A 1,153,433-nucleotide genomic window follows, 5' to 3' on the forward strand; every position below is an offset into this window, starting at 1 on the left:
TGTAGAAGCAAAGATGGGTGGAATGGTGGTTTCCAGGGACTGGGGAGAAGGGAGAAACAGGGAGTTACTAACAAATGGGCATAAAGTTTCAGTTAAGCAAGATGAATGAGCTCCTAAGATCTGCGTTATGACAAACATTGTGCAGCACGATGTATTGTACACTTAAAAATTTAAGAAGATAGATCTTATATTAAGTGTTCTTTCCACAATAAAATTATATAAAATAAAATTTAAAATAAAATAAGATGAGACAGTAAAAAAACAGCTCAGTGTAGTGACGTAAGTGAATCTTCCAAAGCAACTGATTGCAATTCTATGAATTGTGAGCTGTGTAACTTTGCCAAGCACTCTGTCTCTGAACCACCTTACATTCACATTGGAAAAGAATTATGAGGATTAAATTTGACAGTATATGTAATACATTAAATATGTGTCTAGCATGTACTAGATATTCAATAAATTATACACATATGCACATATTTATATGTGATTTTATAAAACTAAAGAGTGGCATTTTCCAAACCATATCCTGTGGAAACCAATTTTGATAAACTTATCTGAAAAAAATTGTTTTCCTATCTGAAAAACAATGTATTTCATTGGGGGAAGAGACTGAAGTTGAGAAAGACTAAACTAAATCAAAGCCCATAATTAATAAATGGCAGAGCTGGAAATTGTCTAGAACTGGGGTTGACAAATTACCATCTGCTGGCCAAATCCTGCCAGCTGTCTGTTTTGTAAATAAAGTCTTACTGAAACAGGTGCCCATTCGTTATTATTGTCTATAGCTAAATATTACTCTCTGATCTTTTAAGAGAAAGCTTGCCAACACCTGGTCTAGAATAGACCAGAGTAGGAATGAAGTAAACTTGTGAACAGACTTTGGAATAAGCCCTGTATCAACAATTTTCAGTGAGATTTCAAGTAATTCAACTGTTCTGAACTCCAGCTTCTCACGTGAAAACCCCCAACCTTGAATTTTCACTTGATTACCATCATGGTACATTTTTAGATGCATATTTGTACACTCAGCAAGTATCTGAGTATTATATCCTTAGGAGCAAAAGATTATACTAAATTGGATTGGTTATACAAATTGGTTTTCAGTTTTCTGCTTTACCATTCACTTCTATAAGTATTTTACAGCTGGCTTATATTCTGAAAGTTCCCTTGGGTACCACAGTTATGTTGAAGATGCTTCCAAACATGGCCATTCTTCATCCTGAGACCCTGTGAGGATTGAACCACCAGCCTTCTTTCTCTGTCTGTTTGTAGCTTTCGCTGAAGACTCTGTATCAGGGAGGGCACAGCGTGATCACAGTGATGCATTATCACAAAGTCAAATCAGATCCGAGACAAATGAAGAGCAAAAGAGATTAATGGACTCACTACTTAGACCACATGATAACCCAGTGATTTGCAGTTTCCATTCAAAGGGGGGAAAAGTCGAGATTGGAAGACTCTGCGTAGCCTTGTGATAATTTTGCTATGGAAAGATTTACTGTTCTGCCTTTTGCCTCTTTTCTGGACAAATGGGATTGCATGTTACATGCTTGATTTAAGACTATTTAAATTTTTCTGAATTTAGTACTATCTCCCCTTCCCTTGCAATTCGTTGTAAATAAATTTGCACAAAATCAAGGTCAGGAGCAAATTGATTTAGGTCATTTGTTTCTTTGCAATGAAATAAAACTACTCCTCCTTCACAGAACTTCAGATAAAAGACACCTGTTTCTGATGGGTTTTGCCTAGCTGCCAAACTGGAAAAGAAAAATCGAGTGCCAGCCCCATCATTTACCAACAGTGTGTCCTTAGCCAAGTTACCACGCTTCTCGCAATTTTCTTATAAGATGGAGATAAAAGCAGTAGCTTTCTCACACGTGTGCTGTAAGAATTCATGCACTTAACGCATGGGAGGCACTAGCAGAGAGTGAGGGCTCGGTAATTTTAGACCAGGACACGCTTTCTCAATTCTTCAAGACTTGACAGCTGAAATGACTGAAGTAATTTTCTTTTTCATGTAAAATTCAACTGAGAGAAGGTGAGGGACAAGGTATCCTTCGCTGATAAGGGAGAATTAAGGGAATATGTTACCAAATTGGTCCACCGGACCCTTGCCAGGGTCCTAGCTTGGGCTGGGTCCCCCTGTCTCAGCCGGGGAGGCTCTTTCTCCAGTCGAATTGGCACAGCCAATGACAAAACTGGTGCTGAGTCTGGAATGGCACACTTTTTATTCAATGGCCAAAGAATGGAGAAGTGGGAACCTAGCTGTCAAATCAACCTCGCAACCCAATTTGAGCAGAGACACCAAATGTATCGGAGGGTCGAAGTAAAAGGGAGGGATTTCTAAAGAGTGGGAGGAATATTTATGGATTATCCAAGAGCAGGGGTGTGGTTTGGGCCTGGAACTGATACAACCCTCCTGTTCAGTCCTTGTATGGGCGTTTCCGGTTGTTGTCATGGCAACCGTCAACTGTCATGGCGCCCATAGATGTGTCATTTGGCGTGCTCATATATTACAAGTGTATAACGAGGCTCAAGGTCTGCTGGAAATCAAATCTTCCGCATCCTGGGCCTCGTTGATTCTAACCAGTGCTTGTTTTTGGGAAAAAAATAAAAATTGTTTTCAGCTTCTTCCTGAAACTTAGGTATGAGTAATTGGTTTCCATTTGAGGGAGTAGGAGGGGTATGATTCTGGGGCAATAACTTTGGTAATAAATGAAGCATTATTTTTTTAATCAACAAAGTCCAGCCTGAACTAACCCTTGTCTTCCCTACCATTACTTTGTCTTCTGCTTCTTTATTGCATAAATACCTGAAAAAGTCAACGGTAGAATATCAGAAAATTCATTGTTTACATAATGTATCAAGAATTTCCAAAATTCTTTAACTCAGGATTTCTTTACCTGGGCGTCCACAGAATAGTTTTCTAGGGGGTCCATGAAACCCCAGAAAACTTATGTATTTCTCTGTTGATGCTCATTTTCTTGGGAGAAGTTTAATAGCTTTAATCAGGTCCACACTATGGTCTTTGATCTGTAGATCAAAAGTAAAATTCTCCTTAGTATCAGAGGGCCAAGAAACTTTTCAGAACTTCCGAATTTTGTGAATGTATAATTGTAGCTAAGATCTTCACACTTAACAATAATCTAACTTTTCAAGTAAGACTAATGAAAAAGCACTTTGTAATATGCAAAAGGCAACAGAACAGCCTAATAAAATAAATAATTACACATCTGTGGGACTGATGAGCAGCTAAGTACATTCAGGTGACACTTCTGTGGAAGGAAAGCTAATTTATTATAATTTAACAGCACTTTACAATAGACGCTTAACAAACCAGGAAATAAAACATAATCAGTAGGAGCCTTTTAGAAGCTAATGCCGAATATTACAAAAACCCCTCATATGATTGAATGATTGTGTATTCTATTCAATTAACCATTGCTGCTCTCCCAGAGAGGCACCAGGAATTGTAAATCCTCAACGTTGGGCTCGTGTGTCCATTACTTTCGGTTGGGTTTACCATAGGCATAGGTAGCCTTTTGTAGAAGAGATCCTTCTTTTCTTTTTTTCTATCTTTTTTTTAAATTGAAGTACAGTTGATTTACAATGTTGTGTCAGTTTCTGGTGTACAGCACAATGTCCCAGTCATACATATGCATACATATATTCCTTTTCGTATTCTCTTTCATTATAGGTTACTACAAGATATTGAATATAGTTCCCTGTGCTGTACAGAAGAAACTTGTTGTTTATCTATTTTATACATAGTAGTTAGTATCTGCAAATCTCGAACTCCCAATTTATCCCTTCCCACTCTGTTTCCCCTCTATGAACCATAAGTTTATTTTCTATGTCTGAGTCTGTCTCTGTTTTGTAAATAAGTTCACATTTGTGTCTTTTTTTTTAATTACACATAGGAGTGATATCATATGGTGTGAGTTCCTTCTTTTCTAATTGAGGTATAGTTGATTAAAAAAATTTTTTTATTAACAACTGTGTGTTTTAATTAATTAGTTAATTAAACCCCCTTTAACAGAGGCACTTTGGACTGAACCCAGGACCTCATGCATGCCAAGCATGTGCTCTACCACTGAGGCAAACCACCCCCCAACCCCGTTCTCTTAACATGGATGGTGGTGAAGGGGAGGGGGTGAGTCAGGCTTGGGAGGTTACAATAGAAGAATTAATCTCCAGACTCCCCTACCAAATGTAGTCCTGGAAAGATGATTGGAGAGCAACGACCATCCTTTCTTTGAGTAACCACTGTCCTGAGAGTCTTTCCCAGATCCCACCTTCTCCATAGGAAATGTACAGAGTTATTTTCTTAAGCTGTGATGGTCTGTGGGAGGACTGAGGTTGTCATCTACCCCAACTCAGTCATATTCTTGAACTATGTAAGGGAAGGGTTTGTTTATGGCTTAGGCTGAAAGAAGAATATTCCATATGCCTCCTTCTCTACTATTGTACACAAAATAGATACACAGCAAGGTCCTACTGTACAGCACAGGGAACTATATTCAATGCCCTGTAATAGCCTATATGCAAACGAATATGAAAAGGAATATATGTACAACTGAACCATGCTGTACACCAGAAATTAACACAACATTGTAAACTGACAGTACTTCAATTAAAAAAACAATAGTGCGTTTGTGATGGAATGAAGGCCAAGCCTGAGATGCTGACAGTAGAAGGAAAAGGAGGGAACAGAAGTAAAACTAGAAATTTATTCTTGAGATGATGGGGTGACAAAGAGGATCAGAGATGCCTCTGAAATCCTTGTCTGGTCATCTGGGTGAGTGTCACACCAGAGGCCAAACTGAAAAGGCCTCTACGAAAGTAGAGGTTTAGGTACCATGTGAAATTGTGTGCTGAAGGCTCTAAAAGCACTCACTGCTCCCATGGTTCATGGTTCACCTTCCAGATCCTGTATCCACTGGCTTTGACCCTAAATGCTGGTCCAGGACCACCCACGGCTGCCGCGGAGTGAAATCTACCATCTGCCTTTCTCCCTCTTCACTGAACGGTTTTTAGGCACCTTCACCAGTCACGTGCACCTGCCAGCTTTGTGCTGCAGTGCCCTATAAGGTGCCTAAAAAGCAAGAAAAACCAGCCCAACCCAGTACAATAGACAGAAACAAAAACAGAGAAACGGAAGGAGAGTAACAAAATATTAACAGCTGCACTAAACCCTCACACACACAAGGATGATATCACCCCAAAGAGCTAAGAAGAACCTGTAGCCTAAATTTAGCATCATTTAATCCAACGAAAGCAAACAAGAAACAAGCAGCCCTGAATGTCCAATCTGCTGTTTAAGGCAGGAAACATTCCATAGGGAGAATTATAGAGGAAGATTGAATTTCCTGAAGGTGGACTGAATCACACTTTACTGGGTATTTATGAGAAGTGACCCACTAGAAAATGGGTGGTCATCGCAGGGTCCTTTCCTTTTGCCTCCCTTAAGTACAAATGCACACCCACAGCACCAACAAGCCTGCACAAAGCCCCTCATGATTTTGACACATCATTTGATTGTCACTCTACATGCACTAAGCTCTTGGATGAGACACGATCTCATTTCTTCCTCACAGGAATCACGTGACTGGAGTGTTGTTAATACAGCCATCCTGTAGACAGTGTAGACAGTTGAAGCTCAAAGGCTAAGCTTGTCCCAGATTCCACACATACACTTGGCTACAAGTCCTTAGCAAGAATTTGAGACAGTAAGTCCCTCTAGGGGTAGGGTTCATGCAATTCACCCTCACCCTTGACCTCTCAGTTCAATACCTGGCACGTAACAGACATAAGAAATGAAAGAGTAGACGAAGGAATTAACTAATGAAAAAAGAAATCCGTGCATATTTTTAGCACGGTGCTACTTCTTAAAAGAGAATGTGATATTTTTAGTTGGACATCTTATACATAGTGCTTAAGGGTGGTGAAAAAAGGGTTCTTTTCATCTGTAGCTTCCTTCATCTTATCCTCTCAAGGTCACGGTTTCCCTTCCACATCACTCAGGGCTTCGGTTTTATATTAGCTTTGTGCTGAAAATTGAAATTGGAATATTAGAACTCAGTCGGGGAGCACACTAATTTAATTAAATATTAAAAGCCAGCTGGTTTTATGTTATGTGGGCAAATTAGAGAATTAATGATTTGGTACACTCTCTTGTTCCTGTCAAGCTACCAGACCATGAAGAATAGCTCATTCATACCCAATTACAAAAGGTGAGATTGAAGAATTAGGTCTGCTTTATTTAAAAGTGTCTCCCTCTAGAGTCTTTTGAGAACAGGGTAACTTACTTATTTATAAAATTGCCTCTGAAGGCATGAGTCCTGGGCCAATGCGGAAAAGCCCCAGGGGCTTTATCATTAGGCACCTCGAGGAAAGTCTCACCCGGAAAAACGAATCCCCTTGAGAATCTCAAAGAACTGTTATCTTTTTGTGCAATGTGGTTGGGAGCCAACTGGCTGCCTGTTGATGTCAGTTGACTCGGTAAGCGGATCAAGCTCCTGTAAGACGTTAGAAATATTTGCTCAGAAACACACCGTGTGAAATGAGGCAAAGAAAGTGACATGCAGTTAGGGGGAGTGACCTTCAGTCTTTGATAGTCATGTACTGTAGTAAAGATTTCTGAGACCACTTGGTCCTATGAGTAAACACACACACACACACACACACGATGCACAACACAATACGGTGAGAGAACAGAGACCCCTCTATTCACCCCAAGGCCAGATGCCAGACTTTGTGTCCAGTGTCCTCGGTTTGTTAGATTGCCTAGCTTATTCTGTCAGAGCAGGCAGATAGCTAGATACGAGTAGGAACCTCTGGACTGATAAGAAATCACACATTTTTGGGGTGACAAGTGTCCTGGAGGCCGACAGAGAAAGGTGTGGACAGGCAGGAATCTCCAGTGTCCGAGTGCAACCTTTTGCTCATTATGCCCTCATTTCAATAAAATTAGCCTTGCAGAATAGAAGTACCCATCATGCACCAACGCCATGATATTTTTGACTAAATAAGGACAAAAATCCCCCCCCCTCACTGGGAAAGGTGGAGCTGGAATGAAAATCAGGGGATATGACCCCAAACCCTTCCCTTCCCAATGAATATCCTGCCTATTTATTTTTTCACTCTATGTAACCAACTTGCTAAGAAACTCAGGGCAGCCGCTCCCCTGCGCCGGCCCGCTCTCCCCTTGAGAGTGTACTATCCATCCCTTAATAAACCTCACTTTACCTTTTTTACCTCCATGTCTCATCTCTGAATTCTTTCTGTGACGAGACAAGAACCTATTCGCCGGCAACAGTTCCAGATCTTTTCCATTTTCCTTTCCCAGTCCTTCCCCTTGACATCTTTTACACTAGTAAACTGAGAAGAGGGCTTTCGAGTGATGGCATGTTGAAGGAGGAGATGCTGTGGAACTCAGAACAGAACTCAGAAGTCCTGAGTTAACCTCTCTGCTTCTCAGTTTTCTCTTCTGACACAATGGAGTTAGACTAAATAATAAAAATTATTACAACTACAATAATAATAGACCCTGTAATATAATAATTATAATAATATGTAATTACTGCATATTAATATAATAATTATAATATGTAATATAATTATAATAATTATGATTATTTCTGCCTCTAAAAGGATGATGGGGAGAGCTCCATTTATATACTGCTATGCAGCACAACTTTGTGGCTTCCAACAAGCGTTTTATTTGTGATGATTCTGCAATCTTGCAGGACCCCCTGAGTGTTTCTTCAGCTGGGTCTCCAGTAGCCACTCAGGCAGCTGCATTCAGTGCTGGGCCATCCAGGGTTGGGCTTAGCTAAGACTGTGGAACAGTTGGGACTTTTGCTTCCTATAATCTCAGGACCCCTCTCCAGGTACCCTCTCCACATGGTCTGTCCACCGTGGTCACTTGAGCAGAGTAGCTGGACATCTTATGAGGAGGCACAAGTTTCCAGGACTGCAGACACACAAGCTGTCAGGTCCAGAAGTTGCACAGTAATACTGTTAATGAAGGCAAGTTTGTGTGCCCGCCACACCACAAAGCCAAACAAACTGAAACATCAAAGTCTGGAGCAGAGAAAGGTGTACTGCAGGGCCGAGCAAGGAGGAAGGGGTGGCTCATGCCTAAGAAAACCCCGAATTCCCTGAAGGATTTCAGCAAAGCACACTTAAAGGCCAGGTAAGGGAGGGGGCCTCGCGGGGTACGTGATCAGCTCATGCACAATCTCTGATTGGTTGATGTGGAGGTAACAGGGTGGTCAACACCATCAACCCCCAGGCGCCAGAAGGTCTGGGGGCCATGCGGCCTTGATCATCATCAAATAGTTAATTTCTTGCCTTTGGTGGTGGTTTTTAAGCATCTGAAAATCTCAGGAAATATACATGAAATACTATTATCTGGGTGCTTCAGAGAGGAGCTGCAGCAGAGGACAAGGGGAGGGGTCTGACCTGGAAAGTCCCCCAGGGTCCTGCTCAGTTCCAGTACCTTTGCCAATTTCTCTTGGCTAAAGTCAAACCATGGTTTTCTTTCAAATTCAAAGGGAGGGGACCATAACCAGGATGTGAACACAGAGGATGTGACTCCCTGAAGGCTCCCAGTGTAACTGATTACCTTAGAAAACGTCCTGCTAGTTTAGTACCTACACCTTCCTCATGTGGTGCTGTTTCTAAAATCATGTTTTAAAGAGCTGTAATTTTAAAATAATTATCACTACCAAGGTTAAATTATTTTGCCTAAAGGTTGTGTCACAGTGTTCCAATTCCTGAAGAAAACGCCTTTCAATTTGGCTTGCTTAAAATGACTGGTAACTTGACTCTTTTAGGTGGGTAAAGCTCTAGATAACTTTTAATTGACAGTTTCAACTTGATTTAACTAAGGGATAAAGTTCTATGGTCAGGTCATGTAGCTTTTACTTGACTCAGAAATAACTCCTTATTAGAGCAAAGCCAAACCTAGCACGACGTCCTTACTGCTCTGAGCAGACACCACCTTTCTAAATTGCATGTCTGATTATATGACTTCTCATGGCTCCACATTTTCTTCTGGATAAAGCCTATAATTTTTAAGGTGGCTTTTATCCCTACACATGACCTCCCCTGTCCTCCCTCATACCCTTCCTTTTGGCTTGAATATTTCTTAATTATTTGTCAAGTCTCGGCTCATACAGTGGTTACTCTAGAAGACCATCCTTGACCCACTCCAAATTAGATTACAAGCCCCTTACGTGTACCCATAAATCATAATCTTCCCCTGAACTACCACTTACCACCCCACATTATAATATTCTGTTTACTTTCTGTCCCTTCCCCCCCAACGAACGTCTAAGCTCTGTCAGGACAGACACCATGTTGGTTTTGTTTATTCTTGTATTCTTAATGTTTAATATAGTCATACAAATGCCATAAATACTTGTTGAATGAGTGACTGAAGGAATAAATCTCAGGACTACAGCACTGTTGTCTGGTGCTTTTACCTCCTCCCCCTTGAGTCGGCCGTACAGAAATGATCTTCGGTTTTCTTACTGACTTTAACTCCTCACTCTCAAACCTCAGATCTCTCTTTTTGGATGCCACAAGTGTGAACAGTAATGGATAGAAGTCTTTTCAGAATATTTATTTTTAAAAAGGGAGTGCTTGTAAATCCACGCAAATGTCTGGTGGGTGGATTTAGATAGTGTAATAAAGGACAGTAAGAAAAAAAAAATGGACAATGTCCCAAAGGTTAAGGAGAAAGCAGTTGAGGGCTCCCCTGGGCAGGGAGTCCTCCCAGACTATTTAATTTTACCCTGAAGGTGTATTTACTCTTTTTTGTCTGTGTGTTGGTCTGTCCCAAGTTGCATCCTTTTCCTCCTGACATGTACTCTTTGCTATCAGGGTACCGCTAGGCTGTGGTGACCATGAACGTTATTCACAGAAAGATTCAAGAGACATCTGTTTCTTGTGGTCTTTCAGCTCACTTTCCAGATAGGGAAATTTATGGCACTGTCGTGGACTTTAGTGATTGTCTTCCCATGTGTATTTGTTTATTAATTGAGTGGCTTAAGCAACAATGACTTATAATCTCATAGGCTAGAAGCAGGAGATCAAGGTGTCGGCAAGGCTGGTTCCTTCTGAGGGCTGCGGGAGCAAATCTGTTCCATGCCTCTCCCCCTGTTTCCTGTGGTTTGCCGGCAGTCTTTGACGTTCTTTGGCTTCCAGAAGCATCGCTGCAATCTTTGCCTTCATCTTCACATGGTATTCTTTCTATGTGTGGGTCTCTCTCCAACTTTTCCCTTTCAGTAAGAACACCAGTCATGTTGGATGAGGGTCCACCGTAATAACCTAATTTTAAACTTGGTTCCTTCTGTAAAGACCATGTCTTCAAATACAGTCACATTCCGAGGGACTGGGGATTAGAACTTTAATTTATGAATTTGGTGGAGGCAGTTTAACCCATAACACCATGTACATTTTCTTTTTTACTCTATTCTAGTGATACAGTGATCACATCTGCTATGAACCCCTCCCGTGCAGACCATTAATCTGATTAATCCACAGGCAACCCCGTGCTCTGGGCCACGGTGGGTTTAACCCCACCGGAGTTTGGCATTATCTGGCCACAGATGGGTTCAGTTATGTCCATGTGGCCCAACGAGATGGCAAGAGATCTACTGACACTTGTGGGAAAGAAAGGAGTTTCTTAGCTCTTGAGAAAGACCCACAAGAAGGGTTCAAAGGCCAGCTTTGTCTGTAAAGGGGCAGAGAGTGTATATTCTAGGCTTCATGGCCACGTGGTCTCCTTTACAACGACTCAGCTCTGCCCGGATGTGGCCCACGGGCCACAGTTCGTCACCCCCGACACAGCATGTGACATGCTCTTTCTCCCATTTGAGGTTGAAGCTGACACTCAGGGGACTGGGATGAAGAAAACAGAGAAACTCAGACCAGGCCTCATTACACCTGTAACTTTGGTTGGACTTCTCAGTTACTTCTCAGCCTTTAGCCAGGAAACTCCCTTTATTGTTCAAGCTGGTTGGGATAGATTTTCTTGTTTACAACCCAAAGCACTCTAACTGATAAAGGGATTCAGCAAGCCCAAAATAATACGAAAAATCAAGGGCAGAGACGAAAGTATGAGCTTGTCTTCTGGGACTGACAGACTCTCCCTAAAAGTCAGAATTTTTAGGTTGAGGCAACTGAAATATGCATAAAGTCAGAAGAGAATCTTACTTGGGAAAAAATACGTGGCAATTTATGAATCACTTATACAATCATTTGCACCCAACTTCTTGAAATAAGAAGAAAAAACCACTCATAAAACAAGTTTGATTTTCCTTTCTTCCATGTAAATGTAATTACATACCCCAGAGCGCATAGGCCAGGGCCCAAAACAGAGTCTCCACACGTACATGGCGATGATTAATTTCTCATTTGTTATTCTCTCTTGTTTTTTGAAGAGAGGTTAAAAATAGTTTTGTAATCTATGATAAAAAGAGATACTCACTTTTATGTTACTGGATATAAAGAAAGTAAGGCAGACATCCTTACCCAAGATAAATCATAGGTGAGAAAAAATATTTTTGCTTTTTAAGATTATTGCCAGCAGGTAGCCCTATTTTAGGGGTATAAAGGAAAAGTGTTGGGGGGAGGGTATAGCTCCATGGTAGAGCGCATGCTTAGCATGCATGAGGTCCTGGGTTCCATCCCAGTATCTCCATTAAAAAAAAATAAAAATAAATAAACCTAATTACCCCCCTACCCCACACACACACAAAGAAAGAAAAGTGTGAGCAAAATAGCCAATTTGATGTTTGAAAGACAAAGGAACTTAGAGGCAATATAAAAAAATGGACTTTTTTTTTTTTGCATAATTTTAAGGTGCTACATGGCCTAAAAGGTGTGGTGAGGACAATTAGATGAATTCTTCCTTGAGGTGGAAAGAGAAATGGAGGTCAGTCTCCTGGACAGGCATATTCTCAGTGCTCAAAATGAAGAAAAGCATTTAGCTGGAAGTTACTCAAAGCACACACATCATAAAAAGAGGTATTATTTCTGACAACAAAAGAAAGCAGCCCACGCACAAATGGAGCTGCGTCGTAGCAGTTTCACCGTTAGGCTTCAGGGTACATCTTGAAGGGTTTAGCTAAAATCAGTGCAGAAGGGGTTTGAAAGTTCATAAGAATGCTGATGATCCTAAAGACAGCTGACTCTGACGAAGTGAGGGTAATGCAAAGATCAAACAGAAGGCTCCATAGGTTTGCAGGAAGAAATAGTTGGTAAGTTACTGGTGAACTGACTCTTTTGGGGAGGGAGCTGCTTGCCAGTGTTGGGGTCTGGCCACCAAGGTGGCCTCAGCCTCCCTTTCACATCATGACCTTTGCATGGCTTTTTTGTCACAGCTCTGCCCAGGAACAGCATCCTCTAAAGCATGGATTGACAGTCAGTTCCGCAGAAACTCGCTGTGCACACGAGCATCACAAGACATGGCTTTGCAACTGTGGTTTTTTAAGACTGAACACAATTATTAATTGAAGAAATTAAATATGCTGTAAGAGAAAGTGTACTCATGCTCGAAGGATCCAGGGTTTAGCGTTTGCTGGAATAAAGCCACTGATGGAAATGTTCGAGTGGTGCACCTGCTGGGCACTGTTTCTCTTCATTTCCCCCGTTCTTGCCAAGGAAAAACACCTGAGTGCTGCTACCTCTCATTCAAGAAATAAAGGGAAAGGGTCCACGTGCCTAATTGATTCCTATTTTACACATGTATGGATTGCTGGGCTGCGGAGAGCATCTGCTCTATCAGAAAGCGTGGGTGGAGTTCCCCCAAGACGCTGTGAACTGGGCTCAACTAGGAAACACTGTAACTACTCTGAAAGCACAGGCTGCCCATGATGCACTTGTAAAAATAATGGTTTCCTTCATTATTCTTCCCAGTTCCCTCCCCTCCCTACTTCCCATTGTTTCCCTTTCCTCCCCCGCCCTCTCTTCTTTTCTTCCTAAAACAGCAGTGTTGCTGAATACTAATGAGGCAATTCTTGGCCCTACCCCATTCATTTATTTTTCAGGCAATTAATTCAACTTTCTAACATCTAGCCAGAATGTGATGCAGGTAATTTGTGGGTCTGCTTAATTTCTCAGGACCCTGTGGTTATCAGCCAGCGAAGCTCATTGTGAAGATGAGCTAATCCAGCTGGTAGGCAACTTTGATTTCTGCTGGTAATACCCTCCCTTCATTAAAGCCACTGAGTCCTTGAGCTTGGCAAGCTTCCCCTGTTGCATACTTCATTTTCCGATTTCAAATGGTTTGCAGCTTCTGCATGTTTGCCTCAGGAGCTCATTTTCTCCCCTGAAGGACACTGAGCCTGATGGCATCATTAGCGGTTTTTCAACGTAAAATTTTGCAGGGCTGTGATAGCCCTTCCTGGCTCTCCAATGCTGTGTATTTGTGACTAAGGCAAACCAGCGCGTTCACTCATCTGCCCGGATGCAGCATAATAGGTTCTTGGGGAGGCTGAAGGAAGGCGTAAAAATAAAAGGGAAAAGACATGATTCCGGCTCTCAAGAATTTGCTGTGCGCTCCTTGAAGCAGTGACCTATCCCTCTCATTGCTGGGCATATAATAGGTGCTCATTAAATCTGTGTTCCTTTCTCTTGTGAATGAATGAGTAAGATTGTGGGGTGGGAGCAAATAAAACATATACACGTGAAATATCTCAGGGTAATTACGGAACAATATATGATTTGTGGCAAGAAAAACCATCTTTAAAACTTTTGCTGCAGGCAATTAAATGATAGTGCTGGGTATTTGGGAATACTTCTTAAAGAATTCGGCAAAGATCGGCTGGGAAGGAGAGAATCTTTAAGGAGAAGAAATGATCTGAGAAGGAAGACGTAATTGAGGATCAAATGAAGTAAAATTTGAAAGACTTTAAAGAATTTAGAAGTTAAAAGTACAGCGCTTGGAGTCAGAGAGAACTGGGTCTGAATTCCATGTTAGCCATTTACTTGATGTCTGATCATAGGAAACTTAATTGCTTCTTTGAGCCTCAGTTTTCTTATTTGTAAAGTGGCAATAGATCTATGTTATAGAACTCCTGACAGGATTAAATAGAAATAATAAGAGATAATTGAGCATGGTGTCTAGAATATGATAAACAGTGAAGAGTAAATATTCATTTTGTTAGTAATCAGTTTGGAATGAAAAGAGATTTCTAAGCCATGAAGAAGAAATAGGGTATGGAGGGCAGTTGATAGTTTTGAGCGATCGGGAACAGATATGAGAAAAAAGGGGAACCATTGAAGATTTCTTATCAGAGGAAAGAAAATGGTATTTAAAGACAATATTACAAAAAGACAAATGGCTGCCCATAGGGAAACAAGCTAGCTAGTGGAATATAGTGATTGGAGGAAATGAGAAAACATGGTGGCCAAAGAAAGGGAAAGAGATGAATATGAAAGACATTGCACAGGGGACATTGGCAGAATTTGGTAATCGATTAGAAATGTGATGGTGGAGAACGTGAGAAAAAGGTCAAAGACAGGGAGATAATGATAAACAAGGACCAGAAGCAAGGTGATTCCACTGATAGTGTTGGATTAATTAGTGAAGAGGTTTCATTTAGGGGCAAAATAAGACAAATGGAAATACAAGATGAGGCAAAATTCTGTGAATCTAGATCTCTCTGGATTTATTTTCTTTTTAATTTGCATACAGTACAATTCACTCTTTTTGGTATGCAGTTCTACGAGTTTTGATGAGTGCAGAGTCATGTAAATACTACCACCAGTCTCAGCCCCGCAAATTCCCTCATCCTGCCTCGGTACAGTCAGCTTCTCTCCCCAACAAGCCCTAACCTTTGGCAACAACTGATTGGTTCTTTGTCCATATAGTTGTGCCCTCTCAAAATGGAAACACACAGTGGGTAGCGTTTTGAGTCTGTCTTTTTCCATCGTGCATGACTCATTGGTGACTCACCCATGTTGTTGTATCCTCAGTTCATTCCTTAATGTCGCTGAATAGCTTGTTTACCCCTTCACCAGTGGGACCTGGGGGTTGTTTCCAGTTTCAGATTATTGTAAATGAGGCTATTATAAACATTTGCATGCAGGTTTGACTGTGTGACCATAGTTTTCTTTTCTCTTGGGTAAATATTCAGGAGTGAAATTTCTGGGTCCCATGGAAAGTGACTGTTTAACTTTAATAAATCATCAAACTGCAAAATGGCTATCTCATTTTGCATATCCTCCAGGAATGTATGAGAGTTCCAGTTGCTTTGCATCCTTAGCAGCATTTGGAATTGTCTGTTTAATTTCTGTTAGTCATTCAAATAGATATGTAGTAGTATCTGTTTAACTGTGGTTTTAATTTGTATCTCCCTAGTGATGAATTAGGTTGAACATCTTTTCATAAGCTTAATTATCCTTATATATTTTTGGTAAGGGGTCAGTTTAAATCATTTTTGTGAGGTTGTTTTCTTAATGTTGAGTTTTGAGAGTTCTTTATATATCCTGCTAACAAATCATTTGTCAGATGTGTGAATGGCTAATATTTTCTTCCAGAATGTGGCTTGTCTTTTCATTCCCACAACAGTGTCCTTCTCAGAGCCAAAGTTTTAAATTTTGATGATAGCCACTTTATCAGTTTTTTTCTTTTATGGGTTTCAGAGTCATATCTAAAAACTCTTTGCATTTTTATCAAATGTTTTTATTGGATACATGGAGATGATCATGTGGCTTTTCTTCTTTAAACTGTTAATATCCTGAATTACATGATTTTTTTTTTTAATGGCATAGAAGACTTTATTCGAGACTATTGCAGTAGGGGTCAAGGTTATGGCAATGAACTCAATTTCACTGAAACAAAAGGCAAGAGGATTTTTAAATGCTGAGATGCATTAATGGAAAAGTACTAGAGGACTTTAGAGGGGAGATTGGTCAATGTGATTAGGCTATCTGTCTTTGCTAACTGATGCTTATTTTATTTTATTTTATTTTAATTTTATATTAATTTTTTTTTATTGAGATATAGTCAGTTTACAATGTTTTGTCAATTTCTGGTGTTCAACACAATGTCATACATGGGTACAAATATATTCATTTTCATAGTAAATTACATTGATTTTTGAACATGGAACCAGGCTTGCATTCCCAGCATAAACCCTACTTTGTTGTCACATGTCATCCTTTTTATGTATTGGTGAATTCAATTTTGATAGAATTTTCTTTAAGATTTCTCCTATGCTATTGATCAGCAGTATTCTTTTCTGTACTGTTTTTGTCTGGTTTTTTATGTCAAGGTAATGCTGGTTTCACAAGATTTAGTATTCTCTTCTATTTTCCGGGAAAGATTGTGTAAAATTCATTTTACTTCCTATTTAAATGTTCAATAAAATTTTCTAGTAAAATCATCTGGGCATGGAGTTTTCCTCATTGTAAAGCTTTTAACTACAAAATCAATTGCTTTACTAGATTTAGGACTATTCAGATTACCCATTTCTTCTTGAGTGAGTTTTGAAGTTTGCACCTTCCAAGTAGTTCATTCAGTTTATGCTATTGAATTTATGGATGTAGAGTTATTCATAATATTTCCTGATGATCCTTGTCTATTGTAATATCTGTAAAGCTATATCCTCTTTAATTCTTGATATTGGTAATTTATGTATTCTCACTCTTTTTCTTGGCCATTCCAGGTAGAGATGAATAAATTTTATTGCTCTTTTCAAAGAACCACTTTTTTGTATGTTTCTTTATTGTTTTTCTATTTTTAATGTTCTTTTTCTCCTCCCTTTTACCTTTATTATTTCCTTTCTCTAGTTGACTTTGGGTTGAATTTGCTTTTCTTTTTCTAGATTATCAATGTGTGAGTTTAGATGATTGATTTGGGATCTCTTTTTTCAATATAAGCCTTTCATGCTGCATGAAAATACAGCAGAGAAAACCTGAGTTTTCAGAACTACCTACTTAAACTTAAGCATTTGGCTATGGATTTTATTTAATTTGAGTGGAGTGTCCTTCAGTCAATGGGAAACAGTTTCCCACAGTTTCAATTACACACAAAGCTGCAAAGAGTCATGTAAATTCTGCTGCTAAATTTAGTCACGTGGTTCTCGAATAGGAAAATAAGATTATCATTATGGAAAGAGACAAGAGGAATGAATCCCAGCCCCTTTGGTTCTGTCCACTAAGCACAAAGCCAGGTACCTAGGGACACTGTCAGGATCAACTGAAGTTGGAGGTTGAAAAACTTAAAATTGCAACCTATGAAACTTATGAAAAATGATACACTTCAACCAGATGGTAGAATCAACAAGAATTTAATAAAGTAATCAAATAATTGTAGTTCAACTGCACATAAATTTGAATTGTTTTCCCATTAAAGAGTGCCTGTCTGTAAATTATTGCAGGGAAAGCCATTTTCAAGTTAATGTTTCCACCATTAGAAAATACAAAGGGCATTTTCATTAATTAGACACAGCTCTCGTCCCTTCTGGTTCATCATTACCTTTGCTAGGTGGAATCAGTTTCGAACTCACATTTATTGACATGTGTGATTCAGTAACACTATTTGTTTAGAGTTCATCATATACCTGATGGAATAAACCCATTAAGTATAAATGAATGGTTATGTAGTCATCATCTAAAATGAGTCGGTGCTGTTCTCCAGAGTCGTCATAACGAATGTGAGCACAGCTGGAATGAACGTCTCTGTGAAGGTTACAGACTATTCTGAAATTTTTAAGGCTCCATTTTCTTCCTGTTATTTGAAGGCCTCTTGTTCAAGAAAAATGATTTGACCTCCCTTTGGGGAAGCTCGTTACATGCACTTACTTGCTCTGTTATCAAAGCTATGTATGTTCTATTGTGGCAATTTAGGGAGTATGGGAGCATGGAAAAGCCAGGATTACCCTGGCTGTTTCTGTTTGATAAATTTTCCGTATTCAAGAAAGGGTCTAGAGAAGAATGACGTTCGTGGGTTCTGATGACTGCTATGTAATCGATACTGTTATGATGCAAGATTCCCTTATCTTCAATCTGTAACCCGGCAGGACCCTGTGGGGCCTTCCTGGGACAGACCCCTCCCCCATGTCCTCTACTGAGCTCCTCTCTGAAGCTCCCAGGTAATAGTACCTCGTGTGTATTTCCTGAGTTTTTTAGATGCTTAAAAACCACCATCAAAAGGAAGAAATTAACTAGATGACCATGAGCAAGTGGCCCCCACTCCTCCTGGCACCTAGGGGTTGATAGTGTTGACCACCGTGTTACCTCCACATCAACCAATCAGAGGACTGTGCACGAGCCGATCACATACCGTGTGACTCCCCACACCGCCCCTATCACTAGGCCTTTAAATATGCTTTGCTGAAACCCTTTGGGAGTTGGGGTTTTCGTGGGCACGAGCCACCCTTTCCTCCTTGCTTGGCCCTGCAATAAACCTTTCTATGCTCCAAACTCTAATATTTTGGTTTCTTTGGCCTCACAGTGTGTTGGGCACATGAACTTACATTCTATAAAAAATTCTTTCCCTGATTTCTCACCAGTTCCTAAAGATTGGGGAATGGTATACAGCACCAAAGAGTGAACCTCACCTTTTTGGTTTTGAGATTTATTTCCCAGATTGGAATTTGGTGCTACAATTCTCTTCAGTGTCTAAGGGAGAAAGTGGGTATGACCAGAATATGTAACCAAGGGCAGAGAGGTTCCCTGGAATAGTGTTAACAAAACTCCTCTTTAGAATTATGCAAATACAAACAGTATTCCAGAACCTTGCTTTCAACCAATAGTCACCAATATGTCATTATGATATGTATACTATATACCAAGTAATGTTCAAAATCAGAGAGTAAAATCCAATAATAAAAGGAATTGTTTTAACAGTGCACAAAACTATTCCATTTTCCTAGAATTTGTTTGCAGATTAGCTCATTTCACAGTCAACACCATCAAGGAAATATCAGGAGAAAGACAAGAGTGAAATAACCAGTATAGTATAACTTCATTATATGTTGTGTAACTACCATGCAGGTTAAACTCCTGGATATGAGAGTGATGAAAGGATGTGGCTCAAAGGAATTCCTGTGACGCAAGATCACTTTTCCTCACCCCACCCCCCACCCCCTGCCCCTTACCTTTCAGACTATCTGACGAATTTGCCAGGGTTTTTTTTTCTTTTTTTTAAAGAATTCAGTGATAATCGGATATATTGAGTATGATGGGAATATGGTCAAGATCTGAAGCTTCTTTTGGGTAAAGTTTTTCTTTTTTCATATTATAAAAAAAAGGATATTATAGCAAGCAAGTGAATGGTTTCTGCTTTTTGAATCCTTGTTAATAAATATTAAATATTATTTATTCAAGTGGTGATACTTCATTAGGTGTAAAAATTAAACATTGAACCAACAAGAAATTACATGAAAATAATTATGCCTATTAATGCAAAAGGATCAGGGAAAGGAGGGAGGTGAGAAATGTGTTCTGTAAACAACATTTTCTTTCGTAAAACTGGTGCTCTGTATTGTTACATGTGTTCGCTCTCCCTGGTGCATTTGTTCTCCGCTCTCCCCTCTTTCCTCACTCTCTCCTTTCCGGTTTTCGCCTTCTTCCCACGCCCCGTCACCGGCTTCCTGTGGTCCAGTACAGCTGCCGATGAATGCCTCTGTCCCCTCCTGAGACTTTCCACGATGCTGTTGTCTTCCCTGCAGGGGTGGAAACTGCACCAATTATCACTCTAAATATTCACGTATTTGACGAGACAGGGTCTTAGCGAGCTGAATCCTGAGCCTACTGCCTAAGAAAATCGAACCAAAAAAATAAGAGAAGGGCTTCACATTTAACAGCCGGGAGGTTAATGCACCCAAGGAAGAACAATTTATTGCTCCTCATTCATTCATTCATTCATTCACCCACCTTTCATTCATTCATTCAATAAATGTGTGTTTTGGTGGCATGTGTGCTTAGCTGATGAAGGTACTGGGATTATAAAGAAGAATAAAATTCTATGGGAAATTACAACGAATTTTACATTTCATTTTTCTTTGAGAAATCAGGAGAAACTTAAGAACAAACACATTGAAAGTAGAATGAATGAGTAACCTGAAGTTAGGTACGTGCGGTTTTCAGAATGGAATGTCTGTCATCGTCTCCCCATGACACTCCTTGGGAAGGTGCGCGGAGAAGGGTGGAGAAGCGACCGAGCCCTCACAAGCCCTGGCTTGTCAGTTACTGTCTGAGGGTCGGTGCCATTTCTGAAGGGAGCAATTTTTCTCTCTCATTCACTGATGTCGCCTAAGTGCCTGAAACAGTGGGTCTTCAATAAATGTTCAATAAACGAATATTTGAAGAATGAACTGAACGTGGTTGTAACTCCATCCATCTTCGTCGGTTTCTTCATCTGTGTAAGAAGGCTCTACCTAACAGAGTCTGAGCACTAAATGGGGGTGTAAAGCTGAGGAGAGTGTCTGGCACAAAGTAAGTCTCACTAACTGTTTGCTCTGTAGCTCTTCAGCAACTCTTTGTTCATCAGGCATGTACTTCCTGCCAGGCACCATGTGACACTGAGTACTGGGAGTGAAACCAGCAAACACGCGCAGGCCTTGCCTTCCAGGGGGAGCTGGGTGCGGGGTGGCAGACATCAAACACACACACACACACACACACCCCTAGATATATAATGACGAACTCTGATGAGTGCCAAGAAGGGAGACAACACAGGAGGTAATAGCAAAGAGGTCTTCACTTGGCTTGCCCTTGGAGAATAAGATAGATAGATAGATATACACACATATAATTAAAAAAAGAAAAAAGAGGAAGTGCCATCACACTCCCATTGCACATCTCCAGACTTTCATATGAGACCGAGAAAGACTCCTTTATCATTAAGACCACTGCTGTTTTTGTCTTGTTGTTATTAGCTGCCAAACTTAATCATAATCACCCTAGGTGCCCTTCTCCCCGATCCCACTGTATTTTTTAACATCTCTAAAATCTGAATGCTTCTTACAATTAATGGCACCTTACAATTATAATTACAGTGTTCTTATCTTTCTTAGTGAAACACATAATTATGTAACCTATTTTAACTGATGGCAGCTTCTCTGATGAAATAAAGTGACACAGTGTAACTTACAATACCAAACACTGTAAAATATACATAAAGGTCGAAATAAATTTTGATGTAAAGATAATAAATATTTAAATATGTTAATTAAAATGTATTAATGGCATAAAACTTTCTAGCCTTCACTTCATAATATATTTAGAGAGAACAATGCACTTGAATGAGTTTCATTATTTTAAAAAAAATTCTGGTTAATTGTATGTTATGATCATCTCTATATTCAGTTTCCTTAAGTACCTGGTACTATGGCATATTGGAGAAAGAGACCTCACAAGGATGCGTACCTCTAAAAAGAAGTTCTGGGTGGGCTGCTCTTATTAAATCACAATACTCATGATTTAATACGATCCAGCAGAGAAGCCAACATTTTTGTTTAGAGCCAGCTCATACATTTTCATCTCCCCTTATGTCAATGAGTTGTTTTTGCAAACTAAACAGAAGATGTTGAATTTTTACCTTGGTTTAAACTCAACCTAATTAATTCTATTTAGAAGGGCTTTTTTTTTTTAACATTAGGAATTTGTTTCCAAGAGTTTTAAATATGCAGATATGCAAATTTTTATAGAAGACATATTTATATTATTGTCAACAAAAACACAATTCATGGAAATATTTCCAGACATCCATTTTCCACCTGCCGACCTCATGACATGAGCCTTTTTTGAAAAGCGTTCTTATTTGTCACTGGTAGGCTGCCTCCTTGTCAGATCTGGTGAGACTGTCATTGTCTCCCTCCTGTAACGCGGCTAAGAGCCCTCATCGGGTGTGAAGGGAAGGAGCTGCTCTGCCATTTTCTTGGTTAGTTGTGCTGCACCTTTAATCCTTTATCCGATGTGCGTGTGGGTACGAGTGTGTGCACGCGCACATCTGTACACGTTCTTGCTCGGGGGCCACTTAAAACCACTCACCCACTTTGTGAAGGTTATTCTAGTTAAATAACGTAATTAACACAAGTGTTTTCTCAGGTATAAGCTTGCCTCTGTTTGAATACCCAGGCCGCTCGAATCATGGTTTTCCCTGATACGTATCTGAATTTTAACCCAAGCAGCAGACCAGGTGAGGGTTCTGTGGTCTATTTGGACATTAAATATTAGTCAAGTCAAATTCCACTTTTGGTTTTAGATACAAACTAAGTATTAATGATTTCTAAAGTTTTCTTCCCACATCTTAGTGGACTGATTGCCTAGTGCACCTCTTCAGGTCAAGACTCTGGAAAGCGTGGCTTATAGATCAAATCTTTAGCTTTGAATTCATGGCCTCCCTCGAGGTGCTTCCCACCCACATCTCTTCATTTCTCACTTTTGCAAACCTCTGGAATTCTCTAATTCATCTTCCTCTTCCTTCAGGATGCAGTGAATTTAGTGCTGTGTGTCTCCAAATTTAATATGCATGCAAATCACCTGGGGATCTGGTTACAGATTCTGAATCAGTAGGTCTGGGGAGAGGCCTAAAATTCTGAATCTAATAAATTCCCAGGTGATGCAGCTGCTGCTGGTCCATGGATGACCTTGAGTAAAAAGGAACTAGTGGAGAAAACATCGTCAGAAATACATTTTATTAATTTCTTAATTTACGAAAGCCACACCTTGAGCCTCGGGTTTTTCATACCTATCCTGCAGTGTCCATTCATTCATTCATTTAAAAAAATTCGTTCAACAAGTATTTACTGAGCACCTAATACGTGCCAGACATCATGTCAGTTGCTGACAGATATGGGGTTTCAGGTACCAAGGAGCTGAGCCTAGTAGATTGTTGGGTGAATTGAATGACTTACCATAAGTGGATGCACATATTAACATATTTATATGCATGCATGCATTTAAGTAGCGTGGATACGCACGTATACGTTTGCACTTTCACAACATGCACGCGTGCACACACACACACTCACAAACTTTGCTCCCTGAAGCCTTTGGTTCACATGGTGCCTTCAGCCTGCAATACTGCCTCCATCTCTTTGCTTGTCTAATCCTATCCCACTTTTTTTCCATCCAGCTTTTTTCTGTCTGTCCAGACTGAGCAAATGCTCATTCTTCTTAACTTTTGTACCTGCTTATTTTGTGCACCATTCATCTAGCACATAGAAAATGTTAAAAAGCTTATTATTCCTTTTTTCAGTAGTAGTGTTTGATCCTTAATCTTTTTAAGGTGGGGATAATGTCTCATATTTTTGAAATATAGCTCATTACATGTAGAAGAAGGTCAGTCAATGTTTATGGGCCATGACCGTATTCTTTTTAGATTTAAAGTGTTACATAATGTGATGTCTAACAGTAACTCAGATATTCTATGATTTCTTTATTATTCATTAATTTCAGTTAAATGGTACTTTTGCTCACAAGTTACAGTATTCATATGATAAGTTGAAATCATAGAGAGTAGAAGGATGATGCCGGGGCTGGGGAGTAGGGGAAATGGGGAGAGGATGATAAAAGTGTACTTTCAGTGATACAATGAATAAGGTCTGAGGAAGTAATATGTAACATGATGACTAGGGGTGATAATATTGTATTGTATAATTGGAATTTGCCGAGAGAATAGAACATAAATGTTCTCACCATAAAAGTAAAAAAGTATACATGGGAGGTGATGGATTCAGTGTTGGTTACTCAATTGTGGAGCCCTCTCACAATGTGTACGTATATCAAAGGCTTGTATTATACACCTTCCTGAGCTGGCAAACCGCCACATTCTAATACTTAGGGCCAGCCCAGATTCAGTCAGTCATCTCTTAAAGGCATAGATACAGGGAGGGGTAAAGGACCAGACATGCTTTTGCTGTCAACCCACTGTACCTTCAAACCATACGTTATGTGTGTGTGGGTGTGAGCGTGTGTGTATACAGACATATATCTATATCTATATCTATACCTATATATCTATATGGGTATTTGAGAATTTTTTCTTTTCTCTTTTTTTTTTTTTGCTTTAAATATTAACAAATAAACACTTATGAGCACATGCTTCCAGGCAGTATTTTAGGCATTTTTCTTGTATTTATTCATTTAACACTTCTCCAGACTCTAGGAGATAGGTACTTAATTCTCAGTCCTGTTTTACAGGTGAAGATACAGAGATGTTAAGGAACATATCTAAGGGCGTCCAGCTAGTAGTGGTGGGAGGCAGGACTCATTCAAGCAGAATAACTTGAGAACTTGAGTTCTTCCCACTGTGAACTCTGCTTTCCATGGACCTGATAACATATAACACACTCTACTCATTATTCTGCACCTCGTTTTATTCACTTAGAACTGGATCTTTGATCATAGCTTATTCATATGTATATAGTTTGCTCATTATTTTCAGTGAGTATACATGTTTGATTGTATGGATGTCTGTAAATTATTTAGCTAAGCCCTTACTGATGGACATTTGGTTGTCACAGATCCTTTCTGTTACAAACAATATCTCATTAAATATCCCAGTACATTGGTTCATTAGATGAAACCAGAAGATTAGTTTTACTGTTGGAGACACAACAACCATGAATATTTACATCCTGAAAAACACAGTATTGAAATTTGAAAGCAAAGTTACCGCAGCTATATAAGAAAAAGAATTAACAGAAATCTGATGGCATTAGAAGAGCTTGCACAATGTTCTTAAGTTATTTTCAGATAAAATGCTCAAGAAATAACTAGGGCATGGATAATGTGAATGATAACTAAACTTGTTTAAATTAATACTCATCAAACTTTGCACTCCACAAACAGCAAGAGCATTTTATTTCAAGTACCCATGTGACCAAATATTAGACAGCATTCTGAACTGCATTCTATTAAAATTGGAAATGGTACTGAAAGTATAAAGAAATAGAGGAAAACCTGAATCATCTGGGAAACATTATTCTAAAATATTCTTAGGTAAAGAAGGATCTCAAAACTGCTTAAAGTACTGAATATCTAGGAAAATAATCATGAGGAACATTTACCGTATTTAAAGAGAAAAAATACAAATTATACTATTCAATGCAAGAAATTATAAAAAAAAGAAAAATATACCTACATAGAGCAAGTAAAATAATTAATGAGCATAAGAGCAGAAATGAATGAATTAATAAATAAAGAACACTGGCACTGAAAAACGAATGTTAGAGTTGGTGGCTTGAATAAAATGATGATTTGAGGAATCTTAAAGAAGATAACCAAAAAACAATAAGGGAGATAAGATACTAATGAATCCAATCAAGTGGGCAAAAAACAAACAAACGAACAAAAATAAGCATTAGAAATCAGAAATAACTGCAGAGGCCAGGATTAAATTGGCTATAAAGATATATTTGGATTGCAATTATGACAGTATATTTGAAAATAGGAAATTCTAAATAGCAAAATTTAAAAATACCGTCAAAGAGATTATCAGAGTGACCCAGCAGGTCCTCCTTTAAAATGCGCTGGGTCCATAACAGTTTCAAAGTGAAGTTTTTTTCAACCTTCAAGGAACAAATTATTCGTATTCTGCTGTACATCTTCCACTCTAAGAATCAAGCTTTTCACAATTCCATGGCATTGAAATCAGGACACATTGTATAGTCTATAATGGCTACACTTAATGTCGTATTATTTCAATTTTTCTTTAAAAGCTTCCATTAAATTAATAAGGTACTCTCCAGTGGGTAAATTCACAGATGTTGAATATGCGATTCAAACGGAGATAAATGTCTGCAAATAATCCTGTCCCCTTTTCCCCTCAACACGCACGCTTTATGTCAATGGACTATAAACTTAGCTGCCCAAAGAAACTGTAAAAATAGTTTTTTCCATAAATGTGCAGTTTTCTCCCACTAGACCGTAGGAGAGGGTCTGTGCCTTCTGCTCCTAATCTTACCCACCAGAGTGGGAAACTAAAATTTGAACAAATACAAGATGATGATATGTGCTTTTGAGACAACGACCGTCAGAAGCACTATAGCACAGGAATTTTAGTCCAAAAAACTTAGTTTTGAATCCCAGCTCTGCCACGTCGTGTCTGTGGGGTCAGGACAAATTACTTAACTCTATGCTTTAGTCATTCTGTCCCTGGTAAAGCCCATTGACAGTTCTTGGGGAATTAGAACAGAATCTGGATAGCAACTTGGAGTCTAATCTTTTTTCCCTTTGTGCTTAGTCTAGTCTCACTTGCTCACCGGGGGCCACGTGCAGAGGCCTTGCACCCAGCACTTCAGGTCCGAGTTCCTAGTGCAAGAGGCTGTGCTCAGCCTCAGGTTGGCGGGCCGGGTGCAGAAGCACAGTGTTGGTGCATGACACCACAATTCAAGATGGCAGCAGCGGGCCATGTGCAGAGATGTTGCGCCCACCTGGCGAGAACTCCGCCCCCTTCCTCGCCCTTCCCGGATGACAAGATCCCTATAAGAAGCCCCACCCACAGCCTGTCAGTGACAGCGGGTGCTCTAGCGTGTGAGCCACGCCTCTCAATTAACTGCTCAAAGAGCTAAGCTTTTCTGTGCTTCTGAACCGAACTTGGTCTTGTTCTCTTGGCATGAGCAACACCAGACAGAAGGACCCTCACTGGGAACTGACTCACGAGGGTCGGTAACAAATTTACCTATAAAATGTCTATAATAATAGCTTAGAGGGAAGGTGTTAAACGTGAAGATTGTAATATATAAACGGAAAGCATTTGGTGCAGTGAGAACTTAGTAAGAACTCAATGATCATGAAGATGGTGATGGGCTCTCTATACGTTCAAGTTTGCATCCCCCCCAGTGGGAATCTCCAAGGACACCGAAGTTCACCTTGTTCACTGTTTCAGTTGTACTTAGAGCGGTGGTCAGCACATAGCAGGCAACGAATAAATACCTGTTGAATGAATGGATAAATAAATTTCAAGTCTTTGCCAGGCACAATTTGCTTAGTCTGTCTTAAAATAACTCAATGGTAAGGATTTTCACTATTGCAACACTGAACAAGACTTTATTTCTTCTATTGTTAATAAAATATTGATTTAAAAGAATTTGATAAGTACACATTTATCTTTTATATGTGCCATATCTTTAGTTCTTCTGGCAGTTTTTCTCACTTGGTGTCAAAAAAATATATGTGTTGGGGAAATTTTTCTATCAATATTTTGTAGTAATAAAAGAAGCTGAATGAAATACACTGGAGACTGACAGAAGGAAAAATATAGCCCAGCATCTGGGTAGCATGATTAATTTTTTTTAACAAAAGTTGTTCATTTAGTGTGTGCCTACATCCATCTTCTATCACTCCATTCTAATAATGAGTTTTGAAGATGAAAATAATTATTTCACCAAAAATAGAACTTAGGGCAGGGGCTGCATTCATTTTAAAGAGGCACGAGCCATCATTTGCTTGCAATTGTCATAAAATTTCTTCAATTTAATGGTCATTTATAAAGCCACCCTCTCCCCATTCATTTGGGATGTATGTGAACGTGTCCATCCAGCGAGAGCACCAATCAGTGTAGGAGTTAATGATTACTGGTTCCATTTCAGAGGGTTTACATTTTCCTCCAGCTTCTCCATGTGGTCTCCAAAGATTTACGGAAGAAGTTACCATTCTCTCAGCATTGTGGCATCTGTGAGCATTTCTTTGCCTATTCTTCGTGTAAGCATTTACTTAGAATTTAACAGAGAAGCAACAACTGGAAATGTCTTTCCCCACCCCAGTGAACATCCAAAATTAATCATCCCAGAGAATCTGCATTCGACCCCATGCTGCATAATGCAAATGGGGCACAAAGTCTATCTTTACATTTATTTGCAAATGTGTACAGATATGCTTCGTATAAATTAATCCTCCATTTCATTATAAGAAAAGAATTACGTCTGCAGTCAAAAGTAGTGGTGGTCAGGGGACAGTTAATCTGATTTAGTGCAGCATGTGAAAAATTAATTGAAAGTCAGAACTCCGTAGTGTTTATTATAAAGTAATTTCACACCAGCTCAGGATTAGCATGGTAACGGGTGACAATTGGTCATCACTGTTAATTGAAAGACAGCATGCTTTATAAAGGGGAAGGAGAAAGAGAGAGGAGTGAGAGAAAGAGAAAAGAGATACTGATTTAGTGACACAGGGTGTAATGTGAGAAGGTAGTGATATGGGACCAAGGGCATGGAAATGAAGGGACCTCATTGAAAAAGACTTTTGCAAAATCAAATGTCTCTCTTTGGGTTACCTAAGCCAATATTATGTCTGGTGACAAGAAGCTTTGAGACACTCTGAGATCCCCGAAGATTGAAATGCTTTCCGATTACTGCACCTTGTAGCTGCTCTCTGCTAACTGAAGATACGGGCGTGCTCCCTGGTGGTGATGCTGGAACCAGCAGAGACCAGGAAAAAGCCCAGCCCGTGACCAGGGGCTGTGAGTCCTCCTCACCTTTTGTTCTCTCAGGACACAGCTTGGCTCTCTGAGACTCAATTCTCACCTGGATGGATTAGTGCAATAGCATTGCAGGAAACTGAAGGCATCTTTCATTCATCAAACTTAGAAAAGCCAAGGGTTAATAAAGCCAATACTGGAGGACAAGTAACAGAAAATCATCTGTCATTTTGCCATCATGCTGACTGAGTGGCCGAGCCAGGCTCAGCCTTGTGGTTGAGAACAGGGTCCACTGAGTGTCTGTCTGCCTCAGCAGCCCCCGCCAGTCCCACGAATGGGCTGCGGGCTGGGGTGTGCAGCCTGGACCACAGCCTGCACGTTAGCGGCTGAAATAGAGAAGCGCTTTTCCTGTGGTCTTGGCGTGATGGGGTGACGTGTTAAAGAAGTCTCATGGCTAGCAGATCATGGCACCAGCACAGATCACACAAGGCGTGTTGTGAATGAGAACTCTTGTGTCGTTAACTGTAGGCTCTTTCCAGCTCCGGGCTAGGGGTTCATTAGTGATTTAGTTAAGTGTTTCCAACGGAGCAAACAAACAAAGTAGAACAATATAACACCTATTGAATCAAAGTAGGAACTGACCCAAGGAAATCAAATTCCCAGAAATGGATGGAAGAGATACCAGCTGTTTCTGCAAAGCTGGACCGTGGGGTGAGTGGTGTGCGTGGAAGTTAGGTGGATGGGCAGCAGAGGATGGTGGCTGCAGCAAGAGGAAATTAGTGATTTTTACTTAGAAAAAGGAGAAGTCGTCTGTGAGGATTCTGCAATTCTCTGCAGTATGAGCTGACGAGCGTAACCTTTTGGCCTGCCCTTTCTTGTGGAAAGTTTGCAACCCAGGCTGACATAAGCTGTTGTAATATGTTAATTTTGACCCAGCTCTGCTACAAATACTAACCATGATCTTTAAGACATTTTGACTAAGAAATAGAATCCTTTCAGACATCGCTTGGAGCATTAAGTATCCCTGATGAAGTGTACTAACCTTGCTAATGAAGGTCAAAATAAAAAAACAAAACAAAACAAAACAAAAAAAAACCAAAAAACAAACAATAAGGAAAGAAAAAGTGGCATGGAGCAGTGGGAACACCACGGAGGTTGTTAACTGAGAGGTTAGCATTCCAGGCACATTCTTTTCCCCTGCATTCTGTTAGGAAGCTTTGTTCCTTGCAAGGGCATGGTGGGAGGTCAGCAGGAAATTATCTGGACAAAATAGAATAGAGAATTCAGAGAGAATGGGATGAGCTGGAAACTTCTGTCAAAGAGGTAGGTATCATATTAGAGGCTAGGTGTTGTATTAGAGGCTAGATGTAGTATTTGAGGCTAGAAGGAAATGGGAAAAGCAGGCTGAGAGCGTAGTGATGTTGGGCCAACATCCATTTATTCAAGAGCTGACCATCACGTTCAAGGGCTGACCACTATGGGGCGCAAGCTCCAATGCCAACTCAAGCCTCCACTTGCTAGAAATGAGTAACAGAGCTGCTCCCAGGACTGCAGTGAACTGGGAAGGCAGGTAGCGGCTACTCGGCCCCTCAGGATTGTTGCTGCAGAAAAAACGTGGGCCAGCTGTGCCTGTGTCTTCTGCCTTTTCAAGAGGAAACAGAAAAAGGAAAATTTACATGAAATTTCCCAGTTTCTAAGTGTGTACAACTAATTCAAAGGTTTCAAATTACTGTGTGGATCTGATAAGTACTCTTCTGTGGACAAGACACAGCCTCAGGCTCATCGTTGGCCACTGTGGTGCAGGAGGTTGGCCCCTGACCCTCCCATTCTTTGCAACCTATTTGCTGAAAGGTAGATGTCCCTCTGTCAGTACACGTGCTCACAGAATTGTTGGTCATTATTATTATATATTGTTATAATTTTAAATCTAAAGGCTAAATGAGTTTTTTCCCTTTCTGATCAGTGATTCTCCGTTGTCAATGCTCAGGTGAAATAAACGACAAAATGTGGAATACGGGTTCTGTGATGCACAAAATTGAAAAGGGTTGAATGAGAAAGTGTCTCATGAAACTCCAATGTTGTATCTTTTGTTCACTCTTAAAGAACTGTTTTTTGTTGTAGAGCAGGAATTCTTAATGCTGGGTACGGCTGGGCTCTAACTAAGCTCTCTGAAGTGTATGGTTTGCATAATGTCCAATGTCAATGTGAATTGTACACTTCCCATTTTGGTGAGAGTCCATAGCTTTCACTAGCTTCAGAAAAGAGTTCATCTATCTCCCCCAAAGATTAGTCATCTACTGCTCTGGACCCTACTAATAATCTTTATTTATGCTCCAGAAAAAAAAAAGAAGCATTTTCTTTGTTTCAACTGTGTCACTTGAGGTTCACAGGAAAATAAAAATGACAAGGAGTCCTTCTACATTCCTGGAGCATAAAATCTAGAGTTACACGTTTGGTGAATGTGTCAGGTCACCAGGACAATTATTGGTAAGTTATTTCTGAACAGATCAAATTATTTTTTTATCCACTTAACTAGGCATGTTTTTAAGACTTAGTAGAACCCAGACTTTCCTAGACTCTAACCTTTTTTGATAATAGGCTGGGTGGGCATTTGTCATTCCTTTTAGCCACCCAGCATCTGAACCCCCTTCTTAAATTTTGAGAATACATGGAATTAATGAAAGGAATTAATTTAAATCCCTGGTGAGAGTGCACAGAAAGGGAATAAAGAGTAAAGAACTCAGGTCTGAATCAGCTCAATACATGATTACACCAAAATAATCTTCCCAACTAACTTTTTTCAAGAAACTAAATATTCTCTGGAGGATATGACACCAATCAGAGCCTCAAATTCTTTTGTAGTTTTTCACACACACACAATGCATGACCCAGAATAAAAAAAAAAAAAACCCAAGATATAAAAGGCAAAAACTAGCCAGAAACCAAGAGACAAAAAAAAAAAAAAAAAAAAAAACAAAAAAAAAACCCCAAAAACCCATAGAAATAGACCCACAGGAAATATAGATATTGGAGTAGACTCTAAGTGAGTGTGATTAATATATATTCCAGAAATTATATGACAAGATGAAGAATTTCAGAAAAGCGCAGTAATGCACCCTCTGCAGAGTGAAATGGAAGATCTAGAACTGAGAAACAAACACCCCAGATTAAGAGCTCAGCGGGTCTGTTTAACTGCAGATTAGATTCGGCTGGAGAGAGAATTATTCAAGTAAAATATAGATTAGAAGAAAAAATCTTGACTAAAGCAAAAAGAGACAAGAGGTTGGAAAGTTCAGGAAAGAGCATCCGAGGCGTATGGGATGCCCAGGAAAGTCTAACATGTAAGTAACTGGGGTTACAGAAGGAAGAGGGGGTGGGGACGAGTAAGGGAAGAGTCAGAGAGAGGAAGAGGGACACAGAAAAAGAATAACTGAATGGAAGAAAAGAAATATTTGAAAGATCAATGTCAGAAAGTTGTGCAAATGAAAGACATCAAGCAACAGTTTCAAGAGGTGCCATGGTCCCAAAGCTGAAAAAATGCAAAGAGAACTGCATAGAGACATAGCATGATAACACTGCTGCATACCAAGGACTAAGAAACAAAGTGTTCAAAGAAGCCAGAGAAAATGCTGGGTGACAAAGAGCAGATTAGTGATTATTCGGAACGGAAGGGCAGTTAGGGGCAGGAGGGAAATAACACAAAGGCCATAAGAAAACTTTTGGAATTGAGGGCAATGTTCACTTTCTTGGCTGTGGTATAATTTCATGGGTGCGTCCATATGTCAAACGTGTCAAACTAAATACTACGCAATGGATATCTTCAGCTTTTTTGGGTCAATTATACTTCAATTAAGATGTTAAAAAACAAAAGCAAAGTAAAAATATATTAAAAATGACAATGATAGATTCTCCACGAATATACCTGAAGTTATTCCAGATGAAACAGACAGGTATAAAAAAGAATGAAGAACAATAAGACGTGTAAATATATGGATAAGCCCAAAGGAATAATAATTGATTAAAATAATAACAACAATGTCACTGGCTATTTTAAAAAGAGATAATAATACATAAAACACGTAGTACAAAAATGGGAAATGGGTAAATAGAGTTAAAATGTTCTAAGTTCCTTTCATTGTTTGGAAAGTGGTAAGTTATATTAGACTTTTTTTTTATATTAGACTTTAATAAGCCAGTAATGCATACTGTAACCTCTAGGATAACATGGAGTAAAATAATAAATATAATAATATAAATTATATCAGAGAAAATACAACAATAATACACTAACTGAACTGAAAAAACACCAGATGGGTTCAATAGCAGACTAGATGAAACAAGAAAATGGGTAAGTGATCTGGAGGCCAGGGCAGCGGAACTTACCCAAACAAAGCAGGAAAAAGAAAAAATCAATTTAAAAAAGTAAAAATAGCTTAAGGGCCATGTGGGGACACCATCAAGCAAAATAACATTTGCATGACTGACATGACAGAAATACAAAGGATTACAGTGAACAATTTCTATGGCAATAGACTGGACAACTTAGAAGAAATGGATGAATTCCTAGAATTATATAATCTCCCAAGACTGAATCAGGAAGGAATAGAAAACATGAACAGACCAACTTCCAGTAATGAAATTGGATCGATAATAATAATAATAATAATAAAATAATAACCCCCCCAAAAAAGTAGAGGACCAGAGAGCTTCATAAGTTAATTTTACCAAATATTTAAAGAAGAATTAATACCTGTTCTTTTCAAGCTATTCTTAAACTCAGAGGGAAAAATGCTTTTGAACTCATTCTATGAGGCCAGGATCACCCTAATACCAAAACCAAACAGTTCTTACAAAGAAAGAAAATCACAGGCTAATATCCCTCGTGAACATATATTAAAAAATTCTTAACAAAATATTAGCAAACCAAATTTGACAATTTGGTGATTGATACACCATGATCAACTAGGATTTGTACCAGGAATGCAAGGTGGTTTAGTATCTGCAAATCAATGAACAAGATACGCCATACTAACAAAGTGAAAGATAATGCTAATGTTTGATAATGATTACCTACAAAAAACACAAATCTATAGCAAATACATTTTAATAGTGCAATACTGTAAGTTTTCCCTATAGGCTGGGAACAAAGAAGGAATGACCACTATTAACTTCTGTTTGACTTTGCACTAGAAGTTTTATTTGATACAAAAAGTAAGAAAATAATAAAAAATGTAAGATATCAAAAGTAAATATATAATTGGCATTATGTGCAGGCATCACGACTCTGTATGTAGAAAAACCAAAATAACCTACAATTAAGCTATTACAATTAATGAATAAATTTATCAAGTTCACTGGATAAAAGATCAATATACAAAAATAGTTGTGTCATTACAAACAAAATATTCTTCAAAAAATGAAATTAAAGATTGATATACAAGTGCAGTAAAACATGAAATATCTAGAATAAATCCAACTAAAGCTTTTGTAAGAGAACTATATGTATCATGTTCGTGAACTGGGAAGTTTGATATGAATGGAGAGGTCAAGTCATTCTGAAGTGAGTCATTGCAATTTCAATTACATCTTGGCTGTTTTTTTTTCTGGTGGAAACTGACAAGCTGATTATAACATATTTATAAAAATGCAAATGGGTAAATTAAGCCAAGAATACCCTGAAAATAAAAGCCAAGTTACAGTACTAATCTGCTAGACATAAAAAGGTACAAAGTTACATTAAGACGGTGTGATCTTCGTAGAAGGATAGAAAGACAATGGAACAGAATAGAATCCAGAAGCTGACCCACATATTTAAACAAGTGGCATTTCAGGGTGATAAAAAATTATATCTTTTCAATAAATAATTGCCAGTCAGTCACACTATTTGGACAAACAATACCAGGTAGTTGGCAGACCTGAATGTGAAAGGTAAAAAAATAAAGATTCTGTAAGATAACACAGGAAAACATCTTCACGACCATAGGGTGAGAATCGATTTCAACAATATTAGTAAAGCACTAACCACAAAAAAAGGGTTGATAGATTAGATTACATACAAATAGAACTTACATTTATCAAAAGACACTATTTGTTATTGTTGCCTGGAACAATGTAGTTAAATGCTAAGCATAGCAAGATGTAGGCATACCCTGATTGATGCAACAAAACTGACCCTGAAATTAAAGTGACCAACCGACTCCATTTGCCCAGATTGAGGCACTTCCCCAGGCGTGGGACTTTAAATGCTGAAATTAGGAAGGTGTTTGGCAAACCGGGGCAACAGGTTGGTCTCCCATTTGAAATGGTACAGGTGGATTAGGCCTTCCAGATGGATTTGCATTTGCTCAGTGGCTCACCTGAAGACTGCAAATAAAAACTGATTCTTTTCCATTTGACATGAACTTCCTCCAGCCAGGACCCTGTCCACCATGGTTTTCAGTTCAAATGTTGACCATGGCCCATGTGAATGTCAGTTTAGCACCACCCAGTGGACTTCTCGTCTGTCTCCTCCAACTCACTGCAGCCCCTCTGACCTCTTCCTTACACTGCAGCCAGGAACATTTTAAAAAGTGCGTTGGGAGCCATTGGAAGTTTTCAGCACCAAGCACTTGAGATCATGGATCAGATTTGCACATTTATGAGATACTATTGAAAGAGAAAAAAGGTAAGCCATAACCAGAAGATATTTGCAATACATATATAAACAAAAGGTTTATATCTTTTTTAAGATGTTGGCGGGGGAGTAATTAGCTTTATTTATTTATTTTAATGGAGGTACTGGGGATTGAACCCAGGACCTCATGCATGCTAGGCATGCACTCTGCCACTGAGCTATATCTTCCCCTCTACAAAAAAAAAAAAAAAAAAAAAAAAAGGTTTGTATTTCAATAAGAGAACTATAGACAATCCAAGAGAAACATAGGCAAAATGGTTGAACAAGCCCTTCCCTAAAGAGGATATCCAACTAGCTGATAAACACGTGACGAGTGCTGAACTTAATTATTTATAGAGAAAATAAAAATCAAATCCATAATGATACATTTCTATATACCCAGAAAGGCTAACATAAAAATAACTGCCATTACCAGCTGGGATATGGTTGATATTAAAAATAACTGGCAAGGAGGGTACAGTCAGTCCCCCGTATCTGCGGGTTCCACATCCACAGATATGGAGGAATGACAGCACTTTGCCATTTTTTTGTAAGGGATTTGAGCATCTGTGGATTTTGGTATCCTTGGGGTGATCTTGAAGCAAAGCCCCTGTGGATACTGAGGGACTCCTGTATATAAAACGCTTATCATTGATGATATAAGTACAAATTGGTTCAACAACTTTGAAAAACTGACAATATTTTTTAAGTTGAACATATGCACATTCTATAATCCAGTAATTCTATGCTTCATTTTTATAACAGAAATATGTACATTTGTGACCTAAAGATGTGTTCAAGTATGTTCATAGCAACATTATTCTTAATAAACAAAAACTGGAAACACCCCAAATGTTCATCAAAGTAGAATGGATAAACAAATTGTGGCATACTTATATAATGAATAGCCTCTGAATATCTAAAAACCCTCTGGATTTCAGGAATTGTTACTCCCTATTCTTATTTCAAAGTCATATGAATATTTCAAAATCATGTGTGTATTAATGGGGTGCCCTGGAGGGAGAATGTAAAGCTTTTAAGGTATTCTCAAAGGCACCCGTGGCCCCATATGGGCTAATCTCTATTTCACGGGTTGATCCAATGAAGACTGGCTAACATTTCTCAAAGAATACTGATGGGTCTTTTAAGATGTTCTGTGGAAATATGAGCCTGTGGTCAAATATGCTTTGGTAACACTGCTAAATATAACCTCTTTTTGGAGACTAGCACATTTAAGGCTTTCACAGAAATCCTGCTGTGAAGAATCGTGTATTATTTTGGTCATTTTAACATCCACCAACTAGTTCAACAAAGGAATTGAAATCCCTTTCCTCCAGCTGTTTTTGTTTGTTTATTTGTTTTTGTTTTTGAAAGATATCTGATATCTTAATGGGCTGGTCTCTCTTACAAAACATTTTGGAAAAGCGTTGATGTGTGACAATTCTGAGGGTGATGTCATTAAACGAAAGACTATATGAAAAAAATATAAGACAATGGAAAAATGACTCAGTTAATTAATGAAGCTACTGAGTGCAAAACCCAGGCATTAGCTGAAATCACTCAGCTCTTTATATACACAATTAACTCAATAATCTCCTATGGCTTTAAGAAATCTAATTTCCAGTCAGTGTGTATAGTAGACCTTCCTGATGGTTGGTTGGGTTGACCGAGGAGTTCGAGGCATAGAAAAGCAAGAATCTTAAAACCTCGTGAGATCCTTGATCTCAAGAGTCCTTCAGCCCCTCGTTTACTAAGAATTTTCTAACTGGCCACCTCTCGTCGGAGGCTTCTACTTCCTACCATGTGGCTCTGACAACCATCTCCATCCATCCATTGTATTCAGAGCCTTTCTCTCTCCAACTCACATTTCCTGGTTTTACGCTATGGAGAGTGGCTTAGTCACCATCCGTCTTTTTCCATCTATGACCCAGGATCTCACCTTCTACTCTTGAAGGGCTGACTGAGCTCTGTTCTAAGCAAATTCTTCTCGTCTGTTTTTATTCTTGCTTTCTCATTAGTCAGCAAGGATTTGTTGAGTATCTCCCATGTGCCAGGCATACTGGTATTTATTTGACTTTTTAGCTGGGGGGCAGCTCTGTGTCATTGCAGCTTTCTCTGATCTCTGTTTCCTACTTTTGTTGTTTTATATGCACATACAAAGGTGGACATTTAAAAATCATTTTCATAGAACACATGACTTTTTCTTGGAATATAACATGAAACATATCAAAAGGTAGGCCAAAATATGCAGACATGACATTCCCTGTGTACAATATTAAATCTTTCTTTGAGGTGTGATCACTTAAGTGTTTCAATTTAACCATTTCACATTTGCTATTGTTTGGCTTGTGGACATAGTAATATTTTTCTTGGCCATGAGACTGTCAAAAGTGTTTTGTACTTATGACTTTCACCAATACCATGCACTCACATAGAAAAGAGAAAAAAAAATCCCTTCTTTCCGTATTCCATCTTTCCCTCCTCTAAAAATAAACAATGACAAAGTTGTCTTTCCATGAGGACTATTTTCACTTTGTGATTTAGAAATTACCTCCTGGAGACATTGTGCGATATTTATTCACTGATTGATTTCATTCACTCTTTAACCCACCAAACCTATGCTGAGCACCACCAGGAACCATGTGAAGTAATAGATCGGAAAATCAGTGATGGTTTTGTGTCAGGGGACTGTGGCTCTTCCCCCTTCAGGATGGTGCCTTCACTAGTTTTACCACCGAAACAAAAGACAAAGCTGAGATCTAATCATGTATCAAGAAATTTGATCAGTAACAACAGTTCTCACTCTGAGAAAATTTTCTCTTGGGGGACTGATGCCTCTCCGACTAAAACATTCCTTCCCACCTGACTATCTGTTGTTTTTAAAATTATTGTTATTATTTCAAAATTCCCTGAAAGACCTGACAGAAGTAAAGACCGTCCAGTTAGACTGAGCTTTCCTTCATGGGAAGGAAGCATCAGTGAGCTGAATTCTCTTCCAGGATAATGAAAGTTCATGTGAGGCATTCGGTGTTCTGGGGATTCAAAAAGGTTATCAGCCAGGCATTTATAATAAAAGTACTCCCTGCTCTTCCCTTGCACACACTGGGAAGATGGGAGAGCTATCAGTTTGACATTTCTGTCAGAACTGGTATTTGAACCACTGGATGCTTCTGACAAATGCCACTGCTGTCATTGGCTCAGGTTTAATTATACTTGACTGAAGCTTTCAATGGCAGCCAGCAGAAAACTTAATTAGTTGGAGTTGAGAGTGTGAGCCGGCTGGAGGAGTCCCAAACAGTGTATATGGACTTGCAGTGGAGAAGGGACTGTGTTTAAATCCACCACTCCTTGGCAGGGAGCTGTTCTGGCTGGACAGTTTTCAAAGCCTCTAAGGATTATTGACCCAATTTAAATTGCTTTCGAGAGAACATTACAGTTATATCTTTGTTTTTCAAGTAATGCTGTATTATGTGACAGTAGGTGAAATAAACAAATACAAAAAGGAAAAAAAATAACACCAAACCTATTTAGAAAACAATTCTGTTTCCATGAGGGCTGGCAAATATATATATATCAAATATGGCATATATATCAAATATATATGTTTGCAAATGGATGATCTGTTCGAGAAAACAAAGCAGAATGGAATTAATGTCTCTATTCCATCTAATTTGCTCAATAGTTGCTTGCAAGGCGTAATTGTGATTATACTTTTTACTTTATATACCTATGGAAACACGCATTAGCAAGATGTGATGTCAAACTGCTAAATGCGTCAATTAAAAATGAACAAAACTCTTGCTTGCTGGTTGGAGAGAAGTTTCCTTTCATTTAAGAAGTCATCGCTCGGAATCGCTGTTCTGTACAGTAGCACTGAGATCCCATTTGAAGCAACTACAACTCATTGGAACTCAGACCCCGTGTACCTGACTTCTCAAATCACATGTGGGTTTGAGATGCGTCGTTTGTCTTCACTCACGCGGGCTAAGCAGTGCAGAAAGAGTTGTGCTGAATACTGAGTTTTGTCAAACATAGAGGATGAAATTCCGCTTCGTTTTTATAAATAAAACATGACAACGCTTGACAAGACTGATTGAACTTTTGTCTTGATGACTCAGCCCAAGACTCAGGATCTCCTGCTCTTGTCAGCTGTCTAGTTTGATTCTTCTGCCACTGTCATTGCTGCCTGTAAATCCAGTGACGCCGGGGGAACAGAACATTATTGGATATGGATTGACTACTTGGGTAAAATAACAGCCTACGGGGAGTTCGACTTTTGAAGGAAGGCAGAGCAGTGTCGGGCTTTGAAATTTTCTCAAGAGGGTTCCTGTGGGAACAGCTGTAATTTTTCACTTTCAGGAATACGAACATGCTAGTGCTTGGCCTAAGTTAGCTTTATTGTGCGCTAGACTCACTGGCCTTCGCACAAGCTCTGGGTGGAGCCTGGCCTCAACATTCTTAGCAACTTTGAAGAAGAACAAATCTTAGGTTTGTTCATTTCCAGGGGTAAAATTACTACCAAGTTTTGTCTCTTAATATTAAGCAATATGTAAGCTAATTGTAAGCACAGTGGTTTTTTTGTGGGTACCTTGCGTTGGAAGGCAGCAGTCCTTTTGAAGGCTGATATGCTTAAGGCATCCTTAGTTTTGATCGTTTTGTGAAAGTTTTCAAGGAACATATTCCTAGACCTCCACTTTCTGGAAGCTGATGATCCAACGTACGAAATAAAGTTGATGGAGTCCTTTTTCATGGTCCTTCTGAAAATAGAATGGAATTAAAATTGGTACTTAAAATTAAATGAGATGAGGTTCCACGTATCAAGTAAATATAAAGTATTTAAAAGAAAATGCTACAGATGACAGAAAAGCACAAAAATTGTTCCTGACATGAATAATTCACCAATTCTTGGATGGTATAAGTCACCTCCTAATGTGCATTACTTGCCATTTAATAGTGGCTGTATCTGAAGAAATATGGAAATTGGAATATTTTAATAACTTTCTATGTGAAAGATGACGAGGCTGCCTAAATGATTAAGAGGAAGATATGTTATAATGAACTAAAGCCACTCGAGTGTAAGGTAATTTTAATTCAAATCTCCATCTGCTTATGTATAATTAAGACTCATTTAACAAGTTAATGCCTAACGGAGAGAACTGATAAGTTTGGTATTAAAGATCTTAAGAGAAGTAAATTAAACTGTCGGGTTGAACTGGTCTTTGGTTTTAATTTCTTACACCTTGATATGAATTTCAGGGTCCATTTCTTTATCCTCACTGTTCACTGAAGTCAAAGACAAAAGGGGAGGGGAAATGGAATTCTCCTTTTTATATTTTAATTTTGGAGATCCCATCCTATCTAAGGTGTGACAGCGTCTTGACTGATATGAATATTTATACACTTTATCTTGCTTATTGTATAGCATCCATATGCCAATAAGACGGTGATTTCAAAGCAACAAAAATATTTATGCATGGTTGAGATTGGCAGCAAGGTTAAATAACCTCAGAAAATAAGAAGAAAAGCTTTAAAGTGCCAAAGGGACTGTTTTGATCTCTAGTGAATTTCATGAGCTTGCTGACTGCTCAACTTCCTACTTGAATTTTTTTCTACAGTTACTGCCAAAGAAGGTCCAGTCATCATAAATGTGGTGTCAACCTTTTTGTCTTCTAGCATAAAAATTTAATTCCCAGTGTATGACTCCTCATTTAGGAAGAAGATGAGTGGATCTTCTATTTGCATGCTTTTTAACATGTTCAGGACTAAATTCAAACAGTGGACTTAAGGATTCATGCAGCCTTCTTGGCAAGATTCTCACTGAGAAACCATGGATTTTTAGCAATGCTTCTATAATGCCAGTGCCACTGGGGATGACTGAATGGACCCTCTGTCTTCATGCTCATTGTCAGTCATCACATATGGCTTCTGTCAGGTCACCTTGAATGACAACTTCTTAAGTCATAACTTCCACAGATCACAAATTAAATTGTTGAAGCTTTTTGAACACTCTTAAGAAGTTCATAGCTCTAATCACTTTCTAATATGTATTGCCTGATTCATTTCTTATAACTTAAAAGCTAGAAAGTATTCTATAGCTTGGTTCTTTTGTTTTATTGGCTCTAAAAGGTCAAGTAAATTGCTCAAGTTCACCAAGTTGTAGAGAGCTGGGTGTAGTCTTTTGATTTCTTGTTCAGCACTTTTTACCATATCACATTGCCTCTTGCATATCTCACATATACACTCTTTCACACATACACTGTTTATCCAAATATGTATTTTTCATATGTATTTACTTATACAATTGAAATATCCTTATATTAAGAATGCCTCATTTTGTCTTCCATTACTTAGAAATGTACTTTGGAAGGAAAGAAAATATTTGCTAGATCTTTCAAACTTTCCTATAAAAGGGAAGCAAAACCCACATAAGATAGAAACTCTGGTTACCTCTCCAGGAAGTGTATAATACGTTTCCTAAAACGTGTTTAGCAAGCAGGGTCTCCAGCAAGTTTTCCTCCACCAAATTATTGAAATTTTGGTTAGCCACTTAGGACCTTGACGTTCAATAAAGCTATTCACCTCCAAATTACTCCCTCGATAACAGGCCCCCTTGGTGTGTGTAGTCACTGTAACTGGGCATACTCTTCAAAGATGGGGAATACTAAGGTGATTTTTTTTTTTTATGCACATAGATATTCTCAAGAAATTTTTTTTTTGAGAATGCAATTGCTAATAACTTTCTGGAGGTCATTTTAAGAATACAATTCAGAAGTCTTTTAAATGATCATATTCTTTAATCCAGCAGGCTTAAATAACCAGGAGGTTATTTATCCAAAAGAAATAATCCAATATGTACATAGAATACCAACATAGAATGTATACATAGAATACACACTTAGAATACCTCATACATTGAATACGTACATAGATATAGGAATAAATGTGTTTATTGCATCATAATTTGTTATACTAGCAGCAAACAATAAGAGAAAGGAAAAAAAAAAGGCAATTGTTAAATAAGTTACAGTTCAGCCATGTAATGGATACTCTAAACACTGAGAGTACTACATATAAACATTTATTGTTATAGATAGATATTTCAAACGTATTGTTAAATCAAATAATCAGTACATAAACATTTGTATCATATGATCTGATTTTGTAAAAAAAAATTATACATATGCATGGAAAAAGGTATAGAAGGACATTGTTTTAGGTGGGTTCTTCTGGTTGCAGTGAATGGAAACATTCCTTGGGTTAATATAATAGTGATGGCCCATCATGAACATACGCATGAAGATAGGGGATCTAGGAATCTCAATCACACAGCCGGCCTTCATGTTAAACCAGAAGAAACTTTACTACCAGTTATTACTGCATGAACTGCAATAGTCAAGCTTTCTGGAGGCAGAAATTAGATAGTCACTCACAAGATTGTCCTGTTTTGAGAATGCATCCCTTCTCAATTTATTCACCATTATGAAGACTCTTTTTCTCTCTGAGTGTCTATTGTCTTGAGCATCAGCCAGTAACTAACCAATGATCCCCCAAAACTCCAGTGGAAATTCCTAGCACATGTGATTGATCCACTCGATCACTAGTCTTGTTTGGACAATGCTTATATTCTAAATCACTTCTTAGGCAGAAGGCTGGCCTCAAGTATGGATACTTTTGGGTTAGATGCCCACCCTCTGGTCCAGTCAGTTTTGGTTAGAGGTGTGGGTTTTCATGGCACCAGGAAGTGACTTATGAAAAAGAACTACTATAACTCAGTAGCAAAAACATAAATAATCCAATTAAAAATGGGCAAAGAACTTGAATAGACATTTTTTCCAAAGAAGATATATGAATGGCCAACAAGTTCATGAAAAGTGCTCAACATAACTAATCATGAAGGACATGTAAGTCAAAAATCACAAAGAGGTATCACCTTACACATGTTAGAATGGCTGTTACCTAAAAAACAAGGGATGACAAGTGCTGGCAAGAATGTGGAAAACAGAAAACCCTCATATACTGTTGGTGGGAATGTAAATTGGTACAGCCAGTATGGAAAACAGTATGGAGGTTCCTAAAAAAATTTGAAATATAACTACCACATGATCCACAAATCTCACTTTTGGGCATGCATCTGAAGAAAATAAAATGACTATCTCAGAGATATATCTTTACCCCCATGTTTATTGTAGTGTTATTCATAATAGTCAAAGCATGGAAACAACCTGCGTATCCAGTGACAGGTGAATTGACAAAGAAAATATGCCATATACATGTATATATGTATATATCCATACACACACAATGGAATATTTTTCAGCAATGAAGAAGAAGAAAATCCTGTCACTTGTGACAACTTGGATAGACTTTGAGGGTATTATGCTAAGTGAAATAAGCAAGCCAGAGAAGGATTAATACTGTATTATCTCATTTATATGTGGAACCTGAAAAAGTTGAACTCATAGAAACAGAGTAGAATATTGGTGACCAGGGTTTGGGGGATGGAGAAAATGGGGAGATACTGGGCAAAGGGTATTAGCTTCCAGCCCTAAGATGAGTAAGTTCTGGGGATCTCATGTACAGCATGGTGACTATAATTAATAGCACTGTATTGTATACTTGAAAGTTACTGAGAGAGTAGATCTTAATGTTCTTACCACACACAAAAATAGGTAATTATATGAGGTGTTAGTTAACCTTATTGTGGTAGTAATTTTGCAATGTGTACATGTATCAAATCACCACATTGTACACCTTAAACTTACACCATGTTAGGTGCCAATTATATTTCAATAGAACTGGGAAAAATTTAAATAGGGAAAGAACAATGAGGGGCGTTCTACTAAATCAGGTCAGTTGGTTCAATAAATTGGGTCACATGCTGACTAAAAATAGGCATTTCCTATAATCTTTGGATGCTCTGAGCTGGCATAAATAATACTGCAATAAAATTAATTTTGTCCCCAATTTTTTTAAGCATCAAGTATTAGTAATGATGTGGAACACTGAGAATTCTTATACATTACTAGTGGGAACATAAATTGTTATAATCACTTGTTTCATATCTGCAAAGTTAAACATATGCATAATCTAAGGCCCAGTAATTAAACTTCTAGGTATATGCTCAGTGAAAATGTGTGTACTGTGTTTAGAAGAAAGTTCATATTAAGTGTAACAATCAATCATTGAAAACAACCCATATGTTCATCAACTATAAAATATATACATTGTGGCCATCTCAGAGCAGAATACTGCACAATGATGAAAATGAACAAACTATAAATACATAAAATGCCATGGATCAACCTTACAAACAAAAGGTTAAATAAAAGAAGCCAGACCCAAAGAATATATACTGTAGGATCCCATTTATACAAACCTTAAAATAGGCAAAATTAATGTCGTGTTAGAAGCCTGGATAGTGTTGCAGTCAGAAAGGAAGGAGGCGGGATATTTGGGAGGTGGGTTCTGGAGTGCCAGCCATGCTCTATTTCATGACCTGGATACTGGTACTATAGGTGCGTCCATTGTGTGATAATTTAGAGTTTTCTGTGTGTTTTTACTCTGATACAAAATTTAAAATGTAAATCATTAGAAAATAACAAAAAAAATCTACTTAGAAGGGAAGGATGGATGCTTTAGGCATTCTGCAGATTAGTTTGTCCAGAATAGATGCACTGTGAGGCTGACAGTGGTCATTTCTGACGGCCCATCAATAAGTCTCTATTGAAAACAGGCCTTTTTCCCCTAATGTTTTTCCCCTTAGAAATCCCCAAGTACTGTAAAAAATAGTTAACTCATTCCTCATTCTTTGTAATCATCAGTACTTACTTATTGGACCAATGTAGCAGCCTAGCAACTGTTTGGTTTCCTAAAATGACTTTGACAGGTGCTTAATGCTAAGCAAATAGAGGTGATACATTGCATGCCCACCTTACTAAGGTCTCATTTTCCATCTTTAAGGAGTTATGAATGTGTTCACATAAACAGGAAAGTAACTCTATTTGAGAATCTTGTTTGGAGGTCTGTTTAGTGGCATCATATCTGGTACCAAGAATAGTGTCTGAGAACAGAAATTGCTTTGAAAAAGACAGAGAGTTTAACAAAGGGAATCCATCAAGGGAGATGAACAAGCATGAATGAGACAATCCACAAATTAGAACTAGCGGGAAGCCACTACCATTCCTGGGCAAGGGTTACAGGTATTCAGGGACCCAGGTCACTTGAAGTCTGGACCCTTGGTTGGCTTTGTCTGGTGGGAGATGTGGCCACGGAGGAGACTTAGATTCTGCCAGAGATGTTGTCTGAGACAGAGAGGGAGGAGCCAGAGGCGGGTGGAGGGTGGAGCCAGCGAAAGCTGAGCTTCAGCACCCTCACTTGCTCTCCAAGGTCCTGGAAGGGTCTTGGTCAATGTGTTCACATGGTCACATGTTTGTGTAAAAATTGTAAAATTAAGATGATAACTGTAATCAGTGAAGACTGTTGCTTTTTTTTTAATCACTCAAATTTCTTCCTTTCATATTTCCCTTCATCTCAGGTGGTGATAGAATTAATAGCCATGGGACATTTTGGGGCTCAGACCAAAGTGAAGATGAATTGGCAATATATTTATTTTCAGTTTATTGGGATATGTGTTTGTGTTTCACAGTTCGTTATGTGTATAATTAGGTCATTTCTAGCTGTCTTAGCCTCGTTAGTAGAAATACCTCTCTCCTAACTCACCATGAGACATTATACAAAGCAAAAGGGCCAAGAGTTTGTATTGTGGTGGGAATTTATCCTTCACTTCCTAGCAGTGAAAGTATGTGAGTAGTGGGCAGAAATACACAAAGTTAAAAGAAAATCTAGGGTAATTTTTAAAATGTTTTTCAGTTTATGTAAGGAAGAAGCTTAAAAGAGGCTTCCCTCAAATTCAAAACAATTTTAAAAATTTAGTTGATGTTATCAATAATGAGTTAAGAAAATGAAATATTTTAAACTCTCAGTAATCAAACAATTTTGATCAATGATGATAAAGGAAACACTGAATTATCTTTTTATTCTCACCACACTGATAAATCACAAAATAACAGTCATCTAAAGAGGAAATTGAAGAATAGACAAAAACAGAGGAGGAATAGGTATTAAATATGTGTTTGACAGATAAGAAAAATATAAATTAAAAAATTTTGTGATATGCTATTTGTAAGCTTTTCAAAATTTGTAGCTGTTTGCTTTTTCTTTTCACATTCTAAATACGTATTTGTTTTTGTGTCTAATTTTGAATTCATACTTTTAAAATTTATTTTTCTAATTCCAACTTTTGAGCATTTAAGCCACAGGTCCCACAAAAATTTGGATATCCTCCTGAAAGTGGAAAAATGCCACAGTTTTTCCTTTTTCTTGTCCTTCATTCTTCCATCATTGCCTCTCTTGATTGAGACCAGCTGGCATGAAAGCTTTGGGACACATAACCTATGGGAATCTGCAGAGTACAGGAAGGGAAACAGGCCCAAAATGTCATAGCCAGAAAATAGGGGAAAAGAGACCTTTCATACTCTGTTGGTAGCAGTTGAAATAAAAATTGTGCCATCTCTGTGGAAGGGTAATATTTACCCATAGCCATAGTAATTTCACTTCTAAAACCTTATCTGAGATACACTCACTCATGCATGAAATGATATATTTATAAGGTTATTAAGTAAGGCATTGATTGCAATAGTTAAAGGTTAGAGACAATCAAAATATACATAAATCAGTGATAGATTAATACATTTATGGTATAAATATATCAATTCAATGAACTACTACTCTCTTTAGGAAAGAGGACAATCAAAAGAAAAAGGAGACACTTCATGGGCTAATAAGAGATGATACTAGGTAAAAAGGGGTTGTTCAGTTATGCTATCATTGATGTAAATGAGGTTCATAATCCTTCAGCTGAAATTCTAATATTTATTAAGTCTCTGAAAACAAAAATTTTTACTTTCATAAATAACTGGGTTGCAAAATTTGAACCAAACTTGCAACATACACTTACAATGGAAAACATTCACTGTTTTTCTGAAATTAAAATTTAACTGTCCTGTATTTTCGTTGCTAAATCAGTAACCCTAATCCCTAGCACCCATCAAATCCTCTCTCTGCAGTCACTGACCCTTTGTTCAAGCTCTTGTCTCTTCTCTCCTGTACCATTGGAACAACCTTCCTCCAAATGTTTCCCCGCCCAGTGTAAGTCCTAAATTGCTAACTCACTGCTCTTTCTAAAACATACATTTGATCACTTGAACTCCCTTACTTCTTTACATTTGAAGCCCTTCCTGACTTGGCTCCTGCCTAACTCCCCCACACTTCTCATAATTCAACTCCACACATCCTATGGAGGAATTAGTTAGCATGTCTGCCAGATGACCACAGAGGCTCTCTCTCAAGTAGCCCAGCAATGAGCTTTCTCATGCTAGGAGGGCTGTAACCTTGACTGCAAAGTCAAGAGTTATCCAGGTGGTGGACGGTCCCTTCTCCTTCTCATCTTCTCTGTAAATATGTAAGTGTCAGCAGATTCAGGTCTCTCTCCTAAAGCACAACTCTGTGATGTTCTAGAGGGTAGAATGCATATATAGAGGGCACTAATCACCATGAAAAACTTTTCTAGAAAGAAAGCATGTGATGTGGCAGCTGGTAAATAGGGAAGGAGGAAGCAGGCATTATTTCACACCAATGAATTGCTTTTCTTGTCTTTCCTTTTGAGAATATGCTTGTTTTCTCCACTGGTAGATGATGAAGTTACTTAAGATGGATCCCTAACAAGTTGTGCAATGGCTGCAACAAGGGATATTTGTAATAAAATGTTTCATTATTTATTGCCAATCTTTAGAATGTTAGAAATAAAATGGGTGTTGGAGAGCATTTAGTCCAATATTATCACTTTAGACATGAGAAGATGTAGGCTCAAAGAAGGGGCACAACTTGCTAAAGGTCACAGAATTGATGAGAATTGTCCCTTGGGTGGATTATTACTCAAGGCTAAGAGATCAGGGAAGGCTTCCCAAAGGTGGTGACCACCCATAGGAAGCCCTCACTCTTCGTAACCCTCCTGTGTTTCTCACTCCATATACTGACTGCATTATATAGTTAGAGTTCTTTTCATGTGCTCACATTTCATTGTCCCAAGACAAGAAGTTTATTAATGACCCATGTAAAACATCTGACCCAGTGAACATTCTAGGCTCACAAACACATTTCCTTCTCTTGACTATTTTGCACCACTTCTATTTTTGTGTGTGTGTCCTCCATCTGATTGATTTTCTGATTAACGTTCTGTTCCAAAAATCAAGTCAGGCTAAATTAAATGGACACCAATAGTGATCTATACTATACCCACAGACCCTACCATAGTGAGAACATCAGGATAGGACTAGTTTCTGGAAACATCTGAGTAGGCTTTGCTTCCCAGAGTACTTCCCAAATTTTCCAGGGTATATTGGAAAGTTGCATCTTACCTAATCTATTCTTATCACCATCAAAGTTGAATAAGAGTCTTGGTCTAATAAATTGCTTATTCAAACACCTTTGAGAGTTGGATATCGAGCATTGACAATGGTTCCTATTAAAATACAAGAATTTAAGTATTCGTGACAGTCCTATAAATGGACAGTCCTGTAAATGGATACCCAAGAGGTTCTTTACAACAGTGTCACCTTTCTGATCGTGGACGTGGCAGGCAGCACTGTGGAAAGGGGAGCTAATAAAGTTGAGGCAGAATGTAGTTACGTACTGGTTAGCTCTAGAGAAACCATCACAGGCTCACTGATCAAAAACAAAATCTACTGCCATGATCCCTGCCATAGGCAACACTCAATTCCAAAAATAGGCTGACAGATAAAATAGAACAAAATGAAGAAAGCCAGCACATATGATGACAGAGAAAATAGTGGCAGCATCTTGACTTCTGTTTGAAGCAGGACAGATGGCACTCAGTGAACAAGTTGTTATTAACTCTGATGTCCATTCTTAATTAATATACAGGCTGCAGCTACTAGAAGGAAGAGAAACTTTGGCAGCAGACCATCACAGATTTGAATCCAGAATCTATAGTTTAGTAGTTCTGGAATTTGTGGCAGATGATGAAAGTTATATTAGCCACAGCTTGCAGGTCTGTAAATAGAAATAATAGCTGATATTAAATGAATGCCCACTCTGCCAGCAGCCTTCAGGCTTCTTTACATGTATTAACTCACTTAATTCCCAACCTATGAAAAAGGTTATAATCATCTCTCCTGTAACAAGCAGCTGCCAGCCTAAGCAACTTTCCTAAGAACACAAACCTAGTATGTGCAGAGTGGAGTGGCTACTAATAAGTTAAAAACATGTAGCAGGATACTGAGTAACAAGCAGGACTCTAGTTTATAGATGGTGATGAACCCAAGAGCCATGCTTGTTGCAACAAAACACTGTTGGCTGGGATATGTAAAAAATGCATGGCACCCAAAATCCTGGGCAGCCATTGTTTGGTAAAACAGAAGAAACACCACAAGGACATAGGTGGCAATGGTCGTTCACTGTGCAACACGCTATGTGCATGAGAGATGCATTATGGAAACAAATAATAGATACTAATGGGCAGGAAGCCAAGTGAGTAAGACAGTATCATTGATGAGTGTTCAGAAATAAGAGTGACAGTTTGCAAGAATTAGGGAAAATCTCTTGGAGAGATGGCAAACCTTGGACAGGGACAGGAGAAGGGTTTATTTAACGTGCAAAACCCCACAAGCAGAGAGGTGTTGGGACTGCGAATGGCTTGTTTGAAAAACTGGGGAGTCCTGTCTGACTAAAGCAGAAGCAGGTTGGGACAGTAGCACAAAAACATCCCCTAAATAATCAGCTCTGTGGGACCATTTACTCCGCTCTGTGAAGAGATTTATCAACCTGCTACCATGGAAACTGGTCCTGCTGGAAAGGGTAGCATACTTGAGTAGAAACAGCAAAAACCAAAAAGAACACAAAATCTCCAAATACTCCTTAATAGATGACTACTGTGGTCAAAATTATTTTTGTCAGTGGCTTGCTGTAGTCACTAATCACTGAAATTCTGAGAACATTTCATGCATATTTACAGGGTAAAATGGTTTATCTGGATTCTAAGTCCTTTTAATGTACCTCCAAAGACATACATTTTGGAAACTAACAGTGAAAAACTGGACGTAGAACACAAACTTCAGGTTAATGGAAAATAACTTACTGGGAAACATTTTTTGTACTTTAATTTTTAAAGAAGAGAATTAGTCGGTGAACCTGTTGCCATGCTCAACTTTATTAATGGAAAATTAATAGAAATAATTTAATAATCATTGCATTATTGTATTAGTTGTATTATATCAATTATATTAATCATTATTCACAGAAACAAAAAACCAGAAATTAACTAACTAATAGAGTATAAGTTAATAGAACAGAAAATTTTAATTTTAATTAAAATTTGAAGAATATTAGTTTGAAGGTGTAGCCAATTATTCATCTACTCAAAGCACAGTTTTCATGATGTCTGAGTTGGGACTTCTTCCTGGAGAGAAGTGTGAGGTCAGATGGGGTCAGATGGGGGAAAAAAGGTTAAGGTTAAATTATGGAAGTCCTGGATAAGTCTTGCAGGCACTCAGGTTTTATCCCATGCTCAGGAAATACTCCTGAGGGTATCTGAGCACAGTGAGGAAGGAGAGATTGGAAAGAGGGCGGGGAGAGCAGGTCCAGATCTGTCCAGGTAACGGAAAAGAGACAGTCTAGCCCAAAAGGTGATTGGGTAAGGGTGTTGGAGGCAACCTGACATCTTCTGAATCAAAGTTCACACCGTTTTGAAAGTATTCTGTTCAAGTTAATCCATTTTTAGATGTAAATTTTGATGTAATCATGGGAGAGGGAAAGCTCTCCATCCTTCTACTCTGCCATCTCGGAACCCCTCCCACACTGCTTTGTGACTTGCCCTGTAAAAGAGAAGTTCGAGAAGACTCAGGTGATGAGGGTAAAAGAGCAGGGGAACAGTGGCACCATCGCAAAACAAATAATTTGAAATGGAGAGCTGAAGCCTACTGGAGGCAGACACATGTGTTTAGATGGAAGATTTAGACACACCAGCAAGACATGGCTTAAATCAGTACGTAGCGATGGAAAGGTTATGTTAGAAGAGTCCCCTCTCAGTCCATGTTATGTGGTCATAAAGGAACAAGCTGCACAAAGTAAGATGGCAGCAAGAACCTTCCTTATAGCATCCAGTGAAGACATGCCCATAGAACAGACATTGTTGTCTACCCCCCACCCCTTAGGTCATTCACATATGGATCCCAACACCAATGTCAATTAAAAGATATGGAATTTCAAATAAGCCCAAGTAAAAATATTTTTCCTCTTCATATTCACATATTTCTTCTGCACCGAAATAAAGTATCTCACATATAACCAATTTTTTTTTCTTTGCTGAGCAGCAGGTTTATTATTCACTTACTAAAAAAGAAAAGGCATGTTTAGCACAAAGGTATGTTATGTAGAAAGATAAAACATAACACTTTTCAGATTTTCACTGATTTTTGAAAAAGACATTTCTCAACTTGTAGAATTGTATAAACACAGACATGAAACACCAACATCACATTAAAAAAAAAAAACTGGCAAGAACACTTGGCCTTAATAAAAATAAAATTAAACTGGGAAATTAGGAAACACTGCATTTGGGCAAGTGTGTACATGTTTCCTCTGGGAAAAAAAAATCTGTGTTGGTTCCAAATCACATTTCTCTGTAGGTATAACTTGAATTCAATGAATATTTATACTCGGTTCTATCAAGAGGATAAACAGTAACCACAGGCATTAGGTCAGGAGAGAACTGAGCATTTTTATTCAAAACCATTTGATCAAAGTTAACTGTAGGTGTGCTCAGAATAGTTTTATCAACTGGATTAAATTGACTATACTTCAGTAAAAAAAACAATGGTTAAAGTTAGAAGTGATGACTTTTTCAGTTGCCTTAAGTTGCCATTACTCTCACTATCTTAAAATTTTTTATTCTGGCTTTTTATATGTAAATAAGATTCATTTCTTTCCATCTGTGGGATAGCAATTCAAAAGGTAAGAACTCAGAAGGGTAGACGAGTAAGGAAAACAGTAACAAAAGAACCAATATGTGAGATAAATGAATAAAATGATTTAACTCAACTAGCATGTTTAGGTGGTAATTCTACCAGAGGGTGACAAAGACAAGGGGGACACAAGGGCCAAACTCCACGAACTTAAAATCTATGCAGAGAGATGATAAATTCTGTGTATGTGATTCAAATAACAAAAGGCTAAAATTTCGCAGGTAAAATAAACTGCAGGTGCATCGTAGCATATGCCAAAATGCAGAGAAAATTGGGTGTCATCAAAACAGATTCCAAAGAGAAAATGTCTATATGAGTACCTTCTAAGAGAGGTATAGGGTTTGGCAGAGAAACCCCAGACAGGAGAACAGCATAAGGTAACTTCAGTGAAAACGGGAAGGCTCTTAAGGAGCCAGGAGTAACTCAGAGAAACTCTACAAAGAAGACTAGGCAATAGGCAACGTGGGCAGGTTAATGGTGGGTCTTGAATATAAAGCGGAGGCATCAGTCTGATTCAAGAGCTAGTAAAGAGCCACTGTAGGTTTTTAAACAGGAAAGAAGCTTTCAAACTGTTCACATGTTGTATCTCTATTATGTTAACCTCTTGGGTTGAATGTAGATTTGATCAAATTCATGTATACGTGCATGCTTTGATCTGGCCTTTCACTCTAGGGGCAAGGTGATCGATATGTGATATGGTTTTTGTTTGTATGATGAAACACTAGATTTAAAAAACCTATCTGATAATTTAACAATCTCACTGTTTAATAAACTGGCACGTAAGGCATTTATAGTTGACTAGATGGAAAATTATTGAAAAGATAGTTTCCAAAAATTTATTTCCAAATAATGAACTAAATAAATGCACATAGTGCCATGGACTGAACTGTGTCTCCCTCTGCCCTAAATTCCTATGTTGAAGCTCTAACCCCTAATGGGGTGGTAGTTCAAATGGGGCCTTTGGGTGGTAATTAGGTTTAGATGAGGTCATGAGGGTGGGACCCTCATGATGGGATTAGTGGCCTTAAAAGCAGTGCCACCAGAGAGCTTCCAGTCTTCCACTCTACCATGTGAGGACATAGCAAGTAGGAGGCCATTTGCAGAACAGCTAAAGAGCCCTCATCCCGGAGCTGAATCCACTGGTGCTTCGACTTTGGACTTCCCAGCCTCGAGAACTGTGAGATAGAAGTTCCAACTGGAAATTCAAAAATTGCACCTCTTGGGGAGTGATGGAAATGTTAGCTATCTTGACTGTGGTGGCGGTTTCACTGGTGCATGCATCTATCAAAATTCATCAAAGTGCACATCTGAAATATGAGTAGTTTACTGTACAGGAACCATACCACAATAAATAGAACTTAAAAAACAAAAGAAAACAAAACAAATGAACAAAAAAGAAATTCCTGTTGTTTAAGCCACACAGTCTATGGTATCTTGTTTCGGCAGCTGGAGCTGACTGATACAGATGGTGCCCTTATAAACGACCTCAGATACCTCTCCGACCCTCTCTCTCCATGTCTTCCCTAAATTATTCTTGGCTTTTCCTTGCATGGGTGGCAGTCAAGAAGAGCATGAACTCATGTTTATTGAATGCTTAGCCAGCATCTGTTAGATGCTCTACCTACGTTGTGTAACTTAATTCTGGTAAGAATATGTGACACAATGACCTGTGGAAAGTATTTCAGGATGATTTATAGGAAAAAAAAAGTGATAGAAAATGTACACATTTTATAATCCACAATGAGGAGTCCTCTAAATAGTATACACATGTGACTAATTTATATCTGGTAACCACAGTGAGCAATGGAAATAAAACACTCCTTGCTTTTCTTAGGGATAGTCAATAATTTATTTCTCTTTTATTGTCACAATTACCACAACTATCTAGCTACATGACCAATGTCACTACAAACCACAGGAAGGTTGTTCACCTACACTTTACTGTGACAAAGACAACGGCCATTTATGTGTTAAATGTACAATGGGATGTTAAAAAGAGGTGGTTTTTATGTGTAAGACAAGATGTGGCACATGATTTATTAACAGGTTTGACTTCATACAGATTATGCCAAGAAGCAAGCGTAGAAATGTTTTGGCATTGAGTTGTTATTAAAGTAGAAAACAAGTAAACTAGAGAAATAAATCCAGATCTTAACTTACAATAGATACATTAAAAATAGGAAATTAATCGGCTCCTCAGTATTTGGGTTCTTTTTTTTTTTTTTTCTGTTTTCTTTCATTTTGTTTGTTTTTATATATAAATGGGTCATATGAATATATCACAAGGTAAAGAAAAATCTCAGCCAAAAAGAAGGGAGCAGTGTATGAAAAAGAAATGAAAAAATTACCAGGTATTTTTGCTTACAAAAAATTTAAACTATAAAGAGTCACAAAATATATATAAAAACGCCACATTGAACGAGGCAAGCATCCTCTACCCAAACTGGTAGCACCCTCTTAAGATCAGCTGCATTCCACCCATTGCGTCATACAGTGGTAACTGACAAAAAGGCATTGGGGACTCGCGTGCCATCGGGGGACTTGGCCCCGTGGGTCATCAGTTCTTGGATTGTCATCCAGTTGTCCAAAATTTTCTTGTTTCTCTTCTTCATCATCTTCTTGTGACTCAGTTCAATGATGCTGACCTCCTTCTTGCCCTCGCTGCCGCTCTGAGGGCTCTCCTTGAGGCACTCCAAGCGGCTGCGCATCATGAACTCCCGGCGGCGGCGCTGCTCCTTGGCGCGCACCAGGTGCTGCTTCCTCTCCTCTTTGCTCCAGTAGCGCCCCATCTTCATCTCGCTCATGGTGTCGTCGTCGGTCGTCATGCCGCTCCGCTCCTCCTTGATCTTTAAGGCACGCTCCTTCAGGATGCGGTCCCGCACGGGTCTCTTGGTGATGTACCGGGTCCCGTCGCTCCGGATTTTCACCTTCCATTCCATCTTGGGTTCCGAGCATTTCTGGGACTCCTTGCACATGCTCACCAAGCTGAGCTGACTCTGAGCGTACTCGACGGCAGATCTCTGTTGAATCAGCTGCATGTAGCTTTGATAGTGGCGGGCGTGGGCTGGGATGTTCGCACACCTGTAGGAGGAGCTGTGGTAAGGGGAGAGGTAAGGGATGCAGTCACTGCCTGTCTTCTCTTGATCAGAAAGCTTGTTGCTCTCTGAAATCTTCTCCTTGCCTTCAACGCCGCAATCTTGTTCGGTGGTTTTGGCTTTGGTGGAGGTCGACTCTTTACCGCACTGTCCAGACAGGGACTGGCTGGCCACCATTGTGCTTCTCAGGTTTTTCTTATTGGTGAGGTTGATCATTCTGGGAAGCGAGCTGTCAGGAGAACGGTCCACAGTGAGTGGAGTGCTTCTGCAGCTTTCTGCTGTGTTGTAAGCGCTGGAACTGTCTTTGTCTGACTTTTCTGGGTGTTCCATGATGTCATCTAGTTTTCCCCTTTGCATGTCGAGGCTGGTGTTATAATTTCGGAATCCTCCGTCATGCAATGCCCAGATGTCTCCATACTGGTCGGTGGCTTTCTGGAGCCTGTGAGCCTGCATGATATTCTGGCACTCAAGTTCAATGTTTCTTAGTTCTTCATTAAGCAACTGGAGCTCATGCTCCACTCCCTCTTGACCCCCTTGATTGCATTCTACTGTGCTGCTGGAGTAATACAGATCATACTCTCCATGGTTCCGAATCTTGCACTTGAGTTCCAAGAGCTGCCGAAATCTTTCACACTCCTCATCTTGGTTGCCAATACAGTCCGAGTCAACGTATTCACCAGACACGAAGCTCTCGTTGCAATGAAGTTCAACGCTTCCCAGGGTGTCTTGGCTCTGCCCCAGCTCTCGCTTGCTCTTCAAAGAGGTGCCCTTGGGATCCTCGGCTGCGTTCTCCTGCTCTGAGCTCTCATCGTTGCGCAAGCTTTCGTCTGTGCGCCCCACCCCGCTGTCCTTCTCGTGGTTGTTGGATGAGGATGTTGCCGTGTCTGTTGTTCCTTCTTCCTCCTCTTGCTTTTTTGGCTAGGGAGAGAAAGTTGCGAGAACAAAGAAAGTTACTTATTTTGGAAAACACCCATTGTTGAAAAACTTGCTTTCAAAAAAAAAAAAAAAAAAGTGCTCCTTGGCAAAAGCGCAGTTCCTGGAAAGCTGCTCTCATTTTTAGTCTCCATAACAATTTTAGAAATAAAGGCAGTTAGCTCACGGCAGCTTTTTATGCTTTGAAAGAAAGAAAACAAAAGCGGCTTGGATAGGGCTATGGTACACACTTTGAGGATAAATAAAACAGGACACATTCTTGGCTTAAGATTTTCTCTTACTTGGGAAGCTGGAGCAAAGGTGTGTAAATGAGGTGACTTTATGAGTTTCTGAGGTGATAACACACACACACAAAAAGGATGGGGAAAGGACACACAGAAGGATGAGTAAGACAGAATGCCTAAATGGTCGTCAGCAATACAAAGGCCTGGAGTTCAAAAGCTACATCATCTTGTTACTGTATTTTTTTTCTGAACTTTTCTCAAGTTCAGATGAAGCTTTGTTGGATCTAGTAATACACTGATCATGATTAGCCAAACCTCACAATATTTCAGGAATAGGTTAGTATGGAGCCCAAGTCCTCCCGTCTGCAGATGAGCAAACAATCCCAGATGGATCTCGTTTCTTACTCTAGAGGCCAAGGAGGCCAGGGACACGTCCCAGGGCCAGGGTTTCTCACATGTCCGAGATGCCATATTGTTGGATACATGTATTTTGACCTCAGTGCATCTCCAAATCTTGCTGCTCAAAAGGACCAATGAGGTCTTAGGACTCAATTGGCTTACTTTAAAAGATTTTTCTACTCTTAACCAACAATTCCTTCAAAGGTGGGTTTTATTAAACCGAGAGTACAGTGACCGTTCCCATGAAAGTCTGAGGAGCCCTGATGGCCAGATGTGAGCATGACGCCAAAATGTGTATTCTGAGATACACAGGTGAATATATATGTAAACTTGACTCCCTGGTGCTTTTTGGCTTTCATGCAGAACAATCACCTGCCGTTGTCCTAAGGAGACGCATGTCTAGTTCTTTCCCTGTGCACAGGGTGAAGTTACACCCCCTTCCATCACTTCTCACACAGACGTCTACGTGGCAGGTTCTAGATGGCATCTTCCCTATGTCTAAGTTTACTCACTATTTTTTATATGTATTTATTCATTTTCCTCTAGCAGGAAATCATAGAATTAAACATAATTAAGCTTGTTAGTGGCAAAGAAGGACAGAATGGGTGATAAGAGGTAAAACAGGTCTGAAAGGGACAGATAATTTTTGTTTTCTTTCTCATAAGCAATGGCAGAACAAAATATAATGAACTGGAGGTGAGGAGACCATGGGCATATATCACGTTCTTCTTGGATTCTCAACCTTTCCCTAAAATATTTTTCCTCATTTGTTGAAAACATACTGAGATTGATTTATTTTTAGTTATTTACTTTTTATTGACATACAGTCAGAGATTGATTTCAAATATCTTGCTGATAAAAATAATGTTATGCCTAAGTAATTGTAACTAACAAAAGAAAGCTTGATACATGCCCCTCGCTGTAAGCTGACAATAGCGTCAAGCGTGGGGACATCTGTACACTGTGCCATAAAACCCCCAGAGTTATTGATATTGATGTTGGACATTTGAGTTTATGGATCACATTATTTACGTTTATATTTTTCTCATATCCAGCCGTAAGCTGAAAAAAGACCAGAAGGCTAGTATTTTTTTTTTCTTATTTTCCATGCAGTATAAATGATAAGAATTATGCTATAGGGGGTGTTGCCGAATACATCAATAACCATCACAGGGCCAAAGGCAGCATGTGAAGTGAAACTTTCTGACAGGTTTATATTTTAGTTTTTAAATATGGATATTCATTTTTAATTGAATTTTCCCTTTCTTTTGTCATGGGTTTCGGAGCAAATGTGAAAATCAAAAGAGTTTTCTAATCTCAGACCTAGAGTTCCTGGTTTCTAAAGTAATGCTACTCTGTCATTTATCATTTCCCTATGGAATTATTTTAGTGACAGGCCATGTTTCTACCAAGACATTTCTAATGTAGCATTATTGTTTATAAGGGCAAAGGACTTTTAAAGGTTTCTGTACTTCTCATCATTTTTCAGTCTCACGGTGAAGAAAAATTTTCCACACAGTGAAAATCTAACCTCAGGGACATCTAGTGTTACCTCAAAAGACCTAACATTTGTATTACGTCTGATGAGTACGCAGCATTTGACACCACATCACTTCACCTGGATAGGATTTCTCCCTTCTTTCTTTATTCCAGCATCCTCCTGTCAATTCTGTATCAGGTCACATTTTGTATCTAAGAGAGAAAAAGCCTGGAGCAAGGACTTTCTTGCTTGTAACCAGCAGCCGCCACCAAAAAACATCTTTATTTGTGGCCAGTATTGAAGTCATACATAAAAATTTCAATCTGTCCTCCCTACGTTGAAAAGTGATCACTAAAGTAGCAGCATTGCTTCTGAGCACAAACTACCGTGTGTGAAGCGGCCACGGAGCATCCATGATGAGCACTGAGTGTCGCACACAGGGCTCTGTTGACTGTAGTTTGCAACTTAGTAATTTATTAGCATGTGCATGAGCAGAAACACACACACACACACATACACATACACCCTTTTCAGTTATGGGATGCCAGCCTGTCAAGGGATTTCATCATTCAGCTTGGGAAACAGAAAGGATGTTGTGTTTCTTGTCCCTAAGCCTGCCAGGATTTTTTTTTTTTAATTACCTTTTAGGGTGTGTTAAGAATTAATGTTGAGAATAGATGATAATTAGACAACTCAGCAGACTGACAGCAGAAGTGTTAGTAAAATTGTATCAGGCAGATGAATGACATGAATCCAACATAAAAAAAAAATCTAGGCTCTATTGATCTTGATTTTATTTAGCAGGAACACAACAACAGAAATGAATTGTAAAACTCAGTTGGCCGCAAACCATACTGTGATCCGTTACTAGTTATGAATTACGTAAAGGCAGGAACTTTGCTCATTTTCTTTGTATTCCCAGGATTAGATGTGGTACTTGAAGCATATTAGGAGCTCAGAATTTTTCATTGAATGACTATATGACCTTAAGGCAAAATGATGTCATAATCTCAAATGGAACTACTAATTCAGGAGGATAAAGGTGTAACCACGACACCAAATACACAAATCAGATGGATGGTTTCCATCACATCATCACCTTCCTATAGTTGCCTAAATATCCAAATAGACACATTAATATTTTAAAATACAAATTTAATTGGAGGGACAGGTTACCTCATGAGATATAGTTTATCTCCAGTTGGCATATTAAGAAGCCACATACATTTTCACTACTAAATTTCTGACTTAGGTTGAACTGTCCCTGGGTCAGCATTTGAATACTGAGGTGCTCTCTACAATGATCCCTAAGCTTCCCAAACCAGAAATAGTCTTAATAGAAAAAAAAAAATTGTATTCACTCCCTCTGCTTCCTTTGAGATGATCACTTGCTTTCAAAAATTACCATTACAGAGATTTTGAACAAACTCATTGATTTTGTTTTTGGATTCCATTTATGTTTATGCATTTAAGGAAGAACTAGCATTATCTCACACGATGGCGCTCAGGTCGTGGTCCTACCTGCTCCACCTCGTTGGCAGGGTGCTGCGCTGCTTCATTACGCTGTTCTTCCAACATCGCCAAGTTTAACTCCTCTAAGAATTCATTCCTTTCATCTTCCAGCCAGCCTTCATCCAGCTGCAAAAGAATACATTAGTACATTACATTCGGCTAGTGAGAGCCCGTGCTAAGATAGGGTAAACTTTTAAATGGTGGCGCCTGACCAGTTCCTTTTATCATAATGATTCTCTTCAGAATACCAGCTTCCTATAGTTCACCCCTCAGAAGAAAGAAAAGGTGATTTAAAAAAATTGGACTCTCACGCCTTTCATCCTGTCCTGAAACAGAGCTACGGATTTTCTCTCATAACCGAGTAGATCTCACAGCACAGAACATTACCATCTTTCAAAATGGAGGAAAACCATACTGTATAACCCGCAGCTGTCACGCTCATCCCTCCAGCAGTCCCGGAGAACTCCAGTGGTGCAAATAAGGCTCTGAGACAACCGGGCTTTTCTCCTTAACCACCCCCCCCAAAGCAACACCACACAAAGTGCCCCCCACCCAGTAACACACACACTGATGCTACCCACATCTTCTTTTTTGATTTTTAGGTGGCTGACTTTCAAGTTAACAAGATGGTTGCTTCCCACAAATACAGGCAACTTTATTTGACTTGAGGAGGAAAAAAAAGGAAAATCCTAAGTTATTCACAAAAAAAAAAAAGTGATGTTTTATCATGACTATTTGGATTCATTTTTCAGACCCAATTCCAAGGAAAACCACCTTAAACGTTGCACGGAAGGGTGGCGGAGCCATCTGGAGCACGTAGGGTTTTGTCTGTGGGTGCTGAAGGCAGGTATTCTTCTGGGAATCGTACACAAACTAAACCAAACAAATTCTTTTGGCTTCTCAATACAGAGGGAAGTGGCAAACTGGTGGTTACCTTGCTGATATGATAAGTGTTGACAGTCAATACAGATAATTTGCCTCCAGGAGGGTTTTTGGAGCTGGATTACATAAATTAGCTGTCTACGCTGATTGAATTAACTGAATTATTGTCAAAACTCTGCTTTATTCTGTGTGACAAAGGAACAGCAGCTTTCTAGTGAGCCCAAATGGACAACAGGGTGAGATGTTTTCACCACCAGACAGGCAAACGCCGAACACACAAAGTAAGCGTCACTTGAAGAGACCTGAACTTCTAAAATTTAAGCACAAACAATCCTGAGCGGACATTAAACTGCCCAGAAGAGGCAGCAGTGTGGATGCACCATATTCCTTAAATGAAGATAACCATAGGTTTCTTTTTATTTACAAAAGGCTACCTAGTTCTTAGATTACTTCCAACTTGACTGGGCCAAAAATGTGAATGCCTTTATTCATCCTCATGTATCTCAATGTGGCCTGAATAACTTGACCAAGTTCCACCCCAGTGACTTTGATATGCAGATGAGCTATGAAAATGAAGCTGACTGAAAATTCCAATTCAGTCCAATTCGTAATTGTCCAAGTTTTACATGTTTTAATGTCTTTTAGGTTTCGTGAAGCTGCAAATGCCAGGTTCCAGAAGAAATTACTTCAAGCTAGAAATGTTCGGTTTTTATAAGCACACTGAGGAATTTTACTTCAATTGGGTCAGAACAAAATATTTGCCAGCACTGATACAGTGAGTGATGGAGCAGAGTCTTCTGAAATGTAAATGAGGGGGTGGAGAAGACAAGGAGAACAAATGATAGAAATTTAATGATTCCTCATCACTCTTTTCTTATTAACGAACCCCACAGATCCTTGAATTGCCATTGGGAGATTATATATCTCTACTTTGATAAAGTTTTCCTCCCTGCTGGAGGAATACACAGCACAAGAAGTAAGGAGAGAGTATTCTTGCTAACTCATTCCCGGTTGTACGTCCCTTTTCCCCCAATACATGTATTCAGGGTGGTCTGAGTCCAACACTGTGGCAGAGACAGACCTTTCCCTTCAGCTGAGCTGTGGGAAAGGGGTGGGGGCTGTCATTAGTATATGGGCGATCTCTCTGCACTGCAGAGGATCACATGTGGCATTTCAGAGAAAACAACCTGCACCGTCTCAGAAGTACCCTACAGTTCTTAGGTGAGCCCTCTCTGCCCCAATGTCCCAAGGGGAGAAGGACACACGAGCAATATCTTTAATGGTCTGCGGAAGAAAATGGGCAGAAAATGAAAGCAAGCTGACAGGGAATGAAAGGAATGAGTTATTTTAAAATATTGCACGGTTGCCCAATACTGCCCCCAGCAACTCTGTAGATCATTTCCAAGAATGTAGACAGAATTTGAAACACTGAAAAAAAGAAGGCTAGAAAAAGCACACAAAAAACTTCCACACTCTCCTTAAATAAAATACACATGCAAAAATGCAATAATGAGATATACTGAAACTGATGGGAAAATACGATGATATAAATACAAGTTTCTTTGTGTTTTTGGGGTTTTTTTTTGCCACCTTAGAGCATGTACAGCTTGAGTTACATTGAAGAATACAGTGTTAAAATGCATTTTCTTTCCTTATTTTTCTGGAACTGATTTTCTAAAAGCAATTAACTTCCTTCCAGTGTCACAATGGCTTTTCCAGGATCAAGGCACTAATGCAGATCCTGATTTTGACAGACAGGATGATATCTGACAGAGTCAGACTACCATCTTTTATCAACCAAGGAAGGGAAGTCTTGTTTGAAAATTTATCCGCCAACATTGACTCCTTTGGGTCGGGAGTGTGGCCAGATATTCAGAAACACCACTGGTTCTACTATGCATATGTCTTCCATCAGAGATTAGCAGGATCTGGCCTTATGTTATTAATTCCTGTTCTTTTCACAGTCCATTATAGCTGTTATGTGGCATAGTTAAGGAAATGCTTTAATTCTAAATTAATGAGGTTCTCCAGCAGTTACTTGGGAAAGGGCAGGGAAACCACATTATAAAGTCGAAATATCTTTTCTACAACAGAGATGACTATTGAGTTCTCTTCAATTTACCATTAATTTCACTAATATGTATTTAGCGCCTTTATTCTGTTCTTTTTCAAGAAAGTGGGGTCAGTGAGATTAAATGTGCTTTGCGAAATTTCCAGGTAATTAGTGCAGTCTCTTCCATATTTTAAAAAATCACTCCTTCTGAGGCAGTCCGGCCAGCTGTGTAATTCCTTCCCCACTCCTAAGACCTCAGGTGTGTAACTTTATCCTGCCCTAGGCTATGGCAGGCTTTATGGGAACCATTCAGAATGGTCAAGGGCATAAAGGAAATATATGCGGAAAGGGTGATCTTTTATAACCACTATATTCAAGTCAGGAGCTGGTCTGACACTGAAATACACTTACTCAATATAATTTATAGATAGTAGGTAGTTACTGAGTCTGAAAAATATCAGATCAATAACCCGAAAGACAAATGGTGATATAACCAACTTTGCTCAAACTGCTGACAGATGGATAGAATGGTGACAATGTAATGTCCTCTCTGTATTGTGGTAGGGGATAAAAAGGATATAAAAAGAAATATCAACAGTACTTTTCTTCGACCATTACCTCTCCTTTACTTTCATGACATATCCCACTGTAAAGATATAAAAAAGATTTCTTTATAAGCTATCAGTTTGTTCTTGGCCGGACAGATGTTTTTGTCACACTGAACTTGGAAAAAATTCATTTATGATCATGGAACCACGCTGTGCTACGCAAGCTACTTTACTTGATAAAGTTACTCTGACAAGATTTAAGTTGATGGCTAGATATGCTAATGTATCTCTTGTTAGAGATTCTTTCAAGATATCTTAATATGCCAATTAAGTATTTTTAGAAGGAAATCTAAAGCAAGGATCCACACAGAATTAAGTATCATGCAAAGTCAATCATTTTTCACTTGTGAATTAATTTAAATAACTGGCAAGTGGAAAGTGAGAATAATGATTTCGTTTTGGGTTCTTTTTTCTTTCTTTCTTTTTTTTTTTTTTAAATAAGATGTTTGGCTGCGTCTCTGTGCAGCACTATAAGAGAATCTTTCCTTATCATTGTTTTGATAAGGTTGGCAAGTTAGGAAAGATGACTCAATTATATTTTGTATCCCTGGGTTTACAAATATCGATGGCACTGGTTTGCTACAGAGGAGTAGAGAGACAGTGAACGTAAAGTTCAGTCTCACGACTCCTGCTCTCTGTTCTGACCTGAATCTCCGGCCGTGCGACCAGCAGCACGATCCTCCTGCACTCGTCGCTCGACAGCAGTGCCACGGCCGCCTCCCGGTCCTGGACGTCTTCCCCATTTATCTAGAAAACAAATGAAAGCGGCGCATTAGTTTCCATTTCCACCATGCTGCACACAATAAATGGCAAATATCAGCTCATTTATGGCAAATGTATGGACAATGAAGCTCACACAATGGGCTCATCTTCAGCCCCTCGGTGGTAAGTGCCTTCACTCAATTACGCGCTCGCTGTAAGAGCCGTATCGATCCCCGAAGGATGGCGGACATCAGAGGAAGCAGTTATGTTCATAAATGTCCAGCCTGAGCCCTGGCAACATACATCTAGCCACACAATTAACCAGCCCCTGACAGGTGACGTTCATCTTTCTGCGCTCAGAGTAATGGAAGTGTCACCCCGAGATAATGGTGCTGGGGAAGCAGGCCCGGCAGCGCCACGGCTGAAATCCGTCATCCCGCGCGCGCGGCGAGCCAATTAGAGAAACGCCACCGCCTCTCCGCCGGGCGGGGCCGCGGGGCCGCCGCGGGGCGCGTTTCCGTTTAATCATCTCATCTTCGCCTGTGGCTCGGACTCGGCCGCCCCAAATCACTCTCAGGGTATCTTTCAGGGCTTCACTCATCAAAAGAAGGAACAGTTCACCAGAAACATCCTCCTCAATGCTCCTGCTCCTCTCTCAGATGTGCCTGTTTCCCTCAAACAGCAAAACTAGTGAAATATCTTAAGGCTCATCTCTTCAGTAGGCTAACATTTTAAAAAACTTAAGAAAAAGTAAAAAAAAAATTTTTTTTTTTTTGTATAAGACTGTTTGTGTGACAGAAAGCAAGCCTGAGTAAATTTTGGATCAAATATAAAAGATTTTAGTGGCATCTGAAACAGATCTTTTTCCTTTTTTTCTAAATTCTACAGAGACAATAAGGTTTCTAAAGTTTGTATTTTAAATATTTTCATGTTCATATGTATTTAGCTCTTATTAATGCACTTTTTTTTCCTTTGGATAGTTTAGATTTATTTAATGGATTGCTCAAATCCATAGAGACAATGAAGATTTTTGATCCATAACATAATCAAAATAGGTGAAAAGAAATTTCAGTTAAGGAGGTCAAATAGTTCTGTCTAAATAAGTATTAATTGTTTTGATGAATTAAACAGATAGAAAATGTGGCTGCATTGATCATTAAAAAAATTATTAATCTAACTGCTTAAAAGCATGAAGTAGACTGCTAAGGTTTTCTTTTTGTGGGTCTCTGGGATTTTGGCTGATACATGAGAACAGACGTAATTATCCAGAAAAAACCCCAGGAATCTCAACTGTGTGCCACAATAAATGATCCTTATTCCTAGACTCATATTTAGAACAAAGAAAGCAGACTATAATAGTTATGGGGGTGAAGAATCACACAATCACACATTGTAATTCCTTACTCTGATCAAATGAATATCACCTTAGTTTTTCACTTGCGTATGTGGACAAGGAATTCAGCTTTTATAAATTTTAAGTGCATTTTCTTTTTCCAAAAATAGTCATCAAATTAGAAAATAAAAACACGACTCCACATTGAGGATTAACGACTGAGAAGGATATGCTATGGGATATTTTTTAGTAAATATGTATCTGAAAGCTATTTTTGTAATGAAACCAAGGCCTTTCTCCCCCTCAAATAAACATTGGCAGTGATGGATTCCATCACACCTCCCCTACCCCCAATTAAATGTGGTTTGAAATGGTTTGAAGAATTTTATTTTTCTTTGAGTTTTGAGAGCTTGTGTCTGTCTCATAGTAATTCTTAGCAGTATATCTGTGATGCATCTATTTGTCTATCAGTTATGGGCCTAATCGTTCATCTTCCCTCTCCTATAGGCACATTGATCCCAAGGAGATTGAATTGGATGTTCTCACACAATTTATCTTAACCTTTGCAGTCTGAAATATAATTATCACTACCTTTTTTTTTCACTTGAATATATGCATACTTCCAAATTCTTCATCTCAATTTTACTTATCATTAGTCTAAACATTTCTCATTTATGTTAGTTCAATGTTACTATTATGTTTCCTCTATTAAAACGCAGATAATAATGCCTTTCTCAGAGGGCTGTTACAGGATTAAATGAGTTAATATATGTAAAGGGTTTAAATAAGTGTTTGGTATACAGAAGTTACTCAAGGTTGGCACAATGACTGTTGATGCTATTGTTGTTATTATTATTCTGGTGATTACTTATATTTTAATCCCCCATAAAGGAAAGACTCCTTTCTTCAAAACAAAGTGAATATATTAAAATTCATGCACAACAATGAAATCCAAAGTAGTAAACATGGTTCTATTTTAAAAGCTATCCCTCTCATATATATTTTTAATTCTTAGAGGTCCAACAAGAAACAATATGGCTGTGTTTGATTTCAGTCTCTTTGTTTATTTTATATTTTTAAAGTACAGTCAGTTACAACGTGTCAGTTTCTGGTGTGCAGCACAGTGTCCCCATCATGCATGTACATACATGTATCTGTTTTCATTTTCTTTTTCATTAAAGGTTATTACAAGATACTGAATACAGTTCCCTGTGCTATACAGGAGAAATTTGGTTTTTTGTCTGTTTTTATGTACAGTGGTTAATATTTGCATGATTTCAGTCCCTTTATAGTTAGGATTCTCCTGTCTCCTCTGTGAACTCAGAATGACCAGAGCTATGATCCCCAGTCCTGGCATTATGTTCTTATTTCGAGAGGGCAGATCATATGCTGTAGAAGCAGATTTACATTCAGAATCATACGTGGAATGGAATAAATTTGTCACAGAAAACTGGCATTAAAATATAATTTTGTTTCTTTTTCAAAATAAAAGCCACCTGAGCCAACTGGATGGTAGATCCCATTGTACTCGGGACATTTGTTTGATATCCAGATTGATATCAGGGCCAGAAATGCATCCACAGCTTTCATCAAGATGCTTCTCAAGGAATGAGAAGACTGAGGAATGGAGCCAGAGGGAACTTCCCACCTTCATCTGCTCTTGTCCCTGAGCGATGGCTCACAGCTATGGGACTGCTTGTGAGAAAGCAGCTTACTGTGCCCGGAAACGCCACGCGGACCGAAAGGTGAGGGACCGCGAAACAAGGCGAGGCCATAGGGGAGTAGTGAAGTCATCACAATTTAATGAAAGACTTCCATTTTAAGAAAAGACAGGGAAAGAGAACGAGGAGACAGGCCATATGTAACTTTTGTTATAAATGAGGAAAATCGTTGCCAGACCATATCTGTCTCATTTCCTGTGCATGGGCATACGTAAATATTAGTTTTCAAATTGATGCTATCTGGCTTAGAAGAGATTTGGGGCAATTACAGAGATTCATCAACCCAAATCCCACTTTAGGCCTAATCTCCTTATACAAGCATACATGTGTGTGTGTGTGTAAAATCCTAAAAACCTAGCAGTGGTTTAATACAGCTTTTTGGCTTGAACATGCCGATTTTAGGTCCTGTCTTAGTGTACCACAGGCAGGTGGGCGACTAGAGTTCTCAGCATCCAACCACCTATGGAATTTCTTATCTGAAAACCCAAGAATCTTAGCAAAAGAGGAAAGATTTATCTCAAATGTGTTTATATTTTAGTGTGGAGAGAAAGAAGGTAAGTGAAGTATAGAGATACAGAGGTGGAAAGAACAGACAGAGGGAAAAAACAGGTATCCAAAGGAAAGAAAATAAAAGCAGGAAGGAGCACAGAGGACCTGTTCAGGGCAGAGAAGGAAAGCGGGAGCTTATTAGGAGTCTCGTTGTCCCACTGTTCGAGCTTTGGCTGGTGTTGTCCGCGAGTTATCCTCAGAAGCATGACTGACGTTTCTGGCTAACAGAGATTACTGCTTATACAAAACACTCTGTGCTTACTGTCCCAAAGAGAAGGTGAGGGCAGAGCACTCTTCTGTTTAGTCAGCTGATCATGTATGTGTCTTTAATTCTTTCTCTCTAGCTCAGCAGTGCAATTTTTAAAAAAAATTTTATTTATTTATTTTTATTGAGGTATAGTCAGTTTATAACGTTGCATCAATTTCTGATGTAAAGCGTAATGTTTCAGTCATACGTTACACATATATAGTCCTTTTCATATTCTTTTTCATTATTGGTTACTATAAGATATTGAATATTGTTGCCTGTGCTCTACAGTAGAAACTTGTTTAACTCTTCTATATACAGTAGTTAGTATCTGCAAAACTGAAACTCCCAATTTGTCCCTTCCTACCCCCTTATGGGTAACCATAAGTTTGTTTACTATGTGTGTGAGTCTCTTTCTGTTTTGTAGATGAGTTCATTACTGTCTTCTTTTTTCTTTTTCTCTTTTAGATTCCACATATGACTGATACCATATGGTATTTTTCTTTCTCTTTCTGGCTTACTTCACTTAGAATGATGATCTCCGGATCCATCCATGTTGCTGCAAATGGCATTATTTTATTCTTTTTTATGGCTGAGTAGTATTCCATTGTATAAATGCACCACAGCTTCTTTATCCAATCAGTTGATGGACATTAAGCTTGTTTCCACGTCTTGCCTATTGTATACAGTGCTGCTATGAACGTTGGGGTGCAGCAGTGCAATTTTGTAAAAGGACTTCCCATATTGATTCCTGGGGGCACACGTAATACCACCAGTCTGTGGCAATGACATCGCAAACAGAACTACCAGGCACTTGCAGAGAAGCAGCACATGAGCACTAGAACGTGCTCCCATGAAGATGGGCCATGGTTTCTCTTCTGCCTGACCCCGACCCTTTACCCATCTCGTATGAGCATGTGTGTGTGTGGTGCCATTGGGTGAGGTCATCTAACATTTAACATCCACAGAGCACAACACTTAGAAAATCTTAGCTTCACAATGAGGGTAGGACTGTAGAAGTACTCTGCTTAGGTTATCATGAACAAGAAATTAAAATCACAATTGCTCTAACGAGATTCATCTAAATAAAAGCCAGCCAGGAAACTTCAAGGATGAGAAGAAACCCTCTCTCTCTCCTACTTTCATCTCTCTGGGAGAAGACTCATTAATTGTTCATTGCAGGGTATCCCGTAATCTCCTCACCAGCCACATGGGAGCTGTTTGTCTATGGGTACAATTTTGTCACGATTTTCTTTAATATAGTTTTACTATCACAATTAAGACTTTTTGGTTTCTGGGTGTGCAGATAGAATTGAATCCTAGGCTTTTTCATGTGGTACATATTTATTCATTAAAAGTGACGTATTTGTCACTGAACAGAAACTAATCAGGCAGACCACAGTACTTTATCAATCCTGCTGGTGTTCGATGAACCAACTCCATTAAGGAATGCCTTATTATTCAGAAGATACTTTATCTGAAAACTTAATCTGTCCACAATAGAGCCAGGAATAAGGAAGTATCAAAACATAGAGTATGCATCTCTGGAGACACAGGCACTTTACTTCTATCCAACTCTACCCACGGAATGAATAGATGTAATTTTAATAACTGTATTTGTGTATCTAGTCTATGGGGAGTGGTGAGCTGGAAACCAGGAAGGGAGCCAGTGAGAGTGGAGTTCAAGTGTAGGGTGTGGTGAGTAGATGGTGAAAAGTGACAGCTGGAAACAACAAGAGAAAAAATGACAAAACATAGACCCAATACAACAGGAAATGTAGGCCATTAGGGTCATTTAATATCAGGGCACAAAATCTTCCAGACCTTTCAGCCATTGAGCATTTTACCCTATTGTGCAGTGATTCCTGGGTGTAAACATGACCCTGAGCATCAAAAGAAGGTTACGTCCTTTTCAGTTTATTCAACTGCAGATATTAACAAAGTGAACAACACATTTAGAATGATTTCTAAATCAAAAACTAATGACATACGTTTGAAGCTTTCATTATGTGGATGACATGCTAAACGGTACCTTTATTTACAAAAGAGGATACACAAGCAAAGGTTTACTGCAGATTTTTATTCTTGTTTCATTCACTCATTTATTCACATGAGTGTGAGAAAGACATTGAAAATAGAGTAGTAAGTAAGGCTAAGTCTTGGTTTCTCGATTCATTTCTCCTTCTCCTGAGTCACCCAGGGACAGACACATCTCATTTTGTTTAACTACGGGTCACCACCTAGGGCGCTCACTAAAGCAGAAATGGTATGTTCTTGAAGTTTTCTGAAAATGAATAGGACCATGCTTAACCACTAATTTATACCTTTATTTTTTCCCAGTTGGAGGCTTAGTAGAGGGTCCTTGATGAATAAAGAGTTTTGTGTCCTCTCACTAGAGAAGGGAAGGGGTGTGGGGAATTGGTGTGATGTGGTGAGTGTCCACCTAAAGAAATGAGAGAAGAGCAGAAGACGGCAGATTCACCCTCTGGTATGTGCCAAAGGCAGCATGGGTGCCCCTTTTTCATGACAATGTCACACTGTATCTTAATCATCTGTGTATGCAGCTGTCTTCCTAATTACACAGGGAGTGCCCCCAAAGTCTGCAATGAAATCCTGTCTGTTTTTTTTTTAAATTGAAGTACAGTCAGATACAATGTGTCAATTTCTGGTGCACAGCCCAATGTCCCAGCCATACATATACATATATGCATTTGTTCTAATAATTCTGACATCTTGTCTATTTTTAAAGCCCTGGTTCTAGGTAGACAGTTGAATCCAAATGTATTGAGTTTAAAGAAACATTCTTCAGGGGTTCCTATCTGGTAAGGAGAGATGGGACCTACAGATCTGTCACAACAGCTAAGAGTTTTGCAGAATGTTTTAACGGTTTGTAACTTCTGCCTGTTTTGCAGTGGTGATCTGCGGTGAAACTCAACCCCAGAGGGCCTCTGTGCTTATTCTGGGTTAAACTGGACACAAGAGCTGGGCAGCTGCGTGTGTCTCCGTAGCCACTCTTAATGGGAGAGGACTCAGGAGGGACAGACAGGGTCAAGGCAGATTTAAAACTCTGGCTTTCTAAGTTTTTCCTGGTTTGGCCCAGAACTCTTTCCAGCTCTACCTGTTCCCTAAGAGGTGCTCACCATCTCTCTTGTTAAACTGAAATTTAAACAGACTCTATGTTTTCACACGTCCATGTGGATCAGAAAGCAGATTTCCTCCAACTGTCCCCAGCAACACATTTGTAAATAATTAAAACTCCTTTAGACTTCTCGACTTTCATAATAATGCAACATCGAGATCCTTATTACCTAACTTATTGCAGAGCAGGCAGTGATAAGCACTGTTGCTGCCGCTGGTAACAACAGCAGTTAATGCTTATGACTTACCCTGCCCTGTGCTGGGCATAGCACGTGCTCAGCCACATTTAAACTTTGCAACAATATGTTTTAATATTATCACTCTTTAAGATGAGGAAACAGGCTTACAGTGAGAGAGAAGGGAAGTGCCCAAGTAAGTGATAAGTTGAGTCAGCTGAGTCCAGAGATTATGGTTTAATCACTAATTATTAGCTAATCATTCTTAATAAACGGCACTACCCTTACTTTTGGGGAAAAAAAAAGTTTAAATGATAGCTTTTGATTTTGTAGGTGTTACTATCCAGAAACAAAGACAAATGATTTTCTCTAACATTTTACAAGGAACAAAATAAATTTAAAACTATTGGATGAACAGGCAGTAGGAAACTAAAGGAAAGAACTGCACCACGTACTTGCAAAATACGGTCCCCCTCACGAATTCGGCCATCTTTGGCAGCAATGCTGTTTGGATCTACCTGTAATGGACAGGACACACAGCTTCAACTGGATCTGCAAGATCGCCCCCCACCCTGGCACTTAAAAATATTTTTAGAAACCTGGCTCAAATTTTTAAAAACTGATTTATAGAGTGCATGCCAACTTTTTCTCTGACAAAAGAAATCACTGATTCTTAAAGTGTAAATGAGCTATTTTAGATTTAATAATAATAAAATTAAAGAGGACTAGAGGCAGAATATGATTTGTAGACCACTTTTCTCTCCCTCTTTTTCTTTTTTCCTTTCTTTTATCCTTTCTCCACCCCCCCCCCCTTTTTTAACATCCATTCATTCATTTCTGTATCCCAGCTGTCAGACATGGTCTTCAGCTGACATGATCCTGTGCTGATGTTAAATACTAGGATTCTCTGGACCCAGGAAATTTACTTTCTGCTAGGGTGATTTTTAAATCCTGCCTTAGCTTTCTGAGAAAACCTGATAGCTAGACTCTAAGTCCATACTTATTAAAGAGATTTCTGTGTTATGAGCACATTAGTTTATAAAGAGATTTATAATCTAAGTAGCTCAAAAAGTGAGAAAAATAATACTATCCATGTAGATTATTACTGAATACTACATATAGCGTGAAGTATATTAACTGTAAATTATTTTAAAATAAATAGATATTTAAGGCTCTATTAAGAGTTCATCAACATTTTAGTGGGCCAAACTTGAATGATGACCTACTGTTCACTGGGGGTAATTTCATCAATCACATTTCACACGATGGCTTCAAATAATTTATTTGAACTTATTCCAGTAAAGCCTTTTTCTTTTTCTTTTTTTTTTTTTTCAAGCAGAGTATTTCAAATGTAGCAGAAAGTTGATTCATCCTATCCAGATGTTAGATATGACTTTCTTTTTAGGTGGTACCATCCAATAAATGAGTTTTAAGTGGTCAGTCAAGAACAAAAGATGTTACAATTACATGTAAGATGTATATGGAAAACATTGTCTCCAAGTACATATGTTCCGTTCCTATGGCTTCCTTCCTATCCCTGAAAAGTGAAGTTCTACGCTGACATATTTAAATAGTAATTAGAGACTTCTTGGAAGGAAATGAGGGATAATTAATCAATTGCTTCCTATGTAGAAGCCATTCACAATCTAAAACTTTGTCTTTGGAACTCTAATCAAGCTGATAATCAAAATTCCACATTTGTACCTCTGTACATATTACAAAAGATAATTCTGCAGGTGTTTCCTTATACTTCCTCACTGTAACTGGAGCGATTATCTTTGCTGTATATTTAAAAGAGGCATGCTATGTAAGTCTAATATTCTTTAGTGATTTTTCCATAGCCAGAGCCAGTCAGTACATTCTTTGGTTAAAGTGATTAAGAGTAACATTTACATTTCTAGAGCTGTGTAGTTTTCTGAGTGCATTACTTATATCATCTTTTCCATATTCCAGTCACCTTTATAAAAGCAATGAGATAAACCTTGCTGTCCTAAGTTTCTAGTTGAGGAAGCTGAGGCTCAGGAAATTATGTCATATATTCAAGATCATGGCCAAGAAAACTTAGAACAGTAGCATGTAACAGCAAGTAGTATCTCATCTGTCTAACTTCTGAGTTCACACATATACATATATATATACACATACATGTTTTTACACACATATATACATGCATATATGGAGGAGTTAGATAATATATATGTATACATGTATATATGTAATTTAAATCATATGTATGTATAATTTAAAAATAATGTATATACATATATTTGCATGTATATATAAATTTTAATCATATGTGTATAAAATTTAAAAATAATACTTTGCTACTTCTCATAAAATGATTCTTTTGGGAGTTTAAAAAAACACCTATATTAATAAATTTTGCCTCACATTTCTTTCTAAGTAATTAGCACAAAGGGTATTTCACATTTAAGTACCTCACTTTTTGAAAGGGATGAGGGGCTGAATAGAACAAATTAATGGATACACGTCTTGAATATTCAAATTTATCAGTCCTGTCAGCAGAGTAAAACATGTGATTATTGTGAATATTTGATTTAAAGCAATTAGTCAATGCTGTGGTTAACAGAACGGACCAAAGACACAGCAGGAATGGAAGGACAGATGTTTGACGATCAAAAATTTTGCTCGACTTCCTACTTACACATAGGGATTTATTCAAATGTAGACAATGTGAACATTTTCGCACTTTTCCTTACTGAGATTCTGGGGTGAAAGCACCCACCTTAAGTAGGCAGATAATAATTACAGGAGTTGGGCAACATAATTTACTTTCCTAATTGAAAGTGACAAGTAATGGAACATGGCCAATTCTTCACATCCCAGCCTCCCAAGGATTTTCACATCATGAGTCATTTCACTCCCTTCTTCACAGTCTGCCTCCCCTAATCTCTCCTCCGCGGCATATCTTACCTCGCTGACATAAATGCCCGTGTCTTCTTCATCATCCGTTCGGTAACAGACTGTCAGGCCCAGCTTCTCCTGACTGCTAACACGACACAACTCGACCTCCTGAGAGACAAACATGCACAGAAGGACATTTATCTCCAAGAGAAATCCCGCAGTGGAATAAAGAACAAACTGATACTCTCTGGGTCATCCTGGGAAATTTTCATAATGATCGCCCAACATTTGAAATTAACCTATGTTACCAAAAAGCCTCAAAAATTTACCCTCCACATGTATATCTGGATATTCAGAGCCAGCGTTTTAAATTTTCATTATAAAGTTGGAGATGTGCAATTTTTCTTGCATTAAATCATAACATTAAAATCACAAATGAAGTACAAATAGAATATATATAAATTGATACTATGGAATCAAGAAAATATTTGAGAATGGCAAAGTAGCAAAATGTTTCTAAAACTATTGAGAGTTATTGTGTTTTTATTTGCATTTTAATGAAACAAAATAAAGTTCAAATGAAAAAAGACTCTACTGGACTCTGCATCAATTCCTTTTTCGAGTTCTATACAACATGGTAATAAGCAAGAGTTTTGTGTAGCTCAGGCCAAGGTTTTCTATTATCTTGTAGCAGCTCTTGCCCTTGGAAAGAAATGGGTTCATCCAGGCTGCAGGGAGAGACATCAACAGCCATATGGGCAGAGGCAATGATTCAAAATGTAGCAGTAAATGAACAAGGAAGCACATTTACTGAAACACATGGCTACAGGGCTTGAAATGTCAGTCTTCATGTAATGTATATGGAATCTATTTCCTGATTTATGTTCAGCAAAATCATAATAAATTTCAGTGTATTTCATTTTTGTATAATGAAATAGACCGGTACCACTTTCAGAGGCAGATGACTTTAGAATATGTTGTGTAATTCCAAGCACTAAAACGCAAAGTGATGCTCTCATCATGGAGAACTTGCTCCTATTGGGTAGAGACTAGAAGGCCCTGAGTGAATAATCAGATGAGGAAGAACAGAATAGATTTAAATTGGAAGTGAAGGTTAGACCAAGTTTCTAAAATTCAGGCTTTGTTGGGGTTATGAATTCATCTGTCTTGTTTAATGGTCTTTGTCCAGTGTCTGGAACAGGGGTCATCTCAGTGTGGGGACTCAGTAAATGTTGGTTGAAGGGTGATGGCTTTTATTTCTAAATATGTCCTGGTGTTTGTAATTTTTTTGTAAAACAATAATTAAATAATATTTCCTCTTTAATTGGAAGTAGATTTTGTGTGTGTATATGTGTGAACGAAGGGAGGATCAGAAAGTTTGATAATAAAGTACCGATCTGAAATAGTTACTAGGACTCAATAAAGAGAAACTCACTTAATGTCAAACTAGAGAATCTCTTCCAGTGCACTCCACTACAGTAAGAAGTAAATTCCCTTTCAACTTTGCATTTCAGTGAAGGCCTCGTTACTGGAAAATAACCACTTATTCTAATGACATGCCATAAACCATAGGTAAATCCTTAACAAGGATAGATTGTCATAAGTTCCAGTGAGCAATAATTTCATAGCAAATTGAATAAAATTTAAATCTTCTGTCTTGAGACCTGTGCTGCAGACTGCTGAAATACATGAAACTATGAGGAATTCCAACTCTCCAGCTGGTGGACAAAGACACTCCAAGGATTCTCCACTACAGAGGTTGAAAAGGGCATGGTGTGCGCTGAACAAAAAGGGAATAGAAGCTTTTTTCACCTAGAGGAAGGCTAGGAAAGGATGACATGCTTTGGCACCAGAAGCACAAAGTATACACCAGGCAAGGGCATTTTTCAAAATTGGCAACAGAGACTGCCTCCAGAGGGAATGGATACTTGACTAAAACTGTAACATGAGGAAGGAATTACAGCTGCAGAAGAGCTTCAGTTGCAGCAGTGAAGTAAACGGTTAAGGAGCAAAGAAGCTTGTGATTCTTAAGGGGCCCAGAGGGAAACCTAAACACCCCTCCAAGAATTGAGAGTGGGACCTTTAAATTAAAGTAAATGAGGAGCTGGAGTTGAAGCCGAATCCATTGACTTTCTTTCTTTCTTTCTTTTTTTACAGTTTTTTTTTTAAAATTGAAGTATAGTCAGTTATAATATGTCAATTTCTGGTGTACAGCATAATGTCCCAGTCATGAAGATATATACATATATTCATTTTTCATATTCTTTTTCACTAAAGGTTATTACAAGATATTGAATATAGTTCCCTGTGCTATACAGAAGAAATCTGTTTTTTTTTTTTTTTATCTATTTTTATATATAGTGATTATCATTGACTTTCCCTCCAATAGCACCGGAGAAATGCCCTATGCCGTGGGAAGATGTTTTCAGAGGGAAGCGTTCCTTTCATGAGTGTTTCCTCTACATTCTCAATGGTGTACTATGGCTTGGTATTTGTTTAGAAGATGCATATCAAAAATGCTTTGCAATAAAATGGCATCAATCTATTAAAATAAAAAGGGCGTGATCCACCCATAAGACATCAGTAGCACAAATGAAAGCCTTTACCAAGAATCACTGGGGAAAGGGGAGCTGAGATCCTGAAGTCAAGATAACTTTTCATATTGAACCTAGGGAAAACTCTGAAGCAGGTTTCCTAGCTACTCACAGCACCTTTATTTTCAATATTCACCCCTCTCCCCCCCACTGACCTCTTTTAAGATATGGACACCCTTCTACTATTTCTTTTAGCTTCCTGGAGTTTGTAAGGTCTGCCCACCTAGGGAGCCACTGGCATTTCGGGCTTGTCATCCTAATTACCTCCTTGTGAAACATGGCATCTGGTGTGGTCTTCCATTCTCTCACACGTAGCTCTTGAGATACAAAGAAATTTGATAAAGAAATATTTCTTAAAAGGATCATTACTGATAATTATTTAAAATGTGGCCCATCCAGGGTCTGGTTTACACCAATAAAGACTGAAAATGCAAAGCCTTAATTCAAAGGACTGAACTTCTAGGGGTGGGATTCCAGGCTCCAAAGGAGATTCCAGTGAGATTTCCTGGATCCCACAAACCACCGAACACCAGTCCCAAGTGTGGACTTGCAGTTCTTTCTTTGGTCAAGAATGCTTTAGATACTGCATATTTCGTATTGGCACACAGAAGCATACATTTTTGAATCAAAGTTTCCTGAATTCTATAACAAAATAACTTGTAAACAGCTAGAGGAAGACCATTTTGTTTGTCTGAGGCAAAGGGGGCTTTGTAAAACCTGCTTATGTGAAAGGCATCTCTAGCAGGGGTTTCATTTAGTATTCCCTTCACAGGACACACAAGCCTCTGACTTCTGAAGAAACAACCTCCTGATAATAGAGAATGCTTTCCCTAACAACTCTCATACCTTTCCCTCTGTCGCAAGGAAGCTGCTTGATGAGAAACATAAAAGCGAAATGCTACCTCTGTACATTTTCTCCGCGGAGACAACTCTCGGGCATCTACAAATCAAAGCCAAGCCCGCACGGATGGCACCGCTAGCCATCCATCAGTCATCTGTGACCGGAGTGGGAGAATCACTTCATATACCTGGTGAAACGACATTAATTTTGGCTTAAATGTGCTTGAACATACCATGTTCCGGGAATATGTGTAGACCCTTAAAAAAATCAAATCATAATATCTAACCCTGTGAGAAATTGATTATATGGAGACTGAGGGTAGAGATTACAATTAGTAAAGTTTGCTGTGAAACATCCTTTGAATCACGGAAAGAATGGGATTTTTAAATACATTGTGTGCACTACATGCTGAGAACATCTTAGTTTTTTTTTTATGATTGGGTCTCAGGTAGAATAAGGGACTTAAAAGGAAACACACTTTTGCTTTTTAGGTGAGGCTCTCTTGTTAGAAGAAGAAGTGAGGCTTGACGCTGCCTGCAATGGCTTTTTAGGCAAATTGTTTCCAAACTCTAAAGAGTTCTGAGGCTCATGGCATGTGTGAGAAAATTCAGAGGTAGCAAGGACAAGTCTAAAGAAGAACCAGGGCGAGACAGGACAGTTGCCAATATCAACTGACAATCGGGGGAGAGAGGGGGCTATTGTGTTTCTGTCTTCCTTTGAATTTTGTTTTCCTGGTTTTCATTTATCAGACAACATATGTACTACTACACAAGCTTAGTATTAATCATATATCATTGTCTTACATTTTGTCATGTTGATTAGTAACTAGTGAAATATTATGCTTAGTTGTTCCAAAAAACCATTGATTAAAAATGAATTAAGTTGGGAAGGAGGGTGGGAAGGGATAAACTGGGAGTTTGTGATTTGCAGATACTGACAGGTATACATAAAGCAGATAAACAAGTTTATACTGTATAGCACAGCAAAATATATTCAATATCTTGTGGTAGCTCACGGTGAAAAAGAATATGAAAATGAATATATGTATATTCATGCATGACTGAAGAACTGTGCTGTACCCCAGAAATTGACACAACATTGTAAACTGACTATAACTCAATTAAAAAATAATAATAAATGAATTAAGCGGGAAATATGAAAACTTTAACCCCTCACTGGACTGTGAAAATATTGCTTCAAAATATCACTATCTCCTGGAGAGGGAAAACCAGATACCTAACTTAGTAAGAAATAAACGACAAAACTCCTGGAATGCCCAAATCACCATGGCAGCAACATTTCAGACTCACACACCCCCAACTCCAGACATTCATAGCAAGTTCCTGCAGCTCGTAACTAAGTCACATTTTGTAGAGACACTAAGAGGAAAGCAAAAACACGTGGTCCTGTCTTTACATTTACACCCTAAACTCAACTCCTCACTCAACTGCTTCCTCTTTTCAATGACATTGTTGTGAAATACAGGCAGCGTTTAATCCCCGATTTCCTGTTCTTAGAGACTTTCTATTTCTGGTTTCTTTGGGAAATAAACCTGTCACATTTTTCTAGACTCGGGTTCTCTGCTTCTCACTGTGGGCTCTGAGTCACCTTAGGAAGTCTTAAACTACCCATTTGGAATGGATTTTACACCTTAACAAAGGGAAAAAAAAAGTTAATTTTGTTTATACTTTTAACTGGGGGAGGGAATGGCTTCATGGGGCCAGTAATTAATAGTCCGTGCCATGAGTTCTGGACCAGGAATAGAAACGGGAAACTTAAAATCAAGGCGAGTATGAGAAGTGGTGCTCCAGTTTTGTACCGTTACCTCTGTGGGGGCAACTAGAGGACCCGGCCAGCTGCATGGGCACATGTCCTTTAACGGGCTTCTAGCCAGTCCTGCTCTGTCTGAACCAGAGAAACAGGCTGTTTACATCAGATATGTTTTTCCCTTCGTATTTTGAGACTGTATTGAGAAAGCTGCCGTTGTTTTCAGGTATCATGTGGTTTACCTTTGTAAGAATCCAGAAATCCAGTGTTTTTCACAGTTGACTCTTGAGATTTGAAGAAACCTTTAATGATATTCATTAGCTTACGAGTGGCATTGCTAAATATCCAGTTCCTCAATTTTGTGATTTATTTACATGTTAGTTGTTGAGGGAGTTTCCATCAAAATAGTTCAACAGACTCTAGCAATGCACAGAAAAGACGATTCATAAAGCATCGTTTCCATAATTGCTTTACTTTTAAAGTATCCACGTTAAGCATTCCACGCTGTGATCAGCTCAGAAACTCTGCCATTCCCGCTAGACCTTGAACCTACGATCCTTCCACTCTTCACCATCCCTAATTCCCTCATGCCCTCCCCTATCTCCTTCCCTAGTCTGGAATCGCAGTTAGTCATCGTAAAAATCCACAACTCCCTTGTTGTTCTCTGCCTCCACCATATCACCCAGCAAAGGTCAACCACTCTCAAGCCCAGCTCTCCCCTTCCTTGTGTTCCCACCTAAGCGGCTGTGCAGTCCGGATGACAACGCACAGCCATGCTGACCACAGTGACGCTTTCACTGTACATTCACTCCCACGGATCTCAAATGGGCTAGCAACACTGCCCGGCAAGCGCTCGCACTTCCCTTATTAAGCTACTCCTCCTTCCTCAATTTTCCAGCAGAACCTGCCCACTCTCAGTTGATGACCACACTTCACAGTTCACTGGATGCTAGCAGATGATTACTGCCTCAACTTTCCAGTTTCCCAGATGAGTATTTCACATCCCTTCTCTCTGCAATTCTTTCATGGTACCTTCTCTCTCTTCACTCTTAGCCTGTCATCCTCTTCCACACCTCAAAGGAGAAAAAGGGAGCCAGGGAATGGAAACTGTTGCATCTTCCCGGCACTCAGGGTATTCATCTAAGTTTATCTGTACCCACCATCTGGGCTGTAATTCTGTTACAGTAAAAGAAAGATCTCTAGTTCTATCAAAGGCCAATGCTTTCATTCACACTTGGTAAACTATTCCTTTTCTAAATTTTCTCAAGATTTTTTTTTTCCTCCAGGAATTATTCCTTCTCTTTCTCATGCATGATCAGTTTCTTTTTCCTTAGGAGATCATTCCCATTGCCAGGCGCACACACACACACACACACACACACACACAGCATTAATATCATCCAGATGGGATGGGGCAGGAGGAAACCCAAAAGAGAAGGTGGTCAGCTCTAAACTGAGGACTTCTGAAAGAAGCAAATAGCAATGCCTTGGAAGACATGATAGAATTGACATGGTGCTCACCAAGGCTGAGATTCCAGGCAGAGGATATTGACCATGTAAAGGCACAGAAATAGGAAACAGCACGTCATGTTAGAGGAGATTTAAGGAGTAAATGTGTGTGATGCCAGGGGTTGAAGATTGGTGTGTGTGAGGGGTCATGGTGGAAAAGAAAACTAGAGAAGCAGGCAAGGGCTAGATTATGGAAGAATGACCACACTATATTAAGTAATTTAGACTCTGCAAAAAGTAAAGAGGACTCATTGTAAGAGAAACAATGCCGTCGGATTTGCATTTTGGAAAGATGGCTTCAGCAGTACCATAGTGGGTAAGTTGCAGGGATTAAGAGATGGGAAGACAAGTTGGGAATGTTACCAATTCATGCAAGAGAAGGTAGGGGCTTGAATGTAAACAGTGTCATGTCGGCTTAAACACAGTTACTATGTATTTCTATTCTATTGATGAAGAAAATGATGCATTCAGATACGTTACATAACTTGCCCAAAGTCACACAGCAAGTCAGAGACAGAGCTGGGTTCAAGTTCTAATTAAAGGACTCAGCCTGAATTCTCAACAGCTCCATCCTCTAGTTCCATTTATAGCTCCTTCTCATTTTTCAGTTTTCAGCTTAAATAGCATCACAGATAGTAGCCGTCTCTGTCACTCTTCCTGAAGTAGAGTCCCTTAAATTTTCCACGGAAATTTCACTGATGCTAGGTAACTTCTTGACAATGAGGATTATTTCTTTTTCTTTCTTTTTTGTTAGCAAATTTATGTTTTATTAAGTGGCTTACTTTTTTATTTTTTTTATATTAAAGTATAGTTAGTTATAATGTGTCAATTTCTGGTGTACAGCACAATGTCCCAGTCATGCATATACATACATATATTTGTTTTCATTTTCTTTTTCATTAAAGATTATTATAAGATACTGAATATAGTTCCCTGTGCTATACAGAAGAAATTTGTTTTTATATATAGTGGCTAACATTTGCAAATCTCAAACTCCCAAATTTATCCCTTCCTACCCCTTTTCCCTGTAACCATAATTGTCTGTTTCCTCCTCTAGTCTATAAGCTGGTATTTTGTCTGTTACGTTTATCATTATATCCCACAAGCCTTAGACATGACACAAGGAAACCCAGCACTTTGAGAGAGTGCCCTGCCAAAGTCTTTGCATTCCCAGTGCCAACAGAATCTGGGAACCTATGAGAAGCCCGATAGGCATTTGTTGGATGAGTTAACTACTACAGTGAAGTTGGATGTAGGCTATAATTGCTTTTCCTCTATGTGTATCTCCGTATAATTGTATTAGGTTAGGTAGACTATATTCAGAAAGCTGTTCAAACGAAAAATGCGACTTACTCTCTTAACATATCAGCCAGAAAATTAATCAGAGGGAATTGTAAAAAATAAGGCCAAATTAACTCTAAATTACTCATTCTAAGAATTCCTCTGGGACATTTAGATTTTACTTACTCGTTTTGCTCACCTGACACTTTCTTACCACCTGCTTTGTGCCAAGGCCCTCACTGCGCACTGGAGACTTTTATGTATCAACCATGGTGCTAAATGTTTTGTGAATAACGTCTCACTGAGTTTTACAAAAATATGGCAGGCTAATGTGGTGCATCAGAGTTATTTATGGTCTAACCAACATTCATTTTGTCTCTTTTTGGAAACGTGACCCTAAATTTCTTGTGCAGGATTTCACCTTCTTCTTTCCTTGGCTATATGTTTGTTCAAAACTGATTTCAGCTTCGGGGGAAGTCACGTGACCTAGATATTAGCCAGTGAGTGTATGTTTATTTCCTTAGCTGTAGTAATCATTTCAAGGATAGATATTTGATACAGTTCAAGCCCATTGACATCAGGCCTAAGACTTCTGTATATTGGGATAAAGCAGCACAAAGCTTTACCTTACCACAGTTTATAGAGCCTGAGGGTAGAGTCAACAAAGAGGAGAGAAAAGCCAAAAGATGGAGAAAGACTGAAATTCTGCGGCATCATTTGAGCCCCTGGATCAGGTTATACCTAAAACAGTAAACTTCTGGAATTTTCAATTTGAACAGCTAATATATCTCCTTTTTCTCCTGAAGTATTTGTTTTTGGTCTTCTCCTCCTCCTTCCCCTTCTTCTTTTCTTCTCCTCCTCCTTCCCCTTCTCCTCCTCCTTCCCCTTCTTCTTCTTCTTCTTCTTCTTCTCTTCTTCTTCTTCTTCTTCTTCTTCTTCTTCTTCTTCTTCTTCTTCTTCTTCTACTTCTTCTTCTTCTTCTTCTTCTTCTTCTTCTTCTTCTTCTTCTTCTTCTTCTTCTTCTTCTTTTCTTCTTCTTCTTCTTCTTCTTCTTCTTCTTCTCCTTCTCCTTCTTCTTCTTCCTTCTTCTTCTTCTTCTTCTTCTTCTTCTTCTTCTTCTTCTTCTTCTTCTTCTTCTTCTTCTTCTTCTTCTTCTTCTTCTTCTTCTTCTTCTTCTTCTTCTTCTTCTTCTTCTTCTTCTTCTTCTTCTTCTTCCTTCTTCTTCTTCTTCTTCTTCTTCTCCTCCTTCTTCTCCTCCTCCTCCTCCTCCTCCTCCTCCTCCTCCTCCTCCTCCTCCTCCTCCTCCTCCTCCTCCCCCTTCTTCTTTGGATCAGCGTCCCAATTCATTTTGGTAGATTAAAGTTCATCTTACAGATAAGGGAATTCAAGGCCAGCATTAAGTGATATACCTAACTAAGGTCACTTAGAAACTATTTGTCTGAGTCAGAAATGAAACATAGGTCTTTTTTTCCCTTTTACTCCAAAGCTTGTTTTTTTAATCAATATACTTTTTGAGGGAAAAATTGGGAGTTTGAGATTTGCGGATACTAACTACTATATATAAAATAAACAACAGGTTTCTACAGGGAACTCTATTCAGTGTCTTATAGTAGCCTATAGTGAAAAAGAATATGAAAAGGAATGTATGTATCTATATGGAAGATTGAAATATTATGATCTACACCAGAAATTGGTGCACATTGTAAACTGACTATATTTTAATAAAAAAATACACTGTTTGAGTCCAATGGTTATTTAAGAGTGCATCGTCTAGAATGAGACTTAAACACATAAAAAAAACTCATGAAAGTGCAATTGGATAAGATACATGGTAAAAAGAGAGATGAGATGGGCCAAAAGAAAGTTCCAGAGAGAAGCTACCTTTGTGTGGAGGGTGAGAAGCTCAGTGCAGCTATAGCAAAGGGTGCAGAGGGGAATATTAACAGATGATGCTAGAGAGGTAGGTTAGGACCAAATTCCAAAGATCTCATAACTGAAGTCCAGGGCAGAAAAGAAAGAGAGAGGTCAATATGCGAAATTTGAGACTTTCCATCTTCTATAAACCACAAATAGTTATGAAACTAGGACTATTGAGAGAAAGCAAGGACTTCATTTTCTGGTATTCAACTGAGGCAGAAGCATACATTTTTATGTTTAATATTGATTACATTTTAGGAAAATTAATATAATCATAATTGATTTCATAGAATTATTTGGAATGAAAATTTAGACACAGTTTAACTTGTCTTCCATCTTTTATTAGTAGAAATGAGTTTCCTTCATTCATCTGGTAACTTAATGAACTTAATGGCAGAGCTAGGATAGAAATCAAGTCTCTTGACTTTCATTCAATTACTTTTTAAAAAAAAAATTTTACTGTTATCTCACTGGTTCTTCTATTACTCTTTAAGTAATTTTCATCAGGAATGGAGGGTTGGGGATGTGCTGGGAGGAGAATGCGTTGAGATGGGGAAATCATTGCAAGAAGTGAGTGAAGCTGATGGAAGCAGGTTACCCAGGTGACATAGTGGAGGCTGGGACAAGGTTGAGAAGTGATGTTAGCTATAAAGTAAGCGGAATCTGGGTAATAGGACTCTAGGAGAGAAGGGCTGGCACTGACTTTTCTTTTTTCTTTTCTTTTTAGTATTCTTTCAACACTTTGTGTCTACAGCAGATTTAAAAAGAAGAAATAGCACATCAAACTTTTATGTAAAAGTACTGTCCATTCTCTGAAAGGCTCAAACACCTATTGTCATTCTCACAGCACTGCCTTTCACCCCATCCTGCTGTCTTTATTGTATCTCCACTCCGGGCATTTGTAAGCTGTCTTTTCTTTGAATTACTGAAAGTAGCTTTTTCAAAAGAAAGTGTTAACAGCATTTCCTTGATATTAGTCATGTGCTTTCTGCAAAGTAAATCATTGAAAAGGACAGGGTGACCCTTTGTGCGTTGGTAGCCCCCGATTCTATGACTGTATTTCTTGGTTACGTTCACCGTCTGCTTTTGAGTTGGCCGTGTTTTCAGCAAAGGAGATCAGTTAAAGATATACCGTCTACTGTTTGGGATGCTGTTATAAAATTAAAAAAAAATCATTTTGAAGAGGTAGGCATATACTGGAGAAAGGCAAAATATCTTTTACTTAAATATAAGACAATCTATAGCGACTCTGGGTGATGGAGTGAGCACTGTAGAGGAATGAAAGCAGAATCCACACATTCACAAAATGATCCTCAGGAGCAATTAGTAAACTAGGACTGAAATAAGGTATAAATATCAACTTTAGGTGACAAAGGGTTATCACTTCTTTATCTAAAAGAAAACAATGTCATTGGAAGCCAATATTTTAGAATATTGGAAGTCCTGTTAACTAATGGTACTGAAGCTGAGACACTGCTTGTCCTTTGAGAGGGAAGACACATGGGTCAGGACAGAGTGACAAAGAAGGCAGGATGAAGAGTGACAGGGCTGTTAGTCTAAGATTGACCCAAGAAGGAGTATGCTTTATACTTAGGTTTGGCAGGTAGGACTGAAAGACTGCTCCAAAGGGCTCAGAGTTTAGTAGAGATGGTAGATTTACTGTGAACTTGGGCTAAAATTTAAAGAAAGGAAAGATTCTGGGGCATGATAGCAAACACTCCTTTTTAAACTTGAATTTGGGATATTAATCTAAATTTATCAGATAATATTCCATTTGTCATGCTCCATGTTGGGTCACTATGTTGACCTGTGGAAATTTTTTTGCTAAAAATATTGCAAACCTAGTGTTTTCTTTATAGCATAGGTAGGGAAAGTAATTGTAAAAGTCACACAGAAACTACAAAGATTTTACATTATAAAACACTGCATAGAATAAATATGTTCCTGAAAGTAGATCAAAGGAAGAAGTTTTTCATGGTTTATTTTATTTTATTTTATTTTATTTTTAACATTTTTTATTGAGTTATAGTCATCTTACAATGTTGTGCCAAATTCCAGTGTAAAGCACAATTTTTCAGGTATACATGAACATACGTATATTCATTGTCACATTTTTTTTTAACTGTGAGCTACCACTAGATCTTGTATATATTTCCCTGTGCTATACAGTATAATCTTGTTTATCTGTTCTGCATATGTCTGTCAGTATCTACAAATTTTGAACTCCCAGTCTGTCCCTTCCCACCCGCCTTCCCCTTGGCAACCACAAGTTTATATTCTATGTCTATGAGTCTGTTTGTTTTGTATTTATGTTCATTTTTAAAAAATGTTTTTATGTTATTTTTATACCTAACATTTAAGCCTTGGTTGAAAATATGATCAAATAATGAATTGAATTTTCTTCTTACTACACAAAAATCCAAAATACTGTCTGCCTATTATGATCATTCAAAAATATGGTACGCTATGCTAGCATCTGATGGTCAGTCAGTAATGTGATCCAAAAGATTAATTATGAGAAGATGTCTGGTGTCCTATATTTCCAGATTAGGAACACAGTGCATAATAACAATAAATTTCTTTGTAAAATCAGAGTGATTAATTGCTGATTCAGGTCACAGGCTGATCCTGAATTCATGTATAATTTCATATTTGGTAAGTTCTCTATTTCTCCACTGGCCATGATCCCAAAGTGCCCAAGGAACTCATCTGATAGCTCAACTCATATCTATTCTATCCCTTCTTTTTGGATCCAGCTCAACCAGTTATTTTTTAAGGCCAGTCTATCATGATTCATGAAAGGCACTGCATCTTTAGTGGACTGGCAGTAAAGTTCTAATAACATGCATTCAAACCAATTAGTTGACCGGAATATCTCCTGACTTAATGAATGAGAAAAGGAGGGTCTATCTATTTCAGATATTATACATTGAATTCCAGACTGGGAGACGCCCGTCTCTATGTTGACACAACAGAAATTTGTCAGTCCTTCTCAGAACTTCTCTTTACTTGAAAAGCATTCAGGAACTTTTCCAGCATGTGTTATTAAGGAAACATAAAAGGAAGATTAACAAGGCAGAAGAAGAAGAAGGGGAAATAAATAAACCTGTTGACAAGATGAACTTTATTTCCATCAGCTGGTTATTGGAGCAGGAAATACAGGCTTTTCTAATGAGGCACTGGTTTATTATTGCAAATTTTTTTCTAAGCTATTTTATAGCAGGGACTAGGGAGCTTTTCCTGTGGTCATCATAACAGAAAAAGGTACAAGGCTTTTAAACCTGTCAAGACCCCATAGAAGTTATAATAATTGTTCCCAAATTATTTTTTTCCTGTTCTTTTTTTGTTTGGTAGTTAGCACTTTCATATAATTAAATGTGTTCACACTATTTCCATAGATAACTTCTGTTCTAACCAAGGACGTTAAACCCTAAAAATTGATCTGTTACAAATATAATAGCAAAAGTTTAAAATGTAGAAGTCAAGACTTTGCAGTTTACTTAACATTTTTACCTTTCCTCCAAAAATTCAAGGTATTTGATGAATTTTTTCTTAAGTCAAGAAGCAAGGAAAGCATTTTATTTTTAACTTAAAAAAATTGTAAGTATAGTCAATTTACAATGTTGTATTAATTTCTAGTGTGCAGTATAGTGCTTCATTTATACATATATATTCTTTTCATGTTCTTTTTCAAAATAGGCCATTTTAAATACATCCATTCTTAGAAGGGAGCAAGTTCACTCAGGGGAGGTATGCACATTCTTAAATACTAGAGCTGCTCTCAAAATGCACATAACATTATTTAGAGGCATAATGTCATGCACACATATTTTCTAATTTTGGTCACAGGTCTTTATTTGTACCTATAGAAGTCAAAATTAATCTTGGGCTGTAATGTTTATCACTGATATTATCCTGTCATCTATTTTTTTCAAAATGCAAAATAAGTAATGGTATAGGCCTTTCTGAGCTTGCACATTTTCATAAGAATGCATATACATCCACACATATGTATTGATTTTTATTCTAGACGGTACAATTTCCCCAGTGACTAGTGTGTTGGTACATAATTGTATGTTTGCATAATCATAACGCCAATTTGTGTCATTTAAAGTAGTATTTTATCACACTGGATAGACAATTAAGTAAATAATGATCAGATTCATTTAAATTATTTATTTAACATATTTATTTATTAAAATTGTTTTATCATTATTAGCCCAACTGCTTTATGGACTGCTTTCTCCTTGGGTCTTTGGAAAGTAGACATGTTTCTCTATTTGTTGTTGTTAATGAGATTAGACTGAAAATTTTGGTCACTTGAAAATTAATTTCAATTATTGCATTATGTATTCTGATTTGGTAACTACATACAAGAGCCTGGATCATCAAAATTAATCTGCAGTGTATCTGCAGCTCTTCACCATTGCATAATTTATAATGGCAAAGTATCAAAAATATCCTCCATAGCCGCAATGTGGGTCTTCTTATATAAATATGGGAACATTTGAACAATGGAATATTAAGACTCTGGAGAAAAACTTTTATAACATAGGAAATGATCATTATAAACACTAAATAATAGCAAGACACACATTTATGTAACACATAATCACCTCCTCCCTCCTTTTTTTAAATCAGTCTTATATTCAAAGAAAAATTCCTGGAAGAAAACGAGATAGCTCTAGTTAGCTCCCGTTGCTGTTATGACGATCATTTTTTTTTCTTTTTAATATATCTTTGTATTGTCCAAGCATATTTTTTCCAAAGCATATACTTACTTAGAATAAAAATAAGCACTGTTTAAAAAATACAAATATTAATCATTGAAAAAGAAAGAATGAAATCATGAAAGCCTACAGACCTCCATTCCTTCCTGACCATCTCATTTGCTAGAAAACACTAATTAAAAAGCAAAAAGAATGTCATTGGGTCGATTCAGTGGTGTGAGAAGAAACTAAACACTAATATCAAAGAACCACTGTGAGTGAGTAAGAAGCTGAAATGGCAGTACCACGGCATGTCTCACCTAATCCATAAGCAACAGAGAAAATTACTTACTAAAATAAGGTCTTTGAATAATGTGTGGTAGAGATTTTGAGGCTTAATTCAATAAGGGACAACATGCAGGCAATGAACGCTCACTGGGTGGGAGCTTAACAATTTCAATTTGTTGCATAATAGTTAAACAAAAGTTGTTTCATCTTCATCTAGAGGAGACACACACCCTAAACCTCGTTTTTGTTTGTTTGTTTGTTTGTTTGTTTTTTGTCTTATGCCCAAAGTTTAACCAAGCTTTTAAGTTATGGATTACTAGAGGCTGAAGTTCTTTGTGCTCAGAGCTGGGTTGGATCTACCTTAACATGCGGGACTTACTGATTCTCCATAATTCTCATCTTCTTCCCAGCTTGGTTAATGATATTACCATTGTGTCAATCAGCCCAGCTAGGTCTTCAGGGTTAGCCTATATTCTCCAACTTTGATCTTTTACAGACAATTGGCCGCTGCCTATAAAATGGTTCTCCTTTCTCCCTCCTTCTATTCCCTTTACTGGTGCTTTCTCTCAGGCTCTCATCTTTTCTTCTCTACCTGTTCTATCCCCTTGAATCCATCTGGAAGATTACTGCTTGATTGATCTTATTAATAAGTCTTTAACACGTTATTTCATGCTCAAAAGCATTAGTGATTCCCACTGATTATTAAATTAAGTCCTAACTCGTTAGACTGACTCTTTCGATCCTCTGTCATCGAATCTCAAACATCTTCCCCAACATCTCCTATTTCTTCTGCTCAGAGATCTAATGACCTGGCCAAACTGGAGGAGGACTCATTTCCCAAATCTGTCAGAACTTCTTCCACCTCACAAAACTGTATGTGGCTCCATTTACTATCCCAATTAAAATTCTACCTATATTTAAGATCTAATAAACTATGCACTTCCAAAGCGTGGAGGAAATGTATTCGACTTTATTCCTCAGTGTTGATTGTAGAGCCTTGCGAGTAGTAAGTGCTTGTGCCTATTTACTAAATAAATGTGCACATTTCAAACCACACCTTTATCACAGTCTCTTTATCACCCAGAAGTGCTCTTCATTCCTCTGAGTACACAGTGGGCTCTGCATCTCTATTTCAACACCTATCACACTCGACCTTACGTGTTGTTATGGAAGAATGGAACATTTTCAGTTTACGGGCCTGTCATGTTTTCACATTAGGATTCAGTTGCATCTGGCCATGTTGAGAAGACTGGTATAGATGGACTGCTAGGGCTGGTTTGTAAGAGGACTTAAGACTCTTCCTGTGAAAAAGTCTCATCTGAGAATAAGCAATAAGGAGCTGGCCCCCATGTGAAGCTTGTGGAGGTTTGCAGCTCCAATTCAGACTACCCAGAGGCGTAAGCATATCCACAACAGTTCAAGTTGATAATTAAGTTTAAAGTTGTCTTGGGAGGGTGATATCCCCAGGAGTCAGGCAGAAACAAACTAACACTCTCTAGCTGGAGAATACCAGACTTCAAAGTTGGAATTAAAATGAGCTTACAGTCAAATTTCACAAAATACACAAAGGAACAATGTGCCATGAGTGAGATCCAGCAGGAGGAAAAATAAGCAGCCATCGTAGTTGCAAAGACATTGTGAACACATACAGAGATTTAACAGAATGAAAGAAATAGGAGAAAGGATTGCAAATATGAGTAAAGGGTATAAAAGCAACCAATATAAAAAATAAGAACTTACAGAAATGAAAATTATAATAATTAAATTTAAAATTTAATAGATATGTTTAGGAGCAGATTAGACATACCTGTGGAGAGAATCATTCAAGTAGAAATCAGTGAACTAGAAGATAGATTTGACAAAATTATCTAGCATGCACCCAGAGACAAAGAAATGAAAAATAGGAAACAGAAGTTAAGAAATATGGAGATAAAGGCTGAGAATACTGCAGAACTGATGAAAACCACTAACCCACTGATTGCAGAATCCATATCTTTATTGTGCACCGTATCTGCATTGGGTATCAGTAAAGATGCAGTGGGATGGTCGCTTTGTTGTGCTGACGCAAAACATCTGTTGACCTAGAGTTCTATATCTAGGGAAATGTTTCTTACAAGGGTAAAATAAAGATATTTTCAGTTAAACAAAGAAACAAAACAAAACTATTTTGCCAGTAGCAGACTCTCCTTAAAGGAAACTAAAAGGTGTATTTCAAGTTCAGAAGGTAAACTTAGATGGTAGGTCTGAAATGTAAAAAGAAATGAAGAATAAAGAAAATCTAAACAAATACAGAGTGTATATAACAACTCGTACTATATAATGGCTTAAGGGGTTAAAATATGGCCAGAAAAAAATTAAAATGCTTATAAAGGTAACATACAAATCAGGAGAGGTATGGTTCGTTTAAGTGTTCTTGAGTCCCTGCATTCCTGTTAAGGACAAGGGTAAAGATATTGCTTAACTATAAAAATCAATACATTAAGTTTTATAAGATAAGCACTAAAAGAACAGAAATAGTTTGGATTACCCTATTATCATCCAGCAGAGGGAAAAATTGGAATGAGAAAAACAGGCAATCAATTTACATAAAAGATAAGAAAGGAGAGAAAAAGAAACAGAAAAGAGAAAATGCACAGTATAAGATAATGGAATTATGCCCCAATTTCTAAATAACTATGAATGTAAATAGACTAAATGATGTAGTTAAAAAACAAACAAAAAAAATGACAAAACAGATATGCAAACAGACCAACCACCACCGCCATTAGCGCAAAAGAACAACCATCCAGCTATACAAAAAGTATACAAGAAGGGTTTGTAACAAGACATTAGAAGAAAGACAAATAAAACATAATTTAGAAGAGTTGAAAGTAAAAGGTTGGCAAAAGTTATGCCACAAAATGGTAAGACCAAGCTGGTCCAGCTGTATTATCAGTGTAGGAAAATGTACTGTAGAACAGAGATCATCACAAGAAATAGTCACTACAGAATTTTTTAAGGCAAATTAAATTACCAGGAAGAAAGAAACAATCTGGGCTTAGATGTACCTCAAATCATGACCTCAAATTGCAGAAAACACAGATGACAGACTTAGAGATGGAATTCGACAAATCCATCACTATAATGGTAATTGACAGATAAATCAGGCAATGTAATTTTAAGGATATAGGAGATTTGAACAACATGATTAACAAGCTTGATCTAATGTATAGCTATAAAATATTATTCCTAGTAAGTGCAGAATAAATGTTATTTTCAAGCATGAATTAACCTTTTATGAAAAGATTCTCTTTAGCATAATAATTAATAGTAAATACATTCAATTTAATTTGTGCTAGGCGATGTTTTAACCATTTTAGAATACTTTTAATTCTCACTATTCTAAAGCTTTGATATATAAATATCCCCATTTTACATATAAGAAAACTGAGACACAAAGAGGTTAAGTGATTTTCTCAAGGTAACGACTAGAAAGTGGAAGAGCCAGGATTAGAGGCTGTGCTCTTACTAAGCACCCAGGAGCACCGCCTGGCTCTTGGCAGGACTTAGAACTTCCTGGAGCACCCACTGCTTAGTAAGCTTGCATATCCAATGCCAGGAGCCCCCCTTCCAAGAGCTGTCCTTAGCTCAGGACAGTGGGTACTTCGGTGGGAGAAGGTAAGGAGACAGGACTGGGGGGCCGTGTCCTGCACTGTCATGCTAACATTTCTTTTCTAGAACTGGGTATTGAGCAGACAGGTAACACAGATATTTAACATAGTGTCACTCAGGCTATTTTTAAACCTGACATGACCATCTTATGCCATTGTTCTCCAAGTACAATAAGGAACAAGTGAAAATAAAAGGCATCCTTTATCTCTTTATGAAAGCCTTAAGGATAGGTACAGGTTACTTTTTTTCTTGAAGTAACTCTTGGAACAGTTACAGTGTTGGTGACCCTTGGCAGGCAGGTATATAGTGATCTGAGCATCTGTCCCGGCCAGTCAGGAACGGAGAGAGAGAAAGACAGTGGGTACCAGAACAGGACGGTGGGTCCAGCAAGGGACAGGCTCATCACAGTTGAAGTCAGAAGAAAGGAAAATGCCAGATTTTATGGGGTAGCAATGAGGCAATTTAAGAGTGTATATGTGACATACCATTCCCGGAAGCTTCTGGAAGGATTTTGAGGAGTGATTTGAAGAACCCCAAAAAAACTGGAGGAAAGGATACAGCCAGGAAAATACTGTTTTATTATTGTCTGTGTTTTTTCTAAACATCAGTATTTTCTAAAGAAACGGGGTAACTGTTATTTGTGCTCTTAAAATGAATAATAGATATTAATTTGCTGAAGGCTGAGATTGTGTGTATTTTTTATCATAAAACTACATAACAGGATATAAAAATTAAGCAATGAATGAATGCAAAAATCCAATAAAACTCTTATAAAACAATTTTCAAGTGTATATGAAATTAGGTATTACGGGTACCATTTTTAAACACAAAAGAAGGCATATGGCTTATCGCAGAAGCAAAGGGCTGTTCTGCTAGTCTCCCCATACCAGTAGGTGTATCCAAATTTAACTCAATCTCTAATGTAGGACAAGTCTGTGTGTGTGGGAAGGGGTCTGCACACACAAGTGTGTCCGTGAATTTACAAAGGGAACAAGACCCGTGTGTAATATATAGAGACAGTAATTTATGTACAGATGGAAATCCAGCAATACACACACACACACATACCCCCATTGGAATACACACCAGCACTAAAAGGCTGTGTCTTTTCCAGCCTGGCAACGCCACTGGCATCCGGCACCCCATGTAGTCACTCCCTCTCAGTGCTCCTGGCTAAAATGCAGAAATTCTGCAAATTACTTCCATAATGGGCAATGGAGAGGAAAAACTGGATGAAATTCAACATTGGAAAAGCCAATTTGAGTCCTAGAAAATGTTTTCAAATAATAGACTCTGTTAGGTCCTGGAGTAATCTCAGCAGGAGATGTGAGGGCTGTATCATAGGGAGGACTTCAAAAATACTAAGGAAAAATTCGATTTCAGTGGTTTCAACTGGGCAAGCTTCCTCAGCAGAGGAAAGGCAGGACCTTCAGAACCTTTCCACAGTTATAACAATTGTTGAAAGCTTAACATGTGACAGAGAGAACCTTGCAATTCACTGCTGTGCAGAGGAAAGTCAAGGGCATCGTAGTTTCAAAAAATCATTATTTGCTTTCTAGACAAAAAAAAAATCAGTTTAATCTTCAAAATCTGGCTTCCTGCAGCAAACCATGTGAGGCAGGATGGTCTAGCAATGAGAAGCAGTGGATATGTCCCATAATTAGAGTTTTCCTAAGTGTTGCTAGCAACCCACTTAAAGAAAAAGTTCACTTTAAGAATTTTTGCATTTCCACTGTGAATGGAAGTGATATTAATGACCACAGTGGGTAGATCAAAGTCCTGCTCTTAGAGATTCAGATTTCGGCTCTTTCCTTCCGAGATTTTCGAGCAATGTGTTCACGTACACAGACGGCCACAATCGCATTTGTAAAGAGGAAAGAAAGAAAAAGTTTATTATACAGAACGGCGCTGGGGTGGTCCTTTGAGACTTGCATTTCTTTCCTTCACAAAAGCAAAAGATGAAGTTTAAGTGCCTTCCTGTGTATTTAATTTAAAAATACCAGCCACTCTATTGTTCAGAACTAAGTCCCTTTAATCAAAAAAATGGCTCCTTATTCCTCAGATAGCTTCCATGCATGAGGTAATGAGCATTTGAGGATCTTAGAAGTCCGCTTCACAGTCATCCCTGGGGCTTTTCTAGTTCACAGAATTTACTACTTATTTTGCTACACGCCTACAGAGAATTGGTCAAGTTCATGCTTTCTGTTTTAAAGCTATTGAAACTCTTCAGTTGTGAAAACAGCCTAATGAAAGGAGCCTTTTTCTCCTCCTCCAGCACTCACATACTGGAATGCACAGCTCACATAGGGAGGCGCAGCCTCCATGTGTTTGGGGGCTATTTGGGAGAAAATGGAAAAGTCTCCGAGCCAGGCAGACCAGTCTCGGGGTAAACGGGCTGTGAGAGCCGACGGCTGTGCCGTTACAAAGAACGACCACACTCCCCACTGTTGTCTCACTTATCAGTTTTGACAGCTGACTGTCTTGATTCCTTGGAACATTCATCAAATTGTGCTGAATGTCAAGTTTGCCAGAATGACTTTGGTGAGTAGTTGACTATAAGGAAAAACAGAGCTCATAACTACTCATCAAGCAGGAATAGGTAACAGTCTACTTAAATAATTTTTTTAATTTTAGAAAGCCAACTATTTACTTAAATCTACATGCCACCATTCTCTACACTTTAGTTCAAGTCCTTGTCATTTCACACTTGGACTATAAAAATTTGCCTCTCTTCTTCGGATTTGATTCCTTTAAATTTGTCCTCTACACTCCTACAAAATGGGTTGATCGGGGAAACCAATCTGATTTTATCAAGCTTTTTCTAACATTGAGTCATCTTCCCATCATCTGCAGGATAAAGTCCAAGTTCTTCATTATGACATAAAAGGTGTTTTCTTCTCTGGCCCCTACATACTTATCCTGCCTTATCCTGTATCTTTCTTCACTTCTCAAAACTTACTCTCCAGGTAGACTGAACTGTGTGCAGTTCCTTGAACCTGCCATGTTTGTTGATGTCATCATGAGACAGGAGGGAAGGGAGCAGGGCACAGCCATTCAAAGAATGACACAGCAGTTAACACCAAAATGGTGGAAGGTTCAACTCCCAGTAGACCTTTTGGCCCAAGATGGTGGGAGATTTGACTTCTAGTAGACCTTGAGCTTCATTATATGCTCATTGTAATATTAACATGGTAAATGACACTCCCACAGGCACCATGACAGCTCTAAGGCTAACCATAAAAGGTCAAAGAGTGGGCAGGGGCCAAATTCCTGGGAATCCCAGCCCCTTCCCCAGGGTGGATGGAATGACCCTCCCACTCCTTAGCACAGGAAGCTACCGAGCCCACAAAAACTAGCAACACCACGATTCATGGCTGCCTCTCTCGCTCCCTTGTCTTTGGAGATGATCCTCACTCTGTCTATGGAGTGTGTATCTACTTTTACTTTAACCTGAGCACCCAGTCCCCACACCTCATGGCCTTTCTCTTACCTTTTGAAACAGCCTACACTCTATGTAGTATGTATCTCTCTAAATAAATCTACCTGTACTCAACTGTGGCTCACTCTTGAATTCTTTCCTGTGTGAAGCCAAGGACCCACACTTGGCGGGGCACGTCCCAGGGGCTCAACAGAGACCTGGGACGTGGCCCTCCTCTCACCCCATATTTGTTTTTTCTGCATCAGTCACACATTTGTACTTACTCTTGCCTTAAACACTGACTTGTTCAAAATTCTCAGATGCCATTTCCTCTCTGACCATTTCCTAAAGAGTTAATCACTGGTGTCTCTGTACCACTTCTGTGTTTTATTATTCTGTACATCTCACTGTAGTGTAATTACATCTGTCTTCCTGTTCCCACATCTAGACTGTGAGCTCCCTGATGGAAGATGGTAGGTAGCTCATTTATTTTTGACTCACTGACACTAAGCATAGAATCTGAAATATCATGTTGCTCAAAAATATTTATTTCTGAACTTAACTGGGTCACCATAATTATCAGAAGCTGAAAGGAAAACATTTTTACATCACAGATGTGGAAGTCATTACAAAATCTTTGGGTCTAAAAGCAAAATTTAATGACATATGAAAAATAAAATGTAAAAAAGCTGCATTTTTAATTATGTATTGATATATTATAATGTATGTTTGCATGCAGAAGGATTGAGATCTTAGAGTGCAATTTTATCCTGCAATTTTCTGATTTTTTTTCCAGCCTTATTGAGATATTATCAACATGTAACATGTCTAAGTTTAAGGTGTACAATGTGATGATTTGATATATGTGTGTATTGTGAAATGATCACCATAATAAGGTCACTTAACACCTACATTTCCTCACATAATTACTTTTTTTTTTGGTGGGAAGAACATATGTATCTATTCTCCTAACAACCTTCAATTATATAATACAGTACTGTTTATTATTATTATCTTTAGATCCCCAGAACTTACTCATCTTATAGCTGGAAATTTGTACCCCTTAACCAACATTTCTTCATTCCCCCCACCCCAGCCCCTGGCAGCCACCAATCTACTCTATTTCTTTGAGTTTGGCTTTTTTAGATTACACATATAAGTGAGAAGACAGTAATTGTCTTTCTCTATCTGACTTATTCCCATTACCATAATATCCTTAAGGTCCATCCATGCTGTTGCAAATGGCAGTATTTCCTTCTTTTTATGGCTAAAAACATTTCATTGTATGTATACACCACATTTCCTTTATCCTTTCATCCCTTGATGGACACAAGTTATCTTCATGTCTTGGCTATTATGAATAATGGTGCAATGAGCATGGGGCTGCGGCTCTCCCTTTGAGACAGTGATTTCCTTTCCTTTGGATAAATACCCAGAAATGGGATTGCTGGATCATATGCAGTTCTATTTTTAATTTTCTGAGGAGCCCCTATACTGCTTTCCATAGTGACTACACCAATATACATTCTTACCAATGGTTATAAGGATGCAATTTTAAATCACTGACTACAATGCGCATGAAGATTTTCTGATGTAGGGTTTCTGTGAAACTGAAAAAGCAACAAAATATTTAAGTAATCTAGTAAATAATGGCAAAATTTCCTGTAATTGATGTTTAATAAGAATAGCTAATATTGTGCCAGGCCTTTCCTTAATCTGCTACATTCTAATAATTACCAAGTCTTCAAATTTGCTTCTGATATATATGCTTCATATCTGTCCTTGACTTTCATTTTCCACTGTTGCTTCCTCTACTAGTGCTGCCCTTACTCTAGTTTAAAAAGAAAACTAACACTTCATTTATCTTACTTTTAAAATACAAAAAAAAAAAAAATCATTGGACAGACAGGTATTGAACGTGTAGCTAATCAGGAGGGACATGCAAAGTTGGGAGAAAGGAGCCAAAAGCTGAGTGGGAGAAACTATCATACATTGATGCAAGCAGAGATGCAAGACTAACATCTCCTTTCCTGCCCCCAAACTCCAGATGTGTAAGAAACATATATATTGAAAAGAATCACAATCATGCTTTAAAATAAGGAAAGAAACTCTTGGTAGACTGGAAACTGTGAGAAATCTCTGGAAAATGAAAAGCAGAAGGGATCACATTAAAGCCTGAAGCTCAAACAAGTGAGAATGAGAACCACGGGGTTGATTCTAAAGCAGCACTGAAATCAGCAAGGCTCTGGGCTGGGAGCCTCCAGACACACAAGAGGGTGGTGATGCACTGCACACTGAGGAATCCTCCAGCCCCATGCTTCCCACCAGCTCGGAACGCCTAGAGCCACAGGGTAGCTTCTTAACTCTCCCAGTACCCTAGGTGGGCTTATAGTAGCTTCAGGTTGTAGTAGCTCCAAACTTAGACCCAAGAAACTGAACTAAGTCTGGATGGAGCTCTTCTAGGATTAGAAGGTAAGGCAGTGTGGTATTATGGAGACAAAGGAAGAAGAGCATTTCAAGAAGATGCACATGGCCAACGACACCAAATTCGGCTGAAAGGTTAAGGAAGTAGAAGGTATAACCGGATTTGGTCATTCTGCAATTACTTGTCATCTTCAAATCACATTTTAATGAGTTGAGAAATAAACATGATTTTTAAAAAGTGGCAGAGAGTCAAACTCTTCTTTTAAGATGTTCAAGAAAACAAATAGAGGAGATGAAAGTCAGAGATCCTAACAGGCTTCATTCAAGGTCTTTTTTTGGGGGGGGGGTTTGGATTTGCAGATTCAAACTACTATACATAAAATAGATAAATAAGGTCCTACTGTATAGCACAGGGAACTATATTCAATACCTTGCAATAGCCTATAATGAAAAAGAATATGAGAAAGAATATATATGTATAACTGGATCACTATGATGTACACCAGAAATTAATACAACATTGTAAAATGACTATACTTCAATAAAAAACAAAAAAGGACATTTGAATGTATTTGAGCCGACCGTGACACTCAGAGCAGTTCTCCTGTGTGCAGATCACAGTTCATGCTTCAGGTGCTTGTGCTCAGACCCTATCATCCACAAGATGTGGGGTTTCTTTTCTGAAGGTTCATTTTCTCCTTTCTCCTGACATTCTCCACTCAAAGTGATGAAATTGAGACTTACAATGGTTAAATGATGGAAAAAAAATATAAATATACACACACATGAAATATAAATATTTTATGTATATATCCCAGCCATTGTACTATCGGTTCTCATATATTAGCTCATTTAATATTAAGAAATACTTATTGTTAACATTATCTTCTTTGCACAGATGAGGAGCCTGAAGAGCAAAAAGGTCACACAAGTACTAAGCAGTGGCGTTTGACTTGAGACCACTTCAGGCGGATTCCTAATATATCTAAATATTATTTTTCCTCCAATCAGAGTAATACAATTAGACCTTCAATTTGGGTAACAAAATTTAAAAGAGTTTTCTTGAAAATTACTGGGTAGGTTATTGGTAGGGACAAACAATGAGGACTTAATGAAGGCAATTCATTTTAAATAGTTGGAATATAAGCAAAATAATCTGAGTGTCAGAAAATCTTCTGGAATCTTTTTCAGGTGACTGATCTGATACCTGTCAGATGTGGATCGCCCGCATTATTATACTATAGAAGTCTACACTTTGCTGTATGGCTACTACAGTTACGCATGTGTTCAAGACCTATAAAAGAAAGTGACAGGAAATGACTCTGAAATAACTTCTCCACGCTCGAGAGAAGTCCCTGGGAGAATATACGGCTTTCTCTGCTTTTGACAGACATAAAGCATAGAACGTGCATATGGAGGGGCCAGTCTGGTTTTGAAGTGGAGATAAGGTTAATGCACAGTCAGACTAACTGAATAGTCCCATGTGCTGCACATCTCCAACTCACAATTTGACTTGGCTTCAAAATTAGCGTCTTCTATAATAACATGCAGCAACACCAGATACAAACACATATTGCCTTAAATGTCCCGTCCTAAGAGATGAAATCTGGTCATTTAAAATCTGATGCTGTAGGTATGCAAGTGTCATACCTCAGTTCAAGCTCATCACCAACTCTGTGCCATTCATCTTCCCATTCTCCTAATCTATTACGTTTATGACGAATACAAGTGTAGATTATTTCTTTTTGTATTTCAAAATGCTGCTGTCCAGTGTTTCATCTGTAAACATGTTATTACTATTGACATCTTTTTCTGGGTTTAAAATGAGCCCCCAAATTTATTTGCTTCATTACCATATTCTAAACACTCTACTAATTAATGAAAAGGCAGAGTTAGAGTCTTTTAGTAAGGTGTCTCTGTGTGTATTTCATATTTCTAGGCATGTTTACCAGAACAGTAAATAATAATTTCAAATTTCAACTGGAAAAAGTTATATTTCCCTTAATATTTAATTAGAAGAATAACACAGTTACATGAAAAAATGAGAAGAATATCTAAGGAACTTCAGCTCTCACCGCCATCCCCCACTTAGATTTGCTAGCCTGCAAGTATATTGAAGATTTAGTTATTGCTCAATCTTTCTACTATGGGCTTGGTACTTGAAAGACAAAGATGTATGACAATGTCCTACACAATAAACAAACTCAGAGACTTATGGGGATCCACAAAGTGAAGACAAACAATAATTGTAAGGTAAGACAAATGGAGGAGAGTACAGAGGCCAGAAACCAAGACCCAGCGCTTATGCTTGTCAGATATTTAAAAGTTAAAGAACAATTTTTGGCTCTATGTTCTTATTTTTACATCCATCATAGAGTCAATAAATAATCAATTCACAAAGGAAGACAGAAAACAAAGAAAGAACAGGGAGCTATAACACAGCCAGAACACAAATAATCAAATGACATTAGTAAGTATTTACCTATTAACAATTACTCTAAATCTAAGTGAATTGAATTCTCCAATCAAAAGGCACAGAGTGGCTGGCTGGATAGATAAAACAAGACCCAACTATATGCTGCCCACAAGAGGCTCACTTTGGCCTTAAGGACACACATAGTCTCAAAGTGAATAGATGGAAAAGATATTCCATGTAAGTGGAAACCAAAAGAGATTAAGGATAGCTACACTTATGTCAGACAAAACAGACTTTAAGTCAAAACCCATAACAACATATGAAAAGGTCATTATATTATGATAAAGGGGTCAATCCATCAAGAGGACATATCAATTGTAAATATATACACATTTAGCATCAGAAAACCTACATGTATTAAGCAAATAATAAAAGACCTGAAGGAAAAAGTAGAGGAAAAATACCAATAATAACAGAGGGATCCAATATCCCACTTTCAACAATGGATAGATCATTAACAAGAAATCAGTAAGAAACACTGAAAATTAGTTAAGGTAACATTGAAAATCAATAAAGAAACTTTGTACTTAAAATACAGTTGACCCTTGAATAACATAGAACTGCAGGGGTCCACTTGTATACGAATTTTTTTAAAAAGAATGCATATTATAATATGACACAATCCATAGTTGTTTGAATCCGTGGGTGTGGAATCATGAATATGGAGGGCTGACTGTACAGTTATACACTTACTATATATATTTGACTACAGGGAGGAGTTGGTGCCTGTAACCCATCCCACACTGTTCAATCAACAACTGTATATTACAAAAAAGGTAAAATTTCAGTTATGGGAAAAACATTGTACATAAAGAGGGAAACACATTAAATGTTAACTATCTAAGGTAATGCAACTGCAGATAATGATATTTAAATGTTTAATCTTGGACTTCAAATACATAGATTGGATTTACCATAATTCTTGGCTCTTCTGTATTGTACATACAAGGTTCCCCTTTATTTCTATTAAGTTTATTTAATACATAGTGAATACCAGTGGACTCACTACATCACCAATAGTTTATGTCTTAATGGAGAAAAGAAAGAACTATCATGCCAATATAAAACATATCATCTTTAAGGATTCCAATATTTTTTTCAGAGAAACTAAATTGGTGGAAAAAGATTCAAACTGGAATTATTTTCTGTATCTTTCTAATTAAAAAAACCCCACTATTTAAATAAAGGCAGTTGTTCCTAGTGCCTACAGACTTCACCTGCCATTTTTAATTGACACATGTATAAGGGTTTACTTGTGCTAAACACTAATGCTAAAGCCAGAGATAATACGGAGACGTGTGCTACCTGCTACCAGTTGGTACAACAGACCAGCACAGCTACTCACAGGCAACGTGTGGCCTGCTGAGTGTGTGCTCTCTTTGTAAAAACCCGTAGCACGTGAGTTGATATGTTTAAGATGTTAAAATATTCCTAAAGTTTTTAAAGATTTGACTTTGCATTTGTCTCACTTTGCTTAAGTGCATCACATGGAAGAATTAGGTGCTGACAAATCTTTTCACACGCAGCACTGATGCTCCCATAGAGCTCATATCTGAGGGTGCTGTGATTGAAGAGGAGAGTGGTCCCTGCACGAGATGGAGCCAGAACAGAGATCAAGTTCTATTCTGGATTCCTTCCATTTGATTATATTGCCTCTGAAAGGAACACTGGAATCCTTATCTGTGATTTGCTTTATATTAGAAAAGACAGCTCCTCTTTCTCGGCCCCTACAAAAACTGCTCTTTGAAAGCAGAATAGAAGTCATCAGGAAAATAGGATTTGATATGCAAATATTCACCTTAAACACAACCTTTCACAAACACCTTTCAGTAACGCAAGGAAATCACCTGCATGTGTATTACTGAGTATCTTCAAATAAAAACTGAATGTCAGCATTTTGATAAAATTTATGTATGTAGTGTAAAGAATCTTCATTTTATATCTAAATTCCTAATAAAATAAATGTGCCTTTGGTTACATTGTTTAATAACCAACTTGGAAGGTTAAATTTGCCTTTCACTGTTTTCTTAGGAAATAAGGTTTAGGGTTGTCATAATCGGTGAGGGAAAAGATAGATTTGCCTCATATTTGTTTTATAAAATTACATGACCAAACTAACAGCAATACTAACCTCATTTCTTTCAGTAAGAAACCAAAATAATGACAATAACTTTGATGACTATGTCCAACTTCGTAGCATTGTCTTTCCAGTCACTCCTTAAGGAGGCCTTTTTAAAAAAATAGAAAGTCACAACTTAGGGAAATTATTTAATTTAATAACATAGGTATTCAAATTGGGAAATTCTGAGTCATCTCTGCCTGGAATATTAGGATTATACAAAAGGTGATGACGAAGTCTCAGACTCCATTAAGGTTCAAAAGGATAAAAACTAGGACACCTGTAGGATGTCTCGTGCAACAGGACATTTTTGAAAGTGGAAGAGGGTGCTCTTCATAATTAAACTTGAACAGAGGTCGTAGATGGAGATGGTTTAGGGCAAACCAGAAGCAGTTACTCTTTACGTCTGTAAATTAGCATGTCTACTTACTAGGGACCTCCAGCTTCTAACTCTGGGGTAGAACATGCACAAATTTTTTTCTTTTGCAGTCTGGCACAAGTGTATGTTAACTGTCTAACAACTAGGTTGTTAACTGAATAATCACGAGACAAAACCAAAGACTTCCACGGTTTATTTCAAATTTCTCTCCTTCATCAGCTATCTTCTCCTCTCCCTTAGTTTAACCCTTTATACATGGGTTTTCAGGACCCTTATAAAATAAGAACAGTAGCAGAATGGTCAATGTTTTGTTCACTCGTCAAGCAAATGCTGCTGAGCGCCCCGCTGTGAACCAGGGCATGTGCTAGGCTCTCCAGGTGATACACTGATAATTAGAAGTGGTCACTTCTGTTAAAAAACAAAAAGCATTTAGAAGAAAAAGATAGGTACATAAACACCTATAACCCAGGGAATCACGGCAAAAAATACTTATAAAATGTAGTATGGGAGTTCAGTGGTGGGAAAGAGATGGAAAGAAAGGCTTTTTAGGGGCAGAGGGGCCCATAAATAAAGACACAGAGGAAGGAACTCACCCTGATGGAGTTTGATCCCCAAGATGCTTGGGTAAGTAGGGTGGTGACAGAGTTCAAAAGATCTTCGGTGTAAGACAGAGAACTTTAAAGTTAATTGAAGGAATAGAGTCTTACAAGATGCTGAGCACAGGAGTGAGTCAATGAGAAGTGCACTTGAGAAGGACTGGTGGTGGTGAATAGGATGGACTGCAGACTAGCCCCAGGAGAACAAGAAGCCTGGAGATAGAGTAATGTTCTAGACAGGGGAGGAAGCAGTCTTGATACAAAGGAGACACATGCCACAGGAAGTCCGGAAAACATAAGCCCCAATATATGACAACTGACTGGTTTGGCTTCTATGATTAAGATTTTAATCTGATATAATGTACTTGGTGAATGGAAATGAAAATGGTGTTGTTATTAACAGATTCTTCCATGAACCAACTCTAAACTGACAGAACAGCATCTTACCCTAAGTGTTCAAAGTAATAAAAAAATTTTCACACTTCATCTAGATTAGTTTTCAATTCAATAAATTTCCCCAAAGAATGAAGCTCAGTAAAGTGAATTTTTTAAATGGATGATTTTATTGCCCCAGCGGTAAGTGGTATCAAATTATTTTAGATATTTTATTAATAATTCTAAAATGGAACTAACAAGAGGAAGGGAAGAGATAGGTGAACTAGAAAGTGTTCACTGAATTAAAAAATTCTGAAGATTCTACACTTTCACACTCTGTGTGCTATTTTCTCTTTTCCCGAATATCTACACAACATATGGATAATATGCAGTCTTTTTAAGAGTTATGTTTCACACCCAAACGTATTCCTTCTATCATTGCTTTTCCAATTCCTTGATACATTTCCCAGCGATGGTAAGAGTCAGAACTGTCTGCTTGGGGAGGCACTCAGTTCCCTGTCCACTGTAGTGCTTCACAAATTTGCTAAATGATCCCCTGATGAAGAAGTTATAAAGGAGGTACAGGGGTGGATTAGAAAACATGCCAAACATACCAGATATGAGATTCTGTGAGTTTATAAGATGATGTTTGGCAGAAACGAATTTTAACGGAGAACATTAAAAATCTATTTCACTACTTATTTCTTTTTGTTTCTCCCCAATTTAGTCTTTTCCTTAGAAATGTTTAACTGAAACAAAAATGGCACTAGAATTACAATCCCTGACATAGAACAAATACCTATATTCACAAAAGCCCAGATATGGAAACAACCAGTTTGTCAATAGATGAATAGATAAAGAAGATGTGATATGTGTGTGTGTATATATATGTATATATATGAAATTTATAATAGTCTATTGTGTATATATGTATGCATGTAATATATATAATATATAATACTACATTATATACATGGAATAATATGGATGAACTTTGAGGGTGTTTTGCTAAGTGAAATAAGATAGACAAAGAAAAACAAATATGCATGGTATCACTTATGTGGAATCTAAACAAACAAACAAACCAAAAACCAAAGTCAGACTCATAGAAACAGAGAGTAAAAAATTGTTGCCAGGGGATGGAGGGTGAGGTTAAATAGGAAGAGGTCGACAAAATGGTACAAACTTAAAAAGAAAAGGAGAAAGGGAGAGGATATCTGTTGTAACTGCAAGGCGGTCTCAAGTTCCTTCCCAATTCCCTTGTTCAAAAGGCACTACACTGCTCAGAAGTTGGTCCATGCAGACAGCAACGGGAATCCTCACTTATTCCTTCATCAAATATTGAACACCCACTATGAAGTGGATGTGATGCAGTGATGATCCTCACAGCCTAGAAAGTTGCCACAGAGCTCCACACATTTGCACTAGGGACATTTTTTCTCAGCATTGGCTCACAGATCATGAAGCTGCCCAAAAAGATATGACTGAGATCTAATTAATGTTTATTCTCTATTCTCTTGTTATCTTTTTTTTTTTTAAATGAACATCTCCTTGATTCATAATTCTCTTTAACAATGCAAGAGAGATTATATACCTAAATTCTCACAAATATTCTGAACATATTCACAGGGATCCAGCTCAGGGAAATAAATTTTGCAAAATGACACTTCCCAGCATAGCACAAGGAGTTACTTACACTTTGCATAAGAATTGCCAAGAGGAAGCTGATTAATATGCTAAATGCTCTTTTTTATTTATAGACACTAGCCCAAGTTTGCTTTTCAGTTAACATGTATACAGAACTCTAACATAGACTTGTCTTTCTTTTCTGCTTTTGATACCTCTTGAAGCAAACTTCGAAATTTCCTTTCATTGTGATGACAACGCACACAGAAGGGAAACTCTCTGTGTACTTAACTCAGGCTGCTGGATCTGTTTCTTCACTTCTATCTTGGGGGGGTGGGGTGGGGATAAAAATGATTTCAAGTAACATTCCTAAGTGTTGAAAATCACCAGGCTCAGAAAATGTTGCTTAAATTATTTGCTTGTCTTGCTCTAACACGATATTTTATACTATCACAATGTTGCGCTTATTAATTTTCGACTCCCCTCTATCAATACTGACTTTTGAGAGTTGATGGGAAGTGTGGCGGAGAATGCAACATCATTCTTACACTCAGGCAGTGGCAAACATATCTTTATTAGGAGTTGGACAAGAGCTCTATATTTCTGAAAGCCTTTCCCTTTAAATTATTTCTGGTAGAGGCTGGATTTGAGATCTGCCTCTGACTGGCTAAGGGCTATTTATGATTTATTTCAACCTTTAGCTGGCTCTAGGAAAAAAAAAAATGAACAAAGTTGAAAATACAGAAAAAGGAGTGCTTAATCCTCAGGGGTATTTCAGTGGAAATAAGAGTCAGTACCTCGACTCTTACGATGGCCACGTTGTTTAGATTTTGATATTTTTATTTTTTCCTTCAAAAATAAAATGAAAGTCTTTTAGCATTTTTAATTAGAAAACACTGTCATCATTTTTTTTTTAAAGGGTCAAATTTCAAGCTGTGAGTCTTTTAATGCAAGCTGGTCCACTGAGACTTTTCTGTAGCACTGTGGGGACATTTAAAACCTAATCAAATAATTTTCTTAGGCAAAGTGGTGATAGGCCTTGGTGAGATGTGGGCGTCATTAAAATTTCATCGAGGTCCCTAACACACTAGGGTCACCATAGCATTGACATAATGGCTGTAATATCTCCAAAGAAGCATCTGCTATCTATCACGGCTCTGAAGGGAGCTGTTACCATCAATGCAATCATCCGCGTGTTAAAGAACCCCTAAATATGTATTTACAGGATAGTCAGATCTGTTTGGCTCTATTGGGTCAATAATCCATGCATTGAACGTCCCTAAATATGTATTCACAAGATAGACAGCTCAGTTTTGGTTCACTGAGTCAACAGGAAGTAGACCTTTACAAAGAGACCTAAATAGCGGTAGAGTTTGCATTTCAGCAAGTTCAGAAATGCAGTTCGTACAGTTTCTGTCTTTGAAAGAGTGGAGAGCTATGCTAGCTTCAGTGGATGCCCACAGCTGTGCTTCCCTGTGGCCTGACACTTCGCTTTTAAAAAGTCAGAAGAGGAAACCTATCAGAGCACAGACTGTATTCAAGCTCCGAGGGGAGGGATGGAAACACAGACACGCAGGCAAAGCCCTCTGCACCAGGGTGACTGCGGTGCTTCCAGACTATGCCTTACCCCCTGCTCTGTCACCGTCCAGATCCAATCCATCTCCTCCTCCTCTGCCGGAGGCTTTGCCCATTGTCAAGTTCATCCCAGCAGCCACAGGGGTCTCCTGAGGGCTGCAGAAACCACTCTCCACCAGCAGAGCTTTTACTGCTTCTCAGAGTAAAAGCCAAAGGTCCCTCAGGATAGACCCCTTCTCATTCTGAGCTCGCCTCCCACCACTGCCCATTCCCCTCGTCCGTGCTCCCAGAGCACCCTGGCCTCTGATGTTCCGGCAGCACGCCAGGTGAGCCCCTGATGCCGGTCGCCTGGACCCGCCTTTCCCTCGACCTGGAAAGCTCCTCTCCCGGATACCCACATGGCTAGCTCTTTTACTTTCTTTAGGTCTCTTCTGTGAGAGGCCTTCCCTGACCATCCTGCACAAGACAGCAACACCTGGAGGAGGTACAGCTCAGTGGTAGTGCGTGTGCTTAGCATGCACGAGGTCCTGGGTTCAATCCCCAGTCCCTCCATTACATAAATACATAAATAAATAACCCTAATTACTCCCCCACCTAACAAACAACAAAGACAGCAACGCCTCATCCCGACACCATGCATAGCCTGCCTGTTACCCCGATGCTTGTTCTCCATGAGCGCGTGTCACCATCTAATACAACATGTCTTCACTCACTTGTGTATTGTTCTCATCTCCCTCTCCCCTCTAAAGGTTAAACTCCACCCAGGGCAGGGGGCTTCATCAATCCCCAACTTTGATAAGAACCTGGCATCTTTTAACTGCTCGGTAGACATTTACGGTACAACTGAATGAAAGCGGATGGAAAGGAGTATTGACTCTACTTTCCCGATTGCCTATTGATGTGTCTGCAATTTTAGTTTGAGGAGGAATGAGTGTCACTTTCTGGAATGAAGTCCTTTCTCCAGCCATCAGACCTCAAGTTCCCTGTAATATTCTCTAAGTGGCACAAACCTGGTCCTTCCTGCACGTGCTCACCCCACCGCATCCGCAGAGCTACTGGGTGATAACGGAGCTCCTGGAGGAGCTGGGGTCACCTGAGCTGGTCACAGAAACACTTGACCAGCCTATTTCAAAGTGTAAACGCAGCGTTTCTAAATCTCGCCCCAATTCATGTGGTGCCCACAACCAGCTCTGGGGATAGGCGTGGACTAGATTTTACAGCCTCATCGGATGCAAACAAGAGGGATGGATGGCGTGTGCTACTCTGCCACATAAGTGTAACAGACTGAGATGTACTGGATAGAATCATTATTCTCTCCTAAACTTTGTAAATTATCCTTAGGGTATGCCCCTGTGCCTCCACCCCCTACTCTGAGCCATGCAGATATCCTCAAATGCATCCTTTCTCGTGAGAGGAGGCTGTCACCGTGACTTATTCCTTATTTAAATTTCACAAGAACATCCTTTATTTCAATAACTCAGAAAGGTGCCTTCGGCAAGGGGATCACAGCTGACAGCAACGTACTGACTGTCGCTCTGTGATTAGTTGAGATTACAGGCTCCAGAAGACTTTTCTGGGCATTTACCACTGTCATCACACGCAGGCTGCCATCTTCCAGGGATGGACACTGGTCAGAGAAGAGGATGTGCTGCAGCTGGAGTGAGCACTATAGAAATCTGTCTGTGTTGTAATGTTCAATGATGTGCTGATTAAATAAAAGAATTTTTACCGTGAACCTGCTTAGCCTAAGCAAGTCTTTCTCCCATGCCACATAGATTTATTTTAATAAAGCTTTAAGGCACAAACTAAATAAAAAGTTGAAGTGATCAAGAGAATTCCATTCCCTAAACACAAAGTAATTCATTAACTGAAAGAAAAACATCGTTTAATCTTGAATTATTTGGATAAGTGACTCAACTTTGTAATTTATTTTGCATGAATGGACAAAGCTTAATGGATATTTCAATGCTTACCAGTACTTGAGTGGATTTATAAAAATAAAACTTTTCAATCAAATTAATGGAGAGGAGGGGATAAAAAAATTAACATGAACAACAATGACAAAACCGTCTACTCAGATACCTGATATTATTGCACATTCTCCCAAATTCTGGCTGAAAAGAAATAATGATTTCTGTAATCCCCAGCAATGACTTTGGTAGGGGAGAGATTTCACATAAATGTCTATTTGCTTTAGGTGAGCTTCACTGAATCGGCCTTATTTGATTTTGCATCCTCCTAAGGGAAGAGATTTCAGGATTTTCTGGTTGTAAAATGGAAAAGAACATTTTGCTGAACTTGTATGACATCATCTAATGCATTAAAAGGGCAGATAATCATGGGTTCTTTGCCTGTTTACCAAAGCTTCCTTACCTCCTCCATCTATTTTATTTCCAAATGTCAGAGTAGTCTGAAACCTTTCAAAGATTTATAGACTGCAGATACAGAGGAAATTCTAGGATAAATCCTTTAACTTTGGGGGAAGCTTTTAAATAATTAACAGACAGGCTTTGGGAATTGTTTCATATCACAGTACAGCTACTTTACCCTATACCGTGTGAAGACTAAACAGAGTTTAACAACAAAGGACATGAGGTCATCTCTCTTTCTAGAAAGTCGGTGAAAATGCTCTTCAGAGTACTTGAGCCATAAAAAGAACACTGGCTTTGAGAAGGGGAATAAGAATAATATAAAATTTAGTTTGTCAATGACAATCAAAATGCAACACAAAGAATGAAAATAGTAAACACAATCTTGGCTTTAAATATAATTTCTTTTCCAAACTCTCCTTGGACATTCTCTTATATTACAAAAAGAAGGGGGAAGAAAAAAGTAGCTGCCATAATATTATTTACACAAAGCAACAACCACGTAAGCAAATTCTTTTCAGGCTTGTATGATAAACATGTTTTCCAATAGTCTTCAAATACTAGAGCCAAATAGCGGAAACAAACATTTAAAAGATCTGATCCTAGATATTTAATAGACAAAATAATCATCACAGGAATAAATGAATCGTTTCTTCGTTCCGCAAGCCCCCTCGAGCGGCACGTTACGAAGAAGCGTGGAGTGGTGTGACGAGGTCTTACCTCGTATTCCAAGTCCTCCGTCCTGTCTGCATCAGCCCGCAAGCTGGAGAGGTACTCGTGGTCCTCATAAAATTCCTGCTCCACCGCGTGAAGAGAATGACAGCTATGGGGAAGGCAGCAACACGATAGCAGTGGGTCAAAGGGGTTGCTCTCAGGATTAAAACTTTTTTTAGAATTTCACGGTAGTTTTCTCTGCTCGGCAGCTAAGACCTGGAGGGATCCAGCCTCTAAGCGAACTAAGGCTCAGATAAAGAGCGACTGCTTTTCCTTCTCCCGCGACAAGAAGCCCAGCAATTGGAGAGAATACAAAGCTGGGGGCCCCAGGTCCGAGCGGCACCCGTGTAGAGACGGATGTGTCTCCCCGCCAGCTGTGCTGCTTAACTGATGCTGCTCTCGGCCTCCTTCCGTTCCATCCACTGGACTTGCTCCAGACACGGCTGTGTGGCCTTCCAGAGGGCAGTCTACCCAAAGGCGGGTGTTTTGTCACAAAGCACTACCAATTTCATAGTTACAGCCTCAAACTGTTTTATGAAATCTGTTTTGAAAAGCACAGCCAGTTGGCCCTCCGGGTCTGTGAGTTCTGCCTCCGCCGATTCCACCAGCCGGGGATCCAACGTCCAGTCTGCGGCTGGTGGAATCCTTGGATGCGGAACCTGAGCAAGCGGGGTGGGCTGAGCGAAGCGGTTTTCAGATTGTAACCGCAGTCACGCTGCCCCCATTCCTTAAGACCGCCTTCCTCCCTCATGACCCACATCTTCCCCTCTTTGATAAAAGGCACGTCCATAAATATTAAAGAACATTCCTTACAGAACGTTCATGGAGATGACTCACTGGAGAAGCCTGTCAACCACAGGGTTTCCTAATTGCTTTAGAAAGTTTCTGAGGACAGAGAGAGCTGATGAAGTAAAGGAAATGAGGGGGACCCAGGGACTTTTCTACCGGACTTTTATAGATAGATCCTTTAACTGTTGGGAAATGTTTTAAATAATTTAGAGAAGTGTTTTCAAATGACAATAGAGACATTATACGTTAGACCATATGCAAGCTAAGCACAGTTTTTAACAGCAAAGGGCGTAAGGTCATCTCCAAGAAGTTCCAAGTCAGTGAAAAGTCCTAAGTTCAATTAACCAGGTTGCTTGCATGTGAGACCTCTAGGCCCTGCCAGTGAGGGCATTACTGAAAAACTGGGGTTATTAGCATAAATTCGTTCCCCTATCACTAACCGAGAGGCCAGAGAGACCCATTCTGGTGCCCTCACACAGTCTAAACATTTTAATATTTCACTATTCTCTAATGTTCTCTACTTTGGGCCCGAAGAGCCACAGCAGGACAGGCAGCATCTCGCTTGCTGGTCTAACAGGCGAACCCTCCTGGCTTTAATCTGGCCTGGCTTTGTGAAGCCCACGTGGGCTGGGAAAATGTCAGAGCTTGCTGTTTGGGGCATCTCATGGGTGTGTCTCCTCTTTGGGTTAGTAAGAAGGGAGCCCTGCTGTGAGGAACACCTTATTCATTTAGTAAACATTTATCGAGTATCTACCAGATGCCAAGACCCTATGCCAAGAGCCGGCAATCGGCTGGTGCACAAAATCCAATTCTTGTCCTATTAATTGGGTAGAGCAGCCAAGTGGGAATTTTAGTACAGTGGGGTAATTAAGGGCAACATTTGGAAGCTGTGAGAGTACATGGTAGGGGTGTGTTTACTGAAGTCCTGGGACATTTGCTAGAAGAGGTTGCCTCTAAGCTAAGATCTGCAAGACGTGGGAAGGGTGGCAGGTACCGGTAGAAGGGAGAGGGCAGTGGGTCAGACCTCTTAGGCTCAGAAGACTGGCCCCATCATTTCCTTGCTGTGTGACCGTGGCCGCATCACTTAACATTTGTTTCCCTATCTGTGACATGGGGATGGTGATAATATAATATACTCCCTCAGAAAGTTTTTGTGAGGACTAAATGAGTTAATAAGTGTCACGCACTTGGAATATTACCGAAAACAGGTTGTTAGCTAATATATGTTAGTTCTTGTTCATTTGAGAAGGCATTTATTGGATGGCTGCTCTGGGTCAGGCTGTACCAGTGGATAGTATATATCTATTTGCCTGCGTATTTTTCATCTGTTCTCTGGAATATGAACTCCAGGAGGTAGTGGCTTTATTTTTGTTCCCAGTTTTATACCCAGTACCTAGTTCTGGTGCCTGACATAAGGGGCTATTTCGTAAGTATGGACAGATGGCTAGAATCGTAGGTAAGACAACCAGAGCCCCTGCCCTCCCAGAATTTGAAGTTTCAAGGAGTGGTTTCCAAAGCATAGCTGCACATTAAAATTGCCTAGAGAGATTTTTGAAAAAAAGTTAATGTCTGGGTTTCACTCTAAAAGCTCTTATTTAATTGGCCCGAGGTGGGATCCGGGCATTGCATTGATACGGCTCTTCAGAGTTTCCAGGTGATTCTAATGCACACATGGGACCCACTGAAATGGACATAACAGAAGCCACCAAGGGGCAGGGAAGTGGCAGGACCAGATCTGTGTTTTACTAAGCGGAGAAAGGATTGTTCCACTCTTAGAAATCAAACACTCAGTAATGTTTGAATACGTGCTGAAAAGTCCACAGAACAAAACAGATGGGGCAAAACATACTTCCCAAACTGTACAGGTAGGCTTATTTGAATAAAATATCTCCAACTGCCTTTAACTCAGGTAAAAATTGGAAAGAAATCGTCTTTTAACGGTTCCTTATTTCACAGCTCTATACTTAACTCTCAGACAGCCAGGATCTTTTGTTTAAGTCTCAATATATCAGGTAATTGCTTCCTTTGGAGTATTGCACTTTAATTAAATTACTTTCCCAGCTTCTCCTTTAAAGAAGAGAAGAGCGAAAAAGAGAGAGAGGCGACCCACCGAGGAGCATAGAGTGCCAACGTGACAGTTCTGTGTCTGTCTGAATAAGGTTTTTGGCAGCATCAGTGAGAAACGCTATTTCCCTGACCAGTGCTCGTGAGCTGTGTGAGGCTTCTTGATGGCTGGAAATTCAGAAGATGAGCTAATCAGCGCCAGAAATTTTCACGGCACCTCAGCAAGTAGGATTCTTGAGGTGAAGCAGCCGTGTGGGTCAGGGAAACCCGGGGCAGCTGAGAACTAATTGGATGTAGACACAGTGCAGACATTTTCCAAACAGAACTGAGAACCTGCCTCCGTAATTGTCAGCTTGCTCGTGGGACTGATTCTTCCCAACACCTGCTTTAAATGACGGATGACAACACACAGGGCTCTGGGAGAAATGACGGAAACATACCTGTCTGAGAGCAGAAATGGACAGATGTCTGGCACTGGAGGGGTAGGGGGCCTGAGTTTGGCCAAGGCCATGATGTGCTCGAAGGTGATGTCCGTCTGAGTGCTGGCGTTCATGAGCTGCACTTCTGGGACCGTTCCATAGGCTGGTTTACTGAGAGGCGTTCGTCTTAGCACCTGGACCACGATGGGCTCCTTGGCATTTCGAAAAGCTTCCACAGCCTCTTCATGGGTGGCCTTTGAGAGATCCTTCCCGTTGACCTGCCGAGATAAAAGGACGTGGCTTATCTCAGAGCAAAGAACAGAGAGGCTGTCATGATGGATTAAGAGAACATAGGGAGGGGAGGTTTAAACCAGCTCTGATACGAACTGTGTAAAGGAATATTTAATCAGACATCGACATTTATTGAACCCTTCACCAACATGAGAAAGTACAGGGGAACTGGGAAAAGAGTTACTTCTTGTATCTTTAGGAAGCACGCCATCAGAATTATTAGTAAAGATTTAAAAGCAATAAACAGCACATAAGCCTCAGCAAATGTTCACCGGAATCTTCAGATAGGTAGAAATGTCAAGTATATCCTTTTTTTTAAAAATGATCTATCAATGTCTTGGTGGAATTTTCAATATTTAATCAGTCTTACTGACCTGAAAGCTAATTTGGGGGGATATTGTCACATTTCTTTCATGTTCATCATTTTTATCCAAGACTGTGTTCTTGCCCCGGTGCACGTCATCCTAAATCCTTGCTATTGAAAGTGTGGTCTGTGGGCCAGCAGCATAAGCGTCACCTAAGAGATTAGAAGTGCAGACTCCCTGGCCCTACCCCAGACCTACCCAATCAGAATTGGCATTTTAACAAGATTCCAGCTGACTTACATGCCCATGAAAGGAGCATCGCTCTAAAGCACCTCTGAGTGAGTAGACCACATCCCTTCGGATCCTCACCTGTTTTAATTTATACCACTTTTCGACTCTCCCAGGTAGCTCTGGACACAGAGAAATAGGTGATGTTTGCCTTTTCCCTCCATCACTACTTCTCAGTAGGACCAACCACTGAATTTGGGAGATAAAAATTATTCTTTTAGTGAGAGTCTCCCATGCTTGCTTATTAAAGGCCAGTGATGTTCCCCCGACCTTTGTGGCACCCAAAACGCCCACACACTTTTCTGATCGCCCTCTGGAGGGACAGTACAGAGACTGCTCTCAAATGGTCCTCAATTTATTCCCCTAAAATGGGTCCTGATAACACAGCCTCTTAGTGGAAGTTGTGCTTGAATAAAGGACTACAGAATCACCCCAAATGAATCAAATAATGTGGGTTTTGCAAATAGGAAGAGATACTTGGGAGTGCAGTACCATGCTCAAAACCCCTGAAATTATACCATTTCTAGACGCCTAAACCACCTGCCTGTTGGGGACGCTCTGATAACTGCTATGCACCAGCAAATCTTTAGCAATCCCTGGATACCTTGAAAAGAAGCAAAGGGAACCACTGAGTTGCAGCCAGAGAGCAACTGCTGACATTCAAATGAGCGCATTCTCTCTCCCTGAGTAGACAAAGAATATGTGTGTGCTCAGAGCAAGTGGGGGGCGTTTGGGGAGAAATGATACAATGCCAGGTAGAAACTGTCACATCATGGAGAGATAGGCTTAATGATCTGCAGGAGCTAATTTACTCAGTCGACCCTGCAAGAGTTAATGTGCCTTCAAAAATTGAGCAATTAAGTTTCCTCACCAGCAAAATATGACCCAGTAGAGTTTTCTCGAATAACTAGTAAGAAACTTCAGGTGGAGACTCGGGTGCATGCCTAGGAATATGCACACAGTCACTAACGTGAGTATTTACTGAGTCTTTTCTCTGTGGACTAAACTTGAAAATTATCACTGAAATTTCACTGGCACAACCTCGGAATGGCTTGACGACTTTGGGCAAATGGGAGGATGTGAACACGGGACACCTACCGACACATTCATTCATTCCTTGAGCTACTGTCCAATGACAGGCACTCTGGGCTGGGGCCGCCCACTCTTAAGGACCTGTCGTCAGCGAGTGATAAGTTCCAGAATGGAAAAGCACAACCTAAAATCCGGCCTGACATGTTGAATAGTGTCATCCTCTGTGTCTCATATTGTGGTCAATATTTATAAGTGCCAGCGTTATGGGACATGATTGGTGTTAAATAAGTATGCTCTGTGGGAATCTATGGGGTAAGGAAGAATTGCCCCTTTGTCTCAAGTTTCCTGCTTCATGGTGTCCCTTTAACTCAGTGAATATCTACTCTTGCAAGGTTTCAAACCATTCTCTCCCTGCAAAGAACCCTTGCTCATCATCAATTATCAACTGTCTAAAACTTACTGGCCCTGTGTCAGTATGTTACCTTTCCCTATTAGTCTTGATTCTAGAGTAACCCCTATCAGCGGCAGAATAAAAGAAGACAGTATCCTTTTTGAAGAAACTTCAAGCAATATCTGAAGGCAAAGATAAAAATAACTTGTGGCCGGGGTTTCTCCCAGTCATTCATTAAATCTTACTAAGGCATAAATTGCATAAATTAGTGGCCAGACAAATGCCTTATTCTGTTTCTTCTCCAAGGTGGCTCAGAACCTTGCCTACAATCTGGTCTCGATATTCCTTTGTTCCTCATTTGTTTTAGAGATCTTCAAAGCAAGAATAATTTTTAAAGAGTGAGTTCCTTACTGATAGTGATTATTTATTTTACGTTCCTACAAAGCTGATTAAGATTATCTTTGCAAAATTCAGAAAAGTTTAAAAAGTTTGACAGAAACATAAAAATTATGGACAAGAATTTTAGGCTGTAAAAATGAATTGTTCTTATTGTAATGCTTGGTATATGGAGACAATATTGATGTTCATAGAGCAAGATCGATAGCTCTTGATTCTAAGACCTGTACATTCATTCATTTACAATCATGGCATTTATATGCAAATTTCTTTCTTTTCTTTTTCTTTCTTTCTTTCTTTTTTTTTTTTTTTGCTTTAAAGACAATCAAATACAATCTTAAAAAAGGACAGTCAATATACTCTCGAATATCTTACTTCCCCATTGGGAATGAGCTTTTGTTCCAGTTATCATGCAGCTGACCCCCATTTTCATAAGCTATTTAATATCTCGCAAAGTAAAGAAGTCTATGACCTTTAAAGGCGCCACTGTTGCACATGATCCCTTAGGAAATGTAAGCACTGATGATACAAAACACTTTTTTTTTCACTTCACTTGAAGTTCATCAACATACTGTTAGCCTACCAAAAGGTCACCACTTTATAAATTATGCCTTTCACAACAGAACAAAGAATAGCTTAATTGTGACTTTCTGGCCGATGCCTTGCTCAGTTATCATCAGTCACAGCTAGGGAGAGGAGCAACATCGGAAAAATACCTCAGGTTTTACTCCTACAGAAAAGTTTTGATAATTTTAACAAAAATAGTAAACTTTTGTTTTTTTCCATGTGGCTAGATCCTAAGTCCACAACAAGGCGTTTGGTAGTTCATGGCGCCACGTCCTTGTCATTCTACTTCTTTTCCATCAAATTCTCTCCTTCCCGTCCTCCCTTGACTCCGCCCTCCCTCTCCTTCTCTCTCTGTGTCTCTTGGTTTTATACGGGCAACACATGTGAGATGAAGCAAGAGAAAGAAAAGCCGTCTACTAAGGGTGTTCCACTTCATACAGGTAGTTAAGAGTGTCAATCCAAACTGCTCTAGGTGCCTAGTAAATATGAGACAGGAGGGAAGGGAGCAGGGTACACCCATGAAAAGAATGAATGACACAGCAGTTGAGGATAGGACAAAGACTGGTTAGAACCAACAAGCCCCAAGACGGCGCAAGATTCGACTTCCGGTGGACCTTGAGCCTCATTATAGGCTCACTATAATACATTAGCATGCTAAATGACACACCCACAGGCTCCATGACAGCTCCCAGGCTGGCTGTAAAAGACCAAAAGGTGGGTGGTGGTCCAATTCCTGGAAATCCCCGCTCCTTCCCCCAGATAGTTGGAATAATCCTCCCACTTGTGAGCATATAAAAATAGCCAGCCCATAAAAACTAGCCACCCCCTGCACCCCCAGGTCGCTCTCCCTTCTGTGACGCCCTGTACTCTGTCTGTGGAGTGTGTATCTCCCTAAATAAATCTGCTCTCACTTTACTATGGCTCGCCCTTGAGTTCTTTCCTGCACGAAGCCAAGGACCCTCACTTGGTGGAGCACATCCCAGGGACTCACCCGAGACCTGGGACGTGACCATCCTCTTGTGCCCCCCCATCTTCCTGCAACAAATGGAGGGGAGCGGAAGTGCTGGAGAGTACAGGGAAGTGGATTTTCGGGAGGAAAAACAGGATGAAGGGTGTTGGGAGCAAAACTGATGGGAGGAAATGAAAGGTAATTTGAAAATTAACAAAGAAATACCCGTAACATATTACTGGCTTTGGCTTGGAAGTGTCCATACCGAAAGGTTTCAAGAAGGCTGGTGATTTGATTTAAGCATGGTATAGAGAAAGGGATCTTTTTCTAAAGAGGTTGTTAAATGGAGTGAGTGAGAGATTAGAGTGTCATCATAAACACGAGAAGTATACGAGATAATTCTCTCTATTACTATAACATCTGGCATTTTGATAACTGTGGCCAAAACTGATTTAGTTTTACTGCTACCGACCAGCTAGAGGATAACAGGAAAGACTTCTTCTTTTGATAAGAGTCCCAGGGTGGGGTGACTGGATTCTGAAATGATGGTTAAGCCACCTGACTTGAGAGGAATGAGAAACCAGGTGCGTTATTCATAAAGAGGTTATCGGAATTGGCAACAACATAAAAGAGGAAAGGAAGACGCCGATGACAGAAGTTCTAGGAGAAATAGAGACATGAGGTTATCCTCATAAAAACCAGCTTTGGGATTGGAAGCGAGTGAAAAGAGCGGTCTCAATCACACCAAACTTGAAGCAATTATAAGACATTCAGATGAACTAACAAATAAATGGACGATGAACGACTCAAAGAAAAACCAACCATGGGAAGTCATTTCCCAAGAAGCTCTTCCTTTCACTCCTGCACTGCCCTCGTCAACTCAGTTGATAAGTTGAAAAATATACACCTTTTTACAAATATGAAAACATAAGTGTCTTGATTCAAAAAAAGTTATTTTCCATTATATTAATAGAGAAACGTGAATAGGAGAAAACTAGTCACTTTTCAGCAATCATTGCAAAAGAAGTGCGAATACATTTGTTGTGGCAGATGGGCTAATGAATCCATAAGCAACTTGTGAATGTTAAGTCAAGAATATAGCTTTTCATATGGAAACCGAATCATGGCAACGTTTGATGAAGCTTCTGTTTAACGAACAGTCAATCTACCTTTTTGGATAAACTGACAAATCTGGGCCACTTGTCAGCAACCTCCCCAGAGTGACTGGTGGCCTCAGTTTGGATATGAGCTGCTCTACTTTGATTTTATTCCTCCAAATCCAGCCACATGCAAAATTTTCTTGAGTATCAAAAAAAAAACAAAAAACAAAAAACAAAAAAAAAACAGAACAGGCTTTTCTTTTTTCCTTTTTGAAGTGCAAACAAGTGCATGAATAACCCTGATAAGGGTCCGTTTCCAGAGTCAGCTGCTGGGGAATGAGGAGGGTCTCCAAACCTCTGTGCCTCTTGTGAAAAATCAGGGCTTTTAAGCATCCATGCCTCTCATGGAAGAATACACATGAGAATTCTCAGTAGAAGAAGCATAGAATACCCAGGATGATGTACGATTTCAAATTGAGAATAAGCATAACACACTTGAATGTTGTTTCCTTTAACATTGATGAAATTTTATTCACTCATTCATTCATTCATTCCATTTATTTTCAGCTTTGTGGAGGTATAGATGACAGAACTGTAAGCTATTTAACATGCGCACTGTGGTGATTTGATAGATGTATATATTGTGAGGTGATACCCACCATCTAGTTAATTAATACATCCATCATATCAATTATTTTATTAATTATTTATTATTTTTATTTAGGTGAGAACATTTATGTGCTACTCGCTTAGCATATTTTAATTACATAATACAGTGCTGTCGATTGTCATCACCACATTTTATACCAGCTCCTCAGTCCTGGGGACTGTCGTTCTGATTGGGCAGGACAGTTTACAAGATCTCCCACCCTCACGAATAAATGTGACACTAACTTTGATTGAAGTCTCCAAGTGAACGCTGATCAAAGCCTCTGTTTGATAATTAGGGAACTGCCATAAAAACATGGCCTTGTAACATTTTATATAGGGAAGAAACAATATTTAAATTGCGGCTAAGATGTTTGGTATGGAATGCGTTTAGAATACTCCGAACTCTCCATGCATTAAAACACCTGTCATATACAACCTTTAAATGCATTTTAAGGAATTTCAGCATATCATTGTTTTTCTAAACTTGGTACATCTCATTCTATGTGGACATCTGTTATGTAAATTGAGGATGGCTGAGCATTAAATATATTTATAGTAAAAAAGAACCTGCAAGAATAGGAGTTGTGGAAAATGGTATGAAGAAAACCTGGTGAGAGATCAACTCAAATTAATTTTGACCGTTTAAAAATATTATCAATGAACAAAACAATCCCTGGCAAGTTTGTGATAATTGTGCAATTTTAGAAGAACATAAGAAATGTTTGATTGCATTAAACCAGAAGTCTGGGTAGCCCAGTGCTAAGTAACCGACAGTGCTATTAACTAGATTTGGGGAAGAGAATGTGGCTGTCATCACACGGGATAGAATGAGCAGACTTACTCAAAAGTGAAATTAAGTTTGATTAAAGTCTCTGTGTGAATGGGGCTCCTGGCTTGTCTGGACAACAGAGACCGGTGACTTCATTTTTCCAGTGTGTGGGCTATGGCAGATTCCCTAGAGCTCCAGAGGCCCCCAGGGCTGGGTGTCTGGCTTTCCCAGAAAAATGGAAATACCTGATTTCTATCTCAGATAGCCTAACCCTCCTAGGGTCTCTTTCCTTACTGACTGCACGCATGTGCATTTGGGGCAAATTATGAACAACATACAAAAAAGACCAAAAACCCGACAGCCACTTCTGAGGTGTTGGAATCAAAGAGCAGGGTATTGGGCATAATCCCCGCACACAGCACCACCAAGGGGCTGGGCCGACCACCTAAGCCACCACTCGGGCCCAACCCACAGGTCCGCCCCCACCCTCACCCCATTTAAGGGACCAGCCTCCCCCCATAGGGAGCAAGGAAGGAAAACTTGTTACCTGTTTTCGCTCCCTTGTGCTGCAGCAGGAGTCCCAAAAAAGCCTTGCCTGAATTTCTCATCTGGCCTCTTACCAACTTCTATTGATTAAGGAGTCCAGGAACCCCAGCTGGCAATAGTAAGGGAGCGAATGTTCTGTCTTTATTCAGCCCCTCCCTAGCTGGCTTTCAGGACACCAGCTCTCCCCAGGTTCTGTTAGCTCCCTGGCTTACCTTCCTCCCTCAGGTCTGTGTGTAGTGAAGAGTTCTCTTTGTATTGCTCCTCCCTCCGTAAGCTGTTCCTTCATTCAACTTTCTTTAATTAAACGCTTTGAGTGTGCCTTCTGTTTCCTTCTGGGACCCTGACTAATATAACTAGATGAGAAATTCCTTTCATGTAAACAATAACAATAACAAAAACATGGTAAGAGCTGAAATTTACTATCTTTGCAAATTAACTATAATATCAAAGTCAGTTGCATTGAAGATACCATTTCTGGTTTCTCTGATTTAGCAAAAGTCATATACGTTTAAGGGAGAACTAACATGTAACTTCTATTGAGATCAAATAGCAGATGTAAAGTATTCATCTATTGTATGCATACAGTTATTTTGTAGACTGTCCCTCAGTTTTCCTTGTCCAGTGTTTCTTCTTGATCAGATTCATGTTGTGGACTTTTGGCAGGAAGGCCTAGAGGCGGTGTTGTGGCTTGCTCAGTCTATCCTATCAGGAAGCAATGGGTTTGCCCATTATCGGTGATGTTAACCTTTATGACTTGATGAGTGAGAGAGAGAAAGAGAGAAGTGGGTGCAAGAAGAGAGGAAGGAAAGGGAGAAAATGAATTTAAAGCACATGTATAATGTCAATGTTCAGTTTAAAAACGTTAAAATTCTAGATGAATGATATTTGAGAAACCTTTGTACCGTTCTTGTAACTTTTTGATAAGTCTGAAATTATATGAAAATAAAATGTCATTTTATTTTGTTTTATTTTTATTTTTTTGTTATTAGCTTCAAGTGGATTTGTGCTGTCCTCATTTAGAGTTTATAACAAATAACTACAGACTTTGCTTCTGTATTTGCATATCTTTAAGAGGCACACATTTCTACTCTGCACTGAATGTCTTTTTTCTTGTGGGCGGGCGCACACACACACACACACACACCCCTACAGCGAAAAACAGATTGCTATCACCAACTTTATCATTGTCATAACAATTCATCTACTGAGTAACACCTGAAATTCTGTTCTCCTCCAAGCTGAGCTATTTAAAAAGATAGATGACTGCCTTCTGGCTAATTGAAGGAGTTCTTTCATTCCTATAAAAAGACTTTTTATATCTCAAGTGACTCCATAAGTAGTGAATAATGACTTGAAGTCTTTGGAGAAGAGTCCACTGATGAAATGGCAGGATAACCACTACTTACTGACCTTTTACTTCTTAAGATAATACTAAGCTGATGGAGTTGATTATTAATAAAGCCATCCATTGAGGGTTGACACGTCAGATCCAAGTATGTTAACCTCAATGAGAAGTCCTGATGGAGACATCTAATTTCCTGCAGCAGGCCTAAGGGTGTAAAAACATAGGGCGTGTATAGAGCAAATGCTGTTCAAATGAACTCAAATGGTTTCATTGGGAAGAAATTTTATGGTAATTAAACCACCCAGATTTTCTTTCAAAAATGCCTATGAATGGCATGAGTGCTTGAAGATTTGGAGCTATTCATCCATCATGTTTACTGAACAAGGGGAAATGCGCTCGTAGCCCTTGGACTAGATCTCTTGGTCCCCTTTTTGCAATGAGAGCATACATGGGTATCCAGAACATGAGCCTGGGTTCAGCCCAAAGAAGGGCTCAAAATAACCGTCTATTAAGTGAAAGGAATACCACACAGCTACTAATGGGGGACGAGATGGCGAGTTGTCTGTAACAGGGCATCGGCTGCAACAACGTCAAGGATGCTGAACACATCACCACCAGAGGTTTGCTGTCCCCTAGACAGAAGAGCAGTCTAAGTCTTCATTTCTGTGCAGGAAATATTAAATGACAAGACACTGACTGTTTTGCATTGGCGTTTAAGAGCCCCCAGACATGTTTGGCAGGTATTTGTGTTAAATAAATTTTCATCTATTTCTCTATCAAGATACGTGTTAAAATAAATGTGATTGGATTTGTCATTAAAGTTATCTATGTGTACGTGCAAATGGCTCGCCTTCCACTGCCCAGCTCTATTTTGTAGCCCAGTTATCTATATTAGTCCTTTGACCTCCATCCACTGTATAAATGGATTTGAGCGGCAGGGAAAGGTATACACTGCTCCGCTTGAAATCCCCACCCATCATTCAATGTTATAGTTTAAAAGAACAAGAATGTGGGGATCATCAAGGACTGGGGTCTAAACGCAGTTCTCAGTGTTAGTTGTGTGTCTCTGAGTTAAGTTGGTTTAACTTTCCAAGCCTCAGTTAATTCATCTGGAAGAAGAGATACCCACTCACAGAGTTGTGGATAGGATCAAGTAACGCAGCTAAGGCAGCTGACAGGGTGCTATGATGTTGATTCGTGCTTCCTTCCTTTGCTCCCTTCCTTCCAGAGGGACGCTTGAGTGACAGAGACCGGGTGATGCTCCGGGGATACAAGGCAATACCTGTGCTTATAGTCCTGGCAGTGACAAAGACAATAATACCGGTTAAGCACTGAGCTAGTGTCCACAGAGTGCCAGGAACTGAACCGGTCTCTGTTAGCTCGGTCATAGCCAAGAACAATCATGGGAGGTAAGAACTTTATCCAACTGTCTGAAAGTTGTGGAAGCTAAGGATCAGAAGGTGTAACCGGCTGAGCAAGGGAAGGCACCTGCCCCGGCAATCTGCTAGGAAAAAACAACATACACGTCTTCAATTGTAAGCAAACTTGTAAGGAGCTGAAATAAAGGTACTCCCAGGGTTCTAAAGGGAAGCCCAAAGGGCCAGCTATACCTGGGATTTTTGTGATCTGAACCCCAAGATTTGATATTGGAGGTGGGTCTTAAAAGATGTAGTTTTATAAGTTGCAAAGGTAGGGGTAAGGAAGGGAATCCCAGGGTAAAGGTGCAAAAGGGCAAGTCTTCCGGGAGCCAGTAAGAGATCTGGTCTAACTGAGGACAGAGGGATGTGGGTACGTCTTGGACAAACAGGTTGGAAAGGAGGCTCTGACAAGATTCCGGAGTCTTCAGCTGGCCATGCTGGGGTGTTTGTTTTAAACCACACCTATCATCTGAAATGTAACATGATCTCCTTTAGGTTTGGGGAAGATGGCTCTGAAGTCCGTGGTGAGAAGGAACTAAATGAAAGCAGGGAAACCATTTAGGAAGTTACTTGGAGTAAATGAACAGTGGCCTTTCTCAAAACAGGGGCAGCGTGGACGGTCCAAGCGGAGGATGGAGAGGCATGTAAAGTGGCAGCCTGACGCTCTCATTCGTACCTGTTCCCACGGAACCTTCAGACGGCAGATTTCCTACAACCGCCTAGCCTCCGCCTTTATTCCAATGAATTAGTTCCACACTGTACAGAAATACAAGCTGTAGAAGTTGACTTTTAGGCATAAAGGCGTAAAGGCATTCTAAGTAGGTGCTACCCACCTCCTATAGGCTTAACATTTTCGGTGATTATTTTAGAAATCAAAAACTACTCCTTCCAATGTTCTGAAACTGCCTTTCTGGTTAGTACCCACCTAGCCAAGTGGGTAATTGTAAATACACTCACTATAAGTATGTGCACACACTCCCTCCCTTACTCTCTCACACCCACCCACCCACTCACACAAACCAACACAAACTTGCACGCATACAAACACATTTATACTTTCTAGGGTCCTACACCTGAATTCTTTGCAGCTTGGTGTGGGATCTAAACTTAGAAAGCTATTTTACCCAAGTGAATAGATAAGAGTTTTAGAACATGGGGATGCACACAAGAAAGTAGGACCCGTATGGTATATAACGAACAGTCTCTTCAACACCAGCATCTCTGACTGAGTGCCTGGAAGATGAAAGGTATTTCATACCAGTTTGAAACGACAGGACAGAAATCTGAACAAACAGCCATCACCCTCGGAGAAGCGGGGAGGTTTAAATCATTTCCAACAATCAATTCTGCCATTTGAATTCAATCGGACACTTGTTGAGCTCAGTCAATGACATGGAACTACAGTAAAAAGGCCGAGGCCCAAGGGAAATTCACAAGCTTTTACATGCACAAGTGAAGCCACCTGAATTTGTGCCCATAACCTTCCTAACACCGTGCTTCCAACTTCCTCAAGTTCCTGAGCTTTGAAAAGTAATACGTTGTTCTATGTTTATAAAAAATAGATTGCTCCCTAAGGCAAAAGATGAAGTCAATGCATCTGACAGTCTTTAAAACAGCAACTGATACTATTTTATATAAAATAGCTGGAATTTGCCCCAGTAATTTTATTGACTTGGTTGTCTCTAAGTGCATCTTGAAACGGATACTAAAGACAGTAATAGCAGTTTGTTGAGCGCTTACTATGTGCCATACTCCACTCAGTACTCTCTGCTCCTAGAGGTATAGGAGTTAATATTATACTCATCCTGCAGATAAAAACTAAACCTTCACAGCTTAAGCAATTTGCTCAACATCACACAGTGGGAAAAAACCCAAGATCTTTCTTAAAGTTCCTATTAAATTCTGTGTAAACATTGGTAGGAGTTTTAATATAGAAGCTCTAAAAATTGAATAAGAGGCTTGGTAGGTTTATTCCTCTTTTTTCTCCTAGTAAATCTTTCAGAAGATTACAGTTAAGTAGTGATTCACCCGCGGGCATTCACGAGTGTGGATAATTGTCTCAACTTGTGTCCCCGGGGCAACAAACCTCCAGTTGAAAAGTGAAAAAAACATTTCTGTCAAATGAATAGGTTGGAGGAGATGCTCTTCAGTGAACTCAGTTCTAAGAAAATCTGTTGATGTATATACATCAGCGTGACCATGGACTGTTCTTACACAACCAATCCAGAAGTTACTTGGTTACTTAAAATTTTGGTAAAAAGAATTGCCCGCCCCTTTGGTTTTATTTTTTAATAAGTCGATCAAGTAAAGCTCAGACACAAAGGTGACTCGAGGACCTGTCAATCTGTCATTGAACTTTTTACCTTAAGATCCCCAGTTCAAGGCCCGGCCTCACCCATGTGGGACAAAACACACCGCCTCGCAGAAGGTCACCGAGATGCCGTGGATGAAGTCCCGGGGGTGGGAGAAAGAGACCACCTGGGTTCTCTCATGCTTTTAGCTCAGTGGACACATCACCATGAGTGGTTCAAGCAGAAAGAGCTTCTTCAGCAGCTGGACTATATGAAAAACTGTAACCAGCTCAAGGCTTTGGGTCTCTCTGAGTGTGTGTGTGTAAAATTAGACAACCGGATTTGGGGGCATCTTTTGAAAACTGAGTTTACGCAGCTCTGTGCATCCTTCAGGAAGAAATAAGACCATGCAACAGAGTGAGTGTAATTCTGCAGGTGGAGTCATTATAGTCTTAAATTTAACTTGCCACAAACATTCTTCTATCCTAATACCGTGGATTTTATTTTGCTTTGTTTGGAAGAGCGGCGGAGAGGGGCACATTAGAAAAAAAAAATTCGTTCCTTCAAGCAATTAACATATGTACGGTTTTAAAATAATTTTTGGCAGATAAAACAATCTTGCCAAGGCCGGGTAAAAGCTCTCCATTGTTCCATGTCTGCACAAATTACCTTGCATCTCCGATGATTTTATGTACATTTAATCACTAAAGATTAATTACACGGCATACGGAAACCAGTGAAACACCGAAGAGATAACTTCAGTTTAAGTGCACATGCAGCTAACTTGTGGCTTTTTAAGACAATTTTAATTAGAAGTACTAGACGAATCATCGGGCTGAAAATATTAGGAGCTCTGGGATGGATGAGCTTAGCATAGCTAATTAATTGTATATTTAATCAAAGCAGCCTTTGGCTGTAATTAATAATCTATTTTCCTCCGGTAATAAATATTGTAGTTCTGTAAAACAGAATTCATAATTTCCAGAGTGCCATGTGCACAGAAGAGCGGGACAGAAAACAAGCATTTCCACACCCGTTTCTGAGCTGCGCTTTGTTTTGTTTATTTGGAGAGAATGTTGTCTGTCTTTCATTCGTTTTAAATGTCATCTCACAGTAGCAGCTTACAAACGGCGCTCCCAGGGTGACTTGGACATTTCAAAGGTGTAAAGAATTATCCAAAAGGAGCGACTAGGAGAATGCGCAGTGAAGTCTGAGTTTCCTTGCACCACAAAGATCTCGTATTTCCGAGAACTTAAGGCAGCCCCATTTTAATAGGATGGTGAGGCTCAGCATTAAACAGCTCCTTCCCTGCATTTCCTTTTAAATGACAGAGTGAGATTCAGAGATTTCCACCACCTGCATCCTGGTGAAACGCTTGAATCACAGAGCCAGCTTAACGCATCCTTTCTTTGCGCTACCTTTCACTCTGAGTGATAAACACACACTCACACACATTCACTCACTCACTCACTCCTTTCTGTTCTTCAAGATTTCCTGCCAAGCACAGTATATTTTTGTCTTTATGACCCTTTCCCTGATTTTTGTGAGAGCAACTCTCCAATGGGAGGTAGTCACATACTTTTCATGTGATCTGAGCTTTCTTTCTTCTTTTCTTCTTGCAAGCAAGATATCAATTCCAAGAGTTTTGCATAAATAAGGAGCTAACACAACAATTCATCTTAGATAGGGGTTTCTCTCTTTTAAAGATGTTTCAATATGTGAAAATTATCAGTTTGCTGTTACTGTTTTATATGATTAATATTTTCACAGTGGCATGTGGGAGTTACAGCTTGTTGAATAAATACATCTTTAACTTAAAAAGCATCTTTCAAGATCATGGCGAACACACATTTTGGTATGCAACTGCTACAATTGCTTGATACACTAATCAATTCATGGCATACGTTCCATTTTTCTGGAGGTTACGTGGTCTTCATATGAATATGTATGAATGAAACAGATATGAATTAGGTTATTAAAATTATATCAAGTGAAAATATTTTTATTCAGTCGATACTGGGCATTAATAAATGTCTAGGAACCACACAAAGAAGAGAATAAAGCACAGAGGTAAAAACTGCCAGTTTTCCCGAAGGCCACCATTAATATCATATGATCAAACGTAGCTCTTATGAGATACATGAAGATGTCTTCAGGGCCCAATCAGCTTATAATGTAACATGCAATTTCCAATGAGAACAAACGCGTTAAAGGCAATTTTTAAAAACTGCACAAGATAGCCCTTCCTTGTAGAATTGTGACTAGTTGGCGATTCCTGACACAGGCTTTCCCGATGTCCCACTACAATTATCTACGAAGGCACAGGGGAAAATAGTTCACTTGGACAGTGAAAGGCAGGATTATTCACGATGACTTTATTTGCCCCAATTTTCATGGAATCTTTCTACTGATTGAACCAAACTAAACATTTAGACAACCTTCTCTGAGGATTCATATGGCATTGGGATACCCTGGACACGTGGTACATGCATGTGTGCCTGCGTGCCTGTGTGTGTGCATGAGTGTGTGTGTGTGTGCATAAGTGTGTGTGCCTGTGTGCATAAGTGTGTGTGCATGAGTGTCTGCATAAGTGTGCGTGCGTGCGTGTGCATGAGTGTGTGTGCATGTGTGTCTGCATAAATGCGTGCGTGCGTGTGCATGAGTGTGTGTGCCTGTGTGCATGAGTGTCTGTCTGCATAAGTGTGCGTGCGTGTGTGTGCATGAGTGTGTGTGTGTGATCTGAGAGCTACCCACGGATTCTCGGAAAAGTAAAGTGGCCAATGTGCCGCTCATTCCGGAGGGAAATCTCAAAGACGCTGGCAGTGCCCACGCTCACCCTGGAATATTCTGTGCTCCTCCCACTACAAAAGCCTGCTCCGCTCTGTCCTGTGGGAGCCCTCAGAAGATTATTCTAATAACTCAGACCTGAGGGCATGTACCGTTGGGGCTGAGAAAATGGAACGCCAGAGGCAGGATCCCACCCATAGGCAGATGGTAGGAATTTCTTGAAATGTGTGGGGAGACTCATAAAACACAAGTTCAATGTAGAGGATCCTAGAGGACAGACAATGCTAAAGACAGGGTCCTCAGGGGAAATCATGAGATGATGCTCCTGCGGGGGGTTAACGTCTTTTTTGTCTTGGGACAATGAAGGGATGCCTTATTTAAAAGTGTTTCTTTTAAGTGTGTTCCTCACAAGTTATTTCTTTTGATTTTCTTTAAAACTTCTTGTCTTGAGAAGGGAGAATGGGAAGAGAAAGGGAGGAAATAGAGAGGGCAAGGGCGAGAGAGAGAGAGAGAGGCTTGAGCCATATTTATTTCTTCTTTAAGTTCAGTGCTGCACATGACATCCTCATAGACAAGAAAGAATTAAGAATTGTGGACACAGAGAAAGTACTATTTTGAGGGTTTAGGTTGCTTAAACAGTATATGGTAAGATATTCACTAATGTGCCATTATGATGCACAAAGGCAGAGGAGAGTAAAGGGGAAAAGTATGACCGTTCAGCCCTGGGTTTGATTCCCAGCTTTGTCCCTTAGCAGCTGTGTGACCTCAGGTGGATCACTTGACTTTTCTGAGCTTTGGTTTCCTCATCTGTATACCGGGGATAATAATGCTGAGCTCTAAATGCTGCTATAACAGAGTAGTGAGAAAATAAATACAACACAACCAACATGTGAGAGACAGTGGGGATTCAACAAAAATGCAAAAATTATTTACAATACTTTGTTATTGGCGTGGACTTCAAAAGGGTTCAATATCGAATTTTTATCGGAGAAATGGAGAAAGCAGGCTCATGAGCTTTTTGGATGGTAAACATTTAAAGAAGTAAAATGTTACACACAAAGAGAGTGCTGGATTCGTGGTCAGAGGACTGGAATCCTCCTTCCTGACCGTTTGTTACCAGTGTAAACTGGGAAAGTCCCTCAAGTCCTCAAACCTGAGTTCTCTGTAAGTTCCAAATCCATGCGAAGCCAGTATGGATGAGGGAAGTTGGTGTTAGATATTTGCAATCTATTTAGCAATTTATAAGTTAACTGCCTCATCAATATTCACCTCACTGCTCGCAGGAGATTTAAGGATTACCTCAATCTTAAATAAGCAGTAAATATTAATTTAATTGATTTTTACCGAGGTCACGTAACCAGTGGGAAAGCTGGGATTATAACCTCGCCTGGCTCTCAGCCTCGTTCTGCAACCACGAGGCTGCCCTCCTTTGTTCTCAACCTGTTGCCTGGATTAGTCAATCCCTGGACAGGATACAGGAAATGGTTGTTAATTTAAATCCACATACTAACATTCTCAGCAAAACTGCTTATCAAAGCAGGCAATCAAAACCAGAAGAGAGATTCTAGTACTGAGTTCCAAGTTCTGATAAGTATTTCTGAGTTAACTAGACCCCGGAGCACAGAACTATTGGCTGAACTGGGCCCTTGTGAAATACACCACTTGGTGGCTTTTAGAACTCTGAGGATTATGCGTAATAGAAGTCACCGTAACATTTTTTTTCTTTACTAATTTCCTAGACTTATCGAATGACAGGTTTACAAAGAGTTCTGTTTTGGGGAGGAAAAAATGGAAAACCTCAGGAAAATATCCAAAATTTATGGAGTCTGAGTCTTCCAAAAGAAAGGGAAATAACACATCTTGTTGAGAGAATGGTGAGTTGACTTCGTCTCGTGGCTTAAATTGAACAGTGTGCAAACTGCTGAGCTTCCAAACACGGAGGTGGGTTCTGGTCACGCCTCCTGCTCCATTTACCCCCCCAGTTACTCCAACACAGGAAACACGAGAGGAGCAGCTGGTGGAAACGATTTCCTGAGTGACTGGACCGCCGAATGGCGCGGTTTCCTTCGGGCTGGGCATTCTCCACCGTGGCGCTGTCGGCCTCTCAGGCTGGAGAACTCCTCCTTGGCGAAGGCCGCCCTGTGCCTTGAGGGCGATCAGCAGCTCCCCCTGCCTCTCCGCGCCGCGCCGCCCACGGCCGCCACCACACACTCCCCCTCCCGCCCACCCGCCACGACAACCAGAAACGCCTCCCCGTGGGTGGGATCGCATCCAGTTTAGAACTGCGGTTGTAAGCTTCATTTTAATGACATTACACTCCATTAAGGTTAAAGGATGCTGCGTCTAACAGACACCTGGTTTTATGATAAGAATGTTAAAACACTGCATGTAACAAAGACGTTGAAGGGCAGAAATTCACCACTGTGCCATGGATTTTAAAAGTTTTATAATTATATATAGTCTTATTTTAAGGGGAAAAATTGACCTGGGGTACATCTGAATAATATAGCAAGCAATAGTCCTTAACAGGGCTTTAAATATATTGTTTTTTTTTTTTTTTTTTTTTTTTTTTTTTGCCAGTCAAGAAGAGTTAAATGTGATTGTCAGGGTTCCTCCATCATGGTGTTGCCCTGGTGTAGAGAACTAGAGGTTGTCACTTGTCCATCAGCTCCTATATGCTGGATTCCTTGGGCTGTCATTAAAGTGGTAAAATCATGCTTTGTTGGTGGTGCCCATGTGACAAGGACTGAGATGCCAAGAATCCCTGGAATCAAGGGGATGTGTACTTCAATAAACGACAAAAATTTTAAAAATAGTGATTCAATAATTTTTCATTATAGATTTTATTTTCTGTATTTTATTCAATTTATAATTTTCTCTAAACTTAAGTCTTCCTTATCCTCCCCAAGTCCTGAGGTCTACATATGGTTGTCATATGCACCCTGATAAATTATGGCCTAAGCACTGTTAATGTGAATTGAAAAACTGTTGGAAATCCCAGGTAGTCTTTTTAGAAATGCTCTGTTCCATGTTGATTATCTGAACACTTCACAGCATTGCTGACTTGGGGCAGGATTTAGGATGCTAGATAAAGGAATGTGGAAGAGATAACAGAATGTACTGCTGCAGGACTAGAAGGGCGTGAAACATCTCCAGATTAACAGCAATACCTTGTAACATTTGCTACAGAAATAGTACTTAACCATTTGGAGCTCTTGCCATGACTGCACACTGTTATTTTGGATGCTAATGGAAAGAAGCATAGCAGACTCATTTCTTATTCATTCATTCATATATGATGTATTTCTTTCTAGATTTAAGAAGGCTGCATACATATGTATTTTCTAAAAGGCTATAAAAGTCAATTATTATGTTTACCCAACAAGGAACTACTTTCTCAACTTTAAAACTCCAATTTGAGCAAACGCTCACCTCTCAGCTAGTAGACATTTTCCTCTTACCTCATTAGGGTGGTTGAGCATGATATAGAAAAAGGTGACCAAGTGTGACAAAATCTGTGTTCAGTCTACACTAGTTGCTTCCACTAAAATTTTAATTGCTAGATATCAGAGCTTCAAATATTTCTACTAGATATCAAGAGACAAGGCTTATGAATTAAAGAATATTGTTGATATAGAACCAAACATGAAATATTTTGTATAATTAGCTAATTTTTGGAAACCAGCATATGTTTAGAGTTACACTATTAAACATTTTAATACATAGAGTTGAGGTTCCCTGCTTATAATATTTCCAGTTCCAGGCCTATTTAGAGTCAGTTACCGTAGAATAGAAGGCAAATGATGTTATTAAAACTCAAAGCTAACAATTATAATTTAAAATATAATTAGATGTTGAGACCTTTCTAGTGTATAATGTTATGCTCTCTGCCACCGCATTGGGAATACTAATTAAAATGAAAAATTAGGAAATAATTTTCCTGAGTCTGAGATTACTTTCCTCTTTCTGGTTTTCCCCCCTTCAATTTTCATTCATGAATTCACAAAAAAAAAGTTACTGAGCACCAGTCACATGCTAGACAGTTTTAGGCACCTAAGCAAACAAGTCAGACAAAAATCTCTGACCGCATGGAGCTGACCTTCTGGTGATGCAAACAGACGATAAATATCATAAATGCTTCATCTCTTTGTTAAGAGCTATGAGATCATTAGTTGTTACGGGCCATAGAGAAAATAGAGCAGCATGAGGAGAACTGAGATTGGGGGAGGCGAATTGTCACTTTCCTTTGTGTGGTTTGTGTAGGTCCTGCTGAGAAGGTATAGACATTTGGGCAAAGATCTAACTAATAGGAAAAAGAATGCTCGTGTGTCTATAAGGAGGAACTCAAGGAGAAAAAGAACCATTGCAAAGGCCCAGAGGTAGAGTATTCTGGGCATCTGCAGACAGCAGGGAGAAAAGGGGACAGGAGAAGAGTGAGTGGAGGAGAAGAGTGAGTGAGGGAGAGGAGTGATGGCTAAACTCACAGTAACTGGACACATACTAGCTCACTGTATGGACTGGGCTTGGGTTCTTAGTTGTCCTTCTCAGTTCTCTTTTCTTTGATTTCTTGTCCCTATTTTTATTCTCCACCTTCCCATCTTAGTCAATCTGTCCCTTTCATTCTTTATTATCACCCATATTCTCCCATGGTTGCCTTTTTGTTCTACAGCCATTTCCCTTGCAATCTCCTGGTAGACCGTCCACACAAGTAGTTTGGCCTCACTCACTGATCTCTTACTCAGTGTTGAACATGATGCATTAGATACAGTCTTGCTCAATTCGAGTGTTGCAATCACTCTTTTAGATTGGGCATTACTGCACCAATTTTTTAGATGAGGAAAGAGATAAAGGTTACATATTTCTGTTTATGGTGCACAATAGAGATTCATAAGCAATGGGATTTCAGCCTCAGCTGGGTTGACTCCAACTCAAAGATTTTCATCCACCAGGTAACTATACTGTTTCCTGGTTTTTGTATCCCAAACTCAATTCAAGAAGTATTTCAAACGGGATTTAAGAGAACAGGAGTCTTATCAAATTTATTTTTCAGTGTTAGAAGGGGCCTTGGAAGTCATACTGTCCAACCTCCCCCTAATATCTGAACCTCTTTTACTGCATTTATACCAAGTGGCCATCTAGCCTGTGTATGAACACTTTCAGCAACAAAATATTTAAATGTTTGTTAAATAACATTATGTTATAACATAGGTCTCTGATATTCCATGTGTTACCTTACGTAAAACTGGAAATAACTGGCTGTGATTTTTCACATATTAATATTGAAAAGTTACTGTCACTTTTCAGTTTTCTCTTCTTCTAAATGGTATTTTGTCTTAATCTCATTGAGTGTTAAATTCTAAAATATTTTAGGTATATCCTGGTTAACTTTTGTTTTTGAGATTAAGCTGTAGCAAAGACAGGTACAGAGATGGTTAAGCTGCCTTGCCTCTAATTCGATTTCAAAAGAAACACAAATAGTAACTTAGGAAACAGGTGGCAGTAAGAATAGTAACACCTCCGGTGAGTCCTGGCATTCTGGGAATTTCCTGGCGTGTCATTTCCGTACCGGAATTAACACACAGGAAAAGTCGATCTCTAGGATCTAGTCATCTCAGGGTAAGGAAGGGGTACAGATGTCTGATTGAGCTTTTGCCAAGGATGGGATAACGCAAGTGTCACCTGCCCCAAGATGGGCTACTTCCTGCTCCCTCGGTAGCCTCCTCTGCCATCGTGCCTGAAATTCCTCCCTTGTCCTTATTCTCCCCACCCCCAACTCCGATTAAAAAAATAACAGCAACATGTATTTCGTCTGGGAATAGTAACAGAGTAACAGTCACTGCACTTTACTGTAGATGAGTTAATCAAGCCAAATAATGTCAACACGAAGATTTTCAAGAAAACTGGATCCAGAACAAGTAAATTTTGGAGTCAGACTGGGGAGCATGATACGGACTGGTCTTAGAGGCCAGGGGGCAGTTACCATTTGAAAGTCAGCAGATGGGCTGGTGTGCAGGCACACTTCACCAACTACATGTTTGTCACCCTGTAATGATTTCAGAGGACAATGTCAACGTGCCCCCAAAGAATATTTGGACCCAAAACTTCACCTTAAGAGTTATGGGAATAGAGTCATAAGAGTTAAGCATGTAGCACAAAGTCACACAGTTTGCAAGAAATCTGGGGAATAGAGGTCAGTCTGGCCTTTGGACCCCTTGGCTGTATAGGAGAAAATAGGAAAATAATCATTTTCATAGCTCACATTCATTTAGTACTTACTAGGACCAAGTGTTAAATATTTTCCTCATATGCACTCAGCATGTAATCTATTAAAAAGCTCATGGTGGTAGAATGATCCTTCTATTATATCATTTGAATAGGGGAGAAACAAATGTGGTAATATTAAGTAGCTAAATCTCGGGTCACACGGTTAGTTCACAAAGAGTCAAAATTTGAACCAAAATTCTTAATAACTGTACTGAGATGAGAAAAGGCACTGATGTTGATAGCATCAAGTTAGTTGGTTGGCTGCAGTGGAAAGAAGCCAGCACGTGATTAAGGTAGGTTCAAGTTCAAAAATTCACATAGATTTGCTTTTTGATAATTAGGATTATTTGAGTATTTCTAAATACACCTTTTCAATTTCACATTATGGTTGAGCAAGCAAGACCAGTTGTAAGGAAAAGCACTCCCTAATTTTTGCCATAGGATACTCATAGGTTATCTGTATAATACAGATCATTATTCTCTTCCTTTCACAAACAAGTTGTTGAATTTTTTTAATGGACTTAACAGAAGGGCAAGATCTTACACATATAATCTTAACATGGTTTCATCTATTCAGCTACTTTAAAAATGTATTTTTTTTCAGAGTGGGATGCAGAATAAAATTTAACAGATGAAAAATAAGCACAAAAAATTCACGTGACAATAATACAAGTTCAAATGACAGATGAAGAGGGCTTTATAGAAATGTCATGTGTAGACTACTGGCCTCGAAAAAGCCACAAAGAAGTTCTACTTTATTGGTTGTTTATTTTTTTCATTTGAGAGGGGAACATCAGAGCAAAGGTTAGATACTTTAATAAACTGCCTGTGAACCTTTGAGAGAGAAAAAAACTAGACTAGCAGCTAGACGTCATAGTTTAGGGATCCTGATGAGAACCATTAATTGTCACTGTGTTGCTCCCATTTGAGCTCATACAGTTGATTTCGTCTGAATTCTTGCAAGATCTGGGAGGATCATTAAAAGAAGCTTAAGGCTAAGCACAAATAGTAGGAATATTTTACTATTCTTGATGCCTTACAAAGGAACAGCACATCATACATCAATTGTACACACCGCTCTGAAGCTCTCTGCGTGGGGGGTTGGGGTAATTCTGGCCACCCTCTCCTTTCTCCTCCCCAACTCCTTCAAAATACTAACTACTAGATATGAAACAGATAAACAGCAAGATCCTAGCACAAACTTATGGGTTACTGGTGGGGAAAGAAAAGGGGTGAAGGGATAAATTGAGAGTTTGGGATTTGCAGATGCTAACTACTATGTATAAAATAGATAAACATCAAGGTGTTACTGTAGAGCACAGGGAACTAGATTCAATACCTTGTAGCAGCTTATAATGAAAAAGAATATATATGTATGTATGTGTATATATATATACATAACTGAATCAGTATGCTGTACACCAGAAACTAACACACCATTGTAAACTGACATACTTCAATTAAAATAAATAAACAAATAAATAAAAAATAAAATTTAACTAAGGATGTGTGAGATGTTGCTTTCCAGAAGTCCTAAGGCATCATAAATATATAAATAAATGTCAAAAGAGCCATATATTGTTTTTCACTCTTTTTGAGATCCCTCCCTTTGAAGTCTTATGTGAGCTTACTGAGAGAATGAAAATAAATTTTCATTCTTTCGGATAACCTTAAAAAAGGAAGTTTAAACATAAAGAAAAGAAATCACAGTCCTTGGTGGTGGATAAAATGTAAAATGTTGAGAATATTTACAGGCTCGGCTGAAATACAGACTACCCTTTAAACTCTAATAGATGATATCTTCTGGAAAATTCCACTTCATGACCGCTCCTCAAATGTTATACAGTTGACCTTGCACAACTGTGGGGGTTAATTTGCATGTAATTATAGTTGGTCCTCTGTATCTGTGGTTCTTCCACATCCGTGGATTCAACCAACCATGGGTTCTGTAGCACTGCAGTATTTAGCACTGAAAAATATCCGTGTATAGGCAGACCCTTGCAGGCAGACACACGTTGTTCATGGGTCAACTGAACATACATAATATTTAATGTCAGGATGAATTTTCTCATAAAGTTAAATATTTTCCTGTTTATAGAAATAGAAATAATTGTATAATTTTGAAAAGTTCTTAAAACTCTTAAGTAGAATTGATCCTTGTCTAAACTTCCCCCATCCGCTACAGGCAGCCTCCCTGTCAGAAGGCCAATTTATTTGTGCTGTCTCTTGTTCCCCTCTTACTATATGCTGGGTACACTCCCCTGTCCTATTCTGGTTAGGTTTTTTTCTTCTCTACCTATCATCAAAATTTTCTGCTCTGAGACTCAGAGATTCAGTAGAAAACCCTCTGGCTTTGGCCTTTTAAGATAGACTTAAACTCATCTCTCCTGCTTAGTTAATCTGGATAACTCTCTAACCTCTCTAAGCCTCAGTTTCTTCATCTGTAAAATGGAAAATACTACCAACCTCACAGAATCGCCATGAGAAATAAATGACTCAACATATGCGAAAGCAGCCCATAGGGTAGGTGCTAAACGGTTGTTACTGGACTCTGAATCTCACCAATGACAGATACTGTTGATTGCCCGCCCAGAAGTCATTCCCTTCTTCCTTTTTGTAAAACCCCAGCTCCTACAATGGAGGCTAAATATTTCAGATGCTTTTCCAGCTTCATTAATAGCTAAGAGGACGACATGCCATCACACACTGGCCTAACCTATTTCTGGGGAAATCTACTAAGGTATTTCTGGGATTTTTCTTGTTGAGAAAAGAGAGAGGTGGCAAGGAAAAACACATTATCTGCTTTCCCAGCTTACGCCTGGCCGAGTGAGGATGTGATGCTTGGAGCTATGGCAGCCATCTGTGACAATGAAGAGAAGGCTAAGATAAAGACAGGGATGCTAACCCAATGTCTGAGCATCACTGACCCACGGATCTAGGCTGAAGATTTCAGGAGAAATGTTTTGGTGTGATCAAAGGAGACTGAAGTTTGAGCTCCTATATTTAATTCACTTTTGGTGAAGTATTTTGTTACCTGGAGCCAAAAAGCATAAAAAAAAAAAAAACTGGTAAGACTGAAAAGCCCTCTTTAGAGACTTACTATTATAATCAGTTCATTCTTCTTAACCTGGTAAATTGATCCTTATCATCCCCAAAGACCTAGTAAGTGGCTAAGGAGGGAAATATAGTAAATACTAGGGAGGCAAATAGGTCTAAAATATGGCTTCTGTCTTAAAGAAGCTCTTAATTTACTTGGAGAGATAGGGCATGCACATAAAAAGGGTAAATAAAAAAGTGTTACATTCGTGGTGCAAACATTCAGTGCTATGGAACTTAAGACTCTCAGGATTACTAATGATCAGGGAAAACTTTATGGAAGCTTTGGGTTTGAGCTTGTTTTGAAGGAGGATTTAAAGAGAATGCTTTCAAATGGAAAATGAAAAGCCAGGGAAAGATGGTTCAATGGCACACATGAGGAAAGGTGTTGGATGTGACAAGACCAATTTGCCAGACTCCAGTTTTCATACAGAGAAACAGGGAGAGGTAGCAAGGAGCAGACTGTGATGGCTTAAGTGCAGAGTTAATGAGTTGGACTTGGTTGTGTGGGCGACATGGCTTTGAGTAAGAGAGTAGAAGTTGTTTCACACTTGAGAAAGGTGAATTTGGTAACACCCTATAGGCTAGGTTAGAAAGACGAGAATCTGAGGCTCAGAGAACCTACCTGCTGAGTTGAACGTCTAAATATGGGTGGTCAGAGTGGAAGAGAAATGAAGAGATGACTAGGAGATACTCCTGTTTTGATGGGTGACGTTGGTAGGAACACACAGACCGTGACTTAGCTCACAAGACAGTGACTGTCATGATGGACATACGAGGGCATTATGGGAAATTGTGGGAGAGATGTATTTTAAGGTGCACACACTTGGCAGCATTCTTTCACAACCCCACATGTGCCTTTGTGTGTGGCTCACCTTCATGTACACAGAGGAAAACAAAACGGAGATAATTTTGAAAATTGCTTATTTATTAATTATTTTCCATCTTATTAGAAAAAATATTATCTTTAATGTAAGATTTCATTTTGGTTTCTATATTTTATTTGCCTGACATCAGGAGGCTCCTCAGTCTGGCACACACAACTATTGAGTCATGTTTTGAAATCTCTTATCGTCTCCATTCTATCCCCTGGTGAAATGTCAAATGCTCCCCATTCTATGGAAGATCAGTAGTACCCACCAAGAGCTCTCATTTGAGTTGATCAGAGTGGCTCCTTTTGTTTCTGCTCCTTTATCTTGCTCTATGCTGACTATCTTAAAATGGTTATTTTCCAAGGGAGGAATTAAGAAATTATACAATATTCATATAAAAGTTTCTATTTGGTAACTGAGCCTGACATTGGGAAACACTTACTTAATGACGATGTTCTGGTTGGTTTGTTTTTGTTGATTACCTTCATTACAGCTATATTGCGCAGAGGTAGAAACACAGTCGAAAGCTTCCCACAGAGCAACTGGGATGTGAAATAAAACCTATGACTAACAACTTTATATCTTCATAGCAGGTTATGTTCTGATATTCAAGCCAGAACTAGTCTCAAAAAGATCAAAATCTCAGCAAGATCTCTTCCTCTATTGAAAATCTATATTCTTAGTACAGGAGGTATACATAAAACAAAGAGGTAAGAATAAATTCTATCCAAGAATTCCAAATCTCAATTCCGACTTAACATGTCTGTGGAAACAATCCCAGCCATCTAGCTACTTAGCAGTGAGCTAATGTCAGTCACACATGTCTTGTGATCGGGATCAAACCTACAATGGGACTGAGAAACTAGCCTCACCTCAGGACGACACCAAGGCCATTGAGGCAATAAACAGGCCAGCTGCTCTCTCAACAGGTGGCTGGTAAGAGAGATGGCTGTTGTGAGTGAGAGAAGAAACTGTTCAAAATTGTGCCTTTGAATTTCTAATCACAATAGGTAACGTAGAGAAGAAACGTTCCATACCAATACGTCATAAGCCTGAAACATACAGACTTAAAATACGCAAAGTATTTCGTGGCTCCAAGAGATGAACCATTTTGGTTCATGGAAATGATTCTATTCATTTGATCTAGTTTTACAAAGTTATGAACCAGTGATGTTCACTCACATTTAATGGAAAAGTTATTCAGAGTTGGTAAACAGTCAGGGGGATCAAATGAACGGTTTTAAGGCAAGAAAAGGTATTTTAACATGTGCATATGCTAATTGTCACATTTCTCCTGATTTCTCATTTTCTTTAACGTAAAATTGATATTGACATCCTGACAAAGGCTGCATCCTGTCTACATCTATGCTTCTATATAGAGATCTACACAAATGAGGGCTCTGGAATGTCTTTCGTCAAGCTTTTCTTACGTCTGACCACCTTTCCAGAGGGGAGTCACTTTTTTTCTGTATACAGCAGGAACTCACGTGTAGGGAGGCTCTGGACAGAGGATAATGTCAACGGTCATGAATGAATCCCACACAACTTAGAAAACTGTGACTTCAACTTTAACTACTTCTTGCTTGCTCTTCAGTGCAAATGGTGAGCAGCTGGTTAATCTCTTTCATAAAATAATCCCATGTACATGGAAAGTCACGCAATCGTTCAGCCACAGAAGAATTCTGAAGTGACAGTGGAGCCAAGCAAAAATGGATATATGTCATCACAATATCATAACTGTTTCACTGACCTATTAGACTGTTAAAAAAAAGAAGAGAAAAGAAGAAAGTACTGTGTCATCTACTTTAGTTTCCTGACAAATCAATATCGCCCCAGTCTCAAGAGGAAGTCAGCTTTTCCTTCTGTGTATCAACTGAAAACATACACCCAAGATCAAGGCAGGACTTAATCACTTTCTTTTCATCGGCGAGTGTCCCCATTGTATCTCGTTAATATGCCATTGGTGAAAAGTCATTATTTCTTACCCTGAAATCTTCACATCAATTGTGATGTTAAATATTTGAGTGGATTTCATAACAGAAACAAAAATTTGTTTTTTTTTTTTTCCAACCACTTGCTTTTACTTTGAAAAGGGAGGTAGGGATTCCTTTGGTCCTTATTTAGTAACTCATTAGAAACTACAATCATTTTCTTAGTATTTAATTATAATACAATAAAATCAAAATAATAATTTATTATTTTCCCCGAGAATTCTGACATGGGACACCTGGACTAACAGTTAAGCCTTGACACTGATGTGTGCTTCTGAGACCATATGGTTTTAACAAAAAGTTTATCAAGTGTTAGTGTGGCTCCATCAGTCCTTCCCGGAGAGCTCCCTGGATATCACCAACAATAAGAAATGCGGTGTCTATGTGTGTGTGTGGTTCATATTTAAGGAAACAAACTCGTTGTGATTACACATTTTAGCGTGTTTGACCCAATTACCATTGGGTCGTTCATTGTTGTTACTACAGTGCACTTGTTCCTTCAAGGAAGCCTGTCTTGTCTTAGACTAGAGCTTATGTCTTTCATATAAATAATCAATAGGCAAGAAGTTTTTAAACTGCATTAATATATCATAATAGGAATAGTCTCTGGACTTTCATTCTTTTGTAAAGAGTAAAAAAACAGATTCCCAACAACATAACTTAAATAAGCTAGAGTAGGTGTAGGAATCTTTAAATTAGTGTATTGAATAGTGTAATATCATTCAAAGTACCTACAGGATGAAATACGTTATTTGGGGGCATAAAACCAGTGGTCAAGAAAAAAAGACCAGAGCAGCCAGCTCTGTCCTCTTACTTATGATCATGTAGGTTCATTTGCTCACTGATAAGCAAGAGAATAAATGATGGACTAAATTTAATCTCCTCCTCACAATGATGGCCAACACATCACAAAGCCAAAGATTTAAGGAAAAACTCTCTCTTACTTGAAAAACACGAGAGCAATTCAAAGATGAGCATTTCCCAATCAAAATCATTACCACGAATACGGTAAATGTCCCTGTGGGCTTTTCATGATGTCACTAACATTTTTTATTTGGCTGTTTTACGCAGAGTTGGTATATTTACCAACAAACCATCGTTTACACTTCTATTGATAGTCTATTCATGAGACCAGTTCTGAACTTGTCTGAAAGAAGCTTACATCTATGTAGTTCTGTAGCCAAAGTATCTGATGCCCAAAACCTTTTAAACAATAGTAATAAAGAAAAGGAATTCAAATTTAAAATGTTTGCTGCAATCCCTCCCCAACCAAGACAACTGCCATACTTTGCCCCACACTTCTCAGCTCTTCTTAAGGGACACGTGCCAACACCTCTTCTAGACAATTTCACCTTCAATACTGCTGAGAATCTGCCCACTAATGACCATAATGAAACATGCTTTGTGTGAGAGCCTGTTCATTTATTTTCATTCCCGTGAGTGCCTTCAGAGACCAGAGTTGCAATCACGGCTACTTACTATTTAATTCCCAGCCAAATTTATGGTCAAATTGAAAAATGGAGGCAGGCAGCCTGATGCAGGCTGCTTTTGTCTGAAGTGTCCTCCTGGAATCATTATACTTGCATTAATCTTTAATCTGCAATTAAACAATCAGTTCTATGTAAAAGAGAGCCACAAACAGACCTCCTGCACGTGTCGCAGACCGTATATCTTAATGGGAGGAGTGGGGGAAGGGTGAGAATAAGGAGCAATTAGGACTAAATTCGTCACGGATCCTGGTTCGGTAGGAGGTTATTTATGGAGCTAAAGGTGCCCCATGCAAAAGGACTTTTATAGATTCCGATGTTCGCCAAAGAACCTCCCATGTCTTGCTACGACGTGGAGGGACTGTGAGATCACAAAACACAAACGTAAAGGGTGAGGACGAGGGAAGGAAAGTTGGCCTGACTGAGACACATCTTGGCAGAGACTGCAACCAGCCTCGTATCTTCAGCTTCCCAATTAAAAGGCCGGCTTCTCAGCTTCCACAGGGGCCGCCAGGCAGGGCTCAGCACCACGACTATTAACAGGTAGCTGAAGACACTAGGTGCTCAGGCTTGTCAATTTTCCTTTGCTATCAGAGCTGTCAACAAGGTGCCACCTTCCTGTAAGAGTGAAACACCCTAATAAGAGGAGCTTTTTATAAATAAAACAAACAGCTCTCAGAGCAGACCAGGGGTGTCAGGGTGTTCCTATGGGAGGCAGAGTCTGAAGGGGGGCAGCCCGGGTCTTTCTGCTTGGGGAAAACAAACATTAGAAGAGGACTGAAGACTATGAAAACGGATATATGTACGAACATCTATGACTGAAACATTATGCTGTACACCAGAAATTAACACATTGTAACTGACTACATTTCAACAACAACAACAACAAAAAAAGGAAGAGAATTGAGTGGGTGAAAGCAATAAGTAAGAGGGTCATCTTTTTCAGATTTGAGTGGTTCCCCAATTCAGTTTTTATAACGGATGGCGCTTAACCACCAGGTCATTTTGAGTCTCATGAGACAACTTAAGAGTGAAAATGAGATGGGAACCTCCTAATTTTAATTCCTAGTTGTGATTCTACTCCAGGTTTGCTATGCTGATTCTTTAACGAGGCATACACACTCTGAAAATGAATGGTTTCCATCAATTTTGTAAAGAACAGCAGCTATTACAGATTTAAAGTCGACCTAGTGAAGAGAAACCAATCAGGTACAGAAGCTGTGTTGGGTCAACCCCTGAAAAGGCAGACTTCATTTCACAACCGTATTCCTAGAGGTAATTTGCATTTTACTGCCTTGTATCTATCTTCATGTACAATATTTTCATAATCATGATAATCAGAGGAAAATATTAGATGTATAGGGGACACTAAAAGACTATTTTCAAGATACTCTGGGATCTCAAAAGGCCACGAACCATTAATGGTGTTTGGACATGCCCGCACAGGCAGGCATGTGGCAGGCATGGAAGATATGAAACACTATATCCTCGAGGAGCTGAAATTCGCTCTGCATGAAAGTACAGCTTAAAATACCAAGTAGCATGTAGCAAATGGGTTGTACGACACATACCCCTGGGGGCCAAAGGAAGAAAACAGGGAGAAGAGAGAAAGCGGGACAAGGAGAGAGGATTCTGTAAGTATTTGGTTCCAGACCCCAGACAGGAGCCCCAGGTTTCTAGTGCATCTCTAACACTGTAAGCATAGAAGAAGAATCATACTTTTCATGATCGTATGTATGAAATAAGTCACTAAAATTTGAACTGCAAATACCATGTCATCAATCTGCTTTTCAGGGTGGTTTTAGATTCGGAAGGTCATTGGATCAAATGCATTACTATTTATAATCAAAAAATAAAAGCCGCTTTCAAGGCAGAACTGTTCTTATAAAAATTTCCTATAATACCGTTTAGAGCTGTCAAGAATTTGCTTCTCTTCACGGCTTATAGCCTTGCTACCAAGTAGTCTAGATAAACATAATTAAAGACACAAAAGTAATAGACATGTATTGATTTCAACTAGTAAACCATTAAGAGAATTCTAAGGTAATATTTTGTTAAACATCTGGTAATTTATTTTACTCCACAGTATCACAGGTTGCAAGTTTTAGATTCTATTAGGAAAAGAAATCTGAGACTATGATCTCCAGAAAAAAGAGAAAGCTGACATCTGGTTCTCATTTCTCTCCAATTTTTTTAGGGATACAAGACTGGGTAATTCTTATTCATTCAAACATACTTTTTTTTAAAAAATTGAAGTACAGTCATTTACAATGTGTCAATTTCTGGTGTACAGCACAATGTCCCAGTCGTGCGTAACCAATACATATATTGGTTTTCATATTTTTTTCCTTAAAGGTTATTACAAGATATTGAACATAGTTCCCTGTGCTACACAGAAGAAACTTTAAAAATCTATTTTTATATATAGTAGCTAACATTTGTAAATCTCAAACTCCCAAATTTAGCCCTTCCCACATCCCCTTTCTCTGGTAACCATAAGATTCATTCAACCATATGTTTGAGCATCTACTATGTTACCAGGTCCAGTGCTGGGCGCTGAGGATTCAAAGGGATGGGAGCTGAGAAGACCCTCGTAGGCAGGAGAAATAGATACAGAAACATGCCATTAAATAGGACATGAATACATCCCATATAAAATGGAAACACCAGGCATCTACCTGCAGTAGTGTACTGGGTATTTTCACTTGCATTGGACACAAAATCTGTCTCAAAATGTTTCTTGCAACGTCTTCCTTTTTCCGAGAGCTGTGTCATAATCCCTGTTAGTCAGGCGTACCTCCTCAGGACCCTTCTTCATGCCTTCACAATTACCTTTCATATTCAATTCGTTCCTGCGTCTGCTTCATTCTTCCTTCATAGTATTTCTGACATTTTTTTCTCTTTCTGTCCTCACCAGCACTGCCCTAATCCAGGCCTTAATTACCTGAGTTTAAAATTATAGACATAATCTCCCGCCTGACCTCCCATTTACATGTCTAATAACACTTACGTGCTGCTTTGTTATGTAATTATCCTGCTGAAAACCGTTGGGGCCCTGCTGCTCGCCCTTTTCACAACTGTTAGCAGAGGGCAGAAGAAAAGAGATCCTGAAGCAAGGCTCCCTGCGTTCGAACCCTGGCTCAGTTAGGCAGTTAGACTGGAACGGGCACTGGGTGAGGGGAGTGGGAAGGGGAGGGAGCAGTCCAGAAGATAACGATGCACCTGCATTCAGGATAAGGGGCTTCAAAGAGCTTTACTTTCTCTAAATGAGTGCCAACAAAGAAACCAGTTAGAAGCGGATGCCATGACTGCACGGTAGAGAGAAGGACCCGACCTGACATGACCCAGTGCTCACTATAACGGAGTTAGCACTGCTGTTTAGGTGCCCTCGTGGGTTTTTCTGTGCACATCATGGATAAGAACCGTCAATCAATCACGAGATCATCCCTAAGCCAGGATACAAAACAGGAAAAACACAGGAGGGGTGGGGTCGTTATCTTCTTTTAGGTCAGCCCGCCTTCAGATCTCAAGGGTGTACTTTGCATTCTGACTTTTGCTTTACTAATAAAACTCTTTGCTTACACAACACTTTTGTCTCCCGTCTGAATTCTTTTCCAGGTAAGACAAGAACCGAGGCTTTTCTCCTCCTTGGGGTAACGGCTCCATCACTTATAAACCATGAGACTTTGAGCAAGTTAGGGAACCTCTGGGTTCCTCATTTATCTCTAACAGAAGATGAGAAGAAGCAGAATAGCACCAGCTTCACTGGGCTGCTGTGGAGTTTACATGGATTCATTTTTGTCAAGCACTTTGATCTGCCCCTGTCACAGAGTAAATGCTTTAAAAGTGATTAAAATTATTTTACAAGTTAGCCTTTGATCAGACATCCTCTCTGGATCTCAGCCTCTTATCTGTATGGCGGATCATTTCTCTCTCTAATTGGCTAGAAGAGGAGAAGATGGCAGTACCCGGCACATAGTAGGTGCTCAGAGCATGGTGGCTATTACTGGCTGGGACTCAAGGCCTTCAGCCCAACACTGAGGCCTTGACACAAACTGTTTTAACTCATCTTTCTTGTCTCTGACTACATGCTATCTCCACTCTAGCTGGATGACACTTTATCCCCTCGTTAGGTAGTCAGATAAGTGGGGGCACCGGGCAGATGAGGTGCAGGATGGGGAGGATGGTCCGGAAGATGGTGGTATGCTTGCCTTCAGCATAAAGGGGCTTTATTTACTTCCTCTTAATGCGTGTCAGCAAGAAACTGGTTAGAACTCAACAGCCACAACTGCGCAGTAGCAACAAGGACCTAACAGGACATGACCTGATGCTCACTGTAATATAATTAGCATTGCAGTTTAGGCTTCCCCCTGTGGGTTCTTCTGTGTACATCATGGGCAAGGACATGTGCACAAGGGGACAAGCATGACTAAGGACTCCAGGGGCAAGAGCCGTCAATCAATCAAGGGACCACCTCTAAGCGAGGGTCTAAGAAAAAGCGGGCGAACAAAGACCACTGCTGTCTGCCCTTGGGTCAGCCCACCTCCCGTTCTTGGAGGTGCACTTTCCCTTTGCTAAATAAAACCTTTAAAATCTTTCGCTAAACAATGTTTCCATCCCCCATCTGAATTCTTCTCTTTCTGGTAAGACAAGAACCGGCGTCTTTCCCCTTCCCCTTTGGGGTTACCGCCCTCCGTGTATCATGGCCCACTGTGTTGTTCTTTTCACGCCACTGTTTCCACAGCCTGAACAGCCTTTTACTTTTGCATTCATCCAAAGAGTCTACCAGTTGTTCAAGTCTCCATTCAAGGCTTACCCACGTCAGTGAAGTCTTCTTTAGATGCTCTGATTCTCAAAGACTGTCTCTCTTTAAAATGATGATACTGTTTTGGCCACTTGGGAAGACTTTATCATATAACATTTATAACTTGGCCACATAGTGGGTTGAGACTTAGCAAGTTATCAGCCTTGATACTGGAGCTAGCTCCCCTGAATACAGGAGATAAAGGCCAGATGCTCGAGGCAAGGGCAGTGGCTGGGGATTGGGATGGGTCACAAGTGTCTGGCCCAGAGAGGGTAAATACGTAAGGACACACTTCAGCAGAAGTCCAGTTCTACACCAGGGTGAAAGACTGAGAGTGTGAGCGTTCTGCAGGCCCACAGGCAGCGGTTCCTGAAACTGGGCAGGAGCAAGCCAAGCGTCCCTGGGCGGCACCAGCAAGTTGCAGGACCCTTTCTGAAAGCCTGGGGGCTCATCCCTGCCCTGGTGCCTCCACAGGTTTTATGGAGAAAGCTCTCTGAGTCAGCATGTGGTCAGGACTTCCGTCTGTCAGCTCTCCCAAGTGGTCCGTCTGTTTTGTACACTCACATCGTCAGCCCTTACGACCGGGACCACATGGCACTCCTTTTGAATTCCTGCATCCCCTCTTCATGATTTCTAACCCACTCTTTAACAAAATACTTGCGGCATTTGGTTGGCAATGGTTTGAATCGTATTGAATTGCCAATCTGTGACCATTTTTAATTCCTAAAATGGCACTTTATATTGTTCAATTGAACAGATTTTTAGTCTTTTCCAGGTTGCTTTACTGAAAAAAAAAATTTATCATCTTAGTTAACTTATAAGGCTGATTAAAATAACACTCAACTTTTCCCCGTTTCCTCAAAATTAACTATTCTGAGAATCTTCTAAAATCAAAACACTTCTTAAATCAAGAGAAATGATGGTTACTTTAAGTTCTATCTTTTAAATGTAGTAATGACCTACATATGCATCCCACTCGACTGTTGGTTGCTCAGTGCTATCAGGCTTACTGAATACACTGCAAAAGCCATTATGTAAGAAGTACGTTAAAATCAATATTTTGGTTGTTCTTAATAGAGAGGTAGCTTTAATGGGGCTCAGCGCAAGTTCTCTGGTGCTCAACTTCCCGGGTTCAAGTCCGACTCCACCAGTTAGCAGCATGATGACTATGGGCAAATTATTTACCTGTTCTAGGCTTTACTTTCTCACTGTTAAAATGGAAATAATACTACTGTCATCTCATATGTCTATCAGGAAGACCAAATGAGCTAATATGCTTAAAACTCTTAGAATGACACCTGGTACTGGTAAAAACTCAATAACTTTAGCTAATGTTATCTTAACATAAATCATGGTGGAAAAAAAAAAAAGGAGGCGACAAGCCTAGAAGACTTCTGTTCAAAATATTTTCAAAGGAAATGAATTACTTTTTAATATTCTGGAGGAGGTAAGATGTGCCCTCAAAACTGTATCTATCCATGAAAGTGTATCTGTCATCTTTTGTCACAGCTGACCAAGAAATGGTACTGTGTGGCATGAAATATCTTCAGTAGACTTGGGCCTTTTTAATAAGTATTATAGAGCAAAAGTTATTAGATATGTGCACATTTTCTTACTTGAACTGACTTACTGATTATATCATTTCACCTCTCGATTATATTAACATTCACTAGAAATACAATGAATTATGCTCAAGGGGATCTTAAGGACTAAAACGCATTCTTAAAAAAGCAAATTGACTTCTATCAAGAAATTTTTATAAAAACAGAATAGTCTAGGTTAAATGAAGTATATCCTTGGCATACTTGATCAATGACTCACATTTATAACCATCACTCTATAAGAATCATAATGATTATGACGATGGCAACACAGAACATCGTAAGAGCTAAAACTATTTCAACCTGCGTTCATTAACCCATAAAAGTATCTCTGAGTTTCTGTATACAAATCATCACAATCATCATCTTCAACCTCAAAAGGCCTATTTAAATTCATCAAATATATATTAAATATCTATCATCTACAGAGCAATGATTGAAAAGACAAACCAACAGATAAATTCTACTCTTTGCCAAAGCAAGGAATAAATCCTTTCTACAGCTAAATTCAGTTGCCCTAGTATACTTAACAGACATAGCACCAGAAATAATTTACTTCGAAACTGAGTTGCACACTTCTCCTTGACATCACCTGTTAAATGTGACAATAAATAGCTAAACCAAATCAGCAAATGAACATATTTAAATCAGTTCAGCAAGAGTGAGAAGAAAAAGAACATGGCATTGATTTTTAAAAAATTACTCTTATTCTTTGGCAATTTTTCATATCTTAATAACATTTGAGTTGTTTAATACAGGCTGCCATATATATGGTAGACTTTGTCACTAAGAAAGTTTCTCTGTTACCACAATTCTGCGTGTGCAACTTTTGTGGGGATCAAAGGGTCATTTTAAACTACCACTGTTACTGAAAACAATATTCAGAGCACATGATTAACTCAATCAGGAGTGTCGCTAAGAAGGTAACTTGCATATCAGGGGAGCTAGATGGTTTTATCTGTGTGTGTGTGTGTGTGTGTCTATATCCTTATCTGCGCATTTTCCCTCATGTTCCCAACTTCTAGCTGAGGTAGCTGGTTATCTACCATAAAGTCCTGCTGAGCTGGTGCAGGGTTGTGGGGTGGGGGGTGTGGCCTTATGGCTTGTTCTTGCCGAAGGGGCAAGGACGGGAGTGATCTGCATCCTTTTCTGGGCAGGACGTGATGGAGTGGGTAGGATTTTCTACTCTCTGCCTTGTCCCTTTCACCTGGCTGGAAGCAGAGGATTCTGAAGCCACAGAGGATGACAGAGACACAAAATGGAAGGAGCCTGGGCCCCCAGCATCACACGAAGGACGCTCCTGCCAATATAAGCGAGTAGCCAACTTCAAGAGAATCTTTCTCTCCTGCAGAGGGTTTTCATCGGGATGATTTTGAGCTTCCTTACCACCACCACCACAAGTTTATTAAGAATGAGGGTGATTTATTTAATTTTGTCACTTGGTGAAACGTTGTAGGTAGAGCTTTCAATTGTAGTCGAAGTTCTAAAAGGAATTTGGGAACTTTCTGGCAAATTCATCTAAATAAAACTCAGTAGAGAACCAGAAATAAGTCTAAGAGGGCCTTCAAGTAGTCAAAATAAATGTCAAAAACTCCTGCTACCAAAGGACAGAACTTAATGCAACAGAGGAATCTATAAGATCTAATTCTGAGTCAACTCTTAAAGACTAATTTGGCAAGCTTTTAATCTGATTTCCCAGACATTAACTTCAACTATACTGGTGTTTGAAAGCGTGTTTTTTCAGTCTGTGGCACACAAGAATTAGCACACACACGAATAGCGGCAAGCAATGGATCTAGATTGAATAATGTGCAAGATAAAGAAAGAATAATCCAAAATTAGGCAGAAAATTTTCAAAAACAATGACAGAGTCGTCCAGTAAAGGGAAAACAATGATACAAACCACTGTGTTTACCTTAACTCTGTTTATTTTCACTGATAGCCAAGTTGCAAATATTTATATACTGTTTCCTCCTCTGTTCAAGGAGAAATGCTATTTCTATTTTCTCCATCAACGAAATTCACTGCCCAGCACTTAGTAGGTGTTCAGCATGTGTTTGCTGAGTGAATGTTAGATATGAAAATTTACCGAAGGTACACACTACTCAAGCAATCTAAAGTGGCAAAGAAACTTTCAATGAAAATAGCAACTAGTTTACCAACAGAAAAGGGAACGTATGATGAATGAGGACTGATTTGTGGGGTAAGTGATTTCCTACTTGATGCTGGGTTTGACTTGGCCAGCAAGTGCTGAGCGCCTGGGGCTTTCTGCGTTATGAGTTGGGAGTTACCAGTTATCACCAGGCAGGAGATCCAAATAGAGGACAGAGATATGGCTTGTGGCTGCTCCAGGTCCCAGTCTTACATTTCTGATTTTTGGTAACATAATAGGGGATACATTCAACCTGGAAATCTCTGCTGTGTTCTGGGCAAAGGGCTAAATTACCACCTCAGAGTGACAAACATATCCAATTGCTTCCTCTGAAAATGTTTAGAACCCAGAAGGTCCCTCACGCTCAACCTCATACACTCAAAACCTCCTTTCATTCCATCCTATTGAGTAGGACAGGAACGAAGTGAGGTGAAATAGCATTTCTGTAGCACTGAGGCAGCGTTCAACTGGGAATCATCCCTTAACACCTTATATCAAGGACACAAGGGATGTTCATTTCAACTACAGTAGTTTTTGAAAGCATATATTATTATCATGAATATTTTCCCTTAAAACCAAAAAACCTTATTCCTTTTTGAGGTCAATAACATTAAAAAAAAAATTCTTTTCTGCGTCAATATTTTTTGCACAATTATACCGTAATGAATGAAAACTTCCCACCCACCAAATTCTCACCCTGTCTACCACTGCCCTTAGATGTCATTGAAGGACACAAATGTTTGTGGTTAGGTATGCCGCTCTCCCATCAGGAGCAAAGCTATTTTGCCCGGTAATGCAAATGACTGCATTCATCAAAAGGAGCTTTGTTAGTTATTCATTGTGTTCCTTATCATTCCTTTCCCAAACCCCAGCCATTCTGCAGCAAGCACAGAGGTGCGTCAGCCACTGTCAAAGGTATCCTTATCAGGCGAGGCAGGGTGCTCGGGGAACGACCTGCCAAGTCACTGCGGCCTCCTGTCTTCCCACTCCTTTGTGCATAGTGGGATGCTTTGTCCTTATTCTATGATCTGCTTTTCTCAGCATGGTTCATGGTGTAAGTCCCACAACCACATCTGGAAAAAACACCTTGGAAATAGAAAGGATTTATGAAAACACTAGGCTCTTTTTTTTTTTTTTTTCTTTTTCTTCTTTTTGTATGAAATGGATGACTCTGTCCAGCCTTCCCACATGGATAAGCTTAGTGGTTTTCTCTCTCTCTCTTATGTTTTAAGCACAAACATAATTATTTAAAGATGCCATGAGACTCAGAGAAGCCGAGTAGGAGTGGAGAGAAGGAAAGCCCAAAAGGGATATTGACAAGTTGAGAGAGGGTCCGCTAACGCCTCCGACAGAGGCAGACACAGGGGTCTTTTTCTCATTACCTCTAACACAGCTTAACTGAGTTCAACACAGCCTTCTCTGTCCTCGGGGGGGAAGGTTTTCTTTTTGGACGGGCACTAGAGATTAATCCTTCTGTAATTTCTCCTGCTTTTCTAACTGTCAGGGGATTTGTGTTGGAGATAATGGCAGTATTAATGCCTAACCTGGGTGTAGAAATTGCCTTAATATAACAGGGATCATGAGGCGCACACCAGTAATTGCCCCTGAGTGATAGCCCTTAAAGTAAATGGCAATATAGGAGGGTCCACATCCAGAGGTCTTTAATGAAGTTTGGGGCTTTTCTGATGAGATTCTCTGCACAATAGGCAGAGAATCAAGGCTGCCTCATGAGTTTTAACCTCTAGCCTGGATTTAATATGGCCTTATTAAAGATCCTGGCCAGGGCATTCTGGCATGAAATGTAATAAAACAAGACACAAAATGTGCTGTAATTAAAGCCGTTTGGATAGTATTATCAGATATTTGATAATTAAGGATTTTATCAGACAGTTGTGCTGGACAATGAAACAAACAATATACTGATAATGAACTGATAATGGCATTGAAACCAAGGCTGTTTTAAAAAGGAGACTAAAAACAGTCGTGCGTGTGTTTTCAGAAAGCACCATGGCATTATAACACAAGCTAAATTTAAGTATCACTGGGTAAGAGTCTATAAATGAACTGTTGGCAGGAAACTGAAATGGTATTAAGCAAATATTTCTCACATCCTTCACTTCCTCATCCCCAGTGCCACAGTGAACTGGAGGCAGGGAGAGAGACCAGTTAGTGCTACAATTGTCCAGATGTAAAGCATGACTGAAGCAGCAGGGGTAAGAAAGGAAGAACGGGGACTCTGTCATAGAGGAACAAGTACTGACACACAGAAAAGGTCTAAACGATGCAATTATCATATTAATCTAACTGTAAGCAAACGAATGTATTTGCTATCTTCTTCAACACAGAAGTTTTCCTTTTCTGAGTTTGTTAATGTAATATCTCTTCTTGGCTTTTCTTTGTCCACTCACTTTTTTTTCCCCCAAAACATGCACATTTTCTTAAGTTTCTTGGTTTAGAAAAGAATTTAGAAAAAAAAGAAGAACTTCAGTTATCAAATGTGTAGTGAGCTAGAAGTGAAAGTTCTGTGGTTGTTCACTGATGTGCTCAGATGTCATTATTTTACACATCCATCTCTTCCACACTGACCCTGTATATGGTCCCTCCGTGCCCCACAACGCAAAGGCAAACCATGTTTATAGGTCACTCTCGTGCCTTTAAAGAAAAAGAAGTATAATTTGGGGGTATGACAGTGGTCCATTCACAACCACTCACTGTCTTAGTGGACAAGAAGTAAAAGAGACCCCATAATACTCATTCACTCATTTAACAATGAGCTTCAACCTAAGTGTTTCTACACAGGCTATGGTTATCACATAATATCTTCAGTATCACATGCTGTCTTCACTTTTTCTAAGAGTGATGAGGGAATTCCCCAGATGAGTTAATTAAGGAGAAAAATACAGATGTTAGTACTTGGCTGTTCTTTCTGACAAATTAGCATATGTAAACGCTACAGCAAAATGGATCTTAAATTCAGAAGAGAAAAAGTATCAATATATATAAAATACCTTAAAAAGCTTAAGGAAAAACACCCATGATAGCTGTAATTTCAGAATGCATCTTAATTATGTTGATGATTTTCTAAGTTTTCTGAGCCCATGTTGGGACCAGTGCCTCCCCTGACAATGTTAAATGAATGAGGGGCTCCACTGAATGGCACCAGAGAGAGAATGGTGAGTCGGCACAGTGGCCATTCTGTTCACTTTACCTGTGCTCTTGTTTTATAGAACTGACCAACACATGAAAGCCACATTCTATTTTTTTTCTGGAAGCAAGTGCAGTGGAAGCCCAGACTGGGCTGATCTGCTTGGCCTTCAGCTGGATTTCTGAAAGAGAGTCAGTTGTGTCATCTGTCGAATGTGTTTTGCTCCTGTGTTCATGTAAGACCACGCTGGCATGTGACCGCTTGACTCGCGTAGGCTGATGTTACGGAGCATGGAGGAAAAAGCAGCCACTTCCGGAAGTAACTGAATTCTATTCCTATAATGTCCTTGGAGATGCAAATCCAGCCTTCACAATAGTTTCACTGTGGAATGAGAGCCCGGGGTGTGTCTGTGCCCCAGTGCCGTGGTGCCTTCTCCGGGGTAGCTGAGCTCCCAGAATCCCCCTGAGGTTTGGCCAGATTGGAGCCTCGTGTTAGTTGGAAATGGCTAATCCATATCTTACTGACACAAGATCTTTAATGACTAGAGGGAAAGTACACTGCCCCCATCTTATCAGAGACTGTGTCTAAGTCCAGGTGCTTTCTGACGATCAATTCTACAGGAGCAGGAAACAAAAATTTCCTTTAATGCCAAGTGGGTGCGTAAGCTACAATTTCTGTTTAAACTTAAATATATCACAGTGCATCCTGCTATCTGACTTATCAAGAGAGTCAGATGTTGGCTATAAACGTGGTGATCTCCATATAATGTTCTAATTCTATGGTTCTATACATCTATTGAGTGTCCTGCGCCCTCCAAGGTACCACAGGTTCTCATTTGTTTATTTAAAGATTATGTGGTTTATATCCACAATGAAAAAGGCGTTGGACTAGGTATTGTGGAAGGAACACAGAATCCATGACAGGACTCCTTTCAAGGAGATTGTAGTTTAAAACTGAGCCTCCCAAATCTGAATCACTCTAATACAAGTCAGAGTGTGAAGAATTTCGGTATTAACTTGGAAAGTATAGTCGAGAAACTCAGGAAAGACTTCAGAGCTGGGGAGGCATCCCTGAGGTGGAAAAAGATGTCCAGCCGAGAAGGTGGGGTGGGCAAAGTGCAAAATAAAGTCATAAGTCAGTCCGATGTCTAGTTTGGCACTGTATATTTGGGAGAATCGGCAAATACGGCTTAAGAAAAAAGTGGATTTGATCATAGCATGGAAATCCTAAAGTACTTGCTAATCGTACTTGGTTTTGTAGTTTTATAGACAATTGGGAGCTCTTAAAGATTTCTGAGCAAAGGAATGATGCAGTAAGATAGTCTTTAAGAATATATGTTTGGCAATGGAGTGGCAAACAATCACGGGCTGCACCTATTAAGGCTAGAAGTGACTTCAGGGTAGTTGACCCCCATCTTGGTCACAAGGAAACTGGGATGTGCCCAGGCCAGGGTCTGGCAGTGGACAGACCCCAAGTCCTTTTACATTCAGCCAATTGCTCTTGCTAATATCACTGGTGAATTATTGTAACTCTTGTGTTTTCTTATTTTATAAGACTGTTTTCTAAAAATAAAAAAGATCAGAACTATTGACATATAGTTGTGTCCCTCATTTGGTTTTGTGAGTTATTCTCTCCATTGCAAAGAACACTCTCAAAAATCACTTATTTTTTACTTGTTTTGGCAAAGTTCGACAATCGATAACTGAGCCTTTTTCTCACAGGTTGGCTAGGAAAAATACTGGAATCCAGGTAGGGGTCACTGTATGCATATCCTTAAATATAGTCCAGAAATCCTTCTGAAGGAATAACTAAGTGATGACCTTTTTTTTTTTTCACCTGGATAGCTTCATTTGTTTTACTCAGGTAGAGAGATTAGCAGCATCTTGTGACTAATGATCAATGACTTCTAAACCATGTCAATACCTTTTCAGAGTTAAAGCATAATGAAAACTTAATGAAGTCTTCCTGGTACATTAACTTCCTATGAGAAATATACATAAGACATGCCAGCTCAGCAGTCGGGAGGCTCCGTGTGAGTCTTAACAGGTATTCCCGACTTGACAATTGACTTCCACAAACACTGAGTATCTATTTTGTTAAAAGCCCTGTATTAAGCAACACTGTGGGACACAAAAATGACGTATGAAGTGAATATTTCCCTCAAGGACCTTTCAGTCTAGAAGTTAATTTACTTGTTTCTAATCCTAAACAGGTTTGAAAATGAAGTTTAGAAGGTTGCCTAGATTCCTGGTTCACAGAAAAGACAGACAGTGCACAGTCCGATAAGACTGGACGCCGTTGGTGCCGTTATCAAAATCTAACCCTTGAGAGCACAGTGTGGGGTTGACACTGAATTTGAACATGGATGACATTTTAATGACCATCTACTGTGTGCAAAGCACTCTTCTATGGGATTTGGGGTGGGGTGGGGGCAGGAGTAAAACAAATATGAAAAAGTAGGCCCTGTTCTGGAGGGCCCGGTCAGGCATGCACTCAATTAAAATACAAAGCACCTGATGGACGGTCAATAAAAAGAGGCCCAGGCAACACTATGGATTCTTGGAGGAGAATCCATTTCCTCTATTTAGGGCTCTGAGAAGACAAGAAGCAGGTGGCATTTAAACTGGGTCTTTTTTAAAAAAATTGTAGCATAGTCAGTTTACAATGTGGTGTCAATATCTGATGTGCAGCATAATGTTTCAGTCATACATGTACATACATATATTCGTTTTCATATTCTTTTTCATTATAGGTTACCACAAGGAAGTGAATATAGTTCCCTGTGCTCTACAGTAGAAATCTGTTCTTTATTTTATATATAGTAGTTTTATATGTATACTATATATAGTAGTTATATGTATTATATATAAATATATATTATATACAAACATATATTATGTATTATATATAAATATATATTATATAAATATTATATATCTATAAAATAGATAAAGAACAGGTTTCTACTGTAGAGCACAGGGAACTATATTCAATATAGTATATAGTGTGTGGGTGTATATGTGTGTGTATATATATATATATATATATATATATATAAAATAGTTAGTATCTGCAACATGAGATAGGATTTTTAAAAGTAAGGAAGTAAGGGAAAGACCATTTTGGTTTCATCCCCCAGTTATATGGGTAAAAACCTGGCTAATATATGTCCACATTAAACATCCAGAGAGATAAGCTATCACTTGGGAATAACACATGGAGATGTGAGTTTTGGGAGCCTCCTCTCTTACATCTTTCAGGAGGTTGTGCCCACAGAGCTCAGTGGTTGCTTTTGTTGTTGCTTTTCTGCTTGTCCTTTGTTTGGTTGACATCAGCTGTCTGCAGCCCCAGTCAGATGATGGGGGTAGCGTGTCTCTCAAAAGCCAAAGTCCAGTGAAAATACTCCTTTTGTTACACAGGAAACTCTGCAGAACATCCTCCAGGGGAGGGGAGACACTCTCCAACTCTCTTGAGGACAGCCACGGAAATGACAGATACTAGAGACCCCTCTGGAGATGAAGGAAACGAACTGAACAATTTGAAACTCCAATGCTCCCTCCAGATCCGCTGGGTTATTCCTCAGTCCAGCAACATGAAGGCGTCTGCTCATGACGGACAGGACAGACATATCTCAACGAACCTATTCCTCAAGAGTTATGTGTGCATTTTACAGCAAGACTTAACTCTTTTCTTTGCCACTTAAAAAGATAATAATAACAGAATGCAAGGGAGTAACAGTGCAGTTATAGGACAATACCTTTTTCTCTCTCCTACCCTCTTTCTTTCTACACACATACACACACGCGCGTGCGCACGCACACGCACACAGACATGTGTGTGTGTGGATGGGGTGTGCGCACAGAAATATGGTTTGTGGAACATTAAGTACTTGTATCCAGTTATTAGTAACATCTTACTTGCAAAATCCTACATTAGGATACATTTGGATATTTCAAAAATGTCTTCAAGCAGGCTCTAAGAAGACATACAGATATTTGCTTTAGTTGTTTCCTCAAAATAAAATCCAAATGAATTCATCTGGGAACAATTCACTTTCTCCAGACTTGCTTTGTTCAAACAAGAAAAAAGTTTCACTAGGAAATGCTTCTCTACTAAGTTTCATGTCCGGTGTGTTCAAATGTGTGCATTAGCAAGTTTGAAACCAGTTAAACAGGCTGATTTTCATTCGTTGAGAAAGTAAAATCTTTAAAGACCTCCTGGTTAATGTGGTACCTTTTAAAAAGTAGCAAGTTTCTATACTTTAACCTTTTCCTAATAACTCTGTTAATATTTGAAAAGCAGGCTATTTATTCAATTCAGGGATAAACTCTTTGTCAAAGCTGCAACCAATACATAAATAAAAAGGCAGCAGTAAAAACATGTGCTAGGCAGGCTATGTTTATGATATCCTGACAGAAAATGTATAAATAGGGAAAATTTACCACTCATTCACAAGAGCCTAATGAAGCAGAACTAAGATCTCACGCACACCATCCGTCACGTTGGGAACGTTGGCAATTTCTCAATTTCAGGCAGAATAGCATTGTTCAAGTCACATCTCTTGGAACAAAGGTCATTTTTTTCCCCTTCAGTCAAAACAGTAAAACTGTAATTGTTCCAGAAGTTTTCATTTTTCTTAAGCTAATGTTAATTTAATGGGTATCCTTTCTCCACGCCCCTGACTGTGGGTAAGGCAGAGCTGTGCTGTCCACAGCATCAATCTCTTCCATGCATTGTGGTTCATCAAGTGCATTTAATTGATGTTTATTGCAATGGAAAATGATTTATGGTGTCTCATAAGCATTCACAATTTAGAGCCTTGTTGTTCATAACAGCTTCCTGAAATAACAGAATCTTTGGATGCAGAAGTCTGTTCATAAAGGCTATTAAACCCATTGCATCTCTTTAGCCGGGGAATCTGATTTGGCTACAGACAGGATGAAGGATCCAGCACCAGCTCTTTGCTTCTTTACTTAAGTCTGGCAATGGCTAATTGAAAGGTTGCAGTGTGTAGGAAGGCTTAAATATGGCCCAGATTTTAGACAAAGGCATGCTTCCAACTGCTGAATGTTCATTTCTCTTTCTGCAAGCTGCATTACTGTCTTGGCCAAAAGAGGCATATGGAGTTTCAACTACTCTCTAAGCTGCACATTTTAAACTTGCCCCTGAAAGCACATCTTAAAATTTGTTCCATCAGCCTGGATCATATGCCAGGTGTCAAGACTCTCCTCTAGGACTTTCTCAAGTTTGTTTGGAAATGTTAACATAAAAGATCAGGACAACAAAGCTCCTAGATATACTACAAGAAAACAAAAAGTAATCAATTCAAAAAGATCGCCTCATTGAAACCTGGAGTGTGCTGACATGATTTCAGGCAATCAGATAGTTAACATGTTCAAATCAGTGAATGAAGCTGCCAATATTTGTCTGCATTTTGGACACCCACTATTCTACAGACTCTTGGGACTCAGGTCCTGCGCCCAGTCCTCACTTCTTCCTCAAGACCTGTTCTGCCTCCCCTGTTTCCTATTAGAGCCACAGCCCTCTTCCCAAATCCTCCAGGGTGAAGCATCTAAAACTTCTCTGCCTGTTTCCTCTCTCCAACCTCCTACCCTGGACTCAGCCACCAAATCATGATGTGCTGGTTTGGCTGCCTCTCAAAAACCACCCCTTCCAAGCCAGCTCCATCCCTACTTCTGGTTCTCCTGATTTTTCATTACCCTCTGGTCTCCCTCGCTTGCTTTCCTTACCATTCCCACCTGCAGGAGCCTCAGGGGCCACCTTGGGGCTCCCAGCGCTCAGCTTCCCAGACTCAGCCAGCCAACTCTGCTTTATCTGGTGAAGCTCCTTATTTCATTGGGAAAACAAAGAAACAAAAAGTCTCTTCCCAAAAACTAGGCTGAAGATCTCGCCTCCCTTTGCTAATAGTAACTTCTACTCATTCGACCAAGCCTAGATCTGATCCTGCCACTCCTTTCTTAAAAAACAACATCTTTTGAAGGTTTCTTTCTAACTGCGTCTAAAAGACAGCTCACTCTCTTCAGCTTGGCACTCAAAGTCTCCGCCATCGGCCCCTTCTTACTTTCTGCTCACTTGCTTCTCTTGCCTTTCCCGACGTCCCCTGTGTCCCCCGCACACGTACTAGCACACGCTAGATTCCCTAAATTCTCATCCTTCACGTTCATACTCTCCTTCCGGCCAGAATGCTGCCCCTCGGCAGATGGTGCTCCAGGAACAGCCTGAATCACACGTTCTCTGTGAGGTGTTTGTGTGTGGCTCCCTCAGCTCCAATTCCCCTCCTTTTCCTGGTCGTCAGCTGCATTCTCACTGTAATGACTTATCCCAAGGATGTTAAGCCCCTGGAGGTTTCTAGTTCCTGCCTTATTCACCCCTGGAGCCCCACGGTGCTAGCAGCCTTGCACCAAGAATGCACTTAAAATCTGTATTGAATTAATTGGATGGTCACTATCAGCCACCGAGTTAATTTATGACTCATTTTACCCCAAAGTCACTAATGCATTTAATTATTTACAAGGCCTAGATTTTAAAGCCATTAATTAAGTGATTTTAATTTAATTTCAAACAAAACGGTATGTTTCTGACCCTGGTGAAGACAAAAAACAAGCATTGATGGAAAAGGTTTTGAGTCCCTAGAAATTGTAGTTATAATCATGTGACTCAAATGGATACAATAATCCAGCCCTTTTATTCTAGTCTGGTTAAAAAGGGAGGGAGAAAGAGGTGATTCATTGCCTCATGACTTGAATGTTTCTTTCTCATAAAGCTTAAGGATGTTTTATTTTTATTTTAGCATTCCACAGAAAATTTGAGGAAACCCCCCCCCAAATGAAAAACAAACAAACAAAAAAACAGTCTTTAAAATCCAAGCACCTTGACCCTCTATGGAAACATTAGTTTGTGTGTTTCCTTGCACTGGTATTCCACTTCAAAGAGCATTAGTGGCAAAACACATCTGAGAAAAATACAGCCAGTCCTTAAACGATGAGCTATTTTTCTGAAAACCAATACTCTCAAACTGTACAACTTGAGCCTGAGTTATACTGTCATAAAGGATGCAGCATAATTCAATTACATAGTGTTTATATCATATTCAAATTAATCAATTTCTACACCTCTTGGAGGGTGTCCCTTCTGCCTTAGCAAGGGCCCAGGTGCCATGGGAACAATCAAGCACTGAAAGATAGAGGAAAACAACATTTTCACATGTGAATAATTAGACTTGGAGCCATAACGATTATGAGACCATGTATAGTATAATCAGATGCCACGGGCTCAGCACAGATAAAGGCACATCTGTATTCCAGGGAAACAGCCCCTCCCCTGGTCCTTTCTCTCTCCCTGGAATGGGCACCACCCTCGGCCACACACTGGCTAGATGTTTGGCTCTGTCTTCCCCTTTGGCCTCACATTCAATTAGTGTCAAGAAGAAATAACTCTTAACTCACTCTTTAAAATGTCTCTCACTCTCCCCTTTTTATCTTGGTTCCCACCATCCCACTGTATGAAGCTTTGATCTCCTCACTTCTGTATCACTTCCCAATCGTTTTCTCAAACCAGCATCACCTCTCCAACTCAATGATCCAGTTCAGAAGGCCCTCAGCAATGTGCCTCAATTCATTCATTCACTCCTTCATTCAATCAATCAACACTTCTTTTTTTTTTTTTTTTAACAGTTGTTATATGCCAGACATTACTCTAAGCACTGGGGATACTATTTTCATTGAAACATTTATGTTATTAGTAGGGAAAGAACCCAGTAATTGGATCTCTTACTGGCTGTGTAACCTTGGATTATTCTCTTACTTTCCTAACCTCAGCTGTTTTCCTTACAAAATGGGGAACAATCCCGCCTGTTGTACTTAGATCACAGAATTACTGGCAAACTTTAACATCAGGGAGGGCACTGAAATATTTTGTAACCTCTAAAATAATAGAAACCACCACTAGTCCCATTAATTTCTTTTTACGCTTTGGAGATATTCTGAAAAGAAATACAGTCATCCAGCACGGAGAAGAGAGAAACTGGTTCCAACTGAGGTGACTGTGGAAGGCTTTCAGGATCCAGTGTTCTCAGAGCTGGGGGAACTGGTATAATTGGACTGTGTCCTGCAGTTAGTGGGGGGAGGAATCACAGAATTCGACAACTTGGATGTGATGATTGGGAGCGCAGAATGCGGGACTCAGGTGAGTAGACAATGACTCACAAATTAGGATTTGAAGTGAATAAACGGGCTTGTGATATCCTTACCAGGGACAAAGAGTGCATTTAGATTCAAAGGAGATGGGCTTACTACTGAATGATGAGTCTGGATTGCACATATCTTGGGGGTAAATATTGAGTATGTGTGAAACAATAATCACAGAATAGAATAGATTATTAGAGCCCAAATGAACTAACAAAGGCTTTGAAGAAATAGCACTTTCTAAGTATTTCCCAGATTAATGTGTGTGATTTATGAGCAGAATCCTAACACTGGGAAAGAGTGTGAAAGGAGGTTCAGTACAAACTGCTCCCCTAATTATACCATTATTAATTTTGTCATTTTGTTATTCGTTGTTACAGTTGAAAGGGAAATGTTTTTCTTAGACTGCCCCAATAGGTGACAATATTTTGAGGTCTAGAAATGCAACTCTTTTGTATCTGGATGAAAATGAATTCATTCTTTATTCCTACCGCTAAGATACAGTGACCCAGATTTCAGGCTTTTAAGACCTGTAAGTTATAAAAGGCGAGACTGTTTTGTTCTGTGAAATTTTACTACCGAGAATATTTACTAAACAAACACTTTTGTGTGAGGAGGTGCTTTCAGTGTCCTAGTTTCTAAGACATCTCTTTGTAGGCTCTTCCATAGGATTCCGATTTTTAATGCTTGTTTTCTCAGCTTCTATTTTATTTCTGTTTTTAAGGAAGCAATACTTATTTAAACAAAATACCCTCCTTCAAAAAAATCCACAGAGAGATTTTAAAAAAATGCTAGGATAGAATACAAATTGAACTCTAGACTTGAAGACTTTAAGGCTGCAAAACCTTAAAGTCTATTGCACTGAATATGACTCCTTCAGAATTTCTAGACCTGCACTATCCATTGAAATTTAAATTAATTCAAATAAAATCAGCAATTCAGTTCCTCAGTTATACTAGCCGCATTTTCACCAATCAGTACCCACGTGTGGCCACTGCACCACTCAATAACGCAGTCGTAGAATGCTTCCATCAACAGAGAACTTTCTATTGGTAAGTGCTAGTTGAGACCATTTTTACATAAGGCTCTGACTGCGTCTGATTGGTTCCATTTGCCCCAGAGTTGGTCCCAGTATTAATACTGCTAAAGATGGAAACCTGCTAGGCCACATCCAATCTGACAGCTGTTCACAGATCTACTCGTATGGTCAAAGTCTCAGGATAGCTCCAGCTGTCCCTGTGACCAAGGTCAATATGGAAGCACGTGTTTTACTTCCCTGTCTCTCCTTGGATCGTATTATCCAGAGTATTTAAATTACTCCCTTGGCCCCTGGGCAGTCAGGGAATGTCTTAAGGGAATTCCAAAATAATTAATTGGGTCCAATGATTATTTGGTCAAATTTACTTGATTTTTAATTTTATAAGAAAATGTGAATTTCTCCCGTCTTTTAAAAAACAAGCCCCCACTGTTTCCTCTAACTCAAACATGGGAACATGAGGAGAAAGGAGGTGTAGAGGCCAAAGCCTGGTAACTGCCAGTGGGCAGGTTTTCCTCCCTTCAACACATTCAATATTGTCATAAATAAATGTTTTGTGAACACTGCAGAAATACCTTGCTGTTCTGAGATTTGTTGAGAACAAAGATAACGTTCAATAGATCCAAGACAAACCAAGAAAGACTGGGCCTTCCAAAATCACTACGGTTTTGGCGTCAGTTTACAAGAACAGTCAGTTTAATCATCGGCTATCACTGAACATAAAATGAGCGATTATGGGAGCTTACCAGAGGAAAAGACTCTGACACGGGAAGCATCTGATCTAATTGGTTCCAGTACTGAAGAGTCACCAAAATGACTCCTGACTAGAAACAATGTTAACAGCTATTAATTCGTCTTACAAAGATCAAACCTTTCAGAAGGAGGTTGAATTTTAAAGCACGCTGAATAATGTGCTCTTATAAACAGGAGACTCTGCTTAGTAAACCGAGCTAATTAAAGCACTTAATAAATGGGGGAAAACCCAGCGCTCTGAATCTCTTGGTGGTGCTAGAGAATTCTCATTTGCTCTTTCAGAGAGGTAATCAATCGAAGGGCACATTTTTCTTCTCTTTGTTCTTGCCCATCAATTTTAATGGGTGCAGAACTTCAGTCACACAAAATGTAATGGGACAAGAAGATGGATGAGTACACTTGAAGCCACTAGTCACAGGACAGAAAACATCCTGATGAGGTGACCGAGGCAGGATCTTGTTCAACAATAAGGCCCGGGCAATATTTACTAAGTGAAACTACGTTGCTCTGTGATTTGGTACGAGCTTGCAGCAAAATCAATTTCCAGACACGATGTGTCACATTTCCACAGGTCAGACTTTCAAAGTCACATTCTCCAAATAAGCTTGCTCCAATGACGCTCTTAATTCCAGAAAATGTTTTAATCTAGCAACAGAGTGGATAAAGAGGAGGAAAATAACTGAACCTTAAGGAACCAGACCTTGTCTGATAAGTTATTAAAATTCCTTTGGAAGGGGAATTTTATTAGAGCCTAGAAATTCTGTCCATCTATGACACGATGAATTGGTATATGCAGCGGATGCCTGCTGAGCCCTGAGATACCCTCTTCTGGACCGAGGCACTCACTTTTCTGGCCCCTGGGGGCACTGGTTGCTGCAGCCTCCAGCTTTGTACTGCTCTGGGCGCTGTGCTTGGCCAGAGGGAATTAACGGCTTTGTGCAAAGCTACGCCCATGCCCCAGGAGCTGCCACATCCAAAGGTTAGATGATGCAGATGCAGGAATGCGAAGCCTGGCTGCTCCGTCTCACTTGGGAACAGTCTTGAAGGGCCATCCCAGCTTCACAGCTCCCCTGGCCATCATCGGAGGTCTCCGCTGGGACGGATCACAGACTACTTCTTCCTTCACCCCCACACAAGGGTGATTCCTGAGAAAGCTCCCAAGCACCTCACGTACAAATCTTTGCCTCGGAGCCTGTTTCCCAGGCCACGGAACCTAAGACAGTCTATAACATCAAAGGGCCCTTTTGCTTTGCAGCGAATTGTAAGAGAATTTCAATACTGGGCTGAATGAAATAACTATGGATGTTCAAGTTCACCATTGGTAAGTAGTGTACTGTTATGTTGTTAGGATTTGTATGGACAAAAAGACATTTTTATAGAATTTAAAAAATTGAAAACGTATTACGTTTAATAATTTAAATGCAGTTTGACTCTAGTGGGCTTCTGTATCCTTATGTAATCCAGCAACTAATCAAAGTATTAAAACACACTCAGGGGTGGAGGTACCATTGGTGAGGCCTGTCAGCTTTCTTTCTGAATGCTTCAGGGCAATATGAGACATCATCTGCCTGCTCGTTGGTTCCCACCTATGAATACTATGATGTTATTAATAAAAGGTGTGGAGATATTTCTCTAAGGTCCTGTCAGCCATTTGTTTCTTATGCACTTTTTAAAAGCAATACTTTATAACAGGATATTTAAACTGAAAACTAAATCTATTTGAAAAATAGCCACAGAAGACTCTATGTCTCAAATTAATAAGTGGTTTTTTTTTTTTTTTTTCCCTCTGTCAGGTTTTCCTGTGATCTATGAAACACGGATAATGCTGGCTGGAAAGCTGTGAATACTTCAAAGCCATCAAAGCAAACTTCAAAGTGAGGGGCCAGTTTTAAAATGATTTTCTGTTGTTGTGGAAGGTGAGAACCAGGTATTTATAGGGGGAGGAAGAAGAGGAAAGCGCTGGGGAGCGGTCATTAGCACACTGATAACAGGGTTACTGGGCAGTTCAATGACGCCAGCGGGTCAGTTTACAGTCACAGACAAGGTGTCAATTACTCAGCCAGAAAATGATTCTCCATCAGGAAGACCATCCTATGAATGTGATCGTACACTGAAGTTGCTGGGGAGGCTATTTATGGATACCATTTGCTTTAAATGCTTTTATCACTGTTGTTTTTAATCAGTTGCGAAGCCACAATTTCATCTTCCTGAAATCTAGGACCCAGTTACTTTGCTTTCAAGAGACTACGATGGACAGTATGAAAGATTTGTAAGGTCACTTCTTTCTAAATTACTGTTTAACTTAGTTTTTTAACGAATTTCTCAAATAGTTAGTATCCAAATGGATCCCACAAACCTGAAAAAGAATCAACAGCCACAGACAGCACTTAAATATGTCTGTGAACACTGTACTGTGCCCGTGAACATCATACGAGTGCGAAATTTTACGCATTTGCTAAGGTACTGGTTTTTACTGGTGATGTTTTGTTTCAGAAGGTGAAAGTGAAAAAGATTAAATTAAGCCACCTCATCGATTCCAGTTCAGGAGGACATATTTTCTTAGACTTTTTAGTCTAAATTTCACCTCCAGTGAAATATGATATTGAATGGAGTATTGCCACCGTCTCTCAATTCCACTGACGGCATTAAATATTATATGGTGCAATTCTGAGAAACTTCAAAAATTTTTACTTAATTTGTACAAATTCTTGATGGTTAATTGAGAGTAATTTAGCCTCAAGCAGAGACACTGCCTTTATATTTAATTCTTACAATGGCCACCATAAACAAGACAATATAATCTCCTTCCCTCTCCCCACTCCCTCCTCAGATTACCCTGGAATCTGGATAACACTCTCGCCTGACATAGAATATGTTGGACATTTCTGTCACAGTTTAGAATTAGTTTTCATGGGAATATAAAATGAATCCTAATTAAAAAATGATTTTTTCAAATCCAAAAACTTAACGTCTCCCCTCCCTGAGTTCTGTCTCTGTGGGCCACTGGGTTAGTTTCTGGACAAGTTTCAGTGCTACAGGGCATATGAGGGGCTCAGTTTTCCTCGCATTATATGCCTTATGGCTCAGAGAATATCCTTGCTTTTACAGGTAATAATGGATAATAAGTAAAATAAATATAGTTTTAAGTTGTTAAATATCTACTTTCGTATATGCTTGAACTACCTAGGTTTTATTTAGAAATTTTAAAAATGATTTTCATGCTTTTCTTATGCGCTTTGCTTTATATGATCTTAATTGGGATATCTGCACCGGACAAATTTTCTTTTTACTGCTAGACCAATTATGAAACCCAAAGGCATCACCGTCAGGGAACATTCAGGCATTTTCCAGTATTTTTTATAATTATCACCTTGAATTCTTTTTATAGTAAGAGGGGGGACATATATAAGTTGAGTGTTGTAATGATTTAGCCATATACTACAATTCCAGTGATGGATATAAATCATGTTAAATAAAAAGAAGTATGTATTAAGCCACTTTTACACAAAATCGCTAATTCAATTTTATGGCATAGAAGGCAGCAAATGAAGAAATATGACAGTTACTAAATCAATGATCAGTTAATTTAATCACACAAAACATGGTTTTGCTTTATACAATGTGAATATATATAATATTATATTTTTGACACTTTAATTTTTATCTGTAATACAGTAAATCACCATCACTATAATATCTCGTGATTCTCTGTTCCTTTCTTTCTCTCTCTTTTTCTCATAGAACTAATATTTCACCTTGCATGACAGTTACTTCTGAACAAGTGTATTACTGGAGCCTGCAGGATAGTAAACTCCTTGGGGGCAGGTATCCCATCTTGTTCTGCTTTTATATCACCCTCAACAAATTGTCCTGCTCACAGAATTTGTTTAGAATTTAGTGATTTATCCTTTACTCAAGAAACTCAAGTGGGTCTTGGGTTAGACTGCAAACAGGGTTTTTGGTCCTCCAGAGATTCAGAGACCAGTGAAAATCACAAACAAGTAAATTGAGAAGGGATACCATTTGGCACAAGTTGTGACAGAGGTAAGCACTGGGTACTTTGGAAGGAGAAAAGAGGGGACCTTCTTAAGTTCAGGAACTCCAGGAAGATTTCCTGGAAAAAGTGATACCTGACCCAGGCCTTGAGGAGGGTTACAACTTAGTGAGCTGAAGTACAACGGGGAAACTCTAGGAAGCTAAGACAGCAAGCTTTATTGGCCGGTTTGACAGTTGAGGGATAAAAATTATATCATTATCCACCAAGACTGGAAATTTTGAGATAAGGATCTGATATTCCGGATCCACCTGGGTAATAAAATCTTCAGTTTGGGAAAAGAGGTCAGGGAATAGGAGTGTAGTAGGCACGACAGAAGGGCCAACAGGGCTTTTTTTGAATAAAAGCAAGGACCATTTTCCCCCAATTCTAAGATGTAAGTTCCCCCCAGTTTCTTCTTGTTTCTGACACTGGGATGCACTTGCAATCAGTACGGATATTAAAGGTGGTAGCTTGTCAACTCTGCATGCTCCCAGCTGTTCTTAAATGTGATGATGAGCTTTACAAGTGACAGAAATATAAACTAGGTGACATTTTCAAAGTCAAGAAAATACACAATTATGTAGTTACTTGAATTAACTTGTTTTCAAAGAGAAAGCAGTGAATACTGGAGACAATAATAAAATAAAGTTTCCTTTGTGAATGCAGCTGTCGTCATGTCCCCAGTCCTATTCCTTGACTCGATTTGTGTTAAATTCCTTCTCTGAGCCAGGCACTGTATGGTCTGGTACAACTGCAGAGGTGCAGAAAAAGTAAACACAACCACAGAAGCATCGGACTGTATTTCAAATTGTGGAGGAGCATTGGGAAAAGCAACCTACCCTGTCTTGGTTTCAGAGAGGACTTCCCAGATGGCCCACCTTGAATTGAGTCACAAGGGACTAGGATTTTTATATGTGTGGGGGTGTGAAAAACACGCTAGGCAAAAGGGACATTTTGTTGAAAGGCAAAGAGATGAGGAAAATCACACTGCTCCCAAATAAGAAATTACAGTTCGGTTTGGAGACAATTTGGGCTGTTAGGAGAGTATGAGGGAAGATAATAGATTGTGAAGGATCGTTCGTGCCAGGCATGGATTTTTGGAAAAGTGGGGGAAAGTCTTTTAAGCTCTCAAAAGCGGGAGTGACAAGTCATTTTCCCGTATTGATGGGGAGAGGACATGTTTCTCTTCCTTATGCTAAGAAGGGCATCTCTGTTGACCCCTCCAAGGAGAAATACAAATAACATCAATTATCTCTCTTCCTTTCTTTGTCTTTTCCTTTCATTTATTCATCCTTCTTCCTTCATCAGATATTTATTGAGGACCTACTATGTGCCAGGTGCTCAGTATTTGTGGATCAGTTCAGTGGGTAAATACGAAAAGCTCAAAGGGAGAGGGGTATTTGATATTTATAATAAAATGAGTGTGGACTCTGGCATTAGGCGGATCCTGGTTTGAATTCCAGGTGTTCTACTTGCTGACAATACGACTTTTTCACTTGATTACTTTGTGCCTCGGTTTTCTCATTTGTAAAATGGGGACACCATTAGCTATCTCACAGGGTCACTGTTAGACTGAAATGAGATCATAACCTCAAAAATTATCATTTGTGGCATTCCTGTTATGCCCTTTAAATGTATGATCTCATTTAATCATCAGTAAAACCCTTCAAGGTTGATGTTAATCAATTAAACAAAAGCTTGATGAGGTTAGGTAACTAATTCACAGTCAGAGACGTAATAAGTGGTGTTAATGCTCAATTCAAAAGCCTTTGTTCTTTCTTCCGGACGCAGTGTGTCTCCTATGTAGCACACTGTGCTTGGCATCTAGCATGCACTCTTCAAATAGTAACACCCCCCGTTGCCAGCTGGGTAGAACAGTTGCACTATTTTCCATATTGTCCTAACACTGAGGTTCACAACTGCATAGGCAGAACCAACCTCAAACATGATAAATATGAGTCACTTAGGAAACAGAGAGCATGCTTGAGGCATGAATGGCAAAATCCAGCCATTGAGGGCTACTTTAGCACAGCTGCTCTCTTTTAAATAAAATGCCAAGCAAACAATATTTACACATATTCTATTATTTAAATTGCATTCTGTTATCTAAAATGTATTCTATTTAATTGCATCCTTAGGGCTTATAGAACCCTGCAATGATGATGGTGCCACATCTTTTCACTTTTGCAGGGAGATCAAGATATTCGACTATTCTCATCCCATATCCTGCTTTGTTCCTCCCCTTTTCCCTAAATATGTCCTATTAGTCACATTCTATGACATTGCTTTTACAATAAATCCTGGACACCAAACATACCACTTTGACTGACTGGATAAACAATAACTACCCTGAATTAAAAAAAATGAACTTTGGCTCCTAGCCTAGACCATTCTAACTTAGAATTGCCATTAAGCTGTTCCATGAAGACCCTTAGATTATCCTTATCCATACAGAACTGTCCTTTCTCTGTAATGTCTACTGTGTTAGGGTTGTATATTTATTTCCACACTTGTCTTCTAATTGCTTTATGGTAACACACCTTGGAGACTGGCATCTTAACCTTATGTTTCTTTTGTAGCCTCCACTGCTTTCTAGCACAGTCCTGAGCACAAAGGAGGTAGAGAGTATTTATTTGTGGTTATTCAATGAGAAATACTCTTTCCCAAACTTTACCTTGAAAAACAGTAAGATCTGAATTGTCCCATAATTCAGTTGCAGGAAAACATTACTATTACTGATCGCAATATTGGCCATCAATCTGTGGATTTGTTAGTTTTTAAACCAAACTAAGTATTTTGGTAATTCTCTTTGCTCAGATACATTGAAAAGAGGTTTTTTTTTTTTTTGTATTTTTGTTTTTTTTTAATTAAAGGTAGCTGAGACAAACACTCAGGCTTTTAGAAGTAAAAGGTTAGTTCAGAAAAAAAATCAATTTCCACTGAGATGAGAACAAGTTTCTAAAAATTTCCTACAGTATTTCTAAAAAGTGACATAAAGCAGAAGAAGTGGAGGGTGTACTTCACTAGAAGCCAAACAACTATAGAGCAAGATTTACAGCTGTTTACCAAATGGCACAAATTAGCAATTAGATGCTGTATGTTGAGACACAGGAGAATATGGGGCTACTACCTTTTAAGCTTTTTGCTGAAGGAAATAACAAACTCTTCATAATAACCTTTAAAACTGTTATTCCACATGGAGAGTGATGGAAATAAGAGAGAAGGAATGAATGCAGCTGGAAGGAAGATGGATCTGGGGCAGGTTACACGGATGACTTTGGAAATGTTGCATTTCAATATGAAAATCACAGTTGCTCTTGAATTACCTTGATTTCTAAATCTGAAGACAAAATTACCACCCAGTGGTATCCAGATCCTTATGAGTCACAAGAAGAAGACATTTATTAAGAATAACACCTAAAATTCTTACAGGGTGTGTCCTAGGATAGACTCTGAGAGAAAACAGTGATTGAGGCAGACCCTGTTCTGGGCAACCTGCTCACTTTTCCCTCAAGAATTATAAACTTTTCAAGGGAAGGGACCCTTCACAGAACCACAGTCTAGGGACCTCTTCTTAAGTACCTTGTGATTTAATTTTTATACCTTTCTTAATCATTTAATAAGATTGAATACCGACTAAATGACTTGTGAAATTCAATATGTGAAAATCTACTTATATAAAATGAATATACTGGCCAATAATTGGCTGTTGTGCAAGGATTTTTCACTGTGGATTAATTATAAGAAGAAATAGTTCTTATAAAGTTCAGAAATCACTATTTGCTAAAGATATGCAACTCATTTGCTACTATCTAACATGACTGAGAGTGAATAATAAATGTGCATATGTTAAGTAACTATGAAAATAAGAAAATGTATTTTAGAAATGTTTTCCACAAAAATTGAAATCAAAGAATTTTCTAATCAGATTATCCTATGTAACCAGCAAATTCAGGTGAGTTGACGAGTCAAATATCTCAGCATAATCTTTTAGCTAAGTTTTCAGCCACATATCCTTTGTGTATAACATGGAATGAGTGAAAATGTTTCCCTTCAGTATTTCATTTAAATAGAAAGATATGCAATTGCAGATCCTTGATCTTCCCCTGGGTCTAGAACAACTCAGTAAGTAGAGAAAATTTGAAGAAATTAAATAAGTTTTAACAAATTATGTGATATTCTAATCTTTCTAGTAGAGAAAGGCACTTCATTTATTAAATCTACCTAAATTAATTATCACCATTAAAAAATTTACTTTTAGTCATATCAAAAATGCTCTAACATTTTAAGGTTTTCTTCAAAAGTCTTGGATAAGGTACATTCTATCTATATTACATTTAATCACTATATTTTCACCACTCTGTGAACATCAGAGTTCAACATGTGAAATATATCTTGCTTTTTAAAGTAGAACTAAAAATGACTTTCATTTTTAGTATTCACAATTTTAAGAAATTTGGCATTCCAAAAAAAAAAAAAAGGCTAAGAAAGTCTGTACTCCAACATTAGTAGTAACTCCATTTTTTATAATCTCTCTTATCTCAAGGTAACTTCTGGAAAATGCTGTTGACCTCTTCTCTGAATCCACCACCTTCTGGATTTTGTCCACCTTTTTGCAATGAAATGCCCTTTAACTGTTACCACTGATCTCTCTCCAGGTTTGGTTCTCTGGGAGGCAAACTCTGAAACAGAGTTTAGTGGGAAAGATGCTTGTTAAGGAGCATTTTCTTTGTGGAAGTGGGAAGAACGAAGCAGGGTTGGGCAGAAGGAGAACCCATCTATGGTGTGGGCCCAGCAATGGTGGCAGGGAGCTCTGGGGCTAGCTGCCTTTCAGAGGGCCCCAGTTCAGGCTAAGATGCCCAGCCCCATGGACACTTGTATCAGTTTGTCACTGGAAAGACTGAGCCTCCTAGGAGGTGAATAACCTTGGATGAGGGACTCTCTGCAGATAAGATGGTTCCTGAGGGACTGACATTAGTCTAAGCAGCTGGGGCAACAAGTCCTTCCTGAAGAGGCACCCAGAGAGCACATCATACATTTTCAAATCCAAAGACACTGTGGCTCTTAATGTGTTTGACCAGGCCAGCCACTCCTCTTTAAATGCCCTCTCTTCTTGGCTTCTCCCACAAATTTCTGTTTATCTTCTTTCTCGCTCTGTTAACAAGTTCACTTTTTCCTCCTTCTCCTTTTTGTGTTTCTCAATAAAGTGTCCTTGGTTCACAACTCTCCTCACTTTTCAGTTTCTCTCCTCTTTTTACAGCTTTGTGGGTGATTTCATCCACCAAACATAGATATGCCAAGTTTTTGTTCTGAATACTCACTATCTGCCCAACATTGCTTGGAAAGCCCATAGTGAACCCCATGGCCAGCTCTCCTCCCCCAAGAGCTCACTTACCTTCTCTTATTTCTTCTCTCTGTAAATTTCACTACACCTCCCAGGACTCACAGGCCAGAAACCTAATGAATTTACCTCCTCAGGGTCTCAACTCTGTCCCCACTTTTACATCATTTCTACCACTTCTAATTCTTTGCGACATCTTCCAAATTATCCTCCCCTGTTGTGGTCTTGCTGTGGGACACAGTCCCCAGCGCCTGCCCCATGTCTCCACACACACACCACAACCAAATCTACGTTCTTAACTCCTATCAGAATGATCTCTCCCTCTTTAAAAGCCAACCAACCAACCAACCAACAGACAAAATCCTGGGACATGGAACACTCTCTGGAGTCTGTCTTGCCTACATTTTGGGCCATGTCCTGGGGCCTGCCTGTCACTTTAGATTTTAGTAACACTTGTCCCTTGTTACTAAAGCACCTGTCTGTCACCTCCATGGACTTCTTCACCCTTCTATCCTTTTTATTTCCTCTCACTTCTCATCCCCTGTTTCCTAAACCCCCATCAGCTCGAGTCCCTTTCTGTGCCTATCGAAGTCTGTCAGCATCTCGGTTGATTCAGCATTTCACTTTATCACATTCTATGAAAATTCTCTGCTTGTGTGTCTCTCGTCTACTACCACAGTGTGTGCTTCTCAAAAGCAAGAAATGTCACATCTGTCTCAGCATTCCCCATGGCAAAGATGAGGACTTGGCACAGATCAGGCAATCGAAGCTTACTGAAGTGGTTTATTGAACTGAACAGCATGTCTAGAGTTTAAGACAGCTGCTAAGTGGTTGACAAAAGCAAGACATTACTGTGATGTGTCCTTGTTTGTTTCTCTGATTATATGGCATAGATACCTCATTCAAGCCAATTGCAATAAATGGAGAATTTATCATGGAAATATACTGGAACTGGGAAATGAGGCCACGCTGAAGACGTGTTATTTGTTCTTTGTGCTTTTCTCTCTCCTGACCCATGTGCTTTATTTCTCAGGTGTCTCTGATGCCTTTAGTATCTTTGATCCTCATAGACCTGGTGAACCACAGACCCTCAAGCTCCCCAGTCTACTTAAAGCTTTCTCTCTTTCTCCCTCAGCATTCCTTTGCTTTCTAATCCCGTTAGTGATGGCCTCTTTTCCAGTATAAATTTCTGAGACTCCACTCTCAACTTCATGTACTGAATGACTGCTCCTGGTTTAATCAGCTATTAGGTATGGGGCAGAGAGGAAGACAGAGTGGTCCTTCACCAGATGCTATGGATGGGGCAGAGGCTGTGGTCCTGCAAGATGCCATGGTGGGCCTCAGAAGGTGGCTGTTGGCAGAGTGGGGGTTAAAGGACAGTCAACTACCTAACCTGCCTTCAAGGAGCTCACAATCCAGTCACATACAAATGTCTACAACACCAGACAAATGGACACAAGAAAGAAACTCTAAAACGTGCAAGCAAAATGCTTTGAGAGTTCCAAGGTGGGAAGACATTAGTTTTTTAAAAAAAAAACCAGTAACTGCTAAAAGCTCTCTGCCCAAGGAGACATAAAGGGGCAAGGTTTGTGTTTCTAGTGATGGAAGAAAATACACAGTGATAGGAGTGGGTACAGAGGGCATTCCACTGAGGCTGAAGGAAGGGAAAGAACTAAGTTACAAGAGTCTGAGTTGGGAAGTCAATTTAAAGAGAACAGCAAGAAGACTGGTCTGAAGAGATAATAAATTTCACTGAGAGAAGATCAGTGAGATAGGAAAGCCAGAAAGGCACCTAGAACCAACTCAGGAGGCCCTTGAATATATTGGAATAAGAAGTTTTCCTTCATTGTAGGTAACTGGGAGCCACTGAATACTTTCTAGAAGTATGATTTTAGCAACAGCAAGCAGAGCAGACTGGCACACTGACAAATACTAAGTGGATAAGTTATTACATGATATCAGAGAGAATTAATAAAAGGATTTATGATTGTGAGAAGGTAGGAATTGATGCTGTGACTGCGCAGAAATAAAGTAACCCCCCAAAAAAAAATTAAAAGAAAAATAAAATAACCAGAAGGTCACTGTGTAGAGGAAGAAGACAGAAGGGCTTATTTTAATTCCGGGTTTTTGTGTTTTATTGATCGCAAGAAAGATGGTGAGACCTTCACTAGCACTAATTAATGTGGGGAAGGGATAACATTTGGGTAAAGAAGTTAAGACATTGTAAGTTGGGTTGACATCGTATGAGACAAAATAAATTTCTGAGCGATACGGGGCAGTTACCTAGCGAAGAGAGATTATATTGGATTCAAGAAACTCACTGTAGAATGAAGGAGACTTGAACATATTTACAAATTATGGGATGCTATCCTGTAACTCCTTGTTGGGATTTTGTGAGGATTAAATAAGGCAATCCTTAGGGAAGCGGTGCTTAGTACAGTGCCTGGAATAAAGTAAGGGCTCGCTGTTAGCTGCTGTCAACATTGTGATCAGTGCTCCTACTGACGCAGGTTGTTTCAGTTTGTGATACTAATCCCTGGGTACAGGTTGTGGGGAGACCTTCCAGTTGTGCCAAACCAGGAAATATTTGCCCACATTTTGAACACATTAGCCTACACCAGTGAAGACCCCCCTCATTGCTAATTTCCCTTATTTAATCAATCAAAAAATTGTATTTGATTCATGTATGACAAAAACCAAGCTAAGAAGTCAACAGATTTAGCTATTACCATACAATCACCCTCAGAAATTAATCTTTTTTAGGTTAGAAATGTGTAACAAACTACTGTGGCTCTCCTGGTCCAGCTGGCTATTTAATCAGATTAATATAAAACAAGCAATTTAGCTCGTGTCAATATAAGGGCATTGTTCAAATTACCCATTTATTAATTCTTAAGAGGTTAATAAATAACATACTTTGAATAAAATAAATCACTGCAGACAAGAGTTGTGTCCCTGGAACATACAAAAGTTAATAGATGCAGAAAATGGCCTGGAATGAGCGTTCCTGGAGCTACACAAACCCTAGGTTCTTGTATCTGTGTTCATCCCAGAGCTGGATTGGCCCCACTCCAGTTGAAAATAATTTTCCTGAGGCCACATTTCCCCTCTTCTGCCAACTCAAAGTCTTAGCTCCTCTGCAGGAACAAAACATAGCAACAAAATTTAAACTTGACCTCATTTCACACCTACGCATATTATTCTGATTGTTTCACTAGACTCCTCAGTGAGCACATATGCTTTTGTTTACTGCAGTTGTAAACCTGAAACTGTATTCTATGTGACCCATATTATCAGACAGTGAAATCTAGAAACACAGGAAGAAAAAGTTCAATAACATGATGGTTCTGTTGTAGAAAAATAATCATTTTGCTCTTGGCTACTTATTTAGTATTCACGACTAATCTGAAATTTTCACATCCTCTGATGAACTTTAATTTGCCTTAGCTTTTAAGAAATAATAACAAAAGAAACAAAGGGGTAAGTGAAAATTCTGAAAATTCTAAGTCTATAAATAAATGCATATGATTTGGACCATTGGTGTTAATGTTTGTGCGAGCTAATTTGTTTTACTACACCAGCTAGAAATACACAGCCTTCCAATCACAAGTCACTTTTGTAAATAGTACCCTCAGTTCTGGGGGCAGCTATGTGCCCTCATGAACACCTGGTTAAGAACATGCTCACATTCACGTGTGCTCTGAGATGCCTCTCCTTCAAATAAAAATAGAAACTAGTTTGCAGCACCACATGGGGCCCCAGTGTATTATATGAGCCTATCACTGGTTTCCTTTGATATCTTATCTATTCCATTAACTCAATAAAATAGAGCGCAAAGCTGGGGACAAACTGTAGGAGGGCTCCCCTTGGAAAACACACGCAAGACCTTTAAGCTGGGGTTTTAACTTATCTATTAAAAGCCAGTTAAATGGAAGCTAATCCTTCATTTTTCAGCCCCTTTATTAAAGATCATAAGTACTGCAACTCAGGAGTAGAGAAACTAAAATAAATATATGAAGGAGTACAGGTGGAGGCAATAAAGAGTATGGCTTATCTATTTTTTCAAGATTTAGGAAGCACTTAAAGGCAAAACTCAGACAGGCATTTTAAAATTCGACAACAAAGGCTCCTGCTCCTTGACAAACACAGTGGTCCTTTCTGGATGCAGCAATTGGCTTGATTTCTTAGCAGACTATAAACAGCTTCACCGAGGCATAATCAGGGTGGATGCCACCTACCACTTCCTTCATACTATACTTTTATGTCAATTTAGTGATTCAGAGAAAAAAATAGGTTGATTAATCCGCTCCCCTGCTCCTCTACCACCCGAAGAAAAACAATAGTAGAACTCAAACTCCAACAAACCAAACTAAAGGGAAGTGTTCCACCTAGAGACTGTTTTCAGGCGTCCGAGTGGATGAGAGCTTATCTAGGAATGAAGATGATTTCAGCCTCGCCTTGCAAGTTTGGAGCGAAAAACGAAGCCAAAGGTATTGCCCCTGGTGTAATTAACAATGTTAATATTCTTTTTTCCTCTCTATGGTGATAAAGGAGTCATTTTTATATTTAATTAATGCAGAGGATCATTTTGGAAACTGGCTAATGAGCCTCGGATCACATTACCATGAAAATGTGCATTAACATTGCAACTGAGGAGGCTGTTTCATGAGTAGCAAATCCACTTTGTAATTAGCCCACTGTGAAATGAATCACGTTAGGGGGAAACCTGAGGGAACCAGTAGGCAGTGGGCACTTGGCTACTGCTGTGCCCACAGATCACCAACATCCCAAACATTGTCTTTCATTAGTAGCATCATCTAAAAACAAAAATAGCAGAGTGTAGCAGCTGGGACAAACTGGAAGAAGGGAGAAATAAACTTTATTTGGCCAAACAAGAAATTTGGACTTGAGCATACATCCCCAGGGAATCCTGCCAAGAAAACGGTGAACTAATAGAATTCCATGAAAATTCTGAAGGCTAGGAATATTGATTTTATTCTGAAAGCCCTCAGATATACACTAAAGGGACATCTGAATTTACACCCTGTTTCCTTTTTATTACAAGACAAATATCATAATAAGCTATTGAAATTAATTTCCAATTCTAAACATACAAAAAAAGATTAGAAAAAGGATTCAAGAACAAGTAATAAGAAAATCCCTTTATCTCTCTTTTTTAAAGCCGAGACATTGCATATATTTTTTCTCATAAAATACAAATATACCAGGTCTTCCTCTTAAACCAAAGCACAAATTCCTAATTAATCAAATAATTCCTCTGGCTAACACGATTTGGCAAGAAACTTTTCCTGTCTATTCAAAATAACTGAGCCCACAGACCTATTAAATCCCAATATTTATGCAGACAATGATACATTTGATTTTCAAAGGTCAACACGATTCCAAAATGAAAGAGGGGTCTCAAAATATTACAGACACGGATCTCAGTGTTCCTCCTTTTACTTGACTGACATCTTGGCAGAAGATACAAAAAATGCTAAAAAGAATCCCACAGGAAGTCATCTGAAGGGGGAGTGGCAAGGAAGCTGAAAACTGCCACCCCAAACCAAAATAAAAAGCCCCCAGCCAGCAACTCTGCCCTTAATTCTGAAATCTACAGAAAGAAAAAATAAAAAATAAAGCTAGTCACAGTTCGTTTCCCATCTCTCAGACATACACAAAGCCTGGCTGTTTAGTTGCTGGTATCAGACCCTGCACTCACCTGGGAAACTTCATACAGCAGTTTGTAGTGTTCCTCTCTTTTCTGAAAAGTGCACAAATTGCAGCCCATTCTAAGAAGCAGAGAGAGAGCGCAAATCTTCTAATTCCCCCAGAACTGAAAGGCAAGTGAACTGAAAGGGAATCACCCTCCAGACTTGACTACTGTTTTTCATCAGTCACTTCAGTCCAGAAACACAGACAAACCGCTGTTAGCTGGAAGCACAAGCCAGGGTGTGTGTAACAGCATGCTCTTCTTCGCTTCCCTAAGTATCTTGCACTCCCGGATACACACACAGAGTTTCCAGTCAGTTCATGGCAACACTCCCCCTGTCTCTGCATCAGTGCACATGACTACACAGATTCCAGCTCATGAATATTAATAGTGCCTCATTGATTATTTATGACAGAACATGTTAGCAGGGAGGGGTGTCATAGCTGCTGCTGATGACAGATGAATATTCACTAATTAAGAAGCAAATGTACTGTGGTTAAACAAAATTCACTTGTGTCAATACCATCTCTGTTTATTAAGGATAGAGGGGTTGAGCATAGGGCATTTCACAAAAGAACACACACTTAATTTCTCCACTGATGTCAGCTTTTTACTATGGGAATAAGAAATTCAGAAACAGCAATACTGTACTTAGTTCACATCTCTGTGTTTTGCCACAATTAGAAGAGATATTTTCAGCATTATTAAGTGTAGGGAAAGAGGAATAGAAGCAATTATTTAAATGTATAAAATAAATACAGAGGCAAAGGAAAATTTGGGGAGTGACGTGGGAAAGGAACAGAAGATGGGGGGTGTCATTCAGAGTTTTAATTCTGAGCCAACAAAAATAACTGAATAGTCCATATGTAAAGACCATTACTTACTAGAGAGGAAATAAGGCATATTTTCTCGGTCTAAAAAAAGAACATTTAAACAAGTATCAGTAGATGATATTTGTACAGATAATAAATATTTTAATTAGATAATAGGGGCATTATCTATTGAATATAAATTTGCAGCCTCTCTATTTAAAGATGCAGATCTCTATTTAAAAATTAGATAAATGCAATGCCTTTTCTGAGAAAAATTCCAAATGCATATAGTACTTATGCTAATTTTATTAAAGTCATATATAATATTTCAGAAAGCTGACACTGGCAATATTTAAATTCCAACATAATGCACAATGACTCCATTTGTGTTTCTATATTTAGAGTTCATAATACACAAAGGTGAACACAGACTTAAAAACTAAGCTTAGATGTTTAGATAATAGAAGTAATGCATTTAATTTCACACTCTCATGATATATATATTGTATTGCAAGCTGGTATTTTTTTTTTCTTTTTTTGTCCCTTAAAGATGCACTACAAACAGCTCAAGCAGATAATAAAAGAGCATTCCTTTTGTTCCCATCCTGACGTATCCACCATCTCTGCTAATTAAGAAGTATGTCCTTGTACCAGCACATCTTTAAACTGGACAGGATAGCAGGTGGGTTCCAAAGCAAAAATAATTACTTGGAAACTGATGACTCTGGGTAGGAATTACACTGAATCTTGAAGATTTTTAATTGCCCAACACTTAACAGATAGCTCCTTTTGGGGGTCCAATTTCCTAAAAAGTGCTTTGTCAAATGTTTAGAATCGATAACAGGAAATGATTCTAATGAGTACTAATTGTTAACAAATTGGCTTTGCAACTAGCAACACCTCCACACCAGCAAGCAGCCAGGAGATGAGCGATCATCTGCTGCTTATCAGTCATTTCCCTTGGGATGTAATAATCCGATTTTCTGGGCCTAATTTCACCTAACAGCCTGGATGAAAGCCAAGCTAAGAGAACTGCATGAAGGAGGCATCATAACTGAGGACCCACATGTGAACAAAGTTTACCGGGACTTCCTGCAAATTAGAAAACACTTGTAGTAAATATTCATTATTTTGACTCCTTTATGGAAAGGCTGTTTTCAAGGAGGTGGTTGAGGGAGGCTTTCTGAAAGTCAGTGGTGGCCACAAACAGATGCAATCTCCTTAGGTGCAGCTGTAAAATCTATATGCGTGATGCTTTTTAAAATTTTAATTTTCTTTGAGTCTCTACACAACTTCCCATGAAGCTTTCTTATGCCAAAGTTCACATCCTCAAAGCAAGCATTGACTGTTCTTGGAAAGATGCTCTATTGCTGAGCTGTGATAGAATTAATGACTCTCAGATGTTTAAATTCTGTACTTTAAAACATCAGATCATGGAATTAGAATGCAGTAAGGCAAGGATGGTTCACTCATCTATCAATGAAAGTGTTTGCTTCTTCCACTGATACAACTTCTTTATGGGACAGGTTTTGAAAGCTAAGTAGGAAACAATTATTGAAGCTATTGTTGCTTCTTGGAGCTTTCTTATATTTTGTAGTTGGCTTTTAAAGAAAAATTAAACAATCACAGCCTTAAAGGTATTTTCTTGGTCATAAAAAAGCACAGAATGAACAATGAAGTAAGAAATTTCAAATTAAAGTTGTTGTTTCAGCCATTTTTCTTGGCTGTTTTCTTTATTCATTACTAGTCCCCCTATATTTTTGTTGTTGTTGTTTATTTGTTTCTATCTCAGGAAGCAAGGGCAGCTTCCCCAATCATTTATTAAATACTGCCCTTGGCCCATATGCCTTGGAAATATTCTATCTTTTGCTCCTAATGGGCTCATCTCAAAGAATTGAAAGGTAATTTGAAAAAAAAAGGGGACTTAAAATTTCAAATTTCTCTAAATTCCACTAGAGTATGAGGGTTAGGTCTTCCAATGACTAAACTATAAAATCTTAGACTATAAAGTTTAAAATAGATAGGAACAAATGAGTTAATCTGAACAATATCTCTTCAGCAGTGCAAATGGGTTAGGTATTGTCTGTCTTGGACAGTAATAATAAGGAGATAATATGGATTAAAAATAAGCAAAGAATAGATGACTATCTTTCCAAATATCCTTAGAAACAAATTCACCAAAGTGTAAAAACATATGTTGGGTGTGTACTTCAAGATACACTTGTTTATTTTAATTGCCTTTAAGTTGCATTGGTTTACTCCCCTCAAATGCAGAGGCATTAAAAATAGGAGACATGTTCATTGAAGTTTGGACAGGTATATAAGAGGGCTAGGGGAGAAGTAAATGAAAGGAAGGAATCGAGGATTTATTTTGCTTTTCCTATATAAACTGAATAACTGAAGAGTAGATGAGAAGGTGTTTCTCTTTACAGAATTATGTTAGCTAATAAACAAAGAAGAATGATAGAGCATGCCCATGCCAGTAGCCCTTCATTAATTGATGGAGCCAGTACTGAGAATTAATGGCTGCCTACATGACACACACACACACACACACACACATGAGATATCTAGACATTGTGTATCAACCAATAGAAGAAAATGACATCTTTCCAAAAGTGAATCTTTCCCAAAGTGAGCAAATTACATGGAATGCAGAGGACAGAGGAGCATATTAAATTACCCCATGGAGATGCAGGCAGCCAAATGTAGACTGTGGGCGGCCCAAATAGATAGATACACCCTCCAGTTTCTGAGAAAGAAGGAGAGAGAGAGGGAGGAAGAGAGGAAAGAGGGGAAGGGAGATAGAGGAAAATGTGATGGCCAGGAAGTCTACAGATTAAAAGAGACTTTAATGACTTTTTCCAAACAGACATTACTGAAATCTATTTTTAGGTATGCAAATCGTCTGGGTGATAAAATTATAAATAAAAGAAAATGATTACCAAAAAAGTTAAGATGGTGGCTGCTCTTTAGGGGCAGAAAGGGGGCTGTGATTAGGAGGGGACACGAGAAAGTTTCAGAACGGCTAACAAAGTTCTAACTCCTAATCTGGGTAGCTGGTCATGTCATAATTTATGTAATTATTTGTTTTATTTGTTTTCTAGATTTTTGCTATATTAACAAGAAGAGATTTAACAACTAATCAACAAAGAGGCTACACCTATATCCCAGCCCTGGGGGTCAATACAGACACAGTTGCTGTCCCTCCTAAGAGAGATGGGAAGTCCAGATGTGACCATTTCGATCACCAATCCCCTTGAGTCTGGGACAGCTGCTGTAAGTTGTACATGATCGTCTTCTCTGTTGCCTTTGCAATGACTCTGATGTTTTTCCTATGCTAGTGATGAAGTTCAGGAGGTAACTCCACTTTAAGACCCTCTCTCTATCCCTGCCACAGTCATATGTGGACCTTCTAACTAAGCCAATACCGATTTTGACACCTCGTTTACAAATTTCCATCCCAGGGTCAATCCTGCATTCATTTTAGGGATATACCAGGGCACTTTTAAGTAGACATTGAGCTGCCTAAGATGTTCTAAAGTTTAATATCTTATACTCAGTCACAGAGACAAAGAACCTGAGGCTCAGAGAGACTGGGACTTGCTCAAGGTCAAGGCTAAGTAAAGAGATCTGAACTCAGTTCTCCAATTACAGATTCTGAGATTGAATTGCATAGCTAATTTGCTGAGCTATCTCCCTTGGAGAGGAAGCTAGTGATACATCAGTATGCCCTTACCTGATCCCAGTGACGGAGGAAACAGAGGCTATAGCCCTTCAAAGTCCTGAAATGGAGACAGTGAAAGAGCTGGAGTGGGAGAGAAAGAGGGAGGGAAGGAGGGGGGCGGAGAGAGAGAGACCTGCAATAGGGAAAACCAAATCTGCCTCCACATTAGACCTGCTTCTTTGGCTCTAACCCTGGGCGCTGTGTCCTGGGCTTAGTCGTGCTGGTTCTGCACCTTCTGTAAAAGAATGTTGCCTAGAGCCTGAAATACACAGGAGGGCCCATCCTCAAGGCGCTGCCCTTTAAGAATATGAACAGTTTTCCAGACACAACATTGTAAATCGACTACAACTCAATAAAAAAAATGTTAAAAAAAAAAAAAGAAAAAAAATGCAAACTATAGTGACAGAAAGCAGATGGGCCTGTGGAGGAGGGGCTTGAGAGTATTTTTGTGGGTGATGGAAATCTTCAACATTTTGACTATAATTCAAATAAAAAATGTTAAAAAAAAGTTTTCCATTTATATAAAGATAAAAAGTTGCAGAACAGAAAATAACATTTGTTTTGTTGGAAGCTTACAGGAATATCATGACCTGACCCATGTGGACAGATGCAAGAACAAAGGATTCCAGTACCAAGAAATCTGCAGCAACCCACCACGCCCCCTCCCCTTTTTAGTATAAAAGGAGCCTGAATTCTGACTTGGGGAAGATGGTTCTCCAGGACATTAGTCTGCTATCTTCCATGTCTGCTATCTTTCCAAATAAAGTCATTATTCCTTGTCCCAACAGCTCGTCCTCCAATTTTTGACTTGCCATGTGGCAAGCAGAACGAGTCTGGACTTGGTAATACCCCTCTACAACCAGTCACTGGGAGTGGTCCCTAGGCGCACAGTAGAAAGGACGACTCCTCTCGGTTTGCCTGGGACTCCTCTCGATAGCTCAAAGTACCATATCCCAGAAGGCCTGTGGTCCTCGACAAACCAGTCACTGAAGTGCACACTTCTTTATTCAGGCTCCAGCAAAGCTGAACTTCCTACTTTTGCTCCAGATTTTACCATGTCCTGCTTAATCCTCAGAAACGCCACACATCAATCTATTGTGGTCCAGTTTAAATGTTCTCTGCTCCTCGGCCTCTTGAGGATAAAGTAGGGATCTCTTCAGCTTCTGAATTCTTAGTGCATGTTATCCATATCCATCTCCAGACACACAACACTTCTACTTTACATCATTTTTATATACATGCCTTACTTCTTTCAGTGGGTCATAAGATGTGTGAGGGCAGCAGCAGTAACATAAGTCCTGGGCAATCTTGGGCGAGATGGTCAATGGACCTTTGACTTCAAACTTCTAGCCTGGCGTCTTTCACACTGCAGGTCTTAAGCAGAGGCACAGTGAGTGAGTGAGTGGCTGTGGCTGGGGAGATGGCGGTAGACCTGATTCCAGCAAAGTAACACACATTTGTGTTTGTGTTTCTATACCCAGTTGCCAGTGACATTTTTTTCCCTGTTAGGGCTGGTTCAAGAATATTAAATCAAAGCTCTCAAGAATCATAAGCATAAGATGGATTTAATCTGGTTCAATTCTATAAACATAAATTCGAGAGTCCATGAGATGAAAATTCCTGTGACAGATCCACAAAGTGTGATCACATGTGTTTTATCAGTCATTCACATGTACTTACAGGTATACACTAGGTACAAAATTAAATTTACATTCTGTCTCACATAGCAGTCGCATAGTTATTTATTTATTTCATAATAAATATAATAAAGTTCTATGTCTGATGGTATACGAATGCCAGGTGTTTGGAATCATATAGCATCTCATTTGATCTTTACAATGTCTCTGGAGTAAACATGTCAGATATTATTCCTTATTTATTAATTAAGAAATAATTAGATGTCAAAATTCCCAGTACTAGGAGAGCTAGAGCCTTTGCCTTTTGGCTCTAATCCAGCGGGTTTTTTCACAACACTGTGTAATATCAACTAATACCATGAATTTACAAAAATATTTCTGCTGACAGTGCAGGCGTGTCATCCATTTGCTCGGTTATACTTCAAAGGATCAATGTGTAACCAGGCACCCTTTCCACATTGTATTCACTAGGTGACCATCTTCTTTTTGCATCTGTAATCATTGCTTGCAGAACTCAGAGTGCTTTACCAACTTATGAACCCCTAAAAATTGTCAAGTTGTTAGTCTAGACTCCAATGGAAAGAAAGGGAGTAAGATTGCAAGAAAGAGGACGAGGGATTCTGTTTGAGCCTTGTCACATGATAACACATGTCAAGTATACCTGGCACATGGGATGTACTGATAGCTATTGGCTACTAGTAATCACACAGGAAGCGTAGTCATGGTAATGGTCTCTGTTTTCAATTTCCAGGTTATCTGTCTGTTTCTGACTTATCTGTCATAATAAGTCTCCATCACATTATTTCAAATTTAGTTCAGGGAGACATTATAGTCACACTTCTGTCCATCTTGTTCGCTATTGTACACTTAAATGTCGCCTATTCAACAACTTCTGGAAGGCTATTTGTTTCCCAGCCTTTTGTATAACAGAAATAGTGGCTCAGGAAGTACCCATTTTGTAAATTTTTAAAGAAGTGTTTTTCTGCATAAAGAATGCAATGAAATACATTCGGAGTAGTAACCCCCATGTTATATTGATTTCTTTCCATGCCTGATGTAAGTGTACAAGAAACCAATGATCATATCTGAACTAAGATTCATACAGTTGTAAAATAGGTAGTTCTTTGAGGAATTTTAATGACTAATAATCTAGCCCAGTATAATATTGGCTTTCTTGATTCGATCCTCTGTAGGTCAGTTGGCTATGTACATTCCAGGGTGCCATGTTTTGGTAATATCAATCTGTCCAGCAATGTCATAAGTAGCATGTAGGTTCTCCTCAGAACACCACCATTACCATTTTTAATTCTACAAAAGTGGTTGAATAAATGCTCAGTGAATACTTTCATTCAGCCAATATTGATTGAACTCCATCACGAGTAGAGAATGGTGATTGTTCTTAAACTTCTTTGAAAATAAGAGCTAATGCTTATTTAGTGTTTTTTGAATACCAATCATTGTTCTGATGCTGTATGTTATTAATTTCATTTAACCCTTACATCAACCCTCTTTGGTGAGGACTATTAATAGCTCCTGTTGACATGGGTAGCAAATGGGTGACATTAATAGTAAGTGGAGGAGCTAGGATTCAAACCCAAGCAGTGTGGGTCCACTCCTTAATCAGCATTTTATAGTGCCTGTCACTTGGAGATTGTCATCATTATGACAAATTCCTAGATGGTTAGAAGAAGGCATTCTGGTGATGCTTGCAGCACACAGAGATGTAAGAATTTCCCCAAGGAGCAGAAGTACAGTCTAAAATTAACTCCCAAGTTCCAAGTTGTATCCTCAAGCATGGCTGCATGAAATAGATTGAATAAATCTGAGCAATTTCATAACCTTACTCTACTCCACTGGTGATGGGGGATCGCTGTGCTGAAAACGTACCAATAACCATAGAATAGTTTTCTTTCTTAATATTATTATAGTAGGAAATATATGCATTGATAGTAGGGCCATCATTTCTCTATATTAAGGAATAATCATCAACAATTGCTTAAGACAAGTAAATTTGGAGGTTTTGAGAAAAGTGAGGGTATATAGATTTGTTGATGATTTCCAAATTGGAATCTCTAGGTTTAATTTCTCTATTAAGCTTCAGAACCATTTACTCATTGACTAGTGCATTAACATCTGAGCTGTCCATAGCACATTAAACTCAACTTATCAAAACATAAGTCATAATCCTCTTCTTCCAAAACAGCTGCTTTCTCTGCGCTCCACATCAAAGAATGGCCTGACCATCCCCAGGTGCTTGAGTCTGAGGTCTGAGGATCAGCCTTCACTCGTCCCTCTCCCTACACCTAATGACCAACCACTGTCAACTCAAACTGCTCAGTCACTCTCCCTTCTTTTCCAGACCACTCTCCAAGGCTCGGGCTACTGTTCTTTCTCAGCTGGGTCCTTCATTCACTCATGAGCATTTGGAGTTTACAATCATATAAGGAATCATCTGATGGGTTTCTGCTTCCCTCTGCCTACAAACACACATTTATAAGCCCTTCTTAGCCTCAGTTCCCTTGCCCCTAAATGACCTACCTCTCTGTCTCACACCATACACACACACTCACACTCAAATCCACGTGTATGCATGCATGCACGTGTACACACATACATGAAAGAAAATAGAAGAAAATATAAAACAGAATTTCCCTGCACTAGGTGCGAAAAGTACAGTTCTGCTAATACCACTCTTTCTATCTTTTTGGTGTATCTCTCTCTTCTCTTTTTGACTGGAACAGAGTCTAGACTCAACTTTTCCATCTGGTCCCATGATAGACGATCATTTCTCTCTCATTCTTGGATTCTGTTCACCTCTTCAGTCATTATAATGATATTCAAGATATACAAAGGTCCTGGATCTCACGGAGCAAATTTTATAGTGAGTGGAAACAACAAATAGATAAACAGATAATCATTATATAAAATATCTAGGCAAATAAAGAGATGAACACAGGGTGATGTCATAGAGAGTAAGCGGGTCATCCTTCTTGGAAACTCTATGAGTTTGGAATATCTCTTCTATATCCTATCTGCTTATATACATGCATATGCATAATCAAGTAAATATAAACCAAGAAAAATAAGACAGGTAAGGGGATAGCAAGCAAAGAGTTAAACATTTTCAATAGGGTTTTCAGAGTCTGAAGTTTGGACCCTAAGAAATCCATTATCTATTGTAGTCCTGGCATGTTCAGACCTACCCCATACTATTGCCACTTCTTCCTATAATGAAAAATTGGCCCTAATACGGCTGTTTAATACATTATCATTACAAATCAAGATGTTATATCATATCAGTTTCTGTTACACTAATAATATAGAATGACTGATTATATGCAAATGCTGGCTCAGAACACCTATCATCAGAATAAGCACCTGAGTTCTTTTAGGACTTTGAAGTCATCTAGAAATGTCTTTCAATCTCATTCTGAAAAACTTTCTGTAAGAATTTGAACAAGTTTATACACCTTTAGATGTCTCAGTGTCCCCACTCTAACAAGGGCTATTCATACCACATACCACAAAGAGATTGTGTGAACACATGTTTTACCTGGAGTCTGCTCCATGTAGTTGCTCAATAAACATTAGCTAATATTATTATAGCTTATAATATTGTCGTGAAGTGTCTAAATTCTGTTACTGTGAAGAGACCCAAAAAAGCAGGCAGCTACATTATTTTGTGTACATTTTTGCATGTAACTGGATGAATACTTTGAAACATCAATTATCTTTGGTGAAGAGTTGGATTCCTCTAAGATAAAAAACGATTATCGTCAAAAAGTCTACAATTAACAAATGTTGGCAAGGATGCAGAGAAAAGGGAACATTTGTACACTGTTGGTGGGGATGTAAATTGGTGCAGCTGCTGTGGAAAACAGTACAGAGGTTTCTCAAAAAACTAAAAATAGAACTGCCATATGACCCAGCAATTCCACTCCTGGGTATATATCCACAAAAACCAAAAACACTAATTGGAAAAGATACATGCACCCCTATGTTCATAGCAACTTTATTTACAATTATCAAGAATGGAAACAACTTAAGACGAGTGGATAAAGAAGATGTGATGCACATATGTACAATGGAATATTACTCAACCATAGCACAGAGATAAATTTTGCTATTTTCAGCAACATGGCTGGACTCAGAAGGCATTATGCTAAGTGAAATAAGTCAGAGAAAGATAAATACTGCATGATATTGCTTATATGTGGAATCTAAAAAAAAGACAACAAATGAGTGAATATAACATAAAAGAAGCAGACTTACAGATATAGAGAACAAAAATATCAGGGGGGTGGGGTGGGAGGTATAAACTCTTGGATGGCAAGGCAGGCTCAAGGATGTATTGTACAACACGAGGAATATAGCGAACATTTTGTAATAACCATAAATGGAAAGCAACCTTTAAAAATTGTATAAAAATTAAAAAAAGATTTTTAATGGTTGCTGTCATAGTAACTGGCAGCTAGGAAGGAGCAGAAAACAGCTATCTGGTTATGGGAGGTAGGAAGTGGTCTGAAGCCTGGACCCTCTGAGTTCCACAAGTATGTGCTGAGTGCCTCCTGTTTGCCTCTAGAACGTGGTACTTAACCAGGGGGATGCTTCTGACAAATCTGTGAGGCTTTCTCAAGTTACACATGCACACGTTCTATTCCCGTGGCTTCCGAGTCAGCAAACCTGGGATGAAGCCTAGAAATATGCATTTTCAAACGATCCACAGAAAACTCAGATGTGTACATCCTTTTCTCTCCTTAAAATCTGGATATAAGGTGTCAAACCAGACACTCTCTTGAATGCCTCCATCACTATAATTCCTGTTATGGTTACTCGCATGATTATGAAGATCACCGGGTCTTTGTTACTAATTATAAAAGGTAACTAACATTTACAAAGCACCTACTATAGCAACTGTGCTTTAAGTCTCACCAAAATTTTATAAGAGAGACATTTTTTTTTTTTTTAACATAAAAACCTCAGGCTCAGAATATGATGTGATTTGATCAAAGTCACACAGCTGGTAAGTTCTGAAGCTAAGATTTAAATCCAGATAGGCTTAACTCTAAGACTCTGCCTTTTTCAATAAGATGTATGACTTTCCTCAGGAAGTAAGGCAGTAGAACCCACTTCGTGTAGCGTGGTGTCTTTGATGAATGTGCTAGGAATGAAGAGCTGTGGGAGGACTGGACTTGAATCAGAGTCATTGTCTCCTTTTGCAGCCCACCAGACATGTCCTAATGAGGGGCTATACTGATGAGCGAATTCTTCCCAGACCTGTGGCAAGGCTGGGTTTTAGCTTCTGGGATCAAGTATGTCATTAAACATGAAGGACACATCTTCTCTTAATGGAAGAGCGGGTGGCCTATGTTTCAGGTGTTGGCACCAGGTAAAGCGGATTCAGTGACTGTTTATTGGATTCCATGCCACTCAGAGGATTTCCCATCATGCACTAGAATTGATTAAGTAAAAGTCTAAATCCATCTACTCTTCTGAAAGATAGGATTCTTCTTTGATTTTTCAGTATAACTAGACACAAAGTTCAACCTGTCTGGAGTGGGAAATGACCACATGTAACCACCCCAGGCCTACCTACAAGCAAAACCCACCAACATAGAGGAGTCACATGGGGACATAGCCTAGATCCTGGACTCACTGCTTGGAGGAAGTCATTCGGGTGAGCTTCCAGACCTGCATCCAAGTCTGCATGAAGGAGAGATGCATCTTCACTTCATTAAACCACTAGGGATTTGAAAACTGTTACCCTAGCATAGTCTAGCAGGACTAAGACTCAACTAAGACAACACTTCTGAGTTCATGTATTTAAATAAACATTTAGCATGGAAAAGCTCAACTCATCATGATTCAATAACAGGTCATGATGGCTTCTAGGGACCTCAAACAATTTTGTGTAAAGAAATATAGCAACGTTACCTGGCATAATTGAATGAATATTCAGAGATATCAGCATAAAAACTGTCAAGTTTCCCTATAAACCATCCAGATTTTCATCCGATCATTTGTTTAACCATAAAGATAAACTACATTTTTGGGGGAGGAACGGGGAATAAATCCAACGTAAGGAGAGTGTTATGTAAGTAGATTAAATATATGCATGATGTGATCATATAGCACTAATGATCCCTTGGAGGAAAACCTTGCCCATTTTAGACACACTGTGGAGAGGGGCTTTGCATCTTAATTGGGTTAAGGTAGCAACTCTGTAGCAAACAAACATAGCATAGGTAATTTAAGCTCATTCCTAATCAAGTGATGAATTATTTTTAAACAAGGGGTTTGAAGGAAACCAGGCACAGGATGGAATGGTTTTAGTGTGAAAAAGGAATTCCAGAGCATGAGGAACTTCTCAACATAGAAACAGTAATAGAATAAATAACATGGGCTTCGTATCCAAAAAAGCTATGGGTTTAAGGCTCAACCTTACAACGTGAGCTACAGTCCCACACGTAACCTTCTGAATCTCAGTTTCCATTTGGGAAGCTGAGTTAATAGTTCCTGCCTCCTGGCACTGTTGATAGTATTACAGGAAATAATTGTTCCTCATATAAGACCATCTTTGCCTATCCTAACTCCTAAGTCATATTGCTTTTTGAATGATTTGGACAGGTTACAATTTACTCACTTGTTCAAAATCTTAACAGCTAAAGATGTTAAGTTAGTATCAACTTTGTAACTACTGGGGATGGGGAGGGTCTAATGACAAAGCAAAGTGAACACTTATGATTTGGGGAGAGACTTGGGGTTATGGAACTAATATTAGTAGCTGGACAACATTTTCATGGTAGTACGTCTCTTAGGAATACAATGTTCTATGCAAAAGATCAGAGGTATAGGATTATGTAAATTCTGTAAGATGTTGGGCAATTTTCCCTAGTAGAATGAAGCTTAAATATTTATGTAACTTAAGTTACTGCCAAGGAGCGCAAAAAGCAATAACAAAAACCAAAAAACAGAGTTGAGCCTATGTTGCTAATGTTTAATGAACAAAGAGGAGTTGTTAAACAAATGAAATCAGGAATAGTTTAGGAAAACCTAAAAAGCATATATAAAAGGAAGCTGCTGGAGGATAGAAGCTTAGCTCATCATGTCTTGAATGAATATCATATTGACAAAAGAGATTTCCACTGTGTGTGTACTATGTACACACAGACGGAGAATGAAATGTATGTGTCTATTTTGTGTGTATATGTATGTTCATACAATTCTGAACACTAGTAATGATTTCTAATGGGGTTTATTACTGGAAATTTATTACAATAATGACAACCAGAAAAAGTTCTTTGAAGTACCAGAAAACCTGCTAGGTATCTGTGATACACAGCTCCTTTGACTGAGATTATATTTCATAATTTCTGTCCTGTAATGGCAGATACACAATACTCTCTTCTAAAATTAATTAGTAAAATGAACATAAGTTATATCTGTGCTGAGTCTTCTTCTTCTTTTGCTTTCATGATAAACCTGTTTAACTATTTCCATAGGTGTAGCAGAGAAAAAGGCATACAAATCAGTAAGAATAAAATTACGAATGGAAGCAAAACTGATAACTCTGTCAGGCTCAAGAAATACCAAGGTAATGAGCCAAGAGATTCTAATTAAAAACCATCAGTTAAATTCATTTATTCATCCAACAAGTATTTATTGATACACATGGATCCTCTGCTAACCTTAAATAATTAAATAAATAAATCATTAAAACAGAATTCTCAGTAAAGACACTGCATACTAATCACTGTGGGATGTTAGCTAGTTGAGAGATCTAGCTTATATATCATTTACTTATAAATATATGATGCACGGATATGTATTTCGGTGTTGCTAATTTTCAACCATTTCTCAGAAAAACACCAGAAGGTAGGATATATTTAGCCAAGAGAGAGGGAGGAGTTGAAGAAAATTTGTCAGCACAAGGAACAGTGAAAAGATGAATACTTAAGAAAGCCTGGGGACATTGTGGAATGACCTGTGGTTTAGTCTGGGGGGTAAAGTGTGGGATCCCCCCGGCAGAGATGAACCTGACTGTCAGGTGAAGCATGTCCAGGGTATGTATTTGTTCTTTCTGTGGTGGGTAATGAAGAGCCACCCAAGGTTTCTGTGTAAAGGCGTGCCACCAGGTAGGTCACTATTTAAATTTCTCAAGAGTCTGGAACCAGAAGAAGCAAATAAGAATCCAATAATAATGTGAATGATAATTTTAAAAAATTTTACAATTGTGTGTGAATGGTCATGAAAAGAAGGGGTATGCAGAGCACAGGAGAGAAATGTTACAGGGAGAGGAGCAAACTGTTTTGCCAAGTGATTGGCAAGACCTAAGAAAAAATTAGCAATGAGTACATTTGTAAGACTGGGTGTCTGAGTTAAAGACTGGGTCAGTAGCAGAGGTCAGGAGGTCAGGAAGAAAAGTCACTATGGAAACAGACTGGAGTTGGGGATGATGACACTGAGGGATTTCCTAGAATAAGGTGTCCTCCGTGGGGTTAAAATTTTGATTAGAGAGGGCAAAGATAATGATATGGATGTGAAGGTCACCAATATGTATTTGAAACTGAGGGAGTGAGTTGGGTATTCAAAGAAAAAGATGTAGAAAAAAGGACTAGAACTGAACCTCTCTCTGCATACCTCTAAGAAATCAGAAGATGATGGACATAGAAGAGAGACAAGAGTCAAAGGAATTGAGAATTCACAGAAATACAGTTTCAGAACTGAGGGGCTCACCAGCAGGGTCAAGTCTGGCTGAGAATTCCAGGGAGGGATGCAGTGGCAGGGAGTGGTGGATGGATTGATTGGAATGCATTGGTCCTTTGTGAGAGAGCTGCTTACAATAGGGCAGAGTGGTCCGCACAGTTGAACAAGGAACGGGGCAAGTGAGGCAGGGTTGACAGTGGATGAAGACGGTTCTTTCAAGGACTTTTAACAGAAAGAAGAGAAAGCTAAGATGATATTGTAGGAGATAGTAGGATCAAGAAAGGGTTTGTTTGCTTGTTTTAAAATAGGAATGACTCAAAGGGAGAGACTGAAGATGCTGAAAAGGGATGGATCACAGAAGTAGAGGAATTAAGTAAATAAGATGAGAGGCATGGTAAAAGCAATACATAGGATTGGATAAAATCTTTTTTTTTTTTTTTTTGTCTTCAGGAAGAAGACAAAGATGAGTGAAGACGGAGGATTGAGAAGTGTGAGAAGAGAAAGTTGAATGAACTCACAGCGGATGTCCTTGCATTCAGTGATGTAGGAAAGTAAGGTTACAGTTTTCTTGAGCTTAATTTAAAAAAATACTATAAAAAAATCAGGAGGTACTCAACAAATACCAGTAATTTCAAGTACTCCAATGCTGAAGAAAACTAAGTTTCCACAGGGGCCTGAAAATTGCCTCTTAGAAGTGACAACTCGCTTTGCTATCGTCATCATAAAACTTACATTGAGCCAAACAACAGAGCTTCCAAGCCATGCTCTAAAATCATGATGGGTGTAGGGCGACACCAAATATTGCCAAGAAGGAGTCCTCCTGTGCTGGACACATCTGACAGCTGGCTAGGTAGTTTGATTTAAAATTACAATTTGAACAGATCTCAACTCATACGTTGACCGTCATTAACCGCAAGCCGTAAAAGTGCCATTAATTCTATAGTAGTCAGCAAAATGCTTTGTAATGATCTCACATTAACGCACCCGACTCCTGTCAACTCCCACGGCAGCAAAGGTTTACTCGGTAATACTAGTGGAGTTTTCAGAAGCTTAAAAATCCCTGCCAATGCACCTGCTTTCCAGAAGATCATTAGGTAAAAATCCCAAGGCAATACAATCAACCTGGCTTCAGTTACCTCACCGTCTGCTAGAGAAGAAAATTAATGTTATTCCATGAGTCTCTCTCCCAAGATTGGCTAGCGTATGGTTCCTGGGCCAGCTGTCTGCGGGGTGCTTAGGTCTGTTCTAAGCTGACCTGGCTCATCGTCTGTGTGGATCCCAAGTCCCAACGTAGCACACTAACGCACCGACGGCAGCCCGCACCAGCTGTTCCACTATTGTACAGGTACTAATGGGATTACAACACACGGAACCACCAGCTTGGTAGTGAGCACCGTGTCGTCCAACCACAGCTTATGGCAACTCTCACAGAAGCCATCATACTTTAAAAAAAAAAAAAAAGCATAAAACCAAAACCTGAGATATAAAACCAGCATTCGAGACAAGAAGACCAGGAGAAAAGAAAAGCTCATATTAAGGACTTATTGCTAAAGCCCATTGAACAAAGGATTTGTCTTTTATTCTCGTTTCCTATGGAAAACAGTACAAATTAGCATAGAAAATCCTGCTTTATCTCTGAATGGAGTTACAGAGCCTTAATCTGAAATCTGCTTTTCTTCTGGCTACAAGAAGCCAGGCAGGGCATCCCATCAAACTGCAAGGGGAGATTTGTCACGTCTGACTGGTTCTCAGACTGGGGGGTTGTCAGCCAGGTGCTGAGTGGAGACAGCAGTCACCCTGCCACTGACACCTACACCCCACACTGGTCACCCGGACTATTCTCCTCCAGCCAAGCCCGTTTCCTTTAGCTGCTGCTGTAGCCACTCAGGGAAACAGCAATAGATCAATGCTTCCTTCATATATCACCGCTGTCCTCCAAGGAGGACGGCAGTGAAATTGCTTTGTTTTACATAACAGCCAACTCTGAAATTTCATGGTAGAAAAGTAGCCACAGGCAAGATGTAGTGAATCTCAGAATCTTCGGTTTAACCATTTCAAATAGGACAAAGTCCTGGCTGTTTATAGAGATGCAGCTTACTTTGGGATTTGCATGAAACATGATCATATAATTTTTAAAAAGTCAGGTTTTTTTTTTTTTAAAGAGGAAGAAAATTCCTTTAGGGCAATTTTCAAGTTGGTATCTAGATGTAGTAACTGCAGTTTCGTTCTTGTTTTGAAGCAAGCTAGAATGCTTTTGTTAGTGTTTGCGAGTGTATATCATAGTATCTTTCCTCCAGCTACTCTTTCCAGACAATATACCAGCAGAAATGATACCAATGATTCATTTAGGGTAACATTCTGCTTTCAATTAATGCTCCACAGAATGAAAGCCACGTTTCCAAGTTTTTCAATTTAGATTTGAAAGCATGTTTCTATTAAAAAAAACAAAAACTTAATACATGCAAACTTCAGTGTACTTTTGTTGTTTGTCAATGTCAGTTATAAATTCAAATAAATGATAATCTGCTGCAGAAGGATGCTCCTGGAAGCAGAGAAAAAAAATAAGCCTATTAGAATGGCATAAATTCTTTGTCCTTCAATGTTTGGTTTTTAATAAAAATATTCACATCTGTAATTATACAAGTTGTAGGTTGCATCTGTAAGCTAAAGGCTGCTTATTGTCTGTTGCAAGGATGGATAATTAGGAAATTAATACATTGAGGTTTGTGTTACATGACTATCAGGGGAGTTAATTGTTGGACTGTTTGTCTTTATCTGTATATGTGAAATACATACACATATATACATATATGTATGTACATATTTATACACACACACACATATCATCTGAAAGTGTGGCTAAATCTTAAGACCCACACAACATGCCTTCCAGCTTAAACTCCAGCTCCCTCTACTCACCCAACAAACATGAACAGTCTCGCCATCCTACAACATTCTCACGCACCTTTATCCCTGTGCACTTTTGATGATGCTGTTTCCTCTACCTTGAATACAATTACCCATCTGAGAATTCAAATTTTACCCTTTTCTGCGAGCTTTTTCCTTCCTCTTGAAGCAGAATGCAGGGCCTCTGTCTCTACCTCCGCCCTCTTTTGTAATTACCGCTATCATGGGAATTCTAACGTCAGATCTCGACTTGCCTGCTGGGCTGTGACATCTTGGAGGACAAGCACCACCTCTCTCTTTCTGGCGTCTTGAATACTATCTGGCACATAGCAGACACACAATATGTACGAATGGATGATCGAATGAGGTGTGTGAAACTAAAACAGTGGCCAAATTAAGGAAGAGCATCGTATATAAATCGCTCAAACTGTTAGCCCTGTCGGTGGTTTTGCCAACGGCTCTCCCTGAAAGAATCTGATGCTACTCAGTCTGTGCTGACAATGGCATTGACCAGCTTTCCACTGGCCAAAGATGGCACTGCCTATAAAACAACCATCAATTTAACCTCAGCTTTTATTTTGGTTGGGGGGAGGGAGGAGATACTACAACATTAAAGGCATGGATGAATTACAAATCTCTTAATCATTTTTTAAAATGTGGAAACATTTAAAAATGTGTTTCTTTAGAGTTGAGGAAATGTGGCAGTTTCCTTTCCAAGCAAGAATATTTGGAGCTCCTTCTTGGTCAGGCTACAGCATTCATCTTGATATTCTGTCTCTGAAAGTGATAAACAGAGGCTGCATCTTGACTTGTTTCTATTAAACAACAAAACAAGGCTATCAGGCAGAAAGTAAAATTTCAGGGTCTTTAAGAGCGTATTCTTTATACGCTGCTACAGACTAACTGTGTATGTCCCCTCCCCATAGAGTGAAAACTAAGCACAATGTGTGAGAATTGGTGATGGGGCCTTTGGGGGGTGACTAGGGCATGAGGGCTAAACTCTCATGAGGGGGATTAGTGCCTTATAAAGAGGCCCCAGAGAAACACCTTACCCCTTCCGCCACGGGAGGCCACAGGGAGAAGACGGCCATCTACAAACAAGCAAGTGGGCTCTCCCCAGACACCAAATCTCTAGGTGACTTGACTTTGGACTTCCCAGCCTCTAAAACTTTGAGAAATAAACTTCTGTAGTTGTTAAGCCACTTACTCTATGGTATCCTGTTACCGCAGTCCAGAACAGACTAAGCCAGAGGCTTTTACTGGGAAGTTTAAATGTCAAGGTACGAGACGCCTCTAAGTCAAGGGATGATGGTGGTGTTCTGGGAAAAGCTGGCACGTATTTGGACTCAACTTCCAGAACACCCTGCTGTGGTATAAAAGAGCAGGCCTAGTGCAGCACACACACTTTCAGATCAACTTGCACAAAAGTAGAATATTTACCCAGGGGGAAAAAATAATTCATTCCAGGCATTGCAATGCTTTCCTGTGGCTAAATCTGTCCAAATTTCTAGCTGGATATAAAAATACATGTTGAGAAAGGTAAAAAAAAAAAAAAAAAAAGAATGTTTTCTAACCAGAAAGAAAATCCCTCTTTTGCCGTGCTTGGTCCTCAGAGGCAATAAAAAGATTCTCTTATTGACAACAGAAGAAAAATGTTATCTCTAAAATAAAAATTTAGTTACCAGACTGTAGAGATGTGTAAGTTTGCGGGGGAAACAGGAACCATGAAAATAAGTTTAGTATATTTGCTCACGTTTTAATTCAAACGCTGTTTCCTAATTTGTAGTATGTTTAAATTCTCAAATTTTAATGGCTCAGTTTAGGAAAAAAAATATTTGTCAGTCTCAGAGGAATTATTTGGGTCCCCATCAGTCATACTCCTGTAAAGTCCTAGCAGAAAACTGAAATATGGCTTTCCTTCTGGGTCCTGTGTGTGCCAGCCAGACTGAGCGGCTTTCAACCTATTTAAAATTTAAAATGAATATAAAGTCTACACACATTATACTTGCAAGCACGAAAATAGACAAAACTTAGAACAATTCTATTTCGAGAGTCAAGATCTTGATTATCTAACTAAATAAGCAGACAGTAAAATGTGACATATTCAGCACATTTCTCCCCTGATAAATTACCCTTTGTAAAACTGAAAGACACATGGTAACTCAGTGTTAAGGTTGCTATGGTAAAGCATGCCTTCTGGACACAATTCCTCGTTTCTAAATAATTGTGTTTTATCTACCATAAGGTAATCCATTTCTTCCTTTAAATACATAAAAAAAAATTTCTATACTTAACTGTAATACTTCCCCAAAGCTGAAATTTCACCAAAAATGTTGGCTGCTTTACAACACCCGATGTTAGTTTTTATAAATTTGATGGTGTCAATATTTTCCTATAAACAAGCTGTGATATTTATTCATTGAACTTTTATTTATATATGGACAGTATACACTGCTGGATTCTAGGAAGAAAACGCGAAGTTCCAAACCAGTAACTAAGTTTTACAGTTTTGTATATCTATCTATCTATCTATCTATCTATCTATCTATCTATCTATCTATAAATAATAAAGAAATTCCCACTGACTTTTCCTTCTAAATATCTCTTGGTTCAGGGGGAGGATGTAGCTCAAGCGGTAGAGCATATGCTTAGCACAAACAAGGTCCTGGGTTCAATCCCCAGTATCTCCTCTAAAAATAAACAAATAAGTAAATCTAATTACTCCCCCCAAAAAGATATTGAAAAAAATAAAAATTAAAAAAAATATATCTTTCAGTTCAACTCATGTCAACATTTTTTATGGCAACCAGCCAAGGTGAAACCATCATCATCTCTCATTTGAACTGTACAAAACTGGTCCCTTTGCATATATCTGGCCCCCTCCAACACCGCACACAACACATTTCCCATAATTCATCTAGACTAGAGGTCTATTTTAAAATGCAAACTAGATCGTACCACACCCTTACTTTAAGGCTTCAGTGAATTCCTGAAGTCTTAAGGCTAAATACCTAAATCCATTAACAGTGTTCTGCAAGGCCCAGTGTGATTAAATCTGTGCGTTTCCTTCCTCAGTTCTTGCTGCTCTCATGTAGTCACAGCCTTCATTCAGTGCTTCAAGTGTGCTCTGTCTTGTTCCCTGCTACCTCAGGACCTTGGCTATGCCTGTCCCTCTGAATGGAAAGCCCTTTCCTTTGTCTCATAAATGCCGACTCATGTTACAATGTCACTTCTTCTGGGACACCTTTCTTCGGGCTCAAAATGAGATTGTCAGCTATACATCATTGGAGCACTCTGTATTTTTCCATCATGGGACTTATCATAGTTTTAATTACTTTTGTGGAAATTTGATTAATGCTTATCTTCTTAACTAAGTCAGCTCTTACTTGTAGATTTTTAAGTTTTAGATACTATGTTTTGGTATTTTACAGTAAACAATGAAGACTTAGCTCTTTTCTCCCATTCCATCTTTTTGATATTAATCATTCTATCACATTCCTTGTTTAAATCATTATTCAGTTATTACATCATTATATAATTACATATATATATATACACATATACACTTCACAGCCAAGCCATGTGATATGTTCTGATTACACTTCATTTCTTACACAAGTCTTGTTTTTCCTGAAATTAATACTGACCCTCCTTTTTGTCTGTTTACTCAGTATGTATCAATCTCATCCCTACAGCAGAGGCTGCGAGTTGTCATCTAACATCACATGTCCCTTCTTCCCAAGCAAAAGAACTCTCAGTTTTCAACTTGGCACACGATTACCCAAAATCCTTTTCTCAAGTGTAGCCATTTTTCTGATCTATATGATATAAGTGACAAGTCACGTAGCATCTGCCAGGAACCTTTTCCAAATCACTGCCGGCTCACATCTTTTGCTCATTTTCCCTCATCATCCCTTTCTCCTTCCTGCTGTCCCTCCAGCAGAAACAAAGTGGACACGATGACTGGAGGTGAAGTAGTCATTTGGACCGTAACGTGGCGTTGGGAAAGGAAGCCCGGTATACCCACATATGTGGCTCAAGGGGGTCTGTGGCTGCTACATTACACGTAAAATTGTATTTTTGTATATCCAGGTATTGTGGGAAAAGAATCTATAGGAATTACCAGATTTTTCAATGAGGGGACCCTAAGCCTAGAGATATTAATTAAAGTTGACCTGGTGCAATCTCTTTATTTTCCCCAGAGAGATCACTTGTTTTACCTAAGATCACATAGAAACGAAGAGCAGATATTGGACTAGCCTCAGGTCTAAGGCTCTTGGCCCTGTCTTCTAACCTCCTCCTTAACTTCTTTGTCTCCTGTTAACGAGCTGCTCTCTTGGCTATTATAACCTGGGAGAAAAGCTGCTGAGCACACTAAGAGTTGAAATTAATCAATGGAAGAGAGTGAAGCAAGAAGGACACAGCTACTCCATGTTGTTTACCTGTAGGGCCTTGTAAGGAATTAACTCGGTTTAAAAGAAATGTCTTTTGATGTCTCTTACTTGAAATAGCATTCCTGCTTCAGTTAAGCTGAACCCACTGAAGCAATAACCCAGTAGGATGAAATAAGCCAGAATTTGCTTCTCCTCTGAGCTCTTAAATATATTAAAAAGTAAGACCCAAGATGGAATGTCTGTGCTCTGCCTAATGAGAGCCCAATAAATGAGGAATCCTGTATCAATTGATTTTTTGTCTTTCACCCAGTGAGAGAAGTCAGTCTGATCCATGCTATTTCTCACTCACAGGTGGAAGTTTGACTGATGTAACCCATCACTAAAAATAGAGAACCATCAGGGGAGTCAGTGTATCTCTACGGTGGCACCTGGGGACTGCCACCTTTTGGCTTCCTCTTCGTGTTTCCTGTCTTAAATGGGAAGATGAAGGAAGTGGGGCTAGAAAAAAGGACCAGTCCTACAGATAGAATAGCTTGTACTTACATCAGGGGCTAACGCTGTTTTTTTTTTTTGTTGTTGTTGTTCTTACATTCCGGGCATTAGATTGTGAGAACCTAGGCTCTGCTTGCTGGAAATTTCCAATTGGATCTGGCCAACCCTTTCCCAGGAAGCTCCTATGTGGGCAACAGTGAAAGAGGCACTGCCTCCTGTCACGTCGTTTAATCCTGACCACGGCACTTTCGTCTTTAAAGATGAGGGAATTAAGGCCAAGACAGATCCGACAGTCAGAGCCATTAAGCCAGAACAGGATTCCAGATTAAATCAGTCTTCCTTTACATCTCACTGCGACATTCTTCCTCCTAGATAGGGTACCAGTGAGAATATACGTTGGGACGTCCTAAATGCTAAAGAAAAGCCTGCATCATTTAAATTATGAATATGACAATATTTTAGCATTTCACTTCAGGCTCGGCCAAGAATACATCAGAAGGACCAACAGCAAGATGGTGTAGCAACAGACGTGTCAATTACAGACTGCCTGTGATAAAGAGCTCCAAGCAGTGGCTTGTATTGGAAGGTTCGGTTATGCAGTAAAAGGTCCCGAATAGCCATTTTTGTCTTTGTAATAATGTGTGTCTGTCTGTGTATGTGTGTGTATGTACTTTCCAGCATGTGAGAATATAGAGGGCTTTTAGGAAGTCTTATGTTTATGTTCCAAAAAAAAAAAAAAAAATGAAAGCCACACACTGTCATGTCCAACAAAAGATGAAAAAAGAGAGTATTAGAAACTCCTCTAAAAGGGAACATGTGTTATTGTCCACACTTTTGTAGTGTTTAATTTTCTCAAGTAGATAGAAAGTGGAAGTTTTCGTACTGTCATGGGTTGCGTTGCTCACCCCCGCAAAAGGTATGTTGAAGTCCTAGGTGCTAGGACCTCGGAATGTGGTTATATTTGTAGATGGGGTCATTGCAGGTGTAAGTAGTTAAGATCAGGTCATACTGGAGTGGCGTGGGTCTGCAATCCAACACGGCTGATGTCCTAAAAAGAAGACGGCCATGTAAATAAAGACACTGGGAGGATGCCATGTGAAGATGAAGGTGGAGATTGGAGTTATGTTGCTATGAACTGAAGAACTACCCGGCTCTACCAGGGACTAGAAGAGGAGAGGAAGTTTCCTTCCCTGGAGGTTTCAGAGAGAACATGGCCAAGCTGGCATCCTGATTTCAGACTTCTGGTCTCCAAAACTGCAAGGCAACAAACTTCCATTGTTTTAGACCACCAGTCTGTGGTATTTTGTTAAGACAGCAGTACCCATATACCCAGAGAAAAGTCTAATTTGAAAGATACACACACCCTCAATGTTCACAGCAGCACTATTTACAACAGCCAAGACACAGAGGCAATCTAAATGTCCACCAACAGAAGAATGGATAAAGAAGTTGTGATATACATATACAGCAGAATATTACTCAGCCATAAAACAGAATGAAATAATGCCACTTGCAGCAACATGGATGGACCTGGAGATGATCATACTGAGTGAAGGAAGTCAGGCAGAAGAAGACAAATTTCATATGATATCACTTACATGTGGAATCTAAAAAACTGATACAAATGAACTTATTTACAAAATAGAAACAGACTCACAGACATACAAAACAAACTTATGGTTACCAAAAAGGGAAAGGAAGGGAGGGATAAATTTGGGATTTGGGATTAACAGATACACAGTACTATATACAAAACAGATAAACAACAAGGTCCTACTGTGCAGCCCAGAGAACTATATCCCATATCTTGTAATAATCTATAATGGGAAAGAATCTGAAAAAGACTACATATATATGTATAACTGAATCACTTTGCTGTACACATGAAACATGGTAAATCTACTATACTTCAATAAAAAAATAAAAATTAAAAAAAAGTTCATGAGAAAGAAAAACACAGCCCTACAGATTTAATACATATGACAATACTAGATGTCTTTGAGTTTCATTGTGAATATTGAAAAATATCTTTATAATTATCTGAATCTTACTGGGAATACAGAGAAACTTTTCACATATTGGTATTTCTGAATTCTCACTTTTAAAGTAGCAAATAATTGAAATAAAAATTGTCAGAAATAACTTCATACTAAATTTTACAATGAGGGGAATAAATGTATCTAAGAATAATAGACAGAGTCCTCAATGCTCCCTAGGACCATATGAATCCCTGTCTACCTAGTGTTTTCCCCAATGCACTGAGAAGTCTTGTTTTTTTGTAACTTGTGTTACAAGTGCATGGGGACCTGATAAAAGGCTCAATAAATGTACTAAACAAATGAATAAAGGAATAACAAAATAGCATAGATTTTAAATATTTTTTAAAGAGGCATTTAAAATGTGTTTCTTAGAACAAAAGCATGGTAAATCCCTTTATATAAAGGCTGCAGATTAAAAAAAAATTATCACCTTCAACTTTTATTATATTTCTTATCTTTGTTCTTACATTTAGAAATATAATCAGCCCTCTCTTTTAAAAGAAAAACTATTTGGAGTCAAAATTCATCCCATAATATAAATAGTTTTGCCTTTGATACCACTTGGATTCCACTTTTATACCCGAGAAGCTTGGAACATTTGTAGGAGTTTTTAAAACAAAAGCCACCAGAAGTTTTCATTTTTCATTTAAGCAAGTATTAATAATAGAAATAGATGTCCTTCAGTCCCGAAAGTAGTAGTAGTAGTAGTAGTAGTAGTAGTAGTAATAATAATAATAATAATAATAATAATAATAATAATAATAATAATAATAATAAATAATAAAGCGAACAGATGGAGAGAGAGAGAAGGGAAAAAAGTTCATGAGTGAGACAGAAATAAAAACAGAGAAACAAACAGTAAATTTGCTCAACAGACCTTTGAAAATTCAATAAGAATACCATATGGTTTATTGGGGGAAATGTATAAAATTCTGACTTTAAAAGTCTTCAGTAAACCACAGGTTTTAGATTAAGAGGGGCTTCAGAATTGCCCCATTTTATGTGCTCATATTTGGAGCTCTTTAGAGAACTACTCCTCTTTTGGATAAAATACCGTTTTCACTTTCAAAGCCTTCATCTCTTATGTTGAAAAAGATGATGTTTTAATCAGCTCCCACACTTCCACTTTGACAAAATTCAAACTCTGTAAACTTACAGAATCATGGCTCCCCATATGATAGCTGTGCTTCACTGGGAGTGGCTTAAAATAAAAACCTGTTGTGCTGAAAAGAAAGCAATTTACAAACATCTTCATCTTTACGTTTTTAAATGCTTCTCAGTTGAAAATAATAAGCTTTCTATATTGGCAAATCAGTATCTTCTAAATGTTTCCATGAAGGCGAAATATCCCTTTCTTTCTAGAATACAAAATGTTTGGGTTTTTTTTATCTCTTCTGCTCATTTCCAAGGTCTCAGTTCATCATGCTTCCTTATTTATAATATCCATTTACTGAAATTATTCCTGGCATTCTTTTCCAGTTGATAAATACTGTCAAGGTAATTATTAAGTGTATATTTCTCTACTCAGCTAACTCACCTTATTATTAAACCTTACACTCTAAAAACTAATTGTATGTAAAGTCAACGGGCTGCACGTTTAAGAATTTTAATTACTTTTCTATGATCACTTTATATTCTGCACGTAACCGCCAGGTAACACAGTTTCTACAATGATAAGCAGTTTAATTACGAAGCTAAGATAAGAAAAATGCCTTTTACATTACCGAATTTGTTCATGCCAGTCACGTGATAACTTGGACTCGTCTTTCGCAGAATTTTAAAAACGTGCAAATGCTAATATTAGGTGAACCTTACTTCCTGACAGTCTAGCAAATGCTTTGTTAATATGCCATTGGTTCTTTCTCTTTTGGAAGTGTAAACACTACGGTTGTAATTAAATTGCAAAACTGAACCTGCCTTTAATCTCCGTGCCAGTCCAAACAAACAAGTTCTTTCTCACACTCCTAACCTGGCAGGAGATTCACAACAAGTAGACGCAAATGTAAGCTGTGTGCTGCCAAGAGCAAGCCTGCCCTTTCCACAAACTGTCTCAGAGGACAGCCATTGATTTCCTAGTTATTATGAACATGAAATTATTGAATGACAGATGATAGAGTGTTAGGTCCTACAAGTATTTTCCCAAATGGGTTATCTAGCCAGGGTTGCCATGGTAACTCTCCTGTTTGACAGACCTTCCCACAAAGAACCCTTTGCTCAGAATTCGGCATCAAATACGCTCTCTGCTTACTACGGGCTTCTGTTAAATCACAGAACTTAGAAGCTTTCTTACAAAGAAAAGAAAGGTTTTCTTGCTGGGTGAGTCCACTCCAAGGTAGTAACCTAAAACCACGCTGAGATATTTTAGCTCAGTATTTTCCCCAAGTGGATGAAGACTTTGCCAAGGGCTGGATGGACCCTGTACGATTAACAAAGACAGTGCTAATTCGTGGAAGATATATGAATAGTTCTAATAATGCAGGGTCATGGGGAACGTAAGTTCTGCATCACAACACACAACTCATCAGGAGGAACAAAGCTCACAAATCAGGCACTTTTGTAACACCCAGAGGTTGCAGTGTTTCTACAGTGCGATATGCACGCTGTGAAGACAGTATTTTTGTTGTCTTTGTCACACGTACAAAAATAAAACATTTTCGAATTAAAAACGTCTTTCTAAGTAAAATATTTTAAAAGGCATTTTTTTCTAGTTAATGGATCTCTTCTTAACTTATTGCTTCACACTTGGAAGACTGGCAATGAAAGGTTTATAAGCGGGTGTGGTTAAGATGAGCTGTCTTGGATGAGTGGGAAACAATAGTTTCACATCAAAACCACAAATTGAGGACAACGTAATAACTTGGTCAAGATGAAGGGAGCCACTCTGCTGCCATAAGTAGGCTTTGATTTTTTTTCTCTTTTTTTCTCTTTTCAACTGCTCCATTTCCTTCTTATCTTTTCTTCTTGCTAAATATAATTTTGCTCTTCTGGAAATCCTTTTAGTATTCTTACTGCGGAATACCTAGTTGAACATATCTAACACTTATATTTTAGTTTTTCTGCAGAATGTATCATCACTCAAAAGGTACAGAAGTTGGGTTAAATCTGCATCCATTCAATGATTCACAGAAGCAATCCCACGGGAATGGGTACCAAAGATCACATTCTTCGTAAGTAGTAGTAACTTATCTTCAAGTTCCCATCCAAATTCCCCAGAGATGCCCAACCCTGATTTTATGACATTTTATTATCTTAAGGAGTGGGATCCAAAACAGAATTAAGTTTAATTCATCTTAAGTTAAAAAAATTATATGCCACATTCAACATTTTTACTTGTGTGGAGGAGGGAGATACCTCAAGTAAACTCAAGCAAGTAATGATAGTATGTCATAGTTCTAAGCATTTTGGACTAATCCATTTTAATCACATTTACTGGGGTCACTCTATGGTAAAGATTTAAAATAAAACAAACGTTTAAATAAACCACAGTTTTGGCAAAGTTTTTGCTATTACAAATTTCAAGCAACCTGAATCATAGGCAATTCCATTTTTCCTTTGTACCTGCTGATAATAGAAAAAACTCTTTCTCTGTAGGTTTCTACCCAGAACTCCAGACCTACATAGCCAATGGTCAACTGGTGTTTTTATTGGGATTTCTACAGGGATGACCAAAAAGACATTTCAAACATAACATGTTCAATCTCGAGCTCATTGAATTAATTGCATTCCTCCTCTGTTCACTTACCATTTTCCCAAAACAACTGTTGTTTCCTATACTAAAAAAATGGTAGGTTTACAATATTATGACTATTTTGTTTTATTTTCTTTGGTTAGTTCATCTGAAAATTGGGATAACTCTCAGAGCATGGGGACAACAAAATTTTTCTGTGTAGAGCTGGTGGGGTTTAAGCTGGTACATGAATACATCTAAGAGGTTAAATCCTGGCCTTTCACAGCAGTCAATAGATTTCCCCCAAGACAGAAAAACCAATAAGTAGCAGTTTAAACAGAGAATTTAGGAAGATGGAAGTAAATACCAGAAAAAATGTGTAGAGGTGTAGGGTGTGATGATGAGATTGAGCATGGGGCTCCTATTTTTCACTATAAACCTTGTTATATATTTCAGTTTTTTAGCCATCAATGTATTCTTTGATAGAAATAAAACCCATAAACCCATAATTTTTAAATCTAAAAAAAAGTTAACACTATTCACCCAATTGCCCATGCTAGAAACCAGGGTGTTGTCTGTGTTACCTCACTTTCTACATTTAGTCAATTACCAAGTGCTATTCATACCATCTAATTAAAATCTCCCCTATTGCTCAATTCTTCTACCCTAGTCCAAGGCCACGATGGTCTTTTCTAGATCACAACAGATCATGATAGACTCAGTCCCACTGTCCAATACAGGCTCTACAAGGCAACCAAACTAACCTTTATAAACCACAAGTCTGGTCAGGTCACTTCTCTGCTTCTAGCCTCTGAATGCCTCTCCACTGCCTTCCAGCACAGTTTAATCATCTTATACAGCATGCAAGGCCCTTATGATCCAAACCTTCACTGTTTGCATTTCAGTCTTATTCTTGGCCACTTCAGGGTGCATTTTCTCTAAACTGGTCAGATTGAATTACTGGAAGTACAGGAGTTCTTCTGCCTCCAAGTTCTTTTCCTATACGGTTCTGCTTGTTGGATATTTTAAAACATTCACGTTGAGTCTTTGCAGTCCCAACCCTTTGCACCTCTTCGTTGCCCCCACCTTTCAATTAATGTGAGGAAATCCCCCTTTTTTTTTAATTCTAAGAAGGATTGATACAGGAGTAGGTCGGGAAGTTGAAAAAAATTTTAAAGTGTAAATTCGTGGCATTTGCGTTTCAAAAGTTTCACCCTGGGGATGTGACTGACAGTAAACAGGGGGGAAAAAATCAGAAGCGAAACAATGCATTTTAAGAGAATTCACTGACGGAGCTGCAAAGAAGTAAATGAAAGAGAGCAAACCTGAAATGGCATCTCACATTGAATGAGGACATTCGCAGCAATGACTTACCTAAACTGTCAACTGAAAACCAGCTCAGGATGAGGACTGTTCAATAGATGACAGGTAGAGAGAAGAACACATGGAAGACTGGGTACCATTTTTTTTCAGCCTTATTAAAGTATCATTGGCAGATAAAATTGTAAGATATTGAAAGTGTACAGTGTGATGATTTAAACATGTATACATTATGAAAAGGTTTCCCCCTGTTAAGCTAATTAACACATCTATCATTTCACGTATTTACCATTTAAAAAATTCTTTTTGGAGAGAACATTTACGTTTCACTCTCTTAACCAATTTCAATTATACAATATAGTCACCATGTTACAAATTAGATCCTCAGATCTCACTGATCTTATGGCTCATATTGAGCTATAAGATGAGCTTGTATATAACAAGCCTACTTCTTTATTTTTGCTTTTGTTGCCTTTGCTTTTGCTGTCAAATCCAAAAAATCACTGCCAAGATAATGTCAAGGAGCTTACCCTCTATGTTTTCTTCTAGGACTTTTATGGTTTCAGGACTTATGTTCAAGCCTTTAACCCATTTTGAGTCGTTTTTTGTGTATGGAGTAATATCTAGTTTCATCGTTCAGCGTGTGGCAATCCAGTTTCCCCAACACCACTTAATGAAGAGACTACCCTTTCCCCATGATACATTCTTGGCTCTTTTGTCAATAATTGGTCATATCTGCATGGGTTAATTTTCAGGCTCTGGATGCTGTTCCATTACTGTTTGTTTTTATGCCAATACCAGACTGTTTTGATTACTATCGCTTTGAAATTTCAGTAAGTTTGAAATCAAGAAGTGTGACTCCTCCAGCTTTGTTTTTCTTTCTCAAGATTGCTTGGGCTATTTAGGATCCTGTGTGGTTCCATACACATTTTAGGATTGTTTTTTCTACTTCTGTGATAAATGCCATCGACATTTCGGTAGGGATTGCACTGAATTTGTAGATCAATTTGGGTACTATAGGCATTTTAACATTGTAAAATTTTCTAGGCCATAAGCATGGGTATCTTTCCTTTTTTTTTGTCCTCCTCAAATTTTTTTTTCTCATCAAAGTCTTATAGGTTTCAGTGTACAGATCTTTTACCTCTTTCAGATACCCATACCTAATTCCTGGTACGAACAGGAGCTCCAACATAGACTAAATTTTGAGAAAGTATGTCAGGTCCCTTAACTGACTGAGATTAAGTTTCCAGCAGCAATCAAAAGGGAGCTTTGAGTAGAAATTCATTTGACTTAAAGGAAAAAAGTTGCCTTAATCCACGAGTTTGTGTACTGATATCTGTACCTGGACTGTCAGCCCGTTAGCCTCTCTTTTTCAGTGGTACCCAAAGTCGACAATGCATGTGAATGACTTGGAGAGGTTTTCCCCTTCTTTTCTAAGTCTTTTTCTATTTTGGAATATTTCCAGCATGCATAAAAGTAAAGAAAATGGTACAAGAGGTCCCATATACCTAGCACTCACCTATAGCAATCATCAGCTCATAGCCTGGGAAACTTAAAAAAAACAACGATAAATTGAAAAAAAAAAAAAAGAGTCAGTGATACGGGAGACTGATGTAACTGGAGTTTCAGAGATAGGACCCAGGTGCCTGACTTGCTAAAGCTCCTCCAGTGATACGGACTGGCAGACAGGGTTGACCATGATTGAACTAGTTAACTTATATAATTTAACAGCTTATTAATTAAGACAGGGCTTTGCAGTTCCTCTTATGATCTCAACAGATGCCATGCTACTCACATCTCTACCCCTGAGATTGCTTCCTTCTTATCAAGGATGGCTTCCTGCAAGTTATCTTTCTACTTGTCCATTTCTGAGATCTGTATTTTGTTCAGTGTTGCATTTTTAGTGACTACCACTGCGTCTGGCACAGAAAAAGTAATTAACAAAAAGGTTTGCATGAATGAATTACAGGCTGGATCTAAGTAAAATATACTTAGCATTTCAGGAGACTTTAGTCAAGACTCTCTCTCTCTCAGTTATTATCAGAAAAATAACTTCATGAAATTTTAAGTCAAAATTTTCAGTGAGATCTACCCATATATTTAGTTATTTTCCGTTCCCTGTCATCCCACTTTCTACCATGACTGATCTTATACTTCTAGTACATTTATCTACTTGTCATGTCAAGAGGATATTCTGGAACAGAGTCTGAAATAATTGTGAACTATATCCTTTTTTAAGGGTTTTAAACCTTGGAGCTAGGGACAGGTGGGAATCATTTGAGATTTTTCAAAATAACTAAAATCTTCCCTCCCCGAACCCTCATATTCTCTATGGAAATATCTTGTATCTGACACGTATTTGGGAGAGCAGAAGATGGCTCAAAATCCATCGATCTAATTCTGCTGCTACAAATGGTATTCCCAATTCACAGCTCTTCTTTTAAGGATGAAGTCCTGACACAATAAAATGACAGAAAGATAATGAAAATAAGGTAAGCAAAAAGCCACCCAAACGAAAAGGAGCAGATATTTCCCCGGCACTCATCCTGAAGTCCCCCAGCAGCAGGTCCTCAGGTGTGAGTGGGTGCAGGCTCTCCTCACATGTCTGGATGGCTATAGGCTGCCCATAATTATCAAGTAGGGTTTAATTCACATCAATGGCAAGATGAGGAAGCTATACCATCAATTTAAAACATCTTTAAAACTTATTATGGTTTCTCTTTTCAGCCTTTTGAATATAGGAATGATTATAACTTGAATTATTAAGTAATAAGAGTCACTCAACATTAAGATCTAAGTCGGCATGGAAGATACCCAGTTCCATAAATCTGATGACATGATAAATAGTAACTTCTCTTTTCAATTTAGTTCATGTTACACACAAAACACCATACAAGGTGCTGCGTGGGCAAAGATACCCTTATACAAAGATAAACTGGCGTACATAGTTCCTCAAAGGACTTAGCATTTTCTATTACTGTTTATCTTACACAAAAGAGAAAATAATCTTTTTATATCTGATTAATAATCACTGGTGATTTTTGAGAGAGTATTAGTGTTCAATAAATTCAACTACTTTTGATGCCCCAGGGGCGGGAAGGATGGAAAGAAGTTAGGACTGTAGTAAGGAAGGGGCCCACTCACTGGGCGCAAGACTTACGCGCTGACCTCCAGGGGTGGAGAGAATTTTTTCCATGAGAGAGAAAGGAGGAAGACGCCCCGCCCCCACTGAGGCGAAGAGGATGGAAGGTGCAAGGTCCCTGAGGAATTTAAGGTTTCAAGAAGTGAGGAGGGTGAACTGCTTCTAGTTGAAGCACAGTTTTGGGAGAACTTGAGGAGACTGGATTTAAGATGAAAATCAGAGACAGACTGGAAAGTCATTTTGTGACGGTCTATGACCTTAGACTTCATCCTGCAAATTATGTAGTTGGTCTGAAGAAAAGCAGCCTCCTTAGGTTTTCTGCTGGCAAGGAGAAATTCTGGCAATGCTGAAGAGATTGGAAGGCATGATCCATAAAGAGGTTGTTATAACAAGCTAGGTAAGGTCTGAGAAAAGCCCGATGTTATTTGGGGAGTAAGAGTGGCAAAGGGGGGATGGACTCAGGAAGCCCTTTGAAGGCAGCGATCTGTCTCAGCGGGGAAGGCTGGAGCAAGGGAGAAAGAGACTAACCGAGAGTCTGAGGTTTCCAACGAGAAGACTAATGGATCCTGGATGCGTGGGAAGACCGATTTTCTAAGTTACACTTTCCACATAAAACTATTCAACTGAGCACATAGCACAATATAAGGGCAAGGTAAAGAAGCCACCGAAACGCGTTTATTATAGATGTCAGAGACAGTGATGTTATTACCATGAGCTACTGGAGAGAAACTTTCAAATTTCAAACAGCTTCCCTGGGTTCTCAGTTGACATTCAGGGAATGCTTCCTGAAGAAGGGAGACTGTACATTTCTTTGTTTGGCTATAAGCATACGAAGTATTAAGTTGGTGACAATTTATGGCTTCATACATATTTTACATGTATCTAGCAAGTGGATCAAAGGACTTAGAAGGACAACCTTTTATCATTTACACAGAAAATCTGAATTGCCAGTAAGTGGATTTTTGCTACACACAAAACATGTAATGGTTAGCTAACCTCTTCCAAATGAACACATTTAAGTCACCAGGAGGAAGTTTTTAAATGCTTATATCCTAAATAAATATGAAAGCCAACTATGTTATACAACCCAGAATCTCAAAAATATAATCAAAAAGTAATTGCAGTCAGGTTCACATCGATCTCAAACATGCAAAGGATATAGATGCAAGTAAATCAAAAGGAGCCCTAATTTTAACCAAGAAGCTATACTTCTTCAGAACTACTTTAGCTTCTTGGACATTTTTATAAAAAAAAAAAGATTTTATACTACTTGTAAAGCAACATCTGTTCCTAAAGGCACTTTTATAGGACAGGTCTTAATGAAATTATTTTTCAGTGACGGTTAGTTTAGATTCCACTGTAAGCAAGGGTAAAATGATGCACTAGGGTGGTTTTATGAAGTTTTCTTCCCCTGGTTACACCTCCTCTCTCACCCCCTCCTTCTCCCTCTGGCTGAAAGCTGTAAACATTTTAGGGCTGTGTGACAGTCCCAGAACAAAACAGAACATATACAGTATATTTTTAAACAGCAAGAAAAAAATAACCCATGAGGTCCTAATTTCTAAAGTATGCTTTCTTCCCAAAATGCACCCTTGATGGTGCCTCGAATGTGTTGCAACCCACTTAACAAAAATTATTCAGATTGAGATGAATTGGAAGCCCCATCAGAAGAATATTAGTCGACTATTTCACGTGGAGGCCAATTACATGTTTTCTACATCATTCCCTGTCTACCCACTAAAATTTTGCTGATAGTAGGCTATCCAAAATGCCTTTCTGGGACTTAGCGTCTGTAATGAAATTCATCTATGGTTTTTGTCAGATTTAAATTAAATGCACAACAGGAGGGGGAAAAAGCTGCCGGAAAACTGCAGATTCAGTAGATATAGAAACAAAGAGGCGCCAATATTACTTTAGAAAAGTTGTGCAGTAGCCCAAGTTTAAAAGAGAGCATCATTTTACATCTGAAGCTGAACAGAGTCCAGGACCTCCTCTCTCTCTGCCCTGCCTTGCCTCCTCCCTGCACACCCCTGGCAGGACTGATGGAATATGCATTATGGGGCTGAGGGGGAAGAAGCATCCACTCAAACGGGAATAACTGCTTTTTACTCTAAAACTGAAGGATCTGTGAAACAAGAAAGGAATACAAGGGAGGAAATTATTGGTTTTTGTCTCCTCTTCTGTTGATATCAATATCATCTATCACTATGGGGTGGAATAATTTTAAAACCCATAGATCTGCAAAAATATAAGTGTGTAGCATTGGGAAAAAAAAACCAGGAAGACAACTATTGAAAATTGGCAAAATAGGTGGAAGAAATAAGAAACAGGGATAAAGGGATTCATTTTGCCAGTTGAATTTTAATACCATTCTTAACGTGTGCCTGCATGTTTATATATGTATATAACCTGGTAACAGTGATTTTTTTTTTAATGACTATAGATAGCTTTTTTTCTTTCTTCTTTTTATATACCTTGGTTATTTTTACTTTTGAGTCGACTTGTGTAATAAGAACAATTCTAAAAATTTAATGGATCAAATTAAATATCAGGATTCTTGAATTGCATATTCTAGTACGTACAATAAGCACTTTATTTTTACACCTTTCTAGTTTTCTAATTTTTCCCAAGACCTTAGGACTCAAATCCTTAAAAATAATTCAAATAAGTAAAATACTTAAAGAGTTTGTCTTTGCAAGTGCTTGTTTTATAGTTGAGAATGTTTAATGGATATATTTGTGCAGATGAAATGAAAATAGTTTTTTCTGAGTTTAACCTAATAAAGTTATCTTAGTATTAGTACACTGAGGGAAGGTTCTCAAATGAATTAAGTCAACTTCCATGCAATGAAAAAATCTACTGTGTCAGAAATTCAACTTCTGGAATAAATGCTTTCATGTTGTAATTTATTTATACCAGGTGTAAAATAATGGGGAGAAAACGCTGTATCTTTGAATTTCTACCCCCTTGGGAAATTGACCAGGCTTCAATTTCAACATAAATTAAAATAGTATACAGCATTTGATATTTGACAAAAGCACAAAAAGTTTACTAACTGGAAGTTACACGCAAGTTATAGCTGGTGGCATTTGTAAGTCATTATAATTTTTGATTCAAATTAGAACAGCTCAAGACATCATCATGTATCTTTTCCTCGTAATTTGATGTTCATTTCTTCAAGTGGCTTGTGATTTCCTTAGAAAAGGGACAACAGATCTAGGTCCTTCCTATTTCTTTCCCTTTACTTTCCTCCCAAATTTGAACTAATTATTTTTTCTCCAATCACCGACTTCATATACCCTTTGTCCCACTGTCCCATCCTTTATGATGCCTTCAACAAATCCTATGGGTTCCCAGGCACCTTTTGTTATTAAAAATTCCATCTAACCTAACTTAAAACTCTAGTTTCATGACTGCTTAACTCATTCTTTCTCAATGCCTGCCAGACTTGTGACCTAGGGGACCTGGTTTGGGAAGAGATGGGGTTAACCACCATAAGTGTATTTTAAAATTTCATGTCATGTTGAGAACAAAGGAGTAATAGTAATAACCAAATTTTACAGATCATTTCTTATGTACCAGGTACGTTGCTAAGAGGCCTTATGTATTTTATATATTTATACCTCCACTCTTCACATCATCTCTGAGGCATAGACAAGGTTAAAAACATGCTCAAGGTCACCCAGTTAGTACAGCTGAGTCAGTATTTGAACTTGAGGACTTATGTTCTAAAGCTTAAGGTTTTTGTTTTGTTTTGTTTTACCATATACCTCTTTTCTCTAAGTGGCAATTTTGTGTACTTTTCACCATAAGATATATTCCAAAGGGGCAGAATAACTTATATTCATGTACTAGAGGAGTACAAAGAGAACATAAATGGCTCATGAAATAAACTACCACTTTCTAATAATAATCTAAATTCTATAAGGGCATAGAGGTCAATAAATAACAGCACAATTTTAAAATGTCCATTGGCTAGAGTTGTTTTGATTTTTTTTGAGAGTCAGACTAACCTGGAACACGAAATGTTGAGTTCTTCAAGTTTCTCTGGAACTTTCTCAAAACTGAATCTATTAAAAAATACAGAATTCTAAAATAATTAAGTACAGCATTTTCCCCCAGCTTGACTTGTCAATCCTATTAGACCAAAGTCTAATTAAGAGCAGAAAAGTAGTTATTTTATCTGCCAAATGAAAATAATTTAGTGCAAGTTAATAAGGGTTGGCTTATTACTGACTGGCCATTTTGATTCTAGCTTTTTGTAATAGTAAATTGCTTTCAAAAGGTATACTCATTTTGCCAGTCATTTATAAGCATGGAACAAAGAAAGAATCCTTTGTTGTGCCTATTTTTGCGTTGAAAATAGGATGGAGGTACAGTAGAGTACAAAGCTAAACACATCTTAGAAATCACAACTCTAAGGTGAAGAAAGAAGGAAGGCAATAAAGTAATTCCAATATTTTACAAGTGTGTTATTTTAATAAAAAGTTTTCAATCAACAAAATCAAATATGAGAGTGATTTAAAAGCAGAACCTGCAAAAAAAGATACATTAAAACAAGCATTTACTGCTTACCAGTAGAATGTTCGTACCCACTAAACAACACATGCCACTTTAAAACTGCATCACATGGGCAAGAAATGAAAACTAATTATCATAAAAACTATTTGTGAAGTTTTTATTTCTGTTACACTTTAATGATTTCTAATTAGTGTGCATCATAAACCACCAGTATGCGTGACCCTAAAATTCACTCTCAAATACCTGACTTTCTCACTGTGTGCCCCATTTATTTTGTAATTTTCTTAAAATATGTCCTAGATCCTCTTGGATAACATACAAATAGACAATAGAAAATGCCATGGACATAAAGGGCTATTTTGTTTACTTACAAATGTGAGCCGGGAAGGAGATCTTCCCCCTGGAGAGCCTTCTGATGACACTGCGGCCCCAGCCAACTCCATGACCGTAACCTCGCAAGAGACTTTGGGCCAAGAAACAGCCAGCTATGTTGCTTCTGAATTCCTGACCCACAAAGATTATAAGGTAATAAATGTTTATTTTTTTGTAACTGCTAAGATTTGAGGTAATTTTTTTACATAACAATAGAAAATGAATACAGATTTTAGTACCTGGAAGTAAAGTGCTGCCATGGTAAAAAAAAAAAAAAAAAAAAAAAATCAAAAAAACAAAAACCCTCAAATGTAGAGGCAGCTCTGAAACCGGGCAGTAGGCTTTCAGGAGGGTGTTAGTCAGAACCTAAAATGCCTTAAAGAAATTGCCTTGTGGTCTTTGGTGGGACTGCAGGGGAGGATTTGCAGGAAAGTGAGGAAATGTTCCTAGAAATTGGAGGAAGGGGGATCCTTGCTATGTAGTAGCAGTAAAGTTTAGCAACGCTGTTGCCTTCAGGAACTTGGAAATAAGTGAATTTTCGAATAATGGTCTAGTTAAGGGCATTTCCAAGCAAAGCGTTGAGGTTGCTTTCTGGTTTCTTCTTGCTGCTGGTAGTAAAATGCAGAACAGTAAAGGTGAACTAAAGGAAGGGCTGTTAAAAGGAGGTGGGAATTGACAGCTTTGAGAATGCTTACCATTTCCATTTGGCACATGGTACAAAATTAAACAATGGCTTCTGAGAAGATGTGAAATCTAGGATACTGCCAAGGAAACCTGGTCCAAAAATGAAGCAAAGGGTATATCTGTGACACCTTTTGTTAAGATTTCAGAAAGATCTATGGTGGGGCCTCAGTGTACTAGTCAGCCAAACTAAACAGCTGTAAAGAGAGCAAGGATACGCCCAATCTTCCAACTAAACAATAAGACTTCTTGAAAGATTATGGATGTTGTGTTGTTCCTCAGTGTTCACAGCCGAAGCCCGAAGAAGAGAAGGGTTTATCTCAGGGATATTCTTGAGTCTAACAAAGTAGACACCAATACGATTCTCAGAAGATCTGCAGGGTTTTGGAAGAATTATCTATGTGGACACATTGTCCACATAGACTGAAAGGGACAGAAAGAGCATGCAGTGAAATATGGCTTTTTGGCTTCTCATGTGCTCCTGGCTGGAAGCAGTCAAAGAAAACTACTCAGCTGCAGCCATGTGCTAACTTTCATGAAAAATGAAGGACGACTCAGAGCCTGCAAGTGGAGCTGAGAGCTATAAAGAATCATCCCCAGACCTTGAGACCCAATCAAGGAACTTCAGAGTCGCTATGGACCAGCGATTCCTTTGTCTCCCATTTCCCCCATTTTTCGAACAGGAAGGTTTATATCAGTTACACCTGGGATACTACTGCATTCTGGGTGTGTGGGGAGCAGACAGCATGCCTCTTTAGTTTCCAAGATCTACATGTTAAGCGAGAAGCTTTATTTAAGGATCTGCAGCAGAGGAGATTCATCCATACCTAGACCTGATTCAGATGATGAGATTCTGGATTTAGAGCTGATGCTGTAAAGGATTTGAGAGGTCTTGGAAGAGATGATTATATTTGCTTGTGGGAGCAATGTGAGTAAATTTATGTCCAGGAAGTGAACTGTGGTGGTTACAAACATTCCTTGATATTCCTCCCTTCAAGAGGTGGAGAGTATCTTATCTCTCCCTGGGCGTGGGATGGTCTTACTAATTCACTTCTAACGGCTAGAATATGGCAGAGCAGATGTTATGGCCCTCTTAAATTAGGACGTAAAAACTGTGCTTCTGGTTTGGGTTCATCTCTCTTCCTCTCTCTCTCTCTCTCTGTCTCTGTCTCTCTCTCTCTCAGGTCACTTGCTCTGGGGCAAGCCAGCTACGATGCCATGAAGTCACTCAGGCGACCTGTGGTGAAGCCCACTTGGTGAGGAAGTGAAGTGCTTGGTCATCAGTCAGTGAGGAGCTAAGGTGTGCCAACTACCAGGTGAGTGACATCGGAAGCAAAATCTCCCCAACTGGCCAAGAGCTTGACTGCAAGCTCATAAGACCGCCAGCCAGAATCAGTCAGCTAAAATGCTGCCAGAGTCCTGACCTACAGAAACAGTGAGACAATAGCATTTGCAATGTTAACCACTGCTTTTTGCAGCAATTTGTTAATTAATGATAATAACAACAATGACAACAAAACACAATGCACTGTTCTTAGAAGGTGGAGACAATATATTTTGCGATTTCTGAGTCAAGATCATACAAAGTTGTACAGCTTTCACTGTCCCTCTCGGAAGGCTCACTCTTGGAACACTGTTTTGGGGAGAGTCCTGATCTGCTGTGTGAGAAATCGGACGAACTGAAGAGGGTCACTGTGAAGATGCCACGTGAAGGTGTCCAGCTGAGTCCAGCCAAATGACCGTCCCTGCTAAGGCACCAGACATGGGAGTAAAGTGGTCTTGGGTCCTCCAGATCAGCCCATTTTCCAGCCAGATATCACTAAGTAATCTGAGTTGGCCCTTATAGCAAAAGAATAGTCACTTTTCAGGCTTTGCCTAAAGACTTGGCCCACAAAAATCATGGGATATAATGAAATGGTTCTTGCGGTAAGCCACTAAGTTTGGAGAACTTGTTCTGCAGCGATAGGTAAACAGAACATTTACCGATTTTAACCCCAGGAGAAACATCCTGTTACACAGTGACACATAACAGGAAAAGCCACCATTTCTATACCAGAACAGTTCCAAACACCTTCCTGAGTTCACAGACACTTGGAAGCCCACTTTTCCTTTTTAATTAAAAGTAGACATCCCACTATTCAGTTTTCCAAATATGTACTTACTACAACTAATAATTAGATAACACTGCAGTTACGAACAGCCACGACAATAAAGTAAGCCTTTTAAATAAATCTAACATGTTCATGCATTTACCCAACGATGATTAGCCTCAGACCAATTAGAGTGTTGAAAAGGAAATACCTGTTACATAACAATTTCTTGTGCTAGGTGTTGTATACAACTTCAGGCATCCAACATGATTTAAGAAGAGGGGAGAGAGCTACTTGCTACACGGCGAATCCCACCAATTAAGATAAGCACTCAGTGAAGCCACCAAGGGAGGAGCTGAAGGAGTTAGTGGAATAGAGAGTCTTTTCACTCCATGGCTACCAGTGGCAGTGAGATCACTAACACGGTGCTATTACAGTACACACATGACGCCCTGCACACTGCAGGTACTCGGTAAATCTGAATGAATGAATGGATTGTGAATGAATGAATGGATTTTAAATGAATGCACACAGCGTAGGGTAGCAGAATACAGTGACCAAGAGCATTTCTGTGATTCTTGTTCACTGGCTAAGTCTACACTTAAATAAAGGAGTTTTTCCTACACTCTCTGGGCTACCTCACCTTGTGGTTTGGTGTTAAAGAAACAGCTAACAATAAAATGTTCTCCTGCAATTCATGCAGGTCCGTAGGAACCTTGTTGAAAGAAATGGCTGGTAAAGGGTAGGGTTCTAGTGCTCCTGGATTTTTGGACCACATACCATTAATCTTACAACTATTCAGGGGGTGATAGTTCTCTTTCTTGGTAATTCCTAGGATGATTAGAACGTCGGTAAAGAGAGGGCATTCTGGAAGGGATAATGGTGTTAACGTAGGTCCAAAAAGAGAAACGCATAGAGCATGTTCTGAGAATAAGGAGGCTTTTGGTGCAATGTATTTCAAATAGCTTTTTGTGAACCGCTGGCATCAAGTTAGTTTAATACGATCGGTCTCTTAAATGAAATATTGAAATAGAATAGAATGGAATAGAATAAAAGCATCAAAGTGCATCACAAAAATAGGAGTCGGTCTCTTTTGAATAATACGTCAGTTGTGGGTATACGATGTATCTGTGTGTATACTGAGTCCCCAGGAATAATCTCTTCTTTCTCTGGGTCATGATCAAAGTAGTTTGAGAACCCCTGTCCTGGGGGAACATCAGCAGAAGTCACTGGGGGATCTTGAATTACAAGAACCAAAGCTTTTATTTTACTTTTTCATCAAAGCAAAACCTTCAGGACACATTCATGATTTAATTCATCCCCAAGTGTTGAATTTTCAAGAATTCTGATATCAAGACATTTTATATGGCCTAATTTTATTAAGAACTGCAAAACACAGCTTTCTTTATTTTCGTGGCTCTAACATCTATAGCATACAGCCATACTGTAACCTTCTTGCTTCTTCAATTTTATATGTTCTCCCTAAAGCCCTGTGCTACTAAAAAAGATATAATAGGATTTGAAACAAACATCCCTCCAGGGCTTCCTCATCTTCATCACTTGTTGGTTTTTGACCTTGACACTTATTCAATTAGAAGTGACTTGCCAATCATGCACTCCTTTGCTAAAGTCAGCCTCCTCACGCCAGGGAGAAGGCTATTCAGTTAGTAAAGATTTTTCAATGAACCCAGGGCCAAAAAGAAAAAAAAAAATCTGACAATGTTACAGCACATAAACTAATCATTGGGGGAGGGGTCCATTTCACAGACTCCACAATCTTCCCCAGTATTATGACACTCAGAGAACTGATCATATCAGAAGGGGCCACAGATAACTTGCAGACAAATAAACTGCTTCAAAATATTCCAGCTTGTGAGGTTATTGAATCCGTTCCTTGACATGTGCCTCAGTAAGTGAGGTGGCTCAAACCCTTCCCAGTCACCACGTCAATTCTCCCTCAGTCTCAGAATACAGGTGAGCAGAGAAGTCCACATCACATATTGGTCACACAGGAAGCCGGGAGTGAGCAGGACTTGTTAAGATTGTCAAGTACCATTCACAAATTTATGCCTGTGGAGCTGTTCCCCCCGGAAGGGAACCAAATAACTCATGCTTTTTGAAAATTGCTTATGACAGCTTTTCAGTCTGCTTTAGGCTGGCTCTCCATGGTGATTTGTATTTTCATAAACTGCTCATACATTAAAAAATTTACACCTGTCAGGTACTGACAGAGTGCCTCCATCCCTAACCATTTTCGAGGAGGGGATGCTTGGCTTCCAGACATTATCCAAATAAGTTTCTATCAAGAGTGAGGGTGACATAAACAGGTGGAGGCATAAGAAATATGAAGCATATACGTATGGAATTTTAATAAGAAACTGGGTCTTTGAACTTGTTGGAGGGAGAGAAGTTACAGTAGTCCTAGGACATTTGAAATTGTACATCCCATTACGGGCTGCCCGTGGGGCGGGACCGTAAGTGTAACTACAGTGTAGAACTTGCAAAGTTTGTTTCATTGCTCATGATGGAATCATATTTCCTCTCTGCATCTGTGACTTATGTTTAGAATTAGAAAAAATGAGACTGTCCACGGTTTCTTCTTCTTTTGTTTAAAACTAAATGACAATGAATGCCACTGCCAAGTTGTTTGTGTCAGTTACTTGGTTTTTTTACTCGCTTCTGAAATTGCTTACACCACAGAGGCTTATAAAATTTCACCGATGGCAGACCATTGCTACATTATTCTTATGAAACAACTTACTGGGATATAGGAGTACGTCAAATATCAATGGGATAAAGACATGTTATTTAGCCCAACTAGAAGGATGTGTGTAGTCTGAGCTCCACAAATCGTCTGTTTGGACGCATGAAAAAAAGCTTTTCCTTTTTTGACTCAGAAGTTCATCACAATCACCAGGCTACTTAGGTCAAAAAACCTACTTTTTCTTAAAGAGACTAGGTATGATTCTTTCAGAAAATACCCTCTGGCTCCTTCTCACCACTTGGAAGTTCATAAGTGTTGTTTGGGGGTGGGAAACAAAACAAAACAAAACAACGACGACAAAGAAGCAGCCCAAACAACCTCACAAATGAAATGGCACAGGGAAAGCATCAATGCAGATGTTCCAGCCTGTGTTTAACGAAGCCAGAATTAATATTCATTTGAACATAAAAGTCAAGTTTTTATCTTCATCATGGCTATAAGTAATACGACAGCAACCCTTCTGAATAGTAATACTAATTACCCCTGCTCTTAAAGTCTCATACATGGCTAGATTATCAGTGTTAAAATGCAGCTTGTCCACTGTAAATTAATGTTATTAACGGTATCACTGTCCTCAACTATAAAAAGGGTTTCAATCTCGGACATCTGACCAAGATTTACCATTCTTTCTTTACAGCTGACATACGAAGTGTTGAATTATTGGCTTATTGTCATTTATTTATCTTTTTGGAAGAATAATCATTCTCAACATTATCAACATAGGATGCTACTTGAGATCCCAAAGTGCTTGAGACTGGATTATCTGTACTCTGTAATGCCAAATACGATGCTTACATTCAGTGTTTTGCAGAAAGTGACAAAGCCCTGAAGTGTCTGCTCACAGCTTCCGGCGGATGTTAGTTTCTGTCTGACCTCTGGGCGGCCAGCCCAACAAGTGATGGCAAAGGAGGGCTTGGCACTTAATACTTTTCAGGTCATAGTCCATATTCGAGGAACAGTGTATGGAAACTTGGGCCCCTGTGACATAGCAGAGATAGTGAAGTATCTCACATGGAATCCAAATCATTTTATTTTTGAAAATTATGTCCATACTGTTGAGAGACTGAGAGGATTGTACTAAATAATCTCTAAACTCTCTGCAAATTAAGAAGGCCTCATTAAAGTCAGGACATAAACAAGGTATAGTAGACCCTGTGGCCAGGAACAAGAAGATGTGGGTTTAAATCTCCCTTAGCCATTAACTAGCCTTGGGGGTTTAGCCCATTCACCTTGACTTTTAATATCTTGGATGGAAAAATTAAGAGGTGAAAATAGATCCTTTCTAAATTCCCTTTTATCTACAAATTCTGGATTGTCATAGAGGTCTGGGTGTTCTTGTTTACATTTAAGCACTAGCTTTTGTTCAAAAGTAAGGCTTCATTTGGTTTCACTTAAAAGCCTAGAGAATGCCTATAAAAAATGTCTGTAATAAAACAAGATGTGTTTTTAGTCTTTTAAAATTTCATTTAGAGTCACTATTTGTAATTAGATGCTGCTTCACTTAGGAGTGTATTACTTTTCTCATTTACAGTATTATTTATATCAAATCATGGACCCTTCAAGTATCTTGCATTGTAGACCTAAGAATTTTGAAAGCAGGCAAAATTCTCAGTATGAATGAACACCTATTTTCCTTCAGTTTTTTCACATACTTTTAAATATCTCCAGAGATATTTAACAGTCCAACTGTAACCATCTATGGTTGTGAATGTGGAATTATCTCCGCCATCTTAGCCAAATTTATGACAAGTTTAATCAGTGTCACTGACGAGCCAGACAAAATCAGTCAATCAGTCATCAATATTTACTGATTGCCATACGGAGAGAAAAGGGCCATTAGTGCACATGGAAAAGGAATAACACACAATCCTTGCTCTTGAAATGGAAGTGCCAACTGCTCAGCTGCTCAGATCAAAAACTTTGCAGATACCTTCACTTTTTCCTCTCTAACATCCAATCCATCTGAAATCCTGTCGGCTCTGTCTCACAAACACTACCTCGCATCTGAGCACTTCTCACCATCTCTGGTCACTGCCACATGGTGGTAATTTCTCACCTACGTCATGGCGATAGTTTTCTAAATGTTCTCCTGCTTCCACTTTTGTTTCCCTAGAATCCATTCTCAAAAGAGCGACTGGAGGGATAAAGGCTAAAGCAGATACACAACGGGACTGCACAAAACCTCCAACGCCTTTTATCTCCATTAGAGCGAAAGCCTGCATCTTGACAACGGCCGACAAAGCCCATCACCATCTGGCCACTGTGACTTCTCTGGCCTCCCTTTCTAATGCATTTCCCCTGTTCTCTCTGTTCTAGAACATTAGCCTTCAAATCTGCCCAGTCTACGCCCACTTTGCATTGGCTGTTCCCTCCGCACGGAATCTCCTTTCCCCAGACATCTACGTGGCTGGACCTCTCGCCTCCTTCATTCATTGGCTCAGATGTCACCTTCTTACATTTAACTGACCTCTCTTTTTAAAGGAACAACCTCTCTCTCAAACTCCCAATTCTCTTAGGCTTGTTTTGTTTATCTTCATAGCATTTCTCATTTTTTCACTCCAGAAGATGATTTTGTCCATGGGCTGTTCCCCTCTACCCACCCTAGAATGTACTTTGTATTTTGTAAATGCTGTAGGGTCAGTGTTACAATCTTATTCAGCACCAAAGAGGCACTTTTTATGGAATGAAGGAATCAATCAATTCATCAATCAATTGAATCAATTAATCGATGTAGGATGCACACTGATGCTGTCTAGAGCCATCAGGTGTTTGTTGTATGACGAAAACACTTACCAGACAGGATTCTAGTTGCTTAGCATACATCACATCTCCTTCAGTTTCCTTAACTCTCTGGAGCTGAGCAATGCTGTTACTTCTAGTATTACTGTGTTCCTCTTCAAGATGAGAAAATTGAGTCTGATGCATGATTCTAATCCACATTTGACAGCTTTAGCAGTCCCTGTCCTCTTTATACTATAAAATCTTTTAAGTGCTAAGCAGATGCCCCTCAAGCCAAGAAATGAGAGTCAACAGTTACAATAAGTTGGTAGCTAGGGTGGGCTGTCCTCAGAAGTAGCATGACTTCAAGAATTTAGGACATATCGATCCCTCCAAGACCAATTTTATACAGTTAGAAAAATAATTTTTAACAACTTAAAATAATCCAGTACTATAGAATTCTCTCTGAAGACAGTCTTAAGTTCATCCACATTGAGTTAAAAAAAATAGGAAGTCTCCAAAAGAAAGCTTTTGGCAGTGGTAAATCTAGGTTTGTGAAGGGGAGAAGGTCATCATCAGGAGGTTACTTCTTGGTTTAACAGGATTGTTCATTCTGGTGCGAGTGGTACAGGAGATGCTTACCATGTCTTTCCACAACCTGGAAAAAGTCCCCCTTAAAAAACAGTCCCCACTCTGAAACTGAGATTAATAAGTTAAAATTCTGATTCCTCCATCAACTTGAAACACTGTTTATTAAGGAACCCTCCCCCTGGCCCGGGGAGGTTCCTCATGACCAGATATTGAGAACTCCACTTCCATGCATCTAGAATACCCTTCAGAAAATAAAGTCACATCTTGGTGTATGCATCAGTCTTTTTAAAGTTGAGCTAGCACAAATCAGCTCAAAGGAGCCCAATGCATTCCAGGCAAAATTAAAGGCTAGGAGGAGATGTTCATCTACAACACAATGCAATAAATATAATACAAACATGTACAAAGTAATAGCAAACACAAGAGTGAGCAATCCATGTGGAGAGTGAAAACCTTACAGAGCAGGAATTATTTGAGCTGGTTATTTGAGCTCTTGAAGGAGGAGAAGGAGTTTGTCCTGATCCTCTTGGGCTCTGAAGTTTTCTGGAATATGTATCTTTGCTAATCATGAAAACTCAGAGTGACTTGACGCTTAGGAATGCATTCTGAACAGTCATAAATATTTAGGTGGGGGCTTTAATCATTAAATACGAAGTGTTTATTTCTATCAGCTAACTGCTTTAAAAGGCTCTGCATGTCACGTTGCTTTTCAGATTCTATTTTTCTGCCTTTTCCCCCAGAGTGCCTCTGCAGAACAGCTTTGCTGGAGTCATTTCCTTGGCAGAAGGGAGGCAAATTTCTGGACTATCGACGTGACAAAAATGGAGGAAGTGGTGTGCTCCAAATTTCCAAGCTGGGTGCCAGAAGTCCTCATTTGGTGCTCTCAAGAGCAGAAGGACACAGAAGGTCCTGTGTGATCGGCCTCACACGTCTGAGGACCTGAAGGCATAATCAGTGCTCGAGAAGTCTTATTTGAGGCTCAATGCACTACACTCGATGAGTTACAAAATCACAACATTAAAATGAAATTCACTTGTCTTCTGCTTACATGAATGTATTGTGTTCATGTACTTTCTTTCCGGGAGGAAACCTCAATAAGGAGAGATGTGAGGAAGAGGTTATGAATCACTTTTTGGGGGGAGTTTATTTACAAAATGACAACAGACAAAAGATGAGGTTCATTCTATGTCAGTATAAATGCATTTGTTAACAAATGAACTGTGTGCTTTAAAAAATTCTTTAGTTCTAGCCTTTTCTTAACATGCTTTTGTGATATGAAGCTATGAATGAAGATATAAATGAAAAAAGACCAGTTGTAAAAAAAAATCACCTGCATTAAAAGAAATGGTGTATTTATACCTGAATTCCCTCACCTTTTGGCTCAGCCTTCCAAAAAGCTGCCAAATAGTTTAATAGAAAAAGCACACCTTTGAAAAGCAAAGAGACTGCTGATTGTTCTCTGATCATGTGAACCTTGCCAAGTAACATGGTCTTACCATCCTCTTCTGCATAAGGGCTAAGCCTGCTTTCATAGGTCTCCAAGGAGAATCAAGATTGTGGTAAGAATGTGGCCTGGCCTTTAATGAGTATTTGACAAATCAGTGAAAGGCACGAATGAGAGAACCTTCTGTTTCAGCAAAACTCAATGAGATTCTGTTCTCCCAGGTTCTCAGTGGCCCATTTCCTTGGGCCATTCCTTAGTTCAATGCACAGTAAATAAGAGCATGGCCTTGGGAGCCTCTGCCAGTAACCAGCTGTGTGACCATGATCAAGTCACTTAACTTCTCTGGGTCTTAATTTCTTCTTCATTTGTAAAAGAGAGATAATAATACTATCTAGCTCATGGGATTGCTCTGTTCAATGAGTTAGTCCATGTAAAGCGCTGAGAATTGTGCTTTGGACATTTGATTTACTCTATTTTCAAATGGTATAAACAAGCAAAAACAAGGATTCTGAAATTGGATTTAAAACAAATAAGAATCCAGCTGTTTGTTGTTTAAAAGATACACGCCTAAGGACTTAATGACGTAAGAAATTTGACTAAAAAGGAAATAATAAAGAGCTATCAGTCAAAAGCTAAAAGGGAACTAATACAGCAATATTGACTGCAAACAAAATAGATGTTAAAGTAGGAAGTTATAATAAAAAGAGCAATTTATGCAACAATAAAATAAATGCTGCAAAAGGAACCATAGTGCCCGTATGTGCACTCACCCACACCATGTCACAAGGCATAAAGGAAAAGTTTAAGAGAACTACAGGACAGACCAGATAAATCCACAATCACACTGTAAGATTTTATTGTACCATTCTAAAACACTGGTACCAAAGAAGTAGTGTGGCTAATAGTATAATTACACAATTAACAAACTTGATCTACCATATGTGCATGTAAATGAGTGCATATGTGAGTGTGTATATGTGAATATAAACACACGTGTATATATGAATACATATGGACAGTATATACACATACACACATATTTATGCTCACATGTACATGAGTGAGAGAGAAAAATAAATAACCTTGTATCCCCCAATTATTGAAACGTTCTTTTAAAATGCACTAAAAAAATTGCAAGTGATTATTGATATATTACATGATAAAGGAACTATCAATAAACATGGAAGGATCCACAGAGTACAGAACATATTTTTTGACACAAATTTAATAAATTAAAATGGGGGAGGACACAATTCATAAGTTTGAGACAGAAAAGGCATACTTCTAAAAATGCATTATAAAATATTAATTTTTAAAAAGTAAATATTTGTATATCATAGCAATGACAATTCTCTAAATTAAAACATGTGGGATGCAGCTAATGCAGTATATAAAAGGAAACATATAGTCTGAAAGGCATATATGGAGAGCAGGAAAAGAAAGGAAGATTAGTAAGTGAAGTGTTTAACTTATCAATTAAGGAAAACACCACTAAGTAAACCCCAAAAAAGTAGAGTTAGTGAAAAATAAGAGTAGAAGTTACTGAAATACTAAATGAAGAAAGATTACAAGTATTCAATAAAAATAATATAAAGAAACTAGCAAGAAGAGGGGAGGGTATAGCTCAAGAGGTAGAGCCCATGCTTAGCATGCACAAGGTCCTGGGTTCAGTCCCCAGTACCTCCTCCAATAATAAATAAATAAATATAATTTCCTACCTCCCCACCCAGAAAAACCCCAAATACAATAAATAAAAGAAACTAGCAAGAAGACAAACTGCTGGCAATATTGGACTGAAAAAAAAAAAGAAAAATGTATATAGAACAGTAGAAAAGAAGATGGAGATATTTCTATATGCAACTAATAGAGTAGGTATTTTACAAATGCCAATTCAGTACAGATACTGTAAATAGGGGTCATATCCTTAAAGAAATGAAAATATTCTTCATTTAGATTGGCTTAACAGCCAGTAGAAGAGTTAACTAAGATTATAAAGATGAAAAAAATTGAATCAGTAGAGAAAAACAAAATCCCTCAAAAATCACCAGTCCTAGTTTTACAGGAGCATTTTTTAAAAAACACCAAACATGATTATCCAAATCTCTAACAAATTGGTACAGAAAATGGATAGTCTAGCACAACCTGATACAGAAAGCAAGCTTGGAAATGAATAAAACTTTATAGATTATGAACAAGTAGTGTTTACCCTATGTATGCAAAATTCATTTAACATTAGAATAACCTTTTCATATAATATGCCCTATTAGAGAATGAATACTATAAAACTACAGGCTAATTCCAATGGATAATGAAAATTCTTTAAATAAGAATCAATATTTATTTATTTATTAAAAATATTTAAAAAATAAAAAAAAATCTAAGTTCATTCAGCAGTGAAACATGTCATTCTTAGAATTAAAATGTTGAAAGCTGAAAGCTTTTTCTTTAAAACCAAGAATAAGAAAGGGATGTTTGTCATTACTGTTTGTAATTGTAATGCATTTATTTAACACTGCACTAGAAGCCCCAGTTAATGGAGTAAAAAAAAAAATACATATAAGAGGTGAAATAATGGGAAAAAGAGAAAGAAAATCTCATTATTTGCAAGCAATATAATTATATGAATGAAAAATCCAAAAGAATCTAGGAATTCACAGATTATTAAAAGATTTCAGCAAGTTCATTGCATATAAAATCCATTTACGAAAATTATGCGTTTAGGCAAATTATGTGACCTGTGTTTGAATTCTGGTTTCCGTAAGTACAAACTACTTTAGTCATATGATTTCTAGGTATGAAACATAAACTCTTTGAACACATATTCCTAACCTGAAATACCAGAATAATACTACTTCCCCTGAGGGTTGTGAAGATAAAATGAAGTACTCTTTACAGCATCTAGAAACATTATTTTCCTTTCCCTCCAAAGTTCAGATCAAAGGCCATAGTAAAAATGGAGTCGTTAGATTACTCAATATCCTTTTTATATGGCAAGTCAATAATTAAGTCTAACGACAAGAAAAGAATTATGTTTGCAGAGAATGTTCTCATAACAGGAAGTGAACATAATTTGAGTAGCACTTCTTAGCAAGAGACACTGATACTTAAATGTGGTTGGCTGCTTTTCTTTCAAGTCAAAATGAAAAGTTATCTTACAGATTGGTTCTGCCTTTCAACCTGGAGTAACCTCTCTCACTCGTACGAACATACACCAGCAGGCTTCCACGTCCCAGGACACACCCAGGGGAAACTGGGCTTTCCATTCTGGACGAGAGCAACCCCTAGCCTTCACTTGTATTGCCAGTGACAGAGACAAGGTGAGAAAATACAGAAGCACGTGGATGGAAATGTAAAGATCTCGACTTCTTTTTTAAGGACTAATATTATTAAGCTCTTTTGCATGGATTGCAATAATAGCAACTGAAAAAGGAAAACTCACAGGTAAAGAAAGACAGAAAACAGGACTGGGCCCCATGCTCAACCTCCAGGTGATCTTGCATTGAGTTCTTTGAATAATAGCAGCCCCTGTTCTAAGTGCGTGCAGATGTGTGCGTATATAATTCATTAAACCTCACCAAATGCCCTTGCACGGCTCAATGAGGACGGTACGATATTCTAAGCTGTCTCATATAGCATGAGTCTGAAGCCCTTTCTTATCCAGCCTCCTGGCACTGTTGCTGAGCTTGGTGGGGAAATGGTTGAGTTAGAAACACAAACTCAAGAGTGGAAAGTGTTGGATGGAGTGGGGACTGTCTTTTCCAGGTCAGCCATTGTGTCCTGCACAGGGATCTGGACCAACAAAAACGCATCACAGCTGTGGATAGGGAGACAACAAACTGTGCGGGTCCTGTTCTCAACAGCGACACCTCGTGGCAGACAGAAGTAAAGGCAGCCAAATGGCGAGAATGGATCTGATTCTTTAGACCTCCCTCCACCCCTCCAACTTCATTTTGAAAGCAGGACTGGGCTTTCTGACTTTTTTTTTTTTTTTTCCCCAACAGAAGACAGAGAAAGGGAAACTGAGTGTTTTGCTTATTAGGTAAGGAGGTAATTTAAGTGTTTACAGGGAATATCAGGATATTACACTAGAATATTAGAAGAGGAGGACACCTTATGTTTTGCCTACACTATGGCTTGTACAGGGTTCTCCTATTGTCTCAGCATGCACACAACCAGACTGTCAAACTCAGTGCCAATTCTGGTAAAACATTTCCCTCAAGGGTCTGGTATCATTCCTGGATGTGCTTTGCAGTATCTTTCTTGTTTTTATTTGTTTTCAATATCTAAATAAGAGATTTTATATTACAATTTAATTTAGTTTGTAGGTTCCTCAAATCATCTTGAAAACAGGCAAGACATATGCTGAAAATAGCAAACTCTTCTGAGTTTTCCATAGCTCTAATGAAATGGAACACACATATTCCCACATATGCCACACCCCCAAGCTATTGTATGTCAGTAACAGTAAGTTTTCATTTGTGCTCGCCAAGTGTTCAAGAAAAGACAAACAGAAAGCAGGAAATGTACCGATGAGACCCTGTGGGAGTTAACACAGGTTTGCTAGCACAAGCAACATTTATTTGCCAGTAAATTCAAGGTTCAGATCTTAAGCAATGATGGGCTTGAGTCTTCCTTATTTGAGACTCATGGAAGTACATGTCCTTAGGGATGTAGGGGCAAAGTTGTACATAGGCACATAGAGGTGATTTGTGTGTGTCTACGCTGCTTCCTCCTGCAATCTTGCTGAGCTGAACTTGCAAGCCCTCTAACCTAGGGAGAAATGGAGTTCAAACAGCTCCCTGTAGGTCTAAATCACCTTCCCTAGCCCCTTAACGCTCCATGTTACCCCACCGTGATCTTACTGCATTCGGACCCACTCAGGCACATTTGCAATAATCCAGACTTGTGTTAGAGCAATTTGCAAAGAAACATTTATTTCAAAACCAATTCATAATTTCCTAATATCACAAAAGACATACGTATAGTCATAATTCTGACATAATTAAAATTATAGTAAATATTAAGGTAATTTTCTAATGCTAGTAAATTCTGAGAGGACTGATTGTCTTGTGCAGATTTTTAGAATTAACTTTTCTTTGTCTATCCTGTCCTAGCTATCAAACTCAGTAATGCCCATTTTATGGCTAAAGTCTTACTAAGGAAACAGGTTACCTTCAAAAGGAAACATTATCATATATTCCATTAAACACAGCAAAACTTAAAATTTCACATAAAACTAAGTTAGCCAATTACATGGTAAATGTGTCATTTGTTCATTGTCCGGTACACAATATATTTACAGGAAAATTACCAGGAACTTCTCAACTGTGGCAGATCTCAACCTTATATTTAGATGCAGTCATATATTACCGCGGATAATGTGGTGTCAGTGAATAGATTGGAATTTTTCACTGTCCTTTATCAAGATAAATTGTTCTGTCAATAGCAAATGGCTGGCAAGTATTAACACTCTGCACACTATATGACTTTTCATTCCCTGCAAAAATTGTATTTAATGCTTTTGCACAAAATCTATGGCCGTGACTATCCTTATTACCTAGTTAACTACCTTTTAAAAGGAGGATTTATTTCTGCAAATTAGGACCTGGGTAACAAGATGGTACCATGCATCATAAACTTTAAGTCAATACAAGGCAGGACACTTGCAGTTTGAATGGGAAAATACCTTGCTCTCCGCTCTTGGTCATCCAATCGCTTTAGCAATCTGTGGTGGGAGCAGCTGCTCGGAGCAGAACTTTATCTTGGCCTCCGTCCATCTGCACTGCCACGGTTTCCCACAGTAGCAATTTGCTCATTGGCCTATTACTTTCAATAGGTATTCCAGTAATTGGCTATTTCACACTTGTAAGGCTTGAACTGGCAGAGAGCAAAGGCCAGGCAACCAGCCTGTCAGGGTCTAGCAGGCTGGTCGTTCATCAATTATAATCAGCTTTTACAAGAGTGAGTGAATCCTCAGAAACCTTGTTTTCTCTGATCAGTTTTGCTACTAGTATAATTCGACCACAAACGGAGCTGCCCTTATCTGAAGAATGTCAAAGTATGGCCGCTAGACAGTGGCAAGTGTGTTTGTTTATTCAGACCCTTGGAGAGACTGATTTGGGCTCAAAAGGCGGGGAAGGGATAATTTTGATAATTTTGGGTTCCTTCTGGTTTTCCAGCCACTTCCTGTCCATCACACAATACACTTCCCTTGGCCCAAAAATAAATATTCAGAGGGCAGCAATATAATTTATTTTTTTAATGATGGATTATTCGAGAGGGCATTGGATTTAGGAATTTAAAATTTAGTTAAGAAATTAAGAATTGAATATCTCAAAGGTGAGGTTCACTCTGGCCAAAGAAGTTGGGAGTTTTTGCAACTGTTATTTAAGAAAGATCTACTTAAATGCAATTTTTAAAAAATACAGAAATGATACATGTGCTTAATGTGTAGGTAAGTTCTCAATGACCAGATTTAACAAGATCTAGGATAAAACAGAAAAACAGTTTGCTGGAATCTTTGAGTCCATACCAGTGAATTAGCACAGGCCTCACTCACCTTTAAAAACAGCTGTTTTTTTCTCTCGTTAGCCATTCCCAGTATCTTCAGTGATTCCTCATATCACTAAGCTCTAAGAGAACAGAAACAACTGGCACAGATCTAAGTTTTCAAGCAAAAAATATGTGAACCTGAGATGAGATGTAATGCGTTGTCAAATTCTGATCAGTTTTAACTGCCCTCACAATTTTAGGGCCTGGGCATGTGGGTCATTCATTGCTAATTTATGTAATTTACCCTAGGTGGCGCTAGAAAAACTTCATTTGCATAATTTAGAAAGAGGGTCCCATTTAAAAGTGCTTCTTAACATCCAGGGTTCATATTTTTCTCCTGCTGGCATCTCTTTTGCAAAAAGAATAAGCCAGTGCCTACTCGGAACGCACGCGTACACGATTTCTAATGGAAACAACTGATCTTTATTTCGATGTCTTTTATTTGCCATCGACCAGCACCTATGATTCCTGGACTACGGTGGTCCTGTGCTCTCTGCTCCCAAAGCAGAAGCTCCATTCGGGCTGTTGACCAGCTGGTGACATGGTGATCTGTCATCAGCAACTGCCTTGAGCACAAATAACATACACAGCCCCAAATCTGACCTACTTAGTGAAGATTTTCAAGAAATTCCAACTTAAAAAACATAAAGGGTAAGTGATTTAGAAAGCTGTTCGAGAGGCTCCGAAATCAATTCTAAATTTTGAAGAGACATGACGAAGGCTCTTCATAAATCTACTTTCAGAGAGTTATGCACTCGTCCTAGCTGAATAAATGAAGTGACACGGATGCATATCTAATTGTCATACATCACGGGATAATCTGTCAAGGTCCCCCGTGCTCAGACCCTGTCACCTCCCTTCATCCATTATTTATCTACAACCTTCAGTGCCAGCAAAGTCCCTGTCATACGACACACTTAGCAAAAACTTCCGGCAGGCATCGAGTGGTTCAACACAGTGTAAACTCTTTCTGAGGGGGGGAGAAAAAAACAAACAAAACCAAAGCATTTCGAAAGCACCAGGATTATGGCAGACAAAAGTCATCCGTTTCATTCAGCCGGACCCCACACTGGACGTTCCATATTGACAAAGTTCGCCTAGGGGAAACTGTGAGTTCCTCAATGCCGTTTCTTTGCTATAAAGCAATCAGACCTCTGCGATCTTTCTTGTATCATGACAGGGACCGGAAGGACTTTAACTAATGCTAGATGGAGCTTATAATGACATCCCCTGCAAACACAGGCAGGTGGACGCAGGGCCCAACGTAGTCATTTTCTGTTTTCTTTTCTCCCCTCCCTTTTTTTTTTTTAATTGAACTTATACTCAGTTTACAATGTTGTATAGATTTCTGGTGTACGGCATAATAGTTCAGTCATATAGGAGCACACATATATTCATTTTCATATTCTTTTCACCATGTTACTACAAGATATTGAATATATTTCTCTGTGCTGTACAGTATAAACTTGTTGTTTATCTATTTTGTATGTAGTAGTTAGTACCTGCAAATTTCAAACTCCCTATTTATCCCTTCCCACCCCCTAACTCCCCCAATGACCATAAGTTCGTTATCTATGTCCGTGAGTCTGCTTCTGTTTTGTAAATAAGTTCATTTGTCTTTTTTTTTTAATGGCTAAATTGATGAAGAAGTTGGCAGGATGGGGAGATGTCCATCTTGACCACTCTCTTGGTGTGGAAAGCCTGCCTCTGGCAGTGACTCGAAGCTAGTCTTGTCTTCTGCAGGCTCTTCCTACCAGGGCATCCAGCTCGGTGCATGTCCCTTAAGGTGGGGACGGGGACTTAGAAAAGCTTCCTGAACAAATGTATCCCTGCTGTGTCATCACAATCACACGGCACTGTTCTTGGTTTTCTTTTTTTGCTTTTTTAAGGAATTGCTGTCATAATTCAGAGCAATCATATTTTTTCTAAACACGCTCTTAAATAATGAAGAGAAAAATACACCTTTTAAACCATTTTAACAGTTCAGCCAGATACGCTGATTTAGTCAGGAGGGGGTGATAGGAACAAAAAGCTGCTTCAGGCATTTAGTCGTGGAGAATTAAGGCCCCTGTAAATTGGGTGGCTCTATTCCTCTCCCAGTCCAATTACTAGCTTTATTATTTGTCAATAAAATATCAAATAAAAGACTAGTCTCCAGATAAGGCAGCTGTTGCCATTTGGACCTTGCGATGCTTTATGTGCTCGGACTAGGCTGTGGAAGTTGCTGAGAATGCCTTTACATCACTGACAGTCGCCCTAAGGCCCAAATCTTACACACGTTCCTCTGGAAAGAAAAATCCGAATAAAAGAACAGAACACACGCACCAGATACAAGGGAAGACTAGGCAAGCTGCGGTTTTATGGCCTTGCAACGTTTGCACTAGGGTTTTGAAACGTCCTGGGTGTTTAATAAAAGTCACAATTAACAGAGGAATACAGTAGCTGGAAGCAGTTTTGGTTTGCTGCAACAACTAAGCTGTTTGCCCAGCCTCACACGACCCCTCCTAACCAGAACCCATCTTTGTCCTAAACAGCTGCTTCCAGTCACCTCCCTGGACAGAAGGGCGGCGGATCACACGCCTTTGCTATGGAAACCCATGCATCTCCCTTGACAATGTGCGGGAAATCCCACCACGTGGAAAAGACAAGTTTGCGTGTTTCCTTTGAAGATGGAGGCTAAACTTATGGGATCATTAAGCTACGCTGTGAAAGAAAAGATTTTCTTTTTTCCTTTTAAAACTTTACTTCCCCTAAAGAAAAAAAAAATAGCCTCCATCTTATGTGGCTCAAAGGAGAACAGCACGGAGGGTATAAATTCAAGCTTATCTCATTTGGTATGAGGTTCTTGCATTTGGAGAAGTATTACTATTATTATTATTATTATTATTATTATTATTATTATTATTATTATTATTATTATTATTATTATTATTATTATTATTATTTTAAAATCAGAAGCTGCCTTCAGTCTTAGAGATCCAAATTCTCTTCTTTAATACAAATTCAAATAAATTCTCCAAAATGGAGAAGTCTGAAAAAGAAAAAATGCAGGTGAATTTAAGTGAAGTTTGTTCTCACTTTGCAGGGGTGTGGGGGAGACTTGGTCCCATTTGCTGTGGCATTACTAACAATGAATTTAGCATGATGGTGCGACATGAAAATAAAACTTCTTCTGATTGAATTTCAAGGACTCTTCTGTTTAACTAGCTTCAAGAGTCCTTTTTTTGATCATAATAAAATTATTTGCCATATGGTTCAGATGCCTGTGATCCCCTCTCAATGAGAGGATTATGCATGAGATAAAATGCCTACTGTAGCTGCCGCCAAGCACACAGCTGGCTCTGATAATGCCAACAAATGGCTTCATCTATCTCAATGTCACGTAGGAGCGGGTGCGATGCGAGCCAGCCCGGAGTACAATTAAAGTCGACATCATCTGTGAGAAAGGTGATGGAGGTTCTGACATCAGAGCTAGGCCAGGGCCACCCTCTTCCCAGAGTCGCAGAAGAAACGTGCTGCCCCTTTCACCCTGTCACGCTAACGATGCACCCTGCAATCCCGTCCTCTGCACATTAATGGGACTAAACCAAGGGGCCTCCTTTTTAAAAGCTTCACGTTTATCTGCCATTCAGTAACAAGACGCGCGGTTTCTAAACTCAACCTGTGTATTCCTTGCTTCCCTTCCTCCTCCTGATGAGCTAATGCCATTTCTGTCCACCAGTGAAATATAAATGGAAAAGTTTATGATCCATACGGCCGCAAATTGTGGCAATATGCAGAAATCTCCTTGTTTTAGTTCCACATTGTTCAACCACACTAATAAAATCGGATTTGAACATCCATTTGTTCCAGAAAGCCAAATTTTATTGCTGAAACATCCGTAACTCATAACAAGCACGCTCAGTACCGATTCACAGACAAGTCTCCTCTTCGGCGTATCTTGAGTGAAAACAAGAAGTGAAGTTTGTGCAGGAGTTTTGCTGTTTTGCTCTGTTAGATTAGAAGGAAACCTTGCAAATACATTTCATGAGCATGTCCAATGCCTTTCCATTACAATTAAACACGGTAAAGTCTAAATTTCAGAATGAGGCTCCTGAAAGTGAACTCTATAATTTGTTCATTATTTATATACTTTTGTTACGTACATTTTTCCCTACTGAGTGATTATTCTTAAAAGACAAAGTTGATAAACCACACATTGGTATGCAAACCCGTGAACTAGCACGCAAACTTCTCATGCAACTGAAAGAGGAAAGTATCCACACCAGACAAAAGACCCCGAACTGTAGCGTCAAAGAAGAACCTGTATCAGATACTTGAAGGTCCTTAACATTTAAATATATTTGTTTGTGCATATATGTCTTCCTATATGTAGATATAAATTATATATATATTTATTTATTTATTTATGGATTTAAAAAATTCTTTGGAGCAATTTATGGTTTTCTGTCACTGTCGTTTTAATTTCCTGACCCTGAAGTTAGGTAGAAGAGCTTGTGCAACATAAGGCAGATAATTGTCAATGGACATGAGACATTTCAGATGCTGACTTCCGTATGCACACCCTGTCTTTGATCGTCTATAATATGCATAAGGGTAATTTTTTTTTTTGCATAAGGGTAATTTTTAAACACGCATCTTTCAAGTAGTCTACTAATGTGACTACTATGCCTTTAGTCTACTCAGTTTATGAAAAATGTATACAAAGGAAGTCAATTATTCATTCATTTTTTTTAACCAAATAAGCTCTATAACTCTCTATGCCGTGTGCTATGACAAATTCTATAGAATCCTTTGTGGTCACCCTGTACTTGGTAGTTTTCAACTTTGGCCGCACCTAATTATCACTTGTGGTGTTTTTAAAAGTAAAGATGCCTGTGGCTTCCCCCCCAGTATGCTGGAACCGAATCTCTGAGGCCGGGTCCCAGACATCTGCATGAGGTTCTGTTACGTTTCAAGGGTGATAGCTCACGTACCATGAAGGATGGAGGTCTGTATCTAAACATTGCCCAAAAAGTATTTTAACGTATGATTTAGCAGCTATATGAAATATACAGCACCATTAATATAACCATATTTACAGATCTCTCTTGCTTTAAGCACTATACCTCAACATTTCTAATATAAATTTATCCAATCCTGTCGATATTTATTACAGCGGTATGATATGTTTAGCTCTATGCTAGATATTGTAGGGGAACATAAACAACTATAAGACACAGTTCCTGTGTTCATTGAGTTGATCATCTCAGTAGGAAAAAGATACACACCACAGTAACTATTAACCAAATATTGTATTGTAATTGTCATACTGAATGATGCTTACAGTAAATGCCCAAAGGCAAAAGCAGACCTAGAAAGTACCAGTGTGCAGGCATGTGATTGTTCGCCATGGAAACCTTTATCAAGTATTCCTTTAAATAGCAAAATCCACTGCTGTTTCTTAGAAATGATTTTTTTTTTAATTGTCACACAAAACTTCTGGGAGAAACCTACCACACAAAGCAGGGTATCCACTGTATCTTAACTGTTAGCCTCAAGTTGCAATAGGTCCTAGCTTGATAAAGGTTTGATTTATTAACCCCAGATGAGAATTGCCAATAGCAGATGGCCTGTTCGATGACAGAACTAAAAAGTTAGTGGGGATGTGTGTGCGTGTGTTTATATTATACATAAATAACATATATGTAATTTTAGATATAAATGTAGTAATTTGAATATGGAAACATCCCATTTCTAACCCAGAGTAGCTACTTCATAGATTTCTAGTCTTTCAGTTTCATTTCCAATGCAATTAACCAGGTCCTTCCTTCAAAGAATTAAAAAAAAATATATATGTCAGAGATGTGGTGATTGAGACTGTCTTTGAAGAAAGTGGCGGGAACATTATTCTGTATAAAAAATGTAAAGCTCAGAGATACTGTCAGATTTGTGATAGGTGACCCGGTCATCAATAAACTACAAATAAAAGCTAGAGAAGGGTAGAGAGGTCTTCAGCAGTATCATTAAGTTACCACCACTAAGCTCAATGCTCTCAACTTTCTCCCAGAGCCGTATTCAATTAAACCATTTAAATCAATCCCAGAGCCTTAATAAATTAAACCATTTAAATAAATTAAATAATTAAAGATGGTTATTTCAGAAATATTAAGTAATGAAACCCAGAAGAAGGCAAAAAAAAAAATCTGTACTGAGTGTCTATTTGTAAAAGACAAAATTATAACCTAGCTTTGACATGTGCTCACAAATTCTGTCAATTAGCAGGAAAATCCCTCAAGCTACTAGAAGATAAAAATATCTACACAACATAGGCTGGCCCATGGATCTGTGCTTTAGAGTGAAAAAAGAAAAACATAAGAAATGTGCAACATAACAATGAAAAACACAAGAAGGGCCTTAAGGAAGAACATGCAAGTTTCCGCATATGGTGCCTGGGGCAGAAGAGCCGTCCTGTGACTGCGATGAGTTCAAGGTAAACAGCTGTGAAATCAGACAGACCCCAATTCTGCCTTGTCTCTGCCACTTACCCGCTGGGTGACACTGAGCAAGTCTGTCAACCTCTCCCAGCTTCAGCTTCCTCATCCACACAAGGGAGAAAGGTGAGTGGGTGTGAGCTTCTATGGTGTGGGCACTGCCCCAGACGTTACCTGGCACACTGTACAATCGCAATAGAAGGCAGAATAATAATAATCCCGTTATAAATAAGAAGAATATTTTGAAAAAAATTTGGTTACACACTGGAATATAGTGTTTACTCAGAAGACTCTCTTCCTATGCCGAGGAACTGTCTGTGGGTTCTGGCAATCCTGAATATGTAATTTTTCTATTCAGCAAATCTAACTAGATCAGGGTGGCTGCTGGCATCCAAATGGCTGGTATATAAATGGTATGCAAATCACTATAATTCGGAGGCTGTGCTTTTTGCTTATTTGTGCTATTTCCCCACATTCTTCATGTTTTCAACATCAAATCCTACTCATGGAGCAAGTCTCTCTGAGCATTACCACCAATTAACAAACTCACATCGTTCAGAATTGAACTTTTTCAGACCTGCAGTGTTTCCCGTCTTCCCTTCCTCACTCCCGACTGCCCGCCCCCAAGGCGTGAGTCAGGGGAAGGTTATCAGGCTTTTTCTTGGTGGGAGTGAAAGACATCAGAACTTCCCTCTCGGGTCTCATCCAGCCTGTTCCTTACTTACGGGGAATTGGAGAAGGTATTCCTCTCCTTAGAGGGTGGCCAGGTGGAATACAGGTGGTTAGAAACCTGAGGGAAGTCCCAAGGGCACCTCAGAAACGGATCCCGCGTCTAAGGGCTGGGTCCTGAAACATTCTCCAGCTGCGTGGCTGTTGCCACCACCCAAACAGCTGGCCAGGGCTAACATGGCCACCAGAGAGAGACTAGACTGGGTTCAATGTGTTGCCTTACAGAATTCCGCAAGTCCCCAGCATTGTCGCAGGTCTCAGCAGTATCATTAAACACCACACGCGGCACGTGCATGGGGCTAAAGTCTGTGAATGCGCAGAAATCACTCACTGACGTAGGATTAATTCACAAGGAAAAAACTAGTGACATATTTCCAAACCATGAGGACCAGGACCATGTCCGTTTTGCTCATCTTTGTATTCCTAGGTTGTAGAGATCAGGGAGACACTCAGTTTGAGGTCAAGCAGATACTAAGTTGTCAAATTAATGAATAAAGGAATGGTTGTGGAATGGGCTTTGAAACAAGACACACGTAGGTTTAAGTCCTGACTCTCTGCTACAAGCACTATGCAGTCAACCTTTTATGGCTTCAGTTTTCTCTTACGTATTATGTGCACAGGAATATAAACTAGCTTGTGGGGTTGTTGGGCTAAACAAAGTGGTTTGTTCATAGTAAGTGAACCAGAGCACATAGTGAGTGCTCTAAACATCTTGGTGTTAGTCTAGAATGCAGCCTCCATGAAGAGGGTGTGTGTGTGTGTGTGTGTGTGTGTGTGTGTGTGTGTGTGAGAGAGAGAGAGAGAGAGAGAAGGAAGGGAGAGAAAAGTTAATGCAAGCCTTTCTATATTTGGAGTCAGAATAAAGGAAATTTCTTAGGGTTTTTAGGGTTCTGTTTTTCTGCATAAAATATAAAAAATTTAAAAAACATATTTAGAGAAAAAATTTTAAGGTTGGGGTTAATTAGGTTTATTTATTTAATGTATTTGTTTAGAGGAGGTACTGAGTATCGAACCCAGGACCTCGTATATGCTAAACACATACTCTACCACTTAAGCTATACCCTCTCACCTTATAAATGCTCTTTAAACAAACATTTTCCAAAAATTCTGAACTGAAAACTGCTTCAGAGTTTAGATCTAACCCTGATCCCTTAAAGTAACCTGTGGATTTGCTGATTAGTAAACGTAAGTACTTGAAATGAATCTTAAAATCACACAATAACAGTATTTCCCAGCAAAAGAATAATGAGGTATTAGTTTGGAATATTTTCCTGGATAGAATGCCACTTGTTACTCATTCTCCCCTCTAGTTGTTCAAAAATAAAACTGACTAAGTGAAGGCGTCAGAGCCAACTCTCTATCAGATGAAACTGGTTCTAAAAGGTCATAATAAAATTAGTAAAGGCAGATGGAAAATGTGCTGGTAACAGCTGGGAGCGCCCGAAGTGTGCACACTGGTACACTTGTGACAGCAGACATGGCTCCTTCATCTCCATTTTTCTCTACATGCATTCTTTAATTCCCAGGGCTACAATTATCTTGGTGGTTGAAATTCAGTAACATACATTACAGATTGATGGTTGGGAAGACGTCGTTAGGTTCTCAGCCAATACAGAGTTCTATTTGTCAATATGGGCCATCAGTGAGTAAGCATGAATAGAATCCTGGCTTGTAAAAAATAGCTTAGGGCCTTGGATATAGATTCTAAAAGCTGTCATCTCCCAACATTGTTATTAACCTACACAATTTTTTATCACATCTTCCTACCAATGTTAAAGAATGGAAAATACAAATTATATCTAAAAGAAAAACAAAAAAACAGAGCAACGTTTTAAAGTCCTCTTGTCATCAGTGTTTGGCCATTCAATTCGATTGTCATAAATTCAACTTTCTAAACATAACTTAAAAAATATTCCTATGATGCTTCAACTGGACTCAGGTTAATTTAGCCAGCATTGAGTGTTTCAAAGACATCTAAACTATAAATGGTTAGCATGTTTAATATATGTTTCTTCTTGTATCTTGAAAGAAAGTTGAATAGTTGAATATGTAGTTGAATACAGATGAATATCCACAGCTGTATCAGACAGATACCGGCCAGAGCAACTCAAAGAGAGTCATTATTTGAGTGAATTCAATTCTCAGAATAAAATATAAACAAAAGGAAGAGAATATTGGAATTTTCACATGTAGTTTTCCCCCTCATGTATTTCTGAAAGAGTATGGAGGCAAGAATCCCTTTGTAAAGACATAGGGGGGTGACTTGTACTGAATAAAGGGGTGCACATAACACAGGCATTCATTTGTTAAGCACCAAATAACCACTCTCTCCTGGTTAAGTTTTGGGGTTTTTTTTTTTTTTTTTTTTTTTTTTGCTCCCCTCTTGGATAACTATGATGGAAGGGAAAATTTATTTCTCTGAACAAGCTCCAGACAACTTGGAGGCACTACCATTTTTTGATCACCTTCTTGCATTTCCATTTTTCATTTTGTGGGACCCAGCTGTCTGCTTACGACAAAGATTTTGTTCAATACTGTGTCAGTGTTCTCGGTTTACCATTGACAAGTCTGAAAAGGTTGTGGGGAACTGAATGCATATATGCAAATGTTTTGTTATTAAATGGAACCATTCCAAGAACTCAAATGATCCATGTGAAATTTTAATTATAACTTAACAGCTGCTTGAGCTAATTGAAGGATATCAGAAAGGTGATTTCCTCCTCGTTGTAATTAAAGAGTTAAGCCTAATTTGCTGTTGTCAGAACAAGACTAAATACCAATCTGGCCTGCCTAATTATATTAAAAGGTAAACAGATAACTGCTGGGAAAGAGTAGGTCCCACACTAGACAAAGACAACAGGTTGTCCGCGTGTGCCATTGCCACCCCTTCCTGCTGGAATGTGAGCAATGACCTTTAAGGAGAGTAGCAACTGTTCTCAGCTTCTGCTCTGAAGGCTGCTACTGCATCTTGCAGCATCGTCTGTTCATTCCCTCAAGTAGCCAATTTTGTCTTCCTGAAACATAGCTTCAGCTTCCCAGCCCCTTTCCCTAGGGGCCCTCAGTGATGTCTTCACTTACGAGATAAGGAAACTGAGGCAGAGAGAAGACAAGAAAACCATCAAAGCAAACGTTTGGTGTCAAAACGAGACTCTGGATTAAATGACATGGTGCTTTTTCCCCACGGCTCTCTGTGCTCTGCATCTGCTACTGGGGGATTTATCTCATTTTCAACTTTCTACATTAGTAAGTGGGGAAGATACCTTGAAGTCTCTTTGACGGTATCACTTGCCTTTTTTTCAGGAAGATCCAGAAAGTTGCATTTTTTAAACTCCTTTTCTTTTTCTTTTTTATAACCAGGCTGCTATGGAAGAATGTCTTTTATGGGCTGTATCATCCTTTAATATCCTAACTGAAAGGGGTTAAAGCCCTTACTCAGTAGTGCAAGGGTTTTAGGTACAAAAAAAAGCATCACGTTCAGCTTGATATTTCTCACTGTCCATGATACCCTGCTCCCTTTCTGGGGCGGACTCTAGATACTAAACAGGGCGGTGGGATTCAGCTGCCAAGAGTTCTGGCAATCCTGCTGCTTCATCCTTTTTATGAATTCATTTTCTTCCTATCAGTTCATAACATAAGGGTAGCCAGGATTTGCTTCTGTCTTTTTTTTTTTCATTTTCTGAAAAAGAGACTCATAGGTAAATGCATTTGGAGCGGGGGTGGGGGGGGCTTATTTAATTATTTTTAGGTCTTTCTCAATGGATGTCTGTCTTCTTCTCCCAGATTAAAACACATATTGCAAGTGAGGTTAGGCTGAAAACAGAGAACCACCATCAGAACGCACCGCTGTCCCTGTGTGTGGTCCGTATGTTAATCCTCAGGCATGTTGGAGCCAATTACATAGAAGTCCAATGGTCTGTAACTCTTTATCAGAGCAATAATCCCTTTGTTTAGAACAGTAACACACACACACACCCCTTGTTATTATTATTAAAGTTTTGACTCACTTTTCTAATCTATACCCAGTCCCAAATTGTTATTGACTAATTATATATTAATGTGTCTACTCAAATTCAACCTAACTTCTTCCCCTGTGAACCAGCTCCCTTGTTAGTAAGACCCATCTCTCCCATATTACCTTTCCAGCTCTAGTCTCTCTAAAATTACTCAACCTGCCTAACACTGACATTAATCTTCATAAAGCATCACTTAGGTAACGCCATCCTACTGCTCAAAACTCTAATATTGGGACCTTCCTGTAGATGAAATTTGAATTCCTTAGGCTGACATGAAAAGTTTTCATACATTTACCCTAAACTCTTCCACTTGTCATAATTCTTAGTTGTAAGCGTCAGAAAAAGAACCACTCTAACCAGCTAAAGCAGAAAAGGCATTTGTTAGAAGAAACCTTAAGGTCGCTTACAGAAGAGTCGGGGAGGCATGAGAACCAGGCTCAGAAAATGAACACGAGAGAAGAGAGACCAGGCAGCCCGAATCAGCCCCAAATCACACCACTGAACTGTTCTAGTAAGGACACTGCTGCTTCCACCACTGACACCTGGACTCCATACCTTATCACTCCTGTCATCAACGTGGCTGGATGTCAACACCGGGTGCACCTCTGTGGCTACCATGGCAAATGGATGTGGCCGCTTCCACAGCCAGAATGGATGCCTCATTACCAAGGCAGCTAGTTTCTGATTCCAAGTCTCAGACAAGCCTTCTGCTTGGCCAATCCTCTGTCTGTCCCCTGTCTTTTGTTGTAGGGAGCTGAGAAGGAAGGATCTGGACTTTCCAAGTTCTAGAGTGAGAAGTAAGTTCTGCCTCCTACCGATGTTCGTATAGGAGGAATTCCTCTCTCTCACAGGGGATGAGAATTTCAATGTCAAGGAGAAAGGAAAATAAACAAAAGTAAAGAGAGAACAAGAGAACATTTTGTCTAACTAGCATCCTAACCAAACCATTAACCCTAATCTATAGCAATTCAGTCCCATTCCACTTCACCTTCATAAATCATTCAATTAATCATGATTATGCATATTCAAACACCTAACATATCACCAAAAAATAGTAGTCCCTAACTCATGACTAAGGACTATGTCCAATCCAGCTGAAATGCCTTTCTATCTCCACATCTACACAGTCTAAGGATTTACTTGAATTCCATCTGGTCCAAGGAGTTATCTCTGAACACACAACTCAGTGTTAGCCGTCTTGTCTAAATTCCTATTGCATTTCATCTGTATCATTCATTTTGGTGTTTATCATTTATACCGTCACACCGTTAGCTGCCTTTTCGCGTGTGTAGTTTTATATACACAGATTGCAACCTTCATGACAATAAGGACCGCATGCTATAATTCTCTGCAGCTACTCAGGCACACATCCTCCGATCTTTGGGAGTGGAGCGCATAATAAATGCTTACCAATTGCCTGTTCTGCCCCTGAAATTAGGTTTTAAATTAAATTCTTAATCACCCACCTTCCACATACTTCCTCATCTATAAAAGGAAAAGCATAGAAAAAAACTGGGTTAATAAGTTAACTGATTTTCTATTAATCAAGGCATGATCATAATAAGCTTCCAGTGTAATTTATTTTGTTCTCATATTAATTTTGTCTTTAAACCATGCAACAAAGCCCTGTAGGACATAAAGTGAAAGAATTGAGAACAGTAAGTTGATCCGGGGCAGAAATGCCATGATAAATAAAAAGAACTCAAGGTCTCTTATCCTGAATAGAATAGGAGCTGACAGTCACCCAAATAAATCATCCACCACTCCCTTGCCACTGGCTCTTCCTGTTAGCTTCTGACATGCTTAAGTCTGTCCCGTCGAAATCAACAGATGCACTTTCTTGACAGTCTGTCCTTTTGCAGGAAGACGGTCTCCCTCATCTTCTTGCCTTTCACAGACATGCCACTTAGAAGTGGAGCGCATGCTCACTGTCTTCGCATCCTCAAACCTAGACAAGCGAGCACCTGGACTCCGTTTAATCTGATAATATTGACACTCTCATGTAGCTCTCATTTGCTAACCTCAGTGCACCTTTTTCAGAATTTCTTTTAATATACCCACTAGCTGTAAGCGGATACAATGACCACTCTCACTGGTTTATTTAAATTATTTTCATTTTTTTATTTTTGTTTTTTTAACTGAAGTATAGTCAGCTACAATGTGTCAGTTTCTGGTGTACAGCATAATGTCCTAGTTATACATATACATTCATATATTTCTTTTCAGATTCTTTTTCATTATAGGTTATTATAAGATATTGAATATAGTTCCCTGTGCTATAGAGAAGAAATTTGTTTTTTATCTATTTTATATATAATAGCTAATATTTGCAAGTCTTGAACTCCCATATATATCCCTTCCCACTCCCTTCCCCCAGTAACCATAAGATTGTTTACTGTGTCTGTGAGTCTTTTTCTGTTTTGTAGATGAGTTCGCTAGTGTTTTTTTTCTTTTTTTAGATTCCACATATGAGTGATATCATATGGTATTTTCCTTTCTCTTTCTGGCTTAGTTCACTTAGAAGCATGATCTCTAGGTCCATCCATGTTGCTGCAAATGGCATTATTTTGTTCTTTTTCATGGCCGAGTGGTATTCCATTGTATAAATATACCACAACTTCACATCTTTCGCTTTCATAATGTTTCCTTCCCAGCTCTCTTTCTTCATGTCTATCCCATGAAAACATTTTAAGAGACTTTCCCTACTTCAGTACCCGTTTCATAGTGGTGCTCCCCATCCGGTACCTGAACTCCCCAGAAATTGTTAATCTTATGAACTTTCACAATGTTATATGCTGATTATATCTCAATAAATCTGGAAAAAATGAAATAAAAAATTAGATGTTTCTCAAATCACCGTCCTTCACCTTAGTCCCTTCTTTCCCAACCATTTATATGTCCAACCCCCCACTCATTTCCTGCTTCTTTAAAGGGGAAGCTAGTTTACCTACTGCTGTCTAACAGAACACTCCTCAGTGTTTTGTTTTGTTAAATTGAAACTGATGACAAACTTCCTCTGGAATTTCTGATACAGTCCCAAATCTGAGAGTGACTGTCACCTATAAGGCAATGATTCAGATCAATTTCTCTATCCTGGATTTCTGTCTAGAGCAGAAGTCATATATATCAACTGAATTTTGGTTAAAAACTTAAATGTCCTCTGACAACCAGAATCTTGTCCATGATCCCAAACTCCAGGAAAAATGCACCTATTTCACCTCTTTTAGATTAGACTTTTGCCAAATATTGAATCCTGCCTGCAATCGGAATAAACCTTTGACCCGCCCCAAACTGTGGTTGTGATGCGTAGATCCCTCCCACTTGCTGATGAAGGGACGAAGGTGGTACCACTATTTCCCCTCTGACAAGTGGGAAGTCTGCTCTGAGTCAGACAGATTCAGATCCAGTTCTGGGCTGGTTTCAGCTCCCCGATTCATAAAGGAGGTACAATAACAGCATACCTCACATGACTGGGGAAGAGGGAGGGAGTATATTCCAAAAATGTATACAAAGTTCTAAGCTACTATCACTACATTTTAAAAAGTTGTTACTGTTTTCCATATGCTTTGCAGAAAACTAACCTTTATCTCATTCTCCTTTTGGGAGATACTTATTAAGTAAGAAACCAGACACGCTCAAATTAAACTAAAATGTACAGTCCTATTATTCTTGCCATTGTTCAGCATTTTTTCTAATTAAATGTATCAAATCTGTAAGTTTATAGAAATAATAAGGACATTTTGAACCCCGAATATCTTTATTTAATCTATTTTGAACACTTTAAGGACTTTTTAATCTATCTAGTTTGCCTATCATTGTTATACTCCATGCCGTCTTGTCTAGGCACCAAAGTCACATCAAGGACAGGTTTATTGCAACTAAATTCTGGAACTGTTTCAGTTGCCCATACTGTTAGGAGCTGACAGTAATTCTATTAGTAAGCCACGGAGCACACCTGGTAATCTAAGTACACAGCAGAGCCCTTTCTGTGGATTTCCCATCTCACCATATATTCTGCTAAAATGGCATGCAATCAGAGAGACTCACAGACATAGAAAACAAACTTATGGTTACAAGGGTCGGGGAAACAGGGTGGGAAGGGATAAATTGGGAGTTCAAGATTTGCAGATACTAACTACTACCTATAAACTAGATAAACAAGTTTTTTCTGTATAGCACAGGGAACTATATTCAATATCTTGTGATAATCTATAAGAAAAAGAGTATGTATGCATATTATGACTGAAATATTATGCTGTACACCAGAAATTGACACACTGTAAACTGACTATACTTCAATAAAAATAAAATAAAATTTAAAAAGACATGCAAAAGTCAAGATCTAATAAAGTAATAATTTTACTATAGCATCAAGGATGATCTTAAGTGAAACTAGCATTTTATTTACTTGGTTAGTTTTAACTTTCACTGCACGTCTGTGGCGGTAGGAACCCAATGACCCAGTGGCACGGTTTGGTGCCACTGCCTTGATGCATGTTAACGCATGGAGCAGTTTCATCCACCATTGCTTCTGAATAATCAGACCTCAATACAATGAAAAAGACAAATAATGTCTGAATATTATTGGGAAAATTATCGTGACCTAGCAAGCCGCCTGGGGGACCCTCAGTGCTCTGCCAGCACTGTTAGAACTGCTGCTCTGTGACACGGAACAGGTGGGGTCAGCACTACTGTCCACTCTGGAAACCCCACGCCAGTGAGACTGGTCAGCGAGGTCCCTTTTCTTCATTAAATCAGGAAAAATCTGCCGAAACTTTACCTTGATTTTTATTCTGAGATTCAGAGAAAACATGAATAATATCTCTTCCCACAACTACAGGTGATCGTCTTTGAATTCCCAGTGGACGTACTCAATTCATCTCATGCAGTCCTTGTCACATTTCACCATCAGTTTTAGCTATTTGTGTTACGTCTGTTATTCTTTATTAGGCAAAGTTCTGTCAGTGAGACTTATTTTGAGATTTTAGGAAAGCATCTCAACCGTGTATCTTGAATATTTAACAGTCACTCACACATATTTGTTTTTTGAATTGACTTACATAATTGGTAAAACCCAAAAGAATTAGATCTATACCACAAGGTGTCCTGTATAGAATGTTTCAAATACAATTTAACAATATGTGTAAGAGCTAAAACCACTTAGAAGAATATAAGAGTATATCTTTGTGACCTTGAGTGAGGTAACAGTTTCTTAGATATGATGCTTAAAGTGCACGCAGCAAAAGATAACATAATTGGGCTACATCAAAATTTAAAACTTTTGGGCTGCCAACAATACCATCCAGAAAATCAGACAATCTATAGAATGAGACAAAATATTTGCAAAGCATATATCTGATAAGGGACTGAAATATAAAATATATAAAGAAATTTTACATATCAACCATAAAAAGACAAATAACCTAATTTAAAAAGAAGCTAAGAATTTAAATAGACATTTCTTCAAAGAAGATACACATATGGCAAATAAGCACGTGAAAGTGCTTAACATCATTAGTCACTAGGGAACTGCAAATCAAAACTACAATGAGACACCACGTTATACTCACAAGGACGGTTATAATTGGAAAGAAACACAGTAACAAGCGTTGGCAAGATGCAGAGAAACTGAAACCCTCATACTTTGTTGGTGTGAATGTCAAATGGGGAAGCTACTGTGGAAAAGCAGGTTAGCAGTTGCTCAAAAGGTTAAACATAGGCTTACCATGTGGCCCAGACACTCCACTCCTGGGTATATATCAAAGAAAAATCAAAGCGAATGTCCATACAAAAACCTGTACCCGAATATTCACTGTAGCATAATTCATAATAGCCAAAACTAGGAGGAACCCAAGTGTTCATCAGCTAATAAGTGGATAAACAGCATGTGATATAGCCATACAATGAAATACCATTTGACAACTTAAAAAACAAAAGACGAATATGTGCCAGAAAATGGAGGCACCTCAGAAGTGTTATACTAAGTGCAAGAAAGCACACACAAGCAACCACACACTGCATGAGTTTTGTGATTCCATTTATATGAAATGTGCAGAATAAGCAAATTTATAGAGACACCAAGTTGATTAGTAGGAGGATGTTGGAGGGGAAATGGGAGTAACTGCTAATGATGCAGAGTTTCTTTCAGGAAAACAAAAATGTTCTGTAATTAGACTGTAGTGATTAAAGGACTGCACAATCCTTTCAATATATCCCAAATCACTGAATTGTATACTTAAAGGAAGTTTTTAGGCAGTACCCATTAGGCTTCTGGTTAGTGCACTATATCAATATTTATCAAATAAATATGACTATATTTTATACATCAGTATTTATTGTATTAGAAACTAAAATTTAGTACATTAAGAAACCATGTAAACAAATCATCAGGAAAAGCTAAATTGTAGGACTGAAAATAAAATAAATTTTAATTTATTGTCATTCATAAACCAAACATAGTCTCATAGACCACTTTTTTCAGGAGACAGGTTTAAGATCTACTTTAACTAGGTAACATTGGGTAAGTTAACTTTTATGTGCTTATTTCTTCATCTGTACAATTGGAAATTTGCCACATTCAAGATGCAATGTGAAAACAATAAGCTTTAGGGCAGACTGTTTTTTCCTAGTAATACACATGTGATGACACATTTTTAGCACTCTAGACATTTGACAATCTCTGACATATCTTTCCACAACAAAAAACATCTATGATCCAATTAGAAACCATTGATCATGCCCAGAAATCCACTTTTTGGTTTTAGTATGTAGACTGCCTTTTAAACAATTCCAAGAAGAATTCCAATACAAACATTTTGGGCGAAAGGAAGAAAGAAAGCTACTCCTGTCCCCACCATCCTCTGTTTCATGGATAAAGAAACTGTCTAAAATTTTTTTATGACTCATCTTCCCCTGTCCTGACAAAAGTAAACTTGAGATACTTTTGGTTCTCAAGATAATGGTTCCTCACATAAAGTGGGGGAGGGAAAACTGATTTGGGACAGTGACAGCAGGACACTCATTTGTCACAACTGCATTGAGGTATCTTGGAAAATGACTCGAGCCTCATTGACTATTGTGTGACTGGAAGGACCAGCATCTGTTTTCTTCCCCTTCCTTAGCCAAACTCCGCCTCCTACTGCCTCAGTTCAATTTCACTGAAGGTTATTAGCAATATTAGCTGTCCAGAGCAGTCAAGTCAGGTGCCCAGCAGGAAGGCACAGGGGTGAGTGGGGCACTGAGGGAGGGAGGAGGAAGACACACCAACTAGGAGGGGGAGGCTGGGTTGTGAATTTGTAAGAACTAATTTGTCTAATATTCAGTAACAAAAGGAACACGTCTGTGCCGTGCATTAATGCAGCATCAATCACTGGATAACTGCTCCACACACATAATGAGAATATTCTCTGGCCAGCCCCGTGGTCTGTACAGACAGCTGGGGAGATAATAACCCAAATGGAATTTTTATTTTAATGCAACTCCCATCCTTTACACACAAAAATGAAACAGATTAAAGTTGGTCAAAATGTAACAGCCTTTCATAAAAGCTTAGTGTGATAACGTATTTATTCCAGCAGTGATGCCTAAAGGGCCTGAAATGTCTCCACTTGATTGTTGGGATTCTCCAGTTTAATGGCCCTTTTCTTTTTAATTCATTACAAGTTGCTTCAGTCTTTCCAGTCGTTGTGTCAAATAATATTGGCTCATTTGATTACATTTCAGGCTTTTTTTTCCCCTCCTCTTTTTCCTCCCCACCTTTTTTTTTCTTTTGAAATTGAAGTACAGTCAAGGGATGCTTAAAAAGCTGTATTTTATTCTGACTAACTTACTTTATTTTCAAATCAAAATTTAACCCATATTGATACTTATGTGAAATATTTAAAATATATATTTATACCTCCATTATATATGATAGTTGAAAAATAGATTCAATACAAAAAAAATTCACAGAAAACAGATCACCTTCATTACAACAAAAATTTAGGTCATGTTGGAGAAAAATCTCCCCTGTTTCCTATTAAAAATAAATAGGAAATGGAGGAACTTTTTTTGTTCCTAAAAAACAAAATCTAGGCAAAAAAGAAGAATTTTTTTTTTCATTTGTTAAGCTACTACAACTACTCTCCTAAGGACAGTTTAAAAATAAATTTGAAAATAGACATAATTAACATGAAAATAGCTTTTGGCATTTGATGATTTTCTAAGAAATAATCAGCAACTAGGAAATCCACCTGAATTTTTCTAAATGTAGGTCACGAGGCACAATGAAATCAGTGCACCAGGGCATTCGATATGTTGTCACGGTAGAAATAATGAACTCTTCATGTCAGGGTTCTTTCTTAAGGACAATTTAAAAATGCTAAAGAGGCCGAGAGGAAATAAGAAAAACAGTAAGCCTAACAATGACAAACAGGAGGAAAAAAATTTAATGAGGTCAAGTTGAAAATATAATTTAAGATAAAAGCCTCACTGAACTCTTCCTGCTGTTCCACTGCAAAACAGAATGATATGATCAGTCTCCTTGATCTCTGGTGCAGATTCTAACTCACGGAAGCTGCTTTTGCATGAAGAAATTGCATGTAAAATGCCTGTGTTAATAATGGGTAGAAGTGTATGATTTTATAATCGTGTATTTTAGGGCTGAAAGAATTAAATTCTACAGTAATAACATTTTAACATTGATTTTCTGGATCTAACTACCATAAGGTTGCCAGAAACCCTTTATCTCTTTACATGAATTGATGCAAATATTTTGATTAATTTTTGTCTTTAACCTGAATAAACCTTGGTTAATCAAAGACTAGGAAACAATTGATGAATAGCAGTAATGGATAACAGGTCTAACAATGGGTCTTTATTTTCACCACAAATTTCTAATTTTGCTTTAGTTTCAGCACTTAAAGACATCTTTCTCCTTAAAAAAAAATTAAAAATCCCTCTTACACGTCTAGATTTCCCCTGAAGAATCACTAATATGCATGCACTTATGTATTTCCGCAAGCAAAGAAAGGATGATAGTTAAATTTTTTTTAAATTTTTTTTTTAAATTTTTATGTTTGGAAGTACAGTTGATTTACAATGTTGCAGGTGAATGATAGTTAAATTTAATTTTCTGTAGCTCATATTCAAAAAGCAGTGTGTTTTCTTACTTCAAAATATAAAATTATACTATTACATGAGCGTGCTTTCCAACTCTGTATCTTTTCATTCTGAGAATCACTGTTTTAAAGAGACGACTAATTGGGACAGACTTCTCTCGAAAACAGCTGGGAGTTGGATCAGAAGTCTGATCCCAGCCTCCAACATGGCCCCGATGATTCCTGCCCGCAGGTTTTTGAGCTCCCATGTAATCTTATCCCATACTCTACCAGAGTTGTACGCATAAACCAAAGATATGGCAGAGCTGATGAAATATGTTTTCTGAGATGAGTTTATGAAAACATTGTAGCTTTTGTTTGTCTACTCACGCTGTCTCTTGGATCATTTACTCCGGGAGAAGCCGGTTTCCATGTGGTGATCCGCCCTTTAGCGAGGACCATGTGGCAGGGAACTGAAACCTCCAACCACCAACCAAGAAGGCACTGAAGCCTCCTAACAAGGGCCATATGAGTGAGGCAGAAAGCAGATTCTCTAGCCCCGGTCGAGCCTTTAGATGACTGGGGCCTTGGCCTACATCTTGACGGCAACCTCATGAGAGACACTGACCCAGAATTGCCCAGCTAAACGGCTCCCAGGTTCCTGACCCTAAGGAACCATGTGAGATAAATAAGTCTGTATTGTTTTAAGTTGCTAAAATTTGGGATAATGTGCTATGCCATGATTGATAACTAACAGTTCCTGCTAGCATTCTGCAACCAAGCAGAGCAGGAATTGTTCTAAAGAGAGTGACACATTTCATTGCCAATAGATGTGTTATCTGTCTTGTGCACTAGAGTTGACCCAACCTGGGGATGCGGATAATTCCCCCCTTTTCCAAAGCAGGGCTATGCCTACATAAGTTATATAACTAAAACCAAACCAAAACAAAGCAAAACCAAAAACCAAAAACAAACAAAAATGACTGACCTATTGTGACCCATGGCATTTTTACTGCATATACTTTATTTTCAAAAATCCACTGAATAATATTCAAAATGGAAAAATAAGGTCACAAGAGTTTCACATGAACATTTTCATTCTGTTAACATAGGTTCATAATGCAAACCTACATTCAATGCTTGCTGACCTCATAATTTTGAGATTTATAAGAACTAGAATATTTGGCCCTAGATAAACACTAGATGAACGAGTGAGTTAACTAATTTACTGTTCTGCTAAGATAGATTTTACTATTGGAGTGGAATGTGTCAACACACAGCCAGAACAAATATCAATCACTCCTTTCTAAACAAAATTATATGCTGTAGCCACGTATCTAAACACAGTGTACTCTCTGAGAACAAGGTTAGAGAAAACTTTTCCTTCAAATATTTTCTTTTTTTTGAGCAGGAAAAATTAGGTTTGTCTGTTTGTTTATATGAATGGAGGTACTGGGGATTGAACCTAGGACCCTGTGCATGCTAAGCATGTGGTCTACCTCTGAGCCATACCCTCCCTCCAACCCCCGCCGTTATTTTCTTATTATGACTGTTCATCCTGGTCATACTAGTAAGAAAGAATTCCTTAGGAAGAGAATGAATCCTGAGACCTCTGTTAAGTCATCTATGTTGGTAGCCCAGCATCCTTTATCATCTTCGTGTTGTCTATTCCAGGAGAGGACAGGGTCACAGATTACTTAACTCTACTGGATTCCAAGGAATGACTTCATTTTCGTCCTAGTAGGTAACCAAGGAAACTGAACCCTGGGATCAAGGTCATCTGATAAGTTTTCGTGAAAACAAAGGCACGGCTCAGACAAAGAAGAGCAGAAATTGAAAAAACTGAGACGAGATGACAATTACTGTGTGATATACTGGACAGGCTATGAAACTCCTCTGAGTTTCCTCTGAAGAACCCACATACATATAAAATCAAAAGCAAGGGACAAGGCTCCATCGTTTCTCCAGCCTGCCCACCCTTGGAGTGCTGAATGCTACTTGCCATCCCTAAATTCAACAGTTACTGTCGAGAGCTGAGACAGGGCCGAGCTGGAGACCCCACGCTGCTTGGCATTCAGCAGTCCAGTTTCCTTACCCATTTTTGGTTAATATTGCCCTTCTTGGAGGGACAGCCTCTACTTTGGGTACTGGTTAAGAAACTGAAAAGACTCGGCAGGGATAGAGAAGCAGAGTAGTGATCATGCTTCTCCAGGAGAGAAATGAGTATAAATTTACAAATTCTCAAATTCTCCCAGAATCTGATTCACATATGTAAAGAAAGATGATGTTCTGGACACATCAATCACATGACTGTCGAATTCAACTTCTTCTTTGACCGCCATTTCCCTGTATATAGCTCTGTGCCTTAGGGAGCACAGGCTGGTCTGTACATGGAGTTGGCCACTGACTGGACCAGGTTGAGAATGGGGTGGTATCTGACTCAAGGGTAACCCATCCGTGAGCTGGCCAGCGGCCTCTAATGCTCACTACAAGAGCAGTAGTGGGCTTCAGGCACTGGGCTGACTAACATCCTCCCCCCTGCCCCCCCAACCAAGTGCTGACACACTTATAAGAGCATCATTCTGCTTTCCCCAAAGCTTCTTTTTTTTCAGTTCTTTTTTCTCCTCTCTGTATCTCGCATGCCAAGATAAACTAGCCTTTAGTTGACACATACATTATTCTAGGGGATAATTTGTAAAATCTGGCACTTTATTGGCCATATTGTTGACTAGTAAGAGCAAACGATAGTGTCTTTGCATAGGGACACAAAAAAATATTTCGGAACGAGAACTGTTAAATAAGGAGTAATATCGCCTTAATTTGCACACAGATATTTAAACCTTTGAAAGAGCTATGATGCTTTCTGAAAGAGTACTTTTTTAGATGCCTTATCCTAAAAGTAGTTTTGTACAGATCAGAATGCTGTTTCTGAAAGGAACTCTTACTCTGCTTAACATTTCACTAAACCATGTACTGCTTTTTTTTTTTTTTGATTAAAATTCTCTGGATAAATGAACACAGGCATAAAACTATAACGATATGACTGGAAATTAGATATCCAGGTAAAGCTACCATATTGGTTTGGTTAGAGTATCGAATCATGTCCATAGTTTCCTGCTCCAGTAAAACTCATAAGCCTACGTCTTAGACATATTAACTTCATGTGTTTTCCTGAACATGGAGGCTATTTTCTCACCATTGAGCAAAGAAAGATCCATAAAGTAATATTAGGCTCTTCATTCTCAGTGTAGTAATCCAGTGGAAAAAAAAAACTAATATCCTGGGCAAACATTATAAATATGTGTTATTGCATACTACAGAGTGTTTGCATATCTTAAAATCTTCAATACCTTCTTGCAACAGCAAAACAAATCAGGTCAGACATCATTAAGTAGCTTTTCAAAAACTCAATAATTAACCTAGCTAAGAGTTACTGTTCCTTTTATCAGATTATTTTAATATATTATTGGGAGAATAACATGTGACATACAATCACATAAAATGGCAGTGAATAGGCATAGTGATTACGACGGTGGTTCTGTCCCGAACACCTTCCTTGTCAATATACAAAGCTGCTTTAGATGTGTAAATGAACCCTTTGCTGTCACCATTCAGAGCACTGTATAAACAGCAGACTTTCACACAAAATCCCTTTATGTTTATTACCTTCATATTTCCCTTTTTACCTAACTGATTTTTTTCCCCAGAATGCTCTATCAAGACCATTAGTGTTCATTTTACTTTAAAATGTTAGGATGAGAATTCCAAAGCACATCAAAACCACGGTGCTGATTTTCCATGAAAAGATTGTCACACAGACACAGGGTTAAAAGAGTCACATATGTGGACTTTCAAATGTACGGTAGTTTGAGAAAAATCTTATTAAAATGGCAGTTCTTATTATGGATGCTGACAAATTTAACTGAGCTAGAACACAGGGTTACAGTTTCAGTGACAAGTAAATTAAAGGAAAATCAGATATTCTATAATCAATGATTTATCTTTTCTCCTCTTCTTTAACCAAGGAATTAAATCCAGCCCTAGCTAGCCTAGTTATCTATGATGTGCAAGGCAGACCTGATCCATTGTGTCCCCACCGTGAGGGACAGCATGAATGACAGCCTTTGCCAGTCAAAGCCGTGATAAGGACCGGGTTCTGAGAGAAGCTCCTATTTGAGAGCCATCTGCATTGTCCCAGCCATCACTTCTGGCAGGAAGGCTGATTCGGGGATAAGAAGGTGATGGCGCTGGGTTTATTTCAGAGAAGGATCTCAAGCCAATCAGTGCCATCTGCATTTAGAACAACAGTCATCAATTTGGCTTCTTTCTTTCTTTCCTCCTTTTATTTTTTTTTTTAAACTTTTCATTGTATACTTCCAACGCTTCATTTCATTTCGTGTGCTACCAAAAATAAGCCCTTGGCATTCAAGAGCAAACCAAACCAAAACATGGAAGAGAGCTGAGAATAATGAAAAGGCAGAAGCAAGAGGGCCTGTGAAAGATTCTATTCTGAGGGACTCAGATTGGTGAGATGTTAGCAAAGGCTGTGTTATAGGCTCACAGAGATTCAAATGCTAATTCAGAGGCAAAGGTTTACTGGAGTCTTCCAGGGAAAAGGCTGGCCTCTGCCCAAGAGGTGTGCATCAGTGAAAACAGTAACACAGAACTATCAATAGAAGGGTAGAAATGAAACGAAGTAATAGGTGACCCTGTCAGCAGCTTGAAAGCCCAGTGGAATTAAAAGATAGGGAAATTTCACTTCAGATAGGCATTGTGGAATGTTTGACTGTCCAAATTCTCAGTCTGTTTGCACCTCGCGAAAAAATAACTAGATACGGAAAGTGTATCCAGGTAGAGGCAACAAAGATTCTTTGGAGGGCCTGATACTCTGATCACAGCAAAGGGAAATATGATAAACCACACAAATCCTGATAAGCTTTCCCTCACATAGCTCCTCACCAGTACTTGGGAACTATTTAATTTAATAGGACTTGGAAACAGTTACTATTCAATAGCCAATGAGAAGTGGAGAGATTTTCTGGTGGAATGCTGTAGGCATAAAAGATAACAAGACAGTCCACAATTCAAGCCATACTGGGGAACTGCCACGGAGGATGGAGTGAAAGGAGAATGAGAAAGAGGGAGATCTGCATAGGCTGAAGCCTGGACAGGGGGCAGAGTCGAAGACAGGGATGGAGGATGCAGCGCACAAGCAGTAAGCAGCAGTCCGAGAACCTGCTGTCAGACCACCAGGGGCAGAGCTCTCCCCGGTCACGGAGCAAGCAGCCTGCCCCACCAGCTGGCCAAGCACAAGTCCAGATGGAGTCCCACCCAGGTTCAAGGTGGAGAAGCCGCTGTGCTAGAACACTTGGCTGCCAAGAAAGAGAGGATTACAGGGAGACCTGCAGCCCGAGTCTGAGCCCTGAGCTTTCCCATCTCACAGCCTTAGCCTCCTGGTATCCAATGGTCCCAGGGCATCCTGAAACCCAGCGAACCCGTATCTCCTACAGAGGTATTAATCAAGTCTCTCAATTCCCAACTAAGGACTAAGGCAGCCAGGGAGCGGTCTGCATTTAGAGGCACAGGCTTTGAAGTCAGGCTGCCAGGACTGGAACTCTGGCTGCCTTACTTATGAGCTGCGTGGCTTTGTCAAAGTTACTTACAATTTTGGTGCCTCCGTTTACTAAAATGGGGCTATTGTTCATAGCCCTTACTTCTCAAAGGGTTATTGTGATGATGAAATGGGTGAATCTGTGTAAAGCATTTGGAACAGTCACTTGACTCCCTGTAAGTTCTCAAGAGCTATTTCGTTGTTGTTGAGATGGTGGTCACTGGTGCTGTCATTTCATCAGATTGGTGAGGTAGAGAAGTTGCCCTTCTTTGCCCTACCCCCACGCCAATTTCCACTTCCAGATCATGTCTTTATCTGCGTCTTGCAAAACTTGCTATTCTGACCTCATTACATCTTTGGAGCCACTGTTAACTCATTTCTCGGTCATATCCCTCGACTCATGAATTTAGCTCTGGGCTCTGGCTTCCCGGTCACCCAAACTTTACCCAGTCTCGATCACTTGATCATCAGTCAGGCTGATCCAGCCAATGGAACAGACCCTCAAGTTCTCGACCCCCTCATCTCAGATGATCTTGTCCTTCACAAGACCTCAGGACACTTCCTCCAGATCATACTCAAGATTTTCCTATCAGCAGAATCTGCACCATGTCCCAAATCTGAAATGCAAACATTCCACCCTGGAATCATAGTTCCCCATCCTTTTCTCTTTCTTATTCAAATGGTACTCCGTTTACAACATTATAGTCCCAGGGGTACCAGACCTGCCAGGTTTTCATCTTATGTCACCTTCCTCCTGACTTCACTTTTTCTCCAACTTCGAAGCAAAAACTTCATTATTATAATCATACCTTCAACTACATGGTTTCTCTCCTCGATTGTACTCTCCATGCAAAATTCAGATTCCAGATGAACACAACCATCTGCTTTCTTAATTTTTTAAATTATTTTTTAAGTTTTATTTTTTTGGGGGGGCGGTAATTAGGTTTACTTATTTATTTTTAATGGAGGTACTGGGGATTGAACCCAGGACCTCATGCACGGTAAGCAGGCACTCTACCACTGAGCTAAACCCTTCCTCCACCATCTGCTTTCTTAATGCTCCTTCCTGAGTGGTTGAATGTAGCTGGAGAAAATTATACACCCAGGCATACTGTTTTTACTTTAACTTCATGACCTCACCTCTCAGGTGGCCTCAGAACTACTCAGCGATTCTCCCATGTTTCTCAATTAAGCTCCCATCCCAATATCTGACATGACTATCTGACATGACTACAATCTCTTCTCTCCCTCCCTACCCTGACTCTCTGATTCACTCATAGCTAATGGCCCTGCCTCCTGTTTCACGGTCAGAATAAAAATCACCAGAGCCAAATTTCTTATAAACAGATCTGCACATTCACTGATAAAAGACATTTCTACATACTGAGGTATGGGGAAGTCATTCTGGCTTATTATACATGAGTTAGCTTGAATTTTATGCTAACTTAAACAGCTTGTTTGTGGCCTATCAAACATGCACTGTACATCTGCTTTAAGTATTAAAGAAAGGGGCACATTGATCAGAAGCAAAGACTGTCCATGTGACAATGAATATATATATGTTCATGCATAACTGAAAAATTGTCCTCTACATTGGAATTTGACACAACATTGTAAAATGACTATAACTCAATTAAAAAAATTTTAAAAAAAACAGTAAAAAAAAAAAAAAAAAAAGACTGTCCATGTGAAAAATAGAGACCTAATGATGTCTCCCTTCCTGGGATGTCAGTTCTGGTCCTCCTTCGATAATGCCTCCTTTCCCAGCTGCCAAGGATGTACTGATTCACTGTGTATGTGCTGATCTGGTTTTTTGTTTGTTTTGGTTGTTTTTAAACCTTGAAGAAGTGCTTCCCTGACTTGTTTCATGTTCTTTGTTCTGACAAGATATAAAATTGTGCTGAACACCATCCATCTCTGGAGCAGTTTCTCAGTCATCTGAGAAGCTGGCTTCCAGGCTACAGTCCTCAGTCTGGCTCAAATAAAACTCTTTTCTATTCTTATTATAGATTGTTTATTGATTATTTTCATTGACATCACTAATATACCCACGTATCTTCTCTTTTTCCCTCCTTTCATATCTAAGAAACATAAAGGCCAATCCTTTCACAAATGCTTAGATTCCATATTCTCTTTCAAACGTTTTACTCCCATTTCTAACTTAAATCCAATAATTTTCACTCTTCAAGTCCACAGACATTTGGGGGGTGGAATTGCTTCTGGATTTATGTAGTCATTGATATATTTGTATATAGGCAGGTTTATCTGTACATGGACACACAGTCTTAATGAAGTACACAAAATAATTAAGAATATTTAAAATTTCTAAAACCATAAGACAGATCTTCATGAAGCAAAATAAAAGTAATATGGCACAAACATACCTTCTGCTTCTCTGCTTTTCACAATCATCAAATTCAAGTTCTCATCAAATTCAAGTTCAATATCCCCTACATTCACTCTTATTGGTTCACTGCATTGATTATACTTCTCAAATCAGCTGGGGTAATTTGCAATTTGTGATGTGAATTGGTCTTTCTCAAAGCCTGTTCATTTTGTAGATGTTTTAATTTTGAAGTGACTTTCATAATTCTCTCTGTCTTTTTGGTCACAATTACAACGGAAGAAAACAGCTACATTAAAATTGCACAATATGCTATGACATAAAGCTGGATACTTAAAACCTTTCGATGATAGGAGCTAAATGCAGGATGAAAAATAGTTAGGGAGTGATTTCTGGAAAGATTATTGCACTGAAGGCATTCCAAGTTATGCGGATGCAGATGCTGCAGCAACACTTCCTTTCCAGAAATGCAAATAAAGACTCCAACCATTCCTACGTTGAGAAATGTATGAAAGTAATGTATTCTGAATTGCTTTGGGCTGCTGGACAGTATTACTTTGAATGTATTTTTTTCACTCCCAGATGGACCAAACAGTTTTTGGCTTTTCTTCTTCTAATATGAAAGAATAGTAACTAAAACAAATGGACGTTAACTCCAACACATTTGACATTGTGCAAAGAGTGTACGTGCATTAGCTCTTTTACTTCTCTCATCAACCTAATGAAATAGGTACTATTAAAGCAAAAAAATAGGAAATTGTCTGTTGTTGCTTTTACCATCTATGACCTATACCCTTGCAATTTTATATGATTTAACCTACTTTTAACACTCTGTTTTACAGAGGAGGATACTGAGGTAGACAGAGGCGAAGCTGATTACTCAAGGCTTGTATCACACCCAGGTCGGTCTGGTTCAAGAATTGGAGACTTACCACTCACAAAGGTCTCTTAGCCACCCTGGAAAGGTCAAGATGACCCTTCTTTTTCTAATAATGGGAAAGTTTCATCAGTGATAACTCTTGAGTTCTGCAACACTGGCTTATCGATAATTCAACTCATTCAGATTTTATCACATAATTCTTGGACTTTGTCAGCCTGAGTAACACTCACTATGCTAATGTAGAACCATGAAAGGAAAATAGTTCTTTAAACGACATATAATAATCCTAAATTATTCATTGTTTCTGAAAATCACATAACAAAGAATCTTTAAATGGTCTAGCTTATCTCTTGAGGAAACCTGAAAAAGCACGTTATGTCTCTGTGTGCTGTAATTCTACGATTAATCAAAGTTCTGGCCTCCAGGCAAAGACTGGCCAGTTGCTATCAGGAGAGAATCAGGTATAAAAGATTACAGGGGAGGACTGAGGGTACATATTTATCAGTCAGGCCTGAGCAATTTGAGTAAAAACAGTATTTGACTTAAGTGATAATTTAATCTACTAAAATATTTTCTTTGCATGATGATTTGATATATTTTCTCATAAGTTTAATAGAGTTGAATTTGTATAAGCAATGCCAGATGAAACAACACTTACTTAAAGAAACTAGAAAAGAAATTTAATCAGCAATTAAGAATCTCATTTTGCCTGTTCTAAGTAGTCATTATTTTAGCATTATTCCATGATTATATTAAAAGGGGAAAAAAGCACATTAACACTACATTACTTCACAGACTCACACCAAAAATTGACAACAGATATATTTATTGTCATGAGCAATATGCTGAACTGACTTTTCAAAACATGATTAGGGGATTAATTAAAAGTGACTAAGATGGCTGAATTCATTTCACTAGCTACCCTGGGATTTGTAAACACATGCTCTGACAAATATATATTCTTTGATGAACTTTCCTTTTGAAAAGCATAAAGTGGAAAAAACTTATTAGTATATTAGCATACGTGATGTATTAGCGTAGAACGTGTAGGTATTAACTCTGGCTTCAGCCAAGGAAGAGCTCACTGAAAACACATTCCTCTATTAAACAGAGTCCCATCTACTTTGGGAGAATGAGTGTGTAAAACACAGGCAGCTAGGATCGCTTCCAGAGAGGTTCCCATCTTTGATGTCTCCTAAGTGGACAAACATCAAGCTGTACCACCAAATAACCAGCGGAGGGTGCTGTCAAGAATAGGCAGTAGATTCCACATATTTACTTGAGATGAAGAACTTGAGAGCAGAAATGGAGGTGAGGAGCGAGTCTAGTATCTAAAAAGGAAGCTAGCATCTCAAGTTCATCAAGTTAGTTCCATTCTGTTTTACTGTGTCCAGATTTACTCGCGTTGCCACCATTAGCGAACTCTGTGTGGATGCTGCTCCCTGGATCACACTCTAAGTCTCCACCTCCTGGCTAAATAAGGTAACGAAAAAGCAGAAAAGTCTTACTTCCAGGCACAAAATAAAAGCTACTTGGCTCTTCCTAAATGCTCCCCATGAGGACTACTTAAGACTCATAAGTTTTGCCTGCTTTTGAGACAGGGAGGAAGGCGGCAGGGCACAACCATTAAAAGAATGACACAACAATTAACACCAAGATGGCAGGACATTCAACTCCCAGTGGACCTTGAGGTCCAAGATGGCAGGAGATTTGACTTCCAGTAGACCGTGAGCTTCGTTTCTACTCATTGTAATATACCAGCTTGGTAAATAGCACTCCCACAGGTGCCATGACAGTTCTGAGGCTGGCCATAAAAGGTCAAAAAGTGGGTGATGGCCCAATTCCTAAGACCCGTCCTTTCCCCACAGTGGCTGGACTAATCCTCCCACTTGTTGGCATTTGCAATAACCAAGCCCAGAAAAACTAGCAACACTACCCCTCGTGACCTCTCGCTCCCTCGCCTTCCCAGACGGCCCGCACTCTGTCTGTGGAGTGTGTATCTACTTTTGCTTTAACTAAGCACCCAACCCCACACCTCATGGTTTTCTCTTGCCTTCTAAGACAGCCTGATCTCTGTCTATGAAGTATGCATCTCTCTGAATAAATTTTACTTAACTATTGCTTGCTTTTGAATTCCTTCCTTCATGAAACCAAGGACCCTCATTTGATGGGGCACGTCCCAGGGGCTCACCTGGGACCTGGGACATGGCCATCCTCTCATGCCCCATTTTCCTGTATCGTTTTCAGTCCCAGATACATTTTACCCTTCCCTGGTGGGAAGGTAGCGATACGGAAATAGTAAGTCCATCAGTGAAAGCAGCCCCATTCTCTAAGATGGTGGACTCTTAGAAAGATCTGGACACTGCTTTTTAGAGGAGACCGAGGCACGTATAAGCAGAATTTTGACAACGAGCCTTTCAAACAAAGTTGAGCTGTTTTATAACAATCACCAAACTTGTAAGTCTGTATTTTTAAATGTGTTGTATATATCAAATATATTTTTCTGAACACATTTCAGCTAGTACACAGCCATCAAATGTCAAGGAACACAAAGCAATCTTACCCTGCATTTTACACAGCACGAGTGGCTCTCATACAACATTAAAAACAACTATATTTATAATTGAGAATTAGATTTTGCTTTTAGATTTATTTTCCCCTGTTCTTATTAAATGAATAGTTAATACAGTTGTACAAGCCCTCTTCCTGTCCTCTGAGCCATATTAAATGTGGCTTGGATTCATAATTATATTTACCAGATTTTTTTCATATTTGAACTGCATTGTATAGTTGTGTTAATGTCAACCATGCCCTAGCATAGACAGAAGGTAAAATGCATCTTGGTTATTTCCGTAAGCTTAAGCAAATACATCTGGATGCATAACTATGTATAAAGAAAGGCATGTAAAATACCTTACCTATATGCATATTGTTTATCGATATTTTATATTCACATATATATACACCAACATATAGAGAGAGCAACTGAACATTATTTTATATCTCAGTTTCACACTGAGTGATTTTCATTTTCAGAGACGAAACCACTGAGAGGTAGCAGTTACTGAAAAGATTTTGAGCTCTGTAACAACAGGGAGCGAGAAGAGACAGTGGCCACTTCAATCTTAAGCCCCTGGCCTTATCCACTGGTTCAGGGACGGGCTCAGAACTCCCAGGCTTTTCACTGTTTACCCTTCTCCTTTACAAGCTGCACAAAGGATTTATTCAAATTGAACAGACGTCTCAGTTTGATTGATGTTCACAGCGACAACCGCTTCCCCAAAATTAAAGCAGCAGAAATCAAGGCGCACACTCTAACCGTGATAAGGACTGCCCTTTAAATTTCAACAAATGTGCTACCATTTGGGTGTCTCAGGTACAAAGGTAAAGGATGTAGCAAAGAACATCAAAAGTGCAGAGAGGGGCCTGGGCTTTAGCACTGCGGATTAACTGCAAAGGCAAAGTCCCTTAAGAAACAAGCCAGCAGGATGGTGTGTGTAAGGCTCCTGCCAATCACTACCTGCTGAAGACAGGAAGGGATGCTGGGAAGAGAGAGACGTTTAAAAATGGCCTGAAAGATGCAAGAGCAATGCTGCACCTACCACCCCAATTTAGCAAAGCAGAGTAAGCACTAAAGTTGGAAAGGAAAAAAAAGTCTTCTCCTTAATAGAAGGAAAGCAGGGAAAATAAAAATAAAGTGGGACTGCACCTTCAAGAGAAATAGAAATTGTAAATGACCACATTCCCTTGGAGAGAAACTGAAAAGATGGGATGAGAAGTGATTCAATTCAGAAACTCAGGACCAAATAATACATCATTCAGTCTTGTTTGTGTTCATTTTCCCCACTTATATTTAGAATTTAATTTTAAAAATTAAAGTTATTTGCCCATATATTTTGTGAGTACCTGAATACCCTAAGTTGTATATTATACAATGCCATTCATTTTAGCAAATGAAACTGTATCCTCTTCCTTTGGAGATTTCAGTTACAGCTGGCTTTTGTGAGGACTCTGGTTCTCATTTTTCTACTCTAGGCAGGGAGGTATACGGCCTTATCGGCTGCATCTCGTTAGGGGTTTTTGGTTTCTTGGAGGAAAATATTTAAGGTAAAAGATAACCACATCACAACTGTGCTGGACTCTAATCACAGGTGTCTGGTGCTCACAGCCTTCTGAAGCCCTTGCCCTTGCAGTGGATGGGGTGTGCTGACCCTCAACCTTCCACTTGCTTTTCATTCCTTCACTGCTCAATCTTCGACCTTGACCTCAAAGGCAAACTCCGGTTTCCTGACATCTACATAGAACAATGCACACATTTTTTTTCAAATTGAGGGGTGTTTTAAATCAATGGTTGTGAGTTGTGGTTGTGAGGTCAATTTAGTGGATCACAACCAGAAAATGAAATTGAACAGACTAGATAGAAAATATCAAAGTCCATCAATTGTCATAGGGGTAAAATATGGTTAAGTAAACTGTGTGTGTATGTGGTGATGTAAATGTATTACTGTTTGCCATCAAAAAACGTTGAAAATCACTACTGTAGAAGAATACTTATCCAAGAGGCTAAAAAGTCAAAATTATCCATAACAGAATTATCCTAGAAAGCTTTTTCAATTTATCTGATAACATATTTGTTATATTTAATTTCTCTGAGACACATACACTTGAAAACTGCTAATTTCTTATCATCATCTATGTCCAAAATTAGTAATATACTAAAATGTATTTTTTAATTGTAAAGTTTTACAATTAAAATTTTTTTCATGTAAATTTAATTTTTGGGGATCACTTAGACATTCTGTATTCACAACACCGAAACTCCAAAAATAACATTAACTGAGACACATCAATGGTTAGATTCTCTAGCAAATGATCTTTGGCAGAAGCTCTAAATTTGGAGTCTTGAGTACTGCTCAGCAGGTAACCTTAGCTAATTTCTCTAAAGGGACCTCTATCCTCTCTGGCTTACCACAGCCATCAACCTTCTTCTTGTTGACATGAGTTTGCTGAAATGAGTTACCAAGTCCTGGTCCCCTCCTCCCTAGCACAACCCATTTGATCTTATTCCCCCAGGGACTTGCTGTTACGTGTTTTTTAAATCGATCATTATACCGTTCCTAAGGTTTCAGTTAAAGAAAATAATCTGTGTAAAGCTACTGTAATCATGGACACATCAAAGTAATTTTGATTCATTCTCTTTTCAGAAAAATCTCCCAACTACACCATGCTAAACACATTGGTACAAACAACTCTCATAGGAATGTCAATTTCTAACATGAGGCTTTCAGATTTTTTAAAGTGAGGATTCAGATGCCACTGAATCACCACATAATGATCTGGCATAGATTTATTTATTTTTAAGATTAAATATTAACCTTGCACTGAAATATTTATTTTAAGATTATCACAGAGCAGAGAAATAAAAGTAATGATCACACTCTAATACTTGAAATATTATTTCACAAATATTACTAAAATACATCTAAATATCTCCACAGTTGCTCTTCACTTGAAAAAAAGGATTTTGCCCTACTATATCAATTTATAAAATAGATAAATTGGAGATGAGTTTCCAGACCAGTGCTGTCCAATAGAAATATTATGAGTACAGATATAAGCCACATATATGATTTCAAATGTGGTATTTTCTAGTTTCCACATTAAAAAAAGAGGAACAAGTGAAGTTGATTCTAATAATATATTTCATTCAACTCAAAATATTGTCATATCACCATAGAGTCAATATAAAAATTAATAAATCTTTGGAACTCAATGAATCTTAATTCAGACATGTAATGTTTCACTTTGTCAAACAGCCACCTATACCTAGTACCTACTATATTGGAAACTACAGATCTGGAAAGTAACTGTGTGTTAGAATTATAGGAATATTTACTATAAAGTTCCTTTAAATCAGTTATTCTTGATGGATGGCTCTCTGAAAACTGGATTATAATAATCTACATATACAATGGAAAAATAATAATAATACCTTTTTGAAGTCACAAGATAAAAAAAATATAGTTAATATATAAACTGTTTCTCAATTAAAATGTATTCTTCACTTAATTTGGAAAATTTCTGTTCTTTTTATGGTTCACGAAAAGTACTGGAACATTCAGTTATTTCAATAGCCCAACATGCTGACTAACTACTGATTAAAACAGTAACCTCTTTCCTAAATTTAACATGTGGCCTAATTTTTTAAAAACAATTGTTTTACATATAAATTTGCACAGTTACATTTTTGTAAAATATATGTATAAAGGGACATATAAATAGTATAGTGATCAAAGAAATATATAAGAACTTGTTGTTACTTGCAAAATCCCATGGAGAGGAATGAAATAAGGAAAAATTAGATCATTTTTATTTAGAGACAACTTTCACTTAAGCAATCTTTCTATGTTATAGTGTGTTATGACATCATTTTAAAAACATTAGCTGTAACAAAAAAAAAAAATCCCTTTTCATGTATTACTGAAAGTGCAGTCTTGTAAATAAATGATTCATGGAAGTTCAATTACAAGGAAATGAATATCTAAAATAGCTAAATGCCTAGAATTCAAAAGAAATAAACCCAAGGAGTCTTTTTCTTTCTTTCTTTTTATTTTATTTTTTTGTAAACAGCCATACAGCTACATTTTTGGATAGTGTCTTTATAACATGCTTTCTGTTTGAGATTAATAATATGCCACAGAATAAATAATCCAGGTTAACTTGTTACTTAGTACACTGTCTTTAAAATTTTAGAAAATTAATATTAATCACATCTCTATGAGAAATTTTATAGCCAGACTTATTAATAAAATGAACCTAATATGTATCACTATAAAAATATGCAGATAATATTCAGACAGTTTATAACTTATTACTAGAAGAGAAATTTAAATGTTTAAACTATAGCATTTGCTGCTGTATTGGTGACATTTTTTGGATAATAAATAATTTTATGACTGATTTCAAGTATATTATCATTTTCAATTTGTATGAAAAGCTATCTTATTCTATAGCTTGGTTATGATTATTTCTTGCTTTTATTTGCCTGAACAATACAATAAGGAGACCTATCTCTTCATCTGGCAAAAAATATTACTTTTTCATCTTCTGTTTACCTTAGGAGCATTCAATTTCAATGGCTTCATTACTTTGAGACACTGTTCCATTTTATTGTTCTTTTATCACTCGCTTTTTTTAGATGCTTATCAAACTCAACTAAAGGTCTTATGAAAATTTCAAGAATGGGATCAATATTTTCATATGCTACTAAGAAGCTAAAATATTTGTATTTTAAAAATTGACTTTGATCTTTCATCCCAATAACAATGAGGAATTATTTTATTTAGATGTTTCCATTTTAAGGTATACTCTATCCACCTAAGATTGCTCCAGCATCATCCAACTCCTGTCAGTTTGAAGTTGCAACCGAGATGCAAACCTTGAGGGTAAGGGAGAGTGCTTTATCCTGCTGGGCTTAAAAGAAATGCAATATTTTGATAAGATCCAGAAAGTCCTAAACAAAAGTAATGTAACCACTAACCCAGCCATCTTCATTGGCAGGCAGACAGCAGAATGGGGAAAGACATTTCTTTACTGGATTCGCCTATGTGTCCTCTGCCATGTTTTTTCATTATCTTAGCCATGTAGTAGAAAACTATTTTCAAGATTTAAAAAACAACCTCCCCCCTCAAGATTTACCGAAAAAAAAGAAAAAAGTGATCAGACTCTGGATTCCTTTAAATAAGGAAGTGTCTAATGACGTTAGTAGAGTCAAAAGTCCCAAAATTAACTTTACATATTTCAGAAATGCACTTATTTTATAAAATGAGCTTCAGTGACACATTTTGGAGTTCATTTCTAGTATGAGTCTAAAATTGCCCCAAAGGCAATCTTCAAAGTTTAGTTACAAAAAGTTTTGGTAAATGGCAGCATTGGCGGACCAACCCATGAGGTGCGTTATAAAGAACCACTTCCATTGGCTTATAACCATATTCACCCCCATGAAGATCAAACTATAAGCTTTCCAACCAACAGTCCCAATATAACTAGGCAAATTAAAAAACTATAATAATGCTAAGATATTCTTTGTACCAAGACCATCCTTGTTAAAGGTAATTAAAGTTTAATATGTCACATTTATACATGTGAACACTCCCTTTTTATATATTTAACTTCCAAGAAAATATGAGACAGTATATTTATTTAAAATGCAATGATTAAGACAGATTAGATTCCATCTGAAACACCAAAACCAAAACAAGCAAATGAAGCAAAGGAGTAGATGTTATTAGTAAGGTGAATAGACAGGTAACTAAATGAACAGGGAATCTGACTTGGATTTTTAGGAAGGAAGGCAAAGCAGATTTGGAGTAGGTAGTTTTCATTTTGCCCTAAGAGGTACCCAACATCTGTCTATAGATACAAGCTGTTTCCTGGGCATAATGTCACAAAAGAGATTTCTGTATAGGTCTGTGTGGAAAGAACAATGAGTCTGGGCAATATTTTAAATTAGAGTATTAAAATTGGACCCAAAGATAATACTGCAATGATTCTAAGTTTAGAAGCGGAGAAAACACCGCTAAATCACCTCTCAGTGAAGGCATGTCTGTGCTATTGAGGTGATGGGTTCCAGGCAGGCTTTGTGATGACTGACCTAATTTAGTAAGACAGCAGATGGAAAACTCAAACACTGGAGGGCACTTTCTTGTTTATCTGCAAAGCACAGCACTTGTGACATAAACAGCAGACACTCTTGTAAAAGGCGCATGTGAGGGTGTTTTGGTTGTTTGGCTGGTTTGGTTTTGTTCATATTAGATTTTCTAGTACGTGACAAATATCTTAGAAACACTGAAAAGTGAAGAGGATTTTTTATATGTAAATGTTTTGGGGGTATGATTATTTTAACTTGTGGAAGTTTGAATATATAATCATTTTTTATTACAGATTATAATAAGAAATGTATATATACACATTTATATATATGTATATATATGTAGAAAGGCTAGAAAATGCAAGCAACAGAAGAAAATTAAAAATGACATATAATTACATCACCCAGCGAGAACCATTGTTGATTTTCTGGTATGATATCTTCCTGACACTTCGATAGTTATAGGATTATTTATTCTAAGGAACTAGACTCAGATAGCCTTATGAATTTGAATTCACAGATTGTCATTCCAGTGGAGAGATGAGATTTCTCCCTGGTGTTGTCACTTCTGACTTAACGAAATTTTCACGTGCTCAGTCTTTCAAAGCTACACTGAGCCAGCCATCTCACTGCTGACATCTGCTTGTCTCTGACTGCAGGATAGCCCGAGGTCAGTTGGAAATAAGCACTGCTCCCTTCTGACCAGGTACCCAGTTATTGGTCATCACAAAGAAGGCAAGGAGTGATAAGGAGACACCTCAAGGCAGAGTGAATGGCATTTTTACCTGATACCCTCCATCCCCACAATGTCCTGGATGAGCAAAGCTTTTCCTGAATATTTAAGACAGAAAACTGCTAATCATAACTGAGTCTTCAGCAGCAAGCAATCTGAATATTTACTGAATAGGTGGAATGAAAAAAATGAAATCTAGGTAGTCAGCAGACACGATGGGATGTGAAATGACAATGGAGCGTCAACACCGTATCTGATTTTGCTCCAGAGACACATCTGAGGAAATCAGTAGCCCACACACAGGTCTGGGCGTCCAGCAGCCTCCTCAGGGTCCCCTCTGAGCCGCAGGAAGTGCGAAGTGGTACGGCAAGACCACCGGTGAGTCCCTGGACCACAGCCAAGGCCCTGGTGCTGAAACGATGCTCTCTGTCTCTCAGCCCCCAGGGGGGATGTGCTGAAGATGCCTCCCAGCATGCACCCGGCCGGCAGCTGTACAGCAGGCGGGAGCAGGGCGGCTGCAAGCCCAGTGCGGAGAACACATGCCTAAGGACGGGCAGAAGCACAGCCCTCAGCCAGGCTGCACAGCTGCCGGCTGCTGGGAAGCAACAGGAGGGGCCCGCTGAGGCCCAAGACAAGCATCAGTGATGGAGCAGCTCTTCGTGCAGAGGCGGGTAGGCAACCACCAGATTAAAAAGCAGGGGGCAGACTCTGCTTCTGCAAACTGTAGGCTTGCAGGTGAGATAAAGTTGTTTTTATCTTGAGGCATATTTCATAATTACTTTCAGCCCCGGTTTCCTTCTCTCAATGAACCAACGTGCCCTATCTGAGAAGAGAAACAAACAAAACCCCCCCCCCAGGAATTTAAAGTCCGGCTGATGGAAGAATCGATGAGCTGGTTATTCGTGGGAGGGTCTGTACGTCTGCTTGTGAGCGTGTGTCTTCGGGGGGAAGGAAGAGGGAGGAGATTTGCGGCAAGCTGCTGGGGAAAGGCAGCAGATGTGGGCACTGAGGAAGGGCAGTGGCTGGCTTTGAGTGGCTCTGGAGCAAGTCGTGTGGGCAGGAGGACGAGGAAGGGGCTGCACTTGTGTGAGGCTATGAGGCTGTGGCCACAAACACAGAACCCAGGCCCCAGTGACCTCGCTCATCACAGAGTGAGCCCAGATCACAGGCCCTCCTTCTCTCTTTCTTCTCTGCAAGCCGACCCAGGGCAGCGCTAGCATCCTGGGTGTCCATTACTATGGCCCCCACTGCTGGATCTCCACTATAGACCATGAATAACCTTCCCAACTCTTAGAGGAACTCGAAGATTTTGAAGGGAGGCTGACATGCTTTGTGAATGGGGGCTGCTGGGAGAAATGTCCTAATTTAGGCATCAGTGTGACGGTGATCTCATCCACACTCACAGGATGGTGAGGCCTGGGCATTCAACTTCCCCGTAAAAATTCAGGTGCTGGTTCTAGGTCTTGATTGTTGTGAGAAATTAATTATATAAAATAAATGATAATGTTAGGCAGTTAAATAGAAATGAGCACCAGGTAAGGGGGAGGGAGTAACCCAGAAGATAATGGTACACCTGTGCTCAGGATAAGGGGCTTCATAGAGTTTTACTTCCTCTAAATGAGTGTCAACGAACAAGGTGGTTAGAATTGGACAATGCGGCTGCGCAGTAGAGAGAAGGGCCCGGCTTAACATGACCCAATGCTCATTATAATGTAATTAGCACTGCAGTTTGGGCCCCCTCCTGTAGGTAAACTTTCTGCGTATACCATACTTTCAGTCTCCTGTTTAAATTTTTTTTCTCGGGTAAGACAAGAACTGGGGTCTTTTCCCTTCCCCTTTTGGGGTAACAATAGGGTCCTGGAATGAAGACATTACTTAATATTTTTCAAGAAGCACTATAAGGAACTTCACCTGCGTTTTCCATTTTAATCCTCACAAGCCACTTTACAAATGATTAAATAATAACTACGAACGTATGTGACATAAATTTCAGGGAGGTAATAATCTACCCAGTGATGCACAGTTGTAAGGAAGGGAGTCAGAACAGTAAGAGACTTCCCAGTCAGAGGTTCCTTTGTTTTTCTGTATTTGGGTTTTGTTTTTTTTTTTTTTTTTTGGTTTTTGGTTTTTTAATTTTTTTTTCCGATTGTACTTGTAATTCTCAAATGGAAGTAGGAGGGGAGGTGACAGAGGAAGTCTAGGTCTGCATAACTGCAGAGAGCATAACTAATACATCTGCTGCTTTCATTATACAAATTATAGAAAGTAAAGCCTGGTACAAATGCTCTTGGCTGGTGGGATCCTGAACGCCAGCCTGAGAAACACCGCAGGGTTGTGTGGCTGGCGAAGCCCTGCCTCTCACCGAGCTGACTTCCCAGGGGACCAGAACATACAGCTTTACGAGAACATCAACATGCTCATTTTTGTTTTTCTTTGGGAGCTGGGATTATGGGCAAATACCTTTTTTGTTTTCACAATAAACCTGCATCCTTCTTAATCATAAGAAAAGTTATTAAATGCTGATTCAGTTTTTAGTACATTTATGATAATATGGAAATGATTTTTGATCGAGCAGTCACATTAAAAAGGTAGTAAACAGAAGTCATACAGATAATAATATAAGCGTGTCTATAGGAAAAACAGGTCATTTTGATTATCCTTTAAAAACTGCCCGCAGTACCCAAATCGAGGTAGTAATAAGCCATCTAAACAGTTTTCTTGCAACTAGATGAACTTTTTGGATTGCTTTTGAATGTGATATTAAATAAATATTTATCAATAAGCAATGCCATGAAAAATACATTAATGAATAAACCACTTATTGTTTAAAGGGGCAGAGAAAGGAGAAGGATGAGGGGCTACACCTGTCTTTAGGGGGCATCAACACTACCTGTGGAGTTTTTTTAAAATCCACCAACCTGCATGAACGTTTTACACCACCTGCTACTGCCTTTTCCTAGATTCAGATAAACTAGAAGATGGGAAATATGGTTGAAAGTCTCTCTGATAAAAAGCCACTGTTCCCAATGTTAATGGATTGGATTCTCTCAGTGGGTGGAACTGGAGAACAGTGGAGAAGCACTAGCCTAGATGCTGTGCAGAGCTGTCCAAAAGTGTCACACCCAAAACACTAGACAAACAGTTCATTGGCCAACTAGGGGCAATATATGTACATCTCAGAGGTTTTTGTTTGTTCTGCTTTGCTTTGCTTTGCTTTTGCTTCTCAGAGGAAAAGCCCCACCCGCCACCTCACCTTCCAGCCTCCAAACAAACAAAAAATGAACAAATGATAGTGGGTGTTGGATGATTAAAATTTTTCCACCATAGCAAGATGGTCACTGCTTCTGCTTTGGCCCCTGTATGCTGGAGGAGCAAACGTACAGTTAACAGAGACCCTGAAGAGGACTGGTGGGATGGAACCCAGTGTTTCTGGCAAACGTTAGACAATGAATGAACCTTAATGAATGGTTGACGTTAGCAGACTTTAAAAAGACAATACCAATTCTGGATTCCTGAATGCCACGTGGCCTAAGATTTCAATCTCTTTTATAGGAACCAACTCGATTCAATTGCTGAAGAATACTAACAAATAAAGATAGACTAGTAAAGGTCTTATGAGCCATAAAAATATGGGCAGTCTTGGGAGTCAATCACTTTCATTGATGCGTGTAGTTAGAATACACTTGAAACTGACATGCGTATGACTCTCAAATATTAAAATAAATATTACTTAGGTATCATCTATCCTCAACAAAAGTTCCCTGTCCTGAATTACAGTTCATATTTTTTACCTTTTTCCTCCAGTAATCAGACTGGCTGCAGAACTCTCATTAGAAATGCTTCCTAAATTATTTCCCCACGGTGGCTACTACATACACAATGAAAGCACCATTCGAACCATTAAGACGGGAAAGGCAAATTTTCTTATTGGTTGCTACCTTATCTTAGTTTTAATATACACTTCAGTCTTACCCAAGATTATTTATTTATATTGACTTGTCCTCTAACCCAGAGGGGCCAAGAAATAAAAAAACAGGAACAGTGTAACAATGGATTACAAACACCAGGCATGAATATTGGAACGAAAAGAAAGCATTCGAATATGAGTAACCAGCTTGCTTATGGAAAAGGAAAATGGGTTACAGTTTACCTATTTTAGGGTTCCAAGAAAGAAAACACATTATTTTGAGGCTCATTTCCAAAGGATTTGCTTCTCTCCCTGGACACCTCACCCCACCTCACTTCATAAGTCACATGCTGTCTAGACCAGATTCAAGGTTCACTCTGAAAAGATTACATTCACAGGGTCACTGGGAGTGAAGGTGGGGGCAGGAGCTTTCAGTCTGGAGAATGGAGCTTTGATTTATGTTGGGTTGCAAATTTAAGTTCTTCCCAGGACTTTCCTACCTTTCCAGTCCAAAAAGCAAGAACGACAACAAAAGAAAAATGATTTGCAATGCAATATACATGCGTACAAAAACTTAGTATAAGGGCAATCTACCTAGACAGGGCTTTATGTGGTCACAGTATAATCACTGTATTTCACAACTCCTGAACAGTATTGTTATAAATCCATCGTAAGATGACCCCTTATTTTCCCAGTTTTACAAACGTATTCACCTGAAACGTTCATTTACAATTTATTAACTAAAGAAAAGCACACAAATTAGACTTCTTTATCAACCGAGAGCAAAAATCAGATGATGGTGATAACACATAATACTGAAATCTTTATGTTCCTATTTATTTCATTGTTTATATTTTACTTCAAACAAAGGGGTGATAATGTTCACTTGCTTACACCACTTTCACGTACATTTTTATTTAATTCAAAGGTCACATGCCAGTGGTGTGGATCGATGTAATAAACAAGAGTGGGGAAAAAATCAAATGTCATTTGGCTTGTTCACTCTCATGAGCATGACGCTAGAAAGAAAAAAAAACTAAACTGGATTTTATAGACTGGTCGGCAGAAGAGGTTTTCATTGTTATGAAGTAGGCATGCATGAGACAAGGACATGCAGGGTTCATAAAATGCCAGTTCACAATGAACTATATGCCCACTTGTTTCCTGTAGGTTTGGCTTCATAGGCTCTCAGATTGGAAATGTGGATAATATAGCAGAGTGATGCTCAGAAAGGAGTGAAGAACTGTGTACAGATGAAGTCTCAGGAATACATCTCTGGCTTGGTGTACGCCGCTGTGTACCAAGCAAATGAGATGACAGACAATCATCATTCTTAATGACTTAAAGTTCATTTTCAATTATTCTTCATGGATATCCAAGCGTTAAAGTCTCCCAAGAAGCATTTTCTTTATTTCTTTTTCAGAAGACTTCGGCTGGAAATTAGAATATGACACTTACATAAAAACATGAAAAAAAAAAAAAGTAAAAAGTCTGGATGTCCCAATATTGGAAGAATCTGAATAGTGAAAATCTGAACAAAATAATCTTACTCAAAAACTGAAAGTAAACAAAACGAGACAGAGACCAACCAATCCACAAACAAAGCAAACTTTTCCAGTCTTCCCCAAATATTTCACACTCGTTCTGACGTCTAAATCTTTGTTCATGCACAGAATGCCGTCTTCCTTTTCTACTTGGAATGTTCCCACTCAACATTCAGTACTCCGTTAAACTGTCACTTCTTTGGAAAGCACCTCACAGCTCAAGAAGTAATGGTCTCCTTGACTATGTGCCTGCCAGGCAGCCTACAGCCTTAAATTGTACAGCTTATGCTGAGCTGTAATTTGTATGGTCAGTTTCCTGATGTTAAGGCCTTCAAATTACAGAGACTAGATGGCACTTTCTGAGACAAGAAGTAATGAGAGGCTTTGAAGCATTCTTTTTCTAATAAATAAGGACAAATAAGGACAGAAAAAGTGGAAGAGCCTTCCCAGCACAGGGAACAGAATAAGCAAAGGTAGAAAGAATTAGGGTTAAGAACCCAGACAGGTTTCGCTGATAGGGAGACGCCACTGGCCATGAGCAGAAACTCTGAGCAAGACCAGCTTCTGAGTCTGAACATCGTCTAAGGCAGCAGGACTCTAATCTAAGCAAGGAAATCACAGAAGCACATTTGCAGCTTATTATGATCATTCTGGCAACAGAAGAGGGGAAACTGTCATGGGGAAGGAGAATTTTGAATCTTTCGTAACAGACAGACTGCTGATGTAGGAGCTAACGTAGAAGTTAATGTAGGAGCACAGTGGGAATTCACATTGAAGAGAGGCTTAGGAGTTAGTATTGAATGTGAGACAGGGGATATGAAAGGCATTTAAGGGTGGCACTCCTCACCCTTTTCGTATTTCTGATTTGGAAGTGAGTGCGAATGGGGATCTGGTCCACCTAGATGGATAACACAGGAGGAAGGAAAGGTTTGGAAAGAAAGTAGGACATTTCATTTTGAATAATCTGACTTTCTTTTGCCTGTGGAACATCCAGTTGGAGATGGCGGGTGGGCAGTCGGAGCTTCAGGGTCTAACACGAAAGAAAGCAGTGTTGATTCCGCAGTAATGGACGCTGTGGTCACCTGTCTCTAGGAGCTAGAGGAGTGAACAGATTTCCCAGGAACAGAAGAAAGAGGAAGAAGAAAAGAAAGGACCACATGCCTGGCCCCAAGGGAGAGTACACAGCAGGCAACGTATTTACAGGCACACGGATAAAGATGCTACAAGACCTGCATTTGTTCAAAGAATAAAGCCAACATTTGCCAAACTCTATGTTCAATGGAATGACTTTGGAAGTTCTGGATTTTTTGTTTTTTGGGTTTTTGTTTCTGTTTTTCTTGCCACAGAGAAATGTAAAACGTGTGTGTGTGTTTTCATAAAAGCCTTTGGTGTAGAGGGAAGCCTACCCACAGATATGACAATACTCAGAAAATGTTAAAAATGACAAATGAAGTATCACATTTATAAAGACATTCTAAACCATATTGGGGGCACTGTACAAATGTATTTAAAGTAGTACTATTTAAGTTTGGTGTATTTGGACACAGTAGAAAAAGAACCCTAATGCTGATGCAGGGAAATCTGATTTTAGCGTCAGGAAGAACTCAAACTCTCCTCTCACCTAGCTGGCTGGGGGCTGTGAAAAGTTTGATGACAAATTAGTGACAGTGAATACCTTCTTCAAATACCAAGACTGCTACTTTTTTTTCCAAATCAAATATTCTTATATGTACTATGTTGAAAAGAAATTGAAATGTTTCTAAAGCTAAGGATTCCTTTGTAATGAACATAATCACTTTCTAATACATTTTCGTTGAAAATTCTCTCTATAACCATTTGAGGCTTTGTCTGATGAGAAGATATGAATAACTGGTACAGATTTGTTTCTGTTTCTATAGGACATCAATACCCCAAATTATAAGTAAAGCAATCAGGGAATCGTTCATCCATATTCTCAAATCTGAATATTAGTTGTACAAGCTTCCAGAGGATCATGGAATTTTGTCATTTTATTAGGACTGTGTTCTGTAAGACGAGGTGGCAAATTGGGAGCTAAGTCTCTTGGGTATTAAAGGTTTAATGTATTATTCTGATTCCTTCACCATCAAATCTACTATTTCAGTCTTAGCATGCTTCAGTGAAGTAGTTCTCAACCTGAAAAGCACCTTGTGGACCTTTGAAATTACAGATGTAAGTTTCATCTGAACTTAACTGAAGCCAAACTGATGTTCTCATATCCTGAAGATCCCAGCACACAACACTGACCGGCCAGCCACCCATTCTGAACAACTACAGTGTCTTGTGTGTTGCTAATTACCTTTCATAGACAAAGGTATGATTTCCCCCATAACAAGGGTCTTGCCTATTTTATTTTAAATTTCTCCTTGCCTGTAACAGAATGCATCAGACTCAGTATAAATATTTGTCAACTGATGTGATTTTTTTTAAAAAGATTTACTGAAACCTCATTAAGCTATACAATGCTGTGGTACTGGAGTGTTAATTTTGGAGCAAAATCATAGCACATCCTGAACTGTTGATGAGAAGATTCAAACTGCTCAATGCTTTCATCTATTTTTCATGATTCAGTACAATAAAGAAATTTTGTAGATGTGTGAAAAGAGTTTTTAATAGTTGTTCTGTGTGCTGAAGTAAATATATTATTAGCAGGAGGCCTCATTTATATTCCAGATCAGAAGCAGTTGGTAGTGGAATAGTTATATGCTCATGAGATTCAACATTAGATCTGTATGTTTCCCTGAATCCTATAAGAACTTTATGAACGCGCAAAAAACCCTTTTATGTTTGCTAGAAACACTTGCCCTAAATGTAAATGGTTTCCAAGGTAAAGTTACTAAAGAAAGTGACAAGATATCCGTAAGAATTTGCCTCATGAATAAAACATTAAAACATGGCAGTGTTTTAGAAATAGGCCATTGTGGGGAAAAGGTAGCATTTGCTTTTTCATAATGCTTTCTTTTTATGTTAAGAAATATTTTGTCCTTCACCCTCAAGAGCAACAATTGACACTGATTACTTAGCAACCATATAAAGCCTGGCGCGGTCAAGCTGTGATAATGGAAACCATCAATGCAGTTATAATGTACTTAGGTCCTGAGGATGGCGGCTGCAAAAGTAACTATGATCCAGGCTAAATCCTCTTTGCAAGTCTGTAAAGGTTAAGAGCCACTGAATGGAGCTCTTATTACAGCAAGTCACAAGGTGAGGAAAAGGAAGATGAGGTTAAGAGCATGGCATGATCTTTAAAAGAAATTCTAGATATCGCTAATATTTAAAGTTCATCACTTTATCATTTTTAATCCACAGGTAAACACTTGTGATATTCAATAACACTTCAAACACACATATACATGCACACAGATGAAAGTTCCTCATGGTCTCTCAGACAGTGAAAAGGGTGATCTTACTTTTTCCTTTCCATCTTCAACACTGTTGGATATTGTCTTTTTTTTTTTTTTTCACTTTGGTCAGTTTAATAACTGAAAATGTTCATTTACTTGATCACTAATATGAGATATTTTTTAAAAACATGTTTACCATTATGCACTGTTACCTGATCCTAACCTTAGTGTCTCTTTCTATGAGATTGTTTAATTTGATTTTTTTTGTATCGGCTCTTTGTATATTCAGGACATTAATCTTATCTGTTACTCATGATGTAACTATTTCCATTCAGTCATATTTTTAACTGTAATTTTGTTAAGGAGGCCTTCCTTCTCACAGAATGTAAAATACGATATCCTATATTTTCTTCTAGTACTTTTATAGTATGGTTTTTAAGGAGAGTCTTTCATTTAAATTTCAGTCTTTAATCCATCTGGAATTTATTTTTATGTATCTCTTTAAGTAAGACTGTAATTTTTTTCCAAATTAAAATGTGAACATAAAATACCTCAAAATATTTTTTAAGTGTACTCATGGGTATGACACATCACATTCTGCACAATAGCATTTTTAGGAAGAAAATGATGAATAGTGTTCTTTACTCTCATAATATTGTATGAAATAAAATAAAGAAAAGAATATGAATTTAATTTTACTAGGTAAACTTCCTTCTTTGAAAATAATTTCTGGAATATTTGTCACTTACATATTCAAATATAAGCACATGCTCTTTTTAGAACACAAACACCCACCCAAAAGCTTTTAAAATCACCTGAATATATTCTTGGATTACTTGCTATTTGAAATTGTCCAAACCTTTGCTCTCTCCCATTTATAAAGACAATTGAGTTGACACCATGGGCATCATTACTAGTTATTAGTTTGGAAGTTAAGATTGTCTCAGGATTTCGTCTTGGATATTACTTCCTGAGATTTCCTGCTTCTGATATCACAACCTCATTCACAAATGATTCACCTTCTGGAACTGTGAGAGCCACAGGTGAGCATTTTTCTTTTGCATGTATAAATACGGTGGTATACAAGAAGTGAGGATAGTAAATCTCCAGATCTGAAAGTTCCCCATCTGATATTTGAGTATCCCCTAATGCCACATCCCAAGTCAAGGTGAGGCTGAAAGGAGAGGATGTGCGAGACAGTCAGCGTAGGGTCTGATACACAGCACTCAGACACTAGACATATAGGCCTTACCATTTCCCATTTCCCGAAAACACATGCATTACACACAGGCCAGGAATTGTCTTTAATTCTGGCATAATGAAAAGAAGATTAAACTAATGACCAGAGTAATTAAAAAGAATTTAGCAATATTCTAGATTTTTCAGAAGAAAGTTCTTTGAAAAAAAATGTGTCCCCTTAAAATTCGTATGTTGGCATCCTAACTCCCAAGATAATAGTTTTAGGAGGTGGGACCTTTCAAAAGTGATTAGGTCCTGTGTGCAGAACTCTCATGAATGGGATTAGCGTCCTGATAAAAGAGGCGTAAGAGAAAGCTTCTGAGACACCTCTGCCCGGTGAGGTGACAGCAAAAGAGATGTCCATCTAAGAAGTGGTCTCTTACCAGGCACAAAATCTGCTGATGCCTTGATTTTGACACCCTAGTATCCAGAGCTATCAGAAATAATTACCTGTTGCTTATAAGCCACCAAGGCTATGGTGCTAACTGCAGCCCAAACTGATTTAGACAAGAACGTTATCAGAAAATACTAATACACAAAACAGAATAGCAGGCGTTTCAGACCTGGGTTGTGGAGTCATGGTCTCAAGATTTAACCGCTTAATAATTGCAGGTACTTGAGAAAATTACTTAACTTGTCAAAGTCTCAGGTGGTTGTTTTTTTTGCTTTTGTTTTGTTTTTCCATATAAGAGGTGGGCCTAATAACAGCAGTAACCTTACAGAAATGCTGTGTGGATTAAATAAAATTATGCCTATAAAACAATGAATCATAACCTGTCGATCGATGCATGTCAATGATGATGGTTACATATTGGCAAAAGATGCTTTCATATGTCACCAAAAGGGGGTTTCTAAGATATTACGGAAAGGCTGTTGTGGAAGAAATGTGATATGAAAGCCCAAATATACAAGTTCCTGGACTGTGTGAAGCTGCTCCGGACAACGCAAAACGTTTTTGTTTTTTTTTTTCACCCTGGCCCCTTCTGCTATTCCAAGTTCCTGCATTAGTTAAGAATTTCATCATCAATCTAGTTTAACTATGGCCTCTTGAAGCTCTTCCCAAGAAATGACAGCTAACACCGGTGCTCACTGTATGTCAGGCACCGTTCATGTGCTGTTCATCTTCCCAAGTCTTCCAAAACCTTCTCACCATTTCTGGTTTGCTGACAGCATCCTGCTAGGTTTCCAATGATTCAGTGGAGTTTTTGGATGTGTATAAGATTTCAGTAGGATTTTAGCAGTAAGGAGAGGAGAGAAACTTGCTGGCTTCCCTCAGCTTCCCTGGACAGGAAATGAAAGGGATCTTTCTAAGACACAAAACTGATCATGTTACCCCCCACCTCCACTGCTTCCACGACAAAGTTTAGGCTCCCAGTTCTCCAAGCCCTCGCCTCTTCTCCCAAGTCATCTGCAGACCCCTGAACTGGCCGTGTTGTTTTACCCCTTTGGCTTTTTAGTACGTGCTTGCTGCCTGTCTGTGATGTCCTCTCCTTTCTGCCACCTGCTAGTCACCTTCTCCCACTCTGAGCTGTAACCATGAAGGGAGTTTATGAAGTCTCTCCTCACTGCTCCCAGCCAGAGCTGCAGACAGACTCTTGTGCTATTACCGAACCTTGCACATTTCTGCTGTGGCATTCGCTGCTCTCCATGGAAATTATTTGTTTGTACTTTTCATCCATCTCACTGAAGTGACTCAGGGAAAGGACCCTATCCTATTCGTTTTTGCTTTTAGCATTTAGTAGAATGTCCCCTAAAACATGCACTTTCAGTGGGGGTGATACCACCTTCAAGGGGGCAAAACTTGGTTCTTGGGAAGAGAGTGAAAAAAAATTTTAACTCCTACAAGGCTTTGTGGTTCTCCAAAGAGCCCCAGTACAAAACAGATATACAGGATATCTGAGGAATTAATTTTTCTTAGGCAGAGGGCAATTAGGTTTAAAAAGTTTAAAAAATCTCCTAAGGTGGAGTGGGAAAAAAACAATGAATTGAGAAATACTGCTTGAAGTAAGCCATTAAGGTTTATTTTTATTTTTTTTTAATATTCAGTAAATATGTTTTTTTCAGTAACAATGATTGAATAGAGGAAGAAATAAATGAATTCAAACTCTAGTTCTGATGCTTGCATAAGTCATTTAACTTCTCTTGATGTAATCCTTACCATACTAGGTTGGTGAAAGATTAAAGCATAGAACGTATTTGTAAACTCAAAACTATGTAAATAGCACACCCTTTCATGCTTCTGAACTGTGCCGCCGAAATTTCTTTTTTCTTCTTCTCTCCTCAGCAAGAACTGAAGACAGAATTTTTCATTTTCTGTGAAGTGTGTCCTGATTTTTTAAAGGGAAAATTGCTCTATTATATATATATATCTCCACTAATAATATCTTTTATGTCTGTGGTCCTTACCTAGAGCAAAAGGATTTTGAGTGCAGAGTTTGTGACTTATTCATAGTGGGTAACAAAATGAGAACCAAATGAATTCTAAAAGCTGATGAGAGACTGTGGAGTCAGGCAGCTGCGTGTCTGTCCCTGAGCGATAATAGAAAACCTGCCACCTGACCCATCCAGAACTCGGAGCTCTCTAAGAGCTTTGGTGGATGTGTGTTACTCTAAAGATGAATGTCTCAGTCCTGCAAAATTCTTTTGAATCAAATGCTCAAATAGTATCAGCATTATTTTCAAGTAAGCAGGATGATGAGAAATTAGACATGGTTTCTCTAACATTTAAATAAAAAGGAATATATTAAGTGATTAGCTAGATCGAATCTTGTTGAACGCTAACTGAATGGGAGATTTCCAGAGGAAACAGGTGGGTTCTTCACGATTTTTATTTAAAAGCAGCAGCATTTTTCTACTTGGATGTCTGTAGCCTTTGTCTGAGGTAGAGATGTAAGAATTCAGGGATATAGTTGGTGGAAAAAGGGAACTTCTAGGAAGCCCGGAGGCATAAGATGCATGCATGACTGTGATCAAATCACAGGCCAGCAGGAAAGCCCCTTAGGCATTTAGCACAAAGGACTCTGGGGAGTTTTCTCTAAAAATCTCCTTTGTAATTATGCAGCATCATATTTGGCCAAAGGCATGGTCTGACTGATGGTTTTACTGATTTACTGGCCAACGTTGACAACATTATGAAAATAGAAGACTTGGAGCAATAATTGTAACTGCCTTGGAGGTCTCCCTCAAGACTGGCTTTATCCTGCCACGAGTTCATGTGCTTCCAGTGGAAAATTCCTCAGTCCTTGTAGCTTAGAAATTTTCAACAAAGTTCTATACATATTGTACATACTGACCCACATAAATAAAGTCCCATAATTCCATTAGGCTTCCTCGTGAGTGGGAACATTTATAATATATCTAAACATGTGACTTACCCTTTAGGATACACATGAAGGTTCCCTCAGATTAGCTGCACCCAATGTCATCCATCATGGATGCGGGCAGGAAGGACAAATGAACAACTGGTAACCTCCGGGTTATACAAACTGTAGACAGAAACTGTTTCTGCCCAGGCTGTGATATCTCACTGAATACATGGAAAATTTTTAACTTGGTAAAAGAACTTTCTCCAAAACCCACTGTGAAAAAGTCAGGAGGAGTGAAACAGATTTCACTACCTTTCTGGGTGATGAATCTGATCCTATAAAAACTCACTACCTACAGGATATTGAAGTGTCTATGAGAGGTGTGTGGTGATCACGGAGCTCTGGATTGCATCCTTATGTCTTTAACCCTTGCATCTTTTTAAAACACTCTGCACACAAATCATCCTCAAAATATCATTTAATGTTGTGCTTTAAAAACTGGAATATGTACCCTTCCCCCTGCATAGACATTGGTGAACAAAAGTCACCAGAAGCCACAAAATCAATATTGAGTACCTTTTGGAGTGAACAATTTTACTTTAAAATGTGATGAATGTGAAAGATATTTCAATATTAAAATATATAATAATGTAAGGAATACATAACATATAAGGATTTTTAAGATTAAGTGAGAAATTTCAAAGAAATATCTTGCTTGAGGTGAGTCAAATATTCTGAATAAGATATATTATAGTCATATATATCTATATATATACACAAAAAACACACACACACAACTATACACATGCACGTGCATACACACATACATTCACACACATATACACACAGAAGTATACACAGATATATGCACATATAGACACACAAGGACACATACATCATGTGAAACTTTCTACAAATTTTATAATCAAAAAGAGAAAAAGAAGTAAAGTTTTTGAACAGATACTGTGTTACTTGGTGGGTTACGGTCCTGTGCTGGGCATTTTAAATACATCACCCCAAATGATGATGTCGGCGGATTTGAAAATCAGTACTAGGCCACTTTTAGAAATGAGTCGTGAGGTTCAAGTAGGTTAAATAACTTGCCGGAGACCATGTGGCTACTCATTATCAAGGCTTGCTTTCAAACGTAAAATTGTGAGGCTCCAAAGCAAATCCCAATCTCTTTCCACCCACATTTTGGTGTTAGGGCTCCCGGTACCTAAATTCTGCTGACCATGACCCAGCCTTGTTTTCTCTTTGCTATGCTGCAGCAAAAAGAAGAAAACAAAGAGGCTTCTGGTAACTATGCCGTATAGCATGGCTATTATATTTAGCATTACCTTTTATTTGGGTTATGATACGTAGTATGAATGACCGCAGTAAGTTCTTGAATTAAGTGAGATTTTTTAAAGAAGGTATTCTTTTTTAAAAATTTTTAAAATTTTTTTTTTGGGGGGAGGAAATTAGGTCCATTTATTTATTACTAGCTGTCTTTTTTTTTTTTAATGGAGGTACTGGGGATTGAACCCAGGACCTCATGCATGCTAAGCATGCACCTTACCACTGAGCTATACCCTCCCCCCAATGAGATATTTAAAGCTTCTAATTATGTAAGGAAGGGATAGCACCCCAATAACATGATTTCACTTTTATGTAAGAATGAGATAAAGATCCTGAACTCTCTGTATTGTCAGATTTTCCTTTTATCATATCTAAAATAGAAACAACAACCTCACCATGGCACTGTTATTCAGAAAAGCAAAAGGAATTCTTCAAATACTGAAGATCTGAGAAAAGCTAAGTATATTCAATACAAACCACTAGAAATCCTGAAAATGGGTACCTAGAAAACAAGACAGTATATCCTGAGGGATATAATGTCTGTCTGTCTTTCCTTCCTTATCATCTCAACCTTCCCCCCACCCCACCGCCTCTTTCAAAGAAACACACAGCCAAACATCCCCAACAGGCTCCCGGGGGAAGAAGTTTGGGAGTTATTTTGTAGCAATCATCTACAAGCTAATAACTGTCAAAGGACAGAGATTATATCAAAAATAAGGTCAACATTCAGAATTGGAAACAAAAATAATCTGTCCTGATAAGAAATTCCTCTTCCGGATAATTCAATACTTTAAAAATAACAGCTACCCCTTTCACCTTGAAAGCTCTCCTGCAGATAAACAGAAGCCATAACACAGAACTCGTGTTTTGATAACCTTGATCTCTTGAGTCCACTGTCATTTCAAGTTCTGGGTCTAGAAAGACATTTATTTTCCCTGAAGCTTTCAATAAAGCACAAGGAAGTCTTAGAAGATATAATAGCTCTGAAGGATCACAAAGTTATACTGCAGAACTACACGAAGTTTTCATAATGATTTCTGTGTACAGCTGACCAGTCTGTGAACGGCCCGGGGGAGAGCTGACAAATATCTTATGGCTATAATAGGGAAGGGAGAACTCTTGAGGTTTTTATTTCCTTAATGCACACATATCCTGGGGCCAAATGAATATCTTTATTAGAGGCCATTTCTCAAAGAAGAGATAATGATCACAAGGGAAAAAATAAAGCCTGCATATTATGAAATACTTCTAACATAGGTTCAATTTTAATTGGGGGCATTTCTGGGTGTGCCAGGCAGCTTACTGAACCATTTCACATAAAAAATATCACACACACGTGCACACACACGTACATAAATTGTTAAGGTTATTTCAAACCTTACTATTGACTGTCTGCACTTGAAATATTATTGAACTGTGATTCAGGAAAAATTAATTCTAACACCGAGTTTATCAGGTTTTGTGACGTCAACATATCATTTATGGCTAGAGTGTCTCAGTTTCTTAAAGTGAATGTACATGATTACAAACCTCCTTATTTCAGAAGGTTTTAAGAAGAGAAAAATATATATCAAAACAGTAGTTAAAAGAACTAAGCCAAAGCAATGTGACATTGCTATTACTCTTACATAGAATATGTTTACTAGTAATGTATATGTAAAGTTGATATGATAATATACATTATGTATAAAATATGATACAAATGAACACATAAGTTAATAGATAATATATGCTTTATCTTGGAATAATACTGGTAGAGGCTATTCAGAGGTCAAAATACATAAAACAATTAAATAAAAATACACGCATTAAGTCCATTTTTTAATGGGGTATGGTGACATGCATGTATTTTTGAAAGATACTTTTGTCCAAGAAAGTACCATAAAATAGTATTATCTATCAGATGTTATTCTTGCCTTACAGAGATGAAAAACACAAACTGTACAACATCTCAATATATAAATATACTTAAATGGCTTTTAGTGGCTGAATTTGCTGAGTCTGTTATTGTGAAACGCAAATATACAGTGAAATATGCTTTGAAAACAAACCAATCTGAAAACATAAAAGCACAGTAAGATGATTTATAGTTGTTTCCCATAAAATTAAATAATTTTATCACCAGAAAATATACTCTGAAAGTTCTACTCTTTAAGAAATGACATTAAAAAGGGTGCAGCAATTCTGTTACTGAAAAATAAAGCATAATCTGCTATTAACAAAGAGTCTAAGGATATCCTATAACCCTCAGAAATGCAAATATTACAAAATACATAAATAAAATATGGGAAGGAAAAGAACCAGTTTGGATCCGAAGTCAGAGCCAATAAATAATTAAAATAACTTCACAAGTTACATACGTGTTCACCAGGAGCATCCTAAAACTCAACAAATCATGCTGGTTTAACAGATTACAAAAGAGGAGAAAAATCTGACTCCTAAACAAAGCCTTGAGAAATGAATGTGTGTATGTGTGTGTGCGCGCAAAATGAATATATATATATATATAATACACACATATATGTATATATCTCAAAGTTTTGTAATTGCAGAAAATTTCAGTCTTTCTCTTTTTTTAAACTTTCCACTGTGAACCCAAGTACAGGAATGTTTCAGAGAAAGTTTTTGATTAATTATATTCACAGGTTGAAGCAGCTAGAGAAGACGGCTTGCTCTGCTCATCTATTTTTAATAGTCCTTTGCCCTAGAAAGTTATATAAAATGAAGAATTCCTCCAAAAGCCCAGGGTCAGTAGCTGCTTATTGCTCTTACTGAAGGATGCATGGAGCATCTGACTCTAGCCTCTGAGAGAGTGCTATTTGGATACTGTCAGAAAAAAAAGTGCTGGAAAGCAACAGGAAAATTAGCAAACGAGGCCAGAAGGTGGGGCATGCAGGAACTCACAACAGACTGGCAGAGAATGAAGAGTGGGTCCTCAGAGAACTGAGTTTTCACCAAAGCAGTTCAAAGGACAGGGGAGGACAGATTGCTTTCTCAAAGAAAAAGGAATATGTTACCCCAAATCTTATCTTTTTAATTGAAAAAATAATAGAAATTCAAATGTTCATCTGACCCACTTATGTTCCTTTCAAGAAGACACTGTGCTAGCCTATTTCACTGGTTTGGCTCATTTTAAAGCCCTTTAACCTCATTTTAATTTATATTCTAGCTCCATTAGGTACCATTTCTCATCCAACCTCTTATCAGGTAATTTGTAAAGAAATCTACCACAAAAAGCATATCATCATTTAAAAATTCATCAGGCAACAAATAAAATTAAGCTTAAAATGCATACAGTGTTATCATAAGATAGGAGGTCTGTACAGATGCCAAATTAAAACATAAACTTCAGTGGCAATGCAGCTATGACATTGTCAACAATCTTCCAAGTTATTAACTCAGGATTAATCAACCAGGATAGCACATTCTTAGCCAGGAAAACAAGAATGTGTCATGTTGAAGTAGTAAAAGTCTATGAATACATAAAAAGAATCTTTAATCTGCAAATTGTCACTGGGAACAATCTTGAAATTCAATTCTTAAAATATATATTTGAATACTCACATCTGTTAATAGTAATTCTTCTCTGGGATGAAGTTATTGGGAGTTTTAATTTCCTACATTATTTTTATAAATAGAAATGATCACTAAAGTTTAAAAATGATGTTTGAACTAGAAATTATGTATTGGGTTTCTCTGCTCTGTAGGGTAGACCAGGAATAAGGTCTGAAAGGCTTAGTGAAAAACAGTAACAAATCTGCTTCAGGGGACTGTAAAGATGTCACTATCTCACTGTGTTATAGGAAGTCTAACGTGGGGGGATTCTCCAAACTACTTAGAAGCTGCTTTTTTTTTGGAATTTCCTCCCCATTCTGGATTCCTATGTCTCTTGAAGTTTGACTATAATTAAATATTACATTTCCTTTTTAACCTAACTAATAGTTAATTTAGTCAAAACTTTTGTACTATTTTCCTCATAATAAATGGCTGTGTCTGGGTATCACACAAACACAGCTGAGGGAACAAGTTACAGGGGCACAGTTTTCCACTGAGCTTGGCTTGAGAATGAGGGGAAGGAAGGATTCCCTCCTCCCCAGTGAAGAGGAATATTGTGCCCCATCGATGGTGCTGGGTAAATAGCCTGTATCTTAACAAACCATTTTTTCAATGTCTTACCACTTTTTAGGCTAGCCAGCACTAGTTGACTGTCTGGCTCAAGTTTTAATAGTGTGAGAATGAATTTAAAAATAAGCTTCAGAGAACAGGCTTTAGTGGGTATATTTGTTGGCAAAAAAGTCACAACCATAAGCAAAGGCACTGTGATGGACTTCACAGCAGTGAAGCTGGAGTGGGGTCAGTGCCACGGCCAGAACCAAGGGACTGGGACGTGTGATCTCCTGGGCTAAGGATTTTTTTTCCCCTTCTGAAATTTCTTTTTTCTTCTTGTCTAAGGATATTACCTCTGTGCTATTTAAAATTCAAATATTGGAACATTATGATCAAAAAAATTTTTTTCCCTTGCATTCCATCAACTACTCAAGTATGCTCCATTTTGTTTTTGTATATATTTTGGGCCATGCTTTTCTTATAGAGTTTTTGATCTTGTTTTCTGTTGTTTTTGCTTTTGAGGGCTGTAGGGGTATTACATCTTTTTTTGTTTGTTTGTTTGTTTTATTTTTCTGGCCTTTGTAAATACATTTCTTTGTCTTGCTGAGAAAAAGAGAAACACATGCCTTTATAGTTAAAAGCTTCTAGCTTCTGAATCATTTATCTTTAAATTCAGTTTCTACTCTGCCCTCCTCTATTGTATGCTTTCTGCTTGACTTGAGGACTATTTTTTGATTTATGGATGGCAACACAGGAGTTTTTTGGTAACTGAATTCAATGGGCTGGTTCCAATGTTTCTTATAGATCAAATTTTCCTCTTTGTTTTCATGACTGGTTAGAATACACCTTGAAGTAACTTCCTCAGAAAGGGTGAGTGGAAAGGAAACTCTTTGATTCTTACAATTGTGCAATTGTCTTCATTTCGACATCACAATTTATGGAAAGTTTGATTGAGTGTGGAATTCTACTCTGAAAATGATTACCTCTCAAAATTTGAAAGGATTGCTCCATTATCTCTGCACGGTTACTGATGAGAAATCAGATGCTACTGTGATTTTTACACCTGCTGACTACTTTTTTCTTTCTGGAAGACTTGAAGCTCTTTGAAAAAAAGTTCATGTCTTTACACTGGTATAGGAAATTTTCTTCTATCATTTCTTTGATAACTTCTTCCCTTCTATTTTCTCATTTCTTTACTTTCAGAATTTATGTTAAGGATATTTAACCTCCTGAGCTGATCTATTCTTTTCTGTCTTTTTTGCTCTAAAAGATCTTGTCAACTTTATCTTCCAAGTAGAACAGACTTTAAAAATCTTTTTTAAATTACTTTTTGTGTTTTCTATGTTTTTAAAAAATATTTTACTTTTTTTGCTCTTGTTTCTATTTTGAGTTTATATATTTACCCCTTATTTATTTTAATGAGGTACTGGGGATTGAACCCAGGACCTCGTGCATGTTAAACGTGCACACTACCACTGAGCTATATCATCCCCCACAACTGACTTTCAAAAAATGTTTTTATTACCCTGTTTTTAATACACAAGAGCTCTGCTTTAATTTCTGAGTATCCCCCCTGGTGAGGTGTGGATCTTCAAGCTCAGATTCAAAAGGAGATAATATTTAAGTTAATCAAGTTTTGATCATCTTTATTTTAATAAAAAGCTTAGTTTAAAAATCACCCTATTTGATATCATAATATTTTAAATAATTTTAAATGTTAAATATTTTAAAAGAATTATTTCCCTTATTTAATAATCTTCATAAAGTCATAACAATTATCATATTATTCTTACTTATACACTTATTCTTTGAAATCAATCTTGGAATTTATAATTCATATAAAATTATTAGTGGAAATTAATCCTTTTTTAAAGAGAGAGCAAGTCAGTATGTTAAGTTCAGGTTTTGTTTGATATCATGTAGTTTAAGACACACAACAAATTTGTAAAACATAATTTACAAATGGGAACAGCCTGAGAGATGGCAAGAAACCCGCACCTCAAGCATGATGAAGTTAGGACTCGTACCCAGATCTGTCTGAATCCAAATGCTCGTGCCGCTCCCCATAACACTATACTGCAAAGACAAGTGGAAGTTCAAGGGCACAAAAGACTAAAATGAATATTTTGCCCAGGAAACACATACTCTTGTGATACAAACAAACTGTAGTGGGAAAAAAAAACCTATAAAACTCTGAGCATATTTATGCAAACATCTTCAAATTAATCCAAGCAACACTATTGTTTATTGCATGGCACGTCTTTGTAGAATACTTACGAAAAGGGAAGACAGACCCTTGCTTATTTGTAATGGTCATATTTTCCAGCTTCGGTATTTAGCATTAGAAACTTGTTTTATTGGCTTTATTTTGCGGTACTGTATCATTCTTCATGACATCCAGAATGAATAATTAAACAGGTAACTGTGAAACACTACAGAAATTAATTTTAAGAGGACAAATGGGATCAGGGAACATAGCATACACTGCATTTTACTGAAAACACCTTCAGCCATTACACTAAATAATCCATGTCACATCCTCTGGTAATTTCCAGGGTGATTTCCTTTTGCCAGGATGAATTATTTCCGCTACTGCTTGGAGTACAACATACTAGGGATATGCATTAATGGCGAGTTTACTTTTTCCAAATGGGAGGGGGGCAGTTAAAAAGATCTAAGGAAATCCCCTCAAAGGCTGGCTCCTTGCCGTGACACTTATTCTAAAGAGTAGCAGAGAAAGTAGGGAGCTGCTTCCGGCTTCGTAGAATCCCAGGTGAGAGCTCTCAGCCTCCGTAGAGCAGAAGCACAGACAGTAGGGGAGAAATGCAAGGACACGGGGATGGAAAATGAGCAACAGATCGGTCCCCTGAGTGGAGGCTGTGGCAGACACAACACCCTATGTGCCCCAACTTTCTTCTCCTTGACAGCACAAGGAAGACGACCTTTCCCAGAACACTCTACACCTAGGTGGGACCTCATGACTGAACTCCAGATGATGGAATGTGAATGGAAATCACAAATGCTTCTTCCAGGCTTGCCCAGAAGACAGTTGGCGTGAACTTCCACGTTCCATTGTCTCTCCCATCTACCACTCACCACCCACCCAGGCTGAGCAGCTGGAAGCAAGGACTCTAAGATGGCATTGGAGCCACACCATGCAAGGACCCCAGAGTTCACAGCCCTATGTTAGCAAAGAGCCACCAAGGAGAGCTGCCTGACTAGGAACATTCACCCTGGACTTCTCATGAGCAAGACATAAATATTCACTGCATTAAGTCACAGAGATTTGCTTATTACAGCCCGTAGCTGATCTGGTCAAACAACAACTCTGTGGGACATATTTTCCAAGGTCACTGAATCTTGTTAAAGTCACATGTAATGTGCCACATTATTCTCCAAACTCCCTAAGGAATAAAGGGAACAGGGAGGCATCATGCTTCCAGACTTAGAAAGTCATTTTAAAAATTGAAAAGGAGTCTCAGGTGCCCCATGATGGCCAAGGTGCTATCATATATTCCTTTTTTTACAAATTTTTTTGGGTGAGTAATTCTATTTATTTAATAATGGAGATTGAACCCAGGACCTTATGCATGCTAATAAGCACATACTCTACCACTGAGCTGTATCCTCCCCCCATCACATATTCTGAAGAAGTGATTTTCTGGGCCATTTGGGGTTTGAGGCACTAATTCCATGAAAGTAGTGGCAAAAGGAAGCCCACACACAGTCAGAAGGCATCCTGGAATGTAAGGATCAAATGAAAAATATCCCAAATGATGGCCTCAGAAATATAATGAAATGTGATAAGTGAACATCTCTTACTAGGCTGTTTACTGCTTCCTTTTTTGATCCTTGTGCCTTTGCTATTGTCACTTCCTGCACACACATTATCTTCAGCAACATGGAACGAGCTCTTTGCACATACGGTCTCCATTCCTAGCCAACCTCTATAATAGTTTTTTGCCCCTTTGGTAAGAATGTTTGAGCCTTGTGGTGAGAATTACTCTCTGTAGTTGGTCCCTTAACTCTGTTTGGCCCAATTTTCTCTGTTTCTTTGTTCACTGCAATTCATAACTTCATGGTCACAGCAATGGATGACATCTCTTCTCTGTCTAAGAACCATTATACCTGATCCAGTTTTTTCTCTCACCCTTGGTACTCACGCTTTGATTTCCGCGTCAGCCTGCTGACTAAATGTTTCACATACGCTTAAGCTACCAAACACCACCCATGTGGACGTAGACCTCTTTGGCTTATTTCCCCAATGCCAGCAGATTTTTGACTGTCCCAGTCCTGGCTTCCTCCCATGAGTGGTGCTCGGGGTTCCCACGATGAGACTCTTAGAAGAGTTGCATCTAAATGCACCAAGTCTGATGTAATGGGAATTTCCATGGAGAAAAAGTAACCATAGTATCTGCCTCCCCTGCAATAGATCTTCCTTCTGGAGCACAAAGTCTCCTGTCTCCTTATTCCATTCACGACTCCTTTTCATACAAACCAAGACTCTTAGATCTAGCCTCACTCAATAACTACAAATAGTACATGACTACAGTGTACTGAGCACCCCCTGGGCTTAAGGGCTGACTTTTGGCTTTGGCAGAATAGGATGAGTTATATTCTAAATTATGTGACACATAAAGAAAAGAATATTATTAGGCATTTTAAGTCTCACATAAACTCTAAGAATCATTAGTCCCAATTTGCAGATGATGAAACTGAGATTCAGAGAGTTTAAGCAATGCCATCAGGTTGCTACAGCTACTAAATGAGAACACTGGGAGCTCAACAGTCCAAGAAATGCTTCAGTGTTCACAAAGTCCCTCACCCAGGCAGACATGTGAGGCAAGGCTATGACTTTCTTGGCTTCCTCCATTTAAACCTTATGCTCAAGAAGCATTTTTCACTAGAACAAATGATAGTGTTGCTGATCACTAGTATCTCGGAAATCAATCAACACTTTCAACATCCATAATATTCCTAGTAACCAAGTGAAATGAAACTTTAATGTCTTCAATTTAGATCTGTACAAAAAAAAAATGTATAATCCAAAAAAATAACAATGTTTGGCTATCTTGGAAATATTTTGTAAATTCTATCTCAGAATTTACATTACTTTTAGCATGTTTAAAAAAAGCAACTTTGCCAACAAGCAAAATACATCCCATTTCTTAAAAAAATTATTCTTTCATTTTAAATTTATGCTTTGTCTAATTTAGAGAGAGATAAAAAATAGAATTCTTTTAAAAAGTGAATCAAATTATTTAGAATCAGAAAATTATACATTTTTAGAAATAAAGGTGAGAAGCCTGAACGTACAAGAGGAGGTATCCTTGCAAGATTCAGGGAAAGTAAGGAATTCCGGATGAGACTTGTGAGGAATAACAGGAAATTTCTTTGGAGGATTTCAAATGCCTATTTTCCTGGGATTAAGGTAAGTATATATAATTAATCCTCAAAGATTTAGTCTTCATCTATTTCAGAATTATTATTCCATGAAAATTCATTAAGTAATATCAACATTGGATTTTGTATTTATCTACAACTTTCCCCCAAGTTAAAGTGCTTGTATGCACGTCAGAATGTGTGTGTGTGAGTGTGCGTGTGTGTGTTTTAGAGAACACGTATATGAATGCATAAGCTATTTTTTCTAAGAGTGATTTTTTTCATACATATGTGGAGGGATTTTGTTTCTTTTACATTTTCCTAAATAAAATGGCAAAAAGGAATTTCACAAAAAAAGTGTGATAAATCAGTGACCTATTTACTTTTATTTTAAAGTGTCATGACACAGAGTAACCAGCTTCAGAAGTTCTATTTTCCAAACAAAAGAAGTTTGTGAGTAAAAGTAGTTTAAGAAAAGCCTCCATCAATGATGTATAAAATTCCCTATGAAAGCGTATTTGGTATTTTGCTTTGAATTTTTTTTTCATCCAAAAATGTGTCCCATAAGTAGAAGCCATGCATGTTAGCCAACCACAGTGCTTAAATCATCTTTTATCTGAGCTGATGGTAAGGATGCTAAGAGGATTCTCTTTCAAAGCACAGTGGATCTCAAACATCAAATAAATCTCTGGCTACACATAAACGCAAAGGAACAGCTCATCGGTATTTTCCAGGCACCACAGTGGCTTTTCACAAATAAGTAGACACTCTTAAGCTTAATATTTGAAGGCATGCCCTGTTTGGTGTCAAAATTTTCAACTCTTTCATAACAATCAGCTTCCATCATGCAGTCAAAATTCTACTTTCTTCCCTAAGGCACGCTCACCAAGCAAAAGGAAGAGGTAGGTGGATGGAAAAGGACTTTGCACAGTTATTTTCTTCACTGTCTCCTATCTGGAAACAGACAGAAGGCATCTGTCTTCACAACTGCTGTCACCATCCTGTTCCATGCCTTCCTAATCCCTGTATTGGACCACAGCAACCTCTTCAGTGGGAGCCAGCTCTGAGGACCCACTGGTGCAGAACGGAGGCCACAGAAGCCATTTGAAATGGGGCGAGCCATGCAGTGCCCTGCGAGCCACACCAGTTACATATCTGCTTCCAAATGAAGTCAAGTTGATGTGTTCCAAAAGGGCCCCCATCACAGAAACACTGGTTTCCTTAGAAATTGGCCATTTCTAGGCAGCTCAGCTGGTGTGCTGCCGCTAATAGTTCCTGCATTTTTATTTCAGGGCATGAAGGAGCAGTGGGCCTGAACTGTTATTTCCCACCTGTTTCAACTGAAATATTCTTCGGGATTACATGATCTTTGGTTTGAAAAGCATGCCCCCTCCACATTGGTTAATAGACCAGTGCATTAAAATGCACTATTATTATAGTTTTATTATTATATATTTATAGTTTTATGACTCTAATTAGTTTGAATGTTCAAAATGGGCTTAAGTTATAAACCATGCTATTACATCGCAGTAAATGGGACTGTGTGGCTGCATCAAATCACTGTTCCCTTAACAGTTCAGAGATCAGCATGAATTTACTGTATGGATGCTTAGGTCAAGACAGCAGAGGCTTGGTAAGCAATCTTATGCATCAAAAAGAGTTAAAGTTGGGGTGGAGGGTGTAGCTTAGTGGTAGAGTGTGTGTTTAGCATGCACGAGGTCAATCCCCAGAACCTCCATTAAAATAAATAAATAAATAAATAAATAAATAAATAAATAAATAAATAAGCAAGCACGCCAGCCTAATTACCTACCCCCCCAAAAAAAAGAAAAGAAAAAGCTAAAGTATTTTTCTGAATTAATTTACACAGTTGTAACATAAGAAAATGATAACAAAATGAAATACATGTCTCACCTTCTCTAGAACAGCTGTTAATTTCCATCTAGTGTTTCTTCTAATTTTTTTCCAATCTCTGTTACCATATGAGAAGAATTGTAACATGTGTTAAAAAAAAAAAGTGTGTATTCTCAGCCTAAAGAATGATTTTAAATTGGATCTTTTGTACATACGTACCAACCACCATCCCTACTGTTATTCTAGGAGAAATGAATAAATACAGAAGAAGGCTTGAGGATTCTAACAAAGTCTATGTAAGCATGATTCCTGAAATCATGTACTGCCAACTGAGATTGGCTACCAACTAGGCTGGGTTGTCCCCTTTCAAATGACATTCAAATAATGATGAACTGGTGGCCAATGTAGCTCCAAAACAAACAAACAAACAAACAAACAAACAAACCCACAACAGCTCCTATATAGGAATCTATATTTTTAAGAGGATAAATAAGGCCAGAAAGGACTTACTGACTTCTCATCCATGCAAAGATAACGGAGGGGCCAGGTGGTCCCTCTGAGAGCGGTTATACAGGATTACAGGACTACTTTGATTTTTTTAAAGGAAGCCCTGCACCATATTGCAAATAGAGACACGAAGAAGAACTACAGTTCCAATTAGTACAAAATCCACCGCTCCAGGCGATAAAACAACAGGCAGCATCACCATATCGATACCTGAGAAATATTGCCACTTGTTATCTGACCAAATCGCTCACTCAGAACATTACCCAGGAGAATCGGAGCTGATCTAAAACCCTTCAGAAACCATCCAGAGCCGTATGGCACGCTCTTCTTTCAGACCTCAGGAGGAAAAGTTAGCCAGAGACTCCTGACATACTAAAATGATTTATCATCACAGGGCTGAACTCATGCATCGTGCTTTACAACTCTCCTGGCAGTCCAGGGGAGAGGCGGCGTTTATTACCTACAGTACATAATGCCCGCTGAAGAGCTCTGTATTATTCATAAGACTGGCTTTTTTGTGCCATCATAATGTTGATAAATTATGAAAAAATGCATATTTTATTTCAATTTATAACGTATTGTTGTATACAGATCCATACATCACGCTGCGGCAGGCGGAGCGAGGATTGTTGCTGACAGCTGTTGACATGCTTCAATAAAGCCCAAACAAAGGGGCTTCACCAATAATCCTGAGTCACAACTAGCATCCCAAATAAAAAGCCACTTCCTTCTCTCACCATACTTCGAGGGGATTTGCAGAAATGTCAGTGAAACTTTGGCAAAAGCCCTGAGAGATATTTGTAATTTTTTACCCAAATTCACCAAGGTCGGGTAGGGGGGCGTCTTCTATGTTAAACAGTAAGGCTGCTGTGGGAAATGCAGGACCTCACGTAAAAAACAGAAAGTTTACTTTATGAAGCAGAGTGTCTGCCAGAGTTGGCTATAATTTTATTTGGTGTCTTTCTTTTCTTGCTTCAGATAGTGAAGTCCCTAATTCTAAAACATATTCTCAGAAGGTTCTTAAAAAAGACTAGAGATTTTCCTTGAACTCAGACTTCTTAGCTAAAGTTTCCAATTTTTCAAGTTTTTTTTTTCCCCACATTAAAATCATCAGACTACATGGCCAAATGGTATTTGGATCTTTGCAAATAATTTAGCGATTTCCTTTTATAGTCCCTGTACAAAGAAATAGTTTAAATGTAATGAATACAAATTAATTTGGAGTAATTGATACGTTTAATAAGGGTGAATTTCTTTTAGACATCAGGCATTCCACTGATACAATTTTGTGCTAAAAATGACTTAGAGCTCATCAGTTTAACTAGTTCATTTTGCAAATGAGAAATCTGAAATGACAATTCAAGTAATCTGCTCTACGTTACGCCTCTAGCCGAGCTAAGATTAGAACACATACAGGTTTGTCTCCTAATTTAGTCTATTATTCCAAGTGACCCTTCTGGAGTTTAAAATGTTATTTTATGTATAATAATATTTAATGATTTAAATAATATTTGGATACAATTATTTCTATTATATAGATATAGATAAATTATATATTGAAATATATATTACAACGTCAAAACATGTTTTTGCCTGGAATCTTCTGCAGTGGCTAGCTAGAATGAGACTACAAAAGCTACCTTAGATGTGTTTTTACATCTCAGTAAGAAACATTTATTGATTTAAAAAACTGAAAACAAATTACATTATTTCCAAACCTAGATAACATAAAGACTACAAAAAGCAGGTATGAAATAATAAATGATTAATATGGAACAAGGTGACATATATCCTAAAAAGTAGTGGGGAGGGTGTAGCTCAGTGGTAGAGCACATGCTTCGCATGCACGAGGTCCTGGGTTCAATCCCCAGTCCCTCCATTAAAAATAAATAAATATACTTAATTACCTCCCCCTCCAAAAAAACCCACAAACAACAACAACAAATAGGAATAAAAAAAATTAGAAAGCAGTTTTTTTTTAAGTACACTGTCATTGTTCTGTGTATGTGGGGTGTCTCATCACTTGTAAGGTGACTCATTTATCATGAAATTGTAAACTGCTGTAATGAAATTCATACTCTCTCGCTGTCTGGTGGATCTTCTGCAAACAACAGCAATGCCCCAAACAAAGACTCCTAGTGAACACCCGGCATTTACTCTTCTGATGTTGACACATCCCTGCACGCACCCAGAGCACCACCTGTGCCTCCGAGAGCCGTGAGAGGACCAGAAACTATATTTAAACAGAACCTGCCTTTATTTAATGCAACAGAATTACAGAAGAGCCATTGTACATTAACTGTCTCACAGACCTTAGAATCTGTGCCCAGTTTATCCTCCAACCAGGTCAGGGATACACTGGGGAAAGCTTCTGAAAAAATTCAAGTCTCTAAGGGGCGTAGAGTGGGGCGGGGCAGTTCCCCCACTGGTGGTGATGTTTGCCATGAGATGATGTTTGCCGTGAGCTCGTGCCAAACTAAAGTTGCCTGTAAAGGACAAAGGAGACCTTCTGAGCTATCAGCACCTTTGAACCTAAGTCAGATTTTATGTTGCTGTTTTCTACCAAGTAGGATGGTTGACAAGGATGAACTTCCCTGCACAGGGATGGAGAAAGGAAGCCTTCAAAATTTAAAAAAAAAAAATCTCTGTATGTGCCTTGCACATGACCTTTTATTCATCATCGTAGTCTCTTTACGCTCTCTCCTCCACACTATTATGATTACCTTCAACTGTTTGTCTCCACAAATCTCCTTTTCCTCCATCAACAGCATTAGTGTTCACATATACATGGTAATCTGTTTGATTTTCACATTTTTGGTTTTAAAAATGCACATTTCACACATAGACTGGACCCAGGTTCAGTTAATAATCTCACCTGAGGACCTAAAAGACTTAAGACAAAAAAAATACAAGCTTTCTCTACAGAAAGCCAAATAGAAACTAATTAATTCAGTAGCAGTTGCTCCTACCTATTACTGGGAATTAGCCCTTATCTTTCAGCACCACAGCCATCATTTGTTATATACAGTGAAGGTTTGCTGCTTCTCATTTGGCTTCATAAATTATGCCAGGATGCTTTAGCAATTTAGGTTTAATAAATGCCTACTTTGTATGAATAAAATCAAAGCTAACTAGACAACGTTTTGACAACTTTCTTTCTTTCTTGTTTGATTTGGCACTCTGAAATACTTTTGAGCCAAAGGAAACCTTAAAAGTATCTCCAGTTGAACATTCTTATGTCATAAAGAAGGTGACATGTCAAGGACCTTTGATTTGCTCAGTGTGACAACAGAAGTGACACTCAAACTTTATCAGCCCCAACACTTGGAAGTCCGTGTGGACCCAAACCCTGCAGGAGACTCTGCCTTCTCTCCGTTGAGATTCACTAGACAAAAATCCTAGCACATCACTATTTCATCACTTATTTTTCAAGACCCAGAAATCCTCCAGGGTTACCAATATGACAGGATGTTTAAAGGGGACCCGCTCTCACCCCACTTTTGGCTGAAGGCTCAAAGGCTGAGATGACAGCCTCGGTCCCCAACACCTGAGCAAACACAAGAGCACCGGGTGAAACTTGCAAAAATAATATCCAACAACACACACTGAGACCCTTAATTCAGTCCATACTTTGAAGAGATTAGCGATTGGAGGAGCCAGGAAATGGGTCAGTTTGGACAGAGTTTCTTAGGGGAGAACTGTTGGAGCACTGCCTTGCCTCCCCTGTCCTCTGACTTGTAGCCGGGTAAAAGGAGTTTTAGGGCAAGTCCACTGGAGAAGGTTAACTGAGTGAAGTGGGGAGTTCTGCTGATTAAGAGACCGTTTTTCTAATTAGGAGGGCTGAGGCCATGGGACTGCTTTGACATTTCCTGGAAATTAACCAGCCCGCCTCGCAGGTTTAGAGACAGCAGAAGGAAAAATACTGCTTTCTAGTGCCCTCTACTGAGTTCTGCTCTTTCAATGTAATCGTTACACAAAGTAACCTTTCGTGAAGTCAATAAACCTGTTCATTCAACAGACTGCAAAGATTAACGAACGCCTGGACATTACCCCATCTCAACGATTAACTTTTTGCACACAAGAAATGAAAAAGTCTCCCTGCATTTGGTAAAAAAAAAAAAAAAATCATGCTGGATAAAAACATGACAACTTTGCTTTTCACTGCACCTTGCTCTCCTTCATGGCTTTTGAATTTCTTGCAAGACTCAGTTTGGAGGATGTAGCCAATCATGGCCCTTATTAAAGCCACCACTCCGTGCGAGTCCTATTACCTTTACAAGTCATGCATATATCAAAGGGTAAAAATGATTTTAACTCTGAATACAGCCAGGGAAATGGAGGAAAAGAATCAGGCAAGTGTCTGTGCAAACACACTGAGTGCCAAAGGTCCTGCTGACTTATGGCCACAGCTTTTACATTTAAGAGAGCCATTAGCATAATTGGCTTTTGGATCAGACGAAGGCCATTAGCCTTAAATTCTTTGCTGAGGACTAAAATGTCTCACTAATACCCCTTTTATGCTATATTACCTTTCACTTGCTCACATAAATTGTCTTCCTTTCTCCCAGGCATCAGAAAAAAATTCATTTTTATCCATATGCAACTTCTGTGTGTGAATTCTATCCGTGGTCGCTAATCTACCGAAGAAAAATGGATTTCTTACAACAAACATTGCTTTCCCTATACACCGAAGAGCGGCAGAGTAGCCTCCATCGCTGAAACAGAGCCATTCTCCAACCTTATTTCAGCTGGAGGGTATGTGTCCGTTCTAGGAGGAACCTAGGTTAGTGTCGGCACAGCTGGAGAGCACTGGTAAGTCCAGGTATTCTGGACTTATTCTGAGTCGGTTATCCACCTACCTGGACCAGGTGAGAAATCACCACGGTGAGCAGAAGGTGAAGAGGACACCGGGAAGAGAAGGCTCACCATCTGTTTGTGGACATCACACCTGGGCTGTGAATTAAGCACCTGAGCTCACAGTGCTCAGCGTCAAAGCTGCCTCTTCCCTCGGCGGGGGATCCACCACCACAGCGCCTCTGAGCTAAGATGTCCACCCGACACGCAAAGGCCCCTGTCAGCAACAGCCCTGTATTTCAAGGCAACAGGATTTTACATTTTGGTATTCTAAATGAACAGAAAACGCTACGAAAAAGGAAAAGGCTTCATTTGATGGGAAGCAGTTTGGGGCTCAAGTTCAGATGCGTGGGTACCCTGCCATCTGCTGGCTCTCGTGTGGAATGTTCAAAATTCCTGTGTACTCTCATTCCAGGGGTTTTCAGAATTTTTCATTGTTCAGCTGGATTTATGAAGTTGAATTTTTTTTAAATTACAAGTTAAAAGAAACTACTCAATCCATTGCTAGAAATGAATCTTTTTTTTAAAATAAGTTTTATTTTCAAATAGATTTAGATTTAGAGAAAAGTTGTAAATAAAGATTTCCCATATGCCCACCCCCAGTTCCCCCCATTGTTAACATCCTCTGTTAGTCAGTGTGGTACACGGTATACCTGTCACACCATGTAACAATCTTGATACATTGTTATTAGTGGAAGCAGACGTGGAGCTTTTAAAAGAGTAAATGCTGCTGACTGTGGTTATCCAGACAGAGATGCAGGGTACCAACCACGGACGGGTAATAAGAGTAGCTAACATACCTGCTTGGCACCATGCTCACTGCTTCACATACGTCATCCCACATAATTCCCATAGCAACCTACAAAAGAGATGCTACTTATTTGTTATCCCCATTCTCTTAATCAGGAAATTAAAGCTCCTACGTGATGCCAGCCCTAACACTGTAACATTTGATCGCAGGCAAATTTTATTCAAAGACCTCCTTATAAATTTATTGCAAGGCTGTAATCAATGAATACATTTAGAAGTGTCTATAGCACATACTAACTATAAAATAGTCCCTAAGTCTATCTGAGGACAGACTCTACTCCTTAAGCCACTATAATATACTAAGGACAGTTCTTAAAACACTGTGCAGCTGCCGGCTCGGCTTTTCTTTTGTAGAAATTATTTTCTCTTATGGTGTCTACTCTCTGACTCTCTTGAATGAGGTCTGTGTTTGGCTGTTTTTTTCATTATCACGCCTCCATCCCCCTGAAATTTTAATAGCACGGTACATTAGTACACAGGACATTAGATAGTACATAGTACATTTTCAATGCACACATCTGTTTATATACCATGGTCCTTTGGAGGGACATGAACCACTGCAACAGCTGTTTGTTTGTTTGCTTGTTTGGTTTGTGTTTGTTTTTGTTTTTGTCCTCCAAGAACCAGTTTTTCTCCTTTGAGACTAACAATCATCCCCACTGAAAATATTTTAGACCCATCACACCATTCACCTTCTTAATAATTAGGAAATTGCTGCTGGTCACCTCCATTTACTGAGCTAGACGTCTACATCCGGAGCTTCCTGTGCCGGTCACCTAACCTGTACCCAACTCTGAAACCCATAAGTACTCTCAGCTCTCACTATGCTCACAGCCCTCTGAATCACCCTTGTTCTTCACATCAAGCGTCACCTTTTCTGTAAACGGTTTCCTTAGGTTCAATTATGCTGTTTCTTTCAACAAACCCCCCTTTATATATATCACTGTGAACCTTATAGTCAGAAATTAAAAATTTTTTCTACTTTTGTGGTTCTTCACATCTGAGATTGAATCCTCTCTCCTTCACTTCCTATACATCCATAGCCTTGTATAAAATAAAAAAGTCCCTCAGGTTCTGGGTTTCTTTTTTAATGTCTACAATGCATCCTTATAAAATTTCAGAGGCGATAAAGAACAGATACCTAGCTTAGACCCTAGCATGCAGTGGGTCAGGGTGTGTATCAGAGGGAATCCATTCCTGCCTCCCTGTCACTCCATGAGCTTGCTTTTTCTAGGTTTACTGTTCAACCTACTGCACAACTGATGCCAACCACTTGGCCATTAAACCACTTAATGGGAAAGCACTGAATAGCTGAATTTTTGGCCATGAAAACTAAAAAAAAAAAAAAAAGTCAGAACTTACATTCCAGTGGAAGAATTTCCAATGAACTGTTAAATATACAACACAGCAAGTGGCGAGAGTACAATGAAGAAAAATAAAGCAGGTGTAGACTTATAGTAGGGCGAGAAGGCTGATTTGCATAAGGAGATCCGACAGGGCCTATCAGAAATGTGGACTTTTTATCAGAGACTTGAATAGAATGAGGAAACGAGACCCACGGTGCTCTGGGAGAGCTGTCAGGAAGCACACCCACTCTCCTCCCAGAACTGCCTCTAAGGTGATTTGACCTCATGTCAATCAGGGGCCTAAGCTTGGTCACGAATCCAAACGTTGAGCATCTTAGTCTAAGGCACAGTTACACGGCCACTTCAGCTCTCCAGGCTGACCCTGACCCATTAACTAGCCTCTAGTTATGAATCTACGTGATCACACTGTTAGCCAGTAGTCCTCTGTCTATAATCACTCAGTGAGAGATTCTGCAAATATCTGGATGAATTCAGAGTATTTTTGTCTACCACATTTCCCAGGGTGGCTGGTCAGTCTAGTGCTTTAATGAAAAGGGAAGGAAACTCATCTTTCGCTGTCTTCAGATATTTAAAGGCCTCATGCTGTAGGACCTCAGCAGGCAGGACTCAGATCAGGGCATTCTGGTGGCAGGGAGACAGTTCTGGAGTAATATAAGGAATCACTTTCTAACGGAGACATCTGAAGAAGCAGCAGTCTGTGCTCCATCCCTGACTCAGGTGCTCAAATGAGGTCCAGGGAGCCAACAGGCAGATGATGGTGGACATCATATAGACTTCAGGTGGTCGTTAAGAAATGATGTCTAATGTCCCTGAAAGTCTATGATACTATTCAGTTGACCCTCGAACAACGCAGGTTGGAACTGTGCAGTTCCACTTATAAGAGAATTCATTTAATAGTTAAGACTACAGCACTACACCATCCATGGTTGTTTGAATCTGCAGATGTGAAAACCTGAACGAGAGAAACCTCAGAAACAGAGAGCTGACTGTAAATTATACGTGGGTTTTTGACTGTGTGGAGGGTTGGTGTCTCTAATGTCTCAATTGCTCAAAGGTCAAATGTATTTGCTTCCAAAGTCTTCTCTCATTCAATCCTTTTACTAATTCAAAGCAAACCTTTCTAATTTCAACTAAAATGTATTCACTAGCACAGAAACAAGCTCAGCACGTAAAAGGGTTTCCACTGATAGATTCAAATTTACATATTTTATTGCAAATTGCACCTTGATGCCATGTCAATTTCATGTTTTAATGGATTATTTTAGATAATAATTGGCATTAAAGACGTTGTAAAGTCACTAATTTTAACTACATAATACACAGAGCAGTTATTAATAAAATATATGACTGTTCTGTGAAGGGATAAAACCAATTCTTCCTAAAGGAAAACACCAGCCTTTCCTACACTCATTACTATGACCTACTTTTTGACATGTGGTTACAATTTATTCTCTACCACTTACTGGTGATGTGGTCATCTCGGTTCAAAATGAGAAAAATAAATAATGTACTCACTTAAAAGGTTATATGAACTTAACTTACATGCCATTCTCACGTAGGAGACGAGACCCCTTTTACGACAAAGGAAAGGAAAGGCAAAGGGAACCCCCTATTTATATGGCTGCTGACCAAGTTTGCCTTCAAGGACTTACACTTTAGGTCAAGACGCATTAAGAAAAATGATAAATGATAATGGAATGACATTAAGGAATAATTGCTGAACTAGTTCTTTGGCGTCTGCTGCGGTGAAGGTAAATTTAATGATAAATTGCCTGCATTTGGTGGTTTTCCACTACAACGGGGCATGTCTTAAAATCAACCATAGTTTTTATTGGTGGAAATGACAAAATATTTTATCAATGAAAAATATGCTTTTATATTCAGTCTTTTTTTTTTTTTACATGTACCAAAAAGCTCTAAAATGACTATTTCTGGTTCAATAGACATTTTCTTCCATGAAATATCTCATGCATTTGTTTCTGCATCAAATTTAGAATAATGTCTAAACTCTGCAGTTCCTTACTGACTTCGTCTCTTACCATTTCCCCCATCTCTGCCTCGTGCCCCATGTTAAATTTACAGTTAAGGCAACTTATAGTTTTCTATCACACCACTCTATTTCATTCTTCTCTGCTTTGAATTCACTATTTCTTCTTCTCATAATACCCTTTCTTTCTTTATATATCAGGGGATCTGCATTTTCAAGGTTTCATTATAATGACTTCCATGGGCCCCCCAATCAAGATTGATCATTGTTCCTCTTGTTAGCAATCTGTCTTAAGCATACTTCCATTATTAAACCTATCAAACTGGATTGTAACTCATTTTCTTTATATGAATATTTCCCCTCTAGATTAAGACACTTGGAAAGCAGAAACCGAATCTCTTTGATATTTCTATCTGCAACACCTAACACATGGCCTCATGAAATATCTATTTTTGCATGAATGAAGTTAATCCAATGGACACTCAGTGCTCTGATAATTTTCCATGCCAATTATTACACAAATTTAACATGAAAAGACGACTTCCTACTGAACCAGACAAGTTTAAGCAACATGCCAAGAAAATGAAGGATTTTAGGAACTCCCAAGACGCTCGTTCTCATTGGTTGCGGAAGTGAATTTCCTCCTCATTCTTTGATTAGGAAGACTTTACTGTAACTGCTGGAAATTGAGATTAACACTCAACAGCACCAATTCTGCTGTTCTTTCACACATATAGCAGTTTAACCAAACGTTCCCATGTCTACTCTAGATGCCTTCAAAGGACGATTTCACTGCCACAAAGGAGAATGAAAACAAAGTACTTCCCAAGTAAACATGTTATGAAAAAGATGGAAACTTAATCCAAATATGGCAAACAGTTTGAACCTTTCCAAATGGTGATGAAGTTTGTAAAAACATTTCTGCTACCATTGGTACATGGGCTAGAAAAGCATATCTTTTTTTTTTTTTTTTTTTTTAACCAGAAGAATGGCTTACATTTATTGAACACTGTAGCGCTTTTTCCTCTTGAAGAGATGGCAATGACTGCAGGTGTAGGTACGTGTTGGCTGACCCTTTAAAACCATTTTAAGTACTTGTAAAGATTTAATACTCATTTAATACAATGAATGGGCCATTATAGTTACGATGCTTTAAAATTAATACGTCATGAAGGTCACTATTAGAATCAATACGCGTGGTCTGTGAATTACACTTTATCTGTACGCCACTTAGGAATATTTTATGTGATGAGTCAGACCTGCAAGTTGCAATTAGGTCAGAAATTTTCACAGTCAAAGAAAACAAAGTACTTCCACCAGATAATTTTAGGTCTGTTCACCACCTATCATTGGCATTTTGGCGTTAAAGGGGGATTGTTTATTTACAAATTGTGTATTTCAAAAATTGTGTCTTCATATTGGTAGAGGGGGAAAAAGGCAAGTAATTCGTTGAATGGACATTTAAAAATCCTTAATTTTTATTGAATATGTGAATTAAGAAAACAAGTGTAGATGTCTGCTTAACATTCTCTTTCATACCAAAAATATTAGGAACTCATTAGATGGCAGAGAAAAAAAAATCCTGCCTTTTGGAGACGTTCTACATAACAGAGGCTTATGTGGACACAGAAATGTTTCAGGATCATTTGGTGCTTATGCTGTACTGAAATACCAAGATCTTTTATGAGATCAAAATAATGAAAACAGGCCTGGGCAGCATGTGTTTTCTTTCCATATTTCAGATACTCCCTGATGATAACCACGAGGTTCTCTGAGGGGCATGTATTTGTTTTCAGTGCAGTTGTAACAGAATGAAGGGAAGCTTCAGCTTCCTAACATGCTGCGTTTCTAATAATTCTTTCCATCCACTTGCAAATGTGAATTGTCACCCCTGATTTACGTTCATTCATCAAAATGGCAAATGCATGTGGAGTGCCAAGCCAGGGTCCAGGCTGTTGTCTGAAAATGTGATCCATCATCGCTGATTGGCATTCTGAGTCCAACTCTCCAAGATTGTGGAAAAACAGACACTTGCTGGGAATAAGGGAAAGGAAGTTAAGGCCAAGAGGCTAGCATTTTAATTGGCAAGATGTGAAATATTTAAAACAGAATGGGCTAAAAAGTCTGAGTTTGGGAGGAAGAGAGAAAGCAATTCTGCAAAACACAAAGAAGACTGACTTCAATGGAAAAAAGCATATTAATGTGAAAGACATCTTTATAATAATGCCACAGATTCTTAAAAAATGCTACCCACAGTTGTGATTTAACAAGGCCATGAAAATAGAACCTGACCCATATTTTTTGTACCTAAGGGAAAATAGCTAAGTAATGAGAATCAGCTATTCATAAACCAATAAACTTTGAAGATTTTTAATGTATCCTGTCTCTACTTTCTGTTTGTTGGAGAGGGGAGTGGATTTATTGTACCATTTAAAAAAAATCTCTAGTCATTCAAGAACAAATAACTATGTTATTTTAATCTGATGAGATGAAAATATATCTTCTACCCTGAAGTATAAATAGTATAATACATAAGAGGAAAAATAACATAAAAGCAAATTCTGTAAGTCAAATGGAATTATTTATAGTCCTGGAAAACAAGACGTGATGCTTGAAAGACTTTGTATTTCAGATTTCTAGAAGGATCATAATTTCAACCTGTAGTAAGAAACAGTTTGACCTTTTAATGGTCAATTTTGCTATAGTTTCTTGTTTTTAAATACAAAGTTGTTACAAATCTATAGAGAAAAATGAGACACACTTTAGGAAAGAGCCCTTCTTAAAAATGCTACTTGCCCACTGCACATACTGAGTTTGTGGTGTGGTTATAATATGTACACAACAAATATTTTGAGATTTATGACTCTGAACAAATGAATGAAAGAATGATTGAGCTTTACATGGAATCAGTATCATTTCTTCCAATTAGCTTCATCTTCATTCTATCCTATCAGGACCTAAAATATCAAGAAATAGTTACTACAAGAGTGAATAAATTTATTATAATGAGGTGAATCAATTAGTTTGGAATGATGAATCCTTAAACTGCAGCGATGGCAAGATGGAAACAGATGGAAAGATTCCAATCTTGGATCCTCATTGAAAACAAGCCCCAATTTTGAGAATGACAAAAATTCTAGGACACAATTGCTTAAGAAAAAATGAAAGAGGTAAGCCTTTTGTTAGGTAAGCCATTCAATGCTTTTGGGAATTAGCTCTCCTTACTCTTAGAGAATGGGATTATCTCAACAACTCCTCTTGGCTGCAAAATTTGAAACTAAATTTTTATCAATTGCTTAAATTATGGCCAGGTTATATGCACCAAAAATCTAATTCTATAAACACACACTCGTGCGCACAAGCAATAGTTACAGTCCAAACATTAACCTGGATAATAGCAACGTTAACTGGGCAGTAGGCGCTGTTACATCTAGGACCCCATTTAATTTATAAGACTCTTGGGGATGTGGACATTATGACTACTACTTTAAAGATGACTAACTAACTCACACATAGCAATTAAATGGGCAAAACCTGAAACCCAAGTTCAAATCCCAGTCTGTGTGATGTCTAACTTTCCCCAGTCCACAACCATGCCCCATTAGAAGCTATCCAAAGAACTCCAGAGAGAGATGGGGCAGGAGGGAGGAAGGAGGAAAAAAGGATGCTTTTTATCCTCTATGAGGCATGTAACTGTCTAGAAATTTTATAGCAATGTTGCATGTGTGTGTGTGTGTGTGTGTGTGTGTGTGTGTGTGTGTGTATCAGAATGCTTATCATAGTTCAAAACGCAGTGTTGACTGATGTTTTCCCTAAGGACAACCCCTGGGCCTCTGCATAACAAGTCTTTGTTATTACACCCTTAATCTTCCTATCTTGTGATTTATTTAAAGTTTGACTTTGCATCTTTTTTTTGGACTCCTCGGGAAACAACAGGATGACGCAAAGAGCCACTGGTTCATAAAAACTTCAAAACATAGCATACAAGGCCCTGAACTCTGGCACATTGTGATGCAGCGTGGAGGAACTGACATCGGCCTGACATGATGTTTGTTTTGTCAATATTCAGGCTCTCAAACTGCTGAAATAAACTGAAAACGCACTTTTCATAAAAAGTCTATTTTGCATAATTTGTTTAATTTAGACCAGAGATGTTTTCTCTCTCTCTCCTTGTTATTTCCCTTGTAAAAAAGATTTTCATAAAACCAATCAGTCCTCTGTAATTGGGAATGCATCAGAAGCCGTGTAATGCACACGCTGGTAATAAAAGTTCGGCTGGAATCAATTACATTGGGCTGCAAGAAGCTCTCTGCTTCCTGGACGATGCATAACATCCGGCTTAAAGGGTACCAACATTAATAGGCTGCTCTTAAGTTTCTATGGAGCTTTCTCTGGGGAGAATTTGTTACTGTCAGTGAGCTGTCAAATGCTGATAGTATGATTAATGAATCATATTTAGATGATTGACAGTGAAAGTCTACTTTATGGAGTGTGTCAATCAGTTTTATAGTTGCTCTCCATTTTCATGGACACCAGCAATGCTGTTCTTAGCTTTGGAACTGTTATAACCCCAACTCTGTGTGCTGTAGGCCACCAGCTACACAGAAATCTGGAGAAGACTGTATTCCATTTCCTTATATGTTGCTCTAGGCTAAACGCAAATATCCTTGTTTGCCCTCTCCAAGCTCAAGGCAAGCAGCTAGGTGAAGCAGACAATACATTTTAAGTGAAAAATTAATGACTGAGGGTCCCTGTACAGAATCGTATTATCCAGCTGATAATTTATAAGGCAGGGTCCAAAGTGGAATGCCTTAGTTTCAATCATGCAGTTTTCCACGTTTTTACCCTTCAAGGATTCGTTTATCATGTTCCTCTTAATGTGCGTTCCTCCAATTAATTTGGATTTTTTTAAAAATATCCCCATCTCTTCAAATAAAGGATGGCTCCATTAAAATATGAACATTTCCAAAAAAAAAATGATTTTGCTCGTTTGCCTCCACAATTCTTTACACTAACTTGGAAAAGGATGATGTGTTTAACTGGAAACTACAATGTGATTTCCTAGTTTGTTGACTATCTTAGGATACAGAATCTATATTTACAATAAAGTTTACTCCGCAACTATTTTTCAGGGGAAAAATGTCCAAGTTTTTCAAACCTGGAAATAATTAAAAACTACAAGTCATGAGACTGGAGTAGGAATCAAGCACTGGTAAGTGATACTTCTTTTTTTTTTTCACCTTTATCCTTTGGAGTCTGTATGGTTTGGCCAAGGAAATAATGCAGAAGGTAAAATAATGCCATCTCTGTTCTTCTGCTTCTTCTGCTGTTTCAGTCACCCCAGAGGTACGTAAAAACAGTGTAATTACCTATTGGCCATGCAAGGTGATGCACGTGAAAAGACTATGGATTTCTGTGTACGATCTGGCCTCACTCAGTTGCTCTCTGACTGTTGGCAGTTGGCTGAACTGCCCCAAAGTCTCCTCTTCTGCAAAGCCCATACAACACTACTTGGGCTCAAGGGTGTTTGGAGATTTAAATAAAACAGCATATGTTCATGGCCTGACACGGTGCCTTGCACATAACTGGAGCTAGTTTTTTAAAATTCCTCTTTTGTATCTACCACAGAATCGAGCACTGTAGAAACATACACATAGTATACATAATGCCACTTAACTGTTGAATTTAACTTAATAAATAAAGAATTTAATTAAGTCAGAGAGTGGAGGATGGGGGTCTTTAGCTCCCCCAGGTCCCCGTGGTAGCAGTGACAACCCTAGTTTGCTTTGTGTAGAATTCCTTTCCTATGGGGAAAGAGATTGACAGAGTCACTTTCTTATCCATCCCTTTTCCTTCCCTTGGCCTCAACTCCAATTTTTATCAGCAGGCCATAGAAAGGGCACTTCTAATTTCTGATCCACTGAGAAACCCTGGTTCCCTTTTCTCTTCCTTCTGTCCCATAGCCTTACCTTGGTCTATTTCATTTTCTTCCTCCATGTACAGGAATGGCATCAAGGTTTCAAATAACATGCCTGTTCCAATTGGTTGGTAATGGCTGCCTAGAAATGGATTCTGATCAAGTTCAGTGGGAATGATCGATTAGCAATGTCTGCTCTAAGCACAGGAGGGGGCAAGTAAATTATGTGTGCCAAGTATTTGCCATTCCTATCCAAATCCCACTGCAGCTATATTTCTGCTTCATTATATGCTGAAAGTCATAAGCAGTTATCTACATAAGATGACAGCCAAAGGCTGGGTAAGTTTGTCTCACAGACCAGCACTGAATTATTTTTAATTAACAGCTTATCTGGCACCCAAGCTGAAGAATTCCTTGACCAAACAGTGCTTTCATGCATGGAGATGTCAGGCTGGTTGTCTCACTATACGGAGGGACAGATGGATGGGCAGACTAACAAAATTCTGAAATACTTAATACAGAATATGTGAATGTATTGGAAAGGACACTTAGCTGGGTGGTATTATATTTAAAACTATTTTAAGCTACTACTTGATATATTATTGGTAAACCATACATCATTTATTGATGATAGAAGATTTGAATACATTCCCCAAAAGTATTTTACTGTTGAACAAGAAGCTTTTCTTTTCCAACAAATAAGCAAGCAATTTCTGGATTTTTACCCAAGCAACACTGATGAAAAGACCTGATCCATCTAAGGTTCTGGATGAACTGATCTAGAAAGCGGAAATGTGACAGGGATCACCCAAGACCTACAATTCCATTCTCACAGCGTTGGTTTTCGCACCATTCTCCTTGGACTCATAGCTGCCAAATACGAACACGTATGCCAATAAAATAATTCTACATGGTACAAGTATGAATATCCATCTTTTTCCTAAGGTCACTGAGGAGGCTGGAGGGGACTTATTTCTCCCTGGATCTCAGGTTGGAACCTGATTGTTATGGAGTCACACACAGCCAGGTGATGATTTACTGGGTCTTGGACCACGCAGAGAATAAAGCAATGCTAGGTAAGCCACAGGTCCTTCCCCATTAGGAGATTTTTCCGCTTTGGGCACAGAATGAGTATTGGCAATGGGCAGAGTGAAACGGGTGCTGTATAATTTTAGTTTTCTTAAAATATCTTCCTGAGATGGGCATCTCATCTGGGTCAGTTAGTAGCTGAGATCGAGCTTCCTGCCTCATATCTGTTTCCCACCTCTCACAGGACCTGTGTCCGTAATTAAAAATATAAACTTCAGCCTAGCCCATAATATACAACGAGGTGCACATGTGAAGTGGGATTCTCAGTTCTGGTTAATATAAACACAAAGTTTAAAAAGGAATTATCTTGTTCTCTGGTATTTATGGCATATCATTTTGGTTTTCTATTTATATTAATAGCATCTTTTACAATACATTGATTTCAGTTTAAAAAGAGGTCTGATGAAGTGAACAGTACAAGAGGCACACGGATATGGCAAAAAGTTGGCGGGGCACTCAACTAGCTCAAGTCCCAAAGTCAGTCTAATCGCTTACTTAATTCCTCTCCCCTTCACCAAGTTCAGACCCTCCCAGGGCTGTCTGTGTCATTCAGGTGCTCATCCTTGGCCCAGTAAACGACCTTATGCCGAGAAGAATCCAGAACTATGATTCACTATAGTTTCAGGAGAAAACAGAAGTCCTCATATAGTTCCTTAATGCCTAGTGCTTTTTTAAAATGCTTTGTTTTTGTTTCTGTTTTTATTTTGGTGCAGCATCCTTTAACCAATAGGTTAAAGACAGGATTTGAGACAGGTCCCTGGTGTGCTGTGGTGTCACACAGAACAGTTTTCTAAAATAAAACCACATTCATGACATTTGCATTCTAATTATATTTCAATTAAGTAAAACTTAAAGATACGTTAAATTATATAAACTATTTGGTTCCGTGAGTTAAGGTTGTATTGTCAAGCTTACAAATATAACTTGGGTGAATGACTGCATGTAAGTCTCAACTTTATTTATGTAAAATATATGTTCTTTAATATAAACCATCTCCTTTAAAAAGCCCAGAATTTTCTTATTCACATATATATGAATATGCATACATATATATGTCCCCACGTTTTTAAGTTCCAAACAAGTTTTTTATTCAATTTTAAGAAAACTTTTACATTATATTATGGGGAAAAAAATCTTTTAAAATAAAACTTGAGGACATTGACTGTGTTATTTTTATCTATCAAATTAAAAACATACACAGACAGAAATTCAAATTTAGAACGATGTCTTTTTGGATTCTAAATTTTTTTAAAAAGCTTAAAATCAGCTGAGGGTTTGTGTTTCAGAAAAATAAAGCAAGACTAAAACTAAATATTTTGTTATTAAGAAGCTCATTTTAAAACTCTCCTGCAGAGGCTGGCCCATCCTGTCCTTTGAGGGCACTCTCCTAGCTTCAGAGTAAGGTTAGACCGCCCTCTAATGGGTTTTTTGAACCACTACAAACCACTATGTTGATAATAAGAAATGGTACCGAGAATATATTTTCCTGGTCATAACCAAATTTCCAAGAGCTATTAGCAGTAAAAGGTTGGTCTTAACCCCTGTTGGTATGACACTCTATTCATGATGATTTAAAACCAATTAATATAGTCACCTCGTAAACTGTATGTGCTCAGTTTGGGGTTTACTTTTGTTAAGGCCTCAGTCACTTGATCTTTCAATTAGAGATGATGATTAGCCTTGCCAATAAAATCTTTTCATTATTTTACATCATATAAAATTTCATATATTCATTTCATGTATAGCCTTCAGCAGTTATATAACAGAAAAATCATAGCATTTAAACAAGATTTTTGCCTTCCTCTAAACTGAGATATTTGTTAAGTATATACATATTCTTAACTATAGTTCTGTACTTTTAAATAGCCCTGAAAATTCAAAGGATTGAGGAGAGAGGCCAAAGGTATGGGTTTTATAAGGGCCGTTAGTTTCTTGGGCTACCGTGTGACTTGCCATCAGGGGAAGTCCTTGATCGCACATGGAAAAGCATCCCACTCGATAACACTAGCTTGTTTAATCAGAGACCACCCAGAATATGACACTTCCTATGGCCTTTGTTTAAAAGGGATCAAAACTAATTTTTTCATATAAATTGTACCAGAATAGACACACACATTCCTATCTCTGCTGTCACGCTGGAAATTATACCAAAATTCTCCTAGAAAACAGGGTGTGTGAAATACAATTGTTTCTCCTCTAATACGTAAGTCAAGACAAAACACCACAAGCAAATCTTTCTAAAACTATTATCCAGAGAGATGGCAAAAAGAAAAAAAGCACTGTGTGAAAAATCTCACTTTCAAAATGCAAATTTAATTGCTCTCAGTATTTTTGATAGAAAATGCCCTTGATTCTTTTTCATTAATCAAATATAAAAACAATTTCCAAGATCATTTTCAGCTAATCGGAACAAACCAGTTCACTAGCAGTTTTCTGAAATAGAGCAGAAAATGACCTCATATGAGTCTAAGCTGTTTCCTCAAGGTCAGTTTTTCTGAACCTTTTCAGAAATACAGATGAAAAATATGTATATAATTGGCAGCTCGATTTCTGTAGATTTACCTGCAAAATAAACAGAATTTATAATCCTAGGAGTGAAATAGTTACTGATAAAGATCATAAAAAAGAGAGCGAAGACTAAGCTGATTAGCTCAAAAAAGCAGCCTCCTAGACTAAATCACTTGTGAAATAATCACACAGTATAATCAGTTTGGCGAAGATACTGGCTTTCTTAAAGTGTTAATTTTGTTTTAATTTTTTTTAAAAATTGAAGTATAGTCAGTCTATAATGTGTTCATTTCTGGCATACAGCATGATTCAGTTATACGTATATATATATATATATACACATACATGTATTCCTTTTCATATTCTTTTTCATATAGGCTATTACAAGGTGTTGAATATAGTTCCCTGTGCTGTACAGTAGGACCTTGCTGTTTATCTATTTTATATATAGTAGTTAGTAGGGTGATAAATTGGGAGTTTTGGATTTGTAGATACTAACTACTTATTTTAAACTCTTAACACAAATAAGTTTTAGAGTTGTCTCTCTTGTGCCTTGAAGACTTTGTCCACATCTGTGATTAGAGTCTACCCAAAATGCCATCTGAGAACCGGAGTAGGAGTCTGGCCCAGGTTTAGCTGACTGTTTTAATTCTACTCTCAAAAGCAGACCCACCCTTTGGTCTAATTACATTCAACACAAATGACAGTTTTCCAGGACCAGTATTTCTCGATGTGATTGTCCTGTTAAAAAGCAGCATTACAAGGGCTGCATTACAGCATTGCATCTGCAAGGGCTGCATTTTAAAGTCTGTAATATGGAGATACTGTGTGAGCAGATGTATTGACATGGCTCTCCCTTTCTCTGCATCTCCTTTTTTTAACGTAAAGATTATTTCTTTCTGTGTATTTGCATTTTATGTCTGTATTTTACAGTGTCTCTTCTCTCTCTCGTTTTTCCCTCTCTTTTTCCATTCTGTCCTTTCTCCTTAATAGGCTCAATATAGAAATGTTTAAATGTTATTTTTCTTCTTATAGAATTGTGCACTATTAAACTATTTTAAATGCTTAAAATATAAAGATGAAAGTAAAAATCAGCCAGTGACAACTATTGTTACCATTCTGGCATTTGCTTCTAGTCTCTTTATTGTCTGTGTTTAAATATGGGTTTATTTCTGAATGTTTGCAATTGTTTTCAAATTTGATGCCCCAACCTGCAGTAAACTAGAGTGTTCACCACAGTGTTCCTGCTGTATGCCACTCATTAATGCCTTTACCAGCATGAGAGCCAAAAAATGAGCAAAGTCTGTATTTATACGCCATCATCACCGTCATCATCTGATAGTATTGACTGGACAGCACCCCATTCTTCCCTTGTCTCCTTATCCTGCTTTTTGCATCATGATGTATATGACATTCTGTATACTTGTTGCTTTATTTACTTATTGTCCATCTTTTCCACTAGAATGGAAGCTCCAAAAAAGCAGGGAATTTGTTTGTCACTAAATCCCTAGTGCTAGAAAAGTAAGCAAATAGCGTGCACTCAACAAATGCTTGTGGGAGGAATAAATTAAATGTAGCTTCTTAATTTTTGTACATAATTTTAAGAGTAGGATTTATATTTTTATCAAACATTTTTTGGCTTAAAATAATACTTATTAAAGAATTTCTGCTTTTTCCCCACCTAGGGCTACAATCTTCTAATGGGGGCGAGGAAAAATTCCTTAGAGCCAGTCTTTACAAAGAGGGCGTCTATCACCAATGACTCCTACTCTGCACCATGTGTGAAATGAGGTATTTCATTTCTAGTATATGCTTTCTCTCTCCCCTACCTCTTTTTCTTTCTTTTTTTTTTTCTCTTTCCCTCACTTTATTTACCTAAATAAAAATATTGAGACTACAGGTATGATTAGCTCAAAAAGCCAAATGTTAAACAGGGTCTTTTGGTCATTGGGTAAAAGAAGGCGGGATAATGAGTAGAACTTACAACATAATACAAAACAACTTGGGTGTGAGAAAATACCAACATCCTGTATATTCTCTGCCAGCTTCCCACTATGACACATGACGGAGGAGCCCTCAGAAGCTATTACGGAGGGAGTAGCTCATTTTGTTCGAATCCAGTCTCTGTCACCTGCAGTGTAGTCATGCCCAGGTCATTCAAGTACTCCGTTATTCTGACTGTTCACTTAGAAAAAGGATAATGATTCTATCCATCCCACAGTCTGTTGAAAGGATTAAATAACAAAATGCATCTAAAGCACTTAGCATAGGCACATAATAAGGGCTGAATAAATGTTAGCTTTTGATATATTACTGTTAAACTTATAAACCTAGGCAGTTTCTCAGCTACTTACAGTTCTTCTCTTAGCTGGGTTCCACTCACAGGAAGACAAATAAAATGAGTAAATGGATGAAAGGGGCAAATTAATCATCATTGCTTCCCATTTGAGAATCCTGTCTCCAACTGGAGCAACAGGAAAATCAGTTCAAAATAAACAAATGAAAAGGAATATATATATATATATATAGAGAGAGAGAGAGGGAGTGTGTGTATGTATGACTGAAACACGCTATGCACCAGAAATTGACATATTGTAACTGACTATACTTCAATAAAAATTAAGTAAATAAAATCATTTTAAAAATGAAATACAACTGAAAGCTCCATCTTTTGCAAAATCATTTACTAAATCACGTTATCACCACACTTCCCTGGTTTTACTCCTTCCTCTCTAGCCATGTCTTCTGTGTCTCCAAAGATTCTTTCTCCTTCATCTGGGCATTAAATACTGAATTTCATGGACACTCTCTCTTCTGCTTCTAATGTCTATCCCAGGGAATCTAAGGTCTGTTCCCTCTAAAGCCATCCACACCCAAAGCTTCAGTTACCTCCTCTACGCATCTGACCTACAAATGTGTACTGCTGGACCATAATTGTCTCCACGCTTGTGTATCAACTGTCTGCTTGACTCTCCTCTCGTGTGTCTCAAGGCCTTTTGGATGCTTCATAACACTCTTCTGAATTTTCCTACCAAATCTGTAACCTGCCTATCTCAGGTAATGGCATGACCATTCATCCTTTCAAATGAACCCTAAAGTCACCTCTGACGAAGTCCTCTCCCCCCCCCCCCAGTCTATCACTATATTTCATTGCTTTTGCCTCCCAAAAATGTGTTGAAACTACTCCCTTCTTTCCACCACCTCAACCCTGCTAAGGCTACCATGATCTCTCCCTTGTCTTGTGCCCCTCGGATGATCTACGTGTATTCACTTCCTCTCCCGACCCCAACCAATCTCTTCTCCAAACTGCAGCCAGAGCGATGGTTCCCAAACAGAGATGGAAATATGCTCCTTAAAACCCCTCACTGACGTCTCTTTGCTCCTAGCATAAAAACATAATTACTTGAGATGACCAACAGAGCCCTTTGAGATTCATCTCTTAGCTGCCCGACCTCAGGAATGAGGGAAGAGAGGCTAAGCGTGCGCTTGTGTGTAAGGAGACCAGTACGTTACTACTGGTGCTCATAACCCATTTTAGGCAGCACGTATCTATTTGTCAAAGAGCCTAGTGAATGAAGACACAGTCTCAGAGCACAAAAAAAAAGTGTTATTCTTTTTTTTTTTTTTAACCACGCTGTTACAATTTTTTTTTAAATCAAAAAAGGAATCTTAAATACTCTCCTTCATTTTCTCCAACATCAAAACTGTGCCTTAGGACAGCAGGGCCTTAGAAAGTGCTCAAGAAATAAATCTTAATCCATTTTGAAATGTTGTTTTGGAAACATTATTCTCCTTTTAATTTTTCAGGCCCTTTCATTTAGAATATTTGCTTAAAATCATTTTTACATGATTAAAAAAAGAAAATAATAAATAATTTTATCTAAAAAATTGTCTTAACACTTTTGGCTATTTATGTATTTTTTAAAAATTCAGATTCTTTTTTTTTCCCTTAAGTATTTCTGGAGTGACTAAATTTTCCGTTGAGAATGTGAAGACTTAAAAGGCATCACACATACAATTCAGCAAGTTAAAATGCTCTCCAATCCCCTTTCCAAAGCATATCAATAGCCATGAGGCAAGGCAGAATTTAATCATCATTCACTTCTCTGCTTAAAACTCTCTGACTCTTCCTACTCCCCTCAGAATTTTCACAGTTCCTTTCAAGGCATGTGGAGTAACCCCCTGGCCATCGACAGCCCCACTTTAGATCCTTTTGCCATAAATTATCCATAGTGCCCCTTCCCTCTCAGGTATTCTGGTTTGGATGACAAATTAAGGATGTTCTGCCTAAAGGACCTGAATTGCCTGGCCCTGCTGATCACCTCAACCCTCTCCCTCATCATTTCCTCACTCTGCCCTCTGTACTCCAGCCCACCAGCCCTGTCTCACTGAGCTTCTCTCCTCTCTAGACTTTACCATAAATCTCTCCTGGAGCAGTTATACCCCCCATCCTCCTGTCCCCTTTCCACACCCAGAGAACAAACTCTCACTCACCCATCAGCTCAGATATCACCACTCCTAAGGGGGCAGTTACCTATGCAACGTGCTCTCACAGCACGGAGACTCCCTCTTTGAACAGTGTTTTTGCCTTCTTCGTTTACTACCTTCACCTTTAAACTCACGAGGGTAGGGGATCTGTCATGTTTCCGGTATGCAGCACAATTTCTGGCACTTAGCAGACAGTCAATTATTTACTGGATAAATGAGTACTGTGGTTTACTCTCTGTTTGTAACATGCTTTTATATAACTTCTTTGAACAATCCTAAGTAAGAAAGTTTCCATAATGATGTAGTAAACTATGATTCAGAAAGATTTAGTGTAGCATAACTGTGAAGAATTCATAGTTTGGAGTCTGTCTGATTCCAACCCTAGCCCTCCCACTCATTAGCCGTATGACCTTGAGAACTCAGTCTCCCTACGCTTTGTTTTTTACAACCTACCTCATGGGGGTTTGGAGAGGATTAAATAATGTTAGGCTTGTAAAGTCCTCGGTATAATGTCTGCTAAATAATAAACTTTTGCTCCTTCTGATCTCCCTGGCAATATAGAAGAAAATGCTGACTTCGACATTCAGCACTCAATTTTTATTTATTTTTTATCTCAATTCCATTCTAACTCAAAACAGTTTCAAGTCTTGCTCTTTAAGGGGTGTTGTTTTACCATTTTATGTTGCAACATGAGTCATCACATGTTCATTTGTTCTTACACACTCAGTGTCAACATTCCATCTTTTTCTTTCAAAATCAACTTTATTGAGATAAACTTTTTGTACAATAAACACACCCCCTTTAAGTATAAAACTTGACGAATCAAATGCATACACCCCTGTAACCGTTAGGTAGTTAGATAAGTGGGGGCACCGGACAGATAAGGTGGAGGAGGGGGACGATGGTCCGGAAGATAGTGGTATGCCCGTCTCCAGCACAAAGGGGCTTTACTTCTAAATACGGACCAGCAAGAAACTGATTAGAACCCAATAGCTGCAACTTCTTAGTAGAGACAAGGATCTGACTGGACATGACCCAAAGCTCAATGTAATGTAATTAGCATTGTGGCTTAGGCACCCCTCTCTGCCATGGGTTTTTCTGTGTGTCAGGACATGCGCAAAGGGTACAAGCAAGACTAAGCACTCTAGGGCAAGAGCCAACAGTCAGTCAATCAAGAGACCATCCCTAAGCAAGGGTGTAAGAGAAGGGGCAAACGAAGACCACTGCTGTCTGCCCTTGGATCAGCCCGCCTCCCGTTCTGGGAGGCGTGCTTTGCTAGTAAAACCTTTAAAATCATTTGCTACACAACACTCTGTCTCCTGTCTGAATTCTTGTCTTTTGAATATGACAAGAACTGGAGTCTTTTCCCTTCCCCTTTTGGGGTAACATAACCATCCCCACAATCAAGATTTGAAGCGTTTCCAGCGCCTCGAAGAGTTTCTTCTTGTATATCCTTCCTACCCGTTTCCCAGCCCCAAGGAATCACTGATCTGCTTTCTGTTACAGATTTGTTTTGCTTGTGTAAGTGTTTCATATAAGGAACGTTTCCATGTCTGCCTTCTTTCACTCAGGTTAGTGTCTGTGATTTGCCTGTATCAGTGGTTCATTCTTTTTTTTATTGTTGAGTGGCATTTCATTGTTTGGACAGACCAAAATGTGTTTATCCATTTTTCTGTTGGCGGACATTTGAGTTACTTAAAGGTTTTTGCTCCTATGAAAAAAGCTCCTGTACTTTCTTTTTTTCCCCCTAGTAAATCTCTAAGGGTGCACCTACTGGTCATACCGTAAAGTATGTGTAACTTTGTAAAACATTGCCCCAAATTTCCAATGTGGTTGCACTGCAATGCTTATCTTAAATGTAACGTATTTATAATGACTTTGTTTCCTAAATTTTACAATTTTGTTCAAGGATTTGTTGATCTATATGGTAACCTGACCACACAAGACGGTTATAAATAGCTCAGGTAAGGGGGGTGGGGTCCTGGGTGATTTATCATAGAGCACTTACATGAAAAGAAAACAACTGATGGTAGAGTGATCAAGAAATTTCTTAGGATGTTCTAGGCACAGAATTTCAAACAGAGGAACCCTAGTATTTTTGTAATTGAGCAAATGGCCAAGGCTATGCTAGTAACAACTGTCTTTCCATCCCACCCAACTATTTCACTGGAAACCAGTCCTTGATCTTTGTTGGAACATAGAATGGATTGGACTTAGAAGCTAGTTACAAAAAAAAAAAAAAAATGCTTTGTGGGTGTTGGGTGGCTAGAAGGCTGTTTTGTAATGTAGCTACAATAATCTGAACCACCAAGTTAAAAGCAAATAAAATAAATTATGCACATCACGCTACACATGTTCTCTACTGTTATCTAAACTACAGAGAAGAATTTTAGAAGGCATTAGTCTAAGCGAGATTGTCCTTTAATGAGATTTATGTCTCACAGCTATGCTTGCTGGGATAAACTGTGGGGACATTTCACTGATTCCCCACATAAAACTTGATGGCAGAATTTTAACACACACACATACACACACCCCTGTCCTGTAAAGAAAAGGCTTCAGTTGCCGAATCCAAAACCAAATCCCGCACCTATGAGTGATCTCTGCTTTTTCTCTGCCTCTTTACTACCTTGTGCTGTTCCTAGCTTTGTGTAGAATAAGTCCCAGAAGAAGTTAAAAAGTGAAAAATCTCAAAAGCAAAGGGAGGCTGCATACTATTTCAGACGGGTAATCAGCAAAGCACTCATGGACGGTGGTGAGTCCATTGCTATGTTTCTTAAATAATGGAGGCTGAAAGGAGCCTGGATTAGCAAGGGGATGGTGTGCTCAGAGCATCACACGTATGGTCCTGTCTTGCTATTCCTGACTTCTCTCCAGCCTCAAAGCTACTCACTCAGCTCCCTTTGACCCCAAATCCCCACAATTTGATACTCAAGCCAGACCACAAGTTTATAGCCAGACACTGCTATATTGCCAGAGGCATTCAGTGGGTGTGAAAGTTCCCCTGTACAAATTTATTCCCCCCCAAACAACTTATATTGACATCTTACATACAGTCGTTAAAAGTCACCCTCAACACAGAAATGTTTCCTCATTGGTGATACAGTACTTCCTCATGAAATGTATCTGGTAGCCCTTGTATTCTTTGTGGTATAACACATTTTACAGTCCCTTTTTTCATACCTACCTGCATGTTCAGGCATTTAATCTTTTTTTTTTAATTGAGGTATAGTCAGTTACAATGTGTCAATCTCTGGTGTACAGCACAATGTCCCTGTCATACATATACATACATATATTCCTTTTCATATTCTTTAATAATTATCCTTTTTTAGAATTGATTCTGTGTGTGTCTTTGTGTGTATGCATGTATAAAATGGATTACATAGTCATTTTTGTTTGGTAATAACCAGGAAGTTTTTACTTCAAAGCAATTTAAAACAAATATTGGGGGATTGGAAATGCTCACTAATCAGCCTGAGTTCAAGGCATACATGGTTCATATCATAACCATGGTATCTAAGTGCTTTCTGGTTATGACCAAACAAATAATACTAGGTAATCTGGGCTGTGGTTACTGATGACAGTATTTAAATTGCTCTGGGGAAAACTACTTTATGTTAAGTAAATTATCTGTGTTTCAATTTATCTTTAAACCACTTTTAATATTGCAATTATCTACACTAAGGTATCTTCCAATGGTGACTGCGTGTATATATGCACACATACATACACATATATATCTTAACCCCTTCTTCCAAGAATTCAGACTGCTTTCCAGATGTTTGCATTTTGGGTTAATTGTTATATATTAGGGCTCACAGTAAATGTCAAAAACTGCATACTGCAATTATTAACATAAATGACCTGAACCCTTATTTGACAGTCTACCATAATGATTAATTACTGCCATTCAAAACTCACAATTGCACAGTGGATTTCCTGAGCAGGAGGGTAAAATCTCAGCGATTACTGTCTATTATACACTAACCTGCTGAATTTGGCTATTGAATGTTAAGTAAACGTTTTCATTTCAATCAATTAAAATGTTGCTTTTCTTGTCATTTGCATTAAATTCCTATTTTCAGCATATCATGTGCAATCCATAAAACCTACGATGCTCGTGTATGATGACGAAATCTAAGTCAGCCTAAACATTTCTGATTCCCTAATAGAAAGCTGTGAGAATGCATGATTTAGGTTTGTCTATTTGATCCAGCACGTTGGGTGTTGTCTCACCTGACTCTGAAAGTGTTCATCAAAATCCCTTCTGAAGCACATCCATGATTTTCACAAACTACTACTTGCTGAAGCAAAATGAACACACCAAAACCCAACAGAGTTGCTAACCCTCTGGGCACCATCACTTTAAATATCATAATGAGTTGCTGAAGTAAACCTGCAAGAACAGGCATCATTTCAGTTCACTGCAGCCTGCTGCGTGCAGGTCATTTCCCGTTGTGCCCCAACTGCCTAAAATAACAGTCCAGTAAATTTCACATCTATAAACTCTCCCAGCCCATGCTACTGCCAGCGCTTTCTGTAGCTGAGATGTCTGATGGCTGTACCAATGTCCTCATCATTCTAATATAATCCTGAATATTTTAAAATCTCAGTGAAGCCTAGATCTTTTAAAAACAATTTCCGAAGACCAGTATTTTAAGTTAGCTACCCTGAGCACAATGGGCATTTTTTTCCTTTTTAAAATATTAAAATAAATATATATATATATATTTTCTCAACAGAAGACTTAGATTTTGGTTTTTAGTTTATTTTTAACACCTTTCTTGTGGTATGCTTCCTGTAAATGACACATATTTCAGATGTACAATTTGATGAATCTTGAGAGATATATAAACCCATGAAACCACAACCACAATCAGGATAGCTAATAGCAACCAGGAGGACAAAACTGTCATTTACTGAGATGACTCAGGGACCGAGAGTTGGAAATTAAAACTTTGTTTTGAGACATGGGAAATTTGATGCCGGTTTTGATGTTCAATTGGAAATGCTGGGGAAGCAGATGGAGTCCAGGTTAGAGATCAAAATTGCATACAAAATCCATCACTCCTCAAGAGGTGCAATTTTTGAATTCCCAATTTATCCCTTCCCACCCCCTTTAACCCGTGGTAACAATAAGTTTTGGGTTTTTTTTTTAAATATACTTTTTAAAAAGATTTCTATCTATGTGTGGATACTCGAAAAAATTCTGTTACATCAATTTACTTTCTAACTTCTATGCAAGCCTACGATGCCAAGAAACATACAAGACAATCAGTGTGTTAGAGATTTATCATTTTCTGCAAGCTAGTCATTAACAAAGCCAGACCCAAAGCAATAGTGAGGCGAAAGGCAGTGCTCAGTAACCTCTGCTGTGCAAGAGGGACATTTGCTTACTTTGCAAAATACTTAAATGAACTCCCCAGCCTCTCCCCCACCAAATTTAACAATGCATTTGCTTATATTGAGTAGCAATTATATTAACCACAATGATCAGTGGCATGTCCTAGCGTATGTAAAAATCAGCTTGTTAAAACACAGATTGCAAGGCTGCACTTTCAAAGACTGTGATTAATTCAGTGAGTCTGGTTGGGGCCCAAGAATTTGCATATCTAGCAAGTTCTCACAGAAGGCTGATTCGGCCAAGCCACACACCACCCTTAAAGATAAGGCAATAGGCAGTACGGTTAGTGCATCTTTCTAGAGCCCTTCACTAGATGTGATCATTCCTCTGTATTCCCAAAGCATTGTTACTCATTATATTCTAGCTTGGACCATAATTATTTGGGTACCTGTTAATCCCTTTACTAAACTGTAAATTCTTTGAAGCTGCAGTTTCATCAGCATTACATTCTTCATAGTTCTTTGCACAGAACATTGGCTACATTAGCTCTCGATATATTTGTTGATTTTTTTTTTAAGTTTAGGAAGAAATGGATGAAGGGCATATTAATTCCTGAAGGACTGAAATCAAAGTGAAGGAAAGTATCCTAGCTGAAGACTCGATGTAAAATTACCTACTTATGTTTCAGAGTCAGTTCACACACAAGCAAACAGAAAAGCTCAGATGTAGTCATGACATCATAAAATGTAGCAAGCCAACATGCTCCAAACACTCTGGCTGAAAACTTCCTTTGAAAATGAAAGAACCCAGTAACATACAGACTGTAAGGACTTTCCTCCAGAACATCAGATTCAGATCAGTCGGCACACATTTCTAGCCACACAGCATGATCTCTTCACAAAAACTTAGCTACCATGTAATCAGAGTTGTTCAATCTAGAGTGAATTTTTAAATACTCTGTCAATTGTCCAGTTCTTTTAAAACTTTAACACGTACATTGTGACAAAACAGAGCTTGTATCAAGTATTGCAATGAAGCAGGCAAATGACATTCAAAGTGAATCGCCAAAGACATCCTATTAGCCAGAGAAGTCTCTCTGCAGTTGATAATGTGTCTCCTGGCTCCCAGTCGCTACTCAGTGGGCAAGCTTTTAGAGTCATCATCTAAATTTTGGAGTCTTAAAAGCTCAGCTGGCTTTTGACTCCCAATGGGATGATTCCATATCCCTGCATATTGCAAAAGAGGTCCTTGCCTGTCTTTCTCTAAGCCACTCCTCTAATTCATGTTATCACCCATCTTGTTTGATTTGAGCCACACCTAAAGACATCAAGCCCTTGTATTCTTCTTTTTCCTTGCAGGGCAGATGGTGGCAGAGGGGTCCAGCCCCTTCCCAGTGGTCTGCTCAACACTTTCCTGGGATCTTGCCTTATCGTCTTTAGGAGCCAGCCCAAATCCCATTTTCCCTATAAAGACTCCCTGTCCCCACAGGAAAAGTTACTGTCTCATCCACCATAAAAAAATGTTTTGTTATTGAAACTGCCAAACATTTTTTAAAGCAGAGAGAATAGTGTAATGAATCCATATGCATCCATACCCAGCTTTAACAACTATGAACACATCGTTTCATATATAAATCAAAACCCCCCTCCATACCATTTTGAAGCAAATCTGAGATACCTTACCATGTCATCATAAATATTTCAGTGTGCACAGAACTCTCCCTAAGGCCAGACTACAGCAGTCAGCACACATCATATCTGCATGTCTATCTCTCCCACTTGAAGTCAAAGCCCATATTTTCATCCTACCTGAGTCCTAAACAATTGAAATAGTGCGAGGCATAGAGTCAACAGGTGTTTGTTGACAAAATAATGCATTTGTTCACTCATTCATTCCACAGATTTTTATTAAATACTTAAGAGGAGACAGCACTGTTCTGGGTCCTGGGGATAGCAGTGAGCAAAACAGGACCTAAGGTGGTGAGGATGCTATGACATCCAGTAACACACTGCCACAAGGCTGGACAGTGCCTGAGGAGGGAAGCAGGGATGCTGTTTTACATGGGCTGACCCAGGAACACCTCTCTGATTAGACCTTTGATTAGAGACCAACATGAAGTGAGAGTCAGGTCAGAGGTATATCTGGGGAAAGGGCCTTCCAGGGGAGGGACCAGCAAAGGTCTGAGATGGGAGTCGACTTGATCTGTGGATGGAATGGGAAAGGTGCTGATTTGCTAATGGCAGAGTAAGCCAAGGGGATGAGATCAGAGACACAGCAGTGCAGGGATCATGCAGCACTATGGCCATGGAAGGAACTTTGAGTGTTTGTCATAACTCATTAGACGTGGTCATAAACAAAAATATTTTAAGATCTACTTCTTTTCTTATTTTACCAAAAACTGCACTTATTTTTAAAATTGCATTTACTGTAGTACCAGAACAAGAAAGCAAGCTGAGCCAGATGTTAACAATTAAAACCAATCTAAAGAGTACTATCTGTACAAATGGTTAAATGTGAAAATATTACATATAAAAATCTGACTTTGCCTATGTCTTTATATCTTGCTAATAAGCTTTTTCGTCCAGGTACAACCCACTGGAGGTAGCAAAAAACATTCTGTAGGTGAAGTAAAGGGATGAAAGACTGTGGGGGAGAATTCTTCTTCCTTCTACATCAAAAAGTTTTTGACTCAAAAACATATGTAGCAGAAATAAAGCAGAAGAAAAGAATGAATGAACAGCAAAGGCAAATACTGAAAGGAAGCTTATCTAGAATCAGATACGACAAAAGCATTTAGAACAAGCACTGCCATTAGATAAAAATGAGGATACAGGAATCCATCAAGGAAAAGATGCTTCCGCCAGTCCTATGTACCCCTGGACCAGGGCTACACTGAATGCAGTGCAGCAGGGCCCCGCAAAGCTCTGCCAAGTGCACTTACTCCGAAGCCACAGAGACCTACAGCAGGTGACAGGTGCTCTGTGTCCTCAAGGATATTTTGTGGAAATGCATGTTTTCTACCAGAGGTTTTTATCTAACAGACTTTCTGGAAAGTCTTTTTTTTCCTAGGGGATTTCCTAAAGATTTTAGAGATTCAGTAAAGATATTTTTAAAAAAATAATAATTTGAAGGATTCCTAGAACCCCAATGAAAATAAGATATCATATGGGGAAAACTTACATAATAAAAATCCTAAGGATTCCCTTCAACCCTATTGCAAATAAGACGTCATGTGGATTTCCAATTTCTGGCCCATTTTCCTAAACAGTTGATTGATAGGCTAAAACTAAAGGAAACTTCTCAGGGAAGGAAAAGGAATTTCAAATGCGGTAGCTAAGTGAAAAAGAGAGAATCATGCAGTTAATCATCTACTGATTTGAACATCTACAAAACGAATTTCAGTAATGTAGGTTATTGTCTGTATCTTTCAGCGCTTCATACTGGATTGGATGCTAAGACTGCTTCATTATCTGCACAACTGTCCACGTCATCTACATGATCTCTGATGGAAAAGCATTTGACAAAGCAGCTGTAAAACTATTCAGGACCAACAAGAAGCATCTCATCATTCCAACTGCAGCACAAAATTACCAAGGACTCTAAAAATCACCCTTTTATTCTTCTTCTTACACACACACATACACACACAAACTTGATTTGAATTTCAGTAATGTTTCACATAAACTGTTAAGTCCATCCTTTACGACTCCATTACAATACTGAACAGCATCCACAAAGAGTGACCTTCTAACACCTTCTAACATTTCCATCTCAGAGCATTCACTAGCAAACTCTGACTTTAAGAAACTGGGTAATTCCTTTAGATTATAGGATTGTTAAGTACTCTGTCAAAGCAGTAATTTACAATCTATGTAAACCTCATTTCTGTTCATAACAGGAGCTGGCCAAGCAAACTGATTTTTATTTTCATCCCCTGCATCAGGAAAAACATTCCCAGATGCCCAGAAGCTCAGTTTCCCCCAAGCCCAAGAGGTGCAGACAGCTGCCCTGCTTCACCCACTGTCAGAAGAGTCATGTGCTGTCCTAAATATTTACTTAATTCTAAGATGCCACCAGGCATAATTGATCCTCTTAAATTATTAGTTTGGGAGGGGTGAAACTTATACACTCTCCCACTCTCTCTCTCTCTTAGGTTTTGTTCTGTTTTTCCTTTATATCCATCCCACTGATATAGACTAAAAAAGATACAAATACATATTATGATGCAGACACGTAGATTTATATGTGCATATGTTCTGTGTCTATAATTTTTATATGGTCTTACTAAAATACAGGATGTGACCATTTCTATTTGGACAAAGAATGTGCAAGTTTTTATTTTCTTATCTTGATGAAATATGTATGATTTATGCACTATCACACAAAAGTTAAAGTGAGGGAAGGTACCCAGTAATTTTAATCCTATGTTTAAGTTTTATTCTTGAGAGCTCTATTAAAATGTTCTATTTCCTTGCACTGGTAAAAAGGATACACATTATTTCATTTATTCCTCTTTTTCCTACCACTGGTGGTGTTTCTCAGTAGGCTGTGGGAGTGGATACATCCTCTTAGACATTTCAAGTTCCAAAATGGCTGTGACCACCCTTTAACTCAACTGGCCCTCAATTAATACTTGATAAATGAGTAAATGAGTAACAGTGCGAGATTATACAGGGTAAGGGGACAGAGACCGGTGGTAACAGCAGTCTCTGTGGTCTCGGTCTACCTGCACCTGTTCAACAGAATGGGTTCCACCAGTGGACTGGCGGCTGCACCTCCAGGGGTGGAATTCACGCTTGCTGGGCTAAGTCAGTTCAGTCTGCAAATACTTACTGGATGAATAATGAGATGAAAAGAACAAGGGTTCTCCACCCTTTCTTAAAAAGGACTAAGATTTTTATCTCATATTCAAAGTAGATATTAAAAAAAAATATAGCTTGATGAGTAAGTCTCCAAATGCTATACTTGAAACCAGGTCTGGAAGGTTCTGAGAGAGAGTGGTCTCTTTCTACTGAACGCAGTGCGTGTATGTGTGCATTACCTTTTGTTTTTATTTTATCTTACTACCCACCCTGTACCAAAACAGACTTCTGGCAAAGAGGTTAGAATACAGACGTGTGTTTATATTGCAAAATGGAGATTTCGTATTTGGTGAGTGTATTAAACAGAGTTTGAGCGAAGAGCACAGCAAATGGGAATAATAAATACATTGGAGTTTATTACAGAGATTAGACCGCAGGCAGTTGTGAGCACTGGTTAATCAATTTATATACGTGTCTGATGCTTGACCGAGTATTGGGAGGGAAGCATGGACTTGAAGTGAGGACAAGAAAGGACAACCTGGAGCCTTCAGGGATGAGCTGGGACACACAGGGTGAACTGAAACCTGCACTGCTTTCTCATTTCCTCCAGCTTCTGACTTTGATGAGACAGGTGACCTGTGGGAGAAGCCAGCACCTCCACCGCAGAGTTCTACACACTCCTGGCTCAGGAGCTGGTGCAGCAGAAAGATCTGGCAGCAGCAGAGGAGCTGTGGGCCAGCTGCTGCCCCAGGGGGCCCAGCAGGAGCTGTGGGGTTTCAGGGCCCCGGCTGCTGCCTGACACCAACTCGGGGACACAGCACATCTGTGACAATAGCCATTGACCTGACCCCAAACTTCCAAGAGTAAACAGAGTTGCTTTTCACTTCTGCCTTCCAAATTCTACATAACTCCCTCTCATTTCTCATTTTATCCCAGAACTAGAAGGGAAAGGAGTTCTGAGCGACTTAGCTCCAGTGAGCTTAGCTAAACAGTGGGGGGACTGTGAATTCTCAAGAGTGGCTAAGATTATCATTCACTCCAAGGCGGTTCCAGGAAGTGCTCAGAGTGGCCATAATGAAAGAGTGAATGCTAATACATCTGTCTGAAGAAACACAAGGTCATACCACCAATGGTTTATAAGAGTAGAAAAAAAATTCTACAACTATGTCCTGAGGTACACTGTGTGCTTTATTATTGTATCATTTAGTCCTCACAACAACGCTGCAGTGTAGTTACTATCTCCACTTGACAGTTGAAAAAACTGAGACTCAGAGAAGATAAGTAACTCACCCATAACTACTGGGCTAGTATGTGGTAGAAACAAAGGGTCAATTCAAGCCAATCTGCTCTTTGCATTAAGCGTTGATTTTTAAGACAGTTTGATTTTCATATTTTTAGGAGTAGTTTTTTTTTCACCCCCTTTAAACAAAACCAAAATCTAGATGCACAGAAAAATCGATAACTGGCAGAATAAGAAATGTATATTTGGTCTTTGTCTTGGTTCCTGACAAGGGTCTCTCAAACTCCTGGGATTTCCTAAGTGATAGAGAGAACAGACACAGGTATGAATAACAAAATTGTTCATAATAAGCCCTTTCGACCATGTGAACTTCCGCCAATCTGGTGACTTTTGGTGGGCTCCTAGATAGCTTCAGGATGGGAGTTGGTTGCCAGGGGAACAAACCATCTAATTAGAGGGTGAGAACTTTTCCGTCCTACCCCCCAGGATCTCTGGAGAGGGGACAGGAGCAAGAGATTGGGTTAATCACCAATGGCCAGTGATTTGATAAATAGAGCCTACAAAATGAAACCTCCATAAAAAACCATAAAGGATGGGGTTCAGGGAACTTCTAGATTGATGCACACATTGAGGTGCAGGGAGGGTGGTGCATCCAGAGAGGGCACGCAAGCTCTGCTCCTGTCCCCCAAACCCTTACCTCAGCAAATGCATTTCTTCCTGAGTTGCATCCAGGATAATAAAGCAGTGATAGTAAATAAAGCACTTTTCTGAGCTCTGGGAGCCACTCTAGTAAATTGCTGGCTCTGAGGAGGGGATTATGGGGCGCCCCCATGACTGTACAGTCCTTCAGGCAGAGTCAGGGTGGCCTGCACTTGTGACTGGCATCTGAGATGGGGGCCGTCCTGCGGGACTGAGCCTCTAACCTGGGAGGTCTGCACTAACTCCAGAAGTTAGTGTCAGAACCGACTAGAAATGCAAGACATCCAGTTATAGTTGGTGTCCAGAGAGCTGTGGAACTGGTTGGTGTGAGGAGAAAACCCCCACATTTGGTGTCAGAAGGGTCAGGAGTCAAAACAGGTCAGAACAACCACACAGGATACACGAGAGCTGCGGCTCTCTGCCCCGACGTCATCTAAAGGAAAGAGTTAAAGGCACTGGGGAGCGAGAGGCGGGTCTAGACACTGGATTCCATCCATTCTAAGGCTGCATAATCTGTACAGTATTGGTAGATGAGCAAACAATTGACGGGGCAGCCAGTCTGCATCATTTTGTTGATGTTTTCAGTCTTCACTCTAACTCCAGCCACCTGGCCACCTCAAGCAGCCACAACCAACATGTTTCTCTTTGGTTACTTCCAGTTAATGCACCGCCAACACTTAGATTTTAGCTTTTTATTTACTTTTTAGTATGGTGCCGACACACCATGGCTATTATATCCCTTAACTTCAGAGACAGGGCTTGGGATGGTCCTGGGAGAATCCCATCTCAGTTACATTGCTGATGGGGATAAGAAGAAACAAATTTTTCGGGAGGATCACCTACAGAAGTACTCTGGCAACCAGCTCTAGAAACTTGTCAGATGCTTACAATTAATTTGAACTCAAATAATACAATACTCACAAGGACACTATTTCAAAGCAGTGAGCAAAGACAGAATGTAAAGAACAATTTGCCACATTTTCAGCAGAGAAACTGCTGCTTACCTCAGTGATGGAGCCAATCTTGCCCAAGGATGCTTATGGGTGCCTTTTTCCAAATATACACTTTATAATTCTTTAAAAGGGAAAAAAAAGAATTCCCATAAAGGGTATGCTGGGATTTAAAACGCTACTGGATGTCTTTTCCCCTGGAAACTTTTAAGCTCAATACTCTTCATGGTTGTTGCTTGTTTTTAAGATTTGTCCTTGAAAAAATGTCTTCAGATGCTTCAAAATCCTATGTGACAAAACTTTCTTTTCACTCCTCTACCCTCTCCAGTACCCCTGTTGCCCAGTGAATCTGCAGGAAATGCAAAGCTCTAAGAGAGGCTCACCTGACTTTCTAAAGCTTCCCCCCAAACCCTAAATTCCTAAAAATAGTTTATGCAACATTTCTTTTGTCACCTTTTACCTAGAAGGTGCTCAATTTTTGGTGCATAAGTTGAATATAGTAGATAAAGAAGGGAACTAATTTCCCTCTGTTACTACACTATTTAGAAATTGGGAGACATCAGGTGACCCTTCTGTGCCCCGAAGCACTAAATTAAATTGTTTTACCACACATAACAAAGCAACACGTACTAGTAATAGTAATAAAATCGTGAAACATTCTAGTTGAGACATTTGAACAACTATTGCAATTAACATGGCCAAATTAGAACACGATCCATAAAGATTCACACTCTAAATATGATTCTTTTTAGTGATCTTAATATTACCAGATGTTTTCTGTACTTCCATTTCATAACGGGAAAACGGAGACTACATTTCTTTTAAAAATACTGTAAATAACACTTAAATTTCATCAACTCTTCCTGGATTGTATACTGTGTTCATTTGACATGTCTTGATTTCCACTTTTCCTAAGAACTGCCTAACAAGGGGACACCATCACCAAGAAGGTATGATGGTTTGGAAACTGATTCCCTAATTGTGTTTTCATTTTCATGTTTATTTTTTCCAGTGATGTAAGTTAGTTTTGGAAATTCTAATCCCTGCCTTTGTTTCTGTAATATATGTTATCATTTATTTTAACTTTGACTTGGGTGTGCATTTGAAATGTTATCAGTCCTCCACCTTCAGAGCACATAATAAAAATCTTACAAACTATTTTGTATCTTTTCTGTCCCCCTCTCCTCAATAAATCCCATTTATAAAGGAAAATACACCCAGAAGCTGAAAATACTTGTTCTTGACTATTTCAGAAAATCGAAACACCCATTGTCTTAACATTTCTTTCTTATTCTGTTGGTTATGCTGAAATTCAGAAAGCATGGTGAGTTGGCAGAGAGAGAAGAAAAAAACTAATACCTCGGTCAAATTATTTCACTCTCAGTGCCGGCAAGAAAGAGAAAACAGTCCCTAACTGTCATATGGTATGACTCCCATTTCCATGTCCCTTAGGTCCTGCTGTCCACACAGCCTGACTCCTCATTATCTGTTGTCTATACCACTAAAAGAGCCTCCTAACTGATCTTTCTGTTTTTCGTCTTTTTTCTTTCCTCTCTAGTCCACGTTTTACAATACACCAGCATTAGCTTCTAAAACAGGCTGTACCTACTAAAAATCCTTAAATGTCTTCTTTCTACAGAAGAAAATCCCCAAACCTGCCAATATGATCCCCAAAGCCCTCTGTAATCCTGTCCCAAGTCAGCCTCCAGCCTCAACCCTGACTGTGGTTCCCTGGGGCTCCAGCCATGCCAGACCACTTACCATTGCTCAGCCCGAGAATTTGGAAATTTGTTTGCAATGCCTCACTCTCTCAGACACATCTGAAATGCCACTTCCTTCAGGATGCTTGCCTTGATCTTTGATCTCTGCAAAGAATTGCTCTTTCCTTCCTTTGTACTATGAAGGCACAGAGGAGATCATTTTTCCTCTCTCTCGTGACATTTGTACATCTGCTTTCATCTGTGCTCTGTTAAAGCTGCTTTCTCACCCACTGGCTTGCAAACTACTCTGGCTGAGAACTCTATTGCAATCACCTCTTCAATGCCTTTTAATCTGGACACTCACTAAATGTGGCTTAACTGAATCATGAAAAAATACGTCACATTAATTTAGAGTTTATTGTCTCTAGGATTAATACTGACTCCTAAAATGTCTAAGTTACTAATTTACATAGCTGAATATATCTAATACAGCTTGAACTGGATTTCTGCAAATTCAATAATGAAAAGATGAGAGTTATATATTTGAAGATGAAAGTCTGTACCTCTGTTGCCTGGTTCTGTTCAACTCAGTTCAACAAGTATCTCTCACACGCCTGCTCCCCACAGAGCTTTATGTCTGTGTGTGTTTATACATTTGATCCGAGCTGCAAACGGATGGCTTCAGAGCCAAATGGTCCTTGAAACCATATATAATTTGGCCCATGGAGGGTTTTTAAAAATTTTTGAATCAACATTTTAACAATTGATATGTTTTACATACAAATTTAGATTTCTAATTTTCTTGGAAAAAAAAAAAAACAACAGAAAGTCTAGCATTTCTGGGCCCACATATTTATAAAGTAAAATACATGTCCAATTTCTCACAGTCATCACTACTCACATGCACTGTGTGTGCAAACCAATTTCCTCCCCACGTAGAATCTTCCAGGCCCTTCTAATCATGTTTAATGTGTGGCCCTGGTTAACATAAGTGTTTCTCTTTTCTTCACTGGTTTAACATTTTTATGAAATTCTATAGTTTATCAATTGGACTTTGAATCCATACTGTTTTCAACTTGCTTTCATTATTTGGCTGTTTTTTCCTCAGGAGATGAATATTATCACAAAAGGAAGAAAATGGCATATTTGTACTTCAAGTGAGAAGGTGGCAGGGCCTGAAATGCCACCACTCTTGTCAAGTCAAAGAGGTGATATTTGATTGTATTACACATAAGAGTTTATATCTGAGAAACAAAATTCTAGTGATCTTCTTAAAATCAGTGCTCCTTAGTTCGTACTTTATAACTGGTAAGACAGACCAGACATAATTAGGGACACTAATGCCTAAAGGTGTTTCTAATGGACTCATAAAGGACTGTGTGTTTAGGTAACCTTCTAACCCCTCCCGCTATAGGTTAGTGGGGTCATTTGCACAGACTGGTGGCTGGCTTCAAAGCTGGGGCCTGAGCAGTGCCAGGAATGCATCCTTCCTCGGTCTCTCAGTCGGTCCACTTCAATTAGTCTCATATTTACTCACTTGTGCTCATTCACATTTCATCTCTGAAGGCTGAGACAGGCTGTCTCCATCTGTCATAGTGTTAAATAACCATCTCCAATGTCAGGAGGTTCAATGAGCTAGAAAGTGCAGCTCTGATCCAATCCACTGTTAAGGACACATTTATATAGCAACTAAAGAGGACTCCGGAAAAGAAAACCTTGTCCATTAGGGTTTTCGTGGATGTGATTATTCTGTTGTGCCCAACACAGAGATGTGTGGACAGGTCAACCTCCAGGGCTTCCTGTACACTCACCCTGGACTACAACCCCCGCACCCCAGAAATCCAGAAACCACCATTAAACAAACCCTCTTTCTTGTAAGACGCCTACATTTTTGGATAAAGTGGAAATTTAATTATGAAAGTCCTTCTTCATAAATGGTATTCATCCAGATCCTATGCCTGGAGCCTGGAATTCTGCTCCGAAGTTCTGAAAAGTATATTTAAACTTTCCTAAGATGGTTTTCTGACTGAAGGCTTTGAGTTTTTCTTTTAATCCTAGCTGCTCCTGTTCATAATTTACACAAGAATCCAAACGGCATGAATTCAGAGAAGTTACTCTCTTTCTACATCGTTTGTAGATGTACAAGATCACAGGTCTTGAGAGCTGTCAAAATACTTGCCAAAATAGCTTGGTAAAGTATAGTGATAGCATTAGTCACTCTAATTATAAAATTGCAATATTAATGTGACATAATTAACATTATATTACATATGAAGATAATTTGTTTAAACTATTTACCCATCTTTACTCACTTGTGCTCATTCACATTTCACCACATTCAAATATTAAAATTAATGATATTGTTATTTAAAATATTTTTCTATATTCTGAAATTCTAGACAATTCTATAATTCTAGAGTTTTGAAAGGATGTATATTATCTAAATTGCTTTCCTGTGGTGTTCTATATTTGGCTTCTAGAAGATTCTGTTAGTCAAGGAACAGCAAATCCACTAAAATGGATTTTCTTCATAGAGCCAGCATTGCTCTGCCATGGAGTCCAGCCAAAGAGGGGTTCTCTGCTAGATCTTGAAATATATTTCTTGGCTATGTGTCTCCTCATGTGCCAAATATTTAAGGATAGGGAACCTTTATTTAGAAGCTAAGTAAATTGCTTACAAAATTGCTTAAATTCTAGGCTTTCGTAACAGCTCATGATCATCCCCTTCCATTCCCAAAAATGGTGCACGGGAAAGCAGTGTAGGGGTCTTTGTCATACTGAATGTTCAGGGCGCAGTGAATCAAGGAGTGTATAATAATGCACTCTCCTTTCTCATCCTATGGAGAAGGGGCAGGCGAGGCTACACGGGCATCAATTTATACCTGCTTTATTAAAGTGAATATTCAGCAGTAGCATATGAAGACAGCACTTCATCAAAACCCAGCAATCTAAACTGGAACACATGCTTCTTACACACAGGTCCCTGAGAGATCTGGAACCGAAGTGGGTTTGCTACCTCAGGTGGCGCTCCATAACACATCTCTGTTTTTCTAAAAAGGACCTCTTAGAAACAGTCAAAGTATTTATGTCTATGTTAATAAATTCCCAGATTTTTAAACTTAATAAACTTCTTCAGCTCCGTTATAAGCAGTACTACAGTATTTTGAAAGTATTTCTATAAAATTATCCTGCCTTTTTCAGAAAAACTTCACCACTAAGATTTTCAATTTGTTTTCATGGAATCAGACATTTTGGGTCTTAGAACTGACCTTAATTCAAGACCTAGTACAGTAACTACAATTGACAAAATAAGGAGTCACAGCTCAGAAAGTGTGAGAATTGCTCACTGTCATGCAGCAAAGCTAGGGTTGGGGTCCATGTAACCATAGCTTCAGGCTTTTTCCATCATACACTATTGAGTAAAAAAATAATTAAAAAAATTTAAGCAGCCAGAGTGACTAAGTAAATTCTTATAAAGTCTAAGAAAGGATGCCAAACCAGTACACGATCAAGAAAAATCATCACTCTGAAATAATTGTACCTCCAGGGAAACCTATTTGCATGCCACAGTAACTCTGACATCAGGGGAGTCAAATTAAATAGGTCAGCAAGTTAACTATCTTGTCATTTGTTTTGCTATTATATTTAAGTCAGAACAGAGCAAGTCTACTCCTTTCTGCAACAAATAGTGTCACTGGGAAAGAAGGCAAGGGAACAAGCCAACAAATGAGTTTTTAAAGGTGATGACACAAAGGCAATTCCAATATCCATAAATGTTTTTCTTAATAAAAACCTTGGAAAAAGCAATTGAAAAATTTACAAAATCCATTAATGATAATAGAGCAGTCTGGATGCTCAAGGGCTTATCAGGTCCAAATCAGCTCCTAACTCTCTGTATCTACTCAGTCTTAATCAGTGTTTTTCATTTAAGATGAATTCGTGACTAATGGAAGCAATGGGAGCTCATGAATGGATTTCTGTCCTACGTCTCCTCACTATTTCTTTTTGAAACACACACACACGCACGCACACACACACACACACCCCTACACATTCCATTAAACCATGGGGGAGGTAACAGAAATTACTTTAAATTAATCTTTCCCTAGAAAAATTAGACAGCGCAAAGATAAAACGAAGAGTATACTGTTATTCTTTAATGTGGCTGAAATACATCTTTTCCTGTCTCCTGGGTAAAAAGAAGACTAGCTGTTTGCAAAAATAAAAGAACTACGATGTATGTGACTGTTACAAATAAACCCAGGTACGAGAGTTGAAAATCAAAGACAAAAATCTGCTTTTCTGAAAATGTCTAAAATAATCAAAACACTGTTCAAATAACAGATAACTTTGAAAAAGATGAAGGGTTTTCAAATCCACTGATACAGATGAAACATACTTTGCTTGGAATCTTCCATTTCCAAGGATGGCAGAACAGGACATTATTTATTCTGCCATTTTACTACAATACACCATCTTTATTCATAACACCCTGCATTTATAACTTATTAGTAATGACACAGTCCATTTTTGATGACCTACCAATGGAGGGAAGCACACTTAAAAATAATGCAGTAAAGTGGTAACCCAGAAATCACAAATAAGCCCTTTGGAATGCAGTGTATGACCTTATATTTTAGCAGAAGGTGCACCTTGCTAATTATGCTTTCCTCTGGATAATTAATATTCACTATGGCTTTATTGTCTGGACACAATCCAGTGATGAGGAGAGGGTCTGAGAAGGCAGGCAGGGTGAAAAAATCTGCAGCTGATAAAATCATAGCTATATGTGTCCTTTAGTACAACAGGGCACAAAGCTCCCTCCTCGGACATGGGACGCACCACCCCTTAACTGGAGCTGGAAGGGCATGCACTTTACCTGGTCCAATTAAAGCAGAGGGATTCCCACGTTAAGCTGTGCTGGCGCAGTGCTCCCCTCAACAGCACTGTCCACTCTGTTCAAAAGTATTACTAGGTTTGTGATTTCTGGCTTCCACAAGAGACTGGGATGGTTTTGAAAACCAATTACTGGTCAGTTACAGAAGGACCCCTGACACAGCAATAAAAATCAGGTCACAAATTGTTTCTGCCGGACTTGTAGAAAGGAGACAAACCACTAAGTGCACCAACTTTATGTAGACCTTTCAAAGTGGAAAGTTGGGTCATGCCGGAGCGTCCAGCCTGAAGAGTAAAAGGCTATCCTCCTGGTAAGAAATGAATGTCACTGACCTCCCCTAGGACCCTGAGGAAAAGAAGGGTGGCTAATAAAATGGGAAGTCTCTCAGGCCTCAAGCCCTGAGAGTCCCCAGGGCTTCTGAAGCCCAGCACAAGGAGGGTTACAAATGAAAATTCCCATAAACACTGGTGCTAGTGGTCACGGCGGGGTTCTTGTAGAGAATAAGGCGAAACTGGATGGAAGTAGATACCAGCCCTGCATCCATTCGTAGCTCTGATAGAGTAGACAGGAAATAAGACAAGGACAAGGTCACGGTCTGAAAGAGTGGAGCCTACTTCTAGCAACATGAACGGTGGACACCCTTAAAGAGACCTCACACTTATCTGAAATTCGTGTTTCTTTCCTTTTTAAAATTTTCTTCTTAAATTTTTTAATGGAAGTATAGTTGATTTACAATGTGGTGTTAGTTTCAGGTGTATGGCAAAGTGATTCAGTTATATGTATATGTATTTTTTTCAGATTCTTTTCCATTATAAGTTATTACAAGATATTGAATACAGCTCCCTGTGCTATGCAGTAGGTCCTTGTTGTTTATCTATTTTATACATAATAGTGTGTATCTGTTAATCCCCGAACTCCTAATTCATCCCTCCCCCGCTTGCCCTTCTGGTAACCTGAGTTTGTTTTCTATGTCTGGCCTTATACTTATTTGAAAAGAAAATCTGCTCTGAAATAAGAAAGCAGATATAATAGAAATAACAAAATAACAATTCCTGATCTTGCATTTGACATTTCTGGCTATGCAACATTTGAAGAATCCTGGTTGGCAGTCTTGTTTCATTTGTAACAGTGAACTTTTCATTCTTTCACTGAACACACTGCCGCATGCCTGCCAAGGTGATAACCTTGAAGCTCACACCTTGCACGGTTCTTCAGTGAGCTGAACAAGCACCACAATACACCTATCTCTCTCAGTGTATCAGGGTAAACATTAGATGAGATAACGTGGGGGAAATATAAAGCCGTGCACAACACAGGAGTTGATGGAGGTAATGGGTTTATTTCCAGTTCAGGGTGGAAAATTGTATTATTGGAAAGGAGAAGATTGTTCAGAATTCTTCAAGAATTGGAGTGTTAATTCCCATCCAGTCTGATACTCCAGCACAATGCTCCTTCTGTCTAATTTTTTAAACTCTATGAAATGATCTCCATGAAAATAATTCATTTGCTCTACATGTGAATGCAAAGATGTTAAAAAAAAATCACATCATCTCATTTTATATATTGACTTTCATAGACATAGCTCAAAGAAGTGTTAAGGAACATTGCTTTCTTGATGCATTCAAAGGGGGTTCAACCTGAATCTTGTTTTCTCTTTAAGAAAATTCAGGCTTCTACTTGTCAATGACATTACAGTTGTCTGGTTCACAAAAGTGAGAGCATCAGTCCCTTGAATGTGACAGAGCCTGAACAAAGGTAGCCTTTTAACTTAGGAAGATAGTAAAATTCCCCTGGGAATTTTTACCCCTCAATTAACCCTCTAACTCATTGCACATTCTCTTTTTCTGGCAAAAGGCCTTTCAAAATCCAAGACCAGAGTCAAAGTTTCCTTTTTTTTTTTTAACCTATTATATCCAAGTTAAACAGACTATTCATATAATACCAATGCTGTTGTGAACTGTCTTGAATACTCTCAAATTCTCAGCGTACTACAAAAATTATTCTGCAGTCACTAAGTCTGACTTATGCCCCAATACTTAATTAAAATTAACCTTCAGCTTAAAGAAACGCTTATGAATTCCCCTTGTGTGCTTTAAGATCATTATGATGACATAAACAGTGATGCACTGATGAATGGCTACTACTGTTCATCTGATTGGAGCAGTACTTGCAAACCTCTTCCCTGGGCTCTGGCAGGTTCTGACGAGGGTTGTTCATAACTTTTGGTAATAAGCAGATATAAAGTTCAGTCTTTCTGGCTCGATGGCAGCTCAGTATAGAAGACCATCTCTCCTCTTATTTTATTTATATCCTGGGCAGTGTCAGACATCCTTCTTTTATAGTTTAATCAGTCATCTAAATAGTACTAGTAAATATCTTCTCTGAAAGCTATTATATTTTTAGTGGATGACAATACACAGAGTCTTGTGATTTATATGTGATGTGATATACATATTTTGTGTGTATATATATATACATGTATGTGTATATGATGTGATATATATACATATTTTGTGTATACATATGTGTTGTGTGGATTTTTGTTTGCTTGTTAAGATATAATTTGTGTTTGTTTTCTTTAAGACATATCTTTTTGCTTTTCCCTTCTATCCCTACTTCTGGGTATTTTGTTTCTCATCATATTTTGCAAAGAAGGAAAGTAGGTTATATTTCATTGAATACCACACAGCATATAGCTCATACATTCACACCATACACCTTGATGACTTTGCTGTACCCGTTTGTAGCTGGATAAGTCATCTGCAAATTTCATACTGGCCCTGAGAAAACAAGGAAAAGCAATGGATTTAGCCAGAATCCCTAGGGACCCCAGCTCTTTGATCTGAGATTAAAAGAACAAACCTCATACTAAATCAGAATCATTTCTACCACCACTTGACCGAACAAAGTTCTCAGACTCTAAATCTCTCATAAATATGTTTTAAATTCACTGTTTACTAATTTTATTAACCATCTATGAAAAGTCATCTGACCGTAGCATAACTAATAGCTATCATTCTAAATCTGTAGATCGTCTATAGGTTTTGAATCTACAAATTTCGATAGAGAAAAGTTACCTGCTTAAGACGCACATACCTGCATGACCAAAACAGGCAAGCTACTTGCGTATAAAACAGCCAAACAGCAAATACAAAATGGTCAAGACAGAGTTGTTTGGACTGACCCAGGAAGAATGAGAAAGAATATTATACATAGGCCTTCAGAGCATAAATGATGTGATCAGAAAGGGAGGGGATGGTTTTACCACGAGGGAGAGAGGGATGGAGGGCGGGGTGAGGGGGGGCAAAGACCTTTCCTCTTCAGTCACAGTGCACAACACACTAGTAGCCAGTCACTCATGATTTGGTGTTTTCTTTGGAACTTAAAAACTTTTCCAACCTCAACATTAGCAGAATTTACCAATATGCCTGGCAAGAGCGATTCCTCAAGCTAAAGGTTGCAAACTGGAATCTCACGGCCAGTATCTGAGCCCCAGACAACATTTTTATGACCTGCACTGTTTGACATATTGAAACAACACTTACAATCAGGAGGGTCTATGCTTTCCTTTCTGAGATAACACCTGAAGTCCATTTCTTTACCTTTATTTTGTTTAAGGTCATGGGCTCTTTTTGGAATCTAATTAAAGCCACATGCCTCTATAATTACATGTTACAACAACAGATTATCTTGAACAGCTACTAGGTAACAGTCCTTGGCCCTGGCTCTGGAGTTCTAACAAACTGGACCAAAAAACAAAACAAAACAAAACAAAAAGCATGCCTTCAGGGAACTTTTGATCTGGTAGGAAAGAGACAGAAGATGAATAGCTAAGTATATTATGCGGTGCACTAGAACGTGCTAGTGTTCTGGGGAGAAAGGGTGCGTAAGGGGGGCAGGGAGTGTCTGGGGTAGAGAGACGCTGCAATGAAACAGGTGATCAGACAAGTGCTCAGCGTGAACATGCTATGTGCGCAAAGCCCTGAAGCTGGTGAGCGAGTGGGCCACAGAAAGGTCTTCATTTTATAATGCATAGAACAGAAGAAAGCATGATGCAAATGAAAAGGAGATACCAAATCCTAGAACAATTTAACAGTTGTTCCACTTAACAGGCAAAACAAGCTGAGACGATGGATCCAGTAAAACTGATACCAGGAATGGCAGGGGCCTGCTTGACTCCTGACTCAGGGGCAAGGGGTGAAGTTTTTAGGTCCCCCAGCCCCATACTCAGCTGTCTCTTAACACCCTACAACATGGAATCATCCATGTGGACCCAGAAAGAAGAGACAGGAAATTAAATTGTTACTTGGTAAAATGGGAACTGAACTAAAGTTGAAAATTCTGACCTCTTGTCCCATCTTCACTCTCAGATATATTACTCTAAGAAATGGTCTTAAATGCTCTCCACCTATAGTATAAAATTGAGATGATCTCTAACAGTAAAAGATCTACAATTCTATGCTTCTTGGAACACAAAGTCTTTTGAGTTTCTCTTTCCTTTGCTTGCTAACCCCCAGAAAAGTACAATCACTTGATCACCTCCTTATTAAAACCATCTGAACCTGCAATGTTATCATGTCCAGGTAGAAAGAGTTTCACTCACTACCACATACCACACATGGGTTCACCCACCAGTAAAATGGGGTAAGTGACACCCCAAACTCATGTGCTTTCACGGGAACTGAATGTTTCAGAAAATTGTAATAGAAAAGAACCAATCTGACTCCATATTAGATCTATTTCTTTGGCTTTAGCCCTGTGCCCTGTTTTCTAGGCTTAATCTTGCTAGCTGTGCACTTTTTGTAAAAGAATGTCGCCTTTAGCCTGAAGTATACAGGAGAGCCTGTTCTCAAGGCTCTGACCTTTAAGGATATTAACACTTTTGCACTTATATAAAGATAACAAGCTGCAGAATGGAAAACAACATTTGTTTTGTTGGAGGTTTATGGGGACACCATGACGTGGACAGCTCCAAGAACAAAGAATTCCGACACCAAGAAATTTGTAACAACCCACCACACCCCCTCCCTTTTTTAGTATAAAAGGAGCCTGAATGCTGACTTGGGGAAGACGGTGCTCCAGGACACTAGCTGCCATCCTTTCAGTCTGCCAGCTTTCCAATAAAGTCGCTATTCCTTGCCCCAACACCTTGTCTCCCAATTTATTGGCCTGTCATACGGCAAGCAGTACAAGTTTGGAGTCAGTAACAAAATCACTGCCTCACTAACCTTGGCATTAATATTTAATGCAATGCACTTTGAAGACTGACCAAAAATGTTATGAGTATGTCACCAGATGAAGTAGAAGCTGGCACCCTTTAGCTGACAAATTCGAAGTCACGATCCTGGGCAGGTAATTTAATCTTTCTTAACATGGGTTCACCCACCAGTAAAATGGGGTAAGTGACACCCCAAACTCATGTGCTTTCACGGGAACTGAATGTTTCAGTGTCTGGAATGCAGTGAGCTCCCAAGGAGCCCAGCTCAGCCAAAACCTTATGTATGATCCGTTAGGCCCAATCTTAGGCAACTGCAAAGCTTTGCCTGGCCGGTCTCAAGGAGGGAAACCATCCTCACCACATCAGTTTTCTGGAGTGAGTTGCAATGAAAGACTCAGTCCCCCTCCCACCACCTCCTGGGCCAGCCACCATTTATATGAAAATCTGCTTCTCTGGCTATTTAGTTATCCTTTCAAGCATTTATTCAAAAAGAGTACACTGAGTGCTACAATATGCCAGCTACCTGTTCTAAGCACTGAGGGTTCTGTTATGGGCTGGACTTTTTCCTGTTCTGATTCATATGTTGAAGCCCTGAAGCACAGTATCTCAGGATGTGAACGTATTAGGTGATAAGGTCTTTAAAGAGATAACTAATGTTATATAAGGTTGTGAGTGTGGACCCTTATTTAATATGACTGGTGTCCCAAGAAAAGGAAGTCAAGACACAAAGACACAGAAGAAAGATCACGTGAAGACACAGAAGGATGACAGCGATTTACAAGCCATCTGCTGATAACCTTGGTTTTGGACTTCCAGCTTCTAGAGCTGTGAAAAAATAAATTTCTGCTGTAAGCTACCCAGTCTGTGGTACCTTGTCACAGTAGCAACAGCAAACTAACACAAATTTCATGTAGGAAAACAGAGATAAAAATCCTGTGCACCCTTGAAGGTTGGCTTCTAGACCCTGCTTAACTATTCCTCCTCCACTCAACACACCTCTCCTAATTACTGCTGTCCCCTAGGATCCTACTTTGCATTTGCAGCCCTTTGGGAAAGCACTCACATTGGTTTATTCTGTCTCTGAGAGCAGAGTCAGACGGGTCTCTAGGTCAAACTGATACAGAATCTTAGTTTTCCCAATCAATGTTATACGTGATACTAGCAGCTAACTACAGCATCTAAAAATGTGCTGAAGTATCTGGAATCCCCAATGATTTTTTTGGGAAGGCGTGATACAGTTTAAAAATATTCATTTAAAGGAAAAAAATTCCATCTTCTGCAATAACAGCATATCCCTACAGCTAATTTTTAAATATCACATCAAGGTCACTTCCAGACGAGTGTATTCCTGGACGTCTTATCTAGCAGTACACTTGTGTCTCCTCAAGGCAAGTTCAGGTTTGTCAGTCGGCAGCTTTAACACCTCACCTAACATATAAACCAAACTTCTTTTAAGCGCTTGCACAATTTAAAATTCCGATTATCAAGGACATTGCCAATCGATTAGCAAAGAAGTTATGCTACTCCCACTGCTGAGAGTGCCGTGTCTCACCTTCTCATGCATAACACTAGATTATTTCTTCTCCTTGATTTCTACTTTAATAGTCAAATATCTACAAAAAGATAATATTTGGAATAAATGCAGTCTGAGTTTTGAGACCACCCAGTTTTCTTCTCCTTGCCACTCCCCCTCCTCGACTAACCTTGACCGAGCTCCTACTCAATCATCAAAACGCAGGTAAGAGGTCACATTCTCTAGGAACTTTCCTCAGTCTTCTCCTGGCTTCGTTCCACCATCTCCAGTAGAACGAGGGCATGCTTTTACCCTCTCTGAGCTCCTATGATGGCACTGAGGACCCAGGGTTAAAATTCTCTGATGGTCGCAACTTCTGCAAGGCAGCGGCTGTATCTCTGTCCACAAAACAGCCTCTGGAAATGTGTGCTGAATGAAGCAGCATTTATTTTCACCCAAAAGAATAGTATTCTTATTCCTAGATACCTGCTTACAGTTTAAGAAATAATTTTTCTACAGTTAATTTAAGCTTTATTCACTTTTAGCCAAATATTTGAACTTGCCACAAAGGGGTAAGGAGCAGTGGATGGGAAATATTTGAACATACTTCAACCTTCATAAGTGATACCTACTTGCTGGAAATGAGCTGCAGCTAATGATAAGAGTAAATTTATTTTATATTGTTTCACTTCAGCAGATACAACCCAGTTATCTGTGAGTGAGTCCCTCGTCGAGGGTGACTTCCTACTTCCAACCACCGTCATTGGGAGAGCACAACGCACCACACAGAAGGTGTGTCAGTTCTTCCAAACCTCCTTTCAGATTTGTCTTGCAAGTAGTTTTCTAGCCCTTCAAAAATATGCTGAAACAAATGCACTGATGAGCCTGGATGCAAGACCTGTGTCCCAGACTCGTGGATGCAAGTCACACCTGTGACTACAGCAGATTGACACTACAGAACAAACTTTTCTACGTTTAATATTTTCAAAGCAGTGTGATCCCACCTGCTTTAAAATCATATTTCTCTTCATCCGCCTTGGACATGTTTTAGTTCTCTTAGACCATATTTTTGTTCTATGTCCCATCTGCTTTATCCCACCCAACTCATGAAGTGGAGGTATCCAGTGGAGACAAATCAACCTAAGCAGCAAGAAGTACGGATTCATATGACACACAAAACGAAACAGGCCTTTGCTTTAATTATCCCTACAATTCAGGCAGCAGAATGACTGTTCTTCTAAAACTGACTTAATCCTTCCAATAGGTTCGTTATGCCAGGGAAGCCAACTGAATTGTGGGAAGATAAGGTCGTTGCTTTTAAAACTGCCCCGATCAGAAGTTTCAAGGTGGGGAGTGACTTCTATCTCACAGTGTTCCAGCTGTGAAACTGACACCCACATCTCTTTCCATCAGGGCTGGGAAGGCCATGCCCTTTGGGACCTTTATAGAAATAACGTGGTGCCTGCCTTCATCATTTCTTCCTGGAAGCTGAGGATGGGATTTGAACCGCAGTTCTGAGATGGAGAAAAGATTGAAAGGAAGACCATGACAGGACCAGGAGAAATAGGAATTTTCAGATCCTTATTCAGTTATGGTGGTTTACATCTGTACAGTACTTCGCAAGTTACAAATCGTAATTAAGTCCTCACAACATCGTGTGACTTACGAAAGGAGGGTGTTAAACTCAGTGAGGGATGAAAAAAAGAAATAGAGGCTTAAAGTGTTTATGAGGCTTGTTCAAAATCAAGGCTTGGTGAAGACTCAAAACACTGTATTAGTGAACTCTGGGAGAAAAGTGGAGGAAGAAAGGAATTAAGCTGAGAGGCATAATAACTCTAGAGAGCCTAAGGTGAAGAATTTGCAAGTTCTACCTCAAATGGGTATATTAAGTATCTATTAAAAAAACTCCTTAACATATTTATATTACCATCATGGCAGTCAACCTGCTGAGACTCCGAAGACTATCAGCCATTGAACAATCAGCCAGAATGCAAATAAACCACAGTGACTTAACTTGCTTCAATATTCTAGATAAGACTGTCCTGTATATAGTTTTTATTTATTCCTCTGGTGATAATAAGTTTGATATTCAAATAGTATTCAAACATGACCATCAAGCAGGCAATGTTAATCCTTCACAACCTCACAGGCACCTTTTCACTACTTTTCATGAATTAACCACCAGCATGAATGGTTCTCAAACTCTAGCACACAAAAATCTAACTTCAGGAGTTTATAATGCAGGTTTAGAAATTCTCAGGAGAGCTAAAAAGAGAATAATACAAGATTTGAGGAGTCTATAGCTTAGAGATTACTTCAGTAGGTTTGGGGTGGGACCCTAGAACCTGCGTTCTTAAGAAGTTCCTCAAGAATCTGACATCGTGGTTTCTGTACAATAATTACAGAAACTCTTCTGAGAAGTCCTTAAATAACACAGTCTTACATTGAGAAGGACCAGTAAACAGTTTTCATTTTACTAAGGGAATCCTTAACACCAAGAAATCCTCAAGACTTGAAATGCACCACTAACGGTGGAAACTCAAGGCACATAATAGGTGATAAAGGAAGCATTTTGGTCAGTGGAAGCATTAGGGTGATCAGGAGACAGTCTGTCAGTTTGCAGCTAACTATATTTGAAGGCTGTTTTTCCATCCTAGAAAACCACTTACATCTCCCATGAATCTCTTTTAATTTCACAAATAAATCTGACAGCTTTTTAAAGTAGTGATAACTATCTAGACAGTGAGAACAGTAGACTTCACTAGCTGTAAAACTCTTATCTTCCTTGAACATTTAAAGCTCTTCAGACATTTTTTTTTCCCTCTCCAACAGGCAAACTCATCTACTGTTTATGAGTTGTAATTTCTACTCTTCTACCATAAAAGAATGTGTAAAAAAGTCATTGATAACAGTTTTCAATTCTGAGTCCATAAATATAAATCTAATTTTTTGGCTGAGGCAGAAAACCATCTTAAATGACCTGAAGAAATTAATTTACAAACATATTAACCCTGCAAACATTTTTCTTTTAAAAATGTTATCTCTTTCTTTAACCTTTTCCCTACTCATTCCAGCCAGAATTCCAGTCAAGTTCAGCTCTGGATAATCATTTCCTATTTATGTTTAAGGGACTTAGCAGTTTTAAAGAGTCAACATACATAACCACAGGCTATAGAAGATATTTAGACCAAGAATTATCCCACTAACCCTCTGATCAGACTGCACTATAAATCACACAGTCACCAACTTCTAATTATTTAACGAAATTTATACAGGGATTATTATGTGCCAGGAACTTCTTCAAGCTTTTTCCAAATATTAACTCACTTAATCTTGATAACAACTCTCTGTGGTCAGCACTGTTACTACACTCATTTGTGAGATGAGGATCCACAGGTCAGTGACTCTGCCATTCTTTACCCAGAAGGTTGCAGAGCTGAAATTCCGACCCAGGCCCCTTGACTGGGCTCCAAACCAACGCCCTATATGCTATTTTCCTAAGTCAACTATTGACAAGAATGCTTTCCAAAAGTTTGTTGCAGATTAAGCAGGAGACAGGATGCTGATAAAAACAGATCCCCTGATATGTCATCAAGAAGTCACTTAAAATATAATTTCAATATGGGCATTGCATGCTTTTATGAATTATTACTAAAATGAAAAAAGGTAGAATTATTATTGCCGGATGAATAGGGGATGCTTGTTGTTCATAGCCCTCCTGAGCCTGCCCTTGTAATATATTTTGAGTACATGATTTTTTTGTTTGATCTCCGCTGCCAAACTTCTAATCCAAACCACTGCCATCTGGCATCTGAACTGTTGCACTGGCTGAATAACTGGTCTCCCCATCTCCATTCTGATTCTTCAAATCTACCCACAACTTTGCAGCCAGAATAATTTTCTTAAAATGCTAATTTGATCTTTTCACTTCACCACTTAACGGATTCCCAGTTTTCTTAGGATTAAAAAAACTCTGATTTATAAATAGGGCAACTATATAATTTAACACCAAATGCGGGAACTTCGGATAGTAAGGGCATTATTAATCATTTTGCCAGATCAACGCTGCTGTCCAGGGCAAATCAGATGTACGGTCACCCTGCTTGTGAGATATTGCATGAATTAGCCCCCTCAAAATGCTCCAGTCCTCACCAACAGCCATTATTCTACCCGGCTTTCTTCCAATTCCTATGATACACTGAGCTTTTTCACACCTCGAGCGTTTGCACATTCCCATCTGTCTGTTTTAAAAACTCTGTCTCCAAATCTTTGCCTTAACACATATTCATGTCTAAAGTTATGCTGTAAATATCACTCAAGGAAGACTTCCTTGATCCTTCAAATAAAAACCACCTTCACCTCATCCCCTTATGTCCTCAGATAACAACTAAAACTTTTCTTTCATATATTTGCAACAATTTGTAGTTTTCTACTTCTTTAATTTCTGTCTGTATCACTTTTACCATAATTACAGTTCTAGGTGCAATGTAATTAGCACCTAGCATAGTAGCTGGCTGATATAGGAGAAGCTAGGTACATGAATGAATGAGAAAATGAATATTTGAAAAAAAGAGAAGTTATAGAATAAATACTATCACAGAAAGCATTGGTTTAATTTCAGACAACTATTTTTACATAAAACACATCAAAAATTACATGGGGATGTCAATATTTCCATTTTCAAAGGACACAGGATGATTTAAAGGATACTTGGGATGATATAAAAGAAATACGAATGGTAGGGGGAAAAAATCCACCTACCTAAACAAGAACCTTCTCATATAACTACTAGTTTACACACACACAACCCCCCCAAAATCAACAACAACCAAAAAATCAAGCAAAAACACTAAAAACAGGTAGAAGAAAAATATCACTGCATTGATATGATAATAAGTCTACATGATAGCAATATTTTGGTCTGAGCAACACAAGTGCTTAAATATCTCTATGGGAGCTATGCTCCCATAATAACTGTGTAACCCAGTTACAACCCACAGAGATTTTGGAACATGTACTGTTTATAAGGCAAAATTCAATTAATATCAGATGTGGCTTCTCTCACCATTAGATTAAGACAGTGACCAGTAAAGACCCTATTCTAGGGTACAGCAGTGTGCAAAAAATAGAAAAGAATGCAAATGAAGTTTTCTTTCAGTTAGACATAAGACATATACCCTGATTTTAGGGATCATGCATAAAAACCTCCAACATATAAAAAGCTCAATAAAAAGAGAGGCCCTAACAGAAAAACATCTACAGGTGAATGAAAAATTAATGTCATTCTTAAGAGTTTCTGGTCTCATTAAAAACTATAATCCTGAAACTGTATTTTCATTTTGATTTCGGCTAAAATAAGTAGCTTTTACTCTGCCTACACTGATCTTCAGACAGCTCTTCAAATTCCACTGCATTTTCCCACATCCAGGCATCCAGGTCTCCTGCCTAAACCATCCAGTTACAAAATCAGTGGCGAGAATCTACAGGTGGACTGTTTTCTGTATTTCTTTTGATTGTGTTAGGGTTATGATTTCAGGATAACAGTTTTCTGATTAAGATTGTATCTCTCTGTTTAAGTGACTAGCACTTCTCATGCAAATGGTATTCCATAAGCACCTCAGAGAAAAGGTTCTACAATAATGCAGGACTGACTAGGGAAAAGAGACCTACCCAGAAGGCTTCCTGTAAGTACCAGAGAGAGAAAGAAAGAAAAACAACAGACAAACGCAAAAGACATAAGAACTTTCTCTTATATTCTACAATAGATTTTCTCCCCAAATGAACCAAAGCAATAGAATCTGAAGTTAATTTCGATGAACAATCCCAGGACTAGGTTGGGTTTTGAATAATTTCAATAATTAAAAAAAAAAAAATCCCAACCTGGAATCCAGGAAGCTTTCCACACTCTATGATTTTTTTCCCCAAGGGAAAAAAAAGGGCTACTGACAATTCTTTCAATTTGCAAATGCCCTTGTGTGGCAATTCTTGCAGCTGGGACTGTTGACAATGACAAAACTTATTTCCAGTTGTATATATTTGCTAAGGGAATCAAATAAAGGCTTTTGACTTTTTTTAATTACAAATTATTTATATAGCTTGACATTGTGTAAACATAACTTACCTATAAAATTTACAATGTTTTTGAGATTATATTTGAGTAACAGCTTGGCACAGAGAGAACTAAAAATAATTAGCAGAAATAGATTCAATGTGCTAGAATGAAAATGACTTAACTAATTTTTGGACTTCAGTTTCTTTTGAAAAAAAGGATTAGAAATCTTAAAATGATTTAAGCAGTTCTAGGACTTTAAACCTTCAGCAAAATCCACTGTACCAATCAATACCAGGAACCACACAAAGAACATGATAAGCTCGAGCTTACACTTAAGCACCCTATAAGTCCACATTTGTATTTGGCTTCAGAATTCTCAAGAGTACACCCCCCCCCCGCAAAGAAAAGGTAGCTTTAAATGACATTTTTACACCATGGTTTCATTTTCCAACAATTGTAGACAAATACAATTATTTCCTACAAATATTTCATATTTGAAAAACATCCACCAATTGCTAGAAATGAGTGATTGATACAAAGTATGATGCTTCTATTGCAATTTTAAGAATTTTATAAGATTTTAAGTACCTTTTAACACGTCCCCTCCAAAAGATACCAATACTAATATGCAACAGTGGATACTTACACTGTTACCTGAACACTTTCAACAGAAAACTTGCTATTGTATTGTGTTTGTTGATAAAGCGAAGTCTAATTTTAAGATGTCTTTCATCTGTATCCAAGTGATCTTTTAGAAGCCTAACAAAGTAACTGTGGTTTTTTTTTTTTTTTTAGTTCATTTCCGCTCAAAATAAACCACTACTTCTTATGGTTCATTAACTTAGACACTCGTTTGTATCCCAGGAGCTCTTTCCAAAATCAGGATAAAAAAATTATCTTTATGATAAATCAAAGTGCTGACACATCAGTTTCAGACTTGGCAAGGAGAGAGGAAACACACACGCGCACACACGCACACAAATACACATGCTTAGGAAATTCACGTTTACGCACCTTCTTAACCTGGTATAACAATCTGTAAACTCCTAAGCGTCTAGAGATGAAAAATGAAGGTGGAGAATTCACTACCTTGTACTTGTAACCCTTCTGGAAAATCTTTTTTGCTAACAATGTTCTTAAAAAAAACATAAAACATAAGAAAAACCATTTGTAAAAATTAACAATGTTCACTTCCTTTTCTTAATACAGCCTCTTTTCTAGAGAATAGACAATAAGCATCTTACTACCAATTTATTTTTAAGGCAGGAAAAGAACTGCAGAGCATGTTTCCTATGGATCCAAGGCTCAAGCTTTTATTAAACAAAGATATCCTTCTTAATTTTTATATTACAAGGCCACTTGGGTGTCAAGAATTAATCTGAATATGATAAAAGATGATAAGCAAACCCATTAGGCTGGGATCATTCTAAAAAGTCAAGTTTCATCAGCTCCTACTGGTCAAGTAAGTGTCAAAGATCAGAAGCTAAATCCCTAAAGATGCAAACAAATATTACTAACATGTACAGTGCAAATCTCTCAGGAAAAAAAGTAATGGCATACAGACCGAGACAGATATTTCTTTAGTGAAAAAGTTTCATATTGGAAGTCATTAGGAATATTAAACTTTGGGAATCACACTCTCAAAGCAAAAAAGTCTTTTCAAGTTATTCCCGGAACTGAATTAAAAAATTTCTCTTGAGCCAAACGGTAAAGTCTTTATTTAAGGTTTATACTTAAAGACGTTTGTTTTAGCAGGTTAGACTTTTCCAGTACATTAGAGATTTGGGGATTTAACAGTTGAATCCTGGGCCTAAAAAAAAAAAATAGCGGACACCAGTTTAATGTGTATAAGGCTTAAAACCAACAAAAGACAGGAAATTCAGAGTGATGGATGAAACCATCTGTAACCCGCTCCACTAAGTGTGTTGGGAATCTTTTAACAATAAAAGCTATTACATACTTTAAATACAACAAGAAAAGACATAATGATCACTGTATTTCCTTGATTTTTTTTGTTAAGCACTAAACCTGAGTAATACTGTAATTAATGTAAACTTGATTTCCTGGTTTAAAGAATTGTTGGGACCGTCAACTCCATGGGTCTCCATTACATGTTAGTTCATGGTTAACAGTACTCCAAATAAACCAACCCAGATTTTCTCTTTGGACATAATAAAACTGATTATGATAAAATTGAACCTCAGCAAGTTTAAAGTGTTGATATTCACTGGCATCCTTTAACTAGACCAATATATTTATTACATAGAACTCTTAGCATAGTGTTTGACACACAATAAGGACTCTATACATGTTAGGGGCTGTAATGAGCCTATATAATCATCATTGTCTTCATTATTATGATGAGTATAAACAGCCATTTGGTACATACTTTAAATTATGTGTTGAGATATATTTTGAGTTCTCTGTTTCAGACACACACATATACATATATATATAAATGAGAGTCATAATTTATTTGATAACTCATGATTCTACATTATAAAACAATTAAATATGCAAAATATTTAGCATTTTTAAAACTTTTATATGAAAATCATTTTTCAATAGTTCACTAACATGATTTTCAACAAACCAATTCTTCTGTCTCTAAGATTCTGTACTACCATCTGTACGCCTGGGAACCTGTCTCAAGGCTGATGCAGCGTGCCTCAATGACCTAATTCTGAAAAAGTAGGATCTGACACTACCCGAGTTCTAATTTGAATCCAAAGAAAAGTTATACCTCTCTAGGAGGAGACGCACACTATAAAGTTCGGGATTATGAAAGGAAATCTCCTCTAGGCGAAAGCTTGAGTCAGAAGGAAAACAAAGCATTTTTCTTTGATCATTCATATCTGTTGGAAAGAATTATGCCTCTGAAAAAAAATAACACCCACACATTCAGGAAGGTGAAAGGGTTTGTAACACAGTGTATCTAGGCCAAAAGCATTTATTTAGGGATCATATTAATCTTTGTGACACTGTAACAAAGGATGATGAAAGGCTACACACAGCATAAGACTAAGTCTACAAAAAGAGCCACATTAGAAATTGAGCATGTCAAGATGATCAAATGTGATAACATCAAAAGAAACACAAAATCACCTTCTCCTCTAAAGAAAACTGGGTAAAAAGTGAAAAAGTATAATTGCTTTGCAATATAGATAAGCTGAAAAGAAACTTAGGGAAGCTTTTCTTCATCCATTTAGTACCTATTGATTGCACACCTCATACTTGGGAGATTTAATAGCAATGCTAGATTTGCTTTACCTTTATAATCTTGTATGTATAAATTCATTCATCAAACAACTGAACGCCCACTGTGTGCCAGGTAATGTGCAAGGCGCTGAAAGTGCAGGAAAAGGCAGGACTTCTGCTTTCACCATGATGTGAACAGGTGCTTCACACAAAAAAAGGACACTGAAATGGCCAATAAACATATAAACTTGTTTATGTTTTAGACATCAAGAAATTGTGCATACGCCACTTCACTAGATGGCTTAAGTTAAACAAAAACACACAATGCCAAGTCCTTTCAAGCACGTACAGTAATTGGAGTTCCGACACCACTGGTAAGAATGTCAATGGCTACAACCATTTTAAGGCATCTCCTTGGCAGTAGTTACCAAAGCTGAACACGTATAGATCCTCCGACTCTGTGATGCACAACTATACTTCTGAGGTGTGTGTGTGTGTGTGTGTGTTTCCATCCTCTGACTCTATGATGTACAAATGTACTGGAGGGGGCGTGTGTCTGCCAGAAATTCAGGCATATATTTACCAAAAGATGCACACAAGAGTACTCACAGCAAGTCATTGCAATAACTCAGAATTCTCAATTCCACTGATAGAATTGCTAACTAACTGTGGTGTTGTCATACAGTGAAATCCTAGACAGCTATGAGAATGAACAAATGCCGGCTGGATGCAACACCACTGGTGAATTTCACCGACATAATGTTAAATAAAAGAACGCTTATTATTATTGTATTCCTACAAATTCAAAAATTAGCAAACTCGGAGGAAGGTAACGATGGGACAGAGGAATGCAGGAGAGTCCTGGAGTGCTTGTGATGATCTGTGTCTTGCTCTGGGAGCTGTGTACACGGATGACTTTACGTGGATGATCACTCACTGCACTAGACACTTAGGATTTGTGACTCTTCTCTAATTAGAAAAATACTTACAAATCAGCACTAAGCACCACTCTTGATCTAAGATGAGCATATTGTAGGGAAGCGAAGACAAGAGGAAACATTAAGATAAGTATGATGAATAAAATAATGAGGTTGTCACTACCTTCCGGCAGTTTCCTGCTGTATTTGCCACAGGCCCTCATCACCTCATATATGGACACTTACGGTACTCACCCACTAGGTTTTCTGATCCAGTACATTCACTTTTCAATCTATGTACACATCTCAGTGAAACCCATTTTTTGATTAATCTCTCCGTCATCGCTATACCTACATCACTCCCCTGCTCCACAGTGACTAATGACCTCACTGCCTATACAGTAAAGACCTAAGTCCCCCGCCAAACATACAATGCCTTCCATTAATTTCGCCAAAATCTGAATTTAGCTGATGTCACATGTACTATCTACCCTGAATCACCTCTATAACTCTTACTATAATAGCAGTGTCAAGTTATGGTTAAGGATACAGACCTAAGAACTCTTACTCGGTGACCTTGGCAAATTACTTGATCTCTCTGTGTCTTAGTTTTCTCACCTGTGCATGGGGATACTACTAGTACCTATAATACCAACCTCATAGAATTTTTGTGGGGATGAAATGAGTTAATGCCTGTGAAGCAGCTAAAACAGTGTTTGACAAATAGTAACCAGTATGTCCTATTATTTTTTTCATTATGTTAATCAGTCAAAATGGCTGCCAAGCAAGACACAGTCAGCCCCACCTTGTCACTTGGTTCACGGCATTCTTCCCAAACACGGAAAGCCTTTGCTCCATCCTCTCCTCCCTCCTAATCCCTTATCTGTCCTTTAAAACCACCATTTCCTTCTTAAAGTCTCAGGCCACCATAATCCAGGGAGGTCATTTTAGAAGTCCCTCTGTGCCAGTCATTCACCATGTGTTCTTTTTTTTTTTTAATAGACACCATCTTTCTGTCTTGATTATAAAGTATTTGAAGTAAGTACCATCACTAACTGGTCTTTTTACCTCCAGCAACAAAAGCCTATTATCATTCAAGGGTATTTAATTACTCAGTAAATCATATCTGTAGTAAATTTCACTGTGAAGACTGATTATCTCTTTTTTCAGCTTTATTGAAGTATAACTGAAAATAAAATTGTAAGATATTTAAAGTGTACATTGTGATGCTTGGATATATGTATACATGTAAAATGACTCCGACCACCTGCTTGATTAACTCATCCATCACTTTACTTACCTATTTAGAACATTTCACTTCTACTTTCTTGGCAAATTTCAATTATTTACTACAGTGTTTTCAACTGTAATAATCATGTTTTATGTTATATCCTCAGATTTCATTCATCTTACAGGTGAACATTTGTATTCTTTTACCAACCTCTCCCTATTAGCCCCACCCCCAAAATCAATATACAAAAAAACACTTGTATTTCTATACACAATGAACTACTGGAAAGAGAATTTTTTTAAAAATCCCATTTAGAATTGCATCAAAAAGAATAAAATACCTAGGAATAAATTTAACTGAGGTCAAAGACAAATTATAAAAACACTGATGAAAGAAACTGAAGAACACACAAATAAACAAAGATATTTTTGTGCTTATGGCTTGGGGAAGAATTACTACTGTTAAAATGTCTATACCACCCAAAGCAATTCCTATTAAAATTCCAAAGGCATATTTCACAGAAATAGGAAAATCAATCCTAAACTTTGTATGGAAACATAAAAGCCCTCTGAATAGCAAAAGCAATATTGAGAAAGAAGAACCAAACTAGAAGCATCACATTTCCCAATTATTAATTATATTACAAAGCTACAGTAATCAAAACAGTATGGTACTGGCATTTTTAAAAAAGACATAGATCAATGGAACAGAATAGAAAGCCAAGAAATAAAGCCACACACATATGGTCAATTAATTTATGACAAAAGAATCAAGAATATAAAAAGGGAAAAAAAGAGTCTCTTCAATAAACGATGTTGAGAAAAAGGGACAGCCACAAACCAAAGAATGAAACTGGACCCTTATCATACAGCACTCAGAAAAATCAATTCAAAATGAATTAGACTTGAAAGTAAGCCCTGAAACCACAAAAGTCCTATTTAAAAAAACATACGGGGCAAGCTCCTTGACATCAGTCCTGGAGAATCTTTTTTTTTCTTTTTTTGGATTTGACACAAAAAGCAAAGGCAACAAAAGCAAAAATAAACAGGTGGAATGACATTGAGCTGAAAAGCTTCTGCACAGGAAAAGGAATCATCAACAAAAGGAAAAGGCAACCTATGGAATGGAAAAAACATTTAAAAAACAAATATACGAATAGATTAATATCCAAAATATAGAGAGAATTTACATAACTAACAGCAAAAAAACCCATATCGTCCAATTAAAAGAATGAGCAGACGAACTGAATAGACACTTTTACAAAGGAGACATCAAAATGGCCAATGGGTACATGAAAAAGTGCTCAGCATCACTAATCATCAGGGGGATGCAAATCAAATCCACAAGGAGACATCACGTCACACATGTTAGAATGGCCATGACCATAAAGATAAGACATATTGACGAGGCTGTGGGAAAAAGCGAACCTTTGTGTACTGTTGCGGGGACTCCAAGTTGGTGCAGCCACTATGGAAAACAATATAGAAATTTCTAAAAAAATAAAAATAATAGAACTGTTGTATGATCCAGCAATCCCACTTCTGGGTATACATCCAGAGGAAATGGAAACAGGATACTGAAAAGATATCTGCACCCACATGTTCACTGCAGCATCTCTCACAATAGCCGAGATATGGAAATGATCTAAGTGTCCAGTAACAGATGACTGGATAAAAAACATGTAATACACACACATACAAAAAGAATATTATTTAGCCATAAGGAAAAAAAAATTCCATTTGTGACAACATGGATAAATCTTGAGGGCTTTATGCTAAGTGAAACAGGTCAAAGACAAGTACTGCATGATATCGCTTATACGTGGAAATTTTTTTTTAAGTCAAACTCATAGAAACAGAGAGTAGAAAACTGCTTATCTTTTCTATGAGTCATACATTTTTGTTAACTAATAATGTCTTCTAAATATGATTTTATAAAGAAAATATATTGTTTTCTTTTACTTCAATGTGATAGATTGTGTGATTAAGATATCGAATTACCCAATTTTACATAAAAACCCCTTAAAATTTAATGTAAATTATATACAGTTTCCAACTATTCAGTCGTATATTTTATCCTAATCTATATTATGAAATATAATCATTTCCTTTTAAGCGAGCAGCCCAGTCAACTGCTCATTTAATATTACGAGTTGGAGATTTACTCCTCTGCCTTTTACAGCAATATAGAATTGTTTAAAATATTTTAAACCACATAATGAATAATGCCTATTCTTTGGGGCACTTCTTATTTGAAGATAATAATGAACCACCTTTGAGATGCTGATTATGAAAGGAGTGATAAGCTTCTTCTTAAGACACTGTTAACTGCTTCAGAAAGAGGAGGGAAGCTGATGAAAGGCAGTTCATACAGCTTCAGGGAACATGTGGGTAACACTTAGATCATTTCCATATCTCGGCTATTGTGAGTGATGCTGCAGTGAACATGTGGGTACAGATATCTTTTCAGTATCCTGGACTGTGATCTGGCCACAATTATTCACAGGGTTGAGGATCAAGCATCAAATTCACCCAATGCATTCCAGCTGCCCTTTCCTCTTTTGTGATGCCTTCTCAAGGCATTGGGAAGAACAAAATTTTAGAAAAAAAAAATACAGACATATGTATTGCCTTCTGTAAAAGCACTAGAATCTCCCAGGAATACAACACAATGTATTCTGCAAAAGTACAGCTTTCTTAAACTTGCCTGAAAAAGTCCCAAGCAACAACTTTAGTGAGCTGTGCCTTAAGCTGCCTTAGAACAGCTCACAGCTGGGCTACCGTTAATTACCCCAGGCAGTTCTCATCAGGAGAACTTCAAAGGGTCTCCCCAGCCCACTCCCCAGTGCTCTAGGAAGCTTCTAAGTCTGTCTTTTCACCAAATCATTTACAAGGTTTGGAAACACTGAAAACATCTTTCATCTTTTCAGTTCCTCTGCGGTTAATCATGTTTTTGTTCAATTCCAAGTTCAGTCCAGGGCCATTTTCTGCAAATCTGCTTTGCAGGCAAACATGTGTATTCAGTAAGCTTTACCAGTGTTCTTCAAGTTCAATAACAAAAAAATCTGAAGGCAAACATACATGTCTTCAGATCCAATGCAAGCATTTACATAGAATTTAAAACACCGTGTTGCAGAATTCAGCTTTTTCTTATTTACAGGCTAGAAGAAACAGCCTAGAAAAATACAATTGCTTCAATCCATTTATACTAGATCTTAGAGATTTAAAAACTTAAGAAACTGTAAGTCTTTCAACTTTAGATTGACCTCGTGATAAAGATGAAAAGAGAAAGAAAAGGATGTAACAGGGATAGCCTTCAGGGACTGCCCACCGGGCACCTGAAAACCCTTGGATCTAGACCACAATGTCTAAAATTTTGAGCTCAAGATCTACACATTCAGTTATTCCATCATTCAAAGAAAAATAACAGAGACTTTGGTTTGCCAGGCGCGATGCTGAGAGCAGCAAGGGTGCTAGAACTATTAAGTTCAACAAAAACCCTAAACCACATTTAAGAAACCCGTACGTTTGTTGAGGGAGAACACCAAAGAGTAAACAAACAGCAAGCTTATGAAAAGTGCTGTGAAAGTGAGAGGCGTAAAAATCGACTGGCAACAGAGGTAAGAAAGTAATTCCTGTTGGTGAACTGTGAAGGGCTTCAGGAAGAGGAGGATTTTTGAGGAGACTCACAAACTTGCTAGTGAAAGAAGAGATGTGGGGTGCGGAGGAGGCCAGAATACCAAGGCAAAGAGAAAAGCAGCAAGAAAGGCAGAGAGGTCTGAAGATAAAAGGGAGGAGTTTCATGTGACTGCAGTAGAAGGTCTAAAAGGGAAAATGGAAAAAAAAAAAAAAGCGAAGGTTTTGAAGGTCCATTTTTGCTTCACTTATAAATTGGGATTTTATCCTATTGATAATACAGTGGTAATGAAGGCTCAAAACAAACAAACCAAAAAAAACCCCAAAAACCAAAACACAAACCCAGCCCCTGCTGACAGCAGTTGGCAAGATGAATTCCAAGTGCAAGGGGTAGAGACGGGGTGAAGGCAAAGTTTACTCAAGGAGCCAGTGCACTAGTCAAGGTGAAAATGATGAAAGATTGAGAATCCTTAAGGCATCACCTCTGAGTTAAGTTCAGATACTCTGAGTAGGGCAAACTTTTGTCGTTCAAATAGGTATTGGTACAAGTGAATTTTAAGACACTCCTTCCTCAAGACAAAGGCTGCAAAGAAATAAGAATATGAGAAGGAAGATGCCAGATAGTTACGATTATTGAAGGACAAAAGACAGATATGAGATGCTTTGAAATTTCACCTAAAATCAATTCTGGATCTCATTTTAAAATAAATCCCAGTGATGTTAGAGGGAGGTCCTGGGTCCAAGATGTTACCATAGCAAGATACTGAACTTACATTTTCCCGCAGAATCTACAGCCATATGTGGAAGAATTTCCTCTGAACAAAGCCTAAAAACTGGTGAAGTGACCCCTTCACATCAGGATAATGAGAGACAAACCACATCCAAACAGGTAGGAAAGGCTGAGACACAGGCTCACCATAAACCCCACCCCGAGCGCAGCGCCCCTCAAATCAGGAGGGAACTCAAAACCCAGAACTTCTCCCTCAGATGTGAAGGGGCACCACTCCACATCAGGCACCCAACCATTAAGGCCACCACCTGAAAGGCGGGCCCCCAGAACATCTGGCTTTCAGGACCAACAAGGCTCGTGCCCGGGAGAACTGCAGGGCGGTAGAAAACTCAGAAATGGCTCTTAAAGGGCTCACGTGCAGGCTCGCCTGCCCCAGGGCCCAGGGTAGAAGCAGCTCTTTAAAGGTGCCCAGACTTTATGTCAAAGAGACTCTTCTGCTAATCTTAAAATGTTGGTCCAAGGGGCAGGAAGCCGTGGGGAGACTCTCCAAGGACAGAGGCGGTGCCAATTTCCTGCTCTTTCTGCCTCACTAAAGCCAGGGGCTGCCAGCTTTTGTCCTTTCCCTTTCTGGCAGGTGCCATCTTTATACTGAAGACATTGGAAGTCATCTTTTTTTTTTCTTCTTTTTCTCGGAGGGTGCCATCTTTGCAATTTCCTTCTGCCACACACGGGGGTACCAGTATCTCCTGAAAGAAAGTTTCCACACATGTTTGGTGCCCCAGTTCTTCCATCTGGTAACTCCGTTTTTGCGGCTGCCACTCAGAGAATGCCTCTTGATTGCCTGGTCCTAGGGTCCAGAGGGACTTGTGTTCCTGGGTCCCACAGGACTATGACAATTGGAGAGACAGTTCTCGGAAAACTGCCATTCCCAGGGCACTGCACAGGGAGCAGACTGGCACATACCCAGTCTTTCTGAGAAAGTGGCTGAGTTGCTTGTCCAGGAGTTCTGGCCTGTATGGGAGGCTTCTGGTCTGGCACACTTACAGGGGCCTACAAAGGTCCTGTCGGGGAACTGAGGCCAGAGACGTAATCTTTGCACTCTGCCTCTGCCTCATTCCAGCCCACTGGTCTCTTCCAGAAAGAGGCTTATATCTTTGTATGGTGCCCTGATTTTTGCATCTGCTGCCAGAGGACACCCATACATCACCTGGTTCTGGTGATGTGCAGAGCTTGCACTTGTGGTCCATCAGGACTCTGTACATTTGCATGCTCTCAAAGCTGCTGTCTGAAGGTCTGGCTTCCAATCAGCCTGAATCAAGGTGCTGACTGAGATCCTCCCCTCTGGGTCACTGGCTGGTTTTGGCACACCCTCAACAAGGAAATATTAAAAATAAAACAGGCTGCTTGGACAATCACAAAGGTTCAGGAGACAACCAAGACCTAGAGCACGGTTGAACAATAAGGTTCATCTCCTACACGAGGCCAAGGCTTCAGAAACGAGACAGGTGGCTGTTTCATCGAATGCATAGAAACCAATACAGAGTCAAGCTAAAGAAGAAAAAGAGAAATATGTTTCAAATGAAAGAGTAAGATAAAACCTCGGTGGGGGGTTTGGGAGGAGGGGGACTTTAATGAAATGAAGGTAAGTAATTTGCCTGATAAAGAGTTAAAAGTAATAATCATAAAGATAACCACCAAACTTGGGAGAAGAGTGGATGAACAGTGAAAACTTCAACAAAAAGATAGGAAATAGGAGAAAATACTAAAGAGCAGTCACAGGACTGAAGAATATCAAAACCGAACTGAAAAATACACCCAAGTGGTTCAACAACAGACTAGATAGAGCAGAAGAAAAGATCAGTGAACTCAAAGACAGGGTAGAGAAAGCCACTCAATCAGATGAGTGAAAATAAAAAAGAATGAAAGAAATTGAAGGTAGTTTAAGAACTTCTGGGACAACAGCAAGTGAAATGATAGTTGCATTATAGGAGTCCCACAAAGAGAAGAGAGAAAGAAAAGAGCAGAACACTTATTGGAAGAAATAATGGCTGAAAACTCCCCTAACTTGGGGAAGAAGCAGACATTCAGATCCAGGAAGCCCAGACAGTTCCAAATAGGATGAATACCAAGGGACTCACACCAAGACACATTCTAATTAAAATGTTACAAGTTAGAGACAGCCAGAGAATCTTAAAAAGCACCAGGAGAAAAACAACCTGTTGCACACAAGAATATTGGTAGATTTTTCCACAGAAACTTTGCAGGTCAGAAGGGAATGGTGTGATATATTAAAAGAACTGAAAGAGAAGACACTTCTGAGTAAGAATACTCTACCCAACAAAGTTACCCTTCAGAACTAAAGGAGAAATGCATAGCTTTACAGACAAAAACTAAATGAGTTCATCACCTTAAAGCCAGCCTTACAGGAAATGTTAAAGTGACTTCTTTCAACTGCAAAAAAAGGTGATAATTAGTTACAAGAAAACATATGAAAGGATAAACCTCACTAGTAAAGGCAAATATATAGCAGAGGTAGTGAATTAATCACTAATACAGCCAGTATGAAGGTTAAAAGACAAAGTCCTAAAAATAAAGATGAAATGATGCATGAGGTTCTGGGTTCAATCCCCAGTATCTCCATTCAAAAAAATAAATCAATAAACCTAATTACCTCCCCCCCAAAAAAATATTTTTTTAAAAAAATTAAATAAATAAAATTTAAAAATAAATAAATATGTGGGGAGGATGATAATATTTTATTGAAGAGTTCAGTGATGTGTCTGAATTAAATAGCAATTTGTCAATTATTCTAAATGCCCACCTGAATGACAAGCGACCTACAAAACTTGTAAATCTTCGTATGCATACACAAATTAGAATCCCTGCTTTGTGAGGTGGTAAGTTACACTGCGCTGTCAGGCACATACAAAGATACCCCACAGAAGATCTGATTCAAAGGGGTTTCTGAATGTTTAGCTCTGATCTGCATTTAAATTTCTTGCATGAACAGCTATGACCAAAGGATGCAGCAAATAAACATGCTGACCACCAGAGATTTTCACTTTAGAGAAACAAAGTAGTGACAGAGAACGCAGAAAGTCTAACATTAAAGAGCTAAAAGAAAGTGTAGCTGGCAGTCTGGAAGAGTTCAGTTCTTGTAGAGACATTGCATTTCTAAAGTTCTTTCTGCTAGAACTGAACTTAGCACTTTCTAGAAAGAGCTACACTGACTTCAGTTCAATGTGAGAAATGTTTCTAAAGTAAATGGAAGTGTCTCGGGTGCTGTTTCATAATGAATCTCAAGCTAAATAAATAAATAAATAAGAGATTTTAATCGATCCACTGAAGAAAACTCTGCTTTCTGCTCCAAACTGTTCTTCTCAAAGACTTCATAACACTCCACCCCCACCCTCTGGTCTCCAGAAGCTGGGAGAAGGGTGAACTATCCTGCCATGAAGCATTGGCTAGGATCTGGGGGGAAGGGTGGGAAGAAGGAATTGTGAACAAAGAGCCATGAATGACTATTGCCCCTCTTATTCACTTTCTCACTCAGGGGTTACAGTTGAGTTGCCTGCTATCAGCCTCTCAGAAATAATAATAGAGGAATAGCTGCCGACAGAAGCAGTGAACTTTGACTCTCAACTCCCTCCCACGTACCCCTCAGGCATCACAACATGATGATAACCACTGTGATGGTACTGGCTGCATAGAATTGTGCCAAAGCCTCTGATAGGATCAAGGATCTCCTGTGGTTCCTCTGAGTCTTGAAAGGGTCAAGAACAGCCTGCCAAGGATGCTTTTATTCAAATGTACACTCTGGTGAATACCTGATCTATGTGAACTTCTGTGATGTTTCAAAATGCTTTTAATAATACCTTCAGCCTTTTCAGTCTCCAGCGATACTCTGACATTTAATGTAACTGAAATATCATGGCTGGTGTCTACATACATAAATATTTTAACAAATGTGAATGCGTACATATCTAGAAATTGGGAAACATGGTTGCTCATGGAGACTGATTCCAAAAATGAATTTGCCTTGTGTTACGTGAAAAATGTGACACGGAGTTACCTCATGACTGTGATTTTTTTCTTTTATAATTCTTGAATTCAGTTTCAGTGGAATATATATAGAACATTAAAAAGAATACTTTGGAGTTTTTGGCCTTTGTTAAACTTTAGCAAAACTGTTATAGCTAATATCTTATTAGAATTAGTAATATCTCTTTAATTATCAGTAGAACCAAACCTTTAATGTATCTACTTTCTCCACCAAATGAATGATTTAAGAAAATTTATTTTATAAGAACAATGCATAAACCTGTTGCAATGTATGCTTTAAGCAATTAACTAGACAAAATATTTTAGTATATCTGACTGTATGTAAAAAATAAATTGTCTAACAGTTTCTCTTTTTTATTTCAGTCACACATCACTGAATTCAAAGCATTTAGTAATGTGTCAGACAGTTGGAGCTAAGTCATAGGGACAGTTCATAATATATGAACAATTTGTGTACTTTGTACTGCTAACAAACTTATTTGTTGCACTAGATGTAAGTCAGCGTGGCCATTTGAAACTGAAAAAATGAACAAAAGAGTCCATCAAATTAGTTCAATAAACAAATCACTGAACACAAAAAAATGAAAGAGAAATTATTTTCATCTAAAAAAATCTGTTTTTCTGCCTCTGCACATTCTAAATTAGTCAACATACTTCTTAATCAGTTTCCCATTATTATAAATGTATAAAGTTGAGTGGTACCACAATGGCATATGAACTAAAGTAATTGATAAGCATCAAATATTTGACTTTAACTGGTACACAGGGGTATTTTACACATATATATGTGCAAGAACAAGTATGCTACTTATTTAAGTATATATATTAAATAAATTCACACAAATACCTATTCACTTTAAAAAGCTGACAGCATCACTGAGCAACTAAGTATGAAAGATTCAAATCTAATAATCTTCTTTCCAAAATATCTAATGCAATTTAACAGACAACCCTCCAGAAATACGTGTATCACCTAACTCATTTCTTCACTGCAAATGTAGTCATGTGAATCCATTTTAAAACTATAAAGATAATATGCATATCACTAATAAACCGTGACATAAAGGATACATTGAAAACTCTATCATTGAGGCAAATTTTAAGCTCTTGTCCTTAGCTGTTAATATACACACATCAAGATGAAATAATAATAATAGAGCAGCTGGTTATAAATTATAATTTAGATTTCCATGGTCAATCCCTTTGCTCTTTATCTTATATGATTTAATTAAGGTTATTTTGACATGCATTAGTAACAGTATTAGATATCGAGATGCACTTGATTAACCAACCGGTTTTTATAAGATTACATCTTTAAATTAACAAAACCAGTAAGGTTTTAACAAATATGCTATATCGCAATATAAAAGACACATTTTTCTCTCTCCTTTTTCACACAACATTAAGGAAGGATGTTATAAATAAATTACTTTTAAATCCCCAGCACGTTTTTCTGTTACGAGTACGCTGAGTATGTGTGCTAACTGAATACACGTATTCAGTTCCATCAGCCCTTCTAATAGTAACAAATGTAAGTAATTTGTGTTCCGTTTAACTGGAGAAACCAAAATGCTTAGAGATAAGGCAGAAATTAATAAGAACATTTGTTTGTTTGTTTGTTTAAATTATCTTGCCCTTTATATCATACTACACAAACATGGGTAGAAAGAGAAAAATTCTAACTTCAGAAACGGCAGCAAGTAAATGTTTCCACCAGGCAAACTGCCAAGACACACTGGACAGCATCAGTGAAAGCAGGTCTATGCTTTCTTGGCTACAAAACTGGAAAGAGAAAATCTTGATACACGAGACCTCTTCAGATAAAAACCACAATGTTTCAGCCAAAGGCAACTCCTCTCTCTTCCCCGAAGTGTCTAATCAGCTAATTTCTAAAGGTTATGAGCCAACGACAAACCCTAACCCTAGAGGCTCCCTTATACTTTTTACTCTCATCCTTGTTCAAAGTATTCAAAATTCAACTTTTTTTTAATGAACAAGTGATGAATGTACAGCTAAAACTTTAATCAAACTTTAATAAAGAAAAACAGTGTCCATCCTGATCGTTTACAGGTATTCAGAAAGACAGTACTAGTGATTATATGCTCTAGAACAAACAGAATGTTTCCGAAAGAACAGTGGAGTCAAGTAAATCAGATTTCTATTTATGACTTTACTAATCCATTGGAAATAACTCCATTGACAAAAGTAACCAAATTTTCAGCTAGATCAAATAATATGCTCTCAACCAGCTGAAAATTCAAGAACACTGAGGCAATAAATAGCAGTGACCCAAAATTCTATTATCACAGCTCAAATTTCACTAACTTATAAGTATTTATAAGTATTTACTTTGTGAACCCTAAATACAAACAATGTACATTAGAGAAAAATGAAGTGTTCCCACAGGGTTTTTGCAATAGGAGAAATAAAGTTGCTTCTTTTATTTTTCATGTAAAAAAGATATGAACAAGATAACTATATTAAACTAAGAAATGGTTAAAAAAAGCATTATATAAATAATTTCAAACTCTGCATATAACATACTCTACATATAACATACTCATTTAAAGATAGTAATATTTCCTCATCAAAAATGTTCTTCATCAGAGATTTGTCATCCTTTTTTGAATTGTTACAAAAAATCAACCCCTTAATAATCATACAACTATCTTTATAATTCATGGGTAGAGGTAACTTATTAAAATGGAGATATTCATGAACACATGTGGAAAATTGGGGTGACTCATTCTTCTATCGCAATATCTAATAATTAAAATAGGTTAGACATATACTCTAGTTGGAGATACACCCTAATTAAAGTCCCACACCAAGGTAAAGCAATAAAAGTTTATAAACTTAAAATACCCAAATATTTCTTCCAGGCATCCTATTTGTGTTTTATTATTGTCTTACCTCAATGATTTTGTCATGAATCTCTAGGCCATCTGCTCTATCAGCAGGTCCATTTTCCAAAATTTTCGAAACATAAATTCCTTCCATTGGTGTTTCTTCTTGTTTATTCTATTAAAAATACAAACATTAGCAGCAAGAAAGATGTAAATGAAATTTTAAGTTGCATAAAAACAATTTAATTAATGTAACATTGCCAATCCTCCCCAAACACACAACTCTCTTTCTGGGCTGGGGATTTGGCACTGAATTTTAACTCACTTAACACCAAATAGTCATTAATCAAGATGGCAGCTTTAATGAACAAGTCCAGCATCTTTGACAAGATTATCTGTTTACCTCATGTTTTGTGTTTTGCAATGTACATAAAAGCTATGGGGAAAGGGCATGTAAAAGGGCTTCTGAGTATTATTTGTAAAACATCCCACTTCTAGAGAGATGTAGCAATTTTAAAAAGGTTATCAGTTAAAGGAAACAAAAAGTATATCCAGCCTCACTATACAATTGGTTTGACATGTGGTCATGTTTTGAAAATATAACTTGGCCTCACGATGTGACATATTTGAAAATATAGCTCTCCAGATACAGATTCGACTGTATCTATTCACAGGGGAGACTAGGAGCTTACTTAAGAGTAAAATTCCAAAAGATCAATTCCAAACTGCAGGAAAACCCATTCAAAGCTAACCTTTACACAGTTTCAGGTGCAATCAGCCTAATGATTAGTTAAACCTCGAACATATAGCCAACATGGTACAAATACATTTCAGCAAATCACAAGAAACCAATTATATTGCAAAACTTACTTAGGGAAAATGCCCAGCCTCCTATAATAATGTATTGTATAATTTTAAATGTCATTCCATTTCATGGCAAGTTAAATAAAATTATTCCTCCTTAATTAGCCTTCTTTTAACATGAATTTTAAGAGGCTCCTCAAAATGCCCAATGTCTTCTAAATGTCAAAAACCTAACTAGCATTTATAAACATATTCCTTGGGGGAAAAGAAAACAAAAATGATATGCCAAAAAGCCTTCTATCTTTTTGTAATAAATGGGGACAGAAGCACAGCAGTCATTAGTTGCTAGGTTTTCAAAATGCTTAAACACAAAGAGGAAATAGATCATTGCCATCCCGACCTGAACATAGCATATGGCCAACAATGCTAAGACAGTTTCCATGGATGACATTTGCATTGCAGGATGCAAAACTTTCATGGTAGCTTATTTGGAAAATTTAAAAAAAAAAAAAAAACGTAATTTTTTAAAACCTTCGCTACCTGTTCTAGATAGGATGAAAACTAAGTTGATGTAGTATTTAAAGGATATGAAAGAACTTTGCAACTACAGTTTGGTATACGTTTATAACTCGAGCATTCTAAAACCAATTGACATCAATGTAGAAAATAGTTTTTATTCAATTAAATACAGAATTTGATTTGGGGAGCCAAAACTATGATAAATCAAGTACCTTTTTAAACATGGTATTTCCTATGTAATTGTGAAAACAATTATTCCTTATTTCAGCTCATTTTAACTCTTCATTCATTCATTCCACACATATTATAAACTGTCTGGTCTGCATTAGCATGTGAAAACTGACCAGTCTGACTTAATAAATAGGCGGTACAAGCAGGCAATACACCTGTCTAATATTATCAAACAGAAATCACCTATATTTACTGTGAAATAGGTTTATTTAAGAAACTTAACAATAGGACTATATAATATACACAAAAATGTACTATTTTTTAAAAAAGTACCAAAGAAATACAAATTGGTTAGCTGTTGTTTTTGTGTTGTTTTGTTTTTCTAAAAAATTATAGATATGTACTGGAATACTTATATTGGAATATTTGCATTAAGGAATCTAATATTTGCACTATTTTAAAGACTAAACCACTTTTTTTTTACTTAAAATTCACAAAGAAAAGCTAAGTTTTCTATTATTTTATAAGCAAAGACTGAGTTATACATTAACAAGGTGGGTTACCTGATTTTGTCGACCTCCTATAATATTGAATCCCAAAGTGTCATTTTCTCTTTCTAACACAACAGTGAATGGCTTATGTTCTCCATCCTAGAAGAAAGGGGATAAAATAACTAACTAGGTAAAAATATATAAAAGAAAGAAATGCTACAATGAAGGGTTTTTGTAACTAAATAAATTAAGATTTGAAAAAAAGAAAAGCTTAAAATCTTAAAATTAAGGATGGTTGAATTTGGGAGGTTAATTTCTTCCTCAATTTCCTTCGAAATGATTTAAATTTGAAGAACAACCATGCATGTGAGAAAAACAGATATTTTCAAAAATGACTAAATCCCTTTGCATTTTTACACATGCTCCTTTTATCCTAATATAGCATCGAATTCTGACTCCGCTGTACTTTAGAACAGATTTCTGGTTTAACCATGCAGGTATCTTTATTTTTCTCCTCCATTACAAAAGAGTAAAATAAATTGTTAAACAATAATTTTTTATATAAAATTTTCATTTTGGAAAGTCTTAAGGGATGTAAAAATAGTGAGATATTTATAAATTTCTTTTAACAGTAATAATCAGTTTGCTATTGTAATACAGACTCTGGTAGGTTACAATGATCTGAATTTTAAATGATATTCTTATTTGGTTTTGCATAATTTCTGTGTAATTTAAAAAAGAGAGGATTTGTGCAAAGTAGTGTGACTTGCTTTCCTGGTGGCCAGTTAATAGTTAAGCAAGTAGGAATTAAATCTATAACCTGCTTATTAAAAATGCCAATTTAAATATAAGATGACATAGTGCCAGACTATATGAGTTTTATTCATGAGATAGATATTGCATATTTGGTAATTATCTCTGAATAATAAAAAATGCCTTAAACGTCATCACCACAACTACCATCATCACCACCTTTTCCCAGGAGGTTTTTCCAGGCAGCGCGCACAGCAGCCCCTATTGGTGGTGGGAAAACATTTCTGAGGAGCACAGAGAAGGCTTCTGGTAATTAGTCTGCAGATCATGGGCAGTTTTTCCTCACTTCTCAGAAACACAGCTTGACTTGTTGCATGGACTTCCCTGTCATATAATCTAGCCTTGCTTCTTCCCACCAGCCATTGCTTTCCCAAGACCTTGAAACCTAAACTGGCATGACAAACCATATTTCTGTGCTTCTCTCTCGTCTTGCCATTTTGTAAATATACCTGGATATAAACACCACAGAGAAAGAATCACAGATAGCATCCAATCTTTTAATAAGCCCGAGCTTCGCTTATCAAGTAGAAACAGTTCAGTCCCTCACCCTTCATTTATCCTTTTTAGGTTCAAGGACAGAAGCTTGTAAACGCGGTGTCTGAGGTGGAGGCAGCGCAAAGCAGTCCCAAATGGGCATCCTTCTGGGTTGCTCCGCCCCCACCCCCACCCCCCGCCCCAGGAGGCTGAGGAATGAAAATAGCTCCTTGAACGGAGTGTAAGTTCTCCTAAATCCCTGCTCACCATGGCAGCGACCAACAATGTCAAACATTGTGTAGAAGTCCTTCAGAAGAGAAGGAACAGCTTTATAAACAAGCCTCTTCTCACGAGCTGCTGCAAAGAGGCTTGTTTATTCAGTCGGAAAGCGGGCGGTCCAGGAACAGAGTTCGGGGCCAGCAGCCTCGACAAAGAAGGGAAACAGCCGCTGGCCGGGAGCTCACTGGGCTAGTCTGAGCGCAGATGGATGAGTGCTCTCAGACTTGGTTCCCCCAGTCTCACACGCACACACTCACATGCCACCAATAAGGGAACCCGGAGGCTGGCCAGGATTATTTAGGAAGACCCTGCAGGTCTAAGAAATCCCACCTCTTAATTTCTTAACTCCAAGTTACCCTGGTTTCCCATATCCCTCATAATCCCTATGCTGAGAAGAAGGTGGCTCATGTGGGCAGTGTGGCAGGGAAACTAAGTCATCAGGTGCTAAATGTGTGAGGCTGACAAGGTCACAGGACACCGGCCGGCCGAAGGGAGAGAGGAGGCAGGTCGGGGAGGTCCGCGCTTCCTGGCTTTCTTTCCCTGATTGGCTTCAGGCACAGGCCAAAGGTACAAAAAATAGGCAGAGAGGGTAGGGCAGAGGAGAGAAAGATGAGGCGCAAAGCTCTGGGTGGGAAAATGAGTTTTTCTAATTCCTCTTTCTCCGCCGAAAAGTTGGAATTGAATCTTTAAGTTTTCTACCATTTCTAATATAAGTGAGAAGGGAACAATCCTTGCTAACTGCAATACTAACACACTCAACAGAGTAATAGGATAGGATGATCAGGGCGGTGGATGCTTCCTACCGCATAAGGATGTCACCTTGCAAAGGAATCCTGAAGTACCAGAAAGAACCATCCCCTTTCCACCCCGATCGGTCATTCCCCGGGTGCCGGATCCCTCCGTGCTTACCGGGCCGTGGCCGCCGCCCAGGTCCCTGGCGAAGTTGCGGACGTGAGCCATGTACTGGGTGAACTTCTCCTGGTACCTGCGGGCTGTGAGCTGCACCTCGCCCTGCAGCGCCCAGAGCTGCGCCAGCAGCGCCTTCTCGCGCCGCCTCCAGGACAGGACCCGAGGCCCGGGCCCCCGCCCGCTCCCGCCGCGGACGCCCGGAGGCCCCCCGCGTGCGCCCCGGTTCCCGCCCCTGCCGACCCCGGGCGCCGAGCCGCAGCCCGGGCGGCGGCGGCGGCGGGCAGGGCCGAAGTCGCAGCGCTCGACGTGCGCTGCCAGCTCGCGCAGCCGGACCGCGCGGCCGCAGCCACGGGCGCGGTAGTCGCACTGGATGCGCAGCTTCTGGACGAGGCTGCGCAGAGGCAGCACCCGGTACAGCTCGCCCGGCGCCAGGGGCTGGCACTGCAGCGGGCACCGGCGCCGCCGCGCTGCCCAGGGCAGCAGGCAGCGCGCGCAGAAGACGTGCCCGCACGGCGTGCACAGGGGCTCCTCCAGCACCTGGCCGCAGAGCTTGCACTCGAAATCCGGGTCCACGGCTTCGGCGAAGCGCTCCAGGGCAAAGCCCATGGTAGGGATGAGGGAGAAGGGGGAGTGCGAACGCGGAGGCCACTTTCTCCGAGCCCCCAGTCTCCCCTGCGCTTCCCCTGGGACAGCGCTCCCGCTCGTGGTGGGGGAGGAGGAGAAGGGTGAGGGGTTGTGATCTCAGAGTTTGTTTGGCTGGAAGTTTTCTGGCTCCGACTAGGTCCCCTGATTCTGCCGTATTGACACGAATAGACGCTACCTCCAGTTGGACCCCCCTCCCTCCCTCCCTCCACCCTCGCCCACGCCTTCGCTGCTGTGCAATTTATATTCTTTCAAATTTTGTCCGCCGTGTTCTGAGGCCAGTTTACATTGGTTCTTAGGAAAGTGGTGTTCCCCTTTGCCTGGACGGGGAACTTCAAGCAGTCCACGGGCAGAGCGGGTAATGGGCACAGCGCGGGTGTTGAGAAATATCTCTTCATTCCACCAGAATGGAAGCTCCGGGAGAGCAGGATCTTCGTCCGGCTTTCCGCTGAATCCACATCACCGTCCATTAAGGCGTTCTTCAATAAATGTGTTACACTTCTGTTCTTTCAAATCAGTCAACTACAAAAGCATGAGCTAAGAGGCTGGGACCGAAGGAAATCACTATGAGGTATCTACAGAGCCAGGCTTCTCAAATCACGATCCAGAAATCAGGTGAGTGTAGCAGGGCGGGAGGATGAGTGACAGCAAAGACCGGGAAAGGGCCAGGTGCTCACCTTAGGACAAATCCCTCTGAGGGAGAACTTGAACCGCCACTCAGGGCCTCCTACCGTGTGAGGACGCTAGGATTGTGTTACCGGGCAGTCTGACTCCCGGTTCAATCCGCACACCATCCATCTTCGACTTTTACCACTGGGAATGAGAATGTGATCATCTGGGCACCTGGAAAGGAGAATTAAAGTCAAGGATTATGAAAGAAAGCAGTGAAATAACAGAAATAAAATCTTAATGTACCGCGTCCCTCTACTTACCGTGAATGTACATTTTAGATGCAAACTGCCCCTTCCTCCAGTTTGACTTCAGAGCAGACAGGTCTTATGAAAACATGCAGTAAGGGGTCCTTCCCTCCTGCCCCAGGGTCCTTTGCCATCTTCTGGACCTTAGGAAAGCAAAGCAAGCCTGTCACCTGGATACACAGCCCTTACTGCCCTTTTCCTGAAGCTACTCCCACATACCTAGGATGCACTTCCTAAATTAGTCATGATGGTTCCTCATTGTTCCAGAAAACCATGTATTTTTGCATAGCCCCAAAATGTAACAGTGGAAACACATGAAAGAGGCTCCAGACTTTGTCCTTTAAATCCTTGGCACTAACTGAAGAATTAGCAAAGGCTAGTAATAGAGGCTAGTAAGAACCTTCTGAGCCTTTTTTGCTGTTTGAAAGAGGAAGTTTCATTAGAGTGCTTGAATAGCAAGTGACGATCCTGGGGTGGGTAGCCAGATACTCAATGTGCTTTTAAAGTGGTTTCAAAATAAGATGCTCTGTTTCACATTTTATACATACAGGTATTTGATAAAGTAACATTTGCGACAATGCTCTAAAGTACCCTCTCCCCTTGGCCAAGTAAATTTAGAATAAATTCCTGAGTAAATAAGAAGTCATTTAACATTAACAGCTTGAACTTATTCTTGTGAACTGCATAAACCAGGAAATGCAGAATGTTACAGAATTTATTCAAATCATTCTGGGCCACAGGTATCTATTCCCTCTTTTTTAAGGTATTGAAAAAGCTATGATTTATAGCTATGACTTTATAGGTAGGACTTGACATTTATTGTTTCACAATAAAAACAGTGGCAGTACACATTTTTAAAAACAGAAAGAAAAGAGATGGAATCTAAAAATGTTTTAGTGGTGAGGTATTGGGAAAATTAGACTTGCAGTTACTTGAAAAGAAAAAAAAATCAAACAGTGGTTATATGATGTCCTTGGTCCACCCATGCAATTCTTGTAGCAAAAGTTAGGAATGTGAGCAGATTATGGGATGAGTGATTCTAGGATGTATAACATTTTGATGGTTAAAGAAAAGATGGATGTCCAAAACCTTTGTCCACAGAGAAATAACAAATTCAAAAATGAGAACATGTGAAGTGAAGTGAAGTAATGAAGTAGGCCAAAAGGGAGCGTAGGGAAATCTTTCCCTTAGAGAAAATGAAAGGTTGAGTACTTCCCAGAGTTAAATACCAGGAGGAAAACATTACAAGAGTTGAACGTGTAGGGAATGGACGTACTAAATGAACCTCATGGTCTCTGTTCATCTGAAAATGTAGTGGCATAAAAAATCTATGACATCAGTTGAGTCAAATAGTCAGGTTTCACTTCTCAGACTAGAAAATATTATTCTATATATAAAGGAAAATTGTAATAGCCAGGAAAAGCTTGGGTTTGCTAGAAACATGGAGCCTAATTAGAGTGAGGTGATTAGCTGAGGTAAACAATGGAAACACTTGGAATAAGTTTAAAATCTGCATAAATATTTCAGCAAAAGAGATCCAGTAATATTTAAATATCTTTTGGCCAGTGAGACAAATGAGTGCCTTGGATCGTTAGTCGTTAGCTTGAGCATATCTTTATGTTTTTGCTGATCATCATTTCCTTTTAAGAATGCCTGGTTACTGAAATTTGCAGGCTGAATAGCATCACTGGATGAGGGGCTGAAAGATAAGATGCTGTCTTCCTTCTTGTCTAGCTGTTGTGCTGGCTGTGGCCAAGACCAGGCCTGTCTCCTTCCTCATAAGCTTTCATTCAGACTGAACTTGAGATTACGTGTGGCCAACTGAGAGACAACGGAAAGACATACATGTGTTCAGTTCCTCCCAGCCAAAGATCCTGGCTTGACTCAAAATATCTTTAAGTAGTCAGTGTTTGGTGGATATTTTCAGTTTGGGAGCTAGTTTTTGCTTCAGTTCACTGTCAGGAGTCTTTATTCATGAAAACAGATTAAAAAAATCAAATTGATATATCCTTTGGGCCAATTCCTAGAGCAGTGATGAAACTAGAGTATGCCTGTGGGTGTTTCCAGTGAGAAGAGGCAGGGTTCCAACTCGGTTCTGAGTCATCGCTACTTGGGAATAGGGAATAGGAGAGTTACTTATCATTGAGTCAAATGCTAAAGGACCTAATACTGAAATACTATATTCCAAGACTCAGAGATGATGAATGGAGATGAAAAAGGAGGAAGGGGTCATTTTTTTTCCCACCCCGTGCATAGATAATACTTTAAGCCAACTCATTTGTGATTTTTGTCATGTTGTCTCTTGCATTTGATTAAGAATCATATGAGGAAGTGAGCTTGAGGAATAAATTCCTGAGGAAATAAGAAATCGTTTAACATTAACAACTTGATCTTATTCTTGTGAACTGCATAAGCCAGGAAAAGCAGAATGTTACAGAATTTATTCGAATCATTTTTCAAAGAAAAATCTAAATCATTTCTTTATTTCCTATATGTTCATGTAGCACAATTTGGTACTTTAAAAGTATGAGTAATTTTTAAATCTACTATAAGAACTTGAAATCTCATCATTTATATTTTCTTTTCTCTGATTTCCTGGTCATTTATCATGAATTAGTATTTTATGGTCTATAATCAGATTTTTCTCAAAGTGCCCTAAATTTAAGCTGCAAGCATTTAAGATTACTCTGACAGTTAAGACAAAAATACCCGGCTGCTTCAGGTCAAACTAGTGCCTATGGAATATATTTTTTTCTGTATTGTTGAAATCAACATTCATTTTTGTTCTTAGCGTGATAGTTTTTGCATCAGAAGCCAGGGTCAGAATTGTACCTAGTAGCATAAATAAATATGTTTATAAAGCATAAGATAATAAGAAGTCAACTTGAGACCACTTAAAAATTCCAAATTTGATAAAAACAGAGAATTTTGTCTGTTTTCATGAATAAAGACTCATTGTTACTTTAAAGCAATTTAAAGTTGAGTTTTTGAAAGTTCGTTAAAAGCAAGGCAGGTATTTTTGCAAGATATGCTGAAAACATATTATGCCAGGGAAGAGACACTTAGGGATCTGTGTTTAACTCTGGAAAATAGAGAGTTGGTTACACCCAGAGAACAGACAGCAGTTTCAGTCCTTATAATCCCTGTCTTTTGATGTGTAGTACATAAGGAGTTACTTGCTATTATCTCGCTTTTCGACTGTCTTTGGCAAAATGAAGAGAGGGCATCATGACAATACAGCATGCTGTTTTTAAGAGGAATAAAATGATATTGTAATAGAAAAGAACCAATCTGACTCCATATTAGATCTGTTATTTGGCTTTTACCCTGTGCCCTGTTTTCTAGGTTTAGTCTTGCTAGCTCTGCACCTTTTGTAAAAGAATGTCACCTTTAGCCTGAAATATACAGGAGAGCCTATTCTCAAGGCTCTGACCTTTAAGGATATTAACACTTTTGCACTTATATAAAGATAACAAGTTGCAGAATAGAAAATAACATTTGTTTTGTTAAGAGATTTTACAGGGGCACCATGACCTGACCCACAGGGACAGCTGCAAGAACAAAGAATTCCTGCACCAAGAAGTTTGCAACAACCAACCATACCCTCTCCCCTTTTAGTATAAAAGGAGCCTAAATTCTGACTTGAGGATGGTGCTCCAAGACATTAGTCTGCCGTCCTCTCTGTCTGCTGGCTTTCCGAATAAAGTCGTTATTCCTGGCCCCACCACCTTGTTTCCCGATTTATTGGCCTGTTGTGGAGTGAGCGGAATGAGTTTGGACTCGGTACAATATGAACAAAACTATTATGTACACCAGATACAGTAAATGGTTTACAGTAGCTGTGCAGTCTCTGTGGGAATGAATTATCAGACAAAGCGAAATGAAGAATTTGAAGACAACCAAGTTCAAGTGAGATATTAAATTAAAGGTTTTGGTAACTTTCAGTTCACTTATGTTCTGATTTTCTAAAGTCTCTGAGACATTAGTTAGGGTAACTTAATTATCCTATTTAAGAGAGGTCTATTGTGAGAGAAGTTTCGTACAGGAAAATATATTACATCCTGTAGTTAACCTTGATTTTTTGCTACAACTCTGTGGGTCACAGTCACTGACAAAGAGGAAAGATACCAAAAACAACTATAAGAGCAAAGATGTGGTAACTCTTACTATGTGATAGGCACTCTTTACATGCATAATCTCATTCAATTCTCCCAGTCACCATTTTGGGTAGATACTATTATTATTACTATTATTATTCCCACAACTTGCCCAAGTTTGCACAAATAGAAAGTGGCAGAACCTGGGATTAACCAAGATCTGCCTCTTTGAACAGTTTTCACTCTTAAACACTACACTATAATGGCTTTTTTCCTCTCACATCTACTGTTGAGTTATCTTAGGACAAAATGTGCATATCAAACTTTATCGTGAATGGAAGCTCTAATTGTGTCTTTTTGAATCCCATTGATTAAAGGGTTATCACTTTTTGTTTTCCCTTCTTTAAGGAGAGAAATTCTAAAGGCGTATTTATTAGAGGTCTTTGAGCAATTGATGTGACTGGAACTATTTATGCCATTAATCGTTCTGTGTAATACCAATGTGGTGATATTTTTAGGTCACTTTGTCCCTCATGACTGGTCTCAAATAGCTGGGAGCTTTCTATATAGTAAACCAATTGTCTCAGTTCCTTAAATCCTGGCTTAATTAATCACTATATACTTTGGTTGAGCCCTTATTTTGTGTTTATTTCTTTAATGAAAATTTTCTATGATTTAATATCTTCTAGTTGTTTCTCCAAAAGTAACAAAATTTTGAGATAAGGTAAGCTCATTAAATAAGCTAAATTGTTGCTTAGTAGAAGCCAACATATTCTTCTGTTGAATGTCATTTTTTGGTTTTTACTACTTGTTGTAATTGTGTGAGAACCAGAGCCTTAAATGAATATTGTAAGCAGAGTTTAAAGACAACACTAGAAAAAATGTCACAAATCACATTTACCCTCAATACAGGAGTTCCCTTCCATTTGAGGTTTTGCTTTGCCTGGTTTCAGGTACCCATGGTCAACTGCTTTCCGAAAATATTAAATGGAAAATTCCAGAAATAAACAATTCATCGATTTTAGATTGCACAGCATTCTGAGTAGTGCCATCCCACTCCAGCTCACTCAGGGTTCCCAACTCTGGACTTCATCATGGCTTGATGCTCCGGGATGCCCCCAAAGCAGATGGTCCGCCATCTGACCTATCGTCGGAAGGTCAGTAGTTGCCTAAGACTACGTCACAATGCCCACGTCATCCACCTCACTTCATCCCATCATGGAGGCATTTTTCAGCTCACATCATTGCAAAAAGAAGGTTGAGTACCATAAGGTAGTTTGAGAGAGGAGTCTACATTTGCATACCTTGTAATTCAGTATATTGACATAATTGTTCTATTTTGAGTCATTGTTAATCTCTTACTGTGCAAATTTATAAATTAAATTTTATAATAGGTATCTATTTATAGGAAAAACATACTGTGTATAAGACCTGATATTATCCATGATTTCAGGCATCCACTGGGGGTCTTGGAGCATATCTTCCACGGAAAAAGAGGACTCCTGCAACTCTCCGTTGGGTTCTGAAACCACTTGTTTGCCAATTTTGCACAACTCAAAGGTAATCCATAAATAGCTAATATTATTTATTAACAATATATTTCATGATAATAACACACTTTTTTTTTAAATAAGAGGAATTAGAAATTCCACATGAAAACTCTGTTGACTATAACAGGGCTTAAGAAGCAAAGAGACACCACTGTTTGTTCTATCACACCAGGGGTTTGGGGCTGAATTATTTAATCTCAGTACTTCAGGTGTAAAATGACATAATTAACATCTTTATTCTCCTGCCTCCCAGATTTCTATAGTATGCTTTGAATGATTTAATGACCATTTATAATTATAGTACAAAATTATCATATACTGCAGTATGAGATGTGAAGCAAGTTTAAATTCTAAGCTCCTAAGTTCAGGGTATTCTATTCTTTATTAATATGAAGTGAATCTCAGGGTTGCCAACAACTGGCTGTGTAATAATTGACCAGTTTAGTTCACCTTTTCCTGGCTTAGTTTCTTATCTGTAAAATGAGAATAATAATTACATCTACCTCATTGGGTTGTTGTGAGATTGAGTGGGTTAATAAACGAAACGTAGAACCTTGAAGCATAGTTAATATTATGTATTTTCCCTCATTTTGCATTCCAGAAATATTTTATGAAATTATACATAGTGAGCAGGGTATACCTGTCTCACAACATGGAATGCCCTCCTTCCAGAAAAATCTCATCATGTCATTTTAATTTGCCTTCTTTTTCCCCTGTGGAATTAAATATTTTTAATGTTTATTGACCATGGTTATTTCTCCATGGAATTTACTCTTCACATTTTTCTATCATAATATGTGTCTTCTAATCATTGATATGAGTCCTGTATATATTAAGAATACTCATTTTTATCAGCCTGTGTGACATTGCTAAATTCTGTTTATGATCATGTCTTTGAAAGTTGAAGGAAAAGAGCGTAAGTTTTTCTTTGTAAAAGGAGCTTAAGAAATAGACTATCAGTCATCATTGTGTTGTTCTGAGAAGAAGAAATGAATCTTTGTTTTGTCTATGTCCTGTCACATCCAGTGAATAGATATGTCTTCCCTGTTACATGACTAGAGAGAAGTGTGTACCATTCAGAGCAGCTTTGAACACAAGCTAGGGAAACCACTTCCCTCCAGGATTCTTCCAATGAAATTATTGAAACACCCAGATCAAGCTTTCATCTATGTTGCAAATCCAATTTTGTACTAAAATTGTACTTTGTTATGAAGAACCATTTTTATGCAACTTTGCATACACCATGCAGTATTCAGTGGAATGGTTGTTTAATGTTAAGTAAATATGATAATTTAAATTATGTGCAATTTTGGTTCACAGTTCAGGTTATGGTGAGAGTATTCCTTTATGGACTCATCCCAGAACTGCACACCGGATTTCTGATTGTAATAGAGAGGCTGATGAATTCCATTCTAGCACTTCTTGCCAACCTCCTAGCTCCATGCTGCTGACACCTGTCAGATCCATAATCACCATCCAAGTTACAAGCCTTTTGGATTAACTGTCCTTCCCTAACTCCTTCCTATTCAGTTCCTTTATTTTTATTTATCTTGTTAAAATTTGATTATTTCTTTATTTAAATTGATGTACAGTTGCTTTACAATAGTATATTAGTTTCAGGTGAACAGAATAGTGATGCAGTATTTTTACAGATGATACTCCATTAGATGGAGTATAATGGCCATAGTTCCCTGTACCATACAGAATATCTCCATTATTTGTCTATTTTATACATAGCTGTTTGTATCTCTTAGTCTCATAGCCCTAAGGTGTCCCTCCAACCTTCCCTCTCTCCACTGGTGACTGCTAGTTTGTTTTCTATATCACTGAGTCTTTTCCTGTTTTGCTGTACATATTTGTGTTATTTTTTAGATTCCACATAGAAGTGAAATAATACAATACCATCTCTGACTTATTTCACTAAGTGTAATATTCTCTAGGTCCACCCACTTTGTTGCACATGGTAATCGTTCATTCTTTTTCATGGCCGGGTAGTATTCCATTATGTGGGATATGTATCACATCTTCTTTATCCATTCATCTGCTGATGGGCATTCGGGTTGTTTCCATTTCTTGGCTACTGTAAATAGTGCAACTATGAACATTAGGGTGCATGTATCCTTTCTTTCAAATTAGGGTTTTCATTTTTTCTGGATATATACCCAGGAGTAGAATTGGGGGTTACATGGTAGTTTGATTTTTAGTTTTTTAAGGAGCCTCCACACTGTTTTCCATAGCGGCTGCATCAATTTACATTCCAACCAACAGTGCACCAGGGTTCCTTTTTCTCCACTTCCTCTCTAAAATTTGTTATTTGTAGACTATTTTGATGATGGCCATTCTGACAGGTATGAGGTGATGTCTCATTGTGGTTTTGATTTGAATCTCTCTGATGATTAGTGATATTGAACATCTTTTCCTGTGCCTATTAGCCATCTGTTTGTCTTCTTTGGAAAATTGTTTATTGAGTTCTCTTGCCCATTTTATGATTGGATTCTTTTTTTTTTTTTTGATATTGAGTTTTATGGGCTGTTTGTATATTTTGGATATTAACCCCCTGTTGGCCAAATCATTTGCAAATATTTTCTCCCATTCCATAGGTTGTCTTCTCATTTTGTTGATGGTTTCCTTTGGTTTGCAAAAGATTTTAACTTTAGATAGGTCCTGTTTGTTTATTTTTGCTTTTATTTCTTTAGCCTTAGGAGACAGATCAAAAAAAATTCCTACAATTTATGTCAAAGGGTGTCTGCCTATGTTCTTTTTTTACAGGTTTTATGGTTTCTAGTCTTACATTTAGGTCTTTAATCATTTGGAATTTATTTTTGTATATGGTGTGAGGAAATGTTCTAACCTCACTGGTTTACATGTAGTTGTCCAGTTTTCTCAGAACCACTTGTTAAGAGACCATCTTTTCTCCATTATACATTCTTGCCTTCTTGCTGTAGTTGAAATGACCACAGGTGTCAATTTATGGGCTTTCTATTCTGCATTTAATCTATGTCTGTTTTTGTGCCATTACCAGCACCCAAGCCCCACACCTCGTGGCCTTTCTTTCTCTATGTAGTATGTATCTCTCTAAATAAATCTGCCTTTACTCAATTGTGGCTAGCTTTTGAATTCTTTCCTACATGAAGCCAAGGACCCACACTTGGCAGGGCACGTTGCCATGCAGGCGGGGCTCAACAGAGACCTGGGACATGGCCCTCCTCTCACCCCATAATTCTTTTTTCCTGTATTGTAAGTGCAAAATGTGCACAATGATTATAAAATATTTGGTTATTCTATAAAATCGTATTATACAATATATAAAATCCCTTGTTCAAATAATATGAAATATAATTCCATCCAAAATGTTTTTCCTAAAACCTGACCTACATCAATAAATATGGATAAAACTACATATTTCATGCATCTTTTCCCAGAAGTCCTTTTTTTCAGTTAAATAATCTAAAGGAGAGTTGCCTATAAAAGTACCTTAAACATTAGATTTCTTTTTGACTTTTCACACAGTTATAAAATTCAACCTGCCCTAAGTGTTGGCACAAAATGAGAATTTCAACTTAATGTAAATCTTGCCAAAATACTTAAGAAATATAAGCCGACAGATCTGGAGAACCATCTGGCAGCACTTAATGATGTCAAGAACGCACACCCCTGACCTAGCAGCCCTCTCCTGGGAACATCTTCCATGGGTTGATCCTGGAGGCTTGTCGCAGTTTTGCGTGGGGACTGGGAAATTATAGGAAACCTAGGTGTTCATCTCTAGGAGACAGGAGGAAGTATGGTAGAAATAGCCTGTGGGCTATGCACAGCGGTCAAAAGCAATGATTTACATACACGTTAGAGCTCACAAAGTCACAATATTGAGTTAAAAATAACTACAAACGTATCTGTTGCAGGATACAATTTTTGTAAATTAAAAACAGATGCATTCATAAAACAACAATGCACATTTTTCAAGGATACAAGCATATCCAAGGACAGAGATTAAGTGCATTAAAGCAAGTGGATATGGAAGGAAGAAATTTGTAGTGGCATGTGGGAATAAAAGCAGGGAAGAAAAGAAAAGGAAAAAAAAAAGAAAAGAAAGCAAGAAAGTGAATTGCACAGGCTTATGATGATGATGTGTGATGAACTGATGATTATCATTAATTCAATTCTCTGTTTCTGAGGCCCAGTCAAAACACAAGAGAAAAAGCGAAAAAAAAAACAAAAAAAAACCCCAAAAAAACAGAAAAGCAGAGAGTGAAAGAGGAGAAATGATGGGAAGGGAAGGGAAGGAAAAACCACAGGCAGGTTATTTCCTGTGTATCCATTTAACAGCTTCTCCTGTAAATTTTTCATGGTAGTTTCCGTTCAGCTGGCATACCTGCATTTCACCAAAGCGTCCCCCCTGAAGACGACTACGTTCACTATCCCTACTTAGAGTAGGTTCATATGATGACTACAGAGACATTTAGATATTAAATTGATGGATTTAATCCATACTTGAAAGCAGGAAAAAATAAACTGCCTCTCTAGCTGGCTTTGTCCTCTACTAAGTCAGCTGAACATGTCCTGTAAGAGGAGAGTATTTATAGCTTTTCTCAGTCTGAAGGCTCTAGGACAGATCCCTTCCTTGTATCTTCAAGCATCTGGTGACTGCAGGCATTCCTAGATTTGTGGTTGCATCCCATCAATCTCTGCCTCCACGGTCACCTTGACTCCTCTGTCTTTCCCCGTGAATCTCTTATCAGGACACTTGTCATTGTATTTTGGGCTCCCCCAGATAGTCTACATGATCTTATCTCAAGATCTTTGATTTAACTATATTTGCAAAGACTCTGCAAATCAGGTTGTAGTCACAGGTTCTGGGTGTCAGGGTGTGGACATAGTTTTTTTGGGAGCCACCATTCGATCCACTATAACATCTATTTTCAAAGTACAGTTCTGTCATCTCCTAAGTAATGTGGGTACGTTGCTTTCCTGTGCTTCAGTATGTTGATCTGAAACAGTGGGAGGGCTATTAGATAAGTTAGTATGCATGTAAAGTACCTTAGAGTTCTTTTTTGTGTAAATATTAATTATTACTGAGTTATGATGAGAGGTGGACCCATTTACCATGGGGCAAAAAGACTTTAGAGGCAAGATATTACTAAAATACACTTTCCTTCTCTTTACAATAGCCTATCTGGATCTCTTACATTATCTCTGATGATATCCAGACTCTGGGCTTGACCACAGAAAAACATTCCAAAGGAGATATGGTTATATGCTAGTAAAGTGTGTATTTTTTGCATGTTTTGTGATTTGAAAAACACTACTGTAAAAGCCTCCCATTCTCAAAAAGTGTTCCCTACCAGCCAGGTAATTCAAGAATTGATTCATTTGTCTTTTTGGGTTTTTTTTCCTAAATTAGAACACCAACAACAGGAGTCCCCAGTAAACTTTCCAAGGAGAGGAAAAGAGGAGTAGAAAAATATATTTGTAAAGAGGCATAGTATTTATAAACATTAAATAATTTTTGTCCCAATCTAAATCTGACTTCCACCATTTATTCTACACCATATGGTTTATCATCTAAGGAAAGGCAAGAACAGATAATACCTAGAATAGAGGTTCAAAGCTGACTTTCCTGTAGCCATAAATAAGTGATATTCTTGAAAATCAGGACTTATGTGGATAGAAAAGTTCTTCTCCAAATTCTCAAAATGTTCATGTCAGGAGCCGCTCTAAAGGATGTGAACCACAGAGTTTTACCATAAGTCACAGGGTATGTCCTCAGGATATATCACCAGTACAGGGCTCACTTAATGTTTTCACAGACAGAGAGAGTTAGAGAGAGGGAGGAGGGGGACGAGAAAGAAAGAAAGAAAGGAGGTGAGCTGATCAGACACCTGGAACTTTCCCCACCCTTCCTGGAGCTAAACCCAATGGGAGCATTGTTAGAAGAGTGTGTTCCTCACCCTCTTCACAGAGTTGGAACATTTCCACCTCCCTTGGAAATGCTCAGGGCTTGAAACAGCAACCTCATCGCTGTTTTCCTTTGGCTTCTCTGCCATATGAGATGGATTTAGAAGTTGCCAGGTGCTCCACGTAGGAGTTTACAGAAAATCAGATGAGTAGAGAGATAAAGAGAAAATGGTTGCCATGGAGGAGAGACAGGTGACCTGGAAACAGAGACTTCAGGGCAGACAGCCCAGACTTGGGATTAGCTGGACCCAGAAAGAATGGTTCTGGATATTTTGTAGCCATAAAAATATCAGAGTCAGCAGAGGGAGGAACATCGAGTCAGGTTTGTCTGGGACTGAGCTGGGCCCCAGAACACGGCTCTTCCAGTTTTAAAGCTGAGAAGGCCCCAGGAAAACCAGAATGAGGTGGAAGTTGCTCACCCCATCCAGCTTTAGCTGTGCTAAAAGTTCCACAGTAGGGGCCTACGGATCTGAGGCCTAGACCCTACTCCATCTTCACATGGTCTTATAAATTCCATCCCCCTTGAAGACGTCACCTTAACTGGAAGAGGGGATGGAGGAACAGTCCTGGGTGGGGATGAGCTGGTGGAGAAACCCTTAAACACTAAGCATTTCCTTGAAAGAGATTGATTTTACCAAAACAGGACTGTTTAAATCAGAGGAAAATCCTTATCATTGATCAGCTTATGTCCTGCCTCCTTTCAGCACTGTGGGATCCAGGCTTAGGAGCAGGAGGAGGTCTGTTATAGAACATGAAGGAGCTATAATTTTATGGACGTATTTGGGTTGGAGTACAGAAGGGTTTGACATCACGCCATCTGTGTGGTGGCTTTGTAGTGTGTCAGTTCAGCTAAGCTGGACTGATGTCTTTCCGATTCTTTTCCCTGATGGTGTTTACTACTTTCCCCAAAGTACTTCAGTTTCTATCAAAAGGCTCTTTTGTCTTCCTGCCTAGATAGATAGATAGAGAGATAGATAGATGAAAGATAGATAGATGATAGATAGATAGACAGACAGACAGACAGATCGATTGATCTATTTTTTGGAGCTGGGATGAATTTTTTCTACTTTTTAAAAGAAATCCATATTGAACTCACATTTCTCCACACCAATTGATAATCCTGGTAAATATTAAAAAAAGAGGTTGGATAAGTGGAAAAATCTCTAAAATTCTTATTTTTAGGAGAAAAGGGGATCTAAGCTTATGTCACTGGTGCTGATGATTTTGACAGTCGAATTCCAAGCTGGATGATTCTTCTTATTGATTGCATGTTAATTATAAGGTACTTAGGACACTGAAAAATAATTTTTCCCTCTGCAACTTTTTAAGTTATCTCTATGTCAATGTAATATTAGTCAATCAGCATTACAGAGCACAGCTTTGAACTAGTGCAAGATCATAAAATCATTATTGAATGTGTTCCTTAGAATATCAGTAGCAATTAACATTCTAGAATTGTATAGAAGGTCTGTGTTAGCAACAGAGCAATAGTTGGAAATTGGACTTGGGAGTGGAAAAGATTGAAGAGTGAAAACCAGATTGGTACCTAAAGAGCTATGCTTTATTTTTTGGTCTAAGTTATTCAAGGCTTTTTTTATTTTTTTCTCACTTATACATTTAGGAGAAATGCCCGCCCCATTGCTTGACACAGTAGACATTAAATAAATGCTTATTCCCCTCTCCTTTACTTTTTTAGAATGTGGAGTAAAAGCATTGAGGTCTGAGTTCCCTTCATTAGAATGCATTTCAGAGAAGGGGAAAAAAAGAAGCTAAGTTAGCAACTCTTTGTTCTGGCATTTTGAAGGCTCCTGGAACCTTGGTATGGAGACTTGGATTATTTGACTCTGATCCAAAACTCTAGGTACAAGATGAAGCATCAAATAGCTAGATTAAAAGTGGGCAATAAAAATAACTACTTCATGGTAGATCAGAAATCCTATCAAGATGACCCTGTGTCCATGGCTACACATGTACTTAATAACATAGGTTTTAAGAGATTTTTACAAACATTTAAAAACTATTTTTTTAAATTTATTGTTTTTATTGCAGATGACTTGTGGCAATGAGCAACTATCATTTTCTTCTTTCTTTCTCCCAGCTTGCATGGAAAAACAAATTACTTGCTGTACAAAATAGAGGTTATCAGCAGCACTGCTGATTGACGGTATAGCTGCCAAATACCAAGTTATAGTCTGACGAACAGTATGACTAGTGTTCCTCAATAGCATTTCATCAATCACAAGTCAGAAAATTCCCAGCAATCAGTATTTTCTTTGGATCAGTAATGCAACTTAATAGTGGCAGTTAGCATAATTAAAGGCCAGTGACCAGATAAAAAGTCTTAGTTTGTAATTTTTTTTTTTTTTTTTACTAAGAAAGGATATGTATTAAATGCTATTTGAGCTGAATCCAAAATATGGGGGAAAATCTCACCAATATGATTAAAAAGCTTTCAATGAGTATTTAATGAGTACCTACCTACCCAGTGCCCATAAAGGACACTTGTGGAGAAATAATGGTAGAGGATATTAGTCTGTTCCCCAAGAGTTAACAATGTGATTGGGTAAAGAAAATGAATAGATATAAAACAAAAAGCAAAATCTCAATAGCTGAAAATGAAATATTATAGGAGATCTAAGGATAAGCAGAACTATGTGAGTTGGAATTATCAGAGAATAACATTGAATAACGTAGAAGGTAAACTTCAAGAGGATGTGCAAATAGAAGGCATTTCAGTGGTCCATCTTGTCCCTACAAGCTGACTTCCTATATGAACCCATAAAAACTTCACTCAACAAGCATATACAAAGGCAACTGTGTATCCTACTAATTGTTTAGGACAGGAAGTTCAATGCAGTAAAAAATTATACAGGTAGTCATACATTTTGTAGCCATCAGCACTTGAATGGCAGTTGAAATTATGAACATACACAAACTTGAGGACCCAGAGACAGGGACAAAGAACCAAAGATGGAGTCCTGGGTAAAATACAATGATAGATTTTGAGAGATGCAGGGAAATTATTCATCTGAGGCACCTAGAGTGGTAAGTAGTTATCAATTTCAAGGCAGCAGGAGCAAGATAGGAAATGATATTGGATCAGCAAGCAGTAAGTCATTGGTATCATTTGAGAAAAGGAGACAAAGGCCAGAATGAGTGGATGTATTGAATTAAAAAGCATCATCAACCTTTAGAAAAGTTGGATAGTGAAATAAAAAGAGAATTTTCATATAATCTAGAACATTGTGGAAACACTCAGATAGCATTAATATTCTTTTAAAAAAAAAGATGACCATTGCTTTGGTGGCTATTTCGGTATATCATATTAGAGAAAAAACATTTCAAAATAAAAATAAAATAATAATAATAAAAATTATTGTAAAATTATAACATAAATTATATTATATAATATATATTATTATATGTGGTATATTAATATAGTATATATAAAATTATATGTTATATAATATATAATTTTTATATTATATAATATAAATTTATAATATTATAAATATTAATAAATCATAATAAAAAATTTTTTCTCCCATTAAAAGGCAGAGTGCCAAATGTGAACACAGTAAACTGACCCTTCAGCATTACATAGGACAACAATGCAGATTCTGATGGTGTTCTTTCATACCATGAAGACACATGATATTTTAAATAAAGTTGATTTCTAATTTAACCTTTTCACACAAATTATTACAACAAAATGACGAAGCTCTATTTGTAGAAGATGCTTGCCTTCATTGCTAGAACAGTCTCCCTGCTGCTAACATGATAAGGACTGCAAAGTCATAATACAAAAATACATGCATCCAAGTACATGCATTACAAGTAAAGTATCCAAGAATTCCGATGAAAAACTCAGGGTGCCTCTTAGAACTGTGTCTGCTAGGAGCCTCTAGCTGGCATCCCTGCTCCCCAGTACCTGCCAGGAGCCTCTCTGGCCAACAGAACAGAAACTCCTCTATAGGATTCTGGTCTACAGTAGGACACTCTGCTGCTGGCTGTGGAAGCACATGTCAAGGGGATGAGATGCAGCTCAGCAAATTGACTGCTGCTGAATTTGCGAAGCTCGCCTGCCAAATGCAGGGATTGAATTGAACACAGCCAGCTTTTCTACAGTTGAGAGGTCCTAAGCAAGGCTCCTTGCTGCTATTATAGGTGACAAGCTGGTGATCATATAATTTATCATCCAAACCAGGACATATTTAAGAGTAAAAGGGAGTGCTATTTAATTACACTGGGGCAATGGGTATAAACCAAGTCTGTTGGGTCTAACGGGAGAAATGATTACTTTATTATGGCCCCACCCAGGCTCTATCTGGCCATTTAAAAGGCTTAGGAAATCAATATCTTATGGTACATCTGAAATTCACTTGCCATACTTAATTGGGAAGCTCAACTCTTGTTCTGAAACAGGGAAATTGCATAAGAGTCAACCAATATGGTGAGGCTTCAAGAAGAGTGTAGCCAAGTATACACACCACGATACCTGTGTAGCCCTCTCATTCTCCCTACGTTGAAATAGCCAGGTCACCACCCGATCGCTCTCTGAGAAACCCATCAGCTGATAAGTTTTACCCCTGCCCCCCCATACACACAGAACATTCAGTTTGCTCTTTAATGCCCCACACTTAAATATTTTGAATGGATAGACAAGGATTTCCAGACATTTGTAGAAAGAGTTTTCAGATGAAACAAAAAGAACGAGACAAGCAGGGGGAAATATATATATATATTTTTCTCTTATACATATATACATATATTTTCTTATATATATATATATATATATATATGAGAAAATGGAAACAATGCAGGCAGTAGAAAAAACACTATGGATACTATCCTCATGAAACAAGAACATGATGTCCAAAATAGGACTTGAAGGGAGAGAGGGGCTATGCAACAGCAAGCAAGAGCCTTGTTAAAAATAGGAGAGCAGAAATAAGAGAGAACCACTTGGATGCTAGATGATGAGATATAAAAAAATACAGAGAATCAGTGTATGAGAGAAGCCCAGGGAGATCTCAAGGAAGCAGCTGAGATGCACGTCTAGTGGATAGCAGTGTGTTTGGAACTTCAGAGAGAATGCAGTCTTCCCTTGCTATCCTCAGAGAATTGGTTCCAGGACATTTCTCAGGTACCAAAATCCACAGATGCTTAAGTCTCCTTTAAAACATGGTATAGTGTTTGCATATAACTCATCCTCCCCTATACTTTAAATCACCTTTAGATCACTTATAATACCTAATACAATGTGAATGTTATATAAATAGTTGTAAATATACTGTAAATGCTATGTAAATAGTTGTCCATGTACAGCAAATTCAAGTTTTGTTTTCTGGAACTTTCTAGATTTCTTTTCAAATGTTTTTGATCTGCAATAATAAGCAATAAAGGAATAGCAAATAATAAACAAAGACAATTATTAACTCCAGAAGAAAAGGCACAATTGCACAAGAAGAAAATATGTATCTCACTTACGGTTACGGGGGAAAGGGGAGTGGGTAGGGGTAAATTGGAAGTTCAAGATTTGCAAATATTAACTACTATACATAAAATAAACAAGTTTATACTGTATAGCACAGGAAACTATATCCAATATCTTGTATTAATCTATAATTTAAAAGGATATGAAAATGAATATATGTATGTGTATATATGACTGAAATATTATGCTGTACACCAGAAATTGACACATTCTAACTGACCATACTTCAATTAAAAAAAAAAAAAAAGAAGACATGTATCTCTTGGCTCTACAGTGAATAAAATTAACATAATCATCATAAGGTACATGCTGAATATTGAGTTGACCCAAAAAGCTAGGAAAATGAGAGGAAAAAAAATTGGGGAAAGGGATTCTAAAAATACTGAATTCATAAATTTCTACATTAGATACTCAGTAGATAGTATCTTAAACAGTGTCTGTATAAATATCTGATTCATCTTTTAGAGGAAACACAAATGATAGCTAAAGAATTTAAAGGGGTGGTGTTTAAGCTGTGGGATCTGATGCTAGAGTGACGGGGAGTTCCTGTTATCAGCTGTAAGCTTTCTAGCAGTATTTTATTTTTTTTTTTATTTAAGAACACATGTCATTGTAATACAAACAAAAGCAACACAAATGTATATGGAAGCCACTAGATGGTTGTGAACAGGGAGTGTTGTGATTTGGTTTACATTTTAAATGTCAGCAATATATTAAGTAGGAAAAAATGCAGACTTACAAATGCATATGCATGGAAAGATCGCTGGAAGGATATATAAATATTTATAAATAAACATATATAGAAATCTTCATAAACATATTTTTATAAAGATTTATATAAATAAATAAATAAATATATATATATCATTAATAATAGTCATTAACTCTGGGTGCTTGAGTATTGAGTGATTTAAAAAATAATTGTATTTAATTTTTATCTATAACTAATTTGTATTACTTGTCTAATACCTGGAAGAAAATGCCTGAAGTCAGAGACTTCAGGACAGGAGCTGACAGGAGCTGACAAAGTGAGGTTAAGCTTCAGGGCTCCTTACTTGCCCCAGGCAGGTATTTTGTATTCATAGTATCTTTTTTTTTCCTTAAATAATGTCTACCCTTATATATGGCTAAGCTTTAGGCCCCACAAAACCTACATTTGACCTGAGACATAGGTTCAAATTCTAACCCTACTGCTTACAAGTGTGTGATTATAGTCATATTTTTTTGCCATGCTACAAAATGTGTGAATTTGGTTCTAACAGGGAGAAATAGAGAACAAAGGTGGGGAGGGATAGAAGGGAAAAGATGTTGTTACATGTACAACAAGGATTTAATTAACAGTAGTAAATTTTGCCATTTTAAAAAATGCAATTCAAAATTTAAGATGCTGATACGAAATAGCATGAAATAAAACTTATGAAAGGTATGTATAATACAGTATCACTATGTGTTTTATTAGAGAAATATGGAATGTATATAAAATAAATTAACCATGTGGGTAAAATTCATATTTCTTATACAATTGGCAATGGTAGTCCCACTGTTAAGACAGTTTTTTTATAAAGAAAAAGTTAAAAATCTAATAAACTATCTTTATACAAAGTTGCTTTATTTACACTTGTACGTAGTAAAAAAAATAATGCAAATTGACATACCATAATTTTATAATATTATACAATGCAATGAAAATAAAAACACAAAATTTGTCCTTTATGCAATGTATATTTTGCATTTACTAATGCGAATGTAGCACAACTGTGACAACTATTCAATTAACACCAGTCCGTTTCCATGCTATTATTGCCCGATTGTCATAGATTTGCAATTATATTGATGTTACAAAAGAGTTGTGGTACCAAAAAAATGGGGCAATAGACATGGGCACTAAGAATGTAAAGAACAGAAAAGATAGATAAGGTGCTGGTTTGAACAGAGTATCTTGTGGTATGTCATAAAATATTTGTGAATTTTTCAAGCCCAAATCATTTTCTAAATGCTAACTAAAACTTGTCCTTTGCCACCTGCCTTACAAGGCTTAGGTCACTAGACACTACAATCATTGACCTTCACTGCCCCCTGAAAGTTCAGGGCGGAGATCAGGAATGAGGAACTCTGTGTTCTGGGTAAAACTGGCAGGACTGGCCTTCAGATTGGTGGATATTTTCAGGAGATTTTAGGAGTCCAAACTCTTGTATCTTCTCATATCTAGAAAAGCACTAAAATCATTAATGGAGACATCTGATCCTCTGAGCAGCAACCTTCTGCCAAAATGTGTGACTAAGTGAGACCAAAACATCCCTTTCCTTGTAGATAAATGATGGCAACTGGTTGGAATGCATCACACGTACTAAGTGTGGGAGTGTTTTGTGAAACTGCTTTTAGTTACACTTGTACCTGCTCTGTGTGTGTGCTGGGTCTTGAATGTAAATTCTATTCCGGCTGTGGATTACAAGCTAGCGCTGCAGAGGCCAGTGCAACCCCGTCTGTCACTAACCACCACCCTCCAATACTCTTCCATTATGCCCTTTGGAACGTGTAGCCACCTCCACCTCTTCAGTCACTTCTTCTGTGAACATTCCTTCTCCTTTCTTGTCCTTCAGGAAACCCAGACATCTCCTGGGGGTGCTGCCCTCCCAGCAGAACTCAACAGTGGAGAGTTCCTTTGTTTCCCTCTCGAAGCTGCTTCCAAACTTCATCCATCCTTCCCTTTCAAGTGCACCAGGCTCTTTGAAGTTTATGCCAACAAATGTTATCAGCTGCACCCTCCTTCTGAGTTTCACCTGCCAGCCTCCAGCCACTCCCCTGTCGCTCAGGATGACTCTCACCCTTGTCCCCTTTCTTCTTCACACATTACTCTGGGGCAGTGCTTGGATATCGGCTTGGATAATCTATCTAATGCCTTAGCTTCTTAATTCTTTGGCTTCACTTGAACTTTTTTCCCCCCTCTTTAACTTTATCTCATTTACCAACACTCAAGGGTTTTACCCTTGACATTGATAATTTTCAAAAACTCAAAGCTGCCAGAATTTTTATTTCAGTCTTCAGACTCTACTCACCACCTTCTACCTATTTAGCGAACTTACTTTAGTTCTCCTACTCTGGAAATTCTTTATTTTTGCTGATACCTTTAATTCTTTACTTTTTTTTCCCCCTATATCAACCATACCTCTCGAATTCTCATTGCTATTTTTCTACAGCTTATATTCCATGGCCAAAAATTTAAATCATTTTGATTGCAAACACCCTTAACTATTATGCATCTCTCTTCTTCATTCAAATCCTGAGTGGAAAAGCTCCAACTCTGGTAAATCCCAGCTATGCCCCTATTAGTACTTGAGCAAATAAATGCTGTGGGAGGGGGGAAGCACAACTGAACCAACTGGCTTCGTCTTATAATCATGACCACAAATCTCAAGTGAGGACTCAACTGGGGTCAATAATCCTGCATTCTATTCTAGAATGTTTGCTCTCCTATTCTCTACAACAGTTATTTCAAATTACCTTCCTTTCCTCAAGCTCCAGTGCTCCACTTCCCAGTCTTACTCTTAGCTAATGCTTTCACGGAGAAAATAGGATGAGGCAGGAACTCCCACACCTTTGTATCCCCAAATCCACCACTCTTCTGGCATTGAAACCAGCACCCTGTGCTTGTTCCCCTGCTGCAATAGATGAGATGCTCCCACTCAGTCAAAGGTCACTCCTTCACTCCTTCGCTGGTCCCCTCCCTACCACCATCTTCATCTACTTAAATGTTTAACCAAAAACATTGTAATCACCTTTGCTTTCTCTTTCTTCTTCATCGTCTATCTCTAATCTATTAGCAAGCTTTTTCTATATTTCCATACGCCCCCTGTCTTTCATTTACACTAGTACCAGCCTGGTGGTAAGAGTTTCCAATTTAATGTTAGCTATTTCAGGTTATCTGTGACCTGGTTTCCCAGCTTCCTTCTTTCCTTACTAAAATCCATTTTGCAAGTTAAAGTGATTTTTTTAAAAAACATTTAAATCAGGGCATATCACTGGCCTACTTACTACACTTTCATGGCTTATGGTTGACTTTAAAATAAAATTCCAAATCCTTAATCTGGCATAAATATCTTACCTTACCTGGTCCCTGTTTCTTATCTACCTCACTTCTTAATTTCATTCTCTAAGTTCCAATCACTCTGATCTTCTTTCAGTGCCTTTAACATGCTTAATTTACTCCCTTCTGTACTCTCAGCTTGGAAAGTTCCTCCCCAGAGCTTCACGAGTTTTCTTTAGACTAAGATCTTAGCTCAGATATTAATTCTTTATAGACACTTTCTCTGAACGCCCCCGTCCAATTAGTCTCCAAGACATTCTTTACCACATCCCCTTGATTTATTGCACTATGACTGTAAGCACTATCTGACATCTTCTCGTTAGTTTATTGTCTATTTCTTCGCATTAGGCTGTTGGTTTCATGAGAGCAGGACCTGCATTCTTATCTTCTTACCCTTTGGCTCTTTGAACCATCACAACGCTTCCCATATCATACTTCTGTAATAAATTTTGATGTGTGAATGAATGGATCAGGATTCCCTCTGTTCCAGGCTGATCCACGTTCCCTTCATGGCGCCACCTCTTTCTCTGCTTCTCTCGACCACATAGGAGGTATACTAGAGAAACTCACAAAGTATAGATCCAATGGCTTGAAACCTCTCTTCCTACCTCTCTCTTTCTCTTCTAAGCCAAATCCTAAATTCTGGTGGAAGGGGTGCTGATTCATTCAACCTGGATCAGGAGGCACTCTGGTCTAATAAACCACAATCAAGAGTATGTAGTTACAGACAAGTAGTGTAAATATAGCTGCTGGAGGACCAACTGCTATGGGTGAGAAGGGTCAAGGGAGGGAAATGCTGATTAAAGGTTCATTATGAACAGGGTAGACATTCCAAAAATGTCCTTGTGACTCAAGCAAGTTTCCTTTATGGCTCTTGTCTTTGTTCCTGTTGTTTCTGCTGTCTGGCATGCCTCTATTTGACACAGCTTCTCCTTCTCCAACTGTGTGTCTCCAGCCTTGTCTGTCCTTGATGACTGAGAACTAGCATTCTCACTGGGTCTTATTTGGGTAGTTATCCTGCATCTGGACTCCCTCTGAAAGTTGTATACGCCCATATTGTAAGACTAATGGCTTCTCTGTAGAGTTTTAGTGACATGTCTGTCTTCCCAACTAAACTTAGTTCTTTCTAAGGCTATGGATCATGTCATAATTTTTGCATATTCTTGGCTGAACAGAGTGGAAGATCTTAATTAATACAACTTTTTCACATGTGGCAGAGCAAGTAGGCTGAAAATTAATTACATGTAAGTGTGGTCACAGTGAATGGAACAGTAGGACCAAGGAAGAAGAATAAGAAGGCTTAAAAAAAGGAAGTTTTTGATTTATATATGCAAAGATTTCGTGATCATGACATTGGAACAGAGACTTCATAGGTAGAGTAGAGAAAAGAATAAGCAAGATTAATTAAAAAGAATATGAAAACAAATATGTATAATATATGACTGGGACTTTATGTTGTACACCAGAAATTGACTCATTGTAACTTACTATGCTTCAATTTTAAAAAAAAGCTGGATTTAGTGACAGAAGGAAGTAGCATGTAGGGAACGTGACAATCCTTTGCTTCCTAGTAATCCTCTCTCAACATCTACCCAAAACACATTAGAAAAAGGTACCAAAAATGAGGTTGATCTATAAAAAGTTCATGAAATCAGTAATATAAATTAAAAATCATAAGTCATTTTCATTTGTTCTTCGTCAGTGCAAATAATTCTAAATTATCAAGTTATATATGCACCACGCTCTCATATTTGCTGAAGGTGAGTTTTTCCTACTGGCAGGGGACAAACTGACCCATTTGAACATCTGTGAAAGATATATTGGAATAAAAAGAAATAAAGATATGTTAATTAAAATAGATGATAAAATAAATGAAAAATAAAAATCAAAGAGAAATTAAAAAGTACCTCATGAATGTCAGGCCCTCAAGCTCCAGCCTTTTAATGGCATTGGCATTGTGTTCAAGGAAATTCCAGTCAGACTACATGGATTTGAATCTAGCTGTGACATTTTCTAGATGTGAATTTGGATAATTTATTTTACCTCTCTAAGTCTCTCATCTGTAAAATTAAGTTTCAAGAGAATTAATTGAGAAAATTCATTTAAAAGCTATGTTTGTCAAAAATTGGAGTGTTGTAAGAACCTCAATAAAATTAACATAATTTAAAAAGAAAAGAAAAAGAGAGGAAAGAAACAGACATACTGACTCATGTAACTCATGTAGTCTAAGCAGAGTTAGGATTGGAGACTTGAACCATATTACCTAGGATTGTCTGTGGGCTTAAATTTTGGGCAACTTCTTTCTATGTGGACAAAAAAGAGGGTTGCTGGCAGACCCCAACTTGCATTCTTTTATCTGAAAGGGAGTTGAGATTCTCGATTAGTTTTTAAAAGACTCTGATTACGTTAGGTCCCATGCCTGCTCCTATCCTAATTACCGTATCCTGAGGAATACAGAACTTCTGGTTATGTAGTCTTATTATGCATGTATCTCTAGGAATGAGTATGGCATCATAATCCACAGTCCCACCAGGAACGTACGGAGAGAGAAAAGATCATTCCCTGCAGGACCAGATAAGGGTGGACAGAAGCATAGTGTTTATCACTTAATAAATTGCCTTATTTATGAGAAAAAGGACTTGTAAAGGGGCATGTTCATCAAGTAGGGAGAAAATGTTACCATTTTTTTCTTTCACCCTCCTCTTCCTTCTTTCTCCTCTTGCTTCTCCCCTCTATCTACTCTCCAAAGATTTCTCTTAAATGATTCTAGTCAAACTGCATTTTACTTAGAAATCATTTTACTTCTGCATCTTTATGTGGCGAAGTCTGAGAAGTTGAGTCCCAGCTGAAACTTGCTGGTGATTCTAGCTGCGGAGTTGGGCGGTGTGCTAAATCTCTGTGGCACATTAGCACCTTTGTATTTGGCAACCAGAAATTGAGTTGTGAAGACCAAATGAGTCAAGTTTATTAAGTGTAGTTCTTTCTCACAAATGGTCATAGGGCTAACATTTACGCTTAAATATTTACAGTTAAATATTCCTGCTATAATGCTGCAGGTAGGTGGTAAAACATTGAAGTAACTTGTTTCTTTTGAAATATTTAGAAATTATTGCATCCAAAAGATGAAAATAAGCAACGTGAGCAGGGATTTTTGTTCTTTCCTACTGATCTAACAGCATGCTGTCTGAATTGAACTGGGCATCTTGAGTTTGACCCTAACTCGTAGAGTATTAGTTGAGAATTCTTCAAATTCAGCAGGAAACTTTCCATTGCACACACTTAAACCTATTATTGTAAATCTTTGTAATATGAGAATATGTAATAATATTAAAACTTTTTGCTTGCTCTGTACTTTTCAAGACAGATTCTCATCATTAATTAATTATAAACATCAGCTCATTAACCTTCACAAAAGCTCTTTGAGGGAAGTTTCTTCTTTCTTTTTTCTTTTCCAGCTTTTCCATTTTCTGTGAAGTCAACATTTCCCCCCAAACTTGAAGTGCACTGTTTCCATTGTTTGTAGATATTTCCGGAATGCAATCCCCCTAAAATAAGCCTTTTAAAGAAATAGATGATTAGATATGCAATTATCTTCTCTAAATAATCAGCAAAGATTTTCTTCAGATATTTAAAGATAAATTAGTGGTACCTAATAAACAAAAAGAATTCTAATCTTAAATTTATGTGTGTAGTTGGATGGGATTGAGGTTGGTGGAGGTACAAATGTGTTTGTATGAAACCAGGTGGGCATGTTCATTCTCTCCTCTGCACCTTCTTTTTAATGAGGCAGATACTGGCAGCCACAAGGAAGAGTCTCAGACTTGAGTCCATGCCAGTAAGAATGACGTAGCACATACATTATTATTATTGTTGTTGTTGTTGTTGTTGTTGTTATTATTATTATTATTTTGCAAAGTCTTACCCATTGTCTTCATTCAGCTAATAAACCAACTTCACCTTCTTGGAGAGGCGATCTTCACAAAACCTTATCCATCAGTGTTTCTGCAGATAAAATTGCCCTGGGACAAAGTTATGAGGTGCAGTATTTTTAATACAGAGATATTATCAATCTAAAAATGTAGTACAAATATAAATGAAAATTTATGACATTTTAAAAGCGTATGATATAGACAATGATAAAGGAACAATTTGGATGCATGAGAAATGCACTTGACTGAGAGATACGAGCTATGTAGACCTGGCTACCGCCTCTTGAACCTGGAGCTGGTCCAGGCATATACCTGAGGCTGTTCTTTATCTGCAGAATACGTGGTTGGCCTCCCTGATGTGAATAAATTCGCTCTGGCTCCTACATGGACTGGAAATACCATTGGGCTTATCCTCTGCTTCCTCATTTGTAAAGTGGGAGTAGTAACTGCCTTGAGTGCCTCCCATAACTGTTGTACAATTAAAGGGGATTACGGGTTTGAAAGCACTTTACAAAATAGAAATTCATTCGAAGGTAAGATGGAATAAAGGTAAGACGGAATAAAGGTAAGACGGAATAGAGGTAAGATGGAATAATAAATCCATTCATCATTATTCAAGATGAGTAAAACAGGAAATTATTCAGAGGAGCTGGATACTAGTTTTATACTAAGGAAGCTATAGTTGGAAGTCATCATTTGGGAACTCATCACGTGGAGAATCAGCAACAGTTGATCGTTGTTACTTTACCCACTCGCGCTTCCACTTATCCTCAGTATTTCTAACTTTCTGTTCACTCTTCACCGTTCCTCCTGTTACCTGATAAACATTGAGCCATTTACTTTTTTTTCAAGCTGATGCATACAGAGTCCTTAGTATGTGACACGTGGTATGTCCTTTTATACACTTTGCACCCATAGAATGTTTTATGCGTGGTTACTCACTCCCTCCACAGTTCTTTATCACATTCATCCATTCAAATTTTTGCTGTTTCTCCTGATTTTCAATAATTAGTGCATTTGTGCTCAGGCTACTCTCAACTGAGGCTATCTGTCTGTTTTGCCCTTTAATAAGATTTTCCTTAAATTCTTTTTGACTTAAGTTCCTTGCATCTCTTTTTTAATCCATTAAGTGGATCAGAAAACATTTACTGAGCACTTAGCAAAAGGTTAGGAACAGTGATGGATGCTGAGATAAGGATCCTTAGAGAGCTTACCCCATAGTCACAGAGATGCTTAAAATACTCTCATGTTTATATCTGCATCTAGCTTAATGTTTATTTTTATTAGGATGCTAAACAAGATACGACTTTGTCTGTCTCCCAAGCTTTGCCATTTTTGTGCTTCAGCCTTGATGTTTTTCCTCAAAGCCAACATATTTTTATGTATCTCACTACTGATATTTAGTCTTCAAGAATCAATTCTAACATCGCCTTCATTTGAGAAGTTTATCCTTGGCTTCCCCAATTATTGAATTGTGCTTTCCTCCCTACCCGTTTAATAATTATTTATTTACTTATTTATGATGATGATGATGATGATGATGTTTCTCAGCATGTGGAAAGACCCAAGAGCCCCCCTATTTTATGCATTTTATATTCCAACACCTTACTGTAGTTACTTAAAAAAAACAATGAATGAATGAGCTAATGCAGTGATGCAATTTGGGTATATAGAGGCAACATATGGTCAAGATGTAAGAATCAGATCCAGATGGAAATCCCATTTTTGACACTGATTAGCTAATATTATCCATGGAAAAATGACCTTATCTTTCTCAGTTGCAGCATCTGCATAATAGGAATAAGGTAGGAGTTCTAAGGTGCTTGGCACAGTGCCTAGCATACTAAGTATTCAACACTTTAGATGCCATCTTAATATAATAATATATTTTATTGCTGGAGTAGCTAATAGGATACAGCTGGTATAAAGCACCTCTAAAGAAGAAGGGTGGACCAGAGTCCTCAAGAACCAGAGAAGGAAGCTCCACGTCGTGTGCCACGTGGTAACCTTTGAGAAACTGATGTCACAGCCGACAACCTCGGCTTTATGATGAATGAGGTGCAGCAAAAGGACCTGAGGTGAAGCCAGGCAGCAAATGGAGCTGGTTTTTTGTTTGTTTGTTTGTTTGAAGAGCTATTAACCAGCTTTAATCCCAGAATGTGATCTTTATGGGACTGCATTGGCGACCCTAGTCACCTAATGCTTTATAGTTACAGATGCCCACAAAACTACTGATCACAGCTCGTTTTAATTCTTTCTAATACAAAGTATACAGAATATTTAAATTAAATTCTCCCCTTTATTAGTCATCCTCCACCCTTCATCAACAAAAAGCCAGTTATTAAGCCCTTCTGTATAGTGGACTGTGCCTTTTATTAGAGCATGAGATATGCTTAGAAAATTTCACACCTCTGAAGGATATACAGACATTCCATTGTGTTTTTCTTTTCTCACCTCTATTTTATAAAATTAAACTTGCTGCTATCAGTGCCAAACAGTGTCTTTTGTATTGTTAAAATCTCAGCTTTGTAAATACAACAAAACTTTAACTTAATTTGTAATAATTTACCATATGATTGTAGCTGGACTAGTTTTTAACACACGTTAGTATTTTACTCTTAAAAAAAGTGTTTGCTAACAACTTAATGCTATAAATCAAGTATTAGGTTAGAAGTTGAATATATTTAAGAGACTCTACTCACGAAAGGCAATTTAAAATATTCACTGATACATGGTGTACAGTCAGAGCCAATCAATCCCATCACCATTTACTCAGTATCAGTGTTTGATGACTGTGCTATACTTGGAAATTTTATTAGGAGGCAAACACATTAAGTTAATATCACACCTTGGGGGAAAAGAAAACCCAAACACAGTTATACACCCAAAACACAAGACATAATTTTTGTACACTTAGAAGTTATTAGAAAAATACTCCAAAATTAAAGAAATGCTTTTAACTTATTTGTAGCTGAAATACATTTTAGGCCACAATGTGCAAAAATAAAAATTTCTTGACCTGCTTTAAATAAACTCCCATCCTATTGAAACTGTGAAAAATGGATGTTAAATCATTATTGGAGGCAACATCTAAGAGATTTCCGGGTCCTCCCTGTCAGGGCAAGTGTCCCTAACTGTAATCTCACATGTAGTCATTTTCCAAGCAGGCAGACAGCCCCCAACCCAAGGTGATTCTCATTTGGTCCCTGGGGTGGGTATGGAGGGACTAGCCTGGCCGGGGGCTCGCTGTCCTGAATGTCAGCTGGGTATTGTAGTGTCAGGATGAGTTTCCCGAAGACCAAGGTGGGGCCTGGGAGCCATGTTCTCCCTCACAATGTTTCTTTTGAAATGAGACTCTTACCCTGGAGTCTTCTCTGGATTTTAGAGCACTTCCATGAGGAGTTAGAGAAGGGACTAAGTGAACTGGACTCTCCAAAGTCCACTCTTATTTCAGTCAGAGTGACTCCACTTTTATATTAGACTTTCCAGTACATTCCTTTATGAAGAAAGAATTAACTGAATCAAAGAGAAAAAAATATGTGAAAAAACAACTATAGAGTATCAGAGAAATGACTGTCATGATAGGATAAATGGTAAATGCTACTACGTATTTTTAAAGCCTGCAAAGCTAAAAAAAAAAAAAAAAAAAAAAAAACAACCCCATCATATGAAATAACCAAGACAAAATTACTAAAATTAAATTAGCAATCAAGCAGCCTTATTAATGCTTAAAATAATCTCTATTTCTGGTACTTTTATAACATAACATTTCATAATCAAGCGTTTTTTAAATAAGCAATTCAAAGCTATCTCTGTAGATGGAAAATTCAGTATTCAAAGATTTTAGAGAAAGATGAGATTGTGAGTTATTACTCCTCTTACATATACAAGTGTATTTTTCTCACCCTATTTATCTTTCCCCTAATTATTTCCTAAAAAGAGAAAACATACAATGCTCGCATTTAGGTAATACTTCAAAATCCAATGATTATTTTTAATAATAGTGTTATTAAAATTATAAAGAAGGAAGAGAAAAAAGAGGAGAAAAAATCCATTTTAGAGAAAAAAAATCATCTGTAGCATCAGAAGCAGCTCTGTTTGAAGCCCTGTTTTCCCACTTCATGTGTTGTATGACTACTCTGAACCTCAGTTTCTTCATCTACGAACTGAGATTAATGATAACTTTTAACATGGAATGCCAGGTACTTTACTAAGCATATAGTATTCATTATACAATTTCTCACACAACACTAGGAGATGTTTGCTATTATTATGAGCATCTTTCAGATGAGAAACCTCAAGCCCAGGGCAGTGAAATATGTCATCCAAGGTCACATGGCTAACGAATGGTAAAGTGAATGGTAAAGCTGGGATTCCAACCCAGTCTTATTCCAAGGTTACACGTTTAACGGCTACCTGACATTGACTCTATGGGAAGCGGAGCCCAGATGATAAGACTACAATCTTTGCTCTTTACCCCAGGTCAATCACATATTATTCAGTCATTCATTCTACAGATATTTATCTGCAGCTATAATGTGTCAGGTACAGTGAGGACACAGCTTAGAATGAAAGCAGGAAAAATGGTCACTGTCATGATGCTTATGATATGGCAAGGGGGAAACAAAATTATCAAACAAAATCTATATAATATATCAGGTGATAAGAAGTGGTAAGAAGAAAAATAACTTAGGAAAAAGGGACTGAAATGATAAGAGTTTGCATTTAGATAGGTTTATGAAGATACAAACTTTATCTAGAAGACTTTCCTGACAGAGTGATATTTGAACAGAAATAGAAATAAAATAAGTGAATCTTTATGTAATAGAATAGAACAAATCTAACTCCATATTAGATCTGTTCCTTTGGCTTTAACCTTGTGCTTTGTGTCCTGGGCTTAGTCGTGCTGGTTCTGCACCTTTTGTAAAAGAATGTTGCCTAGAGCCTGAAATAGACAGGAGAGCCCATTCTCAAGGCTCTGACCTTTAAGGGTATTAACACTTTCCCATTCACATACAGATTAAAAAGTCGCAAAATAGAAAATAACGTTTGTTTTGTTGGAGGTTTACAGAGACACCATGACCTGACCCACAGGGACAGTTGCGAGAACAAAGGATTCCAACACCAAGAAGTTTGCAACAACCAACCACACTCTTACCCCTTTTTAGTATAAAAGGAGCCTGAATTCCAACTGGGGGGAAGATAGTTCTCCAGGGCATTAATCTGCCATCTTAGTTTCTCAGCCTTCCGAATAAAATTGCTATTCCTTGCCCCATCACCTTGTCTCCTGATTTGCTGGCCTGTTGTGCAGTGAGCAGAACTAATTTGGACTCAGTAACATTTAGGAGCTGGTATAAAGATTATATGAGGTACGTACACAAAGTACTTAAGACAATGCCTGTATCATCACAGGGACTGGCTAAAATTTTCTTTCTTTTCTCCTTAGAGTTAAAAGAAATTGATAGAGGAAAATTGAGCCCTATGAGAAGACAGTAAATGTTGATGGGAAGCTTGTTAATTCAAGCTTTTTTTTTTTTTTTTTTTACAAAATATTAAAAAATAAACACAATAAAAAAACCCCCAATTCCCTTAAGCATTCAAATTTACAAAAACAAATGCATCATGAACTGAGACAGGAAGTATAAGCCATGGTGGGGGGTGTGCATTTGTGAGAGACAGAGAAACTGTAAAAGAGGAAAAGTGGATAGGAACATTCAGAAATTTAATCAGAAAGTGCTTATAGGCTTGTGAACATTTCAGAGCATGAAGCATCTCCTGTGCTAATAAATAATGTTTCTGGCAGATCAGAATTCAGAATTTTTGTGTAGAGTTTGGAAGACGTGTATTTGACTACTTCTGGATTTCATCCAGCTCAGTGAATACCATATATAGCATATAGCTCACCCAAATCCATAAATCACAGGTATAACTACCATTATTTTTTAGTAGAACCATGACTGTCATAATGCCAAGCAGGGAAACTGAAGCTTCCTTTGGGAAAATTATGTGAACATTAAAATTTTATATGACTAACTGGAGAATAAACATGGAAATATGATAGCTCTAAACTTCTTTGTGTACTATATAACTGGAGCTATCATATTGAAGCATCTAACTTGACTGAGTCCAATGGTGCATTTGGGGTGACTTCATTTCACAGTTTTGGTATTAAATTTAGGTGAAATTTATATAAAATTCCACCTGAAATTGAATGCAGAATTCAGGTGCAGGAATTGTAATTCCTTTGGAGTTCCTGGCATGGACAGGTGGATCAGATCAAGTTAGTGTTACCTTATAGCACATTTGCTGCTATTATTTCAACTTTGCAGCCACTTACTGATATTCACACCCAACATATTTAATCTGCAAATATGTAGTCAATAGACAAAATGCAGGGAAGTTTGAGTATGGGAAGTTGATCGGATATAAATGTGCTTTTGTTTTTCTAATGGTAACAAAAGTTCTTTGTGGGAAGAAATAACCAAGGAAACTAATCCAGGGGACTGTTCACTGTTGGGTTTATTTCAGCACTTGATTAAGCTCCTGGCTTTCCGAGGGGAGCTCCTTCAGGGAGTGGGGGCTGCAAGGACAGCATGCTCTCCCAACCCCCCATTCCCTCTGCTCTTCCGTCTTGTCCTGTCCTTCACCCAACCCTTTCCCTTTGCTTTTGCAAACCTTCGCATCACATGCTCTTGCCCAAACTGCTGCAATCCTCTGAACTGTGACTCAGATTATTTTATCTTAGAAAGGAATTCCCCAAGTTTAAAGGCATAAGGCATGCAATATGTCAGTTACATAATCGATCTTTTTGGTCTGACTTCATGCCACAGCTCTTTAAAATAGATCAAATTGGGCATGTGAAACTGGAAACTGTCAGAAGGAACAGTGTGACACTCCTTTCCATGGCTGAAGCCTCTATCCTTCATCTTCTTCCTAAATTTCTCCCTAAAAATCAGGCCCAAGTTTGTGTTTGAAAGAGGTAGTAAATGCTATGTCAGTAAATAGTATTCTGCATATTTAAAGAATGAATTCATTTTTTGAAGCACAGTAGTTTTACATAGTAAGTTATTAGTACAAATATTAATAATAAACATAGTCCCTCAAATCAAGCTATTTGGGAAGGATTATTTCTCTGAGAATAGATCTAGCCAATCTAATTCCAAAAGACTGAATTACATGAAGATATTACCCCAAAAGGAAAGGGAGAAGACCCCAGTTCTTGTCATATCCGAAAGATAAGATTACAGTTGGGAGACAGTGCGTTGTGTAGTGAAAGATTTTAAAGGATTTATTTAGAAAAGGAAAAATAAACCTCCAAGAATGGGAGGCAGGCTGATCCAGGGGAAGAAAAGCAATGGTCTTTGTTTGCCCCTTTCTCTTGTACCCTCACTTAGAGGTGGTCTTTTCATTGATTGACGGCTCCTGCCCCTGGAGTGCTTAGTCATGCTTGTCCCCTTTTGCTCATGTCCTTACCCATGATGCACACAGAGAAACCAGTGGAGGGGCTTGAACTGCAATGCTAATTATATTGCAGTGAGCACTGGGTCATGTCCAGTTAAGTCCTTCTCACTACCGAGCAGTGGCACCTGTCAGGTTCTAACTGGTTTCTTGCTGGCGCTCATTTAGAAGTAAAATCTTTTTAAGCTGGAGGTGGGCATACTGCCATCTTTGGGACCACCCTCCCTCTCCTCCATCTATCTGCCTGGTGCCCCCACTTGTCTGACGACCTAACAGAACTTTCAAACAAAATGTCTTTCTCATTAACAGAAAAACATAGTAGATTTGATGGTTTATTTTTAAACATACATTCAATATAAATTTTAAATAATTTAAATTGAATTGCATATTTTAGTAACCAAGTTAACATTAAAAAATATAGTGGCTTATCACACGGGACGACAAGGGTAATAGTATTATAACTATGGAAACAACTTTTGATCAAAAATATTGTCAAGACACAGCCCTTTCCGTGAGTCTTATATTCTATGTTTACACCCTGGTAGGACTTTCATCTGTTGTAAAATCTAAATACTAAATATAAATAATGCTTACTATGTAGTTTACACTGAAACAAATAGTTTCCACTGTAGGAAGCCACATTTCTGATTTTACAGTAGAATGGATCACTAAAACATTTAAATATCTTTTGTTTTATCTCCAAGCGTTCTATTTTTTAATTCAGAAGACTACAGGCTTTTTATTTTTTTAACTGCAGTATTGAGACATAATTCACATGCTATGAAATTCACCAGTTTTCATTGTAAATGTCAACGGCTTTTAGTATATTCACAGAGTTGTGCAACCATCACCACAATCCATTTTAGAGCGTTAAATCATATGTTAACCCTCAGAGGAACCTTGTTAACCATCCTGTCATGAAACTCAAAAGAGGTAATTCGTTATTCTAAACAAGTATTCTTTCCTGTACAGTGGTAGCTTAAGCCTACACATTTAATTCAAAGAAAGTTTCTTTTTCTCCATTGACATTCATGGCAGTGTTTGAGATATAGTCCCAAGTCCAATAGGCTTTTGCCAAGAGAGATAGTGGGCAAGTCTATGAATCTGAATGTTAAATAGGAGCGACTCTGTTGTATTTTCAGACCTCTAAATCACTTTCCAGAATCACTCTCAATTAGTTAGTATGTTGATTAGACTGCATTTTGAGGTATGTTATAATGTATGGGGAAAGCAGAATATCCTGACCCCAGTTGTAACCTAATTGGGCCATCTCGAAATATAATATATGTGACACTAGGTAATGAGGTGTTAAGGGGTGTGATGTAACTGGAAGGGTTACATGAATTCACAGGAGTAAATGGGCTGCACAAGTTGGCAGAGACTTCAAGACGACCTGCCTTTAATGAGTGGGCAAAGGATGAAGAGGCAAAAGAAGGAAGAGATTCCAGGAGGAGAAAGACACTGAGCCTTGGAGGAAAGGTGGATCTGGTTGAGAAAGTCCCCCAGAAATGGAAAGAATTGCCCTGATCAGAATTGAATGGAAAATGAAATTTGATTGCTTGAGAAGGGGTAGATAATAAAGGAGGACTTTGAAATCCTGGTAGTGAATGGATCTAAAATAGTGAGCTTCTTTACAGTGAACCTTTGTAGGATTTTCAGGAGGTACATGAAAATTATATGTGAGAAATTTTGATGTGGATTGGAACAGAGAGAAATTGAGGTCATAGGACCTCAAATCAAGAAGAAGATTGCTTTTTTCCCCTCTAATTTTCTGAAAACAGTTATAACAAGGAATAAATGTGAAAAGATAAGTTGGAAGAGCCATCGAAATCAAAGGAAGAGAGAGTTATTCTAAACTAACCATGACATACTAGTGGAAGCATTAAAAAATATTTGTAGAATTGATCAGGCCAGCCGGAGGGGTTTACGACTCATTTCCCAGCTGTGGCCTGGCTATACCCTATTGCCACATTTAGGATCTGCAATCTGATTGAACATCGTTTTGTCTGGAAGGCATTTTCTCTTCCTTGCCAACTATAATGAGAATAGTTACAGGGTGTTTTAGACTTATGACCTGCGAAATGTTTAACTTTGTTTTAAAGATGGGACCAGAAGAGAATGATTTGTCCAATTTGAGATAAGATACAGATACATGCCATTTGATGCCAGTTTTAACCTTTGAGATCTCTACTACTGCTGCGAAAAACAGAGCCTTTGATGAGCCAAAGTAACAAGAAAACATGACGCTCAAAAGTAAAGGGATTCCCGGGCCTCGCTGTGCGTGATGGTAGCTATTCCTATGCTGACGTGTCAACCTGTCAAATTAAGGATGAAGTTTGGTTGAATCTTCATTTGTTGAGTCTCTCCTAGAGCAGACTTGTGATCTTTACACCTTATAGCTTTGCTTTGTGCGCTGATGGAAAATTCACCTATTTCCTCTTTGGCCTTTTGCTTAGAGAGAAATAGAGGTGAACGGCCTCACAAAAGCTCTAAAATTTGGCACGAATCCGTGCTGTTTGCACACAGATTCTGTTTTCCAGGCAGAGTGCCCAGTTTCATTTACATTTCTGTTTATTATCTGTTCAGCGTTCCACATGGTCTTCAGCCTGCTGCTTTGTGAATGTGGTCCCATTTGGCTGGCTGTTCTGTAAAAGGGCAATGTCATTTTAAGACAAGGAATAGATCTATATCTGCCCTGGGATAAAACTTGTAATTCTGAGATTTTTAGGCTATGCTGTTCACACAGGAACATTTCCTACTTGCTGTGGGGCTACCGGGAGGTCCTGGCAATACCTTGGCAGAAAAATATATGGGAAAAATAAGAAAAATGGGACTCATGGGCAAGCCACAATATGCCAGTCATTTGCCAGGTTTTATTTCAAGTGATTTTTCAACAATTTGTTGGTAGTAGAATTGGAGGCACGTGGTTTGTATTTAGTTAGCTTGCTTTGTGTAATAATGGGTAGAAACTATTATTTGTGTGTGTGTGAGTGGGTATGTATGAGAGAGAGACAGACAGAGACAGACAGACAGGTGTTTCCCTTACTCTTCTTATTCTTGCCACGGTTGGATATAAATTACCTAAATAGGAGTCTGTATTTAGTCCTAACTTAATAGAAAATGTATCATGAAACAGTCTGGCTTAGACTAGTGCCCCGTCTACTATTATGAATCATTGGAAGGATAAAAACTTTACTTCCCTGCAATCACTGCACACATGCAATTCTATGTCCTGATTTTTTACATTGAAGCATTTACATTTACTTATAATGTAGCATCATAGTCTTCACAGTCATTTTAACAGTTATAAACTGTTCCATTGAATAGATGTATCATAACTTTTTCATCCATTTTTTTTTCATATTACTATTCAAGTTGTTGCCTATTTTGGGTGACAATAGTAAACAAAGCATGCATATCCCTTTTATTTTATTAATTATTTATTGAAATGTTTTTCATAAATGTTACCATAATATCAAAACATAAATTATACTCAATTTATATTGCCCAGTTAAACTAAAGCATGGTTTTGTCCATATGCGTGTATGAAAGTACCCGTTTTGCAGCATCTTTTATTTAATCACTTATCACTGAACTTCAAAAGCTTTTCTAACTTGAGAGATCATGTGTTTATTATTTTAAACATATCTTTGAAAACTAACAGAATTGAAAGTTTTCATATATGTGTTAGCTGTATTAGCTACTAAAATTTGATAGCTAGGAGTAGAATGCAGCAAATAACCCAACCTAAAAGGTAGCATTAACCTAGTGAAGGCAGAAAGGAAGTGGATATTTTCCATTTTCTATTCTTATTATTTATTTTTCTTACATTGGGCTGCTTCCATTTCCATAATTCTGCCCAACTATGTCAGTGGTATTTAAAACACTTTTTTTTTAGCATGTTCACAAAATGACTTTTCTTATAGCAATGGGGAAGAATGTTCCTATAAATTTTATCAGTAGAAGATAAAAAATAGACTAGATAAAAAGGCATGGTTGATGCCCACATATTAGTAAAGTCCTCCCACTTGGGGTCCTGTTACCCAAGTTTAGTTAGGTGCACAGTCTCTTTTGTTTTCTCCATGGACCTCTGGTCTCCCTGTATGAGTCCGTTCTCCTCCATTTTAATGCTTTAATAAAAATAATGGTTGTAATATTTTATGGTGAAGCTTATGTGCCGTATGTATTTTCCCTTCCGTGTATCTCAGGACAATTTTTTTTCCTTTGAATGAAATATATATGTATATATATCTGTGTGTGTGTATATATATGTGTGCATATATATATAGTACCTCTAGAAGGAAGCTTGTTTTAATATTTTGCAGGGCATATTTAGGATTATTTTCTAATAGCTCTGTTAGCTTCCTTGGGAATAACTATAATGGAGTTCACTCACCACAATCTCTCCTTTATGCTACATCTTACTACTTTCATCTGTCTTTTTCTTCTCCAGCCTGGGGGAGTTTCCCAAGTCTGACCTCAAGCTATTGATTTTCATTATTACTTAGCTTTTTAGTTAATTTGTTGTTATTTAAAAATTTCCCTCTACCCCATTTATGTCCATCACGCCTACATTCTCTTATCTGTGAGCTTTGCATCTCTACCTGCTTTTATAATGCTTTCTGCTCCTGAGTCAGGGTCTTTTATTCTTAATTTAGGATGGCAATTTCATGAAATTTTCATCTGGTTTAGTAAACATCGGTGTTCCTCTGAATCTTTGGGATACTGGTCCTTTTCATTTGTTCTGCAATAATTTGACATGGTCATTAGATATGGCTTTTTAAAAACTCATCCTTGGCTTCACAGAGATCATTACAGAACGTGACACAGATGGAAAAGAAATTGGTGATTTTCCCTGTTCATTTGGTTGATGTAGACTCTTACCACTTAGGTGATGGTCACACCTACTCAGATATATTTCCCCTGGACGTCTACAACTCCAAACCCCAAAATCAACTTCTAATTTAGATTTGAGGGACAGACATGAAACTTCTTGGGATTTTTTACCCTGTTACTTTGACATAAAAATAGCAAAAAATTTATACTGAAAAATTACTCCCTCATTTTTAATATTTCCACAATTTTCCAGTGTCTGCTCTACCTGTACAATTTTCTTCTGGGGACTCTATTTCTAAAGTTGCAATATTTCATCACCAATATCCTTCCTTCCTGCCTGTCTCCCTTCAATGACATTGCTTCAGTGATATTGCTTCACCAAACTCCCAATTCAGTCCCCACCACCCTACATGCTTTATGTCAATTGCTCTTGGAATTTTAAGTCCCTGACTAGATATAGCAGGAAAAAAGGGAATGTTTACGGGGTGGGAGAAATACAGCACTCAAGAATTAGCACCCAAGAAATTGAGGATCGATGGCTCACTTTTTCTAGTTTATCACTCCATCAATTAAGCTCCTTTATATGTTAGGGACTGAGCCAAGTGATAGAAATACAGTTTTAGCAAAACAACGACAACAAAAATAATAAAAAACTATGACCTCTGTGTTCATAAACCCCACATTCTAGTAGGAAGATAAACATGAATACTTATGATCTATTTTTCTATTCCTCGGACTTCCTTTGTTATTTTTTTTTTTTATTATAAATTGTGGTAGATATGATGAAGGGGAAGTATAGGGTGCCATTAGGAACCGAGTGTTAAATAGATGAGTGGTTCAGACAATGATTTTCTGGGTAAATGACATTAAATTGAAGACTAAATGATGAAAAGAGTTAATCATGTGATGATGTGCTCACTGGGTGAGACCTGGGTTGGTGAACAGGCGGAGGGAACACAGCTGCTAAATGTCCTGAGGTAGGAAAGGATTTGGCACGGATCTCATGACTGTGAAGCATAAACCATGCAGTGAAGGAGGTAAGAGGCAGGGTTTTCCCTGTAGATGAACCTGATACACACAGACCCCCATCCTATTTATTTGTTTATTTATTTACTTTTTATTTTGTTGCTTCTGTTTCAACAGGCAGATCATATATTCTTCTTTTTAGTGTTATCATGAGTTTTCAATCTCTTATAGCATATTTATAAGTATCTTTGTTGGCTATTGGCAGAATTTGCAGTAAGGTTTGCTAACCAGCTGATATTTCTTTCTTTCTTTTCTTTCTTTCTTTCTTTTTTTTAATGGAGGTCATGGAGATTGAACCCAGGACCTTGTGCATGCTAAATATGCACTCTACCACTGAGCTATCCCCATCCACCCCTGCCCCACAAGCTGACATTTCAAGAAGACTCTATCAAGTGGTCAAGCATTCCCAAAGCAGCAGCATGGTGGTAACAGGACCACAAGTTCCCTTGTCACCCTACTATAGATTGGCTAGGACAGAGTCAATGGCCCCAACTAGATTTAGGCAGTTTACTACTTATGTCAAAGCAAAGTAAGATCATCATGGTGCCAAGTCCTCGTGTTCCCAGCTTCTTGTCATGAATCTAAACCAGAAGTGTCAGACGACAGACCGCATAGGTGATAGGTCACTCTGCCAATGAGGAGCACTTTCTAAACCACAGCCCAGCAGTTTTACAAACTTACACAGAAGCCTGCAGCTGTACTGTGAGGGATGTGGTGCGGTGGAAATTCCTGTGCTCAACCAGAAGCAGGGAGATGGCTGAGAATTAGCTTTGTCTTTCACAAGATCAGGATGAGAAACTGCCTTGCAGCAGCTTCTCACGGGGCTTACCTCTGCTTGCTCCAAGTACCAGGACTCTCCACCGAGACTTGGTTAGACTGTGGTCAAGGTCAGCCACATGGACCATGTGGAGGTAAGATCACTAGGGCACCATGGCCGAGCCATCTCCCTATAGAATCCTCAGTCTATTTTTAATGCTGCTCTGTGTCCTTTATAATCATCAAAAAAGTCTATAGAAGTGACTTACAGAAAAACAGTGTGAACTCACATGACACCAGACTAAAATGCCAAGTCTCTATCTCTAAATATCTATGTATCTGTCTATTTCTATTTCTAAAGTAGAAGTAATTGCCCTAAGTGTTTGTTATTCAAGACGATTGTATTGAATCTCTGTCCTCTTATTAGAGAGGTTGGAGTAATGCCTAGATAATACGAAGGCTACGGAATAATGTACAGGCAGTAAGTGTAGAGGTTTGCACAATTAGCTATAGCCCAGAGGAGAGAGTACTTAGCCTTGCTTGAGGAACTCAGGAAAGACTTCAGGAAAAACATGGCAGCTGGGCTAACACCGAATACCAACTTGAAGTTCCCGAGATCTACTTGGCATGTGTTATGGCTGGAAATAAGGCAAGAATAAGTCCATATAGGGTCTTACACTAGTGTAACAATCTGAGTATTTTAGATTTCGTCTTAAAGGAGTATGACTTCAGATTTAAAGTTGAAAGAGTGAGGTTATATTTATGTGTCCGATAGCTCTGGTGGCAGAAAGTATGTTTAGTACTGCCTCCCCCACTGCCAAAAGCAACGAAATCAAGCCAAAACAGAACTCATAAAGCAAGTAGATTTACAGCTTTTCAAAATGGAAATTGACAATCTTATTCTGGAATTTATTTAGAAAGGCAGAAGATCAAGAATAGTTGAGATCATCTTGAAGATGAAGAGAGGGTAGGAAGGCTTGCGTTAATGGATATCAATGCTTGTTACAAAGGTAATTAAGAGAGTGTGGAGTCGACTAAAGAAGAAACAAATGGGCCAAAGAAACAGAATAGATAACCCAGAAAGAGACCCACATATACACAGACACTTGACTTATGCAAAAGTTAGCACTTCCAAGGAATAGGAGAAGAAATGGTCTATTTGATAGAATGTCAAATCAATTGGATAGTTATGTGGGGGTGGGGAATGACCTCTTCTGCATGCCTTACTGAAAAAATTATTTTCAGATAGATTTTAGATTTTAAATATAAATATAAAAGGAAAAAAAATAACGATAAAGGTAACAGAGGAGAATATCTTACTGGTAGGAAATAGTTTTTAAAAATAAAACATACAAGCATTATTCACACATTTGTTAAACTGACAACTTCAAAGTTAAGTAAATCTTAACAAAATACACCATCTGAGAGAGTGAAAAAGCAGACTGCAGAGAGGAGCAGTACTTAACATCATCTATAAATGAACCTAAAAATAATATAAAAGATTAAAAGATAAAAGATTCTTATCAATCAATAAGACTGGAGCATAGAGGAAAAAAGCTGGAGACTTGAATAAGCACGATGTTTCCCAGAAACATCTCAAAGGCCACTAAATATGTGACTGAGTAGTAATACCATCAGAGCCCTGCATAGGAAAACAGAAGCCGTGATATGTATTTGGGTATGAAGGGTTTTAGTCTAATAAATTAGAAGCTTATATAGCCCTTCAAAGAGCCTGGGGAGTAAAACTCAAAGAAGCACCCACTGTCTCTTTTTCTGCATCAGTAAAGTGAGCACCGCTTAAGGGCTCATCAGGAGCTGCTGAGAGTCTCATGTCTGCCTGTCAGTCTGGCTACAGCCCCCTCTGGAGAGCATGACCTGTTTTTCCCTTCTTAGAAGTCCCTCAATGTCAGACTTCAGTCTAGAATCAAACGGATAGGAAGTTCTTGGAAATATAGCCCCCAGCTTCCCCTCTGCAATAAAGAAAATATCTTGGTAGTGATGCCAAGTGGACAGCAGATAACTCAGAACAGTGTCCAACTTCACTGGTAATTGGAGACAGAAGGAGCAAGCCTGCAAACGGTGTCATTGTACACCCACCGGATGGCTAGAAAGGAAAAGACTGGCAATGTGCAGTGGTGGCAAGTATCTGGAGCGTGGAGTGAGAGCAACTCTCCAAAATCCTGGGTGGAAGTGGAAATTGGTGAAACCACATTGGAAAACCATTTGGCATGGTCATAGAAGTTGATCACATGCATCTCATATGATTCATTCTACCCTTAAGTGGAATCCAGCATAAGTGTGCATCCAACATAAATGTGTGAAATGTGTAGCAAGGGCCATGTCCAATAGTGTCCTCAGCTACCTGATGTATTTGAGGAGGCCAGTGTGGCTGGAGTGAAGTCTCAGGAGATGAGGTGAAATGAGTAACAAACAGGGTGAGATTGTGCAGGGCCTCGTAGGCCATTATTAAGACTTGGAGGGTTTTTTCTTAAAGGGTTGACATAACTGTATTGCTTTTATAAAAGGCTGGATCATTATGGCTGCTGTGTTGAGAACTGACTGAGGGGGCACAAGGGTGAGGCAGAGAGACCAGGAAGGAGGCTGTTGCAAAGATCCAGGTGAGACTGATGGTGACTTGCAGCAGGAAGATGGTGGTGACAGTGCTCAGAAGATGGGCAGATTCTGAATATATTTAGAAGGTAGAAGGTAGAGCCAGCAGAAATTGTTTATGGTCTGGATGTGGGGTGATAAAACCTTCATAATGTAATAAAAGACAAAATACCAGCCAACCAAACAAAACCGTAAATGATATGACAGATGTTTAGCTATGTGGAAGGACAGGAGGTGAGTGGTAAGTGGGTGAAACTGAATGTTCATTTCCTCACCTTTATATTAGGCAATCAGTTACCACTGCCTGCACCTGAGATGTTTAGTTAAAAAAAATGATATAACATCTTTAAGTTTTCATGATCATTTACAATTCAGTTTAGAAAGAGATTTTAGGTCATGGTATCTTTTTTTGGATGAAGGAACAGTTACCAAAACTTCAATAATTCCTTTAGTTTTAACTCAGTTCTTTTCCTTTTAAATTAAAATAAAACGACATTGATAGTTTTTAAAATGAAAGATGCAAGCACAGTTCCACTTTAATAACATTATTTTGGTCTCTCCATCTAGGTATCAATGGCTCTGTGTTTATGTAGGAATAGACAAATGTCTGAAGTCAGGTCACTTAAATTTAGCAATGATTATTTCAGGTGATGGACTGGTTTGCTGTTTTTTTAAACTTCTTGTTTTACACTAAATGGCTTCCATAGTTTTAAACATGTAGATTTTATCATCAAATAAACATACAGGAGTTACCATATTTAAGGATAATAACAAAGTAGAGATTATACATGTGTTTTTTTATTTCATGTTTAAAAAATTGCAAAAGAGTAAGCAAAATGTCTGGGAGTATCTTTTGGAAACTCACCTCTAAGTTAGGCTCATGCCCAGGCACGTCTATATTTACCCTATCGACTATGGTAACCTTATAAATAAACACTTCTGTCTAAGGTGATTAACATACTGTTTTGTCTGAGAAAGTGAGAAGTGAATATAATCACTCTTGTGGGCCAGTTAGTTTATCACATTAAATAATGAGACCTGATTATCCATTAGCAGAATGTTTGACACCAAACAATATCCAGAGGTAAGAAGTGAAGTGATTAACTGGTTTGTCCATTTGGGAGTGACTTAATGCACTCTATTCATTCTTACCAAGAGGAGCTGAGTTGCTTCAACTAGTTTCACTGTTTCTCTTTTTATTGACAAATGACTAGTGGACCTTTGTTTCTTTGGACTACAGCTTAGAGCTGCAATGTCCAACTTAGTGGTCACTAGTCACGTGAGGCTATTTGAATGGTGGTCAATGGCTGGTAAGTACCATTTTGAACAGTGCAGATACAGAACATTTTCATCACCTAAGAATGTTCTAAAGGACAGTGCTTTGCTCCATGAAGAAAGCTTTTTGAAATGCTTCTCTAAAATGCATCCTCTTGCTTTTATTTCTCTCAGCCACTTTTTCAAAATTGCCTTTTCAAAAAAGCAAAGTATATTACACATTATCCAATGACTTAACTCTTTTAAGAATTTGGAACAAAATATAAAAAATAACTTCTTGTGAGTTGGAGTTAAAGTGGAATTTCAGCAGATGGTGTCACTGTAGACAGAGCTTTGATCTCAGGGCTAACAAGGATCTAGAATAATCTCCAAATCTTCGTCTTTGAATAAACAAGTATTAGGCATAGAGTTGATTTATATGGTTAGTCGAACAACAAAGGATCCATGAAAATTATGATTTAGAATAAATGCAAAAACTTTTCCATTACTTTAGATTTGTTTTGAGGCATTTTTATAAAGCTTCCAAAATATTTATTGAACACATCAAAAGTTTATTCTTAGATGTATTGGCTTAAATTTTCTATTTCTGGGAATTTAAATAGTACCTGCCTCAAGTATATTTAAGGTACTTTGGAAGATGACTTTTTATGAGGACAAACTTTTCCCTTTAACAACTCTGACTCTAAGCTAATAATGGCAGTCAGCCAACCAATCTCATGGATTAGTTTAAAATAGCTCTTGCTTACTAAGCAAAATGTCAAGGCCTTAGATATTAGAGTTTACTAAATCTAATTTCCTCTGCCTAGGAATAATCAACACCTCTCCCCCATAACTTGGGAAAAGCATTTATATTAATGAGTTACTCTATTGACATCCATTTAATACCAATGATTTATATTAATTGCTTTTCAAAAATTATAGTGTTTGTGGTTTCCATTCCACACACATATCACATTCATCAGCATTAAAATGGATTATTGTATGAATTTGGAATTGCTTTCTGTAAATGTTCCATGAACTTGCGATGAGATCAATGTTGTAAACAATGATGCTTTGCACATTTTGTTTCAGAATGAGTCCCTCTTCTGGATGATTTCAAGTATTTGGTTTCCTACCATTTTCCAAGTTTCTAAATCATGCTTGCAAGCGAATTTGCGAATTCCCATCTTGTTCATGAAAGATGAAAAAACAATTTAATTTTTATGTTGTATGATTGAAAATATAGTCTTCAAAGTTATACTTCTGGTGTTAAGGATTTTCTTATCTGTCTTAATGTTGTTTATAAAGTAAAACAAACAAACCAATTGTAAAACACAATAAATAAAATCAGGGTGTATTTAAAAAAAACACCAACTCAAAATATTTGGTTGAATGATTATTGATCTCATTTTCTAAACTGTAAAATTTTATATACACATTTTCCATCTTTGTTAGCAGTTTTGAATACCAAATAAATACTACTTGGCGTAAATAGTGCATTTACGTAATTATTACATTATTGCTGAGGTAGAAGTTTAGCCCAGGCAGAAAAAAATCTTGATATCTTAAAGGATAAAGTTCATATGCTTGTGATCCTCTCTTTCCAAAGATGTCATGGAAATAATGGAACAAAGTCAGTGTTGGACAAGGGTGTTCGGGAGTGCGCATGAATTCTTTAGTCTAATACTAGAGGTTTAGTGGGATTCGCATATTCCTGGAATTTCAGGATCCTCAAGGATCAAGAGTGAGCCAGAGAAGGATGTGGTCTGTGTATTGCTATTTACAACAAGTCATAAGGGAGGAAGGAACTGAAGACCGGTGATTTAGGAGAGATCTGCTCCTCTGTGGAAGCCTTGAGAGAAGTCCCTGATGCTTAGCTATTTTGGATAGCCCAGTTAGTTATCTCTTCAGCATACTGGAGGACCTGCTTCCATTCTCCAGCTGCACCAAACCCAGTTACCTGACTACTTTCAAGAGAACACATTCTGCTGAGTTTAACTGCCTTCGCTTTGTAAGTTGGGAGATCTATATACTTGACAGTATCAAAATGACAACTATCTGTATGAAAAAGTACAATGTAAACAGAGTTGCAGATATGAATATGTATGTGTGTCCATCTACATGTGTATGTGTGTGTATATGAATATGTCTATACGTGTGTATGATTGTATACAGGGACATATATAAGGTATGTGGGTATGTTTGTATGTGGATATGCATGCACATAGTTTTAGTCCTCTCTACTGAAAGGACAAAGGCTTCTCAATAGCAATGATTGCAATCCACCTCCCAGATTTAGTCTCTACTACCATTCAAACCTAAAAGGGACCAGGGCTCTTCTGAGTAATGCCTAATTCCAGGACTAGCACATGGTAGATAAAGACGTACCTGGAACACTTGTTATGCCTGAAAGTAAGGAGATACCCAAAAAGTGATGTAGTGCATTTCTCAAGGAAATGAAATCTACTTCAAGGCTGCCAGTAGTCAAATCCAAGACAATCTGAACAATAAGACAATTCAGGGCAGTAAATGAGTTACAAATGCTTGGAAAAATAGGAATTCACAAGCCCATAATGAGGAGAGAGAAACAGAGAGAGAGAGATTGAGGGAGGGAAGGAAGGAGAGAGGGAGAGAGGTAGAGGAGGAAAGAGATAAAAGATAGAAGGAAAGGAGGAAGGAAGGGACAAAAGAAGGAAGGGAGAAAGAATGAGAGGAAGGAAGAAAGAAAGGGAGGAAGGAAGGGAAGGAAAGAAGGAAAGAAGGAGGAGAGGGTAGAAGCGAGGAAATGGAAATAAGAGAGGAAATGAGGGCACTTGCTTGCAATAAAATGCCAGGGGCTGACTAGTAAATTATCATGTTTTTTCCTTTATTCTACTAATATTGTAAATCATATTGATTGATTTGTAAAAGTTACACCAATTTTGTGCTCCTGGGATAATACCGGTTGCATTCATTGAGATCAAGGAGTGTTTATGAATATTTCTACTTCATGGAACTTGCTATTATTTTGTGTGTGTCCTAATATGTAGTCAATTTTTGTGACTATTCCAAGTTTAGTTGAGAAAAAGATATATTATCTTTTATTAGAGTATAGTATGTGATATATATCCCAAAACTTATAATTTTACATTGTGTAGACGTTTTATGTCTTTATTTTTTGGCCACTCTGTTGAGTGGAGATGAGAATATGTCAAAGTCGATAATTAGTGTGTTTCTATTTACTTCTCACTGCATCTCTTGTAGTCTCTGTTTTACATAGGTAATTGCTGTGTTACTTGATGTATAAATGTTCATAACTCTTATATCTTCATTGCAGAACATATATGGCTTTAGCATTAAAATGGGTCATTTTTTCATTTAGCTAATGTTTTTGCCTTGAATTCCACTTTTTATAACACCAAGATCTCAACTCCTACTTTCTTGTTTATTCCATTTGCCCAGTATTTCTTTGTCTGTACATTTACTTAAGTCTCTTTGATTTACTGCATTCTAGGTGGGTATTTTGTAGAGAACAGATTTGACTTATGCTTCATGAGACAATTTGAAAATATTTCTTTTAATAGGCAAGTAAGGCCATCCACATTTATTGGTAGGAGTGACATGCTCAGTTTCAATTCTGTTATATTATCTATGTTTTATAAATGTATATTATGTTATATTTACTATCTTTCTTTTTTCACTGTATTGTTTCCATTCAAATTTTTTTTTACTTTTTATTTATTTATTTATTTATTTATTTATTTATTTATTTATTTATTTAATCATTTAATTAAGTTATAGTCAGTTTACAATGTTGTGTCAATTTCTGGTGTACAGCACAATTTTTCAGTCATACATATATTCATTTTCATATTCTTTTTCACCGTGAGCTACTATAAGATCTTGTATCTATTTCCCTGTGCTATACAGTATAAACTTGTTTATCTGTTCTATATATACTTGTCAGTATCTATAAATCTCGAACTCCCAGTCTATCCTTACCCACCCCCGTCCCCCTGGCTCCATTCAATTTTGTATGTGTGTTTAAGAAGTTTTATATTTCATATTAGTGGTTAATTTTGTATTAATATTTTATAATGCCTTTAATTTTTTTCTGTATTTAACTTTTTACTATTTTCAAATCTGTTTTAAAGATATGCTTTGATACCCATCTAGTATCTGTAGAAAATTAACATTGTTCTTTTTTCCCCATTTTCTCTCCAACTTTATAAGTTGTATTCTTTCTACTCAGTCGGAACATGTAATGTTGAGAAATTATTCTCTACCATGACTCAAGTGTGGTTTAAGTTTTATCTTTCCAACTCAATATCTGAAATGCTACTGGTTTCTTTGTAGTCTACTTTAGTCTGGGTGTACCTCACCCACCAGCAGACATTGACAGGATCCCCTTTCCAAACAGTGCTTCTCCAGCCTTGATATGTGAAGGCAGCTTGTTTGGACATAAAATCTGTGGTTTTGCATTTTCTTTCCGTACATCTCTTGAAATGTAGCCTTATTGTTGTCTTCCTTCCTTTGTTTTCGAGAAACCTAGAGGCTGATCTAACTCTCTTGTCTTGTAAGTTAATTCCCCAAAACATACTCCTCAGAAACAAGCCCTGAGGATTGTGCTCTTCACATTTAACATTTAATGATTTTACCAAACTGTGTTTGGGAATTGGTCCTTCCCTGTCTGTTCCCCGGTCTTAATACTCTGTACTTGGAATACAAAGATTTAGATGTTCTTGTTTCTGAAACCTTGCCTCATGTTATAATTTCACATATTATTCCTATTCTATTATTTTAATTTTCTTCCTTAGGGACACTAGTTATATGCATGTTGAATATTATTTGACATTTTCCTTTTTAACCATTTTCTCTGACATTGCTTTCCTTTTGATGCTTTTTATTTCTTTCTTTGTCTTATATCATGTGCTTAGTTATTTTTCTGCTTTTTTCCAATGACTTTTACTTTATTAAATTTTTATTAGAATCTATTCTGCCTTGTCCTCACCTTGTAATTTATTATTCACTTATAATACGATTTTTTTCATATTCCTCTATTTCTTTTCTGAATTCAATCAATTCTCATATCATTTCTTTCTGTTTTTAATCTGTATCTCCTCTTAATATTTTTTATTTCTGATGCAAGATACATTTTTATATTCTTAAATATCTGTATGATAATACGGTATTAAATTTGAAGTGTCATGTTACCATATTCTTCAGTTCCATCATCTTTTTTGGGGGGGTGGGAGGGAGGACTTTCAATAACAGAAATGCTTTGATGTGTATTTTCTGATTATCTACCATAGTTTCATGTGAACGTGGCTTGCTTTTTCATGTTTCTATTCATTTTGTGGCTAGGTTTTTAGTTTGAGAGCACAGTTTTCTGTCAGTACAGCACCCATTTGTTGTGGGTTTTGGGTTTTTTTTGTTGTTGCTGTTGTTTTTTAATGAGGAGGACAGGATGTGTCTTTTTCTTAGTTTCCTTAAGATTCTTCGGTTTTCTCTTATATCACAGCCTTGTCTCGGAGGACTGTGAGATTTTTCTATATATCTGATTCTACCCCAGAAACAGAGCTGCCTTTCCAGTTACACACACTTTCAAGCCACTCTTCCGTAGCCAGTGCTGTGAACCACCAAGTTATGACCTGATTGTTTCGGCACTTGATGTTGACCTTTCTGTTGATGAAGATGACTTTGTTTTTGTTTCATATAATCCCTTTACTCCACTCTATCCCTTTTTATGGAGTTTCTTAAATCACTCTTCCTCCACTCTCCTCACTGCAGAATTAGCAGCCAGAGGACAGCAGGCGCTCTGTTGGAATTAGGGTCTTTTTTTTCCTCAACCTGCTGTTAATTTGAAGACTTTTATTGTTTATCTTATTTCCTAGTATGTTGAAAGTGTGGGTCACATGCGATATTATTTGTTCTTCTTGACGGTTTTGTGTTTTTTCCATAGTTCTCAGCTTGGAAGTTCTAAGTGAATCATACTGTGAATGGAAAGAATGAAGGAGAGCTAAGCCAACGTGGAAACATCACATATACGGCATTTTGATGAAATAACAGTAAGTGTCCCATTGCATGAATTTTTTGTTGCTTGTAGTCAAATGCTTTTTAAGTCATATTTCACCCCTGAGTATCAATCTCTAGAACCAGCAAGAACAGAACTGGTTTAAATCAAACAGAATCCATTTTTGTAATGAGAATTGCGTTTAACCCAAACTAAACCATATGGCTTAGAGGAGGAAAGTTGTAGAGTTATGCCCTGGAAAGTGGGACAAGGAATGCTAGATGGTAGATAACACATGACTAAACGTATGTCTTAGAAATAGGCTCAGTGAATTGTTTCAGAAAAACAAAAAGCAAAATCTGCTCAAGAGGTAGAAGGAAATAACCTGGGGAAGACATTAGAAAGTGAGTGATGTACAGGTCTGCTGGAAAGGAACTGAAGAAGAAATAGAAATGGAAACTTCCAGCCTAGAAACTTAGTTTTCTCCATTAGGAATTACTTGAGTTTGATGATGTGTTTCCCTTGTGGCGAGTATGTTATAGACACAAAGGATGGATGCAGGAGATAAAGAGATGATGGCCCCAATGACTGGGTGATGGAGGGAAAGCTCAGTTGGAACAAATTCGATGAAATGTTTGTTTAGACTTCAAGCTGGTGAGTATCATCCTTGAGGAACATGTGAGTTACTCATGTCAGTGAAGACATTTCTAGTATGAGTCTAGGAGGGGTCTAATGTCAACTCACAAAGTGTATCTTTAAAAAAAGAAGAAGAAGAAGCTTTAACACAGCAGCAAGCAGCCCCCAAATCTTGATCTCAGTATACAAAAGAGATCAATTATCAGTGGTAGCAGGTGAGATAGATGGGTTTTCAGACTAATGGCATCCAGAATATTCCCAGATTTAGAATCCACCTACTTAACGGTTCATGTAGATACATAAATAGAATTGTTCCATTAAATACATACTAAAAATTGTATTTTATTTTATCTATATTCAGGAGAACTAAGAAAGAAAGTGAGAATTGAATATTTCTTGATGCGGACTACCTGGGGAAATTTAGGTGGCAAATACACTTATTCAGGTGTAAAATAAATGATATTAGTAATCAATTTTGCAAAATCACATCTCTAGGGAAATCTTTTCAAAGCGATTTTAAAATTTCACCAAATAATTTATAGTAGAGTGTAACATTCAAAATGTTTTGTTTTTCAAAATAGTAACATAAAGCGTTAACTATCTAAGACTCCAGTTGTTTGTGGGAATTTATTTACTGAAATTGTCACTCTTAGACAAGAAGCACCAGCTGGAAGGACAGATGGGTTTTATCCTAGGCCAGATCAAGATGTTAGATCTTAACCCCAGTAATCCAAATTTCCACATGTACATGCTAATTTATATGGTGAAGACTTTGCAGGTGTGACAGAGGATGCTGAGATGGGGAGAGCAGCGTGGATAATCAGGGAGGCCCTGAAGGCAGTCACATGTATCCTCACAAGAGGGAGGTAGAAGGATGTTTGACTCCACAAGGAAGAGGAACATGTGATGTGACCACGTAGGCAGAGATTGGAATGATGTGGCTACAAGCCAAGAAATGCCAGCAGTTGCCCCAAACTGGAAAGGCAAGGAATGTGTTCTCCCCTAGAGCCTCCAGACAGAGTGTGACCCTGACAACATCCTGATGTTAGCTCAGTGATACTGGTTTAGGACTACTGGCCTACAGAATTGAACGAGAATACATTTCTATTCTTTTAAGTCACCAAGCTTGTGATAATTTGTTACAGCAGCCACAGGAATCGCCAGGTAATACCGTTCTCAAAGGGAATGGCAGTTATTTTCTAAAGTAATATTGATTTTGCCACCTCGTTCATTGGAAGTTATTTAATGAGCTATGTTACTATACGTGATCTCTGTATAATTCTTGGATGCCATTGGTTGTGGGAGAAGATAAACAGAAATTCACTGTGAAGGATTGAATTAGTCTGTTTACCTTCATGTATGTTATAAACCTTTTGGATCAACTTCCCAGGGGTAATAACTAAAAATCCAACCAAATCAAACCAAATCTGGTAGACTCTTTAAATAAATGTTGAGAAAAACATATTTTAATTGCTTTCAATGTGTCTGCATTATAATATTTAAATGTGTCATGAGCTGCCCTTCAGCAAATGTTGTCTATTACTCATCTCTCCACCCTCCCCTGACGCTATGGGTCTACTTTTTAAAGCCAGACTAGTCCAACCTCCCATCTTTTAAAATTTCTTTTCTAAATAGCAATTGCCAGATTTCCAGTGGTTAGTTTAGTTTCTTTTTTCTTTCTTTTTTTTTTATAGTGGCTGCATACTAAAATAACCTATTTGGCATCATAGAATCCCTGTAGGAACTTTCTGGAACCTGAGGTTCTTTAGAAGAATTCTCAGAAGACTCAGGTAGATGAAAGTAGTCTGATGAACGATTGATAAGATCAATTCTAAAGAATGAGCAGAAAAGGAGAGTGCTCAGGAAACCCGTCTGCAGAGACCGTGTTGCAATAAATAGAGGCAGATGAGACAAGCTGGAGATCAAAGAGCTTTCTGTGGCTATTCTGGGCACGGAAGTCTGAGGCAACTCTGATTTTGGTCTTGCCCACCCACATGGCATTCTGTGCTTCTCTAGAATGGCCACCCAAACGGAGCTTTTCTGAGTGCCGGACAACATATTACGTCATGGAAAGAAAAGGAGATCTAACTAACTTGGTTTTGTTTGCTTTGAAGAGTTTTCACTAGGGAGAAAAAAAAAATTGCTACATTAATTAGAAGTTTAAAAAAAGGAATAAAGGAGGAGAAAAGAAAGGAAAAATATCAAAACCAAAAGCCAAAATAGATTCTTAGTAAGAAAATATTTTAGGAAGTTGGAAAGGTCACATTCTTTATTTGATCATTAATGAACCAAGATTTTGAATAGTTCTGTGGTGGCCTTGAGACACCATTCCTCTGGCTAAAGAGTGATTGGTTATGCTAAATAAACAGCAACAACAAAAAATAAATTCATTGTCAAGTCCTGGGGATAGATTTTTTTCCTGGGGGATGGCAGTAAGAAAGGCCAAAATGATTTTTTTCAAAGACTGAGATAATATAAACAGTATTCTAAAAATACAGTGTATTTTTCTTCCTTTCTGCAATTGAAGCACGGAAGCAGCTTGCTTGTCAGTTAGGATTTAGCACACTGGCTCTTAGGAACAAGCACACATTTAGGGTGTGATGGAAATCCTCTGTACGATAGATGCGAGATCCAACGAAGTAATTACAGGGAGAAATAATTTCTTTCTCTTTTTGTTGAATATTACTATTGGAGAGGTTTAGGATGCAGATTAGAGGAAACTTCTTCAGCGGTATGGTTTAATGATATGGAAGGGTTGAGCCAGTGATTATTTTTGCCAACTCCCTCCTATTTATTATAGGGAACAAAACTTAAACCCATAGGAATCATGAAGCTAGCTTAATGTCACTAGATCTGGGACTCAGATCTGTGGTTTAAGACTCTAGTAAATTCTTTCAAAGAACTGCTATATTTCCCAAGTTTTTTCAAATAGTAAAATCCTCCCCAAACTGGATTGCTTGGAATATTCTTTCATATAGAATTAACCATTTCTTTCTTTCTCTCCTTCCTCCCTTCCTCCCTTCCTCCCTTTCTTTCTTTCTTTCTTTCTTTCTTTCTTTATTTCTTTCTTTCTTTCTTTTTTCCTTTGTTTATATACATATTTATTGAAGTATAGTCAGTTTATAATATTGTGTCAATTTCTAGTGTACAGCATAATACTTCAGTCATATAGGAATATACATATATTTGCCTTCATATTCTTTTCACCATAAGTTACTGCAAGATATTGAATATAGTTCCCTGTGCTATACAGTATGAACTTGTTGTTTATCAGATTTTGTGAGAATCTTCCTATATTTCAAAGCAAGAGACACTCTGCCAGAGTTCAGTAGGTGTTCTGTGCGATTCAGCGGGTTTGTAGATGTAATTCTTGGTGTATTTGTGGGAGCAGGTGAGCTGTGAGTCTCTCTACTCTGTCATCTTGGCACTTCCTCCCCTAAATTAACCTTTTCTAAAGTATACAATCTATTAGCTCCTTTTTTTTTTTTTTGAAATTTGCTAAAATTTTAAAATTGTACTTACTGAGAATATCACATTGTTCCACAGTAAAATGAGCTTATTCTCCGAATGATTACAAAGCTCTTTTCATTAAAAAGTTCTTTGTTATCTGTATTACATTGCACATTATAAAAAATCAACTATAAATTATACTCTTTAAAAAGAAACATAAAAATTTTTAAGAAGGCAATTACTAAATTACTGATCAAACCCAGCATAATCATTTCACACTCTGATCTATATTTAAACAACTACTGTGCCAACAATCTATCAGTTCTTAACAGAATTATTTTAAAAATAGGCATTTCTACTCAAATCAGAGAAAGTCGTGAGTCTACAGAATCAATAGTGCATAACATGCCAAAAATGCCAATCAGTAAGTATTTTCTGAAAGCCTGTTTGCCTCAGTTAGCAGTGTGAAAAATCTCTCTAGGAACTGAAACAGTTTATTTTAGAAACCTGCCTCTTTACTTTCTGGAGTGCTATAATTCTATATGAGCACATTTGAACTAAATATAATAATATAACTGCATCTATAATATTTACTAATGTCATGACATTTTTAAACTATTCATATTACACTTCACATTCTGCCTCAGATCGTTTTCAATCACCTTCTTTTCTTTCCTGCATTATGGTCAGTTTGGTCTCAGCTACCTACTGCCTTCCAGTATCTTACCAAGGCTTGGTATCATCATTACAAATGCTTTACATACAAATGCTTTACTTCGTAACTCCAGCCAAAGAGGATTGTCTTTCCTTTTCTTCAAGGTCATTCCCTTCTCTACTCAAATTGTTTTGAATTAGAGTGTGCAAGATTTGGCATGCTCTTTATAAATAAGATTTGCATATTAATTCTTTCTTATCAAGTCTTAATCTAGTGTTACTCAAGGTGGATTTGGTCAAAGAAACCGCTTCCCACAAATTCTGAGGGTTCTCAAGGAGATTCTCAAACTTTTGATCATTTGATGGTTATGATGAGAGCTTTAAAAATAATGTAAGCATGTTCTGGGTCTTATGAATGACTCCTGGATAGCTTAATATTTCCTATAATTTTAGCTCTGGAGTTTGTGTTTATGGTTCTATTGGGGCCAAGGTGTACTATTGTATTGCCTCTGGCTAACAAGAAATAAACAGACGTGCACTTAATGGTAAATGATGAGCACGCACTAAGGGGTACCCAAATGTCAGCTCTGCTGGCCAGCAGGCTTTATGATAATGAGGACTGAGAAACGGCAGGAGAGTTCAGTCATCTGGTACAGGGCTGCAAGCAGCAAATTAATTTTGGCAAAAAATTATCAATGATTATATTAAATCAATGATTAATTTCAATATTGCTAGCCTCCTAGCTTTGTCTAATTTTAAAATTTGCTTCAGTATTGTAAGTACAACACAATACAGGTTACAAGTATGATAAATTTATAACCAATTTTATGTTGCATATATTTAGGTAATTTTTAATAGCAATGATTTTAATCAACATGGATAGCTTGTGGTGGTTTGATTTGTTTGGTTTCAGCTGTGCTTTCCTCAAGCTTCAAAAGAGAACAATAATAAAAAAAAGTCTAAAATTCATCAGGTGGATGTCCTTTCAGCAATTCTCAGATCAAGCACTATTTGTCTTCCAGTATTTGACTTTGAAATGGCAGCTACATAAACAGTCAATCCGTGTTTCTATGGACAGTAGATGAAGTGAGGAGGGGAATAGTAATTTACTGTCTTCTAAATGATCTGTATAACCATGTTCTCAAGAGGGATTTGAAATCTCTTCGTTGATAAACCGCAAAAAAAATTAGAGAAACTTTTGAGCAATCTGATTTATCTCTGCTCACTTAAGCAAGTCTTTTTAGTTTGCAGATACTAATTACTATATATAAAATAGATAAACAGCAAGGTCCTACTGTGTAGCACAGGGAACTATATTCAATACTTTGTAATAGCCTATAATGAAAAAGAATATGAAAGGAATATATATGCATATAACTGCATCACTATGCTGTACACCAGAAATTAACACAACATTGTAAACCAACTATATTTAAAAATTTCTTTTAAAGATATTTCAGAGTTTTAACTTTACTTCAACAGACTATCATGCGTTAAGCTGCCCTTCTCCAGATAGTCTATTATTTTTTCTAGTCATGACCATGAGCAGGTTGACCATAATATAAATACTATAATTACAAAAATTCAGTATAAGTATCTACAGTTCTCAAAATCATTTCTGAAGTCATTTGAAAGTATTGGTAATTTTCTAGGAAAAATAGTTAAACCTGAAGCCAGCTGATCATACTCAACTTCTTTGATTTCTTCTACTTACCATATCCAGTCGAACCATACGTTCCTTAATTTGGCCAATTAGACTTCTCTATGATCCCCCACCACGAGACGACGTCAGGACACCATCCTTTTTCACCTGGATCACTCCTGCTGGTCCCTCTCTGACTGGATCCCCTCATGCCAACACCGTTCCTTTCCAAGCTACTGTCTACATTGTAGTCTGAACTCGATCTTCAAGGCAGACCTTATTATTTCACCATTTATTTGCCCTCCAGGGTGGAAAGTGAAAGCACAATTTCATCCACTGGGCCCTCATGATCCAATAAGCTAACACTCCAACTTGATCCTTGTACTCCAGCCATCTTGTCCTTTCAACTTCTAAATCTCTCCTAGCCTCTCTCAACTTGTCCCCTTTGCAGTGACCTTCCCTTGCCAGGCACGTTCTTCTCCTCATCATTCTTGGCGTAATACTACCCACCCCCCTGACCCAAGGTGGCGCCTTCAATATAATTCCCTTGAGAAGCTTTTCTTAATTCCTGGGCTGCACTGCTAAGCCCACTCTACTCTGAGAGCATCTGCAATTCCCCTGTCATAGGATTCATCACACCATCCCCGTTTCTTCTTCAAACAACTCTCTTTCTTGTTGATCAAGCATGATAAGTTTTATAAGTCCTTTGTGGGAGATATGTGTGATAAATAGTCACCCTTCAGATGTTACTGAGACCAAACTCATTCTGCTCACCACACAAGAGGCCAATAAATCGGGAGATGAGGTGGTGTGATAAGGAACAACTTTACGGTGGATGCAAATGTAGAGAGGCTATTGCTCTTGGCAGCCATGCTCATCTCAGCTCACCGCTGGGACTCCAACCACCTAAGCTGATGTCTTGCTTCCTCATTAAACTAAACAAATGAAATTCAACATCTTAACCCAAACATAATGCTCACCTTCTTTAACCCAGATTTGGTCCAGAAGGTGTTAAGTATTCATAAGAGCTGTTAAATACCATAGTTTATCATTTCTAGTACACCCAGTGTTTTTTATATGTTAATATCTCTGAAGATGGGATGCATCTTACAATCTAAAGCATCTTTTAATTGCTGTGGGTCAGGAGACAACTATGCCTTAGTTGTCACTGCCTGCACATATATGACTTTGGTCATCGCTCTTTACTGAGTTAGAAGTATTTGGGGGATAACACATGTTGAGTTTAATTGCTTTTTAAATAACTTATGATTCATCATTAAGGCCAAAAATTTATTATGTACAGAAGTTCGAGGAAATAGAGGATCTGGACATATAGGAATATATTTTTTAGTCCTGTTAGCCAGACCAGACAATTTCATTTGCTTAAAATTCTTGTCAGCAAGTCTTTATTTTATGCTATGTTACTGTACAACATATTACCCCCAAAACTTAATGGCATGAAACATTCAAATATTTGTTATCTCACCCAGTTTCTGAAGGTCATAAACATGAGGGCAATTTAGTTGGGGAGCTCTGGCTCAAGGTCTTTTGTAAGACAGCAGTTAAGCTTTTAGCCAGGGTTGCAATCATCTGAAGGCTTGACTGGGGCTGGGGGATGTACTTGTAAGATGACTCACTCACATGGCTGTTGGCAGGGGGCCTCAGCTTCTCACCATGTGGGTGTCTCCACAGGGCTGCCTGAATACTTCTACAACATGGCAGTTAGCATCTCCCAGAACAATTGGTCTGAGAGAGAAAGAGAAAGAAAGAGAGAAAGAGCAAGATGGAAACAACATTGGCCTTTTATTACCTAGTTTCCTAAGTCCCGCAGAGTCACTTCTGCTTTATTCTATTCACTAGAAATGAGTCCCTAAACCCAGCACAACTTCCAGGGGAGGAGAATTAATTTTCACCTCTTAAAGCAATAACTATAAAAGAATTTGTGGACATATTTTTTAAATGGCCATATTAACAGTCTGCTAGTGCCTGGTGAGACTGAGAAAGTATTGGTAGAATGAGTACCAGTAGTTTGGAATAAATACTGGAGCATCTGCTAAGAAATGATGCATACACCAATATCACCAAAGGGTGGTATTTTGTGGCAAAAATACAGATATCAATTACTCAGAGTTTAAGATTGATTTAGAAGAGTCACAGTTTGAATGTGGAAAATTTTTAGACTGTACATAGTTTCCTTTTTGTCTGTGCATAAGGATCACAAGTCATAAAGATCTTTGCAAATAAATAACTCTTCCCATGAATATAAAGCAACATTCTACATGATAAACAAATTTTGTGTTCGTTTAGTTAGGAGTATTTTTTCTTTCTTAATGGTAAACCTAATGGCTTTCTAGATCCAATGGGATTTGGTAAGTATCTCTGATAGATTGCCTCCTTTGACTCCAATTCTTCAAGACTCCTTATGGCCACACCCTTTGCTTAACTTTAAGGTGCCCACCCACGTACGTGGGTGACCTACCTTGCCCCTTGGCTCAGGGTTTCATAATGTGACTTTATTTGGTTAATAGGATATTAGCAGACATGAAACAAATGCTTGAAAGGGTACACGCATGTTTCTACTTGCTTCTCTGCATGCCTGCTGTTGTCATGGGAACATGCCAGAATGAGTCCGCCAGAGAAGGATGAGAAAAACGGAGTAGATCCACGTTGTCCCAAGGGCCCCAGCTAAAGGCAGCCTCTAACAGCTGATCGTCAGCCTGCTCTCAAGCATGCGAGAAAGCCCAGTTCACATCAGCAAAGCCACATTTCTGATTCACTGCTGACCCTGATGTGTGAGCAATTAAAAATTTATTGTTATATGCCACTGAGGCTTTGCAGTTGTGTTTCTGCCACATCATTGTGGCGATAAATAACTAGTATAGTTCACTTAAAATAGTGTGTGTGTTTTCAACACTTTAGTATGGCCTGCCTCTTCCCGTTGATTAATTGACATGATTGTCTATGTGGATAAGATTTTCCAATAAAGTTCTGAAGTCCCTTGGACACTTGTACTATGTCTGGATATACACATCATTCCTTCCCAGAAACAATGAATAAAATGTAGACAAGATTGCTTGACAATGTCTTTCTCTCACCCCTCATCAGTGGAAATGTTATACATGTAAAATGTAGTAAAAGGAAGATTTCAGGGCCAACCAGACCCTTTTCCCTATTCTTTTACATTCTGATATTGCATTCAGTTCAACTAAAATCAGCTCTACCTGACCAAGGGTGAGTTGACTTTTTTTTTGTTTTTAACAGACGTACTGGGGATTGAACCCAGGACCTCATGTATACTAAGCGTGCATTCTCCCACTGAGCCATTTCCCTCTGCATGGTGAAGTGGCTTTAAGTTGACTGTGAATGCTAAGCTCTGTGCTGGAAATAAACAGATAGCTATGAAATGACCTGAATTAAGAATTTTAGAAGCCCGATAATGTGAACTTGCACATATCTGGTAGAAAGTAACAGTAGGAGGGGAAATTTAAAATTTGTTAGGAATTTACTATATGCCAAGTATTTTTACTCTATTGTCTTTTTAAATCATAGAATTTTAGGAAGAGTAAGTGGAGTGGAGAATGTTTTTGCCAGTCCGATACCCTCCCCCTGTTAATAGCACCTAATATTTCTTTTAGGGGAAGTCATCCCTTCTCCACCCCATGTGGTCCTGGTGGAATTTCTCTTACGACGCTCTTGCCACCTTCCAATTAACCAGAAGAGTAGCCAGGAGGCCCAAGACGGCTAAATAAAATACACTCACCTCCTGAGGATAATATGAGTCTTTTTATGAGATTTGGTATCTACATTAGGTCAGGAAAAAAGTCTCTGTTACTTCTGGGCCACCTGCCAGCAGAACGGAAGCTTGGAACCGTCAGCACCTGTGGTTCCTGCCACAAGGAGAGAGTCTGCCTAAGAATAACTCATGTGCACAGAGAGAAGCAGAGTCAATGGATGGAGAGACAGTCCTCTGAGAGCATTATTTAAGCCCATGCATCCAGTCTATCTCATCGATCCCACTTTTGGAGCCAATAAATTCTTTTTTTTTTAAGCTTATTTGAGTTTTAAGCTGCAACTGAAAGAGTTCTGAATGATTTAAAAGTGTTATCCTTGTTTCATGGAAAAGGAAACTAGCCTCCAAATGTCACATGACTTGTCCAAGATCTCATGAGGTGTCTTACGAGGTAATATCCAGTGGAACATGATCACAGTTCTGTCCAATGCCCGTGATCTTTGCATAATTGCATTTTAAAAGTTTAAAAAAATGTATTCACAATAAAACTCATCCTTTCGTTGTGCAGTTTTATGAGTTTTGGCCAGTGCACAGATCTGAGTCACTGCCACCAGTTTCGGCGCCCTCAAGGGGCTCCCTCACACTGTTCCTTTGTAGTCAGACCCTCCCCCTACTCTTAACACTTGACAACTACTGATTTGTTCTCTGTCCCTAAAAAGTTTTGCCTTTTTTTCAGAATGTCATATAAATGGAATCACACAGCCTTTTGAATCCGGCTTCTTTTCACTTAGCAGTTGAAATTCACCCATACTGTTGGATGTTACCAGCATAAATGCTTTATGAAGGCATGCTTCAAGCAGCTTTTCAATCATGTCCTCTTTGGTGTGATTGGAGCATATACAGGTTTTAAAAAAGAGGAAAAGAGACACATACTGGGTTGAATAGTATTCTACCAAGATTTCCATCCAACTGGAATTTAGGAATATAATCTTATTTGGAAATAGGGTCTTTGTAGAAATAATCAAGTTAAGATGATGTCATTCTGGATTAGGCTGGGACCTAATCCAATGACTAGTCTTCTTAGGGGAAGAGAGAAATTTGGACACAAAGACACGAAGGAAGGGGATGTCACATGGCCACAGAAGCACAGATTGGAGACAGGCACCTGCAAACCAAGAAACGCCAGGAATTGCCTGCAACCGTAAGAAGCTACAAAAGAGGCATGGAACAGACTCGCCCTCAGAGGCTCCATGTGGATCTGACTTTGCTGACACGTTGATTTTGGACTTCCAGCTTCCAGAACTGGGAGAGCTAGATTTCTGCTTGAATTCACTTAGTTTATGGTCATTTGTTGTGGCAGCCCTTGGAAACTAACACAGGAAGGTACGAAGTTACAGGGCATTGCCTTTAAGGCAGCTTCCATCCAAGAAAAGAGCCTAACTGAGGAAACAGGATACATGAAGACTGAGTTCCTTCACTTTACAGTTTTGCCTTAGGATGGGTTTGATTGAATTCTAGAGCCAAGTAGTAACAGCCTCGTGAATACTGATATGTATTTCCCCAGGTGTCAAATGTATTACTGCTAACTAAAAGGTGAAACCTGTTTTTAAAATATGATAAACAATGTAGAGATCTATCTTTGGCCTCCCCATCAACCACTTTTAAAATAAACTCATCCAAAATCACCATGTTACCATTGTGGAAAAAAAAATTGTTCAAGTTGGGGAGGAGGGGGCCACCTTTCATCAATCTTTTTATTAGCAATCTCCAGAAGATTAGAGACTCAGGAAGTTAGGTATTAAAATTTAATTAACTTTCCAAGTTACATGAAAGAAAAAAATAAGGAAAATCCACATTCCTTCAGAGAAGAAATCTTCTAAAGTGCATCTCAGTCTGCTGCTTGGACTTGAGATACAAATTAGGGGATATTTTTAGGAGACAAAGAATGTATAGCATTTTGAGACTTAAGATGTACAGCCTATGGGTAATAACTGAGCAAGTTAGTCACAAGTAAATTAGCATTTTAGACAAGCCAAGAGAATGGATTTTTTTCTTAAGAGATATTTAATGTCTACACGATATTTATTATTGTTGATTCAGCCAAAAATATCAGTTAATCTACCTAAAAAAAATAGATTGCTATGTCTCACTGTCCAGATTGATTTGGTAAGCCTGAACTGGTGCCTAGGAAATCTATTTGATTTTTTTCCCAAATTCTTCAGGTCATCCTGATGGACAACCAAGTTGGAGAACAGCTAATATGGAAAATGCTCGCACAGAAAGAAGCTTTGATCTCCCAAAGCCTGGGGAATTAGAGCTGAGGTCAATCTGAGGTCAAATACCAAAAGCAAAATATTAGAATGGAAGTAATATAATACTTAGGGTCAAGAAGCAGAGGCAGGGTCCAAAGGGGAAAGCACGATTTAGGGTGGAAGCAAGCTTCATGAAACAGGAAGGGAGGTCAGAATGCCAATGAGAAGTCACAGTGAGCACAGGCAAGGATTGGAAAGCAGAACACGGGAAGTCCTGGGATTCAGAATTTGAGGTTCAGTCAAGCTCAGGACACGGTGAAGACTTTACCTGCACCAGATTCCTGTCTGTAGAGTCAGGCTACTAGGCAAATTCCTCTGTTAAGAGTATCACCTCATTCAGGATTCAATTAGTCTCTTATTTTTTTTAGCATCTAGCAGCTTGCTTTAGTGTTTAGCATTAGACTGAGTGATATCCACTAACATCTCCCTAAGTTGAAGTCGTCTCCCAGAGGATCTTATTTCGTTATAATAATGCTTCTGTGTTTGTGTGTGTGTCTTTGTGTTTGTGTGTATACTTTTTGTAGAACCCTTCAAACATTGAACGGTTTTTTAACATGTAATATTTATTGCATTTTATTACACTTTCAGTGAAAACCGTCTAAAAATGAGTTTTCAACCTTAGGTAAATTGAAAGGACAGTTGTTACTTCTTGGGTAACAGTAAGACATTTATTTCTTTATAATTTGTTTTCATTCATAAAAAGGACAAAGCACAGTCCTATGCTACTCCATTGAAAAAATGATAAAAAATAACTAAAAAAATCAATTCAATATTTATCAGTATCAAAGAAAACTACTATCACCTTTCCTGAAATACAAAGAAACAACAGATGTGTCTCTATCTATATAAAGTTTAATTAAGAATCTTGCGTCTTAAAGCGGATGATACATTAGTTAGTTTGACAACAGTTAAAACTGACGGTCCCAGTCAAATTTGTACAATGGTATGAGGAAATGAAAAGCTTGAGTTACCAAGGTCTGAGAGATTTTAATCTACCTTATCTCTGTCACAAATTTAAAATGAAACAAACAACCTCCAAAGTCTGTTTTTTTCCCTTACTTTCAAAACCATTTCATGCAGACTCTAACCAGTTTTGCTCTGTATTACCGTACATTAGAAAATAAAAGGCAAGCATGCATTTGGCAAAAGATTTAGTTGTTTGTTGATTATATAAAAACGCCCAACGTGGGTCACATTGCAAAGGGAAAACCCCAAAGTGTAACAATGAAAACACAAACATTTGTACAGAAGGCTTATGGAGTATTCATTTCCCTCAAGTATGAAGAGATTTTGTTTCTTTTTTTTTTTTTTCAAATAATTTACTATTTATGAAATCTAACGCTCTTAAGACTGTTGACGTACTTTCACTGGGGAGTCATTCCTTTCACTTATTTTTAAAAAGTTTCATTTTATAACAAAGAGTTAAATGTAAACCAATGAAATATTTATTGGTATTTCCATAATGAAAGCTCTAAACATTTACACATAGATATATTGTACAAAAATTATACAAATTAAAGAAAGGGGGGTAAAATAGTAATAGATCTATTTTGCTTCCTGTAAATATTTTTTTTATGAACCTATAAGGTCTCCTTTCTAAAAAGATAAACTCTATCTCTAATTAGCTAGCAAGGTTGTGCTAATAAAATAGGATTATACCTCTTGAAGCATCCGACATTGCACTATTTCATAAGCCAGCTAACCCTTTATGACTCGATTTCTTTCACATCCACACTCACATTTCCGTGCACACCATGGAGAATGAAGAAATGTGCATCTTCCTTTTCACGACTTATAAAAACCTAAAGCACCAACACGTGGGAGACGCCAATGGACAGACACATTATTTGTCTCCTCCTGGCCTTCCAGTTTTGCATCCTCTTCAAAGTACCCTTAGCAACATATTGATTTGGTATTTTTAGCCAGTTTTCGGTATTGCATTGAAGTGGGAAATGAGTTTAAAACTAAATTTAAAAAAATAAGGAATACTGTAGTTTTTCCAACCTACAGTTGATTTCTTGTTTCCATACCTTTAATCAAGAAAGGTTTTACTTAAAAATGAAGCACAAAAAACAAAGACACTAGAATATTAGATAATTCTGAGAGTCACTTAACTGTCATTCCTAGCTGTGTAAAGACTGTCACATCTCAATTAAAAAATGGAAGCACTCTACTTTTCAAAATTCGTCATTTCACGTACGAATAAATACAGCAATATGATGATACTCTACAAGAGCTGTGATTTTTGAGGTTGATGATAAGAAAAGCATAAAATAACGTCAGAGTAGATTACAAAAGTAAAGAAAAAGACTTCATATACTATGTTAATTTTACTTTTAAAAAACTAACTTAAAAATATTACTGATTCTGAAAATCAAGTATGTAGAATATTTAATTTAGAAAATTACTCACTTCCAAAATAAGAACACTGATAAGTTCTAGAATTTGGCTTTCAGTACTCAGAATGTTTCAACTCATTCAGTAAAACGATTTCATGTTGGAATTTATGTCAAATGCTTCAGTTATACTCTTATTTTTTTTCCCCCAAGAAAACTCAAAACGTCATGAATGATAGGGGTCATTCAAAAATACGCAGGACCCAGAACAGAGAGGACAGTACATTTACCACATATGATCAACATTTCAACCTCTATTATACTTCACAACTTGTTATTGGATTTAAAGCACCTGCATATGGTGATTTCACTTTCACTCTACGGCCTATGGTATTGGATTGAACACTGGAGCTTGTCCCATTGGATTAAATCATGCAACGGAAACAGAATCAGGTTAAGTGGTTTATAAGGCATATTGGAACGAGTTAAAAATCATTTTATATCCATTTAAAAGTTTATTCTTTTGGATGAAGGGGTTCCCGAATGCCTCAGTCATAACGTATGTTGTAAATCAGTCAGATGGTTTGTTAAAGTGTAATTTATTTGGCTTAGGACGGAGCCGCAGGGATTGGAAGGAACTGTAGCCATCACAGGGATGAAGGGTGTCCTCTGAGCTGGGTTGGGGACAGCAGCCGTCACACCACATTCAGAATTCCAAGTAGACAAGGATGCCAAGGGCAGGCAGCAGTAAGCCGAGAAGACATGGTGATAGCAGGGATGCACCTATAGTGGAAATCAAAAGGCGTGTGTTATTTCACTGAAATGGTCCCGACGGCCCAGTTGCCCTGCTTTGGGGAAGGTCATATTATGTAACCCTGAAAACCAAGTGGGTCCTTTAAAAAAAAACAGCTTCTCTTAGTCTTAAGTGACTTAAGGAAAACAAAACTGTTTGAGAAAGGATTTTGTGTGTGATAGCATGTGGACTGTTTATACAACATGATCATATAAATCATTTAAGACAGTAAGATCACAAATGTTGATGTTTTTTCCTATGATCCAGCAGTCCCCAACTCCTATCAGAAGGCACTAGGTGAAGAAACACATGTAAATAAATAAAAAATCATAAGTAAGCTGTTAAAAAATAAGATAAAGAGATGTAGCAAAAAAACTAATAATGTTACCAGGGCAATGACATCATAGGTATACTGGAAGGTCTTACATAATTCATAACCTGATGGTTTTAAAACATTTAGGTGCTTATATCCAATGATTTGAGAAAGTATTTTTGATAATAGTCAATAACCTTCTATTGAAATTTTGATCTCAAGAACAACTGTCCTGATATTAAAAATAAAATGCTGTGCATTAAAAATAAAAAGTAATGTAATATTCTATAGGCTTAAATTACGTCTTGAGTGCTACCTCAAAGGGCTCCTCCTGGGGTCAGGTCAGTTTGTAGGTCCACAGCCAGCCTCACTGGAATTCCTGAGAAAGGGCTGAAAAGTGTGACTGACTCGCCACAACTATCAGGCACTGTCTTCAATGAACACACTGCTGGAGTGAGTGACAGGCTAAAAATTACAGTCAACAGTCTGTAAATATAAGAGATTTGTGTCCATTTTTGGAAGTTTGATCTCTAAATTTGAAACTTTAAATCATTGGTATGTACAATATTAACAGTGGCCCACACAGCCCTTTCTTTGGAATATTCCTCTTATATTCAGGAAGATTCAAGGAATTTCTCTGGAATCTCGTCACTGGAAGTACATTCATACTCCCTGTGCGGTGGGAGATGCTCGTGGTCTGCCCACACGCCGGCATCTCGACCGTCGCCCTGTTGGCAGCATGCGGTGCTGCATGGAACATACAAGAGAGAAAACACCATCAGACACAGATAAAGGGTTCTTAGAAGTGAGGAAGACAGTGACTGTCCAAAAGTGAGGACCGAGCAGCAGGGCAATAGAAACAGCCCTAAAGCAGCTGCTCATATCCTCATTATTAGAGATGCTGCATGATAATGTTATCGGCTGCAGCGATGACAATGACAATGACTGTGATGGATCCTACTTACTGTTCTACAGCTGAGACAGACACCACTCTGGCCCTTTGTGTGCATTATGACATCAATACAGTAGCCTATGGTGGAAGGTCTAGTATCGTATAGATTGCATAACTCAGATTCAGGTAAGATGACTTGTTCAAGGCCCATGGCCAGTAGCAGGCAGAGCCAGGACTAGAGCTCAGACTGGCTTGGCTGTGATGCCCACGCTCGCTCTGTCCCTCTGCCACTTTCTGCAGAGAGCTTTGGAAAGGGATCCCTTCTAGAAAAGCATCAGGACACTGCGTCCTGCACTTAACGTGTCAGGGCAAGGGCAGAGGCGGAAAATGACGCACCGGAAAGCACAGAACCTAAGCTGTTTGAAAGCATCTTTATCCTTGTAGTATTTCTCCTTCTATTTTTCTACATAGATGTTTAAAAAACATGTCACAGCCCATACATTATTTTATTCAGTAAGATGACCGATAATAAACCTCAATCGCACAGAAAAGCACTCGTTCTCTGTGTCTGACCTGACTGAGATGATCTTTCCTGAAGACCTTTGTCTGAGAATGAGTTTAGGGTATCTGCAACGCTCTGTCCTTGGACCACAGATTGCATCAGTGATGGGTACACGTTCACGGACTCGCCTGAATGTGTGGCTTGGCTCAGACAAACTGTGGCCGCAGGAAGAAGGTTAGTGAATTGTGGATGCCATTTTGAAGTTTTGGTGTTAGCACGAAAACCAAACGCAATTTCATAATTTGTGGCTTCAACATTGGGATATTTGATTTATTTAAAATAAACGCTTCATGTTTATGTGTGTTCTATTTAATTCCTCTAATGGCTCAAGCTTATGTAATTGTGGTCTTTATCTTCAATTCTCTTCCACATTCCAAACACAAATTAGAGACCGGCTTGAATTACTATTTAAAGTCATTTTAAATGTGGGATCCTTACATTCTTGAGGGGTTTTCAACATATATTGGTTTTTCTGTCGAACGAAATGTGTATCATAATACTGCTGTCAAGTATTCAGTACTTACATTGTATGTAGTAAACATACATTTTGCTTTTCACATATCTACTGACTTTCAAACATAAACCATCAGTGTGGTGAATAACCTTTCCCTATCAGAACAAATGTAAAGCCAATTTAGAGAGTTAAATTTCTTCCGTTAAATTTCTTGATTTTTTAAAACCTAAACTGCTCAGATTTCTTTTTCCTTCAAGAAGGATTCCTGCTAAAGGGAGTTACATATTGAAAAGAAAAACTTAATTAAAAGTTAAGCAGTGCTTAACAATCTCTGAAAGTATTATGGTCAGTAGGGAGTCACTCTAGTGAGTTTTCAATACAAATCTTTTTTCTGACGCTTAAGTTTGGACATCATGGTCCAATACAAATTGCTAATGCTCGCTATAATATTGGGAATGTTTCCTTGTGGTGTCACTTTCTGTGTTCACAGTTGTTAATATCTCTAGACTGTGGACAACTTCAGGACAGGGACTACGCCCAAATCGTATTTTCAGCCATGTTGACTAACACCAAGCCATGCATATCATGAGTACTTGAACCGTAAACTTACAACATGATAATTCTTCCACTTTAAGCCCTGTCCCTTTTCTGGCTGCAGAGCACAAGGTGGGAAAATGCTGAGACAGTTTTCCATTTTAAATCAATTATTGTAAGCCTAACTACCTCCTTTTGACAAAAAGAAGTAATGAATATTTACCCCAGTTGGGTTTAAATGTTTCTGGAAAAGAAAACAAAAGAGAAATCAGAAAATAAAATGGATTTTATCTTTGAGATACAGTAAACTTTTTCTATGTTTTTTTGCCTTTGGGTATTATTTTATTATAGTGTCTCTGTGTATCAGCCTGTTTATTTTGCACTTGATAATTTTATCTCCTACGCCTCTTTGAAAGAGCAAAATACTAACCTATGTGAAGAAGAAAAAAAGACAACTTAAGACCTACTTGCAAGTTGTGCCAATAGCTAAGCTGTCTAACTTTGGGCAAAAGAGAATATTTGGACTCAAAATATGGCTCTGAGGCTGGTGTGATCCTTGGCCATTTTACTTGTCAAGGCTGTGGATTTTCCTTCTGTAAAATAATAGGGTTCAAAGTTATAAGTCGTTAGGTTCCTAGCATGGCCATGAGTCTATGATTCTAAGCAAACCATACTGTATTTAAGAATATCAAGCATTGAGCCATAAAATTTGTAAAGATATTTGTTATATTTCCCCTGATTTATGATAATCAAAGTTGATATTTGTTTATAAATGCACATTAAAAGCTTGATCATATAAGTGATAGTGGCTATGATGGTTTTTTTCAAACTGGTGAAACCCACTAATCTTGCTGCTTCTACTTGTTTGGCAATTATGAACCCATATGTCAAGCAAAGTAGGGGTTTTTTTTTGGTTTTTTTGCTTTTTGGCAGCAATGCATGGGTTGCTGGCAGCTTATCCTGGCAGGCGTATCCTTTCCCTACCGTTGACTCTGGCCCTTCCCCTGTCAGGAAATGCTAGCTTGCAAGAAGGCATTTCTTCCTGGAGAAAGGAGCAAGGAGCAAGCATTTCCAATAGAGTGATGATCAATCATTTGCTGGGAAATGTAGAAGCAACTTCTAACTACTCTAATTTCTTCTATTGGCCAACAAGCACACGCTAAATAACCTAATTTTCACATAATTTTGGGTCCAGATGAGACTATGATTCTGAAGACTTTTAAACTGATTTACTTGTTTCTTTAGAAATGGAAGGTCAGATTTTCGCAAAAGCACGAGCCTTGGCATTAGAAAGAATTCTGCTTGAATCCTGTTGCCCTCACCTGAGTGCGTGATGACCTCTTACAAGGTACTTAATCTCTCAGAGCCTCCATTCCCTTATCTGTAAAGTGGAGAGTGCAATATTTCCATAGGAGGGCATCTGGGATAATTTAATGAAAAAAAAAGTAAAAAATACAGAGGAAAAGCCATCTGATAATGGTGAATTTGAAATCTGAAACTTAGTGTGTTCATTTAAGAAAATTCTTATTCAGTGAACACTTAGTGAGAATACGCTGAGTATGGGATGAGATAGAAGAGACACAGAACTCAGTATTTGGGTTCTACCCAATAAAACGTTCAACGTATTTATAATGGGTTTCATGGATTTAATTTTTTCCTCAACTTATACAAAATCTTTAACAAATAACAATCCAGTTCTTTATTCACAAACAAACAGAGCCTCCTTAGTAGATCACCTCTGCATCTGGCATTGGAAATAGCTGTTTGGCAGAATATGTCACGCGTAGCCCTGGTTTAGCAGAACACATCAAACTATGACTGGGGTCAGTTTTTCTCAACCTTGATGCAAGTTACAGAGGCGAGGGACTTCAGATGCCCATTCTACTTTGCCATACTCATAAAAACAAGTATTAAATGATCCCCTCCACTGCCCCAAACTTGCCTTTCCCCAATCAGTTTTTGAGGCAAACAGACAGTAAGCAGAGTCAGAGAAAAAGTTTAAAAATTTGCATGTGCTCCATGCCCAGGCGAACGGTTCCTCTTCAGTGCTAGGCTAGAGGGACCTGTTGAGCATGTCTATGACTAAGATGTCCTGGACATCTTCAGAAGCTACAGACACTTAGAGATGAAGAAGGACTGTTCCCTCTGTCTCCCCCTGCCTCCTAAGCAAGACACACTTGCTTGTTCTATAGCTTTGCCTCTTTACGTTTTTAGGAGACCAGCAGGTGTTTTGTACTATTGACAAAGAAGAGTCAGAGTAAAAGTAATTGGTCATGACAGTCAATTTTCCTTCAACGTATAAGTGTATGTAATTAAAAGAAATCCAAATAAAGGGAAGCCAGCAGGGATGTCTTCCCACAAAGTCCACTGAATTTTCCTCCGTTCTTTTTTTACATAAATTTGAGTAAAGGATCTTTTGCTGATTTTAATACCCATGCTCAAGGTCATGGCAGGCACAAGGTTTGTTTGTAGGTGAGATCATGGAACCAAAATGGCTCAGTCTATCATGAGCCTGGATGTTATCACTATATAATCATAGAGGGTCTGTTAGTATAGGCAGCCCTAAAATTATAGGAAAGATGACGTGTTTTTACCAGGCACATATTTGCCTGCCTATTTCTAGTACCAATATTTGTGGGACAAATCACCCTCCAGTTCTAGGAAAGAATAGGTATCTTGCCTTTTAAATTTACTTAGAACAGCAGACTTTTCAAGAGATGAGTGCTATGGGGGTGACCCAGAAAAGCCTCTTGTCAACTGGACCGTGAACCCCAAAGTGGAAACTGTATCCAATTTCACGTGGCTCTTCTGTGGGATCCCAATTAGCAGCTGTCATTCATGTGGCTGGCCTACCTGGGGGTGGTTTCCAATTCACACGTCAGGTTTTATCAAAGTACAAATGCAGGTTAATTTCAATTTAAATGTTACCTCTGCTTTTTTTTTTTAAAATCAAATCTTCACCTACCCATGAGGAAAACTCCAAAATTTAAATATACAGATAGTGATGATGTAAAAATAATAAAAAATTCTTTAACATTATTTCACTTATTCACAAGTTTTCTGTTCAGTCTGGCCCATAACATGTCATCAACAAATATTTGCTAACTGGATTGTTTTGATTTACTTCTTTATTTTTGATTTACTAAGTGCCTACTCTGTCCAGGGAACTTTTGTAACATGTTATTTTGCTTAATTCTTACAATACCTAGTGGAAGTGTGTCTCATTAGTCTCATTTACATATGAAAGGCTGAAGGCTTCGATTTGCCCACTGAGTACAAAGCAAAACTGGGTATTGAATTGAAACCTGATTCTAAGCCCAGTGCCATTTTCTCCACCACAAAGATGCTCCGTGAATGCTTCTTAATATGGCTAGATAATGCAGTGGTCCAGCCTTCCAGAATGTAATGAGCTGAGAGTTGGAAATTATTAAACCAGTACCTATATGCTCCCACAGCTACACCAGCCAGGAATCCTAGTCCCCCACTGGTTTTCATGCGGTTGGTCAGAGTCATAAATACCTTGGAAGCTTTCCTAGGATCAAACCAGGGCAAAAGTCCCATTTGATCTTTCTTGATTCATCTTGGCTTTGGGGCTATGACAAAGGAGCAACTCACCTGATCGAGGTGGTATTTTGCTATTTAAAATTTTCCTTCCTAATATGATCCTGAACTCATTTGTTTGTCAGATCTTGGGGCCTCACTGCAGGATTCAGTGTCATCCATCTATCCACAAGGATTAATTTGTGCCTCTCTGGTTTTCCATATGCACAGGAAGTCCTTATAAGAAACTGTCCGAATTCACTGAGTCTTCACAACTATTAAGAGGATCATAACCAACTGAATCTTCGTTTTGTACTAAACTGTTTCTCAGATGTTTTACCATGAGTCTGAAATGTGTAAGGAGTTACTGGCTGAACTCAACACTGGTTACTCTAAAGGATTTCTAAGAGTTTGTGCTTGTTCAGTAGAAAATAGAAAATAATTCCAATCACTTTAGATGGTGTCTGCATGGAATTTTTCCTATATTTATGAATGTTTGTATATTTTTCAGAATTTCTTTTCTTTCCAGAATGCTCATTCTTAGTCAAGTTTTCACGGTGCTAAACTCAGATATTTTAAGTTCTTTCCAAATTCTTTTTAGGTTCCAAAAAGTGCTATCTTGCAATCTTCTTGCAGAAGGTTAACCTCCATCACTTCCATAAGGAGTTTATTTTAAAAATCAACATAGTAGTTACTCCTTGCTAACCAGCAGGATTTCTGGGAAATGCTTTAAGAAACCATTCTGTTTATACTGAACAAGTCAAATTCACACACAGTGAATGGAAATTTCAATATCTGTACTTCTGCTAGCAGTACCAGTCTTCCAGTCATTCCACTACAAAAATTTTGGAGTAATTATTGACTCTCCTTCCACAAGACTTGTGCCTTGTGCCTTTCTGTCTCTTGAAAGTGTATTTTCTACAGAGAGACATTCAGATGTTAATTGATAATGATACACTAATGTGTTTGAAATCACATAATTAATTTTCAAGATATTGAGAGAGATATTACAAAATCTAGAAAGAAGTTTCAGACCAATGATTTGCTTTGACATTTATTTCAACTAGACTGTCCTATCTCTTTTTTTTTTTTTTTTTACTTATTAGGTTCTTCAAAGTTTGTCACAGCACCACCTCTCTCTCCCGTTATACTCTCGGTTCCATTATTATTCTTATAAAATATCCCCCTCCTTCTGAGTTACTTAGCTCAGTTAATGATGTTGCCATGCACTTAATTACTCAGAATAGAATACATAGAGTCATGTTCAAAGTACTTTTTCCCTCCCTTGCAATACGTCAACTTGGTCACCAAGCACAAGGATTCAGTCTTCAACTCAGCTCCAGAATCTCCCTGCTCCACTCTCTCTACTGCCCCTGACATAGTAGTTCAGGACCTCATCACCATTTACTTAAACACAAGAAAAAGTAAAAAATAAATAAATAAATAAAAAGGAGAAAAAGAAAAAAACCAAAACCACAAATTCAGTCAGCACCCTGTTCACAGTCTGTATATAACCTATATTCCAACCATCTCTACCTCACTGTTTTTTGTTGTTTTTTTTTTGAATCCCGTATTACAGAGTCACTGAGTAAGATGCCATTTCAATGATTCTCAGAGTCAACATTTGTTTCCAAACTGAAATGCTCTTTTACCCCCTTCTATGCCTGGGAAATCTTCATTGATTTTATAAGAGCCATTGAAAGTATCATGCTTTCAAATAATTATGTAGGGATTTAATTACTTCCCCCTCATTGCTTGCTTCTACAACACTTAATACACTGTGCTGCAAATCAGTTTTTCATCTGGCTCATTTTTCTGTGAGTTTAGGGTTCCTCAAAAACAGAGATAATGTTCTTATTTATTTTCAAACTTCCAGGGACCAAGTCCTACCTAACACACGTTTGGTGCCAGTAAATTTTTGTTACACAAGCAGAACTAATGGTCAAAACGTTTTTTCATTGTACCACTATATTCTACTCTGGAGACCCCTTCTGCTATAATTGCATCTACAATCTTTCTTTTTCTATACATGTCTGAGAAAGATCGTTCCTGAGAAAACTCAGTACAAGGAATTAGTTTCCCTATTAAATCCCTATTTGTTTGTAGACTCAAAGTCAAGCAGCATCCCATTTAACCAACATCCAGTAAAACACTCAGATTGTAAATATGAACAAACACGGTCTTTCATTGATAGTCCATATTTTGAGAATGACTTTGCTTGTTAGCCAGAGGTTATTTTATAATACAGGTCAAAAAGGAAATAGAATTCACCAAGAGACGTTAGCTACACACCAAACTGTCACTTTTTTTCCTCTTGTGAGAATTCTCCTAATGCAGTTGTGAGATTTCAAGTGATACTTAAAATCTTTCTTACTCTCTGTAGTGATTTTGACCTATTTTAAGTTGAAAATATGTTTAGAATATAATCTTGGACCAGAAAAACACAGCTGTCCTGTAGAGGACCATATTTAGATGATTGTTTAATTTGACCATATAACTGGTTCTTTTAAGTATTTTAACTTTAACTAAATCCAATGAAATTTCCATTTGTACAGATGGAGTCTAAATAATTAAAAGAAAGTCATCTGAGTTTATTAATTTCTTCAACGATCATTTGGATGCTGCTTGATTAGATAATGGTAGAGGCTGTGACAGGTTTTTTTATATAGTCAACAAAATGTAGATCGGAGTTGGGTGCTGGAAATCTCACTTCCTATCTGGCATTTGCTACTTATTCTGCAATAAAGAATTACTTATAGAACGACCTATGTATTTCTGAGTGTCTTCATTTTTCTTCTGTTGTGTCATGTCATTTCTCAGCATCAGGTTCCTCTTAAAAATTGCCACATAGAATTCATCTCCTCTGGACATAGCACAGAGATTAAGAGCATACGTGCACATTGAGTTAGAGCTCAGTCATTTGAACCCTGGCTCCTCACCTTAACAGTAATGTGATTCAGGACAAGTTACTTAAACTCTCTAATGCTCAGTTACTTCATTAGAAAAATGGGGATAGTAACATTTACCTTACTGTGTTATTATAACAATTAAAGGAACAGAGAGTGCATTGCTTTTATAAATACCTCATAGTTGGTGGCTCTTTTATTGCAATTACTAAAAAGTTCTTTTTCTGACCTGATCCATTTGTCAAAGAATAGATTTTCACTTTTCTGTGGACTCTGCAAGCCACATTCCAAAGAACTCTTTACTGGACCCAGGAAGGAAATGGTACCAGGCCAGGCCCAGACAGAAGGGCATTTGCACGGTAGCAACTGAGATTTAGGATATCATTCAAGATGAGCCAGGATGATCACACTGTTCTGACTATGTCTTACCCACTCTGGATTTCCAAGGTTGTACAAACTTGAAAGTGGGATGGGTACTGAGGTGAGGCCTATGCTTCTTTTAAAGTAAGAGCAGATCCTAGGCTGTAACACCCCCAGTAGAAGCTGAGAAGGCAGAGAGGAAGTCACTACTGAGGAAATTACATTGACATGACCCAACTTGTAGACAGAGTTGCTAGATGTTTTAGCTAAGTAGGCAGCACACATCTGGATATAATTAAAATTTAATTCTGATCAGTTCTGCTTTTTTTTTTTTTGATAATTTCTCTAATTTTAATAAAATAGAAATGACTTAACTGCCTTATGTTAGTTCATTAATTTCCACATAATGAAAGCCTACTACTGCTGTGCTCAGTGCTAGGGCAGAAATAGCCTTTCTTTCCTTGCAGATCACAGGTAGATCACAAGTAAATCCCAACTGGAGTGTTTATTGCACTCAGAATGCCCAAGACACCTTGGGAGCAAAAACAAGGGGCAGCTGCAGGTGATGGCCGAAAAGGAGTTTCCCAGATGAGGAGGGACGTGAGCTCAGAAAGGAGAGACAGGAAAAAATAGATGTATGTGCTTCACAAATGCCCCTTCTATTGTGATAATAAAATATTTACCAAGAAATGCATTATTAAAAACAGAACCTAATGAAAAGTAATCCTTGATAGTTAAAGGGAAATAAACTCTTATTCTAAGCCATTGCTTTATAATAATCTAATTTAAAGTTACAGTAAATCCCCTAAGTGATACCAATTTCCACTTCATTAATTCATTGAACCCTCCAAAATAATAAAAAATTGCAAATTCGTTAAAGTTTAGGAGATACTTTACCATCATCTTCTTGAACATAAGTTTAATGGAAGGTAAAATATCCATTCTGTTAGACTATATTTCAAACAATGTCAGAGAAGTTATTAACCTGGGAAAATAGTCACAACAGAAATATTTGCTACTTGAAATAAAGCATAATCATTAGTTTTAAAACTTGCACTGTTGCATGTTATCTACTAAAAATCAGCTGAGGATAAGCCGTAGAGGACCATTGTTCACTGACCACACAGTGTATCCATATAGAAAATACATGAAACCATAGCGACATGGCATTTTAAAATGAACACAAGTAAATAAGAATTCATCAGATTTGGATAAATGCATCTAAGACTTAACAATCTCTAAATCTAAACATAAATACATATTAATACACCTAGTAACTAAAAAAATAATTCTTTAAATATGGTATGGCAATTGATCATGTGATATGAAGACATTATGCTGTGTAAAGCATGTTATTCATGTACTAACTTGTAGCATTCATTGGTAACTGCTGAAGATCAAAGAAAATTATTGAGTGATTGCTATGCACTGTGATAAGTGCTCTTGTCTGTATTACCTATAGGTAAATTTTACAGACGAAAAATTGTCCAAGTTTAAAGTAAGGAGAGAATACCATTTTGTTACTTACTAAAGCAAAAATTGATCATTTTTTTATCGTGATTTTTCCATCTTTTGTCTAGCTAACCTTGCCTCATGTGTCTGATGTTATAGGAAAATATATATAATCTAGGATACTTGGCATTGACAATAATCTCTAATTTATAGGGAAACGCTTACAATCAAATATGACCTAGGAAATACGTATAATATTGAATTTAATATTGCCTGTAACATATATGCCTTATTTTCCTCCCAATATCAATGCTGCAAACCCAAGTACAATTTCTGACTTATTTTATTAATCTCAAATTTTAGTAAAACAAATACTTTCCAGGAAGAATGGCAAAGAGATTTTAAAATATGATATAATTTCAAATAATTGCATAATAATAAAAGGCATACTCATTTTCATTTTAATTTCTTTAAGGGCAATGTAAATTTCCCCCCTCTGAATTAGAAATTAGTTTATAAAATTTAGATATAGAGTAAAATATCAATTATTTAAAAAATTCCTCTGAATATAATTAATAGTCACTACTATATTAATAGAAATGACTCCTTAAAGAATTAGAGAATAATAAGACAATGGAGCAACTGGGGCTCTTGGTTTATTAATAAATTATATTCCATTGACAGAGGAGTAAAAAGGAAATTAAAAAAATCAAAGCAAGAAATTCTATGTTAAATGATACTCTTATTTTTTAACTGAACCCAAGGTCTACAAAGTGTAATAACTGAACAAACATGAGATAGTATATTTTCTGTGATATTTCAATATACCTTAGTTTGTTTAAATGTACTAATAATCACAACATTTTTTGGAAAGGATAGTTTTTTGATCCTAGGAAGAACACACATAAATTATACGTGGCTTCAGAGAGCTGCAAAAAGATGTGTTCAACCATTAAAATCATCATAGAAGGGGCAAAGTGATTAACAAAATCATAAAATAACCAGGGTTCCCAGAAATGAGCGATCTTCTCAAGGACCAGCACCACATTATCATCAGAAAAATAGGCTCAGTGAAAACACAAAAGAGACAGAAGCTAAACAACTTATCCGTGTAGTGCTTTATCCTCTACATCAAATTCATGTTGGATATCGGATACCCATGATGATATATTTATACATTTCGAGGGTTAAGCAGCCACTTACAGTGACTGTATAAAGAGAAAGAATATCTTTTCATTTACAAAAGTCAAAGCTTTTTTAAAAACCTGAGAATATGTAACGCTACTAAATTAACTGAGGTACTTGGAAGAATATAAGAATTATGATGGCTATATATTTCAAATGTGATGGCCTCACTCTTTCTACTTCCAATCTTTTTTCCTTTTAAATTGGTTTGCTTTATGTTTTATGTTTCTCCTTGGATTACAACCTCTTTGTAATTTTAGAATCACATATGCCCAGTTCTCCATTTGCCATGAAAATTATTATACTGAAAATATAGGCACTTTTAAATTGTGTAAATTTTTCTTCATTTGTAACACTTTTCTTTAGATTTTATTGGCTTTCACATTTTATGACTTTCTATACTTTAAGAATTCTTTTCTGCTTTTATTTTAATCATTAAGCATATATTGGGAATCTGATACATGTGTCATAGTTCTGGAGGGCCAATACTTGTTCTTAAAACATTTATGATCTAAGTCTTTGAGACACTTTAGTACATAAATATTAATTTAACTAGCTTTACTTTGCTAGTTTAATTGAAAAAGTAAATATTGAGTCAAAATTCTTTGCCAGGTTCTTTGGAAAACAAAATGTGAATATTTTCTTATGAGTTATGCACTACTTCATTTTAAAAAGGCTTTGTGATAGCTTACAAAGATTCATAAATTATGATAAAGAAAAAAATAATTGAGATGAAGGGAAATAAGTTTAGGAAAAATGAAATAAAGCTTAGAGACAATGATATCTAAATAGCCAGGACATCAACCAATGCTACTACTGAAAAAGTACTTAACCTATACTTACATATTTTTAGTGATATACAATGTTCTGTATACTTTGCTAGAGATATTTTGGAAATATGGCCCTGAATTTGGTCAGGCAATGCAGATAGAGAAATAGGTTAATCATTAAGCTCAATATCCCAAAAGATAAAAACAAGTAATGTACTCAAGAAAATCATTTCTACTTCTGGTCCTCAGGCCAGAGGAAGGATGCAGGTTAAGGGACAGTCCAGCTGGGCAGTACCTGGGATAACAACTAATTTCGGAGAAATAGTTATTGAAGTACTGAGTCCTTGAGCATTTAAAAGGTCAAAGGTTGGAAGGATGATCAGGAAACAGCAAAAGAGACTGAGAACAGCATCCCAGGACAGAAGAGGAAAATCAAGACAGACTGGTGCCCAGAAAGCCAAGAAGGAGAAAGTGATCAGCTGTATTAATGCCGCTAAGAGACTGAGTAAAATAGAACCAGCTCCTAGATTAGAAACATGAAGATCATCGTTGATCTGGACAATAGCTATTTTGATAAAGTGCTAGAATGAAGCAAATTCAAGACAGGATTTGAGAAGAGGAATTAGAGATGCTAAAGATGGACGAGTTATTTTTTATATTTCGCTCTTAAGAAAAACATGGAACCATGCATTAGCTACAAGGAGAGATTTTCCTTTTTTGTTTTGTTTTGTTTTTTCTTAAAGATGGACAATATTACAGAATGCTTCTATAGTGATGAGAAAAATCAAATAGAAAAAAAAAGATAATGACACAGAAGAAAAAGGAAAGAATGGCTGAAGCAATATTCTTGAATTAACAAGAGGCATCGGGCTCACATGAGGAGGGCCCTCCTTAGATAAGAATACAGAGCTCAGCCAGGGCAGTGGGAGCGAAGGCAGGGCACATGGGCACAAATTTAGGTATTGGCTGCTTCTGATTCTTTCTATTTTCTCAGGGAAACAGGAAGCAAGTAACTGAGTAACAGACAAGACAGGAAAGATATGTTGGAAATTTAAGGAAGGAGAAGGAAGTGTGAAATCATTGTCTAGGAAATGAGAAAAAAATGAATGTACTAGAAAAACCTAGTGGAACGACCCAGCAGCATGGTGGGCCCACTTGAGGTGAGTGGTCGTGAATTCAAGGTGTAACCAGTCTCGACGTTGGGTATTTTTATCTAGCCACCTTAAAGCTGTGAGAGTGTAGGCTTTAAGGAAGGGGACAGTTAGGTTTAATCAACGATTTATCCGAGTGAGTATGATAAAGAGAGAGAAGCAAAAGGGAACGGGTGTCTAAGCTGGGGGTAATGATAATTTGTGGCTGTGGGATGTCAGCCAGATATGGAGAGACAGAAAAGTAGGGGCCGTAGAAAAAGTGGTAAGATAAAGTGTTCGTGGCTCCTGATGGGTCAAAAAATGTCAGGAATCTGAGTACTAAAAAGAGTGAGAAGAAAGACAGGTGGTGGTCAGAGACGAGTATTTGAGATTATGAAGACAAGACGGAATGGTAAAGGTGAACATAGAGCCATGGGAAGGAAGCATAAACGGGAGGCAGCATTTCAAAGAACTGAGAGAGAAGACAGAGTACTGGAAGAATCATCTACATCGTATCTACATGTATATGGAAATCAACAAAAGGTATGTGTGAAGTCATGCTGGAGAGAGTGACAGTGATCTGGGCACGAACTTCTTCAAGGAATGAGTAGAAATGATCCAGGGGATTGGTAGACAACTTTAGGAAGGGGAAAAGAGTGAGAAAGGCAGATGATATGGGATTTTAAGCAGGGAACTGGAAGCAAGAGGAGAACACTATGGCAGCAACAACAGGAAGCAAGAAGGAGACTTACGACCTACGGACCACCTATGGGCCACCCAGCCCAATGTCCAAGAAGAAAGCATACGTATGCTTATTAACACATGAAATAGTATGGTTATTAGCATATTACATAATGAGACTAGGATTAGGTCTAATATATTTTTTTGAAGAAGTGGTCTTGTAGCAGGTGAAACAGTATATGAGAATATCTAGGATTGTTATTGGTGACAGTGATTTGTTGTTTAAATTTATATTTGAAGGAACAATAAATTTTAGTTAGAAATTAGTGAAAATTACAATGCAATTTTTTCTCATTCAAGTTTTGGGACCACTCAAGTCTCAATCCACATTCAAGTCCAGAACCCTTGTCTAGATTGTGATCATGGTAGGGTGGCAGAGGCATGGCAGAGCACAGGTTCATCAGGAAGGAGGAATTAAGAAGCCAGGAAATAAATCTCAGCAATGTTCTCCTAGGGCAGTCTACCCAGGCAATAGAAATAAAAGCAAAAATAAACAAATGGGAACTAATTAAACTTACAAGTTTTGCACAGCAAAGGAAATTGTAAGCAAAACAAGAAGACAACCTATGGAATGGCAGAAAATATTTGCAAAAGATGAGACTGACAAGGGCTTAATCTCCAGAATATATAAACAGCTCATACAACTTAACAACAACAACAACAACAAAAAACAAGCCAATGCAAAAATGGGCAGAAGACCTATAATAGCAATTCTTCAGTGAAGACATACAAATGGCCAATAGGCACATGAAAAAATGCTCAATATTGCTAATTATCAGAGGACTGCAAATCAGAACCACAGTGAGATATCACCTCACACCAGTCAGAATGGTCATCATTCAAAAGTCCACAAATGATAAATGCTGGAGAGGCTGTGGAGAAAAGGGAACCCTCCTACACCGCTGATGGGAATGCGTTTGGTGCAGCCCTTATGGAAAACAGTATGGAGATTCCTCAAAAGGCTAAAAATAGACTCACCATATGATCCAGAAATCCCACTCTTGGGCATATATCTAGTGGGAACTTTGATTCAAAAAGTTACATGCACCCTAATGTTCACAGTAGCACTATTTGTACAATAGCCAAGACATGGAAACAACCTAAATGTCCATTGACTGATGATTGGATAAAGAAGCTGTTGGTATATTTATACAATGGAATACTACTTGGCCATAAAAAAGAATAAACCGCCATTCGCAGCAACATGGATAGATCTGGAGATTGTCATTATAAGTGAAGTAAGCCATAAAGAGGAAGAAAAATACCATATGAGATCACTTATAGGTGGAATCTTAAAAAAAAAAGATAAATGAACTTATTTACAAAACAGAAATAGACTCACAGACATAGAAAACAAACTTATGGGTAACAGGAGGGGAAGGGGGTGGGGAGGGATAAATTGGGAGTTCAAAATTTGCAGATATTAACCACATATAAAATAGATAAACAACAAGTTTATACTGTGTAGCACAGAGAACTATATTCAATACCTTGTAGTAACCTATAATGAAAAAAATATGAAAAGGAAAATATGTATGTACATGTATGACTGAACTATTATGCTGCACACCAGAAATTGACACAATATTGTAAACTGACTATACTTCAATTAAAAAAAAAAAAGAGGCCAGGGCATTGGAAGGATAGATGCACAGAGATGCAGATACCCAAAGAATTCGGAATTTCCAGGTATACCTGGACTTTAAGGCAACATCTATGGGCTAAGTATTTTGTTGAGCTACTCCTCTGTAATCTACAATGTGCTTGATTCTTCCTGATCCCTTGTAACTTACAATGAACACCCTTCCCCCTTTCTGCTTCTCATGGCTATGTGACCATGGCTAGAGATTTGCCTTAGAGATGAGAGTCTATTATTCAGGGACTGCCTGGAGTGGTAGGTTGTAGAAGAGACTGCTGGATGGAGAAATTCATACCCTTGGAATATTCTAAATGATTTATTTTCTCTTCATTTCTGGCTCATTTTGCAGAAAGTGCCTCTGGAATGCCATCTGCTTCACTTCATTCTTGCATACTGTATATAATCTACGAAGGAAACTGATTTCCAGCCTTACCCAGCTATGAGAAGTACTTTGAGATCTAAACATTCCTTCATAAATCACTAAAGCTGGGCTCAAATGTAGTATCAAATGGACCATTGTAATATGTTGATATATCACTTTCCAGTTTAAGTGTTATATTCCCTCTTTCAAGAGCATTAAAGGTTTCCAGCTCTATTTGTGAGAAATTTCCAGGGTTTTCTTTTTAACAGTGTCAAACTCATTTTCTTTTCTAAATGGTTTTTCAAATTTATGTTATAGTGAGTAAGTGTCAAAGCTCAGGAGAGAACATTTAAAACCCAATTCTTTTTCTCAGCACAGACAATTGCCTTTATATTTCCCTGAGAGAGTTGCAAATTTCAACAGAGCCTATAATTTTTCAAAGGAAAATTAATTTTGAAATGGTATTTTAATGGTTGATGTATATATCACTTTAAGATAATATAATTATTTTAATTAACTTATTTGTTGCTCTTATTTCAGGAGAGAATATGAAGTAATATCCTATGACTTGAGGGGAGATACATCTATACCAATATTCCTTCCTTAGGATCATAAAATATTTCCAACTCGCTTGAGTGTACAGAACAGATATCCTAATGCAATTTTTACGCCACGAATATATCAACATTCATTAAAATGCAAAATTGAGTTTACTAATGATTAAAATCACACATTTAAGATATGCCATTGGACAAGATTACCCATCTTGTCATGACCAATTAATTGATGCAAAATATTATGAACAAGTATAAAATTTGTTGAAACTTTATACTATATTCCACAAAGCTTGGTATTATGTGAAGTAAAATAAACATTACTGTTTAGTAAAACTGGAATTTTACTGATACCCAAAGTTCAGAAAAAGGAAGCCCATTTTAAGTGGAACATTGGTTTGTTTTCTGAAACTACTTCAATTTAATTACATTCCTCAAAAAGGTTAAATTCCTTAATTTACAACCTTATTTTTGGAAAGCGCTTACTATATATGGAAATCCCTTCTCATGCTAGGGTCCAATTTTAGTTCCATCAACAGTATTCTTTCCAGATTCCGCCCTCCTAGTATAATTTTCTGAATTTAGAAACCACCACCAAATCCAGCTCTCGAGGGGGAGGGGTCATCTCACAGATTTGAGTATTATGGAGTATTTAATCTAAGATGCAAAGCAAAGACATTTATAATTCAGTCTGTGACAGTAACGACTTAAACTGTCCCTTCAACACGCCTATTTACCTACTTAAATGTGATTTAACAGTGGTAGTGCCAAATATATATTCTTAAGGATAAACTTGTGTTTAGTGACTTTGGATTTGAGTTCTCTCAACTTAATTTATTGACACAACTCCTTGGTTACTTGTTTGACATCACAAATCCTTGTTCAAGTCACAGGATCCATGTTAATGATTACCCCTTATTACTTCAATAAAAAATAATCCTGCTTAAATTTTCTGCTTTTGAACCTAACTTTCTATCTTTCCCATAACTTTCTACCCTCTTCTTCTTTTTTATGAATTTTATGAATCGTTGACCTATGTTCCTCTTCCTTTTTCTATACCCATGTTTATTTAACCTCATTATTTAACTTTGTCTTTTTTGCAATCTGGTTAACTTTTAATATTAAGCAGAAATCTTCTTCTCTCTGCTTCCTTGCTAATACATTCTCTTTTTTTTTCAAATGTTCACTCCTCAAGGATGATTTTTCCATCCCTAGATTCTTGGTAAATTTTTATCACTTTGAGTAATCATGGAAATGGCATTTTATTAGTTAAGGCGTGGACTTGTGACCCAATTCTAGACAATATGGGAAAGATTCTCTGAGGGACTTCTAGGAAAGGTCCTTCATTTTAAAAACAGAACTACACAACAGACAGACCCCTTCTTCCTTGGACATCATGAGGTCTGTCTGCAATAATTCCCAGCACTGCTACAGCCATCTTGCAACCTTAGTGTCTTAGACAAACCTTAGAATAAAGTTGAGTCTGAAACCTCCCAGGTAGAGAAAGATGGGAAAACTGGTCTTTAATTATATGTTTGAGATACTGATTTCACTAACAGTTCAAGGGTTACCTATCTGTCAAGCAATTTGGGGTTAAAGGTTTGTTACTGACAGCTGAAAATATTCTAGTAGGTACAAACTCTCTGTTCTGCTATTTAAATTACTCTTTAATTAGAAGTAATGCATCCTTGTTTCCCTGATCTGCTACTATATTAACCAGGCAAGGTGCCAGCTTTGGGCAACACCAACAGCCATCTGCTGTCTCTATTCCTGTATCCAGGCTGGTATGGATCGTAGATAGTTACACAATTATGCCAGTTGGTTCTCTGACAAATTTGTTATCTGATCTCAGCTGGTTTTTCAGTTTTGCTGGATGATTTTTTAAAATTTATATATATACCTGGATGTCTAATAGTCACAGCTTGACCTAACATGTCAAAATCTGAACTCCTGCTTATTTTTCTCCAATTCTCTATTTTTAGTAGATGATTCTGCTAAAGCAGGGATTCTATGGGCCATTTCAGCAGCTGATTCCATTGGTTAATCTAAATTCTTAAGAGTTATGCCAATTCCTCTTTCATACCCCTTATCAAGTCATCAGAAAATATTGCTGGGTCTTCTTCCAAGTAAATCCTGACTATGACTGGTTCTTACTTTTTCTGTGTGACCACACTAGTCAAAGCTGACTTCATCTCTGGCTTAAACTATCACCTTTTGGCTTCCAACTATAATAGAAGATAAATAGGGATATTTCCAGAGATTCACAGAGATTTTCCCCACAATTCACAAAATTTCTACCTTCTTTCAAAGTTGAGCTAAAAATACAACTTGTAAAATGTAAATATGATCATGTCAGTTCCCATCTTAAAATGCTTCAGTGGTTTCTCATCACATTTAGAGCAAAAGCCAAAGTCCTTAACCAAGACCTGTAAACCTTGTCAAGATTCAGGTCCCATCTACCTTTCCAGACTCACTGTGTCCACTCTCCCCATGGACTTGCTCACCCCCGTCACACTGGTCTCCGTGCTGTCCCTTGAACATTCAAACATACTCCTAGGAATATTCTCCTTCCAGACAACTATGTGGACCATTCCCTCACTGTGTGGTTCTCTTTCCCACTGTTACTACCTTAGAGCAGGTTTTTCCTGCCACTCTCATTGAAAACATAGGCTCGTGCCCTCCACCAACACGCCCTACCCACCTCCCTCGGCTTTACTTTCTTCAGATATTATTTTCAGACGTTATCACTACCTGACAAAATGTTATATATTAATAGACGAGTTTGCCTCCTTCCTTTAGACTGTAAGTTCTATGTGGTTTACTTAGAGAAATGACTTTCACCCACACCACACTATTTTATGAAAGCTTTTCTCTTGAAATTATGGAGGATTTTGTTATGGGCTGAATTTTATGCCTCCAAATTCATATGTTGAAACCCTAATCCCCAGTCCCTCAAAAGGTGACTGCATTTGGAGATGGAGTCTTTAAAGATGTAATGAAATTAAAACAAGGTCATTGGAGTGGGTTCTAATCAAGTGAGGTTGGTGTTCTTATAAGAAGGGGAAACTAGGACACAGACATACAGAGAGGAAAAACCACGTGAAGACGGGGAGACAACAGCCGTCTACAAGCCAAAGAGCGAGACCTCAGAAGCCAAGCCTGCCAACACCTTGAGCTCAGACTTCTAGTCTCCAGAACTGAAAGAAAATAGGTATCTGTCATTTAAACCCTGGTACTTGGTCATGGTAGCCTTATCGAACTCATACACACCAATAAAATGTCAAATTCAATCATCTTCTCCACTATTCAACTTCGTCAAACCCCTCTTTACTTTTACCACTTTGAAATAAGTTATGTAAATTAGTATTATACAAGTCTTATTTTAAAACAACAAAAAACCACCTGCATACTTAAGCAGCAGGCAAAGAAATAACAGTGTCACCACCCTGTAAGCCACGTCCCGATAGCCCTCGACAACATTCTGTTGAATTTTGTGCTCATCGTTCTGTTTTGTGATGAGTTTTACAAGTCATATATGTCCCTCTTTAAATACCACCTCATTGTTTTCTTTTTGAACGTCAGATAAATGGACTTACATCATATCTGTCATTCTATGACCTCTTGTTTATGAGCACTAACCATTTGAGAATTTTTATAATGACAATTCATTATTTTGCATAAAAATAAACAATATTGATCTAGTGTCAACAATGTTTAAATACAAACTTGAAAAACATCTGCAACAAATATGGCGTGAAAATATTAATAATCTTAGTTTATAACTTAGTCATAAACTTTTAAAAAAGTTATTAGTATTTAATAGAGAAAAGAGCATAAGCAGAACTTCACAAACTGTAAATCTAAATAGCTATTAAACATGTTTATATTATTCATCTCAAAAGTAATTAAATAATAAAAGTTATGAGATAGTATCTTTCGTTAATTAACAAAAAATTTTCGAATAGCAAAATGCTAGTTTAAACACCCTTGTTCAGTGATAAAATGTGGGCATTGCTCTTTGGGCTGCAATTTGGCAATTATCAAATATTTGCCAAGCCTTTGAAAGGTCCCACCCACCCTTTACTCCTGTAATTCCATTTCTAGGAATCTTTTCTAAGAAAAACATGGAAGTTCAGGGAAAAAAAGGTCTATATATAACGATGTCCATTTTGATGTTACCGTAATATGAAAAAGGAAATATAGGGAGTGACTAGACAGACTAGCCACACTGTTATCTATGAATCTTGGTGATCAAGTGATATTAGTATTTCCTGCACTTTGGGTAAATTTCCCTTTTAGATATTTTCATGACATAGCTTCAATATCTGCAGGTTTTCTTGTCCTATAATTTTAATGGTATTTCTAATAATGTGAATTTCTATATCATGAAGAAGTTAAAAATCTTTTATCTTCTTTCATGTCATTGAACATTTCCTAAAAATTCATGTTTAGCTGGTTTCTTCTTGTTAGTCCTGATGTAAATCTACTTATTTTTGGAGAGGCTATATTTTTTTCTTGGAATTTCAGCACCAATCCTCTTGCTCTGTCTGATCTCCTGTCTATCTCTCAGGTAAAAATGGGTAAATTGTATTTCCTAGTCTCTGTTGCTACTGAGAGGCACCAAGGAGAGAGTTGGAAGGTCACAGATAAACAGAATGCACTGCTGCTTGGGCAGTGCTGGGAGGACTGTGGGCTCAGCTGATGTCAAAGAAAGATGGTGCCCTTGCCTTTGGGATTCACCTGTGGATGCTCCACTTGGTCCTGCAAGCAGAAGGACCATCCACGGGGGTTCTCTGCTTTTTCTCAGAGCTGGCAGACATTCACTCTCACAGTTCTTATAAAAGGTTTGTATTTTTCTTTTAAGACTCTAACTCAACACTTGATTAAATTATCCAGAGATATTTCATTATTCCTGAAAGCTGTATCATCTTTCACTGACAGAAGAGAGAAAAGAAAGAAATTTATTGCAATCTATAGGTTGATCCCGTGAGTTCAATTTTATTGGAAACTAGTGCAGTCATTATCGAATTGATCCGAGATCTGTAATCTCTTGGTTAAAGGTATTGATAATCTAAGGGTTGCTCATAAAATGGCTGAATTCCCTCCCCATCACTGATGGTGTTTAAGCTGAGGTGGAAAGAGCATAAGCCATGAATTTCCTTGCAGGGAATTCCAACCCTTGGGAGAGAGTCGAACAAGATGATCTACACATTTTCCTCCAACAAGTTTATGAATCTTTTATCATCTCTTTATTCCTAACTCTTACATGCCACCTGATAATTTGTATAAGAAACATTCTGAAATCTGTGTTTTACTGTCTGAGTTATATATAATGTCTCCATATACATTCTTCAGTCATTTATTCTGGAAAAGGTCTTGTAATTTGCTTTGCATCTCAGTGTAATAAAAAACTGAAACTATTTTATAAATTGACTTCTTCTGAAGAAGAATTTGCTAGTTCTGATTGGGTCTCATACTTGCCCCCTTCTCACCAGTCCCACCCACCAATTCCCCTTTTGTTCCACGATAATCTATTTTCTGACTACAGTAAAAATGATATTACATCAGATTGTATCACTCATCTCCTAAAGGTGTGTCAATGTTTTCCCATTGAACACAGAATAAAAGACAAACTTCTGACAAAAGCTTTAAGGATGGGATGAGGGAACAAGTTAGAACGCGACAAGAAAGTTATGAGACGGGTCTGAGATGGAGCCAAGGCCAGGCCGTCCATGGCCCTCACCTCTCCAACTCATCCCACATCTCTGTGAACTGGTCATACTGGCCTCCTTCCAGCCTCTTGAACATGACAAGCTCTTTCCTGCCATTCTCTGTCCCTGAGATCAGCCCCACTTGTGTGGTCTCATTCTTTTCCTTTAGGCTCCAGCCTAGACCTCACCTACTTAAGGAAGACTTGACCTGATCATCCTATTCAAATCAGTTTTACCTTTTTAATCTTCTATTTAAGCCACTCATTTTTTCCCTTATAAACCTGTATATAAATAAACATTATTATTTAGTGTTAGATCTTTATTTTCCTGATAGCCATTGGAATGCATGCTTCAGAAGCGCTTGCCAATTATTGTAACTTGTAACCTGTAACCTAGCAGAATACCCGACATATTGTGGGTGTTCAGTAGAAGCTTAATGAATGAATCAATTTTCTGGAAATCAAAAGTATTATATAAATACATAATGTTTTAAGAGTAAGTTTATTTATCAGAGGGGGGGAAAAACTACTTGCACATTCTAACACTAAAGTAAGGCTTCAGAGACTAAGATCAAATTTCATAAGCCTAAATTACTAAATTTTGGTAGTAAGTAAATCTTGAAGGATTATCTTTAATTTGCCTTTCTGTTTGTATAATGTATTCCACGGAGGAATTTGCCAATCAAATGAGTTCTGTGTCTAAGTAAATGGACAGAATATGTTGGCACTGTTGTGTAAACTTACTAGTAGCTAAAAAGAAAACTAAAAACAAACTTTGGGGAAAATTTAGGAGAACCCAGGTTAGTTTAGATGCAGAGATGTCATCCATGGCCTAACAAAGTGGCAAAATCTGCTTCTACAACTACTGCTCAAAGCTTCTGCAGGATAAGTAAGCCTCTGAGAGCTCCTTTTGCTGGGAGTTCCTAGCCCTGTCCATCAGCTGCTAGAAGCAGCCTGGGTCATTTATAGAGTCATAGGGCTACGTTAACAATGACCAGGGCAGTGAGCCACCACTCGAAGTCAGATTTAGACATGCAAAAAAATATTAGTTCGTTTAGATAGCTTTTCCTACATTTTCATGCTTATTACAAAACTAGGAGGGTCAAGCACAGCTGTACAGTTGGGAAGGTTTTAAGTGGTTAGTCATGACAGAATGGTAATAAAGGAAATTATATTTTAGAGGTATTTTAAATTGTAAGCTGTCTGTCAGCCTAGAAATACATAGGCTGGATTTGAACTCTCGAATTCCCACACAAAACGCAGGAAAGGAAAGCAAAATATTTGGTTGTCTCAAAATGATGAGAACGATAGCATTTTCTGAATGATGATACTGGATCGTGTCATAATCACAAATATAAAACTCTGAAGTTACGATGATGGACCTATAAGAATGGCCTTCCCCTGGAACATTAATGTCATCTAATTAATAGATCATTACAAAATTTCAGGTTAGTAAGTTATTTCAGGTTAGTAAGAAATCTAGCTTTCCAAAAGCTACAGGGCATTTACAGAGTTACAGATTTGGGGCTCACTGAATTATACAGCATCCTGCCATTAAAGAAGACAGGATACAGTAAACCTAAGACTGCCACGTATATTGCCCTGTCCTTCTATATATAGGCATTGCACAAAATTAGATGGTCAAAATAGTTTTGGTTTTTGAAAGCACTTACAGAGGAGATAGTTGTAAAATTGCTGATATTAATAAAGCATTTTACTTTCACAAAGTGTGAATTAAATCTAAACATTCCAGCTATTCTCTTGTTCCTTTTATAAGCATGTGAGTAATGAGGTTAAACACCAGAGGTTCCACCTGGAGAATGGATTCCCAGCCCTTTATCTCCTGTTACTTGGAAGAAGAGGCCAAAGTGAAAAAACCAAATGTGTTTTTCATCAGTGTTGAAGTCAGTGGCTTTGGTTATATAGTTTAACTTAATAGCTTAGAGTTACCAAAAATAGTAGGTTAAATGTTTAGATTACGTCATCTATGGTAACATCAGGATAAATTACACATTTATTAGAAGACATCAAGTCGACAAAATGAATACATAGTCATTTTAAATCAAATGGAAAAGATGCCTTGTTCATTTATAACCTACCCTTGGCTTTACCACTGCCCTCTTTCCAGTCTAGACCATCAGCATCTTAATCATTCTATGATAATAACCTTGCAATTCATCTCCTTACATCTTACTCCCTTACTATATATATTTTCCACAATTACCAACATGATTTTTCAAGTGCAAATATTTGAATATGTCACTTTCACCTTAAAGATTGCAAATGACTACGTTTTTTGCCCTCTGGAAGAAGTCCAGACTCTAAAATGTCCTTAAAAGTCTTGATTTGACTAACATAGCTGTGGTACATTTAAAACTAAAAGAAATGTACAGGCTCAAACTATACACATTCACATATAGATAATGAAATCCTGTGAACATTTATTTATGATCAAAGATCCTTGTTAATCTATATTCTAAATTGTCAGTGACTATGCCATAAACCAAATTAATTTATTAATACTTATATTTAAAATATTGTAGCTATCTTCATCTTATTCCTAATTTAACTCACAATGATGTATAAAAACAAAAGCTTCTTAAAAGACAGTTCAGAACTGATTAGACATAGCATGTTTGTGATAAAATATTTGCAATACTATGTTTGCCTCTATGTGAACTATAAGCATCTAATAGGGGATAATTTATAAAGACAGCAGATAACACTGTTCAGGTCAGAGAGAAAGAGTTACACATTACTATGTCTGATAAATTTTCTAGAATATCTCTAACATGAAGTCTTAATCTTTCTAAGAATCAAACTTTTGAATTAGCACATGTCATAGTGGAAATCATATGTCCAATGGAAAAGTCTATCAACATTCTAAATTAGAGTTTAAGTTGCCCAAATTATTCTTGTAACTAAATCTTACTCTGTACAGAAATCACAGATTAATTCAACAATTATTTGTTAAAACCGTGTTATGTGCCAGATATGTCCCCTAAGTGCAGGAGATTCAAGGGCCAAACGAGGCAGGCAAGAACTCGTTTCCATTCAAGTAAGGATAAAGACAGACAATAAACAGTATAAATTAATAAATACAATTATTTTAAATGGTTGTAAATATTATGATGAAATTTTAAAAGTGATGTGATTTTGACAGAGCATTAGAGAAGGGGGCTGTCTTACATTGACAGCCGTATAATTCTTCCTTGGGGAGATGACATCTGAGCAGAAACAAAAATGACAAGAATGAATCTGCAATGGCAGGAATAATGTTGGTATGTTCACAAAGCAAAAGAAAAAAAAAAAAAGGTTAACAGAGCAAGGGAGACATCACTTAACTTTGGAGACAGAATTTGGCAGGGCCAGAGGATATAGGTCACCCTAAGCTGGGGTAAGGAATTTAGACTTTATTTTACAGGATGTCTTTCTAAAAAGAGAGTTATGTGATTTGAATTTTGCTTGAAAGGATCACCCTGGCTGCTGCATAGAAAATAGACTATAGGAAGCCAAAATTGGAAGTTAAGAAAAATTTTAGAATTACAGTAGAGCTAGCAGGAGATGACCATTATGTGGACTCAGACGCTTGTGGAAATAATACAAATGGTTGCACAATTTAAGTATATAAATGATGCCTGACATATTATAGGCATTTAATGTATATTTTTAAATGAATAAATGAATAAGCAGCATAAGGCATATAAGCATTAACTCATATTTTTAAAATTCTAGAATAATACTATTCACCTAACATCTAACATTTCCTAGTGTGAATTCAACAGTTTCTTTGTATAGTTGTGGCTGCACAAAAAAACTCTGGCATTGTTTTAAAGGATTTTTTAATAGGTTAATATACAACATGTTCATCTATTTAGCTATACATCACCAAATTTTGTTCTAAATCCATTATTTCAGTCTTTGATATAGCATCTTCTAGTATTCATAGACTCATAAAATTCTCAAAAGAACATCAGTTTTAATTCAGGATAATTAAACTACACCATGCATACAGGGTGAGAAAAAAGTATCAAAATTTAAACAAATAGTGGAGTTCTACCAATCCAAAAAGGGAATAAATCATTGCCTTAAATATTTATTTCAAATTAACCAATGCTTTGAGATGCTAACTAAAAATTGGCACTCTCCATCTGCCTCCTCTAAAAATTGGCACTCTCCATCTGCCTCTACAAGGGTTAGATCACATTGGCACTTGCCATCTACCTCTGCTTGGATTAAATCAAAAGCCGCTGCAGCCACTGACCTCCAACACACCCTGAAAGGAGTTCAGGGTGGAAATGAGGAATGAGGCGCTCTGTGCTCTGGGAAAACTGGCTGAACAGACCTTCAGATAGTTAGATATTTTCAGGAGAAGATTTTATGACCCCAATTCTTGCATCTCCTCATATCTAGAAAAGCACTAAAATCATTAACAGTGACATCTCCTCTTTGTGACCAGCAGCAAGCCTCTGCCTAGATGTGTGCTTGACTGCACGTAGCCCCCTCACTGAAATCATATATAATACTGAGTTTTCCCCTGCCTCTTTGGAACAGTTTCTCAGTTTCTGGGATGCTATCTCCCAGGCTATAGTCCTCATTTTGCACCAAATAAAACTTAACTCACAACTCTCACGTTGTGTGATTTTATTTCAGTCACCAGAGAAGTAATTGGAGTTTGCAAAAAAGGAATAGAAAGACTGAGACAAAGAGAGGAAGGTGGCAAAAAAAGAAGCTATCATCTATTTTCTATCTATCTTATTACTATATTATTACGTGTAAGATAAAGAAAAGGGAGTTAGATGAATATGAATAGCAGTCCAGTGAATTTCCTTTTGATAGAGAAGTTTGACATTATTATCTAATGGTCTAATATTACATACCATTTTAACACCTTTTGAGATTTTAATTGTGCTTTGATTTCCAGATAACCACCACCAAGTGTCTGATATGTTGCACATGTGTTTTTGTGATTCATAAAGGAGGAAATATTAAGTTTCAGTGCATCCTTGTCATTTTGAACCAGACTCACAAATGATATTGACATTGGTGGGAATATCCGCCCCACCTTTACCCTTGGGAGTCCGTATGGACCTAGAAACTTATGAGTACTTAACTGAAATGTGTCTTCAATGATTGGCTTACCTGAAATTTTGACTTGAGACACCACCCCGTCTCCTCCATCGCTGTGTGCCCGGACCTCTACCACATATTCTCCATCCCTGGGGATTGGGACTTCGATGGAGTGTTTATGAGTTGAGTACAGCTTGCCATCATGCTGGCCATCAGGTCTATAGAGTACCTTTAAAAGTTTCAAAATATGAATATTTAATTAACTGATAATGATGATCCAATGCCCTAACACTACAACCAGAATAAAAATGCTTATACTTTTACTGATTAAAAAAAAAATTTTAGGAAGCTACGTGTAATACTAGCTGGAAAATTCATGTTTTTTTAAAAATTCACAGACAACGATTTCACTTATTTTTTTGCGTGATCCAAGAGGATGCATCTTAAGCATCTGAATTTTATTTTTTGAAATGACCTAAAATAGAAGGGGGAAAAAAAGTGTCTTTTTATAAAAACATTATAAAATGAGGGCTCTTTCAATATATTGAAGTCTAAAAAATTGTCTCACAATTTAAATTTTTCTCACATCATTCCTAAAATTTGGTCTGCAATGAAAAAGTCATTATGTGTGATAGAGAATGCATAGAAATAATCTTGTCTCCCTTTTTGTTCATTTACAGAAGTTACTGCAATATATCAAAGAAATCTCTGTATTCTGGGCAATACTATCTTAATCATTTCCAAACCAAAATGGATTCTTTCTCTCTTCTTTAAGCACTAATTATTCTAACAACTCTATTCTTTGAAACAGTTACTCCATCTATCTCACGTGGCGTAGCATTTTCCTGGAATTCACTGAAGATCTTTTCTTGTTTCAAAATTTACCATGGCATTACATCGTCTGATTCTGCTATACAGCTAGAATAAGAAAGCTGAATGGGTTTTGGCAAAACAACAAAAAAACCAATCAATTACTCTCTGTAGGAATGAAGCGTGTGTGGGAAGTAAACCAGTCATCTTTTATATACCTTATATCCTGTCACTGTAGATTCATTTGATAGTGCAACCACATGATCCCAGGTGATTATGTAGCGTGAACCGGACCTTATGGAACTGATGATCCTTGGAGGCTGGCTTGGAGCTGTGAAAATAATAATACACGATTGATGGTCACCATACCCAGCTTGAGCCCTGCAAACTGGAATTAATCACATCACAAGATATAATACTGATAATGATGTGACAGTAGTAATAACAGCTAATTTTGATGTGTGCACCATATGCCAGACACCAGGGTGTGCCCTTTACATCCACGGGTTCATTCAGTGCACCACGTGGCCCTGAGAGGTAGGTAATATAATAATCTCTTCATCTCTTCTCACCAACCTACATTTGGGTGTCTCTCTCCACCACTCTTTTGAAACCACTGTTTTCAAGGTCATCAATCATTTCTACTTGGCCAATTCTAACGTCATTTTTTTTTTTTATTCTTTTCAAACTTAACATCTTTGGAGCATTTCACAGAGTTGACCTTTGAATTCTTTCTTGAATATCTTTTCTTAAATTCATAATCTCTTGCAATCTTTCCTCCTATCCCTCAGGTTGCTCCTTCTCATTAACCATGCTATGCTAGCTCCATGTCCTCTGCCCAATTTCTAATTAATTAATTAACTATTTAATGCATTTATTTATTTATTGATGGAGGTACTGGGGATTGAAATCCAGGACCCTGTACATGCTAAGCACATGCTCTATCACTGAGCATGGGTCACATCTTCTCCCAGGGTGTGCTGGTAACTATCACTCTGGTGGGAGGGGAGGCTGGAGAGGAGGAACTAGAGCCAGAGCCAGATCCAGGTGTGGGCTGGAGCTTCGCCTATGCTCATTAGCCATCATTGCCCTACTGGGGGCAGTTTCGGGTCCTGTGGTGCTAGAGCAAAAGCCCTGAGGTCCAAGCTGGTTCCATTCCCTCTAAATGTGCCTCCTCTTTCCCCCAGCAACAGCACCTTCGCCCCAGAGGACAGTAGTGCTGGAGCAAGAGGGGCCACGATGGGCACTCAGTGCAGACCAGGGCACGTGATAAGAACATTCCAGCAAGCCAGTCAGAGCCTGAGGCATGTCTCAATTGGTAGCATCTGTGAGCACAAGTAATGGCTGCCCTTGCCCTGTTCAGATGCAGTGCTGGTTTTTTGCCAGTTCTGTCCCGCTCTTATGATAATCATCCCTTCAAATTCTTGGGAAGCTTCCCTGAGTCCTGAATATAAATTCTCCTCTTCTGTCTATTGAATGTGGGTTCGAGAAGGAGCTATCAGCTATCGTGTGAAGCCACGGAGATGGGAACGACCAGAGAATGTGAGCAGGGCAGGTGGCTTTGTTATATTAACAGAACATACAGTAGTAAGAGACTGAACACGATGCTACAGCATTGAACTTGTATTCGCACTGTGCAGTGACAACGGTTTATAAATCAAAGCACAGACACATCATGAGATTTTTATTTTCTCATGCTATTGACGCATTCCTAGGGAACCAAGTTTCAAATAATAAGTTAATTAGCTAATGATGCAAAATTTGGGGGACAGGCTTTACAAAGGGAGGCTCTGTAATTTTATTTCTCTACCATGGAACATTAAATGTATGATGGTGTTCTCCATGTTCTTTCATCATCTACAATATCTAATAATGTTTTTGTGCATTTGTCTTTGTTTTTAAAGTTTAAAATTGAAAGCCTAATGTGCTCAGACTGATGGGCAGGAAGTTCCTCTCAAATGTACCTGCATCCTGATTGAATCGACTGGGAGCTTTTGACAAGCCTACAATGCAAACGTTGAGACTCACGTGCTTTCTTGGTGAAGGTCTCAATCGTATCACTGGGAGGTCCACACCCTGCACTGTTGCAGGCCCTGACTTCCACAAAGTACTGGGTGTCGGGCAGGAGGTTCTCCAGCCTGGCCGAGTACTCCTGGCTGGTGACTTGAACTCTGTGTGCAGCCGCTTCTTTGTCATGGGCAGCCCAGTACCGAATCTGCAAACGTTCAAATTGAGTTATACTTTTTCATAATTCAGACGCTTCAGTTGTGAAAAGCGCCTTTCAATTGTCTAGGACACCGCTGATGTTGTCTGAGCATCGTATTCTCAAAGGTTACTTAATGCTACTTACATTTCTATCAGTCTTAGAATATGGCAAGGGGCACGATGCAGATCTGATTACAGATGTCGACAGCAAATCAAAGGCTCACCGCATGGCCTGCAATAGTCTGACACTGATGAAAAATTCTGGAGAAAAAGCCAAAAAACTCTATACAATTTATTCTCAAAATATAAAACTGGCCTCTGTTTGGAAGTATTTGCCACAATAATTTATGTCACTTGTTTTCTGCTTTATTTCTGTTTACATGATTTCAAATTGTTAAAAGCCACTGATAAATAAAAATAGTCACGTGGCCTAGAACATGCTAACATAATTACTTTCTGAGGGCTTATTTCAGAAGTATGCATGCAAAGTCATTTCCTTTGACCTGTATAGAAGCCAGGTATCAAAGAAATATTATACCTAATAACTTGATTAATTGTAGAAATTGTTTATCTTTAAAATAAATTTTAAAATATTTCATCCATGTTGTGATTAGAAATGATTACTTTTACCAACGGATGTATCAATGATAGCTTTCCTTGTCTTTTAAAGTTTAAGTAAAAGGCTATAAGTTATTATTTTCATTCCTCAAATAAGACTGTTTAATTGGTTAGAAATCTATAATTATATCTAAGTTATAAATAAAAAGGAAAGGATTGCTTATAAGTGGAGCGCTATTTTATATATTTTAGATGCCCTACCTATAAAACAATGGGATTTTAATTTCACAAATAGCCAAAATACCTAGATCATAATATCTAACATTTATATAATCCTGAAATTTTAATTTATGTAACTAAACACATATGAAACTATTATCAGATGGAACTGGATGGCTCAAATTCCCTTAGTAACCAAGTGAGGTTTATATGTAGTATGAGCACATTTCAGAACAAAGGCTGGTTACTAATTGCTTATTGGCTCCCTTTGCATTATTTTTATTTTGTTTACTAGGGACCATTTTTCTGATGCAAATAACATATTTCCTAGTAGTTTTGAACGAATCTCTGTGGCATTTCTGTGCTTTGACCAGAAGGATGGCCTCAGAACTGAGGAAAGAGAATTGCACCAAGGGACTCCAAAGGCAGATCTCAGCTGGCAGAGAGAAGACTGTATGTGGATCGTAGCTTTGTGTGAAGGCGTGAGTTTCCTGGTGTTAGAAGCGCTCAGGCAGTGAAGACATTCATCTGAGAAGGAGGCAGATTTCAATGGGCATTTGAACTACATTACACACAGGGCCTCCACAGCTTGTCAGAGGGGAAATAAAATGAACATTGTTATCCCAATGAAATGCCAGGCACTAACGATCCTAAAGTAGGATCGTCCACCTGCATTATTTCCTCAACAAACCTAGAATGAGGATATTTACTGTGTCTTATAACAATCAATACTGAAGTCCATGAGGTTCAGGCATTTTTATAGAAATGCTTGTTGACTGAGATGTAGACCCCATTTTACCATCTTCATTCTATTATAAGAACTTCCCTACCCAGTTTAAAGAGGAGAAACTTTTTAAGTAGATTAATATAATAAAGGCTATTTCTAAAAGACACTATGCACTAAAATGAGGAACTAAAGTGACAAAATTTTTGTGACTTTTTACCCAAAATTCCACGAGGCATTTTGACAATGCAAAAGGAACAGAAAAATTCCTTTAATTTACTCTTTGCACCTGTATCCTAAATGGCCAGTTACTCGATTCATCCGATTTTGGCAGGGATCTATGTGTTACATAATCTCCACTGAATTTCACAATAAATTTAAGCATTGCCTTAGTTATGTCCTGCTAACTCGGGAGCAGAGAGAGTTACTGAGTGTGCCAAGTAACCTCTGATTTCCTTATTTTAGAATGTGAGCGTCCTTGATGCTGCGGGATGAACCTTGCCCCGAAGTCCATGGGAGGGGAGGGGAAGGGAGGGGAGGTGATGCCCCTGGGCCACTTTTAAACAATGGGGGGCAGGAGTGGGTGAATGCTTCTACTTTCATCCCCTGTGGGGCAATTCCGAGCCACACTTACAAAGCTCCTCAAAGATCCCGAGGGATGTGGTACCAATTGCCCACAGCGGTTGCCAACAAGATACATTGTTTTTTTAATCTAACTTCTCCCTTTCCTGGTCATACTGTGTTCCTTCATATCTGTTTCCAGGGATCATTTTAAAACAAACAAATATTTGCAACAATAACAACAACAAAAACACTAACTTTTTCCACACCTGTGCGTCAGACTCTGCTTTGGGGAGATCCAGGTGAAGATGGATGCTTTCCCCAAAATAAGAAAATAAGGCACTTCCTAGAATTGAGCTTATGCTTACTATAATAATTTAACCTTCAAAGACATCTGAGTAAACTACTCAGGCTTGATAATCTTTTAAGATAATTGTGAAATCAATCATCTGCATTAATCTCTAATTCAGTTTTTGTATTTATTATTCCTGATAGCATACATTGCTTGTTTTCATTAAGTGAATGCTTTACCTGCTGGGTGAGCAGACTAAGTAATTTGTGGATTCCTGGGCAGGAACCCAAAGTCCTAACAAGCCTTTGATAAGAAACACTTCTTGCATTCCTCTCGCTCACCGACAAGGCAGTGGAAAATTGAGTATTAAGATTAGAAGTGGGGAGCTCTTTAACTAGGCAAGAAGAAAATAAAGCATAAAATCTGAACTTTCTACAAGATACACTTTAAAACCACAAAGGAAGAGATTATTTGTAAACCAGTTGCTTACAGTCCTCACTTGAAATGTCAGGAAATTAACTTTGCGATGGGGTCAGTCACACAGAACTTGGGCTTCTCCAAATATTTTATTCTACTTTATTTTATTTTATGTGCTACTTTTTTCTCTGTTTCTTTATAACATAGACCCATAGTACATTTTCATGGGAAGTGCAATGGGGTGTTAGTTTTCTTAACCATCTAACTTGTTAAACCATTGGCTTCTTCCTTCATTACTTTAAAATAGAAACAATAACCACATTTTAGTGACTCAAGCCCTCCCCACCCCACCCCCACTTCCATACGGGGCATTTTCTTAGAGGAAAATAAATGTTACGGATTTTCTCTTTTAAGCTTTCATGCTTGTCTCTTTGATATTCAAAGCTCTGTGTGAAAGACTTAAAACTTTTTAAGAAAGAATAAATGGAAACAGTAATTCTGTGGTTTACTTCCAGCATTTTTAATTAACCATGCTCTGGAGAGGCAAGACCTAGGTTCAAGTCAGGCTATGCCAATTATTGCTCAGACAAATGTTTCTAAACCTCAAGTTCTTCATCTTTAAAATAACAGTGTCTATACCCTGGCACTGTGTAGATTCAATATGATTAGCTTTAATTAAGTGTTTAACGTTGTAAGGCTCAACAAATATCATTCTTATCATCACCCTCATCATCATCTTCAAATGTTCTCGAACAGGGACAAGCACCACACACTGGTTATTTCATTTCCTCCACACAACACGCTGTGAGGCCCTCATTACTTTCCGCTTTACAGGTGAGTAAACTAGGGCTCAGAAAGTTTGAATAAATTTTCCGCAAAATTCTTAAGTGACAGATCTGAGAGATAAAGCCATGTCTGCTCAGCAACAAAGCTAAGAATTTTCTAGCGTGAAGTTGCAAAAAGCCAGAGATCTGTGAAACTAAACTCCTTGATGGCATACAGGTTTTTTAATCATTCGAGAAAATCTTAGCTGTTAAAAGATAATTTAAAGATTATTTTTTGCTGAAGATTTACTTGAAAATCCTCCCCATCAAGAGTGTAGGTTCTGATTATTGTCTAAATTCATTGGTGCCAGCGCACTGCTTCCCGTCTCATATTTCCTTTGTACTCTGCATGTTGGAAGTCATAAAATTGTCAATATATAGTTCTTAGACAAAGACAACATATATTTCTGTAGCATGTGCTTAACAAAGTAAAATGCATCTTTAGCACTTTGACTCAATGAGTGGGTTATATATTAAATAATCTTTTTTCTCTTTTTTATTACTTAGAAATGGATAATATAAAAAGGAAGAACTTCTATGTCCAAGATATGGCTTGAAAGCTCTAAATATTGATGTGTTCTCCCAAGATACCTTGGATTTGTTTACTAAAGGGGCTTGTAACACGTAGTGAATTTCTCTCTTTCCCATGTCTTTTCTACCAGCTGTAAATGTAACTGTAAGTTTAATAAGTTATGAATATTGCGTCTCCACAGTCCACTCCTATAATTCCATTCCCTTGGTGACAACTTCAGCTGAACGCTTGCAAAGATGAACTGAAAACGCTTTGACATCTACCCAAATCATAACCTACGATGTCAAGAAGAAACACTTCCTGTTTGTGTGTTTACAACCTAGCACCTCGGGCTACATCTCAGAAAAATAGCCTTGGGATAACCAGACTGCAGCACTTTATTTGAGGATACCTCATGCTAACTATCAGCACTCAGCAAATATTTGCATGCTGCCTACCGTAGCCCCACTGCTCTGGTCACTGATAGCCAAACAGACAGAATCTGCCCCCATGAAATGCATATTCCATGGGCAAAGGAGGAGGGGGAGCACAAGAACTAAGAGGGCAAGCTGACGGGGTGGGCAGCTCACTGGCCATGGCTCCAGAATGTCAGTCACTGTCCCCTCACTGAATAAGGCAGGAGGCGGGCTCTGTGATCTGGTGTACAGCGCCGAACTCCGAATGAGGAAATCTAAGTTTTAGACACTGCTCTGACACTTCATTATGTTAGCGCTAACTCAGGTTAAGTCTTTGACTCTCTTTGCCATCCAGTTGCTCATCTGCCAAGGTAAGAGGATGTCAATTCCTCTTAATTTTCACTCTTTGTGCTTAAAAATCAGAGATGACTTCATTTTTCGTACACAATCAAGTCTGAATTTCATTAGCATCGTGTTAAAGATTGCAACAAAATTAGGTTTGATTTTCCAGGTCTTACTCCCTTTAACTAAGACAGGTCCTCTCCCTTCTATCTAGTTAATTCCCACTACTCTTTTAAGACACTTCAAGGGGAGTTTTTTGGGGGGGCATTTTGAGTGTTGCCAATTTTCTGCCTTCATAGATAACATTATAAGATACATATTTAGTATATTTTGTTTACTTTGGAGATCCTTTTAGAAGTGGATCTACTGATTCAAATAGGATGGCATTTTAAATTACCAAGTTACCAAAATGATTTCCCCCAAATTTGAGATTCCCAACATTTTATAAGAATGTTTCAAAAGATCTTGCTTAATCCCTACTATTACTACCTTAGTTTTTATTTTGGCCAATTGTTTACCTACACACAGGACTCTACACCTCTCATAGATAAGCCAGTTAGGAAACTCTGCTCTACTCTTAAAAATTTGTTTATAAATGTCCAACATATTAAGCACAGAGAATATAGTGTTAATTGTCACATAAATCAGAGGGACACAGAACGTTGAAAGATGCAACACATTTGAAAACGCATGCTGATAATTATGGGTTTGATAAAATTTGGACTCACCTGATAGCTTTCCACTATTTTTTCTACAACATGCTCCCAATGAACCGATATCTCAGAAGCTGATAAGACTTTTACGCCTACTTCTGATGGGGCTTCACTGGGAGCTGAAATCGGAATTTGATGAGAACATTATATTCTTATAGAAGACGCTTATATTAAGAAACTCGAATAGCACCATTTGCTGCCTAAAGGAATGACAACTATATTATCAAAAATAGGAAATTTGGTATTTAGTGTAGAATATCATACATTACAATTAATTTTCAACTTTCTAATACCTCCTATTTATGTGTGCTAAAGACACCCAGCAATACTTTTCTTTCTCTTTCATGTTTAAGCTAAGACTTTTTTTTTTTTAAAGATCCTTTGAAACAAGTTGTGACATCCACTGCTTTGTGGGCTCAGGAAAGCTTTTATAAGTCTAATCTTCCAACTGGGCATCAAGTCAAATATGTATCAAAAAGGCCTCTGTTCAGTGAAAAAATATGTAATTTACATCCCTTCTGAAAATTACACAAAGAGACTAAGGAAATCTTAAGCAGGAGTGATCAATGTTTGTTGTCTTTTATTAACAAGCCATAATCCTTTACGCTAAAACGTCCTGCCTGTGAACGCTGTCGCCTTCTCCGATCAAGATCAACGTGTGGTGCTATGATTGATTTCTCAGCAGCAGAAGAGAAGAGGGGCACACACAAGTTTCAGCACACGCAGGTTTTATGAGACTCATGCAACATTTAGGAAAGAAATACAATTAAATACAGATGGTTATAACTAAAGAGATGACAGGCATGACCTTTTGCCTGATTACTTTGGCATCAAATAAAACAGTAAAAAAAAAATGATACTGGGTGAGAAAATAACTTGTAAAATGCTTTACACTTTCATTTTCTTTGTGAGATGTACTCATGTTGTTCAAACAATTCACACCAAGTCAACTTATCACACTTCTGCGGAATCAGAACAAGTGTAGAAAAACTAAGATTAATTACTCAGGACTAGAAAGTCCTGAATTGATAATAAACTTAAATAATTTCTACTTTTCATTCTTTCTCTGCATTTAGTTCAGCTAACTTTAAAAAAGTATGTGTGTGTGTATACATGTTTGTCTTGGAAGTAAAGATCATGTGGTGATTTGAATAGATATTAAACTTTTAGCAAATATGAAAGCTAATAACTCTATGACTGAAGAGCATAAATTCTAAGGGGTAGCTAAATGGTTATTGTGGACCAAAAATAATGCAAATTGGGGAAATTAATAGTGCTTTTCCTCTAAGAGATCAGAAGAGCATCTCACATAGTTTTCAGGTTTCAAACTCCTCCATCTGTGCTTCTTACACATGTGCAAAAAGAAACTTGGCCAAGCACAAATGTGTTAGGTCAGAGGGCAATGAAACTCCCTATTTGCTTTTCTGGCCATTAATTATGTATAAGATGTATATGAGTACAGAGATATGATGGAGGAGGTCTTATCTTTTTTAATAGGAAAATAAATAATAAAAAGCAGAGCAGCTTAGATAGGAAATCATAGAAATCAATATAATTATGTTTAATCTGAAACTCATTATTATTATATATCTGTATATATAATGCATATATATACTATATATAATTATATACAAATATAAATACATAATATGTATAATTATATATAAAATATATAATATATAATAAATACATATAACTATATACAAATATAAAATTATATATATTTATAATTATATATTATAACATGTAATATATAATTATATATAATGCATTATATAATTGCATATTGTATAATACATTGCATTATATATTATGTATAATGATATATTTATATATAATTTTATATTTGTATATAATACCTATATGTACTATGCTGATACATATTCATAATTATATATAATCCCATATAATATATATATTTATAATATATATATGAAGTCCTCCAGGAGCATGCTCCATTCAGTTAAAGTTTCTTGAAAAACAAGGAGAACCAGTATCTGTATTTTTTCCCCCTTGAATAGCCTTTCAGACATTTTTTTCTTTCAAAGAAATAAATTTCAACTGGGTTTTTGATTCCTTTTTCATAGAATTCATAAATTCCCTTCAATAAAATTCCAGCCCTGTACTGTGATGACAAAAAAGTTACATAAATGCTACAATTACATAATTTTGAGTTAAAAGGAAAAATTTAATCAAAAAGTGAACATTAAGGAATTTGTCAAGTAGTGAATTTTATAAATGTGTAGACATACGGAGGTTCCCATCATGTCTGGAGAATTTCTGACTGCAAAATTATAATCAAGAGGCCAGGAACAGGGGTCTAAGCCAATGATTTAGCGGAGATTCCCTAACTACCGTAAACATCTCAAGGATGAGAAAGATTTTGGCAACGCTCTTGTCATTTAGACAAAGGGGCTGACACTTTAATTTGGCTCTAAATAACACTCGTTTACTAAACGCATTGTATCTTAAAGAGATCCTAGTAAGTAGCCCCAAAGGCAGCAAACGAAGCGCCTTCTGGAGAACCCGGTTTTTGCCCCCCGTCTGCCCACCGTCTTGTGCTGAATGGATGACGGCTGTGAGGCTGTAGGGCCCGTCCCCCTTGCTGTTGAAGGCTTTGACCTTGACTTGAAACGCAGTGGAAGGGCGCATGGTCTCATCCTTATGGACGTATCGGCCAGTATCTGGATTAGTGACTGTCACTTTCTTCCATTCTTCGCCATCGAACGGCTTAAACGCCACTATGTAACCGAAGTTGTTGCCGTAGTGGTATTCTCTTGACAAAGGCTGAACAGAAATTGAAATAGGAAATGGTGTTAAGCGATACAGTCAATGAAGGGGGGCGGGAGGGAGACAATCCGACGCCGACAATAATCACGCTACACGTGACAGCGTGCTCTCTGTAAAAGCACACTGAGCTCACAGGTGAGAGCGGCCTGGAAAGGCCGGGGCACAAAGGTGCTCGAACACGCGATGGCGTCACTCACCGAGTCTGCTCTTTCTGGAACATCCCAGGGCTTCTCCCTAGGATGCTTTCCCATGTGTCAAAAGGCCCCTCCCTCACTTTCTAGAGGTCAAAAATCTCCTTGATGTTTTTCTTGGCCACGGGATCTGCCATTTCAAGACCCTTTCCTCAGTACTGCATACCCCATCTCCCCACTTTATTTCTTCCCTTTCACATTACCATGACCCACACTGTATCTCTCACTGGTCATCTACTTTATTGTCTCTCTCGACTAGCAGAACGTAAGTAGCCCGAGGGCAAGGTTATTGCGTTTTATTTACCTCTTTGTCCCTGGAACCCAGACTGAGGCCTCAAGTAATATTTCTTCAGTGGGTAAGTAAATGAATTTCTTTTGGGGTGAAAGGCTATGGTAAGAGAGTTAACTGTGTTGTAACCGAACCACAGAAAGTCGTCCGAGGACAAAGACAGAAGGGGCGTGGAGAAAGGAGGAACATCCGCCCTCATCTGTGGGAGGCTGGCTCCGGGCCCCAGACGACTCCACTTTGAAGCCAGAGCTCTGTTTCCCATTGTTTTCTCAGAGTAATTACTACACATCAACTGCCCAATAAAGGAGTCTGTGTCGGCCTTATCAATCCTTTTTTTTTTTTCTTTTTCCGCTGTGAAAACAAGGAACTTTAGTACAAATAAGAGGTCCTAGAAGACAGGGAGGCCCCCAGGGGGCTTCCATAATTTAACACTATTTTATAAATACTGACTCAAAGCAAACTTAGGGAGTGAGCATCATTTAGTCTTTTTTAGCCAATAAGGTAAATGTGCCCATTGTAAATATTGTACATTTGGTTTTTTGGTTTTTTTTTTTTTATTTATTTTTACCAGAACAGCAAAGGTAAGGTGTCTTGAGGAAAAACCTTGAACTGAATACAACACAGTGGCTTGAGTATCCTTATGTTAAATGGGAACATATGGAAATCTATAAAGCTCAAAGGGTGAAGTTATACTTGGTTTGCCCAGTCTAGAAATCTTGAAGCATGACCACTTGGATGAACAAAATGTGATTTTAAATTATTAATAGAAGAGCTTAACATCCCCACCAGAGTGTCAATCCTTTTTCTTGATAGTTCTAGACTTAGTTTTTTGCAATTCGTATATCAGAATAAGCTATGAAGCTTTCAAAAATTAATGGGTCTCAGGTCCTATTCCCAGAGACTTGATTTCAAATTTTTGGAACAGGATTTCCAATTCTGACTTTTTGGACAAGCTCCCCATCTTATTGTGTGTCAGATACATACAGAGTTTAGAAAATCAAGCCTATGGAAAGGAGTAAGGTGTTCAAATTTTCCCAATATCTTCACCTTTGTATGTGATATTGTCACTAAAACTGACGCATCTTTGAAATTTGAACAAAGAAGAGGCAACGTTTTCTTAAATCTTACTTAAAATTATGATTTAAATGTCAAATATAAAATATAAATACACAGCACAGAGTGAAGTAAGTCAATTTTTACTAAATATTCATTAATTACATAAATCAATTTGACTCATGTAAAGAATAAAAACTGTCATTTTTCCTGCAGTTCTCAGAATCCTTTGGAGCCTTAGTTGTGTTCTTTGATTATCTGCAGTGATTCAATACTGAAAATATTTAATGGATACACAGAGCTATATATAAAATATGTTACCTTGATAAATGCCAGATGTCTGATTCATACAAATTTGTGCTATCAAAGCCTTCCCTTTCCTCCCAATATCTCTCTCAGTTCAAAACTCCAGTAAAATGCATTGTTTTCCCGATATTATAATCTCTGATAGAAAGTTCCCCTTTGGGTCATACAAACTTAATAAAATGTTATGGACATCTCAGTAACAAGTCACTTGGGGAGACTTCTAAAGACTTACCTATCATGATAGATTACATGTGGTGATCAAAGTAAGTCTCAAGGGAGAAAGCAAACTCTAATTTAAAAACAGGTCCTGATACAAAAGACATTTTAACCAAATCTATGGCATTTTGAAAGTTCAGAGCAAATGTTATAAATTGCAATTGCATTATCAGGCCACAGTGAGTTCAGAACATCTCTTGAATAAGACAGTTGAACATTTGTTTAATCTTTCAGGCCAACAGACCCTTTAGCATCAAGAATCTATTTTTGCATATGAATTCACACTAAGCCATAGTAAGCCAGGTAAAATCTGGCATGCCTTTAAGGAAAAAAAAATTAATTTTGGTAATTTATTCTTGCTTGTGTTTGGGGCATTGTCTTTTATTTCAACTTACTTCTGGAAACAAAATGGGCTGGAGATTCAGTGTAGGTAAAGCAGGCTATAATATATGCAACTTCTTAATACTTACCGCCCATGTTATGGTCAGTTCTCTGTTGCTTCCACCCCCACCTCCTACATCTGAAGGAGCCACATTAGGTGCTGAAACAAATAGACAAATAAATGAACAAAACCACAAAAAGTAGATACTGTGTGATTTTTTTTTCTGACCTTAAAGTTCTCATTCACTACAGAACCCATACATTTTTTTCTTTCACTAGAAAAGACAAGCTGCACATGTGATCCACTCAATAATAATAACAATGTCCCATAGTTGTTGTGATAATCTGTTTTACTGCCAAGATAAAAATTGACTCAATGCCATAGGAAATGTGCCGGTTTCCTTCAACAAAGGAAGCATTTGCCTTCCCATCTTTTTCTTTTTTTTTTTTCTGTGTCCTTTCATTTACTATGATTTTGAAACATGAGACATATTTTGTTAGGAAAATATTTCACAGCTCTTACTTTTGAATCCTATGTCTTTCTAACAACTCATTGTTATGTTAGTTTTATGCCTCAGTCGACAAATAACTGTTAAGATGGTGTATGTGCATTAACATACAATTAGGCTTCACCCAAATATCTGGAAATATTAGAAATCTAGCATTGTTCCTAAGCTTTCATCTTCAATGCCCAAACCTATTCTGGAACCTTGCCCCATCAGTGACCCCAGTTCTCCCCTACTCGCATCTTTTTATATCATCCTTTGATTTTCAGTCTCTCTACTGTGGTGACTACCCTATGCAGTCTTTCCATTCTTAAAAAGCATCCTGTAATCCTGCTGTGCTCTTCATCTCCAAGCCATCACACCTTTTCCTGTCACCGAACTGCAAAGAACTGATCTATGACTATTTTTCATACTCCGTTTCATAATCACTTTTTACCCAATAATCTGTTTTTCACTTCATATCACTGAAGTCACTCTCTCAAAAATCACAAAATTGCTTTTAACTGCCAAGTCCAATAGCCTCTTGTTTTTCTCCAAGTTACTTTCTCTCCTTGAGAGTCCTTCAAGGCGGGTGCTGTATCTTATCGGATTTGTATACTATATCTTATTTGTGGCTATATCTTACTGGATTTGCATCTAATTGGAGACGTACAGATAAATACTAAAGCATACTTTGTTTCTGCACTCCTCCAGGCTCTGGGAGACCAGCTGCCCAGTCTCATGGATGAAGACCCTATTTTTACAGAGGACATACATTTTCCCACACAACTGCTGTGGCTCATTCTGAGCATCATTCCCAGATCTGTCAACATCTTAAAGAATGATGAAATGTCAATTCTTCTTTGAGTCTCCAAATCGTCCTTTCCCATAGGAAACCGTTACACTTTCCTCAGAGGACTCGTGTACTGAACCATAGAGCCTAATAAGTAACTGTGATTCACAGATAAATACTTCCAAACTTCTTCTATGTTATCCATATACATTCTTTGCTGAACTATGTACGTTAACTGCACAGAAACAAACAAAACGTAGGCTTTTCTTTGTATCTGTAAAGCTATACGATTTCCTTTCCTGATTAAGAAATTAATGCGAAGTTTGAGAGATTTTATTTTACTATTCAGCTGTCACCACATGAGTGTTAGAAATGAAATTGAGTGTGTAGGGGTGTTAAAAGATAATTTACTTTAAATAAAATAAATATTGAAGGCTGGGATATTAAAATACTCCTTTAAACCCATAACTCATATTCTGAAGGTAAAATTTTACACATTATAAAGAAACAAAGAGCGTGTTGTCTTACAATCAATGAATAAATCAAATTTTGTGTGTTTAACTCTAAGTACAAATATTGTGGTCACAGGCACATAATTTCAAAAATAACTCTAGAATAATTTATTATACTACTATTAGTTGAATCAAATATTGCCTTCACCAGGACAAATATTATTTGCCAAAGCATTTCACTGTAATCCTTTTCATTATAATCAATATTAGCCTTTTTATTTTGAACAGAGCTAAAAATAGAGTATGTTTATGTTAGAGTGCATGTTTTCCCCATTTCATAATGTTCCTTTTAAGACCCAACACACTTCGAATAAGTAATTCAAGACTGTTTTTCTCTTCAAAGATCACCCATTGAGTTCATGATGCTGAAAATAAGACAAACAAAAGCACAGAAATAAAAGTAACTGTCTTTTACTAGAATGTTTTACATCTTGGATTAATAACTGACTTAATTTCCTTCTTTAAGCTTTGAATATTCAGCTGTAGCTTTAGCAGCTAAGGGACATTTTTTCCACAGGTGGAACTGACATACAACCTATGTATCTGACATGAATCTGAGCACTTAGCCCTGCCGGGACAGTAGGACTTGGCCAAATAGGGATTCCTTTCAGGGAGTTAAATCACCCTAAGAACAAGGAAGCTTATTTAACTTTAGGCTCCAGGGCACTTGACAGTGAGCAAACTAGACTTTCTTTTAACAATAAATCATTAAAAAGAATTTAAACAAACATTTAGGAAAAATACAAAATTACTGGATTAATCATGAATAAACAATGAAAAATAGTGAGGTTTTATTAACTTGTCTTTTGCCATTGTCTCAGTCTAATGATGTTTATAATAGGGCTTCTGTATTTCAGTGGCAAATCTAAAAACTATTTGAAAATCAAGCCAACGCCATGACTAGTCTTTCCTAGGAAAAGAAACGAATCTGCCGCTTTTACTTTTAGATTTGAATGCTTAAATAATTTGCATGTAAGTATCTTTGGGGCTTTGGTGTTTTACTTAACAATGTACAGACTACTTGGTGACAAATCTTGTTATAAAAATCATGGATATATGAAATGTGGCCTCTGATCCAAAATATGTTGACTGCTTAGTTCTTGTTAATTATTGCTTTAACGTATATAGCCATTGTTTACAGAAATAAACTTAGCATGAGTGTAGCTTTTTTATGTTAATGTGCATCAGAATTTCATTGTGATTTAAAGCAACTTTTTCAGTAAGAGATTTAAATGGTATGTAAGTGATGCTCTACGATCTAGATAACCAAAGGGATTAAAGTCTTACAACTGCTTTTATTCTATCTATAAATATATTTTCTTTCTGAAGAGGTATGAGTAAAATCGAATATACTGCATAATATTTAAATATTCAAACGAGAGACATTCTTTGTAACTTTAGGATCTCCTGCTCTGATGGTGAAGCAGATTGCTAACATTCTTTTTTTTTTTTTTTTAAATTGAAGTATAGTCAGCTATAATGTGTCAACCTCTGGTGCACAGCACAGTGTCCCAGCCGTGCATACACACACCATGTTAAATGCACCTACGATGTTACACTGATTTTTTTTCTAGGTTAAAAAAAAATGATTTAGGGTCTGAGGTAGTTCACAAAATATTAATGTCTTTAGATCTTAACAGGCCAAAATTGTAGTTTGTCTGTTCATCTACACTTTGTTCTCAAACAGGAAATTTAAGTGGGCAGAGTAAATTTGTTAACTGCTCAATGGAATGAGAATCTAAAAATAAGTCATCTGAGGGAACGATTACATGGGCAGAAAAGAACGCTGCAAATGTAAATGTATCACAATGCATAGTAAATGCATTATAAACAATCCAAAACAATTATGGATTGTTCATTTAAATTAAATAAAAGGATAAACAGTTCCTGTTTTACTCTCAGCTTATTAAAAATGAAAGCGTCAATGCATATGTTAACCTTGTTTCACACAAAACATATTATGTTTGGTAATGGATTCTCCTAAATTTTAATATGTGAATATCCCTGTAGCTTTGATCACTACTTTGCATTATCCTCTGTTAACTTGCAGTTGCCAGAACCATCATCTTTCCCTTCGTGTTCCTCCTTTTTTCTTCTAAGAATTATTTTGAGTACCAATTCTGGACCCTGTGCTGTGTGAGGCACCAAAGTTAATGGTATGAATAAAATCTGACTCCAATCCTGAAGATTGTTAATGTAGTAGAAATTTAACATGTACAACTGGTTTTAAGTCAATGTGTTAAAAATCTCCAGTAAAAGTTTGCTGGATGAATGAATGAATGAGTGAAAAAGCCCAGCTTAATAAGAGGCTCATCTAGAAATTGGACATGATTTTTACATACGCCACCTAACTGGATACTCAGGTCAGCATTTTGAAGGAAGTCTACAGAAAAGTAACATCATCCCCTTTTTACAAAAAAGGCAAATGGGTCCCAAAAGAAGTTGTTGGTTAACTAGCCCAGGGCACACCACTCACACATAGAGAAGCTGACACTTTAACTCATGCCTCCTACTAGCTTAAAAGTCTATACTCTTAGCTTCTTCTAAAAAGAGATTTAACTATTTTTTAAATTAGTGACAGCTACTAACTTTAGCACCCTACTAGCTACAAAATATGTTCTTAGCTCCATTCTTTTCCTTTATCAAACATACTTAAAATAAAAAATAAATGATCAGAATAGCTTCATCAGACATGGAATTAAAGCTCTATACACAGTATGAAAGTGTTGATTCCAGTGTTATGTTTCTTTTCTCTCTGTTCCTTCTTAGGTTGACCTGGCAGGTAAACGGCAAAGCTGTCACTACAAACCTGAAGGCACCATGTTAGGCTATCACCTCAGCACCTGCACCTGCGGGGCTCCTGGCGGTGGGGGCATGCCTCACAATGACACGTCACTTTGAAGGATGCTTCAGCTATCTCTTTCTTACAGTCAGAATTGAATGTGTTACAACGAGTTGCAAACACATCTTCTAATTCTTCATCTGGGACCATCCATTTTATAATGCACTTGTCTGAAACCAAAGAATGTACCCAACTGTGCCCGGTGATCTTAACATGAAGCCATTGGACAGATAAGGGCATGTGCTGCACTGATAATGTCCTGTCTTTCAATCAGCAGAACGAGGCACAGGAGCAACCTTTCCATCAAATGGGAGCTCGCCTTTATCCCACATAACATATGCTGGCATCTCTCAGAGAGTTGTTATAATGGTACATGACAAGACAAACATCCCCCTGTTTTAGAATGTATTTTAATTTTCTTGTAAGGATAAAAAATGTAAATGTCCAATTTTATGAATATTCAGTTTTTAGGAAACAGGAGGAAAGGAAAAACATGAATGAATGAGAAAGTCTGTTGAATGCTATTGTCTTAAATATATAAAATTATTCCTTTAAGATGATTAAAACTACCTGAAATTACATGATCCTCTATAAAAATGGAACTACATATATTTATATATATAAATAAATGTATAAAAATGGAAATATACTGCCAATGAGGTGATCAATTGCATAATTGACAATATTTTCTCACAAACATATTAAACTTTAAAATGGGCATTAATAGCATGATGACAATTTTTATCCAGCAAACATTATGGTCCTATACTATACTAGTACCATAGTACTAGGCAGTATTAACTGCTTTCCTTACATGTTTTTTAATCACAAAAAATAATTTCATAAGATAAATAATTTCCATTTAGAAATGAGGAAACTGAGGCTCAGAGAGGTTAAGTAATGTGCCTCTAATCACAGAGCTTTTAAAAGATGGAATCAAGAGTCTACTGAGGGATCAGTGTCCTGGAGCTACCATACTGCACACTGCCCTCCCAGAATGTGGCTTAGGAACGACGCTTTTAGAATTCCAGAGCCCTGGATTTGAGTCCCAGCTCTGCATCATATCAACCAGTGTAATCTTGACTTCCTTGTCTGTCAATTTAGGAATAATAATACCAACGTCATCAAGTTATGGTGGGAATAAATGGAGCAATGTAAGCAGAGGGCTTGGCAATGTATCTGATAACAAACAGCAAGTACATAAAACATGGTAGCCACACAGCCAGATTAATAAAAGATCCTAAAATATTTTCTTATAAAAGATTAACTAATGTATTAGAGGTCACAGGATTTATTGTTTTTTGCAACTGAAAGCAATGAATCGTCTCATTATATCACTATAGGGCCGTATCTTGCATTGTGAATAAGACTGGTTTCTTATCACTTTTATGTTTGTTTTGGTTCTGAAGGCTTTTAAGAGAAGTTATGTTCCATGCACACTAGAAAAAGAATGAATTCCTTAACAAAATACCATTTGAACAAACATAACGTCAGAGGTGACGCTTTACGAAGGTGATGCCAAAAGTTGTTTGCTGAAGGTAACAGCCTTATCAAAATGTTAGGTTTGATGTGAGTCTGAAACAAATTTTTCCCAGCGTTTCTAAAGCGAGAAGACTTTTGAGGTTGGAAGGTCTTCAGAGTTACATACAAACTGATGGTAGTGAGCCCATCAAAAATTATCCTCTTCTTCTAAATATAATATTAAATATAAATTATATTCATTGATTCAGATATGAAAGAAACAGATTGACTTTTTCTCTCTGGAACATTGGTTTTTATTGTGATTCTTAAAAACACATTGCATTTAAAATTCTACTTTGGGATTAAAAATAAATTTAAGATCTTATGGCAATTCTGTCCAGATGATCAACCAGTATATACTAAAGCAATCATTTTCTGAACTAAGTGATAAAGAAATTTTTTGATAACAGAGTTCCTAAGAAGGAGAGAGGAGGGTGTACCCCTATGCCAAACAAAATGTGTTTTCCCTCCCTATGAACAATTTCGTACCTCAAAAGATGTGTTCAGATCAGAATTCATTCGTATTTCACTAGTCCACAGATCAGAGAAAATTAAGGAAGCTCAATGAGATAAAAAGAGCCTGGGATAAACATGTTATAATTTTTAACTGAAGTAAGTTTACTGAGACCGACTTAATCATTTAATTTGTTTGCAATTTTGTTTTGAAAATGAATACTTGTTAAATCAAATCAAGTGCATGACCCCTCAGCACGAATTAGGTGATTGAAACCATCCGTCAGAAAAGTCCCATTTCCTTTTTATTTTTGTTTCTCAAGAAAGAGCAACTGTGTTCAGTGCATCACACAGCAGCCTCTGTTACAGACCTAGGAAGCTTTAGAGAATAATCAAAATCAAACACAAGTATCCTGGCTACGCGGTGCCTGCGTTCTCTTACATCACCCCCATGTCCTGATGAGATTTCTGTGAGGTAGAGAAAAAGGAACAACTGTGTTCATTCACAGGTGGATATACTAAAACAAACAAAAATAATCAGTGTCTAAGTCATATCTAGTTTTATAACTGAGAATGCAGTATGAGCTTTGACTGGAACATTAATAAAGGTTCATATTAAGTGGGTATGATTTTAGAGTCACAGAGAAACCACCTTTAAGAGAGAACGTTTAATATGTGAGATCTGTCAGACAGATCTGGATTTGAATTCTGAATCTTGCAAGTAGTTATATTAATTTAGGTGAACTGTTTAGTGTCTCCGAGTTTACTGCCTCTTAATGAGCACTGGATTGCAGAACCAACCTCAAAGTATTCTTCCGAGGCTTAGCTGAAGTGCATGTGAAAATACTCAGCACAGCTCAGTAATTTAGTGTTTATCTTCTTCCTTTATTACAGAATCATCAGTTTTCTCTGGGAAATTACATGAAACTTTAAGAGACTGTTTATTGATGGCAGTTTCTGTGAATAACTTGGCTTTAAAAACTAAAGACAGTAGAATTTATAATTCTAGTTAGAAGTGAGGCCAAGAAATTGAGGTATCCAGAAATGTGGAGAGACGATATTAAGATATCACAGTAGAATTTTAATGGCTGTCTGTCATCCATTTAAAATATTTTCCCCCAAAGAGAGCACTGAAATTTGGCAAGGCACAGTGAAAATAAACTCAGAGAGTCTGCAAAACATTTTCTTTTTCATAGACAGGGAATAATAAAGAAGAACTATTATTAGAATCACAATATTTTTGCCTAAAAATGCAAGGGACAAAGAAAATAGAGCGGGGTACTTCTTGTACTAAAGGCTATAAAAATGGAGTTGGTATTTAGCACAAAAGTGTGAACTTAAATTGGAAGAGTAGCCAAGGTGGAGCTGCGATAAGAGAGCACGTTTAGAATGACACACCCAATACTGAAGGAACCCGTTACAGCTGTTTCTACAAAGCTGTGACTCCCCCGGTGGTGCAGATCCGAGGGTCCCTGCCCCATTCTCCCCGTGCCCCACTCACCCTGCTCTCCGTCCGTATCCATCCCCTCCATCCACGTGGCCATTCAGTTATAAATGTCTTCAAGAGACACGAAAAACCATGAGCCTTCCAAATGTTGGAGCCTGCTTATGCATGGGTCTACTTGCTTAAGGTTCAGAATTTACATTAAAGTTTATATTCTAAATACTAACTACATTTAAGAGGTGTCTAGTGGATTATTCAGTGTTCTCTATCTACCTGTTTCCCATTAATTATGTAAAAATATTCTTAGGCTTCATATGTCCTCTTAATTTCTGACTGTCTTGACACACCTGAATGGACACACCAATGTGAAATGCCTATACACACATTTTTCAGGTGAATTACTTACCTCAGAGCATTATTTCCCAAAGCATTCAATTATGCGTTACAGTGTCACAGAATTTATAAGCCTTTTACATTTAATAACGTTTCTCCTACATACCAGCACCATCTGTTTTAATTTTGTTTGACGGGATACTGGGCTCTCCTATACCCAATGTGTTGGTTGCTACCACACGGAATTCATACTCCATCCATGGGATTAAATCCACTGCTCTTGCTGCCTCCATATTTCCTTCAATAATTGGGGGGTCTAAAGAAAATAAACATCAAAATAGAGAACGTTAGCTGAGTAACATTACTTTTATAACTCCCCATGTTTATCTTCCTGTTTTCAGAAAACGAAACGTATTCCACTGAGCTGAAATAAAAATAAAAATGAAGAATGACAAAATGTTCAGTTCAAGGAAGTAAGAGGAGAGATAAGAAGTTAGGAAGAGACATAACTTCCAGTGGGCTCCCGGCTCATGTCTCTGCTGCTAGTCCACTGGCAACACCCTGAATAGAAAGGAGGTAGATTCTGAAAGCAGAACCCAGAGAGATTTCCAGAGGCAAGGGTACCACATGGGCAGTTAAAAGTTTTATGGACTGCCCTGCAGTGTATGGGTAGTGAATGATTTATGGGACTATCTGTTTATGTTCTTTTTGGTTTCTTTTTTAGATTCATACCAAATCATCTGGGGCAGTGACAATACATGTTAAAATAATTCATTCAGATGTATTAAGTATTTCTCCGGATTTATGCTACTAGATATTAATGGGAAAATTACAAATTATGGGCAGGCTATGACTTGGAATTGCTTATTTAATTGAGGTATGATAAAGCGTACAACCAAGGCAGGACCACATATTAGTTTAAGCGCTCATAAAATATTTTCACATGTGTTTTTAATAATTAACCTACACGTATGTATGTAAATACCTGTACATCACTTATTTGGAAAATGTGTTCCCTGAGGCTCATGCATGATTCATTATGATACAAATTAGGGAATTCTCATCTGGCACTGCAGACCCTGAATAAGTAGCTTTTTAAGACGCTGTACCCATCACCACAATAAATGCTGAGGATCCTGGTGTCCAGTTTTTACTTCTGGATAAACTCCTATATAGCTCAGACTCTCCCATGCCTCGTGCTGCCGTCTGTGGTACTTGTGGCATAACTCTCCTAGACACTCATTTTGCCATCCAATCTCTTATTTTGTTAAGAACTTGTTTTACGTATTTGACGTGTATTTTTGACTTTCTGGTTACAAGTTTAGCTTTGCCTGCCCCTCTGTTTTAATTCTGCCTCTTTTATTTATCTCTTACCTCCTCTGCCATTCCTTCACACCAAATCAGAATTTGTTTGTCTTAATTTGTATACATAGGAACTTATTTTAGGTAACTGGAAGAGGGAAGATGAAGTTTTGACTTGTGAAGAACTCTTTGCGGAGAAAAGGAAAAAAAATAGCACAGCTGGTTGTTATGACCCTGGGTAGCGTGGCCCCTCATCCTCACTGGAAACTTGCAATGATTCTGAGCTTCCTGTGGAAGGAGAGGCTCTATTGGTTTGACTGGTGACCCCCTAAAAGACACGTCTATGTTCACATCACCAGAACCTGGGAGCGTGGCCTTACTTGGAAAAAGAATCTTGCAGACCATTTTAATTTTGAGACTAAAATTAAGTTAAGGATCTTGTATAAAATTATCCTGGATTATCTAGATGGGCCCTAAATCCAATAACAAGTGTCATTATAAGAGAAATACAGCAAAGAAATGTATGAAAGAGGAAGGTGAAATGTGGCCACAAAGGCAGAAATTGAAATGATGCAGCCGTAAGCCAAGGGGTTTTTGGTGTCACCGGAAGCTGGGAGAAGAAGGAACATTTTGTTCCCTAGGATCCTGGGGGAAGGTACAGCATTGACAACACCTTGATTTTGTACTTCTGTTGTGTCAAACCACCAAATTTGTGGTAATGTGTTATCACAGCCCTAGAGAATCAATACAGAGCTTTAAAGGCAGAAGCTGATGGAAATATTTGTGACTTTGTGAGTCTGGGGAGCCCAAGCAATTGTAACAGAATGGTTAAGGAGGCAGTCTGATCCTCCCCCGCTGCTTCTTATGCTGTAAAACCCCAGGACCATTTAAATACCTGAAGAATGGAATATTGGAACCATTCTAAAGGGTCCCTCTTGGCAAAGGCACACAGTGTTCTCATGACGGTAAATGGCTACACTGGGGCTTTTCCAAGCAGCTGGGCAGTCAACAGGTAAGGGCAGGTGTAGACTGAGCCAGATGGATATACAGTTAAAAGTGCAGCTGATAGACTGTTTTGGAGCACATCTGAGGATCCAGTACAAAAATATCTCCAAACAAATGGAAGATCAAGGATATGTTCTAAGAGTAGAAATTCATACTTGACTACAGAAACTGTTTGGAGGAATGGTGAGAGTTGAAGAAAGAAAAGTCAACTGGGGTCTTTGATGGTGGGCTTTGGATTCTAGATGGGGAATAGGACCTGTGACTAAATGAAGTCTGAAGGTGGAGAGAGCAGAATGAGCGAAAAGCCTTGGAGTTACGATCATGAGAAGCTAAACCTCAGAGGGAAAGCCTTGGCCCAGTGATGCAAACAGCTCTCTGAAAAGGGGAAACAGAAAGTGGACATTAGAAACATGAACTTCCAGAATGTACCTTCTGAGTGATGAGGGAAGGAATTTGATATCTGTAAGTTCACAATAATATTCTCTACAAGGATGGCTCAAGGTGTGAAAACTCCTCTTTTTAGAACAAAATCAATTACTATCATTCTTGTTAACATCCATTAACATCAGTACCTATAAGGAGATGAATATCTAAAACAAACATGTTTTCGGTATGTATTTACAATACCCCCTGAATGAAGCCATTTATATAAGGAGTAGGCTAATTTAGCAAAAAATGACTAATATGAATCATTTTAGAAAAATGTATCTAGAAATAAAAGTGACTGTGTATCTGGTCTGCTTTCCTTTCCCCCAAACAGGGCAGGAATTTTGACCCATACCACATCACAAGAGCAGGATTTAAAAGGTTGCTTTCTAACTGTTTTCCCAGCTCCAGTCTTGAACTCAGCAGCCCATAGCGTCACTTTACAGCTGGAAAACGCAAGACTGGCTATGCCCGTGCGAGGCCACGCTCATCATCTGTTTTCATGTTCCCCTTGTCTGTTCCTGGTTATCATTTATGGGCATATATATGTTTGTTTTATTTTTTTTTAATGTTTTTATTTCATTTTATTTTATTTTTGGGGGGGAGAGGTAATTAGGTTTATTTTTTTATTTATTTTAATGGCGGTACTGGGGATTGAACCCAGGACTTCATGCATGCTAAGCAGGCGCTCTACCAGTGAGCTCCACCCTCCCCCCATTTTACTTACTCATGTTTTGGAATCCCTCAGGGGCCTGGAAGACCTAGTATGATGTTTTGCAAATAGAAATACTCAATAAATATTTGTTTAAAAAAATAGCAATAAAATATAAATACAAAAGCTGTGGTGGTTTAGAAGGGACAGTATCTCAATGCAGGGAGCAGGCCACGTGTACAGCAATCACTTTATTATCTCCTTCAACCCTGAATCAGGCAGGCTGCTGGTAGAATAAAAGAGGACGCTCCTTTACCATGCTCTGTACCTCTAATGCCTATAATCAGCTCATAAACTATCCCGCCTTGTCTAAAGCACAGGGTGAAAATTGTTTTCCTTCCCTTAAGCCCTCAACCACTCTCTTTAACTGTGACTTGGTCCTTTCTGACTTCTCTCCTCCATTGCTGACGTGTTTTACCTTTAGTACACATTTTATTTGTCTTATTCTGAGCCCTCAATGTCCCGATAAATGGATTTGTACCTCTTGCAGTCTTCTCCAACCCCTTCTGCTCTGGTAGGATCTATTGGATACACATTTTATTTTTCCAAAAGCTCCCACACAGATAGGTTGGAAGCAAAGGTCATCTTTGCCTTGGAAGGAGATTCATGCCTCGAGCCAAGTGGACACGAGTCAGGAGCAGAGGGACTCTGTGTCCCCTCTCTTCAGCCAAGTTCCTTGCAACCTGTTTGCTATTCCTGGAGTCAGAGGAGAGGGGAGTAGTTGGCACATTAGAGGCATGTCCCGGGAATTAGAACTGGGGTCTCAAGCTCCTGAGTTTTAACTGGGTCAGTTCTGAGTCAGGCCACATTTTACAGATAATCTCAGTATTGAAAATCAGATTTTAACAGTATAAAGCCTGCCAGAGGCTTCTCTTTATAAACAACTAAAATGTTGTATATTAATCTAATAAGGGTTTAAATCTTGGTTTTACTGCTAAGCATAAATTTCAAGCAAAGGGATATACAGCAGGAGACACACTCCTTACTTTAGTACTCAGGTCAAAAGATCCCCTTGAGAAGGTCTTATTTTAACAAGCAGCCATGAGCACTACTCCATAGATCTAACTGCAAATACCTTGAGTCCATAAGGCTCAGAATAAAACGTTTCTGACTATTCTTTGGAGGAAAAGTGAAGCAAGTCTCATGGGTATCTCAGAGCCAATATTCAGTGTTTTAGTTGCCTGGCAACCATGCTTTGTGGTGCTCTGCCTTCAGACCACACCCACTAGTTCTTTGAGCAGCTTCAGAAAGCCAAAATGACCTCCAGGCTGAAAAACAGACTGTTTCAAGGATAGCTCCAGGTAATGTAATCCCTCGTGTTCCAGATTCTTGGAGGTTGCCATAGTGAGTCCTGTTGTTTCCTTGGGGTTTAAAAACAATTAGAACTTTTAGGATCCTCCATCTGCCTCCAAAACCCAAGTATTTGAAACTACTCAGAAAGGATGACCCACTTGGGGGTTCTACCTGAAAAAGCAGGTCTGTTGCTTGAGAATGAAAATGGGCGTTTAAAGGCTTCACTCTGGCTCTGACACAACTACTCAGTGTAACATTGAAGGGTCTAGACTCAACCCATAGATCATCTGGCAGGACTCAGGGAGGAGCCAGAGGCGTTCCTTGCAGCAAAAAAAGAAGCAAACTGTGCTTTGGCATCCCAGAATGTGTGATTCATTAATTCTTCTCTAAGGAAAATTTGCCTGTTGCTTCACAAAAATCCAGCAATTTACATCTGAAGCAAGAACAACAAATGTGAAGCTACAGAAAGTCAAAAAAGAAAATGGTAAATTCTAAGATGTGAATCTCCTATGATGAGCCGAATGCTCTTTTCATTTTTGTAACCCATCAATTTGGCAAAGATTTAAACAGAAAATACTAAACACTCAGCAAAGACCTGGGACAAGGGATACTTGTATACTGGTGATGGGAATAAAAACTTATTCCACCTTCCTTCAGTGTAAGCTTGTCATATAGCTCATGGGCTTAAGCATATTTATACTCAATAATTTAACTGACAAAAGTCTATTCTGAGAAAATGCTCTAAAATCCAAAGAAACACAAATATGTTAAGATGATATTTGAGGAGGATTTATAACAATTAATTCTAATCTTCAACATGATAGAACTTTACATATAAAGACCTTTTCTTCCCCTTTTTAGAGAACATATCCCATCTCCTCTCAGTTGCTCCCTGATAACGTGGTTTCCGGTCCTCTTTATATTCTGGTCAACCTCCCTCTTCTGTACAAACACACACACCATCACCAATAATATTCTATATCTTTTTCCCCTGAAAGTAGCAGCATGAAATCAAACACAACATCTAAATGTGACCTAAGCATCCTGTAGAACCCTAGGAATGACACTATATTTCTGCTGGCCATCCCCTAAAATGTTTGAGAGGAGTGATAATTACTGTAGATCATTTTAAAGACATACAGTCTATTCTTTCACCTCATTATTCTAAATTTAATCCTTGGAATGTTGAACATTGGTATCTTTGAAAAAATTGAACACCGTAAATAATCACTTTCATAAAACTGAATTAATCTTGTACCTTCCTTTTTTCAGTGGACACCACTGTAAATAAAAACCACATGAGTTTTATTTCTTCATCTCTGCGTATTTTTCACTTCCACTTAGGATATAGTCACAAGAGAACTTTACTTACACAACTAACAAGAAGAACATGCAAGAGAATCTACAAAATATTGCTTTTGAGAGCCTATCAGAGAGCTGAGTTTGTGAAGAAGTCTAATCAACTAAAATCATCATTTGCAGACTAATAGCGAAAAGGAGGACCTAGGCATCGATGTGTAGAAGAAAGCAGTTTAACTTTTCAAGGATATTTAAAGACAAAGTGCAGACTGACATGGCTATTTTGAATCCCTGGGAGCCCCCAGATCTAGGAGAGTCTGGCTGTTGACCAATTCCTTTCTGCAGGCTTCACCAGGTGTACTCAAGAAAGTCTGGGAGTATGACAAGAGAGTTGAGAGACCGTCCTTTAAGGCACAGGCACCTCAGATCTGTTTAAGTCCAAGATCAGAGCAGGAAAATTGAGACCCTCTGTGCATTCTGAGCCTTACACTGAATATAAGTAAGTGCCCATGTGTGGCTGGGGGAGTGGCAGGAAAGTAAGAGATATAATAATGACATTTGCAGCAACGTGGATGGACCTGGAGATTGTCATTCTAAGTGAAGTAAGCCAGAAAGAGAAAGGAAAATACCATATGATATCACTTATATGTGGAATCTGAAAAAAAAAAAAAAAAAAAGACAAATGAACTTACTTACAAAGCGGAAACAGATTCACAGACATAGAGAACAACTTGTGGTTACCAGGGGGGAGTGGGGTGTGAGGGTGTAAATTGGGAGTTCAAGATTTGCAGATACTAACTGTATTATATAGAATAAACAAGTTCATCCTTTATAGAACAGGGAACTATATGCAGTATCTTGTAGAAACTTCTGGTGAAAAAGAATATGAAAACGAATATATGTATGTTCATGTATGACTGAAGCATTGTGCTGTACACCAGAAACTGACACAACATTGTACATTGACTCTACTTCAACAAATATATACATATACACATAAAAAAAGAAAGCATCAACACCCACAAAAAGAAGCACCCTATTTAGATGCAACCCTTGCCTCCCCATCCCCCATCTTTGTTATTTCTTTTTAGCACTAATCATCATGTGACTTACTATACATTTGAATTATTTGTTTATTACCATCTTCTCTCCTACTAGAATGTAAGCTCCTTGAAGGCAGGGTTTTTGTTTGTTTGTTGTTTTTTGGTTTCTTTGTTCTCTCTCTGTTTTGTTCACTGCTGGCCAACTATGTATCCAGCGTCTAGGATAGGTTCAGACATACAGTGGGAACTCAACAAATATATATTTAATGAATCTACAATGAGGGTCCTGATCTAACTGCCAGGGATAGAACAGTGAATAAGACAAAAGTCTTCACCCTCATGGAACTTGCTTTATAGAGGAATACTTTTTTTAAATGAGAACCATGTTTTAATTGAGCTACATGGTAAGCATTCATAACTAATGGAAATGACAATTATTATTCCTTTTTTAAAGCCAAACCAAATTTTAACCATGTGTTTATTTCATTTGCTCTCCAGTACTATAAACAATGTCAATTTAGCTAGATATATAATATTACCTACAGTTTTTTCATTATCATTCATTTTCATTCTCTTCAGAGAAGTAGAAATTGCTCATGCTTTATGTTTATTAAACATCTAAATGGTTTCTAAAATTGTTTCTCAAATGGTCTGATTTTGCCAAGTATATTTATAGGTAATTCTTACATGCAAAGCATAATGTAATAGAAATGTTTCACCTGTGTCTAATTGATTGAACTTCATACACTTATGTGGAGAATTACTTAATACGAAAATATACCCTAAACCCTTGTAACAGATTTCAAGTTTATATTTCATTCATTTCCTATGATAGGGAGGAATTATCAGAAAAAGTGAATCTAAATTAAAACTTCTCAGGGAGCAATACAAATAAATTCCCTTATATTAAGATAAAACTAAAATGAGTAGGTTTAAGCTTTGCTGGGATGATGAACTCTTTCATTTTTTAAAAAAGAACATTCTATTCACTTTTATCTCTTTTCTCCCCTCTGATGACAGCTGAGCCCATATTTCTATGCTTCTTCTTTATGCATCTAAAATAAATTATGACAACTACAAGTTTGGTTAAAAATATTGTCAACAATGACAAATATAAACAAGCTATTTTATCAAAAGTCCTCTATCTTCTTTGATGTTCTAGGAGAAAATAAAGCGATGTGTATGCTGGTGATGAGGAAATGACAATGGCAGTACTTACAGACAACAGCAACTACCCACTTCCTCTTAATTAGCTTTTACTTTTAGGAAATCTTAATATGAGGTGGGGAAAAGAAAGCTGCGATACTAAACTGCTTTAAAAACCTGTTTGGAGAAAATTCAAGCGAGGCAAGGTCATCCTCAGGAAGTAAAGGGTTATGGTAGTAAGATCTGGGTGCTCAATCTATATGATCAATTGTGGCTTTTTTTTTTTTTAATGTAGAAGTATAGTACTTACATAATTGGATAAAAAGGGTCATAAATAAGTTATAGATGCCATTTGCCGAAAAAACTCCATTTTCTATCATTTTTTCCTGCTGCATCTTAGAATTACATGTAGCTTAAATAAGACACCCAGGAAGCCTCTCTCTGCTTTCCCCTTATAGGCCTAGACATGCTGCTTCTTTCTCTATAGTTTTTAAATTATAAGTTTGCTGTAGTTTTCTTCACTAACAAAGCACTGGAATACTAAAAAAAGAAAGAAAGAAAGAAAGAAAGAAAGAAAGAAAGAAAGAAAGAAAGAAAGAAAGAAAGAAAGAAAGAAAGAAAGAAAGAAAGAAAGAAAGAAAGAAAGAAAGAAAGAAAGAAAGAAAGAAAGAAAGGAAGGAAGGAAGAAAGGAAGGAAGGAAGGAAGAAAGAAAGGAAGAAAGAAAGAAAGAAAGAAAGGAAGAAAGAAAGAAAGGAAGAAAGAAAGAAAAAAAAAAACTCATTCAGGGTAGATGATGAAATTCTTTAACAGTCCAAGGCTTTTTGTTTCTGATGCAATAATTCATCTAAAAATACATACAGGTTAATCCAACAAATGCAACTCACCCGTCTTCGCATCTTTCCAGTCATCGGAAAGAATAGTCTTGGTCTGGATCGTGTATTTGGATATGGGACTGTGATTGTCTGAACCACGGCTCCAAGTGAGTCCCACTGAGGTGGCTCTGATGTCTTCTATTCGCAGACCACCGGGAGGGCCGGGAGGGCCTGCAATGAAAATTTGGGTGATGAATCAATGAATCCCAACTAGTGAATTAAATGCACATTAGAATACAAAAACGTCCTCCTTGCAATTAATCTAAAGAACTTTTATACCATATGATCAGGGTTGCCACGTTCCTTTTGAATATAATGTAAGAAGCAATAGTAATAGTATTTATGATTTTTACTAAATGATTTCATGACATCTTCTTTTTAAGAAAGGAGATAAATGCTGTCCTTTAAAATGGTATTATTGTTCAGGATACATATGATAATCCTTGAATCATAAAATAGATGCAGTGATCATCTTTGACTCATAAGATGCAACTGGCATCAAAGGGACATAGTAGATTGTAGGACAGTGTGATTTAATGAATGCTCGCCCAATGCAGCATCAGAAATGATAGCACAGTCCAGATATGAGAATAGTCAAATATTTCATTCTGCCTCCTCAAAATAGAACAAACACTTTTAATAACCTTAAATGTGATAGATAATTTATTTTACTTGGAGTAGAAGTTTCTGGGAATGATTGCATGTATCATTTTGGGTAATACATTTCACGTTAGTTACAGTCATAGAAATAATACTAGAATAAATATTTCTACTTATATACAATGTAGAAAACAACTGTCAACTCAGATATACTAGGGATGCTCTGAAAACATCAAATAATATACCGAAGAATCTTAAGCCAGAAGAGTTTTTACTGCAGAACATAACACAATGTTAAAAAATTGGCTTTCACAGACGCTTCGTAATTCAGTACCAACATTCATTTATCTTTTAAACTGAGAGCCCTGTGCTGGGTGGTAGAGATGCAAAGATCAATGAGACATAACTTTTAGGTTTTTTGAACAACTCTTTGTCTTCAAAAGGGTGAAATGGACCAGCATATGAATAAGTGTAAGAGACAGCAGTGAATGCCGTGATTACGGTAGACAAGATACTTATATTGTGCATCATGGTTTCTTGTTTTTTAAAATGTGTGTGGGGGGTCCTTTAGGTGGTAAAGTGGCATCTAGGATGGACATTTCAGACAATGCCAAATGTTTTCTTTGCATCAGCAAGGAGGTCATTCCCAACTGAATTAGGCATAGTGAATGTAACAGTCAACACCTTTTATTTTCATACTGAATAAAATATTAAGACACATGTTTTTATCTTTCAGCTGAAAAGAAGTGCCTTCCTATTTAAATGGAAAATCAGACACTTAGTCTACATGGCCTTTTTCCTCCACATGGGCTTTGGTCTTTGCAAAGGTATGTGCAATACTCTACGCCTTCACTAATTTCCTTGTGGTTGGTCCCACGGAGGTAAACGTGTGGGTAGATTAACACGACAGCATCACTACTAATATGAAAATAACACAAGACACAGACTATGGATGGTAGTAAATTTTATTATCTGGAAATACACAACAGAAATTAATAAAGGTAAATAAATTTTTGTAAATGTATCATCTGGAAGAATGCATTTAATATTTCTTGATGTTAAGTAAACATAACAATAATAACACCATCCAAAATTAATGAAAACAGCCTCATAAATTATATAGAACACATTAGATATTCAGAAAGAACATACTGTGTTTTTCATATGTAAAACCACGTGGGAATACTGTGTACTTTCTTGATCAAAACCAGGACGTTCCTTACTTCACCTAAAAGATCATCCAAGTCAAGTACTGAGTGGAACATTTCAGAGTATTAGAATTAAAAATTACAGATGAAAAATTAAAAAAAAATTTTTAAAAGGAAGAGAAAGTCTTACTTGTAATGCAGGCATTTGGACCCTTTTTCTGAGCATAAGGGTATGGTATTCGGAAAGTGTTAAAGGGAATTTAAGACAAAATTGCCATAGGCTGGTCATTAACCATTAAAGTGTAAATTATTTCCCTGCTGTAATTCTCTGAAGTTCTTGGAGTGGCAAATGAATGATTTCCTAAAAGGTCAGATTAAAATTGGGTAATATTAGTATATTAGCATACAGGGACTATGTGCCTAACAATTTATTCGGTCACCCAGTCATTGTTCAGCAAAAGACTAAAATTACATTTATGCCTTTTTTCTCTGATATATGCCTGGACTATAGTGGGTTCTCAAATATTTGGTGAAGACATAAATGAATTTATCACAATTGACCTTCAGATAGTTCTCAAAACATAATGGTCATCCATGAACACCATCTCCATTCTCTTATCTGACTTGAAATATTGTTATCATCATAAGAAGGTGAAATTGAGAAAATAAATGGAAAGGAGTTGGTTGATATCCTCAAAACCCTGGTGTGACAATTTCAGTTGGTAAAATTTCACTTCATATAGAGTTGTTCATCTAATAATTGACTACAAATATCTCCCAAGAAAAATACCTCAGAGAAAGTACACTATTAATGCACAGAAATTTTAAAGTTAAGACAAGCTTGACTTTAAATTCTGTGCCTTGAATTATCTTGGGCAAGTTTCTCAAATTTACTAAGCTTTCATTTTCTCATCTGCAAAATAGGAGTAATAAAAATTGACCGGATAGGACTGTTGTGAGGATTGAAATAAAATCTTGAAAGAATGAAGCCCTCAGTAATCTTTAGCTGTTAATATTATTATTGTTAATCCCGTAAGCGCTTTCTGCGCTTCAGAAAGCATCGGACTGGAGGAATACTTGTTAATGATTAGCAGGGCCCTGTTTACCAGATTATTCATTTACCACTTGTTTTCACTCAAAAGTAAGGTGTTTCTGGTGGACTGGATGGAGGTAAGGAAAGACTGGGAACATGAACGCTCTCTAGCGTGTACTAAGGAATCAGGACGCAGCAAAAAATACAGGGATGCTATGGAGACAAACTGGTCCAGCTGTCTCCCAGAAGGAAGGCTCTCAAAGCGGTGGAGCTGGTGTTAACTTGTTCAGTTTTTCTGTTCAGAATGGGAAGAAAAGCATGTCTGGTAGAAAATAAAATAAGGCAACTGCCAGTTTCCTTGCACAAAGGAAGGCATTTAGGAACTGGCCATCCTTCTGATTTTTTTGTCAATGACCAAAAAGCAATGTATAATTCTGACTCTAAAGTTTGTTTCTTTTTTTTTAAGATCTTATCACTGGGCAAACACTTGCAAGACATCTTTAAGGAAAGAACTGAAACCAGGGAAAAATATAAGCAAATGAACCACTAAAAGCAGGTCATTTCGTTATTAATCTACTGATAAATCTTTCCAGTTTCTTAGGTGTCCTCTAGCAGACAGCCAGTGATTGCTAAGGATACTGTTTATACAAAATTTAAATTATCATGAAACAGAAATTTGTCAGATAGAAAGGACCTTTGGAATTTGACCTGCATTAAAATGTCTGGGTATATTAAACCACAAATTATTTTACTCTTCCATTCTTTTTCTTCCTTCCTTTTTTTTTTTTTTTTTTTTTGCTTTTATCATTAATGATCCATGTGGGGGGAAAAAGAAAGAACTGGAATATTTCTCTGAATAGCCCTGGCTTTTCATCAATTCTTCTCACTACCAGTAAATACTTGGGGAGCTGGAAAGAGAAGGAAATGATAAAAAGATATGAAGGAGGGGATAAAATATTCAAATTATGCTTCTTGTTTTTAGTTTTTATGAATACAGTTTTATCTACAGGACTTTCAAAATCATAGCGTTCAACCACTACCTTTCCGTACTTCGTCAGGTAGAGGCTGCCACTGTGGACTGTCCTTCCTTTTTATTTACATTACCCTCAGCTATCTTCACCCATTATAATCTTTCCCTCTGGCTTTAAGTATCCCTCTCAGAGATCCCTGATTGAGAAAGTTCCATAAAATCTCACTTATGGGAGATAGTTAGTAGTCTATCCAGGTCCTTGTTAGCGTTATATTTTGCAAATTCTTCAAAGTCAGGCAAAAGGGGTCTGTAATTACTGACACTTGTGTCTGTCACGTTTTTTACGCAGTAAAGCACTGCGGAAATAGCCAGAACATTCCCCTAGCATCTGCAGTTCAAAAACCTCTCCTTGGCCACATCCATATGCTCTTTCCCTAAATTTCTCTGAGTTCTCCATGTTTTTACTATTAAATCACTGACTACAGGCAAATAATGGAAACATTTTGATATCTAATGTAGGTCACACACATTTTAGAGTTTACTGAAGCCAGTATCTGTACATTTCACAAAAGGATGCTGAAGTCCAGAGGGGTTATTGCCAGACTCACAGCTAGTTTGTGACAGAACACAGAGTCAGGACAAGAGGCTGGGTTTCCTGGCACAACCCATGCAAAATGAGAAAAAGCCCGTTTGAAATTCAAATCATACAGCCCAAATGTGCCTGTCCACAAAAAACCTGCAGAGAACTAACTGAACCCTGACACATTTACACTGTTGTTTTCTTAGATTTGTCTGCATTTTTAAAACAGTATGAACTCATAACTAACAAACGTTAGTGGATACAAAAAAAAGAGAAAATTTACATTGTATATTTTAATAAAAATAATATTTTAATTGAGTCCTTATTGTATCGGAGTCATTGCTAACACTTTTATGATTCTTACCAATAGCCCTATGATTTGGCATTATTATTTTCACTGTTTTACAGATGAGGAAACGCAGACCTGGACAGATTAAATAAAATGATCACAGTCACCCAGCTAGCAAATGACAAAGCTAAGATTTGAACCCAACTGATTTGCCATGAGAATAGCTTTTCAGTTAATTGTAGTATAAACAATTATTTAGAAAAAAGCATCGTCAGAATTAAATTTAAAAATGGTATTGACTGCTTTCCTTCAGAGGTCTTGCTTGTTGGGGAGAATATGAATTACTTGGGCACTAGTGTATATTTAGGAAATAATAAAAACTATAAAACATTGATTATAGCTTTTTCAATATTTGTGTGATCTGTTAACTCAGATAAGTAAAGAAAAACACATCTTTCCTCCTCAATACATCCCCACTCTTTTTGATCACCATAAAAGTATTGGTTAATCTTTCTTGAATTTTATTATTGTTTTTAGGGGAAAAAAAACTATTTATAAACAAAATACAGAGCTATTTCCACCCAGTTCTCATTCATAGGTAAAGTAATTAGAAGGGAAAAGGGCAGAAATACAATTACTTATGTATTCTGTCATTTCTTCTTTAGGAATGTAGTAATATTGAATGAAGAAAAGTTTAGACACTGGAGGGAAAAAAGCAGGAAAAAAAACCTTCTTTGAAATGATCATTCACACACCAAAAGCTGATTATATTTTCTTAGTCATTCACTGAGACTTATTTTCTGGTAAGTCAAATGAGATAGAAGATTTGAAATTGGAACCTCCAGGATTAAACAAGACGCATAGTAGCCGTGAGTAACTCTATGCCAGGCATCACCTGAGTCAGTGCCCATCCTTAGGCGTTGTTGTGACCCTAACATACTTTCTCCCTCTTAGACACTGACTGGCTCCCAAACAACTGTAATTGGAACTGGACCCAAAAAAACTGCTGGTCCTTTGGGACTTCACTCCACCAAGCACACATTGAATACAAGCCTTGACCCTCAGCAGGAGAGACATCCCAGTGTCATTCTTTTTCCACTTGTAATTCCCCAGTAAGTAATTAAAAGCAAAGCACCAGACACGGATATCCTGTAGTTCACTGTTTATTTTTACTAAAATAGCAATGTTTAATGAAAAGTTTGCATGTTAAGGAAAAGAAAAAAAGTTTCAGAACAAATTCTCTTCCTTTAAAAAAAAAAGTCTAGAAACAACAATGCTGAAAGAACATCAGTTATATTAAGGCAAGTGTCTTCTTTACCAAAATGTGTCAATTAAAATCCCTTTCTTACTACAGGCCCATTCTTGCTCTGAAAATTAGTAAGGACAACGGCTTTATTATAAGATAATAAAGCACAAAATCAATGTGTAGTTTTGTTGCTGTATAAGGCTGTGTTAAGAAGAAGCTGAATATTAAATATCTCTACCATTTAATAGGAGCAGGGCAGTTTTTTAACCTGTAACATTTATATTTTAACTTCTACCACTGATGAAAGTGAATGTAGATCCTCGTTAGAAAGGAGAATGAAGCCAAAGGGAGGTGAGTGTGTCTATATAATTCCCACTGATACTGACGCAGTTTATCCAAACAAGAATATTCTTCCTTTCTTGGCACTCATCATACTGGTCATGTGGTTTCCTTTCTAATTTTTCTTCTTTCCCAAATGATATTCCTAACTGGTCTTGGTGGTATACTTTCAGTTATGGACTATGCAAGTAGATGTCCACAGTGATGATTCATGCACGTCTCCATGACGATGTTTACGGATACATGACAATCTCAAATTATTTTTAAATATCTTACTAAAAGGGCAATTGACCTAAATCTCTCGTCTAAATTCTAAGACACTTTCTTCTCTGTCAATAATTGAGACTAGAAAGTATAAAACAAAGACGATGGAAATAAGTAACACTTTGAGCCAGAGCCATGTATTCCTTTACGATGACTAATAAATTATTTTTAACTTTGTATTTATTTAAGAGTAATATACATAGCGCTCAAATTGTTTCTGAGTGTTCTTCCAACCACAAACAGGGGTGCTAAAGTCACTAAATCAGAAATCCATACGGTATCCCACAGCTAACTATAAACTTGTTTAAGAAGAGTAAAATTATTTCTTGCAAAGAAATAAGAATTTTAAGCACGTCTCTTTGACCAAAGGGGAAAATGAAACTATTATCTAACTATGAAATGTAAGCAGTTCCAGAAAGAATTATATACACTTCAATTTTAATCTCTTACTTCTGCCCACGTCCTTCCAAAAAGTCTCAACCTTCCTTTCAAAAGAAAAGATTCAAGAAGGTTGATGTTAGGAGGCAACGGAATTAAATAGGTATGCGTGCTATTAATAATGGCTTAGTCATCTTCATTTAAATCTTGCTACAGAGATGACAATTTTCTCCACGTGCTGTCTATTTTCACTTCCCAATCCCAGGAATTGTTCCAAAAACCTACAGAGCCGTGGGCAGTCTTCGGATGTTTATTGCTGCTTTTCATCTTTTCTTGCCAAAGAATATATATGGCACCAGGATACAAAAGGCCACTGGAATAATGTCCCTTAGCTTCCATCCTAATTAACATGACATTAGTGAATTTGACAACAACATTGTTCATTACCTGCTTGGGTAAGTCAAACAGTCCATTCAGTGGCAATAATCCTGTTTTATAATTCACCAGTTTTTTTAATTTTTTTTTCAGATAATGAGCTAAATTTCTGAGATATGTAATTTCAAATAAAAACAGGGCATGGAAACACAAAAATTTCACTTGGCCATTATATATTGAGTTAGTTGACTAGGCATTTTTCAGATATTAGTGAAGCTAGATAATTATATCTTAAAATATTTTTCTGCTCAAAGTATGTTTAGATGTTTCAAAAGAGGAAAAATCCTCTAAGAACTAGATTTGGGTTGGGGTGGGGAACTGTAGAAGCTACAAGATTGAGTTCATTAGTAAAATCTAGTATAATATGTTAAAAAAAAAAAAGTTTTCACACATATGGTGAGTGTCAACGATCACCAGGTTGGAGGCAGGCTCGCACAGACGGGGAGAAAAGGATCCACCATGTTTTTCTCTCCATCTTTCCTGCTTTTACCTGCAAGAGGAAAGACCAAGGCTGAAGGGCAAGTGTGGCTGCCCATTTAGGAGCAGGAAGCCATGCACTATGGGAATTGGTCATGTGTCCTTAATGGGTAAGTTGAATTAATGAACAAAGAAAAATCCCTTCTCCTAGACCCAAGTGACAAGCTTTGACCCAGTCAAACCTGTTTCCCTCAGAAACAGTGACTGACTTTCTGAAGAACCGAGTTGTAACTGGAACCCTCCACCCACACTGAAAAAACCCCAAACTCCTAGACCCTTTATAAGTTCACTCTACATAACACAAGTCTACCCACTCAAATGTATGCTCATGCCTTCAAGGCTTCTAACTAAGGGGGAAAAAAAATCCCACAGATGAATTTAACCTGTGATTGAAAAATTAATCTGTGGTTTGGGCTAGAAATCGTAGGAATCTCTGTCCTGAGTAATATTATATTTATATTTTAGGTCTATATAGATATTAATAGCAAAGGGGAAGGAAGTAGAAGAAAATATTTATAAAAAGTCACCATGGGCTACGTGTGAACTGTAACTTATCATTTTTCTCTTTCATAAATATGGACTCCGAGGCTTATAGTGATTAACTGACTGGCGTAAGACCCCAGGTTACTCAGCAGGTGCAGTGTATTTGTAATCCATGTTTGCCTCACGCCAAAAGGCATACCTTTTCTGTTGCACTGTGCAGACCTTTTAACGACTGTAGGCAAATACCAATACAACTATATCACTACAGAAATTTATGTAACTAACAAGATGATCATCCGCCTCTTTTCCCTAACCATAGCCAGGGAGAGTTGGATGATTCGTATTAGGCCACTTTATAACCACTAGTTTCCCCTGGAGATAGTTACTTAAACAGGAGAAATAGTATCTTGGAAAACTTGCAAAGAAAACTGCCGACTGCTAATTTAGCCCTATGATAAATGGTAACAAAGGTCACAAAACACATTTGTCACTTCAAACACAAGAGACTTCCAAGTCCTTTTGATGAGAACTGAAGTTGCTAATTTTAGATATATTCTTTTTTTTTTCTCCCGCTTTTAAATGAACTTTTGGTATATTTTGCGGAGAGAGGGAGCAGCGAACAGTCACACAGGGAGCCTCCCTAAACTGTTCCATGTTAAAGGGCTATTTCTTGAATTAGTAACATAGCTTCCAGTCTGCAGGAACATACCAAACAGTGGTCCTCCAAGTTCTTTAAACCATGGACATCAGAAGTACCTGGTGTTCCAACTGGAAATGGTCCCTAGCCCCTGGAGAACTTCTCAGGAGGGTACTGGGGAGGAGGGAAGGGCGCTCATGCACTGGTTATTGGGAGCGAGTAAAACTGTAGGAAGATGACACTCAGAAGTGTATTCCTCAGACTCAGACAGAGCTCAGACTATTCAATGACACTCACACCAGGGTTGGCTACACTCTGGGGGGGTCACAGATTATTTGCTACTCGTAATATTAAAAATTCATACATTGGTACTTTTTTGGTAAAAATGAAATGGAATCAAGGTTATCCTTTTAATATGCTAACTTTCATTCACTTTCATCCAGATGCATTTTCAGATAAAAAGGCTGGTGTTCTTGGGGGAAAAAAAAAAAAAAAAGCAGTGCTCTGGGAAATGCACGTGTACCACAACCAACTTCCTGACCTTGGCCCATGTCCACGGAGTGATCATTACTAGCATTGGACAATTAGAAATTAAAATGGTGGTGTACTTTTTGGAAAAAAAAAAAAAGATGTTTTGGATTTACTCCAGAATCTGCATCCACTCATGAGTGTATGGGGCAGGTAAACTGCTGTGCTGAACTAATGTGATGTCCTCAGCCAAATTTAGGTAAGGAGGGTTCTGTCACATTAGTACAGGACCCTGTAGTCACCTTTGCGGAGGAATTAGGGAGGACACAAACCATGAAATAGCTGGTATGTAGGAACCAATAACAATTCCAGATCAGTGGCAGACCCTTTTAACATTTCTCCCTTTCTCTCTGATTATGTCTTAATAGCAGTGACGATGGCAGTTTGAGGAGCTATGTGATGGGACTTCAAAAGGACTAAAATCTCCTCTCTGCAACTTCTTAAGTTGACCATAGGTTTAGTCAGTAAAAGCTTTCTCCAAGTTGCCTTCATTTGCATTTGCTTAGGTATAAAAAGTTCTGTGACCCCCGTCAAATTTCCACGGCATGAGCTGGTGTGGTTGGCTGGTGGGGAGGAGATGCTGGTGGCAGGAAGCCAGTCTGCAAAAGGCACCAGAAGGAAGTAATCGTACGTTCCTGAGACTGGAAATGGCAGACTTCAAAAAAATCATAAATTAAAAAATAGTTTTGCTTAGAAAGGGATTTTATACAATTGAGTCTTTTTATTGGTTACTTTTTTCAGTGATGAAGCTAAGGCATTTTTCTCTTCTTTTTTTTAAATAAAATGAGCCTAAAAGAGAAGATATTATGAAATTCTGATTTCCAATAACTTAAAACTTTACTCTACTGTCTAAATGAATTTTGAGTTATCAATGCCTTTGGGTGGACAATTTAACTAATTTGATAAAAACAAACATACTCCAACAGTAAAACAGATGTATAATAAAAATTATATGATCTGATTTTTACAGTTGGGGAAGTTGAACATTACAGAGTAGTGAGGAAAAGTGAGTTCTGTAGCGAATTTGGAGCACAGATAACTGGCCAAGTTCTGGCTTTTTAACGTGAGCTCTCAGGAATATTTGCATTTTCTTTTTCTTCTGTTTTGAACATCTTTTGCCTATGAATGGATGACTGGTTCTTGCACTGTGAGCACACAGCAATTTTGTTAGGATGGCGTGATAAAATTTATGTGAAAGTCCTTTAGACACATATATTCTAATCTAAAACATTTTAAATGTTTCAAATGAACTATTTTTTAAAACCAAAGAACACATTTTAAAATCAAGCTTAAAACCATCTATTATGATTTATTTACTGTTTCTGCTATTGTAATTACAATTTTATAACTTTGACTAGCTGAAAAAATATATTTTAAATTGCTGTATTTCCCCCTTTTTATTAAACCAACCATAAACTATATCAAAGGCAAAAATAAAATCACAAAATCTGCATCGGTGACTTTCTATAGAATAAACATTTCTTACTAAAAAGGGAAAGGCTACATTTTAAATTTTTTCCACATTGATTATTTTTCTCACTGAAGGCATTTGAATTAGTGTTTGATTATGTTATAGCAATGAGCTGGGTGTTGCATTTGAAGTCAGACTGTCTATATTCAAATCTTGCCCTTCTACTTACTAGCTGTATGACCTTGGGCAAGTAACTTAGCTTCTTTGGGACTCAATTCCCTCATGTGTAAAATGGGGATAATAATGGTATCCATTTCTTAAAATAGTGCCTGGTAAATAATAAACCTTTAATAAATATTATATATCCCTATATAATATAATAAATATATAATACATAATGTATATTTTATTATAATATATCATACAATTATATTATTTTATTCATATATTATACATTAAATTATATAATTATATATATTTTTATTTTACATTATGTCTTTTCACAGCATAAAGACTGGAGTTGCAAACATAATATTTTGTCAACATAAATTAAAATATGAACTAATTTCATATTATGAAATTTTCAAAATATGAACTAATTGCCAGTTATTTATGCCCATAAAGAGTTTTGGATAGCGCTGTCTGTCCTGCTCTTGTAATCTGACATAACTGTCAGCATAATTTGGCACTATTGTCTGGTAAATATACACTGATGTATGAAACCTATGATGGAGCAGTGAGGTAGAGCGTCTAAAAGCATCCCAAGCTATTATGTGCTCTAAAACTTTCCTGCCTACTCTTCTGAAATCAAGAAGGAACAGCAAGTCTGCTGATTATGGGTGAGACCGACTGTGTGGCAGAGAATAAATTCCAGTTTGTCAAAAGCTGATCAGTTTGATTATAAGACAAAGAGAGGAGCAATTGACTGAAGAAGAGAAGAAATCCTGCAAGGAAATTTCTCTCACCGTCCACCAGTGAGGAAAAAGAAAAGCAATCTAAATTTACATCAGGGCTTGCTTTATCATGTAGTCTACCAGTTTATAGCCCTTACACTGTTAGGTTTTAATTTTTTAAATTGTAAAATAAAGTTTTAAAGCAGATCACTTTCAAGATCCATCTTAAAGCATCACTATTGTGACTCATTCTGAATGAGTTACCTACCTTGTTGATCTATTTGAACATTCCTTTGAGTTTACGTCAATTTACACTGAACTTACGTTGAGAAATAGAACTTCCAATTATGGATGTACTTTATAACTTTAGTAGTAATTAGGAAAGCTGTTATTTTTCCTAGAGCTTTTAAACTACTAGTAAGTTCTAACTTTGAAACTATCAGGCTATTTGCTAAGTTCTGAGTTTATTATAAACAGATACGCACTTCAGCTCATTACTTCCGCTTCAGCATTTAACAGTTATGGAACAACGGCCCTTAGCAGCTTTTGAATTTGATGGTTCTTGATGGAAAGGAGAATGCTTAATTTTTGGCGGGCTTCACTATTAATAGGCGCATTGGTGCAGTTTAGTGCCAAGTGGGGTCAGGCCGCCTCCGAATGGCGCCTAGTCAGTCCCTGTTTCCAGCCAGTGTGGGCAGCGAGGGCCATTTTCCCGTCTCGGTCCTGCAAGGACTGATGAGATGGAATCCTGAGTCTGTCTCTGTGGCAAACTTTCTTGGCCAAAGCAAGTGGAAAGCAGAGGCAATTATCCAAGTATCTGAGGTAAATGTGTGTTTCTCTGACCCAAATACTTGAAAAACTACCTCAACTATTCTCTTTGACTTGACTCTGATGATCTGGACACATCTTTCTGCCTATATAAGTGTTATCTCTTTTCTGGGTTTCTTCACATTCGCCTGTGTGTGTGAGGGGAGGGTGAGGGTGATAAGGTGTGTGTGTACTTGTATGTCTGTCTGATTTTGTGTGTGTACTACAAGAAACTTTTAAAAATCTGTTTTTCTTAATTTTATAGTGATTCAATTGATTAATTTAAAAGTCCTTTTGAATTAATTTAGGCATGCCATGCTTAAATAATCATTTTGAATATAAGTTCCCATTGGGTTATTTATAATAATAATTTGAATATAGGAATTCCTGAACACAATGTGAATATTTATCCTAGATACTGCAGAAATCTAAGCCCTGATTTAGCATCGAGAGTCCTACTGACTTTAACACGATGTCAGGCTCACTGCCCTGCGGCTTTCACTCTTATCAAAGGTCCCTGAGTTAGCCACAAGTATAGAACGTTAAATAATCCAAGAGGTGGTAGTTTAACCTTTTTTAATAAACATCTTTGCCTTTATTTTTCCCACAATGTTTTTAAAACTCAACTATTATGTATTGGCACATGCTAGACAGTGAACGGGACAGAGAGAACAGAGCTGCGATCGGAAACTCTCACGACTTAGCATCAACAATTTGAGAACAGACTTGGTAATCTTTCGGATATTATACCAAATTAACTATTGAAAGCTTTAGAGTATTAAAGTGTTAAAGTTTTTTTTTTAATGAAGACTGATATTAATATTTTATTTTATTTTTCTTGTTAGTGGAAGTACTGGGGATTGAACCTGGAAACTTCCACTGAGCTCTACCCTCCCCACTGAAGTATTAAAGTTTTAAAGCAGTGGCTACAGAAGTTTTAGAATTTAACTATAGGTTATATTTATTCCTACCATCTGGAAGAAGCCTAGTATCAGAAAACTGGACTGAGGTTCCTAGATGATTGTCATGAAATAGAAGGGTAACAGCGAGGCAAGTCTCTTTCTCTAAAAGTACAAATTTTGTAATACAAAGAGATGGGGGTTTTCTAGCTGACCTCTAGGATTAATTCTAGATTTAAACCTGTACGTTCCAGTTTTAATATAAATGCAGAGGTTTCATATAGCTACTATGAAGAAGTTGGAAGGCAAAAAGGCGTAATTAGTGCATGATTTTCCAATAATAGGACCATTAGAACCTTTTTATCTCGTACAAAGAAAATGTTCATTCCATTTTTTTGAAAGAAAGAATGCTAATTAATCTGGGAACAATATCTCCAAGGAGATGGTTCAAAATAATTTTGCCTGGACAGCAAAGAGGGGTATGGTTTGGATATGAACTCGACTAATATAGACCATCTGTGGGTAATAAATACTCAAAAGCATTTGCTATAGAAAAGAACATTAAACAACCATTATGAATGTTTAAAATACAGCAGTATTATTCAGACTAAAAATGTATAGACAGCTTCCATCAGGTTATTTTTTTTGACTCTGTTACCTTAAATTATCTAACACAGGATTTAAAAGTGGGCTAGTCATCAACAAAATGACCCTAAGAAAGAACCCGGTAATCATGTCATTATGCCAAGTAATAAAAACTTCAGGGGGCTTCATCAAATAAAGATGACATCTAACTTATATCCATTTCCATTCTGCAACTGTATTTTGGCATTAGAGTAGAAAGCATACATACATACATACATATCACATATATACACTACTCTCATCTAAATAAAAGTCTACATAAAACAATATAAATGCAAGCTTCTAATATAGCAACATAAACAATACAAATTTGATTCTGGAGTATAATTATTTACACAGTTTTTGTATTATCCATTTAACTTCAGTCACCCTACTTCCAAAACGTTTCTGAATTTCACATTGAGAATCAGACTAAAAGTTTCAGATGGTGTGAAAGACTTTTTTCTTTTGTTTGTTTTTAAATCTCAGCCTCGTATAAGAAATGTTGTTTAATAGGGTATATAAGATGTTAAAAAAAAAAAAAAAGAGGATTGGAAGTGGATCTGAAAAGTATAATCATGATTGCATTTTCTATTTTGGCAATTTTAGTGGCAAATACTTCGTTCAGCAAGGTGTCAGGAAGGGCCTCCTGAAAGTCGGTAGCGTTGCCAAGAATATTTATAATACAGCAGAAATGCCGTAGTAAAACATGAACGTCAAAGCCTCATTTCTTGCATTTGTGGCTTAATTTTATGGTCCATTTTTGAATGGTCTCCATAAGTGCACTCATGAACGAGAATTTAGATTTGGCAGGCTACACGAGTGTTCCCACAAGTGATGTCGAATAAATCCTGAAAAACCTTTCCTTTTAAATGACACTTTATTTTAGCTGAAAAGCTTTAAGTCCCCCAGAAATCGCTTTTGCTAAAGCACATTCATACAGGGCTGTCCCTATGCATCAAAACTTACTTGATGAAGCACCCTGAAATACACTTTTATGAGATGCATAAAGTCAAATTTTATTACAGTAACAGCAACAAAAAGGAAATTTGTATCAATCCTCTTGTTAGAGATTTTCACTTACGAAGCCTAAAAACATTTGAAGTCTAATAGCTGCTTTCTTTTTTTTAAACTAAGAATAGTTTTGAGCTATAAACTTGCTTTACATATTAAACAACTGGTAGTCATTTGAGTTCTAAATCTCTTTAGTTGTATTATACAACCCTCTGTTTTTTAAAAAGCTGATTCTGAAATCACCTCTTTCATTAACACAGTGTTATTTTAAATTGATGTTAAGATACACTGTGATAGGAAAAAAAATTCCACTAAAATCTTCTATAAACAACTTTAAATATCCTAATACCGAGAATGGCATTACCATCTCTCATAAAGTTATCTTCATTTTTATATTAGTGCTCTAACTGGGAAACATTTCGTCATGTTTTGTTTTTGTTTTTTCCTTACTGTTGATACAGAGTTCTGTGGTTAACATTAGAGTTGTTGAAGCTACCTTAGTGTGGCTTGGTGCTGAAGTTGAGCTGTGCTAAAATGATTTAAGGGTGAGGGAAAAACACAGGAGTTAACTTTTCTCCCCACCCGGACTGCCTTCCTCCTGTTCCATGTCACTCCTGTCCTTTATGTCAGAGCTCCCTTCCGGGACTTACAGCAAGATATTCATGAAACTTTTTCAGTTGTCTGTTGATTGACTTCTATTTGGTTTGCACAAGACAAACTGGACGACCTTACTGTCTTTGTGAAACACATTTCTAATGTAATTTATCCCCCAAACGTATTCTATAAACCAAATAATATGATTTTCAAACGATTTCCCATGAATTCCCTAGAATAATACTTTCCAAAAACCAGTTAGAGATCATTTCATCACAATCATCTTGGGGCCTTATTAGAAATAGAGATTTGCTAACCCAAGCCAGGTTTAAATATTTGGTCACTCTGGAATGCTATAATTTGATGCCTTCCATAATGATATTCTTTAAAAATATACCCAATACTTATTTAAAGGGGAGACAGAAGTGCATAAGGAAAGAAGAGTGAAGGAGGGTTCTGTGGAAAGAAACACAGCACACACTCTATTGCCTTCAGCAGTTCAACTCTGGTCCCAAAGCTGCAAGCCCCACTCAGTCTTTTTCAGACTGGGACCCACTTCCTTAGATGGCAGTTGGGTGGCGACCACTCTTGTTCAAACATTACCTCTGGGTGTGCTATATACTCTATGCCTCCTACTAATTATTGTACTATCTCTAAAGAAAGGGCCCACATGTACATATTTTCTTTATATTTTCAGGGTATTTTATGTCCAGTGATCCGTTTAAATTTCTGGAGATCATTACAGATTCACATGCAGTTGTGAAAATAAATGCAGGAAGGTCCTGCATATCCTTCTCTCATTTACTCACCATCACATTTTGCAATAACTAAATAGAATAATACAACCAGAAAATTGACATTGATGTAATCCATCAACCTTACTCAGATTTTACTAGTTTTACATGCATTAATTTGTGTGGCTGTATGTTTATTTAGCTCAAAGAACATTTTAGTTTTATCGCATGTGTAGAGTTCTGGGATCATGACCACAGTTAAGATGCAGAGCAATTTCATTGCAAGGGTCCCCTGTTGTATCCTTTTTTATGGCTACAGCTACTCCCCTTCCTTCACTCTCCCTGACCCATAACAACCATTAATCTACTCTCCATCGCTACAATTCTGTCATTTTAAGAGTGCTATATAAATGGAATCATACAATATGTAACCTTTCGAGAGTGTTTTTTTTTTTTTTTCACTTAGCATAATTCCCTTGGGATACATCCATGTTGCACCTACCAATAGATGATTCTTCTCTTATTGCCGAGTCATATTCCATGGTACTAATTTAAGACAGTTTGTTTAACAACTCATCTGTTTAAGGGCATTTGTTTCCAGTGTTGGGCTATCATGAATAAAACTGCTATGAATATCTGTGTATATAGATTTTATGTGAATATAAGTTTTTTTTATACTATGCAACTTTTATTGTTGGCTAGTCTTTACAAATAATGAAAGTCAGGAATACAAAGTTTGCAAGGTCAAATCACTATTTAGTGATGATCTATTACTAAGATTTTGATGAGTAACAAATTTCTTTTTTCTTTCACATATATGTACTGTCCATTGTTTCTAAGAACAGTTTAGAGCTTTAGCTTTTTAAATTTACATCATTATCAAAGGAATAAAGCCAACCACAAAATAAGGATCAACAGAATGCTGTAATCCAATCATCAAACACAAAGTTTTAATACCTTTGTGATAAATGCCCAGGAGTGCAACTACCGGGTCCCATGGTAAGCACATGTTTGGAAATGACCATACACTTTTCCAGAGTGGCTGCACCATGTTACATTTTCAGCCACAGTGTGTGCATGACTCAATTTTTCTGAATCACTATTTTTTTCTTTAATTTCAGCCATTCTGATATGTATGTAGTGACACATCATTGTGGTTATTTATAAATGTGCGTTTCCCTAATGGCTAATGATGTTGAACATCTTTCATGTGTTTATTTGCCATTTGTAGATCATCTTCAATGAAATGTCTGTTCACACCTTTTGTTCTTTTTCACATGACATTGTTTTAATTTTGAATTTTAAGAGTTCTTTATGCATTTTACATACAAATCTTCCATTGCATATGTGGTTTGCAAATATTTTCTTCCAGTCTCTAGCCTGCCTTTTCATCATCTTCACAGGGACTTTCACAAAGCAAAAATTTTAAATTTTGATAAAGTTCAGTTTATCACTTTTTCATTTTATGTGTTATGCCTTTGGTGTCAAGTCTAGCTCAAGACACTGAAGATTTTCACCCATACTTTTTTTTCCTAAAAGTGTCATAGTTTTACATTTAAGTCCGTAATTCATTTTCAGTTAACTCTGAAGTTTGAGGTTTAAGTTAAGGTCCTTTTTAAAATTTTTGACTATGAATGCTCAATTGTTCTAGCACCATTTATTGAAAAGGCTAACCTTCCTCCACTGAATTACCTTTGCATCTTTGTTAAAAATCAGTTGAGCATATTTGTACGGGTCAATTTCTGTGTTTGGTGCTGATGCACCATGGTTCACCAGTCCATTTTTAGTCTGCCTTTGCTAACCCATCCCAGAGCTGTTAATTTAGAAGCTTCCAAGGAGGGGCTTAGAACTGTGTATTTAAAATTAATCACAGTGGTAAATCTGATGTACAGTCAAGTTTGGGACCTGTGCCCAGAGGTTACACAATGATTTTTCATGAATCCTTGCTGAGAAGGTTGGTGGTGAAGAACTAGAAGATAGCAGGTGACTCTGAGACTCTGTTAAATTAAATTAAATTAAATTAAATTAAATTAAATATATTAAGAAATATTTAACATTGAGGGAAAGCTATATAAAATAAGAAGTGGCCACCTACCAACTCACCACTCAGCTTAAGAAATAAAACACTGGTTATACAGGTGTAGCCTTTTGAGGTTCCCCTCCCTCCTTAACTACACCTACCTCTCTCCTGTCTCCAATCCAGAGGTAACCACTCTCTTGTATTTCATGATTATCACTTCCATGAATTTTCTATATTTGACCATGTGAAATATGCACACACGTATCTGTACATACATACAGATTCATGTCTGATTTGTTGTTTCAGTAAAAACTTGAAGAAAAACCATCAACTTGATCAGAGGGCAACTTATCATTCTCACCAGTTCTCATACTCAGACCACAGCATATTCTCGTCTGGTTTAGCCCAGTTTGCTTAGATTTGGATGTGTTTACTGCTTTCTTTGTTCATGTGCTATTTGACATCTCAGAACTCTATTCTGAGATTATTTTTCTTCCTGAAATTTATCCATTAGACATTCCTTTAGACATGAGTCTCTTGGGGGATAAACTCTGTTTCCGTTGGTCTAAATATAACTTTATTTTTTCTTATTATGAAATAACTTGTCTGTAACTTCTTGGTGGATAGTTATTTTTCTTTCAGCACATTCCATGGTGTATTAGTTATCTACTGCTGCATAACAAATTACCCCAGGACTCATGGGGCTTAAAACAACAGTAAACAGTTAGTATCTCTTGCAGTATCTGTGGATTAAGAATTCTTAAGTGGCTAACTGAATAGTTCTTGATTAGAGTCTCTCATGAAAGTTATAATCAAGTTGTTGGCCAAGGCTACAGTTGTCTGAAAGCTTGACTGGAGGATCTGCTCTCCAGATGATCCACTCAAATGGCTGGGAAACTGGTGCTGATTATCAACAAAAGACCTCATTTTCTCCTCGTGTGGACTTCTCTACAAGACTTCTGAAATGTTCTCATGACACGCCAGCTGGCTTTGTCCAGAACAAGAAGTCCAGACACCAAGACAGAAGCAGCAATGTGATTTATGAGACTGTTCAGCCCACTTTGGCTAGCACACAAACCATCTCTAAGTGTTAGCAGGATTACACAAAGGTTGGTTTACCTGAAAGCAGGGATCATGGGGGTCATCTTAAAGTCCAGATCCCCCAATTACCCTGTGACTTTTATTGTCACTGATGAGTAGCCTACTGTCAGTGTATTGCTATGCCTTTGCAAAAAATACTTTTTGCTCTTGCTGTCCTTTTAATCTTCTATTTGTCTTGAATATCCTGGAGTTTTATTTATTTATTTTTATTAATTTTCTTGTGTTTCATTCTGATTCTTGAAAATGAGGAGTCGTATCTGCCACTAATCCTCCCAAATCTATAGCCAGTATCTTTTTGAAAATTGGTCTTTTCCCCTTTCTCTAATATTTCTTCTGATAATCCAATTTGACAAATATTACTTTCTCATTATATCCTTAATGTCATAATTGTTTTTTTTCATAATTTGTCTGTTTTTCTGTGCTGAAATATGATGATTTCCTCATATCTTTCTTTCACATCCTTAATCCTTTCTTAATCTCTAATTGTTGTTTAACCCATCCATTGCTTTTTTATTTTTGATGACTGTTTATTGTTTACAGTTTTATTTTCAATGATGTTTATTATTTATAGTTTTTCTTTCAAACTGCCTCATTTTTATAATATCTTATTTCCAACTCACTTTTATCATTTTCTCTTTTTATCTAAAGATTTCGGCCTGATTATTTTTATTCTGATGATTAGAGCATCTGAAATACTCTAAACTACAGTTCTATTGTTTGTTTTTAATCCCTCTTGATTCTTTGTCCTTAGGGCTTGTTATTTTTTGCATAATTCCATATTTGATTTATCTAAATGTGTTGGAATCCTAAGGGGGCTATGTTCTCAACTGCTACAAAAAACACAATGGCTTATATTTGACTATTGGGCCATTTTCTAGAACTTGTTTTTGGCTGAAAACAACCGCTATTGTCTTCCTTATTTTTCAGTCCTACCAAACATTAAACAGATAAGAAGCGGGAATGAGTTTTCTCTGAGAAAAAAAGCTCCATGATATCAGATACTATCTTACATTTTCATTTGGCTATGTTTTTTTCTATATTTAATTTCAGGTTTATATTCAGAAGCACTCAGATTTAACAAATTCATCACCTTCATTCTAAACTCATTTTAAAATCATGATGAAAGGCATAAACCTAAAATAGATTTTCCTCTTTCATACAAATTACTTTCATCAAGTTTTACACACATACCCACAATCACCCACTCATGATTACAAATGCACAGAGGATATGGAGAGCACAATTTTCACCATGTATTCTTTTCTTTCAAGAGAACGTAGGCTAAAAGAAATCCACACTGTCCAAGTTACATCTGAATATTTCTACTTTTGATTAAGCCTTCTGATAAGTCATAATAGTTTATGTACTAAACCAGATTTATTGCCCAAAATTTTCCCCCTCTAATCTGTTCACTGTCCTTTGCATAGCACTGCAATTCTCATAATTTCAGAATCTTCAGTTCAGATCACTGATATATGAATGTGAATTAAAATTAGTTCACCTCAAATCTGGCAAGCTCTTATAGACATATGTTGTCTAATATGTAACATGTCTGATATATTTTAAGAAAGATATATTCTTGAAAGGTTGAGTGAAAACTGAATTTTTGAAAGCAATTCTCAATCTAAATGTGCTATTAGACCTTGCTACATAAAATGTATTAGTTTTTTATCAGCATAAAGTGAATAATCATCTTACAGCTTCTTTGTTTAGAGAGACTTGATCTAGATGCGGGTAAAAAGAATAATAGATTAAATTTCTTGGTTTCTTAGCCAAAAATGGCCTTTTGGGTCATTGCTAGCGGTAGATATCTGATGAGAATTATAAATTCTCTTCCCAGGAAAATGCATATACATGTGGAATTTTACATCCAGTTTCAGAAGATCCATGGACCCCTTGAAGACTGTCCATGGACTCTTGGTTATAATTTCCAAGACCATGAAAAAACATAATTAAGTGGATAAAGGGACCAATAGTATTACTTAAGGAATACTATACCATCTTATATATTACTTTACTCTTTATTATTATGAGAAATAAAGAAAATTTTAATTTTACATTCCAGGATTTAAAAATATAAACCATGTTCGAAGGTCTACTTTATATATGTTTTTGACATGTTATGCAGAAATGTATTTGACCATTTTAATTGCCAATTTATCCTGATATAAAAAATCGCATATTTTTAGAAATAAAATTTGGAGAATAATTGATTTGCCAATTTTTAACAGTACTAAGCATTACTTTTTTATCTACCTGTATAACTCTTTTTTTAACATCATGCTATAGAGCAGAGACCTACAGTGCTATGTCATATTTCTACTCAGTGCACCTACCAGGTTCCATTTCTTTATTTTTCCTAGGACTAAAAGGCTTTAGAAAAAACAACTTTATATTGTCACATAATACCTGTCCTATCTTTTTTATGTTGGTTTTGGCTTTGTAAAATACACATTATGATGATTATTAATGACTTAAGTATAAGGGGATAATATTATTAATTTTCTTCTATTATATCTGTAACACTTCCTCTTCCCTCTGAATATTTGGAGTTTTCCTGAATGTAATTGCATGAAGACACTGATGTAGATGTATTGTAATATAACCCCTTCTGTAACACTAATGCTAATTCTGTTAACATGCAAACAATTTCAATTAAACACACACAGTGGCTTAACAGCTGGTGGTCTGACTAGAAAGAACAGTGAATAGTCCCTCTCCCTGATAACTCTCACAGACAGTAGATGTCCTGGATAACAAAATACTCTTAATGGAAATACTGAATCTAAATGAACTTTCTTTAATTTACTATTTTGTAGCCTAAGAGTTTTATTAATTTTCAATCAGGGTTGTGTGTAATAAACATCAAAGTTCATTTGGATAAAGAAACTTTAGCTAGACTTCTATTACTCTACTGAAGAATATACTTAACTGGAATAAAAGATTTTTCAGTATTTCCCAGTGTGACTGGGGGACCCCATATTACCATTGCTCTAGAGGGAATTGCAGAAGGTGTATGGGATTGAGTGAAATATATCAGTCTGGATCCAGAAGGAGTATTAAGACAAACCATGAGTATCATCTCACTTGGTAATTATTTATCTGATTGTGTAAAACCTCTCTGAGAAAACGTGCAATAAACAAACAGTCAATAAATATTTTTAGTAGGTAAAATGTGAAAAAATAAAAATTTTAACATGTCACTGAGACAGACAGAAAAGGAGAACTATGAAACAATGAAACAGAATTCTGCAGCTTGTTAAATATTAATAAAAATACATATGTGAATTTCAAAACTTAGTAGAGAAGATAACTCATATGTACAGATTGCTATAGAACACACTAGAGAAAGTAGTAACTGTTAACGAGAGTTTAGAAGACAAATTTGGGACATCATAAAAGGACTCATGAGTTCAGTACAACTTTGGCCAAGCCTTAAAGGATGGATAAGATTTGGGCAGCAAGTGATGACAACAGGACATGGAAGGAGTGCTGTGGACCAAGGAACAGAGGTAGACATCTTAGGGTATTTCTGTGGACTAGCTGGACAATGGAGTTGGTTAATACGAATGGTGAGATATTAAAGCTAAATAGGCAGAGAGGTCAGCACCCGATACTTCTTGGGCTTTTAGCTAAGAGGAAAGGGCTTCATTCTGTAGGCTGTGAGTGAAGAGGGGATGAACAATCTTCAGTAAGATGGGGTTTGTCCTGAGCTGGCCTCACAGCTCTACAGCAGAGACCAATAGCACAAGGGTTTGTAATTTCAATAAGCCTGTATCCCACACATTCTCAATTATTTATAAAAAAAAAAAGCACTTGTCTGAAAATCAGCAACAAACAGAAACATGATACACGTATAAATCTTTTTAATTCTAAGATGAGACTGGTAAATATATAACACTTGAGGTTATAATAAACAGCACCAGCATACTTTTTCCACCAAAAAAAAAGTCAAAAAGAAGCAACAGTATACTCAACACACGAAAAGTATTAGCAGGAACTGAGAACTTCTGGTAAGTACTGAGTTCAAAAGCACAAACATTCAGTAGGAGGTAGGTGGTGTAAGTTTCTAGAAGACATGTAGTTAGTGAAGCAAACAAAATCAGTGTTGTTTACTACTTGTCTGGCATCAATCAGTCTTAGGCATGAGTGAGAAACTATTCTCAAGCGTCGAGACTCTAAATATATCAGAAATTGTACCAGAGTTACCGGAAGATTATACATAGTTACGCAAGTCAAATAGCTTTGGTTTTGTGACTCTAAAACATCGAAACTCTTACCTCGCACAACAAGGTCTGCGGAAGCTGAAGAATTGTCCACAATCGTCTGCGCGGTGCATGTGTACCTTCCAGCGTGTTTCAGCTGGGCATTCCGGATGAGCAGCTCCCCATTGGAATCCAGCTGTCAGCAAAAACAGCAGCCATGCAAATCAGTACAATTTCCCCCCATTAAATGGTATTTAGGATATCAGAGGTCCATTTCCCCCCTAACAGAATGAACGCCATTAAAAAGGCATCTGTTTTAGATCTGCTGACTGTCTGTGGGTTCTTAGGTTATTTAAGCGCTGGGCTTCAGTATCTCAAGTGAAGAACGAAGCGAGTGTGTTACTTCAGGTCTTTATTTTTAGCCTTAACATCTCTGACATTCTATTATATCTATCATTAGAAGGCCTTTTGAGAGATGGCAAGGGATGAAGGTATTTCACAGATATCTTTTAAAGAGAAATGGTAAGGTCTAAAAATCTTGACGCTGAATGTCAAGGAGGATAAAGAAATGCTTTGTGGCCAGGAAGAATGATTAATTTGGTTTCCCCAAGCCAATCTAAATAACTGATTTCAAGATATGCCACAGTTCATCTTACAAAGATACTAAAAGTGTGCAGAAACTGTCAAAATGGACAATTCTACTAACGTGTTCTGTTTGGGCCAAAATATAAGCTCCACATGGGCAAGGATTTTTGTTTTGGTCACTGCTCTATCCTCAGTGCTTAGAACAGTGTTCAACATATATTTTTTGAAGCAGGCTTGAGGGAATTTTGCTTATGAATATAAGGCACCATCTCAATTCAATTTCTAAAAATAGCTAATGTTTATTGAATGGTGTCTCTGTACCAGGTCCTGGGCTATGCAAGTATATATATAATATCTCATTCCATTCTCTTCTGACAACAGTCCTATGAGATAGGTCCTTTTTGTCCATTTTATTAAAGATAAAAGTGAGACTTAGAGTTGCTAAGTAATTTAACTATACCTACTTGCTTTGGGAGAGGGAGCAAAATCTAGTCCACACTCATTATCTCCAAAATATTCTCTTAGGGGAAAAACTTGGAAAATTCAAATTTTAAATAGGTTTTTCCTGAGAACCACAGATATGGATTTACTATTGCAATCATAGGTATCCAGATAGATTAAAGGATGAAAAATTAGTGATTAGGTTAATGTTCCACATTATAGATGAAAAGTACTGTTTCTGATATATGGCAGACCTGCAAATTTTAAATTTTGATTATTTTATGACTATACATGGAATAAATGCTCTGCTTCACCACTGAGTCTGTCAGTGGCCCCTTCATATATTAAATTCTCTGCTGGTCTTGGAAAGTATTTGGGTTGCAATCCTTGTTTGATCCATAATATTAATTGAGAATAATAGCTAGTTATAATCTGAGTGAATTGATTTGATTGATTGTAATAGAATGCTACTATCCCCATATAAAGAACTCGTCAGTGACCACAAACCTTGTTCATTTATATTAGCCACTCTCAGTACAAACGAAGCTAGAGGTCATACGATTTTATGTTAGTTAGGGTCTTCCCATCCCTTGATGTCTAGATTGGCTAAAAATTCAGTTTTCCAGATTTCTGCAAATTCCTAAGGTAGGAGAGTTCTTTCTTTCTGTTCTCTTGGCCAGGTAATTCTTTGCCATACCAAGGAGCCCCAAACCAGACATTTAGCCCTTTCTCTGTTTTGCCAAGAAGTCTGCTAACACAAAGTATTAGCTAGTAAAGTGGGTTTACCAAAGGGTTGAAGGTCATGGAACTGGTCGTCTCCATCAAGTAGGGTAAAGCAACATTAACAATTACCATCCACTACACATTTCTATTCTTAAAAGTCCTGTTGATCCTACTTTTACCAGGGATTTCTTAGTGACCTTCACCTCGCCCAGTTTGCCGCCATCTTGTTGGTACTCATTCCCATTCCCATATCTCACCTCTCTCTGCCCTTCTCTTCTTTCCCCTAGAATCAAACAACAATTCTTTTATCCTCATGTGAAGCTGCTTAATTCTTGGATGGTTGCTTGGATTCTGACAATACTTCTTCCTCAAAACCTTACTTTCTGTTTTTAGCTTTTGCCATTTCTTTACCTCTTAACCCTCAATCCATTTTAATCTGGTTCCCACCTCTTCTGCTTCTTTTACTTGACTTCTGATCACATTTGAACTCCCCTCCCAAAACACTCAACATTTCTAGTCATCTGTGACAGCATCTTTTCCAGAAACAATGAGGAAATTCTCAACCCTTCTTCTCCTTCAACTTCCTTAAAATCCCATCATAAATTATCGAACTTTTCTATTCCTTTTCATCACTACTTCCTTTGCCCTTGTCCAAACTACCAACATCTCTCACTGAACAGTTATATCCTATTTGGTCATGACCTCCACCCCATCCCACCTATCCTTTTCTCCATTTGGCACCCAGAGTGACCTTTTTAAAAAAATGCAAGTATGATCAATTCTTCCCTTGCTATAAAAACAAACTAAAATCTTTAAAAATGTTCCTCTTCCCGGAATAAAAGCATTACATGTTATATGTGTTATAAGGGGCAACCTGGCTCCACTCTCTAAATTCTGGCCAATATCCCAACTCACCTAGTGCTACCATTCCACTTACATGCTGCTCACCAGAAGAACATTTCTGTTTTAGGACCTTAAATGTATCGTGTTCTCTCCCATCTCTGGTTTTTCAAGGTATTTCTCCTCCTGAAATTTGATCCCCTCATACCTTACGTCCTTACCACCTTCACCTAAATAACACCCTCTCCCACCAATATCACTTCAAGCAGGATTTTTCATCTTCTCTTGTTTTATTTTGCCATAGTGGATTTTACTTAATGTGATATCACATATCTCGATTGCAATGAAATATTTCTACAGATATATGATTAAAATTGGTTTCCCTGAAGGACTGTAAGTTTTATGGGAGGAGGAAACATTCGTGTTTTGTTCAGCATGTATCCCTGTATTATATCTGTATGTGCTGTATCCCCAGGACCAGCACACTGCCAAGAACATAACACTAAATACACCTTGTTTGAATGAATTAGTCAACATTCTTACTAAGACTTCTGGCATCTACTCTTAGGATAATACAGGTTTACTTCATTTTAGCTACAAGCAGAGTTAGGTTAGCAAGTTCATATAGCCCATGACAATTGCAGCATTTTGTAAGCACATAATGAAACTTATTTGGTGTCAGGATGAAGTACACACTCTTGCTACCTCCTTACCCACCTCCTATGCCCCAGCCACGGTGAACAGCTTAAACTTTACCATGTGTTCTCTTTCCTGCAGACCTTATACTATCACTTGCATTGCCTGGATTCTCCCATCTTCCACTTCTATCACTTGGCTAACTTCAAGTTCTAGTTTAGATGCCTCTTTTTTCTCTGGCATCCAAAGTCCCGCTTAGGAGGCTGCCTTTTGTGTATTTTCATTGTAACTATCCCTTTCTACTCTAATTGCTTAGTTGTTCATTTCTTCTACTAGACTCTAATTCTTTGAGGAAGGAACTAGGTCTTATTTATTATCACATACAAATTATATATTGTAGTATCTGACACACAGGAGGAATTCAACAAATAAATATTGCATAAATGAATTAAAATGCCTATGATCTAAACGTTTCTATTAAAGTCTTTTAATAATTTTTTGTGACTTTTTCAGATAAGATAAAGCTAATGTTTTAAGATAAAATAGTTAAATTGAGAATTATTGCTATTCATATACATGAGATCAACTATCCATTCAAAGTACATTTCAAATTATTTATAAACTCATTTAATGAGGAAATATAAAAATTTTAGGAATAATGAGTTAATTATAGAGAAAAGAATGCAGTTAATATATAAGAAAATGGAAACCTCTGAATTTTCCAGCCACCCCTATTTGCTGTAGAGAATTAGGCCTTCACAAATTTACAAAGAGAAGTCTGCCCTTCCCCTTAGCTTTGGAAGGTTATCTATAGTGTCTGTCTTTGCCTGGGTATCTTGGGTCTTACTGGATAGTCTAACTATGTGATTTAGGGTGATAGCTATACCTGTATAGTTTTAGAGAAGGGGCTGGCTCTGCCAGAAAGACCAACATTGTGACCTAGGGTAGGGGCTTTGGGTCATGTGGTATCAGTCAACCTAGAGACTGAGATTAACCACTTGGGCAATAATCAATCAGTCACACCTTCATGATCAAGCCCCAGTAAATATCTGGTCATCAAAGCTCAGTAAAGCCTCCCTGGTTGGCAATACTATGTGCTTACTGCCACCTGCTAAAGCTGACAGAGTAATGCTTCTTGACTCCGAGAACAATGGAGGCCCTATGTTTGGTACTTCCCCTGGAATCCACGCTGTGCACTTCTTCCCTTGGCTGTTTTTAATTTGTACACTATTTCTGTAATAAATTGTAACCATGGGTATAATAGCTTTCAGAGAGTTCTGCGAGTCTACTGAATCAAAACTGAGAGTGGCTTTGGCAACTTCTGGAACTTGCAGGTGAAGACGGTCTTAGGGACCCTGCCCGACTTTATAGTTGGCCAGTCTCTCATATCATACTATACAGAACTCATTTAAGAGGGGAGATAAAGGAATATGATTTTATTATTTATAACTTTGTTTAAAAAAATATTTGAGGTAAGGAGAGAGTAAAATTGTGTATATGGGGAAGGTAATAATAAAAGAGTTTTTCTTGAGCCATCCTGGAGGCTAACTGGCACATATTTCTGAGAAAATTTCCTAGTGAGAAGAAATAAAATAATATAAAATAATTACAGTAAAGTAAAATAATTTAAACACTATACATTTATAAAACAGACTGTTTTAATGTGCTTTGATATCCTTAATAGCATTGAACTTTGGGACTAAATATTCATTAATCGAAAGATACTAAGTAAAAAGGTTTTAAACTATTATGACACAAGATAATAGCTATATTTGAGAAAAAAATTTGCATAAAAATTAGTTCTTAGTTATGCTTTTATGCACTTAGTTCTTTTATATGCTTTTATTATGCAAACTCACTACTTTGGTTGCTTCATGTGTCTAAATGAAAGATAATCCCATTGCTAAATTCTCACTATTTCTTCAATGAGCCATGTGATTAGACTGGAATTAAAAAAAAAAAAACAGTTTAGAAATGGAAAATTATTTTATTCAGTCTTATAATAAAAATTGAGAGCACAAAAATAATATTAAAATAGCATATGGCATCATAATTACCTTTTGTAAAATATTTGAATGCTGTATACCAAATAATCTTTTTTTTAAATGAAATTGCTATCATTTCCCCAAACTCACAGTTTGAAACATGTTGCTGTTTACACAGTCACTTCTTTTATTCTGAAAGCAATAATGTGGTCATACTTTTCATACATTTCACATGAAATGAAAAACACAAACTATTTTATAGCTTAAAATATCATACTGAATTTATACTAATTGAATCTTCAGAATAAACTCCTTAATAACTTGTAATTAAACTATTCTAAAAGTTTAATGCTAAACTCATTTTGAAAGTCAGCCCTGTTTTAGACATTAGGACTTAAGTAGGTAATGAAAAGCCTACTTGTACAAAGCAATCATAAGTGACTTTAACATTATTCTCATTTGGTCTATATTTAATGAAAGTGTGGCACTGAAATGCCTCAAAAGGAAAGCAAAGAAAAACTATACTATATCATTTCCAATAGAGTTGTATGTGTATAAAAGCTTTCCTGAAGGTTTTATAAATGGGACTGGCACTTTCCATAGCTCGGGAGAAGCTGAGGTTCTCAGTGGTCGACAGAACGCTTACAAAGCAAGTAAAGATCATGGATCTCAGCACATTCTAGCCACAAATTAGATACGAATGCTCTCTCTATTTTCATGAAAAACCACAGCTTGGCTGAATTACAAAATGCTTCCCCTCATACGCGGAGAGTTGAATCACATACTGGAAATTGTGATAGCCCAGCTCAGGGATGTTCCAAAGTGTATATGCGGTTTACCGCTTAGAAATTTCCCAAGTTTAAATCAAAAGACTTCCAAAATATAAATGTCTATTCCTTCCTTCCCCTTCCCCCATGAACTAATCATAAAGGATCATTCCTGCAGTGTCACTGAATCTGAACCACTGAGCTGTATTAACAAATTCCATTAATTGTAATGAACAAAGAAACACGCTATATGGTACATACAAGGTCTCGATAAAGCTTAGACGGAGATCATAATGGCGCTACAAAAACATGTCTTTTATTCCAGTGATGTTCAGAATGAAAAGACAAATACAGGAGGCTGGAGAGAAGTAGATCCTTTGAAGAGAATATTCTCGAAACGTAAAAGCAAAAATTACTAAGTGTGCATGATACGCACTATATCCAAGAAAAATAAACATTTTTTTTCTTTTTTACTTTGACTTGCTAGATTATAAAAGGAAGAACTGTGCCAAAAGCTTCAGATGCAACTGCAAACTTTAACACCATCTTCACCAACACAACAGCAAATATTTTCTAAGAGTCTCATGGGTGCCAGGGGCTATTATAAGAACTTTACATGTGCAAATTCACTTCCAACCCTTAACACCCACCTTGGGAGACAGGTACTATTCTTAAGTGTGCTTTAGAGATGAGGACGCAAGACTACCTTAACTACAACCAGTACTGGTGCTGTTAGTAAGACTGCTGCTACTGACACGACTATTAACACTATCACTACAACTTCCACTATGGCTCCTCCATCACTGTCGCCTACCAGTACCTGATCTAACTTATTATGTGCCTCTTAGGTGCCTGGCAACGTGCTAGCTACTTTACATATATGTTCTTATTTAATTTTTATAATCCTCAGAGAGATATGTTCAACAGTTCCATTTGACAGATAAGGGATTTGAGATTTTAAGTTAAGCTATTGGTAAAAGACTCAATGGTCAACCTGGTTTTACCAAGTTAAACTGTTGTCAGAGTAGCGCTTTATGGATCAAACAATTGCATTTAGGTTGACAGTTTGGTAGGTAAAAGTGGCTACTTTCTCACAGTGGGAAAAATGTAATGTGTTGTTTTCTTTCTTTATTAAATTTTTAACCTATTTAAATATTCAAACATAACAAAACAGAAAAAATAGTACAATGGCTATGCATATACCAACCAATTAGACTCAACAATTGTAAACAACTTCTCATGTTTGCTTTATCTAATTATCTCCCTATTATTGAGCCCTTAAAAAATAAATTACTGATATTATCATAATTCATTCCTCAAAAAACTGAACCTCTAAAAAAGTAAGGCCGCTTTCTTAAATCATTTTCACATATAACATGATTAACAGTCATTTCCTAATGTGATCTCATATGCAAGTTAGTGTTATTTAAATTAATGTATCAGCATTCAAATTCCCTGAATGTACACAATTTTTAAGAAGATAAGGCTTTAAAAATTTAATGAAAATGAGTATTATCATTATAAACATACACACACATATATTAGGGAAATAGTTTAGGGTAATTACTAAGAGGTCACCCAGCACTTGTAAGGTCAATGGAAATATTGAATATCCTTAAATTTGGCTATTTTGATGGCTGAAGAGTCCAATTTTGATCAGTTGGGCAATTTAAATTAAAACTCACAAGGAAGGACATTTTCTTTTAGTCTCTGCTAAGTATTTTAAATGATGAACAAAAACGTCAAAGCCTTGGATTTGAACCTTGTTTTTGAGTTGAAAGAAAACTTGGATGTCATTTAATTCATATGATTTTTAAATTGGGTTCTATTAGCCTTGGGGTTCTGAAGATCTTTGTGGATCACCTGATAGAAAGAATCGTGGATCAGAATGGGACGTGTTTTGGGGTCGGGAGAAGTGAGAAGGTCTGTGGTTAGGGCTTTGGGCTCTGTGGTCTCCTACAAACGCTCACACACAGGCAGTTTTTTTCAGTCTGAGCAACTTCACCTTCACTTTTGATATTTATTCAGGTTCTGCTTTAAATTTTCTTTGTAAAAAGAATTCTACTGTTAAAAACTTCCTGTGGCTGTTCTTCAAAACTTCGGATGTGGCTCAGCTTCCTCATGTGACAGATGAGAACCCTGAGGCTCAGAGGGACTGTTTTGCCCAAGGTCACGTAACTTGTTCAGTGTGAAACCACAACAAAATTCCAGATCTTCAGATAATGATCTGTTTTTAAAAACTAACTTTTAACAAAATTAGTTAGCGTTCTTTTGGAATATGACAGCTAAGGATAAAATAGTGTATTTCTAGTGTGATATAATAAACACATCAAGTCTACAATGTAAAATTATAAAATAAAATTCCTAAGACACCAAGAGTTTTCCATGTTGATTTCCCCCTCTTTTTATTTTAAATACATACTGTAGTTTTCAAGCTAGAGAACGAGAATAATTAACTGCAGTGATGCTTAAATACGCAAGGAGTTCTACGTAAAACAAATGTGCCTTTAACGCTGAATAAATGTTTGGGAATTGCTCCAAGCCAATACATCTCTGAAGAGCAAAGTCTTGGTGTTATATGTACTTAATTCCATTTATTTAGCATTATGTTTGGCAAATGGCTTTCTAAGAAAAAGACTGGGATTCTCTGCTAGAGAGTAACTTTGGCGGGCATGAAGTTTTAGCTTTAGCTGGAAGTGGGATGATGTACGAGAAGTCAGCCCAAGCGCAGGTACATCTAGTGGACACGGGTACTGAGCTCCATGTTGACTCACGGAAAACAGCAAATCATAGATGACAGTTAAGTGTAAGTAAATGTTTATAGGGTAGCGAAAGGGAAATCAAAGAAATTATATGTTCAGACAGAGTCAGGTGTGACAGAACTCTCTATCTCTTTTCAAATTAATTACTGACAGCAGAGACGAGATTTGGTCACAGGTAGAATGCCTTTGATTTGTGTGGGGGACACACTACATCAGGGGACATTTTACATATTTCTTCCTCTCTCCTTTCACTCATCAAAATTTGAGACTTAAATTCCCAAAACACATGAACTTTATCCTCTCCTACTGATACTATTTTGAAAAATGCTTTATCTGTCCTCTTAAAATTTCTTTTTTTAAGTCTTCAGCACTCTGTTCTGCCCCAAATAATGTAACTTCTCTGTTTCCAACATATCCCACTCAAAACTTTTCAGTTCCTTTATTCTTAAGGGCTTTTCTTTCTTTCTTTCTTTCTTTTTCTTTCTTTCTTTCTTTCTTTCTTTCTTTCTTTCTTTCTTTCTTTCTTTCTTTCTTTCTTTCTTTCTTTCTTTCTTTCTTTCTTTCTTTCTTTCTTTCTTCTTTCTTTCTTTCTTTCTTTCTTTCTTTTTCTTTCTTTCTTTCATTTCTTTTTCTTTCTTCCTTTCTTCCTTTCTCTCTCTCTCTCTTTCTTTCTTTCTTTCTTTCTTTCTTTCTTTCTTTTTTTAAAATCTCCCTTGAGAGCAGCATTTCTCAATCTCGACCCTGTTGACAATTTGGGATGTTCAGCAGCACCCATGCTAGGCAGATGCCCATAATACACCACCTCCCTGCAGGTCTGACAGCCAAAAATGTCTCCATGTATGGCCAGCTACCGTGGGGAGAAAAATTGCTCCTGGTTTCAAAGCACCGTTTTAGAGCTTACATCATCTCACTGTTGGATGCCTGCTTGGTCTTCTGCTTTGTTGCTTCAGCTCTAATTTGATCCTTGCCTTTGCGGGGATTACGAACTCACCCTCCTTTTTTTTTCTCTAACTTGTGGCCTCGTAACTGCACAATCTTCAGCTTCTTGTTCAACCATGACAGGGAGCCAATGAAATTGAAAAAGAAATGACTTCTGTTTCATGATTATTTTCTCTCTCTCTCTTTCTTGCATGTGCAGAAACAAATTATCTGTTCAAAAGAATACCATCGTCTAGTATGGAATATACATATTTCGAACTTAAACACTTTTTTTTGTGACATGTTCAGTAGAATTAATGTTTTCTTTTAGCCTTAGGGTAAGGAAATTGTCTTTTTTTGGATGCTGTCTATTCAGTCAGAATAAATGCAGCGCACACCCGCAAATACAGACATAATCTACAGATCTAAAGGAGATCATTAAGAACTGTCTAGAACAATACAGTTAGACCTGGAACTCTGTAAATTTGATTTATAAGGTAATGCAGAAGTTGCTTATAGTGTAGGAAGAGTAACGTAATTTGGATGACTTTGAGTGAACATACAAAGGTTCATTAAACAAGATTATAGATGGAAAACAGTATGGAGATTCCTCAAAAGACTAGGATAGACCCAGGAATCCCACTCCTGGGCATATACCCAGAAGGAACCCTACTTCAAAATGACACCTGCACCCCAATGTTCATAGCAGCACTATTTACATTAGCCAAGACACAGAAATAGCCTAAATGTCCATCAACAGATGACTGGATAAAGAAGTGGTGGTATATTTATACAATGGAATAGTATTCAGCCATAAAAACCGACAACATAACGCCATCTGCAGCAACATGGATGTTCCTGGAGAATGTCATTCTAAGCGAAGTAAGCCAGAAAAGAGAAAGAAAAATACCATATGAGATCGCTCATATGTGGAATCTAAAAAAAAAAAAAAAAAAAACCAAATACAAACAGAAACAGACTCATAGACATAGAATACAAACTTGTGGTCACCAAGGGGGTAGGGGGTGGGAAAGGACAGACTGGGATTTCAAAATGTAGAATAGATAAACAAGATTATAATGTATAGCACAGGGAAATATATACAAGATCTTGTGGTAGCTCACAGTGGGAAAAAAAATGTGACAATGAATATATATATGTTCATGTATAACTGAAAAATTGTGCTCTACACTGGATTTTGGCACAACATGGTAAAATGACTATAACTCAATAAAAAATGTTAAAGAATGATTATAGAATAAGCTATGAGTTGAACAGTACTGTCTTACAGTGTTTCAAATAATGGGAGGAAGATTCTTTAAATGGACGTAGACACGAATACCAGTCAATGGATTAAAAACCGAAGCTATGAAGACCGCAGGCTCTGCCATCAGATCACCTTGGTTTCAGATCCCTCTGTCACCAGCAAGGTATATGACTCTGGGCAAATGACTTAACCTTTCAAATCCCTGTTTCCTCATCTCAGAAATTGAGAAAAGTCACAATAGTATGTGCCCTATAGAGGACTGCTATGAAGATCAACTGAGAAATACACGAAAAACATTTAACCCAGTGCTGGCCAAACAGCAAGCACTCAAAGAAATGCTGACTGTGATTACCTCTCTGTTGCCTTCAGCAAGGAAATACCTGGGATCTTTTGTCTCAGACCAGGCATGTGGTACAGCAAGCAGTGCAAAAGATAAATTATGAAAAATGAGATCTGTAACCAGAAAAAAAAGTAACTGGCCAAAGATTCTGGAATTTCCAATGAGGAATGACTGCTCTATCATAAACAGTTATTAGTAATAACCACTTACGATCTGCCAGATCTTGTGCCAAGCACTTTATAGGCATTCTCTCATTGAGATCTCACAAAAATATGATGAAGTAACCAGAACTGCAAACCCAATGAAGTAACCTGAATGAAGGAAGTGAATTACTAATAAAATTTTACAAAGGGGGAAATGTGAAGCTTAGAGAGGTTTAATCACTGGCTCAGAGTCACAGAATAAGAGATGAAAAAATGGAGCCTAGAACTCTGGTTGTGGTAAAGCCTGGACAATTCGTATGAGGTTTATGAATTCAAAACAGATATGCAAAATCTTTTTGCTGAGTTACAACTTTAGCATTTCTTTGTAATAAGAGAATCAGAAAAGAAAAAAAAACTATTACAGTAGCAATAACCAGAATTGGAAAATAGTTAACCACGTAAGTTTCTTAAAATTCCCTAAGATCGGGGCTCTGACACAGAGAACTGTCAAACAGTTTAAGGAAAATGACTCAAAATAAATGTCAAAAGGTAGGTGGCTCTTGAAAAAAAAAAAAATTCTGCCAATCAGGTACCACCATGGGAGAGGCAGAAAATAATACATTATAAATACATATCTTTGGTAGATGGTCTCAAGTCCTTTCTAGAACAAGAGGGGTTGAACATTCAATTGGTAAGTAAAATGGCCCTGCTATTGTATTTACTCTAAGGGAGTAAGTAGCTATGAACTGGAAAGTCAAAGTAGAAAGCATTTTATAGTTGGATTTGAAAAATTTATGTATTTGTCACATAACGTTGACTAACTTTGACAGAATAGAATGCCAGATAAACTGCATATAAGCTTATTATATCAAAGCTTCACATTGATTAAACTTATAATTTATAGAGACACACTTAACATTCTCCAATGCATAAATTCAAGTTCAAAAGAAACGTTTACTGACTCTGATTACATAATAATACAACAGTGAATATCTATTGAATAAGTAAAAGAATAAATGGCATGGGAAATTAGATTTCTAGCTTCTTAATATTTTTCTATAATCAGTCTTGTTCACTTAGGGCTTTAAAATCAATAGCTACATTTTAAAATTAATTAATTCAAAAGAGTTTTACATAAAGCAGGATCATAAATGTAACAGACATTGTATTTAATGCTATTTATACATTTAAATGTTACTTATCGGTCACTAAAAATTCTTAAATGAAATTCAAATCTTCAAATTCACGTTTTTTCTGGTAGTTATATGAATATAGTTGGAAAATATCTAAGGAAAAAAATTTAAATCACCTATAATCACACCTTTTAGATATAAGTATAGGAAAATGTATTTAATTTCATAAACCTTCAAGCCCCAAGTTGTTCAGGCTGTGAAATTTGAAACCTTGTGCAAGGATGCCACATAGTGGTCAACATCAAGAACAGCAAGCTAAAAACGACGGCATACTTGATTACTGAGTGTACTGTATTATTGAAATCAAATTGTAAAATACAAACTTAGGCTCCTGAAATTAAAAGCTTAAATTTTGATGTCTATTTTCTTCATAAGTTAGAAGTTATTTGAGGTTTTTTAGCAATTAAAATGATTAAAGCATGATGGTGATAATGATGTCAGTTTGGTTAATTGGGATAGCTACAAAAACATTTATATTTGACTTTTAAACTCATAGAGTAGCTCTGATTTATTTTAGTTCAGTGCCTGTGTTTGTCTTATCGGCGTTTGATTCACCCTGTCACTGTTTCTGCTGTGCTATGTGTTCAGTACTATATTTTTAAATGAACAAATGCTATTCAATAATAGAAATGTTGCCAGAATTAAATAAAATGCCAAAACATGATTTAAAATATATATATATACTGATATATTTGCTGGTGCAATTTGAATAATAGACAAGGGCAGTCAGCAGTGCTCCTTCGTCTGTATTTGATGTCTCGATACCTGCCATCACTGTTAGGTTTTCGCTCACTGAGCTTTGGGTGAGAAGAGCCCTTCCTCTGAGAGTGGTCTACTAGTGAGCCCAGAAGCAGTTACTAGCCATTAGGACTATCTTCCAAAAGGCGGATCAAACGCATATAGCGTTTCACTCACATTTGCGTGGTACATTTAGCAGTGAAGTCTGACTTTGAAGTCTGCTTTAAAAGAAAAAGATGCCAGATGAGTGTGTGTATGTCCATGAATGACTGAAAAATTGTGCTGAACACTGGAATTTGACACAACATTGTAAAATGATTACAAATCAATAAAAAATGTTAAAAAAAAAGATGCAAGGGATTTCTTAATAGGTGTTTCTTGGGTTCAAAAGACATAATTTAGTTTAATCATTTATTTTAAAATACATTTCTTATCTGGGCCTTTAAAAATTATTTAAAGAGTTAAATTGACTTGCCCATCTCCAAAGTGCTAAACGTGTGCCTTAGAGGTTTTCACTCACTGAAGTGGCCTGTTCAGCCAGTGAGTATGTTTTCTGCCACTGATCATTATTAGGCTCCTGAATTAGTATTTCAGTTATTTCTTTACTTTTCTCTTTTTTCAAGCCATAGGTCTCTTTCTTCTTTTTCTTTCTCTTTCTTTCTCCTTCTTCCCCTCATTCCTCCCATCTCTCTTTCTCTTCCTTCTTTCCTCTTTTATTAATTTCTTTTTTTATGTTTATTTACATCAATCAACACAATGTAACTATTTTAAAGACCATAAGGAGGCTCCACATATGAACTTCCACTTAATTTAGGGCAATTTTATAGCCCCAAATCTATTTTTGTTGACTTCAGTACAGCTTTAAGTAATTACCTGTATAAACTATGCATGTTGCATTTTAGAAATTATTCAATATATAACACCAAGGGACGAAGCAAATTCCAAAGTCTACTTTTTCAAAATAACATCTCTCTGTTTAGCTCACTTTTTTTCTTATTAAAATGAGTAAAAACTGAGTGCTATTTTCTTTTTTTGTTTACAATTTGAAGAAATTATTAAAGACATTGGTACCAAGTTTACTACTATTGGGCATTCTTATGATTAAGCACATCAGAATAGACATATAAGGAAAAAATTATCACATGGTATAGTGTTAAAAGTGTTCTCTCTACAAATTCCCAGTTGTTATTTTTTTAGCTTTTCTTTTTTAAATTAAAAAAAAACACATTTTTTTAATCCAGTTGTTATTTTTTTAAAGTGTGAGTTTGGTTCAGAAACTAAAAGACACTGTAGGCTTCCTGTAGACGTACAGTTATGGCCAGATCTGTCAGACTAAAAAGAAAGACCTGGAATTACAGTTTCCACATGAGACGTTGATACTGTATTGATAGTTGTTCGGTGAATCTAGCTAATAACAATGTAAGAATAAATGTTTCCACTGAGTTAAAATCAATCTTAACCCGATTAAAGGCTTTGTTTTCACTTTTTCAAGTGGAAATTTCTAGAATATTTTTTAAAGAGTTAGACAATTGAAAACAGATTATAATAGGTACATATCAATCTTCAGATTTCACAGAACTTGAAAAATCTTAAATATTTTCCTGAGTTAATGCAAACTTTTATTAATAATTGACTTCTAAAACCAAAAGTTTTCTTAACCAAGCATAGGTCTTTAGGCTCCTAAATGATTGCTGTTATAGAGAGCAGACTGGTGAGAGCAGTGATCAACTTGCCCTTTAAATCCACTGTAATTTAGACAATCCTATCAATGGGCCCAGGGCGTTCCTGTGCGCACTGGTACTCCTGCATTTCTCCCCAGTCTTTTCCTCTATTTTCTTTATTCCCATATAACACATCACTACACTTAATTATAGGACTTGTATCATGTGTACTTCCCCATTCTTAAAATAAAATACAGCCATTTAACTCTTTAAAAAATCACATGGACTAGTTCTCCACCCTCTCCCACGGAAGTATTTTGTCTATTTCTTACCCTCAAAGAATGCAATAAATGCCTTAAAGTTACCATTATAACAAAGGATATGTTCCATGTTCTTACCTCATTTAAAATGAATATATATATGTACATGCCTGACTGGGACACTGTGCTGTACACCAGAAATTGACACATTGTAACTGTACTTCAATAAAAAAAATTAAAATTAAAAAATAAAATAAAATGAATGTGAAGGCACTTAGAACCCAGAGTACAGATATAATGAGGCAGAGTACATATTAATATAAAAATTGTATAGTAACAAAGTGGAAATAGACATAATGCTCAATGAGTATTTATTGATTAATATCTCTACCAAATCCTCAGGGCTGGCCATTTTTAGAAAGGGTCAGGAATATTACAGTTAATACAAGGAGACTTATGAAAACTTTTTGCCTGTTTCTCACTCTCATGTAAATGATTATAGTAATAGCTGTTGCAGTAGAGACACACAGGGGTTGTTGGGATGTTAATAAGATGAGACTTAAAACACGTACCATGAAATTCCGCTGGTAGTGAATGTTCTCTTTGTTAAAGTCGATCACATAGCCGTTGAAGGACCAGACGAATGTGAGATCCAGGGCAGGATCAAAGGAAGCAGCACACTGCATGGTGGCATTTTCTCCAACAGTGATATCAACATTAATTGGGGCCAGTATAATTCGTGTGGGATCTATGCATTTTTAAATAAAGGAGTAAAGCACAATTCAAAAAACTGTGAGACACTATATGATCTTGTACATTAAAAGAATACAAATCCACAGAGTTTGAAATCTTTGTGCAAAGGTATGGGATGTTTTCAAATTCAAATTCCAAGACCAGTTTCATCAGGCAAGAGATTTGCCCAGAAGGCTTTTGAAATGGAAACATTAATATATGGATTGTTTTAGCCACCTAGTGCTGAATCACGTCTTACAGCCCATTAGGAGTTAAGCACTGTCAAAGTTAAAAAAAAAAAAAAAAAAGCATAATTAATCAAATGGTTTCTTACCTGTGATAACAAGAGTCCCACTGCTATTAGCTTTCCCTTTATTATTTTCTACAAAGCATGTGTAGATACCGCCATCATTCCTGGTAATGTTATTGATTTCCAAGCTGCCATCCTCCCAAATGAGCATTCTGTTGAAATGAAAGAAATACATACCTCGTAACATTAATTTAATGAAATATGTTACTCTTCTGCGTCTTAGATTACAAACACCAACATCTTTTGATGGTTAACATTTTACACAAATTACTTGACAGAGAGACCTTTTTTTAAGATGAAACATTCTAGCCTTGGTTTAGAATACTCTTTCTCAGCATTGCTGTTAAGAAAACCACCTTTGTCTTTTTCTTGGACTATTGAAGTCCTCCCTAACTGTCTTCCTGCTTCTACCCTGACCTCTCCACAGTCTCTTTTTCCATGTGTCAGCCAGACATGGAGCCATATGTTCACATTAGTAGTATCATGTCACTCTTTGGTTCAGTGATGTCATCACTCGGGAACTCAGAACCCTCCAGTGGTTTTCCACCTCATGCATAGTTAAGAGCCACAGTCCTTGGATTGTGCTTTTAGGCCCTGGACAACTTCACGATTTGTTTCTCACATTTTTCAGGGTTTTTTTTTGTTTGTTTTTTGTTTTTTTTTGTCGTGGGGCCTTCAGTAAAGCTCCGCCTGTAATTCTCGTTAGTATAGCACGCACACAAGTGCACATGCACACACATGACACTACTGCTTCCTGCCATTCCCCCTTCTAGCCCTCTTTCCAGATTCTTCTTCCTAACACAGACGTCATCAGATTTACTTCAGTTTTACATATTTATCTATCCTTCCATTAGATGGTAATATCATGATGTCAGGAATCTGTGTCTACTTTGTGGCCCTGCCTCCAACAAGGTAATATATCCACTCATTCATTCATTCATTTATTAGGGAAAAAAAAATCTATGTTCCAGGAATTCTTCAAATTGTGAGACATTAATCAATAAATAGTCATGCAATCAACCTTTTTTCAGAAGAGCAAGCTACATGGAATTTGATTAAAGCAACATGCCACCATAAAATGACTTTTAAACCACTGTGTGACAGGCTGAGACTAGTCACAGATCTGAAAGAAAAGAGATGTGACTGCAGGACTTCAATGCCGACTTTGAAGTTAGGACAGACTGTCATTTCCACAGCTACAGAGAAATACAAATGTATCTTATTTTTAGGAACTTTCAAAGAAAGATATTGTAAAACCTCCCTTAGTAGAAGCTTTTGTAACAGATTAATATTCAGGAAATTCTTCTATGAACAGAGACTAAATCTTTCATATTAACAGAATGTAAATTGGCTCCCTCTGCCTTCTCAATAAAGGCAAGAAGCCCAAAACTCATATATATATTAACTATAGCCTAAGAAACACAGTTCTGAGAAATCTTTGGTTGGAGAGGCCCATGACGTTGGTCCTTATCACTTTTTCCATTAAGGAGAGAGAGCTAATGATGTGTCCAGTAGGGAATGCTATGTCGCAGGATGTTGCAGGAGTGAGTACATAAAAATGGGACTACCTTCTGATTACGCATAAAGGTAAAATTTCCAATCATCTGTAACTCTTCTCCGTTTTCCTCTAAAGACCACCATGCTGATTTTAGTTTTTTGCATTCCTACACCTCCTCTGCTCTCTGCCCTAGGGCCTTTGCACATGCTACACTGGCTGCCTAAACTATTTCCTACTCCCCAACCTTCATATTTTCCAACCTGACTTTCTCCTCTGCATATTTTAGTGCTCAGTATAAGTTCTTCTAGGAAACTTACAGCAACCACTCAGTTTGATTTTTACATAGACAGTCTATGCAAGTCACATGCTTTATGTTTTCTCCCACAGCCACCAAAACATTGATAGATGGTCTACTTCTTAGGAAGATTAGAAGTTCCTGTTCACTTAAGAACATGGGAAGAGATGTTTGTACTTTGAAATCACCTTTTTATTTCCATACTGAAATATTTAATAGGTTAATTGCATAAAATTAAATCAAATATGAATGGCTATAGATGCCACTGTCAGGGGGAAAAGGGTTAGATCTTATTTTATTTCCTGTTGTTAAGTATTTTTGTGGCCTTAGGCAATTTATCAAAAATCTCTGAGCCTCAGTTTTTAAAATTCTTTATAAATTGTATAAGCCTAAAAATTGAACTCAGATTATAATAGATACTGACATTGATGGGTAAATACTTCTATTCACCTTGGAACTGTGATATCTTCTTTGGGGAAAAGTTGGAAGAAAGGATATGTACATTATTAATATGAAAACAAGTTGTCTATAAAGTAAGTTCCCCAAATAGTGAATTGCAATCGGATTTCTGGTTTCTGGACTGACCTGCTGCTGTTGACAAGCCTCTCTGTGCCTTTACTCCATAAAAATTTTGGTTTAGGTGCGGCTTTAGGTTTGCATTCAATTAGAACTCTTCCTCCTTTAGCAGCCAGGATCTTTTTCTTCATAGGATTCATTTCAAAAGTTGGAGCCAAAGCTAAAAGGAAATAAATGATTATTTTTCTCCTTGGCTGAAAAAGAAACAAAATTTTCTTCTATAACATCTTTTATTCCCTTTTGATTAATAATCAATCTCACCAAACATCATCAGATGTGACCAATAGACACTTCACACAGGATAATAACACCTTTTTCTTTCATTTACTAGTTAAATGAAGTTAAATGAAAGACTGGAGGAAATTGAGTACTATTAGTAATATTGACACATGTTCATAGTCAGTATTCTTACTTACACTTTAACTAGTTTACAAATGAAAGAACTGATATCTATTAAGATGATATATTTTGCCAAAGGTGACACAGGCAGGAAGTTATCAAGAGAGAGTCACATTTGAACCTTGTTCCATTTGATTTGCAAGCATGCTCTTTTCATTAAATATGGCTGCTCTTTCATTACACAAACATTTATTGAGCCCCAGCTGTGTGCAGACACAAGGCGATCCCTTAATAAATGGAGTCCCCTGCCTTCAGGACCAACCTACAAACAGCTAGGGGAATGCTATTTCCAATTAATTGAGGAGGACCTGATGCACCCGTAGTTTATCCTTACCTCAGAATTGAACAATAATTATGAATACAGGGTATAGAGTCTCATAAAAGGTTACTCCATCAGTGATGTGCTCTAACTTTGCTCTGTGTCTCCACACCTAGCTCATTCTCAATCTCTTTGTATTTTTGCAGAGTCTGGGGGGATTCCATCTACCTAATACCACACATTCCAATCATCGGTAACTTTCCTTTCTGGAGCCTTTTCTAGCCCTAAATTTATCTTTATCCAGGTCTTGACCCTTCAATCTCTCATCCCATGATTCTCAAATTTTATCTGCACATCAGAATCATCTGAGGATCTTGGTAACATGCTGATTCAGGAGGTCTAGGGCAGACCTGAGATATAGCATTTCTAACATGCTCCCAGGTGTCCCTACTTCTGCTGCTGCTGCTCTGAGAAACACGTTTTTATAGAAAGGATTTAGCTTCTCCCATTGTTCTTTTAGTCTGAGTTTCTATAATCGGCAGTAAGTAAATAAGTAACCAGCCAACCTGTGTTGTACACCCAACACAGTGTGTAGTATTTTGTACAGATAGACTCAAAAATTATTGCTGGTGAGATACCGCTTGTAAAATATGAGAGAAATTTTAATAGGATTATATTTAAAAAGTCTAAATTCATCTAGAAAAAGAGAAGTTTTCTTGAATCAGTTCAGTTTTTAATAGAATAGCTGATTTGGTGCAGTATGTAAATGACTTCATGCTTACTTTATATTTGAATTTCTAGTAACAGAACCCAGAGTATGTTTATATATATATACAAACATATATAAACATTATATATATATTCTCTTTGGTTCTTTACTGAGCCTACCACAGATTAGTATCTGGTGCAGAGTAAATACTCAACAGTCATTTGGTGGATGAATAAATGAGTTAACTAGACCATTCAGGAAAGGAGAGAGAAACACTTAAAGGTAATAAACAAAAATAGATTGAGACAAATATAAAGATGCCCAGAAGTCGATCTCAGGCTTTAAATGCTTAGTTTGCTTAATTACTACATTAATAGACATACGATTGGAAGATTTTAGCTTCAAGACAGATTGTTTTGGTCAGAGTTGTTGAATTCTCATCCTATTTTTTAATGTGTAACAATTAACAAGAAATTTAAGAGAAAATAAAAAAGTTTACATTTGGGAAAGAATTGAAACTCACCTCATGCCTTCTCTAAGAGTCAAAATGATTTTATTGCACGAAGCCTAAAGATTGAACGTCCGTTTGATACCCAAAGAAACTAGATTAAATATATTACCAAGCAATTTTGACTTTAGGAGAGGGAGAAATAAAATTTGATCCTCCGGATTGTAGTAAGAGGCAGGAGAAGTTAAAATTAAGAAGGCCTCAACTCTTCTTGAAGTTAATTTTCTTACTACTTTCCTATAATTCTCTCACTGGCTTTCCTGTTCTTTAGTGTCACTCAGTTTGCAGTGATACCAACGACGTGGAGAATTCTGGGTGTAGCAAGAGTGAAAGGGCCTGCGCTGAGTCGCTGCTCTACCCTTTCAGTAATCATTTCCGGCAGGGAAAGCCTGGCTACCCGGACTCATTACTTACAGTACGACTAAATGCGGTGACGCTACTTCCAGTAATCTGAAAAGGACATGATACAGTAAGACCTTAATTAAAGTGGTTTGTAATGAAAATATGTAAAAAATCTCAAGAGAGATTTATGGGGTAAAAATGAGAAATTTAATAGACATAATGGGAAGAAAGGATGTAGTGGATTGTGTCATTCTTTAGAACAGCAAATCTTTCAGGAGGAGAAGATGTGGATGTGAGAGAGAAATAATGAATTCAGCTTCAGACAAGCTAAGTTTGGGATATTTGTAAGTTTACCCGGAGGACCGTTTCTACTGAGAAGCTTTTAGACTGAGCTTGAAGCTAAGGATAAAATTCTGGGCCAGGAATATGAGTTAAGGGATCACTGATAGTTAATGGGAGAAGAAGACATTACCAAGGATTTAAAAAAAAAAAGTTTAAATAATAATTATCTAGAAATAATAATAACATAGAATATGTGAAAAATGGGGAAGAAAATGGAGTGGAACCAAAGGAATAGAACTCTGGAAAAGAGCAAGATTTCCAACTGAGCAGAAGGGGTGAAAAGGAGAAATGAAGGAATGAAGGTGGTCAGGAAGAAATAATCTGGGACTGTGAGAGCATGGTGTCAGCAAAGACAAAGGAGAGGAGAACTGACCTCTCTCTAACACGACCAAGAGAGGTAGCTTGAGATACAAACACACACACACACACACACACACACACACACACACACACACACACACACACACTATGTTTGTTGAGAGCAAAGGTAAAGGGATTAATTTTGGACAAGAGGACAGATACATCTTCCTTTGGATAAAGACTATTGAAAGGAAAAGCATAGTAAAGACTCAGATAGTTTTGAATAAGGGATGGGAAGTGGAAGTAATTTCAATGGTTTTTGATTTTCATGCAGAAGAAGGTAGTATGAAAACAGGAGTCAGGGTTGGGTAAGGGGCTTGAGGAAAGTCCTGAAGGTTTTCAGTAGCAATTGTAAAGTGTGAGACCCAGGGAATGATAAAGCTAGCAAGTGCTGAAGACTCGGCTGAGGCTGGGAGGCTGGGTCACAGCACTGCAGGAGCATCAGTCTGCACTGTGTGATGTCCTGGCAGTGTTTAGCTGCCCAGACATAGGAGGCAAAGGAGAGAATAAGACCTGTAGAAAATGGAATGTGTAAAGTTTGCTTTATCATTTGAATTTTTTTAAAAAAACCTTTATACTCCATGTTGCCCCAAATGTTCTTTAATGCAAGGAAAAAAAGATAATATTCCAAATCACATTTTAGAAGCTTTTAATTCAAATTTCTAATTCAAGAAAGTAATCTGAAATCAAATATAATCTATAGGTGCCCCAGGATCATTTTTAATGTGCTGCTTTCTTGCTAATTGTTAACAGAAACCAGAAATGATACTAACCCAAGATCTTCAACTCCGCATTTGCATAAATGGCTCCATGTGTGTTTTCCGCTATGCACTGGTACATGCCAGCATTTTCAAAAGTCACGTCATATAGTCTCAATTCCCCTCGATGATACTGGAAAGAACACAAAGTAAAACACATTTCCTTGATAAACTTTAATAGAAATGATTTCATTTAGACTTGGGCTTGGTTGGTTTTTCATTGAGGTACATTATTTTTGTATTTTTGCCCCCACTGTTAACTAAGCCGAGTGGTGTGGATTTTCATGGTATGGGGAAGTAAAACCCACTTACCATGCCTAGTGGCTCTTGTCTATTCATCCTACAGAGCAGAGAGTCCACCTTTTCCCCTCTTGGCCCAGCTGGGAGATTACAGTGGGTGGGTAGAGAAGGACCCCACTGCTGCTACTTGTTCCCAGGGCTAAAGGTAGGACCTTCGCTCTTACCTCTGTGTCTGTGGGGTCAGGGAAACAGTGGCAAGAGAAAGAGGACAATATCAGGTAGTGGAGATGGATGCACAGGAAAGGGGGGAAAAGTGGAACAAAGGAAATGATAAGGAGAGAGAGAGAGAAGGTAGACATAAGATTACAGAAAACTGTGTTAACTGAAAAAAAGATACTTTATGTTCACTTTCTTGTTTGTTTTTTTTTAAGGAAACATATTTCAGGGCCTAGATGCCCTTCCTCTATTGACACTCCTGCTAACTTTATCCCAGGACCACCCAGAAACGTTACCTGAAATACGGGCTCAAGAACTGCAAAGCACTTGAAAATACATACCGAATATCCGTTCTTCAGCCATCGGATTGTAGGGATGGGCTTCCCTGTGGCCACACAGGGCCAGTAGAGATCACTGCCTATGTCCACCTCTGTGTCATTGATGTGTTCTACCCACTCAGGAAATGCTAAAAAATAAAGAACATTGTAAGTGTCAAATGCTAGTCTCAACATCCATCATCATCTCAAGGGGACAAATAATACACTTGGTTGACCTTCTTCTGGAGAATATTCAGAGAGTCTGAGTGTCCTAAAATCAGTGATGGAGCCGTTGAAATTGTATTTCAATAGGTCTGCACGTAAACTTTATCCTACATTATTACAGCATGCAGTAACTGTAATTCAATTCATAATTCTTTTTCTATTTGTGAACCATGTTTTCTTGGAAAGCTACTTCACGAATAGCACTAAAATAATTTATCTGTTTCTTGTGACATAAGTCTTTCAAATGACATTTAAGGATTTAAAGAATTATGTTTTAATTTATTATGACACCATCTCATCCCTGTTTGGATAAAGATGCAATTTTTCCCACTCCCTCGGGTATATATTAATCTTCCTTTTGATGAAACTTTCAGATAGTGGCCACTGTGACATCTTACTGTGGGACTAGAAAAATGACTTGTTCACTTAAATACCATTTCAGTATTAAAAATTACATAGAGTAGCACTGATAGTTGAAATCTTGTTGAGTGAAATTAATCTTAGCTTCATCATTTGATCTGATCTACTGAGAGCTAAGGAAAAATACAAGAAAAAAATGAAAAAAATTTCTAAGAACTCTCACCCCTAAAATTGCTTCTAGATAGCAAGCAGATCAGCAATCTGATCATCTTTTTGAGTATTTAAATTGTTTAAGTTAATTAGTCCAAATGAATGCCTGTAAATGAACTAATATAAAATAAGGAAAGAGGTGGGAGAACACTACTATTGATCCATTGGTGTCCCTATGATACCAGCAGCGTAAGTTCATAACTTCTACTCTCATATTTGTGATTTAATGAGACCTAAGACCAGTATTTTATCCTTTTGCATAATGTAGTAACCATCACTACTTGTAAAGTATTAATCATCTTATATTAGTTTTTCAAGTCTGAAAATGGCTTTAAATAAGATATTGAAAATTTAAATAAGTTACGGAAAATTAAAACAATATATCTACCTTGAACATAAATTCTTGCCTGGTGTTTATCCTTTCCTCTAATGTTCTCAGCCTCACATTCATATGTGCCTTCATCTTCTAGCTGAATATTGAAGATCTTGAGGACAGCTCCAGAGGTGCTGATCTCAGCCGTGCTTGGCATAGGTTCTAGAACCTTCCGCCATCGGATATCAGGAACAGGACTTTAAATAGGAGATAACAAAAGCTAACAGCCCACAGCACTCAAAAGGCAATTACTTCATGTTTGTAGCTAAACATTTGCAACAGTTCTTTCCTAAAACAATACAGAATTTAATGCATTTCTATATATGTTCACGAAAACTGTGAGTATACTTACTTGCCAAGTGCAAAACATTCTAAAGTCACATTCTGGCCCATCAATGCATATACATCCTTGAATTGAACTACAATGTCAGCAGGATATGGTTTTGTTATTCCTAATTTAAGAAAAAAACATAAACGTCAACTAATTAACAAGCAGAGTTGGGTTTGTTTGTTTGTTTTTTTTGACACTGTGATTTTTACAGGATTAGAATTGCTTCAATATGGAAGAGCTTTATCTGTACAAGTACTGAAAAATACCTGATCATGTCACAAGAAATAGATTTGTTTGTTTATGCATAGTAGGTATATAGTATACATTTTATCAAATATTTTCAGTCACATTGGCTCATTCTGCTAAGTGTGTAACCAGTTTGACTCAACACACTAAAAAATTCAACAGTTCTTTGGGAGCATCCAACATGTGTAAAACATTGTTCCAGGTACTATTTGGGAATGAGGAAGGAAGAGAAAGAAAGGAAATGAGGGATAAGGGAAGAAAGAAGAGTGAGGAAAAGAAATAGGCAAGGTAAGAAAAGAGGAAGAAAAGGAGAAAGTAGTGTCCATGGAGATGAAGGCCAAAAGGAAACAATCTGAAAAGAGGGAAGGAGAGAGGGAAAGAAGAAAAATGTTTATTCAACCATCACTGTGCTCATCAATAGCCATAACTTTATTTATTTAGCGTATCAATACTGAAAGATGTCCTACTCCCTCAGTCTTACAGTGGGTGAAATGGGCTCAGACAGGGTAAAGACACTGTTTAGGACCACAGCTTGAGTGTGTACTTTATACTAACGCTAGAGAGACAAATAGATACACAAAGCCCTGAAATACAACCCAAAACAAAAATAAATGCTCAGAAAGAGCAGCATCCAAGGAGGATGGTGGAAGGATGTAGGGGCCAAGGAATTTCAGGCGAGGCAACTGAATCAGACTGAAGAAATAGCATAATATGACACAACTTCCGGAGTGTGCAACAAATTATGAAAGATCTAGGAATCAAAAATAATCTTGAGGTATATATAGTTGAAGATGAGCTTGAATTTACAACCTAGAAGGCTTGAAATTATGATATTAAGTATTTTTAGACTAATATCCTCAATGGGTAACTACCAATGGGTTTTGATAAGAGAAGAAATATGAATCTTACCTTTGGTTTAAGTAGAAGACTTTGTTGACAGTTTTAAAGGATGGGATATGGAGAAGGAGAATAGAGCAGAGAGTCAGATATCTAAGGGAGGGTGTTTCATAAAATTCAGAAAAATAGATGAGGGTCTGAACTAAGGCACAGTCATAGTAGGAACAGAAAGGAAAGAGCAGATCCAAGTTGTCTTTTAGAGGCAGAACCAACAGTACCAGCCCTTGGATCAATGTTTTCTCAAGATGTAGATCAAAAATCCAATTTATCAGAATCACTGGGATGCTTATGGGATCTTCAGATTCCTGGGTCACATCCTAGGCCTGTTGAATCACTCTCTGGGTTCCACATTTTCCTTAGACCTCCCAAGTGCTTATTTGCTAAATGAGAACCATTGAATTCACTGTCCTGAGGACGACAGCGGAGATGAGTTGATGATAGAAACACTACCCTGAGTTATTGCTAAACGAGAACTTTGATGGTATTGCTAATTGAGATGAAGAGCACCAGAAGGGGAGGCTTAGAAGTGATAAAAAGTGTGCTTGTAATATTTCCAACTTAACATCCTTAAGAATCTTCTATGTGACAAGTCCACGATGTAGGGAGAATTAAGGACTAAACACGGGAAAAAGTTTTGCAGATGTGAATTTGGAGTCATCCGTATAGGGCTACTATGGAAAAAGGTGTAAATGGGTGAGAATGTCTGTGCAGTGCCAACTGGTGCCTGCCAAGGCCTGGTAACCCCCAAACCTCCAGCCCTTAGCCATCCACCTGCTCCTCTTCGGAAGATAAAGTACATCCTTTCCTGATGTGTGTTTGCCCTAGCAAAATTAACAGCTCTGGATAATGCTGAAACAATATAATGAAAACTCCAGACCAACTGGTCTGTCTCAGCCCCATGTCTCCATCTTATCAGTCATAAAACCCACTACCTTGTCATATACCAAAGCCCCTCACCTCACTTATAGCCAATCAAAAATCTGTTCCCCTATCCCTTTGTGTTCACAGCCCCTTCCTCAATAAAAGACCCTACAAGTTCACCCCAACACTCACACATGCACATCTTGTCTGTGTGGCCTGTTGTGGCCTCTAGCAGCATATCTATTAAATGTTTTCTTTGTCTCAAACTTTTCCTCGTCTCTGGTACATTCTTTTACCACCCATGACGCTGGCCGGCCATGTTCCCCAGCAATCCAAAAAAAGATTAGAAAGAAATATAAGAAGGGGAAAGATCTGGTGAAGGCTAGTGCATCGATTTTTGTCAGAGAAGCATGTGGGAGATGAGAAGAGGCAGAAGGAGTCAGAAAATTTAGAGAAAGAAGGGAGGGTTCAAGAGCAGCAGAAGGGATCAACAGTGTCAGAGCTCCTCCAGACTCAGGCCGGAAGAGGTCTTTGGATTTAGCAAATAACAAGTCGTTTTGATTATTCAAGATTGTTTGCATTGACTACAAAATAATGTGCAGAGGGGAAGGAATGGAGGAGAGTCTGAAGACTCAGAAAAGGAAAGAAAGAGTGATGCTCCTAAATGAATCAACAGGATGTGAACCAGACCACCTGGAGGAATTAGCTTGAGTAGCAGGAGAGACATTTCTTCCACTGAGACAGGAAGTAAGAGGTGAATAGGAGCACTGAACTTTGAGGGGAGGGGAGGGAAGAAAATTGGGAGTTTTTACGTGATGGCCCTTTCTTACTCTGTGCAGTAGTGGTGAGAGTATCTTCTAAGATTAGAGAGGGGAAAAAAAGCCAGAATATCAGAAGATAGTTACTGAAAACAATCATGTGACTGCTATTTTGAGAAGAGTAATAAAAACAGAAGCTTTGTGAAATGATGGAATTTTCCACATTGTCATACGAAACTTAAGGGTAGCCAAACTTAAGTCTGCCAACAATAGACCTAGTATTTCCTCAGGAGCTTGAACTCAGTGACACAACTGTAGCAGCAGGACTGAAATAAAAATAATGTGAAGTAGGAAAATATATTGTGATCTGATTTTCTCAGGAGGTGGTGCATTAAAAAAAGGAAGGTAATTCAACTGGAGCCTAGGAAAAGGTCAGTCAGGAATGTCAGTGGTCATCAAATATGGCGCCACAGTAGTGATACCCCTCGCTAACTGCTTACAGTAGAGAGGCAACTTATATACTTATTTGCTTCATGTAAGTAGTTCCTTTAAAATGTCAAAGTAATCCAACTGCCTTTTTATTCCTCTTTCTGTAATTACTATAGTTTGTTTTGATCTAATCATTTCTTCTCTTTTGTGAATTTACTAAGAAGTAAGATTGGCCATGAAGCAAAAAGATGCTGGTGTAACTGGTATTTGGCTAACGATTCAGCTTTCTATGCATTCCCAGAACTAGAGGCAACCAGTCCAAACTCAACCATCTTTAGGCACTTTAGTGAGGTAAATCTTCACTATGAGGAAAGCTAAGGAAGACTTTCAAAGTATGTGTCATCTGTTTGCCCTGATGGAGAAGCCAGCAAGTCAAACCATGGGATATTTCTTTTCATTACTATGGGTGCCATAGGCAGATAGCATGGCAAAAACAGAGTTTAACAAAATACTCACGTTCAGGTAGTGGAATGAGTGGGATAAACTTGCTGAACACGCTCTTTGTAATAGAAGGACTGGATACAAAGCAGGAATAATTGCCTCTGTCTGATGCCTCAACGTTGGCGATGTAGAGATTGCCATTAGTCTGAGACACGAATCTTCGTTTATCCATTGTGATAAATACAGGGAATTCATTTAGAAGCCAGCGGTAGCTAAGATCATCTAGAAGAAAGCATTATCTACTAACCATTAAGTTCTTCTCCGAAAGCAAAGATTTTGTTTTCTAGTAATAAGCTAGCACATAATCTAATCAGCTTTGTAGAGCAAATGTTGGAAACAGGCCAAAAAGTGCACATTTTCTAAAAGCTATCGCAGTCTGAGTGATATACACATAGTGCTAAGTAATTATCTTTCCCTCTCAATTATTTTATGGAAAACTAATTTTTTACTTTTATTTCACTGACAGGCTAAGTGAAACTCAAAGAGGCTAAGTGGCTTTCTTAACATTAAGTAGAAGTAGACGTGGAATTTTGAATCCGGTTCCAATAGTTCAAAAACTTAACGACCCACTTTCCCTACTGCATTTTACAGATAAAATCAAGATCATGAGCCATACTATGGCTTTATATCTTTTTCTTTTTGTACTCCTATTTTAAATGATAGATTTAGGAATGAATTGATATAACCTGTTCCGGTCACATGAAAAAGTGAAAACCACAGAAACAGAGAAAGGCACATTACTTGTTTTCTTAAATATTAGGAAGTAGATTATATGGTAACTCTTAACCATAGGAAATTCCTTTGGCTGAACATACTGGCTGTTAGGTCAAAAGGCGAATTTCCTTGTTAATTTGCTGCTTTTCATGCAGGTTTCTGTTTCTGCTTTGGGGACTCCCCTTCTCCACTCCAACCCAGCAGTCATACATGCACAGGAGGGGACTACTGGGCCATGCATACTTCTCAGTCACAGAATGTCGAGTCCCTTTCAAACATCACAACCATGTGAAGACGGCTGCTGCTAGGAAGATCCCCTCAGAAAAAAAAGGAGATCTCAAAGTACAAGTTTGAAAGGATTTCAGGCATGAAATAATCATGACAAACCACCTTTTGGCTTTAGGGAGCTCAAGGCAATTGATGGGTGAAGCTGCTAAAGGGAATGGGAAAAAGAGTTAACAAAGAAACACAGAAAGAACTGCACACTGTACACATCCAGTGTGATTGGGAAGAAGGACCCAGAGGATGTCACCTTGATTAGCTCTGTGACTTTCTCTAGCAATATACAGTATCATAAAAATGAATGAGGATGGTTATTCTGTTTTTCAGTCTTAACCTTTTAATTATAAAAGTATATTTAATTTTCAGAAATTGAAAATACAGATAAAGTTAAAAAGAAAAAGACAATTAAACCACCATAGTCCTCCAACTCACAGTTACCATTGTTAGCACGTATCTTTCTAGACATTTATATCTGTGAATGATTTCATTATTTTAATTGATATCCTCATGTTGATTTAAGGTCAGGTAAAAACCACAGAAGGCACAACATAGGAAGAAACTTTGGGGGCTGCTTAAGTTGCCGCAATCGGTTTCTTGGAATTGGGCAACAAATAACACCATGTAATTTTTGATCCAAAATAATACGTATAGTATACTTGAACAGACTGAGAACTTGTCTGATTTTAAAATAATGTCTTCTATTCCCACTTAAAGAGAAAATCGATATTTTTGTAATGATTCCTGGTCACAATTAAATTCCAAAAAATCAAGACCAATCAGGAACATATAGGTTTCCTTGCAGAAAAATGATTTTCTTAACCATACAATGACTTAAAGATACCTCACACAAAATGCATTCAGAATAGTCTGGACGCCTGGTAGTTTTAGGAATATGGAGGCCTGTATTTTAATTCTAGACTAGGTATGATTTTGGTCAGGCTATTTTAATCACTCTATTCTCTAAATTTTAAGAGAGTTTTCTGGGTACCACTCATAAGAGAAGAGAAATGGGATAATGGTTTACTATTTGAATTTTTAAGGGAAGAAAGCTAGGTCAGAGAGGTCATTGCAGTGATGTTGGTATGAACGTACGTCTTGGACCTTAGAGCAGCTGGTTGATTTAATGTCCAGTGTGGATTCTCCAGTTTGCTGATTTAACACATACGGAGCATGTAATACATATGGAGTAGAGCGTACACCTTCTATGTGCTGCTAAACCAGACAGATTTGGTCTTTGTCTTTGTGGGCTATGTAGGCCTAATAGTCAATCGAAATTTATTTAACAAATTTTCACCTACCGATAAGCCATTCACTGGACAAAGTAAGAATTGGAATATGTAAAAGCTATCATTTCTCATTAAAACAAAGGTAGGAATTGCTGTTCTCAAACAGCGACACAAAGGTTTAGCTGAATTAATTGACTTGCCCAAGGCCATACATACAGCAATAGGGAGGTAGGAAGGATCTTCTAACCTCTCTCCCCTCCTCAGCACTACCACAACTGTTCCATGATTGGTGTGCACTTAGGAATGAGATTTAATGTTGGCAATCAAGAGCTAAACCCTGACCCAGTTCTCAGAGGGACTCAATGGAATATCTTTTTATCTGCTCTCCCCTGCCCCATGCAGATGGTAAAATTAACCATCTCTGAAAAAGCCAACATCGGTTTTCTTCGCAGCACTGCTGTCTGGCTTAAATAATAAAATACTACAAAATCATGTTTTTAAGAAGAGGAAGTACCCGCACCGGTTTCAGAAATGTTGCTTTTTATTGATTGCTGTCTGAGATTTCTTTCTTTTACCTCCAGAGAGCCTGGACCACATTACAGGCAAACTTTGTTTTGGCCAACTACCTTTGGTGAGTTTCATTGTATTAATGTGAAATACATCACTTATCTAACCTTGCTAAATAAGGTATTTTTTTTTCTTGAAATACATTTGAAGTACTTAAGTGTTCCCTGCATGAATAATTTACAAACATTTTAGAAGACATCTGTGCTTTCTTTTTTAATTAATCTCAATAGAACAGAATTTACCTATACCCATAAAATCACTACAGTTTCTAATTAATGCTTTGATACCCACATTAAACTTCTTTAGGAAAAATTTTATACCTAGTTATACTGTGGGATCATGTTTTCCCCACTGTGATCTCCCATCCCTGTCTACTGTTGTGTTGACCTTTTTAGTCTTTTGAGATTCCTTCAAGATCGTATTCAACATGCCAGGAACTGTTTGTTAAAGTATTCTCACTTCCTTATTCACTTTAAACTTCACACAATGTCGATTATTAGGTATTTTATTCATAGTACTGATCCTTTGAATGGTGGACTCTTTTCTTTATTCTCTCTTAATATACTCATATATCATTTATATTTTTTTGTAAACTCAATTGCTGATGGTTATACTGGTAGAAAATTAACCAGAAACAAAGCATTATGTTTTTATTGTCTGAGGGTCTAGAAGTTTAGGAAGTCTTACACATTCATGAATGTTTGATTGCCATTTAATAAAACAAAATCTCAACAGGTAAACTTCCCTTTTCATGAAATTGTGACCACTATGTATCCATCAATTTAATGAACACATTCATTTACTCTTTCATGCTCTCATCCCTCAAATATTTGTTGAACACTTAATCTGTGCTAGGCATTAGGCAATCAACTGTATATCAAGTGTCATTATAAAATTCAATAAACATTTGCAGTGATGTAGTTATGTGTAATTATTCTTGATAAATAAGTAAAGTAGTTCAAATCAGAGTTTTCCCCATTGCAAGAAACCACAGAACATCTAAGTCCATAGAAAAATATAATGGATTGTGAATGATGAGACTTTCTTCCTAGACTTCTTTCCTGTGCATAAATGAGAGACATTTCTGTAACTGTGAATAAAAAAATCTTCAATAAAGTAAGATGTACTTTACTTGCTTTAATAATTGATTCAAAATATTGAATTTGCTAAATATATTTTATTTACTTAATAATAATCCATTGAAAGTATATATCCATTTTATCATTTTAAAATATATTATTACATTTGAAACCTACAGCAAATTTTATGAAGTAGGGGATACAGGAGTTATTATAGCCATATTTTAAATGAGGAAACTGAACTATAGAGATGTCTAGGATGACTTGATTTAGTAAGCACTATATCCTAGTTTACCAGATCACCGTGTAGAGCACCGGGGTTTGACAACCATAAGTAGTTGCATATATATAACAGTCTTTGAGGTTCAAGATCAAAAGGCAGGTTTCTTCCCACCTTCAACCCTATTAGTTTCTAAGCTGAAAAGTGTTAGGTAGTTAGATAGAAATGAGCACCAGGCAAAGGGAGAGGGAGGGGGAGGGAGCAATCCAGAAGATAACAGTACACCTGCACTCAGGATAAAGGGCTCCAAAGAGTTTTACTTTCTCTAAATGAATGTCAATGAAGAAGATGGTTAGAACTGGACAATGCGGCTGTGCAATAGAGAGAAGGACCCAGCTTAACATGACCCAATGCTCATGATAATGTAATTAGCATTGTGGTTTGGGCCCCCTCCTATAGGTTCTTCTGTGTGCATCCTGGGTAAGAGCATGCGTAAAAGAGATGGCAAGCCTGAGCACTCAAGGGACATGAGCTGCCAATCAATCACCAGAGCGCCCCTGAGCCAGGACATAAGACAGGAGAAACAAAGGAGCAGCGCCATTTTCCTCTCTTGGGTTGGCCCACCTTCAATTCTTGAAGGTGTAGTATAATTTACTAACTTTTCCCTCCTCATGGTAACAAAAGCACGAAACCTTAATTTAACTGCATTTAGGAGGATGAATGATTTATGGCATGGACGGGGTAAAACAGTACACACACATATATAATATGTGTTTTGAAGCACCTGTCCATTCTTACATTTGACGGTGGCATGTCTAATTTTCAAAGAGGTCATCATCTCCTAAGAACGTGAATTGACGGAAGGAGATGACGAGCTGTTCAGGTTCTACTCAGTGCGAAAAGTGGTATTTATATTTTGTTTCAAGAGGACATTTGATAAATAAAACAAGTGAAAGTTAGTGAAAATACATGCAGTGTTTATCTTTTAATGAACATTTTGTTGGCTTTCATTTTAGCTGTGTCAAATTACTGAAAACGTATTCAAAAGTCGAATCTTGTAACAGATGCCAGTTTAGCCCCTTTCTAAGCTGGATGATTATTCTTGTGGGTTGGTACTCCTAAAGAGGTTAATATTCATTATGTCTTTATTCCTTTCCAGCATTTAACTACAGTTCACAGTGTGCTGTAGGTGTTAAATTGTTAATAAAATGATTGATTACATATCACTCTTTGGTACTCTGCTATTTTAGGAATTATTCGTAGAAAATCTACTGTATTTTTTCCTGTGTAATAGGAACTTTAATAGGCACGTAATCCAACATATATTGTTTATAAATGGAAATGATCATAGATCATAGATCATAGACCTTTAGATCATAGATTACTTTTAATTTAGAATTAGGACCCAAAGTTTAAAGAATCAGGAAAGTAAGCATCTATAAGCACTAGTAAATGATGCATAAGGTTATGCAAATACTGAGTCTCATTAAATATAAATGTTCTATTACCATTAAGAAAATAGAAACTTGCCCATTTCTTTTCATAGTTGCCTATATTCACAGAAGAACTAAGTGTACCTGGAAAATGGTACGGAGGATCACAGAGCAACACCATTCCTTTCCCTTCTTTCACTCTGACCTCAGGACGTTCCTCCGGTGGGAAAGGATCAAGATCTAATGATGAAAGCAAGAAGGAAAACATTCATTCTCTGGTCAATAGAAAGAGAGAGATTCATTAAAGTTTACTTTTCAGCTACTAACTCATTTTTAGAAATGATACCTCTCAGTTGGTCTGGCGAAGCCCATCGAGGTCAATTCCCTTTTTCACATGCTGGGATGTGGGCGCCCTACAGAAGAGTTCTGGGGGTGGCTGACGCCTACAGACACTGGTGGCAACCTGCACAACTACTGTGACAAATCTGAAGATGGCGGATATCCTAAACATTGCTTCAGATTCAGGAAGAATCTCAGTAGGGGTATCTGGAAATACAATGGACTCAGACAAACCAGAAAGTCTGAGAGAGACTCCAGTGGGGAGAAGGAATGAGGATGAAAGGCAGGATCCCAGTTGCGGAATGTGAAGGTCTCCAATCCTGTGACCCTTTTCAAGTTCTGGGTTTTCCTTAGCTCTCATTTCCTTTCCTTCTGTGTATTTGGAACTCACATGTTTCTTGGTTTCTTGATAGTCTGCTCTTTGGCTCTTCATTTGTTTTACTGGTTCCCATGTGTTTCCATCTAGCCTCATCTCCTGTTCTTTATCTGTGATCAGTACTCAAATGATAAAATCTAGTTTTTACTTCTTTCAATGTATTTATGTCTCTGAAAAGTCTTCATTCTAAACATAACCTTCTGGCAGAGAACCCTTCAAATCTACTTTTCTAGTCCTGATGCCTCACTGGAATGCCATCCCTGTCCTCAAAACTCAGTTGACATCTCACCAAGGATAACTTAATGGCCCCATGATCTCTTCATGTGAAGCGTCCGTGTAAATGAGTCCTCCCATCCTTGAAATTGGTTTGACTTGCTCCCACTCCACTTTAAAGAGAGCAGAATGTTTCTGCCCTTCGACTAGGCTTTCCTTAGGAAATATTTAAGGTCTTTCTTTCCTTAGATGCAATGCAATCTGTCTTGTATTTCTTTAAGAATTGAGTTTATTATTTACGTTCCCATGGTCACCACACCAATTTAATCTGATCGCATTTTCTGCTTATCCTTGTCTCACTCCCTCCTGGTAAGCACTACCACTTTGGTCTTTTTAGAATGTCATTTTTATCCTATAGCTCATTTTGCATAATATTTAAATGCTGACTTATAAAATCATGGACTGGAGAACATCTGATCCAACGCCTCTCTCTATGCACAGTTTCAGACCTCCAACTTTTATTAGTTTAGCACAGTGTTTCTCAAAATATTTTCATCATTATTGTCCCCAAAAGGAGAAAATTCCATTTAATGTAAACTTAGAATTAATTATTTAATTAATCAATTAAAATTTAATTTAATTTATTCCTAACAAGAAAAATTAAATCCTAAGAAATAAGGTTTTGTTGGTAGGGTTGAGCTTTCGAGAACCTTAGCCCATTATGTTGTAATATCTAAGATGGTTTCTTCCCCCAAGAACCAGTTTTCACCCCTTGGGGGTCATATTACCCCTAATGAGAATGCACGGCTTAGCATTTCCACTGACGGTAATTTTTAGAAAGTTATTCATGGCCTTAGTTTATTTTCCAAAGTTATCTTTCACTACTTCAAGTGCATTTGTAATACCCCCCATGGTGCTTTGCTTCCCCTGAAATTTTTTTCTTTTCCACACAATTAAGGCCCACTAATCTTGTAAGACTCACATCTCCTATGGAGTTTTTCTAGCTTTTTTTCTTCTTGATTTCTCTTTTTGCTAAATTCCTATGATAACATCTAAGCTTTACTTCACCTAAATGCATTTGCCTTTTAAAAAGTTACAGTTACTTACATCCAAAGCTTAGGGTTGCTTCAGTGCTTCTGACCATCCCGTAATTATTGGAAGCTAAACAGTAATATATTCCAGCATCTTTCTGTTTGTCAGGATTGTTGATAACAAGGTTTCCTCCTACCATACTGTACCGATCACTCGTCAGATCAATATCCCCATTATTCATTCTCCATCTATGAAAAAAAAAAGAAAAAAATGTTATATCAAAGGTCAAAACAATTACAAACTGTGTACTGGGCTAACATCATTCTAAAATAATATGGATGCAGCTCCATGTGAAGTCAGATGATTAAGTAGTTGACTCAGAGTGGTATTTCTTCACATCCTATAATTCCATGTCTCTGGGCTCAAGATTTATAATTTAGCTCAGGCACAGAAAGGTGAATGTTCAAATGTATGAAAAATTTCCCTTTTTTTCATAAGGCATTTCAAAGGATAGCTATCTCATTGAATTTTGCCACACAAACTGGTTTCTTAGCTGATATACATGGACTATAAGTGGTAACCAATTATGCAAGATAGATTCATGCATATACAGATATGTTGCCTAAAGTATTAAAAGCATTATTCTAGCGGAAATAAAATATAAAATATCAGTATCTGATTCTAAATATCAAAGTAAGTTTTCAATAAAACAAATTAATTAAAATCAGGGTTCTACTCAGTAAATGTCATATTCTGACCATTAGAGGCCGATCACACCATTTGAAAATGATAAAAGTCAATTGGGTCTTGATTTCCAAGCCACAAATACACTATTGCAGGTATATTTGTGAGGATTATGTTATAAATAAACTGACTAGGAACAGGAATCTAACTTTCTTGCTGAGATGATGAGAAGACTGCGAAGACTGCAAATATAAAGTAGTTTTCAATTAATGTGACGACCCGCATGATTTTATACTCATTCTATATCAGAGTTAATCCTTAAGATCCCATGTCTTTGGCAATCTTATAAAACAAAAGCCACAGTCAAATAGTGGGCTGTGACCACACCATTCATTGTCTGGCTGCACAATTCTGATTAGGGCCAGAATCTTGCCGAAAAGGCCTTGTGATTTTAGAGTATTTTTTAATAAATCAAATTACTGGAACATTTTTAGTTTTAATCTTTACAAGGTAGGAGGTAATTCAAGAACAAACACAGAAAATTGTGCCTTGCATTTTGAAAACCTACCAAGTACCAACCCAATGAATAGGTCCTCCCCTTTCCCCCCAGCAGATGGCAATATTGTCCCTTCTGAACCATCCGGTGTCGCGCTGCCTTAGCACTTGCCAGGCAACGGGTTTCCGTGTTTGGTGGTTCCAACTGTTACTATTTCCCCTATTATATTTACTCCAAATTTTTGCTTATTGCTTTAATTTCCTCCCAGTGGGTCTGATTCTGCCCTTGATGTCATATAATAATTGTTTCGCTGTGTTTGGGTAAGTTCACTGGTCTATTCATTTTTAGGAACATCCACCATTGTTGTAATACCTTTCATACAGCTTTAAAGGCAATTTTTATTGGAGTTCTTGTTATTTGGGGGGACAAGGCAAGATTGAAAAAAGCCTCAAGGCTGATAAGTGGAAGGTGAAGTTCCCTGTTGTACCTTTCAGGATGTTACCATGAATACAAATTATCACAGAACATGCCATAAATATAAAACTACAATGTGAATGACAAATTGCATGATTACCAACGTTAGTGTGGCTTGCCCTGAATATTAAGTAAATTTTTTAAAACTTCAAATGTTCTTCTGCCAGACAAGCTGCATCATGGGTTGAATATTTTTCCCTTAATTGTGCTGTCAAATGCAGATCCTCTTCATAACAGAATGAAGCATCTACTTCTCCTGCTCAGCTCTCTACAGTGATGTGTAGATAATCAGATCATACTCGCCCTGGGGACTTAGTGCTGTGCAGCCTACGGGAGGGAGTTCGTGACGTATCTGCCAAGCCAAGCTTTGCCTCTTTTTCTTCATTTTTTAAATTTTGCTAAGAAGACTAAGTAGGACTGGAAGGAGAGGGAAATTGGGAGTTGCTAATCAACATGTATAAAGTTTTAGGGGTGCAAAGCATTGCCTCTTACTGTCTCTGCTGGGTAGTGGTAGTGGGGGACAGGGACGAGAAACCCATGTTCCTAGGACACTATGTGAGAGCAAGCTCTTCTGTTATGTCACCTCCATTGGAGCCTGGAGGCTAAGGTTCCATGTATGAATGTCAAGGACAGTGTCACAGAATAAACATCACTGAAATAGCTTTGGAAATGCTATCAACCTATCTAGATAGATACATACTAATAAAAAAAAATTAAATGGTTCTTTGAGAGCCGTAAAACCTGTATTTCAGTCCTGGACGGGTGATTTACAAACTCCGGAGCAAGTCAGTTTACTTATTCAGGACTCAGGTTCCTTTCCTATAAAAGTATGTGCTTGGATTAGATCTCCTCTAGACTCCCTGTTAGTTATATCATTGCACGTTCAGGATTATGTACATGAGCTCCCATTATGGATGGCTTAAGGGTAGGAATAAGTTTAGCCCATCAGACAGAACAACGGTGTTATTTATAGTTTAGAAAATATCTACTTATATTGTACTCCTATGCATGAAATTGGAACAATAAAAAAACATTTTTAGAGAGATGGTAATTTTGTATATAAATTCATATTTTAAGAAAAATTTTGTAATTATGTCCAGAAGCAAGTGAAAATGAGTGCAAGCAGAATTAAATGGGGGGGGGAGGGGTATTCTCTTTGATAACAACACTTTTATAACAATAGAAAGTTATTTTTCTATTCATGGAAAGAAAGATTTACTACTAAAATTAACTTTGTTGAGTGACAACCTTCAATTAACTCAGGTGACATTAACATACTAGAGCCCCAATCTTCCCATCAATCACTTGTTTTGTCTTCATGCACCAAAATTCATTGGCATTTGATTAACTTTCGAGTCTTATTCTTTGCATCACACTAGAATACTATACTTTTCTGAACACTTGGAAGCAAGAAAACTCACTGTTACTTTTTACTATTTTTGATAGCATAAATAGGTACCCCAGAAAAACAGAAAGATACAGATTGTCCAATACATAGAGTCATTTAAGAAACTCACTTTGTTGTCTGGAATATAGATTTGAGCCTATTGAAAAATGGTGCTTTCTAGAATTTTCTATGCAAGAAGCTCTTTAAATGTAGTTCATATAGAAATATTTTTCTTCATCTGTAGTTTTGAGTTACCTAGGCCAGTACATACAAAAAACATTATCTCCTCAAATGTATATATTTAAATTGTGAGTGTTTTTCATATAACCTTTTTCACGTTTAGCAGTATGATCTCCATTAGCCAATTTTTAAGTGGATAATGTCCAATGGCATTCATTGCCTTTATCTGTGCAGGAAATAGGATGTGACTTATTTGCATACATTTAAGAAAACTCACTCTCGACCTGGGCATTAAACAACTTTTAAAAAGTAACTTGCATGCCAACATATTTGTCAATGTCCCTGGACTTTCTAGAAAGCTTTACGCCATAGCTTCCTCTATGGACAGAGGGTCATAGATGCTGATCTGGTATCTTCAGTTCAACACTTCATTCTGAAAAGAGCAGTGAGATACATTACGTGTAAACTGGGAAAGGGCTGGCTCGTGCCCTACAGTTTAGTGAGACTTTTCCTTCTGGTGATTCCTCTGGATAAATGGTATTGATTGGCTGCTCTTCAAAAATTGGTCCAAATCCTTTATCTTCCTCAGAAACTATAAGAAAAATAAAATAAATTGGTCTAAATCCTTTGTCTTCCACAGAAACTATAAGAAAAACAAAATTATTTTTACAACATTCTACTTTATACATCAATGATAATGGGTACATTTTAATGGATACGTTAAAAAAGTATTTTGAAAAAAAATGTCAGAAACATGGAATCTCCATTTTCATTCAGACCAAGGATGCTTGTCTCTATAATCCTGAGGAAAACATTTCGGTTCTTCAGTCAAAATTCTTTCTGCCCATCTTTCATCATTTCTCCAAAAGTCCCCATGTGTTGCTGTGCTTAACTATTTACAGCTCTTCAAACAAGTCGTGCTTTCATGCCTCTGGGACTTTGCACATGCTTTTCCTCTTTCTGGAATTACCATCTCACTTTTCTCCTTCTATCAAAATGTGTCCAGTCTTTTATGACTTAGTCATTGAGCTAATTCCTCCAGGAAGCCACGGCTCGAACCCCTCCTCCCTTAGTTGGTCCTCATTTGTGTTCTCGTAACTTCCTGTCAGGCTTAGGGCACTTAACACACCTGCTGTGATTCTTGATGCAACTTTCTGTTTCACTGGATTGCAAATGCTTGGGGACAGGTGGCTATAGCCACAATCTCTGTACATCACTCCCCTAACTAGCTGGCTAGCAGTCTGGAACACAGCAGGTACTTAACAATTTCTGAATGAATGAATTTCTAGATGCTCTGGGGAAATCAGTCCTTTTCCTGGATCTGTCCTTGTTTTGTTTTCATTTTTTAACACATGACCAGCACTGGTACCTAGCAGCATTTTGAACAATCAGTAAATTAATTACGTGGATATGGGATCTGGCCATCCGTTTAAATCCATCACACAAATACCCTCGTTGAGATGCAGTTGTTCCTGACAGCGTATCCTCTCTGGAGGGGAGGAGCGAGACCGCACAGTAGGATGAGGGGAAGAGAATCACTCACATATCATCAACGTGGCAGCACTGACAGAGCACAGCTAAGAGCCATATGCCCCAAATGAATTAATCCTGATGAGTATGGCTAGAAAAGAGCGATGTTCTTACATGCGATCACTGGAATGTCTCTGCTTGATCGAAGCTATGATTCACTCCTCCAATTTATTTTGTAAGAGAGAGTGTAAAGCAAATGCTACACTGAAGTTTTGGCTGTTCTAACATTAAACTTGAAGATAAGAGCGATCTTCCAGTTTCTTTAAACAAGCAGTTTAAATCCAGTCATCTGTTGATGGACATTTAGGTCGCTTCCTTGTCTGGTATATTTATACAATGGAATACTACTCAGTGATAAAAAAAAAAAGAATGAAATAATGCCTTTTGCAGCAACATGGATGGACCTAGAGACTGTCATTCTAAGTGAAGTAAGCCAGAAAGAGAAAGAAAAATAGCATATGAGATCACTTATATGTGGAATCTAAAAAAAAAAGGGAAAAGGAGGACACTAATGAACTCATCTACAAAACAGAAACAGACTCACAGACATAGTAGACAATCTATGGTTACAGGGGAAACGGGGTGGGAAGGGATAAATTTGGGAGTTTGAGATTTGAGATTTGCAAATGATAACCACTATATATAAAATAGATAAAAAACCAAATTTCTTCTGTATAGCACAGGGAACTATATTCAATATCTTGTAATAACCTTTAACAAAAAAGAATATGAAAACAAACATATGTATGTATATACATGACTGGGACATTGTGCTGTACACCAGAAATTGGCACATTATAACTGACTATACTTCAATTTAAAAAAAAAAACTTAAAAAAAGAAGCAGTTTCACTACAACTTTTAAATCTTGCTTTAGGAGGGGTGGGTATAGCTCGGTGGTAGAGTCCATGCTTAGCATGCATGATGTCCTGGGTTCAATCCCCAGTACTGCCATTAAAAATAAATAAATAAGTATACTTCAATGAAAAAATGCAAGTTAAACCTTGCTTTAAATACTGTATGGCAGTATCTTTGGAAAAATTGTTTAATGTCTCCAAGCCTCAGTATCACCCTTTGTAAAATGAGGATATTAATAAAATCTACCTCATTTGACCAGTTTGAGAATTATCTTGAGACCACCCATGTAAGCAGTCATGTCAGCAATCAATACTGATTTCACCAACCTTCTTATGAATTTGCCAATGCTTTCAAAATTTAATTTACACACCCTATGTACATCAGCTCTTAGACTAATTCTAAAAGCTTCACATGAGCCAAGTTTTATTCATTCTTGTAGCTCTGGTGCTATCAGCCTTGTGCCAATACGGACTTCTGTGCGCACAGGTGATTAATAAAAGCCTTAAGTTAGTTGCTCCCAGTATGAAGGGTTAATTTTTCTAAATGGGCCTGAAATACTTCCAAGGGCGATGCCTCATTTGTAGTTGGAATTTGCTGAAACTGCCAGCCAAGAATTTACAGACCTCACTTACATTCTGTGACCACCATCCTATTTCAGAGAGCAGAGAAATTGCTGGATCAGAATTGGAAAAGCCAGAGGAACTGAGATTTAGCTCCAGCAATGCAGTTTTCTAGCTGTTGTTTTATACAAGTTATTTGTTCTACGTGGCTTCTACAGTTGGAAAAAAAAAAAAAAAAAAAGGAAGGAATAGGGGCCCCTTGCCCTCAGGCTCCACCAGACTACAACCATAAGTTAAGATGATGAATGGGAGTGCTCACGGACGCCATCTGCTGATGATTTTGAAATCCTGCTCTGAGCTGTGTCTAGTTCCACATCCCTCTTGAGGCTGTAAAAACTAGAAATGTATGTAAAGTTTTTTGGCTTCTTTTCTAATAATTTTCCTGAGAAGGCCCAATTTTTTCTGGCCTTTTAGGATGTAATAGCACATCAAAGAAAAATGAGGAATGAATTCCAAATCCCTGATAACTAGAGACTCATTTGGATGGAGAGTCTAGATTTTCTGATGTCTGAAAGCAATGACCTTGTGCTTCTCTGTGATAAAAATCAACTGCTATTTCTCTTCCCACACGGACAATCTCCTAAGCCCTTCCTGAGTCTCCTAATCTCACAGGTTTTCTGATTGGAGCAATTTAGTAATCCTGCTTCTCTGGGGATTTTGTTGTTTCTTTCCAATTCACACAAAAAATGCTTAAAAAGACGAGCAGAGAAGTGCAATTTTATTAATGTATTTTGATTTGCTTTGGGAAGGCAAGATGACTTCTATTCCCACTTTGCCCCTGGATAAACAATGAGTTTAGTATAAAATTTTTTGAACAGTTCAAAAAATCTAAATAGACTAAATATTTAGAATACTAAAAATAAATACTGTTTAGGGGAGCTTAAAGCTCATACATTTCTTCTAAGTGCAATGTATTTATAATCAAGCCTGATGGTTATGGAATTACTATCATTACCAGTGGAAAAGATCATAAAATTTAAGGAGGAATGGATGTTTGATGCAAATATGCATATAACTGAAACAGTAACCCACTGATCTGCACTGGATTGGGTCTTGAGTTTCCATCTGCTACATCAGTGATACCTAAAAATTTCAGATGGTCATCTTGGAGGCTAGAGTTCGATGAACTAGAGGTGTTGCTTGTCCTTAGTTCAGTCAATGACTTGATTCTGACATTTTTATGGTGAAGAGATTTTAGATAAACACCAAAAGCATCACCCATGAAAGCAAAACAATTTGATAAATTGGATTTTATTAAAACTAAAAAGTTCTGCTCTGTGAAAGATACTGTTAGGAGAATTTCAGGTCTTCAAGGTTAGGGGGTTTTTCTTTGCATCTACTCTGATTTACATTGGAGAATTTGCAATAAGCAGCAAATTGGAAAGACGTTCAACTAATTAAATATCTACCTCATTTAATAATAGGGGCTATAAGAGTGATTGCACATTATTTCATAAAATTTGAACTCATCTCAATAGGTACAGGGTTGGATTAGCTAACAATTCTTCAACATTTTTGTATTCCCAATGTTAAAATAGTTCTTGCCTGTCTAGCATCTGCTTCTAGAGAGCCCTCTGATATTGAGATTGTAACAATCCTGAATTCTCAACTTAGTTTATAATTTTATTAGCTTCCTTGAAATAACTACTTTTATCACACTGAAATAAAGTGAGTTCTGTTCATTCAGAATTGCCTCACGGAAATGACTGTACGTTACCTTGAAATACAGCAAAGACAGACAACACATAAGTATACATCTATGTGGAGGTACAGCTTAGTTGGTAGATTTGCATATTTTAATTAAATGCATGGTTTTAAATATTTCCTTTGAGAGTGTATCTTTTAAGGTATACACCTTTGAGACAAAAATCAGTCAGCTTTTAGAAAACTGAAAATATATTTATGGTTTCTTCACCATGATCATATGTATTAAAAATAAGCCTAATTTTTTTTTCTAAAAAAGGTAACAGCAATGGAAATTTCCGTGGGAAATAATGGAAGCCACACATTAATAGTGATAAGACTGTATCTGTTGACAGACAATCCCTCAAAGGATGTATGTAAAGATACGACACTTCAGGGGGGAGTTGGGTTGAAATTTTCAGTCAAACCAGATATTTTAGTGCCCTATGCTATTTTTCCTCAATGAAATGCACTTTTCACAAATTATATGTATATACTTCCTAAAAATCTACTTCCACTTTCCCTGTCTAAGAAGAGACAATCCCTTCTCTAAGAAGAGAACATTTAAGGGATAAAAATATAAAGCTAATTTCCAACAAAATAATGAATTTATTTTTCACTTTGAGAAAATATTACCTTTGGGATATTTCCCTTTGCCTGTTTTCTAGATCAAAAAGCAGAATATGACACGTTTTGGATCACATTAATATTTCTCATAAGTATTATTGTATAAATGTACATTTCTTGCTTTTCTAAAATTTTCAAGCCTGAATAAAATGATGTATTCCATTACGTAGTTTACCAATTATTCCATACAGTTTATTTTGAGAACATACTTGGGCTCTTGAAAGATAAATTACTCAAAACAAGCTTTTGAATTGCATTGCCACGCTTGGTGTGAACTTCTGATGTGAACCGCACACCCCCTTGAAGAATATCTGAGCTCATCATTTTGTTAGCTCAACTAGGGCGCTCAGATTAAGGAAAAAGAACTTTCAGGGAGAATTCAACAAAAGGTTCGGCAAAGAATCCATTAATACAAGCATTACACTCTCCACCAACAAAAAATTAAACTATCTATTGCTTTTTTGGGGGGCCATGGAAATAGATGACAAAATATTGAGCTCTGGAAGTATTATGGGGCTTAAGACACAAGAAATAAGAAACAAATGGGTAATGTGTTAAGATATAAGATTAGTTTTAAACCCATGTCCTTTTCTTTACTGGACAGATTCCTCAAAAAGGAGCACACAATTATAGACGACTTCTCAAGCCAATTGAAGACAGCTCTTTAAATCACTCTTGATCTGTTCTTAATGCAAATGTGTTTATTTTCTACCATATAGTAGGAATTTATTGCAGAAGTAAGTTCATTTCTTAAATTTTCTGTTAATCAAGAAGCTAAAACAGAAAAAATCATATATGAATATTTGCTGTCAAACTCACAAATGGCAAAAGCTGCTGTTTCTGTCAGTAGCATCTCAGTTTCACAATTAATGTTAGTTGTATGACCTTAGATGTGATTTCTTCACCTCTCACTATGTAGAGATGGTCCCCTGTCAATTTGCTATTCTATTTTACCTCTGGAAATTGAGAGTATCATCACAATTTGTGTTTGAGAGTTATTTTGTTGATTTTATAATTTTTAAAACAAATTCTATTTCCCATTCTGTAATATGGCACCTCAATCTGTTAGTTTTCAAACATAATTTTATATAAGTATGTTATAGGAAGTGTCTCAGGGAAAGATCTATAAGAAAAAAGCAAAGAGAACAAAATTTTAACAGAATCTAATATTAGAATTTTTACAACATTTACCATGTTATAGTGATTATAGGATGGGGAGTGTTATAACCTCTCTTAAAATACAATAAAGTCTGTAAATGAGACATTTAAATTGGCTCAAAGCATACTTCTTCCAAAGAGTACAAGCTCTTGTCTTCATGGTCAGTCATTCCCCAGTGATAAGAGAACAAGGGCATTTAGGGCTTGGGCTTTGAATGTTCTGGTGCCCCAGTCCTTCAGGCTCATGGGCGATAGGTAAATTGCAGTACTAAATGTAAGGAGTTGTTCTCTAGAAAATGCACAAGATGCAATTATTAGAAGGAAGACAAAACCAGGTTAGCAGAATGGTTAAGTTGACCAAATTTTCCTTTGCTTGGCTTTCCCTGCCCCCAAAAAGCCTATCACGTTTCTTGTTAGCGCCACTTCCTTGACCTTTGGTCCAACCATGAAGCCTCGAGACACTGTGCTTTGCATACCAGCCAGGCATCTTCCCACAGCTACCTCATGTTTGCCTATGTGCGCTGCCACAAGCCAAGGAATGGCGGGGGTATCAGAAGCTGAAATAGGCAAGGAAGGAGCTTTCCCCTACACGTGTCAGAGGAAGCATGGCCCTGATGTCACCTTGGATTTGGACATCTAGCCTCCAGAACTACGAGACAATAAATTCTGTTGTTCTAAGCCACCCAGTTTGTGGTACTTTATTACAGCTGTAGCAGTCCTAGGAAACTAATGCATGGATTACACTTATTGTGTAAGTCGTATAAATACCTGTTACTTAAAGTTAATACTGAACTGTTGAACTCTAATGAACTAGGCTTTCTCAAACTTGTTTGACAATGAAGTCCTTTTTAACGTACTTCCTACTAACATCCAGCAGAGCAAATGTTCTTTGAAACAGGGACCTAACGCAGCCCATTTTTCCCCACCTCCATACTTTCACTTGGGCCACTTCCTCTAAGAATTAGCTCCATTTCTATCATTTAAAGTAATTCAAGTTTCTCTTATCTACTGCCTCCATCATTAGGTATTTATTAATTCCTCAAGTAATTCTTTTAAAGTGCTTAATATATTTCTCTTATGAATTTGTTGCCTATTTATCTTTATTGTTCCCTATTCTGTGGTAAGTTTCTTGAAGTCAAGAAACATGTCTCACAGATCTTTATATAGCCTATATGTGGTGATTCCTAACTCACAAAAAGGGACCAGAAATAGCTTCGGTGGGCTTCAGGCTAAGACTTTCCTTTCTCTTAATCCCCACGGCCACCTACAGGTGGAAATTCTGACCCACGCTGGTGTGGATATCTTGCCTTGGCATGCAGGTTGTAGTACTGGTTGCTCAGGGGTCCTTCCTAGTTGTTCATTCCGCTACCACTATGCAGTGGCTTTTATCAGTTACCAGATTTACAATGTTTCATGAGCATCTATTATATAGGTCACTATGCTGGAAGCTATGGCCCCAGGATTTTTTCGTTCTCACAACAATCCTGTGATTTTTACATACTGGAAACTTGAGTCTCATAGAAGTTGAATAATTTGGACAAAATCATATAACTAGTGAGTACCACGTTGAATATACAAATCCAGGCTGGTCTTACTCTAGACTCTTATATTTTCCAGTCTATTATATTGCTTCTATTTCAAAACTACTCAGTGGTCAAAGTAGAATCTAAACAAGCAGGATTACTAATTAAATTCAATAAATAATAAACAATACACTTTGCCATATCTTTGGACTTCTCATTTAACTGAGTCTTAAGGCTCCAAGTTCATTAACTTTAATTCTCCTGCAGCAAAGAAGAAGGCTTTCAAAATAAGCTAGATTTTAACAATATTTAAGAATTTGCTTCAAAATTTAGTAGCATAGGATGGTTACAAAGCACGAAGGAAAAAATACAAGCTACATGAATATTTTCCATCTGCTATAATCCTCTAGTAGGACATTTGCTTGTGGTATATCCATTCATTCATCTTGGCAATCAAACACATTGCCTGAAGACCCCGTATAGAGCATCTTACAAAATTTCCAAGAGTGCTAACATTAACTACTTGCTTTAAGTTTAAAGCAGGGATGAAATATGATTTATTTGAGAAAAGTTATTTAAAAACGTACCCTGTCATCAACTTACCTCCATGACCATACCTTCTGTGCCATGTAAATTCTAAAAAAATTTAAAAAAATAAAATTTAATCACAAAGCAGTTCTTCAAGTTGTTGATTCAAACATTACTCAAATAGCTGAGATATTAATTAATGAAATGAGATTATTGGCTCTTTGCTATTAAGGTTGAAGTATCACCATACCTTTGCAAATATTTATTTTCTTATCTTTGTATTTTTAGAGTTGTAGCACTTAAAATTTATGGTCAACAGAGTTAGTATGGATTTTCAGTATTAATAAAATTATTTTTGTTTCATTTTATTCATAAAAGTAAGACAGCCATAATAACCTTACCACAAAAATTTTCTTTATTACACTTGCACAGCATGTATGCATATATATGCATATAATTATATACGTGTGTCTGTTATGTGTGGATAATTACTGTGGTTGTATCAGTATCATTAATATTCTTAAGTATTGATAAAATTATTGTACCTTTTGATTCTGAAGTTATCATAAGAAAATTACTCCCCCAAATAAAATAGCATTTTTATGTCCTTAATAATAAATAAGAAACACAATAGGACACCTATCTCAAGTTCATCATTAAAGCGATCAGTAGGGATTGATAAATGAAAATGAACTCCATCTATGTCTTGAACTTAATAGCAACTCAACAAGTACTGAGTTAATGTAATTGAGGTGAAAGTATGAGAAAAACTGATTGTTGGAAAATATGCTGCTTCAGATAAAAATACAACATATCTCTCCTTGTAGAAAATATTTCTGAATCTTTCACACTTGTTTTTGAAAGATAGAAATATAGTATTTGTCCTAAAACTATGGCATTCTTAAAACTGCTTTGTTATTCTTAATGTCCCTAGACACACTGCAGACTGTTTTTGAATTATTTTTCATAAGATTGACCAGCCAATAATAAAATTAAATTATAAGAACTTACAAATGTATTAATAACAAAGGTAACAAAAGCTTAAAACCCATTTTTTCTAGTTATTTTACTATATTTTACTTTTATGTATGCTAATGAGGTTATGTAAGTCTATTATATCTATACAGTGAACATACTATATAATGGTGAGATGCTGCATATTTTTTCCAACATCACATTAAATGATTTCAAGTTAAAATTGACAATAGTGGGAAGATTCACTCTCCAGGACTTGTCAAATGCTACACAGCAGAGATTTTTTTTCCCCTCCCAGAGATCCAGATTTTAAAAATTTATCAACACATCACTATGTAAGACTGATTGACTAAATCTTATGAAGTTTTAATTGAAAGTTAAAAAAAAAAAAGAAGGTCAACCTTAATATATATATAGGAATTTACTTGTCTGATCCAGGTATCAAAAGAAAATGTCTATTCTAACTTCATACATCAGATTCAGTGAAGTGAACAGCATATTGATTATGCTGACAATTTATGCAGATTGTGCAAAGGCTATTTCTTACCTGACAGACAAGTTGTAAACGATATTATCACAAGGTGACTGATCAGCAACCACATTTTCATCTTGTGTCCAGTAGAGGTTGGGTTTGATTTTCAAAAAAAAAAAGCTTTAGCTTTATGGCAGTTGGATAATATTACACACCTGCATAAAGAGAAGAGAAAGAAAAAGAAAAGGAAGGGGAAATGTTCATCATTTGAAATCAACGTTACCAATTCTTTTGGGAGTTTGAGATTTACAAATGTTAACCATTATATATAAAAATAGATAAAAAACAAATTTCTTCTGTATAGCACAGGAATCTATTTTCAGTATCTTGTAATAACCTTTAATGAAAAAGAATATGAAAATGAATATATGTATATATATATGCATGACTGGGACGTTGTGCTGTACACCAGAAATTGACACATTGTAACTGACTGTACTTCAGTAAAAAAAATTACTGATTCTTTTTTATTTTATGTTTCTTCTTTGTAGAATGCATTTTAGTTTATTTAAATATATTTGTAAACACCGTGCTATAATAAAAAGAGTCGATCTGGTATCAGGGCTTTAGCTACCTCTCGGTATTGACACCATATGAAACATGAGCCAGTCACTCAGTTGGTATGTTTCAGTTTTTAATTTTCCAACAATTGAATATAATATCATTTTTACAAACAGCACAGTTGTGAACATTTCAATGCCAATCATTTAAACTGAAGATTAAATTTACTTGAAGGGCTAGTAGAAAGATTTAACTAGAGATATGTTTGTGTAAGAGCTTTGTAAATGCATAAACACTATACAAGAGTTATATGTTGGCATTACGTGTTGGTGGCTTGAGAAAAATTTTTGCCAGAAAAGTTAATTTTTAATGTTAAAATATATTGATTACTAATATATTCATTTCCTTTCCCCTCCTTCACTTTTTTCTTTTATTCATTCAACAACATTAAATAATTACACTTCATATGGCAGCAAGGGAGAATCTAGGATTTGTGTGGCCAAATCTTTACAATTTGGAGAGCCACCTCTAACGACAAGAAGATAAAATTACTGATATAAACCATGCAGCAGTCTAAATAAAATATCTTGCTTTTATAAATTTTGCAAAATCTTCTGACCACATGACCACATCGGTGAGGTTTGAGGCCTTGAAACAGCCGCCTGTAAGTGAAGGGCCCCATGACTTAGCTTCATCATCTTTGTGGTAAGTCCCTCCATGACCAAGCATACAGATGAAGGAATCAAAAAGAAAGACATGGTCCACTTGCCCTTGTGAATTTCACAGGTCAATAAGAACACTGACATTTACACAAGTCAGTGCGATGAGATAGCTGTTTGGATCTATAGGCTATGAAACTTGGAAACATGTTCATCATTTTAATTGAAAGCATTGTCAAATACATCGCAGTGAGAATGGGCTGCATAAGACTGTGAATGTGACCTGATTACTGTCAAAGTGTTCAGTAAACATGAGCAATTATTCTGCTCGGCCTTAGGCCCATCGGGCCATAAGGCACAACAACATGGCACTTGTTTATTATTGTGTCTCTAATGCGTGGCACATAGAAGTCATTCGATATATATTTATTGAATAAATGAAGAAATGAACGGACCATTCCAGAACTTGCCACAAACAAACTGAAATTTAAGTTTAGTTCCTTTAAAATAAGACTAGGATGCTGACAACAGGTCATCAAGGAATATCTCCTACTGGGCTTTTGGTCTTTGTTAGGGATTATTGCTGCTTATAAATATTATCCTAGAAGAGGATATTCTAAGTAGCAATATTTTAAGGCATTTTTAATAGACGCTTTATTGTGTGTTGTTGGAAGTCTCTGTCTTCCAATTTGAATATGTACACTCTACTCAGAAGAAAAAGTTTTTCATTATTTTGAGCCTCTCTGGGTCATAACACAGTACCTTTCCCTTCGCTCAAAAATATTGCCTATTTCAATAGGATGGTGAGTCATCATCCTGGAAGCATGTATTTTATTGTATTTAACGGGTTCCTTGCTGTTTGAGTATAAAAGCATCTCTCACATCTTGTTCACATGTTTGTTTTCTGCTGCTGATTTGTTCTCTGGTGTCACCAGTTATCCCATCATTTGTGGCTCCCTGACCCCCTCCCCTTGGCGGTGCAGTACAGAAGAGTGGCAGCAAGGCTGAGCCCAGGCTTCCTGATGCAGAAGAATTGCTCCTGTTACTTCTCCCCTGAGGATCTACCACTCAGTAATCCACAGCCAGCTTCCAGCTCCCAGCCCCCATGGGCCTGAAAGTGTTGCAGCAAATGAAGAGGCAGAGGAAGAAAAGAACTCTGACAAACATGTGCCAGTTAAACGAGTAGACATGCTTCATCTCGATAACCAAAAGAACAGAATGACCAGACCCGGGAACCCAAGGATGCATTCCTGTCCCCACTCCGTGCTGTGCTGGCCACCTCCCTGGTTTCTCCCACATTCACCCTTGGTCTTACACCCGATACTGGAGATGCTTCATCCCACAGCCCATCACAGCTCTATAAGGTGTCTAGTGACTGGTGTTTCCCTAACATATATTTGCACTATATTAATTTCCAAAGGATTCAACTTCTTTTCTCTGGCATCTTCTGCTAAGTCTCTTACTCATGTATTAAGACAACAACAACCACCTAAATGTCCATCAACAGATGACTGGATAAAGAAAAGAAGTTGTGATATATTTATGCAATGGAATACTACTCAGCCATAAAAAATAATAAAATGATGCCGTTTGCAGCAACATGGATGGATCTGGAGATTGTCATTCTAAGTGAACTAACCCAGAAAGAAAAAGAAAAATACCATATGATATCAGTCATATGTGGAATGTTTAAAAAAAAAGAAAAAAGAAAAAAGAGGACACTAATGAACTCATCTACAAAACAGAAACAGTCTTGCAGACATAGTAAACAGTCTTATGGTTACCAGGGGGAAAGGGGGTGGGAAGGGATAAATTGGGTGTTTGAGATTTGCAAACAATAACCACTATATATAAAAATAGATTGAAAAATCAAATTTCTTCTGTATAGCACAGGGAAGTACATTCAATATCTTGTAATAACTTTTAATGTAAAAGAATATGAAAATGAATATAGGTATATTTATATGTATATGTGTGTGTGTGTATATATATATATATGTATATATATATATATATATATATACACACATGACTGGAAAATTATGCTGTACACCAGAAATTGACTGACTATAGATCAGTAAAAATCATTTTAAAAATATAAAGAAATGTACGAAGACATTCCCTCTTCTCTTCCTTCATTCTCCTTCTTTCTTTTCACACTTGTCTTGCTCTAACTTCTGTCTCTTTACTTTAGACCATGTTATGGCTCTCCTTTGAGAAATTTGGTCCATAACTCTATATGCATTTTTCTGCTGTAGACAAATCATCTAACCCTTCTCCTGTTTAGTTCTATCATGGGTTAGCTCATATAAATTATTCAAAAAAGCTTCAACAATACATTAGCAAACATTTAACAACTAACAATTATTCACAGAATATTTAGTACTGCTATATAATCCAAGACTGTTTGATCAAGACCAGCAAATCTAATATTTCATTGAACCGATGCTTATGAAAGCATTTACACTGAGAGAGAACAAAATCTTAGAAATACCGATAAAACATAATATATATTAGTAGATGGTCATATCTCTATTTTATACAGAAAAAAAGATTTGAGGGGATGTCATGGATCTATCCTGATTATCCTCAACAAAGCTCATGAAAGGATATGTTAAAAAAAATTTTAACCTAAAATTTTACTTATAGTATACATCACTCTGCTCTGGTTCTGAAGAGCATTTGCTGTAAAGTTCTATTTCCAGAAAACGGAGGAAGCTTGTTGGTATTGGTGTTGGTGTTGGTGTTGAGCACACATTATCTTAGGGGAAGAGTCATCGTCTCTTAGTCTAGATTTTAAAATCAAAGGACATTTTATCCTTAGACACAATCCGAAATTCTGCCCCTGCTGTACAAGTCACTTCACCTTCCTGAAGTGTCAATCACCTAGTCTGCAGAATGGAAATCCAAGTTCATTTTTCAGAAGATTATTTTGAGGACTAAATCATGTATGGTTATGGATACATGTGTGTGTGCAAGTAAATGCCCTTTGATATATGTACACAATAGAAGTGAAAACATTAAAGTGAAATTAACTGAAAATTTTCAGAAATAAAATTAGTTTGGAATTTTAAAAATGTGAATCCTTTAGAAAAGGGATACAATATATTAAAAAAAAAACTAATCCTTTAGAAAGGGGATTCTATATATACTATACATTAAGCACTTTTGGATCAACTTCATACTGCTCTATTTAATTTTCAGATTATTAAAAATAGTTTAAACATAGGAGGCACAACTCCCTCTAGTTACATCATTGCATACTTTAGATGTTCTTTTCCAGCCTCACACTGACTTCTTTAAACTCCATCATCAAATTATTATTGTTTCAGTTTAACAATTTTTCTGCAAAATAATTAGCAGTGTTTTAGCAGCTGACTGCTATGATTAAATATATTTAGTAAAAATTTCTGAAGAACATGCTGTTCTAAGCCAAGGAATAACAGTACACACCCAAGGAAAACATTCCAGTTTCTGAAAATGGTTATAAACAGTATCCTTTTCTAGAACAGAGTCATAACGCTGCTCAACTAACAGGTAGAATGTGATGGTCCTCAGACTGCAACCACCTTAGCTGCTGAAACAGCCTGTCATTTGGTTGTGTGTGAAGTATATATAAAAAGAGGAGCAATATAATGCATTTCAATAAATATAACATCATTAGATGTTATATAGTGACTTCGAAACTGCTGAGGGAAAAATAATCTGAAGGCTTTTTGAAGATACAGGTACTAACTGAGTGCTGATTACACATCCTGCATTTTACAGAACAACTGGCTGCTCATATTTTTAGGTAATTGGATTTATGATTAAATTAATTACTTGTTTATTTTGAAAGAGATGTAATGCATGCAGAGGAACTTAAAACTAATGGAACCCTGTCTATTTTTAGGTTTTTTAAAAAACTTCATAGTGGCTTTCCATATTGTTTTCCCTAGTGGCTGCGTCAATTTACATTCCCACCAATAGTGGAGAAGCGTTCCCTTTTCTCCACATCCTTGCCAACATTTGTTATTTGTGTTCTTTTTGATGATTGCCATTCTGACAGGTGTAAGATGATATCTTATTGTGATTTTGATTTGCACTTCCCTGATTATTAGTGATGTTGAGCAACTTTTCATGTTCTTGTTGGCCATCTGCATTTCCTCTTTCGGAAAAATTTCAGTTCTTCTGCCCATATTTTAAATGGGTTGTTTGTTTGTTTGCTTTTTAGTTGAAGTACAGTTGATTTTTTTAAAAGGCTAAAATTAAAAAAAAAAAACACCTCTATTGTTCGTTATCACTGACATGCTCCATCCTGTTTGCCTATAGAACCACCAAGCTCCAAGTCCAAGATGGATTCACAGTTTCCAAGGCATTAGCCTGATGTGACCCGCCTTGTCGCCAACAGTACCCATCATGCACCGACACCATGACACTTCTGATCCCGACTAAATAAGGACAAAAATCTCTCCTTCCTTCAGGAAGGTGGAGTTGGGATGTGTGAAAGAAAAATACTGCAAACCGTATCAGTCAACAAAGAATGCTGAAGCCATCAAGTCATCAGCAGCTGCCGCCACCCCCCAGTGAAGACAAGCCTGCAGCCCAGCCTCTGCAGCCACTCACAATGGTGCACCCTGAGGGGACTCAGAATAAGAAAGGTCAGGATACTGGCCCTACATAGCTAGGTGCTTGTCAAAGGAATGAATTCAATGAACCCAAATGTTTGCTTCCTCCCATACATAGAAAAGCGCTAAATTCTTTAACTTGAGATGCCTGGTTTTCTTTAGATAACAAGTAATCTTTTGTTGTTCCAACTCCCTGGACTTTGTAGTAAAGCTCCTATATATCCTGGCTCCTCCCCTACCTCTTCGGAGCAGTCCCTCAGGCTGTCATCCTGGCTTGAGCCCTCCCACCAAATAAAATGTAACTCTCAGCTTTTAGGCTGCCCCTTTATTTCAGTCGACAGATGAAAATTAGGGAATACAACCCCAAACCCTTCCCTCCCAGTGAATATTCTGCCCATTAATTTTTACACTCCATGTAACCAACTTGCCAAAGAAACTCAGGGCAGCCACTCACCTGCGCCTGCCCGCTCTCCCCTTGAGAGTGTACTATCCATCCCTTAATAAATCCTCATTTTACGTTCTTAAAAAAAAGAAAAAATAGAAATAGTAATAATAAGCAAATCAGGTAATATAATTTCTTGATTATCTGCAACTCCAAAAATTATTAATTCAGTCAATGAATAAGGGAGGAGCTGCTTTATCAAGCAAGACTCAGAACTCAGACATAAGTGTGTGGAATGCCACTCAACCTCTTTTCCATCAGTGTATTAATAAAAATCAATGAAGGAGAGAGAGATGTCATTGTCAGAGGATGCTAGGCTGACCTCCCCCACAAACACATCAAAAATACATCTGCATGTGGAGCAACTCTTGGCAAGAACAACCTGGAGACTAGCAGAAAGGCACTTTTACAACAAAGACTTTAAAGAAAGATACATATAAAAGGCACAGACCTCCAGGAAGGCACAGACCTTTGACATTCTGTTTTAAATAACAAAGAAGAGTCATTGACTCTTATTGTATCAGTACTTAAACCGATGACTGATTCCTACCCGGATAATTTAGGGACTTTTTTCTAGAAACAGCATAAGAGAATCATTTTTTTTAATGCACTCCAATTCAATTAAAACAATTCAGTATTTTTGAAACACATATAAGAGGATGTCATTGAACGTTTGTGCAATTTAATCACTTTTTTTTATTGTGTGTTGTTTAAAGACCAAGAAATTTCTTTCATTTTCTTTGTCAAATTTAAATAAAATAATCATATAAAGGTTACTGGATGGTAATTTATAATTAATCATTCATTTATTCCATACGTATTTATGAAGTATCTACCAAATTGAGACATTTTGCAGCAGCAGCCTATGTATTGGTAAATCAAAGGCATAGATTCAGGGAGGAAATTTCTGGGTTATAAATGCCTCAATAGAAGATTATCTTATTCCTTTTTCTATTCCTGACATGATGTCTTATCCATTGAAGATACTCAGTTTAATATCTGTTAAATAGATTTATTGAGCTATTACTAAAAGCAAATCACTGGTCTATGTCTGACTCACAGATCCAAGCAAGCAGGAGGAAGCAGCAATAGTAAAAGCATAAAGGAGGAAAGTAAATGTCAAATTCAGAGAACTCTGAGGAATTTACTATGGCCAGAGCCTACACTCACAGGATCATTTAAGAAAGATAAGTGGAGAGAAAAGTACTGTCAAATTATGCAGCCCTCAATGTCATGTGTTGAACTTTTGGTTTCTTCCACAGTAAGTTTCCACTGCTGAATTGTTCTGCAAGAAGATTATCATGGTAATATTTAATACTAACTGCTTTGGCTGAAGACCACTCTGATCTGCAGGCTCCTTTTCAGTGCGCCCATGATCAGAACAGACACTGGTGAAATTCCCTAACTCTTGCATCCTGATGCTCTCACAGCATCAAGTTCTCAGGTTTATAGTGACAATATGGTCTTGAATTATACAGAGGGGTTTACCTCTTTTTATTCAAATTTGTATCAAAGATTAATTAAATTGCCGGGAAGGCAAGAATGGATGTCCCTTCATTTATATGAAATTACAGAACAAATTTGTGGACTTTTTTAAAAACTGAAATCTGAAGAAAAGGGATCTATAGCTTCTGAAAATAATTTTATTCTCTCTAATATAACTAATCATTTCTATGTATCAAACCCAAGTCTTATCAATCAGCAAATACTGATTGGGTACCTCCTATGTGAAAGGCCCTATACGAGATCCAGATGGAAACAGAAGCAGAGGCAAATTTTCAAACTTCAGAAGCTTTGAGTCTAGTTAGGCACAAGGATCAGGGCAATCTCTACGGCTCTCCCTTCAATCCCTGCTACCAAGAAGAATCTTTGCCTATGCATTTATTATTCTAGTGAATATGTATCCAAATGTCTGAAACCTAGTGAATAATATAAAATTCAATTTGATCTTTACAAAATGTAACTTACTTACACTCTCTGCCTCAAAACTTATCAGTGACATGCTATCACTTCATAATTCATTCCACAAATATCTATTATCTATTGTATGCGCTACGTATTTACTATGTTATAGAAATAAAAAATCAATTATAAGTTCTTAGCTTAGTTGTTAAGATACCCACGTTCCATCACTTTTCATTCTGTAAGCCAGGCTCTGTTCTAGAAGCTTAAGTATTAACTCAAGTCATCGTCACATGAGCTAATAATATAGTTACCACTATTAACCTCAGTTTTGGATGAGAAGACAAAAATTTTTCCTCTATTTCAAGACAGATCAAGATGATTTTTATAAGAAAAGCTGTCCTCTGACAAGATCTTCCTATGAGGTCCTCTTCCTGGTCTAAAATCTTGGAGCAGTTGTTTGACTCATTCACTGATACCTTATTGCTATGTTCTTGCATGTCTTCCAAATGCAAGGCCACTTCCAACCGAATAGAAGAAAATTTGATTAGAAAACATTTAAATACAATTTAAGAGGTTGAAAAAAAATTGTTCTGGAGAAGTGATTTCTTTGCCAAAATCTAATATTTCTGATAGGATTTGGTAACTTATGAGGACAGTAAGCAGAGTAAAATATCTATCATACTATTCTAGGAAATCTGTTCATATAGTATTTTAGATTTTTGCATTATCAAAAGACAATGAGATTGAGAGACTGGAGTCTCGATAAAGTCTGACTCATTCATATAGCTAGTTCATTTGGGGCAAATAATTCCAGCATTTGTCAAATAGGAATACTAACAATAATGTAATTGTGAGAATTACTTGAAAAATGTACACAAGGCACCCAGCCCATTTTTCATCAATCCTAAATAGACTAGAAGTTAGGGAAAGGAACGTACCTTATACATATATTCATACTCTTATTGGGGTTTAAATACTTTACACAGAGAGTGTGATTAATGAACATATATGCATTCACTTCTGTGTGTGTGCGTGTGTGTGTGTGCGTGTGCGTGTGTGTGTTTAGTGCCACAGATGGTTTAGATGTCACAGAAGAAAACTGATAACTAAAAGAAGCAGCACTAATGTGTTTTTTAATATTGGAAATATGATCATGGTCCTCCTCCTTCAATGACTGCCCATGAAATTTAAAAAAAAAAATTTATCAAAATAGGCCACAAGGTTCTGCCTGATCAAGTTTCTGCTAGCCCATCATGTACTTTTTATCTAGTTCTTTTTCACTTCTCAGGTTGCAACTTAAATGTACTTTCCATAGAGGGGCTGTCTCTGGATTCTCAACTGCAGTCAGGTTTTTCTGTTGTAACTTCACAGCGCCCTGCGACTTTCCTTCACAGCGAGTACTATAAACAGTTATTCATGCCTGATCCCCCCCACCCCTTCCCAACCAACTGGTCTATAAGCTTCAAAATAGAAAGCCCCAGAAGCTACCATAATGCAGAATTACACAGGAAATGTTTAAGAAACAGTTTTTTTAAATCTCTGAATATGTAAATTAACAAATGCCTTGAGGCATCACTCTATTGACCTAAGGAAGCGTAATTAGCTAATACACATGCAACCCCTGGAGACATAAATTGACGAGACTGAAAAGTGATGACATACCAATTGCCCTTTCCCTTCTCCAATAACATTCTAACTGTACCACCATGTTAAATTGTCTTAGTGATCGTGTTTTGTTTTAAACCAGCCATAACATCCACAGTTTTTGTCTTTTCCACTTCACAGTATGGTCTAAAATTCAGTTAATGAGGGGCAGTGATTCTAATTATAGGCCCAGCTACCAAACTTTTAATGACCCTCTCTTCTACATTAAATGGATAAATAGGCAGTAGATTTCCTAAGAAAGGGTTGGAGTCTTATCGAGAATAACCCCAGAAGGAATTTTTAAATGCTTTAAGTTTTTACAGCTCCAGTCAAAATACTCTAAAGAAATTTTAAGTGACTGGCCCCATGAAGTGAATGTCTACTGGCCCAAGTCTCACCCCTAGTGGCATGATTTGTGCATGAAATCATGTGGTGAACTGAGAGGCAGTCAGGGCAGTGAGGCTGGCTCTTTATCCACATGCATTCCCCTCCCATGAAGGTTTTCCCCAGTTGCTAAGTCAAGGAAGCTAATCTTTTCCCTCTGATGCATCCCTCACAGGATTCAACCTTGTCTGTGGCGGGCCCCTTAGCTTGTTAGCCTCTTAACTCTCTTTATTAAACCGATAAAGTGCTTCTGTGGTTTCTCTGCCAAACTTGGAGGAAGTCCTGCTGCCGTCCCTATGAATCAGGCAATTTTACTTGAGAAAATACTTTCTATCTTTTCTCTGTTTCAGTAGTAGAAGTGTGAAAAAGAAAACACACACACATCTATTTGTTTGCATTTTACTTCATTAAATATGTTTCTTTAAAATCCTAGGGTCTAGAACCACAAGTTATGATTGCAAACCATACCCCAATTTATTCTTACATTTCTTAGAAATCTTAAGTCACCAATAAGTAATCATAGACCTGAATTATGTTTTCAATATTGTCTTTTAATACTCAAAATATTATTTTTTTACACTTAAACTAATGTCTCTGTAGAGTCCTTTTTAGGTCATTTTAGAGTCCTGTGCAGGTTATTTTACCGTATTTCTATAGGAAATTAGTAACTGATTTTTGAGAATGTGGATGATTTTTAATGTGTATACATATAGGGAAACCAACAGTACTATCACAGTTGCTTTCACCTATAAAAAGTGTGTAATAGAGAACAAGAACATCTAAATTATCACACAGTAAATTTAATCAGGATATAAATAAGGCTACAAGTTACTGCTACACATTAGGATTAACGGTTCTTAACCTCTTATGGTCATAAGCTCTTTTGATTATCTCGTGGAATCTACGTAACATCGTCCCTAAATAATGTAAACTCACACACAACATTTGATAGCCTGATACCATGTTGAGACCACAGAATTAGATTTAAAATGCCATGAGGATAAGGACCATGGCTGGCTGTACTGTCCGTTGGTTTATCCCAAGTGCTTTCCACAGTATCTGAAACATGGAAAACGCTCACTGAACACTTGTTCAATGAATTTAACACTACTCTGGAAGCTTAGACAGGTACAGTTTAAAATGAAGTAAAAATCAGATTTCAATGATTATAAAAGAGAAGGCAAAACTATTATTTGCAAACAGCATGATTATATACCAGAGTAGCAAAGAAAATGGATTTAAATGAAATAGTAGAATTAAGAGAGTTCACCAAAGTGGTTAAGTAGAAGAGACATATAAACTAAACAATGGTTTTCTTGTGTACCAACAATAACTACTTAGAAATAAGAAAAATAAAGCCACTATTTACAATATTAACAAACACATAGTTAATTACCTAGTCATGCTCTTACTAGTATGAAAAATAAAAGGCTATAAATATCTATTGATAGATCCAAAAGAATCACTGAAAATTAGAGAAATAAGTCATTTACTCTAAGAAGACTCAGTATTATTGAATGTTTCCAAAATCGTGTACTTTCAATAAAAAACAAGCTATCTGAGCTTGACAGAATGTCTTAATTTCATTAGAGGATTAAAAAAATGGATGAAAGGATATTAAGAACATTTGGAAACAAATAATAACTAATGCCCCCTTCACAGTTACCACTAACCACTTTAAATATATTTAATCCTCATTTAATCTTCACAGTAAATCTTCAAGGTAAATGCTATAAATATCTCAATTTTACAGATAGAGGAATTAAAACACAAAGAAGTGAAGTAATTTACCTAAGGTCACACAGTTAATTAGTTTGGGCACTGAGATTCACAACTAGTCAGTCTAGCTCTGGAGTCCATGTGCTTAAATACTGTGCCAAATTATTTCCCAAGGCTAATAAAATGAGACAAAATTCAGCAGACAGAATATCATAACAAAGCTCCATTAGTAAAAGTGTGATGCTTTTCTAGTATAAACAGATTCAATAAGAGGCAGCATTTTCTGAGCATTTACTATGTATCAAGCACTTTAGGTATGTCACTCACCCCTCACGATAACCCTGTGATATAGACTCTTTCTTTGTGTTCATTTTAGACATGACAAAAGTGAGACACAGATTAAGCAAATTGCCAAACATGGTGGTTTTAGTAAGTAGTGGAACTGAGATTTGAACCCAGGCTTACCTTTTATACTGCTTATATTCTCTATCTGTAAAAGTGCTAACAGATAAATATATAAAATATGATTTAATAAAAGACACTAAGGTAATCAGATAGCTAGATGAAAAAAATCAGCAAATGTTCTAATTTTGTTTTATACATCAACATAAACTCAGATGAATTAAATGTAGAAATATAAAAATCAAACCCACTTTAAACAACTAATAGAAAAAAATAAATATACCAGTCCCTGAATAGAAGAAAACACAAAGAAGAATTTTTAAATTGCATATATTAAAAGGTATGAACAAATTAAAAAGTCAAAATATAAACTGGGGAAAAGCTTCAAAAAAATTACAGTTATGAGGAGCTCACAGCAACAGATATAAAAAAATATTAAACTCACAATAGGTAAATGGATGAAGGGCATGTTTAGAAACGTATTTCAAATACTAAATATGAATGACTAATATATTAATCAAAATGCAGAGTCTTAAAAATTCTATGTATATTATATTTGATTAAATTTGCACAGCATTAAACACAATAGTACTCAAAATTGGTATAGGTGCAATGATTGAATTTTCCTATATTGCTACAATAAGAAGTAATTAAGAAACTCTTTAGACAAAATAATTTTGTAGTACGCATTAAGTTTTAAAATAGTTCAGATATTTTGATACAGTTATTTTCCATAGAGAAATCTATTCCAATTAAGCAACTTGAGTTATTGACAATATATTACAGTAATATGATGAAATATTAGGAAGGTCTTAAAGTTATGCTTGCAAGTGCTTCATAATAATCAGAATCAGACTCAGAAAAAGCTTATACTATAATATTACGTGAAAAGGCAGGACTAAATATTATAGAGTATGAACTCAAACATACAAGATATAAAAAGACTCTCAATCAAATAGAAGGCAGGAAAGGAGAAAAAAGAGAAAAGAAACAATAAGGGCAGTAAAAAATAAAACAAAATAAGAATTTAGAAATACATCAAGGTACATAAGAAATTACAATAAATATAAATGGATTAAATTAATTTACCTGCTAAAAGGCAAGAAGCATACTTTAAGAGAAAAAAAAAAAAACAAATTAAAAAACCCTACTTAACATGTACTGAGTATTTAGCAGAAATAAAATATGAAGAAATAACATCAAAATATGGTTATTTCTGTGTGGTAGCATTATGGATGATCTTTCTCTTCTTTGTATTTTCCATATATCCACATTTTCCTCTGATGATGGATATATCACTTTGATAGAAAATTATGATTAAAGCAAAAATTAAGACAAGTTTATTTTTCATTTAAGTGTATTTCTTTTTAAAGTGATTATTTTGACAAAAGATTATTATACACTTATGATTTTATCCTTACACACCAAAAAAAAGAATACCTGGATGTTTCAGTGTAGCATAAATAAACCAAAACTATTTCCAAAATGAAACTATTTAAGTGAAACTATAACCAATTCCCTCTGGTTACACTTCAACAGATTATTTTTCTACTTTTTAAATCAGGACGTCCTACCACTTTTTTGTTATGGGATGGTAGACAGCTCTGTAGGAGATTTCATCTTCAAACTGTGTTTCCTAGCAACACTCTTTAAGCCAAAAAAGTCTTTTTTATATCAATCACTTCCATCTGTGTAGAATGCTTAAAAACATCTCTTTCATCCTGTGAATAAACAATGTGAATTAGGCTAGCAGGCAGCTGCAAAGGGAGAAAAGGATATCCATTCTGTAATCACTGGAGTTCTCTTACTCACTTTGGAACACCATACTGCCTGTGCTGTAAGTTTGGGGAAATATATTTGAATTTTTTCACTCATAGTTCTATGATTTCAGTAACACCTTGATTTGTCAAGGCTTTAGACTGAAAAAGAACAGAAACCATAACTATGTCATTGCCATTTTCTCAAGACCCACCCACTAATAGCCACTGACATAGCCACTAATCCTAAAGAATACGTTTAACTTACAACATCAGCCTTCTCATTAGATCAGTCACTCTCTATCTTAAGTACAAAGCAGAATCGCTTGGAAATCCTTTAAAACATGCTCATGCCCTGGTTCAAAACCCCAGCTATTCTCTCGGAAGTGAGGCTTGACTAAAAGCTCCCCAGGTGGTGGTATCATAAAGCCTGAACTGAAAGCCACTGCATTATTACAGTGTTCACAGTACCAGTGTCTGTTTCCCTGACATAGTGCAACACATGCAGTAAGGGATGAATAAAACTTGCAGAAAAATGAATGAAGGATGATCCTCAGGCATATCTCAAATATATCAATTTATGCATTGATTTGCTACAATTAGTCAAATGTAAATTTCAAATAATAAAACCATAAAGAACCCAAAATGAAGAATCAGTGTTTCACAAGTTAAAAGCAAGTAAGAAATGAAGACACAGTTTCAAAATGACTTCATTTTACTATAAACTATTTTACTTATACTAAGTATGGAGTATGTTAAATTCAAACCATTTTAAAGGGAGATTATGTGCACATGTGTGTTGAAAGTTATATGAGCTTTAGAAGGGTGTTCATACCACATGGGCTTATTGAAGATGGAATACTATTTTAAGCTCTAACATACCACTAAATGTGGCACTGATCCTAAGGAGTGAGCAAGAGGGGAAAGAGGTCCAGATGGGACTGTGTCCTCTGATGGAGTTAGTTCCTATGGTCCTAGAGGAGAGAAGCTCTGGAATAGTGTTCATACCACTCAGTTTTCTGTGTTGCACATTCCAGCCAGTCTATTACTCTAGGAGAGTAAATGGGAAACCAAAAATCATCTGGAACACCATACCATTTATTTTGACTCTTCAGAGATTTAGGATTGTCTACTTTTATTGTTGCTATTGATGTTTCTTCTTGCATGTAACAGTCTTCAAATCAAATTAAGAAAAGTCACAAATACACTGATGAGCCTTATTTAACTCATGTGTTTAAATAATCAAAATTAATCTGAGAGTTTAAAGGATTTAAAAATGCTTGTTAGTTCAACTTGTTGCCCATTTTTTGATACTTACTTGACTCTTTTCTTGCCTTATCCAATCATAATCAAGGTTTACTCTTGGAAAACTGAGAAGTGACCCAAGCCTATCACAGCTTACTCTTGTTCTACCTCCATGTATCTTTCTGTCCCTCTGCCCTTTATCTCATCGCCTGGTGCCCATTGTAATGAGGCCTCATCTTCCTATCCTTTGTGTCTCTATTCTGCCCCACCTCTGAAAAAAGTTCTCTGATAATTTAAAGTAAGTTATATATGACATAAAATCATTTCACATATCCAGAAACAAATCACACACTTGGGGCAAAATAGTCTAGACTAAATATATAGAAAGCAGGTCAATTTCTTCCCCCACTACAAATGCCTGATTTGTAAAATTAGTTTTATCAATTTTTACTTTATAATCAGACTCCATTAACCAGAGCTTAAACTAGGAAAAAAACTGGACAAAATGGTTGCACCAATTGCCTACTTAAGATCTGCATGAGTGAATGTGATAGTATTTTAAAACAAAATGTTACTGATCTGGTAACTGTGAAACTCTTTTGCTATCTAATTTTGATTTCCTGATTACTCTTAAGAAGGAACGAAGCACTTTTGTTAAGTCAATAGCTACAGGAATAGTTCACTAAAGCCCTGGGGTGTTTTAAATTTTTGTAGTGAAACCCAACCACGTTATTTCTCAGACCTAAATATTTATTAAACAGATCTCTTAGGCATTTGTTTTCGTGTAGGGGTGCCATGCAAAAAAAATGACTGAAATCTTAAGAATGCAACAGTGTGAAAAAGTTTGGGAACCTATGGACCACAGTATAACTCTAAATCCTGCATAACTATGATAATAGCTACTATTGGATTAGCTAATGGACCAACAAGCTAACCATCATCATCATCACTGTCGTCGTCATGATCATCACCATCATTACCATCAATAGCTAGTCAATTAACAAGTTACACAAAGTCATCCTTGAAAAATTTTGCATAATGATATTACCCTTTCCATTCTAATTTATATAGCTCAGATTCACACAACTTATAGCAATGGTATTTAGTCTTCCTGTCTCCTGGCTTGCTTTCTTCCAATCCATTCTACATACCGCTACTATACAGCAAACATGGAGTTGCATTTTGGCACCAAAATCCACATTGCATTTGCTTTCTCTCTCTCTCTCATATAAGAAATTTCCTCTGGGAAACAATCCTTCCTTGATTCCTATTCATGTAAAGGTGGGGGATGGTACATAAGCTTTTATGCCCAGAGCTCCTCATAATTTTGAGTTATTGAATTATTTTAGTCATAGGAGGTATGGTTCAAGGATAGACTTGTGGTAAATCTGTAATAATCCTGTCCTTTTAGCCACAATGATTAGCTCAGAGATGAGTTTGTGACTCAAGAAATTTCAAGCATAAAATACAGTAACTTTATGCAGGAGTTGAAAATTTCTCTTTCTTTTCTGCTGGACTTAATTCTGGGAGGATGTGAAGCCTAGAACTGAAAGAAAGTACCACAAGAAACCTGAGAAAGAAAACAGTGTCAAGAGGAAGATAAAAACCAATTCCTTATTAAATCACTCCCATGATATTCTAGCCCTGTTTACCTCTGAATTTTTCAGTGATAAGTGCCAAACCCCTTTCTTCCTTAGTCAGCTGTAGTTGGACTCTCTTTCCTAAGTGATTCAGTCTCTCATGATGTCATTTATTTGCTTAAGAGTAGATTCTTTTTTTTGCTCATAGCACCAATTGCAAATATCCTGGCTAGTGATTAAAATCTGTCTTTTCTAGAACTTTCCTTTCTTCATTATTTTAACACAAATCTATTTGCACCCTGAATTCTGGCTAAAGTAATTTACTGCTACTAAACCCTGAGAACCTGATGAATTTGCTTTACTCAGTGAATGTGTTCCCATACTCAAAAGAATGCTTTCCCATTTCCTCTTTAAACTAACCTACCCATAAGAACTCAGCAAAAGAGAGTCCTTCACCTTAAAGACTTCTAAATCTCGTAACTCACAACGATCTTTCAATCTGTAAAACCTAATTGATTCTGGATTTTTTGATATTCAGCAAATAGTTGTTGAAGTAATGAATATACTCTTAGTATGTATCAGCTAAATAATTTGCCTTTTCTTTATTGCTATTCTGTCTTCTCTCTCTCTTGCATAATATTTACTCTATTTATGAATATTTATTACACCAAGTAAATTTTCTCCTAAGTAGAACACTCTGTATTACACTACCTTTTGTCCCTTACAACAATGAGCAGTAAACTCTCCAGAGCACATGTATGATTACAGGTACTTTTACAAGTTGTATTCAGCTTATTTGATGACAATGCTATTTATTTTTAGGTAATTACTGCTAAGAATTTCTTGCTTGTACAGAGTTGACTAATTTTTTCTTTTTCTTGTTACAAAATTGTAAATGCTCAAAAGATAAACAAAATAGGAAGAAAACTGAACTCAAGTTAAAAGTCACAATATATGCAGAATTAATTGTGACTAAAAATGTGTGTATCTCTATGACCCTTTTACCCTCTCCTGTTACAGGAGAATGTATTTTCCTCCTCCATGTGGGAAATCAAGAAGAAGACTGAGAGGATTTTTCCTATTCCAGACTTCAGCTAATTTCTCCATATCCCTTCTTGCTTCCTGGAACATATGTCTTGTTATTTTGGGGTGGTTAACACTAGTCGTTACTCAATTCTAAGCTTCTCACTTCTTTCCTGATTTTTTTCCTCTTGTTCCTAATCTCCACATTTTGATTCATTTTACATAACATATAGAAAAAGGAGAAAGAAGAGGACCACTCTGGGGGCAGCATAAAATGCTTTAATTTATTTCTCTTCTTGAGAATCCCATACCTGGTATTTCTTCGAGCAGTAGGACCTTTGTTGTTTTCTCACAGTATTTTAATAAACTAAGGGATTCTGGAGAATATATACCAGAGAAATGGACTTTTTTTTCTATTGTGGGAAGAATATAGGAAAGTCCTTAAGAGAAATAGGAAATAAAATACTAATTAGGTAATTACTCTTCAAAGATGTTGATGAATATTCTATAAGAAAAGGGCAAAATGTGCTGTGTATAATATTTGATAAATGATTTAATATATGTAGTTAAGGTCATCACAGTGCTTCAAAATTTTAACTTGAAAAACCATTACATTGATTTAATTCCCGCACATGAGCCAACACAGTTTAATTATTAATCAATCTCTGAATAAACCAAGGCTGGGAGTTCTGACCTCACCAACCTTCAGACTTCCCAGTCACACTGATTTTATTTTCATAATACTATTAATTTTAGATGGAGTACAAAATAAAATTAATCCAAGAAATCTCATGGGAAGCTAAGCAGTGTGAACAAATCTCATTAACAGAAAGTACATTAAGCAAGTCAGCCTCTTAAAGATTAAGATGCTCTCTTCCTTGGAAAGGAAACATTTTTAAAAATATGTTTAGGTTTCTCACTTTCATTTTTTCACAAAAAGGAATTTCGGAGTGAAAAACCAATGTTCTATTAAAATTAATAAAATTTTAAAGAATTATTACAAGGTAGTATGGCTGTATTTGCTAATCATTCAAGAGCCTATTTAACTGAATGTACTATTTTGAGGCTTAACTTAGAATAGTTACTAACTACACAGTAGCAATTGCAATGAAACTCAAGGTATAAATTTTAAATTTTCACGTGGAAAATACTGACCAAATATCCTCGGCATTCCCTGAGTCCAAAGCAGGAGAATTAAACGTAAATGCCAGGCTAGCTATGAAGGTGCACTGGCAGATGATGAGGGCTGCTGAAAGGGAAATCAGCCAAGTTGTTCTGATAAGAAGTTCACAAAACAAGAAAGTTCACATTCACAATTATTTTGGTAAAATTCAGTTCTTAGAGCAACTCAAAGCCAGGTGATTAAATTTCAATAGAAATGGGGATACAGTTGAATTGTTTAGGTTTTGAAACATTATACGTAGATCAAAATTTCAAAATTATCTAGGCTAAATTTTAGAGGAAAATAATGCACAGATGCAAACATACTGGATTTATCAGTTCCTTTATAAACATACTGCACTCATGAAAAAACACTATCACAAAGCTCTTCTATTAAAGTTTTGTTAAAAGAGGAAAATAATGTGTTTCCTATGTAGGAAAATATGCAATTATGCTTCTGTTTAAAGGAAGCAGAGAATTCTCTGGTTGCAGCAGGTGGGAAAATAAAAGCTACTAAAATATGTTCAGTTCATATATTTACTAGGAAATGTTTTTGTATAGAAATAGCCATGTTAAAATACTTAAACAACTATGAAGTTTTTTTTTTTAATTTCTGTGTTAATTTAATTGTTTTTCCCATACTGGGGCACTATGCTGTACTTCTTGTTGGCTCTGGTATCATAAAAAATAGTTGAGCATAAAGGCGGCCATATTGATGGATTAGGCAAATTTCTAGTAGAGAAGATACTATGTGTTCTAGGATGTGGATATCATTCAATGCAAATCAATGTTTCCATGAGATTCTATAAAGTTTAAATGTCAGTTTATATCCAGTTTACTCTAAAAAAGTGTTGGGTTTTTTTTTCTTCCAAGCATACTTATTACTTTGATTTTAATGAACATATTATTAGAAAAATTTGCTTCTTTTAGCTTGGTTACTGGAGACGGAACAAGTACTTAAACATTTAGATTGTTTTTTTTTTTTTCTCTCACATTCTATATCTAGAAAACAAAGCTAGTAAAAAGAATGCATGATGATATTAATTTCCTAATAAACTTGTAGTATGCATCACAGATTTAGAAAACCTTAAACAATAAGTTCTGTTTTTCACTAAATAATGTCAGCAATATTTTTCCGATGGCTATTTCATGTTTCCTAAGATCTTAGAAATAATGTTTATACTGAAAATTAAAAAAATAAAGATTGGTGCTAAAAAATTATTCTTAGAGTTAAAAAAAATTAATTTTACCTTGAGATAGACATTGACTTTTACCTACAAGTGTGATCAAAGGAAGAAGGTGGTGAGTTAAAATTTTTTTTAAAGTCAAGAATAAGTCAAGATCTCTGCATCTGCTCTTTCTAAGCAACTTTCTGTTTGAGTGTGGAGCCACCAGGTCAGAAAAATAAATAAAAGATAGAAGGACTAGAAAGGAGGAAATAGGGATGTCATTATTCAAAGAGTATGATTGTCTACATAAAAAATCTAAAACAAAAATATATATATATAAGTAATAATAATACAGGATTTTTTCTGTAACATCAACTATACAAATTAGTTGCAGTCCTATAGACAAGCAGCAAATAGTTAAAATGTAATAAAAATAATATTTACATTAACCACAAAACTGTTAGAAAATATTTTACCAAAGTAGTGTGAAACCTTTCTGGAGAACACAACAAACTTTACTAAAAGACTTTGAAGAAGAGCTAATTTGATACATGCAACACCCTGGATGAATTTTCAGTTATGCTAAGTGAAGAAATTCAATTTGAAATGGTTATATATTGTATAATTCATTTGCATGGTATTCTTGAAATGGCAAAATTATAGAGATGGAGAATGGAGTTGCCAGGGTTTGAGAAGGGAGTCAGTGGGAAGGAAATTGGTGTGGCTATAAAAGGGCAGTAGGAGGCATTCTTGTGGTGATGGGGATGTTTTGTGTTTTGACTGTATTCATGTCAATCTGCTTGTGCTATTGTACTATAGTTTTGCAAGATTTTATCACTAAGAGAGACTGGGTAAATGGTCCACAGGATTGCTCTGTCTAATCTTTTACAACTGCATGCGAATTTATAATTATCGCAAACTCAAAATTCAATTAAAATTAAGATTTAAAAATATTTCTGTACAGGCCTCATCCTAAGAGATTTTGAGTCATCTGATCTGGAGAAAGGACTGGACACAAGTCATTTTTAAGTGCCTAGACTAATCCTAATTCTAAGTGACTAGACTGATTCTAACGTGCAGCCAGGACTGAGAATCAGTCTTAAAGGATCTCTTACCTGTGTACCCAAATAGATGTGGTTAAGATAACAAATTTTTTTTTGAAGTGCAGTTGATTTACAATGTGCTGCTAGTTTCTGGTGTACAGCAAAGTGACTCAATTATACATATATATACATATATATCTGAAAAAGTATATATATATATATATATTTTTTTTTAGATCCTTTCCATTTTAGTTTATTATAAGACGTTGAATATAGTTCCCTGTGCTATATAGTAGGACCTTGTTGTTTATCTACTTTATATATAGTAATTTGTATCTGCTAATTCCAAACTGCTGATTTAGCCCTCCTGTTTTCCCCCTTTGGTAACCATAAGCTTGTTTTCTGTCTGTGAGTCTGAGAACGGACTCTTGAGCCCGATTGTCTCATTTGATTTCTAGCAACGTCATGCACTAGCTGTGTGATGTTGACTCATTTTCCTCATATGTACACAGTATACAATAATAGTGCTTATAAACTGCTGTGGAACTAAATGATTCAATATACATAAATCACTTAGAACCATGCCTAAAATATAATAAGCACCAGGAAAGTGTTTTATATTATTTCCATCATTTTATTATTGCCATAGCAATTTATGAAAGAGTAAAATTTTGAAAACAAATCTAAATATACATCAATAAGAGAACAGATAAATTAGTTTCATTCATAAAATAGAATATTGTATAGTAGTGAAATTAAAGGAGCCAGAACTTTATATAATAGTTCTGATGACATTGGCAAACATAATACATACTTTGAAAAGCAGGATTACAGAACAAATATAGTTGGTCTGATTCATTGAAAAATTTGAAAATGTTTCCATATGTTGTTTGTTAATACATATACCTGTAGTAAATAAATACAAGCATTCATTAAAAGGATAAACATTGAAATAAAAATAGCTACATCTGCAGAGGATTGAGGTGAATGTAATTAGGAATGAGTACATGTGTGTTTCAACTGTATTTATACTGCTTTGTCTTTTCAGTTTTACTGTGAGTAATATTATACTTATTATATTACCTTTATAGCTTTTGTATATCTGAAGTATTTCATAATAAAAATAATAATGATAGCCAACATTAAGTTATTTGATTATATATACTAGGCTCTGTGCTAAGCTCTTTAAATAGGTTATTCACTTTATTCTCCCTCTAATCCAATAAAGTGCTCCTATTCACCCTAAACGGAACATACAATTCCTGGGAGCCATCATTTTCTAGTGGAAGTAATTCAGCATGTTGAAACTGGATAGACCTGGGTTTTCATGTTAGCTCCCTCGCCTTAGTTTTTCTACCCATAGCAAGGTGGTTGGGAGGATTAGATGCAGTGGATGCAAAGGGCTTGACACATAGTGAATATCTAACAGTTGACAACTAGTGGAAGGTGTTTATGTTATGGGCAATGCAGAACCATTGTGGGTTTTCAGTCCAGAAAGTGACAAGCTGAGATAACAATTTGTAGAGGATGGAGAAGAATAGGAAAATGTGGAAGGATTAAATTTATGTTTTTGTTTTTTACAATTGGTATATTTTTTAATTGTATCGCATTTTAAAAGCAAGGTCCTTGACCAAATAGCCTACCCAGCATGCACAAAGATAGTTAAAGCTATTCATACAATTATAAATGCCTTTTGACACAAAACTCTACAATTTTGACATGAACATTTAGAAGCAGCAAAGAAAAATTGCTGTTTTTTATGTTTTGATTTGAAAAATATTCTAAGAATCAGCCCAAAGAGGAGAGTTTGCATCGTGTTTCAAAATACATATAGTATAATCAGAAGCTTAACCAAGATAAACTCTACTGAAGTTTTGTTTAATAAAGAGGATTATAGTGATTGGAGGTGTTAGCTAATACTAAAGTGCTAATCATTTTGCGCCATAGAAGTGTATCAAATCAGCATGTTGTGTACCTTAAACTTATACAATGTTATATGTGAATTATATCTCAATAAAGCTGAAAAACATAAAGAGGGTTATAACTATTCTTTGAGCCATGAATTATGTTTATGCCTTGTATATTTCATGTGTTATTGTACTATGAATAATAAAGCAGATAATTAAATTGAAAACATGTAATAATGATAATTCTTTAAATTCATGTTGTAAAAAGCTTAAAATGCTTCTTACTAGAACTTTTCAGAATTAATTTTTACTTAAGTGTTTTGTTTCTTATGTAATGCCTTTCTGTCTTAAAAATAAAATGTTTTATTTTCTGTAGGGATTTAGCTGCACTACTGTGATATTTTTATTGGGGTAAAGTGGCAGGACAGAGTGGATAACAGTGTGGAATTGATGTCAGTTGGACTTGAGTTTAAGTCTTGGACTGGATTCTTACAACTTTGTAATTTTAGCCAATTTATCTCCCCTCTCTGCCCAAGTTTATGCATCTGTTAAAAAGGGTTAATAATAGTATCAGACTCATACAGTTTCTGTGAAGATGCAATAAGACAATGTGTATAAAATGCCTGCGCACGTAATATGAACTTATCTGAAATACTCAAGGCAAGATAAAGGCAACATTCCAATTATATTGTGGAAGCCTTTATTGGAATCTATACCTATTTATTTAATAATTCTTCCTCTTGATATTGATTTGCTACACTCCAGCTTCGTTTTATCCCTCTAACAGATCCAAGCCCATCCTTAGTGTCTTTGCACTAGTTTTGTAAATGACTCCTAGTAAAGAACTTCTCTTATGGTTGCAGGTAGAAATATGAGTGGGGATGAGTCAAGAGAATTCAAGGTTGTGAGACCCTTCTTTATGCTTTTCTGGCCCAGCAGGATCCTCACTTGATCCTTTTTCCTCCCAATGGGTTGACCAGAAATTTCAGGTGTGCCTCAGTGCGGAACTGTATCCACTCACTCACTTCTATCTTTAGCTGCTTGTTTGCTAGTTCTGTGCAACCCAATGTGAAAATATCCCTAAATCCAGAATGTCATAGATTTCATTAGTCTTTCAACTCAGACCAACCCTTTATGATCTGATCAAACTCAACGATATTAAGCTTTTTACGTGTGTGTATGAGTGTGTGTATGAGTATGTGTGTGCATGCATAAGTGCACGTGTTCATGCATGCATGTGTGCGGGTATGTGATCCACATAACCAGATAATAAGCTTCTTTAGACCAGGGACTGTGTCTCACAACCCTCCTTCACCCGTTCATATCCCTGCTATAGCAGCCCTTACAGTAGGCACTCAATAATTGAAATACCTGATTAAAATTTGATTTATTAATTTCCTTCAAAAAATAATGCCCAGAACTTAAAAATATTAGGTTTAGAAATTAATATCTATAATCTGTCTGGTTGATTGTAACCAACAAGCACTTTACATCAAGAAAGGGAAGTTGAAAGTAACTTTATGGTTGGCCTTAGACTGAAAATTAAACTAATGTACATATCACATTATTTTTTTGTTCCAAAAATTGGAAAAGAAATCTCCAGTAAAATAGCATTTTAGACATGTGTACTCATTTTTGCTGTATAATAAAGGGATTCTGCCTTGTGTAGTTCCTTCGTTCCATAACTTGGTCATACTAATTTCTTTTTGCTTTGTTCCTTGAATAATTACAATGGAGTATGTACACTTAATATGAGAAAACATAATCATTGCCTTCAAAGTATATATTTCTGTTTGTGATACAAAATAATTTCCTTTCCTTTCCAATATATTATCTAAGAGATAAAATATTCAGTGGTTGTTACAGTTCATTTGTGTTTAGTTTGCAAACCATGAGAGTAATATGAAATGAAAAACCACTATAGATTTTTCAATAAATTTAGCATCATAATAAGCATCATTTATTGAGAAACTATATACAAAATAATTTTATGGTCTATAGGTCTTTCTGATTAATTGACTGTAGTAATATATGTATATGCAAAAAATTCAGTGATTAATTTAAATTTATGTAAACATATATTTGCATGTCCCACGAGCAACTCTTAGAGAATATTATGTAAATTATTGTATTATTTTGTGCTTTATATATTACATACTCATGAAATATAGCATTTTATACATGATTATTCAAATTAATATATTTACTCAGAAAGTTTTTCCAATTTCACACAAATATTGACCTTAATACTTTGAAAGGAATTTAAAATGAATAATAATATAGTAGTGCTAGAAATCTCTAAATAGGAAACAGCTATCCTGCACAGACACAACTCAAGCAAAACTGTGAGTTGGTGGGAGACTTATTTCTCTGAAACTTTTTTTCTAAGCATTCCAGGAGCGTACTAGTAGCTGGGGACTGCTGGGGTTACAGCTGCTGGTGGAAGGCAACACAGTTGGTCTCAATCCACGTGGAATTTATGATCTACCGAGATGGACAGATAGCTAAATGGCAACAATCAAAATGTGCGTTCAGGCTGCGAGGAGAGAACTACAGTAGCAGGGATCAATGGCAGCATTAAAAAAAAAAAAAAAGAAACAGACAAGAGCATGTGCATGAAGAGAAGCAAAGTGCACAACTTTCAGGGAGGGGAAAGTAGGTCCAGGAGGCTGGAGCAGAGTGCAGGGCTGGTAAGGCTTGAAAATGCGGAGAAGAGATGCTGCTGCAGAGGTCAGTGTCTGTTCTGAGTATCCTCTTACTACCCCTTCTGTAGCTTTTACAGACATTGTTATGGCCATGGTGCCTCATGCAGACTAGATTTTTTAATTTTAATTCTTAGTCATGTAGGTACCCCTTCAACCTGAATGTCTGCCCTCATCTCTCATAGTATTGTCTGAGTGCACAGTGATGCCCAAGATACGGAATGTGGCCCAGGAAAGTACCAGAGATAATTATAACAGATCCAAGAACCAACAAGAACATCAAGTTTTACTATGGACTAAATAAATAAAAGCAAAGCTTCTATCCAACAGGGGCCTTCAACTTTTCTTCCTCCTGCTGAAGAATTTGTGGCACTGTTTCTTTTCCCCATGTACTCACTTCTAATGAAAATATAATATTCACGTTTCACTCTCCAAAACTTTGTGGGGATAGTGGTGAGTACGAGAAACTCAGCTGTGGTCTTGTGATAACAGATCATGGTGGCTTCAATGTTTACTATTTCCAACTGACATCTTAAAATTTGAACAAGGGTTTTCAAGAGAACATTTAACACTTAACTAGAAGCAATGACCAAATAAATGTGAAACTGAAACATCCTGAAAATATGTAAGAGGCATGATAACCTAAAACAAAAACTCTATTAAGTAAATAACTGTCTCTTGGCTTTGTCATGGCTTAGAAATCTTTTTGGTCAGATATGGCTCTGTTCACATGGCTAGATCCCATAGTACCTCGCCGAGCACTTTACAGAGATACTTGCAGAGTAGATTAGTAGGACCAAATGTGAACAGCTGATGACATAATTCAATTTAGATAAATTACTTTTTGATTCACTAAATAAATCTTTCGAATGTTCATTATTAACCTACATCACCCTGATTCAAGCATTTCACACAATAAACTTACTTAGTCCTTACAGCAAATAAACAAGAAAGTGGGTAACCTTTAGGGGATATTAATGCTGGGGATGGAAAGGGTAACAGACCAAAAATTAATCTAGCAGCTTGTTACAAGTGATACAAAGCAGAGAAAAATCTAAAATCCTTACCAGTAAAAAGAGATGAAATATTTACAATTTTATTGACATTTTTGAATTTGATCAATTACAAACAGAAATCCTGCCTAAAGGAACTACATGTCTCATGTCATTGGTTACACAATCCTCAGAGTCCCTAGTTTTCACTTACACAACATTCATACTCTCTGAAATGTACCTCTGCTTGTTTTAGAAATTAGATTTAATCTACTAATTTTTTTTTAATGCAGACCAATCTTTGCCTATTTGAACGCTCTCTAGTGTCTTAATTGGATGAAATAAAATAACAGATTTCTCAATATTGATTTAGCCTTTCCAATTATAAGAAATGATTTTGAGTTAGATGTGGTTAGAAATGTTCCACATATTTTGTTCTGATTGACTGATCTGTGGAAGTCTCTCTGTGTGCAGTGGCATATTTAAATGATGCAAAGCACAGAAAATATTGGGATTTTTGAATTATTTGAAAATATTTGGAGATGAATGGTGTCTCAGTCCGTTTGGACAGCTCTAATAGAATACCATAAACTAAGTGGCTTATAAACAACAGAAATTAATTTCTCACAATTCTGGAGACCGAGAAGTCGAAAATCAAGGCACTGCAGAGTTGGTGTCTAGTAAAGCTAGCTTCCTGGTTCACAGACGGTGGTCTTTTTGTTGTGTCCTCACAAAGTGGTGGGGGAAAGACAGCTCTTCTACAAGGGCACTAATTGTGTTTGTGAAGCTCCTTCCTCATGACCTAATCATTTCCCAAAGGTCCCACCTCCAATCAATCAATCAATCATTCCAGAAAGCCCACCTCTATTCTTCTCTCTATTTACATAAAGGGACTAGCATTGGTCCATATATATTATTAAACATTTAACAAAGGGAAGAGCAAAACATATAAACTAGGAGAAACTAAATTCTGAGTATGCTGGTCTTAAATACTGGGCCTCTACTAACTACTAACCCTTTTAAAACACTCACGTATTTCTACCTGCTCTAATGAAGGTGACTGGGGAAATTCATTTAAGATTTATAGGATAATTATAATTAGATGCATAGAGCTGCTATTAAGTACATATAAGTAACTTATAACTACACAGTCAAGAACTTGATCCACTCAGGAGCAAGTAAAATTTAACTTGATTTATTGTTGTAAAATCTGACTATGCCACAATTATTTTCAGTCTGGAAGGCCATTATCCCTTCCTTATCCAGCATGACAAGATTCATGTGTCACTTCCTTTAATGCTGAGAATTAAAACCTGAACATCTCCAACTGCCCGAGGCAAAGTTAAACACTGTCTCCTCTTGTATCCTTCTAGCATTTTGTATAATAATATACGTATTACATTACCTTCTGGTTATTTATGTCTGTCTCCAGTGTGCCTTATCTTTGCATTATAGGTGCTTCTATTATTCTAAGCATATCTTCTGTGCTGAATAAATTTTTTTAATAAAAGCATTAATTAATGAATCGACTAGAAAGTCAGGACTGTGCTTGACAGTGCCAGCATGCGAAAGAAGGCTTTGGTGAAATGGTAGGTTTACACTGAAATGTTTTAATAACTGGCAGCGATGACAAGCACTATTTATTCTTTTGCCCTTCTCTTCTGCATCTATTAGGTTAGAGCCTTATGACTGCTTCTGGCCAATGGAATGTGGACAGAAATGGCCCAGGGCAGTTTTTTAAGCTTGGCCCTTAAAATTCTCCAGGTTTCTTTCCCCTTAACACAGTGGCCTTAGAGGTCACATATTCCAAGTGGCAAAGCCACAGATGTGATGTGAATAAATAAGCCTTTTAGGTTGAAATAGATATTTGGATTGCTTATAACTATAGCATAGTCTTGACATATCTGACTAATACAGAAATTGGTACCTTGAAGAGGGACGCTGCTGTGAATCCAAAATTCATTCTAAAGTGTGAGACAGGAGCATAACGGTCAGACTGTGAGCAGTGGGGAAGCTAACAATGGATGTGAGAAAGACCTTTATGTTAAGCAACTGCAAATTTTGGTAAATATGTTTCCTACAGAATCCTGGGAACCAGATCACATGCCTACTGACTTAGCATAAAAAGTCTTGCAGTGAGCGTTGATTTTTTTCAGGTTGTGTTTAGCTAAGCATTACCAAAAAAAAACAAAAAACAAAAAAACAAAACCAACCAACCAAACAAATAAACAAAACACTTAGGAAAGAATTGGCCAACTTACAAGAGGAATACAAAGAAATAGCGTTAAATCCAGAAATGGATGGTCTTCCAGGGCTGAAAAAGACAAATGCTTATAGATACCAAATAATAAGAGAAGTTAATAGAACAGGTTTTAAGCGACAAAGGCCCAAGAAAACTTCTCAGTTAAATAAAAAGAGTAGAGAAAAGTTGGATTAAGGGTGTGGTCTTCCCATCGACTGTTCCAGACACCCCTGTGAGCTGACATAGAGTTGACGGAGAGATGAAGGGGAAGCCTGATAAAGGGAGAAAAACAAATCAGATTTCAGAAACATGGTTAGAAAAGACTCTGAGGTGTGTTTACTAGAACATGGTCAAACCGGAAGTGAACCATCAGGTCTTCTTAAAATGGTTGAGACAATTGTTCCAAAGATTCCAAGAACTCACACCAGCAAAGTTTCTGAAAATGAAACCCTAAACCAAACTGTCCATAAACTGTGAACGCTTTGTAGCTTCCCCAAAGGGTATGATCTCCAAACGTGTAGTCAATGAGAAAGAGGAAGAGAGCCGAGCCAGGGCCAGAAAGGAAAATAAAGAAACCTCCTTCCAGACAGCAGAACATGAATCTTACCAGAGGACGTGCCCCACTGCCAGGGCAGAGAAACCGCGCAAATTGTCTGACTGCCACATTTCTTTGTATGTTATCCAGTCTTCTGTTTTCTGAGTGTACACATCCTTACACGCATACACTTTCCCACCCCTGCCCCCTTGCTTTATGTTAGGTGTATATATGGATGCAGATGAGGGGAGAAAGACCTTGTCTTTTTTATTTTTCAGTAGACCAAGCAGATGCATCTCCTGACCTGAAATTTCCTGGATTTTAAACTGAATGTGGTAATTTGGGGATGGAACCCCAAAGAGAAGAAGGTGATAGGCAGTGTGCATGTGGAAAAGGGAGCAAGAGGATAACCTTGAAGACTGGACTGTGGCAAAGCTCACTGGCGCTCATCAAATAACTCTGATTCTCTAAGTGTCTCAGCCCCTCCTGCCGTTAGGTTTGGGTCACGTGTCTGAATTCTGGCATTAGGGATGGGGGCAGATGCGATGGATGCAGCTTTTAAGTTTGGCCTTTTTTTCAACAATTCTGCACAGAAATAGGTTTTACAGAATATTTCAGGCAAGTCACTGAAAAAAATAAACAAATGGTCAAAAAAATAAAACCCAGATAACAACAGTAACAACCCCTTATTCAGGGGGATTGGTATCCAGAGTTACCAAACTATCGTCATCTAAAATGTCCAGTTACCAACAAAAAAACTGAGTTAAGAAAAGAAGCAGTGTGATCCATAGATGTAAAAATTATCAACAAAATACTAGCAAACCGAATCCAACAATATCTAAAAAGATTATACGTCAACACTAAGTATGATTTTTTTCCCCAGAAATGTAGGTTCATTTAAAATCCAAAATCAATATATATTACAACAAGTTAATAGAATAAAGAACAAAACCACATGATCAATTCAAAAGACACAGAAAAAAATATTTAACAAAACTCAGTATCTTTTACAGTAACAACACTCAATTACTGGGAATAACCAGGAACTTTTCAATCGATAAAGGACAGCTAAGAATCGGATTACTGCTTCCATATTATGTAATAATTAATATTACATGTTACTGCTGCCAACATCATATTAATGATGAAGGACTGAATGCTTTCCGTTTGAAATCAGGAAAAAGACGAGGATGTCTGCTCTAGTCACTTCTATTGAATATTTCACTCAAGGTTCAGCCAGAGAAATTACATCCTCCTCCCCAAGAAAAATCCAGATTGTAAAGGAAGAAGTAAAGCTATTTCTGTTTCCAATGACATGATCTTACATATAGAAAATCTTGAAGAATCCACTAAACAAAAATTATAGAATTAATCAATGAGTTCAGCAAAGTTGCAGGTTTCAAGATTAGCATATAAAAATCAATCACCAATGAAAATGAATTAAAACAATTACGGTTATAATAGTATCAAGAAGAATAACATACCCAGGAATAAATTAGCAAAAATGTAAAATTTGTACATTGAAAGTACACTGAAAATTACAAACCATTGTTTAAAAAACTAAAGAAGACTGAAAATAATGGAAACTCATCTTGTATTTGTGGATCAGAAGACTTAACATCTTTAAGATGTCAATGTTATTCCTCCAAGTATTCTACAGATTGAAAGCAGCCCTTTCAAAATTCCACCTGGCTTTTTTGTGTGTGCAGAATTTGACAAGTCATCCTGAAATTAATATAGAAATCCAAAGGACCCAGAATAATCAAAGGAATAGGGAAAAGAAGCAGAAAGTTGGTGGATTCACAGTTCCATATTTCAACTTTACTACAGAGCAACAGTAATCAAGACAGTGTAGTTGACATAATGATAGACACATAGATCAACAGAATATAATTCAGAGAATGGAAATAAACCTTTACCTTCATGCTCACTTGATTTTGAAAAGAGTGTCATGATATTGTGATTTGTAAGAAATATATAGTTGGTCATTCAGGTGGCCAAAATATATTTTTCCTGTATATTTGATCTTCATCCACAGTTCCTGGCTCACAGCACCCCTAAACCTTGAATTGCCAAAGTGTTGAAAGCGATGCAGATGTCTTTTGTCACATTAATGAGGTGACTTTGGGGAAGAACATAAGAATGGGGGCCACTGGCCAGAAGAATCAACAAGTGGTTAAATGGTTGGAGCCTGATGCCATCTTTGAGCAGCTAGTGTCAGAACTGAGTTGAATTCCTGTATACTCAGCTGGTGTCTGGAGAATTTCTTGATTTAGAAGAGCTTTGTCAGATATTTTTAAATGGATAATGATGAGCTTGGAATCTCAGTACTCTTCAGACTCTAATGCCTATATTTACAAGTGAAACAACAGATTTATTTTAAAATGTCAAAATTTACAATATGGTTAAATTTACATTTTTTGCAACTGCTTAAACTTATGATGAGTTTATAAGTCAGTTCATAAGTATATGGGAGAAAATTAAACTTTTAAAATTTCTTTTGGGGGTGTTTAAGGAAAAAGTTTGAAAACCACCAGTCTAAGCCATTACTACCTCTCACCAAGGTTAATGCAGTATCTTCTAATATTCTTCCTACTTGGCAGTCATTCCCCACTCAAAAATGTTTCCCAAACTGCAGCCAGAGTGATCATTCTTAAATGCAGAAATTCAATTAAGTCACTTCTCTACAGAATACAATGCAATGGCTTCTCATTGTCTTTCCTTGTGTACTTTTACAGTGAGTGTCACCACTGCTGCCCTTTTCCACCATTCCATGGAAACTGAGCTTAAGACAGCCTCCAGCCTCTGGGCCTTTTCTCAAGTTCTTTTCCCTTCCTGATTCATCCTCATTCCTTCCTCCATTTTCTCTGCTTGTACCATCTCCCCTGCTCCTAATTAGCTCTCCTAATCTTTACTCTCGTCTCAATTTTGAAATTAGTTGTTTCAGGAAATATTCCTTCGCCCCCCACTTCTGAATTAGAAACCCCCTTAATGTGTTGTCATAGCACAGAACATCAGATTTAGAAAAAATTATAACAGAAGCCGAAAGCTCTCACTTGCTCATCTTGCTTTGGCTCCTTAAATCCTCATATTTTAAGTGGTTAGATGATTATATGGGGTCCCTTTTCTTTTCTTATTTCTCCAGCTGATTTCTGACCCAAGTTTATAGACATATAAACTTACGGTCATTTGCATCTTTATAAAATGAGACCAAATTTGTAAATCCAGAAATATGAGAAGATGGGCTGAGGCTAATTCCTAATTATCCCCGCATACTCTGCCCTGGAAAAATCCTTACCCTTCAGGATTCAAAATAAATTACACTTCCACCAGGAGTCTTTCTACCTTCATTTAAATGAGCTCTCACTCACGCTTACCCCATAAGGAAATTCTATACTTCAAATTCTTTCCTAACATTTATAATTAGCTGACGATCTATAGAAAAGAAAGAAAGAAAGGAAGAAAGGAAGAAAGGAAGAAAGAAAGGAAGAAAGGAAGAAAGGAAGAAAGGAAGAAAGGAAGAAAGGAAGAAAGGAAGAAAGGAAGAAAGGAAGAAAGAAAGAAAGAAAGAAAGAAAGAAAGAAAGAAAGAAAGAAAGAAAGAAAGAAAGAAAGAAAGAGTAGTATATCTGTAGTTTACCACTGAGGCTCCAATGCCTAGCATAGTATCTCACACATAATGGGTTTTCAATAAATAGATGCTGAATGAATGAATGAAACTAGACCAAGACAGTAAACACATGAGCAATTTCTGTTTTGTTAATTGTTGAAAATAGTTTTGAGGTCATATGCCTTGGACTGAGCCCTCAGTTGAGTTTTTCGTTAATCTTTACCATGTGGATAGGCCCATTGAACAAGGACTCACCCTCAAGTCCTGTTCTACACTTTAAGTTGCCACCCAAAATGGAGCCATTCTTTGGGTTTGAATGAATGGAGTCCATTAGAATCTAATCTACCTCTGATTTCCTCCTAACTCATAGGGTCAGTTGTTTGACAGTTTACTTTTTTTCAACCTTGACTTTCAGTCTGCTTAAGTCCTGTTATCCCTGGTTAAAAAAAGAAAAAAAAAACTTGCACAAGTTAAGGCAAAGGTAGAAAAGTTCAGTAAGAAATTTCAAAACTCAATTTTTTACATATATTTTTACCATTAAGTTGAAGAAATACTGGGGAGATATCATGAAATACAGATAGCTTTGAAGAGAGAGTAATGTTTATAATAATACAATGGAGAAAAGACACTGCATAAATCAAGCTGCTATTGAAAAACTTCAGTAACTATTCAGTAAAATCACTGAAGAACTGATAGTATTAGATCAAATTCTCTCAGAAAAGAAAACTATACAATAAGAATTATCTTCTCAGGAGGAAGCTGAGTAACTTAAAGAAACAAATTTAGAAGATTATGAAAATTAATAAAGGAAGATTTGACAGCAGTTTGGGGAAATTGTAAGAACAGAAATAATAAAATGGTATTTGAATCTTTATATAAAGTTTTTATGCAAAGCAGAGAATTTTTTTTCAAGAGACAAAGGACTTAAAAACATATTATATATGGTTCCTAAACACAGGAACACAAAAAACTGCTTTCTCAGTACTTTTACAGGATTTGTTTTATCAATTTAATTTCATATTTTATAAAAATGACATTGTGACATTAATTTTTGTGGCATCTTAATTTTAATAGCATTAAAATGGGGGAAACATGCCATTTCGAATTGAAAAAGATACAGTCCTAAAAAAAGATAGCACATGTGATTCATAAAATATTATTAAGCATTTTTGGATAAATAAAATGAAATCTAAGGCATCTGATAAAAATATATGAAAGCTAAGCCACAGTCATACCACACACAGGGAGAGCAGTGGTCCCAGACAGAGCTGGCCTAGAATAAAAATCATTATTGCTGCTCAGACTCACGACATTTATGAAGCCAACTTCTCTGAATCTGTTTCCTTGTCTATAAACAGTAATAAAAACACCTTTTATACTAATCTTAGGGATAGCTGAGGAATAATTATGGGAGGATAAGATATGTAGATATATAGTTATAGTTATATAGTTATATATCTATATCTATATATATATAAAAACTTTGTAAACTAAAACTTAATTTAGCAAAACGGAGCATATAGTTCTGCAGCAAAACTAACTTCAGAGAGTCTAATATATGAATGGTTGAAAGTCACATGTCCCAGGGGGCTCCCAAAATGTCAATAGAACTTCCTTGTTGACCGGTCATGTCAATGAGTGTCTACTCTTCTGTGAAATGACTTAAAGCAACACACAGGCAGGAAAATGCATATACACATGCAGGTGCATGTATATATGTCATTTTTTTAGGTAGAGCTTTCATCCCTAATGCACTGGAAAAGCAAAGAGCATAAGAAGGAAAGAGAAAAGTGAAAAAAATACGTGCAAACTAAAGACAGAGTCATCTCTATTTCTAAGCCCTGTTTTTGCCAACGTATTTGTTGACACTCCAGGTACATGGGAGCTCTGTCAAAACCTTTCACTAAAAGCTTGATACAAAGAGCTCCAATTTCCACTACTATTAGAAGTCTATTTTTTTTTTTTTACTGACGTATAGTTGATTTTTAATATTATATTATTTTCAGGTGTACAGCATAGTCATACAGTATCTTTACAGATTATACTCCATTAAAGTTATTACAAAATACTGGCTGATTTCCTGTGTTTTACAGTAGATCATTCTTGCTTATGTATTTTATACATAATAGTTTGTACCTCTTAATCCCACACCTCTATCTTTCTCCTCCCCCCCATCATCTCCCCACTAGAAACAACTAGTTTGTTTTTTATATCTATGAGTCTGTTTCTGTTTTGATATATATATTCATTTGTTTTATTTTTTAGATTCCACATATAAGTGTATCATTACAGTATTTGTCTTTCTCTGTCTGACATTTCACTAAGCATAATATTCTCTAGGTCCACCCATGTTGCTGCAAATGGCAGAATTTCATTCCTTTTTTTAAGACTGTAACAGTCTTAAAATATTTCATTCCATTCCACATCTTCTTTATCCATCAGTGTGTTGATGGACATGTGGATTGCTTCCACGTCTTGGTTGTTGTAAATAGTGTAGCTATGAACATTGGGGTACATGTATCATTTTAAATTAGTATTTTTGTTTTTTCCAGATATGTACCCAGGAGTAGAATTGCTGGATCACATGATAGTACTACTTTTAGTTTTTTGAGGAGCAGTCTACGTAAAGCCTTTGGAAATGAATTTGTAGCAAATCAAAGATTCACTGCATGGTAAATACAATCCCAAACAGAATCCAGGCAGGAATATTTCCTTTTTATGTCCTAAAGTCTGAAAGTTATCTGGATGAATGATGTCTAGATAAACAGTCTAGGTATTCTTGTTAAAGACAACTGAATGGATAGAATCACTAACACTGAGTTCATTTCATCATCCTCATGCCAAAAAGGGATATTTTAAAACTCAAAATGGAAAATAATAAGATGAGAGAGTGGATAATTCATAATCGGTTTTGATTTAGAGCAGTGATAATGAAAGATGAGTAAATAGTCTTAACAACAACTCCCATTAGCAAATTAAAAAAAAAATTTTCAAATCAATTGGTACATATCTGAACCAACTACAATCTCGTAGACAGCTTAAGAATACAAAAACTATCTTATCTAGACATGCAACTTAAGACAAGCTCATATTTTGATATCACTTTGAATAATTTTGATTATGTCAGCTGAAAAAGAAACAATAATAAATTCAGATTGTGTGTCTGCATCTCCTTCTCAATACAAAGCATAATCAAGGAACAGATTGGAGGCTTTAACGATTCCATTGTTTTATGACACATAAAGAACCAGAGCTTTCAGTAACTATTCACTCCTTTTACCACCTCCTTCTGGGTAGCGCTGCAGGACACCGGGATGCATCTAATGTAACAGTTGAAAAGTATTGAATCAATTCAGACTCTTATCCGAAAAATCAAGAGAAAAAAATTCTTGCCAAGTTCTCAGAAACTCCAAGCTGACAGTCTTTAAAAAACACAAAATGAACAAAGATTTATTATGAGTTGATTTCATACTGAACAATATAGATATGTTTGCAAGGCATATCCATAGTAAAAATGTTCAGAAAAAAGTGTGCAAATTGTCCAGTGCCTTTGTATAAAGCACAATTTAATTTAAATAGAAGTCAACAAGCAACAATTAGAATGTTAGCAAAGTAAGCATCAATAAATATAAGACTTTAATATCACTCTCTAAAGAGTTGATTGGTTGGTTGATTGATTCTTTACTGATTCACATATATTTCTCACTAAGATAGTATTCTATGTCTCACAGGGGAAAAATAGAGAGGGTTCTTCCTAATTTGAATTTGTTTTGCTTTGGTTGTACATGACATGGCTAAAAATTGTTTGAAATATCTTCACTTTAATAATACAAATCACTGTTAGATATTAAATAATAATTACAAAAGTATTCAAGGTGTTGTTAACATTCCATTTTTCATGGAGACTCAGTCTCCCTAATAGAAATTCTTCAGATGGCAGGGGACTAAATCAGAGATCCCAGTATAATGCCTGGCACTGGTTACCTCTGTTTTCCGTCATAAATCCTAACCAAGCATTATTGTTGGTATTTGTGGAACTGGAGAATAGATGGATAGACTGGATTGGAGCTTAATTGTGAGTCAGTTTTGTAAAAAAAAATGCTTCAAAAATGGATAATGATTTCCAATCTACCATAGACTTGTTTGGGGGGGGTCAATAATTAATGTAATTTTAACGTTTGCTCATTTTGTTACTTTTCCTGAATGACTATGTATATATAATACATGAATATACATAATGATGATATAAAATTAACCACTTAAAGCAAAAGTTGAAGTTTTATTGTTGCTATTAAAGTTGTTTAATCTTTGGTCTTTAGACCTTTTCTTTTAGAGATGTAAAAATTATTAGCATTTCCATATAAGCTTTATTTGTATTTCACAAGCAGTTTCAGAATTGGTAAGACCAATATTATTAATCCTCATTTTAAGATTAGTAACCTGAAGCTTAGACGGATTAAGCCATTTGTCTAAAATTTCAAAGGGGATAAATTCAGGTTTTCTGGTTCTTAATCAATCCAGTAGTTTTATGTTACTACCACATTAATATTTATTGACCTTTCTAACCACACAGAGATGTTTTCTTTTGATATTTCACTTTCTGTTGCCCAGTAATGTAGGTCTACCACAAATTCTATCTTATTACAGTCCTGTATGACATTTGGCTATTTTGTCTGAGAAGGCAATTCATGAAGAAAGAAGTGATTTTTCTCCTTTAGAACCAGTGCCTACTGCCTTTTTTTCTTTTTCAGATGCTCTGGATTCCCTCTGTACTACAAAGTCATGATATATAATTCAACACAGCTCAACGTAAGTGGGCGTTTCATCGCTGAGAGACCCAGAGACAAAGCGCTGGCTGCCAAACAGATGACATGCATGCATGCAAAGCCCTGAAAAAGTAATAATTTAATTGGAAAAGCCTCTGAAATATTCCTTCTTCACTTTAGTACATTTGCATCTCTTTTAAAGAGAACTGTATGTAGTCAGATTATTCTGTCATAAATTCCAAAATAGTATTTTTATCTCTTGACTCAGTCGAAACAGGTGAGGGTCTGGATGTTAACTCTCATAAATAGTTCACATATTTATTTGTTCATTATATATGCACTAATACTTTCAAAAGGAATTTGTTACAGCTTAAATAGTCAATGAGGCATTTAATATAGGGGAAATCAAGTAACCGAGCCTCGGGCTTGTCACCTATTAATTGCACAGGAAATTTAGCTACAAGCTGACAATGCAAAAAAAAAAAAAATTCCTAACATTGAACACTAAGAAAATTTTTGACTTTACAGAAAGGTCACTGGGAAAAGAATAATTTAAAAGAAAAATTTAAAAGAATATCAGATGCATTCTTCATATATAAATTCTTATATTAACTCTGGTGTTGAATTGCAGCTGTGAGAATTCATTCTATCTAAGCATGAAGCTTTCTTCTATGACAATATACGTGTAGAGTTTAGAAGTCTGGAAGATCTGGAGGAACGGTAACTCTACCGATCCCTGTTTAGCAACGTGTCTGTGGCATCAATCGTAAGAGATAATTCTAATTGTTATTCACATTATTAATTCACTATTTTTCAACTTTTCCCTAAGATCTTTGGAAACAATCAAATTCAAATAATTTTTAGTCCACATTTTTTAGTTGGCAAAAAAAGGTTGTGCAATGTTTGAAAGTGACAGAGATTGAAAGAAGGAGTAACCATCAGTGAATTCAGTTTCTACTCTGAAATATGCATGTAAAAAACAAAAAAAGAAAACATGTGAATGGCTTTGTTAGAGATACTGAAAATGAAAAACTGCTCTATGGGGTGGTGACGTGTAGGAAGAAAGGAAGGAAATACTTAAGTCTGTAGGAAACTTTATGTAAGCATTTGAGTTGTCAATACTCTCACCTCCAATCCTTATCTTTTTTTTTCAATTACTGGTAGATTTGCTCTATTCTTTCTTATGTCAATTATCAATAGTCCACATGAATTTACTGTATTTCTAACTTCCACTACAGTGCCATTGCTAAAGTAATCTCTCTTATTACCTACTAACTGGATCTTTTCCATTGACTTGTTTGCTGAATTCATCAAGCTCTAAAATCACCACATGATTCAGTTTTCCTAGTTAACTCAGTCTGTGTATAATAATTTTTACTGCCTATGTGGAATATTTAATTTCCATTCTACTTATACACATTTTTGATTTCTTTATAGCTCAAACTTAATCACTCCATTCTTAACAAAATAATAAATAAATAGGTTACTACATTTCTTTGTAATTTGTCTCATCTGCAATTATGTATTGGTCTATAAAGACTTATTACTAAATTATTTTTAAATAACTAATCACCTATATTTGACATACATGACCAAAAAATATCATTTCCCATACAAAATTAAAATACTGGGTTTTATTAACAAATTTTAAAAATACTTACTGTTACTCCAGTGATGACATTTAAATCAATATGCAAAACACTTATCACAGTGCCTAGCACAAAGTACAAAATGAATAAATGTTGGTGTACCCATTTCCCTCTTTAAATTATGCTTTACTCTGTCAACAAAACACAGTAAACAGCTATTTTGCTGTGAAACAGGTTCTAACACTCACTGGTAATTAACAAATTTGTGTGCTTCATTCTCCTTATTTTACCAATTGCTAAGCAATATGATCGTCGTTGTCTTTCTGTGTTTAGTATCTATTGCATATCTGCACTTGGCTGGGCTAATTTAATCCTCATCAACCTTCCACATGAGAAATGGCCTCCATTCCAACTTTAACACATTTACTTCTCTTTCCTTCTAAATTATAAGCTACTGAAAATTCTGCTTTGGTAATATAATCAAAGCACTATTTTCAGCACACTGACTGACACATGACTAGCTCTTTTAAAGAATTAAGTTTATATTGATACTGAGCATGTCTCAGTGGGTGACCATTTCCTAATCAGTGCTCATAAATGATTTCTTCCAAAATTTTAGTTCTGCAGTTAAGAGCTAACAATTCTATGTGTTTTGAATCACAGAGAAATAATTTCCTTTCATTGAAATCTTCTTTTTTTTCTTAAGAATGGTTCCTGAGAGACAATTTAGAGGAGCAAAGGTGGTTCATTAAGAAACATTTTTTTCTTAAACTAAGAAATTAATTACATGAAGAACATTACGTCTGAATTGAGAAGTCTACAATTAAAGGAAAAAATTAGGGCAATTTTTATGTAATTATTGAATTTTTCACCACTTGTCCTTTGAAACTTATTTTTCTCTATGGAGGTATGTCTAAATAGAAGGTCTTCAAATTGTAAAGCTCGATCATTAGAAATTCAGTTTTCACATGCAAAAATTAAGGATTAGTCACAATTTTATATGACACCTTCCAATTCTAAAATGTCGTTTTATTCTCGATAAGAGACTAGACAGACAAATTCTAAATAATCTATCTCTTAAATTACCAAAAATATTTTCTTTATTACTGCATGAAGCATCTATTTAAGCTCAATTTAAATGAAAGGAAGGCTTCACCTCAAGGCGTTAACATTTCCATAAATGAGGGCTATATTCTACTGCAATAAAAAACAAAATAATTAGATTTTTTCCTTATTTTTTGCATTTAGTAACTTCAGAATAATTACTGTGCCACAGAACTTTCTTCTTTTCTACAAAAATGATTAAAATATGTAATTTATTAAAAAGTCAACAATATTTGGCATTCATGCTCTTCTGCAAAGGTCTCATCCAAATATATCTGTGTAAACATTTGGCTATGTTTTCTCTCTTCTAGCTGAGCATTCTGGCACAAACAACTACTTCTCTCAAGATCTTTGTTTTGTTTCTGCTTAGTTCAACTCCCCTCAGGAATTTTCTATGTATTTAACATCTTGAGTAAGTTCTAAAGAAACAATGTACAATTTCAAGTCATCTTTAACAACATGATACAAACCCAGGCTCAACATGACACAATCTTTTTGGCTTGGATCTCTGCTTATCTTACAGGTCACTTATTTCTAAATATATTGTTTTATACAATTTGTCATTTAGCTGTAGAGAGGTCACAACATGGAATATCCTCACTGGTATTTTCATTACTTTTTTGTGTGTGTGGCGGGGTGGGGATTTAGCTCAGTGGTAAGGTGTATGCTCAATCCTCAGTACCTCCATTTAAAAAATAATTAAATAAACCTAATTACCTACCCCCCCAAAATTTTAAAATAAATACCTTCTTAACATTTCTACTTCCTCATTGTAATCCAATTTACTATAATGAATTAATTTTATGAGTCAAGAAGACCTTATTATCACTCTGTTAGTGACAAATATTTACCAACTGTTCACAATGTATCAGGTAATGTGCTAAATGCTGGGGATATGGACCTAAGCAGAACTCTTATTCCCATGGAGTCTGAAAATGTTGAATATGATTTAAAATAGTTTTATTATTTTCATCCCTGCTATTGACATGACTTCTACATAAGACATAATTTCTTTGTCATTAAAGCACCCACATATTTTTGCTGGACAGAATATTTGTTCAAGCTTTAAATCACCAAATGTTTTTACATCAATTTTCTAATTGATAAGGTTAGAAAAAAAACAACACTATGTTCACTCCAGTCACCTGAACTTGCCATTTACAACAAAATCCTTGTAAAAACGATCACAAAATACACTCACTGAGAGGTGGAGGTGGGAGAGAGGGGGCTGCAAACAAAGAGATATCTAAATCTTGTTAGTCAGGCACGTTCCCTAAGTCTCATAGCCAGGTTGATCTTCACTAAGATTGAAAACCACACACATAGAAAAGTTGATATTTTTGACATGCCATTCAGGTCTCCAGGCTCAGGGGTACTTTAGGTCTAGCTAAACACCACCCTATCCTTCCCAACATTTGCTTGTACAGCCTTCAGTCACATTATACTGTATCCTTCCAATAAACCCCCCCTCTTGCTGAAGCTAGTTTAAGATAGATTTTTGTCATTGAAAAAAAAAATCTATTCATCTTGCATTTGATATGGACAATTCACATAATGAATGTTCTCCTCAAAGTCTATTCATTTGAGAGTGTGACTTAAACAACAGTGTCTTAGAATTCATAAAATGTGGTAGCATTAAGTCATGTGAACACTCATTCAACACACAATTATTGAGCATCTACTATGTTCATGGCTCTGTACTAGACACTGGAAATGCAGTGCCCTTTCTATTCTTTAATCATATACAGAAGGCTCCCTTGGTAAATCTTATTTTTTCTGCTGAAGGAGAAAAAGGCTCTGAAAGAAGAATTTAAAAATCACTCATCACTAATTCATATTTTGGAGGAACTAATTTATATGAATTTACTAAAAACATTATTCATCAGACTACTCAGTGGTATTTAAGCTAGGTACATGTATTGGACATCCTGTAAAATTTATGTATTTCCTCAAATGGCATTTTGTTCTTTATTAGTCAAGTTTTTCATACTTGAGCAGTGACCATTTTGAACATAGATTATGTTTATGGATGGTTTATTTTTCAAATTAAGCTTGACTTTCTTCTAGTAAATCACAATAAAACTTAATTTGTAATTTTGTACTGCCTCCATTAGGTTCATTTTAGTTAAAATGAAAGAAAGATGAACAAACCTGGGAACACAGGGGCCCAAAATGTCACTGTTTATATATACATGCATTGACATTTGAAGAGTCCTCCAAAGTCCCAAGAAAATGTAAAATTATGGGGCTATAGAAGAGAAACTTCAACCTCTTAATCCTGAACCTAGAGTTTCAGTAACAGTATAACCTCCATCTCTCAGTTTTCCTGTTTTTAAAGTGAGGGTTTCATAATCTGCTAGAGAGGATTAAATGAGACTATGCATTTAAGCATGATAGCACAAAACACATAGTTTGTTTCTTCTTTCCTTTCAATTCGTGTTTATTAACCACCTGTCTCTTTTGAGTGTGAACCTCTGAAGTTTCCAGTCAACACCATTTATTTTATAGCTACGCTGAACAAACCATTATATAAATATTTTAAAACTACTGTAAATATCCTTTGCTTGCCTCATCTAGAAAGTTATCCTTCCCTCCCCTAATTCTGGCTTAAGCCCAATTTATATGCAGTTATCATACCTGCTTATAGCTTTACAAGTTCTATCTTTGTCCAGTGAACTTTCTGTTATCTTTTCTGATTTTGTAACAGACTGTTTTGTCCATGGCAACAGGGAATACAGTTTCCTTTGCATAGCCATTGTACACAGAAAAAGCTTAATAAGCATTTGCTGAATTAATAAATTAGTGTGTTCCCTGACCTCAACAGATTCACAATTATGAAGGCTAGTATACATACATATCTACTACATATTAACATAACATCATTCCACCAGTTGAATTGTACCCTAGTATCTAGTATATATAAATCTACTTATTCCATCTGAATATAAGCTCTTTAATGGACAGTTCCGTGTTTTTATTCATTCTGTAACCCCAAAATCTGACACCATGGTTATCACATGAGCAAGACTTACCAAATATGGTTCCTCAGTTCAAGAGAATTGGGTGCGTGTACACACACACACACATACACATAAAACGTGGGCACTTGGAGCTTGGGAAGATACTGCTACCAGCCTTGTGCTCAAAAGTTTAATTCAAAGGATTAAGATGGCAAAATGTATCACGTGATAAGAATAGTCATGCAGTCCAGATAACACTTGATCCATGACCGTTGCTTCTGTGTGTGATTAACTGAAATGCCGAAATTTTAGAAACGATCATGCTGGCAATAAACATATAAACAAGTTTCAGGCACAGTGGCATAAGGGTTTTGGCTAGTAAAAGAGATAGCAAAAGACTGGCCTGAGAAATATGGTTGATGTATCAGAAAAATAAGTTCATAGGTTAGACTGGAGGACAAAGGAAAGAGTGGCATTAATTCTAAGTTTATATACATGGCAAATGGAAGTGCCTCTTCCACTTAGAACCCATTTATCTATCTGGAGATCAATCAAAATAGATAGCATTAAAGCCAATATTCTCATACAAATATTACCATGTATGGCACTTTTATATGAATCTGTAATGACAATTAGAATTTTTAAAGTACTTAAACTATGTTACATAATTTTACTAAGTGTTTGTAAGCGTGAATAATTGTCTAAAGATATAGTGATTTAAGGATAGATAAATCTGAAAACAGAAAAGAGACCAAATGACTTGTAATCATCTTTATGTTCACTGAGACACAGCTAATACCGCTTTTAACAGACAAGGACGACATAAGGAATTTTTTCTATAAGGTAAGATTATATTCAGATTTTCCACAGTCTGAAAAATTCTTTCCGGTGGGAGTTTAAGTTCTTATTCTCTACTTGTATTACCTCTCAATATTATTTTCCAGCCAAATCCTCATATTTAACCAAGCCAGGGCCAAAACTCACATTATAGGAAGCACAAAACGAGGAAACAATAAATAAATTTTATGCTCATAATAATTTCACAGAATAAATTTCCTCAGTAGTAAGCATCTCTGAATCTTCTACTAATATTTTCCCTCCATAGATCATTATTCATCATGACTTCTAAAGCCCTTTAAAAATGTATAATAAAAGTCATTTCCTAAGTTCAAGTAAAGGGAAAAACTGTAGCTGTTTTCTTATCTATATATGCTGGAACTTGGGTGCCCTCGTATGGACCTATTTAGTTTATTACCAGTCCATACAGTTCACCTCTTGGCTGCCTGCTCACCCAGTACTTCAACAGATTTCTCCTGTTTGTCACCCTGCTTCTCATGTTGCCAACTAATATGTCATCTTCCATCTGTTTAAATTCCTATGTTCTTTCTGGCACAGCTCCGCCTCCAGATTCCCTCCCAGCCACCTACCTTGCTGCCCTTCCATCTGCTAGCATGACTAGTAACTTCTCTAACCTGTTCCCAATCTAAATTGTCTCCAATTTTCTGCTTGAGCTTCTTGATCGAAAGTTTCTCTCTTAAAGGACTGTTGGGATTGCAATAATTACTTATCATCATACAGTCTTGGAATAGAAAGGGAAGTTAAAAGCCCAAACATTCAAACATGAAACATTTAATATTTTAATTCTTCTACCCTTTAAAGTCATCTACTGGTCTCAGCTTCTTTCAATGATAATGCGCTGAAAGAACAGAGGGCATCACTAAAAGAGATCACTGATGTCTTGATATACATTCTTCAGCGCACTACTTCCATGTGGCTCAATTCTTGTTAATCTTGTGGTTAAGTGTGTTCAGTTCACTGTCCCAAAGTTTTGCATTCACCGATTACCGACAACCTTTTCCTGAACACCACATTCTCAAGACAGTTTCAATTCCATTTTTTTTAGGCTTAATGTAGCAGAAATATTTTTTACTGAGGATGTGCGTTATACTCGCCTACTGGGTATCAAAGATGCTATGTAAACAACACTAGCTTTTGACAATTACAGTTTCAGAATTCGATACTTAAGGAGTGGAAGGTAGCATTTTTCCCTTGACATTGATTTAGTTGTTTGATGAGGTAGAGGTTTATTTTCATGTAGCAGATATAACATACTACAAGTTAAAGCAGACTCGGGAAAATATTTAAAACTTTAGACCTACGTCCCTTGTCATGAGACTGAAAACTGATTGCTCACTCCCATTTCCAGAGTACACATCCTCCCTCCAACAACCACAACTCAGAAAAGAATTAAGCTTATGTTTACAGGAGGTTCACTTAGAAACTACCCTTAAATTCAAAATAACGTAGCAGTTTAATATAAAGGTAATGATTTAAAAAAACAAGACTTGATTGATTTTAAATACGAGGAATGTAATATTTCTACTGATGTTAATTAATGTTAAAGAAGACGTTGAAAAGTTTTTCATGTTTGTTTTAATATGTTTCATTATTATTTATGTATGGTAAAAACCAACAGATATGGTGATGACTATGACTATCATTGAAAATATAGCTTGTTACACTCACAGTTCCCAAGAGAAGGGGGCACATGCCTAGGGGTACACGTGGAATCATGGGAGTTGGGGACTGGTCAGGAAGCAGAGGCGGAAGGGCAACTGCGGGCAAGATCTTTTACTGTGGTTTTTCTCAGGAAGGAGGCAAGATAAAAATGGATTTAGGATTGGCTAGTCTGAATTATTTCAGGGAGCTCTGGGGCTTTGGAGTGTACCTAGTTGTCTGGTACTTGTCTCCAGGGTGATTAGGGCAGGAAGAAAGTGGCTCAGTGTAAGAACTGTAATGAAGAATGCTGAAGGCAAGGCTTTGGATGATTGGTTTGCATTTGAAAATGGCACTTAAGGGCAGGCAAGTAACCTACTAACTCCAGTGACTGGCTCACTTGGAGGGGCAGTCCCTCCAAGGTCGGCAAGGCAAAGCATTAGAATACAGAAAATAAAAGGTATGGTTAATATAATATTAAATTCAGGATTAACAGTCATTAAAAAGTAGTGTTGAGTATTCATCAGATTCAGGGTTAAAAATGTCTTTAGCATTAAATGCCTGTAGTGTGATTAAACAATGTCTGTGAGTGCCCATGTTATTGTGGTGGCTAAGGTCTTAATAACCTGCTCCCATTTGTTTATTCTCAACTACATCTATCCAACTCCTCTATTTCAGTCCTGACACTAGAATATATAGTATTAATTTTTGCTCCCATCTCTTTATACATATTCTTCACCTGGACTCCATTTAAAAATGTTCAGCATGGTTCCTCATTTTTCCTGTGACACTAAAAAAAAAACTTCAAACCAAATATTTTGCCTGATGCTGTGTTGTAGTTTTTTCCTGCATTTGAGTTACTGGTTCTATCAAAAAAAGCATAGCCCTTCATCTTTTTCTGCATCTACAGAAAGTACCTAGCAAAAGCCCTCAAGAAGATCCTTAATAAATGCTTCTTCATTGCACTGAGTTGTCCTGTAAGATTAAAGTGATTAGGAAGAAAGAAAGAAGGCGGTAAAATGTATATTTATAATCAGAGGGAATAACTTGGTGCAACATGCATGAAGCTATCTTAAAATGACACATCCCTCAAAGTCAACTCCTAACAGCATATATGAAAGGAAAATGCTCCATAAACGAATTCTTAGGGAAAATATTTGAGGAACTGATTTTATCATTTTCTCCAATGGGTGAGAAAAGAAGATGAAATCTCTTGGTATCACTCTTTGTTATAAATTCATACTTGAAAAAGTTTTTTTTATGTATTTGACAAAGCTTTTAAGTCATCAGGACTAATTACCAAAGAATCCTATGGGGAATTACCTTGTCATACAAATATAAACTTAGATTTACTCAACTTGTACATGTGTTTGAAGTTGGGAAAATGGGCATATCATCACTCATCTTTTATTTTTCTAATCTTCCAGAAATGTTGTAAATTTCTACCATCTTAGTTTATGGTTAATGTTGAATATAGTATAGACAGAGAGACAGTTTTCTTCTTAGACTTATTGTAATATATATGCAAACATCCCTTATTAATATAAGTATTTATTCCCCATAAGAAAGTTGACTGCTTACCATTTTAAAACATTCTTCTCAACTGATTTCTCATTCTACTAAGTCACCTTTAAAATTCATATTTAATAAATGACAAAACCTTACATTAGTGAGTCAAAATATCTCAGAATTCTTATAAAATGATTTTGAGGCATTAATAATATATATCAACTATGAATTAAATACATTTTTCTTTCAAAAACCTCATCTTTGATATTTCACTACTCTAGGGGTTTTACATGTCATTTCCCTTCTTTCCTTTTTATTGTTTCCTTCTGATATCTTTAGTCTTCTTTCCAACTCAACTTAATGTGGTTATTATACTTTGCCATAGTAATCATTTTCTAAACTCATTTTGGTGTTTCACTTCACATATTCTGGTTGATATTCATCTCTTGTCAGTTTCTCCCAATTGATAACCTAGAAGAATTAATTAAACTAACGTGGGAACTGGGAACTGAGCGCATCTCATTCCAGATTTTCCTCACACGACGTGGGAAATACTCTTTATCTGACCATCAAATATTCTCAATGAGATTGATTAATGGCCTGGGTTGAGACTAGAAAAATGACAGAGAGGCTCAGATAAGAACAAGTTCAGTGCTACATGGACCCCTTTGTACAGTCTCCCCATGTTGGTCCATTAATTTTACTGCTATGATTGTGTTACCTTGCTTTTCTACGAATGTCACCTCAGCCAGATCCAACGAGTAGCACTGCCATTATATTCATTATTCAGAATTTAGTATGTCATTAGGCAATAAATACGTTTAAGTTTCTGACCCCTCCATTTTTTTTTTCTCATTTGCCTTTAGATTCTATTTTATTAGTGGTGAAGGAGCCACCTCAGCCAGGAGGCATGTAAGCAGAATAGAACACCATGACTCAGCATCAGGAGACCTCTAAGAAGTACAGGCAGTTACTTCTCTCCATGTGTGTCTTCACGTACCTAACCTAGATCAGCCTGGAAGATTTAAACACATTCTCCAGTGCTGGGAGTGCACTGCCACCCCACCACCAGACAGTAGACAGGAACGCTGAGTAACAGAGTAACACCCCAGCAGAACTGAAATGCACTGTGAAATGCTTGGAAGGTATTTCTCCTGCCCTCTTAGTATCATTGCTCTATATTTCCTTTTCTCTTTTTCTTTTTTAGTAAATATTCCTTCTTTTACAAAAACGACTTGCCCTTATCTATTTCTGGTTCTTGATAATTTAGCAAACACATTAAAAAAAAGCATCAAACACTTGAGACAGTAGATAATATTATGTAATACATTATCTGCTTTATATGATATACTTGTTATATTGCATGTATTATGCTTTATAAAATATATTGTATATTTGTGTGCATACATATACATATGTGTATATATGTATGCTAATTGTATAAATTTACTGTTGAAAAACATTCTTAAAATTTTTTACTATATCTAGAGTTCCTTACTGAATGTTTTGTTAATGCTATTTCCCCACCCTAAAGAAAGGCTCAGGAATTCACATCATACTGCACATTTTTTTGCATGCTTATTAATTAATTTGTCATGATATTTAAACAAGCAGCTTTAATTCACAAAGACTGGCAAATATAATGGTATACAGAACTACATTTTTCAGTTTCTCAGGGTTTTTGTAAATTTTATTTGGCTTCTATATAGTGGATTCTACAATTGTATAAGCTTAATTTTTAAAAGAACAGGAACGAATAAAACTTTTTTGGGGGGTGGTAAATTTCAAAATATGTCATCTACGCATTCTTTTTGCATTTTGGACAGGCGGGAAAAAAACAAACCACTACAGGTAGGAGCCAAACTGTTTTGCTTCTGACAGCAAGGTCTTCCTTCAAGGACATGCTAGTCCAAATTATTTTAATTTCCTCTGTTTCATTTGTATGCAACACGGTATTTGAGTTTGAGTACCTCAGTGCTTTCCTCTTCTTCTGGGGAAACGGTGTTTTGGGTGTTTACCAACATTTTTTTTTTTTACCATACTTTGAAAATGATGACATTAAGGAAATAATCTGAGCCAAAGGAATACCACAGCCCTGCTAAAACTTCTCCACAGGAGGTAATTTTTTATTTTGATTCATCTCACTCTCAGTGCTGCCCCTCCCCAATTTGCAGGTTGCTGTCTCTCCAAGATACACACATATCTAAGCTCTGTTAGATTCTTGAAAAGCTTTTGCGGGGAAAACAAAATACACTATGGCATAATACTGTAAAAAAATAAAATAAAATAAAGTCAGCTTTCAATTAACATGACAATTGAGAACCTTGCCACCGCATCGCAATCCTGAGATGTGAGTCAACCTTACTAATACCGCATCGCCTGTATTTTAATTCAGCACATTCTCGCTTGCCATTACCTAACCTAGAGAAAAACCTCGGACTTACCGCGTATGTTGAATTATCTGTCGTTCTGGGTACAGTATTTATTGCAAATTGTCCATTTGAATGAATGCAGCGACAGTTACACCACGGTACGCCTCCCTCCTGCAGCAGAAAGCAAGTTAAAAGGACTTCAAGCTGTGCCCTCAGAGGCAGGCACAGCCGCTCCCATCCTTCAGCCAACCTTCTGGAGAGAGCAGGTTAGATGACAGAAAAGCTGGCTCTCCACCTAGCAATACTTTCAAATAAAGCATTCTGTGCTGGGAGCTGGGGGCTTTACATCCAAATTCAGCTGGCTGGAGTCAATGCTGCTTCTATGCCTGAAAATATTAAGCATTTCACTGCAGTCACGAAATGCAAGAAACTCTCTGAGGCGACTTCACAAACCCTGTCATTTCTGTTCCGAGACTAAAGAATGAGCACCGCATGCATAATTCATGCATTAAAATCTTCAATGCACTTCCTGTAGCCGCCGTTCTATCCAGTAATGGGCTATTGATCACCTCATCGCTAAGACAACTGGAGCTCCGCGATTGGTTTATTTCCACACACACACACAAAATTACAACCCGAATCACAGGCAGAAGCCTCCAACCCTGCAGCATCTACTCGGGTAAAACACTCACATAGCCGAGATGACATTTGCATACTGCAAAATGTTTAAACCGGACTCTACCGCATAAACACCACAGCATCTGTTTCCTTTTATTCAAAAGACATACTTTCTGCAGGTGTAGGCTGAATATTTTATATTATAAGTGAGATGTACAGAGTTGATTTTTTTTTTTTTTTGCCTATCATTTCTGGAAAATCAACAGGCCTAAATTGAAAATTAAGGAAAAAAAGAAAGAAAGAAACCGAAAGAATGATGTAGGGCTATAAATCATAGAGTTTCATCTGGGCTCATCTGAGTAACCTTTCTTAGAAGACTTTAACTTAAAAATAATTAATTTTTAATTTCAATAATATGGAAGAGGTTTCTTTTTTAAAAAATTATCATATTAGGTACATGTGTTCAGCACTGTTAACTATTTTGGACCATTAGCACCTGTATTCTGGGTGTGTCAGTAGTTCTGAGAGCCCTTTCTCTTAGAATTTAAGCTCCTAAGATCACGCCATGATTTCTACTAGTCTTTTTCCATTGCCTCAAAAAAGCAAGCTTTAAAACAAAATGTGCATTTTATTATGCTAATATTCATCAAGGGGAAACACAGGTAGCATTTTAAAAATATCATGCTAGCATTAGCAAAAAAATACCGTAATGGGAAATTCGTGTCAAATAGCAAGTGCATTTATATACAAGAAATATTTGCCTATTTCCCGAAGTATCTTCACTGTAAAAACTAATTAAGCTTTATTTATCCACCAAAGATGACTGAATACGATGTTATTAAGATCATTCATTAAGCCTAATGCCACGTCTTTCTACAGCCTTCTTTTATATTCACACAGGTATCACACACATACACACAAATATCATATTTCTATGTCATTACACCTGACCATTTGTAGGACCAGAGTGATACCTTCAAGTTCATGGCTCAGGGCCAGAATAGAGAATAATTCTCAGAGTATAACCAAGGTTTCCCATCTGATGATTACACTGCAGGGAGCAATTCACTCTTGAAGGAGGCATGATCCCAGTGATTTCAGTCAATAAAGCAGTAACAATTGATATCAGTGAGCAAGGGTACTAGGACTGTTGAGGACAATAGAGATGGAGCTCAGGGATGTTCAAGGAGATTTCTCTTCCTTCCAAGTGCATGCAAGAGCATAATCCCTGTTAAGTCACAGAGAAAATGAATGTACCTAGCTGATAAAGAAATTATGCTAAAATATCCTAATGGCAATCTGTGAAATCAACTATCCAATTACTATGTATATCTCCCATATTCCATAATGTTTTGTTCAGCCCAAGCCAGATTCTATTTGAATGTTTATACATATATATAGGTTATATAGTCAAGTAAACTTGTCGAGATACAAATTGCTGACAAAATCAAAAATAAATACAAACGTAAGCATTAGAAATTTAAGTTCTCTAAAACGGCATGATTCAATAGTGCTTAACCAGATGGATAGGAAGAGCATTATCTTAGTCCTTCTCTCCTTCCGTGGTGAGTGAGATACAATCAGTATACAAATACCCAAGACTTAAGTCTAAAATGACGAAGGCAGTTGTTCATCTACTGGGTGAATTTTCAGATTCAATTGTTTTAAAGATGGGAGGAGAGATGAGAAACACACACACACTCAAATAGCTTACCAACCCAGAACAGACCCAGATCAGACGTCAGCAGCAAAGAGTACGTGGCATGAAAAAAGCTATGGAGATAGTAAGTCCCTGAGAAATCAGCGTAGGGTCAGCAGGTAAACGTCGAATGGAAACTCCTGGGCAAAAGTAATCAATTGTATTTCCAGATAAGATAAAGCCTGAGATTGTTATAAAAACTAATTTCCTCTTTCCAAAAGTCTGCTTATGCCTGATAAACACACTTAACCAACCTTTTCAAGTGGATGGGGAGGGGAGGGCATAGCTGAGTGGCAGAGTGCTTGCCTAGTATGCATGAAGTCCTGGGTTCAATCCCCAGTACCTCCATTGAAAATAAATAAACCTAATTACCACCCCCCCAAACCAAACAAAAACCCAATCAAATGGATGGAAAACAGAGATGCCTACGTTAGATGAATTTGATCTCTTTGTAGATGTAGAGGCTTTCCAACATTTTGAATTTATAATGCATGTAAAATATGGAGTAAACTCTGTAATGTACTACAGAGTCAATAAAATGAATTATCATTTGTGAATAAATCAAAATATTTTTGTCTGCTAAATTTGCAATATCTTTTAAGATATATACCTAGTCTGACTGACTACTGTCATTTGAAAAAATGCATAATTTATATCCATTATAAGAATACATAATGCCAAGCAGAGTTAGGAAAATAATTTAGCTTGCCAAGTCTCTATATTTCTGAGCTCAAGGGATGTGGGAGCAGGCTGCATTTATTCTCCCAGATTTAAGACATTCTTTCCTCTTTTCTCACTCTGTCTTACCTATAACATAGTTGTTCCCTAATCATAACATATTCATTCAATCAAAAAGTATTTATTATGTACTTTTTACAAGAAAGGAATTGTGCTAAACACTAGGAAAATAAATATGTATAGATACCTGCCCCCAAGGTATTCATACTTTAGTGAGGAAAACAAATAAATGCATAGATGCAGAGTGATGAATCTAATCACCTCTGAGACATGCTAAGTTATGCAAATGAGATCGCTCCTAAAGCATGTTGTGCCTGTATCCTAAGGAGCTGTTAGGCAAGTGTTATATATGAGGCATAGGAGCAGAAGAAGTACTGGCATCACCAACTGCTCATGGGGCATTGGGAAATGATTCATGGAAGGAGTGATATTTAAAGAAACTTAGTGGTAAGTGGAACTAACATGGGCTTTAACATTTGATAAGTTTGAAATTAAATTCAAGCTTCCCTGAGTTTGTAACCGAACCAAAGTTGGGTCCACTTGCCCTGTGCAGGAAAGCCAAGCCACTGACATTGGGTTGTGGTGAAGGAAAAGTGCAGCATTTATTGTAAGGCAAAAAGCCAGGGAACAGCTAATGCTCAAAAAACCCAAACTCCCAGATGACTTCCAAGGAAGTATTTTTAAAGGCAAGTTGGAGAGGGGAGGCGATCAGCTCATGCACAATTCCCTGGTTGATGATGAGGTAACAGGCCATATCAAATGGGTTAACATTATCAATCCTCAGGCTCCAGTAGATCTGGGGGCTATATGCTCACAGTCATCAAGTAGTTAACTACTTGTAGTTGGTGGGGGTTTTAGTATCTGTTTAAAAAACTCAGAAAATGTGTATCATACAGTTACCTTGGTACTTCAGGGAGGAACTAAAGATCTTGTGACTGCCATGTGGCTGATCTACTCTTCAAATCGTTACCAGTTCTCCTTATCCAACTGCTACTTTTGTAACTACATGTTCACATCCTTTCCATCATTAATTCTTGAGGCAGGCTTTTATAACTCTGGGGAGGCCTGGGAGACTACAGTTTTTCTACAAACAAGAGGCAGGTAGAGGACATGGCGGGAGGGACCTCTCAGGAAGGCACCATAGGATCCTGCTCTGTTACAAATGTATGTGACCTTGGACGTGCTACCCATACTCCATGAGCATGAGTTTTATCATGTAGAAATTAAGTTAAAAATCTCTCTGTCTTTTTGCAAGAATTAAATAAATGGCTTAGAGTACAATAATTAAAGTTTTCATAGTCATCCAGATGAGAGTTGAAATCCTTCTTTGATTTTCTGATCTCTAAATGGGGATTTTTATCAACATCACTATTAATAGAAAACTCAAATAATGCAATTTCTTTATGTCACTTAACACAGTTTCTGACACTGTAAGGGCTTTAGAAACATTAATTTATTTTCTCTTAAAGCTTAGTCTTGAAGAAAAGGCTTGAAAGAAAGCCATTTCTAGAAAAGAGAAAAGCATTCATTTGTAGAGAGACAGGACATCACATAACATGCCTGATAAACTGAAGTATATACCTTTTGAGAATTCTGGATACAATAGACATTTTTTTGTCAGGTCATAGGGCAAAATTACACATCTAATTAGTATAGAGCTCTTTTTAAAAACTGTTAAAATTATGATTGTATACAACACTTTTAACACTGTTAAGAAGTTTGAAGCTATTCTTCAGAGAAAGAGGTGTCTAAAGATATCACCAAGAGAGTAATATGAGTATATTTTATGGCTGGAGGATAGACTGAATGCAGTAACCAGATGAAGAGAATGTGTTTAACGGAATTCAACTGTAGTCTGCCAGAAGTGATGGGGGCCTAAATAAGGCAGAGACAGGGATACAAATACAAGGAAATATTCTATAGATATTTAAACATTAGAGCAGTAGGACTAAGTAAGTTTAAGAGATAAAGAGAAATAATGGATGACTTTTAGGACTTAGGTAACTCAGTGTCCTTCTCCTCTCCCCCCAACCAAAAAAAAAAAAAACAGAAGAAGAAGAACCACGGATATTATGAGAAGATGGCGAGACAATGAGATCTGAATATTAAATAAAACAAAGGAGAGATAAACCAGGAAGAAAGATGAAGAGTTGGTAAAGAATTGGATACTTATAGAGCTCCCAGTAGACACTTGGATAGTGAAGCTATCGCTCACTACATAGGTTTGGGAGTGGCCAGAATTGTTCAAGCTATGGAAGTCAAGGGACCAACTCAGGGTCAAAAATGTGTGATGAAATATCACATGATATCACTTACACTTGGAATCTAAAAAAAATGATACAAATTCTATTTATAAACCAAAAATAGACTCATGGACATAGAAAACAAACTGTGATTACCAAAGGAGAAAGGGCAGGGAGGGATAAAGAAAGGGCTGAATATTAACAGATACATTACTATATATAAAATAGATAAGCAAAAGGATCTACTATAAAGCACAGAGAACTATATTCAATTTCTTGTAATAACATATAATGGGAACAAATCTGAAAAGAAGATATGTCTATGTATGAATATGTATAACTGAATCCGTTTGCTGGACACCTGAAACTAACATTGTAAATCAACAACATTTCAACAAAAATTTTTAAAATGTGGAGAACGAAACCCTGAGATGTAGAAGAAAATGTGCATAAAAGCCTTACATTAACTAAATATCTTGACATCATTAATAAGTTGACTACAAAAGGGAAAACTGCTAATACATATGAAACATATACGATAAGACTAGAACACGCTTAGTTCTTTAATAAACTGATTCCACTTGATCATCACAAAGCTCTTGTGAGATAAGTAGCATTTATCTCCACTTATCAATGAAGGCTCCTACTCAAAGAAAGGTTAAGAAATTTGGCCAAGTCACAGGACCAATGAACAGGTGAGCCTTAAGTCACATCTAGGTTTTCTGAGTTCACAAGTCACACCTCTTCAGTCTCCTCAAGCTACTGAACCACTTCCCAGAACCAAGTCATAATGAAATGCTTCCTCTGCATCTCTGCTTTTTAACATCCCAGAAGATAAACAAATGGTCAGTTTTGTAATAAAGTATGCAACAAAAATTTCTAGTAATCACTATTTGTTTTAAAAGTGAAAGAAAAAAATTAAAATATGGAAAAGAAAAAGCATTTATTATTGTTCTACATACATAATATTTATGTATATATGTCTCCAAATGCACATTATGTCATTATGTCTGAACTAATTTATTATCCTTTTCTACAGGTAAGAAACAGGCTGAAATCATTTTAAGTAACATTCTCGAGGGTATATAGATATAAATAATAAAACAGAATTTAAGTTCCATATGACCAAAGCCCAGATTTATTACACCATAATATCCTTTAACAATATTTTTTAAAAATTCACCAAGAAATTAATGGAGCTACAAGTCCCATCAACACAGATGGAGCTTGTAGGCTTAATGTTGAGTAAAAATGTTCAGAAATTATACATTATTATCCCAATTATATAAAATGTAAAACCAAGCAAGATGGTATGCTATCATGTTTTGCCTAAAGATATATGTGAAAATTAAGGTGTGAGAAGTATATAAACACCAAATTCTGGATTGTAATTCCCTCTGGGGGGAGGAAGAAGGATATTATTGGGAGGAGGACACAGAGGACTTCATTTGCAGGTACTTCTATATAGTAAGCTGGTCGTGGGCATACATCTTTCAGTTAAATGAAGAAAATAGTTATGGGGAACAGATATTCTAACATGTCTCCAGATTTAGGATACCTGTACATTGTCCATGTAACATTACAGGATTCCTATTTCCATTAATATATCCAACATTTTCTCAGTATTTCAGTTAGCTCGCAGATCTCAGTGCACCCAAATGGCTTCCAAGGTCTCACATACAGGACTCAACTGTAGTTCAGTCTCCATGCAAAATGAAGCTACCAGGAATCCTGCTAATGGTTACAGGTAGAACTGAAACATACAGTTTAAAGTCTTAAGTCTATGAAGGTATAATAACTCCCAAATAATCATAATAATTCCTTTTAAATTATATTTACAATTTAGTTATTCTAAGAGAGGTAGTTTTCCTTTTCTAAAATTTTTATGTATTTATTTGTTGTTTCGCTAATTTTTAGGGGGATGGTAATTAGGCTTATTACTATCATCATTTTTTAGTGGCGGTGCTGGGGATTGAACCCAGGACATCATGACCTCATGCATGCTAAGCATGTGCTCTACTGCTGAGCTATATCCTCCCCCCTAGTTTTCCTTTTTAAGTGACTAAATGCTCTTGGAGGAAGGCATTTTTAACGTCAAGTCAGAGATGCCAGCAACTAGTCCTACCCTGTGACATTCACTGAATAGCTCTGGGTACGTGCCAGAACGCATTGCTAGATACCATTAGAAAAGAGCTTTAAAAGTTTTATCTTGCTTCTCTTCTCCAGTAACAAATTTAAATATCTGCAAAACAGTTTGGTCTAAATAAACTTCCAGACTCAAAACAATTTTGACTTCATTATGTCTCAATTTTTTTATTCAACAAAAGTCTATACACTCTTAGGTCTTTTAAGACTTTTGAGCTTTTGAAAAGACTAGTTTGACCCACAAGTAATTCCTTTAAGATGGTTTATTTGAAAAGTAAGGTTTAGTGTAAGAATTCATGAATGAATAAATGCCAACAACAATATAGATGGTAAATTCACTACGGTATTTGATTAACACATTAAAAACACAGACTCCTTTTATGGACTTTACACAGGTTTTAGTCTCATTCTCACTAAAAAGTGCTTAATTGAAAACTTCTAAATAGATGTATTTAAAAAAATCATTACCATATCATGATCTGAGTGCACAAGTATATATTGCATACATATATGTGGATGTGCATATGTTCACCAATATTTTAAAACTCTAGCAGGGGTGTACTATATTTCACATTAGTGTACATATAACATCGTACAAACTTGTTGAATTTTCACAAACTGGCACTGCTACGTCACCCACACTCATGTCAACAAACAATACATTACTTAGTAGCCCAGAGGCCCTGTGTTCCCTCTTCTGTTCTCTAACCTCCCCAAAGATGGCTGCCGTCCTGACAGCCAGCAGCCCAGATTAGTTTCACCTAACTTTTTACATAACAATTTAAAACCAATCTGTAGTGCTGTAGAATTTTCCAGATATAGAACTATTTCAGAAATAAGTTTGGACAAAAGTTTTTCCATTCTTATTTGACCTTTGGTTCAGTGTAAAATGTAACTATTATAGGTTCATTTAATAAAGCAATTTTGTATAAGTTCTTTTTTATATGAATACTTTGGAACACATTTTATTTTTCTACCAAAAACTAGGACCCATAGCAGGATATTAATGTTTCGGTAAGTTCTTTTGTAAAATATTTGTTTTTGTGGCGTTATTGCATAAGGCAATCAACTTTGCTCCTTCATAAGGAATTTTATCTTTAAACTTGCAACTGTAATTTCCTGGAAAAGATTTCATCATAGACATCTGCCCTATGAAATTACACAACGTAGCTTGAAAATATAACTAATATTTTAGTTGTAGGGAGTCAGTGTGGGGCTCTTCTAAACAAAATGATACTTCACTGAAATACACAAGAATTTAAATTAAAAAGAGATTTGATTTAAAGTAGGGATTAAAAGTCTTAATTTATAAGAATAGCATATGTTCTAGACTGACTTTTTGCTGCAAAGTTGTCAGATGCAAAACTCTTGGCTAGTATATCACCCAGGAACAATTATGCTTGAAAAACAATCTGAATGAACAATATAAGTAAAAACAGATATATGAAAAAGAGGGGCTTGGGGCATGTGAAGGTGAATGCAAAAAAACACCTGTATTTCTTCCAATACAGTTAACATTGAGATGAGCACATTTTTTTTTCAAAAATATTCATTGACATGGGAATTATTTATTGACATGAGCTATGGGTGCCAGGAATCTAATGGTCCTTGTCTTCAAGGGCTTAAAATCAGTGGTCTGTTGAAGCCAGCCCATACCAACTTATTGGAAACCACTTTAATTTCCAGGAATTTTGCAATGCAGCCGTTAAACTCAGTCATTATTAATAATTAAATGATATATAAACTTTATCCTGTCCAATTATGTAACTTGACAGATATTGTACAATAAATTTAGACTTATATCTCCAGCCAAAATTTCTTTTCTGAGCTACAGATCCATCAGCCCACTTTTGTGTTTGATGTTTATACTTGTGTATCTCAGGCTGTTCACAAATGAACTCAGATTCTTTACTCTAAATTTTTTTTTTTTCTTTTTCTCTTCTATGCTAGGGCATGGTACCATCATCCATTCATGCACAGCTTCCAGAAACTGAGATATTATCTTTTACACCTGAAAGATTAGGTATATGATTATAAACTCAGATTTTGTCTCCAGGCAAGATATCTTTTCCGAAACCCAGACACATCAACTTCATAGTTCAAATTGGCTATATCTCACTCTGAGAAAGCTGAATTCTGAATAGTTTCCCCAAATCTGGTTTTCTCCAGTCCTATCTATCCTAGTAAATGACACCATCTGCTTATGTCTAAAACCTATGGCTTCAGCCCTCCTTTCTACCTCTTAATTATATGCTGAATCCATCTCCTTTCTTCTATCTTCATTGTCAGTAATGAAGTTCAAGGTACCATCATCTCTTATTTAGGTTATTGAGGCAGCCTTATAGGTCAGCCCTTCACATCCACCCTGCTGCTGACTAATCCATACCAAATACGTAATGAGATCACCTAAAAGGATCTTTTAACAATGTCAATGTCATCATATTGTTTACTGGCATAAAATCTTCAGTGTTTTCCTGAAGTACAATTAAGATAATATCCAAAATCTTCAGCAGAGCACGTAATGTCCTCTTGGCTTCTAACCAATCCATCAGCTTCCCTGTCTTCTCTCCACCCTCACCCCCTTCATTGTATTCCAGCCACTCTGGCCATCTCCCTGTTTCTTCCTAACTTTAAGACTTTATTCTTCCTCTGTCAGGAATTCTTTTTTCCAAACATTTGCTTGGCTAACTGACCCAGCTTTCAGGCCGTGTATTCCACTTTACCCATTTGCAAACTAGGATGGTTCCTTCTGCAATTTATTCTTGTGATATTCAGTAACTTTCCTTTATAACTGATCAAAATTATAATTAAAAACACATTTTTGTAATTAGGGGGTTAGTGTTTAATTCTTCCACTATAATACAATTTTCACTACAACAAAGGCTATGTTTATTTCGTCTTTCATTTATCACAGGTCTGGTGTATATCACTGTGATTGCCACATAGGGTACCAAATATTTGCTGAATGTATAGATGAATGAATCGATGCACAGTGTGTGCTTGTATCAGAAGATCTGACTCTTGAAGTATCAATTATCAGGCACTACGACAGAACTGAACATATAGAACAGAGCTGCCTGCCTTTGAGTAAATGGTTTATTTATTTTAAATCTTTTGCTAAGGATTCTTGTATATTAAGCTGCTTTCTAAAAATCTGCACTACTTATCCCTGTCCCAGGATTTTGCCTCCCGAGCTCGTCAAACATGTAGCAGTCAGTAGACTTGACCTATTGTTACCTACACTGGACATTCTGCTCTGACTTTGTGTCCAAATTCATTTATTCGTAAGTGGGGAAGTTTTATCGTCCCCACAACCTTACCTTTGCTCTGACCTACTTGAATTCTCTGTTGTCTTTATATACTCTCTTATGTTCAGCCCAAGACAGAACACCGATTAACTGCTATTAGTTCTAATAACGTGAGCTGTTGTTTTCACTTTGCTTTCTCCATGGAGAGTCTCCTCGGCCCTTTGAGAATTTTCTTAACTGGCTCTTAAATTTGTAGTAGTTTAAGGCTGATGTGTTCAAATTTAGTGCAGAGACGATTGCTAGAGATGTTGAAAAACTTTGATAGCTCTAACTTTTCTAACTTCTGGTTTTCAAGGTGTGATCTATTTCTGTATTCTCAGTAAGTAAGCTGTCTCTTTCTTTGTTCATTAAAATTGGGAAAACCTCAGTTGGTGAAGATGCTTATTAATAATTTCTTGTTTCAACATGCCAGAACATAAAATAGGACCATGCTATGTTCAGTACTTAAATTACTTTAAATCCCTGATAAGAAGTTTTATTCCTCTTATCATTAAAGAGTTAGTGAAAATTTAAATGAGAATCAGCAAACACTTTAAAAAGGTGTTCATATCACTTTTTTGACAGAAAGTAACCCTTGTGTTTCTGCAAATGGCTTTCCTTGTGGAAAATTGTATTACTTTTTCTTTTCCTTTTTCTTCCAGTTTTATGGAGATACAATTGACTTATAGCACTGTATAAGTTGGTGTACAGCATAATAGTTTGACTTATACACATGATGAAATGATTGCCATGATAAGTTTAGTGATTCATCATCTCATGTAGATACAAAAAAAAAAAAAAGAAAAAGAAAAAAATGTTTTTCCTTATGATGAGAACTCCTAGGATTTACTCTCTTAATAATTTTCATATATAACAAACAGTAGTGTTAATTATATTAATCATGTTGTACATTACATCCCAAGTATTTATTCACCTTATAACTGGAAGATTATCTTTTGACCGTCTTCATCTGATTTGTCTTCCTACTCTCATCCTCTGGTAACCAAAAATCTGATGTCTTTTTCTATGAGTTTGTTTGTTTGTCTTTTGAAGTATAATTGACCTACAATCCAGTGATACTTCCTGGTGTGCAACAATAGTTATTTGATACTTCTATACATTACAAAATGATCACCACAATGAGTCTCATTACCATCTATCACCATACAGAGATATTACATTATTATTGACCATACTCCCCACACTGTGTATTTTATCCCCATGATCACTCGTTATGTAACCAGAAGTTTGTACATTCTAATTTCTCTCACTTATTTCACTCATCCCCCATTCCTTTCAATTTTACTTATGTTTGTTCATTTGCTTTGTTTTTTTAAAATTCTATGTAAAGGTGAAACACACGGTATTTGTCTTTCTCTGACATATTTCACTAAGCATAATACCCTCTAGGTCCATTCATGTTGTCACAAATGGCAGGACTGCATCTGTTTATGGCTAACACTCCATTTTTTATTTATACCATTTCTTCTTTATCCATTCATCTATTAATAAGCACTTAGGTTGCTTCCATATCTTGGCTACTGTAAATAATACTGCAATAAACATAGGGATGCATATATCTTGTCAAATTAGTATTGTTCTTTGGAAAAAACACTCAGAAGTGGAATTGCAAGATTGCATAGTAGTTCTATTTTAAATTTTTTGATGATTCTCATACTGTTTTCCACAGTGGCTGCACCAATTTACATTCACACCAACAGTGTACAAGGCTTCCCTTTTCTCCACATCCTTGCCAACACTTGATATTTGTTGTCTTTTTGCATTCTGGCAGGTGTGAAGTGATATCTTACTGTGGTTTTGATTTGCAGTTTCCTAATGGTTAGTGATGTTGAACATCTTTTAATTTGTCTGTTGGCCATCTATGTCTTCTTTGGAAAAATGTCTGTTCAGGTCTTCTGCCCAACTTTTAGTAGGGCTTTTTTTTTCATATTGAGTTGTGTATGTTGGATATTAATTACTTATTAGATACATCATTTACAAATATTTTTCCCATTCAGTAGGCAGCCCTTTTGTTTTGTTAACAGTTTCCTTTGCTCTGCAAAAGCACTTTAGTTTGGTTAAGTCCCATTTGTTTATTTTTGCTTTTGTTTCCCTTCCCTGAGGAAACAAATACAAAATGCCATTAAGACCAATGTCAAAGAGCATACTGCCTATGCTTACTTCTAGAGGTTTTGTGGTTTCAGGTCTTCCATTTAAGTCTAATCTATTTTGAGCTCATTTTTATATGTGGTATGAGAAAGCAGTGTTTTGTCTTTAAGGCCTTCAAGTGATTGGTTGAAGCCCTCCTTCCTTATGTAGGGGAATCTGCTTTATTTAAAGCCAACTGATTTTAGATGCTAACCACATCTACAAAATACCTCTACGGCAAAATCAAATTAGTGTTAATTGAACAACTGGATATTACAGCCTCGTCAACTGATGCACAAAATTAGCCATCACAACTCCTTTATGTCTACAGGACAGAAATCACGTTTTCTCTTGGTGTTTAAGGATCTCCACAATCCAACTCCGTTTCTCTCTTCTAATTTCTCCCTTCTCAATTGTGAGACTCACTTTTCAAGTTTCATCATTTTGTGAAGCCTTCTCCAATTGTTCATCTCCATGGGGAGCTCATTCCCTTCTTTGTTCTCATGGTCCCTGTAACTTTCCTGCGTCCTTCTGTGTTACAATCCTCAGTACGTGTAATAATTTTTTTTTCTGTTTGTTTAAAGCTCAGTTGTGGGGACTGTGCATCTTCTCATGTTTATCCCCTACAGAAACTTCCCACCATAGCACTCAGAAGACATTTGTTGAATTTATTATATTATCTCTCAGCAAAAAAGTTTCAAATAATAGCTTTATCAATGATGTAAAACTTAATTCACTTCATTTGAAGGAACATTTTAAAAGTGTAACTCATTAGGAAATTGTCCATCATCCCCTGTTTTAATAATGATTTACTAAATAATGATTTATTAAAAATACAATATTTATAAATAAGACATTTAATATTTTGCCAATATTTCATGTGGGTAAAATTCCAGATGGGCGTATTTTTAATGATGATATGATGAGCTGAGTTTTATTTAAATTATGTGTTTTCTCACTATCCATTCAAGAAAAAAAGGGCAGTTATTTATTTTCAAATTCGAGGGGCAGGGTATAAAACAGCAGGAACTCAGGCAATTCAGCAAACCATCTATCTTGAGAGGAATAAAACACTATTCCACTCTGTACTGGCTGGCACAGCTCTTCACCAACAATCCCCCATTTAGATATAAAAACAAACTGGCCTTTGTGTTGTGTTTATGCTGTCACTAGGGCATTACTCTCCAAGCACTTCAGCAATACAAAAATAATGTTGCTGTCTCTTACAGGAATAGCTAAAAAAATATTTAGGAAAAGTGCTGCTCAAAGAGTGTATCTATCTCAGTTGGAGATAGTAAATTAAATTCCCTATTTTGTCAAAATTCTGAATATTTTCTCATTTTACATACTTCTAGGTAAAATCCTGAATTGTGGAACATTTATTAGGTATGTACAAGAGAAATGCTTTAAATTTACTGACATGAGATTTCCTCCTTCCCCGACCCAATATTTAAATTTCTAATCTAATACGGAGAGATGTGAACAACAAGATGCAATAATGTTATGGGTGGACTGATAAAAATAAGTACCAGATTTGGAGGAAGCAGAAAGGATAGACTGATATAATCTCCATGATGAACTGGGGGAGTTTAGGAAAGGTTCATTCAGTTGAGTGTTAGAAAGGGTAGGTGTTTTCCAGATGGATGAGGTGGAGGACAGAGGAGTTATTCCAGGCAGAGGAAATCCCATAGAAGAAGCCCTGAGAAATAACACAGCTTGTCTCATTCTGTTTAAAGAATGGTAGAGAATGAAGCACAACTTCAAGGGGAAGAGAGAGACAAGGCATTCTTTTCCATCTCATGAATATCAAAATTTGATGTCCAAGTCCAACATGCTGCATCCTTCATGATCAGGTTTTGCATTTTCTATACAATCTGAATTTATTCACATACTAGGTGCTGAACAAGTAATTACTTAATGCATACACAAATGATGAACATTTCCTGAGTATCTAATAGAACAAACTTTGCCAAGGTTTATGGAGAATAAAAACAATTACAAAAACAAACACAAAAACAAATGCAACCAAGAATTATGACTGTTAATTGTAAATCAAGATAGAAAGTAATGCAGAAGTCTTTGAAAATTAAGACTAGATTGTTTCCATCTCTGTACCTACTCTGTTCCTTCCTTCTTTAAGGTTTTGGTTTACAATATTTTCCCTTCCCTGCCTTCTTGAATGCTTTCATTTCCTTCTTTTACATACTCAAATTTTATCTATCTCAAAGGGAAGGGAAGAAAGAGAAATGATAATGATTAAGTGTCTTTTTTGATAAGCATTCTAAGTATTTTATATAAAACATCTTATTTAATCCTCACAACTTTTGAAATAAGGAAAGTAGGCATTGCCTCATTTTACTACTATAGCCAAGTATGATTCAAAAAAGTTAACCAATAGTCCCAAGAAAATACAAACAACTGAGTGGAGGAGCTGAGAGCTGAGCTCAGCCCAGTCACCTCTCCCCACAAATCTCAGCTCAAGTGCTGTTTTCCTCAGGAAACATTTTCTTAAGACACCAACTTCGACTGCCTTCTCCTATCTCTGAATTCCTATGATCAGCACCTTCCACCTTAGCACAACTTTTTTTCTACTAATTCTTCAGGTCAATTTCATGCCCTCACATGGATTATGAGATCTTTGATGGACAGAACCACATTTCTTGTTCTTTTAAATCATTCATTAAACTCCAAACAGTGCTGCTCACATAGCAGGTGCCTTGAAACATCTGTGGCCTGGTTAGGGTACCTCTTCAGGACTTTTATTCCTTGTTTCACTTCAATATAACTCTCTCCCCACAGTGATGAATCATCAACCATGGCCAGTGCTCAGGGGGAAGATGTGGGTAAGGTCTTTTCTGATATGTAGTGTATTTTCAGAGTCAATTTCTGTATAGCCTAACAAAATGATGTCTGTGTTTCTTTGCCATTTCACTTGTACATCCTAAAAACAGGTATCCGCGTTACCTTGTAGTTTTACTACTAATGCTCTGTGAACCTGCACAAGCTACCTGCTTCCCAGGTATTTTAGGAAGGTTAAAAATGATTATGTGGGAGTTTGAGATTTGCAGACACTCACTGCTGTATCTAAAACAGATAAACAAGTTTCTTCTGTATAGTGTAGGGAACTATATTCAATATCTTGTAGTAACCTATAATGAAAAAGAATATGAAAACAAATATATGTCTGTAAATGTATGACTGAAACATCACGTTGTACATCAGAAATTGACACGACATTGTAAATTGACTCTACATCAATAAAAATAAAAATAAAGAATTTGAGAAAAATGCTCCTTCTCCATCTCACCCATAGACTAGTGGAAAGTCTCTCTCATATAAGCTGTGTCTAAAAGGAAAAGGCTGGGATTCTGTGGCAACAACCCTTGACTGGCTGAAAATCAAGGCTCAGCCCTTAAATGCTATAAAGGACCCTCTCTCAAGTTTGAGCTAGGGTCATGGTTCCTTGGGAAGCAGGCAGAACTGATTTTCTAGGCTATTTTTGATATAAAAGAAATTTTAAAAGGGGCTTCAGAGAGAGGGGTGGAGAGAAGAATTCATGGAGAACTAGGAGATTGACACTAACACCCTCCTGCCTCTGTTGGGTGGTGTTAGGGGAGGGAGAGGTAGACAGAAAACCCTCCCTTGAGATTCAGAAGTGATTCTGAATGCGGGGTGCTGGCTCTCCTTCCTGCTTGCAGGTTACTGAGCAGCAGAATCTTGGATATTTCCTGTGCTGCCAGGGCCTGGAAGCTGCACAGCTGGGAGGTGGCCAAGAGGCACAGCCAAGGAGAAGAGAGCAAAGCCCACTCTAGTTTCCTGCGGGACTTCGCGATGCACAGGGAGAACTGTGAGTTTCCTACTGCTTCAGGTGGTCCACGACTACAGCGGGACGCTCCAACCTCGGGGTGAGTTTTGTAAGAGGCCTCCTGGTAGCAGGAGGTGATAGTACCACAGAGGTGGCAACAGCTCACTGGAGGTAAGAGGGGAATGTGGTTTCTATCCATTAGACTGCCCATCTCAGGAAGCTGTTGGAGGAACTCGCTGACTCCTAAAGAGCACCTGTGTTAACCCTTTAGAGGCAGCAAAGGGCATCAGCTGGATATGACAAATGCCAAAGGCCAACCGGATGTGTGTCGTAACAACAGGAGCCATCCATCCTGCACAAGCCTTTCATGTACTAGAATTTGCAGCTGGGAGGAATCTCAGAAACACCGTGAGAAGAGTGCCACCCTCTCTGTGATCTGGGAACCAGTGTAACCCCACACTAGCTTTATCGGCAGCTGCACTGCATTGTTGGTGCATATACTGTGTGGTCCTTCTAATGAGTACAATCATTTATTTCATACAACTTGGTGTCAAGTCAGATCTCCTACCACCCCTTATCTATAGAATTAAATTTTCAAGTGTAAAAGACAAAGTCTTATGTCAATGTCTGAACTATTTTATCTTGTTTTGAGCTCAGTGTTACAATTGTCACATTTGAAAACTCATTCTGTTTCCCAAAGTTTTAGCCACTGGGTTACGTAATGGTAAGTTATTGTTAAATTTAACTTTAATTCTCCCATGTTTGCACTGCACTCCATAGAACACGATTTAGGCTACTGCTTTGACTGTATAAACCTAGAACTATAGCTCTGATAACAAACCTAACAAGCGAAGCCCAGGAAGGAAAAAAATAGAGATGAAGTGATAGTGCTAAAGGAAAAAAAATGTGGTGATAGGTGCTAAATGAGAAATAAAGTTAAATGAATACTCTTTTGGATGGAAGGACAGTTTGATGTTAGGAAACCTATGAATTATTATAACACTGTAGTAAAGATAGGCTTAATGTGAACCGCGGGGAGGAGCGGACAATTAAGCAGAGTGACAGAGGGGGCATGCAATCACTCAACGGATGAAGTGAGTGCTATTAGCATGAGCCACTGGGAAGCACTCAGGTGTGAACTTGGGTAAAATAAATAACAGGATTTGGACAAGTCATGGGTCTATGGAGGTATTTCAAGATTAGATGGATCTAGGCCTGTTAAAGTAGCAAGTATTAAGGGTGGACATCTGAAATGTAAGAATCCTACAAATGTTCATAGCATATTTTCTGGGAAAATAGACATGAATATGAGAATATTGCAAGGATGTTAAAAATAAAATTACCTTTAAGTCAAACATTAGAAAAAAAGACTTATGTAACCATGAGGTGGTTACATAAATACAAATTACATAAAATGGCCGAATTATATAAAGGATAATATTTAAAAGTGGTTTCAAAGAATTTATGACATGAAAAGTTTCAAAGTTTAGCACAATGTAAGATGAAGTGAAAAAACAGAATATTAAGATTTATGGGACTTCAAAATATCTCAAGATATTAACAAAAGCTTATAACTGAGATGTGAGATTAAGAGTTATTTCTTTTATTCTCTAATTTTTTTTCAATATAAGCGTGCATTTTTAGAGAGCTCTATTATAGAGCATTTATGCAATTATCTCCTCTAATCAATATAATAATCTTTTTATTGTTACTCCACTGTGCCACACGAAGCACATTAATTGGCTGGCCTGTACACGTACAGGTGTTAGGAGATCTCTAGAATTCAAATTCAAGTTTCTTTAAGTTCTTTTCATGATGATACATACAAATGTATTCATGCTTCACAAATTCTGAGAAAGAAAGAAGCTCATCATTTCAAGGGTTTATGAACATTTCTAAGCAATTTATGTTGTTGACTGATAGGCAATTCAATAATCAAGATGCAAATATATACATTAGAATTTCATATCCTTTCTGTGGCAAGCTTCTGCTCAGAATGACACCTTATCATTAGTATGATAGCAGAAAGTCATACAAGGAAATTTAAAAAGCAGATTGCATTATCTACATATGGAAAAAGAAATTTCAAAATAATCACTAAATCAATAATTATATAGCAAAATTAATATTTTTCGGTAAGGCATTATGCTGAATAACCTGTTGAGGCTTAAAGAAAAACGCACAAGATATAACTTTCTTCCCTTGTAGGTTTTATAATCTCATTTAGGAAATATAAGTGAAAAATAAAATTAACAGTAAAGGTTTAAACTAAAAGTTAAGAATATAAGACAAAGAGTAAAATCAAAATGCATTAAGTGTCTACTATGTAGCAGGCACTGGCCATGTGTCATATTAATTCTCACAGCTACAGGATGTACAAGGTATCTGATGAGGCAGAACCTAAGAGGAAGATAAGAAGTTTCACTAGTGAACTTAATAAGTCATCTAGAAATAATTCCTTTTTAAAGAGTCATTTTATTTGCCCTTAGTAACACTGTAGGTACCTATTTCCCTGGGGAAAAGATTAATAGCACCTTTTATGACCTGCTAAATTATGGCTCACTGTATAAGCCAGCAAGTGGCTCACTGAATAAATCTTCTAAGAGGTTTTCTGGGATTAGAGAAGGATCACTTTGTGATTTAACCCTATTGAAACCTTCTTAAAGAGCTTCTGTTTCTTATTGAGGTTGTTGGTAGGAAAGAATACCAAGAGCCTCAAAGAGGTCACCATGAGGCAAAGAAGACCATGGCCATTGACCCAAGCTCGGGACCATGGCTTAGAGATGCCTGAGGAACGGCTGCAGCTGGCAGCCTTTCCTGTCCTGACTACTGTGTGGTAGTGGACATTGTAGGAACTACAGCTGAGCTTCTGGATGACAGATGGACTCATTAAGCCCAAAGTGTGCAGGGATCAGTTCCGGCAGGACATCCCTGTAGCAGTGCAGTTGGAATGTAGTGGGGAACTAGTTTTCCATAGCAGCTCCATGTGTAGGGAAAGCAATGGATGGACTTCCCAGTTTTCTCTCTGCTTGGGTTTTGGAAGCAAGACGGACTATATTAGATAGAGTAATTCTCTGGGAATCTTCAGCAATAGGAATGGGAGTAGAGAGGACCTCAAGAGGGAGGCATTGGACTTCCTGCTGAAATGGCCATGCCAAGTTTCTAGTTATGTGAAAAAATAGAGATGTGATTGCATTTGAATTCAAAATTTTTTTTTAAATCATGAGAAGAAGGCTAGGTAGTCACAGCTAGTAATTTGCAAAGCGAGAAGTCAAACCAATTCTGTTTGACACTAATCTTCTATCTTTTACAAAAGAGGTGTCACAAGACATTACATATTTTCCAGATAAAATTATACATCTAGTAAATTACTATTTACTAATAATTAATAAATTGTTTTCTTAAACTCCAGATGAATGCTGTTGTATAATTCTGGGAGAAAATAAAGCTTATGTTTGCTTAATGAAAAGTCCACAGTCATTTCACTTTATTCCTTGAATCTCAGGCACTAAATCCCCTGTGCCTTCCTAGATTTTCACTTCCTGAATAAAAAAAAATCATTGTTCTGATGAAATGGAATTAAAAGTCATGAGATTTCCTTACATTAGCCATGCTTGAAAAATAAAGCAATGACTTTTAATATCTATTCAATAATTTATTCTAATATAATTGATGAGGAACTCAATTTATTAAACATTCTAAATAATTCAATTGTGCAACAGAAATAACAATGAGGAGAGTCTGCCAAAATTTACTATAATAAATAGTCTTTAATGGCAATGAAAGATACACTAGGGCTATGATTCGTTTCCCATTGTTCCCAAAAGTACCAAGTACAAGAATGAGCACATATTTGGTGCTAAATAAATTGCTTTGAATTGATGACAGCCGTCAAGTCCTGAGTAAACTGTAGCATTTAAGAGAGTACATGGAATTGTTGAAAATCATATAAGATAAAAGTTACAAAGACATCAAGGTAGTGGCAGACAAATGAGAGACAGTGTCTTATAAATAAGAAAGGTATGACTTTACCTTACACTTCTTACAACTTCTAATTTGTGAAAGATTGACATAAACAGATAACTTGACAGGGATTTTTTTTTTTGTATGTCCCGAATGCCTAGAGTAGAAACTGCATTATGGCGAGCACAGTGAACTGACAATGAATATTTAATATTTAATGAATAGCTAATATTATACTTTTATTTATGCTCATTCATATTTGTTAGATATTAGAAATATTACACTGCACTTAAAAGTTGAGTGGAGGAACACAAATAAAGCCTTCACAATAACATGTAACTGGAAGACGGATGTGAGTAGCATGAGGCACGAGCTGCTCATAGGAAACTGAAATCTTTTGACTAGATCCTAAATCCTGATGCCCCTGGCTTCCAGCTCAGCTATTTAGAAGTCGTCCGTGAGTCTAACTGCCTTTCACTTAGCAGTGTTGTCTCTTCTCCTGCTCTTCTTTTAGTGTTGGTATTCTGCAGTTTTATTTTCAGGTGTTTACATGCAAACTTTCTTATAATTTATCCAGTCTCATGTTCCATAGGCGTTCACAATCTGTAGATTAAGTATTTTTCAACATTTCTGGAAAATTCCCTGCTATTAAATATTTATTTAATTATTTCCCCCCACTTCCTTATTTCTACTTTCTGATTTTAGAACACCAATTACACATTTCACATTTTTTTCATTCTGTTCATCATGTGTCCCATGGTCCATATTCTCAGGTAATTTGCACTGACTTTGTTTCTGTGATGTTTCTTTCTTTGATGATTATTTCTTTGAATCACAAATGTAGCTGGATCGAGGGAGGTGCCAAGATGGCAGACTAGAGAGACTCACAGGTTGCCCTCTCCCACAAATACACCAAGAATTACATCTACAGACCCAATGAATTGCACAAAACACCTACTGAGCTTTGGCAGAATGTTTCTCACTTCAAAATACAGGAGGATTTTAGCAAAATCCAGTAAGAGAAAAAAGAAAAAGAAAATTGGTGCACGACTGGTCCTGCAGGGAGGGAGTGGCAAAGGAAGAAAGGCACCATCACGCTGGGATGCCCTCTCTCCACCTGGGAGGTCAGTAGGGACAGAAGTGAAGCTTCCAAGGCTCAGAGGAGACAGTGGCAGCTGCTTGGCAGACAGAACTAAGAGAAACTGGCATAGAGGGTCCCTGTGATCCCCAGCCCTAGATGCAAGTCAGCAAAGACAAGCCGAAACTGGCTGCTAGAGATCGGTGACCACCCCAGGGAGAGGGCGAGGACCCACTGCACAGAGGGAGCCTCAGGGGACTAGAGGGGGAGGGGTATGAGTTCTGGCTGAGTGTGTGTGGGACAGAATGAATAGAAACAGAGAATGCTATGAAAAGGAAATAGAAACTATAAAGAGGAGCCAATTAAAAACATAAAACTCAATGGCTGAGATAAGAGCTGAGCTAAAGGCAGTCAAAAGCAGACTAGATAATGCAGAGGAATGAATAAGTGACTTAGAAAATGGGTAACAGAGGTCAACCAATCAGAACAGCAGGCAGAAAAACAAATAAAAACCAATGAAAGCAATATAAGGGACCTATGGGATAAAATAAAGTATGCAAACCTATGCATAATAGAGGTCCCAGAAGGAGAAGAAAGAGTAAAGGGGATTGAAAAGGTATTGGAAGAAATCATGACTGAAAACTTCCCAAACCTAAAGAAGGAATCAGATATCCAAGTACAGAAGCACAGAGGGTCCCAAACAAGAAAAACCCAAACAGTCCTACACCAAGACATATTATAATCATACACCAAGACATGTTATAATTAAGATGACCAAAGTTAAAGATAAAGAAATGATTCTAAATGAAAAACTCTCATAATATTATAAAAGATATTATAGTATTATAGGCCGGCATTAGTGAAAGACATCACTTCAAATGAAGTAACTTGTATTCTGAGATTCCCTTCTCTCTTTCTCTCCTTGTTTATCATCTAATTCACATATTTTATTGCACAATTAATGAATGAGGGTTTAGACTCTGAAATAAAAGTAATTTTAAGTTATTTTTACCTGAAGCATTGTTAACAGGATAGTGATAATGCCCAATGAAAGAAAATGCTTAAATGCTTCAAGGGGAATAAATGATATTGTCAGCATTTAAAATACGTGTTTTCCAGAGCTCAGTTTTAAGTAATTTGCATTACTTACTTTTTAAAAAATCAACATTATATTGCCAAACAAAGAAATAAACAAATTCCAAGCATATAAAACCTTTGAGAATTTACCGTTAGTCACAGAAGGCAAGACCATTTTGCAAGTTGCATCTTCTCACATATGTTTTTCAAGCTTACCTAGCCAAATTTTATTTTTAAAATGTTCAACTGAAAATGGTGTTTAAATATCAGCCCCATGTCCTTCTATTCTTATACTAATCCTTCCATAGTAATCACTCATTCTAAAGTAATAAATACATTAAATGGATTTAGGACCCAATCTTTATCTTTTTTCTTCATCTGACTTTCTGTGTCCTGTAAGATATGTGAATATGGGTCCCCTTGGATATTTCAGATGCAAAACAGAGAAACCAAACTCATTCCGTTCTCATAACAAAATAGTTATGTTCCCTTTCTATCATTCTTGAGATTTTTCCTTTTTTGCTCTGGGAATAAACTTAAAACACTCTCTGCTCTTCCTCTCCTTTGTCCCTTTAATCTATCCTAAAGAACTGTACTATTTGTTTGCTTTCATGGCTTCCGGCAATAACATGCCTCTCTATTTCCATTGCCTCTGTTAGAATGAGGACATCGTTTCATGACTTGCTGGGACTAGAGAATTTTCAAAGATCCTTTCTAATTCTAGTATTTTATTGTTATTTTTTAACTGATCCCTCTGACCAGACTGTGGATTCTTAAACTCAACTACAATGGTAATAAACCAGGTAGAGGACATTGGAGATGAAACTGGAGCAATCACTTAATACTATCCACCAAAAAATGCCATAATCTCGGTCTGCTCCGACTGTACAATTTTTAATTACATTTTCCTCAAATGCCCTTCATTCCAACTTGTCAGTCTAGCACAGTGCATATCTATAGCATCTTACATGCTTTTGTTAGTGGTCTTCACACCATAAGATATTCCCTTCTCATGGGCTCCCCAATCCCAAATTTGCCAAATTCGGCTTAATTCATCTTTTCCAGGTAGTTTACATAGTGACAGGAAACCAAAACTTGCGTGTTAACTAGGGCTCAGCTGGTAACTATGCCACTGACCAGCGATATCACTTTCACTAACCTCAGCTTTCTCATCGCAAAATGAAATTAGTAATAGTAATAAGAATCATACTTTTTCTTTATAAAATTGTGAGAATTGTAATGAGATAAAGCATATAAAGTGTTGTAGTAGAGTGCCTATGTTAAGTAAATGGGGTTATTATTGCTGTTGTTATTTGTTGTTGTTATTATTATTACTATATTATTATTATTAAATTCCATGACATGTCCCCATTACTCCAGCCTATATTTGATAACTCATCCCAACCTCTATTAACTCAGCAATATTGAGCCCTACAGTCTTCAGTAATAATTGCTCTTTAATTGTTCTAGGTATTTGCACAGCAATCTACTTATATGAGTATTTTCAGAACGGGTACTGAGAAGACATTTAATAAGTAGTCATCAAACAATTTATTACATGCTTTGCTATTTTTGAAATTGAGAAATTCACAGAAAGATAAAATAGAACCAATATCATTGAGTGTTTATCATGAATTTGAAAAGTTCTCAATGCTCAGCAGCTATAAATATATTTGAATATTCTACTACACACAGTTTTACCATATACGTTCATTCTTTAAAACTAAAATACACACATAAACATATACACACACCCCAAGTAAACAGCTTACCTTAAGGCTGTTCTGAAATTAGCTTCAGAAACCACCCAAAGCAGATATCTACGAATCAATAATTATGAAGTTACAGTCAGTTAGCTTGAAGATAAAGATGTTTTTACTTTAAGCAAAGATTTTTAACATTTTCTCCAAAAATCAGTAATGTTTTAATCTTCTAGAAGTCTTTATTTATTGCTTTGATCCCTACAGTAATATTTTGGAATATTTGTAAAATACATTTTAAAAATTGGTAAATACTTTTTAGCTAAAGAAATATGACTTATAACCTAAATGAATTTTTATTGTTTGCAAAGCTTATTGGTGAATTATATCAAATTCATCATATATATAAAACACCATCTTATTCAGCGTTCTTGAATTGTACTAAAATTAGCATTTTAAATAAGACTACATAACTATAAACTATAAATAAAACTCATAACACTGCTAAACTTGCCCCATTTATGGATATCGAACAGTAGACTAGAATTTATTTTCTGGGAAAAAAAAAAAAAAGGGTGTGGAGATCTGCAGAGAGCAAAATCAGAAGAGGGCTGAGGAATGTTCCCTGGATTTGACAAGACAGAGGAGGCTGTTACGGGCTTTCCTCTGGTCAACTGAAAACAGAGTTGACATTTAGAACCCCTCCTTCTTTTAATTAAGGGGGAAACCATGCGATAGGCTGAGGAGAAAAATCTTTTCCAGACATACTTTCATGACTCAGTATTTTCACACAGGAGAATTACAGACCTCTTCCTCAAGAATGAGACACATTTTGTCCATTACAGCAGATCTGGAAAGTAAATCAGTTGAAATGTTGATCTGTCACAAAATTTAACTTTCAGGACTAATAATTTCTTAAGTAACAATGCAAAATTATATCCAATTAGTAGTCTAAAGAAAATGTAATCTCCCAAGATGACTAATGAAAAATAGCAGAAGGAAGAGAACAGGAAAGGGAGCTCTCGGTTTCTAACTATCAGTCACTTTGATCACTGACATCACCGCTCTAAGGGCAAGCTACTCTTTTCTCTTAAGAGAATGTGAAATCAGATGCAGGAACCAAAATATAAGCAGACACTAAATAAATCAATAAGGATCCACTTTGGCTGTAATAGAGCACAACTAAGAAGACAGTGTACACACAGAGATAATTAACTTTATGTTTATGGCCTTTTATGATGCTTTATTCACCTCATGATATTGCTTTTGGCTACTCTTGTTCCAGTACTTCACTTTGATGACAAATTTTATGAAAGGCAGAAATAACAATGGCCAACTCTCCCCTTATCACACTTAAGATAGTAAAATAACAGAATTCATACTGCATTTAAGTTGTGCCTAATACATGAAGGGGAAAGACTAGTCTCTAATGGAACCCTTAGGAAAGGAGAGAAAGGTTTACCCAGGGAGCTCTGACACACACTCAGCATAAGATTGGGCCCATATTTAATGCCCAGCCTGAACTGAGATTTAAATTTTCTGTTTTGAATGATCAAGACAGTTGCCCAAAGACAGAGACCCAAGTGTGAGAGGGCAGTGTTAGTGAGTCTTCCAGTGGCTTACACAAAATCTCCCCACGTCTGACTTCATCCCTCTTGTCTCATCTGAGACCTTTTGTCTCAGACGTGGCTGTGGATTCGCCTGTTCCTAGCACTTTACTCATCTATTCAAAGACGGCTTGAGCGACCTAAGACAGTCATCGCTTCCATCCCAAGATTAGCATTCCTTGTGTGGAGAGCACTTCCATTTCAAGACCTTAAGTTTGTTTTGCATCCAATTTTTTTTTTTTCATGTCCTTGGTTTCCACCTTTAGCTGCTTATAGATGAGGCAGTTCTTGCTAACAGGTGATCTTACTAGTGAGCATGTGATTGCTGTCTAGTGTAAGACAAAGCCTGATTCATTAGTCATGCCGCTTCATAAAGAAAAGAGACTTCTGTCAGCCTTGCACAAAATTCTTTAAAAGAGAAAGCCTACCCTTTGGTGAGATCAGTCATTCTAGGAAAGACATCACATCTTATTCAATGAGCCCTGAACCTCTATCCAAAACAAGAGGCTTGAATAGAGTGCTTTGACCTTTCCTTGAAGTCCTTCTTATTTCATTAATGGCATTTTGAGATGAACCTTAAAATGAGACTTGGTTTCTCCTCAAAAAAAAAAAAAAAACACTATAAAAAGCTGAGACAAAGACAATTATGAGAAACAATTTCAAATTTAATTTTATATGTTGGACATCCTAGAACCATATTGTAGCTTCCCACTACAAGATCTTAAGAACCCAGATTAAATTTAACCTCAAATTCCTTATATTTGCTCCAAGAACTACAGTGATTTTGGGGAGATTCAGATTTCCTGCTAAAATGAATCCTCATAACAATGGAGGGGGGAGAAACAAGAGCTAGACTGCACTGAACTGTGCTTATCTATGAAAATCTTTCTTAATCCAGTCATATGCATCCTGTTGTACTTTGTGCCTATATTTTTATATCAGTGGAAATGGTACTTTTTATAATCAATTTTTTCTTTTAAAAAGAGATTTCAATTCTGCTACGAATTTCATTTAACCTTGAGGACTTCTATATTAGATCCCAAAGTATTTCTTAACTGCTTCACAGTTAATAAAGGAAAATTTAACTTTCATGGCTTGACTCTAACACACATTACAAAGAATGTCTTAAAAAAAAAAAAAGAATGTCTTCAGTGACAGCAAACTTCTTGGAGGATGTAATTATAATTAAGGTCCAATCCCTGGCCGTTGATATTTAAGACACTGGAAAGCTTGATAAAAAATAAATCTCTTAAGGCTTGCTGTATATGTCCTGGCTCCATAACTAATTATACATTTAGGTGTATCTACACATCCATATGACACAAGAAAACTAGCTTTTAAATTATAAATTTCTTTGGTAGAATTTTTGTAAGTGGCAGGTGAAAAAAAGTGAGGAGGGTTAAATTCTTATTCATTTTTAAAAATAAGAAGTAACACACAGAAGAAATTTAAGTAATTCAAAACAAATAGATGGGAAATTGAGTATTTACTAGACTTTTTGAATGATATGTTGAATTAATTTGACCTATTTTTCTTAATGAACTTGATCTTTATAATAAAATAATAGCTATTATTGAGAAATAATTATTTACCAAGCTTTTAACATTCACTATTATTTTTTAAATCTTGCAAAACAGTAATTGTCTTCCCGTGTGAAAGGTATGTTTTCAGCTACTTGCTTTAATGAACAAAATAGGTACTCATAGAATTCCCTGAGTTTCAATTAAAAATAGTTTCCAACAAGGAACTAACTCCATCACTATGTCATCAAACCCGTGGCTCTTCTGAATATTAAATGGACTTTTCCCCACTATCACTTTTTAATGTTAAAAGAAGGAAAAAGATCAGTTGTTGGAAAGCTTATTTCTTACAGGAAACACTTTCTAGGTGGTGCCAATAAAAATCTAGTGAAAAGAAACAAGTTGATCTGCCTTAGTGTTTTTTTTTTTGTTGTTGTTGTTTATGTTGTTTGGTTTGGGGCAAAGCCTAAAGAACTGTACATGTTTAAGGCAGCATACTGAAAGTAACTGTTCATTGTTGATCCATTAAAGATATTTTGGAAGGAAAAATCAGATACACCATGGTCCAGATTAATACAACCTTTATTTTTTCATATGTGTAAAATTGAGCAAAATGGAAGTTCAAGTGAATTAATATTTTTAAAGTTATCAAAAAGGCATAGATTAGCAAACTTCTTAGGTAAAAGGCCAGATCGTAAATGTTCTGTGCCTAATGGACCAACAGATCCCAGTGAAAACTGCCCACCTGTACCACTGTGGTGGGAAAGCAGCTTAAACAACACACACATAAGTGTGTGTGGCCGCGTCCCAGGAAACCTTTATTTACAAAAACAGTAAGAGGCTGGATAAGACTCATGGCCTTTAGTGTGCTGACCCTAAAATAAGAGAATAATAAAATATAATCATAACATGGAAATGATGAAGCCAAGACACTTTGTCATTGTGTGTTAATAGCCTTCTCATCATTTTGTCCAAATGACTAGCAGCAACATTCAGGTATAAACATTAAATTCTAGGCTATTCCTTTAGTTATTGGAAAAACAGGACAATTATTCTTCTAAGTCTTTTGAAATGTCCTCAAATGGTATACTCTCAGAGACCAAAATTTTAATGATTTATAGTGAGCGATTAAAGCCAACAGTATTTTCATCTCTTCTTTATGTTAGTGTAAGGAATTCCACAATATGGCATCTTATAATGACTTGTCCTATTGGGGCAATGGACTGAGAACATCTGCAGGTAAACTTGAAGTTGCTTAATATATATATATTATATATTATATTATATTATATATATATATTATATATTACATATTACATATTATATATACACATATATACATATATATACACACAAAAATGTATATTTCTTATTTACATTTGCTAAAAACTCTCTGAAAGAGTTAGTAGTGTTAGTCATATTTTATGAGTCATGAATTTGAAGTTTAAAGTGGTTAAGTACCCTACCAAGGTTACATAGCTGTAGGGCGGGGATGTGAACAACACAGACACACTCAGTATTCCTGTGTACGGCTGTGCAGTTAGCACACTCCTTAGAACACTATGGATAAGGAGATAGACCAGGGGGACTGGGATATTTATTACTGAATTTTCCCCCACAAGTGACAATAGAGTTCCTTTGTCTTACAAAATCAGTATTATGACTATATTTTTGATAAAAAGATGTATATTTTAGAAGAATTATTTTCCTAATTCACAGCAATGTGTCCTATGTAATAGCACCAGTCCTGGCCTGATTCTGAAGACCTTGTTCTTTTACACTATGTTAAGCTTTGTGTCAGGACAGCCCCCTGGAGGGTTACAAAAAGTAAAATCTTGAGAGAATTCTGTGTTCCTAGACTGTATATGTAACATTAGTCTCTCCCTTGCCTGTAAGTCCTGAGAATTGTTTATTATTATGAAAACAGGAAAAGGTTATATATAATGTAAAAGAAATTTCAAGATAGAAATGACAGGACTTGGTAACTAAGTGGATATAGAGAACTAAAAAAGAGGTAGGAATTAAGGATCCTATAAACATTACAGGATAGTTGACGAGATGTATGAATATATTATTAATTAGAATTGGGAGATAAAGCCTGGAGGAAGGGGAAAGATGGCTTTTTAAGGTTCAGTGTGAGATGGTGGAGGAATCAAAAGGAAAGGGGAAATCTGTACCCCTACTTAACAGAGTGATTAAGGATGGGGCTGGGGATTTGGGTGTTACTTTCATGGAGGTGTGAGAGCTAATGCCAAGACAATGATAGAAAATAGGTGGGAAGAATCTAGGACTGAGAGAGGTGAACCCTACAAGATGAGCCAAAAAAAAAAAAAAAAAAAAGAATTCTGTGAAACTGGAATTAGAGAAGGGATATGACAAGTTAAAAATAGTATCTCTGGAGTCAAAAACAAACAAAAATGTGTTAATAGAAAGAGATTCTCAAGAATGTTTCCTACCTCAGAGAGTTCCAGGAAGATGAGAACTGTGCAGAATCACTCCATCTGGCAACTCAAGAGTAACTGTGAACTCTATGAGGTCGATCTCAATCCAATAATAAAGTGAGGGGCCAGAATAGGGTGGGGTATAAAGATATAGAAATAGAGCGTGCAGACTATTTTATTAAACCTAAAACTTGAGAGAAGGCAGAAAAGGAGGAAGGAAGGATAGAGAAAGATTTGTTTTCTTTTGTTTCATGCTTGTTTTTTATAAATGGAAGCTGTTTGAACATTTTTGAAGTCAGCAAATTATCTGGGGAAGAGGAGCACTTTAAGAGAAAAAGTTGGGGATGAATAACTGACACTATTGTATTTCACAGAAGACCCAAGAATCTCAAGTCACAAATCAGTAGTGGCTGCAAGCGATATTCTGTCCTGGTTCTATCTTCTTCTTTTAAGCAGCTTTATTTAAGTATCATTTGCATATCATAAAATTGACCCATTTTAAGTGTACAATTCAATGAATTTTAGTATATTTACAAGCCTTTACTTTTGTATTATATGTCCTGTATTTGACATAGCCAAAAGAAGTCTTGGTCTTATATGTCTTAGAATATTATAGATACTCCCAACTTAACCATGAAAATAAAAATACAAAACAAAAGAATAAGAGAGAAGTGTCAGTGCTGTGGGCTGCAACAACATTACAGGTCATCATGTGGAATGAAGGAAATGCTGTAAATAATTGCACTTGTAGCTTTTACAATAGAAAATAGTAAGTCACACTGTCTGGCTCAAACTTTCATTTTAGACCATTAAGATTTACCTCGTTCTGCAATTGACTCATAAAGTAATTATACAGCAACAAAGTACTTATGCTAAATTTTTACCTTATATTGACCTCTAAGGTTTATTTTTGTTTGTTTGCTTGTTTGTTTGTGTCCATACTTCCCAGGGCAATTTTGTACCATTTCCAAGTAGCCATTGTGATAGCTTTTGGTGTTTAACCTTGATCTTAGTTTGTGAAAACTTGCTGGTGCCGACAAAAAATAAAACATCATGTAACTCTCTCTGTAGTCTTTCATGAAATTCATGGATGCAGATGTTTGCACACTTTGTTCCTGAATGATGATTTCTGGACTTACAGCTCATTGCTCTATCTGGAATTAGGAGGAAATGTTCTTCAAATTAAGTAAAAAGTAAACAGTACAAAAATGAAGATGAGCTATGGCTTTTTCATGATGTGCCTACATACGTTACCCTTCATCAGGATATCAGACTTAGAGAGATGTGTTGTTTTCAGATTTGAAAGCTTTTTTATCGGCATATTTTTAAAAATCGTGCATTCCAATAATTAAAATCATTGGAACAACAACAACAAAAATGACACTAAGTAAACGCATTTTACAGCTTGCAGGACACCTTGAACCAGCTTGATTTTTATTTTGTACTCAAAAATGTAATGGAGAAAAGAATTACACAGCAAGAGCTAAACTACCCAAGCTTCTAGATAGTTATACCTCATATCTAAAAATGTCCCCAAATTAAGATCTATGAAAGGAAAACTACTTAAAGAAATATGCATTATATTAAAAACATTATAATTGAACTCTTTATTTGAATATAAGTTAGCTCTTCTCTAAACACAGTATGTAAAGTTACCAAAACAAATCTCTTCTCCATGTAGTAAAGAAAAATAACCACTTTCTTATTAAACAATAAATAGACTTCTGAAGACTTACTTAGCTCTAATTTCTTTCTCAAAGATTTTAATAAATTTTGACCTTAAAAAACCAAAAGAAAGGCTTAAAAAGTTTAAGAGTAGAATAGAAATATAATTTAAATGTTCTCTTATCATAGTAGAACAGGATTAAATAATAACTAAGTTATATATTGAGATAAGTTAAATGTGTGATTTTTACAGTAATTGTTAAAATTTGATTTGCGGGGAAGGGGTGAATTACTTTTTCAGACTTTATCACCTTGAGTTTATTTGTTTGCTAAAATTTTCACACAAGTTGACAATCATCATTCACTTTCTTTTTTTCTCCATGGGAGGAGACTACTAACTCAAATGCATTTTCTATAATCATTATTCAACTATACATTGTCTTGTGAGTCTGCAAATTTTTCTCTCATGGATGACAGAGCTACCATTTCTTCACTTAGACATCCAAAAGTGAATTCTAGTCTTTGAAATTCTCCTGATACTGTAATCATTACTGCTTTCTTAGATTCCATTCCCACCACACTAAGTCCACACTACTTTTGAATCTTCTAAGCAACTCTTTCAAATGTGAAGCTCCTTTTATCAACCATGCTCACTGCTGGACCCTAATTTTGAAAGAAATTCTCCCATGTCTAATTTGATTGCTTCACTGATCAACTCAGCCCACCTATATCAGCTAAGTGATGGTATAACCTTAACAAACTTCTTAGTTTGTGGTACCACATTTTTGCTCGTGAGAATTCTCCGTACTTGCTGTAAACCAGTATTAACCACCGATTCTGAATGACATTCATACAGGATGGGGAAGTCATGGCTTTAAAAACGAACAAGGAAAAAAACCAAACAAAAATCCAGAACTCTGAATTGATAATGCTGAATATGAATCAATACTGTAATGAGAGAGGTAAAAAGCGAATGCCCAATGAAACTGAATCAGTAACCACAGAATTAAGAATTTATGTTAAGGATAATAAAAATCACTAACAAAGGTTTATTGAGCTCATCCTATGTGCCAGACACTTCTGAGTATTCCAAATATAGGGATAGCCAAAGAGGACAAGTCAAAAACATCTTTGTTCCCATTGAGCTTAAATTTTAGAGAAGGGAAATGCTAAGTGTGCTGATAAAAATAAGTGCTATGAAGACTGTATTTAATCAGAACTTATCTGGAGTCCTGCATTCTGTATTAAACATATGCTTCTAATAATTATGTATAAAATATAAATCTTGTCAACTAACATTTGCTGACATATTGGTTTGGGGTTGTTCTCTATCTTTTGTGCAGAAGTTGCTTCTTAAGAACAGGAGTCTTATCTAACACTTGCCACAAAGTACTTAGACTGCCAACATGAACAAAGCAAAGGTCAGAAAACACTTTTTTTTTTAAGTAAAAACTGTTGCGCACTGTTATAAAGCTAATACCTTTGGTTTCATCTTCATTTTGCTTTTGATTTTGGTTATCGAAGTCTCGGTAGCTCCCTACTGTTCACAACAGCACAAATTTAACATACAAAAGTCAATAATGATGTATAATACAGTTCCCTAGGTGTATACAACTACTCTTATATTTTTAAAAATAAACACAGCTTTTCAGGATTTGAAAGGATGGGAAAATATCTGAATTCTCACTCTTGTAGAGGATGAATATAAAAGTAAAAATTAAATGCACTTAACCATATTGCCACTTTGTAAAATGCAAAGTGCCAAGCCCAGTCAGTGCAAAAGGAAATAGGCTGGAGACTTAGATTGTTCTGTTTCACGTAACAAGTATGGAATTCAGTTTTCTTTAATTCAGATATTAATTTTTATGGAGCCTACTTTTACTGAAGGTGGCATTCTATACATGCATTAATATCAGAATCCAGAGATATGGTGGCTACACTATAATAATCTTTAAAGGGGATAATACATCATGCATTTTTATGCACATTTGCCTATAAAAGACCAATTACTGAAAGCTTGTGCAAATACATTAGATAGATGGACAGATTTAGATATAAAGATATACATATAGGATTTACTTTGTTGTTAAATATTCTTAATACCACTCTTTGTTTATATATACAGATATATTCTTAAAGAAGAGGAATCATTTAAAGCATAACAATATGATACATTTTGGCACCTTAAAGTTTTTAAAAAACTATATACTTGATTTGAGTAAATTCTGTAATTCAGAATTTCATGACAGGAGTACTTCTAAAACCTTATGTTATATGTTAGGTGGAGGAAAGACAAAATATTCTGGCCGGTTTTGAATAGCAGGAAGATAAGGAAGGTGAGAAAATAATGGAATGGAAGAAAGATTATAGTAAATCTAGAATTTGTCTGGTTTAGGAAAAAAAATGACTCACAATAATTCAGCTGCTTCTCTTTCCTGCCCACAATTCTGGATTACACAGAAAGCCATAAAAAACACAGTGTTTTGGACCCTGCCCCTTATCCACATTTAAGTCACTCCTTATAACAGGTGTTACTATGGGAGGAAGTCTGGGGGATATAATATAATTATATAAACTTTTAACCCTGTTTCATCATCCAACAACCGACTTCTGCAAAGAGCAGCTTGAACTCTTGGCTTCTCTTTGAATCTTCCATCACTCTCCTAAGCCCATCCTGATGCCCCAACACACTGACTCCAAGAATCTCACATTATACCCACTCCTCAGTGCTGCGATGGCTCCCTCCTTCCCTACCCGGAAACTTCTCTCATCAAGGTCGGCGTCCTAATTAGAAGTAAATTAAAGATACATAGATTTTTAGTTTTGACCTCCTTTGACCTTTATGCAGCTGTGTCATCCCTAGTTCTTATTCAGCAGCAAACACACTCTCCTTATTCTGTCTCCACTCCCTAAACCATTCCTTGGTTTCTTTTGTGAGCTCCTTTGACCATCCTTTAGTGTAGACATTCCTCAGACATCTTTCCTTTTATTTCCCTCCTGTGTATACTTCCTGTGGGCAAGTTTATTTCCCCTTCATGAATTTAAAAACCAGATCTGGGCTGATAAACCCCGTATTTCAAAGTTGCTAGTCCAAGTCTCTTTTCTGAGGTCTCTCACTGATCATCTTGACTTGGATGGTCCACAGAGATATCAAATTTAACAAATCTAAAACTGAACTCATTATCATGTCATTACCGATTCCCCAAATGAACCCTCTATTTACATTTCCTGGTTTAGATGTTGGCACCAACTTTCATCCTATTGCTCAAGTCAGAAACCTGAGCACCATCCTGGTCCCTCCCTCGCTCTCACCTCATACTTGTCATATCCAAGTTCTGGTAATGCATTAATTCAAGTATCTGTCAAATCTACCTATTTTTCTTTATCTCCATTTAAACAATCATAGTCCTTCCTTCTACAGCTCTCTCCTATGCTTCTGCAATAGACTGGCTGTTTATAATCATTCCCAGAACAAATCTATTACCCTTCTTGTAGCCAGAGTGACTTTTCTAAACTGTTTTCCTAGTCATTTCATTCCCCTGTTCAAAATCCTTTAGTGGTTCCCCACTCTTTCTCATCCATTCACTCAACTCCTGTTTCATTTACAGACTGTGCATTATGCCAGCCACTTTGCTGAGGGGTAGGGGTGCAGCGACCTCAAGATATTACCCAGCAAGACACTGTTTCTTTCCTGCAGCAAGACATTGGTTCCTCTATTAGATCCCGATTGGCAAGATCAGAATTCTTTCTTAATCATGATGGTTCATTTGCGTTTTTTGAATCTTAGTGAATGCGGTTATTCAGGATTTCTCATCCTCTAAGTGATATCAGCTTCCCTGCTTTGTTTCTGCTTCACCTCTCAGTCCCTTCCAGACTGAACCTGGACCCATTTCCTCTATTAATCAAAGTTTGAATGACGCAGCTTGACTGTGTTCACCAATGGCGTGCCCACAAGTTTCCCAAAATGCATTTTCAATAAGACCCTCCTCTCAAAAACATTGTTTGAGGTTAGATCTGCTGTAGCCTGGCCTGATCTCTGAATTGACTTTTCTCATAAAGGGCTATAAATGTTTTCCTGATTTCTCAAATTTTTGTGTAACCAATTATTTTATATTTTCAAAATATAAAGCTTTGTTCTTAATCTTCTTTCTCATTTTCTTTACAGCATATATTGGTTTTATTTAATTTTTTCCTTTTTAAAACTCTCTTTTTCTCCAGTATTTATGATACGGCGCTACTTTGAACATTCTCCTAGTCGTTTGTTGGCTTTTTCTGTCGTTGGCTCGTGCTTCTTCTGTCATCCAGTAAAAGTAACAGACATTAACTAAAATTCTGACCAGCATTCTCTTATGTTTTCTCTCTGAACATAAATAAGTTATTTCACACACTTTCGCAAAGTTTCAATGATCACTTCCAGATTTCTCCTTTTAGTTCCAGAATCACTGATGCTCAATTCTTGGATTTCCAAATCCTGCTAGAGGTTTTCTGTGTTGGAAACTCAAGGTGCCCCCTTCTTTAATCCCTTTAGTAACATCTTTCTTTTCCTGTGGACTGTATTTCTGCTACTGTTAGATGATACAGTATGTGTAAATGGCTTCTAGTGAGTGGCCCACGGGAAAGCTCAGTATGCATTAGTGCTTCTTCTCTTATCTACGCTGGAAACAGTTCATTTTACTTCCACTCCTCTTGGAAGGAAAGTGCATGTAAAGTGGCAACTTTAATGGTGTCTACATCCTTTATAGTCTCATTATCCTGCCCTAATGAGGCCCTTCCTTCTCTTGTTTAGATAATCACAACTTTCTAACTAGCCTCTTCATTCTACTTTCTTGCACACTCATTCCATAAAAACTTCCTATGTCACAGTCTTAATCACTTGCTTGACTTGTTCAGACACAGTCAGTGGTTTCCCAGCATTTGTTGAATATTAATTTTGAGCTTATGAAGGTACAAAATGAAACTCACATCCCTTCTGGTAACCCTAATTACTCAACTCAGAGTACTGGATAACTTAGGTGACAGAAAACATGGCAAAAATCCTCAGGAATAAGGTTTATCTTCAAAACACATAGCAAGCCTTACATACATTCCTTATATTTTGGTTCTTTCCTAATGTTAATTCCAAATAGTTTTTAGTTATTTATTCTTTAAACTCCTTACCTTATAATTAAAATTCCTATTCCAGGTACTTGACTATGTAATTCATCTTTCATAAAGTGACTGCAACAGAGTGTATGATTATAGACAAATGAATGTGATTGTTTCAATCAGGGAAATAATATATTCTCGTTGCTTTTCACTTATACAAACACGTAAAAATAAAAGTATATTTAAGACTCAGAAGGCCGTTTAGAAACAACTCTAGAATCACTTGAATAATTCACAGTTCTGTATAACATCTATATTATGTTATTTTACAGATAAAGCATAAATATGAGGAAAAAAGTTAGAAGTAAAGGCAACATTAATATTCCAATTTATGAGTATCCAAGTTTCTTCTCAAGCAAATTTACTTTAGCATATAAAAGCATAAGCATGATTTCCTGAGAAATCTAAGGAGTCAGCAGTCCTTGAGACTTTGGTTCTAATCCTCCTTCGACATTAGCCATGTGACTCCATCCAAATTGCTCTATGTGTATATCCCACCTGTCCTTATTTAGAAAGCAAGCTACTCCTTCAGCAGGACTGCAGAAGTGTGGAGAAGACCAATGAAAGTCATACAACACCGTCTAAGGTGAGGGATAAAGACCTCAAATGAAAAGGAAAATATGTCTTTACTTTCCAAAGAGATTTCATTGTCCCCCCACCCCCGCCCCCCACTGCTCCTCTATGATTTCCTGGTGCTGTAGAGGCCACTCCCAAAGGAAAATAAAACCACCAAGCTGAGCCCCAACACCCCTCCCCCGACTCCACTATCACATCTTTCCTCTGAATAGACAGTAGTTGAAGTGGCAGGAGGAGATAAGGAACATTTACATTGCTTTTGCAACAACTAAAAATCTTGATAAAAACTCATCTGTTTAAACAATTTGTGTTATTAAATAATGACAACTTATTCTGTCTTTTATTTTCACTCTCCTGTGTTGGAACTCCACCACCCACCCTCAGCCAATTTTGATTTGACAGTATTTTGTGACATACTGGACAGTGCGTAGTTGCCCACCCTGCTCGTTACCCCTGCAGGTCAGATGTGCACCGAAACAGCAATACAACTCTTTCTCACTTATTAAAATTCTATTAATCGACCCCACCTTGAGGACTTTCCGCAGCAACACAGATTAGTTAAATTTTCTTATACTTTCTATTTCTGAACTATCTAAACTAAACATGTCCTCTGAATATATAGAGTTTTCCATCTCTAGCAGAATATCTACAAAAATAACATTACAAAAGAAATAACACTAGACACCAACTTTGGTTTAGTTGAAAATTAAACTGCTCCATTAACCGTACTAAAGCCAGTGTGAAAAATGTGCACAGTGACCATTCAAGGAAAGACTATAGGGAGTCAGGTGGGTGAAGAGGAAAACATTCTGGTTTATAACCCATTAGAAGTGGTTTTAGCCCAGTTTCTAACATGTTCTAACTGTGATTCTGAGAAAGTCAACAAGGTTTTACAGGCATCCTTTTTGTTTGTTTGTTTGTTTGTTTTAGCTATAGTACATTGAGATTTATTTCTAATGTGATTTCCTGTTAGAATAATATAGCAAGTCTAAGGGTTTCATGAGACCCTGTTGGATTTCTTTTTCTGGGTTTCTCTTAGAACAGGCTTCTCCATTATGTCACAAAACATTTTATCAACAAATAAAATGCACTGGGACTTCTGACTTGATAAGCAAAGCAAGGTTCAACTCATGCGATTGGAAAACAATTAATTAACATTGAAACCTTAATAAGGAAGTTTCCATATCATTAATTTCACAATGCACCTGCTTCTGCTTATTTCATTGACTATAATACACTTTAATTGCTTCATATTTCATATTTATTATTTTGCATATAGTATGTGCTTTAGATTATCCAATATATCTCAAGTAATAGAAAAAGCATTAATTAAGCCAGGTCAGTCTCAGTCTCTTTTGCATAGTCTCTGATCATCTTCTTTCATATATATGTTTTGGAAATTCTTGTGATTATATTTTTGCTAATTATATCTTATCCCTTAGGCCTTTTGTAATCCTATGGCAGCATCTAGCTTCTAAAATTCTAGTTTGAACCTTGAAATGCAAATTGACATAAATTATACAGACATCCTTTAAAAATTATTTTCACAGCTTCAATAACCAAAGCTCTGAATATACAAAGATATATAGTCAATAAATCTAATGGCAATATTTTTAAAAATCTGATATAGAAAATTCCTCATTTTATTATATACTTTTTAGTACAAAGTTGATTCTTCTAGCACTAGTTTTATTTCCAGTTCCAAATAATATCTCACCTAAATGGTTCTTTAGAAAAGGCTTTAAAGGATCTTAATTACTTGCTCTGAAAACTTTCTAGGGGAGAAAAAAAAACCAGGCTGGAGAGCTATTCTTTTTCTATATAGCAGACTTGGTGCATCTGCCTAACCAGAATGCCTGGGGTTATGAAGACCCTGCCAATGTATTCCCCAAGGGACCCTCTCTCCAGGTAACGCTGACGTCCTTTGAGGTACTGAGGTAATTTGATCGCTTCATAAAGCAGAATGAGTTGGCAATATTTATTGCAATACAAAGCTTGGCATAACTAAGGCTCAGGGTTTCTCCAAATGTGATGAGGTTATGGTTTCAGTTTCATGACCTCTAGAGAGAACACTGTACCAGAGTTCAAAACAATCTAACAGAGCTCTTGTCACCTCTCTGCAATACGGTTCCAAAGGTCTTCTCCCCTCAATATACAATCCTCTCTTTCTTTTTTTCCTACTAGTGTTGCATCAAAGCGATATTTACAGACAACTAGTTCAGATAACAGGCTAAGGATGAAAATCTTCCTAGAGGTATACATCCACAAATATTAAATTTATTACTGCCTTAAAAATATCCAAAAACAGCCCAGGGCCAGGATCCTGGTGACAAAAATAAGGCATCTACCCCAATCACAACTTAAGGGGAGCCTCCAAAAATCAGTAATCAAGATAAACAACATTTAATGTAATATTCCAAAACATCAAAATTGATGCAAAAATCCATGATGAATAAAATATTAAATTTTTAAATAAAGATCTTATACACAATATCTAGCTAAACAAGTCCTTATACTTGCCACTTGTTTCATTTTAATTGGTTAATTGTAGAGAAACTACAGCTCAATTCATAAATGTTGGTGTAAATATCATTAAACACTAAATCTACAACTTTATTGTTTGTCCCCCCTTATAAATGGAATTTTAATTGTCGGCCATGGGCAAACGTGAGATGAACTTTATATGCTGCTACTATTTCCAAAAGAATCATAATTTTTTGTGTGGATTTAATAGTATTGAAATCATGTTTACTAGGAGGTCCAATTTAATATAATGCTATTCTTCTCCCATTATTAATAATAATTAAATTGTCCATGTGCTTGAGATGAAGATACAATTATAACTACTTAATTTTACCTTGATGGAATTATTACACTTACTTTAATTTTAAGGTTTAAAAAAAAAAAGTTTTGAATCCACAACTAAAAATAATAAATTGTTTATATGTCCACACAGACGCACAACAGTGTGACTCTGTAATTTATTTATTTATTTAAAATCACACTATTTATTTATATGCTTTAATAGAGGCACTAGGTATTGAACCCAGGACCTCGTGCATGCTGAAATGTAGTACGTGGTTCGGTCTCATAGGAGATCCTTGTACCTAGTATAATAAAAAAAAATTCAGGGATGGGATGTGATGATGGACTCAATCATGCCATGACCATTTTCTTTAAAGCATATGATTTTTTAACTTAGTATGTGTTTACAAGCAATTTGGAAGAGTAGTACAAACAAGTGCTTCAACAAAAGTATATTTTGAAACTGTTCAGGTGTGGTCAAAGAAATCTGGAGGTAGAGGAGGAGGAGCCGATCTGAAGGCTCTTTATCCTTATGAGCTGCACAACAGTGACTTTTTTAATTTTAACATTTTGTATTGAAATATAGTTTACAATGTCGTGTCAGTTTCTGGTGTACAGCATAATGGTTCAGTTATACATATATATATTTATTTTCATATTCTTTTTCATTATAGGTCACTATAAGATGTTGACCTGTGCTGTATAAGATAGTTCCCTGTGCTGTACAGTATAATATTGTTGTACATCTATTTTATATATAATAGTTATTATCTGCAAATCTCGAATTCCCAATTTATCTGTTCCTACTCCCTTCCCCACCGGTGACCATAAGTTAGTTTTCTATGTCTGTGAGTCTGTTTCTGTTTTGTAAATAAGTTCATTTGGGTCTTTTAAAATTTTTTTAAATTCCACATATATGTGATATCACATAGTATTTTTCTTTCTCTTTCTGGCTTACTTAACCTAGAATGACAATCTCCAGGTCCATCCATGTTTTTGAAAATGACATTATTTTATTTTTTATGGCTGGGTAGTATTCCATTATATAAATATATCACAACTGACTTCTCATTTAAAGTGTCCTTTTCCATAAAACAGGATTATTAATTCCCATGTCACCAAGTGGTGGCAAGAATTAAGTAACATGACAACTATAAATAATTTATAAATTACAAAATGTTACACAATGTCATGAGGAATTTACAAATAACAAAGTAGAATACAAATATGAAGTAATGTTGTAAAGCCAATCTCCATCTGCACTGGAGAGAAAATTAATGTCAAAATTATTATCATCTGTCTTTAGAAATAGAAAGTGATAAATTAAGACACTGCAATGAAATCATTTCTTACATTAAGATTTCCCCTCTTAGGAAAATGAATTCAAAGACTGAAGAAATATAAATGATCCTTACAATGCACTGGGTTAGGAAAGTTAATTCATTAAGAAGAATACTTTAAAGTTATTTTTACTTCAAAGAAAAACAGGAAAAAAATCAGAAAAGTGGATGAAAAATTATCTTAGTTTCATAACTTTCCAAGTAGTATTTAAGTAACATGAAAAGAATGAACTCTAAACATAAAACAATTCCATTATTAAAGAATAATTGAAGAGTAAACATTTTACATCGTAGTATTATTTGACCACTAGTAATTACCAGAGTAGATATTGTGTAAAATAAAGTGGAAATTCCCAAATACTTTTATTGAGTATATATAAAAATGCACAGTTCCTTACATCGCTATGTTAGCTTTCCTTAAGATTACTTTATAAAACGCAGACAAGTTTTGCATGGCAAAAGAATTTTGAATAAAGCATGTAAAATTCTTAAATTTTATTTTTTCTTGATTAATTTCTCTTTCCTCTTCATTCTATTAACTCTCACTGAAAAATGTTACCCACTCTGGGTTTTCATTAATAGGAACATATGATGTTCAACTCTATTTCTGTTCTCAATCTCTCTTCTGAAGTCCACATTCTTATTTTTAATCATCTACTGGACATCATAGTTGGATATTTCCCACAAACCCCTTGGCCTGTTCCAAAACAAACTCAACATCTCCCACTCAATGACATCTGCTTCTGTCCCTGTATTTCTTTCTGATTGAAAAGAACTGCTACCCACACAAGGATTCATGTCTCAAATGTGGCAGGCACAACTTTGCCTGATCTCAGCCCGTCTGATCAGTTGCCAAATTAAATGGATTCTACTTCTAAAACATTTGTCATATTGGATTTCATCCCTGCTTTCCAGCTTCTCTTCTCATCCTCATCAGCCATGTATCATACTGTACTACTATAGTGTTTCTCTGTTTAGAAATGCCCCTTTGGGGCTTACTGGATAAATTGAGCAGGAGAATCCACCAAAGATTCCAGGAAATTTAGTATCCCTGCCCCCTACTAAATGCCTATAGCACCATACAGTCATGACCACTCTCCCCATCATACACATTTCTTTATCTCAGAAGTTGATGGTACAGTTCTTTAAGTATCTCATTAAATGTCCTGCCTCTGGACCTTTAAATCTACTCTTCAGTGCCTTTGGAAAGCTCTTTGCTCCAACATCTGTCTATAAAACTGCCAGACACTTCTCAAGCCTCAGCCAGTAAAACCTTTCCTTCTCTGAAAGCTTCCCCAAACTAAACTGGCCACTGTCATCTCTATCTTCCATACCACTGGATACATCTTTTGCATAGGATTTGCAAAATTTTATTTTGATTTGTTTTGTATGTCTTAACTCCTTCAAAACTATGAGCTCAGTCAAGGCATAAACCATAGTTTTTCACCATTCATTCATTCATTCATGATTAAATTTTCTATTGGCAGAAACTATGGATAAATGTTAAATAACTTTTTTTTTAACTGTTCTTGTTAAGGTTACCAGAGGTCTTAGGTTATCAAAATCAATAGTCACACTTCTATTCTCATACAACCTACCCTCTTGGGAGCATTCAACAAAGTGAACCACTTCATCTTGAAGCACACTTTTCCTTGATTCTATTAGCCAGACTGTTAGGATTTTTCTTTCGCTTTGCTAACCACTTCTTCCTGCTCACATTTCACCTTTTGTTTTATCTCTGAAGTTGGAATACTTTTGGATTCTTCTCTGTCTAAACCCCTCCCCACAACATGACCTCTTTAAATCCACTCTTCTTAGGATCATTTATATGACTCCCTAATCTTTATATCCATTTCCACCTTTTTCCTTGAGATCTAAGCTCTGACTGCTGCACTGACATTTCTACTTGGATGTTATAATAGGCATCTGAACTTAGCGTGGTCAAACTTGACCTATTCTTCCAACTAGTTCCCTTCTGAGTCTTCTCCTCAGAAAACGACATCACCATTCACACTGTAGCTCAAGCCATAAAACAAAAATCTAGTTATTCTAGATTCCTTTATTAGCTGTCTTCTCCCCAACACATTATCAAGCCTTGTTAGCAGTATGCTCAGTTGACCTAATATCTTAATACATGTAAGTGTGTATTAACATATTATATTTATATATATGACCTAAAATATATAATATGAAGCACTGCATCAAGTTACTGCAAATATACATTTTTTAAAACATCGATGGAACATTTATAAATGTTGTTCTTATGCTGGACCATAAAGACTCACAAATCAAGTAGAATGTGTTCTCTAATCTCAATGCAAATGTAACAAAAAGATAGCTAACAAATCTGCAAATGTTGGGAATTTAAGTAAATGCTGCTAAATGGTTCAAAGAAGAAATCAAACAATGCCTGGAGTGTATCATTTCATGAAGAATGGGATTATAAGGGATATTTCTGAGATGCTTCCAACTGTAAGCTTGTTCGTCAGAACCTTAAGGACAGCCTTAAAGTTCCTCTCAGCTTGATTAAACGTTATATAGCTTTCTTTCTACAGGCCCCCACCTTCCTTTTCTTAGAGCATTTGCTTTAAAAAGACTTGCAGTTGTAAATTCTTCCTCTTTCCTTCCCCCATTGCAAGTTTCTCTCTTCATAGCAACAGTCTTGAATAAAGTCTTCTTTGCCTGTTTTACTGGCCCAGGGTAATTTTTCTTTCATACTTCCAGCCCATGGTTTCCAGAAAAGCCCTTTGGTAGATTATATCATTGTTCACTAAATCATTACTTCCCACCTCCAGCCTCTCTATAGAAGGAGCATGTTTCCCACTCTATGAATTTTGAACTTGACCACATTGGCTAATGGAAGCATTGGTGTGAGGAGATGCGAACGGGCCGTCTGAGCAAAGCCTTTAAAATTGTTTGCCTGGTTTGGCTTGGTTCGTGCTATTCCTGTCCCCAACTCCTACCCACCACCCACACCTCCTCCACCTCTGGCTATAAGAAAGGCATGCCCAGGTAAATACTTAATCCCTGATGAGAAATTCTGAGAGACTCCAGGCTTGGAGTCCAAAGCTTGGAGCAAAGCTGCCGCAGGCAATGCCAGACCCACAAGCAAGAAATCAGTATTCTTGCAAACCACTGAGATTTTCAGAATAATGCAATCTATTCACAGTAAATACATGTGCTTTTCAATGCATAGCTATCAATGGTACATCCTTCTGAAGCCCCATTATGTTTTCCTCCTTTTGTTCTGTGGCTCCTTGAACAAAAATCAAAATCCTTACCATGTCCCAGCAAGCCTTCCGTGATCAGTCACCTTTTTAACGTCACATTGCTTCCATTTTCTTTTCTTTCTCTGCACACTGGCCACCATGGCCTTCTTTCTATTCTCCTAATACACTATGCTCCTTCCCTCCACGAAACATTTGCTCTTACTATTTTTTTTTCCATTCTGGAATATTCTTAGCTGCAAAAATTCCTCCCACCTCACCTCATTTACTTAATAAAGGTCTACTAAACAAGGTTAAGGCTCCTTCAATATTCAGTATTATAATCTGATCTTATTTGCCTTCAGACCACTCATCTATTTAACTAAGTATTTTTATTATTATTATGTGATTAATTTCTGTCTCATCCACTAGACATAAGCCATAGAAGACAAGGGACGATGATTGATTTTACTCACCATTGTACCTGCACACGGTACAGCATAGGGCAGGCTCTCTGTCAGTTCTTATATATAAAGAGTAAAGATTCAAACTGACCTCCTTACACACAAGTCCATTCTTCTCACTATTATATGCAATAGAGTATTTATCCTTGGACACGATATAAGCAGAATTACTTTTTTGCTTTGTTTTGCTTTGTTTTGTTTTATTTTGAACCCATGCTCATTTTCTGTGATTGCATGTATTACTCATCTCTGATATTGCAGATAATTTTTCTGCTCAAATAGAATTTTATGTTGTATAAATTCTGATCATTTCTTTGAATTTTCAAGATCATTTAAAATACTAATCTGTCCTCTCAGCCTCTGCTGTGTGCCCATGGGCCAATTCTTTTCTCTCTTATCTTGAGTTTTACCTACAAAGTTTAAGAGTGCACTTAGAAGTCCATCATTGATGAATGAATTACCTAAAATGTCGAGGGTTTGCCCTAAGTCTTTCTTGTGTGATAGTTTAAGCAAATTTCCTCCTCTTTGGAAACTGTAAATGGCTACCTTAGAAGTGACCTTTTTGTATTTACAAAAGTGAAATCCTTGATGTAGGTACTCAGTATCCCTGCCAAAGAAAAGCAAAAAAGCCGAGTTCAAGTTAAATATATGCTTAATTGTAGTAGCCCAAAGGGTAATACAGTTGAGCTTGATTATGAATTAAAGAGGAATCAAAAGCATAAATTCTGGAAGTCTTGTGGTGTCCATGCGAGTCAACACACATGGTAACAAGTGATGCTAGCAAATACCACGGAGCAGTCCGTTATCCCACATGCCACTCAGCTTACGTTAAAATTATGGTGTTAGTCTGAAAGTTTGATTAAGCTTAGAAATTAAACATATTCAAAACAATATTCTAATTTCTCTGTGATTTTAGCTTTTAATGATTATTCAATGAATAAACGAAGAGCTCCCAAAACCCAAACAGACAGAAAAAAGAAAAATAATTTCTAGCTAATGTAAAAAATAGCAAGTTTAAAATAATAATAATGAAATCAATACATAATAGTCATATTTGCAACTTCTATAAATCAATAGTAAAAAACCAGTCTTACTCTTCAGAATATTTTAAACTCATCCATCCAAGAAATAACATATAACTCAACATATGTTCTAATGCCACGTGTTCAGTGTCAAGTTGAGGGCTAGTAATCAAAACCAACTGAATCACACATTTTAGAAATAGTTTGCTAAAACTTTACACTTTACAGGGCAAAAAGAAAAAAGAGAATTATAGATTACTGAGCAGAAGTATTCCAGTGAGTACTGAGAAAAGAATAAATCTTATATTACCATAATTTCTTGAGAAATTTTGATACTATTTTATGAGAAAATTAACTATTTTAAGTAAAAGAAAGTATTACTACACTAATTTATGGAGTATATTTTTCTAACAATCAGTATGAATGGGAAATACTAAAAAACAACTGTTTAGATAAATTTGTTGACAGTTCCACAACAAATGAATTAAATCAATACCTTCCAAATTATATTTCATTTAGAGATCTTGTTTATGTGCAAAAGATTACCTGTCAAAATACATTTGTGAAATGCTATGAGTAGTCTTCTCTGAAGATTACCACATTTTCAAAAAACTTGTTAAATTTGACTAATGTAGATTTTTTTTCTAAACTTACTTGACAGAGTAATTATTCTTCCAAGGAAGCTTTGCAATGTTCTGGGTAACTAGTTTGGGTAAAGTTGAATTTGGGGAAGCCAGGTAACAGAGTACATCCCTAGCCTTTGACTATGAGATCAAAGAGGAAATGCTGTGTGACACACATCTAATTAGAACCAGTAAGATCCTGATTGTATTGGCCAAAACCGACCCCATGTGGTAAACTTTATGTTAATGTCTATTAACTGAATTAATTTCTACTGTAGCTCATTTATATCCTTATAAAATAAAAACAACACACAGAACAAATACCAAAAACTAAAATATTCAAAACATTTTCTGAAATACTCAAAAACATTTCCTGAAAAATGGAGAAAATATTTGAAACTGTATTTTGAAAGGTCGTACTGCATACAATGGAAAATTATCTACCCCAACAAAACATCTGAGTAAAATGATCAGATTTTAAAGAAAAGGAAAAAAAAAAAAAAATGGATTGGGGGCATCCATATAAAATGACCAAGTGACCTACAGAAAGAAAATCAGATTGTCATTTCAATAACATTTCTCTCTCCCCACCCCTCTATATATATATATACTCTATAAATATATATTCTATCTATTGCTACTATTCATCTGCATGTGTATGTGCAGCAAATACGGTAAGTAAAAACTATTTTTTAATAAATAAGGGGATGGAAGGAATAAAGGGCAGGACGTGAGCTACAAACTAGTTTTTTTTTTTTTTTAAATAAAATTTGTTTTGTATTATTGTCACTGACCCATGTAAATATTTCAGGTAACTATAAAATAAACCCACATTTCAAACAGAAGTATCTAAAAGTGAAAATAAAATGAAACCAGTGATCCCAAATGTGTACCTGATGGGCGGTACGACCACACTGAAACTCTTCCAGGTAAGAAGCTGCTAATCAGCCGGCATGAGGTCCCAATTAGGCAAGATGGACAGGTTCTAGCCCCCCTGCTGCACAGCAGTGTCCTATATTAACAATATTATATTGTATACAAAGAAATTGTGAAGATGGTAGATCTCCCTTTCTTTTCATAACAAAAATCTTTTTAAAAATACACACAGTAATTTGACTGCAAATCTTTCATGGGCTATTAATCTACAGACAAAAGAACTGCCAAAAAATTACATTCCATCAGTAATAATAATGTTGGTGGTAGTGTTGGCATAACAGACACTGTTGTGTGCATAATATTGGAAGAAATAAATGCGTGATTTTGTGATCATATAAACTTAGCATCCCGGATTCTTGACAGGGGAGAATACAAGATAGAAGAGATTAACTAAAATTCTTCCAGTCTTGAATTCCAATTGTAAGAGTAAGTATGAACCCACAATACAAGTGATTTTCAGAATCAAGACAAAACATATTTATCCTACTCTGTCAAATGAAAAAACAGACAAATAAACGAACAAACAAACAGAATTATCAACCCAGCAGTAGTAAAAATGCCCTAGCAGCAAAATTAAAGACTTAAAATAAAAAGGACTCAGAGAACTTGGAGACAATGGTTGATTCCAGATCTGAGGCAAGTCGTGTACCAGTGAGTGAGATATAGAGAACACCACATTCACACTGAGTTGATAACTGTTGAAACTGGGTCAGGTGTACATAAATGTTTACTAACTTTTCTGTCTAGTTTTGTACATACGAGAACTCATAATACAAACAAAACAAACAAAACCCCCCAGAACTCATAGTCTGCCTGGATGCAAAATTTTATGATGTAGAGCTTCCATATAGAGAACATAACTTTGAAGCGGCTGTAAAGGGCCACCTTCCAACCAGAAATCTAAATGGTGGTAACCTCTTGCAATTATACTCCAACTGATTTTTACTTTAGTTTAAGGTCCTATCTGGACTGAATTATCTCCCCCAATCTTATATGTTGAAGCCCTAACCCCCAAAGTGATGATATTTGGAGATGGGGCTTTTGGGAGATGAATGGGTTTCAATGAGGTCATGGATGTGGCGCCCTCATGATGGGATTCGTGCCCTTATAAGAAGACACACTAGAGAGCCAGTTCTCTTCTCGCTTTGGCATGTGAGGACACCATGGAAAAGTGGCCATCTACAAGGTAGAGGAGAGTCCCCACCAGAACCCAACCATGGCGTTGGACTTCCCAGCCTCCAGAATTGTGACAAAATAACTTTCTGCTGTGTAAACCACCCAGTTTATGGCATTTTGCTATGGCAGCCCAAGCTGACTAGTACCAAGATATTCACTTGGTAGGTGCAGAATTGAAAATTGCAGCGAATTTCTCATTTAGTTGCCTATAAAACTCTCAAAACACCAAAAGAGCATTTTGTTCTGAACTTGAAATATTCTGAGTACATAAACATAAATCAATTACTATGTAAAATATTCATAATACCGGAGGCTTAAAAATGTAAATGATTAGAAACATTAAATCACTGATATGATTACAGAATGACACGTTATAAAAATAGGGCAGCAACAATTAGACTCATGCTACATAATAATCATCTACAATGTGGAAAAAATTTCTTGCCTTGGGCATCAAATTAAGGTGGATAATTTTATTCTGTGTAAGAAGATAAATAACATATATCTGGCCCGTTAAAGAGAAAAGAAGGAGAAATCAATTTGCATACGTTATCTTAATTAATCCTTGACAACACCAAGGGCTCACTCTACTAGACCATGCTAGTTCTAGTTTATTATATGTAAACTAAATAGCATGTTAATTAGTTATGTAATATTTCTACCAGTAGTCAAAATATAAGAACATAAAGTTATCTCTAGTACTTTGTATTTAGCACAAAAATATAAAGACATTTAAGTTATTTGTGTAAAGAAAGGACCAAAAATGGTTAAATGGGTTTTCCCTTCTTTTCTTTTCTAATAAGGTTTTCAATTCATCTTTGGTCTGGTTTCAAAAAAAAAAAAAAATGAGCAAAAGGTATAGTCCTACTGAGAGGGGCACCAAGTTTACAGTTTTGGAATGCTGATCTGTGGGAAGCTGACTATTGGCTAAGCATCGTGATGGCTGAAACTAATAAATCAGGAGATAATTGTACTTCAAGTTCATTATCCCACTGGTGAGTCCTTCCTGAAGTAATGAGTGACAATATCTTTGAGTCCTAACTTCAATAACTATCACAAGGCAAACAGAACAAGCTTACCTTTATACCTTTTCCTATCTGTCTTTCTAATCCATCTGTCTTAAGGAGAAGGTTGTAAATAGGAAGTTTTATGCAAAGGATGAATGCTCTGTGTTGGAAGATTGCTTTAAGAAAGTGCATTTGGATTCTGGAAGAAGTCACAGGGAAAAGAGAGAATATTTAACCCTATAAATATTTATTCAATCATTAACTAATTATTGTCTGCTTACTATGTGCCAGAAATCTGGGAAATGAATCACAAGACAAACAAAATCATTGTTTTCAAAACATGTATGTTCTTAAGAGAACCAGTAAATAAATAGTGTTTTTAATTAGTTATGAATGTCATTAAAATACAAAACAAGTAAAACACAAAGCAGAGCATGCTTTGAGGGACTATTTTAGATGGGAGGACAGGGCAAAGCCTCTTAAAGGAGGTGACAGTTGAGCAAAGACCTAATAAATGAATAAGAAGGAGCAAACTAGCAGGAGGTCTGGAGGGAAACATTCTAAGCTTAGGAGACATCTACTGCACCAGATCTCCCAAACAACCCTCAGCTTGTAATCTTATGTTATTAGATTGCCCATCCAGTACCCTTTCTTGGTGCAGTCAAGTAGTTATTTCTCAGAAATCTTTGCTCATTGTCACAATCTCCAACACTAATCTCATCTCAGTTTTTGATGGTTTTAATATCTCTATCCATGACTCCTTCAATATGCTGGTCTTTAGATCCCTTGACATCCTCTCATTTGGTGATCTCGTTATCAACACTACCTCAGCTCCTCTGGTCACACCAATAAAAAAAAAAAAATCCTCCATAATCTCAATTTCTAGCATCACATTCCCTGCCTACCACCTTCTTTCTTCCCAGTTCGCTCACATTAAGTACCCTGACTCCGACAATTCTCCTACCCAACCAGGACCTATAATCAATGCATACACCACCTGTTTTCTGTCCCTCATCCCCAACTCACCTCCTCCCTACTCTTCTAACTGGTCACAAATTTCACGACACATCACTAAAACCACTTCACTGTATAAAACTCCAACTCCCTTGCCCCTTTCTTGCTTCACTCTATTCTTGACTAAATCCAACCCTAGTTAGAATCAGCTCCACCTGTTCTGTGCCTACGCCTGTGTCTCTAAACATAGCTGGGAAAATTAATCACTCTGTATAATTATACTGAATGGTTTCATGTTACATTCAGCACAGGATCCTGAAAAGGGCTATTAAACCAGACAATTCACTCTCCCATTCTCCTAGTTACTATGTTGTACTTAGCTCTTTCTCCTTAGACTCTGAACATCCCGCCCTCAAAAGCCATGCTTGCTGAGTAAACCCCATGTAAGTGTTAGTCTACAAAATCAAAACATCCACTTGTATGTAAGATCGCATTCCTCTAGCCTACTCACATCACTCCAGTAAGTCTCCTCTCTTCTTCTTGTATCAACATTTTTTTTCAACACCCACTGTTCATTTCCATCAACATACAAACTTGCTATTACTTTTCTTTTCCCAAATATATTTCCTTAGAAGAGTGAGGAAATAGGAAAAGAAATAGATCATTTTTTTCTGGAAGAATAAATGGATAGACAGAGAGAATAACCAAGCAATTTTAGAAACTTATGAAATGTATAAAGATACGGTTGTATGAAAAGTATTAAAACCTACTATTAAGCAACACTAATATAAAAATGGTACTAAAAATAGACATAGAATTTTTAATGGACTAGAGGTACATAAACAGACCTAACATTAGATGTAATAATTATGGCATTTCAAAACCAAAAAGAAGGTAGGTAGATTTAAAAAATAAATAAATAAATAAAACTATAAACATATTGATGATCTGGGGAAAGTTTGCAATATAAATAATAGAAAAAGGAAAATATCATTAAAACACAAATAACTGTTACAGATTGTTGCTCAAAAGAAAAACTGGGCAATACACAGGATTAAGAATTTCAAAAGAAGATATAGGGATAGACAGTATATATAAAAAATATTTAACTTTACAAATATTTAATAATACAAACTTTTAAAAATGAGATATTTTCATAAATATATATATACAACATAAACACACATTTTTAAAATACATTTATCTATAAATATAGTGTACCCAGTATTGTGAAACATACAAGAAAGTCAGGGTTCTCATAGTAGTTGGGATATCAACTGATAAATTCCTGAAGGTAAGCTGGTAATATGAAGCAAAAATCTAAAAATTATGGTTATTTTATAACAGCAAAAAAATTAAAAACAATGTAAATTTCTGAACAGCATATTACTTAAATTATAATACACCCTCATGTTAACATACGATAAGACAATTAATCATAATCTTGTACAATATGTAGGGATATGTGATGTTGTTCCAGGCACACTGACAAATCTAAAAGGTTACAAAATCGTATCAAATAAATGGTCTCATTTTTCTAAAATATTCATTGTAGTATTCATTATAAATAACACACTGAAAGATGATTGGAGAGCAGAGTATTAAGAGTAGTTATTCTGGAATTTGGGCTTTTTGAACACTAGCTGTCCTGAACTCCTTGCTTGGAGTACTGTAATAAACACTGTACTTTCCTTCAATCACACACACACACAAAATAGCTATTCTGAGTTACGGAGCTATGAGTAACTAGAATTTTCTCCAGTATTTTCTACCTTTTTATAGCAGTATATTCAGTGTCTAGCAGTTGAAAAAGCAACGAATATTGAAGATGGTGAAAAGGAAGGAGGTGAGTTGGGAAGGAAAGTAAGAGTCTTCTCTTCACTCCATTTGATGGGAATTGGTCAGAATCAATAGCACCTCAGGGTGTCACATGGTTTGCAGTCCCATGTACAGGGAAAACTAGCTTACTGCAAGGTTGGGTCAGATTTCACTCTCTCCTCTCCACCACCAGCACCGTATTTGCAGCTATTTAGTTACACCAAACACAATGACATATACTGCAGTGATGAAGATTCTTGGCTCTGTATTCCAAGCAGGTAGCTGGGCAGGCATAGAATATTTCTGAACTTAAGTACTTATTTGTTTATTTAGTAACATAGAAGAGACTAAGCGGAAACAGCATTATCGTTTTTATAAATCAGATGTTATATATCTAAAGAGATCCTAAAGTGTTCTAGAGTTTAAAGTGTTACACTTCAAATTTTTTATCTTTAACTTTTGTGATATCATTTTAAACATTAAGTAATACTCTAAATTACTGGAAACTCCCAGTAATAGAGATTAGAATTATAAACAATTTGATGTACCATGGAGTTGTCTGTCTTATTTGGAATTAGAGGAAATAATCACAAAGTGAAACCCACACTCAGATCACATTCATTAATGCTTCCACCAAGGGGGAGAATGATGCACAAGCCTGATCTTATAGATTACGTAATTAATTATTTTTAAAAATTGTCTCAGAGAAGGATAAAGTTTCCACCACTTGAAATATTGTATTGTCTTTACATAGTTCAACATTTTAACAGGAGTTTCTGGAACCTACAAGAAAAGAACCTTAAAAGTCCAAAGGTTATAGTCTCTTGACTCAAGCAAGAGATTATTATTCATAGGACAATGAATGTACTATACACGTGGTAGCTCTGAAACAGTGAATTTAGGACAAATTCAATTGCACCAAGGCATGGGCTAATAAACATCAGATAAAGCAGTCATTGTAAGCCAGGGCTCATCTATTATAACATGTGATCACACAAGGCATAATAAAGGCTTTGTCCTTGTATTAGAGCACAACTGTCAAAAGGCATTATATATTCTAAATTTATTTTGTTAACTTGCTCATAATAAGCAATCAAGTGCTTTTACCAATATATTTTATAAATAAACATTAAAATATCAAGCAAAAAGTTGAATTTTTAGTCCAATTATAGTCAAATAAATAAAAAGAATGATTATAAAATTAGATTTTAAAAACCACAAAATATAGGTCACATGATTTGCAGATGTGCCCTGTCAATTACCATTTTGTTATAATAAAACTTTTGATTTATAAGGCTCTTTAGAGAGTCGATAATCTCATTTAACCAAAGTAACAAACACTTTGCCATTGAACAGATATCGCTAATTTACACAAAAGAAGCTGGGGTCCCACAAGGGTCTTTCCTTTGCTTGTCTAAGTGTGGGAACAGAACCAGTCTTCTGAAACCTATCATAACCTTCCTCTCACCATAGTGTGCCTGTACAAAATCCTTGTTCATGTAAATGCCATAAATTGAAAATCAAGGTTGACTTTCTGTTTTTTCGCATTTTATAATGGCTTCCTCTTGTGATGTCAAGTGACCCCCTACACTTTGTGAACTTCCCTTTGCTCTGTCGTTCCCTGGAACCACCTCTTTTCTTCCCCTCTGTCCTTTGACTCTTTCTCCTAGTATAAAACTTAAAAATGCTCAAGGCTTCCCAGGCTAAAAGAAATAACCCAAATTAGAATATGGAATCTTTGAGGACTAGGGTTTTATCAGTTTTCTGGTTTTCACCATGTCCATTTTGTTCAAGGCTACCTGGAGTGGTGTCTGCAACAAAGGAGATACTTAGGAAACTTCTATTAAATGTAAATCTTCCCTGGACTCCACCTCACTTTAAAGCTACTAATCTCAGGGATGTTTCCTTCCACAGTCATGGCCAAATACATTGATACTTCAGCCAACTATAACGTAGCCTCAAACCAACCACTCTTCAGAAATAATTGCCTGTTAATCAATAGCGTCCTAATTTTCAAAATGTGGTGATCTCCTTATAGACTTCATCCTATTCAAACTCACTGAAAAACTGTACACTCTCCCTTGTAAATGTTCGTCTAGTTAACGCTGTTGCTGCTTTATCCTAGCTTTCTTTACCCTTCTCTGTTCTCTTTCTCTTTGCTGGCACTCTTTCCTTACTTAAACAAATAATACAATTCTTTAATTATGACCTCAGCCTCCTCTCTTCACTTTGCTAGTTCTCTTTGGCCGTAGCTTTTTACATCATGGTTTACATTACCCTATCTGCGCCACTAATACCCATAATCTGTTTCTAGCCTTCATCTTGTGGCTGAGCAAAAGAATTGCATATCCTCTTGTCTTGAATGACCCACAGGACCTTCAACATAACATCCTGAAAGTAATTTTTTTTCTTTATAATCCTCTTTCACCAAACTGAGTTTTCTTGAGTGTTCACACTTCATTAACATCCCTCATCAACATCTTCCTCTATTTCTGATTCTCAGCTATCTATGATTTCTATTTCTTTGGGAAAAAAAAAGCCATCAAGAGAGAACTCCTAAATATCGCTAGCACCACATCCACCAACTTATTTTTTTTCCTGTATTCCTATGTTACATCTTCTCTTCTGTTAATTTGCATGAGCTGCCCTACTTCTGCCTAAAGCCAATCCCTCCTTATGTACTTGGAAGCCATCCATACCTTTTTAGCTACTCAAAGACAATACCCCATTATATCACCCTGCCTCCTGCCTCCTTGAGTTCTCCTCTCTTCTGGATGATCATCATCGTGCAAACCTGATTTTAAATTTCTTTTATCTTAAAAATGGCAGCAAACCTTCCTTGATCCACATTCCCATCCAACTACTGTTCCATTTCTGTTTTGTTTTGTTTTATTATTTTTTTAATAGCAAAACTCAAAAGAGCTGTTAATACTATCTCCCTTTACTCTCCACCTATTCTCTTGAACCCATCCAATCAGGCTTATCTTTTCACCAATCCATGCAGTAGCTCTTGTCAAGGCTCTGGTGACTTCTGCACCATCAAATTCATGGTCAATTCTCCATTCTCATTTTATAGGAACTAGAAGAAACATTTGACATAGTACATCACCCCTTCCAGTCTTAATCGAGACTTCTCTAACCAAGTATACAAAATAGTGAAGACCCTGTCCACAACACTCCAGACCCTGGAGCCCCTTTTTCCACAGGCTCCCACCCCCCCTTAGCCAGCTTTACTGAAGCTCTTCACAGCACCTATTACCACCTGACGTGTATTTACTTTTTGTGAAATGCAAGCTCAGTGAGAGCAAGGAGCATTTACTTTGTGTTTACACCAGCCTTCAGCCCATATTAGGCACTCACTAAATGTCATTTACACTGTTTATATCATTATGCTAATTAATGAATTTATTTCAGCCCCTCCTAATTCTTGTCTGCACTATGTCATGTGGCTACCGAATATATACTTCTATACCAATTTTCTTTCCCTTTAAATCTACTTTCCATGCTACTATCTTTCCCAAACATAAACAAATTATATAGTAAATAAATCTATAATGATGGCAACGTGCTAAGGAAAAGGAACAATATAATATATTGCATGGCTTGATCAAAATTTGGGAAAATTCTTATTTAATGAACATTTACATTAGCCAATTGACATATCTTTTAATTGCTATTAAAAATATAGTACTTAGGAGCACTTTATAGCACTCAAGCTCATATATACTTGGATTATAATTGTGGCTCTGCCATCCCATATCTTTGGTCATGCTATTTAACCTCTGAACCTCATTTTTATTCTCTGGGAAAGTGAGGTGATCATAAATAAGATCTGGTTCCTAAGGTTGTTGGGAGAATTAAATGAACTAATATATATAACTATTACTATTGCTGTTATATAGTTATTTATAACTTTCTGCTCAGTGCTCACTCAGGGCCTCACACCTACCAGGTTATTAATGAAAAAAATTATGAACTGAACTTATATCCTGGCTTCTAGACACCAAAGGGACACCTTATTTCCTTTATTTGAAAGTTACCTCAAGTAGCATTAACATACTCCACAATACTAATCGCAAAAACATGTGAAGGACTAAGCACAATCATCAAAAGAATATTTTTCACTCAAAAAGATCATTGGAAGGTGGACAATGGAGATATAGGCTGCCTACTTTCTTTTTTGATTGATTAAATATACTGTACGTCTACTTTGCTAAAACACTTGGTCCACTATGTGAAATTAATGACTTAATTTATGGTGATTTACCTTAAATCTTTAGAAAAGGACAGCTCTGTATAATTATTTTACAGTTCAGTCCCTGAACTGTTCTTACAAAATGGAATAGAACTCCAGAGAGATAATAAATTATTAGCACTCTTTAGAGAGAACTAATAAATCAGAACACTAGGTTCATCATTTCTAACAACAATTGAAAGAATTAAATTAAAATAATTCACTAATATCAAGGAATGCCATGGCGTAAGGCCAGGAATAAGGGCCTCAGGGGCATTCTATTGGTTTTCAGGTCTAACACATTTATTTTAACTTGGCAAGAATAGATTAAAAATACGTATCGCACATTAATTTTTAAGCTATTTAAACTTATTGAAAAAGTATTCTCTCTTCTACTAAATTGTTTCTTCAGCTTGATTCCTTTGACTTCATCTCACTTTTCCCCTGCTTGTTAGTTTACAAGTAGACTTGTTATGGATAGTTGATTAAATCAGCACAGAAGCAGATGTAATGAAATATCTCCTATATATAAGACATTAGAAGCCAATATATTAATATCATTTTTGTGATTAAGTGAAAACAATGAGAATACAAGCCCAAGTTCTACTGAAACACAGTTTTGATTTTGCACTGTGTTTTAAACATCTGGGGTACCCCACCGGCAGTATTTCTAGATGAGCACCACAGTTTTCAAGTATAACAACTATTCCAACATGAAAATGAGTATCTTGAGATCAGAGGACAAGATACATGTGCAACCAAGCTTTAGAAACTTCAAATTATTTCAGAACATTTGGGGACAGTGTTATATAATCTACCTGGGTTTAAAACTTCCATCTGACACTCAGTAGCTTTGGGAACTTGGGAAGCTACTATGCCTTGAATGCCTCAATTTCTTCATCTGTTGGATGAAAATATTACCTACCTGATCGGTTTGTGGAGGAAGTAAAGGTGCTGTGTATCTTTTATGTCAGCTTGGAGTTATCTCTCATTCTTCCTTCTCCTTCAACTCATTACATCATCTTTCTTTCCATCATTTCTCACTTAGCAATGAACACTAACCCTGGTCTGTGCCCAGATGCTCATCTTAAATCCCCCCTAATACTTTTCTCCTCCTGTTCTTCAGAAAATACTACAACCCAGTTTCAGGTCATCTGGCCTAAAGTGCCAAATTGTGCATTTCATTGTCCTCTTAAAACATTTGCAATTGTATCTGCTGCCTACAGAATGACGTACTAACCCCTAAACTTGTGTTTCATGCCCTCCACGATCTGGATCGCTTGCCTCCACAGCTTTATTGCCCAATACTCTTCTTTGCGGGGAGTCCACTTCACTTAACTAGAACTGCTCATTGTCCAGAAAGAGGTAATTCAATTTAAAACTTCTTTTACCAAAGAGTTTCCCATTGCCTCTAACGAACATGCCCTTCCTTGTATCACAGATTCCTATTCCTTAATTTCATTTCTCTAACAGTGAATCACAGTCAAGCTGATTGACATTAAGGATGACTTATTCTCCTCATAACTTCTTTGTGTTGTTGTCTACGCTGCCATTGTCCAGCACTAATTTCCTGACAAGACTATTTCTTCTTTTGCCCTCTGCAATTCCTTCTCCATACAGCAGCCAAATTGATATATTAAAATGTAAATCATATCAGGTTACAGCCCTGCTGAAAGCCATCTAGTGCGTTCCTATACTTAGAAGAAAAGACAAAAACATCGTGCTTCACTGTGTACCTGCCAGCCCTGCCTCCTCATTTCTGCTCTGGGATTTGTCACCCTGCCCTTGCTCACTAGGCTCCTGGATCCCTGCACATTGATCCTTCTTCATCTATTTAACTCTTTCTTTACATCTTTTCATGGCTTACTTCTATGATGAAACCTTCTCTGACCACCTTTTCTAAAATATTCACCAACACGCAGACACACACACACACACACACACACACATATTCATGCACATATAAAATCACTCTCTATCCCCTCCCTTGCCTTTTTGCCTTCTTAGAATTTATCATTATCTGAACTTATTCTATTAATTTTTGATGCCACCAAACACCCAACTCCTCAAAGGAAATGTAAACTCCATGAGTAGAGATAATATTCTTTATAGCTGTATCCCTAATTCAGTATATTGGAAATGCTCAATGAACATTCGTTCAATTAGTAAATTAATCCTTCTGCTAAAAGCATATAATCTGATTCCTTAACCAGAATATGAATTCCCTAAGGAAAGAGATTTGTCTGAATATTCCAATGTTCTTGAATCCAGTAGAGTGACTTGAACACAGTAGGAGCTCAAAGATTTGTTTTTGTTTTTATTTTTGTTTTAACAAGTAGAATCATAGGTTAAAGTAAAACGAATGTGAAGAATCATGTGCAAACAAGCAGAATTTCCAAAGTGAGACAGAAAATAGAACATAAAATAAAAATATCCCTCTACCAGATTTATAAAATATCTGGTTTCTCCTTCAATGTGCTGTGAAAATCTATTTTACTTTGTGGAGAGGTTTTATTGGCAAAGTCACCTGCAGAACTATTTTGTACAAACTTTCAACTCCATTCAAATCAAACTAAACCATGAGGCTCCGCAAATCCTAAATGAATTGAATTAATTAATTGCAGGTCTCTCAAAATCGGCAAAGGGAATTTTTGTCAAGTATATATTTCTAAATGAAGACAGTGGCTTTTTTTATTAGTGTCACCAAACGTATTTTTCCTTGTGATAATATAGTTGGGGGGGGTAGGGCAGAAATTAGTAAAAACACCAACAGTATTAAGGCTTCAAAGGAAACCAAAATAATTCACACCAAAATATTTTCAAAATCTTCTAACAGCAAACTATTTTGCTGAGTTATTTCTTCCCTGTCCCAATTTAACCTCAATGCTGAAGTTTACAGTGAAAAGTTTAAAAAACCGCACAACAGTGAGTGACCAAAATGTCAGACACATAGTTATCATTCAATGACTATATTAAGTGAATAAATAAAACAATTTAAGAGGCTCTCAATAAGAAGCACGACAAAAATCTGGTCCCAGAATATTATTATAATACCTATAAAATTTAAGTGGTTTGAAAAGAGAGAGAGAAATGTGGTAGGGAATAATTTCATTTGTAGAAGATGTAACAAGTACAACAAAAAAAAACATGATTTTTTTTTTCAACTGGAAACTAAATGATGGAGACAGAATGGGTTTTTATATTGACCTATGTTATCAAATTAATTTCCTCAATTATGCCTATTTATTCTATATTCATATATTTTAGTGACTCATTTAGTTAGTTCTTTAATTAATAATGAATAAAGAACTAAGAGTTTAACAGATGTTGGAATATCCAAGATTATTTGAAGCTGTATTTTTAATACTTTAAAGTGTTTTAACAATTAAATATCATTTGGTTACAGTAAGACTGGCTAAATCTGATTTTTTTTTTAAATGAAGCATTTGATGTCAATATCCATATCTTTTTTTATTGAAATAATAGTTGATTTACAGTGTTGTGTTAATTTTTGGTGTACAGTATAGCAATGCATTTATACATATATGTATGTGTTACTCATTTTCATATTCATTTTCTTGGTAGGTTATTATAAAGTATTGAATATAGTTCCCTGTGCTATACGGTAGGACCTAGTTGTTTATCTATTTTGTACATAGTAGTTAGTATCTACAAATCCTGAGAATTAAATTGGGAGCTCAATACCCATAATCTTGCTGAAAAATAACTGAAATAATGAAGGGATCGAAGATGACAGTAATAATTAAGTTATGTGAATAGTAATTGTTGGAAAGATAAACATGTTTATTTATTTTAAAACTAAATAATAATTCTGTTGAGTAGACATTTTGTGATCAGTGTTCAGTCTTATAAATAGAACTACCTAGATAAAAAGGAGAAATTTGGAAAGGAGTTTTAGGTCTGAAGAAATAAAGAACAAATAATTTAGGTCTGAAGAAATAAAAAAGAAATGCCAGAACAAAATAAAGAAATAAAATTGTAATCTATCTCCCAATTAAAAATAGTCAAATAAACACGATACAGTTCAACACAGACTATTTTATAGCTCCTAAGCATGGTGGTTCTGATTATGTGGCAATATGGATCATATTAAATTTGGGGGGGAAGGAGTGATCATATCAAATGTTGAGTGAAGCAAGTTATAAATTATTATAACCCAGTTACAAATACGTAAAGAAACATTTGTTTAGGAAACAAAAGGTTAAAAATAGACTCATAAAATGATAATCATAGTTGTGACTGGAAAAGATATTCCCTCTAACGTTCTCTTAAAAAGAGATTTTATTTTTCTAATAATGTTGCCTATGTGTTATGCTTCCATGCAAGAGTCCTTGCACCAGAAAACCCCCCTTTCCAATACACCTATGAATCTATAACTAGAAATTTCTCCTCTGTCCAGCCTTAAAAACTGGGGTACCCCAGTGATTCCTTCCACCTCTTACTCCACACGTTCATCTTGAGTGGCTAAAACAATCATCTTATTCTCACTGACTCCCAAGTATTTCTGTCCCAATGACTCCCTCTATTCTGACCCAGTTCTCTGTATTCTAACAGGAACTGAACGTACCATAGTTTTCTTTAAAAGATTTTGTACCAAAGTGTTAACAGTAATTCCTTCAGTCACCTCTGCAGGGTTTCCTGTGACCATACCTGTTTCTCCAGCTGGAAACCTTAACAACTAACTTTACTTCTTCCACGACCTCTCCCACCAGGAATAGCTAGTCACCAACTGCAGGCTCTTCGACTTTAGAAATCTCCTGAATTTGATGCATCTGCTCCGCTTTCACTCCATTCATACATTCATCTATGGTGTTTTTAATTTTTTTCCAAACATTCATTCTAAATACTTAATCAACATTACCTCAATTAATGTTTACACCAATCACATGCATTAGCACCATTTTACAGACAAAACTGACACGCAAGAAAGATAAGAGGCAAGCCTGGCATCTTTAACTATTGCAACAATCTCCCTGTCTCTATGTCACTCCTTCTAATTTCTTTTTAAAATATTTTTTTGCCCCCTACCTTGCCCACCTGATAACAATTCAAACCCACTGGTGTTTCAAAGAAAGCTCGAGCAAGTGTAATTGTCCAAGCTTATCTCTTGACACTCCCTACCCCGTTACCATGTATTCCTGCCAAACTGAACAGAAAGACTCAGGACATGCTGGGTCCTTTCTCAACCCCATCAGTTTATGCATGTCTCAACATGTCTGTCCTAATCACTGCCCGCAAAATGCTTTACAATAAGACTCGATGTTTCTTCTTCAATGAAGCCTCCTTCCCTCTGTACCCATCCTGCAGAGTAACTTGCTCTGCTCTCCGCATTTCCATAACACTGTATTCATGTATCTGACATATTATCTACTGTAAGGTAACAGAATTTAATTATTGGCTAATCTTCCTTATTCAACAATAATCTCCTCCAGAGTAGGGATTGGGTCTTATTCATCATTGTATTTATTTGTCTCTTCCAAAAATATTAGTTGAAAATCCAGCACATGCTAATGCTTAACTCAATGCCTGGCATAAAAGACATTTGACAAAAGATTGATGCAGAAGATTATCAGAGCACTATATTATAAAGCAGACATTCACGGAAAGGGTAATTCTTATCAGACAGTCTTAAAGGTCGGGGAGACTTAGACCAAGTAGCAAAGCCTGAAAGATCTCTAGGGATACGAGGTCAAGGTCATGAAAGAGGATGAGATACAGAAGTGATGGAAGAGATGAAAAAGTAAAGGCAAACTTTTTATCCGTTGAAAATGTTGTCATTTCTGGAGTATTAAGTACTCAAATGCAAGTTAATTTGGATAGAATTCTCTGCAACAAAGACAAAGCACTTTCTTCTTTCCTTCTTTGTGTAAACTCTTCGTTCAGCTATTGACCAAAGGAGCTGCTATGAACACCACTCTACCAACTGCTTTCAGTTTTAGCCCATTTAAGCTATTGTGAAACTCAACTTGGCAGTCACCTTGCTGCACAGTGAAAGAGAGGGATAAATGAAACTTCCCTGAAGTTCTTTTTGTCATCAAACAGTAGGAGAACATTATTGGCTCCCTCCAGCTGTGGCTAGGTTACACGGGTTATATTTTAAACACTGGAGGCCAAACTCTCACTGTAACGTGATATTATCATGGCCAGTTTGTCTAACTGGAGAGAAAGGCCCATTATAAGTAGAAATACCTTTGTTACGTTTCTTGAGAGTATACATAAAATTCTTAGGATGGTTAGAAATCTAGAATTTTTTTCCCCCTAGAATGAATGGGAAAAAAAAGAAAAAGAAATTCTGCCTCTGAAAGCAACTTAGAAAAACATAATAACAAGTTTAAATGTGTTTAATTAGTAATGGTAATATATTATGAATCCATTTCTAGAATGTTCAAATTTTATTAAAATTCATCTAGTAATAGTTATTATTTACATGTATCCATCACAGAAGGTAAGCAAAAACAGAATCATACTTGTAATCAAGAAAATATTTGGATCCCAATACAAAGAAACTGTAAAAAATGAAAAGAAAAATAAAGAACATTTATAAGGCAAAAAGAAAAAGAAAAAGAAGTCTGATGTAAAATGAATTAGTCTACTTCTTGGCTTCTCTGAGAGTTTGCAATTACTATTTGTTACACTGAGCAATTTGTTTCACCACTCGAAGTCACATTTCCTCATCTATAAAGTTTTTAAAAAGTAAGCAATAAACAGATTGTTTCCAGTATTCAGTTGATATTTATAATGTCTGGTACAAATAGATAATCAACAGATATCATTTTAAATGAAATTTAAGTATATTAAAGTGATCAAACTCAAAGTCTTGTTGAGGAAGTTGGTCAATAGCATTTAATTAAAGCTAAGTGGTCAGAATATTTCTAATTAAAACCATTGTTTCAGGGGAGGGATAAATTAGGAATTTGGAATTAATAGATACACACTACTATATATAAAATAGATAAACAACAAGGTTCTACTCTATAGCACAGGGAATTATATTCAGTACCTTGTAATGGCCTATAATGAAAAAGAATACAAAAAGGAATATATATGTATCAATGAATCACTGTGCTGTACAACAAAAATTAATACAGTATTATAAACCAACTATACTTTGGTAAAATAACAAAATTAAAAAGTCCATTGTTTCAGTTCATCATTCTTATAACTCTTTGTAGTAAAGTATATGATACTTTACAGAGTATATGTAGAAAGAAAGATGGGTGGACCAAAAAATAGAGGAAACCGTGTCCATGAGAGATTTTCTTGCAACCTCATTTGGAGAAATAAAGAAATATGGATTATAATTTATTCATTTATTTTATTTTTTAGTTTAATTGAAGTCAAAAATCAAAATTATTGAAGCTGACTTAAAGTAAAATAAATAGATATAAGGATATAGCCCATAAAACTAGAGATACTGGTGTCCACCTTCCTATTCAAGGAATTATAGTGTGTTTGTCTGTCCACTTGGCCGTTTGTTTGAAATATCACATGTCTGGTCATATTTGTGGTCTATTTTACGAAAGGACTTCAATTGACATTCAACAAGTCACTTCAATATTTGAAATGGAATATATATCAATGGTATTGATTGATTATGTATACACTATGCTAGGAACAAAGCCCCAAAAGATAAATGAAATTTTGTCTCACGGAATAGTACACTGAGTAATGGAAAAGACTGGTATATAATTTAAAATTCCAAGATTCATTCATGAGCTGTAAAATAGGCACTTCCAAGGTGATACCCAGAGGAGGTACACCTAGTCCGTCCCACTGGGGAGGGGCAGGTATAGTAGCTGAGTTAATTTTTCAGGATGGATAAAAAGTGGCCAGGTGAAGCCAGTTGAAAGGAAATTCCAGGGAGTGAGAAATGGTCCGGTGTGTGGGAGGAGATGGGGAGAAGCTTTCTGAATTTTGCAAATGCTAAAGATAGGATTGAGGAGATAGGCAGGACTGGGTCTAGAGTGTCCTTCACTCCATGCTAATATGTTTACATTTGTCTAGTGTGCAATGACGAGTCATCAAACTATTTTGTGTAAGGAAGTTAGCATGTTATGTTTGTGATAGATCATTTTGACCGAGGTGAAAGGAAAGACCTGAAGAAAACACTGCAGTGATAAAGAATAATTAATGAGCTATTACAATTTCCAGATGAAAGGTGATAAAGAATTCTGAACTGGAGTGAAACGAGAAAAGATAGGAAAGATAACAAAGACTTAAAAACATATTGTGGGTAAAGCCACATTATGCATTGACTGTCACCATTTTACTACTATGGCCATCCAATGTGTTAAAACAGGACATGACTTTGGCCCAAATGTAACTATGATATTTTTACATACTGCTCATTTTAGCAACAGTAGATTTATCCTTTATTACAAGGTTGGGTTATCTCATTTATTATTCATCATTCTCTGACTTATCTAGCAGTTCCTGCAAATGTATTTATCCTGATGAAGTTTAGAATGTATTATATTGTTCAGTTCACCAAAAACTTATATTGAGTCATTTCAGGGCATTTCATTAAATTTGTTGATTCACAAAGAAGCGCAAGTGTCTTTACATCATAAGTCTTCCCATCCGAGAACAAAACATTGCATGTTTTCTACCTATGCATATCTTCCTTTCTAACACTCAGTAGTGTAGTATGTTTTCTTCATATAGATCTGGGACCTTTATTGACCAGTTTATGTCAAGGTAGCTTCTCCTTTGGGTTGTTACAACCAACAAAGTCTATTCATACATTGTATTTTATTTTAAATTATTTTTACATTAGTAAATAGGTTTATAAGAGATATAAGATATCCTTGTACTAAACACCAAGCTCTATCAAATTCTAGCATTTGATTATGCCTGCTTCTGATTTTTCTAAAGGAAATCCAACATTGCAGATATGAGTGCAGCCTCTGTGCACACCCCTCCCCCGTTAGACTGCCTCCCAAGTGGGGTGCTATGTAAAATTCAGGATTCTTTGTTATATTTGAATTCCAGATAAACAATGACCCAATTTTTAATATATCTCATGTGCTATACAATTTGTATGTATTTTTATTTGCTAAATTTGACAACCTTCCCCTATGAGATATAGAAATAGGCTGAATTTATCTTACATCACTTTTAAAGATTTCAAAACTCTACTGCCTCACTTTTTTTTTTTCCTTAAACACTTTATAGCATTGTTTTGCATGTCTTTGAGACTTACATAAACGGTTTAAACATGTTGTTTCCATTGGCTCAAACCAAGGATTATTGCTTTTTCTCTTTTGCATAATTCACTTGTCTGAACAATGTTTGCGTTTAGCTGGCTGTGTCTGAGATGTGTAGCTGCCTATGCCCTCTGTCAGGATCTCCCTGTATCTTGGATTGGTAATTACCGTATTTGACAATGTTTCATCTTAAATTGTGATTCAAGAGTAAAGATATTCCTAGTTTCATAAAAAGCCTGGTTTATATTTTTGTGTTATTCTTTCAGTGATTTCAGAATTGAAGAAGGAAAAATGTCTTCGCTCTTTTCACAACTGGAATTCCCTTATGCCTTGGAAAATTATAGGTGTCTTGAGTTGCATTCGAAACAAATGGAATCAGAATCTCCAAGGTTCAGTCCAAAAGCTGTGTAATTTGAACCTCACAGGTGATTGTTCTGCAAGAGTGAGACTCATTGCCTTCACCATACAAAGACAGAAGTTTTTAATATTATTTAAGATTCTCCTTGACATTCCTTCCTTTGTATGAACCAAATGTACATTTTTAAGCATCTGGTCATACATTTTTTAAGATTCTTTCAACTTCTTAAAAACAATACTAAACTGATTTCCATAAAAGGTTGCAGTTTTAGTCTCAGATGACTTTAATTATTAAATAGAAGTTAAGTAAGATTTTATAGGAAGGCCCGGTCTGCTTTGATTTTGTCACTCTCTGATATTGTAATAGTTTGTCCTGCAAAAAGTGAACAGAACGTCCCTTGACACTTTCAGCAATCTACTAATAATTTAAATATATTCAACTCACAATATTTACCCAACATTTCTTTGCAGAATTATCTCCTTTTGCTCTATTACAAAATCTTATGCTCCAGTAAAATGAATGCTTTGCTCTTCCTCAATTATACATCATGCTTTCCCTGCTACACAATTTTGCTCATACTCTTTAACAAAAATAGATATTCTCACCTTAGTGAATAAACTATACCTGTTTAAAAAAAATCTCCAAAATCAGCTTCTCTTCCTCCTCCCAGATGTCCCAGCCCACAATGTTGGTTCTCCATTTCTGAATCCGAAGGACCATTCATTTGTATGTTTTTTAACATACTTGTTATATTCTTATACTACACCATAATAATGTGTGCACTTCGCTTTTCACGTAGTAGTAAATTGCAATCATAATAGCTAAAACTATACTACATGATAATTATTTAGCATCTACTGAATGCCAGGTAGTGGGTTAAGGTCATTATTTGCTTTAACCCTTAAAATAAACATATAATGTATGTAATTTTTTCCCCGTAACTTTCTACTGAGAAAACATGGGCAGAATGAAGTTGGGTAGTTCTTCTAAACTTACACAATTAGCAAAAGGCTAGTATTCAAACGTATCTCACTGCGGAGACAGCATTCTTAACCACAAAACCCTGTAGTGCCATGAATCATCAACTGCCTTTTCGAAGTCTTGCTCAGAAACGTTCACATGGTAAACCCTAGGATGCTGAATACACTGAATATCCCCATTTAACCTCTAACATCAGTTTGATCTTATTTAGACTGTTTTACATAACTATAAATGTGGGAATCTCCAAGTAAACATTTTGGAATGTTTCTATTTCTTCATTATACTTCAGAATTTTAACTAGAATATGTTCCCAGCTAGAGAATTTTGCCTCATCACTTATCCTTATGCTTCCCTCTCCATTTTAGTGGATTCCAATTGTTTTGTAGATCCAAATTGACAGCCATTAGATAAAGCAGCCGGAAGATGATTAGCCTGGAAAGCTGAATTTTGTCAAGTTAATTACCAGTGGTCCACGGTGACTTTGATTCATGACTATGGCTTTTAGCAGAGCTCTTAAAGCGAGATGTTAATCAGTCAACACTAATTTTTTTTTACAGTTTAATGGAAATGTCAAAAGGAAGGCTTCAGGGAAAGCCCAGGCAAGAGGGACCCTGGTGTGCACTGAAAGAATCATCAGATATAAAAGAAGCATTCATTTTAAAGAAGTGTTTTCAAGCTACTTGATCATGAAATGAACACTCCTTTAACTGCTGGAGCTACAATCAAATAAATTCATCAGCACTTTGACAAACACAGGGATCAACTGAGAGACTCTATTCTGTCTTTCAGGTACAAAGTTTCCAAATTAAATGGAGCTATGTAGCACTAAAGGTGAATGTAAAAAGGCAGGACAAAGAAGAAAATATATTCATATTAATTATAATTTTTTTAAATGTATCATATAGCTTTTGATCAAATTGGAAATATTCTGCAATTTCTTTCTAGTTCAATGTTGAACAAATACTACGGGAAATAAAGACATCTTCACAGTCAACTTAAGTCCTTCATACTGCGTTTTAAGCTTGGTGACTTTTCCAGTCTCATGGTGAGAAAAATCTCCTGGAATTCTTCCTCTCAGGAAAAACATCTTACCTGCACACTTTTGAAAATGACAGCATGATAGAAAAACCTTGTGTTTTGCTGCCAAATCTATTGCCATTAAATATATTTCAATATCCGGCAGAGGGAGAATCTGACTTTTACAGCATATAAGGAATCCAAGTTTTGAATGTATATTTCAGTCTTTATTTTGAAGTTATTTTTTTATGACCAAGAAAAAAACCATACTGGAAAATAAATGAAGCCTCCATTGGGGTTGATAAGCTCTTCCTGACTGGACAGCACTGTATTGCAAGAATACTGTATTGCAAGAATACTATATTTTGTTTTTCAAAAATTGCAAATCAAGTATGATATCAGCCACAAAATGTTATGACCAAATGCGTCTACTTACAACATTGATAAATGCCCTCTCTTGGTCTACTTGCCTCCACTAAAAGCCCAAGTTCATGCCCAGGAACTGTACTTCTTTTATAAACAGAATGCAAAGACTGTGCTTCCGAATTTCTCTGCGAGTTACATCATGACTGAAAGAATACATTTCCCAGTAAAAATCACAAAGCAGTTGTATTTTCGTATCCAATTAAAATATATACCAACTCTATGGTGCAAAATTAATATTATGTAGGTGATAATTAGTATTTTGGTATTTAAGAGGACTCTCAAAGGAGGCTACTAGAATGGGAGTTTTACATCAGTGAAATCATTCGAAAGAAAGGAATTTTATGGAATTAACTCCTATCAGCTTATCCAAACATAGGGACAAAAAATTTTGTAGGCACATCATCAACACTTCAGTGCTTTTCTCTGCCTTTACCTCAGTTGAGGCACTAATAGGATTTCTGAGTAAATGCGGATTTCAATCTTCTTTTGCACTAACGACTATCACAGTCAGTGATTTCTCGTGTCCCTCTCTACATTAGAGAAGAAAGTAACTACGGGGCTGAAATGCAGCTTTCTTGGCAGGGCATGAGCCTGGTCCCCAAAGCTGTGGAACATCTTCTAGAATACAAGTTTTGAAATTTGAGAATTTGAATAATGAATCAGTAAAATGTATTTGATGCAATTTCATATACCACTATGATAGATTAAAACATGATGTTACCATTCTATTCTGAACTATTGGGCAGAAATTTTTCTCTTGAGATTGTATGTCTCCATTTATCATTGGTATTTTCATTATTTCTCACATCAAGTTATATGTATGAAACTTAATTGGGTGTCTTCAAAGATAACCATAAAGTTGACATAATGTCTCATAATAGCATTATTAGATACTACACATAAGGAATACCTTAAGGAAAAATAATTGCCTACATTGAACCATGATAGGCTTAAAATTGCTTTAATCTTTCCGCATGGTGAGGCAAATAATTTAAGGAGCAATTTCTCTAGCTCTCCTCATTTGCAATTTAAAATCTTTTATTTTATAGTATAAATTTTTTTTTTCACTCATTGATTCAACAAGTATGTGAAGAGGTCCTGGGCACCAGGAATGTAATGATTACCAAAACTGAATGCCTGTTCCCCAAGAGTGCATAGTTTAGTGGGACACAACAAAGTAATACATGCATGTTAGGTGCTCATTTATTAGAATTAATTAAGCAAGTTAAATTACTAATAATCTCCCCACTCAGAGATAATCACAGCTAAAATACTGGGGTATGGAAGTATGTATTTGAGTGCATGTATTAGTTTGGAGCACATGAAATCCCTGTTTTTGTAGATTAGAAATAGTCAGTAGCAGCAGTGTCCTACAATTCAATCTAATCCATTTGATCACAATCCTCTACGGTTGTCTATTTAAATAAATTTCCATATCTTTCTATAATAAATAGTGCTAATATGTAGCACTATGTTGAATATCTAGTTACATATCTATAAATACACCTCTCATTCTCCCCTCCCAAGAAAAACCCCTGTAACCAAACACCTAATTTAGAGCTTATATAATTTATTTTGAATTTTTAAATCTAATTTTAAATTACGCTGAGAATATTTTGCTCAGTTGTTGGTTCCAATGCCATTTGACCTATGTTGTTTTGCAGCTAAGGGACTATTTTATCCATTTTCCCCATGGTATTCTGTTATCTGTTGAATCAATTTGGGTCATTTGTTTTTTACTGAAAAAAACTTTCCCTTCATTGACATTTTTGCTTGTTCTTAACATATAACTGTCATAATATTTTCTTTATTCTTAAAGGGAAAAAACACCCAAATATGTTGTTACATTCCCCTCTACCATTCCTAACATAATATAGTTGTCCCTTGGTTCCCTATAAGTCTTGCCTAAGAGTTGGTGTATTTTATTGATCTCATCAAAAATAAACACTGGATTAAGTTAACAGTGGCATTCCCAGCCCCTCCTTTTTTTCCTCTAACTTGTAAATATCCCCTTTTGCTTCTGATGATTTTTTCTTCTTTGTTTTTCTCACATGTATTTTCTTTTTTTTTCCAATTCTTGCTTAGTTTAATACTTAGTTCACTTATTTTCAGTCCTTACTATGTAACATAATTTTATTCTGAATATAACTCAAGCCTATTGCATAATTTTATATGTATTTTTTCCTCTGGTATTTTTTAAGCATGATATAACTGTTGAATTGAATCTTTATTTTCCTAAGGGTTAAGAGAATCATTTATCTCAAATGTAAAATTGTTCAGTTTGGCAAACATTGTGGGCATTTAGAGTCATCCCAAATCATCCCAAATGAGAAAGGGTCCCATTTAACTTCTTTTCCTAAAAGAAGGTGCACAGCTAAAACTCTCAAGTCCTCACAATTAGGGGTGACTATGTGATCTAGTTTTAACAATGAAGTGTCCACTGAAGTCACTGGGTAGTATCACCAGAAAAGCTCTCTAAGAGCTCTTTCCTCTAGAGCTTATATACTTATTGGTTTGTCCCTTCGGTCTTTTGCTTTTCCCCTTGTTCCTGCCTGGAACGTGGTCTTATGCACAAAGATTTTGCTGCCATCTTGAACATCAGAACAAAGCCACACACTTAGCAGGGCACTGTAGCAGGAAGGGAGAAAGAGCAGATGTGTAAGGGCATCCTGGAATTGTGCACAGGTCTAAGCTGCCTAGCTCTGGACTTCTTGCATCATGAGAAAAAGAAAACCTTTATTTTGTTTACACCATTTTCATCAGATTTTCTCTTTCCAGCAGCCAAAATTCATCTTAACTGAAAGCATGTCTGTAGTCGACGTTGTTGGCCCTGCTTCAGATCTCTCTTACTGGTCAGTGTACATGTCCCCCAGCTACTGTGAGTTCACAGCTGCACCCTTCTCTGGAAAACAGTCCTGGACTAGGAAGAGCTGCCTCACCCTGGGCATGGCCTACAGTCAACAGTAATTCTTGTACTTTCTTCATCTTCTTCTTATTGGCTGTTATGAAATATCTGTTGAATCTCAAAGATCTGGCTTTGATGGGTCAAAGTAAAATTGTACTGGGCAAATTTAAACAAGGAAGACTTTATTCAAGACTATTGCAGTAAGAAAAAGAGACTGAAGTCAACTCCATTGAAACAAGAATTATGTTTTGTTTTCTTTTCTTTTCTTTTTTCAGTTTTATTGGGTAGAATTATTAGTTTGCACATATACATTATATTGCATATAAATACGTACATACAATATACTGCATTTTTTTTTTTTAGTTTACATATATATACTGATCATTGTTTTAAGAGCTTGGGGGAGCTAGTGGAAAAGTACTGAAAGGCGTGAGGGAGAGGGTCAGTGTGATGAGGCCATCTGTTTGCTAATTGCTGCTCATTGACATTAGGTCCCTACCCTCCCATAGACACCAGGAGACGGGATTGCCATCTTTCTTGATGACTACATTTCAAAGGGATGACTCCCAGGTCTTTGAGAAGGACATTCCTGGATTGTAAAACTGGCTAGAAACTGGGAAATAATTTATATATATTTCACAGGGACAGAGAAAGAATTTGCAATTACAAGTTTTCTATTTCATATCAACCTGACATATTCTAAAATTTTCTACTATCTGGTAGTAACCAATGCATAAGAATACACTCTATCTTAATTTTCAAATGTCATTGTCTTTGGAACCAAAGTAAGTGTTCTTTTGTTTACTTGTGCTCACAGAGGAGAGTCTGTGCCTTTTCAATAGTGAACACTGATATGTGTTCTGTCCAAAAAAAAAAAAAATGTGGATCTATTTCCAAATTTTCTAAGTACAAATAAAAGGGCAAGGGGGTAGTTTTTAATTACTTTACTTTCACTTTGCTAAGCGGGAGTTCCAGCAGCCTGGGATGGTAGTGAAAAGAAATGAATCTGACCTGGGGGCAGTCAGGACAGGACCCATCAGTCTATGCTGAAGATGAGTTTTCTTTTTATTTATTGAAGGAGCCATTAGTTAGCTGGGCCATGCCTCTGTTTTACAGGCCTGTAAAATGCTCTTGCAGAAATTCAAGTATTACATAGATTGTCCGCTGGCCCCTGAATACACTAAAATCCCTCCACACTTGGCTGTCAAGAGAAAGGACTGATGACATTCTCCTTGGGCCCAAGATAGAGTTTATCCACGAGGCAGGCACTGTCGGCACAATGCCTATGGCTCATGTTCCTTTTAGGGGTTCACAAAATGGTTTACTTTTAATTGACTTTAAAATAAGAGAAAATTAATATGAATATATAATGTTAAATCCAGCCTGGATTATATTCATCTTTATACCAAGACAACGGAAAACTATAATTATGTAATCATATAATATATAAATTAATTAAAAATTTAGACATTAATTAACAATTAAATATATAATTATTAATTATATATATCATAATTATTTTTATGGAGGTAGGGGCCCACAAAGGTAAACGTGCCTGAGGCCCACAAAAGTCACCATACGGCCTTGCTGTGATCTCTTTCACTTCCTTTTCCCATGAGCCTTTGTAACACACACAGAAATTCTTGGTCACATTAGTTCCTTCATGCCAGTATGACCTCACTCTACCTAGCAGAAGTTTGTTAACGTTTCTATTGTGAATATTATCTCTTGCCCCATTTCCCCCTCCCCCTGGTCGTCTACCTTATTGTTGCTTATTTCAATGGGAGTCTTACAGGGCAGAGAGTGTGGTCACCTTATGAGCTCATTGAATGACTTAGCTGTTAAACTTGAACTCGCCAGGCGTAAGCCCAACACATCAAGTATTTCATAAGGTAAGACGCTTTGCAGTTCCAATTTCCTCTGCTTCCTGGAGAAGTTCTAGAAGTTAAACCACAGAGTCTCCTGTGAGTCAGCTGAGAGGCTTCCAGTAATAAACACAAAGGCTGAAAGCAGCTGAAGATGGCTTCTTCACTAGATAACTGCTTTAGTTATGAGATAGGGACTCAAAAGATTACGGAAAAATGTTTCCTATCAAAGGGAAAACTAACATGCAATGAAAATAACTCTCTTGCTTGGCTAAGAATGGATTAGAGTTCCATGGCCTAAGGATGTCTGTATCCACTGAGCCCAGATGAGAACAGCTTCATCACAAATAGCACAATAAGGGTGCTTCCTAGGTGCCAAGCATCCCCCAATGCAGGCATCACTCCATGGAATCCTCCAACAATTCTATTCAGTGGCTGCTTTTATTATTAATATTTTGCAGATAACAAAGCAGGCTTAGAGACTTGAAATAACTTACCTAAAGTCTTATCCAGTCAGGACAGCAGTGAAAGCCAACTAAATTCTATTTGGTTCTTTGCTCTAAACTTGTTACACTGATCTATGCTCAAAGCAGCTTTCTATTACGTGGAAAGAAAAACACACTTACTGGAAGGTTTTCATCAAAATTTTACTGCCTTGTTTGCTTTTTCCTTCAGTGTACATACAGAGGTTCCCTTATTGACTGTGGTTGGGTTTGATTTTATTAAACAAATTCAATCAACTATAATCAATCAATAAAAAAATAAAGAAATTCAAAGATGGTTAAGAAAAGAGAGAAGTTCTATGGCTCTCTAAAACATTTTATATCACTAGACTTATTCTAAACTAATATTACTTTTCTCCTATGCTGCAAAATTAACGTATTTAATACATAGTTTTGTCTTCTATATATGTACACGCATATAGAGAATATATACATATGTATGTATGTGTGTGAGTATCTGCCGACTGGTGGACTATCAGTAACTATTTGTGGACTATTTGTTTGAGGGTGGTGTTTCCGCATCTCAATAAACTACAAGCTGCTTGAAGAGAAGGAGAAAATCTCGGAGACCTACAATCCCTTTTCCAAAGTCCAAGGGGCCAGATATGTTTTGAATTAAAATATTTTTGGAATTTTTGGAATTTTGGAAGGGTGTGTATCTGTCTGGAGTAGCAACATGTAACCAAAGACATTAACGTTTCTTTAGCAAAAAATTGTGACTCTTCACTCCAGATGGAATGAGTAAGATAGAAACGGCGTCAGATCAAATTCAGAAGAGGTTTTGCTACTGAATGGGTTCAGGTCAAAATCAGGTTTTGTCACCAGATGCTCACAATGACTGTATGCTTAAGGTTTTCTGAATTCCAGAATTATGAGAAGGGAAATATTGGCCTGCACTTCTTCTGTGCCCTGTGTAGCTCCATCATGTTGGTTGATGGAGAAGTCTGTTGTTCCCCACAGCTCACACTTATGTAACTTATCCCTACAGCAGACAGCAGCCTTTGACAATAAATTACAAACAGCTAGACTCACAGACATAGAATACAAACTTGTGGTTGCCAAGGGGGCGGGGGGTGGGGAGAGATAGACTGGGATTTCAAAATTGTAGAGTAGATAAACAAGATTATACTGTATAGCACAGGGAAATATATACAAGATCTTATGGTAGCTCACAGAGAAAAAAAGTGACAATGAATATATATATATGTTCATGTATAACTGAAAAATTGTGCTCTACACTGGAATTTGACACAACATTGTAAAATGATTATAAATCAATAAAATGTTAAAAAAATAAAAATAAATTACAAAGAGAGAATCTATTAAGTACTAGGATTGAGTATCAGAGTCAAATTGTCATTTCTCTTTGTCAATGAAAATAAAATGATATTTTTTGAGTTTTTTATTTAATACAAAGAATTTTAAAGCTTAGGGGAAAAAAATCCAACGTAAAAGAGAAAATTGGAACTGGGCCTGAGTGTTTTGAAGGTCATCATCTATGCAGCTTATTTTATTGACTCTTTTGGGCAGGAAATGTGATGGGAAAGGTGAAAAGCTGAGCACTTGAGAAGTCGCTATGAAGGAGGACTGAGATACAAGTATTACATTCTTCCTAGGGGCATCGTTGTCTTAAACAACTCTAGTAAATGAGGACAATTGTGATGCTAGGGGTTTGGAAAGAAAAGAGAAAGGATCGATAAAGTTAACTCTTTTCTCAAAGGGCAAAAATGTATTTTCCTTGCTTTGTATTGAACACAATCATAGCTGGGCTTCAGCTTAAACAATCTGACCAGATTATTTTTTTGTAAATGTTGAATTATATAAAAATCTATTTGGGTAATAGTTAATTTTTCAAAGGGATTTATAATAGGATTCAATTATCCAGCAACCGTATTATCTTTGCATTTCAAATAAAATTTGATTTCCAAAACACAAAGCAAAGAGCCACACAAACTAAATGCCGTTTGGGGGTCATAACATTTTTATCCTGGTCTACTCTCACGCGTGTGTGTGTGTGTTTGTGTGTGTGTGTGTGTGTGTGTGTGTATACACACATAAAACCTTTGAGATGAAGCTACATTACTTAGATTGGGATCTATCTACAGCGTTTAACAATGAAACATACTCTGAACTAAATCTTTGAAAGTCAATGAAAAAAGCTGGAACTTAAGAGATCAAATTACTGCTAGTAAATACATTCTTTAGATAAATTTGAGTGAAAAATATAGAGATTCATAAGTCGATTAGTCAAAGAAGGCCATGTCGCTGAATGTCAGGGTTGGGACCAGCAAGGCAGATGGTTTAATAGTATTCTCCTCTTTTAATGTTAGCATGGTGTCAACACGTGGTAAATACTTAATAAATTAAATATTCTGCTGTCTAAGAGCCCCTGCAGTTATGTAGCAAATGTATTATGTGTTTCCTCTGAACCATGCAAAAATGCACTGGGCAAATAAAAATGTTTTATTGACCTCAAAGCACAATGAGATAAGGTGAGTTTCACAATTTCACATGAAATGTAGTCAAGTTTCTGGTCCTGATTCAAAGCTGAATGCTCTTTCCCACAAAAGCCACTGCTTCCTTTCTTTCAGCTGCTATACTTAGTATCTGTATTTTACATGCCGATGATCAGGTTAAGGAGGGCTGCTATTTAGAAGTTGTTTATAACATAGCTTAGAACTTATATAGCAAATTCTCAGGCTAAAAAAAAAATGTTATGGTGACTAAATGATTAGGCCTATATATAAAGCTTCTCTAAATAGCATACTCTGAAAATATAACTACCTTCAATTTTAAATCGAAGTGACTATTATTTCATCTTTCCTTTGTGTTCACATATTGCTGATTTATTTAGCACACTCTATTATTATAAAAGACTATCCAAAAATATGCATTATTCCATGTGATGAATCAGCAACTGTTAACTTTTCCATCTTGAGCACATTATTTCCAACTGAATGAGTGACACTTCTGTCCTCAAAGGACAAATAACTATATAATTAGAATTCATTGTCCAGTGTTTAAAAAGTTTTGAACTGTAACAACATGCAGGTCATCAGACAATGCTGATTTCAAATAGCCTCTCTTAAAATATTTAACACTTCACACCATCTAAGGTGAAGGGAAATAAAATTCAATGAGGCTCTCCTCCTAAGGGCACCTTTGGAAAATATGCTTTGATGGAAGGAAATCCTAAATGTTTATCAGATGGACAGCGAGAGCCTAGAAATGGACAAAACAGACCATTCAAACAAAGAGAACAGTAAAACTTGGGAAAATTTTGAAGGATAATTGTGAAGTCCATCAGATTTGAGTCCAAATGCCAGCCTGTGACTTACGGCTCTAAATGTGTAGGTGCACGTGGCCTCAGTTTCTCCATCTGTAAAGAGGGGATAATCTCTTACATCTCACAATGCAACAAAACTACTCAATTATGCTAACCGAGCATGCAGGTTCTTAGAGCACTTCAGCCATTTCCCCGGAAACCTCTATTTTTAGCTCCTGGGACAGAAACAGACTACTGGGCTCTAAAGACAGGACCAAATTCACTAAAGCCAGCTCCTACTGTTGACTGGAAACTTCCCGGGTTCCTTACCATAGAAGGCACTGAAAAACTTTCATAACCCTCAAGAGTATCTTTAAAACTATCCAGTATGTTCTTGGTTTCAAATAAGAATGCATATTGCTTTAAAAAGAAATATCTATCAAATGGGAAAAAAGAAGCATTATAAAGGTTGAATTGCACATGAAAACATAATTTTAAAATTAAAAAAAATTAAATCTTAATCTACAGCACTTACGTCAATTAAAAATTTAGAATCTATCTTCGTGAAAGATAAAATATATAACCAAAGAAATCCCATTTTGCTTAGTATCTTTAAACCTGATTGAAGAATAAATAATACAGACCTAAGTATGAAAAACCTAATTTAGCAAGAATTCATAAACAATTACTTTACAAGAGGCCCCTACTTTTCTTGAAAAAAATCTAAAAGTGATCCTCCAACTTACTAGGTATACTATGCTTACAGGCGTGATTTTATCCAGTGAATATTGTAATGTTAATTTTCAACCTAAACCAATGCAAGAAAAAATATATCTTTTTATATAGAGCTGTGAAACTATTTTCCTCATGAAATTATAATGCTTCTTCAAGGAAACAATATAACTGACTTGAGATAGAAAACATGAAGTATATTTGAAGATGATTTTATATTTGCTCATGTTGACACCCAGCTGATCAGAAATTCTCATTTTAAATATTAATTTACATCACTTGCTGAATTTTAAGAGTTTATCCCAGAACTTACAGCAAGAAAATGTTTTAAGTTGGAAAGCCAACATACACAAAGCATATAATAACCCTACTATATGACATTGTTCTAAATTCTTTTCTGAAAAGTAGCAGAGTATTCATTTTACTTAAGTTTAATGAATTTATTATTATGTCCTAATGAATATCCTTTATTGATTTGATTGTCCCTATAACCATGTGAAAAGGTTGGTTTTCAACCATAAGGACAATAATTTTTGCCAGATTCTGGAACTAGACTCTCTGCCTGTCTTTCAATACCCTTTTCACTGTAGGTTAAGACTATGAGTTTCAGACATGCTGGGGAAACATAGCTAGTGTTCCAATCTCCAGACATACGTATAGGCTCACATCCAGCAGCAATGTACTATAAGCAGAGCTGTTACTCACCATGTGTACTGAGACTATTCTAAAGGGCACATTGATCCTCATAGGGAGCTATGGCCTTTCAGCATTTGTTAGATTTTGTCTCTTATTCTAAGATATTCAGATCTGTAGAAAAGAAACAAGAAAGAAAAGAAAGGAAAGAATGAAAGAGAGGGAGAGAGAGAAAGGAAGGAAGGAGGGAAGGAAGGAAGGAAGGAAGAAAGAAAGAAAGAAAGAGAGAAAGAAAGAAAAAGAAAGAAAGAAAGAGAGAGAGAGAGAGAAAAAGAAGGAAAGAAAGAAAATGAAAGGAAAGGAAGGAAGGAAGGAAGAGTAAAGAAGGAAAGTAAGAAAGGGGAACTAGTACTCCTGCAAGAAAATGAAGACTGGACACTGGGATCACCTTGACCTGGGTTCTAATGGCCAATCCTCCACTTACTAAATGACCTCTTGTCATGGGAAAGTTATTTTATACCTTTATTCAAGTCTTTTTCCTTAGATTAGAAAAAGGCTCTTAATAGTTATCTTGTGTGTTTATGTGAGGTTTAGGGACAATATTTACAAAATATCTCATACAGTTCCTGGCATATGGAAATGAGGTTCCTGTCTGGACTGCCCTCCTTAATCTTTCTCCTCTACTAATTTCCATGTGTCAAGACCAGACCCAAACCAATTAAAATTGAATGTCTGATTGGTGGGGTCCAGGTATCAGTGTTGCTCAATTACCCAGATGATTTTAATATCTAGCTAAGGTTGTGACATACTCTATGATTCTGACTTTCAAAATATTAGGAATATCTGGCATGTACTCCTCAATCTCAGGGGTACATTTACTAGCTGTCATGGCAGATTACATTCGCCGTCATATTCTTTAACTACTAGATCATAAAGAGCTTGAAATTATTTGTTAATGAGAAAGCATTAGGATATCCCACTTGCTCCCCACAGACTTGACTGTAAAACAAAACTTGAGACCATGCCAGATTTATTTCTCAAAAGCAACAGGAATAACAATATTTTCTCGAACATAAGAAGCACTAAATGGGGCTCTGGAGATAACTTGGGTTATTTTTTGATAGTAAGTAAAAAATGTGTTAGTAATACTAAATCAAGGCAAAGAATCCTGCTAAGGTAGCAGCATCCTATACAATAAACTAGGCTGTTTTGTTATTTTCTTCCGCTAGCTAATACCCTTGGTGTGGTTATTGTTTTCCGAAGGTAAGTGTTGCCAGTAAATAAAGAAGGATTGGTACCAAGAGTAATTAGAGCAATACTACCCAAAGAGAGGTTCTCAAAAAGATAGCACCAGCATCCCCTGAGAACTTGTTAAAGTACAAATTATCCGGCCCCATTTCAGACTACTGACTCAGAATCTTTGAGAGCATCTGCTTTTAACAAGCTATTCCAGTGACGCTTAATTTATTTCCATGCTTGCGAACCACAGGCTCAGAGGATATCTACAGCAAATAAAATTTGGTTCATAATCTATGGTGTTACATATTCTCCTCTCATTCCTTTCTGCATTCTTTTCTTTTTTCTTTTTCTTTTTCCTCCAAAATGCTTACAAAGTAAATTTTATGCAGAGGGAATTTCTCCAATCAGCTACAGAATGATCATGAGGACTTGATGAGGTTCTGATTGGAAAGGATCAATATTTACCTTTTTGCAGGAAACAAAACACTTGCAGTCCATTTTTGAGTGAGTGCATCACATCCAGAACATAAAGTTTAATATCGAAGTCATATGCTATTTCAGAAGGTCCTGAAGAAAACAGAATCCCCTGGGAGTTGGATAGTATAAAATCCAAAAGCAGTAAGCACAAACCACAGAATGTTTATATGATACACTCACTTTCAGTTCACTGAAATAGAATATTTGCATCTTGGCTGCTTTATGGTGAATACCTATATATGTGTTTCTTAAATAATCCATATTAGAGTTCCTGACAACTCTTGCATCTTGTAAGGTAACAGTTCAGAATTGAACAAATGAAAGTCTACAGGAAAGTTAATTCAAGGTGTCATTTCTTAAAACAAATAACATGTAATATTGTCCAGTGACATCTATTTCTGAGACGATACAAGAGATGAGAGCACCCTTAATGATAAAGAATTAGCAATTAGACATGCTACTGTATCTTTGCACTTTCTAATAAAGATGGATAACACAATGTCATTAATAATCAACATTTTAATCATGCCTGAAATGGAGAGATCAGAGGGTCATAATTCAGTAATATGTGATCCTCTGATTAAGATTTTACAGTTGCTACTTCCCAACCCATTAATTCCAAAAATCCCCTATACTAAGACTCTGAGAAGTCTGTTCCATTTTTTTCTTGGGTTGCCCAAATTGCATAAATGCCCTGGGTTTGCAAGTGCTTAAAATGAGTATCTAGTTCTTGAAATAGTGGAAATATTTCATGTGTCTATCAGTGGAAAATTTTCAAACAGACAAGATGCTTAAGTCAACTCTCAATTATCCTTACAATTAGAGGGGACCTATTCTATGGATAGGCCAAAGAAAAATTACTAATTTTAAACTTTTATATTGACTTTAGACTACATACATAAATTTCTACATGGTCAAGCCTGAAATTTTTTAGTTAGTACCCCAAATTCTAACAACTGAATAGAATGAGGCCATAACTAATCACCCCATCTCTTACCACTTAGGTAGTCAAGGAGAAAGAGAATCAGAAGAATTCCAATTACTACCCAGGGAGGTCATTTGACCTCATCTTGTTTCTCTTAGCAGGGAGAAATAGAGCAGAGTGTAATTTGAAAATATCAGGGGAAAAAAACAAAACAAAACAGTATGATTCTGCCATTTAATAATAGAGTAAACCAAAGGACTAAATGTGGAAAAACATTTAAATGTACTTTCTAATGGCTCTTAAGTTAACAGAGCACAGGGGTTTTTGGTTGGGCATTTTCCTTTTCCACTTATTTTATTATGTACTTAGAGAACTCCTCGGTATTCTCCCCGAATACTGACTTTCATCTCTGCCTTCATAACACTTTTTTTTTAACATGAAAACACCTTAAAAGCATAACTACTTCATCATGACTTTCCCAGCACTCCCAGTATTAAACGCTTCTTTTGTAAGAAACTATGCTGAACAATTTAAATGTGTTAGGCCAGTTCATAAATAGAAGAACTTACCTAAAACATGTCAAATAATCCAGAAATTATTAGCATAAAGAAAGAGAAATCACTGGGTAAAATCTCTTCAACTTCTCTTTCCACATACTTTATTTAGTGACATATAGACAAGCACGATGAAGGCCTTGGTAAATAAGCTCTTTGAGATTGCAGCTTGGATGTTGACTGATTTTATCTAAGTTTACTTAAATTTCTGCTCAATAAATGAATCAATTTCTGCAATTATTTTAATGAATTATATAAATCCATGATCTGAGGGAGAGAAATATTTCTCTAAATGATATATCACTTCAATGATACTTTTGAGAGAGCGGTAAAAGAAAAAGCAATGATATGGGGTTAAAAATAAAATTTGTCAGTTCATTCAACAACTCTTTGATGAAATGTACTTGGTGTTGAAAAGAACACAAAGGAGGCTGGCGACACAGTCTTTCTGTTCAAGACACAGCTAAAGAAACTGGAATATGAAATTATTAAGTAATACACATGAACTATATGTTAGTTATATTTTATTTGAATAATTTTACTTCAAAATTTTTGGAGAGTAGATACTATTTATATATAGTGTGAAAGCTTCCTTATGATTAAGGTCAATGCCTTGCAGGTGATCTGCAAAAAATCTTGGTTGATCTGATTAGAAAAAAATACTATAGGAGTTTAAGAAATTGACTAGTGTCATTAGAAATAGCTTGAGAATCTCTTAGACAAATCTTAAGCTTTAAATGAAGTACATTCAAGAAGGAGAGAATCTGGATAAATGTGAAGAGAGGTACCATTATTTACAATAAAGAGCATGAACAAAGACACAAACACAGTAATGTGGGTGGCTTGTGTGAAGGACAGCAAAGAAGTTTCTTTTGAGGGAGCAGAGATAGGTATTGTTGAATAGGTAATGTGTATATGCAGTACAACTCCTTGAAAAGATCACTGGAGAGTTTGGTCCTTAAATTTAAATTTTAAATAAGCAGCCCATAAAATTTTATAAGTAGGCCCATAGTATGTGGCCACGGGGGTCAGACAGATTTGCATTTGACCTATTTTAGTCCCTTTCCTGTTATTGATCTAAGGTTATTTCACTTCATTGGACTTCATGTCCCTCGTCTGCAAAGAAAGGACAATAATATATAATCCACGGAGTTGTTGTGACAATTAAGTTGGATAATGCATTTGAAATCATAAATCAAAAATGCAATAAATCATAATCTCTATACTAATTTTTTATGGTACCTAACTGTTTTAGTCACCACCACCACCCCCCTTTCTGTGATTGAGTATGAAATACATTGTAGAGTAGAAGCACTGTGTTCAGAAAATAGAATTTAGTGTGCTTTTGAAACCAAGTGAAGATGTCCAATGCATTTTTGACAAGATGGGTTTGACGTATAGGTCAAATTGAAGTGAATGATTTAGAAGTTATTGGCATATGGACAGCAGTCAAAACTGAGAATAAGATCTCACAGTAAGTGTATTTAAATTGAGGTTATGGGTTTAAGGCGGAAGTCTCTAGAAGAAAAGACTACAAAGGTTTATGAGACTTAAAAGAAGAACCAGAAGATGGTTTCATGAAATCTCAGAAATCTGAGTTGTGTCAATCAGCTACTGCTCAATAATGCTGTGAAACAAGCATCCCAAATTTATAATATTATTTTTCTTGCATATGGGCCCACTATTTGACTGTGCCAACCATGCTCTAGACTGTGTGGTGACTGGGCTTGGTCCCAAGCTTCATATCGACATCAGTATGCTCACATGTTTTCAACAATTCACCCTGGATCCACAGGTTCCCAGCATACGTACTTCTCAAAGCAGATGACGGGTGTTATGAACCAAGCCAAACTGCAGATGCATAATCTTTGCTTAGTTCACAACTACTATGATTAAATTGGGCAAAGCAAGTCATGTGACTGAACACACCATCAACTGGTGTAGCTGTATATTCTATCAACAGTGGGAATGGAAGAAAAATGAGTATTTGTTTAACAATATATCCAAACTATGAAAAGACCTTTCCAAGAAAGAAAATTCAACAGTGTTAATTTCTGCTGAAAAATCAAGTAGGTGATATCTGAAAGGTACCCACAGGATTTAGGAACTAAGGGGTATTTGGAGACCTTGTAAAGTGCAGTTTTACTGAAATGGCTGGCATAAGACCCAACTTTCAAAGGTTAGAGAGAGAATTGAAGGCAAAAAAAAAAATGGTAAAGCAAACACAGATACACGTTCAAAGAAATTTGACTGTGAAAGATAAAAGAAAAAAAATGAAATTTGACTGTGGAATATAAAAGAAAAAAATGACTGCAGTAGTTTATCGGGGGCAAGAGTTGGAGGAGGGTTTTTGTTTATCTAATTTTGTCAGCATTGTTTCTAAATGGAAAGAGAATTAGGCATGGTTAAATGCTGACATCAGGAAGCCAGCAGAGAGGTCAAAGATGAAAATGCAAGAAAGAGGTGATAATGAACATAATGAGGACCTTAAAAAGATGGGAGGGTATAATCCAGAAGACAAGAAGAGAAAGAAGATTTAGGCAGAAATTGGCTTTCCTCTTCCATTATGATGAATTGGAAGAATGGAAGAAGAATTTTCTGTAGCTGAGATTATATTTAGAAATGATAGGCTAGTAATTCTGGAAAAGACAAGAGAAAAAAACGAAAAATTTTTAAGTAGCTAGGAAAGTTAGTAGGAAAACAACTGAAAAGTTTGAAGGCAGGGGAAAATTCGGGAGTTATTAAGAAGAGATTGGAATTTCTGGGGAGGAAGCACAAGAGTATGAGAGCAAATTTTCTCTCATGTTGTGGAAATCTGAGACCAGGATAAAAGTAGAGGGATCGGAATTAGGAAAAAGAAGAGGCCCCTCCTCTCTCATAGGTTTAAGTGATTGCAGTGGAGCTAAAGGCATGTTGAGTGAAGCAAAATTTAATTAAAGCATCCCACTTCCCAGTGATATTTTTAGTAGCATAAATATTAATGTCATCTTCCAGAATGTGTTCCAGAAGAGTTGTGGAGGAAGGCTGGATTTAAAATTCAAAAACAGAAGTAACTAGCTTAAATGTGAATTAGACTAAGAAATCTAAAAAGATAATTAAATCATTGCTGGGTCCGGGAAGATTATGTCCTTACTACAATATAACAAAAATCCAAAAGAAATTTCTTTTTTCTGCAATATTCTTCTTAGAATAGAAGAATTGCTTTCTTCATAGAAAGCAATATGAATAAACATTATTTGTGGTAAGATTTGCAACATGCTCAGTTGGTTCTAAAGAAATATTTTAATTTACTAGCAGTCATGACACTCATCTCTACCATGTTAGATCAGACAGTATCCAGGGGAACATCTTCAGCACACTGTCAGAAACCAATATGTATTGGAAAATGTGAATGAAAAACCTTAGTGATAAGAATTTTGATTTCCAAAATAAAAGCATAGCCATGAGTAATATACCATATTTTCTCTCAAATATAAAACCAAATAAACAGAAGAAAAATATAACTTCTGTGAACGAAAAATACTGCAAACCATATCAGTAAACAAAGAATGCTTAAGCCACCAAGTCATCAGAGGCTGCCACCACCCCCCAGTGAAGACAAGCCTGCAGCCCAGCCTCTGCAGCCACTCACAATGGTGCACCCTGAGGGGACTCAGAATAAGAAAGGCAGGAAACTGGCCCTAGGTAGCTGGGTGCTTGTCAAAGGAATGAATTCAATGAGCCCAAATGTTTGCTTCCTCCCATACATAGAAAAGCGCTAAATTCTTTAACTCAAGATGCCCGGTTTTCTTTAGAGAGCAAGTATTCTTTTATTGTTCCAACTACCTGGTCTTTGTTGTAAAGCTCCTATATATCCTAGCTCCTCCCCTACCTCTTCGGAGCAGTCCCTCAGAGCGATCTGAGAGGCTGTCATCCCGGCTCCAGTCTTCCCACCAAATAAAACATAACTCTCAACTTTTAGGCTGTGTATTTATTTTAGTCGATACGTCAAATTAGACTCAAAATTCTAGTAGATAATACAATCTGCATTGGAGAAAATTACCTAGGAATAAAAAGCCACTAGAAGAGTTAATGTTATAAAATAATGCATCCATTTTGTTAATATGTACGTAAGAATTAGAGCAAGTTATCCTTGATCTTTGCTCTGAGTTGGCAAATCAAATATTCATTCTTCTCAACCATCTTCAGAATCTAGTATGCTACAGAAATCTTATTTTAATATTCTTAGTAATCCAGAAACTATCCCTTGAAAGGTCACCCAGGAAACTGAAGAGTCCAAAATATTGTTCTCTCTTCACATTTCCCTGCTCCTTCACCAATAAAACACCTATTTTTGGAGACAAATTAGTCACCCATGATTAGACATCAAAAAATATGTATGGCCAAACACAAAAGAAGACACAAAGATAACATGATTTTATGCACTGAAATAGCATAGAATTTAACATGGAAAAAAAAGTACACCCTGATTGGCTCGTGATGTTTTTAGAAAGTCATCTTTTGATAGCAAACAAAAAAAGTATGTAAAAAAAGAGAGAGGACAAGAGAAAAACAGTGAACAGAGTGATTAAAAAAAAGGAATGGCTCTGGTGTCATAGTGATCCTAGTATTTCAAAGAAGTCCTTTAGGCTTAATATGAGCAGTGGGGGGTGGGGTGGTGTTTATACATATATATTATTGGGATATAGGCATTAGATCTTTCTAGATTAGAAATGCAGACTCCTGGATCATATTCCAGGTCTACTGAACCAAGCTCTGTATGATGGAGGTCAGGATTCCTCATTTTTAACAAATAATCTCAGGTAATTTTTACGAACGATAAAGTCTGAGAACCGCCGTCTTTTAGAACATCAGTTGTAGAACATTTGTATGACTATAAATTGAATCTACAAATATGGAGAAAGTAGAGCAGGAACTTGCTAATAGGTTGATGGTTTCTCTCTGACATTTTCAGAACACAGAATATTATTACAAAGAACATTTCTAAAATATTTACTTGTTTATCAATAACAACAACAACAAAAAAAAGAATGAAAAGACAGACATGGAAAGTTGAGTATCCCTAAGTGTGAGGCAATGTTCTAGGCACTGAGGATTAAAAAAAACCTGATAAGACATTTACATTCTAGTACAGAAAGGCAGACATAGTTATAAGCATGAATAATAAGGGATAATGATAGAGGTTTGTAAGGGTTACCTGGTGGGAACATAAACAAGGGAGATACCAATCTAACTGGGAAAAGTCAGGCTAGGAAAAGCTTGTTGAATGAGGTGGTACAGAGTGATCTTTAAAGATGAGCAGATGCTTGACAGATAAACAAAGCAGACACAAGCAAAACTTTCTATCTCATTGAAGCATCAAAGATACTTTTAAGAAATAAATGTTGCTTTTGCTCAAGATTCTGTCCGAAGTTCATTACGAAAGAAACCTTCAGGAAAACTATGATCTGACATAATTGAAATAATTTTTCATTACTAGACATCTTCCACAGCATTTGCTCCATCTCAAACAGGAGCAAGTTTAGAATATACGAACAGATAAACAAATGTAAGCTGAATAGAAGATCCATGGCAATAATGTGGCAGAGAGAATAAATCAGGATTCAAATGGTAGTATCAAGTCAAAGGACATTGAAAGCAATTGTAAAGGAAAATATCCTCTGGCTGAAACAAAATTCTCTTGGGGAAAGGCTGACCTAAATTTTAATTCTTTAATGAATCAAGAACTAGCTTTGAAAAGTACACATGTTTTCAGACAATCGAAAATGGCCAGTAGTGTTAATATACTTCAGCATAACACTTCCCTGAACAGCAATAGCACTAAAAGGAGACAGAAAGTGAAGAAATAAATAAATTTTGCACACTTTCTATAGATCAGTTATTTGTTGTGACTTCTCAATCTATAATTTCAGCAGAGTATCAGAAAATATGGAAATTTTTATTGCAAGTGTAAGCTTTTCACATGCTGAAGAGTGATACTTTGAGCACATTTTACTATGACTAATAAAATAATTTAGACCAGTAGTAATGGCAATTTTTCCTCTTTACAATGGTCACTTTGCCACAGTAAAAATAAATAAGAAAAATTTCTCAGTCTGGTGATGTCAGACATGGGAAGCATTTTACAAAAACCTTCTGTTTCAAATACCTCTAAAAATCTCAGTCCTGCTGGACAATGTTTTTAGTGATTCAGTCACGTTATAAATGACAGTTTTATATGCCCCTATAACAAATACAATTGTATGCAAACAGGAAACCGAGTATGTTTATAAAACAGGCCCGGTGGTGTTCTCAGCCATGGCTGGAGATGACATGCAAAGTCCAGTGAACTTCTATGAATTTCTGTGGATGTCTATGGTTTTTAAAAACATATGTGTGTCTTAGCAAAAATCTAATCATCAAAGAAGCTATGAAAAAGATTGAGATGAAAATATATATTTAATTGCCTTTCCTTCATCAATCCAAGTTTTCATAATATACTAATAGCAAAATAAGTCAAAGTGAAGTTATTATTAGTTTTTTTTTTAAAGAGATGATGTGGAGAGTAGAGGCCTGCCAATTTTGTAGCAATATTTCTTATCAAGAATTAGCTAGACAGGCTGCTTCAAATCTAGTTAATTTCCTTAACATTTTTGAAATTATAAAGTACTCTCATCCCTATTATCTTTACTTTTCTTCATTAAATTCTCAGAAAACATTTTAAAACATCTGATTACATCCCTGCCTTACTTGGAACCACTGCTTCTAGGGTAAAATACGGTCTTGACCTAATGCTTGAAGAGAACATTCTTGATCTACTATTTTCTCCTCCTTGGCCATGTGTCTTGCTACGTTATTGTGTATACTCCTTCATAGATTTCTTTCAGTTACTTGAACCAGTCATGCTCTGCTCAATGTCCCTGTCACACCACGTTCACTTAACATGTTGATTCTCCTTGTATTAAAGCATTCATTTCAGTTTGGGGTTAATCTTTTTATCTGTTTTCCCCACGTGGCTTAGAAGCCTCTTGAAGGCAGGAAAAAGTCTGACTGACTCATTACTATGATGCCTACCACATAGGGGATGTGCATTTCTGTTCTCTCTCCCTCCCTCCCTCCTTCCCTGCTTCTCACCAAATTAAATATATTATATATATTTAATATCTAATAAATTCAATATGTAATGAATGAAGGAGAAAAAAGAAGTATTCGCCACATTATTTCTTTCCATTTCCAGCAGAAGGACCTACTTCATAGAAGGTTTATGGGAGGCAGCTCCTTATTCAAGTCTAGAAACTGTTCTCCTTGAAAAACAAGCAACTTTGAGAGGGTCACAATTTGGCAAGTGAGAGAGAGAAGGTCCTGTCTAACTAGCTTGATCATCCAAATCAAACCTGGATAATAATCGGGTGACAGACATTATAGAAAACTTACTTTCATATCTATTTCCCCCAGTTTAGGAAACAAAGCCACTCAGAGTTAAAGCAGTTGAATAGATTTCCCTGAAATATTTATCTACATAGTGTCAGAATTTAGATTTAAATCTGTATCTGTTGAACAGCTAGTATTATACTCTTTCCTGCATGAGCCAACACAGCTATATATTATATTAAACATCTAAAATAACAAACAATGAGAGCAGGGGAGTTTTTAAGTAACTTGAATTTTATAAAAACTTAGTCTAACAAATTTAATTGAAATCTTTTACAATTCCAGTAATAACTGAAATCGTTTTATGTATAAAATAAAATTATAGGCCAATAATAAATTTTATGTTGTATGTGTCATCAGTGCAAATTTATGCTTCATTTGTATTATTTCTTTAGTAATAATATAAATGTAAAAAAATTGGTTTGAGAAGGAAAAAATCTCAAGTATTTGAATAGTTCTGGGAAGGATATGCAAGAGCAAACATTCTTAGGATTTTGTTACTAGGATTATAGTAGGATTACTAGGATTATAAATTGCTACAAACTGTTCCAAGGCCAATTTGGAAATACTGATGGTCCATAAAAGATTTATCTCTTTGCTAGCAATTTCACTCTGGAAACGTATCTTAGAAAAATATTCTCGAAAATGCACAAACCAACATGTAGAATAAAGTTCTTGAGGCATTCCTTTTTTAAAAAAAAAAAATCAGAAATAATCCAAAAATCCAATAAGGGGAATATAAATAAACTGCATTCCATGTAAAGGGATATTATGCAAATACTAAAAAGGATATGTTAGCACTATAATGTGTGAAAATAGAAGTTGGCCAAGATTAAAAAAAAGTGACAGAACATTATATATAGTATGCTTCATTTTGTTAGTAGTGACCATATATTTAAAACTATATTCTATGTATAAAAATCTTTTAAAAATGTATACAAAATGTTAATAGTAGTCAGCTGTGTCAGTAGATTTAAATGAATGAAAAGAGTTATCACTGAGAGGAGGGTATAGCTCAGTGGTAGAGCACATGCCTAGCATACTGGCTCAATTCCCAGCACCTCCATTAAAAAAAAAAAAAAAAAAAAAAACTAACTAAAAAAAAGAGAGTTATCATTAAAAATCTTATACATGGTAAAAAGATAGTATGAAATTATTTTGAAAAACAATTTCCAATATATTTGAGAAGTCCAATGAGCAAATTCCTAGAAAAATACAACTTACAAAATAATAAATAATCTTTAGGAAATATAGACTCATACACATAAAGTAACTGAATTTTTTATTTAAAATATTACCACAAAAATAAATCATAGAGTCAAATGGCTTCACTAGTCAATTCTACAAGAAATTAAAATGCATCATCCACAAACTCTTACTAAAATAAAAAGAGAGAATGTATCCCAACTCAGTTCACGAGTCTAACCAACACTAAATTTGACACCAATATTATTACAAAAATCAAAATACATAACTGAAAAAAATCCTAAATAAAACAATATCAACCCTAATCCAGTAATATACATAATGAGTAATAAATACACCAGGAACAAGTTAAATTTATTCCGAGGATTCTAGTTTAACATTCGAAAATCAATCAATATAATTTGTTCCATTAATTAACATAAAAGGAAAATCATATGATCATCAGAATAAATTTAAAATTATTAAAAATATTTTTAATCTTAACAAATAGAAATGGGAGGGAACCTCCTTAACCTGATAAAGGTTATCTATAAAAAATCTAATACTTAAGGGGTGAAATTTTGAGAAATTTTCTTATGACTCAGGAGTGAGTCAATTAACGCCATTTCTATTCAACATGATACTAAAGATCCTAGCCAGCACAACAAAACGTTATCTTAATAAGTTATAAAGAATGGATAAGAAGAAGTAAACTCATTGTTCTCAAATGATAAAAGTAAAAAGAATCAAAGGGGGATGGATATAGCTTAGTGGTAGAGTGCATGCTTAGCATGCATGAGGTCCTGGGTTCAATACCCAGTACCTCCATTTAAATAAATGAATAAATAAATAAAAATTTTTAAAAAGCATCAACAGAGAAATTATTAATATTGATAAGTGAGTTTTGCAAGTTTATAAAAGGTCAACATAAAAATATGAATTATATTTCTTTTTATTATGAACAAATGGTTAGAAACTGAAATTTAAAATCTTAGTGCTTACAATAACATAAAAAATCAAATACCCAGGATTAAATCTTAACAAAAGATGTGTAAGATTTTCACACTGGAAACTTTAAACAATTTTTAGAGAAATTTTAAAAGACCAAAAGAATATAGGCCATGATTATAAATGAAAAGACTCAAATTTTTAAACATGTTAATTATCCTCAAATTGATGTACAGACTCAATGCCATTCTAATCAAATTCCAACAAGAATTGAAATTAAGAAGCTGACTTTGAAATTTATTAAACAAGGCAAAGACTCCATAATAGGACAATCTTAAAGAATAGCCAAGCTAGAAGACCTAATCAAGCCAATATTAAGATATATTTTAGATTTACAGTAATTAAGATTGAGCATGGGCACAAAGACAAATAAACCAAGTGAAACAAAAGAGAAAGTCCAAAAACAGATCTTCCTTTCCATGGACCTTAATTTATGATACAGGTAGGACTGTCAAACAGTAGAGAAAGGACAGTCTTTTCAATATATGTACCCGGATCAATTTTATATCTATATAAGTGAAAAAAAAAAAAACAAAAACAAAACTCAGGCCACACACAAAAACCAATTTAGATGAAATGTAAAACAATATAGTGTCTATAACACAACACGGAAAAAAATATTTCCATGACTTGTAATAAGGGAAGGTTATTAAACAAAACACCAAATATACTATGGACTACGCTAAAGCTAAGAACATCTATTAATAAAAGATAACATTAAGAGAGTGATAGGGCAGACCACAGAGTAGGAGAAGATATGTGCAAATATTTCCTAAGGGCTCAGATTCAGAGCGTAAAAGGAATCTCCAAGGAAATCAGTAAGTAAAAGACAGACAACTCAATAGTAAGTCTTACAAATGGCACCCCAAAACAGCATATTTAAATGGCCAAAACGTATATAAAAAAGGTGTTCAATTGCTTATTAATGAAAAAAATGCAAATTAAAACCATAATTTAGACCTCCACCTACACACATTGTCACCTACAAGAACAGTACAAGTTAAAAAGGCAAGGCAAAGCTAAGGAGGAACTTGAAATCTTACACACCACAGGCTGAAATGGAAATTGGTTTGGGGAAAAACTGGCAGTTTCTACCAAGCATTGGCCATTGGCTCAGCCATTTCAATCTTAGGTAGATCTTAACAGAAATGCATACATATATATATGCTACAAAACATATGTAAAATAATGAATGTTCATAAAACCATCACACAAAACGGGAAACAACCCAGATGTCCAACAAGTAATACAGACAGGTACATTTTTTGGAGTATTTTTACAACAGAATTCTATAAAACAACAAAAATGAATAATTATTACATCCAAAAACATGGGTATATGTCAACATAAAGGTTGAGCAAAAAAAAATGATGCAAAAAAGTTGCATCCTGTATGATTCTGTCTACATAAATTTTAAAAAACTGGCAAAATGTTTCTGTGGTCTTGAAGTTAGAATAGTGGTTACTCTGCGGGAAGAGCAAGGTGGTAACAGTTGGGAAAGTCTGAAAGAGGGGGTTTGGGGTGCTGATAAGATTGTTTATTCAGAACTGAGTGTTGATTTCATGGATATAAATACTTTGTTTTAATTCACTGAACTGACGCTTTTCTGTGCCCTTTTCCATGTTTCTGTTACTCTTTAATTTGAAAGGTTAAAAAAAAAAAGAGCAAAGAGCAACACAATGCTTTATTAAAAGTAGATGTCTCAGTTTCATCGTCATTCAACTTGTGCGTAAACCAAAATTTGTAAATAATTTTTTTGGAAAAAAAAATGAGTTAATTTTCAAGTACCAAAATAATATTTGCAACTCAAAAGAAAAATACAGTAAATCAACCCACTAGATTTTTTTTCAAAGATTTTCAATCAAAATATACTGCATTTAACATATAAAAAAGAAGATACAATGGGCATTTTCATCTGATATAAATCTCTATTATATTCAACAAGATAAAAAATATCATAGCAGGAAATCTTGCCTGTTACAGATAGCAAATTTGTAGTTTCAGTAACCATGACAATTAAATACAATCAGATTAGATGTCTTAGGATAGAATTACTACTATTTATGGTTTGTGATGTTAGGAAGCAGAATTAGGGCAGAAAGGCATAAAAACTTCTGAAACATACTTCAAAGTTAAAATAAGGAATCTAAATAAATATTTTAAAAATAGCACATCATTATTGCTGAATTTATGTTTGGGAAACTGCCCCATGTAAATCACTGTAGTGAAAGACCATTTTGTTTATCAGATATCCAAAAATAAAACATATATACATTGAGAAAGATTTAATCTTATGTGTTGATAGTAAATTTATTTGAGAATCTAAGGATAGATACTGGTCACCTAAGATGAAGGAAATTTTAACTGTGACCAACAAAATACTAAAACCAGGTATCACAGAGAGGCAGAGTAACACACTGATTAATCACTTATGCTTAAGAATTATTTAACTGGTTTAATATTTAAACTATTTAACCAGCTAGATGTGAATTCTAGATTCTCTGATCATTTGCTTTTTAATATATTTATTTTTCCTCATCTGTAAAATGGTAAGTATGATAAATAAAATCCATTTTGCTAGGTTTGGTTAAGTTATGAAATATCAAGGGCAACACACTTACAACAATTCCCAGCACAGAGTGACCACTCAGTAATGATTGTTGCTAATAACTGAAGTGCAATTATAGGGAAGACATTGTCTGCCCAAGCAAATAGAAAAATCAGTCTTATACCTCAGTATTTGTAATTTTTAAACTAGGTTAGATCAGAGATCTTGGTAAGTACTCATCTATTTTTCATAAAACTATTTTCAACACTTGTACTATTGTGGAAAGACATATTTGTCTTATCTGATTTTCCAAGATCATATAGCCTCCATATTAAGCCAAACTGAAAAGATGGATATTGCCTGTTTAATTAAGAATATCTAGAAAAAGCATTTTAAAATTCTAATAAAAAAATAAGGGAAAGGGCATTGTACTTGTCATCAGAAATAAAAATACACTCTGATTTTATACATATATATATACATATATATATAAAATATAATATATGGGGGGGTGTGTATTCTAAATGATCAATGAGTTAAATACAAGATTTTAAAACATGTCTAAAACAAAAATCATTGTCAGTAGGTTGCTTCTCTGGTTATTAAAAACCAAAGTGACAACGATATGTAACTATTAGTGTAATGAATTTTTACTGGATTGTTCAAGACTCTCAGTGGATTATGAATATCAAGACCAACGTCCTTGACCTGGACAGAAAGGTGGTCTGCGCCTCTCCGTGAGATGTTTTGGCTAGGCATAAGACACCAAACATGCAACTATGAACAAGATTACCTTATGCCTTGTCCAGATTTGCCACTAACATGATCTTAGGCAGATGACTTATTTCTCTGAACTTGTTTCCTTATCTTTAAGTGTGTATAATCAGACCTTTCAATCTAACTTTCAGAATTGTTGCAAAGGAACAAAGGAGATACTGCACATAACCATGCTTTGTAAACTTCTGGAGACCACACCAATGAAAGACTTTTTATTAAATGAAGAGAAAGGGGATTCATTTCACCAGTATTTAGTTCCAACACAGCTGAACTTACATATCTACATTATCCAAGTAACTATACAGGTCTTCTTCCTTCTAAAATGTAGAATTATTTAAAAGAGTTACCTACTAGTCTAGCATTTGGGAATTATTCAATGAGCCAGGCATGCCTTTTCATTGCAAATTGCTTATTAAGGGGCTTTTTAAACTATATTGTTATATAAGTCAACAAAACCAGGAAGTTAAACCTTGAAAAATTATGAAGATTGACATAGTTCTAGTTTCATTTGTAGGTTTCCAAGGCAGAGCTATAAATCCTTAATTTGTTGAAATCTTTAAAAAAAAAATTAGTCTTAACCTTCTTTTATCCATTCCTTCAGAAAATATTTATTGAGTATCAACTATATGTGAAGGTCTTCATTGGGCATAAAGAGGAATAAGGCATTGTTTCTGTCCTCAAGGGCTAACAATGGGGGTAACAGGCAAATAAACAATCACTTACAACATAATATACAAGTTGTTATGAAAGCAATGAATAAGGAGTCAAAACTCAGCCTACACGTTCAGGGAAGTCCTCCTAGAGATGGTGGCAGCTAACCAGAGCCTTAAGAGGTGAGGCCGATCAACTACAGGGCAGACAAGGAGATAAGTCATTATCTGGCAGAAAATAGAGTACGGAGAGGACGTGAAGTTTGGAAAAAGAGAGAAAAACCATGATGGATAAGGGGAATTGCAAACCGTTTATATGACTGGCATGGTGGGAGACTGAGGATGGAAGAGACTGGAATAAATGAGAAAATAAATCTAGAGCTGTAAACAGGGACCATTTAATAAAGGACTTCAAGGACAATGTCAAGGACTTAAGACATCTTGTTATTTAAAAAAAAAGAGAGAGAAAGAGAAAGCTCCATCGAAAATTTTCAGCAGAGGAGGCACTGATGAGAATGGTTTTAGAAGATAACTTTGATTATAATGTAGAGAGTGTTCTCAAGATGACTACGAGAGAGGGACACTGACCTCTGAATATTCTCATTTCCAACCCAGGAAACAAAGGCTTAAAGAAATTAAGTAATTTGCCCCAAATCACACAGTTTATAACTGGTGGAGCTTGTTTTTCATGCAAAACTGCGTAACCCCAAAAGACGTGCTCTTAAGGGCTGTGGAAACTGCTTCTTATTAAAAGAAACAAACGCAACAAACCCTAAGCATTTAGAGAATAGTAACAAATAAAACGGTGCAGAAAAAGCCATGACACAGTCAGGTCTACATCATCAAAATCAAGTACAGGGGTGAGCAATTATCCAGTGAATTAAGGACCATCTGGATAATCCTGGCAAAAGCAGATTTAGTGCCTGAGTCATTCAGATAATTGTGCAAACAATGTGCCCCGCTCTAGCTGAGTAACCTGGTCATTAATATCTTCCATAGTACATTTTGCCCTGTGGCACTTTTGAAATGGACAATAGCAGCTCAGAAAGAATTAAGGTACTATTCCCTTCATGGGAAAGCCACGGAAATAATAACGGGGTCTCAACAGACTGAGAGTGTATTTTATATGTCGTCAGGAGCCATTCCACATAGAGATACATGATACATATAAGCCAAATCCCACTTCAAAGGTGGAAAGAAGTTCAGTAATAACCCCTTCAAATGCATGTCTTTATATTCAATTCTTTGTCAGCAAGAAGTTTTCTGAGCATTTAAGCAATGGGAGATTTTACTGCAAGTAGATTTATAGATTCAAGTACAGCAAGGTTACACATTTCTGTAAGTCCAAACACATAAAAAATAAAAGGCAAAAAACAAGGTGAGGAAAATTTTCACAGTATACAGCAGAGTCCTTGTTATATGAAAAAAAGTATGAATATTCTAATAAAGAAACAGTCGAATGAAATCCACAAATTAAGAAACCCAAAGTGCAGGTAAACAGTTTTGAGAGATGAAAATATTTCTCAAACTCATCCAAGATCATAGAAACACAACTCAAAGAGCAACTAGATACATAATTTCTACTATCAAAACAGTCACAATTGTTTTAACCACAATACCAAGTGTTAATGAGAATACTGCCAAATCAGTTTATACTGAGTATCAATTTGCAGACAAATTTTTTGGCCCGGGCAATTTGGCTATAAGCATTAGAAGTCTGGAAATATTATACGTTTGCTCCAGTAAATAAGTTATTGTAAGGAAATGGTCAGAAGGGTAAAGATTAATGTATATTTATGTTCATTTCAATGAGCATGAAAAACTGGAAGTTATCTAATGACTCTATATAAAAGAGTATTTGGCAGCCATAAATACTACGGTTAGTACGAATATTAAATGAAATGCATGAATATTTATGGTATGATGTTAAGTGAGAAGAAAGCTGAATGCCAAAATGAATATTCACTCTAATTTCAAATCTGTAAATTTAAAATACTTATGCATATTTATAGAAATAAAGCTAGAAGGTTGAGAGTGAATCTTTGTGCATGATGAAATTATCTTTTATTTCCAGTTTTTCTTGAATGATCCTGGATTTCCTTATAATCATAAAAATGTTATTTAAATGTAATAGTAAAAGGATATACTTTCAAATACAATTATACACAATAAGTCATTCAGACAACCACAGTGATATAATGTCCCATCCTTCACCTGCTACATTTCCAAGTTCACACAACTGGTAAGTCCTTTTCTCAGGATTTGAACCCAAGTATTTTTGCTCCAAAGTCTGTGATCTTTAAGATACAAAGTAAAGCACAGTGAAAGTTTCAAAGCAGAGTCAAATCAATAAGGGACATTAAAAATGCATTATACCAATAATAAAATGTGTCACCTTATATTAAAGCAGAGGAACTCTACACTGGGAGATTTGATAACTGTACTAATGGAGGCATGCGATGACAGATGAAACTGGTGTTAAGGAAAACAGAAAGATATACATTAGGTTGAGAACAGAAATTAGTAAATTAGTTACTGAATAGATGGTTGGCATTTGGAGGTAAAGAAAAGGAGGTCTAAAAAAAAAAAACTGATGGCAAATCAGAAAAGTCTAGAAAATTGCAGCATCCTTTGCTAAAAGCCAGTTTAAGGTGATGACTATTGATGGGGGAAAAGCAAGAAAAGGGTTTTCACTACATACATTATCATCGCTGTTAACGGTACATTGACTACTAATAGCTATTGTTTATGAGTGATTACTAAGGACCAATACCAATTTCAAATGTGTTACATGCATTATCTCATTTAATACTCAAAAAGTATGCCAGAAAGAAACTCTGAGGTCAGTGCTATTTTAATTTCTAATTGACTTACTGAGACTCACGTATCTGCTGAATAATATATAAATATTAACACATCTAGGCTTCTTCCAAAGCCTGTGATCTTCGCCACCACAATAGTATGTGGAAATGACTAATGGACAAGAGATTAGGAATGGAAATGCAAAAGGAGAATTCTATTTCCAATAAAACTGTGACCAATTTGGGGGATTAGTTTGAAAGCCAGGAGCAGGAAGAGGAGATAAGAGGGCCACAAAGAAAGATGGGTCATAAAAAGTAAGAGAATATTTATGACATCATGTTACTGTGATACCAAGAAGTAAAATTTCAAGAGGGTGATGAGCAATATGGAAAATGGCAGATCAAAGGGAAGAAAAAGGAACAATACAGCTGTAAAAGGAAACAAACATTAGACTTGAAGAAGAGCTTACTGATAAAGAGGAGGGGTTCTTGGTATGACACAGACCATGGCCAATTCAATATCAGACATACAAGTAATGGTTATGCAACAAAATAAGACTGAGTGTCTGAATAACTGGATAACCTTGGCCTTTACTGTTAGTGGTATCAATATTGATCATATTTTGTCACCAGAACCAAAAACCACGGGAGACTGAAGAAATGGATGGATCTTGATTTCTTATAAAAAGGCACGTAGCATGGCATGTTTTGTGGAGAAATATGGATTGCCTATCTTTCAATCTGGCTTCGAGGGGAAGAAGGTATGAGAGAATATATCGTATAACTTGTACATAGTCATAACCCCTACTGGAAAAGAGAATCATTCTGTGAAAGGATGTAGAAGAACCTCAAGTCGTCCATTCCTCCTCATGGGGAGATAAAAGAGCCAAAAAGAGCCAAGTTTCCAAAAGTAGTTCCCAAAACATAGCCTTCTATCAGTAAATAGATTACCCAGCATCATTGCTGCATTCATCCAAACAATTCCTTACGATGATCCTTCAATAAGAATCATTGAGCCTACTCAGAACTGTGCTCAGTGTGGTGTATACAAACGTATAAGTCATGATCTTTTTGTGCAAAGTACTTACTGCCTAATTAGAAGAAAAATCAGACATACACATAATGGTTAAGCAACAAAATAAGACTGAGTGTCAGAACAACGGAATAACCCTGACTTATACTGTTAGTGGTATCAATATTGATCAAATTTCATCATCAGAACCCAAAACCATGGGAAACTGAAGTATTCTATTGGAGGATTAATTGCATAGCAGGTTGTTGGAATATTAGGGTTGAAATAGTGGATTTGGGGAGAAATTCAAGCGAATTACTTGTCTTCGAAATCTTAGTTTTCTCATCTAAGAAAGTGGGAAGAGTATCATCAAGATTAAATAATTCCAGGCAATGGGGACAATAAATGCACATACGTCTATAAAAGAAAGTCCATGTAGTACAAATCGATATGATATAAAACAGCAACACAAGTTTAAATACCAGGTCCACAAGTAAAATATGTGCAAAGAAATACATCAGAATTACCTGCAAAGGTTCTAAAGATTCCTTAGTTCTATATCCTATAAAATAGGTGGATCCTTTCCCCCCAGATTCCCGAATGTTGCTAGCTGTAAGTTACTACCCAAACAAATCTACCACCAAGCAACCAAGGTACAGGCATAAGCAAACCATTAGGCTCTGATGCGTTTAATAAAATATCCCAGATATGATTCATATTTACTTGATGCGTGCTCTATCTCAGGTTCATGTGGACACTGTGAAGCTGAAAAACGCACGGAAATGCATAAAGATCAACTAGCACTCTAAGAATGTATTACAAAATAACATTTGGAAATATTGATCTGCGTGAGCATCACATAAATATTATTTAATGCAAGGTTTCCTCAGCCTGAGTCCATCCTCTCTGGCTTTTCCCCCAATGGAGAATCTGATTCCCTCTTTCGCCTCCCACTCAGTGCTTCCAGATTGCTTCAGAAGGCCAAGGCAGTCTGCTCAGCAGCAGGCAAACAGGGCTGGGTGTGCAGGAGCTATATATAGCTCCACCTTGGAGATGTGCACACACAAGTACGCGTGCAAATGCCCATGCTGGATGTGTCATGAATAAATGAGAAGAGGTTGCAGCTCCCCCTTCTCCCTCCTTCCCATCACCCGAATTTTTCAGGGATTTTCAAAGCAGGGTGTCATCAGTCCCTGAGAGTGATGCAGCGTCGCATTTCTCTGCAATTCTTCTGCTTACTGCTTCCAGCAATCTGACTCCGGCAGGAACCGGCACTAAGCCAGCACCTACTACCCAGATGCGGTCACCCAGGGAGGCTGACTTGCAGCCGCTGGGAGCCCATCCCGGCGCAATTACTTGACTCCCTGGGAATCCTCGCGGATAAGCCCATCTTTTAGAAACTAGGCGAGAAGGTGGTTTCCAATAGATTTACGCCAGGCTAGGAGAGAAGAGGCCAAGCCTTCCTCATCTCTCCCCACCTCCGACTGCCGCAGACAGGGGAGAAGGGCCCGCATCTCCCCAGTGAAGACATAATTAATGGGGAAATGTCCCGCGAGTTGCAGGGTTTTTCCCACTCCCTGCTCCCGAAGGGAGCTAGTTCTTAACCGAGGGGGCAGGGAACAGACAGGTCCCTCTTCCCCTCAGCGCGATCATTCCCAGTTTTCTCGGGGTTGTGCTAGAGTCTAGAGGAAGGCAGGAGAGGGGAAACCAGTGCATGCGGACAGGCTGGGAGGAGCAGAGGCTCTTCTGGGTTTGGGAAGACCCGCGGGCTCCCGGCTGTGACATGTCGGCTCCCGGAGACCCTCCCCTGCCAGGTCGACATGGCATCCCCTGGGCGAGTCGCCCGCGGCGGCGGCGGCCTCAGCCTCGGAGAGGAAAGTTGAAGAGACGGAGCGGGGAGCTCGGTCCCCTCCCCGAGGGCACCGCCGCCCTGCCCTGCCCTGCCTGTCAGCCCGGGCTCCGGCATCCCGTACCCCTCCTTCCCGGCACCCACACGCCCTGCACCCAGTCCTTCCCGCCGCACCCCCTGACGCGCGCTGCGGCGACCACAGGAGCTCTGGGGGTGACGAGGGCGAGGCGGGGCTCGGGGAAGGGGGAGGGAGGCGAAGGCAGCAGAAAAATACGCATTCTTTATTCTGTCTGCAAAGAAGGGGGAAATGTCCTGCTTCCTACCTGTTCCCCGCTCCTGCTCGCCTCGGCGCGGCACGGCTGGACCATAACCTACAGGTTTTCCACTTCCGCTGCAAACACCTGGGAGCGCATCTCCCCACCCGGCGCCCCTCCTCGCCTCGGCGGAGCCCACCCAGGCTGCCTGACAGCAGAAGCCGGGCCTTTTAGAGCGGTTATTGGGTCCGCGGGGAAAGCGGGGCGGGCGCCAGAGAGAAACCCACGCCTCTGATTGGACAAGCGGGATGTCACTCTCACTTCAGGATCAGGGCTCGCTGCGGATCCGGGTAGCGGCTAGACCCAACCGCAAAGGGTTTCTGCAGTCCCTGGAACCAAACCCTGCTGCCACCGGATCAATGACCCCAGGAAGGGGGAAAGTGATTTGAGGACCTGTCATTTAAGACCCCCAAGAGGAAGGGAGGGACCAGGCAGAACCAGACACCCAGCACTTTCCAGAGCTTCCTTGAAAGGACCATCTGCTCTGGAAGATTTGACAGGGGAAAAAATCACGAGCAGCGAGTGCCTCGTTAGAGAAGCACGAACTTAGGTAAAGAATGAAGTGAAGTAGAAAAATACATATAAGTACGTAGAAAAAAATTCGTAAGAAAAAAAAAAAAAAGACGTAAGAATTTTGTTTCAAGTTCCGTTTTTGCCTAAATGTAACATGGCAGTGTTTCATGTGGAGAAAAGGTTGAACTGCTTATTCTGCAGAGCAGGGAGACTCCAAAATACCCCCTGGTGGGGACAGTGTTTAGATGGGAAAGCGTTACAATAATAAGCTCTCAAAAAAAGAGTAAAGGAAGAAAATTAAGGCCAAACTGCATGAAAGATTTGCCGTAGGTAGTTCCTTTGGTGACAAGAGTCTTCTAACAGTCACCACCAGACTGACTAATCAACCTGTTCCCTTTCTACTGATATTGGGCCATTATTCCTTTTGTGCTCAAACCCGGAGGTGCAGAGGATGTATAAGCCAACCCAGCTGTGTGATCCCAAACCTGCCTTTTAGGTGAAGGGGGATGAGGGCAAAGATCTTCCATCTCTGCCATTGGTCCAGGCGGAATCAGAAGGCTGTGGAATTCAAGGGGTTTCTTAAACGAGATTCAATCATAGAAAAATCACAAGTGAAATTAGGGGTAGGGAGGTGACTCATTTTAATGCCATATAAAAAAGCAGCCTTCTTCCCTCATAGGCTGTCTCCTTTCTACAAATAGCCAAGTTCTTCATCCACCTAAATTAGGTAGCTGTCTTAACTAGTGCTGAGCATAACACAGCTCCCATCCTCAAAGAGTTTAGGACACACATGGGTGACTGGACAACTGTAGAGAAGACAACATTGTTATTAAATGCTAAACACCGTAGGCTCTTAGCTGAGTGCTTATGGTTGTTATTACTGTTAGGCCAGACTCTTCATAAGATGTTCTCTTCATGAAACTGGAGGAATCAAATTAACATATTGGGAAGCCAGAAGGGATCATAGAGATAATTTATAGTGAACAATAGATAAGACTCATGTCTGGAACCCTCTTAACACTGAAGAGGAATAACAAAAATGTAATGAAAATTTTCAAAATCTCATCAGTCTTGTTTCTACATAATGTTCCCATTAGTCTTGTGCCTCTACCCAGGCACCCACATCAACTGTCCAACTGAGTTACACGCATTGTTCATGACTTAGTGCCTTTACTGAACACTTAGTCTGTGCCCCACCCTGTGTGTTAGGTGTTAAGGAAAGAAGCAAGAATAATAGTACATTGAACTTATTAAAGAGAGACTCGGAAAGCATTTAAGGTAGTAAAATATTGTAGAGGAAATATGTGACATCAACACTAGCATCTTTTGATCCTTGAGCATAGGTTATTTTGAGTCACAATGAACTCCAGCACACTCTGCTCTAGATTTAGGCAGTGAGGAGAATGCAAAGAATCAAGATTAAAAAAAAAAAAAAAAAATCCGAGCATTGAGGCTAACATGGGAGTTGAAATCAGAAGTGCAAAGATTACTAAAGAAATCTCTTCTACCTTCATTCATTCATTCAATTCAACAAATATTACCATTGTAAATACAGCGATGAATGAAATAGTCAAGCTGTCGTGGACCATATTCCTTATTCTATTCAGACAATGTTACGTTGTACATTTATTGATGTAATTATGACTTTGTATGTCGGTGTACACACATACACACACAACTTGGGAACAGTTTAAGGTGAATGTGTACCTGGTCATAGGCACCTCGTATATTTCCAGATAAAGCAAACTGTCTCCAGGCTATTGGTTATTATCTCAGAGAGCAAAATATCCACATACATTTCTGGAATAAATGTTTTCTTATGTACATGAATATATCACAAGTATCTGCTGCAAAACCTTTTACATTTTCCAAATGGTTTTCTGATATAATCCCCCTCTGTTGTTCTTAAGTAAGCAGGAGAATCATTGTTAGCCTCATTTCACAACTGAGGGAATTGAAGTAGCCAAGGAAATGTATTCCTTTGAAACCAAAGGTAATAAAAAAATTAGTTGTATATATAATGCTTGGTATATAAAAGACATCCAATATATACTTACTGGTGACTATGTGCATTATAAAATACGAAGGTTTGAAGAACCTTAAAAACCTTCCATTTCCACCCATTATTCTACAAAGGAGAGAGTCAGGCATTATCACTTGCTCAAGGTCACCTATCTAATTAGAGGCAAAGCTGAGTCTACAACCCAGATCTTAGGGCTATTCATTCATTATTTTTTCCACCACAACAAACATTAAATTTTTCTGGTATCTCTTCCAGTAGCGTTCTTACCCGTTTTCCTCCCCGAAGCACACAGCCTTTTGAAGTTTTCAGAACTGACACTATAGTGTACTCATTCTCCATCATTTATAAACATATATGAAACATGCCACTTTAACTGGAAATTAAGCAGGGCATAATCAGTAGCTGAAACTCCGTTTGCTTGTAAATTTGGGGTCTGCCTCATGAGACTGGAATCAGGGTAACCAGGGCTGCTGCTGAGATATAAAGAAAGCAAAATGCAAATGGGTGGCCAGCGAGGCAGATTGCCTCTAGCAAACATTGTCTCTAAAGTGAGGGAAAAGAAAACTGCAGAAACATATGTCTGAATGTCCCTTATCTGGCAGCCTGCTATAGAACTTAGATGCAAATCTTCAAAACAAACGCTAGGACAGTTTGCCTTGTTCCCTGGATGGCTCTGATTCCCTAACCACTCGCAGAATTCCATAGCACAATTTTGGGGGCATTACATTGTTAATCTCCCCTTGGCCCTATTATTGAATCCTCCCCTCTTTCTGCCACCCTGCACCGGCCCTCATTCTTGAAACATTCTAATTTTCTCCAAGCAGTGATTAAATCTCAGTGAGAGGAGACAAAAACGACAGCAACAGTACAGATTTCCCCAGCATGTATTCCTTTTCTTTCTCCTCTACTCCACCCACCATTTCCTCACTTTCAAGCTTCCCAGGAGAACAGTTGCTGATGTAAGAAAGGAGGTGGGGAGGTGGGGAGAGTAAGAAGAAAAGGGTTTTTCCAATCAAAATTTCAAGCAAACTTAACACAGCAGAAACTGGTTTGAAGACAGTCATGCTAAACCCAGCCTGCAGCATCTCTAAGAAGATCACATCAGCCCACTGACCTAGCTTTTTACATAGCCGATTGGGAACGCAGGCAGAGGATGCGAGCGTGTGCGCGCACTCACACACACTCACACAAATACACACACACACACACACACACACACACACACACATTATCAGCACCATGTGGCAGGAAGAAGGCTGGGCAGATAGTTTTCAAATATGAAAGACTTAGAAATACAGTCAACAGCTGCAGCTTGCTGCTTACCCAGAATCACTGCAATCTTTTCAGAAATGAAGAGTAAGATTAGAATAATTTTTTGTTTTGTCAGTGACTACTGTGCACCAAAAGGGTGAAATTACAGAAAAGCCACATGCTAATATTGCAAGGATATCTTCACACAGATTCTGTGATTTTGCAATAGAGTCCTCTATTTCCCTTTAATATTGCCCAATTTGTGTAATAAAAAAATCAATGTGTAATATAACAAAAGGGCCTATTACTCCTTCATTCGTAGCCAAAATGTACTCCAAATTCTTTCAACTCATGGAACTCACAAGGAGGGGCCAATTCTCAATTCAGTTATCAAATTGTAGCTTCCATCTCTGTTATTCATAGAGAGAAGGCACTCAGATATCATTATAAACTTCCATCAACAATCTTAATTAACATATTCTTTCCTTTTTTTCTTCACTGCCATTTCAGATACTGAAAATTATGTTTTTCTCAGTGTGACCTTGAAATGATGGACACCTTCACCATCTGGATGAACATAGAATGGGGTGTTAGAAGACCTTTGTTCTGCTCTAGACTAGTAACTCGCCAATAGGATAGAGACTGGATATTAAACCTCAGCTTACAGTCCCCTACGATGAGGGGCAGACTTACACAATACAAAATTATTTGCTAAATAAAAGTAGAGTGTCAGCATTTTTATAAAAGGTCATCTAATCAAATATATGCCCTATTTTCAAAACAACCAAAAGAAACAAGGGGAAAAGAACAGAGAAAAGAATTTGTCCATTTAACTTAAATTTCTTGCTTAAAGTATTTATAATATCCCTCATTATGTGTTAATATCTATTAGATCTGTATATACAATCCAAATTTCATTCTCACTTTTGATAAATTGTGTTTTTTTCCCTTAGTGTTCCAGAGCTTAGGAATCTTATTAATCATTTCAAATATAAATTTGGGCTTTTTTTTTTTTCTAGTGTATTTTTTTTTTTATTTTATTGAATTCTGCCCTTAACTCTATTGTTTCCTTCCTCTTAATTCACTCAATTTTGATTTCGTCTCCTTTTTCTCTATTCTTGAGATAGAAGTATATGTCACTGATTTTTAAGCCTTCCTTCTTTTTCAGTATTTGCCTTCAATACTATAATATATTCTCTAAGTAGTGCATTAGTATATCTGACAGGTTTTCATATGTCTTTATCATTCAGTTCAAATATTTTTTTAATCTCTTTCATTTTTTTTGATCCAAAGATAGTTTTAAAGTACATTGTTTAATTTGAAACCACTTTGGGTTTTCCTATTTATCGTTCTGTTTGAAAATTATGGTTTAATTTTATTGTTGTCAGACAAGTATTCTAAAAAGATTCCAACCTCTGGTGATTTATTGAGGCTTTGTTTATAATGCAAGATTTGCTTTTTTGGTGAAAGTCTCATGTACTCTTAAAAAGATTATGGAAGTACAGTTTCTGGTAACAGAAGGATAGCTTCTATTGAACTATCCTCCATACAGAAGTAAGTGATAAGCTCTGGCAAAAAGAAAAAAACTACTTGGGACCACTGGAAAATAACCAAAAGCAGGTGGAACCTCGCAGGATATCTATATGCAGTAAAAGAAAGGGTAGCGAGTGAGTTTCCCATCTGACTCAGCTTTAGTCTTAAGGATAGGTTCCAGTAGGTTCCAAACAGTATGGATAAAACAAAAAGAAATATATAAATAGAAAAATAAATAAATACAGCCTTCCTGGCTTGAAGAATCAGAAGACAAAGTGATAAGTCTAAAAAGAAAATCTTTCTGGCTTGAAGAACCAGAGGACAGAGTTCTGGATAATGACAGAAAAAAGAAAATGAGAGAGGGAAACCTCAGAAAGGAGAGATACAGAAAGAGAGAGTCCTCAATCCGGAGTAGAAACCAAATGTCAAACTGACTTCTGAAATATGTCTACACAGGGCAGACTGCAAGCACCCCAGATAAGGCTAACAGAACTGTAGCAGGCTGGATAATACTCTTTAATCTCTGGAACCTGTGAATGTTACCTTATATGATAAAGTCTTTGCTGAGGTGATTAAGGATCTTGAGATGGGGAGATTATCTTGGATTATCCTGCTGAGTCCTGAATGCGATCACATGTACCCTTGTAAGAGGGAGGCAGAGTGCGATTTGACTATGCATAGAGCAGCAGACATGTGAAGACAGAGCAGAGAGAGGCTTGAGAATGCTGGCCTTGAAAACTGAAGTGAAGCAGCCATGTTTCCAAGGAATCCCCACAGCTCCCAGAATCTGGGAGAAGCCAGGAGCAGATTCACCCTAGAGCCTCTGGAAGGAGGGTGGCCATGCTGAGACCTTGATTCTGACCCAGTGATACTGAGTTGGGCATTATGGAATCAGAACTATGAGAAAATAAATGTTGTTTTAAGAAAGAAGCTATTTCTTATATTTGTCTTTAATCTGTTTTGAGTTTATTTTTGTGTATGGAGTGAGGGAGTGTTCTAACTTGATTGATTTATATGCTGCTATCCAGTTTTCCCGACACCACTTGCTGAAGAGACTGTCTTTTCTCCATTTTATATTTTTGGCATCCTTTGTTGAAGATTAATTGACCATAGGTCTGTGAATTTATTTATGGGCTCTCTATTCTGTTCCACTGATCCATATGTCTGTTTTTATGTCAATACTGTGCTGTTTTGATTACTGTAGCTCTGTAATATTGTCTAAAGCCTGGAGGGTTATTCCTTCAGCTTTGTTCTTTTTCTTCAATATTACTTTGGCAGTTCTGGGTCTTTTGTGATTCCATATAAATCTTAGGATCATTTGTTCCAGTTCTGTAAAAATTGTCCTGGGTAATTTGATAGGGATCACATTAAATCTGTAGATTGCCTTGGGCAGTATGGCCATTTTAGCGATATTGATTCTTCTAATCCAAGAGCATAGGATATCTTTCCATTTCTTTAGGTCTTCTTTAATTTCCTTAATTAGTGTTTTGTAGTTCTCTGTGTATATGTCTTTCACCTTGTTGGTCAGATTTATTCCTAAGTATTTTATTGTTTTGGATGCAATTTTAAAAGGGATTGATTCCTTTTAATTCATTGTTAATGTAAAGAAATGCAACTGACATCTGTACATTAATCTTATATCCTGTTACCTTGCTGAATTCTTTTATTAATTCTAGTAGGTTTTTTATGGTCCTTTTAGGGTTTTCTATATATAGTATCATGTTGTCTGCATATAGTGGCAATTTTACCTCTTCTCTTCCAATTTGAGTCCTTTTTATTTCTTTTTCTTGCCTGATTGCTGTGGCTAGGACTTCCAAGACTATATTGAATAGAAGTGGTGAGAGTGATCAACCTTGTCTTGTCCCAGATTTTTAGTGGGAAGGCTTTCAACTTTTCACCATTGAATACTATGCTGGCTGTAGGTTTGTCATAAATAGCTTTTATTATGTTGAGATATGTTCCTTCTATACCCACTTTGGTAAGGGGTTTTATCATAAATGGGTGTTGAATTTTATCAAATCCTTTTTCTACACCTATTGAGATGATCATGTGATTTTTGTCTTTTCTTTTGTGGATGTGGTGTATCACATTGATTGATTTGCATATGTTGAACCATCCTTGTGTCCCTGGGATAAATCCAACTTGATCATGCTTTATGATCTTTTTTTTATGTGCTGTTGGATTATGTTTGCTAATATTTTCTTGAGGATTTTTGCATCTATGTTCATCAACGATATTGGCTGATAGTGTTCTTTTTTGGCAGTGTCTTTGTCTGGTTTTGGTATCAGGGTGATGGTGGCTTTATAGAATGAGTATAAGACAAGACACGATAAATCTCCTAGAAGAAAATATAGACAAAACATTCTCTGACATCAATCTTAGCAACATTCTCCTAGGGCATTCTACCTAGGCAATGGAAATAAGAGCAAAAATAAACAAATGGGATCTAATTAATCAAATAAGCTTTTGCACAGCAAAAGGAAACCATAAGCAAAACAAAACAACCACCCATGGAATGGGAGAAAATATTTGCGAATGATGTGATTGACAAAGGCTTAATTTCCAGAATATATAAACAGCTCATATGACTTAATAACAACAAAAAAAACCAAACAGCCCAATCCAAAAATGGGCATAAGATCTAAAAAAACAATTCTTCAATGAAGACATACAAATGGCCAATAGGCATATGAAAAAAATGCCTGCTTAACTAATTATCAGGGAAATGCAAATCAAAACTACAATGAGATAGCACCTCACACAAGTCAGAATGACCATCATTCAAAAGTCCATGAATGATAAATGCTGGAGAGGGTGTGGAGAAAAGGGAACCCTACTACACTGTTGGTGAGAATGTAGTTTGGTACAGTCATTATGGAAAAAGTATGGAGATTCCTGAAAAAACTAAAAATAATCTGACCATATGAGCCAGCAAACCCACTTCTGGGTATATATCTGGAGGGAACTGTAATGTGAAAAGATACCATGCACCCCAATGTTCATAGCAACACTATATACAGTAACTAAGACATGGAAGCAACCTAAATGTCCATCGACAGATGACTGGATAAAGAAGTTGTGGTATAAGCCAGAAAGAGAAATAAAAATACCATATGATACCACTCTTATGTGGAACCTAAAAACAAACAAATAAACAAAACACTATGAACTCATCTACAAAACAGAAATAGACTCACAGACTTAGTAAACAATCTTATGGTTATTGGGGAAAGGGGTGGGAAGGGATAAATTTGGGAGTTTGAGATTTACAAATGTCAGCCATTACATATAAACATAGATTTTTTTAAAGTTTATTTTATATAGCATAGGAAACTGTGTTCAATATCTTGTAATAACCTTTGATGAAAAAAATATGAAAATGAATATATGTATGTATATGCACGACTGGAACATTGTGCTGTATGTCAGAAATTGATACATTGTAATTGACTGTACTGCAATAAAAGAAGACAGCATACTTCCCCAGTTTACCTGAATGTCTGAACTTTTTCTAAGTTGCCATTGCTCTTTACAACTTTATTAGTCCCTCTGTGTTAAGTAGGTAGTTTCTCTACTATCAAGAATTCCTTTGTCGACTTGTAGATTTCTAGTATGAACCCAAAGAAATAGGATATAGGTCATGACAGTTACAAAAGGAAAAAAGATGCTACAGTGATTCACATGGAAGGCTTGAAAATAATGGAGCAGTTGGAGTTTTTTATGTATCCCACAATTCTTTGAAAAGGGTATTTAGAAGAGGTCAACAGAGTTGATGGGAGATGCAGGGTTGTTGGAGCTAGATTATTCCACCTAAGGATGCCTGCGCAGTCTGAAAGTCCCCACCCATTTAAGTCTTCCCCTATTCTAAATTCTCTAATGGCCTTGCATTATGGTTTGAATGTCCTTTTTTATTCCTGTTACATATGATCTGGTTCCTCTTTACCTCTCTGCTCCATCTCAAACCACTCGTTTCTTGTAATATATTCCAACCATGCTGGCTGTTCCTTAAATACTGTTCCTTAACTGAGCCAACTCAGTTGCTGTTCCTTTTTCCTAAAAGGCTCTTCTGGTTCTTCATATGATTGGCTTTCTATGAGTTTTTAAGTCTAATCTTAAATGCCATCTCTCAGAGAAGACGTCTGTGACAACACTCCTAAAGTACATCTCATTCAGGTTCTCTACCAATATCAAAACAGCAAGAAATTGACAGAATGTTGTAAACTGACTATACTTCAATAATAATTAAAAAAAACACTGTTGGTTTTCCTTCATAGCACTTTACTGTAGAAAATAATATCCGGTACTTAAATGCTTATTTGTATAAACAATTCTATAGGAGACAGAGAGAAAGGACCTGAGGACAAGGACCTGGGCTGTCTTATTGACTGTTGTCTCTCCAGTGCTGGGACAGTGCATGGTACGTGGTGCACACTCAACAGATATTTTAGAATAAGTAAACAATTATGGCATGTGACTACTTTTTAAAAATAACCGTGGCAGGCAGTAAAATAATCAGTGGACATTGTTGGTAAGCACTCACACAGTCACAGACTGACAGCTCCCCCTGGACTCATTTCCCGTAGAGCCGTCCATCTGGTCTTCTCAGAGCAGGCTGCTAGGTTTCACTCCTTGGGCTCTAGAGAGTTAGTCAGCACTCCGTTGATGCACACAGTCCATCTGAGAAAAGCTCTCTGACACTTTCATATTAAACAGCTTGGTGTTTTATCTACTAATGGTGGTAATTTATTTTAATTTAATTCCTTTAAATAGTTGAAATATTCTCATAATTTCTGCTTATGAACCTAACCTTTCACTCCCTTACTGCACACCAAATTTCCCTAAACTTAGAGTAAACCTAAGCTTAATGTATGGGAAAAGAAGAAAGGAAGAACTGAAAAGCTACTCACATTTACCACAAACTGACCGTATTAAGGCAGGATCACAGGCTTGAGTCCAGAGATTAACTCTAATTTATTTCTGTTATATATTTATGAAAAACATTTCTTGAAACATACTAACATATTCAGAGAAAGGTGGTTTTCTGGGAAAAATAATATTGGCCTGTGACAAAGAAATGAATATTTTCAGAATGTAAACCTGTAAACTGAGAGGCTTGCCTTGCTAGGACAGTGTGCACCTGGAGGCTTTGCCATGTATTTCTAATAGAGTTTTAATTTCAGACAGATTTCTCCGTTAAATCTTCATGTGTGGAGGATAATGGGGATGGCCATAAGTGAATCTCTTCGCATACCCACCCCAAAACATAAGAGCAACAAGGAAGGCAAATAAAATGACACGTGATCCAAATCCTTAACATTCTTTAAAGACAGAGAATACTAGTAAATTCAAATTATTTGTAATTACAGGAATAAGCACCGAATTCCAACAGAGTTCTCACTGCTGCTCCGTGCCTGTGGGTGTGGAGAGTAAGAGATTCCTTGAGAAGGGGAGCAGAGCACACACATGAAATACAGAAAAAGCATCCCTAGGAAAAAAGTTCAATACCAAATGCCCAGATACTGATCTGAGACCTGGAAAGAACCAACCAAGGAGAAGTTACTTGAAATTGAAAAGAAATGGAGGTAGCAACCTCAAACAAGAACTGCTTCTGGGGAAAAAAGGTAAATAGAGAAGACAGGTGCCTCCTGGGGAGACGGTGATAAAGGGAAAAAGATGGGGAAAGAGATGGGAAGTAACAATATTGTGGAAATAAAAGAGACAACTTGTCACCCTCTATCATCACCAAAAGAAACAAGAGTATCCATGAACTAACCTATATTTTGACAAATTGAAAGAGGTAACTCTCCAACTAGGAATCTTGTCCATTAGATACTCAAGAATAGAAAAAATTCAGGCATATTTCAAACAAAGCTATTAAAAGAAGAAAACAGAAAAGGTGAATCAAAATTTCAGTTGAGATCATTTCTCTTCAAAAAAAAAAAAAAAGAGAGAGAGAAACACAAAGCAGGAGAAAAATGCAACAGAACACTACTTGAATCTGAATTTGAAATCCTCAAACAAGAATTTGATGGTTTTTTTTTAAAGTCAAGAACCAAGCATCATATGATATCACTCATATGTGGAATCTAAAAAAGGAAAAGAGAAGACACTAATGAACTCATCTACAAAACAGAAGCAGACTCAAAGACATAGTAAATGAACTTATGGTCACCCTGGGGAAAGGGAGTAGGAAGGGATAAATTGGGGGGTTGAGATTTGCAAATATTAACTACTATATATAAATAGATAAACACAGTAACGTTTATTGTGCCTAAGTAAATAGGACACCTCCACTTACAAGAAGGAGCAGCACAAATTTGTATTCTATCAAGCCTTAGGCATCAGCCTCAACAAAAGTGAAAAGGAGGGCAATTCTAGCTGCTTCTAAATTTCCCTTACATTCCAGGAGCTGTGCCAAGTGAAATTTTGCAGCTGAAATTGAAAAAGGAAGGAAGGAAAGAAGAGAGAGAGGGGAAAAAGAGAAAGAAAGAAAGAAAAGAAAGGAAGGAAGAAAGGAAGGAAGGAAGGAAGGAAGGAAGGAAGGAAGGAAGGAAGGAAGAAAGAAAGAAAGAAAGAAAGAAAGAAAGAAAGAAAGAAAAGAAAGAAAGAAAGAAAGAAAGAAAGAAAGAAAGAAAGAAAGAAAGAGAAAGAGAGAGAAAGAAAGGAAACTTTGTACACTCAATCTAGTAAGTAAACACACGCTCACAAACTACTCTATTATTTAAAAGTATTCCCAATAGTAGCCAAGTAATTTCCTATTTTTATTCTAAAAATCCCAGTTACATAAATTTTGCATTATTTCCCAAACTATGAGAACACAAAATAGATATTCATTCCCCTCTCAAAAGGTTAAAAAAAAAACTGTCTAACTGTCAGCATATATAGTTTTCTGCAGACAGACTCCAAGTTTCTATGTAGCACTGGTTGTGATGGGACAGGGGAATAGTGCTCATTTAATAGACTCACTCATTCCCCCTGCCATCCATCCAAATAATCATCGTAAACAAAAGATTAGGAAATGTGGACAAAAGAAGTACCTGGAGAATCAAAGTAGAGTTTTTTTCTGTTGAGAACATTAATTCTCAACACTACTGAGTGATTTAGACCAAAGAATTTTATACGATACACTTATTATATTGAAGAATTCAAAACTCCCAAATTTATCACAATCTAAGAGGACTTGCTGCCAAGAAATTATTTATATATATACATATAACATATATATAATGTGTAAGCAGACTGATGGTAGTGAGGTAGTCCTGTTTTATTAATGCTTTTCCATTTATATGCTTAAGTGCTTTTATTTACAGAAAATGCATGTGTCTCCCAAGTCAGACATTTATTTACTGAACAGTAATGCAGATAAGTCTTGTACATATGCATTAGGAAAAATAAAGGAAAAAATGAACACGTGTATAAACCATGCCTTTATAACTTTATCCATCTCGGTAACTTCTTTAGTGTAAGAGTCCATTTTCCTCGCTTTTCCTAAGAAAAAGAGGCAAAAAAGAGCTAAACTAATAACTGTTCTCAGCCCTATTGCAGAAATGCCCATGCTACAACACTGTGCCCTTTTCAGCCTTCCCTTTTGTTAGTAATTATCAAATGAGAGAGGACATAAAATAAATTCAAGACCAAATTCCAGTTTTTATGTAGCAAAGGATGCTCTCAAACCAGGTATATGCCTTATGAGAAATATACTTGAAAATGCAATGTATCCTAAATCCCAGCATTTCTTACCATCCCTACTACGAACTTTAGCCCAGACTGTAGTCAGTTCCGGCTTGGTGGCTGCCCCTAGCTGCCTGCCTCCTTTTGGCTTTCTGCCATCATTTCTCCACTCTGCAGTAAAAAGAATGATACTTCGACAATATAAATAGATCATGTCATCCTATGCTCAAAAACCTCCTAATAACTTTCCAGCTCTCAGAAGAAAAGGATAAACTTTTCCCCACAATCTGAAAAGACTCTGAGGTGTCTGGCCCCACCTTATCTCTAAGTGGACCCAAAAGAGATGCACTTGAATGCACATAAGGTCTAGGCCATAAAATGCCCCCAGGAAAACAGGCCTATGGAAGAAATTAAAGTTGTAATTTTGATAGAAAATTTGGTTCTCTAGAAATAAGGATGAAAAAGGGATGAGCATGTGTAGGTGAAAAAAAAAGATAAAATGTTTTCAAACAGAGATCAAAACCTTTTCCATAAATATAATTGATATTGTAAAATGCTGTGGATGTTTGTTAAAGAAAAACAGGTTGTTTTGGGAGGAATGACTTAAGTGTACCTAATTTCAATGTAAGTTTGCTTAGCTATGTTCGGCTGAAAAAAACATTCTTGACTTTGTTTTAATTGAAAGAGTTGAAAAGAGTACTGACATCCATATTGTATTTATGTTTTCTGCGGGTTTTGTTTTTAATAAAGTAAAGGAAATATTCCAGAGAACTACGTATCAAAATACAGAAATTAAAATAATAATTGAACAATTTTAGAAAATTCAAATATATTTGGAAAGTCCAGAAGAGTCTGACTAGTACAAAGCTCAAACTTCTACAGAGTACAGCTTTGGAAACATGGCCATTTAATTTCTAGCTGAAAATTTCCAGTGATAAGGGACTTCTACATCTTAATGTTTCTGCTATGACAATACTGCTGAATGGAAAAGTCTTTTTATTGAAGTATAGTTGATTTAGAAAATTATATTAGTTTCAGGCTTACAACATAGTGACTTGGTATTTTTATAGATTATATTCCATTTAAAGTTATGATAAAATATTGGTTATGTTCCCTGTGCTGCACATTACATCTTTGTATCTTATTTAAGATCTAGTAGTTTAATCCCCTTCCCCTCTCTTACCCTTTCCCCCACCCATTTCCCCACTAGTAACCAGTAGTTTGCCCTCTGTATTTGTGAGATTGTTTCTTTTTTAAAAAATATTCATTTGTTTTCTTTTTTTAAGATTCCACATGTAACTGAAAGCATATTGTATTTGTCTTTCTCTGTCTGACTTACTCCACTAAGCGTGACACCCTCTGAGCCCATCCATCTTGTTGCAAATGACAAAATTTCATTCTTTTCTATGGCTAAGTAATATTCCAGTGTGTGTGTGTGTGTGTGTGTGTGTGTGTGTGTGTGTGTGTGTGTATCGCATCTTAATCCAACCACCTGTTCACAGACACTCAGGTTGCTCCCACATTTTGACTGTTGTAAATAATCTGCTATGATCATTGACTGTCATGCATATACCTTTTCAAATTAATGTTTTCATTTTCCTTAGACATATACTCAGGAGAGGAAATTGCTGGATCACATGGTAGTTCTATTTTTATTTTTGGAGGAAACTCCACACTGTTTTCCAGAGTGGCTGTACCGATCTGCATTCCCTCCATCAATGGACTAGGGTTTCCTTTTCTCCACATCCTTGACAGCAAACATTCGTTACTTGTGATCTTTTTGACAGTAGCCATTCTGACAGGTGTGAGGCCATATCTCATTATGGTTTTGATTTGCATTTCTCTAATGGTTATGATGTTGAGCATCTTTTTCATGTGCTTCTTGGCCATCCCTATGTCTTCTTGTCTATTCAGGTCTTCTGCCTATTTTTAATTGGGTTTTTTTTAACTGAGTTGCATGGGCTTTTTATATATTTTGGATATTAACCCTTTATCAAACATATCATTTGCAAATATATTTTCCCATTCAGTAAGATGTCTTTTTGTTTCTGTTTATGGTTCTTTTAACTATGCAAAACCTTTTTTTAAAGTGTAATTAGGTCCAATTTATTTTTACTTCTGTTTTCCTTGTCTGAGAACAGGGATCCAAAAACATATTGCTAAGACTTATACCAAAGAGTGTACCGACTATGATATCTTCTAGGAGTTCAAGGCTTTAACACTTGCATTTAGGTCTTTTATCCATTTTGATTTTATTTTTGTATGTGGTGTTAGAAAATGTTCTATTTCATTCTTTTAGAGATAGCTGTCCAGTTTTTCCAGCACCATTTATTGAAGACACTGTCTTTTTCTCTTTGTATATTTTTTGCCTCTTATGTCATAGATTGAGCATATGTGCATGAGTTTTCATCTATATTCATTAGGAATATTAAACTGTAATCTTCTTTTTTTGGAGTGTCTGTGGTTTTCATATAAGAGTATGGTGGCCTCATAGAATGAATTTGGGAATGTTCCATCTTCTTCAGCTTTTTGGGATAGTTTGAGAAGGACGGGTATTAATCCTTATCTTGTGTTTGGTGGAAATTCCCTATGAAGCCATCTGGTCCTGGACTTTGTTTGCTGTTTTTTTGTTTTGTTTTGTTTTGTTTGATTCAATTTCAATACTACTAATCAATCTATTCAGATTACTATTTCTTCCTATTCATTCTTGGAAGACTGTATATTTCTAGGGATTTATTCATTTCTTCTAGGTTATCCAATTTGTTGGCATACGTAGTATTCTCTTGATTGTTTATGTTTCTGTGATATTGATTGTAATTTCTCCTTTTTAATTTCTTACTTTGCTTATTTGGGGCCTTTATTTTCTTAACGAATCTGGCTGAAAGCTTATTAATTTTGTTCATTTTTTTAAAAAAATCAGCTCTTGGTTTTATTGATCTTTTCCTTGTGTTGGTTTTTTTTTTTTTTTTTTTTTTTTGGTCTCTATTTCCTCTCTGAGGTTTATTATTTCTTTCATTCTGCTGACTTTTGGTTCTGTTTGTTTTTTTCTTATTTTTCTAATTCCTTTAGATGGTAGATTAGGTTGTTTGAGATTTCTCTTGTTCCTTAGGGTGGATTTGTATTACTATAAACTTTGCTCTTAGAAATGCTTTTGCTCTGCCCCACAGATTTTGGAAGTTGTATTTTATTCTCAAGGTATTTTCTGATTTTCTCTTTGATTTCTTCATTGACCCATTGTTTTTTTTAGCAACATGTAGTTTAGTCTCCAAGTATATGTGTTTTTCCTACTTTTCTTCTGATGAGTGATTTCTAGTTTCATACTGTTGTGGTCAGAAAGATGCTTGATACAATTTCTATCCTCTTAAATTTGTTGAGACTTCTTTTGTGCCTAGGATGTGATCTATCCTGGAGAACATTCTATATGAAGTTGAAAAGAATGTTTATTCTGCTGTTTTTGAATGGAATGTTCTGTAGATATTTATTAAGTTCAACTGGACAGTGTGTCATTTAAAACCACTGATGCCTTGTTAATTCTCTGTCTGGATGACCTATCAATGCAAGTGGCGTGTGAAAGCCCCTTATTATTACTATAATATTGTCATTTTCTCTCTTTATGTCTGTTCACATTTGCTTTGAATATTTAAGTGCTCCTATATTAGGTGCATATATGTTTACCAATATTTTATCCTCTTCTTGTATTAATCCCTCTACCATTATATAAAGGCTGTCTTATCTTGTATTATAGACTTTGTGTTCAAATCAACTTTGTCTGATATGAGTATTACTACCCCAGCTTTCTTTTAATTTACATTTCCATGGAATATCTTTTTCCATTTCCTCACTTTCAATCTGTGTATGCCTCTTTAGCTCTGAATTAAGTCTTTCGTAGGCAGTATATAGATGGCTTTTTTTTTTTTAAATCCAGTAAGGCATTCTATATCTTTTGAATGGTGCATTTCTTCCACTGATAGTTACCAAATTATTGATAGGTATGTACTTATTTTCCACTTTGTTTATTGTTTTCTGTTGCTTTTGTTGTTCTTGTAAGTTCCTTTCATCTTCTTTTTATTCTCTTCCCTTCTGGTTTGATGACTTTCTTTAGTGCACATTTGTATTCTCCCTACTTTCTGTACATCTACTGTAAGCTTTTGATTTATGGTTACCATGGAGTTCATATGTTGACCTAGAACTGTATCTACTTATTTTTAGCTGATAGTCATTTTCGTCCAGACACATTCTAAAAGATCTACATTTTTACACCTCCCCAATATTTTATGTTTTTGATGTCATATTTTACATCTTCATGTCTGTCCGTTAATTCTTTATTGTAGTTATAGTTTATTTTATAATTTTTGTCTTTTAACCTTCATACTAGCTTATTTATGTAGTTGAACCATAAACTTTACTAGATATTTGCCTTTGCCAATAGGATTTTTCCTTTCCTATAATTTCTTGCTTCTTGTTGTAGCCTTTTCCTTTTCACTTAAAAAAAGACCCTTTAACACTTCTTGTAGAAACTTGTTTTAGTATTGATGAACTCTTTTAGCATTTTCTAGTCTGAGAGGCTCTTTATGTCTCCTTCCATTCTTAGTGATAATCTTGCTGGGTAGTGAACACTAGGATTGTTTGCTTTCAGCACTTTAAGTATATCATGCCACTCCCTTCTGACCTGCAAAGTTTCTGCTGAAAAATCAGGTGATAGCCTTAAGGAGGTTCCCTTGTATATATATGACTCTTTCTTTTTCTCTTGCTGCCTTTAGAATTCTCTCATCGTCTTTAAATTTTGCCAGTTTAACTATGATATGTCTTGGTATGGCTCTCTTTAAGTTCGTCTTGTTAGAGAGTTTCTGTACTCCTGAACCTTGATATCTGTTTGTTTGTTTTTTTCAGGTTCAGGAAGTTTTCAGCTGTAATTTTATCAAATACATTTTCTACCCCTTCCTCTCTGCTCCTTCTGGGGCCCTTATAAAGTGAATGTTAGTACACTTGCTGTTGTCTCAGAAGTCCCTTAAACTATTCTTAAGAAAAGGGAGTTTTCTCTTTTTTTACCTGGAAAGTACCAAATTTGCAATGATAGATTAGGTCAGGTGGCTGAGAGAAACATGTTCCTAAAGCTTCTAAGTCATAACTGAACTGATAATGGATTAGCATTCACTTCAAAATTGAACTCTGCTCTACTGGTACCTAACACGCAGCAGGAGCAGCATCCTTATAGGAAAGGAATGACATACCCTAAAGAAACTGTCACTCCACACAGGGAGAAGTTGGCATAGGAGGTGGGGGTGGGCTCTGGGCCAGGAGATCCAGAACCAGCCGTCAGAAGAATAATGAGCCCTGCACGCAGGTGATAACCATTGGGTTGGTGCCATCTCTACTGACCGTCTTCTGTCCCTCACCAGAAACCTCTTCAGCAGGCTTTGTAGGAAAAGGTGGGAAAAGCCATTGCTGTACCCACAGATTTGGAGTCAATTATATGACCCTGGCTTCCAACTTCAAATCCTAAGTCAAACTCCCACAATTATAACCTCCTCAAAGCAGGCTTTTTTTTTTTTTTTTTTTTGTCTCCTTTGATCCCAGCTGTGCCTTCACAGCCTACGTCAGTGCCTGGCACAGGGGATGTGCTGATAAGTACTTGTCCAAGTATTACTAGGGATTTCTTCATGCTGAGTTAACAAGTGAATAATCCTATTCCACATTTATAATGTTCCTTATTTCTTCCTACTTTAACTTTCTTTTTTTTTATTGAATTATGATCAGTTTACAATGTTGTGTCCATTTCTGGCATACAGTATAATGTTTCAGTCATACGTACAAATACATATATTAGTTTTCATATTCTTTTTCATTACAGGTTACGACAAGAAATTGAATATAGTTCACTGTGCTATACAGAAGAAATTTATTGTATATCAATTTTATATAAAGTAGTTAGTATCTGCAAATCTCGAATTCCCAATTTATCCTTTCCTACCCCCTTTCCCTCCTGGTAACCGTAAGTTTGTTTTCTATGTCAATGAGTCTGTTTCAGATTTGTAAATAAATTCATTTGTGTCTTTTTTTTTCTATATTTCTTTTAAATAGTAAATAATACTATCAATATTAGTAGCTAACAAATATTGAGTGCCATATGCCAAATACTGTCCTAAAAGCAGCTCACGTGAATTAATTCATTTACTTAAGCCAATTCAGTAAATGTTCTCAGCTCTTCTCCCACTGCATATTTCACAATCGAAACTTCATTCTCAGATGTTGCTGCTTTGACAGCAACATGTCCTCCAACTGCCAAGTACTTCAATTTGCCCAATTTCACAGTTAGAGCCTAAATCAGTGACCCAAAAATCTGGCAGAGGAGAAAGCTCTAGCTTCAGCAGCTGTATTTTTTTTTTTATTGTGTCAGTATTGAGTGAGTCATAAAAATTCAAAAGGGGATCAAAAGGAATGCCACCCAGAACAGATTTTGTTTGCAAGCATGCTGTTTATACATTTCAGGTTTTACGTATATGAAATGACCATCAAAAAGAATCACACTGGCTGCAGGGTAAATCCCAGACTTTTTAATAATGTATGCAGGACATGTCATGACCTGGTCTGTCCTCTAATCAGCCGCATTCCCTGGGGTGTCCCACGCTTGAACACACCATTCTGTTTTCTGGTTCCCGTGTTCCTTAGTTGTTTTACTGCTAACTGTGTCTAAGCTGGAGTCCTTGACAGCTTTCCCAGACCTTAGCATGGCGACGTGTGCTTGGAACTCACAAACATTTATTAGATAAATAAGAGAATGGGTAATGAAGATTCAGCGTCAAGAGCGATGAACATTTCCTTCTACTCTGCGCACACATTCTAACATATTTTACAAGATGCAGTACACTACAAGACCTCCTTCACCTCCAAACTTGTGTTGTTTTGTTTTTCCACGAGAATTCTCCAGAAGCAGCTTTCAATTCCATCTTCCAGACCCTCTCTTTAACACTCCAAAGGGTAGGTTAGTTAAAATGTTCAACTTGAAAAGGGTTTGAAAAGAAAAGAAGGAACTGCATGACTGGGACGTTGGTTTGTACACCAGAAGTTGACACATTGTAACTGACTATACTTCAATAGAAAAAAAAAAAGAAGGAACAGCAAATATGTCCTAAGAATCATCTGTGAATGTTTTTTCCTTTCTCTGCCACCGCCCAGTGGAGCTGGCAGGTGCTTTTAGAGCAATGCTGCAGACGTTCGGCTTCACACACTTATGAAACACATGTACGACGTGGCCAGAGGGGCAAAGGGCACATTTCTATTTTCTCACTTAATCTTTTATCACAGGGATTGCCTTGTATTTGCAAATATAAGACATTTCAGGAAGAAATTTTAGTAAACGTTGTAAAATATATGGAATCATTTTGGCTTAATAACTTGCATAAGCCTGGATAAATATTAAATATGGAATCTTAAAGGTCAAACCATTTTTCCTCACTTGAAATGCATTAATCGTATCTGTCTGACAACTTTCAAGAACCAGCTGTTAGTATGTCAATTTTTTTTTTTCAGACTTTCTGTTTTCTTCTTCTATTCTAGCATTAGCTTCTCCACACCACTGGATTGACTGCCAAGCACAGCCCTGATCATGTCATTCCCTGGCTAAAAGCTTTTAGTAGAAACTGATTATTATGAAATAATGTACAAGCATATTTGCATAACCTTCAAAGGCCTTAAAGGTCAGTTTAACTTATCTCCCTAGTCTCGTATTCCACCTTCCATTTCCATGCACTCCATTTTTTTCCGGATAAATTGCGGTTCCTAACTCTGCCTTCATTCTAAACCTACAATGGCTTTCCTCTGAACTACCTAACCATTTTCTCCCTTTCCTTATAGTGTGTGTTACATGTTAGCTTATTTAACAGCCCCGTGTGCATGCATGAGAATCTATACATATACAGTGTCGACTGACTATTAGCTTTTGGCACAGATAATTTCTGATTTACAGCCTTCACAATTCAGAACATTACAAATAGTAAGTGCTCAATAAATGTGCATTGAGTAAAAGAGAAAATTATTCTATTTTCTAATAAAACCACCATTCTAATTAGACATACAGATTTTTCAGTCTCACAGCTATTACCCAAACATGAGTTGTCTCTCCACCTGTTGCTTGTTATCCACCGGTTAAAGATCTCAGAAACCTTGCTGGACAAGAGACTCCTCTCTCTTTTGGAAAGCAGCGCCATCTTCCATCTTTCCTCTGCTGTTCTTTCATTTTCACGTGGATATTCAAACTCTCAGAAAGGGAAGGGTTATTTTCACATGTTTTCATAATTATATCAATGTAGAGCTATTACCAACTATGCTAACAGTTTGCAAACGTAGACTCTGGGAATTCCCTTTCTCCTCCAGAAACGTCCAAATCATGGCAACTTTAGAAACAGCCCAGGGAAAGAGTTGCAGGCTCATTTGTGGCAGTCTATCTGCTCCCTCAAGTCACAGTGAGACATTTGCGTATCTGAACGTCAGTATCATTCTCAGAGACCTACAAAGTTGGATTCATGAAAATAAGAGAGTACATTCCAGTCTCTTACATCACCAGGGACGTTTAAGTTTTGCACTTTCATTTCTAAACTGTGATTCATTGCCTCAAAATGTATTTACTGACTTCTCCTGTTAAATAGTGTTGTCAGGACAGACTACTACTTTGCATGTTGCTTCTGCAGTGGAAGCAGAATTGAGCTTTTCATGAAGATTGTGTGTGTGTCTTATATCGTGTATGATTGAGTTTGGATGGTGAAACTGTTTAAGGGGAACTTTTAGATATGAAAGTATAAATCCAGTTCTTTTCTAGAAAGGAAAATTCCTGTATGTTGAAGTATGGCATAATACCTCTTGGATTTATATGTCTGAGCTCTGTATAGGAAGCCCTAATGGAAAGAAACGTGACCCTGGAAGGGAAATCAGTCTCTGCGGCTGAATGGCAAGTCTGGGGTTTAGCAGAGTAATGGTGAATCCCTGGAGAAGGGGTATGGTACATGTACTCTAGAAACTATGACAATAATAGGTTGGGGGAGGGTGGGAGTCCCATGACTCCCTTCCCCAGTCTACACTGTAACTTTTTCCATTCTTAGTCTTCTTAGTAAAACTTTCTCATTATAGTAAACTTTAAGGGATCAATGGATGGACATGCCCTCCAGCTTTGGAGAGCTCCGGTATCCCGGAGGAGTAACTGACCTGGCAAGCAGTCATTTATATACAAGCCCAGACAAGTGGCTTGCATTGAAGATGCCAAGTGATATACAGGAAGCATAAGCAGAGCAAGAAATATTCCTGAAAGTTACCAAGAAATATTTGGGGAGGAGAGCTTGGTAAAAGACACTATTTCCTGTAAGTCAGGCAAGAGAGGGAAATGCAAACCACTGTTATTTGGGTTTTAAAGAGAGGAGTCATGCAGGAGGCTGAAGAATTTAGAGACATTAAGTTCTTATAAAAAAGAGTCAGACATAAGCAAAATGATTCACAAAGAGCAAGAATTCATGGTCAACAGTACTTAATGTAATCATTAATGTTTATTGATTATGTAATGTTAAATACATAATTGTGCAATTATTTGATGTCTGTTAACGATATAATTAAAGTAATCATTGATATTTATTTTCAGCAGTTCCTCATTATTCAGAGAAATTCGGTTTGGCTTCCAGGACCAAGCTATAGATAACTAATGCTGGATCAGTATATTCTCTTCTCTCCCTGCAGGACAGGAGCAGTAGTTCAAAGAAAGTCATTCACATCAGCCAATAACCCCCAAATCTGATCTTTCTTCTCAACTAAAGATGTTTTTGCTTCCTACACTGGAAGAGAAACATCTCTTAATTAATTGTAAAAGAAATAGAAATAGAAATAGGGAAAGATAATTTAGATAATAATAGATTTTACAGAGCACATCTACAGATAATTTTACAATTATAACTTACCAGGGGTCACAGGTAAATTGTAAATTACTTTTAATACTAGAAAGGGTTTGTATTTTATTTTCATTTTTAAGCAATTAAATACTTTATTTTCACTAACTTTACTGAAGATCCATAACTGCGGTATTTCTCTAACATCTTAAATTTAGCTAGTTTTAAATTAATATCCCATTTGGGAGCACACATTTTCACCTGTCACTCATGTGGAAGACAAAAGAAAAAGGTGGTAAATAATTCATCTTTTATCTTTTAGTTTGATGTTATTCAACTATTGCTTTTTACTGATATTCTAGGTAAAAATAAAAGTTACCATGGAAACCTGTCCACTCTCCACTGGTACCTTTACCATCTCTGAGCATCCTGGGCACGCATAAAGAATTCATTGTTTTTTGCACGTTGAAAGGGTTCCTTCATGTCAAACACCTGTCTTTCTGAGTTTTTATTGGCTACATAGTAGACACGTATTGTTTTCATCTATGCAACTTTTCCTCTCCTTCTTATTCTACAGTAGAACTCCTCTTTCTATAGGGGAACTCATTCTATGTGGTTATGAGTCTGGTCACTCCCCATGCAACGTGGAGAGGTGGATATGATGCCGAAGCTCTCCCATCTTCCTGGACCTTGTGACTGGTTCAGGAAAAAGTGGGAAAGACTCAGGCCAGGCCAAGCAGAATCTTCCCTGGAACTTCTCTTCCGGGGCTGTCAGAAAGGACCTATCCTGCTGGGGCCGAGGGCTTCTGGGATATCAGGTGGGGCTGGGGTGAGCCATCTGACCCGCCACATAGCATAAGCTTGTTCAAGGGATGAAGAACAAGACAGAGAACTTAACATCCTCATTTAAGCCCTGGGTGGGGCTATGACTGAAACTTCAGTGCTGTCAGACTTCCGGTACATGACCCCCAGTGTGTTCCTTTTTGAGAAAGCTGCTTTGAGTTGGGTGTCTGTCATTAATTGGAAGGACTCCTGACTAATGAACTGATGCCTGAACTGAGTGGCCTAAGCCCCACCATGTGCCAGGACACCCGGTTACTTCATTTTTTATTTTATTTTTTAAATTTTTATTGAAATGCAGTCGGTTTACAATGTTGTGTCAGTTTCTGGTGTACAGCATGAGCTTCAGTCATACATGAACATACAAATATTCATTTTCATATTCTTTTTCATGATAGGCTACTGTAAGATATTGAATAAAGTTGCCTGTGCTCTACAGAAGAAACCTGTGGTTTCTGCTATTTTTTATACCCTCTTCTCTGTGATACTTGTTTGCTTAGACTGCGTACCTTTTGGCTTTTGTCCCGAGCTATAATCTTATGTTGGACTTGATAGCTACTCAATTTAATCAGCCAGTCTGTCTCTAGAGCTTGGCCCTGGCCCACGGTGGGAAATGGTAGACCATGAAAGGTTCCAGCTATGCCTGAATTCCAGTATTCTTTACAGAATGGAATTAACAGAGGCAAAATTCCCTACATTTCTTTTGACGCCTAGATAAGTAAGCAAGGTTTTATTTTGTCACAACCTAAGCAAGTTACAGGACATCTTAGATGTTACTGTCCTTTCCTTTTACTTAAGGCCTTTAATATCTTCGGCATATGGTTCATTCTAAGAAAACGCCTCCTCACCAAATAAGTCAGATTAGTATCTTGCTCAGATGCCCATTTATTCATCCAACAAGATTTATTGACATTTACTCTAAGACGGGTATTATTCTAGGCATGAAGGGCATGTCAAAGAACAGGGCGAGCTTGGAGTCTACAGTCTAAGAAGAGGAGATGGCTAACAACAACAACAAAAGAATCAACAAAACAAATGTGGAAAGAACAGTACAATAAAGCAGGGAGTGATGAGAACACTTGTGACGTGTGGATGCTTCCTGACACTGGGTCATGGAGGCATTTCTGAGGGAGGCTCCGTTGAGTGTGGTGACCTCAAGAGACAGAAGAAGGGGCCATGGGATGGCCAGGGGGAGAGTGTTCCAGGTAGAAGAAACTCTATGTGCAAAATTCCTGACCCTGCTTTATCTCAGGACAGCCACAAAGCTGGTGTGGTTGAAGTGGAATAAAGAGTGAGGGGGAAGTAGTGGGAGACAAGACTGAAAGATTGGGAAGAGGAGGGGTGGCTTGGTAGCCATGACAAGGACTTTGACTACTACTCTGAGTAAGTTAGAAAGTCACTGGATGGTATTGGTCAGCAATGTACTAGGACCTGACCTTACATCTTTGAAAAGGGTCATTCTAGCTGTTGCCTAGTAAATTCACTGAATACTAAAACAAGTGTAGGAGTAGAAAGACTAGTTGATAGCTTATTGCAATAATGCAAACAAGATTACAGGGGCTTGGACAGAGGTGATAATGGTAGAACTGATGAGAAGTAATGAGAGTCTAAATGTATTTTAAACAAAGATCAAGTAAGATTAGCTAATATTTGGAATATGGTGAAAAAGAAATGAAATAGTAGTGTTCTGTCCTGAGCAATGAAAGACTGAACCATTTACTGAGATGAAGTGGCCTGTAGGTGGGAGGTTGGAGTAGGGATGTGGGAAATGACTACCTGGTGTGGACATGTTAAAATTAAGATGCTTTTTAGACATTCAAGTGGAAATGTCAAGTAGATAGTTGGGTATATGAGTCTGGAGTTTGGCAGAGACCCCTGGGTTAGATGTATATATCTGAAATTTGCAGCACGTGGAAAGCTACAGGTTTGGCTGAGATCACCTAGGGAGTGATAAAGAGACACCTGAGCTAAGTCATGGAACCCTCCAATTTAGAGTTAGGAGAGATGAGTAAGAACCAGCAGAGGAGATTGTGAGGGAGCAGTTTAGAAGGAAGAAGGGCACTGAGCAAGGAGGTGGGGGAGAGACAAAGGAAGAGACAAACAATGAGAAGGAGAGAGATATTCCAGAAGTCCAGTGAAGAAAGTGAGAACGAGGAAAGGTTCAATGCTAATAAATATTAGATGAGAATGGAGAACTGACCATTGTACTTGGCAATAAACAGGTCATTGGAGACCCTGAAAAGAGCTGTTTCCGTGAATTAAAAGCTTGATTGGCCTGAGTTCAGAAAAAGATGAGAAGAGAATAACAGATACAGCAAACACAGACAACATTTTCAAAAAAGTCTTACTGGAAGGGGGATTGGCAGAAGGGACAGTAGCAAGAGAGGCAGAGATTAGAGATACTCTACTTTACTGAGGGAGAAATTGATACCATAGAGAGGAGACAGTGGCTGAATTAATGTATTAAAATTGGCATCAAAGATTGAGATCCAGTGTTCAAATGGAGGGATTGAACTGAGTTAAATAGGATGATGTATTTTTCATCCACAGTGATGGGGGAAATGCACATTTCCCAGTAGGTTGGTAGGGATGGTAATGGGAGAAGGTCGAATTTCCCTAACAGGTTTCTTCTATTTTCTGTGGAGAAAGAAAGTCCGTCAGTTGAGATTGGAAAGGGAGGAGGGGTACTGGTGGTTGGAGGAGAGAAATGAAGGTAGAAAATATTCATCTGTGACAGTGGAAAAGTGAATGTACTAAGAAAACATGGTGGAGCTGGTGGGCAGCATTAAAGGCCCCACTTAAGAATGAAGGTCATATTATGCTGTACACCAAAAACTGACACATTCAAACTGACTATACTTCAATTAAAAAAAAATGAAGGTCAGAATAGTGGAAGGAAAAGGGGACAAGAGCACGCAGGAGAATGCTTAAGTCAATATGTTCCAGCAGAGTCACTGGGTTCATATTGTCCACAGTCTCCCACCTCTAATGAGGCCCCAGACACTAAGCACGAATGCAGAGAGAAGGAAGTGACCTAAGATTCCGAACCCCTATTTCAAAGTGCTTTGGTTTGAGGTGGTGTGGCCTAAACCAGAAAACACAGCAGGACATAAAATAAAAATGGGACAAGAGACCAATCCAGAGAAGTAGCTGCAGTGAAATCAGTGATGGGAGGATGCAAAAGACAGAGCAGGGATTAGAGAGATCGCAGATACAAGTATGGGAGGCAGGAAGAAAGCCAGGTTAGTAACTAAGAGGGAGCTCGTAAGGGAGTACAGCTTGGCATGGGGAACACAATCAGAGAGAGAGAATAGTGTAAAAAATGACTGAAATCCTGGGGTGCAAAGCCCCCAGAAATCCAGAGGTTAATTACAAAGGAGAGTGTTTCTCCACAATAACATTCTTGCCTCTCAGAAGCTACACTGTCCTGTATCCTAAGGGGAGATCACCACTCCTGACTCAGGAAACAGTCGCCATCACAGAAGGATGTCCCCATCAGTACGTTCCAATGGTCTTATGGACCCTGAAGCCTCCTTGGATTGCCTGCCCTTATTCCCACATCGTGGATTCCACTTACAACTCCCTGTACCTGGGCTGCAGCCAGAAACACCGAGGTCCCTTTGGAGATTCAAGCTTTAAATGGAAAACGAGCATCTCTGGGACTTAAATCCACTTTGCTGAGCAATGATTAGTCACTTAAATGCAAGAAGATTAATCTTTGTGAGTTCCAAAGGATGAAGTATGAGCACATGGAAAATGAATGAGCTTAACCGTCCAAATGAATTTGAATCCTGGCTTCAGTTTATGTTAGTTAATTTTTCATGGGTCTCAGTTTCTTCATCTATATAGGTGGGGTAACAATATTTATCTAGGAAATTATTTAAGGTGACATCTTTGAAAGCACCTGTCCTCTTTCCTTTCCTTTTTTTAAAAACTCACTCCCTTCTTTCTTCATTCTTAAACAGCCCCTTGCCCTTTTCACCTTTTCTTCCTTTGCTTTCTTAAGCACTAAATCTCATTACCAAGTGATACTTACTAGGAACATTTTATTTAAATATATTATTTTTTTTCTATACCCCATTTGTCATTAGGAAGTGTGATAAAGGTCTCAATTCATGTACTTACAAGGAAACGCAAGTCTGCTATTTGTCACAGAATTCCATGGTTTTAATTCTGACTTGCATTTGAAATTCCTTAATTACATTTATTTTATAATATCTCTGTCCTTGAAATTTAACATGACCTCCCAGAAAGTTCCCCATTACCCTGCTTTTGTGAATGCTATTTTGGGGTGCATAAAGTGAGAATGCATTTCCTACAATATATCAGGCACTTTCTTTTAAGGTAACAGAAGCTTTTTGGAGTAGGTGTGGTTATTACATTTTTGTCTATGGCTTTATAAATGTGAGATCTTAGATATCTCAAAATATCCCATCTGGAAAAAACTAGCTGCTTTCAGCAACTACCCTGAAAGTAAACTCAATCCCCTCTTCCTGTCTACGTGATACATATTAATTCTGCTTGGACAAAAAAATTCTTGAACCCTTAGCCACATCAGCTTTCTCATCTGCCTGACTTTCCATCATCTCAGAAACATCACAGGGTGCGCTATTACCTCCAGCAACAGGATGATGAATGCCTTTGTTGTTGATTCCTGTCCAAATTGTCAGATTCTCTTTGTTGAAAATCTCCCAGTAGTTTGTACTTAGCTTGATTCAAATGATTTTATTCAAGATTATAAGCCATCTCAGACTTAATGAAAGATTTTTTGGTGAAAGAATTCTAAGTGATTCCTGCCTTCTTCAGGGCATTAGTGAAATAAAGCTTTGTACTTTCAAAGGCATTCTAAAAAAAATGATGTATTGGTATTTTACAGAAGAATACAAAAAATTAAAAACAAATTATACAAAAAGTATAAAATTGCATTAAATTATTTGATTAAGATTTGTATTTTTAAATGATTTTTTCCGAAGAGTTGATTTTTATAGCTTTTTGTCAAAGCATTGCTATATTGAGAATATAAGAAGATAGACATAGGGGAAGGAGAAATGGGGGGCTGTTTCTCAACGAGTATGTTTCAGTTATGCCAGATGGATAAATTCTAGAGATTCACGATAAACATAGTGCCCATAGTAAACAACATAGTATTGTGCTCTTTAAAATATGTTGAGGAAAAACCTCACATCGAGTGTTCCTTAACATGTACACAAACACAAGGACATTTTTGGAGATGATGGATAAATACTTAGCACCTTCATTACGGTGATGGTATCACCAACGTATGCATATGTCCAAACTCATCAAAATGTATAATTAAATAAGTGCATTTTTTACATATCAATTAAAAAAAAAGAAAATGTACAAAAATCTCAAATATCTGTACTCAGTTTATGAGAAACCCTCAAACGTACAAATAAATTATGAAGTAATACAAGGGAAAATAAAAGATAGCATCAATAGAAGTAAATGAGCTTTTATAACATAGTTCTAAAAAATGTGTAGGTGATCTAAACTATTATGGAAGAAAAGAAATTAACCTTTGGTTTAGGGGACATTGCTTTAATATCACGTCAGAATTAGCACTAGAGTATGGGGTCCAAATCTACAGGATTTCTAGATAAAGATCTTAGTGAGCTGAAACACTGCAATCTTCCTAAAGTCTCCATTCAGGGGGCAAGAAAAAGAAGGTGATTGGGAAAATAAGGGACTAAAATGCTGGAAGAAAATTTCTCCTACTTTCTTTTATGACAGACAGACAAAGATGGCGAATGGTCTGTAAACAAGCAATAGTGTGTCATTCCGAGAGTACAGACCTGCTCATTCAGACTAACTGCCCTCCTACAGAAGCCACGTGGCTGGCTTTAGATTTTAGCCATGTACAGGAAACATCAGCACTGTCCAGGAGTAATCCTGCCATCAGTGTTTTTTAGAAGTTCAACCTTAGTTCTTCTCGGAATTGAAGTTTAGCTAAGCCAGTCATTCTTGGAATGATTAAAATACGTTTAAATATGTTAAAATAACGTTCTCTACAAAAAGTAATGTGTTTTTTCTTTTGAGAAAAGAGCAGATTTGAAAAAAAAAACTCTGCTTTAACTCCTAAGACTCTTACCTGGTAAGAAACATCACCGTTATCCCAGGAAAGATCATGTATGCCAACGTTGCTTCCTGTTTAAAACAATAACGTTAAACACTGACAGTTTGTGCCAATTCTCCTATCTTGGAGCATTCTATCTAAAATAAATTTGAGCAAGTAAGAATAATTTTCCGGTTTTACAAAAGGTTTTGACATTCTCGTCCTTGAGAGGGCAAACCTTGTCAAAGAGCCAAAGTGATTAAATTTGTCGAAAGCACATAAAATATTAGTTTTTGATGCCAGCATGGTGTGGATTTGTTTATCCAGTCAATCCACTGGGGAATTAAAATGGATGAGAAGCCTGGTGGAGGAGATGAGCTAACATCAGGAAACCTGTCAGCGTTAATTCCCCGGGAGTCGGTGGAGGAAGCTTGGCAAGAGGACTTGTCTCGTCCATGTGTTCTTCCGCGCACAGAGTCTCTGGGCTCTGCGGGGTGGTTCTCTGAGATAAGGAAGGGAGAATGAACCGTTGCATTCGGTGGTCCATTTACTTTGGAGAAATACGTGATTTATTCTAGTACCGGCATGTGATCTTAAAATATTTGTAGAGCATAACTTTTGGCCTGCTTTGCCAATTCTCTGAAATCCAGGATTTAAAATTTAATTCCTCTTGGAAACTTTTCTCACACAAACTCATTAAAAGTTCTACGATTGCTTAGATATGATTACAGCTCTGGGATGAGCTTTATTTTTCAATAAAACATTGACAAGATCAAAAACATGTATGGTCAGCAGGTGTTAGAGTGTTCTGACAGCAGGTGTCTGGAATTATTTAGGCAATCAGCCATTTTTGTACTAATTTTTTTTTTGTCTTAAAATTTATTTTAATTAAACTGTGATTTAGTCCAACATTAGTTTGAATTACAAGAGATTTTAAAGTTCTTCATTGATTGCAAACTGTTTCTTATATTCCATGATAACTCAGTTGCCAGGGTTAGCAGTGTTTGGGACAGTTCTGGGTTAGATGCTGCCATTATAAAATTTGTCCCTATATTTAGGTGCCGAGACTCTGCCTCCCGCCTCCTAATGAGGTGCACATGATTTTTCTCAACCAAGAGAAGCTGTGATATTTGTTCCCTGTCCCTAGTCCCTCAGTTTTCACTATTCCAAATGTTCTTAAATTTGACTAAGTAATTACGATTGAAAAAAAATAATAATTTCAGGGACAGGAAACTCATGCTTCTGAATGGCAATGCCTGGCATAGACATCTTCTTTCCTGCCTGCTTGAAATCTTAAATATTTTTATTTGATGGTCAACCCTATATAAATGCAAGTGTAAAAGGATATTTTTAAGCAGCTGATTGTTAGTGTAGACAACACCCTAAACACACACACACTCTCAGATACACTCTCCCTGAATAAATAACAGGTATCAGTTAATATTCATTCATGTCTTTATGTCCAAGAGAGATTTTGTGGGGACAAGGTTTACTCTAATAGGAGAAATTTTAAACCTAAGTTAGAACAGGAAAACCGTGAGAGGTATAGTGAGAACGTTTTCCTTTTCCAGGTATTTGAGATTGATTTTCAGCCTGTGGAGAGTTACAGCCAAAAGCTTACAAGGAAAGCTGTGAGGCCCTGAGCACAAAGAAAGCTGCCTTGGGGCCCCAAGTGGAAAAGTGGGGCTCCGGGTGGCATGACGATGCCTATCTCATGCCAAACTTGTATCTCTGCAGAAAGCCCTGTGCTCTGTGGACACCCAGCTACTGAAAGCCGTGGTAGAATTCAGTAAATTCAGTAAGCATCCTTGGCATTGACATTGGGGATCTTATGATGGGCAGTCCTGGCACACTGAGGCTTTCACAGTGAATTTTGGACTGTCTTAATATTCCGGAGCAGAAGTTGGCAAACTTTCTCTGTAAAAGACCAGATGGTACATATGTTTGGTTTGCACGCACATGCTATCCGTCACATTGTGTCTCCTCTTCCCACTCTTATCCCTTTTCCTCCTTTTCATTCTTTAAGCAAACCTTTAAAAACACCTTTTTTTAAAAAAATCACATTTTTGTAGGGCATGTACAAAAGCAGGCAACAACAGTATTTGGCCAACAGTTTGTAGTTTTCCTGACTCCTGTCCTAAAGGGTAAGCAGAGTGGACAAATGATATGAAATAAGGGGACTATGTTTGTCAAAACTTGCTAACTCTGTTACAAAGAACGCCTAAGTCCTATAACTTAACACGGTAGTGAATTACTTTTGCATCCCATCAAGGTCCAGTGTGGAGGTGGGTAGGGGGAGAGCCAGCCAGTGGGTAGGGGGTTGCCCACCCCACATAATCCTCTAAGTACCCAGGTTCTTTTTATCAAGTGACTATCACCCAGGGCCCCCGAGACTTCCTCTGAAAGCTTTGCTTCTGGCTAACAGAACAGGGAAGAGCAATAGAAGGGGGATCTTGGAGGAGATTTTAGGGGCTAGACCTCTAAAGGTTGCACATGACTGAACTCAGTCTGACTGCCATACCTGAGAAAGGGCCTGGAAAAGGGGATGTTGCAGTGTCAGTGGGAAGCAAACGTGGACGTTAGAAACCACTAGCTGACTCTTGGGAAGCAGTGATAAGCAGACGGACAGCAGCAGGGTGCAGGCCTCTGAGGGTGTGGGAGGTGGGGGTCAGAGTCAAGAGGGAAGGTAGTGTTACCCCAAGATGGGAAGGGAAGAGACCCCAGTTCTTGTCTTACCCAAAAGAGAAGAATTCACATGGAGGACAGAAGCATGTAGATTTTAAAGAATTTATTATCAAAAGAAAAGTACACCTTCAAGAATTGGAGGTGGGCTGATCCAAGGGCATACAGCAGTGGTCTTTGTTTGCCTCTTCTCTTATACCCTCGCTTAGAGGTGATCCCTTAATTGACAGCTCTTGCCCCTGGAGTGCTTAGTCACGTTCGTTCCCTTTTGTGCATGTCCTTACCCATGATGCACACAGAAGAACCCATGGTGGGGGGTGGGGCTCAACTGTAATGCTAATTATATTACAATGAGTACTGGGTCATGTCCTGTTAGGTCATGACTGTCGGGTACTAACCGCTTTCTTGCCAGCACTCATTTAGAGGAAGTAGAGCCACCTTATGCTGAGGGTGGGCATACTGCCATCTTCTGGACCACCCTCTCCCTCCTTCACCTTATATGCCTGGTGCTCCCATTTATCTGACTACCTAATAGTAGGAAAGAGAACAGTAGAGGACAGGAGTGAAAATAAATCTTACTTCCTTAACAGCAATCTTAGGAGCTGGTTCTATTTACATACTGTGTGCAGGGATACAAATATCATTTGCGGAATTTAAAATAGATAGATAGATAGACAGACAGAAAGACAGAGAAATGATAGGTAGCTGAGAGTCAAATTGGATGTATATTGAAGTAAAATTTAGAAAGTAATACTCTCCAACTTGACAGTTTCCATCAGCAATCTTTCCAATGCTGAATAGAAGTTGGGGTCAAGTGAAGATAAACAATCTCTGATATTATTTTCTTTTGATCAGAGCATGAATGAAAGTTTAATTATTTTTGTAATCTTTAAAGCATATTGCTTCTTCCACTAATCACCCTCACCAGAGGCTAGGATATTTTGTTTACAAACCTTGCTTGTGTCATTAAACATGAATATTTTAATTTCATCTCATCTTCTCAGTCAAGAGGAAATGACCTTTGTTTGACATTGCTAAGATATTTTGCTTACAAACTTTGTGTCATTAGACATGAATATTTTAATTTCATCTCATTTTCTCAGTCAAGAGGAAATGACCTTTGTTTGGCATTGTTTATTTTGTTGTAAATTCTACTTAAATAACTTTCATTAATATTACTGTGGGAAACTCAGCCACTATAGCAGAAATTTACACTGATAAAACCTTAGGGAAAGAGAAAACTCTACGTAAGCATTTGTTAGTAGTAGCAGCCCCATGAATCAGTACAATTATACAGGATGCTACTAGTCCCAGTTTCTTTTGAAGAAAAAAAGAAGTGTATCAGACAACATTTTCACTGTGTTATTACGCATTTTCCTTAAGATAGAAATTACTGCCTTTGACTTTTAAGAGCCCAGAATCTCTTTCCAAGATAGCAAAACTCAGTGACTTCAAAAGATGCCTTAAAATGAGTGCTTATTTTCTATAAGCCATTGTAACCATTTGAATGACAGATCTATTGAAGGAATCACCGATGTTTTATTTGTAATGGTATAACATCAAGTCTTCCCTAAATTGACTTATAGATCTAGTCCTCCTGCAATTAAATTATCAGCAGGTTTGTGCAGATGTCTATGTGGAAGTTGACCAATTGATTCTAAAATGTATACGAAATACAAAAGAAGCTTAAAAACCCACAAGTATGTCAATTATATCTCAATAAAATAAAAAGAAATAAAAATAACACCAATCATTGAAGTCTGTAAGTAGAGGGTTTAGGATTCCAGATATCACGACTTACTGTAAAACTACAAAAGTCACAACAGCGTAGTGTTGCACAAGGACAGTAAATAAGCCAATGAAATAGAGAATCCAGGTACGTATGCGTACCATCAGACTGAAAGTGTCATTGGACAGTCAGTGGAGAAATGATTTATTTTTGATAAATGGTGCCGGACCAAGTGGCTATCCATTTGAAGAAAAATACTGACTGTCATATTACATCCTACACAGTAATTAATTCATAAACTAATTGTGCAACATAAATACAAAATTTTAGAAGAAAATATAATTTTATGACCTGATGTACAGAGAGATTCTACACTGAACATAAAGCACCAATCAAAAAGGAAAGATCTACAAATAAAATTTCATTCATTAAATTAAGAAATCCTGTCATTAAAAGTTACTGTAAAAGAGCGAACAGTGGAATCACTTGTTGAAAGATTTTTGCATTACATATAGCTGCAAACTCTCAGACAGGAGCTAAGGCTGCCATCCACAGGCAAAACGTCTTCCTCAAGAAATTTCAGTTTTGCTCTTAAATCCTGGTGAGTCAGTTTGATGATATTGACCTGATGAGAACACCTTCTACAAAATACATTCCCGGCAACACCTACATTGGCATTTGATTGAAAACTGGGTATGATAACTTAGCCAGGTTGACACCTAAAACTCGCCATCACAGAAAAGGAGTCAACCACTTAGAAAACTGTTTAATAATATCTACGAAGTTTTATCACAGCTACACTCTATGACCTAACAATCTCATTCCATTCATTGGCAGATAGCCAACAGAAATAAAGACTTGATAGCTACCAAAAAGCATACACAAGAATGTCTCCAACAACTTTGTTAGCCAAAACGTAGCAACCGAAACCTAGAAACAGCTCAAATGCCTGTCAATAGCATTAAGTTAAATAGCTATATTGATTTAATGGCATACAGTATAGACATTAGAAAGAGCAAATTACTACTCAGCAACATGAATGAAACTTTCAGATAGAATTTTGATACAAAGGTTAAAGGCAGGCAAAACTAAAGATAAATGTCAGAAAGTTTATTATCTTGAGGGACCACTATAACCTGTGAGGGAACACAGGAGACCCACTAAGGTGCTGATAATATTCTGTATCTCACTATGTTCACAGACGTATACATATCTATATCAAGCTATAAACTTAAAATTTGTGCACTTTATTGTACTTCAGTTCCGCCTAAATAAGTGAAAATAAAATTCTTGGTTTTGCATTTAATTATATAACTATATACAGGAGTATTATACTTATATCTCTATATTTAATTCATAGCAGTTATCACCACCAAATCTTGATTTTAATTCATCCCTTTTTTTAAAAGAAGCACTTTCAAGTAGTTTTCTTGGAAAGTGTCTGTTCTTAGCAATATGTATTCTGTTACACCGCATACTTAAAAATGACTTTCTTTGAATTCACACAAAGATGAGAACATACACCGTTTTGTCATAACCAGGGATGCTGTCAAGCTAGTACTTCCTTGTAAGGCCATACCAGGCCAGTGCTACCATTGATTGGGGTGGTCTATTTCTGTGTGATGTGGGTTGTTAAATGCATTAATTTTGAAAAGCCCTCTTAGGGTAAATTTTTTTCTTAACTTTTTGTTCTTTTGAGATCTAAATTTTGATGGGTCATTGCAGTTGCCTGGAATTTGGCAAGCACATTCAGTCTAAAAAATGCAGATTCTTCATCACCTCAGAAAAAAATTTTTATACCGTATTGCTTATTATGTCCAGTCTCCTTTGGAATGTATATATTTCTTAGGCTGGATTTCTGTTTTTCTTTCCTTCTTAGATGTCATTTTCCCTTAATTTTCAACTATATCTTTTCCCTTTTTATTATGAAGAAATATGGAATAAAATGGCTTTTCCACCACACCATTGATTAGATATTTTGCAACTTTATTGTGGTCTCTTATTCAATATTGATTATGGTTTTGTGATTGCTTTTGGTATTTTTATTTATACCTTTTTTTTTTTTTTTTACTTCTACTGTCTCCCTTTGCATCTTTGTCTTCACTTCTTACCTCCAGGTTTCTACCATTCATATCTGTTTCAATTAGATGTCTTCAACAATTTCCAATGTTCTGTTTATCATGGAAAAGAATATTCAGAACTATACTGACCTTTCAATTATTAGCATTTTAAACATATCTATAAATTATTTTCTGTTTACTAATTTGGAATAGGGAGCAATTAACCCAGGCCCAGAATTTGCTAAAAAATAAATCAAAATATCTCTTATGACATTTATTGTCCACTTGGATGCTGGTAGCACTTCTGTCCAAATGGAAAGAAATCTTGATGTTCTCAATTTGTGACACTTAACATTTATCCAGTGTGGGGTTCTTGGTTGAGTTTTAGGTCAGATCTTATACTTTCCTTGCCAAGATTTCTTACTAAGACCAACATGCACTGTTCACAGTGTTATCCCTGTGTTCCACTGAGAAAGAGAAAAATAAAAATAATAGAGGGGCACTCCTTTAGGTAAGCAAACATCCCAGAATGCCCTTGGCCTTTGCTCTTCTTTCCTGGCATGTTGCCTATTGGGAGTCATGGTCTCTTGATGATAAACAAAGATAAGCTTGGATCAGACAGTTTTCAGGTGCAGGATGCAGAATCCACTGTAGATATATTTTAAGCAGACATTGGTTTAATATACGAAATTGAGTGCTTACAAAAATCACTGAAGGAGTAGAAAAGCAGGCTTTAGCCTGGGCCTCCAGGAATGGCTCCCAGATCAATACCATCCAACTGATCCACCAGGAACCACAATCTTTACCAGTTAGAAAGATGGAGAAACGAGGCCATCCCTGAAACTGTGATCCAAAGAACAGCTGTGATCCTGAGAATAAGAGACCAGCATCTCCACAATTACTCGCTGACACTCATGAATTTAGTGACTAGAGAATGAGATGCTAAGTTGGACCACTTATGTTCCCCAGGTCAACTCTAGCCAGCAGACACAGGCACTTTGCTCTGTTGATATTTTGTCTGTGGCTTCTTTCACTATGGCAGCAGAACTAAGTTGCTGAGACAGAGCTTCTGTTTGGCTTCTTATTCCACAAAACATAGCCCTTTACAGATGTATGCCAACCTCTATTCCAGTTAGAGGCAACATCCCCCCCCCCAAAAAAAAAACAGGGAGACTTCGGCCTTCCGTACCACAGGCATTTCCATCTAATAGACATCTAATAGACAGAGCCTAAGTCTCAGCCTCAACTTCTGCCTCAAGAGAGTTTTTTGAAGTGTCGTTCGAACATCCCAAGCTTTGCAGTGTAGGAAGCCACATTAGGAGAAAGTGGAAGTGAGTGAATGCGAGTCTCATTTCATTGTATCTATCCGTTTCTTTGATGAACAACATTTATACACACATTTCTGTCGATACTTAAACTTTCAACAATAGCAATGGCAACCCAAAATCCTCACCGCCAAACAGACATAAGTGCATTCATCATTTCCCCAAGAGGAAAGAATCCAAGTCTCATCAGCATTGAGAGTTGTCTTTGGGTGATATTCTTTCCTCTTTCCTCAGCTTAAATGACCAATTAAACATGTTGTCCTGCCTCTTCCTTCATCTTTCCTCCAGGCTGAACTATGGACGCAGGGCTCCATTATTTTTGGCATGACAGGCAGGGACAGCTTTCTAGGAATGGGAGAGTTGTCAATGAAAGGAGCTGTAATTCCTGGCGACTGCTCAAGCTACCACCCAGCCCTAGACCACAGCCTAGACGAACACATGAGAGAAAAATAAACTTTTATCTTAAGCCACTCTATTTTGGACTCTATTACTACAGCAGCTTAGATTATTCATTCTTTTATTTGTAAGTCTGTAAGTTCAATTAGAAGTTTAACATCAATCATGCATCTGACCTAAAAGAGTAAAAGGAAGATGAGAAAAAAATTACTTAGTAGGTATATATATATATGTATTATATATTGTATTGTATTTTTATATATATATATATAGAAAGGAATGATGTATTTCTACAAGTGGTCATGAGACTTACTCCATGTCCTTTTGCTTTTACCCAACACCTTAGCTGTTTAGTTTATCTGGGTTTTTTGTTATTGTTGTTTGATGACTTATTTTTTTGGCTTGTAAATTGATCCAAGTCTTTGTTCTGAGCTGTCTGCTCCTTTGCGGTCTCGCCTGAATGTTCATTTGGTCAATATGTGTCATGTGACCAAAGCCGCTAGCTAGGCCAGTAAAGGAGGCAATTCAAACATCTGCTTGTCTCCAGACCTACTCCTCATTGTGAAAAACGAGCCCTGCTTCCTTTTGGTAATTAGATAAATCCGTACAGTTACTCTGTTCCCAACCCACTTGATCTTGTTCTGTTTTATTTTGTTGGCTTGTTGCAAAAAGAGCTTAAAATTCAGTAACTGCTATGTCCCCTATGGGAGCATTTCTCCCTTTGGTAACCTGAAAAATATTGCTTAGAGTTGATCTGATGTATATTTCACAACCTCCTTAGAAGGAAAAAAAAAAAAGGCGTTTCTAATGAAATTGTTTAGGCACCATTGCAAATGTGCCTGATAAACTTGAATAAGCCTAAAATTTGTTCTGGAAAGCTAGCCACCCATTCACCATCGAACTGCCAGCTGATTGTCAGTCAAAAGTCTAATGCTCTCCAATCAGAAAGCCCTTTCTTGAGTATCTAACAACTCTTTCTTTCTATAAATGTCACCAGCAAGAGGTAAATCTTTAAACTGGCCTGCCTCGGTCTCAGTCTTTGAACAACTTTGAAATAAAATTTTGACAAGTCTATATAATTAAATTGTCAGAATAGTTTTTTTTTTTTTTTAAATGGCAGGGGTTTTTTTTGGAAGGAGATCCTGATGCAGTAGGTTAGAGCATCACTTTTATTTCCTCCCCTTGGTTCCTTGACTTTTATATTATGGCTGTAGAAGAAAAAGTACCATTTACCATCTTTTTCTGTTTTGTCTTTTTCTTTGTTAAGATTTGTGTGTCTCTGACATTGGCCTGCTTCTTACAATGATTGCAAGTCAGAGTTTACTTGATAGCACATTCATTTTTCTTTTCTTCTAAATGGTACTTAATATAATGGCGCACCTTACAATCAAGGCCAACTAGGGGCAAGAATTACTGCTTAAAAATCCTATAACGTATTCTCCAAGAGAGCCTCTTAACCTCACAAGGTACTCACAAGAAAGTGCCATAGTTGAGTCTTCGATACGCTGTTTCGTTACTTTATAAGCATATCTTCTTCGGAGTAACAAAAGACGTAGAGCAGCCAGGAAATTACTCGGGCTTTGGCACATTGTCCTATTTCTCTCCCCTAGAAAATGAGTCACTGGGTTAGAAAAAACATGAGAAATCCTGAAATTGTGAATGAGGAATTCAGTGAGTCTATGGATAAGTGTCTGTTCCAGGAAGGACAAATCACCATGATGGGGTTAAAAGTGATAATCTGTCCCTGAATATTTTCTGGCACCTCTGAGGTATACCGCATATTACGTGCAGCATCAGTCTCTGCTTTGGCAAGTCGGACATTTGATAGTACGTTTAGCCAGATTGCTACTGAAGGGACGCCTGGTTGTAAATGCCACCCTCACCAGCATGGCTACTTTGTTTCTCAGCCCCACAGATGAAGCACTGGACTGGTCTGGGAGAGAGACAGACAGACATGCATGGATCTTATCCACGTGATTTTTTTTTAAGTTCTCACATTTGCAATTTTCTTAAATCAGTTGCTTTACAAAACATTACTGATGTCCCAGCGATAATAATACCAATTTACCAATCTGCAAGTCACTGATACAGTTTGCTGAGTATGTTCTGTAAAGGAAGGGAAATACCAAATCCCTGAGACAGTGGTTTCATGACAGCTTCATTAAGAGACAAAGGAGATTCTGCTTCTCAGACATTTGAAAACAGCTGATAAAATAGGAAGAAAATTTCTGCCTCTGCTTCAAAAGGAATATTCTAGTGAGTATAAACTTCACGTTTATAGTGTAGCTCTCAAAATATTTCGTAAGTTGTAATGATCCTTTCTTGGACTTCAAAGTTGGAGAGTTTTAGTCTTCTCATTTGTAAGTCTCAAACGTTTGGATTTTTCAGCCTCAATATCACCACTCTGAAATTGACATTTCACTTCACAAATTTCTTTTTAAAATTCAAACACAGTTCTTTAAGCCAGACATATCTAGCACTAAGCACACACCACATACCCTACAGCAAACTTTTTTTTTTCTCGACAAGTTGCAAAATAGTTCAAGGAGCTAAATTTCTGAGTGGTACTGATAAATGTTATACAACAGATTGATACATAAAATCTTGGTGAGTGCTAGTCTGTAATCAAATAGCAATTATGACAACACATTAGGGTTTCCCTTTTTGTGATTTAGTAAAAGCCTCTTTTACAAATTTTATTTCTGTGGTAGCAAGATCCAAGTTTCTTTCACTGCATTAATAACTTAACTGTCAAGGGGTTAAAAACAAACACTTTTTTTTCTGCAGCATTTGAAAGAACTGAGAGGAAAAGAAGCCAAGCTACATGTTAAAGGAATTATAGTCAATAGGTAATGGCTATAAGAAAAGATGTCATGAAAGCTAATTTGTATCCTCCACCATAATGACGTGGTCTGGGATGACCATATACAGAAGACTTACACCTCTTCCCAGAATAATTCATTTCTTCTTTTTGACTTTGCCTTCCTTCCCTTGTTTCTGGTTTTTTTGTTTGTTTGTTTGTTTGTTTGCTGCATGTCATTAACAATAAATTTTTTCTTACATTGTCATTGTCGAATAGAATGCATATATATATTGAATAAATACTTCCCAAAAAAACTCTGCATAAAAAGTGACTTTTCACATCCTGTTATTTTATCACTTAGTAACTTTTCTAAACTAGGCAATCACTTCACAAAGATGCAGTCATGACATCTATTCCATGGGTTTTGTTAATAGCACAAAAATTACATTTCATATTTTAAATTTTCCAGGAATCCTTTTTTTCTTAAAGATAACTTTATTGAGATATAACTCATATAATATAAAATTCACTCTTTGAAAGTGTGAGGATTAACTTAGGCTGATTACTTTTAAAAAACAGGAGACTCAGAAAGTCTTTGTACCTCCCCCTTAGTTGCCTGAGGGGTCTGTTCATGGAGGAGCGCCATGACCAGAGACATCCGCAAAGAACGTGGGCTCAGAGTGGGAGAAACCCAGCAGGGCCTGGAGATCAGAGTCCACTCTGTGTCCGATTGTCTCTGCTTGGACCAGTAAACATTTGTTTCATTTGTTTACCAAACATTTGCTTTTCCATCTGCATGTGAATCGCCTTCTTTCCTTTTGAGGTCGAAAACCAATACCCTCAACATCCACTTTTACCTTTAGTTGAAGATTGTATTTAGGGTCAGGGTTTTGGACATTTTGATGAGCTAGTTTTCCTGGATCTCTCCCATGGACACATGTTATGAAACTTCTGTGTGATTTTCTCCTGTTAACCTGACTCATATCAATTTAATTCTTAGACCAGTCAAAAGAATTTAGAAGAGTAGAAGAAATTTTTTATTCTTGCCAACAGTATTTCCATATGATCAGGCCACGAGGAAAAGTTGACATCTAACCATGACCGTTTCCTCCCCTAGTTAGCCTTCAGCAAGCTATGTGATCCATGCTAGCCTTGAATGAGCTCCATCCATCCCCTGTGCTGTCTGTTGCTGATTTCATGGTGCTGCCTTGTTCTCCAGTTGCCAGGACAATATAGTTCACTTCACATATCCCTCATCCTAGATCCAAGGCATGCCACCCGTACTTTTTCAGCCTTCCTCTATGTCGCTTTCAAGGGGACATGGAAATCATTAAGATGCTCATCCACACTGGGCCCACAGAGAGCAGGAGAAAAGGGATGAGAGTCTCTTTCTTCCTAGAACTGCCCTGTATGCATTCTTCCTCCACTGTGGCTGGGATGTTCTGCATCACAGTCCAGATAAAAGATGGGACACAGGGCGCTCCTGCTCCCCAGTTCTCAAATCTACTTGAAGGGATCTATCAAGCCCAACCAGATTTTGGCTTTGAGAGGGACAAAGGCACAATAACTTTGAAACAGGAGGGAAGGAGGCAGGGCACAACCACTGAGGGAAGGACACAGCAGTTGAGGACGGGACCAACTGGTTAGAACCAAGACGGCAGAAGATTCGACATCCAGTAGACCTTGAGCCTCACGGCACACCCACAGTCTCCATGATAGTTCTTAGGCTGACCATAAAAGGTCAAAAAGTAGGCAGGGGAGGGGACATTTCCTAGAAATCCTCACCACTGCGCCAAAGTAGTTGAAATAATCCTCCTACTCATTAGCATATGAAACTACCAAGTCCATGAAACATCACAACCCCCGTGGTCTCTCTCTCTCTTTCCTTCCCGCACTTTGTCTATGGAGTGTGTATCTACTTTTACTTTCAACTAAACAACCCCCCCCCCCAACCTCTCGCCTTATGAGATGGCCCGCATTCTGCCTATGGAGTGTGTATCTCCTAAGCCGCTCTCCCTTCTTGGTGAGACAGACCCCACTCTGTCTATGAAGAGTGTATCTCCCTAAATAAACTTGCATTCACGTTACTATGTCTTGCTCTTGAATTCTTCCCTACACGAGGCAAGAACCTATTCTCCCACAATACCTTTCCCTGATGGCCGCATGGATGCATTCTTTCTTTTCTTTCCCAAATGTCAAGCTCTTTTCCCTAGAACATAAAGGATTTTTATTATTTATCTTCTGCTCCAGGAAAGAGGAAGATGTGTACAGTGGAGAGAATCAGAAACTGACTCCCTATCTATACACTTTTCAGTCCAGCATTACAGTTTCTTCTTTCAAGTTTTGTCTCAGGATAGTCAAAGCTCTATTTGTATATTTATTTATTTACTGTGGAAATTCAAAATTTTTTTTCTTTTCTTGCAATTTGAGACCATTCTTCATGGTATTTTTTTTTTTTTTCCTTAGGAGTTCATTCAGAAATTTATTTTTTTCCCCTCTGGAGTTTTTAGTACCCTTCCTTTTCAGAAGCAATTCAAAGGCTTGCAAGTTAACAAGGACCAGTTGCTTCAATAGGTAGATGGGTAGGTAGATGAATAAGAAATTACATCCATGTGAAGCCAGAAAGAGAAAGAAAAATGATATCACTCATATGTGGAATCTAAAAAAAGAAAGAAAAGAAAAGAAAAAAGAAGACACTAATGAACGTATCTACAAAACAGAAACAGACTCACAGACATAGTAAATAAAAACGTATGGTTACCAGGGGAAAGAAAGTGGGAAGGGATAAACTGGGAGTTTAAGATGTGCAAATACTACTATATATAAAATAGATACACACGTTTCTACTGTAGAGCACAGGGAACTATATTCAATACCTTGTAGTAACCTATAATGAAAAAGAATATGAAAACAATGATGTGTATGTAGATGTATGACTGAAATATTACACCAGAAATTGACACATTGTAACTAACTATACTTCAATAACAACAACAAAAAATAAGTTACATCTACGTGAAAAATTACAGGAAATAGCTCCAATTTTTTTCTTTTCTTTTTTTTTTTTTAACAAACTCCAGGTATTCCTCTCAGAAGCTCTTTTGATGACATGGAAATATTCTCTTGCATCCCATGCCTGGTTTTCTAACATGAATTAATGTAATACATGCAATTAAAATCTCCTCCTGGATTCTTTAGGACTCTTGTCTACACCAACCCAACCCACCCCAATTTACTTGAAATATGGGGGTGGGGAGAAAAGCCTGAAAGAACAACCTTCTCACTGCTTCAAAATCAAGATGAAAGTAACAAACAAATTATTTTCTTTTTTTCTGGTTGACACAGAACCTGGAATATTAATGAAAACACAGAGTTTGGGGGAAGATGGAAGATCTTGCAATTCTTTTCAGATGGATGGGTTTGCTTTTTATTCCCCTTAAAAAAATGGGCAAATCACTATATTTCCCTCATTCTAGATCCCATCAAACTTAAAATTAAAAGACATTTATAAAGTTCCTGGAAGTAGAAGCTCTTTCAGGCCGGGTGTCTGCCAGTCTTTTCTGGGTCTTTTTTAGCAGTCTAAGCAGGAAGTGCTGGTGTGAGGAGGCTACGTTGGAAACCGTTTGCCATTTTTAAGACTAGGATTTTTTAATAGCAATTTTGCTTAGTAGTTTGATTGTTAGTAAAGTTAACATTCTGGAAACAAAACAGCAATGCAGCCAGTCTGAAATAACCTTACTGAGGTAAGCTTTTTTTTTTTTTTTTCTTACTCTAATGGTCCCTTTTGTGCTCTCTAAAGGGTAGTCATCTAACCCATCTCTGCACCTGGAAGTAAAAGAATTCAGTATTATGTGAAGGAGAATGCTCGCCATGACCCAGTTCTAATCTCTGCTGCATAACTTTCTCTCCTGAAAGCCCTGATTGATTTCAAAGAGAATGCTGCAGAGAGATCGTCTGTGATGTGAAGAGAATTAGAATTGGATCCAAAGGTATAAGTGTAACTGGTGCTAAAAATAGCTTGCAATCTAGAAAGTTGATTAACACAAAGAAAAAGATGTTATTAAAATGTTCAATTAGAATATCTGCAGCTTGGAGATTCTATCTTTAATTTTTAAGGTATTATGTATGCCAAATACAGAAGAGTGTGAACCTTACTAAAAACAGGAAAATAAAGGGAGGGAGCGGCAAATGCTTCCTTTGAGAAGCAGCTACAGAGAGAGTTAGTTAGCAGGAATTATTATTACTGCTAATCTCTCAGTCCAATATGACCATTCACTATCAGAACAGAAAAATTATACACTTCATATTTCTTTGGAATTCCAAAAAGTCTTTTCAATAGGAATTTTAGAAATTCCATATCCTAGATTTAATGTATCATTATATTCACCCTTCTTTTATAATTCTTGACCACATTAAAAATAGAACATCAATGTGATTCTAAATGTTAATTGGTAACATAAAAATCCATTCACTTTTCCAATTAGCACAACTGTCTATCCAGCTGCTCAATCTAGAAACTGTGGTGCCTTCCTTGATTCTTCTCTCTCACTCGTCACAGCCAGTCACCAAGTCCTGTCAATTTTGCCTCCTAAATAACACTCAGATCACACCACTCCCTCCCCATCCCCATGGTTAAGGCCCTAGCCCAACCTACCAAAATCTCTTACCTAAACTACTGCAATAACCTCCCTACACCTCCCCAAACCTGCTGTGATCTCCTCTGTTTGTTCTGCACTTTGCAATCAGAATAATGCATCAAAAACACAAGGTCTGCTTGGTTTAGTCCTCCTCTTAAAAGCTTCTGTAAGGTCTCCTTACCATTGGGTAAAGTCTAACATCCTCAAAAAGGCTTTAAGGGACCTTTACAAACCACCCACTGCCTAACTCACTGCCTCATCTGAATGTCCTTCCTCCCCTCAGTCTCCCTGCTTTAGCACACTGAGCTTCTGGTTCCCTAAACTAGCACATGCCACCTTCTAGCCGAGAGCTTTCACACATGCTGTGTTACCTGCCTGGAGTGCTTGTCTCTTTACTCAGCTGGCTTCCACTCATTCCTATGTTCATTCCCCAGGAAAGCTTCTATTATATGTAATAGATGTGCTTTCCTACAGGTCTTCATTGCCTTCGTCGCACAGTAATTGTTCATATAATGTTTCCTGACTCTGCTAGAGTCTATGACAGCAGTGACAAAATTGTTGTATTTTTTGGCACCCTGCATAGTGCATGGCTAATTAAGTAATTATTTACCAGATGAATGATGGAATGAAGTGCCACCTCTCTCTCTGTCTCTATGTATACACACACACACACACACACACACATACATACACACACACCATATATACTATATACCGTGTACACTATATATAATACATAATATATACATATATAATATACACACACACACATAATATTATAGAAGCTAAAAAACTAAAACAAAAGGATTTTTTTGCCTGAAAGAAAGGGAAAGGAAGAAAAGCTTTCAGAGGAAGCTACATTTGAGATGGATATTCAAAAAATAAGTAGGGCTCGTCAGATAGAAAGAGCTGGTGAATTATTCTCAGGACTGGGACTAACACGAGCAAGAGCACTAAAGTGAATGAAGTGTTTGGGGAGTGGTGAGTTTTCCGTGACTAGAGTAGGTGATGAAGAGGGAACTGATTGTAGCTACTCTTGGTAAAGCTAATTCAGGTTCAAGATGTTAAAGGTTTCCATGCCACATTAAGTAGCTCAATTCTAACAAGGGAGCAAAATGATCATAATGATGAATAAAATTACACCGGTGTCCATCCATTACTTTTGAGAGTACCTGATGCAGTAGCGCATACCTTTTCTTATTTTTTTGAGTCAGATTGGTGTCGCGTGAACTAATTCATCTTCAAACGTAAAACGTTTATAACATCCATCTTATATATATATTCTATGTTTATTCTAAGATTCTTAGAGAAAAAATAATTATCTAGAGAAGGAACACCTGTCATTTTAAGTGCAATAAATTTGCAACTCTGAGTTTTTTCTTTCTGGAGATATATATTTTATGCAGTGGAATTTTCCCACTGATTCTACAAACTGGTAGTGTTTGAAATAAAAAGATACAAATATCAAATGGGGAAGTCCATTAATGTTTTAGATATACCTGGGGAATAATCATATTTTAATGTCCTTAAATTGGGATAAAGTTAATAGGTAGCCTTGCAAGAAGAAACCACTCTTTGTTGCCACCAGATGGCAGCCCATCTTGCCACTAGACCATCTCTTCTGCTCTCACTTCCAAGCCTACAAGAAGATAATAGGCCAGCTCTACCAGTAAACAGTCTAACGTGCACCCAAGAAAATTTTCTCTATCTGACGTATGGTTTTTCTGAGCTCCATAATTCTTGACATGTTCAATGATCATGCTTCTTCAACAACCAGCAGCTGGAATGGCAGTAAGATTAACTAATATAAGTGATGCAGCAGGTTCCTTTGATCAAGATAAGGTTGACAAGGAATCTGGGAGGAACTCTTGCCCCTGAATGCTGTCAACCCAGTACTCCTTGGAAACTGCTCCTAACCAGAGCATCCATCTTTTCAAGTGTTCCTTCATCCAAACCAATAAGGCTCTTTGACCATTCGGAAATCATTTATTTTCATTTATTGACTTAAACAATTTACTCATTTAAGAAATGGTTGAGCAACTAGTAAATAAGGAAGACATGGAGCTTACACTGCAGTAAGGGAAAGAGGCAAAAAAGAAAAGAAATAGACAAATAAATTCAGTTGCAAGTTGTAATAACAGTTTTGAAGGATACATATGTCTGATATAATATCAGATGAGAACCTGCATTGGGAAAGGTGGTCAGGAGAGAACTGATGAGGATGTAGCATTGAAGTTAAGACCTAAAAGAAGATATTGAATGGAAAAATTTGGGGTAAGTGCATTCCAGACACAGGGGATAGCTTGTGTAAAAGCCATGAGATGGGACAGAGCCTGGGACATTCAGTACACAGAAGATGTTAGACAGGTGTGTTGGGGTGGAAAGGGCAGCTAGACCTAGATAATGCAATGTCTTTAGGCCACTGAAAGATTTTTGGATTTTATTTTGAATTTAGTGGTGGGGGGACACTAGGAAGCTTTAAACAGGAGAATAACATGGTGTAATTTATATTTTAAGTCACTCACTGCTGGTTAACAAAGTGCTGTAAGGGAACAGGAATAAAAGTAAGAAAATGAGCTAGGAGATTAACACTGTGATCTCAACAATTGGTGATAGTATCTTGTACTTTGTGATATCAATGGGCTTTCAGAGAAATGAGTAGATTCATTATATCTTTTGGACATTAAATCCAGAAGATTTGCTCAGGTGAGTGAAGAAAAGGAAGCACATTTCGATGTGAGCCAAGGGCAGGAGATTGATGTTGCTATTTACTAAAATGAAGAAGAGTAGAAGTGAAAAATGAGTTGGGGGAAAAAATGCAGATTTCTGTTTTGAAGACTGTAACTCAGACACCCTGGTGGAGATCCCATGTACGCAGAAGTCTGTGAAATAATTACTCAAAGGGGGATCTGGACTTTAAATAGAAATTCAGATACGACCAGCATTAAAATGTTATTGTAAACCATGATAACTGAAAATACCGTCTAAGGAAGATTATAGCAACAGAAGATAAAGCAGGACTGTAGGAATCATGTCCTTTTTTATGTCCTTAACGCTTGGATTCTTTCTCTCAAACCACTGTGACTATATATAGAATCCCACTCACATTTATGCTGAAGTCCCTGTTATACCAAACTGTAATCTCTGTCCCATCTTCTAGGTCTGATCTCCAGCTTGCTTCTGTCTAAGAATCTATGAGTAGCCAACTCAGGTGAATTGGATTTTCCTTCAGTGGGTCCTGGTTCTCTCCTACTTTTATAGCCAGAGTCTTAAATCTGAGCAACTGTCCATTCTGGCCCCTGACTAGGATCAGCAGAATTTCAGGTTGCTCCAGCAGATTGGGTGACTAGAGACTTCCATGAAGAAAAGGTGTTATGAACAATGAAATTCTTCAAGTTCCATTCTTAGAAGTCTATTCACTTTGGAAAGAAGGAATTTGCTAATAAAAAGAAAATCAGTGCATGAAATCAGTGATTTTTGATCTTTATTTTTATTGCTTCTATTCATGCCATTTTACTGTGTTGGTATACATCTATATTCTTCTCTAAAAAGTAGTATCTCCGTTACTTTGAAAACAAATGCAATTTCTTTTTTTTTAAATTGAAGTATAGTCAGTTACAATGTGTCAATTTCTGGTGTACAGTGCAATGTCCCAGTCATGCATATACATGCAAATGCAATTTCTATATCTTAAATGAGAATTACTTGAAAAGAGAAAGAAATCTTTCTGTTCTATAGAGCACAAAGAAAACTTTTTTTCCTTGTAGGACATATTTGCCACAGAAAAAAGACTTATCAAATTAACATTCTAAAAGTTCTAAAACATTCATTTGACACTTTTAACTAGATAATTGATACAGGAAATTGCAAGAAAATTGTCTTCTCACTGCACTTCAAGAACGCCCGGTTCAATAAGCAATAAAGAGAGAGAGTCAAGTTTAAATGTACATTGAGTGTACTGTCTACAAAAATTCTTACAGATAGTGATTTTAAACAAAAGAGGAATTCCTTCTGAAACCCTTTAGTTCCCAGCTGGATAGTGACTTATCTAGCCTTAGCTTGCTTTCTGTTCTGACTGAGGCTTATCATTTGAAATGATCGAGTAATTTTAACTAGACAGTATTTTTTTTTTCTTTTATGTCACATTTGCATGCTACTTAGGTTTCCTTTCTGCCCAAATGAATACTAAGTTGGCTTAAAACAATTTGTGTTCGAGTGAGTAAACAAATCTTTGCAATTGAGAAAGAGCTGAAAAGTCAAAATGACTAACACATACTAAGAGAAAACTCATGGAAGTCTTTCAAGGACTTTTTTTTTGGCTTTTGAAAATGTTAGAGTGCAAATACTGTTTTGTTTTGTGTAAATTCAAAGTTTATTTATTTCAGGAGAAAAAACTACAAATAATAAATACAAATTTAAACACACACACACACACTAACTCCCTTTGTCCATGATACAAGTGAATGGCAGAGAAACTGGAAGAACGACTCAGAAAGCTGATTTTAGGTGGTAAAGAAGAGATGCATGTGGTGGCCACGGAACTGATGCAGGTTTGGACCCAGGATGCACTTCTGCTGGGCTGCCTGTCCTTACGCATCTCAATTAATCTCTCGAAGCCTAGGAACACACCTGTTATAAATAAATAAAATAAATATTTGATTTTTTACTTAATTAAAAAATAAAATTGAATGATTTGCTTTTAATTAAACCTAATTTAAATTAAACTTACATGTGGTTTTCGTATTACAGATAATGAATCTAAAACATTTGGCACGTAATAGATATTCCATAAATGGTCTTAGACTGATGACTTCCTGGTCGGCATATGTGGGTAAAATGAGTTGAGCATCACTCCAAAGATGTGTCTCTCTACGTTTCAAAGGCAGCCTTTTCATGATTGTGTTTTGTGCTGCGACGTAAGAAAGATTTACTACCAATTCACTTTGAATCAGTAGGACACGACCCAATTTCCTCAAGCCAGATGGCAAAGCCACTTCCGGTGGGGCAGATAGCCCTATTGATGCTTAGTCCCACGCAAACATCAGGCTTGGAAGACACCCTGGGATTCAGATAACGCACCAAGAAGATAGAGGAACGCCTTTGATATTGGCCTGGATATCAAGGAAGCAAAAAAAACTATCAGAAAGACATGTGCAGTTTTAGACACTCACACAGTATTTGGGGCATGAAATAGAGCATTCAGAAGAAGCCAAGTTGCTTTCATTGGCACTTGGGATATTCAAGGAGCTTCATCAACTAAGCCTCTTTGTGTGAGATTGCAGCAATGCTTCTGAGTACCAGATGTGCTTGCCCTGAAAGGAAATGGAAAAACTGGACACATTCATATTCATTAGTTAGGTAATATCAAGGTTAATTTATAAAGGCAGCTATTTGCTGGAATCACACTGGCAACAAACATTAAAGAGAAATATTACTGCAATGGAAAACACATAAGGAAATATTTTGCATCTGAAATAAATGAAAAATTATATTGGAAATAATAATAACCCTAAATCAAACACTGAATAGAAAGCTATCTATTTATTATACAGTGCTTTTAAATTCCAAGAGATGTTCTTAATTTTGTAGGAACCTTGGCTATAAAATGGAAGACAGATTTGAGCCAATAAAAGAAAAAAACTTTACAACAGTCAGATATTTCTACAAATGGAATTAATTCCTTAAAAACTGAGTTTCCCACCTGTGGAACTCAAACCTTGCCTAACACAATATAGAGAGAATTAGAATAGCCCCTTGCGGATGGCTAAACCGTATGACCTTGTTGGTAAGTCCAACCCTACATGTGTCTCTTTATATAGGTCACACTTCATAGCCTTATTCTGTTTAAGCATCACCAAAAGGCAGGGATTATTTTCACTCTTTTCAGAGCAGAAGATAAGATGTATAGAGACAGGATTAGAACCCAGGACTGAATCCAACCATGCTTTTTCCACTACGCCATCACTCTGGATGCACAAACTAACATATAATCATTAGGTATAGATGCCTATCTACAAATCAATCTTTTAGGCAAACTACAGCTAAGTAATCATTAAATACAAAGTTCAGCATATATTGAATCTACAGTGGACACTGCCATTTGCCTATCCAAAATACATTCTTCCCCTTGCTTCTTATTTACTATCAAAACTCCAATTTTATTTAGGGCAGAAATAATTACCTTCTGAGTTCATTGGCAGTTAGAAGTGACCTGGCAACTCCATTCAGGGCAAAGGTGTATAAATGAAAGTGTATATTGTTAAGGCTCTGAGGAAAGCTAAATTTCCGCATTTAAAATTTATTTTATATTTGTATTATGAAAACAATGTGTACTAGTTAAATAAACTAGATATATAGAAGAATAAAACTAAAAGCATCTACAGTCAACTTATGCATTATTTGTATAAGGCAACCATTGGTAGTCTTCTTTTTTCTTATGCCACGAATTTATTTTATTTTACTTTTTGGTGAAATATGGTTGGCATATAATATTGTGTCAGTTTCAGGTGTACAGCATAGTTATTTGACATTTAAATATATTGCAAAATGATCGCCACAATAAACCTAGTCACCATCTGTCCCCATACAAAGTTATTGCAATATTATTGACCATTTTTCTTAAGCTGTATATCATCGCCATGACATTTATCTTATAACTGGGAGTTGATACCTTCTAATCACCTTCATCTATTTCTCCCAATCTCCCCACGCCCCTCCCCACCGGTAACCACCTGTTTGTTCTCTGCATCTATGAGTCTGTTGTTTTCTTTTTGTTTGTTCATTTGCTTTGCATTTTAGATTTCACAAAATTAGTGAGATCATATGATATCTGTATTTCTCTCTGACTTACTGCACTTAGCGTGATACCCTCTAGATCCATTCATATTGTCACAAATGGCAAGATTTCATTTTTATGGTTGAGTAATTTACATTATATATCTTCTTTATCCATTCATCTATCAATGAACACTCAGGTGCTCCCATATCTTGGCTATTGTAAATAATGCTGCAGTGAACATAAGAATGCTCATGTGTTTTCAAATTAGTGTTTTTGTTTTCTTTGAGTAAATATCAGAAGTGAAATTGTTGAATTGTAAGGTAATTCTATTTTTAATTTTTTTAGGAACCTCCATGCTGTCTTCCATCCTGGTTGCACCAATTTACAATCACACCAGCAGTGCCTGAGGGTTCCCTTGACTCCACATCTTCACCAACACTTGTTATTTGTTGTTGTTGTTGTTGTTGTTTTTAATGATAGCCATTCTTACAGGTGTGAAGTAATTTCTTATTGTGGTTTTGATTTGCATTTCCCTGATAATTGGTGATGTTGAACATCTCTTCATGTGTCTGTTGACCATCCATATGTCTTCTTTGGAGAAATGTCTAAATAGATCCTCTGCCCATTTTTTAATTGGACTGTTTATGTTTTGACATTGAGTTGTGTGACTTCTTTATATATTTTGGATATAACACCTTATCAGATACATCATTTGTAAATATCTTCTCTCATTCAGTAGACTGACTGACTATTTTGTTGATGATTTCTTTCACTGTGCAAAAGCTTAGTTTGATGTGGTGCCATTTGTTTATCTTTGCTTTGTTATATTTGTCTAAGGAGATTGATCCAAAATTATATTCCTAAGACTTATGTCGGAGAATGTAGTGCCTGTTATTTTATGGTTTCAGGTCTTACATTTAAATCTTTAATCTGTTTTGACTTTAGTATTGAATACAGTATAAGAAAGCAGTCCACTCTGATTTTTCACTTGTAGTTGTCTGTTTTTTCCAAAACCACTTATTGAGAAGGCTATCTTTCCTCATTGTATGTTCTGGCCTTCTTTATCAAAGATTAATTGGCCATATAAGTGTGAATTTATTCCTGGGCTCTCCATTCTGTTCCATTGATCTATGTGTCAAATTTTTCTCACTGAAAAGTTGTTCAACCAAGTTGTTTGGGTTACTATCTTTTCAACCCGGGGAGGATATATGGTTAAATTTGAAAATGATGAAATAAATAATATTCATAATATGAACATTTTAATGTTAAATATGAGAGTAATTTGAGTTTTTATTATTCTTAATGATTTTAAACAGAAAAGCTTAAAGAATTTGATTTAGTTTGTAAATAGAATTAGAACAATTTCAAAAATCTAATTTGATATATTTATAATTTAAAAAACTTTTTAGATCTATACATTTTTAATTAAGGTACTTGGGATTGAACCCAGGATCTTGTGCATTCTAAGCATGTGCTCTTCCACTGAGCTATACCCAACCCCCTACATTTGTTAATTTTTTTAAAAAAATTTTTTATTAAATTATCAATTTGTTCTATAAAGCATTTGAAATGCTTACATAAGAATCAAGTATAGAATTTTAATAGCTTTATGAAGTGTGGTAGGCAGAATAATGCCCTTCAGTTATATGCACATCCTAATTCCCTGGGACCTATAAATATGTTACCCTAAATGGCAAAATGGATTGTGTAGATGTGATAAAGTTAAGTATCTTGAGATGAGAAGATTTATCTTGCATTTGTGTGCGCAATGTAATCACAAGGGTTCTTATTAATAAAAGAGGGAAGCAGAAGTCAGAGAAGGGGTTGTGACCATGGAAGCAGAAGCTAATGATGTGGGGCCATGAGCCAAAAAGACAGACAAGTCTCTAGAATCAGGAAAAAGCAATAATAACAATAACAACAACAACAACAATAATAATAGAAAGTAAGAAAGAAAAAACAAAAACAAAATGTTCCCCTAGAGTCTCTAGAAAGAATATAGCCTAACTTTCTATTATGACTATAACAAATTACTTATAGTTCTAGAAGTCAGAAGTCAAAAATAGATCTTTTAAGACTAAAATCAAGATATTGATATCTTCCTCTGGAAGCTCTAAGGAAGAATCTGTTTCCTTGCTAGTTGCTTCTTACAGGTATAATCCATTCTCTTGTTTTTTCTCTAGCTTCTGGAGATAGTCAGAAATCCTTTGTTCTTAGCCTCTTTCTCCTTTTTCAAATCCAGAAACATAAAATCTTCAAATCTCTCCCTCAGTTCTGACATTCCTGCTTTCTTCTTACATATTCTCTTGTGAAATTTCATTGGATCTTCCAGATAACCCAGAATAATCTCATCTCAAAATTCTTAACTCAATGACCTATGCAAAATCTCTTTTGCCATGTGAGATGACACATTCAGAGACTTTGAGTTCTAGGACATGGACATATACGGAAGGCCATAATTTCACTACCACATTTCCCTTCCATACCTAGCCCATAATCTACTTCTTATTTCTATGGATTTGTTTTTTCTGACCTTTTTATATAAATGGAATTGAACAACATGCGGTCTTTGTGTTTGGTTTCTTTCATTTAGCACAATGTTTTAAGGGTCATTCGTGTTGTAACATTTCTCCCTTTTATCCGTGAGCAGTATTCCATTGTATGAATACACCACAATTTGTTTACTCATTCACTGCTTGATGGATATTTGGACTGCTTTCACATTTTGGCTATTATAAATATGCTGCAATAATCATTTATATAGAAGCCTGTATGTGGATATATGTTTTTATTTTGGTTGGACAGGTACCTATGAGTAGAATTACTGGATCTTATGGTAAATTTATATTTAACTTTTTAAGAAACTGCCAAATTGTTTTGCAAAGTGGCTGCACCATTTTGCATTTCTACCAGCAATGGATAAGGTTTCCAGTTTCTCCATATCCTCACCAACACTTATTATTGTCTTTCTTATGATTACCATCATTATTGTGTGTGTGAAATCATATCTCGTTATGGTTTTAATTTGTATTTCCCTAATGACTAACTGTGCTATGCATCTTTTTATGTGATTATTCCTATATATTCTCTGGTGAAATATCTATTCAAAAATTGGGTCATTTTCCTTCTTATTGAGTTTTAAAGTCCTTTATGTATTTTGGATACAAGTCCTTTGCTGGATATAGGATTTACAAATATTTTATTTCTTTCTGTGCCTTTTATTTTTATTTTTAAATGATGTCTTTTGAAGCAGAAAGATTTTAATTTTTTTTTGTCACTTGTGCTTGGTGTCACTCTAAAACATTTTGGACCAACCCAAGACCATGAAGATTTACTTCTATGTTTTCTTCTAAGAGTTTATAGTTTTAGCTGGTAAAGTTAGATTTATGGCCCACTTTGAGTTAATTTTTGTGCAGTGTGTGATAGGAGAGTCTAAATTCATATTTCTGCATGTGGAAAACCAATGTCTTAGCATTCCTTGTTGAAAAAACTCTTATTTCCCCACTGAAATGGACCTAGCACCTGTATCTAAATTCAATAGGCCATATACATAAAGATTGATTTCTGGACTTTAAATTCTTTTTTACTGATCTATGTGTCTATCTTTACCACATTATCTTGATTACTGTAGCTTTGTAGTAGTTATTGAAATTGAGTAGTTTAAGTCCTCCAACTTGTTCTACTTCAGGAATTTTTTTGATCTTCAATATAAATTTTAGAATTGGCTTGTGAATTTTAGCAGTAAAAGTCAGTTGGGATTTTGATAAGCTTTTCACTATATTTGTAGATCAAACTCGGAGGGAATTGCTATCTTCATAATGTTGAGTCTTCAGAATATGGACTATCTCTTAAATTTATTTAGATATTCCTTAATATCTTCCAGCAATACTTTGTAGTTTCTTTCCATAAAGTTTTATAGTTCAAATATGTTGTATTTATAAGAGCAGTGTAAAATGCTCTAGGAAATTTAATTAATTAAATTAGTGAATGAGACTTCTTGTTTAAGGGAATTTATTCTTTTCAAATTAAGTTGATCAAACACTAATCTAAGAAAAAATTGAAAAGAAACATTCTATTTTATTAGATTTATAAATACCATAATGAGATTTGTATGTAAAACTCCAAAGCATAAGGAAAATTAGGCTGTTTTATTTTTAGCTTTAATAAGTTAAATATTTATTTAAATCTCGATAATTGTAAATAGTTCTTTCTGTGAATAAAGCCCAAAATATTTTGATACTTGGAATTTTGAATCACATTGATCTTATTCATCAAAACATTTGTTTTTTAAGGGAACCCTCCTACACTGTTGGGAGGAATGTAGTTTGGTGCAGCCATTATGGAAAACGGTGCAGAGATACCTCAAAAAACTAAAAATAGATTTACCATATGAGCCAGCAATCCTACTTCTTGGTGTACATCTAGAGGGAACTCTAATTTGAAAAGATACATGCACCCCAATGTTCATAGCAGCACTATAAACAATAGCCAAGACATGGAAGAAACCTAAATGTCCACCAACAGATGACTGGATAAAGAAGTTGTGGTATATTTATACAAAGGAATACTACTCAGCCATAAAAAGAATGAAATAATGCCATTTGCAACAACATGGATGGACCTTGAGATTGTCATTCTAAGTCAAGTAAGCCAGAAAGAGAAAGAAAAATACCATATGATATCACTCATATGTGAAATCTTAAAAAAAAAAAAAAGAAAAAAAGGACACTAATGAACTCATCTACAAAACAGAAACAGATTTGCAGACATAGTAAACAATCTTATGGTTACTGGGGAAAGGGGGTGGGAAGGCATAAATTTGGGAGTTTGAGATTTGCAAATGTTGCTACTATATATAAAAATAGATTTTTAAAAAGAGTTTCTTTTGTATAGCACAGGGAACTATATTCAATATATTGTAATAACCTTTAATGAAAAAGAATATGAAAATGAATATATGTATATATATGCATGACTGTGACGTTATGCTGTACACCAGAAACTGACACATTGTAAGCGACTGTACTTCAGTAAAAAAAAATTTTTTTTAATTTGCTTTTTAGATTTGCCTTTTCAGAGTTTAACATCTTTTGTGTGTAATACCACCTGTTGGTATAAAAAGTGAGTTTAGGCACGTATGTCCACCTGGAAATATTGAGGTAGAGACAACATTGACCAAAAAGGATCATAAGAACAAACAACAAACAGGAAATTTCATCCTGCGCGGCTGACTGATTTCCGCTCATCATTCTGTCTCCACTTTCTCCACTAGTTCTTTTTTATTCTATCAAATTTCCCCTGGATACATCCTGATCTTAAGAGAATTCTCCCCAGGGTACCTCTTTTCTCTCTCAGAAGTGACTTCTCTTAGAACTCTCAGATCTTCTTCATACCTAATAGGTCTGTTCAAAAAGAAAGGAAAACAGATGCCATGGAGAGGTTCAGCAACATGTCTAAGGCTATTCAGAAAACCACCGGCAGCCCTTTCTGTGCGATCTATTCCTTTCACATTAGAGATGTTTTTGGCAAAACTAATTTTATAAACTTAACATCTGTGGAAAGTGATATGCTATCCTTGGCTTGCTTAGAATCAAGCAGAGGATGATCAGCTATCAAGAAATGATAATAATGTGCTCAAAGGGAAGCAATTAAGTAAAATTAAAAAAGTGGGGTTATAGGAGATTAAAAGTATGAATTTAGTTTGAATTTTAAAAAGAGAGGTGAATATAGAGAGAACACACAGATATAAAAATCTTTAGTAGCAGCCTATTAGGGAAAATGTAATATATACCACATTCTTGTACTATTTAAGGCACTTGATCGAATTTGTATTCCTTTTATGGATTAAAAGAGTGTTTTGATTGTACCAGTTCTCACCATTGCCCCAATTTCTCCAGAAATCTTGGAGGTTAATTTGCGTGATGATTTTCTAATTATACTATTTTTCTGCTAGGCTTTCCATACTACAATGTCTACAAGCAATCCCAAAGCCCCAGATAATAAATCGTTTAAATTAATTATTGGACTTCCTTATTGATTCAGTGTTTTCTTTTTTGGCTGGAAAGTGCATCTGCAGGTCAGTGATAAATTGTAAACTTCAATGGAAACCTTTGTGTTTGTGATTATTTGACACAAAACTCGGACATGAATACTCAGTAGTTAGAATGAAAGAAACAGAATACCCCACAATTTAATTTTAATAAGCTTAATAAACTTTAATAAGTTTAATAGCATTAATAAACATACACACATTTATATCCATATATATACTTAATGGATAATCTTTCTATAAAGGTAACACTGAAAAATTTGACAAAACACTTCACCAACCATAACTTTGACTTTTCCAGATTTTAGTTTGAAAGTATAATTATGAGTGTAGTTTCCAAGCAAAAAGGATCATTTTAACAATAGTACATTTGTTTTCCTGTCTTGGACTATAAGGAGGCAGTGCAGGGCAGTATTATAAAGGGCTGGATTCTTTTTCTTATAGAAATAATCGTACCATATTACAATTTATATTTTACCTCCTTTTCCTCTCCTATTATCAATTCTACTGCGTTATTCATCTTTGAATTCCTGCCACAGAGCAGAAAATTGTCACACAATAACCACCAATAGCTGTAGAATGAAAATAAAATGCAATTTTATACTTCTCCTATCATGATAAAACTGTGTGGATTTGGGTAAATCACTTAATCTAGGCTTACTGGTAAATTACCAGGAAATTTGACAAGATTGTTCCCTAAGAGCCCTTTCACATAAAAGTTCTATAAATACAAGTTTATATGTACTCACATTCCATGCCCTACCACAGATATTTTCCTGATGTTATTATTATTTTTATTTGACAAAAGTTTTAGCAGTTTTATCAGATTATGCCACAGATAGTAGATTAGATCAGCAGTCTAGTACGGAAACTAATTTGCTTTGTAAAACAGACAATATTATATAGCTACACCTCAGGAGTTATTGCCTGTGTGATATGGTTAGTGCTGCCTGCCACTTTCCTTAATGCAGTAACATTTTGTTGAAAAGCTCTTTGAAGACCAGGAAAAACAATATTACGGGCAACTGAAAATTAATAGTATAGAAGATGTTAGAGATTTCTCTCAAAGACCTATGGCTGAATAATCAAAAGGTTTTGAAGTAAAAAGAAGACTGAAAAGAGACATAAAAACATGCTTCCTTCCTTGTTTTGATACAAACACTTTTAATGAAATTATTGCTACTAATATATTGTTGGATTATTCAGGGAAACTCAATGACATAGAACGATACTTAAATCATAATATAAACGCCCTAATTGAATTTCAAAGTTAAAAAACTCTTGAATTAAATTGGATATTAATTACCACCAGCAAAAATATTCCCCCAATATAGAGAAATTTGGCTTACCCAGGCTTCCCTTAATCTAATACCCCCCTCTCTTTAATTCTACCACCGTCTACATTAAACGTGTCTCTTACATGCAATTGCCCGGATGCTGTCCGCAAAGACCAGATTGCTATCCCACCTCAGCAGTAATCAATTAAATCAGGAACTGTGCAGGGCCCTGAAACACAGTCACTGATTCGCTGGAGAGCTCTGGCTGTTGGAGGAGTTAAGTGTTTAAGAATCACTAAAGCTAGTGCTCAGTTGCAAGGAAGAACTAAAGATCGTTTCCTTAGTTTTACATACTACTCTTTGTTAAAAGTTACTAATAACCTAAACAAACAAACAAAAAGAAGCAAAATAAAATAACTCTACATAACACGCTGATTAAGAAAGTAGGCTTTGAAATCAGGCAAGTTTAAATCCCAACTCTGCCACTTCCCAACTGAACGACCTTAAGCAAGCTACTCAGTATCACTTTTCCCCAGTTTTCCCTGTAAAATGGAGGTGATAATAGCATCTTACCTCATTGAGTGGTTGTGAGAATTAGAATAATGCTTGACTCCAAGCAAGTGTCCCACAAATGAAAGTTATTACTCGCATTATTATTGGTTTATGTGCTTAAAAAGAGGTTGCTGTGGGCTGAATGTTCGTCCCCTCCCCAAGTTCACATATTGAAATCCTAGCCCCCTGTGTGATGGTATTTGGAGGTGGGGCCTTTGGAAAGTAACCAGGTTTAGATGAGGTCATGAGGGCACAGTACTCTTGATGGGATTCATGTCTTTATAAGAAGAGACCAGTCTTCTCTGTTCCATGTGAAGATACAGCCAAAATGTAGCTGTCTGCAAACCAAAAAATTGTGCCCTCACTAAATATTGAATTTGCTGGCACATTGATCTTGGACTTACATCCAGCCTCCAGAAATTTAAGAAATAAATGTTTGTTGTTTGTCACCCTGTCTATGGTATTTTGTTATAGCATTCCAAACTAAGACGGGAACATTGAAAATAGGAACAGAAAATAATATGAAAATTCAAAATGAGTAAGGTAAAAATTAGTTGTATGAGACTTAAAAGTGTAGCATGGTCTGGTGAAAATTGCCAGCATATTAAGGACAGATGTTTCTGCTCTGGAGATGTGTGTAAACCGGATTCCAGGTGCCTTGCAGTACTATGTCTTTTAATAAAGCAGATCAATTTTAATGATAATCTAATGTCTGACAGTGTTCTTCCAAAAGTAGAAACCGTATAGCAGCAGAGAGTTCAACCTAGGCTAACAGAAATTAAAGTGAGAGTTACAGTTTTCAGAAGAAAGTATTTCTTTCCTTTCTTCATGCAATTTTAAAAACTTTGACACATCCTTACTGCTGATTTTTAAAATATACTGAGCCTGAAAATTTTTCCAGAGCAACACAGTAATTTTTAAAGCATTAATTTTTTTAATTAAAAAAAAGTTTTATTACCCATCCAATCCTACTAGAACTAATTGCTACACCTGGATTCCAGCAGCTCAGTTTGAGGTCACATGATGCAAAAGCAAAGTGTCCATCTGAGATCCTCCACAGTGAACAGACCAAACCTAGTTTTATAGGCTTTGCTTTTTAACTCCTTGAATAACTCGGAAGTTGTTTTGTATTGTTTTGATATGATTTCAAACCCACTTGTTTGGTTCTAAGATGAAATTTGTTTTGTTCTAAGAGTGAAATTGTTTACATTGAGAAAGCTGTATCAGGATGTTGTCATTTACATCTGTACTTGTCGGTAAGCACTCGGTAGCTCAGCTCTGACCAGCACTGCCGGGAGCTTGTCCATAAGAGCATGTGGAGGGGCGACTATGGCCAGGGGACATTTAGCTTTAAATACAGAGAGGTTTGACCGGCAGCTCTGGGGATTTGGTCTGGGCAAGGCTACTCTTTGCTGGTCTAAATTGCTCTCTGCCTGGGCAAAGCTCCTGCCTGGGCAAAGCAACTCTTTGTTGACAGTGATGAAAACTTGCAGGTCCTTCTAGAAAGATCACCTTGCCTGCCAACACCAGTGTCTTTGTTCCTAGCAACGTGCTTTAGCAACAGGGGCTTTCCCTTTTGTTTGGAGAGCTGAATGTTCCCTCTTAGTTGGCTAAAGCACTGTCCTGAGAACCAGTTTACAGAAATGTACACCACAGCTAAATTTAGACTTCATTCCTATATTCTTCCACTTGCCTGGAACAATAGTGTGATTAATCTATTACCGGTTTGGAGTATGTTGCTTCTTTATTGACTTATTAAGAGACATTATTTCGTATGCTATTGGCTCTCATGAAATTATTATAATTCCTACAGTGAACCTGTGAAATAAACCATTGCCAAAGACAATCTCAATTTCTGAGCATAATCTGCCATCCAGAAACAACACAGAAGTAGAACTAAAGGATGCTAATTCACCTTCCTGTACTTGGAAAGCTATTTTCTAGACAATATAACCTTCTTCCATCAGTGAGAAGTAGTTGGTCATTACCGATAAGCCCCACACCACAGCTACAATAGGACATTACAATAATTTTTAGATTTTAAAGCAATTCATTTTCTATAAAAATAAAAATAAGAAGTATTAAAGAGGAGAATTAAGGTGTTAAAATTTATCGTATTTAATATTCCTATCATCTTGTATTCTCATATATCTCTGAGGATATTTTTTACAAATTAGGTGATTTTAATAAAGCAAATGACACCTTGTCAGTAAAAGTAGTATTTTTATGAATATTTATATAATTTCCAATGGAACCCTTTGTTCATTTTAGGAGATTTAATGGCCCTTGTGACTAATTAATTCCTTTCTCAGAGACCTCCTTCTATTAAAAAATCTGTTTTTCCTAATGGATTGAATTAGCTATTTTTAATCTCTTCAAGGGGATTTGACAAAATTATACATTTTTGAAAACAATTAGTCTCAATTTTTAGTACACACTTAACCTCCTAAATTTTTTTAGCTTTTGCCATATTTTAAATGTGTGTTTCTAATAACATTCCTTTAAACCAATTCTGTGAATTCTGTTGGAAATTCCAGAAACTCAACAATGATACAAGAATTATAAAGAGTAAACAAAAAGTCAAATAAAATTGAGATTATCCACAATTGAATTATCCACCTTTTTGGATAATCTGAGTCAGTTTCAGACTTCTTCACCACTCTGTTCTAGTTGCTTCTAGATGATCACTATGTAGTATCTGATTATCATATAGTATGAGGCATGGAAAGAGCATATGTATATATGCTAAGTGTCCATTACTGTGTATGCATGAATGAATCTCCACTCCAAGACTTGTTTGGAATATCTGTCATTGTTACATTTGCCCTCATCTGAGCTAGGGTTATACATATTTAATATATAATAAGTTTGGGGGTTGGGTTTTTTTCGGTTTAGATTTAGAATTTAGTGGAGCATGTCTAAAGGAAAAGTCAGCTTTGTTATGTTTTTTAGTTATTTTGTGGAAGAGGCAGATGGGAAAGTCGATGTCTCAAAGTTATTTTTATTACTAATATTGTATTAATAACTATTGGTATAAATATTGGTTCCTAATATAAAGAGATTTAGAAAAATAGTGATCAAGTCACATTCTAGTGATTGGATTAGCAAAAACATTTAGGATCTATGGTTGGAGACTCAGGGTTTTCTCCCTGCTCATGAGCCACTTCTGAGCTCTTTTTCCCTGCTTTTTGGAGGGTCCCAGGAATCCAATCTCAAAACTTCTCTAGCTAGAGTCAATCTGTAGGTGATCTTGTCCACTACCATGGTTTCAAAGATTATGTGTAGTTTACAAATAACTCCCTAATGTGCATTCCTAGCACAAACTGTCCCCTGAATGTCAAGCTCAGATACCTAACTCTCTCTGCGGCATCTCCACTTGGTTGTTAAATAGACATCTTAAAGTTAAGACAAAAAAACTTCCCCAACACTTTCTCTCCCAGTATTTCCTGTCTTCTAAAATGGACACCACCCCATTATTCAAGACCAAAACCTTAGAATCAACATTACGTCTTCTCTATCCCATCCTTGCCACTTCTCACTGCCCTTGTCACAGTCCCAGCCAACACTACCTTTTGCTTGAACCATTGCAGATTAAAATGACTGGTCTCCTCACTTTCTCTTTTGTAGTCGTCAACAACCCACAATATAAGGATTACTAATAATCCTTTCAAAATTTAAATTTGATCGTGTCAGTTTTCTGCTTTCAACCCTCCTTTATTTATTTTATTTATTTATTTATTTATTTTTATTGAAGTACAGTCAGTTTATAATATTGCATCAATTTGTGGTGTACAGCATAATAGTTCAGTCATACATATGTTCATTTTTATATTATTTTTATTATCAATTACTACAAGATATTGATTATAGTTCTGTGTGTTCTACACTATAAACTTGTTGTTTTCAAACCTCCTTTAGTTTTCCATAACACTTAGAAAAAATCCTATGTCCTCTCCATGGTCTTTAAAGATCTGTGTGATCTGATTTCCTACCATTTTCCTCTCACTCACTCCTCTAGCCACCCTTGTCACTTTGGAAAACATCAGCCGTATTCCCAATTCATTGCCTTGGAACTTAAGTTCTCATTTCTTAGAATATTTTTCTACCGGATATTTATAAGGCATGCTTTCTCATTCTTTTTACATACAGATTCAATAACCAGTTTCTAAGAGAGGCTTTGTTAAAAGCCTGATCTAAAATAGCCCTCTCTCACCCCCTCCCAACTCTCTATCCCCTACTTTTTCTTCATTGCTCATATCACAGCCTAATATTATGATGGTTTGCTTGATTAACTAAAGGCAATTTCCTCCATCGTAAGTCCCAAAAAGGTACAAACAATTAATGCTATACTGCCAATACTTAGAATACTGCCTCCTACATAGTGGACCTTCAGAAAATATTTGTCAAAAGAATCAGTAAGGTAGGTTCCTCAGAGCCCAAACTTCTAATTTAATAACATAAGCACATAACAAATGAAGTGAACTTTCCAAAACCACCCTACCTATGAGATATCAAGAACACGTGTGATTAAGAAGCTTCCTGAGCAACAAAGTTCCAGTGAAGGTATGTATTCAGAGTCTCACTTTGGCGTATATAATAGTCATGAAAACAGCTTATGTTGAGAAACTACTAAACTCATGAAATTTGATTGAGTATAAGTTCCTTCACAGTTGATCATTTCTGGTTTCATTAGACAAAAATCATAATTTTTAGAATATGTTACATAAAAGACCTACCTGAGTAAAGTCTTGAAAAGGCCTTGATGGATCCCATATGTGTAAATGATCACAGCATTGTCCATGATATATGCATCATAATTCTCCTACTAATACATGAAACAGAATTCTAAGAAAGTATAAATCCATAAATAGTCCAAACTATTCATACCTGCAGGTCTTTTATTGTCAATAAACTGGAACCTGAAACACTGGATTATTACTGGGATTCTGAGGTTTTAGGCTGGGTCTGGATTTCATGGGGATGGAGCTATTTGATACAGAAGATGGATCAAAGGATAATCTGAGGCACGGTTTTCAATAGTAAAACTGAAATTACATCATTGGCCTGAATCTGAAATGACCCAGCAGAGGGTACAGAGCAATGAGAAAGAATTGAATATCCAAGCAAGAACATTTAGAAGATCCTAAAAGCAGAACCTGAAAACATTTCTTGAGTCATGAGATAGAACCTGCAGATTCTCTTTAATTAGGTAATGCTTACCTTGGCCATGAGTAGCAAGGCAACACTGACGTGGCTTCTTCTTCCTAAAGACAGAATTATTTAATCCATAGAATTTTGAAATAATTTATATTAAGAAATTACAGCATAAATCTGGTCTTTTAAAAATATTTAATGAATATAAACTTTGTTTTTTACTATTTTTAAATAACCTAACACTTTTCAGCTTTAAGAATGTTTCTCTCTTCCATTGGATAAAGAAGATCTATTAAAAATACCTACACTAACACGATACTTAGTGGTAAGAAAGTCAAATATTTTCCACTAAGATCAGGAAAAAGACAAGGATACCTCCTTTTACCACTCCTTTTCAACATCATACTGGGAGCCCTAGCTAATGCAATAAGACAAGAAAAAGAAATTAAAAGGCATACAGGTGGGGAAGGAAGAAATAAAATTGTCTTTGTTTTCCGAAGACATGATTATCTATGTAGAAAATCCAAAAGAATCAATTAAAAAAAGCTTCTGAAACTCATAAGCAATAATAGCAATGTTGTAGAATATGTGGTTAATTAATATGCAAAAGTCAATAGATTTCCTATATATCCTCAATGAGCAAGTGGAATTTGAAATTAAAAACACAATACCATTTACATTAGCATCCCCCCCCAAATTAAATACTTATTATAAATCTAAAAACTTATTATAAATCTAAAAAACTACAAGGTCTATCTATAGGAGAAAAACTACAAAACCCTGATGAAAGAAAACGAAGTACTAAATAAATGAAGAAATATTCCATGTTCATGGTTATGAATACTCATATTGTCAAGATGTCATTTTTTTCCCAACTAGACCCACAGATTCAACAGAATTTAAACTCAAATCCCAGCAAACTATTTTGAGCATGTCAACAAACTAATTCTAAAGTTTATATGGAGAGACAAAGAACCCAGAACACTCAACACAATATTGAAGGAAAAGAACAAAGTCAGAGGACTGATACTAACTGACTTCAAGAATTACCAGAAAGCTATAGTGATTTAGAGACTGTGATATTAGTGAAAGAATAGACAGATAAATTTAACAGAATAGAAAACCCAGAAATAGATTCACATAAATATAGTAAACTGATCTTTGATGAAGTAACAAAGGCAATACACTGGAGAAAAGGGAGTCTCTTCAAAAAATAATTGTGGAACAATTAGCAATCCATATTAGGAAAAAATGACTATAGACACAGACTTTACACACCTTACAAAAATTAACTCAAAATAAATAATCAACTTATATGTGAAACACATAACTATAAAACTCCTAAAAGATAACAGAGTAGAAAATCCAGATGACTTTGGCTATAGTGATGACTTTTTAGATACAACACCAAAGGCACAAACTATGAGATTATTGATTGACTGAACTTCATTAAAATTAAAAACTCATGTTCAGTGAAGAGCAATGGCAAGAGAAGGAAAAGACAAGCTACAGAGTGAGAGAAAATACTTGCAAAAAACACATCTGATAAAGTCCTCATCCAAACTATGCAAAGAAACTTAAAATTCAACAAGTAAACAACCCAATTAAAAAATGACTAAATGAGCTGGACACCTCATCAGAGAACATATACAGATGGAAAATAAGCATATGAAAGGATATGTCATATGCTGACATGCTTCATGTCATATGTCATCAGGGAAATGCAAATTGAAACAACAGGGAGATATCATTACCAACCTATTAGAATGGTCAAAATCTAGGACACTGGCAACAGCAAATGCTGATGAGAATATGGAGCAACAGGAACTCTCGTTCATTGTTGGTGGGAATGCAAAATGATTCAGTCACTTTGGGATATGGTTTGGCAATTTCTTACAAAACTAAATATACTGCTACTATACAATTCAGCAATCATGCTCCTTGGTATTTACCCAGAAGAGCTGAAAACTCATGCCAACACAAAAACCTGCACATGGATGTTTATAGTAGCTTTATGCATAATTGACAAAACTTGGAAGCAACAAAGATGCACTTCAGTAAGTGAATGAATAAATAAACTGTGGTTCATCTAGACAGTGAATATTACCCAGTGCTAAAGAAGAATGAGTTATCATGCCATAAAAAGACACAGAGGGACCTAAAATGCATACTGCCAAGGGAAAGAGGCCAGCCTGACAAGGATGCAGTCCAACTGTATGATATTCTGAAAAAGGTAAAATTATGGTGACAGTAAAAAGATTAGTGTTTGCCAGAGGGTATTCAGGAATGAGAGATGAATAGGTGGAGCACAGAGGATTTTTTTAGGGCAGTGAAATTATTCTGTAGATACTATAGCAGAGATAAAAGTGTTGTTATACATTTTTCCAAATCTATAGAATGTACAATACCAAGAGTGAGCATAATATAATTTATGGACTTTGGCTGATAAAAATAAGTTATTGTAGGTTCATCAGTTTAGCAAATGCACCACTCTGGTGCAGAATGTTGATAGCGGAGGAGGATGGGGGTTGAGGGGAGGGGGTGAAAGCAGCAGGTACATTGGAATGCACTCGTCTTTCTGCTCAATTTTGCTGTGTTGACAAAAATTCAATTAACTATCAAGAAGAAAAGAAGGAATTTTATTTGAGCCAAACTGAGGATTATAACCCAGGAAGCAGATTCCCAGACAGCTCTGAGAACCGTTCCACCTGTTAGAAGTCAAGAACACAGTGACATACATATTAGAGACAAAGGATTGTACATCAAAATGACAAACTAATATTTTACATAAAGTTCACCAAGGATACATAATCCAGGTAAATATGTACGAAGTAAGCAACAAGTCACCATGATCCCCTACACTGCTGGAAAAGAATGCTATTCTTTTAAGAAATTACATTGCTAGCATCAGAAGAAAGAAATAAAAAAAAAAAATGGTGGAGCAGGCACTCCCATCTTTGAGGAGCTCTGATTAATGTGTGATGCAGATGCACAATGGACACATCCATCACTTCACACATTCACCTTTTTTGTGTGTGTATGAAATCACTTAAGTTTTACTCTCAGCAAGTTTCAATTATACAAGATAGTATTATCCACTGTCATCACCGTGTTACGTATTAGATCCTTAGACTTTATTCATCCTGTAACTGAAATTTTGTACCTTTTACTAAGGAAAAATTATGACACACAGAAAGGCATGTTCAAGAAAAATGTAAGTTCTTCCCTATGATTATTTAGAAGAGAATGCTTAAATATTTAGGGTAACTAGAAAATAGAAAAAGACTGAAAAAGAAAGTATCGGTCTAACTCTTCACATTTTGTGACTGAAGAAGAATATCTAGCATAAAGCATTTCCTTCTGAAAGGGCACGCACCAAAAGAAATAGGTCAAGTAATCTGCACTAAAAAGAGGAATAAACAGTGTGGAAAAGATAACGTTGAGTGTGAATCACTTGTATACCCTACACTCATTCTTCAATTACTTGCATATGTGTGAGAACTGCCTGCTAATTTCACTCATTAAAATGCCAAACATGGTGTTCAGAAAGGCATTTTCTTTCTATACTACTATCGTGGCTAAATTTGACCCTGGATTATGAATCACCATTGCTGCTTGCTAATTTGCTGTTAGTGTCTACGTTTTGTTAGTTTTTAATTAAACAGAATAAATTTCTGGTAACAAGAGAGACCTTTGCAGAAATGCACATCAAAGCTTTCAGAGATGTTGAAAAAGTTTTGAAGGTACAAACCACAGGGGCCTTCCTCTTTCTTAGCCCTGCCATGGCAATAGTCAAAGATTTCAGGAATATTGCATACATTAGTTGCTGGGTCAATGTGAAATAAATTAACCTGCCACACTTTTGCTCTAGAGAGTTCCTTTGCTTGTCCAGGAAGTGGATAAAACAGTTTCTAAAGTCCTTCAAATGTACACTTGCTGGTCTTCTGTTTTTTAATAAAGCTGAATAAATCCTAATTCTTTTAAATACCTCTAAAGACTGAAAATACATAAATTTAAGTAAGAGCACTGGAAAGTATTAACTATTGCATTACTTTTACAAATGAATGAAGTTCTTCTGTCATGTTTCAGTTGTCGACATCATTGGATTTGATTACTAATCACTCAAAGTTAAGTCTGGCATGGACTTGGATCCTGCTTTACGCTAGAGTCTAGGTTCTTGTTAAGTTCACTTAGCCCTTAAAATCCAGCCTTCTCAGCAAAATATCTCTGAATTTTTATTATTTTAATTGCTTTTATTATGCAAATATTTTCTCCATTTCCAAATGAATTCTTAGTCCAATCTTCAGTGAAGGGAAATCTAAACTTTTATTTTTACACATAGGCATTTACAATACTTTATCCTTGGCGGGGAGAGAATGCCAGTTTTAATGCCTCACTGCTCTTTATCAGAGATGATGACTGGTCCAGCTTGATTGTGTCTGGCTGAATTATGACCAACTCATCAGCTGGATTACTGACTTAAAGACGAATGAAGAGAAATTGAGAGTTTAGAGAAGACATAAACATATTTGGATAATTTTGGAGTTTGCATATTTACCTGCCAAGCAGAGTGATTTTGTTGCTATCTGAATACAGGAACACTTCACTGAGTAATAATAAGAGAAACACTCATCTATAAACCAAAGGCTGCTTCTGCCATAACTGTCTTCCTGTGAACGCCTAAAGCATAAATACTAAGCTTAGCATTTAGATGTTTCCTCTCTTGCCCTTTTTCCAGTTCATTCTCCACATAGCATCCAAGTTCTATAAATACATACATACCCACAAAGTAAAATTAGAATAAAATACAAAAGCCATACTTTGACCTATGAAGCCTTACATATTTGGCACCTACTGTTCTCTGGCCTCATCTTAGGATACTCTCTGCCTTAATAAATTAAGTGACATGAGCTGATTTGAGGGGTTTTGAAAATGCCAAGGTTCTCCATGTTGCTTCTTCTACCCATAATGCTCTTCTCACTACTCGTAGCATGGCTGGCACTTCCTCATTTTTCAGGTCTCATTTCTAGCCTCAGCTTGAAGACATCTTATGTTGTGCCATATTTAAAGTAAGTTCCTTTTTTATTTCCTTTGTAATCACATCTTGTAACCATCCATGAACACAAGAACAGGCTCATGGACATGGCAAAGGGTAGATGCTCTGTTAAATTTTATCAAATAAGTAAATGAAAGAATAAATAATAATTACAATGAGGCATGAATAGAATAAGCATTTGCCTCCTTTCTTGAAATGCATTCATTCCTAATAAACTATCAGAGTAACTTATTTAAACAAGCACAGTTTTTGCATATAATTTCCTTCATAATATTTACATTCTCCACACCTATTTCTTTTCAAAAAGATTAAAATGAACTCTAATAATCTGGTGAAAATTTTTGCTCATAGTCCAGAGTTAGAACAAGGTTTATTTCTTTACATGTCCTATACAATTTTATTTAAGACAATTAGAGCTATAAAATTTAATGTTTCCTTTTGGTGAGAAAGTCAAGTAGCTCAGGTATGAACTCCGGTATAATTTTTCTCTGTTTCTCTTCTTTCCTCTTCCCACTTTTATACTTTGATTATTTGGTACTACAGTAATCTCTACGTCTAAGATTTTAGTCAGCAATTACAATGTGTGAAGATTTTTTTCTTACACCACCAAGCATCAACTGGATGCCCTACAACTCAACTCTGATACTACCTGGAGACAGCCCCAGATCTCACAGTTAAGGGCTCAGTCTGACAAGACGCCCTACCTCCCCAAACTTGAGATGCCAATTAGAAATCCAGGTTGTCACCTGTGCTTCTGACTGGTTGGCTGGAGATCAGAGATTTCCAGGCCCTTCTTCTCCTTTGAATTTTCCCAAAGTTTTCTCTGCATCTGCTGAGATGATCATTTGGCTTAATTTGCTAGAATGGCTCAACAGAACTCAGGGAAACATTTAACTGACTAGATCATCAGTTTATTATAAAATGGCATAACTCAGGAATAACCAGATGGAAAAGATGCATAGGGCAGGTGTGTGGGAAAGGTCTTCCATGTCCTCTATGAGCTTGCCATTCCCCCTGAATCTCCATGTGTTAGTCAACTAGAAAGCTCTCAGAGCCCCATCCCTTTGGGTTTTGATGCTGCCTTTATTACATAGACATCATTGATTAAATCATCTATCATTTGTAATTAGTCTTCAGCCCCACTCCTTTCACTCAAAGGTTCGTGTATGGGGTAGGGAGGAACTGAAAGTTGCAGCCCTCTAATTACATGGTTGGTTCGTCTAGTCAACAGCCCCCATCCTTAGGTGTCTTCCCAAAGCTGCCTCATTAGCATAACACAAGATACCCCTGTACCTCTCATCACTGAGTAAATCCTCATCACTTAGGTTTTAGGAGTTCTGTGCCAGGAACAGGATCCAAAACCAAATATGTATTTCTTATAAATTGCAATATCACACTAGACCTTGGGTATGGCTTTTCAAAGATTATGATTAAGTGGGACAGGGATCTTATCTCCCAAATTCTAACTTTGGCTCCTATTTTGATTCCCCTACAGTCAGAACTTCAGTGTATATCGGTGTTCTCTGACTCCTAGTTAGATATTCCTGGAATTGGATCTAGCCTATGGACCAAAAAAAAAAAAAAAAAAAAAAAAAAAAAATCAATAGTCAATCTAAAATGACAGAATAAAGAAGTTGTGATATATTTATACAATGGAATGCTACTCAACTGTAAAAAAGAATAAAATAATTCCATTTGTTTCAACATGGATGGACCTGAAGATAATCATTCTAAGTAAAGTAAGCCTGAAAAAGAATGAAAAATAACATATGATATCACTTGTATGTGGAATCTAAAAAAAAAAAAAAAAAAACACACAAATGAATTTATTTACAAAACAGACACTCTTACACAAAGAAAACAAACTTGTGGTTATTGGTGGGTAAAGGGGGTGGAAAGGGATACATTGGGGGTTGGAGATTTACAGATACTAACCACTATATATAAAATAGATAAGTTTCTAGTGTACAGCACAGGGAACTATATTCAGTATCTTGTAGTAACTATAATGAGAAAGAATATGAAAAGGAATATATGTGTATATATATGTATGACTGAAACATTATGCTGTACACTGGAAATTGACACAACATTGTAAACTGACTATACTTTAATAAAATACATAAATAAATAAATAGTCAACCTAAGAAAGGAATGGAAAATTTTATTCTAGCCCCAATCTGAGGATTATAACCTGGAGAACATTCTCAGAGAGCTCTGAGAACTGTTCCAAAGAGGTAAAGTGGGAGGCCAGTATATATGTGATTTTGGCGAAGTCGTGTGTGCAATCAAGCACGCATCTCAGATGAAAGTTGCTGCTAGGCTCTAGGAACAGAGAGCTTAGTTAATGGTTTTAGTGCTTTTCCAAGTATGGGAAGATGCAAGAAACCGGGTTCACAAAATTTTCCCCTGAAAATATCTAACTATCTGAAGGCCAATTCTGCCCGTTTTTTCAGGGCACAAAGTACTTCATCCTGATCTTTGCCCTGAATTCCTTTCAGGATGCTCTGCAGGTCAGCGACTTCAGTTGCTAATGACTTAATTCTTGCAGAACAAGATAATGGACAATAGTCTTTATTTTACAGTCTCCTCCCTTTTGGTCTTAATTTCTACCAAAATTTGGGAGGCATTTCATAACCAACTTGTCCCCTGGTGTAAGGAATGCGCATTCCCAGGTTAGGCGATTTTATTGATAAGCCACTCAATGTGCTATTACTAATCTAGGCCCTGTTAACAATAGTCAAAAGCCTTTGGACAGTTTGTCTTACTTGTCTGTGATGGTCCAGGAAATGGTTCCCTCTTTTGCTTCTTCACATATCTAGAGTTACACTATTACTCTATTACAATCACTGATCTTTTAGAACTATGTATTTCGTCAATTATCTCAAGTCATCACTATTTTGATCTGAGGCTCAGTCACACATTTGGTAATGCAAGAAATAATAATCTTGTGAAATAGTCAGAATTTGAGTAATATATCTAGTAACAGTAATAAGCAAGGTCATAAGTATTTAAGCCAAGAACTTTCATTAGGTGTGGTCCAGTATCTCCCCTGGCCATCTGACCAGTCTGTTCTGTGCCAACCACTATCTTTAACAGAAATGATATATTGGCATTGTACAAAAAGTTCACCAAAGACGTCTGAACATCCAAGGCGAATGATGGCTCATTACAAGATTGAGAAAGGAATTATCGTCTAAGGAGTAACATGGCTGGTGCCAGAAAACAAAAACAAAAACTGTTCATTATGGTTGAGCAGGTATTTCTGCCATTGGGAAGGTCCGGCGAACACATAATGCAGATGCACGAGGCACACTAGAGGGGAGGGAGGAGGGCAAATGGGCAGAGAAAAAAAACTATGTTTAGATTTTTCTTGCCTTTCTTTAAAATATGAACTTTTATTTCATCAGGTTTTATCCCTTATTTCTTTTCACATCTTACCAGGACCTTGTTCAAACCACAGTATAAGGTGTTTATCTTTCTATTGAAAGTTCTTGTCAACAATTTTGTTGCAAAAAGATTGAGACTAAATTCAAGTCCAAAAAGAGAATGAGTTACTAAAGGCTTCATGTACACAACAGTAATTTAGGTTTCTCTCCAAAAAATTCTAAAATAATAGAAAAATAAGTCTCTCCAATAACAGGTATAGGTTTAACCATCACATGGGATTATATGAAACTACACTTCTTTGACCATATTGACTGACAAAACCAGTAATTTAGTATGAATATACCAAGACTTAACCAATTCCTCTACATAAAGTGCTTACCTGATTATTATGTTGTATCACAGATAATTAACTTCCAAGATATTTATGAATGTTAAAAGAAATAGTCTCCAGGCTATCCCAAAGGAATTTTTTTGAGCTTTGACCCTGTCCCATGGCTCATTTCTCTTCAATATTTTGGTGAAGGAATAATCAACATTATATAAAAGTACCTCTACCATTGGAATATTTATCAAAACAGGTGCAGTTAAGTGACCTTGGGGTGTTCAAATCACGTGCCTCAAACCCCACTGGCACACTATTTATTTTTGTTCTATGTAAATTAATTGAATACTCATAATATAATGGCAATGTCAGACAGTGAAACTTCCACCCTGGCACCAAAAATAGATCCCATTTTTATTGAACTGTGCAAGAACTTTTGACATGTGAATATATCAGAGGGCACGGTCAGGGCAACAGACCACAACTTAACAGCACTGAAGGGCGGTCAAGGCGATAACGTGGTCAGAGTTGGTTGTCTACACACACTGTGAGCTACTGTCACACTGTGGGAGTGAATGTTCCGTCATGTGTGGACTTGTTTCATGTCATCTTGGGTCTTTTATTCCCTTCAAGTTTGCAGTAGTAATTGTGACATTACAAAGTATGAAATGAACAGAGTAATGTTGAGAAGCTCGTATTGCTTTCCTATAAAGAGGAGAAAGTCACAGTCTGGGTATTTCTCTGAAATAGAAGTGAATTTTACTTCAAAGTTTTATGTAGTCAAAGCCAGACACGAATCCCTTTATGCCTTGCTGTGTCTAGAGAATCCCTTTTGCCAAATTCCATCCAGCAGGTGACAGAAGAAACCCCCAAGAATATCAATCGCTTTTTTTTTAACTTGGAGATTTTAAAGCAAACAGAGACACCATATCATTTCACCAGTAAATACTCGAGTATATATATATACTATATATATAATATATAAAAAACAGACAAGGATTAAAAAGAAAATAAAATCACAATAAAGTTACACTCTGTTTCTGTGGAGGATTGGTTCCAGGACCCCTGTAAATACTAAAATTCTTGGATGCTCAAATCCCTTATATAATATGTTGTAGTATTTGCATGAATCTACGCACAGCCTCCTGTATACTTTAAATCATCTCTAGAATACTTAAAATAACTAATGCAATGTAAATGCCATATAAATAGCTGCTGGCACATGGCAAATTCAAATTTTGCTTTTTGGAAATTTCTGGATCTTTTTTTAATGTTTCCCATCCAAGTTGAATCTGCAGATGCAGAAGCTGTGGATATGGAGGGCCAACTGTACCATCATTGCAACCAATGACATTAATGTCAATTCCTTAATATCACTTATGACACAAGACGTTGTTTTTCCTGTCTCAAAAATGTCTTGTTATGATTAATTTGTTCCAGTCAGGATCCAAACCACATCCATGCATTGCATTTAATTCATACAATTCCTAAGTCTCTTCTAAGAGACTTCTCCTCCGTTATAATTCTTTCTTTCTCTTTATAGTTCTTTCTCCTTCTTTATAATTCTATTTGCTGAAGAAATTGGGTCATTATTCCTTGCTTTGATTATCATCACAGTATCACTTAGCATGTTCCCACAACTGGTGGTCAGACTTAGATGCTTGATTGGATTCAGGTTTCATACTGTTAAAATTAAAAACAAAATGGAATTTAAAATTTCCTAAGCACATAAAACCATTTAAGCCAGGTAATAAAACTAAATCTAGCTTATTTCATGAACATAAGCATAAGTTAATTTAGATTATTTCTTGGATGTGCCTCTGATAATCATAGTCATAGAAGATAGTCATCTTCCTAAAAATGGTATGAGATAATCAATTTTAAAATCCTCTGCCATATGGATTCCACATATAAGTTGTATCATATGGTACTTCTCTGTCCGATTTATTTCACAAAGCTTAATACTCTCCAAGTCCAAACATGTTGCGAATGGCAAAACTTAATTATTCTTATGGCTAAGTAATATTCCATTGTGTGTATATGTATATATCTATATATGTATATATGTATCATATCCGCTTTTCTACATTTGTCTGTTGATGGACACTTAGGTTTCTTTCATAGCTTCGCTATTGTAAATAATGATCCTATGAGTGTTGGGGTGCACATATCTTTCAAAATAATATTTTTGTTTCCTTCGGATTTTGTATACACAGGAGTAGAATTGCTGGATCATATGGTAGTGCTATGTTTGGTTTTTTCAAGAACCTCATATGGTTTTACAGTGGCTGCACCAATTTACATTCCCACCAACTGCACAAGGGTTCCCCTTTTCTCCACATCCGTGCCAACATTTGTTTCTGTGATAGCCATTCTGGCAGGTGTGAGGTGATATCTCATTGCGGATTTCATTTATATTTCTCTGATGATTAAAACTGCTGAGCATCCTTTCATGTGCCTGTTGGTCATCTGTATATATTCTTTGGGAAAATATCTATTCAGGTTTTCATAATCATGGTGTTTGCTTTTTTTGGTTATTGAACTTTATGGGCTGTTTATGTATTTTGGATTTTAAATCCCTGTGAGTCATATCATACTAATTATCAACTTTTTTTCCTCTCATTAATTTTATGGTAGGACCATTTGTCTTTTAAAGCTATTAAAACGGTCTCATTGGCATATAGGAAAATTTCTTATTACATACAGGAAAGGAAAAGGAGAAAAAGAGAGATAGAGGCAATGGTGGAGGATTTGCACATTTAGCTCATTTCAAAACTGTCATCAAAGATGAGAGAGCGGTAGACCCATTTCTGCATTCTTCCCCCATTCAGTTCTCAAGCCTGAATATCGCAAACAACTGATGGGCGCTAGAGAATGATGCTAACTTCCCATAAGTAATGCACGTTGGGTTCCCTATGAGCAGACTCTGAGATGGGTATTAACACACAGCAAATTCATTAAGAAATGCTCTTGGAGTCCAAACTGGGGAAAGGGAAGGAAGAAAGCAAGGCTGGGTAGAGGGAGAAGTCAAGCCATTGTGTCTTCAACAGAAGGCTCAATCACCTCCTTGGGCATTCTTAAGATGCAAGTTGAGCTGAGGGGTCCAAACCTTTCTACCGCCCCTCATCAGTCATTGTATGCTTCTCTTTCCCCCAGAAATGGGACATTACCCTGAAGGACAGGGCTTCATTCACCTTAGGCAATCCCTGAAGGAGACTGAAAGATCCAAGTGATCTGGGCTTTTTTGAGTGGTGCCAGAAGACTGTGTTTCAGCTGTAACTAGTCTTTTGGTAGAACTCTCAAAATCTGGGGAAGTAAGTCCTTTCCTTTTGAAGGGGAATCTAGGCAGCGCATCACAGTATCCCTCACAATAAGTTTAATTTGATGATGACTGAAATTTCAGCTGCTCTTCTAGATGTTTCTGTTATGGAATGAAGCAGTAAGGGCCCCTGAACTTTGTTTCCAAATATTGGTTTGGAATCAACATAAGCAGCGTGTGTGAATTGTGGCTGTCACAGTTTGGGGTTTTCAATAAGTCTTTTTTCTTATTCTGTCTAGTAGCTGCTAAATGAGTGTTAGTTTGTAAATTGGCCCTGTACACAGAGGGGAAGGAAAGACTGAAGAAAGAGGCAGACCACTGCAGATTGGTAGGTGGCAAGTTTTAATTAGCAAGGGACCTTACTTACAAGGTTTGTCTTGGGTGATGCAAGACAAGTGGATCTCTGCACCCACCCACCAGAATCTAAAAAGCTTATATAGTAGCCTTAATTGGATTCGATCACATATACCATCCAGAGGACCCCAATAACACCTTACTACGTCAAGCTTGGGTCCTTGTGGTAGCATCCAGTGAAGGGAAGGCAAGTGGAACACACACCCTAAGTACAGGGAAGAGGGCAAGGAGCGTTTAATTGCCCAAGTCCATCCAGAGGTCAACTGGCGGTCACATCCTCTTGATGACCTCCTTCAACAATGAGGTTCATGAATAAGGTGTCAACTGTGGCAGGAATGGAGGTGATGCACGAGTTCAGAAGCCTAAATTTCCTCCACTAAAGCCAGTTTACACACCACAATGCCAACAGTAAAGTAATCTTCTTTTGTGGCATCGCCATAGGGCGCCAGTCAGCCATCTGGTAACAAGTGGACAACTTTGATCCCTTTTTGATGGGAAGAGGACGGTGCTTGTTTTCTCTGATATAACCGGTTTTTTATTTGGATTTTCTTTCTGTGTTTAATAATGCCTTAGGAAGCGCTGCTATTGAATATTCTATTCACTACCACGAAATGATGCATAGCATTCCTTCCAACCAAAAAAAAATTGTTTCCAAATGAAAAAAGAAAGGCTGTAAGTACATATAGCATCAATGATATTACCTTGCCTTATTATTCATGGATGGTAAACCTTAAAGACTGGCCTGTTGAGAACTCCCCTCTGACACCATCTGAGGGGTACTAACTTGTGAGATTGGTGTGCGGATGACACCGTGAGCTATGTTAGATGAGTCAGAAATCAACGCATTCTCTCCCATTTGCTGAAAGTCCCTGCCAGCCATTTTGGGTCTTTTGTGACTCCAGAGCAGCCTTCCAAAGCAGAAAAGGCTGTCATTATATTGTCTGGGATGATTAATTCTACCAAGGGAAAACAGAGTTACTGCCCACAGTAGAGCTTGAGATGTCGGTGTATGTTTGACTCTGTGTTTTATCATTCCCTGGGGTAAAAGGTATTGAAAATCATCATCCATTCAAATTTTTAAGAGCTTAAATCCCTGATAATTTTGCCAACTGACTATCTCTGGTATAGACTTATAAGAAGAAAAAGCTGGAACCAGTGACGAGACGTGGAGGAAAGTCACAGGCCTTGAGATCAAATTTGAAAGTGAGGTTCTGTAATTTCCACCTGTATTTAGTTATTATTCACCTTTTGTTGGCAGTAGCCAATATACTAACATGCCAATTTTCTTCCCCTGCCATTAGGCATTTAGTGTTTGATGATGGTTAAATTTACTGATATTTCAAGTTACACAAAAAGGTGAGTAGTACATAAACGAGTTATGATAAATTGGGTTTGGGAAGGGAATTAAAGTGTTAGTTTACATATTCTACATATGTAAACAACGTTGTGCAAGGCACATTTGGAAATACATGTATAGGAAAGAAAGCTGTGTGTATGAGGCAGCAAAGTGGTAGAATGTACTGAAGATGACAGTCACGACACTGAACCTCCACTTCTTCTAGCTAACCACCTCAGTGGTATGCAAGATACAAGCAGAGGACCAAGCTAGGGAGAGTGACATTTAGTTTAGTTTTGGTCTTGCTGAAATTGTGGTGCTTACAGACTGTCCGGTTAGAGTTGTAAATTCAGAGCTGTTATCAATGTGTCTGTAACTCAGAGAAGAGATCGGGGCTGGAGATACACTGGAAATCCTCAGGGTATAAACACATCTACTTATGTTGATGAAATTGTCCAAGGAGCCACAGTAAAATGAGAAGAAGGAACAGGGTACAACTTTGGAGAACAGACTTACAGGTCTGGCAAAAGTGGAGGTGTCCACAAAATGCAGGAGCGCTGATTTTTAAAAAATGGCGTCACAGAAATAGCAAGAGAAAAATGTTGCAAGAAAGGAAGAGAATGAAAATGATATTAGATCCTATGAAAGAATTATAAGGCGGCCACGGGTGTCCTAAGGAAGGGGGGGGGTGCTGTCATAAAACAGAAGGGATGATGCAACTGGGGTGAAAAGCGGAAAAAGAGAAGAAAATGTACATTTTCATAAACGTAGCACTGAAGTGAAGGGACAAAAGAGGATGCTGGCCTCCCCCACACAGAGAGTGTACCGGAGAGCCATGATATGATTCAGTTTCTCCTCGACCTGCAGAATTCTCATTGCTACCAAATAAATACATGTGCTCACTGATTGCGTGCAAAGCTGTACTTGTTTATTTACTTTTGGATCCAGCAGACAGGAGAACAAAATGCCTTATAATGACAGCCCACTTTCTGAGTGAGATGCCAATGTCTCGTCACTCTCACGATTTGGTGATTATTCTTCGTCACTTATAAAGTAAATGCCCAGCCTGTTACAACTGGAAAGGTAATGCTGTTGTTAACTGACTATCGAGGTCTGAGACTGGCACGGGTCTACACAGGAGCAGGTGGTGATGTGCCTGTATCTGTAAAGTGTTTCACTGCCATCAGGACAATCAAGGGCAATTTCTCTGTACTCGTAGTTTTCTTCTCGGCAGCAAAGGCACGAATTTTCCAGCTGGAACATATCATAGTTGTACCTAAAAGGAAAGAAAATCGGTAAGAAATACTTTTCGAATGCCTGCTGAAATAAATTGACATCAGTGCTCAAATTCTAATTGTCGAAGTGATTTAGCAAGTCTTCCAAATAGTTTATTCTTTTCCTACACCTTACATTTCCTCCTTTACCATAAACTTCTGATGTGGACTTGTGATCATTGGTATGTAAGACCAAGAGAAAAAAGAAGCAAAGAAGTCCAAAATGGAGATTTAGAATCTCATAGAGTATTATGGTGCAAAACAATAAACAAAATAATTTTTAAAACATACAACATAATATCAAATTATTATTCTCCATATATTAATCTATATGCAAAAGTGTACAAAAGAAAAACATATACTATATGTTATATGTTATATCTAAAATGCAAGTGATATTTACACACAGCACTTTTAAGCAAGAGTATTGGCTTAAGCATTCTCTGCAATCACGGTATGAAAATAAACACTTGCCCCAAATGTATTTTGTTTGACTTATTTAGAACACTACTTCAAAATAATCACTATTTAAAATGTTCATTTTATTTTGCAAATGTTAATATTTGGTGTTAATCAGGTCCTGAGCATTAGCTTTCAGGTAAACACTCATCCATGTAATGTTTTAAAAGCTTAATTTACTCCGTAATGTTACAAAACTAATGCACGGTACACATTCAAAGAAAAACTTACGTGAGAGTCTTTTTGCATTCCCCTACGCATTTTGCCATTTCAACTTTTTTCTTGCAACCATTGTAGTTAACAGTCACATTCACGGGAGAAGATGTACACTTAGTATTACCTAAAACAAAATGGATAAAAGAATCAGAAATGAGGTTTAACATTAACAGTTGCTAAGTCTCAGTTTCCTTAACAGTGAAGCAGAGAAATATTCCACAATGTTATCAAAGGGATTAACTATCTCAGCACCAGCTCAAGGTACCTGATCAATGCTTAGTAAATGTTATCTTAATATTATTTTTATTATTACTTTCATAGGAGAAGGAGAAAGAAAAAAAAGAGGAGGAGGGGGAGGGGGAGGAAGGAGGAGAGAAGAAAGAGAGTGGAGGGAAGAAAAGACAGAGAAGGATGGTTGCTTTCGACATCCATTTTCTCATTGCTGGTCACTCTCATGATCTAATACACCAATTTACGACATAACCTGCTGCTGTTAGGAGAGCAAACTAAATTTTTTCCATGAAAATTAAATTTCCTCCCTTGTAAACATCACTGGCTTTTACTGGGAAGAATATTGTAACCAGCATGATTAAGTAACGCTAATACATTATGTACGAATGTCAGCTGTTATTTCATGCATATGGGTTAGATTACCTGTTCTGTTAAAAACACAGGAGATTTCCTAGTAATGAGCTGCCACTTTGTTTTAAAGAAACACTAAATTTTCACCAACAGGTTACATGTCCTCTAGATGTGGAGGTTAATTTTACTTACATGTATAGCAACATTTCTTTGAATCATAGACTCTGTCTTCCTATAGGGGTAAGAAAAAAAGAAAAAGACTGAAAAAACCTGTATTTTTCTACAAATAAACATTTGTTAGCTTATTGAAATAGCATCACAAAAGGGAAAATAGAACAGATAAACATCCAGTAAGCATGGATGGGAGGACATAGTAATAAAAATGAAACTATCTATACAAAAAATTTTCAACTGTGAGTAGAAAGGGAAAAACAAATTTTTCTTTAAAATAAAATGCAAAAAATTTAAAAACACCTCTCTCTTATTTTAATTGAAAAATACTTTAATAATGAGATTACTACGAGACACTGTAAGCTTCTCACAAGGCAGGGTTTTTACTTTACACATTATTATAGTCTCGAAGCTATCAATGTCTCAAAGTAAAAAATCAACAAATGTTGATGGAATTGGAGTTCTAAAATAAAACTTTAAATGATATTGTCAATTATATCTTCAGAAAGAAAAGACAGTTAAGTTTAAACCTCTCTTAATAATTTAAACTTAACTATTCATGAATATAAACTCTTCACTATAATTTAGGGGATTAAAAATGAAGACTGTGGCACAAAGAGAGATCTGAACAGTACACATTTATGTGATTAGGTTAAAATTGTATTTTTTACAGAAAATGATTAACGTGAATCCATGAACCCTGAAAAATTAGTATTTTGTGTTCGTTTAAAACTAGCAAAATGTTTTCTACAGTAACTTACTTCTAGAATAGCATTAGATTAAGTTTTATATAGACTGCAGATACATATCTGATATGAAAAGTATAGTTGGCAATAAAAGGTGGAGATTTAGTTCCACTGTCCAGGTACCAACTTTTCCAAATGAAAAAGAAGCCAGGTTGTGTTTATATTATAACATCAGAAGTGATTCTTGTTGATCGTGATGCAAGAAGATGACTTACCTCTGCACACCAGGTCTGCTTCGGGCAGTCTTGGACCACTGCAGTCAAACCAGTGTTGAGGCAAGTGTAGGAGACACATGGGTTGTTGGGGTCATCAAATGAATCACCAACCTGGGAGGTAGGGAGAGAGAGACAAAATGATTATTCATTTTGATTTCCCTTTTAGGTTAACAATGAAATCTATAAAAATTTTTCAAATTCATGATGCTTAGTGAATTTCCAGAGGTGCTTTCAGCCATTAGATTAATATTTAAGAAAAGATGGATTAAAGTCTTCTCTGTCTATGAATAAATCAGTTCTTCCATTGCAACCAGGGAATGTGTCAAGATTCTCAATCCTCAAATTAAGATTCATCTATAGTGGCTCTATTTTATTTTTCAAGGATTTTAAAGGCAAGTCCTACAAGATATCTTCAATCTTTGCTTGTGCTCCTATGCTTTTAAAGCTCTCTAGATTGCTTTATAATTAATTTATGTTCAAAATTCAAACACCAGTTTGGAAAATTCTATTTATATCAGGGCCTCACACCACAAAATGAACTTTCTGGTAAACTGAAATTTTCTTATTTCAATATTTTGCATATAAATGATTAGAGGTAAAACTTCCCTTTGTTCTTTAAACATCATCATATTTTATGTTTAAAAAACTGCCATAGATTCTCAAGTCAGATCATCTTTGGAAACTACAAATTAAGACGCCCAGATAGGTATGTGAGTATAATACATGAGTTATCAAATTAAACTATTATTAAATTACAGGCTCTGTTTTATGTATCTCTTAACACACCACATATTTTATCTTAGATTTAGATTTTTTTTAGTTTTTTCCTAATTTTTTTTCCTTTAGAAGATGTACAGCTTATATTTTCTATTAATCTCAAAAAACCCACAAATTTTAAAATGCTAGGTTAGTGCTGAGAGTACAAGCCAGCAGACTGTGGTTTTTTTTTTTTTAATTACTGAAGTATAGTCAGTTTACAATGTTGTGTTAATTTCTAGTGATTCAGATATATATATATATATTCCTTGCCATATTCTTTTTCATTATAGACTATTACAAGGTGCTGAATATAGTTCCCTGTGTTAATACAGTAGGACCTTGTTGTTTATCTATTTTACGTACTGTAGTTAGTATCTGCATAGATTTAGGTTTTTTATATTTAATGTCACCAGTTCAAGTTTATTAATATCAATTTGAGAACCATCTGATTTCTGTGGCTTCCTGATACTTCTTCTAAAAAGCTAAATTTCTTTTCAGTATGCCAAATCCAGCCCTGAATATACTGTGTTGCTGTATCACCAATAACGGAGTTCTAGTCCTTTGGGTTTTCTTATTTGATTTCTGACAGTTTGGCCATCTGATCTTTCGGGTTATAATTGCAGTTTAACTCTGTTCATGGATTTGAATGTTACAGACTGTGTGTCTTCCATCTGGTGAGACTCATGGGAAATTTTGTTCGGAAGCTCCGTTGCTAGGTTAATGATCAAGTATATTGTTCCCCTTTGAAGCAAGCTATGGTAGATGTTACATTTGACCTTTCTTTTGGAATGAATACGGAAAAAAATAGATTCTACTCCACCGTTACCTATGACTTTTTTATAAAAGTTGAAAGATCCTACATTTATTCATAATTATATTAACAAAAGTATATTTAAAAGTAGAAATGACCTTACCTCATAGTCGGTATTGTTAAATAAACATGTTCTTGGTTCTGAAAAATAAATACATATTTCATCCTAAGATAAGCATAATTATTTGTTATTTACAAAGCAGAAATTGTACATGAGATCATATTTATCAACCAATAAGGAAACATTATGTTTCTTCCTATAACACCAATATCTTTTTTTAATCCAGTGATTATATTCATAATGATTAATACTGGGTTTCCCTTACTCCAAAATTTCTAGTAAGTTTCAAGAAGGCAAGTAGTGATTTTGTTTTATTTATCACACCCATCAAGCATTTGATCCATATTAGTAGCTCCATAAGAATCTCTTGGAAATCTGAACAAGTAAACAACTATTCAATTCAATTCAAACCGTGCATTATGAATACACACCACAGTATCCGATTTCACAGCAGGTATCATTATCTTTGAACTTTACAAGCCTCTCTTCCGCTTTACATGTCGGTAGAGAAGGGCATTCCTTGAGCGTACAGTCTACAGCATTCTCATTGGTACAGGTGCACTGGTGGCAGTTGGCAGTCCATATGTCTCCAGGCTACAAATACAAGCCAGGTTTAGACTTCTACTCAAATACAGGAATGGCAGCAAATGTGGCTTAAAGTAGAAGCTGTGTACTTACAGACTTCTCTTCTCCCAGTGGGCCATGACAAACTGTTTAACATGAAATGACAAATGTGAATCAAATTTGGCAAAATATAACTGTTATTGTAGATAACCGCCAGGTGAGCAATACTGAATTGGCACTAGGATTTCAGAAATACAGAATTGTGAAAGATTGTTAGGCGCCTTCAGGTGGATAAGTGACATCCACCTACTTTGAGGAAACTGTTTCTAACAAGTATACAAATATTTCCTATTTTTACAATCTCCAGCGAAGGATAATTCTGGATCTCTCCTGGCAGTAGCCAACAGATCTTACGGCTACTGTTTTACTTATCATTTTACTTTCTGACTTCTGCCTCCATAATCCTAAAAGTCAGTCACCGACTGAGTCTACATAATTACCAGTCCCAAGGACTCTGTTTCTCAGTTTCCCAAGTTCTTTATGATAGCTGACATTTTCAAATCTTGAAAATATTCTTCCTTCAGATTCAACACTGAAATCCCTCTCTTTATCAGCAGCTCCTTCTCCTCTCTTTCATTTTGTCTCTATCCTTTCCTCTGATACCTCCCCCCATCTTTACAGCATCTACTGTAATATCAAATAGTTGACAGTCTAACTTCTGCTCCAGTCCAGACAGCTCTGGTGAGCTGTGGCCCCACATCTCCTTCAGCCTAATGAACAGCATCCCTGCAGATCTATGAGAACCTCAACCTCAATGTGCACAAAACAGATTGTATCATCTTGCCTCTAAAAAGTTTTTCATCTAAACTGCCTACCTCCTATTAAGGACTGAACTATTCTTGCAATTACTTAAGCTTAAAACTTAGACGTCATCTTGATTGCTTCCATTCCATCATTTGGCATCCAAATCTACTGCAAAATCTCGTATCCTTATCCTCATCTGAATCCCTTCCTTTCCTGATTTTACATGTTACAGCACTACTCCAGGACCTTCTCGTTTTCGATCTTTCATAATCTAGCACGTTCAGGGATGGGATGACTCTGACTCAGACATCTTGGTCCAGCCAACTCCCTACGCCACAGGTAGAATCGTTTTCCTAAAGCCTACATCTTATCTCATCATTTCTTTGATTAAAAATTTCTGATATCCCATAGAGTCTTGTAAAATAAATACCTTATTTTTGCATTCTAGCTTCTGAGATTGCCATAAAGTGTCTTCAATATATCATCTCAACCTTATTTCTCTTATTTACATATTCTGGACTAGTCTACATACTGTTCTCAAATTCCTATTCCAGAATCCTTCCAGAGTACAAAATACATGTAACATATGTGACACATAACATGTACTCTCTGTATAACACATACTTCATATTTTTTGCTGGGAGATTTATTTTCAGCCTTATATAAAAATTGCCTGTTTCTTTGAAAATCTCCCTTCTTCCACTATATTGTAAGATCAGAGAATAATTTTTTGAGGGGGGGTTACTTTTGTCACTTTCTGCAAAGCACATCACATTGGCTTGATAAATCTTACAGGAATGCAAAGTCCACTAAAATTATTGAGCTCTGGTTGCCTCTAGAATTATCTAGTTTAAATAATACTATCCAGTGGCAATATTTTGATCAAAATATCATATAGTTACATGAAACACTTTATTTAGTAGATAAATTCTATTTTGACTAAGTGACAAGATGCATTTGTTTGGTTTGGTTTTATTAGTTTGTGTGTGAGAAAACAGACTATCATTCACTATTTATTTGGTGAATAAAATCTAAATTCATCCACTTCAAGTTTTTCTATTCTGTAACGCTTCCACAGTTGTGACTTTCATCAGCATGAGCTCTGAAATTTAATTTACAAGAAAAAAACATTAATGTAGAAGGATTGATTTTTGACTGGAAGTATTCTCACCTGGAGGTGGTGGAAGTGATTCTGGACATCCTGTGTGAAAACAGATACCTCATATTAGTCTTTAAAGTTCTTGGAAAAGTTTTGGAGTCAATATAGTTATCTAATTGCTAAAAATAATTGGTTACATGGCTACATTGCTAGTCTTACAAACAAACATATTCCCATCAAACTTCCCCTTCTACTCCTCATGGCATTCGATATTCCACCATTAGAGAGTGTTTCCTTTGGATCTCAAATTTTAACCGGAGAGAAATATGAGAATCAAAAGAAGTAAGAATTGAGGTAAACTTCTCTTACTTCAAAATTTCTTGGAAGGCAGTTCTGATAAATGGACAATAAGATACACAATCAAACAAGGAAAAGGACAATTAAGCACAGGAAACATATAAGTATTATTAGTTGCCTGGTTTTTAATCCTTTAATCCTTTAACAATTTCTATCCTTTTTGTCTTCTTACAATATTTTAATCTTGTTCTATCTCCACTCCGACCAAATGCTTTAAACTGCTTATATTTTTTGAGTCTTCACATACCACAAAGTTTGGTCAACTCAACAATCCACTCATAAATTTCAAATTCTATTCCCAAACTGCTAAAACTCAGATGAATATTTCTATTCTATCTACCAAGCAGAAGGCTGTCCTAGAAGCAACAGAATATTTGAGAGGAACTTAAAAGTTTCTTCACATAAAGGATCCTAACAACTACTAGGTATAGAAAAACAGAAAAAAAATTAATTAAAGATGTGGAAATTTGGGGGATAAAATGTTTCTCTTTACCAAGGGAGACTAGGATAATTTCCAATTATAAATGCTTAGCAAGAGTAGCAGAAACCAACCACAAGAGATAGAAATGATCTATATGCATAAATACAGCAGAAAATCATCCCCACCCAGGATTCCAAGAGTTCACTCATGAAATATGCAACAAGAAGAAAAAAATATAATCTCATAATACCCACATGGCTATCAGAATAATTTCTCTAAGACCTATCTGATCATAGTATTCTCTTCACAAAATCCTTAAGGAGATCCCATTTATTATAAAGATAAAGTCTCATTTAAGTTTGGAAATAAGGTCCTTCATAAACATTCTTCTGCTTACCTTCCTAATCTCATTTCTTCCCTGAACCCCCTACAGACATAACCAATATCTGATAGATTCCTGAAGTCACTCATGCCGTCTGTCTTTTTCAAGTACTGTTTGGCAGGAATTCCATCCTCACCCTAGTCAGTATTAAACTCAATCATCTCTTCTCTGATGGCTTCACTCAACACTACCAACTAGTAAGTAGAAATTAACACTTTACTCTCACTGCAGTCCCGGGAACATAATTGTTGCACACGTGTTTGAGTAGCATTAAATACAATTTTTTGATGTTACCTGTGCCCATAATAATCTCTCCTCCCCCAACATATACAAAGTGAAAAAAAATGGCAAGGGCTGTATTTTATTGATGTTTTCACTATTAGTGTCTGCCACAGAGTCTAGCACATAGAAGATACTGAAGAGTTGAAGAAGTAACGAAAAAATTAGGACTCTCCCCACACTGATCTGTTTTATTTTCAGTTTCTTGATCTCCTGTTGCTACTACAGTGGTTTCTGGGGAGAAACAAAAGGATAGTGCCATCAGTTTACTGATTAGAATAGTATGTACACATATCAAGTCTCTGTGTGTGTACACGTACAAATGATCGCATGCGTTCACGCTTAAGGAAAGCTTCCTGTGGAAGAGACAGTTCATTACAGTGCATTTGGGTCATTTCATTTTACCTGGGTAGGATACTGTGGGGCTTGTTGTTGACACTGAGATGGAGGCTGCAGAAGGAAATAAAAAAAAAATCAGGAATATTTCATACTTTCATAATCCCGTTCTCAGACGTATCAAGCTCATAACCAAAGTCTTCAGGAGAGGAGCTCTGGTCAAAGTCTAACCCAAAAATCCTAGAGGGAAAAAAAATCTCTAACTGAACTTCAAAGTCATGTTCCAAAAGGAAACTTAGGGTAATCTTCCTGGCCTCTCTCTCTTGTTTCTTTCCCACCACTTCCCTCCCCCAAACCCAACTCCTTATTTGTAAAATCTTTACAAGGTACACTGATCACTGAAGAGTTTGTGTTACTAGCATTCATCTGTTTGCATGCTAGTTCCAGAGCTCCCTTGACCACTGTGGAAGCAGAGACCACTAAGAGAGGAACAAAAGTGGAGAGAGAGGACTAGAAAAGCTAGAGTTTAACTTCAGATAAGCCGTCCTGTCTTCTGAATTGCCACCAAGCAAACTGCATTGGTTAATTATCTGACTTACCTGTGGTAGAAATTCCAGGAGCGGTGGTTGTTTCAGATGCTTCCTTGGAGGGACCTAAAATGAGTAGGGAAAGAACAGTGAACTTTTTCTGGTCTCAGAAGAGCATGGTCCAAAACCATCTTCACGTAGAAGAGTCTCAAAGCACCTGGAGTGGACTAACACCCCTACTAATGCTAATTCATGCTCCTGCCGTTGAGAGGTAATGGGCACTAACTTAACAACTCCTTGCACACAGAGGAACTGAGTATTTTCCTTCATCTGTAACTTTCTCACTGTGGGTCCCCTTCTCTAAATGACAAGAACTATTTTCACACTTAACTCTTTTACTTCCTATGGCCTGGTTTCCTGGTTTTCCTGTATTAGTTTTGGGGGGGAGAGTCATGTGAGCTGTTTATATATTCTGGCTATTAATCCTGGTAAGTCATATCATTTACAAATATTTTCTCCCGTTTAGTAGGTTGTCTTTCTGTTTTGTTGATGGTTTCCTTTGCTGGGCAAAAGCTTTTAAGTTTAATTAGGTCCTATTTGTTTATTTTTGCTTTCATTTCTTTTGACTTAGGAGACACAATCAAAAAAATATATTGCTATGTTTTATGTCAAAGAGTTCTGCCGATGTTCTCTGCTAGGACTTTTATGTTTTCAGGTCTTACATTTAAGTCTTTAATTTGCTAGAACAACCATATGATCCAACAATTCCACTCCTGAGTATGTATTAACCCCCCCATCAAAACACTAATTCAAGAAGATACATGCATCTTAACGTTCATAGCAGCAACTTTTATAGTAAACAAGACATGAGAGCAACCCAAGTGTTCATCAACAGATGCATGGATAAAGAAGGTATGGTATATGTATACATTGGGATATTACTCAGCCATAAAAAAGAATGAAATTCTGCCATTTGCAACAATGTGAATGGACTTAGAGAGTATTGTGCTTAGTGAAATAAGCCAGACAGAGGAAGACAAACACCATATACTATCTCTTGTATGTAAATAATTATCACTTATATAATAGTCATATTTTTTAGAATATAAAAAATGAAACAAACAAATGTATATAGCAAAATAGAAACAGATTCACAGATATAGAAAACTAGTGGATACCAGTGGGAAGAGAGAAGGGGGAAGGGGCAAGACAGAAGTATGAGATTAAGAGATACAAACTACTGTGTATGAAATAGATAAGCAGCAATGATACATTGTGCAGCACATGGAAATATAGCCATTATTTTAAGAGCTTTAAATGGAGTATAATCTATAAAAACATTGGAGCATAATGCTTTACATCTGAAACTAATATAACATTATAAATCAACTATACTTCAATTAAAAAAAGAAAAGAGAAATAGTGCCCTGATCTCCCTCTCTCTGTGGGAAGGTAGAAGCTTAACTTCATCCGGTAAGCACCAATTAGCCAACATAGGTGGCTTACTCACACAGACACCCCTCCCCTAACATCCTCCAGTATTTTCCACAAGTTCACCCCAGCACTTAAAACTCTCCCTTTTTTTATGTCGGCAGAACTGAGTTCAAAATCTCAACCCTATTGCAACGGTCTTGACTCCTATTGTAATAACCGTAAATCCTTCCCTGCCTGCTTAACTTCATCTGCTATAATTTTTCTTTTACAACTCAAGTTTGATACTCATTCACAGAGATCAATATTAGCTTTCTGAAACCCTTGGGTGTTAAAGGGGGGGAGAATGTTGAGCATGTTAACTTCATTTGAATCAGATATTTCCATTACCTGGGCTGGAGGTCTCTGGGACACCAGTAATTCGGCTTGGTACCACAGCAGTACCTGCAAAGGCAAGTAAGGGTGAAATCAGGACAGCTGTGCTGATGCTACAATTCCAGAGAAGGGTGTTTATTCTTCTAGGCTTAGCTACTTAGAGCCACTTACTAAATGTTGACTTGCCTGTGCTGGAACTTCCAGGAATAACTGTTGTGCCAGAGGCTACCTTAATGGTACCTGTAATAAGAAAGAAAGATTAGCCTCACAAAGCCTTTCTCACCCTAAGAAGTGTGGTATTGACAAGTGTTCCCGTTTCTCTGAAGCAATAGAAAACAATTTAATATTTTTTTCTTGCACTAAAAAGTTAAGCCTGTCATATTTTCCAACGCACTTTCTTATGACTGCTTGTCAAAGAAAATGTACGGGGAAAAGTCATCATTGCTCCATAGATCTTACTTCTCTAGATCTAGAGTCATCTAGAAACATATTAAATGAGAAAATGTCTGTCCTATATTCACATGATTTATTTCTAGTGACTTAACTCCCTGGTTTTCCAGCAAGGAAAAAAAAAAAAGAAAAAGAAAAAGCATACATTCCCCACAAATTCTGGTTGATCCTCTTTGATCTGAGATTCTGAATCCCCAAATTAGAAGGAATATAGTCTTTTGGGTCACATCCCAGTACTCCAAAATGTTGCCTTATGGATTTGACAAACCCATGTTGGCAATTGCTGAGCCCCAACTCCTCCCCTTTTCAGGCTCCTTTGCCTTTGCCCATCCTAGATAGTCCAAGAAATCATGTTTCAATTTATTTGTCTCCTCTTCTCATTCCGTATGTTCACTCTAAAGAAACCCACCAGCATCTGTAGTTTCAAATACTACTTGTAAATGAGTGACTGACAAACCCCATTCTCCAGTGCAAGCCCCTCTTCTGTGTTCTGGCTGTACTTCTCACTCCTGCTGAGCATACTAACTGGAAACCTCAGAGCATTTTAAACTCAAATTGTTAAAATCTGACCTCACCATGTCTTCCATCAGTTATCAGTTTTATTCTTTCTCCAGTATATTCCCAAGTTTAGTAGGTGGCACTTCCATCCATCCACCCAGGCACCCAAACCACACACTAGAACTCACCCAACCCTCTTCCTCTCCTGTATCCCCCACCAGCACACTGAAACAGATTTGAACTTGTCAGCACATGGCTCATTCCTTCTGATCATCCTTTTGCCTTCTATTTCCCCACATTACTGCCTATTTCAGTCTCAAATCACGCATAACCTCTAACTATCTCAAACTGGATGGCACGCCTCCACCCTTAACTTCCTTCCTATTAATTCTCTAAATTATCTAGCTAATATTCCAAAAAAGCAAATCTGTGTGTGGTAATCAATATACTAAAAAACCTTTTGATTGCACTTTATTGCCCATGGAATCATGTTTTAAATTTTTTGGTCATGACTGAATCTTATATTACAATATAATTATGGTGGAATACAAAATTGGCACATTCTTTTTTTCTCTTATTTCAGGAACTTTGTCACAGCTTTGACATCTAGCAGTTCCAAAAAGCTTCCCAGCATCTGCTCTGATAGTGTTTTCTCAACGCCTGGGTTGTATTCTACAAAGTATACTGGGCTATAATTTCCTGAACTATTTCACATCCCCATGCTTTTTAACAGAATAGAGGAAATATTTCTTCCCATGATCATTTTCACTGAGTAAACAAAATATCTTAATGAGACTCAAAAAAAAATGCCCTAAATTTATTTTAGGCATCTTAAATTACCTGGATTGGAAACTTCTTGGTAACTGGTGACTTCATTTGATATGATAGTAGTACCAATGAAGACAAATAGGGAAATCTCTACCCCCAAAGTACTCCTGTTCTCATCAAGGTATTTACCGCCAAGAAGCTATGTCTTAATAAATATGCATCTGATGAAATCTTTAGTCCAGGAAATTCCAATACATTAAGATGACCAACTCCAACTGTCTCAAAAGGGTCTTTGAATGCAAAGTTTTATCATCTCCTGTCAGTAGCAAAATCCTACAAATAAGCAATAAAACCCCAGCAGTTGTGCAATACCATAACCGATCTGTTCCTATTCCACTCCCACTATTTAGTCCTGAAGTCATAGTCCATGGGAGTCAAATTGAAAATTTTAATATAATTTTAAATAATTTTGAAATCTGGAAAAATGTTTTGTGTTGTCACAGTAGAAGAAATAGTCCCAAAGAAGATGGCTTTTTGCCTGACATACTAATAGAGTGCCTTTTTGGGCAACTGTGACTAACTCATGTGAGAATCTCTAGAAACAAGTATGGTGGAAAAGGCTATCCCAGTGGAATCTGAAATGGAAATGAAAAGGTGATTGAGAGAGAATGAAAGAGAGATTGTGAAATTGAGAGAAAGAGAGATCCTAGAAATAATTTTTTTTGCCCTTGGAACAGCATGGACTTGGATAAATTCACGTTTCTTATACGCATTATAAGAATGCAGAGAAAAGCAAACACCATGTTTTCCCACTGACTCTTCCATTTCCCCAAACCAACAAATGGCAAAAGTCTTAGAGGAAAGCCCTTTCTCTCTGGTTCAATGCTTTGGATAAGAGTAATATTCCTCTGCTCATTTGTCTTACTTCCTGTGACTTGGCTTCCTGGTGCTTCAAGTGGGTACTCCTTGGGTGTGTGTTCGAGGGGTATAAATTTTAAAAATTGAATTTGTTGGAACTTTGGTCATGAGGGAAAAACCCACAAGAATGGGTTTTACATGCCAGAGAAGTCCAAGATGAATAAATTAAACATAACCTACTAACCAGGACCGGAATTTTCTAGGCCCCTGGAAACTCCAGTTGATCCTGAGGTAGTAGCAGCAAAAAGCAAGACAGAAACAGGACTGAGGACAGCACACGTCATTCTTAGTTTCAGAGAATCACATCTAAAAGCCTGGCAGTTCTGAGGTGCTATCTCACTGTGGTTTTGATTTGCATTCCCCTGATGATTAGGGCTGTTGAGCATCTTTTCACGTGCCTGTTGGCCATCTGCATTTCCCCTTTAGAAAAATGTCTATTCAGTTCTTCTGCCCATTTTTAAATAGAGTTGTTTGTTTTTTGATGTTGAGTTGTATGAGCTGTCTATATGTGTTGGATATCAATCCGTTATTGGTCATATCATTTGCAAATATTTTCCTCCATTTAGTAGGCTGTCTTTTCTATTTGTTAATGGTTTCCTTTGTTGTGCAGAAGCTTTTAAGTTTAGTTAGGTACCATGTGTTTATGTTTACTTTGATTTCCTTTGCTTTAGGAGACAAATCCAAACATAAAAAATGTTGCTGTGATTTCACCTCACAGCTGTGAGAATGGCTGTCATCAAAAAGAACACAAGTAACAAATGTTGGCAAGGATGTGGAGAAGAGGGAACCCTTGTACACTGCTGGAGGGAATGTAAATTGGTACAGCCACTGTGGAAAACAGTATGGAGGTGTCTCACAAAACTAAAAATAGAACTACCACATGACCCAGCAATTTCACTCCTGGGCATATATCTGAAAAAAAACAAAAAAATTAACTTGAAAGGATACATGCACCCTCAATGTTCATAGCAGCATTATTTACAATTGCCAAGATATAGAAGCAACCTAAGTGTCCATCAACAGATGAATAGATGAATGGATAAAGAAGATGTGGTATATATACAAACACACACAGAGACACACACACACAGTGGAATACTACTCAGCCATAAAAAAATGAAATTTTCCCATTTGCAGCAACATGGGTGGACTTGTAGGGCATTATGCCAAGTGAAATAAGTCAGACAGAGAAAGATAAATACTATATGATATCACTTATATGTGGAATTTAAAAAATAAAACAAGCCAGTGAATATAACAAAAAAGAAGCAGACTCACAGATACAGAAAAATAAACTAGTGGTTACCAGTGTGTGGTGGGGAGCAATATAGGAGTAGGGGAGTGGGAGGTACAAACTATTGGGTAGAAGATAGGGTCAAGGATGTATTTTACAGCATGAGAAATATAGCCAATATTTTGTAATAACTGTAAATGAAAAATAACCTTTAAAAATTATATAAAATGTTTAAGAATATTTTTAAGGCTGGCATACAGAGAAAATCAGTCGGAAAAGCCAAGTCTGACTGACCTGACATACTGTCTCTTCAAGTGGAACATTAAACTCTGTATCAGCCAGTCTCCTCACTCATTCATCATCTAACACAAACTTAAAATAGAAAATTGTTGAGAACTCAAAGGCTGAAAGAACCAACTGCTCACCAATTGCCGTTTCAGCTCCAGTCGTAGCTCTGACTTCTGGAGAAGTTGTAGCCGCTGAGAAGAAATAGGAAAAAGATGCAGAAATTTGGGGAAATATGTAGCAATATTACTTTCTATAATATCCCTACGGGAGACATCACGTCTCTATAAAGTCTACGTAGGCAGGTTTCTTCAGCTTTCCCATGACTCACTTGTGTTGGAACTCCCAGGTCGGATGGTTGTGCCAGCAGTTCCTCCAGCGGTAACTGAAATCACAAGAGGAGAGAATCAATTTATGAAATGCCTTTTACTGGGGATTCAAACTAGGATTTGGTTTAGAACAAATTATACCAGGAATTTTCTTGCCTTAAGTGATCTATCAAGTGTGGTTTCTGTCATGCCATTTTATCACAGATACACAAAATAAAGGACAACTCACATGGGGGTAAAATAAAGGGCAATCAACATCCTGACAGTTCGTACTCAGAGAGGTTTAGGTGGAATATAATTCCCCCTGAGTTCATTACAGCCAATGTGATTAACTTCTAAGATGAAGAGAAAAGTAAGCATTTGACTGCTGGTGCTCACCTATTTTAATTCCACTCTGGGTGGTCTCCCCACTTCCCAAAGAAGTGGTGGCCCCTGCGTAAAAGGAATAAAGGAGAAGATAAGTAAATCCAGAAGGCTCATATAACTGGGCATGGTGGGGACTGTGTGTTTGGGTGGACACGCTGAAGGCAGGAGGCTACCCCATCACTGGAACTCCTCATACTTCCTGTTAGGTTGTTGCTTTACCTGTGTTAGAGCTTCCAGATGCAACCGTTGTGCCGGAGGCTACACCAGTGGTACCTGAAGTAGAAGCAGAGAAACAGAGAATCTGAATAGTGACACACTTACCATCCCGAGAAGAGCATGGCCGACAAGGCTGTCTGGGACTTGAAAGCAGAAGACCCTTCTTAAGGACATCCTGTCAAAAGGAGGTGCATTCTCTATTTTTAAATTAGGGGCCACAATTAATATCTGAGCCTTGAAGATTTGCTTCTTAGGGTTAAATAGCAGAGATCTCTGGGCCCCTCTCACATTTACCTGTTTCACTTCCAGGGCTTGGCCTCTCAGATGTGCCAGTGGTGGCTCCTAATGAGAAGAAACAGAAACAATATTTGTGTGAATGAACTGAATTATATTCAAGGAATAAGTTCATAACATCTGAAATTCAAAATGTGATAGACCTTCACTTTCAGAGTTACTTCCATCATCTCTGCTTCCCTAATTAGACCCATACAGACATAGTGCCCCCATCTCGCACCAGGGTAATAGTTTGAGTGTCAGAAGGGGAAACCTTTCTGGATGCCTCTCTTAAGAATTACAGCATAAGGTTTACCCAGAATAAATTATATAACTTTCATAAATATATGCTTCCTCTAACAAATGCCCCCATGACAAGGCAAAGGCAGAGCACAAGTTATCAGGAACTCAAGTGTTGTCAATTCACCTTCTTTGGTTCTGCTTCCTTCTGTGGAATTTGTAGGTTCTGGGAGTGAAAAGATAGAAAGTAGTGAGGGCTCATAGAAAGTTATAAAAAGGTGTCATGTGCTACTGTTCCAGAACTCGCCCCAAGAAAGAAATTCTAGCACTTGTTTCCTCACTGACTCACCTGTGTTGGGACTTCCAGATGAGGTGGTCCTGCCAGGGTTCACTCCAGTAGTAACTGAAAGCGAAATTCAATGGGTTCATTAGGTTAGTTTTATTCCGATAAATAAGAAGAGCATATTCTAGAACAGAATGGGGAAACTACAGAATTCTTTATTATGTGACAAGATTGTCTTCAGGGATAGCTTGTTTCGGAGTGTTTTTATTAATGTATATTTTTTAAATGTAATTTTTTTTCTAAATGTAATGTTTCATTCCCAATAAAAATTTGCTGGGGGGAGGATGCAATGTGGGCCAGTGGCGGGGGCTCTCAGTGACAACATTCCTTTCTCTGGGATTAACGTCAGGACACAGGCATTTTCCTTTACTTACCTATTAGGATACCAGTGACTTGGCTACTTGATCCCCCTGGAAGAATAAACAACGAAGGGTTGATCGCCCACTGAATTTTCATTTGGGTAAAGTATTGATGTTATTGAAATTTTATGTTCAGGAGAAGTTCAGACATGTGACAAAGAACTCCAGTGTGATACAGTGTCATAGTAGTACAGTCTCATGGCTAAGTGGATAGACTTGGAAGCCAGACTGCCTGAGTTGAAATCTGCTGTTTCTTTGTTGTGTGACCTTGTGCAAATTAATTAGTATCTCTGAGCCATGGGATTTCTCATTTATGAAAACAGTAACACTTAACCTCACAGTTTAGGGTGAGGGAAAAGAAATCATAATTAGTCAGGCATATAACAGTGCCTGGCACATAGTTAGTGCTCAGAAGAGTTAGCTGTTATTACTACTGTAAGTGAAAAGCGGAGACGTTACGATGCTGGTGCGCTCACCTGTATTGATTCCACTTCCTGTGGTCCCATTGCCTCCAGAGGGTGTTGTAGCTTCTAAGAGAGGAAAAAGGTTAAAAAAAAAAAAAAGTAAGATGAAGAAGATTTAGCATTCTGGGAAAAGTTAAGGATAATTTTCTTGATAACACCACCATGGAAAATGCTTTACGACTAGCGGTCTTCCTGTGGCGGAGTCTCTCCAGTTGGCTGGCTCACCTGTGTTTGAGCTCCCAGGTTCAAGTGTAGTGCCAAAAGCTACCCTGGTGGTGCCTACAACAAGAAGAGAAGTGGTGACTTTTCCTCTCCTGGGGGGAAGCTGATCATCTTTGGGGCTTTTTCAACTGCTTATGAATTATTTGTGTTCTCTTAAGCATAGGTTTTTTCCCCCTAAATCAAGCAAAGATGTCAATTCCTCAACATAAGGGCTCCCTTTTCTGGAATTTAATTGCAGTAAGATAAGGGTTATTCATGCTTTGTCCCTTTTTCTTCTGGCCCCTTTCCCACCATAGTCACCTAATGTGCTTCCAGTTCCTTCATTTACTGATACTCCAGTGGTAGCTCCTAGGAGGATGAAAATAGGAAACTTTTAGTGTAAAGATAGGCAGTTGTTGGCATAACCACTGCACACTTCAGTCACTTTTGTACTCAGGGAAGAACCTAATGAATCCATTTTCTATGTTCATTGTAGCTTGCTGTTTACCTGAAAAAGAACCATGCAGGACCGTCTTTCCTTCACTTAACTTCATGGTGACATCTAAAATGGCAAGTAGAAAAAGAAAGCTTTCTAGACAATTTATCACTTCTACTCTACATTTGCCGAGATCTACACATGTGAGACGAGACCATGGAAATGGAGGGACTTCAAAAATCTGCCCAAACTGATTCAAAATCAAGTAATAAAAGAAAACATTGTTGATCTGAGATGAGAGTTCCTAAAAAGCTTCTCTCCCAAGAAATTACCCTACTAAGAAATAAAAAGAGCGGGTACCCCTTGAACAATGCAGAGGTTATGGGTACCGACCATCTTCATAGTCAAAACTATGGCATAATTACAGTCGACCCTCTGTATCCACAATTCCTCCATATCCATGGTTCTACATCCATGAATTCAGTCAACCATAGATTGTGTGGTACCAGTAATATTTACTATTGAAAAAAAAATTCCCATAAAAATGGGCCCGTGCAGTTCAAACCCAGATTGTTCAAGGGTCAACTGTAATTTATCAACCAAAAGTCACACAGACATCTTCCCCCACTCCCAGTAATTCTCATCTATTTTCCACCCCACTGCAGAAGTTTTAATGACTCCAGTGGAAGTTGTGGCTTCTGGAAATTTAAAAAAAAAAAAGGAAACAGATAAAGGTTGGGGATTTAGGAAGAAGGAAAAATAGACTGTGATGCTTTTACATGAGAAGATCAGTGTGAAAGGCATTTATGACACCTTATTTCCAGAAAAGATGCTTTCTTGCCAGCTTATTAAGCTACCTGTTTTGGAACTTCCAGGTGCAACAGTTGTACCTAAGGCAATAACCATGGTACCTGAAATGAGAAGGACATGGGATTATCACAGAGAATCTTCCACATCAAAGCAATCTGAGTAGAAAGTCAATGCATAAAAGAAAATATTTTCAGGGTCGTATCATTCAGTGTTCTGTTGTGCACAGACAGCTCCCAGAGGCACATTCACAGACTGTTTTGTCCAGATGAGCGCCCCACGAGTGTGCCCTTTCATCAAGCCTGTCTGCTCCTAGACTGAATCATGTGTTTTTTCTCATGTATCAATTATTCCATTAGTTCAACAAATATTTATTAAGCACTGTTGAGTGCTAGAGATTCGTTAGTGAATAAAACAAATGAAGACTTTTTGATTCAAGAAGCCTAGCAACACAAAATCTTCGACTGAGAACAGAGGAAAATTTCACATTTATCTGTCTTACTTTCAGTGACTTGATGGTCTGATGTTTCAGAGGTAGCTCCCAATGGTTAAAAGTAGGAAAAAGATTCTGCATACATTATGATCTTTAATCATTCATGGAGGCAAGCAACCATTAAGCAATTTAGAATCTAAAGCTCAAGATAAAGAGCCACATGGGAGGCGAAAAAATTTCTAAGTTCATTTCAGTCATCTTCTTACATGAGATAGAACCTTCCGGGACAGTGTTAACGCCTGCTGATTCTTCAGTAACACCTATACCACCCAGAGGGTTAATCTTCCAGGGAATGACGACTCCTACCACCCTCTTCAAAAACCCACACCACAAGGCCAGGCATGGGAAACAGGCTGGTCCAGAAACCAGTTGTGGGTGTGAATCAACAGCGTGCTTGGCCCCACCCTTCTCTACAAGCTCTCTGATCCAGAGGCAAGCTCATGGCAGTTCTCAGTGGCAGTGCTAACATCTGGAAATCCTAGTCTTCACTGATCTCATCACAGTGACGCTGAGGCTTTCTAAGGAAATTTTAGCCTCTGGAAAAAGGAAGTGAGGAAAGTGGAAAGTATTTTGGGGGTACATATTCCCCCTTGAAGTTAGACAAGGGGGCGACTGCCTTTATACATATTCCATTACCAGTGCTGGAACTTGAAGATGCAATAGTTGGGTTGGAGACTACCCCACTGGTACCTGAAATCACAAGGGGAAAAGGGTTACATGTCATTTCATTTACATTAAAAGAAGGGCTAAGAAGAAAATCGTTGTTTCTTTTAAGCCATTGAAGGCCTATTCTAGGGTTCCTCCCATGTATTTGCATAACTACATTTCTTTCCAAAAAAAAAGTAACACCCTGTCTTCACAATAGAAGTTTCCTTACTCTGAATATTGGTAAATATCAGGGAGATCTTTATGTTTTCTCTTGCTTACCTGTTTGGATGCTAGAGACCTGGCTCCCTGGTACAGTGGCCTGGGCTCCTGAAGATGAGTTGAAAGAGAAAGAGAGAGTTTAGAGGGGGGAGAGAGAGATCGGGGGTGGGGGGAGGGAGAATATGCTGCTGTATATAACTCAATGATTTGGGTAAAACAGTAATATTCTGGAACTCAGAGGCTCAGACAAAGATTTCCATAGAGCAGAAATCACTCTGCACTCTACATTTATTTCAACCAATTTAAATTGCTAGAAGAAATTCACCAAAAAAGAAAAAAAGTGTGTGTGTGGGGGGGGTACTTTCTGGATTCCAGCTAATATACTGGTGATAGTTGATATACCAGTGGAGAAATCCCATCTCATCTTCAGACCTGAAGCAGTAAAGCTCAACTTGGATTTAATAGATTTTCAAAAATATTTTATCTCTCATAGAAAACCTATTTTGACTCACTTGCAATGTTCCTAAATTAAACACAAACATTCACAAGGAAAGCCTACAGAGTCCTAAACCCGATGACCCCAAATTATGGCCTCTTTATTCTCACCTGTTTGAGCTCCAGTTCTGGTTTCTTCTGTGGAAGTTGTAGCCTCTGAGGGAAGAAACAGGAGAATGATGAAGTCTGGGAATTTGGAATACTGGGAAGAGACATATTTTATTATAGAAGCCCTCAAAGGGAGAACTGAGATTAAATATGGGTCATTCCCTTCTTGTTAACTTACCTGTGTTAGAACCTCGAGATGTGATGGTTGTCCCAGACAGTTCCCTAGTGGTACCTAAAATGCAAAAAGTAAATGTAGCAACAGACTATTACCTCTCAGTTTGTCTTGGAATCATCAGTGTGGCCCTAAAGCAGCAGTACCCCTTTTCTGAAGACTCTCTATGAAAAATTGGAAAGTGAACAACTTTGCAGCATTTCATTTCCCAGGTCAGCCTTGGTGGATGTGTTGCCACTGGGGCTCCCTTTCACTACATAGCAAGAGGAAGCAGGTCTTAACATCACCCTTATCTGATTCACTTCCAGGAATGTGTCCATCTGGGATGCTAGAGGTGCTCACGTGAGGGAATAAAGTATGGCTTAATCTTTACAAGTAGTAATCTTTGATGTAACTTGGAACATCTTAATAATCAGTTGCCTTCACGAAGCTTTCTAGTGGGGGGGGATATAAAAATATATAATAAACACTATATTATGAGAGAGACGATAGAGTGGCAGACTGTGGGGTAAGATAAGCTGAGTAAGGAGGACTGTGTGAGGTTGGGATTTATGTAATATGCATGCATACCTTTTTTCAGGAAAAAAAAAATCTTTGTAACCAGAACACTGAGGACAGCCTGGCTGAGTGAGACATCTCAGGTCTTGGAATTCCCAAGATGAATAATTACCCAGGTTGGTATGGTACCATATTGTTGAAGGAGGTCTTGGAGAGGATTTGACAACAAGTTGACCCCAAAGCTGGACCCAGGCAATCAATGACTCCTTACCCCCACCGCTGACCTTGGAATGTACATTCTGACCACAGTTCCCATAGTGGGAGCCGTTTTCAAAGATGCAGCCTTGAGAGAGCAATGTATTGTTGAGACCATCAGGATGGTATATGTGACTGAACCCAGTTAAGGCCTCTACACAAACTTTTAAGATTCTGGCGGGCACATGCAGAGATCTACTCATCTTGTGGCCACCCAAGTCAAGCCTCAGTTGTAAGTTCCCTTGCTCATTAAACCCGCCACCCATGAATCTGGAGTGGTCCGTCTCTTTCTTCAGTCTCACCTTGCCCTTCCTGGATGGAGCTCAGTTTCAGATTTCACCCTGGAATCTCCTGAGTTTTTGAACCAACAAATATGACCACAGAGAAAATGTAGGTTTCTCCATCACAGGCCTTCCCATCCATCTGCTAATTGCAACAACCCAAACAGAGAAATGATACGAGACCCAGGCCTCAGGCTTAAAATCTCACCTCCTGGCAGTCCTCCCTGGGTGGTGCCACTGCCTCCTGGGGGAGTTTTGGCTTCTGAGAGAAGAAAAAAAGAGTAAAGACTGGGAGGTATGGACAGGGCATTCTGGGCTTCCATAGTCCACCCTACTGAGGGGCCACATTCAGGATTCCTGACCTGTGCTGGCACTTCCAGGTTCCAGACTTTTCCCAGAGATGCTCCCAGTTGTTCCTGAAATAAGAAGAGGATTGTGGTCAATTTGTCGCCCATCATGAAATGGGCATAAGCGCTTTTAAAAATCTATTTTTCCCATATACCAGTAAATTCATTTTTCTGGGCTTCCTAGTTTCAAGAGATTATCTATATATTTCCCATGAAACATTTCATTCCCTCAGCAAATTTACAGAGAAAGTCCTCCACCACTGAGAACCCCCTTTTAGAGTCTAGCTAGCGGAAAAAATATTTGGGGCCAAATCACCTGTATAACTAACAGAGAATGGGCTCCATGATTCCCTGATGAAAACTCATTAAAGCACAAGCAGGAAAAACTGAAGTGTCTGAACTGAATTTATTGATGTCAAATATGGAACAGTTGCTAAAATTTTGCCCAATATGCTGAATATGGAAATTCAAAGAGTTTCGATATATTTCAGACAAGACTTTTTATTGGGAAGATATTAAAATATACAATTAATGCCTTAAAAGTTCTCACCTGTGATTATTACAGCTCTTGTGGTTCCACTTTCTCCTACAGAAGTTGTAGCCTCTGAGAGGGGGGAAAATGGAATAGAGATGTTTGGAAACCATGTAAGGGCCATGGAATAGATATGGTAGTTTTCTGATACAGGATAACACTACACGAATCTCATCATAGATGGACCCATGGAAGATCCTCTGCTATTTTGTTTACTCACCTGTATTGGAACTGCCAGGGGCAACGGTTGTGCCAGGGATGACCCTAGTAGTGCCTGAAACACAAAGGGTCTGAAGTCAACCCAGTGACTTGTATTTGTCTCCTGAAGACCTGCCTCTAGAAGCAATGTTTATCTCTACTATATCATAAGACCCTTTCACTGCTTCCTGATGAGGGGAGGGTCATATGCCTTTCCTATAATCCATATCATTAAGAAAGCAATCAGAATGGTAATATTCCCAAGTTGAGGCAACTTTCCTAGACATCCCATTTATTCCAAGGCAGAGACACAAAGTGGCTTTCTCCCAGGTTTACCTGTCACACTCTCAGTTGCTTGGCCTTCTGGTCCTGCAGTGGTGCCTACCATGGGAAGGAAACCAGAAAAATATTTGAATGTGCCAAGGAAAATACTGAATATAATTATTGATTTATTTGAGCCAGAAAATCGTTATATGAGAGAGGTCTGTTCACAGTGTTTCTCTTCTTCTTGGGTGTGTAATATTCCTTGGTTGCCCCTGATATATCAGTGATGTGTATGTCATCACGGGAGAAACCCAACAGACAGATTATACACAAGCCCACCTTTAGAAAGTTACAGCTGTGAGGCTAGACTCTAGTATTTAAAGTTCTTCTATAACGTGTTAAACCTAAGGAAATCCTGAAAGCCAATGCAAACTACTCTGGAGATCACAGCTCCCAACAGGCAAGCCTATGGAGAGTCATAATTCATGGTAAACTCCAAAAGTGTGAGCAGCTCATTCTAACCAGGCCTAGAGCCAGTTTCAGGTATACCACTGCCTCCTATTAAAGTTGTGGGCTCTGAGGGAGTAAAATGATGAATGATTAGGTCTGAGAATTTGGGATATTAGGAAAAGAATTCTGCTGGTTTTTTTTTTCATAACAGGTCTACTAACTATTTTATGAGCTTAAATATCAAGATTTCCTTCCTGTTAACCTACCGGCATAGGAAATTCCAGATGCGGTTGACCTAGAGGATTCTCCTGAAGTACCTAAAGTAAGAAAAACACAGGGCTCAACACAGCATCAGGTCCCTGATGAATACAAAAGGAGCTATGGAACCTTGGACCACTGGAAGACCTTTCCTGAAGATCTTTGATTCTGGAGGAGATGAACGGTCAATTACTTCCCACAACTTCCTTTCCCAAACTACCTATTCCTCATTATTGCTACTGGAGTTCCCTTTCCATAGATCCCACTGAAAGTTGAAAGGGAACCTCATGCCACCCTCACTGTTTCACATACAGACCCTGTGTTCCCTGGTGTGACAGACTGACCTGAAGGATAAAAAAGACACATGATGCGTTCATCTTTCTAAAATATGACCAATTACTTGAGCTGCTTTGATACTCAAGGATTTAAAATAAACCTCCATGACTCAAACACCATGCTACGGTGAATTTATTTAGTCTATCCTACCTGGCTTGGAGGTCCATGAACTAGATCTAGCAGAGCAAACAAACTGAACCTTCGAAATAAGTATATATTTCATCATTTGATTAAGATTTCTGAAGAAATTTTCTTTCGTGAACTATTGTTTTACGCCCTTGGATTGTCAGTGCAGAGAATATTCAAAGATCCCTCGCATAATGTAGCTTGCGTCCTAGTAGTTGGAGACTTGCTGTGAATGAAGAGCATAATAAGCAGGTAAAAGTGATAGATGTTACGAAGGGTGATGGGAATATGGCACACTGCATGAAAGAAATGGGGACTTGTAGGCATTGGCCGACCAGCAGAATGCCTTCACCACATATGGTAAAGATCTACCTCTGCAACCATAAGTAACAGGGCACCACATGAAGAGAACAGTGACCATGAAAACACAACAAACACAGGTTTGAGACTCTCACATTCAGCATACGTGGAGAGAACTCAGGACCCTTTCCATTCTCTAAATTTATGATAAGAAGTTAACGATTTTAAAACAAAAAAAGATGTATAAAAATATAAGACTGAGAAAAAAAAGGCTAACCTCTTGAAACATCTATTTCAGTAGTGACAATTTTTTCCTTGTTAGACGCTCCGCTCAGCCCGCCGGCTGAGACAGTGGTCCCCGCGGCTCCAGCTGGCACTCCCGCTGTCCCTGATACGACTCCAGAGGACGGCTGAGTGGCCCTCGAACCGACACCCGAGGCGCTCGTTGCTCCTGACCCTACGGCAGAGACTGGCGTTGTCCCAGCCGCTCCGGACGGTGAGCCACTTGTCCTCGCTCCTTCCTCACCTGCAGGTCCGCTTGTTCCCGACCCTGCAGCAACGGTGGTCGCTGCTCCTCCAGATGATGGGGCAGCTGCCCCCGAGCCTGTGACAGCTGGCGCAGCTGTCCCAGAGGCCCCCGCTCCACTGGTCCCGGTAGCAGCACCTGGCGACCCAGCGGTGGACGAGCCTCCCTCTCCCGGTCCTGTGGCCCGTGATTCTCCTCCAGCGGCTGGTCCAGTGGTCCCTGCGCCTGCCACGGAGACCCGAGTCGTTGCTGGCAGTCCAGCTGATGACACCGTTGCCCCTGGTACTGCAGACGACGCTCCCGTCCTCCCTGGTACGCCGGACGATGCTTCAGTGGCCCGGGAGCCTGCGCCGGGGACTCCAGCTGTTCCTGTCACTTCACCTCCTGCTCCGGTGGTTCCTACCGCTTCAGCGGACGTTCCTCCCGGTGCCCCGGATGCCGCTGCAGGCGACGGTCCGCTTGTGCCTGAGCCTAAAGCGGAGGCGCTGGTCGCTCCGCTCAGCCCGCCGGCTGAGACAGTGGTCCCCGCGGCTCCAGCTGGCACTCCCGCTGTCCCTGATACGACTCCAGAGGACGGCTGAGTGGCCCTCGAACCGACACCCGAGGCGCTCGTTGCTCCTGACCCTACGGCAGAGACTGGCGTTGTCCCAGCCGCTCCGGACGGTGAGCCACTTGTCCTCGCTCCTTCCTCACCTGCAGGTCCGCTTGTTCCCGACCCTGCAGCAACGGTGGTCGCTGCTCCTCCAGATGATGGGGCAGCTGCCCCCGAGCCTGTGACAGCTGGCGCAGCTGTCCCAGAGGCCCCCGCTCCACTGGTCCCGGTAGCAGCACCTGGCGACCCAGCGGTGGACGAGCCTCCCTCTCCCGGTCCTGTGGCCCGTGATTCTCCTCCAGCGGCTGGTCCAGTGGTCCCTGCGCCTGCCACGGAGACCCGAGTCGTTGCTGGCAGTCCAGCTGATGACACCGTTGCCCCTGGTACTGCAGACGACGCTCCCGTCCTCCCTGGTACGCCGGACGATGCTTCAGTGGCCCGGGAGCCTGCGCCGGGGACTCCAGCTGTTCCTGTCACTTCACCTCCTGCTCCGGTGGTTCCTACCGCTTCAGCGGACGTTCCTCCCGGTGCCCCGGATGCCGCTGCAGGCGACGGTCCGCTTGTGCCTGAGCCTAAAGCGGAGGCGCTGGTCGCTCCGCTCAGCCCGCCGGCTGAGACAGTGGTCCCCGCGGCTCCAGCTGGCACTCCCGCTGTCCCTGATACGACTCCAGAGGACGGCTGAGTGGCCCTCGAACCGACACCCGAGGCGCTCGTTGCTCCTGACCCTACGGCAGAGACTGGCGTTGTCCCAGCCGCTCCGGACGGTGAGCCACTTGTCCTCGCTCCTTCCTCACCTGCAGGTCCGCTTGTTCCCGACCCTGCAGCAACGGTGGTCGCTGCTCCTCCAGATGATGGGGCAGCTGCCCCCGAGCCTGTGACAGCTGGCGCAGCTGTCCCAGAGGCCCCCGCTCCACTGGTCCCGGTAGCAGCACCTGGCGACCCAGCGGTGGACGAGCCTCCCTCTCCCGGTCCTGTGGCCCGTGATTCTCCTCCAGCGGCTGGTCCAGTGGTCCCTGCGCCTGCCACGGAGACCCGAGTCGTTGCTGGCAGTCCAGCTGATGACACCGTTGCCCCTGGTACTGCAGACGACGCTCCCGTCCTCCCTGGTACGCCGGACGATGCTTCAGTGGCCCGGGAGCCTGCGCCGGGGACTCCAGCTGTTCCTGTCACTTCACCTCCTGCTCCGGTGGTTCCTACCGCTTCAGCGGACGTTCCTCCCGGTGCCCCGGATGCCGCTGCAGGCGACGGTCCGCTTGTGCCTGAGCCTAAAGCGGAGGCGCTGGTCGCTCCGCTCAGCCCGCCGGCTGAGACAGTGGTCCCCGCGGCTCCAGCTGGCACTCCCGCTGTCCCTGATACGACTCCAGAGGACGGCTGAGTGGCCCTCGAACCGACACCCGAGGCGCTCGTTGCTCCTGACCCTACGGCAGAGACTGGCGTTGTCCCAGCCGCTCCGGACGGTGAGCCACTTGTCCTCGCTCCTTCCTCACCTGCAGGTCCGCTTGTTCCCGACCCTGCAGCAACGGTGGTCGCTGCTCCTCCAGATGATGGGGCAGCTGCCCCCGAGCCTGTGACAGCTGGCGCAGCTGTCCCAGAGGCCCCCGCTCCACTGGTCCCGGTAGCAGCACCTGGCGACCCAGCGGTGGACGAGCCTCCCTCTCCCGGTCCTGTGGCCCGTGATTCTCCTCCAGCGGCTGGTCCAGTGGTCCCTGCGCCTGCCACGGAGACCCGAGTCGTTGCTGGCAGTCCAGCTGATGACACCGTTGCCCCTGGTACTGCAGACGACGCTCCCGTCCTCCCTGGTACGCCGGACGATGCTTCAGTGGCCCGGGAGCCTGCGCCGGGGACTCCAGCTGTTCCTGTCACTTCACCTCCTGCTCCGGTGGTTCCTACCGCTTCAGCGGACGTTCCTCCCGGTGCCCCGGATGCCGCTGCAGGCGACGGTCCGCTTGTGCCTGAGCCTAAAGCGGAGGCGCTGGTCGCTCCGCTCAGCCCGCCGGCTGAGACAGTGGTCCCCGCGGCTCCAGCTGGCACTCCCGCTGTCCCTGATACGACTCCAGAGGACGGCTGAGTGGCCCTCGAACCGACACCCGAGGCGCTCGTTGCTCCTGACCCTACGGCAGAGACTGGCGTTGTCCCAGCCGCTCCGGACGGTGAGCCACTTGTCCTCGCTCCTTCCTCACCTGCAGGTCCGCTTGTTCCCGACCCTGCAGCAACGGTGGTCGCTGCTCCTCCAGATGATGGGGCAGCTGCCCCCGAGCCTGTGACAGCTGGCGCAGCTGTCCCAGAGGCCCCCGCTCCACTGGTCCCGGTAGCAGCACCTGGCGACCCAGCGGTGGACGAGCCTCCCTCTCCCGGTCCTGTGGCCCGTGATTCTCCTCCAGCGGCTGGTCCAGTGGTCCCTGCGCCTGCCACGGAGACCCGAGTCGTTGCTGGCAGTCCAGCTGATGACACCGTTGCCCCTGGTACTGCAGACGACGCTCCCGTCCTCCCTGGTACGCCGGACGATGCTTCAGTGGCCCGGGAGCCTGCGCCGGGGACTCCAGCTGTTCCTGTCACTTCACCTCCTGCTCCGGTGGTTCCTACCGCTTCAGCGGACGTTCCTCCCGGTGCCCCGGATGCCGCTGCAGGCGACGGTCCGCTTGTGCCTGAGCCTAAAGCGGAGGCGCTGGTCGCTCCGCTCAGCCCGCCGGCTGAGACAGTGGTCCCCGCGGCTCCAGCTGGCACTCCCGCTGTCCCTGATACGACTCCAGAGGACGGCTGAGTGGCCCTCGAACCGACACCCGAGGCGCTCGTTGCTCCTGACCCTACGGCAGAGACTGGCGTTGTCCCAGCCGCTCCGGACGGTGAGCCACTTGTCCTCGCTCCTTCCTCACCTGCAGGTCCGCTTGTTCCCGACCCTGCAGCAACGGTGGTCGCTGCTCCTCCAGATGATGGGGCAGCTGCCCCCGAGCCTGTGACAGCTGGCGCAGCTGTCCCAGAGGCCCCCGCTCCACTGGTCCCGGTAGCAGCACCTGGCGACCCAGCGGTGGACGAGCCTCCCTCTCCCGGTCCTGTGGCCCGTGATTCTCCTCCAGCGGCTGGTCCAGTGGTCCCTGCGCCTGCCACGGAGACCCGAGTCGTTGCTGGCAGTCCAGCTGATGACACCGTTGCCCCTGGTACTGCAGACGACGCTCCCGTCCTCCCTGGTACGCCGGACGATGCTTCAGTGGCCCGGGAGCCTGCGCCGGGGACTCCAGCTGTTCCTGTCACTTCACCTCCTGCTCCGGTGGTTCCTACCGCTTCAGCGGACGTTCCTCCCGGTGCCCCGGATGCCGCTGCAGGCGACGGTCCGCTTGTGCCTGAGCCTAAAGCGGAGGCGCTGGTCGCTCCGCTCAGCCCGCCGGCTGAGACAGTGGTCCCCGCGGCTCCAGCTGGCACTCCCGCTGTCCCTGATACGACTCCAGAGGACGGCTGAGTGGCCCTCGAACCGACACCCGAGGCGCTCGTTGCTCCTGACCCTACGGCAGAGACTGGCGTTGTCCCAGCCGCTCCGGACGGTGAGCCACTTGTCCTCGCTCCTTCCTCACCTGCAGGTCCGCTTGTTCCCGACCCTGCAGCAACGGTGGTCGCTGCTCCTCCAGATGATGGGGCAGCTGCCCCCGAGCCTGTGACAGCTGGCGCAGCTGTCCCAGAGGCCCCCGCTCCACTGGTCCCGGTAGCAGCACCTGGCGACCCAGCGGTGGACGAGCCTCCCTCTCCCGGTCCTGTGGCCCGTGATTCTCCTCCAGCGGCTGGTCCAGTGGTCCCTGCGCCTGCCACGGAGACCCGAGTCGTTGCTGGCAGTCCAGCTGATGACACCGTTGCCCCTGGTACTGCAGACGACGCTCCCGTCCTCCCTGGTACGCCGGACGATGCTTCAGTGGCCCGGGAGCCTGCGCCGGGGACTCCAGCTGTTCCTGTCACTTCACCTCCTGCTCCGGTGGTTCCTACCGCTTCAGCGGACGTTCCTCCCGGTGCCCCGGATGCCGCTGCAGGCGACGGTCCGCTTGTGCCTGAGCCTAAAGCGGAGGCGCTGGTCGCTCCGCTCAGCCCGCCGGCTGAGACAGTGGTCCCCGCGGCTCCAGCTGGCACTCCCGCTGTCCCTGATACGACTCCAGAGGACGGCTGAGTGGCCCTCGAACCGACACCCGAGGCGCTCGTTGCTCCTGACCCTACGGCAGAGACTGGCGTTGTCCCAGCCGCTCCGGACGGTGAGCCACTTGTCCTCGCTCCTTCCTCACCTGCAGGTCCGCTTGTTCCCGACCCTGCAGCAACGGTGGTCGCTGCTCCTCCAGATGATGGGGCAGCTGCCCCCGAGCCTGTGACAGCTGGCGCAGCTGTCCCAGAGGCCCCCGCTCCACTGGTCCCGGTAGCAGCACCTGGCGACCCAGCGGTGGACGAGCCTCCCTCTCCCGGTCCTGTGGCCCGTGATTCTCCTCCAGCGGCTGGTCCAGTGGTCCCTGCGCCTGCCACGGAGACCCGAGTCGTTGCTGGCAGTCCAGCTGATGACACCGTTGCCCCTGGTACTGCAGACGACGCTCCCGTCCTCCCTGGTACGCCGGACGATGCTTCAGTGGCCCGGGAGCCTGCGCCGGGGACTCCAGCTGTTCCTGTCACTTCACCTCCTGCTCCGGTGGTTCCTACCGCTTCAGCGGACGTTCCTCCCGGTGCCCCGGATGCCGCTGCAGGCGACGGTCCGCTTGTGCCTGAGCCTAAAGCGGAGGCGCTGGTCGCTCCGCTCAGCCCGCCGGCTGAGACAGTGGTCCCCGCGGCTCCAGCTGGCACTCCCGCTGTCCCTGATACGACTCCAGAGGACGGCTGAGTGGCCCTCGAACCGACACCCGAGGCGCTCGTTGCTCCTGACCCTACGGCAGAGACTGGCGTTGTCCCAGCCGCTCCGGACGGTGAGCCACTTGTCCTCGCTCCTTCCTCACCTGCAGGTCCGCTTGTTCCCGACCCTGCAGCAACGGTGGTCGCTGCTCCTCCAGATGATGGGGCAGCTGCCCCCGAGCCTGTGACAGCTGGCGCAGCTGTCCCAGAGGCCCCCGCTCCACTGGTCCCGGTAGCAGCACCTGGCGACCCAGCGGTGGACGAGCCTCCCTCTCCCGGTCCTGTGGCCCGTGATTCTCCTCCAGCGGCTGGTCCAGTGGTCCCTGCGCCTGCCACGGAGACCCGAGTCGTTGCTGGCAGTCCAGCTGATGACACCGTTGCCCCTGGTACTGCAGACGACGCTCCCGTCCTCCCTGGTACGCCGGACGATGCTTCAGTGGCCCGGGAGCCTGCGCCGGGGACTCCAGCTGTTCCTGTCACTTCACCTCCTGCTCCGGTGGTTCCTACCGCTTCAGCGGACGTTCCTCCCGGTGCCCCGGATGCCGCTGCAGGCGACGGTCCGCTTGTGCCTGAGCCTAAAGCGGAGGCGCTGGTCGCTCCGCTCAGCCCGCCGGCTGAGACAGTGGTCCCCGCGGCTCCAGCTGGCACTCCCGCTGTCCCTGATACGACTCCAGAGGACGGCTGAGTGGCCCTCGAACCGACACCCGAGGCGCTCGTTGCTCCTGACCCTACGGCAGAGACTGGCGTTGTCCCAGCCGCTCCGGACGGTGAGCCACTTGTCCTCGCTCCTTCCTCACCTGCAGGTCCGCTTGTTCCCGACCCTGCAGCAACGGTGGTCGCTGCTCCTCCAGATGATGGGGCAGCTGCCCCCGAGCCTGTGACAGCTGGCGCAGCTGTCCCAGAGGCCCCCGCTCCACTGGTCCCGGTAGCAGCACCTGGCGACCCAGCGGTGGACGAGCCTCCCTCTCCCGGTCCTGTGGCCCGTGATTCTCCTCCAGCGGCTGGTCCAGTGGTCCCTGCGCCTGCCACGGAGACCCGAGTCGTTGCTGGCAGTCCAGCTGATGACACCGTTGCCCCTGGTACTGCAGACGACGCTCCCGTCCTCCCTGGTACGCCGGACGATGCTTCAGTGGCCCGGGAGCCTGCGCCGGGGACTCCAGCTGTTCCTGTCACTTCACCTCCTGCTCCGGTGGTTCCTACCGCTTCAGCGGACGTTCCTCCCGGTGCCCCGGATGCCGCTGCAGGCGACGGTCCGCTTGTGCCTGAGCCTAAAGCGGAGGCGCTGGTCGCTCCGCTCAGCCCGCCGGCTGAGACAGTGGTCCCCGCGGCTCCAGCTGGCACTCCCGCTGTCCCTGATACGACTCCAGAGGACGGCTGAGTGGCCCTCGAACCGACACCCGAGGCGCTCGTTGCTCCTGACCCTACGGCAGAGACTGGCGTTGTCCCAGCCGCTCCGGACGGTGAGCCACTTGTCCTCGCTCCTTCCTCACCTGCAGGTCCGCTTGTTCCCGACCCTGCAGCAACGGTGGTCGCTGCTCCTCCAGATGATGGGGCAGCTGCCCCCGAGCCTGTGACAGCTGGCGCAGCTGTCCCAGAGGCCCCCGCTCCACTGGTCCCGGTAGCAGCACCTGGCGACCCAGCGGTGGACGAGCCTCCCTCTCCCGGTCCTGTGGCCCGTGATTCTCCTCCAGCGGCTGGTCCAGTGGTCCCTGCGCCTGCCACGGAGACCCGAGTCGTTGCTGGCAGTCCAGCTGATGACACCGTTGCCCCTGGTACTGCAGACGACGCTCCCGTCCTCCCTGGTACGCCGGACGATGCTTCAGTGGCCCGGGAGCCTGCGCCGGGGACTCCAGCTGTTCCTGTCACTTCACCTCCTGCTCCGGTGGTTCCTACCGCTTCAGCGGACGTTCCTCCCGGTGCCCCGGATGCCGCTGCAGGCGACGGTCCGCTTGTGCCTGAGCCTAAAGCGGAGGCGCTGGTCGCTCCGCTCAGCCCGCCGGCTGAGACAGTGGTCCCCGCGGCTCCAGCTGGCACTCCCGCTGTCCCTGATACGACTCCAGAGGACGGCTGAGTGGCCCTCGAACCGACACCCGAGGCGCTCGTTGCTCCTGACCCTACGGCAGAGACTGGCGTTGTCCCAGCCGCTCCGGACGGTGAGCCACTTGTCCTCGCTCCTTCCTCACCTGCAGGTCCGCTTGTTCCCGACCCTGCAGCAACGGTGGTCGCTGCTCCTCCAGATGATGGGGCAGCTGCCCCCGAGCCTGTGACAGCTGGCGCAGCTGTCCCAGAGGCCCCCGCTCCACTGGTCCCGGTAGCAGCACCTGGCGACCCAGCGGTGGACGAGCCTCCCTCTCCCGGTCCTGTGGCCCGTGATTCTCCTCCAGCGGCTGGTCCAGTGGTCCCTGCGCCTGCCACGGAGACCCGAGTCGTTGCTGGCAGTCCAGCTGATGACACCGTTGCCCCTGGTACTGCAGACGACGCTCCCGTCCTCCCTGGTACGCCGGACGATGCTTCAGTGGCCCGGGAGCCTGCGCCGGGGACTCCAGCTGTTCCTGTCACTTCACCTCCTGCTCCGGTGGTTCCTACCGCTTCAGCGGACGTTCCTCCCGGTGCCCCGGATGCCGCTGCAGGCGACGGTCCGCTTGTGCCTGAGCCTAAAGCGGAGGCGCTGGTCGCTCCGCTCAGCCCGCCGGCTGAGACAGTGGTCCCCGCGGCTCCAGCTGGCACTCCCGCTGTCCCTGATACGACTCCAGAGGACGGCTGAGTGGCCCTCGAACCGACACCCGAGGCGCTCGTTGCTCCTGACCCTACGGCAGAGACTGGCGTTGTCCCAGCCGCTCCGGACGGTGAGCCACTTGTCCTCGCTCCTTCCTCACCTGCAGGTCCGCTTGTTCCCGACCCTGCAGCAACGGTGGTCGCTGCTCCTCCAGATGATGGGGCAGCTGCCCCCGAGCCTGTGACAGCTGGCGCAGCTGTCCCAGAGGCCCCCGCTCCACTGGTCCCGGTAGCAGCACCTGGCGACCCAGCGGTGGACGAGCCTCCCTCTCCCGGTCCTGTGGCCCGTGATTCTCCTCCAGCGGCTGGTCCAGTGGTCCCTGCGCCTGCCACGGAGACCCGAGTCGTTGCTGGCAGTCCAGCTGATGACACCGTTGCCCCTGGTACTGCAGACGACGCTCCCGTCCTCCCTGGTACGCCGGACGATGCTTCAGTGGCCCGGGAGCCTGCGCCGGGGACTCCAGCTGTTCCTGTCACTTCACCTCCTGCTCCGGTGGTTCCTACCGCTTCAGCGGACGTTCCTCCCGGTGCCCCGGATGCCGCTGCAGGCGACGGTCCGCTTGTGCCTGAGCCTAAAGCGGAGGCGCTGGTCGCTCCGCTCAGCCCGCCGGCTGAGACAGTGGTCCCCGCGGCTCCAGCTGGCACTCCCGCTGTCCCTGATACGACTCCAGAGGACGGCTGAGTGGCCCTCGAACCGACACCCGAGGCGCTCGTTGCTCCTGACCCTACGGCAGAGACTGGCGTTGTCCCAGCCGCTCCGGACGGTGAGCCACTTGTCCTCGCTCCTTCCTCACCTGCAGGTCCGCTTGTTCCCGACCCTGCAGCAACGGTGGTCGCTGCTCCTCCAGATGATGGGGCAGCTGCCCCCGAGCCTGTGACAGCTGGCGCAGCTGTCCCAGAGGCCCCCGCTCCACTGGTCCCGGTAGCAGCACCTGGCGACCCAGCGGTGGACGAGCCTCCCTCTCCCGGTCCTGTGGCCCGTGATTCTCCTCCAGCGGCTGGTCCAGTGGTCCCTGCGCCTGCCACGGAGACCCGAGTCGTTGCTGGCAGTCCAGCTGATGACACCGTTGCCCCTGGTACTGCAGACGACGCTCCCGTCCTCCCTGGTACGCCGGACGATGCTTCAGTGGCCCGGGAGCCTGCGCCGGGGACTCCAGCTGTTCCTGTCACTTCACCTCCTGCTCCGGTGGTTCCTACCGCTTCAGCGGACGTTCCTCCCGGTGCCCCGGATGCCGCTGCAGGCGACGGTCCGCTTGTGCCTGAGCCTAAAGCGGAGGCGCTGGTCGCTCCGCTCAGCCCGCCGGCTGAGACAGTGGTCCCCGCGGCTCCAGCTGGCACTCCCGCTGTCCCTGATACGACTCCAGAGGACGGCTGAGTGGCCCTCGAACCGACACCCGAGGCGCTCGTTGCTCCTGACCCTACGGCAGAGACTGGCGTTGTCCCAGCCGCTCCGGACGGTGAGCCACTTGTCCTCGCTCCTTCCTCACCTGCAGGTCCGCTTGTTCCCGACCCTGCAGCAACGGTGGTCGCTGCTCCTCCAGATGATGGGGCAGCTGCCCCCGAGCCTGTGACAGCTGGCGCAGCTGTCCCAGAGGCCCCCGCTCCACTGGTCCCGGTAGCAGCACCTGGCGACCCAGCGGTGGACGAGCCTCCCTCTCCCGGTCCTGTGGCCCGTGATTCTCCTCCAGCGGCTGGTCCAGTGGTCCCTGCGCCTGCCACGGAGACCCGAGTCGTTGCTGGCAGTCCAGCTGATGACACCGTTGCCCCTGGTACTGCAGACGACGCTCCCGTCCTCCCTGGTACGCCGGACGATGCTTCAGTGGCCCGGGAGCCTGCGCCGGGGACTCCAGCTGTTCCTGTCACTTCACCTCCTGCTCCGGTGGTTCCTACCGCTTCAGCGGACGTTCCTCCCGGTGCCCCGGATGCCGCTGCAGGCGACGGTCCGCTTGTGCCTGAGCCTAAAGCGGAGGCGCTGGTCGCTCCGCTCAGCCCGCCGGCTGAGACAGTGGTCCCCGCGGCTCCAGCTGGCACTCCCGCTGTCCCTGATACGACTCCAGAGGACGGCTGAGTGGCCCTCGAACCGACACCCGAGGCGCTCGTTGCTCCTGACCCTACGGCAGAGACTGGCGTTGTCCCAGCCGCTCCGGACGGTGAGCCACTTGTCCTCGCTCCTTCCTCACCTGCAGGTCCGCTTGTTCCCGACCCTGCAGCAACGGTGGTCGCTGCTCCTCCAGATGATGGGGCAGCTGCCCCCGAGCCTGTGACAGCTGGCGCAGCTGTCCCAGAGGCCCCCGCTCCACTGGTCCCGGTAGCAGCACCTGGCGACCCAGCGGTGGACGAGCCTCCCTCTCCCGGTCCTGTGGCCCGTGATTCTCCTCCAGCGGCTGGTCCAGTGGTCCCTGCGCCTGCCACGGAGACCCGAGTCGTTGCTGGCAGTCCAGCTGATGACACCGTTGCCCCTGGTACTGCAGACGACGCTCCCGTCCTCCCTGGTACGCCGGACGATGCTTCAGTGGCCCGGGAGCCTGCGCCGGGGACTCCAGCTGTTCCTGTCACTTCACCTCCTGCTCCGGTGGTTCCTACCGCTTCAGCGGACGTTCCTCCCGGTGCCCCGGATGCCGCTGCAGGCGACGGTCCGCTTGTGCCTGAGCCTAAAGCGGAGGCGCTGGTCGCTCCGCTCAGCCCGCCGGCTGAGACAGTGGTCCCCGCGGCTCCAGCTGGCACTCCCGCTGTCCCTGATACGACTCCAGAGGACGGCTGAGTGGCCCTCGAACCGACACCCGAGGCGCTCGTTGCTCCTGACCCTACGGCAGAGACTGGCGTTGTCCCAGCCGCTCCGGACGGTGAGCCACTTGTCCTCGCTCCTTCCTCACCTGCAGGTCCGCTTGTTCCCGACCCTGCAGCAACGGTGGTCGCTGCTCCTCCAGATGATGGGGCAGCTGCCCCCGAGCCTGTGACAGCTGGCGCAGCTGTCCCAGAGGCCCCCGCTCCACTGGTCCCGGTAGCAGCACCTGGCGACCCAGCGGTGGACGAGCCTCCCTCTCCCGGTCCTGTGGCCCGTGATTCTCCTCCAGCGGCTGGTCCAGTGGTCCCTGCGCCTGCCACGGAGACCCGAGTCGTTGCTGGCAGTCCAGCTGATGACACCGTTGCCCCTGGTACTGCAGACGACGCTCCCGTCCTCCCTGGTACGCCGGACGATGCTTCAGTGGCCCGGGAGCCTGCGCCGGGGACTCCAGCTGTTCCTGTCACTTCACCTCCTGCTCCGGTGGTTCCTACCGCTTCAGCGGACGTTCCTCCCGGTGCCCCGGATGCCGCTGCAGGCGACAGTCCGCTTGTGCCTGAGCCTAAAGCGGAGGCGCTGGTCGCTCCGCTCAGCCCGCCGGCTGAGACAGTGGTCCCCGCGGCTCCAGCTGGCACTCCCGCTGTCCCTGATACGACTCCAGAGGACGGCTGAGTGGCCCTCGAACCGACACCCGAGGCGCTCGTTGCTCCTGACCCTACGGCAGAGACTGGCGTTGTCCCAGCCGCTCCGGACGGTGAGCCACTTGTCCTCGCTCCTTCCTCACCTGCAGGTCCGCTTGTTCCCGACCCTGCAGCAACGGTGGTCGCTGCTCCTCCAGATGATGGGGCAGCTGCCCCCGAGCCTGTGACAGCTGGCGCAGCTGTCCCAGAGGCCCCCGCTCCACTGGTCCCGGTAGCAGCACCTGGCGACCCAGCGGTGGACGAGCCTCCCTCTCCCGGTCCTGTGGCCCGTGATTCTCCTCCAGCGGCTGGTCCAGTGGTCCCTGCGCCTGCCACGGAGACCCGAGTCGTTGCTGGCAGTCCAGCTGATGACACCGTTGCCCCTGGTACTGCAGACGACGCTCCCGTCCTCCCTGGTACGCCGGACGATGCTTCAGTGGCCCGGGAGCCTGCGCCGGGGACTCCAGCTGTTCCTGTCACTTCACCTCCTGCTCCGGTGGTTCCTACCGCTTCAGCGGACGTTCCTCCCGGTGCCCCGGATGCCGCTGCAGGCGACGGTCCGCTTGTGCCTGAGCCTAAAGCGGAGGCGCTGGTCGCTCCGCTCAGCCCGCCGGCTGAGACAGTGGTCCCCGCGGCTCCAGCTGGCACTCCCGCTGTCCCTGATACGACTCCAGAGGACGGCTGAGTGGCCCTCGAACCGACACCCGAGGCGCTCGTTGCTCCTGACCCTACGGCAGAGACTGGCGTTGTCCCAGCCGCTCCGGACGGTGAGCCACTTGTCCTCGCTCCTTCCTCACCTGCAGGTCCGCTTGTTCCCGACCCTGCAGCAACGGTGGTCGCTGCTCCTCCAGATGATGGGGCAGCTGCCCCCGAGCCTGTGACAGCTGGCGCAGCTGTCCCAGAGGCCCCCGCTCCACTGGTCCCGGTAGCAGCACCTGGCGACCCAGCGGTGGACGAGCCTCCCTCTCCCGGTCCTGTGGCCCGTGATTCTCCTCCAGCGGCTGGTCCAGTGGTCCCTGCGCCTGCCACGGAGACCCGAGTCGTTGCTGGCAGTCCAGCTGATGACACCGTTGCCCCTGGTACTGCAGACGACGCTCCCGTCCTCCCTGGTACGCCGGACGATGCTTCAGTGGCCCGGGAGCCTGCGCCGGGGACTCCAGCTGTTCCTGTCACTTCACCTCCTGCTCCGGTGGTTCCTACCGCTTCAGCGGACGTTCCTCCCGGTGCCCCGGATGCCGCTGCAGGCGACAGTCCGCTTGTGCCTGAGCCTAAAGCGGAGGCGCTGGTCGCTCCGCTCAGCCCGCCGGCTGAGACAGTGGTCCCCGCGGCTCCAGCTGGCACTCCCGCTGTCCCTGATACGACTCCAGAGGACGGCTGAGTGGCCCTCGAACCGACACCCGAGGCGCTCGTTGCTCCTGACCCTACGGCAGAGACTGGCGTTGTCCCAGCCGCTCCGGACGGTGAGCCACTTGTCCTCGCTCCTTCCTCACCTGCAGGTCCGCTTGTTCCCGACCCTGCAGCAACGGTGGTCGCTGCTCCTCCAGATGATGGGGCAGCTGCCCCCGAGCCTGTGACAGCTGGCGCAGCTGTCCCAGAGGCCCCCGCTCCACTGGTCCCGGTAGCAGCACCTGGCGACCCAGCGGTGGACGAGCCTCCCTCTCCCGGTCCTGTGGCCCGTGATTCTCCTCCAGCGGCTGGTCCAGTGGTCCCTGCGCCTGCCACGGAGACCCGAGTCGTTGCTGGCAGTCCAGCTGATGACACCGTTGCCCCTGGTACTGCAGACGACGCTCCCGTCCTCCCTGGTACGCCGGACGATGCTTCAGTGGCCCGGGAGCCTGCGCCGGGGACTCCAGCTGTTCCTGTCACTTCACCTCCTGCTCCGGTGGTTCCTACCGCTTCAGCGGACGTTCCTCCCGGTGCCCCGGATGCCGCTGCAGGCGACGGTCCGCTTGTGCCTGAGCCTAAAGCGGAGGCGCTGGTCGCTCCGCTCAGCCCGCCGGCTGAGACAGTGGTCCCCGCGGCTCCAGCTGGCACTCCCGCTGTCCCTGATACGACTCCAGAGGACGGCTGAGTGGCCCTCGAACCGACACCCGAGGCGCTCGTTGCTCCTGACCCTACGGCAGAGACTGGCGTTGTCCCAGCCGCTCCGGACGGTGAGCCACTTGTCCTCGCTCCTTCCTCACCTGCAGGTCCGCTTGTTCCCGACCCTGCAGCAACGGTGGTCGCTGCTCCTCCAGATGATGGGGCAGCTGCCCCCGAGCCTGTGACAGCTGGCGCAGCTGTCCCAGAGGCCCCCGCTCCACTGGTCCCGGTAGCAGCACCTGGCGACCCAGCGGTGGACGAGCCTCCCTCTCCCGGTCCTGTGGCCCGTGATTCTCCTCCAGCGGCTGGTCCAGTGGTCCCTGCGCCTGCCACGGAGACCCGAGTCGTTGCTGGCAGTCCAGCTGATGACACCGTTGCCCCTGGTACTGCAGACGACGCTCCCGTCCTCCCTGGTACGCCGGACGATGCTTCAGTGGCCCGGGAGCCTGCGCCGGGGACTCCAGCTGTTCCTGTCACTTCACCTCCTGCTCCGGTGGTTCCTACCGCTTCAGCGGACGTTCCTCCCGGTGCCCCGGATGCCGCTGCAGGCGACGGTCCGCTTGTGCCTGAGCCTAAAGCGGAGGCGCTGGTCGCTCCGCTCAGCCCGCCGGCTGAGACAGTGGTCCCCGCGGCTCCAGCTGGCACTCCCGCTGTCCCTGATACGACTCCAGAGGACGGCTGAGTGGCCCTCGAACCGACACCCGAGGCGCTCGTTGCTCCTGACCCTACGGCAGAGACTGGCGTTGTCCCAGCCGCTCCGGACGGTGAGCCACTTGTCCTCGCTCCTTCCTCACCTGCAGGTCCGCTTGTTCCCGACCCTGCAGCAACGGTGGTCGCTGCTCCTCCAGATGATGGGGCAGCTGCCCCCGAGCCTGTGACAGCTGGCGCAGCTGTCCCAGAGGCCCCCGCTCCACTGGTCCCGGTAGCAGCACCTGGCGACCCAGCGGTGGACGAGCCTCCCTCTCCCGGTCCTGTGGCCCGTGATTCTCCTCCAGCGGCTGGTCCAGTGGTCCCTGCGCCTGCCACGGAGACCCGAGTCGTTGCTGGCAGTCCAGCTGATGACACCGTTGCCCCTGGTACTGCAGACGACGCTCCCGTCCTCCCTGGTACGCCGGACGATGCTTCAGTGGCCCGGGAGCCTGCGCCGGGGACTCCAGCTGTTCCTGTCACTTCACCTCCTGCTCCGGTGGTTCCTACCGCTTCAGCGGACGTTCCTCCCGGTGCCCCGGATGCCGCTGCAGGCGACGGTCCGCTTGTGCCTGAGCCTAAAGCGGAGGCGCTGGTCGCTCCGCTCAGCCCGCCGGCTGAGACAGTGGTCCCCGCGGCTCCAGCTGGCACTCCCGCTGTCCCTGATACGACTCCAGAGGACGGCTGAGTGGCCCTCGAACCGACACCCGAGGCGCTCGTTGCTCCTGACCCTACGGCAGAGACTGGCGTTGTCCCAGCCGCTCCGGACGGTGAGCCACTTGTCCTCGCTCCTTCCTCACCTGCAGGTCCGCTTGTTCCCGACCCTGCAGCAACGGTGGTCGCTGCTCCTCCAGATGATGGGGCAGCTGCCCCCGAGCCTGTGACAGCTGGCGCAGCTGTCCCAGAGGCCCCCGCTCCACTGGTCCCGGTAGCAGCACCTGGCGACCCAGCGGTGGACGAGCCTCCCTCTCCCGGTCCTGTGGCCCGTGATTCTCCTCCAGCGGCTGGTCCAGTGGTCCCTGCGCCTGCCACGGAGACCCGAGTCGTTGCTGGCAGTCCAGCTGATGACACCGTTGCCCCTGGTACTGCAGACGACGCTCCCGTCCTCCCTGGTACGCCGGACGATGCTTCAGTGGCCCGGGAGCCTGCGCCGGGGACTCCAGCTGTTCCTGTCACTTCACCTCCTGCTCCGGTGGTTCCTACCGCTTCAGCGGACGTTCCTCCCGGTGCCCCGGATGCCGCTGCAGGCGACGGTCCGCTTGTGCCTGAGCCTAAAGCGGAGGCGCTGGTCGCTCCGCTCAGCCCGCCGGCTGAGACAGTGGTCCCCGCGGCTCCAGCTGGCACTCCCGCTGTCCCTGATACGACTCCAGAGGACGGCTGAGTGGCCCTCGAACCGACACCCGAGGCGCTCGTTGCTCCTGACCCTACGGCAGAGACTGGCGTTGTCCCAGCCGCTCCGGACGGTGAGCCACTTGTCCTCGCTCCTTCCTCACCTGCAGGTCCGCTTGTTCCCGACCCTGCAGCAACGGTGGTCGCTGCTCCTCCAGATGATGGGGCAGCTGCCCCCGAGCCTGTGACAGCTGGCGCAGCTGTCCCAGAGGCCCCCGCTCCACTGGTCCCGGTAGCAGCACCTGGCGACCCAGCGGTGGACGAGCCTCCCTCTCCCGGTCCTGTGGCCCGTGATTCTCCTCCAGCGGCTGGTCCAGTGGTCCCTGCGCCTGCCACGGAGACCCGAGTCGTTGCTGGCAGTCCAGCTGATGACACCGTTGCCCCTGGTACTGCAGACGACGCTCCCGTCCTCCCTGGTACGCCGGACGATGCTTCAGTGGCCCGGGAGCCTGCGCCGGGGACTCCAGCTGTTCCTGTCACTTCACCTCCTGCTCCGGTGGTTCCTACCGCTTCAGCGGACGTTCCTCCCGGTGCCCCGGATGCCGCTGCAGGCGACGGTCCGCTTGTGCCTGAGCCTAAAGCGGAGGCGCTGGTCGCTCCGCTCAGCCCGCCGGCTGAGACAGTGGTCCCCGCGGCTCCAGCTGGCACTCCCGCTGTCCCTGATACGACTCCAGAGGACGGCTGAGTGGCCCTCGAACCGACACCCGAGGCGCTCGTTGCTCCTGACCCTACGGCAGAGACTGGCGTTGTCCCAGCCGCTCCGGACGGTGAGCCACTTGTCCTCGCTCCTTCCTCACCTGCAGGTCCGCTTGTTCCCGACCCTGCAGCAACGGTGGTCGCTGCTCCTCCAGATGATGGGGCAGCTGCCCCCGAGCCTGTGACAGCTGGCGCAGCTGTCCCAGAGGCCCCCGCTCCACTGGTCCCGGTAGCAGCACCTGGCGACCCAGCGGTGGACGAGCCTCCCTCTCCCGGTCCTGTGGCCCGTGATTCTCCTCCAGCGGCTGGTCCAGTGGTCCCTGCGCCTGCCACGGAGACCCGAGTCGTTGCTGGCAGTCCAGCTGATGACACCGTTGCCCCTGGTACTGCAGACGACGCTCCCGTCCTCCCTGGTACGCCGGACGATGCTTCAGTGGCCCGGGAGCCTGCGCCGGGGACTCCAGCTGTTCCTGTCACTTCACCTCCTGCTCCGGTGGTTCCTACCGCTTCAGCGGACGTTCCTCCCGGTGCCCCGGATGCCGCTGCAGGCGACGGTCCGCTTGTGCCTGAGCCTAAAGCGGAGGCGCTGGTCGCTCCGCTCAGCCCGCCGGCTGAGACAGTGGTCCCCGCGGCTCCAGCTGGCACTCCCGCTGTCCCTGATACGACTCCAGAGGACGGCTGAGTGGCCCTCGAACCGACACCCGAGGCGCTCGTTGCTCCTGACCCTACGGCAGAGACTGGCGTTGTCCCAGCCGCTCCGGACGGTGAGCCACTTGTCCTCGCTCCTTCCTCACCTGCAGGTCCGCTTGTTCCCGACCCTGCAGCAACGGTGGTCGCTGCTCCTCCAGATGATGGGGCAGCTGCCCCCGAGCCTGTGACAGCTGGCGCAGCTGTCCCAGAGGCCCCCGCTCCACTGGTCCCGGTAGCAGCACCTGGCGACCCAGCGGTGGACGAGCCTCCCTCTCCCGGTCCTGTGGCCCGTGATTCTCCTCCAGCGGCTGGTCCAGTGGTCCCTGCGCCTGCCACGGAGACCCGAGTCGTTGCTGGCAGTCCAGCTGATGACACCGTTGCCCCTGGTACTGCAGACGACGCTCCCGTCCTCCCTGGTACGCCGGACGATGCTTCAGTGGCCCGGGAGCCTGCGCCGGGGACTCCAGCTGTTCCTGTCACTTCACCTCCTGCTCCGGTGGTTCCTACCGCTTCAGCGGACGTTCCTCCCGGTGCCCCGGATGCCGCTGCAGGCGACGGTCCGCTTGTGCCTGAGCCTAAAGCGGAGGCGCTGGTCGCTCCGCTCAGCCCGCCGGCTGAGACAGTGGTCCCCGCGGCTCCAGCTGGCACTCCCGCTGTCCCTGATACGACTCCAGAGGACGGCTGAGTGGCCCTCGAACCGACACCCGAGGCGCTCGTTGCTCCTGACCCTACGGCAGAGACTGGCGTTGTCCCAGCCGCTCCGGACGGTGAGCCACTTGTCCTCGCTCCTTCCTCACCTGCAGGTCCGCTTGTTCCCGACCCTGCAGCAACGGTGGTCGCTGCTCCTCCAGATGATGGGGCAGCTGCCCCCGAGCCTGTGACAGCTGGCGCAGCTGTCCCAGAGGCCCCCGCTCCACTGGTCCCGGTAGCAGCACCTGGCGACCCAGCGGTGGACGAGCCTCCCTCTCCCGGTCCTGTGGCCCGTGATTCTCCTCCAGCGGCTGGTCCAGTGGTCCCTGCGCCTGCCACGGAGACCCGAGTCGTTGCTGGCAGTCCAGCTGATGACACCGTTGCCCCTGGTACTGCAGACGACGCTCCCGTCCTCCCTGGTACGCCGGACGATGCTTCAGTGGCCCGGGAGCCTGCGCCGGGGACTCCAGCTGTTCCTGTCACTTCACCTCCTGCTCCGGTGGTTCCTACCGCTTCAGCGGACGTTCCTCCTGGTGCCCCGGATGCCGCTGCAGGCGACGGTCCGCTTGTGCCTGAGCCTAAAGCGGAGGCGCTGGTCGCTCCGCTCAGCCCGCCGGCTGAGACAGTGGTCCCCGCGGCTCCAGCTGGCACTCCCGCTGTCCCTGATACGACTCCAGAGGACGGCTGAGTGGCCCTCGAACCGACACCCGAGGCGCTCGTTGCTCCTGACCCTACGGCAGAGACTGGCGTTGTCCCAGCCGCTCCGGACGGTGAGCCACTTGTCCTCGCTCCTTCCTCACCTGCAGGTCCGCTTGTTCCCGACCCTGCAGCAACGGTGGTCGCTGCTCCTCCAGATGATGGGGCAGCTGCCCCCGAGCCTGTGACAGCTGGCGCAGCTGTCCCAGAGGCCCCCGCTCCACTGGTCCCGGTAGCAGCACCTGGCGACCCAGCGGTGGACGAGCCTCCCTCTCCCGGTCCTGTGGCCCGTGATTCTCCTCCAGCGGCTGGTCCAGTGGTCCCTGCGCCTGCCACGGAGACCCGAGTCGTTGCTGGCAGTCCAGCTGATGACACCGTTGCCCCTGGTACTGCAGACGACGCTCCCGTCCTCCCTGGTACGCCGGACGATGCTTCAGTGGCCCGGGAGCCTGCGCCGGGGACTCCAGCTGTTCCTGTCACTTCACCTCCTGCTCCGGTGGTTCCTACCGCTTCAGCGGACGTTCCTCCCGGTGCCCCGGATGCCGCTGCAGGCGACGGTCCGCTTGTGCCCGAGCCTAAAGCGGAGGCGCTGGTCGCTCCGCTCAGCCCGCCGGCTGAGACAGTGGTCCCCGCGGCTCCAGCTGGCACTCCCGCTGTCCCTGATACGACTCCAGAGGACGGCTGAGTGGCCCTCGAACCGACACCCGAGGCGCTCGTTGCTCCTGACCCTACGGCAGAGACTGGCGTTGTCCCAGCCGCTCCGGACGGTGAGCCACTTGTCCTCGCTCCTTCCTCACCTGCAGGTCCGCTTGTTCCCGACCCTGCAGCAACGGTGGTCGCTGCTCCTCCAGATGATGGGGCAGCTGCCCCCGAGCCTGTGACAGCTGGCGCAGCTGTCCCAGAGGCCCCCGCTCCACTGGTCCCGGTAGCAGCACCTGGCGACCCAGCGGTGGACGAGCCTCCCTCTCCCGGTCCTGTGGCCCGTGATTCTCCTCCAGCGGCTGGTCCAGTGGTCCCTGCGCCTGCCACGGAGACCCGAGTCGTTGCTGGCAGTCCAGCTGATGACACCGTTGCCCCTGGTACTGCAGACGACGCTCCCGTCCTCCCTGGTACGCCGGACGATGCTTCAGTGGCCCGGGAGCCTGCGCCGGGGACTCCAGCTGTTCCTGTCACTTCACCTCCTGCTCCGGTGGTTCCTACCGCTTCAGCGGACGTTCCTCCCGGTGCCCCGGATGCCGCTGCAGGCGACGGTCCGCTTGTGCCCGAGCCTAAAGCGGAGGCGCTGGTCGCTCCGCTCAGCCCGCCGGCTGAGACAGTGGTCCCCGCGGCTCCAGCTGGCACTCCCGCTGTCCCTGATACGACTCCAGAGGACGGCTGAGTGGCCCTCGAACCGACACCCGAGGCGCTCGTTGCTCCTGACCCTACGGCAGAGACTGGCGTTGTCCCAGCCGCTCCGGACGGTGAGCCACTTGTCCTCGCTCCTTCCTCACCTGCAGGTCCGCTTGTTCCCGACCCTGCAGCAACGGTGGTCGCTGCTCCTCCAGATGATGGGGCAGCTGCCCCCGAGCCTGTGACAGCTGGCGCAGCTGTCCCAGAGGCCCCCGCTCCACTGGTCCCGGTAGCAGCACCTGGCGACCCAGCGGTGGACGAGCCTCCCTCTCCCGGTCCTGTGGCCCGTGATTCTCCTCCAGCGGCTGGTCCAGTGGTCCCTGCGCCTGCCACGGAGACCCGAGTCGTTGCTGGCAGTCCAGCTGATGACACCGTTGCCCCTGGTACTGCAGACGACGCTCCCGTCCTCCCTGGTACGCCGGACGATGCTTCAGTGGCCCGGGAGCCTGCGCCGGGGACTCCAGCTGTTCCTGTCACTTCACCTCCTGCTCCGGTGGTTCCTACCGCTTCAGCGGACGTTCCTCCCGGTGCCCCGGATGCCGCTGCAGGCGACGGTCCGCTTGTGCCCGAGCCTAAAGCGGAGGCGCTGGTCGCTCCGCTCAGCCCGCCGGCTGAGACAGTGGTCCCCGCGGCTCCAGCTGGCACTCCCGCTGTCCCTGATACGACTCCAGAGGACGGCTGAGTGGCCCTCGAACCGACACCCGAGGCGCTCGTTGCTCCTGACCCTACGGCAGAGACTGGCGTTGTCCCAGCCGCTCCGGACGGTGAGCCACTTGTCCTCGCTCCTTCCTCACCTGCAGGTCCGCTTGTTCCCGACCCTGCAGCAACGGTGGTCGCTGCTCCTCCAGATGATGGGGCAGCTGCCCCCGAGCCTGTGACAGCTGGCGCAGCTGTCCCAGAGGCCCCCGCTCCACTGGTCCCGGTAGCAGCACCTGGCGACCCAGCGGTGGACGAGCCTCCCTCTCCCGGTCCTGTGGCCCGTGATTCTCCTCCAGCGGCTGGTCCAGTGGTCCCTGCGCCTGCCACGGAGACCCGAGTCGTTGCTGGCAGTCCAGCTGATGACACCGTTGCCCCTGGTACTGCAGACGACGCTCCCGTCCTCCCTGGTACGCCGGACGATGCTTCAGTGGCCCGGGAGCCTGCGCCGGGGACTCCAGCTGTTCCTGTCACTTCACCTCCTGCTCCGGTGGTTCCTACCGCTTCAGCGGACGTTCCTCCCGGTGCCCCGGATGCCGCTGCAGGCGACGGTCCGCTTGTGCCTGAGCCTAAAGCGGAGGCGCTGGTCGCTCCGCTCAGCCCGCCGGCTGAGACAGTGGTCCCCGCGGCTCCAGCTGGCACTCCCGCTGTCCCTGATACGACTCCAGAGGACGGCTGAGTGGCCCTCGAACCGACACCCGAGGCGCTCGTTGCTCCTGACCCTACGGCAGAGACTGGCGTTGTCCCAGCCGCTCCGGACGGTGAGCCACTTGTCCTCGCTCCTTCCTCACCTGCAGGTCCGCTTGTTCCCGACCCTGCAGCAACGGTGGTCGCTGCTCCTCCAGATGATGGGGCAGCTGCCCCCGAGCCTGTGACAGCTGGCGCAGCTGTCCCAGAGGCCCCCGCTCCACTGGTCCCGGTAGCAGCACCTGGCGACCCAGCGGTGGACGAGCCTCCCTCTCCCGGTCCTGTGGCCCGTGATTCTCCTCCAGCGGCTGGTCCAGTGGTCCCTGCGCCTGCCACGGAGACCCGAGTCGTTGCTGGCAGTCCAGCTGATGACACCGTTGCCCCTGGTACTGCAGACGACGCTCCCGTCCTCCCTGGTACGCCGGACGATGCTTCAGTGGCCCGGGAGCCTGCGCCGGGGACTCCAGCTGTTCCTGTCACTTCACCTCCTGCTCCGGTGGTTCCTACCGCTTCAGCGGACGTTCCTCCCGGTGCCCCGGATGCCGCTGCAGGCGACGGTCCGCTTGTGCCTGAGCCTAAAGCGGAGGCGCTGGTCGCTCCGCTCAGCCCGCCGGCTGAGACAGTGGTCCCCGCAGCTCCAGCTGGCACTCCCGCTGTCCCTGATACGGCTCCAGAGGACGGCTGAGTGGCCCTCGAACCGACACCCGAGGCGCTCGTTGCTCCTGACCCTACGGCAGAGACTGGCGTTGTCCCAGCCGCTCCGGACGGTGAGCCACTTGTCCTCGCTCCTTCCTCACCTGCAGGTCCGCTTGTTCCCGACCCTGCAGCAACGGTGGTCGCTGCTCCTCCAGATGATGGGGCAGCTGCCCCCGAGCCTGTGACAGCTGGCGCAGCTGTCCCAGAGGCCCCCGCTCCACTGGTCCCGGTAGCAGCACCTGGCGACCCAGCGGTGGACGAGCCTCCCTCTCCCGGTCCTGTGGCCCGTGATTCTCCTCCAGCGGCTGGTCCAGTGGTCCCTGCGCCTGCCACGGAGACCCGAGTCGTTGCTGGCAGTCCAGCTGATGACACCGTTGCCCCTGGTACTGCAGACGACGCTCCCGTCCTCCCTGGTACGCCGGACGATGCTTCAGTGGCCCGGGAGCCTGCGCCGGGGACTCCAGCTGTTCCTGTCACTTCACCTCCTGCTCCGGTGGTTCCTACCGCTTCAGCGGACGTTCCTCCCGGTGCCCCGGATGCCGCTGCAGGCGACGGTCCGCTTGTGCCTGAGCCTAAAGCGGAGGCGCTGGTCGCTCCGCTCAGCCCGCCGGCTGAGACAGTGGTCCCCGCGGCTCCAGCTGGCACTCCCGCTGTCCCTGATACGACTCCAGAGGACGGCTGAGTGGCCCTCGAACCGACACCCGAGGCGCTCGTTGCTCCTGACCCTACGGCAGAGACTGGCGTTGTCCCAGCCGCTCCGGACGGTGAGCCACTTGTCCTCGCTCCTTCCTCACCTGCAGGTCCGCTTGTTCCCGACCCTGCAGCAACGGTGGTCGCTGCTCCTCCAGATGATGGGGCAGCTGCCCCCGAGCCTGTGACAGCTGGCGCAGCTGTCCCAGAGGCCCCCGCTCCACTGGTCCCGGTAGCAGCACCTGGCGACCCAGCGGTGGACGAGCCTCCCTCTCCCGGTCCTGTGGCCCGTGATTCTCCTCCAGCGGCTGGTCCAGTGGTCCCTGCGCCTGCCACGGAGACCCGAGTCGTTGCTGGCAGTCCAGCTGATGACACCGTTGCCCCTGGTACTGCAGACGACGCTCCCGTCCTCCCTGGTACGCCGGACGATGCTTCAGTGGCCCGGGAGCCTGCGCCGGGGACTCCAGCTGTTCCTGTCACTTCACCTCCTGCTCCGGTGGTTCCTACCGCTTCAGCGGACGTTCCTCCCGGTGCCCCGGATGCCGCTGCAGGCGACGGTCCGCTTGTGCCTGAGCCTAAAGCGGAGGCGCTGGTCGCTCCGCTCAGCCCGCCGGCTGAGACAGTGGTCCCCGCGGCTCCAGCTGGCACTCCCGCTGTCCCTGATACGGCTCCAGAGGACGGCTGAGTGGCCCTCGAACCGACACCCGAGGCGCTCGTTGCTCCTGACCCTACGGCAGAGACTGGCGTTGTCCCAGCCGCTCCGGACGGTGAGCCACTTGTCCTCGCTCCTTCCTCACCTGCAGGTCCGCTTGTTCCCGACCCTGCAGCAACGGTGGTCGCTGCTCCTCCAGATGATGGGGCAGCTGCCCCCGAGCCTGTGACAGCTGGCGCAGCTGTCCCAGAGGCCCCCGCTCCACTGGTCCCGGTAGCAGCACCTGGCGACCCAGCGGTGGACGAGCCTCCCTCTCCCGGTCCTGTGGCCCGTGATTCTCCTCCAGCGGCTGGTCCAGTGGTCCCTGCGCCTGCCACGGAGACCCGAGTCGTTGCTGGCAGTCCAGCTGATGACACCGTTGCCCCTGGTACTGCAGACGACGCTCCCGTCCTCCCTGGTACGCCGGACGATGCTTCAGTGGCCCGGGAGCCTGCGCCGGGGACTCCAGCTGTTCCTGTCACTTCACCTCCTGCTCCGATGGTTCCTACCGCTTCAGCGGATGTTCCTCCCGGTGCCCCGGATGCCGCTGCAGGCGACGGTCCGCTTGTGCCCGAGCCTAAAGCGGAGGCGCTGGTCGCTCCGCTCAGCCCGCCGGCTGAGACAGTGGTCCCCGCGGCTCCAGCTGGCACTCCCGCTGTCCCTGATACGACTCCAGAGGACGGCTGAGTGGCCCTCGAACCGACACCCGAGGCGCTCGTTGCTCCTGACCCTACGGCAGAGACTGGCGTTGTCCCAGCCGCTCCGGACGGTGAGCCACTTGTCCTCGCTCCTTCCTCACCTGCAGGTCCGCTTGTTCCCGACCCTGCAGCAACGGTGGTCGCTGCTCCTCCAGATGATGGGGCAGCTGCCCCCGAGCCTGTGACAGCTGGCGCAGCTGTCCCAGAGGCCCCCGCTCCACTGGTCCCGGTAGCAGCACCTGGCGACCCAGCGGTGGACGAGCCTCCCTCTCCCGGTCCTGTGGCCCGTGATTCTCCTCCAGCGGCTGGTCCAGTGGTCCCTGCGCCTGCCACGGAGACCCGAGTCGTTGCTGGCAGTCCAGCTGATGACACCGTTGCCCCTGGTACTGCAGACGACGCTCCCGTCCTCCCTGGTACGCCGGACGATGCTTCAGTGGCCCGGGAGCCTGCGCCGGGGACTCCAGCTGTTCCTGTCACTTCACCTCCTGCTCCGGTGGTTCCTACCGCTTCAGCGGACGTTCCTCCCGGTGCCCCGGATGCCGCTGCAGGCGACGGTCCGCTTGTGCCCGAGCCTAAAGCGGAGGCGCTGGTCGCTCCGCTCAGCCCGCCGGCTGAGACAGTGGTCCCCGCGGCTCCAGCTGGCACTCCCGCTGTCCCTGATACGACTCCAGAGGACGGCTGAGTGGCCCTCGAACCGACACCCGAGGCGCTCGTTGCTCCTGACCCTACGGCAGAGACTGGCGTTGTCCCAGCCGCTCCGGACGGTGAGCCACTTGTCCTCGCTCCTTCCTCACCTGCAGGTCCGCTTGTTCCCGACCCTGCAGCAACGGTGGTCGCTGCTCCTCCAGATGATGGGGCAGCTGCCCCCGAGCCTGTGACAGCTGGCGCAGCTGTCCCAGAGGCCCCCGCTCCACTGGTCCCGGTAGCAGCACCTGGCGACCCAGCGGTGGACGAGCCTCCCTCTCCCGGTCCTGTGGCCCGTGATTCTCCTCCAGCGGCTGGTCCAGTGGTCCCTGCGCCTGCCACGGAGACCCGAGTCGTTGCTGGCAGTCCAGCTGATGACACCGTTGCCCCTGGTACTGCAGACGACGCTCCCGTCCTCCCTGGTACGCCGGACGATGCTTCAGTGGCCCGGGAGCCTGCGCCGGGGACTCCAGCTGTTCCTGTCACTTCACCTCCTGCTCCGGTGGTTCCTACCGCTTCAGCGGACGTTCCTCCCGGTGCCCCGGATGCCGCTGCAGGCGACGGTCCGCTTGTGCCCGAGCCTAAAGCGGAGGCGCTGGTCGCTCCGCTCAGCCCGCCGGCTGAGACAGTGGTCCCCGCGGCTCCAGCTGGCACTCCCGCTGTCCCTGATACGACTCCAGAGGACGGCTGAGTGGCCCTCGAACCGACACCCGAGGCGCTCGTTGCTCCTGACCCTACGGCAGAGACTGGCGTTGTCCCAGCCGCTCCGGACGGTGAGCCACTTGTCCTCGCTCCTTCCTCACCTGCAGGTCCGCTTGTTCCCGACCCTGCAGCAACGGTGGTCGCTGCTCCTCCAGATGATGGGGCAGCTGCCCCCGAGCCTGTGACAGCTGGCGCAGCTGTCCCAGAGGCCCCCGCTCCACTGGTCCCGGTAGCAGCACCTGGCGACCCAGCGGTGGACGAGCCTCCCTCTCCCGGTCCTGTGGCCCGTGATTCTCCTCCAGCGGCTGGTCCAGTGGTCCCTGCGCCTGCCACGGAGACCCGAGTCGTTGCTGGCAGTCCAGCTGATGACACCGTTGCCCCTGGTACTGCAGACGACGCTCCCGTCCTCCCTGGTACGCCGGACGATGCTTCAGTGGCCCGGGAGCCTGCGCCGGGGACTCCAGCTGTTCCTGTCACTTCACCTCCTGCTCCGGTGGTTCCTACCGCTTCAGCGGACGTTCCTCCCGGTGCCCCGGATGCCGCTGCAGGCGACGGTCCGCTTGTGCCCGAGCCTAAAGCGGAGGCGCTGGTCGCTCCGCTCAGCCCGCCGGCTGAGACAGTGGTCCCCGCGGCTCCAGCTGGCACTCCCGCTGTCCCTGATACGACTCCAGAGGACGGCTGAGTGGCCCTCGAACCGACACCCGAGGCGCTCGTTGCTCCTGACCCTACGGCAGAGACTGGCGTTGTCCCAGCCGCTCCGGACGGTGAGCCACTTGTCCTCGCTCCTTCCTCACCTGCAGGTCCGCTTGTTCCCGACCCTGCAGCAACGGTGGTCGCTGCTCCTCCAGATGATGGGGCAGCTGCCCCCGAGCCTGTGACAGCTGGCGCAGCTGTCCCAGAGGCCCCCGCTCCACTGGTCCCGGTAGCAGCACCTGGCGACCCAGCGGTGGACGAGCCTCCCTCTCCCGGTCCTGTGGCCCGTGATTCTCCTCCAGCGGCTGGTCCAGTGGTCCCTGCGCCTGCCACGGAGACCCGAGTCGTTGCTGGCAGTCCAGCTGATGACACCGTTGCCCCTGGTACTGCAGACGACGCTCCCGTCCTCCCTGGTACGCCGGACGATGCTTCAGTGGCCCGGGAGCCTGCGCCGGGGACTCCAGCTGTTCCTGTCACTTCACCTCCTGCTCCGGTGGTTCCTACCGCTTCAGCGGACGTTCCTCCCGGTGCCCCGGATGCCGCTGCAGGCGACGGTCCGCTTGTGCCCGAGCCTAAAGCGGAGGCGCTGGTCGCTCCGCTCAGCCCGCCGGCTGAGACAGTGGTCCCCGCGGCTCCAGCTGGCACTCCCGCTGTCCCTGATACGACTCCAGAGGACGGCTGAGTGGCCCTAGAACCGACACCCGAGGCGCTCGTTGCTCCTGACCCTACGGCAGAGACTGGCGTTGTCCCAGCCGCTCCGGACGGTGAGCCACTTGTCCTCGCTCCTTCCTCACCTGCAGGTCCGCTTGTTCCCGACCCTGCAGCAACGGTGGTCGCTGCTCCTCCAGATGATGGGGCAGCTGCCCCCGAGCCTGTGACAGCTGGCGCAGCTGTCCCAGAGGCCCCCGCTCCACTGGTCCCGGTAGCAGCACCTGGCGACCCAGCGGTGGACGAGCCTCCCTCTCCCGGTCCTGTGGCCCGTGATTCTCCTCCAGCGGCTGGTCCAGTGGTCCCTGCGCCTGCCACGGAGACCCGAGTCGTTGCTGGCAGTCCAGCTGATGACACCGTTGCCCCTGGTACTGCAGACGACGCTCCCGTCCTCCCTGGTACGCCGGACGATGCTTCAGTGGCCCGGGAGCCTGCGCCGGGGACTCCAGCTGTTCCTGTCACTTCACCTCCTGCTCCGGTGGTTCCTACCGCTTCAGCAGACGTTCCTCCCGGTGCCCCGGATGCCGCTGCAGGCGACGGTCCGCTTGTGCCCGAGCCTAAAGCGGAGGCGCTGGTCGCTCCGCTCAGCCCGCCGGCTGAGACAGTGGTCCCCGCGGCTCCAGCTGGCACTCCCGCTGTCCCTGATACGACTCCAGAGGATGGCTGAGTGGCCCTCGAACCGACACCCGAGGCGCTCGTTGCTCCTGACCCTACGGCAGAGACTGGCGTTGTCCCAGCCGCTCCGGACGGTGAGCCACTTGTCCTCGCTCCTTCCTCACCTGCAGGTCCGCTTGTTCCCGACCCTGCAGCAACGGTGGTCGCTGCTCCTCCAGATGATGGGGCAGCTGCCCCCGAGCCTGTGACAGCTGGCGCAGCTGTCCCAGAGGCCCCCGCTCCACTGGTCCCGGTAGCAGCACCTGGCGACCCAGCGGTGGACGAGCCTCCCTCTCCCGGTCCTGTGGCCCGTGATTCTCCTCCAGCGGCTGGTCCAGTGGTCCCTGCGCCTGCCACGGAGACCCGAGTCGTTGCTGGCAGTCCAGCTGATGACACCGTTGCCCCTGGTACTGCAGACGACGCTCCCGTCCTCCCTGGTACGCCGGACGATGCTTCAGTGGCCCGGGAGCCTGCGCCGGGGACTCCAGCTGTTCCTGTCACTTCACCTCCTGCTCCGGTGGTTCCTACCGCTTCAGCGGACGTTCCTCCCGGTGCCCCGGATGCCGCTGCAGGCGACGGTCCGCTTGTGCCTGAGCCTAAAGCGGAGGCGCTGGTCGCTCCGCTCAGCCCGCCGGCTGAGACAGTGGTCCCCGCGGCTCCAGCTGGCACTCCCGCTGTCCCTGATACGACTCCAGAGGACGGCTGAGTGGCCCTCGAACCGACACCCGAGGCGCTCGTTGCTCCTGACCCTACGGCAGAGACTGGCGTTGTCCCAGCCGCTCCGGACGGTGAGCCACTTGTCCTCGCTCCTTCCTCACCTGCAGGTCCGCTTGTTCCCGACCCTGCAGCAACGGTGGTCGCTGCTCCTCCAGATGATGGGGCAGCTGCCCCCGAGCCTGTGACAGCTGGCGCAGCTGTCCCAGAGGCCCCCGCTCCACTGGTCCCGGTAGCAGCACCTGGCGACCCAGCGGTGGACGAGCCTCCCTCTCCCGGTCCTGTGGCCCGTGATTCTCCTCCAGCGGCTGGTCCAGTGGTCCCTGCGCCTGCCACGGAGACCCGAGTCGTTGCTGGCAGTCCAGCTGATGACACCGTTGCCCCTGGTACTGCAGACGACGCTCCCGTCCTCCCTGGTACGCCGGACGATGCTTCAGTGGCCCGGGAGCCTGCGCCGGGGACTCCAGCTGTTCCTGTCACTTCACCTCCTGCTCCGGTGGTTCCTACCGCTTCAGCGGACGTTCCTCCCGGTGCCCCGGATGCCGCTGCAGGCGACGGTCCGCTTGTGCCTGAGCCTAAAGCGGAGGCGCTGGTCGCTCCGCTCAGCCCGCCGGCTGAGACAGTGGTCCCCGCGGCTCCAGCTGGCACTCCCGCTGTCCCTGATACGACTCCAGAGGACGGCTGAGTGGCCCTCGAACCGACACCCGAGGCGCTCGTTGCTCCTGACCCTACGGCAGAGACTGGCGTTGTCCCAGCCGCTCCGGACGGTGAGCCACTTGTCCTCGCTCCTTCCTCACCTGCAGGTCCGCTTGTTCCCGACCCTGCAGCAACGGTGGTCGCTGCTCCTCCAGATGATGGGGCAGCTGCCCCCGAGCCTGTGACAGCTGGCGCAGCTGTCCCAGAGGCCCCCGCTCCACTGGTCCCGGTAGCAGCACCTGGCGACCCAGCGGTGGACGAGCCTCCCTCTCCCGGTCCTGTGGCCCGTGATTCTCCTCCAGCGGCTGGTCCAGTGGTCCCTGCGCCTGCCACGGAGACCCGACTCGTTGCTGGCAGTCCAGCTGATGACACCGTTGCCCCTGGTACTGCAGACGACGCTCCCGTCCTCCCTGGTACGCCGGACGATGCTTCAGTGGCCCGGGAGCCTGCGCCGGGGACTCCAGCTGTTCCTGTCACTTCACCTCCTGCTCCGGTGGTTCCTACCGCTTCAGCGGACGTTCCTCCCGGTGCCCCGGATGCCGCTGCAGGCGACGGTCCGCTTGTGCCCGAGCCTAAAGCGGAGGCGCTGGTCGCTCCGCTCAGCCCGCCGGCTGAGACAGTGGTCCCCGCGGCTCCAGCTGGCACTCCCGCTGTCCCTGATACGACTCCAGAGGACGGCTGAGTGGCCCTCGAACCGACACCCGAGGCGCTCGTTGCTCCTGACCCTACGGCAGAGACTGGCGTTGTCCCAGCCGCTCCGGACGGTGAGCCACTTGTCCTCGCTCCTTCCTCACCTGCAGGTCCGCTTGTTCCCGACCCTGCAGCAACGGTGGTCGCTGCTCCTCCAGATGATGGGGCAGCTGCCCCCGAGCCTGTGACAGCTGGCGCAGCTGTCCCAGAGGCCCCCGCTCCACTGGTCCCGGTAGCAGCACCTGGCGACCCAGCGGTGGACGAGCCTCCCTCTCCCGGTCCTGTGGCCCGTGATTCTCCTCCAGCGGCTGGTCCAGTGGTCCCTGCGCCTGCCACGGAGACCCGAGTCGTTGCTGGCAGTCCAGCTGATGACACCGTTGCCCCTGGTACTGCAGACGACGCTCCCGTCCTCCCTGGTACGCCGGACGATGCTTCAGTGGCCCGGGAGCCTGCGCCGGGGACTCCAGCTGTTCCTGTCACTTCACCTCCTGCTCCGGTGGTTCCTACCGCTTCAGCGGACGTTCCTCCCGGTGCCCCGGATGCCGCTGCAGGCGACGGTCCGCTTGTGCCTGAGCCTAAAGCGGAGGCGCTGGTCGCTCCGCTCAGCCCGCCGGCTGAGACAGTGGTCCCCGCGGCTCCAGCTGGCACTCCCGCTGTCCCTGATACGACTCCAGAGGACGGCTGAGTGGCCCTCGAACCGACACCCGAGGCGCTCGTTGCTCCTGACCCTACGGCAGAGACTGGCGTTGTCCCAGCCGCTCCGGACGGTGAGCCACTTGTCCTCGCTCCTTCCTCACCTGCAGGTCCGCTTGTTCCCGACCCTGCAGCAACGGTGGTCGCTGCTCCTCCAGATGATGGGGCAGCTGCCCCCGAGCCTGTGACAGCTGGCGCAGCTGTCCCAGAGGCCCCCGCTCCACTGGTCCCGGTAGCAGCACCTGGCGACCCAGCGGTGGACGAGCCTCCCTCTCCCGGTCCTGTGGCCCGTGATTCTCCTCCAGCGGCTGGTCCAGTGGTCCCTGCGCCTGCCACGGAGACCCGAGTCGTTGCTGGCAGTCCAGCTGATGACACCGTTGCCCCTGGTACTGCAGACGACGCTCCCGTCCTCCCTGGTACGCCGGACGATGCTTCAGTGGCCCGGGAGCCTGCGCCGGGGACTCCAGCTGTTCCTGTCACTTCACCTCCTGCTCCGGTGGTTCCTACCGCTTCAGCGGACGTTCCTCCCGGTGCCCCGGATGCCGCTGCAGGCGACGGTCCGCTTGTGCCTGAGCCTAAAGCGGAGGCGCTGGTCGCTCCGCTCAGCCCGCCGGCTGAGACAGTGGTCCCCGCGGCTCCAGCTGGCACTCCCGCTGTCCCTGATACGACTCCAGAGGACGGCTGAGTGGCCCTCGAACCGACACCCGAGGCGCTCGTTGCTCCTGACCCTACGGCAGAGACTGGCGTTGTCCCAGCCGCTCCGGACGGTGAGCCACTTGTCCTCGCTCCTTCCTCACCTGCAGGTCCGCTTGTTCCCGACCCTGCAGCAACGGTGGTCGCTGCTCCTCCAGATGATGGGGCAGCTGCCCCCGAGCCTGTGACAGCTGGCGCAGCTGTCCCAGAGGCCCCCGCTCCACTGGTCCCGGTAGCAGCACCTGGCGACCCAGCGGTGGACGAGCCTCCCTCTCCCGGTCCTGTGGCCCGTGATTCTCCTCCAGCGGCTGGTCCAGTGGTCCCTGCGCCTGCCACGGAGACCCGAGTCGTTGCTGGCAGTCCAGCTGATGACACCGTTGCCCCTGGTACTGCAGACGACGCTCCCGTCCTCCCTGGTACGCCGGACGATGCTTCAGTGACCCGGGAGCCTGCGCCGGGGACTCCAGCTGTTCCTGTCACTTCACCTCCTGCTCCGGTGGTTCCTACCGCTTCAGCGGACGTTCCTCCCGGTGCCCCGGATGCCGCTGCTGACGACGGTCCGCTTGTTCCTGAGCCTAAAGCGGAGGTGCCAGTTGCTCCTGTTAGTTGACCTTTTGATACAGTTGTCCTTGTGATTCCATGTGATGTTCCATTTGTTTTTATTCCTCCATTTGTTATTGGAGTTTTTGTTATTCCTTCAGCAGGTTTTCCAGTCGTTCCTGTTAAAGATGTAATATAAATACAGTATTTGAGAGATCACTCAATCCTTATGTAAAATAATTCCTGATAGTCTATTCTTTCTCCCATTTAGGTTTCATTCATCTTCATGTGCAGTCCCACAGCCATAATATTCAGCTACCTTTCCTTTTTGTATAGTTTACTTTCTTCGATTTACTCATTATTAAATTGTTTATGACTTTTTTAATTGTCTAGCTTTTATTAGTATTTTATATGTCATGTAATTTCTCTACTATTTTTAATTGTCACCCTAATTTTCATCAGAACAGCCCTAAGACATAGATAGTATTACTTTCCCTTCTAATACAGAACAATCTAAGGGGAGATAATTTAATCATCTTTTCTAAATTGATATAGTTCGTAAGTATCTAATTCTTTGCTCCCATAGGACACTCTATTTGAAGTGGAGTGGCATGAAGTAATACAATAAATTTACTCCGCAATCAATCACACGAATCTCAAGAAGAAATTCATCGGAGCACTAACATGAAGTGAGGCAATATCGAGCATCTGGGGTTGTGTTTTAGACTAGCTATCTAGCAAAGATCTCTCTAAAAGTATGTTGTCATTGACTTTGAGATCTGGCAAGAATCAGACTGCTATGTCAAACTCTAGAGAAATATCACTGGAGGTAGTGGGAACAGGCAATGCAAAATATAATGCTAAAAATGAGCTATAGACACTAGAGAAGCAGAGCTAGATGAATATATAGACATTATGGGAGTTTAGCAGGTGAGCACTGGAAGGTGAGGCCATATATATGTAAAATTCAACAAGTTATTGTGAATCAAGGGGGAGAGGGAAATCGGACATTTTTCTAAATGCAATGGGATATAATTTTATGCCGAAGAGTGATATGTTTACATATATTGAAAGATCTCTCCTTCTACTCTGTAGAGAATATATGATCAAGAGTGTATAATAGAAATTGTTAGACAGTATGAGGTGATTTTTGGAATCCAGAGAATATATTAGCACCTTGGGCTAGAATGGTAATAAAGGAGATTGAGTTCAATGGATGGATTCAGGATATGTTTTAAAAGTAGAATTAACAGCCCTTGTTTGTTTTGGTAAGTGTAAAATAAAAAAGAGAGGTTTCAAGCATAACTTTAAAATTCTTTCCTGAGTAAACCAAGTTAGTGAGGATACCATTTATCGATATGGGATAGACCGGGAGAACAGGTGTGGGTATGAAAGTAAACCTAGAATTCTGTTTAGCTCACGCTAAATCTGAGATGTCTATTAGACATCCAAATGGAAATGATAAGTTATCAATTGAGCATAAATTTAGAGTTCCAGAGAAGCCATGACTAGGGATATATATTTGGAAATTGACATCTAAAATGTCTTCAGAAGTTTCCTGTACCTACCTTCCTACAGATTATGCCACACCCACTAGGCCTGTCTGGTGTCTGAGTATCAGAAGCTTCTTTCCTGAGCTCAGTTTAAGGGAACTTCCCACCAGCCAAGTCACGCTCTTTCACTTTTCCACAGACTAGTTTCCCATCTACAAGCTAACCCTGATTGACTCTAAAATCTAACTTTATTCTCGGTCAAGTAACTTTAAATTAATACTCTGTTTGAGGTCTTGAAGCAGTTAATCCCACCTTACTTCATACCCTGCCTTCCTTGGACACTGAGTCAAGCCTACATTTTAGTTTCCTTTATCAGCTGTGGCATTCCAAGCCCATACTGGGCTTTGTCTCTTTTATGCTAAGCTCCTACTCTGTCCACAGCCCTTTGTCTATCACAATTACTTTTGTTAGGTCCTCTGGAATCCACATCCAATGATTTTAAAACATCTTCTACATGCTTAACTCTTTTACAAAATGCCTCTACCTCCTCCTGGCCTTAACCTAATGGAACTAATTCTGCAACAACTTAGCATAACCTAGCAAGCTCCAAATTCTTATGTGAAGAATTCTACTAAGGGAACAAATGAAGATAGAAGCCTTGGATTTGTAGATATATGGATCTGCACAGTGGTGTTCGCGCGCGCGTGTGTGTGTGTATGGGTGTGTTTCCAGCAAAGTTCACTATTTGAATATAGCAGCAAATAGCCCACTGTCTCCCATATTTCCAATCTTCTGGAAGGTTCTCTTTCACACAGCCTGTTATTTTTTTACCTCACTTATAAGAATAAAGCCTCTTGATCCTTTACCAGACTGGGAGTTCCTATTCATTTATTTACTTACTAGATATCTGCCAGATACTTATCAAGTCAGGCATTCAGTTAGGTACTGAAAACTCGAATAGGGGCCCCCCGGCTTGCCTGATCCCCCTGGGCTCGTTGCTCCTGTGCTTGGTTCCATGGATGTGCTGTATTCCTCTCCTCCTGTCGCTGGTGCCGTAGGAGCTCCTGTTCCTCCTGATAAGAAAAAAAAAAGCAGTTTGAAAAATACCCTAGACATAGATCAATTCACATAATCCATAAATCCTCTGAGGCAGGTAATAGTTCGATTCCCATGTAACAGATGTAGTTAAGTGACTGACTCTGGGCCACCCAGCCAGTTGGCAGCAGATCCAGGAGCCAATCCCAGGCCATCTAGACCCCCATTCATACACCAACCTGTGCTTTTCAGACAATCTGTGGTAAAAGAACAACTGTGTAAAATTTACCATCGGCTGTATGTGTGTGTGTGTGTGTGTGTGTGTGTGTGTGTGTGTGTATCTATATATTTTTTTTTCTTTGGGGGGGATTAGTTTTATTTATTCATTCATTCGTTCATTCATTCATTTATTAATTTATTTATTTATGTTTAATGGAGGTCCTGGGGATTGAACCCGGAGCCTTGTGCATGCTAGGCACGTATACCCCTTTTCCCCACCTGCTGTATATTGATACTTTGGGAAAATGCCATGAAAGTAGAGAAATGAAATTAAAAAAAATAATCCTTGCAAAACATAAGCTTTTATTCAAGCAAATATAAAATTGCTGAGTCAGATTTTATATTTCTAAATATAATATACTTGTTTCTAAATACTTGTTCGCTGTTTCAGTTCTTACCACATCATGGACCAGTAACAAACAGTTCTCTATTGGACTCAACTGCAGACCAAACTTATAGAAGCCCTGCTCAAGACCCCTGTACTTACTGCTTGATAACCACAGAAGATAGCTGACTGACATCTGATTATCACCGAAATAATTCTGATTCAAATTTTAGAAAACAGACACTAAATAATCATCACCCTAAAATTTCAGTCAACTCACTGATCTAATTGGAATTAAATTGTTTCTTAATTTGTGCTGCTGTAGCTTGTACCTTTCAACATATTATTTTTATGTAAACTGTATCTTATTCCAAGAAGTATTTAATACCTAAATTTTAAGTCAGTAAATTTATTAAGGGAAAAGTAAATGTAAGTAAGAATAGTAAAGTCCAGCTATGGATTAGTTAAAAAATGTATAAAGAAAAACAAAAAAAAATAAATAAATACAAAACAGAAACAGTCTCAGACATAGAATACAAACTTGTAGTTGCCAAGGCGGCGGGGGGAGGAAGGGACAGACTGGGATTTCAAAATGTAGAACAGATAAACAAGATTATACTGTAAAGCACAGGGAAATATATACAAGATCTTGTGGTAGCTCATAGTGAAAAAAAATGTGGCAATGAATATATGTATGCTCATGTATAACAGAAAAATTGTGCTCTACACTGGAATTTGACACAAAATTTTAAAATGACTATAACTCAATAAAAAATGTTAAAAAATGCATAAAGAGAAGTTCCATGATATGCTAAAGAAATAGCTTTTAATGGTACATAAAGAAGTTCTGATCTATCCTAAAATCAATCCAAAAAGTAGAAAGATTTTAAGTAGTGGCATGATATGATGACAGTTGAGTTTTGGAAAGTTCATTCTTGTGTGGTATTGACTAAAGTGTCAATTGAGACGAAGTGGGGAGAGACTGGGAAAATTCCCCAAACTGACACTCATTGATTGCATAAAGGGCTTGTTAATACACTGTTTGCTGGACTCCATGCTAAGAGCTTCTGATTCTCTTTGAACAGGTGGCCCCCAAATTTTGTGTTCCTAAAAACATCCCAGGAGATACAGATGCTGTTGATCTGGGAACCACACCTTGAGCACTACTGTGTTAGAGGAAGGTGAGCAAGGTAGACACATACAGACTAGGTGGAAAATGTTTAACAACTGAGCAAAAGCAGAGGCACACGTGATGCAAAGAAGAAATTTAAGAGGTACTTAAAGTAAACTGACTGCGTAATGGGATGAATTCAGACTTCTTCATTTCTGATCAAAACCATTTACATTTAAAGAAGTCAAAAAATATTTTATTCATGAAACCACCAGTAGCTGAAATTTAGTCAGTGATGCCTAAGGACAAGCACGCTCTCACTGACTCTTCTTGGATGTTTGCTCTTGGGCACAGATCACAGACTTGTGGAGCGATGACCAAGGAGGCTAAAGGTCTGGGTTCTAATCCTGCCTCTGCCAGTTCTGAGAACTTTTATTATAGTCTTCCTCATGGGTAAAAAAAAAAAAAAAAAAAAAAAAGACACCTAACTATCACGGTGTTAATGTGGATTAAATTACATATTACATATTTGAGCATAATTCAGAAATTTTAGTGTGCCATAGAAATATGTCACTAATAGTTTGTTAACATATAAATATCAATTACTGAATTTTTTCCAGAGTCATCCAGGTAACAGTATTGACACCAGACCCCTATAATCTAACGTGTCCAGAGTAGAGTTGTTCCTGACTTGAAACGGAGGACGGCTGGTGGGAAGAAGCTATGGAAAGGGCAGCATGTGCCCCATTTCTTTGTCTCACCTGCTCTGAAGCCTGAGTCACTCGTGGCTTCAGCTTCTGTGGCTGTACTTGCTGATGCTCCAGTTGACCCTGTTGAAGGTAAAGAAAAAGCAAAGACCTGCTAAAAAAGTGCACGGGTGCTGTCAACTCTCAAGGTGATGGGTCTATATAATTGTGATAACATAATAAACATTGAGAAAGCAACTTGTGCAAAACTTAAAGCTTCTACATTTTAATCACATACAAAGAACATCTAAATTGGATATTATACCTAAGTCAGATACCTTTATTTTGTAAAATACTGTCCTGAGCAGCATTGCCTGAAATCAGTTTCTTAGCTGTGGCTGGTCTATTTTGTTCTGAACTTGATTTACCTGGTAAGCTCCCAGGACTGGTGAAGATGGAGCCCCCTGCTCCTGTGGTGCCCTCACTTCCAGCCATGGAGGTGATGGGAACTGGAGTTGTTGTAACGCCTGAGAAAAACATAAAGTGAACCTCTCATCTCAAGAATATTCAAAATTTAGGGGGAGGGCATAGCTCAAGTGGTAGAGCACGTGCTCAGCATGCGTGAGGTCCTGGGTTCAATCCCCACTACCTCTTCCAAAAATAAAATTAACAAATAAAAACCTACCCCCCCACACACACACATTTATAAAAGTTAAAAAAAAATCTTTAAAAAAAAGCATATTTGAAATTTAATACCAGTGGGTGATTGAACTGTTCAGTCAATTCCTACCATAGAAAACAGAACCAGTGAGCATCCTAAGATTTTTGTTCCAATATTACTTTCCTCTAAGATTTTGGTTTAGTTCTGCCCATATTTTTTTTTTTTTAACAAAGTCATGTTATCTGCATCTTAAATTGGGTCACACTAGGTGTTTGTACATTTGTCTGATCAAGGCTGCCTTCAAATAAATGGAACCTTAAGCCCTAATCACATTGTCACCCAGAGATGACAGTAACAATGGTGAAATTTAATTATCATGAAGTGCCAAATTGTTACTTTTATTTAAAAAAGCACCTAAAAGAGCAAAATATACCATTAGATACACAGATGTTTTCTATCATCCTATATTCTTTTTAAAAAAATGTTGAGCTTGATCTCACTTAATACTGTTGGATATGCTATATTAATAACAAGAAAGAAAATAAAACTGGAAACCATATTATAGCCACTTAATATAAAATGGTCAAAAGCAAGTCAAATTCAGTTCTTTTTTTAAGTTTAAAATTAGTGGGAAAAGCTCAATGAACTACTTGTTCAAAATATTTTTTCAAAAGTCAAACTCATATCAATTCTTTCTGAAAAACACACAGTTACAAGTAATTTATACATTAGATATTTTTTCACATATAAAACCAGGAATTAATAGACTAACCTGTAGTAAAAGGTTCACTGAGAAAACTTAGAGTTGTTCCTGATAAGAAAAAGAGAAATGATGTGAATTTTTCTGACCTCAAGGGGAAATACTAGAAAGATAGCTCACTTGTTAGTTTTCAGTATATAGTCAGTTTGCAATATATTTAGTGTTGAGAGTTAATAAGACCTTTTTTTCATTTTTAAAATAGTGACATTATATTTCTCTTTCAGTGTGTATGTGTATACATGTGTGAATATGGCTGTCTGTACACTACATACCTATGCTGAATTCTACTAAATACAGTGTAAATGGAATAAATATTCACCAACAATGAAAAGATAATTGTCTGCTAAGCAGAGGCTAATTCTGCAGTCTGTGGTTTATCTGATCTCACTCGATTTCTGATTTCTGATCTGCACCTTCAATATTTTTCTACTAATTAGCTGTCAGTCTATGAGAACTTGGTGCAGAGGGAAGGAGAAATCGTTTTTAGAATTTTTTTTTTTTTAATGATGTGTTATAGCAGGTTCATGGAGATCAATTTGAAGTTACCAGGAAACTCCCAAAGGAAGAGCCCGTATTTTCTCTGCATTCTCAATGCCTGCGCATTGCCGGGAATAGGGTAAGAGTTTATTAAACGTTTGCTGAAGTGGTCTGTGGACTTAAACATGAGCCATTGTTAATTTCTGGTTTTCATAAATAATGAAAAGTCTATTTTCTCTATTTCAGTCTTAGTTTCTATTAAAAATTCCTGGAAATCCATTGTTTACGTGCTAGCATCACTCTAAAATTTTGTAACTTAAAAAAGAAGAAAGGTCTCACACAGTCTACGTGACCCTCATTTTTTGTCCAGACACACTGACCTCCCTTCAAACTCTCTGACCTGCTATTTGCAGTTCCCTGTACTTGAACATGGTTCCTCCCCTCTTCTAATTAAACTTCAGTTCTCAAACTCAATCATTTTTTCTTCAGCCTTTCCTGACCATCTTGACTTGATCAAATTCCCCTCTCTACCCACCCTACCCCCATTTTAAGCACTTCATAGCTCTTGTCACTGACGCAAGTCTTGCTTTTGTAGTTACTTGATTGATACCCATCTCTCTGACTAGACTTCCTGACTATCGGTTTACAAATGCAGGGGCCATGTCTATTTTAACTTACCCTTTTACATCTCTAATGATGTCAAAGTGCCTAGTACATAACAGGTGCTTGGTAAGTGTTTGTCGAATGAATGAATCAATCCACCTTTCAATCAATCAATCAATGAAGTAAAAATATTATACCTATTCTGCGTATGAAGAATCGAGCTCAGAAAAGGTAAGTAAATTGTTCAAGATCACTGCTGGTCAGTGACAAAGCTGGCACTAAAATCTAAGTCACCCAGCACCTAAGATTGTGACGTACATACAGCTTTTCATGTAATGCTGCGTCTATGTATAACGCATCACCTCTTGTAGTTTATGGGTTTCATTCCCCATTCCCCATATTAATGGGATATTATAAATTAGACTAGAAATTATAGACTATAATATCAAATAAAATATCCTATCTCCCCTGATTGCTTCACAAAATGGATATAGTGTTAAGTATACTAAGTAGTTTGAGAGGTTTATGTGAGTATTCTCCAGTGTCAAGCTTTAACTGAGAATTTTCAAATTAGCATCAAGCAGACTCCATAAACACATCAATTCAGATCTTGATTTTTTTTTTTTTTTTTTTTTTTTTGGTCACTAACAAACACAGGAACTGGACATTTGAATTGAAGTATCTTGCTGATTTGGATGTAAGAACAGCATAGAAAGACCACTGTGCCGTGGTCCACAGAGACCACCAAGATTGTCGTGATGCAGCAGGATGGACCTCAATACCTCAAAAGACTTTGATGCAGATTCCATTTCCCAGTACAGATTTAGCCTTTAAAGAATTCCAACAATCCTAGCTTGAGCTCTTTCAAACTGAAGACAACTGCATTTTATTAAAAACACCATTATCCCATAAAGAAGAATCGATCTTTTCCAAAATTTGCACATCTGACTATGTTGGAATCAACATGGAGTTAAGGGGAACACAGTGGCACACCCTAGACAGTACAGCAGGGATTGCAAATACTTTTAACACCTGAATGAGAAAACACACTTATAGTCCTTTCTGTGTGATTGGTGTGGCTAATGAGGCAACATGCTCCAAAGTGGATCTCAAGGACCCATCTTTGATCAGGGCCATCAGAGTTATTTAAACTAGTCACAAATTGGAGTACCAACCACTCGGGCTACTCTGAAATAGCTCCCTGTTCCCACAAACGATCTTCAGAAAAGGTAAGACTGAAACTACTGAGACAGCAATAAAAACTAAGGATAAGCTTTTACTAATAGGAATACATGAGAATCCACATACACTGTTCTTCGTGGTTTAATTACCATCCTTGATGGGTAAAGCATTACTATTCTCCTTAATTTTAACATCCATAACCATTACAATTTCAACTGATTTTTCTATTATTTGCAAATGGACATACATGCTAAAGTACTTGATAGTGTGAATTACTGTGTTTCAGATTCTTTGTTGCCAAGACATAAATAACAATAGGAAAAGCTGCCTTTACCAAAATGCTGAGTTCTGTGTTTTACGAGGTAAAATTTTTCAAAGTGACTGTGTCCATTTATTTTTGCCTCATGATTATTTTTAACCTCTTTTATTTTTCATCTCATGATAAACTTAATAATTAAAATAAAATCTTGCGACTAATTTTCCAGTTACCAGTAAGATTTGATTACTTTTAAGAACCATTTAAAATTTTATAAAATTTACAAAATCTTTTCTGAAAGATTATTTTGCAGTTTTCTTTAATAGATCTTGTTTTACTTAATACAAATTTTGAAAGATAAGCTTAAGGAGTACCCATAACATTTTCCCTAGTTAACAACAAATTTGGTACGCCAAAGTTTAGCTTTTGCAAAATATCTTATTTCTGAAAAAAATTAAATTTATAAAATTGGTTTTAATTACTGAAAAAACACTAAACTGTAAGTTCTAAAATGTAGAATTCATAACTTACATGCTAAAATGTAAGTTCATTTATATAATGAATTATTCTTTATAAACTGCTACTAGCAATAACTTTGACTTTACTGAGTACTTACTATGTATTACACTAAGCTGTCCGATCTTATTTACTCTTTTCTCAAGTTCCATGAGGTATATATTGCACAATATTCTTTCATATTGTATTCTCTTAATAAATGAGAAAATTAATGTTCAGAGTGTTTGAGGGACTAAAACTAGGGTCATACAGCTAGCAAGTGGAAGAAAAGGTTCAAATTTTTATTTTTATTATTTTTTAATTGAGTTATAGTCAGTCTACTATGTTGTGCCAATTTCTGGAGAACAACACAATGCTTCAGTCATACATGAATATACATATATTTGTTTTCATATTCTTTTTCACCATGAGCTACTACAAGATATCAAATATAGTTCCCTGTGCCAGACAGTATAAACTTGTTTATCTATTTTATATATACCAGTCAGTCTGTGCAAATCTCAAACTCCCAGTTTATCCCTTTTCACCCCATCAAATTCTTATTTTTCAACTTCTGCTTCCCACTACACTCAGCTGGCTCTCTGTGATATCTTGGTGCAATTATTTTCTTTCTATGATTGATGCAATTTGAGAATAAGCACATTATACAAGCAAATAAAATTGATATACAACCTATAATTGTAAAAATCTGAGATTTTAACTTTTTGAGAAAAAATGCACTTTAAGATATCAAATTATACTGTATAGCACAGGAAACTATATTCAATAGCTTGTAATAACCTATAATGAGAAAGAATATGAAAGAGAATGTATATATAACTGAATCACTGTGATGTATACCAGAAACTAACACAACATTGTAAATCAACTATATTTCAATTTAAAAAAAGATATTAAGTTACTATGTAACAGAAACCCACTTTTTAATTATATGAATCAGTACCCCATTTAGTCAATGAGCTATTTTTACTTTTAATAGAAACTTACTAAATAAATTATGAATTTTGACACGTCTCAATTTGAAATTGGAATCTGCAATTATTGCTACTACTTCAATAACTGACTTAAATTAAATTGAACTTTATTTTCTTTCTTAAATATCAAAACACAGAAGCATTAGGACTGGAATATAGAAAAAGATATCCCAGATTTTAATTCTCTCTCTGCTGCTTGTTAGCAAATAACCTTGGACACATAACTCTTTGCACTTCCATTTCCTCATTTGTAAGTTGAAGAGAATAATGGCACCCACTTCATAGAGTTTTCTACAGCAAATGATATAATATGTGTCAAATACTTAGAACTGTTCTTATTATAGCTCTGTGTCAAGATCTGTCAATCTAAATAGGAACAAAAAAAATAATTGCATAAATTTTCTTCTAAAAATAGCATACTTATTGGAACGTTTGGCTAGCCGTCTATCAGGGTAGTCTAAACCTTGGAAAGCATTTACTCTATAGGAAAGAAAGTGGATATATACAGCATGAAAAAAAAAGAAAAAGCTTAAGCTTTGCATATTGCTCCCTTTGTGTTTTTAAAGTTTTCTGTAACACTTTTCTAAACTTGTCATTAGTGCATTTTGTGCCTATGATATTTACCTCAAAGGTATGTGCAACAGTAAAATCATAGCTCAACTTCTACCCAACACGCTTGAATGTAAAGTCAAATAAATCATAAAGCCTCTTCTGAGGACCTATGTCTTTCTCCATCTATCTGGCTGGAATGCCTTTGATCCATCTGAGAAAGGTCATTTAAATTTATGAAAAGAAACTTTAAAATAACTTGCACAATCTTTTCAAGTTATATATAAAACAAAACAAAACAAAACAACTAATAGCCAGTGAAAAGTACTTCATACAGGAAAGTGTTTGATCCAATAGTTGATTAAAAGTACTTTACCCAGGGAACAAGATAACGACAAAAAGTCCCCTTCTGCAGTCTCTTTTTGAAATAAATCTTACCTATTTGTTCAAGAATTATAGGGTTTTTTTTTTTTACACCAAACTGGTATCTTCAAACAATGCAGAAAATAAAAATGGAAAAGTTTTGGCTAAATACATTAACCCACTAATCATACTGGTTCTACTCAAAAGCAATAATAATATATTATCCAAAATGAAATTACATTTAGAACAGTGAGACCGTGAACCAAAATTCTGGGGAAAATGGGTTCTCATGTCTAAGAAAGAAATCCTTCCATCCACTGTAAACAGTTCGTGGAGAGGCAACACATATTCAAAAGAATGTGTCTTCGTAGCTATACTATATCCAGAAATACTACTAAACTTCTGCTTTTCAGAACCAATTTAAATATTTTCCTTGATGCACGCTATATTTAGAAAGAAATGAGACATGTGCTAGTGATGATGACTAAACTCTTATTTTGGGATCCATTTCTCTCATCACTGATCTAGCAGGGTTCACCACTAGCAAGCTAAAAACATAAAAATCATTATTACACAGCTATGGATTCATCACAATTTGTCAAATGCTGTTTAACTTTTAAATCACTGATGTCAGTAAAAGAAATGGGATGTGACTTTCAAGGCTACAATTCGTGCAAGACAACTGCTCCACAAAAATGATCCTTACTTCCTTTAAAAGTGTTCTAAAAGTAAACACTTCAAGCTGCTTATTTTTTCTATGACATGATGATTATTGGATGAATTGACAGAACAAGTTTTTTGAAAAGTATGCAGGTATGCTTTAGAATGAAAGTTTATTCTAACATGAAAAATGAAAATCAATAGAACATGAGACTTGGTTTTTATTTCAGAGCTTCAAAATAAGACTATCCATAAACATACAACTAATACTTTCTGAGATGCTACTGGCTGCCATCCTCACTTTATGCAGATTGGTATGTTTTGGCAGTCACAGTGGTCATATCTCTTACAGTTGGTAAAATTCAGAAATGTCACATTTTATTCTGAATATTTTGTACCCAGTCCAGGAATCTGTAGTACAAGTTGAAGTTGAAGTTATAGCACAATTTATGGTTATGCAGTTACTTCAGTCAACAAAGATGACCACGTGGTATGATCTGAGCCTCCAAGGCAGAGATTTTTGAGGAAACTAAATCAGTTATTTGAATAATTTCTAAATTATGTACGATATGGACATAATCTTGGGAAAGAAGATACAGGATGGTAGATGAGGAGCTAAGAATTCAGCCAAGTCCTACCACTTATCATTATTTTAAAATTGAAATCGAATTAATAACCAAAATTTTGCATGCCTCAGTTCACCTGGGAAATAAGCACTTACTAGTTTATTCCAACAACAAGATAAGCTACATGAACAGTATCAATAAATCCTGAAAAAGTACCATTGATTTGACAACTTGATAATCAATGTTTTCTATACATCGGGATTATTTGATAAAATTTATTTAAAATACACATGATTTGTGGCACATTTACACAATTTTAACATGTGTAACAACAGTAACATAATTACTTTGGTTTCCTGATTTTAGAATAATGCTGGGGCAGCCTTAATGACTCACATCATTGAGATGATAATTTCTGGCTTTCATGGATAATAAGGAAAAGAAAAACCACCCTGATTTCTCTGTATATCATACTAGAAAATCCCTTTTTCTTCTGATCTTTGTAATACTGGGAAAATTACTTAAGCTTGTTTCCTCTCCTCTGTAGAATGATGAGGGGAAGGGGGTAGTGGAAAATAATAGTATTTAATCAGGGGATTGTTGAGATTTAATGAGATACTGAATGAAAAGTACTTGATATAATGAATAGAATATAGTAAGCCTTCAATAAAAGTTATTATTAGCTACATCTTATAATACAGTACTAAGACGGTATTTTAGTAAAGCATTAATAGCATATGTATAGAGCATGAAATGTCTGCTAGAATGTCAGTGAAATTTAATAAAACATTAGAATTTAGTAAGGCTAAGCATTACAAGTCATAAATACCACCAAATGAATTCAGGAAAAAAAATCACCTAGCTAATCTTCCCTATAATTCAAAACTACAATAGATTTACAGTTTTTTAAATGCTGGGGTGGAAGCAATTGATGAGATTTTTTGGTAGTATTTTAAGGTTAATTAAACATTTTACATCTAACACTTCATCAGCTGCTCATAAAAACTCTAGGTGATCTGCTCATGATCCTCTGTTTTGTATGAAAAGTTTGCTTGCTACAACACAAAATGTCAGCAAAATGAAATTGCCAGAATATTATGTTCAAAACGGAATGTGTAGGGAAGAAAAAGCAACGTGAGGAAATGTAAGTATAAACTGGAAAAAAATCAAACCAGTTTTCTTAGTTCTGAGTGCCTATTTTTGATACAGGATGCAGATAACAGCATCATATTGAAATAATTCACCAAACTGCTCATGACTCATGCATGCCTATACAATTCCTCACATTAACCTTCAAGAATACTTTAAACGGCCTCAAGATTCAAAAGTTTTAATAGCTGAATGAATGATTTTATTTTAATGGAAAGAGAGCTATATAACTGAACCAAATTGTCTTAGAAACAGAACCAGAATGAGAATTAGGAATGCAGTCCATTGTTTATGGCTAAGATAACATGTAGCCAGAAAATCCTTCTGCAGTGTATATTAAACAATGTAGAGCTACTGGGATGATATTATTATGAGGCCTTGGGAAATGAGTATACAATTATAGAATAAAGAAAAATATTTCTGAAATGTGTCAGTCTTCCTAAATTTACACTTACATTTAGTAGTGCTTACATTGCTAATAATATTCAACATAAGAGAAAGTTTGATAAAAATTAAACATGTCAGTTTAGGCATTTAAATGATATTCCAGACCATCATGGTGATACTTTAAGACACACATTTGTCCTTTGAATATAAGCAATATATTAATTACCAAATAAATCAGAGAGCACCAAGAATTACAAAAGTACCCAAAGTTAGTCATAATTCTATATCATGATATAAAATTATAATCCAAAAGTAGTCTTGATTTTACACTAACTCTTGGTATTCTAGAGAAGATACACTAGTTCCAATCAATGAAATGTATAAACCATAAGCTTTATCAGTATAAATAACAACTAACCAATAGTCTAACCTTCACCAGAAATTCTGTTCCAAAATAAAAAAATCTGACTTCCAAATTTGGGGCAGGGAAAAAGAAGAATCACCCATTCTACAAATATTTATTGAGTACAATTGAATGCTAACTATTATACAGCTTGGGACTAAATGTAATTGGAAATACAAGTCTGGGCAACCATTATCTGTGACTTCAAAGATGCTGCCTAGACTTACTGTGATCATTTTGCAATAGATACAAATATGGAATTATTATGTTGAACACCAGAAGCTAATATAATGTTATATGTCAATTTTACCTCAATAAAAATATCATGTTTTTAAATATATAGGTATATAGAGAAAAAAACTGACAGACAGACTAGAGAAAGTAATAAATAACAGAAGGAAGAAAAACAGCATTCAGTTAGGGGAAGAAAAAGGTCCTAAACATAGACAAGTGTCTCTGTTGATTCTATTATTTTAAAAACAATTGTAATATATGTAAAAACCTTTATTTTTCATTTTATAGGCTTTTGATTCACCTACCTCGTATTTCACTGCTTGATGTAATCCTTGTACTGGAAGCCGCTGAATTGGAGAAAACAACGAAAAAAAAAAATAATGTTTCATGTAGAAGGAAAATTATGTTTCTGAGGACATCTATGGTCATATATAAAACAGATCAACTTGAAATTAATGTTTCAGACAAATTTGATCATATAGGTAAATAAATGTCAAAATGTAAAATTAAAGTTTTAAAATTCATAGACCACAAGGAAAACTCAAAGAAACTTAAGTTTGTATCACATTTTTTCCCCAAACTCTTCCTCTAAAAGCTTCAAAACAAAACAAAACAAAAAAACAAAATCTTCCCCTAAAAGTGTAATTGCAAAGATATAATATGACAAAAGGAAGTTTTGGATTTTTTTTTTTAATGCCCTCTTGATTAAGTTGTGGTTGATTAAATTATGGCTTACCTGAGCTACGGGTTACCAGTGTAATCGCTACACAAAGGAGGAGATAAATATTAGGAAATATATGTTAAAATGGTGTTGAAAGACAAAATTAAAAAGTATTTATTTAGACATGTGTAGATATCTCTAGAATGCAAATAAAGGATTAACTGTAACAGTTAAATTCATTTATCAGATCAGATGTTCACACATTTTGATACAATCTTGTATGCCTCTGGCCACTGCTTTACATACAAGTCATTCAATTCAAGTTAAAATTCCTTGGTGTTAGTGAAAAAGAAAATGTAAATTATTTTAGAAGAATTTAGCATAGAATTTTCTTTTGTAGCTGTTTTTTCCCCCCAAATTAGTAGTATGCAGAATGTTCATTTTAGGACCCATAACCTCGGAATAGGGAAGATGTTCTTAACTAATATTACAACTGGATGTAGACCCTGATATTTGGCACTAAGGAAATAAATAAGAGAATGACAGATTCGGAAAAAGAATTGTCTGAGTTGCAAATTCACTTTGTTGCTAATTTAAAAGCTAAAAAACAAATAAACATTTGCTTACCTGTTTCAGTGCTTAACACGGAGGTAGCCATTGTAGTAGAAACTGTTCAGGGAAGACAGTATTTATGAAAATAAATTCCTTGAATCATTTCGCTGGCAGATTTACCCCCAGAAACCAATTGCCATAAACTAAATAAAAATTTCTGAAATTGTGTGCAGAGATTAAGTGACAAGACAATTTTTCATTTAAATCAATCCAAATAACCCTATATACTTAATGTATGCCCCCAAAAAAATACAAAAATAGTTATTTTCTGTTATAACCACTTAAACAAAGTCACACAGGAACTTTATAAGGTCTATTTGTAGACCAAGAAATAAAGTTCAGAAACCTGACATGTGATAGCTTAGCTTTAGGTAAGTGACTAATGATAACTACATAAATAGTATTTTACTGACAATCACATACTAAATACATTCTCAAAACCTTAAGCTTCCAATTTACTATACTGTCTCTTAACTGACACCACCTCCAAATATTGATCAACAGGAAATAAAATGCATCCTTCAATCACACAAGACAGGAAGAGGTTAAGTGGACTACAGCGACTTTAAGTACACTTTTATTGCCAGTGAATTAAAAGTTCCAAACTCAAAACATATCCTGCATTTTGTTCAAAACTCTTTTGAATGGAAATAATTGAAATAGCCTAATAACTTAACACAAATAATGAGTTAAGAAAAATAAATTAACTTTATTTCTATGTTTTCAAGTCATCTCCCACTGTAATCATGATTTCAAAGCATATACTCCACAGGAGACCACATTTATTTCTTTTTCATTCCACTCGATTCAATAATCATCTAAAAATGTCAAGCTTTGGATGATGATACTTAACTAACAGGCATACACTACCTATTGTATGTTCTAACCATATTCCTGACTTAATTCACAGGAGGATAATGAAACAATATTTTGGCATATCTTCTAGTAACTGTTAATTTTAATTAGAAATTTTTGTGTCAGCAGCTTTCCCAGCATATCATTTACTGGCACAGATTCATGTGAAATTACAAATGATTATCCACAAACAGAAACCAAAAATACACATTTAAACCACAATGATGATTTTACCTGTGAATGTAGCATTTGTAGGAGCAGTTTCTGAAATAATCGTAAATTACTATTAGTGACAGGAACGAAAAATTGTGAAAAAAATTCTAAAACTCAAGTTGCCTATGAGTTATCTGTCTCTTTTTTATTTCACTTCTTGCAATTTCTAACAGAAAAAGAAGTCGTTTATGTATTCTTTTGAAACTTACTGAGATTTATCTTTAAGATGTGTTGCACATGAGCAATCCTTCAAATATTTACCTCTATGTAATCCTCACCTTCCACTCCATCCCTTTATTAAACTAGTTGGACTGATGTCTCACTCCCTTAATTCCCAGAACCTACAGACAGGCAGGGGTACGCCTGCATTAGGAGAACCACCCCATCTACCAGTGGTTGGAAATGCCTGGACAGAGGATTAGTTTTGAATTGACCCAACATGAACAAATATACTGAAATAGAATTCGTCTCAATCCACTGAGGAGCAGTCTAAGGCATTAAGTCCCTATCTGTCTGCTGCTGATGGTTTGAAAAGATCCCAAACCCTTTATTTCAACTTTCCTAAATCAATGAGAGCAAAACATGACTCACCACTGCACTCCAACTCTCCTGCGATGCAATAGCTGGAAGTTAAATTATAAACGAACAAAACAAGAATGAGGTTGAAATGTTGAAATGAAACTCCTGATGACATTCATTTTCCAAATTTAAAATGGCAAATTGTCTAGCAGCAAAAATCAAAACAGAATCAAATAAGACAACAGTAAGTTGTTTCCCCAAGAGTGTGCTATGGATTAAAAATTGCTTGGTTTTTTAGCATGGTTTCCCAGTCTTTTCATTGAGGAGTTCTTGGGACTGAAAGGAATGCTTTACAGTCAAGCTGGAAAGTTAGTTCTTACATTTTCAGTTTCAAACACGACATTTGTTGATGGCCCTAGTACAGACCTCACCTCTTTGCTTCCAAGTCACTGCCTGAAAACCTATGAACATGATCTTACATTCATAGAATAAAAAATTTCTTAAAAAAATTTTTTAATGGGAGTCCTGGGGATTGAACCCAGGACCTCATGTACGCTAAGCATGTATTCTACCACTGAGCTATACCCACACTCCTAAAGAAAACTCTATTTTTACCCAGGACTACATAGTGACATTTTCTGTCCCGTCTTCTACACTAAGTATAAGATTTAACAAACCATTTGTTGATAATGTGGATTTACTGAAAACAAAAAATAACCAACCCAAGTGATATATAACTGAACCTAAAGCTGATCTTCTCATTTAGAAATACCAGCTAACAAGTATATACCTATATATTTTCTTAATTATTTTCTAAATAAAAATGCAATAAACAGAACTATTGGATAGTTAGTAGAGAATGTACCATGTTCTTCCACAGTTATCTTGGATCACTCCACCTGCTGGTATGACATCGTTGTAGAAGCAGCTGCACTCAGATAAACTGACGCATTTCATGGTGTTCTCATCCAGATAGGGGGCGCTGTCCGGGCACGTAGCATAACAGCCTGTGTGTAAAAATGAGCGGCAGTTCGTCTTTATTTGCTGAAACTCATCATACCGCATTACACATTTGTAAACTTATTTCAGTGGTACCACGAACTGAAGTAGACAATAGCAAAACGACATCACACTCTTAGCGAAAAGCCAAAAAATTGAACAGGAGTCAGATCCTCTTGCAATGAAATACCAACTTAAGAATTTAGAAATCCTGGCTGATTTAATTTTTTCCTACAATGTTTTCTAAAACATCTTAAATGATTTGCTACTTTCATGACAGGCACAATGTTTGAACACAATACAAGACTTTGATAAATATGTGTCTAGAAATGTGAATGCCAATTCTAAATATCTACTTTCACAAGGGTAGGTGAAGATAACAGAAGTCATAATAAAAAGGGCTGTAAAGACCTCAAAGCCTGGAATTTAACACAGATGTGACTTTTGGAAAGTTAACGCAGCGACTTCTTTTTTTGCCATTCCTTTCTTTTTCTCCAAGTTATATGTAATGTGAAGTATAAAGTACATTTTAACTGTGGGATATAATTAATTGGCCTTCATTCAAGTGAAACTATACTATATGTTACATTCTGAAACTACATTCTCAGCAAACTACATTGTCTAATGAATGGTGTAAGGATTGACAGTAAAATCAGAGCACTGTGTTCTCTCTCTCTCCTGTTAAATATATAATTTGTCAAGAGAAAATGTTTGTAATATAGAAATATTAATGTCATAATAAAGATAAATAGCTATTCATTAAATTACAAAATGTAAGGCACTGCATTGACAGACACAACATTTTTTAGTTTTAAGATATGAATATAATTTGCACTACTCCATGGATATTACTAAAATATGTCTTACCTTCCAAAAGTGCGGAAAATTTCTGGCCAATGACTCGATCTTTGCATGTTTTTGCAGTCACTGTCCCACAAGGTTCATAATGCCAGCTGAACTCCCCGGGTGCATTATAATAATCACAGTAGACAGCTGTAATTGAATCATATCAAATTACTTCCATTCATTATATGACAATTTTCAACCTTCATTTTCCAAAGCGTTTTATAAGAGATTTTTTAATGATACCAACAATAAACCTACCAAAACTAGATCCATCACATCAGATTCATTTGGTTTTATCCAAATTGCCAGGTAAGCCAAAAACAGCTTACAAAAAAGGGAGGGAAAGTATATAGAATCAAAACAGCACTTTCCTTTGACAGCTCACAATAAGGTTACTTTGAGGTGGAAAAGTAAACGTTAATTTTCCCATTTTGAGATATTTTAGGTCATAGTCCTTATTCACGGAGTTTTTTTTTATTCTTTTATTGAAGTGTTTCATGGTTTTAATGTTTAAGCATAAGTGAGAAAAAATAAATCTCTAGGAAAATTAGGTTTCTTTACATGTAAATAACAGTTCCCAAGTTAGGTAACTAAAGATTTCAACATAATATATAAAGCTGTGCCTAATAAACGGAATAAAATGAGGGATAAATTTCAAAATTTCTTATTTGTCATTTTCCCTCATAATAGTTTCATTTCGAAGGAAAAGTGTTGACTGGTTTCTACTAAAAACACCACGTTCTAATATATTTCAAGATACAGTTTTATGCGTTTTACAGTTCATCTTGACTAGAGCTCTATAAAAAGTTTTCAAGATAACGTGTGAGGACTTCAACCAGCAGTGATATACGAGGTAAATGTTTAAGATTATATACCTACTCCAAGCTAGGCAAACAGTTAGTTGTTCATCTGAGTGTGAATAAAAAATGTTTTCCATCAATACTCAGTTTTCCCCTGCGAACACAAGAACTTTTGAAACTGAAACCGAATTGAATGTGTTGAGCCAGGTGCCGTAATTTTTCAAACAGGTATTTTTTTTCCCATCATAAAAAAACGTATTAATTAAGATGTGTTTAAACCTGTCTATGCCCAAGAATTTGTGTTTTGTGGAAAACCGGACGAGAAGATTGTCTTAACAAAACAATTCCGTCTGAAGACATTTTGAAGAGCAACAGCGTACGGATCTCACTTACGACAGAGATCTGGCTTTCTCCACGTGACACAGACCCCGACCGCGCTGCAAGCCTCCGCGTACATCGCCACGGCCGTGCAGAATCCCAGGTACTTCCCCTCCATGTCACACGCGCAGGCCTCCTCGATGCACGCATCGTAGTACTCGCTGGGGTCCACCTGGCGGGGCACAGAGCACGGCGCGTCAGCCTCTGCGAGCAGACCCCGTGCGCGTGCGCGAGCGTGTGCGCGTGCGCATGCGCCGCCGCAGCCGCACTACCTTGCTGTGGCAGTCCCGGAACGTGCTGTCCCGGATGAGCTCACACTTCCGCACAGCCCAGGCTTTACAGTAGGGGTTGGAGTCGCACGGGAAAGTTTGAGTTACTGTGTCCGAACATTCTTGGCTTGTTTTCCAGCTGTTTCCAAATTCCAGGGCTCCAGCTGCGACTGATGAGTATCTCGTCGTGAAGTCATCCTTGAGATCGCCATTGTTATTTCCACAAAGACCACATACTTTACCCTATATAGATCAGAAAGGGAGATTAAAAAGTGAGTTATACTAGAGACGTATATAGAGAGAGAAATACAGAGATAGCTAGTTAGCTGGCTAGATAGATAGATAGATGATAGAGATATTATGATTACATATATATCATAAATCTATTTTAAATTCCAAATTTTGGAAGGAAACTAGAATCTGCGGATAAGATTGTGCTCCTGTTTAATCCAAGATTTCATATATTGCAAAAGGACCTAATATTGACTAAGATAAATACCTTAAGAATTAAAAAATAATTCTGTTCACCAGCTTCAAATTCTACATAAGTATACTCTTAGGTTCTTAGCATATTTGCTCCAAGGGATACAATTATTTCTACTAATACACTGACTACCTCAAAATTGTATTATATGATAATAGCAAATAACCAAATGTGGTTAAACTAGAATGCTTCCGCTTTATTGCATTTATTTTTCAGCAAGTTATGTCATCTTTGATTATATTTGATATGTCCTGAAAAGTTGAATACACGTGGAGGGCTTGTTCTATAAGAAATACTGTCACTCTCCCACTTGCCACCTATGACTACATCTCCAAATTTCAGTAACAAAAATGATTTTGTTTCTATTATGTTATTTGCTTTGTTATGTTACATTATTTTATGGATATGAATGTGATATACATACATTCCAGCGTGGATCCAGTATAACAGACATTCTTGTATTTTTGTCCCAAATCACGGTTATTCCATTTGAAAATTTCAGAACCAAGTACAGGCCAACAGTATGTACTGTGTACAAATTTCCATCGAGTTCACATTCCTTACTTTCTGTAGTTTTGACTGCTGTTACTTTACCATCATGCAAGACAACATTCTGATCCTGTAAGTTGAAAGACAGATTTATGGTAACATCAGTTTTATTTGGCAGTTCATAATCTGAGCAAAAAAGCAAATAAAGATAAATAATAATACTGTACCTGAAAAGCAACTATAATTTTTCTTGAGCATGTAAGCCCATCTTCACAGCATGGGACACTTTCAGTTAAAATACGGAATGTGCCATTTTCGTCACCGCAATAATCCTTTAAAAATTAAATTTTAATAGTAGTTTATTATATCGGGGACATAGAACTCAATTACAATATTTATATTAGACAAATACTTCCAAGACAGTGACACCTTACACTCAATAAATTACTATATGTTGTGTTATCGAATTTCCAAAAGACAATGGTTTAACTGCATTATGGGTCAGTATCCTTGGCTGAGTCCAAACTAGTTACGTCACTTTGATTCAGTCCTTTTCCCGTTACCTCTATACAAGTTTAGAATTATACCATAGATATATAAATATTTAAATTATATAAGGTTGTAATCATAGATTTATTTCTAGGCTCTGCAAATAGCTAGATAAAGGTGTGGTGATGTGTATGTAACTAGATATATCAATGCCTTAATACAAAACAATCCAAATTTCATTACGTGTTACTCAGTTTAGTTGTATGGAGCAATCAAGAATTCCAGACTCAGGTTTGAATATGGCATTTTCTACTTAGTAGTTTACCTTGCTAGCCCCTCTAAACCTCCCTCATAGGAATAATAATATAAGCCTTTTATATTGTAAATGATTAAATGTAATAAAATACATAAATTCACTTGGCAAACAAACACTCATAAAACAGTAACTGTCATGTTGCTGGTGGTGCTGTTGTCAGGATACCATCTCATATTCATCAAGCACTTAGTATATGAGCCAATATTTGCTCTCATTTGGTTTCACGTAGGGGCTGTTTCTATCCCCATTTTACATAAAAGAAAGCTGAGATGCAGAGAGATTAAGGAATGTGCCCAAAGTCACACGTCTGAGAAATTATAGTTTCAGGAGTGAAATCTGGAATCATCATTACATTATGTTCCATTTTACTGCTTTCAAGAAACAACAAAGGGCTATCTTTCTTTAGCTTTCACATTTTGAGAACAAAATTCTCCAGAGCTCATGTAGAAATAAAAAATATTAAGAAGTATAGAAAAATTGTGATTAAACAAAACTTGTAATTACCTCGAGAAATGAATACTGGCAGAGACCATCAAAGCTGTAACTTCTTCCATCAAAAGTTCTAACATGACCTTCCCCATAGATGTGGCAGGTGGTTTGACACTCATCTTGTGTACAGTTCCAAGATCCTTTTATGCAAGTACTAAAACAATGAGAGTGTGGTAATTATATTATGCCAAGATATATACACTCATAACATTTTTGTAAAGAAACAAAAAACAATGCTTCACATTGGTTTCAATTTTGCAGCTGTCTATATTATATGATGGTCATCATACATAATGCTATATAAAGTTTCTATTTTTAAAAAAAGCATTTCCTAACTACATTTGATGATTATTTTCCCAAATATCCCCAAGAATGACTTCTTTCCCATACAATAAGAGCAGATTGTACACTTTCAAATATCCAAAACAAATAAAAAAGTAATCATGTTTAGGCACCATTTGTTGCAGCCAACTGGGGTGACACTTCCTTGGTCATACTCTCTTCCACCAAAAGAGCAAGGGCAGTCTTCGGGAAAGACACAGTTCCCTTTAGAATTTCGAACCATGCCTACTGGGCAGTAGCACCCACGTCTGCAAGGCAAGTTCTCCTACAGAAACAAATATAAAATGTACACCACCATGAGGCACTACTCTAAATATATCACATTTTCAGTTTTAATTGACAAAACGTAACTATACCACGTATACATTTAGAGTCATCATTTGACAGGTCAAAATGACACACAATAAATAACGATCTTCTAATTATTTTGCATTAATGTTTTCACTTCCTTCTTCCCTGAAATGATGAAATATTTTTAAAAAACTAAACTCCAGTGCCATGGTACTTACATCAAAAATAGGTATGTTCCGAGTGCTACACGTGGTGTCAACTCTTGTCTGGGCCTTGGGGTCACTGCAGTCAATGTATTCAGCCCCTCCAGAACAATTCTCTGTGGGACAAAGGAGGTTGTTAATCAAGGGCCTCCTGATCTGCTTATTTTAACCAAAGTCCATATCTTAAGCTTGCATCACAATTTCAGAACTTACGTAGGGTTAAATCAATTGGAGTCTGGCAAAGAAGAATTCCATCTTGACAGACACTGGAAGTAAAAGAATGTGATACATTTAAATCAAGTTTCAGTGACAACGTCTTCTTTTTTTGAAGTATAGTTGATTTACAATAATTTCCAGTGTATAACATAGAGATTCATTTATATATACATATATATAATTTTTTTTTAAATTGGGGGAGGGTAGTTTGGTTTATTAATTTTTTAGAGGAGGTCCTGGGGGTAGAACCCAGGACCTCATGCATACTAAGTATGTACTCTATCACTTGAGCTGTACTCACTCCCTCTAGACAATTTCTTGATACTCTCTTACAGCAACCTTAACCCCTTATTCACAAACCACCTGTTTTATCACAAGTAGTAAAATGAATGAGACACAGTCCCAAGGAGATGCATAAAATGTACCAAATTATGATACAGCCATGTAGGCATCATAGGAATGTACAAACAAGGTTCTTATGGACACAGAGGAAACTTCATGGAAAAGAGCCGGATCTTGAAGGATGAGTAAGACCCAACAGATATCGCTAAGAAGATGCAACGTTGTGACAAAGGAAAGAACAAGGTATGTTCCAATGACTTGCTTGGTTAGAAGGTAGGATACACTATAGGGAGAAGTTGTCGAAGTAAGTTGAGGCCAGATTTCAGATGGTCTCAAATGACATGGAAGTTTATTTCTATTCTCCTGGCAAATGTCACCATAAAGTTTCTAAGGAGCTAAGTGGCACAATCCAAATAGTGCTTTAGTTTTGACATTCTAGTGGTAACACAGGGACAATGAGACAGAGACAGAGAGGACAGGGCCAAGCTAGCCATCACAGCAGTGCCAGTAAGAGGTGTTGGAGTTCTGAAACGGGGTGATAATGAAGGCAACCATAGTCTGGAGGCGCTAGTCTGAGTTTCATTAAAAAGGTAATTTAAAAAGTTTGTCTCCTGATTTCCCAGCATCCACAGAGAAACTATCACTATCAAACCCCAACCAAATATTTTGTGTGCTTTGATGGAAAGGGGTTTTTACCCATGCTTTCCTTTTAAATAAATGGCCAAGAAAAATTATTCATTGTTAATGATATCTTTCTAGAACTAAAGAAAAGAGACAAGATGCCTCTGAAGATTTTTGGAATAGCTACTTCATTTTTGCAGTTATGACTCTAAGAACTGCTGTTTCTATGTATGGAATAAGAAGTATAAATACATTATTTTGCCCCAAACGGGAGAAACTGCTACCTCTTTATCCATTACAAAAAATCACAATTCTTCAACAATTCATACTGCCCAGGAACTAAGCTCAAATTCTGAATTACGGCCTGACCACTGACTTCTTTTCCAGGCCAGCAACAACCTACATGTGCAATATCTTTTCAAGTATTTCCTACATTAGTGCATTCTGTTTACTCCACCGGGAATCACTCTTCACAACCCAGTTTTGTCTGGAAAATGATTCATCCGTTAGGAAAGCTGAAATGCTGGTCTCCTCTGAGAGGTTTTCTGTTTGTAACCTCCTGAGGTAGCAACGGGCCCTTGCTGCTACTGTATTATAGTATAAAAACCTCCCTGCAATCGTCATGCTTACTGTGTGAGTCTAAGACAGTGTTCCCTCATCTTTGTAACTCCAGCATTCAGCACAAAGGCCTGGCACACAGGAGATATTTATTGAATAACTGCTGAATTATACATACTGAGAGAAAACAAGAAAGCACTGTCTGACCATAAAATTATTTTGTATTGCCTGTAGGTGTAGCTGCTAGAATATTTTTCTACTGTCATTTAAAACTAAACGAGAGTGGGATAAAGTAGTGATGGCCATTACACTCCTGGTAAAAGGAGGGTAATAACTAATTTTAATAAGAAATACCAAAGTAACCATATGACAGGTCTAAAGAAGCCTTCAAACTAGCAAAAGACTATTTCTCTGAAAAGCACAGTCCCTTGATTTCAAAGTCCTAGCAATTCCGTTTGTAATCTCCGTACCATTTATTGTCATCAATACTTATGAGTTTGCCTGGCTTGATGACTTCGTCATTTATGTAGCAGTCACACTGAGACTTTGGAACGCAGTTCCCTTCATTGTTCTGGTACATTCCATCAGGGCAGGTGCATCCATCAACTGGAACATCTTCCACATCGCAACTCCTGTCTCTCTCTGACAATGAGCGGCAGGAAGTATTACAGGCTTTTACATTGTACTTGAAAACGAGGCCACTCGGACAAGAATGATCTGTTGGTAGAGGAGAAAAAAGTAGTAAACGTGTACATATCCAGGAAAACTAGCAATTTTACTTCAACTTGGTGTTTACAGATATTGTAGTGAATCATTCATACCCCATGGATCATCATGGAAAAGATATTTGTTCATTTTGTTTTTCATTTTTTTTCTCTGTCAGTGTTGAGACACTACTATGTTTGTACATTCCGCCGGGGATAAAGCCCATAAGCTAGATAGGCAGGACACTGCTCTCATGTGGCTTATATTCCCAGGGAAAGGACAATTGTGGTGCACGCTAAAAAAAAGCAAGGTGGGAAACTGTGAAGTGTGTACAACTGAGCAACTGCCCTTAGTGAGGAGGAGGGGTAGATGGCCAGCATGAAGGCAGCCTAAGGAAAGGTAATTCTATCTCCGGGGAACAGCCTCAGTTAGAAGAGCGGGAAATGCTTTCAAAGAGCAAGTAGAAGAACAGAAGCTGTAAACCCAGAGGCAGAGGCACTCATTAGAACTTGCAGCACCCTGGTGAGAAGTTTGGTCTTTAGCCTAAAAGCGATGAAAAGCCATTGACTTGTTTTAGACTGAAATGTCACATGATTGGGTACGTTTTTCTTTGTTTTACTTTGAAGATAATACTGACTTCTCGGCAGAAAATGGATTAGATGGAACCAAGAGAAGATAGAGAAGGAGGCTATTGCCATTACCCAGGAGGAAGAGTGAGGGCTTCTGAACCAGGTTGGTGGCAATAGAGACAGAAAGATGTGAATGGAGAAAAACTGAGGAAAAAAACTTGAGAAAAATTCTGGAAGTGAACTTGAGAGACTTTGTTGATTAATTGGATATTGGCTATGAGGTATTAAGCATGACCTATGTTTCTAAAAGGCTTTTTTTTTTTTTTTGGTAAAGGTTTCTAAAAGGTGGTTTTTTTGTTTTGTTTTGTTTTGGTAAATCAAGTATTTTTCTGCGGTCATATCTAAATAATGCAATAAACATTTTTTGTGAAGGATTTTGTTAGCCTTCTAATAACTTTTTTTTCCACTTTTTTACTAAGGTGTAGCTGGTTTACAATTTTTTTAAATACAGAATAACTACAATTTAATAAGAAAAATAGCATCCGATTTTTTTTAATGGGTTAAGGTTATGACAACAGCAATTCAGAGAAGAAAAAAAAATCCAAAAAGTTTATAAGCATGAGGCAATAGGTTTCGATCTTGCTAGTAAGCAAATGCAGCAACCATTTCTCATCTATTAATTGGGAAAAAAGAATCAAGTGTGAAGGGGGCACGGGAGACAGGTAAACCCATACAACAATATTATATTAGTTTCAAGTTTATAACTCAGTGATTCAAAATTGGTATATATTATACCATTTATGGTTATTATAAAATATTGGCTATATTCCCTGTAATGTACAATGCATCCTTATAGCTGATTTATTTTATACATAGTAGTTTGCACCTCTTAATCCCTTCCTCCTATCTTGCCCCGCCCCCTTCCCTCTTCCCACTGGTAACCTCTTGTTTGTTATCGATATCTGTAAGTCTGTTTCTTTTTTGTTATATTCACTAGTTTATTTTATTATTTAGATTCTAGATATAAGTGGTAACATACAGTATATTTCTTTTTCTGTTCAACTCTAGTGCAAGAAACATTTTAAAACAAAACAATATTTTATAAATATGGTAGCTCAGCCCCAAATTTACTAATATATTTTTTCAAAATAAGTTATTAATATTTGACTACCAGTTAAAAATGCAGTAGGAGGCAGAACATTCGATTTCAGCATACAAAAATTGAACAGAAACATATATTTACATGCAAATGCATGTATATTCTGTTCTTATTTAAGTATGAATATAGGAAATCAAGAAAAAAGAAATAAATCACAAAGTGAAAATGCAAGGATTGAACAAATGTTTTAAAAAAAAATAGAGAATTACCTTTGAAAGAAGCAAGTACAAATCTGTTAACGCATGTGCCTAAACTACACACACACACACACACACACACACACACTCTATTGTAAAATTGAGAAGAAAGTAGTTTATCTAAAGCCTCTCTCCTGCTCACCACATCGTCCGTTTCTCCATTCTTCAATGTAAGTTTCCTTCTCAGCACATGCTTTCACATAGTTGCCTAAAATTGTACACAGGCAGTCTTGACTGTTTTCACAAGTACAAGTGTATTTTTTGCATTCCTTAAAAATAAGAAACAAATTTATGTTACATTATGAAACTATTCAGAAGAACATGTAGACTGGGTAGAATGATTGGTTCATGACCACTTCTGTCCCCGGAAAAAAAAATCTGTCCTTGAAACTTTCGGACTTATTTCTTTTCAAAAAAATGCCAAATAACAAATCAATTATTAATTGAGTTTTCAAAGAACTTAGAAAAGACAGAATGAGAAACTTATTGAAGATTTTTCTCAGGTGGGGTTATTTTATAGTATCTTTTTTTTTAAGTTGGTGTGTATAACAATTGATTAAAATAAGTAGAAACCAATGTTAAATTTAAACGTATATCTTAATCTACTGACAATGGCTCCTGTTTGAAAAATTTTAATATCTACATGTTTCTTTTAATATCATCAAAATATTTCTCAAAAAAACTGTTAGTGTTAGACCCTCACATACCTCATGGTACAATTTAGGATTCACAATTGGATGGCAGGAAGCAAAGGGCCCACTTGAATCAAGAAGAATTCCACAGTGCTTTTCAGCAAACCTTTCTGGAAGAAAATTAATGCACTCCAAATTAGATCAAAATTTCATAATTTTTTAGCTGAAAGAGAAGGTATAAATTTTTATTATATATAACTATTTATAATAGTTCTGTCCTTATTAGAGCAATTGTGTGTTTTTAGGGTGTTTTGCTGTAATTTGTTATCACTACATACAAAAGTAGCAGGATATAATCAGAAACAACGTGAGGCAAATCTGTATTAGCTTTGGACTTTAGTATTTAATCAGTTAATCTTCGGAAATGCAGTTTCTATATAAAAATAGGAATATAGGAATAAAGGGACCAGATTATTCATTTAGGTGTCCTTTAATTTAAAACAGATATTTATGTCTGAATTATGAGAAGTTGGTGAATGAAGCCACCACCACCTCGCCACTGTCATCCCAGAAGGTCAGATCAGTATTTTTGAAGGTCATACATTATGACAACCAGTATCAATAATTCAAATACACTGATTTTATTTTTTAATGCCTTAACTGATGGTTGGTTTATAAATAACTAGTCTCATTGTAAATTAATAGAAAAAAAAAGTCACAAAAATAGCACCTAAGTAAAAAATGTTTTGTTCAATGATTTGCAAATTCTTTAATTTGATGACCATAACTAGGACAAACATTGCTCAAATTTTTTTTAACTGTTTGTTGATTGGCTTTTAAAAGTTACTGCCACCAGGAATCAATAAAGGAAGATGACTAAATCTATTAAAAGGACATTGAGGCCAATTATTACTAAAATTTTGACAAACTTTTAACCAGGTATTACCACTTTTTATGTAAACATTGTTAACAGCTTATTGAAGTATAGTTTAATTTTCTGTATTTTATTTTGTTAAGTATATATAAAACACTGAAAATTGAGAAAGTTAATTTATATACCTCTCAGAAGTATCAACATATAGTCTACTTCACATAAATTGGCTTGGTTTCTTATAAGATATACATTCTTTTCACCTATTCTCATTTTAATTGTTTTCACTGCAACACCCACAAAACAAGATAATGACAATTAAAACCCTGAAATATGTATCACCATGCTGATATAAATGCATTTATCAACTCATCTTTCAAATCAAAACAAGTACATGAAACTTACCAAAGAAATTGCTTTAGTATTTTTAAATGTTATTATAAGCTGATCAGACATTTCTTTCAAATATGCAGATTAACATAGAAATCTAATTAACACAGCAACATGATATATTTTAACTTACCTTCCACTACATTCCATTATTTATGACAGAAGCAGCATAAAATGAAGTGTGTAATAAAATCAACAATACTACGAACAATCAGAGCAAGACTTAGACTCAAAACACTTGAATTACACCTTATTATGAACACTATATCTAATCTCCACTATGGGCATTTACATCAGTGGGGGTCATAACATCATCCATGTCCTTCACGAGTCTCTGTGGAAATTAACTGAACTAAAATGTATGAAAGTCTTTAGTCAGCTAAAACATGAGCTGAATCATACAGGTGTACAGTTTATAACTAATACACATGATAACGGTGGTTAGGAGACCTGGATCTAGCTATGGCAGTATCGTCGTGTCTCACGGTTTGGGTGAGGCTTGCTATTCCAACCGGTGATCACTTCCACCACTAAATTAAAGACAAATAATAATAAACTAAGTGATCTGTAAAGTCTCTTCTAAACCTATTGTTCCATAACTATGGAGAAAACTGTACAAAGAGGAAGAGTTGGTATAGAAAAAGACATCTGTGTCTTTTTCCTCCCTTCCCTAATGAGAGACGTGTTTTCTGAGAGTGTCCTCAGCCAGCTAGACAGTTTCTCCGCTGTTCCCTATAAAACTGGGTCAGTACAACAAACACTGCTAAAACCAGGATTACCTGACAGTCCCATACTATTACCAGGATAAGCATATAATTCCTAGCACCTAATTTTTGACTACAGAACCTGATGTTCAGTTAACATTACCTGTTTCTATGCTGATGCATGAAGCAGAGCTTCCTTTAGGACAGGACATCATTTCCCAAGAACTCGCAAACGCCTGAGATGTCTTCTCTAATATATTCTGACTTGACATGAAATCATCCTCTGCTCTGTTGTTGTAGGAACCACAGAGTCCTGTGTAGAGCACAGAACAAATTTTAACATCCTCTCAACCACTCAACTTTTTGCATTCATATTCAGGTCTTTGCTCAAATCAAAACATGTAGAAAACACCTGAGAATTGTCTTAGTTAGTATTTACACATACAAGTAAAATTTCATGACACTTCAGATTGCTACCCCCTTTTGTAGTCACATGAGCACTGAAAGAACATCTGACTTGAATATTATGTTTTTCCTGTTTGTTGCTGTAACTTAACCTCCTTTGACAACATTGTAGGAAACATGCTTTATGACTGCGAATTTTCAGTTTCGGCCTGGAGAGGTGAATTATGTTAAGGGCTATCTGTCTATCTTATCTGGACTCTTATGACCCATGAATTACATTTTTTCCTATGCATAAAAAAGTCACCTTCTTAAGCGAAAGTATATTACAAAAGCTTAGATTGTTCTAAATGAGTAATTGTGGGATTTCTATTATTTTTTTTGCTTTGACATTCAAGACAGTATATAAGAGCTCATTTCTTTGATAGAAAAACTCAGTAAAAGATATGACCATGTAATATATCAGTAGAAAGGCAAATTATTATGTAGCTTGTGTTTGAAACTTGATTTTTTTAAAGATTTATGTCTCTAATATTTTCATTTATTCTTCTACAGGGAAAAACTTTAGTAACATATAGCAAAGTGATATACAGCAGAGTGATATATTATCAGTGATATATAATGTACATTATCAAAGTGATATATAAAATATATTATTAAATCTCACCTAATTTAAAGACCTTAAAATGGTTAAATTGTTGAAAATCACTTGGAAAAGATTTTGTAATAAATAAAGCTGTCTTCACTGTACGTCATAATTATTTTACTGCAACGTGGAAAGGAAGATTAAGTAAACATGCTTTATGATCTAATGTCATTAATTGAGACAATTGAAAGTTGCAATAAATGATGGTCACATTAGAGACTTGGAAATAAAAACATACCTAGAGGACTTACCTACAGTGTCTGTGAATTGGTTGGGTGGCATGGAAATATATAATTGCATCACAGGAGCAATTTGTATTTGTATTTTTGTATGAAAGTATGTTTCTGCTTGAAGGTATGAGGAAGATACTTTGAAGATCTGTATTTGGTCTGTTAAAATAATTTTAACATTAATAGCAATAATAACATATTAAACAGTTTTTATTTCTTAAAATGCTTTTATACTTTATATATTTTAAAAAGCAGAAACGTTTACTATCTTAAAAATTGAATAAATTAATGTACTTTATGTTTGTTTTTTAATGATATTATTAAACTTACCTGAATAGTAATAACCTTGATTTCTAATCTTGTCATTTGTGACTGTTCCATCTCTATTGAATATATATTTGTCAACTGAAACAGACTAATAATTAAAGCACATTGTTAGTTCATATTAATTTACAATATTCATTCATTTTAGTGTAATATATGAAACTGAAATGTGTCATAAAATGTTTAATTTTATTGGATTAATTTATAAATATCTAAAATATAGAACATTTTTAAAGCATTTCTTATACCAGTTCTTTGAGCAAGATTATAAAGGACTTTTCATCTCTAACGTGTAGATGAGGAGACTGAGACTCAAGAAGGGACCTTGGATTTCCAAAGGTCAAGTGGCTTATAAGTATCACAGACCAAGCTAGGTGGCCACCCTCCCTATTTAGGTCATCTCCAATTAAAATGTCAGTTCCAAATACATGACAGTCTAAATAAATACAATTGCCTTCTTAAATGGTTCACAGAGTTTAATAATTTAATAGGCACATGAGGTTGATCTGTGATTAGCACATTAGCTGTATGCCTAGGGTATACCTAAGAATCCTTGGAACTATCCAGCCCCTCCATGGGTTTATCAGTCTTATTTATGCTTTTAGTTTACACAGTAAAGCCTCTCTTCTCTAACCTCAAAAATTCTCAGTTTGTGAAGTAATTGATTTGATTTTGCTCTGAATAAACTTTAGGAAGCTGATTACTTACCGAATTCAAGAGGAGTGTAACACTATTTAAGCACGTTCCTGACTGACCACTCGGACATGGACGAAGCTCAACGCTAATAGACCAGTCTTCGTCCTGTATAAAAAATGCATTTCATTTAAATGTTTATTGAAATGTCATGGATTACATGCCATTACTATGTGATTCATCCACAATGCATGTTTGTCTTTTCAGTGTGCAAAAGGTTTACATACAATCCATCTGCTCTGAAACTAGAAGCCTAGTTCAGCTAATGGTGCAGTCTAGTGTTGGCCAAGTGCTTTACGGATGGTCCAAGCATCTTGCTTAAGTTATACCTATGTAATCTACAACTGGTGGATTTTCACAGTCATCATTTTTCTCTTTTCTCTTTATTTTTGTCTTCTCCTCCAGGGGAATTATGCAGAGTTATTGAGACTAACAGGATTTAGCCTCATAATAAAGAAACTAAACATAAAATATAGCTTGTTTATTCACTGGACAATCCATAACATCTATTTAAATCCAATGAGAGAGGTATTTAATTTGTAAGCCCATAACATAAGTCATCCAACGCTGACTTCCAGTTATCACTTCAAGATCTAAGAATATCTACTCTATAAGAAGCAAATATACCACATATTTGGATATGTTTCCCTCTCACTTTGCCCGTCCCCTGTCCTCATGGATTATGTGAGGGGCATACAAAGAAGGAAAGAAGATTTGGAAAACTGACTTTTAGCAACTATACTTTTCAGATTCCTGCACATTGACCCACATCTCTCTCTTTAGGAGCCACAAATTCTGCTTATCACTTTTCCTTTCCAGGAAGATTAAGTAAAATTGCTTATTCTCCTGCTAGCTACAGGCACAAGCTACAAAATGGAATCCTCCTCTTACTGAAATGTAGATTAAAATGTTAGCACTGAAAAGAGTTTAAATGTAAGGACAGCCTCTATCATAATGGTGCTATTGTATTATAAAAAATAAATTAAATGTAAAAGAGTAATAAGGAAAGAGGAAGATGCCATGTGGAAAGTGAAAGATACTTTCACTTGCGGCATGAGTGAGCACATGCAAAAAAAGTAGAAAAAGGAAATATTTTTCCAGTGTATTCAGAAAAATATTAGTTATAAAGGGATTTAGATTGCTTTTGTTTAGCAAGGAATTTCTAGGGAGTGCAGGTAATACTGATTGTCAGTGTCAATATGTGACAGAAAACAGATACTGAAATATATAACCAATAATTGAAGGGCTGTCTGCTATTTTTTTAAAATGGTAAATTAAGTAGAAGATAGTGTTCTAAGCTGATTGAAAAATATTTTGGTGTCTGTATTAGCTTTCTCAGGTGTTCTAGACTATTACATACGTGGATAGCCAGATAGTGACAGTTTCCAGGATGGTTGTATTTAACACCATCAAAAGTCGTAATCAAGCTTCCTTCCACCTTACATCTTCCAGGACATAACAGTTCAGTGCAGGACCACTTTGCTTCTTGGCACGTGCTGTTAAAATGCAATGGTTATGTTAAAGGTCATCGATTGTGTTTTCTCTATGATGAAAATAAATAACAAAACATTTAAAAAATTACAGCTTAACCTAAGACATCTAGTCAAGCTTTATTAGACCATCTTCTTCATTCCCTACGCAACATCTCAACTCTGATAAAATGTCTCATTGACAGCGGTATCCTCATATTTTAAAAGATTCTAATTCTATCGACTTAAATAATAATGTCTGCCTGCATTAAACATATAAAAACTTGTAAACTGAATTTCAGGGGGTTGTTTGAGTAGAACACATTTCACTATTACTGTTAAAACACCTGCTACGTGTCACGTTGTAGACCTGCATTGCCCAATATAGTATAGAGACGTATGGCTATTGATTACGTGACATGTGGCTAGTCAGTCCAGTCCAGATTGAGACCTGCTATGAATGTAAAACACACACAGACTTCTAAGAGTTAATACGAAAAAAGGTTGTAAAAAACTCTCTGTGTTTTATACTAATTTCATGTTGAAATGATGGTGTTTTGGATATGTAAAATACATGGTTATACTTGATTCCACTTAGTTTCTTTTTTGCTTTTTAAAAATGCATCCACTAAAAACTGTTAAATTATTTATGTGTGTTATATTTGTGGCTCACATCATATTTCTCTTGGACAGCACTGCTATCCACATTCAATAAATCACAGCTCTTGTTATTCATAATTATTATTAATATATTATTACCAGACTAATGGAACACTGCCTATTTATCAAGAAAATATTACAGTATAAATAATATATTAGTTTTCACTGAGTCAGATTATTTCCCCACAAGGAAACAGTACATTTCTAGAAAATCCTTTGGAATCTTGCAGACATTTGAAGTTTCAGAGAAAAGTCATACTGAGAAATAAAGAAATCTCTTTGGTCAGCACATTGTTCCTGAATTCAGAATGAATAATCAAGCTATTTAACTAAAAGAGAAATAATCTACACTAACTTTCAGCACATTAAAATCCACTCAGGATTAAATATATCTTCACCAGTGTAGCCACATGTAAAATTATTTGAAAAGTGTTGGGTTGTTTCTAATTGAATATTTTTAAATATTCTTGGCAATTAGCATAATTATTGTTTTATTATTATAACCATACTTTTGTATTATTCTTTACAACCACCAATTTGGTTTACTATTCAAAATGTTATTTCAGTTAGTGAAAAATATTATCTTTTAAAGATACACAGAAACTCATCTACTTTACATAAAACACACTAAACTTTCCTCAAATAAGAAAGCGTACCAACACAGAAAATGCAGTGAGGTTGCTTTTTGCTTCTGAAACGTTTCTTTGAAGTGTGGATTTAAGAATTATTTTAAGTTACATTAAAATATTTGTATGACGTCACTATCAGTAAAATGCAGACAGAAAGTACACACATACCACTCCGAACCACAAGGACCTTCACGGACTTCTCCTGCCTGATACACTTTTCCATTAGATTCACAGGGACAGTCAGCCTTCAGCACACATTTCCCTTTCTCTCCAATGTCATCCAATAGATAGCCTAGAATACATCATATAAGATTAATCTCAAAGCTATACAAAGCTCAGTCAATTCTCAAGCAACGGATTGTGAAATCACTTCTGAGATCGTCCTTTCAAGTGTAAACATGTACTTAAAATGATGATTTCTATTTAAGCAAGAACTGGCAAGAGTGGAGATAATTGTCTGAGCCACGGAGCAGTCCTGTTGAGCCCAATATAGGACTAGTGGATCATCTGTGTAGGACCATGGCCCTCAGATATTGTAGAGATACAAATGCACATTAACATGATAAAGTCTCTCTTCCCCTCCCCTGCAGTTTTCTAGACGGATGGATTATGAATAGATAATAATTTATTCATTAAATATCTTGTTAGAAACAAGAGTCCCACTATAACTGAGGCACTTCATTTTCAACTGTTTTAGTATAAATACTATTACCTTCTAGACAGGTGCAGCCACTCACACATTCAATGTCTTGAAAAGGAGCTACATTAGAACAAGTTGCAGGATTTGAGGGACCACATTCTTTGTAGATATGGTTTTCTGGGCATGTCGGTTTTTCTGGAGAAATACACAAATACGTATATATGGAAATTAGAGGAAAATGAATGTGATACATACATGATATTCTAATGTGGATCTTTTCAAATGGGATTCCTTGAGTAATTTTCAAGATATAGGTCAGTTTTTTAAGATACTAGGTAACTAAATTATGCCAATTTCCTATGCACCACATTATCTTAAGATACAATATTAATTTGGAGGAAATGTATATTATATAAAATCATTTTATCTTACTTTGAAATTGATATTCTCCTTGTGTTTTAACTTACAAAGATTGTGTTAAGTATACATGGAAACTATATTTATATCTGTATGAAACTCATTTATGTTTTTTAGTTTTTAGAATGGAAAAAACCAACATACTTTTGATAACTTGTTCAGCTATTTTTATAGAGTTTTTACAATTTTACAGAATTATTCACTTTTCCCAGTGAGTTTTACTGATTATAGGGTATAAAGTCCCTAATTAAGATCTTAACACAAAGCACTTGTGGCAAGTCACGCCACAAAATGAACCTCAGTTTCCTCATAAGTACACGTCAGAGACAAGACTATCACCTCTAAGTTTCCTTCCAGGGCAACAGGCATTTGAGAAGATTACTTTGAAACATGGCTCAACTTTAGAGCACTGTGGAGATGTCCTGATTTGGAATCTGTAATACGTCTAAAACCTACCACAAACCACATCGGAATCATCTCTCCAGGATTCATAGGTGCCAGGACCATCTGAAGCGCAGAGGCGGGACAGCTCTGAGTAAGTGTCACACGTGGAATTTTTGTCTCTATTTTGACAATACTCGCTGATGCAGATCATTCTGTAGTCATTGGATAAAGCGCTAACCTTCCCACACTGCTCAAAGTAGGTTCCAATAATTTTGTCACAGTACTACAAAATAAAGCACAAAGTTTTATTAAAAGATAAGAAAAATGAAGAATCAAGTGACTATTCAAGGAAAGATAAATTCAGAAGTTTTTTTTTTTTTCTTTACACAATATCGCATGGCTTTGACAGGGAGAGTTGTTGAACACGGGTTGAAATGGAGAGCTCTGAATTATCACGTTGGTACAGTGACTCCTAAGGGAAAACTTCACCTCTGGCATCTCAGATTGCTATACAACTTCAAAAGTTGTACCAAACTCATCAAAACTTTCTCTAAAAGTGACATGAAGTTTAGAACTCAAGAAAATAGAAAGAATGAGAAAAGGAAAGATTGCTGATGCCAGAGATCAGGGTGGTGAATGATTGATACCACAATAGACAGAGGGATATAGGCCCTTCCAACTGTTAGTCTGCCTGTATTTGATGGGTAAACATGAAACAGAGTGATTCTGTGCTTCCTTGGTGGGGGCCATGAGTGTTTGCTCTGAAACAACATATTTGTTCCCCTGTTGGGGAAGGAAATAAAGACACATATTATCAAGCATAAAAAGTTCAAATTTCAACATATTTTAACTACCACATACCTGTTTTCTATCTTAACTATGTTTGTTTTCAGAGAAATATAAAAGCTACTGGCAAGCAAATGCATGGTTTGCACCAATTAAGCCCTAGGAACACTGATAACCTTCTCCAAGTGACATATAAAATTAAGTGAAATGAAATCTTCAAGGGTTGTTTTTTATCTATGACTCTTTGTGTAACTTTCTCACTAGAGTGCAGGTTCCTGTAGGGCAAGAAATAGAATTTTGTGATCTCTAGGCTTAACACAGTGTCTTGCACACGGTAAGTTCTTTCTAAATTTGCGTTGGCTTTAACATATATTCATTCAACGAACATTTCTGAGCAAATAGAAGTAAGTTCTCACACACTGTGCAACTACCACAACAGATAAAACACGATCCCTGTCATCACAGGCCTCAGAATCTCATAGGAAACATGCAAAGAAAACATGGGGAGTGTTTATAGGCTGTATTTCATCATAAGTAATAATGAGTGGCATAGGGTGTCAGAGGAAACAGAAAGCTACTCTAACTACAAAGACGAAAGAGCATTTCACAAGGAAGATAGCAGATGACCTTTCATAACATCATGGCTTAATTTGCTTTGCTAGAAGATGACAAAGCAGTTATAAATACAACACCCATTGTCCATAAAACACAAGTCTCCTCCACCTATACCGCCTACACATATTGCGATCTTGAGAATTTTGTGCTAGATTGGAATAGGAATATGCGAAAATGCCGTCAGTCATCAAATGAATGCAAACTATCAAATTCCACGTTAACAGAATTACACAAGTGCAGAAAATTCAGAGCAAATGACGACTATTTTCAAGGGTCATCGTCAAAAAGATAGTCTGCAACTTTTTCAAAACGAAGGTCAAGTATACAGGAGGTGACAATTCAGACTGGCTATCTGGGGCAAAACTCAGGGAGTGAGAGCAGAAAGTAGGTCTTAGGAACACGGTACATTGATTTGTAAACTGTAAGAGTCAAGTCAGTCCCCATCAAGAGATAATCATGGAGAGGTGAAGTGCCTCAGTTTACCAACAAACTAAAACGTTTAAGGAAGTTAGAATTGTTACACTGATGTATAGTAAACATCATAATGTTTTAGGGAAAAAGGCACTTATATTAGAATCTACAGCTAGCCTAAAGCTTAGAAACAGACCACAGGGACACTGGAGAGGGAGCAGTTGCAGAATTCTAAGAACAAGTTGCTTAGAAGAAAATGTGGGCTCTCTAAATCGAAATCAAGGGGGAATATTGCTGAAATCTGCTCCTGGATGAAATGTTAAGTTTCTTACCTCTACTCCGTCTTCACAGACTTCATAGCTTTTACTAACAGCATTGGGACAATTACCAGTAATTTTACTGTTGGCAATGTGCTCATTGATATCGTCTCCTTAAAAAAAAAAAAAGCAATGTTTTCAAGATACTCATTATATACGTACACTATTTTCAAGATAAATGTGGACTTGACAATATAAATATATATTTTTTATTTTAACAATTTCTCATTCTTTAGACAAATGCAAATTGTTAGTTGTTAGGTTTATCTAAATATGAGTAATTACTTTACAGTTTTCTTTGGGGAGATAATTTTCTTTGACATGAAATCTTACCTGGAGTGCTGTTGAAGTTACCACAAAGACCACAAGTTGGATATTGCTTGTGAAGAGTGAGCTTTTAAAAAAAAAATTACATGTATGTGTTTATAAAATATTGAAAATATCTCAAGATGAAGTTTACCCAAACCAAAGGACAGGGGCTCTCCATGTTCAATGTCGCCTAAGCTGCTTACTTAGAAATAAACTACAGGGCCTTTTCTAAAAGATCTGGATCTAGAATTTGGAACGGTCCTGACTTCACCTCTTACTAACTGTGTGTCTTTGGGCCAATTATTTAATTTTGGATAGTCTGAATTTCCTGAGTTCTATCATCTGTAAAGTAAGATTAATAACATTCTACTTAAAGGTAGTTTAAATAGTAGACAGTGCTTAGTACAGTGATCAATACATAGAGATTTCTCAATAAACGTTAGCTCTTATTTTCCTTATATTGCATTATTTTTATAACCAAAGGTAAAAACCACAAAGCACGGGATTATAAGAAAAATCATAGATGGACTTACTGAGAGCTTGTTAATTTTGTCCCACATCAGAGACAGGATTCCTCTACGGCTATTCAGAACATTATGTTCTCCGTATTTTTTAATGTGAATCAACTTATTGTTATATGGTATCTGTACACTGAAAAGCACAAAATACAAGTACATATAAAGGTAAGAATCGCATTAATTTGACGTGTTTGTTGTGATAATCCATGTTTCTGCATTTAGTATAATAAATATCATACTGGCTAATAAATATTAAAGTTTTCTTATTCTGATCATCACAGAAGAAGAGACACAATGGCTATTGGTCCAATTTTGGAAAGACTTCTAAGAAACAATGAATAGGTCCTTGGGGCTTCGGAGGCACCAACAAGAAAAAAGTGGTTCAGTGTAAGAATAAAATGATGAAATAATTTGAAATGTCCGCAAGTAGAATATCATGCCTCATTTTCTTATCCTGAAAAGTATTGAAATAGTCATCCTTCCAAATTCAAATCGCTACTTCTGAAAATAATGGCCTAAGTTTCAACATATTGTAAAACCTCAAATTTGTATTTAGTGTTAAACATACAAATGAAAATTGAAACATCCTATTAACAGTTTTGTTGAATATGCATGTTGCCCCAAATCTAGAGACTCAAAATAGCCGAACAATAGAACCACTCTTTTTTTCCCCTTACTTGTTATAGGAATAAATATAATATCTTACAATCCCACATACCGCAAAGTCTTATACATTTAAGAAGAATTTATTAAAAATATCAACTTGAGCACCCAAAACAGGAAAAGAGTACTATCTCTTCCCTATTCAACCTTTTGTTTTTCCTTTTTGCTCGGGTTGCTTAAGTAATTCTACAGCCTTTATTCAAAACATTATGACATTCACCTTTCTCCGTTAACTAAAATGATATCGCCAAAAATAGAGATGTCGTTATTGTCAATTATAACTGCGATTTTTTCAATCTCACTATCATTGCTTCGCTTGACCTCAATATTGAAATCTCCTCCAGAGTCAATGCAGTGACGGCAGAAGGTATACGTGCATGATGACTCAAAGGAAAAGACACGGCCATTGAAAGCTTTGTATGCTCCTGTGCCCCACGTAGAAGCTTCACCTACAAAATATTCAGGGTGGAATATTCATCGTTAGTTAGAACAATTAGCATAGCTTCTAACTCTGATTTTTTAAGTGCTTATGTATCAAAAAAGAAAAAAATCACTGAAAGGTTCAGTTCTCACACTTTATCACATACTGCAAGGTGTGCTAAAAGTAACTTGGGAACACCCAGAGTTGGCTATTCCGACTAAAACAAAACATGAAGAAAAACATCTCGTTTCCCAGTGGAAAAGGGTAACTGTCTTGACTCTGGGAAGGGCCATGTGGAGGGAAGTTGTGGTCCGTTTACTAGTTTGTTTTGCTTTTTGTAGAGATAGTCTTACTAAGGTTGTCTGAGTGAGTTACTATTTCTATTAAATAAGCGTAAAGAATTTTATTATTTCTCTCCATACATATGTATGTATGTGTATATGTTTATGTATAAAACAGATGATGGGAAATTTTTTTAAAACTGATTTCAAATTTTGGTTATTTTGAAACCTCACTAGGTACTGGCTGGCCTAGGCATAGAAATATGGGTAGAAATCAGTCATTTAAAAAAAAAAAAAAGTCAGAGTCATTTTTACTTACCAACAATTGCATTTGTTTCTGAGTATTTTGGGGTTGCTTCTGGAATATGGGATCCTTTTTCTATTTAACACAATGCATAGATTATTTAAATTTCAAGATACATATTGACTTTAAATACACAGGATATTGTCTTCTACATGGGAATTTTAAAAGTTGATATTGAAGGCCATCAATGGGTTTTTTTTTAATCCAAAGTGTATAATTTGATTTTGTGAGAGCTGTGATTTGCCAAAGTCATACGCATTATTATCTCTGAAATCCGTGATTTTTCTTGTAGCAATCAGCCACAGTATGTTCAGAAATCTTTTAGAGCTTATTCATTTGGGGTCACGTACAGTTACTAACATATGTGGCATCCCTTACAAAACTATTTCTTCAACTTTAAAAATAGCATTTGGTAGCCTATTTTTATCAGAAAACCCTATCCAAACAAGTCCAAGGTTGATTTTACTAAATCAGTCTACGATATAATACTAGTAACTCAATTACCTATATATGAAAAAATTAATTCACCTCATCAAAGGGAAAAGTTTGTATACTTCGAAACTTTAAGTTTCCCACAATTGTTTATTTCTAATGCACTGACCCTTTTATGTAACCAAGTAAACACATGCAATCTTAGAGCAAGTCTAAAAGCAAGCAAAATAGAACAGCAACAATTTTAAAAAGTGAATTATTTTGATAGAATTTTAAAATATTTTTCACAATGCCATTTATTGTGTATCTTGAGGTCACCTCTCTATTACGTGTTGTCTTCACTCAACTTAAGTGCAGACAGATTAAACTCTTATTTATAAAGTCATTCCTTAAATATTATATCTAAAATGATAAAAGAGAAGTTGTATTGTTTTATTTAGGTTCTCTTAAAATATAATTTAATCTTTCTTATTCATAAAGTTGTTTCAGATACCCGATTGGTCATTTAAATTGAATATTCAAAGAGAGGAAGCACCTAGAAGCTCAATTTCACATGGGAAACACATAATAATATCAAGTCCTAATAAATCAATAATCAACAGAAATTTTTCTTTTAAACATTGGATGTTATAAATCAAACTACCTGGAATACTGAGTGGTCCAGAAGTACTGTTGTCAGATGAGCCTGTAACACCTATTTAATACAAAATGATTAGGCTGTTTCCGGGTATAATCTTATTTATTAAAATATAAAAAAAAAAAGATTTAAATCTGATGTATAAACCATCGATCCAATTTCGGCAGTGCTCATGTTAGCAGACTTAGAATGATGTGAAGCTGTATGAGAAAAAAAAATCATTAACTCAAAAACCTGCTGAAGTAACAAAATTATAAGCCTCATCACTAAATTGATTTATTCCAGATCAGTTGCCTGAAAACCTGTTCAGGGAAAGAGAAAAGAGTTATACAGACAGGGTTCCAAGTCTCCTATTCCAGGTTCAACCAAACTTGCTCCCACTTTGAACTGTTACTGTACATTTGGGAAATCTAGGCGCCATTTCAAGACGTCAATTGAACAAAGCATTCTGCGTTAAGAGAAACTGAAAGCATTAAAACCACCAATCTACATAAACTGAGATGTTCAATCATAAGGTATCTAATGTCAAGAGACATTAATGTCAAGAAGTCCAGAACCTGCCATTTCAAAGACACTAGATTCAATACCATTAGATCCACTACCAGAGAGAACACTAATTAATAAACGTCTATCATCTCATTTGAAAAAATGAAAGCAGTCAAAAGCTAACATCCAAAAAAAATCTCAGATTGGTAACTACCCCACAGTAGAAAAAGAGACAATTACTTCTTAGCACATTTCTCAGGAACAAAAACCTAAATTTGAATACCTGAGCTAATGGCAGCAGATCCGGGGTTCATAATTTCAGTGTCTCTTAAACCACCTGTATCAGCTGTCCTTAAACAAAATCAGTGGCAATGAATCATGAATAATTAAAAAATTTTCAGTTTCATTAAGTTTTGACTTCAAAATTTATGTCCAAAGGTTAAGAACAACAAAAAACAAAATTGCGATTTCTGTGTGACCAGGCCTTTTCAGAACAGATTCATTCATAGTCAGTCGTGCCTGAGGTTAACCATTACTACACTACACTTATATTTCTTACTAATTCAATTCTATTTCTTAAAAAGGTATTAATTATAAATTTAAGTTCCAAGTACGAATCATGAATATTTTTCAGAACACTTATGTCATTAGAAAGGAACCTACTGTCCACAGTTCTGTGATCGGTTCCCAAGACCTTCCAACATTACAAGCAGCATCAGAATAGTCCCCATATCATTTTTCTTTTAACAACGTGTATCACAAATTTGAAGACTATTTAATCTCATGTTTCCATTAAGTGGAAATACTAATTTTATCAGGATTTTTTTTAAAGGATGCATCTTATTTACTCTTTTCAGGAATGAATCTGCCAAAAAAAAAAAACTTAAGCCACCAAGACGAGATCCAAAATACAAAGTTCAAGCCCAACAAGTCAGCTGCTACTCTTCACCTTATACAACTCCAAATCAATTTCACATGAAGGCAACAAAAATTATTCCACATCAACAGATCCACAGCAACAAAACTAGTTCCACATCCGATGCCAACAAATATTAAATGACTTCTGCCTGATCCTGTCCATCATTTCAGGATTCTGCCTTGCTTTTTATGTTATTAGGAGTATTCATGATTTTCGCTGTTACTTTAAAATGTATGTTAGAATCCTGAACTTCTAATTAACGGAAATAAATCTAACTTCCTAAGCCACGGGAAACAGATCCAGTAACATCTTTTCCATTATCACAGGTGCCTGCACCACTAAGGCCAGTTTCATCAAATGTGTTTGGTCCAGATGCCCCAACATCAAGTCCAGTTGTACCCTTCCTTCCTTCACCACTTCCAGAACCAGAAGACCAAATGTTTCCTCCTAGTGGAAAATTAAGTTGTGATTAAAAGAAATAAAGAAAGAAGAAAATAATTTGGATTTCTTGGGAACAGAGTCCAGGTTAGGGTACCTGAGGCACTGATATCAGATCCAAGACTCAAGTACTCAGCCCCAGCAGATCCACTGTTACTGTTTCCATTCCCACCAATTTCACCGACTTCAAATCCTTGCTGGTCAGATGACCCCAAACTGAGTCCTGAATCTTCAGAAATACCACCAGGATATTCACTCTCATTTTTGGCATTTGAGCCACCTGCTGAATACAAAATGATGGTCATGAGAACTACTTCAATGCATGCCATGATTTAGAATTGTTCTGTGCACAGAAATTAGCCATCAATGCCTAGAGCACTGAAACTTGAGCCTAAAGAACGACCTACTCCATTTCTATCTATGTCTGTCCCACTGTGACCATTGTCACCAAATCGACTTGAACCAGAATCTCCAAAATCAAATTGAGTTCAACCATTCCTTTCTCCCTTTCTAAAGTTAGAAAACCAGATCCTGATCTCTATCAGAAAAAATAAACTGTTATTTTAACAATAATAAATATTTGAAATACATTTCAATTTCACTGAAAGAGTCCAGGTTAGTAGAATGCCTGTGTTAAGAGCATTAAACCTGAAATTCATGGATCCAGGCCCAACAGACATTGCTGCCCCATTCCATCAATCTCCTGCCTCCAAATTTCTTTTCATCAAATGGTAAAACACCAAATTCCAAATTTCCAAAATTACTACCAGCATCTTCACCCCTTCTTGAACCAGCACTCCTACCAGAATATACTTAATAAATTTTATGATTCAGAACATTTTTTTCGAATGTCTTTCCTTCAAGTCCCAAATCAAAAAACTCAAGCTTTCCAACAAATAGAAAAATCAAAATATTATTAAAGAAGATAACAAATATTTGAAATCCATCCAGTTGGATTTCCCAGGAACAGAGACTGAATGCAATACCTGAAGTACTGGCATCAGGGGCAAAGCCTTTGAGTCCATCCTCAACAGATTCACTGGCACTCAATCCATCCCCTGCAATTTCAGTGATTCCAAATCCCTGTTGCTCAGAAGCCCCTAAATTGGATTCCGAATTTCCAAAGCTATCATCAACAAATGTATTCTGATTTCCCAAACTGATGTCACCTGGAGAATATAAAATGAGTCACAGAATACATCGAAAACATTTTATGATTCAGAAAGTTTTATGCACAAAAATAAGACATCAATACCTAGATTATTGAAAATGGATTCTCCAGATCTAACCACTCAGTTTCTTTCAACTAGTTTGCTACTAACACCACTGGCACCAAATGAACTCAAACCAGAAGCTCCAAAACCAAATGCAGCATTGATTGCCCTTCCCTGCTCCGAGTTCCCAACCAAAAGACCTGGTTCTAACCGATGGAAAAATCAAAATGTTATTAAAAATTAATCTTTATTAATTAATTAGTTTGTTGTTAAATGTTATTTAAAGAAAAGTATTTCAACTAGTTAATTTAATTAGTTTAAAATTTTCCAGAATGAGTCTTTATTGTAATACCTGAATTACTGGCATCAAGTCCAAGGCCTTTGAATCCAGCCCCAATATATCCACTGCCACTCAGTTCATCCCCTCCAATTTCATTGATGCCAAATCCCTGTTGATCAGAAGCCCCTAAATAGAATTTCAGATTTCCAGAGCTACCAGCAACAAATGTATCCTCACTTCTCAAACTGGTGTCACCTGCAGAATATTAAACGATTGTCACAGAATATATTGGAAACATCTTATGATTCAGAAGTTTTTATGCACAAAAAATGAAATATCAACACCTACATCACTGGCAGTGGATCCTCCAGACCTAATCACTCGATTTCCTTCAACTGTTTTGCTACTATGCCACTGTCACCAAATAAACTTGAACCAGGAGCTCCAAACCAAATGCAGAATTGCCTTTCCCTGCTGTGAGTTCCCAACCAAAGACCCAGTTCCAACTGATGGGAAAAGCCAAAATGTTATTAAAATTCATCTTTATTAATTGGTTTATTGTTAAATGTAAAGAAAAATATTTTAACCAATTAGTTAATTAAATAATTTTACATTTTCTGGAATGAGTCTTAGTTGGAATACCTGAGCTACGGGCTTCCAACCCAAAACCTTTTGCTTCACCTCCAGCAGATCCCCTACTGTTTATTTCAGTCCAACCAGCTCTACTGATTTCCAATCCCTTTTGACCAGATGTCCCCAAACCAAATGCTAAATTTCCAGAGGCACTGCTACTAAATCCAAGCCCCTCTTCTTGTGTTGGTGCTGTCTGCTAAAATTGAAAAGAAAGATTGTCACCAGGGAATATTTAAATACAGTGTATGACTCAACACTTTGTATACACACAACCTAAAGAATAACCCTTAGTCCCCTGGAATTTGATTTTCCAATGCTCCCTACTTTATTTTTACCAAAGCCTTTTTTTTCAAGACCACTGACATCAGCTACATGTGAGTCAGAATTACATGGTCAAATCCAAATTAACCCTTTTCTCTTTTTTAACCACCAAGTCCAAAATCAAATGGAAAAGTAAATGGAAAATTAAACTGTTATCAGGAGCAATAAACAAAGGATGTAAATCATTTGTATTTTTTCTTAATAGAGTCTAGATCAGATTCCTGAGCCACAGAAGTGAGCGCCAAAGCCCACTGATTTATCAACAAACTCCTTGCTGGTCTTCCTGCTTCTACCAATCTCCACATCTCTTAAGATAAATCACTCTGACACCAAAATACTTAGATTTACTGTATTTTATTGACCCTCACTTCTTTCACTGACTTTACCTTTCAAATATAAAATGCTATTTATCCCCACCTTTTTTGTTTATTGAAAATATAAAACAATATTGAAAAACATTTTGAAAGAAAAATCACTACAACAAATGTTATCCCTACTGTTCTGCTCATCACCTCTTGACCCTTGACCACAGATATAGATTTTTGACAATTTTGAAAGCAAACATTCTGGCATTCCTTTTCAAGGAAATTAGATCAAACAGGAGTAATAGAACTTAAAAAGCTAACATCTCAAAAGTCATACAGAAATTGAGACCACAATTCTTAGGTTCCTAATTACCTACCGTTCCCCCCCCCCGACCAAAACTTGAAATTTTAAAGAGTTCAATAACTTGTCTAAGATCACATAGTGAAATCTGGCAAGAGACCCTTTTATCTTAAGCAAGAAATATATTGCTTTTACCTTGCTTAAAGATAGATTGTCTACACAGTTCTTAAAGATAAATAAAATATGTTCCCCCCCCTTCACAGCTTAAAGATAGGTAAAATATATTTTTTCTATTTCAGAGTAAGGTCACACTATATTTTGCATACATTTTGCATGGGTTAGCTTATACTTCAGCCCTTAGGATGCAGTAGAAAAAAATAAATAGACAGAATTCTGTTCCTCCATCGCCACCCCCTGGAGAAAAATTGCTAGATCAGAGAGGAGAATGTGGGTGAGCTGTGTGGAAGAGGGGATTTGAAAAATAATGTTGCCAAACAAGTCATGCTGTCTAAAATTGATGAATATCAAAAACAGAAAGTCCTACAGTGGCCTACGGATCTTTTTCTCAAATATGTGAGTCTTGGTCTCATTTAGGGATGATGGTTGTTGGGGATAACAGAGCTCTGGAGTGTATCCAGTTTTACGTGGGCTGGTTGAGTGGTTGGCTGGGGCTTCCTTGCTTGGCATTTTTATTCATCCAGTGCAGCTCCAGCATTAGACACCCTCATGGCCCTCCTCAGTAAGACCTGGGAGGTTCCCTGAGAGACACAGGAATAAATTCAATTGCTCATAATTTCAGAGGGTTCTCCAGAAAACTAAAGGAGAATGCTAAAGACCCACACGCTCCACTTTATTCTAACTCACAACCAGATTTTGTACACTTGGAAGTAGAGACGCTCTTGCAGTCATGACGGAGCCTAATGGGTCCTGTCCATAGTTCTGAAGAGGTGACTGCTGTCCCCAGGAGACAGCTGACCTGCTGCTTATTTTCAGTTTGTGTTTTACCTCAAAGAAAGCATTTCCCAAGGACATTTTATTGTATTAAGATTGTAGAAAGGTCTAAAAAAACAAATAAAAGTAATATTGGGCTATTTTGATTGCTGCGTACATTAGACCAGAATCAAATTGAGCCAAACTGATATCAGCAAAAATCCTATTCTTACATTTAAGAAAAACTCCCTAAAAGTAGTCGTATTTGCTATAGCTTTTTTTTCATTTGGCTGATAGGGAAACAAAATAATGGATCATAGCACCCTAGTTTCCTGCTAGACTGAAATAATGAATCATAGTCAATGATACTCAGTTGCCCAAAGGAATCTGTAATAAAACTATTGACACTAAGATCAACTTTAAAATAGCTCACTAAGAAATTAATCCTAGAATATAAAGTAAAAACATATTCTGTCAATAGATATATGGGAAAGTAAAACTTTAAATCTACATTCACATTTCTCTCCTAGGTTTAAGAAATTTTTTAAAAAACAAGTAACCAGAGCAATTTTCCATTTCAAAGGTTGCTACCTCCATAAATACCGATTAAATATTAAAAAGTCTGGCTCAGATTACACACACACACAAAAACCACCCTAGGATGTATTTGTTTGTACTAATAAGTACAAACTATTTCATTTTAAATGTTTTAATGATTTTTCCATGGAAGATATGCCATCTCCAAAGAGAAGCACTGCCCCTCTATTGTTATTTAGAATAAATAGAAGAAAAAAAAAAAGGAATTTACCTGCTTCGCTTTCAGCTGTTTCATCATCTGAAGGAAAAAGGGAGAATTGCTGTCATTAGTAGCTTCTCTGGCAGATTTGTCAACAGAAAGTAAATCTTGATTACAGCCACTTCTTGTCCTGAGAGGCGTTCCCACAAACATCTGCTCACTAAGTCAATACTCAGGCAAGAATATAGTAATCGTCCTTGACCATGGCATCTTTATACCCCTCCAGGCCAGCTCCATATAGAAGAATGGCTGGGCTAGTCCATTTTTACATAGTTTACAGAGCCCGTCTAGATGCATGAATTAGAACAGAGCAAAATATACTTCTCAGAGCACTGAAAAGGTGCTTCAAAGCATTCATTATTATTCTGTTGGTGAAATGCAGAAGTTTTAGTTTAAAGGAGTCTTTCATGTGACAAAATACTGTATACACTAAAATTACTAAATGTGAATCAAATGGCTACTTAAAACTACTAAAATTTCTATTTTACAGCTGGATGCCAAAATTCATGTACATACAACTTAAAATGATTTGAGGGTTATTATCTGAATCAAGGTGAATTTTCTTCATATTTCAATAAATAGCCTGTAAATTTGCAAACGTGTCAAGCTATGGTAAATATAACTATATTGTGAGTCAAAAACTCACGCTAAGAATGAGTACTTTACAAGTGGCACAATTTACATGTAAGCACAGATATTAAGTAAAATTTAGAGATATCAAAATATTTTTATCAAGAACATCAAAGCAGTGGTCTCCAAAAGAATTCTCATTAACAATGTGAAATAAAATATTTAACAATGGCATTAGAATTTTGCACAAATTACCAATTGATCACATATTCAAGAAACCTCCAAAAATTTGGGGTAACATTTTAATTTTGAGACTCAGTGGATTGCAGGTTTCTTTTTCATTTTTTAATGCTTCTCTATGCTCCGTAATTCACAAATCCAAACTGACTACATTATTCAAATAAAAATTCAAAGTATATGGTCTGATACTAAGATAAAATTTAAGAAACTGGAATTGTTCCAAGAAACCCAAGACTTATTGTGGTCAGCAGATCAATTTCTGAGCTCCAGGTGCAAATTAAAACAAATAGCAAATAGAGTTACTTAAAAGATAAAGGGCTTTCCATGTGTTCTGATAAGCTGTTATCAAATTGAATTGTGTGTAGTTACACACACACACACACACATACATATTTAGCCAAAAGATAAGAAGACGTGATTTACAGATACCGTTCAGGGACATGTAATATTGTCTCTAAAGTAAAATTGTTCAGTAACATTCCTCATTCCCTATTCCCCATGTAGGTTAAAGCCTGGAAAATTCTAACTATCTGAAATGTAGGTTACAGTCTAGGGTCATTCCTAAATCCTCTTGCAACAAACAGAGATGTCACAAAACCCATGCATGAACTTTACCATCAGGAAAAATCGCTGGGGTTTCACACAGAGTGCACAATTTTACCCCACACACAAGGCTAATGAGCTGGGAATCAAAGATATTCTCATCCCATCCTAGACTGAAGGCACTAAGTAGGAATTGGAATTGAGTGCTATAAGTAGACATAATGATCTTCTAAAGATATAAAGCTAGATGTTAACAGAAGTGAGGAGACAGAAAGGCAAATTAAAAGCAGATATGGAAACTCAGAAACCATTTCTAGAGTAGTTTCCAACTGTCACACATATATCAGTAAATCCCAAGGGCATCATTGCATGATATATAATATAACTGGCATCTTTTTTTATTTTTTTTTTGATGTCCTCGAAAAAAGGTTACACTATGTTCAGAAGTCGCGTGTCTTCTTGGGTAAGAAGACAGACTATCTGTGGTTCATTTCAGGAAGTTTAAAGTTTACCTTATAAAGGATTTGGTTACCTTCATACTGAAAATTTTTGTATGCAGAATAAACTGTTTATCAATGATCCTGAATTATTTTATTAATTCAAAACAAATATACCCTGAGCCCCACTGCAGCTGCTGTTCTCAGCATTGTGAATACAGAGCAAAAGCAGATCAAAATCCTCTCCTTGAGCACTTTACAATCCTGTGTGATAAATGACTGAGGCGTCCAGGTAGTTCATTCACAAAATCAAGTATGAGTGAAAATTGGATACATCAATTTTCTGTATTCCATGCTGGTGAAAATGTAAATTGGTACAGTTATTAAGGAAAACAGTATAGAGCTTCCTCAAAAAATTAAAAATAGGACTACCATATGCCCTGTCAGTTTCACTTTTGGATAATGATCCAAAGGAAATAAAATCACTATCTCAGAGATATCTTCACTCCCTTATTCATTGCAGCATTATTCACAATAGCCAAAACATAGAAACAACCTAAGTGTCCATCAGTAGATGAATGGCTAAAGAAAGTGCAATATATACATATATATGCCATATATATATGTAATGGAATATTTTATTTATACACACACACACACACACACACAATAGAATACAATTCAGCCATTAAAAGGAGAAAATCCTACCATTTACGGCAAAGTGGATGGACCTTGAGGATGTTATGCTAAGTGAAATAAGTCAGAGAATGATAAAAACTATGATTTCCCTTCTATGGGGAGTCTAAAAACATCTAACTCATAGAAACAGAGAGTAGAATGGCGGTTGCCAGGAGGTTGGGGGGTGGGGGAAATTGAAAGGTCTTAATAAAAAGTACGAACTTCCAACTATAAGGTGAATCAGTTCTGGGGATCTAATATATAGCGTTGTAATATAGTCAGTCATTTTGTATTATGTACTTAGAAGTCGCTAAGAGAGTAGATCTTAAGTGTTCTCACCACACATACACAATTATTATTGTGTAAGTTGATTGAGGTGTCAACTAACTTTATTGTGGTACTCTTTCTGAAATATATAGGTGTATCAAATTAACCATCACACTGTATGCTGAAAACTTATGCAATGTTGTATGTCAATTATATATATATCTCGGTACAGCTGGGGAAAAAATGTCTGTGTTCCAAAAGCAGGCTCAGAATAAACCTTGATATCTCAAAGTAAATATTAATTTCTGAAAGATACTTACCTGAGTTTAGCCTATAAAATAGGGCTTCCCCATCTATAAAAAGTGAACAAAAGTTGAAAACATTTAGGTCATTTTATACTTCTCTTATAATGGAAATTTTCTTATTTCCATTCTTTTTTTAAAAAATTCAGTATAAACAATCTGCTTTTTATAGCTAATACTTATTACATCAATTCATTATTTTGGAGCTTTCCTTTTTAATAAATTTCATCTATATAGGTATAAGTAATGCATTTACCTATCAACATATTCAAAGTTTTCAATGTCAGTGCATTCTTGGGAATATATATAGTCAAATAAATGAAACTCACAAACTAGTATTAGCCAATACTTTCTGTTTTTCACACTATCCAAACCTTTTACAGCTGCCAATCTGAAGTATTTTTTCTGATCTAAATTTCACTTGATTTTACTTTCCCTAAACATTTTCTGGTTAATATATTCAAAAGCAATGAATTAGACAAAAAAGGGAAAAGGGAAAAAAGGCAATTAACTGTACAGATTTTACTCTATGGAGAGGACAAAATGGCTTGGGAATAAAATCAGAATTGATTATGCATATCCATTTTGTGCCAGACCTTCACCTTGTATCACTGAAGGGAACTGGCTTTTTTCTTTCTTTCTATATTTTGCTCAATTTTTACTTAACATTAATTCATGATATCATCTTTCAATTGATTTCAGAAATTAATTAATTGACTTCCTAAAATATCCAGGAAAGTTGTTAGTTTAAGAAATAGTCTCCCTACAAAATTTTCTTTTGGTGATGAACCAGTCTTTTAACTAGTGATCCTTTCATGATTTGTGAAAACTGAAATTGCTGGTGTGAGTCTTTAGTCTTAAGGAAGATGCAAGTTCGAGACAGAGTCATCAAAAACTTGCTAATATTTCTAAGTGTATAGATGTAGATATCGCCTTAAGGCAAGCTTATTAAAGCTGAAATAATACCCAATAAAATGAAAACCTAGTTTTCTTACTTATCCTACACTTAGGTATAGAAAAGATTTCCCAGCAAGAAAAATATTTGAAATAGAGAACACTGAATATTTAAACAAATATATGCATGGATCTATCAAACAGGGAAGGATTCTTTCAGTTAGTCCCTTACCTTTGCAGAAGACACAAAGTGCCACAACCAAGTACAAAAACATGGTGATTTGGGACCTAGAAACGGGGACCAGTCATCCTGGAGAATCAGATCCGCAAGGGCCCCTCTAACTGGAGTTTTTATACTCACTGACCCCTCTGTCTCTCTCATCATGGGCTAGGTGTGGTCAACCTAATGATGACAGAGCGAAGGTAAATATCAAAGCACACCAGAGATGAAATCCGTCTCAAGTCAGTTTAGTGTCTCATTTGTGTGACTTCTCCTTCCTTGGATCAAGTCCATCTCACGCCAAATCCAGACCCTGCCGTCTTGCCGCCCTGTGCAAACATCAAAGGCAGGAACTAGAAGTCCTGTGCTCTATTAAGCATTGGAAAAGTCTTAATACCTCAAGAAACTCAAATACTCTGATTAAATATTGTAATTGTCTCTCCCTGAACAACGAAAAGTATTTTAAATATTAACCTACCTTGAAACAAAGAACTCTTCAGTTATTGATACATTAATAGGTATTTCCTTAGAGAAATACGTAATCATCCCATCGGTATAGGTACAGATACAGACATACTAAGACATTATTAAGTGCAATATGGCTCAAGAAAGAAGAAGAAAAATACCATATGATATCACTCATATGTGGAATCGAAAAAAAGAAAGAAGACACTAATAAAGTTATCTAAAAAGCAGAAACAGACTCGCAGAGATAATAAACAAACATGATTACTGGGAGGAAAGGGGGTGGGAAAGGATAAATTGGGAGTTCGAGGTTTTCAAATATTAATTACTATATATAAACTAGATTAAAAAAATTTCTTCTGTATAGCACAGGAAACTGTATTCAACACCTTGTGGTAGCCTATTATGAAAACGAACATATGTGTGTGTGTATATATATATATATATATATATATATATATATGACTGAAGCATTATGCTGTATACCAGAAATTGACACACTGTAACTGACTACACTTCAATAAAAAATAATAATAAAAATTAAAATAAAATAAGCCGTGAACATTAAAAAAATACATTTTACCATCAACTTTGTAATCAGATATATAAATAAGTACGAGACATGGAAACAGCAACATCAGAAAATTAATGTTTTAGGACAAAAATTAAGTTAAATAGCAAACATCATCCATGAATTATATATGTAGATATTCCAGAGTAGAGGGTGGAAGTTCAAATTAGGTTCTAAGAAAAGATCCAGTCTGTGTTGAACAGGGTTGAGAGAATTGACAGAGGAATCCCTGATACTGGTCAGGTGGCCCTGAAAAACAGAAGGGCCAACTCCACAGCTCTGATGATGCCATCTGCTTCTCATCTGCTCCCAGTAACTACCAAAGAAAGACTTCAGTAGTCAGAGGAAAAATATCTTTGGTTTATTGTCTCCAGAAAGGCAGAAGAAGCTCAAGAAAGGGAAAAAAAATAGACAAACATTCCTAACTTTCCTTTATCCACTCATGTCTCCACTAAGCTAAAGGAAATGTGGTTCCCCCCCTCTTCTGGGGCCTCCTCAGGACATAGCGAATGCTTGTACTCAGGTGCTCCCTACTCCTGAAGATCTCCTGTCTACTCGCTGATTTCTCAAATCATTTCGAAAGGGGGCAGAATTCAGCAGATTTCAGTATTTAAAATTCAATTTTCTGTTTCAGGTAACCCATTGACTGAAGGCCATACATTTTTATCCTGACATCAGTGAAGGTACCAGAGTTTTCCCCGTGGGGCTAAGACCTGGAGAGTGCAGGGACAGTAGACCCAGGAGTGCTGGAGGGGAGGGCTGCTCACCCCACGAGCAGAGAAGGAGGTACAGAGGTTTCGAGGCTCAACACTGACTTCACTGACGGTAATTTTTCCAAAGCCCATCTCTGATTGTCTCAGAATTCACAAATAAAGACTATGCATGGGGGATTTTTCTCCAACACAGAAAATAAAAATATAATTGAGAGAGAACATTGCCACCACTAACACCACCATTGATGACATTCTTTACCATATCATACACGACTTCATGTGAAGGAGATTTGGCCCTGGAGCGCCCATTTTTCAGATTATCATTATGACGTAATTATTCTGTTACATGCATGACTGTGGGCTAAGATAGCTAGGAGACCAGAATAAAACATAAAGTTACTTAAAGGCTTTTGGGGGAACCAAGGATACACGGAAGATAGAAGTTTTCTCTAAGGACTGTTCAGTCAGAAATGCTATGGGAGCTCCCAGGAAGTCAGGGTTTCTTTTAGCTTGGGAGAATCAGGGAAAATTGCCTGATTTTGTAGTCTAAGGGCTAGATCAAGACTTGGACATGCAGAATAGGGGGAGGGTTCCAAGTCATAAAGGCAAATGCAATCTCAAACTTTCTAATGTCCTCTCTCTTTCTAGATCACTCCTTCTGGCAGTCTACTGGCTCCCACGAGGCCCTATAATCCATTGATCCCGTTTACTTTTCATTCACCTTCACTCCCCTCAACAATTCAAGTACCTTCTTACTTGACTTAAAGTCTATGGTCAATCATTATCATCATTCCCCTGAATGAACCCTCAGTTCCACTGACCCTCCCTATACTTGCTTGGCAAAACCACAACCATGGCATAAATTAAATTATTTCCTTTTCCCTACTAATGCCAAGCAGATAAATATGGCAGATGGAAAATACATCATCATGCTCTCTTGGCTCCCTTAAATCCATTACCCCAAGTGGATCCTTAAGACAGTTGGGCAATCATATTTCATATTCCATGTGCTTTTATGCCCTTCCAATTCATATTTTCTCTCTTCCCCAATAGCCAACATCTCCTTCCCATCCTCCCTCTCATTAATGACCTTACTTCCAAATTTGCCAAGAAAATAAACTCCATCAGAAGAGAAACTCCACATGCCCACATAAACACGTCTAGTTGTATTTGTACCCTGATCTCTGCCTACCTTCTCATTCATACAGATGAACACTATGTCCTGCCATCTAAGCTGACCTCCCATTTATGTACTGGATTCCATCCAGGAACAATATGCCAGTAATTTGTTCATCTCTATTCATATGATCCTGATTTCCCTCCTCTTGGGGATTATTCCCAACAGCATAAATCCATGCTGTTATTTGTCTTTATTTTAAAAAGTGAATAAATATTATAAAACAAATAATTTTGTGGTTTCGGAATTATATCTCAATAAAGCCATTATTGTTTTCTAACTGTTGAAATCTCTTCCCTCCCAGCTCTACCCATATCTCCACCGCCCTTAATGTTTAAACTTCACAAGTGAGTTACTTGTGCTCATTGACTCCAGGTCCCAACTTCTCATTCTCTCACAAATTTACTAAATTCCATTCAGCTTTCATTCCAACACTGCAGAAAATGTTCTCTTTTCAAGGACACTAGTGATCTCCTTTTGTGAATCCAGGGGTCAGTTTTCAGTCCTTATTTTATTGACCTCAGCAACATTTAACACACAGTTAATCAATTCTTCCTTCTGAAGAATTGGGTACACTTGGGTACACTTGGGTACACAAGGGTACACTTGGCTTATGGGACTCCAGCCTTTTCCTGTTTCATTCGTTACTCTTACTCTCTTCTGCTGCTTCATTCTCATCTACAAAATCTCTTAACATGTGGGTCTTAAGGCTTAGATTTGGACCTCTTCTTTTTTTCTAGACACTATACCTTGCTGGAAGTTGTATTCAAGTTCTATAGATTTACAAAGCCCTACTCCATCAGCCACAACTCTGATCTCACCTCCTACTAACCTGCTCTTACTCTTTTTGCTCCAACCTCAGAGACCTCTCTGCTGTCACGGATGGAGCCCTGAAACACAACCCCAAGTCAGAGACTTTGAATTTGCTCTCTCTGCTCCCTGGAGTACTCTCTCTTCAGCTATCCGTAGACTGTGCTCCCTCACCTCATTAAAACTTAAGTTTTAATGATACATTTGGCGAACAGCTAGTGTCCACTTTTGCATGCTATAATTATTTCCCTCCAAAAATAACTCTTTCCAGGGTTATCATTAAATTTTAGCCTTAATGAGTTAAAGCCTCTCTACATGTAAGAGATTTAAATTGTGGATAATTTGCATATATTTTAAACAGATGCTCAAAAAGATGGTTAGATAACATGATTATTTGGCATGATTCATATTTTACACTACTAAATTTAATATTAATTAAAATTAGTAGTTTTATTTCAAAGTAAATTTTAAAATCTTTTAAATGTTTTCTAAGTTATTTTATACTTTTATGCAATTGCTCATTCTTCCCCCAAATATGACCCCTCACCTCATTTAAATCTTTGCTCAAATACTACCTTCTCATAGACACCTTCTTGGAATACTTTACCCCGTGGTACTTCTTCCCTCTCCCCTCTTTCTGCTTGGTTTTTCTCCATAGTTTTTACCACCATCTAATGTATACATTTTGATTTAATTTGCTTAATACATTTAATTATTGTCTGTCCTTAGTACTAGAATGTAAATTCAATTAGGACAGGTACCTTCATGTGTTTTGTTCACTGCTAAGTCCCAGGAGAAGAGCCTGGCACATACTAGGTGCTCAATAAATACTGAATGAATGATTTAATGAATAATTTTTGTTGAGTTCAAAAATAAAGATTACAGTAAATAAATATGGCAATAATAATAATCATAAATGTGTTAGTACTGAAGCTATTTATATTAAGAGATCTAATTCAACATAATATAGCATGCATTGAGTTGGACACACTGTACTAAACAGGGAAAATATTGATGGTTAAGAAAAGGTTCCCATCACTTGAAACTTCTGGTCCATATGCATTCTCAATAAATGACGGAGAGAAATTGCTATTCTAGCAGCATTAATAGTTTTGTTTGATTGCATCAACTCAGATTTGCCTAGTAGTAAAAAATAGTTATAAAGTTTTAAGATGTTCCCTAGAATTTGCTCACGAGAAATTTAAGAGATGAAATTTGGTTTATAATGGCACTAAAAGACAAGATGGCAATAACATGCCAATAAACTATATTTATATTTGTGGTCTTTCCATGAGTTTTTAAATTTTCATTAAGAATCAATAATTCAAGGATTATGTATGAAAGCATGGAAGCTACAAACCACATTTGTTTGCTCCTGGTGCCTCTGTCCCCCTCACACCACTACTTTTAGGATTTCACTCCAGGTTATTCTTTTTACCTTCTATGATTTCACAGTATCCATGATTGATATTGTAAGAGGAAAAGTATTTTTAAAGGAATTAAAACTACCAACTTAGCAAATTTTAAAAAATTATTTTTCTTTTTTTCCCCCATTTTTACTAGGGAGATAATTACGTATCTTTATTTATTTTTAATGGAGGTACTGGGGATTGAACCCAGGACCTCCTGCATGCTAAGCATACACTCCACCACTGAGCTATACACTCCCCCTCAACGTAGCAAATATTAAGCTGTTAAAAAATAATTTTTCTAGGAGGCAGACTCACTTTCATTCTGGAACTTCTCTTTATGTGGCTTGTTTTTACAAGGAAATTAACCCCTTTAATGCTTTTGTAATAATACATCGTTTGGCTATAACCCATTAGTAATACTAAAGCATATACTGCGTAGCTACTGTGCATAGCTTAAAAACATATCCATCAAAAAGAACAGTAGTCAAATGTTTCCTTCTTGATTTAAAAGGATGTGGCTTAACTGTCTGTACACAGAATGATATTCTGTCAGAGGAAAAATCAATAATTGAAAGAACAATAGTATCAGTATGGGCAAGGTAGTTTGTTTTTTCAATGTTTGTACCGGAAGCAAATACAGAAACTATTACAGAGTATCTATTTGGATCACGGAGCAAGTTGCTTACTTTCCACATATTATGATCTGAAATTATATTCAAAAATTGAGTGCCTGAAAATTGGAACATTTTTGTTATATGGGAAGCTTCATACCAAAGAAAATAGAAATACAATTAAATTTTGAATAAACGTTGTTTAAATTGACATAATCAATTAAACTGATATATGCAACATTAGATATAAATAATGAATACTTTTCTACAGTCTATTACCACCTCCAACTTAACTTTCAAAATTTCTTAACGTACTATTTAGTAAGCAGAAGAATTTGGTAATGTTGGAACAGACTTTGAAATAGTAATTTTATGAGAGTAAATGAGAAAATTTGTTAGGGTTTGGAGCAGGGTGTTATAGTGGCATCGATATTTATAGCTAGTATGTCAATTTCTCTAAATAAAATTTTAAGACGAATTTGAACATTGGCCTTTTGATAGAGGTTTGTTGTAAGCCTGACAATAGCTTTATGTCTGTGTTGTTTCTCTGTATTTGTATCAATGGAATGGCTCCTTGTGCTCAACCTAAAGTATATTTTTAAAGATCGTACTGTCATTTGTCCTTCAAAATCATCCGTCTACCCCAGGTGTTGTATCGGTTCCTTCTCTCCAGCTTTCTTCTGCTCCTTAACATTCACTGCTGTCTTTTCATGCCCGTTGCGCCTTCTTAGTTAGACAAACTCCTCTACCCACTTTCGTCAGCCATCCACTCTACAAACTCTGTTCTCTAAAAGGTCACCGTGTGCAGCGTCATCACATTTATTTGTTTTGTTCAATCCAGATAGATCCTTATTGAATGTTCTGCCACTTTTGAATCCACTGATGACCTCCTTTAAACTGTCTCCTTCTCCGCCTGTCCTCTTCTGTCTCTTCTGAATGCAGATGTGTCCCAGAGCCTTCTTTCTCCAACGTGCCCTCTGCATTGGCTCTCTGATACTCTCAGGTTTTAAATTGATGGTGTTATAGGATGAATTGTGATCCCTCAGAAATTCATATGTTGAAGCCCTAGTACCTCAGAATGTAACCATGTTGGGAGATAGGGTCTTTAAGAGGCAATTAAATTAAAATGACTGTTCCTTCAGAGAAGAGGTAAGTTTACTTTTTCCAGGCTCCCAGATCCAGCATCCTAGACTCCCCCACCTGCCTGCTTCCCAGCCATAATTCCTTTCCTTCTTTACAATCACGATCTTGATGTTAGTAACCACCATTTCTTGACTTGCTCATAGTTTTGCCATCTAGCTACGCATCCTTAACCAACGGAGGTTAGTTTTTCTTTTCATTTTTATATGAATGGAAGCTTACTGTGCATACACTTTGTGTTTTTCTTCTCTTGTTCAATGTAATGTTTGTGAAAATCATCCAGGTCTTTTTATCTAATGTTCTGTTCTTGTTTGTTTGTTTGTTTGTTGATGACATACAGATAGGTTTAGTTCTGTGCCCTCTATTCTGTTCCTCTTGTCCAGGTGCCTGTTTTGGTGCCAGTACCACACTGTTTTGGTGACTGTAGCTTTGTAATGTAGTGAGATCGGGGAGGGGGAGATGTCTCCAGCTGTGTTCTTCTTTCTCAGGATTGCTTAGGCTAGACAGTGTTTCACTTTGGTGTGTCTATGTGGAGATGTCTCTTATTTTACCCTAACTTACATGCTCGAGGCTTCTTGTGTAAATGCAGGTGGGTATCTTTCAGCAGCTCTAGCCATTTCTTAGCCATTATCTCCTCAAACACATCTCTCGTCTATTATTCCCTCCTGATACTCCAGTCAGAAAAATGTGATGCATTCTTACTCCATCCTACAAGATTCCGGCTTCTCAGTTTGTATTTCCATCTATTTTTTCCATGCTGCATTATAGAAAATTTCTTTTGACTCATCTTCCAGCTTATTACCTTTTTGTTCATCTCTAAAATGCTATTAAATCCATCCATGACACTTTCAATGATAATTATTGTATTTTTCATTTTTAGAAGGAATCCACTCGATTCTTCTTCAGATATGCTTAGTCATCCTTATGGTTTCCTGACCCCTGAAGAAATGTTCAAGTTTGCCTTTATTTCAGATTTTGTGTTTCAAAATTCTAGTATTTGGATTCAGCCTCCTTCCACTCTGAGCTGATCCTGAAGCTTCTCTCTCATGCTGTCTTCTTTTCTTGTGTTTGAACATTTGTTTATGGTATTTGCAAGAAAGAATATCTATTCCTTCAGAGAAGATGTTAAGTTTTCTTTTTCCAGGCACCTAAATACTACCAGTGGAATGGCTTTCAATAATCTCTTTGACGTTTTGGGGGGTAACACATGTGATGTAAATTTGTTCTGTAACTCTGTTATGGCTTCAGAATTACAATGTCTCAGATTCTTTTTTTCATGCCACCTTACTATGTTCAACATCAACACAATTTTGCTTGGAGGGAGAGGCTGCAAAAGTGGGAGATGAGTGAGGTCTGGTTTACCTTTATTCAAAGAGTACACTTCTTTGGAGTTGCAGCTTTGTTTGCGGAGTGCATCTCCATTTAGACTCCCCATGTTGGGTAGGACTTCATTTATATCTCCTGTCCCCATAAATCCTTCAAAATCTCATCCAATTTCACCAGAATCAAAAATGCATTCAGGTAATGGGTTATTTACACATGTGTTTATTATTTTCAGGCATATCAGGATTTTAGTGAGCTATCGTACATGCCATTCAGTGCCCCCCAGGACTGATTCCTCCAGTTGCTGGGAAGGGTGCAAACTTCCTGGCAGCCCTCTCCTAGAGAGGCCTCTGCTGAAAGTGTTGTCATGCCCAAGGTCACTCTGCCTTCTTCAGGTAGCCCACATCCAGTAACTGGCCTGGACCCCTCACGCCAACCTAGGAAAACCCCAGGGGACTAGAGAAGCTTCAGAGCTCTCCATGAGGTTAAGTGAGGCCTTGTTATACTTGTGACACCATCCAATTTTTCCCTCTGCCCCATCCTGCTTCCCTTCCCCTCCCCTTCCCACCTCTGACACGTGTGGATCCAGGGAGCCCACCCTGATGAACTTCCTGCACAATAATTTCTGTCTCTGTCCCTGCTTGCCATGGAACCCAACTTGTGACAGCTTTTTGCAATAGATTTTTATGTTAATGGCATTGTGGTGAGAGAATAAACTTGTATGGTTTCAGCCCTTTAAAATTAAATGATTACATTAATGACTTACGGGCCAATTTATGGTCAGTTTTTTAAGTGTTCCTTGTGCCGTTGGGAAAAACACATACAGTAAAGATATTAGTTGCACTGTTCTTTTTCTCTTTTTTTTTGCAATGTTCTTTTCATGTCCATCCTATCAGAGTTAACTGTGCTGTGTTACACCTCTGTCCTCATTAATTTGTTCTTCTGTCTTGTTGTTCCAACAGTTACTGAGAGAGGTACGTTAAAATCTCTCACTGTGATATGTCTAATTATTCGTCATAATTTTGCTAATTTACACTTTTATATATTTGAGAATATGTAATTGTATCAATTCTAATGCATATTGTGCATATAAATTTTAAAGTTGTAACTTCATGGTGAATTAAACATTTTGCCATTATGAAGTGATCCTCATTATTTCCTGTAATGATGTTTGCTTTAAAGTCTTTGATATTAATAACTGCCTTGGCTTCATTTTGGTTACTAATTATGTGTGTGCAACTTTGTGTGTGTGTGCATATAGTTCTATTATTTTATTTTCAACATTTATGTATATTTAAGATTTAGATGTATCACATAGTGTACAGATAGATTTTTATTTTTTATCAAGTCTGAAAATCTTATCTTAATTGGATCATTTAGTTTATTTACATTTAAGCACTGGCATGTTTGATTTTATACCCATTATATTTTTTTCATCAGTCCCATTTTTTCTTTCTATTTCAGTCATTTCTTGCCTTCATTTGGATTAAAAAATATTTAAATTTCTTTTTTCTCCTCAACTAGTTGGGAAATGACACACTCTGTACTTATTCTTCTAGTGGGTAATCTAGAATGGACAACACATACATATATATCTGTTAAAATCTAAATACTTTACCCTCTTCTTAGCTAATTCAAAGGCTTTAAAACATTTTTCATTTAATGAATAACTTGGATGATTTAAAAAAATATATAGATAATATGGATTTGGATTGTAACTCCAGGAGGGACCACTTATGGGCCTTCCCAGGACCTTGCTGTCCCCCGTGGGGAGAGGGCAGGGCAGGTCTGCTGCTCCTCACCCACACGGAGATGTGTCTCAGCCTAACAGGAATACCTGTCTCTTTGACCCTAGACCTTGGAGTGTGCTGGGATTTGTCCTCTGTCCTTCAACCTTTTTGAAGCTGAGGAAACTGTACCTCAAGTTCACTAGGATCAGCAAATGCTCACAGGAAAAAAAAACATCGTCTTCTCACCCGCATCTTAATTTCGGCCTGATAATTCCCTGCCACCTTACCAGATCTTTCCATTCCTTTTACTTAGCCTTTTTAGTTTTTAGCACATGGACGTCTCCAGTCATTGCCACGTTACTGGAAACGAAGCCCAAGCCAATTTGTTTTCCTATTACTTTTACTAAAGTCAGTTTCTCCCAGCTCCCACTAAACAAATGCTAAGCAAATATTTAAAGTGTTAGTTTGATGGGATGTCAAGCTACTAGCTTCCTCAGTCTCTGATACCCATGATGTGTAACTCAGAGACCCGAGTCTGTACTAAAGTAACACAGCAGAGTGAATCATCAGCAGAACATTGTCTCCAGCCGCCAGCTTCAAAATGTAAGAATTCATCTTTCTCTCATCAACAAATGTAAAGCAGATCTTTAAGGTCAGGGGATAAAGGGAGTCTGATAAGACTATACTGCCCACAACAACTGCATGTGATATTATTTTTGTCCCTTTTGACAAATGAAGGCATTGACACAAAGACTAAGCAAGGCTAGGAGATGGGGCCCAGAGGACATGTTCCTAACTTCTGCAGTTTCTTTGATTCTGACACACAAAATGAGAAACAGGATTAATTCTTCTGTCCGTGTAGACATACAATGGAGATTTTCCCACAGGTTTTTGACAGGTGGGCCTTCAACTAGTGATTAAAGACTTAGGTTAAATATTTTGTCACTTTTTCCACGATGTGCAACTACACTACGAAAACCTCCTTCAGTTAATGTTTCAAATTATGTCAATTTTCTTTCTTCCTATTTACATTGCCCTGAAATGGAAAAATCATTTGAAGGAACAATTAAATAATTTATAGACCAACCTATATCATGACATTTAGAAAGCAAATCGAAACTTGGAAAATCATTTTCTTTAATATAAAGTCAACAGCCCCAAAGGTGGACGTAAAGAGTAAAATGTCTGTAGTCATGCATGAAGGCCAGTTTATTTTTCTGTTAACTGTCTAATTATCTTTATGGTACACCAAAGTGTATGTAACAATTGAGAGCGTTTAATAAAAATGGGATTGAGTTGACTCAAAAGCTTAACATGAGTTCATTGAGGGAATTACTACATATTGCTACCACTTGTGTTTAGCTTTGAAATAAATATATAAATATAAATAAATATGTATTTCAAAATATGTATTTCAAAAGTATATATAATATATATATATTATTTCAGAATATATATATTTCAAAAGTATATATATATATGTTTCAAAATATGTATTTATTTCAAAAGTATATATTATATATATTTATATTTATTTCAAAAGTATGTATATATCAGTAAAGATATTCTATTGAATGTGGCTGAACTCACATTTATCTTTGAAATAAAGTCCCTCTTTCTAAACAAAGATACTCCCAGCTTTATTCAAGCATGCTAGTCACAAAAAACTGAAATGATCTCATTTATTTTATAATTTCCTACTGCAAGAAGAAAGAACTGACCAGAAATTATCAGCAATTCATAGAAGGTTTTGAAAGCCAAATTTAATTTCCGATATATAATTATGTGCCAGAGGCATTGTGCTAGTCAGTAATGTAACTCAGACATAGTGGGTATGAAACAGATAGATAAATTTAAAAAAAACATATTGTAGGAAGGGAGAGACACAGAGAGAGGTTAACTGTAATATATGGAAGTTTTATATCTAATATATAAAAAAATAACTCTGTGCTAAGGCAGGAGAGTTTTCATCAGATGACCTTCAGTCTCAGCCTTGCTCCCCACTCCCATTCCACTACCCCCCAACAACAACAAATCAGAGCAATCTCACTCTCTTCTGCTGCACAAAACAGCACCCAGCTCAGGATAGGGATGCACTGTTAGGAAATCAGCAGTTGCAGGCAATTCATTGGAGTAGAGAAAATCATAAATCTCATCAATTACACTATTCTTCATATTAACAAATTAAGTATGTTCATAGTTAATACCATTGATAGAGTTGCACTTAATATGTTTATTTCAGTAACTGCAAACAAACACACCAAAAAATAAAAATAAAAACAAAAAGCCTGTTAACTCTTTGCAACTACTACTTTCGTTTTGACACAAGGAAATCCCCTTGCTGTAATAGGCTGACACGGAATTTAGACCAATGTAGGATAGAAAAGTGAGTCAGTAAGTAGCAAAGGAACTGGACAAGAAGGCAATCTGTTTTGTTACTTCTGCTCTGTGTCACCAATGTATGTCTTACTGTCTTGATGAGAAGTGGTTTAAATAGTTCACACAGAATCAATAATGCTTGGCAGACTTAGAGAAGCTCCCTTTCCTTTCTATCTAAACTTCCCCAAAAGTGTATTTTCTGTTAAGACAAATGCTTCTGTTTTGATAAGAATTAACAGTTTATGTTAAGAGTTCTAATCAGGAAAAAATTTAAATGACTGTGTCTATTTTTTTTGAATAAATCAGTTATTCTAAAGTCTTTTTTTTTTTTGTACAGCACCTAAGAATGAATGATTCTTCTTGAGAAAATTTATATGAAAACTTGAAAATACAATATATTATGCCTATTAGGTTTTATCCTAGGGTCCTGACAACTTGTATTATAGAAAATTAAATAATCTTCAGGAGAAAACTTAAGTTAGCAATTCCTATGGTGGAATGTTCTATGCATGATTAATACAAAGTTTCATATTAGATGGAGTACAGACTTATTTGTGAAAAATGAAACATTATCAGCAAGTTTTAAAATTCATAAACATGCTTTAAAAATGTTTATTATTTCATTTAAATACAATGTTCATTTACATATTTCTCCGTAATTGACTTTTGTAAAAAAATTGCATATAAATACAAAGTAACAGTGAGAAATATCACAGCTCCATCATTTTTGACTTTTTTTTTTGAACTACATAAAAAATTAAAACATAGGTCCTTTGAAAAATGGAGAATCTTTCAGGGTTAAGAATTTAATTACCCTTAATATAAAGAATTTAATTACCTTTAATATAAATTTAAAGTCTTTATATAGTAAAAATCTCAGTTCTAAGAATATCAAATGGGTTAGTTATCCTATCAGAGGGAATTGCTTGAAATGATAAATATTGGCCAGGGCCAATGGATTTATCAAAAATGTTTTTTCTTAAAGCAGAAATGACACTTCCATTGTTACCTAAGTACTTGGCCCTGGTACTCCTACTATGCAAATTTATGCAAACAATTTAAGCATAATTTAGAAGACAAGGTTATCAGGTACTACCATCATAACTATAAAGTCCCTTCCTTCTTCAGCAAATTGAAGAGTGCTACATACTTGACCCCATGGTCTTGGTGGGATTTGTAGAATTTCTATAATTCTGAAAATAGAGTTTCTAACTGCATCATGAAGGATTTGTAAGGTCACAAATTTAGGACGAAGATGAGTAGAAACATTTGGAGTGAAAAACATTAGGAACAAGTAGCCAGTGGTCTGACTTAGCACTGAGAATTAACATTAAATAAAACACAAAAAATATCACTTGAAGGACTGAACATTGCATTTATACCAATTATAAAACTTCAGGGTGTCCACATTAAAAGACAGAGTTGCAAAATAAGAGAAGAGAGAGTGGTTATGTCTTTCCCAGATATAAGGACTTAGACTAAATGTTACGTTTTCTGAACGGTAGGTTTCATGGCATTTTCTCTTAGGTAAGGTGATGTTCTGTGAGGTGCACTGCTTGCATCAGTAACAAAAAGAACTCACGTCCCAAGAAAGGGCTTTACTGGTGCAAATTCACTGACTATTTGCAAGCGTATATGATAACTGCACTTAAAAGCAATCTAAGAAGGAATGTATTACATAGGAAATTGGCCTGATATTTTTATCTATTTTGCAGAATATCTAGAAAGTAATCCAGCAATAGTACTATCTTAATCACAGAATTTAAAGTTTACTGCCACTATGGGTAACGAAACCAAAAAATTATTCACTTTGTAAATTTCAGTATAAGTACTGTAATTAAATACTTTTTTGATCTCCTTTCATTACTTAATTCACAAAATTAATTAAAATCTTTAGGAAATATTACATTTTAAATAGTTCTTTAAATTATACTTTCACTGGCAACTATTTTATACATTTTTATAAACAAAACTTATAAACATTCCTTCATATACATATGAGCAAACAGCATATAGTGGAAATACCCTTTTCATATGTAAACATTTTTAAAACAAATATTTACAAGAGAAGATAATTCTCCCATCCGAGGATAAAGATTTACAAGATCCCTCTTATTCAACAGATATTCTTCTCATTTTTTCAGCTAATTCTTTCCTCACTTCAATATGTTTCTCTAAATTTTGCACTTCATGTGGCAGATTGATGTCCCAAACAGACAAGCAAGACTGTATTTCTAGAAAATTAAAAAAAAGAAATCATGTTTCAAAGATCTGCCATAAGACATTTTTATTTTATTTTAATTTTGTTAATTTATATTTAGTTGCCTTAGACAAATGTATGTCTAAATACAGCTATAAATAATGCACTAAATTATTGCCATTTATAAGAAATTACATTTGGAATGTAAAACATAGAAATAACTACTAAAATTCAAAAAAATTAAAAATTAAAAAAATGGACATAGGTAAGATATAAGGAAAAATATCTACACTTAGTTTAAATTTGAGCTAGTTCTCATAATGTAGGAGTTGATATCTCTATTTCACCAGAAAAAATATTCAACATTATTAGATAACTAAAACTTAATTTTGAAGATTTGTATCTAAATTATTTGCACTATAAAGAAACTACTAATTAAAATGTGTAAACACATAATACGTTATAATCGACCATGTCACTGCACTCTGTCTGGAATACAGTATCCCATTAAACATTATCATTAAACATTACCTTTTTGGTGTTGCATACCTTCAGTATTTTTCCGATTATATCCCAGAACCAGCATGACATTTTTAAGGTTTCCTTTACAAAAAAAAAAAAAGTTTTCTGTTAAAATGACTTTAAAGAGTACAACTGTTCATATTTTAAGACACAAAAACTTTGAAACCTAACTTATAATACTACGATTTTGGAGATCCCTCAATTACATTGAATAAAAAACTCTCCAAGATGACCAGCAATTTTTTAAAATTAGAAAATTTATGATCTACTCCTTGCTACAATTCTTATTAATTGTGTGAATCTGAGGAAATAGCTTAAGCTTTCTGCAAAATGGGTTCAATATTAAACATTACCCTTCCACCCAAACTTACATATTAAAGAAGTGTGTACATAATTGCTTTGGACACTATAAGACACTGGTCACATGTGAAGCATTTGGATGGAGATTTGCATGGATGGATATACTGATACTCTGTCACATAACCATACTTTATTCTCAAGTCATTCAGTAATTTATTCCACAAATATTCATCAGAAGACTTCTACGTACTAGATCCTAGGCTAAGCTCTGAGAATAAAGGGAGAACAAACACATGCAGACCCAGCCCACATGGAGCTTATGGTCTAGTGAGGAGATTAGTTACTAATTACTAACTAAGTTAACTGGTAAAAAATGAAACAGCACATGCAAAACCTTGAGGTAGGATGAAGTATGGCATTTAAGTGGGACTGAACTTTCTTCTAGACAAGAAAGAGCAGAGAGGAATATGGCAAATGACAGAGACTAGAAAGGTGGGGTGAAGCCAGATCGTGTTGCACCTTGTAGATTACATTTAAATTATTTTAAAAAATCAATTAAATCCATTGAAATCCCACTATATATAATATCAGCAATGAACAACAATTTGGATCCCAAAGTACATACAAATTAAATTAGGGGATATGATGACATTGGTGAACAAGATAAGACAGTCCCCTACAGACCTTCTGCCTTGCTGGTGCAGACATGTACCCTGGGTACCAATCACTAGCAGCACCTAATTCTAACTCCTATTCAAAATTTATCTTACAAAATTTCGTCATGTGAACTTCTGAGACTTCACATGACACTAGAAAGTGAAGAGAAAACTTAAAATTTAAAAAAAAAACCATATTTTTATGGTCAAAGAGAATGTGAAAAAAGAAGAAGGAAGACACAAATAAACTTATCCACAAAACAAACATAATCACAGACACAGAAAACAAATTTATGGTTACGGGAGGAAGAGGGTAGGAAGGGATAAATCGAAAGTTTGAGATTTGCAAATATCAACTACTATATATAAAATAGATAAACAACAAGTTTATAGTACAGGGAACTATATTCAATATCTTGTAGTAATGTACAATGAAAAAGAATATGAAAAGGAATATATGTATGTATATGTATGACTGAAATATCATGCTGTACACCAGAAACTGACACATTGTAACTGGCCATACTTCAATTAAAAAAAAAAAGAAAGATCCAAAGGAAAGAAACTTGCCTAGCTGTGCTGTCATCATGACTCTAACAGAATCACAAAAGTTGTGAATTATACGTATAATTCGACGCGTTGAGAGATCAAGGAGTAAGATGTGGCCCCCTCCAGTTCCTATCCAGAGAGCAGTGTTCTTTTGCAGGCTGAGAGTTTTCACTCTCCCAGAATAAGACATTTTGTGTTTTGATTCCTTGTTCACTTTTACCAGTTCCTCCCTAAAACCATAAAGAAAGTCTGCATTAACACTCTTTTCAAAAATAAAGAGATTAATATCCCCTTCTGTATATTAGGCACACACATATAGATATAACTTTTTAAATTATGAATACTTGACAGTATACGATGGATATCATTAAAACTGTACAAAACTAATCTTGCTGAATACAGAATGCCAAACTGCCGCATTTCTCTACTTGAAGCATAAATTATCAAAGATAATACAACAAATGCCTCTTAACTTCAAGAAATTCTGAAATAACTAGATGGGTACAATTTTTATAAATAGGCCTATGTAATTTACCAAAAGAGAATAAATTTGCCCAATATGAAGGAAAAAAAGTCAGGTTCCAAAGCTTTTCATGAAGTCTAAAAGTTATAATGGAAAAGAAAATTATAGTCATTTATATGTAAAAAATATTAATACAAACCGCTAAATTTTTCCCTGGGCTAATGAATGACTCGTGACCAAAATGAGGTATCCAGAAATCAAAGAATCCTAATAATTTTAGAACCTCAGAAATTAAAGGACCCTTTACCTGGCAGAACTGTCGGCTCTTCTGAACATCAATCTCACCACCCAGAGAAAAACTAAGAAGATTCTAGGAAAGTAAACTTCGAAATCTTATTTATGGTTATGGTATATAATCTAAATGTTCTCCAGCAGGTTAAAAAAAAAAAATCTATTTGGTAAAACCAAAACCAAATAAAACCAGAAAATGGCTAGCAAATCAGGTTGGCCAAGCTCCCGTTCCCAGCAGCAGCACACAAGGGATGTGCCTGATAGGAAGTCCCCGACACGCTCCATCAGACTAAGCACGAGGCTCTCAGTCTGCCATCTTGAACCTCCCTCCCCAGCGCACTGGTCAATCGAGTCGGTTTTTTCACCCATATTTTATGTTGTTTTGTGACTTTTTCTTTGTAATGCCTTGAAGAAACCATATCTATTATTACTTTTTTTTTTCCAAAAATGAAATTTCTTGGATACCAACAGATGGTACTGGAAAGCATTAACAACTTTGTTTGTTTGTTTTTAATTTCTATTTAGAAGTAGAAAGGGAAAAAAAAGCTACACTTCCTCCCTCTGTGAAATCTGAAGTGTAGAGACAGCATTAGCAGGCATGAAATAACCAATGCCACTGCACCTACAGGCAACAAACACCACATTGCATGTACACTTGAAAATCTGTTAAGCAAGTAGGTCTCGTGTTGTATTCTTTTCACAATAAAATAAAACTTAAAAAAAAAATTCATTTACTTTAAAAAGTGCACACAGTCTATCAGTTCACAGAGTTTTTCAGTCTTCTTGTCCCACACTTCCACAAATGGGCTATTTTTCTTAGCAACATAAAGAACCGTGTCTACCACCACTGCTATGATGTTGGAATCACTGTAAGATGCATAAGAAAACCTATGGGGGAGAAAAGAACGTCAGCAGTAGTCATTTTTCTACTATTTCAAAATGTAATGCAGCCTTCTACTAGTTCTTAATGCATATAAAAGATTAATGCTGTTTTGAAAAAGAAACTGGCTAGAGTATTTGGCAATTATTTCAAATTCTCCCCTAACCATTCTGAACAGAATATATAACTTACTTAGGTATGTTAGTTACATTTGGTTACTTCATAATTTTCCCCTGATAATAAAATAAAGATTAACCAATGTTTATTTCTTATTTTAACTTTAATTTCACTTTTATCTTATTCCCTATAGAATTTTACACTGTCCAAATATGCAAAGTATCTTGACTTCTAAAAAAACACATAATATCTGTATCCTTATGATACTCAATAAAATCCTTATTGTCAAGAATGACTGGGAAGTTAAGGGTTAGTCATTTACACCTAGAGTTATAAAACATAAGACATTAAAGTCAACTTTAGTGGTAGAGTCTTCAAATATTAAATATATTAAATATATATTATATATTAAATATTAAAGGATATTTTGCATCAACACAAGCAACACAAGGTATGAAAATAAATCCACATCTTCACCCAAACATAAACAAAGAATAGTGTCATTTTCCTCCTTTGAAAATAAAGGAAAATGACAAATATTTTTAAACATCTACCTAGGACATTGGGCATTTTACACATTTTTTTACAAACAGACTGGCTACCAAAGGTGCCATCTGCATGGCAAACTCCTAGTTAGCCTTTGAGGCTTAACTTAGTTGTCAGCTCCCCAGGAATTCCTCCCTGACTTAACAAAATAGACCAAGCATTCCCTTTCCCCAACTGGTGTAGCTGTAACATCACAGACCTTATTAAATATAAAATTGTATTTATTAGTGTGTCCCTGACACTAGACTGTCCCGTTGCCATGAAACCTGCTTACTGGGAGGGAGATGTACGCAACAGGAGACAACTTCTGAGAAGCAGTAAATACTTTCAATTGTCTATGAAACTGGGTCCTAATCTCTTTTGTGAAATGAACATCTTTGAGAGCCCAGTATGTATGGACATTCTATCCGGTAAAGCACCTACTCTAAATCTTACGTGGAATTTTAGGGGGTTAAACGACACCATGACCTCGTAATATGTTCTGTGAAATAAAAGAATTGGGGTCCCTCTCTTCCTAAGTATTTTCAAGCTTGTATAGGTTGGTTAAAAGTAGAAATTACAGAATGAAAATAAGTCCATCCAAATATTTACCAAATGTAAGGAAACAAATCAATAAACAAAACAGAAAATCCCCATGCATGAAAACTTACAATGTATGGTAGTATATCTGAACTCTTGACTAAAAAAAAAATAAATCTATTTGTCTGTCTGTCTATATCTCTCTATCGTGAAAGGGAAAAAACAGGTACATGAAAGAACAAATCTAAGGCATCTAATCCCCACAGGTGGGGATCAGACAGACATATAGAGGAAGTGACATCTGGACTGAAACAGGCAAGAGGCTAAGTAGTGAGCCAGGAAAAGAGAGAATCATGCAAGGTTGAGGTGAAAGGGAACAGGTTGTCCTCAAGAACTGAGACAAACTCAGTTTGGCTTCGGCACAGTTTGGACCCTGCAGCCAACTGTTTCAGGAAGTGGCCCCACCCACCACTGATTTGACACCTGCTCAGTAAACCCTTGGCCCTGCAACCAGAACCCAGGACCTGGCTCTGCCCACTGGTAGGCCAGCACTAGCCCCAGGGCCCCCTAGGGTTACACAATCAGCCAACTCACAACCCGGTAATGCAAACCAGAGTCCAGCAGCCTTCACACAAGGCCAGACCTGGCAGCCAAACAGACCAGAGGCCACCCAAGCCTACCAGACAACCCACATAGAGTCTGACACAGAGAGATGACCCTCACAGCCCTAAATGGGGGAAACCCTAGAGCACAGAGCTCTCGTGATGAGAGAGAAGTGCACCGCTGGGACAAATAAAATGTTACCTACAAAGGCCGCTTCCTCAAGGTCAGGAAACAACCAACCTACTAGATACTTATATAAAAAGCAAGTTAGACAAAATGATGTGACAGAGGAACCTATTCCAAATGAAAGAACAAGATAAAACCCTAGAAGAAGAACTAAGTGAAATGAAAATAGGCAAAGAACTCAGAAGTGTGATGCATAAAGTGAGAAGTTAGAAGTTGTAAAAGAGTTATAAAATATAAAAAACAACCAAACAGAGATAAAGAACACAATAACTGGGGGGTGGGAGGAATAGCTCAGTGTACATGCTTAGCATGCACAACGTCCTGGGTTCAGTCCCCAGTACCTCCATTAACCAAAAAAAAAGAAAAAAAAAAAAGAAAATAATAACTAAAATGAAAATACACTAGAAGAAAGCAACCGTAGATTAAAAAATACAGAGGAGTGGATCAATAAGCTGGAAAGGGAGTAGCAGAAATCACTGATGCTAAACAGAAAAAAGGGAAAAAGAATGAAAGAAATGAAGACAGTTTAAGAGACCTCTAGGACAACATCAAGCACACTAACATTTACATTATGGAGGTCCCAGAAGGAGGAGAGAGAGAGAGAAAGGGGCTGAGAACACAGCAGAAGATATTATAGAGGAAAACTTCCCGATCCTGGGAAAGAAAACAGACATTTAAGTCCAAGAAGTGCAGAATCCCGTGCAGAATTAACCCAAAGAAGAACACACCAAGACATTGTAACTAAAATGACAAAAATTAAAGATAGAAAACACTAAAAACAGCAAAGGAAAAACAACAAGTTATGTACCAGGGAATTCCTATAAGGCTATATATACACTGACTTTTCAGCAGAAACTCTGTTGGCCAGAAGGGAGTGGAATATATATCTAAAGGGATAAAAGGGAAGAACCTAAAACCAAGAATACTCAACTCAGCAAAGCTCTTGTTCAGATTTGAAAGAGAGGGCAAAAGTTTCACAGACAAGCAAAGGCTTAAAGAGTTCAGCACCACCAAACCAGCCTTTCAAGAAATGTTAAAGGAACTTCTCTAAGTGAAAAAGAAAAGGCCACAATAAGAAAAATGAAAATCACAAAAGGAAAAAGGCTCATCAGTGAGAGCAAATGTATAATAATGGTAGAAAATCATCCACGCATAAAGCTAGGAGGAAGGTTAAAAGACAAAAGTAGTCAAATCATAACTATTCTCAATAAGCAGTTAAGAGATATGCAAAACAGTTAGATATAAAATATATTAAAAACAGTATTTATGAGGGGAGGAAAGTGCAAATGTAGGGTTGTTAAAATGCAGTTGAAATTAAGAGATCAGCAACTTAAAACTAATGTATATATAGAGAGACTGCTATATATAAACCTCATAGTAACCACAAACCGAAAATCTATAATATATACACACACACAAAAGAAAAAGGAATCTAAACATAATAATAAAAATAGCCATCAAATCACAAGAGATGAGAACAAAAGAAGAAAGGACAAAAAGATGTACAAAAAAACCCCCAAACAATTAACAAAATGGCAAAAAAAAAATCAATAATTATTTTACATATAAGTGGATTAAATGCTTTAATCAAAAGAAACTGAGTGGTAGAATGGATACAAAAACAAGACCTGGATATATGCTGCCCACAAGAGACTCAGTTCAGATCTAAAGACACACACAGACGGTGAGGGAATGAAAAAACGTATTCCATGCAAATGGAAATCAAAAGAAAGTCAGTGTAAGCAATATTTATTTCCAACAAAATAGATTTTAAAATCAAGACTGTTATAAGAGACAAAGAGGGATAATGATCAAGGGATAAACCCATGAAAAAGATATAACAACTGTAAATATATATGCACCCAACATAGGAGCACCTAAATACGTAAAGCAAGTATTAACAGACATAAAGATAGAATTGATGGTAACACAATAATAGTAGGGGACTTTAATGCCCCATTTACATGAATGGACCAATCATCCAGACAGAAAATCATAGATATATATAGAATATTCCATCCAAAAGCAGTGGAATATACATTCTTTTCAAGTACACTTAAAATATTCTTCAAGATAGATCATATGCTTGGCCATAAACCAAGACAGTAAATTTAGGAAAACTGAAATCACGTCAAGCACCTTTTCTGACCACAGAACTATGAGAATAGAAACCAACAAGGGGGAAAAATGCAAAAATAAACACAACATGTGGAGGTTAAACAATATGCTACCAAACAACAAATGGGTCACCTATCAAGTGGTGCTGGGAAAACTGCACAGCTACATGGAAAAGAATAAAATTAGAACATTCTACATCATATACAAAAATAAACTCAAAATGGATTAAAGACATGAATGCAATCCCTGAAGGCATGAAACTCTTAGAAGAAAACATAGGCTGAACATTCTTTGACATAAATTGTAGCAGTATTTTTTGGATCCATTCCTAAAGCAAAGGAATAAAAGCAAAAATAAACAAATGAGACCCAATTAAACTTAAAAGCTTTTGCACAGCAAAGGAAACCACCAACAAAATGAAAAGACTACCTACTGAATAGGAGAAAATATTTGCAAATGATACAATTGATAAGGGGCTAATATCTAAAATATATAAACATCTCCTATGACTCAGCATCAAAATAACAAACAACCCAATTTTTAAAAATGGGCATAAGACTTGAATAGACATTTTTTCCAAAGACATACAGATGGCCTATAGGTACATGAAAAGATGCTCAACATCATTAATCATCAAAAAATGCAAATTAAAACCACAATGAGATATGACTTCACACCTGTTAGAATGGCTATTATCAAAAACTCCACAAATAACAAATATTGGTGAGAGTATGGTAAAAGGAAACCCTCATATACTGTTGGTGAGAATGTAAACCGGTGCAACCACATTATAGAGGTTTCTCAAAAACCTAAAAATAGAACTACCATATGAGCCTACAATTCCACTCCTGGGTATTTATCCAAAAAATAAAAAAACAAAAACACTAATTCGAAAAGATACATGCATCCCAATATTCACAGCAGCATTATTTACAAGCACCAAGATACGGAACAACCTGTGTCCATCAACAGATGAATAGATAAAGATGATGTGGTATATGTGTGTGTGTGTATGTTGTGTATATATATATATATATGTATACATGTGTACACACACACACACACACACACACACACACAAACAGAATAATACCCAACCATAAGAAAGAATAAAATTTTGCCATTTGCAACAACATGGATGGACTTGGAGGGTATTATGCTGAGTGAAATAAGTCAGGCAGACAAAGACAAATACTGTGTGATATCACTTATATGTGGAATCTAAAAAATAAGACAAACTAGTTAATATAACAAAACAGACTCACAGATACAGAGAATTAACCAGTGTTTACCAGTGGGGAGAGGGAAGTGGGGAGGGGGCAAGACTGTGTTCGGGTATTAAGAGGTAGCAACTACCGTGTATAAAATAAGCTACAAGGTTAGATAGTACAACACAGGGAATATAGCCAATGTTTTATCAAAACTGTAAGTGGAAATAACATTTAAAATTGTGAATCACTCTGTTGTATACCTGAGATTTATAAAATATTGTAAGTCAATTATACCTCAACAAAAAAAGGTCAAAGAAAATATCCAAAATACAAGTGTAAAGTCCACAGCTTTAGTGAAATACTGAGTTGACTGCCTTTCAAATTTCACGTTTAATTTGACACAGAGATAATAAAAATGATAAAAATTTAGATTGATAAATACTAACAAATTTTCATAGTTTATCCCAAATGTGATTTAGACAGTGATTTTTTTAATGTTCCTCTGCTTTCTAAGTTTTCTATAACGAATGTTCAAAAGTATAATAGAAACGTAAATTACGCATTTTATAAGATTCTTGTTTGGGATTATCAATAGCATTATTGACATGATTATAAAGAATACACATGAATAAAATGGCAAATTAGTTGCATAAATAAGAGTAACTTACAGCTGATTTGTCCTGCTCTCAATGAGTTTCTGAATGGTGAAATCATCAGAAAATGAAAAAATTTTTGTACCACATCCTCCCCACATGATGTTTTTTTCAGTAGAATTCATAGATTCACTCAGACACATCAGGGGGGTGCTGACATTTCCTATATTGAGTATCTTCAAAGGGGCAGCTCCTTTACACTTTGCCAAAAAGAGAAAACACATTTAGTAAATTGAGTATTTTCAGAATCAAACTGTAAAATTTGAGCTTCCTAAAAACTACTTTCTCATCTTAAATGGTTAAAGGTATTAAAATAAAAATTCAAGGTACATTTTTCAAATGATTTATAAAAATAAGATTTAATTGAAGTGGTTTTCAATGTGTTATCCTTTTATCTGTTATATCCTTGTATCTGTTCACTTCGTACTAAATTTTAAGGTAAGTAATCTACGGATTACACTATAGTTTCTTCTTTGTCTCTCACTAGATAATAAGGTTTTTTGACAACACAGGTTATAAATAGGTAGGATGTTGAATGACTAGATGGAACCACAGATGAGTGATGGATGGGAAAATTAATGCTTTAATGATAAATAAGAATCTTAAGAACAAAAATTTAAATGATTTCTTCAAGGCTAAAGAAAGGTTGGTATTGAGCCAGATTCAACACTTGTTTCCCTTGTTTTGCCTACAATATATTTATAAGAAATTACCTACTTCGTTTATATAAAAACGGAATTATTTCCATCCCTAACATAAATCAGATTTCATTTATCAATTCATCTTTAGTTCATTCATATAAAATAAACAGTTGATCAGCAAGTACTTATACAGTCTATTGTGTATAAGACTTTCTCAAACAATAGAAAGATAAACGTCAGAATTTATGATCCTTCTTCTCAGGGAGTTTATAAACCCTTAGAAAGACAGTGGTGATGAGTAAACATAAAACGAAGAACTTAAAATAAACATTAATGTAGAATGCGTTCAACATTTACCTTAACAGTTTTATCTTCAAAAATCGCTAAGTTGCCATCAGCAGTTCCCACTAAGAGGAAATTTTTTTGCTTGCTAAAAGAAAAAAATGCCAAAATTGTTACAAAGAGAATGTTCATATTGATCAAGATGACCTTAATGTTCCCCCTAACTTAACTAAACATTAGACAGGTTTCTTCCTGATTATTGGTCCCTGACTTCCCTTTTCTTATAGCATTTACTTGTGAAAACGTAAATTGTAACTTCTTTTGCTGTCCACTAGAGAAGTAGATCTTCTCTCAGCCTCTTGCCAATTTTTCAACTCAAGAATGTCTTTCTCAAGGATCTGGGAGCCCTTCCTTTGAGATGTGATCAAGAAAGATGGCACCACTATCTCCCGGTCTTTGTGGGACCATGGGAGCCTAACTTCAATAAGCAACAATTAGCAAACATAGATGGCCTAATCACAGTGATGCTCCTCCTCCGCAAGGTCCTCCAGTACTTTTCCACTAGCTCATTCCAGGGCTTAAAAACTCCCACCTTTTATTTCAGCAGAGCTGAGTTCAGTCCCTCTCCCCCAGTGCAATCATCTTAAATATGAAGTCTTCCTTACCTATTTGATGGAATTTTTATTTGACAATAGCCAAATAATTTCAATTCCAAAACTGCCAGTGGAGTTTCTGTTCCAGCCACCAAAAATTTGCACTTTACATTTTTCTAATGCTTACTTATTTTTCAATACTGACTTAAACCGGGTAAGTATTATGGGGAATAATCTTAACGGCTCCTGGAAATCATCTTGCCCCAAATATTACAGCAACCAACCTGTTACTCAGACCTGAAATTCTGCCATTTAGATAAATTCTTTTGAGATAAGATCCTTGTGACCTATAAAGGTGAAGCCATTTTCACCTAATAACAACTTATGAATGTATTTACTGGAGTTTTTTTTTTTTTTTTTTCTTTTCCAATTTGATAGTAGTGAGTTAACTGACAGGTTTTAGACTGGCACACAACAGGCTATTGATATAAACGTATTCAAAGAAAGAATGAATGAGAACTCATCTTTGAGGAGGCCCAACAAAAGTAAATTGAAGTGATGAATGACAAAGAATTAAGAGACACAGCTGAGGTAAAACCAGAAGCAAGGCTGGTGAGCCTGAAAAAAAATGACTGATCCATTTTATAACTGCCTCAGCTTGATCTGTGCACAAAAAATACAAATATCTTGTGTCCTCCTACAATTCCCTTTAATATATTGCAACCAAAGGAAAAATGTTACAAATGAACAACCTTTGCTGATACTCTTAACAATTTTGCACACAACTGAGTCATCTAAAAGGTATGTAATTCTCCCCCAGTGGTCCAAGTCACTACCTCACCTTTGCCTGGAGAAGGAATGGCAGTACAAGCAAGTAACAGAATCAGTCATCTTTTCAAGGGTATGCCTCTTTCTCTCGTCTTCAGTATTGATGGCGAGGAGCGTGCCAGACTGGGTTCCAGACACGATCCAGCTTTCCTTTTCCACTGGAAGATGCACCAAGGCCAGGCATAGTATTCTGCTGTCAGTAACTTCCTGTTAAGAAAAAAAAAAACACATTCAAAAGGACTTGGTTCCAGCCTAAGTGACTAGAACCTATGTAAAATGAAAATATTATCCTATTCACATACATCTCTTCTTTACTTTCTGGCTTTTAATTCTAAAAACAATGCCAATTTTGTTTTTTTCAACAGCCAATGAGTCAAATATTCTGCCTGTCTAGAATGCATCTGAAATTAAAATTAAATATTGAAAATGATTTTTCAATGTCATTACTCATTCCACCAGATAAAACAAGAGGATTGTTCAACCTTAAGAATAATGTTTAAGCACAACATTTATTTCAAAGCAACAGTCAAAATATTAGGTATTTTTAAGTCCAGAAATGTTCCCTTATATTTCCCAATACACTGTATCGATCCATCTTATAGAAGCCACGCCCAGATGGCCTCCATCACTCAGAGGCACCCACTCCCCATCGCTCTGACTGTTGGCTACTCACAGCTCAGACCTGCACCCTTCACTGCAGTTCTGGGAGCTGGTTTGCTCAGAAATGGCTGAGAGGTTACGCCACCCCTACCCTTAGGCAAATTGCAGCCAATGACTAACTGCTAAGTGGGAGTGAAAAACTGCCCCTTTGCCTGGTGAAGTGATAAATCTATGCCGCTGTTCAAACTCTAGAGCTTCTTATGGGTAAAGACTGAGGCTAGACTTCCTCAAAAACTACATTTTTGCTCCATCTGTCTTCTTGTACCTCCTTAAATTTTCTCTCTCCTTAAATCACTCGCAGAAGATTCTCTATTTCAGGCTCTGTTTCTAGGAATCCTGACCTAAGACACACATACAGTGTGATTTTAAAACAAAACACATGCTGCTTAATTTCATGTGAATACACTTGTTTTAACAGGAAGCTAATTTAATAATATTCCAATATTAGCTCTTATTTAATTTCTTTCTAAGTAACTTTTTAAATGGTTCATGCTTTAAAATAATTTGCAAAGTAAGTTTTCTAAAGTATCACTAATTTAAAAAAATAAAAATAAAAAAATAAAGGGTATTCGGATTTACCTCAGAAATGTATCTTTCAGTATTTAAGTCAAGAAGTGAGAGCAGTCCTTTGTCAGTGTGCCCACAGCCCAGCCAAATGCTTGCATTCTTGCTAATATGATTTGAAGCAACCATGCATTCAACAGTGAAGTTTTTAGGTATTGATATACGTCTCATGAGACAGATTAACTCAGCTGAATTCAAAATGTCAAAGACCTGAGAAAGTTTAAAAAAAAAATAACAAAACAACACATATCAAGTTAACACATGAGCTCCTGAAAGATCATATTATTGTGTATAATAACATGCTAAAGGTTATAGCTCTATCCAGAAAAACCTAAATCTGTTACTCACCCAGAGCAACAAGATTAATAATCAAACTACAGATACAATTACATTAAAATAATACTTATTTTTAAACTGTGCAGGATGCATGCTCTTTTGTATGCCTGGTATGTTTTGTTAACTTGAAAAGAAAAATCTCAAAAATGCCAAGTGAACAGAAACCAGGGAGCAGAGCCAGGAACTATTCCTCACTCAGTTTGATGCTGCAGAGCCACATCACGTTGGAGATAAACATGAGCACCAAGAACAGAACAGACCAGCTACCAGGTGAAGGGAAAAGAAATTTTGGTCTTTGGTAACAAAATCCACAAATCACCTCTAGATTCCATTTTTCCTTCAAGCACCAAAGAACTGGAGAGATGGTACAGAATCACGGTAAGGAAACGGAACCAGGAATCAGGGAACTGGAATTAGATCCCCGTGTCACAGCCACTTGCCTGCCACTCATGAGACCCCGAGAAACCTCCCCTTCTCTCAGAGCCTCATCTGACAAAGGTGATGAGTTTACCCATCTTGCTTAGTGGACACTGTATTTTAAAGGTTAAATAGGAATGTGGAAGTTATTGAATACTGTCATGTACGGTATTTAAAAAACCCTCAAGATCGTTACATAATCTATAAAATACAGGTGAAGTATAAGTGAAAATGAAAGGAAGAAAAAGTAAAATAAAAATTAAGCTTTGGAAAATGTCACTGTGATACCATTTTGAAAAAGTCTGTGTGATGAACATCAGTAGTAATCAAAATTAATAAGCCAGTAGGTTAAGTAGTCAAGATGACTGTCAAGTTTGATAAAGTCAGTGTATACATGTTCTCTGCCACTTTTCAGTAGGAAATTTAAAGTTGAACAAAATGCTTTCAATGGTTTATTATACAAAACCAAGAGTCCACAACATAAAAACAGCTCTTACTTGATCTATTAAAATCTGTTTCATTTAAAACATTCATTTAAAACATTCTGATGATTTGGAGAAAGAGGTATTTGGACAAAACTTCCTGCTGAAAACAACTTAAAATGTTGACGAAGTTATTTTCTTTGAATGTCTTAAAAACATTAAAGCTCTGACAACACCATACAGAATTATCAGGCCAAAACATTAATGAAAGACAGAATCCCAGAGAGGTCAGAGGAACCCTAAAGCCAGATCTGCCCTTAGGGCTCTTGTCTACTGAAGCAAAGCTGATGTGTGGTTTTTGAATATTTTATGGGGCCAGTGGGAAAGAGTTAAAATCCAGGGACAGCTCAAAGTGGAGAATCTAATAACAGTCCTGTTCCCATAAAGCTGGGACCCCAAAGGGCTGCATATTCAGAGTAATTAAGAACCAGGAATAAAGCCATTCCACGCTCCCACTCTCACTGGTCTATAAGGAGAGTTGTCTTGGGACTTCACAGACAAAGGGGGAGAGAACCAAAGAACCTTGAGAAGTTGTCATTCATAAGCTTGCTCTCAAGATTTGTAGACCAGATTCCCATCACTGGGATGGTTCAAAAAAAAAAAAAAATCTGAAGCCAGGAATTCAGTTTACAGCAATTTACAGCAAGAAAATCCAGAAACAGATGTGCAAGACCTGTACGCAGGATTACAAAACTTTATTGAAAGATATTTAAGAAGACCTAACTAGAGAGATGACCCACATTCAAGAATAGAAAGACATTACGTCACAAGGACATTGCAAGTCCAGTCCAAAGCACAATTGGATTTTTCTAAAAGTTGACAAAGAGATTTAAAAATTTACATGGAAAAACCAGATGAGTAACTAAAGCATTCCTAGAGGATAAAAATAAGAGGGGAAAGGAGACTGTTACAAAGCTACAGGAATTAAGACAGGACAGCACTGGAGGAAGAATAGGTAAACTGACCAATGGAAGAGAATGTGCCTGTATGTACCTTTGTGTGTATATCTTTGACAATTACAGAGTGGAAATGGAAAATAAAAGATCAATGGGGAAAAAAGAAGAAACTATTTCATATATAAAGCTAGAGAAACTGATTACACATACGGAAAAAAGGAAATTAGATCCAGATGAAAATGTCAATTCCTGATGGATTAAGAACTTAACTATCAAAAGCAACACTTTTAAGTTTTTTAAAGAAACCATAGGTAAATATTTTTGTAACTCTGGGAGAGATAAGGCCTTTTTAAAACAGGACCCTAAAAGTAATAACCATAAAAAGAAGCACTGTCAAATTTATCTCAATTAAAATTAAGAAAATTCTGTTAATCAAAAGGCACTCTATAGGGAAAAAAAATTGCAAACCACACATTGGGAAAAGAAATTTGCAGCATATATAACCAACAAAGGATTAGTATACAACGCATAAAGAATCTCTTTTTTAAATTTCATTTTTACACAAGTAACCCCATTGAAAAATGGGCAAAATGGTCAACAGGCATTTCCCAGAAGAGGAAACATACATATGACCAATGAATATATAAAAAGATGCTCACCTTTATTAGTAATTAGGAAAATGTAAATCAATACACAGACTGAGTCTATTTAGAAAAAAATTAGGAAGTCAGATAGTATAATGTTTGGGGAGAAAATATAAAAAATATCTATCTTGATATATAGGTGATGGAAGTGTTAAGCTGGTAGAGCTTCTTCAGAAAACAGGTTAGACGTCCCCATATCCTGGGATTCTGCACTTCAGCCCCTAGATACAGACCACAAAGCAGCTCTCACACAATGTGCACTAGGAAACATGTACAGCCAACGTGCACAACAGTTCTGTTTACAGTAGGGAAAAAAACCAGAAGCAATATCAACATCCACTGACACGATCAAGGGTAAATACGTTGCGCATTCAAACAAGGGAAGGGAAGAACAGGAAAAATAATCAACAGCTGTGTTCACAGCCTGAATGAAGCTCACGCAGTACTGCTGGGGAAAAGCTCAGAACACTACATGACCGTGATTCTATTTTAATAAATTATGAACACAGGAAAACTAAAGTCAGTAATACAATCATAAAGAGACAAAAAGCAATGATTATCACGAAAATCAGGAGAGTGGCTACATCCATAGGGAAAAGAGGGTGATGAAAGCGGAAAGAGGGCTATGTGTGCTGCTGGGGTGTTGGCCATCTTCTTTATTTTGCATCTGGGATGGTGAGAGGACACAGGAGATATATACACTCACACATATATACATATATATGTATATACATATACACACACACATATATGTATACATATATATGTATAAAGAATCTCTTTATACATGTATGTTCTGTAAGAAATACTGATAAATTTTGGCTATATGAATACCTGGGCAGAAGTAGGTCTTTCTTGAGGATTTTCTTTCAAACACTTTTTAATTAACTTCTCAACCATGGGCCATGGGGCACAACCATATTCTTTAACTGGATCTAGAACATTCAAAAACATATGATGCTAGGACACTGGACAAATCAGAACAATGATTTTTATTTCTTCTCAATGTGTATGAGAGGTCCAGACATTGCAAAGAAGAACACTGACCTCTATAATCCTGTATTTATTATGAACCTGCTTATCACTCTTAAAGCTAATTTTGTTAACTCTGTCTCCACTAGAGACATCAAAAGAGTTCTTAAGTCTTTACAGGATAGAAAGAGACACTAACACCAAATGAATAAAAATAGATTTTCATTTCATAGCTTCATTTCAAATAGACTCTGAAAACACTTCTGTTCATATAATAATTATACTCCTTTGCAATTACTTTTTATTTTAATATTCAAAATAGGCAAGCATTTAATCCTCATATCCCCATAGTCAATTTGTGCACATTGGTTTTATAAGAGGTATGCCATTCTTCTGCTGGGTGCAGAATAGAGACGTGAAGACTTTCACTGGAGAGCTAACTGGTAAAGTGAGGAAGATGACCCAGACTGTGCTCAAAGTTTATCCAAGTAGTGGCAGACTTCCCTCTGCTGGGAAATTTTAAAGGTTCCCCAAAAGGAGAGAGTTAAAGCTATACTCCTCGTAGCTGGCCCATAGTATACACTCAAAACTATTTTTTAGATGAAAAGGAAAGCTGAAAATATGAGAAACAACCAAATATACTTAAAAGAAAACTTTAGAATGAAACTAAAGTAATAGTTAAGGAATGAATGACAAAGTCCTAAAATTTCTTAAAAGCATTCAAAATGAGACTTAATGACCTCATTAAGTAATCACTAACTCTTACTAATATTTGCAACTAAAAATTATTATTGTAAATAATTCAAGCTTCCAATCCTGCATAGCAATTATTTCGCTCCAAGAAAATAAAAAGACTCCAAGCTAATGGACACTTAGTAGCTCTTTATGAGAAGAAAAGTCACTATATTTGGAGTTTCAATAGTATTTCCTTTTCTGAGCATTCTAAACATAACACCAAATATGTAAATATTCATTTGTGATACCAAAAAGAAACCCTGAATCTGCCGTCTTTCTCCTATGATTTGTCTTAATGTGTCACAGAATTAAAGAATATTCATGCATTAAAAAAAATCAGCTGTGAAATCAATTGGTATACAATTATAATTAAATAACTGGGAAATGAAGCTGCTAATATTTAAAAAATAGTAACTGATATTGTAGATAACATAAAACTTACCAGGTAATTTTCCTTGTATTGCCAATTCATCAAACTCATTTGGAAACTTCAAACCCTCTGCTATTCTGCCTCCAGTTGTCAAAATGTCATAGAGAAGCAAACCAAATGAATATACATCAGCTTGCTGGTTATAAATAACATTTCCTCTAGCAACTTCAGGTGCACGGAACCCTGAAAGTAAGCAGACATATTAATAAATATGCCCACCCCCAGGGTTCATCCACCCAAAGAGGTGTCTATGTATTTAGGCACAGATGCTGACAAAGAGTCAGGAAGGTGAGTTCTAAACAGGCGGTATCATCTCTACAAGGAGCCCCTTAATCAAGCTGATTAACAGCCCTGTCCCAGGACGTTTCGCCCCAAGGTCAATCTTGAAGAATAATAAGGATAACTATTCAATAAAAATGATTAAGAAGGGGGAAAAAACCCTGCATCATTCTTAATAATAACTTCCCAGGGCAGTGTTTCAAACAGAGGAGGGGTCAGGAGGGAGATTTCCAAACTTTACTCTACATCTCTTTAACCCGGCTAAAATTTTAATGGCCTCGTTATTTTAACACCATGTGACCCTGTTCCTTCTACCCAACTGAACACTAGAGAGAAAATCATGACTAAAACAAATGAAAGCACTCTCTCTCAGCTGTTGGCTCACATCTGAATTTTTTTTTTAAAGGGAAATAAAGTCTTTTATTCCAGAATAGAGATAAATCACTTTTAAATTCTTCAGGGGTAAAAACAAGAGTAATTTGAACATGATTTATGATAGTAAAAATATCAACAATCTAAAGAAATCCAACTAAAAAAAAAATCAATCAAACCAAGAGCTGGTTCTTTGAAAGAGTAAACAAAATTGACAAACCTCTGGCCAGGCTCACCAAGAAGAAAAGAGAGAGGACCCAAATAAAGAAATCCAACTATAAAAGGAAATCAGTTAAATAATGTGTACTACGCAGTAACTTAAAAGTGATTTTAAGATGACACGCTGCAATGTAAATGAAAAGAAAATGAATGTTGAACTGAATTCTGAATAGACAGGAAGTTACCAACTGAATTAATTTTCTTAGCTGTGATAACAGTATGGTGTTTATGTGAGTAAACATCCTTCTACTGAGGAAAATACATGCAAGTATGTTTTAGGGATGACAAAGCATGGCACCTGCAACTTAATTTCAAAGACTCATACCCAAAGAGAGCAAGAGACAGAAAAATTGTGTGGCAAAAAGTCAATCATCAACAAAATATGCGAAGGGTACGTAAGTACATGTTGTGCTATTCTTTCAACATTTCTGTAGGCTTAAACATTTCCAAAATAAAATGTTAACAGGAATGTGAATAATTAAAGACTATAAAGAAATACATCCAAATGTAATAATAATTATTTCCATGTACTGAAATTATGGGTAGCTTTCATTTTCCCTTATGCTTCCAAATTTTCTGCAATGAACATATATAATTGTTATAGTAAATCTACAGCCAGGAAAATATAACAAGTGTGAATTCATACCCTCCAAGGAGGAAATGACTGCATTGAGAAACAGTGCGCTGTAACAGAGAGCTTCCCAGCAAAAGATGAAGCTCAGCCATCCTTCCCCAGACTAGAAGGAAGTGAAGAGTCAAAAGGATAGAGATGTCAGATTTGAGCATGATCACTCCTGCCGCACTGTTAACCTTCTCCAGTGAACATTTTGCCACATTTATTACCTCTCTTTCTACACACACACACGCACACAGAATTACCATCTTCCCACATCTGTACCTCTGTCTTCTCCCTCACTTTTTCTCTCATTCTCTCTTTCCCTCCTTGTCTTCGTATGTGTATATATATAATTATATTAAAACTATATAAAATATTTGATATATTATACTGTCAAATTGCAGTAGCAGATACAATATTTCAGCCCTAAGTATAATACACATCCTTAGAATAAGAACATTTTCCTATACAGCCATAACATCATTCTCACACCTAAGCTCAAGAATTGCATAAGTAATTAAGATTGTCCTAAACTGGATCCTTAATAAACTGTACCTAGGACATAATGTAAACATATCACAACAGTTCCTAATTCTTATCACTACAGCATTTTACAGACACCTTCCTGAATATTTTATTCGCTATGCACAAGAATCACCTGTGGTAGGCAGATGAGAACTTTCCACTTCACAAATAACATAATCCTTTCAAAGTGTTACATGATTTCCTAAGGTCACACAGAAAATAAATGGTAAAGTCAAGAGTACTTAAAAATTGTGGCTGGACCTCGCAGTCAGGCTGGGGCCAGCCCTGCCCACCAGTGTGCCTCACCAGCTGCAATTCTCCTACAATAGGAGGGTTATGCAGTCCACAGAGGGGACACCCCTTTAGGACCTGGCGCTGGGAACTAGGCAGGGTTGCAATTTTGGGACAGGACAGGGACAGGGACAGGACATCTCCTAAATAAGGCTACTCCTTCAAGAAAACGAGAGATCACTGACTTACCTAATACATAGAAACAAACATAGAGAATGAGGCAAAATGAAGAGACAGAGGAATATGCTCCAACTGAAATATCAAGACAAAACCTCAGGAAAAAAAGAAAAGAAACTAAACCAAACAGTGACAAGCAATCCACCTGGTGAAGTGTTCAAAGTAAGGGTCATAAAGATGTTCACTGAACTTGAGAGAAGAATGAATGAACACAGTGAGAACTTGAACACTAGAGATAGAAAACATACAAACATACCAAACAGAAGTTGTAACTGAACTGAAAAGTCACTAGAGGGGTTCAACAACATACTGGGTGAGGCAGAAGAATGAGGCAGTGAGTTGGAAGACTGCAGTGGAATTCATTCAGACAGAGCAGCAAAATTATAAAAATGTTTTTCAAATGAACACTCTCTAAAGGATCTTTTAGGACATCACCAACCAGACTAACATCCACATTATAGAGTTTCCAGAAGGAGAGGAGAGAAAGGACCAGAAAAATTATTTCAAGAAATAGTGGCTAAAAATGTCTCTAATCTGGGGAAAACCTCCTTAATCCAGGTCTAGAAAGCCCAGAGAGTTCCAATAAGATGAATCCAGAGGGATACACGCCAAGACGCATTATAATTAAAGTGGTAAAAGTTAAGAATAAAAGTAGCTAGAGAAAAACAACTTGTTATATACAAAGGAAACTCCATGAAGCTACTAGACTTTTCAGCAGAAACTTCACATGCCAGAATGGAAAATTCAAAGCACTCTAAGGAAAAAATGTCCAACCAAGAATTCTCTACCCAAGGTTATCATTCAGAATTGAAGGAGAGATTGGAGTTTCCCAAATAAGCAAAAGCTAAAGGAGTTCACCGCAACTCCACAGGTCCAAAAAAAATGTTAAAGGAAATTCTTTGGGCTGAAAAGAAAAGACACTACACCTAAAGGGAGAGAGAGAAAAAAAAAAAGAACAAACAAAATCCAATATTGTAGAAGGAAGGAAATAATAAAGATCAGAGCAGAAATAAATGAGATAGAAATGTAAAGAAACAGTGGAAAAGATCAATGTGGTAGGCATATATAATGGAATACTACTTGCCCATATAAAAGAATAAAATCCTGCCATTGGCAAAATGGATGAAACTTGAAGGTATTTTGCTAAGTGAAACAAGCCAGATGGAGAAAGACAAATACCATATGATTTCACCCAACAGGATATAATATAAACATACCCATTAGATGGAGCTGAAGCTGAATCTCTCCAAATTACTTGAAGTTGAAAGTTTCCATCCCATATTCACCTTTCAAAACCTTGACAGCTACTGTGATCTTTGCTAATAACCGAGCTGTTTCTACCTTTGCATTCCTGCTGTGATGGTACCTGGCCAGGGGCTATTCTCTCAGGATGCTTGGATTTGCATCTTGCACGACCCTGTAGACATTTTCAATGGTCCCTAAGCTTCAGTGTCCTTATCTGTAGACCAGGAATAGTAATAGGACTTATGTCTGATGGTCATAAAGATTAAATGAGCTAATCGACCCACACAAAGCTCTAAGCATGAGGCAGACACTCTGTCCGTGCCATAGAAGAGATTTTGTTTCCATCACTCTCTTCCCTGAGACCACAGTAATAAACTCACACTCAGCTGTCCACACAGGGTGAATGCACCACCGTAACGGTTAGTATAAAAATTCACTGAAGCCTAGTAAACACACGGTCTTTTGTTTCTCTGAAAGTTTCCAAATTAAACATTACATTTTGTTTCTCATAAAGTTTCCAAGTGTAACATTAACAGGAACATCCATTACAAAGGGAGGGAAGGAGAGAACTAAAAGCATACGTGAGGGAATGACTTTCTTCTTAAATGTAACTGCTTTGGGGAAGGAAAAGTTTGGTGATGATGGTAGCGGTGGTGACAATGACTGTTATTCAACATTTTAAATCTGAGTTTCAGGCAGAAATGAGAACAGAAGTGCTGTAATATATACAGTCATGATAAAGAGAAGGTCCGAGACACAGCGAGGAAAAATGTTTACCGTGGGCTAAGCAGCCTGGGGGAAGAGAGGGCAGAACAGCCAGGACCAGGCTCTGGGTTTTGCTGTCATGATCCTTCTCCATATTTGCGCTACTGCGCACAGCTAGAGCAGATCACAAGGGATCAGGAACAAGTATCTAGCTTGGCACGAAGAATTGGTTGGACATGAAGCTTTAGACAGGTTTTGACCCAAACCTGGAAGTCATACTTAAAGGACCATAAGTTTGAACAGAGCTGAAAAGAGCTGGCTGCTGGCTGGCCCAGCCCACTGAGGGAGGTGGCAGGCTCCAGTCCCGGAGCACAATCAACAAGGACCAGAGGGATCCGCTGCCAGGGAAGGGGTTGAGGCTTCCACAGCAGGATGTCCTGTCCATGAGCCGAGTGCCTGGGCTGGGGGATGGTCAAGGAGAAAAGTGCAGGCCCCAGATGAGCGGCCCAGCTCACCTTCACGAGACAGGACAACGCATAGATCTTCCAAGCGAAAAACCCCATCACATGCCCACGTTTTCTAGGTGGGATCCCATCTTCTGAGATTATTCCTCCAAACCTGTCCTTGACAATATTTGTGGTGGACAGCCCTGTCATTTTGCTTTGCTTATCTGGATTTTAATAACTAAAATTGATTACATAAACTTCTTTGAGTACATGTTAGAGTTGCATGTGAACCAGGAGAGCGACTACAGGTGTACCCTTGGAGATGTTGCCGGTTTGGTTCTGGACCACCTCCATAAAGCAGGTATCACAATAAACTGAGTCACACAAATTTTTTTGGTTTCCCAGTGCACACAAAATTTACATCTACGCTATGCTGTAGTCTATGAATGTGCAACAGTATTACATCTAAAAAACAATGTACATACCTTTATTAAAAAAGGCTTTATTGCTTAAAATATGCGAACCATCGTCTAAGCCTTCAGCAAGTCACACTCTTTTTGCAAAGGCAACATCAAAGGTCACTGATCACAGATCACCTTAACAAGTATAATAATAATGAAAAGGTCTCAAATTTTGGAGGAATTACCAAAATGTGGCACAGAGACACAGAGTGAGCAAATGCTGTTGGAAAAATGGCAACGACAGACTGGCTTGATGCACAGTTGCCACAAACCTTCAATTTGTTTAAAAAAAAATAAAAAAAATACAACATCTGCAAAGCATAATAAAGTGAAATAGAGTATATAAGGTCTGCTTGTATAGGATTTAAAGCCAAATAGTGCTGGGCTCAATTGTCATTTAGGGTGAGATTTATCTTGGCCACCTACTGCGTGACTTTGTGCAACTTATTAATCTGGCTGAGTCTCAGCTTCCTCATTTTACAGAGGAGAAGAGAAAAGCTAACTTTGGGCCCTGGCATGAGGATACAATTCCATGCGTTTAATGAACCTGGCCCTGATCCTGGTACACAGCCGGTGCTGAAGAGATGATAATTTACTATTATTGAACCACCCAGAGACACTTGCAGCGAGAAAATACACTTTGAAATGTTTATGAGAATGCACACTCTACTTCCAACATATAGCTACGTAATATGAAAGAGAGGATATGTGTTTGGAGCAAAAATAAAACCAGACATTGGAAGCTGGCGCCATCTGCTCGTCTAAGGACATAAACGGGGGAAGGGGAGGAGGAGAGGGAACAACCTGGATCTTCTGTCTACTCAGATATCCTCTATTTTCTTCTGCCTTAGGAATGTGTTTTAATTGGGCTTCAATCATCTGGATGATGTCAGGACACCTGTAATTTTATTTACAAACAATCAACCAGGTCAGATATCTCTAAAGATGGAGCTGTCCCCAACTAAACAGACGTCAACCCTTCAATTTCCTATTTCCACTCAAACAAATCCAAAAGACAAGTTGCCTGCACAGATTGCTCGCCCTATGGCAACCAGAAGCTGAGATTCTGAAGAAGCTCAGTCTAGAAGAGGATGAAGAGCTGAGAAAGGAGGATTCCATGTGGAAAGAACGTATCTGAGCCTAAGACCATGAAAACACAAGAACACAGCGAACAGAACTTTCACTGGTGGGAAGTCAGTTAACGGTAAAAGTAAGAGGAGTATTACGACAGGCAGGACAAAAAAGGGTTAGGAACGACCCTGAAAAGCAATATTATAATCTAAGGTAAGTAAAGGATGCCTGTGAAGTTGGGAGATCATATATAGGAGGGTGTACAGAATGGCTATGTTTCACTGTACAGAGTAACCATGACTCATCTTGCTTAACAGGGCCAAAGAGAGATGCTACATTATTTTTAAATATTGAAGTATTAACAACTTATGAATTATGAAGAAAGGAAAAGGAAGTCCAGTGTTTAAAGGTTTAAACTCCTGTACCAATCAGTAAGAATAAGACAGTACATTTGTATCAAGAACAGTACAACTAAGATCTCCAGTCCCCAAGCCTTTATCTGAAACTCTTGGCACCAGAAGTATTTAGGAATTTATACTTTTTCATATTTAAGAAAGTTAATAATAATATATATATAACAAATTACATAACCCTTCAGTGGGCTCAGGGCCAGCACCCTGTACTCAGACTTGTTTCTTCTGCCACAAAACATGCAAACATTCACAGTGAGTGTGAGAAATAAAGATCATAATAAGCTTCAATTCAGTCTGACCTCACTTAGTATGCCACCAAATCGGTTGTAAATAAAACTCTGGGTTTTTCAAAGGTATTTGGGTTTCAGAGTTATGAGAAAGGGTCTGTGAACTCTGTGAACTTGAACTTGGTTTGCCTCACTTTTAGGCAAGTGTTAACACCACCTAGATGAAAACTTTGTTGTTCCTTTTCTACCACCTCTGGAGCCTGTCAAAAGTTTTGTTTTTTTTTTAATCCAGCTTTTAAAAATGTAACTTGACATCCAACATACTCTATTTTTTTCATTTGTCTTTTTTTTCCCTAGAAAAATCACATCAGTTGATTTTTTTCGCCCTACCGGATACAGTGTACAAAATCACAAATGTACTGGTCGCGGTCAATCACACAATACACCCCTGTTTGCAGTGTGACAGGCTACTGTGTTCTCTTGACTCTGCTGAACTCACACATGAAGTCGGTGGGTATTCATCCTGAAGAGGGAATTATTAAACATGCCGCATCACCCACCTGGTGTGCCCTCGGACGTTTTTATCCCCATTCTACAGCAGTACTGGGCAATCCCGTAGTCAGCAATCTTGGCAATGATGGCAGCGTTGGGATACAGGGTGAAGAGCAACACGTTGTGGGGCTTCAAGTCACGGTATATAATCATGGCTGAGTGGAGGTATCTGCCACAAAAGGCACGGGAAATCTTACCAACTGTGATTACATCATAATACATTTTCTCATGATTTGGAAAAATATATGTGTCCATGATGCAAAGCATCAAAAATTCTGTGCTAAGTGTGACCTTCAAAGTTAAGAGATATTGCAGAAGGAAATCAAAACATTCAAGTCCAATGTTACAAAGCAAGCTTATGCTTTTAGAACAAACAAGACATGTCAATCCTTATAAGTGATTTAAACTTTTAAGACACAACTACTTCAAGCAAAGTATCAATTTTTGGAGATTTTTTTGTGTGTGTACTTTAATAATTAACTGAAAGGAATTCTGAATTCTCTCAATGATCATCTGAATATTTTAATTAGTTTAAAATGGGAATATGCTAAATAAGCATTGATAGTAATTTGTTATAACTCTCATTTGTTTAACAGTTTTGATTTCCTTAAAATCACACAGTTTATCTTAGTTTTTATTTTTATTATTTTTTACTGAAGTATAGTCAGTTTATAATGTTGTGTCAATTTATGGTGTGCAGCACAATGCTTCAGTCATATAGGAACATACATATACCCATTTTCATATTCCTTTTCACCATAAGTTACTACAAGATATTGAATATAATTTCCTGTGCTAAACAGTATAAACTTGTTGTTTATCTATTTCATATATATTAGTTAGTATCTGCAAATCTTGAACTCCCAATTTATGTCTTCCCACTCCCTTCCCCCATTGGTAACTATAAGTTTGTTTTCTATGTTTGTGAGTCTGTTTCTGTTTTGTAAAGAAGTTTGCTTCTCTTTTTTTTTAAGATTCCACATATAAGTGACATCATATGGTACTTTTCTTTCTCTTTCTGGCTTACTTCACTTAGAATGACAATCTCCAGGTCCATCCATGTTGCTGCAAATGGAATACCATATTCTTTTTATGACTGAGTAGTATTCCATTGTAGAAATATACCACAACTTCTTTATTCAGTCATCTGTTGATGGATATTTAGGTTGTTTCCATGTCTTGGCTATTGTAAATAGTGCCGCTATGAGCACCGTGGTGCATGTATTTTTTGAATTAAGGCTACCTCTGAATATATGCCCAGGAGTGGGATTGTTAAGTCTATGTTTAGTCTTTTGAGGAATCTCCATACTGTTTTCCATGATGGCTGCACCAAACTACATTCCCACCAGCAGTGTAGAAGGGTTCCCTTTTCTCCACAGCCTCTCCAGCATTTATCATTTGTGGGCTTCTGAATGATGGTCATTCTGACTGGTCTGAGGTGATATCTCATTGTAGTTCTGCTTTGCGTTTCTCTGATAATTAGCGATATTGAGCATTTTCTCATGTGCCTATTAGTCATTTGTATGTCTTCCTTGGAGAATTGCTTGTTTAGGTCTTCTGGCCATTTTTGGATTGGGTTGTTTCTTTTTTTGTTATTAAGTTGTATGAGCTGTTCATATACTCTGAAAATTAAGCCTTTGTCAGTTACATCATTTACAAATATTTTCTCCCATTCCATTGGTTGTCTTTTTGTTTTGCTTATGTTTTCCTTTGCTATGCAAAAGCTTTTAAGTTTAATTAGGTCCCATTTGTTTATTTTTGCTTTTATTTCTATTACTTGGGTAGACTGCCCTAGGAGAACATTGCTGAGATATATGTCAGATAATGTTTTGCCTATGTTTTCTTCCAAGAGATTTGTATCTTGTCTTATGTGTAAGTCTTTAAGCCATTTTGAGTTTATTTTTGTGTATGGTGTGAGGGAGTGTTCTAACTTCACTGATTTACATGCTGCTGTCCAGTTTTCCCAACACCATTTGCTGAAGAGACTGTCTTTACTCCATTGTATGTTCTTGCCTCCTTTGTCAAAGATTAATTGGCCAAAAGTTTGTGGGTTCATTTCTGGGCTCTCTATTCTGTTCCACTGATGCATATGTCTGTTTTTGTACCAATACCATGCTGTTTTGATTACTGTAGCTCTGTAGTATTGTCTGAAGTCTGGGAGGATTATTCCTCCAGCTTCATTCTTTTTCTTCAGCACTGCTGTGGAAATTCTGGGTTTTTTGTGATTCCATATAAATTTTGGGATTATTTGTTCTAGTTCTGTGGAAAATGTCCTAGGCAATTTGATAGGGATCACATTAAATCTGTAGATTGCTTTGGGTAGTGTGGCCATTGTAACTTAGCTTTAAAAATACTCTCTACTACATTTCTCCTTTGATATTTATCTTTTTCTGATGAAAATCTTTCCTAATTTTTTGAAAAATAATCTTCACTTTGTTCAATAGGGACAAACAGAATAAAAGACTTCTAGATATCAATACCATACCATTTGAAGATGTAATTTACTTTAAACCCAATTCTATTATAAATTAACAAAGAAAATTTTGGACTGAGAGTTGGAATGAATAAAACATTGTCTTAGGGAAGGTGATGTGGGGGATTTTAAAGTCTTTCCTTTTATAAACTGATCTATTCAACCATAAGCAACTAGAGCTGGAAACTCACTGTAAGTAAAGAATAAAAATTAGTTAATATAAAAAAGAACAAAGTTTTAATCTCAACCAGGTCTTATCCATTATGGAAACATGGCCAACGAGCTATTACCGTGCCCTAACTGCTAAAATAATTCAATTGCCTTTCCTTACACATCCACAAAATTCAGATTCTCCCCAACTCTGTTTCTCCTGTCCCCTGATGTCAGCTTTGCCATAACTCTCTGCACGTGATCTCACAAATATATCTTGACCTACGTAGAAAGAACAATTGTTCATAGAACATAGAGGTAAATTTAAATCCTTTGCTTGGGGCTTTTGGTTTTGATTCACATTACATCAACCAATATTTACTCCATTACCCAGTACCAATCACTGCTAGAGGGACTGGGAGCAGCGTGGCAGCAAAACCCTGAACTTCCCATTGATTGAAGGCCTACAGTGAATCATTTAATTGCATCAGCTAATGCAATAGAAGATTCTTTCTCTTCCAGGATGTAGTTATCACATTTGACATTTGGCCTATTCCTTTCGGTAGACATATTTTTGGCTGAAAAGTAAGATAGATGTACTAATGAAGTTGACCTTAACAATAAGTAATGGTCTTAGAAGAAAAATTTACCAAGGGCTTACTGAAAGGCCATTAGCTACTCCTGCCCTTCTGAAGAGAAAAGCTGGGAGATTAAGAAGAAAAATAGTTAAAGCCAAGTCATGCATAATTGAATAGCAGCCAAATCCTTCATAACGCATGCCTCTGTCAGAATATTTATAGAACAGACTCTCTTGGAACACTTTCCAAAATTACAAAAATCAGTTAAACTTAATTTGAAATCATGTCAGTAGGAGGAAAAGATTATCTGGATTAGTTAAAATGTTCAATTATAGAATTTAATCTTAAAAGTGCAGTTTTAATAGCTTTTAAGAGGACGGCAGAATAGCTCTCGAAATATTAACAAGTGCAGATCTTGCCTTACTGAGAATCATTCAGCCATAATTCATGTATCATATGACAATGAGCATTGTCAAATATTTTATTAAAATGAACTGGTCGAAACTCATTTTGTTTATTGTGATTGTCATCAATGTTGCTAAGAAACCCCTTTCTTTATAACTTAAAGTTTGGGTGGGAAGGGATAAACTGCAAGTTCGAGATTTGCAAATGTTAACCACTATATATAAAAATAGATAAAAAAAACAAATTTCTTGTGTATAGCACAGGGAACTGTATTCAATACCTTGTAACCTTTAAAGAAAAAGAATATGAAAATGAATATATGTATATATATGCATGACTGGGACATTTTATTGTACACCAGAAACTGAAACATTGTAACTGACTATACTTCAATAAAAAATAATAAATAAAATAAAGTAAACTATTTCATCCTACAGAGAATTATTCTAAAAATAGAATGCATCCATTCATTTTAACAAATATATATGGTGTATCTATGAGGGTCTGTCACTGGGGGTCTAAAGCCATCTTTGTGTCTCTGCTTTTAAGGGCTCACATTCTAGAAAGAGAGACAGCTGTTTGAACAAAATCGCAGAAATGTGGTGAGTACCAGACGCTAGAGACGTCAGAGGAAGAAAAGCAGAGGGGTACAGATAGAGAAACAGACTCTCCCACTAGCCTGTAAATGTTCAGCCTCAATCTTTCCCTCTTCATGGGCCAGCACAAAGTCCTGCCTGGAGCAGACTCAAGAAACACGTGTTGCTGAGGCCAAGTCCTCAGGGTGCAGTCAGGCATCATTGTGGAGCTGGTTTGTGCGGGAAGTTCTAGACGGAAATGAGTTCTCCAGACAATTTTGTGAAAAGAGAGGAAGGACCAACGCAAAGATAGACATGGATGCTGATGAGAAGTCAAGCCCTTCCGCGTGGATGGATGGCGGAGACAGGACAGTGGAACAGCAGGAGGCTGGAGAGGCAGGCACGAGGCATCCGTAAGGAGTTCTGACGCTGTGCCAAGGACTTTGGATGTACTCTGCGGATAACTTGGAACTGCCAGGGAATTTCAAGCATAAGGGGATTTTATTTTAGAAGAAATATTCTGATAATCCCCTGAAGGGACAGGACAAAGGCCGTAATAGTGGCATAAAAATAAATGAATGGATTGGGGAGGGTATAGTTCAGTGGTAGAGTGCCAGCTTAGCACGCAAAAGGTCCTGGGTTCTATCCCCAGTACCTCTGCTATAAATAAATAAATAAATAAATAAACAAACAAACAAACAAACAAACCTAATTACCCCCCCAATAAAATTTAAAATAATAAAAACATTAAGAAAGAAAACAATTTTTAAAGAATTTTTAAAAATGAATGAATAAATTAAAAAGACAATGTAAAGTAGTCAAGGATTTGGTGGACAAACTGAGTACTTACTTTTGGAGGGTAGAGGTTGGTCTGGATGTCACTACAAAGATTTTTGCTAGCAAGATAAAGAACAGATTCATGGTGGAAGGAAGTAGCAGAGAAAGTAAACTCAATTTTGAAAATGAATGAAATGGAAACTTATGTGAAATATAGGTGACTATACCTTCATAGGTAGGTGAGAATTATAATAAAGAGCTCAAAGGAGCGGACTGAATCAGAGACGTCAGCTAACAGTTGAAGGCAAGACTGCAAAAGAGGGAATACGTGACATGAAGAAGGTGTGTGACTTTGCTGTCTCCTTCCACCTCTGCAGTTACAGCTCTATGCTACAGTATGTTCGGGAAGACAAACCTTAATGCTGAGTTTTTAAAATACATTTAGAGGACTGATAGCTCCTGAAATCCACCAGCCTCTTGTGGCACAAGACCCAAAAAGCTGTCCTAGCTTTTGCTGAGAACAAATCAGGCAAATGATAGGAAAATATGCTGAGATTTCACTTACTTTACCAGAAGCTGCTGGATTGATTATTTTAAAGGGTCTCCAAGAACCAGATTAAGTTATTTTAGAGATGAGGTCTTTTAAAAGCAGTGATGAATTTTTCAAAATCAATTATTAATTTTATGAACGAGCACTTTGGGAATTACGTGGAAGATTTCGGGGAAACCCAGGACCGGGAGTTAGGTAAATTAAGGAAGGTGACCCATATCAGCTTTTAAATATATAAGACATGGCTGCACTTTATCTAGATTGATTTAGTACATGGTTCCCCCTGCTGTTCAAAAGGAATTATAGCAACCCAGATCCAAATCTTTGCTTTTCTGTTCCATTTAATAATCTGTATGTTTTTCAATAGCTTCTGGACTCTTCTAGGAGAAAGAATCTGCTTATTTTATTTTCTCATTGTATCTCCTATACGGTATGAATAATTATATCCTATATCAACAGTTTGGTTTTCATTGTTTATGAGCAGTGTTTGTTTTCCTTCCCATCTATTCCATTTACATTTCTGGTTATTGTCAGAAAGGAAGAGACACAATTCGAGAAGGGAAGGAAGAGAATGAAATTCGCACCCACTTTGTGGCTGCTCTGCCCCAGGCACTGTTTCCTTCCTTCCCCTTTTCTCCTTCTGTCCCCAATGCCGACACGTATTTACCGAGGACGCACTGTTCAGAGTGCTGGGGTACAATGGCGAACAAGATGAAAAGTCCCTGCTGTCGTGGCACTTAGACTCTGGCAGCACAGACAGACAACAAAGAAAGGTTTTAAATGAAAATGTAAAGAATACCGGGCAGTGATAAGTGCTACAGGTGCCAGAGAGATGGAAAGTAGTCGGGGACAGCCTCTCTGAGACCAAACCTGCATGAAATGAGACATTAAGAACTCGGGGTTAGACATTAAGAACTGGTATAAAGGTTCCGGCACAGCCAGGAAACCTCAGGGAGGCGAGTGGCTGAGCACAGTGACCAGAGAGCGCGATAGGAGAGGGCCGACAGCAAGAGAAAGACTTGCTCCAACGTCCACGTTAGAACAATCCGGCTGCCAAGTGAGGGACGGTCTGTACGGGGCAAAGGTGAAAACAGGGAAGCCAGTCGGGCGAGGAGAGACGCCAGCGGCTCAGACTCTGCTGGGAGGGAGAGAGAAGTCATGAGAAGGAGCTGCACTGAGACGTATTTTGATGCCAGCGCTGAAAATACTTGCAGGAGGGTTAGGTGTGGGATGGAAGAGAAAGGAAAGAGTGGAGGGTGACTCCAAGGTGACACAGCTGGGTGGCCCGGGGAGGGGGAGCAGTGGAGATGGGGAACACCAAGAGTTTAATTTGGGATGTCTTCAATTACTACAGAAGTCCCAGAAGTAATAATTGAAGATTAAGTATCAGTCACAGTTTAGAGATTAAAAAAAAAAAAGAATCCTAGATACAAAATCAGAGGTAACTAGGTGTATGGAGGGTGATTTTTCTGAGTCCCTCTGACTCCAAGGGCCATGGTCTTTCCACTCCATTGGGCTGCCTCTCCACAGCTCCGTCTGGGTGTCTTGTGGCCACGGGGCTGGGGGTCACTCTGAGACTGCCGTCTTGTAGAACAACCTGACTCGAATCACGGTAGTGCCTTCAGAAATATGAACTGGTCTTTCCTTACTAGGATTATCCATGACACCTGACATTCTTGCTACTTTGAAGGCTCGCCTGCATTTCTTAGGGAAGGGAGGTCAATGCAAGGGGAAGAACGTGGGCTCTGGAGCAGAACTCCTGGGTTCAGACTCTACTTCAGCTACCTATGAGGTCTGCAGGCTCTTCCTAGTCTGATTTGATAAAAATGACAAAATCTGATCAGGGAAGTGGTGCTTTTACACCCAAAAAGTTGGTGAAATACTTCCGGGACACAGTGTTACAGGGAAGCGCTGTTCTCCGAGCCCAAGAGTAAGTCTGGGCTCACACTCAGCACGCGCTGAACGGCAAAACGCAGGACCTGATCAACTACCTCAAGCCATCAGCCACGTGGAGCGCGATCCTGTGCTGCAGCGTCCTGGTAAGGCTGGCTTTGTCTTGCTGAAGCAGGCGATCCAGGGACCCCTTGGAGGCCAACTCCATCACCAACATTCGAGGACGAATCCCAGCCGCCAGCAGAGATACTAAGCTGGGATGGTGGAGGTGGCAGAGCACCACCAGCTCCTGCAAGGTCAAAAACCATTTAAGAGCAATGGACCGTCAGCTCTTACCCAAGTGTCTCTTCCCTGAAGCTCGTCAACACTCTGAGCACGGTCTTCTCTGGGTGACTGGACTATGGGCAAACTTCCCATTTCTTCTTTGAGCTTTTTTTATATTTTCCACATTTTCAGAAGTAAACCGTGGGTTTTGCAGCTATATTCTGAATTAAAATGTTAAGGTCTAGTTTTCTCTTTGCTTTGCTTTATCAGTACATTTAATGCTGGCACAGTACATGCATTATGGTCACAATAATGGGTCATGTCACTCTTACCTACTGAATCCTGCTTAGCCACCGAATCCTCAGCCCAGCATCCTGAGCAGCCAGGACTGATCAGCTACAACTGGCCTGTGAGGTTCAATCTGCCTATCATTTCTGGCTTAGTGACCAGAAAGGTTTACGAACGGTAGTGTCCAAGTTTAACAGAAATACACGGCATTACCCCCACTGAAAACTCTCTAATGACTTCCCATTGCTTTTATTTTTTTTAAATCTTATTTTGGGGGGGGGGCGGGGATGGTAATCAGGTTTATTTATCTATTTATTCTTAATGGAGGTGCTGAGGATTGAACCCAGGACCTCGAGCATGCTAAGCACGCACTCTACCACTGAGCTGTACCCAACCCCCACTGCTGCTTTTAAATTAAAATCTCATACACGACTATTATAGCCTTCATGGCCTGACCTGATCTGGCCTTAGCCTATCTCTCAGACCTAATCTCCTTTCTCTCTCTTCCCTATTCACCAAACTGCTTTCACATTGGTGCTCATTAAAATCCCCAGCACCGCACACACCCAGCTCCCTCCATTCCAGCCCCGGGCTATCTATGCCCTTGCTGATCCCTCTGCCTACAAATCCCCTCACCCTTCACATGGCTGCTAAGGGCTTCCTGCCATTCGGATCTTAGCTCAAATACTCTTACTTCCTCAGAGAGCCCTGCCTTGGACCCCCTCTTACTAAAGAAAGCAACCCCTAGGTGTAACAATCCCTCTTGAATCCAAGAAGTGAGCTGGAACAGAAAGGTCTCCATCCTGATTCCTGGGCCACATTACGCGAGACTTTACCATCTCTCTGAGGATACTGCTGCTTTTGAATTCCCTATACACATTATTTGGTGTATTGAACTCTACTCTGAAACGGTATGTCATGGAAATTTATCACTTACGTGACAGCAAATTAATTCCTGTTTTAAACTGTGATTTCTGCAGAAGCCCTGCTTCTTAAAAACCAGCTTCAAAGATGGGGATTATGGGTGCCAGCTGCCTTTATCAGGGAACTGAAGTGTGGAGAATTCCACAGGCTGAACAAGAAAGGGTCAGTGCCCTGAGAGGGAACTTTCCTAGAACAGGAGCTTCAGACTGCAACCATATTTCCTTGATAGATAAAAATCTTTTTTGGTCTCTGTCTGATTAGCTCAGTTGGTTAAAACTGATGAGAAAAAGTCAAGTTAGCTCTGTTTTCTTTCACAGGCACAGACAGAAGCCTAAGCCTAATTTCCTATCCTAGAAAAGCAGTTTACTGACTGCAAAGATAAAGGAGCCGGAGAGTGAAACAGATCAGCCCTGATTCCTGACCATGGGTAGAATGACCCTCCAAATGCAGCACCAAACACTGAAGTGCTTTCCTTTCCTTTCCTTCCCTTTTTTAATTTTTTAAAGAAGCATATTACACACACTCTACTGTTTCTGTTTCTTCTACCATTTCCTTGGTTTACCTAGCTGCCTAGACACTCATCAGTCCCACATACATTCTGAGTGTTCTGATTTCCAACCGGGTTCCCTGAGCACATTACATAAAATTTGAAACTTACGTTGAAGACGAATGACCAAGACTCAAAAATCAATTTAGACAACAAACTGCCTACAGATAGAAATAGACTGTGCCCAGATTTGGTTCACAGTCTTACTTCGACATACAAAATGTTTATTAGCTTATTCTTAGAGCTCCAGTGTAACTTTTGGTAGTAATAATCAAAATTACTGCAGGATATTTTGCACAGACATGGAATTATTTTCATTATTCAGAGTAATTAATGTAATTGCAACTGTATTTTTTGTTGTTGTTGACATTAAGTTATTTAGAGTCAGATTCAGGCACAAATTTTTTTTAATAAATTGAGAAAAAAAAATAAGAATGAATAGATTCAAAAACAGAGTTGCATTCTGGTTGTAAGATTGCAGAATTCACATTGAATTTTACCTCTCCTCTCACCCTGTCTCTCTCCCTCATCCCTACTGTCAAGAAAGATTCAGAAAAAAAGACATGAATCCCCACCTGTAGTTCAAAACGAGAGGGTATTCGTGACCACTCTTGGTTATTCATTCACTTTCCATTCAACTTTCTTTCTTCCTAAGGGGACCTTGATTCTGCTGAGGTATCCAACCCTCACCCAGGCAGCCCAGGAACTTTAAGGGGAACTGACCCCAGCCTCAGCCTCAGGGAGAGGCTGGAATATTCTAAATAATACCCTCCTCATCACCAGATTGGATGGTTCGTAACACAGGTGTAAGCCAATCAGCACTGCCCTGAACATACGTGGTTGCTGAGCAAAGAACACGTGACTTAACTGAGGCCGAGAAGTTTCTAAACGGGTTAATGTTGCAAGGATTTTGGTTCTTTTGAATCACAAAAATGCGAAAAAGACACCCTCTTTTCTTCTCTACTTGTAGTCTCTAACTGTGAAGCCTGGAACAAGAATTCTCCAAATACTGTCTTTGATTTTCAACAGGAGAAACAAAACAAGACTTTTTTACTCCACAGAGAAAGGACAAAAGTGGGATTTCATAACTAAACTCAAGTTGGCTTTGGGGGGAATCATCATTTTGTGTTCTCACAAACGCATGCAAAACAAGAGGTCCGGGAGACTGACGATGCACGATTCAACGTAATAATGCTATCAGATTCCTTACTTGTCTTAGCAGTCTGAGTGATGTATGTTTATTAAAGATCTTCACAGCCACTTCTTCTCCTTCATAGGTTGCTTGATAAACGGATCCAAAACTGCCATCGCCTTTTGAAAAGAATGTACACAAAGCACTTAGGTTAATCTGTGCAAGCAGAAAAACTAAACAAATTGTACCTGGTGTAATTATATCTGTTTTGATGAGAAATCTGACCCCCCAGTGTCACTGAATCAAGGCTCCTTTAATGCCTCCCTCTTTCTTCTACTCCATGAACTAAGATGCACCTAAAGGTTTGGTACCCAGCCTCCCCATCTTCCATTTACACACTCCTCACTCAACTACCTCATTCACTCCCCGACTTCATCAATCTTTATATGTGGGGAATTTTCACATTTTCATTTAGAGCCACAAGCTACCTCCCATACTCTACCCTATATTGCCTACTCTGTGCGGGAGATTTCCACCGACATGCTCCTCTAAATCTCAACTGCAAGCAATCAAAAGTCACATTCATCATATTTCTCCAAACTGGTTTTCATCCCACCTTCCATATATCTGATAAAAACAAAACAGGGAGGAGAGTATTGCTCAGTGGTAGAGTGTGTGCTTAGCACGCACAAGGTCCTGGGTTCAGTCGCCAGTACCTCCATTAGTAAATAAATAAATAAACCTAATTACCTCACCTCCCCACCAAAAAAAAAGAATCAAAAAAAAAAAAATTAAAACTTGGTGGGAGGGTATAGCTCAGTGGCAGAGCACATGCCTACCATGCACAAGGTCATGGGTTCAATCCCCAGTACTTCTGTTAAGTTAAAAATAACAGTAATAAATAAACCTAATTACCCCTCCAAAATAAAAAAAAAAAATTTTAAAGTTCTTTCAAACCAAACGAATTACTTTACGCCCATAAGATAACTTGCCTTTGCCCAGCCCCACAGCTAACCGGCTCCACTTTGCTGCCTCTCCCACGCCCACGCCTCCCCTTCCATTCCCACTGCCACTGAGCCCCGTGGTGCCTCCCTGTCTTCTTCCTGGACTGTGGGGACCTCATGAGTTCATTACCTCCAACTCATTCTATCACTCCTACAAAATTAACTGCCCTATAATTATACTTCCTGTGGCCCTCTTGCTCAAAAGCTAATTATTCTATATTGTCTGCCAAACAAAATCCAAGATCAAGTTCATGTTCATACTGTGGCCCCGAATTCCCTTTGCGCTTCCCCTCCTTCTCTGTTTCCCATTCTCTAGGCTCTAGGCCAGTAGTTCTCCTCCCAATTTTAGCTGCACAGTGTATCTGAGGAGCTGTTTAAAAATACTAATGGCTGAATCTACTCTCAAAGATGGTGCTGCCCTAATTAACCCCAGGAGGTACTGGTCATTAGGAATTATTCGTCTTTTAACTCTGTTGATGATAACAGTAAACAACCAGGGTTGAGGACAACTGATCGAGACAAACTGGAATAGCCAAAATTTCTTGAATGAACATGCTTTGTATCTTCAGGCCTCCGTACCTTTGTTCTCCAGGACTTAAAAGAGTTCTGTTAGTCCACCATCTCAACCTCTGGGCTGTTTGTCAAGTCTATACAGCACAATATGCACTGAGAAGCCAAAGCCTGAGAAACAGACCTGGATCAACGCTACAGACTATCACTCCTCACTGACACAGAGTATATCCTTATTTGTACAGTATTTATGTTCTCAGAGAGCATCCTGTAATACAGGCACTTAACTAATAAAAGTGAATGAACCCAGAAAAATCAACAAGGAATATAACAACGTTAAAACCTGTTATTCCTAAGTGGTGAAATTATGCACCGAGGGGAAGCTTCGATATTTTCTATTTTTAAACACTTTTGTATTTGTACCAATTGTATACTTTTAAATCTCCATAATAAGTATGTATAAGCATAGATTATTGTATGCTTGGAAATAATGTTCATTAAAAATAAGAATAATAACTTCTTTATTTGCATCTATGTCGTAATTTTGCTAGATTGTAAACATGTGAAAAGTATTTTCTGTATATTATCAGTCTTGGTATCCCCCCATCCCTTCCCTCCAATATTCAATATTCAACTTTTAAAATACTTAGATAATCTTGTTGGTATTGAGAGAGTTTCAGGGGAAAATGAAGGCTACAGTAACAGGTAAGTATTGGAATCAAAATAGGATTGGATAAACAAGAGAGGGGAAAGAGAAAGAAACCAAGCGGAGGGAAGGGAGAGAAAGGACAGAAGAGACAGAGACTGAAAATAAGAGATGCACCTGTTCTGGTTCCCCTCAATCTGAACAGCTACTGATGACAAAGGAAAATGTAAAGGGCAGAGAAAAGAAATGCTCTACAAACATTTCAGGTGGGAGTAGTAGAGAGGTACAATTTTTTAAAGCCCTTCCCTATTCCATAACGACTGCTGTATTAAAATGAAGTGTGGGCTGTTGTATCCTTTAGGTAATTTGGAGCAAAAATAAAGTTAAGGACTGCTATTGTGCCTTTTTGACAAGAAAATGTTAAAAAGAAAAAAACTGACAAATAACACCAGTGAAGTACCCTTCTATTGTGGCTCTCTGGAAAAAAACAGTCCTTCAAAGAGAAAATCTTCAAAGAGAAAATCATCTCCTAACTCTTCAGAGAGACACACAAAACCTCATACATGTGTATTTTAAAGTATTCAGTGGGCCCTTGAACAACACAGGGTTAGGGGTACGGCAGCCCTGACTGCAGTGGAAAATCCACAGACTGCTGGCTCTGCCTCTGGACTCAAACCCTAGTTCTGGCAATTAAATCAAATGCAAGGACAGATTTCATAAATACGTGTGCTTCCATGGTGGTCCCATACCATCTCAAACCCAGCCTACAACAATGTGTGCAAAGCAAATTCCAGATATGTAACATCATCCGACCTTAAAACAGATTTTTTCCAAAGGAAAAACATTGCAAAAAATACAGGAAGACACTAAAAACTATGACAATATAATTATATTTGAATATTTTCTAGATTATAAATAAAAACTGTACCCTACTTTTGATTCTCAAACCAAACAAAACCAGTTACCTAAGAGAAACTCTGGAGCTTGTTCAAATTCCAGTTCATCATTGTTCAACATAATGCTTCTAGGCAGGTCAGCCAAAATCAAGTCAGGGGCAATCTGAGATATTGGAATGGTGAGCCTTGGTTGATCTGGATTTATTAGAAGGTCTCCTGAAAAGTACATAAAATATTTTTTTAAAAGACAAACTTTTAAGGTTGTACCTAAGTTTGTCCTTTGGATTTACAGAAATAATCACATATGTTCTATGATTTCTAATCACTCTTTAGGTTTTCTTACCAATCTTATCTTTTCTCTAGGAAATTTTAGGAAGGTTGAAAAGTTGAATTCGTATCTACATACTTGGTATTTTAAAAGCTCATTCCTAGGTTCACTCATTAGAAAGTAGAATTTAGAACTGCCTTAGACTATTGACACATGAATAGGAGATTATCCATCCTTTATTTTATCACATTTATACTGCACTTAGCATGGCTGACACGTTGCTAAGTTACTTCCATGTATCATCTATTTTAATGCTGATAACAATTCTATGATGTAGGTTTGGTAAGTATTCTCATTTCACAGAAGGGATTATGTTACACAGCAGCCAATATTTAAACTGTCAAACTGACATTTTTCTGAACTTATCAATACAAGATCTTACTGGTAATAAATATAATCTATTTTTGTGAACTCTCACTGCAACTGGATGCAGCATCCTTTAACTCATCCCTATGGATAAGAATTTTTTTTTTAGTTTATTACAAAACTCACTTCGCGAATGTTGAAAGGATCACTTAAAAACATCTGTTAAGTTGTGGCAACACATACCTTCTTCTGCTTTCTTCATCAAGTCGTCAAGTAAGATTTTTTGATACTCTTCCCCATCGTTAAAACTATACAAGGCCCATTTCTTCAACAGAGTTTCTCCTTCGCCACAAATATCAATCTCCAATAACCCAGGAAACCACTCTTCCATGAGAGAATCAATGTGGTCCACAACTTGGCCCAAAAGAATACAGCCTACATAATCCAAGAAGAAGTCATCAACACCCTAGCAGACCCTTACCCTTCACAGAACTGGAAAGGGGAACTCTCAATTAAAAAAAAAAAAGTTTAGATTTCTTTACTGGTACAATTCAAAGTTTTGTACTCATTTCCTTACCTTTTCTACAAGAAGGAACTGTAATTTTTAAGAAACTCTCCCCGTGATTGTCTAAGACTTCAGATCCTACCAGGCAGTAAGCTTCAGGAGACCAGATCAGGTAGATGCCTTGTCGCCAGTACATTCTGTTTGGGCGAAGTGCTTGCTCTGAAAGAAGTTTAAAGGAACCCCAAAATATCCCTGAATTAGTAACTGCTCCATAAATAAAGCAGAAAAATCACTGTGTACACCACAAGTGATGGTAATAGAGATACATTTCTTTTGAAAGAAAGTTTTGGTGGGGAGGGTATAGCTTAGTGGTAGAGTGCATGCCTAGCATGCACAAGGTCCTGGGTTCAATCCCCAGTACCTCCACTAAAAATAAATAAATAAACCTAATTACCCTCCCCCACCAAAAATTAAAAATTAAATAAACACCTTCTTAAAAAAAAGGTATTGTAACCATTAATGGGTCTTCATCCATGTATATTAAATCCACTGGATCTATTTAAGTCTATTAAATGTTTTATTCTCAATTTTGCAGTGAAGTAAACAAAATGCCCAGGAGATAACCTAAGACAGATTTCAGGTTCATGCTGTTAGGTAGCTTAATATGTTTAATAGGTAAAGAAAGAGAATCGTAAATAAGTTCCCACAACTTTTAAAAAGAGGTCGGTGGTCATGCTAAAACCAACACTTTGATGTGATGTAACTACTTATATGTTGATTAATTGCAAGCTAGATAAGGTTTATTTCAGAATACAATACCACCTCCATATAGCTGATTTTTTAACCACAAAACAAAATTATATTTTCCCTTTGGACCATTAAGATCTCTCTTTCTTCCAGGAGGAAGAGCTAGCATTACAAACACCCATTTTTATTCTTTTCTGTAAACCCCTCAGCGGTTGTGCAGCAGAAGAGAGCTATTATAGTGCCACACTGAATGCTCTGAATGGTCAGGACCTGTTACACTGTTAAGTAAACTCCTTGACTCTGCAGTCGTGGTCCTTTCTAGTTTTTCTCTGATCGTGGGGGGTGGGGGTGGGGCAGGGTTGGTGTGTATAAACCAATGACTCAGAAATGTCACCTTTTAAAACTGCTATTTCTAACAAGTTCATGCTGTATAGCACAGAGAACTATATTTGACATCTTGTAGTAACTAATGGTGAAAAAGAATATGAAAACGAATATATGTATGTTCATGTATGACTGAAGCACTGTGCTGTACGCCAGAAACTGACACAACATTGTAAACTGATTATACTTCAATTAAAAAATACGTATATATACACAGAAAACCCCTGCTATTTCTAGTCACTTTAGCTTGAAAAGCAAGATACTCATACTCATTGTAAATATGTCTAAAATAAGTACACGTGAGCTTTGAGGAGTATCTGAGAAACTTCCTTCTTAACAAATTGCATGAACTTATTTGAGCAAATGAGGTCTTAGGAGCTTATTTTCTGATTCTCAACTGTCTTACAAATAAGTCAATTCTAGGAAAATGACATAGGAATTTTAACATTTTAATATGCCTTCCTCCTAACTTCTCTAAATATTAAGTCTTCATTAAATAAATACTTACCTCTTCCTGAAAGCATGTAAGGTGAAATTTCAAGTAATCGATTGATTAATCTCGACCAAAAGCCCATTGGAAAATAAGGCATTTCGTAGAGCCGAATGATAATTTCAGAGTTCTCACAGTGCGGGAGCTCTATCACAGGCCTTTGGTCAGACAGACTAAACAGAAAAGGACACCGGCATTTTACGGCTACATAAAACACTCAACCATGTTGACCAAAGAACTTTACTACCTGCAGTCAGTGAATTGAAGACAAAGAGTCTAAGGGACTGAATTTTTTTTTATAATTTTTTTTGCTACATGGTCTTCCTACTTCAAAATTCAATGGTTATTTAATCAATTCAAATGCATGCTCAGATGTAGACGATCTATGAAGAATTTTCAGCCATTCATTTACACTAAAATAAATTACTACCGTTAGTTATGCATAGACAAATAAAGGGATTATATAAAACTTGAAAAAAGTGCACGTCTTAGAAAAAAGTGTGTATCTATTTTTAGAATTAGCTACTGGCCACCCATCAATGCAACTGGCACTACTGAATGTCATATTACTTTACAACATTTCCTAGGTGCTTATAAAGCAATAAAAAGAACTTCTACAATACAGGGCGAGAACCCACACCTCCACTGTGTTGCCCTTCTCCTCTGAAAATTCACAGCCATAAATTATGATAAGACTTTCAAAAACTCACCATCTCCCCAGAATCTGCCTAATAACATAACTCTTTCAGTACCATGTAAGGAAACACACACACACACACACACACACCTCCACTATTAACCTTTCTTAAGGAAATTAAGCTGTTGGTAAATCAAACAGTAATTATATACATGAAATCCGTCATTTATGGCAAATACCATATCTTTAAAATGTCAAATGCAGTGTTTTCATTGAAAGGATACTTCAGCACAAAATTTACACAAGAAGAAAAAAAAATCACTACATTTATCATAGACTAAAGTTACTTCGACAATTAAAACAATCCAATATAAGGTTGAATTTCCATAGGGTAATTAAATGTTCAAGTTTTGGCTTACCTGCTTGGGACCAGCAAATTTTCTTCACCGTTTGGCAAGGCAATCTGGAATTTCTCTAGGAGTTTAAAGTATTGTGACATGTAGTTCTTTGGAAATCTCTTTTTCTTTGAAAGAAACTTCTCCACATCTCTACGTGAAATAATTCCCTTAGGATGTTTGGGACAGCCTTCCACTTTCACTGTCAAAATCTGAAAGATTTAAATGTGTAAATAATCACTGGAATTCATTTTCTGGAAGGTTTGGAATTTAAAGCATCTCCTTCGCTCAGTAAAAACGATCAAACAATTTTAGTGTTGGCAAGTACAACCCAGGACCTAGTTTCTCTAGCTAGCCGCTATGCAGCCTAGAAGCCCAGTGAGGCATGCACTCCCCCCCCACACAAAAAAGATTATTAAATTAAGGGAGTGAACTCAGCTCAGAAATTATGGAGATCCTCTGAAACCAGCGAACCACAAGCCAGCCTCAGCTCCAACTAACACATCAGCTCCGTGCCCCACATTCTTATTACAGTCTAACCAACAATACATTCCTAGGGAAGGTATCTTCCAGACTGTCGTCGCTACGGGTTTGCAGTAGAAATAGAACTTTGTATGTACATAGTAGGGGATGGTTTCCATCAATGGGAAGAGAAGCAGTGGAGCCCAGTTCAGTGATTCCCAAAGTCACCACTGAACTTCACTGGACTCCACTCAGTCTGGATCAACAGGTCTGGGATGAGGCTTGAGAACCTGCTTTTTTAACAAGAAACTGTGGTGATTCTAATGTGGAGAATGTACTTTGAGCTTTGATCATCATCACAGCAATTAAAAAATACAAGTTCATACTATAATGTGCCAGGCCCTGTTCTTTTTTGTTACTCTTATAATTGAGGGGAGACACACATATGACATACATTCAAAGCTACTTGTTCGTTTCAAAATTTTTTAAATCTCTATTGTAAAGTTAAATATATATATATATATGCGTGTGTGTGTGTGTATACATATGTGTTTTTGTATATATTTATATATGTATATATATAAAGTTCAGAAGAACTCAGGTTCAAATCCAGGCACCACTACCAACAGTGTGACCTTGAGAAAGAAATTTAACTTCTTTACCCAATTTCCTTCTCTGTAAAATGAGATAATGTAAGTGACTGTCTCTTAGACTGCTGTAAGAACAACACACATAAAACATGAGAAACACATACGACCCTTTTTAGCAAATAGCGAACCCTCATATATTAGCCACTTCTGTGTATTCCTATTCATTTTACTTCGCCACATTAATTTTAAAAAGAAGTTTGTGCTTAATTTTCTTTAGTAGATCTACAATGTTTAAGGGATACTGAAATAGGAACAAATATTATTTACATTATCATGTAGCTGGGTAAAATAATGGACTGTAAAATCTTTAGGCCCAAGGACTTGTTCTCTCATCTCTATATTTCTATTTTATATGTATGATGTTTATTGAATCAATAAATGCATAATTGATTGAACATAAGTGCAATGTATAATGGGTCTTAAATAATAAAAACCATAATTTGGTACTTCTCCCATATTGTGTACTTTATAGCCCAAACTGCTCTTACAATTTAAGTAGTGAGGAAAACTACCTAAGTGCCTGTATAGTTGCTAAGACCTTGACAACCTGCCCTCTATCCCCAACCATGGTTCATATTTCCTTTGTAGCACTCTGTACCACCTAACACATTAAGTGTTCACATATCAGTTATTTCCTCTCATTTGAACATCAGCTCCACGAATGCAGGAACCTTGTTTTGTCTACTGCTATAGTCCCAGCACCAGAAAAATACATGGAACATCGTTAGGTGCTGGATAAATACTGCTGAATGTGTTCATTTGGAGAAAATAAAGTTTGGAGCATTTTATCCTAGGGTTAGGTTTATAGGCACTGGAGTCAAACCGCTTGGTTTTAAATCCTAACTTTACTACTTCCGGAATATGTAACTTCGGATAAATTGTTTAACCTTATTGTCCATCAGTTTCTTCATCTTCAAGATGGGGGCTAATAAAATACCATTTAAAAGAGTTGTTCTGAGAATTAAATTAGATAATTTTGAAAAGCGTATAAGTAACCTCTCATATGTCAGCCATTACTATATAGTTAGTCTAATTTATTTTACTTAGATGAACAAACTGATTTTAAAATCGAAGTTGGTGTTTGACTTTTTTACTAGATCTATGGTGCACTACCACTATTTGTAGCATATAGTTTCCAGAGATGGACACATTGATTTTTTTTTCCTCTCCCTACACATGCGGGCTGCTTAATCCTTCAAGAGAACAGAGTCCATCCATTTCCCCTCCCCTTAAATCTGAACAGGACTTGTGGTTGCTCTGCTCACTAGAACGCGGCAGAACTGACATTTTACCAGCTTAGCCTTTAAGAGGACTAGGCATACACAAGAGGCCACACGGAGGTGCATCAACACACCAAGAACGTGAGTGTAGCCTTCCTGGGCTTTCTAGCCCAGCTCAAAGGAGGAAGACCAGTGAATGGGCCCTGCCAACGCCACGTAGAGCAGAACCACTTGGCTGGACCAGTCAACCTATAGAACAGTGAGAAACAATAAACTGTTGATGTTTTACTCCAAGTTTACTTGTCTACTCTAGGTTTGGGTACATTTTTGTTAGAAAGCAATAAAAAAAAAATACCTGAAACTTTATCTTAATTTTATCACCTTTAAAAGATCTCCTAATATTCCTCCAGCCTGGTAACTTATCAGCCTAACTTGTGCTCTTACACAAGGAAATAGAATTTTCCAAATTCCTCATACAACTTTTTAACAGGATTAAATGGCCATGCAAGCTTTTACTGCTCCAACTGATTAATCCAATAAATCCCTTTCACATTTCTTTTATCATATAGTTAAATGAGTTTTGCAAACTTCTCTGTGTGTTGATGGAAACATCTTTAATAAGCTTAGTGACCTAACAGCTCAGAGCACAGAGAGGTAGGTGGGCTCCTTAGAGCTTCTGCACCATGAAATTATTTCTGCCCTCATCTTGGTGATTCATAGAGGTGAATTCCCCTATTTATTTTTGCTGATCTGGCGTCAGGCAAGTCATTCTTGTTTTCAATTGAGTAGCCTTCATTCTCATTAAACCTTAGTAAAAATGACATTACATTTCAATATATAAGCATAAATAAAAATAATGGCATTTATTTTTAAGCTAATAAGAAATTTGAATTATCATTTTACTGACCCTTTCAATCTTGCAAAATAATTCTGAACTTTTCAAATTCTTGACTTAATTTTCAATTAAATGAACATGTTTATAGTACAATCATGTTAATGAGAAGAACTTTCATGGCGTTTCAACTTAATTGCTCCACAGACTCTTCAGGATTTTATGGCAGCCATGGTGGGAATTTGTTTCTGTTAAAAGATAGCTATTCTGTATGCAAACCACTTCGTTACTCTGTTGAATAGGACATACCCATCCTAATACTATCCACATGTGTGCAACTCTAAGTGTTCCCAATTCACATGGAAACACATCACTTTGTGGTGCAGCTTTAGCCTTTTCTTGACTATATAGAGTTTACTTATTTTCTGATACAGTGCGCCACCTAGGACAACAAAATCTGCAGGGTATCATTAACACTCCCTTTTCTCTCCAGAATGCATATACCTACACATCTGAAGATTTCTTTTCACATCCTGAAATAATGTCTTTAATTACCAAATAGGTCAAATATAAAATTTCACTAAAATGCTCTGCTCACTTGTACTGAACTAGGGAGGCAATGTAGAAAGTAATATTGTTATTTTCCACATTTTACAAGTGAAGAAACAAAGGCTTAACATGTTAAGAGATGTCAAAGCCAGTAAGGATTTAGAAGAGAACTGGGCACAGGTCTCGCTGACCCTTGGGCTCTCGACCACTATGCTTCCTGGGCTCCACTCTTATTTAGCAGGTGAGTAAAATCACACTTTCCACGGCATACACGTAGCAGAATGAAAAGCTACTTTAAAAATATCTACCAGATTAGTAGTAACTGCCCCATTACAATTAAGTGCCAATTTCAATGTTCCAATACGTTCTCAAGTTCCGTGGTATAGGATTTTTGCCCCAAATGAGTTCCCTCTTCAAAATAGCTTTCTTTTTCCCTTTAGAATGAGATACTATCATTCAAGATTATCGGAGGGAACTGAATTACTGTTATGGCTTGATTAGAAGAGAGATTTCTAACGTAAAAAGATATAATCATTTTATGGACTCAGGGAGCCACACGCCAACTACGAATTACACTCATAAACAGACTAGCTGCCAGTGAGCACACATGCTGGAGATGCCCCCCACCCCCAGCCCGGCCGCGGGCTCACTTCAGTTCACGATTAAGTCAGAGGCAGCTGTTCTCACCCAGGGTGATTCTGCACCCCCCAGCAATATTTGGCAATGTCTGGGCACATTTTCACTTGTCACACTGAGAAAGTACTATTGGCATCTAGAGGATAAAGGCCAAAGAGGCTGCCACCAACCAGCAAGGCACAACAAGGAATCACCTGGCCCCAAATGCCAACTGTGCCAACGCCGAGGAACCCTGAGCTAGCATGCTCTGTTTGAGTGCTCTTCTCAAGAGGAGGATTAATGCTAACGAATTACCATCAACTCGCTGGTAACTGTTATTGGGAGAAGAAATAATTTTCCATATGAAATAAAACTAGAGAAAAGACAGCCATAATCACCACCATCCAGTTTTTAAAAGGGTAAACATGTAGAGCTTCCAATTCCACTGGACAGAGATTTCACAGGCTCATCAACCCAATCTTCTTACATGTATTTACTCCAAGGTTTTCACAAAGCTTCCATTCAACTGACTATGTCAATAACTCAAAGCTAACATCAGGGTAGAAAAAAGCAGTCCGCAACAGAGTACAGACACCTGCCTGTGACTTGAAAACAAAGACTTTAAAATAAACTCTAAAATACCTTCCCTTCTTCCATGAAGCTCTTCTTTTTAAAATTTTTTTAATTCTTTTTTTAATTTTAGCTTTAAAAAAATTTTTTTTAATTGAAGTATATAGTCAGTTATAATGTGTCAATTTCTGGTGTAGAGCATAATGTCCTAGCCATACATATACATACATATATTTGCTTTCAAACTTTTTTATTAAAGGTTATTATAAGATATTGAATATAATTTCCTATGCTATACAGAAGAAATTTGGTTTTTCTCTATTTTTATATACAGCGACTATCACTTACAAGACTCAGACTCCCAAATTTATCCCTTCCCATCCCCTTCCCCACCGGTGACCCAAAGATTGTTTACTACATCTGCGAGTCTGTTTCTGCTTTGTAGATGAGTTCATTAGTGTCATGAAGCTCCTCTTTATGCAGTCTTGTACAGAGATTGCTCTACAGTGTTCTGTATTGACATCAGTTTCTACCTTAATTGAACACAAACTCTATAATGCTCAACGCACCTAGAGCTTTCTTTTCTTTTCTTCAACCATTATCCCCATGCCACAAAAACATAATACACCAACCTGTGCCATGACTTTACAAAGCCACCTGGGTTCCACAAAATATAAATCACTTAACTGCAGTGCTGGGTCTTGAAAATGAAGAAGAACCCCTGTAGTAAAAAAATCAAGCAGTGAAACATGGAATTTAGAATATACAAATATCAAAAGGCTTTAGAGAGAAAGCTAGTCTAACCTCTTTATTTTACAGATGAGGAAATTTCAATCTTGCTAGTGGCAGAGCTGAGACTAGAACCTGGGCATTCTAGTTCCAAGCTCTAAAGTCCCAATATTATTTTTTTAAAAAAGTATCTTTTGAACTATATAAAATGATCATATGTATAAGCATATTTGCAATAAAGCCATACACTGCACAGCATATACTTACAAGTAAACTGAAATTCATAAATATTTGGCTTTCTAATTGAACACTATAAAGACATACTTTATTTTCAAATATAGGTAAGAAACAGAGTATCACAGGAAACTACTTGTTTAAGAATGATGGGGAAAAGGAACAGATCAGGTTCAATCCATCTGAGGATTATTTTTCATACAGAAGAATCGGCATCAACAGCAACTCCCCAGCCACTTACTCTAGTACTACAAATCAACTCAGACTTTTCTAGCCAGGTTCTTACTGATCAAGTTCACAAGGAGCACCAAAGTCGCTTTGCGAGTGTTCATCTGTGAGACCACGCTGGCAGTGTGTGATGTAACAGAGTAAAAGATCATCCACCGAGGAACTGCACCATCTCAGGGAACCACTGATTCTCCAAGTGCCCAGTTGAATCATCCCAATAAAAATTCTCCTTGACAGTCTGCATACACTAGATTCATTTGACAAAATGAAAAGATACGGCTTGTGCTTAGGGTCCCGTAGTTCCTGAAGAGTCAAGTTCTAGAACCCACATGTTTTAACTCCTCCTCAGAGACTTTGTCCACTACTGCCCTTAAATGATTTCTAATTTTTTTTCTTATGATGTGACATATGATTCAGCATCAAGGTACATGATGATCTCTCCGAAAGAAAGAAAAAATCAGTGACCTATTAAAGAATTTTGTAGATATCCTGTCAAATTTTGAATGTAAATTCTATACAAGATTCAGGCACATTTTCATAAATTACCGCAGCAGAGTTTTGAAAAAAATACACCATAAACAAACACACAAACCTGATTCATTTAGGAAGTGAACTGCATGAGGGAGCTCATTTTCATCCAACTGCAGCTGATGGTCTTCCACGAGCTGTAATAATCGTTTCCGGTCAATTACAGGAAATTCAGTTGGCACATTTTTACGCTCCGATAAAATGATTTTCTCAAGTTCTACATAGCAGTCTGGAATCAGCTGCCCAACAACAGGCTGATCTCGGATCTACAAAATTACAAATGACAAGCTGTAAAAATCCATTTTATTTATCTCTTGGGCCAGGAGGTTGGTAAATTCAGTGCTAATAGTTTTTACAGAAAGGGGTATATCATTCAGAATTGTATTCTTTAATCAAGTCAAAATGTTATGTAAAACTAAATTGTGAGGAAAAAATAAGGTGATCTTAAAATAAGAAAAATATGAACACAGAAGCCAATTTGGAAAGAATGATCAAATAATATAGTATGGAAATATTTATGGAGCTATTCAGAAAATCCATGGCAAAACCCAGGAAAAGTCATTAACCATAAATAAAAGCCTTAGTTTTCTAAGACATTAGATAGATACGGTAGCATAAGAAGTCAGTCAGTATTGCAAGAGCTTTTGGACCTTATTTATTAGATGAAAATATCCACACCCCAAGGTGAAACATTAACTTTTGTTCTTGTTGTTTGCAAAATGTTGTACGAGTGGAATGTACATAGCAGCTGTGAGGTCTGGAGAATGAAGTCTCCTCACCCAAGCTAGGCTTTTTCATGGAAACTCGAACTTAGGAAAACAGAAATCATCTAAACCCAAATGACTGTGACACAGGAGGATAATTTGAGGTCTGTTGCACTTAGAATCGAACAACTGTCTACTCATTGAGAGATACACAAAATAAACGTCTTAAAAGAATGGCCTTAAGATGATCATTTCGACAATGAAAATCTTTTCCAAACTAATTTTTTCTGAAAATCTAATTTTAAATAGAAATGCAACTCCAATAGTAACTAAAATGCCTTTGAGAACCACCAGGTGGCAAACTCTACCCATGTCTCAACCCAGGAATATATTACTGTATTTTCTTTTTATCTGACAATAACTAACAAAATTTCTACTTGAATTCTTAAACTTATTACAAACAGAAATTGGTTTTATTCCACACGTACACACACACACACACACACACACACACACACACAATTTAACTTGCTGTTTTTCTTCTTTTAACTGGACCTTAAGGAACTTGATTTACAACAGCCATAACCATTTCTTACATATTTACCTCCAACCATTCAAGACTGTTTCGATGTACCCCTTGAACTAGGAAATTAAATATAATTTCACTAACCTCCATGAACCTTTTCATATTCCCTCTCTTCATCGTTTATAAATTAAGATAAAGTAGAACTTCAGATTGAAGTTTATGCCAAAAAGGGAAACCCACCTATAGAAGTAAACTAGAGTTCCCAAGAGAGCAAATCAAGTCACAAAGGGATGAACTTTACAGGGCGGATTAGGGGCCAGCAAGGGTCCCACTCGGCTAAGGGGCTGGGCAAGACTGAAAGGGACCTTGGTGGCAGAGAATTCTGTTTTGTTCTACTTCTTTTAGCTTTATTATCAGGTCACCAACAGCCAAAAATTAAAAAAAAAACAAAAAACCCTTTATTCTGAAACCTGCACAGACATGTTAATAAGGGTGAGACAGAGAAAGATTAGAAAAGGGCCAGATAAAAGGAAAAGATGAAAAACAATGAAAGGGCAAAAAAAAAAAGGTTTCTAAAAGGTTTCTAATAGATTAAAAGCTGTTGTTTGAATACAGGTTGAAGCACCCCAGGGAGGAATGAATATTCAAGTTCTGGCAGGCTTATGGTTTTGGGGTCATTTAAGTCACTTAATTCTGCAAAGCAACTGAATGGGTTTTCAAACCCATATGCCAGAATGATGCATCCATTAGCCATAATACCACCATTTCTCAAAGCATTTTTTTTTTTTACTTCTTTATCTGGCATTGCCTTCGAGTTCATTTGTAAGTGCAGGCAAAAAAAACAAAAAACAAAAAAAAAAACCAAAAACTGGTCTTCAGGACTGACAGTGATAACTTGCTGTTAGACTAAAGCATTAGCAATCATGCTTGATGAACCAAGCACTCTATCCTCAGACCCTGCTTCAGCTATATTCAGGCTTTCTCAAAATGAACTCACCCTCCAAGAAGTCTTTGTTAAAGTATGACATATGTTCTGACATTTATGATAAAAAGAGAAACCATTAAAATATTGCAAGTGAAAACAAAATTCTGTAAGTACAGGTATAGTGTCAGAAGAAAATCACCTGGGTAAAGAGAGTATTTAATTGAATATATGGATTTTTGTATACTTGTTTCTTAAAAATCATACTACTCTTTAATCATACGTCTTACAAAAGAGTAGGAAAATATATAAATTCTTCTTATATAAAATGCCACTGATCCACCACTGGTAAAAAAAAACTTTTAGTGACTGTGATAAATGTGTCGAAAGAGACAAACGTGCAAATCCCCTCCCTGGGCCCACCAAGACCAGCACATTTATAAACGGCTCATTAGGTTTTGGACAGGCGCATAATCTGCGGAAATGGAACGGAACTAAGCTAGCTGGCCCCCACGCAATAACCAAGGTGACCATGTAATTTATCATCCAAACTGGAATGCTTTTGAGACTAATTATGCTGAGACTGTCCAGGCAAAACAGGACCCTTGTTAGAAACCATGGTCCTGATCATCAGTGCTAATGAGCTAAACCTACAGGGACCAACAATGAAATCCACCATTGTGTTTGTCACATTGAACTATTCCAGGTGTTTTTCAGTACCATTTACACCACACTCAGGTAAAATTTCTCTCTCCTGCAATTATTAAAAACAAACGTTCTCACTGATAACCAATTTATTTGTGTTTTATGAACCCTATGAATTACATCTGGCATACCAGAACTCTGGAAAACACACACATAATTCCTAAAAATGAAAAACCCAGTTTGTAGGAATTAGAAAAAAATGCTTAGACATTGTTGAAAACCAAGTTAGTGACCTTGGTGACCAGACGAAAGAGCCTCCTCACAACACTGAGGAAAAAATATTCGGAATGGGGATCACAGTGACAAGAGACATGAAGGAACAGCAAAGAAGGTCAAAACGAACACAAAGTAAGGACTCCAAAAGAAAGGAGGAGACAGAGGAACAGCAGTCAAAGAAAAAGACAAAAGATCACCCCAAGACCCCAATATTCATCTGCATCATTCTCACTGAATCAAAACTACAGAAAGCTGGGAGACAAAAGGCAGCAGAAATATTTCCTCCGATTCTCTCAGGAACATTCTTTCTGCCTCTCAGACAGTCTCTTAGTGTCTCTCAGAATCTTCTAATTATTTTTATTCCCATTTCTATGAGTTTGAAAAGAAGTATAGCATAAAAGAGTCATTTTAAAATTGAAAGTACTTTAATAATGCCAACAGCTATGAAAAAGACATCTTTTTTTTTTGGTAGTATAGTCAGTTACAATGTGTCCATTTCTGGCGTACAGCATAATGCTTCAGTCATACATATACATACATATATATTCCTTTTCATATTCTTTTTCATTATAGATTACTACAAGATATTGAATATAGTTCTCTGTGCTATACCGTTTAAAGTTGTTTTTTATCTAAGGCTGCGATTTTAAGATAGCTGGTCTCTTCTCAACACTTCTGACATTTCTGAGCAGTTGCACAACATGAGAATTAATAAATTCTATTTATCTCCTACTTGCAGTGGGCAGTGAAACACGTTACCTTGAAATTCAGGCTCTCATTAATGATGGTTTTCCGAAGTTTTGCCAAAGCGTCGGATTCCTCCGTGGCATTTACAAAGTGGTAATCCCGTATGGCAGGAAACCCTCGCTTGTTCAAGAGCTCCTTGGTGATTTTACCTATACAGGCTTTGCGCTGCTTCTCATCAGAAACATCCAAATGTGTGCCAACAAGAATCACGGGCGAAGAAGAAGCACGCGCCTTCGGGAAAAGACACAAAATACTTTGGTGTTTGCTTTAAAACCAAGGCTGCTTACATTTCCATTGCTATTCATTGCTATTCATGTTCTATGAAACTCACTTGAGTGGAAATGGGAAATTAAAAGACTTCGAGAAGAAGTAAATAACAACTGTCTTTCCTACCTAAAATGTAAGAAAAAACATAAACTTAAGAAATTTTTAAAAGTCATTTTTATGTCCCTTGCTTAATCCAATTAGTACTACTTTTCAGATGGCCCGTGTAACAGCAATAGTGTATTTTTCTTTTCTTTTTTTCCCATGCCTTAAAATGAGTTACTCTTTAAGTATGCCTTGGACTTCTAAACAAAATAAACATTTAATAAACCCCCAAATTATACCAGAGTAATACAGTTTTTTTTTTTAACATTTTCTCTCCCTCATCTGTGAATTCAATCTTCAATTCATATTAAAGTCATTCAATTTGGAGTCTACAACAGAGAAAAAAAAAGGCACGAAAAGCAAGTATTACTGTGACTATGATATTTGCTCACTTTGGCTATAGCTTTAATAAAGTCAAAAAAAGGAAGTTAAAAATTTATCAAAATGACAAAACAAGCTGCTTGTATGCAGCCAAAATATATGCCAAAATGTCCTGATGTTGGGGGAGAATAGCTTCTTGCCTCAACGCAGGAAAGAATTCAAGAGCAAGACATGGTAAAGTGAAAGCAAGTTTATTTAGAGAGAGACACACTCGATAGACAGAGTGGGGTCTGTCTCACTCAGAAGGGAAAACGGCTTAGGAGAGACACACACTCCACAGGCAGAATGCGGGCCACCTCAGAAAGGTGAGAGGGGAGAAGCCAAGAGGTGTGGGGATGTTTACTTTAAAGTAAAAGCAGATACACACTTCGTAGACAAAGTGTGGGCCGACTCAGAAGGCAAGAGAGAGAGGGACCACCAGGTGCGGAGTTGTTAGGTTTCAATGGGCTCGGCAATTTCATATGCTAATGAGTGGGATCATTCCAACAACTTTGGGGAAGGGGTGGGGATTTCCAGGAATTGGGGCCCCTTGCCCACTTTTTGACCTTTTACGATGGTCAGCCTAGGAGCCATCAAGGCACCTGTGGGTGCGCCATGAGGCTCAAGGTCTACTGGGAGTTGAATCTTCCGCCATCTTGGTTCTAGCCAGTTGGTCCTGTCCTCAATGGCTGTGTCATTCCCTCAGTGGTTGTGCTCTGTCCCCTTTCCTCCCACTTCACTGACAAATCTTTCTAAGGGTTTGCCTCACAGAAAAGCCCCCTGGGGCATCATTCAAAGATCATTCACTTCTCACTCTAGTCTCCATTTCTAAGAAGTCATATATATTTAAAACCATATATACATAAAGGAATAGCCAAAAGCAGGACAGCAAGTGACAAATTGGAAAAATTACAGAATTCCAAACATAAGAACGTATTAACCTGGAACAATTTAAAACTGTAAGATCTGAAGGACTTCACACTAATTGCCACGAGGACATAGCTGCTGGTAAACAGATTGCTTTTCTTTAATAGAATGTCCTAAAGCAAAATTTTAGAGCTTCTAACTTTTAAAAATGTATTTGAAGAGACTCTTTGAAGCAACTGTTTGCCCAAAGTAAATTACCTTATATATAAAAAAAAGAAAACCCACAAGAATTATTTTCTATTTTCAGATGATTAGAACAGATCACCTTTATATTGAAGAGCCAAGGCTTCATGGCGTCCACTTCAGCTTGCCCTTTGCTGAGGTCATAGACAGCAAGATACAGGGCTCGCTGGGTCATGAAGTGGGGATGAGTGCTGTAGAACTCCTCACGACCTGAGCAAAGATTGGAGAGTGTGTCAGCCTTCCAGAAAAGAGGCAAGAGTCCTTCTTCCAAAAAAAAAAAAAAGGTCATGCCATCCACTATTTAGCATACGCAAAAGAGGAAAACAATCAAAAGATACTGGTTACAAGACAATACTGCATTTTCACTAGGAATTGAGAGCTTCGCAGATCTGTCCACTACCAACCAAGAATTTAACTTCAGGGGCACCTAACATATCCTTCCATGACTTCTCCATTCTGGTGGCAAGGGTAAAATTAGGAGAAATATAATGGTTTTGGAATAATTCCACAGGCTCCACCAGGTCTCTTTGCAGTATTAGAACAGAAAACTCAGTTTTCAAATCCCTGTTTTAAAAAGAAGATACATGTGAATTTAAAAATTTCTAGCAAAATAAATACCTGCAAAATCCCACACGTTTAGAATAAGGTCTTTCTTCCCTTTGCCTCTTACTTGGATGGGCCAGTCTTTCACGTCTATGCCAACTGTGGCACCTTGCATCCCAAGATCTGATTTCTTGATTTTCATTAATTGCTGCAATAAGGTGGTTTTACCGCTCTCAGTATTTCCCACAATCATAAGCTTCATTCGGTTATAAGGCACAGCCTTTTTTAACCGCTGCTGAAGGAACCTGGTATTTGAAAAACAAAAATAAAATAAAAAACTGCTTAACAGTGTACTTACGATGTAGGTGAATTCTTACATATTGAATTCTTTTAAATATCACACTGTTCTAAAATACAGTATGCAAACGAGTGCACAGATCATACAGCTAATAATGTATGCGTCTTTCAATGCACAATTAATATGTATATTTTGTAGTGATGTTGGTGTAGTTGACGATGACTGTTAGTATTATCACAGATGACACTCTATCACCAGAAATAATCAAAATGTCAAAATGTTTGTAATATTTATTAGAATTTTATACATACATATACACAATTTCTTTAAATAACACAAATAAACCTCTGAAAATTATGAAGTATAAAATTCGAGATTTGCAGATACCAATATATAAAAAATAGATAAACAACAAGTTTATACTGTATAGCACAGGGAACTATATTCAGTATCTTGCAGTAACTTATGGTGAAAGAGAATATGAAAACGAATATATGTGTGTTCCGATATGACTGAAGTATTGTGCTGTACACCAGAAATTGACACAACATTGTAAATTGACTATACTTCAATAAAATATATATATATATATAAATTTTTTTTCAAAGCCCCATGACAGAGAACCGAGATAAAGTATATAAGCATACTGCTAATCTAAACCTTGACAGTGAGGTCATATTGGGTACATTATGTATGTGTATGTGTACATATATATGCATATATGGTATACATAACACATATGTGCATATATAATATATATGAAAAGGAAGAGGATATTGGTTACATTATAAATTAATACATATAAGTGCATAAATACAAAACAGAAATAGACTCACAGACATAGAATATAAACTTGTGGTTGCCAAGGGGGTGGGGGGTGGGAAGAGATAGACTGGGATTTCAAAATTGTAGAATAAATACATATAAGTGATTATACTATCAGCAGATAATATGTTGCTACTCCTAATAATCTTAATGTAAAAACAACTGAAACTAATTAAAGGTGACTAACAATACCACCTCTAAATTGATAGTACATTTTAAATGTTCTCAAAAATAAAATGGATATAGAAAGATATACTTCAACTATCTTAAAATGTTGCCACAGCTTAAAATTAGAAAAGCAAACTAAATTGTAAGTGAATCTCAGGGAATACCGACTGATTCATTCCCGCAACTAAGAGGACTCTGACCATTCCTGATGCACAAAAGGCAGCATTACATTTCTTGAATTATTTGATGCTTCAGAAAACAAGATCTGACAGATGAGATCTTGTACCTGCTGTTACTGAAATCAGTCATTGTCTCACGTACAAAACTTAAGTTCTGTTTTCATTACCAATTAAACAAGAAAATCAGTGGTCCCAATGCCTATTTATTAATAATTCACCACTCTTTGTCACTCTTTAAAAGAGCAAATGAGGCCTACAATTTCTAAACTACTCTACGTCTATGTCCTCTCTAAAACTATTAAATACCTTTAAAACCTTTTGTTATATAGTAGCCTGATAATATAGCATAATACACAGAAAACTAGTTCTATTAAATGTTTAGTAAGAATTAAACACATTTTTATAGGACCATATTTCCCAGGTTCAGGTGAAAAATCATGTAGGATGAAGGGTAATGTTTATTTAGGATAGCTGGTGACAAACTCTTTTTTTTAAATTCAAATTAAATCAAGCTCAGGAGAACAGAAAACCAAATCTTTGGTCATAAAAAGAGACAAAAAGTTGAACATAAATTTAAGGAAATTTAAGTAGAAGAGAATCAGGTAACTGTGCAGTTCACTGGTAATTCGACACTTACTAACTGCATGTCAGACTCTGAGTTTGGTGCCAAGAATTGAATAGTGAGTAAACGCAGCCATGCTCCCTGACTTAGTGGATATTATAGTCACATCAAGGATACACCGAGATGTGATAATTGAGCTGAAACATATAAGATTAAATATAGATAAACACAGATACTGAAGTTCATAAAACCAGAAACGGTGATACGTGGGAAGTTACGGTGGTTTCAAAATTGATCAAGTTGACTAGGTTATCCGTTTCAGAGACAAAATTGAAGTTAGTAATTTTATATCATTTAAGTAACTATAATGTCTTAAGATATAATAGACCTATAGTAACTATTTGCTATATGAAATGCAGCTTGAGAAGTTATTATAAACCAGGGTTTATTTATTTAGATTGAATAATTGGTAACAAGAGACCCAACAGTAATAATCTCGTTCTAGAGTCCATTTGTACTGAAAAGCATGAAAAAGAGGACAAGCCATTCTCTCGACATTAACTTGGCTGGGAGGAAATGAAAAGCCCATTTAATAGATAAACCTGTTTAATAAGTAAAATGACACATAGTATATCAATGTTAGATAGTACTACAAATTTTTTCCTAAATTGCAACTGTACATCCATCAAAGTCACAGAAAGAGGAACTCTGAAGCAAATTTAATAAAAACAAATAAAATTATCAAACCTTATGATGTCTTTGGCTTTACATCCTATATGTTTAAAATCAAAATTAAGATGCAGTTCATCCAAAGGAAGATCCCATATTTTGCTTAATTTCCCCATTTCATTGGGAAAAGATCTCAGTTCCAAGTTGTAACTAACATCAAGAGATGTCAGGTTTTCCAGACAGCCAATCTCGGGAGGAATCTGAATGAAATAAAAAAGGGCAAATCCTGTTGATGGGAAGGAAGACATGTGTGCTGCCAAAAAAACAGATGTTGACAGGAAACAAGAAAGGCTCAGAGACCCCATCATCAACTTGTACAACCTTTTAAAGGAGTTCTAAAACTTTCTATTATAATTTGCATTATAAATCTGTAAAAAAAAAAAAAAAAAAAAGCATAAAGGAATTACCCAAAAGAGTCTATGTCACTTATTCATCATCTTTAAAAACCCATTCTCCCTGAGTAACATATTTCATCTCTTCACAACAGTGAAAGTAAACAAGTTCTTTATATGAATCCAAATCCAAATATCTGTGGCTTCAGTTTATTCCCTCACACTCCGCTCTTCAGTAAAACTAAAGATCTAGTCCTGACGAATTTATATGCAACTTCCTGTCCTTTAAACACAACTAAATGTTTATACCTTCGTTGGCATCCTAATTGGAATTACTTTTTCTGTTCCAAATTTTTAAGCCGTAGTCATTACTTTTATAATAGCAAACATTAATTTGCTGGCAAAAAAATAAAAAATCAGGCACTCAAAAATATTCACAGTTATTTTGAAAATCATGGTTTCAGACACTTTTTTTGGCTTTTATAGGCAACAGGCTTGGACTTGGCAAAAAAATATATTTTCTGGTATACATGGATAATCAGTTTCAGATTTATAAAAGAGATTGGCCCATTTAGGTGAGGGTAGCATGGTGAAGGAATGCAGAAATTTAAGAATGTAGACAAGAAAGTCAGCTGAAAAACACTGGCTATATTTGGCCTGGTGACAACTAGAGAAACACATCATATCTGAGAGTCTGTTAACAGATCAAAGATTTTGAGAAAAACTGGCACCCTTAAAGCACTACACACATTCATAACTAAATATATAGAGATATTCAAAATAAAACAGAGCACAAGAAGTGGTATCTTTAAGGAAATTAAGCATTGCTAATATAACCCGGGCAGGATGAGATCTTATTCAAAAGGTAAGCAATATCAAATAAGATTTTGAAATGATAAATGTAATCATACAAATTACGAAAGCGTATTTTCAAGCTGGCAATCATTTTAAACAAATAAAGGTGACCTCTTTACCTCTTTCAGTTTATTATGGGAAAGATGTAGTTTCTCTACTCTAGACCAGGCACAGGCTTTTTCACTCAAGTCCAAGACACTGATCCGATTATGGCTAAACAAGAGTTCCCGTAAGTTCAGAGATCTCCAGTGCACAGGACCCGGCAGATACTGAATATCATTGCTGCTCATATCTAAGGACCGCAGGCTGAAACAATACAATGTGGCGATAAAAATCCAATGAGCAGTTTCAAACACATGAAATAACATCACAAGTAATTTTCACCCGAGTGAGAATAAGACATAACTTTAAAACTAACATTATCTATATGTAAGTATGCATGTGTGGTATTCTGTGCACATAAAGGTATATGTGGCCTAGGAAAAAAGGCATGTCTCAGTAGGAATGACATTTAAATAAGGACCGTTAAAAAAAATCGAGGCCTAACTTCCTTACTTCAGATGCAAAAAAAGTCAATCTCGGAATACAAACCCTTATGATGCATGAAAAATCATAATTAACAAATGCAAAAACGGTCATTAAAATGCCTTCCATACAAGATTTACAAATATGTAGCCCCCATTTCTCTTTTCAATTTCAGTCATGTCTGGATTCTTCAGAGGTTGGGTCCTCAAGTTTAGTATCATTTTTACCAGCTTGTCTCTGTGAAAAATAACATATTAAGCATGGTGTCTTGTATATAGTAGGCCCTCAGTGCAAACTTGCTTTCACACAGGAATAGCCACCCAAACTTAGCAGGAAATAGCAGAAAAACACATGTCATATATAAGCATACACGTATAGGAAGAATAAAGACAGTCAGTGCTTGTGGTATAATGGACTACGTAAAAGGTTGCCTGGACGTTTACAACTGTATACTGATCCCTTCCTCCGGCATATTTGAAGCACGATGAATTAACTGTAAGCTCACAAAGCTGTACTGCCTGCTAGACCAAGATTCAGATCTGCACAGCAACATTTTCACTCTTATTTTCAAACAATACTAGATTTGCCCCAGTTATCTTATAAAATGTGTGAAAACACAAAAATTAATTTGACTGCATTAAAGATAAGACACGTATGTCTAACAAACAATGCCACTGAGACAAAGTTGAGAATCATCAGGTTGCTCAAAAGCAGTGCCTCTTAGCTTTAAGAAGAAGCTTGGAGACTTAAGCTGGCCAACTGCAAGCTCATTGGTGAAACAAAAGAATGCTTTTGAAGAAACACATATAAAATGCTGGAAATGTATGCCTGAAGATGGCGTCTAAAGGTATAGAGTAATTAGGGACAGAATAATATATTTTTAGTTCTCTGGGAAGAAACTTTATTTACAGCATGGCTCTCCTAATCAATATTAGGCTTCCAAACACATTTTTAGGAATATATTATATTTAAAATATAGGACTACCTGTATTCTATAGTTGCCTGTATGTCAGAGTTAAGAGTCTGAAATCAAACCACCAATGTTTAAGAACTATGACTTTTGATAAGTTACTCCATTTCTCTAATGAAACAGTGTTCTCATTATACAGGGGAGATGATAATAATAACTATTCTGTAGGATATTAGGAAGATTAAAGAGATGATCCACTATGTAAAAAAAAAAGCAGTTAGAACAGTCTGACACATTCTAAACCTAGATTTACATGAACTATTATACGTCTGTCTGACACCATCTATGGCTAGCTTATAACTAAGTATTCTGTGCCTGTATATGTATGTGTTTGCAAAGGTACATTTATGGATTTTGTTTATAATATATAACACTAGTGGAATAGCATTTAAGATGACAACACATTTGAAATCTAATTAATGCTGGAATTTGCAGTAAGCAGGAAGCTTTTTTTTTTACTGAAATTAAGCAAAAATATCACCAAATACCTGCAACTACATAAATTGTCCTAATCGTCACCAAAAATGTCACTCAAACTTAAGTATAATTTCAAAGTGAACAGTATCTTAGCAACATAATGCCCAAGATCAAGTGAAATTTTGAAAGTTAAAGTGACAGCCAGTACAATCTCATTTGATTATAATAATGCAACAGTGAATTAATCTTAAATTGTTTCTACACAAAAGCACACTAAATTAATATAAAAGTTAAAAAGTCCAAGTAACAACTTAGGTCTTTTGTCTAGTAAAAGTCAAACGTTCACAGATTTTAAAACATTAGGCTTAGTAGGGTTAGAAATCAATTACATTTAACTGTCTAAGTCAAAACCATATTTCTGAAGGTTCTATTCCAGCTTGCAGTTTATAAAATTAAAATAATAAACTTACTGTGGAAGACTTAAAATTGCTTCCGGAACACATGTGAATCTGTTCTGAGATAATTTTAGGCTTGTCATGGAGGAAGGCAAAAAAGGCATAGCAACTGAAAAAAAAAAAAAAAAAAAAAAAACAGGAGTGAGATAACGGACACTTTAATCACTTTGACTAGATTTCCATTAAATTCTACACTAAGAATAGCTACCACAAAGATTTGTCACGCTTTAATTTCCAGTCTCACACTGACAGTAAAAAAAATATCTACTTCTAAATAACACAGCAATTCACATCAGAACAGCGAAAGATTCAAACCCCAATAGACCTTGAGGCTCAAGACAGTGGGAGATTTGACTTCTAGTAGACCTTGAGCTTCATTATATGTTCCTTGTAACATATTAGCATGATAAACAACACTCCCACAGGCGCCATGACAGCCCCAAGGCTAGCCACAAAAGGTCAAAGAGTGGGAAATGGCCAACTTCCTGGGAATCTCAGCCCCTTCCCCAGGCTAGTTAGAATGGTCCTTCCACTTACTAGCATATGAAGCTACTGAGCCCTTAAAAACTGACAGCACAGCGCCTCCTGGTGCCTTTTTGCTCCCTCCTCTTCAGAGATGGCCTGCACCCTGTCTGTGGAGTGTGTACCTACTTTTACTCTAACCTGAGCACCCATCCCCCACACCTCGGGGCCCTTCTCTTGCCTTCTGAAACCGCCTCCACTTTATGCAGTATGTATCTCTCTAAATCTACCTTTACTCAAAAAAAAAAAAAACCTACTTTTAAAATAAGTCAATACTATCACTAAACATTAAAACAATACACCAAATTACAATACTCTTTTAACCTGAAAACTGTATACATGTCTAAATATAAATTCATCTGCTGGTCTGGACAAAGTAGAAATTTTTAGAATATTCACTTCAAATTTTGTGTGGATTTTGTGACATACATTATACATTAATTCAAATTACTCTGAAGAAAGTCCAACAAAACACTTTGGAATATTTTACTAATCCACAATAGAATATAAAAACAAAAATTCTCTACAATACCATCTTGTAAAGAGTGTTCTATGGAATAGCCGTTATGGATGTTACTGAATAAAAGTATTCTTTGATCATGTGATCTTACGAGATTGCAGAAACACTAGGCAAACTAAAGTGAAATATCTCAGAGTTCTCAATATTCTGGTATATTTTATGAATTTCCAAAAGGAAAATACAGTGTGAGGTACCTCCAAGGAATAAGATTCTACGGAACACAATTTTGGAAATTGAGCAAATCATACAGCCTGTTTTCTCATCTGTAAAAACAACGTGGCTAGACCAGATGAACTCTGAGATTCTTTAGAGATCTAAGAATCTGGGTTCTGTGCAAGTGGCTTGAGAAATTATTTCTTAGTATTTTCAAGGTTAAAAATATGGGTTGGGTTATGCCTTATCTACAAAATCTTCCGGGGTCAGAATGTTCCACGACATTACTAGAAGCTATTTCCAAAAAGTATTTGTGGCAAAATAAATTAATTGAAATGATTCTCCACTTAGGAATCAAGAGTCTGGAGGTTCAGATTCTATATGGAAAAGACTTATAAAATCAAAGAACTGAAACTTCATTTCACATGGGATTATCTGCCATGGTTAGTGGTCCCACTCAGATATTACCTCCACATGGCATCTTTCCAAATATAAGACCACTTCTAAAACTATTCAAGTTGTGTAGTGCAAAGCAAATGGATTTTTTGAACCTAGGTATATTCAAGGTTTCGCAACAGCTAATTAATTAATTCTATGCCCCTGAACATGTCCCACGAAAATCTCAGCACTTCAATTTCCTCAATTAGTCAAGGAGAGCTCATACCTGTCCTACCTTCTAAGATTTTTGTGAGACTGCACTGAGATGACATATTGACCATAAGCTAGCCTCAGGCTCCCTCGGACGCTCTTCTTCCCAGACCCAGCTTAATTAAATGTCACAGACACAGAGATGCTTCCCTGCCTCCACAGTCTGGACCAGATCCCCTGGAGGTACCCTCGCAGCGTCCTGAAACTTCTCCGACATCTATTTGTGCCATCATTATTTAATGCCTGTCTTCGGAACTTAACTACTAAGGCCAGGGACTGCACTTGCTTTGTTCACTTGTGAGGAAATCACTCTATCCCCAGTTACAGGCTCATAGTAAGAACATGGCCAATACCTAAGAAGGTGGAAGTAAGGGAAAAAGGAGGAAAATTCTACACAAATTAATAAAGATTTTATTGTTAGTAGTTTTGGAAAGTTCTGGAAAACCAAAATCTTTTAAAATAAGTGATGGAACTGTATTCTGCGATTAAACAGTATTAAAAGTTGTTTTACCACATCAGGTATAGGACAGCCACGTGGGTGGCAAGGTGTACGTGGCCTCCAGTAAGAAAGATAAAATAGGGCAAGTTTCCGTTTATTTCTGTAAAAGTATTTTGCCCCTCATTATCAGAACTTTCAGGTAGGCTACAACTGAACATGGTTCCCTGTTGTCTCACACAGAGCGTTCCAGGACTTTTACTAAAAACAACAATCATATTGAGTATTACTGTAATATTTTGCACAGAGCAAAAGCCCAATGACACACATTAACCTTAAAAATTTGAAACTTTCAAATGATTAATTTTATTTCTAAAAAAAATTTTAATAGTACTTTAACCCAAAAAAATTGCTGAAACTTCAGTAGGAAGCTCAGTATTTCTGCTTCAACCAGCTCACGACAGCTACATGAATTTTTAATAGAGTAAAAGGAACCACAGTTTAATGACTATTTGTAGTCCAAAATAGTGACATTTTAGCCTATGATAATAACGTATTAAATATTGTAATTAAAATTTTAATGTTTTAATATTTTAAAAGTAGACTAGTTTTAGAGCAGCTTGAGGTTTATGGAAAAATTGAGCAGAAAGTACAGAGTTCCTACATCTACCTTCTCCCCTCACCACCACCACCCCACACACATACATCTTTTCCCTCTAGTGAACAAATGGCATAGTTTGGTATAAGTTATAATTGATGAGCTTATATTAATACATTATTAATAACAAAAGTGCACAGTTTACAATAGAGTTCACTCTGTGTACTGTATTCTATGGGTTTTGACAAATGTATAATGACATGTATCCACATTACAGTATCACCCAAAATAATTTCACTGTCCTAAAAAATCCCCTATTCTCCACCTCATCATCACTCTCTCCCTCCTTCCAAACTTCTGGAAATTACTGATTGTTTTACTGTCTCCTTAGTTTTGCCTTCCCCAAAATGTCATATAGTGGAAATTATTATACAAAGTGTAGTCTTTTCAGATTGGCTTCTTTCACTCAGCAATATGTATTTAAGTTCTCTCCGTATTTCATGGCTTGACAGCTCATTTCTTTTTATCACCAATCTGCTAACTTTGTATTTAAATCTCCAGCATAATATTTAAACTGAAGCATCACATTTAAATCCCCATCTAAAATGTCTATATATCACTCATCCTGTAACAACTCAAAGGTATCGGAAGGGGAAGGCTCACATAAAATGCTTACCAAGAAAATTCATCCTGGCACTTAAACTCTCCACTTTAGGACAAGTCTCCAGAAAGTCCTCCGACAGAGATGAAATGTGGTTTTTACTAAGGTTTAAAATCTTCAGTTCCTTCAGGCTCAAAGGGGAACATATTTCTGATATTTTATTGCTACTCAGAAGAGACAAAATGAGGATTAAATTGTATAAATTCACACGCTTTGAGTGAAAAAAAAATTAAAACAAAATGCCTTCAAAGAATAGCATCAAAGCAGATTTATTAATTTTCAAATTAGTTGTAAAAATGTAAATCAATTGATAGGAAGCTATATTATGAATGGCCTCGGTCTTTTATCACATTACCATGTAAAAAGCCATGGCTCTGGAAACATCATTGTATGTCAACTTTATGAAACTTCAATGTGAGGCAACCTTTCTGTCTGCAAAGTACCCTTTTCTTTTCTTTTAATCATTATTATTTTTTTTTTTTTGCAGGGGAGGTAATTAGGTTTATTTATTTATTTTAATGAAGGTACTGGACTTGAATCCAAGACCGCGTGCACACCAAGCATGCACTCTACCACTTGAGCTATACCCTCCCTTGTCTTCTTACCCTTCTAAAATGAGCTGCTCCAGTTTCTCTACCACATCACCAAGGTTCTCAGGAAGAGAAGACAGCTGATTATAGGAGAGGTTAAGCTGTTTCAAGGTCGGGCACTTCACAGCAGGATCCAAAACTACTGAGGGTCCAATGTCGTTTCGAGAGACATCGAGGTTGGCAATACAATTCATTTTCAACAAGTAGGGAGGAAATGATGTAAATTTATTACTGTGCAAGTCCAAATGTGTCAAACACTTCAGAGTCTGGAAAGACAACACGTTAACATTCTAAAATGAACCGTCTGCAAAACTTAAGTTCAGCTCCTATTTCTGCCTTCCATACCTCAGGTAACTAGAATCATTTAAGAATTTTCCAAAAAACTTGAAAACACAACCTATTGAAGGAGAACTTCAATAGACTGACTGGTCCTACCAGCTCTGCTGTAAAATAAGTAAACCCAGGAAAAATTTAACAGATAGACTGGCAAAAGAAAGATCACAAAAATAAGGCTTAGAGTTTAATTCAGCTTTTTGGTAAATGATTCCTGCAATGAGTAAACTGGAAGAATAATACACTCCAACAAACATCTGAACTGATAATTTAATGAATAAGCAGTACAATATAACCCTGGGAATACATTTTCTTAACACTAGCTTTTGGAAATTGAAATACATTCGAATATAAGACTTAGCCTTAAAACAGTCATGTATATAATAATACATGTTTCATTTTATAGCCTTCTCTTTTAAATGGAACTTTTTGTTTCAAATCTCTATTTTCTCTTTTGAAGCAATTTCTAATTCTACTATGATAATAGCAAAATTTCCCTATTCTCCTTTTTATATATCAATATATGTATTTATCCTCACATGGAATTCTAAAGACATGATTATAAAGCTTATAAATGGATCTTTGCCCCAAAATTGGTTTCAAAATTTCTACCACTGTTTCAGATCCTACTGGATTATTCACAGGAAAGATTTTTGCATTATTTATTCCCAAGGTTTAATCAGCAAATTTTGCTTGTAAAGAGACACAATTAAAACCAGTAACAAAAAGTTCCGTCTAGTAGTGCTGATGTGAAATTTCCTTAAGAGCAGATGAGCTGGTCCAGTCTTTGAATGCCCTGACATAGCTCACTTTGCCAAGCTCTCCTCAAATTCCCTTTGTTTTAGCTAGGCTAAATCTAGTTTTCTTTTACTCACTCTCTAGCAAATATTTACTGAAGATCTACCAAGTATCAGTCAGTACTCCCTTCACAAATTAGTTCGGTAATCATCTACTGAGCTAGTAATGACCATCGGAGGAAAAGCAGTGGGTGCCATGGAAATGCAAACCAGATGGTAGCCAAGCTAGTCTGGAGCGGGAATGAGGAGAAGACAGGAAGCAGAGGGTAAGGAAGTGACATTTAAAGTGAGGCCCTTGTGGGGGGAGGGTAGAGCTCAGTGGAAGAGCACATGCATCGAGGAGGTCTTGGGTTCAATCCCCAGTAGCTCCATTAGAATAAATATATAAATAAACTAATTCCTTCCCTCCCCCAAAAAATTTAAAGTAAACTAAAACAAATTTTAATTAAAAAAATAAAATTAAAAAATTAAAATGAGGCCCTTGTGACTCAAAGGACTTAAGAAAAGAGGAGGAGAGAGAGGACACAGTGTAGACACTGGGCTAGGGGTAGGGGTCACCTTTCTTCTCTCTCTCCAGATATACAAACTGTAGGGGAAAGACACCACTTACATATATTCTAAAATCATACAATGTTGCCTTTAAAATATGTAAAAATTATGGTCAATTTTATAAGTTAAAAAAGGGGGAAAATGCATTTACAATAAAACTAGTTTAAAAAAAAACAGGTATAATCCTTTATCAAACTTTGCAGTTAAATCCAAGAATTCAATTGAATAATTTAAAATTTGTAGTAAGATCATTTTAGTTTGTCAGGATATTTTTGTTGACTTCTGACAGTATATAAAAATGAATGACAAAGACAATCATCAGAGGACTACTTGATCAGCAAACTGTTTTATACTTTAATTTTTATGAAATAACCTTGAGCAAAATAAAATCAATTTTTAAGTTGTAGATAATATTAAAACTCAATAAATGCCTTGTGGATAGTTCAGTTGAGCCTCTGTATTTTGCAGACAAGAAAATGAGGGCCTAGAGCAGTCGGGATAACACGTTCTTATTGTCACACGGTTGGTAGCTAAGGAGAGCCGGTACCGCCAGACCAGGTCTGATTCTAGTCTGCTTAATTGAATTTAAACAGTTTAAGTCGTCTTCCTAGAATTAAATAATGGAAGGCATAATCAACACACAGCCTTGCTGGACTTTAATACGTACCATGTATCATCTGGACAGAACCTAGAATTCCTTTCTAATCAGATTTCCATTTCCATTTCCATCGCTTGCCCTCACACATGCTTCTGAACACCACACAGACTACAAGATCCTCGTGTGACAGCCAGAAGAATGGGGGAATTACTGTCCAAAGACACAAAAGTAGAACCTTCCCTTTAAAGATTTACGCCTGCGCGTTAGATATACGTGTAAAAGCCCCACAAAGATCCTGAGAATTGTAAGAGTAAATTAAGTTTACTTCACAGAGTTGTTGTGGAAAGCTCGTGAGTGCATTCTGGTGAAGCTCCAGCTTTTCAAGGTGCTCCAGATGACCGCTTATGCAGGACTTCTGGCTCAGGGCGTCAATATCTCTGAGTTCATTGGCTGAAAGGTCTAATGATGTAATACAGTCTCTCTCAGAAGCCAGGGAAGAAACGCTGTCTGAATGCCTCACATGTGACTGGAGTTTTGACATTCCTTTGGTCACAAACAAACAAACAAATGAAAATATCAGCAAGTAATTTAAGTTCACTTGGTAAATGCACTTTGACCCCCTAATAGTGTCAGGCGCTCTTCAAGGCACTGGAGATGCAACAGAAAACCAAACTATGGAACTTACATTCCAGTGGCAGAGATGAACAGGAAATAGCAAATATTTAATCAGGTGGTATAAGTAGTGTTAAAAAAAAACAACAGACTTGGAGGAAAATGTGAAAAGTGGCACTCGTGAGGGTATTATTCAGGTTTCAGAGAAACAGGAGGAAGGATACAAGTGTCCTAGGTAAACATCATACAAGCTAAATTTTTAAATCTAGAATTGTATTTCATTTTTCTAGTTTATGGAATCATTAGGCAAATATTATTTGAAAGCTACGTGAGATGAAACTGGCACCAAGAAAATCTGAACAATCAGAGGAAATTTAACAAAGTGCTGTATCCAGCTCAAAATATCTATTTGCTTCTGATTACTTTCAAATACTTACTGAGTGAATCATCTGAGGACAGTATTTTTCTTTTTCTCTTCAGTAAATCTTCATGATCAAAAATGGGTCCCTTTTAAACAAACAGACATTTATTATAAAATTATCGTCATTTTTTAGAGCAAAGGGAACATTTTTCTATCTGGTTTCTTTAGGAGTTACTATAAGATTACTAGCTAACGTATTCATAAAACCAAGCCACACCGTAAGACACAGACCTAGTCTGGGCTCCACAGATTTGAAGCTGTAAAAACAAAGAGTAAAACCATTTTAAAGTGGGCAGAGTACTTATATACCCCAAACATGCTGAAGTCTACAGATGTAAATTTAAAATAGCATACACACACACACACACACACACACATGCGCACACACACATATTCTGTATACAAAGTTTTCATACATTAGGGAATTTTTGCACCAATAGCTCCTAGCTTTGCCATACAATTTCAGTTATTGAGAGACTGTCAACAAAATATACAACATTTAATCACAATCTTCACAATATAACTTACCAACGAACTGGAATGTCTTTGCAAATTTGGTGAGCAACGCTGCAAGGCAGGATCTCGGTAAAATTCTCCTACGCTAATTGAATTTGATTTCTTTTTCACAAGAAATGAGCCTTCACTTCCTATTTTTAAATGATAAAATAAAGGCAAGTAAGAAATGCTAACCTGAACATATGATGCTAGCATCATCGTTCAATCACCAAGGATTAAACACATTTCGTGACTGGAAATTGCCCAATTCCTGTTGTAACATCTTTAAAACAGAAATGATAAACTATGTCGGCTTTCATTTTCAAACTCAACCACATTTTTCTTCATTCATAAATATTTATTGAATGGCTGTCATAGACTAGACACTGAGTAAGCACAGGATAAAGATAAGTAGAAAAAATAATCCAGACCTCATATGAGCTCGTAGTACTCATATGAGAAAGAGCCAAGTGAAAAAAAAAAATTACAAATACTATAATAAATACATGCATGTTCAGGAAGCAGAGAAAGTTCATACATAAATCCGATCAATGTTATTCCTTTCTGTTTTGCTAAATTCTTAGAAAATTTTCAAATCTTGTTTTAAATACTGGAATCACACTTTAAATTATTTAAAATTCAGCAATTTTAGTACATCTCTATTAGAATTACATCTTTTATGGTTTCATTTATGGAATGACATTAAAATAAATACAATGAGTTTAGGTGGTAATTATTTTGAGAATTGAGATACTTTTAAAATTACAGATTTTCAAGAAAATAAAGATAAATATTAAATCATATTATTAAGGATAAATAATGGAGCCATTTTTGAAAAATCATGAGATTTTAAATTCTATCACTCTTTATCTTAAAAGCATAAAGAACTAATTGTGTCAAAAAATTATAAAATTTACATATCCAAAAATCAACTGTTTTTATCTCAGCATTTCTGATGTTTTCCTTCATTTAAAAATACTTAATGAGGTTCCTACTTTAAGCCATGACAGAGTGACAAACACTGAACTTAATCTTCTCACAACAAGCAACTAAAAAATTGGACAAAATATTTTAAACAACTGGTTTCAGACATTGGACAGCAGACAGTGCAGGACTGTGTAATCCCTAAAAGGAGGAAAACAAAGTATGTAAACCTTATGATCACCCTGGCTTTCTGCTGGAGGCAATTTAAGGGCCATGGACACAGGGAGAAGGAATTTAAACAAAGCCCAGTGGCTTTCCTGAGATGAGAAGATGGAAATCAGTGTTCATGGAGACTAACTTAACTGGGAGTTCCAAGACAGAGTCATGGGAAAAAGAACTCTAGTAATCTGCACAGAGGTTTCCTATAACTCTGAACTATAAAAAATGTAAAAAGGAGTTCTTCAGGATGAAGGAAATGATACTACATGCAAATTTCGATCAATATAAAGGGGTTAAGTCATCAAAAAAAAATTACAGTACTTAGTGTTTGTGCACCCAATAACAGAGATTCAAAATACACAAAGCATAAACTGATCAAATGGAAAGCATTATTAACAAAACCACAATTACAATCTCGACATTTCTTTCTTAATTATACTAAGTAGAGAGAAAAATCAGTAAGGATATAGAAGATCTAAAAAATACTACCAAATAATTTGACCTAACTGACTTGACCCATCAACAGCCAAATACACATTTTTTTTAATTGCACATGAAACATTCACCAAGATAGACCACACAGTAGATCACAATGAATGTCTCAAAAAATGTGAAAGGATAGAAATCATCAGAGTAGGTTCTTTGATCATGACAAAGTTAAATTTGGAAACAATAAGAGAAAGCTACATGGAAAAATGTCCAACTATTTGGAAAATAAACAATACTCTTCTAAATAACTCATGAGTCAAAAAAAAATCACAAAGAAATTTTAAAATTTCAAAAGTGAATGTAAATAGAACATAAAAATTGTGAGATGCAGCTAAAGTGATGCTTAGAAAGATCTGCATGGTCTTTAATGTTTATACTATACGGTTATAAAGGTCTAAAATTAGTCTTCTAAGCTTCCAAGTTAAGAACATATTTTAAAAGAGTCAAGTGTCACATAATCAAAATAAGTAAAATAAAAGGAAATAAAGACAAAAACAAATATCAATGAAAAAAAAATGGACAGTCAATACAGAAAAATCCATGAAACAAAAAATTGATTCTTTGAAAAGATCAATAAAAGGGATAATTCTTGAGCAAGACTGAAGAGGAAAAAAAGGAAAGACAAAAATTACCAATTTTAAGAATTGAAGATCAGGTATCACTAATGACCTTATAAATATTAATAGGATAATAAGAGAATTACTATAAATAACATCAAATAAATAAATTTGGCAACTTATGTAAAATGGGCAAATTCCTTGAAAGTTGCAAATTACAAAAACTGACACAAGAGCTAATAGAAAATCAAAATAACCATAAACCTATTAAAGGTATTATATTTATAATTAAAAAGTCTTCCGCCTGCCAAGAGGCTAGTATTAGCCTCAGAGTTACAAAGAAACATATAACTAAAGACCAGTGCCCCTCATAAATGCAATATCCTTAAAGAAATTTTAGAAAAACAAACCAAACAACATTTTTAAAGGATAATAAACCAAGTGAGATTTACCCCAGAAAAGCAAGTTTTGTTTAACATTAGAAAATCAAACAATGTAATGAACTAAACACAGAATAAAGGAAGAAAATACGCCCATTTCAACAGATGCAGAAAAGCATTTTCCAACACTCATTATGATAAAAAGTCTCAGCAAATGATTACTAAATACGAGCTTCCTCAACCTGATGAAGAATGTCTATTAAAAAAAAAACAACCTATAGATAACATCATACTTAATGATGAGAGACTGAATGTTTTCCGCCTAAGTTTGGAAACCAAGGAACAATGCCTACTCTTACCACTTCTATTCAACATAGTATTGTAGGTCCTAGCCAGTGCAATAAGGCATGAAAAAAAAAAAAGATATATAGATTAGAAAGCAAGAAGTAAATCTGTCTTTATTAGCAAATGGCTTTATTGTGAACATAGAAAAATTTATGGATTAAACAAAAAATTGTTAGAATTCATGAGTTTTGCAAGCCCACGGGATACATCAATATACAACAAAATCAACCACATTTCTATGAGCCAGCAGTGAACTACTGGAAATTTGAATTCAAATAAAATACTATATCCAATATCATCAGAAGACATACAATACAAAACATTGGTGGGAGAAATCTGAAATGACAAATAAATGGAAATATATACTACAATTATAGTCAGAAGACTCATTAAGACATCAGTTCTCTCAAATTTATTTACAGATTCAATCTAAAGAAATTTTTATTTATATGTTAATTTTGTTATTTAGCTAATATATTATTTATACATTAATTCTATATTGGATGTATGTATAGATTTAATTCTAATAAAAATTCCAGCATAAAATTAATTAGTTGATTTAAAATGTATATGGAAAGGCAAACAACCTAGGACAGTAAGAACAGTTTTGAAAAAGAACACCACTAGAGATTTGCAGGCACTAACTACTATACATAACTACTATACATAAAATAGATAAACAACACGGTTTACTGTATATCAGGGGGAACTACATTCAATATCTTGTAATAGCCTATAATGGAAAAGAATGTATATACATATGTATAATTCAATCACTATGCTGTACACAAGAAATTAATGCAACATTGTAAACTGACAATACTTCAATTAAAAAAAAAAAAAGAAAAACGAACACCACCAGAGAACTTATGCTACCAGATTTTAAGGCCTCTATTGATTAAAATAATCAAGACTGTGTGGTATTGAAAAAGATAAATCAATGGCACAGAATAAAGAATGCAGATATAGGACCACACCTATATGGTCTATTAAATTGGACAAACATGCCATTAATTCAATGAGGAAATATAGTATGTTCAATAAATGATGTTAAAACTGGATATCCATGTGGGGAAAAAAATGTCAATTCTTCACTGACACCGTAACACCAAAATTAACTTAAAATGAATTGTAGACCTAAATATTAAAGGTAAGATTTTAACACTTCTATGAAGAAACATATGAAGAAAAATATTCACAAATTTAAGATAGAAAAAGATTTCTTAAGTGGGACAGAAAAAGCACAAGCCGGAAAAAACTGAAACATTGCATTTTTCAAAATTTATAACCTCTGCTCTTTGAAAAATCACATTAATAAAATGAAAAGACAAGCTATAACTGAAAGAAAATATCTGTAATTCAAATAACTGGCAAAAGTTTCCTACTTAAGAGTATATAGAAAAGTCTTACAATACTGTAATAAGAGAATAACCCGGTTAAAAGTTAGCAAAGATTTGAACAGACACTCCACAAAGAAAACATACGAACGGCCAATAAGAACATGAAAATATTCTCAATATCAGTAGTCTTCAGGGAAATGAAAATTATACCGAAATGAGCTAGGAGTACACCCACACTGGATGGCTAAAATTAAACTGACTTACAACACTGTGTTACAGTGTGATGAGGATGCAGAGCAACTAGAATCTCCATACACTGCTGGTGGGAGCATGATGTGGTGCAACCACTTTAGAAAACAGCCAGACTTTTAAAAGAGGACATACTGTATCCTATTTATATGAAACGTGAGAAAATACTAATTTAATCTACGGTGACAGTAAGCTAATCAGTGGTTGCCAAGGGCCAAGGTTTTTGTGAAGAGGCACAGAGAGGGACTTTTTGGATGACAGAAATGCCACATAACTTAGGAGTGGTGATGATTAGATGGATGCATGGGTTTTCAAAACCCATGAAAACATATACTTAAAATGGGTACATTTTACTTTATATTAATTATATCTCAATAAAGTTGGTTTCAAAAAACACTTGGACTTGAGATATGAGATTCTGGAATAACCCTTACTTTTTGCCCTCTCAAATGCCTTTATTCTATCATCCACAGTCTTTACTCACATTGTGTTAATAAAAAAGCACCTCACACCATTTTTACCAAACTGCATTGTGTTAAATATGTCAGCCTTAATCACTGTCATTAATATCTTGCCATGTCAATTTTTTATCTTGTGAGTTATTGAAATATTAATATTATTTTTAATTCGAATAAAGGTAAAAATATGTTTATTAAGCACTTCCTATTTGCAAGCACTCTCCCAGATACTTAATACACATTTTTCCTATAAATAATCCTGGAAGATTAGCAACATTACCTTTTTTAATATTAATTAATTTTTTAATTGAAGTACAGTCAGTTTACAATGTGTCAATTTCTGGTGTACAGCATAATAGCTCAGTCATACAAATACACACATATATTCATTTTCATATTCTTTTTCATTATAGGTTACTAACAAGATATTGAATATAGATCTCTGTGCTGTACAGTATAAACTTGTTGCTTATCTATTTTATTTAGTGGTTAGTACCTGCAAATCTCGAACTCCCAATTTATCATCTATTTCTGTTTTGTAAATAAGTCCGTTTGTCTTTTAGATTGTCATTCTAAGTGAAGTAAGCCAGAAAGAAAAAGAAAAATACCACATGATATCACTTATATATGGAATCTATTAAAAAAAAAAAGCAACACTACTTTTAATAAGGGTAAGGGGCTTCACAAGCCACAAAAGGATCTAGTCAATGATGGAACATGGAACCTAATTCCAGTCTGAATCAGAGTGTTTTCATTGCACTAGTCACCATTCACTAACGATGGGCAGTATTATAACACGTCTAAGTGCAGAGAGACATTTTCTTGACAATCACTGCCTTAACTAGTAGCTAAATAATAGTTAGCAAGCATTAACTATTTCCAATAATGAACAGTTTTCCTCAAGTTTTTCTAAATGAATTAAATCAGGTTTTAATCTCAATTTCTATTGTTCAATGCCAGAGGATAAGAATTTTAAAAATTAATAGGAACTATTTTTTTTTTGTAATTATTACCTTCACTATCCAGGTCATCACTTTGACCAAACACACTGTCCACGTAAGACTCAGGAATGAAGGTCCATTCGTCAAATTTATCCAGTATTTCTTCAGAAAGATTGCCATTGCTGCCTGAGGCTGCTCCTTCTTCCACAGCACTTTTCATCTGATATCTGAGCACCATTCTTGCTAGGGTGGAGCCCATATCTAAAAATAAAAAGATACACAGCAACTTAGAAATCAGCAGTTATACAAAAACAAACATATCTCATACCAAAGTTTCTCATGTATTCTCATACTTTCAGAGAATGTTTTATTCTTACTTCAGACTCACTTTACAATTGTGATAGTGTATAAGTAGCAGACAATGAATTTAAATTTCTTAACAATCATCCAAATTTACACGAAGTTTTGGTGTAGGTGACAACCCTGAATCTTTATAAAATAAACGTGCACTAGGAAAGGGCGTGGGCTTTGAAGCCAGCCAGGCCGGAGCTGAAGTCACTTGCAAGTTATACCAGCTCCCTGAGCGTCAGTGTCCTAGCTGGGAAGAGGAGACAACAATATTCACAGCACAGGATTATGGAAAAGATGAAAGGAAACGATGCAGCTTAAGTTTTTAGTACGATGCTCAGAACATGGAAGAAACTCAATTCTTATTTTTATAAACTCTTTGCTAAGCGGTTCATTCTACTGGGAAATCTGCTGAAATTTCAAAGTTAACATTCTTGCTATTTTATTGCGTTTTACATTATGCTCTGTTATGAAGACGTAAGTTGGCAGAGTCCTCCTTGTTGTACCTACAGCCTGGAAAATGTCTTCAAATCTTACTCTCCTCGTCTGTATTATAACGTATATGTAACTCAGTCTAGCAGTACCTGGTAAGTGTTCTAAAGCTCTGAATTCACAATGCTCTTTAATCAAAGCAGCTGTCAATAAAACGATGGCTATGCCTTCCAATCAATCAAATGACATTATTTCATTTTTTAAATTAGGTAAGACATGTCAATACTTCTTAAAAAAAAAAATTCATACAAAACTAAAAGAATACAGTGAATGGTAAATCTCCCTTATACCTCCCCAAAGGGCCAACAACTCCTATCAGAAATCAAAGAATAAAGTAAATAGGCGGTTGGCATGAGACTAGTTGAAGAGATGAAACACAGAATCTATTCATCTTTCATTAGTTTCCAAGGTCCCAAGAGGCAACCATTTCTGGAGTTTTACTTCTGACATAGTCTTTTCATATTCAAATACTTATGGACTACCATATCCCAAATGTGTTTTCACCAATATTAGTATACTAAAACCACTGTTCTGTGCTTTTTTTTTTCCCACTTAAGATTGCTTTATATATGTGGACTTTTGACTTTGTTTGATGCTTGTTTCCAATGACAGCAAAGCATTCCACTGTATGAATGTACCATAATTAATTCAAATAGTTCCTTTTGGGGAATACTTAGGTTTTTTTTCCCCCAGTTTTTTTTGTTGTTGTTGTTATTATGAAAAATATTTTAGAGTGAATCCTTGAACATAATTTTTGCTGCACATTAAGAACGCCTGTATTGTGGATTCCTATTATTATATTCCTGGGTCAAAGAAGTATGGATGTACATTTAAAATATTAATGGATGTCACCAAATTTTCCTCAAAAGAGAACAATTTAAATTCATGTTAATAATATGTGAAATGCCGGTTTCCACATATGCTTACCAACATAATTTATTACCATTTTTCACCTTTGCCAATATTATAAATATTTAATGAGCACTTACTATGTGCAAAGCATCAGTATAAATGCTAAGGGTACAACAATGGAAAAAACTGACATTGACTTCATGATGCAGATAATCCACCGAAAGGTATACTATAAAAAGGGAAAATACAATTATATGATGCGGTACGTGCTATACAGGTAAGAAATAAGATGCTAAGGGAGCATGTGGGAGGACCTTCCACCCAGACTTCATGTGGGCAGGAATGTTTTCTCCTAAAAAACTGATGTGGTGCTGAGGCAGGAAGAATGAAGAGACAGCCAGGTGGGGAGAGAGGGTGAAGACATTCAGGTAGAGAGAGTACACTGGGAAGCTGGAAGTAAGAGTATATGAAGACTTAAGAAACTGAGAGAAATCCAGCCTGGGTGGCCCTTCTGGGGTTCCCTGGCAGGTCAGAGAACTTGAGTTGATGGAGGTACCAATATTCAAGGATAGATACTTTAACAGCATTCAGCTTTCCTGGTGAAGGGGACAAAAAAAGCATACTGTTGGACTGACCAGGAATAGAGCAAATGAATGCGTCAGGAAGAGAACAGCAAAGCAAACATGTTATTAAGAATAGGGTCCTTCCCATGAAGAGTCATGGGGCATGAGCCCTGAGGGGAGGATGTGGGCATGGAGTTAGTTAACAGACAGAAAGCTGGGAGCTCAAGCTTTAAAAACACATTTTATGTGAGTAAATGAGGGACAGCTGAAAAGGCAGAAATGTTCACAGAGAACGATGGTGATTGTCATCAACGTACTTAATATATACTTAATATATCCAATGTACACATATTAAGTTGAAAATATACCCTTAAGAGAAATAAGAAGTATATTAACTTGAAGATGCAAAATATATATGCTTTTATGTTTTTGCATTTTAATGCATATGTCAGCATATAAAAAGTATAGGGGAATAAAAAATCTACATTGATTACCTGTAAGTGAAAAGGTAAGTTATTGTTATTTTCTTCCTATGATTCCTCTGTATTTTTCTATTTTTAAAATGCACATGGATTATTTTCATAATAAAAATAAAATACATGAAAAAAGAAAGGAACCTCACGGAAAGATCCCACTATCTTGCTCTATCCTCATAAAATACATATTTACTGGGTCATAAAGAACTTATATATAATGTCAGTTTCCAGCACTTCATATCCAAAAAAAAAAACAATGATATTCAAGCCTTTACAATATTTTTGGCTTAAGCGGCACCAAACTGGAATGAAAATTAACTAAAAGATTCATGACTTTTAAAAAATACTACTAAAATAAAGAACTGTACAAAATGTTCCTCTTAATACTTACTTGTTTCTTTCCTTAACTGAGATGTCTTATCTGGAAATAAAGGACCCAGCCAAGAAGGTTCAATTTTGCCCATACAAAATCCTCCAAGGCAAATGCTATTATTGGCCAGATCCAGGGCAAGCCTCCTTAAAAGTAGGCTGATGATCCGGCTGTCACCTTTCCCAATGCTGACTGTCAGAGCTCTCCGCACATCTTGTTCCCGGGACCCACTGTCCAGTAACAGTTCCACCAGTTTGGGACTGCTCGCTTTCTCACACACCTATTAAAGCAAAAAAGAAGTAAGCATATTAAACACCTGTATTTCTTCCTTTGGGGAGACGACTGGTCATTGAACCTGGTGTGATTTTTCCCTGCACCCTTAAACTCAGAATAAACCCAAAATAAGGCAAAACTCATCCCTGAAACAGATAAGGAAAAATAGAATAAGATCAGCACGACCAATAGGATAAGTCAAACAATCTGCCACGTGAGAGTCAGTTACCATGAAAAAGGCAACTAGATAAGGAGTAAGACCCATTAGGCTTGAAGTCAGAGACTTGAGTCTTTACAAATTGTACCTGTTGCTCACGCTGTCCGGACTTCTCTTTGCTGACTGGAAGACATCTGGGAAAGCGGTACCTTAAATGCTACTGCCCTGCCTTCATGCGTGACACAGAATAACTGAGTGTGAATATAAACATGAAAAAATCCGTTAACGCCACATGCGAAGGACAGTCATCATTCACTTCTGGTTTTCCAAGACAAGAACTTCAATTTCCACAAAGATATATCTAGCCTCTCAGTTTTCTACCTCCCCCTGAATGTTATGTTTTCAGAGCACGCGCTCAAGGTGGGTTAGCGTGCTCGGTGCTCCAAACACTAGAGAGACCACAGGAAGCTGACAGAAGCCTTAGCAACCTGCCACTCAGCACGCTGGCCCTACAAGTAACAGCTTCTGAGAGGCGACGGAATGTGATGTTTTTAACTAGAAGATGGAAGTGATAAATAATATAAATGTTACATGCCAGGTACTGTGCTAAATTCTGTACATACGTGTTCTCTAATCTTTATTTTAAAAAACCCTGTCATAAAAGTTAGTACCTGACTTTATAGATGAATATTTAAGAAAAAATATGTGATCTGTCCAAACCCTTAGAGCTACTCAATGAAAGACTTGGATTTGAAATCAAATCTGCTGGCTCCAAAGCTTGGGCCCTTTTCACTACCCAATATTAAGGATTAGAAAAGAAAAGGAAAGAAGACCCTAAAATTCAGGATACCAGGTCAAGGGAAGAGAAAGGTAGGGGGAGATTTCTGAAGTCTTCAGAATTAAAGTGTGTCCAAGAGGTCGGAGGGGATGGTGCTGTGGTCTGAGGGCACCGATGTAAAGCCCACCAGTCCCCAGGATCACCCACCTTCGACTCATTCTCCCTGGAACCACTACAGTTCGTTTCTGGTCTAGATATGATCAAGTCATTGCCCTATTTCAAAATCTGCAAAAACCCTTCTGCTCCAGGACATTCCTCCCAAAAACAACATGCAGTTTTTCAAACCTCATTACCTTCATTTACACTATTTCTATTGGCTCGATATCTAACTGCACTTCACTCAGCAAAAATGATGTTCATTCTTGAAGGAATAGCTTTAAAGCCTCTTGCACATGAAGTCCTTGCTATCAACCTCCCAGGCCACACACACCCCTTTCTCCCCCAGGCTCCCATCCCATTTTGTTCAACGGAGCACTTAGCACACTGAGCCAGACACGCTTATCTGTTTCGTAACTAGAATGGAAGGCATGATGCTACTGCAATTCAATTTGTACCTCTGCAGCCTAGCACAATGTCTATTTAACTAGCGAATTACTAAAATCCTTTAAGATCCCCCAGGACATTTTAAAAGAAAGAAGAAAAGAAAGAAGGGAGGAAGGGAGGCGAAGGGTTGGGAGGGAGAAGAGGAGCCAAAATACTCAATCACAAATGCCTTCTCTTGGAGCCCAGCAAACTTCTGTCTCTAAACCACGGCACCAGCTGCCTACCTTGTATTAAGGTGATGGATGTTTTATCCTCCCCCATCTCCCAGGAGACACTTAGAAACCATCTGGAAACAGGAAACCCCTTTTATATTCACTAATTATCTAGCTCTGTGATTGCCACAGAAAAGATGCTCAATACATTCCATAGCAGGATTTTCCTTGGGGGACCCAAACTATCCAAGCTGATTTCAGGCATATGGTGCCACAAAGAAAGAGCTATATAAGAAAGTGCATCAGACAAAAGAAATAAAATTATAAATGTAATTTCAACTTCATGAGAGGAAAAACAAGTACTGCTCGGAAAACAGTTTTGTATTTAATAATGAAGATAGTTCAATAAAATCAGAGGCTACGAGAAGTAGGAGGTTAAGGTATAGCTCAGTGGTAGAATGCTTGTTTGGCATGCACAAGGTCCTGGGTTCAATTCCCAGTTACCTTCATTAAATAAATAAATAAACCTAATTACCTCACCCTCAAAACAAGCAAAAAAAGGTATAGTTTACAGTCCTTTGCCATCTTCTCTCTCATTTTCCAATTTATCATTAATGTAGCCCACAATCAAAACCAAATATTTGAAACTAGCATTCAAGAATGAAGGTAAACCCCGCCCCCCACCACACACCCCACCACCACTATCATGAATCTGTTGTGTAAACAGGAGATTAAAGCAGGAGGGAGGCAGATTTTCTACTACTTGCCAGGAGAGTGTCCTCAGGCAAGTTACTTAACCTCTCTGTGCCTTATTCCTCACCTGCATAATGGGGATAATACTAGGCCTTATTCCTAAGGTTGTCGTGAAGATTTTATTGTGTAAAGAACTCAGAGTGGTGCCCAGGTGGTAATGAACACCAGAGAATGTTTGCTATTACTTTTATTCAAACTTCATAACTTGTGCTTCCCACTATGATTTGATGAGTCTTATCTCCGGGTCTCTATTTGTGCATTTTCACACCCAATATTAATCCTCCATATTCTTCTCCACCAATCATGCACATAACATCATTAAATTCTCCTCAGAAAACCTAACAAGATTAACTCTGTCCTTGCTTGGAATAGCTCTTAATTATACAGCATTGGTACATGAATGGTCTTGATTACGTTAATTTGTATCGGTAAAAAATAAGGTATGTTCAATCAATCTATCCACAGTATTTAATCAATGTTTATTATTTGTTAGATACAATTAATCGCTGACAACTGGGATAAATTCTTTACATTTAATACAGCCACAGACTGAAAAGAAAATTTGTATATATGTATGTATATGCATAACTGAATCACTTTGCTGTACACCTGAAACTAACATTGTAAATCAATTACACTTCAACAAAAAATTTTAAAAATATATATATCCATGGATATAAAGGTCTGATTTTAAGAAGAAAAGATACAAATAAGTGCATTAAGTCCAAAAGAATTTGGGAAGAAGAATAAACTAAAAAGCTTTTTGTATAGAAAGATTTGGATAAATTGAGAGAAAACCAGAAAGCACTCCTTGTGGGGAAAGGGGAGTAAGTGTACTCCAGTGCTTTTAGGTACATTGTTTCCCTAGGAAAAATCTGAAGGGGAAGTTTCTTTTCAGTTCTTTGGCATATCCAAGTTACATTAATGCAATGATCTGAAGACCACACAGAAGATATTCAATAAAATCATACTAAATTATTGAGGAAAATAATTTAATTACCTTTAATAACAGAGAAGCAACTATTTTTACTGTTGCTTGCTTAAATGAAATTTGACTAAATTTAAATAATTTGATTATGCATTTGGTTTTAATGCATAAATTAACTGTGCATGAAAATGAGTTACAGGTTCAGTTTCTCTTTATGTAGATTGCTAATTAGTACTAACTTAATCTTACAGCTGACAAATTGATTTGAATCCATAGGTGAGTGGGAAATTAAATAAAGTGAAGATTTAAAAGTAAATTATTGGAAAACATAGCACTCTGCTGGTTACTTAGTATATATTAAATCACTACATAATTGCTCTGTTGGAAATATCATTAAATATCTAGAAAATACACATGGTGCTACCTGGATGTATTATGAACTCTAAAATTTATACAACGAAGACAAACTTGAAGCAACATATAACGAACTTGAATAAATACCTATTTTAGTGCAGCCATTGTGGAAAACAGTATGGAGAGTCCTCAAAAGACTAAAAATAGACTTACCATATGACCCAGCAATCTGACTCCTGATCATATATCCAGAAGGAACCCTAATTCAAAAAGACACCTGCACCCAATGTTCATAGCAGCACTATTTACAATACCAAGACATGGAAACAACCTAAATGTGCACCCACATATGACTGGACAGAGAAGCTGTGGTGTATTTATACAATGGAATACTATTCAGCCATAAAAATGATAAAATAATGCCATTTGCAGCAACATGGATGGCCCTGAGGAATGTCACTCTAAGTGAAGTAAGCCAGAAAGAGAAAGAAAAATACCATATGACATCACTCACATGTGGAATCTAAAACAAAAAAAGATAGATGAATTCATATATAAAACAGAAACAGACTCACAAACATAGAATACAGACTTGTGGTTGCCAGAGGGGAGGCAGGTGGGAAAGGACAGACTGGGAGTTTGAGATTTGCACATACTGACTGGTATATATAAAATAGATAAACAAGTTTATACTGTATAGCACAGGGAAATATATTCAACATCTTGTAGTGGCTTACAGTGAAAAAGAAAATGAAAATGAATATATGCTTGTTCATGTATGACTGAAGAATTGTGCTGTACACCAGAAATTGACACAACATTGTAAACTGACTCTACCTCAATAAAAAAAAATTAAATAAAATTAAAAATTTTAAATACTTATTGAATTGATACTGTATATAAAGCAGTGTGTTAAATATTCTAAATGATACAAAGATGAACACGTCTGCTTTCATATAACTCACAAACATACAAGAGGTGTACATAAATTGTCATGGACTTACACAGGAAGGAAATCTTTATTGTGTATGAAGGTCAGGGGGTGTGGGGAGGGCTTTATGAGGCAAATGAATTCTGGTTCGATTTTCTGTAGGTGGAGCAAAGAAACAGGCAGATGTTTGCAGAGTGCATGAGGGGAAAGGGGCAAAGGCAGGAAGGTCAGGGCCACACAACTGCGGAGTGGCCAACAGTGACCCCAAGTGTCCAGAACACAGCCTACAAGGCCACACATAGCAGCCCTGAGGGGAGAACTTTCTAGGCAGAGAAACTGAAAACACAGAGAAAACAGCAGAAAGATGATCAAAACAAAATAAAAGGTGTGTTGTGTGGTGTATGGCTGGAGAACCATTTGCATGGAGATGCACAGTAAGAGACACACTTGAAAAGCTATTTATCAACTTAACAAGGCAGGTACAGAAGTAAAATGAAGGACTAGACGACAATCCCTAAAGGGTCCCCCCACCTCTGAAATTCTGAGAACCTGAACTCCTATGCCGGATCACAAGCAATTACACAATAAACTGGTACCTTCTGCAGTGAAGAACAATGGGGTGCAAGGGAGAGCTATACAATGGCAGAGTCCCAGAATAGAAAACAGGCAAAAGCGGGTCCTGGAATATTTTTACCTGACAAATTAAAGAGGTTGCCTCTTTTGCTCGATTGGCGTCTGCTCCCAACAGAAGCAAGCATTCAACCATGATGCTGTTATTCTGATCACACGCCCTCTGGAGCATCACGCTCTTTAATTCATCATCCAGAGCTAGTTTTGCAAAGCACTTGCAACAGAGGCTTAGAAACTAAAAAGAAGGAAAGTGAGGATTAGAGTCCGCTAAATACATGACAGTGAGCATACAGGTGAAACGCACGGTACCTGCTGATCCTTTTGTTCCAGGACACCGGAAGACATCTGATGGAATATTACTGAATCAAAGGAATGCTGCAGCAGTAGCTTGGAAAAAGACACTGACAACTCCAGTATCGTAAAGATCGCCTGAAATCCCTGAAAGGGTGACCAAGTATAATATAAGCAATGATGGACAAACAGGAATAAATAAATAAATAACATAAAAGAGAGATGGTACATGGTACTTAAAACTTGGGATGCTCACTTAGCTAAGTAGACGTATTTATTGGGTTTGCACTTTGAAGCGGCAGCCCTTGAAACAATCCAATGAAAACATCTTACTCTCATTACTAAGAAATAAGCAGATGCACAGAGAACAAAATGCTGGTTAACAACCTACCATCTAATGAAGCAGGAAAAATACCTAATCCATCAAAATCTGGTTTTTAAAGACCCCTGCGTGAAACCATACCCACAGGTTGAAAGCCAGGTATTAATCGGGACTAGAACAGTGGTGTCAGCGGTGCTACAAACCCAAATCGGTGAGTGAAATGAATTTTTTATTATGAGATTGCTATCAGGATCTCTAGATAGCCTAGCATTCTCCCCAGCTCTTTTGTGTCATCTTCTGAAATTTTAACCTCAAAGAGACAAATGTGAGCTCCTAGATTTTTTTATTCATCTTAAGTGCATTTGAGGGAAACTCCGAAGACACTCTGAGGTTTACATCCTTGAAGCAAATTATTTAGAAAGAACTGATGAGTCACACCGTTACTTTTCAGAACCACCCCCAGAGTTGTCTAGGCTCTCTATCCATGAGATGTTTTAAAGAACGAGTGAATTTTTGACTTCACTATTATTTAGTTGGATAAACTCGCCAAAGAGCAGCTTAACTTTTTAAACTTTTATTATCTTTCAATAACATATTAACAAAATCATCTAAATGTTAAAACTATTATTTTGAACCCCTAAGATGCTGAGTTTCTACAAATTTTTCCTATCATTTAATGAAAGAAGTAGTCTTAATCTATGCAGGTCTAGGGACATGCAGTCCACCCACCTCTGGAGCAGAGGTTCTTGCAAACTCAAATAAATGCAGCAGCTAAGCAGGTAATACAACTGTGTAAAAGGCACATAATTCAAATCAAAAATTTGTAACACTGAACTGGCCAAATGAAATATGTTGACAGGCCAAATGTAGCCCACTGATCACAATAGCTTACAATCTCTACTATAAAAATCCTAGAAGGTATGCCTAGATGAATTAATACTGAGTAACTGAAAGCTCCATACCTGAATAAAATTTCCTTTCCCTAGGATTACTTTCCATCAATTCTGCCTTGGTTTTCAACAGCCTAGACGGAGGTACATTACAAAAAAAGGATTTATAAAACATATTGATTTTTAATCTAAAAATGTTGTGTGTTTAGCACTTCATAATTTAAAAGTGCACATGCATTATCTCATTTACTCGTAATGTCTGTGCAAAGGTTAGCACCTGGACATTCTTATTCCTGGTCAGTGCTTCCACTGAAAATATCTGCTGAGTGTGGTTTATGAAAGTTGTAAACTCCATTACTAAAAAACTACAACCAAGGCAGAAACTCAAAGAAACTGTTCTGCTAACATTAAAAAAAAAAAAAAAAAAAAACTCTGAAACAATTCATTTCTTATTTCCTCCTGAATTATCCCTAAATCAATGCCTTGGATTCCTTATAGACAGTTAGTAATATCACATTTTAAATTTTGCTTGATGAAAAATGGTTAAAATATTGTTTCACTGCAAGAAAAAGAAATTGAGTGGCAAAATTACTAGGTAAGCAGCCCACAATGAAACACAGAGAATGACAAACTTCGGAATAATTATAGCTTTCATTTATCTAAAATCTAAGCAAATAAAGCTCAGTTAGCTAAAACTGCTTTAGCACACCGTCCGCTCTCTCAAGGAAAAGACAAATGACAAGTAAACACATTAACTTCAGAAATTTAGTAATGAAACACAAGATCTTTTGAGATTCAATCCAATTTTCTTCACCCACTGTAATTAAAACACCACAAAAATGATAAATGGTTTTCAATTAACTACAATACACCCACTAGTGCAAAGTGGGAGTTATACCAGCTTCTCAGAAAGAAAAATCTGCGCAAGATCTCAAATTCCCTCCAAGATAATGCACCTACTTTAATCTGTACTTCACCAATATCCTTAAATCGTTGTAAGCTGGAAATCAGAATTTTTGCCAAAAGATGCCCAGTCCCTGTGCATAAATTCTTCTTTGTAATCAAGCATCCTATAAGACTCAAACCCAGACACTGAATTTCTAGAAAAATAAAAGAAAAAAAAATGGAATTTATTGTTTTAAATCTCAACACTGAAGAAAAAACTTAAACATGTCCAACCAACAGCTAAAAATCTATTCTAAATCCTGAATTCAAATGGACCAACCTTGGTCATCCGGATACATCTGCAGCGTGTGGAGCACCGAATCAACAGCACCTTCCAGGGTTAACACCTCTAATGCATCAGGAAAACATGCTATAGAAGAAATTACTTTTAATCCACATTTCTGAATCCCAGGATTTCCAATGAACTGGAGCCAAAAGGACAATTAAGAATATTTGCTGTTAAAAATGAGTTCTTAATACTCACCTTAGTTAAAGCCAGTTATAAGCTGATAAAATATAAATTAGTCTAAATAAAGATAAGTATCCTTGATTCTGCCTTACAGCACTAATTACTTCTATTTATTACCAAGATTAAGAGCTAAAACTGTAATATTTATTGAGTCCCTGTTCCATGCCAGGCACTGCGCTAACTACTTTTACATGCAGTTTCTTTTTAGGGCAATCTTATTAAATCCATACTGATATGATTCCCATTAAAAGCTGAGTTCACCGAGGGTTAGAGGGGTTGAGAAACTATTCCTAAAGTCACACAGATTGTAAAACGGCTGAGAAGACACCAAATCAAGGACAACTGCTCCCACAACCTAAATTCTTAACCAGAAAAAAACGAAATCTTGCTTCTCATCATAGAAAATACTAAGTGAGAATTTCCTCTTTACTCTGTGTGTTTCATATGCCTTATCTCATTTATTCCCCCCTCAACAGCCTCAGGCAGTAGGTTCATCAAACTTTAAAGATGCGGGAACAAGGGCTCAAGTCACACAGCTAACAAGTGCCAGGCCTAGGACTTGAATATAAATGTGTCTGCCTTAAAAGCCCGGAATCTTAATCACCATCTCTTCCAAACTTTCCATCTCAGTTCCTCCAGGTGATGTGACATTGTTTACAGGTAGTCTAATAGGGCCCCTTGTGTTTCTAGGCCACCCTACTCACTGAGAAGAAAACAGGCAACAACACACTTTCCAACCAGGTGACAATCACTGTCACACTGCCCCTCTTTTGATGTCTGCGACACGTACCTTACTCTTAAGACTCTGCTTCTCCACTGTGCTCTCCACTGTGACGGGAATGCTCAACTAACAGCTTTCCGTTTTCAACATGACAGAGCTCTCTTTCTGAGGACTTTTGCTTTTACAGACACGAGTTTCACGATCTCTTTACTCTGAATCCCGGACTGACCCACCGCAAGGTCACCATACAGCTGAAATAGCCTCGAGCCAGACCTCAAGTTCTGACGTAGCCTTTTCAACCAAAACCTTCTACCTTCCGGCCTTCTCAGCTCCATACTGTCAATGAACAGATTTTCATTCACGTCCCAGTCCAGTCCCTCAATACCTCTCAAGTGTCCTGGCTCAGCATCTTGCTTTGTACAGGTTACGGGGAGAAGCATCATCTTCTTACCCTGTGTCCTTTCTCCTCCACCCCCAAACTGCTCGGCGTGGACATCATTTCAGCTGTCATCTCAACAAGACACTCATATCCCTGCCTCTTTTGGCACGTTTTCTTGCCATTATTTCCATCTTACCACCTCCCTAAGCAGTAAAAGTAGATCAGCTTTGGAACCAATTAAATTTGGGTTTAAATTCTGTCCCATCACTTAATAGTTCCACAAATCTGAGGACCACTGAACAATGAATGAAATAACATTGACTGAGAAGTGCTATTTATTCAGAAGGTATTAGAAATTCAAAGTGGTGCAAAGCGAGGCTGGAGGGCTAGCGCAGTGTCTGTCTCGGTTTCCTTGCCTCTAAAATTATCCTAATAATGCAGGGTTGTGAAGAGGGTGGAATAACTCACCATCCATGTAAAAAGCACTGAACGACGGCACTGTTCAGGCTATCCACCCGCGTCAGAAATGAAAAACTCCTAACTGGGAGAGAGTTTCCCTAAATTGGTCTTCCATTCCATTAAGCTACCACGTTTCCTTCATTTCTAAACTTATTAATAGAAAAGTCTATAGCCACTGCCTCCACGTTTTCCCCAGCCTCTTCATTTCATATAATCAGCCTTCTGTCCTAACCACTCTGAATTAAAACCATTCAAAGGAAAAAGTCCTTGAAGGACTCAATTGCTGCTTTTTCCTCCAGTGATTTCCATGACATAGTACGCCCCTCATTATCTCAAACTTTAAAACCATTCATCTACTCCTCTCTTTTACTATCGCGCCTTTCAACTCCAGACTTTGTTCCAAGAACTTCTCTTAAAACTCTTCCCACAACTAGATTTTAAGGTCAGAGAGAAACTGGCAGTTACAAGTGACCTCAAGCTGAGTGCCGGAATGTTGGCGCAGGTCTGTGTTGAGGAGTCAGCTGGACTCTGATGATGGAAGAAGACAGCGCGTGTATCCTGGGAACAGGTGGTACAGTGTGGTGTGCTAAGTTGTATTACAGTTAAGCACTGTCATCAAGTCACTGCTTCCGTTTTGCTCTAGTGTCATTCTCAGTGCTTGTAGTACACGGCTCTCAATGTTTCAACATTTATCTCCTTCATAATTAGATGGAATTTGTTCATACTCCTAACCAGACCTAAATCTTGAATTGAGATGTCCTACAACAAGGATTAGAGATCCACTTCTGTGACACTAAAAATCAACACAAGTTGGTGACTGTAATTTGGAATCAATGATCAATGCTGGCCTTTCTAGTGCAAAACAAAGAATAAAATTTCTTTTATTCAAAGCAAAAAAAAAACCTCTTCTCTTCATGGATGGAATTTCATACACTACCATGGCTTCAAGTCACCATAACAATAAGAACAACCATAAGGCTGGTGCCAAAACCTACGTAGCATCTTCAATGTGCCAGACATTCTTTTAAGCACCTGATATGTATCAACTCATTCAATCCTCACAAAACCCTTTGATTATAGATAATTACTATCCCGCTATTACTGATGAAAAAAGTGAGACACAGAAAGCTTTGAGCAGGTAACTCAGAGCACAAGCTTAAACTCTCTGAAGCTCTGAGCCCATGATTCTCTGTGCTGGACATCAGTATCTTAGACTCAGATGTTCGAAGTTAAACATTAATTATCTTCTGAAAAAAAGAAAACTCAGATTGTCTTTCTGAACTTTCTGTTTAATTAATAATACAAACATCCCTGCCTCCTAGGCAGGGCCAGCTTCAGGGGTGCACACTATGCAGTCACACAGATCTCTGGTTTAATGCTCTGCTCCCACCACCTTGAAACTTTTCATAATTTTTAGACAAGGGGTCCTGTGTTTTCATCTTGTAATGGGCCCCACAAGTTATGCAGCTGATCTTACTCCCAAGCTCAAAATGCATCCATAGGCTTATGTTTTATGCTAAAAATTAAGTCAAATTGATATTTATAAAGTACCTGCCCTTGTCTTAATGCCATCACCTCTAACAAGTTTCTACTCAGGTACTGGCACTGCTAGCTTGAGCTCCCCCAATCGTTATTTCAAGTGCAGTTGGATGAGGACAAATGACTAGCAACAGGAAATCTCTTATTTGTCCATGCAAAAACAGAATGCAGGGTATCACATTAGTACATGGGATGAAGCTCAAATAAACTATTCGATTTCTGACAGTTTCATAAATTTGAAAAAATACATACATACACACATATACGTATATGTGTGTGATATTTACAAGCCTACAACAAAATTTCTTTCATTTATCAAATGTTCTCTCTTGAAAACAGTGATTTATTGTACTGCTATTCAAATAGGGATTAGAATTAATTGACTGGCAAGTGTTGTCCACAAGAAATCTTTTAAAGTGCCCACAGAAGAACAATTAGAAACCACCTATTAGCTATGCTCCATGATTTTCCAAGTTTTTATGAAGAATACATAAATAATTAAAATAGTTTCTCTAATGAGTGAGATTGCCAGCTCAAGGGGAAAACGCCCACCCCAGGTTCCTTCCTCACTGCCAGCTAAGTTGATTGCAATTCAGAAAAAAAATTTCCAGAAAAAAAAAAGAAAAACAGATTGAATGTATAGCTAGAAAGAAGAGACCATAGTCCAGAACTAACACTGAGATAACATCCGAACAAAGTGGATTTCAAGAAAAGAATCTTTTGGGCACCCAGGTGAAAATATCAAGTCATTTAAAAATGAGAAAAGAATCAAGCTGGTCTCAGACTTCTCCACTAAAACATTCAGTACTAGGAGACTGTGAAATGCCAACAAAGTTTTCAAAGACAGAAAATAAAACCCCAATACTTTGCAACCAACCAAACTGTTTTTCCAAGAGTCCAAATATAGGAAAAAAACAACAAAATATTCAGGAAGTGAATATTTTTTTAAAAGAAATTCGGATAACTAAATGATGAATGGGAAAACTCTAATAAAGGACTTTGTAGTGAACACTGAATCCACGTGACTCTAGGAACAAGGTGAAAACAAACTCACTAAGTAGGGTTACAGAGCTGAATAGTTTAAACCCTGTCAATGTAGAACTAATTTATTTAACAAAACTTGGTGAGAAAACAGGTAGAAATAGTGGAAAACAGTATGACTACTTCGATTTTCTCATCTTTTATAGTCAGAGGTCAAAAGATACTTTTAAATCTAATAGTAGTAACATTAACTAGCATTTATTGACTGCATCCTATGTGCCAGGCATTGTACTGAGTACATGGCATCAATTATCTCATAAAATTCTTCATAAGAACCCTAAGTGGAAAGCCATTTATTATCTCCATTTTTATAGACAATGAAACCAAGACTTTAAATAACTTGTCCAGAATATGTTAATCAGTAGGTGGTAAGGCCAGATTTAAACCCAGGTATCCTGATTTCAGGGCCCAAACACTTAAGAATCAGAAAACGTTGTACAGTTAAAACTATATAAGAGTAAACTCTATATAGTCTGCTTTAATTGAGTGATACAAGGGAAGGAGAAGACACAAAGTAGGTGGAAATACACTAATTTCATCAAAAAGCATGCATAATATGCTAACATATATGAGGGGAGAAAATGAGGACGTGGGTGATACATTCAGATTCATGGAAAACTGGAGATAATTCCACAGCAACACATTAGGAATCGCACCTAGTTATTTTTAATCCCTACATAGAACTACATAATTTGGAAATAATTTAACTTATTTAATTAGGACCTATTGATAAGGACTGTATTGTCAGGACAGACTAAATCAAGCTGCAGTAACAACTTCAGAATTTCACAGGCTGGAGAGAGGAAAAGGTTCCGTTCTTGCTCATGTTTCATGTACGTTACAGGTCAGGAGGGGGCTCTGAGCACAGTCACTCCGGGACATCCACTAACGCAGCAGCCACCATCTCAGTCGCCTCAGGTCACAGTGCCTAACCAGCAATTAAATGTGTGGTCCCCAAATGACAAACGTGACCTCTACTTAACAATACCTTGGCCAAAACCAGTCACGTGATGCAATCTAACTACAAAAGGGACAGTAAATACGATCCCAGGATCACCAGAAGGCAGAGAACTGAAAAATACCTGGCAAACAACACTAATGATTACCATGCAAAAACTTAGTTCATTACCACATTTTTCTTACTGCAAATAATGCCACAATAAACATTCTTATCTTAAAAAATAACTGTGTACCTGTACAGGTATATTACAAATTTTGACAGTGGAACGGCAGTCAGAAAGCATGTCCATTTTAATTTAGAGAAATATAACCGAATTTCCTCCAGCGAGGTTCTTCCCTTTTTAGTTTACATTTCTTTAGTAATGATTATGCTTGAGAACCTCTTCATATGTTTATATACCAAATTCGTTTTTACTTTCAAATCTCATCCACATGAGATTTAATCTTTAAACGAGTAGGGTTAATATGCAGCTTCCTTTGCCTTCTCCAAACGGCCAGAGAATTAGTTGTTCCAAACACAAGTTACTGAGCAATCTCTTCCCCCCACCAGGGACTGGGAAGCAGCACACAGGAATCTGAACATCTGCATTTGAGTCTATTTCCTGAATCACCATTATCCCTGGGGACACTGATCCACCTCCTCCAGGGTCAGTGTTAACACCACTGTAATCACTCAAGCTTTATAATACATTTGATAATCCATTCGTTAGGCCATATTAATCAGCCCCTTTTTTCAAAATTCTCCTGGTTAGTCATATATATTAATATTTTAATTAATTTTTCTCAAAATTTTATACTAGCTTACCTAGTTCCAGAAAATACTATTGCTATTTTTGTTAATGGTTCATAAATATAGATCGATTTTCATGTTTTAAAAATCATTTTATCAAAACAGAATATATATATTTTTCCTGTTTTCAGCTTTCTTTGTACCCTCAGTTGAGTTTCATAGTTTTCTTTAGAGTAGTTCTGTACACTTTTATGTATTTTACTCTTACGCAACTCCTTTTTTGCTTGTTTGGTTTTTGTTTTGTTTGGTTTTGTTTTGTTTTGTTCAGGTTTACTTATTTATATATATTTAATGGAGGGAGTGGGGATTGAACCCAGGACTTCGGGCGTGCTAAGCACGCACTCTACCACTGAGCTATATACCCTCCCCGCTTCTAGGTAACCTCTTTTTGTTGCTGTTACTGTTGTTGCTTTTGCAAATGGGCTCTTTCTTTCACTATATATTATTTACAATTGAAATAAATATCTTCAGTATTTAAACTGAGTATATTTTGCGTTAAGGTTTTAGAGAGGCACACAAGTGTCCATTTAATCAGAAGACTGGTTTGACTTCAGAAATTCCCCAGATGAAGACAGCCACAGTGTTACTGCATACAAAAGCGCAGATGTGACCAAAATGCTGAGAGCCCTATTTTCTATTTTGTTCTCGAGACCACCCTGGGCAAACAGATCTCTCTGGAACAGGTGACTCAAAGGTTTCATGTGTGGAAAAGCTAAAAGAATCAAGCATAAATGGAATGTCAATATTTCAGACAGATTTAACTTCAGCCTGAGTGTTACTGGAATTTTACATATGTATATAAAATCAATCCAAATATTGATTCACTTTAATAAATACTTTTCATAGTCCTTGAAATCTTAGTTAAATCTCAAATTCTATCTTATTTGGAATTCCGCTCTCCAAGAACAGACTTGATTTAATGGTAATTCATTTCATTGTGTCTGCAGTATTTGGACCTAAAATCTCGGATGCCTTGTAACATTTATTCAGAGTGAGATATGCGATCACAGAATTTTAGAGCTAAAAAAATTACTTACATTCCTCTTTCAGAGCAATTTTTCTCAACCATGGTGAGAGATTAGGGGAATTGCACAGGGGAGAGTTTTTAAAATAAAACATTGTCCCTCTTGTTTCCGCATGACCTAAACCCCTTGCCCCCAAATGAATTCACTGTTTAGTGAGATGCTGTGTGTCATTATTCAGATGTGGCATTGGAAAAAAAAAAAAGGAAGGGATGGGAAAGTCTCAACCACTTCTGAGATTATACAGCGTAAGAAAGTAAGACCTGGGAGCAGGGTGATTTTCTTGGCATCACAGGACTGACGGCAGCAAGCACAGCCCTTCTCCCCTGACTCTGGACTCCTTCCACTCTATCAAGCCCATACTCAGTAACTTTAGGAAAGATGGGATAACCAGAACCACAGTCATCTATAAGGCTTTTCTGTGTCTCTTCTTTCTCACTCACACATACACCATAAATGAAATCAACTATTTTCCTAAACTAAAGTTCATAAAGCTAGTGCAGTTCATAATTGCTGAAAACAGAAAAACCTCATGCATTTTTTATGTTTTATGGATGGCTGTTACTCCCGCTGCCAGACTATGAGAGCAGAAGGGTACAAAGCATACTCATTTTTGTCTTCCCTGTGCCTAACTCCGTTCCTTCCATATACTTAACTTTCACCAAATATTCCTGGAATTAAATTCAACCCATTGCTATACTCAAGAATCATATTAAGGTTTGAGCACAAGGGACTCAAATATATCACAGGCAATTACATTATAAAGTTCCGTTTAAACTGAATTTTTGAAGGCGATCTCTCTCTGCAGGCTACTCTAATTAATTCATGACATTTTTCAAAGTGGACTAAATCACAAGGAGTCATTTCCATTAACTACTTTGACTACTCTCTCCCTATCAAGAAACAGTAACCCTAATCATTCTTTACATCTTCACTTGTATCTTTTTTTTTAATAGACTATTCTTTTGGAGAAGTTTCAGGTTCACAACAGAACTGAGCAGAAAATACCGAGAGATCACACATAGAAACAACCAATTCATCTTATGTTAAACTTCCAAGCCATCTTAATTCCATCAGTACCTTTTGCACTGTACAATATGAACATGAGTCTCCTCTTTCTCCCTTTTCATGCTTCATGCGTGAAATTAGTAATTTAGTAATTTATAATTAGTAAATTAATACTAATTATCTTATTTCAAATATACATAGACACGTAAATAGCTACAGACGGGAAAAGGCAATGCACACTGAGCCATTTCAGAGGTTATCTCTGAGGAGAGCAAAGAAAGCAAGCGGAGAATCAAACAAGACTTTCACGTTGTGCCCTGCGCATCTTTATGGACTGAACCTTGCAGCCTGGGACCAGAAAAGAAAGACAAGCAGCCGGGAGCACAGACAGAGAAAACAGCTGCCCGTGGCTCCTGACATCCCCCGTGAGGCTCAGCTGCACATCTGGAGTTCTCTCTCTGATGGAGCAGGCTGCAGTGGATTTATGTTACCCATAAACCAAGAGAACCTGCCTAAGCCTTCTCTTAGCTGGCATGGCACACCTCCTCACCCCCTGCACCCCTATTGCCATCTTGTGTCTCTAAACATACAACCTCCTACTACCCCAGTAAACAGAATAGGGAAAACTTCAGATAAAAAGAGCCTCCCTACTTCCCCAGATTTCATATTCTTGTTAACAGTATAAAGGCAGAAAACGTAGATGATACATACCCTGTTCACGGCTGCTAGGACCAGTTTGTGAATATCATTCCTGAAACATTGTTTTTTAACCATATTTAGCTTATGTTGATATTCACAGTCTTCCGTGGATTCTTCTGGGAAGCCTGCATCCAAAAATAAACACATAAATAAATGTTTTTCTCACAAAGATCTAGGCTGAACAGATTGTCACTTATTAGGAATGATTAACCCAATATATATACACGTACTTTTTCTAATCCATGGCTTCTTATCAAAGAAATAACAATTAGCTTTAAGAAATTTATAAACATTTCTTTTTTTTAAAACAGTTCATTACTGAATATAAAATAAATAAGAATGTGTGTGGATGTCTACTGAATATAAAGTAGCAAGAAGTTACTAGAGTGGAGGAATTTTCTGTAGCAATCTCTTTTTTGTATGAATAGGCTCTACTTATACAAGAAGCCAGAAGATTTTTATACAACCATGGACAACTTGAGAAGAGCTCAAAGTTACTTGGACTACAACATAAAAAGGTCAGACATGAAACGTAGACATAAAAGAGCAGCTGCAATAACAATGAAAAGAAAAAGATTTTAGTTTCAGCATTATAATGCTAAAGAGTGTTATTAAATGTCCTCTTGAGGTACAGGAAGTCAAGAAATACTGGCTATACAATAGAAAATGTAAGTAAAATTTTTATGAATAAACATTTCTAAAACCTAGGACTATATGAGTAATTATCAATAAACAATTTCTTATAACCTTTCACCTCAATAATTTGTATTAACACAAACTATAAATTGGCTGCATATAACTTTTCATTTTCTTAGCAAAAATTTGACTATCAACTACATGCGGGGGATTTTGCTACATGCTGAGAATACCACAATGAATAAGACAGGCATGATTTCCACCCTCCCAGAACTTTCAGTCCTCAAATTACAATTTATTCAAACAGGTTCTGACACCCACTACAGCTGTGTGACCTTGGACAAGTCGAATTCTCGGTGTCTCATTTTCAAGACCAAGACCACATTCATTTCTAAAGCGGCCCATATGACCATTAAAAGCAGTTCCGTTGAGAAATAAAAACTTCATGCCGCATGTAATGAGTCTTATTAAATGTCTTTCTTATATTAAGACCAAAGGAACATTCTCAAAATTTCATCTCTGGTCTTCGTTGTATCTCTTGAAGGTCTACTATCCAGAATGGATATAATTTCCTTTCCACATAATAGGCCTTTAAATTGAACTACATGCAAGGCAGTTTGAAGGCAGGATCCATAACCTACTCATCTCCGGATACCCAGAGTTCCAAGCATAGCGCCTCAGATACAACAGCTGTTCAATATACACCTGTTGCACCAATGTGCCTTTAAAAGCGCCTATTCTGATTCTGGATGCATAGGGTGAAAATCTGGCTCCATTATTTAAGTCGTGACCTTAAAATCTCTGTATCTTATGCCTCAGTTTCATCACCCAAAAAATGGGAGGTGGGGGTGGGGGAAGTACTATCTGCCTTACGGGCTGCTGCAAGAACTTTAGAAGTTTACATACACAAAGTACTTTGAATAATGCCTGCCACATTTTTATTAACAATAAATGAGTGGGTTTTAATAGTTTCCATAGCTTTCTAAGTCACCTCCTCTCCGGATTAAACAAATTCAGTTTCTCTCATTGTTCTTAAGGATGTGGTTTTAGATTCATAATCACTTTCCTCTATACACTTTCCATTGTGAGTATATCCCTCCCGAAAGAATACACAATTTCCTCTAGAACTGACACTAAGTCAAGAAAGAACCAGTCAAATGATATTTTATTAAAATTACTAGGTCTTTATTTTTACTTTATTAGAGCAACAGGCTCAATCACTTCAATAAGATATTGTTATAGAAAAGAGGAGGAAGTAAATTCTACTAGATTGAAAAAAAAAAAAGAGAGAGACATAACACTAGTTGTAATACATGGTCCTGAACTGGCTATTAAATGATACAAATTTACTATACTGTATATCTTTGTTATAATTAAGATAATCCGAGTATGGTCTACTTCAGAAATCAATACACATACATCCGGATATTTTATAAATAACTATCTCAACTTAATGTCAAAACCAGAATCATCTTCAACCTCAAAACTACTAGGGTACCAATATTATAGTTACTCATTGATATATAGAATGGTATGACATAGTATGGTAAGGTACAGTAGGGTACACTTGTACTGTGGTAGGGTATGGAATATTCTGGTGCAGTGTGGTAATGCGGTGTGTTAGCATAGAGTGAAGTAGATGGTTAAGCGTTCACCTAACAGAGAAATGTATTTATATATTGATATGTTTATAAAATATGTCTACTAATATGTATTTCCATACATAAATTATCATCACAAAGTTAATAAATTATTTTCAAAGGCATGTATTTAATATACTTATAAACATCATTATAAAAACATTTTATCATTTAAATACATCATTTCATCTAAACTACTACTATTAATGTCACTTCAAAGTTGAAAAACAATAAAAGAAAAGAAACACTACATTCAAAACTTGGTTTTGAACTAAGAGTATTATTTTATTAACTAAGACTCGATTATTAACGTCTTTTGTTTATCTTTAAAACTCAAATCCACTCTCAAAAGAATAAGACTGACACCTTTAAGGCTAATCAAAAGGGTTTGGTTTGGTTTGGTTTTTTAAAATAGACAAAGTTCAAAAAACACAATATTTTCAAGCAAAATTATGTCTGTTACATTATATTTCAAAAGTTGCCTGACAACTATGAATGGGGTATTGTGATTCAATTCAAAATATATTTGTTGAATAGCTACTTTTGTTCAAGTTACCAGGAGATTAAAAAAGAGACGACTGAAGAAAGCCATCTCCTTGAAAAAATGTGTACTTTTTACAGAGTATACTCTTATACTTAGAAACATAAAATATCAATATGACTACAGATAATGGTAGATTTAGAAAGATTTTATTTAATAAGGACCAAAAAATGGCTTCAAAAGAACTGGGAATTTTACAGAGCAAAAGGAGTAACAATAACATCCCTAACATTCAGGAGTCAGAAAGGGATGTCAAATGTGTCTCCTAAGCATCTCTCACATCCATCCTCTCTCCTCTGTTCCTGTGCTGGACCCCCACCATGGCTCACCTGACCATCACGGCCTCCAGTCTACTCTCCTTGTAGGAAGCTCTCCCCCGCCAATCCGCCTCCACACCATGGTGTTATTGTTATAAATTGTAGATCTGGTTAGGACACTACAATTTTTAAGTGCTTTTACTAACTCTGAATTTACTTCCATTAAGAGAAGCACAAATTGCTCAGCGTTGTGTTCAAGGCCCTTCCCTCTCAGGCCTCTGCCTGTTCGTCCACACTCCACCCCCAGGCACCACTCTGCTACCACGTCACGCTTCAGCCACCCCTGACCACGTGCACTTTCTCTTTCTGCTTGACATGTCCTTCCTGCCAGGTCGGCCAGGTCGGCCTTACTCACCCTTCAACGCCAAATACCACAATCTCTGACCTACTCTTTTGAATAAATTATTTGTGCCTCCATCAATACATATCTCTATAATAGCTCCTCTTAACTGTCCGGTAATTAACTCTCTATCTGTCTACCTCTCAGCACCTATAGATAATACCGTCATATCTTCTTTTCATTTATCTTTCATACTTTTGCAGTCACCACAATGTTTAGAACATAAGAGGCACTTAATAAGTATGTGTTGAATGAACAGAGAAGCAGATGCTTTAAATGGGCTTCGGAGGAAAAATAAGGTCTTAACAGGTGTAAGCAGGGGGTAAACGTGGGAGGATGGAAGCCATTGAGGTTAATGAGTAAAAGACACATGGTTATATTTAAGACAGAGTAATTCAACTGCAGAGAGAAAGAAGGACTACAAAGAGGCAAGAGAGGAAGTGTGAAAATTAGTTAGCTGTTATTACAATTCAGATAGGGAAAAAAAAACAAACTGAAAAACTTGGACTTGGTAATGGCAACAGAAACAGAAAAGAATCAGCAGAGATGACACTCTCCTTGGAAGGAAAGCTCCATGCTACACTGCAGTTATTTCTTCTGTAAACCAATTATTGAGTTTTCTTATTAGATTTTCATGTAAATTAATCTGACTCTCCCTCTATTTTTATTTTTGGGCTTGTGGATTTGCATTTAGTTGGCAGAAACAGGTCCTTTAATTTCTTCCTAGAAAGTCTGATATTTCATGAAAAGTCAAAAAATCCCTGGAAAATGACATTTCTTCCCACAATAAGTTACGTAACTTACCTGGAACTATAAAATGTAAAATAGCTCGAAGTGCCTCCAGCTGCACTGATAACGATGTCTGATGACTTTTCATAACTGTTATTATTTTGGGGGCCACTGCTGCCATTGTATCCAGGGAGGTGTTACTGGAGATACAATATTGAAATGCTTATTAAAGGTACAACCTGGTTCTCATACAAACATCAACTTGAAACAAGTACCAGAAAACAGAACCGTTCTATTTTATTAGAAAAGGCTATATGAATTCAGTAATCTGAGCATGCATAATTTAAATTATTACTTAGTTAAATTTTGACCTCAAGAACTTAAATTCACAGTAAACGAATTTTTTTGTTTCCCAGAACTAACAACTTCCTTTGGATCTATATACATGGGTCATTGGCAACAACTCTGGAAAGTAGGAGTTATTATGTGCATTTTCCAGATAAAGAATTTGGGCCAACAGAGCTTAAATATCAAGGTCCTATCACTAGAACATGACAGAGCCAGGGCTGGAACAGAACTCATCTGACCCCCAAGTCCAGGGCTGTTTACTGCAAATCAATCTGGCTCTTCCTAATTAACACCACTGGACTTCTTATATGGGATTCTTAATTGGTTTTATTTGCACTAAACTCTTGGTTTCCCTAAAGTATTTGAGCTATTTTTCTTTTACATATAAATAAATGCCACCAGAATAGATTTCACCAGGTCCTACAGACTTTAACAGAGGCAGCCCTTGCTTTACAAAGTGCCGTATCAACTAAAACTCGTGCAGTATCAGAAGCATGTCCTCACTTCGCATGGGCCTGTGGTCCCTGACATATGGTCCCTTTTTTCCACTTTGAAGTCTCAGTTTGAACACATCTCCTCTTTGTAGTCTCTCCTTTAGTCACTGTAGTTGGGTTCACCAAGACACTGCGATTTTACACATGCCTGCCATTGAATGATCACAATGTACTGTCATTAGCTGTGTACAAATTAGTCTCCCCAACTAGACAATGAGATCTGTAGGGGCAGGCACATTGTCATAGTTAGCTCTGAATCCCCAGAACTGGTCATTCACACATTTTACATATGAGGAAAGAGCTAGAAACATTAATTGCCCAGAATCTACAAAATCATAAACTGTAGGTCATTCCACTGTGTTTTTTCCTCATTTATAAAGGTTCGCACATTGCCAGGACCATAAAAAATCACAATTTAAGATAAACTTTTCACTTAAATGTCAAGAGCAACATTTCAATAAGAGAAATGCAACTGAAAGACATAATATATAAAAACATAAATAGACAAGCTAAACTGATCTTAAAAACAATGTAACCCCATGCCTTATAAGTAAGTCTAAAACTGTGTGTGTGTGTATTATATATATATATTTCTTTGTAGTATTTCTCTTTCATTACTGATAATAATTAATTGATTCGTTTTTACTGTTGTCAATATGTATGATAACGTGGATTTTGGAGTCAAGCATACCTAGTTGGAAAACCAGATTTTCAACTATGTGTGAAGACTTGGAAAAGTAACATAGTTTGTCATGCTACATGCATTTCAATATTCATATTTAATAACAATATTAATAATAGTTATGCTTTACTGAGCGCTTAAAATGTACCAGTTGTTATCCTAAGCGCTTTGTAAAAATTAGCTTATTTAATCCTCACATTATAAACTTAAAACTTATGAGATTGTTATTACCCCTCTTCACCAATGAGGAATCTGAAATTTAGAGATCAAATACTTGGCTCAAATTAGTAGGAAAGCCAGGACACAAAAATCAGTTTTTACTGCAACATCGACGTCATTTAGTTTTTCCTTCTACACAGGACAGTTTCTAATGTAGCCTCTTTTTTGACTAAAATTTATTCAGACAATTCCATGGTGACCTCACATTCTTTGGCTGAGTAAAGGGCAAAAAGGCACTGGACACACACCCTGCAGCAGACACTTTCTGTATGAAATTCAGTTTTAGTCTTTTAAACAAGTTTTTGAATAGGTTCCTTCCCACCCCATCCCCACACTACTGGCCAAGCCACCCAAAACCCACACCACCCATCCCCAGACAAACAGTCGGTTCTCTTTGTGCCACAAACCGGATGTGTAATCTTATCATCTCTGGACACGGACTAGATGTGACTAAAAGCTTCCCCAGCTAAGGAACGAGAGCAGGAAGAGAAGACAAAGCTACTTCAAACAGAGGAATATTCATAAGTACTAATTGCGGGAAAAAACAACAATTAGAAGCCGTATCTTGGTTTTATCTTTATACCTTTCACATTCCATGATAACTTGAAAAACTGTTTAAGGTTATGGGCTGTCTAATTGTCATTTTCAAAACACAGTCAACACCAAGCACAAAGCACAAAAGCAAACCTTTAAAGTATTTCTATAATCTCAACCATCCCTTTTAATATGCAGATAAGATAAGTCAAGGTTATCTCAATGACATGAGATTATACTGCAAAATGTTTCAATCTTCAAATGCCTTATGTTTATCTTTTCTTAGCACAATGCTTAAAATATTGATATTCTGCCTGGTCCAATATTCCATATTCTCCATAAATTCATGAATATGTATTACCTTCCTTCAAAAAGATGATTTAGCATTTTACAGCCGCTTTCAGCCGCCTCAGGAGAATGTATATGCTTCTGCATTAATTCCAACACATTCAGATATATTCCTTTTGACAACAGGATTTTTCTGAAATTAACTACAAGATTTTTAAAAAGTTACTTGTAGAAATGAAAGCACATTTTCGTAATCTTACAGTAAGACATATCCTATTAAGATAATCCAAATTCACAGAAAAGTGTATGTACAAATACATATTTAATTTAAATTTCATTGACAACTTAAAGATCATTAATTTTTTTCTGTAAAATATATACCATTTCCAATTTTTTCACACTTATTAACTATTTGTTGAGGTCCTAGTGGTAAAGTTTTATTCACAGAGTAAACTGGTAGACTGTAATCCCCGTGCATGTGGAAGGAGTATTTTTGTAGATACACATTCTTAAATGCCTTCCAAAGAAAGAAAGAAACTTAAATTTTATTCTAGCATTTAAAACAACTGCACATAATCACTGCACCTATTTCAGCTAAGACACATTAACGAGTTAGGAATAGGTTCTAGTTGTGTGTGGAGGTACTGGCCATCCTCTCAGCTTTTGGTGGATACAGGAAGTGGGGTGGGACCAGGGGCCGGAAACCAGGCTAGGTTGCCTTCAGTCTTGGGCCACCTTCTCCATTTACCCCAGTGGAAAATATAGATATACGTTAATTTATTGATGAAGTTAAGTGAAAGAGGTCATGAGTATTATGTAGTTAGCTAGTAAATGAGAGAAGATGTGTAAAATATTTTATGATCTCTAAAGTGACTCCAGGATGTAATTTCTTCTCCATGGCCTACTGACTGATGGGATTTCTATTCTTAGTTTTCAAGTCTCAAATTGGGTTAACGTCCAGGACAGTGGTTGTTAAAGTGTGGACTCTGGACCAGCAACATTGTTTGGGAACTTGTTAAAAATGTAAGTTCTGGGGCCCCATATGGACCTAACGAATCATAAACTCTGGAGTTGGGATCCAGCAATCTGTTTTAACAAGCCACGTGGATCATTTCTGGTGCACACTGAAGTGTCAGAACTGCTGGTCTAGGGTAACTTCTGTCTTTTGAAGTATCTCCTTGGTTAGCATTTAGCCATTTGGGGAGAAATTACTAAGACTTCTGATGTGAAAAAATAAACAACTTCTTCTTTATTAATTAATTTAAATAATTAAAAAATGGTATTGGGGTAAAGTTGGTTTATAGTATTATGTAAGTTTCATGTGTACAACATTATACTTCTACTTTTGTATACACTACAGTGTGCTTACCACCAAAATTTTAGTTTCCATCTGTCACTATACAGTTGATCTCCTTTACATTTTACCTCCCTGTTTCCTTTACCCTCTGGTAATCACTACTCAGTCTGTTTTTTTTTTTTAATTAGTTTGTTCATTTATTTTGTTTTTTGTTTTTTATATTCCACATATGAGCAAAATCACACAGTATTTGTCTTTTTCCATCTGATGTATTTCATTTAGCATAATACTCTCAAAATCCACCCATGTTGTTGCAAATGGGAAGATTTCATATTTTTTATGACTGAGTAGTATTCCATCACATATATATATGCCACATCTTCCTTATGCATTCATCAGTTGTTGGATGCTTAGGTTGTTTCGATATCTTGGCTATTATAAATAAAAAGCTTTTGCCCAGTAAAGGAAACTATTTTAAAAAAATGAGATGGTCACCTACTGAATGGGAGGAGATATTTGCAAATGATACATCTATTAAGGAGTTCATATCCAAAATATACGAAAAACTCATACAACTCCAAACCAAAAAAACAAACAACAAAATTAAAATATGGACAGAGGACTTGAATAAAAATTTTTCAGAGAAGACTTAGGGATGGTCAACACACATATGAAAAGATGCTCAACATTACTAGTCACCAAGGAAATGCAAATCATAACTACAAAACCACCTCACATCTGTCAAAATGGCTATTATCAAAAAAAAAAAAAAAAAACCCAAAAAACCCACGAAGAATAAATATTGGTGAGGACATGGAGAAAAGGGAACCCTCATGAACTTTTGGTAGAAATGTAAATTGGTGCAGGCACTATGGAAAACAGTATGAAGGTTCCTCAAAAAATTAAAAATAGAACTACTATATGATCTAGCAATTCCACTCTGGGATATTTACCCAAAGAAAACAAAAACACTAACTCAGAAAGATAATATGCACCTCTATGCTCATTGCAGCATTATGAACAACAACCAAAATATGGAAGCAACCTAAGTGCCCAGTGATAGATAAATGGATAAAGATATGAGATATGTGTGTGTACATATATATACTCACATAATATGGAATATTACTGAGCCATGAAGAATGAAATCTTGCTATTTTCAGGGACATGATGGACCTAGGGGTTATGCTATGTGAAATAAGTCAGACCCAGAAAGACAAATACCATATGATTTCACTTATATGTGGAATCTAAAAAGCAAAAGAAATGAACAAACATAACAAAACAGAAACAGACTCATAGATACAGAGAACAAACTGGTGGTTGCCAGAGCAGAGGACAGCAGGGGTAACTGAAATAGGCGGGGGAAATTAAGAGGTACAAACTTCCAGTCACAGAATAAACAAGTCATAGGGATGAAATGGACAGCAAGGAAAACACAGTCTATACTAATGTAGTATCTTTGTATGGTGACTAGACTTATCATAGTGATCATTTTGTAATGTCTAGAAACATCAAATCACTGTTATGCACCTGGAACTAACACAGTATTGTTGATCAATTATACTTCAAAAACAGACTCAGCAGAAGAGATCATATTTGTGGTTTCTGGATTTGGCGTGGAGGGTGGTAAAGATGGAAGGGTGTGGGAAGGGGGGATTGGATAAAGGTGGTGAAAAGGTAAAACTTCCAGTTATAAGACAAATGCATGCTAGGAATGTAATGTAAAACAAGATTAGTACAATTAACACTGCTGTATGTTCTATATGAAAGTTGTTAAGAGAATAAATCCTAAAGCATTCTCATCACAAGGAAAAATTTTTTCTCTTTTATTTTCTACATGAGACAATGTATGTTCACAGAACTTACTTTACTGATCATTTCATGATGTATGTAGTTCAAATCATTATGCTGTACACCTTAAACCTATACAATGCTTTATGCCAATTATATCTCAATAAAAATAGAAGGAAAAAAAGGACAAGAGATAAGCAGTCTTTTAGAAAGTAAAAACTATACATCCTCCAACCAAAATACCACTGTCCTGCATGGAGCAGGACAGGCTTTCACTACCTCATCAGAGCAGGTGACATCTACCTGGCCATTTTAGGCAACTTACGCACTGAAACACCAGTTTAAAAAAGGAGCTGCTCTCCTGGTTGACATAACTGGTCCAATTACCAGGAGGGGACAGGTTGCTGCTACACAATGGTGGCAAGGAAGACAGTCTGAGATCCAAGCTAATCTCTAGGAGTGTCTTGATACTTGCATCCCCAACAGTAAAAGTGAATTGAAAACTACAGCAACCAATAAAAGCAGTATGACTGAGGACTCAGAACTTTTGTAGATGAAGGTTTGGGTCTCTCCAGAACCAGGAGTGACTGAAGTTCTGACTGACAACATGGGAAATGTGGAATGAGGAGATGAAGACGGAAACTGTAGATACTATGAGCAACAATGACCAACCATAACCTGGTGGCCAAGTAAAGAACTATAGGCGCATTGGCTAGTCTCTCCCATGACTGTTACATACATAGGTCAATTTGTATAAAGTAATCCCTCTCTTAAAAAAGAAAAAAAAAATGGCAGCTTAAATCTCACAAAACCATTGGTTGGTTTGTTGGCAAAGCTAAGATTTCCAGGGAGCTAAGAGTTACAGCCCAACACAGTGTTGTTTGAACATGGTAAGGGTTTATCTCTGCTTTCAGGTGCCTCACACAAGAGCAGAAAAGCCCAGTGCTCATTTTCAGGAGTGAGATCCCCATCCAGGTCTCTGCACAACAGAGGAAGGGAGACTCAAGAGCAGTTTCCCTTTCTGCCACCAACCCGCCCTGATTCATTATCCTGTCTGTCTCTGCTCTTGCCAGACCAAGCCTTTTATGACGCTTTTTCAGTGCCATCAGAGGGGCGAGGTACGAAAGGGGGAAGATGAGTAAGTGATTTTCCTCTTGATTTGACTTAAATAATCATATAAAGAAACATGCACGTGGAGATTTCTTTATTCTTTTCGCTCCACCCAGGTTCTCCACTAAACGCTGGGGCTTACACTGGTCTCTTTCTCAAGCTTGCAGTATTTTTCTCTATTTTTTTCCCTCCAAAAATATCTTTCAAGAGCTGCCAAGCCCCAATGCCTTTATGATGAGTTTTATCCCAAGATTTCCTGGCAGTATTTCCTGTTTATTTATGGGGCAGGAATCAGAGCAGCCTGAGCCTTAATTTCAAATCTCAAGAGTTCTTCCAAAGTTTTAACAACGATTGTTCTCTCCTTCATAATGCAATGCTATAAGAGTTACATGTAAAGGACTATTTTTTTTAGTTTTATAATGGGCAATTTTAGCAGATTTTATAATGATGACTGTCTCTCCACCCACTGAATTTCTAAGAAAATAGCAGGAACGGTGTATAAAGGAAAATGGGGGGAAAAGGTGACCATTCAGCAATTATTATTCATACTAAAAACATCTTACTAGACACAAGCTGAAAGTCCATTAACAAAAAATTGGTTCATAAAACAGGATACAGGCATATGCTGGGAAACTACACAGCTATTAAAAATGATAACGTGAGAATTTACATTTACCAACGCACACACAAAAAGAGAAATGTAAAGATTTGGTTATAAAAGATTGTACCATGATCCCATTTCTCAAAAAAATATAGAATATATTGTGTATGTCATGTGTGAGTACATATACAGAAGTGCAGAAGAAAAACATCAAAATGTTTACTTTCTTCCTGATCATTTTACCTATATATCAATATATCTATATAGCAGATTATATATTAACTTATTTGAATTTTTTACAATGTATTGCTTTTGCGATTTAAAAAATACCAAAAAATGTGTTTCTTTTTATTAAAAAAATACGGAGTACCTCTTACCATTTTGTTCTAACAGAGTCGACAACGCATTTGCAGATGCCTGGAAGACTTCTTTTGAAGAAGAATGCATTAGCATGGACAGCATCACTTCCCTGTGAGCCGGGAACCTGTCACAGATTCGACCACAATACTGATAGCAATCATTTTAACAATTAGCTCAAATAGTCACTTACTGCTATCTAATCTCTCTAACAACAAATAAGGGCGTACAAACAATATTTTATGCCACCCCGACCTACGAGAGAATTATAGTTAAACAGTTTTATATTTAAAAGTTAGATTCAAATCCATTAAATACTAATAAACTAGGACTTCTGTTTCTTCAAAGCAGATAAGCGACAGAGCGGGAAAAAAGACTCAGCAGATACATGAACAGGTGCTAACAGCTCAGAGATTAAGTGAAAAAAAAAAAAAGATGATGGAATCAAGAAAGGAAAAATTTAAAAAACTAAAGCAGCAAAGTAAATTTTTTAAATGTAGAGCATAGATATGTTTTAATGATGTATTTATTTTAACAATCGCCTATGGATTTTGAGGAATTAGTGTGCTACAAACTGAAACTTCTAAACTAAAACATGAACCAGTCTTACTCTAATTTCTTTAAAAGACTGCACAAAGTGGGTTAGAATGCTGGTTTGACATATATTTTCCAAAAATTACTGCTTCCTTTCAAAACGGAGACATTTAAATAAACAGCCTCTGTGTCATTAATTCCCTTCTGGCTGGCGGCGGATCATTACGCAAACAGGCTGTCAGGATTTCAGAATATTACTATTTGAGTTTACAAGATAAGTCATTCAAATTTTAAAATCCAGAGGGTATGCAGAGCAAACAGTAAAAATATAAGGGATTGCTGATGGACATGAAACAAATCTGATTACACACAAAACTCCTGGTTACAGTGTGTACCCTTGGGAGAGAGGGCTGGTTCAAATGATGCTCCCACAGAAAGCACCCTCAGGGGCTAACAGCTACAAATGACCCTCTCAACACTGCCGCAACAAGTGGGGACCACTGCAGGTTTCTACCCACAGCCAACTCCTCAGAATGACAACCGCTGGCTAGAAACCATGGCAGACAGGTCACAGATAGCTCTGCCATTTCCATCACTTGAGATTAATTAATATGGCATTTTTAAACAATCAGCCAGGAAGTTGCAAGGTTCTTTCTTGATGACTCATAATTTACTGAATGACTCTTGATTCTAAATCTTTCAGTAATGAATCCCAAACACACCAACTTTTTTTAACTAACTACTGAAGGCAATGGGATCGAAATATTATATAGACTCACAGTTATTTGGTGGCAATACTTAAAACGTAAATGCCTACATCAAAAATATTTCTAACAATAAAGCTGCAGTTACGATATTTCATGTGGACTGACTGAAAACATAAACTGAAATTTCCTATCATACAAAATCAAAACTACTGACTGGCCATCTTCATCTCCAATCTTCTCGTGTAAACTGTTTTGATACATGAGGAGATTGTTCAGGGCCCAGCATGCGGCCTCCTGGATTAGGGGAGGAAAAAAAGAAAGCTGTCAAAAAAATAAATTATTGAACAAATAATTTTGAACAACTCTAAAATTTACAAAAATGAGTCCAAACCTGCACATGCTTGTTCTTTCTGTGCCGTGTCAATGCTTTGTAACAGGCTTCCAGCCAAAACAACTTTTCTTCTTCCTCCTCCTCCTCATTCTCCTGATGCTCATTCTTTTCCTCTAAGTCTTGATTTAAGAAAATGGTCTCAGCTTGAAAAATAACGTAAACATATGATTTTCTTACAGTTTGAACGGCTAACTGTAAGTCCATGTTTTGAAACATTCTCAACAGAGTGCTATATTCTTTGGTAGTGGGCTTGGCTAGTTAAATGACTTTGTTAATATATTTCACACTTCATAATACAGCTCTCCCCTCTAGATAAATTATCAAATGAGGAAGAGGGTATCAAACAAAACTAATAGATGAGAGGAAGATTAATTATGAAGATTGACTGCCCAATAATAAAGCTAAATCAAGGATGCATTTATTGACGTCTGAACTGAGAAGGGTGTACTTACTACAACTGTTATTTCCCTTGAAAGTATCCTCTATTGGGAAATGAGTTACATTAGGACAGAGAAGGCATTTAAGGCTTCCTTCTCTACAAATGACTTGTTATAATGTTACCTGGTTATAAAGTTAACATTCAAGATCAAACGCATCTGTAAGAATTTCCTTTTTAGTAAAGCTACTTACTGAGGAGCGCCAAACAGCTGAGTGCCGCAATCTGTAAGTCTGCGTTCTTTGAATATCGCTGCACGGCTTTTACCACGAACTCATGCACCTCGTTTAACACCAAGATATTAAAAAAATTACCTGAAAGTTAAGTGAGATATTAGCGGAATTCTCATCCATGGAACTTAAATTACCTTTAGTTACATAACAGTTTATTTAAGTCTCTCTCTCTCTCTCTCTCTATATATAGATATATATGTAAAACATTTAAGTCAATGAATTTGAGCAGTGATGACTATTCTTAATGGTATTAAAACATATTTACTTTAAGTAAAATAGCTCAATAGGATTGTATAAAGTATTGAAAATTTATTTCATGCAGTCATTCAATTATCTTGCTTAGACAGTGGAACTGACCAGGCTCAAAAAAAAAAAAAAATATATATATATATATATATATATGCTTGGGTGGTATTAACTTTGTGTTCTCTGATTCCCTCTCATGTAGTCATCATACAAAACAAAGTGTCTATTACGTATGGCATTACAATATTTAGTATCTGTAACACCTTAAATTTCCTGCCTTCTAAAAGATGGGGGGAGAGCTCTCCCTTTAATGAAGCTCTCTCTTCATTAAATGCTTTTGCTGAAACATTCTTCTTTCATGTAAAGAATATTGTTCAGAAAACTCACTGGCACTTGATTTTGTCTATGATAATCTTAAAATAAAAATAAGAGACTATGCCACTACCTGTAACCCAACGCAGGAAGAAGTCCCACACATTTTTACACTTGTTCTTCTGATCATTATACAAAAGCCTAAATCCTTCCAAGGAAAGGATTTGTAAATGATAGTTCACAAATATGTGTCTCCTTCCACTCAGTTCTCCGTAACTAATAGTCACCAAGCTTCCTTCCAGGAGTAAGAATGGAACTCCTGTACATGTAGTTCAATGATCCCTGAGACACACAGCCAGAACTGAAAAAGATCCTAGACCATGAAAACCCTAATTATTAGTCAATGGCTTCAAAATCAAGACAGTTCAATGAGGCACAGCTCTTGGTTATCAATGCCTCCCTATGTTCGCGCCTCCCCCGACACTCACTCATTAAGCAGACATTTTACTCCCCAGCCCTTAGTGGTCTCTAACACTGAGAGGCATTTCAAAAAAAGTTCTTTTCCTCTTTTACCAGCTTATCTAAACGTAGGCTGTCTCACCCTCTTTTCCTTACTATTATGCCCATTGCACTGCCAACAGCTGCTCTACCACTGACCAACTGGGTGACTCCAGGCAAAACCAATAAGACCGGCCTTATCTTATATTCAGACAATATAGGTGAAAATACATGGTCAACTGTAGAAGGCCTTTAAATGTATTAACCTCATAATTATATTATATAATTTGACAAAATGCTAAATACGTATTTATTGACTTTGGGTTTTCATTTTAATTATGAGGAGGAAGTTAAAAGTTTTATCCAGTTTCTTTGAAACAATAATGGGGACAATAAATTCTCTAGTCACTAAAAAAAAAAAAAAAAAAAAAATCCTTACCTAAAGATCAATTTGATGGCTTTTATTTTCAAAAAAAAGTTACAGAACAATATCAAACTTATAAAAAATATGACTGTTTAATATGGTTTATTTAATTTCAGCAGTATAATATCAATCATTCTTAAAGTGCTATTATAGACCTAATTTGATAGTCAAGTACCATTTCCTAATCATGAGTTAAAAACCACTTCTGCCTTTGACTCATTTAAGGGATTAAGGTAAACTCACAGCCTGAATATAAGTTATGCAAGTTATGACTTGAGAGCGGTAAGCTGCAGAACATGAAACAGAGAACCGCTTATCAGTGTGCTACATTATTAGCCAGATTTAGGAAATCACCTTTGGAATTATGTTAAAACATTCTCAGATATTAGCTAGCTTGCACAACTTTGTCCTTCTTCATGAAACTATGAGGAAAAGAAATAAACTAGTAAATGGCTACAACATTTTAAAAGAAATGCTTTGTTTTGTTCAGGGATGCAGAAATCTGGATTCTCAGCCTGTTTTCACTCCTCCCTGACAACATGATCTTGGGTAACATACACAGACCTGCTGTAACAGGTCCTCATCTGCAAATACTGACTTAATAACAATATCACATCTCCCAGGATTGTTTCAAGGATCAAAAGAAATAAATTATATATATATATGAAACTTATGAAACTACTTTAGAAACTATGAAAGAAATGTACAAATGTTAAGACATTATTTTCATCTCTCCATAGTTTTGGTCATATGCTAAGCATTCAATAAATGTTTACCGTGGAAAGAAATAAACTGAAATTGTGCATGCAAATTACAATTCAATTTACAAAAAACTTCATTTTAACCAAAACTACCTAGGGACATTCCTAATGCTAAAGATCAACGGCAGAATTATACAAATTCTGAATTATATAGGAAATACAGTCATATTTCTAGAAGTGAAACTATAATTTAGTACAATAAAATCTTAAAAATGAGTTTTTTCAAATGAATTACGATGTTTTTTCCCAAGGTGGTAGTGATGAAAAGTTGAATGTCTATTATAATAATCCTGATTTTGCACAAAACATTTCTGGTGATCCTTTTCAGAAAATGTTGTCAGAAACAATTTCCGACAGTTAAGGATCCTACCTTATTATTCACCAACCATTTACTTTTTAACGCTTGGTTCTGCTCACAAAAACATCAAGGAAATCTCTCAGGTGTGTACCGAGGGGGTAGGGGAAGGCTCAAGAAGGAGCTGTAACAAGAGCTGTGAGCTGAAAGCAAATGGACAAACCAGAGTAGCCTTGTGGGAAAGTATGGTCACTGCGATCAACAGACTAGCCTTGAACTCGCCCCAAAGTAGGGTCGATCAATCAGTCTCCAACTTTAAGCTGGGACCTTAAAAAGATTCCAAAGTGCTCCCAGGTCAGTCTTGCACCTTGGCTCCTGGCAAACATCTCTGGAAGAAACGTTTAGGTCCTCAGGATTCTCAAGAGATTAAATTCCACCAAAGAGAAACTCACAAGCATACAGGAAAACAAGACTCCAGACAGACAAGCAGTCAGCATACGAGCAGTCAGTTTAAAATCTCAAAAATATTGGAATTGTCAGATACAGAACACAAGATAGCTATGTACTGATGATTAAAGAAATGATAATTAGAAAAAAAGCAAAGAGAAAGGGGGTAAAAGAGTGAATAAGCAGTCAAAAGCTATGCGGCAGATTTGAAAATAAAGAGATTTTTTTTACAAACGGATAAAAAAAAAAATCTAATAAACGACCAAGTTGAATTTATTACAGAAGTACAAAGTGTCTTACTATTAGAACACCTGGGGGGAGGGTATAGCTCAAGTGGCAGAGCACATGCTTAGCATGCACAAGAAGGTCCTAGGTTCAATCCCTAATACCGCCTCTAAAAATAATAAATAAATTAATCTAATTACTCCCCCCCAAAAAATTCTGTAAATAAACATTTCTGAAAAAAAAGAAAACTTGTATATGTAATTCTAATTCTCCATATTCTCAAGATAAAAGGAAAACAAATGATCTTAATCTCTTTTAGTATTTGATAAAATTCAATACTCATAATTATGTTTATAAAAAGTCCACATATAAAAATACAAGCAAACAAGAAACAGAAGGAAACTTGTTAACTTGATGAAAGCTATTTGTCAAAAAACAAACAAGATTAACAACAACAGCAACAAAAAACCTTATAATACGCACTCTTCTGCATGGGAGCATATTAAAACATTCCCTTTAAATTCAAGAAAACGACAAGGATGGCTACTGTCACTCGTTCTATTCAACACTGTACTAGTAATTGTGGGCTATGCAAGAAGACAGGGAAATCAAATTAAATTAATTACTACACAGAAAACCTAAGAGCATTTATAAGCAAATTTTTAGAATTAGTAAGAATTTAGGTAAGATCAATATGCAAAAAATCATTTGCATTTCTTTATACATACACAGCTTAAAAATACAATTTTAAAAGAGATACCATTTACAGTAACAAAAATAAGGTATCCAGAAATAACAAGATGTACAAGACTTGTACAGAAAAATTGTGATGTAAAAGTGTCAGTTCTTCTTAAATTGATCCATGTATTCTGTACGGTCCCAATCAAAACTCAAATGGAGTTTTCCAAGGCACTGGACAAGTTAATTCTAAAATTATATGGAACAGTAAAGGCCCAAGAAAAAGGCCAAGCTGTACCCAAGAAAGAAGAAGGTATGAAGACTTGACCTACTAGCTTTTCCGGTATCAGGACTTGTAGAGCTGTAATAATTTAAACAGCTTGATATGGATCCAGATAATCAAATTAACCAACACAACACAACAGCAAAAACAGAAATATATATTATATATTATATATTATAGACCTATAAATAATACATATATACATTATATACATATATACTCAATGTATGATACCACTGGGAAATGGATGAACCATATAATAAATTATACTCCCCATATTATAAAAAAGGGAGGGATTGAATTCTTACGGTTAAAAAAAAAAATTCCAGACAGATTTGAACACTTTAATGCTTAAATAAGAAAGACTGGGGATAAAATGTGGAATACATCTGTTATCTTAGGCAAAGGAAGAATTTCTTAAAATACATAAAAAGGGTAAGTCACAAAGCAACTGATTATTAAATTAAACTATATTACAAAAGCCACCATAAAGATGATAAAAAGCTCACCAATCAAGAGAAGATATTTTCAATACATATAACCAACGGGTAAAACATTATCAGCCCGAACTATGAATTTTTAAAAAGACAGACTCTACTATGGAAAAATAGAAAAAGGCAAATCAGGTATTTCACAAAGAAGGAAGCACCAATAGCAGAGAAATATTTGAAAAGATACTCACCTCCATTTACATTTTCATAGCAACACAGAAGATAGTAGCATAAAACAAGAAATAAACCAAATGTCCATGGATAGGAGAATGGATACATAAATTGCGGTTTATCCATATAATAGAATACACATACAATTACATGCAAAATTATTCACAAGTCCTATAAACATAATGTTAGGTTTTTTTTTGAAAACTGCAGAAGACAATATTCAGCATAATGCCATCTTTATTAAGCAAAAGTGAGCAAACATTAGCAATTTTGTTTAGGGAGATATGTGAATGCAGTAAAACTTAATCTAGAAAGCAAAAGATTTATTAACCCAAAACTCTAGAGAGTGTTAACCTCTGGAGAAAGCGGAAGAAGGGTGGAGCCCAGAGGAGCTTTATCAGCATTGGTAATGTACTAACACTCAAGTTGTGTGGGGAGTTCTTTTGCACTGTGCTTTACATTTTCTATACGTTACGCTTATTCTTTTGCACGTATCAACCATTTACATAATAATACGTTAACTACAGCACTAACAATAAGACTTCTCCTATATTGCACACGTTTATTTTTGACACTCCTTTTAAAATTTCACCCAAGCACGGCAGAACAGTTTGCTACTTTATACTATTTCCATCCAATGCATGTCAAAATGCTACTTACCCATCAACATACAACATACATATGCCATATATGCTTACATCATATAAACTGTGGTACTAAATTAACCAAGAGTTGTAACTTACCTAATGTAAGCCTATGCAGCAAGCAGCAACTCACTTCTTGAATTTTTTCATTGATAGGGAATGCTTTCATGGCTTCTACCACAATATTATAACATCTGACATTGCCACTCATGAGGACTTCAACATTATTGCCTAAATTTAAAGAAATAATAATTATCAATAAGGTAGTAATCTCCCCTTTGAAATATGCATACAAAGATGCCTTATATAGATTTTAAATGTGTGGCAATATAATGGTTACATTTCCAAACTTAAATATCATGTACTGTCAAATAGCTATAAAAAATACTATGTCGTTGAGTGCTAATATAATTGGATTTAGGACTCAAACATTAAGGGAAAGTTGCTCTATTCCTGTTTCTTGGCTTTAAAACTTAAAGTAAAGGGAAAACTGAGAGTGCTTTTTAAGTCAAAATATGCGACGTCTTGGCCATAAGTTTTCAAATAAATGAATTTGGGGCTTGTTTCCTAATGAGGCATCATTCCATTAGATGATGGCTTTTTTGTAAATTTTTTTATTGAAGTATAGTCAGTTATAATGTGTCAATCTCTAGTGTACAGCATAGATACATATATTCATTTTCATATTCTTTTTTATTGTAGGTTACTACAAGATATTAAATATAGTTCCCTGTGCTACACAAAATAAATTTGTTTATCTATTTTATATATAGTAGTTAATATTCGCAAATCTCAAACCCCCAGTTTATTCCTTCCCACCCCCTCTCCCCCCAGTAACCATAAGTTTGTTTACTATGTCTGTGAGTCTACTTCTGTTGGGTAGGTAAGTTCACTCGCGTCTTCTTTTTACTTTTCATTAGATAATGGCTTTTCATTGTTCCTTTTCCTCAAACCAACAGAAAGCAAATCAAGATTATATCACATAGTAGACCAGCTAGACTCAGCTATGATCTATTTCCTGCTCATTTCAAGAGGGCAGGAGAAGAGCCGCCGGCGTACAGGCAGCAAAACCAAGCTTCCCTAAGGCTCTGAGACAGAAGGGAAGAGAAGAGACGAAGGGGAGAGGGGGCATAATATTAATATAATGGCTAAGGGACAAACAGGTGAAACACAAAGGAAGGAAAGAATCCACTGGGAAAGGCAGTTAAATCAATAGAGAGACGAAGTGTGTGAACCTATGTGGAGAAAACTAATTTATATCTGAATGAAATGTTGACTACTCTTAAAACAGACCCCAAAAAAATAGTATTTGCAAAGCATTTTCCTTTCTTTTTTTGGCACAGCCAAACTCACCGTTTTCCAAACAATATATTTTTAATGTTTATGTTATGTTTTAAGAAACACTAAATATGGAAAGACACGTTGTAATGAAAGGAAATGGCCTCTTAAAACAATGACTTGCTTCTACTCAGAGTCGCAGGTATGATTTTGCTCTAGACCCAAAGGCAAACTTTAAAACACTTGCTTTTTTTTTATTTTTAGTTACTGCTTTCTTTAACCTTTGCATTATGAATCAGCACATTTTACACTGGAGTTATGTCAGATGTGGGTGGAAAAGAATGAATTTCAAAATAGCCCCAAATAAATAAATAAATGTATAAATCCAGCAAAGGAAAAGTAAAATGAAAAATATATTCGGTTTCCTGGCAGTAGATGACTCAGAGAAGTTTAAATGTCCATTCTCTACTGCTTGTATTGTTTGTCTTCTGAGGGGGAGGTAAGTAGGTTTGTTCATCGATTTCCGCTTGGAGGAGGTACCGGGGACTGAACTCAGGACCTCTTGCGCGCTGAGCTTGCACTCTACCGCCGGAGCTAGACCTTTTCCCCCGGTTCATTCTCTATTACTGTTCTGCCCCATCTACTTTTAAGTGCTTAATTTTCCATGGATAAAAAGGTGGATTTTACAACCGTCACCAAAAAAAGGGCAATCTTTCACTAGGGGATTGGGTCTTTACTGAAGTCTCACATCTGCAGATTTCCATGTCTGAAATCATATATACATATTATATGTAATATACTACACACATATGAAATACAGATTATGTAGTAATACTGTCCATGTTTTTACAACACTTACCACAGTATATTACCAGGTACTATTCTACATTTTTCACATTATTTAGTCCATTTAATCCTCACAATGTCACGTGTGTGAAGATGAAAACATTACCAGATAAATGCATGTGTGTATCCTATACGCGCTCAAACAGGTAACACATGAAATACAAAATGTTTATGTGCGTTTACAAAAGTAATAGAAATCTGAAGCATTATTTTAGTCCATTAGCAATCATTGGTAGCATACACAGCTAATTAATTTCTTCTTATTTGTACTTTCTTTTTTGCTGTAAAAGTGGCTAGATTTCAAAACATCACCAAAATGCTAAACAACAGGGGGGAGGGTACAGCTCAGTGGTAGAGGGCCTCCTAGCATGCTGGAGGTCCTGGGTTCAATCCTCAGTACCTTCATTAAAAAACATAAATAAATAAATAAACCTAATCCCCACCCCCCACCCCCAAAAAAACCCACAAACAAACAAAAAAGTGAGAAATCAATATGCTAAACAAGAATCGCAATCAAGTTCAAACTACTTCCTGAGGCTTTTCAGGCCCTTTACGATCTGGTTATGCCTCCAGCCTCATCCACTGACTCTTACCAAGCCCTTTCCCCGCTGCTATTAAATGGCCCACATGGGGATGCTCAGGGCTGTGCGTGGGCATTACACACACGCATGTACTTATAAATGCACAGCCTGCTGAGCTACTTTTAGCTTCCAGAATGTACTATGCTCTCTTCTGCTCCAGGATCTTTATGCTTACGATGCGCACTGCCTGGGACACTTTGTCTGTCTACCTAACCTCACACCGCCATCATTCAAAACTCTGCTGAGAGATCTTGCCTCACTCTCTGTATGTTCTCACAACGCGAGATACTTGTGCCAATGCTTGCCTTACGTTACTCCGTCATCACCTCCATGCTTATCTGTATCTGGTGTGCTATTGTGGGGTCTGAAAAGGCAAGAAACACCTTTGTGTTTTCTGCTACTGTTTCTCCAGCAACAAGGCCAGAGCCAGCAGCAGCATCGCCTCAACACATTAAAATTAATTAAATGAATAAGTAAGTGAATGCGCTGAGTACCTACAAGGTTCTAAATCATAAAAATATTTCTGAAACACACTCAGAAAGAAGATCTATTGTAATTTTTCAGATTCAAGAAAGAAATCATGTATACAGGCTACTTACAAGGAATCGCTAGGGAATGTAAACAGTGCAATACATGCAGCACAATTTCCTCTTCATCCTTAAAACTGTTTAACGCACTTAGCAGTATCATATAATCTTTATTTTCGACAAATTCAGTCAGTTGCTCCTCTGAAACTAAAAAGCAAAAGACACAATACTGAAAAAGCTTTAACTTGCCACAAATGTTTTATTGCTCAAAAATACAGCATTTATGACAGTTGTCTAAGACACCGTAGAAACGAAGATGTAAATTAAAAATTATATTTTAGCAAAAAGCCCTTCCTAAGAATTGTATAGTGGAAAAAAAAAAGGCTATTGAGCTTAAAATAATTTTGTCTTGATCTACATTAGTTATTCCATGTTTTGAAGTATAGTGACCAAACAGTTCTCAGAAAAACAAAATTATTTATAATTTCATTTGAAAGATTCCAGAGAAAACGAATCAATGACTAATCAAGATGGCAGACGGAAGTGTACATATCACAGTACTTAAAAAGGAGTGGTTTACGGTACAGCGTTGAAGGGGAGCTCAGCTAAAAGCATCCGTTCAAGAGGGATGAACGTTAGCAAATGACAAGTAATTAGATTTTGAAACACTCTCTCTTAATGGTCTTGATTTCATCAGAGATCAAAACTTGTCATTATTAATTTCCACAATTAAAGTCTTCTGATCAAGCCAATGAGTTTCACTTGGAGATATTTTATTGGGTGGGAACTTCAACAACATGTGTAAAAATCTGCTTTACCGAGCCTGAGAATGACAGTGACATAAATGTCAGAAAATGCAGCACTCTTCAGGCTCAACATTACTTTTTATTTTTCAACTTGATACCAATGGCCCATATAATATAATGTGAAACTGATCCTTCTAGTATATGGGGAATATCATCACACTTTCTCACTTTCTGAAACAGTTTCCACAACATTCTATCAAATTTTGAAAACTAACTTTACAGCTACCACTGTGTCCCAGGGAACCTGATATTCCTGAAAGCTTCAGAAACGTTTCTACTCTACATTTACAATCGTAATACTGTTAGTCCTGATGATCTTTCTACTGAGTAACATCTTTTTAACATTCCCTGGTGCTTCTGCCTGTGTCCTAGGTGGGTTCCACGATGCTGGTGAGAGAATGATGTAATTAACTCATCTTTCATGAATAAGAATGTGCCCATAAACTGCAGCACAGACGACTAAAGGCCCTCGAGACAATAATTCCTCAAACTCTATTCTGCCCAATTCTTATCAAAAGCTTAGTTGCAAGATATTACATTTATAAAAGACTGCCTGAAGGACACACACAGTTCCTCCACCAACCCCGACCACGAGAGAGCAGAGGCCCAGGCTCATGCTGTTCTGACTCTTAATAGTGTCTCTTTCACTGAAATACACTTTGTATTCCTTGCAAAATGTGTGTATTTTATCATCCCATGGAAGGAAACTCAGGGACGATTTTTCCCAGGTCTCCCGAGAGACCGATTGCTTCTTCTGATAAATGGGTTTACTTTTATCTCAAGAAACTTTGTAACCAATGACATTTACCCCCTTTTCTTTGTCTTATAAGAAGCAAAGAACCAAATTTCTGGTCCATTCTTTTGCAAATACATAGGAGTAAGCAGTAAATTTAACCTAGCTTCGTATCATTTCCCCTTCACCCACTTCCTCATTCAGTTTTTGCCTCTAATGTATCATAAATACTCCTAAGCTATTTGAAGTCCTTCTGGAATGAGACAGGGAATTCAACAGTATTAACTGCAGGCACTGCGGGCTCTCACCATGATCCAAAAGGTGCTCTCAAGAAACGTGGTAAATTGAGCTGTAATAGGGGTAACTGGCTGTATGCCCTCAGGCAGGTTGCTTATTTCACCTCGCTGATTCATTTCCTCATCAAGTAAGTAGAAGGACTAAAGGTTCCAACAACTATAAAATTACATGGTAATCTCTGTCATCAGTCTCGGGGCCATATGATAAAATACATATTAGTCTTTCTCCTAAGGGACACTTTGTAAACCTCCTGGTTCTTTATACAGAGCCTTTAAGAATTTCTAAAATCTCTGGTGATGACTCAACGTCATAAACACAAATCTAACCTACGCTTGGCTTCAGTTTTATTTTTTCTTTCTTAACACCCACACATCTGGTTTGCAAAGTGAACCTATGCCTTGTTAAGCAATGGAAGAAAGTCCAATGCAATGCATTTGTAGTCCATGAATGCAATTCCTTCCACAAAAACAAGCAATGTTTCTGAATTAACCCCATTACTTATCCTTGACTGGCAACTCCCACCTTTTAATAAATAGTACAATTTTAGACATTTTCTTATTATCATAATTATATCCTACTTTTCCCATTTTAAACCCTTTTTTCTTATATAAATATCAGAATAAAGAATTCAACATTTTTAAGTACCTTTTTCAAACAGCACATGTAAAGCTTTGCATCCAAGTTTCTGGATTTCATCATTGGCTGAAAATGTGCGCATGGCATCAAAAATTAACAAGAAAATATCATGTTCTTCCTCCAATATCAGCAAAGTGATTTTACCTATTTTGAAGAGAACAATATGCCCCAAGTAAATAGCTGCTTTAACATTTAATGTGTTAACACATTGTAAACTGATATTTCAACTAAAAAAAAAAAATTTCATGTGTTAATTTTAACATGAAGACTCTGAATGATCTACGGACTTTTTGATAAACCACTTAATTGCCTCAGATGTTTGACCTATCAAGGGCTACGACCTTCCTAAATGAGATAAATTCTCAGTACGCTTTACTATAATTTTATGATTCTTAATCAATACCCTTAACCAAGACCTCCTGCCCCAAACTCCTTTAACATTTCTATCTGCCTCTTAGATAGCGCCGTGCATATTCCTCAGCCACCCCAGACCTAGCTTATTCTGCTCCCTATCTTCATTAATGATACCACCGTCCAATAGTTACCCAAGAAACTACAGAGCCATCATACTTCTGTTAGGTAAGTGGGGGCACCAGGCAGATAGGTGGGGGAGAGGGAGATGGTCCAGAAGATGGCAGGATGCTCACCTCCAGCATTAATGGATTTTACTTCTAATTGAGCACCAGCAAGAAACCTGTTAGAACCTGAAGCCGCAACCGTAGGGTAGAGAAGGACCTAATGGGACGTGACCCAGTGCTCACTGCAATATAATTAGCACTGCGGTTTAGGCCCCCCTATGAGTTATCCTGTGTGCATCATGGGGAAGGACATGCGCAAAGGGGACAAACCTGACTAAGCATTCCAGGGGCAGGAGCTGTCAATGAACCAAAAGACCACCTCTAAGCGAGGGTCTAAGAGAAACGGTCAAACAAAGACCATTGCTGTCCGGCCTTGGATCAGTCAGCCTCCCGTTCTTGGAGGTGTACTGTCCCTTTGCTAATAAATCCTTTAAAATCATTCACAATGCTCCTCCATCTCCCACCTGAATTCTCATCTTTCAGGTAAGACAAGAACGGGGGTCTTTTCCCTTCCCTTTTTGGGGTAACACTTCTTCCAACCTCCCTCTCTCATCTCATTCTCTGCCCAACCAAAGAATCAACTCATTACCAAGTCTTTCAAGTCTACCTTCTAAATATCTCAAAAATTCCTTTTGAACTAGGCCCCTCCTTCTCTATTGTGTTCTGGGACCATCATCTCTCATCTGGAATGCAAACGCAATTGCTTAATTGCTCTGCTTGGCCCACATCCCTACCTAACTCATTGGAATCCAGAAGTATTTCTGAAACACAAATGTGATCCTGGAAATTCCTTGCTGAAATCTTCTGAGGCCTTCCCACACTCCTCAGTCTGAAGAACAAGACTCTTCACAGGCTGCACGGGTCTGAGCAGACTCACATCCCTCCACGCATTGCTGGCTCCAAACAAGCTAAACTCCCGGCTCATCACAAAACACTCCCTTCAGCATCCCTTTGCACTGCACTAGCTGTGTGGGGTGCCCTTGGCCTTCTCTACAGCAAATATACTCCTATCTTCGGTCAGGAAGTAACACAAACAGCAACCATTCTGTCAATAAAAACTGTAGTCCAGGAATAGGAGGGTGGAGGGTACAGCTCAGTGATAGAGCACATGCCTAGCATGCATGAGGTCCTGGGTTCAATCCCCAGTACCTCCTTTAAATAAATAGATAAATAAACCTAATTACCCCCAAAAAAATTAATTAAATTTTTTTAAACTTCAGAATAAAGGAATAGGAGTGGTAGCAAACATTTATATAGCCATATAACGGGTCAGACACACATTGAAGTGGTTCACTCCATCACGTGTGAACCCGTCACAGCACCATGAAGTAGGTGCAATCCTCATTTCAAAGATAAGAAAACTGAGGCACTGAAATGTTAAGTGGCCCGGCGACTTCGCCCAAAGTAGAATAAATAAAAGACAGAGATGGATTAAAATTTAAGCAGGTCACATTCATGCTCTTAACCCCTACAAATGAGCTTAGCTGCCGTCTTCTGTGTCCCTGTGATGGTTTCCTTCATATCTCTGTTATAGTAGTTGTCTCACTCAGTTGAAATCATTAAATGCTTTTTATCTCTTTGCCTGTGCTGATCAATTCTTTAGCCACTCATTGCATGCGGCAACTTAAAACTGAATTTTAAATTAATCTAAAGTAAGTAAAAATATTCGGTTTCTCACATTTCAAATGTTCAATACTTGCATGTGGCTACTGGCCGTGATTCTGAACATATACAACATTTCCTTTATTGCAAATGGACAGTGGTGCTGGACTGTGCATTTCCACGCCACGGACACTTTGCCGCATCTGTTTAGAGAGTCCTCTGGCAGTCACAGCACATCAGAAAGCGCCCACTATTACATCAGCTCATGAGAAAGCCAAACAACAGAAATGACTCATCCATTAGCCTCTAAGAAGTATCTGAAATGAACTTTAAAACACATTGCCAACGTTCCTAAAAGCTCAAAATTCTGAATGTCACATGGAAGGTGTTAACTGGTCTTTTCAAGACACGTGTCAAATTTTCTGATGGCCTGCATGCTGCTAACCTCAATAGACTCCTGTGTTGGGAGATTTTTCAAGCTCGTAAACCCTCAGCTTCCTGTCCACTGTCCAAATGGAGAATAAATCCCATCCCACCCCACACACCTCCCCCACGAATGGCTCCCAAGGATGAGTTTAAAATAAATCATGGTTAAGGTTGCTCAGTGAGTCCCATTACAGATTTCAATAAAAGGCTCTGGTGAAGTGGCGGGTACCTCTGACCTTTCCAATCCCTCTTCCTTCCTCCTCTGATCTTCACCCTCTTCCTTCCTTTCTCTTTCCCCTACTGGGTCTTCATCACTTGGCAGGGCCAATGAGCGCAGTTAAAATCTTCCCCTACACATCCAGCCCCTCTCGTGCCGTCCTCCAAGGCCTCTGCAACTCTGCCTGTGCTGTTCTCTTGACCGAGAGCACCCTTCACACTCTGAAGGAGACCCTCCCTACCTTTCATCATTAGCTTCCCTGTGAGCAGCCTTTCTTCTCAGAACCTCACATCACAGCCAGCGTCTCTCACAGCGGTGATCACAACTACGGCACCAGAGTAACATGCTTTGTTTTCAGGTTCGTTATCTGCCAGGCAGACGTTTATTCGGGGAAAGAACCTGACATGTGAAATCAGACCCTGGTTCTCTGAGTAATCTGTGTCTCAGTATCCCTCATCTAGAAGACTGAGATAAAATACAGAACTCAAGGGATGTTTGGAGCATTAAGCTTTCAAACGCATGTGACGTATTTTACATGTGAAGCCTAGCACCTAGCAAGCACTCAAGTAATGCTATGTATTTTTAAAATATTACTCTTATGTCATACTCTGAAACATATTCTAAACATGTCAGAGATATAATGGCGAATAATACAGTAATAACAAGAACACATACGGCCAACAGACTAATGGGAATGGGAGATGTGGGACCAGATTTGGGGAGCAAAGCTGGGGACAGATCAGATTTGGGAGTAATATATTAGGTGATGTTTAAGGCCAAGATGTTTGGTGGGATTTTTGAGCTAAAAAGTGTAGAGAAAAGAGATAAGGAGAGAAAATAAAAAATGGAAACGTGCGGAATTTTGGAAATCATTGATATTATGGTATACTACTATACCTTAAAAGACATTACAACATACTTATTAAATGGTTTAAAATATTACTTTGAGTCAACATTAAAAATATATGTGTGTATATATTACCTGATGTTAGAAGGAGATCTAAGGTCTTCAATCCAACCGTTGACAGGGTGACACTGGCATTATGAACTGTTAGCATTTTAAGAATCAGTCTGTCATAAAAACAAAAATCAAGATGAGGTGATTAGGATGAAATATCATACCTAGATGTTTGCTTTTTTAGATACTGCTTTTCACTCACCTCTGTTTTTATTCATCTCATTGTACTTCATTCCCTGTACTGAAGCTAGCATATTTTTTTCCTTCCTGTAAACCTGAGCCAGGCTTATGATAATTAACAGAGAATTATTATGAGTCTCAGAAGAAAAGCTGTAACTTTCTCCTCTAAATATTCATATTCAATTATTAACTTTTACACCCAATTCTATATTCAAAATAATATCAAGAGCTATATGTACCAAGAGATCAAGCCCATTTTACATGTGATATAAACTTGGGAATTGTATGTTACACATGTTGATGTAATAAAACAAGAGAGGTGTAATTAAAATGTTCATCTGTATATATAAATAACGAACCATTTGAATATGTAAATGATTGATTTTTACTATTTTTGAAAAAGAAATTTCTATTTCATGATAGAAAGTGAACCAAAATGTGACAGTGAATATATGTATGTTCACATATAACTGAAAAATTGTGCCCTACACTTGAGTTTGACACAACATTGTAAAATGTCTATAACGCAATAAAAAAATGTTAAAAAAAAAAGTGAACCAAGTATTTCAATAGTATTCAATTAGTTCAAATTCATTCAGTTGGAGCCCCTGAGTTATCAATTCTAAAATATACAACCTTTAGCCTATTCCTACCCAGTGCTGTTTGGCTTTACATTGTTAGGAGAAGACAGAGCCTGGTAGCATCCATGGCCTCATCTAGATCCAAGAAACTTGGCACGTGGCTTCTAGTTGGTGAGATGAGGGCAGAGGGTATAACTCAGTGGTAGAGCGCAAGCTTAGCATGCACAAGGTCCTGGGTTCAATCCCTAGTACTTCCATTTAAATAAATAAATAAACCTAATTACCTCCCCCTCAAAAAAGAAAAGTATTTAGTTGGTGAGGTGAGGAACTGACGGACCCCATCCTTTAACTCTCTGTCAGTTCGCCTCCTACCTTAGCTGCCCCTACCTCTCCCTGCACCATCGCCACTACTCCTGACTTCACCAAACAAGAGATTTCTCCTTTAGTACTACAAGGCCTTTGATGGGGCGAAAGTCCTTGAATATATATGGAGATCAGTTTTACAATAAATTTTTGCTGAGAATGATCTAATGCACTCGCTCCACTGTAGAGAGCAGTGTGTATATCCTGTGCACACTACTTCTGGCCTGAAGGAGGTTGTAATAAATATCTGATGAACAGAGGATGAATGAGGAATGAGTGACCAAACAAATGAGTGAATGAGACTCTCTGTAAAAAACATTTATGTAATTTAATCTGAACATTTGGTTTGTATTAGAATATGACTAGATGAGTTTTTCAACACTCCCTAAAGTTACAGACTGGTCACCTTTGGGGATCTTGGAAATTCTCATCCAAACCAAGGGACACATAACATTACAATTACTAACTGCTGGTGTGTTTTGCCTAATTTCTTGTTAATGCTGTATTCTTTACTACTGACTCACAGAATTTCAGAGATTAGTTTGGAGACGAGAACATATATTAACAGTAAATTGTCTCTTTTCAAAGCATACTCTTTAGATGTTGGAAACTGAAGACAAACATATTTACCAAAGATGGAAAAATGTATAACCACCGATATGCTCACCTATGGACAAACAGCTCTTATTTGTCTAAATCTGCAGCCACAGTTGATACTAATAAACAATGCAAAGATGTAAAATTTATTTTTGCATTAATTATGTTTTTCTCAAGCAATATGTATTCATTTCTCTGTGGTAAAGAAGTCATATTGGGTATGAAGACCACGTAAAGTTGATGACAGGAGATTTTTTTTTCTTAAATGGCAAGAGACAAAGTTATCCAAAACGAATTTTCCTGGAACCACATTTTTCTTCAGAAAAATTTTGCTCAACTAATTATGGCTAAAGAAGTAGTCCCACTTAAGAAGTCATTATGTGGCAAACTGCAATAATATACCTTAGTAAGTAGCCAGCAAGATTGGGCTGCAGATGTGCTGAAAGATAATTTCCTGTTTTTTCCTTCATTTTGAAAGCTGTAGTTTAAGCTCATTAAAGATATATGCATGAATGCACATAAATGTACTTTTTAAAGACAGTAAAACATAAACTTCTAAGTTCCTATTTACAGAACTAACAGTTTAGTTCCCATATTTTTGTTTTAAAGAACTAGTGGTTTGTATCAGTTCTACTATTAAAAAGCAAAAAAAAAAAATCTCTTCTTGGTTTGAATTCATAAGCAATCAACAATCTACAACTTAACCAATTGTATAACTGTATTATTATTTTATTAAAATAATAATAGCACCTGACATTTTACCTCAAATATTAGTTTTCTAATTCAATTAAGATAATATACTTCGGAGCTGACAGCCTTCTATAAATGTAAATCACTGATTCAAGGAAAACTATTTGTATTTTAAAGGATTTTTACCAGATTGGCTTGGATCGCAAATACAACGTTTAATCAAGGGAAGGGTCGTCATATATAGAGACAAATATTTAAAGCAGTTTGTTCTTACACATCTGTCATACTTACTGGTGAACCCCAAGAACTTCCCAATCGTTTCCAATATCCTGGGGTCCCATTAAGCTTTGCATTGTATTTGGACAGATTTCTATTAATTTGCATAAAAGTGACCAACCCACCTAAAAACAAGAAATGCAACATTTTTTAGAAGCATGCTAATGGAATATATTCAGTCAAAAAAAACCCTCTTCATTCTGTATAGAGTAGGTGGCAACATTATTTTTAAATAATTGAATTTCCATTCCAAATTGGAAATTAAATGTAACTCACTCTTCCTGATAAATTTTCCTCTTTAAATTTAAGGACTCTTCAATTCTTTCTACTATATTACAGAAGTACACTTGATACGCCCAGAAAAAGAAAAACCAAAGAAAATAGAAAATGCATACACATGTAGACCAAAGATGAATGAAAAAGTGCCCACGTATGATGTGCAATAAATATCCATATAACATGAAACCTGAAAGCAAGATTCACTGTCAGCTAGAATTACTCAGGGAAGAATACATCACAGAAAAGGCAGGATGTTAGCCAGACTTCAAAAGAATGACACATTTGGTCACTCTAAATAGGGAAGTGATACCTTCTCAAACTGATGTGAAGAAGGAAAAGTAAGATGCTCTATGGTGAGGAAGCTGCTGGGGAGGGGGCCACTGTTAAATGAGACTGGATGTGTGGGTGGAGCTGAGTGATACAGAGAGTTGAATGGCAAAGTGAGAAATTTCTACACCTCCAACAAGGAACGATGGCACAAGTTTCCTACTTGGTTACAGGAATAAACAAGGGGTCTTTAATAAGATAAAAGCAATTACACAAGATCTCTTTACAATATTGTTCCTAGATCTTTTTTGGATGGAGCATGAATTGCTTCACTCTGTCACTACTTCCTCTTATGCAATTTCAAATTCCTTGAAAGGGAAGCAATTTCCGACAGCTATTTTTGCCTATATTTAAGTAGGCCACCCTCCTCCACGTAAGCTCAACAGATATTTGACAATCCAGCTGTCATAGAAACTGGCTATTTTTGTGCTGTCATAAAATACATAGAGACTTTTTCCCAAGTTTTTTTTTTTTAAATAACATTTGGAATGGTATCTGGTGGGAAATAAATCATAAATCACATAGGTTGCTATATGCATCTCGGTACCAGCGTGGCTACCCGAGGAGAAAACCTGTTCCGTTTTGGTTGGTGAAACAGCAGTGTCAGTAATTGCTTTGCAAAAAGATTGAGGCAACTGATTAAATAAAATCCCTGGCAGCAAAACAGAGGTAACAATTGATCCATTAACGTACTCAATTAAAAGCCTATCTTTCAAAGAGAGAAGGTTCCCATTCTGCCCAGTTGTAATACAATTCAACTGGTAGTTTCACTTTATTAGAATGATTCCATAAACTCAAGCATCTAATTAACGCACAATGGTGAAGAGGTTAAGGGTTAAGGAAAATTTTAGTCACGTGGATATATTTCACTTACTTCAAAGGCTGAAACGTTGTGGATAGAGACGTAACATAAGACTGAAGACACAGAGAAATGATCAGAGGACCGGCAGCAAAAGAAATGTGTAACACAGCTAGCCTACCAATTCTCTGAAAACTGTCATTTATCAAGGAGAATTAATAAAATATGAAAAGACATTGAAAATAAAAATTCACTCTGGAATACCACATTAAGTGAATTTGGAGAACAAACCTTAATGTTTACTTCTGAAGTGTAATTTACCATAACCCCTAAAATTCATCATTAAGAGCTTTTAATTCAGCACTTCCAACTGATTCAACATATAAAGCATTAAAGAATATCTGTACTAATTATACCAGTAATATGAAGAAATCTGAAGGAAAAAAAAAAAAACTCATTCTTTTGAGTGTAGTATTAAAACATCAGTAGAGAGACCCCACTGTACATCCCTTTGATAAGACCAGTGATCATTTAAACTGGTAACGTCATTGTGGGGATCATGGCCACAGTATTTGTCCCAAACCATTGCACTTTTTACTTGTGCAAAAAGCGTGTGAATTCAGCAGCTAATCTATGATGGAAAGAGATTTAGAAGGTGTGTGAAGAACTGAGTCTTGACTCTGTCACTAGCTTCGTGATCTTACTGAGCAATTTACACTGAGGAAAAAAATATTCAGTGAGATTTCTAAGAGGGCAGTGAGATTCCAGCGAGAATCAAATGATATGAGACACATAATGCCCTTTGCAGATTAATATGCTAATGGTGCTGAAACTAATAATTCTATCCCATTAAGTTACCAAATCAAAAGACAATTCTTTATTTGCTTATATACTTTGTCTCTGGTACCCACTGGGCAAGGATACTAACTGACAGTCATAACTACTCCAAACAAACATGTCCAGGCTTGGGCAGTGTCCAAAAGGAAGAATTAGGTGGTGGGTATGTTCCAAGCTCCCCTGGATTCTCACATCTAGCGCTGCCTCCCCTAGACCCTGCAGATCAAAGCCCACTCAGGGCCCAAATGTTCTGAGTTGCATCCGGTAGAGAAGACTCAACCAAGAACAGAACACAAGGAACGGAGGCTGCCAGACAAGGCACCGTTGAACTCAAAGCAGAGGCCAAATAAGAAGGCGTGATGTGGGTGGGGAACAGCGAGCAATATAGGCCACTGCTAAAAAGTGACTCATATTTCATGGGCAAAATTCAGCCATGGAGTGCTAAAAAGAAGTGTCTTTAACATGTCTCCATCTTTTCATGATTCTATTTGCTAACAGCCTGAAAATCATAGCCAGATGGGAAATATTTCAGTTGAAGAAAAATTTAAATATCCCTTTATCTGAGATGTAAAAATCTTCATATAAAAGAAGCTAAGTATATGGTTCACCCAGACTAGACATAGCTGGACACAGAGATGAGCAGAAGGTAGATTTAGAGATCAGATAATTCTTAACAGCTGTCTAGCCTCTCAAGTAGATATTTAGAAACACTGCACTTCGATAAAGTTCAAAGTTCAATTTTCTTTCCCTCCAGGACCTAACATGCAAATGAAAAAACCAATTTCAGTTCTCCAAATCTCAAAATCTACAAAGTAAGTTAACCTCAGACAGTAATTTTGCTTTGAGTGTAAATCCTTAATTATCATCTTAAGGCTCCTTTTAAAATATATCTAAGATATTTAACAAATGTCTGGGTTTCCTATCGTGCAGACTCTAAAAGTTCCACGTTTACATTCATTTAATATGAAAACAGTTGAGAAGTCTGAATCTAAACTTAGACAGGAATCATTAAACATCACTTTCTTCGGATAATACAAGGCATACGACAACTGAAGAAGGTTACGAATCTATCTTCAGTCCTGGGTTTAAATCCCAGGGCTTCCATTAAAAAAAAAAAAAGAAAAGAAAAAAGAAATTTGTCTTCAATTAAAAAAAACAAATAAATAAAACAAAAATAAAAACGTGAACCTATGAGAGTTTGCCAGTAACTTCATTTTATTAATTTAATTATGATTAGTTCTATTACCGTTCATAATTCCTCTTTCCCAAACTACTCACAACAATGTCATCTCTAGGACATGCTGTACATTGGGAAGATTCTTGGAATAATTTTATGTAAACAGTGATGAACTCATCTGACCCCTAACAGAACCAAACCTCAACAGACCCCTTCTTCTTCCCCTCCCATCTCCATCCCTACTCTGTCGGTCAACTGTATAAGTTACTTACTTCCTAAAGACAATTAGGGAGCACACAGTCGGCCCGTTTACACAGTTAACACTTGATAATGATTTGACAATGCTTCCATCTTAAAATCAGAGTCAGCGGTTTGTCAAGCCAAATCTCAGAAATACCTCAGAACTCGGGTTATATAATAATGACAGAAAAACATCTATTTCCAAAGACAAAGGGGAACGGGCGAAATGAAAACAACTCTACCTGCTGCACGCTAGCGACTCTCATATACGAGTCCAAGACGATCAACAGAGGCACGTGGACATTTTTGTCTTGAAATAACTTGGAGGCTGGAAAAGAAGGGGGTTAGGGAAAAGAAGCAAAGTCACGATTCATGGCACCCCCTTTTTAAGTCTGAAAAGGTGGGAGAAAGCAAAAGAAGTGACTAAGACCTTCCTTAAATTGTCAGCTTCTTTCTGCCCTAAGCAGTAAAGAGTTTGTGGCTTCTCAAAGAGTCCAGCTTGGTGCAGCCACAAAGTTTGGAGGGAGAAAGTTTGTTTTAAAAAAAACAAAAGGCAAGGGGAGAAGGATGGGCAGCGGGGAAAGGGACAGTTTCCTTGCAGACCATTACCGTAGTCGGCATAAGTGAGCACCAGCATATCCTCCAGGATTTGGACCAGCGTCTCTATCTGTTTTCCTTCCTGGACATTGTTCAGCCTGACTATCAACTTCTTCAGAGTTTCCTCGTCCTCCTCCTCCTCGCAGCCCTGGCAGCTGCCACTGGCCATGACAGACGCTGCTCCAAACCTGCACCAAGGCCGCGGCTCCGGGAAGGGTGGGAGCGCAGCTCCCCGCCCGCGGCCGGCGCGCCCCGTCCGCACGCACGCCCGCCCGCGCGCTCGGGGGAAGGCGGTGGCTCCCCGCCCCGCGCCGCCCCGACCCCGCCCTCTCCCGTCGGCCCTCCCCCTCCCCAACCCAGCCCCCCCACCTCCCCCGCCAAAAAAAAAAAAAAAAAAAACGATGCGGCGCCGCGCAGAACGCCGAGGGGCTGCCGGGACGCCAGGCCGTGGTGACCGTGGCCGTGGCCCCCGCGCGGCCTCCCGGGACCGGATCCCGCTCGCCGCGGGAAGAAACTGACCCAGCGGACTCCGCCGAGCGCCCGGGCCCCCGGCCCTGCAGCGCCCGCGGGGGCGCAGCCCGGCTGCCCGGCGCGACTCGCCGGCCTGGGCCCCTGCAGCCCCGCGCCAGGTCTGGAAAAGAGGAAGACGGAAAATAAAAGCCACCGCCGATCTCCAGATCTAAGAATAGATAGCGGGGAGTTGGGAAAGACGCCGCCGCCCACCTGGCCCCTTTTAGGAAAACATTGTTTTTAGAGTTCCCCCTATAGGGAGATGCCTAACCCCCCCCCATCACCGACAAAGGATGGAGAGAGATTTTAGCAACCCAGTGAAATGCTTTTCTGTGGTTGTTCTGGCTATCTGTGGGAGAGGAAATAATAAAATTTTCCCTGTCAGTTATCTATACAATCTCTGTTGGCCAAAAAGGCCACTAAAATTAACTTTTGAAAGTTTGTGTTGCAATCCGTGTGATCCTGAAAATGAGGGCACATCGAAAAGTAATCGGTTCTCAGCTCAATGAAAACTAAAGGAGAAACACAAGGTAAATGAAATGAAAAGGTGAAAGCGGAAAAGATGAGAAATACAAACGTAAACATTGTTCCCTTCAAAATTACTTAAGTGTTTAAAAAAAAAAAGTACCATAAAAATGCGTTTTTCAGGAAGAGAAACCTAAACGAGACAAGGCTGGACAAAGATGATCTATTGCCTTCAGAGGATTCGTCCTGGGGTAGGGAGTGGGGTCATTCACAAAGGAGAAGATAGGACTGGAAGTTAGTACTTCACAATTTTAGATCCTTTGTTTTCTCTTCTGTTACCCAATTCTGATGACAGTTCTGAAACCGACCAGACAGCTACTTATCCTTCCTTTGCTGATGAGGAAATGGAGATTTAGCAATTAAGAAAAGAGCATTGCTGGAGTCACACAAATGGGAAGTTGAGAGTCAGGACTTAGATGCAGGTAGATCTCCTAACCCCAAATTGAAGGCTCTTTGCAGTCGACCACTTTAATCAAGATGAGCTAGGCTTCCTTAATACTGTAGATCAGTTAAGACTGGAAATTCAAATTCAATCTGGATACCGTGAATATGTTTTGTTGTCATAAAGACTTTTTCTCTTCTACAGACACATGCTCGGATGTTCACATTTGAAATGACAGAAGTAATCCAGTGGTGGAGAAAGGCGTGGTGGAATACTTGGAAGTACAGAGGAAACAATACCAACTTTTTTTTTAAAGGATTTTTTTTCATTTTGGGAGGGGGCAGTAATTAGGTTTATTTATTCATCTATTTATTTTTAACGGAGGATTGGGGATTGAACCCAGGACCTGGTGCATGCTAGGCACCAGTTAAGAGGGAGCTATACCCTCCCACCGATACTAAATTTGAACTGATAGCTCTTGACCAATAAGTGATGGGTTCATGTATTGTACTATTTTCTCTGTATAAAATTTCCCATATTAAACAGTCAAAACAAAACAAAGATCTTTTAACCTTGTCATTTTTACCATACCTGAAGTGTATCTTCTCCTAATTGAACTTGTTTCAGCATCTGACTAACCAGTCAATATTTCAAACATCCTAGGAATGCTCCCTTTCAAGCCACCTTTCCCTTTGCTCTGCATCAGTTTCTCCTACCCAGTTTATCAGATTATTAATTTGTAATATATACATATATGTATATATATACATAACTCCCTCCCAAAGAAAAATAAATCTAAAAATGTGTCTCCTCTGTTCCTCTATTCATTCAGTTCATTCATCCATTTATTGCCTTTTTATTGCCCACTGTATATCAGCATTCTAGGGGTACGTTGTGTGGGGACATGAATTCTCTGCTGGGAGTTTTTTCCCAAACTACTGCAATGGTAAGGCAAAGTATCTTCTTAGCTTTCAAAAATATTTAATCAATTGACTAAAGTCCCAAGACTTCAGATAGTTAATAAGACTGAAAAAGAAAAGCTCCAAGCATAAAGTCATGGTTAAGTGTTTAGTGGAGAATAAAAAGGTTCTGGAATATTTGACTAACTTTCTGGGAAGAAAAAATAAAACAGACGTTGCCAGTTACAGCCAATTACCAAAACAAATTCCAGATGGATTAAAAAGGTACATGAAAATAACTGAAAAGAAATTATAGATTAATAGTTATTTAATCTGGGTATGGGGAAACATAAAAACTAAGAAAGAGACTATAGAAGATCGATATACGTAACTCCATAAAAATTCACATTTTCTGGAGTCAAAGAAAAGAACATAAATGAAACTAAAAAGCAAAAGACAAACTGAAAAAAAAAATTTGCAATTCATCTGACAAAAACAATTAGCCTTAATATTTTAAAATTTCCTACAAGGGGGAGGGTATAGTTCAAGTGGTAGAGGGCATTCTTAGCATGCACAAAGTCCTGGGTTCAATCCCCAGCACCTCCTCTAAAAATAAATAAGTAAATAAACTTAATTACCTCCCCCCCCAAAAGAAACAAACAAACAAATAATTAAATAAAAGTTCCTACAAATCACTGGGGGAAAGAGACACTCCACAGGTACTCCAGAAGAAAAATGGATTAAAGTTTTGAATAAGAAATTCACTGGGAATGGACAATAAATATAAGAAAAGTATATTCATAATTATACAAAAATTGTGTAACTGAATATCAGTAACACAGTTATAAATGTATTTTCATGTGTGTGTGAGTGCACAATAACTACAACGAGAAAGAGAAAACGGGAATAGATCTAAGTATTTAAAAATCATTATGAAAAATTTATTAAACTATATTAAAAAGCATTATTAACAAGGCATAAATAAATGAATAGGCCATATCAATTAATAAGGAGATTAAATATCAAAAAGACACTAATTCTTTACAAAGTAGTAAACAACAGTGCAAATCTAATGAAGATCTAGCAAGATTTTAGATAGATAGATAATAGATGGATAGATGGATAGATTGATTTCAACAAGAGTAAAGCACCTAGAACAGCCAAGACACTTTCGAAGAAGGACAAAGCAGGAGAATTGGCCAATTAGACATTGATTGAGGGCCTCCATCAGGCTTTATAAATTTTCCAGAGGAAGAAAAAGTGCCTGACAGCATCTTCCTGTGAATTAGAAAAATGTTCCCTTCCGTCCAGGCAGACACAGCCCTTCCAGCAGAGACACAGGGTGTACAAAGCAGGATTTGGATTTCAAACTACCCATCCCTTCAGCCTGGTGTCCTAACACAGGGCATGACTTGTACAGCGTGTGAAGCAGTATGTTGAGTCTTATTACAATGCTATAGGAACTAATTGGCATGTCATTGGCACAGCTGTGCAAAATATCCAATGAAAGAGAATTAAGAAGCTAGAAACATACCCTTATACACAAGGAAATTATATATGAGAGCTGTTGCATTTTGTATCAGTGGAAAGAGAATGTACTATTTAATAAATGAATCTGAAACCACTGGTTATAGAAAAAGCATCAAATCAGACCCCTACCTCACACCATATTAAAAAGTAAATTCCATGCTGGAATAAAACAATTTACATGAAAAATAAAACTAAATGTTTTGAGGAGAAAATGACCTTTTCATGACCTTAAGGTAGGGAAAGACCAGACACAATCATCACAGCCCATAAAGGAAAACACTGTTAAATTCAAATACATTAAAATTCAAAACTGAAAACAAAGTTTCATCAACAAAGTTAAAATATGACCACAGGCTGGAAGATTTTTGCAATGTGTATGAGCAAGAAAATATTGATAAGAATATGTAAAAAGAGCGATCACAAATCATAAAGGAAAAGATAGTCTAGTTTTTATAGAAGCAAAAGATAATGAAAGGCAATTTACAGAAGAGAAAAAGGCCATTAAAACTATCAAAAGATGCTCAACTCCACTAAGGGTAAGAGAAGTACATGAAATAGGATTTCACACCCCTCAGAGGAACAAAGCATTTAACGTTTGACAATGCCAATGATTGGCTGGGATGTGGAGCAACTAGCCTCCTTGTCCAGCGCTGGTGGAAGAGTAATTCAGAACAATCACTTTGGAAATCAATGCAGTAAATATCCAGTAGTGCTGAAGTCGTGTGTGCCCTGTGACCCAGCTCTTACCCTCCAAGGATATTCCTTGGAGACACTCTCACATATGCATAAGGAAATATGTGTAAAAATGTTCAGTGCATCATTGTTTTCCTTATAATGAAAATGAAAACCACCTGAATATCCATCAACATTTACACTACATATATTCATATAACAGACTTGTATAAATCTGAAAATTACTCGACTCGAGCTCCGTGTGTCAGCATGACTAACTACAAAATGTATAATACTGGGCTTTTAAAAAGTTGCAGTAAGATACATCTTTTATTGTGATATCAGTATTCTAATACTAAACATGCAAATTTGCCTAGTAAAAGTATGAAAATTATACGTGGGGCCTAATAAATTCTACCTAGTGTTTACCCCTGGGAAGAAGAAAGTGGAAATGCATCCAGGAAGAAAATGTTGGCGGCTACAACTGTGTCTGTAACTTTTTTTCTTAAGTTTATTATTGGGTCATTGGATGTTCATTATGTTATTATCTATGCTCTGTATTTCTAAGTTATTTCATAATAAAAATAATTAAATGTATGTCCAACTTCACTGGTGCTCAAAGTAATAGAGTAAAGAATTAATTCCTTTTATTCACCAAATTGGCAAAAACAAGTCCTTGAAATTTATGTGTGGGTGTTTATATAGAGAGGAAATAATAAATTGCTTACAATGTATAAAAGTAGTACATACAATTACAGAATTTTGATCCAAATTTTGCAAAAATAACCCAAAAAGTACATGCCTAATGAAACTACTGAAAGTAGATTAAAAAAACACATGTGTAAGAGGGGTTCCTGTGGAGTAATAGAAGTATAAGTGACTTTCGTGTTCTGTAGAGTTTTCTGTATTTTTCAAATTCTCCACAGTAAATAATGCGTCATAATAAGAAATAAGACAAGTGCATTTATGAACTACAATCTTTTACTTTAAAAGTAGAAAACTTATTTGGAGAATATGGCTTACCAAATTAATAATGATAAGATAAAATATTTTATATGGCACAAGAAAAATAGGAAAATTCCAACAGGATCCTGGTAGACTCATTGGATATATGCTGTCATTCAAAAGATCACATAGCCCGCAAACAGTAGCCCAAGTAATGTAGCGTGTTCTCAGAAATACTTCATTGATGGCTGTAAATTTCACAAGGACATCTTGGGTTTTGTTCCATATCCCCAGTCCAGAACAGTTCCTGGCCCAGAGTAGCCAATCCATGAACATCTGTTACTTGGATGAGTAACTGAAAGAATGTACATGGAAGACCAGAGGAATAAAATGATGTCCCAAAGTCCTCGCTAAAAGACAGAACTGAACTCTGTGACACTGAGTTCTCAGACTCTCAGTCCCAACCTTTGCCATCATTGTGCTGTTCTTAGGTGATTTCATTAAACCAGAGAAAGGCCGTCTAATCACTGAATCTGTGCTTACCCTTTATCATCTGCGCCTTATAGCTACAGAAAGCAACTTTTTTTTTCCTGGTTTCTGAACTAGAGATAAAAATTACAAATGTGCTTGTGGTGTAATTTTCTCCCTCTATCAGTTGGAATAATCTCTCGTTAAAATCAAATCCGAGTTACTCTGAGATAAGAACAGCAAAATATCCACAGTCTTCACACTTGGTTTGCTCAGGAAATCAGTCTCCAAATTTATATGCTAATATTATATTCTAGTTTAAAAATTTTTATGTGCATGTATATTAAAATTTTTTAAGTGCATGTATATTATAGAAAAACAGGAACAGTGTCATAGAAAACCAATCCAATGTCTATTTAACCCTAAATAGATCATTGCCCTTATTTTGTTGGCAATGATCTATTTTTGGGTGAAATAGACATTGGATTGGTTTTCTAAAATACTTCTTGGGTTAAATTTAAAAATTATGAAAAATGTGTCTTAGATTAAATAAAATAAATTATTATTCAGAGAACTTAATCTCTACTCATAAAATAATATTAAGAGTAAGAAAAATTAAATGGTGATTTTTTTTATTACATTTCTTTATAGGAAAAAAAAGTAACCTGAAATTTCTTTTTAAGAGAAACATTGTTTATACAACTCAATAATTAAATGGTATCTTTAGAGCATAGTTTCATATACCTACCAAGGGCAGTTCTAGAGTAAAGGCTCATAGATGCTTATGTTCCAAGTGAAGAGGTATGTATGTTAATCGCTTCTTTCAACACGAGTACTAGAATGTCTGGAAAATTTAGATGGCCATCAGAAGTGAGTGATTTCATTTAAATCTATTGTAAGAAGCGTACATCTTTCTAGGCTACTTAAACATTTGTTTAATTAGTTTAGAGTGCTTTTTTAAGGTTAACAAGAAGGCAGATTTGGCCTTTAAAAACAAACATAGGTTCCAGGATGTTTTGTTATTAAGCCAAAAACTATCGTGTAGCTACTGTGTCTGAGCCCTGCTTTGTGTGTTAGGGACCAGAAATACACAATCTTTGTAACTGAGCAGGAACCTGTGGGGCCTTCCTGGGACAGACCCCTCCCCCATATCCTCTGTTGTAGCTCCTCTCTGAAGTACCCAGATAATAGTATCTCATATATATTTCCTGAGTTTTTCAGATGCTAAAAAACACCACCAACGGGAAGAAGTTAACTACTTGATAATCAAGAAAACAGGGCCCCCAGAACTCCTGGCGCCTAGGGGTTGCTGGTGCTGACCACCTCGTCACCTCCACATCAGCCAATCAGAGGGCTGTGCACGAGCTGATCACGTACCCTGAGACCTTCCTCCCTCAGTTGGCCTTAAAATGTGCTTTGCTGAAACCCTTCGGAGAGTTTGGGGTTTTCTTGGGCACAAGCCACCCCACCCCCTTACCCTGTCCTCCTTGCTCAGCCCTGCAAAAAACCTTTCTCTGCTCTAAACTCCAAGTTTCAGTTTGTTTGCCTCACAGTGCATCAGGCACGTGAAGTTGCATTTGGTAACATCTAGTAAGACAGACATTCAAACAATTTTGAAGCAAAACAACACAGTGAAAGTGGAAGATGAGGCCAGGGAGGTACAGTGAGGGGGTGGGAGGAAGAAAGAGGGAGAAGGGAGGAAGAATGTAAAAGGGAAGTGCTGGCTAGTAAGGTAAGAGCAGGAAGGACTGAGAAGTGCCCCTTGGGTTGGGTAACTCGGAGACCTTACTGAGAAGGGCTCTACCCAGGCTGATCTCCAAAGCCCAAGTGCTGTGCCCACTGAGTGGGGAGCACGAATGGGGAATGAGTGCCTTACAAGTGGGGTTAGTCTTCAGGTATTGTTTTTCGGGGGGATATTAACAAGGTATTATTTTGACTTCTCAAGTATCTGAAAGAACATTCGGAATCTACTTCTTGCCTCTTATTGTCTCTCCATTAGTGTCACCTTTCCCCCCAAACTAGTATTTCTTCCCATGAACAAGCAAGAATCCTGCTAAAAAACATAAGTTGCTACCAACTGTTAGAAAAGGTATTTGTTTCATTGCAAAGCAGAAAAAGCCCGGAGAGAAAAAATGTTAATAAGGTCCTTGTTGTTACTGGCAGCCAGAACATGGGAACCATAGGGGAGAGCTCCCAAACCCCACAAGAGCTTGGGGGGAAAAATGAAGCATAAAATCAACAAAGGCAGATGAGATAAAAAGTAATACATTAGAATCTCTGCAAAAGACACAACCACACCCAGGCTGGCAATGCTATGTTTAACTAGTTAAATATATTAACATATCTAAAAAACAAATACATGTCTCTCAAGGGGATTGGTGGTCAACCATAAAAACACAGATAAAGAACAGAATAGGCAAAGTTGGATAATGTCCACCTGGGAGAGGTTCTCATTAAGATAAATTTTAGTAGACAAGTGGAGCAAAAGCAGACTGCACTGTTGGAGAGTATGTCTTGACCATTGGATTTTGGACCCTCTGATGAAGCTACCCTGTTATAAGTGAATGAATGAATGAATGAATGAATGAGTTTAACAATTGTTTACTGAGCATCTGTCATGTGCCAGGCACTTGGGATATGAAAGTAAACATAGAATTTACAACACAAGAATGTTATAGTGCTAAAGTGATAAGTATTATGATGAGGTACGTATAGGTTACTATGAGAATACATTAAAAGGGGAACTTTCTTGGAGGGGAAGATATAGCTCAGTGGTAGAACAGCACATGTTTAGTGTGCACAGGGTGCTGGATTCAATTCCTAATACCTCCATAAATACATATATACATACTTAATTACCTTACCCCCCCCCCAATTTTTTTTTTTAAAGGGAACTTTTTGGAATAGGAAAACAAAATGAGAGAAGGCTTTCTTTTAATCTGGAAAGCACAGGGCTAGAAGTGACAGAGAAAGACAGGCATTCTAGAAACTCAACAAGATTCAGCATGAAAAGAGCTAGGAGTGCAAAACAGAGTTGATGATGGCTGGATTCCTCAGGAGGCAGATTCTGAGACAGAGATTAGTTTGGGGGAGGTTTAGTAGAGAGTGCTCTTTACTAGGGAGTGTGGAAGGGAGGGAAGGAAGCAGGATTGAGCAGAGAGAGGAGCTGGGCTGTGATACAGTCAACAGAGGGCTCAGCCAAGCCCGCCAGGGCCCTGGAAGCTGAGGTGACTCTCAGAGTGGTTCTGAGTTGAGATGATGGGACCAGGTCTTCACTCCTCCAAGTGGGCCAGTCATTGGCTAGTGGTAATTTTGGGAATGGGGAATGGCACGACCTTGTGAGAGAATTTTTTTTAACTAAAGCATTCTGAAAAGGAATGACAGCTGAGGGCTGTCTGCCAACAGTAGTCCCAGGAGCTAGCAGGATAAAGCTTCAGTCCTCAAGGCAGATCTGGTAGCTGAATTACAGCATGATTGCAAGACAGGTGGGAGATAAATAAAGCAGGGAAGATGAGCCAAGATCACGTCACGAAGGGCATTGGGAGTCACGTGAGGGCCTTTGGACTTTACCTAAGGAAAACAATGTGGCCACTGCAGAGTTTTGCTTAAGATAGTGACATGCGAAGATTTGTGCTTTCAAGTGATTTCTATGTCGAGGGTATTCTTTTAGGATGGGAGAAGATACTGAACGGACTGCGTGGGAGGAAAGAAAGATTGTGTTTAGAGGCTCTTAAAGGAATCCAGGAAAGAGATGATGATGGCCTGACTGTGGCCATGGCAATAGTAGTGGAAAACAGCAATGAATTTGAAAGAAATTTCAGTCACAGGATGGACTGAAGTTGGTTATTGATTTGATGTGAAGGTGCAAAGGAAGAAGTAGGAAATGTACCAGTTAAGTGATGGTGGTGCCGTTCGCCAAGCCAAGAACCACCAGAGAAGGAGCAAGGCCCAGCAGGGAGGGGAAAGAAGGCAGGGAACAAGTTCCGTTTGAGAATCAGGGATGTTGCATGTCTGTGGTGCATACAAGTAGTAAGTGGCTTTATCTAAAGGTCAAGAGATAAAAGGAAAATGTGGGCCTGCACATTTTGGAGGGTTGCTTCTGACTGAAAAATCATAAATGATCCAGAAAGAAAAATGAAATCTCCTAGAAAAAGCTGTAGAAGAAAAGAACATGTGGGACAGGAAAGGAAGAGCCCAAAAAAAAGGTGATAAAGAAAGAATAGCCAAAGAGCTAGGAGGAAAACCCATGGAGAACGATGCGTGAGAGAACAAGGAGACCGTAAGCTCAAGGGGCAAGGGTGCCACCCCGTCTCAGCATTCCCAGAAGAGAGATGGGGGGTTCCCCTGGCAAGAGCTATACCAGGAGAGTAGTGTGTGCTGAAGTTCAGACCACAGACCACAAATGAGCTGAATTCCAAGTTCAATCCAGCAAAGAAAGCAAATAGCCTGGAGGTGGGGTTGGGGGTGGCATCAAGAGCGGGCATTTTATATTGCCTTATAATACAGAAACTTAGAAGAAAAGGCCAAGAGGGGAGAAACTATTGAACGGACTCAAGCGGAGGCCTCGTGGGCATGGGATCTGGAGTATAAATAACAAGACCTGAATTAATCTCAGGAAGGTTTTGGAATCAACTAAAAGAAGGAGGAAGGGGCACCTGTGGAGGCAGGTAAGTCTGTAGGTGGAATAACAGGGAATCAGAAGAGTTCTCATTGTCACATGGAAGGTGTGTGAGGTCATCTGTGAATGTGAAGGATGGGACATGTTGGAGTTGGAACATTAGAAGAAGGAAAGTTTTGAATTTGTGTTGAATGGGAGAGTACCTTAGCTAGGTAGCTTGTTGCTTCTAAACATTGGAATCATGTAGTCACTTTTCTGAATTCATACTCAGCAAACCACTAGTGTTTATAAGTTGACTTCCCTGTAGTTTTCTCAAAAAGTTTTAGTCTTTGTTGTTAATAATACAGGGAAGAAATGCACTATGCAGGTGATATTGGCAATTGTATTTCTTACTGTAAATCAGTACATTAACATTTTTGTTTTGCACTACTTGGAATGCTAAGTTTGGTTTATGTGAATGCCCTTGAACAAGTTCAATGTGAATGTGTTGACTGTATAGGGCAGGTGTGTGGACCATCAAGTCCAGGGGCACAGGGGACCATGCCAGGTTCGCCGCACACTCTGGGAGAAGGAGAGCCAGCCAGACTGTGCCTGTCTTCCTCTGCCTGGAATTTCATATAATCTTTTAAACTTTCCAACATCAGTCATGGGACGCACCCCAAACCAGAGCCGAACTAGGAAAAACAGAACAGGACGTATCACACCAAGATACAGAAAGCAGTTTAAGTCAATTGCCAAAGAAAAGGCTCAGAAGGGGGAAATTCTGATAGAAAATAGAATCAAACTTCTGATGTACTGACAGTCAAGGTGACCGTCTTCTTCTCTATGTCAATTTCTCCCTTCATTTACTCATTCAGTGTATATGTATTGATCACCAGCTACCGTCCTAGGAAGATGATTACGAGCAAGTGAGATTAGCCCCTTTCCTTACCTTATCTACTGACAAATACTGCCAAGATAAAAAGTCTGCAGAGGGAATGAGAGAATAGAACAGAATAGGAAGGATTTTTAGCTATGTCAGTCTCTTGCTGACAGATTTCTTCTGTGACTCAACCCAACTGTTGAACAATTAACAGAAATTACCCAAAAAAATCTTGTGCTCTGTCTACTGTAGACAGTAATATTAAGGTACTAAAAAATCTTTTAAAAATAAAATAGTGTTGCTTGAAAAGAAAGTCAGATAAGACATCAAAGAATTTCCACCTTTATTTTTCTGACTTGAAGAATAAACAGAAGAGGACATTTCTATACAAGTTAGTACTAATTGCAATGGAAAGATACGTCTCTATGATAAAAAATAAATAAATAATACGTTAATATAAGCATCCAGAGTCGGATTTTATCATCAAAATGTATTCTGTCCTTTAGGAATATTATAACAAGTTCTTTAGACACAAGGCTGAAAAAAGAATACTAAAAAAGCGAATCACAGGGGAGTCATACCAATACAAAAAAATCACATTTCACCATTTTTATTATTCACTAACATAGAAGCCTGGCACGAATAAGAGAAATAGGGGAGATGTAAGTGGTAACAAAAGTTCTGCTGGCTGCAAACGCTAAATCAGGTTTTTTTATTGTTATGCATTTATGTGCACACGCACACACACACATACACAGTCTGTCTATAAACGATCCCAAAGAGAAGTAAAAATTCTTTAAAAATATGAGCTCTTAATGCCCAGAGCACTTGCTACAGAAGAGAGAAGACAGAGAAACCACAGCTTGCAGATGTAGACCTAGCCAAGAGAGCGTGACAGTGCGCCTCATGTAAGGGCTATTTCTTCATACTTTTGGCTCAAAAGACATCATGGAAACATCCTGGGGGAAGTTTAAAGCCGTTTTCCTTAGCGTTGAGCAACGACTACATAGGGCAGGAAAAATTTCTTGTCACTGATGGCTACATAGAAAATAAAAGGGGGGATGGATGGGCCACTGGAAATAATAGGACATAACATTTACTGAGCACCTATGAATCCTACTTTATGCAAGACATTTTACATACATCATTGGTTTATGTAATTCTAAGAGGCAGCTATCACTCCTACTTCTCAAGGAATAGTGATCGAGAAGCTATAAATTCCCTCAGGAAGAGATGGGCCAGGACTCAAACATGTAACTGCATAATTTGGAGATGATTCTTAGCAGGAAGGACTGGGTTGTGAGGAGTCATCACTCTTCAGAGGCAGAAAGGGAGGAAGCCCCCGGTGACATGGCAGGTCCAGGGACAGGTCATCATCATGGAGGTTGACAGGGTTTGCTTTGGCTGAAAGCAGATCAAAACCTCAGGTAAGAGCCTCTTTGATTCACGATGCAGAGTCCACAAAATGAGAAGACTTGTTCTGAAAATTGAGAACTGAATCTGGGTTCCTACACAGTGAATTTACACACCATAGAGTGTAACCCCACATTTTGTTGGCCACACCAGACAGGGGATCCACAGTGAGTCACAGCAGACAAATAGCAGTTCTCTGGGGCTGTCACCCCCTGCTCTGGGCCAGCGTCAGTCTCTTCCTGTTCTTCCAAATATTCCTGGAGTCCCCAGGGTGTACAGCACACGTGCCCCCTAAAGTTTTCTTTTGGCTACCAAGTAGGAACTGACTTTATTTTTGACTGCTCTGCATTGATTGGATTGCAAATTCTACAATACTCCATGAGTTTTTCTCACTCCTCTGTCCCCAGAGTTTAGTTAATTTCCTTAATTCAGTGAATATTGAGTGAATGGGGGATTGCCCATGTTTCTGCCACAGCAAAAGCAAGATGATTACTGCCGCCCACATGCTGAGGGCACGTGGGTCTCTGTTGCCTGAGCCAGGGACGCCACCTCCGGTCCTGCGAAAGCAGCAGCCACGTCCTGCTATCATAGCCATTTCTGCTGATACCGAAGCTGCGGATGCCCTCTGTACGCAACATATGCCTCAGCAAATGTTATTAACGATATAGTGATTTTTGTTTTATTTACCTGATTCCTGCAGTCCTCAGACTAGAGGACAATCTACATAACAGATACCACAGTATTCTCAGAAATACCTCCCCCAGTGGGGAATCTTGTCTCATTGTCTTTGAAATAAATCTGTCTCTGAAGTTCCTTTAGCTTCTTGGAATACCCATTGTTAAATTTATTATATATTTGTCTGTTATATATAAGTTTAGCATATAAATATATACATATATGCAAATAGCATATAATATATAGTACACATTGCATGTTTATTACATAACATATAATTATAATACATAATTGTATATTATATAGTACATATTTTATTATATGCCATATAATGTACATATTAAATTGATATCTGATGATATTATATAGTCGTTATATTATATAAAAATTTTATGATATTATAGTGCTAAAGAATGTACTACGTATACATGTGTACACATGAATGTATATATAAACATCATATATGTATGAAAGGGAGAGAGGGAAAAAAATTTAAATAAAACACGTGTATTTGGGTTTTAATTTCCAGATGTTCTTTTCTAGAAATCGGTCCCCGCTTTAGCTTGTACATGAGGGAGGTGGTTCGGATCCTCTTTGCCCATCTGCACTATCTCTGATCCTGTATCTAACATTATGTACATCCTGGACCATCAAGCCCAAATCGTCACCTAGGTGAGTCAGGAGGTGGCAGAACTTTGTAATTATCATCATTGTTTGAAGTTATTTTGGATTTTTTACTCTCCGTATTTTTCCTTCCACTTCTCATTTCTAACTGGTTATTTATGCCCTTTGTGTTTCTTGCTCGAGATTTATGGGACTCAGAAAAAAGATTCCTTCCCTCCTTTGTTATTCTAAGGCCTACCCTATGTTTTTATAATTAAAATACAGTCCGTTCACAATGTTGTGTCAGCACAATGCTTCAATCATACATATACATACATATATTCGTTTTCATTGTAGGTTATTATAAGCTATTGAATATAGTCCCCTGTGCTATACAGAAAAAAATTGTTGTTTATCTATTTTATATATAGTAGCTAATATTGGCAAATCTCAAACTCCCAATTTATCTCTTCCCACCCTAGCTCCCCTGGTAACCATAAGTTTGTTTTCTATGTCTGTGAGTCTGTTTCCGTTTTGTAAATAAGTTCATTGGTATCTTTTTTTTAGATTCCACATATGAGTGATACCATATTTTTCTTTCTCTTTCTGGTTTACTTTACTTAGATTACAGAAGTTGTGGTGTATTTATACAGTAGAATACTACTTAGCCATAAAGAAACAATAAAATAATGCCATTTGCAGCAACATGGATGGACCTAGAGATCATCATTCTAGGCCTACCCTATTGTAAATGATTAAGTTAAGTGCCAGTGGAAGTGAGAAGGTGTTATTTGGGGGAGAGAGGGAAAGGGAGTGGGGGAGGTAAGATTTCCCAAAAACCTCATAAAAAAAAAAAATCCAAGCTGAGGGATGGGAGAGCTGAGGAGACGGGGCAGTGATCAGGCTTTAAACCAAATTCCTTCCAGGTGCAACTAGGAACTCTGAGCTCTGGTCAGGGGCTTCCCAGAAGCAGCTCAGATCCCTGAACCCCTGTGTAGCCCAAAAGCAGAGATGGGGAAGCCTTCTGCAGGCCTGGACAAGGAGCAGGACCAGAAGGACCCCAGGGCCCATTCAGCCATTTCCTGGGTCACTATACAACTCTGATTCTGTGCAACTGTGAGGAAGGATCTAGCCCCTAAATGACAGAGACTGAATGGCCCACCATCCGGTGGAATGGCAGTGTGGGGTTAGAATTCAGCTGACTTAAAGAAAATAAAGATTGCTGTGATATTTGCACAGTCAACTGTGCCATCTGAGATCTGACCCTGCTGTTAAGATTCTTCAAATTTTAAATGTACACTCCTTAATGCTTCTGCAGTGAACTCACTCAGTCAACAAATATTTACTGAAAGACTTCTAGAGGCCAGCCATTTGAGATAAAATGGTGAACAGCCAAAGCTCACAGCCTAGCAGCCAGATAAGCTAGTAAGTAGAATTAAAGAGAGGACACTAAGAATAATGAACAATAGGGTAAGCTACATTTATTAGGGGAGATATAGGAGACCACTGAACTCAGGCTTAGGGAGGCAGACAAGAGAATGTTCCTCCCGGGACGTGCCTGGGGAGGACAGAGTGCACTGCATGCTGGAGAAAGTGAGATAAACGTGGAGTCTAAGGTGGGGAGTAGCGAGAATGAATGAGTCTGTAGAAGCCACCAAGTTTACCAAGTCTCAAGTCACTCATGGCCTTGAAAATAGTGCCAAAGGGCTTGGGCTTTTAAAAATTACTTGTTTATTTATTTATTTTGGTGAGGAGGTAATTAGCATTTTTATTCATTTATTTTAATGGAGGCACTGGGGATTGAACCCAGGACCTCGTGCATGCCAAGCGTTCGTTCTACCACTGAGCTACACCCTCCCCACTTGGGCTTTTGAGTGATTGCACAAACTTTTAATACCAGCAAACTGTCATCAAGTCTTTAGAGTTTTCTTTCCCCCATTGCCTTTGCATACACGCTGGCTACAGCTACTCATTCAGCAAGAATAGCCTCTGAGATTTGTAAATTTGCTGGTTTGGCTCTTCATTGGTGTCAGTGCTGTGGCGGGCAATAAGCAGTAAGAAAAATTTTGAGTCACAAGTGTGTTTACCGAGAAAAGGGCCATTTCCAGTCTGGCTGTTACCTGAAAATGGCCCCTTGTTGCACAGGATTCCTTTATCTCTGTTTCATTTCCTTTGTTGCAATATCAAACATCCCCATGATTGCAGCAGCTCAGGTCTGCTTCTGTGTAAAATAAGGAAGGGGAAATGTACTTCTACTTTCATTTTAGGTTTGTATCATCACCTTCTAATATTTCGGTTCTAAAAATGAGCCTACCTTCAAACACTAAGCAGATTAACTGATTTACTAGATCAGACAACAGGATCTTACAACCCACCCAGAACTACACAGACCCAAGCAACATGGAGCTTGGCACTGGTGGTGGTTTGCCCAAGGGAGGAGTAAGTTAAGCCCTCCTAAAGTAAAAATGTGATACAGTCATATTAAAAACACACAAAAAAACTTTCAACTATGTCATCAACATTTGGAAAATTAAACCTGTTTAAACATTAACTTTGTAGTTACTGGTTCAAATGCAGGGACTGTTGCCTTACCCATAGCCCAAAATTTCCATTTTCCAAAGGTTGGAAAGATTCCAAAGAATGCTCTACCTGTTCAAGGCAGCTGGATGAACGGACCGTTGTTATTCAGCTGAATTTCTGTGCACAGTGTGTGACAGAGTTGTAGCTTAAAATTTAATGAAAGTTACAAACACTGGAGAGCAGACAATGGATGCAAAAAGATATTTCAAACTGCCTTTCGTACCCCTGAGTGGAATGAAGCAGACGGAAAAAAAGTCAACCTCCACAATTAATCTCACAGCCAGCTAGAGAGTAAAATTAGTTTATAAGATGATGTGCTCGAGTTTATTTAGCCTGATAATGTATCTACTACTTTGTTATATTTAATCTTTATCAGCTTGGGTTAATTTTATTTGGGATCCCTGAGATGGACTACCAAAGAGTTGATGTAAATGCCATATTTTCCCTGCTCTGTGATGTCCAACGGTGCGCCCACCAGGTCCTCATGACATAGGCTGAAGACTACATGATATTGTCTAATACCTACTAACCTACTACCATGTGGTCTGGTCTTCTGTGGGTAATCGAGGCAGTCTTTGTGAGGGACCTGCATAGCCATAGGTTGTTTTATGTGTTTCAGTCCCTGGTCCTTGAAAGCCAGCAAGCTTGCAGTTTGGTTGAAGTCACTGACTCCATGTATCAACTCTTTGATTTCAGTTGTGTCGATGGGGTGGGAGCCGTCGCAGACTCTGGTCATCTTCCAGGGTAAGAGACAAGACTGAATGTTTCATGATGCAGGATTGCTGTGACACAGGAGAAGCAGAGCTTTAATCCACAATGATCCATGACTTCACGGTGACTTTCTTAATGTGAGATCCATTCACAGCAAGAGTTTGAGGCGAGTGTGTCTTTGTGACCTCTCACATTAATGAGAATGGGAAAGGCGAGGGTGCACCTCAGTGGCAGAGTGCATGCTTAATATACACAAGGTCTTGGGTTCAATCCCCAGTACCTCCATTAAAATGAGTAAATAAATTTAAAAAAAAACCTAGTTACCTCCCCCCAAAATAAATACAAAATTTTTAAAAATAAGCAATGGGAAAAAAATCTTTCATTCCAACAAAGTTGTAAGCTTTAGAACCTCTGGGCACCATAACTGGAAGTCAGGGGTTTATGGAAAAGTAAGCAAAGAAATTGCTAAGTTAGGCTTATTTTAGAGATTAAGGCTGTACATAAATAATTGTAATATTAGAATATATTTGCATTTGAGTTTTGCTGAAAAGGACGATTCTCTCTAAAGCTGAATTAAAATACAGAGCTTCTGATTAAATCAAATTCAAAAATATCCTGAGATAAGGATGTAACAAAAGAGATCACAAAGTAATATGCTAGTCAGTCACAATGCTCTTCTATACCACAGCTGCCTAAAATAGGTGCATTTGGAAATTGTCATTTACCTGGAAGAATATGAGTCCTTTGAAGACAATGGTGAAGAACTGATAAGTCTAGAGTAGAACATAGTGTGTATGAGAATTTAGTAGTGATCAGGAAACATCATGAATCAACAGAGAAGAAATAAATTATTAAATTGTCTGGAAGAAACTCAAGTTGTTGGAGGATGGTATCAAGTTTATTCCTCACATTAGAATAAATATCACAATAAACTCTAGGTAGATTATGGGATCACGTGTGAAAAATAAAAGTGCAGAAATGCTTTCTGAGTATACATTTTTTAAGGTCTACCATGAAGGAGAATATTACATTCAGTTCGATTTAAAATGTTTAAATCCTATACGTAAAAATACACTAAAGTTTTATTTGGCAAAGGACAAACAGAAGGAATATATTTGCAAAATATATGGTAAGTAAAAGGTTAATAGCTTTTCATCTTTCTTTTTCTCCTTTCTTTCTTTTGACACACATGTATTAAGTTCTGGCTGACATCATATAGGAACTGAAGCTGCAATGGCCCACAGCACAGATTCATCCCCGCGCTGCTGCTACCCAAAAGTTTCCTCTGTAGAAACTAGAGACAAAGGTGCTCCCTGTTGGTTGCAGATTGTGGACTTAAGAAGGGTTGGAGGTCAGGCTCCACTGGTTTTCCTCAATTGGTGCCCTTGGGCACAGAACCCATGTACAGCCCTGTTTGGGAAACTCTCCAGTTCTCCTGCTCATAGCCAAACCAGCAGAAAGGTCAGCTGAACAATCACTTGCAAGGATACAAGGCAGAACAGTGTAGGGGGTACTTAACCTGAACTGAGGCATCCCGGGAAGCTAGCTAGAAGTGGCATTTAAACTGTGAACTGAAGAAAGAGCAAGATTGATACATGGAGACAGGACTGCATATGTGCAAAGGTGAGATCCTCATTTGGTAAAAAGATCTTGTAAGCAATAAAGAAAAAAAATTGCATTGCAAAATACACTAAAATTAATAGAATATTAATCAAAGCACATGAAAAATTGCTCATCCCCCCAAGTAATCAAAAAAATGCAAATTCAACCAGCAACTGAGATACCTTTTTTTTATATAAACTTGAAAATACTTCATAGTTTGTGTTAAATGCCCTGAAAGAACTCATACTCTTTATTCAAGTAATTTTACTTCTAAAATTCTAATATCAAATAAAACAATAATAATAGAAATGTAATGATATGTGTTAGGTCATTTAACGTCAAACATTGTGCATGCTGTCAACTGATAAAAGGATAAGCGAAAGGTGGTGTGTCCAATGGAATAAGGTTCTAAGACATGCTACACCATGGAAGATCCTTGTAAACACTATGTGAAATGAAAGAAGCCAGTCACAAAAGACCGTGTAAGGTAGTGGCGATTGCTTAGAGTTAGGGGGCAGGGAAGAAATGGGATGGGTGGATAGCGGGTGGGGGGTAACTAAAAAGGCACAGGGTTTCTTTAAAGATGATGATGTTCTAAAATCGATTGATGGTTTTTCGTATTTGTAAAAATACGAAAAACCATTGAATTGCACATTTTAAATGGAAGAATTTTATAAACTTTTAAAAACCAGTATGCACGATAGCAAATGAGAAAAAAACAAGAAAAAAAACTAATATCCCCAAAATTGAAAAGTAGACAATGTCATGGTACAAGTTGGAATAATATACTTGAAACACTGAATAATATGATGTTAAGGTATAAAAACAGAATATTATTTATACCTACCTTAATCTATCTATACACTGACTATAGCTATTTCTGGGTATTGGCATTTCTGGGTAGTTTTAATTTCTTTCTCTTTTTTTGCTCATTAAAACTCTCCTGTAGCCTAGGCATCTTATTATTTTTACAATTAAAGGAAATGACACATTAGGAAAGAAAGATTAAAAGAAACTTGTAAAATTTACAAAAATGCCCCAGACAAAACTCCTGGAAGAAAAATATTGGACCTAGAAGTTAAAATATTAAAAGCTTAGTAATTCATTGGGTTTCCTTTTCATTTGTTCCTTTTTTTAAAAATGTGTGTAACATTTTACGCAATTAGTTTTATGCCCTACTTTCCTGTGTGAGCCACAAACTATTTAAAACTTTATTTCTCTCATGCTAGTCATTCAGAAGAAAAAACAAGCTGTTCGTAAATGGTACACAGCTCTAAAAATCCTATGTTCTTGAAATTTCAGTATTTAAAAAAAAAGAATGATTCAATAAGATTTCTAAGCTGCTGATTCACTTAGAAATGAAAAAATGTAAATAACTATTAATAAAATTTTTGAAAGCATAATACACCTTCCTCCCAAAGTGTGGACTTTGAGCAGCTTAGAAGCAATCTTTTCTAAAATCATCTTCAACTTTTCAACATGGAAAGAACATATTATGACTATGTAAGGAAATAGCTATAATTTTAGAAATTTATATGTAGGGATGGAATAAGATAATGTCTATTATTTGCTTTAAAATGCTTCAGCAACAGGAAAGAGAAGGAAAAATGGATAGATGGAGCACATGTGCCAAAACTTTGATAATTATTAATTTTGAGTTATTGACATATTTGGATTTATTTGTGTTTTGTAATTTTCTTATAACAAAATAGTTTTTGAGAGGAAGGGGCATTTTAATTTTTTTAAGAGTATAAGTTTAACGTAAAGAAAGAGATCAATAAACTACACACGACATGAAGGAAGTTTACGAATCTTAGTTAACATAAATATGATCATGGTTCTTGACACTCAGGCCTTGGTGATGCCGAGAGCTGACCTGGCTCTCACAGCTAGGTCTTAACTGTTTTATTGAGCCTAAAATTCATAAAACATTAACATCAGACAAATCCACTCTATGACTATGATAGATCAAGACAAAAACTGGAACACTATGCAATCATGTCTGAACACATACAAAAACATGAACTTTGTCCAATTCACCAAAATAACCAAATATTCCCTGTCTGGCAGCTATAGACTGTTTGAATTCATATGTTGAAACCTAATTCCCAATGTGATGATATAAGAAGGTGGGGCCCTTAAGAGGTAATTAGGTCATGAGAGTGGAGCCCTCAGGAGTGGGATTTGTGCCCTTATAAAAGAGACCCGGAGGGCTCCCTTGCTCCTTCTGCCATGTGAAGACAGCAAGAAGATGCTGCCTGAGAACCAGGAAACAGGCTTCCATCAGACACTGAATCTTGGACTTCCCAGCCTCCAGACCTGTAAGAAATCGATTTCTTTTGTTTAAACCACTCAGAGTAATGATGTTCTGTTAGAGCAGCCAGAACAGACTAAGACACTGGCTAACAGGAGCGATTTCTGCTTCTTTACCAATCATATCTTTAGCCTAGATCTAGCCTTTTCACCTAGATAAGATCTATTTAGGTATCTATTCATAGAATTACTTCTACTCTCTAACATTTATATTTTTATTTTTTATTTATATGTATTATTGGATACCAATGCAAAGCAAAACCTCCTTCCTAAGACCCTCTGCAACCCACCTAATGCAAGCAAAAATTCTACAGTAAGTATTTTTTCCTAGCCCCTTACTGAGATCCCTTAGTTTTTCAAGGCTTGTGTTCTCCTGTGCTGCCAAAAACAATAAATCAAAAGTCCTCAGCCACAGGTGTTCCTAGTCTTTGACTGGAAGGCATTGACAGAGATATGACAGAATCCCTTTTCCTTCTTGCACTGCAGACATTTTTCTCTTCTCTTCCTCCTTTCTCTCAGCATATAAACTTTTACAGTAATAATGCTTACAAAGTAGTTCCCACATACTAGCACCCCTTTTATCCTCAAATGCCCTCTGTGGCGAGCAGGCAAAGGCACCGTGAGACTGAGGAACACAGCCCTTGAGCATCCTGGGTTGAAGAGCATGTGATCTTAGTCTCTCTACAAAACTGCATCTTAAAAACAAGTTTCTTCTGTATAATAGCACAGGGAACTGTATTCAAAATCTTATAATAACCTTTAATGAAAGGGAATATGAGCACGAATATTTGTATGTATATGCATGACTAGGACATTGTGCTGTACACCAGAGATTGACACATTGTAACTGACTATCCAACAATAAAAGAAATAAATACACATCATGTAATAGAAAACACAACAAGGTGGCATCAAGAATGGCCTCATAGAGGTGAAGCCTACAGGTGTCCCTCTCACTCTCTAGTATGGCTTTACCTCAACAGCAGTAGAGTATTTAGGGCAGGGACAGGAGTCACATGTGATTCATGAGCTTGATGTAGCAGAGTCAAAGCCACTCGCATAAAATCCCCCATCCAGCTCTAGAACCACAGGCATTGTTCACTATTCTGAGACAGTTCAATGTTCAAGCCCCAGAATTTACACCGGGAGATACAATCCTGTTTGTGAAATTTTAGAGACTGCTGAGATTTATGTTCTTGAGCATGACGTAGGAAGGAAGATGAAAAGATATTAAGTAGTTTGAGGAAGGCATTCTCTTCCTCCTGCTTTCCCCTTGAGAATATGGCAGTTCCTAAAAGGTAGCAAGAGCAGTTATCTGTGAGCCAAGCAACGCAGCCAGGCATTAAAGTGTCAAATAAGGTTCTGTCGGGACAAAAGTGGCATAACCTATTGAGGTAACAATAGTCCACACTCTATTATAAGACAATGACTATGGCTCACCTCTTAGCAAAGACAAGAACATCATTAGGCTTTGAAAATACCAGTGTAGGGTGAGCTTTGGCCAAAAGAATCAATAAAACACCAGCTGCTTTTAGGAAGGAAGCAAGTTGTGAAACAGGAAGCTTGCCTTATTTAGTTTTTTTTAAAATGCATTTTGACTCTAAGACAGTGAAGAGAAGTTCTGGGTCAAGAAACTTTAAAAATGACTTAACAAATCTGGAGAAGGTGAGAGAACACATCACTAGAGTAATATGAGGATAAAGTAGCTTCTGTATGAGAAAATACCTATGATTGTTTAGTCTGAATAGATGAAAGAAGATGAAATCAAAGTTCATAACATGATGGCAGATTTATACAAGACACATGGAGATGTCTTCAGATCACTGAGGGCTAGAATGGGAGGGGGAAGACTTGATGGAACATTAGGACTATATGAGAACTTCGACGTCATTCTAAACCAATCCTCTTATTAAACATTAGGGAACTGAGGAGGGAGGGTATAGCTCAGTGGTAGAGCACATGCTTAGCATGCACGAGGTCATGGGTTTGATCCCCAGTACCGCCATTACAAATACAATAAATACGTAAAAAAACCTAATTACCTCCCCTCCACCAAAAAAAAAAAAAAAAAAAAATTAAGGAATTGAGACCTGACTCTATTCACACATCATGTTGCACCCTGGCTGGTAAATGATGCCTACGATGGGGTCCCTTTCGGGGTCTGTTTAATTCATTCTCATTTTGCAGCCCTGAATCAGAGTACAGGTGAATTAGTGTATTCTGCAGTGCAAAGAGCAGTACCCAGATGCCTTCCCTCTACCGTGGATTTCCACTGAGCACTCTTCAAGAGGGAAAGTCCGAAGACAAGTAGTCAGATGTCTGCATCGTGACTCTTTGATGTGGGAGCTAATGAGAGCCAGGGCCACTCTTTTGGACTTTCTAAAATTATGCAACCTAGATACCAACAAAGTCCTATCAAAAATAAAGAAAACAGGCTCAAAATGGAGTCATTTACAGGAAGGCCCATGTCATCAAACAGATTTAACATAATCACAGTTTTGGCTCTCCCAGGAATGGAATCTTAAGCCACTCAATCAAGAATCACCTGATCAGTATTGGTGGTCAGCCTGATAGACTCTTGCCATCCTCTCTCAGGAAAGTAAACTTTCAATAACCAATATACTTTTTAGCCTCATAAAACTTCTTTGCTCCTGCTCCCTTCTGCCTATAAAATCTCTTGCCTTGTATAGCTCTTCACGCTCCTTTCTACCTGCTAGATTAGATGCTGCCCGATTCATGAATCACTGAATCTTGGTGGTTGCAGTGGAAGCCAGAGTTCCAGAGACAATGAGAAATGCAGGTGTTGATACCCACTGAACCCTTTGGGTTCTGTCTTTCTCACTGTTTTGAAGAGCCAGCTGTGGGTAATTTCCTCTCGGATCTGAACTCTGTTTTTGGAATCCATGCTCTCGCTATCATTGGCTTTCCAGTCCAGGGTTAACAGGTCAGTCTAGACTGACAAGAGGCTCTCTCAGAGCACCTGTCCTTAGACCTTGGATGGTCCACAATTGCAGTCCAGGACTTAGTGGGTTAGCTTGAGCTGGCAGATCAGTCCACCTGGAACTCCAGTCCCTAGCCCTTGCCCAGACCACAATACCATTTTTTTTTTTTTTTTTTGGTTATTGCTGGTGTCCACATTTCTGCTTCCTTCCTTACTATTGGTTTCTGCTAATGTGCACATATGGTAAAGGAATAATAGACCTGTTGATAATGGGAATCTCAGAAACCATAGCTGCAAAATTTGTAGGTAAAGATCATGTGCTTAGAGCATTGACCACCTAAATCTAAGACTCTCATGCTGGGAGAAGTTAGTACACTGTGAAACACCACAAAGCTCCCAACCCAGCGGCACACCTCTCTTAGGTATTCATTTAATTCTGAAGGACCCGAGACTCAACTGAAAAAAAAAGCATCTTCAAGTTCCAAAGAATTGAGTTCATCACCTCCCAGCACAGCAGCTTATTTTAAAGAACTGTGATCATGGAAGCTTTAAATATCTTTAACAATGGGAAAAATGTACTAAATAAATGCACTTGAAAGCAAGGGTTCCCAAATCAAACAAACAGAACAGGATACCTATTTTAATTGGACTGCAGAAGTCTCCAAAAGGTTTCAAGATTCCGACATAGCTTCATTGAAATACTTATCTTGCAAAAGGCTAATAAAAAATTAAAGACGCAAGAGGTACTCAAAACAAAAGTCTATAAGATGGATGTGACTACGTCAATCCTGCTTTACCTGAGTACTCACACTCTACTAAGCCTTGCTCTGAATTGCCTTTTCACTCTACAGAGAATGTTGATCAGTCACCTTTTAAAATAAGGCTACATCCTGGGTATCCACCTTGGGTAGGTACTTCACCTCTGGATCAAGGACCAAACTAAGGGCCAAAATTATAGAATTTTCTAAACACAGAAAGGATCCTCAAAAGTTTTCTGAAGAATTTAGTCTTCATCGGGATCTATGACCCCAGACGGGCAAATCTTTACTAGCTTGCGCACCTGCTGGCAGGACCTGAGGAAGCCCCAAAGTAGATGAAGGACGCAGAAAGGCATTACCCTAAGAGTGATATTGAGATCACTCTCCAACACGGTCCCCTTACAGACCAGAAAAACATCATGGACTAGTAGCCAATATTTTAAAAGCTATTCCTAGAGTTCCCTGCTCACACTGATTGCTCGATTATTCAAACCTGCAAACAAAAGAAAGATGAATCTGTGCCAGACTTTAAAGTTTATCTGGAAACAGTTTACCTACAGCATAATGAAAGGGCATGGAAAGGTAGGCAAAGACATGCCTCAAGAGAAATAGCTTATTTCCCAATTTTTGCTGGGTTTCTGAGACTCTTCTTATTCTTGACAAAGCCATCATAGCTTTGGAAGGAAAAGCTGTCATTGCCTGGCCTTTTCTTAGAGGTTCTCATTTTAATCAAACTGTAAATTTTAAAGCGTTAAAAACAAAACTCTCATCAAAATGAACAGTGAGCACATGTTGAAGATATTTAACTGCTTAAGCGGAAATAAGTTGAATGGTAAATCTGGTTCCAAAGAGGGAAGGAGAGACTTGTAAACAGTCCATGGAAGAAAGAACACTGAAAATAGATTGCTAAGTTTGGTTTCTAAGTACTGATTGCTACGGTCTAAATGTTTGTGTCCCACCCCAGATTTCTATATTGAAATCTTAATCCCCCAAAGGTGATGATACGGGGCCTTTGGAGGTACTTAAATCATGAAGGTGGAAGTCTCATGTGTAGGATTAGAGCTTTATAAAAGGGACTTCAGACAGATACCTAGCTCCTTCTGCCATGTGACCTGGAGGAGAACCCTCACCCAACCATGCTGGCACTCTGGTCTCAGACTTCCAGCATCCAGAACTCTGAGAAGTAAATTCTGTTGCTTATAAGCTACCCAACTGTGGTGTTTTGTTATAGAAGCCCTAAAGGACTAGGACACTGATTAATATTCTTCAGGATAATAAAACTATAACCTTTTGGGCTATCTTTTCTACTAGACAGACATCATTTGATTCCCTACCAGACAAAAATAATTTGCAACTTAACAATCATTGACAAAGTAACATTTAATTTTGTGGAGTCTGGGCCCAATTAACAGCAAAGAGTGAGTCAAACAATTGCAATTTCTAAAATTCCCTTAAGCAGGCTGATTGGATGATGCTTTGGTACCACAGTGAAATCACACTCAGTGACACTTATGCCTTATTTTTAAGTTTTAGGTAATTTTTCTCAACAGCCTTTTATAACTCAATCCATGTATAAATTATTTCCTGTGTAAAAGAAGTAGATTGGTATGGCCCATAACTTTGGGCTTTATATTTGATGGGGAAACTTGTACTTAATTTGGAAAAAAAAATAGTATATACATACAGGAAAGATCAAAAGATATTTACGAAGACATTTAAAAGTTTAACCTGATGAATTGTCTACTGAAATAAATGCACAGCCTAAAAGTTGAGAGTTATATGTTTCATTTGGCGGACATTTCTGAGGACTGGAACCCCTTCGAGCCGGGACGACAGCCTCTCGGATTGCTCTGAGGGACTGCTCCAAAGAGGTAGGGGAGGAGCCAGGATATATAGGAGCTTTACAACAAAGACCAGGGAGTTGGAACAATAAAAGATTACTTGTTATCTAAAGAAAACCAGGCATCTCGAGTTAAAGAATTTAGCGCTTTTCTATGTATGGGAGGAAGCAAACATTTGGGCTCATTGAATTCATTCCTTTGACAAGCACCTCGCTATCTAGGGCCCATATCCTGTCCTTTCTTATTCTGAGTCCCCTCAGGGTGCACCGTTGTGAGCGGCGGCAGAGGCTGGGCTGCAGGCTTGTCTTCACTGGGGGGTGGCGGCAGCTGCTGATGACTTGATGGCTTCAGCATTCTTTGTTTACTGATATGGCTTGCAGTATTTTTCCTTCACAGAATGAATAAGTAGTTGGAATTAGCCCCAACTTAATGTAGGTAATCAGAAAAAAAATCAATAAATATGATGTTCACACTTAAGACATTAAACAACAACTTTTGAAAGAAATTACATAGCTTCAAAATGCATACTATATCAGACACATTAAAAACTTTGTATTTATTTTATTATATTCAGAGTTTATTCCAAAAGATTTCTGTTTTAATCCATTTTTTTATACTAAGCCAGTAATTTTTAAGTTCCCTCTTCTCTTCTGCTTTCTCTTTATACAGAACAAAACACCAGAAAAGCCTGCTTTTTTCTATGAAGAGGTAAAATTCATATGCAACTATAGTTAGTGTATGAAAGAACACATATTTCACAGGAATGTTTAATTTTTTGTTTGCTTATTTTACTAAAAGCAATACCTTTGCAAATATGCATTCCAATATTGCAATACCATCCAGGTAAAATAAGCAATTCTGGTTTTGGAAAAACTTTCTTTAAAATGCTTTTCCAAATAACCATGCTTTTTCTTTTGAAAATATGTGCTTAAATACTGAACAGAATGTCTGAAAAGACTCCAAAAGACCACCAAGCCTACTCTACCTCACTGCATTGTAGGAAATGTAACCTTGAGTTAAAACCTTATAAAAGATCTTATAAAAGAGATCAGACAAGTCAATAAGAAAATACAGAGACACAAATCAGTAAGAAGGCGAAGGATATGGAAAGAAAAGAAAAAAGAGGAACTATTGCTCTGCAGTTTTATGGAAAGATGCTCTTAGCACTCAAAGAAGGGAAATTAAAAAAAATAGCAGTATTCACCTTAATTAGTACATTATTTCCTAGGACTGCCTTAACAAATTACCACAAACTGGATAGTTGAAAACAACAGAAAGTTATTCTCTGAGTTCTGGAGGCTAGAAATCTGAAATTAAGGTGTCAGCAGGGCCATGCTCTCTCTGAAGTCTCTAGGGACGAATCTTCCCTTTCCTCTTCTGAGTTTCTGGTGGTCGCCAGCAATTCTTGACTTGCAGCTGCATCACTCCAGTCTCTGTCTTCATCTGCATATGGCCCTCTTCCCTCTGTGAATGTGTCTCTGTGTCTGAATTCCCTCTTCTATAAGGACATGTAACTGGATGAGGGCCCCTCCTAATCCAGTGACCCCATCACAATTTGATTACATCTACAAATATCCTATTTCCAAATAAGGTCACATTCCAGAGATTCAGATGGGCATGAACTTCTGAGGGGACACTATTCAACCCAGTACAATTAGCAAAGCTTGTTACTTAACCGTACACCCTGTACTTGGAGTCAGTTGAGACTTGTCTCTGTCTCTCCTACCACATGCGATCATCAGCAAGCCTGTTACTCTAGGTTTAAATGTCTCCTGACTCTGACTTCTCACCATCCTCTCTCCATCTGCACTATTGTAGTGGTCACCTACTTGGTTTCATTCTTGCTTCCTTGTCCCTACTGTGCCAGGGTGAGCCTTCAAAGCCTCAATCATGAAATGTCACCTCTTTGCTCAAAATATGTCAGGGATCATCAGCTTCGACTGGAGTACCAAGTCCTTGTCAGGTTGTACGAGGTCAAAAGCTCCAGATCTTGAGTCCCTCTTGGGTCTCATTTCTTCCTCTTGTTCATGCCTGTCAGGTTGCTCGGCCCTTCATATAGGGCATCTATATATGTTCCCACTTGTAGCCATGCTTGCTTATTATTCCCTCTGTCTGGACTGGCCTTCCTCAAGATCTTACCATGGCTACTAATGCACTGTATTCAGATCTCTGCTCAAATGTCACTTTCTCCCTTGATCACCTTTTCTGAATGGCACTCTTTATAAACATTATCTATAGCCTTTCTTTGCTTTATCATTCTTTTTAACACTACCTTTACCTAGTTACCTATATATATAAATGTATGTGTAATATAACATGTATAAAATAAGCAGTAGAAATATATATTATAAACACATTATATCTAATTTTACATATGTGTGTTTCATTTTGTTGTTTTTATTCAAGTGAGCTCTCTGCCCACCTAGGACACTCTCCAAACATAAGTTTTGTCCTTCCTCTTTAGAAGTCTTAATCCCCATGTAGGTCGGGCTGATCAAATACACCATGAAGTAGACTTGCAGGTGGCCATCCTGTTATCTTAGGGTTTCTAGAGAAGAGGTGCCACAAAATAAGATAGAAAACATCTGCATGTTGTTGGAACATGCACAGGATCACAACCTAAATGAAGAATGAAGTACTACTTGATTAAACCAGATAAGCATGCTTTGATCCCTCTAAATGTGGTGCTTCTGGTAAACTGCATTGGAGAATGCAGCTTATATCTGAAGCTGGGGGGAGGGCATAGCTCAGTGGTAGAGTGCATGCCTAGCACGCACAAGGTCCTGGGTTTGATCCCCAGACCCTCCATTGAAACAAATAAGTAAATAAATAAACCTAATTACCTCCCCCCAAAACAAGAGCAAAAAAATAAATAAATAGATCTGAAGCGAAAGTGAGGTTTTCTGTTCTCTTCCCTCTGAGTTGAAGGCAGCTCATTCTGCAGTATAGGCCCCACTTGAATTATTTACCCAGTTGCAGGAAAAGTTGTAACTGAGTCAGAAAACAGAGATTGCTTCTCCTGTGTGGGTAGACCTACTGGGTACAAATGGCTCTCAGCCAAATGAAGCACAGCAGAGCCACTTACTCCTGGATGCAGGAAATAAATGGGCCTGGTCTATTTTCAAGCCCCAACTTTAGGGCAAAAAGAACTTGCGCACTGTTAAATGTACACCAATAAATGTCAAGTTCAGGGAAACCAGAATTACCAGCTCCTCGCTTTTGGTTGAATCCTGTCCCCCCAAAAAAGATATGTTCAAGTCCTAACCTCCCCAACTGGTTCCTGTGAATGTGATCTTATTTGGAAATAGGGTCTTTGTAGATGTAAGCAATTTAAGATAAAGTCATACTGGCTTGGGTGGCCCTAATCCAATGACTAGTATCCTTACAAGAAGAGTGAAATTTGGTCACAGACACATACGCATACACCCAGAGAGAAGGTCATGTGAAGAAGGAGGCAGAGACCAGACTTATGCAGCTGCAAGTCAAGAATTCAAGGTTTGCCAGTAGTCACCAGAAGCTAGGAAGAGGCAAGAAAAGATTCTTCTCTCCAACCTTCAGAAGGAAGCATGACCTTACTGACACGTTGATTTCAGAATTCTAGGCTCCAGAACTGAGAGAGAGTAACTTCCTGTTGTTTTAAGCCACTCACTTGTGGTACTTTGCATGGCGGCACGAAGAAACTAATAACATAGGGAGGAATAAGAAATAGGTTGCAGAGAAGCTCTGCAAGTGTTCCTTCCCCTTCAACTCTCCCTCAACTGGAGGACAGAGACTTTTGCCCAGTGGATAAGAGATGATAAAGTATTGCAGAGTAAAAATGTGTCTATTTCTCTCTTGAATTTTTGCTTCTAACAATAGCTTTGCTAAAACTTCTACAGCAGACTTCCCTTTTGTCTCCATGGACCAGTGAACTGTGGCATACAGCAGTGGGCCCCAGTGATCTCTGAAACTGGTCACCGTGAGATCTTAATTATTTAACTCTACAAATATAGCACACCCTAAGCAAAAAAAATCGTTCATTTTCTTTTCTATTTCCTAAGTCAAAATACGCTCAACCACTAGTCCTAAAATACCAGAGATTAGTTATGAACTAGAATAATATCCTCAGCTCCAATTTTGAGAACGAAAGTCTTGTTTTTATTATTAAATTCCCAGAAAGAAATAAAAAAATCTAAAGGTAAAGCCTAGTTTGTACATTTATGTTCAATAAAATTAAGGTTCAATAGTCTTCCCTTTCTAATGCTGTTTTCCCCTCAGTCTCAGCACGGAGTCTCTCTGGTGCCCTTGGCCTGGGCTACCAATCCTTGCAACAGGTTGATGCCTTCCATCCCTTGGGAGGTGATTTAACCCAATACTAAATCTTTCATGTGTCCTACTGTGAGAGGACAACTCTCAATAGGTTTTTGGATCTGAGTTCCTTCAGGGAAGTCATTCTACTTTGTTCCTTGAGAACGTGCCTCTTCTGTAATTATCAGTGTTGTTAATATCAATAATAATATAATACTAGTTATCTTATAGAATGCTTACTATGTCTTTAAACATTGTTCTAAGGTCTTTATGCATTTTATCTCACTTAATCCTTTCAATAATCCTGTGAGATCTTATTATACCTCTTTTTTTATAGATCGGAAAACAAAGGCATGGAAACTTAAAAAAATAATGACAACCACAGCTGAGAGTCATTGGCACTGTGGCTGCAGAGGCCACAGTCTTAACCATTACACAATATTGCTTTTACAGACCTTGTTTGATTCAGTGGCGGTGGTGGGCGGCGAGGGGTTACCTAGGCATAACATTTTGATCTAGGCACAAATAAATTTGTCTCCTCCTCTGAGCTCCATAGTTTAAAACAACTAGATATAAATGTATCTCATTATCTTTTTCTTTTCTCCTAGCTTGCCATCTAACCTATCCGCATTTCTCCTAAGGAAAGCTTGTTTCTTTTAGTTCTGTCAATAAGCCTTCCTTCATTTCTGCTTCATGTCGCTACTGTTTCTAGAATAACTACTTGTCTTTCATTTCTGACTTGTCTTTGACATCCTTTCCATGAGATACACATAGGCATAAATATTTATATAAAATTATTTCAATTATTTAAAGGAATAGTGATTGATATAAAACTTTCACAATTGTTAAGCAACATTGCTTTGTTTTTTCAAATATAGGTATTTCAACTAGTTTTTTTTTTTTCTTTTATATTTTTCTTACAGTGGCTTTTATAATGTACCTAAAATGTCTTCAGAAAACTCTTTTCTAATCTTTGTGGAAATCCTGAGTGAGAAGGTTTATTTGCCCAGTAATCTACTGAAACTATAACAAATAGCTACGTACATAAGTATGTACAATTTGTGAAATCAAAGAAATACTTTAAACCACTTTATTGTACAAATATTCCTTTAAAAGAAAATTCCATGTGCTTTATTGCAAAACAGAATCTGGTCATTGTCTAAGTGCTTAAGAAAACCACCAAGCCCTGGCAATTGGCCATATTCTGATATTTCCTTATGCACTTATGTACACTATGAAGTTTTCTTTGTTGAAAAAAGGCAGATTAGAAAGACCCTAATTTTGGAGGCAAGGTTCTATTTATACCTTTTAGTTACTTGTAAGGAAACACACACAAATCCTAATTATGCAAACAATTATATTTCATAGCAGCTATATTGTACAAATGAACATAAGTCTATCCATTGTGCAATGTATCAGAACTCTTTCATTTTATTTTATTTTATTTATTTTATTTTTACACGGACAAAACACTTTAATCTAATTCAGCAACTTTCCTACGGAAGAAAAAAGATATGATTTAAGTGGTTAATGGCTAAGTTTAATATGATCTCCACAGCTTCTAGGTTAGGAAACAATACAGCTTTGCCCTTGGGTTCTTCTTAGATTTAGCTGTCCTCTGACTAAGGCAGTTGTCTTCTGAAATACCTTTTAATTAGCACCTGAGTAATCTTATAAGAGGGTAAATTAATGTAAACTAACAAAAAAGTTATGGAAAGATGCTCAGAAGAAATTATACAATCCAGTTTTATCTAAAATCTAGGGGGGAAGGGGTGGGAAGGGATAAACTGGGAGTTTGAGATTTGCAGATACTGACTGTTATATATAAAATAGAGAAACAAGTTTATACTGTATAGCACAGGGAAATATACTCAATATCTTGTAGTAGCTTACAATGAAAAAGAGTAAGAAAATGAATATATGTATTTTCACATATAACAGAATTGTGCTGTACACCAGAAATTGATACAGTGTTGTAAACTGACTATGTCTCAATGAAAAAAAATCTATAATAAAAGTATGCTCTTTTACATGAAAATTATATTTCTCTTTCATTAACAGCTGAGTTTTTCTACAACCAATTTTGCCCAGAAAAAATAGTAATGCAATTAAATTATTATGTAAAAAAGTAACTAGTATCATAAGCGTTTAGAATTTCCTGTCTGGATACTAGAATTTGATTTTTATTTCCCTCAATTCCTGATTTAACAGACCTCAATTTATATACAATTATTTATTGCAGCATAATAAATTAGCCCCAAACTAAGTAACTTAAGATGATAAACATTTATTATGTTTGGAGTTTCTGTGGGTCAGGAAGTTTGGGAATAGATGAGCTAGACAGTCTTGCCTGGGGGCCTCTCATGAGGTTGCAGTCAGAGATGACAGGGCTGCCATCATCCGAAGGCTCGACTGAACCGGAGATTCCAGGTGCAAGTTGGCTCACTCACATGGCTGCCAAGTTGTTCATGGGTTTTGCAGGACTCCTCAGTTCTTCACCATGTGAGCCTCTCCATAGGTTACTTAAGAGTCCCATGACACAGCAGATGGCTGGATTCTCCAGAGCAAACAATCTAAGAAAGAGCAAAGTCATATCTGTAATATCATTTATGACCTGAACTCAGACACTGTCACTTCCACCACTTTCTGGCTGTTAGAGGCCAGAGACCAACTCACATTTAAGGGAAGGGAAGTTAGGCTCCACCTTTTGAAGTGAGGTGTGTCAAAATATGTATAGACATGTTTTTAAACCGCAACAGTTACACATCACCTTATTTATAATAAAGAAAGTTTAATAGAAATCTAAAATTATAGTAATATATAGTTTATCTTATTCTCAAAGAATTCCCCAAATTTCTCAACAAACTTAACAGTGTTGTATATCATGCAAACTTTTTCTCACAATTTTATTGTTATTCAGCTTATAATCCTGCTCCTACTTTCACCATCAGCTCAATAGTGGTTAAACACAAATGCTTTTTTTTTTTCCTTTTCTTCTATTGAGTTATAGTCAGTTTACAATGTGTCAATTTCTGGTGTACAGCACAATCTTTCAGTCATACATAAATATACATATATTCATTTTCATATTCCTTTTCACCATGAGCTACTACAAGATATTTACTATATTTCCCTGGGCTATACAGTATAAACTTTTTATCTATTTTATATATACCTGTCAGCCTCTGCAAATCTCAAACTCCCAGTTTATCCCTTCCCACACCTCTCCCCACTGGCAACCACAAGTTTGTAAACATGAATGCCTTGGTGTACTAGCTTGTGTCGCTCTTTGTTAGGCTTTGAGATTTGAAAATTTGTGTCCTTGTTAATTAATTATCCTTGCAGCCTCAGAGTTTGCATTGGGTATGTAACTTGGTTGGCACTAAAGTATTTGGTGAAAAAATAAATGAAGCATCTGTATTCATTTTTTGTTTGTTTGCTTAGGATTGTTGAGTGTAGCATCACCCCTCATATTCATAAATTAAAATCAGATTTTATTTAAGAAAATATTACATTTTGTGCCCTGAAAAGTTATGGCAAAAATATATATGGTGAATTATTTTCATAAGAAAATGGGGGTAAACGATAAAACGTAATAAAGTGAATGGGGGAAAAATTAATGAAATGAAAATTAATAGGGAGATAAAAGTATTAAACAGAAGAAACTGGTATATCCATCTGTTGCCTCTCTCTCTTTCTCTTTATCTCTCTTTTATATGAGTGTAGACATGACCTGAGAGGAAATGTAAGAGAAGGTTTCAAAAGAATAAAACTCAACAGTCCTGAAAAATTAGGACTGAAGTGTCATCAGCATAGTTACCACCTGAAAGTGAAGCCTACAAAGGGAACTGAAAGTTTGAAATGAGAAACAAAAGAGAGAGTTGTTTTGGAGAAAGGAAGAGTATGGGGTCATTAACTAGAGAAATGTAGTAGATTGCAGTGCCAGACAGAGGCCCCCTTGTAATTAGTGGCCGTGAATTTAAAGTGACAATAATCAGAGTAATGATGTGTCTTTCTCCAGCCACATTCAGCTGCTTGGGGACAGACAATGAATAGAAAGGGAGTTCAGTTTGAACTATACTTGGGCATTTGCCAGTGGTAACCAGAGGGAAAGCAAGACAAGGGATATGTTATGATAAACCATAGGATCTAAATTGGGTAATAAGATGTAAGGACAAGAAAGAAATGATGAACAGTAAAAAGGAGGTAGAATTAATGGAGTGGAGGTCCGTTGGGATTGAAGAATTTTAGATGCAGACTTTTATCTGGAAAGATAGTGGCGGTGGGACAGTGGGGTGTCTGAGATTATGATACGGAAGGGTTGGTAATGACAATGTCTAAGTCAAGACCATGGAAGTGGGTGGTTGACATGATATGGAGAACATGATTACTGGAGAAGTAAAAGAACTAAGAAGACAGGTTCTGAGAACAATTATTTAAACCTAGAATTCTGTATTCATTCAGATTATCAATCAGATATAAGGGAAAATTAAAGGTTTTTACCTGCAAATACTTAGAAAACATACCGCCCATATACTGTAAATGAAAATACTCCAAAATGGACTACAGAACATTAAAACCTATATTCCCAAAACAAAACAAAGTCAGCCCCTGAGTATGACTCAAAAGAAGTGAAGGAAGCTAGAAAATATTAAGAGGGTCCATTATATTCAGACACTTGGAGATTTTCCTTCAAATGGGAAAATTTAAATGATACAATATTATATTTTTCTCTTTTCTTTGACTCTAATTACATCACACCATGAATATTACAGTGAATTAATTCTTCCATGCTTCATACATAAGTTGATTATACAAATTGAAGCCAACTAGACAATACTTATAATGTGAATATATGAATAATAATTATAGTTACAGCAAAATGTAATCATTATAATTCCTAACAATGTAAAATAATAACCAAAGGATAATAAAAGAAGAGAGCTGGAAGGAAGGACAAGGTAAGGGTATTAATTCTTTCATCTTTCATGGGAGAAGGTGGTAGATACTAAATAAATCAATATAAATAGGAAGTTCAAATGCACTATTTCAAGGAGAACTAATATTGACACTAAAAATAATAATTTGGAAACCGGAAGTGCAAATGAACCAAATTCCTCATCCTTCATAGCAGTAAAATGCAACAAGGAATTGGTGTAAAATGACTACCATATATAGGTATAAATGTAACCACAAAAAAAGCAAAAACAAAGTGTTAATTGTGGTTGCCTCTGGGAAATGAAACAGCCTGGTGCGTGGGAAGAGGAATTACTGGTTTTCACTTTCTGCCTTTAAAACGCTTTGACTTAAAAAAAAATGAACTTTGAAAAATATATTATTTCTATCTGTGGATGAAAAATGTCATCTGCTGTATCAGCAAACAAAGGATACTGCGACCATCAAGGCAGCAGCAACTGCAACTACCCCAACTGTGCACCCTGAGGGGATTCAGGATGGAGAAAAACAGGACACTGGCCCTAGATAGTTAAGGTGCTTATCAAAGAAATTATTTCAGTGAGCACAGACTCCTGCATCTTCCCATACATAGAAAAGTGCTAACTTCATTAACTTGAGATGTCTGGTTTTCTTTAATTAACAGTAATCTTTTGATGTTCCAACTACCTAGTTTTTATTGCCTAAACCTCTATACATCCTGGCTTCTCCCTAATTTCTTTGAAAAAGTCCCTTAGAGCTATCTGAGAGGCTGTTTCCCTTGCTTAAGTCTTGTTTTGTCCACTGAATAAAACATAATTCTCAACTTTTAGATTGTAAATTTTCTTCCAGTTGACATATCTTTTTTAAAAGTTAGCTCAAAGAAAAATGGAGAGTGAAGGGGTTGGGGTGGGGAGTAAGTCACACACAATTTCTTTTTTTTAATCTTATTTTTTTAATTGAGTTATAGTCAGTTTACAATGCCGTGTCAATTTCTAGCATACAGCGCAATTTTTCAGTCATACGTGAATATATATACATTCATTTTCAAATGCTTTTTCCTCGTGAGCTACCACAAGATCTTTTATTTATTTCCCTGTGCTATACAATATAAACTTGTTTATCTATTCTATATATACTTGTCAGTATCTACAAATCTCAAACTCCCAATCTGTGCCTTCCCACCCTCTTTCCCCCTGGCAACCACAAGTTTGTATTCTGTCTGTGAGTCTGTTTCTGTTTTATATTTAAGTTTATTTGTCTTCTTCTTCTTTTTTTAGATTCCAATGTTCATAGTAGCACTATTTACAATAGCCAAGACATGGAAACAGCCTAAATGTCCATTGACAGATGACTGGATAAAGTTGTGGTATAGTTATACAATGGAATACTACTCAGCCATAAAAATGACAACATAATGCCATTTGCAGCAACATGGATGTCCCTGGAGAATGTCATTCTAAGTGAAGTAAGCCAGAAAGAGAAAGAAAGTTTCATATGATAACACAATTAATTTCAAATTTACTTTTTTGCATGTCATCAGGATATAGGTAATTTTAAATTTACTAATATTTATAAGGATTTAAATTACTTTATCCTATAGAGATAATGATGAATAAATATTATCACCTTTTAACTTAAAAACTACCTACAGATGTCACTTTTTCCTTTCTTTTTGATCATTATTGTTAGCATTACAGCATCCTTTTTCTAAAAGAGAGGGGGAGAAAGGAAATGAGAAGAGACAGAAACTCAAAGCTCAAGTAGAAGTTTGAAAGAAGCAGATCTGAGAGTTAATCCTACAGAATAAAGGCAAGATGAGCCACATAGCATCCATTGTCTTTAATAATAAAGCTTGTACTTGTTAACAGTTTTGCTAGCAAAGTGATATATTTTTCACAAGTCTCAGTGGGGCATGCATAAAGAGACTTACAAAACACTGCCAAATAAGTTTTGCATATTAGATGATTCTTCACATTGTTTTTAATGATAGATTATGAATAATTCAATAAATGTAATTAAATTGATTATAACTAATGTAATTTTTCAAATGAAAGTTTACTGATCTGTTCAGTGAGCACTTTGACTAAATGTATTAGTTATTAGTTCTAATAGTTCACAGATCTACTCTGGAGCAATTTATTCCGCTTTTATGACTTAAGCTCAAGTTGGGAGGAAAGTGGGGAAAATGTCCCCTTTATTCTTGATCCTATACCCCCTACTACTTCTCTTTTTCTTTTGTTAACTCCTTTAATTGAATCAACAGTTCAAGGCCAGGGATCCATTTGAGTAAAATAACCAGCTGGTGAGAGCTACACCACCTTTTTTATTTCATTTATTTGCTTATACCCCTCCTCCTACCTTGTGTGACAGCTTCTTTATTTAAGACAATTTTCTTCCTCACCAAAATGCGATCATTCTTTTTAAAAAGCATGATTTTCTAAGTATGTATAAGTACTCCCATAATTTATCTGGTATTACAGTTCTGGCCTTTTAAGAGTAAACATGTTTGTTTTTTTAGAGAAATCTTAGCTCATAATATTCTGGCCATTTTTTTTCCAAATTTTATTTATTCACTCGTACATTATAAATCTAGAAAGAATAATTAGCTACTCCCCAATCTCTGTCTTTACGTGAATAATTCCAACATCACAAGTAGAAACCAGCTAAGAATATGGTCTTGTGATCAATTCATCAGAGATTAATTTATGATATATAAGCTGTATTGGAAAAGAAAATCAAGGTGTTAAATTGTACGACAGTAAATGTATTTTTACTACTAATGTGTATTTACTTTAAAGACAATTGTATTCTTTAATGAATGAGAAGATTCATATTTTAATTTTATATTTTGACACTAATGCTTTCTTGTTTGCTTTTATTGACACAAAATTTAATTAATTTAGTTTGAATTGTGTGGGCAATACAGGGAAGGTTGATGTAAATTCTTAACTAGGAAGTAAAGATGCAAAGCACTGAGACAAGAATGACTCTCTTTGTGTGGGAGTTAGTAAGACACACACAAAAGTACTGGCCTCTAGGGAAGGATAAGATACAAGAAAGAGTAATAAGGAAACCTTGCCATTTGCAGTAACATGGATAGACACTGAGGGTGTCATGCTAAGTGAAGTAATTCAGAGAAAGGCATATATCATATGATCTGACTTATGAAATTAAAAAAAGAACTGAACTCATGGTACAGACAACAGATTGGTGGTTGCCAGAGGTGGCAGTGGGAGGAGTGGAAAGGGGGGAAGTGGACAAAATGGGCGAAGGGTGTCAAAAGATACAAGCTTTCACAATAAATTAGTTCTGGGGGTGTAATGTACATCACAGTGACTATAGTTAATAATACTTTATAGTACATTTGAAAGTTGCTAAAAGGGATCTTAAAGTCCTCATCGAAAGAAAAAATTGTAACTGTGCATTGAAGGATGTTTACTAGAACTGTTGTGATCATTTCACAATATACACTCACATCAAATCATTCTGTTGTATACCTGAAACTAGTATAATGTTACATGTCAATTATATCTCAATTTAAAAAGGAAAGAAAGATTGATTAAAATACGTATCTATGAAAGGAGATCCAGGGAAAAATAATAGAGAAACCAAAGAGCAACTCTATGAGATTAAAAAAGTAATAGAATGAGAAGAAGTGTGAGGGTGAACACAATGAGATAAAAAGGAAAAATGCTGAGTGTTACGGACTGAATGTTTGTGTCCTCCCCAAGATCACATGTTGAAGCCCTAACCCCTCTGTGGCTGTATGTGGAGGTGGGGCCGCTAAGGAAGTAATTAAGGTTAATGGAGGTCATGAGCATAGTGCCCTGATCCAACATGATTAGTGTCCTTCTAAGAAGAGACCTCAGAGAGCTCGCTCTCACGGCGTGTGCCTGTGTGCAGAAGAAAGGCCAAGTGCAGACACAGTGAGAAGGAGGCTACCAGTCAGAAAGAGAGGCCTCATCAGAAACCAACCACGCTGGCATGTTGAACTTGAACTTGGATTTCTAGCCTCCAGAACTGTGAGAACATAAATGTCTGTTGTTTAAACTACCCAGTCTGTGGGACTTTGTCATGCAGACTCAGCCAGACTCATATGCTGAGATTAGAAAGTTTCTGCCAGGAAAACCAAAATACAAAGAGTAAATTAAAATCTACATTAAAGACAGAAAAAGCAGAATGTATATTAAATAAAATGTAATCAGTGTTATAGAGTGGGTTTCTCACATGTCAGTGCATATGGGAATCACCTGAGGTTCTTGTTAAAATGCAGAGTCTCAGGGTAAAGAGTGTGCATTTTTAACAAGCTCCACTGTGACTGGTCTAAACTCCACATGCGGTGTGATATGGCTGCTGAGAACAAACTTGAGAAATTCAGAAGATGACAGACATGGGTGATAATGAATATACAGATGTTCGTGATTCTAAAGGAAAGAGCAGAACAAATGCAGCAGCAGAAATAATTAAATGTACAATTAAAGAAAACTTTTCTGAGATTCAGAGAGAACTTCGGGTGCAGAAAAAAGGCACTACCGCTTTATGTGCAAAATTCAGTGAAATGTTCTTACACCTATTCCAGCAAACTAAAGAAAAACAAAAGAGAACAAAAGCACAACAAGACTAAAAAAAACTACAGTGAACGTAACCAGAAAAAGAAAAGAAAAACGGAAGAGGCAGATTTTGAAGTGAAACAAAAAAGTAAGCTGGCCTCAGAACTCTAAACCGTTTCACCTAGCTAGAAAAATATTTATCATAAGTTCAAAGCAAGGGAAAATGCAAACAATCCAAATGTCCAACAATGAATTGTTTAAAAACGGTAGTACATTCATAAAGTAGATGCTATGCTACAATTAAAATTACACAGCATAAAAACATGTAAAAAATAGAATATATTCACAATATATTGTAGAGTGAAAAAAGAAGTTTCCAAAACAGCATATGATTTCCCCCCTGTAAAATGTACATGAACGAATATGTGAATGCATGCCAAGAAAAAAACTAGAAGGCTCTATTCCTACTCCTTGATATGGTATTACAGGTGATTTTTAATTTTCTTCTTTCTTTCTGGTATTTTCTAAATTCCACACAGTAAATATAAAATGTGTCTATAAAAATGTCTAAAAGATATAAATCACTAAAATGTCTATCACTGGGCACTTTATGTCCAATACCTTCCTTCATATTTTGTAATAAATATCTAAATGGATTTTTAACATTAAATAGACTTCGATGGTGTTCAGGGAATGTTAATTATGATTCATCTTCAGGAAAATTAGCAAGGCTACCATGGATAGTACTGTTATAACTGGACTTAATTTGTTTGAGAAAATGGTTTTCTCGTCCCATTTCTAACTTTCTATCTTATGAAATTTTCAAATATTCAAAAAGAGAATAAATAAATTATATTCTAGATGGTTTTAGTCCATGGCGCCTTCTTCAAATTAGTTTTCAAATCAAAATTCACTTAAATAAAATTAAGAGTAAAAAAATATTCTCAATTCCACAATAAACATCATTACTGTTACAATATCTACTGAGCAACAGATTTCCTAAAGCAAAAATGAGAAAAAAAAGTGGGTAGTGGAACAGACTTTGTTTATGTGCAGGTGATGATAGAAATCTTTTCTCTTTCTAGTTAAAAGAAAAAAAGGGTCATATAGCATTTTGGAAATAGATTTTTGTAACGTTTTTCCCTAACTGTACTTTAACTTTGTTTTCTATAGGCATTTCCTAAATAGAATTGCATATTCTGAACCACAAATTATACACATTTTCCCATATATATCCAATATAGAATTTCAATGTTCCATTAAAAGAGCTAATAAGCTAAACATAATGTAATTTATATTCATTCTTACATTCAATCTCAACTGCTCTTTTAAAAATAATAACAAAAACAAAACCAGTCATCTCTTCTCCTGTTATTTTAAATATTAAAATGAATTTATTGCTTCTGAGTTATTTTTTAAGTTCAAAGTACCAGTTTAGATATTTTCCAAAATTGAAATAAGACATTTGAACTCATCTATGTCATTTCAGATAACTCGTAAATAATCTCTTTCTGGAAATGAAACACTCAGGTTATTTAGGTGGTAACTGCCTTTCTAACGAATTCTCACTTTCTTCTCACTGCATGATAGATTTTTCAAAATGACAGAAACATGGTCTTTCACTGCCTTTAACTACTTTATGAATGTATCCTTATACCCATGTCCTCTTGCACTCTGACGTTAGGCTTAGCCATGTGACTGGCATTGGTCAACAGGAGGTTAGATTTGGCGATGCAAGCAGATCTTGAAAAGCACCTGTACTTGCCTTTTCTTGCCCTCTTCCACTGCCATGAAAGCATGTGCCAGCTAGCCTGCTGGAAGACAAGAGGCATGTAAAACACAGGCAAGCCTCCACAATGTGTCATAGGCGAGGTCCTACTGAATCAGATGACAGCCAGTTGACACCTGGACATGAGGACAAGCCCAAACAAGATGAGCAAAGCACATATATTGTCATATGTCACTAAGGTTTCATGGTTTTTGTTGCACCTTATTATCGTGGTGATGCATAACTGATACAAAGGTAACATCAGTACTGTGTTGGCACTATTTACAATAAAGTGAACTGAAGAGACTTGGAATAGCTTGTAAAAGAAGCAAGAATGAGAATTTCAGAAGTGATTGACCAAAGAACCTTCAGCAAGTTCAGAGAAACTGATAGATGTTCATCAAGACATTGAAGTTTTCCCTGTGGATTCTCAGAAATGCCATGGGTATGGTGATAGACACATGTCACTTGGTTAAAGAAAATTATATTCAGGTATTACTTTTTAGAGAGGGAAATTCTACTGAGGAGGAATGTGGCCAAGATGGTGGAGTAGGAAGACCCTCAGCTCACCTCTTCCCATAGGCCCACAAAATTATAACATTTTACAGAGCAACTATCTCTGAGAAAGACCTGAAAACTAAAAGAAAATATTTCCCACAACTAAAGATACAAAAAAGGAGTCACAATGAGATGGATGGGAAAGGTAGAGAAAAGGTATAGTAAAGACCCACACTCCCAGGTAGACAGCCAGCAAATGGGAGGATAATCATAATTGTGGAGGTTCTGCCCAGGGAGCAAGGTGTCTGAGCTCCATATCCCCAAGCCTAGGGGGCTGCACCAGAAATATGAGCCCACAAAATGTCTGGTTTTGAAGGAAACAAAAACTGCACTATTAAAGGGCACTTGAAAAATCTCACACACTCCACTCCCTACTACAAGGCAGTAACTTGAAAAGAGCCTGGGTCATACCCACCAGCTGATTTGTAGAGTTATCCAGAGAGTCAGGAGGTAGCTTGGAATCCTCCTGGGGATGGAGACACTACAGCAAACAGTTTGGGAAGCTCCTTGTACCCCAAGGGCGCTGGTGCTGGCAAGTACAATTTTGAGTTCCTCCCTTTAACCTACTAGCACTGGTGCCTTGCCCGCCCACCAGCAGGCCAGCATCAGCCTTGGGACCCACCAGCCCCAGAACCCCCAGGCCCACAATGGGCCTGGAAACCACCTCGGCCAGGGCCCAACAACACTCCCCTGTGTGTGCTCAGTGGTTGGCCCTGCCACAACAGAAGGGCTCAGGTAGCCCACATGGGAGGCACCCCTAGAGCTTACAGCTCTGGGAACCAGAGGAGAGTGTGCTTCTGGGCCCCGTAGGATGTTCCCTGCATAAGGACATTTCCCTAAGATTGGGAAACATAAACGACCTACACAGTATATCGAAATAAGCACAGAATTAAGCAACATGAATGGACATAGAAATAGGTTCCAAACAAAGGAACAAGACAAAACTGCAGAAAAAGCACTAAAAATGAAATGGAAATAAGCAATCTACCTGATAGAGGTCAAGAAAATGTTTATAAAGATGCTCAACAAATTTGGGTGAAGAATGGAAGAACACAGTGAGAAATTTAACAAAGAATTGGGAAGTATAAAAAAAGAACAAAGCAGAGATAAAGGATGCAACGACTTAAATAAAAAATACACTAGAAGGAATCAACTGTAGATTAGAGACACGGAAGAATAAATTAGCAAACCAGAAGATAGAATAATGGAAATCACTCAAGCTGACCAGAAAAAAAAAAAAAAAAAAAAAAAAGAACTAAAAAATTATGGTAGTTTAAGCGACCTCTGAGACAACATCAGATTCAGGAAGCACAAAGAGTCCCAAGCAAGGTGAACTCAAAGAGGCACATGCTAAAATACACTTTAATTAAAAATGGCAAAAATTAAAAATAAAGAGAATATTAAAAGTAGCCAGGGAAAAGCAACTAGTCATATGGAGGAAGCTCCCATAAGACTGTCAGCTGACTTTTCAGCAGAAATTTTGCAAGACACAAGGAAGCAGCATTATACTTTCAAAGAAATGAAAGTAAAAAAATCCTATAGGCAAGTAAGAATCCTACCAGGCAAGACTATCATTTGGATTTGAAGGAGAGGTGAAGAGTTTTCCAGACATGCAAAAGCTAGAATTCAGCACCAAATCAGCTTTACAAGAAATGTTACAGGGGCCTCTCTAAGCAGAATAGAAATGACTACAAGTAGAAACATGACTATTATGAAAGGAAAAATACCATTGGTAAAGGCAAACATACCGTAAAGGTAGTAGATCTGCTACCTAAAGCTAGTAGGAAGATTAAAAGTAAGGGAAGTAAAATCATCTGTATTCATATTAAGGTGTAATGGATACACAAAACAAAAAGAAATAAATAACAATGTCAAAAGTATTAAGCATAAGGGTAGGGGAGTAAAAATGCAGGGTTATTAGAATGCATCTGAGCTTAAAAGATCATCAACTTAATAAAGTATATATACTTTACATGTATATTTATATAAGTTGTGAGCTGGCCTTGAGATGAGTTAAGGCTGTGAGGCCCAAGGCCACGGCCAGAGCCTTGAGATAAGTTAAAGCCGTGGGACCCAAGGCCACGACTACAGAGCATATTTGTAGTATGCAGTAAATAATTGCTCCACACATGCGTCAATTATGTAAGATTTAGAACAAAGAAAATAGAAGTACGCATGTGCTAGAGACATTCTGTAAGCCTAATGAACAAAGAAACTCAGGCTGCGCATGTGCTGACAGAAAACAGATAAAAGCAGGACAGGTGCATCATAGGTGCGCCTCCCTGTGGCAATAAAGCATTGTTAACCCCATGGTATCTCCAGCTGAAGTCTGTCTGGTGGTATGGCAACTCCTCGTGCATTTTTTCATTTGGGCTGCTCACCTCCTAAAACCCCACGTCAGCCTCCCTCGGCTGACATAAGTATATACAAACTTTGTAAGTTTGTATATATATAAAGTATATACACTCAAAACAAAATATAATATATATAAACAAAGGACCAACGTGTGTGTCCTCCTTTTTTGAAGCCTCATTCCCCTCGACTATTTGAACTTTCTATAAAATTCGGGGAAGGAGGAGGTGTGGGGAAATAAATCTGCTCTTCTTGCCTCTCTGGGTGGTAGTGAGAGTGAACTGTGTCGGGGTATGTGAGAGCCATGCAGGCAGTACACAATGTGATAAACCATCATCTTCATTATTATGGTGACACTAGATTAGGGCACACTATGTTCTATGTAACATCATACTTACCTAGCTCTAACTCTAAGATGTTAAAAATTCAGTCCCCTTCTTTTATTCTAACTCCAGAGAACATAATACACCACCTTCCAAAAGAAATCTCAACTGCCCGTCAGCCAGGGGTGTATACACAGACACACCAAGGACTCCCTCCATGGGGTCCCGCCATCTTCGGTCTTCAATCTAAGAGTCAGAGATTGGACTGGCTAAATTGTAAAGACAACTTTAAGTAACTTATAAATGTCTTTTTACTTGACTATGCACAATTTCCCTGTTTAAGTTGATGCGATACTTTGAGGAAATTGTGTATGAATGCAATAGTTGTAATAAAATCAGTATGCAGCCTATTCTGAAATTCAGTAGGCTCACCAGGAAGGGCCAGAGTTAAATCCTTGATATTTAGTAAAAATACAAAGAAAATTCACAACAGAATAGTCTTCCTCTGTGGAATTCACGAAAGAGAACACTAATAATATGAAAGAAACAGTAAGTGTGAATGATTACCTAGCAAGCACAATGTAATGAGAAAAATACTGGACTTACACTAAAAATTTTGTGTTCATATCCCAGATTTATCCTCAGTTATAATGTGATCTTCAGCAAGTTACTGAACATTTCTTGTCTCCATTTTCTCATTTATGCAGTGAAATTGGTACCACCTACCTTACCAAATTGCTATAAAGATTAAAGGCAAGGCTTATTAAATGAGTAAAGCATATCATACTTTTTTAGTTTCCTTTTTTTTTTTTTTTATCGTCCCTGAAATTTGGTTAGAGCAAACCCTGCTTGAAAGGACCAATGTGTGTGCCCCCCCTTTTTTTGAAGCTAAGGCCATTCTGGTGAGCTTCTGCCCATCCAACTGTGTAATATAAGCCCCATATTCTTTCTCCAAATAGAGGCTTTTGTAATTTGCAGCATTTCTTTCTTACCTATACATTCTCCAATTCCGGATCTCAGATTCTGGCTCAGTCACATGAAAAATACCTTCCACGTGCTCACGCGTGAGCATGCTTTATCACCTCTTACATGTCACCTATATAGGTAGAAACTGCAAAGTGGTTGCGCTTACCACACTATCATCTTCGTTCTACTTCTTCTATCTTATACCTCCGGACAGCTAGCGGACCATTTTTAGCCAACCACAGTCTTTAACTAGAAAGAGAAGAAATATAGTTTCAGGTTGCTGATTCAGTTTTTCTCTAATTTAACTTTATTTTTATATTCACGAGGTTTATGCATAAAAAAAACTGAAATGCTCAGAGACGAGCCAATGATTAGCATCTAAACATACCATATGCTAAGGGAGAGCTGTGTCTGCAGCTATCCGAAGTTATCCAGGTTACTCCTGACAAGCAGCTTCCCCCAGAACATAAGAAATCGACAGCCACCTGCTCCTTCTTGGCTGCTAGAGAGAAACAGACTTTATCGTCGACTGGCTCTGCTCAACTGTGCATTACAGGTGAGCCAAAGCCATTCCGCTGGCCGTTGAAAGAAAAATGACTTCAAACTCAGCAGGAGGAATTCCCTTTACCAAAAGAAAGGAGATCTAAGAAATCATTTAATCCGAGACCCTCATTGTGTAAATCCAAATGCAGGTTAAGTGCTTTGCCAAAGTCATAAAACAGTTGCGAAAATAAGATGAGTAAAAACCTTTCTGTTTAAATTAAGGATTCTTCCATAGTGGGAGCGTGATGTACTGTGGTAAAATGTACAGACATAAATATACATAATGTGTATTTTAAGAGCACAGTACCAGTATTGAGTGAGACTGCTTTGGCCGTATTATAATTCTTCAATTATATTCAAGCTACCAGGTTCACCTGTAGGACTTCAGTTTTTTTAAATTATCTTACAGGGTTATTCATTGTGAGGAGCACATGAGACATTCCACATAATATCCATGGTCCCAAAATAACGTATTAATATCTTCACCAGAAAAGGAACATCCTATATTCAACGGAACTGTAAAACCAAATAAATTTCCAAAATGTAAAGCTGTATCTAGATCACCAGTTATTCAGTCCCTTTAAAATCCTCTCTTCCTTATCTTTGGAATGACTGGCCTAAGCTTTCAGCAAATTCATCTGGCTCAGACCATAACCACATATAATATAGAGATTAAAAAATAAAGGTTTATATTCCATCTAAAACTCTCATTTGAGCCTTTAAACCAGATTCTAGCTATTTTAAAGAAGTAAAAGGAAAAGAAACACAATAAAACAAAAATTTATAAAGTACGAGGAACTCTGCCTAACTTGAGCCTTGAGCCACGGTTTAAACATTCTGTTAAGGAAAAGCGTCTTTATTCCTTTACCTGTGGGTGAGCATTTAGGTTGCTTCCATATCCTGGATACTTCAAATAATGCTGCAATGACATAAGGGTGGTTATATCTTTTTGAATTAGTGTTTTTGTTTTCTCTGGATAAATACCCAGGAATGAAATTGCCTGATTGTACATTAGTTCTATTTTAAATTTTTCGAGGAATCTCCATACTGTTTTCCACAGTGGCTGCACCAACTTATATCCTTACTAACAGTGCACAAGGGTTCCCTTTTATCCACATCTTCACCAACGCTTATTTGCTGTCTTTTTGATGCTAGCCACTCTGAAGTAATATCTCATTGTGGTTTTGATTAGTATTTCCCTGATGATGAGTGGCATTGAGCATCTTTTCATGTGCTTATTGGCCATCTGTAAGTCTTCTTTGGAAAAATATCTATTCAGATCCTCTGTCCATTTTTCAATCAGGTTGTTTTTTGATGTTGAATTGCATGAGTTCTTTGTATATTTTGGATATTAACCTCTTATCGGATATATGGTTCCCAGATATCTTCTCCCATTCAGTAGGTGGCCTTTTCACTTTGTTGATAGTTTCCTTTGCTGTGCAAAAGCTATTTAGTTTGATGTAGACCAATGTGTTTATTTTTGCTTTTGTTTCCCATGCCTAAAGAGTCATATCCAGAAAATATGACAAAGATTAATATCAAACTGTGTACTGCCAAGAAAGGGACCAAGATCGATGAGTAGGAGAATACCAGACACACCTCCCCTCATAAACACATCAAAATTACAACTACATATAGTACTCCTGCTGAAATCCACCTGGAGACCAGCAGGACGGCTCTTCTGCAACCAAAGCTGTAAAAAAAGATCCACACAGTCTGGTAGGAAGGAATGAGGAGTGATCTGGTTAGGACCTGCAATCTGTCTGTGGGGGGACAAAGAAGAGAAGGCAGCCACCACAGACTCAGGGATCCTCCCTGGGGAGCAATGGGCTCAAGCCGCATATCAGGAACCCCAGCTCTGGGGTCAGACACCAGGAAGACAAGCCTTCTCAGCTTGCCTGAAAACCACTGGGGCTTACTGGAGTGCTGCAAGGGAATCGAGACTCTGCTGTTAACCAGTGCAAGCGTAGACTCGCTTCCTCCCAGTCACAGCGTGAAGGAAGCAGGTTGAAACCTCCTGGGGCTCTGGCCGGCTTGCCAGGACTGATTTTGCATAAAAGTTGCTAATATGTTCAACTGCAAATGTGGGACAATAAGTCCTTCAAATGGAATAAAAGATCAAAGTAAGGCATGAATTTCTATGATGAATTTACTGAAAAAGGCAGTTGTCAATTTGACTCAGCAAATAACGTTGAGTCAGGAAGTTAAGGGATGTGGACAAATGAAATAAAAAATGGATAACAGATTGATAAGATCTGGCACAAATATAGAAGTGCTGATAACATAAGCCTCAATTAATGCAGTATTTTCTAAAGCTTTGGGCACTTAGTAAGGTTGCAGACAGATCATTTAAGAATCATCTAGAACAATCTTGTGTGAACTTCAAAGAATTACGCAAGGTGAAATACATGAGTGAGAAAGGGACAAATACTATGCGATTCCCCTTATAAAGTTACAAGTTACCTAGATTAGTCAAATTCGTAGACAGAAAGTCTGGTGGTTGCCAGGGCCTGGAGAAGGTGGGCAATGAGCTTGTTTAATAGGATCAGAGTTTCAGTTTGGAAAGATGAAGAAGTTATGGAGATGGATGGTGATGATGGTCACACAACAGTGTGAATGCATTTGATGCCACTGAACTCTACACCTTAAAATGACTATAATGGCAAATTTTATGTTGTGTGCATCTTAACACAATAAGAAAAAAAAAAAGAATCACCTGGAGAAAAATAGCAAAGTAAGAATCTGATTAGGATAATACAGTTGAAACAACCATAACAAACTAAACATACATATGTAGAGGTGCCAAATTTCCTTATCATAAAATCTGTTTTTAATCTTAACGTGTAGAAAATTTCAGAAAAGAGTGCCCCCTTGTGGACCTCTGTGGGGTGGCAAAATACGTAATGAATAAGCCTGGTTGTCCCTCTAACATTACACAGCTCTCTTGAATTACACTCTCCAGTTGTAACACATAATCCTTGTCCTTGCATTCTTTGATAGCAGAGGATTTCAATACCTCCCAAAAGTCAATCCAAAATCAGAGGCTAAAAGAAGAATGCTGATACATTTTGGAGAAAGTCTTTTCTCTTAATTTCTTAGTTGACAGAGTCAAAAGACTATCATCCGTTTCTTGAAAGTTTAAAAGGTTGAAGCTCAGTGGCTCTTTTGCTAACTGTAATCTAGGATATTTAAATTCATGTTGGGTTTCTGGAAGAAGCTTCTCTACTTAAAAAAAAAGAAAATATTTTGAGTGGGGTTTTTTTGAGGGGAGGGGTTTAAGATTAACTTTATTTTATTCATCATTGCATCTTGTTCTGTGTCTCAGCAGAAATGACACTTTTTTTTTGTTACTGCTATCCAACTTTGCTGTTAATAAATAGGAAGAAAATAAATATCTTTAGGATCACCACAAAATGGTACCATGTCCTTCCAAAACAGATATTTTTATTTGACACTTTTAAGTTGCTTTTTGATTATTACATAATTGTTTCTTTTCTTAAGCTAGAGAATTTCATTAACCTCCTTTGGTGGCCAAGGGACATGTTAAATAAATTTTTCAAGGTCATTGAAAGAATGAGTGGCAAAACAAGATTAAAAATTCTGATGTACTGATTTCCTATGCTAATAATCTTAGCTGATTGCCAGCGCTGCTGTTCTAAAAATGTATGTTCTCAAGTAGAAGCAATTTTGGGGGATGGGACTCTTTCAAGGTAATTCTGTGACTTTGTGGGAGAAAATAACTTACAGGATTTGATAAAAAATTTCTTTTGCAAATAGGTTCCTAATCAAGAATAGGCTAATTTTGAAGACAATAGAAGGATGAATTGCACCTGTTGGCAGCTTTTACTTGACCTTGAAAAGGTTAGAGTCATACAGAAGTCTTAGAGACTTTTTAATGAAAAGTTCAAATTAAATATCTTTTTACACTTTGGTTTCTGTTTTGTTAGCATCTGAAACCCAAACCAGCCCAGTATTAATGCAATAACTGTAAGTATCTTAAGCAATTTGTAGTTATCCATCCTGAGATTCTCTGAAGGATATTAGTTATAAGTTCATGATATTATTAAACTGTCTCATTAATAGGCTATCATCATTTCCAATTAGAACTATGTGAGGATTTTTAAAAAACTTCTTATTTTAGAATAATTTTGAATGTACAGAAAAGTTACAAAGATAGTAAAGAGAATTTCCATATACCCCTCACCCAGTTTTTTTTCATGTTAATATCTTCTGTTACCGTGTTACATTTGTCAAAATTTAGAAACTAATAATGCTACATTACTATTAACCAAACGTTTAAATTTATTACATTTTTTGGAGAATGTTTTTCTCTATCCTGGATTCTCATCCAGGTTATCACATTGCATTTAGTGGTCATATCTCTTTAGTCTCCTCTGATCTATGACAGTTTCTCAGACTTCCCCTGTTTTATATGACCTTGACACATTTGAGGGTTTTTTGTGGATTGTCCTGAAATTTGGTTTTGTCTGATGTTTTTCTCCTGACTAGAGTGGAGTTACGGGGTCTGTGTAGGATACTAAAAAGGTGACAGTGTCCTTCTCATCACATCATGTCAGCAGCATATGGTATCAACATGGCGTCTCTGGTAAGATAACATTAATCACTAGGTTAAGATGGTGCGTGCCAAGTTTTTCCACTGGAACTTTACTATTTTTTCCATTGATTTTTTCTTTCTACTATGCTTTGGAAGGGGATCGCTATATCCTTCCCACACTGGAGGTGGTGAAAATTAAGCTCCACCTCCTGCAGGGGGTATTATCTGCATATGTCATTTGGAATTTTGAATAAGAAAGATTTGTCCCTTCTCTTCCATTTATTTATTTAGTTTATTCAATGATTTCTTTATATCAGTATAGACTCATGTATACTTTGTACTTTGGGTTATAATCCAATGCCATTTATTTAGTTGCCCACATTTTCCAGCTTTGGCCATTGGAATCTCTTTCAGATTTGTTCCTGTGGGCTTTTGACATGCCCCCATGCTTTTGTTTTCTTAAGCACTTCCTTACTTCCTGACATTACAAGATGTTCCAAGTCCATCTGGTACTTACCCTGCTCCAGGCCTAGAGTCAACAGTTTTTCCACGGAGTTCTGACTGGTTTTATCAACAAGTGGTATTTAGAAACCAAGATCTGGGCACTCTGTGCGCTCACTGTTACTGGGTGTCACTCCTGATAGGATCTCTCACCAAATAAAACAAGGAAACATGTATATGGATACTAACCTATGCATACACATATATCTGTAATTATTTCTGTATCTCTCCATCTGTAGATAGACGATGGATGAAAGGATAAATAGATAAATAGGTAGTTAGAGAGATGGATAGTTAAAGGAATTCATACTGAAGTCTCTGACACTAATCCAGTACCACGGGGTTTATTCTAGCCTTCTAGCTTTTTTTTTTTTTTTTTTTTTTTTGAATCTTACATCTTCTTATTAACCAAATCCTTTTTGGTTACATGTTTTATGTTACTAAATAATGTTTGCCTTTTAGGTTGCTGCCGGTGTACTTTAGAGACATAATGGTGTTGCAGTATCATTTTCTGTAAGTCAAAGTTCTTTGACCCATGTGACAGACCCTGCTGGTTGTCTACCTAATAGTTATTCAACTCTTCTTCATGCCTCAAATTTTAGGGGTAGGTAGTAATGTGTCCAATTAGAGAAGTCTCCTCCCCAGACTCTCTTAAATCCAGGATCAAGTCTAGATGCAAGATACAAAAGGAGGATTCTTGGGTGGAGATGATGGGAAAGCTACTGTTTTCTTAATAAAATACATCTTTTGCTCTTCATTCGGCTCTCTTCCTCCCATCTGGGACCCATGACATCTCCAGGTGGAGCAGCCATCTTATGATGAACAGGATAAAAGCCATGCACTAAGTATGACAGAGCAGGAAGCTACAAGGATCCTGGTTTAATTAGCAGCTTATACTGCCTTCCCCCGGACTTCTTGTTACACATGGGAAGTGAACTCATACCAGTTTAAGCTACTATAGTTTGGTATGTGAAATTGAATGGCCTTAATTGATACAACCTATCTGGAAGAATAGAACAATCGTTTTTTTCTGTCTAAATTTTTATTGTGATATGTGCCATGAAATAGCAGCCAGAGTTGATTTGTTGTATCAAATTTATGTGTTGAAAAGCATAGTCCCGTTTCAAGGGTTGATATGCCAAGAATTTAATGGTATTCTTACTATCAGCTCTAGGCCAGCAAGTTTCAGGATTAGACAAAAATTCCTCCATACACACCATGTAAAGAAATAAACTTTGGAAAAAGGAAGAAATCATGTATGGACCATAAGGTCATAAATTAGTTATCATAAGAGATTGATTTTCAGGATGTGACTTGTGTATCTTAAAAACACAGTCCAAAGATTCTTGGATGTCAGGAGGGGATATGGGATAGGGAAGTGGGGAAGCAACAATGTGCAATTAAAAAAAAATCATATTCTAGTTATAATGTCTTTCAATCAATATATTAAATTTTCTTTGAAAGTTAATAATGATGATAATAATAATAGGTGTTTTATTTTCCCAGCAATATACTAAGCCTCATAAAAGTATTATAACGTTGGCTTGTCACACTGGCAGATACTCAGCATCTGCACTTAAAAGATTAGGAAACTTAAGTGTGGAAGTGTAAACTCACATATGTCTGATTCCAGGATCTATGTCCTTACCCACCTCACTGAACTGTTTCCTTGCTAAATGACATTCAAGGAAATTATAGCACTCTTATTTTATCAAAGGGCACTTTACAAAATGGGTTTAGGAAAATACTGAGTAATACTGTTATACTCTTAGAGGAAAATGAAAAGATGTTTTCCTACCAGCTGATAGGAGTAAATCACATTGTTAAACGACATGAATTTCTAGATGAATGTAACAATTTAAACTGACAGTTGATTTGCATGAGTCTGTGACCTGAGGTCATTCAGGGTCACTAAGAAATCCTTTCTCAGTTAAAACATAAAAAAAAATGGAGTATATTTCTTTCACATAAACTATTTGCAAGAGGAGTATGTTGTAGCCCTATTTGACTCACTACAGCTGGGAATTCTGGCTATAAATTCAACCCTAACAGGACTGTCAACACTGCCCAATTCAACTGCTTTGTTTCCTTCCTTAGTTTGCCCTCCTGCTCTACACGCAGTTTTAAATCTTCACTCTACTTAAATCTCAAGCCTCAGGCTTTTCCCTTAGCCTCAGGAGATAACTTCTCCCCTGTTTTCAGAAAGAAAACAAAAAGCCTTCACACAGAATTTCCGTCAAATACTTATGACCCAATATTCTTTCTTGTTTTAAAAATATGTCTTCATTCATCCATAAACTCTTCAGGTTTTTGGAGGCCAAGGGGATTAGGTTTTTATTTACTTATTTATTTTGATGGAGGTGCTGGGGTTGAACACTGGACCTCAGGCATGCTAAGCATGCACTCTACCACTGAGCTATACCCTCCCCCTCTCCCCAGTTTTCAAACCTAACTTCATCACGTGTATCAACAGAATCTGACATTAGAATGGGTACACGATAAATATTTTAAAATAAATACACATTCACTTTATCTCCTTCCCCATGTATAATGAAGAAGTGTCCCTTCCACCTGTCTCTTCTGTGTCCTCAACCTCCCCCTCCTTACTGATGGTCATTTAATTATGCCATAGTGTCTCTAGGCTTTTCTTCAATCTCCCTTCAGCCTTCAACCTTCAGTCTTACCCACCCATAGCTGAAGAGTATCCCCTATGTAAATACTATCTAATTTATTTATCCGTTCTACTGTTGGTCATTTGAGTTGTTTCCAGTGCTTTGCTACTACAGTGATTTTACAAGGTTACTTGTGCGAGTTTCCTGGTGCATATAAGTACGATTTTTCTCTAGAAGACAAGTTGCGGGGTCACTGGGCAAGGACATTCTCAACTATACAACGTAATGCCAAGTTGTAATCCAGAATGAAGGGACCCTTCACACTCCTGCGAGCCATGTGTAAGGATTTCCCATAACTCCCCATCTTCTTAAGTTGATGTTCTCAGAGTACTTAGTTTTTGCAAATCAAATGGGCGTGTAATGATATCACACTTTGACTATAACTTGCAGTTTCTTGATTACTAATAAAGCTGACTTTATTTTAATGTTCATAGACTATTCTTTTTTTCTGTAAGAAACTTTTTCAAATATTTTGCCCATTTTTCTTTTGGGTTGTTTACCCTTTTAGTGTTGGTTTGCAATTCTTTATATATTCTGGATGTTAAATTTGTTGCAGACATCTTCTATTTTGATTTGTTTTTCACTTTCTAGATGCTGTTTTGATATATAGATGTTTTATTTTAATGTGATTGAATTTATCAAATTTTTGCTTTATAATTTGAGTATTTTGTTTCTTGTTTGAGAACTTTTTGCTTTGAGATAATAAAGATTTTCATAGATTGTCTTATAAAAGTATTATAGAATTCTCTAATCCACCTATAATTTATTTTTGTGTATGTAGTAGCCATTTTCCAAGATGATCTCCAGTAATCCCTGCCTGTTATTCTTCTTGGTGTGTGCGTGCTTAGTGATTTTTTTAATTGAAGTATAGTTGGTTTACAATGTTGTGTCAGCCTCTGATGTTACAGCATAACATTTCAGTCATACGTATACATACATATATTCCTTTTTATACTCTTTTTCATTATAAGTTACTACAAGATATTGAATATAGTTTCCTGTGCTGTACAGAAGAAACTTGTTGTTTATCTATTTTATTTATAGTAGTTAGTATCTGCAAATCTCGAACTCCTAATTTATCCCTTCCCACCCCTTTTCCCTCCTGGTAACCATAAGTTTGTTTTCTATGTCTGTGAGTTTGTTTCTGTTTTGTAAGTAAGTTCATATTTGTTATATTTGTCATCTTTTAAAAATTCCACATGTAAGTGATCTCATATGGTATTTTTCTTTCTCTTTCTGGCTTCCTTCACTTAGAGTCACATTCTCCAGGTCTATCCTTATTGCTGCAAATGCCTGCCTCTGTAATTCTTACCCTTGTGTATTAGTCCCCACCTACACACACAATGAATAAGGGTAACGTGTAATAAATAGTATATGCAGAAATATGTTTTATGCCCTCTGAGTCTAGATAATAAAATGCGTTGCAGTTTCCACTTTGCCCTCTCTTGTCTCACTAACTATGAGAGAAGACAGCTGCCATGTTGTGAGGATACTCAAGCAGCCCTGTGGAGTAGTCTATGTATCTTGGAGCTGAACTCCCTCACCAAAAGCCAGCAAGGAACTGCTTGACAGCAGCCATATGGGTAAGTCATCTTTGAAGTGGATCCTTGTGCCTCAGTCATGCCTTAAGAAGACTGTAGCACCTGGCTAACGTTTTGACCACAACCTCGTGAGAGGCTCTGAGACAGATCCATCAAATAAGCTGCTCCTGATCTTCTGACTTGCAGAAACTGTGAAATAAATATTCATTATTCATTAGCCCTATTTTGGACTAATTTGTTGCACTAATTTGTTGCACAGTAACAGTACAATTAGTACATGAGATAGGTAAGGTAACATTTAAATTTCACTATTTTTCACTTGCCTAATCAGTTATTCCAGAATAATTTATTTAGAAAGTCCTTTCTATTTGAAGTTATCTGCAAGAGTAACTCTGCCATAAATTAAGTTTCCACTTATAAGTAGAGCTGATTCTGGACTCTTTATTCTGTTTCATTGGTCAATTTTGTTTATCCTTGAGTTAATTCTTCATTAGTTACTATAACTATATAATTATTTTGTACTTGGAAGGCAGCTATGATCACCACTTATGGTACCCACACACACTTTTTTTATATTTAATAAGGCATGCTTCCAATATTCTTCAGAAAGTCTTATCTATTTGTAACATTTTGATATTTTATGTATATATTAGAATCAACTTATCATTCTCTACAAGAAAATCTGTTGAGTTTTCTAATGTTTCATCATCTTGAATACTTAATTCATGTGGACTCATGAGGGTATTGCTTCATTTATTTGGAGTTGTTTTTCAACAAGTATTATGATTTTCTTCCCAAAGAGCACATATGTCTTTTATTAGCTTTATATCTAGGTAGTTCATTTTTATACATCAGCATGGAGTATTACAAAATGGGACTTTAAAGAAGACACAATTTAAATTAGCATAAAATATAATAGATTGCTCAAGCCAAAAACTGGCACATAGTAAGCACTCCATAAATACCTTAAAGCAAATTTATGAACAGATAAATGGTAAGTAAATAAATGAATGAACATCTACCATTTATTTTTGAAGTGATCAGTCTGCCTACCCATAACTTACCCATTTCGGATACCATTTTACTTAGGTACTCAGTATTCTCTGGGGATTGCCCCCTTACCCCCCAACAGTGTTTCTAGTTCTTGCTTCAGTATGCTACTGATCCAGTGATACAGAATCTAAAGGAATAGTTTCAGAGGGGCATAAGATGACATCTTATATCAACTTGTCTTCTTGTTTCAGGACTCCCTTTTCTTGTTTATAACTTTTGGCATGTGTAATTGAGCTCTCCTGCTAAGTATATTCAGCTGAACTTACTGTACTTTGTTGAAGCCTTCACAAACGTTTTCATGTGTAAGGATAATAGTTATCTCTTTTTCTATGCTTTATTTTGTTGATGATTCTGTTGTTGTTTTTGTTTGTTTACTATAAAGATTAGCCTCTTATTCAAAGAACAATTTGACAGCTTTCAAAAGTGATGTTACATCATTGTCATTATCAAAATTAGTACCACTGGGTATGGAATTCCTAAATATTTCCAAATTCTCAACCCTGGACACCTCCTTTCAGTGACATATATCTTTTAAGTCTCTTAAGTTATTCAGCAATTTATTAACTCCTTTTTGTTATTTTTTTTTCAAAATCTGAGGAAGAAACTGCATATTGGACTTGGGACAACAATATCTGTTTCTTTCTGTAGATAAGCAAAATTTCATAAGAACTAAGATGATTCAAGCAGATGTTCATGAAGTAACTGCCAGAAAAAGCACTGGGAGTCACAAAGATAAATTCAAATTCGGTGTTTGGAAATTTCTCCACCATACCCAAGCAACTTTTTGAAGTAGGTATTTGATTGCTTTAAGGTACTTTTAAAGACCTCCCATAATTTCATCTGAAAATCACTTTTGAAATTTGGAAAACTATTCCTGGTAATATATCTTAGCTGGATTTTGATGGACGTGAGGGAGTAGATACAGGTCTTTATTTTGTCTTTTAGTGGCTCACTCATGTGTCGATAGGTGGGGCTCTCCGTGATCTAGCCACAGCTTATTTCTGGCCACCTCTTATTTTCAAATCCTCTTCCGGTTATATGGAATTTCCAGCATCTTCTAGAGCAAGTTGTGCTATTTCACACCTCTGTAACGTTGCTCACTTTGTCGTCTTTCCCTATAATGCTTTCCCCCACTCCCACGGCCATTACCCACCAGGCGAAAACATACTGTTTTCAGGTTCAACCCAACATCACCTGTCCTGGGAAACCTCCTCTGACTGCCATTCACGTCCCACAGGCAAAATAACTATTTTATCTTTAGTAATCCCTCTCTCTATACTAAGTCTGAAATCTTTCTGCTTACCACGTGACAGGCCAGTAAGTCAGGAGACGAGGTGCTGAGGCAAGGAATAATGACTTTATTCAGAAAACCAGCAGACCAAGAAGATGGGCGACTAATGTCCTAGAGAAACATCTTCCCCAAGTAAGAATTCAAGCTCGTTTTACACTAAAATGGGAACAGGGTGTGGTTGGCTGTTGCAAACTTCTTGGTGCCAGAATCCTTTGTTCTTGTAGCTGTCCGTGTAGATCAGGTCATGATGCTCCTGTAAACCTTCAACAAGACAAATGTTATTCTCTGTTCCGCAACTTTTTATCTCTATATGAATGGGAAAGTGTTATACCCTTAAAAGCCAGAGCCTTGAAAATGGGCTATCCTGTATATTTCAGTGTACAGGAAACATTCTTTTACAAAAGGTGCAGAACCAGTGTGGCTAAGCCCAGGAAACAGAGCACAGGGTTAGAGCTAAAGGAACAGATCTAATGTGGAGTCAGATTTGTTCTTCCCTATTATCTTTTCCCTCTAGACCTTTCTATCATGGTACTTGTATTATTGTACTGACTTATTTGAATTTGTAGTTCACACTGAACAACAGTAAATTATTTGGAGGCAAAAATTTTATTGCTCACTTTTGGATTATTAGCACCTAATAGTACTGGTGCTCAGTAATGGGCCAAGTCATAGTGACTCAGAGTATGAACTCAATGAATTCATCTTAAATAAATGAATGATTTAATGTCTGTATTTCCGTCAATGATGTAATACTTGATGAGTAAACATTTTATATTTTATTCTCCCATACGTTGAGATTTAGACTTGTGTTAAATGAAATCACTCGCATACATTAGACATTACTCTGTCCTTTCCATTTGTCCACAGTACATACGGGACAAATATCTATTTAGAGGTACTAAATTTCCTTATCATAAAATCTGTTTTTATCTTAAAGTTTAAGAAAACGTATTGTAATATATCATAGTATAGAAAAGCTATATTTAAAACATCAGAGTCAAGACACTTTGTTCCCAGAGTTTGACAGAATGCTGGGCTGAAACTTAAAGAATCTTGAAAAGAAGGAATACATAAATAAGGACACCATTATAATGTGCATTTATATGCTTTGAACTATAATGTGTTCCCTGATTATGTTACCTCATTTAATTTAATGTGCACAACAAGCCTATAAGATTTGTTGACATTTTCCTCATGGCAGATAAGGAAACTGAGTTTCAGAGAGATTAAATAAATCTCCCAAAGTCACATAAAGTGACTTTTAGCCTGATATTTCTAACATGAAAGCCTATGGTTTTTGTTTTGTTTTTTCCTTTTCTTTTTTTATTGTGGTCATGAGATTAACCCTCTTAACATGTTTTTAAGAATACAACACAGTGTAACTATAAGCACAGTTGTACAACAGAGCTCTAGGACTTAATCACTTTGAGTAACTGGAACTTTATACCGGTTAATTAGTAGCTTTCTCTCCATTGCTGCCCCGCCCCCAGCCCCTGGCAATACCATCCTCCTTTCTACTTCTATGTGTCTGACTATTTTATTATTTTATTTTATTTTTAATTGAAATATAGTTGCTGTGCAATATTATATGTTACAACTGTACAATATAGTGATCACAATTTTTAAAATTTATATTCCATTTATAGTTATTGTAACATATTGGTGGTATTCCCCATGTTGTACAATATATCCTTATAGCTTATTTTATTTTATTTTATTTTTGTAGCTTAATTTATACTTCATAGTTTTTACCTCTTGATATCCTATCCCTATATCGCCCCTATTTCTTTCCCTCTCCTCACTGGTAACCACTAGTTTGTTCTCTATATCTGTGAGTCTGCTTCTTTTTTTGTTATATTCACTAGTTTGTTGTACTTTTTTAGATTCCACATATAAGTGATAGCATACGTATTTGTCTTTCTCTCTCTGACATTTCACTCAGCATAATGCCCTCCATGTACATCCACGTTGCTGCAAATGGCAAAACTTCATTCTTTTTTATGGTTAAGTAGTATTCCATTGTATATAGATACCACATACACCACATCTTCTTTATCTATTCATCTGTTGATAGACACTTATTTTGCTTCCATATCTTGGCAATTGTAAATAATGCTGCTATGAATATTGGGGCGCATGTATCTTTTTGAATTAGTGTTTCTATTTTTTTCTGATACATACCTAGGAATGGAATTGCTGGGTCATATGATAGTTTTATTTTTAGTTTTTTGAGAAAACTTCATACTGTTTTCTGCAGTAGCTACACCAATTTACATTCCTACCAACAGTGCACAAGGGCACCTTTTTCTCCACATCCTCACCAACATTTCTTACTTGTGTTCTTTCTGATGTTAGCCATTCTGACAGGTGTGAGGTGGTATCTCATTACAGTTTTGATTCACCATTTCCCTGATGATTAGCAACATTGAGCATCTTTTCACTTGACTGTTGACCATCTTCATTTCCTCTTTGAAAAAAGTGTCTATCCAATTCTGCCCATTTTTTAAATTGGGTTGTTTGGGTTTTTTTTTTGATGTTGAGTTGTATGAGCTGTTTATATATTTTAGATACTAATCCCTTATCAGTCATTTCATTTACAGGTATCTTGTGTTCAGTATGTTTTCTTTTTGTTTTGTCAATGTTTTCCTTTAATGTGAAGAAGCTTTTAAGTTTAATTGGGTCCCATTTGTTTATTTTTGCTCTTATTTTCTTTGCTTTAGGAGGCAGATCCAGAAAAATATTGCTGTGATTTGTATCAAAGGTGTTTTGCCTATGTTTCCTTTAAACGTTTTATAGTATCTAGTCTTACATTTAGGTCTTTAATCCATTTTGAGTTTATTTTGTATATGGTGTTAGAGAATGTTCTAATTACTAGAGCTTATCAATGAATTCAGTAAAGTTGCAGGATACAAAATTAATATATGGAAATCTGTTCCATTTCTATACACTAATAATAAACTATCAGAAAGAGGAATTAAGGAAAAATCCCATTTATCATTATATCAAAAAGAATAAAATACATAGGAATAAATCTTCCTAAGGAATTAAAAGACCTGTGCTCAGAAAACTAGAAGACACTGATGAAAGAAATTGAAGACAACACAAACAAATGGAGAGATATACCATGTCTTGAATTGGAAGAATTAGTACTGTTAAAATAATCATACTGTCCAAGGCAATCTACAGATTCAGTGTAATCCCTATCAAAAGACCAAAGGCATTCCTCATAGAACTAGAACAAATACTCTTAAAATTCGTATGGAAACACAAAAGACTCCCAATAACCAAAACAATCTTGAAAAAGAAGGACAGAGCTGAAGGAATTATGCTCCCTGACTTCAGACTATACTACAAAACTACAGTCATCAAAACAGTGTGGTCCTGGCCCCCAAACAGAAAAGGATCAATGGAACAGAAGAGAGTGCCCAGAAATAAACCTACACATTCATTGCCAATTAATCTATAACAAAGGAGGTGAGAATATGCAATGGAGAAAAGAAACTCTTTTCAGTAAGTGGTTCTGGGAAAACTGCACAGGTACATGTAAAAGAATGAAAGTGTTTCATGACATTTAATATAGTACTTTGTGTCACCCTACAAAGAATAAATTTATATTGAAGAAGCAAAAAAACAAAACAAAAACCAAACAAACAAAAAAGAAAGTGTTTGACTATTTTAGATTTATCATGTAAGTGGAATCATGCAGTATTTATCCTTCTGAAAGTCTATCTTTTTATTTATTAACTCTTTGAAAAATAGCAGTAATAAACTGTAACATGGTAACATAACATATTTATGAATAATAACTATATTCTTTAAAAATTAGAAGACTGACATAGTTTTACATGTCACCTCCAATCTCCTTAAAATGTTTGAACTATTTGGAAACATCAATATCATGCTGACAGACATACAGTTTCCAAAATTTAATTCTTCCTTTAAAACTCAGAGTTTATCATTGGCAACAAATACTGTCAGTTTTTTTCCTTGAAGTAGCAAACTCACTTCATTCATTTTCAAGAAAGTATTTGCCAAATATCCAAGCCTGAATAGTTATAGTTCATCAGAATTCTTTTAATGATGTTCTGTTCAGATTAAAAAAAAAAAAGTGACTAGTTCAACTTGCAACTCACTTGCACAGATGGTTTTCTTCAAGACAACCATCACACTTTCAGAAACAGAGGAGCTTTGAGTGTGCTTCTCATTTCATCACACGGAAAAGATCTTTTTTTTGATATACAAAGTTGTGCTTATAAAGAATACAGCGACTGTTAGCAGAATTTGGTGCCACTGTCTTGATTCATGCTAAGGTGCCAGCAGTGTTACTCATCATTACTTCAGCACCGTTAGTGTATATGTCAACCCAGTGAAAAAGGAAAATAACATCTTATAAATCACAAAAGGTTCCTGGTACTTCCCTGGGGTTCCTTAGACCACACATTGAGAACTATACAACAGGACAATTGCTACCATCTCCTACCAGCCCTTCTATAATCTTTCCTTCTCCTAACACTCTAAATCAGATCATGTTACCTTTCTGCACAAAACTACATGAACTTATCTCATACAGAGTAATGTGGTGTGTTCTGGTCTTTCCCATCTCATTTCTTAGCACTTTCCCAGTTGCTCATCTTCCTCAAATCTAGTGGCCTCCTTATTCTTGGACATTTCAAGCAAGCTCCTTCTCAGTGGGTCTTGACAATCTATTCTTCCTGCACAAGGCATTTTTTTTCTCTTAGAGATTTTTATGGCTCATCTTCTCTTTTTATTCAGGTTTCTGTTTCAATATCACCTTGCAAAAGGGCCTCCCTTGACCTCACTCTACAATTGTACTTCTGTCATTCTTTAAACCCTTGGCTTGCTTTAATTTTTTTTTTTTTTTTTTGCCACTTATTTGTTACTATCTAACTTCCTCCACACTAGAATATCAGCTCCATGAAACCAGGAATATAACTCTATTCACTGCTTTTCCTCACTGCATGCAATAGAAAATTTTTGCATGAATTAATAAACTACATTCCAAGGTGACTTCACAAAGATACGTTTGCCTTATGGAAGAATAACACAGTATTTCTTAAATGGAATTTTGCAGATAAACTGCAGCAGAATAATTCAGGATATTTTTTAAAGTACAGAATCTAGGCTCCAGCCCTCAAAATTTGATTCAGTCAGTCTAGACTGAAAAGGGAGACAATGTATATTTAAAAACTCCCCAGGTATTTCTGAAAAGCTGTCAGTTTTGGAAACCCTTCTTCTAAAACCACATGCTACTTTCCAAAGTAAGGCATAGCAGATGCTGGATTTATATGAAAGTCAGTTGGGCAATCTGCTAAATTATCATTCAGATCATTCAAATTTCTAAGGCTCATGATTGTGAAGATGGTCATAAAAACATATAACTTTATAAAAAGCCACATAAAGTGGAATAAAATTTTTTCTATATTTATTTTAATATTTATACATGAAAATCAATTGTATCTCTATACATTAGCAATGTTCAATATGAAAATTAAATTAAGAAGGCAAAATTCCACTTATAATAGCACCAAAAAGAATAAAATGCTTAGAAATAAATTTAATGAAAGAAATGTAGGACTTGTATGTACCAAAGACTACAAAACATAAACAAATGGAAGGACATCCTATGTTCATGTTTCAGAAGTCTTAATATTGTTAAGATAACAGTAGTCCTCAAACTGATGTACAGATTAAATTCAATTCCCCTCAAAACCCTCTCTGGCTTTTTTGAAGAAATTGACAAGCTGATCCTTAGGACTCAGAAGAGCCAAAATAATACTGAAAAGGAAGAGCTATGTTTTGAAAGAAGAGTCTTTTCAACAAGTGATACCAGGACAGCTGAATATATACATACATATACAAATCATATACAAAAATCATAATCAAAAAATGAAGCTGGATGTCTTCCTCACAACATACACAAAAATAATTATATATGGATCACAGGCCTACTTTTATGAGATTAAAACTATAAAACTCTTAGAAGAAAATATAGGAGTAAATCGATATGACCTTGGATTAGGCAGAGTCTTTCTAGAGGTGACACCACAAGCAAAAATGACAAAAGAAAAAAATTGACAAACTGGACTTCACCAAGATAAAATGTTTTGTGCTCCAAAGGATAGCATCAAGAAAGTGAAAAGATAATACACAGATGGGGGAAATATTTGCAAATCATATATGTGATGAGGAACTGGTATCTATCTATACATAAACAATTATTAAAATGCAATAATAAGACAACCCAACTTAAAAATTGACAAATAATGTAAATAGACATTTCTTCACAGAAAATAGGCAAATGGCCAGTAAATGTATGAAAAGTGCTCAAAATCATTTGCCTTAAAGATAAGCAAAACAAAATCACAGTGAACTACCACCTCTAGCTGACTAGGATGGCTCAAATTGAAAGACAGACAATAGCAAGTTTCAGCAAGAGGAATTAGAACACTCTCACATTGCTGGTAGGAATGTAAAATTGTGCAGCCACTTTGGAAAAGGGTCTGGCAATTCCATGTTAAACAAGGAGTTCAGCATTCTACTCCCAGGAATATGGTCCCCACCAAGTGAAAACATATATCCATGCAAAAACTTGTCCATCCATACTCATAGTAGCATTATTCGTAATAGCCAAATAGTGGCAACAACCGAAATATTCATCAACAGGTGAAGGGATTTAAAAAATGTGGCATATCCATGAACAGAATATTATTTAGCAATGAAAAAGAATGAAGGACTGATACATGCTACTACACAGATGAACATTGAAAATATTACACTAAGTAAATAAATCCAGTCTGAACATATACTACATGATCCTATTTGTGTGAAATGTCCAAAAGAGATCTATAAAAACAGAAAGTAAACCAATGTTTGCCTGTGGTGAGAGGTGGAGGCTTGGAATAAATGGAGAATGACAATTAATGGGTCTGTAGTTATGCAGTTTTTTTTTTTTTTGATGTTATATCAGCCAGGGTTGACTAAGACAAACCCTGCAGCTCAAATATATGGTTTTCAAATCCTTTATGTCAAATGTGTATTCCTGCCAATCATGTTACCTTCTAACAAGAAGAGAAAGCTTCCAAGAAGAAGGATTAAGTGAGTCTTCTGTATAACTCCTGTACTTCCTTTCATGTCCTCATGGCTACTTTCTTTTAGAGCGATAGTTACAGGGGGGTTTAGCATAATTTTAAAAATCATGTTCTTAAAGTACACCAGCAGAGGGTTGTAGAGGTGGGTTTGGGACATTTAATTTTCTCTGAACTTTCCTTTCTCTAACATGCTCAAATACTATTTAACACTCAAATGCCCTTTCATTGCAACTTCAAAGTATCTAATTTGCAATATTTTATTTTCATAATAGAAAACTGTTCAGCCTAAGGAGTATTAAATTGTATAGCAAATGACTTTTTTATTGTGGTAAAATACACCTAACATAAATTTAGCACTTTAACCATTTTTATACAGTTCAGTAGCATTTAGTGTATTCACATCATTGTGAAACCATCACAGTGAATAACTTTTATATAAATAATTCAATAGAAAATTCAAACATATAATCAAGTCTGCAAAGTACCTTTCATTATGAAAGTAAAACCACAATTCTAATACAGAATGTGTCTTCAGATAAACTAGTAATCATATGGATAAATTCATGACATTTTTATTTATGAAATCATATTTAAAATACATTTACACTTGCAATTTCCTTTTACAGCCCAAAGATTTTCATCTGGATTTCATGTTGAAAACAAATTCATTGATGCATCATGAGACAGATTGCATATTAAATATATTAAATGTCAGGCTTGTTATTCTAGTTTCATCTGAAAAACAAACTTTTCCATAAGGCATGGACAGATGTTGATAAGATAATAGCAGCTGTACCAGAGAACACATTTCCATTAAGGGGAAAATGACAGTGTTTTTCTTTAATGGTTGAGATTATTAATAGCTCTTTGGAAGTATTAGACAGATGTTGTTATAAGATATTTTAAATTAGTCAGTAACCCATGCACTGTGTCTCTTATTTTGGTACCAGCTGGTATGGTTTCTTCTCCCTTGACAGGACATCAAACTCCATGGCCATGTTTACTTGACCATATCAGACAGGTCAAAACATAGCTACCCACTTGACTAAGAGAATTAGCCAATTAAGCCAGAATTTCCTCAGTTTTTCCTCTCTTTTCATGTTCTTCCTTCTTTATGCCTGGGTCTTTTATCCATGCCCTCCCGGCCCTTAGGGACTTGCTATCAATCATTTTCTCTTCTGTGCCTTTGTCTTCAAAATGTACAGGTTCTTTCCCCTCAGTATTTTCATACTTTGTAAAGAAAAAAAAAATCAAAAATCAAAATCCCTTTTTTAAAAAATCACTCCTATTTCTACCTAGCTAATATTTAAGATCTCTACTGCACTTTACAGCCAAAATCCCCTTAAAGAAAAATGGACATACCATCTCCACTTTCTCACCATGATTCCCTCCTTAATCTACTGGAATGCTGCTTCTCCCGAAATTATCCATGCTGAGGCCACTAAGGCCAACAGATGGGCAGATATGACCTTTCTCTACCTTTGATGGTTTCATGGTTCTTTACCATGAAACTCCCCGGCATTGGGCTGTGTACCCCAGTCCTCACAGTTTTGCACATTTCTCACTCCTGTGCAGTTCCTCTTGTGGACATTTCCTTCTCTGTCCTCTTACGTGTTGATGTCTCCCAGGTATCCAGCTCCTTACTGAACATCTATAATCAGTCAGTGCATCTCAAACTCAATCACACAATTCGATTCTTTATCTTCCCCCCAATCTCCCCCTCCTTAGATGCATTCTGTCTCGGTGAAGGGCATCAGCATTCACTCAGCTGTTCAAGTCTGAGCACCACCCTTCACTACTCCCTCCGCTGCCACATGGCATCTGTTACCAGGCCCTGTCGAGCTCTCCCCCACCCCGTTTATGACCAGCCCCCTCACCATGCTGCTGTATGTTCAGAACTGGTTTACTGCCAGCTGCCCTGCCACTCAGTTTGAGTCTCCACACTGCTCCAAAGTCAACTTGCTAGTATTTAAATCTGGTCATGTCACTCCTTTACTTAAATACCCTAAAGAAGCAGTGTATATTTATACGATGGAATACTATTCAGCCATAAAAATACAATAAAATAATGCCAATTGCAGCAACATGGATGGACCTGGAGATTCTCATTCTAACTGAAATAAGCCAGAAAGAGAAAGAAAAATACCATATGATATCACTCATATGTGAAATATAAAAAAGAAAAGAATAAGAAAAAAGAAAAGGAAAAAGAAGACACTAAAAAACTTATCTACAAAACAGAAACAGAGTCACAGACATAGTAAACAAACATATGGTTATGGAGGTGGGGGGAAGGGATGAACTGGGAGCCTGAGATTTGCAAATACTAACAACTATATATAAGTAGATTAAAAGCAAATTTTTTTCTGTATAGCACAGGGAACCTTATTCAATATCTTGCAGTAACCTATAATGAAAAATAATATGAAGATGAATATTTGTATGTCTATGTATGACCAAAACATTATTCTGTACAGCAGAAATGGACACATTGTAACTGACTGTACTTCAATAATAAATAAATAAATAAATAAATAAATAAATAAATAAATAAATAAATAAATAATCCATCATTGCTTCTACATGAGAGAATAAAGTTTAAACTTGCCTAAAGTTTCTAATACTACCTGTTTCCCACTTCCCACTATATCTTCCAGTTCCATTGTTGCAAATAAGCACCCTTCACTCCACCCAAATGGAATTTATTAGATTTCCTCCAATGTATAATATGGTTTTCCTTTCGTTAGAATACTCTTCTGACCTCCCCCTTATCCATTAAAAATAGCCTAGAGTATCACTCTGCCCATGAAGTCCTCACCCACCGCCCCAGGCATGGCCTCAGGTGGCCTGTGATAACCCCCTTTCCGTTCACCTAGAGCTGCCTCTACATGCCTCTTTCCAGTCTGGCTCACATCAGAGTAAATTGTAATCCTAGGTTTGCTTTTATCTCCTCTACAAAATTGTTGACTCTTGAGGGAAAGGAATGTGCTTCCCTTGCCTCTACAGCCCCAGAACTAAGTATAGTATTTGGCTATAGTACTGAGCAATAAAAGTTTGTTGAATTAATGAACCCAGGAATGAATTTAATCAACTAAATTTGTTTTGACTTCAATATACGGCCAGCCATACGGGAACATAAGGACCCAGAATTATTACCTTGCTACTTAAAATGCTTTGAATTGGATCTGCTAAATATTTGGGTTTCAGTTTGGTTGATTTTTAAACAAGGAAGCCTAGTGTACTATAGAAGTCATTTCATTACATTTTATAGTTTTATTTTTCCTCATTTTTGCAACCTGTCACATATGTATATTCTAGTGGAAAAATACTTAAGCGTGACTTAACATTCAGTTGGTAAACATTTGTGTGTGCATAAATATAAAAATCTCTGGCCACCAGAATATCCTGATCCAAATTACGAAAGAAAGGGAGGAGAGACTTCCAGAAAAGTTGATTACACTTTTATAGCGAGAAGGGTTTCCTCTCAGTCACTCTCAGGATATATCTAAATGCTATGGTTAGTTTATTTGTTTACTTATTTTTTCCTCACCTTCAGTGCCTGACAATGCTAAGCATAGAGTAAGACTGAGTAATAATTTTATACTCACATAGCAATTTACATTTAAATGTACTTTCAAGTTAATTTTCCTCTTTGGAAAATTTCATTTAATCCTTCTAAATCTTCAGTGTTTCTAACAAGACACAAAACTGTGTTCATGTATTTTACTGTATCTAAAAATCAAAATCTTATTTTGCCTGAATATTTTTTAAAAATTTTATTATGTTTCAGCTTTGTTTTGAATTTTAAAAAATAATCTGTTTTAGGGGGAGGGTATAGCTCAGTGGCAGAGAGCATGATTGGCATACACAGGGTCCTGGGTTCAATCCTCAGTACCTCTCCTAAAAATAAATAAACTTATTTACCTCCCCCCACCAAAAAAAAAAGTCTGTTTTGTGCTTTATAATACTTTTAAATGAGCTTTAAATGATCTGTTTTCTGTTTAAAAGATATATAGGTATCATTCAGGGAAATATATCGCTCTAATCTGAAGAATTCCAATCACTTTTATGGATGGTCTTCAGCTCCAAATTACTTCCGAATATAATCTGAAGGCTATTGTTCTTTGTTTATCACAGGATATATTTTTCCCATTTGCTAAAATAAAATGTCAAGTCACCACTTTATTTTGAAGTTATTGCTTATTCTTTTATTATTGCAATGTTCTTTAACGGAAGGAAAGAAATAATTGCTATTTCTAGGTTTCAAAAATCACTTCCTCTCCCATCTTACCCTTGAACCTAAATCTTTAAAACCTACTGAACTTATTCTTACATGCCATCTACTCTCAGTGTCTTCATACTTAATTCCCAGAAAGACTATACAAAGAATGCATACATAATAGAAATTTAAAATCGTCTGTGTGGCTTACATGGCTTCAGTCAGTCACATATGGAGATAGTGTGATTGGACATAAATAGTTCAATAGTTAGTCAGCAAATAGATTTTGATTCCTCCCATAGGCCAGGTACTGTCATAAGCCCTGGCACATAGCACTGCCATTGGTAAGTTACAACCACACGACTACCCAACTGTGTTTTAAATGAAACATCACGGTTACCATCATTCTATTCAGAGTGACAACTCAAATTTTATAATTATTTTTCCTACCTTAGTATTCTTTTTGCCCTTAACTGTTTAATACATTATTTTAAAATTCTTGGTATTTATGTACATCTGTATGACACTTCCTCATGGAATGAGATGTGATATAAATAACCGAACACAACTCCATGTGGAAGTACACTTTCAGTATAGATACAATAAAGAAGTCACTCTTTCCTCCAAGTGAACAGGAAATAAGGTTTCCTTTGCCTCAGCACATTTGAGAATGCGAAGCACTCAAGTCAGAAATCAGGAAAGTCAGCACAAGGAAGCAGCGGCCGAGATCGTTTCCAAATGGTCAGCAACACACATCTTGCAGAGCAAACTTTCAATAAACCCTGAAAATAAGGGTTAATATTGAAAGTGAACCTTGAGGAAACAACCAGCCAAACCCAGAGTGTGAGAAATTCTACAGGACAAATTATCCAATTTCTTCAATCAATAAAAGAAAGAAAGAAAGGGAGGAAGTGGGGAAGAGAGAAAAGGCAGAAGGAAAGAAAGGAAAAAAACTGCTATAAATTCAGAGAGTTGTATGATCTTGTTACAGTCCTAACTCGAATAAATTGTAAAAGTCAATTTATGAGACAGTTTAGGAACACTAAACACATATAAGGCATTAGGTGATATTAAGGAAATATTGTCAATTTTAGGAACATGATAAGGGGATTGTAGTTATATTTTAAGGGCCTTACATATTAGAATTACATATTAATATAGTTATAGATGAAATGACATAATGTCAGATTTTGCTTTCAAGTAGTTTGGATTCATTAATTTTACGTGTGAATAAACAAGTTTCTCAGTTCAAAAGTAAGTAAGAAAAAGAAAGCATACCTTGAATCACAGTAAGTGTCTAATAAGCTTTAAATAAATACATTTTATATTCTTGTCTCAGTCCAGGTTCTTTCAAAAGTAGCAACTGAGAGAAAAACATATCTGAGAGTACAGCCTGCCTTCCATATTCACAGGTTCCACATCTGTGGATTTGACCAACTGTGGATCAAAAATATTTTTTTAAAAATTCCAGAAAGTTCCAAAAAGTGAAACTTGAATTTGCCATACACTGGTAACTATTTGCATAGAATTACGTTGTATTTACAACCATTTTCATAGCATTTACATTATCTTAGGTACTATAGTTAATCTAGAGATGATTTAAAATATAGAGGTGGATGTACACGGGTTATATGGAAATACTGCATCATTTTATATAAGGGACTGGAGCATTTGTGGATCGTGTTATCCACGAGGGTCCCAGAACCAATCCCCCGCAAACACCAAGGGATAACTGTAATGTTTGGAGAACGTAACTTCAGGGAACAGCACTGGGAGTCAGAGAGGATGAAAATGGAGAAGACAGAAAGCCAAGAAAGGAATGCACACTGAGTTGACTATCAATTTTGGATGCCAAAGAGCTCAGTCCTGTAAGAGCATGTGAAAGGTTCCTGAAATGCATCTCAGAACCATCCACTGGGGGAGGAAAAGAGAAAACACTTTTCAATCATCTCCCTTCTCCATCGATCAAAGTCTAAGCCACAGGGCATTAACTCCTCTGGACTTAGTTACACAAGCATGAATGCAGAGAGAGTTTCGTGATGTCTAAGAACTAGGCTAATAGGAGCCCTCCAGCAGAAATTAAGAAGTGCTGGCCTGAGGCAATGTGCTGTCAGGTTGCACCTGAATGAATCTGGTTGAATTCTCCAGCGGAACTAGCCTCCACAGCTAAGATCAGAATAAGAGGATTCAAAGAGGTACACAAGACTCGTCCTGGTAGTCCACTCTTGGTGCCTAAGGCTCACATCACCTTTCCCCTTCCATTGAGTCCAGTCAATTACAGAATTCCCTTCAATATGGCAGCCAGCTGGAATGTCGGCAAAGACTGAATGTAACAGAGTTAGTGAAACAAGCTGCCACGCCCAGTGCTGCACCTGATTCCAAGGCCATATAGATATTATGTCCCTCCTCTATTGCCAAATTTAGAATCCTCTCACTCTAGGCCTGCGCTTTGGCTGATTTATGTTGTTTGCCTTCTGGGGTGATCTGACTTTCATCTCCAAAGGGTCTGTGCCCTTGATTTCCTTGTGCTTGATGGTCTGTGGTTGCTGCAATCTTCCATGCACAGTTTTCACTGGGCTTGGTAGCACCAAGAGACACCCAGTGAGCATGCCCTAGACCCTCTGTAGGTCCCAGTTATATATCTCTCTGCTTTCATTTTATAGCAGAAACCCTAGCTCCTGGTGGTAAAAATCAGTAATAATTGCCACTACAAATACAAAATGCCTTTCTTTGCCTATTGTCAGATTTCAAGACTAGAAGTGTTCAAACTTAAGAAGGTACAGGTTACCTAGAAGATACTCAGAATATAGCATTGAATGTGGTAACAGAACAGTGATCAAGGTCACCAATAGTTCAATCAGCAGCAGCAAGTGACATGTTATACTTGTGTAAACTTGACCTCAAACCATCAATCACCCTAAAATACAAAAAACAAAACAAATACAGGTGGTTGAAGATGTCTCAAAATACAAGGTTATGTTAAATGAAATTTTCTCCCCATGAACCATTTAAAAAAAAACTCCAATTACTTTGAAAGTTTTTTCTTCTATTTAAAATGATTTATATTTTTTCTTGTTCAATAATGATTTGAAGAAGATACATTGGATTAATAATTTTTTGTTTATCTTAGGGAAATGGATTTTGATTGTGGTTTTCAGATCATACTTGGTTTCAGAACCATCTAGACAAAAGTATTTTTTTAATTTTTATTTTAAAAATTTTAATTGAAATATAGTTATTCATAATGTATTAGTTTCAGGTGTACAATAAGATGATTCAGTTATAGGTATATATATTAACCTATAACTCATAATGGAAAACCTATAATGGAAAAGAATCTGATTCATTTTGCTGTATACCTTGTAATAACCTATCAGGGAAAAGATTCTCTTTCAGGTTTCTCTTTTTTCAGAATTCTCTTTTCCCTGATAGGTTATTACAAGATGCTGCCTACATTTCCCTGTAGGAACTTGTTGTTATCTGTTTTATATACAATAATGTGTATCTGTTAATCCCAAACTCCCAATATATTCCTCCTCTCCTCTTTCCCCTTTGGTAACCATAAATTTGTTTTCTTCACCTGTGAGGCTATTTTTGTTCAGTAAATAAGTTCATTTGTATCTTTTTTTAGATTCCACATATAAATGATATCATATGATATTTGTCTTTCCCTGTCTGAGTTATGTCACTTGGTATGATAATTTCTAAGCCCATCCAATATTGCTGCAAATGGCATTATTTCTTTCTTTATGGCTGAGTAATACTCCTATATATCTATATCTATATCTATCTATCTATCTATCTATCTATCTATCTATCTATCTATCACATATATTATTTAACCATTCATCTGTTGATGGACACTTAGGTTGCTTCCATGTCTTGGCTATTGTAAATAGTGCTGTTATGAATATTGGGGTGCATATGTCTTTTCAAATTAAAGTTTTTGTCTTTTCTGGATGTGTGCCCAGGAGTGGGATTTCTGGATCATATGGTAAGTCTTTTTTTAGTTTTTTAAGGAACCTCCATATTATTCTCCATAGTGACTGCACCAATTTACATTCATACCAACAGTGTAGGAGAGTCCCCTTTTCTCTACACCCTTATTTGTAGACTTTTTGATGATGGTCATTCTAACTGGTGTGACATTATACCTCGTTATAGCTCTGATCTGCAATTCTCTAATAATTAGTGATGTTGAGTATCTTTTTTGAGTGCCTGTTGGCCATCTGTATGTCTTCTTTGGAGAACTGTCTATTTGGATTAATAATTTTTACCAAATGTGGACAGAAATGCAAGGAAGCTTATTTAACAGAAAAGTGGAGCCTAATCTACCTCATCCATTATGAGTATTCTAGGTGCATTTCCTTATTCAATAATCATACAAATGTCTCCATTTATTTTGTGCAACTGTTGTGATAGGCTCTTACATGAATCGGTCTTTATCCCCACAATAATCCTGCAAGGTAAGAAAAGGAAGCAACTTAAACGAAGTAAGACAGTTACTAAACATCTAAAGCCAGGATTCCAGTTCAGACATGTTACCTTCAAACCATCATCTGGAATGGTAAAAAAAAAATCATGCATTTTATAGATGTAAATATTGTGGGAAATCTGTTTTGATTTGGATTCATTGAATTGTGATTTTGTGATTCCCAGTTAAGAACAGAGTTGTAATGACGATCTGAGGGGTAATTTGCAGACTGTTGCTTTCGAATAGCTGACTTTTGTATTATTCCATCCTTGACTGTTTCATCACAGGCAACAGCAGAAATCCAAATATAGTTTTTGTGGGTTGTAAATCAAGATGTCCTGGTCTCCCATAGCCAAGGAGTTGTCATTTGACTTAAGTTTAAACTGCTGCATTTTCTCTCCTAAGATTTTCAAATGTGAGTGAAGTGACACAGAATGAAAAAATAGATGAAGCATATTTTTTCCAGGGGCAGCATTTGTACAACACAATCAAGCAGTTTCAACAGCTTAGCCTTCAGATTATGTCATTTTATGGGCAGCTCCTTCATCTTCCTGTAGATTTTGGAAAGATATCATGATATCCTTCCAATAAGAAAACATTTTTTTCTTACATTAGGCAGTCAGTTCCTATTGCTAGCAATCAAAGAGCCCTAAATTATATACAATTACAACCAGGAGTGACCATTTCTTTCTCTAAATACCTATTGAATGGACAGTTCACACCACACAATTCAGCATCAGAGATCTCTAATTCCACCAGGAACATTGCCTTCCCAGCTTGAGGGAAACTGCTTGGGCATTTCTATCATTATTCTTTGACTTCCCTCATCTGACCTAGAACAGGGATGTGCACTAAATTGATGAATTAACTTTAAAAACATGGTGGGATAAATATAATATTAAGGGATGGGGTGTTAGGTAAGTTTGGAACAATAAATGAACATAAAGATCAGGGAATGCCAAAACAGAAGTCCAAAGCCTTCTCCTTAATCCTGCTTCAACCCATTCATGACTATTGAGAAAACACAATTCTCTACCGCACCGTTATTCAGAATAATAAGTACATAAAAACCAATCATGCTGGTCATGTCAGCTTGTGTTTATTCAAACCTACTCTCTTCTATGTGGGGAAAGGAATTGGGATTATGCGATCCCCACAGAATTATGAATGAGTCATGAATACATTTTTTTGCACAAATATGTAAGAAGTTTGGTAGAGTGGTATTCTCATCTTTTACCACCGTTAATAATTATTGAAAATATTAAGAAAATTGGCAGGAAGAAAATATAATAGTTTATTTTATTTATTTTTAACATTTTTTATTGATTTATAATCATTTTACAATGTTGTGTCAAGTTCCATTGTAGAGCACATATAATATTTTATTAAACACTGTAATATATTATTTTGAGAATTTCTAAATTTGTTGTAGAATGCCCTATTTACTTTAGCTTGCAAGATATAAATAATTTATTTCACACACACACACACAATTCAGTAGGAAAGGGTGATTACCTTTGGTATGTTGAATTGTTGAAAGAGTGCTAATCATACTGCTTAAATCATCCTGAGATATGAATTAAGAGCATTTATTGGTTGTTCACAAGGCATGGCTGGTCTTAACCTGAATATTAAGAAAACAAAAAGGAAGAAAAACCTATTAGAAATAATGTTTAGGTATTTTAGAAAATAGTAACACTTCTGGTTGAATAATGTAATGTAGTGTAATAGTATAATGTCTATTGTTTCTTCTTTGCTTTGATCCATATAAATGCATGTCTTTCAGCAATTACAAAAGGTGACTTCATCTCAGAATGGTCCCATTTAGATGGGACCATATTGAGATGAATTAAACATTACCTCACTGTGTCTACTACCATGGTTTTCTTCCTTCCCATAATTTTCTTTAAAACATTTCTTAAGGACATTTTATTATGATAAAGTATATAAGGGGCAGCTAAATTAAACATGTCTTTGAGATTTTTGCATAAAGAACAACTTCTGTAACTAGCAATTGTCTGTGAAGTCATTCAATTTTGAAGGACATTCACAAATTCTACCTCCTACAAAATTACATAAAGTTATTTGAGGAGTTAATCCAGGCAGTGTGTAAAGAACCACAAAAAAAAAAAGGGAAACATGGATATAAGAAACAGACCAGCTAAGTCTTATCCAGAAGAAGTTAAGGGGAATAAAATCTGAAAAAAAATTAATATCATAAGTCCAAGACGCTTCAAAGATTTCCCTTAGAGTAGAAAAGTTTAATGATACCAGATTACATATTTCTTTAGGCATCCAATCACATTATATGATGCAACAGAAAATATCATTTATATAGTAATATTATATTACTATTGATTGGTTTTTGGAATAAACCTACAAAGGATTAGAAATATAATTTTAGTGCCTGTCATAAACCTTAACTGTCAATAACACAGTAACACAACCATAAAAACCAGAAGGTAAAGGCGGGAAAGAGAAATTGGTAGGTAGGGTAGGCAGTTGGATAGAAATGAGCACCAGCCAAGGGGAGAGGAAGTGGGGGAAGCAACCCAGAAAATAACAGTGTGCCTGCGCTCAAGATAAGGGGCTCCGAAAACTTTTACTTTCCCTAAATGAGGGCCAGCAAAGAAGACAGCTAGAATCAAACACTGCAGCTGCACGGTAGAGAGAAGGACCCGGCTTCACTTGATGCAGTGCTCATTATAATGTAATTCACATTGCAGTTTGAGCCCCCTCGTAGGCTTCTCTGTGTGCATCATGGGTAAAAACTTGTGTAAAAGAGATGGGCGTGCCTGAGCACAAGGAACGGGAGGTGTCAATCGGTCTGAGCACTCAGAGAATGGAAGCCATCAATAATCAATCATGAAAAAGCCCCCTAAGCCAGGATGTAAGAAACGAGAAAACAAAGGGGTGTTGCCATTCTTCCTCTCTTGGGTTGGCCCGACCCCATTTCTCGGGGGTGTCCTATGTTTTACTACTTTTTTACTTCACCAGTAAAATCTTCTGTTTATATCATGCTCTCTGTCTCCTGTTAGAAATTCACTTTTTTTCTGGTGGCTAAGAACCGAGGTAACTTTTAGTCCCCTCCTCCCGGTAACAGGTACACTAAATGTCTTCATGCTTTTGAGGAGGCAATCAGAGGTACTGTCAAATTGTCACCAAATGCAAGTTTGTGTGCCCAACAATGAGGCCAAACAAACCGAAAAGGTGGAGTTTGGAGCAGAGAAAGATTTATTGCAGGGCTAAGAAAAGAGAGTGGCTCAGGCTCAAAAAACCTAAACTCCCCAGTGGTTTTAGGAGAAGTTTTTATAGGCATAATATGCGGTGAGGACTGCAAGGTCTGTGACTTTCTTCTTATTGGTTGGTGGCGAGGTAACAGGCTGGTGTTCCAGGAATCTTGTCTCCAGCCTGAAGTTACCATCCTCCACCTTGGCAGGGGCCTTTGTTCCTATAGAAGATACTGGTATGTATATTCCTTGAGAAGGAACCAGGACCCTGCGCCATCACTGCACTACTGTTTCCTGACTGTCCCTCTTTTGTTTCCGCATTTCCTCCTTTCCCTGATTAACAACTGTTGGAATCTGCCCTTTGGAACTCGGGGAAGGTCTAGGAGGCTGAATGAAGCCTATTTCCTACAAACAAGAAATGAAGGGCACAGAAAGGATTTGTACCCAAGAGGACCACACAGGGTCCTGCTCAGTTTCATAATGTTGCTGGTATGAAATAAAATAAAGAGAGAAATTTAAACATAAAAAATTCTTCTCTGCCCTTTGATCTCCTCTCTCCCACCACTGTGCATCTGTAGTATCTGTATTGTGCATCAACCAAACCTCCCCATCAGCAAAAATTCCTCCTCAACCAAAAAGAGCAACTTCTAAGACTACTCCTTGAAGATAACATTCCTTCTTGATCTCATAAGGGGTCACATGGGGCTTAGATCTGGATTATGTAAAATGTCAATAATATGTCATTTGATGTAGAGCTCTCTGCCTCAAAAAAACTTCTATGACTCTTCTGTGACTTCTGATGGGTGGACCAGTTCTCAGCACTTCAGAGATGCTCTTGCCATGTTATAATCCTCAAATATGGCTCAAGTAAAAATGTCCACTTCTTTCTTAGGTTGACTGATTAGTACTTTGTTGACATTGGTAAATCTAAAAATGGCAATCGGGGCAGACTGACCCTGAAACTAATGAAGCTTCAGCTTCTGGCATCTTCACTTGCAAGGGCTCCTTGCAAGGCACTGGGGAAGTCCTTGAAAACTTTGCAGTCATAATTTTACATGCATTTTCTTAGAGGTGCATCTTCCCAAATGTATAAATTTCAGGCCCTACATAATCTGGATCCACTCTGGGCCACTCCTAGGGCGTTAGGAGAGATGCATACACCTGCAGGTCACTGAAGTTAAAGTTTCTTTATCTGCAAGGAAAATTCAGCCTTGATGGTAACCACCAAAATAACTAATTCCAGGTAGAAATCATTGAGGGAGAAAAGATGAGGGATATTTGTACTTTTCATTTTATAGCCGCTGGTGTGGTTTTTATTGATTTATTTACTTACTTATAAATTTATTTTTAAAGCAAAATTTAATTTACAATTTATGCACTTTCCTCTTTAACGTGTACTAAAGCTGTATATTGAAGGCAAAAGAGAGGGTTGCAATGTACATACGTGTATTTTGTCCACAACCAGAGTGACAATCCTCATTTTCTCATTTCTGAGTTTGATGCTACCTTTCGAGTTAATAGAAATTCCACATGTGAAAGCAGCAGTGAGTAAGGTAGTAGGAGGTAAAAACATCTGGCGTTATATGATTGTTCTTAGGAAGATCAACTGCAGAAAGCAATGGATTATTTTTTCTTACCAAATACATAGAATGCTTTAAAATACAGGAGTATTTTCTTTTTATAAAGAGTTTTCTCATGCATGAAATTTCGTTCTTTCCCAAGATACTTAAAAAAGAAATTCATGATTTTTATCATAAAATCTCTGTAGCATCGTAACAATAGAATTTTGCTCTTGTAAATAGTTACTAATATTGCTTGGGGCAGATATATTTAGAGCTTGCAGTAGAGTAAGAAAGTAACTGATTTATGGAGGTATTTCAAAGTCTAATAAACTATCTTGCCAGGACAAAGTGTTACTTTTTTTCAGATAATTAGGCTGTTCTTTACCTGCCAGAAAGGAACCTTAACTGTGAGCAGACACTAACTCCATGGTAACACACAGATCAGCATTTTCCTTTTCAATACCTGGGAAACATCCCTGCTCTGAACGTCTGCTCAGGCATTTCTTCTCAGTGAAAGATGAGACAGCTAGCACCAAAGGCAATGTTCAAACATGTTTAAACTCGAAAGCATTATTGGGCCATTCAGCTACTTAAACAAGAAAACACAGCCTTGGCAAATGACGGGAAACAAGAGAGGGAGGTCTGGGTAGATTTCCTCCCAGCCTTGAGGTGAGGGAGGTTGGGCTGGAGGATCCCAGCTGGTAACTGAGGCAACCTCACTGCTTTCCAGTGCTTTGCTTATCTCCTGACAGCTTTGCAAAGAATGGCAGAGCACAAAAAGAGAGTCTAATCTAATTAAGCAATGTAAATACTTGTCTTTGACTTATTTTTCACATTGCTTACTTCCACTTGAAAGGTTAATATTATCAATAACATTTTAAATTATTTTATGAATATGAATGTAAAATTGGTATAAAAGCCCTGCAAATGACAAATCTGTTTACTTAGGGGTTTAGGAAAATTCATCCTGAGAGCGTGTGTGTGTGTGTGTGTGTGTGTGTGTGTATGTGTCTGCATTTTAAATATTTTATTTTAACTTTTTAAAAAATCTTTTCCTTAAAATGTTTTATTTATTTACTATTGTATCATTTTACTCTATTTTATCTTGGTGGGGGGAGGTGATTAGGTTTTTATTTTTCGAGGAGGTACTGGGGATTGAACCCAGGACCTCAAGCATGCTAAGCATGTGCTCTACCACTTGAGCTATACCCTCCCGCTATTTTATTTTAACTTTTGCTAAGAAAGCCTAAATGGACATTTCTAATACCAACTGACTTCTGTAAAGTACTGTGGAAAGTTAGACCATTTTAAATGAAAAGATATTAAGAAATGAAAGCTTTAAGTATGAGTTTCTTAAATAAACATTGAATGATGGATGATAAATTTAAAAGAATTTGTTGGTAAAATAAAGGTGGGAGACTAAAAAATCTTCAAAGTTTACTCAAGTCTGTGTTTCTTTAAGAATCAAGAAAAAAACTACATGAAGAAATTTGGAGGCAAAAACACAACAACTGAATTATTTAAAATTCTTAAGTACTCTTGAAAAAACGCTTAACTAGAACGGCATGGTAGTTTACAGCTGGCATGAAAGTAATTGGTGAAAAAAATGGGCTGCTTGCAAGAATGAGCAAAAAATGTATGCCTGAGGGAAGTTGTGGGAAAGAAGAGAAAATGTAAGACTATGTAGGTAAAATACTCATGTATGGAACATCATTAGAAGAATCATTTTGGAAGCAGGCATTTAAAAGCCCCAGAGAAGTTGGTGACAGCAGAAATAATAAAAATTTAAATTGCATGAGTTATTTGAACTAGAAAAAAAATGAATATTTATAATTACTATGCAATAACAAAGTGCGAGGAGGAGCCAAATACAATGCAAGAATATTAAAGACTAACTGAATGGTCTGGCGCGATATTCCAGAATTCAAAAAATGGAAGGAAGAGAGGAAAACATCACGGAGCATCAACAAAACATTTGTCGAAAGTTTATCAATAGAGAACAGCCATTCTCTAAGACCCTGTGGATCTTGTCCCTGTTATTTCTCCAAAATCATCTTATTCTCCATCACTTTCCCACCGTCCCCCACCCCCGCCCCCGCCCACCATACCTTGTGTTCTGGTCAGATGATCCTTCACTCACTTCAACATGACAAGCCCTGCTTAACCTCAGATGCCCTGCTCATGCTCATGCTCTGCCTTCTGCTACGAATGGAGAAAATGTAAGACTACATAGGTAAGATGTTTACATATGGAACATCATTAGAGGAATTAATGAGCTTCCTCCTACTCTGCTTGGCTACTTCTTTCTCATCTTTTAGTCTTAGCTTAAAATATTACCTTGGACCTTTATGATCTCTATTAAAGATCTCCTGTTAAAGGAAGATCTAAGCATCCCAGTGCTTAGCCTTATGGCTCCTGACTGCCGTTGCTGTCTATCGCAGCTCTCCTTACGTGTTTTCTGCAGAGCACATACCGAAACTTGCAATTACTTTAAGACTAGAAATTAAGTTCAAAGTTAGAAATTAAGCTCATTGAGGGAAGGAACTGTTGTTTCTCCTTTTCACTGCTATAAGCCCAAGACTTGGTATGGTGCTTGGCATACAGTAGACACAAAATAAATTATGGCTGCGTGAATGACTTAAATGATTGATGAATTAATAAGCAACACATATAAATAATATGATGTAAAATATGGTGGAATAGGTAGACAAACCTCTCCTAAGACTGCCTTTTGCTAACATAGTGTGTTTTCCCAAATTGTTTGGAAATTCTGGCTTAGCTTGGACCACAAGCCCAGGGTATAGATGTTAACAAGCTGGCCTTTTTGGTTATTGTAGTTAGAGGCCTCCACCAAGACTAGCAAAGTAGCAGATTTTCCAGACATCAGAGGGGGAGTCAGATGCTTAGCAGCCAAAAGACTCCCAAGAAATGTTTCCAGCAAGAGCCAAGGGCCCTCATACTGGGATTAATTGTGTACAAGGCTGGGGAAGAGCTCTGTTTAAGAACAACAAATGAGTTTGTTCAGCAGTTATTTCTGGGCTCCTGTTGAGTACCTATTGAGAATCTATCGAGTGCCAAGCTTACTGCTAAGTCTGTAGAAGACAAAGAGTGAGAAGCAATCCTTGTTTTCATGAAATTACGAGTCAAAAAGAAAAAACACACATGTATACAAATAGCACAGTTCTCCACAATTTTGAGAATTATGTTCTTGAAAACTCTGTGATTGGGTAATTTGTAAGTAAAAAATGTAAGAATTTAAGAGACAATGGGACTGTGGGACAAAGTTCCCAAAGAAAACAGAAAGGTCTTATTAAATGTGAGATTTTTATGCCCTTAAGAACAGTTTTTCAGTGCATAAGGGATCCTCCAAGGATTTCTTTTGATAGTAAAATTTGAAATTCAATTTATCAAGCCTGTTCTTTAAGTTGAACTTACAAACCTACTTTAAAGTCTAGTTTAGCCATTTCTGAATGTTTCATAGGTCCCATTTAATACTTTAAAATTTATTTATAAATATAAAATATCCAATTTCCTTCTTAAGTCTTTTGATTTATGTGTAAACAGAATCCTCTGAAGTAGAAAATTAATTCTTAAAAGATATTAACCTTCTGAATAATTTGGTTCTTAAGTCGTCTTCAATGTTTCAATGTATGCGTGTAATAAAGGCTTAGTTTAAAATCGAGTCTAAATCAATCACTAAATTACTCATTTTAAATTAGGATTAAATGCTTAACATATGTTGCTCTAAAAAAGCCAATTCCTGTTTTTCATTAGAAGGACATTCCAAATATGCTCAGATTCAGTAACACAGAAATGTTAACATGATGCTTCTGGTTCTCTTTAATATTTCTGTACTCAGCTCTAAATCTTTTAATAGCTGAGAGACGCTTACTTGATAAGGAAATAATTATGTCATCCCAGTCGCATTTCAGCATAACTTCTGCTTGGTTTCACTGAGGTTTTGGCTTTAATGCTGACTGGATTGTTAACAGCGACTGATGGAACAGGTTTAACATTACTTGTACTCCTATATCAATGTGATTTACTGTAAATCACATCACTGGGTTCAATTTACAGGTATCTGATTCTTCCACCTACTGATCGAAGTGCCATAGCCCTACCCGGGCTATTTATTATTGGCTTAAGACACGTACATGTACTTTCTGGCTACCTTTGGTCTGGAAGGAATGCTACCTTTAAAACAGACTTCCCATTTTTTAGGGCATACAACTCTGATGCATTTTATAATCATAAGCGATTCAATTTTTAATAGTTTCATGGCTTAGTATGACTATTCAGGTACCACTTCCTAGTCAGGATTTGAGTTAAACTGCTTGTGAAAGAAACAAAAAAATCGTAAGATGAGTGGTTTTTAAAAAAATCAATCCTTTACAGTTTTTCATGTGTGCAGAAAATGGCTGATACGGCTGCTTCATGATGATATCAGACACGCGAGTTCTTTTTATCTTTCCCCTAACCTTCCCATTCTCACATACAAAATGTTTCACATGCTTAAAAAATAAAAATAAAGTCAGCATATGAAATGGAAAAGATGTTTTCTCTTTTTTAACATGGCATAAATACAAGCTCTTAAAATATGAACTCTTAAACAGGTTTATTAAGATGTAATTGACATTTAATAAACTGCACATATTTAAAGTGTAAAATCTGTCAAGTTTTGACATATGTATATACCTGAAAAAGCATCACCACAGTCAAGGTAATGAACGAGCCATCCATCTCCACTGCTTCTTCCAGCACCTAAAAAATCTCTTCCTACTGTCTCCCTTCCCCCCATGCCATTCCCAGAAAGCTTTTTTCTTTTTCTTTTTTTACTGTAGATTAGTTTGTATTTAATATAACTTTATGTAACTAAAATTTTACAGCATGTACTTTTTTCATTTTCCAGTTTTATTAGGTAGAATCTTTACAATTTGACTGCACATATACAATATATTGCATGCAATACATATACACAACATATGGCACGTATTTTTTAATTTACACACATATACGGTTCATTGTTTCTAAGAACATTTAGAGCCTCAGCTTTTTAAACTTACATAATTGTCAACAGAATAAAGCCAACCACAAAATAAGATTCAAAAAGATAATACACCCCTACAGCGTGTACTGTCTTGTCTGGCTTGTATCACGCAGCATATTTATTTATTGTTTGTGTTGTTACATGTACCATTAGTCCAAGGCTTTTGATTTCTGATTAGTTTTTCACACATAGATATACCACAGTGAGCCTGCCCATCTGTGATGAACATTGTGGGTTGATTTCATTTTTATGTCTATTACAAGTAAATCTTCCATGAACATTAACAAAATGTTGTAAGTACGTATGCTTTCATCTCCAAAGAAATATCTAGGATCATATACTAAGTCTATTTTTTAACCTTTTAAAGGAAGTGTTACACTATTTTCAAAAATGGTTGTACCATTATACGTTCCCACCTGCAGATGAATGTTCCAGTCCTACCACATCCTTGTCAACATCTGATATGATCAGTAGGCTTATTTTTAGCCATTCTATTAGGTATGTAGTAATAATTCAATAGGGAATTCAATAAATCGGTAGGGAATGTAGTAATAAATCAATAGGAAAATAATGTAAGTTTCCCTAGTGACTAATAGGTGTTAAGTATCATTTCTTATGCATATTTGCTGTCCATATGTATATATAGTCTTTGGTGAAGTGTTTTTCTGGTTATTTTTCTCATCTTTTAGTTGATTTGTTTATTTTATTACTCAATTTCAAGGGTGTCTTATTTATTCTGGATACGAGTCTTCCATCAGATATAAAATTTGCAAATACTTTCTACAAATCTGTAACTTATCTTCTTATTCTCTTAAAAGTTTCTTTGGATAAAAGAACAGTCTAGAACTAGGAACTTCACCAAGGTTACATGACACAAGATAAATATACAAAAATCAATTATATTTCTATATGCTAGTGATAAAAATGTGGATGCCAAAATTATAAATACATATCATTTACGATCACTCGAAAAAGATGAAGTACTTGGGTGTAAATCTAATAAAACATATATAGGACCTGTATACCAAAATCCCCAGAATGCTGATGAGAGAAATCAAAGCTAAATAATTGGAAAGACAAACTGTTCTTGAATATGAAGACTCAACATTCTCAACACTGTAATGACGTCAGCTCTCCCCAAACTGACATAAAGCTTTAACGCAATTCCTATAAAAATCTCAGCATTTGAGGGGTAGATATATACAAACAGAGAACACAGAAACAGACACCACAAATAGCCCAATTGATTTTTGACAGAAGTGCTAAAGTAATTCAAGGGAAGAAAGATAACTTTGTCAACAACATGATGCTGAAGTAAGTGGACAGCCATAAGCAGAAAAATCAATACTGACCTAGTCACACGCCTTACACACACATTAATTTAAAATGAATCACTGGGTTAAATGTAAAACATAAAACCAGGACACATTTCGAAAAAAAACCAGGAGAGTATCTTTGGGGCCTCGGGTCAGGTGAAGAGTTCTTAGACCCAAAACCAAACACATCATCCCTATAAGAAAAAAATAATAAATCAGATTTCATCAAAACCGAAAACTTTTCCTCTGCCAAACTCCCTGTGAAAAGAGTCAAAAATCAAACTACAGACTTGGAGAAAAAAATCACTAACCACATATCCAACAACAATAAAACACTATTGTGGAGAAGACGTGGGGGGACCTCACACATGCTAAGCACACACTCTGCCCCTGAGCTTTATACCCTCTCCCACTCTTCGTCTTTTAATTGGGCTGCTTAGAATATTTACTTTCTTTGTGATTATTGATACGGTTGGGATTAAATCGACCATCTTGCTGTTTTTCTTCTATTTTTTTCCTCCTGTTCTTCATTATCCTTTTCCTCTTTTTCTCCCTTCTTATAGATTGAGGGATTTTTAAAATCCCATTTCCCCTCCTCTGCTGGCTTTATCACTATAACCTCTTTTGTGTTACTTTGGCGACTGTTTGAGGTTTTACAGTATACACCTTTGATATACATGATATTATACCACTTCACATAATGAGAACGTTACAGGTGTACACTTCATTTCTCCTCCCCTGGCATTCGTACTATGCCTGTTATATATTATACATAAATGAAATTTAAAGATTTTTGCAAGGGCCAGAGAATCATACCTGGAGGCTACGCTTCCGACCACCTCTTAATTACCCCACTGGCTGCCACAGTGAAGACTCTCCTGCTGTTGCTGGGTAAGGACACCTCAGCCCCCAAGCTTGGACACAGCATGTCCCCACTAAGACTGCTGCTGCCGCCTTTTCAGGCTGTATGTCTCCCCTCTGCCAGTCTTTAGCATCCTCACTAGGATGGAGCTCACAGAGAGTTTTCATGTCATTCTCTTCCAATGAAATTCTTGTGCAGATGTGTTTGCCTGGCTGAGCCTGGGTCATATACCTGCCCCTAATTCCAAGGAGTGCTGGGAAAGTGAGCTTCCTGCTCCTATTTTGGTGAAGTGAGTTTCATTATACAAGCCTTTCTCTAAACAGAGAAAGAGTATTCAAAAGTACAAGATCACAGAGTATGACAAGTGCCTACTACAAGTTGGGACATTAAAAAATTACAGGTTGTATTAGAAGATGATTTTAAAAAGAAAAATTTTGGGGGGTGGGGTATAGCTCAGTGGTAGAACACATGGTTAGCATGCACGAGGTCCAGGGTTCAATCCCAGTACCTCCATTAAACAAAGAAGTAATTAAAAATAAAATCAAGTAAGAGAAAAAGTCTTCAGAGGGCGCATGGTCCGGCTGACACCTTAAAAAGAAAAATTTTAAAGAGCTCTAGGTTTTAAAAATAAAAGACACAAAGCCATTTTGCTTCACACCTAAACTATAACAGAAACTGGAAGCATTGTTTTGTAACGTCAACAGGGGTTTTAAATTTATGAGTATATAGAGTTGACTGCTTTTTCTTCCTTATTATTCACACTGTGAGTCTCATCCATTTGGATGACAATTGAAAGCTGAGTCTACATTTAGCCTGTAGGTCTTTGAGAAATAGCTGTGATTACCTCAGGGTTCCTGCATGAAAATTTCATAGCAATCTCACAAAAGAAGATCATACAGAAGAAACTGACTTTGCTTTTTTCATCAGTGCACTGTTGCATTCTTATTTTCTTACCCAAATCACTCCCTGATGAGTATCTGTCATAATTAGCCATTGACAATAATGTATTTACTGATTTTTTAGAACTCTCATAATTAGTCCATGATTTAGAGAAAATGATAAAATTATCTTAGTTCTTCAGATAAGAAACACATTTTTTTTTTTTTATTGCAATCTAAGGAATGCTTTTCACACTTAGAAGCTTTCTATTTCTTTTTGGTATTGTGAAGAGTTGCGAAAGTAGCTTCATCTCTTGTTCTCCATAGAGTTCAGAGTAATTTTCCAGGAAGACAGGCCATTGATTGATAAGTATATTGACTGAGCTTTCATCTTGAACATTGTCCAAACTTTCTTTTAAAAGATTTTCAAAGTATGTATTCCTACATTCCTATTCTATATTTTGGAATTTATGCAATGTTTCTTTCATTTGACAATTGTGTTTTAGAATAATACACAAAACCACACAGTGATAAGCAGAGTGATTGCATGTCTAGTAGTAGCTGGGTAAGACGACTATTAATTAAGAGGGAGCACACAGTGATTGTATTTGACGCTTGCAACCTAGGGCTCCTCAGATTAACAATGAAACAGCCTGTGCTCACTAATAGGCCAGAAAAATGTAAAAACTAAGTAGATTATAAAACATAAGCAAAACAAAATTATTTACTCTTCAGTTTGATCAGTTGACATTTCATCAATAATTTTGTACCAATTTAGAAATAAGATTAATTCCACTGTAACAATTTTGGTTTTATGTTATAGCTTTTAACTGGAGAAAATAAATACCATTCTATTTTTTTTTTTTTAATTTAAATTTCAGTCCATTGATCTCTTCTCTCCTCTCCTCTGAACTTAACTAGAAGTTTGGCTCTTTCAATAATGTGGTACATAATGATTTATATGATCAGCTATTTTTACATATGGGTCTGCAGTGTTTTTCTGCTGGGAATGGACAACTGAGAAAAGTACAAATTAAAGCACTTTTCATAAAATTAAATGCTTAAGAATTAGTGTATCATTTCTGCTAACATCAATAGGCTATGCTATGTATTTCTTAAGAAAAAAGCATGCTTGTTTGAGCAGTTAAAATGGCACCACCCTTGATATATCTAGGATTGGGGTTGCGGGGTGAGTTACACACATACCTTCTATTAACTCAGCTTGTTATTTCATCCTATTATGCATAGTTTAAGAGAATCACAGGAGGAGAGTAATGAAAGCTGCTCCTTCCATCATAAAGCCCTCTCTGCCCCATACTTACTGACTCTTGGCATGAAAATCAGATATGAAAGCAAGTTCAGTATTACTCAAGTAATTGAGTGTCTCAGAAACACGTTAAGTGTGTTAAAAATGTTCCATGGTATACATACACTGTAAAAATTGTGAAAGAGAATCTGAGAAGAAATTATAATACGGTTATCTGAGAAGAAATTATAATACGGTTCTTTGGGAATGGCCACTCTTCCTGAAATATTTTTTGCATAAGTTGATTTAAACAATCATATTTTGCATGTGCAGGTACTACTGGCTGGGAAGACAAAAGCCTCCTTCAAATCAGTGCCTGTTAATGCCGTGCAATGTATATGGACAATGAGTTAGATGATTTGTAGAACCAAATTTAAAGTTTTTGGTTCTTCTTAGTTAAGAGGAATGTATAAGGAAACAGGAATTTATTTCTTTACCATTAGCCAACTATGAAATATTGGTTAATTGTTTCAGCTATTTACCTAGTTTTAATATGATAAAGTCACTCAATTTGGCAAAGCAGAGACACACTATTATATACACTGCTTTTATAACTTCAGACAGAGTCACTAGTACAACTGAGTTTACAATTTGGATTCAAAATGCAAAACAAACCTATTAAATTGTTTAAAACAAAGTGATTAGCGAGAAGCTCACCATGTTACAAGATAACATTTGAAAAGTATTTTCCACCACTAGCCAGGTGATTGAAACTGGCTGAAGAAACGTCAGAGCAAATTAATAATTCCTCAATTAAAGAGGATGAGTTGTTTTTAGTTTCATTAGTGACTGTACTTTGAGACAAGTACTTCCCACTGCTCTCATTTCATATTACTGGATCCTGTTTAATTAAAAGATTTCTTTGAAATTGTAAGCCAAGGTCTTCCTTCCTTCCTTCCTTC

General features: G+C 37.8%; 5 protein-coding genes, 1 long non-coding RNA gene and 2 other non-coding genes across 15 annotated transcripts; 2 read left to right on the forward strand and 6 right to left on the reverse strand.

The window, feature by feature from the left end:
* Positions 1 to 54,352: 54,352 nt before the first annotated feature.
* On the reverse strand, positions 54,353 to 377,092 carry PDZRN4 (PDZ domain containing ring finger 4). Of its 2 annotated transcripts, none has more exons than XM_045507049.2 (10): positions 377,053 to 377,092; positions 373,331 to 373,417; positions 371,341 to 371,448; positions 113,983 to 114,239; positions 110,696 to 110,798; positions 74,131 to 74,229; positions 71,652 to 71,714; positions 63,976 to 64,077; positions 59,797 to 59,913; positions 54,353 to 56,157 (listed from the first exon to the last, which is right to left on the reverse strand). In XM_045507049.2, exons 3-10 carry the CDS (start codon positions 371,425 to 371,427, stop codon positions 54,631 to 54,633), a joined length of 2,355 nt encoding a protein of 784 aa, XP_045363005.2. In that variant the 5' UTR covers positions 371,428 to 371,448; positions 373,331 to 373,417; positions 377,053 to 377,092; the 3' UTR covers positions 54,353 to 54,630. The 2 variants fall into 2 exon arrangements, with proteins under 2 accessions (XP_045363005.2, XP_010968839.2); XM_010970537.3 differs by lacking the exon at positions 377,053 to 377,092 and adding an exon at positions 375,734 to 376,473.
* Positions 261,025 to 261,101, reverse strand: TRNAG-ACC (transfer RNA glycine (anticodon ACC)). The gene has a single exon. It is a non-coding gene; the product is annotated as a tRNA-Gly (tRNA).
* On the forward strand, positions 301,023 to 301,095 carry TRNAA-CGC (transfer RNA alanine (anticodon CGC)). The gene has a single exon. It is a non-coding gene; the product is annotated as a tRNA-Ala (tRNA).
* Positions 376,201 to 438,135, forward strand: LOC123612979 (uncharacterized). 2 transcript variants are annotated; one of them, XR_012510637.1, is made up of 7 exons: positions 376,201 to 376,340; positions 376,782 to 376,990; positions 380,804 to 381,201; positions 382,343 to 382,546; positions 382,843 to 382,949; positions 426,283 to 426,388; positions 436,351 to 438,135. It is a non-coding gene; the product is annotated as an uncharacterized LOC123612979 (long non-coding RNA). The 2 variants fall into 2 exon arrangements; XR_006720302.2 differs by lacking the exon at positions 380,804 to 381,201.
* A 1,268-nt stretch (positions 438,136 to 439,403) lies between these two features.
* CNTN1 (contactin 1) lies at positions 439,404 to 726,026 on the reverse strand. Of its 5 annotated transcripts, XM_010970534.3 has the most exons (26): positions 725,850 to 726,019; positions 648,713 to 648,760; positions 624,212 to 624,310; positions 574,131 to 574,270; positions 572,684 to 572,716; positions 564,541 to 564,673; positions 560,936 to 561,108; positions 559,045 to 559,140; positions 553,395 to 553,601; positions 549,709 to 549,808; positions 549,372 to 549,553; positions 548,213 to 548,337; positions 547,431 to 547,548; positions 543,748 to 543,898; positions 541,394 to 541,521; positions 540,900 to 541,075; positions 525,144 to 525,264; positions 501,372 to 501,530; positions 492,427 to 492,576; positions 483,967 to 484,037; positions 481,204 to 481,438; positions 478,667 to 478,770; positions 472,898 to 473,084; positions 471,088 to 471,200; positions 470,132 to 470,288; positions 439,404 to 441,876 (listed from the first exon to the last, which is right to left on the reverse strand). In XM_010970534.3, the coding sequence occupies exons 4-26, from the start codon at positions 574,189 to 574,191 to the stop codon at positions 441,800 to 441,802; spliced, it is 3,057 nt and encodes a 1,018-aa protein (XP_010968836.1). In that variant the 5' UTR covers positions 574,192 to 574,270; positions 624,212 to 624,310; positions 648,713 to 648,760; positions 725,850 to 726,019; the 3' UTR covers positions 439,404 to 441,799. The 5 variants fall into 5 exon arrangements, with proteins under 5 accessions (XP_010968836.1, XP_045363003.1, XP_010968837.1 ...); XM_045507047.2 differs by lacking the exon at positions 648,713 to 648,760; XM_010970535.3 differs by lacking the exon at positions 624,212 to 624,310.
* Positions 726,027 to 805,735: 79,709 nt separating this feature from the next.
* MUC19 (mucin 19, oligomeric) lies at positions 805,736 to 908,275 on the reverse strand. Its single transcript, XM_074375911.1, has 117 exons — positions 908,029 to 908,275; positions 906,095 to 906,145; positions 905,035 to 905,094; positions 904,234 to 904,462; positions 903,366 to 903,483; positions 902,857 to 902,917; positions 902,539 to 902,636; positions 900,467 to 900,677; positions 899,666 to 899,788; positions 899,122 to 899,245; positions 897,556 to 897,691; positions 896,211 to 896,303; positions 895,509 to 895,593; positions 895,200 to 895,337; positions 894,064 to 894,213; positions 892,011 to 892,105; positions 891,446 to 891,572; positions 889,144 to 889,390; positions 887,150 to 887,202; positions 886,952 to 887,052; positions 886,556 to 886,707; positions 886,116 to 886,254; positions 885,034 to 885,138; positions 884,742 to 884,936; positions 883,837 to 884,076; positions 883,580 to 883,736; positions 882,408 to 882,533; positions 881,407 to 881,548; positions 880,614 to 880,645; positions 880,044 to 880,073; positions 878,970 to 879,011; positions 878,418 to 878,444; positions 877,987 to 878,028; positions 869,375 to 869,413; positions 868,370 to 868,468; positions 868,017 to 868,085; positions 865,483 to 865,578; positions 862,265 to 863,191; positions 861,572 to 861,814; positions 860,208 to 861,121; positions 859,515 to 859,582; positions 858,835 to 859,042; positions 858,129 to 858,196; positions 857,449 to 857,656; positions 856,743 to 856,810; positions 856,063 to 856,270; positions 855,357 to 855,424; positions 854,677 to 854,884; positions 853,971 to 854,038; positions 853,291 to 853,498; positions 852,585 to 852,652; positions 851,905 to 852,112; positions 851,199 to 851,266; positions 850,533 to 850,726; positions 849,813 to 850,033; positions 849,120 to 849,187; positions 848,440 to 848,647; positions 847,734 to 847,801; positions 847,054 to 847,261; positions 846,348 to 846,415; positions 845,668 to 845,875; positions 844,962 to 845,029; positions 844,282 to 844,489; positions 843,576 to 843,643; positions 842,896 to 843,103; positions 842,190 to 842,257; positions 841,510 to 841,717; positions 840,804 to 840,871; positions 840,124 to 840,331; positions 839,418 to 839,485; positions 838,738 to 838,945; positions 838,032 to 838,099; positions 837,352 to 837,559; positions 836,646 to 836,713; positions 835,966 to 836,173; positions 835,260 to 835,327; positions 834,580 to 834,787; positions 833,874 to 833,941; positions 833,194 to 833,401; positions 832,488 to 832,555; positions 831,808 to 832,015; positions 831,143 to 831,608; positions 830,112 to 830,162; positions 829,468 to 829,512; positions 829,154 to 829,207; positions 828,952 to 829,005; positions 828,417 to 828,470; positions 828,263 to 828,316; positions 827,027 to 827,080; positions 826,852 to 826,896; positions 826,306 to 826,353; positions 826,015 to 826,068; positions 824,936 to 824,989; positions 824,151 to 824,204; positions 823,964 to 824,011; positions 823,667 to 823,720; positions 823,454 to 823,507; positions 822,993 to 823,028; positions 822,625 to 822,678; positions 822,463 to 822,501; positions 822,057 to 822,104; positions 821,766 to 821,819; positions 821,559 to 821,612; positions 821,183 to 821,236; positions 820,992 to 821,045; positions 816,870 to 816,938; positions 816,714 to 816,767; positions 814,965 to 815,018; positions 814,435 to 814,479; positions 812,663 to 812,692; positions 810,802 to 810,833; positions 810,555 to 810,717; positions 810,166 to 810,203; positions 808,493 to 808,603; positions 807,553 to 807,592; positions 806,794 to 806,902; positions 805,736 to 806,105 (listed from the first exon to the last, which is right to left on the reverse strand). Exons 1-117 carry the CDS (start codon positions 908,258 to 908,260, stop codon positions 805,925 to 805,927), a joined length of 14,637 nt encoding a protein of 4,878 aa, XP_074232012.1. The 5' UTR covers positions 908,261 to 908,275; the 3' UTR covers positions 805,736 to 805,924.
* Positions 908,258 to 916,974, reverse strand: LOC141579400 (mucin-19-like). Its single transcript, XM_074375024.1, has 5 exons — positions 916,875 to 916,974; positions 915,767 to 915,799; positions 912,724 to 912,750; positions 909,498 to 909,680; positions 908,258 to 909,100 (listed from the first exon to the last, which is right to left on the reverse strand). Exons 1-5 carry the CDS (start codon positions 916,915 to 916,917, stop codon positions 908,745 to 908,747), a joined length of 642 nt encoding a protein of 213 aa, XP_074231125.1. The 5' UTR covers positions 916,918 to 916,974; the 3' UTR covers positions 908,258 to 908,744.
* Positions 916,975 to 928,557: 11,583 nt separating this feature from the next.
* On the reverse strand, positions 928,558 to 1,064,069 carry LRRK2 (leucine rich repeat kinase 2). Of its 2 annotated transcripts, none has more exons than XM_074375025.1 (51): positions 1,063,798 to 1,064,069; positions 1,063,431 to 1,063,516; positions 1,059,545 to 1,059,654; positions 1,056,867 to 1,056,955; positions 1,053,071 to 1,053,205; positions 1,050,662 to 1,050,796; positions 1,047,457 to 1,047,588; positions 1,041,844 to 1,041,963; positions 1,041,214 to 1,041,356; positions 1,041,037 to 1,041,116; positions 1,039,602 to 1,039,708; positions 1,034,496 to 1,034,625; positions 1,031,933 to 1,032,057; positions 1,027,667 to 1,027,779; positions 1,018,848 to 1,018,992; positions 1,018,583 to 1,018,722; positions 1,016,429 to 1,016,557; positions 1,016,184 to 1,016,354; positions 1,010,582 to 1,010,840; positions 1,007,532 to 1,007,720; positions 1,001,591 to 1,001,709; positions 1,001,079 to 1,001,148; positions 1,000,355 to 1,000,572; positions 997,768 to 998,018; positions 997,178 to 997,326; positions 993,640 to 993,733; positions 991,377 to 991,563; positions 990,089 to 990,270; positions 987,385 to 987,614; positions 986,849 to 986,976; positions 984,940 to 985,158; positions 981,172 to 981,373; positions 980,021 to 980,109; positions 974,515 to 974,702; positions 973,477 to 973,631; positions 971,910 to 972,056; positions 971,576 to 971,767; positions 970,768 to 970,914; positions 967,721 to 967,821; positions 964,586 to 964,776; positions 957,095 to 957,255; positions 949,500 to 949,670; positions 948,185 to 948,285; positions 944,591 to 944,785; positions 943,365 to 943,558; positions 942,006 to 942,078; positions 941,023 to 941,207; positions 934,910 to 935,062; positions 933,442 to 933,650; positions 931,943 to 931,996; positions 928,558 to 931,427 (listed from the first exon to the last, which is right to left on the reverse strand). In XM_074375025.1, the coding sequence occupies exons 1-51, from the start codon at positions 1,063,952 to 1,063,954 to the stop codon at positions 931,306 to 931,308; spliced, it is 7,572 nt and encodes a 2,523-aa protein (XP_074231126.1). In that variant the 5' UTR covers positions 1,063,955 to 1,064,069; the 3' UTR covers positions 928,558 to 931,305. The 2 variants fall into 2 exon arrangements, with proteins under 2 accessions (XP_074231126.1, XP_010968834.2); XM_010970532.3 differs by having other exon boundaries at positions 931,925 to 931,996.
* Between the last annotated feature and the right edge of the window lie 89,364 nt (positions 1,064,070 to 1,153,433).

Source organism: Camelus bactrianus, chromosome 12 (genome assembly GCF_048773025.1).
Source record: "Camelus bactrianus isolate YW-2024 breed Bactrian camel chromosome 12, ASM4877302v1, whole genome shotgun sequence".
Classification (NCBI taxonomy): Eukaryota; Metazoa; Chordata; class Mammalia; order Artiodactyla; family Camelidae; genus Camelus; species Camelus bactrianus.

Coding starts and splice junctions, on each gene's coding strand:
- PDZRN4 (XM_010970537.3), bottom strand. CDS start 376,339: ATGGGCTTTGCCCTGGAGCGCTTCGCCGAAGCCGTGGACCCGGATTTC. Junction 114,240..371,340: donor TTCATGACAAAATCATTGAG/GTAAGACAATAA, acceptor TTATCTCGGCAG/GTCAACGGGAAGGATCTCTC. Junction 56,158..59,796: donor CTGCCAACGAGGTGGAGCAG/GTAGGACCACGA, acceptor TTCTCTCCCTAG/CCAAAAAAGCAAGAGGAGGA.
- LOC141579400 (XM_074375024.1), bottom strand. CDS start 916,917: ATGTTTTTGTACTTGGTTGTGGCACTTTGTGTCTTCTGCAAAG. Junction 915,800..916,874: donor ACTTTGTGTCTTCTGCAAAG/GTAAGGGACTAA, acceptor CACTTTTTATAG/ATGGGGAAGCCCTATTTTAT. Junction 909,101..909,497: donor ACTTGATGCCAGTAATTCAG/GTATTACAATAA, acceptor TATATTCTCCAG/GTGACATCAGTTTGGGAAAT.
- LRRK2 (XM_010970532.3), bottom strand. CDS start 1,063,954: ATGGCCAGTGGCAGCTGCCAGGGCTGCGAGGAGGAGGAGGACGAGGAA. Junction 1,041,117..1,041,213: donor GAAAGAACAAGCATGTGCAG/GTTTGGACTCAT, acceptor CCCCTAATCCAG/GAGGCCGCATGCTGGGCCCT. Junction 1,032,058..1,034,495: donor AATCATCTTTTTGAAGGAAG/GTAATACATATT, acceptor TTGTATCTCCAG/TAACACCTCCCTGGATACAA.
- CNTN1 (XM_045507046.2), bottom strand. CDS start 574,191: ATGAAAATGTGGTTGCTGATCAGTCACCTTGTGATAATATCGTTTACA. Junction 553,602..559,044: donor TCCTCCGTACCATTTTCCAG/GTACACTTAGTT, acceptor GCTTTCTTCTAG/ATGATCTTAGCTACCGCTGG. Junction 441,877..470,131: donor GTCTCAAGTCAAAATTTCAG/GTAAGCCAATCA, acceptor TTTCCACTATAG/GTGCATCCCTGCTATCACCA.
- MUC19 (XM_074375911.1), bottom strand. CDS start 908,260: ATGGCATGCATTGAAGTAGTTCTCATGACCATCATTTTGTATTCAGCA. Junction 887,203..889,143: donor AGTATTGATGACAATAAATG/GTACGGAGATTA, acceptor TTTTACTTCCAG/TGTCTGTCAAGATGGAATTC. Junction 850,727..851,198: donor GAGGAACGTCCGCTGAAGCG/GTAGGAACCACC, acceptor TCTCTGCCGTAG/GGTCAGGAGCAACGAGCGCC.